At 37.7% G+C, this 1,153,433-nt stretch overlaps 7 protein-coding genes across 8 annotated transcripts; 3 read left to right on the top strand and 4 right to left on the bottom strand.

Moving 5' to 3' along the window:
- The first annotated feature begins 28,238 nt into the window (after window positions 1-28,238).
- On the top strand, window positions 28,239-253,515 carry CACNA1D (calcium voltage-gated channel subunit alpha1 D). Of its 2 annotated transcripts, XM_070936969.1 has the most exons (47): window positions 28,239-28,426; window positions 31,839-31,944; window positions 112,148-112,287; window positions 114,051-114,193; window positions 117,510-117,662; window positions 119,154-119,350; window positions 130,838-130,941; window positions 141,351-141,520; window positions 150,922-151,006; window positions 152,153-152,179; window positions 167,193-167,353; window positions 169,672-169,897; window positions 170,038-170,245; window positions 173,214-173,334; window positions 176,107-176,221; window positions 177,792-177,861; window positions 179,427-179,493; window positions 180,876-181,023; window positions 181,471-181,600; window positions 181,973-182,032; window positions 183,424-183,530; window positions 184,806-184,893; window positions 185,669-185,776; window positions 185,947-185,999; window positions 186,512-186,658; window positions 187,126-187,327; window positions 187,717-187,875; window positions 190,768-190,878; window positions 193,629-193,712; window positions 194,038-194,121; window positions 202,940-203,068; window positions 205,049-205,114; window positions 208,069-208,160; window positions 210,839-210,998; window positions 212,483-212,610; window positions 212,728-212,824; window positions 214,125-214,227; window positions 215,852-215,953; window positions 220,678-220,808; window positions 236,431-236,544; window positions 241,565-241,947; window positions 242,698-242,724; window positions 244,616-244,765; window positions 246,125-246,288; window positions 248,438-248,559; window positions 250,710-251,018; window positions 252,709-253,515. In XM_070936969.1, the coding sequence occupies exons 1-47, from the start codon at window positions 28,254-28,256 to the stop codon at window positions 253,000-253,002; spliced, it is 6,318 nt and encodes a 2,105-aa protein (XP_070793070.1). In that variant the 5' UTR covers window positions 28,239-28,253; the 3' UTR covers window positions 253,003-253,515. The 2 variants fall into 2 exon arrangements, with proteins under 2 accessions (XP_070793070.1, XP_070793069.1); XM_070936968.1 differs by lacking the exons at window positions 194,038-194,121; window positions 242,698-242,724.
- A 3,929-nt stretch (window positions 253,516-257,444) lies between these two features.
- On the bottom strand, window positions 257,445-270,505 carry CHDH (choline dehydrogenase). The gene is made up of 7 exons (XM_070933645.1): window positions 269,761-270,505; window positions 265,192-265,343; window positions 263,168-263,297; window positions 262,715-262,849; window positions 261,191-261,333; window positions 260,308-260,410; window positions 257,445-258,329 (listed from the first exon to the last, which is right to left on the bottom strand). The coding sequence occupies exons 1-7, from the start codon at window positions 270,503-270,505 to the stop codon at window positions 257,911-257,913; spliced, it is 1,827 nt and encodes a 608-aa protein (XP_070789746.1). The 3' UTR covers window positions 257,445-257,910.
- A 5,437-nt stretch (window positions 270,506-275,942) lies between these two features.
- Window positions 275,943-293,045, top strand: IL17RB (interleukin 17 receptor B). The gene is made up of 12 exons (XM_070933644.1): window positions 275,943-276,252; window positions 277,346-277,370; window positions 278,806-278,931; window positions 282,521-282,630; window positions 284,580-284,706; window positions 284,989-285,036; window positions 286,183-286,337; window positions 286,605-286,673; window positions 287,556-287,640; window positions 288,501-288,536; window positions 290,812-290,901; window positions 292,453-293,045. The coding sequence occupies exons 1-12, from the start codon at window positions 276,181-276,183 to the stop codon at window positions 293,028-293,030; spliced, it is 1,521 nt and encodes a 506-aa protein (XP_070789745.1). The 5' UTR covers window positions 275,943-276,180; the 3' UTR covers window positions 293,031-293,045.
- Window positions 293,046-296,524: 3,479 nt separating this feature from the next.
- ACTR8 (actin related protein 8) lies at window positions 296,525-314,645 on the bottom strand. The gene is made up of 13 exons (XM_070933643.1): window positions 314,502-314,645; window positions 312,112-312,282; window positions 310,495-310,605; window positions 309,386-309,490; window positions 307,647-307,820; window positions 305,828-305,921; window positions 304,334-304,466; window positions 303,273-303,426; window positions 301,485-301,580; window positions 300,364-300,504; window positions 297,742-298,006; window positions 297,392-297,555; window positions 296,525-296,784 (listed from the first exon to the last, which is right to left on the bottom strand). The coding sequence occupies exons 1-13, from the start codon at window positions 314,643-314,645 to the stop codon at window positions 296,641-296,643; spliced, it is 1,896 nt and encodes a 631-aa protein (XP_070789744.1). The 3' UTR covers window positions 296,525-296,640.
- A 2,595-nt stretch (window positions 314,646-317,240) lies between these two features.
- Window positions 317,241-323,062, bottom strand: SELENOK (selenoprotein K). The gene is made up of 5 exons (XM_070933642.1): window positions 322,968-323,062; window positions 322,337-322,427; window positions 320,944-321,021; window positions 319,826-319,915; window positions 317,241-318,088 (listed from the first exon to the last, which is right to left on the bottom strand). The coding sequence occupies exons 1-5, from the start codon at window positions 322,984-322,986 to the stop codon at window positions 318,085-318,087; spliced, it is 282 nt and encodes a 93-aa protein (XP_070789743.1). The 5' UTR covers window positions 322,987-323,062; the 3' UTR covers window positions 317,241-318,084.
- A 149,996-nt stretch (window positions 323,063-473,058) lies between these two features.
- CACNA2D3 (calcium voltage-gated channel auxiliary subunit alpha2delta 3) lies at window positions 473,059-1,052,750 on the top strand. The gene is made up of 38 exons (XM_070933639.1): window positions 473,059-473,389; window positions 473,992-474,073; window positions 626,035-626,151; window positions 691,370-691,429; window positions 743,485-743,647; window positions 769,430-769,561; window positions 771,657-771,717; window positions 772,082-772,232; window positions 779,189-779,263; window positions 793,128-793,217; window positions 795,553-795,666; window positions 876,806-876,884; window positions 883,292-883,425; window positions 908,427-908,444; window positions 925,044-925,115; window positions 926,276-926,356; window positions 930,405-930,479; window positions 948,434-948,517; window positions 959,646-959,717; window positions 959,924-959,985; window positions 962,516-962,583; window positions 964,200-964,245; window positions 964,384-964,481; window positions 965,536-965,629; window positions 966,713-966,808; window positions 968,175-968,296; window positions 969,553-969,633; window positions 1,001,825-1,001,886; window positions 1,002,466-1,002,510; window positions 1,003,991-1,004,053; window positions 1,006,689-1,006,759; window positions 1,020,216-1,020,291; window positions 1,022,106-1,022,158; window positions 1,024,083-1,024,138; window positions 1,029,782-1,029,893; window positions 1,049,275-1,049,387; window positions 1,049,896-1,049,978; window positions 1,052,591-1,052,750. Exons 1-38 carry the CDS (start codon window positions 473,271-473,273, stop codon window positions 1,052,681-1,052,683), a joined length of 3,273 nt encoding a protein of 1,090 aa, XP_070789740.1. The 5' UTR covers window positions 473,059-473,270; the 3' UTR covers window positions 1,052,684-1,052,750.
- Window positions 977,545-982,360, bottom strand: LRTM1 (leucine rich repeats and transmembrane domains 1). The gene is made up of 3 exons (XM_070933641.1): window positions 982,109-982,360; window positions 979,661-980,257; window positions 977,545-978,062 (listed from the first exon to the last, which is right to left on the bottom strand). The coding sequence occupies exons 1-3, from the start codon at window positions 982,113-982,115 to the stop codon at window positions 977,629-977,631; spliced, it is 1,038 nt and encodes a 345-aa protein (XP_070789742.1). The 5' UTR covers window positions 982,116-982,360; the 3' UTR covers window positions 977,545-977,628.
- Window positions 1,052,751-1,153,433: the final 100,683 nt, after the last annotated feature.

Genomic DNA, 1,153,433 nt, shown 5'->3' with positions numbered 1-1,153,433 from the left:
TCAGAATAATTGAATCTTTCATGTATCAAAGTGAAGGGAGGGTAAGTTCTAAAATGAGGACTAGTGGTGTTGAAGTTAGGAGATCTTGTTTCTAAAAAGCTTTCTTCTGTAAATAAGTGCTCAGCATGCAAAGAGAAGAGAGAGATGTGTAAGAATGTTATCATCTGATCTGGCTGTTTTCTACTTGAAAGGAATCTTCTTATGGACCTTTATTGAAATAACACTTAGAAGTACTACTTTGAAATGGCACTCTTCATTCTAATTCACTGTATCACCATTTCAACACCACCTCATTCTGGTGCATTAATTATATATTAGTAGTTGGCAATATCCATCCCATATGTCTCTCTCTATAGAAACATGCCACATTATTGCATTAAAAAGAAGCATATACTTCTATCTGCCAAACCCCTTTTTAAAAAATGGTTCTTTCATTTGCCTACACAAAAAAGTCAAATCTGTTGTTAAGAATATTTGTGGTTAATGATACATTTGCAAAAGTGTGTACATATACTAAAAATAAGTATACTATAAAACTATTTTCACAAGTTCTTAAAGACATTTGATAATTTATTCTTCAGTTCTATTTTTAGTTAAGTTTTGTTGCTGCATATGGGTTTTTCCATGTCAATAAATCAGTAAATAACTATCACCTGCTTTCTTCTTCCATATTTCCTTCTCCCATTCAACTATTTCAGTCTTTTCATTTATATTGATTTTCACTTACATTTCTTCCTTGTTTTGTCTCCCCAACCACTATTTTCTGTTTACATTTTCTATTAATATCACAAATATGTTTGGTGGGATGCTAGCATAGTATGTTGGCTTATATTGTAGTCTCTAGATTAGAAATCCTTGCTTGCTAGAATATTGTAAATGGATATGATTAGATGGTATTTGGATGAATGAATGAATGAATCAATCAACCAACCAACCAATCAATCAATCAATCAGTAAAACCTAGCAACAAGTTTTATGTGAAAGCCTCAACTGATCAAAGCAATGATGTGTGGCAGAAGTTTGTATCCAGGAACCCACCTAGGATTACAATAGCATATTGAAAAGAGCCATGGTGGCACAGTGGTTAGAGTGCAGTACTGCAGGCTACTTCTGTTGACTGCCGGCTGCCTGCAATTTGGCAGTTCAAATCTCACCAGGCTCAGGGTTGACTCAGCTTCCATCCTTCCAATGTGGGTAAAATGAGGACCCAAATTGTTGGGGGCAATATGCTGACTCTGTAAACCATTTAGAGAGAGCTGTAAAGCACTGTAAATCAGTATATAAGTCTTAAGTGCTAGTGCTATATGGAAGATTGAGACTTTGAAGAGGAGTCAGTAAAGTCTATAAAATCTGTCTGATAAAATATGAGGAAAAAATTAGACATGTATGTCTGTAATAGGAAGCAAAAGAGGAATGTTATAATAGAGCTGAATGAAGGGTTAGAACTTGGATTCATGCAGGAAAATGTAAGTGTATGGTCAGTTATGGATGATTGGGATAAAATGTATGCCAGAAAATATGAAATGGTTTACTTAGGTTGTGTGTTTAGCAAGACTGATGTCAGGCCCAAGTCCAGAGATAAGACAATGGGATCCAATGAAATTCAATCCTTTATGTGTAATGAAGAGACTAAAGAGAATCTTACCAAAGTAAAGTGATAACATTCTAACCTATTAGATATATCTTGAGAGATTATGGGACATGGCTATCCTAAATCTCTCCCCCATCCAGCTCAGAACTGTGCTGTTTCTTAATCTGGGCTTCTTTCTGGGAAGGCTCTGAGTTGCTAAAAATACTCCCCCTGCTGCTACAGGTGTACATTCCCTTATAGGTATATTACTTTTGTGTGCAGATGATACTTTGTTGTTGACTGAGAAGTTAAATGATTTGCAGTGAATGTTAGATGTATCTTCTGATACAATGAGAAATACAGATCTGAAAATTAATGTGTTGGATGAAGTTTGTGTTTGACAGGGAAAAGAGCAGGAATCATTGCAAAAAATACATAAATACTAAAAAAGAAAGAAAGAAGAAGAAGCGAATCAGATGAATCTGTGTATTTTGGTAGAATGTTTATCAAAAATTATGAAATGAATAGAGAAATTTTAAAATGAACAGTAACGTATTAATAGTAAGCAGTTTATGGTTTATTGTTGGAATGAATGTTTGCCAAAAGAAGGCTTGTATAAGAGTGCTTTTGTTAACTTTATTATATGGAAATAAGAACTGGGTATATCAAAACTAACATAAAAGTGTATGGAATATTTAAAAATGGGATACATAAGAATTATAAACTGTAAGAGAAGAAGGTCCAGAATGAATGGCTGCTGAATGAATGTGGGTTGTAAGTAAAGGAAGGTATCAAGGACAAAACAAGTGGGTTGAATAGTTTAGTTACTTAGACAGAATGAATGAGGCTTACAAATGGATTGTAAGGAAGGGAAAGACTGAAAAAGTCATAGTTAAATGGAACTGATGAGATCATCAGAAAGAAATAAGTGTTTCTTATGCAGTGTTTGAATAAGTGAATGACCCTGATGGGACCTAAGCTGGTTTGCAAAGACTGAATGATGTTGGCGTAAATTCGATTTAGCTGTATTTCCTTTCTTTATCTCATGGATTTTCTGGATTTACTATTCCTTAGTCTTCTTTGACACTCTACATAGTTTTGCTTATCCCAAAAAGGGAACTACGTGATAGGAGTGATTGAAAATATGCACAGTGATAGACTAGATCTTCCAACAGTCAGTGCCCATCTGTTTCCATAAATAATTTTGGATTAATATCCTTATCCAGATTTGTAAAAGAAAATAGTTGAAGAAAGCAATATAAAATGCCTTCCTTAAAAGTAACTCTTCTCTTAAGATTCGTGGAGATCACACCTATGTTATTTTGCTGCTGCTTCAATTTTCCAGGGATTTCGTCAGTGCCTTCTAATCAAGCATGAACCTAGTCAGACCCTGCATGGTTGTGTTTCTGCAGAGCCATAGGGACCAGTTTTACAAACCAGCCTCTTCTCTGTTAACACATTTTTTTCCTGAGCCCAGGTTTTTGCTGCTGTTTGTTGAAGTTAATACAGATACATCCAAGAGCTGTCAGCTTCCCCAGAAAATGACTGATATTAAATAAGGGGGGGGGGAGAGAAGGATTTGTCAGAATCATTGGAAACCAACAACTGTTTCTAAACCAACATTTATAAACAACAACTAAGCACGAGTGGCATTGTTAGGAAAAAGGTATAGCAAGATATTGCTCTTGGTACAGTATGAATGAACTAGCTGTTTTCATCTCTTTCCTTTTTCAATCATTTTCAATCATGAAACTAGACTAATTACAATTCAGCATCCCCTTCAATATCTGGTGTTGAGTTTCAATTTGCAATTGTAATTGGTATTTTATCAAACTGAAGTGGAACATGTTAAGACATGTCAGGTATAGAAATGTACTTCACGTGTACTGTATATCTAAAGCTAGAAAAAACAACAATTCAGGTCCACCCGAATTAAAATAAGAATAGAATGATGTTTTCCGAAAAGAAAGAAGGAAGGCAATCTCTTCATTGCAAAGCTACAAAAGTCCAAGAGAGGAAACTGGGACTCTTGAAATTTTCCAAATCTCTTCTTCATCTTTTGTAGAACAGAGAGACAACCCTGTTGTCTGGGGTTGTTTCAAACCAGGGGTGAAATCCAGCAGGTTCTGACAGGTTCTGGAGAACTGGTAGCAGAAATTTTGAGTAGTTCAGAGAACCAGCAAATACCACCTCTGGCCCCCAGAGTGGAGTAGGAATGGGGATTTTGCAGTATCTTTCCCCTGGAGTGGGGTGGGAATGGAGATTTTGCAGTATCCTTCCCCTGCCACGCCCACCAAGCCACACCAAGCCCACCAAGCCATGCCCACAGAACCGGTACTAAAAAAAATTGGATTTCACCACTGCTTCAAACTACATTGGAGTTCTCAGCTCTAATATATGTGAATTAGAAACAGTCTATCCTCATTTCCCAGCTAAAAATTGATCTGCATGATCAGCTGCTAGGAGAGGAATCAGGTGATTTTCCTTGCTAATCAAGCAGGAAGGTAGTAAATTTTGCCTTATTCCTACTCTGATCTAGGCACAAGAAAAATGGAAAAAATACATGAGCCCAATCATCACAAAAAAAAGATGGAGGCTGTGGGAAACTACAGATTAATGATTTACATCAGGGGTGGGTTCTAAATTTTTTTACTACCGGTTCTGTGGGCATGGCTTATTTTGTGGGTGTGGCTTGGAGGTCATGTGACTAGGTGCGCGTGGCTAGCTGGTCAGTCATTTCTGGAAGGTCCTCGCACTTACGACCAGTCCTCGCACTTACGACCCAACTCATTTGTTTGCTTTTAACACTGATCAGCTGTAGGACAGCCCTTTGAAGCCCCGCAGCAAGAGTTTAAACAGTTTTTTTCCCTCTAGTCATCAGCTGGGACTCAGGAGGCAGCAATAGATTGGGGGTGGGACCAAATAAAAGGTAAGAATAACGTGGGGGGGGAGGGTGGGGGGGGGGGAGAACCGGTTCGGTGACGTCATATCATCACTGCTACCGGCTCGGCCGAACCGGACCAAACCGGGAGGAACCCACCACTGATTTACATGTGAATCAGGCAGATGACTAGATTAGATTGTTAAAAAGCATATCTGGGAGCATTTAAGAATGCTACCCTTATCAAAATTAAGATGGGTTTAGCTATTTACCTTTTTCTTTTTCTATGGCTGAATGATTCAAAATTCAAGGAAATGGTATGGATATAATTAGGAAAGTTTTGGGAACTAGAAGGACAAATGGAAATTAGTCTGGTGGATTAGCAGCTGGCTGAATAACTCTATCCAAAAACTGTTTATAAATGCTTCTGCATTGCCATGAAGTGAAGCATTGAATAAAATTTTCTGGTCTCCAACCTCAGTCTGTACTTTTCAAGCACTTAACAGTTTATCTACACAGTGGAATGAAAGGGTAAGGGAGGAGACTAATGAAGCAGAAACCATCAGATACCAGAGAACCATTATACAAACATTTTCAAGGTGACTTCCAAGGCCATCAAGATGGTGACCAGGAACCCATTGATTCAGAGAGGTGGGAAGAAAAACCTTAGTGTTTAAATATTAGAGCATGGTTTTGAGTAGAATTTAACTTCATTCCACTACATACAGCAGGCAATCAACTGCTACGTTCACCCATCTCAGCAATAAAGTTCATAATATAGATAAGTGGTATCTGAAAGTCTACTGCCAAGACTAATTATGTTCTGAATTAAGGTGTAGTGTCTGAAAAGTTGTGATTTAAGTGACCACTTGAGAAAGTGCCTATCATGATGCCAAATTTAGAGGATTGGCTAACAAGTTGATGTTCAAATGTGACAGGTATAAGGTCCTGCAACTGAATAGCAACTATTCAACATCACCGACAATGCTGCCACCCTACAAAGCAACCTTGACTATGTATCAGAATAAGGCAACAATTGGCAACTCCAAATCTCAACCAAGAAATCAGGGGTGGGTTCTACTTACCTTTACTACCGGTTCGCAATGGGCTCGTGCACACGCCTTGCTTCTGTGCATGCGCAGAAGCTTCTGTGCATGCGCAGATCAGAGATGACAACATCCAGGGCAGTGGGTGGGGCCTCCAGCTAGTTTTACTACCAGTTCTTGCGAACCGGTCCGAACCGGGGGCAACCCACCACTGCAACAAATGCTCTGTCTTACCATTGGCAAAAAAATAAAATAAATAAAAATAAATCAGAACACCAAATACAAGCTGGGCGGATACGACCTCATAGATGACCCTCACTCTGTCAAGGACCTTGGAGTACTCATCTCAAACAATCTAAGTGCCAGAGCTCACTGTAACAGCATTGCTAAAAAGGCATTAAGAGTTGATAACCTAATCTTGCAAAGCTTCTTCTCCGGTAACATTGTACTGCAAATTACAATTATACAAAACCTTTGCTAGACCAATTCTTGAATACAGCTCGTCTGCCTAGAATCCGCACTGTATATCGGACATTAACACAATTGAGCGAGTCCAGAGGTATTTCACAAGAAGAGTACTCCACTTCTCTGCTCACAACAAAATAATTTATGCCACCAGGCTTGAAATTTTGGGCTTGGACAACCTGGAACTTCACCACCTATGGTCTCACCAAAGCGTAGTACACCAATTTATCTGCTACAACGTACTACCTGTCAATGACTACTTCAGCTTCAACTGCAATAACACACGAGCACACAATAGATACAAACTCAATGTAACCGCTCCAAACTCTATTGCAGAAAATACGACTTCAGCAACAGAATGGTCAATGCTTGGAATGCACTACCTGGCTCTGTTGTTACATCCTCAAACCCTCATAACTTTAACCTTAAACTGTCTACTATTGACCTCACCCCACTCCTAAGAGGTCTGTAAGGGGCGTGTATAAGCGCACCAGTATGCCTTCCATTCCTGTCCTACTGTCCTCATTTATTTGTACCCATTTCCTGTATTCATATCCATGTTTATACTTATTCCTGTTATTTTGTATATGTCTGACAAACTAAGTAAGTAAGTAAGTAAGTAAGTAAGTAAGTAAGTAAGTAAGTAAGTAAATAAATAAATAAATAAATAAATAAATAAATAAATAAATAAATAGTAAAACTAAGTGTATAGGTACACGAATGGAGAGACGATATGGTGGAAATGCTAATTAACTAACTCTGAGCAAGGTGTTTGGTGCAGAAGCTATAAAGGCCAAGAGAATCTTGGACTGCATTAACAGAAATACCCGATTACAGAAGATATAGTAATAGTTTTAGTGTAGCCTGTGCTTGTTAGCCTGTACTTAGAATACCATGTTCAGTTTCGGGCACCACATTTTTAAAAGGACATGGAGAAACTGGACTGAATTCAGAAAGAGCTATTAGGATGATAAGTACTGAAAGCGAAGTGTAATTAATAATTATTAAGGAGCTGGGCATATTTAACTTGCAAAAGAAAAAAAAAAGATAAACTAGATCACAGTGCCCAAAAGCCGCTTAAAAGAAGTTCCTGAACGAGAGAAGGCAGATGTGTTCTCTGTTGAGACTAGCAATAGGACAAGGACCAGAATGGACTGAAATTAAAAGAAAAGAAATTCATGTATTATTAGAAAGCATTCCCTGATGATAAGAACTGCTAAGCATTGGAACAGCCTGTTTAGAACAGTGCTGTAAAAATGCCTTTCTGGAGGTTTTCAAACAGATCTGGGTAGCTAGGGATGCTTTATTAGATTTCTGCACTGAGCAGGAATTTGGATTAGATGACCTATAAGCCACCTTCCAACTTATACATTTTTTGAATCTAACTATACAGGCAGTCCTTGACTTAAAGCAATTTGTTTAGTGACTGTTCAAAGCTACAACGGCACTGAAAAAAGAGATTAATGACCCTTTTTTCACACTTATGACTGTTATAGCATCCTCATAGTCAAGTGATCAAAACTTAGACGCTTAGCAACTGACTCATACTTATGACAGTTACATCTTTTGCAACATTCTGACAAGCAAAGTCAATGGGGAACCCAGATTCGCTTAACTACTGTGTTACTAATTTAACAACTTCAGTGTTTCACTTAACGACTGTGGCCAGAAAGGTTGTAAAATGGGGCAAAATTCATTTAACTGTCTCACTTAGCAACCAACATTTTGGACTCAATTGTGGTCATAAGTTGAGAACTGCCTGTAGTGCCATCAGATAATGTAGCTTTCCCTTCAGACTATTCCTTCCAGAACCTATATATTATTTTGCCACACATCTCACTTTCCTGATCATCCCATCCAGATATGTTAGATACAGTTCTTAGTGAACAGGTTCTGTAGACTTTTCACTGGAGTGTGGAAAAATAATCCAAGCATAGCTCATGATGCAAATAATTCATTTGCCATAAGAGCTGGTGGTTTTGCCTGACTGTTTGTTTCAATAAATAAAATTGTAATCATGTGGAGGCTTATTTGGGAATGAGCACAGTCCTGAACCTGCATGGTGTTGTGTCGTAAACATATCAAACTGCTCTTTTTTTATTAACCAGGAATGATTTGCGGGCACAGAAAATGTCTGACTGTTAAACTATTGATAAAAGCTGGCTCCAAAGCAATTCCACGCTGCATCTTAAACTGCTTGTCTCCCATGTTCCTCCATGCTGTTTCTAAGCCAATTTCAGAAATTTCAGCCCAGCTTTGCAGTAAACTGGCAATGAAATTCAGCTCAATCCAAACCATGGACTTCTCAATACTTGATTGTGGTTTCTGTGGTTTTTGGCCTTTCCTTTTGTGCAGGAAGGCAAGGTTCGCTGGCTAGTCCTTGCGTGGATTGTTCCATCAGTATCTGACTTTTCTTTTTAGGGTTGTTTCCTCTCCTTGGTCTCTTCTCAGTCTCTGTGCCTTTCATTTGCTTCTCCAGATCCTTGCACGCATGAATGCCTTCGCATGCCTTTCTCACATTACAGTATCTCCTTTGACATTAAAGCAGACCCTTTCCCTTTCTTTTTTTCCCTTTACAACACCTTCCTTGCGCTGATGCTACAATAATCAAAGCATCAGGAGAACAGGCTGTTCTTTCCTTTTTATCTTCCTCTGAAGACCCACAGCTTATTTGCAAGGAGGGAGTCTTGGCAAAGCAGATCCATAGACAGAAAACAACAATATTCCTATGTCAGTGCTTGAATTTTTAAAAAATTAAATAGGGGAAAGGGGAAAGGGAAGCTTTGCAATACTGTGGGCAGGGATTGGGAAAGCAAAGAGAACATGTTTCACCCAACCTGGGCAGAAATTGCAGGGAGGGGCCACTGGAGGATATAACATTTGAATAGAGAAGGAGCTGCTAGAGTTGAAGATATTTTATTGACATAAGTTATTATTAAAAACAATATTATTTTTTTAAAATGTGGAGAACATAGCAGCCCAGAACAAGATGGCTGCATAGGAAGTGAGTAGCTATTAAGAGTGGAGGGAGTGTGCCAGGCATTGCAGCCAGTCAGAGCTGGGTCTGTTGCTTGAAACCAAGTGATAGGAACCAACTTCTATGAAGGACTTAAGATGGCTTGGGTCAAATAACAGCTACGGTATTTTGAACTGAAGTTGAAAAACACAAGCCTGGGGAAGGGGAGGAGGAGGAGGAGGAGGAGGAGGAAGAGGAGGAGATCAGTTCTTGCACTCAGAAAATATTAGTGAGCTTGTACTGGTGTTTGGCTATATAGTGTTGGAAGAAATATCCTTCTGGGTTCCGTTCCAAGTGGGGAGAAAGACACTGGAAACATGGGAGCTGTTTGGAAAGAAGGTTTTAATGGTGAACAGGATCACATGGCTTCCTGAGCTGCTGAGTTCCTGAGCAGAAAAAAGGGAAGAGATGCTGAGAGTGCCTTGGTTTTATATCCTCTGTTGGGCCCCATCTTAGAGTTTCCTGTTCTTGTACAGGAAATGTATCCCATTGGCTGTCAGACTCCCAGGGGGCGGGCCACTTAGCTAACTTTGTAGGCCCGTGATGGCGAACCCATGTCATGTGTGCCACAGGTGGCACGCGGAACCATATCTGTGGGCGTGCGAGCTCAGCTCCAGCATGCATGTGCATGCCGGCCAGCTGATTTTCGGGATTTCAGGCTGTTTCCTGTTTCTGGAGAGCCTCCAGGGGGGTGGGGAAGGCCTTTTTTGCCCTCCCCAGGCTCCTAGAAAGCCTCCGGAGCCTGGGGAGGGCGAAAAAACAGGCCTACCATGCCCACTGTGTCATCACGTGCCAAAAATGGGGGAGCGCAGGGGGGTCGTGCACACATGCGCAGGGGACAGGGCGCATAGAATTATGGGTGTGAGCATGCATGCGCGCGACCCCCCACACTCCCCTCACTTTTGGCATGCGATGGCAAAAAGTTTAGCCATCACTGTTGTAGGCTGTCTGTGTCCAGGCTTGCTTGAGCCTTGTTAGCTGATGTAATCTTCCCAAGTGCCATGTGGTAAGTTTCTGTTGCTAGATGGGTCCTATTATGTTATTTGTGTTGCAGATGAGCTGGCTCAGGCCTTAATGGCCTATTGAGAAAGGCTGGGGGGTGATGAGTTTCTGCCTCCCTTTTTGGGGAAATATTCTGCCCTTTTAATATTTCCCAAAATACCTCATTTTCCTGGAGAGGGGTGGGTGCTAACTTCCTACAATAGAAAGCACAGATTTATGCTTTGTCAATAGTGTTTATCTTGGTAAATATACTGAAAGGAGAAGAATCATTAAAACTTCTCCGAGAGGTTGTTGTGTGTCTATCTTTTGTGAGACTGCTATGTATTGTGGCTAGCATTGTAAATTGGTGCCATATCAACTACTGTTGCCTGGATTTTTAATTTTATTCTGAAATCTCTTTTGGAGTTGGCAGATTATGAACAGAATTCTTGAACAGCAGATAAATATAGGAAAACCATCAGCAGGGAGTGCCTGGTTGCTGTCAGAAGGACAGTGTTGTAATGTTGCCAGTTCTTCTGGTTTTTGCAATACTTTATCACCATGTGATTATTTTAAGAAAGTTTCCAGATACAGCGTTTTTCTAAAATTTTAGAGTACATATTTAAAAATGTTCATACACGCCAACAGAGGTTCTTTGAAATGCTCAGAAAACTATACATTTTCGGTGCTTTATTTCATGGAATTTGCTTTCCACACCTAAATACTCATATATTCGTTAGTTGCAGTGACTATGAACTAGCCAAATATATTGAAGAAAACTATTGCTATTTTGTGGAGATTTCAGATTACTGGTGATCTCACTTTAATATGGACTTCCTACTAGGCTTTCTTAAGCAGTTTACAGAATAATATTTTCAAGGTAGGGGTCTTCAATTGTTACAAATTTAAAGAGAGAATGGCCTTGAGAAAGACAGAAAGTAAAGTCTAGGAGGGAGAAAGTACTGAGTAAAATTTATGCATTTAATTGCAAATTGCAGTATGTCTAGAACAGGGGTGGGCTTCAAAAATTTTAGCAAGGGGTTCTCTGCCCGGTTGCTGGGTGGGTGTTGCCATGGTGGGTGTGGCCTAGTCAGCCTCCTGCACCACAGGGGGGCATTTTTCTTGCACCTCTCCGGGCTCCAGAGGCTTTCTTCGAGCCTCCAGGAGGGCAAAAACAGCCTCCCCAGGCTCCAGAGGCCCTCTGGAGGCCCATTTCCGGCCTTCCTGAACTTCCAGTAGGCCCATTTTTCACCCTCCCCGAGCCTCTGTGTGTGCCCTGCACTTACCTGCATCCAAAATGGGCTGCATGGAGACTCCTGGGAGGAGCAGTTGGGCAGGGCCAGTCAGGAGTAGGATTCGGGGGTTCTTTGAACTGCACAGAATCTCCCGAACCTCTGTGAACCCCCAGCAGCCCACCCATGGTCTAGAAGAAATGAGGAATAAAGTAAGGTAGCTGAAATGGTTCCTTGCCTCCTGCCTGATTTCTTTTAAGGGCTCTGCCTTTATAAACTGGTTGAGCTGGCCAAAACCTGATGGTATCAAGAAAGTAGATAATCAAATCTAAGTGAAACAGCAAAAGAAGTAAGAACAAAGGAGGGGAAAAAATGACCATGGGAAAGTACTTGAATAGTGTTAAAGGCACGGCAAGCAAGTCAAGGTACTGTTGAGTGTGGCTCCTCCTTGAAGATGTCAGACCTGATGAGTGGCCTAGATTTTGGCAAATTACAAGTGGTGCTATGTGGTAGCATATTTGCAAGCATCTCCATTGCTAGCAAGATAGAGTGGTCTAGACAAGGACACTTACTGAGCAGACAAAGAATGCTGGCACTCAGATGCAAAGTTAAGGCATAAGCTACCACCATGATTCCTTAAAGACCCAAGGTCCTGGCAGCTTCAAGGAGTGGGCTTGAGGACCCAGAGACCAGCCCAGAGTAGCAAGGACCAAAGGGAGACAGCCAGAATCTGTACCACCCAACACAGGTTTTGGTGGATCCAGGTTAGTTGGGAAGACTATGAAAAACTAGATTAGTACCAGAAACTGGTAATAGAGTAAAAGATACAGTATCATACACTATATATGAAGAATAGAATACAGAGTAACATTAATGGTAGTGAATTGCAGGAAATAAATTATAGTGAATTAGGAATACCTAAGCTAGAAATTTGTTGAACAGATGAGACTGAGATCTCTCTCTCTCTTTTTTTAAAAAAAGTAAACACACTGAAAGCTAAATATAGGAATCCTTTGTCCAAGTCATAGTGGTTATAATGCTAAACTCAAAACTCTGTGGAAAAATATTTCCGTGATCCATTTAATTTTTATTTTGATTATGGAATCATTGTTGCATTCTCCTTCTCCTCCTCCAAGTTCATAACTTGCACAGCCACGAAATTCCTCTTGTCATCTACCCTGCATCTCCTTTCATACATTTTTAACCCGGTAGTTCTGATTTTGCCCTCTGGGACAATCAAAACCAAATCCATTTCCTCTTTTGGGTGGCAACCCTTCAGATACTTAAAAAGTGTATGTAGATGTTTTCCCCTTAATCAACTTTTCTGTAAACTGAATGTTTTAGTGCAACAATAATGCAAAACAGCAAGGTGACAAGAGTTAGATCTGTGATGGCGAACCTATGGCAAGCGTGCCAGAGGTGGCACACAGAGCCCTCTCTGCTGGCACGTATGCCGTCGCCCCAGGTCAGATCTCCATGGAGTTTCTTTCATGAGCTTCTGTTTCCCTGCAAACGATGAAACAGAAGCTCACAAAAGAAAAAGATCTTACTTCTTGCCATGCTGCCAATGTTAGGATCCCCTGCCTCCTGCCGGCCAGCTGGTCTTTGGGTCTCTGCTGCGCATGCATGCATGTCCGTGCATGTGCATGTCTGCGGATGTGCGCACGCATGTTGATGCATGCATGTCCACACATGCATGCTCATATGTTGACGCATTCACATACACACACACCTTTTAGTTTGGGCATGCGCGCACACGCAATTTGGGCACTTGGTGTCTAAAAGGTTTGCCCTCACTGTCATAGGTTGTTGGGCTTATTTTCTCAACTGTAATGAAAAGGCAGGGAGAAGAACCATATAGATACAGGCTCCCTCCCCCCATACTACTATACAGTAGCCCCCAGTGAATTATTGCTTCATCATTCAAATAAAATAAATTACTGGCCCAAAAGATAGGTGTAACTATTGTTTATAAAGAATTTCCTTACTTCATATCATCAGATGGATTACAAACTGTTTTTTTTTTTTTTTGTCAAGAGATATTCTTTTATTCCAGGATAACTGATAGAAAAAGGTTATAACATCATGCTTGTTTTGTTGGCATATCCTGCTGAGCTATGGTTAAGTGTTTTAAATAAGCCTTGGTGGCTGACATTATACATAACTTTAGGCCATCAATCATGTTTATTAATAACATGCATTATCGCACACCATGGTAAGTCATAGTAAAATAAACCACCATTTTTTTTTTTTAGCACAGCATATGAATTTTGCTTGTGAGCTTACTTTGAAGTAAACACATGCAGGATTTCTTTCTTAAAGCAGCACATGATCAACACTTATTGCTGGGAGAATAAAGACAGAAGGTAACTGTTAGTAAAAAGTTGAAAGTGTATTAAAAAAAAAGATGTGCTTCCCAAATAAAAATGACAGTTCAAAGCCCAACTTTAAAATCTGTATTTACACAGTCTTTCTTCCTCAAAACTGTCACCGACACATTTTTCACACCCTCCCCCATCTATTGGCATATTTTCACAGCGATTTCATTGGATGTCATTTCTGAAATGAGACCTTTCTCCTTCTGCAATTAATTTAATAAGAATACAGAAAGAATACTTTTTGAAATGTCAGATTGACTAAGAATCATTTTTGAAGCATTATGCCTATGGTTAATGAGAAGAAACGACTTGAGGACAATAAAGCGCAACATGCAAATTAAATGACTGAAAAGATTAATATCCAGAGTAGATATATGCACAGACTTGACTTAAAAAAACATTTCAGAATGGCAAACTGGAAAGACCTCAAGACACAGTCAACCTGAGCCTGTTTTACTTAGCAACCTTATTACACTGTGATGATAGATCTGCCAACGTTTATTCATTTGGACATGCAAACTTTTTAGGAAAGCAGAATCTTGTATTGCAACTTAAATTTTCCATGCTCTGCAAAACAAGACCATACCTTTGGCTCCAAACCATACTCCCACTATAATGATTTGGTACTTTTCAAAGATCAGTGATTGTGCACTATAGAGATGTGGTTGTTCTCAAATAACTTCTATTATGTTCAAGGGCAACTTGTAGGAAGTCAGAAGATACCTCAGTGATTTGTTTGTTATTCCAGAAAGGTTAATTTGATGCTTTGATTTGATATGTTTCAGCCTTTTATAATATCCAACCTGTTATTGCTCTAAGAAATAATATATGCTCTCTGCTAGAGGTCACCAAATCCTCTGTGTTAGCATAGTAAAAGGACTAGAAACCTAACATAGCTCTTTCTCACATTATTATAATTGTCTTAGCATTTCAACTTTCTTATTTATGGGGCTGCAACCGCCTGACTGACAGTCTTATTTTTCTTTCCTCAGACATTGCAAAAATCAGAACAGTTTGTCCAGGGTACAGATTCAATTAATTGTCTAACAAAAGAAGCCCTCAAATCAGTAACTAGCAAGGCATTATTCAGTTAACCTAACTGTATATCATAAGTTAGAATTTCTGAAATGGAGTAAATGGGCTCAATATATTATATTGGGTTTGTAGATGAAGGAACTATTGGCATAATTACATCTACAAAAGGTTTCTCTAACATTTGGGATATACCTTATCAAAACTTATTGATGAGAATTAATGTATCTTGAAAGGCTTCTAACCCAAAATTTTGAGCTGTCTCTTGTACTTAAATTGGCCCAACAATTTTCAAAAAAGGTAAAAAAGAACTACATTAATACTATCCACATTCATTATAGTAAGTTTCTGGCCATTAGCTGGGTCATAATTGGCTCTGGATATTCTCCCTTACTTAATTTTTTAAAAATAATTTTATTAAATATTACAAATAGAAAGAATAAAAGCTAATATGGAAGACAGAAATATAAAAAAAGAAAAATGTATCTAAAAGGGGAAAAAAGTAACTTTCCTCTTCATTATGACATGTATAAACAATTTTAGTAATTTATCACCATCTTTTAAAATATAAATAAGCTCTCTTCATCCCATATCTCATCCCTTAACTAAAAACAACATCCAAAAGCCTAATCATTTAGTTCTTTATCAGAAAAAAATCCAGCAAGGTTACCAGATATAATTAATTATTTTAACCTTGCCCCCAAAAGCTAACCCTGTATTCTTTTTTCATATGTTTAATAATCTTTTGACCCCTTCAAATAAAGTTAAAGATCTCTTATTTATGTCTACTTAAAGAATCTTTCAAAACTTCAATAGACCTCATTTATATACCCAATGAAAGCAGCTGGAACTTCTTTCGGTTGCTTCAAAAATCCTTCATAATTTTAATATACCTCTTTTGTATATCCAGTAAGAAAAAGCTGTCCAAATCACAATAGCTGTATATTTCTTTTAAGCAATGAAGCATCAACTGCTTTCATTGTTATGTCCAGTACATTTTTTCCATATCCTTTGAATTATTTGTCACATTTAAATCCACATTCAAATTAATTTCAGACTTACCCCATATAGGTTCTTCTTCTTCAATAATTTCATTGACACACCATCTGTCTATCATATCAGATAATTCTGAAGACCAATCTTCAAAAATATCCATAAAAATTAGAGTAATTTGCTCCATCCTTTGTTAACAAGTCAAACTTAAATTGACTTCTCCTTTAAATGGGCTCTAAAAGAGCACTTTTGAGGCAACCCATGGCATCCTTTCATTAAATGTTTAGCTTAATGTAATTATCACTTACATGTTTGAGTTATTGTTATTCATGGCACTGGTGTGGAATCTTGAATCTACATGCTTTAATGTAAATATATAAGTGAATGGTTTCATTGGGTATGAAATCACATTAGATGTACAACTTAACAAACAAAAAGAATGTTCCTTTGTTAGCTCTGTGTATCCTGCAAAACTTGTTATTCACCTCACTGGCTATTAAAAATAGTTAAACTATATCTACAGAACACACATTGTTACTGTGTTAGAATAGAACCAGAAAGAGCCAGGTTCAAGTCTAGCTTCAGTCACAGAGTCACTGGATAACTAGGGCCAATCTAATTCAGCCTAGCCTCCCACACAATTTAGGATGGTTGTTGAAAGAAAATAATATTAGAAAAGTAAGTTGATATCACTGTCTGCCAAACTAGTTTTTCAGGATGAACTAGTGTATTAAATAGTTTAATTAATATCTTCTAAATTTGACAACGTAAGTTATAGTACTGAGTTACAAATGAAATAATTGTATTAGTACTATCAACGTGACCATGGTGATGATGATGATTTTTGCAATGCCTCAGTAAACAGTAAACAATACATTCTGTTTGTGGATACAAAGTATATTTGCTTAAATTGTAAGTGTAATACAGTGTAACAATTTTTAAGAACCTTCATTTGAATCTTGACTTCTCTTTGGGGAAAGGCATTTCCCCTATATCTCCTACGAGTCTCCTTCTGAGAACTGGGTTCTGGATGGTGTACGTCAGCTTTGTTCAAACTTGGCAACTCTGAGATGTGTGGACTTCAACTCCCAGAATTTCCTAGTCAGCATGGCTGGCTAGGGAATTCTGGGAGTTAAAGTCCACACATCCTAAAATTGCCAAGTTTGAGAAACATTGGTGTAGATTATGGGGAAAGGGCTGGTAATGCAAGGGAGAACTATTACAAAATGTCCTTGCTTATATGAAGAGAAGAAAAATGAGGATTGGAGCAGTCATAATTACAGCATTGTGGTTGTGTATGCCATATTTACCTAAATGAGGGGTGTCAAACTCAAGACCCGGGGGCCATATCTGGCCCATCGGGTGCTTAGATCTGGCCCACAGGGCTGCCCTGGAAACAGTGAACAACTGGTGCCTCTGCCAGTGAAAACAGAGCTCGGGAGGGTCTCACACGGGTCCTCCTGAGCTCTGTTTTCACTTGCAGAGGGTTGCAGGAGGCCGTCGCAGCTGAAAAAGGAGCTCAGGAGCCCGTTTTCTCTGGCAGAGCACTCAGGCCACCACAGGTGCCCCTGACACGAGTGATGTCAAGCTGGCCACGCCCACCCTGGTTGCACCCACTCCAGCCCCCCTGAGGTCAAACACAACCATGATGCAGCCCTCAATGAAATTGAGTTTGACCTAGATAAAACTAGTGTGTCCTTCAGAAGAAAACAGAAAGGGCTAGTGACCGAAACAGCAGTGATTCAGTAGTATAAAGAGACTGTAGAAGGCATTGTGGATTCAGATGATTATACAGACAGTGAAAGAGGCAATTTTTCAGTGATAAGGCAGAACTACTCAATTTTAGAGAGGAAAAGACCACTTAATATTCTGCATATTTTGCACATAAAAGAGTCCACATCACTGATAATAATGAGCTTCACCCATGTGAAGAAAAGGTTGGGTTTTTTTTCCTCACAACCCCAACTTTCATCTTGTGACTGGATAGGATAGTGGCATAACTAAACTCATTCTAAGCCATTTAAAACTCATGGAGAAGAGAGGGCTACATTGTTGATGAAAGGAATGCTTAAGGCAACACAAAGCACACAGACCAAGTATCCTGAAGCAGCACCATGTGTCATTGGCTGCTCTTCCAACCAAAAATGGGAAACTGTGTTATTGTTACTAAGGAGGGGATAGAAGAGAAGAGAGGTTGTGATAATAGCCAATAAGTGGTAGTTTATACTCAGTGCAGTTGTCTATGGAGATTCTCAGTCAACCAGGTCATAGTTCTCCCAAGGGTGCTTTTTCAAGTGACAACTGAACTTTGTTTTTCTTTGAAGATGTTTGGCTTCTCATTCAAGAAGCTTCTTGGATGAGAAGCAAAACATCTTCAAAGAAAAAGCACCTTTGGTACTCAGTTCAGGAATTCCTTTTCTCCAAAGCATCCCATTCTCTGGAAAACCTTGTGTTTCCAACACTGCTATGGCTTATCTCAGTGAGTATCTTAGATCCCGATCCACATTTTTGCTTCCGTGCTATACTTCCCCATCCCACATCTCTCTTTGCCCTGAGAAGTCCAATGCAGAAGTAGCCTGCAGTACTGCATTCTAACCACTGCACCACCAGTTTAAAAAATAAATAAATAAACAAATGAACAAATAATACATACATACATACATACATACATACATACATACATACATACATACTACTATCATGGCAGCAATAAGCTATGAAGAATACATTCCCATTGTCCAGCTGTCAATTTCCATGTAGTAGGAACATAGCTCAAAATAATAAATGGGTCTGAAAATATTAAATTTGTTTTCAAAGTCAAATTAATATATATAATTACTTCTCAGAATACAATGTCTTCATTAATTTATAAAAAGTTTAATAAAGTGTTAAACTGGTTGCATCTTTAACAACATGATGATTTATTAATTCCTTTTCTGTATAAAAATAATGGATAGCCCACTTTTTTTTTTGTGGTAGCCATAATCTGCGATCTAATAAGGGTTTTGACTTTGAGGTTAAAATGCTTTCCTATTGTTTACACAATATGGAGGTTTCCAGTTCCTTATTCCATTCAGTCTTTAAAATTTGCATATTAAATTGATGTATTGATAACAGATATTTATGAAGAATGATTATAGGCCATTTGGTCTCATAGGATATAATAGTACTTTTTAATACCTTAAGTGTCCCTGAGGCTATAAATGCCACTAGTACATTTATTGAGACATAAATAAATGTTGTAATTGTAAATACTGCCAGTGGGTGGCAATTGACAAATGGTATTTATCTTTTAACATAGGAAATAATAACAATCATTATTATCATCCACTAGTAGTTGATCTAATATAAAAATATAGCATCCAACCAGCACTTCCTAAAGCCAATTATTTAAGTCAGTTTTGAAGTTTAGATCAACCCATAGCATCAATATAGTATGAGAAAAACAATGAAAACATATTTTTTCCAGAAAGAATATTCCACCATTTTCAACCTGCTATAATAGTAACAGGAAATTCAATTAATTAAAGGTGCTATATACAGATTTCCAAGAGGGCTCAGAAAGGAGGATGCCCATTAAGTGAAAACTTCCAGAATTTGGTGCTAGGCAGAAAGTATATGGTGCAATTCAATGTTTGGAAAACCAGAACCCCATCTTTAATTGACATCTGTATCTTTTTCAGAGATGTCTTCAGAATTGAAGAACCCCATAGAGATTTACCAAAAAAAAACAAAAACAAAAAAAACACACCCCACTAAATTATTGAAAATGTTTTCTGGGTATGTGGATGTGGCAGAGAAGTAAAGAATTTGCCCCGCCCACAGCAGCTGTGCTTGCCCTTCTTGGTATGGCAAATGAGGGTCTGTATGATCCTCTCAATCCAGGAATGAAACACAGTCATCCTAGATGTGGGAGACTTTGTTTCAGGCAGACAGGAAAAAGAAACATTTTAGGCAAAGCAGCTGAAAAGACAGGAGTGAAGAAGATCAAGAGTGGCTTATGTTAAGCAGGAAGAGGAGACAAGTAGTCAGTGATCCAGACATGGCTACGAGCAAACACCCAATCATCCACAGAGACTGGGCTGCTCTGGTATCAGGTGATTTGCCTGTAACAATCTCAAAACTGGTTCTCAACATTTGTGATTATGCCTATCTATGTGGAAAGGGTATATCTTTCAACTAATACTCCAAATGTTTTTATTTTCCACTTCCCCCCCCCCCCCAGTCTAGATATAAAAGGCACACTGATATTCTGCGGCACTATCAAATTATGTTACAATCCAACAAAAATGCAACCTTTATGGGTGAGAGTATAACTTTTTTTCACTTTGTGTATGTGTGTGTGTGTGTACACATACACACAAAGGGCTTACAAGCAGTAGTAGTCCAGGGTATCTTTTACTGTAGCCTTACATAGTTGTAACTACATCATTGTTATTTTTAACCATAAATATCTACATAGTTATAAAAATGCACCCAGTTTTAAAATAACTTGAAACAGCAGTAGGTCTGTGTTGTGGCTCATGGCTTCAGTTCATATGACCTTTCAAATTCCACTCGATTCTCCCACAATGAGAAAATTATCTACTTACTTGAATGCATTATTAAAATAGTTGTTAAATTGCCACAGAATAGGAATTGTGGACAGGAAACAACAGTTTCCTAAGAAATCCAAGAAATACCAGTATAGATGTTACATTGCTAACACTTGCGTATTGTGCAACTGGTGTGCAAAAAAGATACATTACAGCAATATATTATGGATCTCCTGTGGCAAAAACCCAAAGGTGCTGCTTTTTCTTTTTCTCAAGAGGCAACTGGATTTTCTGATTTTTCTTTGAAGACATTTCGCTTCTCATCCAAGAAGCTTCTTCAGCTGCTTTTTCCTTTTCCTGTGAGAAAAGTGCTCTTACATCTAAGGGGAAGAATTCCCACACTGTTTCATCCAGAAGTTACAATTCTTGAAATTCACAAGCAGGATGAAGGCAAGTCCTTGGTATTATTTTCCAAGCATTTGGAGATAGTCGGGTCCCTATAGTGGACTGGAGGCTCATTAATTTAGCTTTTTGGCATCAGAGCGCCCAGGGTCGGGTCAATTTGCATGTCGAAGTAATTTGCATCTCCGTGGGCGGGGCTTCGCGGCAGCCTTGAAAGTCTCTTCTTCCGAAGCATTTTAAAGCGGCGTCGGGAAGGAAGGGGTTAAGGCCGCGACGCGCACTTTTCTATTTGCGGGGTCGGGTTGGGAGTTCGCGGCGAGGCTGCCCGTCGCACGCAGTCTTTCCCCTCGGCCGTGCTCGCCTGGCCAGCCTCAGCGCGCTCCTCCTTCTCCTCCTCCTCCTCCCCGAGCAGCAGGTGGCGGCGGCGGCGGCGGCAGCGGCGGCAGCGGCAGGCGCAAGAGAGTTAACCCCGTGGCCGCGACTGTGAGGGGAGCAGCTAGGCAGCGGCTGCGGGAAGAGAAGAGGCAGCAGCCGGGGACGGAGGGTGTAAGCTGTGGCGGCGGCGGCAGCGGCGGGCAGTGGGTTGCTAGGGATGGAGGGCGCCCGTGTCACCCGGATGTGAGTGTCATGTTGGCCCCAACTCGAAGAGGTTCGCAGGCGGCGGCGGCGGCGGCGGCGGTGGCAGAGGGGAAGACCCAGCGGCGGCGGCGGCGGTGGTAGACCCAGCGATCCCCAGCCTTCGCCTCTTGCCAGCCCGCACCACCATCATGAGGAGGACCGCCGGATAGCGGGCGACCCCAGGTCAGGGAAAGGACTGAGGCGAAGATAGGGGGACCGTCCTCGCCCACCCCGCTTCGGAACAGCAGAGGAAGGAGCGCGCCCGCGCCTCGGGGCCCCCCGAGAAAGTGACCATGCTGCCCCAACAGCTGCTGCAGCAGCAGCAATTCCCTGAAGGTAAGAGAAGCTGCCGGACCCGAGCGCTCGCTCGCTCGCTCGCTCCCTCCGCGGGAAAGCAACGAAACGCCGCCGCCGTGCCGGGATTAAGTGGCGGCGGCGGCTTGGGGAAAACCGGGAGTTGCAGTGGATTAAAGAAGGGGGTCGCGGGGAGGATTAAAAGCAGAGGAAGGAAGCCAAGGGATCGAGGGAGGAGGTCAGGGGTTACGGCAAGCTTCCGAGGCGAAAGCTGGGCGCGCCACAAGCGACGCTGCCCTCACAACCCGCCGCCTTCGCCTCCGAGCGCCTTGCACTGATTTGGCACGTCTGCCCCCCCCCTTTTTTTTTTTTTTGCCTCAAGGCTGCGCTGAGGATGGGAGGGCGAGGGAGGACAATCTCCCTGGGCGTTTGGTGGCGGCGGTGGCCCCCGGGTCACACTACAACATGTCTATTGTCGAGAGCGCTCGGGATGACCGGAGAGGTTCGGCGAGGTGATCTTAAGGAAAGCCAGCGCTGCCTTCCCTCCTGCCTTCTCTCCCGCTTGCCAAAGCGTCAAGGGAGAGGAGGCGCACGGGGCTCGTGTGTATTCCTCCCTTTGGCAAACAGACTCCGGGAGACGCTGCTGCTGCTGCCGCCGCCGCCTCGCCTCCCTCCCCGGCTTCCCGGAGCTGCGTGGAAATGATTCATCCTGCTTGAATTGACAGGCGCTTTGAGAAAGTGCGCGCGCGCGTGTGGCCAGAGGGCAAAAAAAAAAAAAAGAAAAAAAGATTGACTCCCTCGGGAGCCCACCTGCTTCACTTTCAGAGGTGCCTTGCAAAGGAGAATGGGCGGAGGGGGGTGGGGTGTCTGCTGCCTTCTTCCCTGGCATCCTGGCCCAGAAGTAGCCAAATAAACAAACAAAATACATAAATGGAAAGTGGGGGTGGGAGGGTGGAAGAAATGATGAAACGATTTCAGGAGAAACCATTGTCGGGTGGATCTGACCGCCTTTGCTCTCCTATGGAGTGATTACAGGCCAGAAGGGCGCTCTGCTCCTTGAATAACCTGGTCTTGTTGCAGCCCTGTCTGCTCTCCACCCCCCTGGGTTGCTCTCAAGAGATCCCTGAGCGAGATTCATGATAGTTTCTTGGTCAGTAAAAGATGCCCTCTACTTCCGAGAGCTACCTTTACTCGGCTGCACATTAAGGGAGCCATCTTAAACATTCCCCCCCTCCACCCTCCGTTCTTCACCTCTCTCTGGATGTGTGCATACTTCCATATAGCTCTGGAGGGGTGGAAAGGGGAGGAACATCACCCAAAAATAATACATGGTTATTATCACTATAATATGGAAAGGAGTGCAGAACTCCCTCTCTTTTGTTTTTATTATTGCACTAATAGAAAGGGAAGTGATATTTGTAAAGGAAAGCCCTTTCTATTTCTGTATGGTGTCTAATTTTCATTGGTCACCATTTGGACATAATTTCTGACAGAGGCTCAAATTTGTTGTATGTCTTTCCATCAGTTTTCTCCACATGAAACCTGAAATTTAGAGCTTGTTTAGACGGTCTTCTTGTCCATTGGTGGTTTCATATATATATGAAACACACACACACACACACACACACACACACACACACACACATATATATATATGTATACATATAGTGTTTTTCTATAAAGACACCTCCCTTTATTCCTTTATTCCTTTATCAGTGAAATATAAATTCTATCTATCTATCTATCTATCTATCTATCTATCTATCTATCTATCTATATCTATATCTATATCTATATCTATATCTATATCTATATCTATATCTATATCTATAAAGTACGAAAGCTCCCTTACATAGTTTGCCGTTTCTCCTTTGTAACTTTGAGAACTCTTCTGAATTTATAATTATGTCAGTTTCATCGCTCATTTCATTATGATTGTTTTTTTTTTAGTATTTTACAAAGGATTTTTCGGAGTTAGGTAGCACTTGCAGAAGTATATAAGTATATAAGTAGAAGTATATAAGTGAAATGCCACAGAAAAGCCAAATTAAGACAGTGACTCAAGACGCTGTGGTTCGGCCATGACAACTTTTGTATGATGTGTTTATTACTCTATTTTAGTCTACATATCTCTATATTCATTTACTATGTTTAAATGTATTTTTAATTTTGTAAATATCTCTGGAAATGCTTTGGGTGAGATGCAGCATATAATTGGTAAAAATTTTTTAAAAGATGATATTAGTAAACTATTAGTAAGCTCAACCATAGAGATGAAATGAACAATCTCACTTTCAACATGGTCCTTAATTGTAGTACAATACAGGTACTACTCATTTACAACTGTTAACAGTGATGGAAAAATAACTTTATGACCAGTCCTCGCATTTATGACCTTTGCATTTCTGTAAAGAAAAGTTGAAGATCATAAGCACAGTCACAGTTCTACTAGAGACCACTTCACTTAATGACTTAATGACTAAGTTACTGGTCCCAAATGTTGTTGCTAAACCAAGACTAGTTGTAAGCTTCTATATGGTTCTATACTCTGCATTAAAGTTTTGAAAGTCTTTCTTCTACATTTTTCTTATCTTAGCTCAGAGTTTTTATCTGGTTTTGTATTACTAACTTCAAAATGTATCTAACAGTTCAAGAATTAGTTTACTGTAACTGTTTCTATAGTGCTTTGACTAGGTAGATCAAGGCACAGTAAAAAGAAGTTCTCCACAATTACTATTGCAGACTCTTAAGTCCAGAAAATATGCACAAGAATTCAAAACACAGAAAAGTGTTTTGTGGATGTACTTCAAACCACAGGCCACAAGTGGAGGCATAACATGGATTACATATTCAAAGAATTAATCACATAGAAAACATTTACAGATTTTATTCACAAGGCTCAGGATGTTTTTTTTTTTAATTTATTTTTTTTTAAATATTTTTTTTTACTTCATCAGCTTTTAACTGCTTTTGTCCTGCTCGTAATTTGGCTAGAAATGAATGTGGAATAAGACAACCCTGTCTTAACCCACACAGTGCTTTGGCCATGGTGATGGCTTATATTTGATCTGGACTGTTTGTTACTACAGCCTCTGATTGATGGGTCCCCTTTTGCCTGTGGCCAGCTCCACCACTACCATGTAAAAAAACCCTCACACATTCCAGTGACAGAGAAGTACTCTGAGGATGGGCTCCAGAACAAGTCCGAAAGCTCAGGAGACTAAAACCTCTTAGATTGGATCCTAAAAGATTGGATCCAGATTGGATCCTAAAAAATAAGTTTTACCATTTTCTTGTCACTAGTTGGATAGAAGGGGGAAGTGGCAGAAATTCACCTATTTTAAAAACAAACAAAAAGTAGTTTAAACTTGCTCTATTCCATTGATAAATGGAAGGGAGGGAGGGAGGGAGGAGCAAGTCCAGCTTTTCAGCCTTTCACCTGTGAACTTGTTAAAGAAAATGACAATCTGAGCAACAAAAACAGTGATTGAGAGTACTTCCTCACCAGGGGCCACAACAGCTGGTTGGAGAAGAAGGGTCTTGCTTTTTAAAGCATGCAAACCAGGTAGCATGGACTGAACCAGGGGTGAACTTCAAAATTTTAGCAAGGGGTTCTCTGGGTTGCTGGGTGGCCGTGGCCATGATGGGCGTGGCCTAGTCAGCCTCCTGCATCACAGGAGGCTGCCCCCCCCCCCCAGGCTCCAGAGGCTTTCTGGCCTTCCTGAACTTCCGGTAGGCCCGTTTTTCACCCTCCCCGAGCTTCCACATGCACCCTGCACATAACTGCATCCAAAACAGGCTGTATGTGGATTCCTGGGAGGGGTGGGGCGGGACCAGCCAGGAGTGGGATTTGGGGGTTCTCCAAACTGCATAGAATCTTAGCTAGAGGTTCTCCTGAAGCCCTAAAAACCCCCAGCAGCCCATCCCTGGACTGAACCAATGCAGATGTAAAGCAGTTTTTGACACAAATCCAGAAAACATGGCTGGAAGTTGCATTGAATAGATTCAGGATGACTCACTCTCTGGAAATGGTGGGTGGGTTGTGCTCACATTGGAGTGAACTGGACATATGATTTGTCCAGAGATTGACTCACTTTCAAATATACAGCAGCAACCTTATTTACACAGCAACACCAAACATCTTCACTACACACACATGGAAGAACAGCTCTTTCCCCATCTGTGAGAAAATTCTGTCTTTCTATCCATCTCTCAGCTGAAAATACTCAATCTGGCATTAGTCATTAAAGTGGGGAGAGGTGCCACCAATGATAATTGGATAATGGTTTGAGTGTTGAACTACAAACAGGGTGACACAGGCTCAGATCTGCACATATTTGGTACCTTTCAATATTTTTATGAATATAAAATAGAGCAGGAAAATAATTTGATTTATTAATTTTATCTTTAGGACCAGCCAATTGTCTAGAGATTCAGTAATACAGGATGTTTTACACTTCTGGAGAAGAATAAGATAACAACGTAATGAATAAAAATCATTTGTTCTTAGATTCAGGGTTGTTCAAAACAAGAATTTTAAAACTTCATATAACCCCCCTGCCCTCCCCAAATTAATGTTCCTAACTTTGGTTTTTCATTCACTCTTAAATCGTGTTTGGATGGAATCTTTTTCCAGACTCCACTACATTCAGAGTATTAATCTTAAAAATCAAGTATCACTAAGGAGGGAGGGAAGAGAAAGAAACAGATTCCCCCTCCCTCCCTCCCTCCCTCCCTCCCTCCCTCCCTTCCTTCCTTCCTTCCTTCCTTCCTTCCTTCCTTCCTTCCTTCCTTTTTACATGTCTTGTTACATGCACAATAGAGTTCAGAAGACTCCTGGAAGATCATACATGAGCACTGCAATTAGGTCCATCACTATCATTGCTGCCAAGATTTTCTGCTAACTCACAATTTGTTAGTGTAAACTCTGATCCAGGAATTTTGATGGCCCCAAACTGGAAGCCATACAGGTAGTCCTCAACTTACAACAGTTCATTTAGTGACTGTTCAAAGTTACAATGGCACTGGAAAAAATTGACTCATGACTGTTTTTCACATTATGACCGTTGCAGCAACCCACGTGGTCATGTGATCAAAATTCAGATGCTTGACAACTGATTTATATTTATGACAGTTGCATTGTCCAGGGGTCATATGATCACCTTTTGCAATCTTCTGACAAGCAAAATCAATGAGATAAACCAGACTCATTTAACAACTCTGTTACTAATTTAACAACTGCAGTCATCCACTTGACAACTGAAGCAAGAAAGGTTGTAAAATGGGGCAAAATTCACTTAACAACTGTCTCACTTAGCAAGAGAAATTTTGGGCTCAGTTGTGGTCGTAAGTTGAGGACTACCTGTGTTTTGTTTTTGGCTTCTAAGTCTGATTTGTTAGAAGAGAAATGAGGCAATTTCTGGATCACATGTAACACACTGTGCTAAACAAAGTGCAGAAATAGCTTCTTTGGTTTCTTTAGTTGCTTAACTAGCAGGAACAGCCAAGTGGGAGCTCCTTTATGATTTCATAATTCTTTGAAGGTGCCTTTGTTTTCTGCCCTGTGGTTGCCATTTTGTTATAAATAGGGCAGGAAAGTGAATTATCGTACACAGGACAGTACTGCAGTGTGGATGAAATCTGTATTCCATCTCATAGTTGTATTTTCAACATCCCCCATCTGTGTTAATAATTGGCATTTTGCAATTTATGGTCACAGATTTACAAACTTAGTCACCTCAATTATTGTTTCCCCTATATTGTTGATTCTTCTTTCACTTCGTTTTGAGTTTACCTTTCCTAAAGCCAAACATCAAAATGCAATTTGAAGGGACAAACTCCTATCCCTTTCCTAAAGTTGAGATGTGATAGCGCGACTATGTCAGATTCTGAATTCACATTGCATTTTGGAGGCCAGAGAAAAGACATTAAAAAAAAAAAAAACAAGCAACTAGAAACAATGCCAACCAAAGCGCATGGATTCAGACTTCTCATATTTGATATATGTAATGGGTAAGCAAGATTAGTGAATTCAGATTTCAGTGGTGGGAGGAATAGCTTAATTGAAATCAGTGGAACAAGTTGTTCACTATTAACCGTCTTAGTTTCTATGGAAGTACCATTTAATAATCAAATATATTAAAGAATATTGCAGACCATGTTTCTAGCAGAATATTTCTTGTTGGCTATTTCATTTGAGTTTCCATAGTAATAGATATATTACACATCGGAGAATATCTAATGCTTGCTCATATATTCAGAGGAAGAGAAGATCCCTTTAATGAGATGTTTTTTTAAAAAAAATCCCTGTTCTGAGCAGAGTGGGTTGGACTGGCTTTTTGATTCTAAAACAATGAATACTTAACACTCCAAAGAAGAAAGAAATTGGAATGTTTGCTTTTTAAAATAGATGACGTTCAGCTTCTTAAAGAGGTATCTAAATGGGAAATTTCTTAGCTTTGCAAAGCATTTGATACAGATGCCTGTGATGCTTTTTCCTCAATCTTTTAATTTCAGCAGAAAGGGTCTGTTGATTTTTGTTCTTTTTTTAAAGAAAAGGCCTCAAATTTTACCAAAACCTAAGTCTTTTCAAGAAGTTTGAAAGAACCGGATTATTTCAGAAAAACACAAATTAATTTTCTTCTTCTCTTTTGTTTTTCCACAGAAGCAAGCTATGCAAATAGCACCAGAATTCCTCTTCCTGGTGACAGCCCAGCACTCCAGCCGAACAATTCAGCACCTACCAAGCAAACGGTGCTATCTTGGCAAGCTGCAATTGATGCTGCTAGACAAGCTAAGGCTGCCCAAGGCATGAGCACCACCCCAGGTCAACCTGTAGGATCTCTGTCCCAAAGAAAGCGTCAGCAATATGCCAAGAGCAAAAAACAGGGTAATACATCTAATAGTCGGCCAGCCCGTGCTCTTTTCTGTCTATCCCTCAATAACCCACTCCGAAGAGCCTGCATTAGTATAGTAGAATGGAAGTATCCTTTCACTGGAATTTAGTTCTATCTCCTGTTCTCTGCGGACATGAAGATCATATCAGAAAGGCATACTTGGGCTCACTCTCTAGAAGAGAAGGAATTCAGTACTTTTTGGCGGTCGTTTAGGGCAACGTCAACCTGAGCAAAGTGCAAGTTATGATGAATAAATTGTGGTTGAAAGAAAGTCTGTTTTTTTCCTTCCTTCTTGAAGATATGGGCAGGATGTTGATGAGTTCATATACTTTAGATATTTCTTTCCCATAGCTGAGACTGGATCTGGGATCTTTTAAGGGAGATAATATGCTTGGTGATTAGGGTCTTCCTCAGTGAGGAGGTAGGGTTATAGCCAGTGGTGGGATTCAAATAATTTAACAACCGGTTCTCTGCCCTAATGATTTCTTCCAACAACCAATTTGCCAAACTGCTCAGAAAGTTAACAACTGGTTCTCCCGAAGTGGTGCGAACTGGCTGAATCCTACCACTGGTTATAGCCATGAAGATGAGTGGGGTGGGAAGGTACATTTCCTATTGAAAGAACCATTGCTTTTTGACAATACAGGACATTTTTGAATTTGCCACTTTTACAGGACAACGGGACTGAGCAAGTGATAGCTGTGTAGCTTCAGCCACATCTGATTGAAACTGATTTATTGGATCCATTTTAGTTGGATTTAGTTGGATTTCAGGCCCAAGTAGATCACAGGGACAGTGTAGTCACCTTTATGGACAATGTGTTGAGAGAATGTGACAAGGGTAATATTTCTTTTCTTCTCATCCTGGATGCTTTGGCAGCTTTTCATACTGTTGACTGTGGTATCCTTGACTGCTTTTGGGAAGTGATGGTATTATTGTACAGTTTTTATTCTGTCCCTCATGATTTTTAACATACTGCTAGGAGTGATTGCAAGAGAGTGTAGGGCTGGGTGTCATGCAGGATACCTGTTTCCATTTTCCCTTTTTTTTTTAATCTTAGCTGCACTAGGTGGTGTTTCCTCTCCTTGAAGAAATAATATGCTATTTGAAGTGCTGATTTTCCTTGGCACAGTATGACAGCATCTTTTGCCAAACTGAAATCATATTGTCCTTAAAGGGTTTATTGCAGGTACTGACTAGTCAGCCTTGACTAGGAAAAGCTTTCTCAGTAATAGAACCATCAGTATGGAGTTCATGACCAAATGAAGTCTAGATTTCTCCATATATGCTTTCTTTTAAGAGTCTAAAAACTTTTTTCCCACTCATTCTTCCTTTTCTAGTAGTTTTTTTAAAAAAATATGGCTGATTTTTTTTTTTTGATATTTTTACATTTTACATTAAACACTGGTTTGTTGGGTGTTGTAATATGTAGCTTTTATATTCTATTGTGAAGCTTTTGAAAATATTTAATTAATTTTGGATTTCTTAAGCGTTGTTTCAATCTTTATTGTTTGCTGCCATAGTAGACTTGCTGGAATGTGTGGGTTATAAATATGATAAATTATCCTTCCCTTCTTAATTAAGTTCAGCTCAATATGAGCCATTCCAAGCTAATATTTCTTATGTCCAATGAACTGGCAGTAACTCCCATTAAATAAGTGGTAATTACTTCTTAGAAGAAGTGTAAATAATACAATTTGTGCTTCTAATTTCATTTAAATTAATGCATACATTCAGTCAGTGTTGAGTTTTCAGTGGAATTTTGTGCATCTTTCGTAAAATATCAGTAACTTTTTGTTATTTAAGTGACATAGCTTTTTCTTAGATTGTTCTCCCCTAAAAACTATCACTTTGTGCATATGTAAAATTGATGTACACAAATTGGATTCGATACAAAAATTCTATAGAAGAAGGAGCATTTCCATCAGTGGAATGGAGCTTTTGGATTTAACCCAATGTACTTTATATTATAGTTGGATATTGTTTCTACTGAGACAGCATTTACTGGGTATATTTTTGGGCAATTAACATTTATTTATTTACGTCATTGTATGCTGCCCAATCCCATAGATTTTAGGAGGCTAATAATTTGGTCATAAAATGAATCATCTTCCCAAAAGAAACCCTCCCCCACACAAAATATACTCCTCAATATTTGGCAATTAGAATGAAAATCAGGAAATCCATATAATTTGCTACCTCTATGCTCTCTAGATTGCAAGGCTACCAGTGAATGGCTACCAGGATTATCTCAGATTGCATGAAGGTTTCTTAAAGTGATAGGAACACCCTCACTCAAAGAAGTATTGATTACTGCTCAAATCCAACTTCTTGCCACTTCATGGGAAATATTAACCAACCATGAAGAGCAGTAATCAAAATAAGAATTGATGGTAGTAATACTATAGAAAGCCCTGTCAGCTTCCTCAAGATTGGCAGGCTCAAATAATTCCAGATGGCTTCCCAGGATGAAGACACAGTCATTTCTATTGTCATTATCTAGATGGAGTCCATGTTCTCTTAAATCTGAGTGGCTTTATTGGACAAATGCCCCCAAATTCACTCAATATTTAATTAGAGATTGCAAATAGGGATGGAAGAGCAAACTATGTCATTGAATTGTGACATCATTATGGAAATGATCCAGTTTGTATAATTCATATTATTGGTTTTATGTCATAATCGCAATCTGTGTCATTTCCATGATGATGTCACAATGCACATGACATCATTTACTTGTCCATTCCTCTTTGCAATTTTTCCAAGTATTTGAAGGTCTAACTTTAAGAATTTGAAGTCAGGTAACAATATTCATAATGGAATGCAGTCAGCCTCTAGTTATTCTTTCTCAGCCAAATCTACCTCATAGATTAGCTGTTGAGAGAGTGAAATGAAAGAATAGAACACAATTTCACTGTTACTGGAAGCAACCTGATGTCTGATGATTCTAAAGCATTGTCCTGTCTTTGGTAGCCTGGAAAAGAGAGGTTCTTGCTTTGTACTACATCTTTCCTGCTTCTTCTTTGATGGGAACTATGGGCACTTAAATTCAATAAATGTGTAGGTAACTAGGCAGGAATATAGACAACTCTGGCATGTTACTTGTATTCGAGTTCCTTTAGTACTAGTGATAACAATGGATGGACATGAAGTAGCAAAATTATTTGAAAGCATTTTATAATGGTTTATAATTATTGATTTTATATACATATACAATTTAGATTATTTTTTAATAACTCTACTATGAAAAAATGTAATGTGAAGTAATAAGACACTGAAAGGCCCTAAGTGCTCAAAGACAATCCGACATGGGAACATAATTGCCTGTGGAAGATAGCTGTCACTTTCATCAATCACAAAACCAAACCAAATGACAGGAGCATGCCGATTTAACTTCAGAAAGACATTTCTTGTATATAATGCAAAATTAACACAAAATAGTACTATGACAAAGATTTATATGTCTTACAACTGAATGTTCCTTAACAAGATCTTTAAGACCGTTTGACATATTTATATTACTGGCTATTTTTGCCAATTGTGTGGCCTTAGCTGTTTACATCCCATTTCCAGAAGATGATTCTAATTCAACAAACCATGATTTGGTAAGTAGCATTTTTACCTTTATCTTTAAACTGTCTTTTAAATATTTAAAATGTTTTTTTGAATTTGCTCAGGTGGCCCTTAAAAGTTAAAAAGGATTGTTTATTTAGTCAGGTGAAAAAAGTGAATCAACATTTAAACATTAAATATATTACTTTGATTGTAAGGTCTGATAGTCATATTCTGGTTTCTGAAACAATAAGATGCATTAGCAGGAAAATGGTAATTGGATTTATAGGTGGCTGCTGTTTAATCTTACATGCTGTTTGCTGTGTCAGTGCTCTCTGTTCTTTTACATCTGGCTGTCACATGAACTTTTGTTTCTCTATTCATTTCATTTTGATTGCTTCCTTGCTATCAATAGAAAATATTGAACATATTTTCAAGGCAGGAATAATATTCCAGAAAATAACTTACATATATAATTGCCTTCCTAACCAGATAATCAGATGTTGGTTACATTTGGAAGAATGCTGTTCCTTTAAAGGAAGTGTGTTAGCAGGAAGATATTCATATAAGTAGATGCATGTTAAAATTATAGACTTGGCTTTTGTTAGCAGAAAGTGTTTTCCAATCATGGAAGAATGGTTTCTCATTTAACAGAGAAGGCTTGAAGGAAAAACATTTTTCCAGAGATTGCATCAGTTTTGTGTACATTCATAATATTTTTGTTGAAATAAAATTAAGATAAACTAAGGAAAATATTAAAAATTTAAAAAAAAATAAGTGCAAAAAGAAAGAAAGAAAAAAAGGCAAGGGAAAAGGAAAAAAGGAAAATAAATAGAAGACAAACAACAGCATGCATATAAATTCACTCTAGAAGAATTTAAGTATATTTGGGAACAATGTACATTGAGCGTATTGTCTGAGGCAATAAAAACGGGCTTAAAAAGAAGAGATAGAAGACAATGTAATGGAAAAACAGGCTGTTATAGACATAGATTTAAAATTGATAGGATACAAGGATGATATTGACAAAAGATTATATAGAACAGGACTTACAAATGAAACAGGATGAAAATTTAATAGTTAAAAGGGATACACAAATAATAAATCAGAAGAGTGACTTGGATACATGGATTTTAAATTAGAAAATTGACTTGGACGATATTCTTACTTTGGATTTACAAGAGAGATATGTTATGCTTATAAAGGAATTCTTGAAAGGAAAAGAGAAGAAATCTGCTTTTGGAATGTTACTAAAAGGAATAATCAAGACCTTGAAAACAAAAGTTAATAAAGTTGATTTATTCTATGAAGGTTAAATTGTCAATGATCCTTTTTTTTCTTCTAAGAGCTGTTAATGACTAGGACTCAATCATAAGACTTTAATGATTTGGTAGTAGATATGAAATGAGAGGAACAGAATTGTGTTGTATTTTTAAAGAAAATAATAATTTATGGTATTAAAATTGAGGGAGATAAAAAGAACATGCTAAATTTGTGGGATCTCATTTGAAGGGATTAAATATTAATATTTAATCTGTTGTTTCTAGTAGCTCTTAATGGATTTTTTTTGGTTAAGATTGAATGATGAATTTTTAAAGTTTTGTTTATAGGTATAAGACATAGGAAGGTTTTTCTTCTTTGTGTTTTTAGATAAAATTACATGGTATTGTGTAAAGAAAGAGAAAAAAAATATTAAATTGTTTTACTGGTTTAAAGTTAATATATGTATATTGTTATTTCTGGCAGCTCTTAATGGAGTTTTGTTGATTCAGATTGAAATATGAGGCTTTATTTGCCAATAGATAAAATATGAGATATGGGATAAAGAAATTTTTGGCTGAAATAATTAGATGAAGTATTGAATTATTGAAATTTTTTGTACTTGTATTGATGAAAGAGAAAGTCATTCTTTTAGTACATTCATATAATATGCTTGCAGCTAACTATGGTTTCATTGAAATTTTGCCTAGAGTCTTCCCGACTCAAGGGTACAGTTGTGAATTATCATGGCTTGCTGGGACTTCCAGGCGGAAAATGATAGTTTCTTTTGGCTGCAGTGTGCCAGAAAAGAAACATATGCCTGGTTTTAAGTTCCTCTTTGTGGCTTGGTCCTTTGTGAAGGAACCATTGGCCCATTTTCACCTGGTAATCATGGCAATTGAAAAACAAACTAATTATGTGTGATAACTACCATGCACAACTAAGAACAAAATGGCCATGCCTTTCAACCAACATTGATAAACTATGCCTACATAGGTGGTAGTAATCTCCACTGTTTTAAATTAGATTTGCATTGTTATTTGACATGTATCTGCAAAAGATACCCAACTTTTGAGATTTATGGTTTTATGACATATGCAGGTTTTTTTTAATATCCTGTACTAATTAAATGAATATATCTATTGGAAATTTTTATCTCTCTATGCTGGGCTTTCAAAGCTGCAGGATTAAAGGTGTTAATTAAAATATTAAAAGCCATGTTGCACTGCTTTTGTATGTGTTTATAATATCGTGACCCTGCTTTCATTATTTGACTCCTCTTGCCCCCTCCCTGTACCTCTGTGGCTTTTCCCACTATAATTCAAACTGCTGATGTATTACAATGATCTTCCTCCTGCTTATACCTATACCATACCACGCCACACCACGCCAAGCCACACCACACCACACCACACCACACCACACCACACCACACCATACCATACCATACCATACCATGTACAGTACTGTGTTAGCATTTTGTTTAGTGTAGTGGTTAAGACATCAGGCTAGAAACCTCGGGCCAGTCATTTTCTCTCAGCCCTAGGAAGGACAAAAGGCAAACCATTTCTGAAAAACCTTGCCAAAAAAAAATTGCAGGTAGTGTCCCAGAACTGGACACAACTGAACAAAAGGGGGAAAAATACAACATTACCATATTATGGTAATACTATGGTAATACTCTGTGAGAAGTATTCCATTTGTGTGTAATTATACAGAGAATTTTAATGCTACAGAGTTATTTCATACTTCTCTTGTTTTCGATCAGTCATGAGCCTAAGACAATGGAAATAACCATGAATATTCAGTGATCAGAAATCTGTGATGTGGCACTAATGCAAAGGCTTGTTCTAGACCAGAGGCATGTGACACAACTGTATCTATTATACCATGAATTGTTTCTGGAAACTTAAGACGAAAAGCCTTAATTTTTGAATGCCTTCTGTGTAGTGTGATAACTTTTATGTAGAAGATTGTTGAAAACTGAAAGGATCTAAAGTAAAGCTGCAGGAGTTCAAATGATCAAACCAGCCATTTAATGGTCTGCTTGATGCCATATAGTGGTCATCCAGATTTGAGAGCTCAGAGTTGGAGAAGGAGGCACATGATTGCTACTTCAAAAATAGACATTTGAATAATCCTTAACAAGTTGATAGTCATGTTTTATTGATTGTATTGCTGTTTTCTGGAGATTCTGTTGTGTCTGTTTATTTACCTAACTACCTAGCTACAGTGTAGCTGTTATACACCTTCCTGCATCATTTAACTGTAACATTTGTGTAATAACTGTTTCATATTTTATTATGGCATAAGTCTTTGAGGACTACCAGATTTTCTTGGGATGCATAAAGTCATATGCAGGTAAATGATAATACTGAATGAGTGTAGTGAAAGCGTTCATTATGTTCACACATCCTTATGCAGTAATACATTCATGGAGCAGGGAGATTCTATTATTTGCAATGTGGACAAGTGCAGATCTCTATGGATGTTAAATACTTGCAAGAAGCATTTAAACAAAGAAGGAATTTCTGGTAGGCAGTGTTTCATTCTCATATCATAGTCTTGAGAGGTGTATATAAGGGATGTTTTAAAGCTGGCCAGTACAAAATTGTTTATGTTTCGTTTATTGAAAATTTGTCTGTGTATATTTCTGTACAAAGAAGTCACTGTTGAAAAGCCATTTAAAACTGTTACCTGTTTTATTAGAATATACTGCATATATACAGTAATTTGGTATGTTTTATATAGGTTTATTTCTTCAGGATAATACAAAAAATCCAAAGATAAAAACTTGTAGAAGAACAGTGTGTTGGATCAATTATTTGACCCAAAGGATTATTTTGTTTTTAAAACTTTAGGGCTCAGATCTCTACTTTGCTCTCAGTCCATTTAGAAGTTTATATAAATAACAAATATTCTTCTTGGTGTGAGAGGATAGGTTATTTTATAGAAAGTTTAGATTTCATATGTATGTCTTCTAAGCAAAGAGTAAGGTTCTTTTTTTTCTTATCTGAGGGTTTATTTCAAACACACTTTCAGTCCTTAGAGTCTTTTGTTAAATAAATTCAGAGTTACACTGTTTTCCTGGAAGCAGCAAATGTGAGTTCTTTTTGATTAGTACATATATATCTTTAACGCAGTTATGAATGCTGCATATGAATGCAGATGCAGATATATGTTTCATATTGTACCTTGGCTGTGCACATAAATCATTATCATGGGTATCAACAAGGTAGCAAGTGTGATGTGGTGAATCAAAACCTTTTTTTGTATTTATGGGACATCAACACATCAACCAAAGAGGCAGAGCTTGAATCACAATGTTGTGTCCATCGTTTTGCCTATTTTGATGCCTCTCATGGCCATGATGTTTTTTCAGTGATTATTTTGAACATTAAGCTAATTTGAACAATATCCATTTTAATTGTCTTTTCAAAACAATTATTAATATAAAAAAGATGTTTTTTAAAACTATATAATTGATTGCGTCTGCAGCATTAATTGTGTATTTTTGTACAGCAAACTTGATTGACTGCAAATGAGGACGTGGAAAGCATTGTTCATGGAAGGTACAGAGAGTAAGGATTTGTACAATGTAATTGAGAAAAAAAATGGTTAGAAATTGTTTTCTGCAATTTCTTTTTAGAAAAAAGGGTACAGCAATTGATCCATCCTCCCCCCCCTCCCTTTCTCTCTCTGTGTGTATAGTGAGTCGGTACTTAATTACTGCATACATTTACATTGTCAAATTTAATACAAAGACTGTGCCTTTAAATCTTTTAATTTAATTTAAACCCCTTTAAATTAAATCCCTTTTAAATCAGGGGTGCAGTCTTTTTCAGAATAAAATTGCATTTGGCTTTTAGGTGGTATAGTCTCTGGACAGCCTTTTACATAAAATATTTTTTAAAGCCAGGATTTCTAGTATTCTAAACTTTAAAAGAACCTGGATAAGTCATTGACATGTGAAAGAACTGGGATTTTAAATGTAAAGATTGAATTTAAAGATAAAAAATGTCTTTCTATAGTTGTGATTTTATTTTATTGTCAATTCCTAGCCTACATTCAAAAACAATGTTACTGTCTTTTAAAATATCTGAAGACTTTTAAAAAGTCTTTTTGCTGAGGCAATGCAGCTCTAGCTATATAATTGATTCTAGTGGTGAATTGCTCACTTTACTAAAGAATATTCATCTTTATTCATGTCGGATTCTTAGGTGGCTTATACAGTAAACTTTAAAATTTAATCTGTCTTCCATAAAGACAATCAATCCAGAAGGTGTTATAAAGGAAGCCAACCAATTGTAGAGTTTCTTTAAAAAAAAACCAACTACTGAATACAGTAGTATGAATGGCATTGAAAATGTTTATAACTGAAATCTATCATCCCTTTAAGGTCATGACATATGTTTCTAAAATGACAATCCTGTTTTTATCTAATAATAGTGAAGGTCAGTTGTTATTTCTAGTGAGTCATGTTAGTTATTTGCTGATAGATTTTTCAGGAGAGGCAGTCTGAGTACCTATGATCTGTTTTCTTCTATAGTTGTTTGTCAGACATTCCATTCCATAAAATTAATAAATAGTACAAGAACTGTTGTAAGAAGGCTGCAGTGATGTTGTAAATAAAACCCAGCTGGTGCTATTGTGACATTGCTGGAAGAAAAAAAACCCTCAGTCTGTAATATTGACAGTTTAAAAAAAAAAAAAAAGGGAACCATTTTTTTAAAAAAAGAAAACTCATACACTCTCTTTAGGAATAGAAAAAGGGAAAGCCATGAAGACCAAAAAACTGCCTTGGAAGGACTCTTCTCTCTTTTCCAATCAAGCCATTTCTACCCACCAGTATGTGGGAAAGATTCTCCAACCCAGCTTGGTGTAGAAGTTCAAGTTCTGGATGAACAGCAGGCTCCAATTCACTTTCAGCTAGAGCAGGGGTATGAAACTCAAGGCCCAGGAGCCAGATCCAGCCTGTGGGGTGCTTAGATGTGGCCCACAGGGCCACCCTGGAAACAGCGAAGGACCTGCCTGCGGTGCCTCTGCCAGCGAAAATGTGCTCCAGAGCTCCATTTTGCAGGAAGCGTCACAGCCAAAAACGGAGCTTAGGAACCCGCTTTCACTGGTAGAGCACCACCACAGGTGCCCCCGACATGAGTGACATCGAGATGGCCACGCCCACCCCAGCCATGCCCCCCACAAGGTCAAACGCAACCCTGATGCAGCCCTCAATGAAATCGAGTTTGACACCGTTGAGCTAGAGAAACTCACAGGATAACTCAGACCCAATTTCTTTCATTCAGCTTCAGAGATATTGTGGGGATAAAAGGAAGGGAGATTTCTATGTCAACCATCTTAAACTACTGGAGAAAACCAATAACAAATCTAATAAATGTAGGAGATTCCAACCCTTCATTGTGTAGTCATCCAAGTAATTAGCCATAGGAATAACCACTTCTTATGGTTTTTCTTCAGTCTTATTATACATAATAGTATATTATTATATATTAGCTACCTTGTTTTAGGTGATATGTATTTTTATTTCATAGATTGTAATATTTTAGATTTATACTTGCACAGTTAATTAACTATTATAGTAGAGTATGTTAAAACTTTTATTATGGAGACTCTCATGTTAGTATTTTCTCTCATTTGATTTTAGTTTCATGCTGCATGTTTTTAAATTTTGTTGGTGATTAAGTTAATAAGCATTACTATTACTTAACAAATATGTTTAATGGGAATAAAAATAGCAATAAAGGAGGATAAAAATTTAATGAATAAATAATTACTCCTAATACATAAATAAGTCACCTTGAAAAATGGGAGAGAAATAATTGTAATAAATAAATAGATAACCAACCAACTAACCAATTAGAAGAAGGATTGCTGTGTGAAAATGCTGAATATTTTGTTAGGAATCGGTACCCCCCTTTTCAAAATAACAGTTTGTGAAATTTTGTGTGTTCCAGAAGTACTTAATAAATTAGATCTGGTCTCTGATATAATTATGACATTAGAAAATATAAAAACTAAAAATCTGACTTGCAATACTGTAAAAGTATTGCAGTTTTAAAATCCCCTTTAGTAAAGACTTTAGTTAATGTGCTTTTTGCTTGTGTCAGTCAGAGAAACAAGATATTTCGGATGGGTTTTTTTCCCCCCTCTTTGACCTGCCTCATGAATAGAACCCACTATTAGTAATCGTTTATTACAACGTAACTTGAAAATCAGTACTCTTTAAATTTGAGTAAACTTTCTACGACTGAATACAAATTATGTCATCATCATCATCATCATCATCATCATCATCATCATCTTGGTTTTTATTAGATTTCAGAAAGTTAGTATTCGATCCCACACCTGCCTGAATTTTGGAACAATGCCATGTCACAGTTCTGTTGAGAATTGTTCCTTTCTCTCTTCCTTTGTACAATCCAGATAAGAATCCAATGAATCTAATGACTGCTGCCTCTTAATTTATGAACATTGTTGATGGTATTTTCCTTTCTGGTTTTATATCCTTTGGCTTTCTTCCCAGATACTGTTTAGCTCTATTATTTTAGTGAATGCCTCTTCTTATCTTTCTTTGTGCTTCTCACTCTGGGTTCTTTCTTGATTTCTGTTAAGACTTATTATTTCTCCCTTCTGTTCTGCTTTGAAGTGATAGCTTTGTTTCTTGGAATCTACAATGATGGGGAGCATGAATTTTGGCTCTTCAGGAGGGATTATAGGTATAATTGCTGCTGCATTATGGTGTTGAGGTATATGCTGATTATAGCAAAAGAAATTTTTGGATCAGTGCCTTGTTTCAATGATATAATATACAGAATAATCCTTTTCATTATATACAGAATGATCTTTTTTCCATTTTTGATGGAGATATTATTTTTCAAAGAAAATCAGTTTAAGAAACCATTCAATTCAGTTCAGGACATTGGGGATTTGATGCTGATACTAGTGAGAACAGGCAATCTTGAATTTCAGCTTCCATCCTTGATATGGCCAATGTTTACAGATGATGAGAGCTGTAGTCCTGCAGTACTAAGCACCATACATTGTCTGTATGTACAGTATTCACTTGAGATCCTGAAACAAGAAACAGAAGTTCAAATCCCTACTCATTAAATCCTAGGTGAGTTTAGGCAAATCTCACCCTAATTAACTTTAGAGTATTGCTGTGATGATCAACCTCTGCTGAGACCATTTGCAAAGAAACTGTGTGCATTATATTAATGTGAAATGTGTTAATGATAATGAACACTTTTTTGTTGTACTTTCTGCCTCCTTGGGCTGTTTTGGTATCTACTATGTTAAGAAAAAGAAGAAGTAATAGTATGCAAACTGGAAAATTATAAATGGAGATACTATAACCAGGACCTGGCCCTTCATAGAAGAGGCAGGGTGATAATAAAAGATGTATCTGGAAATACCCTTGATAATAACATGAGTTAAAATGAAGTTCTGTACATGCCTAAAAAGTAAATTCTGTTTAATAAGGTTTGCTTCCCAGTAATATAGATTAAATGCCAACCTAGGAATCGTGTATGTTACTGTTACAGTATATTGTTTTATGACCGTCAATAAACAAACAAAGTAGGATTTTTACTCTTATTAAGGTAAAACTAAGCTATATCTATATTGCACAATGAACCTCATAACTGCATTTAGCATTACTATATATTTATATTATATTCCAGAGTCATTCTGGAATTGGGCAGCACCAAAGATGATTTAAATAAATACACATGCATATTTTTTTTATATTATCTCAGTGCTTTTCATATAGAGGAGCTTTGATTGTAGGAAAGAAGCACTCCATCAAAGAAATAATAATTTACTAAAGAATAGTCACTGATCTCAGGCTCGGAGATACTAGGACTTAGACAGAATATACATTTCATAAATTATTCATGGTATTATTTCTGAAGATTTGAACAGCAGTTGTCTTGGTTATAACTTCTGTGCTATATCAAAACATTCATTTCTTGCCACTTTTTGACCGGGTTCCAAATATATTACAAATTGTAATTGTTTCAGTGTTTAGATATGCATATATCCCATAAAATTATAAAATAAAACCTGAAGCAGTTCCCTATCTGTGCGTCAAAAGACAACTCTTAAAGTTATCCAAAGTATTTTTTTCAGAAAAAAAACCCTTTTATTTTGCACAGGGTTATCATTTTGAAAACAGCTGATTGCTCCTCCAAAATAATTGAAAATAATTGAAATGCATCTTCATCAAACATATTTTATCTCGAGACGAGTTTAGGTATTGGTTTCACTGTATCAGAAAAAAGTAAATATAAAAGAATTTTTGATTTCCATCAGACATGTTAAATGTGATTCTCCTGTATCAAACTGCATAAAGGTCCATTGTTGGTTTCTTTTGCTATCCATTATTTTCCACTACGTCATGAGTTTTGTGTTATGGGACCTCTTTCATAAATCAAATTGTTGATTTGATAAGGGTTATTGTTTTACTATAAGGAAATATGACACTATGCAATGCATACATTTCACCATGCTTTCTTCAGATTAGTTATATGCCTTCAAGTCAATGGAGTCTTAGTGATGATGTAGATGGGTTTTCTCTAGCAGGATTTATTCCCAACTTGGTCCATCAGATCTTTCAGTGGTGCACCCATTACTGCCATAATTAAGTTCACCCTGAGTCCATCTACCTTGCTGGGATTCATCTTTTTCTCTTTCCTTTCACCTTTTCTGGAATTACAGATTTCTTAGATATTACATTATTACAGGTAGTCCTCACCTTGCAACAGTTCATTTAGTGACCATCCTAAATTACAATGTCACTGAAAACAGTGATTGATGACCATTTTTCAGCATCCCTATGGTCATGTGATCAAAATTCAACCGCTTGGCAACTGACTCATATTTATGATGGTTGAAGTATCACCTTTTGTGACCTTCTGACAAGCAAAGTTAATGGGAAAGCCAGATTCACTTAACAACCATGTTACTAACTTAACTGCAGTGATTTACTTAACAACTGTGGCAAGAAAGGTTGTACAGTGGCGCAAAATTCACTTAACTGTCTTGCTTAGCAACACAAATGTTGGGCTCAATTGTTGTTGTAAATTGAGGACTACCTGTATATATTTTGACTTTGGCTTACTGTCATCAACAGTGGATTCCACTGGTAGTCTCTTACTACAACAAAAGCTATCCAGGGTAAGCTATTGTATATAAACAAATAGCAAACCTGACAGACACTTACATTGATAATGTTACCTAGTTGGATAATGGAACATTGTCAAGCAAACAAACAAGCTCAGAGAGCTCCACAAAAGCTATTCAGTTTGAAAGGTCTGAAATTTAAATAACAGAGATACTGAACTTCATTAAAATGTACACTTCCACAATGGTGCAAACATGATGGATATTCTACCACATACCAGAATGGAAGTCACCAGCCAACAGGAAGCCATCTGCCAGTCATAGTGCTGCTGACTGTAATGTGATTTTGACAGATGGCTAAATCTGTGGTTGAACCGTTTCTCAGAACTCACTCTGGGCTTTCTTCCCATTCCCTCTGCACAACCCTGATCATGATTCTCCCTCTAAAGAGTTTGCAGTCCCTAGAGAGTTACCACATATAGTTTGAAACCCCTTATAACAGGGGGTCTGCAACCTGCGGCTCTGGAGCCACATGTGGCTCTTTCATCCCTCTGCTGTGGCTTCCTGTCGCTCAAAATATGTGTCATAGCCACCAATGTGCAACACCCACCGGCACATGATTTATTGAGCTTTTCGACCCATCTTTTTTTTTTTTTGGAGTTCAAAATGTTTTTGTTGCATGCAGAAATAAAAATATTTTCTCTGTAGCAGTTCATTGATTTTATAAATGCAACACATTATAGTTTTTTTATACATAGCATAAATGTAAAAAATGATATATGCAATGTTATCTTCATTTTAGATGTCAAAAGGGTTTTGTGGCTCCCGGTGTTTTCTTTTCTGTGGGAAACAGGTCCAAATGGCTCTTTGAGTATTTAAGGTTGCTAACCCCTGCCTTATAATAAAGCTATCAAATCTCAGTGGTAAAATCTGGACAATCGATAGATGGCACTAAAGAGATACAGAAAACTGTAACTCTTCCCTGTTATCTAGTGGTCATCTGGAAATGGAAATTATAATCTCTACCGTTTGAACAATAATTTAAATGGTGCCATGTGGTTATCTTTTAAGATGACGTCTAAGGCTGTAGGACTGACTTCTTCAGGAAAGAACACTGCTCTTTCCCTAGTTACCATATTGAAAGGAAGGAAACTTTAGAATATTCTTGGTGATGAGGCCAGATGGCTTGGCTAACAAAGCTTGCGCCATTTTGTTCCTTGATGAAGGAACATTGTGCCTCTCTATATTTGGAGAGAAAGAGAGAGGCTGCTGGTCTCTTTTCTGTGCATTGATAATGGGGAAGTAAATTATGATACTTAGGAGTTAGATAACTCCACATTGCTGGGTCACTTAGCTTAATTCAGATTTTATAATTCAGTCAGTTTTCAGTATCTTCTCAGCACAGAAGTTGAGTGAGAAAAAACAGATTGGTGTAGCATTACCAGCCAAATCACAATCTCTATAGCAATCCTATAGGCTCTTACCAATCACAGTTGTAAGTTGTTTTGATTTGTAAGAGTTTTTGATTGTTGAATTCAGTGTGTAATTTTTAACATCTTGCACTTGGCCAAACTCAATGTCAGGGATAAAATACTGATATTAGGGACAGTAGGACTTGTTATTACTTGCTCTTTTTCTGTTACAAAGTCAGTTCTGCCACATATCTTCTGGCAGACTTGTACTAGTAGTATAGATATATCTGAAAAGGAGTTACAGTGACAGGTTCATAATGTAGATAGGTAGATCTATGTTAGAGAAGCATTCAGCAACAGACAGAACCTAATAACATTTTTGCACTAGTCTAAGCCCTCACCAAAAACCCAATGCTTTTTGAGTTCAAGTTTGCAGTTTAAAAGTAACTGAATTGGTGAAAAATGTTTCTGGCAATATTTTAAACCAAGGTGTCTACAGTTCTCCCAATCTCAATGCTAATGTTTTATGTGACCAGGTAAAAATTCCCTTTCAGATTACAAAAGGCCATAATAAAGAAAGGGCAATGAAATCTGCCTTAGTCTAATTAGAGTAAATTCATGGCTTTGCCTTGGATTTTGATGGTTTTTTTAGTTACAGTATCCTTATTATGGGGCATCTCTAAAGATAATTTTGCTTCATTTCACTCTTTGCTCAAAATGGATATATTTACCCATTGAAGTTTTATAAAGTTTTACAATAACTCATATTCTTTGGAGGATTCTATTCTGTAAGGAAATTACTAACTTTGCATCGAAGTACCAGAAGCTTATTCAGTATTAAGGGGAAAAGATTAAGTTTCTCTTGAATCACAGAAATACAGAAAAACAACCTTCTGTATGGGTACAACAGCACCCACCTTCTCACATTTTCCATAAACCCAGAGGAACCATAATATAACCTGACTAAATGTAGCTATCGGGGAGAGTAAATAAAAGCTCACTTGATATTAGCACCAACCTTGCAGGTTTAACTCCCAATAAGCAGGTGGCTGAACAAACAATATACAGTATAACCCAGCATTTCAGGGGAAAAAAAACTGATTTGCAATTGCTTCCACATTGAGCTGCTCTACTAAGCTCCTTGGAAACCTCAATCTGTGATGCATATTATTTCTTGTTTGATAAAAGGCTCCGTGCTAAAAGCATGCCATATCACACCTGAATGCAGTTATCTGCACTGGTTTTTTTTTTACTTTGTCTCTTAAATGTAACTAAGAGGGTTGGAAGGGTTGCTTACATTGAGGCATAGTTCCTGTAGAGATTGCCTTGTGACATAGTGCTAAAATAGCCGAGGGCAAAACCCAGGTCTTTTGGATTGAGGTGTTAAAATACCAAATTGAGCATGGTCTCTGAATCTGATATACTGTAGGCTCTTAATTTTCCAAATTAAAAGAAATTGAAATACTTGCTTTTAAAGTGGCTAATAAATTAAGTCTCAAATTCCAGGACCTAAAGAAGATAGAACTCATTTCCTTTTAATTGTGGCAATTTACAATGTATAAATCTATTCTAATACTAAGTGTAAAAAGTTCCAGTGTAAATGTTTCAGATAAATCCTTGTCTTCAAAGAGCTGAAATCCCCAATTCAGCATGCCAGTACTGAATGCACACTTACTTGTTTATATATATCAGATCTGCGGAACTCTGCAGAGGATATATTGTATATAGCTCAAATTAGCTTTCAACAGCCTAGGCCAGGTCCAAACTGCTGTTCCCTTTAACCTCAAACTGCAAGTTTCAGTAATATATATAAGGTAACAAATCTCTAGCTTCTGGACTTCATTTTTTTTTTGTTAATTTTGGTAAATATATCTATATAAAATGATTATAGTCTTAAAAAGGGTACTGTCTTGCTACTGATTTAACTGATTAATAAATAAAAGCATATACCGCTAGGCATATATTTGCTGTTTTTCAATATTTGGCTGGCTCTGAGAATAGTTTCCTTTGTACTATAATTGGTGTGTATTTTATTTTATGCATTTTAAATACTTTTTTCCCCTGAGAAGGGGATCTGTAGATTTCATCAAAACCTCAAAGGAGCCCATGGTAGGAAAAGGTTAAGAACCTCTATTGTAGATAGAAAATCTGATGTATCCAGATTAGATTATAGGTAATCCTTACTTAACAACTGGTCATTTAACCAACTATATGACATTATGGTAACCTCCCCCTCCCAAAAGTTACTTACAACTTGTTCTTGAAGTTACATCTGCTGCATTCCCCCCTCCCCATCACATAATCACATTTCAGGCTTGGCAACCAGCTCACCTTTAAAACTTGCATTTGCATCCCTCGATCACATGATGTTTAAGATATTTGAGAACATTCATTTAACAACTGCAGTGACTCACTTAATAACCTGATTTTCCTAAGAATCACGATGACTCACTTCACGACTGTCATAAAAACAGTCGTAAAATCATCAGGTCATGTGGTAATCTGCTTAATGACTGCAATCATTTGTGACTAAAATTCTGGGCTCAGCTGTGATTGTTGAGGACTACCTGTAATACAACTCTCATAATTATTGACCTTGCTGATCAGTGATAGGGATGACTCAGATTATAATCCAAACTATCTTGAAGAAAATAGGTTACCTATATCAGCTTAGTTCTTATAACAGGACTATCAGATCTGAAAAAATACTGTCAATATAGTCACTTGGATTTTTGTATCTGAAATATAATCGTAGGAGATGAGTTACAGGATACTATTGTGTCCAATTGCTTTGAAAGAAACCAACTTTATTTTGCTGTTATCCACCCAGAGTAATTTTGGAATAGCAGGTATGTATACTGAAATAAATAAAGAAATAATGGAAATTGTATTAATATTTCCTTCAAACTGAACAGATATTGAAAACTAAGAGACTTCCTTTTCTTCTTTAGGGTTCTATAATATGGGATGCTTCTTGTATTACACATAAACATTTGGAAAAAACAATGCAGCACATTGCTGCCTCTTTAGATGCCAAAAAAAGTTATTCTACTTCAAAATGTTAATAATACAGTGAAAAAAGTTTTGTGGTGTGTGTGTGTGTGTGTGTGTGCGTGCGTGTGTGTGTATCAGAATGGGTTTTTTTGCACATGTTCTTATTCTTATTTTTGCATTTATGCACTTATTCTTCCAGCTACAAAATTAAAATATTCAAAATATTATTTTCATACATCAAAAGTTCATGTTATTATTTGAATAAGACTTGTTTCTGGTCTAGTTTGGTGGTTATGTCTAAGGCAGGGGATCATGTGCTTATCTTTGTAAAGAGGTGTGTGTGTGTGTAAGAATTTCTCTGTACATTTATGTTTTCTATATGTGTGTATATCTATTTTGATAACTGTGAACTGTGTAGGATGGAGAAGGGTTAATTGTGTAGGATTAGAAAAATACGAGCTTCCTTTTCCCCCCAGTAAAGACAAATAATGAACATAGTGCATCTGAGAATGTATTTGTATATATAACAAATCAAATGTGTTTGCGTTATTATGGTTAGATTTCTTTGACTGTGTAAATCTATGTAGGCATACACAAATACTGAGTATCAGATCAGCACAAGGGCTGGGGTAGCACAAGGGCCCTTCAAATTCTGTTAGCTCAAGGACTTGCTGTCATGTGAGAATCCATGCTGAGCACCTAACATGATCTTCCTCTGGTTCTTCAAACATCCTAAATTGCTGGTAAGTAGATGTTGTTTCTAGGACTGATTGTTGAAGTGTGTGTATGCATATGGGAGAGGTCTGTCTTAATCTCTAATATCAGCTTGTTCTGAAGGAATAGGTAGGTGAAGCCTTTTACAATTTAGAGGACAAATTGGATTCAGTTTAGAATCAAACTCGATTCAGTTTAGAATCAAACTCGATTCAGTCTAGAATCAAACATTTGATTCCTGCCTATTATACTTCAGTTTGCTGTAAGAAGCACAGCAATGTTTCCTACTTGAAAGTTGGCAGTCTAATATTGCTTTATTGGCCAGATGTCTCCCCTCGTCCAGTTTGGCCAGCAGTTAGTTACTTAAGCTGCTTTTCTCCATCCTGGCATCTCCCAGCTATACCAGAACTGCACTTGCTTCTCCAACACCTCTAGAGAGTTCCAAACGAGAAAGGCAGGTTTAGATTAAAAGCCAGTAAATGAAGAGGCTTAAGATATAAAATGTATTGGGAAGGTATGATAGATGAGAATAGAATAGCTGGATGTAATGCTTGAGAACGGAGAATTTACATGGGCTTCAGGTTGTAAGTCACTACTTAGTGATTTACAGGTTGTAAATCACTACTATTTATGTATCTAGGTTTATATATCTAGGTTTCAGGGAAAAATACCATATGAAATCAATTAGTAATTTCTCTTCTGCCATCCAAAACAAATCAGAAAACTAAATAAATACAAATCTGAAAGGTTTTGTTGGCATTTCATAAATTTCCCAGGTTAGCTGAAGAGTACTTAGGACATCTTAAATTTAAATCATTGGTAGTCTTCTAACCAAAGGAAGGCAAGAGGTGGAGATACGTTTGTTGTCCATAAGTAGCCAGTGTTATAGTGCTACAGAATTCCATGAACCAGTCTGGATGTCAAGTCTAAGAGCAACAGAAATGCAGGTTAAGAGGCAGAGAGTTGTGTCCTGCAGTGGAAGAAAAAGCTGAATGAGCAACACACTTGGAAAGTGCAAGCTGTGGAAGAAGGTGAGCCACTGTCATTCTTGAGGGTGTTATTGGGGTGTTATTGAATGCTGAGAGCTTTAGCTTTGAGATCCTTTTCCAAAGCTCTGGATGAGAAAAAAGTCTGTATGCCATTTGTTTAGTGACAAAAAATAAAAAAGATTCTTTTAGTCCCTTATCCCCTCTTTCTCACAGCAAATTATCCTGCTAGGGGAAATTAGGCACACTGGGGCTTCCTCTCCATCCAATCTTCTGTTTTTCATGGTTGCTTTGGAAATAGGAGAAGGATTTTGCATCTTTGTACTGAAGCAAATGCAACTGGCGTATGAGAAAAAAATGTACCAGAAGAGAACCTAGCCCTTCTTTTATTCTGCGGCTTTGGAAACAGTAAAAGAAGGGCTCCAAAAGTGAATGTTTGGGTGGTATAAAGTGGGAGCTTAGTTCAGAGATAAATTGCCACCAGGATTCTTGGAAATGGAAGACTAGAGCCTTTGGAAATGACATTTGGTAATCTGATAGTTTTGTTCTGTGTGGATTTTTCATCTAGGTTTTAAAAACTGACAGCCTTCAGCTTTGGCAACCAAGTGATGGACCAGATTTTTAAAGTTTTAAGCTAAGTTGGATGAGAGTAGAGAAACCTTTATAACATCATAATTATAAGTATTGGATACCATTCCTGCCCAAATGTCAAAAGTCCACATTTCCCTCAAATTCAGTGTATGTTTGTATGTATATGCATATCTAGAAGAGTCATGGTAGCGCAGTGGTTAGCATGCAGTATTGCAGGCTAATTCTGCTGATTGCCGGCTTCTGATTTGGTTCTCACCAGTTCATGGTTGACTCAGCCTTCCATCCTTCTGAGATCGGTAAAATGACAACACAGATTATTGGGGGCAATATGCTGACTGTGTAAACCGCTTAGAGAGTGCTGTAAACCATTATGAAGTGGTATATAAGTCTAAGTGCTATTGCTATCTATGTGTTGGTTGTGGGGAAGTCTGGTCTGGGTTCCTGGTCACTCTTTTGAAGAGATCATGTAACATAGGCTACTTGGGATTTTATCCTTCCTTATTAGAGCTTCCCTTTCTGGTAGACAATTTGTGTCTGGATCCTAATGTACTGGACAATTTTCATTCTGTCTCCAACCTTTTCTTTTTTGGAAAAAGTTTTCAGGAGATGGTCATAATGTAGCTTCAGAGAATTCCAGAGGAAAATGAATTATCTGGATCTTTTCCAGTCAGGTTTTAGGCCTGGGTATGGAGCTAAAGCATGTAGTGTAGTGATCACATTTATGGATGACTTCTGGTTGCAGTGTGATGAAGATGGTACCCTCCCCGACCTCTCCCTGGTTTACAATACTATTGTATGTGGTATCCTTTTGGACTGGTCCGGGAAGTTAGGAGTCAAGAGCATGGCACTGTGGTGGTTCTACTTTTTTGTCCAAGATTGGTTCCAGTCAGTATTGATGGGAACATGATAAATAAATCTAGCTCATGGCTCCTCAAGGCTTCCTCCTTTCCCTGATATTGTTTAACATTTACATAAACCTGCTGGGCAAGATCATTCACTGGCACAAGACTAATTCTAAGTTTATTGGAGATGCTCTGTTATAGATATTTACCCTGGGGCAACCAACTAGGCAACCAACTCTAGGCTACTGGGTGCCTAGAGCCTATAGAGATCTAGATGGGGAAGAATAGTCTTTAGCTCAACAAAAGAAAAACTGAGTGGTTTTGGGTTTTAGGGGATCTTGTTAGGTATCAGTGGGGTAGTATTAACCCAGATAGAACCAGTGCCCAATTTGGAGATCCTCCTTGACTCATAGTTCCTTTTTGAAGAGTAGGTGATAGTTGTGGCCAGGAGATCCTTTGCTTACATGTATCTAATATGCCAATTGCACCCTTTTCTGAATTTGGAGGAACTGCTCACCATCATCTATGCCTTTGTCACCTCCTGGATAGATTATTGCATTGCAATAATAACTCTATATGAGGCTACCCTTGCAAATGGTTCAGAATATAGCAGCTGGGCAGGCAAAGGTATACCTCACTATAGCAGTATTATATCACTAATCTGAGCTGCACTACAAATAATCCTTGCTTAACTATGGGAATTGGACTGGCAACTCTGTCATTAAACAACGTGGTTGTAAATAGCAATAGCAATAGCATTTAGCCATATATACTGCCCCATAGCACTTTACAGCACTCTATGGGTGGTTTAAAATGTAAGCATTGCCCCCAATGATCTGGGCCCTCATTTTACCAACTTAAGGTTAACCTTGAGCCCCTTTCAGGATCCAATACCAGGCTGTGGGCAGAGTTTGCCTGCCATACTGTCCTTTAACCATTGGACCCCCAGGGCTTCTAAAACATGCCACAGATATCTAAATAAACTTCAAGCCTGGTGTCATGTTACTAAGCCTTATTATCATGAGAGAAAATTAAAACAAATTGGAGGGAGGATCCATACCCCTGCCTCCTAATTTTTTTTTTAAATCTTACTATCAGTGGGCAATCATGTGCCTTGGCCACTCCAAAGCAATGCAAGAGACTCCTATCCCAAAGATTCTTTTTCAAGTAACTGGACTTTCTGGAAACGAAGAAAATCAAGTTGCCTCTTGAAAAAAGCAACTTTGGGACAACCATGACCTGGATGACTGGAGAATCCCCATACACAAGAGACTCCTGTGCTCAGTGAACTGACAAAGAACCCTTTTCCACCCAGGAGAACAATCCTTAGATCCATTTGCACCATTTAAAGATACCAGCTGGTCTCATTCATCTCACAAGATATCCTAAGGAAATCGTCCAGATTTAAGGAAAGATTGTGTTGGAGGGAAGAGGGAAAGACACAGTTTGAAAAAGATTTTTTTTTCTAGGCAGCATTGCTTAACTTGATCAGGCAAGCAGTGGTAGTCCAAAAAGATTACCTCATTACTTTTCCATCAGTGGGGAGGGGGGAAGACCTCCCCAAACCCCCTTTTTTGTAACAAACAAAGAAGGCTAAGACTAGCCAGATTGCTCCATTTAGAGAAGATTATGGATTCAGAGAAGAAAGATGTCCGCGATTGTCCCCTCCCACCCTTAATTGGGGATGGAGGAGGCAAGGAGTGGTTGGGAGGGGATTCAGTCATGTTGGAAGTACACCCTAAAAGGACAGTGCCAGGAACCACTAAAGCAGTGTAAAAAGCTTAAAACAACCCTTCCCCTTTAAAAAAGTCAAGCCCTGGAATAAAAGTACCAGCAAAGGAAAAAAAAAAAACCTCCAGAGAAGCCGCTCAGGCTATAGAAAGTCTGGGCGTACTGCCAAGAACCATTAACAGCTTTACAATGTAAGAAGGCTTAACTGAAGAGGCAGCTTCTGAAAACACTTAAGCAGGGCAATAAAGATAAGCAGGATTAGGCTAGAAACAACACACAGAGGCACACTAGAATATCTCCCTCCTGCCTTCCTGACAGGATGAACCCCTTAAGATGGGAAAAACAAAAGGCTGATGGAAGGAGATTTCTTCCAACAGCCAGTTCGCCGAATTGCTCAGAAAGTTAACAACCGGCTCTCCTGAACTGGCGTGAACTGGCTGAATCCCACCACTGGCTGGATGCATCCCTCCGACACTCCGGTTGGGCCTCTGGAGGCCTTGCCTGGCTCATTGCAGGCTAAAATGAGCTTCTGAGGGGCAGATCCAGCCCTTGGAAGCTCCATTTCGGCCCCCAACAGGCCAGGGGACGCCCGCGGATGCCTGAAGGGAAGTGCAGAGGGGTGCACGTGGCTGAGAGGCTGGAGAGGAGACTGCTTCCTAGTTCTTCACAAGGTAAGTGACCCGGGGCAGCAATAATGGGGAGCATGAGGTATTTCAGTGGGTCGGGGAGGCCTGGGGTGGGCTTTGGCAGGTGGCCTGTTCCATCACTAGCCCCCCCCATGGCGTTCCCCACCCTGAAATACCTCATGCGCACTTAATGAGCCTCACATTCGATTATGGGCAAAAGGAGTGAGTGATCCCGTTCAAAGTATGAGATTCACTCCCATGAATCCTCAGGTTACGAATGGAATGGACAGGCTTCATTCGTAATTGGAGGACTACCTGTATTAGCTTGTTTGTCTGTGTTGGTAGTTCCTTGATTAGGGTATTGTTTATTTCTTGCTTGTTGTTCTAGTTAGAAATCTTGAGATAAGCAGCCACGTTACTGGATATAATATAATGTACAATTTTGGAAAGATTTTTCACAGCCTAAACTGGTTAACAATATCTACGTAAAAATGTTCAACTACCCTTACCCTCAAATTTTATGCTGTAAAAGATAAACAGATCTTTTCAAAGAGTGTATACAGCTGTCACTTTGTTTGAAAGAATATGAGTTCATTTGAGAAAAAGCACACGTAACGTGAGTTTCTGAAATGTTCTTAAGACCACTAGACTTCTACTGAGGTTAAGTAAAAAGTACCCAAGGTCTTTAAAATCAGTCAAACTCAAATGGCTGGAATGCATTTCATAAATATTTTCCTCTTCTCTTTAAAAATCTCAGTTTCTAATGAGCTGGGGATGGTGAGGAAAAAAGCAAAATTATTGAAAGGGTGATCATTTATCAGGGCTATCTAAGCAGAATATGGCATGCCCTCAATCTGAATTGACAAGATTCTGTCATATGAAGCCAATTCCAAATGAGGGCATTCATTTGAATTATCCTCATAACAACATATACTTCTTTCTAACCAACGTGTTGCATAACATAATTACAGTGAGGCCGCTGGATTCACTTTAAGAAAAAAAAAGGAATATAAAACTCATCCAAAAGAATATATTAAGTCAGGCAAGGAAAGAAGAAGAACTTTGAAAACTAGAGAACAGTTGAAGAGAGAAAATGCAAATACTTATGCAGGAGGATGGAGGAGGAGGTATAATTTCTACCTCTCTGGAACATTATATTAGTTAGAATATTATTGGTTGGAAAGTGTTCTCTTGCAAAAATTGCTATTGAAATGTATAAAATCTTTTTTTCTGATTTGTATGCAAATATTAGTGAATAGCCTGATTTGCCTATTGATTTGATTTGAATAGGCAGATTTGCCAGTAAGATGTAAGCGGTGTCTGCAGGGGATGGTAAAAAAGTCAAAATTGCTACATCTCATTTTTTTTAAAAAAATCAAATACAGGTAGTCCCCGACTTACAACAGTTCATTTAGTGATTGTTCAAAGTTACAATGGCACTGGAAAAAGTGACTTATGAACATTTCTCACAGTTATGACCTTTGCACCATTGAATTTCAGATGCTTGGCAACTGGGTCATATTTATGACCTTTGCTGTGTCCGGGATCATGTTTCTTTTGTGGCCTTCTGACAAGCAAAGTCAATGGGGAAGCCAGATTCATTTAACAACTGAGTTACTAACTTATCAACCGCAGAGATTCAGTTAACAACTGTAACAAGAAAGGTCATAAAATGGGGCAAAACTCACTTATCAAATGACTCAGTTAACAACAGAAATTTTGGGCTCAATTGTGGTCATAAGTCGAGGACTACCTGTAGTCTTTTTAATATATTGCTGTTTTTCCTTTCCTCCCTTTCTATTTCAACATTCTTTCTCCTTTATTTTCTTTATATTTCAATATTTTCACACACATAGACACACACACGTGTGCGCGTGTGTGTATACAAACCACAAAAATGTTGGTAGCCATGATGTGCTATTGAAGTTATGCTTGTTTTTTATGTGTGATACTCATAAAACAGAGTTTTAACTGCCCCATCGTGGGTGCCATCTTGAATTTCTTACCATCCCTGTGGATGCTGTGGAAAAAGTTAAGGAAATGATTTGGGTTTTTTTATTCAGAAAATGTAGGCGGACCTCACTGCTGAAGTTCCAAAGCTGTTCTTATAAACCTCTTGTGAAAATGTAGTGACTGATTTCATAACATGATGTATCCAAATATATCTGCATGGAATAAGCACAGATTCATATTTTGTCAGTGAGTTCTTATGTTTGGGGGGAAAGATCCCTCTGTGCTTTAACTTTCTAAATTACTGGGGCAATGGAGGGTTGCTGAATAATTTATCAGCACCCAATTTTGTTCCAGGAGGGAATGCAATATTTCTCAGTTCTCATTTTTTATTTGTAAGAATTCTAAGATTCTCATTTTCAAGATCCAGTCAAAATATCCAATTTTGGATGTTTTGATTGAACAAAACACCAACATCTTTTGCAAATAGATAGGTTGTGGCTTTATTAGTACAAATTTAGAAGGCATTAGAACAGCCTTCCACAACTTGGCACCATCCAGGTGTTTGGTCAATGCATCCTCAGAATTCTGAGAATTGCATTTGCCAACACCAGGAAGTTAGGAAGGCTGGTTTAGAACTTCACAAGTTCGCTTTCTTTTTATAATTCTAAGGACAACATTTGTTGTTCAATTGCTAAGTCATGTGTGATTCTTTGGGACCCCATGGACCATAGCATGCCAGGCCTCCCTGATGTCCACTGTCTCCCAGAGTTTGTCCAAATTCATGTTCATATGAACAACATACAAACAGTAATAGGATAACATCTGGAGTATCTCAAAATTTGTGTGCGTCTTATACACCTAATATAGCCCTGCCCACCCACTGGCCCACCGGAAAATGGGGCCTGCAGAGGTGGCAATAGGCTATGGCAATCCCTGCAGCCTGAAACAGCTGATCTTCAGGAGGCCAATCCAACCTACAATCAGCTGCTTGTGCTGAAGCTGAAATTGAAACGGGCTGTTTGCTGCAAGGAGGCAAATTGCTGGGAGGCAGAGACAGATTTTCTTTTCTTGTGCTAATCGGGCTGTGCTGAAAATGAAAATGAAACTGAAACAGGCTATTTGCTGTATGGCCATCAGAAATTCAAATCTGGGAAGGTACTTTTAGTTGTAACTTTGAAAAATCACTAAGAGATTGGTTGTAAGTTGAATACTACCTGCATCAATGTTTGAAGAAAAAAATGCATATGAAGTAAAACAAAATTCTCTTGCTCGGATTAAAACGAAAAAAGGGCTAGTTATATAAATATGTTGGTGAAGCAGGATTGAGAAGATACTGATCTTCATTGGCAGAACGATTACTGCAACATGCTGTACATGGGGCTTGTCTTGAAGAGCATCCAGAAGCTACAGATGGTGAAAAATAGTTTGGTGCTCTTCTCGATCAGCACACATTACACCTTTGCTCAGTGAGCTGCACTGGTTGCCAGTTTGCTTCTGGGTTCAATTCAAAGTACAGATAATGACTTATAAACCCTCATGGGACATGGGAACAAGTTATTAGATGGATCGCTTCTCCCTATTTACATCTCCCTGTCCCATCAGGGCCAAAAGGAGAAATATATTGTGGTTCCATCTACCAAAAAATTCATTTTACGGGACCCAAGAGAAGATCCTTTTATGCTACAGCACCTGCCATTTGGAAAACTATTCCCCTGAAGCTTAGACTGGTCCCAATCCTGCTGGTCTTTCTTGTTATTCCGCCTGTGATCCAGTGATGGTGTGGAGCTTATGCGCTAGTTATATTGTATATGAATAATAATCTCCTGCAGGGCTATTTAAGAGCAGCTGCCAGCAAATCAGGGGTGGGTTCTAAAATTTTTTACTACCGGTTCTGTGGGCGTGGCTTATTTTGTGGGTGTGGCTTGATGGTCATGTGACAATTCTTTAGGATTTAGCAGAGGTACTGGTCTACCAGGCTTTTAAGTGCTTACAGAGTTGTACCGGTCTACTCATTTGTTTTTGGAGGCACTGGCCTACCCATTTATTTTTGCAGGCACCGGTCCACTCATTTATTTTTGCAGGCACTGGTCTACCCATTTATTTTTGCAGGCACCGGTCTACTCATTTGTTTTCTTTTAACACTGATCAGCTGTAGGGCGGCCCTTTGAAGCCCCGCGGCAAGAGTTTAAACGGTATTTTTCCCTCTAGCCAATCAGCTGGGACTCAGGAGGCAGCAATAGATTGGGGGTGGGGCCAAATAAAAGGTAAGAATAATGCAGGTGGGATGGGGGGTAGAACTGGTTCGGTGACGTCATATTGTCACTGCTACCGGCTCGGAGGAACCGGGTGGAACCGGGAGAAACCCACCACTGCAGCAAATGGTCTTAATTGGGAATAATTTGCCAACTTCAGCTCTGCGGTCCTATCTCCTTGCTTCCCAACTCTACTTGCTGCCTTTTGGCTTCCCAACTCAGTCCAGGTCACTAACTTTCTTGGTGTTGATCTCGGATGACCTTTGTGGATGACCTTTGCTTCTCTGAACCTCTGCTTCATCTGACTCTGGGCTGAACTGACTAACCATTCAGCTATTGAGAAGACTTTACTCTTCTTCTGAGCACTTGCACTCCATTCTGTGCCTCCCTTTGCATTGGATTTCTTGCTACTTACCAGTATATAATAAATCATGCTGGCCTATGTGTGCCCTGTCTGAAACAAAACAGTAGACCTCATATGGCATATATAGGCACACTGTAATTTTCCTAGAGGAAAGGCTATAAATGTTATACATAGTTGACACTGTCCATGTATATAAAATGTTCAATCCTTTGTACTCCTTGGAAAATAGGATTTGCTGAGCTCCACAATGTCCATCATCATTCTTTCTTATATAGGGTCATAAACAGGTAAGCTCTGATAGAATCACTACTAATCCCATTGAAATGAAAGCAATTTATGTCTGAGTAGATATCTACAGAAATGTTAATGCTTATCAGAAGGTTAATTTTATAGCACAGTCTGCTCAGATGGAAGAAAAATTGGATAAAGGGAGTGAAAAAAATGTAGTGTTCTGCAAATAGATATTTGAATGGATAAATAATAATAAATGGATTATTTGAATGGATATTTGAATGGATAAATAATAAATAAACAATGAAACAGAGAGGCCAATCTTTTTTTTTTTTTAAGTCTGTTTTGTGCTTCCTGTGCTATCAATGGAGTAAATGTCTCAGGGTACTTTTAGGAATCTATGGCCTTAGAACTTCTTCGGCAGGCTGAAAAATTCATCACTTGGGGACAATTAAAGTAGAACACATGCTGCTAGAATGTGGCCGAAGAATCTTTTTAGATTTTTTTTTCTGATATGGTGGCAAGATCTGAATGTCCTTCCTGCTATGGAAACAATTCACTGTGCCAAATTTGCAAGAACCAAGACAGAAGTCCCTTCCCTAGGAAAAAAGCAGCATTTTGTGACCTTGTATCTGCTTTAATGAGGGCTTTCTTCTTTACTGAACAAGTCGTACTCTGTGGGCTATATACAAGTCCAGATGGGTTTTCTCATGTGGAGGGTGCAGGCAGGGACAGAATTTGCAGATACAGATTATGCCTTGTGAGAAATGTAGACCCCAAAATACTGAAAATGTAATTTTCAGATGCCTCGTGCTTTCTTATTCTAGGGTATTTTGACTTGTTATCTATGGAATTAATTCAGGACAATACTTTAAACGTTGATGATGGATTTTAAATGAATTGTGCTTACTAGCTAGTACCTTCTCTTTTGCATAATGGAGGTGATGGCATGATTCAACATAAAGCTGATGTCTGAAATTTTTTTATTTTTTTTTCCATTTCAGTGTTTGTTATGTGCCTGGTTGTCTGGTTGTTGCTTCTTTCCCAGATCTTTAGTCTTGGATAAAACTAAATGAGCAAAATCTATAGCATAATATTCACAATGTAAATTTATTATAAATTTTATATAAATTTATATTAAAATATAGTTATATTTTAATTTAATTTTAATTTATATTAAAATTTATTATACTTATATTCTAGATTTTTGGTGGCACAATGGTTAGAATGCAGTATTGCAGGCTAATTCACAGCTCACTGTCAGGAGTTCGAACCTGACTGGCTCAAAGTTGACTCAGCCTTCCATCCTTCTGAGGTGGGTAAAATAAGGACCCAGATTGTTGGGGGCAATATGCTGACTCTGTAAACCGCTTAGAGAGGGCTGTAAAGCACTATGAAGCGGTATATAAGTCTAAGTGTTATTGCTATCTTATTTATTTTACATTATGCTATCTTGTTTTACCATCTACATTGTATTGCAATATTTTATTCTTTTTAGTTTACAAATATAAATATAGTTTATATTTGGGGAGAGCCAGTGTCGTGTAGTGGTGAACGTAGTGACCTAGAAACCAGGAGACTATAAGTTCTAGGCCTCCCTTAGGCATGAAAGCCAGCCGGGTGACTTGGGACAATTACTTAGCCCAACTCATCTCACAATATGGTTGTTTGAGGGAAAATAGGAATTAGAAGCATTAGGTATGTTCGCTGCCATGAGTTGACTAAAATTATTTTTTTTAAAAAAAGTGGTTGGGTAAAAAAATTGAATAATCATAGTTTTAACATCAGTATGAGTACAATTCCTTTAGTCAGATCTTAATGTTATAAAGTTTTACAATTTTATGCTAGTAATTTCTCTATTTTATAGGAATTACTAGCAACTCGCAACTCTCACTCTATACCTTAAATTTTATTTTCCTGCAATGATTGTAATTATATATATATCATACTCTATGACTAGAATATAAATTATGATGAGATTATATTAGTTTTAAATGGAAATCAATTCCTATTCTAAGGGAAAAGGTGTGGTATGGATGTCCCTTGATTTAAGTGAGTCATGCAGCATACATAAAAAGCTTAAAAGGTTTTGAAAAGGGTTGAGGCTCCCTGTGTGGGAACATACTATAAATGAAGCTACTTCGCCTAAAGAAGCTTTTGACAATTTAACAATCTGCCAGCTGAGCAGCGAATTTAAAATGGTGAATGCTTGACAGGAAGTTAGTTTTACAGTTCAATCTGCTCAGTCGTGAGAAAAAAAAAATGATAATGTGTTTGTAAAGGAAATTTAGTGTCCCGCAAATACATATTTGAACAGAGAATATTTTCTGGAATGAAACAGAGAAGCTAATCTTTTTCTTTAAATCTGAATGGTGCTTTTTATGCTAGACCTAGTAGTTCCTAAAAACAGAAAGCAACCCCCCCCCCAATCTCTATAGGTTGTATTGGATTAAATGACAAAGTATCCTGAATGAATTGAATGCCTTTCTTAAAAAAAATTACAGTAGATTGGGATACAAATCTGATTGTAAAAGAGAAATTAACCACTTTATACTTGCAGAGGCATTTTCTTAAAGTATTCTTTGTTGTGTGGTGTGCCTATGTACGGATTCACATACAAATAATGTATTTTAAATATACTTCAGAGAAACAAAGTGTCTGGACCAATGTAATCACAGTAACAGTTATGAAACAAATGTAGAACATTTCTATTGTTATGTGCCTAAAGTTGCAGTTTCATTATATAAGAAGCCAGTATGATTGCACTGATAGATCTTGATGCCTGCAACATCCTTGCGAATTCTAACCATTCACTTCCAAATAAGTATTTAATACCCTCAAAGGTTGCCCAGTGTGATGAAGAGCGAATGGGGTAGAACAAGCTGAAGTTAAATTTGGCGTGCCGTTAGAAAATTGGTTTGGGTGGGTTGCATTCATTCTGAAAGAGCAAGTGTCATTTCTGGACTGGTCCATGATCTTCAGCTGTCACTAAATTCACAAGCAGTAGTTATGGCAAGTAGTGCTTTGGTGCAATTATGCTTGGTGTACCAAATGCAACCCTTCCTGAGCCAGCTGGATTTAGTAACTGTTATTCAAGCCTTTGTTGCATCCTGTTTGATTATTGGAATGTACTCTACATGGCTATATTGGTACAAAGTAAGGCAGCTATGTTGCTAACATTTTAGAGGAAGGAAAATTAATGCCAGTTGCTTTCTGGACCCAAGGTATTTGTTCTATTTTTTTTAAAGACCCAAAGACTTACAGCCTGACTCTCTTAAGGGACCATCTTTCCTACTGCAAACCTCTTCATCTGACTCTTTTGAAGACGTCCCATTCTGACATGTGGGAGGAGGGTAGATTATTTAAATAGCTTAAAATGGTGCTTAGGCTCCCTCCACCCTGCCCCCCTCCCCACCTCCCCGCCGCCCTGCTCCCCAAGGATGAAGCAATCAGCAGGGCCATGACTACAAGTGTTCAGATATAAAGTATAAATGCACAACTTTTCTTTTTTGATCAGCTTCCAAGAGGTGTCTAGCTGACCATCACTGGAAACAAGATGTTGGACTTATTCAGCCTTCCTTTCCTTCTCTCACATGTGTTATCTTTCAAATTTTATATGCCTAACCAGGATACCCAAGTTATGAGAGTTAAAGTTCACATTGCCTTGAATTCACTATGTTAAGGAAGGCTGAACAAGATAGACGCTTGGTCTAATTTCATAAGGCTCCTCAATATTCTGCAGGCAAATCTTCCCAAATCTACTTGAAAAGAGAGACTCTCCAAGTCACTTCTTTCTGCCTTGAGTCAAAACATTTTCTGAAATCATCAGAGGTATTGGGGTTGGTTATTTTAATTTAAACAATGAATGTACTAAGTAAATCAAAGTTTGTTTTTTTCCCCTGACAATCTTTTTATAACTCTGCTGCTATATACCCTCCAGAAAATTGAGTCTGCAGACTACAAAGATAGTCTGCTGTATACAACAATGTCTGCTTCATAATATGAGAACGCTTATTATATAACTCTGTTCAAAACTCATTAGGCATCTAATTACCAAGATAAGCTGCACTAGGAAAAAGTACATGTTTGCATTTTGCTAATATATGTGCACGGTATTGAATATGTAATTGGGAATAACCGAAGCAACATTTTCTTTACATACATTTCCAAAATAAGATTAGGAGTGGAGTCAGCTGAACCCCCCTGGCTTAGTCAGATGCAGATCAAGCAGCAGAAGGAGTGAGGGAAAGGCTCTGAGGTTTTTTTTGCTTCCAGTTTTATTCCAGTGATGCCATGCCGGAGATAACATCTACTTCCTTTTGACAGCTTGAAAAGGTCATACTTTTCTTTATTACATGGGGTGGGGTGGGGACTTAAATTTCAATTTTATGCAGAAGAAGATAAAAACACTTGTACGCTGATCTTACCTTTCCTTAACCTTACCCAGTGAAGGATGGCATAATAAGCAATTAAGCAAATGTAGGTACTTTTTAAAAATAAGATGGCAATCAGTTCTCCTGTGTGTCCATAGTGAATAACTGGCTTTTTTTTTAAGGTAAAGTAAATGCCACAAAACAATCCAGATGCAAAAATAAGGCAGTGGTTCGTGATTCAGGGGAGCATCCATATGAGATTTTGGGGTGAAAGTGAATGCAGGTGCTTGGATTTGGAATAAACCTGCCTTTGAGTGAATATATTCTTTCCTAAGGTGTGTGCATATTTGAGATGGAAAACTATGGTCAGAAAGTGGCCAGGTGGGATGGAAGAGACCATGGTAATAACAATCCAGAGCTGAATTCTTTGTCAATTGGTTGGAGGAAATGGAGGCAAAGAACAGTAAAGTAATTGCAGAAATTGCCCTTGTGAAAAGGGGCATAGCCTTTGGATTGTTTCTCCAATCAAAATCTAGTCCATAGTCTTCTCTCTTGAATGGGAAAACCTTAAACTTCTTTTGAGTGAAAAGACAATCAGGCTCATAGTCTGCCCTTTCCTTGGTATTGCTGCCACAATCAAGTCTGTAGTTCTCTCACCTGGACCTCCTTTTTGAAATCACCAACAGCAACAACACATACCAGAATGTGGAATAATAATATTGGACTATATTGCTCCACTTTCAGTTGTGGTGTTTCTCTTGCCTAGAACTATGCTGTTCAATCCTTTCCAACTTCTTTTTCTGAGCCAATAAACATTTTGCTTGCAATCTCATACTTGTGTCATAGTGATAATATATGGCTACCGTAACTCTGGTTGTCCTCTTTTTCAGTTGCCTTTGATTTTTCCAAATATCAGAGTCTTCTTCAATTTCTGCTGACTTTGCATTATCTGTACAAAATTTTTAAGCTTTGGTGTCAATATTCTTTGTTATGGTGAGCAGTCAATTCTCCTTCATATAATTTTGAATTATTTGTTCTTCTTGTGGCCTAAGGTATTCTCAACAAACTTCTCCATCAGAATTCAAAAAGCACTAATTTTAAATGGGGAACATTGCATGTTAAAACACATGCATGAAGTTAATGTTGTTTTAAAAAATATTTGCCTGGTTGAGATCAAGAATTAAGAAATATATACATCTGGAAATATATCTTATAGTTTGCAGCTATGAAAGCTTTGCACAGAGTGAAAGTAGAATACTCTCAGCTAAGTACAGTACAGACTAATATAATATGACAGTAATAAAATCAAGAATGTATATTAGTTACCAGTTACTTTGAGAATGAGCCAGTGGCCATGACGCTTTGTATAACTCTAAGGTATTTTGCAAGGGCTTGCTTTCAGAATCCAAAAACAGTTTTAGCAGATTAAAAACTACAATTATATTATTTACCTTTGCCTGAAGTATAGATGTTTAATAAAATTGTGCTCACATATTAAGGCAGAAAGAAACTTTTTCAATACTATCATTCCTTTGGACTAGACCCTATCACAGGCCCTGTTTGAATGGATTTAGCCTAATAGGTACTCAACAGTGGCATAACATTTCTTTCAAAAATATCCTTTTTTGTTTTTTAAAATGTTGTTAAGTTTTATTAAAATAACATTACAAAAATAGAGTATTAGAATACAGAATATAACCAATAGAAAAGGGACATGCAAAACTAAATACAATAAACAGAAATAAAAGAAAACCAAGCTAAGCCAAGAAATAAAAGGAAAAAAAATCACCCTCAAAAATTTTAGACTCTAATAAAGCTTAGCACATTGCAATACTAAACATCTAAAAATATGATAAACATATAGATGTCGTTGGTTTGCAAAAGATACTTTATATTATTATCATGCAGAAAAAGATGGGATTATTTAAAATGCCACTGCATTATTGTAAAATATCATGAAATTTATACCATATTCCTTCGTTATTTGATAATTTTGATTTTCAATATTGTATTTTCTAGATGGATTTATAACACGTTTTCAGAAGCCAGAATTTAACATCTGGAATAGTAACACTTTTCCAGTTTCTCAATATAATTTTTGCTACCTCCCACCTCCAATGCAATCATAATTCCTCAAAGACAGTCAGCTTCCAGAATTTTGGCAGATAATTCAGCATCGTGTTAACATCTTTAACATCCCCACAAATCTCCTTATGTACATTGACATACTGTTCAAAACACTGCCGGTAGTTCACAAGCTCAAATCATATGGGTCAAGAAACCCTCATTTTTTAATATATATATTTCCAGCAAAGAAAAACTGATGTCCTTGTTAATACAATTCTTTGGAGAGTCCAATAAACTTGAAATAAAATATTTGGATGAATCAATTTTAGTATCAAATTCATCAATACTATTTTAATGTTTTGAAGGTCTTGAAACCTTTGATGGGACTTAATCAAAGATTCAGAGACTATGTTTTGTATAACCCAGTTATGCCCACTTTAATATTAATCTTGAACTTTGGGGTCATTTTTTTTTTATTGTGGGTTTAACATTTGTCATGGATTTCTCAGATACCTTTAAAGCCACATACTGTAAGCGAGGAAATGTAGAAGTGATTTTTTTCCCCTAGGATAAAACTTTGAAACAAAACCTTTTTTCCAATTACTGTCTAGTACTGAACGGCAATATTTGGTAGTTATCAAGAATAGACTCTAAATTAGAAAGGAAAACAAATGTCAAATTCTCTTCTCCCTTCTTAAAAGCCTGACCAATTTTCATTGCCTATCTCCTCATGTTTCTTAGAATCCCAAACAGTAAAATAAAGTAGTCCTTGAGGATTTTACTCTGCTAGTCATTGTCAACTATAGGGCGGCAGCACTCATCTCCAGCGCTGTCCAAAGTTATTTCCATGGTCACATGGTCAGCATGATGTAACGGAGTGCTGTTACTTTTCCACCAAAATAATACCTAGTTATCTACTCACATTTGCATGCTTTCAAACTAGGTTGCTAGGTTGGCAAGAGCTCGGGTGATGATGGGAGCTCACCCCATCACACAATGCTCCTGTCTCGAACTGGAGTTGTCAGCCTTTTCCAACAAGCACAGCATATTAATTGCTGAGCCATTGTGCCGCCACCCAAACAATAAAGGAAAAGTAAAGAAGTCCCTGCAGATTTTATTTCGCTAGTCATTGCCGACTGTAGGAGACAGTGCTCATCTCCATTTCAAGGCCTTTGAGCCAGCGCTGTCCAAAGACATTGCTATGCTCATGAGGCCAGCATGATGTCATAGAGAGCTGCTACCTTCCCACCATAGTGGTAACTATTTATCTACTTGCATTTCTATGCTTTTGAACTTCTAGGAGCTGAGGCATGGACGGGGACTCACTCCATTGTGTGACGCTCGGGTCTCGAATCTGGGCTGCCAGCTTTCCAGTGTCTTAACCACTAAGCCACTGCATCATTTAAACAGTACTTGATTAAAAATGAAAAACTTCACAAAATTTTTTACAACACTGGAAAGCAATCTGCATTATTTTAGCTGTTCTGTTTTTGAGTCCATTAATCCTCCATGCAACAAATCACCAGAGTGTAAGAAAGAGTTATGTATCTAGAAGTTCCCCCAGTGACAATTACCCACCAATTTATAACCTTTGTAATCTCTGTCGTTCAGTGTTTCCGGAAGTCAGGAAGAGAGGCTCATCTCTTTTTGCTCTCCTACTTATGTAAAGTGTAAAAACTGTTTAAAAGGATACTCTAAGACTGCTGTATTGATTTTGAGTCATAAAACTATCTCAGTTTGGGTATCATACATAGTAAAAACAGTTCAAATGAATAAAAATCCTTTAAACAACTCATTTAAATTCTAAAGATAAAAGCAAGATTAAAATATTGTAGAAAAGCATACAAGAGAGTTCATTCAGTAAACTATTAATTATGCCATGCTAACCAAGGTTATAGAGAACCAGTTTGGTAGAGTGGATAAAGCATCTGGTTAGAAACTGGCAGACTGAATTTTAGTCCCTTGAGCTAGAGTGGGCTTGGGCCAGTCACTTTCTTCCAGCCCTAGGAATGAGGCAATGGCAAATCACTTCTGAAAATGTTTGCCAAGAAAACTGTAAGGACTTTTCCAGGCAGTCTCTGAGAATCAGGCACAATTAAACAGAAAGAAAAAAGCCCCTACAAGTTTATGAAGAATGGAGGTCTCTGTTTAACTGGGGAATACCAGGTTAGGGAAAAGTACATTATTGATTGATTGATTGATTGATTGATTGATTGATTGATTGATTTAGATTTTTATACCGCCCTTCTCCTACTGGACTCAGGGCGGTGAACAGCCAAGAATTAAAACATCACATACAAAATTTAAGATTAAATTAATCATGTCATGTCATGTGAAATAAGACAGGGTCTTATTTTTGGGGAAACATGGTAACACTGATAATGTTATCTAGTTGGGTAATGAAATATCTGTAAGAAAACAGCCAATCTTAGAGAACACCATCAGTTTTGGTCCAATATAAAATTTAAAACACCCAATTAAAATCAATTAATAATTAAAAATGTCTAAGGGGGGGGGGTCAAGCCAGCCCAGCTTGATGAAATAAAAATTTTTTAAAGGCACGGCGAAAAGAACGGAGATCTGGGATCCTACATATCTCCGGGGGCAGGTTGTTCCAAAGGACAGGTGCTGCCACAGAGAAGGCCCTCCCCCTGGGGGTCACCAGCCGACATTGCCAGGCCAACGGCACCCTGAGGAGTCCCTCTCTGTGGGAGCGTACTGGCTGGTGGGAGGCTATCGGTGGCAGAAGGCGGTCCTGTAAGTACCCAGGCTCTAAGCCATGGAGCGCTTTAAAGGTGGTAACCAACACCTTGAAGCATACCCAGAAGACCACTGGGAGCCAATGCAACTCGCGCAGGAGAGATGTCACATGGGAGCGCCCCATCGCTCCCATAATCCCCCATGCAGCTGCATTCTGCACCGGTTGGAGCCTCCGGATGCTCCTCAAGGGGAGCCCCATGTAGAGAGCATTACAATAGTACAGTAGCATGGTCACTCAGGCACAAGGAGTCCCGATCCAGAAATGGACGCAAGTGGTGAATCAGGCGAACCTGAATAAAAGCCCCCCTGGCCACGGCCATCATATGCTCTTCTAAAGACAGCCGTGCATCCAGGAGGACGCCCAAGTTGCAAGCCCTCTCCGTGGGGGCCAGTAACTCGCCCCCAATAGCCAGCAATGACACCAGCTGGCTATATCGGGACACCGGAAGCCACAGCCACTCGGTCTTGGAAGGGTTGAGTCGGAGCCTATTTCTCCCCATCCAGACCCGCACGGCCTCCAGGCACCGGGACATCACTTCAAGGGCAACATTGGGATGGCCTAGGGTGGAGTTTTACAGCTGAGTGTCATCAGCGTACAGATGGCATCGCACCCCAAAACCACGGATGATCTCACCCAGCAGCTTCACATAAATGTTGAACAGGAGGGGTGAGAGGACCAACCCCTGCGGCACCCCACAGACAAGGTGCCTCGGGGTCGACCTCTGCCCTCCTGCCAACACCAACTGCGACCGGTCAGAGAGATAGGAGGAGAATCACTGTAAAACGGTGCCCCCCACCCCCAACCCCTCCAACCGGCGCAGCATGATACCATGATCGATGGTATCAAAAGCCGCTGAGAGATCTAACAGGACTAGGATAGAGAAACAACCCCTATCCCGAACCCTCCAGAGATCATCCACCAATATGACCAATGCCATTTCCGTGCTGTGCCCAGGCCTGAAGCTGGACTGGAGCGGATCTAGATAGACAGCTTCATCCAGGTACCGCGGAAGCTGTCGCACCACCACACTCTCAACAACCTTCGCCACAAAGCGAAGGTTGGAGACTGAACGGTAGTTAGCCAAAACAGCCGGATCCAGGGAGGGCTTCTTGAGGAGGGGCCTCACCACCGCCTCTTTCAAGGCGGAAGGCAATCACTGGGACCTGATTATCTGTTCTAAACAACTCTGTGTTACAAAACTGTAATGATTCTAAAGGGAAAAAAGAACAGATCCAGTTTTCATAAGGAAGGCATTTGAAAGGGCGTAATGTATACCGTATGGGTATTATCCTTGCATACAATCTTCAACTTTCTTTGGATTGCCACTTTTCCATTGAGATATTGATTCTAAGGTTTTTATTCATGCGTTTGGAAATATAATGCTGCTGCTAAAATTAAATATACTGCAGAACTACATGCAGAAGGAAAAAACTCTTAACAAGAAAGGGTGAAGAACTAAACCTGTGCTTCAGAGAGATAAAAAGAGAAATGCTGAAGGCACAGGGGCATGGGTGTTGGTGGAAGAGAGAAAGTAAGATGACTCGGAGAACTGAAGGAGAAAGCAGTCGTGCATGGAGGAGGAAAAACTGAACATTAAGAGTTTGGTGGAGTGTGTAACAAGAGTCTGAAGCTAATACAGCTGGCAAAGAAGTAGCAGAGCCTAATAGCTTTCCAAAGTCATAGACCAGTTTGAGCAAGCCAAGAACAAGTAATTTTTTTTCTACCCACCTATAAACTGATAAGGAATGACAGCCTGAGATGTTGGTAATAAGGAATTGTTACCAAGCTGCTTGAACCTTTAGTAGGGGATGAGGAAAATATAAGGCTACAGCTAGTCCTCGACTTACAACAGTTCATTTAGTGACCATTCAAAGTTACAACGGCAATGAAAAAAATGACTTATGACCATTTTTCACAGTTAAGACCTTTTGCAGCATCCCCATGATTATGTGATCAAATTTAAAGTGTTTCATACTTATGACCGTTGCTGTGTCCCAAGGACATCTGATCCTCTTTTGCGACCTTCTGACAAACAATGAGGAAGCCAGATTCACTTAACCACCAGGTTCCTAACTTATCAACTGCAGTGATTCACTTAACAACTGTGGCAAAAAAGGTCGTAAAATGAGGCAAAACTCACTTAACAAATGTCTCACTTACAACCACAATTGAGCCCAAAATTTATGTTGTTAAGTTGAGGACTACCTGTAGTTATTCCATTCCTTAAAGGAAAGGCCTAGAGAAAGAATGGTGCTATATTAGGTGGTCCTCAGGTTACATCCATTCCTTTCAGTGACCACTCAAAGTTATAGTGGTGCTGAATGGAGGGATTTACAACCGATCCTTGAAGTTCTGGCTGTTGCAGTGCTCCCGTGGCCATGAACTCCATTTGCAACCTTCCCTGCCATCTTTCCACAAGCAAAGTCAATGGGGAAGCTGGAAACTAAGATTGCAAATTGTTTGGATAAGTCTCTCTCTCCCCTCCCCCCCACTTAAGTAATTATATGACATCACACTTTTAAACTGTACCATTTAATGATGGAAATTTTGGTCCCAATTGCCATTATAACTTGACCTATACCAGTGGTGGCGAACCTATGGCATGCATGCCAGAGGTGGCATGCAGAGCCCTTTCTGTGGGCATGCACGCTGTTGCCCCAGCTCTGTTTTGGGTCTCTGCCACACATGCGCGCACCAGGGATGGGTTCTACTTACCTTTACTACCGGTTCACAATGGGATCGCGCATACACAGATCGCTGATGATGACATCCGGGGCAGTGGGCGGAGCCTCCAGCCGGTTTTACTACCAATTCTTGTGAACCAGTCCAAACCGGGGGCACTGGCACGCATGCCTCCCACCGTCCAGCTGGTCTTCGGGTCTCTGCAGCACATGCGCCAGGCGTGTACGTGCCTGTGTCTGCGCCTTGCAGTTTGGGCACGCATGCGCACTTTGGGCACTTGGTGCCTAAAAGGTTCGCCATCACTGACCTATACTTATGCCACCTTTATTGCTAAGAAGGATGAGCAATTGAGAACACAGGGTAAAGAGAAATTTATAATTCTTTAACTACTGTCACCTGTCATTTATAACACTAAACACAAAAAAGTAGTCTATAATAGGCTGCATACCTTGGGAATCTATAGAGTTATGATACATATATCTCTTGTAAATGCCAATATTCAACCCTCTGGTCTGTGGTTTATATTTCATCTTACTTGTAACACTTTCACAATCCAGTGTTTTAATTGATATACTCTTTTTCTCAAAAAGTAACTTTAATGAAGATAGCAGTCAGTTCTCTGGAAGAAAACATAACATGACGAACCCATAAAAAAGCAAAGCTTCTGTTCTGTCCCCGTCTCACTCACGCACACAGTCAGCCAGGGGTTAAATAAAACTTGCAGACAATAAATTCCTTCGATAACAGGATTGGCAGCAACCCAGTAGCTGCTTGCCAAGAACTTTACTCACAGAGGGAGGTGCTCCTCCTCTGTCAGATAAACCAAAACAAATACACAAAGCCACAGAATTGTCAAGTCCAGTCCGTATTAAATCCAAGGCAGGCAGATAACGTAGTTTCAGAGATACAATGTGACTCGCTAGTTGTTTAGTTTTGTCCGTCACAGAGCCTGAATGGCCACCACACCCCCTTTTATCCCCTGTGGGGTGTGGTCCAGTGACTCAGCTTAATCTCTGGCAGGCCTCCTTTTCTGCTGTGTGCGCTTGTCTCTCCGATGCTGGTGTGGATCCAGCCAAGACATATCTCTGTCACTGTCTGACTGTGACTGCTCAGCGATACCTGGCTCCTGGCCAATCTCTTCTTCTTCGGGAGACACCTGAGGCATTGCCAGAGAGGAGGGTCCTGGAGACGGAGGCCTGGCCAACTCTTCTCCTTCACTTTCGGAGCCTTCTCCCTCCGATAAGATGGGCTCGGGGGTCGGAATCACAACAGCTTCCTTGACCTCAACTCCTAGTAACTACTGTATGTAGACACCATCATGGAGGGATTTGGACTCTAGTATGGAAGTGTTTTCCCATTGCTACCTTCTTTTGAGTTTCTACCATAACTTAAACTCCTGGGATACCTACAAAGCACCATTGGCTGGGCTAGAGGTTTTTCCACTACTACTTCTGTCATATATAATTGTCTTAAATACTTTTCAGTCCAAAACTAAATGCTTCTTCTTAGATGTGTGTAGTTTCCCAATTTGGTGCTCTCCAGATGTGCAGCTTGGTTTAAGCCCATAATATTGACAGGCAATGCAATCATTGGCTATACTGTCTAGGGATGGTGACAGTTGTAGTACTATACATCTGAAGGGTACCATATTGGGAGAGTTTAGAATAAGTGAAAGACAATTGCCTAGGTATGCATCCCAAAGAGGATGCCTATTTCAAGTTCCTGTGTGATGTGCTTGTAAAACCCAGCTGAGCACAGTGCTTATTTGCATTACAAATGTCTTTTTTCCACATGATTAGAAATTGCTCTAAATAGCATGAGAGATGTTCAAAGGCATTAAATGCCTAATGTTTGAGATACAGCACTTAGGCTATCATCTTGTGTGCTGTTGAGCTAATGGGGCTTAGGATAGAAGTTAAAAAGCATTAGGCTGATCTATTAAAGGAACTGTTTGAGAGCAAATACCTATTTATTTTATCTGCATATTTGATTACTCTGCCATACTTTCAATGATGCTCTCTCATTCTTCAAAACATACAAACAAAAAAAAAAGGAGTAATCAGTACTTCTAATAACTTTGAGTTATAGTGCTTAGTAGATGGGATGCCCTTTAATAGACAAAAGAATAAGGGAACGAGGCAGTGGTGGGATTCAAGTAATTTAACAACCGGTTCTCTTCCCTAATGATTTCTTTCAACAACCAGTTCGCCAAACTGCTCAGAAAGTTAACAACCGGTTCTCCCGAAGTGGTGCAAACCGGCTGAATCCCACCACTGCAACGAGGTATGATAAAGTTAATGATAAATGATAAAGTTGCTTATTTCAGCTCTGGATGCCAGCTGGGCAGAACCCATGCTGATATTTGAAATGGCTACTTGTCATGTAATCTGGGATTCTTTTGAACCACAGAAAGCAGAAAATGTTTTCTTAATTTGTACTCAGTCACTTATAGATTTTCCCCATGTCTCTCCTGCTCCTTCAGATGGCTAGGCAGACTGTAAAAGGCTGCCATTGGGAGATAATCAGCACTTCCTTAAGGGAGAGGGAGTGAATAAAGAAAGGAAGCAGCATAGCACCCTCATTGGAAGAAGCCATCCTTGGAATGACCCCTGATTAGCAACTTTTGCCCAGCCTCTAGGCTTTTCAGATAAGATTGAAAAGCTGTGAAGAATCATCTACCATTGAGAGGATTCTAATGGAATTTCATTATTTGGATATTTTTGTGTTTATGAGGCAGAAACAGCATTGGGCATCCTAGTGGAGTATTTGAGTTAGATGGAGGCAGGGGCTACCTGGTTTGGCTTGTTAGATTTCTCATCAGCTTTTGATACCATTGTCCAGGCTGTATCTCAGAACAGGACAGTACAAATGTTGGGAGTTGGAGGTCACCTTTATATGGTAGTTCTGCTTGAGTAGCCAGGCCTGTTGATGTTAATTGAAAATTGCTCGAATCCATGGCAGTTCTAATGTGGAGTCCCAACAGAGTTTTGTATTTTCCCCTATGTTATTGGACATCTACATGAAGCCACTAGGAGAGGTCGTCAGTTTATAAATTAGGATTATTATTACAAACTCAGAAAGCAAAACTGTCAAAGGTCTCCTTCTCTCTATATTTCCTTCAGTTAGTTTTGCCTATTTGTGCAATCTAAAACACTTGTCATTTTTTTTCTTTCCTGAACCCAGTTTTCTCTTCCAGAAACATTGGTTTTGGATTGATTGCAGATTTAGATTATTGATGCAAATGAATATAAGAAAAATATTCATAACAATTTTCAGAACCAGTTTGTGAATGTAGAAATAAACAATTTGAAAAACTTGCTTTCAGAAGTTGTGGGTGCTTCATCACTGGAGATTTTTAAGAAGAAACTGGACACCACTTTTCTGAAATGGTATAGAACAGGGGTGTCAAACTGGTGGCCCATGGGCTGGATGCGTCACGTGCAGGCCACGCCCATCCCAGGTCCGCGAATGGGGAAAATGTTATGAAACGTCACACGATGGAAACGTGACATGGTGAATATAGAGTCTCCTGCTTGAGCAAGGGTTGGACTAGAAGACTTTGAAGGTTGCTTCCAGCTCTATTCTAATATTGATTTTGATATTTACATGTGCACAAGCTGAAATGTAGTATTTCTTGTTCTAAAAGATTACAAAATAACAGTCCATGTCCTATTTTAAATAACCCCTAAATTTTAGACAGTTTCACATTCATAGAGAACAACCTTGAGGAAAAATTAGTCAAAGGCCCCATGAAAAAAAATAATCCATACATAATATTGGGTATACTCTACCCTTAAGTTAAAATAATATGGATAAAATGACTGAAGGTGTTATAAGCAATTTAAAAGCCTGCTTATAAAGCATATAAATGCTGTAATCATATTAAAGTTTAAGGTCCATATTTTTTGTGTTCAGTTAAGATGGATATTTATTTATTCATTCATTTATTTTAAAAACTTATTTTGCTACCCATCTTAACTCTAAGTGGCTTACCACAGCAATAAAAAAAATTGAGAAAACCAAAGGAAAAATTCATAAACAGTTTAATGCTGAATTAGATGTGGTTTCTAACAGAAGAATCTTACTTACCAGTAAATATACTGTATGTAAAGGATATCACAAGTTTTGCTTGTTCATATATTCATGCTGGTTATATTTTAGGAAACAAATTGGCATTCTAAATCTAGTCCTGTAGGTGAAGTCCTTAAAGATTTAAATATAAGCATCTCTGCCTGAGATGTATGGATAATAATATGGCTGACTGTGTGACAAACAATAATAATAATAATAATAATAATAATAATAATAATAATAATAATAATAATAATAATATGTCACAGTGATACCCATTGTCATCGGAGCACTTGGTACCATGTCCAAGAATTTCACAAAACACCAGCGGAACTGCAAAAAACTGCGCTACTTGGAACATCATATATTTTAAGAAGGTACTTGGTTGATACCTAGGATGCTGGCAGCAACCCGTATCAATCATTAGCACCAGTCAATGGTATTTGTGACACATTTTTAAATGTCCAGTTGACTGCGTTTCATTTTTAATGAATAAAAGAGAATCATCATCATCATCATCATCAAGCACACTAAAGTGAAGAAGAAGGTTTGAAGTGATTACATCATGAGAGTAAAGATCTTAAAGTACAAACTGGTGGAAATACCATAACCCAACAAACACCTGTAAAATTCTGGTCATTACATACACCGCTGAAATAGTGGACTGAAGCAGAACTAAAAGCACTGGATAAAACAATCAGAAAATTGAGAATGAATCATGCCCTTCATCCATGCACAATATTGACAGACTCCACTTACTGTGGAAAATAGGTGGCTGTGGAATGTTGCAAGTATACCGGCGGCTGAAAAAATAAAAACGGCATTGAATATCTGAAAGACACTGAAGAATTTCTGAAGGACAGTGAGAGCTTACTGTACTGGTCTACAAGAAAGAGCAAATGAAGAATAGCAAATAGACATAACAAGTATCACATGGCCAGTACATAAAAGAAACAGCAGGCAAAATAGATAAGAAGGCCTGGCAATGGCTAAGAGCAGGAAATTTGAATAGACAGGGGGGTAGTTATGGTTGCACAAGATCAAATCTTAAGAGCAAATGCATACAGAATCAGAACTAAGAAGACAACAACAGGTACAAATGCCACCTCTGCAAAGAAGCTGAAGAAACAGTGCACCGCCTAGTTAGCTGTTTTTGAAGAAGATTGCACGGGCTTACTATAAAGAATGGCCTGACAAAGTAGCAACAATGATGTATTGGACTATCTGTAAGAAATACCATTTGTCTGCAAGCAAGAATAGTCCACAATATAGACAAAGTAATAGAAAGTGAAGATGCTAAAGAGCTCTGGGACTTTAGAATTCAAGTCTTACCCCCTGCACATGCGCACATGCTCCTACACAGCCCCACCCCCTGCAAAGGCACAGCAGAAACCCAAAGACCAACTGGCCGGTGGGAGGTGCGCACGCATGTACATCGAAGCTGAACTGGGGCGACGGCTCATGTGCCATCAGAGAGGGCGCTGCGTGCCACCTCTGGCACACATGCCATAGATTCGCCATCACGGTTCTAGAGTCTCAACATCTTTTTTTATATTGTGGCAACCAAAACTGGATGCAATATTCCAACTGTGGTCTTATCAAGGCATTATAAAGCGGTATTACCATTTTGTGTAACCTTGATTCTATACTTCTGTTAATGCAGCCTAGGACTGTGTTGGCTTTTTTGGAAGCTGCAGCACTTCTAGCTCATATTTAAGTGATTGTCCACTAAGGGTCCAAGATTCCTCTTACAGTTACTACTATTGAGCCAAGTTTCACCTATTCTATATCTGTGCATTTGGTTTTTCTTCCCTAAATGTAGAACCTTACTTTTCTCATCATTTATTTTCATTGTTTTAGATAGGGCGCAGCGTTCAAGTCTGCCAAGATCCTTCTGTACTTTGAGCCTATTTTCTGGTGTATTGGCTATTTCTGCCAGTTTTGTGCCTGGACTTTGGACTTTGTGCCTTGTCAGATGATTTCATGCCTGGATTTTGTGGGCTCTGATTTATTGGGACTGTGTAGAGAGCCATTTGTTGGCAAGCTTCTTGAAAGTGGAACCTGAGAAATGACAAATGTTAAAACTCATTGGTGTGTGTGTGCCTGGGACAGGACAATTGTGGTCATAAGTTAAGGACTCTCTGTATAGTTTAAAGATTTGTATGGAGGCCACTGCTATCAACAGCCTTGGTAACTCTAAGACCTTGCATAGTTTTGGCAAAGAGATGCAATGATAGTACCAGTCCATGGCCTGTTAGAAACCAGGCCACACCGGGTTGGAGGTGAGCGGTGGGCAAGAGAGCAAAGTTTCATCTGTATTTGCAGCCCTAGTGCTAGCATTACTGCCTCAGCTCCACCTCATATCATCAGGCATCAGATTCTCATAGGAACATGAGCCCTATTGTAAACTGCGCTTATGAGGGATCTAGGTTGTGTGCTCCTCCCCCACCTACCCCCAGTTCATGGAAAAATTGTATCCCACAAAATGAGTCCCTGGAACAAAAATGGTTGGGAACCGCTGTTTTAAATTATATTTAAAATTTTATAGTTTTAAAATTTGGTCTCTAGAGCACCAAGCTACGCATATTTTTATGCATCTTTGTATTTTATGAATAGTGTTTTCAAAGTGCATATTTTATCAGAGGAATATATTATGTTTATGATAACTGTAAAGGCAATATGAAATAGGATTGAAAATATAAAAGTATAAATCACTATACTTCAAACAATGGAACTGAAGAATCTTAAAATCCAGGTAACAAGAACACTGCACGTTCAAAGTAGAGAATTTAAGAGTTCAGTTTGTGCAGCAAGTTAATCTGCTGAATTTCTTTATTTTATATAACTGCTAAAGATGTTTGTTTGTCTTTTTTATTTTTGCTCTGATATAATCCCCCAACCCATATCAAGAATTTAAAAGAAAAATCACATACAAAAATAATTGATTACACTCCATCAGTATACAAAATTTATCCTAGTCATTATATCATTAAACTTTACCACATAAATACAGTCCTTCCATTAAATCAATAATTTATATACAAGTCAATATGTAATATAAATAAATAATAAAAAGTCAATAAATATAAGTCAGCTTATAAACAATTAGTAAATACATATCCTTTGTCCAGGTTCTGACATTGAAGAATTATGTTCTTTACTGTTCCTATGCTTGAGAAATCCACAGTTCTCCATATAGTGATGAGTTATGATTTATTTGGTAATTTCAAAAGTACAATCATATAATTAAATTATAATGACCTTTGGGTCACCATGTTGTGAATCTGATAGATATTAAACAACAATGGAGCATTGATAGAACAAGTTTTTATCACAGAAATATACATCCCGCCATCCATTTTATACTTTTAGAGCAGTAAAAGTATAGATTTTCTGAGGAGTTCAATAAAACTTAAAAAGTATATTTGATTTTATTAATTTTATTATCATAACAGATATATACTTAATTTTTTTGAGATCCATTGCCATTGATTTGCAAATGTAGATTACTCAAATTCCTTATTCCAGAATTCTTGCAGATAATATCTATTATACAGTAGTGACAACCTTCACTACCTGTTTCTTTTAAAAATCCAGTATGTTTAATTATATATATATTCATGTTTTACAACTATAAATAATCCAAATTTCACCTGCAGTGACAAACACAGATTTATTTATTTACTTATTTGATTTATATGGTTGCCTGGCTCACAAATTGTGACTGTTGGTGGATTAAATAGAATTGAATTGCTAGAAGTTGTAAAGATACTAAGAATGCTTCTAGGTAAATATGATTTGTTTTTATACTTATCTTTTCTATAAGATAAATAGAATCTATTAATCTATTGACATAGATTTTTCTCTGTACTAACCCCCCACCCCATATTCAAAATCACAAGGTTTTTTTTTTCTGTATAACTGTTCACAAATACCTAAAATGATTCAAACAACAATGAATGAATGAGATACTTTCTCCATGAGGGCATCTACCCATTCTATTAGATTGGATAAGTCCCTTCCATTAAAAGTTGCCTTCTTGCAGGACTTAGAGAGAGTGTCTTTTGCGTAGCAGCTCTTGCCTTGCAGGACCTTTCCCCTTGAGATTTGGTAGACCCCCTCTTAGCCTCCAAAATTGGTGAAGATATGGCTTTTACTCCAGGCACTGGACTTTAAGATTGGAGCTCTGGATTGAATTGATGAATGGATATCATTATGGGTTAAGTGTCTGATTTTTCTTGATTTTTTTTTCTTTTTGTATTGGTTTTATTGGTTGCGTTTTTAATCTCTCTTGTTAACCACCCAGAGAGGGCTGAATAGATAGCTTGATCGATACTTTATTTTTTAAAACTATATTTCTAATAAAATAGTAGAGTAATACTAATATACTACTTTTTAAAAAATTCAACTCAGTTTGAGATTTCAAAATCGAATCTACTCAAGAATAAATCTGATTTGAAATTGAAAAGAAAGTAAATTCTTATTGTCAAGGTTTTAAATACGTCAACTAGCAAAATTCTAATGTATGATATTTAAATGTAGGTGGGATAATATTTTGATCTAATAAACGGCATACAATTCAATTATAACCCCGAGCCACTATTATCTGATCCTTGCCCTAATTTTAAAAAAAAATTTCAGAAGAAATATATTAAAAGTATCCTTCTGGATTGATTGTTTTTGTTGCATTAAATGTTTTATGTAGTTATTAATAAAAAAATAGTACATTTTTGCAGATATTGAATTTTCTCTGATGTGTACTTGACTAATTTATCTCACAAATAAAAGGACTTTCTTGTGTGGAAGATGAGTTTTTTATTTTAAGAAAAAAAACTCCTATAGATTTTAATTTGCTCAGTTTTCTATATCTGCCACTTGTCAGATGGATATGTATAATGCATTATATTTCAGAAAAAACCTACACTGAGAGAAAACTGAAAAAAATATGTACCTGTATAAGTGTATACCCTCTCTCTCTCTCTGTCTCTGTCTCTGTCTCTCTCTCTCTCTCTCTCTCTCTCTCTCTCACACAAACACACACACACACACACACACACACACACACACACACACACAGAGAGAGACAGAGACAGAGACAGAGACAGAGACAGAGAGAGAAGAAATCTATGGGTTTTTAGGTCAGGAGGAAAATATTAAAATTGAAAGGTGTAGGCCATTGCTTTGTAACTAATAATTGGCGACCATGGGATACTCTTCTCACCAAAGCAAACCCTAATTTCAGTTCCAGTTACACATGTCAGAAAAGATTGTGTAAAGCCAGAAATGATGCTGAAAAGGGCAGCCAATGTGATTGAGGGCCTGGAGCAAGTCTTATGATTAAGCATTACTATGCTTTCCCTCTTTGTATTTAGATCTCCAAGCTGTTCTTCCTTTTGCATTCTTTCAGAGGTAGAGCAAGAAGATTTATATCACACTTTAAAGCAATGTAGACATCTTCAACTTTCATCATACATAGCTTCAGCTGTAATTGCTAAAAGTGTTCTCAAAAATCTTACTAATTCCAGGAGAAATGCTAGAAGCTTGGAAAAACATATTGGACTAGATAGAAACTTCCTGCACATTCCCTTTCTTAATCAACTATACATTTCATTTAGAGGTGATAATCAAATGATAATTCGATTACCCAAATAAGTAGAGATATATCGGACCATCCGTGTTCAGCAACTGGTCATTAAATGAGATTAGAGAAAAACTTAGTTGGTTTTTAGCAACATGCATTAACTATGGATTTTCTTACTTTGCAACATAAACCACAAACCACTTTTGAATTGGAGCAATTAAAAAAAATCATGATCTAGCACAATTGCATCAGTGGTGGGTTGCCTCTGGTTCGCACCGGTTCTATAGAACCGGTAATAAAACCGACGGGAGGCTCTGCCCACCGACCCCGACGTCATCAGAATGCTTCTGCGTATGCGCAGAAGAGCACATGTGCGCACGAGCGAAGCAGCCCCATTGCGAACTGGTAGTAAAGGTAAGTAGAACCCACCCCTGAATTGCATGTGTCCAGTAGCTATGAATAGAGTAGAACTGGAAATTAATTTGCTGTGCAAGTGGGTCTGAGTCCTCATCTCAAAGTGCTTCAGACTTCAATTAACCCTGTTTTCATCTTGGCCCCCATTCATGGTCATTTCTTTGTGAGCAAGTCCGTCCCTCCCTCCCTTCCCTTCCCTTCCTCTCTCCTTCCCTTCCTTCTTCAGTATCTGGAGATGTAAATTATATTAACATAAATTAATAAAGTAAATTATATTATGATAATTTAAGTACACTATTTTAAGTAAAAGTCATACACTTATACAATTTATCACATATCAGTGTTTGCTTATTTATTTGTTTGTTAAATTTATTTGCCACCTATTTCACCATAGGGCTACCCTAGGTGACTTACAACAATAAGAAGGATCAGATGTATGTGTGACTATATTAATTGTGTGCATAATCTCCAGATTAGCAACATTATTTTGTATGTGTGTGTATGCATTTATGTATGAAGCGAGAGAGAGGGAGAGAGAATCCTCCCATCCCTTCTTAGATTGAAAAATTCAAGAGATATGGGAAATTACGAAAAGAAAAATAGGCCTGTAGTGTGAGAATCTAGCATTCTGTATAATATAGAAGTATGCATTGAATGTAAAATAGTAAGAATGAGGCGGTATGTACGATTCCATCTAATTTATTATTTACATTTAATTTTTTGATATTTCTTAATTTCCTCTGTAGCATTCATTCAAATATCAACAGAACTGAAAACCCAACTGAAAGATTTTTTTCCCTGTCTTTTTATTACTGCATTTTCAGCATCTCTTCAAGGTAATTGAGCAGTTTAATACATACAGTAGCAGCTGTTACTGCATTCCAGCACAGTTCAGCAAAGTAAAATCATTTGCTATTTTAAATAGTATATTTTGTGGATGGTGTTTCAAGTAACTTAATTAAAACTAATAATGCCATCATAATTTAAACCTAAGCTACTGTAAACTGAAACCAACAAGTTATTGGGAATATTAGCTTTAACTCGGTGGCATTTTCAGCGGATTCCTTGATCTTTCTCTGTCTTGTTTGCATAGGTAGTCCTCAACTTAGTTTTTTGCACCCAAAATTTCTGTTGCTAAGCAAGGCAGTTATTAAGCAAGTTGCACCTCATTTTATAACTTTCTTGTCCTAGTTGTTAAGTGCATTACCATGGTTGTTATGTGAATCATGCAGTTGTTAAGCGAATCTGGCTTCCCTCATTGTCTTTCCTTATTGTAAATGGCTGGTAGATTACAAATGGTCATCACCTGAACCCAGGACAATGCAACTATCATAAATACTTGCCAGTTGCCAAGTGACCGAATTTTGATCATGTGACCATGGGGGATACCGCAATGGTTTTAAGTGTGAAAAATGATCATACTTTTTCCCATGCCATTGTAACTTCAAACAGTCTAAACGAATGTAGAAAAAGTTCTTGGTAGGCCAGATTTAAAGACAAAACGACATAGAGACAGGGTACCTGAAAAGATATAGAGTAATAATCTGAAGGTTTTTGTAAGATTCTGTGAAAGAGATGAAATTCTTAATGCTTGATCTATCATGGATCATAGGTTAAAGCAGGGGTGTCAAACTCATGTCGTCACGTTGTCATCACGTGTTGTATTGCAACTTTCCCCCCCTTCGCAAAGGGGAAATGCATCCAGCCCACGGGCTGCGAGTTTGACACCCCTGGGTTACAGTATGTCAGTCCTAAGAAAGCTCTTGAATCTTTATATGGGTTTTACAGAAAGAATAGTTCACAATTTGATTCTTCAACATTGGGATAGCATTATGACCTGATGGAACAAGAAAACATTGGAAAGTAGTGTGAAACTGATTCTGAACGATATGTATTCAGTTAATTGTGGCAAAGTGTGGCAAGGATCTAGTTACTGGAAGAAATCAGAAATAAAGACAATAATAAAGGCTGAGCTGCATTCTGGAATATTTTATTTTCCAGCATTGTCCTCAGTATTTACAGATTTATAACTGTTGAGACTGTTGAGTCTAATTACGTTTGCTTATTATCTAAGTTTTTTCAAAGTATTTTCATTGCATTGAACACGATTTATGTCTAGTAGACATTTCAGAATTAGCATCTAAATATAAGCAGTGAAAATATATAAATGCATTATTATTTTCAACTTTCTAATTATTAGTTCCTGATATTTCTTTGAGAAACTTAAAAGTTTTTGCAAGTTCAAAATCAAGGGAAATAAAGTAGCTTTGTATCATTCTGTTTATAAATAATTCTTGACAGTCTGCAAGTTTAGTACAAAAAGCTGAAACAGCCTTTGTAGTTGAGAAACTTCCCTGAATTTTTTTTTTACTTTTTTTTTATTTTTTTATTTTTTTACTTCAGATTTATATACCGCCCTTCTCCCTAGGGACTCAGGACGGTGTACAGCCAAGTAAAAACACATAAATACATAATGCATAGATTAAGAACAGATTAAAAGGAAATATCTCAATTTGGCCAAGTATGTGTTGTTTTTATATTATGTACTGGCACTTTTAAGTTCTTTTATTAAACAAACCAAAATATGCTTTTTAAAGAGGCAACTAGACTTTCTGGTTTTTCTTTGAAGACCTTTTGCTTCTCATCCAAGAAGCTTCTTCAGCTTTTGGGTGAGAAGCGAAATGTCTTCAAAGAAAAGCCAGAAAGTCCAGTTGCCTCTTGAAAAAGCACCTTAGGGACAATTCAATAACCTGGATGACATTTTATTAATCTAGTTTGGGTGTCGGCAACCCGCAGCCCCAGAGCCACATGCGGCTCTTTGACCCCTCTCCTGTGGCTCCCTGCCAATGCGGTCACGCAATTTGCTTTCTGGCCTGAGAAGGCGCAAGCCTCTCCACAGAGCTTCACGGCTGAAGTGCCCCTAGCATTTTCTCCGCATGACCAGCTGCTTTTTGCGATTCTGCATCCTTTTCAGGCAGCTCAGCGCCAGCTGCGGTCCCCTTCGTGTCAGCTCAGGAAGGACAGGAATGGGGAGGAGCAGCCGCCACTGCCAGATGCAGGGAGGGAAGAGCTCCTGCTCTCCTGCACAGAGTGGGTTCTTCTGCGCAGTGCGGGCAGGCTCTCCTGCATAGCATGGGTGGGCTTTCCTGCGCAGTGCAGCCCGCTTCTCACCTCACTGTGCAGTGATGGCAGCGGGAGGAGGAATCACCATCCCTGCCACCGCCATGATCCCGGCCCAGGAGGGTATCCCACTTGGGCGCATGTGCATGCACGAGACAGAGATGAGAGAGAGAAAAGGGGAGAAAAAGAGAGAAATGAGAAAATGATGGAGGGAGAGAATGAGACAGAGGAAAAAGGGAGAAACAATTGAGAGAGAGAGAGAGAGAAGGGGGAGACGGAGAGATAAATGAGAGAGAGCTGGAGGGAGAGAATGAGACAGGGAAAAGAGGGAAACAAATGAGAGAGGGGAAAAGAGAGGGAGGGAAAGAGAGAGGGAGAGAGAGAGAAAGAGGAAGAGAGAAAAAGAAAGAAAGAGACACACACAAATAGAGAGATACCTGTTTCCCATAGAAAACAGCGGGAGCCACAAAACCTGGATAGGCATGGCTGGGAGGGGTCATGTGACCGAGTGGGAGTGAGTTACATTGAGTTGGCAATACCCACCCAGGTTTTGTGGCTCCCAGTGTTTTGTTTTCTATGGGAAATGGGTCCAAATGCTCTTTGAGTGTTGCAGAGTCCTGATCTAGTCATTAAAATAACCTAAAATATAATGGGAAGTGTAGCATTGTCAAAATAAGAATCATCCTCCTCTGGTCAAATTCCTGAAAACACATTTTATTTAGTTTTTTCAATAGCAATTAAAAGAAGTTTACTTAGTTAAAATGGAGGAATGCCCAATCCTTCATATGATTATTGTTGAAAAATGTTCAGGAAAGAAAAGGGACAAACTTTTTGAGTGCTAGAAAAATAAGGTGGTCAGGAAGAGAACTTTGACCCTGGCCATTAGGATACTATATAAGCTTTTGTTAAACCTCCATGAAAGGGTTATTGGTTCTATGAATGAACACCAGTCAATCAATAGGTTTCTTCTGTGTCCACAGGTTATAACATGACATAGCATAAAAGAAGAAATAAAATTAATAATAGCATCATCATCATCATCATCACAATTCAAGGGGGAGGAACTTATAAGAGAACTGTATGGAACCATTGATACAACTGAGATCTTAATTGTTCACTTGTTTGCCATTTGAGCCCTTATGTTTATTTCTCATTGGTGTTTTTCCTCTGATGTCATAGTACAGTGTTGGTGAATCTTTGCGCACGCCGGTAACCTGGTCTTCCAGTTTCTGGCATCCATGTGCGCGTGAAGACCAGCTGGCTGGCACTCGTGTGCACTGGAACCCAGAAGAGCAGCGGACAATGGCTGGTGTGCCTGGAGAGATGGCTCTGTGTGCCACTTCTGGCACGTGTGCCATAGGTTCGCCATAACTTTCATAGTAGATAAGGCAGTACAACAAGGAAAATAATGAGAAATGTCTAGCTCTGTGAATGAGTTCTTCAAGGTTTTGAAGAACACAATAGGCAAATCAAGTTATACATTGACAATAAAACTCATGCTTGCTTAATATTATAATATATAAAAATGATAATGGTGATTACCTAGGATAGTTCGATCCAGTTTTTAAGTTCTTCTCTTGATCCTATTGGATTATGTAATTTAGGAGATTTGAGAATACAGTGCTACTGTGACATGACAGGTTTGCTGGATTTAGTAGAGTTTGTCCCCATGTATTGATTATTTTATATTTATTTATTTTAGATTTATATGCCATTGTTCTTCACAAGGTAGATTGGTTCATTGACCAATGCTAGATTTGAATCATCCTACTCCTAACCCTGTCACTACACAGTCTAGTGTATGTGATACACATTAATCATTGTAGAGCAGAGGTGTCAAACTCTATTTCATTGAGGGCTGCATCAGGGTTGTGTTTGACCTCGGGGGGCCACGATGGGGCATGGCCAACTCAATGTCACTCGTTGAGGGCACCTGTGGTGGCCCAAGTGACCTGCCAGTGAAAATGGGCTCCTGAGCTCCGTTTTTGTCTGCGATGGCCTCCTGCAACTGTCTGCCAGCCTGTGGGCAGCCCTCCTGAGCTCTGTTTTTGCTGGCAGAGGATGGGCCAGTCCTTCACTGTTTCCAGATGGCCCATGGGCCAGATCTAAGCACCCTGCAGGCCAGATCTGGCCCCCGGGCCTTTAGTTTGACACCCCTGTTCTATTCACTTCTATCTGACATATATTATAGCCTCACCACCTCAGCATGATTCTGTTTACATTTTTGAATTACAGATTTATCTGTAATAATCCATACATATCATTATAAATATACTGTACCACATTTACTAAAATGAAGACATTTTTTTCTAAATAGTTTACCCTTAAAACAATTTATCTTAAAATGGGAGGGTCTTCTTAGAGTCACTAAATAAAGGATATATTTATTTTTATTTATTTATTTTAGAAAATTTATATAGCGATCTATTCACTTATGGCGACTCTAGGTGGCTTACAGAAAACAAAAACAAAATATAGAAGAAATAAAAAATAAAATAAAATAATAACCTCCCTACTCCCCTCGGTGACAGCACACACTCATATCAGCCATTTAATGGGCTCCATCCCATTCTGGGTTCCCCAGGCTCACGGGCCTTACGAAAGAGTGTCAGAGTGGGGGCCAGTCTAATTTATGGAGGAATGATGTTCCAGAAGGAGGGAGCCACGACAGAGAAGGTGTGAAAAGTATAAACGAGCTTGATGTCTTCTTTTGGGGATGTGAAAAAGTCGGATAATTTTCCTTTCCTTTGGGATAAATAGGACAGTGTCCATAACAACTGCCTTCTTAAATAGCAGCTGTACTTGCCAAAGGAATGAGTTTCTACATGTAGTTAAAAATTATTGCATTCTTAAGCATTAAGAAGTTCTGTTACAGGTAATTCTTGTTTAGTGACTGTTTGTTTAGCAGCTATTTAGAATTAGAATGCCATTGAACAAACGATAACTATGACTGGGCTTCAAAGTCACAGTTGTAGTGTATGCTTCAATTCCACCTGCCCATATTTCTCTCCCCCACCCCTCCCCAGGCTGGCAGCTGCCTCAGGCAGGCATGCCTTGTCAGCAACAAGAGGAAGAAGATGTCAAAGGGTCAGGTGGGCATCAGGGATAGGTGACAGTGGGAGAGTGCAAGGAGGCCAAAAGGGCAGAGGTTTTTGGGGGGAGATAGGTGGGGTGTTGGAAGTTATAGGTGATAACGACAGGGTAAGCCAGAAGCATGGGAGCCAGTTTAAATATTCTCCTTATTGCTGTCACTGCTAATGTTTATCAGCAACTGCTCACTTAAGGGTTGCTCTCCTGATTTCATTCCTTCCCTATCTGAGGTTTTGCCCATTACCCAGTCACAGCAGATGCATTAAGAGCAACCAATTCTTCTGTGAAATTGGGCAGCCATTCAAAACAATAATACAGTATATCCTTGTCAGGTGTTCAAAACATATCATTTCAGGGAACATGCATTTTCTGAATGCATAAATGACAGCAAATATAAAAACTGAATATCATTATTTTTCCCCTGTAGACCTCCCTGTCAAAATAGAATAATTGAGGATGGAGGAGCATGGATCTTCATTGACTTCAGAAGCCTAATTGTTGAATGGAGCTAATAATAATTTCTAATATAAAGATTCTTTTTTATTTTGGGAACTGTATGGAAATTCTAATGTAGAATTAAATATAATATACAGAATTATAGGGATGTCTATGAAGTTATAAAGGAATGGATCCATTCCATATGTAAAGTTTGTTTGGCATGAATACTACTTTGTATTCTAATTAAATATATAAAAACTTAATTTCTTTTGGTTCAATTACAATATAAGGAGAATCTAAAAGACTAATGAGTAATAACATGTAGATTCACATACCATTTTAAACCATGTTTTGTTTTAGTTCTAATTTGTTGAACATAATTTATTTTTGGTCTTGTTCACACATTATGCTAAGCTATCACATTTTTACAAACCATTGTAGCAAGTTGCACTTAACGTGCTGAGCCAAAAATTGCTTTACCCAGCCACAGGCTTTATTATATAACCTCAAGTGATAATTGGAAAACATTCATTTAATAATGAAATTTCTTATATATTATTAATGATAATAACATCAGTGCTAGATATTCTACTGTTGTGATTTTTCAGTTCCTGGTCTATGGATTGAAATTGGTTTCTTCTGATTCTTGGTGGGAAAGCCTATTTAACTTCTTGATATTTGCACAATCATCTTCCTTTTCTAAAGCGGAAAGCTGAGCCGCTTGGCATTAATAGATTAAGATTGGCTTTAATTGCTGGAAAGGACAGATGTTGATAATGCAAGATCCTCTTCCCTAGGCCTTTTTCTTTCTCTTCAAATCTGTGTTTTCAGCGATTGGCAATATAAAATGTATCCTTTTCATGTTTTCTATTCCCATTTTCCCATTTAGCGTAAACATTTTACCAAGACATACAAATTTGTTTGATTCGGTCCTTTGTGGTTTTTATTGTCAATTATTTATTCTACCTTCCCTGTCCAACACAGCTAATATAGACATAATATTCATGCTCCTTATCACATTACGCAGTCTAACATTTGATAGTTATTGAATTCAATTCCCTATTGCTCCCCCCCCTCCCCAAGGTAGTTTGGATCAGAGTTTTTTCCATATTTAATTTGTTCTTGTGGGTACTAATTTTCACTCAGGCAATTTATATTCAAATTAGATGATTATTTAAAGAATGCAAGCAGAGACATTTATAGGGTGTTAAATTTATTTAAAATTTAAATTGACCTCCCACATCCAGCAGCAGGAAGTCCTCCAGCAAGGGAAGTCCTAATGAAAAGTCTCCTGCCTTGTCATTGCAATTGCTGGAGTGTTCTGCCTTGGTGAATAGAGAAAGAATGTCCCGCCTAAAAAAGTTGCAACTCCTCCCCATTTCTGTTGTTCCCTGTCTAAGGCTTTGAAAACAGAGAAGGGGCCTATGAAGAACAATTGAAATAACTGAGTGTGTTTACTGGAAAAGAGAAGCTTAAAAGGAAAGATGAAATTTATTTATTTAGCATATGGCTAGTCAAGATGAAAAAGACTGTCAGATAGAAGATTTATCCACTTTCATAGAGTAGAACCTCAACTATCAACTGCAAATTGTTGCAGAGCAGATTTACCTAAAATCTGAATGGAGTGGAATGCAGTGGGATGGGGTAGGTCAGAAAAGAGTATAATATAGTTTTTGATAACGAAAGAGATGTGGAAAGTATTATGATTTTACAGCTGAAAAGTAGTAGGTTTTTTTCTTCATTTTCGGTATTTAAATAAAAGTTTGACAGCCTTTTGTTAAGATTTTATAGCTGTTTTGCAGTTATTGTAAAGAGCCTTGGTGGCGCAGCAGACTAAAGTGCTGTTAAGTAGCACTTAGCTGCCAGCTGCCTGCAATTACTGCAAATTCAAATCTCACCAGGCTCAAGGTTGACTCAGCCTTCTATCCTTCCGAGCTAGGTAAAATGAGGACCGGGATTGTGGGGGCAATAAGCTGACTTTGTATAAAAAGAACACTGCTTTGGGGGGGGGCAGGGCGCGAAAGTCCTACTAAGCAGGTATATACAAAAGTATGAAGGCTATTGCTTAACACATTGTAAGCCGCCCTGAGTCTCCGGAGAAGGGCGGCATATAAATCGGACCAATAAATAAATAAATAAATTGTATTGAGCAGGGAATAAAGCTAGGTGACCACATTTCTTCTTGTATCTAAAAATTTGTGGGAAGGATCCTAAAGTAAGTGTACATATAGGATCACAACTGAATATTAACTTGGAAGTATATCTTCCATTCTTTACCAGGAACTTAATCACAGTTAAGTGTGCATACCAGCATATTAAGGAACAAAAAATTAGTAGAACTTATTTCCAAATAACCAGGCATAAGACTGAGTTGTAGGTCTTATAAACAAAACTTTGAACAAATGAAAAGCTACATCTGTTTTTTGGTATGGTGTAAAATTGATTCCATTTAAACTCTTCGTTAATCAGTAGAATCTCAGGGTTCACCTTTCCTCAGTTCCCTATTAAGAGTAAAAAAAAAAGTTTAAAAAACAAGACAAGACAAATTCATTCAGAAAACCAGATGGCTCCAGCTTTTTTTATGCTTGGATTGATACTTTTAGCTAAAGAGTAGCTAAAGATACAAGTAAACAATAGCCCCCTTTAATTATGTCTCCTCTTTTCCTACAGAAGAATGGGCAGAATTAATAAGTACACACAGGAAAAGTATTCAGTCAGTATCTGGTTTCCAGAAGCATCAGCATAGTACAATGATCATGTTCTATGTTCTATTCCAGTGATGGCGAACCTTTTCGGCACCAAGTGCCAAAAAGCGAGCATTTTGCACGCAGGCATGCACTTGTCTGGGCCAAGACCAGGAATAGGAGTTGCCAGGGGCGTGCACATACCGGAGAATGTACTTGCGGTTTCTTCAGGTTACTGCCAGCAAATCTTCAGGTTACTGCTGTGCATGCGCATGTGCATGCGCCAATCAGCTGGCAAACAAGCGCCAGAAAATGTACTTCCGGTTTCTGACATGCGCATGCATGCTGGCTGGCAAGTCTTCAGGTTACTGAAATGGGTGACGTCGCGCATGCCAGGTGACATGGCTCCGCTTGCCACTTTGGGTACGCATGCCATAGGTTCGCCATCATGGTTCTATTCTAGGTATGATCATGTTCTATGTTCTATTTTATGTATAGGCGTATACAGTAGTGGGTTTCACTTAACTTCGCTACTGGTTCGGAATTGTGAGCGTGTGTGCGCTCGCTTCACTCGTGCGTGGCGCTTCTGCGCATGCGCAGAACCTTCTGAGCATGCACAGAGCATCCGTGATGATGTCCAGGTGGGTTGGTGGTGTTGTGGCCCCGCCCTCTGAGCCTGTCCCATCGGAGGAAGAAAGCTCCGAGCATGAGGAAGAGGAATCAGCCAGGCCTCCCTCTCCAGGCCCCTCCCCTCTGGCACTGTCTCAGGTGCCGGTCGAGGGAGAGGAGATTAACAGGTGGCTCGGATGAGAGCGAAGGAGAAACATCATTCCTGGACGCACGCCTCCGAAGGCGTGATAAACGATTGCAGCAGCTCAGGAGGCGTGCTAGGGATTAGAACTGAGTCACTGGACCACACCCCAGAGACTATATAATAGAGGGTGGTGGCCAGTGATCCTTGTGACGAACAAAACTAACCTTGGATAGTCACTAAAGCCTCGTTCAGAACTGCTGGGAGGAATATTTATTGTTATTGGACGTTTGGAAGCTGAGTATTTATCTTTCTGTTTTCTGTGGAAATAAAAGCACTTGGCAAATGGCGTGTATATCGCTGCCAAGTTGGAGATAAAGAGCTGGGTGTGTTCCAAGTGCTTCCTTAACCCTCGGCTGGCTGTGTTTGTGTGTGTGTGTGTGGACGGGGACAGATCAGGTGGAGCCTCCCGCTGCAGCTACCGGTTCGCCCCAGAAACCCACCACTGGGTGTTTACATGCACTGTTTGCATATGCTAAGATTTACTATAGTATATATTATTCACTTTTTAATGCCGAATATTCATTTATTTTTCACATTTTAAAGATAATGTCTAAATATGGACAGATAGTTATTACAAATGTACAATTGATATTCAATATAACAGTAATAAAAGGTACCAAGCAAAGTACACTGAGTTGTTTTCATAATAATAAAAAAAGGTAAAAAGAAATAAGAATTTTGGAGCTTTGTAACAGTCTCTGCTATGTTATAAATATTTTGACTACAACTAGCATAGTATAGCTTTTTCAACTCTGGTTTTTGGTGATATTCACTAGGCTTCTTAGTTTCTCTTCCTTATGTACCCTTGCTTCCTTGTCAGGTCCTGTCCTGATGCCTCCCTGGTTTGTTCTCATAAATCTCCATTCTGTCTTATTAACTAAAGTGTGACCATGTTGTTTCAACCTTCTAATTCTTTTTTCCAAGCATCATATAAGAATGCATTTGCTGCAAATATATTCTAGTTTGTTTTTAGATAGGAATACAAATATGCCACAAGCATTGTAAGCTTTGATTGAAGAGTCCTGTCCATATATTTTCATCATCTTTCCTAAGGCACCAGCAACAGAAAAAACATATATATTAGTAATCTCCCCATTGGGATCACCTACCCTTTTCATCTTTTATAGCTGGGTATACTATTCTTCTCAATACAATACTTTTTCAGTAACTCCCTTCTCCTGCTCCTGTTGAATTGTTGTGTGAAACACTTATTAGCTCTTCCACTTCTCTTATGCTCTAAAAATGGACATATATATATATATATATATATATATATATATATATATATATATATATATATATATATATATATGTTTTCTCAGGTTTTCGCGGGTGTTTGTATGTAGGTCTTTGGTTATTCGGGTCTTGTCCCACGTAAAATTGAAGGTTTCTTGGCGACGTTTCGACGAAGTCTCATTCGTCATCTTCAGGCTGGTGTTCTCGGCTTCGTGCTTCCAGGAGGTCCTGTCCCATCTGACTGAACAGTAAATCTGGTTTTGTAGTTACCTAATATACCTAATAGAACCCACCTAATAGAATTTTACAAACTTTTGTTAGTACCATGTAATAATAATTCATCTAGGTTATGGCCAATTTTGTTCTTTAGGAATAACATATCTTTTCATAACTCAGATCCTGTTTTGTATCTTTATGCAATTTCCCCCCCGGATATTACATTTTATGAGGAATATACATGTGATGTGCCATTAAGCTAACTGGCATCCAGAGAGTAACAACTGACTGATGAGCAACCTAAACTTACAAAGCAGGAGGCACAATATTTTAGTAGTAAGGATAAATTTTAGGCCTGGTTTTGAAATATTTCCATTTTAGAAATTAATGTAATCTTTTCTGCAGCCATTTTAGTAATAGGGAAAGAAGAAGAAGAAAACAGAAGTTTTATTTTGAACAATAAATTGTGGAAGATTGAATGTTCTAGAGAGGCCTATTTGACTTTATTACTTTGCTTTACTTTAAAAACTACATAAATCATTGATTTTAAAAATGTCCCAGCATATATTTCGTTAACAATGTCTCCTTTTACTAATGTAAACTAATGTAACTTTTTAATATACTGTAGTGTGTAATGTCCAGAACATTGTCTATTAAATGTAATCGACATAAGTAAATAAATAAGTTAATTTTGCAAAGTAAACTCAATAATAAGAACTTCACAGTTCCTTCAGCAGCATGATCAAATTGGTAATGCTCTTACCTCGGAACAATTTTTTGTAGTTTTGAGTTTGGACTTTTCCAAATATTTCCAGTTCCTATTATTAACATAACAGGTTTCAGAATTACCCTCCCGCCCCCCAAAAAAATAAATGTACAAAATTCGTCAGAATACCAGATGTCTATCTTCCTTTTTGTTCTGATATTTACTGTAGCATTTTCTCTTAGGATAGGTGACTCAAGATTCAGTAAAAGAAAAGGGAGTTTATTTCTATCCAAATTACTTTGTATGATCTACAATGTTGTCTTTCATTTGTCAATCTCTTTTGCCTTTGGGATTGTGACCTCAGCAGCTGTAGTTCAGTTGTGTTCCTCCTTACTTCCCCCAAAGAAAGCTGAAGAATGTGACAGGACTCCTTCACGAGGCTGTGTATTTTCAGAAGAATACTTTGAGGCAAATGCTTTGAACCACACTTTTTTTTCTTTTATTTAAAAATGCTGCAGCTGAACAAAGGAACTCATTCCCTTTTTGTGTCCACCTACCACTTTCAGCATGATAGATTCCCAATGGGTTTGGGCCAATATCTACTTGTTTCTACTTGTATGTTAATGTTGCTTCCATCTTTCAAAGAACTGGGCAAGGACTATAGATTTTAATCCTTGAACTGCCACTGCAGTTCCAACACTTGTGAAAATGGCGTATCTGTTCTACATGAAGTGGAAATGGCCTCATTCCCAACAACTTTTCAGTTAAAGCTAGTCTTTGTTTGAGACCTTGAATGATAGGAATCACATTTTTGAAACAGTGCTTAGTATTTGTAGATACAGATGTCAGGGAATATCATGTTATGAAAATAACCCGACTTTAGAATTATTTTTAATCAAGGGTGGGCAATCCATGGACTGCATGTTCCTTGCCAGCCAAATGCATTTGAGGTAGGCCAGATCAAGAAACAAGCATGGCAGGGATTTTAAGAATGCTGTTTATTGTAGTAAAGTAGAATAACAAAATATGCCTGCCCAAATTTCTCCTTGTTTCATTTATACTAAACAAAAGCCAGAAAGGATTACTTTGAGTTTCTTCCTTCTGCTTCTAGCTATGCCTGGACTGTGTAATTCCATTCCCAAATCCCTACATCTAGGCTGTCTTGATTCCTTCATAACCATAAAAATTTAGCTGTGAGGCAGCCAATGTTAGAGGAGGAGAAGATGTCTCCAAGAGGCAAGTTACTTTCACTTATTTCCTTAATCATGTCACCAAAATTCCCAAATAATATACTGAACACCCATAATTTTATAACAAGATTTAAGTGAAGAATTATGGCTGAATGGGAAACTTTTAGAGAAATAGGGTAGAAATTTATATTTCTTATTTATATTGATATTGATTGTTTCCTGATTGCTTATTTGTACCCTATGACTATCATTAAGTGTTGTACCTTAGAATTCTTGATCAACGTATCTTTTCTTTTATGTACACTGAGAGCATATGCACCAAGACAAATTCCTTGTGTGTCCAATCACACTTGGCCAATAAAATTCTATGGTTCTATGGTTCTAAATGGAAGTAATGTGTCTCTCAGACGCTCACTGTTCCCATTCCCACTATAATAACCTCCAAAGGAAGGAGAAAAAAAAAAAAAACCCAGCTCCCATCTTGCAGATCTGGGTATCACAATATTATTGTGAAGGGGTAAATTTTGGTTCCTGACTTTTTAAAGGTTGCATGTCCTTCTAATGAAAAGTGGATAACTTTTAAAGTAAATAAGTAAGATAACATTGGTACTGATATTTTAGGCCTTTCTGTACTTTTCTTTGTGTCTATTTTTTCAGGTAGTTATAAAGCATGGGAAAAGAGTGATATGGAAGAGTTGAAACTTGGTGATTATACACATCAGTAAAAAAGGAGAAACTATTTTCCCATTCCCACAATACTACAACCAAAGCCCCCCCCCCCCCAATGAAATCTTGAAAGAATGAGGATAAACAAAATGTTTTTTTTTCTAGACAACACCTAATTAAACTTTGGAATTTGCTACAATGAGATGAGGTGTAGGCTGTCAGCTTGGCTGGCTTCAAAAAGGATTGGACCAATTTATAGAAATCACGGGGATCAATAGCTATTAACCTTGATGATAGTATGACAGAAGGCTGTCTGCTGGGAAGCTAATAGGTTTCCTTGTGCAGCAGTTGGCCAATGCAAGAACAGACTGTTGGATTATATGGGCCAAGGAGGATTCAATTCAGCAGGGCACTGCTTATGTTCTTATGTTCTCAGGGAAGGAATAGGTATCAGACACAATTACTATTAGTAGCCCTGAGAGATATGATATATGACATCCTGTTACAGCATAAATTATTTTCAGTAACAAGACACTTCTTTTTGCTGCTGTACTTACAGCACACCTCACTTGGTTCTATAAAGAAAAAAATGAAATCACAATAATAGTGGTCATGGTGATTTATGATATCAGAAATAGGGTATTCAAAAGCCTACATTGCCAGCACAATAAATTTTCCATCAAAGCATACAATTTTTCATTGCGTGGTTTAGCAACGTGTAGTCTCATTACACTTTTAATAAGAGATTATTAAATCTTTCATGTGTTGCGTATTTAGAAAAACAAGAAGGAATTGAAGTTAGAAGTCTATGCTTCTTCTGTCCACAGTGAAGTATTTCCTTTCATAAATATTGTATTGTGTTGCGCTGCTAAGGAGAGCAAGTGATCTGTAATGCCTAAAATAAGCTATAATATGCTTACTCAGATTGGCCTCAAAAATGTATATGCTGATTCCAGGGAATCTCAGTCGTTCTCTTGGACCCCGGGATCATCTCCTTTCTCGTAGGAGGAAGGCACCATAGTTCCATATGAGAATTTCACTTGTTTTTGAGTACTGTATTTTCCCATTGCAAAAGGATATGGCTTTAGTGGTTTTTCAGCCCCTTTTCAGTCCAAGATGACTTTTTGCAAATAAATGCAACACAAAAGATTACAGATTAGTGATTTGGTACCATTTTTAACTGCAACTCATCAGTTGGCAGGTGCCCCACTTGGTTTGCAGAGTTCCCAACTTTTCATGGTCAGCTAACTGCAGTGCGGACAAATGCATGTCAACTTTAAACTGTTCCTGAAGTCTTGAGGGGTAAAAATAAAGATGATGTGGAAGGGATCTATAAGTATAAGAATTATGTGAAATAAGACTAGCATATTTGAACCAGTTGAATTTCCTATGACGTTCAATAATATAATTTAATGTTGCGTAGTAATGTCATAAAGTGACATCTGGGATGCATGGGAAGGACAATCCTAACTCGAAATCGTAATACAAATTATCCTTCTAAATCTGCTTTTTGATTTAGAAGTTCACCATTGGCAATGAAAATTGCCACCCAGATACAGAAGATTACTGAACAGCTTCAAGCATAAATATGTGAGGAAGGGCAAATAAAGTGCTTGTTTTCAGTCATTCGTAGATGGAGTTTGATCCGCATCTGTCTTTTTAACAAGCAGGTTTTTTTCTGTGGTTTTCTTTTAAGTCTACTAGTACCTCTGCACCAGAAATAATACAGAAGCCTCTATTTTTTTTCCTGTGAGTCTGAGGTTTATTTTGCAAATGCTTTGGAAGATATATCCTTTGCATTCTGGTATTTGATGGGTCAAAAATTTAGCCGTGTTTTAAAATAGAAAATATTTAAATGTTGATGTTCTGAATAATAATACAACAATAACAACAACAACAATAATAATAAAGTAATAGACAAAAATGCCTGGATAGTAGAAAAAGCAGTACCTGGAGTCAGCAAAATAGAAAAAGAACTGAAGGAAAATCATAAAATACAAAGACCTGCAAATAGAAGTAGAATCATTGTGACAAAAGAAAGCAAAAATAGTACCAATAGTAAGAGGAACCTTGAGTACACTTCCAAAATACCTGGAGGAAATACCATCGGCAATGACAAAATCACCACTAATCAATTGCAAAAATCAGCTTTACGTGGAACAGCTTACATCCTGCAATCATACCTTTAATACTATTAAACAACAACATCTGCTTATCCCATGTCCTTGGGAAGAACTCAATAGGTAGACAAAGATGCCAAATCTAGGCTAAACATCTGATTGACTGTGTACCAACCATAATAATTTTTCTGTAATGTATATAGATAATAATTAAAAATTACCTTCCCTCATTTTTTGAGGGGAGGCATACATACATTTTTTGAGGGAAGGCATACACCACGTTAAGGGATGTGGTGGTTCAGTGGTTAAGATGCTGAGCTTGTTGATCGAAAGGTCGGCAGTTAAACGGTTCGAATCCCTAGTGCCGCGTAACAGGATGGGCTCTCATTATTTGTCTCAGCTTCTGCCAACCTACCCTGTTTCCCCCAAAATAAGATATCTCCTGATAATAAGCCCAATCGGGCTTTTGAGCGCATGGCAATAAGGCCAAGCATTTATTTCAGGGTTCAAAAAAATAAAAGACAGGGTTTTATTTTCGGGAAAACATGGTAGCAGTTCGAAAGCACATAAAAAATGGAAGTAGAAAAATAGGGACCACCTTTGGTGGGAAGGTAACAGCGTTCCGTGTGCCTTTGGCGTTTAATTATGCTGGCCACATGTCAACGGAGACGTCTTGGGACAGCGCTGGCTGTTCGGCTTTGAAACGGAGATGAGCACTGCCCCCTAGAGTCGAGAATCACTAGCACATATGTGCGAAGGGAACCTTTACCTTTATACATGCTGCAAACTGTGGTGTCAGGAAAGGCATCCGGCCAGCAAATACTCAGCTCCATCCAGTCGCCCTGACTCTGTCCTGAATTAAGGGATTACAGGGTCATAAAATAAATTTATATATGAAAGTATGTGTCTGAAGCCATGTCCTGTTTTATTTTTGCTTGTTTTATTTGTAACATATAATGTGTTTCACATTACAATCGTGTACATTATCTTTTTGAACTAATACTATTCAGTCCTTTGCCCAGAATACTAGCTCTACAGCAGGGGTATAAAACTCAAGGCCTGGGGGCTGGATCTGGCCCATTGGCTGCTTAGATCTGGCCCACAGGGCCACCCTGGGAACTGTGAAGGACCAGCCTGCAGTGCCTCTGCCAGCAAAAACAGAGTTCGGGAGGGCTGTGTGCGACACTCCCAAGCTTCATTTTTGCTGGCAGAGGGTTGCAGGAGCCATCACAGCCGAAAACAGAGCTCACGAGGGCCAAGGGCAGCACTCCCAAGCTCCGGTTTTGCTGGCAGAGGGTTGCAGGAGCCATCATAGCCAAAATGGAGCTTAGGAGCCCATTTTTGCTGGCAGAGCACTCAGGCCAACACAGGCACCCCCAACACCAGTGATATGAAGCTGGCCACGCCCACTCTGGGCCACGCCCACCCCGGGCCTCCAACGTCAAACACAACCCTGATGCGGCCCTCAATAAAATCAAGTTTGACACCCCCTGTTCTACAGCAAAAATTATGTAACTGAGAGCAGAGAATTTTATAGAAAGTTGGAAAAGCAAATACATGTTTTCACCAACCACTTAAAAACTGGGAGGGCAGAGCTAATTGTAATCTCTTTAAGCAGCGTAGTCCTTTCCTTCAGTCCAAACTGACAGATGCTTTTTTTCAAGAGGGCCTTCCCTGCTGATCTGAGTGAAAGAGCAGGTTTATAATTTGTGTTTCCAAAAGCTATCCCTATCAGTAGCAGTATAAACCAAAGAAGTAGTTCTGAAGCTCTCCTAAAAGTCAGACCATGCCATTTAGTGTGGATTACTTCCTAGTACCCTATTCAAAATCAATTCCTCCCTTAATTTGTCTATTAATTGAATAGCCATTTAATTCTAAATAGCTTTCATCACAACATTTACTACTTGACGGAAACAGTTGTTAGAATGTCACTACTTTTCATTACAGCCCCAATTGTTATGCTTCAGTTTCCAGCTGGAAGCTTTCAGTGAAGAATAAAAGATACTCAAGGCAAAAGTCAACCTTTCATTTCTGTTATGATGCCATCTCTTTCATACTGTGATAAATATTTAAAATACAAGTAAAATTCACCCTTCAACTTATCTTCATATCTTCATTAAAAAAGAAGCAAAGAGAAACAAAGCAGCAATCATTTTTAACATATATTGTTGCTTTTTCAGAAAATGCTGTCCGAAGATACTACTAATTGCAAAAAGAAAGTTGAATTGAGAAAAAGGCGAACACAATCACAACTGACAGTATAGTTTGAATTCACTCTGGATAACATTTAACTCTTTAGGGGAATTCTGACAATCCTAACACATAGCAGATCTATTTATGTGGATTAATAGTAAAAGTACACAATATACAATATAAATCAAAATTCTTTGTTTAAATGTATTTATAACTTTAATTGTTTGTATTGAATATTGATAGTTTATCCTAGACCACGGGTATCAAATTCAGTCACGTCACATGACGTATTATGACCTATCATGACATTTTTTCCTTTGCGGAGCTGGGGTGGACGTGGCCTGTGCGAGACGCATCCGGCCCGCGGGCCACCAGTTTGACCTGCCTTCCTAGACTATCTCAATCTAGGCAACTTTAAAATCTATGAACCAACTCCCAGAATTTCCATGGAAGCATGCTAACTAGAGAACCCTGGGAGTTGAAGTTCACCCTTCTTAAAGGTGCTAAAGTTGAGAAACACTGTTCCAACTCATTAGTTCCAAGAAGAAAAACTTGATATTATTGATTGTTTTGGCTAGTACAACTAAGCAAAAAGTCTAGTCAGACCTGACACAGTACTCCAGGTGCAATCTTGCAGCAGCAGATTAACATAGTTAGAACTATCATTTCTTGTGATCTTTGTACTATATATCTGTCTATAGATTTAATTAACACTTTAGCAGTTGCAGTGCACTAATGGTTTGTGTTTAATCTTTGGTGCACCAGGATGCCCAGATGCATCTTACAAGTACTATTGTTGAGCTGGGTACCACCTATCCTATAGCTGCATTTTGATTTTTCTTATCTATGTACAGAACTTTTACATTTTGTGCAACTAAACAGAACTTTTACATTTCATGCAACTTTCATGGAACTGTATTTAATAGTTCCCAATATTCAAGTCTAAGTTTTAAACTTAAAAAATAACACTTTCCAAAGCTTGTGTTATCTGCAGTTTTGATGGCGGCACCTGCATTGACTTTCACAGGTGAAAAGTTTTTGGAGGGGTTTAAGGGATATAGGCCTCATGGTAGGGAAGGTGTGTTTAATGTGTATGAGCAAGGTAATGGGACTAAGCTAAGATATGACCGACAATCTTTGCATGGCGAGTTTTTAGCTGTTTCGGAACTGTTGGTGAGGCCGTTAAAAGTTGCTCTAAGTCTTATCCATTCTCTCAATCACACATGAAAATGTTGAAGAGCATAGGGCCTTGGACATCCTTGAGTTCTCCACTGGATAAATCATTCCATGGATGACATACAGTAGAGCTATTAAGGATCATGGGCTAGATGAATTGTCTAACCAATTGTCAATCTATCTGGTAGTAGAATAATCCTCTACCCATATTCTATTTTGTCAAGAATTTGTCAAGAATTAGTAAATTATGAATACTATATATTATACCCCAAACTTTTTTAAAATAGGAACTAAGCACATGCTATGTATAAAATACAGGTTAAAATAAAGAAGCGTGCTTTCCATTTTTAAAATGTTAAACTAATTATATGTCATAGTGATTGTGGTTTGGCCATGGCACTAGAAATGAATTTCTTACTGGAAAAAGTGTGGCTTGTATTATAGCACAGTATGGATCACCAATCTAAGAAAAAAAAACTATGTATGGCCTTCATGTCATTCTTTTTCTTTGTGTAATTCAAAACTTTGATTTTTAAAAATCTGTCTCCCTTTTTAGTTAAACAAATGTTATAAACATAACATTGGCTTTGAACCGTGTACAGAAAATATTTATCAATATTAGTATACCATCATTCTTACTTTGAATATTTTGTTACACTGACCTGTCAAGAAAAAAAAATACCTTGGAGGATTTTCTTCTTGAAATGCAATAGGAATGAAACAATTATAATTAATATATTAGATGTGTTTGAATTAACTGACAAATAAAAATGCAAAAAATAAAATAAAAATGAAACTGACTTTCCTTCGTTAGATCCTCTATGAGATATTAAGATAGTCAGGCTAGCAGTTCCATCATTTGGAGATGTAAAACAGGCCTGCTCAACCAAGCCTGCCCAAAATGAGAATGCAGAAGCACCTGCTAGCTGTGAATGTCTTGTTGCATATATCACAACATGAACAACAACAGATTTATTATCTCGTATAGGCAAGGGAAAGATAGACAGCTGTGAATGTCACAAATTAGTGCATAACTATAAATCTTTGGAATTGTTGCCCATACACTAAATGGGCCAGATAAGCAGGTCTCAAATCATCTGGGAAACCTCAACATTGTTTTCATTTTGTTACTTCACATCTTTTACAAGCAATCAAGTAAATCAAATCCTCAGAGAGTAAGCCTGGTGGCATATCTGGTGTTGCATGATCAATTCCCTAAGTGTCATCCCTTAGAGCCTTTAGGCAGAGGTAGATACCAAACTCTGTACTTTGAACCACATTATTTATGACTAAATCTTGGTCCAAAGAGACTCACTTAATTTGATTGTGCCACATTCTCACTGTCCTGTAGCATAAGAGATAAGAGGAGGGATTTGACCGAGTGACATCATAATATTCTATATTTAAAATCTTGTTTAAAAAGTATAATCCAGTGAATTATTTTATCTCTAAATGTATTACTTATAGTATAGCACATTTCTAGAATCATAGAATTGTGAAGCTGGAATGGTTAAAAACCTCCAGAGATGGAGAAACCACAATCTCCAAAGAGAGGCTATTTCCACTGTTGTACAGATCTTGCTATCCGGGGGGGGGGGGAGGGGGGAATCTTTATTTTAAAATGAAATTTGGGTAGCTGCAAGTTTGTCCAAACTTGATCATAGAATCCATGCGTGGTCTCATCAGTGCAGAGTAGAGAGGAATACCCATGCCTTTGATGGACTGCTTCTTCTAATGCAGCCCAAAGGGGGCATCTGACTTACACTGCTCACTTATTTGTTTGTGTCTACAGTGTAGCTGTAGCAGTTACTCTAGTCATTTTCCGATAAAGGACTTTCATGCCATGAATCCCATATCTTGTATATCTGCCTTATATTTTTCCTCCCTAGATGTAATATGTTTATTTATTTATTTATTTGTTTGTTTGTTTGTTTGTTTCAATTTCAATTTCTATACCACCCTTCTCCAATTAGGACTCAGGGCGGTGATGAAATATGTTACATTTCTCCCTGCAGAAGAACATCTTGTTCCATTCAGCCCCATCTTCTAACCTGTCCAGATTAAACTAGTCTCATACTGTCATCCTGGGTGTTGTCCAACACGCCCCCCCCCATTTTATTTAGTCTCCAAATTTAATATGCACCTTCGCTCACATTGTCCAGATCTTGCTAAAAAATTTGAATAATACTGACCCCAAGACAGATTCCTGCAGGATTCCACTGGTTACTGATTAAAGTAGATTATTGATTGATTGATTGATTGATTGATTGATTGATTGGTTCGATTTATATGCCGTCCTTTTCCGGAGACTCAGGGTGGCTTACAATGCGTTAAGCAATAGCCTTCATACTTTTGTATATACCTGCTTAGTAGGGCTTTCGCCCCCCCCCCCAAGCGGTGTTCTTTTTTATACAAAGTCAGCTTATTGCTCCCACAATCCGGGTCCTCATTTTACCTACCTCAGAAGGATGGAAGGCTGAGTCAACCTTGAGCCTGGTGAGATTTGAACTCGCAGTAATTGCAGGCAGCTGGTGTTACTTAACAGTGCTTTAGTCTGCTGCGCCACCAAGGCTCTTACTGCTCACTCTGTGAGTGCAGTTAGTCAGCCAGTTCTGGGCCACTTAAATGTGGTGCCATTCCAACCACATTGTCAGCCGCACTAGGTAGACCAGACCAGGAAATCAATGCCACACCAAGGCTAAGGCTCCTTTTATTGAGACTAATTATAGTAACAGAATCTTGGCAGTTTTATGATGCTGTACATTTCCCTCCTTTTTATAGTTCAGTGAATTAGGGAGGCATCTGCCCGAGCCACTTCCAAATGTTATCTCATAGTGTTTCACTTGAAAAATCCTTCAGCCCCTTTTTGGCTAGACAAGACTTCCTGTATATCTCAAGGTCATCTTCCTTACTCTTCACAGACATTTCAACAGTTTTACAGTGAGAATGTCATGTTAAAAGGTTTTGCTGAAATTGAGGAAAATTGTGTCCGCAGCATTTCCCTTGTCTGCTAAAGTAGTTATTTTGTCAAAGAAGGAGATGAGGTTTGTTTCATATGACCTATTTTTGAAAAAGCTACGCTGAGCAATTGGGGCATTGTCTACAAAAAGCTCACAAAAAGCTTTAAGATGTTTGTTGCCACAACATCTTGCAAGGTGTTGATGTTAAGATCCCTGGGCAATAACTACTGGAATCCTTGTTATTTTCCTTTCTTGACATTTCCCCGTCTCTAGTCCTCTGGTATTTCTTCAGCTCTCCAAGACTCTTCTGATGGAACTAAGTAAGTTCCTGAGGGCTCTTTCACCATTCCTTCAGGATTCTGGAGTGTATTTCATCAGAATCTAGGAGCTTGGAGAAGAGTCAGTTTGGTCTAGTGGTTTAGGCTAGAAACCAGGAGACTGTGAGTTCTAGTCCCTTCTTAGGCATGAAAGCTGGCTGGGTGACTTTGGATCAGTCAGTTTCTCTCAGTCCAACTCACCTCACAGAGTTGTTGTGAAGAAAATAGGAGAAGGAATGAGTACTAGATATGTTGACTGTCTTGAGTTATTAATAAAACAATTAAAATGGGAGATAAATAAAAAAGCTAACATATCCTTTATCACATTCTTCCTGACCTACTCCTTCCCGTTGTTATTTTCTAGTCTTTGATACACAAAGCATATCAAGGTAAATTGAGGTAAAGAGAGAGGAGTTGATTTTCTGTTCCCCCCCCCCCCGGTCATTTGTCATTTCTCCATTTGGAGTTAATAGTGTGATCTCCACCTCCTTTATCTTCTGTTTGTTGTTGTCATCTTTGAAGAAACTGTTCTTTCTAGATTTTCCCTTTCTTAGTAGCTTTACCTCATTTTCCACCTTTGTCACCCTGATCTCATTCTTACATGACTGTGTTGAAGTTTTATAGAATTAGTTGATTGTTAGATCCCTCTTCCAATGAACTTTAGTCTGAACTCCTTTCCAAAATGTTTGTTCAACTACATTGGCTCCTTTAGATATCTCCTAGTTTTCTTTCTCATTGGTATAATAAGGTCCAAACAGAACTATCCTCATTTTTCTTTCAACAATTTCCAGCTAGCTATATTCCTTTTGCTTTAAGTTTTTCTGCCCACGGCATATTTCTCTTCGTTTGTAAAATTGGGCATTCTAAAATGTTGGTCTTTTTAACCAAGCTTTTGTAAACAAGTTACTTCTAATACTTGATTCCCTACTCCAAAGAGTTTTACTGAGCAGCACTGTGAAGACAACAGCAGTGGGGTAGGAGTAAGGTCCTGATTTGAAAATATTTTTTATTTATTTATTTATTTTTTAAAAAAATTTATACCATCCTTCTCCCGAAGGACTCAGGGCGGTGCACAGCCAACACTAAAACACACATATACAAAAAATTTAAAAGCAATTTAACAATATGTTAAATAATTTGGCCCCGATATAATTAAAAAATTAAAACAGCCATTAAAATTCATGTTTAGGCCAGCCCAGCTTGTTGGAACAATAACGTCTTGAGGGCATGGTGAAAGGCGTATAGGTCAGGGATCATCCGTATCTCCGGGGGCAATTCATTCCAGAGGGCAGGTGCCCCCACAGAGAAGGCTCTCCCCCTGGGGATCGCCAGTCGACATTGTTTGACTGACGGCACCCTAAGGAGTCCCTCTCTGTGGGAGCTTATTGGCCGGTGGGAGGCTATCGATAGCAGTAAACACTGTGCTTTGGTGCCTATAAAATTCAGTATACAGAATTACAGAAGTGGGGCTTTTAAAAATCTTTAAATCTAATCTCTCAGTATAAAAATCCAAATTAAAGCATCTTCAGTTGATGACCCACTGATATCTCCTGCTCCCAATGATCTCTCAAAGTTAAGTAAGATCAAGAAGCAACAACTACACAGATTTCAGCTAGGTAAATTTAATGTTAGTTTGGAATCTATTTGAAATCTGGAAAGTATAACAGGAATTTCCTACCATCCTTCATAATTAGCTAACTAAAGAAATTTCTTTGGATGCTTTGAAATGCTTATTCCTAGATTTTTTTTTTACCCATGCTAAATTGCTGTTCATGAGATAAATTATCACTTGACTTGCTCATTATCGTTTGATCATTTATATCTAAGTCCCCTTCTATTCCCAGCCTCCTCATAAACTGTCACATATGTTGAGCCTCTTCTTGAAGTCATCTGGTGAAGGAGAACCATTATGTCTCTGGGTTATTGGTTCCAATCATATTGCTTTTGCTGTATAAAGTGTAAAAGTAGTTTGTAATTTATATAGTAACATACAGCAGTAAAATTATCTAAACAAGAGAAAAAGTATTTAGAATAGAATAGAAGAGTTGGAAGGGACCTTGGAGGCCTTCTAGTCCAACCCCCTGCTTAGTGAGGAAACTCTATAGCACTTCAGACAAATGGTTATCCAATCTCTTCTTAAAAACGTCCAGTGTTGGAGCATTCACAACTTATGGAGGCAAGTTTCACTTGTTTCACTGATTAATTGTTCAAACTGTCAGGAAATTTCTCCTTAGTTCTACGTTGTTTCTCTCCTTGATTATTTTCCACCCATAAGCCTACCCATTTTCTAAAGGAAGAAGTACAATATTCCCGTAGAATCAGTAGTGGGTTTCAATTTTGTCCGCTACTGATTCGCTTGTGGGCACTCGCATGGCGCTTCTGCGCAGAGACGTCTGGGTGGGTGGGCGGAGCCTTCCGCTGCCGCTATTACCGGGGCGATCCGGTAGCAACCCACCACTGCATAGAATGGAATGATAGACAAAATAGCAATAGCACTTAGACTTATATACCGCTTTACAGTATTTTAAAGCCCTCTCTAAGCGGTTTACACAGTCAGCATATTGCTGCCCAACAATTTGGGTCCTCATTTTACCCACCTCGGAAGGATGGAAGGCTGAGTCAACCTTGGTGAGCCTGGTGAGATCTGAACTGCCAAATTGCAGGCAGCCGGCAATCAGCAGAAGTAGCCTATAGTACTGCACTCTAACCACTGCATCACCGTGGCTCATAGATGGATTCTGAAATGCCCAATACACAGTGGTCTGATTTAGAAAGCATATTTTTAAAATAAATCTTAATTATAAAACCTTCCTCTGAGTTATTTCATTTGTAATTTGTTTTGCAGCATGAGAAAGTTTTGTTAGCCACTTCCTTCATTATAATCTTGATTTGTCTCATAAAGATGCTTCATATCTCAGAAGATTTTCCTATCTTCATTTATGGATTTTCAAAATTAGTATTCTGTGCACACAACTGATTTATATTTTTTTTAAAAGACAAATTAGAACTGCTCTAAGATGGCTATACAGCAAATATACGTAGGAGAGGAAAGACTTGCAAGCTATGCATATTTTATTTCAAAACCATTTTTGTAAAGACATCTTAACATACTTTCAGTGCTTATTTCATGTAGTAACAGCTTTGCATATTTTTACTGATGATTTTGGAAATACATAGATAAATGATGATTAATATATACCATCTGCCTGGGAAACAAAGATTTCTGAGAATTTAGTTTCTGCTAAGCTGATTTCCTTGTAAGAGGGAACCAAACCCAGTCCTCTACTATGAAAATGAAGTTCTAATATCTTCTGACAGTTTTTTGACATTGGCATTACAACAGTTTCTCTATGGAATTAGGTTAGTAACGTATGCTGATCTATGACCAAAATAAAGATTTAGTTTGGTTTGGTTTGGTTTGGTTTGGTTTGGCTAGGCTAGGCTAGGCTAGGCTAGGCTAGGCTAGGCTAGGCTAGGCTAGGTTAGGTTAGGTTAGGTTAGGTTAGGTTAGGTTACGTTAATAACATTCTTGGATTGGTATAAGAAATTAACCGTGGTGTGTTAAAAAAAACAACTAGTGCTGGGTTTTGTTTTTTGTTTTTCATGATCTTCTCTGGTAAATTTAGGTATTTGTTCAGGATCTCTTAGGATACTGCTTGCTCCTGTTGTGCACAATATAGATTATTTTTGGTAACCCCAGAAAATACTTTATATTTTTAACTAAATGTTGCTTTTTTCAAGAAATTGGTTGGTGTAGTTGTGTCCGTGCATATTTGTATCATTTATTGTAGCTGAATCTTCAGAGAAGATGCAAAAAGTACTCTTTGAAGATACCATAAACACAAGTATTCAGGACATTTGTAACAATATATATTGTTCACATTGGTGAAAGAATATGGCAGAAAATATAGGCCAACAAAGTATTAATGAACTAGGAAATTTGTTGGACGTATTCCTTTAAGGCAGGGATCTCAAACTGGATTTCTTTGAGGGCTGGATCAGCATTGTAGCTCTCTGCAAGGGGGCAGTGGGGCCCCCCAGAATGTGCAGCCCCCCTGTGTGCAGCCCCCCTGTGCCTCATTTTCACCCTCCATGGCCTCCTGCAGCACTCTGCAGGCCGTTTTTCGGCCTGTTTTCGGCCGGCAGAATGCTGCAGGAAGCCATGGTGGGTGAAAACTAAGTGTACTGCCCCCCCCCCCCACGCAGCCAGTTTTAGCCACCAGAGGCACCGCAGGCTGGTCCTTTGATATTTTCAGCCTGGCCCCACGGGCCGGATTTAAGCACCCCATGGGTCGGATCCAGCCTGCGGGCCTTGAACCCCTGCTTTAAGGCTTTAAACGTTTTCGCCAATATTTTAAATTTTGTCTGAAAAGTAATTGAGAAAAGATGCATGCCTTATAATTAGTTGCTTTCTCAACTATAAGGGTCTACTGAAACATGACCAATAAATAGAATTTTTGTTAGTGTTTGATAGAGCCAAACAACAAACCTCCTTTGTTTAGCTTAACTTATTTTTTTATGCTTCATTTTTTACTTTTAAATGCAATGAGTTTGTTATATCAGACAACTCAGAATTCCAATAACTGCTTCTTTGAAACATCATCATTCTCATAACCCTATTCTCTAAACTCACATTCTGACAATTCACGTACATGTAGTGGTATGCTGGAACTGGCTCACTCATTAAATTTTCTGGAATTTTGTGAGCTGCTTGACAGCAGAGGTGAGCTTCCATGCTTAGTATGCCAATTAGCTGTTCTGCAGCTAGTGGTGCCACATAACAGCCGTTCTTAAAGATTTAGCAGGACTCTGCTTGCATGCCTCAATTTTTGTCCCTGTCTGGTGTTCTTTTGGTGTTCTTACTACTAATCCATGTATCTGGCTATCATTACGTGCTTTGCATTCAACTCCACCAGCATTAGTAAGCAGGATACAAATTGGGAATTCTAGCTGCAATTATATGCTTCAATCTAAGCATGGATTAATTTGCTAGATTTACAGAGGCTGCCTTAATCTCCCAGAACACCCAAAAAATAGTTGTACACATGATTTATTTCATGCTTCTAAGTCTGGATAATATGAAACATAGATACATAGATACATACATACACACATACATACATACATTAATGCAACTTCATCTACAAAATTTCTCGTAGGAATTTCATAGCAGACAAGCAAGTTGACTTCCTCAATTTTCACTGATTTTTCTTCTAATGAATATTTTAGAACAGGAAATAGTTCTGTTAGATTACTGAGTGCCAATGGAATTATGACAGATACACTTTATTTGAGATTATCAAATCCGCTGGTCTAGTCACTATCCGGTAGACATTTTCTCAAATTTCCTCCATCATTCATTCATTCATTCGTTCGTTCGTTCGTTCGTTCGTTCGTTCGTTCGTTCGTTCGTTGGTTGGTTGGTTAGTTTGATTTATATGCCGCCCTTCTCCGGAGACTCAGGGTGGCTTACAATGCGTTAAGCAATAGCCTAACTTTTTTTCTTTGAGTTACTTACTGCTTCATAGTCAGATTAAAGAGTAGTGAGTCCTCTGAGTCATATCAACAATGATGTTCAAAAGTGTATTAAGGGATGAATAAAATTAAGTAAGTTGTGGAACTTGATATTACTTGGGGCAGCTATTAAAGTCTTGCTGGAGCACAGAAAATCTATCTGAGCAGCAAGATAGGTAATATGGCAACATAGCCTTTGTTTTGACCAATAAGAAATAAGCCATCCTTCTGGGCTTTTCTGGAGCCACCTCAGGGTTGGGTCCAGTTAATCTTTTGATGGGGAGAATAAACTGAATTTTTAAAAAATCTCAGAAGTCAGTAATAAATCAGTTCTGTTCTCATCCTAGAAAACGACATGGATATGCGACAATGAAGTCAGCAGGAATCAAGTTTAACTTGAGACCTTATCTCTTTAATCTGCAGTGAAGGATTGCCATCAACAGCTGTAGAACCAGCAGTAGGGAAAGGGAACATTGTCTTCTCCAGTAATACTTTATCTGCCTCCACCATTCTACTTCTACCCATTGGCTTTGTAGAATCTGCCCTCTAAGGATTTATTCTCATTCATATCTCTAGAGAAGGACAAAGTAAACAAGAACAAAATAACAAAGCAAGAGTAACTTCAAATCAAAACAAATAAAATCCTAACCATGGGCCATAATCTGGTCTAATATTCCCAGTACTTTAATACATGGAACAAATAATTTCTTCACTGATTTTTGTATTACTAAAAATATTAGGAAAAAGTTAACTTTTTTTTTTAAGGGAATGAGACACATACCGTTTAATACTAATGAGACTTAATTTTTTAAAATAGGGTTGTGATTAGGTATCTTTTTTCGAACCAATGACTTATGGACTGGAATCATACAACACAACTCTCAGTAAAAATATATAAGTCACATTCACAGTACATGTCAAATATAGTTTGAATCTTGCTTCTTTTTGATCATTTAATGTATTATATCAGTGGTTCCCCAGGGACGAGTTTTTCCGTGGGCTCTGTGTGTGTGTGTGTGTGTGTGTGTGTGTGTGTGTGTGGTTTCATGCACTGCCTGGATCCCACATGGGATGCAGGGATAGGGCTTTGTTGCTTGCATGGCCCGATTCCTGGCGTGCCGTGGACTGGTGTCAATCTACAGCCCAAGGGTTGGGGATCTCTGTATTAATTCAATAACCATGTTTAACATGTTTAAATACAGCCACTATTCTATTCAAACATCAGGTTTGACATTGGGGGACCAGGGTGGGCATGGCCAGGGTGGGTGTGACCCAGTGGTGGGTTGCCCTTGGTTCGGACTGGTTCGTAAAACCGGTAGTAAAATTGGCAGCAGGCTCCACCCACTGACCCGGACATCATCATAGGCCATCTGCGGATGCACAGAAGAGCGCACGCGGGGTCACGATGCGAACCAGTATTAAAGGTAAGTAGAACCCACCCCTGGTGTGACCAGCTCAATGTCACTCATGTTGGGAGCACCTGTGGTGGGCCGAGCACTCTGCAAGCAAAAACGGGCTCCTGAGCTCCATTTTTGGCTGTGACAGCCTCCTGCAACCCTCTACCACCAAAACTGCAGCTCCATTTTTGCTGGCAGAGGGTTGCAGGAGGCTGTTGCAGCCGAAAATGGAGCTCGCTCTTCTGTGGCCCTCCCGAGCTCCATTTTCGCTGGCAAGGGCACCACGGGCCGGGCCTTCACTATTTCCAGAGCAGCTTTGCGGGCCAAATCTAAGCACCCTATGAGCCGGATCTGGCCACGCGCCTTGAGTTTGACACCTCTGTCATAAGGTTTTCACCACTGTCTCAATATTAGCACCTCTTTTCCTATACTTTTGTTTGTGTAACTCACAGCCTTTTGAACAGTATAACTGACTGAGTAACTGAAGTAAATACACTTTCATATTATATTTTCCATTTCTCAAGAACATGAGAAGTAAATACATGGTCAGCTGAAGTTTGAGAATTAAAAAGGATGAGTGGGTGGGAGTAAATTCCTGATACAGGTAAACCTGGTGATTGTAAGAATTTCCATTGCTAAGCAAGGGGGTTGTTAAGAGAGTCTTATCTGATTTTAAGACCTTTTTTTTTTTTTTACCATGGTTAGTATCTTATGATCATTAAGTAAATCGGACATCATCCATTGAGTTTGCTTGTCAGAAGCCAGCTGGGAAGATTGCAAATGCTGATTAGGTGACTCTGGGACACTGCAACTGTCGTAAATACATGCCAATTTCCAAGTGCTTGAATTTTGATCATGTGACCATGGGGAAACCGCAAGTGCCATAAGTGCAAAGGCCAGTTGCAAGTCACTTTTTTCAGTGCTGTTTTTTTTTCCCCAACTGTTGCAAAATGAATGGTTGTAAATAGAGGACTATCTGTAATTGGAAAATACATTAGTCATAAATTCTATCAAGCTTTATTGCTGCAAACAGAAATACTGCTTTTTTCCAGCTTGGGTTACGCTGTAGCGGGTCTGAAATTGCCAAACAGACAACAGTGTAAGAAGTATGATATTGATTCTGAAGCATGGAAAGAGCCAATTTTAATAGTTTAGCTCACTATAAGAGCGCAGAAAGCCATTTTGGTATGAGATAGAGATACGTATGCGATAGAAAATGTGTTTTGCTTCAGACCTTAAAAAGTTAAATAAATAAATTGTGCCTTAGAAGTTTGATTGAACTGTTTTGAGTAGGTTGTGATTTGCCTGAACAAAAACTCAGAACATTATGTTTGTTCCAGATTCAGTTGAGAGAAATTAAGGAGAGATTTAATAGCGCAAGTTGATCAAATCTAGTGGTACCCTATTGGTTTCCAAGTCCTTCCTGCTGATATTCTAAACCTATCCTAGCCTATCCTACCTCTCCTATAATCTCTAATGGCAAAATATAAGGTCCAGGTATCTGAGTAGCCTTCTCACCCCAGTGGAAGGGGCCTGCTGTTCACTCCACTCATTCCAGTGGAAGGGGCCTGCTGCGGACCAAGTCTGCTAAGAAATTCCAGTGGTTGAGGTCAAGCACTGTTATTAACATCAGCTGCCTGCAATTACTGCAAGTTCAAATCTCCCCAGGCTCAAGGTTGACTCAGCCTTCCATCCTTTCTAAGGTAGGTAAAATGAGGACCCAGATTGTGGGGGCAATATGCTGACTTTGTATAAATATACAAAAGTATGAAGACTATTGCTTAATGCATTGTAAGCCGCCCTGAATCTCCAGAGAAGGGCGGCATATAAATCAAATAAAAAAAAAAAGTGAAAGAGCTTTTTCTTCTGTAGCCAAAGCCCTTTGGAACATTGTACCACTGGAGGTGAGAAATGCTTCCACTCTTTTGGCCTTCTTGAAGATGATCAAAACCTGTTTTTTGTGGTTGACTTGGGTCCCTGAGCGGGGTGCTCAATAGTGCAGGTGGTGGATGGGTTAAGAAAATTGTACCCTGTGCCATCTATCTTCCTGGTACTAGTTTTTTTATATAGTTTTTTAAGATTTTAATTGTTACACACACACACAGAGAATCATCTTATCAGTAAGATGGGTACACACACACAGACATGGACACACAGACACTTGCTTTAATGTAGAGGTATTTTCTTATGTGCAACCAAGATTTTTCAAAATCCCTATCTCAGCTCCTCCCAGTGCTTCAGAAGAACAGCCTTTATACTTTCCAGTCAGTTACTTTCCTTACATCACCATTCCTGGGTTTTCTATTAACGCTTCATCTGGGTTTCTTCTCATTTCTTCCTCCTTTCTGAACTCATCACTGGCACCTTCCTATTGCTTTCCAGATTCAGTGACATTTACTGTGTTAACATCCTTTCTCATGTTCCTGGCCAGTTAGAAAAACATTAAAAATGAATGGATTTCTCCCAATTCCTACTCTCACCCCAAAATCTATAAACGAAATAAAAGAAAGCTTACGTAAATTCTAGACTGTAAATACCAGTTTGTGGAGCTTTCGTGAGAGTGGTGCAATGCCGGTGTGATGTCATTTTGCAAGATTATGCTGAATGTATTATTTGCAATCAGCCAATTATGCTTTAATATTAGGTGATGGCTTTTCTGGCTCCAGGTTGATGAGCTGGAGAAAGTTTAACACAACCTAATGTCATTCTGAAGGTCTCTGATTGATGTCTTTTTGATTACCTACCAGTACTTACAGAGAATGTAAATCTCCTACAACTTCACTGAGCATCTGGTCGGGGAAGACTGCAATATACAATTGATCATTCAATATGTTATTAGTTTATAGGGAAAACAATTTGCATTAATACTGTTACAGTAGCAGAGTGCTTATAATTAAATCTTTATTATGCTTTAACTCATTTTAGATTGTTTTAAACTTACAAAGGAACAGTTTACAATCATTAACTGTTGAGGAACACAGAGATGGAATAAAGATGAAATAACATTGTTGCCCAGTGAAAAGTCTGAGATTGGCAACTATACAAATTGAATAAATAAATAAGCTGCACAATATAATGATATTATGATTTAAGGAACCATTAGTCTGAAATCACTGATTGAAGTTTGTGAGCAATTTCAGTAGTTTAAAAGGAATTAAGCATTTACTTGAAGTTTACTCTGAGATTGTGCATGCGTTTCTGGTATTTGAGCCTCACTGGTTCTCTGAATGCTAAGAAAGAACATACTGAATATTCTTTTTATTAATGTTTGATTGATACTCAAACAGAAGAGACAAATCATAAATGTATTATATAATTCAATGCTTAATTTATTAATGATTGGTTTGTTCATTTTTTAATGTGTGTATTGCAGGAAAAAGTAGAATATGCCTTCTTGATTATTTTTACAATTGAAACCTTTTTGAAGATTGTAGCATATGGATTATTATTACATCCCAACGCATATGTTAGAAATGGATGGAATTTACTGGATTTTGTAATAGTTATAGTAGGGTAAGTACAATTTTTAATTTTTCTAAGAAATTAACATATAAAATGTTTCTACTTTATGTATTTGCTATAACATTCAAACAAGGAATCTGTAATTATCCTTCTCTTCAGCTTTATGAGATTGCAGTGTTGTCAAATACTTAATTGCTTTGCAATGATTTCCCAAATAGGAAATCTAATCCTTGAATATATTCCCCCCTTGCTCTTTAAAAAGACACCACTGAATTTTATATAACAACATCCTTTAGTAAGGTTTATATAAACGCATACTTAGAATTGTTCTGTATAAAGTTTTTCTTTTACAGAAATAATATCTGCATAGCAAGCCGTATATGTGTATTCTGAGGTGTGAAATGTAGCACAAGACAGATTCCTTCACTCCAAAGAGATCACATAGTACATGAGAGGGACGTGGGGTTCTTATGTACACTTTTCCATAATTATTAAAACTAAGAATTTAAAGATATAAGGGAAGACTCAGGAAAAGTACTCCTGTTTCCCCGAAAATAAGACACCCCCTGATAATAAGCCCAATCAGGCTTTTGAGCGCATGCGCTAAAATAAGCCTCCCCCAAAAAATAAGCCCTCCCCAAAAATATTTAAACGCAGATCTGGATATCAGGTAAGACGGCAAGAGGAGCCCCATCTTGCTTCATGCGCCCCAAAATAATAAGACCTTCCCAAAAATAAGGCCAAGTGCTTATTTTGGGGTTCAAAAAAAATATAAGCCAGGGACTTATTTTTGGGGAAACATGGGTATAATTAGAGTTCTGTTTGATAGAAATAATTCCAGTAAACTTGTCTTGGAATACTGTATCAGAATAATTAGTAAGTTTTTTTTTTCTTTCAGACAATTAATGTAGATTATTTAAATGAAAGTGGCAAAAAAGAGGAGCCATTAAGAAACAAATCTCTCACCAATAGTTTGCAAACATTTAAAATATTATGCTGCATTCTGAGTGATATTGCTTGAATTATTGTTATGTGTAGAAACTCTAGTCCAAAAGATAAGCATCACTTATCCGAGGTGGTGCAGTGGTTAGAATGCAGTACTGCAGCTACTTCAGCTGACTGCTAGTTCAGCAGATCAGCGGATCAAATCTCACCGGCTCAAGGTTGACTCAGCCTTCCATCCTTCCGAGGTGGGTAAAATGAGGACCCAGATTGTTAGAGGGCAATGTGCTATTTAGTATACTGTCTTTGGTGTAAGCCGCCCAGAATCCTCGGAGAGTGGGCGGCATAGAAATATGACTTATAAATAATAAATAAATAAATCACTTGAACTATCTTCTGACAAAATAAATCTATTCCAATGTAATGACTGAACAGTATCTCTAGCAGTCTGTCTTGGCCACTGGTTATCACAAGAGGTGAGCAATAGTTAAATATAAAAGTGTGCATAAAGCTGACTGCAACATCTGGATATGAACACATTTCTGTCTGAATATGAAGAAATATGTATTGGATAGTGGTAGTGAGTCTGAATTTGAATTTGACATTTTAGGCCTGACTCCTGAAAGATACCTTCTTCCTGAGTTCCAAGGAGGAAGCATTTGAATTACTCCAAGCTATTTTTTAAACCGTGAAGGCTGTTCTTCTAATGTTGTAATGGTGATCTTTTAGGTTTTACATAATACACGTATAGTATGCATGTCATTAAAGGTTCTTCTGAATTACACTAAATTTAAACCTCCTTTATGAAAAAAAGCTTATTATCTTATGTTATAGTAACAACAATATGGAATCTTTTATTTCTTGTTCCCCAGATTGTTTAGTGTAATTTTGGAACAATTAACCAAAGAAACAGAAGGGGGTAGCCATTCCGGTGGCAAACCAGGTGGTTTTGATGTAAAAGCTCTAAGGGCCTTTCGTGTCCTGAGACCCCTCCGGCTTGTATCAGGAGTGCCCAGTAAGTCACCACTTCATTAATTATTGGGAATTCAAACGAAAACATCTCTAGGTTACTTTGATAAACTTTTCTGCAGGCTGAGGTATATCCTCTCCTTCCTCTTTCTCTGTAGAGTACAGTACAGTAAAATGTGATGACATGGTATAAGATTATTTAGATACAGTCCAGACTAAGATTTCAAGTTGAATACGGATCTATTTCAACTCCACAAAGCAAGCAAAAAGAGTTTAGATTATTATGTTTCATGGTTTAGGCCATAATTTACACATTAGGTAGTAAAATAACTGTTATATTATGCATGTATTGGTCTGCCCCTAAAAAAGGCATTATTATTAGTGCTGCTGTGGTGGTGGATACCTTTCTGTAGCACTCAAGGCAATCTAAAATAAAATTGAATACTTTGAAGTAGAAAACAGCTGGAATATTACAGATTTGAGGGTGAAGGTTCATTTTCCGAGCTTGTGGGTTGGTTTCCAAACGTTTTGTTACCAGGCTCGGTAACATCATCAGTGGAGTTTAGGGGATGTCAGTGTTACTGTTCTTCTGTTTATAAGTATTTCAGGTGTGGGTGTGTCAAGTGAGGGTCTTGTGATGAGTCAGGTCACAAGACCCACCATAAGACCCTCACTTGACACACCCATACCTGACCCATCACAAGACCCTGACCTGATGGGACTCTATCCTCCTGATGTGACCTCACTATCACAAGACTTACCACACAAAGCCCTTATAAACAGAAGAACACTGACACTGATATCCCCTAAACTCCACTGAAGAAGTTACCTAGCCTGGTAATGAAATGTTTGGAAACCAACCCACAAGCTCGGGGGTCACCCTCATCCTACACCTGAGCTACAGATATTCACCACTATTACAGATTTGGTTGATTCATGTATGGTTTGCCTCAGAAGAGTCTAGCAGAACTCACCCAGTGACCTAGTGTCAGAATATTATATTATATGACATCATTCACTGACATCGCTGCATGTGAAATTAGAATATAGATCAAGGGTGTCAAACTCGTGTTGTGTGATGACGCGGGGCATGGCACAAAGGCAACACAGCCAGAGAATGGGAATGAGTCTCTTTATTGGCACCAACTTTGCTCCCAATGTCCCATTTACACTCCAGCCTGGAGAAAAGCTCTCGCACAAACCTGCAGCAGCTTCTGGCTGCAGATACTCCAGTCCAAACACTGTAAGCAGAATGACTGCAATCAATAACTCCAGCAGGGCAAGATAATGAGTCCCAGAAGTGAAGCATCATGGTAATAATTCCAGCAAGACAAGATAAGCAAACAGAAGCACAACACTAATTCAAATAGTCAGGAGGAATGCCAGGAATGCAGGCCACAACTTTCAACACTAGATGAATTCAGCATTTGTTCCTGACAAATGCTTCTCCCAACTGCCTCTCCGTTAAACTCCATCCCCAGGTGTGCCTTGTAAAGGGAATCGGGGCCCTCTCCTTCCTCATAAGCCACGCAACCCACGTTGCTCTCTTTTGCATTCTTCCCTGTGTGCCATAGGATGAGGAGGGGGTGGGCCTTGGTCTTCATCTGAACTCCCTCTCCCTTGTTCTATCTCTCCCCTGCTCTGCCCAGCCTGACTTTGCTCTTCCCCAGTTTCCTCCACAGCCAACAGAGCCTCTCTCCCGCTCTCTCTCAGCTGTTCATCTTCTGTCTTAGATTCAGACTCCAACGGGGACATGACATGTCATGTCTTCGTTGTGATGTATCGGGACTTTTTCCCCCTTCGCTAAACTGGGCATGGGCGTGGCCAGCGTGTGATGCATCCGGCCCATGGCCTGGGAGTTTGACACCCATGATATAGATAAATTCAAGTAAATTTTAAAGAGAACCGAATGCACAGCTGCCAGCTTTAGTGGCTCTCACATATGTAACTTACTTCCATTAGGCCCTTAAAGTATTTCTAGAAGGTAATGCCTTCTAGAAGGTAATACTATTTGTATCAAGAAATTAAGTCAATAAGGTAATGTCGGCAGTGTGTGAGTTAGATTGCTTTGTTTTCCACTTTCATATAATGTGACTAACATACAATGTTAGTCTTCTGAGCAACAGTTTTTAAACATTCTGTGTTATAGAAATAATTCATCTGCTCTGTGTAACAAGTCTGACCATGGCACATAATCCTATCTGTGTCAATATGTTCTGATAAGCCATGATTTACTTAAACATAGTTTACTGGGTACGACAATTATGGCTGTGTTAGCATAGAGATAAAGTAATGCAATATATCTTGCAGTCGGCAGTGACTAGGTTCACCTAATGTTTCAGGTGAAAGTCCAAAAATGGCCTGCAGTATGATTGTGAACGCGACCAATATATGCAGATGAGCGAAGTAATTGTTATGCTTCAGCGGAGTTACACTTGAGGCTGTGCCCAACATGTTGGCTATACAAAATCACTTATCTCCTTTCATGGCCTTTTTTTAGAATTTCCAAAAAGTTTCTAAGGTACTAATAGTTTGTTTTTAAAAAAATCAATTTGTACCCTATTAAACTGTGGCCCTAACTAATGAGAGTGGGTCTATTGTGTGCAGGAAGGCTACTGGAATATCTAGTTCAACAAAATAACAGGTGGATTTACTGTACATGTAATCCTTTATATAACATTTCACAAACATTCGTTGTCTTTCTTTTCTTTTCTTTTCTTTTCTTTTTTCTTTTCTTTTCTTTTCTTTTTTTCTTTTCTTTTCTTTCTCTCTCTGAGAATATTTCTGGTTGAATGAAGCATCTGTTCTTTTAATCTCTTTGCTTTTAATATTTCATCCATACGCAAGGTCATAATGCTATGTTTATCACACTATAATCTGTTGCCATGGAAATGATGGCAATTGATGTGGTTCAGGAAAATCACTTCAATGGAGGATCAAGCAATTGTCAGAGATAGTCCATAAATGGAGAAAAAGACTTAGTAAGATGTAAAATTCTCATTGGCAGCAGATTGATATCTCTAATTTTGTACGTATACAAATCTCGGTTCAAATAAGAGTTAGCTCTTTTTCCTTCCCTTAACAAAATGAGAGCTTGTATTATGCTCAAATGCATCTTAAAGTATTGTGTATCTGCACGGTTATTTTATTTTATCTGTGCTGTCTCCCACCCCCGGTACAATCATGCAAGAGAGTCAGAAACGTAGTCCAATATTAATGCAGTGCCCCAGGTTGTAAAGGCTGTGCTAAAAATAGGAGGGGGTGGCAGCAGTTTTAGTCCTGATGCCTACTTGTGTTTTTGCATTTGTTCTTGGTAACTACAAAAAACCAAAACAGTATAACCAGTGCTCTTTATCTTACAGGTTTACAAGTTGTCCTGAATTCAATTATAAAAGCCATGGTCCCCTTGCTCCATATTGCCCTTTTGGTATTATTTGTAATCATAATCTATGCTATTATAGGATTGGAACTTTTTATTGGAAAAATGCACAAATCGTGTTATTTTGAAGATTCAGGTGAGTAAAGCAATTGTTCCTTTTAACTGGAATTGAACAGTGGTATCCGAAACCATTGGTTGAAAGCTGTAATAGTTCTCACCAAATAAATACAGATTACATATTGCTTTTTTCTGAAAAATCAGATTTAATGGGGTCAGAATTATATCCTCCCTGTCTCCCTCTGCATGGGAGACATCTACGGCTTTCTGCATCACTCAATGTGACATTTGCAGTAAAAATTATCGGTTCAAGTTCTCTACATAAGAACAAAATAGTGAGAAAATGTTAAAACCATTGGTAACTGGTTTTCAGATCTAGCTAGGGTACAATAAAATACTACCGTAGGACTGAGGCTGGGTCCTGCTACCTAAAAGTGAAAATTAGCACTAGATGATTAATAATGATGGGGAGTCTGGTGATATTATGAAGGGTTTTCCATTAATGTAACCTGAAAAAGGATATTCTCTCAGAGGCTGATTCTGTATCTTTAGGTTTTCAAAAAGAATATAACTGCTTAAAATTCATTCTTAATGGTTAATTAGTTCTGACAATTTCACAAAGAAGTGATTCAAAGTTCAAAATAGAAATCTGCTGACTTAGATTTAGGTATTATTAATATATAGCAATGTAGTGTTAAATAAGAAAATACCATAGGAAACATGATTCTGGGACCAGGCACAGTTTTACTATTCTTAAATGGATGAAAACATATTTTTCCTTATTTTTTGAAGAAAATCCGTAATTGTTAATCCCTGTATGATTTCTTTTCTATTGGCATGTAATATAAAATATATTTTATATGTATAAAAAATAAATCTAAAAAGGGATGACCTCATTAGAAAGATGGGATATAATATTTCATATTAATTAATATAATACTTTTTTTTGTAAAGTACCATTCTACCTGATTTTTATTAGAAAGTCAAGACTGGTAAGTACACATTAGTATATAGGAATGTGTACATACATTCTTAATAGGATAATAGGAATGTATACACACACACACACACACACACACACACACACACACACACACACACTGTATCTTCAAGGCCATTTTTCATCAAGGTTAAACTCTCATATCATTGTAGCAGTGGTGGGTTCTACTTACCTTTACTACCAGTTCGCAACGGGGCCGTGTGCAGAAGCATTTTCATGACTTCAGGGTCAGTGGGCGGAGCCTCCCACCGGTTTTACTACTGATTCTATAGAACTGGTGCGAACCGGGGGCAACCCACCACTGCATTGTAGCATCAGATGTGAAAACTCTGGAATTGCAGTATGTATCTCTTTGTATAGTTTAGTTCACAAAGAAACCTCCCCAGATAGATGACAGCATATACATGAGTAAGCTTGTTTGAAGAATAATTTAGATAACCAATATTCAAGGTCTCATGAGATGAAACTTTTAATGTTCATTCAGACACATGATCCTTGTGACTGCTGTGATTTTTTTCTGAGCCAGAGGCTGAAGACTGCTCAACCTGAAATATTTTTATTCACTTTTAGAAATATTAGTTGAAGAGGAACCTGCACCTTGTGCATTCTCAGGGAGTGGACGTCAGTGTCCCCAAAATGGCACTGAATGTAAGGGCGGTTGGCCTGGACCAAATGGAGGCATAACAAACTTTGATAATTTTGGTTATGCAATGTTAACGGTATTCCAGTGTATAACCATGGAAGGATGGACAGATGTGCTATACTGGGTAAGTGGTGTTTTTTGTGTATTTGAAAACATTTCATCTAAAATAAGAGTTCTGGGATTATTTTGTAATTCTGAGCCACTCAGGTAAATAGCTGCAGCTCACTTTTCTTGGATTACTTGGGTTAAAACAGTATGGACAATTTTAAAAATCTTGTGTTTCTAGGTTTTCCAACAGTATGTTTTCCAACAGTATGATGTCAAGATGTCCAGTTTTGTGAAAGTCTTTGTATCTGATTATTTTTAAGCACTTTGAGATTTTTGTATTAAAAATATTTACAATTCCATGTCAACATGCTTTCAAAAATAACCTTTTTTTTTTTAGTTTTATTCTATTTGGCAAGTATTGAGCATATAAAATATAATTAAAAGCAGTGACTAAATTATCTCCTTCTTCAACTTCCTTATCCTATGATAATGAAACATATTACACTTCCTGTCATTCTTAATGAGAGTTGTAGCTCTGCAACATCTGGATGGCTACAAATACTTTTTTTATTATGTATTGAAGTAGTAAAAATATCAATAGCACTATTCTATGCCTTTTTACGCAGAAGTATTCCCATTTTCCTATACAGTAAATGTGTTTAAGGATTGCAGCCTAGATCTAAATATTAAAAGTGATTCCAGTCCTTTACAATAGGGATGGCTGACCTGATACTTCTCTAAAATGCTACCAAATTGCAATGTTTGTTGTGATTAAATTGGAAAATACGTGGGAAGTAATATTAATGTCATTTCATTATCTGAAATAGAACTAGATGCAAGCTGTAGCCATTTTTATCAGATAGTAGGCAAAGATTTTGGGTCCAGATTAGTGGTGGGTTTCAAATTTTTTTACTACCGGTTCTGTGGGTGTGGCTTGGTGGGCGTGGCATGGCTTGGTGGGCATGGCAGGGGAAGGATACTGTAAAATCTCCATTCCCACCTTACTGCAGGGGAAGGATACTGTAAAATCTCCATTCCCTCCCCAATCCAGAGGAAGGTTACTGCAAAATCCTCCTGATCAGCTGGGACTCGGGAGGCAGAGAATAGATTGGGGCAGGGCCAGGGGTGAAATGGTAGCTGATCCGGTAACTATGGCAGCGGGTGGTTCGGAGAACCGGTAGCAAAAATCCCTGCAGCCCCCCCCCCCCAACCATGCCCAGCTGAGCCGCAGGATCATCAGGCTTTTTTTTTTTTTTACTTTTAAAAGCATTTTTTCTACAACTTCTTCCACCAAAAAAATGCTTTTAAAAGTAAAAAAAAAAAAATCTCTGATGATTGCGTGGCTCAGCTGGGATCTCAGAGGCTTTTCAAAGCATTTTTTTCTGCAACCTCTTCGGGGAAGAGGTGGTTGCCTGATCGTCAGAGAGACTTTTCAAAGCATTTTTTAAAACAATCAGGCAACTCAGCTGGGATCATCAGAGAGACTTTTAAAGCATTTTTTTCTGCAACCTCTTCAGTGGAAGAGGTGGTTAAAAAAAATGCTTTGAAAAGTCTCTGATGATCAGGCAACTCAGCTGGGATCGTCAGAGAGACTTTCAAAGCATTTTTTTCTGCAACCTCTTCAGCGTAAGAGGTGGTTTAAAAAATGCTTTGAAAAGGCTCTGACAATCCCAGCTGTATTCCTGATCGGCAGAGGCTTTTCAAAGCATTTTTTTGCATTTGCAGAAAAAAATGCTTTGAAAAGTTAAAATTAAAAAAAAAAAGTTGGCCACGCCCACCCAATCACATTACCCCCCCAAGCCACGCCCACAGAACCGGTAGTAACAAATTTTACATTTCACCCCTGGGCGGGGCTAGTCAGAATTTTTACTACCGGTTCTACAAACTACTCAAAATTTCCACTACCGGTTCTCCAGAACTGGTCAGAACCTGTTGAAACCCACCTCTGGTCCAGATATTACAGACAGATACATATTCTACCTAATCTGAAAACTGGTTCAGGTGATTGAAATTATTCTGGACCCTGGAATTTCTTTTTGAATATCAAAATTCAATAGCGCTTGCACAAAATTTGTTAGTTCAATTTTGTTTATTTTAGCACATAAATTTGAGCAGGAAAGTATTTTTTGTTATCCTTATTTTTTTTTAAAAAAAAAAAGGGGGGGGGGAGTTTGTAAAAAAATCCCTACTGACCTTCCTGCGGTTCCAGATCTATTTTTTTATATATAAAACTGTCTTATATCATGTTTGGCCTTGTATGATTTTGAAAATTATTTTGAAAATTATCTGAACATAATGTCATGCCTTAGAAGGCTTACAAATACTTGGAGTATATACCACACTCCTCCCTCAGGCAACTTTTTAAATGTTTGCAATGTCAAACATTGTAATGATTTTAACCACTGTGATGGACAAAGAGTTATTTCCTCAACTAAAGGCTGCTTCCTACTGAAGGTGGCAGAAGAACTCCATTAATATTAAGTGTGTCTACAACCAACAGGGATTTAATTACCATAATATCTCCCACGTGGGACTAATTCCTAAAGTAGCTTCTGCCACCCATGGAAACAGAAAATAACTATTCTGTGTTTACATATTCAGCAACAAAAACAATAGACAAAGATGCTATTCTTGTCTGTCGCTGCCATTTAATTATAAGCTTTTTAAATATTTCACATTACTATATGGGTGATACACTCTATTTGTGTATACTGCACAATTACAATGCCCCCCTGAAGTCACCACAATACAGTCCTATTTGCCGTATCAGCAAAAGGGCCCTTGTATGAGAAGAAATAAATGGATGGCCATCTCTTCATAATACTCTCGCCAATTAACCAGAAACATTGAGATGTTTCCACTACCAAGTTACAGTAATCGTTAGGAGGTTCTGTTCTAACATTCAATCCAAACTGAGCAGCCTTCCTGCAATTTAAATCCATTATTCTGTGTCCTGCACTTGATCAGTAGAGGTCAGGCCTTTAATCTGGCTGCCATCGTTTCAAGCATTTGAAATATACTGTCTTATCCTTCTTCTTTTTTCAAGGCTAAACATTTCAGGTTCCTTCACTTTCCTTATATAGGGCTTAATTCCTACTCCCTGACCATTCTTTCTATCATTCTCTGAGTTCTTTATGAGTTAGTCAGAATCCTTCTTAAAGTGTGATGCAAAGCACAAGATGGCATCTGACCAATGCGAAGTTCTCTTATGGAAACCATTGCAACCCAAGCAAAGGAATAATTGATAATGCATTTCAAAGAGGATTGAGAACTCCTTTGCAAATTATTCCTTTGCTACCTAAGACAAAATGTTTCTAGATGGTTTCCTATCTAAAATTCTATCCAAGAAAAATGTTCAGCTATCTCTTTACAAACTACAGAATCAAAAATAAAACTGTAGTGGTAAGGAAAAGAGGGGAAAATGAGTGAAGTTTGTATTATTAAGGTTCAGATTTGTGGAGAACATTACCAGATGAAACTATTAGAATGCTAAAGCTGGAAGAAGCCATTTAGGCCACTGAGTCCAACCATCTGTTTACGACAGAAATATAAATTTCATGTCCAGTAGATGGCTGTCTGGTTTCCACTTGATCACATCCAGAGAAGGAGAATCCATTAATAAGTGCTTCTCTTAGAAAAGAACTTTGAAGCATGCTGGTTAAATGTCAAGAGTTTTAAATGAACCATGTACCATGAGGATCTCACATGGAGAGTAATTATCTGAATCTGCTTTACATGGAATACCTATCCCAACAGAACAAAATTTAATCGCCACAGTTCTTTGTGGTTTTGGTTTTATGATGTACAGTACCTAACAGAGAGTGTAAGAAAAGTATAAAAGTATTCACTTGTAAGAATTTTCTACATATCTCCAGAAGATGGTTTGAAAGACATTTTTCTCACTATAAAAGAACTACCGTAGTGAGATGTAGTGCTTAAGCAGTTGAATGTGAATCAGAGAGAGCAGATTCTTGTCCACCATCAGCCATAGAAACTCAGAAACTTTTGACCAATCACTGTCTCTCAGCAAGGATGTGGTTGCATAGAAAAAGATGGAGGAAAGAATGTTATGTGTGTCACCTTGCACTTCTGGAAGAAAGGCAGGGTATAAATCTGACAACTAAATAAATGAATATTTTTGAACCATCTTGATTTGTATGGATTTAACACTGTAAACTTTGATTATTTTAAAGACTTCAGGAGTTTTGTAGCTAATCTGGTTTTGATTGTAGAACGTATCACAAATGACTAAGTTTGTTTACACCATGATTATAGCTACCATATCTAGGCTGCAAAAAAATAAAAATAAAAAAAAAATCCAGTCAATTACTGGATGGCAACAAAAATAATATAGAAAACTATAGCCATTTGCTGCCACTTCGTGGTCATCCAGACTGCTTTGGGCTATCCTAGACTCATGTTTTATGGTGTGATCATTTTGTATAGAATTTCCCTTTTTAAAATTTATACTCACTGCTTTTAATCAATAGTTTTTAGCAATAATTGAAGGACACATTACAGCTGAGTCTATGTGAAAAGATGAGTCTTTGTTTATTCTAGCTGCTACAGTTGTTTGCATTGTGCAGAAAGCCCTGGATATGGTTTAATGAGTGGTTTTTTTAATAAAAAAAAAATCTGTTCAGTCATGTCTGATTCTTAGAGACTGGTTTCAGAGTTCAATAGGTAACTAGGTAATTTGATCTGAGTGTTGTTTGTAACAACCTGTCATTGTGACTTTATGTAATATTTATAAACAAATCTGTCTCTTAATTATTTAAAACTTTCTATAAATTATTTATAATTACATATTTAACCCTATGTATGTCACAGAATAAAAATAACACTTATATGCAACCGATGACATGGATTGTCATAACTGATTAGGAGTATAAAAATCAATGTGAATTCTTTGGAAGGTATCTAGATTCAAATCTAGCTCTTTGTTAATGTTTTCCCAATTTGTAATGGTTAGTGTTTTGGTTCTGTAGAAGAGCATCTTTTCTACATCTGGATCCTTCATAATTCAAATACAATGTATATTAGGCAATAATTAATTGAATGTTCAGCAATGTGACATAATTGTAATGGTTTTGGTCAAACAATCCTGCGTTTACAGTTCCCCAATTTCTGGCAACTACCATATATAATTAACCCAACTAATACCACTTATGCTATTGGTTTTGGGAATTATAGATAAGAAGACATAGGGAATATATTAAATAATTGTGGAGGACAAGAAAACAAAAGTCCAAAGAATCTTAGTATAATATAAATGACATAAATACTGGTGTGTTCATCTCATTGACTCCTAGTTCTTTAGTCACTTATTTTATTTATATCCAAATTTTTCCTTAAGGAGCTCAAGATAAGAAACCTGGGAATCCTTCCATTGTGTTCTCATAAAAAATATGAGACGTAGCTTGGATGAAAATGCAAATGTTCTACAGCCTTCTAGTGAGCTCTATGGTCATGTAGAACTTGAACCTAATCCCCACTAATATGGAGATTTATGCATTATTAATATCTGCAAACTGCTGATGGTCCAGTTGAGGCACTAAACAAATTACCATACACATATAAATACCCTTGAAACCATCACTAAGCAGGAAGGTTCTTTTTAGTGTCTAGTTTGAACAGCAGATCCTACCTTAATGTTCACTTCAGTCAGAATGCCTATTTTATGATCCTGACTTCTAAGGAAATCAACAAGGCCAAAGGCCCATTTTATACACTTGACAAATTATTTTATCTTTACGTATTATTTTAGGAGTAAATGGGCATAACACAAAGGCATAACAATTATTCTAAGAACTCTTGGGATTTATTTATTTTTTGTTATATTAAATTCCAAATGAAAAGTATGCAATGCCAGTGTTGTGATTCTTGTAGCAATTATATCTTCCCTCAATGCACTTGACATATAGGATGTAGATAAGAGACAGATTGTGGTGTGTTTGTGTTTTGAAATCCAGAGAACACAGGGAAGAACATAGGACAGTTTTTCTGACAGATAAGCTGTGAGTAAGCTGTTAGCTTTGAAAAGCATTCCCTTTTAAGCCTGTTTGATATATGCGCCTCTAAGACCTTAGAGCAGAGCCTTTGAAATCAGCAAGGTTTTGAAAAACTGTATGTCATTCTGGCCAGGCACTTAGAAGTCTGCGTTCAAGGGTTGGTTGACCTATTATTCAGACATCAAAGCCTATTAGAACAGCTTGCGCTGTTTCAGAAAATCCTGATTCTCAAGGCTATTCTAGATGCTGATAAAATGTCCAGTATATTAAAGGCCAATTAAAATATTATGTGACACACACACGCACTACATCCAAAATTTTAAGACATGTAACAGGTACAGTATTTAAAAGGACTAAAATGGAGAGATACTTAGGGTGTATCTCTATGTATAAGAGAAGGGTCCATTGAAGTAAATGGTATTTACTTCTCAGTGGACATGTACTGTATTAATTGATGAAATTGGTGTATTAATCTGTTGATTATTTATTCATTTAGAATTATTCATTTATTTATACAGCTGCCAATCTCACAGACATGTGACACTGGGGGCATGCAGTATAACAGTAGTTAAACATTCCATAACAATCCACAAACAGTCAAAAATAAGTAAAATAAAAAAGTAAACAGATAAAACCGAAGATTGTGGGAGAACAAACCTCACTTAATCTCATATGGTCATCTTGCAGACTCTCCTTGGGATCTGCAAGGCGGGTGACAAAAAATATGTTTTAAAAGCCTTCCAGAAAGCTAACAAAGATTGAATGTATTTCCCAAGAAGCTTAAAGCAACCAGAAATACTTATTTTATTCCTCTTTATTTCAATTGCTGTGAAATATCAATGTCTTCATAACAATAAAAATTGTTAAAGCCAATTTAACTTAAAACATATAGCAATAGTTGAAATGAATAAAGTTGGCATATAGTTGTGTGAATAGCATACACTGCCTCCTCCTACTGTGGGAAAAGCTAACCAGGATCTCTGACTTGATCCTTTCTTAACAAACCAGGAGCATAAGATTGAATAAGCCTTTCTGGATTTTCATCTGCTCCTGCTGACAGAAAGAATCAGGAAAGAGCAGTTAGTTCCAAGAGAATTGTTGAAGATTAATGTTTAGTCAGAAATATAGTGGGATTTACTCACAGCAGCACATATTAATACTCCTTTTCTGCAAATCAGCTGTAGATTTCATTTTCTAGTGTTGAAAAACAATATTTTCAGCTGGCTCTCTTACCACACAGTCTACAATTCTTAAAAGTCTTGGTAGATCTCAAATACTAGCGCTATACTATAGTAAGAATACTGTAGGCATCTCTTACGCAGCTCTAAATATTGCAATACTGGGATAGAAGTATTGGACAGAAATTGACCTTATTCCAAATAATCAAAGGAATTTAAGATAATTTGTCTGGTAAGAGACAGAAGGGAGACAGAACACAAATGCTTATTGGTTGGTCTTAATCAATCTGATTTAGTCCACTACTGCATATGAAGTAATGAGATATTCTCTAGAATTAAAGGCAAGTGAAACGTATTTTGTCTCTTTTTACAAGCAAAAGGGAAAGGTTCATTTATTTAATCTCCAGTCTATAAAAGTTACTTCTTCCAGGGAGGTGAATATGCATCTTTCTTTCTCTTTTCTTCTCTGATCAGAAGTTAGAGCTGCAAATAGGATCTGAGTCTTCCTGTCTTCTACCCCCATCTAGCATCGTTACTTGTTGTAGCCTAGCTCACATTCACTACTAGATCCAGACTAGGATAAAAGAGATTTGGGTGATGGAATGAGGGCAAATAAAGCATAAGATGACAAGGCTTCACCTTCTTAAATGATAAAATGAACATACTTGTTATATTCATGGCATTAAAGTATGGTTGTCTTAACTCACAACATACAAACCCAAAACCAAGCAATCTATCTGTAGGTTAGCATGATATAATTAACTAAATATTAATTCTGGGTTAAGAAAATATAGTTGAAGTACTTTTATAACATGCTGGGGCCAAAATAAATATATTACATCTTAACATGATAGTGGGATTTTCACAAAATATTCAACTCTGTTTTGTTCTTGTTTAGCATGTTGAGGACCCAGTTCGTGGGGGCAATAAGCTGACTTTGTATAAATATACAAAAGTATGAAGGCTATTGCTTAACGCATTGTAAGCTGCCCTGAGTCTCCGGAGAAGGACAGCATATAAATCAAATTAAAAATAAAAAAAAAAGTTGTGCAAAATAACTATATTTCCAAGGCCTAAAAGAGGGACTACGGTGTAGTAGTTGAGGTGTTGAGTTCAACGCAGTAACACCTGGGGTCTAAGCCATCGTCAGCCTCATGGAAGTTCACGGAATGACTTTGGACTAGTCCATCTCTCTCAGTCTAGTCTACCTCACAGAGTTGGTATTGTGTGGAAAATAGAAGGACATAGTGCTAGGCATGCTGTTTTGAGCTCCTGAATAAAAGGAAGGCTATAAATGTGATGAATGAATTCAGAACTTAGAATGAACTTAGAAATTCAGTTCTCCTTTGAAAGAAATTTGAAAGGAGAATAGAATGTCTAAGTTCATTCTAAGTTCTGAATTTCTTTCAAAGGAAACTCTCTTTCATCAGATTGAATGAGAACTAATACAAAATCACATGGGCTAAATTCTCTTCCTAGCACTAGTATGAAGCCAGTCAAAACCTCCATTCAGTATGCAGTTGTGTGATGAGACAATGATAGATCTCCCCCCCCCAACCAAAGGAGAAATTGCATTTGAATGAAAACAATTTTTATTGATAATTTATTGACATAAATTTCTTACTGACATAAGAAAGGATCTTGAGAATGACACACACAAATCTGCAGATGACAACAAGCTGGGGAGAATCGCCAACACTTTGGACAATACCATATTTTTCCATGTACATTTTCTTAAAAATATTTACTTGAAAATTGAAGTGCATCTTATACACAAGAGGCCGAGGAGAAGGCTGCACATGCCGGATGAGCCTCTATCTTATATGCAGCTCTATCATTCCTTCCTATTGTAGTTGTTTCCTGAATCACATTGCCACTCTAGGTTTCATCTCTATTGTTCCTGTGATGCATTTCCAGTTCTTCTTGTATTACTCACTCTAACAAGATGGCTTCTGAACAGTGATGGCTTAGTGTGCTTACTACAAGAAACTACATGAAACATGGGGGGGGGAGTCTTATACATGGGGGTGTCTTATACACAGAAAAATTCAGTAGATTCAGGATTCAGAAGGATCTTGGCAGACTTGAGCATTGGGCCCTAACCAACAAGATGCAGTTCAATGGTGAGGAAAGCAAGATCCTACATCTAGGCCATGAAAACCCAATGCACAGGTATAGAATAGGTGGTAACTGGTTCAACAGTCATAACTGCGAAAGAGATCTAGGAGTTCTAGTGGACTGTCACTTGAGTATGAGCTAGCAGTGTGCTGCAGCTGCCAAAAAAGCCAATGCAGTCTTAGGCTGCATCAACAGAGGGATATCATCAAGATCATGAGACATGAGAGTACGACTGTATACTATACTAGTAGGCCATGCTTGGAATACTACATCCAGTTCTGATTGCCATATTTAAAAAAGATGCTGAGACCCTAGAAAGAGTGCAGGGAAGAACAATAAAGATGATAAGGGATCTGGAGGCTAAACTGTATGATGAACATTTATAGGAACTAGGTATATCTAGCCTAATGAAGAGAAGAATTAGGGGTGACACGATAGCTGTTTTCCAGTACTTGAGAGGCTGTCAGAGAAAAGGGGATAGATTTTTTTCTCCAAAGCACCTGAGGGCAGGACCAGAAATAACGGATGAAAGAGCATTAAAGAGATATCCAATCTGGAACTAAGGAGAAATTTGTCTGGGAGGCAATAAGGTCTCCTGCCTTGAGCAGGGGTTTAGACTAGTAGATTTCCAAGGACCTTTCCAGCCCTGTGATTCCATGATTCTTTGCTTTTAATGAAATGTCATTAGAAAATCAGTTAAACGAAAAGCAAAACTTTAAAAGTACTTTTTTAACCATGAATATTTTTCCTGCAGATAGCAAGTCTGTAGAAACAATACTATGGTTCCTTGCATCCTTCCTGAGAAAGAGGAAAAGCGAGGCTTTTAAAAATGTTTCCTAACATGTAATTTTTTTTATTACATTAACATATTTTAGGATATTAATAAAAGCTTTCTCTTACCCTTGCCGTGTTTCCATCTATTTTTCTCTTTCTGCTTTTTGAAATCTGAGTTATTGTACTTCTGAACCTTTTTTTTCTTTCCTCAGCATACCCAAAAAACAAAGTGCTCTTTCGTATGGACCACTCCCATCCCCCCAAATGTGTTTTCTTCCTAGCATGTGTATGTTTCAATGGAGGGTTGCTACCGGTTCACCCCAGATCGGGAGAACCGGCAGCGGCGGTGGGAGGCGCCACCCACCCACCCAGACTTCTGTGCGCATGCGCAGAAGCGTTGCGTGCGCGCTTATGCATGCACACATCCACAAACAAACCAGTAGCGACGGGATTTGAAACCACTACTGGTATGTTTGTATGCATTTATACTGTATATGTATGTATGTATGCTTTTTAAAAACAGATGCAAAGTTATGTGGGAATTGGGGAACTGATCAGATTTTGGACTTAGTCCTAAAACTAAATTAAGGTTACTTTCAGTGTCCTATCCTAAATGTATATAATTTTTTTTCTTTCCTTGCTATTGTAATAGCAAGAACTGTCTTAGAACTTTTAAACATCTATGCACATATTCTAACAATGTTACTTTCTGTTATTATCATCTAAACCTCAATTATACGAAATGGTCAGCATAACATCAACAATTCATAATCCTGATGAATTATCTATTTCATACAATTTACTTTTCACAAATGTGTTTCTGACTATTAAATTTAAATACTGTACTCATTTATCTGAATATACAGTCAGGTTTTTGAGGAGTTATTTATAAAACCGCATTTCGTAATCTTTTTAAATTTCTGTGCTTGGTTTTCCACAATACATCTTTGCAAATTAAAAGAGAATTGGTTGTAGAATGATAACATTTTGACACAACAACAAAACTGTCCACATTATCTTCTGATCTCTCCTTTGAACAGTATTTGTTTGTGTGTGTGTGTGTGTGTGTGTGTGTGTGTGTGAGAGAGAGAGAGAGAGAGGGGGGGGAGAGGTTTTGAATTGATGCACAGAAAACAGAAAGGACTGGAATACTGAAACTTCATAAATAAATTGGATTCAGTGGTGTCATTGCACTGATGTGACATATATATCGCTACTCAGTTCTGTCTATTCATTTTTGCATGTAAAAATTTATTATATAAGATGTATGGAGCTTTGGTGCTTTCATATTTCCCCCTGATGTTTCTAAATATACATCTGAAGTAACGAGAAAATGATGGGTGTTTTAATCTTCTTTTCCCCTTCTGTCTGGTACTTATAAAAGTGACTGTATTTATTTCACATGCATGTGTTTTGGTCACCAGCTGATCATCATTGCAAATGGAAGCAAATGTTTCTACAAGGTCATCTTATTTTTTACAGATGAATGATGCTATGGGATTTGAATTGCCATGGGTGTATTTTGTCAGTCTCGTCATCTTTGGGTCATTTTTCGTTCTAAATCTTGTTCTCGGTGTATTGAGCGGGTAAGCACACACCTTTTTCATCCTAGAAGCAGAGTCCATATTTCAGTTGCCATGAACACATAGGTAGACTATGGAAATTGAATCAAAAGAATTGGGAATAAGATTTCCAAATTAAAACATGGTGGACCAGAGCTTCCTGAAGACCAAATCCATTTTCTAAAAACAAAGAAAATCCCAATAAATCAATTTAAATGTAAGTATAGCATTAGGTATGAAAAATACAGTTTAATAGAAATTAATTGGTGACTTAGAGGTCAGTACAAATAAAACAAGCTGCCAACCCTTTTAGAATTGTATATTTCCACAGGTATAAGGAAAAAGTTGTGTAATTTTCATGACTAAATCAGTGAAATTGTACACATCATGAGTAAGTGCTGGTAAATCTGGTAAATGATGAAGTAGTGTGTTGCTAAAAAGAGCAGATGGTGCTAATACACTGAATACCTATGTGATCTGTCAATTGTGAAAGGACTCTGCTATATAGTGAACGGCTGAATCATAATGTATTTCCTTACATTTTACAGGTAAATGATGCAATAGGATGTGAGTGGCCATGGATCTATTTTGTTAGTCTTATCATTCTGGGCTCATTTTTCGTACTTAACCTGGTACTTGGTGTACTTAGTGGGTAAGCCGTTAACTTAAATTTGCATTTCACACCACAGTGTGTAAAATGGTTTGTGCGTTTGTTTAAAATTTCACACTGCTGGCTTTTCTGCATGTACCTTGGATTGGTATGCCATTTTATGAATGTTTGCTTTTCCAGTTGCCTGAATTTTATCATTGTACTTGCCTGTGACACATTTACAATGCTTGTCAGCTCCTTCAATTCAGTGAAGAACTAACATTGCCATTATTACACTACTGCGCTCCTTGTAGATATGAGTACTCTAAACCACCTGTGTAAGTAGTATTTTTAAATATGGATAATGCTGTTGTTTCCTGTTACCTACACCAATGCAACATTCACATTAGCACACAGGCTTTTCATGTAAATCAGGGGTGTCAAACTGGTGGCCTGCAGGCCGGATGCGTCATGCACAGGCCACACCCACCCCAAGTCTGTGAAGGTGAAAAACGTCACAAAACATCATGTAATGGCAACGTGACGCTGCGAGTTTGACACCCGTGATGTACATCATCTATAAGACATAGTTTAGTAGGCACTTCATTTTTATTTCTCTTTGTGCCTATTGTTTGGTTTTTCTATGTGTTTGCTGCTCCCACAACATTGAGAGGAACATCCTGTCTAAAGATATGAAATTTAATCTAGGGAATAGTATAAATAGCTTCCTTTGCTGTCAGTTGTAAAAAACACAACAATTTATCAGTGCAAGCCATTTCATCATTGCCAAAGGGAAAGGTTGTCATCTCACCATCATGTGTTCCAGAAGGTTTCTTTCCTGTACTGAAAAAAGAACCTGGAATACTGGCAGATTGCCTGTCAGGTGCGAAATGGAACATTCTAGAAAACCCCTGAACATTTCATTCTCCTTCCAGTCCATGTTGAATCTCCTCTAGAACATCTTTTCTAAAAGCCATATAACAATTTCCAGAAATAATTCCTCCAAAATAGAATCAGTTTAAGTTAACTGGGAATTTTTCCCCCCTGTATGTTAAACCAAAAATATTCTATTTTAGAGATAGAACCTGCCCAAGAGACATCAAATGCCCTCTAAGTTGAAGATATGCCCTTTGGAAGAGACCATATCATTCCAGAGGGGAACAGACCATTTTGAAGTTCTTTAAAACATTCTGTTTCCGAATCAGTGAGCTTTTCACATCCTCTGGGTCTGTGGTTTAGTGTAGGTGCTTCCATATCAGTTTTGGCTTCTGGCAATTGCCTGTGCAAGTCTTGCATTTTTCTGGGCAGTCATTTCAGAAATGGTCTGCCTTTGCATTCTCTTTCCTAGGGCTGAGAGAGAGTAACTGGCTCAAGGTAGTGCTTGTGTATTAACATATGGAAAATTGCTTGTAGTATAAAATCATAAAAAACATAAACCAAAAATAGTGGTTGCACCATGTACCATAAAGCACATACTCTTTTTTCTCTGCCTTATCCTGCAACTACCGCTGAAGTCACAACTGGGAAACAGACATTCACTGTTAAACAGAATGCGACCCATTATTTTGATTACCATTTGTGAGCAATTAGAGCAGGTACCTGGCTGATTTTGCCTGATTTTTGAAGCTAAGGAGGGTTGGGCTTAAATAATACTTGGATGGAAGACTATCAGGAAATAATCAGGCTATAGACTAGGACAGAGGTCTGCAACCTTAAACACTCAAAGAGCCATTTGGACCCGTTTCCCACAGAAAAGAAAACACTGGGAGCCACAAAACCCTTCCCGTGCCTGACTATTTCTTGAGCGGCCACAAAACTAGCATATGTAGTTGAATTAAACATTCTGTTTTCTTCTGAAACTTTTCTTTTCTTGGGTTTATCCATGGTTAGCCTACCGGGGGTTGGAAAGCTCAATAAATCGTGTGCTGGCGGGTGTCGCACATTGATGGTTGTGACACATATTTTGAGTGACAGGGAGCTGCAGCAGAAGGGTGAAAGAGCCACTTGCGGCTCCAGAGCCACAGGTTGCTGATCCTTGGAGTAGGAAATGGAAAATCATCCTTTAAGAATACAGTAACAAAGATTGAGGAGGGGTGACATCTGGAGAACTACTTACTACTTGAACTAAATACAGAGAGGAATATAATTTTATATTCCTCTAATTATATAGACATAATTAATTTATTGATTGTTTTATAAAATAGCCACCCCACTGTGAGTCAGAACAATAAAAGGTTAAAACTCAATGATATTGGCCAAAAGGCCATTGTTTTAAGGCCAGATGTCCTAAAGCACGGTTGTCAAACTTGCTGCATCACATTGCCATCACGTGACATTTTGTGACGTTTTTCCCATTCACAGAGCTGGGATGGGCATGGCCTATGGGTGATGCATCCGGCCTGCAGGCTGCGAGTTTGACAATTAGTTGAAGATTAGTCTTTTATCACATACTTCATTCCTAATCTCAGAGAATATGGTTAAAGAAGCAGTTCTGTTTCTTTCAGCATATTAGTTAACTTTGATTTACAATTTCTGGCATCATTTTCATAAAATAGTTTCGATGCACTGATTTTAATTTATTATTGTATTTAAACAATTTATTTCCTTTACACCTTTTCCTAATGAGAATAAGGTAAAGTTGAATAACATAAGAATTTCATTAAAATATACTATCCAGTCAATTATATATAACCAACTTACACAGCCAACCTGAATGTAACTCAGTTTGACTCTCAGTGAATGAGTAAGAGAGAGAGCATTATGTGATGAATCAGAGAAGTTTTCTTTAATATTTCAGACTCAAACACCTTGAATTAGAGAATTTAACAGTAAGCTCAGAGGGAAGAATTTGCTCTTTTTCAGAGAGACAAGCCCCAAGTCCTTTAGGGCTTCATGTATTATAAGCATCAGAAAAAGAAAAAATGTTCATAAGCAGAATTGTAGCCAACAGATCAATTTTAATACAAAATATATTTTGTCAAATTGTCCTGAGTGTTGTGGAAGGAAAGAACCACATTCCATTTATTATTATAATTTTCCAACAGTAGCAAGTTTTTCTTGATGGAAATTTCATTAACCTATGTAGGCACTTAGGTGACCATACACTGAAATAGACACTGGGGCACAATGCTAATCTCCTCTAGTCTGCATTGGTCACATTCTCTATGTTCCCAGCGGTTCCTGTTGCGCAAAATAATCTGAAGGGTTATATTTATAAATAGAAGGCATGGCACAAGCTGACTAAGGGAGATGGAGGAAAACTACCCCTTTTCTGATATAAATATCATCTATTTATTAATCAAACAAACATATAATGCCTACCCTTTGATCCAGTGAAACTTTGTGCAGCAAACAAAGCAAAATATATCAATCTTAAACACTAAAGGAACACCCATTACCCTGCTTCCATGCAATAGAAATCTCAATAGGCACCATAGCATACATCCATGCCAGTGTCAGGGTTCCAAGGAATAGATCCATTTCAAGCAAAATGCCAAAACAGGTGGATTCCTCAAAGAATAGCTTTATTGGAAATATCAAATTGGCACATGTCTGGTGAAAACCAACCCTGAAGGGCCCCTTGGTTTTCACCTAATTAAAAGTAAAAGTTTTTCCCCCAATCCCAAACAATCAGTCACATGGCCCAATCACAGCAGCATCTGCTGGTCTGGTGACATCACTCCTCCCTCCTCCGGCCAGGTGTGAGAACGTCCTTGGTTCCCAGGCAAAGGAATGTTATTTTGACTACACAACCCTGGCTATCTCTAATCCCCCCTCCCTATCTCTTGCTCCAGTGTGGCAGCACTGAAGCTCCAAGATGGCTTCAGCCAGGTCAGCTTCAGGGTTGATAGTCAGATTTTCAGAACTAATAGCCTAGCCCCCACTACCTGGGGAACAGCCACCACCTCACAGTATTCTGAAAAGTCTAGGGTCAAGGCCATCCATATCTCTGGAGGGAGGCTATTCAGTAAGGCAGGTGCTGTGACAGAACAAATGTTTCTAGGACCTACCAGATGATGGTGTCTCACTGAGGGAATCTAGAGTATGCCCCCTCTGCCAGATCTGATGGGGCAGTCAGAAACTATTGCAGTGAGGCTGTCCTGCAAGTAAACACAAGCAGATCTTGAATTATACCCAGAACCCATAGGGAGCCAATATGGTTCACTTAGCAGCGACATTAAATGGGCTCTGCATTCCAGATGAACAGAAGCTTTTTGAAGCTTCGGAATGCTCTTCAAGGACAGCTGCATGTAGAATTAATTTTATACTTTGTGTATTAATTATACACAAATACAGCATGAAATCATAAAGTAGGACATTAGCATGCTAGGAAGAAAGAGCAGGTAGTTTATATTATAAACTTTCTAACTTTTAAGCCCACAATAAATAGGCAAAGCAAGCATGCTAATTATGATACAAACCCTGCAGCTTCTGATGGCAGTTACAACCGATCAGCATTTAGCAACTTTTATAGACATTTCAGCAGATGGATCTGTTAGTAAAAAGTGCACAACCTCTACTTAAAGACAACTTGTATATTTAGCAAAGATGGAGAATATTAATCCAAAGCACTAAGTAAAACATGCCAGGCTCTCTTTGTGGCTTTTTCTAAGCATAGGCTCCAAATATGGGATGTTTCTGAACTTGGTGTCCAACCATTTTCAGCATTAAACTTTACTAATGTAAAATTGCCTTCTAGAAGTTATGTTAGGAAATAGGAACAGCGAAAAGTTTATGACAGATACTACTGTTAAAATAATTTAAAACTTTGGATTGGCCACTCTACAGGTCTAAGTGAAGGGCTCGCTGTCTGACCTCTATCATAACTTTATTTGGCCCATGCATTAACAGAGATAACTTGGATGTCCTTGATTTTTTTAATTATGGTGCCAGTTGATAGATCTCTTAGTGAATAAGACTATCTTAATTAATTTCTAGTTATCTCATAAGATTAAGTTAGATGTAGGAAACTGATGCTTACCTATTTTGAATGTTAACTCATACTAAATCTGGCCATTAGTTATGCTGGCTAGTCATGTGAGTGTTACAACCCAAAACATTTGAAGACATCAGGTTGCCCAACTTTGATTTAAGGAACTAGAACAGGGCTTTCAAACTCCCTGCCTGCAGGCCAGATGCGTCACATGCTGGCCATGCCCACACCTGGTTTAGTAAAGGGAGGGAAAGTCCTGAAAAGTCATGTGACGCTGCAACAGCACATGTTTGACACCCCTGAACTAGGAAGACTTTACTTCAATCACTGTTGTCCATCAGGTATCACTCCTCAATCGTATTTCAGATTAAAATTTTCCTGCATCTGTTCTCATTTATATGGATTTTATTTGCCTCAAACTATATATTCTTTGATTTGCTATTTCAGTTTAAGAACATAATCTTGATGCAAACTTATCTAATATATTTGTATTGTTGAAAATATTATATGTGCACATGCTTCAGTTTAAGTCAGAGTTATCAGTACATGCTCCAGACAAAGTCTTTTGAATAACAATCACCACATGACAGAGTATAAGGACATTTTCCCTTATTTAACATTCCAAATAACTGGGGGAATATTTTGGAATTCTATCTCTCTTACTTTCAAAATGCCCTTACCAGGCATAGTTTACAGAAAGAAGTGAATCATTTCCTCAAAACCATCCAGAGTGTTAGCAATTAAGATAAGTTGTGAACGTAGACATGCCAGTTTACAATTTAACACTCAGCCAGCCATAACACGAATGTAGCCAGTAAAGGAAAGCAAAACATTTTTATACAATTGTAAGTGTGAGAAGGGGTCCTTGCTGACCACTAAGTCCATTAAAAAAGGAACCTTGCAGTATACATATTAAACCGGGTAGTTAATTAATGGGTGCAGTTGGTTGAAATTGAATTGATTGATGAAAAATATTTTAACCACTGTAATTTATTATCTCTTCAGAATACGATTCACACTGTTTGCAATTGCAAAATTTTAAAGATCTAATTAACTGAATCTATATTTAAAGCTGTTTTAGGCCTCTAAATCTAATGGGGTGGTTTCTATAATTGAACACACAAGCACCTAATTATAATTATTGTATGAACTTTGGTATCATGCATTGATTGCCACTAGTTCAGACAGCTTTTTAAAAACCAGAGTCCGCATGTTGTGCGAAATTATAGTTTTCTTAATCATGGTTTATTGAACAAGCTGTGAAAACATTTAATCTCCTCACTATCTTACTCACTTTAAGTGCATCTATTTCATCCATCTGTTGGTGGGGAAAAGAGAATTCAAGTGGGGAGCTGTTGAGCAGAGTATCACTTGTATTTTTTGACAGTAATTTGACAAGTAACCTTGTTTGAATGAAGCTCAGAACTCTGGAGAAACAGTATTTTCTTCTCTTGTACAAAGAGGTTTAAAATATTTACATTCAAGAGCAGTATAAAGCAAATGTGATTGAAATTCTCCTTTAACACTAAATTGAAGCACTGCTTCTCTTTTCTTCTTCTTCCTCCATTATAGTTTAATATTGTTTTGTTACAGAAAATTTGGGCTTTTCCCTGTTTTCAGGAACTCCTTGGCTATGCAAATCTGTTTAGACAAAAAGCATCAAAGCGGTCTGGCTGTGAATCGCACAAGGCCACAGACCAAGAGAGCAATTCTTTTATAGCTAGTGCAAAGCTGCTTCAGCAAAGCACATAATTAAAAATTAATTAATTAATTAATTAATTAATTAACGAGAGATCTTTTTGCTCCTGAATACCTACTAAGGGGCCTGGTGGCTCAGCAGATTGATAGCATTGTGATTAACACCAGCTGTCTGCAATTACTGTAAGTTCGAATCTCACCAGGCTCAAGGTTGACTCAGCTTTCCATCCTTTCTAAGGTAGGTAAATTGAGGACCCAGTTTGTGGGGCAATAAGCTGACTTTGTATAAATATACAAAAGTATGAAGGCTATTGCTTAATGCATTGTAAGCCGCCCTGAGTCTCCGGAGAAGGGCGGCATATAAATCAAATTAAAAATAATAATAATAATAAAAAAAAATATTCCACAACAAAGCCATAATTAGTGTGATTCATAAAACGTCCTAAACTATGTTATACAGTTTATAAAGCAGGCCCAATTGACAAAAGAAAGCTCAGGATCATATTGGTTGGAAACATGTGGAAGAGGCCTTCATCCTGCAGTGGATAGACAACAGCTACCATGATTGATGATGCTAGTTTATAAAACACAATGGTTAGGTCCATACAACCTAAAAAACTAAAGTTAAGCAAACCACAAAGCTATATCATTGGAGGTTATTTGTTTTGTTTGCAAAAATATGAAGTACCTAGGGCTCTCAATCAAAAATTCATTCTCAACATTAAACAGGACATTTCTTTCTGGAAACAAGCCACAGGAAACTAATGTTTTTCATCACACTTGATTTGATTTTCAGAATTGTTTTATTTATTGCCTTCCTGTTGAATTTTTGGTTCAGTCAAGACCACAACCTTGATTCTGGGCACATCTGCTCAAAATGTAACTTATCATCCAGTGGATTTGTTACCTTCATATTATAAAATCAGCCCCCTTGTAGAGTGGGAATGAATTATATAGAAATAGCGGTTGTTTTTGTTAAACAGGTTCATTTTTAAAATGGCACATTTAAAATGTCAACCGTTCAGCGGTTATTATATTGTTAACATAAAATATTTGAAGCAGTAAGAGAATCATTTCTTATTTACAAGTGGAAGACCTTTTTTTTAATGAGGCGGGATAATCTGCTCCTCGGGAACTATGCTAACCACCAGAGGATGCTTTCTGTGAAGGCAGATTCTACTGGAAGCACCGCTATTTCTCTGGGTAGTCATGGGAACACACTTTTCAAACATACATTTATATCTATAACCTGAATTTATTGTCCTGCTTGAGGACAGCAAGAGACTAATGTTCTGGCATGTCCCTGAATGACCCTTCTATATGGGAAAGTAATGGGTTTGTAAAGATATATATTCCTGGCAATTCCTACAGCCATGTTGGATTCCTCTATTAAGAAATTGCTCAGTTAATTATGTGGATACATCCCTAAAAACAGCTGCAGCATAGCACACACAGGATTAAGAGAAAAAGGCATTTAAATAATGATGCACTAAATAGAAAATGGCAATGAACTGTCAGTTTCAGTTTCCGGGCAAAAGCAAACGAAGTCACTTTGACAGCATTCCTTTTCTCAACAGAGCTAAGGATAAATAGGAAGAGAACATAAGAGCTTTCCATTCTCCAACACAAAGAGTCTAACAAAAATAAAAATAAAACCAACATTTTATGTATTCATTCATCATTTGTATGTCTCTTTATAGCTACCCGTTAAATGCAGTTGACTCTCTTTAGCTAACAAGCATTAGAAACATAGAAAAGCCCACAACATATAACCCTAGGCGCTCAAAAATAAATAGCACCATTCACATATATACAATAAAATAAAATAAAATAAAATAAAATAAATAAATAAATAAACAACAGAGATGATCTAACTATCTGATCCAAATCCCTGGGAAAACAGCCAAGTCTTCAATATCTTGTGAAAAGACTAACAGGGTTGGAACCATCTGTATCTCAAAGAGGGTGAGGGCAGGGCAGGGCAGGGGCTGCTATTGAGAAGATATGATTCTGAATCCAACAATGTTGATCTTTGGTGTTGCACAATCAATAAAGGTATTAGTGACCAAATATTATCATCACAGTGTGCTATTTGAGGACATTTTTATATATTCATTATATTGTTAATCTGATGTTCTCTGGACAATGAATAAAAACACCTGCCAAATTCAGACAGGTATAGCAGTTTTGTACCTGGAAGGCATTTACTTAGATTTGGAACTAGAAACCTTTGAAATCTGAATCATCAAACAGTTGTGCTATACTCTATGTGGGACTGGCCCTGGAGAGTATCTGGGAAGCTTCATCTGGTGTAAAATGCAAGCGCACAGGCAGTTATGTATACACATTATACATAACTCTGCTTCATGAGCTGCATGGGTTACCAGTTTGCTTCTGGTGCTGGTTTTGACCTTTAGAGCCCTATATGGCATGCGGCCAGGTATCGGAGGAACTGTTTTTTCCCAATTACATTGACTTGTCTCACTAGGACTGGCAGGAGAGGCATGCTGTGGGTCCCGTCTGCAGTGAGCTTCATCTCACGGGACCCAAAGGCAAGTCTTTTCTGCTGTAGCACCCACTACCTGGAACACACTCCCTGTTAAGGTGAGGGTAGCGTCAATCCTCATTACTTTCCAGAAAGCTCTTAAAACAAGCCTGGGGATCCTCTGGTATTAGGGAACCTGCATGTTGGCTGCACTATATGTAATATTCTCCTGCTTGTGGTTTTGTTTTTACCTATGTTTATTGTGTTGTTTTTAATTTGTTTTGCACTATATTTTAATAGTATGTTATAGTGTATGCTGTCCAGGGATACTTCATGTGAGATGGGAGGCTATATAAATTAGACAAAACAAATAAATAAAATAGCTGACAGGTCACTTGAGACCCTAATTATATTTTAGAAGATGAAAGAAAGCATTACGTCCAGTCTACTTCAGAGGAGATCCAGAATGATGCCAGAGCAAGTCTGGCAGATGAAGGTTTGGAATGCATATTGTTATGAGTCCTTAAAAGTATAAGGCATAAGGAATGTAGCATGGCAAGTGATGTGAATTGCTATGTGATATGTGGAAAGTGTTTGTATTTTTGTAAATCTTCTTTATTTATATAATCTTGTCAAGAAAAAATAAAGAAAAAATATGGGGGTTTGAATTTTGTTGTTGTTGAAAGCTTCGTAAATCAGTATATCTCATGTTTTATCTGCATCCATAGAGAGTTTTCCAAGGAAAGAGAAAAAGCCAAGGCCAGGGGAGATTTTCAAAAGCTACGTGAAAAACAACAGCTCGAAGAAGACCTCAAAGGTTATTTGGATTGGATTACCCAAGCAGAAGACATTGACCCAGAGAATGAAGAGGAAGGTGATGGAGAAGGCAAACGAAATAGTATGTCAAAGCTCCTCAGTTAAAGATCACTGATAAAAGAAGATTCTGTGTTGTAAAAATGATTTACAATAACCTTCTCTAATTGAATTCCTCCAAATATGTTGGGACAGCAATTCCAGAATATTTCATCATCATGGCTTTGGGGAATACCAAAGGTGCTTTTTCAAGAGGCAACTGGACTTTCTTGCTTTTCTTTGAAGCCCTTTCACTCTCATCCAAGAATCTTTTTCGGTTTTCTTCAGAGCTGAACAGAAAGTCCAAGTGCCTCTTGAAAAAGCACCTTTAGTATTCAGTGCAGGAATTCCTTTTCTCCAAAGCATCCCATTCTCCGGAAAACCTTGTGTTTTCAACATTGTTGGCTTATCTCGGGGGAGTATCCTAGATCCTGATCCCCATTTTTGCTTCCATGCTATAATTCCCCATCCCACATCTCTCTTTGCCCTGAGAAGTCCAATGCAGAACTTTCCTTTGATGCATGTCCCCTTCTTCAGCTTTCTTCAGAGCTGAACAGAAAGTCCGATTTGCCTCTTGAAAAAGCACCTTTAGGACAGTGGTGAAATGTAAAATTTGTTACTACCGGTTCTGTGGGGGTGGCTTGGTGGGGGTGGGGGTAAGGTGACGGTGGGCGTGGCCAACTTTTTTTTTTTTTTTTACTTTTAAAAGCATTTTTTCTACAACCTCTTCGGCCAAAGAGGTTGTAAAAAAATACTTTTAAAAGGCTCTGACGATCCCAGCTGAGCCGCGCGATCATCAGAGGCTTTTTTTTTTTACTTTTAAAAGCATTTTTTCTGCCGAAGAGGTTGTAGAAAAAATGCTTTTAAAAGTAAAAAAAAAAAAAGCCTCTGATGATCATGTGGCTCAGCTGGGCATGGGAGGGGTAGGGATTTTTGCTACCAGTTCTCTGAACCACCCACCACCATTGCTACTGAATTGAGTGATCCGGTCCGAACCAGCAGCATTTCACCCCTGCTTTAGGACAACCATGACTTGGATGACTGAGAATCTCCATCGACACTTTGGGGAGTACATAGTGAGTAAACTTGTTGAGAATTTTAGAAGTTTGGAGAATATCAGGTTGGAGAAGGCAGAAGGTGATTACATACAATCAATTTTCTCAGATTCATATGTTTTTCCCAAATGAGGTCAGCATGCTGCCGGTCCAGCATTTTTCAAATTTTGCTGATTTCTCAAACCCCATCCACCAGTATGTTGCCAAATTCTTTCCTAGGAGTAACATATTAGTACTCCTGTAGTTTTTGCATTCTCTCTTGCATTATTTCCCTTTATATAACAAAACAATGACAGTATTCTCCTAATTATCAAGTACAAATACCCTCTTTATACATATGTTAACTAAGTAGCATAGCCATTCCATTAGCAAATCCCATTTGTACACTTCTCCAGTTCTATCAAGAACAATGCAGACCATTTTTCAGAATTCTCACATTTATTACTTTCTTTTCACCAGTTTTTTCTCAGATATTAACCTTATTATACAAAACTCTGAATTCTCCCACATTCCCTCACTTTGGTTTTATTTTAAATCATTTTATTACATTTATATTAATTTCATTCTCTGTGGTGAAAACTTCCTGTCTACCCCTTTTCATGCACTTCCACAGCCATTATTTATTTCTACCAAAATTAGCGTGCATTTTCTCTTTCTTTCAGTCATCAATGTATTGATTCTTGCTTTTGTATGCAACAGAAGAGCCTAGATGATGCCAATTCCACCCTATTAAATCTAAACTTTACTTTCTCTGTATGAATTCATCAACTCATCTCCCCAATTACCTTCTTTCTTTTAGATCTGTTGCAACTTTCCCTTTCTCTTATGCTTAAAGACACAAAGTCTATCTTTTTCTTTATTCCACTTCTAAACTCATGCCCCTTCTTATTTATTCCTTTTACATTCAACCTACAATTTTTCATATACTATGACTGTCGCCAGATGGCCCCCAGATTCTGACTTCCACTATTATCCTAGAGTTGGTTTATGAAAGCTTTCACATTTATTTGTAAAATACAAAAGTACAGTCTAGACTAGAATACTGGCCTTAGCTGCATCCATGCCACATGGTTACATTCTATGCTTACAGTAGGACTCTATTGGTTGACTTTGACCAATAGGCCACAAGCACAACCAAAGTCCAGATTTACTCAAGCATGTTAATACTCTTTTGTGCAAACACAAATCTTTAATCTAAATAATATCTTGCAAGCCAAAATAATGTTGTCCATATTCCACTAATTAGGAGAGGCACACAGTATATACAGTATTGACATTCATTCAAGAGATAAAGTTTGTAATTTGTATGTACACACACACACACGCACGCACGCACGCACGTACGTACATACGTATGTATGTATGGTCAGACCGGTTCTATAGAACCGGTCCAGTAGTAAAACCGGTGGGAGGCTCCGCCCACTGACCCCAACGTCATTGAGAATCAGTAGTAAAGGTAAATAGAACCCATCCCTGATATATATACACATACACACACACACACACACACACACACACACCTCATATTGATGTTTAGATGTCAGACAACTGTTAACTTTTTATTTTTTATTTCTAAAAGTCAGGCAAGTGAGAGTAAGCCACAAAACAATGGCTAGGAATTGGGAATTACCCTGTTCATGACAATTATGTCTTATTATTTGATTTATAGCATGTTTACAGTATGGAATATATTATGTAACATAAAGTAGAAGCTTAAGTTTTCCTGGCAGAAGGAATATAACCTTTTGTTATCTACACTTTATCTCCTGCCATACATTTTAGACATTCCAAAAGTATAGAAAAGAGGATTGGTTTGAGCTTTCACAGGCCTGTGTCTTTTGGGATTCATCTAGTGAGTTCCAGGGTCACTTTGCATGACTGAGAACAATTTCTTTATCTTATTTGTAGCAGTAGATCCCATTTAAATTCCTCAATGTTAGGGAAAGATGCACATTTATGTAGATACATGCAAATTGAAACACGTATACTGTATTATTGCATATGCTTACTTCAATTCAAAATGTCAGGCTGCATTTTTGTTGTTAATTAATTCTTAATTAATTATACCTAATGATAAATTTATCTAATGATAAATTTATCATTACCTAATGATAAATGATTTATATACCTATAAATACTGCGTAGAAATGTATGATGTAATAGTGAGCTCTTTAAACATACATCAATTTCTAAACAGGACAGCATTATATCAAATTAAACATCTTTGACATGCCATCTTATTCTTGCACCACTCCAGACTTCTTCTGTTGGGACTTTCTGTGTCTTCACTGACACTTTTGAGCAATTAGATCCATAGACATATTTAAAAAAAGGCAGAATTGGACTGCTGGAAAATCCTTTATATTTTCAATCTTCCTTTAGAAATAAAAGATAGCTATAGAACAATTGAAATAGGATAGTAATATTTTGTGGAAGTGGGAAAAAATTGACTTTCTGGAGATAGAATACATAGAACTTGCAAAAGGGAAGAACCATTTCATCTACTTCCTCAGCTAATTTTAGAGACAAACATGTCAAGCTCTCAGAATGTTCACACTAGAAACTTGGTCTGCAGAGATGTTCTTTTCTCCTGACTAAGTATCTACTGTCCTTATGACTTATTGTTAATGACATCTTAAAGCAGTACTTTGTGCTGCATATCAAATAGCATCCTATAACCAAGAGAGATGTTAATGGGACATGTTGCAGAGTAGCTAGTAGACTAGATGTGATATCTCAGAATACCTTAACATCAATCCAAATTAAAACCTTAATGTTTCATAAGATTATTTATTGGCTTGCTTGATTGGGGGTTTTCCTTTTTCATTTTTGCCTCTGCTAATCCATGTTTCCCGAAACACAATCTAGAGTGCCTATGAAATTGTGCAGATATCTCTTTTAATTCTCACAAACACTGCCACTTAAAATACCATTGTGTGATAACCATTGATAAGTAACAGAAAATTAAGCACTTGCTATCTTCTATGAAAAGAGCACACTGTTTGTCAACTGATGAGTACAACTAGTGACACAGATTGTTCTACATGACAAAATGTTTTTACACATTTGCTGCACCAATATTGTTATTTTTTAGCATTGCCGAATGCTGTGTCCTGAGATGGGGCAGTTTTAATATACAAATTCCATTGAAGTTAATCTTCTATTATTGATAGTACTCTATTGCAGGATTTGTTTGGTCTTTCTTAATCTTACTGTTTTGCATATTAAAGTTGTACAGTCATCATTATTTTCTTTTTTGTTTTGATTTGGAATATTTGGATGAATTAGAACTGGATATGGGCTGGCTTAGACTGTTCTAGCTCTCTGCTGAGAATCTGTGGAGAAACTGATTTATTTATGTCTAAGCCTCCCTATTGCATCTTATTTAGTAGAAAGTCACACTATGTTTAGTCAGGCTTGTTTCCTGATAAATATGCTTAGAATTACAGGCTCAGTCAGAGATCAAAGTCCACCATTCTTTCTTTAGAAAAACTTCACAGAGACATACAAATAAGGGAGATTTCACAGTATGTGCTAAGGGGTTTGTAAGCCTGGTAGGAATGTGTTTTGGCCGACAGTTATCACAAATAGAGCTTTTTGGATTCACTGCCTATCATGAGGTTGAGTGCTAATATACATATGCAATTTATGCTTGCAGGAATTAACACTTTCAGCCAGGTAGGAAAAACAGTTAGCATAAACAGAAAGACAAGCTCAATTTGCGATTCTGTAATTCAACTTTAATCTTTATGTACTCCATGTGATACTCTTATAAAACTATTTGGATGCTCATTATTCAGTAAAAGACATTGAATGAGCTGCATAACTGTTAGAAGAAGTGATTCATCTCTGTTTTCACAGTTATTCCAGTCTGATCTTGGCTAAGAATGATAGATTATAGAATATTTTCCTGACAGCTAGAACAATTTTTCCTGACAGTTAGAACAATTAATTAGTGGAACAACTAGCCTCCAGAAGGTGTGAAGGTTCCAACACTGGAAGTTTTTAAGAAGAGATTGGATAACCATTTGTCTGAAATGGTATAGGGCCATGATGGCGAACCTATGGCACGCATGCCACAGGTGGCACGCGGAACCGTATTAGTGGGCACACAAGGTTGGCTCTGCCAGCTGATTTTCGGGTCTTCTGGGCCAACCGGAAGTTGGCAAATGGGCCATTTCCGGTTTCCGGGGGGGGGGAGGCCATTTTCGCCCTCTCCAGGCTCCTAGAAAGCCTCTAGAGCCTGGGAAGAGTGAAAAACGGGCCTTCTGGTCCCACTGGAACTTGGCAAACAGGCCATTTCCAGCCTCCGGAGGGCCTCCGGGGGGTGGGGAAAGCCATTTTCGCCCTCCCCAGGCTCCAAGCAAGCCTCTGGAGCCTGGGAAGGGCAAAAAACAGGCCTGCCAGGGCCACCATGCCATCACATGCCAAAAGCGGGGGGAGCCCAAGGTGGTCATATACGCATGCGCAGGGCGGATTGAATTATGGGTATGGGCACACGTGTGCATAACCCCCCCATGCTCCCCCCGCTTTTGGCATGCAATGGCAAAAAGGTTAGCCATCACTGGTATAGGGTTTCCTGCCTGAGCAGGGGGTTGGACTAGAAGACCTCCAAGGTCCCTTCCAACTCTGTTATTCTATTTCTAATTTAATTTAAGGAAATCTGTATTAATCCACATCAATATCCACAAGTAAATTATTACTTAAAATATTACACTAATGTAGAATACATTACATTTTTGGGTTGCAAAAAGCTGTCTTATGGGATCATTTAGTTTAAAATACTGGGTTCCAGAAGCTTTTCAGATTTCAGCAAAATTATTTCTTGGAAATGCATATGGCTGAATCTAGGACATTTTGCATGGAAAAGACATATTCCACTATTAAGCTATAGCTTAATTTTATCCCATATCAGTTACAGAGAGGTAGCTAACATAGCTTATTTAAATGAGAGTTAGGAAGGAATGCACTGAAATTTCACCTTAAATCGCTGGGAAGTCTTTTCAGCAACCATCTATCTGTCCTTGTTATATCCCAGCCATCACATATAATTAGGCTTTGGACATTATACAAGTGGTCAAACTATGAAGAGAGATAGAAGTCCATTAATAATTGGACTAACACCACTATACAAACATAGGTATAGGTTTGCAAGTATTATTGATAATTCAACCAAGTTTAACTTTTGTGTTACTTCTCAGTCTGCTTGCACTGACTGAATGAAATGGCTAATTTATTGTCTTCTGCACTTCTGCTGCTGCCATCTACTGTATTATGGATGGGATTGCATGTACTTAATATGAAGGGGTTACGCTGGCTGATTTATTAGAAAACAAGAAGAAAAGCAGATTTAGCTGTTGTCATGGGGCCAACAAACATGGTAAAATGTGTGTGTATGTGTTTTTGCAGTGGAACATTTCATTTGAAATGATGAACTTTGAATGCTACTTTTCAAAATCCATGCACACATTTAGAAAAACACCTATGCATGAACACACATGTTTTGCATGGGCATGATTTGCTGCTTGACTGCATGTTTTTGAGAGATTGTTGTGTAAGTAGTTTAGGACATTGAAATTTTGTTTGTTGTTCTTAGGAAATATATATACCCAATCAAGCTAAAAAAAGCAAATGAGCAAGATATGAGAACATTATTTTAATATCACAGTGATAAAACTATGAACCTTTAGAAGAGTTCTCATTGTATAATGAATTATAGGCTGAGAACTGTTCAGTGCATATTACTGATTTTAATTAATGTTTTAAATGCTGTCTGAAAAACTCTGGGAGTTAAGTCTACACATTTTAAAGTTGCCAAAGTTGAAAAACACTGGTTTAATAATTCAGTTATTGCAGATACACGCAGCCATATATGTTTACTGCTTGAATGTTTTAAACCAGAAAATGCCATGTTCTAATTAGAACTTGGCATCTTTATAATTATAATAACCATATTCTTCCACATAGTTATTGTCCTTTCCATCTGTATCAGACAAACAATAAGTAGTTGTGCAGCAGTTAATTCTTTCTCTCTGTGGGATGCTCAACTTACAGGATTCTTTATCAATACTGCCCATCTCTACATTCATCCTGTGTGTGAATGAAAAGTTTAGCACAACTGCTGAAAGCCGACATGATCTAGTAGTTGCAATCCTGAACTTTATCCAGAAAGACCCAGATTCAAGTTCCAATTCATGAAACTCATTGGGTGCCTTTGAACCAGTCCTTATCTTGCTGCCCACTCTAGGTTTTCTTATTTAGGGAACTTGGAGGAGACTGTATTAAGCGCACTGTGTTGAACACATAAAGTAAAAGGCAGGATATAACTCTAAATACAAATAAGAATCATTTATTTTAAAGGTAGAAGTATACTGGTCCCTCCAAAGATAAATTTATGCTATATTTTGTCTCTAAAATAATTAACACAAGCTCTCCTTGTTCTATGAGCATAAAAGTTATGTACCCATTCCAGAATAAAGGGAAATCACATAAATCAGAGGATATTTGAATGGTATAATTAATTGCTTGGGAAAGTACCAGTCTGGCAGCTGTAGCAAGCAGAAAAATCTACATATGCCAGGTTCAGATTATTTCCCTTGCAATTAAATCCAAGGCCCTTTTGTGGATGATAATTACTTTCTTACCCCTTTTACCAGCATTCTTCATTAACCCTAACCCTGAATATATTGCAAAGCGTATTATATCATTCCACATAACAGATGGGAAGATAACCTTATTGCAAAAGTAAATTGGAAGGTTACAATTTTGTTATAATTTGGGACAAATGTTTGCTTTAATAGAGGAAAAATAATTAGGAATGGTTACTTGTTTGAAGTGTTCACAAGGTTTTCAAAGGGCTACATCACAGTCAGATTATATCTTCCCCAGTTGACTGTGAGATATAGAGGTTTCCTCCAGTGTTTTTGCACAAGCTCCTTCTCATTACGTACGATTGTGATAATGTTTCAGAAGACAATTGTAACATGAAAAGGATCAGAGGAAGAGAAATGAAGGAAATGGGTTTTGGGTAGGTAGAGGTGGTATGGAGCACTGAGTTTTTTCCCTTCAAGTCTCATGAGTCCAAATATAAACCAGAATTATATTCCTGCAGACTTAATCCTAACTTTGTGAGATTTTGGTCCACATATATAATTTTTGAACCATGCCTGGATATATTATGGCCCCTCTGGTTATAAAATATGTCCCAGAAAAACTTCAGTAATCTCTTGACCTTCCTATTCTGTTTGGGATTCAAAAAAGGGGAGGAGTCTTAAACTTGGCAGATCACTGTGTATAGCTGGCTGGCAGCCTTCAATTTTAGTGATTCATAAATTTTGCAGCTTGGACCAAACTGTGAACAATGCATTTTTAATCTAGCTGTTCTTCAAAATATCCACAAGGGCAATTCTTCCAGAAACAATGACATCTGAGGAGATGGTTTATTTTAAACAAGGACCAAGACAATAAAAGCTGTCAGAATTGTCCCTGGCAAAACTTGCTAAGACATAAAGTAGAAATGCAACTGGCACTTTATGCTGTAATTTAAAAGTTAATTTACTGCTTGCTCTGCTTTAGATGACAGCCTATCTTTGTGGACAGGCAAGAAAGTGCATTTATATTCTGGATGCTAAGATAATCCTTTTATCTGAATTGACATGTGCACCTATAATAATTATGAGTTGACTTTCAAGAGTTGTATTAATATATTTGTGCTAGCAATTGAAAATATTTTTGCTTGTGTCAGCCCATACATTCTTAAAGTGGTTACAGGCAATACAATCAGGATAGATCCAGATTATATGCCATGGTCCATCCCTCCATGGATTAGACCTGGTAACTGGAGTTTATACTTGAGGAACATCAGGTCTGTAGGGTAGACCAGTGTCATTGATCCAAGGTTGCTAAAATGAAAAGACAGAATGTTGTGTGAGCTGAAAGCAGAGACAGAACTAACTTCTTATAACCCAGAAGTAAGTCACTGAGAAGGGTTCAGTAAGAAATTGTTCCAAGTGTTGCAACCATATATTGAAGACTCATAGCTCTCATCATATTAATGCAAGCATTGGGGAAAATATCATTTTGTGGAAAACTGTAAACTTCTGTTTCACTATACTTTGCAGAAGAATAATTTTGCACTATTGATAGTGCCTAGGATAATAACATTCTTTTCTTTTGTGCTTTTCTGCTTGTGCGCTAGGATTTTCTTTGCCTACAATCCTGAACTATGATTTATTTGTACCTTTTAGGTGAGATCCATTCGTTCGTTGTGTTGCTTCTACTACAGATTGTTACAGGACAGACCATTTCTAAAATAAAAATAATATTTGAGAGACACGTTCATATGTCGTTTTTCAATAACAAATCTAATTATATTTTCATTATTTTGCAACAGCAAGCATGCAAGCAAGTGAGACCGAATCAGTGAATACAGAAAATGTGGCTGGTGAAGGAGAGATCACATGCTGTGGAAATTTGTGGTGAGTATATGATGGAACTCTTGAAAGCTTTTATCCCAACACTCACTGGAAGAATGGACTGGACCAAGTTTTCTGAAACAAAAGTTCACTTTTATTTGATTGCAAGTCTTAACATAGCCAATTACATTAATCATGACTGCTTTATTCATTGCAAATTGTAAGAAAGAGTTCTCTGAAAGAGATTTAAAAAAAAAACAATATATTTTTAAATAGATCATCATCATATAGCAGACAGGAGCTTTTAAAGGCTAGCATTTGTATCCTACTGTATTTAATTTATATATAACAATTTGTAGGGTGTCCTAGCTCAGGGGTCCCCAACTTCCAGGCTGTGTCCCACAACTGGGCTGCGACCCGCTCAGAATTGGGCCATGGAACCGGCAGCAAGTGTGCATGCATCCTCACTTGCATGAGCACATGCACTCCATTTGCGTGAGTGGAGGGCATATATGCCTGCCCCTCACACAGAACCATCCCCTCCCCCCCCCCACTGGTCCGCAAAACTAGAAAGCTTGGGAAACACTATCCAAGCTGATAGAAATTGCACAGAAATATGAATATTATTATCATGAATTGGTACCTATTGGTTAGACCTACCCTAAATTTAGCCCAGTAATAAGCTCATAATAAATACATTACAACTCTGCAAGTATGATAGGTTGGCAAGTTTGTATGATTTAAATTTTGGAAGTTCATATTAAAATCACTATTCAAAATCCACATTCAGCTCTCTAATCCATTAGACAGTGTGTTAAATATTCTTCCCTGGCCTATAGTGTAAGCTTATTGTGAAGAAGCAATTTTTCAATTTTTTTTTTGAAAGGGTGCCAGATTAGAATTATGATGTTATTTCTCTTCCAGTAGTTTAATTAAAATCTCTTTCTAGATTGTTGAGTAAGAGCTTCAATGAAAATGTGCATTCATTATTTCAAAAAAGGTATAACTGTAAAACATAATTATGATAGTGGTCTATTAAGAGCAGTTAAGAAAGGCCATTATTATACAATTTATGCTTGTTGAATATGTCCATATCTAACAATATTTAAATCCAATATTTAAATAATTCCAATTCAGGTTTAAGGTGAAATGAGATATGTACATTCTTGTTTTATATTTTCTTTAAAATGTGTTTTCCTTTTCTTTTAGTCAAATTATCTCAAAATCCAAGTTCAGGTCAGTATTCTTTCCCTCTCACTTTCCTGCTATATATCATAATTCTGTGCTGATTATCTATAAATATTATGGGTGAATATGACTGATTTTTAAGATTGTGTTAATAAATATAAAAGGACTACATACATCATCACATTTTACTCTTTCCATTGTGCTGTTATAATAGCTATAGCATATGCTTCTTTCTTTTTAAAGAAAGACAGAACTACAAAATAACTATTCAGTGTAATCCTCTTTTCTGAAAAAAAAATGAACAAATGAAGGAGAGTAATTAATTGTTTTCTTGCTCAGTGATTTTTTTACTCCAAATTAATTTCACGGTTTTGCTCATCACATTTATTTATTTATTTATTAAATTTTTATTAAATTTAAACATGATTGACAATATGACTTTCTGAAGACATCTGTGCATTTGAAATTCCTCAGGGGAAAAAAAAGCCACAAAGAGAGGCAGCAGAGCCATTTGCAGAGAAATTGGCATGCAGGAAAAAGATTATACATCTTCAATTTCCCTGCTTGTTCTTGTCAATGTTGTTTTTCATAAAAAGAAGAGCTCCAGCAGTTTATTGTTACATCAAATTACATTTAAGGTGTAGCTTGGATCAAAGCCATCATCCAACAGATAATGAGGATTTCCTTCAGGCAGAAAAATGCCATTGAGAGCAACTATCAAATGATGTTATACATGGGGCAGGGGTGTGTGAGTATCGAGAGGAGACAGGAACCTCAATTCCATGCCCTAATTGCATAAGTGATTAACAATATCCTCTTAAGATGCCAACATAAGCCTTAACTTGAAAGTGCTGTGCTGGTTATTTCATTGACAATGGCAACGGTGGAAGACGATTTATGTGTCTCCCACAAATGCTGCTGTTCTGTGTTTCTGTGTTTAGGATGGCAGATGATTAATATCATGATGTGTATAATGCATCTGAAAGAGCAAGAAATCTTGCTGATTAGCTTACTAAGCTGTATGCTGTTCATAAAAGCACTCTATATAAAAATAGACACTATCAAGAAATAATCACACTGTTTGAAGAAGGGAATTCTGCTTGTCTCTGGAATGCCTGATCCATAAAAATCTTTTTTTGTTGTTGTTTAGATATATTTGCTGAAGAATTTGATATGATGGCTGTAGAGGTTGGGGTTTTTTGTTTGTTTTTAGTTGAGCCTCCTTTTTTTTTAATCTTACTATAACTTCAACCCTTGGCTGCTTAATGGATTATCTTAAGGATTGCTTAATTCTATTACTTTGCAAATAGTTGTTTATATCAAAATGTCCATTGCTTATGCACAAAAGAACAGATAAAACAAGGGATCTGCAATAATGGAAACTAAATGTTAACAAATTTAATAAATAAAATAAATATATCCTCATTAATTTCATGGGCAGGGAATTTTCCCCCAAAATATTTTCTCTCTTAAACTGGCAATGCAAACAATCTGCTGGTTTATCTGCTGACAAAGAGAAAGAAAAAGGACTGAGAGATGGAAAGAAAACTTTGGTTTAACTAGAAGTATAAAAGTTGAGTGGATTCTGACAGCTAAGGTTATGTAATGAGGAAAAAAGCAATGAAAATCCTGCAGAATGTATCTTCATATTGCTATGACAAAAATTTATGTTGGAATATCATCCAATCAATCTTGGTGAAAAGCTGAAGATAAAACAATGGCATATTTTAAATGACATGTCCTTTATTGATTGGAAACTGCTGTTCCTGTCTTAATGCCTTATATCAGTGATGGCGAACCTTTTCAGCATCGAGTGCCAAAACTGGAACGCACGTGCATGTGCATGCACCAGAGTGCCAGAAACCCGAAGACGACCTGGCCGGAGAGCGCATGCTGTTTTTTGGGCCGTTTTGGGCCATTTTTCGGGCTGTTTTCAGGCTGTTTTCCAGGCTGTTTTCAGGGCCATTTTCAGACCGTTTTCAGACCGGTTTTGAGGCCGTTTTTCCACAACGGCCTGAAAAATGACCCGAAAAATGGCTGGAAAACAGCCTGAAAACAACCCGAAAAAGGCCTGAAAAATGGCCAAAAATGGCCTGAAAAGCTGTCTGTTTTTTAGCCCCTTTTTTGGCCATTTTTCAGGCTGTTTTCTGGTGCTCTGGCACCCGCAAAGACCAGCTGGCCGGTGTGTGCTGGAAACCAGAAGAGCAGCTGGAGACGGCGTACATGCCCACAGAGAGGACTCTGTGTGCCACTCTGGCACGTGTGCTATAGGTTCGCCATCACGGCCTTATATGATCTATTTCTTTTCAATCCCTGGCTTGTAGTTTTTCTGCCATTGTTTCCAAATGTAATTTGGTAGTTGGTTTCAAAATCTTGATGAACATTCATTCTTCTTACCAAAAATACAAATCTCGTCTCTGTAGGCACTCACACAGAACCATCCCCTTTCTCCCCCCCTCTCCTCCTGGTCCACAAAGCTAGAAAGCTTGGGAAACACTGTCCAAGCTGATACAAATTGCACAGAAATATGAATATTATTACCATGAATTAGTACCTATTGGTTAGACCTACGCTAAATTCAGCCCGGTAATAAGCTCATAATAAGTACATTACAACTCTGCAAGTATGATAGGTTGGCAAGTTTGTGTGATTTAAACTTTGGAAGTTCATGTTAAAATCACTATTCAAAATCCACGTTCAGCTCTCTAATCCATTAGACAGTGTTGATAAAATACTCTTCCTTGGCCTAATACAGATCTCATCTCTGTATGCACTGATTGATATAAAGTAGAAACCTAACATTCAGAATTCTGAATTGCATCACATTGCATTGCATTCAGAATTCTTGTGTTTTAGTGGGAATGGGTATATTTTTCAATATCCTTCATGAAAAGCTCTTGAAAGAAAACTTTGCTGGACATTTTCATTTGTCTTTTCAACCAGAAGACAATCTGCTGAATGTTTGACATACATGATTTAGCCTTTTCACTCAACTTACATTCAAAACAATTTACATTGCTAAAATAATGTTTTATGAGGACGTTTGTGTGTGGCAGTTGATAAATGGAATTAATTATACTGTATTTTATAAATATAAAATGAACATTGTATACTTCATTTCAAAGAGGCAGCTTGTCAGAAACAAGAGCCAAATATTATGATTTTCTTTAAAAATGCATTCAAGTATTATTTCATGTTTTATTGATGACTTCTTTCATTAGTAATTGTCTCCTTTTCTTTGAGCAAATATTTACAAGCACAATAAAATGTCAGTCATATTTACAATACTGTACATCTTGCTTTATTTCTTAACTTAATCTTTATTCACATTACAACCTGAAGAATGCTAAAAGAAGCACTAGTATTTTTCCAATACATACATACATGCATACATGCATACATGCATACATACATACATACATACATACATACATACAATATGTACTGACATAGATATAATTCATTTCTTAAAGCTTTCCAAAATTCTGCATTTATTACTCTGTCCAACTTAAACTTTAAAACTTGATCTTAAAATTCAAACTGTCATTATTACTTTAACTGGGCTTCAAATTTTCTCTGATAGGAATTTTTATTTCCCTCCCTGGATATATTGATAACAGAAGTAGTTAAACTATGACTAAAGCTACACTGATAACCAAATATATTTCACCTTCAGTTTGAGGCTGGTATTCAAGAGAGCCAACCAAGTGTCCTCATATTTTTGACCATAGCTCCTATAAGCCCCAGCCAGTATGCTCAGTGGCCTGTGATTATGAGACTTGCAATCCTAAATAACTGAAGAACACAAAGTTTTTTATCCCTGGCTTTAGTCACAATATGTGATATTTTCTGGATGTAAGCAGCAGATCTCTTCATACATCCAATGCTCAGTCTGAAATTTGATCAGTTCCCTGCAGACTTTCAGCCTCTACTAATTTCCGAGAACTATGCTTAATTCAAAGTCCTTCATGATTTTGTTCATGGTCAGAGTACTTCATGTGCTTGACTTTTGCAAACGGTTGCTTTTATTCTCTTGATTTCACTCTTGGCCTTACATAATGGGGGTGCTTTTGCTTTGTGACAAGAGATATTCCCACCCAATTTAAAGCAAATCTTCTCTAGAGAGAAAGAAATGCTCTATGTTCGGGTAAAGGGGACAATAAATGGAGACATGTTTCATTTTATACGATGAAACTTGTGCAAAAAAGGTGGCCCAGCAACCTACAATTCCTTCCATGATTCTTCATTTGTTTTTCCTTTCACCCGATTGCTGAAGTTGCAGCTGCCCTTCAAGAGAGGATTAGGCCTCTTGCTTTCCAAATCAATGATCTTGTGTAGGCCAGATCCACTTCAAAGAATCAGCAGGGGATCTATGAATGCTGTTTGTTGCTGAATCTTGAAAGCCTGTTAGAGATTCTCTCTGCTCCATCTTCAAGTTAGAGTTTCTTTCTCATGCTTCCCTCTTTCTCAGAATTGAATAATCTTTTCTGAAAAACCCCAATTCCTTCTCAATTCTTAAGGCCAGGCCTTCTTTCCTTTGCACCTGTCACAGCTGCTTTCTTTTTGAATCTAAGATTCCTAATATTCTATTCCTGCAGTTCCAATTCATCTCTTCTGCTTCCAGGTTCTTAGGGACGAGATCCATTCACAGATGTTTCTGTCACTGATATTCTGGTGTCTTGATTCGTATGAACGATTTAATCTGACTGCTTAGTAAACTACAGCTGAACTAGGTCAACAGTCTTGTTTAGCTATCTTGAATCCTTACTTGTTTAACTTGGAATATGAATGGCTGTAGGAAATCCTTATCATGGAAAAACATGTTAAAAGCCCATATTCACTCTGTTGCCTTTCAGCAAAGTGAATAGAATTTATTTATTTTATTTTTTATTTTTTTATTTAATTTATATACCGCCCTACTCCCGAAGGACTCAGGGTGGTGAACAGCCAAACAGTAAAAATACATAGATACAAAATTTAAAAACAAAGTAAAATCGAATTAAACAAATTTGGCCCAAATGTATTAAAACCCCCAATCATTTAAAAAACCAATTAAAATTTGCGTAATTAAAAAGAGGGAAAAGATTAGGCCAGGCCCGCCTGGTGGAATAAAAGAGCACGGTGGAAGGTGCGCAGATCCGGGCTCCTCCGTATCTCCGGGGGCAGCTCGTTCCAGATATTAGGTGCCCCCACAGAGAAGGCTCTCCCTCTAGGGGCCGCCAGTCGACATTGTTTGGCCGACGGCACCCGGAGGAGCCCCTCGCTATGAGAGCATACCGGCCGGTGGGAGGCTATTGGTGGTAGTAGGCAGTCCCGTAAATAACCAGGTCCTAAGCCATGGAGTGCTCTAAAGGTCGTAACCAAAACCTTGAAGTGCACCTGGAAGACCACCGGGAGCCAGTGCAGCTCGTGCAGGAGAGGTGTTACATGGGAATGCCATGTCGCTCCCATTACCACCTGCGCGGCCGCACCCTGCGCCAGTTGGAGTCTCCGGGTGCTCCTCAAGGGGAGCTCCATGTAGAGAGCGTTACAATAGTCCAGGCGGGAGGTGACGAGGGCATGAGTGACCGTGCGTAGGGAGTCCTGATCCAGAAAGGGATGCAACTGGCGAATCAGGCGAACCTGATGAAAAATCTTCCCAGTCACGGCCGTCAAGTGCTCTTCTAAAGACAGCCATGAATCCAGGAGGACGCCCAAGTTGCGAACCCTCTCTGTGAAGGGCCAATGATTCGCCACCAATAGTCAGTGATGGCACCAACTGACTATATCGGGACGTCGGAAACCACAGCCACTCGGTCTTGGATGGGTTGAGCCTGAGCCTATTCCTCCCCATCCAGATCCGCACGGCCTCCATTGTTCAGTTGCCTGAACATTAAGCCTATCTTTAGCTGTGGTTACAGTATTCTCATCTTACTACTACTGTCATTTCCAGAAGTAACCATAATATTGATATGGGGGTTTTTTTCTGGATGTTTGAGCCATTTTCTGTTCTCCAGATCTACAAATATTCACATTAAAAAATGTGTTTGTACTGGACTTCCGGTGGCACCGCAGGCGCCAAGGATGCTCTTTTCTTGAGCGCCAGCCCCGCGATCTCGTAAAGCCGCTTGAACAGCGCAAATCAGCTGTCTAGCAGCTTGAAAACTTTCTCCCTGGGAAAAGGGGAGGAAGAGAGCAGACGGGCGTAGGTAGAGCTCCCCAAGGAGCCCCAGGAACAATTCTGGGGCTCGAAGGGTGAGAGCTTCCTGGAAGCCCGACAGAGCTCCGGATCCAGGACGTTTCTGCTTCAAGCAGAAGAAGACGCCGCGACCACCCCTGCAAACAACGCTTGGAATAAACATCATTCGGAAGCAGGCTGAGCAAATTCAGGAGAGATTAGATCTGCAAGTACTGAACTTTAACTTCAAATGTGTATTACTTCCTTCTGACTTATTAAGGGGAGAAAGTGAAACCAAGATGGCGATTGAGCTTTAATGGGGCGTGAAAGCGAAAGTTAAAAAGGAAAGTTTCTTTTAGTGTTGGCAGCCCCTGTTCAAAATTAGAGATTTGTTTAAAAAAAAAAAAGGAGAATATCAAAGATTACAGTAGTGATTTTTTAAAAAAGGATTGATATTATTTAAAGACTGATTTCTGGATTTGGTGGATCTATTGTTCTGGCAGCTGATTAAATTTAAATTGGAAACTAAAAATGGCTTCAAAACAAATTAAGGCTATTGTCCCCAAAAGTGCTGGGACTTCGCCAGCTCAAACATCCAGATTGCAATCTCTCTCTGCTCCAACGGAACCAACAATATTAACATTTGAAATGTTGCAGGAAGCCCTCAAAACACAAGCCTCTGTTACAGAAAAAAAATTGCTTCAATGTTTCAGGAGCAAACTCAAGAAGTTGCTGAAGAAATAGCTCAGGTCAAAGAGACTATTCAAAAATGAAACCAAGAAATTAGAGGAGATATTATTATGGCAGTACAAGGATTGGCAGGACACATTGGAGCAATAGATGAAAAAGTGGAAGAAATTAAGCAGTCTAATGAGAACTTGGAAAATAAAATGGGGGAGGTCCAGGACAAGATGGAAAGAGCAGAGGCTGATGTGATAATGATACAATATAGAGACATGGAATTTGCTCTGAGAATAAGAGGCCTCAAGGAAAATAAACAAGAGAGAGATCTTTTCAGAAGCATTTGCACAGATAATGGAAGATCAAAAGGCAAATTTTGAATGGCAAATTGACAAAATTTATTGTGTCAATTCATGGGTGGCCAGACAGAAACATCTACCAAGAGACATTGTAGTTTATTTTACAACAAGGAGATTACGCAATGAAATCCTACAAGTCACTTTTAAAAATAAACTTCAAGTGCAGGGGCAGGAGGTTTTAACACTGAAAGAAATTCCCCCCAAAATGTTGAGAGCCAGAAAGGATTATGCCTTTCTGGTGGAAGAACTGAGATACCATCAGATACAGTATAGATGGGAAGTTCCAGCTGGTCTAGTGGTGAATTATTCAGGAGAAAGATACCGTCTCAATTCAGTGTGGAAGGCAAGAGATTTCTATACCAATGTATTAAAAGCTGGATGCCCTCAGCCCCAGGAAGCTAGAAGGAAGACGGAAATAGAGGGGGCAAGAAAGGGGGAGAAAGAAGAATTGTTGGCACAGGCCCAAAAGGCTGATTTGATTATTCAAGAAGAATTAATACAATTTTTGACTACTGTTCAAGCTTTGGAGATAGAAGAACCTAAGGATCAAAGACAGACTCGAGCAGCAGCCAAGCGTCAAGAAGAATTAAGAGTGCAGAAACTTCAAATGATTCAAGATACTACAAAAACAGAAGCAGTGGGAGGAGCAAGGCCAAAAAGTAAAATGCATGGAGATTTCCAGCAGATGCTCTGAGTGCTTCAGGGGGCCAAGAATGGCAACTAGATTTTGACCTGGAATGTTAATGGCCTAAATTCACCACAAAAGAGGAGAGAAATATTTCATTATTTGAAACAGTTTTAAAATGATGTAATTTGTTTACAAGAGACTCATATCAGAAGTAAAGATCAAAAATACTTAATAAATGCAAGGTTAGGTATACATTTTGTTGCATCTGCTCCTGAGAAGAAGAATGGTATAGTTATATATCTAAAAATGACTTAATTGCCAAATTAATTGAAGCAGATGATCAAGGAAGATTTATAGCAATTGAACTTTTAATAAAAGGAGAAAAAATACTTTTAATTGGAGTCTACGCACCGAACCAACAACAGGAAAAATTTTATAAGCTTTTACATTCCAAGTTATTACAATGGGACTATAAATCATGTATTTTATTGGGTGATTGGAATGGAGTTTGGGACACTAAAAAAGATAAGAAGGGGCTCTTGCAGAACATTTCAATGCATGCCAGATTGTCAAAATCGTTTTTTGAAATGATGGAGGATATGGAACTGAGAGATATCTGGCGAGAGAGAAACCCCGAAGAGAAAGACTTTACCTTTTTTTCTGATAGACATCAATGTTTCTCAAGGATTTATTTTATATTGATTAAAATGATTTCTTTTCCAGAGTAAAGAAGACGAAGATTTGTTCAAGAGTTTTAAAGGATCATAGTCCATCTGGATGGAATTAGAGTATGGAAGGGGATCTAAGAGGTCTTGGAGGTTAAATGAAAATCTGTTTAGATATGAGGAAAATGTAAAAGAATGTAAAAAATTTATGAAATATTTTTTTATTATAAATATGCATAAGGGTACATCTATGGAAATGGTTTGGGATGCAAGCAAAGCATATATGAGAGGCATTTTGATATATTTGAATAATAAATATAGACACAAACAGGAAAAAAAAGGAAGGATTTAGAAGAGGAAATCAGAAAAAAAGAACAAGCTTTGATATTGAATCCAGCAGATAAGAAAATAAAAGAGGCAATTAATTTATTGCGAGGGCAATTTAATATGTTAATGGCAGATCAGGTCGCAACTAATTTGCAATATGCTAAACATAATATTTTTTGTAATGCTAATAAACCAGGGAGGTGGTTAGCATATTTGTTAAGAAAAAAACAAAAGTCACAGACCATAGAGAAAATAGAATATAAAGGTAAAGAGGTTTATCAGCAAAATATGATTAAAAAAGCATTTTTAGAATTTTATACGAGGTTGTATGCTGGTGATAAAATTCAAGGTACAGATATAGATAGATATCTACAGAAAGAGAATATTCCTACAATTACAAAAGGGAGGGTTTAAATCAACCAATAACCACTGAGGAGATTATGTTTGCAATTAAGCAGTTGAAAGTGGGTAAAGCTCCTGGGACGGATGGCTTGACAGCTGCTTATTATAAACATTTGCAGTTAGAAATGGTGGGACCGCTTAAAGAATTATTTACTAATATACAATCTGGAGGAGATGTACCCCCATCTTGGAGGACAGCTTATATTTCTTTGATTCCAAAGGAGGAGCAAGACCACACCCAGCCAAAAAACTATAGGTCCATATCACTCTTAAATACAGATTACAAGATTTTTGCTAAAATATTAGCAAATAGGTTAATGACAGTCATGCAACAAATGATTCATAATGATCAAACTGGTTTTATAAATGGTAGACAAATGAAGAGTAAAGTAAGGCAAGTTGTTAACCTATTGGAGTATTTGGGGAAGAACAACCAAATCCCTGCGGTGCTGATATTTCTTGATGCAGAGAAAGCATTTGATCGATTGAATTGGCAATTTTTATTGAAAATAATAGAAAAGATGCAGTTTGGGGAACATTTCACAAAATCTATTAAGGCAATATATCAGAAACAAACAGCGCAAATAATAATTAATGGTAGTTTAACAGATACTTTTAATATAGAAAAAGGAACAAGACAAGGATGCCCTTTGTCTCCATTATTGTTTATTTTGACTTTGGAATTTTTGTTAAGTAAGATACGTGGGTCGGACAAAATAAGTGGAATTAAGATTAGGCAGTATGACTATAGATTACAAGCATTCGCAGACTATTTGGTTGTTACTTTAACCCAACCATTACAGTCGGTTGTAGGTCTAATGGATATAATTAATCAATATGGACAAGTATCTGGATTTAAAATAAATGCAGGGAAAACGAAGATAATAACTAAAAATATGACTATAAATCAAAAAGAAGAATTAGAAAGACTAACAGAATTTGAAATTGTAAAAAAAGTTAAGTATTTAGGGGTCTATATTATGACATCAAATGCAAAATTATTTAAGTATAATTATGATCTGTTGTGGCAAAAAATACAGAGAGAGATGGAAAATTGGAAAAAATTACAATTATCCTTGTTAGGAAGAATAGCAGCAGTAAAAATGAATGTTTTGCCTAAGTTTTTGTTTCTTTTTCAAATGGTACCAATACTTAAAAAAGATGAGAATTTGAAGATATGGCAGAAGGGTATTAATAATTTTATTTGGGCAGGGAAGAGACCGAGAATAAAACAAAAAATAATGCAGGATACACGTGAAAGAGGAGCTCTCAAAATGCCTAACTTAAGACTTTATTATGAGGCAGCTGTTCTATCAGCAATGAGTGATTGGATGAATTTAACAGAAGAAAGAATATTGAATATTGAGGGATATGATTTGGTTTATGGGTGGCATGCTTATTTATTATATGATAAGAAAGTGGACAAGACTTTTAAAAGTCATATATTAAGGAATGCTCTATTGCGTGTCTGGAAAAAGTACAAGTATAAACTAAACGAGAAGTTACCATTGTGGGTAATACCCAGACACGCGATAGAGAATATAAGTGTAGAGCAAAGGCAAGATGTGATTACATATAAAGAGCTTCTTAACAAGGAAAGAGGTATACTATAATTAAAATCTTTGAATCAACTAAGAGAAGAAAGGACAATTCGAACATGGTTTCAATATGTACTGTTGCAAGCTAGATGGAGAGAAGATCAGAAAATTGGTTTTCTGCAAAATGAGAAGTTGGTAAAACAGATTAGAGATCAAAATCAAATGCATATAGGACTTCCGGGTTGGCTCCGCAGCGCCATTGACGGTCTTTTCAGACCGCCGCCCCCGTGATTCCGTTGAGCCGTTCTGACAGCGTTAATCAGCTGTCAAACGGCTTGAAAATCTCCCCTTCGGGAAAAGAAGGGGAGGAGAGCAGGTGGGTGAGGGTAGAGCTCCCCGAAAACCCCTGGATTAATTCCAGGGGTTAGGAGGGTGAGAGCTCCCCGTTCAGCCCACTGAAGCTCCGGATCCGGGGGGGACTCTGTTTTTTTTTTACAGAGCTAGGCGTTGCGTCCAATTTCTGCTGTCAAACAGAAGATTAAATGATTTCAAAAAAGCAGGCGGAACAGAAGCAGGAGGACAAGCTTTTTGCAAGTATAACACTTAACTCCGGGGATACAATGTTTCTAATTGGATTTTCTGAGCTGGAAGTTAAGATGGCGTTTCTTTGTTGCGATTTTAAAAGGGAAAGTTAGAAAAAGTTTTTGCTAATAGACTCGTGCTCAGAGACTGGCTTTAAGTTGCTGGGATAGATTTTGAAGAGCTGTTTGGGAAAAGATTATTTATAAAGAAATTGCTGAAAGCTGCTCAAAAGGATGGCTCTGACTTTATGATTTTATGGTTGTGGGAAGAAAGAAAATTTCTTTAAAATAAAATGGCTTCTAAGAAAGGAGATCTTGAAAGTGCTGGATGTTATTTGGAGGTGTCAGAAACGAAACAGTTGTCTGATTTACAGAGTTGTAAGGATTTTGATGCAGAACTTACAGAATTTATAAAAGAAGCCATGAATAATCATACTGCAGCTATAAGTAACCAAATAGCAATTCTTAAAGGGATAACAACAGAAATGACTGAGGAAACCAAAACAACTACGGAGCATGATGACAACTCAGGAGATATTGCAGCAGAGAGGGTGGAAGAATTTTCTCAAGAATTTTCGAGCTTATTCTCTGCTCTTTTCGGAAAAATTGATAGAATCTTTCAAAATTATGACTTGGTTTGGAAAAAAGTAGTAAATGACCAGACTTTCGAAGTTTCAGAAGATGGAGACTTGTCAGTGGCATCTATACATTTAATAGAAAAGAAACAATTGAACTTTTTTTCACAAACTCTTGACAAACTTTGGTTTTACAGACGAAGGAATGAACTGATTTATATAAGCATGAAGAGGCGATTTGGGGGCTCTAAATCAGAGGAAACTTTCTTAAAAAGGGGACAATCTTTGCAGTTATATCAACCTCAAATTAAAATGAAAAACCTCCTCAAAATAGAAGTAGGAGGGATGCAGAAAGACTGGAAAAAATATAAAAAGAAAGCAAGAATGGAAGATTAACCTTTTCTTTTGGCTTTGTAGTTGTTCTACTCATGGTTAAAAATGATTATGTTGTAGGTATTATAATTACTGAGGGGGAAAAAGTATAAAGTTAAATATTGATTTTTAAATTTAGGTGTTATAACTACTGAGGGGGAAAAAGTATAAAGTTGAATATTGATTTTTAAATATGATGTATTAATGGTTGATTAATCTTTTTTGGTTTTCTAGTTAATGTACTAATGGTTAATTATAAAAATGTAGAAATTTAATTAGTGAATATGTAAGGTTTATTTTTTGTTATGAGATTTCAAAATATCTGAACTTTGAGAAAAGTAGGAGGGGGAAAAATGTTTTTAGGTTTGAATGTTTAATATTTGTTAATGGTTTTAAAATTCTTAGAGTTATTGGATTACATGTTACTTTGTGTCTATATAAAGGGAGGTTGATGAAATTGTAAAAGGGGAGTTAAGGGGTCTTGGGAGTTATTAAATCTTGCAGTTAGCTAGTTTATTTTACCGAATGTTTGGTGAAATCTATGCCCTGTTTTTGTTCTGGGAAGTCGGGGGTGGGGGGTGGTGAGGAGGGGTTGAAGATTGAGTTTACCAAATTGATTTTTTTTCTTTTTTTCTGATGATAGTTTGAATGATTGTTTATATTGTATACTTGTTTGATCAGAAAATAAAAACTTTTTTATTAAAAAAAAAATCAAATGCATATAAAAAGGTTGTATAATGCGTTGGTAGAAATAGATTCAGAAACGGAGTTAGTTAAGGACTATATGATAAAGTATTGAAGAACCAATAATGATGGAAACATGGGAAAAAATATGGGTTAGAAATGTGAAGTTCACGCAAGCCCAAAACTTAAGAGAGAATTTTTATAAAATGTTTTATAGATGGCATCTGGATCCTAAAAAGCTAGCCTGTATGTATCCAAGTGTGCAGCCTAAGTGTTGGAGATGGTGGGGGGGGGGAAATTGTTGTAATGATTGTTAAAACTTTTTAAATAAAAAAAAATGTGTTTGTACTTTGGAAATAGTTACTCCTAAAATCTAAGGTTCAATCTAATTCTACCTAGGTCTTCGTGATCACAGTACCACATTTGCTGAGGTGGGGTTGGCGTAGGATAGGGTTACCTCTATAGGGATACCTCATAGGGTTGGCATGGGATAAGCATGGGATAGGGTTACCTCTGTTTTATCCAGCATTTGGGTAATAAATACTGGGTAGAATAGAGGTAAGGTGGGCGTCTCGTGGGAGGACTTCTGCCAGAGATTTCAAAACATAGGATTTACCTTGATTTCATCAGCTGCCTGAATGATTATTTTTAAATTCAAGGTTGTATTATTGATTTTCCTGTATTTATTCTATGCCGTACTGCATTTGCTATAATTATCACAAATCAGTTTGATATTTTTAATTAAAAAATGAAATAAAATGCTATAAATAAAGGAAATTTATATGAAGCTTGAAGGTCAACATTGCTGCTGCTATCCAGGTCTCACAATGACTGGACTGGTTGCTTGTAATTCAATATATACGTAGCAGATTAGAAAACAAATACATATATAGATTGAAAAACTCTATAGAGAGTTAACAGAGAAGCAGATAAAATCTGTATAAAACATTTAGAATATGTGACAGTGTCAGTTGGATATATCTTCCTTAGTTCAGCCAAGCATGAATCAGGTCATACATGTAACCAAACTACTTTAAAATTCATTCTCGCTTACATATTTTTTATGAGAAAAAATATCAATACATTTATACACACTCAGATACAGTGTATCTTCTGTCCCAAAAACATCTCTGTGTGATAGTGGAATTCATCCCTACTGTGGCATATGGAGGATCCCAGACATATACATGACAGGATTTCTAGTTGAGGATGTGGGAAAGATGTGGGAAACATTTTTAAAAATGTTCCTTTCTCCAAACATCTTATGGAGCGGGCACAATAAAGGAGGGCAAAATCTGCCCTATGTGGATTGCTCAACGGTTGCTCATGGATTATTTCAATAAGCTTTATGTAAGTTATCTCTAAAAACAGTTTAGAAATTTCCTGAATGAAACTGCCAGTTTGTGTATTAGGTAAAGCATGTCAACATATTAAGGTGCAATAATGTTATAATCTGCATTTGCTGTTCATCCATTTTTGGAGACAGTTCGCAACGTAGTTCTGACTTTAAGCAAATATAAGCTCAGAGAGTTTAATGTTTGTTCCCCTGCCTGCCATTCAAAGGGGGCACTTAAAACATATTGCCAGAAGCAAAGCCTTGCCATCAAGGCATCAAAGCAGTCATGTCCACAAGAAGACTTGTACAGTTCCCTCAAAGTTTGTCCCTGGTCTGCATGTCAATGTTCATGTATGGACTGTACTTTCTCTGGGGTCACCAGTCAAGTGAAGTAGTTGGCATCCATGTCCGTATACAGACCGCCAAGATCAGTCTTTTGGGTAACTCTTTCAATTGCTGCTACTGTTGCTGCTTTAATACTTAAAGTAGAGGATTCTTTGGCCCAGCCAGTGCTTTACAAGGGTGTAGTGCTTATGGGCACAGAAATCCAGCCAAATCCTAGTCCTGACTCCTGACCTGTATTAAGAACCTATAGATCCTTCTCACTTACAAACCTTCCCTTTCCATCATCTACTGGGTGTGAAAGTAGGTGTCATGATAGCATCAAAATAATGGGACTATGTTTAAAAGTCGGAATTCATTGTCTAATTTTATTCTGTATTTTAATATTTCTGCATTATAATGCTGTCATTTTAGCCGACGCTGGCGTCGATGGAACCGTTTCAGTCGAAGACGATGCAGAGCTGCTGTAAAATCTGTTTCTTTTTATTGGTTAGTCATTGTCCTGGTCTTCCTAAACACATTAACTATCTCATCTGAGCATTATAATCAGCCTGACTGGCTAACAGAAATACAAGGTAAAACGAAAATACTTTTCTTGTTTTTTATTATAATAAATGAAAAACACTTTCACTTTCCTTTTTTCTATATCTTAGTCTATGTTGTTCAATGTTATGGTAAATACCAGTGAGGTGACATGAGCCAATGGTGTGTAGTGGGTGAGTTGCTGGGATGGGAACTGGGAGACTGTAAGTTCTAGTCCTCCCTTAGACATGAAAACTATTTGGGTAACCTTGGGCCAGAAACTCTCTCAGCCTAACAGTTGGTTGTTGTGGGAAAATAGGGGATGAGAGAACTATATACTTAATCATGAGTTGTAAAAAAATATATGATATAAATCTAATAATAAAAGAAAAAAAGGCTTTGGAAGACTATCTGAAAGACAGTGAAGAAGATGCACTGAAACTAGTACATCATGAAGGCTTACTGAATTCCAGAGAGACCAAATTTGACTATGAGAAAGACCAAATAAAGAGCAGAAAATAAAGTATTACAGTACATGGCCAATACATATAAAAATTACTAGAAAAAGCAGATAACTACAAGACCTGGCAATGGCTAAGAGCAGCAAAGTAGAAGAAAGAGAAGTGCTAATTGTGGTTGATTAAGACCAAGCTTAAGAACAAATGCATACAAAACCAGAACTGAGAAGATAGCAAATGCTATCTCTGCAAAGAAGCTGAAGAAACAGTGGCCCACCTAGTTAGCTGCTGCAAGAAGATCACAGATCACACAGATTTATTACAAACAACAGCATGACAAGGTAACAACAATAGATTATTGGAACATCTGCAAGAAAGAACTGATGGGATCACAAAATAAACAAAGTAATAGAAAATAGAGAAGCTAAATTCCTCTGGGACTGTAGAATTCAAACAAACAAGCGTGTGTTACATAACATCCAAGATTTAACAACGGCAGCTTTACTTGAAACAGCATAATCCTGTGGCAATACTTTTTAACACCAACAAACAACAGCATGTGCTTATCTCATGTCCATGGGAAGGACTTGATAGGCCAAACCCAGTGTAAACATCTGATTGACTATGCAATGAACCAAGATAATAATTGGACAAAAATGCGAAATCAAGTCTCAACATCTGGTTGACTGAGCAATCAACAACAATATTAAATAAACATGTGTTACTAATGTAGTAATGAAGAGATCTGCATCATTTTGTAGTGGGGAGCCAAAATGCTAGAGATAACAGGAAGTATTCTTTTTATTAATAATTTGTATTAAGCCTGTTTTCTTCTTAAAATCCTAAGAAATTAGACCATAGCAATTCTGGGTTTTTTGTTTGTTTGTTTGTTTGTTTGTTTGTTTGTTCCAACATCATCATTTTGGAAGTCTTTTTGGGTTGGGGACAGGAGGGCTTACAAAAACCTACATATAGGTTGTAGATTGTCCACCTCCATAGCTGAACTTAGTCAAATTCCACTGAACTTTTATTGTAGATTAATATCAATTTAATCATAGTCTAATGCACAAGTAAGCAAACTTTTCTTCCATAAAGGGAAAAAATTGTGCCCTATCTCTGCCTCTATGGCCATGGCAGGCCGACTGCAGGCCAAAGAGTGCAATGGCCATTGGACAATGTTGGTGTGCTAGCAAGGAGACTACTGATAGGCTGTTGCTGCCATCCAGGATGCCCCTGCCACAATGATATCTTTGACTAGGAGCTCTGCTGAGCCTTGGGTCTGGCAGAGAATGGGCAATCTCCTACTCTTCCCATTCTTAATTTGTACAAAAGCAGGCAGTCTGGCAGATTTGGATCAAAAGCTGTTGTTTGGTGACTACTGGTCTAGTGGTCTAGTCTAGTCAAGTAGTCTGGTGGTTGACATTCGTTATGAGTGCCAAAAAGATTTCTTTGGTCTAGTACAGTTTTTTTTTTACTAAGTCAGAGTTGTACCAGGGGAAATACTTTCATGGGCCAGATTCTGGTTTACAAGGAGCAGTTCCAGTTAACTTGTAGAGCTCTTCTTTATGAACCATCCTGATCAGTTCTGTCCTTTGGCTCTATTTAGATGGTTGTTGCCCAAGTAGACTGTAACTATAGGAACTGTACATATTGATGTCAAATCTTTGGTTGTTAAAATCATGTCCATATTGAAAGTTAATATTCAATACATTGTAAGAAGAAAATGTAACTATACAATATAATGGTCTAAATGCCTGTATTATTATTTCATGTATTGGTTATTCATCTTAATTTGGGTTTTTGGGATAAAGAGGGAGAAACAGAAAAAATTAATTGCCCATATTAGATATAAGACATGAAACTGAACCTGAAATTCATTAATCGATTTAATTTCTTGAATATTTTCCCCCCAGATATTGCAAACAAAGTCCTTCTGGCTTTATTCACCTGCGAAATGTTAGTAAAAATGTACAGTCTTGGGCTGCAGTCTTATTTTGTGTCCCTTTTTAATCGTTTTGACTGCTTTGTGGTCTGTGGCGGCATTGTTGAAACCATCCTGGTAGAGCTGCAAATTATGTCCCCTCTTGGAATTTCAGTTTTCCGCTGTGTCCGTCTCCTCCGTATTTTTAAAGTCACCAGGTAAGAGAAACTTATTCTTACTTTTCTTGGTGCTGAGTTTTACTGACCCTTGTATGACCCGCTGCTCTTTTGTAATATTTCATCATGCACTGTTCTTTTACGGTTTTTTTTTCTGTTAACACACACATTTTAATTTGTAGGCACTGGACATCCCTGAGCAACTTGGTAGCATCCTTGTTAAACTCAATGAAGTCCATTGCTTCACTGTTGCTTCTGCTTTTCCTCTTCATCATAATCTTCTCATTGCTTGGAATGCAGCTGTTTGGAGGCAAATTTAATTTTGATGAAACTCAAACAAAACGGAGCACCTTCGATAATTTCCCACAAGCCCTTTTAACTGTATTCCAGGTAACTTTATTCACCCACTATAAAACATTTTTTTTAAATCTGTGAACAACAACACTGTCTAAGTAATCCTGTCTCCTAAAATAAAAATAAAAGTCACTTATCACAACGATAATTCCTTCTGTTTATGTTAAATAGCATTTTGCCCATTAAAAGTCAATCTTTGGTAATTTTTGCATCATTTTGTACCATTTGTTCATATCACGTATTCAATCTCTCTATGCAGCATAGCTTTTATGTTAACATCATTAATATTAAGTTGTCTTTGTTCATCCAAATACAGCTAACAAAACAGTTATTAATTGCAAAATTCTTCTGTAATGGTTAATTGCTTTTTACAATTGTTTATATTGTGTACATTTTAAGTCTGTACCTTGGTAAGTTACTCCTATTTATGATCCAGAGCTTTAGCTTAAACATTCTTTTTTTTTCATACGAAAAAAGGTTGCTTAATTTCTTTGCTAAAATCTAGGCCTGTCCATTTTTGCCTACAATGTTCCACAAGCATAAGTCCACTCACTTCTTGTTTTCTCCCCTAAATTCATATATGTATATTAGTATCTTCACTGACAACCTGTTTAGTATGATAGATAAGGAACTGGACCTGGTTTGAGGAGTTTCAGACCTTATTTGATCCCAAAGTTCATTAGATGACTTCAGGCCAGTAATTCTTAGCCTAACCCTTCAAAAGATTGTCACCACATAGATAAAATCAGTGGAAAACCCCATGCTTATTACTTCAGCTTCCACAGACAAAACAAACCATAACAGGAAAAAATGCTATGAATTATTGGAGAAAACAAGTAAAAGTTATCATACTGAATCTAAACTGAATATTTGAAAACAATATTGTGTTAATTTTCCTAACCAATCTTGAAGGACCAATGCTTTAGAATTCAGGATTGTGAGCTCTTTTTTAAGGCTACTTATTACAATAGAAATATTGTATAAAGGTTCCTAATATGCTCAGTTTAATCAGCACCTTCACAGTTTTATTTAAGGGACTCAGTTATAATGGCAATGGGTGCACTGTTGGGAGACCTGAAAGAACAATTTAGGACTGGAAAATCTACCTAGATGGTTGCTATGAATTGAAAACAATTTGATAGCACATAACCAAATTTAATGTGCCATTATTTTAATCCAATTTAAAAATTAGCTTTCTTGCCAAGGGCAATTGCTTTGGGACGTAATGATAACCGAGATGCTCACATTTCAGCTCTTCACAATGAAAGGATTAGAAACCTCATCATTATATTTAGCCAGATATATAATTGTTAGTCTTGTTAGTCTGTTAGTCACTGGAGCAAGTCACACTTTAATTTAATTAGATGACTTACTTAAAGAAACCATACTGTAGTTAAAATCAGCCACAATTTAGGATTCAACTTGACTTTTGCAACTCGGTGCTGCACTATGAAAAGTTTTAAAAGTAATGACCAACATTTGAATTGGTCACAGACGCCTAAGGGTACTATTCTATACAGGACTGTAGGATAGCCTCCTCAGCAATCCTGCTTCAGCATTTATATTAGTTTGTCTAATTGTCTTCAAAAGCAGATCCATGTAGAGCACATTATACTAATCTAATCAGATGGTGATGAGAGTGTAAATATTGCCAAAGCATTCTGGTCAAGGTTATATCACAATCGGCATACCAGCCAGAGCTATTCAAAGCCCCCCTTTTATAAATCTGCTTTCTTCCATGCAACACACATAGCATTCCCTCCATCATTTTTACCACAGTAACTCTATGGGGAGGGTACACTGAGACTGGGACTGACCCAAAAGGATCTTCTAAACTTCATAGTAGAGAATGTAGTTGCACGTAGGTTTTCCTGGTCCTTGTTTATTTAATCCATCACACTATGTCTCTTAGCCCAGGTTGATTTTGAGTGATCTTGAGTGATCTTACACAAAGACAATGACAAAATATTTCAGGATTTCAAAATCTCACAAATAACTTTTTTTAAAAATGAGGAAAGGTAATTTGGGAATTTTTCTTGAGGTTCTGACTGTAGCCAGATCCTGTGGAATATCCTGGCTTAATAGCTTTAGTATTATGGAACAATTATTAGTAAAATAAACCCAACTTCCAGACTTGCTGTAAAAACTGCTGAGATAATTTATGCAGGGAGTTTTAAAGGCTTAAGATTTGTTACGTTGGTTTTCTATTTTAGGTTGGATTTATTTTGGATCAATTTCTATAATTATCTACTTTGCTATTTCAAAATGTAGATTTAGGAATTATGTGAATTGAAGTTCTCCATGTCTGAAGGGCAGCAGACTTGGAAAAGACTGCATTAAATAAATGTCAGAAATGTTAGGTTGATATGTCCCATTTGTACAAGCAAGTGAATATATATATATATATAGATAGATAGATAGATAGATAGATAGATAGATAGATAGATAGATAGATATAGATATAGATATAGATATAGATATAGATATAGATATAGATATAGATATATATCTGTTGGAATTCATTATGATAGGAAATACAGTGTCATAGAAATAGTCCCAAATGTCCATACTTCTTTAAAAAAAATGTTTTTTTCCATGAAGCTATGCCCAAAAAATTTAATTAAGTATATATGTAAGAATATTTAGCAATCTTGGAGTTACAGTGTCTAACTCCAATTTAACATTTTTTCTTCCCCATAAACTCAGTGGGATGTTCATCTGCTGCTATCAATATTAATCTGAGATAAACCATTTGAAATATTTACCTCCATTAACAAAGTTATTTTTCTTGGAGTATTCCAGGGTATTTAATGGTATTCAAACAAAAGTATGCCTTAGTTTGCAGAAGAATGAAATAATGCATTCAGAAATAAAGAGTGTCATCAATCTTATAAAATAAAATGCAATTATATAAAGGTTTTGCTGATTTGTTTTCCTCTGATGCGAAAGGAGCTATTAATTTTTTTTTTAATGATATGTCCTAATTCACTAATTCATTTTTTAGATTCTAACAGGTGAAGATTGGAATGCTGTTATGTATGATGGCATTATGGCATATGGAGGCCCATCTTCATCAGGAATGGTAGTCTGTATTTACTTCATCATCCTCTTCATATGTGGTAACTGTATCCTTTCGTTTTAAAAACTGCATCCATCCTCCCAAGTCATGGAAGGGACATTGAAAGGGCATGAATGTCATTCTGTCTGTCTGTCTGTCTGTCTGTCTATCTTCCATGTTCTAATTTCAGATAAGTCTCATTATTCTAACTTCTCAAATGAATATGTGAAGAAGACTACATTCTTGTCTTCCTATCAGTCATTTATAATTAAGCACTGGTTAAAGTTCTTAAAGGTTTAGAAGCAGGAGCATGGGAATTTTTTAAAAAGGCTATATTCCAAATGGCTCAATAACACTTTTTCTCTTACGATCAGTGGTGGGTTCTTCCCGGTTCGACCTGGTTCTCCCGAGCCGGTAGCGGTGACGATATGACATCACCGAACCGGTTCTGCCTCCCAACCCCCAACCCCCCACATTATTCTTACCTTTTATTTGGCCCCACCCCCGATCTATAGCTGCCTCCTGAGTCCCAGCTGATGGCTAGAGGGAAAAAAACTGTTTAAACTCTTGCCGCGGAGCTTCAAAGGGCCGCCCTACAGCTGATCAGTGTTAAAAGAAAACAAATGAGTAGACCAGTGCCTGCAAAAATAGATGAGTAGATCAGTGCCTGCAAAAAATAAATGGGTAGACCAGTGCCTGCAAAAATACATGAGTAGATCAGTGCCTGCAAAAAATAAATGGGTAGACCGGTACAGCTCTTGCAAGCAGTTAAAAGCCTGGTAGACCAGTACCTCTGTTAAATCCTAAATAATTGTCACATGACCATCAAGCCACGCCCACAAAATAAGCCATGCCCACAGAACCAGTAGTAAAAAATTTTAGAACCCACCCCTGCTTACAATACATAGTATTGTATTTCCCTTCTTATGAATTGTAGATCCAGGAACAAGAAACATGCTACAGCCTATAGCGCCCAAGCATGCCTAATCCTGATTGTGCTCCTTCTGCTATTCACATTTTATAGTTTTTTCCCCCCTGAAACATGAAAAAAGCAAATGAATATTGCGGTTTTGGCTATATAGTGGCCATAGGTTAGGCTTAAGTAAGTTCAATATGTTATTGAGAGAGAGAGAGGGAGAAACTTAAAACTCTCTCTCATGGGCCAGTGGACAGAAAGGAAAGGAACCCTTATATCCACATTTTTCTTAATAAAGGAAAAGTCACTCACCATCAGCTGAGATCATCACATATGCTTTGGATTTTGAGCTTATCAGAAATGAGAGAAAAATCACGTTTTTTTCCCTTTTGTTCCTAAAGTATAGGCTGTTACCCACAGTGTTGCTTTGCACACAGTAATGGTACTCATTTTAGTGGCATGCAACTGAGAGGAAGTGGAATTCAATAGTTCCACCTGTACTGGACTTGCAACAATAGAGGAATTATTGTTTTCCTGTAAATCACTCAGTTATTACAGTGGTTGTTCTCCTTTATTCTTCTGCCAGCGCAGTTAAAACCATGAGCTTTATATTCTTGTCTAGGTAAAATCATGTTCTAGTATTATTGCAATTAGTCCACTGAGCCATATGTTGGCAAGTAATCAGATAGATAAGCCTCTGTAGTAAATTACTATCATTTGTTCAAGCAACTAATAAATATACAACTTAAAATAATTTTAAAAACAGTAATACGAATTAAGATGAAATACTACTGAAACTGGTAGCGAACTTCAAAGCACAAAGCACATGCCTGTCTCTACTGCTCCCATTTCTTCCCAAAAAAGCTTATGATCCCAAGCTTGCCCTGCCCAGCACTCATCTGTGGGAGTAAGGTCTGATTTTCAATCCAGTGCTCTCAGCAAGATCCTTTTAGATCCTACTGACTACTGTTAAATTAATCTCCATGGGTGTTCTGCTCAGCCTATTCAGAGCTCAAATTTGGAAGGCTACAAATTCAGCCCAAAACAGCATATTTCCAATAGTTTGCAACCAACTAAAAACCATCTACTGATAGACCCATCCAGATGATAAGTAAAAGTCAGCACCATGATAGAAAAAAAATGTAAAACAAATGTAAAAGTTTCAAAACAAATCTATGAAGGTGGAGTAAATAGATTAAGAGTACAGGAAATGCAAGAAACTGCAAGATATTTGGATCAGTGGTGGGTTTCAAAATTTTTTACTACCGGTTCTGTGGGTGTGGCTTGGTGGGCGTGGCATTGCTTGGTGGGCGTGGCTTGGTGGGCGTGGCAGAAGAAGGATACTGTAAAAATCTCCATTCCCACCCGACTCCAGGGAGAGGTTACTGCAAAATCCCCATTTCCTCCCGATCAGCTGGTACTTGGGAGGCAGAGAACAGATGGGGGCGGGGCCAGTCAGAATTTTTACTACCAGTTCTCTGAACTACTCAAAATTTCCGCTACCGGTTCTCCAGAACTGGTCAGTACCTGCTGAAACCCACCTCTGATTTGGATGCAGTTGATGACATCATTCAAAGTAGAAGATGAAAAGGTTGAAGAACAAAAGACACTGTGAGTGGTATTTGTGAATTTGAGGGGATGTTTCCATGTCAGAGAAGAAAAGCTACTGGGGGAAAAAATGAGTTTATGAGAACAACAAATTGGCATGAAAATCAGCAACTGTTTTTTGAATTTTGTAGAGTTTTATATTCATACTTCTATAAATAAAAATAAAACGGAAATGTCCTTTTATTCTGGTTTGTGCAAGGAACCTCCAAGTCAAATTGTAAAATAGCTGTCACATTTGAATAGTTACTGTTGAATAACCAACTAACAGGAGAACTTGCATTGATTGTTTAGTATCCTTAAAATGATTTCAATTAGATATCCTGTTAAATGTCTTCTTGGCTATTGCGGTTGATAACCTGGCAGATGCTGAAAGTCTGAACACAGCTCAGAAAGAAGAAGCTGAAGAAAAGGAGAGAAAAAAGAGTGCCAGGTACAGACAAAATCACCCAAGATATGTACATTTTTGTAGTTTTCTTCATTTTCTCTTTTCATTCTTTTGAAAGAGAAAATTTGGATAGTATAAGTAAGAGTAGAAAACTGGTGCAAAGTACACTGTATATCCAAGGAATTTATTATTATGTTATTTGCAAAACATATAGGCATAGAAAGAATTCTTTCAAAGAATTTCTACCAAAATACATCCATATGTGCAAATCGTCAGGGTATGAATGGTTGTAAAAAATGAGGCACAAACTACAAATAATGTTGCTGCAATTACGTGTTCAGAAATTGCCTCATCTGTCCATGCATCCATTTACCCATCCATCTGGAAGAAGAATAGGATTTTAAAAACAAAAAGGGGAAGCTGCTGAACAATTTAAAATCAGAGTGGCCGTAGTCTGTTATGTAATTTGAATTTAGGGCCACCTCTCCCATCAAGAGTATTAGAGTATGGTCTAATGGTTAAGGCACCAGGCTAGAAAGTGGGAGTTGTAACCCTGCCTTAGCCATGAAAGTTGGTTGGTGACCTTGGGCCAGCCACTCTCTCTCAGCCCAACTCATCTCACAGGGTTGCTCTGGGGAAAATAGGAGGAAGAAGAAATATTAGATATGAGAGGTCCTTGGTGCTCTTTGAGCTTGGTTGCTTTCTTTCAGGCATTTCATTACCCAAACTAGATAACATAACCAGTGCTAGAGGTGCTAGCACCGATGATATTACCTAATACCTAAAACAACCAAGATCAGGGAACACCAAGGAACCCCCCCTCCCATTTCAATCCTGAGCTACAGATATTCTCCTTTGTTAGTATTAGATATGTTTGAGTGGTGCGGTGGCCTAGAGGTGGAGCTCTCACCTCATAATCAGGAGGCTGTGAGTTTGATCCTAGATAGAGGCAGATATTTCTCTCTCTGGACACGATGACAATATACCTGCTGAATATAACTCCGCATTGGTGACAGGAAGGGCATCCGGCCAGCAATCACTCAGCTCCATTCAGTTGCCTACCCCGCAAGGGATTATGGGATCATTAAAAGATAATGATTAATATTAGAGATGTTTGCCACCTTGAGTTGTTTACGAAAATAATAAAGATGTGATATAAATAAAATAAATACAGGGAGAAATGTAATCTTCTATGCATGACAATAAGGTCTGCATTTGCCTTCACTCTCTGTATCTTTTGGTGCACCATATTAATGGTATAAATGAATGAATGAATGAATGAATGAATGAATGAATGAATGAATGTTATCATGAACTGTAAAATACATAGTAAAATAGGAAGAGACATTATTTTATGTATTACAATATTTAAGTTATGAGTACATCTCTGAATGTTTTACTTCACACCCATCTAAGAAATAATAATGGTGAAACTAAATTGTGCAATATTATTTAACATAATGCAAAATAAAGTAAGGCTGATAAAATTTTATTCTGTCTCTATTTTGCTTCTGCTGTAAATATTATTTTTCCAGTTTCATTACAATCATTAATTGACAATGATTCTGGATCTTTTATAATTTTCCCCATGGTTTTGTTTTTATGGTCCTTGTAGAAAAGAGAGTTTGGATGCTAAAAAGGGGGACAAACCAGACGGTGAACCAAAGAAGTCCAAGGATACTAAGGTACTTAAGATCTGCTCTTCCTTGGGTAGAGGAAGGAGAAATACCTAGATCGGACATCCAAGAAATAGATATAGATGGAGGCTTAAGAGAGGAATGGGGGAGGCGAGTCAAAAAAAAAAAAAAGCATAGCAATTGAAGTATCAAAGCAGGCAAGAGACAATTGGTAGGTAATTTCCTTTTTTTCTCTTTCTTTATTGTTGTTTTTGACTTGCTTTTCCTTTTGCCCCTCTTTCTTTTAAAGCACAGCAATTAAAGTATAAGCAGGCAAGAGACGATGGATGGATGATTCCAGGGGTGAAATCTATTTATCTTCCCTACCGGTTTGGAAGTGTATGTGCTGCGTTCAATTTTGGACCCTCTGCATATGCGCAAAGCCTTCTGCGCATGCTCAGAGGGTAAAAAAAAAGGTTACTTCCTGGTTAAAACCAGGAAGTAATGATGTCCAGGGGCAGAGCCTTGTGCTGCCGCCGCTACCAGCTCTCCAAACCACCTGCCGCAGCTACCGGTTTGCCCAAACTGGTGCAAACTGGTAGCATTTCACCCCTGGATGATTCCTTTTCTTGGCTGTTGTTTTGAATTGTCTTTTCTTCCTTCCCCCTCTCTCTCTCTATTCTTTTTTCTTTCTCTCTTTTTGTAGACAGGTGACATGATTAGAAGTTAGACAGGAAAGAAAGAAAAAGCTTTTTAATATAGGGTGATATGATTAAAAGCTAGACTAAGTGATAGAAATAATGAGAATATCAATGTATCATATTTTCATTTGATAAAATGAAAGTAATAATGAGAAATAGGTGGAATTGAATAAATGATAAACTGTAACCTAATATATATGTGTGTTCTTATGGGAATTACATAAGTCGATTGAATGTAAGAATAATGTTTAATTTGATCAGTTTTGTTTGTATTGGAATGTATGGCACCCAGGTGCCACACTGCTCATGCATTGATTTGACATTTTTATAAAAAATAAAAAACTTGGGGGAAAAAAGATCTGTTCCTCCTTTATAAGGAAGCTCTTCAGCTCAGGAATACACAGATACCCATCTAATCCTAACAACCTTGTCCTCTGTATTGACTCATATTTATTGGATCTCCTTGTGATAAATGTAGAGGGTAGAATGGATATATATCGTAGCTGGCCCTGATTTCTTCTTAATGCATATTTAAATGAAGATTTGATTCCCATTTACATCCTGACTTTATAATAACAGGGGTCCTTGGTGGTCTCCGAGCTTTATAGTAATGGGCTGCCAGATGTTTGTAAGACTTCATCTGTCTCAACAATAATTAAGTGAAAGCGTTTGGTTTGGAAAAAAATTACCAACTGTTTGAGTTAATGATAGAGATATTAGATTATCTCTAGTATAGATTCTGCAAGACACTCTGGATTAATATTAATTTCATTCATTTATTTATTCAGCCAGAATTCTTGATTTAAAAAATTGTAACATTGGGCATTTCCAAATGAAAGAAACAAATGAAGAAGTGGCCTGAAATTAGCAAGCTGTACCAGTTTATGCTGCTACTTTCCTCTTTTTGAAATGTTTACTTTTCTGTTACTTGAGGTTACAATCAATGAATATGGAGAAGAAGAAGAAGACAAAGATCCGTATCCAGCTTGTGATATCCCAGGTATCAGCTCACTTTTGCACACTGGCAGAAAGACTTATTGTGTCAAATGTGCCATAACATGAAAAACTCCAATTTCATTAACATGGTTAAAAAAAAAGATTTGCATAAAATATATAATAGTGCCGAATTATAAGATTATATAATTTGAATTTTAAATCTAATGTGTGTATACACACACCGACATACACACATATAAATATTATCCTGAAGCTATGCATTTTCATTCTAAGAAATGCAAACAGTGTCCATTTGAATGGTGCAATTATTTCCCTCCATTATGGTCCCATACTATTCTCAAGAGTCCCCTGACTTTTAAAAAAGCCTTTTTTGGGGCTGGGGAAATGAAAAAAGGTCTGAAGATATTCTAGCACTAGTAATCCTTGGTTTACATAATCTTTATAACCAATCTAATATCTTCTGCATACCTTTAAATTGGATAAAATATATTCAGCCACGAACACCATCAAAGTTATTCCTGAAATAATTTCTTCTTCCCCAAAGCAAGACCCTTCTTCCTGTTGTATTCAGAAACAAAAGGCCAAATGGCTAAAATATATTTCTAGCTTTTTCTAGCCTTAATTAATGAAGAAAAATATAATATAAAGGTTAGAGTTGCAATGGAATCTGCAGAGGATTTACCAATAGTTAGAAGCCATTATATCACCTTTGTACAACTTAATGGTTTTACCAATGAATAGATTTCAAATTGTCATTCAGACCAACAAGATATTTAAATACATTACCATTCCTAAACTCCAAAGAGTGCTGATATTAGCATGTTTCAGTGCCTTCCCAACAGCTATTTTAAGGGCAAATATAAAAGTTCCCAATGAGCTAAGATCGTGCCCTTGTGGGAAAAGACCCACAAGGTGAAGTTCCCAATCAGTTCTGATTGATTTCAGGTTACAACTGCTCCTGTCAGACTAATATGACTCAATTTCCCCAAATGTGGAAAATTTCGCTGAAATTGTTTATACATTGTTTTCACGATTTTGATGATATAGGTGGAATTTTATGTTTGTTTTTCATCTTACTTGAAATAGAAATTGTTTGATTTCTTTCTTAATCTGTTGAATCCTGGTCAGTTACTCTAATAATGAAATAACTAATTTTAAACTCAGAACAAGGAAGGAGCAGGTCGTCGAAAAGCACTGCTGTCAGCCAGAAGCTATAGAGAAGCTATAGAGCTAATGTCACATTTTTTCAGCATGACAATGTAATTGTACTATATACTGTTGAGAAGTTCCAGAAATGTTCTTTCAATTAACATTTACATATATATTTATATTTAATGTTTAGATCTTGCTGACTATTTTGAACATGGAGTTTTCTCAGAATTATGTTTTAATTTACTTTGTAATAAATAAAGTTTCACTATAAAGTAGGTGAAGAGGAAGAAGAGGAGGAAGAAGAAGAGCCAGAAGTTCCTGCAGGTCCCCGACCCCGAAGAATATCTGAACTTAATATGAAGGAGAAGATGACACCAATTCCTGAAGGCAGCTCCTTCTTTATTTTCAGCACTACAAACCCGTAAATAACCTTTTAAAGCATATACCTTGAAACAATTTTTCCTCCAAATAAAATAATAGCACATAACAACTAAAGATTCTGCTGATTTATCTAGCACAAGATTGAACATATAATTAAATATTTTTTAACGTGGAATTTGTTTTTAAATTGAAGTCCTAGCAGGATTGTGAAACATTTGTGTTTTAAACATGCCAAACGAGGATGCTTTAAATGGAAATGTTGCAAATTGTGCTTTAATATTATCCAACATATAATAGCTTTACAATAGAAATCATGCAGTGTTCTATTACATTTATAGTTTTGCTGAATTATCAACACAGTTAATAAAGTAACCGATTTCCACATTAGTGATATTCAGATGAGCATTTTTTGCCTTTGTTTATAATTCAGAAATAATTAACCTGCCAGTCGTAACATAATATTCCATTTTCTTTTCTTGTTCTTCAGGATTCGAGTGGGTTGTCATAGATTAATCAATCACCATATTTTTACCAACCTCATTCTTGTCTTCATCATGCTCAGCAGTGCTTCCCTTGCAGCTGAAGACCCTATTCGCAGTCATTCTTTTCGTAATAATGTAAGAAAAAATAGATTTTACAATCAATCTGTATGTATGATCTTCTTAAATTGTGTCTTTCAAAGTGAACTAGTCCATGAACATCTCAAAAGATGGCACCATGTAGCTCAGGTGTGTGTGTAAATGTGGCTGATCTTTAAAAAAAGCTAAGTAGGCTTGATTTTGAATGGCGTTTGGAAGTTGGATACTAACTTAGACACCATAAGGAAATCCCAGGCATATAGTAGACTTGAAAGTTGAAAAACTTTCCATAAGACTCCCATAAGAAGACAGTATTTTTAGAATGTATATATGAATATATATACAAAATTGTAAATTCTAACATAAGCACTTGTAAATAAATATCTCACTGTGGCATGTTATGCTTTGCAGATACTTGGTTACTTTGACTATGCTTTCACAGCCATCTTTACTGTGGAAATCCTTTTAAAGGTAATTAATTGTTTATTGATCCTTGTTAACTCAAACACAACTTTAGCAATAAAGTCTGTTACTTTTTGTTTACCTTCCATATACTTATGCAGATAGGATACTTTTTATTAACTTTTTAATATACTTTTCAAATCTTTGGGTGCATATAGAAGTTCATTTTTATCATTATCATCCATTTGGCAGTTTATTTTAACCCTTTTGTTTTTAAAATCTGTCAGAAGAAGGAAAACATCTCTCTCTATGATGGATTTCCCTCCTTCCTTTTCTCGTTTTTTTAAAAAAGAAAGATCATAAAAGAACTTAAAATTTTCAGAGGGAGAACATGTTATTTTTCATTACTTTTTTGTGAAATAGATTTACATAGAGCTAAAATAGTATATCACTATGTTCTTGCAAAGCACTGTTATGCTTTTCAAGAACATATATCACTATGTTCTTACAAAGTATAACAGTGTTTTTCCATATTTTAAGTCCAGGAGTATGCAACCTTTTTGCAGCCAAAAGGTACAGTTGGCCTTTGAGGAACATCTCTGCAAAAAAGTGGATAGGACCGAAAGTAAAAAATAGTTATGATGTGATTATATGATGTGAACATATGGTTGTTTTTGAGATGTTGATATTTTAATTTTATTTAGTAATTGAGTGAAGTTTGAAAATGCTGTAATATAGTATTAGATCAAGATTTCTAATATTAACAGAGGGAGCTCCTTTTTCTTTGCATTCTGAATGATATAGAAAGCAACATACCGTATTTTTCGGAGTATAAGACGCACCTACCTTTTTTGGAGAGGAAAAGAAGAAAAAGAAATCTCCCTCTGCCTCTGAGCAATTTTGCCTCGTTGCAGCAAACATCCTGCTTTACTTTCATTTTCGTTTTCAGCATAGTCTGATTAGCACAAAGAAAAAAAAATTGCTCCAGCAATTTAGCTCTTTGCAGCAACCAGCAGAGTCCTGCGCAAAACAGCTGAGAGCAAATCAGCTGAGAGTCAGGAGGCCAATCCAATCAACTTGTGCTAATTAGGCTGTGCTGAAGCTGAAAGGAAATGTTTTTTCTTGCTGTTTGCTTGCAAGGAGGTAACTGCTGGGAGGCAGAGGCCAAAGGGTGGGGGCCAGTGGGTGGGCGGGGCTACATTTGGTGTATAAGATGCACCTAAATTTTCACTCCCTGTTAGGGGGGAAAAGGTGCAGTTTATACTCCGAAAAATACGGTACATCCTCTGCAGATATCTTGTAAAGAACCTATAAATGATTCAAACTGTAACGTATTTTAAATTGTTTATATTGTATGTTTTTTAACTTTGGCTGTGCACCGCCCCGAGTCCTTCGGGAGAGGGGGCGGTATAAAAATCTAATAAATAAATAAATAAATAAATAAACTGTTATGTTTTCAGCTGACTGTGTTTGGAGCCTTCCTTCATAAAGGGTCTTTCTGCAGGAATTATTTTAACTTGCTAGACTTGTTGGTAGTGGGTGTTTCCCTTGTGTCATTTGGCATTCAGTAAGTATGGTTCATTTTGTTTTTTACTTTATTCCTTTATGACTTGAATATAAACAGTACTATTTCTCCGATCATATGGAAATTGTCATATCTTGTGGGCTTAGCATCCTGTATCAATCTTGACGGCTAATAGATTGCATTCCCTTTCTCTGTATTTTGAGAAAAAAAAGTCATAGGTATTTTGCAATATCTAGAATTCTATTTCAATAACTTAGAAATTATTACAATCTAGATGAGTCCAGATTTTTCATTTTGATCACATTTATTCAATTGTACTGGATATTACCTATAATATATTTCACAATGTGTTGTCATTTAGGGATTATATTTATTTTATTAACATTTTAATTATACTGTACTTTTATTGTGGAACTCCTTTGAGGGACAAATAAGAGGGATGATTACGAATGTAAAAGAACAGACCAAAAGGAGGATTAATAGTAGTCTTCAATTTATAACAGTTTGTTTAGTGATCGTCCAAGACACTTATGACTGTTTTTCACGCTTGCGACACTGTGACCAACCTGATCAAAATTCAGATGCTTGGCAACTGGTTAATGTTTATGATGGTTGCCATGTCCTTGGGTCATGTAAGCACCTTTTGTGACCTTCTGACAAGCACAGTCAGTGAGGAAGCCAGATTCACTTAACAACCATGTTATTAACAACTGCAGTGATTCACTTAACAACTATGGCAAGAAAGGTCATAAAATGGGGCAAATTTCACTTAACAACTGTCTCCTTAGCAACAGAAATTTTGGGAACAGTTGTTCTTAAGTCAAGGACTACCTGTATTGTTGTGGTTTTTATTATTACTATAAGTCATCTATCATTTGTAGACTAAGGAATAAAAATGCAAATATTTTTATTATTTTCTATGCATGTATTACCTAAATAAATAAGACAACAACAAAAATTGAGGAAATTTTTTGTTTTGTTTTTTTAAGTTTGGAGGGGGAAAAATTGTGTATCTATTAAAAACCTGGATGGGACCAATTGTGTGCTGCCATATACCTCATTTTATTCATTTTACTTAGGAATTAAGTATTAATGAATGGCTTACTAAGGTGTTATCCATTCCAAGAGATTCTTTTGCATCAAGGAGATGTAGAACAACAGGGGAATAAAAACCTATCAGTATTTTTTCTGGAAACAAATTAAATTTTAGAATTAATGGGCTGCTATATGCATGAGTATTACTTAACTTTATTATATTAATTGAGTAGCATTAAGTCATGTCAAGCTAATGTATTATTTATTTTACTTTTCATCTAGATCAAGTGCTATATCAGTTGTGAAGATTCTGAGAGTTTTAAGAGTCTTAAGACCATTAAGGGCTATTAACAGAGCAAAAGGACTTAAGGTTTCTATTTGAATTTTCTTTGAAAAGTGCATATTCCGTTTATAAATAAAACTATAGTAAGAGTCTAATATATCAATTGCCTCAACAGAGATTACCTTAAGAATGCCTGGGGGACTTTTAGCTCAAATAAATCCATCTGTATCATTTTGAGCCTCATATTTCTCAATTGGTTTTAATGATGCCTTTATTTGTTTCCAAATATTTTTAACCAATAGGCTTTTTGTCATATATTCCTGTATTTTCTCTTTTGTCTTGATTTCTTCATAATTCCCATTTCTGAATTCCAGTAGTGGTTTGGTTGTACACCCATCAACTCATCCTATTTCTTGAACTTTAATCCTTGATGTTAGCTTATCTAAAAGAGATGTTAATTTCTTAGTCTACCTAGGAATGAAATCCTTTTTTTCATATCTTCTAGCAATGAAAGTTTGAGATCCTAATTATATTCCTTGGGAATACACCTTGTTGAGCTCAAGTTCAAGAAATTTTGTTTTAGACATATTTAATATTGCATTATTAGCTTCTTTATATGCTGTTTATGTGTATATGCTGTTTAATAGTGAGAATGCATTTGTGGAATGTAAGGTGTCTTTTTTCTATTGTGTCCCTATTCTGAGTATAGAAATAGTAAGGTATAATTTAAAATATCAAATGAAACCTTTTATTGATACCTTAAAAATGAAGTGCTACTTTATTAAGCATAGTGATTACATACCAAGTGAAAATTGAACTGATTCATGCTCTCCCCCCCACACCCCTCTCTCTTTCTCTACAGCATGTTGTTCAATGTGTCTTTGTTGCCATTCGAACTATCGGTAATATTATGATCGTTACAACTCTACTCCAGTTCATGTTTGCATGTATTGGTGTCCAGCTCTTTAAGGTAAGAACAAGGGGAAAAAATCCAGAGCATAGTAAAACCAAATGATACATAAAAATTGCTCTTGTAAATCATTCCTCATGAGGCTTGTTGAACTTCTGCGGAGATACTTGAACATTTTTAAAATAGTAATGGTGCTCTAGAGTCTATCGCTATGCTTTTTTTATGCACAGGGAAAATTCTATCGATGCACAGATGAAGCAAAGCAAAATCCTGTGGACTGCCGGTAAGAATATTTTCTGCATTTTTAAATTTTTAAAATCTGCATTTTTAGAGAGCAAAAAAACTTTTGGGTCTCCAAATGTTGCTGAGAAGCAATATAGTTCCTAAAGTTCAGACTTGTGATGGAATATAAATCTTCAAGTAGCTAGTAGACCCCAAAAGGAACTGAATGTCATCAATGGACCTACGAGGGAAGCATGCAGTGTGGTATCCCAAGGTTCTGTCTTGGGCCCAGTACCCCTCAATATCTTGGTGCTCTCTAAGCTTTCTTGTTTTCTTGGAGATGTTTCATTACCCAAACTAGGTAATATTATCATTGCTAATCATATAAATACAATAGAAACACCTCCAAAGGTTGAAATATTTTAGTGAGCTATAAGATACCCCATTATTAATTAGAGTTACTAAAACATGCAAAGGATTGTCATATGTGCACTTTAAGAAACATAGAAAGAAATTTTAAAATAATTGTCAGTTACCCTAGTAACTATTTTTTTCCCCAACTCATTTCAATAGGGGAATATTTATTGTTTATAAAGATGGAGATATGGACAGTCCAATGGTGAGAGAGAGACAATGGCAGAACAGCGATTTCAACTTTGATAATGTCCTTACTGCTATGATGGCTCTTTTTACTGTTTCTACTTTTGAGGGCTGGCCTGCGTAAGTGTATCATTTACAAAAGAGTTTATTTTGTTTTGTTTTGGGTAACCTTTTCAGAGGTAATTGATTTCTTTTCAGGAAGACTATGGCTGGGATTCTTAGAAATACTATTGCCTTGTTGTAATGAGCATGTACCATTTTATAGGTACAATATATTACAGAGCTATACTGTTAATGGAGAAGGGAAAATGAACATCTACATTTTAAACAGACTGTAAATATGATGAAAATATTTACTAGTCCATTACATTTCCATTGTTGATGCTACCACCAGGATGACAGCTCACTTTGCAAATAATATTGAATATGCTTTGAATCATACTTTAGTGGCAGGCATCTTGCCCTCTTGTTCAGTGACCAGAAAAGGATCTTCCTTCTAAAATATACCTTTGAATATTGAAACCAGAATTAGAAATTGCTGTTTTCATGATGTTAGAATCCATTGTTCATTTGTCTTTAATATGCAGGCTTCTTTATAAAGCTATAGATTCAAATGGAGAGAATGTAGGACCGGTCTACAATTACAGAGTGGAAATCTCTATTTTTTTCATCATCTACATCATTATTATTGCTTTCTTCATGATGAACATATTTGTTGGCTTTGTCATTGTCACATTCCAAGAACAGGGAGAACAAGAATACAAAAACTGTGAACTTGACAAAAATCAGGTAATAAAGCAGCACCTATTTAAATATTATAATCAAATATATAATGATTTTCAGAATTCTAATGTTTCCTTCCTTGCCGTTACTAAGCAAATTTTGAGCTACAGATCCAAGAGCCAAGATCTTTCCTTTTGGATCTGCCTATGGGATGTAACTATTGATACAAAGAGCCAGTTTTAAGCATTGAATTTAACAATTACATTGTGACTACAGTCTAGTTCCACTATATGTTTGGAATAGATCTTTCCTTTTGGCCCTGCCTATGGGATGTAACTATTGATACAATGGAACGAATGGATTTGTTTCTGAAATAAAAACTTAAATCACAGACAGATAGTTCTGGACAAGATTGCAGTTCCTGTTTATGATGTTGATATTTCTACTATTTTCAGCGTCAGTGTGTAGAATATGCTTTGAAAGCCCGGCCGCTGCGTCGATACATTCCAAAAAATCCTTACCAGTACAAATTCTGGTATATGGTGAACTCTGCTGTCTTTGAATATATCATGTTTGTCCTCATCATGCTCAACACCCTTTGCTTGGCTATGCAGGTAGGAGTGAAACAAGGTGCCACTTTTCCTAAGGAAATTGGGAATGGTCATTTTATTTTACAATTAGTTTGTTTCTCTCACCTTATTTAGAATCATCCTCTATACTTGTTTGTTTAGAATTATCCTGCACATGATTAGCATTCCCTACAGATTTAGGAATACTGCAAGATGGCACAGAGAAAAGTTTCAGAAAGTATTCTTGCATGCAACAGTGGATTTCATCTATAGTTTTGGAATTATTATTTTTTTTTACTAAAATCTTAAGAAAATTACTTTTAATTTTAGTTTTATTATTTACAAGAGCTGTAGTGGCGCAGTGGTTAGAATGCAGTTCAAGTCTTGCCAGGTTCAAGGTTGACTTAGCCTTCCATCCTTCCGAGGTCGGAAAATGAGGACCCAGATTGTTGGGGGCAATAGGCTGACTTTATAAACCACTTAGAGAGGACTGTAAAGCACTGTGAAGCAGTATATAACTCTAAGTCCTATTGCTATTGCTACAAGAATATGTTAAATCATACATCAAAAGCACAATGTCTGCTCTATCGACTGTGGAATGAAGAGTGGTGTATACCATTTACTTGTATCCGCTTCAACTTGTTTCACAGCAAATTGGAAAAAGGGAGAGGCAATGATACTTTTGGCCACATTTATAATTGTCATCAAATTCTCCAGGCCTCCCTATAATTGTTCAGAAACAATTATAAGGGATATGTCCATAAGGGATTTTTAAAACACTAATAGTAATAAAATACTTCCAATAAAACTTTCTTGCTTTCATTCACTAGAATTCAGGATTGGACAATTAATTGAAATGAGAAACTTTTTGCACAGGAACAATGGAAGCAAAATTACAAGCCTGAGTAATGAGGACTTTCTAAATTTCCCTATGTAACAGCAGTTGTGTATATTTAATCCTTCTATTTAAAGCAGGCATTTAGTTGTGTGCTTCTTCCCTTCAACCAGTCCTTGAACAAATGCTTAACCATTACCCTGCCTGGGTTCATAATTCATACTAAGATATCATATTTGCTTTAGGGTTAGAATGTCTGTGAACCTATCCATCAGTGAACAAGGGGAACGACCACTGAAACCACTGAAATATTACAGTGTCATAACCCCAAGCCCAATCTTTTGCATAGGGGTAATCCTCAATTTACAATATTTCATTTAGTGACTGCTCAATGTTACAACAGCACTGAAAAGGTGACTTATGACCATTTTCACACTTATGACCATTGCAGCATCCCAATGGTCACATGATCAAAAATTCAGACTCTTGGCAACTGACTCATATTTATGATGGTTGCAGTGTCCTATTCAGGGGTCACCTTCTGACAAGCAAAGTCAATGGGGAAGCCAGATTCACTTAACAACCGTGTTGCTAACTTAACTGCAGGGATTCACTTAACAACTGTGGCAAGAAAGGTCATAAAATGGGACAAAACTCACCTAGCAACTGTCTCACTTAGCAACATAAATGTTGGGCACAATTGTGATGTAAGTGAAAGACTACCTGTACTTGTCTGCAATTTTACTGCAGTATGAAAAGGTAATGCTTATATTGTGATGTCATAGTGCACACTTTAATAATTTTGTCTCATCTTGGCTTGCTACAGGCATTAATGAACCCAGCCATTGTGGTTTGTAAACCATTGCTTATGGATTGGGGTTATATATGGATCAAGCAACTCTGGCTTATTCAACAAGCCAAAATGAAAAGAAATTGCATTTTAGCACAATATATGAATCCAGCCAATTGCCAGCTTCCAGTTTAACACTGGTCAAAGCTAGTCAGTTCCTTGTTACAGGTTTTACCTGAATTTATATGCTATGCCAGGCATTGTGGTTTCTTTAACAAATAACGTTATTTGATTAAAAGAAATCATGACTTAATGTTAAGATAGCTTTTGAGAATTGCTTAAAAATCTTGCTTAAGAGCAAACTTAATTTCATTACCGTATTTAATATCTTTGATATTGATATTTAATATCAATATTAATGATCTTTTTAATGATCTGGAGGTAAAGAACAATTGGATTTAGGAAAAAGGATATTTTTAAGATAAAAATATTTTTCAGCAAGCTGAAAAATATATTTTCAGCAAGCTGGCCTGGCCTAACTCCTATCTTTTAAATTTTTTAAATTTTTTAATTTGTGATTTTATAAATTGGGTGTTTTAATCTGTGTTTCGGCCGAAATATTTAATAATTTTAAGGGATTTTTTTAATATTTGTATTATCTGTATTTTATCTTGGCTGTTCACCGCCCTGAGTCCTTCGGGAGTAGGGCGGTATAGAAATTTGATTAATAAATAAATTTGATTAATAATAAAGGGAAGGGTGACTTAATAAATGTTGAGAGCAATTATTTCCTAATATTGGGAGAAATAATAACTTGTTATAGGGAACAATAATTTACTTTGATGTCAATATGCTATTTTACAGTAAATTTAGAAAGAGACAACAAATAAATGCTATTTGTAGCTGGGCAATAAGAGACTGCCATATGTTTGTTTGTTTATTTATATTTAATCTCACTTTTATTATTTTTTATAAATAATTCAAGGTGACAAACACAGCTAATACATTTTCCTCCTCCTATTTTCTCCACAACAACCCTGTGAAGTGGATTGGGCTGAGAGAGAATGACTGGTCCAAAGTCACAGAGCTGGCTTTTGTGCCTAAGGAGGGACACACCATCTCCTGGGCTTTAGCCTTTATGCTACACTTTCCAAACTTCTCCTTGTGAAGTATTAACAACATAGGATTTCATATTAATCCTTTTAGTACAAGATTTGCAATAGGGTGTTAGAGATGTATTGTTTTGTTTATTTTGATTGCCTGAAAAAATATTTAGTTATATTAATAAATTTCTCATTTGTTTTATTCATAGCACTATGGACAGTCTAAACTTTTTAATGATGCAATGGATATTCTGAATATGGTGTTTACTGCAGTGTTTACTGTTGAAATGGTTCTGAAACTCATTGCATTTAAACCGAAGGTAAGAGATTATGTAGGATTTAATTAGCATTTCTTTTTTAGTTGCTTCTTTTTAATTTACAAGTATTTTTTGCTTAGATCACACACATAAGTAGGTGAATGTAAGTTTTTCATGGTTAATTATGAGAAATACAGTATCTTCACTGGAAATCTTAAATCTGATAACAGTGTTTATGCAACTGCAGGAAATAAAATGTAGAAACTTTTTTTTAAAATGTATTGCTGGTAATATATAAATAAGGAGTATATTAATGTTATAAATCCACTATTTTTTTCTGATAGTTCTGAACATATATTACATTCCCAAATGTCAATGTCAAGGCATGTTTAACTATTGTAGTACTATAACACAAAACAGGCAGTGTTCTTATGTCACATATTTCAGAGATTTTTAAAATATAATTTGGGCAAATAGATCAGGCATATGTTTGTAGGTAGGCACTGACACATTTTGGAAGCAGTGTAGCTTATGAACAGTTTGCAAATAAGCAAATGGACTCCAGAAATTTAACATGACTTTTTTTTCAAATTCAGTAGTTTAACATTCTCAGTTATTATTCCGAAATAACAATTTAGATTTAAGCCATTATCAGATTTTTATTTTGGTTATGGATCGAATCTGATCCCAGGCTTTGTAGATGCATAATAGTTTCGGACATTCATCATATAGTGAATTATACTTTGAACTAGGAGTGAAACCATGTCATCTCTCATAACTGATGAAAATCTGGTCCTCCAATATCCACCTGCTGAATGGAGATGAACCTCCATTAGAAGACAGGCTCTTCCATATAAGGCCACCTATGGAATCAAAATGTCTTTTGAGCCAAGAGTCTCAACTTTGTCAGTAGCTGGTTGAATTTAGGAATTCTTTTCCAGATGGGCATACTCAGTTCACAGAACTCATTGGGGGTTTAGCCCTGCAACTAACCAATGAGGGAGTGGGGGACAACATCATGCTTTATGCTCCAAGCCATCCCACTACTTGTTTTCCAATTTAAAAAAGCTGAATACCATAAATTATTTGCAAAGTTCATGAGGTCATGAAAACCAAGCATTCTGTAACTAAATATGGAATTATTTTCCCTTGCCATTTTGTATCAGATTTGTGTGCCAAAAAAGAAAAGATACCTAGTAAGTAATTTCATCTTCGATTATTGCAGTGATGAAGGTTATGAGATGTGTGATGCAAGTTTACTTGCTGTGACTTGTCCATATATTGCATTTTTCCCTTTTCCAGAATCATCTCGATTTCTTTCACTTGTGTTCTTATTTGTATTTGCTTGCTTTGCCCCTACACATTGCTGAAAACAATATTGAGCATGGGAAAGGTGTACCTTGATAAATATGTGACATGCAGTTTAAAATTCCAATAATCTTAAAGTGACTTAGTAAGACAGGGGCCCATTCAAGTATTTTCTGGTTAAGGATTGGCAAGCATTTTGGAGTGCCCAGAGAATTTTATTTTTAAAAGAGTCATATAAACTCGTTTAAACTGCCACTGGATCTGTGTGTTGCCCATTAGTTTCACACTTATCCTTACAATTTCTTATATTGTATGTCAAAGTGACTTTGTTCAATTTGTAATACATTTTGGACATTATTAATCATACACAATATCAGAAGGATCGTACTTTAGTGCTAGGATGCTTGCTTTCAGGCAGAAGATCTGTGGTTTAATCCTTAGCCCTTCTGAATAGATTTGGAGAATTTTCCTTTTGGAAACCTTTCAAAACTATTAGACAATATCACATAACTGACCCAAACCATTCCTACCCAAAGTGCAGCCATCTTTGTAGGAAGCTCAGCTACTACCAAACTGTCTTTAAAACTGTTGGCAAACTCCAACTATCCTGGCTCTATTTTAGGTTAAAACTACCCTTTTCTAACCTATGGCTGAGCATAGGTGTTCTAACCATTAACCCTACCAATGATGAGTTAAGCATGCCATGTGAACACAGCCAAAGTTTAGAAAAAAACATACTCAAAAAAAAACAAAAAACACCAAGATGGAAAATGGTCTGGCACTGTGTAAACCATAGCGATCCTATCTACATGGTGAGATTTGGAGTGATTCTGCTTAAAACATAATTCTACACACAGGACACTTATTGAACACTTCTTTATTTATGGTTAGTGTTACAACATATTAGTTTGCAGAAGTAAGCTAATTAGAAGCATGAAATTATAATTAGATTTTAATATTCTCCTCTGAATTGTTCTGCCCACCAGCATTTTACACAGGCAGCCATTCTTTCAGTATATGTTATGAAAGATGCATTTGGGCAGTGAAAGATGACTTGTGAGGGAGGCTTTCAGGTGTCCATGAGTATTCCAACAGCTTAAACTTGAGATGGCAAACTGGTGTCCTTGGGCAACATCAGTTGGATGGGGCTTGTGGTAGTTCTCATCCATAACTATAACTACTGTAGAAGTTGATGTTAATTCGTAGTGAAGCCTCATTGGAACAGTGTGGAGTGCAGATATTCTTTGCTTATACTGTCAGCACCCTATGTCCATATTTACAACATAAACCATCTGCTGCAGAACTCTGTTGGCACATGGCAGTGGTATCATGTCACATATAAGCCTTTCTCTTTAGTAGGCAATATTGTTTATTCTCTTCTTATGAGGCCACAACATTTTTGTTTGATGTAATTTCTGTTTATGAAAAAGTTAAACAGAAGTATACAAATATTCTGACATTTCATATGTAATTACAAACATTTGCACCCTGCCTGCTCTGTTCAGGGCTATTTTAGTGATGCCTGGAACTCGTTTGACTCCCTCGTCGTTCTTGGCAGCATAGTAGACATCGTTCTCAGTGAAGCCGATGTGAGTATTTCCCAGCAAACACCCGCAATCCCACTGTGCTGTTTTTCTCTCTCTCTCTTTCTTTCTTCTTCCCCCAGCTCTTTCTTTACCTCTGTTTTCCCTTCCCCCTTTTATTATGTTATTTGGACAAGTCACAGAACTTTGGATATGTTCTTAACTCCAAATGCAGGACAGACATAATTCATAGTTTGCTTCCCGTTTTCTCAGATTTGAGATGGAAAGATGCAGTACTGGTACATTGTGTTTCTGTGTTATAACACTGTCCTTTTCTTCTCTTTCTTTTCTGTTTCTGTTTTCTCGTGCTACTGAATGCTTGTCCTAACAGCACTATTTCACTGATGCATGGAACACTTTTGATGCCTTAATTGTTGTTGGTAGCGTCGTTGATATTGCTATAACCGAAGTTAATGTAAGTAACCCTATTCTCCCCATACAAAGTAATGGCTGACCATTTAGCATCAGGGTAGAAAAGAGTAGTTGGAAGAATTATATATCCTTTCCCCTTCTATTAAGAGATGGATTTTTATGCCTTGTATGGAAACTGTCATTCTTACAGTAATACCTGAAGACTGTGCCCCAAAATTAAAAGAGGAATCATGAATTCTAGTCACATATTCCTATGACAAAGATTTCTAATGGAAATTGAGATATCACATTCAAAAGACCATATGGTCACAACTGCACAACATAAGTTTCCTCAAGCACAATGAGTGACCTCTTTGATGGGTCACAAGTTGCATAGACCTGATTCAGTTTGCTATCCATGAGACATCTGCATCATTAGCAGAGAGCTATATTTGAGACTGGGGACCAAGGTGGAAGAAAGCGAAGAAAATTAGGTTGTACTGCAAACAGAAAAAAATGATATATTATCCAAATTTTAATAATCATATTTTATAAGTGGCCTCACAAATTCAGTAAAGACATTTTATAACTAGAATTATAAATTTTATTGATACAGGAGAGCTTGCTTACAATTAGAGTGTAAAGCTCAGCTGTAAGCTTTTCAACATAGATGTTTTTATGTTATAAATCTATATCTAATTATTTATAATCTCTCAATACCATTTGTCCAGGGGAAGGGAATACTTAGCAAGCTCCAAATTACTTATATGTGTCTGTTTCACGTACACACACACCTTTCTTAACTATTCTGTTATAATACTTTTTTAAATCTAATCTTAAAATATTGAATTGAGAAATTCACAATATTAAGTTGGGTATACCAAGAATGGTCTTGGTATAGATACAATTTTGGATAAGCTATTTAGTTTCATCTTGCTTCATCCATAATCCAATACTACCTGAAATTTCCTTTAGTGAATTCAGAGCACTCAACTCAACTATATCTGGATTTGGAGACATGCTAATATGGCTTCTGATTTGTACAAATAAACTATCTGATTTGTTGAACAAAAGTAGATCATCTTGGGAAGTTTGAATTCTTTTTTTCTTCTGCTTGCTTCTTGACACAAGAAGATCAGGCATTTGTTTCTGAACTCAGTGTTGTACATGTCTACATTTCATTGTGTGTGGCTACAATTTATGTACTATATTTTTTATCACTATGTTTTTTTTCCAAAGAACTCAGAATTGTGGTAATAAACTTTCTTTCATTATTTTATCGTCATACTGTAAAAAGAGGTGTGACTGAAATATTGTGATTGTTCAAATTAATCCAGGATTAAACTCAAAATCCCTGAAGTTTTGTATCCTGATTTTAAAAGAGATACTCAGACAAGAGATTCAAATTTTGGCTGCAGAACTGATGGAATTTATTGAAGAGTTATTGTGATTATCTATTTGGCATGCGGACAGTTGATGTAAATCCTTTAAATAGTTTCAGTTGTCCTTAGGAAGTATGCTTACATTTAAAAAAAACCCTGTGTCTGTACAAAAGCTGGCAAACAAAGAGGTTTTTATTATAGCTTCACCAGAATATACTGACCTAGTGATGACCTTGAAAGAAATAGGCAAGAACCATTCTATAAACAAAGAGGGCTGAAACTTTCCTTAAGTTCTGGGAAGCAAGGTAGTATTCAAATGAATTCAGGCAGGTTCTTCCCTGATTTCATTGGAACATAAGACAGAGAAGAAGTACAGGTAGTCCTCGTTCACTGACTGCCTTATTTAGCAACTGTTCAAAGTCACATCGATGAAAAAAAAATTGCTTAGTGACCAATCCTCACATTTATAGCATTGCAGCATCTCATAGCTATTGACTGCCACTTGGGCTCTTTGCAATTGGCTTATAACAAAAGAGTTACTAGATAAGGAGGAAGTCTCCATCATGTAATGTTTTGCTTAATGACCATGGTGGTTCACAAATGGGAAATAAGGTCATAAGCCAGTCACAGACACATGATTTTCTGCTTAGTGACTGTGGCAGTTAAGTGACCATAGTTTCTGGTCTAATTGTGATCGCTAAGCAAAGTGGTTTTGTGTCATTGATCTGTTAAGGACCTATGCCTCATGTTTATTTGGGGCAATTGCTTCTTTGATTTAATTGATCAAACAATAATGAGCTTCTGTTAACTGGCTATAAGGAGTAAGCAAATGACTTTGACCGAGATGTGTGAAAAGGGTTACATAGGCAGAAAGAGCTGAAACTTTTTTTAAGTCCAAACAGCTAGAGAAGATTCAGAGGCCTCTCAGATAGAAGCCTCCCTAACTCACTGAACTATAAAAAGAGAAGATATAGCACAATCAGACTTGCAAGATTCTATTGTTGTAGCCAATAGAAGTACTTTTAGCCTTCTTGTGGAGTTGATTTCCTACTCTGGTTTTATCTAGTGGCGCTGACACTAGTCTTCATGTTTGTTTTATTTTTAAGAGCTAGCTCTAGTTATCTAAAACAGTATTTCTCAATCTTGATCACTTTAAAATGTGGACTTCAACTCCCAGAATTCATAGCATAGCTGGCTGGGGTATTCTGGGAGTTGACATCCAGAGGATTTAAAGTGTCATGGTTGAGAAACACTGATCTAAATGATTCATTCTGGATTATATATTACAGGCTTACGGTGGTGAGTTTTTTTGTGAAATTTATGTTCTGAAGTATAAACAATTAGAAAATATATTTTATACTGTCTCTGTTTTATTCTTGGACAGTCAAATATCTGTGGTTGTGCCAGATTTCCAAAACTAGTATTAGCAATTAGTTAGCCTTTTTACTTGGGAAAAAAAAGTCAAGTGTTTTGGAAAAATCACTATGGACATACTTATCTTTATAAGAACTTATGGTAATGTTAACATGTCAGGCTGAGAAATAGTTTGGATGGCTATTTTAAAAACATGTTCATTGTTTGTTTACACTGTCTGATTCAGTAGAACAAAGTTTAAAATCAAGATGATATGGAAGAAAGAGGAGGTTCATATTTATGTATTCAATGGTATTTACTTTGAGTGATGGATTACCAATCCTTCATAAAGCATGGAGGGATGTTTGCTATGAGATACGATTCTTGTCAAGTAAGAACAATAAACAACTCATTGCCAATAAAATCAGATTTTTTTTCCTTACGTGGGGTCGCAAGTAACCACAATCCCAAAATATGCATATCATGTAATCAGGATCAAGAAACATCCTCTTGTTGTACCTTATTTCCTTTTCTTCCTTGGTTACTGTTGGGTGATGGTATTTCAAAGTGCATGACTGTCTGTTGTTCCAAAATACATAGACCTGTTTTCTATATAGCAACCCTTTCATTATATTTCCTCCCAGGTTCCTAACTATCCTTGATTTCTCTCTTTTGGACATGTTCCACTTTACGTGTGTCCTTCCTAAAATATAATGATAAAAACTTTATTCAGCATGCAGTCTGAACAATGTGGAACATCAAGGAATATTGACATGTTTTTAAAACTAAAGCTTTATATTTGTTTCCAATGTTGTCTTCAGCACTGAGCACATGACGAGATTTCATGGGCCACAATTACAGGAAGGTAGATTTCATCTGAAATTTAGGAGTAGTAGGAGTAAGAAGTTAAATTATGGAATCCTGATTCTACTAGGTGTGCTATTTCTCTGCTGAGGCCTTTCAAGTATACCAGCTATATTTTGAGGCAGTTCTGCACAAGATTTATTTAGCTTTAACAATTCTGTGCCACTTTTCAAAATTATTTTGTGATTATGTATTTAATTTATATCCCAACTTTCTTCCCCGAGTGCATTCAGGCAGGGCAAGATGGCAGAAAATCTTGTCCCCTTTAAAACATGCATTGCATTCACAACTGACAGAAAAAAGAAGAGCGTTTTGGTTACATGCTTGGAACTGCCTTCTTGATATTTTTCATATGTGCCTGCACTCCCTATTCCAAAGATGTCTAAAAGCTCAGAGACATAAATGATGTATTCAAAGAAACTACAAAAAGACTTTAAATTCATCCAGATATGAAACTGAAAACAGAAGCTACAAATAGATACATGCAATCAAAAGTAAAATAAGACACAAGATTCGAGAAGAGGATTTTTATATATTTTAATTTTTTTAAATGTGGATCTTTACCTACAGATGTATTATCTATCTATCTATCTATCTATCTATCTATCTATCTATCTATCTATCTACCATCTATCTATCTATCTATCTATCTATCTATCTATCTATCTATCTATCTACCATCTATCTATCCATTCATCTAAATAAATGTGTATACCTTGCAATCCAGTGGTATTACAAAATATATGACATCTATAAATCCAGCAGGTTAAAAAACCTGAAATTATTTTAGTAAATTCATTTCCTTTTGGCAGCTACAGCTATCTTGTGAAAACAGGATGCAACATTAGCAATATCAACAGATACAAGCCATTTTATTAGAACTCAAATTGATATCAGTTATCTGTAAAACCAAATGTGGAGATTAGATAATAGCACTCCTTACCCTTGACAAATAAATAGGATGTTCGTGATATCACACTATTCTCTCCAATAGTAACAGACTAATATTTTATAGCATAAAGGGGGAAAATGAATGATACATAGCAGGCACAAGTAATCATTCCTCCTTATTTTATTTCTAAACATCTCTCCTGCCTTTTGTGTAGACAAGATAAGTATAAGAGATGTGTCATATTTTTTTTGTTTCTAAAAATAGGTTTACAAAGATTCTTAAAATCCACATAAAAGGACATTACAGCATATTGACCTGTAAAACTGTAGGCTGAGATGTTAATATACAAAATATAATGCAAAATGCAAACACAAAAAAGTTGTGGAAGAGTCCTTGGAGACATATTTAGACATTCAAGTAAAATCCAAGTTAGAACTCTTCTTTCATCCTAACACTTTATGCGCATTCAGTCCTTTAAAGCAGTAGTTCTCAACCTGTGGTCCATTGTCCCCTGGGGGAGCATGATGTTGACACAGGGGGTCCGTGAAGGCTTGAAGAAATTTATGATTTAAATCTTGAGTTAAGTCTTGGGGGCCTGTGGCCATGGAACATGGCCACAAAAGATATTTAAAAAGCGTCTGTGGTGAATAAAAGTTTGAGAACCACTATTTTAAAGACATAGTAAAAATAGAGTCATGTTAACTGATGGTAGCAGAAATCAGAAGAGACACTTCACAAAAGCTTAAGACTTTTAATAAAATATGTTAGTCTGAAAAGGTGCTACTAGACCCGTGATGGCGAACCTATGGCACACATGCCGCAGAGGGCACACGGAGCCATATCTGTGGGCACGTGAGCGTTGCCCTAGCTCAGCTCCAGCACGCATGCGCACACCAGCCAGCTGATTTTCAGGCCTTCTGGGCCACCAGAAGTCGGAAAAAGGGCCATTTCCAGCCTCCAAGAAAGCCTCTGGAGCCTGGGGAGGGTGAAAAACGGACCTACTGGGCGCATGTGTGTGGGGGGGGCAGGGGGCAATGAATTATGGGTGTGGGCACGCGCGACACCCTCCCTCACACTCCCCCCACTTTTGGCACACGACAGCAAAAAGGTTAGCCATCACTGTACTAGACTCTTGATCATACCTTTGTCAAGAAAGAATGGTTGTCTAATCTCCACTGTATATAAGAAGATTATCCTGAGAAAACATGCATTAATATTCAGGTTTGTTGTCTAAAAACAACCCCCAAATAATCAAACACTCCCAAATGATCAAACAATAAGCATGTAACAGTAATTCCACGCATGTATTTTGCTTGCCTGTGGGGTATGCCAAATAACAGTAGTTTTCAGTGGACATACATATGTTCAGTGGACATACAAATTTATGTAGTCAGATTACAAAGTGATCTAACTGCTTTTGGTAAAATATTTTAATAAAGTAAGGACCAAATAGTCCATTTTCTTAGCAAGTCTAAATATTAGGAGTCTGTACCTTATGCACATTAGCCAGTAATTAATTAGCATGTTTTCCAATTGTAACTTCATTGCTGTAACAGTTTATATTCAGATAGCTGGCCATATGAAGCAGAGATTTGGGAATTTCTCTCGCTATCTCTTGACTTTTATCTTTATTACCATTGCAATTAACTCACTCTGTGCCCTGTAGTCTGTATAAATTTATGTCTCTCAGTGCAAGAAAATCGTATTTGCTCTCAAGTAATGGTAGAGCAATAGGTCACTCTTTCTCCTAAGAATGTGGGAACATCTTTTTTTTTATCGTCAAAGACATCTATAATCCAGTGCTCTTCTGCTGTCCCCAGGAACCAATTCAATGTTCAAGATGTTAAAGCAACCTTTTATCTCAGTTGTTCCCAATCAGGTGGTAATTTGAATTCCACAGAGAATGGAAAGCCCCCATGGATAGTAAGTGCTATTAGCCTTATCATACCAGAATGTTATTGCCAGCAGTACATCTGCTCTGTACTATGGCAATATGCTGCCTATGCTTCATAATGATTTCTTGACCAATACTCATTTGATAATACATGCAAACATTGTTATAAGAACTGTATTTCTTGCTCCCTTGTTGTTGCATTTGTGGTTTCTCTTCCCTTTAAAAATACAATCACACAACTATTAAAATTTCAAAATTTCTCAGTTTCATATTGTCTCTTAAGAAACAAAGTTATTAACAGATCGTCACTGGAACTTTTTATTCAGTTTTTATTTTCTTCATTTAATTTGCTGTTGAACATAGAACAACTTATACTGCTCTCAAAAAATGTTTTTGTACGATAATATAGATTAACTTTCTCCAACTTCATACCTTACAGAATTACCTGGATTGCAAAATGCACAATTCCCAGATTGAATTTGGGGATTTGCAGTTCCATCCTATCTAGAGGGCACAAAGGCAGGAAAGGCAGGGATAGACTGTATTTATTTATTTTTTATTTTATTTAATTTGTATACCACCCTTCTCCAACAGGACTCAGGGTGGTGAACAGCCACGGTAAAAAATAACATATAAAATTTAAAAGCAGTTTAAAAGACATTAAATAATTTTGGCCATCAATTTAAAACAACCCAGTTAAAACCAATTACAAATTAAAACCGAAAGGATGGGATCAAGCCAGCCCGGCTAGATGAAATAGATGTGTTTTCAGGGCCTGACGAAAAGTCCGGAGGTCTGGTATCGTGCGTACCTTTGGGGGTAGATCGTTCCAGAGGGCAGGTGCCGCCACAGAGAAGGCTGTCGCCAGCTGACATTGTCTGGCCGACGGCACCCTGAGGAGGCCCTCTCTGTGCGAGTGAACTGGCCGGTGGGAGGCTATTGGCGGCAGAAGGCAGTCTCGTAAATACCCCGGCCCTAAGCCATGGAGCACTTTAAAGGTGGTCACCAACACCTTGAAGCGCACCCGGAAGACCAACCCTGTAAAACAGGGACTTATCTGAAGCTGATAAGCATTTAGAACTCTGTACTATGAGAAAATCAGAATAATGATGAAAACTGAAGCATAATTTTTTATAAATCATGAATTATCATCCGCCCTGGGTCTTCGGAGAGGGGCGGCATATAAATTGAATAAATAAATAAATAAATCCATCTAAGTTCAGATGTGCCTTTAAAGTTACCAACACAGTGTTGTTTTGTTCAGACAGAATGTCAAGTATTCATCTTAGACCATATCCCTACTTGTAAGTTCACCATTCTATGAAATATTCACAGTCAGTAAATAACTTAATAGCCCTTTATCAAATCCTATTCTGTTATGAAGCATTATGATAACCAAAACAACAGTATTAGAGTTCAAATATCAAATACAAAATAACAAGTTTCAAATACCCTCGAGTTTTATAGTAAAAAGGACAATAATTTATATAGAGAGGCACCATTCTTTTCTATTTCACTTTCTCTATTCCTCTCTTTAAAACTTCTCACCTTAAAAAAATTGTGATAGTGTTACTTCTATACCATCAGCTCCCAACTTGGTTAGGATAACTACCCACAAATTGGAGACTAGTGGATCAATAGAACTTTTCCCTACCTGATAGTTTCCAGATGCATTGGAACTCTGAAAATTACACAAATGTGGTAAGAAATTGGGGAGCTGTGATCCCAACAGATGTGGAAGACATCATTTGGGAGAAAGATGATTTAGAGGGAGACCTATCATGATAGTCAACCATGATCATATAATTTAATAATAACAAAGTGTATTTTACTACAGTGGAACATCACATTTTGCACAGCTCTGTCAGTAACGTAAATGACTAATGAAGGCATAGGTGAAAAGGATTTTTTTTCTTAATCAGCATCATATTAGGAAACTTTAATTTGAATTCTTTTTTCCCCTCTTCACAGTATCGTCAAGTAGAATTATTTTTCAGCATCTTTACTTTGATTTTAATACATAATGTTCTTAATTTTTTAAAGCCAAAGCCAAGTGAAACTGTCACAACTGATGAATCTGGGGTAAGATAGCAAACTAACCCCAGTAATTGTACCTCTACTTCAAGTTTATTCTTTTTATTATTCTTTCCTCCACTGGTTTTTTTATATTTGTCCTAAAAAAATGTATGCAGTGATTGATTTTGTTGTCAGTGTACCTATCAAACCGTACTACAGGCAAATTCAACTTGACCCTATAAACAATGTGGAAAGCATGTTAATGCATGTGATGAGTGAAGCATTTATACGGATTTTGTGTACCAGCATGTCATTTTTTCCTGTCACCTCATACTCATACTTATAAAATGGAAAAGGACTCAGAGACACATATTCCAACCTTACGTCTTTCACCTTTGCATTTGTTATTGTTTTTCTTTTTTCCTGAATTGTTCTGTATTCTGCTTTTAACATGGTTTGATTTTTGTATAATATCCTACAGAACAGTGAAGACAGTGCTAGAATCTCCATCACATTTTTCCGTCTGTTTCGAGTTATGCGATTAGTGAAGCTCCTCAGCAGGGGAGAAGGAATCCGAACTTTATTGTGGACATTTATTAAGTCATTTCAGGTATGCATAACATTCAAAAGAATTGCTTTTTCGAGTCAAAATGCAATGTATTAGGTATTGCATGGTGTTTCAGAGTGAAATACAGTATAAACTAGGGGTCAGCAACCTGCGGCTCTGGAGCCACATGTGGCTCTTTCATCCCTCTCCTGCAGCTCCCTATTGCCGGTCGGCTCCACAGTTAATAGGGCTTTTGGTTAGGACAGGTAGAGGAAAAGGGACGCTGTGCTAGGAGGAGACTGTATGGTGGGGGAACTGGACTTCCGGCCAGGTCCAGAATTGAATGGGGGGCTTCCAGTTAGGACCTTTGTGGCTCTTTGAGTGTTTAAGGTTGCCAACCCCTGGCATAAACAATGGTGATGTGTATTATCAGGATGTTCAATATCTGTGTCTCTCTTGTGTGTATATATTTGTATGTGTGTGTTTTGTGTGTACGTGTGCATGAGTATGCATACATATACATGTATATCTTACTTGCATCATATTGATTGGAATATATATTTACATTATTTTATTTATTTTTAGTTATTTTTTACATTTACGTGCTGCCCAGCTCCCTCAAAGAGGGACTGGTGATATACAATAAAATATTAAAATATAAAACAATATATATGAAAGTTAAAAACATTTTTTTAAAATTTAAGAGGAGACAAGAGATTAAAATTAATTACAAGGCTAAGGGAGGGCTTCCAGGGGACTGACTGGCCCCATGACTGCATATTTCCCTGGGCTCCCCATGTGAGGTTGCAGAGCCATGTCTTAACTCCTGTTTGGCATGCCAAGAAAGTGGGGGCCAGTCTGACCTCTGCAGAATAATATTCTACAGGGTGGGAGCAAGAGCTCTCTTCCTAGAACCCACTAATAAGAATTCTTTAAATGATGGGATTGGTAACATACCCTCCCTGCCTGATTGGGTGGGCTGGGCTGATGTGATAGGATGAAGACAGTTCCATAGGCCCTATTCCAAAAAAGATCTGATTATGTGTATAGATCTGAATAATACAATAATCCGCATAGCTCTTAAATTGTGCCCAATTCTTCGCAGTTCTAATTAAATATTTTCACAAGAATTGGTGAGGCATATTTCCTGTGTGCCCATGATTACAGACCAAGGATAATAACCTGGTTCGTAACTGTTGCTGTTACTCCAACCATGCTAATTCTTCATTCAGAAATATGCCATCGTATTTCTTAATTGTTCAAAAGGATGGAAATTACTAATTAAAATTATTAGTAATTTTGGAATACTAGTTTAAAAAGAATTTATTAATCATAAGGTCTAATCCTATACAGATAGTCCTTGATTTACAACCACAATTCAGCCTAAAATTTGTGTTGTTAAGTGAGAATTTGTTAAGGGGGTTTTGCCCCATTTTATGATGTTTCTTGCCACAGCTGTTTAGTGAGTCACTGCAGTTAAGTTAGCAACACAGTTGTTAAGCAAATTGACTTTGCTTGTTAGAAATTTGCAAAACTTCTAACAAGCAAAGTTAGGTTACCCTGGGATCCTGGGACACAGCAAAGGTTATAAATATGAACCAGTTGTCAAGTACCTGAATTTTAATCACATGATCATGGGGATGCTGCAAAGGTTGTAACTGTGAAAAACAGTCATAAGTCACTTTTTTCAATGCCATTGTAACTATGAATGGTCACTAAATGGACTATTGTAAGTCAAGGATTACCTGTATACGTTATTTTAAAATAACATTTAAAATAAAATAAAATAAAATAAGACTCAGCTTTATGTTGAGTCACCACCCTGAAACAGCAAGCAACATTGAAGTCAACATATTAGTGCAAGTGATTACAACATACTTCCATGTGTGGATAGCATTTCAAATAACTGTAGAGCTTTCCCTGCCAATCCTTGTCTATTTATTTCTGATGAGTAAAAATTAAAAATAGAAAAATGTATAGTCCATGCATAATAGCTTCAAAAATAGATGCAAGTTATTATTTTCAAACTTCTTTTCATTTTAGGCTCTGCCATATGTTGCCCTTCTGATAGCTATGTTGTTTTTCATCTATGCGGTTATTGGAATGCAGGTAATAAAAACATTTTTTTTCCTGATGAGGAAGTATATGATGTAAGCCAGTTATTAAGGGATGGGATATTGACAGTCTCTTGCCAATCTGTGTTAGAATACCTACTGTATATAGAGAATGTGCTAATTTGCTGCCAACACTTTCATTAAAACTTAGGCCAAACTTACTTAAAGGATATATTTTTTAAATCCCTGGACTGAACTGGGGTCAATGCTATTTAATTCATTCACAAATGGGAAATGAAGTTTGTATATTGCAACCCCTTATTCTATATAGTAAAAGCTTGCAAAGAGGCAATAACATGGCAAATGACATAGTCATAGATAAACCAATGACATAGTGATCATTAACCATAGCATGGTAGCAGTGCAACAGAAAAAATACATGTTAGGAATTAGGATTGAAAACAACACAACTAAATAAATAGGATCTTTCTTTAAATACAATCTATTACAGAGTTAGAAAAGTTGCTGATAAATATAATAAACATTTTGAAGTGCTAAATTAGCTGCTCCTTAACGGAGTGCTGAAATATTTGGCATTTTTTAGTTTGGTGGTTGGGGAAAACAAAGCAATGAGAATGTATAAAAACTCTAAGTATCATATTTTTCAGAGTATAAGATGCTCCAACTATAAGATGCACCTACCTTTTTTGGGGAGGAAAACAAGATATACGCTAGTGTGTGGATATGGGAAATACTATGAAATTTTACCAGTTTGGAACTGTTTTAAGTTTTTTTCTTTGCATAGATTGGTATTGTAATCAGGATCAGTAAGTTATTCAGCACACAATCTGTTAGATATAAAGCTTTTTCCCCCCTCTCTTTGTTTTCCTTTAGGTAACATTTTAATTAAGTTAGTGAACTACTTTTTAAATTCCAGCTAATTGTTGATTCTAGACAGAAATTTTACAACAAAAGGACACAAAGAAGAAAATAAGATTCATAAAACACTCACAATAACTCTGCCTCCCAGCACAGCAAACAGTCTGCTTTAGTTTCGTTTTCAGCACAGCTTGATTAGCGCAATTAAAAAAAAAATCTGCCTCCCAGCAATTTGCCTGCTTGCCCTCGCAGCAATAGGCAATGGCAAATTCCTGCAGCCTGAAACAGCTGAGAGTTGGGAGTCCGATCCAACAGACAATCAACTACTTGTGCTAATCAGGCTGTCCTGAAGCTGAAACGGGCTGTTTGCAGTTTGCTGCTTTCTGCAAGGAGGTAAATTGCTGGGAGGCAGAGGCCAAAGGGTGGAGGCCGGCAAGTTGGTGGGGCTACATTCGGTGTATAAGATGCACCCAAATTTTCAACCTCTTTTAGGGGGAAAAAAGTGTGTCATATACTCCAAGAAATACGGTAAGTCCCCAAAGGCTGCTTGGTGGGTTGAAAATTTCTGCTCATTGTTTTATTTTCCATTACTTTTTCTCCAGTTTCTTTCAGTTTCCTTTCCTACTTCTTGCAATTGTACTACTTTCTTTCACTCAGTCTTGCTCTGGGCCCATTTGTCATAGCACAAAGATGCTCCACCAACCATTTTTAGGGATATTTCTTCACAGTATATGCCGCAACTAAACAGCTGTTTGGCTGCATTACATTCCCATCAGAAAATCATGCCATTCTAAATCTTGCTGCATCTACAGTGCATGCCCACCAATGTAGAAAGTAAGAAATATAACCCTTGATAAAGATGTGCAGGCACCTGGCCAAATATTTAAGTTTAGAATGTCCAAATAATATTTAAAATTGGCTCAGGCAGGTGCCTTCCTAATTCACTAAATTATAAGGAGAAGAAGATACAGCCCAATCAGAGTTTCATAATCCTTTTATTAGTCAATTTCAACAGAAGTAGTTATTGGGTGAAACTGATTTTATGGTCTGTTCTACCTAATGAGCCTGATTCTATGCACCAGAATGGGTCTGTGTTGTGCTGCTATCTATATGTTGTTAACATGAAAAATCCCATATTAAGATTGAAATTCCAGCCCAAAGGAAATACCCTATCCAGTGAAAAGCCTCCACCAGTTGGTGTGCACAGTAGTCTGGTGACTACTCCATGTGCTCATCAATTGAATAATTAATTTTCAAAAACCTGAAATGTATGGGTCAACTATTCATTTACAAGGTAGCAGTAATTAAAGTTAACAATTTTAAATTAAACAATTAAAGTTCAATGTTTTGGTGCTTGCTAATAAGCCAACTGGTTGACAGAAAATGAAAGAAACAAAGCCAGCCCTATAGCGCTCAAATTCAGCATCTGGAGGAGCAATATTAGAGAAGCAGAGTATAACACCTTAAACTATTCCCTGATTGGCTCATCTACAGTTTAAACTGGAATACAGGCAAAGACCCTCCAGCCACCTACAACCAGAAGGAGGAAATGGGTGACACAGAAGGGGAGCAGATAATAGAGATGGAAATGATGCAAGGCCCAAATATGGCAAGGTGGCAAACAGTGTTTTGGATCTTAGAGAATTACATAAATGTGTTTAAACTGCCCAAGCATCAGTTAACTAAGAAAGATGAGAAGAAAAGGTATACAGTTTTGACTGGAACACAGACCTATATAAAGGCATTGACTTCTTTATATCACAGAGGACAATCGTATGTGTATATACCTTCATTTTTCTCTGTAATGGAGTTTCATTCAACTGATTCATATCTAGAAGTCTTTTCTTAGATAAAATACTCTGAAATAAGGGATTAAACACCTGAAGAGCTGAGGTTTACTACCAATCTGTGTTTTAAAACCTGACAATTATGGCTAAGGATCAATGTGCCAGTAAATTATTATTATTATTATTGGTAGTAGTGGTAATATTAGCATTATTAATATTAGGGTTCAAAAATAGGAAACGTTTCATATTACAAGCCTCTGACTCAATACTGCAGAAAATCAACTGTTTAGGCTTATCAAAATTGCAAAAGGTTACCATGGGTAAGCTGTTACTTCTCTTTCAGGTATTTGGCAAAGTTGCTCTGAAAGATGGCAATCAAATTAACAGGAACAACAACTTTCAAACCTTCCCCCAAGCGGTGCTTCTTCTCTTCCGGTAGAATTTGTTTGTTATTACTGGCATAGAGTTCATAAGGATCCGGTTTGGTCTAGTAGTTAAGGCACTAGGTTAGGAACCAGGAGACTGTGTGTTCTAGTCCCACTTTAGGCATGAAAACCGGCTAGGTGATTTTGGGCCAGTCACTTTCTCTCTCAGCCCATAACATCAGACTAGGGCAATAAACCAGTTGGTCAATTCCTGTTGCAACCAAATGGATCAATCCTTGGTTGACCTGGAAAAAGAGTACTCTGAACTTGTAGGAAAACTCTAGGAAGAAAAAAAAGAGTTCAAAAATGTGTGGAATGGTTTTGTGGTAGGTTGTGAAAAAACACTTTATTAACCTAAGAAATTAATCTTCTGTTCCTTTAACAGTACATATAATATAGGTCATAAACAAGTAAAATATTTAACGTACCTTAATCTAAGATGGGACATCAGGTGAATCATTATGGTACTTTTGCTGGAACTTCTGAGTATTCCACAGATATTTAGTCTGCCAATGAATTAAAAATGACAGTGAAGAAGCTAGAATGCAAGAAATGCCAGATTCTTGCTTGTTCTCTATCATTTGGTGATTTTTAATGATTTTTACAATTTTTCAGACCTTCAATGTTTTACTTAAAAAGAAATGAAAATATTCACTTTAACTTCTACCACGTTGTAAACAGCCTGAAACAGTTGTCCCCTTCGATACTTTTCATAACTCAGAAAGAGCCACTTCATGAGTAGATACGTTTTATGTGGTTATCAGTAGCTATTATGTGGTTAACAGAAAAAGAGAAAGGACTGCAGGACTTCCAGCAGTGACTTCCAATTAAAATGTCGATTGCCAAAGATCAATGTGAGAATATGTAATTGAATATGAGTAGAAATTACATATGAGAGCTAAAAGGCGCAATTTAGGTAGCCTAATCATGTACTGTCCACATATCCTCCCTTACTGCCCCAAATAACATGATGATACAGTTAGATAAGTCTGTGTTAAAATTATACATTCAGTAGCTGCTGTATCCCTGTCGTGTCTAATGGGGTTGCAAGGAACATCAACAATAAATTAAAAGCTGGGACATTCATAGGAAAAGCAGAGAGGAAAGCCCCATCCAGGGACCAGAAAGTGCAGAAGTAGCACCATACAATTAGAAAATATATAGTATAAGCTAGTTAAGCAGCAGACTAAACTTCAGACTAAGAAAATTTGGTTAGAGTTTGTCTACACAAATACCAAGGTATGTAGATTGTGTGGAACTGACTTTAGTGGCACAGGAAAGCAAATGATGAAAACTGTATTTTGACAACACAACAAAACCATGTAATTTACATTACCTGCACTCAATGTTGGGATACAAATATTAAAGGCCAGGGTGCACGTTTCATCATTTTTTTTCAACAACACAGTTTGTCCCAGATGCCTATACAAAGGAAGATTGTAGCTAATACTCTCTTAAAATTGGTTTTGTCAAAAAAATTTTTTAATATGGTTATCTGTCTTGTGTATGAATTTTGGGCGACTAACAACAATCAACAAAAGCAATAGAATAAAACATCTACAGATCAGCGATGAAATCCGACCAGTTATATCCGGTTCGCGTCAACCGGTAGGGCCGGCGACGGGAGGCTCTGGTCAACCACTGGGACATCATTATGTCCTGTTTTTGACCCTCTGTGCATGTGCAGAAGGCTCTGCGCATGCGCAGAAGAGGCGTGCATTCACATTTCCAAACCAGTAGCGAAGGTAAGCATTTTATCGCTGCTACAGATCAAGTAAAAAACAATTAAAACATAACACAATAGACGTCAAGTGCTATATATACTAGAGTATCAGACTCAACAAACCACACATACATTAGGCTCATCTAGCTGCCTGGAAAGTTATATTTTTTCCTCAATATCTGGGAGAAAAAAATCAAGACTTCACAGTCTTCTGGAAGGCCAAGAGGGTGGAAACCGAGCAGGATGCATAGGGGAGTCTGCTTCATAGGATAGGTGCCATAACAGGAAGGCTCAGTTGGTCCTAGGTCTAACAAGATGGCATGATTTAATAGAAGGGATGGAACAAATTTAGTGGGAGCAACAGAGATGATCTTGGAGAAACTGTTCAGAGGTGGCTACAACATGTGCAAAAACATGTTTTCAAGCTTGTGAAACAAGGAAAGATTAGGAAGAGACCCAACCTGGCTCCACCCTGACTCTCTGAAGTATAAGAGGGAAGGAGAACTAGGATACCTCCTGCGTTAATTGTGCCATTCTCAATGGTTGCCTAATGATATAGTGCAATTGGAGTTCTGCATATTTTTGTATTTCCTGGCTGCTTATTCATTTAACTCCTAAATCCATGTGGGCTCTAGACATTACATGAACAAGCAGCCTAGGAATACAAAAACATATAGAACTCCAATTAAACTACATCATAAGGCAACCATTGAGAATAATTATTAAAAACCACGAGCATAGTACATTAATACTGATAAAATCAATGTACTTATACTTTCAAGATTTTAATCGGAACAGGACATAAAGATTTAATATATTTTTAAATATACAACATAGCATGACATCTCTTTACTGTGCCCTCATTCATTGTCTGGGACCATTATTAGGAAACAACAATAGCAATGTTATGCTAGAAGAAACAATATTGTTTGCTTTATTTTATCTTCCTTTGTTCCATATTAAAGGTGTGCTACAGGAGAGGCTTGGCAAGACATCATGCTAGCTTGCATGCCAGGAAAGCGTTGTGATCCAGAGTCTGATTATAGCCCTGGAGAAGAATACACATGTGGGAGCAATTTTGCTATTATTTATTTCATCAGTTTCTATATGTTATGTGCTTTTTTGGTGAGTCTAGAAAGTAAAATTTCTGAATGGCTAAAATTTGAACACAAAAATGTACTAAAGATTAATTATATTAACTCACAAAGCATATGTTATGTTATGTTATGTTATGTTTTGTTTAGTTTATTTAGTTTAGTTTAGATTAGTTTATAGTTTCCTTTCCTCATTGCTGTTACTTATGTGGTAGTCCACTTTCAAAGACTGTATGCCTGAAGTATTAATATCAGATTAAAACAAAAACTGAGTTAATTCAATTATTATCCATCAGTACAATGTAAGCATGTTATCTTGAATGAAAATCGCGGTAAATTTTAGTACCACCTTATAAAGCCTTAGTAAGACCACACCTGGAATACTGCATCCAGGTTTGGTCACCAGATTACAAGAAAGATGTTGAGATTTTGGGAAAAGTGCAGAGAAGAGCAACTAAGATGATTAAAGACCTGGAGACTAAAACATATAAAGAACTGTTGCAGGATTTGGGTATGGATAGTCTAGAGAAAAAAATGACTAGGGGTGACATGACAGCAGTATTCCTGTATTTGAGGGACATATTTCTATTGTTTTTCTCTAATATGCTATTTTCTTTTAATAGCATTCTGACTAATGAGAACATATTTCTTGCCTTGACATGAATGTGTTCAGTAATATTATACCTGCTCAACATAGCATTTCCTTTTCTTTTAATAATCTACTTTTTTCTGTCACTGTTGTTGCAGTTTCTATTATAAAATGTTTGTCACATATACACAGTTGGTATAACATTTCCAATTTCACAGAAGCTGGCATGCTAGTATATTTATGAATATCTTACATTAACTCTAATCTTCAAAGCCATCAATGGTATGGGACCAATTTTAAGATTAGCTTCCACTTATAGGAATCTGTCCAACCTTTGCTCTAATAATCCTTCCACTTTCCATCTAAAGAATGGAAGGTGTACATAAAAGAAAAGGCTTTCCCATGGAACATTGTGCCAAAAGGAGCAAAAAACATAATCCTGTATTTATTCTACTCTGAAGCAAGGGTGTTTACAGCCAGATAAATGCAGACAATTAAATTTACAGGCAAATTTATAGACCTCATTTTTAGCAAGCGTTTATATCTGTCTAAGGCATAATATAAATATGGAGAGGCAGTTTGCTGTAGTGGTTAGGGCTTCGGGATAGAAACCATGACTGTAAGTTCTAGTCCTGCCATAGGCATAAACCAGCTGGATGACCTTTAGCCAATTGCTCTCTCTTAGCCCTAGGAAGCAGACAATGGCAAACCACTTCTAAAATCTTGCCAAGAAAGCTACAAGGACTTGTCCAGGCAGTCACCAGGAGTCAAGACTGATTCACAGGCACCAAAATTCTTTTTCAAAAAATATATATTTATTTCAGAGTCCAAATCTAATTTAATAAGTAAACAAAATTTTCAAAGTGTTCTTTCTGATTGCTACCTGAGCTATATGGTAATATTGTCTTCTATGTCTTGTTTTTAAGATTATCAATCTTTTTGTGGCTGTCATCATGGACAACTTCGATTATCTGACACGTGATTGGTCTATCCTTGGTCCACATCATCTGGATGAATTTAAAAGAATATGGTCAGAATATGATCCTGAAGCAAAGTAAGTTACACTCATGACTACAATATATCCCCATCAAAGGAGGTTAAAAAACAAAACAAAACAATGCCTAATTTAAATCAGCTGGAGCTATTTAATTTTTTTAAATCTTTTTTATAGAGGGAGAATAAAACACCTTGATGTTGTTACTTTATTGCGACGCATCCAGCCTCCCCTTGGTTTTGGGAAGTTATGTCCTCACAGAGTAGCCTGCAAGGTAGGCTGAGGTCATTGATTCTTTGAAAACCTTTATAAGTAATGCAATTTTCTAGAGAAGAGATACCTGTATATTCATTGTACCCAATTCTCCAGTGTTAATTATTAGCTTTTTCACTAGGCTCTGTTGGATATTATTACAAAAGTAATGCCACCTCTTTCCTTTGTTCTGGGTCATTGATATGGAGTAGTATTTGGCTGGTAGCAAAAGAAAGTTTTGGAGAATTCATTCAATAGTCAAGATTTTTATAAATTACTTATTCTCAGTTATGAAAGGAGGTAAAGAAGTCCCATATACATCAAAAGCTCGCCCTAATTAAAGCAAGAAGATTGATGGTTCTTAGTTTAAAAAAAATACATGACATGGATTTTGCTCCTGAGATCACTGGCTCATGTGACTCATGTAACTTCCAACTAGAACTAAAAGGCCAGCTGCGGTCCTCTGATCAAAAATGGTTGTCTATCAACATAGAATATAAGCAGGAAAAGCACAGTCGCTTCTGGTTGTGAGGACGTTTCCAAATTTATACTGAAGTTGTATATACAAACACCATCCTATCTTCAGCAGATCAGCAGTGTTGTGGTAATGCCTAGATATAGCTTAACATTTACAAGTAGTAAAGTGTACATTTACAGGTAGTTAAGTGTAAGTAGTACACTTACTACTAAAGAAGTAGTAAGCAGTTGAATCATAGCATGAAACTAGCATTTTATTATTAATTGATATTAGCAAATGCCTTTAAATTACCCATGAGAAGAGCATGATGGAAAGGATCATCTTATTTTCTTTGGTAAATAAAATACTTATAGTTATTTTTTTAAAAAAAAACAAGTTTCATTTCAGAACAATGGAAATTTCAAAGATATCTAGAATCATTATCCACAGAAATTACTTATTCTTCCTGCAGCTATAGATATTTCCCACTGATTTTATGAGAGAACTAAATAAATATGAAGCTATCAAATAAAAAGAAATGAAATTTTATAATAATTATGGTATGCTCATCCCAAATATTTATTTTCTTCCATTAATGTATAAAGTATGTTTGGCATGAATTATTTTATGTGTTAATTATAAAACACTCACTTATAGAACTCTCATGTCAGGCGGAATTTCCTCTATTTTGTAAGATATCCCTGTAGTATTCAGCTCATGACATCTATGAATAATAATAACCACTAGACTATGATATGTCCTCCTATGCATTTTTAGATTAATTTCCTGGGCATACCCTTTATGATAAACTGATAAACGCAGACTGAACCTTCTTTGTGTCTATTTCTTTTTTAAATATCTGCAGAGGTTGGTAGCCATGAACATGCCCCTAAACAGTGATGGAACAGTTATGTTTAATGCTACTCTATTTGCTTTAGTAAGAACAGCCTTGAAAATCAAAACTGAAGGTAGGAGCCTACAATAAACATTTTAATTATTCTTTATTTCTTCTTATCAAATAATTAGTACTGATCTTTGATATATGTGGTGGCCACCCTGGAGACCTTGTAAATGTAAAAGATTGCATGTATGTCTATGGAGATTCTCAGTCATTCAGGCCATGGTTGTCCCAAAGGTGCTTTTTTCAAGAGGCAACTGAACTTTCTGGTTTTTCTTTGAAGAGGTTTCACTTCTCATCCAAGAAGCTTCTTCAGCTGTTACTCTGTTTCCCCCAAAATAAGACATCCCCTGATAATAAGCGCAATTGGGCTTTTGAGTGCATGGCAATAAGGCCAAGCACTTATTTCAGGGTTCAGAAAAATATAAGAGAGGATCTTATTTTCGGGGAAACACAGTATTAATATAAACTTCAAATGACCAGCTGTCTGCAAGAAATATAAATCCTTCCATTCCCCACTATCCAGTCAGAGCTGAAGAAGCTTCCTGGATGAGAAGCGAAACATCTTCAAAAAAAAAAAAACTAGAAAGTCCAGTTGCCTCTGGAAAAAAGCACCTTTGGGTTGCATGTATGGTTCTCTGTAAAAGTATTGTAGTTATGTTTGTACCCAAAAATGTCAGTTTTTTCTGGGGCAGTAGTTTCCTTTACTGAAAAATAGGATAGGTGGTGGGAATCAGTTGCACTTTGAACTTATATACACTGGTCTTGATTTCTCAAAATCTCTGGCCTTCAAAAAATTGTATATAATAAAAAGGAACATGTTATTGTTGACAAAGTAATATGCAATTAGAAAATATGTTTTATCAAATATGAAATTCATCGGTATCAGTAATTTCTTTATTTTGCACATTTGCTTCAATTTGGTATCTGCAGACCAGAGGACCAATTATTCATAACCATTGTTTTCCTTTTGACAGCTGCTTTGACATTTACTATGAGGAGATAACATTTTGCATACGACCAATACATCAGATGACTTTTTGAACTACTCTATATTTTTAAGATATAATCTGTTTAAACAATGATGGCATTTCATGTAAAGTCTTCCTTGTTTATGCTACTTGTTCGTTGAAATGGCTACCAGCAGTACTAATGTTGGTGTCTGTCAATTTCCTTCTGGATCTTAACCAGTATTTCTTCTGTGCTGATTGCTGAAGGATCTGTGAAATCAACCCTCCAGCTGTCACCCTCCAGCTATCACTCTCCAATTCAGGCTTGTGAGCTTCTCAAATGTACCCTGGTGGCCACTGTGTTTGTTTCTCTTGCCATAAAAACAGCAGCAATGTGGAGGTGTTCCTGAAGCAGTCCAAGCCAGATAGGAACCACTTCAAAATCTATTAATCCAATCGGCCAGACTTGCTGTGGGAGCAGAACATCACAAAGCTACTGGAAGTGATAGACCCTCTCTTGAATCTGTGTCATATTTGACTATGTTATGTTGTCCCAAAGCAAAAGCAAAGTAAACTAGTGTCAAAGCTATTGACCTTTTGTGGAAACTTCATTTAACTTTGGCTTAGCTGTAGAGATCCCAACCATGTGTAGAGATACTGACATTTTGCTCTTTAGTTTAGTTTATATTAATATATATAATTCCTTCCTTTCTTCCTTTCTTCCTTCCTTCTCATTCTCCTCAGGAAATTTAGAGCAAGCAAATGAAGAACTCAGGGCAGTCATAAAGAAAATTTGGAAGAAAACTAGTATGAAGCTCCTGGACCAAGTTGTTCCTCCTGCTGGTGGTTAGTAACATGATTTCCTATAGCTTCTGCATTTTAAATACAAAACACAGAAAAATACTATAACAGTATGCTAATGTTAACTAAGTGACAAGATAGTAAAGTTTTAGATACTAATTTACAGTAAAACACATAGCATTCTGAAATAAAGAATTTAAACTTCCTTTATACATAAACCTTTCAATTTATAGGCTTCAGAATAATAATAAGCCTTTATTATCTTCACTAATTCATTTAAATTTGGAATTTAGTCTAAAATTTGTGAGCCATTCTTTCATTTATTCTCCTTCAACACAAAATGATTAGGTAAACTAAATTGCTTCCAAAATTTAAGAAAATAGTTAATCAAGAGTAAATAATTTTATTAAGAAATACAGAGTAAACAAGCCGCTAATGTTAGTATATTAGCTAGAACTATGTAACTAGGAAAGTTATGATTGATTTAAATGAAATTATGCATCTAGGTTAAATGCAAATGTACATATTAACTATATATGGATGGCTATATACTTGTTGATAGATACAGTGATAAAGTGTTGACTGCGGGTGATGTTCTGATTTGCTGTTTTCATTTTAAAAGTGCAGGATCTCTTGCATAGTTAGAAAACATCTACGGCTGCTGTCAGACATTGAAGAGACCCAGCTATTGGAGTTCATCTTCTAAAATGTTTATACTTTGCTGTACTTCTTTAGTATTATTGCACCCTTCAAGATTACTCTGGTTTAGGTTTTTAAAAATTACTTAACTGCTGAAGGTACTGAATTCTGTCCTCCCTCCAAAGATGACCTCCTTAGTATTTCAGGAGAGAGAGAGAGACAGACAAAAAGAAAGAGCATGTTTAGCTGTCCTACTTTTCAGCCAGCCCAGAAGAAGCCCCTGGCAACTGACAACTCAGATTCAGGGTGGGATGGGACAATGCCAAGCAATGCCAACTGTCCAAAGAAGAAATACTGCACATTTAAAATGACATTTCTATGTTCCCTTCTGCTTTTTTCTAGCCGCACAGCTGATTTCTTGCATGGCCTAGATGAGTTTGCTTTTGTTGTAACGATGTGCTTGAGCTTTTTCTGCAGCCTCTATTCCTTTCAACTATCAGTCTTTTCAGAATATTCTGAAGCAATTCTGTTTTAGGGTGGTGGCATGGAATCAGTGTTGCCTCTGGCCAGCTTCATTCCCCTCTTTTTATTGAAATACAGAGACATGCTTCAGAATAGCAAGCCATGGCTGTCTAAACTGAGCATGAAGAACCTTTTACTGAGTATATGATTCAGACCTAACACACAATGCAGGCTTTCTTTAAAGTGGAGTTAGAGAGTTCAGCACAATTGCATCACCGTGTACAAAATGATAACAATGTATTGTGACAAGATGAGTGACCAAACCTGCCTAAAGCAAAGGCACAAAAGTTGTCATTAAAATGTAGGAAACAGAAGACTGTCAAATTTTCGTGCAACACTAAATTCACAAGCACAGTGAAATCAGAGTATAAGGATCATGAAAAAGGAAAGGACGTCATAATAATCTGGGAATATGAAATAAAAACAAACCTATAGAAAAGCAAGCTTGCAGATTCTCATGAACCTGAAGTAAGTTCAAGATTATATAGCTTCAGTTTAAGCAACATCATAATCTGAAAAAAACTTTGTGAATTATACTGGTTTATATTTCAGATCAGACCAATGGCTTAGAATGAAAATAGATGAATATAGGACATATATTGGACAGACCAAAGTTTTTAATCTATGTTAAATTAGGTCACATTATTTCATTAGTTTCAATATGCATTATCTCTCTCAGACAAGACCTAAACAGACTAAATGTTACAGTCATTTCACCATTTCTCAATAATAAGCAGAGTTACGGAATAAGAAATACTAGTACAAGAAGGTATTAGATATTTTTAGATACTATTAGCATTAAATCTACTAATTTTCTTAATTTATTAATACCTCAAAAGAGACTAAAAGTGATTGGAATATCATGTGACAAGTTACATTGCAAAAAATGTAGTTCAAAATGAACGATAATAGGAAGAAAACCCCACTAGAAGCCATTCGTCTGTTTTATTCCAAGGTTTCTTTTAATGCCCCTATTCTTAACTCTTTTCCAAGCACACTGACACCTATCTAATATTCTCTTTTTTCTTCCATACTTGTTTTGTTGAAATTCATTCCCTTCTAATATTTTTTCATGTACATATCAGCTCTGTTTCTTCTACACCCACTTCTTCCTAGCTGTTCCCCTTCACGTACCAAACAATGTATACTGGGCCCAAATTAAGAAACTAAGAAAGGGTCCATGTTTGCATATCTGCTGTTCTACTACAAGCAAGAAATTGCAAACAAAGGCAGGTGAATGTGGAAATACGGATTTGTGAATATCCACTTTCAAACATGCTTATACATCAGAAAAAAAACATATTCTGATAGGTCAGCTTAAGGCATGTTTGTCTATTATAGTGTACAAAGTATTTTGTCCCATTTAGTTTATTTCTTAGTCCTCTGAAATCCATTTTAAATAGCATTCCCTTATTAAAATTAATAGTTTGAGAACTTTTTGAAAAGAAGTTTTTTTCATAAGCTCATAATTATCTTAATATTTTTTTTTATTTGTATTATTTTTACAAAAAATAACTCAAAGCAGCAAAGATAACCAACATGACTTCTTTCTATTTTCCCCACAAGAACAACCCTGTCAGATGGGTTGAGATAGAATGACTGGCCCAAATTCACTTTCATGGCTAAGGTGGGACTTAAATTCATAGTCTTCTGCTTTCTAACCTGGTACCTTAACCACTACCAGTATCAGATCTGTGTGCAGTTTTCTTTTCTTTTATTACTTTTATGACATCCAAGTTTTAGCACCATCTTTTATTCAAAGATAGTCCTTAAGGTACTTTGTCAGTTGCTGTCATCTTCGACATATTAGATTAATATAGGCATCACCAATCAGGACAGAACATACAGGCAGTTGGCCTAATCAAAGAATCAAATTCTTATCATTTCATGAATTCCTTTTTCTGTAGGTTGAAAATGCATGTCACTATTGCATGATTTTCTACTGAACTAAATTCTGAAGGATTCTGTTTATATGGACAGGGGAACATTCAGTGCAACTATTCTGTGGGCATTTTAGTGGTTCAGAGGAGAAGTTAATTCAGGTATAGTCTCAATCAGATTCATTTTAAGAAAATAGTTTCCAAGGTAGATTACACATTAGGTGCTCTCATCCTTTTCAAATATAGTTAAATAACCATGACGATTTAAAGAAAAAAAAAATGACCTGACTTTGAATTGCTAGGACTTCTAAGCTTCCATTGTCACAGGAGGTTGATGAGGACCTTTTCAAATGATATTTTGTCACATGATAAGATCAGGCTCAGCAATGCTATTTAAGAGACAGCATGGAACAGACTGGACTCCCAACCAAGCGACTTTAAATCTTAAATGTTGTTCTTCTAACTCTTCTAATGGAGCATAATATAAAATATGTTATAAAATATGGGTTTGCTCTATAGGTAGTAATGTTAATCTAACCAGAATAATAACATTATTTCTGGCCATCTTGCAATGAAATGCTTTGTAATTGTCCATAATGTAAAAAGTAACATGGATGATTTTTTTAAAAAATCTCTTTTCTGAAATCAGAATCAGATATGGTAGCAAAACACAATATTTGATTATAACACCGGTAATTCAAAGAAACTGTTCACAGTTTTCAGAAAAACTGTCCCTTTTGTACCTTCAAATCATCACCAAAGTGTGGAAGGCCATGCAGAGATCTGGAGCTTGTCAGTGAGGAATAAGAGTAGAGCAATGGGAATCTCACTGTGAGCCAAGCGTAGAAATTAACTTGTTCCTGAAATGATCACTCATGAGTAATATCTTTTAATGGTCATAATGCTATTCAACATATCCAGTTATTGGAAACTAACATCTGCCAAAATTCTTTTGTATTCCATTGTAAAATCTTCCTAAAGACCCCATGAAGCAAAGCTTCCAGTGTAAGGACATTAATTTAAGATAGTAGCATTTGCTCCAAAACCTGATTTTTGATACCTGCCACTTTATTTTATATGACTATAATTGGCTGAGTATTTTCACTCAGAGAAAACCTACATAGCAACTCAATAGTTTAGAAAGTTAGGTGAATAACAATAACTGGACATATTTGATTTTGTTATAAAAATAAGTTCCTTTTATCAATAATGTCAAAGCTACATGCAGCCCCATAAAATTTTGATAGTGAAATTACAATTTTTTTTGACATGGAGGGGAAATTGTCCATTTAGCTGTTTAATTAAATTTAGATTTTACCATCTCCAACATGCAGCTCTTGCCTAAAAACTTGCACATCCCTCCTTTAAAAGGACCAAGTCCAAATAAACCTGAGAATTTTCCAGGATGCTCTTATTGTAGCAATTTGATTTAAATGGATGAAAGTATTTCGGGTCCATCAGCCTCTTAAAAGAACTGCTTCCTCTTTGAATTCTAATAAAATAATTTATTTTCCTTTCATAAGACATAGTTCACTTATCTGCTTCTACTGCTTAGCCGAGTTTGCCTGTTAAACATTGCTTTATGCTAGATTCAGGTTGCCTTGTTATAAGCCAGAACCCTAATGCACAGAGCACCAATCACATTTTTTTCTCACTTGGATAGAGTATATATTGGCTTTTAATGAAATGCGCTGAGGTGGGAGACATCTCTCTGGTCTGTTCATTTAGATGATGAGGTAACCGTGGGGAAGTTCTATGCCACCTTTCTGATACAGGACTACTTTAGGAAATTCAAGAAACGGAAAGAACAAGGACTGGTGGGAAAATACCCTGCAAAGAACACCACCGTTGCATTACAGGTGACTTTGTTTTCCTACACTTTAACTAACCATCTTGCAAGTTTATTAATAACCACAGGTAAATGGCTGTAGGTGCAGTCAGCAATGCTACAAGGACTGTTCTTTGTAATGATGCCTGGGCCCTTCAACATTAAGAGGAGTAATCTTATTTTTCTGTGGGTTGAAAGGTAAGTGAAGAATATTTATAGAAGCCACCGCAGATAGGATGAAGGTAGGTTTTACATTTTTAAGATGCCAATCTCCACAACATCATGTATGAGAGTCGGGTTCTACGTGAATTTAAATGGTATATAAGTAACCTTTCTATATGAACTGTCTTCTGCATACGTGAAGATCTCAGAAGAACCAGAAATCTACATTGACAATAGGAAAAAAGAAGCTTGAAAGTGTCCCTCGAGGGAAAACAGACACCTCCAAATACTGTGAATGTACATGGAATTACCACACTTATTTTCATCTGCACTCCTTCCTAAACAGCAATATAATAGCTCCACTATAAGATGTTGGAAGAAAGCATCCCATTAATTAAATCCACATGGACACAATGCTGTATGTTCTAAGAACAGATGAGTACGGTTGTATAGAAGCTTTAATAAATCTGAGCAAGGGGTTTTCTGTTTACATATATCTCTCCACCAATGTGTGAAGTCTATGGACATGATCATCCAATAGAAAAAACTGGCCTCCACTTATCCCATTCCCATTTGCTGAAAGATAAGGACGTAAAGAGAGCTCCTTGTGAAGCATTGTTTGGCAAAGGAGATAAAGCTTTGGTTCAAGGTGTGCTAGAAGTAGAGATGGCCCTACCCTTGGGCAAAATGAGGAAGCCTTCTCAGGAAGCAAATCCTGGGAGGCAACCAGTGAAATATCAGATTGTGTTAGGAAGCTTGCCCTGCAGTTCATAAGGTAGCCTGCTATCCTTAAAGAAGATGGCAGATTCTAGTTCATTGTCAGGGATGAAGTATGATATTAGCTACCAGCCCAGCCAGCAGCCAAAGATGGAAGGATTTCAAAAAATCAAATGCAGAATTGGTTGGGTGGCAACTTTTTATGGTTGAAGTTTTTAAAGAGAATTGGGCAAGCAAAAAAGCTTGGCTCCCTTCTTCAAATTATACATTCTCAAGATCTCTCTATAACCACGAAAAGTTGCTTCTGGGCTCCTGCTCCTTTAATATCCCACACTGGCAAAATCCAGAACTGGACAGGAATGTGAGGGCAATGAAGGGCAGACCTGCACACATGTTGATATGTTCAGATGTAATTTTTGTTCACGACTATTTTTGTTGCTTCCATCTATTTCTTTTATTAAATGTATCATTCTGGAGATGTGTCTAAATTATATGATCCAATTGGTGTAATACAAATAGCATAACCAGAATATATGCTTCATAACTAGAAATCTGATGATTCAATTATCTCCAGCTTTTTTTTAATATATATATATGACTACTTTTCTAAAGGTTATTTTCATTTCAGTCATTTTGGGGATCACATCAGGGTGAAATGCTCCCGGTTCGGACCGGATCGCCCGATCCGGTAGAGATGGTGGCGAGTGGTTCAGAGAACCGGTAGCAAAAATCCCTGCCCCCCCCCACGCCCAGCTGAGCCACGTGATCATCAGAGGCTTGGTTTTTTTACTTTTAAAAGCATTTTTTCTACAACCTCTTCGGCTGAAAAAATGCTTTTAAAAGTAAAAAAAAGCCTCTGATGATCATGCAGCTCAGCTGGGATCGTCAGAGGCTTTTAAAAGCATTTTTTCTGCAACCTCTTAAGGTTGTAGAAAAAATGCTTTTAAAAGTAAAAAAAAAAGTTGGCCACGCCCACCCAGTCACATTACCTCCCACAAGCCCCGCCCACAGAACTGGTAGTAACAAATTTTACATTTCACCACTGGATTCCATCTTGTTTTTTTTTTTAATTATTAGCTGAACTGGGAACTATTTAAAGAAGTTCAGTATGCTAAAGACCGAGTTTTCTTTTCTGAAGCAGCATTACTAGGAAGTGAAAAGATTTTATTGGACCTGTAGGATCCTTAGCTTATTATATTTTTTACATTTTTACATGAATGCTCTAGAAATGGATATTCATGTAAATAGGGCCTGTATTTCTTCTTTCATAATTGCTCTTGAATTGAAGACCATCTGGATGGGTGAAGTGGTAATTAAATCTTCTTTTCCCATTCTGATTCTTTGGCTGATTGCCAAACTGTGAAAGTTAATATTGGACATTTTCAGTTTTAAATCATCTATTGGCTATAGAAACAGGTGGCAGGAGTTAGAGCTTGAAAATGGCTCCCTGATAGATCAAGCCACGACTCAAGTCATAGCCAACTAATTGCGTCTGAGTGCTAAAAAAAAACCCTGAAAGATGAGACATACCTTTTTCTGCTGTCATTTCCTTGCAACCAGTATTTATAAATGGGATCAAATAGAACACTGGGTCTCAGAACAAATAGTTGTTGATACCCTGTTTCCCCCAAAATAAGACATCTCCTGATAATAAGCCCAATTGGGCTTTTGAGCGCATGGCAATAAGGCCAAGCGCTTATTTCAGGGTTCAAAAAAATATAAAACAGGGTCTTATTTTCAGGGAAACACGGTAGATAGTGAAATTCCTTTATTTTATAACCACAACAATTGCAAGATATTCTGGTGATGGCAGTTTAAAAGACAAAACTCTCAATGCAGTTAAATTAACAATGGAAATGCCCCTATGAGGCCAAAGGGCACTGAGTGTGCATTAGCTGAGTCTAACTGAGGAATGGTTACAATTGAACCCCTAGGGATTAGGACTTAGTCACATAATAGTGAAAACGGCTTCCTACAGCAGATCATATGAAAAATATAGAGTTGAGTCTTGGACAGTAGTACCAGTGGTTAATCAACAATATCAACAATGTCGGCTTTTGGAAAGGACTGGACGGGACCAAGGTTCAACGGCTGGAGGGCACCCGCTGTTTGCTGGGATACCTCAATATGTGGCTGCTCTCAAGCCATCGGTGGAGTCTCTTTTAACTCACTGATATCTTTTTGCTCAATACATTAATTTTATCTTGGGGAGGGTGTGCGGGTGTGTATGTGTGAGGGTGTTGGGATAGATTTGATGGAAGGAATGGGTTTGGAGTGGCTGAATTCAGGGAGAATGAGGGAGTCAGGAGCAGGGTATGGAGCCCCCTCTGCTGAATGTGCAAACAGAAGCAGATGGGGGCTCAGATATGACCCCCGGCTCGGTATGAGTGGGGTGCCTCGCCTGCCGGGGAGGAAGGGGGCCATTGAGGTGGGGGAGGGGATCTCTAGGGTGTTGGGGAGCTGGAGTATTGCAGTTATTGCTGGGAGAGGTAGATATGGCAGGAGCCGAGGGGTAGGCCGCTCTCGGGGAACTAGGACTCACTGTCTCAAAGCGATTACTTGTTCCAGCCCCTCTGGTTCTGGTTCACCGGGCTCGCCTCGTATACCTGGTGACTTGGGATGTCAGGGCCTTGGCCTCAGGCTGCTGCTATTTAATGCCAGGTCTGTTGTTAACAAGGCCCCCCTCGTTCGGGACTTAATCCTGGAGGAGGGAGCTGACCTGGCATGCATAACTGAGACCTGGCTGGGCCAGGAGAGGGGGTGTGCCACTCTCAGAGATGTGCCCAGATGGGTTCCAGATATTGCATCAGCCGCGACTCCAGGGAAGGGGTGGAGGAGTGGCAGCTATTGTCCGGAAGAGTCTTTGCCCTCACAGGATCCCTGCCTCTGAGATTGTTGGGTGTGAGTCTCTCCTCTTGAGGTTGGACTCACGGGCTCAGTTGGGCTTGTTGTTGACGTTCCTGCCTCCCAGCTGTGTTATGACAGCCCTGCCTGTGCTGCTAGAGGCAGTAGACAGGCTGGCGGTGGAGTTCCCCAGGCTTATGGTACTGGGGGACTTCAATTTGCCATCACTTGGTGAATCCTCAGATGCGGCTCAGGAGTTCATGGCTTCCATGACAACCATGGACCTGACCCAAGTAGTTCAGGGTCCGCCTCATAGGGGGGGGACACACACTTGACCTGATGTTTCTCTTGGGGCAGTGGAGATATGATCTGGAATTAAGGGGTACAGATGCTTCTCCCTTGTCGTAGTCAGATCATTTCCTGCTGAGGTTAGACTTCAGGGCGTTACTCCTCCATTGCAGGGAGGTGGAGCCAATTAAGTGGTTCCGCCCCAGGCGCCTAATGGACCCTGAAGGGTTCCAAAGGAACTTGGGGAGATACCTGACTCCCTTGTCCACAGTCCGGCTGAGTCCCTGGTGGCTGCCTGGAATAGGGCAGCATCTGGGGCACTGGACCGGATTGCGCCTTTGTGACCTCTCCATGGTGGTGGATCCAGGAAACCTCCCTGGTTTACCAAAGAGCTCCGGGAGATGAAGCGCCAGAAGAGACGTCTAGAGCAACGCTGGAGGACCAGTAACTCCGAATCTGACCGAACACTCTTAAGAGCCTTTATTAGGACTTATTTAGTGGTGATACGGGTGGCAAAATGCTCACATTTTTCCGCACTTATTGCATCCGCTGATTCACGCCCAGCTGCCCTATTTAGGGTGACTCCCTCCCTCCTTAATGTAGGGGGAGTGGAGGAGCCCTTGCAGGGTAGAGCTGAGGAGTTTGTGCAGTTTCTGTCGGATAAAGTTGCTCAGATTCGGATGAACCTGGACTCTGATTGGGCAATTCCGACTGAGATGACGGGGGCAGGTCTTAGTCCCATTGTGTGGGATGAGTTTGAGCCTGTGACTCCTGAGGAAGTGAACAAGGCTGTAGGAGCGATGGGTTCCTCCACTTGTTTGTTGGACCCGTGCCCCTCCTGGCTGGTTTTGGCCAGCAGGGAGGTGACACGAGGCTGGCTCCAGGCTTTAGTTAACACGTCCTTGAGGGAAGGGGCCTTCCCGCAACCATTAAAGGAAGTGGTTGTAAGGCCCCTCCTCAAGAAGCCTTCCCTGGATCCAGCAGAATTAAAGAACTTTCGTCCAGTCTCCAACCTATCCTTTGTGGGAAAGGTTGTAGAGAAAGTGGTGGCACTTCAGCTCCTGTGGTCATTGGAGGAAACGGATTATCTAGACCCTTTTCAGTCTAGCTTCAGGCCTGGCTACAGCATGGAAACTGCTTTGGTCATGCTGATGGATGATCTCTGGTGAGCCTGAGATGGGGGTCATTCCTCCATCTTGGTGCTACTTGACCTCTCAGCGGCTTTTGATACCATTGACCATGGTATCCTTCTGGGATATCTAAGGGAGCTGGGAGTGGGAGGCACCGTGTTACGGTGGTTCTCCTATTTCTCTGGCCGGTCACAATCTGTGTTGGTAGGAGGACAGAGGTCGACCCCTAGGCCCCTCGTTTGCGGGGTGCCTCAGGGCTCGGTCCTCTCTCCCCTCCTATTTAACATCTACATGAAATCATCTGACAACACGGGGTGAGATATCAGCAATATGCGGATGATACCCAGCTGTATATCTCTACCCCACGTCAATTCAGTGATGCAGTGGATGTGATGTGCCGGTGCCTGGAGGCTGTGAGGGTCTGGACGGGAGTCAACAGGCTCAGACTTAACCCAGACAAGACCGAGTGGCTGTGGGTATTGCCTCCTAAAGACTATGTCGATTGTCCATCCTTGGTTCTGGGGGGGGGAGAAATTGTCCCCCTTAGAACGGGCTCGCAATTTGGGTGATCTCCTAGACTCACAGCTAAGATTAGAGCAACATCTGACTGCTGTGGCTAGGGGGACCTTTGCAGAGGTTCGCCTGGTGCACCAATTGCGACCCTACTTGGATCAGGAGGCTCTCCTCACAGTCACTCATGCCCTTGTCACCTCACGGTTAGATTATTGCAACACGCTTTACATGGGGCTACCCTTGAAAAGTGTTCGGAGACTACAGTTGGTCCAGAACACAGCTGCGCGAGCTGTCGTGGGTGCACCTAGGTACACCCACATTACACCAATTCTTGGTGAGCTGCACTGGCTCCCTATTGGTCTCCGGTCACAATTCAAGGTGTTGGTTATTACCTTTAAAGCCCTACATGGCTCAGGGCCAGGTTATCTTCGAGAGCGCCTTCTGCCGCATAGCTCCCAGCGACCAGTAAGATCCCACAGAGTTGATCTCCTCTGGGTCCTGTCAGCTAAACAATATTGGCTGGTGGGCCGATATTGTGGGAGGGCCTTCTGTGGCTGCCCCAGCTCTCTGTAACCAGTTACCTCCTGAGGTTCGGACCATCCCTGCCCTATTGGCATTCCGAAAAGCGGTGAAGACCTGGCTTTTCCGGCAGGCCTGGGGCCGTTGATCTTGCTCTTGTGATCTGGCGAGATCCGGCCATGAATGGTGTGAATGAGTTTTTAATGTTTTTAATTTTTCAATGTCTTTTTATAATGATTTTTTAAATGTGAGCTGCCCTGAGTCTTCGGAGAGGGGCGGCATATAAATTTAATTAATTAAATTAAATTAATTAAATCTCTAGCAGGTGCTAGAGTAGTGCTTTTTTTTCTAGTAGCCATCTTTACTAGCTAGCTATTTTTTTTTATTTTTTAGCTAAAATGACTAGCTATTTTTTCCTAGTGCAGGGGTGTCAAACTCACGTCGTCTCGGCGGCATCACGTGATGTATTGGGACTTTTGCCCCCTTTGCTAAATGGGGTGTGGGGATGGCCGGCACGTGATGCATCCGGCCCATAGGCCAAGAGTTAACAGCCCTGGACTAGTGGTTCCTTTATTACAATTTTGTTTTTCATTTAAAATGAAGGATGACACTATATTTTAGCTGGAATGTATATTGCTTGGATGTTTAAGTTACAAAGAAAGGCAATATTCAGATTTTTTGGTTGCAGTATGGAGATTCGTTATGTTTCTGAAACATATATTTGTTGCTCTGTACCAGAAGTTGGCACCACCTGTGATTTAAAAAAAAAACAACAATCAGTATTGCAAGACATACTGTACAGTGAACAAATATTTCAATTTTTTTATGTACAACTATTTGTTTCTTCTGAAGGTGAATCATAAATTAGTTGATGATATTTCTTCCAGTTCTGTGTTGTTCATTGTCTTGGCTACTGATCAAATATTTAAGAATAACCTTGAAGGGAAAAAGAAGTAAGGCTGCTCAAACTGTCTGAGTTTTCTCCGTGATACACAGCCGTGGGTGTATTTTGTTCAGGAGCTTGTGGAATATTCTTTGACCACAGCATTCGGTCTGAAATCTTGTTGTAATAGTTTATTGTAAGCATCAGACATCACCTTTAAAATGCAAAACTCAGATTATTTTTAAAAAGATTCTAATCCAAATTAATACTGAAGGAAATGTTATTTTAAAAAATCTTCATTTTTTGCATTCTCCTGTGGCACCAATAACTTCTTCCAGATCACTATCATATATGAAACCATTCAGATGGCTCAGTGAAAACACAAAGAAGCCTAGCTTAGTTAATATAGCTAGTTAATATACTCTAGAGTAAAAATATATTAAAAAGAAAAAAAGGAAAGGAGAAAAGTGCAGAGTAAAAAAGAAATAAAAAGAAGACTCTTCCCTGCAAGTATGACCATCTCCTAAAGCAGGGGTGTCAAACTCGATTTCATTGAGGGCTACATCAGGGTTGTGTTTGATATTGGGGGGCCAGGTGGGTGTGGCTGGGATGGGCATGGCCAGCTGAACCCATGTCAGCTCAACATCATTTGTTTTCGGCCGTGACAGCCTCCTGAACCCCTTGCCAATGAAAACAGAGCTCAGAGGGGCTGCACATGAGCGCCATTTTCAGAGGGCTGCAGGAGGCCATCGCAGCCAAAAATGGAGCTTCCTAAGCTTCATTTTTGCTGGCAGAGGCAATGCAGGCTGGTCTTTTGCTGTTTCCAGGGTGGCCCTGTGGGCCAGCCCACGGGCCTTGAGTTTGACACCCCTGTCCTAAAGGGAAAAAGAACCCCATAACTGACCCCATTCTCTACAGTAAAATCTTTAACGTTTCATCACTCCATCTTAATCAGCAAAAGTCCATTAAGGTTTATCAGAAATAACAACATACTATACAAATGACATCATCATCCACTCCTGATTTTTAAAAAAACCCATTAAAACTTACCAACTAACTTCCATTTCTGAGGTGGAAGGAGAGCTTTAACGCCAGACTGATAAAAACTAGAAACCCTTGAGTGGATTCAGTTCAGCAGAAATCCCTTAAAGCCAAGCTTCTAGGGAGGATTCATGATGAAGCAGATGTCTCGAAAGGAGTGGAGACAGCCTTGTGATGAGATTGACCTGCATCTGGATAGCTGTTTCTCATGAGTAAACTGCAGGAATGGAGGTTTCTGCAGTCAGCTCATGAGCTAAGCAGCTGCTTGTCAAGGGATTTCCATTAAGCTCATATCTGCAATGTAGCCTTATGGAAACAAATTCTGCTAAATCTCATTTCTTAATCACTTTTGGAAATTGCTTTTTAACTGCTTTTCAACTATTAAGAACCTTTTGATCGACAAGCTTTAATATGCACTAGGTGAATTTCTTTTAATCAGTGAAATAAATTTAAAGGTAAGTTTAATATTTTTTAAAAATATCTTTTTGGAATATACAACAAAAGGGTAATTGGAACATGATTTTGGAAATTTATAAATGGACTAAGGGTCCAGGTGGATTTCAAACAAGATTTTGAAATTAATTATAAGAATTGTTCCCAAGGGAAAATGCTATTGTTTTGAATTCTTTAAAAAAACATGATAAGATGGGAATTTTAATGTTGGACATTAGAGGGTGCTAGAAGGAACTAAAAATTACAATTAAAGGAGAAAAAACATTTACATTTAACATATTAACATAGAATGGAGCAAAATACTTTAACATAAGATGTGATGAAAGCTATTTTTAAACAACGGACTCAGAAGTTAATCTTAAAAGTCTCCATTACTAAATTCTGAAGAACAGGAACAAGTTACTAAATAAGACAGATTGGTCTGAAAATGGATTTTAAAATGACAGATTATAAGAATGATGTGGAAAAAGATGCTATATACAAGTGAAACTGGCTGATGTTTTCATAATTAACAGGGATATACAAATAGCAACTGAAAGATCAACTTGGATAATTTATTTATTTTTATATTTGAATTTATATACCGCCCTTCTCCCCCTAGGGACTTAATTGGATTTACAAAGGAAGCCTGTTAAACTTCGGAAGGATTTTGTGAAAAGCATAAAAAAAAAATGAAGGGGAGGGGGGAAATGCTCTAGAACATTATTTGAAGGGATTAAAGTTCAAGATTGCTAAAAGTAAAAGGAAGGAATATAACATGGGTTTATTTGATCAAAATGGTTTTATTTAATTGAAATAGGTGTTATTTCTTGTAACCCTGATTAAAACTGAATGACAAGGTTTTAAGGATATGTTTATAGATAAAAGATGAAACATGGGATGAAGAAATAGTTGTACTTTAATCAGTGGTGAGATTCAGCCAGTTCGCACCACTTCAGGAGAACCAGTTGCTAACTTTCTGAGCAGTTTGGCAAACTGGTTGTTGGAAGAAATCATTAGGGCAGAGAACCAGTTGTTAAATTACTTGAATCCCACCACTGACTTTACGAGAAGTGATAAATTGTTAAAATTGCTTAAACTTGTGATAAAAGGAGAAGTCATCCTTTTTGTTTGCTATATTTTTTCTATTTTTCTCTTTCTTTTTCTTCATTTTCTACTTTTTATTTTTTAATCCTTTTTATTTTTTGTAGTTTATATTAGGTTTTGTCTGTTTAGTATTTTAAAAAAAGCACAGCACCATCAAAAGATACAGCCACTGTGAAAATCTACAGATCTACAGACAGAGAGATCTAATCTAGTAGGAAGTAGATTTTCTCAAGAAAGCATGGTGAGAAATTGGGGAAATTCTCAGAAATACAAGAAGGTGTTCTTGAATGATTATGATTTATGTAATACATTTCCTTCAATATGCTCATTATGTGTAACAGTATGTAGTGTGGAAAAATTGTATTTTTGAAGAAAGTCATCTTATTTACTTACTTACTTACTGCATTTCAATAGAATCCAGGAAAAGAAATACAGAAGAAATTAATATAAGAATAACATTGATAGGATCTTTGAACTTTGATATGTTATTCAAGATTCCCTCCAAACCACTGATTTACATAAACCTGTAATCTAAAGAATACACAGGAAGTGCATTAAATTGAAAACTATTAATCTGTGCCCAAATGAAAGTTGCAGCAACATCTCAAGCCTTACTAAGCAACCCCACTTGACTTTTCAAAGTCAAGGATGTTGCTTGGAAGTATTGTTTAGGAAAGGGCAATGATAAATTGGAGATAAGAAATACCATTTGAGGGACAGACAATAGGTCTCTCACCAGTATGTTTTCCGAACTGGGAGTTCTGTATCTGCAATGAAGCCGTTTTGTGACAACACCTACAACTTCACATCAAAATTAATTTTCCTGTAACTAAGAAGTTTGGCAATCTTCTGCTTTAATTTAATGATAGATTTGTTTGTTTTCCTAACCTGGTAGCCACCAACCATGTTGTTCCTGTCAATCCCAATCAATTAGGCCATTTCCTGGGTAAAAGGAAATTGTGGTCCAATGTTTGAGTTGGGAAGAATATTTTCAATAAACATTCATAATAGCATTATCAAAATTAGCAATCAGCAGTGCATACATGAATGGCAAGTGCTTCTGACAGGTGTCCATTAATAGACCGTGCCATACAGAGTACACACAAATTAATACACCTGGCTGACTGCAGAGTAAAATAAAAGATAAAGGCATTGCAGTTTGTAAAATATCAAGTGCAATTCTATTTAACAAAGCTTTGCTATTTTTGTGCAGTATCTATAACCCTCAATTAGCTACCATAAGAGTAATAACATATAATGATGACATTCCAAAGAGGTTTTCAATGGTTATCAAATGCAAATGGGGGTTGTACGTCATTGTGCTTTTACTTCATTGGCCTGCAATGTTCATACTGGGCTCACATCAAGCTCAGCTGAACAGGTTTTAATAATAGAACACAGATCTCTTTGTATAAGAATGTGAAGGGAACACAGCTTTTAGGCACTGAGATAGGATGGACTCTATGCATTCTAATGCTACAGTGGATTCTGGACTTGACTACTACGTCTCTTACATCCACTGCTATAGTGTAGGTGTCCCACGTTTTAATATTTTGATTGTGTGTGGTCCGGAATTGTGGGTGTCTTAACTGGTTTAATACTGCATTATAATACAGTATTTTATTAGTAGTTATTCTTTGTAAGTTATTCTTTTCAATGATATAAACCAAATCAGGTAAGTGAAATCAAAAAGTATTAAGATAGCTTTCTCTTATTTAAGGTATTTGTATTTGTTTTAAGGTCTTATAGCAGTTGGTTGATTGGCTTCTACTTTGTTTTCAAAAAATTTACAAAGAATAATAATTTTTTAAAGTCAGGCAAGCAACATTTATTTTAATGAAAGGGTAGAAGAATCCTGAATATTCACTGACATTGGGATTAAATATTAGGTGCATTTCCTCCAGTTATTGATTATTAATGTTTTGGTGAGCTTTATTATTTAAATTTTGAAAGTTGCATTTCCTCTGCGATTATTGTTTCATCTGACAGCTCAAATTTCATTGTTATTCATTAAGTACAATTTCCAATATAGATCCTTAATATTGTTTAGAATTTATTGTAGAGATAAGTTCAGTCATCTATATTTGTATATAAGAGATATGTGTGTTTATTATCTTTTATTGTAAGTGCATTAGCAAATATCGCCTATCTAGATCTAACTGTTTATATGAAAAGAGGAGGAAATGAGTTGGCAGTAATTAAACCTGATTTCAGACATCTTAAATTTAGATTTTATGATTCTAAGAACTTTGCATTAGGGTGTAAATATAATTCTTATAAAGCTGTATATGTGAGGATGGTTTCTTATTACCAATATATCACATAAACATGGCACTTGTTAATAATGAAATGCATTTTATCTATGAAAGCTATTTGTGGAAATTTAAAAGAACAAATGTGTTATTTATTTGGTATTTTATTTTCTCAAAAGAAAAACAATATTTGTTTTTTCAGAAATTATGCCGGGGGAATGTGGGTGTATTAATGATTAATGTCATTGTAAATAGTTGGTATTAGCATGTTTCCAAAGCACAGCTGCAGTGAATTATCATGTCACTTTTAAGTTATAACCTTGTGTGTTACAAAAACTACTGGAAAGACATTCTTGATCTGATAGAGTAATTAGGCTATCAAATAAATTAATTAATTATGATGAAGTCTTTGAAAGTTGAAAATGCTTCTGTTTTGGAAGCATAATCTGCAATTCATTTAGCTTGGATTGGTTTTCCCCAGCCATTGAGTCTTACTTATTCCTTTACTTCCAATGTTCCCTGCCCCCTTCATCCTTTCATACTGTAAAGGATTTTGGAGTTGAAGGCCAAATCCCATATATGATACTGGGGAGAGTTTAATCAGAGTTAAACTTGAATTGATGGATATATTTTTGAAGCTATGCATGAAGCTGAAATATAGACTACAGAAATTTAAATATATTTCCTATTATGTACACACAGATATACATCATCCACTCACAGTAACACTCACATATATAGTAAGGCTATGCACTCGGTGAAAATGGTTCAGAACAAGTGTTTTCAAGCTTGTGCAAATGCAGCCCCTCTCTACTATTCATTAAAGCAGTCTAATTTTTTTTAGCTGCCTGATGGTTTTATTTGTTTTAACTTGAGTTGTTGGCTGGACAGTTTGGAGACTAATGGAGATGGGTTTTTTTCCTTATCCTGGCTACCTCTTCCCTAAAAGAATCACAAGGAAAATCTTTTTAAAAATGCAATCAAGTCTCTGAAAGTATCTGACTAAAACCTGGCAGGGTTAATATGAGTCACAGAATGTACTACCTATATTTACTTTCATTCTATTCTGTCGACAAATGATTAGTATTACTAATATTTTGATGCTTTGCTGTAAACCATTAATTTTCCTCTTTATCTACTGGTAGATAAATAGGTGGAACCTGTAGGTATTGAAGTCTTTTCCCAACTCTAGTTAGTGTGCCAGGAGTCACTTTGTGGAGAAAGAGGCCACAGCAGTAATATCACATTCCATGTTACCTCTAGAATAGACAGGTGAAATATCTTATAAAGGTGTAACACATATATTACCTTTGAAGACTACCTGGAAGATGTGGTTGGTATAAAATACAGTACCCTACATTTTGGCAGATGAGAGAATTTGTACTAATAATATTAGTGTTTCAGGTTCTGAACTGGTCACTAATAGGCTAAGAATAATTCAAAGTGTGCTAGTTTTCAACTAGACAGTTGAAAACATACTTAGGTCCTAAAATATCTTGAGGAATGTCTCCTTCGTGCCATCTACCTACCTTACAGATCCCCAGAGTAGGTATGAAATAGCCTTCGTCCAATGATCTGTATGGTGGCCTCTCTCTTGGGAAGCTAGTGAAAACAAGCTATTTCACAGGATTTTTTGGTTTATTGTGGAGAAAGAAACAAAATAGTGCTTATCTTATTACATTATGAAATTTGATTTGTATTTGTGTGTGTGTGTGTGCTGGTTGATTTTGGGTGAGTTATGACTTTCTTGTAGAATCATAGTGCTCTATATTTATAGAAAAAAATAAACAAGGTACTTCATTGCACCGCCAAGGAAACAGGACATGTTTTTATCCATGTTCTTAAGATTTCTTGTCAATTATTTGAAAATGGCTTTTGAAGCTTTCTTTTTTCCTTTGAATCCTTGAAAGCTAGGTTTTGAATGGTTTTTTTTTTTCATATTTGCTCCTAAAAATAGACTGATGTTGGTAGTATATCTATCAAAGAATCAGGAAGAATAATTGATGAAGTAACACAAGACTGTAAATATTTTAATTTTAAAATATGCCCTTGAATATGGGTTTGTGGGAGATATATATGCTCAATCATTTACATACATCTTTGTGAATTTACTGAAGAAAGATTAAAAATAGATATCCATATTTTTATTCTGTTGAGTAGTTGAAAGAACCTCATTTACTTTCCATTATAGGCATTAAAAGTTGTGATATTCATGTTGTGGTGCCTTTGTAACCAACCAACCATTATTTTTTACTATAACTCAAAAGTCCAAAAAGGAAGGTTCTCTCTGTGCCGAGATAAATTTAAAGCTTTCTTTTAATAGATATATATATAAAACAAATGGTAATAAATATATAAGTATGAAACTATAGACTTCTTCTGTAATAAAGAGCATGGTCTGATGCTGTATGATTATTTGATCATATTTTATTATGCAAAAAACATTTATGATCATTGCTTCTTACTGTTATTGATAAACTTGTTATAGAAATATTTTATAATTCCTCTAAAATTCAGCAATTGGGTGAAATCTATCTTTTAAGCAATCACATGAGTTCTAAAGCAATTTATTTTGCAGGATGACTAGGTATGAACATGTATGTACAAGCTGTTATAAGAAAAGAATTCCATGAGGACTGTAAATGTGTTTACTGAGCATATTTTTGATGTTTCAACTAGTTAGAAACCTAGATTCTGATAACCCTATGAAATAGTGCAATCAAGCAGAATCAAACAGGGTTATACTTGTCTTGTAGATAGTACCTGCTAACCCACAACATATGTGGCTAGTGGGAGGAGAATGGAGGAGAACATGCATCCCTGTCATTCTCACATTTTGTTTTGGAATGCCTGATAGAACATATACTGGAATAGGCATAGTATGATACATTTGTGGGTTTAAAAAAAGAGTGAGGATTCCCTTAAGTTGAAATTTACATATGGTGACTGCATCCATTAAATTTTTCTGGTAGCAGTACAGAAATGATTTGCTATTGCCTTCTTCAATATAGTTTTCTCAAATTCTCAGTTTAGGATTCCAAATTAATGTGGGAAATGCTATTTCTTAGCTGAAATTGAGAAGCCTTCCAATTTTTTTTAAAGTTTAACGTAATACTGGTTTGTAAGCTTGCATTGTTAGATTTTACTAGCATGATGCAATGCCCATGACTGATCCCATGCTAGGCTAGTTATACTGTACTAAAAACAGAGAGTCAGGGGTGGGCCATATGCAATCACCCAACATAAGAGTATGCCACTAGAAATTGGAGACAGGACATGTTTTACCAGCATTATCTTTGCAGGCGTACTATCTTTCTTTTTGTAAAAATGGCAATAGTAATAAGCGTGCAGAGCTAATGCAACCATTTTGATTATTAAACTCTCCTGTCCCCAAAGAGGAAGAAATAAAGCCAGAATGTTAAATGACCATATTTTCTAACTTATAGAAGCATTATTTTTTTAAAAAGTAAAAATATGATCTAGATCTAAAAAAAAGGCTCCTCTTTTTATTAGAAAATTTTCTGATTTGCCTCTTTTCTGGTATGCATACAAATCTAGAAGTAGGAGTTTTAATCCAGAAAAATAGAAATATGTATTTGAAAATGTTTGCATATTCCTGCACTGGAATGGAATGGAAACAATTAAGTTCCATGTCAGCCCCATTTGTTTACAAGACACTCTTGGCATAAATCTTTTAAATGAGTAATCTAAAAAAAAAATGTTTTGTCATTTCTAATATACTTTGATTATATTTTACATATTTAGGCTGGGCTTAGAACACTTCATGATATTGGACCTGAAATTCGGCGAGCTATTTCCTGTGATTTGCAAGAGGATGAACCAGAACAAAATCATCATGAGGAGGAAGAAGTATATAAAGTAAATGGCTGTATGATAGATGTCTTCAGTTTATAAAATAGACTTCCCCCCCCCTTTACTAAGCAGATGCAAGAATTTCCCCCCACAAAGTAATCAGTGAATTCCATTCATTTCCAAGCTATTTCATTATAGGCTCAAGTTTGAGTCAGTCTTCTATATTTTGACAAAAGAATTCCTTTAATTACCAAACATGGTCAATAGTAGAAAATAATGTCACAAAGGAAATAGATATGGAAGCAGTAATCCCCACACTACTAAAGCTCATTGAAATTACAGTACTAGTTAGTGAAGGCAAGCTACTAGTGTTCCCTTTGCACATGTGTCAGAAGGTGGGGCATATGCTCTGTTCTGTTTTGTTCAAAGCACTGCCAGCTAAATAGATCCCTTATCATGCTTATGGCATCTTCCACATGGACAACTGAGCATCATGCAGAGATGATGGTGTTTATAAGCCAATGACTGTCACAAGGCTTCCGTGAGTTCTTGGTATTTGAGGAAAGGCACATCAAATTATTTTGGATGTTTTACCATTTATTCAAAAAACACATCAAAGTAAGCAAACTACTTTTAATTTCACCACATTTCTCATCAAGTTATGAGAAAGGCCATTTCTGTTCTTCCTCCTCCTGCCTGCAGCATCTTGAGATTTTTTAAAAATGCTACCTTTTTCTGTATTCAGAATTATAGCCTAAATTTGCTCTATATGTTTTCAAGCTATAATGTTGAACTGACAGATTGAACATTGGCTGTATTAATTCTTCTTCCCTCAGCTCTAGCTGCTGACCACTTCCATCTCTCTTCAACCCCTAAAGGGGGTTCAACCCCTAAACCTCTACCCTGTATTGGGTAGAAAAAGTCTTACAGCACATTATCCTTTTTGAGTCTTCAGAGAATCTTCCTCTGGAGCTCACCCAACAACTCTCTTCAATAATCTTCTCCTTTTCCAAATTTGTCCTTGACCCAACAAGACTTCAGCACTATAACACTACCAGATGCAATATAGGTGCACAAGCCAATATTACAGCAAATATTACAACCCAAATTTTCCACAACAATCACTAAATAGTTACATCTTAGGTGTCAGCCATTACATCTCTCTCCATCAAAATCCTTTTTTTCAATTCTTTCCCTCTTTTTTAAAGACTCTACTTCTGATGTCAGCTCAAAAGCCCCTTCTTCCCCTATGACAACATTTTCCTATGAGAATTTCTACTGTCAACTTCTACTTACCTATTCCTAAAATGAAATGTTTGCTTAGGGTGTCTGAGTATGAGAATAGCAAGAAAGAAGTTGTGGCTAGATGCAGACCATCCAAATAACCCTACTCCATTCCTAGGGAAGAACAACTTCCAGAACCAATAGTGTTTCAACTGTTGTAATCAGTGTCCCAAAGATACTTTTTTCAAGAGGCAACTGGACTTTCGTGTTTTAATTTGAAGATGTTTCACTTCGCATCCAAGAAGCTTCTTCAGCTCTGATTGGATAGTGGGGAATGGAAGGATTTATATTCCTTGCAGACAGCTGGTCATTTGCATCCTTTTAGAGAGTCATTGAGGCCACTTGGAGGTTTATTTGTGTCCTCAGGTCACCTGAGTAGTGCTTGGATCTAAATGGTTCCTGTAGTCTACAATTTTTCTGGAAATCCATTTGTACTCTCACACCATTCAAAGGGTGTTCATCCCAAACTGCATAGCTAAATGTCTATGGAGATTCTCAGTCATCCAGGTCATGGCCTGGATGACTGAGAATCTCCATAGTCATTGTAGCCAGTGGATTTTCTGGCGTTGGAAATTGTCCTCCCTTAGAACTATTAGTCAGCTGCAAATGCTGGACTATGACTGTACCTCTGGTTGACATGACTCTTATAGACTGACTCTGTGGTTTCTATAAACTTTGTTCAACTCTTGTCTTGAGGGTCAGCTGGCAGCAAAATTTCCATCAAACTGCAACTGTGGGAAGCATTTCTGCTGAAAGTTGGCTTATCTTTCTGAATTCTTTCTATTCCAGCTGGTCGCTGAAGGTTCTAATATTTAATGTTAAGAAATGGTGCCCTGTGTTTTGTTTTTCCCTTTTCATACTTTTTAAAAATTTAGCATCTTTAGATTGAGAAAGCAGGGGCTGTTTCACTTTTTGAGGTGAAGGTTAAGGTATTGTGGCCATCTCAAAAAATATTTGTCTATATTTTCTCTTTGTCATGCTATTTTCCTGAGTCTTGGCAAGTTCCCAGGATGTCTTTGCAAAATATATTTTTCATGCATCCCTCTCAATCTTACTTGAATTCTCTGTCTCATCACAAATTTAGACATGAATCATGCATAAAAGTTTGCCCATTTTTTAAGGAAAAGTAATGGTTGCTGTTTGGACTTCTTTTTTTTTTTTTTTTTTTTTTTATTGCAAAAGTTTTACAATTACATTTTCACCCCTTTTTTCACCCCCCCACCTCCCTCCCCAAACTTCCCATCCTCCCTAACCCTCCCTGACCCGCCCCCCCCCCGGACTTCCCTATTACATACTCATAACTAATAACACTAATATATAAGCCTGAACCCATCCCTCCCCCTATATAATTTTTCCTCTTTAATATTTCTAATACATTATTTTCAAATAAAAGCTATTTGATACTTTCTAGTTTGGTATTTGTTCTGAACATATTCTATCCACCTTTTCCATTCCCATTCATAAGTCTCTTGTGAACAATCCTTTAAATACGCTGAAATCTTCGCCATCTCTGCAAAACTAGCCATCTTCAAAGTCCATTCCTCGATAGTAGGCAAAGCTTCATTCTTCCAATATTTACCTATCAACAATCTTGCTGCAGTTATCATATACAATATTAATTTTATTTCACCCCGTGTAAAACCCTTAACTATACCCAATAAAAACAGTTGTGGAGAAAATTGAATTTTTTTCTTCAAAACATTCTGCATGACCCACCAAATTTTTATCCAAAAAGCCTTAACTTTCCTACAGGTCCACCAAACATGATAATACGTAGCATCCAAACATTCGCATCTCCAACATTTTGGCTGAACATTAGGGTACATACATGACAACTTTTTGGGATCTAAATGCCATCTATAAAACATTTTGTAGAAATTTTCCCTCAGGTTCTGGGACTGTGTAAATTTAACATTCTGAACCCAAATATTTTCCCATGTTTCCAACATCACTGGTTCTTCAAAATTTTGTGCCCACTTAATCATACAATCTTTAACTAATTCAGTTTCTGAATCCCTTTCTAGCAAAACATTATAAAGCCTTTTAATATGCATTGGACCTTTCTCTCTTATATGTCTAACCAATTCTTCCTCATGCAACATAATACCAGTTTTTTGGTCCTCTTTCCATCTCAATTGTAATTGATTATATTGTAACCAATTTAAATTAATTCCTTCGTCCAACAGTGTCTGTAATGTCTTCAGCTGCCATCTGCCCGCATCTGTAAAAAGAACCTCTTTGTATAAAAACCCCCCGAGTGACATTATATTTGTATTCCACAAAGTATGACCAAGATCCAGCCATAACGGTATTTTATAATCCCATTTAAGTCGGTGCTTCTTCCAAACTCTCATCAAAGATTCTCTAAGCTGTTTGGACTTCTTACCCAAATGATGGCTAATAGTCTACTGTTTCAGGGTACTGCCTGAATGAAAATGTTATCTATAGTCTGCAAAACTAAGATCCATCAAACTGAGGATTTATTAAATCACAAGCTTTGTATACAGAAAATGTTTGGATGCTAAGTACAGGTAAAGTGAGAATCTGGATACAATGCTGGGGCTAAACCCAGCATAAAACAATTCCCACATTTATCTTTGAATTTTCAGAGGCATCCAGTTGAAGTAATCCAGAAATGCTATTCTGACAACTGAACAAAAAATATTTAACTGAGAATAGAGCAATCACTGTTAGAACCAATCAGGGCTAAGACTTCAAGGCTATTTCCTCCCACCAGTTGTCATTTTATCTGTCTTCTTTAGATTGAGTTCCAAGAAATACCACTCCTATCTCACTTTTAACTTTAGCATCTTCTTGGTTAGTTATAAAAACTCATAAACTTTATTTTAACGAGGAAGTCAGATACTTAACAGAATATAACAGAATAACAGAGTTGGAAGGTACCTTGGAGGTCTTCTAGTCCAACCCCCTGCCCAGGCAGGAAACTCTGTTGAAAAACTTCTGCAGGCAAATCCTTCCACTGATTAATTGTTCTAACTGTCAGAAAATTTCTTCTTAGTTCTAGGTTGATTCTCTCCTTGATTAGTTTCCTTCCGTTGCTTCTTGTCTTGCCTTCAGGTGCTTTAGAGAATAGGTTGACTTCCTCTTCTTTGTGGCAACCCCTGAGTTATTGGAACAGTGCTATCATATCACCCCTAGTCCTTTTCATTAAACTAGACTTACCAGCAACCAGCAACCCTTCTTTATATGTTTTAGCCTCCAGTTCCCTAATCATCTTTGTTGCTCTTCTTTGCACACTTTCCAGATGTCTCAACATCTTTTTTACATTGTGGCGACCAAAACTGGATGCAGTATTGCAAGTGTGGTCTTACCAAGGCATTAAGGATAACTTTCTGTTCGCTGCCTGAGAACAAAATCACAGAATTCCCAAGATTTTTGGTCATGTCACTGTAGTTGTGGAATGACTTTATCATATAATTGTAACAACAAATCATAACAAGCACTATGCTCTTTAAAATATAGCTTATAAAACTTTTGGGGAGAGTTGGGTAATACAGTTTGCTTAGCTGTGAATCTGGGTCTGTATGATGTAGTTTCTCTGTATGAATAGTTTAACAAAATAATCTGTTCTTGGCACATTTCCAATTGCAGTGTGATATAATTGCAGTGATCATAGGTAGCTTCTATATCACATAGAAGACTGTTTAGAAAAGGGTATTGTGGTATTATGGCAATGTGACTGTCTGACCTGAGGATGGCAAGCGAACCACACAGGATATGCACATGAAGACAAACAAACTAATATTATGTTATTAATTGATTATCACTTTTTATATTTCAGAGAAATGGTGCCCTGTTTGGAAACCATATCAATCATGTTAGCACTGATACAAGGGATTCATTTCAACAGATCAATACTACCCATCGCCCCCTGCATGTGCAAAGGCCACTGGTTTCATGTATGGTGGACACGACTGAGAAAAATGTGCATCCACCAACAGGAAACTCTTTATTCCATAATCATCATAGCCATCACAACCACAACTCAGTAGGGAAGCAAGTTCCAAACTCCACAAATGCTAACCTTAATAATGCCAACATGTCCAAGATGGTAAACAGAAAACATGCAAGCACTGGAAGTCATGAACATATGTTGGAAACTGGGAGCCATTCATACTCCAGAAAAGATCACCGTGAACAACGTAGACGATCATCCAAAAAGAGGTAAATCCCAATATATTTTTATAGTGTAAACTAAAACGTTACATTTGGTTGAAAATGCCAATCCTTGTGTTACTTTTTTTAACACCTTGAACTGTTATATTTGATTATCTAATTTATTCATTGTCTAGTTTAATTTTAACATAACTCTGTTGAATTGCTTGATTAAGTTGTAGCTTACAAGCCAGGTATGGCTTACATTTTTCAACTATTATCATTCTTTGGGCCGTGTGATTTACTTATTTATTTTATTTAGTTCCTGCCCTTATTATTTTTATAAACAAGGCAGCAAACATACCTAATAGTTCTCCTTCTTCCTATTTTCCTTTCAACAACAACCCTATGAGGGGAGTTGGCCTGAGATAGAGTGACTGGCCCAAATTCACCCAATGGCTTTCAGTTTAAAGAGGGATTACAACGCATGGTCTTCCAGTTTCTAGCCTGGTGCCTCAACCACTAGACCAAACTAGCTCTTTATTGGTCAGATTAATACAATCAGATAAATTCAACAACATTAATAGTTAGATCGTTGCATCATTGGGGTAGAAAGATGTCTAAAGAGGATAAGCCAAAAATCACTTAAGACAAATTGTTGCTTCTTTCTTTCATCATAGTAATTTATGAATTAAATCCTGTGGGAAAGTTTTGGTAAATACAAATGTATCCATTGATAAGTACAATATAACATTTACTTTCTCATCATTTCATTAAAATTCATTATACTTCTTTCTCCATATTCTTTTTTTCTAGTAGAGGTCGTTATTATGAAACTTACATTAGGTAAGTATATATAAGGTCATATCATGGAAAACAGCACTTCATGCTTCAATAAAACTTATTGAAACAAATCATATAAGCCTTTTTCAGTCATTATCTTTGCAGATGATGCTGAAGCATGAAACTAAGAGCTATTGGCCTTCAACATAGCATATGATATGAACATAGCTTTGGCCCATATGCTGAGCATGAACATTGAGCGGTATGCATGGAAATCTCCGTGCAGTCCTGAACAGTTGAATATACATTTTGGCTTAGCTGTAGTTGTGGATGTATCCTGATGCACAATATTAGGACTAGAATTGCAAGACTACCTACTGACCTTATCAAAATACCAGAGTTGGACTTTAACCTACATTTTTATGAGGTGTTCAGTTAGGAAGGAATGTCACAGTGGTACAGAATAGTATCTCCAAATAAGGCTGGAAAATTCACGTCCGAAATTATATAAACCACTTTTCAGCAGATTAGGCAAGTTGGACAAATGGTTTGACACAATACAAGGAACTTCCTATGAATTCCAAACCATTTTGCATGTTGATGCTATTAGAAATTATGCAGAACATTATGGCCTTTCTTAGAACTAGGTTAAAATAGAACTTCATGTTTCTACCACTGATTTATATTTCCGTTGTATCTATCAGTATCCCTATGACAGCACTGTTTAATTTTCCCAGCTCCCTATAAGAGGCAGCCAATTTACTGAAATTGGAAATAGAATGAAACTGCAGTATATGTTTCTTCTACTTGCCATCACTGGAGAGGTATACGTGGGAAGTTATAAACCAATTAATCTAGAGGGTAATATCCACTTCCAAGTCACAACTGTGTTTTGAAAAAAGAAAAAAATAGAAGTGAGGCCAAATAAATAAACAGGCAAAAGGAGAGTACAATTTCTCAATAGCCTGAGTGTCTCAGTGGTAGAATTCCTCAACCTGAGGAGGCCAGGTATGCAAATTGATTTTACTGAATAACAGAGTTGGAAAGGACCTTGGAAGTTTTCTAGTCAACCTCCTGCTCAGGCAGGAAATCCTAAACCATTTCAAATGGTCATCCAATCTCTTCTTTAAAACTTCCATTGTTGGAGCATTCGCAACTTCTAGAGGCAAGTTGTTAAACTGATTAATTGTTCTAACTGTCAGGAAATTTCTCCTTAGTTCTAGGTTGCTTCTCTCCTTGACTAATTTCCATCCATTGCTTCTTGTCCTGCCAAGCTTTCTTATCGTTTCTTATCAGTGGTTGAATTCTTTCTTTTAGGAAGGCATTCAGTCTATAGAAAGTATAGTAAAGTTTACTTGATTATATTATATGCCATGTTGACTTTTACTACCGGTAGCCTCAATTTACAACCATTCACTTTGTGATCATTTGAAATAACAATGGCCCTGAAAAAAAGTGACTCACAATCATTCCTCGCGCTTACAACTGTCACAGCATTGCCACAGTCACATGACAAAATTTGGCCACTTGGTAACTGGCATGTATTAACAGTTGCAGCATCATAGGGTCATGTGATCACCATTTGCAACCTTCCCAGGCAGCTTCCAACAAGCAAAGTCAATGGAGGAAGCTGGATTCGCTTAATGACACACGACTCAGTTAATAGCTGCAGTGATTTGTTTAATAACTTTGCAAAAATGTCATAAAAATGGCTATGACTCACTTAACAACTGCCTTGCTTACTGTGGCAGTAGAAATCCTGATCCCAATTGTGGTTGTAAGTCAAGGACTTACCTATGTATGTTTTGGGGGTTTTTTTCAGTCTTACTTTTGTTCTTTTAAATCCTTTTATTTTAAAAAGCTCTTGCTAATTTGATTTGGGAAAAGATAGGGAGGGAAGGATTTACCTGTTTTTTATATAAAAAGTAATAAAATATCTCTGTTCTAACTGTAGATCAGAATCGGGTGATAGACATTTACCTACAATTTGCCGAGAAGAGCATGAAATTAGAGATTATTATAATGATGATTGCTACCTAGATGATCAGGAATATTTTAGTGGTGATGAGTATTATGAAGAAGACAGTATGTTGTCAGGAAACTGGTAAGTTTAAGCTCCATTAAAAAGAAATAATGTAGCAGCTCTTGTACATCAGAGATGAGATCCTGAGATATAACATCTCAGATAGCTTATTCAGTTTGTGAATGCCTTGAGTGGATCCCACCTCCCCCACCCCCTGCCCTCAGTTTCCTCCTCACCACTGCTGGAACTCCTGAGAGAACTCCCTCAATAGGGTTGTCTGTTCCATGCTTCACCTTCTTCCTTGAAAAGAAAGGCAGAAGACTGACAAGATTCAGGAGTAGATCCTAACATTTCCTTTCTTCATGATGGGGAAAAGAGGACCCTGAAAGACCTGCTGTTTCTAAGAGGATATAAGGAACAATGGTTTCCATTATCCTCCAGCATGAAGAAACCAATAGCATCTGGTGGCCTGGAGGAACTTCAGTTCTTCTCCTCTCACTTACAAATCTACTCAGAGATAAAAGTAAAGGTTCCCCTCGCACATATGTGCTAGTCGTTCCTGACTCTAGAGCATGGTGCTCATCTCCGTTTCAAAGCCAAAAAGCCAGCGCTGTCCGAAGACATCGTCATGTGGCCGGCATGACTAAATGCCAAAGGCACATGGAACATTGTTACCTTCCCACCAAAGGTGGTCCCTATTTTTCTACTTGCATTTTTTATGTGCTTTCGAACTGCTAGGTTGGCAGAAGTTAGGACAAGTAACGGGAACTCACCCCATTTCACGGCACTAGGGATTCAAACCACTGAGCTGCCGACCTTTCAATTGACAAGCTCAGCGTCTTAGCCACTGAACCACCATGTCCCAGAGATAGGTGTCACTAAATTATGTGTCATTTGTATTTAAAAATAGAAAATTGACTGTGAAATATAAACATAACTCCAAAATAAATTTGCTGGAGAATGAGTTAGTTACTTTAAATCAATGTAATGCTGTCCAGATATATTAGAATACAAGATTTAGATTCAGTTTGTGCATTCCTGACCCAGGTGGGAAATTCTGGATACCTGACTGAGAAGGCATCAGGGGTGGGTTCTACTTACTGTACCTTTACTACCGGTTCACAACGGGGCTGCACGCACTTGCTTGCTTCTCCGCCTGCTTCTTGTTTCCTGATGACATCGGGGTCGGTGGGCAGAGCCTCCCGCTGGTTTTACTACCAGTTCTATAGAACGGGTCCCAACTGGGGGCAACCCACCACTGGAACGCATGCTAGATATCAATCACTATTACTGTTTTCCTTCTTAAAAATTACTTTAGTGTTTTGTTTTTGTTTTTGTTTGCGGGGGAAAGTAGTTCATAATTTTGGCCAAGTTACACATTTTGGGAGCCCTCAGTTTTCTATGGTGATCACTACCAATTATCTGTTTCTTTACCTTTAGGCATTCTCACGACTACCATAGCACATATCACTGTAATGATTTAGATTTTGAACGGCCAAAGGGTTATCATCACCCACATGGTTTTTTTGAGGAAGATGACTCACCCGTGTATTATGATTCCAAAAGATCTCCTAGGAGACGGCTGCTACCTCCAACACCTACGTGTGAGTTCACTACAAAAGCTGGCTTCGTGGATGTGTTTGCTTTACTATTAGACCCATTGTGTATTCTCTGCCTATGCTCTCAACTTTAGTTGATTTAAGTCATACAAAGGGGACATCCCAGTGACCCAAGGGGAAAGGAAGCAAGGAGGGTTTTTTTTTTGTGTGTGTGTGTGTGTGTGTGCTTCCTGTAGCTTCTCATGTCTCCTTTTTATAACTGAGGACCATTATTGGATTTCATACAAAACTATAACAGCAGAATGAGCTCATTCACAGAATAACAACATGATCAAAAATTATGGATTAATTTACCTTTATATTTGGATTGTTTACAATAGTTGCCGTTCCCCCACACTTCTGGAAATGTGTCCTTAATTTTCTCCAACTGCCAAAATTAGAGTTGATGCATATTTTAATTAGTTCAGATGGCTGCAATTTAACATTTAATTTTGTTTAACGAAATAGCACGGCTTCTCCACAGAGAAGCCTTTTGAAAATGAGAGAATTTAATAACTAAAAATGCACAAACCCCATAATAAACATCGAAGTTAATATTAACTTGGGGAAAATACATATTCATAAATAATAAAATAACGTTGTAAGATATAAGACTGTGCCATGGTGTGACACTAACACTTCTCTGCAATATCTATAAGGAGCCAAGCCTTATCTGGAAAAAAAATTGTAGCTGCTAAAAAGGTGCTGCATGCAGGTGCTACATTCACATTTCTGCATGTTCTATAGCAGGTTTTCCCAACCTCAGCAACTTTAAGATGCATGGACTTCAATTCCCAGAATTCTCCAGTCAGCATGCTACCACATTGCTTCACACGCTGATAACCAATACACTATTTATATGTAAATAATGCTTAAGACGCAACAATAACAATGTTGGGATGAGACAAAGACAGAGACAGAGAGATTGGCCTAAAGTCACCCAGATGGCTTTCATGCATAAGCAGGGTCTAGAATTCACAACCTCCTGGTTTCTAGGCCAGAAACTCTAGGGATCACATGAGCACAAAGCTCATTCTTCAAAGTTTGAGGAAAACTTTTAGTTCTCCCTTACAAATTAAGAAAAAGGAGGGGAGAGAGGGAAGCATGTAAGTGATCCTTATGAAACACAGATGTCGCAAGACTGTAATGATTAGAAATTTGATTTTCATAGAAGCTTGACCCATACTTTACTCAGTCTTACATCACTCAGTCCTGCATCGCTTTTGATATTCAGTAAAGGCACAAACATTTCTTAGAAATTAACACTCTTTAGCAAGATGACCTGATTTGTCTTAGATAGAAATCTGAAAGTAGTGACGTTGTCTTCTACAAGGTGAGGTTAAAAGTTGAAACTTCCTGATAACCTAAGCTGTGAGGGCAAATAAAGAGTTGAAACTTCCTGATAAAATAGGTTGTGAAGGCAAATAAGAGGCCCAGGAAAAAAAAGCTACTACTTGTGCTTTCATACTGTATAGCTTCTACTTCTAATAGATGCAGTAATTTAATGCACAATCTCATTGTGCTCCCCAATACTTCAGTACTTTACAGATTGGAAATTGGTGGCTGAATGGCTGATGGCATGATCTTGCTTGCTTGCTCCTGCCTGCCTGCCTGTCTACAAAATTAAGGATGGAAATAAGAATGCTCTAAAAAGTCTCTGAGAGCCAAACCACTCTCTTTCCTTCCCTTAACCTTTCCATGGCCACTCCCCCACCAGAACAAAACTAAGATACTGAAATACAGTAGTAAGGTGACCACATTTCAGTAGCACAAATTAGTGCTAGGAAACTCAGAGTGAGCATCAAAGCAAGAGCCTTCTGGAAGGCGAACAACTCCATTGTCACCAATAATTAATCTCTCACACACCCATACAAGTATTAAAGAAACAAATTTAGCCACTGCTCCTCTTGGAGTATCATCTTGTCACCAGTGCAGCAAAGCAGTGGGTCATGGTGTCTTATCATCGAGGTCATGGTTATCCCAAAGATGCTTTTCAAAAGGCAATTGGACTTTCTTGTTTTTTTCCCTTGAAAAAGTTTCCCTTCTCATCCAAGAAGCTTCTTCAGTTCGAACTCCACCTTAACAGATTAACCCAACTGCTCCTATGACAGTTCTAGAAAGCAGTAACAACCCGTTCCACCTTTTCATATTTCAGCCAATCGCCGCTCTTCCTTTAATTTTGAATGCCTCCGCAGGCAGAGCAGTCATGATGAATTACCACCTTCCCCTACCTTTCATCAACGCACTGCTTTACCTCTGCATTTAATGCAACAGCAGGTAAGTGAAAGCTTAACTTTAGCTGCATAGCTTTGTAACACTGTTTTGAAACTTGCAAATACAGCTACTCCTAAGGTAATAATAACAATTGGGACCAGTGTCACTAAGCAATGTAGTTGAAAAGTCCAGTGTCAAATCACCACATTGTTTTGCGTTGGCAATCCTGGCAGTCCTGATTGCCATTGTGACAGCAAGATGCATGGATTGTTAAATGGGAAGCAGTGGGAGTTCCAGGTAAGGTCTAAGCGGATACTATTGGAGGGAATGGCTTGCGAGACTCAGAGCAAGCTTCACATGAGCACAAGAAGGCCAGGGATGGCACAAACACAAGCCTGCTGTGGCAAGGCATGAGTGCAGAAGGCCACAGGGACTTACCAGAATGACTTACAACCTTCCCTTCTGGATTCTGTATTGACTTTGCTTATGGGAAGTTGATCGGGATGATTGCAAATGATAATCACTGATTGCAAGGTGCTGCAGCTATCATAAATGCAAACTGGTTGCTAAATGCTCAGAATCACAATCACATGTCCATGGTGGCACTGCAGCAGTTGGAATTTTGAGTGCTGGTCATCACTATCACTCATTCAAGGCTGTCACAATTTCAATCACTGAATGAGTAGTCAGTAAGTGAGGGTTGCCTCTATTCCATGGTGGGACTCTCTGAAGAGGCTTAAAACATGGCAAATAACTGCTTCCAGCTCAGTCTCAAGAGCTATAAAAGGGCTGCTGGGCAAGGAATAGAAAAGCATGACCAGTTGCCAGTGAATAGTGGCTATCTGGAACTGACAGCTTAGGTTCCCTGTATCAGAAGTAATAAAAAGAATCAGATGACAGGTTATCCATTTTCCGTATTTTAAAATAAGGGAAAGTTCCAAGGAGAGAGAAGGAGAAAAAGGGAAACTCAACTTTGTCAGGTTCTGAGTATTGACATCTGTGTGTTCCCAGTGAAGCAAGGTGAGAAACTAAAAGGTCTTCACTCAAATTGTAAAACAATTTCATCACCAACAATACTGCAAATGAATCTAGATATTCCAGCTAGATTTTGCCCGGGCAGAATCATTAATAGCAGATACAACCTGACTTCTGTTTATCTTTCCCAAATCAAACATCCATTAAAAAACACACATCTGGAAAGAAGCCATCATTTAAAAATAGCTTATGATGAGTGTAATTGAGTTACAAAAACATATTCTGAAATGTTATAGTTAAAACCCCACCCTGGAGATGTTGACATGTCAGAGAACAAAGATAGAATAATTCTCACATCGAGATAGATATTGCGATGGAAATGTAATATGTACCTATATACCTGGGTCTTTCTATGTGTATCAAGCAGTATTCATAAACATTCATATAACTAAATGGAAGATGCATATAAAACCATAATCAATTTTGAATATAATTTACCGTCATTTCTCATGAAACAGGAAAGCAGAGAGAAGTCAAGTAATGTTCCATGGTAAACAACAAAATTTTAGGATACCTAATTTGAGAGTCTCTGGCACACATTAATGGTGTTACATATGGGCATGGGGGCAGAGAAGCAAAGAATGTATTTTGAGGCCAGCATCCTAATACAGCAAACATCCAATGCTAATAAAAATTACAAAAAAGTTTTCCAAATCTACAAACAACTCCTAATAATACATGCTAATAATATGCTTTATTACCGTGTTTCCCCAAAAATAAGACCCTGCCTTATATTTGTTTGAACCCTGAAATTAGTGCTTGGCCTTATTTTCAGGGAGGTCTTATTATTTTGGGGCACATGGAGCAAGACGGGGCTCCTCTTGCCCTCTTACCTGATTTCTAGCTCTGTCCCCCTAACCGTAGCCAGAGGAAATGGCGGGGTTTAAATATTTCCAGGGGGGGCTTATTTTCGGGGGAGGACTTATTTTCAGGGGAGGACTTATTTTGGGGGAGGGCTTATTTTCAGGAAAACATGGTATATGAACTAGAAAAGAGAAATAAATGAAAGTTTCCTGTATGAATACATTAAGTAGGGGAGATGTTTCATTGTCCCTTTATCCGTTGCCCTCCTTTCATTATTCCTGAGTCTTTAAAACCCTAGCCTCTATAAAACCCTATCCTTTAAAACGTTGCCTCTATAAGCTTGGAATGGTATGAACGTTTCATCTCTTCCTCAGGTCATGGCAGTTGCAGGTCTGGATGCCACTAAAGTGCATAGGCATTCTCCAAGTCGCTCAACACGTTCCTGGGCTACACCACCCAACCGGGACCGCACTCTTTATTATACACCTCTTATACAAGTTGATCAACCAGATTCTACAGAATATATGAATGGTAGTCTGCCGTCTTTGCATAGGAGCTCCTGGTATACCGATGACCCTGATATTGCATATCGGACATTTACACCAGCTAATTTGACTGTACCAAGTGACTTTAGGCATAAGTATAGTGACAAGCAGAGAAGCGCCGACAGTTTGGTAGAAGCGGTAAGTGTTTCAGACCTTTGTTCTGAGCTAGTCATGAAATAACCTCTGAAAATGGAGCGTTATCTGACCCAAAAATACTTTGTTTTATCGTATTATGTTATGAGAAATGGTATATTCAGAATAAAATATACTTTGTATCATGGGTGTCAAACTGGTGGCCCATGGGCTGGACGCGTCACGTGCAGGCCACATCCATCCAGCTCTGCAAATGGGAAAAACATTGTGAAACATCATGTGACAGCAACGTCATCATGTTAAGCACGGGTGTCAAACTCACGACATTTGACACCCGTGCTTTACATGATAAAATTATAACAATAGCAATAGCACTTATATACTGCTTCAAGGTGCTTTACAGCCCTCTCTAAGGGCTTTAAAGAGTTTACAGAGTCAGCATATTGCCCCCAACAATCTGGGTCCTCATTTTACTGACCTTAGGATGGAAGCCAACCTTGAACCAGTCAGGATCGAACTACTAAACTGTTGGCAGTTGGCAGTCAATTAAAATTAGCCTGCAACACTGCATTCTAATTACTGTATCACCATGGCTCAAATTACATTCTTTTCAAAACACAGTAAAGAAGATTTATTCTTCTATTTCATTTTTATCCAGAAGTATCGAGGTTAAGATAGTGTCATTTACCATTACCTTAGATCTGAATTTATGTTTTTTTTAAATTGACACAAAGAGAAAGCTTTAATATTCCACTGAACATAAAATGCTTGTATACTATACAATATATATATATATATAAGCATTAAATAATGATTCCATGACATTTTTGTATTTTGATAATAGTTTTTCCAGTCCTCAAGTTTCAAAATATAAAGACATAATCTGTCTAGTAAGCAAATGGCTGCTATTGGCAATTCTGCATGCCCTAGTTGACAGCAGTCATTTGAATGAAAGGAGCATTCAGGCAATTTATCTGTGAAAATAGCAGATGTACTTTTTTAACATTGTGTTCTAAATGTGTAGCCAAGAAATTGGATGTGGGAGATGCAAAGCAAGCTTTGATACATTCTATACATGCATGAACACCTACTCCCAAGTATCAATAACCTTTGGGTCTATGTCAAGTAGTAGATTGCTTAGCAAATACATGTCAATAGTATCTAATTCCTTGCTAGATTATAAAAAAGCAAAACAGGGAGTTGGAAAATATTGTAGGTTTCTGAGAAGCTTTAATCCAGGGGTGTCAAACACAAGGCCCGTGGGCTGAATACGGCCCACGGGGTGCTTAGATCTGGCCCATAGGGCCACCCTGGAAACAGTGAAGGACTGGCCCACAGTGCCTCTGCCAGTGAAAATGGAGCTCGGGAGAGCCGCATGTGGCCCTCGCGAGCTCTGTTTTCACTTGCAGAGGGTTGCAGGAGGCCGTCACAGCCAAGAATGGACCTCGGGAGCCTGTTTTTGCTGTCAAAGTGCCCAGGCCACCACAGGCGCCCCCGACATGAGTGATGTCGAGCTAGCCATGCCCACCCCCTCGAGGTCAAATGCAACCCCGATATGGCCCTCAGTGAAATTGAGTTTGACACCCCTGCTTTAATCTAATAACCACTTTAGTTGCCTTCTTTTGAGAATCTCTTCAGCAATAGACCCAGGCTTGCCATATAAGCTTCTGCTGTTCTGCACTGTTGCTTTTGATAACATAATGCTAACATAATGTTTATGCTGTTACCTTTTCAGGTGCTTATATCTGAAGGATTAGGACACTATGCAAGGGACCCAAAGTTTGTTTCTGCAACAAAACATGAGATTGCAGATGCTTGTGACATGACTATTGATGAGATGGAAAGTGCTGCAAGCCACCTTCTCAATGGAGACATTAGCAATGGAACTAACGGAGACATGTTCCCTATTTTAAATAGACAAGATTACGAACTTCAAGAATTTGGTCCTGGCTTTAGTGATGAAGAGCCGGATACTGGAAAATATGAAGAAGACTTATCTGATGAAATGATATGCATTACAACCTTATAGTATTTAGTGAGGGGAAAAAATGTTTGATTTTAAACAAACAGAAGTGCCTCCTAGTTCTATGATGCTAGGCACTAGTTGGAATCAATAAGGAATCAAGCTTTGCATGAGTGATGATATTGTCATGTTGTGAGGAAGCCATACTTTTATTTATTAGTACGTGTTTCCAGTATGATGAATCAGGATTCGAATGATTTCTTCAAGGCCTTTGCTACAGAGTCGCGAGCTCATCAGGGAATGAAGGCGGATCTTAAGAACCAAGAAGATTCTAACCCGTTTGTGTTAAAACAAAAACAGAGAAAGTGGAAAGATTGCTGTCTTCCAATTGTGTTCTGCTGCCTTCCAGGGTGTTCACAATGCTCAGTGGAAAAAAGATTGGCACTTTTAACAAGGTCTTCAGAAGACTGTGGTGATGACAATCAAAGATGTCATTACCTCTGATCACAAAGCATACCAGAAATCCACTGCATTCAGCATATCCACTCAGATATATTATTTTAAAATTTGCTTATTATTTTTTTTGAAAAAGTTCCTTAATACATTTTATCAAACTCTTTTTTCCAAGAGATTGTTTCATCCGCTGCTGAAAGCGTTTTTCTCATATGTAACAGCAGTTTACATAGTAAAATATCATTAAAAATAGTCTGTTTTATGACTATCATATCAAGGGCAAAATACACTGGAATATTTGCATTTTTACTAATGCACTTGCAACCAGGTTAACGTAGAGTTAGATAGGACAGTTTGTTAAAAACTATATAGCAGAGATTATTGTAAATAAATTCTAATCTACCATAATTTGTATTTGTAAAGAGATGTTCTATATTTTGTAATTATTGTACCGTAATTGAACCGCAGCAATATTTATGGAGCCTCATTATTGTAATTCTTCACTGAATTCTAAATAGAAGTATTTTTACTTGGACTGTATAGCACTATAGAGTTAAATATTTAAATAGAGCCACCTTCATTATAAAATGTTTTTGAAGTAAAGATTTAAAAAAAAAAACTTGATGCAACAGAGATTTTATAAAATATTTTCAGTCAATTGGATTCTCACTTTACAATGTTAAGATATAGAAAATGAGTAATTACAATCTTGTATTTGGAAAGCTATTATTTGGAATCTGCTGTCTTTTTGACAGAAAACAAACTGTGGATTTATTTATCTCTACGACAACTCTTGCAATAACAGCTAGAAACAAGAATAATCAAAAAAGCTATCCATTTGGCAAGGTTTTACTTTTACTTTGAAATAAACACAGATTGATGTTTCAATCCTACATCATTTTCCTGATACAAAGTCCTATTGTATAAAATGGGATTTCTTAATGAAGATGCATAGGATCGAACCACCATGAGCATTCTTCTTGGTAGAGATTTCCTACATAGATATAATTTACAGGATGGATAGTTAACAAGTTACACAGCTTGAAGTGGAATGTATGATGATGATGATGATTTACATAACCAAAACATTCCTAAACTGGTGAGAATATGGCATGGTTGACAAACTTTTTGATGTTCTACATGTAATGTTTCAGGATTTGTTTTTATGCAATCAAAGGAGGGCTTCAATGTTGTTTGTGATGCAGTAAAATCCCGATACTGAAGATAATATGATTTTGGAGATCAATAAATATCAAAAGTTTATTTTATTAACATTGGATAAATGGACTTGTTCTGCCAAGCAGCTTTATCAGGGTTATCTGTATTAACAAAATAAGTAGCAATTGTCACGTTTCAAAAGTGTGACATACACAGCTAAGATTAATATAAACATTTTTGTACACAGTGGCAATTTGCTATGAATACCTTACAAACCTCTTCTTTCAAATGTCAGGAGAGAATTTAAAGGTTTGTACATTATTTCTTGACCTACATCATTTTGTATGAAAATAAATGCAAAATGTTACTGAGAATAAAATTGTGTAATAAAGTTATTATATTTTGTCTCTTTTTACCAACATATGCAATTCTAAAGATTGGTGATTTCTTTTGGCCCCATAGTTCTGTGTCTGAACTATGGGGTTTTACACGTCACTGACCTCCATAAAACCACAGGGAGCAATTTTCTAAGGAAGTAGGAATCAGTTGTCACTCCTATGTTCACAACCTGAATTTGCAAGTGACATCATGGCAACATCATGTCTCTGATCCAACTGAGGTTTTCAGAATAATGTACAATGAAATGGGTGCTGCTGCTTTGGAACTATTGTTGGCGGTGTTGGATGGGTTGATGGAAGATTAGAACTATAAAACTGCACATCAGATGGGAGACAAGATGCAAGAGAATTCAGCTGGGGGCTGGTTGCAATGGCTGTCATGGCAAGGTAACAAAAGGAGCTGGGGTCAGAGCTTAGCTTGTGGACCGGGGCTGCCAGAATTGACAGGCAAAAAGTGCTGATGCCTCAATGAAAGCTGGTCTGAAAATCTCACTAGTGAATCTGGGCAATGTATAGGGTGAGGGTAGAGGTTCCTTCTCTGAGCTTGTGGATTGGTTTCTGAACTTTTAATTACCAGGCTAGGTAACATCTTCAGCAGAGTTTAGGGGATGTCAGTATCAGTGTTCCGTTTATAAGGGCTTTATATAGTCAGTAGGTCCTGTGATGGTGAGGTCAAGTCAGGTAAGTCATCAGACCAAGGTCTTGTGATGGATTAGAAGTGGGTGTGTTAAGTGAGGGCCTTGTGGTGGGTTTTGTGATGGTCAAATGTGGGTCACCAGTGAGAGTCTTGTGATAGGGAGGTTACATCAGATGAGGGTCATTACAAGGTAAAGTGCTGGTTGGGGGTGGGCTTGCATGGGTTGGTTGAGGTTCGGTACTGTTTCTGGTTGGCTGTGTGGTTGATTTTAATTTTGAGGGGTTTGTAAGCTAGATGTAGATTGACGTGTCTGTTGATGGAATGTACAGGGTCTTAGCAAGCCATAGAAGGACCAGAAAACAGTGAGAGGTTTTGCTCTGTCAAAGCTGTTGAAGCCCCTGGGGACTATGTAACAAGAGTTACCCTGGATGAGAAATGGGGAATGACTGATAATATCCTTCTTCCCCAAACTGAAATTGGGATTGATCCTGTCAGAGCGGGGTAAAAACTGGATCAGGTAAAATTAGAAGGAATGGAGAAGGGAGAATGGGTATTTGACCGAGATCAAAGTTAGGCAGATTACTGCCAATTGAATGTGGCAGAGATAAGCTCTAAGACAATGTCTAGTTGGCTGAAAGGCAGTAAGGATGGCATGTAGGCAACTTGAGGGGAAAGGAAAAAAGGTGCAGTAGTTTCAGGTCAAGTCAAGGAAGCTATTATGATAGTGGTGCTGGGCAAACCATTATGGAAAAGGGAGAGAGGCGTTTTGGTCCTTGGATCTTGCCATTCAAATTCTGATGGTTGATGAACAAACAAGGTGGTGCACATTGCTGAAACCTGAAATCTGTGAAGGCACAGATATTACCCTTTTAGAAATAGGCTGTCCAAGATTCTGAGTTCTTCACTATTCATGATTCTAAGGAAAGGGAAGGAGGATGGCTGTGATACTCATGAAAATCTAGATGGTCAGCAAAGACACTCTATCTAAGGTGATATGGTCCAGGTACTGTATCTGTGTGGAGTTCAGACTGTAAGAACAAGTAGGGAATAATGCTTGTCTATCACTTGCCAGGCTGCATGGCTAATCTCTTCCTGAAATTGCAGAGTTGGATTTTGAACCCTCTCAGCTGTTTATGCTGGGGTATTTCAATCTTCATGCTCCATTGGTTCAGGACAACCATGAGCTTTTCTTAAATAATACTTGCCCTGATGCATGTTGTGGTTGCATGTTAGAATTCTTCAGTCTCAGTCCACCTATCCCATTTTATCATTCCATCTTATCGCTCTTTCTTTTCTGGAGGCCTAGGTATACAAAAATGTAGTTTAGAAGTTCCTGTAAATACAGCTCATTGATTAATTTAACCTTCTGTGTGACTGAGTTAGTTCACTACTAAATCCATCCTTCTATGGATTAGCTGATTAGCCATTTTTAACAGAACACTTCCCAGTTGTTCTGTTGATTAAAGTCAACTCCTAGTTTTCAATTAAGGATGTAAACAATCTTGCTTAATGAGACCAATTTAATGCAAGGCTTTTATTACTCTCTTAATGTATCTAAACAATAAAATAGAATAAATTATAGTAGTGTCTAAAGTAAAAGACAGCAAAACAAAATATAAAAACCTGAGGCTAAACATAAGTATATTAATTAGAATTTGTTTATTCCAGAAGTAAAATATTTTTGCAAAGCACAAGCAGCATAATTTAATCATGATTATTTCTACTAAAACCATTGCATCACTTCAGCATGACTTCCATTCTTTTAAAATTCTTTAGTGACAATTGAAAAAAAAGTGACCCAAATGTACAAGATACAGAATATAGGCCAAAGAAGTCTAACTTGAACATAATTCTGCCTCAACTATTTAGAATGAGAATTCTATTTCATTCTGAGATTAAATACTGCTTTGTGTACTAGAAAAAAATACATTGCTATTTTCTCTTACCTTTAGACTGGATGTGGAAAATAGGCAAAATATGAAATGTACTAGCCCATCAAATCAAGAGATACAAACTACATTCTATTTTTGTTATTTTTCCTTCCACTGTTTTGTATTAATGTACAGAATCTGACTTCCGTTCTGTGGTAAAAATTTACTGCGCATACCATCAAATGTCAGATGCTTCCAGGAATCTATTATTAACAAATATTAACTGAAGTAAAGTATCATTTCTATTGTACATCCTTTTTCTTGACATTGAAAATAGATTTTTGATTTAGTGGTATAGAAAAACATATCAAGTGATGCTACTCCTTATACATGTTCCTACAGAAAAAGTAGGCCAAGATTCTCCTATGGAGGCAAACTTCTAATGCAGAGCAAAAAGTTAACGCTGTGTTTCCAGAGTTTTGGGTTTATATACCGGAACATTTTTCTCTTGAAGCGGTGGTAATCCCAAAATAATATCAGCAGCCTTCTCTGCTATCATGATGGTTGGGGCATTTAAATTCCCACTAACAATACTGGGCATTATTGAGGCATCAACTACTCTTAAATTTTCTGTGCCTATAACTTTGGTCTTGGGATCAACCACAGCAGTAGGATCAGAATTCTGTCCCATTTTGCACGTGCATGAAGGATGGTAGGCACTATCAGATTTTTGTCTTATGAAAGCATCTATTTCTTTGTCTGACTGAATGTGTTCCCCCGGTTGAATCTCAAGTCCGCGGAATTCTTCAAATGCCTTTTGAGCAAAGATCTCCCTAGCTAATTTCACACACTGGCGAAACTCCCAGACATCTATTTCTGTTGAAAGAAAAGAAAAGAAAACAAAAGCACAATGATTCTGTGCACAACCAATATGAATATTAATGCTAACATTCTTTTCTTTTCAGACAAAAATTCAGAATAAAGTGACACAACCTAAGATACAGGAAAGGCAGGGAAGATGGATATTGCTTTTGTATTTTAGTATCTATTCACCATAAAAGAAAGAGTAAAATTTGAATATAAAATAAGGAAAATTGAATAGGTTTCCTATACATACTATTTAGTAGAATAGCAATTTTGAAACAGCTTTTGGGATATTTAATCCTTCATCCAGATAGTTCTTTATTCCCAAAAGGAAGTCATAATGATTTGTTGTAGCAAAAATAACCAAAATTATTTCAAATGTATAATATATAATTCTGATGTAAACTTACACACACACACACACCATATCCCTACAATTGGGAGTATCAACAATGGGATAAGAAGAAATGAAATTCAGCATGTCAACAACTACACAAAGGCCTATAAGGATAGATTTATTGTAATAAAGGTTCTGTACAAAGTTTAGTTCTATTTCCTTGAGCAGACAACAGCTTTTAATCATCCCATCTTTGTTCATTAGCTCACCCATGCAAAGATTTCTGCATTAAATGCTTTGCAAATATTCCCTGTTAAGGAAATAATTATCACTGTCTGCATCATCTGCATTTCATTCATGTTATACTTCAAAATTTAATGCAGTTTATTTTATGCATCTGATGAATTACAATCCATGAATTACAATTTTATGTGCCATAAAAGTGTTTATTTTTAAAAAATCTGCAAGACCTAAAGTCATAATGGCTCGACATAACAATTTAAGATGTCCAGCCTTGTGATGTGCATTTTTTTCTCCCGTAGAAACAAAATGGAGTTTCTCACATGTGTGTACTAGACTTTATGCAAAAAGGAGATGCTGCTCTTAAGTATGAAACTTTTTGCCTAAGGAAATCCAGTTAAACTGGATTGTCTGAAAACTCCAGCATAATGAAGTCTCTGACCTTGTTTGGACATTACAATAAGACAGCATTTTTCCAAATTGCTCAGTAAGATTGAACAAACACATCAATGCACACTGCCTTAGCAATCCTGATTAATCATAACCTAAACAGAGAACATATTTCTTCATCAATGAAAACAGAGCTAAAAATCAGGGAATACTTGTCCTTGATTTATTTCTTTCCAAACCGGAATAACTGGCATTTTCAACCCTGAATAAATAAAAATCTGAATCCAAGAATAAAAACTTGCTTCAGGTTTTGGCTAGTTAAGAGAAGAAACTCTGGCCAGTTGCTCCTGACACTCTTCCCCAACTTATACGGAAAGAGTGAGGCACTTAAAATGGGAGGTTGAGGGCTTTATGAATATCTGGAGAGATGCTACAGGTAGTCCTTGAGAAAGTCCTTTATCGGGATCAACTATGTAGTCATTAAGCGAAGTGGCCGCTAAGTCAAACTGTGACTGTGCTTATGATCTTATTTGAGGCTTCCTTTGCTTTACAATCATATAAACCTTGTAAATGTGAGGATTGGATGTGAAGTCACTTTTTCATCATTGCTGTAACTGCAGACTGTCACTAAACGAGACAGTTGCTGAACAAAGACTATCCATGTGCCACAGGGCAAGAGCAGCAAAAAACAAGCCTCGTTTTCTGGGTCCTACTCGATGAATTACTGTGTCTGACAATCCTGACAACTTCTAGAGAATAGAAGACGTATGCATAATGGGGAAACAGTTACTTGGACTCATTTTACACTTGTGGCATAAACTTTACTAGATAATGCAGTCACTATTCCCTGTTTGACAAAGTCCGAGACTGATGGAAGAGGAAAAGATACAAAGAAATGGGAAATGCCATCAAAATAAGACTACCAGTATGGTATGCCATGGTCTATAGAAGGTGTAATTGTCTATATTGTGAGTGTAACTATAGAAGGCAAGTTTAAAGAATGGAATATAATTATTCATTTACCTGTTGACAAATAATTAGGCTCAAGGATTGGATGCTCGGTAGGGTCTGAACTCTTCAGCTTCAGCTTTCCTACACTGGTACTTCGCATAGGGCCAATATGGACCTGTAACAATCCCAAAAAGATACATGGTATATGGCATCTAGAGGTTCATTATAAAATAACTAATGGGATTCATAGAAACTTGGGGTTGCATGAGTTATTTAGACACTGCATGGTTGATTTAGACAATTATTTCAGGTTTCAATGCTTGGTTTCTTTCGTTACTCACTGGCTTTGAAGTGAAAATCATATCTTGTATTAATTTGGAGCTCTTATATTCAAATGAGGGTAGTTTGTTTAATATTGATTAACAAACACAAGAGTTTCACAAAACCCTTTACAATAGGAAGATGCCTTCTTAGACTTATAGGATGAATTCAGGGGTGAAATCTACTTACCTTCCTAATCGGTTCGGAAGTGTATGTGCTGCGTGCGCGCAGACCCTCTGCGCATGCACAAAACCGTCTGTGCATGCGCAGAGGATAAAAAACAGGTTACTTCCTGGTTAAAACCAGGAAGTAGCGATGACCAGGCGGGTGGGCAGAGCCTTGCACTGCCATTGCTACCAGTTCTCCGAACCACTGCCCGCCATCGATATCGGTTCAGTTGAACCGGTCCGAAAAGGGAGCATTTCACCCCTGGATGAATTACATTGTCTATACTTATTGAAAGAGAACCTATGTCATCTCTGGTTAAGCCTTCTGGCCACCAACAAAGGGATTGGGAACTATTTCCAAAAGTACAATATGCTTCTTTAATTATATGAACAAATGAACAAATATATTCCAGGAAAATATTTCTGTTCAGTGGATATTCTATGTAGTAATTGGTATTACTACTCACCTGATAAGCTTCCAACTGTGAAGCAACTCGCCCATGGTCAATCACCTGAGAAGGGAGGAAGTGGAACTGGATATCTGGGTGAGAAATGCCTGGACGACTTCTTATAAATCCACCAGTTTCTAAATGGGCAGTGGCTCCATCTCCTGAAAGGTGGAACACAAACACCAGATACATAAATAATGAAAATGGAAGAATGAGGATTTCAAAAGATCATTTTACATTCCCTGTATTTTATATTACATTCTGCTTTAAACATTCATCACACACAGTAAAAGTTGTGTCTAAGTCTCATTACCTTTCTGGTTGCAGTTTGGCTCACAGGGCATAATTACATAACACAATAAATAACGTAACACAAAATATGTTTTACAAAGCAAGAGTGTTAGAGTCACATATGTTAATTCAAAACAAACCCAAATCATATTATAGCTTATGAAATAAAGAGCATGTCTCATTTGTTGTAAAAGCATTCACAGTTCAAATAGGTTTTCTTTTCACCTTAGAAATATAGTTCTTTAATAACATGAAAGGTCAGCCTCTATGATGCTTGCTTGTTATCAGCTTCCATAGTAATGGAGGGAGGAAGATTGGCATTTGGGTAGGGAAGTGAGCTGGAGAGAGATGCTGTATGTGAACAAAAAGGGAGGATTGCTCTCATGTTCTACTGCGCAGCTGAATGGACTTGTTTATACTCAGTCAAGATCAACCGTCCTGGAATACCAGATGGGCAAAAACACCTGAAGATGCACCCCACATGACACCATATGGGTTGGGAATTGGACATTCAGCCTGGGTCCTTGGGGGAAGGGATTTGGGGATACTTTCAATATGTAACTTTCGCGCCTTTTGCTTCAGATCTTGCTTTTCTTTCATTGCTATCATTTCAAACTCAGTAAAAGTACCTCTTCTCTACAAACATGGAGTCGGGGGGTTTTCTTTCTTGGGTTTTGAACGGAGGCACGTCTGACATGAAATCGGATTTGTAATTGGATATAATTGCTTTTATATATTATTTGACAATTTAAAAATATTTAAATATATAAATATATATAATATATATTTTAAATTGCCATAGCTATCATAAAATTATTGCACTTGAGAATGTTATTAACATGGAATAGCGTTAGTACTTTATTAGAGTTATTGACCAGCACACAAGAAAACCAGTGTTGTTATACAACAGTAACAATAGTCATTTGTGCTTCTATTCTAAACATTCTTTGTCTTTCTGCAACAAATCTTAGCATTCTCAGGAATTTCTAGAAACATTAACTTCCTGTTTGTTACAAGTGATTTAACAACTATGCATTTTTAAAAAACCCAGTGAAGCAAAGCTACTTGCAAATGTAGCCTGAACTTTTGAAAAACCCTTGATTTCCTTATCTGGAATGAAAGTGTGTCAAATGAATCATCTACAAGAAAAATCTATTATGAATGGACACATTCATTAAAGCTTTACTTTAAAAGCTGATTTTATATCTCTAGCAAAATGAGAACGCAACAAGATATAATTCTAAATCATACCTGTGGATTTCCAGAACCATTCAAGCCCAATTTTGATCATCTGAAGAGGCTTTTGTGATTTATAGAGTGTTACAGGTTGAGTGCACTTTTGCTGTATGTACACTTCCAAATGATCTTGGAGATTTTGGCCAACCCCTAGTAGAAATGACAAGAAATGTCCAATATATGTACACTACAAATATTTACAACTATATTTACAAACAATGGAATTGGGATAAAATTTGGTGTCAAAAGCAGGAAGTCCTTTCAAGTGCCCATGACAGCACCTCTATAAATGATATTGATCTTTACTGGGATTATGTGACTACTAAGAAATGGATTCATGTCATCCTAGGAAAGGACACAACTGATTTAAAGAGTTCTTGACAGAGGCTGTGTGAACATCTCAAACACCTTTTACTTTCAAATCCAACACAACGTTACACGGAGTTATACTGAATCTATCATACACACCTGAAAGATGGCAGACAACAGGGATTCCTAATTTTTTTAGATCATCTGCATTTCCAACCCCAGATAGCATAAGTAACTGTGGAGAATTTATGGCGCCACCACTTAAAATAACTTCCTTACTAGCAAAAACCTGAAATAAAATAATAGCAATGTAATCAGACTAAATTTTGACAGACCAAAGCCAATACAAAATGATGTTATTGATTTATAGCCCTCAGTTTTCATGCTCATGTTATAGCCAGAAATTTTGTAATCTAGACAATTGAATTTATTAAAATATGCTCTATCATATATTTTTAAGTAAACTTTCCTCTTAAGCAATACTAATATTTCTTGTCTATCCAAACTTATTTGCTAAACTTTTCTCTTTGTTAACATAAAATTATTCTTTGAATCAAAGGTTTTTATTAGTGCAAATAATGTATTATTCTCCTTACAGATGCCTCTTTTCCCCCTAAACTGTATCTCATGTTACTCAAATAATCCCATTAAAAAAAATTGCTTTGTATTATCAGCCAAAACAATAATTTCATCACTTATCAATGAAAAAGAATCCACATTCTGAAGATCAAAAAAAATATATTGGGTTCTCACATTCTTCTATTGAATAGTCATCTGGCAGCACAAATCTGCAAATGACTAATGATATCCTTTATTTCTCTGAAAAAGAATTATCCCAGAATGATGATCTCTTTTCCTTCATCTTTTATCATCCTTCCTAATTTAAAGTTTACAACAATTAAGTTTTACTGTATTTTATTACAGTACTAGCTAATCACTGAAAGAATAATAGTGGTCTGCAAGAAACAGTGGTACTGAAAACAATACAGCACTGAAAAATTTAGCTAGATTTATCCATTTATAGTGTGGTTAATTACATAGTACAATTTTAACAATGTAATGCATTCTTCAAAAACTTCCACACTACATTTTTATAGTACTGCAATTATAGCATAGGAAAACAATTTGTCTTATGAACTGCCAACATTTTTTATTTAAAGAAAGAGTAGAAATAAACTATTCACTTCACAATTGACAAGAAGTCATCATTAAAATTTCCTAATTTTAAGCCTGGAACTATTGCATTTGAACTTTTTAATAAATGAGCTGGATCCAGAGGTGAAAGAATTGCATCCAGAGTTGTGGATATCACTAAGTAAAATAACTCAAAACACAAAGTATGTGTGAAAGTTCCAAATTAGTATAGTGAAGGGCCATTCAAAATAGCAGGGCAGTTTCAAGATACCAAAAAGTCAATTATCAAAGAAAAAAAAAACCTGAAGATTCATAAAATCATCAGATCTGTTGATCATGTAATCACATTTACTATGCTATAGTCCTGGTGGTGCAATGGTTAGAATGCAGTACTATGGGCAAACTCTGCCCTCAGTCTGGAGTTTGATGCCAACTGACTCAAACTTGACTCAGCCTTCCATCCTTCCAATGTCAGTAAAATGAGGGCCCAGATTGTTGGGGCTAATATGCTGACTCTGTAAACTGCTTAGAGAGGGCTGTAGAGCACTGTGAAGCAGTATATAAGTGCTATTGCTATTGTTATGCTGATTACCATACAGTTTCACAGTATTTGTCCTTTGTCATCTGACTGGAGTCCATTAAATAGGAGTAAATTTTGATGTGATTTTTACTTTCCTTTAAAGTTCTTTCTTTCTCTCTTTTTAAAATATTAGAATGATAGGACTCTCAATGAAAGAAATACCTATTTTCAAACCAGTATGGATTTCATTTCTAGAAGCTGAGAGGGGTGGGGGACTGTTAACTCAAAATAAATGGAAAACTGAAATTAACCCCATCTGCAGAATGGAGTGGTACCCAATATATTTTGATTAGGTTACTGCAGTGCTTTCTTGATATGGACTTAAAGTCTCAGTTGTATTTTGCTTTTATTTCAACAATAAAAGAACCTTTACTACAATTCTAATGAGCCAGAAATGAAAATTTAGTACAAGTTGATTGCTAGTTGATTTTCTTTTCATAGTTGAAGAAAGAATACTGTACATTCTTACCTTTTTTTTTTCTCCATTTTTAATATACTCAATACCAATGGCTTTGGTCCCCTCAAATAAAACTTTTGTAACAAGTGTGCTGACTTCTGTAGACAGGTTTGGACGTGATAAAGCAGGACGAAGATACGCACTAGCTGTATTCCACCTTTTACCTACAAAATACATGTTTTTATTGTAACAGTAACCATAATAATGTATGTTATCTCAGTATGGTAAACTGCTCCAGGAAAATCTGGTTTTAAATTTTTAATGAATAAAATAAATACCAAAATAATTTTATCTGTTCTATTGTGATTATATATTAACATTCTTTAAAGTTATTACTGTAGTCCACAAGATTCATCAAGCCAGAGCAATAATGCAAATTTTTAAAAAGACAAAAATGCTAAAACAATATAAAAAAAATTAAAAACAACATCCTGAATCCCTTTCTGAGAAACAGAAAAAAAGTGAAGACTAACTGCAAGTCATCTGCAAATGGAGTCCATTTCATAGTTTGGGAAAAATATTTTACTACATGCCTGATAGGCAAGTTTTTGAAAGTGGAGAAAAGGCCACTTCTGATCCAGACAGTCAGATAATCTGTAAAATAACCAAGTCCTAAATCTTAACAATTTCTCAAATGAAATATAGTAGTACCTTGGTATTCATTGTTAATGGGTTCCACGATGTGCGATGAATAGCAAAAATGATGAGTACCAAACAAATTTTTCCCATAAGGAATAATGTAGTGAGCCCCAAGGCAGCTGACATCAACAAGTTGTAGCTTGTGCATTTAGTACCAAACAAATGATGAGTACCAGGACAAAATGCATTGAGTACCAAATTTGATGAGTTTCAAAGCAGTTAAGTACCAAGATACCACTGTATATTAAACTGTGAGCCCTCTGTCCACAAAAAAAGACAACCAGATTTTTCAGTGAGAGGGATCTTATTGTGATATCATACACCAGGGGTCTCCAACCCCTGATCTGTGGACCTCCACCGGTCCACAGCATGCTAGCAACCAAGGCTGTGCAAACAAGTGAAGCCCCATCCGTGGGATGCAGGCAGCATGCAAAACCATGTCCTCTCTGGTCCGCAGAAAAACCTTTCTCCACGGAACCGGTCCTTGATGTCTAAAAGACTGGGGGGGCACTGCCATACACCATTTACAAGCCTGATGTTTCTGCTGCTATATGTGTGGGTAGAAACCAATTCAAAACCCAAATCTCAGTCTACCTCTTCAGTTGATTGATTGTACATTTAACATTGCCTTGATTTAGTTTGTTTACTTCTCTAGCTTGATATTGAGGAAGATAATGTTAGAGCACATTGAGACATTCCATGCACTCAGATTACAATATTGTATCAGATGTGATACTGATGATGCCTCTTTCTAAAATTCTGGATGAATTCTTCCTAGCAATTCCATACAGAATATTAAATAACTGAAAAAGGCCAAGACAGAGCCATGTAGAAAACTGTATCGCTTGTATCAAATAATCTCTCTTTGGATATTACACTGAGAAAGTCTGGAATCACGTTGAAGAATGCTGCTAAAGTTCAACTCTATTGGAGAGTCCATAAGGATAGCATGGGATTAAAGGCCAACAAGAGGTTTCAAGAGAGTAGGGCGGCACTCAGGTCATTCAGCTTCTAGCAAAAAATCTACCAAACTAATTAGAATGGTATTAAATCAACATGCATCCAAATGCATAAGGGGCTGTGTCAGCTGCCACCTCATACTCACTTGTGCTTCGATACCATGTGCTGACAGTCTGCCATAGACTATGGGGATGGGAGTGGGGATGCTTGGGGGAAAGTGAAAGTAAAGGCTGCTTGGGGAAAGCGAGAGTAACTGTTGCATCACCCCCCCCCCCCAAACTCTGCTTGCTTTATCTACCCAGAATGGTGTTTCAGGGTCACCTGGCTGGGAGGAAAATCACAGCTGCATACCAACCTACCCTGGAAGTGACCGTTCTGAAAACATCTTGCTTGAACCTGATTGGTCATGTGGGGGGGGGACAGTGACTGGATGCAGCAAAAGGAGGGAAAAGTAGAATTTAGGGATTTTGGCGTGCTATTCTCACAATTCTGGCTATGAACTACTACATTGTACTTGATTTCTAATAAAACTACACCTGTCTCAACAAATGGAGCCAAGGCAGGGGTGAAATCTAAAATTTGTTACTACCGGTTCTGTGGGCGTGGCTTGGGGGGGTTTAATGTGACTGGATGGGTGTGGCTATTTTTTTTTTTTTACCTTTAAAACCATTTTTTACATGTAAAACCATGTAAAAAAATGCTTTCAAAAGGCTCTGACGATCTCAGCCGAGTTGCCTGATCGGCAAGCAACTCAGCTGGGATTGTCAGAGCTTGGATCATCAGAGCCATTTAAAAGAAAAAAGTTTTTTTCTTTTAAGTGGCTCTGATGATCCAAGATAAGTTGCCTGATTAGCAGGCAACTCAGCTGGGATCGTCAGAGCTTGGATCGTCAGAGCCATTTAAAAGAAAAAAAAGGCTCTGATGATCGCGCGGCTCAGCTGGGCATGGGGAGCGGGGGCAGGGATTGCTACCGGTTCTCCGAACTGCCCGCCGCCATTGCTACCTACTCGCCCGAGCCAGTCCGAACTGGGAGCATTTCACCCCTGAGCCAAGGATTGTTTCTGTTTAGAGGCTTAAGTTTGTGTCAGGTATGACAGACTGTTATGATTTTATTTAACATTTCCCATAAACAATGGGTGACAAATGCCTATAAAATCTATAAAATGCCTATAAAATATAGCAACAATGTAGATTTAAGGCCAGTACTGTCTGGCACACAGTACTGGCCTTAAATCTACATTGTTGCTATATTCTGGGTTTAATTCAGGCATCTTTTTCAATTTTAACAGCTGCCATTGTGGACAATTACAATTATCTAAGGATCGAGCAGAAATAGTTTTAAGTTACAATTCTGGATTTGTATGCCAAATCTTTTGCCTTGGTAAAAGAAGTATCTACCTTTCCACACAACCTTTAAAAATGAAACAGGTTAAACGAAAACCAGATGGTCAATGTGTGATCATTCAGTTGTTGCTCTACTGTGTATTTAATGTGGAAAGAAATTGAGCTGTCAGCCAAAATAAACATTTCCAGCGAACCAGCAAATAATTGAAGTTAATACTGGCTATGAGTTTATAATTTATTTATTTATTTATAAAATTTATAGGTTACCCATCTTACCTCAGGGTAATTCTGGGCGGCTTACAATAATAAAAAATAAAAACTATATAAATGAAAAACATAAATAAATTAGTATAATCCCACCTTCATATTGATTGATCAAGATTAAGCATTTCCTCGTGGGAACTTTGTTAGGTATTATTTATAGGCACTATATTGGCAGGAGAAATACTTCAACTTTGATTTTTGTCCAGAGCATTTTACAAGACAGAGATACTCATCAGAAACATTAATTTTATGATATATCCTAAAATGTCAGTTCTTCCATAATGAATTTTTAAAATCAATTGTTACTTGGTATAAGGTTTATGCTGCAATTTATTTTATTCACAGTTGTACTTTGAAAGGAAGAGTTAACTTGAATACAGCAGCTTCTGCGGAAAGTATCAAAGCAAGCAAAATGGAGGAAACAGCTTTAGGTTGCAAACAGTGCTCCTTTTGAACACGTGTCAATGTCACATATGCATTTACAAGGGGACAGGCTTGCATCACAACATCACTTCTGTCATGTTGCCTGTTTTGACACATTCCTCTGGAAGCTGCTGCTTTTAATTTAATCCCCAAAAGAATCTATGCTGAGGAAGCACTGTGGCTGATGCTATCAACCGTCAGACCAGGAATAAATATATCAGTCACTGTGTTGGAAGTTTAACGCTGAAAAGTTCACACTCTAATAATTACATTTATAAAGTTTCTCAATTTTCTATTTATATAATTTTGAAGAATATTCCAGTTCACACTAATTTATGGCGATAAGATTAAATAAAATTATTTACAATAATCTTAATATTGGTAGTTCTCGATTCACAATACTTGTTTATTGGTCATTGAAAGTTACAACGGCACTGAAAAAATTGACTTGCAAAGGTCTTCACACAACCGTCTCAGCATCCCCTCAGTTACATGATCAAAATTGGGTGCTTGGCAAATGGCATATATTTAATACAATGGTTCCTGTGTCCCAGAACCATGTAATCACACTTTGCAACCTTCCCTGCTGGCTTCCAACAAGCAAAGTCAATGGGGGAAGCTGAATTTGCTTAATGACCATACATTCAATTAGAGTCGCTCTATGATGGAGATGGGCAGTCTCTATAAATGATATATAAATAAATAAATAGGCAACTGCAGTGATTCATTTCACAATAGCAGGAAAAAAAAAAAAAGGTTGTGAAACTGAAACCTCTGGTCTAGTCCAACCTCTTTCTCAATGCATGCTATTAGGCCCTTAAAAGAACCCACCAGCAATTATGGGCTTTTTTCATTATGAAAAAGTTTCCAAACCATTATAAGTGTTTACGAAGACTGGTGTTCATGGCTACTACACAACATGGCTTCCAAACTGAATGTGTCAAAGCTAACCTTTATATATTGTCATATCCATCCAGCCAAAGCCTTCTTGTTGAAAACCATTCATATCGTCTGTAAAAGGGTACCCAGCTTGCTGAGCTGCATCCAGGAATGCGCAGTGAAGAGGGTTTTTTGTTTTTCCCCTTGACACATGAAGTGGGCCATCCCCTCCTCGATAAAGATCAGCCCCCAACTCATGAGTTTGTGCTTTCTTAAAATACGGCAAACAGAATTCATAGTCCCATCCAACAGCCCCTTCTTTACTCCACCTGTTATAATCTTCTGCATGGCCCCGAATGTATACCATGGCATTGAGGGATGAGGAACCACCCCAGACTCGTCCTCTGGGCCAGTACAGGATCCGATTATCCATGTGTTTTTGGGGTGTTGTATGGTAGTACCAATTATATTTCTCATCACAGAGATTGTAAGTTAAAGCAGCAGGCATATGAATCTTCCACAATAATTGTTTGCTACCTAAAACAGTATCTTTTGGACCTGCTTCAAGTAGCTTCACAGTGTTGTGAGGGTCTTCAGTCAATCGGTTGGCTAAAACACATCCTGCAGACCCAGCTCCGACTATTATATAATTGAAAGAGTCCATATTTTTAGAATTAACTGGAGAGGATGCTTGTGAAAATCTCATCCTTTGTCCATTGAAAGCTTTTGAACTCTTCAATATACTTCTTTTGAATAATTCTTTGTGGGCTTGACAGATAAAGCCATGCTTTTGAACACCTTTGATTAAGAAAGACATTGTTTCCTATGTTATTTCAGATGTAGTCAATTTGGGTCCAAATATTCTGACCTAAAAAGGAAAAAAAATGATCTTAAAGTGATATATTAATATATAGTAATGTACAATATGAACTATATTTAAGTCACTGTATCATTTAAAATGGCTTAAATCATACATTTTAAGCAAAATTGAAATATTGGGAGAGGCAGAATAAAAGACATAAAATTTGAATTTCTTTTAATGATTGCTAAGTTAGTGCACGTTACTTTGAAACTTTTATTGCCATTGAAAAACGTCTTCACTTTATGGATTGTTAAACGTAATACTTTGTAGTTCCTCACTCGCATTTCATCCAATTGTGACAAAACTCATCTGTTACTTTGCATTTCTCAAAAGCCAGACCACTTTCAACATTACTTCTTATTCACTAGTTGTATTTCTCTTTTTTATAGACTTTCTGGAGAACTGTGGGGTATCAGGGGAATGGAAATGTCCGAAGTAGGTTGGTATGAGTTCTTTCAAAAAGACAAAACTAAGTTTGACTTATATATTTTGGTTTTTTCCCCCATTCTTTCAAACCATCCCACTTTCTTCTCCTACCCCATTTTTGGGCACTGATCCTCCCCATATGTATTCAGAAGCATGCATTAAATCCAATTAAATCCAATATGGGTTCAAACGTCCAGATGAGGACTGTGGAGAAAGGTCACTCCATGCAATGGTCCTAGTCCTCAGGCTATGCAAAGCAGTAGTTTTTTTGTAGGTTTCCTCCTCGAGCCAGGAGCTATTGTTTGTTTTTATTTACTGCATTGAGCTCTGGAGTTGCAAGGCAGCAGACATGGTGTATCCCCTCATTTTATCTTCTTGCTAACCTCTGAGGTTAGTTAGTAGTGTGTGAATGATTCCCTTGATCAAGGGGGAATTTGAATCTGTCTCTCACCAGTCCTTGTCCAATATCCAGCACAGTAGAGAGATTGCACTCCCCTTTAAATCTCAAGTTTTAATAACTGAAGATGCATGTTTAAAGTCCTGCTTAAAGTCCTATTTAAAGAGGTTTAAACAACCAAAACAGGCAAACTCTGAAATGGAGATTTCAGAACGATACTTCTAATTTTAATTGATTTTTCGGCAAATGAAGGGGAAGGGGCGAGGGCGACGCCAATAATGACAAAAACTCTCACACAAGTGCTTTGGATTCTTTGTTCGGTTAAAGCTTTTGATTAATCAAAATGATGATACCTGCTACGGCAAACCCTTCGTTCACATCGCCCACCCTCCTTCGCCCCCTAGCCCAAAAGGTCCCGGCATCTGTTCCACGGGCTAAGAAAGCCGGCCCTTCCTTTTCCTGAGAACTTTCCCTCAATCAGGGAAGGAGGGAGGGATTTGTACCCGTTGCACAAGAGAAAAGCAGCTTCTTTTTAAGGCCGCCTGAATTCCGCAAAAAGCTCCAACTCGGCTCGCTGGCCCTTGAGCTTTGAAACGGGGGGCGGGGCGGGGCGAGGGCGGGGGCGGGGACAACAGAGATCGCGTTTCTCTGGCAACCCAACCCACTCCGCCATGCCGAGCGTTCTCTCTCCCTCTCCCCCTCCCCCCCCCCAACTCTGCCTTCTTCGAGCAACGTCCTCTGCCAACGCAGCCCCGCCCTGCCGCCACGTGCTACTTCATCCACTCACATGGGCTAAGCTTGGCGCGCGCCGCTCCGTCTCCCGGGGGTCCTGGAACTTCACTTCATTCCTCGCAAAACTCCCACGGACCGGGGCTCCTCGCGCGGCCGTGAGGAGGAGCGGAAACTTTCGAGCGCCGACTTTCTGCTCTGCTGACGGGCATCTGCCCAGTCCAAAGAGCAACCGGGCAGGTACTAGAAGGAGGCGGGCTCCTGCGGGGGGGTTGGACTGCCAGCCCAGGACCCTCCGAATTAGAGAGATAGAGGCGTCCCGTTCCTCTCCTCCCCCTTTTAGTTCCTGGAAGGAGTGCGCGGAGAAAGGTGCGGGATGACATTACTAGGCGGGCCAGCCCTCCCAGGTGTAGGGATCGCTCGCAACGCCTCTTTGTACAGTAATGTAATTCGCTCTAATCTTGATTGTAGGAAATATGACTTCTGCAATAGAGTAGTAAATGTCTGGAACACTTTTACCTGATCCTGTTGTTAGTCTCTCTAAATACCTTTTACCGTAAACTGTCTACCGTGGACCTTTTATGTTTCTTAAGAGGTCCCTAAGGGGGCGTGCATAAGCGCACCAGCGTGCCTACCGTCCCTGTCCTCCTGTTCCCATTTATATGTACTCATTGTATGTGTTTTTGGCTATGTTTTGCTTATGTATTTTATTTGTGCCAATTTTTTTCATGTGTCCATGTCTATGTCTATACTGTTACTTGTTTCCTTGTACTTGTTGACAGACAAACAAATAAATAAATGGCCTCCGAGTCTGACGGCAGGTTCGTTGCAGAGAAGCGGCTTGAATAAATGCCTTTTTTTCTCCACCTCATTCCTCACCTGCATCAAAATGAAAGATTTTCCAGATGAAGGCATAGGTTTCTTTCAAGTTTTTCAACTTCCCCTTTCCATGCTACAGTGCTCCATGCTCTTACAAAGAGTAATAAGCTCAATAAATAAATTAATTTTAGTAATTTCAGACAACTTGATTCTTTGGGTCTTGACTTTAAAAAAAAAAACTTCTGAAACTATTTTTGACAACTTATATCTTTTAATTTATCAATCCTGGTGTGGAAGGATTGACCCCTTCCCTACTTCAAAGTTCCCCTCCCCCATTTAACTACACAAAAGGATACTTTTTTGTAATGTTTAGCGGGTAAAGTTTAGTCTTAATTCATTAGTGCATGTATAAAACTGATAATTGGAAATATAATAAAAGCTAGAGTGAAAATGCTGCTTTATCTTGTCAAAATCCTTTTCTTGTTACTTTATCTTGTCAAAGTTACAATGGCTGCCCCCTGGTTATATGTTGCATTTTGGCCACTAGGCAACTAGCTCACCTTTACAGCTGTTTGTAGCACCTTGCAGTCATGGGACCATGATTTGCAACATATTTTTTGCCAGTTTCCAATATTTACTTTCAGTTTCTTGTAGAAACATGCATTAGGGAAAATCAATTTGCTTAAGAGCAGCCACAAAAATATGGTCTCTCATCAGGTAATGCCTCAACTAATGAGTGCAATGACTTACGACTATAATTCCAGGGTCAATTACAGTCATTAGTTTAGGATTACCTGTACAGCATTCATCAACTTTAAAATACCCTGCTACTTCTACCAGCTAGAAAGACTGCAGTTGCTAGCAGAACTAAAATGAGAAATGAAATGTAGCTTATCTTTGTATTCAAACAGATGTTAAATATTCTCTTATTCTTGACTTAAGTTAGTTATGTAAATCACAGAAAGTCAGATTTTCCACTACTATTGGGTTTATGTCTGCTATAGAGAAACAGGAGATAAGAATAGGAATTTACAGCACTTCTTTAACAGTAAATGCTTTCCTTTCACATCCCCTACACCCATTATGTTAGAGAAAATGTGTTACTACAGTCCTTTTCATTTGCATAATCAAATACAATTCATTTTCCTATGTGAACATTCAGATAGGTAAATTCTGAGTCTCTAAACCATACCCTGAAGTGTGACAAAAACAGGTTTACAATATTGACTTCTGTTCTGGAGAACTATTACAGATATTTTCATATTATGAAAATGGCCATGTTCATCTGAAGGATGCATTCCTACACATCAAAAATATCTGAAATTATAATGTATCCTTAATTTAATTCTGATCTTTACCCTAACTTTTATTATCTGAATCTTTACTCAGAAAAAATAGACCATATTTGATTGTTTAACACTGAGCTAAAATATTCAAATCAAATCAAACCTTTATTGTCAATGCACAACATGTGTACAATGTATACACAACATGTGTACAATTAAGGCTTATTTTTATGCGAAGGTAGAGGGACTTTACCTGATTGAGTTTTGCTGAAGTCTCAAAACTAAGTTTCCATGTATGCAAATCTGAAAGGTTATATAGCTTTCTTTATCGGGAAGATTATAACTGAATAATATTTATTAATTAAACTTGTATGCTGTCAGATTCCCCATCACAGTAGAATATCCATATAGCATAGGCTAATAAGCCAATATTTGATCAATAATACATTGCATTTAAAAATGTAAGGGTCAAAAATGAACCTTGGATTATTGGATACCTGAACAAATAGTCTTGCATATTTGACTAAAATAGGTACACAAGTTCAAAACAGATACTCTACCAATCTTTTAGAAAGGTTCTATTTATTCAATTGTCACTTTTTTCTAAATGTATGGATCTAAGGCCCCAATAATATTTTATGCATTTTTTTTCAACAGTAGCCAAGTAATATATCTGATGGAACAGATAATTTATCGGAACATAAAATTAAAAGGTAGTTCTCATTTGAGTTTTATAACAAGTTATTCATTCATAAATGAGATAAAATACTTAAAATTGATTTGCATTTTACAACATTCAAAGAGGTACATCATTTTATAAAACATTCCTTAAAAATATATTTGGTGACAATGTGAAGATGAAGAGATTTGTTGTATTATAAACTTTGGGATTGGGTGTACTTATGTGGACTCAGGTGCAAATATATCTTTTTGTCATCTTTTTGGAATTCAGGGTAATATTGTGGTCTTTGTGTAATATTAAGAATTTTACAGAATTAGTTTAGTTCTCCACTAAAAGTTGCACAAGTGACTTCAATTTTGAATTTTTTTACAACCTGATAAAGTAGGTTAGGATGAGGAGAAGGAAGTGACCAAGTAATGTTTTGAAGTTGAGCTTTCATGTAGTCTACAGTCAAAACACTAGCAAAGCATATAAGCACATATTAGTGTATTGGCTGTGCACCAGGGATACTATAGTAAAAACTCAATTTCAAGAATATAGGATACAATATAGTATATATTGAATATACCATATCATTAAAAAAAGGTACAGCTAATTAAAAATTATGAACGAATGTTGAAAAAAAATATTGATGATAATAATACCATAATAAAGGGAAAATACAGGAGGCACCATTGGCAGCTACCTTGTTTCCTCTTGAGTCCTGCTCCCTCACCCTAAATTTCTGCATTCCAGCCTGAAACTAAATAATGCAATCAATGCATGTTAATACTTTTGACTGTTTTATTTAAGTTACCCCACCCCAGGACTCCCTTAACACCCTCTGAAAATTAAGAGGGCGAAGTTGAAGACATTAGTAAAGAGGTGCTGCTCTATCAGCGTCCACGACTGGTTCTTTAGCCTGAGAAGCCTGTAAATTCTGGCACAGTGTTTCTCAACCTTGCCAGCTTGACAATATGTGGACTTCGGTTCCTAGAATTCTCCAAACAGCATTCTGGGAGTTGAAATCCACTCACCTCCAAGCTGCCATGGCTGAGAATCGCCTAGGGAGGCTCCTCGGTTGCGAAAGGCAGCGTGCGACCGGATTCTTATCTCTTTCTCTTCTAAACCAAATTGGCAGGGCTCCCTCTGACGGAGCTATAGGTTGCGGTGTGGCGCGGGGCGGAGGAAAGATATAAATGCGGCGGGAAGGGAAGCCAAGAGGATTAGCTGAGTCGTCTTCCTCAAGAGGCGAAGCGACAAGAGCGAAGCGGGTAGGCTAGGAGGCAGCTCCTAGAAGAGCCGGGCCGGCATGAAGCCTGCGGCGTGGGTGCTGCTGGGCTGGGTGCTGAGCGGGAAGAGCTTCCAGGGAGAAGCCCAGCCGGTAAGCGATGCCCCAAAAGTACCTGCGCTTTTTCTTCCCTGCGTTGGCTTCCAGCCTTGCCCCTCCCCTGCTCCCCGCAGAAATTCGGGAGGTTTTGAAGAAGTTCAGGCATTTGAACTTCTGCCTGGAAAGTGGCTTTCAAAAGGTTGAGCCTTCGTCCGCTTAGGAGATGTTTGGTTCCCAGGCAGGGCTTTGGGCGAACCAATTCTGCTGAAGACTTCAGCAGAAATACCTAAGATATGCCTTATCTAATTTGTATTAGTTGAAATATCAGCAACAGTCTGTTATCATAGCATGCTTTAGAGAAATTACTTAAAAAAAAACAAGAACGGAATTAGCCTCAGCTTGGTGCAAATAAACTTGTGAAAGACTGAATTCTGAAATTAGGAACTGTTTTTGAGTAAAAGTGGTCAGAGATTGGGGATGAGATGTTTTCTTGATGGACTTGTAAAAAGGCCAATAATTTCAGGGTTCAAATACATATAATGATACAAACAAAATTTAAAGATCAACATTCGGCAGAAAACAGTATTCTTCTTGTTTAAAGTATTCTTCTCGTTTAAATCGCTGTCCTTAATTAAAGGACAGCTATTTAAAAAGAGCCATGGAAAATTATATGATTCCTGCTGCAAGATATCTTCCATTATCACTGGCATGCTATTATCTGCATCCCAGCAAGTTATGAGTTTAATTAATATTTTTTTTTAAAAAAAAAAATTTAAATGCCATATCCATAGCTAACAGTAGATTGGCTTCTTAACCCATTAGTTTGGGACCATACTTCACTGTCTAATGTTTAACATCCGTTTTGCCAGTGGTTTTTTTTAGGATTGAAAAATGATGAAGATGAAAGAGGAATGAGTCCATTTACCCAACTATGAACACCTTAGAGGAGAGGTGGAATATAAATGTAATCATTAATACATCAGCATTTCCAAATCTTTTTAGTACTCAACTGGCTTGATCAGTCAGTCATTTCTATAGCTGCTCATCTCTATCAGTGACTCTGGGCAGCTTACAATTTTCCTAGAAAGTAACATTCTATTTATTACATTTCCTTTTCTTTTAATCCTGGTTTTCTTTTTCATTATAGCATATCGAATGCTATGAAGAAGATGGTATGTACAAATAAGGTGTGGTTTTAGGTGTTAAAATTGTTAAAGTTCTGTTGCTTGTATTGGACATTCATGCACCCCATTGCCATTGTAGGTGGTTTAAAATATCAATATATGACGTCTTTGTGGTCTTTTTAATCAATGTGCATCAAACAAGCATACTCATCATATGCCTGCTTGACTTTTGCCCTTCCTTGACTAATTAGGCCAGACAAAGACCACAGAGGCCACAGATGGCAATCAGTGCCTCACAGAAGGAAGAAAAGAACGGAAGTCTCCAGCCTTATGTCTGTTGTAAAGCCTCTTGCGAAGAATCCTTTTCTAGAGTCCACAGAGTTGAATAATATCTGATCAGTTTGTCATTCCTGGAGATAATGTTTAACCTTTTCCACTCCAATGCTTTGCATAAAGCAAACTAAATCAATAATGCTTAAAAAATGCAGTGATGTTGATTACTCTGTAAATAAATACTAGTGACTTTCTCAAGGGAGTTGACTTTAGAACATGACATTCTTTTTAATGTTATACTGTGATAGTATTACTATTAATATCTTCAATTGTGAATTAGTAGTGGAAGAATTGAATGAAGAAAAAACAAGAGATTGGCAGGGAAGGATGAAGTCATGACATAGCTTATACTTCCTGAAAGGTATTATTGAAATGCAGCAGGTATATAAAACGGTGCATAGGAAAGATGAGTTTGGATTTTGCATGAACTGTATAATGTTTTCCAGGACCCCAAGTTCACATTTCCAATATTTGATGGAAAAAAATTAAATTTCAGTGTAAATATTTGCACTTTGAAAAAATTAATGTCATTCCTAAGCAAGAAAAATTGTTCATTTTCTGAATCAGAATATATTCTCCTGGAAGTTTTAGCCATCATAAGAACTTAAAACAGACATACAATGAGCAAATGATCTTGGAATCACATTTCAAACTGTTTAGCACATGGAAATTTATTGATAGCAAGCAGGATGTTTCTGCAGGCTAAATTAGTACACATACATTTTTGAGTGATTTTTATTCTTCTTAAACCTCCTTCAGGAAAGGTATGCGGTAAAATGGCTGCCAAAGTCTATCAAGAGATCTTTAATTCTAAATCTTCTCACTTGGAGGAAGGTGTAGGATAGCCAAAAAAGAGCCATACTGCAGCTGGACTTTTACTGGCAAACTCTCCAGTCCAGCTCCTATAGATGTCGATTCTGTGGCTGTTCGCTTTTCTGTACCCCTTCCAAAAGGGTAGCCAGGGTAGCCGAGGCAGCAGGCAACTCTAAATGATGTGTCCACCATTGGTGTGGATTTTTCTGGGGACGAGTGGCGGTGTTCAGAGAAGGAAGAGTAACTCATCCAAGGCTTCAAGGCTAGTTGGGCCAGCCTAATAAACTGGAGGTTTTCCCTGCAAATATACTCACTCCTCACTTTCATTCTTTGCAAGGGCCTCATCCTGAGTTGGAACAAGAACATAAATTCACACCAGCAGATCTTTTTAATATCAGCATCAAGATTGTTGAAATACAAGGAATGTGTAACTTCAACATAACTTGGATCCTTAATGCAGATGGTAAATTTCATTATTTAAGTAATAGGCCGATAAATGTTTTGTATTAAATATAACAAATACTTTCCTATATAATGAATACTGTAATGCTCACTTGAAATATGTCCTCTCTATCTTAATTGGGAAGTAAGCAATGTTGTAATTGTCTTGTTTTAGTTCCTGAAGGCTGTGGGTTTTGGATGGAGAACAACAGGTTTTAGCTAATCCCTGATAAAACTAAGTAGCTCTGGCATTTTGGGCCTTCTGGATCTAGGACTTTACCATCTTTGATAGTGGATAAGGTGGCACTACCTATTCAGACCTGGTGGACAATCTGGAGGGCCTAAATTCACGATTCCTGCTCGTGGATCAAGTGGCAGTTGTGGTTGGGAGAGCCTTTGTACAAGTTCATTTTATGTGATAGTTGCACCCTTTCCTTGATCATGAGACTGTGCTCAGAGTTACACCCTGGTCATCTGCAGAGTGAATTGCTGTAACATGCTCTGCATGTGGCTATCCTTTCAAGAACATTTGGAAGCTTCAATTGATGAACAGTGTGGCTGTACTAACAGTTATGTGTGTCCCTAGGATGGCACACATTACACATTTTCTCCATGAGCTGCAATGGTTTCCAGTCTGCTTCTGGATGCAATTCAAGGTGTTGATTTTGGCCTATAAAACCCTAAATTGCATGAAATCAGCTTTCTTGAGGAACTGCCTTTTCCCAGTTATGTCTATTTGTCTCATTAGTCCAGCAAGAGGGGTATGCTGCAGGTCTTGCCTGCTAAGGAATTCCATCTGGTGGGACCCAGAAGACGTGCCTTCTGCGCTGCAGTTTTTACTGTCTAAAACAAGGATGTCAAATTCAAGGCCCATGGGCTGGCCCCAGCCTGCAGGGTGCTTAGATTTGGCCTGCAGGACCAGCCTGGAAACAGCAAAGGACCAGCCCGCAGTGCCTCTGCCAGCAAAAACGGAGCTCGGGGGGAGGGGGATGCAGACCACCTGTGCCCTGTTTTCGCTGGCAGAGGGCTAGCAAAACAAACTAAAAACAAAACAAAAGGTGTAATGTTTATTTCCCCTTTTGCATTTGAGCATGCAAGAAGGGACAAAAAAGGAAAAAGGGAAAGAGGAGAAGGAAAGAAGGAAAGATGGGAAGAGAGCAAGGAAGGAAAAATAAGGAAAGAGGGGAAGGAAGAAGAAAGAATGAAGAGGGAAGGAAAAAGAAGAAAAGGGAAGGAAGGAAGGAAGGAAGGAAGGAAGGAAGGAAGGAAGGAAGGAAGGAGATTATAATGAGAGTGAGGAGGGTCTGGGGGAAGTCCTACCTTAGCACTTGGCCACCACAGGTGCCCCTGACATGAGTGACATTGAGCTGGCCACACCCATTATTGCCACGCCATGCCCTGCCACGCTCCCCTGGCCCTCCGAGGTAAAACACAACCCTGATATGTCCCTCAATGAAATTCAGTTTGACACCCCTAGTCTAGAACATTACTCCTCTGTGGCAAGGTTGGCGCAAGCTCTTAAAGTGTGTTTTTCCAGAAACCTTGGGATATCCATGAGAAGGCTGCAAGGTGGTTGTATGTTAGGTGATTGTTCTCCCACAGTCTTGGCTTTTTCATGTTTTTATTCTGATTTAAGCTCAGTCTTTTAAGATTAGTTGTGTTGTTTTAATTGTTTCTGTGTTTGTACACTGCCAGAGTCATGTCCCAAAGGTGTTTTTCAGGAGGCAAGTGGATTTTTTGGCTTTTTCCTTTGAAGACGTTTGGCTTATCATCCAAGAAGCTTCTTCAGCTCTGCCTGGATGGTGGGGAATGGAAGGATTGATATTCCTTGCAGACAGCTAGTCATTTGCATTCTTTTTAGAGAGCCACTGAGGCCACTTGGAAGTTTATCTGTGTCCTCATGGTCACCTGAGTAGTGCATGTGTGTGTCTTGTTTTGGCTACAGGCAGTTTTCTGAGCTGTGTCCCTTCACTGTTGAAGACAGGCGCAGGTTGTTGGCATGGATGAATCTGTGTTGTCTGCATCTCAAACTGAAATGCAAATAGTTCCTGTAGTCTGCAATTTTTCTGGAAATCCGTTCATACTCCCACATCCAATTGGGACAACCATGACCTGGATGACTGAGAATCTCCACAGACTTTAACCAAAGTCATGTTTTGTGAGATGAGCAGCCATATAAATTTATTAAATAAATAAATCAACTCAGTACTAAAAAAGTAAGGAAATATATTTATGCTTTTGACCTGTGCAGTTAAGTTAAGCTAATTAAAATTCAGAATGTGGAAAGCAGTAAAGTTGACCAAAAATTAAAGTTCTTGAGAATAATCCCAAATATGAACTGTGCTGATTTATGTAACTTTTCTCCTGGATTTTAAAAAATATTTTTAAATGTATAACTGTAAAAAGATATGTAAATGGCAAGAATCATTTTGAGATTGGAGCAACATATACGGTAAACCCAACTCAGTAAATAGATAAATGTAATATTGTTAAATTCTCAAGTGATGAGAAATTCCAGGGGAAGCATTATATATCCAGCTTCTTTTTGATAATTCATTTTAATGTCTTTTTTTTATGATGACCGAAGATATTAAAATGAACTTATAATATTTGTTGTATTCTAATATACAAGTGACAACAAACCTACAAGCTCACTATAGACACTATAAATGCAAATCTATTTGGATCTTTGCATTACCAACTCCAAATTGCTGTTATGCTTGTGATAGATCTTTGTCAGACCCCCAGCTCCAATAATGCCACAAGAGGAAAATTGCTTTTGGGGGGAAAATTAATATTAGAAAACAGTAATCTGTTTTGTAGAATTTTCTGTGTCATTAATTAATTTATTAGTAAAAAATTATTTTTTGATGAACAAGTTACTAGTAAACCTAGTCATGATCTGAATCAAGTATCTTGAAGAAATACTGGCTTTAAGATTTTCTGTTGATAGTCTAATCAAATGCACAGTAATTAAATGGCGAACTGACAGAGTAGGAAATGGAATTCTTTGAGCAAATGTGAAAAGTTATTAGAAGAATGTAAATCTCTTTATTGCTGTTCCATATGGCAAAAATATCAAATCGGAAAAAATGACACAGCCTTCTTCTTTCCTTAATATTTTGCAGGCTTCTTGGATAACTGAAAGCACTTTTAACTTTTTTTGGTTTTGCTATGTGTATGTGAACAAAAAGCTTTTAAAACTGAAATATATATTTAATGCAAAATTTATATTCAAATTATAAAAAAATAGGAAGCGTATATGCAAACAGATATTTCCTATTATTTTTTTAATTGGGGGTAGGAGGATTAAAAATATTATACAGTTTTCCCTTGCTGTTTCTGTTTTCTGATTCCAGTCTGATTTGGATCTGCAAAATACTTTGATGACATCTAAAATCCAGCAGGAAGAGAACAAATATATATTTCAGTATTGGATAGCATGTAGATAGATGCATGGAATAGGATGCAGAATTGGCTCAAGATAGTAAAAGTAACCGGAAATCTGTCATTGTATGTCTTTGGGAGATCTGTGGTAGTTGGAATGGCACTGTTACTGATAACATCTTGAAAACAAACTAGAATTCTTTTACAAAATAATTTTCTTGCAGCCAGTATAAAATACTTGAAGGCAACCAAGATATGTGAATTCAATCAAGGCTGTATTCGATGTGACTACTCAGAAGCATTTCAACGTCAAACCATGTCTGAACATCAAAAAGTGAGGTTTTTTTTTTTAAGTTGTGGTTTGCTGCTGTTATGTTGTGCTGCTAAAAGAGGATTTTAGTCAGTTTACTGACCTAATGCAACAGTAAATTATTTCTTTTAAGACAACATGGTGAGTTGGACTAGAAAATGTTTCTGTACAATAGAACAAAAATAGTGTAGCTTATCTTCTGAGCCGAATTGACAAAATCTGGTTTTTATGTAAAATTGTTGTGTGATAAAAATAAATTTCAGTGTTCCAAATGTGCTGAAAGCTTCTGTTCTTTAATACATTTTTTGAAACTGGCTCTGGTTGGTGGATATTAAAGTATCATAAAAATGGAAAATTGACTGAACTATTACATTTCCATTTTGTTTGAATAAAAACCAAGGTGGATAAAAATCAATGATTTTTATTAAAAAAAATAAAATCAATTTTTTAAAAAAATTAAATTGGATTTTTTAAATTTAAATTGGATTTTTAAATTTTTATTAAATTTATTTTAATAAAATGCTTTTGGAGTAAAAATTTATTTAAAAATAGTTTTCTATTGAAGATACATTAATAATTTAGTTTATTCAGCATGAAATGGAGCTTAGTTATATAGCATGAGGCTGTATATTCTGCAGTATTGGGACTGTTGGTGAGTCAACAGCAGGTCAGAGGAGGAGCGGCTTTGGGACAGAGATTACAGTTGCACTTTAAAAATTACGGTTTAAATCAAGTTGATTTAAATCAAGCCTTTTTACTAGTGATTTAAATCATGATTTAAATCAACTTGATTTAAATCAAATCCACCCTCGTAAAAACACAATTTTTCTGAATTTTTTGGTACACTTAAAATCCTACCAAATCCTATGTTGGACAGTAAACAATAATGACCAGTAAATAAATAGTAACCCAATATAAATTTTGAGGCAATTCAGATTAGAAATCAAAATATTATATTATATATATATGTGCATATTTAACACTTACTTAAGTTCAAAGGTTGAATGTTTACATACTTACTGTAGTTTATAGCATGTCAGATTACAAAAGCAATAAAAGAAATAAATCAAAATTATAAAAAACAATAGTACTAATAAATTAACTCTCCCCCAAGATATATGGCAATTAAAGTTAGGGTTGAAGGTCCAGTGATATGAAACTGTCTTTAAAAATTCATAAGGTAAGAAGGAAAAAAAAGCGAAAAAAAAGAAAAACAACCCAGAAAATAGAGAATTTACAAGCATGATAGGACATTTGTTAGTTAAGAATTTTCAATATTTTATAAGTTTTCCATAAATGAAATAACATAATATCTTATACTGATTTTTAAAACTGCAGGTCATTGTTAAAATCAAATTAAATATCAACGATAATAGTAAGTGCACAATAAATCACGAAGAATTATACTACAGTAATTTATATTCAAACATTGAAGAATAAATTCTTATTTAAGAGATCGTTAAAAATTAGAATACTATGGTTTTATTTTAAGATAAATCCAAATTTTGGATGTGGTTCAAGCTGATACATAGAATTATAATTTTAAAAATGATTTTCCATTTGAATTAACTTCTGTGTCAGATTTATGAAGGGGATACTCTTAACAAGCCTTCCCAAAATGGTTTGATCAAATAGCAGATTTAATTCTGGCAAGATAGTGCCTGATATAAACCAGATTTAGACCAACAAACTGCGTTGTGTATGATTTTTGGAAGCAACTGATTTCTAATTTTTCTATTCTGGGCCAATAACCCTGTACTTAGAAAATCCCATTATATATTTTTTTTTATATTGTCATCTTAGTATTTCATTAATGTACCAGATGAAATCAGTAGTGGAAAATGGAGTAAGTGAGGAGTATACAGTATATGCTTCTGGTTTACTTGCATTTCTGGAAGAATATGGTTCAGAAAAAGGAAGCGGATTAGTTCATATCCAAAATTATATAATGTTCAAATACATTTTAATTACAGTGGCAATTCAACTTTGTTGGATTCTCTGTAGAAGAAAATACTAATTACTTCATTGATGCTTACAACCTTCCACCAGCAAATATAGATGAAGATCATTCAAAAATACAGAAACAGCTAACTTCTCCAGGTAACTGGATTAAATAGTATTGATTTACAAATCTTCACCTTTAAATGGCTTCTGTAATTTTAAGGTGATATATATATATAAATTTATAAAACTGTTATACATATAATTAAAAGTAATGAGTCCAGCTGAGCTTTGCTTGATAAATAGAACAAGCATGATATTTAATCTGTTGATTTAGAATGTGTTCATTTGCTCTTCAATGGCTTATACTTTCATACAGTTTTCCTAATCTTTATTTTAATGTTCATAATTTCTAATGCAAAAACTCTTATTTAAATTCAGACTGTGAAGATAATAGCTTGAAATATTGCCAAAACTGTATAGAAAAAGGTAAGCAGTTATTTTCATTAATTCGTTACATTAAGGCTCATTAAAATTTATTATAAAGCATATTTCAAGATATTAAGTGCAATGGGGACCATAAACTATAACTCATAAATCAAATGCAAGGGAATCCAGGGGCACCAAGAGGTCAAAGATACTTGCTATTTTTGGTTAACCACAGAAGAACTTTTGACTACGTTGCTTTCCCTGCCCGTTTTAATTAACAGCCCTTAATGCATTTTTTTGCATTTATGTAGTTTTGTAACCTTTTAGAACTGGAATCTATCTGAGAAAATTGTGTGTTCCACTAGTATACAGATGGCTTTTCAATTCAGTTCTTTTCTGACTGATGTAGCGTTAGCGTGTAAAATTCTCTCGTTATAAGATTTCAACTAGAAGTTACTTTTTAAAAAACACCTCATTTTTTCTCCTATTTGCTGCTGTGCAGGACCAATTCACAGTCTCTAGTTAATGCCGGTTGAGGAATTTGTTTGTTTGTGTACCTATTTAACATTTTTATAGCATGCCCAGCTGAAAAGACTCTGGGAAGCTTACAAAAGGAAACCTGGGGTTGTCATCCTAACACATATAACAGGCACCAGGTTAGGTTTTTCTTTTATTTACATTTGCCTTCTCTTAATCAGAGATCCTGCTTGTTTTATGTAATTTAGTTAGTAATTTCACTCTTGTCGTTTGGCACTAGGAAACAGATTATTTCCCAGTTGCCCTGTCTGAAAATATCAAATTTATCATTTCCGGTAACAATTATCACCTAAAGTTACCTAAAAATTACTTGCAAAGGAATGTCCTCAAAAAAAGAAATTACTGGTACTTGTTTAGTAGTCACGGGATAATTTTGAAATATACAGTAAATACAATAAACAAATTAATTAAATTAAATACTTCTAAAAACTATTACGAGAGCAGGAAACCTCTATATTAATCTCTTTAGAAAAAAATGTTGAAAAAGAGTTAAGTAATTTTTTTAAATGCCAGTTTTAAAGGACCAGTTGTTTATGGCATTGATTAATCATTTATATAATTATTTCCATTTTTTTTTTGTCCAGGATCTGAAAGCCATGTGTGCTTTAAAGTAAAACAATGAAAACATCACTCATGTTTGTAATCTAGATTTTTTTTTTAATTTCACAGGGAGTTTATGGGATCCAAATATAACAATATGTAACAGGAAATTTGAACTAGAAGTGAATTTTACACCTAGTAACTTTTGTTCTAAATATAAAATCCATCTTTGTGACTCTCATAAATGCGATAATTCGATTCTTCATGTTGTGCCTACTACCAAGGTATATTTTTTTCTTCTTTAGCTATAAAACTAGGAATGAGTATGATGATTAATAGTCAGATTACATGACTAGGGCTGATAAGAGTTGAACACAGATGACACCAGATTGAATAAAGTCAAAATTAATGTAAACATTAGCTTTTGAAAAACACCATGCAGTTACAAACTGAACTGATAAGAAATAAAAAGTGTCACATTTCGTTTTTTAAAAAATTAAACATTTTGAAAAGTTCTGTAATACATTTATCTGGAATTTTTCTTGGAATAGGGAAACAGTATTAGAGTTTCAGAAAAAATAAGAATGAATGATCAAGAAAGAAACATAATTTTTAAAGAGGTAAGATTTTATTTTCGTTTGTAAGGAAAATGTCAAATTAGAAGTGGTGTATTACTGTTTCTGATCTGTGGCCTAAACATTGAAATATGTTACACCTGATGCTATTTGCCTCATCAATGTGTATGAGGGGTTAGTTATTCAAATAAGCCTTGCCAGTACTGTCTTGCTGCAAGAGGTTATAGTTTGATGGACATTTTCTGGTAGGATTAATCATATTTTACAAAAGGAGCTTAATAGTAATAGCAATAGCACTTAGACTTATATACCACTTCATAGTGCTTTACAGACTTCTCTAAGCAGTTTACAGAGTCAGCATATTGCCCCCAACAATCTGGGTCCTCATTTTACCGACCTCAGAAGGATGGAAGGCTGAGTCAACCTTGAGCCTGGTGAGAATTGAACTGCCAAACTGCTGGCAGCCAGCAGTCAGCAGAAATAGCCTGCAGTACTGCATTCTAACCACTGTGCCATCACGGCTCTTTATATGCTTAATAAATATAAATATAAATATAAATATATTTATTAAATATATAAAAATAAATATAAATGCTTTATATGCTTAATAAAAACTTTTAAGTCATAAAAAGGTTGGAAATAAATTTAGGAATTCTATCTTATAGAAGTTTCTCCAACAACTGTTTATGCTAATGGAATATATGCATATCTAACCGAAATGGATTTAATTGTGTTGGGACATGCCTTTTTTTATTTTTAAACTGAAAAAGTGCAGAATGGACATCTTTTCTACAATTGTATTCTCACAGCACTACCTTCTTCACTGTTGTTAATAAATTCTCAATGCAAAATTAAATATAAAAGCAATACTTAAGCACTGTATTTAATAATAATACCAGTGTTATTATTTTGTTTCTCTTCTTCCAGCTAATTCCTTATTTTCCAGGATGTCAAAATGACTGCAAAAGATATTCATATTATCGAACAGTTTGCATTGAAGAACCTATCCCAGGTTAGTTGAGGCTTCTAAATGTTTATCTATGGATGGAAACATTAAGCTTTATATACTAAGGTAATTTTCTTAGTATAAGCCTAAGATTGGCCAGTGAGATCATTAAACTCATTCAGGCAGCTCTATTTTCTTACAGGATTGTGAAAATAAAAGTGCTTGTAGGTAAGGAAAAGTACTATATTAGTTGCTTTGAACAATTTTATAGGAAGAGCAAGAGATAAAATAATAATCTTGATGGATAAGTAATGCAGAATACAGAATAACAGTTAGAAGGGACCTTGTAGGTCTTCTACCCCCTGCTCAGGCAAGAAACCGTATGCCAATTCAGACAAATGGTTGTTCGATCTCCTTTTAAAAACTTCCAGTGTTGGAGCATTCACAACTTTTGGATGCAAGTTGTTCCACTGATTAATTGTTCTAACTGTCAGGAAATTTCTCCTCAGTTCTAAGTTGCTTCTCTCCTTGATTAGTTTCCATCTGTTGCTGCTTGTCCTGCCCTCAGGTGCTTTGGAGAATAGTTTGACTCTTTCTTCTTTGTGGCAGCTCCTGAGATATCGGAACACTGCTATCAGTCCTTCTTTTCATTAAACTAGAAATATCCAATTCCAGCAGCCATTGTTTATATGTTTTAGCCTCCAGTCGAGAGGTGGGCTTCACATAATTTAACAACCGGTTCTGAAAATGTGAGCCCTTGCGCGCATGCTCGCTTTGCTCACACACACACACACGCTCACATTTTTGGTTCTGCACTAAGTGAACTGGTTGTTAAATTATGTGAAGCCCACCTCTGTTGTACATAGTTAATTCAAGCAGTCTATTCAATTCTCTCACCCCCTCTTTTTTTTTTTTTTTTTTTGCAGAACCAAAAACTACAGCTTCGATAGTAAACAAACCAGGTATTGGATAATACTCTGTTCAATTTCAATATTATTATGGGATGCCAATCATTGTATGATGTTGTAGAATAGTGATAATGAGTAACTCTACCCCATGTATTTGAATGAGTGGCCTTCAAAAGGAGCCATAGAAACGGGAAGAATTTTCCAGGCAGATTTCAACATATATAGCATGTGGAAAAGTAACAGAACGAACACATTGAGAAAGACACATCAGGAAGATGAAAGATGATTTCCATGGGACAGTAGCATTCTCATTGAAAAATTCCAGGGTTTATTAGAAAAGTGTTAAAGTGGGAATAGTCAAAGTTCAATGGAATATTCAAGTCTTTCACGTCTTGACTTACAACCATTCATTTAATGATTTTTCAAAGTTTTGATGGCACTGAAAAAAGTGATTTATGACCACTCCTCGCACTTACAACCATAACAGCATCCCTGTGGTCACATAATCAAAATTTGGGTATTTGGAACCAGTACCCAAGTATTTATAATAGTTTCAGGGTTCCAGAGTCACATGATTGCCATTTGCAACTTTCCAGAGGGCTTCCAACAAGCAAAGTCTATAAGGAAAGTCGAATTTGTTTATTGACCATGACAAGAGAGATCATAAAATTAGTTGCAACTCATGACCGCATCGCTTAGTAACAGAGGTTCTGGTCCCAGTTGTGGTTATTACTTGAGGAATACCTCTATTGGAGGTTATAAAAGTTTATGGGAACCATGTGCTAAACTACAAGAAGATGACAGCAGGAAAAAATCACATTTCTATATGCTCCCCAGAATAGTCTCTAAATTGCTTATTTATTTTGTTCTGTATCTTTTAATTTAAATTAGACCATGATAGCCTTTATCTTTAGCTACTTGGTATTTCATCAGTTCCATGTCAGAAAAAAAGGGGGGAAAAGATAAGACAGTTTTGTAAGGTTTATATAAAGAAAAAATTATTTCTAGGACATTGTAAATGAAGAAGATAAATTCAAATAATAATAGTGTAAAAAAGGATAATAATATGAAAATCACAGAATCACAGGGCTGCAAGGAGCCTTGCAGGTCTTCTAGTCCAACCACTTGCCCAAGGCTGGTGACCTTATACTATCCGAAATAAATGCTGTCCAAACTTTTCTTGAAAACCTCCAGCGATGGAGCGCTCATAACTCTGGGAAACAAACTGTTCCATTGATTAATTGTTCTTACTGTCAGGAAATTTGTCCTTAGTTCTAGTTTGGATCTCTCTTTAATGAGCTTCCACTCATTATTTCTTGTCCTGCTCTCATGTGCTTTGGAGAATTGCTGTTCTGGATGTTACAGACCCCAATCAACATAGAGAGGATTCCCAGGATAAGCCTTACTTATTGGCAAAGGAGTATGGATATATGAGTGCATGGAGTTTTTGTTTAGAAAGTGAATAATGGAAGCTTAAACCCATATTTGGCTCTATGCATTCTAAAAGCAATAAGAAATGTCATAAAGGAAATGGAAATTTTCATTTGGAAATGTCATAAAGATCTTCTTTACAGTCCGCAGTCTGACATAGGCAGTCTTTGATTGCCAAATAAAGACTTCCTTTCTGTGTCTCTGAGCTTATGATAACCAGATACATTGACACTGAATATGGAGATTCCATTTAGCCATTAGTTCTACATTGTGGCTGGCTACCATTTTAGATATTTCTGGGGCTTTTTCCCTTTTGTACCTTTTGAGTGGGTGATCATGATGATGGTAGGATAAGCAACATATCTGTGGCCAGAGTCAATATTTACATTTTGGGGAGGTTGAGAACTACAACTTAGAGGTAGACGTAGCAAACAAGGTGGTCTCAGTTCTAAGCAGAAGGTTTTGAGTTGTGTTTCTTAATGGTGATACTCCTGTTTTAAGCTTTCATTATGGTATTTACCTAGCCTCTCAAAATGCCTGCCAATTGGCAGATTTCAGCAATCATGGTTAGAAGAATGTCCAAAGGCTACAAAATGGACTGGGAAGCTTCAAGTTGCCAATTCCTAATTTAGATCATGATCAGAAGATTGCTTTGCTAGTCTTTGTGAATTTAGAGACAACCACCCGTTATTCTGACATATTCTAGATTTCCCACATCTTCTCATTTAAGCTCTAACGTCTCACCTCCATCTGTGCTGTATCACCATTTGCATACATGAGAATGCATTTTACAATCTTTTGAGAATTAGAAATGGCAATTGCTCATTTTTTATTAAGTTAATGTTAAGCTTTTAAAAGAATCTTGCAATCTTACAAATCTGTTTTCTTTCTCATTTAGATATGAAAAAAACATATGCTGGCATATCCATCACTTTACTTCTGATAGTGTGCATATTTGCTGCTGTGCTTTATTTCAAGAGTAAGCATGGTAAGAGCTTATCTTATTCAGTTTTGTTTATAGTCTCTCCTCTACCTTCTGTCCACAAATGAAGACTCAGAAGATTGAAATGCTAGGTGCTACTTTGACTTTTCCTGTCAATTCTATGACATGAGGGGGAGTGGGAAAAAGTGCTCCCTCTGAATCCAGATCCTTGTCTAAATTCCAAGAAACTGCAGGATTTCAAAATGCGCATGTATTTTATAACATTTACTGGGAAAATAACAAGTCCTGTGGCAACTCAAACACTAGCACATGCAAATAGTTCTGAGTATGGGACATATGATTGGGAGGTAGGCAGATGAGAAAGAATGGAGATAATCTTTAAAAAGAGATTAGAGAAAATATTGAAAGGAAAAGATGGAGGCAGTCACAATTACTCAGAAAGTAGTTGTTGCAGAAAGTGTTAAGATGTAGCATATGATAACAAACTATTTTTAATTGGTAAGAAATACTGTAGTATTAAGTCAGTAACTCCACAATATTTCTAGTTTAGCTGCTTTTCACAATGAAATGTTTTAAGTGAAATTGAATAGTTACAAGCATGAGATCGATAATTGAGTAACCAGGAGTATTCTACCGATTTACCTATTTCCAATGTCAGTTTGGTGTTGTGACAATAGAATAATTGGTTTTGGGCATGAAAATTGAAACATGAAAGATAATTTGGTGGTTGGTTGGTTAGTCCAACCAACTGATTAGAACTGGTACTGATTAGTCTATTCTGTGATTCATAATAGTATCTGAAAAATTATCTTTATTGAAACAACTTACAAAATACTGATATTGATACAATTTTGCTAAGACTTCCTTCCCATGAGACAAGATAACTTACTGTATAAGCAAGAAAATTGTAAGGACAAAATATAAATATTATTCTTCACAAGAATATTGTGAATATTATTATTCACAATGTGCTTTTGAATATTGTTCATTTTAAAATATCTGTTCTAAAAATTAAGGTAAATATGTACAAAATGGAAGAGCTTGGGGATCACATGCTATTTCAAATTTGGGGATGATGTTCCTGATGTCCTGGAGGTTGCCTTTGTTGAGAATATATAACAAAGGTATAATGGGCTTAGGCTTCCATGATGATTGTTTTCTTTGATATTATTAGTATTTGATTATAATTTTCCTCAGAATATTTATTGACATACATTCCTAACTACAATGATGCCCAAATGACAGAATTTATGCCATGATGTCACACTGCATACTTCATCCTTTATGTATCATGATGTTAGTTCTATTAACACATTTTCTCACCTGTTCCCCTATCAATACTCCTGAGTGATTTTTGCCTTTTATTATTTTTTGAAAGAGGAATTTATCTGTATCATATTAATTATAATTCAGCATTCTGTTGTCCCATAGGAATGTTAAACTATATTTGTCAGCTAATTTGTATTGTAAAACTACATGCCACAGTATATTCCCAGGATAACAAGTACTGTTTATTTCTCAGCTTACCGTACTTAAAATGTGAATTTGCTTGCTCCTAGTTTTATTTTAACAGTGGTGCTTTTTTTTTTAAAACAGGTCTGGCACGTAATCTGGCTCATTTCCATCCTATAACAGCACAAAAACCCATAACTATTCTTGTTGTATATTCTCAAGAAGCCTGTTTACAGCATACCGTCCTAAGTTTTGCTGACTTTCTACAAGAATATTGTCACTGTAATGTTATAATAGACCTGTGGCAAAAACGGAGAATTGCTGAAATAGGACCTGTGCAATGGCTTGCTACTCAGAAAGGAATTGCTGATAAAGTCATTTTTCTTTGCCCAACCCACTCAAGTGCTTTGTGTGATTCAACCTGTAAGAGCATTATAGAAAACCAGAAGAATTCTGAATGTATGTTCACTCTTGCATTACACTTCTTCTGCAGTGATTGGAAAATGGATTCTTCTCTTTGCAAGTACATGGTTGTTTCTTTCAATGAAACACATCCAGACCCAGTTCTCCCAAGTCCATTGAGCATCTGCCCAAACTATTTTTTAATGAAAGATATTGACTCCTTTTGTAGAGACCTTTCCTTTTCACAAAGTCAGAGGTATAAAGCTGCAAAGGAGAAGTGGACCTGGAAATTTAAAATTAGACCTGGATTGCAGCTATAGTATTAAAATAGAGATTGTTACTCTTTTTTCTCTTCTAACTATAAGTGAAATACTATTGTAAGCTGGAAATTTTCATACTTTTACATCCCTAATTCTTTTGCACTATTTTTATACTTTTACTGCTTTAATATACAAAAAATAACAAAAACAATACAAAAATCAAATACTGGTACAAAAGTTAATAAAAAAGGAAGAAACAGGGCATAGTAAAACACATAATTACTTTTAACCAATAGATTACACTATGACCACATGGTCTATCCAGCAATTATCTTCAATCCAGAATTTTAAATCTAGTACAGAAGCTTTATCCCATAGGAGCGGCAAGGTGGTCTAGAAGTGGACCTCACAATCAGGAGGCTGTGAGTTCAATCTTAGGTCACGACAAATATTTCTCTTTCTGGGCATAAAGAAAAAATAACTACTGTGAGCTCCGCATAGGTGTCAGGAAGAGCATCCAGCAAGTAAATGCTCAGATCCATTCAGTTGTCTCGATTCCACCATGATGCAAGGGATTACAGGGTTGTTAAAGACGGGAAAAAACATGCTTCATCCCATAGAAGTAAAACAATCTTTTTGGTTACACTCCATGCACAATAAATTGGTAAATGCCAGATGTTTGATGTACATGTTCATGTTGTATATGACATTCACATCCTGAAACTTTCATATAAACAAATGAGCCAAAACAGGATCACCAGAAACTAGCTGAAAATATGTTCAGGGTACTCCTCTCATATTACACTTCCAGATTACAGAATTGAAACTGATAAACAGCGAACTTACTGAGAATCCAATAAATAAGTATTTTCTTGAATTAATTTCAATTTTAGATTATAAAATCAGCATTTTTTAAAATGCTGTTGATTTGCTCAAATGGGGTATTCGTTACTTGTTGCATATTTCTCATCAATAGCTAATGTCTAATTTAGTGATACTCAGTTGTCTTTACAAATGAGCTATACTTACAAATAATAATAATAATAATAATAATAATAATAATAATAATAATAATAATAATAATAATAATAATAATAATTTTATTTATATACCGCCCTTCTCCCAAAGGACTCGGGGCGGTGTACAGCCAGAATTAAAACATAAATATACAATATCATAATTAAAATTAAGTAATTAATTAAAAATTAATTAAGATCATTAAATAGTTTTGGCCGAATTTTAAAAGCCAAAATTAAAACCCAATTTAAAATCATTCAGTTAGACAGCCCCGTCTGTCGGAACAGTAGGGTCTTGAGGGCACAGCGAAAGACCCGGAGGTCAGAGATGTTACGACTATCCGGGGGCAATTCATTCCAAAGGGCAGGAGCTCCGACAGAGAAGGCTCTCCTGGGTGTTGCCAGCCTACATAACTTGGCCGATGGTACCCTGAGGAGTCCCTCTCTGTGGGAGCGAACTGGTCGGTGGGAGGCTGTTGGTGGCAGAAGGCGGTCCCGTAGATATCCTGGTCCTATGCCATGGAGCGCTTTAATGAAATGAACTCGAGTGTCATTCAGAACTATCCAATAAAAATAATTATTTCCAAATTTCTGAAACTACAGTTTTTTGATATCATCTCCTGTACTTAGGAAAGTGAATGTTAACAATTTCAGAATAGATATGGTTGCTAATTCATTTCCAGGGATTAAAAGGACTGTGTAGCAGATGACCGGGCTGAGCCCAAGGAAGGAGTCAAACACACCATGAGTCCTGTGTGCCTGCAAGAGATCGAAGTCCAGCCCACCTTGAATGCCTTCTTAATTCCTGCTCAGTTCCCTTGACTGTTAATAGCTCAGATTTTTGTAGAGTGCTTAAGCTTGCAATATATACTCATTTGAACTGCCTGAATTACCTGATTTCCCTAGAGCTTGACAATCGCGATTGTATTTAAATCATTGTAGTTTGGGCCCATGATAGAAATTATGTTCCCGCTTCCTATGTTAGATGTGGATTTCTCAAGCATTTCATTTGCACAATATAAAACTTGATTACAGCAAACACCTATTGGTTCCTCCTCACAAGCTCTTCTACTGACTCATATCCTCATGATTTGCTGGCAGCTAAATGTGTTGGCCAAGCCCCAGATATGCATTACTTCAGTCAGAACTTACAAATCATAGCTGTGTTTTGTTTTGTTCTACTTTGTTACAGAAAGTGACAGAAAAGAAGCTTCCCCCGCATTTGCTTTAAAAACTTAAAACAGCCTTGAATTTAATGGAATGTGAATAACATATTTACACAAATACATTGTTTTCCATTGGGGAGAGAGATTGCTCCCTCAGTCCCCCCTCCCCCCAGTGTCATGTGCCAACAGGATTCAATGCTCTTGCTCCTCCTGTTTAAGGTCTACATAAAATTGCAGGCTGGGGTAATTCATCAGTTCAGCAATCAGTAACTTCGGCATGCTGATAATAGATACATCTCAATCCTGAACCAGTCAAATATGTCATTGATGTCCTGTCTCAGTGTCTGGAGACTGCCTGGATCTGGATGTGGAAAAACATCTCTGACTTAATCCTGCAGAACCTGAGTGGCTGTGGATTTTAGCATCCTCCAGATCTTGGATGGGGCAGTATTCAAATCTAGTGCCCAGTCTGGATGGTCTTCAACATGCAACTTCTGCTTGAAGACCATGAGGCCTTTGCACAGCAGCACTTGTGCCTTTCAGACAGCCATTCGTGCGATAGTCCCTTTGTGGTTTGACTTGCAATATAGTCTACACTGTCATTGAATATCACTGCCACAACATTGATAATGATGGGCATTCCTTAATATGTCCTTCACAACCTACATTGCTCTCTGGAATAAGATCCTACTTTCTCCAAAGATTTGTATAACTCCTATTCTGATGGCATTCTTCCAAGATTTGGGGTAAGGAAAATATAGTCTTGTTATATAGGTTTTTGGAATTAAGAGTGGTGTCTAAATGTATTTTTAAAATATATTTCATATTATAATATATTTCATATTATAATATTGGGTCTGTTTTTGTGTGAGAAAGAGAAGATACATATATGATTGTGAATTACTCAGAGTTGTCTTGGAGTCAATAAATCTAATGAAATAAATAAAGTGGCTTGTAGGTGCTTGGACAATGCGTATTTGGTAGCCAGGAAGTTTTGAAAGGTGTAATCGATGTACCAGTTCTGTCAACTGGCATTATTCCAATAGGTGCCCCGATTTGGTGCCCTGAATGAGTGCACATCTTGGTTGTGTTTTTGATTTGGTTTTTTTTTTAAATGCTTTGTATTTTCTGTCACAGACTTCACTAAGATCATAATAAAATATTCAACCATAATAGTGTTTTTCAAACTTGGCAACTTTAAGATGTGTAAACATCAACTCCCAGAATTCCAGAGCCAGCATAGCTGGCTGGCTAGAAAATTCTGGAAACATGGCATGGCTGGTTCAGGAATTCTGAGAGTTGAAGTCCACACATTTTAATGTTGCGAGTTTGAGAAACACTGAACTAGAGGAGAGGGTTTAGAGAAATCTTTAATACCTTGATGCCTTATTTTTAAATGATTCCAGAGGAAATAATTTAATCTGTTTAATTTATTTAAAACACAAAACTAGGGATCAAGGAAACCTTCTATTTCTAAATAATACTGGATCACCACACAAATGCAGCTCTTTCACGTAACATACGGACACCAAAGCGCTGCCATTCTCGTTGATAAATCCAGAGCTCCTGTGTTGTATCTAGGCAGGCTAAAACAGCACCACCTTTCCAAGCAATCAAACGTGGATCCATGTCCTGATATTAAACAGATATAAAAATATTATACCATTAAAACTTAAACATGATCTGGTTCCTTGAACTCTTACAAATATGGATAAATTCTAAAGGCTCTAAAAGAATAGATAGAACCAACTTTTGGAAAACATATTTTTACTTTGCCAACTATTCTTAAGTTTGTCATTTCTTCAATTGTCAAATAGATTCCAGTGCATACTTTTTATCATAGACTAATTCAATTCAATACATATTAGTATAATAAAACTGGTGCTACAAGTAGTAATTATCTGCAAGATGGTTTTGTTATCTACAGAAGATTTTGCCAATTATTATTATCTACGGAAAATTTTGCCAATCCCCACATAAGTGTACTTCTGTACAAACAGTCATGGATAGGTAATTCTAGAAAACCCTTGAATGCTGCAACTGAGCCTTTGGGAGATGTGGTCATCTCAACCTATGCTCACAGCAGTACTGTGGGTGAAGCATCCCTCTGAATGGAACAGAGAGCCTATTGCTCATCTCAAAATGTGTGACTACTGCATAATTAATTCCTTCCCATTTCCTAATGCTACCCCCAGCTGCTTTCCTATTTGAAAACCTGCATAAATCCATTCAAAGATACCTTTGGTCTTGTAATGACTTCTACGTTTTCAACAACTCTCCTGAAAGAGGGAGGCATTTTGTTGAGAATTCTGTGTTGAAGAAATTCTTGAGCTTTGTGGAACATCAAGCCACCTCCAACTACAAGGATTGAACTGTACATTTTCTTTTTGGTATCATCTGATGCTAGAAAAGTGCACATGAAAACTGTAAATAAACTGTAGCTAACAAATTAGAAAAATAATGATTAATACAATAATAGGAAAAGTATTAAAAGTATTTCATACACACTAATGAAATCTTTTGTGACTAGCATTAATCTTGCCTACGATAATTAGTATTACATATCATACAAAATAATAGTTTTCTTACCACAGCAGTCAATGCTATGCAAAATTGCTTTGTCAAGGCCTAAAGCTTTCCCTTCAAACTGAGATACAGCAGTTTTTCGGGACATGTGAGTTGTTAGCATTTCTTCAGATTCATTTCCACCAATAATGCAGTCACTATGAGAACTGCCTAAATCCATTTCAGAAGGATAAACATTTTCAGCAGCACTTGAAGATTGGCCTCGGAGATCTCCATCAAATCCACCCAGCTTGGTCATGGATTTTCGATCAGCTGTTGCTTTTGCAGACTGGAAAAAGGAAAATAAGATTATCTCTCAATAAAAGCAAGCACAACTCAGGCTGAAGAGCACTAAAGGCTCAATTCTATTTCTGTCCCTTCAAGTTTATTTCCTAATTAATCAGACTCAATTCTTAATGTAAAAAGTCCAAGAAACTGTATTTACTGCTGCAATTGACTCTCCCATCCCAAACCACAGGCATCTATACCACTGGATGAGAACTGGGAACACACAATTGAAGTATTGTTTTGTGAAGTACTTAATACTTTGTCAATTTTTTTAATATATCAAGGTAGTTGACCACAAAAATCCAGAATAACATTAAAAAAAACTCAACAATTTCTCAACAATTTAACCAGCTTTTTTATTCACCAATAAGAAGTTGCTGTTGAAAATAAGGAAATGCATGAACTTATTTATTTTTTATTTATTAATTCAATTTGTATGCCGCCCCTCTCCGAAGACTCAGGGCGGCTGCAAATGATTACAGATGTGGCTGTTAAAAAGTGAAACAATACAGAGAAGAACAACAAAGATGATTAGGGACCTGAAGGCTAAAACAAAGCAAGAACGGTTGCAGGAATTGAGTATGTCTAGTTTAATGAAAGGAAGGACTAGGTGTAACATGAAAGCAGTGTTCCGATATCTAACGGGCAGTCACAGAGAAGAGGGAGTCAACCTATTCTCCAAAGCACCTGAAGGCAGGACAAGAAACAATGGATGGAAACTAATCAAAGAGAGAATCAGCCTAGAACTAAGGAGAAATTTCCTGACAGAACAATTAATCAGTGGAATGACTTGCCTCCAGAAGTTGTGGGTGCTCAAACACTGGACGTTTTTAAGAAGAGATTGGACAACCATTTGTCTGAAATGAGACAGGGTTTCCTGCTTGAGCAGGGGATTGGACTAGAAGACCTTCCAACTTTGTTACTCTATTCTGTTACTCTGTTATACCTTTGGAAATGAGTTAATAATTGCCATTTGCCTGGGTGAGAAGATTTCTACAGAGCATGGCTGACTCGGAAATTCTGGGAGTTGAAGTCCATAGGTCGTAAAATTGCCATAGTTGCCAATCCCCAGTGTAGTGAATGGTAACCCTTTTTCTAATACCTAAACAAGACTTTCCTTCCTTTTCATTCTTTCCCTGTTCAGTTACATTTTTCCCATCCTTTTTCATCTAGTTGTGGTATTAACAGGAGAGGGAGGATGTGGTGATGTTTCAAGAGGGGGGAGGGAATCAAAACAGACATGGTAGAAGATGAGGCATACCCTCTTGTACATATATGTAAAATCAATTCACCTAAAAAAGTGATGGATCTTGCATATTGCCAGGCTTATCATTTTGACTACTTCGACTCCCCCACACTGGGTGAATGTGTGCAGTTGTACTTCTGTTTTTATGTTATTAGGTAGTTGTGACAGAAAAAGTTTGGTAGAAGTGGGGTATCAATAATTTTATACATAGGGGTACTTTGTTGTATAATTAGATAATTCAATTAATATGAATGTGTATTTTTTTTTTTTTATCCATATCCTTCCTTTTCTATGCGGCTTCTGGCAGGGGTATATATTAGTGTCTCACTTATATTTGCCGGGGGAGACTCAAAAATTGGTTTCAGCTAGAATTGGCAAGGTTAGGGTATTCTTCTTGCCTATACTGGATATCCCTAATATAGTCAATAATTACATCCGTTCAACTCAATTCTATAACTTCCAAATAGGAATCCTATACATCGATTTTAGTTTTTTTAAAAAAAACCTGAAAAAGAAGATATCTGGGTAACAAAAACAAATTAAAGCATCATAGTGATTATAATTGAGTATAGTTAAATACTGGAAATGTACATATAAGCACACAAGCACAATTACACATAGAGAGACTGTGCCAACTGTAATAGCTGTCTCTTATCCTCTTTGGCATGATTGCAAGAACTTCTAAAATGTCTTTTTATTTTAAATTATGTGCAGTTTCTTATGACATCTATGTATTAAACACTAGATAATCTTACAGATAGCTGAAACAAGCCAACTTTATAAACTACAAGTTATTAGCTGAAAAAGCATGCTCATGTTATAACCACCATATGTATTTGAGAAGTCCTGATCTGTCTATATTCTCATCCTCATAACCTGATACTTTTCAGATCTGCTGGTCTACATTATCCTTAGTTAACATAGTTACGGGCACATAGAAATTCTAGCCCAACTTAGCGGGGAATGCCAGAACATGGCAGGTCACATGAAAAGAATTCATCTACCAATACTCTGGAAAGGAAGTGTTAGGTAAATAAGATGAGACACTGAGTTCATTGTACAGCATACGGGGGGGGGGGGGGGGATATCAAGAGAAAGCCACGCACACACACCTGCTCTTGCTTACTTTGTGTAGCTAAGAGATAATGTTCGTCATGGGGGTCCTCAGGATCACCTTGAGACCTGTGCTGCAAAACTATCATTTTCTGACCCACAATTCCAAAAGTTGCTGGATAAAATAGTGCCATTGGAGCCTAATTGTGAAGGATAAGAAGGATTTCAAATTATTGTCAATATTTATCTATACATTCATCCATCCAGCCTTCTTGCAATTGGGTTACAGTTAAATAACCTATGATTAAATAATTTATCTCAGCAGAATATGTAGATCAAAATATTTAATATTTATTTTTTTAGTAAAAGGGGAAAGATTTATACTCTCTGAAGAGTGTTTTCCCTTCTCTTCTCCTTCTCCTATTTTCTTTTGTGTTTTTTTGTATTTTATATTATAAACTAATAAAAACACCCTCAAAATGAAATGGTTATTTTTTAGATTCACAGTCCACTTTTTGTAGAAGAGCTCAAGATGGCATAAACTTTTATGTACCTCTACAGATGCCGTACAGGAATTCTGTGGTAAACTGAAGGAAGTGATAGATTCAAGACTAAGAATGTATGAATTACTGGCAATAGTTAACTGACTCTAAAAAGCTGAAGATATGGAGGAACTGGAACCACAGGATTATTTCGTCTAGATAAACACAGTAATGAAAGATATTATAAATCCTTCTTTTTTTCAGCCAGCAACCTTCCCTACGTGCAAGCTATTCCCCCAAACGGAGATTACTGGACAAGAAGATCATTTTTTTCTAGTTAGTCAGAAGAGAGCTATGTTCCCATTACTTCCCATGAAAATTTATTTTAATGTTTTTCTAAAAATCCAAATATAGTCCTTGGCCAAATTACCCACAATTTACGGTAGGTGATAGGTAGCACGCAGTTCATCATGGACTACCATCCAATATGATCTTGCTACCCTGGAGTAATAAACGAGTACAGTAGCAGTTTCCAAGTTCCCACTGTTTCCCATCGTCATAATATACAATGCTTGAACCAATGTAAAACAGATAGATGGGAAATTTCTAATGGAACTTTTTTTAAAATTTAAAGCTCAAAAGAAAAATGTTCTGTTTCTTTCGAAGCACTATAAGGGACGCATCTCACAGTCTTTTACCTGTAACTTTTCATCTCCTAAGCGCAACTGATACAACAAAGCTGGAGAATCTGGATGACGGACTTGAAACTCATGATCTTTCAGTCCAGATAAATCCTAATAATAAAAAAAGGTATAAATATTTTATAGATTTAACTGTGAGTGTATACTCAGAAGTAACACACTGAAGTGTTACTAGGTTTTTGTTCATTTGGTGCCTTCAAGTCACTAAACTGACCTGGACAATTCCCTGTAGTTTTCTAGGCAAGATTTCAAAAGTGGTTTAACACTGCCTCTTTTCTAGGGCTGAGCAAAGTGATTGGCCCAAAATCATTCAGCTGGCTTTGTTATCTAAGGCAGCAATGCCTAGCCTTTGCAGCTTGGCAGCCTGACTTAAAGTGGGGTGGGGAAAAGGGGAACTGGGCTGCATGACTGGCAGACTAGCACACAGTTTGACTTGTGTGAGTGGCAGGTGGTGTGCACATGTGTACGCATGCCGCTTGCATGGCCTGGTTCCAAATAGGCCGGTAGTGGACTGTGGCCCGGGGCTGGAGACCCCTGATGTAAGGGCAATCTAGAACTCATGGTCTCCCAGTTTCTAGTCTGATGCCTTAACCAGTAAACCAAATTGATTCTCTGAAGTGTAGCTTAAATTAATTCAACTCTCTCAAAAGTAACTCAGGCATCATAGCCAAGTAAGTCTTTTATCAAGTGTTTTTGTTAAGTGTTTTTGTTAATGTTCAGTGACGTAAGCAAGGATTGATGATTTATTAATCCGTGGGGAAACCAGCTGTAATAGATTTCTTAGGAAGCTAAGCTAATAGCTTTCTGAGAAATCTATTACTCATGGTTTTCCCAGAGATTAATACCCTGTTTTCCTGAAAATAAGACATCCCCTGATAATAAGCCCAATCGGGCTTTTGAGTGCATGCGCTAAAATAAGCCTCACCCCCAAAATAAGCCATCCCTGAAAGTATTTAAACACAGAGTTGGAAATCAGGTAAGACGGCAAGAGAAGCCCCATCTTACTCCACGTGCCCCAAAATAATAAGACCTCCCCGAAAATAAGGCAAAGCACTTATTTCGGAGTTCAAAAAAATATAAGACAGGGTCTTATTTGCAGGGAAACACGGTAGCTTAGCTAGTAACAACTAAAGAAGACATTTTTAAAAACTTTATTAAGGAGTCCATCAAACTGTGAAAAGTATTTTCTATGATTTAACTTTTGAGAACATTAAAAAAATACATTAACAACGATTTTGCAGCTGGGGGCCATATTCCCCCTCTTTCTTGACAGCAAACATATTTAAAACTCCTTCCTCCTATTTTCCCTACAAAACAACCCTCTGAGGTGTGCTGGGCTGGGCTGATAGAGAGTGACTAGCCCAAAGTCATCCAGCTGCCCAGTCTCCTGGTTTCTTTTTTCCCCTTTTTCAACCCTGTAGTCAACCCTAAATGCAAACTATACAGGGTATACTCAGGGTAACTGGATGGAACTGAGAGTTTACTAGCTGGATGCCCTTCCTGACACCTAGGTGGAGTTCACAGCAAATATTTTTACTTTGTGCCCTAGGAGTAAAACATCTGCCTGCTACCTAGGATTGAACTCTCAACCTTCCAAGTGGGAGGTGAGAGTCTTCACCACTAAGCCATCATAATTCTTTCTTACTTCTCCCTTTTCAGTGTCATAAATTCTATATGCATTAGCTTTATAAACTTTCAAATGCGTTCTCCATATATTTTAAAATGCCTTAGTCATAACAGTCTCTGACCTAAAAAAATACAGAGCTTGACAATTTTAGATCTTACCTGGTCTAAATGGCAAAATGTTTCCTTTAAGTGCTGGAGAAGAAGACAGTCTGTCTTCTTAACTAGCTGGCAATCTCTATAAGGAAACCCAGCTCGTTGCATAAGCCAATAAAAACATCTTGATATGTCACAGCCACCATATGCAAGACGTAACCTAAAAAAGAGGAAAGCCCACACATAGTTGTGAGAAAATCAGCTTTTTCAGAAGAAGCTATTTAACTTGAAAGAAATTTAAAAACATTTAGAAGAAATTTTATAGCCATGGTTATTAATCCAGTTATTTATTTGATCCAATATGAACTTTGCTGTAGCAATATGGGGGTACCAATCTTTGATTTTCCAACACAAAAGTTGCAGTGATTTTTAAGAATATTTCAGAAAGGTTTTTTTAAAAGATACTTAAAAGGGCCTTATAAAATGCAGTTAGTCCTCAATTTATAACTGGAGTTTAGTCCTGCAATTAAGAATGTAAATCATAAGGGTCATAAACCGGGTCTTCACATTATGGGACCTAATTTTATGACCATTTTTGCAGCAGCCATTAAGCAAATCACTTGTTCACTCAGGGCTGGCTTTTGCCGGAAGCCAAAAGTAAACACTGGATTCTGGCAAAAATATAAATCACAGTCATGTGACAGCAGGGCCTTGCAAATTCCCATAAATGCAGGTCCACTGAAACTTCAAACAGACACCAAGCAACTGGTTATAAATTAGGACTTCTTTGGCCTGGACAAAATGTTAAATAGAATAAAATAGAATTCTTTATTGGCCAAGTGTGATTGGACACATAAGGAATTTGTCTTGGTGCATACGCTCTGAGTGTACATAAAAGAAAAGATACATTCATCAAGAATCATAAAGTACAACACTTAATGATAGTCATAGGGAACAAATAAGCAATCAAATCATATTAGGAAACAGTCAATATAAATCGTATGGATACCAGCAACAAGGTTACAGTCATAGAGTCATAAGCGGGAGGAGACGGGTTAGAGGAACAATGAGAAGAATAATAGTAGTGCAAATTTGTAAAATGTTTGCTCCCAACTTTTGATGGTTACCTGGTGTTATGATGTGAAACCCCATCTTCAACACAGCAGATGCTTGTCTTCTGATCCCCCACATCAACAACACATGCACTGCCTAAACCACTTCCAAAAGTAGCACATACAGATTCTTGATGCACTATTATTCCTAAAAACAAAAGGATGCTGTAACTGCTATATACTCTTTCTATTGTACAAAGACATCTTTGCACTTGTCATATACTGCAGAACAATTTACAAATCGCATTTTATAAAACTCTCTTGTGTCACTGTCAAAGAAATAAGAAAAGTGCTTGATTCCACCTGTGTCTTTTGCCAATTGCTCAATTTAACCAGGAAAACTATTTGTGTTTCACCATTCTTTATTTCCCAACTAATCACTGACATTTATATAAACTTTGTCTCTCAAAGTATAACTTGTTAAAAAAGGAGGTGTCTTTTAGGTCTAAGGCTGCATTTCTCCTCTATTCTTGGAAATAGATTTGAGAATCACATTCAAGATTTGGGGTGTGTGTGTGCACAATACAACACAACTAGTTTAAGGCTGAGAAATAAAACTGAGATAACCTAACCCATGAAACAAGGTGTATATTGATATGCCTCTTCCAGCTGCCAGAACATTTGGGCTAACTTTGCTTCTAAGTCTGTGGTTGCTCAAGACTTCTGCATGTGGGACACCAGCTTAGGGTGCCCAAAGGATGGAATTGGCTCAATCCTTTCCCCATTTATTAAGGACAAAAAAGGACTCTGAGTCTCCTGATACTCACGGCCACTCTCACCCACAGACAGAGCTGGTTGGTTAGTACATGGTACAAATTGCTTTTATGGCACAGCCCTGCTGTCCTGAAACCAGGGGATGGATTGAGAGGGAAACTGAATCATAGTGTCTGACAAATAAAAAATTATAACTAGGGAGGCAACTGGTGATTGTGCAACCATTCCCCTTATAAATCTTATAAAGTGTAGGAGAGAGAGGGCCAAGGCATGGGAAGGAGCCAAAGGGGGACTTAGTCTAGAATCCCTATATGGGCACAAGAGGACAAAGTTCAATACACACACACACACACACACACACACACACGAATGCCTTGAATCTTATCTAGTCTCATCCAGGTGCAAACTTTTATGTCTAAGAAGATTGTTGTATGAGCAATAAAACAGCTAAATGAACTCTTCAACTCTTCAGTGGTTTCTTAAGAAACTGCTATTGGAATGTAGACAATACTTCAGGGATTTTTTGGCAATATAAGCACATAATGAGAAGACTGTTAAGTCAGTGAAAAAAAGGTTTACACCGCCAAGACATACTCTAGATAGGTTTAAATCAATATAATTACATCTTTATAGCCAGACTTGCATCTCAGTTTGGCAGCTAAAAATGATGGATTTATCACTAGATGGATGCATGGCAAAAATCCCAAAGATAATTCAAATTCACAAAACAGTTGTGACTGAAATGCATAAATTAATTTAAAACATCATGGTAGCAGATTATAGTGATTTATTTACCTGAAAAGCCCATTTTCAGGAGAGTCATATTTACTATTTCTTTCACATGCTGCTTATGATAGATGTCGGGAATTAGTAAAATACATCTGTAATACTGAACAAGAGAAGGAAACAGAAGAGGACGGTGTCATGTGACAGAATGACCAATGCCATTTGACAATTAAGTAATAACAGGCCCCTGAAATAGGTTTATTTTTGGGGTAAATGTTAATGTCAGCATTTAAATAAATAAAATAATTTAGATAGCCAGGAAATGGTCAGTCTAGTTGATGATGAGTGTGGTGGGAGAGAGAGATATCCAGCTGGCAGCTTCTCCTTTGTGGGATACCGCAGGGCTCAGTATTATCTCTTCTGTTTAACATCTACATGAAGTCACTGGGTGAGATCATCCAACTGTTTGGGAGCAGATATCATCAATATGCTAATGATACTAAGATATATATGCCCCCCATCCCACCAACTGCCTGAATTACAGCATGGCAGCTCTATCTCATTGCCCTGAGGCTGTCAAGGCCAGATGGGGCACAACAGGCTTTAGTTCAACTCAAACAAGATAGTGCTTGGCTGCTATGTGTTTTTTATTTTTATGCTATGTATTCTGTATATTCTGTATATTATTTATTTTATTGTAGGCCACTTAAGAGTCATACATGTGAAATGGGAGGCTACAGAAATCAAATAAATAAATTATTATTATAATCTATAGCAGGAGTGTCAAACTCAAGGATCTGGCCCATGGGGTGCTTAGATCTGGCCTGCAAGGCCACTCTGGAAACAGCAAGGAACCTCTGTCAGTGAAAATGGAGTTTGGGAGGGCTGCACTCAGGCCTCCCAGGCTCTGTTTTTGGCCGTGATGGCCTCCTGCAGCTCTCTGCCAGCGAAAATGGAGCTTGGGAGCTGCGTTTTCACTGGCAGATGGCTATTAAAACAAACTAAAAATTAAACAAAAGGAGAAATGTTTCCCTTTTTGTATTTGAGCATGCAAGACGGGACAGGAAAAGAGAAAGGGAAAGAAAAAGAAAAAGAAGGGAAGATGGGAAAAAAAAGGAAAGATAGGAAAGAAAAATGAGAGGGGAAGGAAGAAGAAAGGAGAATGAAGAGGGAGGGAAGGAGGAATATTATAATGAGAGTGAGGGAGGATCTAAGGGAAGTCCTGCCTTAGCATTTGGCCATCACAGGTGCCCCCAACATGAGTGATGTTGAGCTGGCCATGCCCACCCTGGCCGCACCCACCCCGGCCCCCTGAGGTCAAACACAACCCTGATGCAGCCCTCAATGTAATCGAATTTGACATTCCTGATCTAGAGGATGGACAATATGTAAGTGAGCATGGTATATGGCCTCAGGGTATATTAATGGTAGTAATACAGGTAGCCTTCGACTTACGATCACAATTGAGCCCAAAATTTCTGTTGTTAGTGAAATATCTGTTAAGTGAGTTTTGCCCCATTTTATGACCTTTCTTGCCTCAGTTGTTAAGTGAATCACTGCAGTTGATAATTTAGTGACCCTGTTGTTAAGTGAATCTGGCTTCCTCATTGACTTTGCTTGTCAGAAGTTCGCAAAATGGGACCACGCGACCTTGGGACACAGCAACGGTCGTAAGTATGAACCAGTTGCCAAGCATCTGAATTTTGACCACATGATCATGGGGATCCTACCAAGGTTGTAACTGTGAAAAATGGCCATAAGTCGCTTTTTTCAGTTTTGTTGTAACTCTAAACAGTCACTAAAGGAACTGTTGTAAGTTGAGGACTACCTGTAATGGTAGAAACTTGACTGTCATTGTTACATTCATTTGACATTAATTACTGTTCACCTTCAAATCCTTCAGAGATATTTCTAGATATTTTTGAATTGCATACGACCATATGTCCTCAAGATCAGCAAGAACTGCAGTAAGGGAACCTCCAGGTCCTAAGTGGAGGTTCAGCTGTCCCCGCCGAATAGGCCAATGAACATTGTAACAGTCCAGAGGATTAACATATAATGCCTGAAAAGGATGAAAAGAAACAAGCAAAACACAATTTATATTAACTAGGAACAGTTTTAATTCCGCTGATGGTGTTATCATATGTAATATTAACTTTATATTCATATTTTAATATTTTACTGTATAAGAATTTATTTATTATTAAATTTATTCACCACCTATCTCTCTCCCGCAACTCTAAATATAAATAAAAAAACATTTCATGCAAAATTTAATCACAAGTATTTGGAATTTCCACATATCATAACAGCCTAAAATATGGTATACTGTCAAAATGAGGTACAGCTGATGTGGGAAGGAGCCAGAATCAATATGGATTGAAACCACAATATTATGTACCTATCTGTACATGTTCCATTCCTCTGATCAACTTTCTCTCCTTTGTGGCAAATGATCTTTTTTCCCCTTTCTTTGTGCTACTCAAAATGAAATTAAGTCTAAAAATCACATCCGTCAAACTATAATGCGGCTACCTGCTCAATTTTTTGCTTTTAAAAAAGGACTGTATTTTGCTTTTTTAATTGGAAAGAACAGAAAAGAATACATTATATACAAATGACTACTGCTCAATTACACATTATTTAAAAATATATAATATTTTGCCTATTTGGGTTTCCTGGTGAATACATTTGCCTTTGACTTCCAAATTTAGGAACATTTATTTGCCACTAGCGTTATAAGCCACAATGGCCAGGGAAGCAGAAAGAAAAAATGAGAGGGGCATTTGTTTCATAAAATAGAATCAGAAATGAAAGAAGAAAGAAGTAAAAAAACCATGCAGAGAGACTCCACAAAGGTTTCCACCAAAAGGCAGAAGAGAGTAGGAAATAAATGAGATAGGCAGTGCTGAAATTGGGGGAAAGCATAATTTTTGATTGCATGATCTCTGCCTGTCCTTAGTGGAGGAGAGAATTAACTGACTCTTGGATGACAATAGTCACAAAACCAATCAGAATTAATGAACACTGAGCTTGAAATTCTTTGACAAATATCACTGTTGTGCCATATTACATTTGCCTCCCAAAAGTTGTTTCAGGAAGTACAAAAGCATGAATGCTGCATGCGTCTGCCGTTCTTTAAGCAGCAGTTTCTTTTCTTTAGACAGACATGGAATAGGCTGGAATAAAGATATTTATTTCCAACTATGGTTTTGGAGAACATTACTAGGTCAAGCAACTTGTTCAGGATATAATGAAGACCACCTGCCCCCTTGAGGCAACAACTGGTAAACAGAAATGTACAAGCTTTGTGAATGTGATGTTTGTAGATGATCAATTAGAAGAAATGAATTATGCTTGGAAAGATTGACATAAATAGAAGAAACCAAAGAATGGACAGGATGGATGGAAATGATCAAAGGGATGTTCCTGGAAGAACTATGGAATCTCACTGAAGACAGATTGGAATCATTTATCCTTACTGGAGCAAGCATTGGCCTTCAAGCACAATTAGTTTATGATTGCATCAAGTCAAAATAGAGCTATTAAAGTTGCATACAGTTTAACAACTTTCAAAATAAAATTACACATGTAACTTTAGTGCAGTGAGGAAAATAGAAGCCCTACCTCTTCACCAACAACATATTCTGGGTGATGAGTAGTATTTGTCCATTTTGCTCCAGAGCTGTGATCTAAAATAGCAGGTCGCATTTGTCTGTTGTAAGATCGGATCTAGAATAAACGTTTAAAGAAATCACTTAGAAATAAAAAGTCATGCTATAGACAAAAAATAATCTTTACTTTAATAATGCAAGGTTGTTCACTTGAATTCCAAGGTCATGTATATTCCTAAATATTGTCCACTGTCCTTGAAGACAATCCTGAAAGTTCAATTAGCCAAACTATGGTGAGTTGATATTGACTGTGAAATATGATAAAATATAGGTGGTCCTCACTTATGACCATCCTTCAGAAATTGTTAAAGCTTATGACAGTACTGAGCGAAAGGTACTTATGACAGATCCTCATACTTACAATGCAGTGCAGTGCAGTGTCCTGTGGTCCCATGATCTCCATTTGAACCTTCTACACTGGTTTTTTACAAGCAAAACTAATGGGGAAGCTGGTAGAAGGTTGGAAATGGTGACCATGTGTTGTCATGTTTCATGAAAGCATTGGATTTGCTTAAGAATGGCAACTAGAAATTGTACAATTTCCAGTGTGGTGATGTGATGTTGCATTTTATAATCATGTTTCTTAGTGTAGGAAATTCTTAGTCTCAATTATCGTTTATACATTGTTATTGCTGCCTCACAATTAATTTTGGAGCCAAAATTGAAGTGCTGAAGTTAGCCTATAAAATCCTGCTTGAGGCAGTAATATCTGAAACAGTATCAAATTAAACTATATATTCCAAAAGTCTATGTAATCTACTAGGCACTACTTGAGAGCGGTCTTTTTGTCAATAATGCCAGCTATTGAAGTTCAACATACAGAATTCCACTTGGAACATGCCGTTTTAAGTCTTTGATCTCAAAATTCTTTTCATTCAAAGATCTTTTTATTTATCTGTGATGCTTAATATTTAATAGACTCTGTCTAAAGTGCTGAATTACTGCAAAGTTGATTCTGTGACCATTTCTCTTCCTCTCTTTGAGCTTTCAAACTTCATCAGACTTTACTGGTTCTCCTTAAAACATGCTATTAGTATTAACCAGAGTTTATAAATGAGATACCTGATCAGGTGATATAGGTGTACGTCTGGCACCATTTGACATCTTCTTAGACCATATTGCTTGGTCAACCATTTTAAGCCCATTTTGTCTTTGTTCAGTACTTTCTGGTTTCTAAATAAAATCAGTCAGTAATTTAGATTGCTTCCAAGCCTAGAACTAATTATTTTATATCAGTATTTCAAAAATTAACAATCTACAATAACAATCTATTAATTTTTTAAAAAATCTATACCATTATATAAAAACTCAAACTTCCAAATTTTGTATTTCATTTTATCCTCCATAAAATGACTGGTAAATTTATATTTAGGCTAAAAAAAAAAGCAGGCAACAATTGAATGTCATTTTTCAATTGTTAAATTGAAATTTAAAAATATGTTGGTTTATAGATTTGCCAACTAAAAGCAGAAATGGTGATCTCTCCCAGATAAAGGAGGCCTTAGCAGATGAAGAGGGACTAATGATCATGTGGCCAGAACCAACCCCACCAGCTAAAGATGGTGAAGATGGACTGGGCAACACTAGGGTTGGACTAACCCTTGTTTGTCATTCTGGGATTGCCTGAACCACTATAATAGTTGCTGAAATGACCTGAGCCAAATGTTTGTCCAGATGTGCCTGCTTCTGCTCTATAGCACAGCTGAGCCTTTGGGGTTGTGTGATGATTAAAGAATTGGAAGTTAACTCTTTAAATGTAACATCTGCAGTCAGTAATCAAACTAATTGCAGGTTATATTCCCATTTCATTATCCACATAGGCTATCCTAGCATACTTATTGCTACCAATGCCACCTCAACCACCTGGAGAAATAGGAAAGTCCCTATGATATGACTGAAGAATGGTAATAAAAGAGTATCCTTTCATTTTGCTCACTTCCCCTATCTTAGTGAACCATCCCTACCCTGAGTATCTGGGAACTCAGGAAGGCTTTCTCAGTGGTATTCTATAGGAACCCCTGATGATTGTGATAATATTATAGACATTACACCTGCTGGAACTGATGTAGCAAACAGCCCTAATTTAATATGAAGGAAATTTCTTCCGAATGAAATCCTTGTTTCAGCAGTCAGGTGGAGGATTTAGATACATATATTGGTTATTGGATTTTAGACTGTTTATTAATACTTCAGACCCCTGCAGCCCTGAGCATTACACTCATTTAGTAACAAGAAGATGCTATCAACGTTTTATGTGGGCAGTAGTCTGTGACAAGATGACTGTTATGATCTAAGTTCAGAGCTTTCCCTACAGCAGAAATAACATTATTGACAAAGTATGTTCTGCCTTCAAAGGATAAAAAGCACAGTTCCCATATCTAGAAACCGGATGATGTAACAAAACTTTAGTTTCCACGCATTTAGAAAACATACAAATAATCTATTGATGATGTTAATTTAATAAAAGCCATTTGTATTCCCCAAAAGAGCCTACAGGGTGTGGAGTAAGTCTTAACCCACTCTTGCATTATTTATTAGGCACAGTGCACAAGCAGAAATCACAGGCATAAATATGAGAAGATTGGAAAACAGCACAAATTTAGCATACAAGAACAAGCCATGAAAATATAAGCAACAACTGATTCAGTTTCATGTAAGACTGAAATATTGAAGACTTACATTGAGTCCTTCTCTTAGAAGCCAACTGTCTTTGTATGAGATTTGTCCTTGTTGTTTATGTCTTCTTGCGATGATGTGAGGGATGCTAACAGGAAGTGTATCTGTGGCTCTTCCAATCCTTAAAGTTGTTGAGCCAGGATGTATCACAATAATGAAGTTGCTCTGGATTTGCTAAAAATAATAAAACAAGCCCATATTTTATTCTGAAAACAAATTTCTGTGACAATATTATAAATTAAACTTATTCCATTGTAAGCTATCCTACGTTTTTGAGTTATGCAGTTTTATTGCAGACTCTCTTTATATCAATAAAAAGTTTTTGATTTAAAAGCAATGAAAAAGTATAGTATACTTGCACACTTCCTTATACAAATCTAAGTAAAAATCATATATGTATACCTAAATATGGGAGAGTGAAAGAGCAGATTGATACTTATGTACAGTTATCTAGAAATGGTTCTACTGAATAGGTTTTACTTTTGAATAGACTTACATTATAACATTGCAAACAATTAAGTACACAGATTTAACATGATGTCCCCAATTTGAAAAATTCCAGAGAGAATCTTAAATCTTGGAGAAAATAAATATTTTTAAAATCCCATAGATTTTCTTGTGCGAGGGTCCCCATATAATATTCAAACACAAGAGAGATTATGTATATAGCATTTTAATGCTTGGTCTCAGTGGAGTTTATTCTTACTAAACATCAAGTTACCTAAGAGACACATTTGAGCAACTGCTATAGGTTAGAGAGTACAGGTAGTCCTTGATTCACAACTGAGCCCAGCATTTCCATTGCTAAGCAAGACAGTTGTTAAGTGAGTTTTGTCCCATTTTACCTTAAGTTAGTAACATGATTAAGTGAATCTGACTTCTTCACTGACCTTGCTTGTCAGAATGTCACAATCGTATGACACTACAACTGTCATAAAAGTCATAAGTCACTTTTTTCAGTTCCTTTGTAACTTTGGTTACTAAATGAATGGTTGTAAATCAAGGACTACCTGTATCACTTCAAGCTACAAGTATGGCCACAAAATAAGTCAAATGTGCAATTCACCTATAAATACAGTGACCATATATTCTCTATTATATTAAGAGGCAGCCCTTTATTTTAGAAAGCTGTCTTTTAGATTTATTTATTTTCTTGGTTTTGGTCTTGAATTTTTCTTTGTGAAACTGAGTTATAAACAGTTATCCTTATGGACGTCTTTCAGATTTTACACCCTTCTTCATGTTTCTCTTTGACTTTTTCCAAAAAAATATGATCATTGTACTTATAAATAGGGGAAAAAAACCACCCTGCATTTGTGGGGAGGAGGATGCAGGGGTACAATAACATTACAGTAAGTTAAGTCTTCTCCTCCTGACTCACTTAAGGCTCTACAATCAATATATATTTTTAAAGACACGCTCAAAACGGGGTCACCAACAGAAACGACAACAGTCCAAGAAACCACTCATTTCCGCAACGAAGTAAACTAAAGCAAGGGGAATACTTGATCAAATTGAGCTCAACCGAGCAACAAAGATGATTAGGGACTGGAAGCTAAAACATATGAAGAACGGTTGCAGGAACTGGGTATTAATGAAAAGAAGGACTAGGGAGACATGATAGCAGTGTTCCAATATCTCAGGGGCTGCCACAAAAAAGAGGGAGTCAAACTATTTTCCAGAGCACCTGAGGGCAGGACAAGAAGCAATGGGTGGAAACTAATCAAGAGAGAAGCAACTTAGAACTAAGGAGAAATTTCCTGACAATTAATCAGTGGAACAACTTGCCTCCAGAAGTTGTGAATGCTCCAATGCTGGAGGTTTTTAAGAAGATGTTGGATAACCATTTGTCTGAAGTCGTTAAGGTTTCCTGCCTAGGCAGGGGGTTGGACTAGAAGACCTCCAAGGTCCCTTCCAACTCTTCTGTTCTGTTCTGTTCTGTTGTTCTGTCCTGTCCCTGTCTCCTCTCCTCTCCCTCTCCTCTCCTCTCCTCTCCTCTCCTCATTACTCTACTCTACTCTCTATTCTTTATTCTATTTTATTCCTGATGGCTACCTGGGCGCATCCACCCTTAAGAGGTAGCCCATGCTGCTTCCGGGTTGATGCTTGGCTTCCCAGGCTAGTTGAGCGCCCGAGGCCTTCCGGGTGATTTCCTAGGGAAATACAACCGTGTGGGGGGTGAGGGGGTGGGGGCGAAATGCCAAGGCAACAACAAAAGAAGCAGGCCTGAATGACCACAAGCGCTGCCGAGAAAGCTTTCCACATCGCCGGAGGCTTCCTGCAATTCTGGCTCGGTGGATGCGAGGCCGGCTGCGAAGCCTCGGCGTTGGAAAGGACCCGGCCGGGGACTGCACGGCTGAACCCGATCCTTGCGCACCGGCCGCGGAGCTCACCTCCTGCAACGAGTCGGGCACGGCGGCGGGGACGATGGGCCTCTTGGCGCCGCGCTGCTCCTTCTCCTTGTCGCGCTCTTTGTCTTTCCCGTTCTCTGCAGCCGCCGCAGCAGCGGCTGTTTCCCCCTTCTCCGCCTGGGTCATCTTCTCCCTCGCCCGCCCGCCCTCCCGCCCGTCCGTCGGTCGGTCGGTCGAGCGAGCGAAGGGCCGGCTGGGATTCCTCCTCCGAAGGGAAGCGGCGGCGAGAGCAGACGCCCGTCCCTGCCTCAGCGGCGAGGTGGGCTGGAGGAAGCGGGGCTGCGGTTCCTCCGGGCGATCAAAACGATCCCGGGGTGGTTTTACTTCCCGGTGACGGGGAAACAAGCTGCCGATAACAGCCGCCTTTCCCCCCCTCCCCCACCTTAAGGGCCTTAGCGCGCCGCCTTCTCAAAAGGCCCTTTTTCCTGGTTCCTATTAACTCCCCGTAGTAGGTAAACCAAAACAGCGAAGGCTGCTCAGAAGGGCGGCCCTTCTGTTGCCGGGTGCACCATGGATGCCGCCTCCAGGGAGTGTGTTATTTTAAAAGTGGCTGAAGCCAGAACTGAGCTTGACAAAAGGTGAAATTGGCGACTTCAAGGCTTAAGTAATTGGGCCCTTGAAAAGAAACACACTAGAATAGAATAGAATAGAATAGAATAGAATAGAATAGAATAGAATAGAATAGAATAGAATAGAATAGAATAACAGAGTTGGAAGGGACCTTGGAGGTCTCCTAGTCCAACCCCCTGCTTAGGCAGGAAACCCTACTCCACTTCAGACAAATGGTTATCCAATCTCTTCTTAAAAACTTCCAGTGTTGGAGCATTCAAATGCTTTGTCTTTGTTTATTTTAGGGGAGGCCCCAAAACGGGTTCAGGAGTGGTCCACAGAGATAATAATAAAAGTATAATCAGATTTCAATCCGCTTTGTTGCTTAACTTTGGGCACTTGAAGCTATGTGGACTTCAACTCCCAGAATTCCCTAGCCAATATTGAGGAATTCTGGGAGTTGAAGTCCACATAGCTTCAAATGGCCAAGGTTGAGAAACACAATTTTAGCAGATAGTGTGAACTCGGCTGCTCAAGTTAAGCGAAATGGATCATTGAGTTGGAGCTTGCACTGTAATGCCAAATTGTTTTCTTTCAAACAAAACCACAGCATCCTGGAGATTCTGGTGAACTGTTACTAGTACCTAGCATAGTCCACTTTATGACTGCTCTCTACATTTCCAGCACTTCCATTTCATCGCTTTCAGTGTCCCAATGCAGCAAATCTGCATTGTCTTTTCTTTCCCACCCATCAATTTTTTCAGTTCCTCCCCTCAGTTTTTTTTTAACTTTCCCCATTTCCCCTCCCACCCAAAACAAAACTTTCTGTTCCACGAATACAAAATGTTGTTATACTGTATGTATAACCAAAACTTGCATCCAATTCTGTGCATGAAATGGCTCATGGACATAAAAGGTTGAGACATTCCTATTAACAAATTACCTGAATTTTGGTTTTTTGTTTTGTATTTCAGCCAAGATAGTTTATTTTTTTCTTACTTTTCTTACTAAACTGAGCTCAGGTTCAGGAATCACCCTAGAACATTTGACACGACAGTTTTATTATGGCTAACATGGTATGATTTTTTGTGGTAATAATAGGAATCCAGCAGTGAGCAAATGATGTAGTTTCTGCCTTTAGAAAAATATGCAAGTTTTCTTGCAAGTTTTAAGGGGGGAAAAAACCCTGATGTTCTTCTGTTGAATCATTATTTCAACCCAGTCATCTCTTATTGCTAAAATGCTCATAGCACCTACCAGGTTTCCTGCTCCACTTTTAATACCACAGGAGAAAAAAAACCACACCAAACGATTGCTGAAAGAATGGCATCCTTACCTCTATCATCATATTTTAAAAAGAGAAGAGAAAAATTATAAGATCTTTGCTGAAGTTTATTAAAGTTTCCTAAGGCTGTACAGCACATATGAAAGAAGTGTTTTACAAATGCACTAACACCAGCAAAGCTCATTTCCTTAAAGCAGAAAAACAGCTGTCTCCTTTGGAAAGCTTGGAAGGCTGGTTTCCTGGTTGGCCAGCTGTGTATTCGTATGCAGACATTTCCACTGGGACTGCTGGCACAGTTGTACCTGCACCCACATACGCAAACAGCCAGAGGCAGTCTTTGGAACAGTTATCTCAAGGATGTAAGACTTTAGCACTTCAGAAGCGTGCGGGGTGGGGGGTGGGGTCCCTTTGCTATTATATTTTTCAAAGCACTGTTTAAATGTTTTATCCAGCCCCTGTAATGGTCCCTTTTAAAATCAGGTTTATATCCACTTTTAAATAGAGGTAATCCTAATTCAATATGCCATCACTTTCCAGCAGCATCCTTTTCTATATATCTAGTCAACTTCCAAACACTCAGTCATATACAATATTCAGCATAAAAAAGAGCAATATACAGAAGTTGGCAGAAAAATACAGGAACAAATCTCAGAATATACTACTCCATTAAAGAAACTTACTTAAAAATATTTTTTTAAAAGGGAGATTCCAGCATGAAATTGAATTAAATTGTCCCAGAAAACTCTTTCAGATCTTACTCTGTAATGGTACTTATAAATTGGACTCTGACTCCCATACATAAACAAAATGAAACTTAAGGAAAACTGAGTTGGAATCTAAAACTCTTGGTTAGCATTAGGGTTTGCAAATAAGTAGCATTACCAGGATTTAGTGTGAGGATTTAGCAATCATGATAAATGTATTTTATTTATAAATTTATTTATCGACATAAATTGCAGTAAGATCAGCTTTTATATTTGGGATTTAACATGGCAATGAAGACAAAATGAAACAGGTCATAAATTATAAGTAACACAAATAATGGGTGTAGATAATGGGGAAAAACAATGGGATTATAGTTTTGAAACAGCTGGATGTCCACAGATTGTCTGCTGACTTTAAGCCATAATCAATTAGTTTTCAAAACACAAGACACCGTTTTCCTTCAAAAAATAACTGAGATACCCAAGATTTGGGTGGGGTGGGGTGGTTTAAAATTAAATAAAAAAAGAATTTGAAACTAATAATTTCACCAGAAGCATTTTAAGGTATATAGATCTAGTGGGATGTTAGAAGCAGTTTAAACTTGTAGCAGTTTCTTCCCTAACTTAATATACATATTCTGAGATTATCCTTTTTTTTTAAGTCTTCATGTGCACAATTTGTCCATTCTAAAATATATTGATTACAATTAAATGATTCCAAATCAGTATTTTGCAAGGTCATATATTTCCATAACTTTACATCTACCACAAAATACCCATCAGCTATATAAAAGGCTTAAAACAGACAGTAAACAGGTTCATTTAATTTAATAGAACTGCACTTCAGTTATACTGGATCCTAGAAAATGGAATTCCCAGTACAACTTCATTGTTCTGTTGATTCACAGAGCAGTTAAATCACTTAGACAACATATTTGCAACCCTCAATTCCCTTTGCAGCATTCTTGATCAGGTTCTTTTAGTCGTGCAAATATGTAGTCTGATGCCTACTTTTTAAAGCAGGCATTTACCTATGGAGAAAGAAAAGAGAAATTGATTAAAGTATTTGTTTATTTTTTCACGGTTACTGGTAGCTGTTACCTAATAAAGTATTTCCTGAACCTGAAAAAGCCATTTTAAGCTTGCTTTACTTTATATAGTAATACACTTTCTACAGCCCTTCTGATAAATCTGTTTGTGATGCAGATGTAAGTAAACTTTCAAAGGAGGAGACCAACAATCACACTGATCTTACATACTTCTAAGTAGAATATTAGCACTAACTAAAATATGCTTAGATTGTATTCCAAAGTTATTAGGCATATAACTGAATTTTAGGTTATTCAACATGAATCAGCTATGCTAATGTAATACACTAGAATACTAAAAATTTCCATAATGGAAGAAGTCTAATAAGTGGTTCTGATAGAAGATTCTCTTTGTTTTCTCTCCCATAAAACAGTTGCTCAAATGTAAATTGATTTTTTTAAAAAAAGTAAAGTCGCTTGTTGTCTAAATAAATTGACTGGATTAGGATTAAATGTTAATAACAATTAAACACTGTTACATCTGGTAACTCTTAATGGGCTTTTACTGATATTTCTGGTAACTTTTAATGGACTTTTTGCTGACCAGAATTGAACGACAAAAGTTCTAAGGATCTGTTTATAGATAAAAAATGAGATATGGAATGAAGATATATTGTTTGTTGTATTTTTAGAGAAAGTGTAGGTTAAAATTATTTATACTTGTGACAAAGGCAGATGTTACTTTCTTTTCTATTTCTTTTTCTTTGCTATATTCTTGCTCTTTTCTATTTTTCCTTTTATTCTTTTTTCTCTATTTTTTTCTTTTTATTATTTTCCTTTTTGTAATTTGTATTAGTTTTTATCTGTATAACTGTAATCTTTAAAATTCTAAAAAAAGTTTGCAACATACATTACATTCTTTGCTCTCTCCCCCATAAAACAGTTGCTTAAAATGTAAATTTGTTTAAAACTAAATTGATGTTTCTTTGATATTCATAGATAAATTCTGCATGATAGCAATTTAAAACTTTTCTAACAAGGGTAATATATAATTCAGTGAACGTCACAGTACTGAGTGCTTGCCAGTGTATCAGCAGTGTATTTCTACATATTCTCAGAAGTATATAATGTAGAGTGCCCCAAATTGGGAAACTACAGCAGGGGATGGTTGGAGAACGAAAAGGAGTATTATGCAATTCTTTGTCAATTTATTTTACTGACTATATTACAGGTAGTCCTTTTTAGTGAGCACCATTGGGACCACCATTAAGCAAAGCAGTTGATAAGTATAACTGAACTCTGCTCATGATCTTACTTCAGCTTTTCTTTGCAGACCTGTGAAGTTGACAAATGCAAGGACTGGTTGCAAAGTTACTTTTTATCACCATGATAACTTCGAATGGCCACTGTGTGGGACTATCACTAAACAAGTACTACCTACAGTGGGAAACATAAGATGTTATATATGTAGGATATATCCATTCCCATTTTTCCTAATCTCAAATCTTATTTTATGTAATATACATTTACCTTTTTGAATTTAGCGTATGCTAAAATCAATAAAATAAATAAACCTTTTTGAATAAGGATAAAAATGAAACAGAAAAGCTCATCCACTTGGTCTACAAGTATTTAAAATTCTGCAAGATTATTCTTGTAATTTTAAGCATTATGATTTTTTTTAGCTGAATTCAATGTGACTTTTGGGCAGAGCATTTTAAGAAGAAAAGGATGGAGTACCTTCCTCATCCACCACCAGCCATTGGTGGGGGATTTGGACCTCCAAAGTGGGTTATTCGACCCATTCTACGGCGAGGAAATCCTGGAGGTCTAAGAAAAACAAAGATCAAATTAAAAAGCAGCAATTTCCACCTCTGTGGTCACATTTGGGCATCACAATAATGTAGATTAAAAACTGATTTAATGTGAACAAAGTGTATAGCCATGTGTGCTGTTCACCTGTTAAAAGATATGATTGTATTTAGGTAACCCCTTCTGTGACATATTTTGAATTAGACAAGTACAGAAATTTCTTTTCCAAAGTAGAATAAACCTAATGAACTCATGGTTTACAACTGGTTCATTAGAAAATAAATTCCCAAAATAAGAATTAAGTACAGGTAGTCCTGGATTTACAACCTTAATTGAGCCTGAAAAAAATAAGCTCAGAGACCACCAAGTAACCCTGAGCTACAAATATTCTCTTCTGTTGCTTTGGTCTTAAATTGTGGCATTAAGCAAGTCATCACTTGACCAGCCTAATTTTACAATCTTTTTTGTCATGGTCATTAAGCTAATGAAACAGTTTTTTTCATTGGGCATTTTTTTAAAAAAAAAATAGAAGTAAATATCAGAAAATGGCAATAAAACAACACAAATCATAATTATTTGACCGAAAAGATCATAAATGCAGCCAGTTTCCAAGCATCCAAAATTGAACATGTGACCATGGGAATATGTCCATCTGTCAAAATTACAGAACTTGACTGTAAGTAGCTCTGAAGAGGTCCGTAGTTATGTGAAAACTTCTTATATGCCTGTGACGATAAACAAACCATAACAGAGTTGAAATTCCCCTGGCAGGAGGAAGCAAGCAAGGAAAATTACGTAGCCTGGTCTTTCATGAATTTAGCTTTGAATCTTAGAAGACATAATCTGATGAATGTAGCTTTTATTGTTTTTGCACTCAAAATCAATTATAATTAAGTGTGGAAACATAACTTATAATGGAGATACTACAGAAGAGCTTAAGCTTTATAAATATGTAGACACTCCGGAAAAACACAACGACTTTTAACCATTGCACCCCAATTTTTCACACTGTATTTCATCTAAATTAAAGTGAAAAAAAGCAATACCCTCTTCCATCATCGTATCTTGAAGAAGAGGAAGATGTGTAGCCTCTCCTCAAATCTGGATGAATAATGCTCTGAAAACTAAAATGAAAATCTCTGTTAACTGAAATAAGAAAGATCTGAAATATTCAGTATTTTTAAAACTATTTTTAAAATAACCAATGCTAAAGATCAAGCAATTGGTTGTTCTAAATTTATTTTCCAAACACAGAGATAGTTTGAAATAGAACTGAAAATGTTGTTAGCATACCCCTCAAAACCAAATACAAAATTTATAAGCTGAGAATTAAATGTGACACAATCAGTTAAGTGAATTTTATAATGCAGGGCTTAAATGATTGAAGTTAACTATCCTATATAAAATCATAATTTTCCAATACTGTGTAACAATGGACAATAGTCAATATATAATAAAACTTGCGGAACCCAGCATTAGCTAACTTATAGCTCTTTCTGGATGGAACTATTTAATGTCTCACTACATCATCCCTTTTTTCATTTGCTGAATTGAAAAAGAATAGCTAAAATGTCCAAAGACATAGAATATATAACATCTAAATGGTATTGCAGACTGATAGGTCAAATAGGCCAGCACTAGCCATTTCACTGCCTGTGGAAGACAAGATAATACTACCATTACATTCCATATATAAATGGATTATAACAGTAGCTGAATTCCATTTTGTTATTCATGAGAAAATATGATCCTGGATCAGAAAACATTGTCAGGAAATGCGGACCAAGCTACAGTAGCCAATTCTTTGTCTCCACTATTTCTCATCACTCATCAAGGCTGGGAAGCACTTTCACGTTGCCTAATGGCAGAAGCCTGACCTTTTAAGGAACAGCCAACATTTTTTAATGTTGAAATTTTTCTTCAAATTTGAAATTTTATTTTAAATTTATTTAATCCATCTGATCTTTTAATTAAATATGGATTCAGAGGTGTTACAAGCACAATAGTTGAGAAACAACTATTAGTTCAGTGGCCTTCTCCAGATATTCAAGTATACTCCAAAAATTGTTAGTTTTTCCAAAAACTCCATTATACAAGGAATTCTATACATAGAGAAGCTATGTATTTATTTGTACATATCTAAATTACTTTATAAATCTTAGAAAATTACCTCTGAAAATTCAGCCTTGTTTATAATTTCCTTTCCAGTCTTTTGTTAAGACATTGACTATATGTTTTGATTAATTTTAATCAAAAACTCCACAAGAAGAGCAATAAGAATGAGATTCTTCTATTCCATTGGAGTTTTGCTAAATAAATTTAACTGTAAAATGCATCCATTATATATACTAATCTACTCAGGCCTGAAGTGTCTCAAGGGGAATAATAATTGCATAAATCACATGTTTGTTTTTTATTTGAGGGAGAAACTTCACTTACAACAAAACTATGAAATCTGCTATTCCCCAGAAGAAGTCAGTTATAGATGACAAACTCCATGGAGCCCGACTCCGGTTATCCAAAACTTGTCCTACAACCCAGAACAAACAATGATGATTACTGTTTTGAAATAATAATGGCAATAATCCTATACGGTAATAAAAAAACTGATCATACAATATTATTAATCCAAAGTTTGTTTATAAACCCAGGCATGGCCATTCCTTTCATTGTTCAGGTTAATAATTATAGTTCCAGAAGCGACAAATCAAATCAAATCAAATCAAATCAAATCAAATCAAAAGACGACATGTAATAAAAAGGCCATGAGAATAATGCAAGACAGAGTGATTCCCCCACCGCGCCTCTTTAAAGAGTGATCTTTTCACCGGCGGATCCGCGGGAATTCCTTTCCGTGCGCTTTGCCGGGACGACTCCAGCCCAACTTGGTACCCAAGAGGAAGGTAGCAAGCGGCCAGGTAAACCACCAGGCTGTGTTACGCCTTTGCTGCGCTGCTCCCGCCCTCCCTCGGGATCAAAGCCAGGCAAAACAGAACGCTGAGACACCTGAACGTTCCCCCTCCCCGGGATAGGGGCTCCCCACCCGTCAAAAAAAATATCCGGTTCTCACCATTCGAAATGTAAACCATCGCTCCCGCCGCCTCGCCACCGCCCCGAGAGTGCCCGGCAATCCCCTAGTTAGCCGACCCCTCGGTGTTCTTTCGCTTGCTCCGCCCCTTCAACTAAGGAAGTCAGCGCTGGGAAGACTCCATTGGCTGAGAGCTTAGGGCTGGCCCGAGGCGTCATCGTCGTTTCGACGCTTCCTTTCCCACCCCCTCATCTTTTTTGTGTCAGGAATATAGAGCTAGAAATGTAGAAGGGATATGGCGTGGCAAGGAAAAGGAGATTCGAATGCCCATCACTGTAAAATGCTCATTCTGCTTATTGTATCTCTGCCTGACATAAGTAAATATTGGTCGACTCGAGGCAGGATCGAAGGAATACAATGCACGACAAAAAGTTTGCTTCCAGAAACACTTTTGGATGTTCCTTATAAATTTTCGGCTGCTAATGTGAAGATAATCTATTACATTATTTATTTATTTATTTATTTATTTATTTATTTATTTATTTAGTTATTTAGTTAGTTAGTTAGTTAGTTAGTTAGTTAGTTAGTTAGTTAGTTAGTTAGTTAGTCAAGCATGTATTAGATAACAGATATAAGTATAAGCATGATTATGAATACATGAAATGGATACGAATAAAAGGAAACATTAGGACAGGGATGGTAGGCACGCTGGTGCGCTTATGCACATCCCTTACAGACCTCTTAGGAATGGGGTGAGGTCGATAGTAGACAGTATTTTTTAATTAATTTTTAATTAATTTTTTAAATTATGTTTTATTCACATCTATTTTTACACAATAGCAATGTATAGGTAGTCCTCAACTTACAACAGTTCATTTAGTGACTGTTCGAAGTTACATCGTCACTGAATAAAGTGACTTATGACCGTTTTTCACATTTGGCAACCATTGCACCATCCCCACGGTCACATGATCAAAATTCAGATGCTTAACAACTGACTTATTTATGACGGTCACAGTCTCCAGTGGTCATGTGATCCCCTTTTGCAAACTTCTGACAAGCAAAGTCAATGGGGAAGCCAGATTCACTTAATAACCGTTGGTAAATTAACAACTGCGGCGATTCACTTAACAACTGTATCAAGAAAGATCGTAAAATGAGGTAAAACTCACTTATCAAATGTTGCACTTAGCAACAGAGATTTTCGGCTCACTTGTGCTCGTAAATCAAGGACTACCTGTACACCCTTCAGTCCCTTTTGGCTATGCTGCACACATGAAAGAAGCATACACAAACATGGGACTGTTGTTGTTGAAGCACAAGTACACCAAGTACAACTGGAATATCGGTGAGATCTAAAAGTCATGGCTCTGATGCTTGGAACACAGCACGCATATACCCGATACAGTTGTTACATATGCAAATGGTGCAAAAGAATTTCATTATATTTAAAACAAATAGCCAAAGAATTTGGTTCCAGGGCAGAAAAATGTGGCACAGGAACCATTTGTTGACCTAACAAAGATATTTTTTTGCCTCTGCTTTACATAAAACTCAGACAGATGAAAAATGTGAAAACAATGAACAAGGAAGCTGAAGGTTTTTGTTATTTCAAGACCGATGTTCCTAAGAATAACTGATGCCAAGATTCAGGAGGACTTTTTTTTCGGTCTACAGATCAGATATGTCATCGGTGACAAGAGGTGTGACGATCTAAGTGGGATCAGAAAAAAGTATTTGAAAATACTTTCAAGGATATAGTTGAGAATTTTTTTGGCAACTACAGAGCATCAAACTACATTCAGCTGGTTGACAAACTTCTTACAACATACAAAACCATGAAGTACAACGTGTCACTGAAGATTCATTTTCTGCTTTCACACTAGGAGTTCTTTCCCAAAAAATCTAGGTGCAATCAATGACAAACATGGTAAAGGTTTTCACTAAGACATTGCCACAATAGAAAAATGATATCTGAGCAACTGGAAAGGTGCTACAGTACTATAGTGGCAACACACTCCATCATCCTTATTTTGTCTGTAAAGGAGGCATCTTATGCATACATTAAGAATATGCCTCGAAAATTATGAGTTGTAGAAGGTTTTTTTTTTTAAATTGAAATGGAAACTTTCTGAAGCTACTAAGTATGTTTCCAATTAGCATAGTCGTCTCTAAATCTGCCTAGATATGTGGCTACATTGCTGGAAAGGGTTGGGAACAGAGATGAAATCCTTGCTACTCCATTTTTAAAACAATCACCCAAAAAGCAAACTTTATACAAGTTTGAAACTTTAAACAAGTTTAGAAAATCTTCTAGACTGCATCTCTGTGTCAGTAATTTATTACTACTAAAAATGTTATGTAAATGTTTTAATTACTCAAGGGGCATATCTGTCATCATACCTGGTGACAACCATGGCCTTAACAAGGTTTAGCTTTAACATGTTTTATTTCTTTCTTGTCTACATTTGTTTACTCCCAAAGGGGAAATCATGATGGGTATGTTTGCATATATCCATGTATGTTTATACATATGAATGCATGTATGTATATATGTTCCTCCCATGAGTTTAAGTCTAAAAGAGCACTTAATAGAGCATGGGTGTCAAACTCGCTGCGTTGTATTGATATCACATGACGTATCGTGATGTTTTTTGCTTTCATGGAGCTGGGGTGGGTGCCAGTTTGACACCCCTGTAATAGAGGAATTCCTCATAGACTTTCTATTTTATATCAACTTTGCTATCAGCCGTTCAGATATATTAGAGGACAATTCCTGCCATTCCCCACTAATAGGCCGGGGAAAGCCTTCTTACACTTGGCGTAACAATTGCTTACCATTTGAGATGTAAGACATTGATGTCTTTTCCTTCCAAATCTTTTGTTTATTTGTTTGTTTCTCTTTCTCACTCCACTTGACCTCAAGGGTTTCTGATCTTCTTGCATGAAAGGTACATATGCATATAAGCTATTGCCTGGGAACTGCTAACAGAATATATCATAATTGTTGCCATGCCAACAGTTATAATGGTACAGTTTCAGATTATACCTACTGCCTGGTCCTATGGGACTTCCAAATATAACATAAAGATACTATAAAAATGTCATAAAAATACTTAAGGTATTCCTTAAGTATTCTTGCATTCCTTATATTCCTTCAAAATATCATAAAGATACGTAAGGTATTTATAGCTGATGTAGTTTTGGATGATGCCTAAACACACTGATATTTTGGGTTTTATGGGGCTTGGGTTTTATACCACACTAAGATAAAACTAACAACACATTACAAAACCAGCCATTGAGTTTCTTTCTTTCTTTCTTTATATTGTTTATATCTGACTTTCATTTTGTACAGCTCAGGTTGTTATATACATAATGCTCCATCCTCTTATTTTCCCACAACAACCCCTTGTGTGGTAGGTTGAGCCAAGAAAGTGGGACTAGCCCAAGGTCATCCAGTCAGCTTTTCTGCTAAAAGAACTAGAATTCACAATCTCCTAGCTCCTAGTCCAGTATTTTAATCACTATGCCCAGCTGGCTGTATGTAGAAGTGATCATAAATATTCATTCTTCATAAAATTAAAAAAGAAGCCAATTGATTTAGTGCTTGTTTTTTATTGCTAAATGTGTATACTCACAGGTTAAAGTAGGAGGCCATTCATGTTTATTGAGCAAACAACCTAAATAAGCATTCACAAGTTTCTAAAAGTTTAGGGATATTAATTTTCTTCGAAAGGGCCATTTTTTTTGGTGAGCATGAGCTTCATTTAATAAAGATGGGAGGATAATTGTTTTGGACTGAAAAAAATACAAAGTGGAGACTGCTATGTTATTTATATTAGCAGGAATTAGATTTTCCTTGTTTTACCTCTCATTTCAATGGGGAGAGAAGTTAGGGTGTTTCATTCAAAGTTTTTTGAGTGCAGCTCAGAATCTGATAAATCCAATGAAACTCTGAACACGAGGCCACTGATATTCAGCTTTATTATTGATCAAGATGAAGCTGGGCGACCTTTTATCTCCCACCTTAAACAGAGCAGGCAGAGAGAGAAAAAGCAAAAGCCGAAGCTGCTGCACGCAAAAACTTTTTCTCGAACTTCTTATAGTTTACGCAGCTTGCACAGCTTGTTATAGTGTTAGAAACATGATTTCATATCCATTAGTTCATGCAAACTGCACGATTTTCTCAGCACTCTGAAAACAAAGGACCTCAGAAAGGAGGAAAAGAATACATTTTCTGGCATATAGCCCAGAGCTTTGTTAGGAGGTACTATCTCACATAAGTTTGCTGAGAATACACATTTTATGTTACAAGCAGAATTCACATTTTGCATTTCACAAGTTACTTTGCTAGGCTACTTGGCAATTAGCCTGGAGGCTTTATCTATGCAGATAGAGCATTAGGTCACAATGCTTTTCTCAGCAGCAGTAATAAAAACTGAGTTAGGTTACATTCTGTGTATGCTCTAATCCTTTCATGCCTTTAAAGTATACAGGTGGTTCTCAATTTACAACAGTTCCTTTAGTGACAGTTCAAAGTTACAATGGCACTGAAAAATGGGACTTATGACTGTTTTTCAGTTATGACCTTTGCAGCATCCCCATGATCAGGTGATCAAAATTCAGATGCTTGGAAACTGGTTCATATTTATGACTGTTGCTGGGTCCCAAGGTCATGTGATTCCCTTTTGCAACTTTCTGACAAGTAAAGTCAACGGGGAAGCCAGATTCATTTAACAATCAGGTTGTTAACTTATCAACTGCAGTGATTCACTTAACAACTGAGGCAAGAAAATGGGACAAAACTCACTTAACAAATGTCTCACTTAACAACAGAAATTTTGGGGAAACAGAAAAGAGAATAACAGAAGGGAAGGGACCTTGGAGGTCTTCTAGTCCAACCTTCTGCCCAGGCAGGAAACCCTACACGACTTCAGGCAAATGGTTATCCAACATTTTCTTTAAAACTTCCAGTGTTGGAGCATTCACAACTTCTGGAGGCAAGTTGTTCCACTGATTAAATGTTCTGTCAGGAAATTTCTCCTTAGTTGTAGGTTGCTTCTCTCCTTGATTAGTTTCCATCCATTACTTCTTGTCCTACCCTCAGGTTCTTTGGAGAATAGTTTAACTCCCTCTTCTTTGTGGCAGCCCCTGAGATATCGGAACCCTGCTATCATGTCACCCCGAGTCCTTCTTTTCATTAAACTAGACATACCCAGTTCCTGCAGCTGTTCTTCATATGTTTTAGCCTCCAGTCCCCTAATCATCTTTGTTGCTCTTCTCTGCACTCTTTCTAGAGTCTCCACATCTTTTTTACATTGTGGCGACCAAAGTGAATGCAATATTCCAAGTGTGGCCTTACCAAGACATTATAAAGTGGTAACACTTCACCTGATCTTGATTCTATCCCTCTGTTTATGCAGCCTAGAACTGTGTTGGCTTTTTTGGCAGCTGCTGCACACTGCTGGCTCATATTTAAATGGTTATCCACTAGGACTCCACGATCCCTCTCACAGTTACTACTATTGAGCGAGGTACCACATATACTGTACCTGTGCATTTTGTTTTTCTTGCCTAAATGTAGAACCTTACTTTTTTCACCGTTGAATTTCATTTTGTTAGATAGCGCCCAATGTTCAAGTCTGTCAACATCCTTCTGTATCTTAAGCCTTTCTTCCAGAGTGTTGGCTATTCCTTCTAGCTTGGTGTCGTCTGCAAATTTGATGAGTTCCCCATCTATCCCCTTGTCCAAATCATTGATGAAGATGTTGAAGAGTACTGAGCCTAAAACAGAGCCCTGCATTATCTCACTGCATACTTCCCTCCATGTAGATGCAGTTCCATTGAGGGGTACACATTGCGGTTGGTCAGTCAGTTACGAATCCATCTGGTGGTGATGCTGTCTAACCCACATTTTTCTATTTTATCTAGTAGTAGGTTATGGTCTACTTTATTAAATGCCTTACTGAAGTCCAAGTAAATTATATTGACAGCACCTCTGGTCCACTAATTTTGTCACTTTGTCAAAGAATGCAATAAGATTAGTCTGGCATGATCTAGATCATAAGTCGAGGACTACTTGTATTATATCTTACTTTTACCAATTTATTCTCAATGTATGACAGCACCTGGTCAATGTTTGGTTGACCTGGAAAGCTAAGTGAAGTTGTTTGGATAGGGGATTACCAAAATACAGGTAGTCCTCAATTTACAAAGTTCATTGAGTGATAGTTCAAAGTTACAATAGCTCTGAAAAAAAGTGACTTATGCCATGAGACACACTTATAACCGTTACAGCATCCCCACAGTCATGTGATAAAAATTTGGATGCTTGGCAACTGGTTCATATTTATGACACTTGAAATATCCTGGGGTCAGCTTTTGGAAACTTCTGAAAAGCAAAATCAATGGGGAAGTCAGATTCTCCTAACAACCATGTTACTAACTTGACAACTGCAGTGATTTACTTTACACCTTATCAAGAAAAGTCGTAAAATGGGGCAAAACTCACTTAGAAAATTTCTCACTTAACAACATAATTTTTTAAGTAAATTGTGGTTGTAAGTCGAAGACTACCTGTATCTGAGAATCATAAATTAGATTAGAGGTAGGGGGGAAAAGTTATATTACAAAGCACTTCTATAATGCTGCCAAGAACATTGCCTGAATGCAAGCAGAAATCCAACCCAACTCTAGTATGTCTTTAACTTTTGTATATCAGTTTGCTTATTGCTGCCTTGGAATATGGGGAACCCATGCCACTGATTTTCAACAATAGTGATGGGATTCCAAAAAGGTGGCTAGGTTAAAAGTGACCGTGGGACCTAAGATTCCCTGTTGTTGTTCTGGAAGATTTGACAGCAATTGATGAATGCAACTATAAGCCAGATGCACGTGGTTTGGCACGGAATCATCTGTTAGAAAGACTCTACTAGAGGTTACTGCACATTTCAATTAATGCTTATTGCTGGGCATTTAACTCCAGTCTCATCCTATCATAAGGCAAATAAAGTCAAGTACCAAAGCCGCTAATTTGAGAGTTAGGAAGGAAGAATGAGTTGTAATTCATTCATTAAAATGTTTATTTAATACTCAGGAGGTACATTAAAATGAAGTGATTGAATAACGTATTTAAAATTGAAGTTTCTTTAACGTTGTGCATATGTGTGTATTCCCAGGATTTTTTTATTTATTCCCCCTCTTTTTTTTTTTTAGCATTTTATGTATCTTTAATATTCTATTTATTTCATTTTTAAAAAATCTCATGCCATGGATCTTATAATTTTCATTTGATCCATTTATTGGGTTCATCTATCACCTTTGTCAATATCTGATTACTTATTAGCTTTATAGTTTTTATATTTTTAATTCTTCTTTAATTGTCTTCTCCTTTGGATGAATTTGCAATTTTTACTATGACATTTATGCAAGACAAATGAAATCTGAAGTTAGAACATCTTGAAAAAATCTAATGACAATTATTGAGCGGAACTGAAAAAATATAATTTCATGCTTGCTGCTCCATATTTCATTATGTTTTAATATATGTTGTTTTTTTAAAAAAAAATTGATTTATATGCCGCCCTTCTCTGGAGACTCAGGGCGGCTTACAATGCACTAAGCAATAGCCTTCATCCTTTTGTATATTTATACAGTCAGCTTATTGCCCCCACAACTGGGTCCTCAATTTACCTACCTTAGAAAGGATGGAAGGCTGAGTCAACCTTGAGCCTGGCGAGATTCGAACCTGCAGTAATTGCAGGCAGCTGGTCTTAATAACAGGGTGCTTTAGACCACTGTACTACCAAGGCTCTTAATATATGTTTTTGAGTTTTGAATTATTAGTGTTTCATTTCTGTATAGCAACAGCATTTTACTACTGATCTGGGATATCTTAAGGCTACTGTATATCTTTATAGGAACAGTTTACATTTGAGTAACTACCTTAGCCAACTGAAAAAGAGGAAGGAAAGAAATTAGCTCTGCTTTTGTCTTCTAAAATGAAAACTTCATACAGACACACACATTTGTTTTGTAATAAAACTTTTCCCATAACTTTATCAGTCCTGCACTAATACATGACAAATCCCTATTGAAGTGGTACAATAGAATTTCTAAACCATATGCTGATCGCTTGCTGAGAAACCGGAGTTGATAAAAATTTCTTCTTGAATCCCCAAAAACTCTCTCATAATCCCTTTTATGCAGAAGCAGTTAAAAACCTATCAGTGCATTGCCATTCAACCAGAGGGACCTTTAAGAAGTTGGATTGAAATCCGTATAATTTCCTGTTTTGATAGCTAGACCGAGAACTTCAGAAATAGAGCATCTTGCCTGATTGAGCAAAATTGTGAGAAACTGGGAAGAAAATGTGAAGAAAGTATGGTTGGAATGAGAAGTCCACATGTCTTCTCACAGAGATATAGTAAGGAAATGTTTTAAAGAGACTCTGGCTTAATCTCTGGCTGACTGACTGACTGTCTCTGCTAACTATCTATCTCTGTGAATCTATATCTATCATCTATCATTATCTATCATCTTATCTATCATTATCTATCATTGTGACAAGAGCAACAGTTACTCCTCAGACCAGCATTAAAGATGATTTAGAGACAATAACTGTTCCTTTTGTCAAACCCGACATAGCTAGCAAACTAAAGAAAGAAGAATCAGACATTCCAGAAGGGCATAAATCATTGATTGACTTGGAGGTACACAAGGCTTGACAATAGCAAGTTATTCTCTCTGAACATTTTTTAAAAAAATTCCTCCCTATTCTACAAAACTGAGAGATTAGAGATCAGGTAGAAAGAAGGTCTGCCTACCAATATCCAAACGGAAGGCCCAGGTGCAATGAATTCTATGGTAAATTCTAAACAAACAGAGTTCCCATTCAAACTTAAGAAACATAGGAAGATGGGGCTGGGAGCAAATGATATTGTGCAGGAACATCAAGCAAATGCTGCAATTTTTTTGCCTGCATCAGATGTTGCATAAGTACCTCTTGCCTGATGACTGAGTTGCACATCAATCACCAGTTTGCCATCACTGAAGTTTTTAACATGCCGCTGGTGCTGTTTGCATGTTAGTTGCAGTAATTAATTTTTTTATTGCATGATGGAGTAAAGCTTCTGACATTTGATGTCTTGAGTTGATGTAATGGCCTTTGAATAGTCAATTGCCCAGAAAAGTAACATTTGCCACACTTCTCCACTTTGCATAGGGAAAGGGAAAATTGTCAGTTTAGCTGGCATTTACAGAGGGACAGATATCTTGAACCACTGAGAAACTTTGGAGGCAATAAGATGAAGCAATTATTCCAAATATTTAATGATTTATAAAATGAAAACCTGAACGAATAATAAGTGAAGCATGAGAACTGGGAAACAGCTAAAGTTCTGGAGAACATGAAAGCCTGCTCACTTATTTGCGCTTTTTTTTTGGTGACAGGCTGATCCCTAGTCATAGAAAAGTCCAAGAATGCCGTTTTTAAAATCAGAATTGGGCCTAGGGAATTCTCAAAGCTTGAGGACAGGAAGGTTAACTTATGTTTATTGAGCAGAGTTCTAGAGAAATCATAATACATCACAGTGGTGAAATCCAATTTTTTTTTACTACTGGTTCTGTGGGCATGGCTTGGTGGGTGTGCTGTGGTTTGGTGGGCGTGGCAGGGGAAGGATACTGCAAAATCTCCATTTCCACCCCACTCCAGGGGAAGGATATTGCAAAATCTCCATTTCCACCCCACTCTGGGACCATCCAGAGGTGGTATTTGCTGATTCTCCAAACTATTCAAAATTTCCGCTACCGGTTCTCCAGAACCTGTTAGAACCTGCTGGATTTCACCCCGATACATCACTTCTTCAGTGATGAAAAGGCCCTGCTAATCTTGACTTTAATAGGGGAAATTATTCATTGGTGGGTCTGGCTGTTACTGCAGTATTGAGACATCGCTAGACCATGAATCCCTGTGAACAGAGCTGTGTTGAATTCCATATCTTAATATGAGCAACCAATGTGTTGGCTGCAGTGTCTTCATTTATTTTAAGTGTTTTATACACCTAATGAATCTAGCATCTACTGTATAATTTCCATGTATCCTTTGGCCACATAGCCACAGGGTGGCAGCATAACAGAATATTTTGCACATAACATCTGCCTTGGGTAAATCAAAAAGAGCATCATACTCTATTCTTTGCGTACAAGAGTATTTTGTATTGCTAGATTTACTGCCCGACTAGTGAACACACTTACAATACGGTAGTGAAACCTTGACATGTTGAGCAATCCAAAAAGGAGGTCAGGCAGATACAACATCGTTAGAGAACATTTTCTATTTTTGCAATGAAAGCAATTCCTGTACAGTATAAGTCCATGATCAAAGCCTGTCTGTGTGGTTAGATATAAAAATGACATAAGTGCTTCATATACTAGGGATTGGATTGGCCTGAATATAAATTATGTGTATTCTGTACTTAGCACGGGGGATGCCTATACTTAAATCTGTGGTTCTTATGTTCTGTGATTATACTAATTTAAACACAGTTGGTTGTTGATAAAAATGAAAATGATTGACTTATAGAACATGCTGGCTTTTGCTATGTACATGGGAATAAAAACTATCTCAGGATTAAAGCAGATTTGAATATTTCTCTCAAATCTACATAAGAAAGTGTTAAAGGAAATATTGTTTTCCTTGTTTCCTTCTTTGAACAGTAGGAAATTAGGTCAGTCCCCACAGAGTAAATTATCAACTATCTCTATTGGCGTTATAGTCAAACTATTGATTTACAAATAACATTTTGGTCAAGGGTTAAGGGGTATGATTTCTAAGATTCTGTAGCAGAGAGACCATAGGATTCCAGATCCATCTGTTAGGAATGCTTCAGCTTTGAAGAAGACAAGGTTGATCTCAAAACCATAAATGGCCATGTTGCAGGGATGAAATCCAGCAGGTTCTGACAGGTTCTGGAGAACTGGTAGTGGAAATTTTGAGTAGTTCAGACTACCGGCAAATACCACCTCTGGCTGGCCCCACAGAGGGGTGGGAATGGAGATTTTGCAATATCCTTCCCCCAGGAGTGGGGAGGGAATGGAGATTTTGCAGTACCCTTCCCCTGCCATGCCCACGAAGCCATGCCCACCAAGCCACGCCATACCCACCAAGCCATGCCCACAGAACTGGTAGTAAAAAAATTTGGATTTCACCACTTCCATGTTGAATTCCGTGATATAGCAGAAAACACCACAGGATACATTCACAATCTTTTTCCCGTTGTGGCAAGGAGTATGGTGGACATCATCATGATCATCATCTTGCCTTTTTTTCTAGTAAGATATAAAGCTAATAACTTTCTGGCATGAAAATGATCTATCACATCCTATTTAAACCTGAAGTTTCTTTATAGCTATCATGATTGAACAAAATTGAGCAGCAAATCATGAAATGCCACTGGCACAATTTCCCACTCCTTTGAGGGGGAAGGAAATTTTAAAAAGTGTGCTGAGCTTCTTATAATCTTAACAAACCTATAAAATGCATTCGTTCCTCCCATTTCATCTTTTATGCAAACAAGCCACAATGCAGTAGCGAATCATTTCCATACCTTTGTCAAGAATCATTATATGTGCCAAGCTCAACTCAAAGGAGATTTAACAAGGAGCAGTCAGCCAGGTACGATTCAGGTTTTTTTGAATTAAACGTTTGTAATGTCTGCAAGATGATTGGAAACAAAATACCACAATTTGTCAAATTCTGATTAAGGATGATTCAGGAAGGAATTGAAAAGAATAAATGAGTATCCTCTACCCATTCATAAATTTACAGGAACACTACATTTGGAATGCTGGGTATTTTCTGGCACTTTATCTGAAGAAGAACACCTTCACGGTAGAAGTATCAAACTTGTTTTGTATTGTTAGAAGAAATGTCCTTCTGGGTTCAGTTCCAAGTGGGGGAAAAGATACTGAATTCATGGAAGTTGCTTGGAAAGAAGGTTTATTGATGAACAGGATCACATGGCTTGAGTTCCTGAGCAGAATCACATGGCTTGAGTTCCTGAGCAGAAAAAGGGTTGAAATGCTGAGAGTGCCTTGATTTTATGCCCTCTGTTGGGCTTTGAATTTGAGCTTGTGTTCTGATTGATTGTCAGACTCCCAGGGACCATGCAGGGGCAACTCTGTAGGCCAGAGTCTTCAAACTTGGCAGCTTTAAGACTTGTGGACTTCAACTCCCATAATTCTCCAACCAGCATAGCTGGCTGGAGAATTCTAGGAGTTGAAGTCCACAAGTCTTAAAGCTGCCAAGTTTGAAGACCTCTCCTGTAGGCTGTCCTGAGTCCCAGGCTTGGTTGAGCCTTGCTGGGGGAATGATGTAATCTTTCCAGGTGCCATGTAATGAGTTCTGTTGCTAGATGGGTAGAGGGCTAATCCTACCTTTGTTGGATCTTGGGTGAGGGCATTTGCCTATAAATAGACCTAGTTATCTCTTTACCTCTTAAGTGTGGACATCTGCTATTGAGGATGGTGGGGGCTATTAAGAGTGAGGCTGTTTCCTGCCTAAAAACACGTTTCTCCATTTCTCATCCAGGGAAATATAATATTCTGCCTTTTTAATATTTTCTAGAATATTTCATTTTCCTAGGAGAGGGTGGGTGCTAACTTCCTACAGTATCAAACCATGATTGGTCAGTCCATGACACACAATCTATATTTTAACAAAAGCAGCTAGAAACTGTGGAACTCTGCTCATGACTGCCTAGGTGGATGAAGGATGGGAGTATTTATCAATTTATTCTGAGATGTTCTCTGTTTTAGACATATGGTGGTTTTTTTCCTATTAACTGAACAACAGTTGATTGGAGAAGCAAGAATTACTGGCAAAAATCTGTCATTTCATGCCTCATTGTTTCCTTCCCAGAAAAAAAAAAAGTCTGGTTAGTGATAAAATAGAACAAATATTTTTATTTCCCTTCTTCACTACATTTATAGATATTGACTTCATACCCTTACTTAGTTATCAAGTCTGGCATTCGGTGCAAACAGTTACAGCTTGTAAAGTGCAGTTTCTTGTTGATACTTCTCAGTTCAACTGTCATTTGCTAATGCATCAGGGAACACAGTATTATAAAAGTGCTAAAAATAGTCCAATTTTCACTTACTAGTAAATGTTACTAGAACTAGAAGTCTCTAAGGAGGAATCTTATGCAATTGAGCTCCAGAAGTGAAGAAAGGAATGGAAGAAAAATACATGATCAGTATGTTGCTTGTTAAGCCACCTCCCAAAAACTGGTTCATTTTCTAATGACTGCATCATAAAATGGAAAAATGGAAAAAGTTGAAAAAAGACTGTATTTTAAGGCAATAATGAATGTAAAAAAAAAACATATACGCTACAATGAAAAATATTCAATTGAAATATTCATTAAATGTTATAATTTCTAGTCATAATAATCTACTGCTGTAAAATCAACTAGCAAAGCTCTGGCTTTTATGGAACAGAGACTATGTTGTCAGATAAAACAGAGGCTGGATTCATGTACTTCAGTAAGATACTTTTCTCTAAGCATTTTTCATGGTACAGCTGTTACGGTTTGTAAACCAGAGTTTGATTTGATGCACTATCTTCATCCAGTCAGGGTGGATTATCATACAAACTAAATCATGGTTTGAGGTGATATGGGAAGCCAGTTATATGGGCTAGAAAAAAACGATTCATCTTTGTAAAGCCCATTTATGGAAAGCTTTCTCACACTGAAGCAGACCAGTGAGCCACTAAGCCAGGCAATTTTACAGGCAATGACACTCTGCCTGTCAAGATCTTGAGAAGAACTTTTGTTCAATATGCTATTCCTACTTACTCAAGAGCCAGTCCACAGTTCACTCTCTTCTGCAGAGGTTACCATGTGACTTTGATGGGTCACTATCTCTCTCAACTCAACTTACTTCACAGGATTGTTGTGTGAGGTTACGCTGGTTACTCTTTGCCACCTTGAGCTCTTTGAATGTCAATGCAAGGAATGAAGAAACATAAATAAATATCTTGTACTAAATCATTTGTTACATTTATACCCTTGTGTCTATTTAAGAGCTCTAGATAGTTTAGGTGGGGCCCTCCCTCCCTCGTCCCTTTTCTCCTTCTGTGACTGCCCAACTCCTAACAACTTTGGGCAGTATATAAATACTTAAAAAAAACATACCCATGGTATCCTTTTGGGCCTGCTACAGGGACTGGGTGGCATAGTATTGTGCTGGTTCATCTCCTTTCTCCAAGGCCAATCCCAACTGGTATTAATAGGAAATGAGAATTCCAGCCCTCAGCTGCTATTCTGTGCTCTGTTCAGGGTTCAGTACGCTTTCCACTCTACATGAAGCCACTGAGTGAAATAATCTATCACTATGGGTTGAGATATTGCCAGTATGCTGTTGATACTCAGCTCTATATCTCCACTCTTGTGACGAAATGTTGCTGCAGCTACCCTCTCATAGTGTCTGGAAGCTACTGGGCCTAGATGGTGAACAACAGACTTTGGCTGAACCCTGGCAAGACCAAGTGGCTTTGGGTGCATGGAGCTTCAATATCCAGGACTTTAACATCTTTATTGCTGGATGGGGTGGCATTACCTCACATAGACCCAGTCTGCAACTAGGAGGTGCTCGGGGACCCCTACTTGAAGAGCATGTGGTTGCTGGTCTGCTTCTGGGAGCAATTCAAGGTGTTGGTCATCACCTTTAAACCCCTGTATGGTATGGGTCTAGTCTACCTGAGGAAGTGTCTCACCCTGATAGACCAGCCTGCCTCTCCCATGCTGGCAAAGGAGGCATAGTGTGAATCCCATCAGCCAAGGAATTTAGGCTGGCGAGCTCTAATAGAAAAGGCTTCTCTGCTATGGTTCCTGCCCTCTGGAATATCTTACCCCATGAGGTGAGATTTGACTCCCACCCTTTTGACATTTCAAAAGAGCTTTAAGACCTGGCTCTGGTAGATGGCTTGGGTACTCAATGGGGGAGCTTCATATTGATAGTGATTGACTAATTGGGCTCCTCTGGCCCAATGGCCCAATATCAAGGTCTTCATAGAATAGCAGGAATGAGCTCCACCTGAATCTCAGACAACAAACTATTCCACAGTGCAGGCACTTCAACACGAAGCATGGTTCCTGAATCCCATCAGATGACACTGCTTGATAGAAGGGAGAGGGACCCATAGAATGCCAATTCTGCCAGATCTGGTGGGATTGGCAAAAGTAACAGAAGAAATATGGTTTTGCAAATAGTTTATAGGTATCAACTAGTATCTTGAATTACTTCTGGAATCATATTAGAAGACAATTCAGGACCAAAATTAGTAGCATAACTTAAGCATACCCCTGCATTTTGAACAAACTGGACCTTCTTAGAGATCTTCAAGGGTAGAATCAGTCATCCAAGCAGGAGATGCCAAAAGAATGCATTACCATGACCAAAGTGTCCTGCTCCAGTAATGGGCACTGAGCAAGCATGATGATGACATAATGTAAAGCATCTCCTGGCCACATCACTACCTGCTCTTCCAGTAAGAGATGAGAGGTGAAAGTCTCAGGATTGTGCACAAATCTCAGATAAGGAAGTACAACCCACTTGAGGCTAACAATGGAATATCCCCAGGACAGGGCCCCCAAATAAACCCTGTCAGTTGATTTTGTCAGGGTTGGATCTGTATTTGTTCCTCTCCATACAGGCCTGTACAATCTCTAGACACTGGGCGAGGATTTCAACAGTATCACTTGGTTGGTCTGGGATTGACACATACAACTAGGTATAATCATCATGTTGATAATAGCTAGCTCCAGATCAATGGATGACCTCATCTTGGAGGTCATTCTACTCACATCCAAGAGCATTTCATCTGTCAAGAATTTTTCATTTTTGACTATCAGTTTAAAAAGTCATTTGTGAAACACAGTGATGTTATTTTTTATTTGCTTGCTTGAAGCTGACTTTCTAACACAACTGTTCTCAAAAAATATTCTGTATTGTAAAAGAAATCTTTTGTTCATTGGCAACCTCCTAATTTTTTTTTCAAGCAATACCTCTTGATACTGCAGCAGTGAATTGAATTTGTGCTTTCCAGGCTGGCAATTATTTTAATCAAGTCCTTTCTGACAAGAAACATAGGTTTTTTTGACAACATAGCAGATGACATTTCATTTCAAAACTCCCAGAAATGGCTTAGAAAAAAAATACCGTTTAAAATAAAATGTGGGAACATAAAAACATGATCACTTCAACACAGTATATTGCTTGAACAGATTGGATTGATTCCAAACAGAGTCATGCTTTGAACAGATCTACTTCAGAGAAGAAGACATAGCTAAATCTAATTTGTTAGTTACACAGAGGCCTCTCTGCAGGGTGGTCTGCAGTAGGGTGGGATACCAAAATCAAAATGGTGGCCACAGACATGTGAGTGACACCTTTTTCTTTTCCATCTGTGTTATGCATTGGACACATAAGAAAGGGGTGGGACTTCAATCACATGGGTACAGACACTATCTTGATACCTGTCCTTCCTTTGCTAACTTTTGTGTCTCTGAATTTTTTGATTGATAGTTTGGTATTTACTTTCCATCTTCTTTCCTTTTCAGTGAATGTTTATAGATTACTACATAGGGACATAAAACATTAAATTATCAATAAACTTAAGGCTCACTGATTTTAAATGGTCTTTTTTAAGGGCAGTGAAAAGTGATTCCAGATTGATGGCTTCTAGCACTACTGATCAGAAGACATTGTAGAGGTATTGCTGGGTTCCGTATGAATGAAGACTGTGATAAAGGAGTTGGGTATTATCTCCCTCCCTCCCCCTCTCTCTTTCTGTCTCTCTGTCTCTCTCACACACACAAACACACACCTATCTACTATCTACTATCTACTATCTGCTATCTGCTATCTGCTATCCGCTATCCGCTATCCACTATCTACTATCTACTATCTACCACACTGGACAGGACCCAAGGTACAGACTGGAGAGAAACCTCAGAGACAGTCCAACACATAGTGGCAGGGTGTAACATGCAATCAGTAACAGCATATGTGTACTAAATGGTAGAAGTAGCTGGCATTGTGTATGGGTACATCTATATGGTGTATGGCCTACACCCATCTGAGTCCAGATGGAAAGTTCCACAGAAAGTTATAGAGAATAAGATCCTGTGGGACTTCCAGATCCAGCAGGTCAATCAACCAGACATTATAGTAGTAGACAAGGACCAGAAAACAGCAGTGGTGATAGATGTAGCAGTGCCAGGTGACAACATCATCAGGAAAATTGAGTATGAGAAGCTGATTCTGTAAGCTTAGACCGGGCTGTAAAGCATTGTAAAGTTGTATGTAAGTCTAAGTGCTATTACTATTGCTATTCTACATTCAAATTTCTTCCCAAAGTCCATTGCTATGTTGATCAGAGATTTGTTAATGAGCTGACAAAATGGTCAGATAGTTACTGGAACAACAATTATACTCCCAATTACTGGTAATGCACAAGAAGTAGCCATAATTGCTAGTATAGAATAATAGATGATTTGTTCAATGCTAAGATTCATTGAGGAAGAGTTTGTGTCCAAAGAAACTATTTGTTTTTTAAAATACTAAACTGAAATAAGTAAGTGCTTTACATCTGTACTGCTTGGGCATTTTGCTTTAGGTTGCTAGTCTTAAGTCACATATCTATGAAACATCCTTTCTCACTCACTGGTTCCTGGGACACAAGATGATATTCCTTAAATTGGGCAACATCTATAACCTTACATCTGGATCTCTTTGTTATAATTCTCTCCACTTCATTTTTTAATTAATCCAACACGATGCTCATTATAATTACTGCAGTAGGGAAGTATGCCTTTCTTATTTTTTTTCTAGGGCTATGAAGTGAATAATTCATTTTAAGAATGAGCCTAAGCAGACTAAATGCATTTGGCAAAAGCTATTTCCTTAGTAAGAATAATCAATTATGTGAGGGGAAGATTTTTTCCTCTCTGACATGCTGAGTGAATCTTTCCACCTGGGTCTCTCATGTCAACTGGAAAAGTAGAATGAAAGGGGACAGCATGGAGATTACAGACTTTCCAGTTTCATTCCTCGAACTGGCTTTTCACTCTCTTTGCAGATGATACCTTTGACAGTTTAAAAAACTTTAGTGTAATAGTAAACTCTTATTTTTATTTTGGTTAAAATGGGAAAATATGAAAGAAATGTATTTATATAATAAAAAGGAAGATAAATAGTCAAAATGGAAAAATATAGTAAATGAAATTTAACCAATTCCTCCAACTAATAGAAAAAAGAATCCATATAAGTATACAGTAAATACTTTAAAAGGATCCATATAAGTATAAATAAAATTAATTCAAGCTTTAAGTTAATCATTAAATTTAAATCATAGAACATATTGTGTCATCTTCTCCTTTTTACAACATAGAGACTTAAAAATTGGAACTTACTCATATCCAAATCCGTTCCTTAAAATATGATAATTGTTTCTATGATAAATTATTGACTCTTAAACTAGATAATACTACTTATCATAGACTCCCTGTCTATTATGCTGTCTCAATAGGGTGAGGGTGGGTATTACAGGGAGGGATGAGAGATGAACTCTGGGAATGTTCACTAGTAATATAGTGATGACCCAAAGCATGAAGGTCATCCTAGCTGCCCAGCTAAAACAAACAGGCACTTTATCTATATCCTTCTAAAACTCTCATTGTCATGACCTTTAACTGGGAATAACAGTGAATCATAGGGCAGCCATTTTTAAACCAAGCTGCCTCAAATGGGCTAATGTTTAGAATGTGTCCAAAATACGGAACCCATGACTCATGAGGGAATGAAATTTAGGTTCAATGCTGTTGGCCTGCTGCTGTTATGTATTGTGACAGCTTCCCAGCCACTCTTGCAATACCTCACTCCCTTCCCCCACCCAACAGCAATCACTTACCTGCCTGCTGAGAAGAGAAGGAAAGGGGAAAGAAGAGGGATAGAGAGAGGGAAGAAGATTTCTGACAAACAAGGAAACTCGGTTGGAAAACTGGCAAGTGTTAAGTCCTCACTATTACGACCTCCGCTGAAACCTCCCTTGTTGCTGCCCTTCTCTGATTGGGTTAGATGCGAGCAGGCAGCCAGCGGGAAAAAGCTACACTCTTATTGGTTACCGCCGATCTGACAGCCCATATTTAAGCAGCTGTCAGACGGCAACAACTTCACACATTTGACGCACTTATGTTGTGGGTTTACTCAGTTACTGTTGTTTCAATAAAGTGTTGAGTTCATTAGCCGAGCCTCCTCGTTATTGCCGAGTTCTCCAATTAGAACAGCAAGAAATTAGAAGACACTTCCAATCCCACTGCCTTTTTTGCCCAGATATTTTCATTCTCTTTCACTGTCTAGATAAAGGACCATCTCTGAAATGACCCAATGGGGCTCAGGATGTCTAATTCTATTCATTCATTCATTCATTCATTCATTCATTCATTCATTCATTCATTCATTCATTCATTCATTCATACATGAACAGTGATATACAAACATTCTAGAGGCTGATGATTATATTAGTGACAACAGCAAAGACATTATTTCATACTGTGCTACAGAGGGAAATGGTAAACCACTTCTGTTTACTAGAAAACAACATGGATATACAATATAAATTAATTGGATGATGGTTCCGTCAGGTCAGATGGCACTCAATATATTATTGAGGGAGCTCTGAGGAGCTTTCAAAGTACTAATTATGTTTATGCTATAACTACATTAAAGCCTTCCAGATGTCTACTTGCTGATTTTGCCCTTGGGAAAAAGAAAATCTGTAGTTTCAAAGATATAATTCAGTAGGAAAATGGAATATAAAAAGCATGAACATGGGAAAGTCAACACAGTGAAAATATGAAATGAATCAATCAGACATTGACATTTTAGGCATCAGTGAAGTGAAATGACTGGAATTGGATATTTTCAGTAAGCAGATTATACTTTTTACTACTCAAGAAACACAAAAAAAATAAAGTAGGATTAGTGTTGCTGTCACAGTCAGGAAGAATGTTCCAAATCAAGTTAAAGTCGAAGAACAAAGCCAAACAGATACAGTCTTGACAATATCGGGATTATTTTCAAGAGAAATATCAGGAATTACTTTGAAATCTTGATTTAAAAAAAACCCAATAAAACTGCGGAATGAAAACAAAGAAGTTTTTAATTATAACTGTGAAAAGAAGCTTCCAAAGACCAAGGAACTGAAGAAAGCAAACTGGATGACAGTGTTGGAGGGTGGATCAGGATAGGAGCTGATAGAGACACACAGAGACAGCATTTGAACAAATGATGGATTGTATTGTGAACACTAAGATACTTATGCCAATAAAAAAGTGTGAGCTAAGATATACAAGTGACAATATAATTTTCAGAAATCTTGTATGTGTAGAATAGAATGTATAGATTATAAGAAATAAGCTTCTTAATTTTCTCCCACTCAACTGTTTCCCTTGCTTTTTGTGCTATATTTTGGCTTCTGCATTGCCTTTTTATCTAAGTGACTGATACTGGAATGTGGGAGATTTTTCATGGCTGTCTTGCTGCCAAAATCTTTAACTCGTGGAATGCCACTGTACAGTATCTGAATTTTCTTAGACGCAATGCAGCCCATCCTCTTGTCTTCCCACATTTTCAAAAATGTCTGCTGGATTTTTTTTTCTGGTCTCCCTCCTAGTATTAGGAATTGAATCAGTTGATTTGACAGGATCTACTCCAGCCCACATATACCAGGTGACATCCTGTCCTGTACAGTAGTGTGTTCTGCAGGATCTGTAACAGCCCCTTCCTCTCCTCTTCTTGGCTCATTTTATAATCTATACCGAAGAAGCATGCATACTACTGTACAGGTGCTTTCTAGCATTTTTCTCTTTCAGCCTGTGTGCTCATGGTTTTCACCTGAGTTGTCTGTCTTCCAGAAAACCCCTCCATGACCTTGGCACAACCCCAACTGCTTTCCTTCAGTCAGGCACTTTGATGTGCCACAGTCAGAACAAATGGTGGAACTTAATAATAGAAGAGAATCCAAAGCCAAGAAAGTCAAAGATCTCAGGATGGGACTTCACACATAATTTTGGAGATTTATTAAAAGAGAAATTATTATTATTTGTAAATATATTGATGATGGAAGGAGATATGAAAAAATAGAGAAAACCTTCCAAAAATCTTTTTACTGATTTTTTTTCTCCATTTAATCAGAGGCTGAAGAGCTCCCTCCCCACTTTTTAATCATGGCACTCAGCTGATCATACGGTTTTTTCCTACTGTATGATCCAAGGCAGGCCACTATTTCTGATGAATACATCTTGACTGAAACTCAGATGTCTCTGGCTGTCATTCCAGGTGATCTTGCCTGTCCATCCACTACAGGGCTGTTGAGCGTCATCTCTTTAGGTTTGTAAACAATCCTTTGAAGCTGAGTTATGGTTCAACTCTTCTGTTGGTGAGAGTGTGTAAAGTATATTGTAGCAAAGTAAGTGCAATAGCACACAATACACTTTTATTCAATAAGGCTAACTTGCATTGCTGTTAAATGTGAATGCTTGCATGATGTTGGAATTTGCCAGAGGCCACCAAAAGCCCTCACACTTGTTTCCTGAAGCTGGGATCTTAAACTTGAGACCATGGTCCAAAGGCAATTAGTAAAATCTCTGTTTAAAACAATCTCTGCCAATCGAGTCATGGTCTTGCTCTATCACAGAATCTACAATGTATTTCAATCATACTTGAAAATTGATTGCTTTTGGTTGTCCCTCTTAAATGCTAAATGTAACTTCTTTCTCCTCCATCTTAGTTTTCTTACAGGAGTCATTCATTGTCTGTGAAATAGTTCAGAAGAAACTATGGCTCATGAGTGACATGCATGAACATCTGGTCATTATCATTTTAGAAATGATTGTGTTCAATATTTCATTTTGCGAGGCATACTTAAGAACAATACGCTCTGAGTAGCTAAGCACAGAATTCTGCTTCCTGTTGCTTTTCTCTTATCTTACCCGTTGCTAGTTTCCTGGATTTTTTGCTGCTGGATCTGTGTCAACATTTTGAATCTTCTATTAATATACTGGATATACAGTCAGGTCCAGAAATATTGGGACATCGACACAATTCTAATATCTTTGGCTCTATACACCACCACAATGGAGTTGGAATGAAACAAACACTATGTGCTTTAACTGCAGACTGTCAGCTTTAATTTAAGGGTATGTACATCCAACTCGGGTGAACGGTGTAGGACTTACAGCAGTTTGCATATGTGCCTCCCACTTGTTAAGGGACCAAAAGTAATGGGACAGAATAATAATCATAAATCAAACTTTCCCTTCTTAATATTTGGTTGCAAATCCTTTGCAGTCAATCACAGCCTGAAGTCTGGAACGCATAGAGATCACCAGACTCTGGGTTTCATCCCTGGGGATGCTCTGCCAGGCCTCTACTGCAACTGTCTTCAGTTCCTGCTTGTTCTTGGGGCATTTTCCCTTCAGTTTTGTCTTCAGCAAGTGAAATGCATGCTCAATGGGATTCAAGTCAGGTGATTGACTTGGCCATTGCATAACATTCCACTTCTGTCCGTTCAAAAACTCTTTGGTTGCTTTTGCAGTATGCTTTGGGTCATTGTCCATCTGCACTGTGAAGCGCTATCCAATGAGTTCTGCAGCATTTGGCTGAATGTGAGCAGATAATATTGCCCGAAACACTTCAGAATTCATCCTGCTGCTTTTGTCAGCAGTCACATCATCAATAAATACAAGAGAACCAGTTCCATTGGCAGCCATACATGCCCACGCCATGACACTACCACCACCATGCTTCACTGATAAGGTGGTATGCTTAGGATCATGAGCAGTTCCTTTCCTTCTCCATACTCTTCTCTTCCCATCACTCTGGTACAAGTTGATCTTGGTCTCATCTGTCCATAGGATCTTGTTCCAGAACTGTGAAAGCTTTGTTAGATGTTGTTTGGCAAACTCTAATCTGGCCTTCCTGTTTTTGAGGCTCACCAATGGTTTACATCTTGTGGTGAACCTTCTGTATTCACTCTGGTGAAGTCTTCTCTTGATTGTTGACTTTGACACACATACACCTACCTCCTGGAGAGTGTTCTTGATCTGGCCAACTGTTGTGAAGGGTGTTTTCTTCACCAGGGAAAGAATTCTTCGGTCATCCACCACACTTGTTTTCCGTGGTCTCTCGGGTCTTTTGGTATTGCTGAGCTCACCGGTGCAGTCCTTCTTTTTGAGAATGTTTCAAACATTTGTTTTGGCCACGCCTAATGTTCTTGCTATCTCTCTGATGGGTTTGTTTTGTTTCTTCAGCCTAATGATGGCTTGCTTCACTGATAGTGACAGCTCTTTGGATCTCATCTTGAGAGTTGACAGCAACAGATTCCAAATGCAAATAGCACACTTGAAATGAACTCTGGGCCTTTTATCTGCACATTGTAATTGGGGTAATGAGGGAATATCACACACCTGGCCATGGAACAGCTGAGAAGCCAATTGTCCCATTACTTTTGGTCCCTTAAAAAGTGGGAGGCACATATACAAATTGCTGTAAGTCCTACACCGTTCACCCGAGTTGGATGTACATACCCTCAAATTAAAGCTGACAGTTTGCAGTTAAAGCACATTGTGTTTGTTTCATTCCAACTCCATTGTGGTGGTGTATAGAGCCAAAGATGTTAGAATTGTGTCGATGTCCCAATATTTATGGACCTGATTGTATAAAAATACATTTATCTAAATGGCATCACATGGAAGGAACATGATGATAGTTTCAAGGGCCCGCTTCCATTTTGCTAAGTTACTATTAACTTTCTTGCTTTACAAAGACCAAAAGCTAAACCAGATACAACACAAAAAGAAAAATAATTGAGCTGGAGCAAAAAGTAAACAAAGCTGAGTTACAAGGTTCAAAGGGTGCTAGTAGTTCATCAGATAACAAAGCTCGATCAAAACTCAGAGGAAAGTGCTTTATTTGCCTCTGTGGATCTCAGCACTGGCAAATGATAGTTGAAGAAAAGGGCTTTCACTTGGAGATGAATCAGCGTACAAAGCAAAGCATCTACATCTGTTGACAATGGAAAGATGGCAGCACTAAGCGAAATAGGAAATAAATGTCAGAAATCATGAATGAATTACTATGTAGATCAAAGCAACAAAGCAGGGACTTACTGGCTTCCTATCTTTAAGGGCCATGGTGGTGCTGTGGTTAGAATGCAGTATTGCAGGGTAACTCACTATTCACTGCCAGGAGTTCGATCCTGACCAGCTTAAGGTTGACTCAGCCTTCCATCCTTCCGAGATCAGTAAAATAAGGACTCAGATTGTTGGGAGCAATATGCTGACTCTGTAAACTGTTTAGAAAGGGATGTAAACAGTAGTGGGTTTTCACTTACCTTCGCTACCTGTTTGGAACTGTGAGTGTGCACATGTGCACATGCTTCGCTCACATGTGGCACTTCTGCACATGCACAGAACTTTCTGCGCATGCACAGAGTGTCCGTGATGACGTCTGGGTGAGTGGCTGGAGCCTCCTGCCACTGGCACTCCAGTGGTAGAAACCCACCACAGGATATAAAGCACTGTGAAGCAGTATATAAATCTACGGTTAAGTGCTATTGCTAAGCGCTAAGTGCTATAGCCAACTTTCTTGCCTCTGAAAATACCAATCACAGTTACTGGCAAAACATCAAAAAAATTGTTATGTAGACTACGGTTACTAAAACCTGAAGCCAAACAGATCTCCAACAGATACTGGCCATTGAAAGCCTACACCAGTGTATTAAAGTTGCATAAGGCAGAGATTATTCAGAGGAGCTGCCAAAGAGTTCCAGTATCATGAGACCTTGAGACATGGCACAGATCCCAGATTAATGCAAACTGGGTATGCAGAACGGCTCTCTTGAGAAGTACTGTGGAAACAAGAAGGAAGTCCTACCCATTATTGCAAGAATAGGCAACATGGCTCCTATAAACATTGCCCTTGCTGCCTGCTAAAGTCCCTTAACCAACCAGAAGCAATTTTTTTTGTCAGAGATCCAATTGGCCCTTTTTTTAAAAAAAATCAAATGAAAGACAACTGCAGCTATGTTCTTCGAGAGCTTGCCGACCTGTCTCTTCAAAAGACAAAGGAGCATTAAAGAGAAATCTATGGATTGGCAAAGAGCAGAAAAGACCGTTCCATAAGTTTGCCTTCTTAAAAATGGTTAATGGCTGGCATTCCCCTTGTGCTGCCACATGGAAAGTATAACTAAAGATTATCTCCCCTTGTATTATGCTACCTAAACATTTTGTTAGACGTTCATATCATATTGTGAGATGTAAAATACAGGTAATCCTGGGACTGGGATTGGCAACTCTGCTGTTAAGCAAATTAGTTGCTAGGTGAAACTGTGATTGTACTTATCCTATAAGTTTCCTTTCCTTTACATACCGGTGAAGGTTGTAAAGTTACTTTTTCATCTCTATTGTTAACAACAAACAGTTGCTGTACAAGGCAATCACTAAACAAAAGGACTAACTTTTATTGGATTTAAGAAATTATGTCTGGTTTTTGTTGCAGTTGCTGTTGTTCCAACTTCTGCATTATTGTACAGAACAATCTTTATTTTAAAACCAAATTAGATGTGAAAGTTCTGCATCTGAAGCTTCCTGTGTCTTTGTCACTGGAAAAAAAAAACGAAGCAAAGATGACCTTTAGGAAGTTGATTTAGCTTGGAGCCCAAGGAAATAGAATCACCCTTTGGGCCCCAATACACTCCAGCCTGAATTTCATAGAATTTCAATGCTATCCGTAGAGAGACAGTATTTGGGGGACCGAATAATTTGGAAACAAGACACAAGACTCCTTCTAAATATTTTGCTATCCTTTCCAACACTTATTTTCAGGTTCCCTCTGCTGAACTCAATTCACAGAGCTATTAATTTCATAGGTCTTAAAAGTGTGTGTTTTCTCTGTTTGGCCTCCTATAAATTCAGAATATCCAATCTTCGCAGTCTTGTAATTGCCACATTGCCTACAGTCTTTTGATTCACTTCTGAGTAATTGAAGAAGGAGGCAGCTGAACTGTTTGGCTTTACTATTTGAGTGTTTCAGTTGTATTCTGATGTTTTCAAGTTCTAAGATAATGATGAACACAAAATATTCCCACTGTGAATTTCCAAGAAAAGAAATGATTTAAAAACTGACTGCATGTGCTAGTAACGCTCCAGTTTTGATTACTGCAATTCTCTCTACATGAGGCTGCTTTTGTATGGAAACTTGTTAGTTTATTGTTAGGCTTACATCTCGCCATTCTCCATAAACTCATTAAGATACATATTGCCCTCCTTCTTCCAATGCATCCCATTACTGCACACTTATGACCAAGGGCATCTAATGCCTGGCCTAAAGTCACCCATTGAACTTCCACAGCTAAAAGTGGACTTGAAACTGAGAAATTATAATGACTCAAGGTACTGATAATTTGTTTCAGGTTGAAGTATAAGTGCTGGTAATAAAGTCCTAAGTGGTTTCGGTCCAGGTTATATGAAGGTATGCCTTCTTCTACGTGATTCCCTGCCTTCTTCTTTGGTTATTGAGAGCATTTAAAGCAGAGTACCCCAACCTTTTCAGCTGTGCAGACCGGCGGGGTGGGGGTGGGGAGGGAGAGAGGGGATGGTTCTGCATGAGTGGCTGACAAGCCTGCGTGCAGCTCCATTTATCTACTTCCACAAGTGGGGATTGTGCTTGCTCACTCGCCCACCACTTCTACGCCCTGGCTTCGAATGACTGTGACCCCTGTTCTAAAGAGTCTGACTGGTTTCTTGGAGGATGTAGGGAGGAAGGAAGGTGACTTTGACTTTGACCAAGATGTACAGCTACTATTGCCTAGGCCAGTGATGGCTAACCTTTTTGTTGTCACATGCCAAAAGCATGCGTGGATGCCTGCACTCATAATGCAATGTGTGCTCCCCCCCGTGCCCCGTTTTGGGTCTAGCAGGCCTCCCCGCAGCCTCCTAGGACCAAAAACGGGCCGATGTGTGGTGTGGTGTGCTCCCCCATGACCCCCGCGCTCCCCCACCCCCCTTAAATGCGCACGCAACCCCCCCACACCCATGCATGCATGCGCGACCCTACCCCACCCCCCGGGCATGCGTGCATGTCTCCCCCATGTGCCCCACCTCCTGCACATACGCAGCAGAGACCCGAAAATCAGCTGACTGGTGGGAGGCGCATGCGCATGTGGGGTGGAGTTGAGCTGGGCGAAGGCTCACATGCCTGCAGAGATGGCTCTGCATGCCACCTGTGGCATGCGTGCCATAAGTTCGTCATCAGAGACCTAGGCAAATGGGGCCAAAGCATTTTTTAAAATCTAGAACATGCTGGTATTTTTTGAAAGTATCTCAGAAGGACACTTCCCTAATTCAACAAACTATTAGAAGGAGAGAAAGTACAGCACAATCAGATTTGCAAGCAGAGGTGAAATCCAAAATTTTTCCCTACCGGTTCTGTGGATGTAGCAGGGGAAGGTTATTGCAAAATCCCCATTCCCTCCCTTCCTGGGGGAAGGGTATTGCAAAATCTTCATTCCCTCCCCACTCTGGGGCCAGCCAGAGGTGGTATTTGCCGGTTCTCCGAACTACTCAAAATTTCCGCTACCAGTTCTCCAGAACCTGTTAGAACCTGCTGGATTTCACCCCGCTTGCAAGATTCCGTTATTATAGTCAATGTCAAGGTAGTTTTATCTATCTCGTACAGTTGATTTTATGATCTAGTCCACCAAGAATGGCTAGCAGAATGGCTAGAAACTTTTGGGTGTGCATGTTTCTGCAAATGGGAATTTGACATGAGCAAGGAATTGAGAAGTAGGTTTTATAATTAGAACAGAAAGGAGATACCTGTATAGGCAATATATCATAAGGACAAGCCTATCACCTAGTTAGCCACATCCTATCAACAATATACAGTGGTATCTTGATACTCGACTGCTTTGAAACTCATCGAATTTGGTACTCAATGCATTTTGATGTGAATATTGTGTCCCGGTACTTATCATTTGTTTGGTACTCAATGCATAAGTTAGAACTTGTCGGTGTCAGCTGCCTTGTAACTCACTACATTATTCCTTATGGGAAAAATTTGTTTGGTACTTATCATTTTTGGTACCCATTGCGCCTCTCAGAACCAATTAATGATGGGTACCAAGGTACCACTGTAGTCAAAGATGATGTGCTTTGTATGATTGTGCCTAGGAAGAAAGAAAGTGACTTCATATTAGCAACCTCATAAAAACAGAACAGGACAAAGGGGAAACGCTGAGCAAATTCTTAATTATCAGGAGACATTATCAGGAAAAGCAGGAGACATTATTACAAGATGCAAAGGATTTACCAGGATTGAAATTGTATTTTGTTGCTTGTTTAGTCTGGATGAAAGAATGATGTTGCTGAGAAACAAGAGACCTTTTACAGTTAGAATTTCATGAACTGAAATTTGGATGGCATGGTATTTATGGTATAATCAAGTTAAAGTTAATGTGAAGTTTAAAAATCATTTCATTAGATATGCCTAATTAAGAATATGGAACAGATATAAATTCAGGTTGTGCCTGAAAACAACTTCATGGATCTCAGCTCAGGAAGTGTATTATAGAAAGGAAATCGCAAATAAAGAAAAATAGTTGATGTATAGCAGTGGTGAAATCCATTTTTTTTTACTTCTGGTTCTGTGGGCGTGGCTTGGTGGGCGTGGTATGGCTTGGTGGGTGTGGCAGGGGAAGGATACTGAAAAATCTCCATTCCCACCCCACTCCAAGGGAAGGATGCTGCATAATCCCCATTCCCATCCCACTCTGGAGCCAGCCAGAGGTGGTATTTGCCGGTTCTCTGAACTATTCAAAATCTCCACTACCGGTTCTCCAAACTACTCAATATTTCCGCTACTGGTTCTCCAGAACCTGTCAGAACCTGCTGGATTTCACCCCTGATGTATAGGACTTATTGGAAAATTATCAAAGGGAATTTAAAATTAGATCAAGATAACAATAAAAGAAGGCTACAGTTGTCAATGATTTGTTATTATTTATTATTTAATATTATTAGAAGAGTAATGTGATGTAACTTTAGAAAGAGGTTAAAGTATGTTTGTGTACCTTTAACTGCTGTGAAGAATATTGGAAGCACGTCTTCATTTTTTTGGTCTTTTTTCTACTTTTCTTTACCTTTTCTTGCTTTTTTGCTTTGGGTTTGATCTCTTTCTATTCCTTTTTCCTTTCTCTACTTTACTTTATATTAATTTGTGTTAGTTTTTATTTTCTTGTTTAAAAGTTTTAATAAAAATTATATGCAAAGAAAGGAAATCAGGAAGCACTGAAGAATCAGCACCATAAAAATAAATATAAAAAATAATATATTTTTTAACATTTTGAAAAATTCCAATAACTATAAAAGCTATATAAAAACAATAAAATTTCACATATACAGGTATTCCTGAACCACAACTGAGCCCAAAATTTATGTTGCTAAGTGAGAAATTTGTTAACTGAGTTTTGGTCCATTTTATGACTTTTCTTGCCACAGTTGATAAGTGAATCACTACAGTTGTTAAATTAGTAACACATTTGTTAAGTGAGTCTGGCTTCCTCATTGACTTTGCTTGTCAGAAGTTCACAAAAGGTGATCACATGACCTTGGGACACTGCAACTGTCATAAATATGAGCTAGTTGTCAAGGATCAAAATTTAAATCACATGACCATGGGAATGCTGCAAGGGTCATAAGAGAAAAAAACGGTCATAAGTCACTTTTTTCAGTGCCTTTGTAACTTTGAATGGTCACTAAACAAACTGATGTAAGTCAAGGACTATCTGTACATATAAGAGTTGAAAAGGAAGAAAATTAAATAAATGCACATATTAATAATTTCTTAATATTTCCTCCTGCTTTAATATATTCATCTGGTATAAAACAATTATGGTTGCTCTGGTTAGCATAAGACATAAAATCAGACCATGTATTTGAGAAGGCTTTAATTTGATCAGAGAGTACGGTCAATTTCTCAGCTATGATAATGTGCCAAACATTTTGGAGTTCCAACATTTCAGTTTTATCTTTCCAGTGTTTAGCCATGGGCATTCTAGCAGCCCTCAACAAAATTTCCACTAATTCTTTAAAGTAATTATTTGTGTTATCCCAAGCTTGTTTTCAGAATGTAGTATGTAGCCATGGATACATACTAATTCTTTAATATATAATTTGACCAATTTCCAAAAACACCCCTAAACCAGAAAGAAAATACATGGGGAAGTAGAAATAAGTTTCATTTCCCTCAGAACTATTACAACAAAAAAGAAGTTTTGTTGTTGTTCACGCATGCTAATGTATAAAGAGTCATATACCACCTATGACGCCATGTGTCATCACAGCAAGTCAGGGATCAATTTTCAAGCAGCTTAGGATTCAGTCTCTGCAAAGTTGAAGCACTTCACCTTTTGCTGAAGTTTTCAAAGAAATAACATCCATCCATCCATCCATCCATCCATCCATCCATCCATCCATCCAATTTCTATAGCTGCCTATTTCAACCAAGTGAATCTAGCAGTTTACAATATATATAATATGATACAATGCTGCAACGGTTAAGCCTATTTTAAATGAATTTTTATACTGTACATAGAGTTAAGTATCACATTTTAGATATTAAAGTAGTGCCTTGTTGATAGAATAGAGTAGAATAGAATTTTTATGGGCCAAGTGCACACACAAGGAATTTGTCTTAGTGCATATGCTCTCAGTGTACATAAAAGAAAAGTGTACATTCATCAAGAATCATAAGGTACAACACTTAATGATAGTCATAGGGAACAGATAAGCAATCAGGAAACAATATTAATATAAATCATAAGGATACAAGCAACAAAGTTACAGTCATACAGTCATAAGTGGAAGAAGATGGGTGGTGAGAATGATGAAAAGATTAATAGTAGTGCAGACTTAGTAAATAGTTTGACAGTGTTGAGGGAATTATTTGTTTAACAGAGTGATGGCGTTTGGGAAAAAACTGTTCTTGTGTCTAGTTGTTCTGGTGTGCAGTGCTCTATAGCGTCGTTTTGAGGGTAGGAGTTGAAACAGTTTATGTCTAGGATATGAGGGGTCTGTAAATATTTTCACAGCCCTTGTTTTGATTCGTGCAGTATACAGGTCCTCAATGGAAGACAGGTTGGTAGCAATTGTTTTTTCTGCAGTTCTAATTATCCTCTGAAATCTGTGTCTGTCTTGTTGGATTGCAGAACCAAACCAGACAGTTATAGAGGTGCAGATGACAGACTCAATAATTCCTCTGTAAAACTGTATCAGCAGCTCCTTGGGCAGTTTGAGCTTCCTGAATTGGCGCAGAAAGAACATTCTTTGTTGTGCTTTTTGATGACGTTTTTGATGTTAGGTGTCCATTTTAGATCTTGCGATCTGGTAGAACCTAGAAATTTGAAGGTCTCTACTGTTGATACTGTGTTGTCTAGTATTGTGAGAGGTGGAAGTATGGAAGGGTTTCTCCTAAAGTCTTGACTCATCATTTCAGAAGTATTTCTATATCCAAACAGGAAAACAAAATTACCATCAAAAGGCAGGAAAGCAGTGGGAGCAGGAGTGACTTCTGACTTCCAGCCAGCTTCCACACATTGTTTCCTTGTGGGAAATTGACAGGGATAATTGGAAATACTTCCTCCCTCCCTCCCTTCCTTCCTTCCAATACATAACCATTAGGATTTAAACTAGAGTCAAGGAGACAATACTTTAAAAAAAAAAAACTGCGAATATGATCAAATTATGTTTCAAACCAATCCATATCTTTATTAATATATTGTCTCTGTTCCTCTGCAATGTACATTTCTATCTGTAAAGCAGTCAGCTTGCCTCCCCTTGGCTTGTGCCTGCTAATGAAAACGAATTCTGGGCTGTGACATTGTCCGCCAGTTCTGTGCTTTCATGTGTTTGCTCAAAAGAAAGCATGCTTTTTGATGTTGTTCTACTTAGGCTCATCAAAGGTTTTACAGCAGCTGTCTTTCATGGTTCTGTCCAAAAACCACCTGCAAGACATCAGTCATCTGAAAGTGATATTCTTAAGAGTGCCTTGCAGACTCCAATCTGCAGGTTGCTGAATGCCGCTAAATTGAAAGCAGCTCTCTTTGAAAGGAAATAGATGCTGTCAGTTCTTTAAGAATATCAAAAGCTACAGTACCACACAGTGCACGAAATATAATGGAGTTCTACAAAACCAGCTGGAATCTACAGTGCTCATATAATTTGTTGACTTCTAGTTGTGCACAATTGGGACCTTACAAATTTCCTAGAGCATTGCTTTGATTCTGAGTGTTTGCTTCAATGTTATTTCGGTGTACAATCACAAGGACCAAACTAAAGAGTTGTGAAGCAGTCACGTGGATCTTTTTCTGCTAACAGTTACTCTGGTAAATAAGGACTACGCATTGAAATCGAAGTTGGCACAAGGCACCAGACAGAAACCTGGGCATTCAGACAAGGCTGAAGACTATGAATGGCATTCTCCCCACCTCCTCACCTCCTTCACAGTGATTAAATGCCTTAATGTTAAGAAAGAGACTAATGCAAACCAGGCTTGATTAAAATCATTACAACAATGTGGGAAATTGCATTCTATGCTGAATGATGATCATGCATATTCATTTTTAGACTGCATAAAGGCTACAGAATGTAGCATTTGAGTGGATTCCAAATCTCTAAACAATACACATCAACAAGCCAGAGTCCCTCAAAAGGCAAGTACTAGGTCTAACAAGGTTACATGTCTTTTGTGAAACTCTAATTTTTGAGAAGTGGCTTTAATCTACTGCTCCAAAATTGGTTCATTAAGTATGAACTCTCACATCTAAATAAGTCAATTAAGTTTGAGCATGGAGAGTGAGTCAGAATTCTAGCTATCTATTGGAGGAAAAAGAGATGGCCAGAGAAGACCTGAACAGAAGCGCATCCACAAACATTTGTTCATAGGACACTTTTCCAGCGTGATATATAAAATCTAAAGGGGTTACCAGTTCTAGGCTGGAAAATTTCAGATAACCACTAGAGGGCAGCTAAGGAATAAAGAAGAGGAACACATTGCTGCCCTCTAGTGGAGGTCAACATTTTACTGCCTAAAACTGATTTGGGTAAGGCAAGGCAACCTTGTAAGCGCTTTGACCCTCTGTTTTGCATTGTGCTTTGACTAACTAGCCCACTGCATCTCCTATTCATAAACAAAGCATAAACAAAAATCAAATTTAAAGTTCCATTTTAGTATTAGTGACTTACAGCTAATAAAATTGCTGCACTTTCCATGTGTTTAATAGTCTCACTATTTTTTTTAAATGAAATACTTCCATTTGGCAATTTGTAGAGGGTTCACATGGGTGGCATAGGCTGCATCCTGGTTCATAGCAAAGAACAAGAACAAAAAGTTAACAGAGAGGGATTAACCATAGAGCAGATGCTTGAAAAGTTTGATGCTGGTATCCATGGGGCAAATTCAAGATGCAGTGTTCCAACTCTTAAGCACAGAAGTAGGAGTTGTCTACCTGCTCCTTGTTCTCTGCTTGCCAGCATATGCATAACACATGGTGGTTGAGATGCTTAACTCCTCTCTTCTCAGAATTATCTCACCCCTCATCTGCTAATTTCTTCCCACCAGCTTGCCTGTCAGCTCCACATGCTCCCAGCAACTGCCTACAACTGCTTCCTGTCACTTCATATCTGACTTATTTATTTATTGTTTATTTATTGGTTAGATTTATATGCTGCCCTTCTCCGGAGACTCAGGGCGGCTTACAATGCATTAAGCAATAGCCTTCATACTTTTGTATATACCTGCTTAATAGGGCTTTGCCCCCCCCCCAAGTGGTGTTCTTTTTTATACAATGTCAACTTATTGCCCCCACAATCCGGGTCCTCATTTTACCTACCTCGGAAGGATGGAAGGCTGAGACAACCTTGAGCCTGGTGAGAATTGAACTCGCAGTAATTGCAGGCAGCTGGCAGCTAAATGCTACTTACAGCACTTTAGTCTGCTGCACCACCAAGGTTCAACTATACATTTTACAACAATTGTAAAAATGACGCACTTTACTCAGTACAATAGAGCTCAGGAAGACAAGTGATGCTCATGAAATGGACGGAACTAATCAGACAACAACCTTGTACCAGGTGCTCCACCTCCATTTGACTTTAATTTGGGGAGCTGGTATACTGCAAAGGAAACTGCCAGCTAATTAGGCCAAAATGGTAGTAGAGGTAGTAGTAGTAGAGGTTAGGAATAGACAGGTTTTTGGCTTAAGGTGGCAGGTGCTACTTCCCCTTCTTCTCTACCTTTTTCTGGCTGCAGAAGGAATCCTAGTAATGTAGTAACTTCATTAGGTGTGAGGAAGCTGAGATTGTTGGTCTTTTTTACTGGCGATGGGGGAGATGAGAGGAGGGTTATTCATTCGACATGACACAAAAGTGTGTTAAAAGCCTGGGGTGAAGGGGAGGAAGACATTTTAGAACTCTCATTAATAACCCCCTCTACACACACTAAAAATATGTTGCAGACAATTGCTATTTTGTGGCCAAAATTTGATAGGGCAGTCTTGAGGACATGAAATGGGTCTGTCCATCTTTCACAGATCATAAGTATTTGTACTCAATACACATCTATACATCAGAAAACAAGAGAAGTATTCAGATTTTGCTCTAATATTAAAATCCATAGTTTCAGAACCTATATTTTCCCCCTTTCTAGTGTTCAATGTAAAATCAATCATCCCCTTTGATTGGCAGAATTCTGAACCTCCCCTGAAATGAAAACAGGCTCCTGCCAACTTTATTTTTTATTGAATATAATATTTTATCTTTGCTTCTTTATGCCTGTAAGGTAGAAATAAAATAAATAATAAAATAAAAGGGCAGAGTAATCATTTAATCAAATGTGTTACTTGGTAAAGGTGCCAACAGGTTTCTTCTGAGTTGTGGGAACCAGGAAAAATTAAATTGCAGGTCTTTATCAAGAAAGACTATTTTTATTGCTAGCTTTAAAATGCTCTTTGTGAGCCTAGTACAGGGGCTTCTCTCCCTTTGACTAGATCCCAAATTGAGCCAATTATTCCTATTGGCATGTCCCACTCTGAGTTTGTACTCTTTGAATGGATCCAGTAGGTGTCACCCTCTTACACGGTACATAAAATAAATATCTTATGCTGCTAGAGAAAAACTGCAGCCTCAGAACAGAGAAATATGTGACTATTAATGTACATTTTGCTTAAGATGTTTCTGCTGTAAATTACATGCATAATGGCATCACTTAATAAACCTTGGCTTAAAGAGCTGTAGCTTGGATCTACCTCTCTCTCTCTCATACGCACGCATAGAGACACACACAGCCCTGGAAGAGAAAGTTGTTGCTACTTTAAGTACACTTGCAAGCTGTTTGTTTTTCTTCTCTTCAGCTTTCAGTGGAAAAAAAAAATCTTACACACTGTGACAATAATCATACCTAAATCTCAGTTTCAAACCTGGTCCCGCTCAGCTCCATTTGGTAAATATTTCCCTAGGTAATTGTAATTTACACTTTTATTCTGCCCTGCCATTACACTGTAGTAGCCAATCATTTCCTCTCCCCAAGTGTTAATCCTATTTCTAATTCTAAGTATTATTCCTTAAAGCGGTTAACCCTTCATTAAGTCGGTCCCTCGGGCATGTGCATGTATAGATTGGGTGGGGAGAGCGGCGGAAGGAAGAAATTACCTTCTATTTGAATGTGTGCATGTTTTTTTTAAAAAAAACCAGTGCTACAATGAATACTTATCTTAGTAATTTTGGTGCTCGAGACAAATTATGATGCTCAGCTCTTGTGATGACAAGGAAGATGAAAAATTTCAAAGCGCTTTATGCCTCTTCAGTGCTCTATAGCAATCACTGATAGGCTCAGTGAAATTCCTTTTTTTTCAGCTTGTTTGCTGTTGCTCTGGCACAGAGGAAGAAAGAGAGAGAGAATCTATTATGGTGTGTTTACTGAGTACTCAGGAGAGGCAAAAAGAAGTCCAGAATTCATACGCAATCGGGGGTCCCATTAAAGACTCCAAGGGTGGGAAGCCGCAATGAATGGTTCACAAACAACCCCTTTTCTCTGTGCAACAAATTAGCACATGCACTTGTGATTGTTCATCCTTAGACGAGCTGCACCTGTGCCCTTTATGATTGGGATAGGTAATTGCAATATCACGTAAATGAGTATTAACCAAGGGAGTGCAGTAGATCAGTATTTTTCAAAGTTGGTAGCTTTAAGATGTTGGCTGGGGAATTCTGGGGGTTGAAGTCCCCACATCTGAAAATTGCCAAGTTTCAAAAAAGAGATCTATGAATTCTATCACTCAGTGCCACAGCAAAAGGATCCAGTCCACTATGTTGTCTTTGAAAGGAAACTTTATATTTCATGAAGGTCTGCAAAATTCTAGAGATCTTTGGTCCCAGATATGCCCAGTGGTGCGATTATGGAATTGGAGCAGGGCTGAAATCCAGCAGGTTCTGACAGGCTCTGGAAAACCGGTAGTGGAAGTTTTGAGCAGTTCGGAGAATTGGTAGGAGAAATTTTGAGTAGTTTGGAGAACTGGCAAATACCACCTCTGGCTGGCCCCAGAGTGGGGTGGGAATGGAGATTTTGCAATAACTTTCCCCCAGGAGTGGGGTGGGAATGGAGATTTTGCAGTATCCTTCCCCTGCCATGCCCACCAAACCACACCACGCCCACCAAGCCATGCCCACAGAACAGGTTGTAAAAAAATTTGGATTTCACCACTGAATTGGAGACCTTGGACTCCACACACTTATGGCTGTCTTGTTTTAGGTAGCTGTTTGGGGATCAATATTGTTTGTGGAAAAGCATAATAGGTTTTGAAAAGTAAAAATATAGCATTTCCCGTTCTTCCTATATTATTGAGTACTTCTATATTCTTTATTTCTAAGACATGGTTAAGGGATACATTGGAGGGACAAGAGATTTTTTTCCAAAATGTTTTTGCCATATAAAAGTGGTCAGTCAGTTTAAGTAAATTTAGCATTCATTTGAAAGAAATGTTATTTTCCTCTGAAGTAATATATTGAAAATATGGTAACAGCAGGCAAATTATCTTTGAGGGTTGGAGGTCACCCATCCTCTTTATTTACACACATGCCCACAATTTTAACGCTGCAGTTGTGGTCATCATCATAAACTATTTTGATATCCCTCATTCCATGTCCTCACCAATGACCAAATATGCAATTTTTGAATCAGCTTGTGTCTTCCCTGAGTAGAAGTTGTCACTTGCGTTTCTTTGGCTGCTCTAGATCTGAACAGAGACAGCTCAAAGTGCTAAATGCCTGTTGATTAATTTCGTTGGCTTGGAAAATATGAGTACAAATTTCCAAAATATGAATATGGGTGCTTATGAAGCCAAAAAGATACCATCCATATACAAACCTGATGATTCAACAGCTTCAGGGTTACCATAATGATAATATTGTAAAATGGCAAATTCCCAAGTCAGCTCAATGAGAACTGGCCATGATAATTGGCCAAGAGATTTAATTGAATAAGAAAAACTAGAACTATAAATGGAAGTTGGAACAGAATGGAGTATTGTGGAAGAGAGCAAGGCTGATGGACTGGAGTAATCATGCTAATGCCATATTTCTTGAAGTCTTCCTGTGATGATTGAATGGGCCCCATTGAAAGGATAAACAATTCATCTATCATTTTAGAAAGAAAGGTTAAATATAAGATGTTTTCCAGTCGTCTTTCTGTGAAGACTTCATGTAAAAAGTTCCCTCAAAAGAAAATTTCCTTTTCACTTTGTGTTTACTTATCAACCCCAGTGTCTTTCTTTTCCACACACCTAATATTTCTTTCACAGATAATTTTATCCAATTTATTTAACTTTATGATGAGATAATGTTTGCCTTCCCAGTGCATTTTGCCTACAAAACATGGATTTGCATTCTCTTGGTTTCCATGGAACTTAGCTGTATGTAATAAATTAATGGTTGGAATATAATTCTCCAGTGGCATTCCATAACAAATACTTCAGCATAACTGCATTATTAATTCTTGTATAAATTAATATTATGGCATTCAGCTTCGTAGTTGCAACATAGATATATGCAATGACTTTATTACAGCTGGGAAACACACCTGCAATTTTGCCCAGCAATTTTATTAGAAAAGAATATTTTTATTAAGGTCACTGACCAGAACTGCAAACAAAGACACAGTAAAAATGAAGTTAATGTGTAAACAAAAGAAGATAAAATATTACAATTCGTAGTGAGTTCATTAATGGATAATAAAAGTCTGCCAAATTTTACGAGCACTATAACAAAATTTAGCTATATTCAAGGAGACTAAATGATACTAATATGACAACAATTGTACATTAAAAGGATTTTGCTCTTGCTGGGAATTTCATCTTAAGTTTTAATACCTTGGGTTCATGTGAACAAGAAAAGCTTATTAATAGAATAACAGATTTGGAAGGGACCTTGGAGGTCTTGTCTGAAATAGTATAGGGCTGTGATGCTGAACCTATGGCACCTGTTGCCCCAGTTTAGCTGGGCCGCACATGCATGTATGCTTCCTGCCGGCCAACTGGTCATCGGGTCTCTGCTGTGCATGTGCGGGGGTGAGGTGCGTGCGGGGGGGCACGTACGCATGCACAGGGAGTGGTCTGAATGCAGGGGGTGCACACATTGCATTTTGGGGGGTTCGCTTCTGGCATTCAGTCCGGAAAAACTTTGTCATCACGGGTATAGGGTTTCCTGCCTGAGTAGGGGGTTGGACAAGAAGATCTTCAAGGTCCCTTCCAAATCTGTTATGCTGTTATTCTGTTATTCTAGTCCAATCACCTGCTCAGGTAGAATGGTCGTCCAATTCTTTAAAACTTCCAGTGTTAGAGTATTCACAACTTCTGGAGGCAAGTTGTTCCACTGATTAATTATTCTACCTATCAGGAAATTTCTCCTTAGTTCTAGGTTGGCTATTTCTTTGATTAGTTTCCATCCATTGCTCCTTGTTCTGCCTTCAGGTGCTTTGGAGACCAGGTTGACCCCCCCTCCTCTTCTTTGTGGCAGCCCCCTAGGTATTGGAACACTGCTATCATGTCACCCTTGGTCCTTCTTTTCATTAAATTACTGTAGACATACCCAATTTCAGCAACCTTCTATATGTTGTAGCCTCCAGTCCCCTAATAATCTTTGTTGCTCTTCTCTGCACTCTTTCTAGAGGCTCAACATCTTTTTTAATATTGTGGTGACTGAAACTTGATGCAGTATTCCAAGTGTGGTCTTACCAAGGCATTATAAAGTGGTATTAACACTTCATGTGATCATGATTCCATCCCAAACACAACTGCAAAATATGCTAGGACAAAATATGGAACAGTATTTAGCTTGGAAACATCTTGTTCATATTGATGTAATTAGTACAGTTTAAGCATTGCCATTGTAAGGTTACACAAAAAGATTTTCCAGAAGCGTTAGTGGTTTTTGGTCTCTTTAAGCAACAGTGAGACTGGTCACTACAGTCTAGACATCTTCAAGGATAGCTGAGCCAACAGATTGGATACTATACCAATTACTTTTTATAGCTTGAGGAAAGAAATAAGACATTTTATACACTACTGGCTGAAAAATAGACAGTATTTTTTTCAAAGTATTCTTTCCAAACATTTGACTCAGAAGCATATTTAAAAAATCATCTAAATAAAGTTGTCAGAGATTTGCAGATGGTAAAGACAAAGTAGAGAAAATGAAGGCTGGTTTTAAGGTACATTTGGAATGATGGTAGTAGGATAAATATCAGTAACTTTGTTTTTGTGTATGTAAAATAGTTGTTTTACTTACAGTTAATTTGACTCATTGTTGCTCTATTTAGAATCTCCTCCCCTTCACATAATTGTCTTTAGACATTTTGTATGGCAAAAGCCAAATATAGAAAACATAGTATAGTAGATTTATATAAATTCAAAGAGTATGAAAATATGTGTGGGTTCATTTATAACCCCCAACAGAGATCAAGTATTCAGAAGAAAGAAGGCTATGAGAAAATGACTCTGGTTTGATAGAGGATTCCATGTAAAGATAATCCATAAAAAGAGATTTAACTGTTATCTCTCCACTATGAACGTATGGATCAAAGTCAGAAAGAGCTACATTTGTACTTGACAAGTACTTGACATGGAGGTTTACCTCTTGTTTAGATGTGAGAGTATATTTCATTCATCATTTTTTTGATGTACTCAATAATGATTCTCACATGTTCTGAGAATTCCAGGGGAAAGACACTGGAATGCACACATGCACAAAATATGGGAAGTAAACAGGAAAAAAAAACTTAATAAAGGAAGAAAAAAAGATGATGAAATGGACATTTATGATACCTGGTGGGATGAATTTCCTGAGTGCAGTGCAACGTATTGAAAAGGAATAAAGCAGAGAAAAGGGGAGAAGAAATAACATTATATATGAGAGAAGTGTACACATGTATTGCAATTCAGATATTAGAATACGAGGGTCTGTTAAGTGCTATCAGACCTATGAGGTGGGCCAGATGAGGAAACACGCACTATAAGAAGTACAGATAATACTCGAGTTACGACTGTAATTGAAGTTGGAATTATGGTCATAAATTGTGGTCATTAAGTAAGTCACCATGTGACTCTACCTGGCTTTACAACCTTTTTAGCAATGGTTGTTAAGCAAATGCATGGTTGTTAAATAAAGACCACAGTCATTAAGCAAACGTAGCAGTCATTAAATAGATCCATTTTATCCAATGAATGCTTTTGCTGAAATGGACTCAAATCCAGAAAAATGGGGGAAAGTGCTAAAAATCTTGGTCCTGTGGCCAAGAGTGACTGGAAACAGTCATAAATGTGAGCCAGCTGCCCAGCACCCAAAATGTGATTATGGGAGGGGGGCAGCCATCAGAACTCCAGAACCAAGTCATAAGTATTGTTGCCAGTGGGGGGGGGGGAGCTCTGTTGTATCTTTGAATGGCTGCTAAGCAATCAGTCATTAAGTGAGCACTAACCTGTATGAGGCTTTACTATATTGTTATAAGGAGTAATAACAAATTTTGAGAGTTTCTGTCAGGGTATGTAGATTTAATAGCTGTAAGCTGATGAGAGGTTGTAAGCGGAGGAAACAAGAAGCTGATGCAATGGGAATGAGGTAGCAGGGTTACTGCCACTTTAAGAAGCTGGGTAAGAAGCTGCCTATATAAGGGAAGCCATTAGAGGACGTTCCTTCTCCTCATGTTCTCTCTCGTTGTGTATCTCATTGCTTTCCTTGTGTCAGTAGCTGTATGATAAGGTATTAAACCACATATAAGTCTGTATATATTTAGCTGTAGATAAAACCACTGTTATTTATCTAAAGGCTCTGTGTGCTGTGTTTTGCTCCTGGGTTTATCTCATAATACTAGTTACGCTGCCTAAACTCTGACAGTTTCTCTTTCCATCCTTCTTATATCAAAGAGAGTCAAGGTGAGGCAATTGTCTTCCTCACTGCCTCCTGTCTTTCCAGGTTAACCTGATGTTTGGTAATAGCATAGACACTTAGACTTATATACCGCTTCACAGTGCTTTACAGACTTCTATAAGCGGTTTACAGAGCCAGCATATTTCCTTCAACAATCTGGGTCTTCATTTTACCAACCTTGGAAGGATGGAAGGTTGAGTCAACCTTGAGCTGGTCAGGATCGAACTGGTGGCAGTGAGTTGCCTGCAATGCTGCATTCTACCCACTGCATCACCATGGCTCGTTTTAGCAGCGGTCATTAAGCAAAATCACGGTTGTTAAATGAACACCACAGTCATGAGGCAAATGTGGCAGTCATTAAATCAATCCATTTTTATCCAATAAATATTTTTGATGAAAAGTGGAAGCAAGCCAGGAAAACAGGAAAACGTGCCAATGCTGTCATAAACTTTTTTAAAAGCTACCTCTGTGCTCCTTTGAGAGTCCATTGCAGTGGTGAAATCCTCCGAGGTATGACACTGGTTTGCTGCACGCACATGCACGGTGTGCACCAAACGCACACTGCATGCGCATGCGCGCCACAAGCACTACCGTGCAGCGCAGAAAAAGGAGGCGTAAGAAGGTAAGTAGAACAGCGAGGGGGGGAAAACAGTTGTGCCACGTGATTTAGATTTGCTAGAAAGCAGATAATCCTGCTTTCTAGCAAATATAAATTGCACAGCACAGCTGATCTTTGGAAATACTGGTTCAGACGAACCGGTAGCATTTTTTTACTACCAGTTCATCCAAACTGGTAGCTTTTATTACTACCAGTTCACACGACTCGGTGCGAACCAGTAGAATCCCACCACCAATGGTCCATTGGTAAGATTTGACCAATAGGTGAACTGTTCTTAACTTCAGGAATTACGCAGTTCCGGAAAACCATTGTGTGATTTAGTCCCGTGGGATGCTGTTTGGAAAGCGATGTTTGAAACCATCGGGGAAAACATTATTATTCATGTACACTTGCATGTGGTACATGCACAGTGTTACGAATCGCTTCCAGGGCAGTGCTTTTTCCCCAAGGGGTATCCGAAAGATATTCCAACTGCCAGGTTTTGTATCTGGTTCTTTGATTTAGATGAAAGGTTCATGGGGTGTGAAATGGCCTCTATGCTCAAAAGGGAAGTTCAGTGGCATAATTAATATTTTGTCTCCAAGGGCAGTTTAATCTATGCTCACTAAACATGGCCTCAAATGCTGCAGTCTTGGGCTGTTGACAGATGACTGGCCATTTAAAAAAAAAAAAAAACCAATTTGCTGCTTTGCTACTCCTCTTTTGAGAAGCCCTTATCAAAAATGCAGTGGGCTTAGAGTAGCACAGCTGGCCGAGAGCCTCTGTTTTGTTATGTAAGAGAGCAGACACAGGCCCTGTCTCATCAGTGCTTAACATTCTTTGTGATCTGGAGATATCCAGAGAAGATTAAAGGGGTTACTTTGGCAGTAAGAGAAATGGGGGGGGGGAGTGCATTTAATTGGGCTATGTCACTGCACGTGAGTGTTATCCTTGTCTCTTTTTAAAAAAGTCTATCAAGAGTTTTTGCCAAGAGTAAAGAGCAGGAGAGGAAGAAAGGTAGCTAAGCCTTGGGCACAGAGTGAGAGAAATTGTGAGCGTTTGTTGCAAAAGTTGAGATTTCTGCAGCTAGGATATCCTCTTTGAATAGGATCCTCTTTGAATCCTCTTTGTCTGCTGCATATAGGGAGTCCTTGACTTACGACCACAACTGAGCCCAACATTTCGGTTGCTAAGTGAAACATTTGTTAAGTGAATTTTGCCCCATTTTACCACCTTAGTTGCCACAGTTGTTGAGTTAGTAACACAGTTGTTAAGTGAATCTGGCTTCCCCATTGACTTTGCTTGTCACAAGTTCCTAAAAGGGGATTACATGGGACACTGCAACCGTCATAAATGTGAGTCCGTTGCCAAGTGTCTGAATTTGGATCATGTGACCATGGGGATGCTGCAATTGTCATAAATGTGAAAAAATGATCATAAGCCACTTTTTCCAGTCCCATTGTAACTTCGAATGGTCACTAAATGTACTGTTGTATGTTGCGGACTACCTGTGCTGCTATTTAAAGTGCCTGTACAGGTAATCATTGACTTACAACTGTTCGTTTAGCAACTGTTTCAAGTTACAACAGCACTGAAAAAAGTGATTTATGACTGTTTTTCACACTTACAACTGTTGCAGCATTCCCATGGTCACATACTTTAACAGATTAATAGAATTGGAAGGGATCTTGTAGGTCCCCAACCTTTTGGATCTCAGGGACCACAAAGCTCATAATTTTAAATCCCGGAGACCACTAATACAAAGCCAGCGCGCCGTTTGAAACGCCTGGACTACCAGTGATGGGATGGGGTTCTTCAGGCACTCTCCCTCCTCTCTCTTTCTCTTCCTCTTTCTCTCTCCCCCCCCTCTCTCTCCCCTGTCTCTTTTTTCTTTCTCCCCCTCTTTCTCTCTCATTCTCTTTCTCTCTCTCTTCCTCTTTCTCTCTCTCCCCCTCTTTCTCTCTCCCCCCCTCTTTCTCTCTCTCCCACTCATTCTCTCTCTGATTCCCTCTCTGTCTCTTTTTTTCTCTCTCTCTCATTCTCTCTCTTTCTTTCTCTCTCTTTCTTTCTCTCTTTCTCTCTCTCTCATTCTCTCTTTCATCCTCTTTCTCTTTCATTCTCTCTCATTCTCTTTCTCTCTCTCACACACACATTCTCTCTCTTTCATTCTGTCTCTTTCTCTCGCTCTCTCTCATTCTGTCTCTCTCTCATTCTCTTTCTCTCTCTCTCATTCTCTTTCTCTTTCATTCTCTCTTTCTCTCTCTGTCTCATTCTGATTCTCTCTTATTCTCTCTCTCACTCTCATTCTCGCTCTGATTCTCTCTGTCTCTTTCTTTCTCTCTCTCCCTCTCATTCTCTCTTTCTTTCATTCTGTCTCATTCTCTCCCTCTCTCTTTCTCTCTCCCCCTCTCTCTGTCTCATCTCTTTCCCACTCCTTCTCTCTCTCATCTCTATCTCCCTTTCTCTCTCTCTCTCTCTCTCTCTCTCTCTCTCTCTCTCTCTTCTCTCTCTTTCATTCTCTGATTCTCTCTCTCTCTCTCATTCTCTTTCTCTCTCTCATCTCATAGGCCAGCCAGTGACTTGGGGCTGAGAGGAAGTCAAGCATTTCCCCGAGAGACCAAGGTGTGTGGAGCACCAACAAGGTCTGGAAGAAACGCTGCGAGATCCAGCAAGAGACGAAGCTCGCTCCCGCTCTGGAATATCGAGCAAATCTCCCCCACCCTTCCCTTGCCAGGTGAGGAGTGACTGGAAAGGGAGGGCGAGGGACAGCCACTGGTGGGTTCATCTGGCAGGAAGCTACAGTAGGGGGAAGAAACAGCCCAGGGTTCCCGCCACCCATTGCTTCGTCCTGCCTGCATTGCCACCCTGCCTTGCATCATTACCTCATTCCGGCCGGCGAGGGCTGCACTGCAAAGTTACAAATTACACGAATCTTCCTCTACAGCAGAGATTTACAGTCCCACCATTAGCTGCTTGGCCGGTCCCATATTCCAGAGCTCTAGTCACAGAACTGGCCATTGCTCATCCCGGAGCAGCTCTTCCACCCAGGTGCGCCATGGACCACCAACTAACCACTGGTTAGTGACCACTGATCTAGTCCAACCCCCCCCAAGCAAGAGACTCTATACCATTTCTGACAAATGGTTGTCCAGTCTCTTCTTGAAAGCCTCCAGTGATGAAGTTCCCACAACTTCCAAGAGCCTTGATAGTACAGGGGTTTAGTGCACCCTGTTATTAACACAGCTGCCTGCAATTTCTGCTGGTTCGAATCTCTCCAAGGCTCAAGGTTGACTCAGCCTTCCATCCTTTCTAAGGTAGGTGAAATGAGGACCCAGTTTGTGGGGGCAATAAGCTGACTTTGTATAAAATATACAAAAGTATGAAGGCTATTGCTTAACGCATTGTAAGCCGCCCTGAGTCTCCGGAGAAGGGCGGCATATAAATCAAATTAAAAAAAAAAAAAAAAAGCTGTTCCATTGGTTGATTGTTCTCACTGTCAGAAAATTTCTCCTTATTTCCAGGTTGAATCTCTCCTTGTTCAGTTTCCATCCATTATTCCTTGTCTGGCCTTCAGGTGCTTTAGAAAATAGAAAACATGATCAAGATATGGGCACTTGGCAAATGGCATGTATTTATGACAATCGCACTGGGGCTCATGTGATCACCGTTTGTAACCATCTCACCAACTTTCAACAAGCAAAATCAATAGGGGAAGTCAGATTTGCTTAATGCCTGCATGATTCATTTAAGACCTGCAGTGACCTGCTTCACTGTGCCAACAAAAGATCATCAATGGGGCAAAACTCACTTAACAACTGCCTTGCTTAGCGACAAAAAAATTGGGCTCAATTATAGTCATAAGTCAAGGATTACCTGTATTTGTTTTGACACTTATGCATTTATTTGACTTAGTCCTTGGGTTTTCTTGTAACTTGACTGAAACTGAAAATTCATGTAGAAATAAAATCATTATCAAAAAGCAGGAAGCTTTTTAAAACACTCCAATTCAAATTATCAGTCGTGTCGGCTAGGGAGCCAGCATAGAAATATAGTGCCAATGTAGCTGAAAATGCTTATCTGCAAAGCATTAAGACCGAGGCTCACAACTTTAATTATTCATGTCATTTGACTTTGGGTCAAAGAATGTGGCAGCTAGTAGAACTGTGTCTTCCCTGGACAAACTTAACTTCTGTCCTACCCATGACTTTTTTCTTCTCAGCTCTCTTCTGGACGCCAGAACAGCTTGTTCTGATGAAAAAGAAACACCATAAATAAGTAAAGCAGTAAGAACATGGAGGGTGAAGCACTCTGCACTCAGATGTTATTCTTGCAATAAAGCTTAGAAAACTTTTCAGATGCTGGGCACCACTGTGTGATTTCTGCAGATGATCCCCCCCTCTGCTAAAAAATGCCCCAAAGGCTATATATAATCATAAGAATCTCATAAGATTTCAGTGACTGCATTTCTGACATCTTTTATAATATGATCTTACATTAAAGGGAAAATGATAATATATCCTTTTTATGTACTAATCGTATTTCAATATGTGATCCTGATTCTTTGTGTCTGAGACAGGATCTCTTAGAGACTCTATCACTGTAGTTGAACTTAACTAAAATTGGTAAACAATGCACTGAAAAATAAGCTAAATTTGTGGAATTCTGAAAAAAAACATTTAAAACAGAATCTTCCCAGATAAATCCCTCAATTTAAGGAAGCATGTCAATTTCTGTTTCAGAATAACAGATTTGGAAGGGACCTTGGAGGTCTTCTAATCCAACTTTCTGCTCAAGCAGAAAACCATATACCATTTCAGATAAATGGCTGACCAATCTCTTCTTAAAAATCTCCAGTGTTGGAGCACCCACAAGTTCTGGAGGCAAGTTGTTCCACTGATTAATTGTTCTAACTGTCGGGAAATTTCTCCTTAGGCCTAGATTGGCTCTCTCCTTGATTAGTTTCAATCCATTGCTTCTTATCGTGCCTTCAGGTGCTTTGGAGAATAGGTTAACCCCCTCTTCTTTGTGGCAAACCCTCAGATATTGGAACACTGCTATCAAAACTGCTGTATATAGCTGCATCAGAAAGCTAAAACTGATGTGAATAAGTTTTCAATAGCTTACAAACAGAAAATAGTAGATCAAAATCAATTATACTGTTGTAGCAGAAGTTCACACATACGACCTCAATGTAGATTTAAAGGAGAAATCTGCAAAAATAATAATAATAATGAAATAAAGTGGGATTAATTCAGAGACCTTGTTATTTTGGTAAAAGCAAATTATATACTAAAAATAGGCAACAGTTATTAGTTTAAAAAGAGTACATCCTACAGATGCAGTATTTAGTAATAAAAATGAAACAGAGAGCACTATCTTGGAAATCTAGAACATAAAAATGAAATGAGACCAGCACAGCCGGTGAAAACCAACTCTAAAAGTTCCCACAGTTTTCACCTAATTAAAAGAGCAAATGTTCTCCCTCCCAGATGTCACCGATCACATTGTCCAATGAAAGTAGCTGGCAGGGTGCTTGGTCACTCCTCTCTTTCAACTGCCACCTGTTGAGATTACCTTGGTTCCCACAAGAAAACTTTTTGTTTTGACTGTTAGCCAGTGTATCTACTTCCTCCTCCCTTCCCTTCTCTCAGGGATCATGGCAACTATGAGGCAGTGAAAGATGACTTCAGCCAGGTTCGCTTCAGAGTTGATACTAGCACTTTCAATAGTTTACAACATTGAGATAACCTGAGTGACTGCTTTTTTAAAGAATTATTTGGGATAATTGAAATACATACAATATCTATCTAGATAATTTTGTTGGAGGAAGATAGAAAGTAGCTGTTTATTCTTTGATAGACACTAAGATAACCCAAATATTTTTTTAGGTGAGACCTGGGCATACGTGCTGACTAAAGAAAGCAAGAACATATTTTTTTTCTGTTATCTCTTTTGCAGAAGGAAAGAAATAAATGAGAAGATGAATGTTTAAAGCAAGCTTTAATTTGGCACTTGGTTAAAGGACAGCATATACATATATAAATTTAAAATTCAAAAGAAGGAGATAGTAAAGGGAATGGGGAACTAAGAAATACATTATTCATTTAAAAACATGAGCAAGTGGCGAAGACTATTAGCTAGTTTGGTCCTGATCAGCTGATTGACTAAATTGCCTTGTGTGTGAAAAGCTACATATCAGAGAAGTGAAAGGTGACACAATTTTCCTGTTAATTGAATTTAAAAACAGAGAAAAAAGAAATCCATCTTGAGCGGATGCAGCCTGGGTATTGATTAAGAGTTTTTTCATCCTTTATATCTCCTTTCAACAGTTTAATTTTAGTTTAGTTTTAGTTTTATTAAATTTGTATACCACCCTACTCCCGAAGGACTCAGGGCGGTGAACAGGCACAAGATAAAATACAGAAATACAAAAGTTAAAACAATTTAAAACCAAATTAAATAATATTGGCCCACGACAATTAAAATCCCAATAAATTTAAAACCAATTAAAATTTCAATTTAAAATTTTAAAAAGGGGAGAAAAATTAGGCCAGGCCGGCTTGCTGGAATAAGAGGGTCTTAAGAGCACGGCGGAAGGTGCGCAGATCCGGGATCCTCCGTATCTCCGGGAGGAGCTCGTTCCAGATAGTGGGTGCACCCACAGAGAAGGTCCTCCCCCTGGGGGCCGCCAGTCGACACTGCTTGGCTGACGGCACCTGGAGGAGACCCTCTCTATGAGAGCGTACCGGCCGGTGGGAGGCTATTTGTGATAGTAGGCGGTCCCGTAAATAACCAGGTCCTAAGCCATGGAGCGCTTTAAAGGTGGTAACCAAAACCTTGAAGCACACACGGAAGACCACCGGGAGCCAGTGCAGCTCACGCAGGAGAGGTGTTACATGGGAGCGCCATGTTGCTCCCATAACCGCCTGTGCGGCCGCACTCTGCGCCAGTTGGAGCCTCCGCGTGCTCCTCAAGGGGAGCCCCATGTAGAGAGCATTACAATAGTCCAGGCGGGAGGTGACGAGGGCATGAGTGACTGTGCGTAGGGAGTCCCAATCCAGAAAGGGACGCAACTGGCGGATCAGGTGAACCTGATGAAAAATCCTCCCGGTCACGGCTGTCAGGTGCTCTTCTAAAGACAACCGTGAATCCAGGAGGACACCCAAGTTGCGAGCCCTCTCCGTGGGGGCCAGCGATTCGCCCCCAATAGTCAGCGATAGCGTCAACTGACTATATCGGGACATCGGAAACCACAGCCACTCGGTCTTGGATGGGTTGAGCCTGAGCCTGTTCCTCCCCATCCAGATCCACACGGCCTCCAGACACCGGGACATCACTTCAAGGGCATCGTTGGGGTGGTCTGGGGTGGAGATGTACAACTGAGTATCATCAGCGTACTGATGGAACTTCACCCCGAAACCAAGGATGATCTCGCCCAGCGGCTTTACATAAATGTTGAACAGAAGGGGCGAGAGGACCGACCCTTGTGGCACCCCACATACGAGGGGCCTCGGGGACGACCTCTGCCCCCCTGCCAACACAGACTGCAACCGGTCAGAGAGAAAGGAGGAGAACCACCGTAGAACAGTGCCCCCCACCCCTAAATCTTCCAGCCGGTGCAGCATTATACCATGGTCGATGGTATCAAAAGCCGCTGAGAGATCTAATAGGACCAGGACAGAGGAGCAGCCCCTGTCCCGAGCCCTCCAGAGATCATCAACCAACGCGACCAATGCCGTTTCCGTGCTGTACCCAGGCCTGAAGCCTGACTGGAACGGATCCAGATACGTCGTTTCATCCAGGTACTGGGGGAGCTGTCGCGCAACCACACTCTCAACAACCTTCGCCACAAAACGAAGGTTGGAGACCGGACGATAATTAGCCAACACTGCTGGGTCCAGGGAAGGCTTCTTAAGGAGAGGCCTCACCACCGCCTCTTTCAAGGCGGCGGGGAAGTCACCCTCACCCAACGAAGCATTTATAATCCCTTGGAGCCAGCCTCGCGTCACCTCCCGGGAAGCCAGCACTAACCAGGAGGGGCACGGGTCCAATAAACAAGTGGTCACGTTCAGTCTACCCAGAATCCTGTCCATGTCCTCAGGGGTCACAGGATCAAACTCATCCCAGATAACATTCTCAAGACCTGCCCCAGTCCCTCCCCCTGAGACTACCCAGGGGGAAAAAATGTTTTTGTTTGATTATCACAATCCCAACTTCTGATTATGCATTGCTGTTTAAAGTTACTGGTAACAAGCATGTTATAAATGAGGGAATCCCAGAACAAATTATGTGTGGGGGTGGGCTGTCTCTCCAATCTTCCTTCCATTGGTCCATATTCTCCTGAGTCTCTATTCCAAGCAGTTTTTAGTTTGTTACTTCTCTTTAGAGATTTTCCCACATCATTGTTTGCAACATGGACTTCCTGATTATAATCTGTAGTTCTGCAAGTCTCCAAAATGTAAAAGGAGCAAAAGAGGGGCTACCAGTTCTGGACAGTCCCAAAAGTGCTTTTTCAGGAAGCAACAGGACTTTCTTGTTTTTTCTTTGAAGATGTTTCACTTCTCATCCAAAAAGCTTCTTCAGAAGCGAAACGTCTTCAAAGAAAAAACAAGAAAGTCCAGTTGTCTCCTGAAAAACCACCTTTCGGACAACCATGACCCGAATGACTGAGAATCTCTACAGACTTTCAGTTCTAGAGAGCAAAAATATGGGGGCCTACTAGTGGTAATCTGGTACTGCAGTCCAGTCCAGCCCAGCCCAACAGATAACTTCAGGCAATATTTGAAGTATTGCTCCTCCAATGTTTTTTTTTTTACAAGACAGCCCAGACTTTCATTTTAAAGATATGTATCTTTTTTCAAAATTAAAACTCTAAACTATAATACAGACTAAGAAAGAAAAGAAAAAAAAACCTACCTCATATTTTATACTTACAATAATCACTGGTTTACTAATGAATTCAAGATTATTCTCTCTCTCTCTCTCTCTCTCTCTCTCTCTCTCTCTCTCTCTCTCTCTCTCTCTCTCTCTCTCTCATCTATCTATCTATCTATCTATCTATCTATCTATCTATCTATCTATCTATCTATCTATTCTCTATCATCTCTACCTCCATCTCTCTGTCCCATTTGTACACCTGTCCATTTCACATAGTACTCTGGGTGACATGCATAATAAATGAAATATATCAAGATCATTGAAAACCACAATTTAAATTTAAAAAACAACCTTAAAAATAATAAAGAATGATGGCAAAGCAGACAAAGAGTATTCAGTTAAGTATCATACAGCATCTAGCAGGCCCCACTTTATCATGGGATACCAAGCCTGTTGGCAAAACTATGTTTTGAGAAGGCTGACAGGGCCTGGGGTCAGCCCCACTTTAGGAGGGAAAGATGTTCCACAGGACCAGGACAAAACCTTTTCTCCTAGGTCCTGTCTGATGAAACTTTATAGCTGACAGGACTCACAACAAAACTCTTGCTGGATATGATGGGATGGATACATCCAGCATAATAGGAACAATTAACAAAAGTTAAGAGCCAGTTTACTGTAGTGCAGTGGTGGGTTGCTCCCGGTTTGGTCCGGTTCTATAGAACTGGTAGTAAAACCAGAGGGATGCTCTGCCCACCTGCCATGACGTCATCATGGGTGATCTGCGCATGCGCAGAAGCTTCTGTGCATGCACAGAAGAGCACGCGCGCAGTCCCATTGCGAACTGGTAGTAAAGGTAAGTAGAACCCACCCATGCTGTAGAGGTGAAGGTGCTGGTCTAGAAACCAGGAAATTGTGAGTTTCCTAGCTTCTAATCTGATGCCTTAACCACTAGAGGACCTAACTGGCTTATTGAAAATTCTAGCTCTCTAGGCTGTGTTTGAAATAACCCAGAAATATCCACTTTAAAAATATTCTTGAGCTTTTGACAAAGATATATTATAGGATGCAATTCTGTTATGGAATCCATAAGGTAAGAAAGCAAATAAATTGCCTTTGCAGCAGCCAAAGTGTCTGGTCCATATTGATCCATATTTCTCAATATCAATAATGATTAGTGTTTGTCTCCAGCACTGGGAGAACAATAGACATTAAGATTTTCCATAGCAATGAAGCAAATAGGAAAAATTATGTGGGGCTCTTTATCTGTACTGGAGTTCTCTTTGAGTACACATTTGATGAATTGAAAGTTCAATTTCATATGTGGCTATTCTGAAATAAGCCTCATTCCATACAATGGACCTTCTATCCATCTGTCCTTTGTAAACAGTGGATAATTAATCTTTACAAATAACCTCAAATTTCAGTGGCACAGTCACATAAGTTTTGGTGTTGTTTGACACAAAGTTCAAGAATTGAAGGAGCTTTCTCCTAGGGATTTCCATCTTTTGGTAAATGTAATGTCAATGTTCTATATGTTTTATTTGAATAAAATAACTTAAAAAGCAATATATTAGGTACCAATTAAAAAACACCTGGTCAAGAGGAACATGTATGTAACAATTCCACATCTCAACTTTCCTTACATCCTTCCAACCTTGTCAAATTATACAAGAGTGGGTTTTACATGTCTAATGAAGTACAGCTCAAGAGATTAGGAACAAAGCAGTTGTGTTGAATGAACATGCACTTCAGATATGAGAGTGCAGGCCTGTTGCTTATCCACAAATAGGTTCTGTCAGTTTCAGCTTTTTATCTTGGATGTTCCTAAAGGAATCTGGATTAGCATAATGAGGATGGAAATGAATCCATCTCATTATGATTTTAAAGTTTTTTCAGCACTGAAGTAATATATTCTGTTGTTGAACTCAGGGTCTCAAACCTCTTTAACCCTGGAAATATTTTGTTTAAGTTATAATGTGGCATAATTCGATTCTGCATCTTGTTTTATATATAATAAACGGGGAGAAGAAAAAGGTACAACAATTATGGAATACTGAGCATAATAGACTCTATGTTATCCCAAACCCAGTAGAACTTGTCTTGATAAATTGTAATAAAGTTTTTGTTTTCTACCTCTTCAAGTTAGAGAGTTGCACTAATTACAACATATTTCACATTAATTCAGGACAGCTGATATAGTTTTCTCTTTCTTATACTGTTGCTATCCCGATACTACTGTAGAGTATGACAAGATTTTAAAAAAAGAGGAAAAGAAAAATGCAGCATATTACAAAGGTGCTCAGCCACGGCTTTTCTTCATGTGGGTTGGATGTTCACAAAGCTAAGAAAGCAGAAATTAGATCTATACATTGCACTAAATCATAGATGCAACTTCTTTGGTTCTATGCACTTAGTTATTTTAATTTATAATCAAGGGGTATGGTATAGTATATGTATTCAAACATTTTAATGGTTTAAAGAAACCAACTTAGCTTGTTCAAGAAACAAAATTTAAACAATTATGGTCAAGTGCAATGTGTACACATAACATTGTCAGTGTCTCAGATCATCACCTAGTCTGCTAAGTACCATTACCAGATGTGGGCTACAAAACTCTGGATGACTTTCAGATGGTTGAAAAACCATAGAGTTTTCTTTATTTCTGTGCTACCGTCTACTGGTTGTCTGGATGTTTGAATTCCAGATGTACTGGTTCCACTAAACATTCCTATGTGCATACTATAAACAGGTCTCCATGCCGGCAAGAAGAAAAGGATAGTGATGTTAAAAAGAGAATCTACCTGCTTTTATTTAGTTTGCCTTTATAAATTAACTACATGGCAATTTAAGTAAGTGCTCAGGGCCACCTTCCTAAATAAACTAGTTTGTTTTAATGATCTTAAAAACTCATTAAGTTGTCATAGAAATTAATTGTCATAGGAATTAATTATTATGATGCAAATTATTATGCTGATTTGCTACTGGAGACCTAAAAAATTGAACCTATTTCACATAAAACCTATGTATGTTGTAGCCCTACCTATCTATTGTAACGATACGTGAGCTCTGGTGGCACAGATGTTAAAGTGCAGTATTGCTGTTCCGATTCAGTCTTAGCAAGTAATGATAAGCCATAAGTTTGTTCGTGAGTACAAACAAACCCCTTTTCAAACAGAATAGGAACAGTCTTTTATTCATGTGGATAAACAAAAATCAAACGTCATTAGCTCCAACAGACCTGGCCAAGAAATCTGAATTGCTTGCTGTATCCTAAAAGTGAATGGCTATCTGTGACAACCGGCCACTCCCAAAACCCTCCTATTTATTTCTCAGCCAGAGAGGGCTGGCTATCATCTGCATCTGCCTCTCCTTGAGAGCTGGTTTATTGCTTTCCTTTGCTCTCCTCTCCTTTCCTCTCTATGCATATGCACATCTGAGATGGGCCCAATCTGTTTCTCCCACTCACTCAGCTCAGCCCCCGAAGACAGCTGCCTCTCCACCTGGGGGATGATGGAAGGTCCCGGTTCTGCTGCTGTCTCTGATGCTGTTTCCTTTTCAGAGCTTTCCAAAGGCTCCGAAACTGGCCCAGGCTCTCCCTCCATCTCCTCCTTGTCTTACTCTGCTGCTAGGTCTGCTGGCAGCCAACAGGCCACAACAACTGCAAGCAAACTCTGCCTACAACCTGGAGTTTGATCCTGATGGGGTTGATCCAAGGTTGATTCAGACTTCATTCTTCCAAAGTCAGTAAAACGAGTACCCAGATTGTTGGGGACAATACGCTGACTCTGTAAACTGCTTAGAGAGGGCTGTAGAGCACTATGGGCTGGTATATATAAGCCAAAATTCTATTACTATTGCTATATAAGTGCAATAGAATTTTGAATGAATTTCTGCAAATGGATTCACAATGAATATTTACTATTTCTTGCTGAAATCAATAGATCTAAATATGTGTAAATTTGGAGGGCTCATATTCCTTCTTCTGCTATTAATAGCAGTGGTGAAATCTAAAATTTGTTACTACTGGTTCTGTGGGCGTGGCTTAGCGGGGGGGGGTAATGTGACTGGGTGGGCATGGCCAATTTCTTTTTTTACTTTTAAAACCATTTTTTACATGTAAAACCATGTAAAAAATGCTTTCAAAAGGCTCTGACGATCCCAGCTGAGTTGCCTGATCGGCAGGCAACTCAGCTGGGATCGTCAGAGCTTGGATTGTCAGAGCCATTTAAAAGAAAAAAAGCCTCTAATGATCGCCCGGCTCAGCTGGGCATAGGGGGCAAGGGCAGGGATTTTTGCTACCGATTCTCTGAACTGCCCACCGCCATCGCTACCTACTCGCCTGAGCCGGTCCGAACCGGGAGCATTTCATCCCTGATTAATAGCTGCTGCATTAATTTTTATTCATCTTACCTTGCAGCTATACATCTGCTTATTGTAATTCAAAATAGAGCATATACAGTGAAATCCAAGCAAACAACACAAAAGTTCATTTAAAAATTGAGATATTATGTAAGTAATATATTTTGATGAATGTATAATTCATTTTAATTATATAAAAGACATTTTCCTCTTCAGTGGCATTCATTTTCTTCTATGACCCTATAATACAGGAAGGCAATTTTCTTCTTCTTCTTCTTTTTTTTTTTGCAAAGCTTTTCTATTATTTGTAATAGCCACTTTTCTTTGTGCTTTTTTTTGTAAGAGATAATTGATTTTAAAATTGCTGAATTAAAATATTCAGGTTGGTTACATTAGACATCTGTGATACAGCCTAATGTGACTTAATGCAAATTTGAAAGAAGTGAGATTTTACAGCTTTAAAGGAAGATTGATTCACCAAACCATAATGAAAAAAGCATTAAATTTTGAGTGGTGAAGTACTAGTTGGTGATCTTCAACTAGAGACTTTCTGATTGATCTAAACTATGGAGGATTATACAAAAATGTCTGGCCCCTACAAATATGGTAGTTCTTTTCAGTTAATTCATTTTTATAACTTGTCTGGTTTCAAAATCAAAGCAAGGCCAGACTTTTGGATATCAAGATGAAATATCAGGGCTATAGGGTAGACCTGGAGTGGGGAGGGGGAGAAGTAGAGGGAAAGTCTATGAGAAGGCTTTGGAAAATTCTTCCATATTGCTGGAATGGATGTTCAAGAGGTCTCCATAAATTGAGTTCAACTTAGAAGGGATTTTATGTCTTTTTCACTCCTTTTTACCTCTTTTATACTTTTACACCTACCAACTTTAACAATCTTCTTACGGAAAAACATCCAAAATGGAGCTATGTTGAATGATAGCAGGTTCTAGCAAAAACAGATGCTATGTTGTTCAAGGAAAAAAACTAGCAAGGTGGATGGCTATTAAGATTTTAAGAGCAAAGTAGAAATAATATTTAAAAATCTATGCCTGATATATATATCAGTGACAATGCCTTTTTACCTGAAAAGGATCAGGAAGAGATATCTCCTTCCAACTTGATCAGCCTTAGGAAAGACACTGAAATAGGATCTGGAGGCGGATCATCAAGCAAAATCCAGAAGTTTCTTGACAGACTTGAACACTGGGCCCAATCAAAAAATATGCAATTCAGTGCTGAGAAAAGTAAGGTTTTACACTTAGGCAGACCCCCCCCCACCCTAAATGCACAGGTATAGAATAGAAATACCAATATCACTTAGACTTATATACTGCTTTATAGCCCTCTCTAAATGGTTTACAGAGTCAGCCTATTGCCCCCAACAATCTGGGCCCTGATTTTACTGACCTTGGAAGGATGGAAGGCTGAGTCAACCTTGAGCCTGGTGAGATTTGAACTGCCAAATTGCAGACAGCCGGCAGTCAGCAGAAGTAGCTTTCAGTACTGCATTCTAACCATTGCACCACCATGGCTCATACAGTGGTGTGTGGTATGTGATTCAATAACAGTTTAAATTAAATTAAATTAAATTAAAATTAATTCAATTTAATTTAAAATTTAATAATTTAGTTAAAAAAGAATTTTGTAAAGCAAGACACCAACTTCAAGCACAACTGTTATGTAGACCACATAAATTTACAGGGTATTTTGGAGAAATAAAATGGGTCAATGGCCATTGTGTGATTGGCCATGCCCTACTGTGAGACTATGCATAACATCCTGTCAAAATTTCAGATGTGATCCAGAAGCTTGGGGATCTCTGGTTTAGAGCTTTAAAACAAAAACAACAAACCACACAGAAATGAAGAAGTAACTTATAGCTGTGCTGAACATTTGATTTGATCCTCACTTTTAATTTTTAATTCATACTTTTAGACTACGTTGGTCTTTAGATCATTCTTACTTCCCCAAGGAACATACTTCCCTGAATTTTATGAAACAGATCTTGGTTTAAAATTTGTATTTTAAAATGTCTATTTTATAGAGAAATGCATTCAATTGAAATGCAAATGTACATAGATTAAAAAGAAGAAATATTTCACAGTCTTATTTAGAAATGAGGCTGAATGTACTGTATTTATGACTGAGCATACAATATGCACACTGAAATGTACCAGAAGGGAGACTAAGCTATCAATTTCTGATGGAAAATAGTGCCATATGATCAAACTGGCTATTTTGACAGGCATCTTGGTAACAAGATTTTGCACCACTGGAGGTCTATAGATTGTTTTTAATGATGCTACCTTACAGATCCTTACTAGCCTGGTTGGACTATAACTGAGGCCATATTAACATTCACTAATAAGACTGCCAAAGCAGTCTTTAGTTCTACTATTTATCCGTGTTAGAGATTTTTCCATATTGCATGTGGACTTTCCATTATTAGCAAATGGAAATAAGATAGACAAATTGCATGTCACCTGTATAAAGGTGACATCTCAATTTATACCATTTAAGTTTCTAAACCAAAAGTCAGACTGAATGCAGCCTTTATACTTTCATATAAATGAACTATTTTTATTTTTCTGTTATTAAAAAAATAAACAATTGGTGGAATATGTTCTGCAAACTCTATCTTCCACTACTGATCAGATTTCCAAACCATAGCAGAAATACTAGTCAGTCCTGGTGGATCCCTAAAATACACAAAAGTCCATATCCTCACACATCCAGGCACATGCATTATAATAAAGGGCATGTTGCCAAAAGTTATAGTGTAAATCATTTTCCTTAGAAAAATAAAACCGTGTAATAAAGTTTTATTTCACCAGATCTAATTTTCCCTAGTGAATGATTAGAATATTAAAGGAGGTTTAAGATATGCTAAATTATCATTCCAGCACATTTAGCAAACCCTGTTTTGATGAGTTTTGAATACTGGAAAACTTTTATAAATGCTATTTGCATTAACCTTATGGCAAGCATATTTTAAGCAGGACTTGTGTTACATGTTTAATTACAAAATAATGTCAATTCACAGGATTGTTAAAATACAGAAGAGTACCTTAACCTGGCACACAGTTACATTGCTTACATCTTTGTGCATCTTTCAAGGCTGACTTAAACTGTTGGACTATTTAGAAAGTTATTCATAATTTATTATTTGGGGCAGGCTGGTCAACTTTTATGGGACCTGCATTCAGATGTCGAAGTCATTCCAGGAGCACAGAAATAGGCAGGAAGAATGGGCAGAGCTAAAAATGGAGATGCTAATCATTATTATGATAATCAATTTTCAGTGCTATGGTTATCATTATTCCCCATTTCCTTCACATTTTTATTATTGTTGTTTGTTGCACAGTCAGCAGATGCTCAGATTGGATAAGGCATTTTTACCCGCCCATCTAGTTCTTCTCAAGGATCTGAGATGGACCGATGTAGATGTATCATCTCAGGATATAAACTATTCTGAATAAAGCTGCCTTTTGCAATTGACTGAATTTGTCAATGTCAATAGTATTCAAGTGATCCTCCAGTTGTTTTGGGATTGCACTTGAGGCTCCTTTTACTATTGGAACTATCTTTGCTTTCTTTTGCCACAGTTGTTCTATTTCCATTTGCAGTTCTTTGTATTTTGGTATCTTCTCCAGTTCTTTTTCTTCTGTTCTGCTGTCTCCAGGTACTGCAACACTCACTAGCCAGACTTTTTTGTCTTTCTTATTGACAATTGTTGAGTCTGATGTGTTATGTGGCAGTTGCCTGTCTGCTTGAATTCTAAAGCCCCAAATACTTTAGCCTTTTTTTTTTTTATATTACTTGTCTATTTTATGGTCCCACCAGTTCTTTTACAAATTATTATTATCAGTGCCATCACCAGGATAATAATTATAACCATTTCTGCTTATAATTTATTAGTAGTATGGTCATCATTATTAGAATTAGTATTAATTCTACCCATCTCCTTCCACTTATGACTATATGACTGTAACTTTGTTGCTTGTATCCTTACAATTTATATTGATATTGTTTCCCAATTGCTTATTTGTACCCTATGACTACCATTAAATGTTATACCTTATGATTCTTGATGAACGTATCTTTTCTTTTATGTACACTGAGAGCATGTGCACCAAGACAAATTCCTTATATGTCCAATCACACTTGGCCAATAAAAAATTCTATTCTATTCTATTCTATTCTATTCTATTCTATTCTATTCTATTCTATTCTATTCGTATGACTAATGCTGCCTTTAAAATAACTGACAATGTAGCTTGATGCCTGTCTACCTATAGAAGTTCCTGTCTGCAATGTAGGTCTACATAGCTTGTTAAAGGAAAAGAAGAAATGGAAACAACTTCCAAACAAGACATTTTTGTTTTAGAGTTTGTTTGTTTGTTTATTTAGTTTATTTATTGATAGGGGGAAGAGGGGCTTTTATATACATTTATCATTTGCTGATAAGATTCCTCAATCTGTATTACCAGATCACTAAGTCCCATTAAATTCATAAGGAGTTATGTACTGCTAATTATGTATAACACCTTTTCCAGCCTGAGAGCTTACAAATGTACTGGATTTCAACTCCTAGATGTTCATAGATGTTCTAATTGTAAACGTACAGCGATCAGAACATGTTCCAGGAACATTTAGAAGGACATCAAGCATTAGAGGCTCACAAAACACGAACTGCAAGAATGAAACTGTGCCTGGCATTATTGAAACAATTATTGACTAAAATTAAATCATGCCAGTGCTAAATTAATTCGCTCTCATAAATTGCCCTAAATGGCCAAGATAAAAGAAAGACCTATGACAAACAAGTGATAAGTAAGTGATGTGGAATATATATATATAATAAAAGGTATCTGTTCAATGTCATTAACCTGTAGAATGAGCATTCTTGGAGACAACACAGTAGCCTTTTACAATGAAGTGATACCCAGCCTGGTTCAAAATACAATTCCATGGAAGTCCCTCTCATTTACTGAAAACATAAAAAGTAAATGTATTTGAATATTTGTTTTAAAAGTAAATATTTACTTGTCCACAGAGGAGTGTCTCAAGCATAACAGAAACACAAAGGAGAGTTACTGAAAGGAAAACAATTTAGTGCCTGTCTCCTTTTGGTATGTTTTCTAAGGACATAAATATAAAAAGTGTGTATATGGGAGGGATGGAGGAACCAAAAGAGTAAAGCTCAGCATTTATCTTAGTAGGACTGAAAGGCACTTCAACACCAGAAGGGTTTTTTTGCTCCCCAGCCACTTAAGGCAAAAATCGATCTGCAATTGCCTTTACTGCTGCTGGCCTCGAAAATCAGGGAACCTCCTGAAAACAACACCAACCAATCATCCAGTTCCTTCAACTAACTAATAGGAGAAAGAAGAAAAAAAAAGTGAGAGAGTAATTTCTCCACATTGCCCAGCTATGCCAGGTCCTGAGAAATGAAAATAATGGCAAGAGAAAAAGAAATCGTTACTGGTTCTTTCCACTCCCTGTTGCTATGATGGAGACCCATGTTTGAGATAATGGTTTGTAAAAACAAGGAAGCATTCAAGCAATCTACTCACTATTTGGGATACCACACACAAAATTCTGAATATAACTTTCAGAGAAGCACTGAATTATCAATCTAGCTAAGCATGGTTGCATGCTAAAGTAAGACAAAGAGGAGAGATGTCTCAAACAATGGAGACAATCTCTAATAAAATTCCCTTTAAATCATTGTCAGGATGGAGCCAAGGGACTCTGGCTATTCACAGATTGTACAAAGAAGTTCACACAGAAAAAAAGAATAGAACTGTAGGAAGTTAGCACCCACTCCCTCCTAGAAAAATGTAATATTCTAGGAAATATTAAAAAGGCAGAATATTATACCTCCCTGGATGAGAAATGGAGAAACATGTTTTTAGGCAGGAAGCAGACTCACTCTTAATAGCCCACACACTCTCAATAGCCCACAGCAGATGTCAGCACTTAAGAGATAAAGAAATAGCTAGGTGTATTCATAAGCAAATGCCCTCACCCAAGATCCAACAAAGATAGGATTAGCCCGCTACCCATCTAGCAACAGAACTCACCACATGGCACCTGGGGAGATTGCATCACCCAGCAAGGCTCAACCAAGCCTCGGACTCAAAAGACAACCTACAAAGTTACCCCTGCATGGCCCCATCAGAGTCTGACAACCAATCAGAATACAAGCTCAAATTCAAAGCCCAACAGAGGGTATAAATCTCTCTCTTTCTCTCATCCATGTGCCTTTTTGCCCAGGACCTCAAAATCATGTGGCCCTCTCCACCATTAAACCATCTTTTCAAGCAGTCTCCATGTTTCCAGTGTCTTTCTCCCCACTTGGAACTGAACCCCAGATGGACATTTCTTCCAACAGAATTAAAGAAGGCCCTGCTTATTTCCCCCTTCCTTTTGGCAAGGGACTAGCTGATGCACAAAGTGACCCTACTTAGATACATGTCCAGCACCTGCTTCAAATAAAACGACTCACTTAAGCCCCGAAGCAGAGCAAGGTAAGAAGGAGCTTCCCACAAGCCCCAGTGTAGCAACAGAAAAGAGCTAGAAGAAAAGCTCTTCAAATAAACTCATGACATCTGATCAAGAAATTCTAAACTAAATAAATCTGCTGAACAGGAGGTGTTCCATTCAGGATCTTTAATCTGTATTTCTATAAGCAATCGTAACTTTAAACTGGAAATACTGGCATCACACCATTTTCTCTCCTCAGGGAAAATCTGTTTTCTACATCCTAGAAAAGGTAGATAACAACCATCAGCAAACACTCCCCTCTTTGCCCCTCCACAAATAGTGAACCCTCACTTTTACCCTCCTTTTAAGAAAAAAAAAACATCAAATGAAACTGCAGTTGTGAATAACAACATTTGAATGATAGAAAGATGATTGCTATTACGAACAATATACTTCCTTCTTGCACTTTGCATAGTATAACATTTCCACATAGCCATGAAGATCAATTAAATAAAAACCTGCATTTGTTTAAATAAAAGAATATCAGAGCCAAAGCTGACAAAAATAGGATTAAAAGTATTTATAATCAGAAATTTGGATTAAAATCTATTTTATTATTTTATTATTACATTCTGAAAAAAAAATGCTGATTGATCATTAGATATGTCCAATGTGCATTCATGGAATAAATGAATGTGCCTAAATGCACTATATCTTACAGTTAGAGGACATCAGAAAGCTACACTTTTTTTGTAATTTTTTACTGCCATCTAACAGTCATGGAGACTTTTACATTCCAGATTTGCTAGCTCTGATGTGTCCTGAATATGTGGAGGCACTAGCAACAGGGAACAACACCAGAAAGCTATTAATTTTAACAGTTTGATGGCCCATTGTATGACTAAAGCTTGAACTAGATGGATCTTTGGTCTAAAACAGTAGGGTTGCACCTATGTAAAAAGACCCTCTTTGCATGCTTATATATGGAAGGCATATTGTGCTTTGTCCTTGTCTAATCTGAGCAATCATGTTGCCTTCTCCTCCAATGTGGCCAATGCCCCCAGCCAGCCTACTATGTGGGATGAAAATCTTTGCTACACACACTGCCTTGGAAGAAAATTGCATTAAATTGATTGGAACTTGCTGAATAGATAGGTGCATCCTAGGTGATCAAGCAGTATTCACAACCACACACATTCAGTCCACCTTACATTATCCACAACTGGCCCAGGTCCCACCAGAGAGCAGTCATCAATGCGCGATTTAGTCACTGTTTATATATTTCTTGGGGGTGCTCAAATTGCTTTACTGCCCTAATCAGAATTGCACATTTCCACATGCAGGATGTATTAAAGGTTAAGTCACATCATTTGCTTCATTAACTATTTTAATATTTGATTAAGAAATAATATATGAATAAATGAATATTATCCCACTGATGTAGCGACATTTGCTACAAGTGGTTTGTATCTGCATAGTCAGTAATAGTTGCTATAGTTACAAGGCAATTTTTCCCTCTGTAAATTATCTGAGGAAGGAATGAATGAATGTGTCCAATATAAACTAAGTAAAAATGAAGTAGCCTTTTTAAAATCCTGATGATATTCAGTTTGGCATGACTGGCAGGTTATTATTTATGATTATACAAAACTGTCACTGCTCCAACTGGCAGCAGATCTTTTTGGGTGTCAGATGTGTGTTGTTGGCCTTCCTCAGTTTGCTTCTTGACACATGGAAATCAACAATGCCAGGAACTGAAGACAGGAGTTTTGAGTATATGTGAGCCAACGTTGACTTTACCTGCTCCAGGAAAAAATAATAAAAGATGTCTGTATCTCTATAATTGTAGGGCTAGTGATTTCTGAAAAAGCTGTATGTCTGTGTTAAAATAAAAGTATGTTTCGACTCCCAGTGAGTATAAAACACAGACAGGCAGTTGTTGACATCTGGCTGTGTCATAGTTCAGGTATTTCCTCCTTTTGTTGGTAAAATATATACTTTCATTTTGTAACAAAATTTTAACCCACCTCATCAATTCTAAAGAAACGCAAAAGTATTATAAGGATAGTGTTTTGCAATGTATGCAGTATTATATGCTAGTACAGGAAAAACCACTGAGGCAGAGAGAGAGAGTTTGCTGTAAACTGGTTATAGCGAATCTCTAACTTCTTTTAAATAGTGCTTGTGTTGAATGACTAAGTGGCATTCAATAGGACTTGTGACATAGTATGGGCAAATGCTTGCCATCTTGAGGTGTTTTTAGTAATATAGCTCTTGCAAAGGCATTCCAGTAATTTCTTGATTCAATCCTTTCACTTTGTTGATTGTTTTCCTTTTTTTAAAATTCCCCTTAACCTTGAGAAATGTAGTTATTTTTTCTTGTTCGTCATCTGCTTACATCAATTTGTGGTTGTTGATTATCACTGCAAGAAAACAGCTAGCCTTTATTCCGTGAGACATTGTTGGCATCTCAAGGACACACCAAGCAGATGTCCTAGCATGGCTGGCTGTTTCCCATAACAAAATGAAGAGAAGTGATAGGTGGACATATTGGATTGTGGGTGGCCCATAGAGAAAAGGGGGAATTAACTATGCTTGCTTTTGCACAGGAAACCTAGAGCTGGTTTCGCTCCTTCTGTGCCAATGTGGTTTATTCAGTAAAGTTTTATACTTGGTAAAATAATGTCAACTGTCTAGTTAGTGAATCCAGAAAAAGAAACTCCTGGGACATTATTTTACCAAGACTATAAAACTTTACTGAATAAACCACATTGGCACAGAAGGAGGGAAACCAGCTCTGGGTTTCCCATGCAAAAGCAAACATAGTTAATTTCTCCCTTTCCCTACCAGCCACCCACAGTCCAATACATCCATCTATCACTTCTGTTCATTTTATTATGGGAAACAGCCAGCCACTCTGGGACATCTGCTTGGTGCATCCTTGAGATGCCAGCAATGTCTCACGGAAGACAACAGTTACTTGGATACCATTCTCCCACCCTTGCATTCCATCTCCCTCCCCTGTTATTTCAAGCTGTGAGCAAAACATAAGTGTAGGTAAAAGTGCGAGTCAGTCTTGACAATTTGGCCCTTGACTGATTGGTTCTTTTTGCAATGCATTGACAGTCTTATCCAACTCCAAAACCATAACATGAAAGTTTATCTTCTTTGATTCACTTTCTTACTGGTGAGCCATATGTATATCACTGCCAAAACTATTACCTTACATATTCTATTTTAAGTTTATCATTGTCATCTTCTCTAGGATTAAGTCCTCTTTTCTGTTTTATCCTGCTTTATTTTTAAATCCCCCCCAATAAAATTATCTGCCGTATTCACTATGTTCACTAAACATAGAGGTTTACATTACCTTTGTACCTTAATATTTAGCTTTGGCCCAGATTTTTCACTTTCTATTTTTATGTTCATAATGATCTCTTCTAAACCTTATTTATATTCAGCTAGCAAAGTAGTTTTGTCTGCATATCTAAATGTTGACCTTTGCTTTTGATTTTAGTGTCAGCTTTACCAATCTGTTTATAATCAAGCCAAATAGAGGATAATGTATGTAACTTCCAAACTAAAATCAATAGGGAGAGTTCATCCCTAGCTGAGGGATCATAAAACGAGGCACGAATCTACAAGAGCTATGGGAAGGAAATATTTGCTGAATAATGTTATCCAGGGTTTCAATGGATTAATGAGATAAGAGTTCCAGGAAAAGTTTCCAGTAGCCAAGACCAATAACCGAAAATCCTTAACCCAAAGAAACAGCTGACACTGGTCACTTGAAATGTTTTGCTGACTTCCATTTTGGGTAGAAGGAGAACACTGTGCATGAAACTGCAATATGGAATATTAATAATTGTTTGAATTGTGACTCCCTGCATTCCAAGCAGTGAAGAATCAATGATATTAGTAGTTTGTATTGTTTGTATCAATGTATTGTAGTTTGTGATCAACATACAAAAGGAATTGGTTTTGCGGTCAAATAACTGTTTTTTTTTCCAAACTATTTTGAATCAACTTGCTATGCTAGATATCATTCAAATGCATTTGGTCACTTTTACCCACGCATGTCTCGCAAGCAAACTGGTAGCAAAGGTAAATGAAATCCACCACTGGTCAAGGCAATTATGTAATTTTTAGTTTGCTTTTAATCTACATATTGGAGTAATTTTATGCCTCCCAAATTCTTCTTGAAGTTGGACAACCTTAAGAAATTCAATAAATCAATAAAAAATATGTGAAATTGGATTAATTCTGTTCTCCAAGCCATATTGGACTCCAATAAAGGAGAATATTTGTAGCTCAGAGAGCACCAAGGACTCCTCATATTGGATTCCTTACTACACGGTGATGTCATCATTGCATAGTTGTTGCAGAAGACTTGAATGCTAATGGGGCAAACTGGCAAGGGTGATAGAATATACTGAGAAATGTTACACAGGGAGCACCGAATGATAATGGCTTGTGTCTGTCATCGTTTGCAGCAGAAAATTGGCTAACCGTTGGAAACAGCATATTCTAACACCAAATTGTGTACTGTGCCCTGAATAGAAAAGGTGACCCAGTTCTGTAATACTTCATACTACCCAACCAATTTAACAATATCCTTTAACAATAGTATTGATATATTGCAGTTTGTACTGTGTGACTGTGCAGCTCTGATGAAAAAGACTCACCTAGAGGAATGGCCTTAACTTGCTGATTCTGTCTTCAAGCAATAATTAAAATTTGCTTTCATTCAATAATTAAAATCCTTGCAGAATCAGAAAGTACTGAGGAAGCTGTACATCTCCACCCCAGGCCACCCCAATGATGCCCTTGAAGTGATGTCCCAGTGCCTGGAGGCCGTGCGGGCCTGGATGGGGAGAAACAGGCTCCGACTCAACCCCTCCAAGACCGAGTGGCTGTGGCTTCCGGCGTCCCGATATAGCCAGCTGATGCCATCGCTGGCTATTGGGGGTGAATCACTCGCCCCCACGGAGAGGGCTCGTAACTTGGGCGTCCTCCTGGACGCACGGCTGTCTTTAGAAGATCATTTGGCGGCCGTGGCCAGGGGGGCTTTCTATCAGGTTCGCCTGATACGCCAGTTGCGCCCCTTTCTAGATCGGGACTCCTTACGCACAGTCACTCAGGCACTCGTCACTTCCCGCCTGGACTACTGCAACACTCTCTACATGGGGCTCCCCCTGGGGTGCATCCGGAGGCTTCAGCTGGTCCAGAACGCGGCCGCGTGGGGGATTATGGGGGCGACGAGGTGCTCCCATGTGACACCTCTCCTGCGCGAGCTGCACTGGGTCCTGGTGGTCTTCTGGGTGCGCTTCAAGGTGTTGGAGACCACCTTTAAAGCGCTCCATGGCTTAGGGCCGGGGTACTTACGAGACCGCCTTCTGCCACCAATAGCCTCCCACCGGCCAGTACGCTCCCACAGAGTGGGCCTCCTCAGGGTGCCATCCGCCAGACAATGTCGGCTGGCGACCCCCAGGGGGAGAGCCTTCTCTGTGGTGGCGCCCACCCTCTGGAACAACCTCCCCCCAGAGTTACGTACAATAACAGACCTCCGGATTTTTCGTCGGGCCCTGAAAACCCATTTATTTCAACTAGCTGGGCTGGCTTGAGTCAAATTTTAAATTGATTTTAAATTGGAACAGTTTTAATTATGGCCAAGATATTTAATTATTTTAATCAGTTTTTTAGATTTTGTATGTTTTGTATGTATGTCTTGTTTTTACTTTGGCTGTTCACCGCCCTGAGTCCTATATTGGAGAAGGGCGGTATAGAAATTTAAACAAATAAATAAATAAACAAATAAATAAATAAATAAATAAATAAATAAATAAATAAATAAATAAATAAATAAATAGAACAACTGTAAAGCAAATCTCAAGTCTCTTTGCCCTGTTCCCCATAAATGCATTCAGGTCTGGAATCCAATGAATGTTTGCACGTGTCTCATCACTGGAAAAGTGGCCTATTAGTTGATGCATCTCAATTCTGTAGTAGCACTAGTAGTAGTAATGACTGACATACAGTAGTCAAATTTTGGTGTGCATACTAATGTTAGGCTTGCACAATGAGCACCAGATGAGTGAACCAAAAGTGGTGGCTGTCAGCGTCTCAGAACTGACATAGAAAAGGGAGGAGAAGCCTGAACTTTTGCCTGCTAAATTGTTACAATTGAAAATACCTAACCTGTTTTCTGTATATATGTATATTTGTATATGAGTTAAATGTATGATGTCACTATGCTCCTTCCCATTGGTCCCTACTTACCTTTTGCCCCGCCTCCTCTGTATATAAGTTGATGCTCCTGTCAGAACAGTTGCTGACCAAATGTAATTCTGTGGAAGATAAGAAACAAATAAATACATTTGTTATAAAGAAGCCACAAGTCTGTTAACTGGGCCTAACCAGAATAAACAAATAAGTAACATAAATCCCTTTGAAGATTCAGTCTCCTCGGAGATGGGGAAGGGGGGAGACATTCCTGTGACCTGACGAAGAAAGGAATCAGGAAAGTGACTTGGAAGATAGCCAATGAGAAGCAGAGAATTGGGGATCAGAAAGGGAGGTATTGGGCGGCAAAGGTCAGTACTGACCACGATGAGTCAGGATCAGATTGCTGTGCTCGAATAAAGAGAAAATTTCCTTAAAGATCGGCAGTTTGGAAGTTCATTTATTTTGAGATAGCATCGAAACCTGACAGTGGCACCAGTTTACTTTTTCACTTCAGCTGTGAGGCAGAACATTTGTTGCTTATTCAACAATTTGATTTAAAGAAAAATGTCTCCTTACCAAAAATGGCCCTCTATTACTATTGCAGCTTTTCAGTGCATTTTGGGAAGGAATAAAGCCAATTTCTTTAATCTGGTTTTTAATATAGGTTACTATATCTTAGAAAATATTGTTACATTTTTGTTGCTAATTTTGTACCTGCAGAAATGCCCTGCCCTATGCAAATGAAGACTTTCTGCATATTCTCAACATATTGAGTTGGATGAAATGATTGCAGATCGCCTTCAAGTTGCTTTGAAGGTGACAAGAATGTGTGGAAACAATTATGGTGTGCAAATCAGTGGTGGGTTGCCCCTGGTTCGCACCGGTACTATAGAACTGGTAATAAAACTGGCAGGAGGTTCCGCCCACTGACCCCGATGTCATCAGAATGCTTCTGTGCATGCAGAAGAGCGCGCGTCCCCGTTGTGAACCAGTAGTAAAGATAAATAGAACTCACCCCTCGTGCAAATGCCTTAAAATGTCTTCCACCTATTTTACCGAAAATGAAAACTACTTCCTTGTGATGTAATCCACGCTAGTCACTGTGACGAAATGCATGAATATCAAACTGTGGTAGGGAAAATCACCAGACTATTTTCAAGAGGTAGGACATTACATTAGCATTTGTAATATGGCTTTCCTTTGGTTAATAGGTAGTGTTTGCTACTCGTGATGCTTTATGGAGAGAAAAAAAAATCTGTCGATCCATAAATAATAAAAGTAAATGGAAGCAGTTAATGTATATAATGTTTGCACCATGGCAGAATGTTTGCATCAAAGCAGAGTTCTCCTTAGTGTATTAAGATTAATTTATGATTAGTCTGAAGTTTTTTCTTCTGTATCATAATTCAGCTAATACACAGGTCATAGAGTAATGGCAGTATACTCTAGAATGTTATACTGAGAATGTTATATAATCAAATAGTCTGAAGAGCATTTTGTCCCAATTAAATGTTCGCATAATCAACTTATTATCTATTCATTCATTTTCACCCAATAGTCGAAACCCTTTGTGCAAATTATGATGTTAATTGATACTGAATAAGAATTCTAGGATGTCACTTGTAATGTAGTTCCAAATTGCATTATACATTTCTCTTCTCAGGAAATAATTGAAATTTTTATGCTCATTTCCTATGGACAGTGACAATTATATTTCTGAGACATCATGACAGTTTATGTAATAGAATGCTATCTTATACTATCTGGCATGATCCACCCTGTCACATGTTAAATCAACTTACTATGACCATCTCACTCCATGGATTTTCATTTCCATATTTAATTTCAGGCAACCACTAAACCAAGGACATGCTCAAATCCGGATATTAGTGCTCAAGTTGACAGAGACACTTGCTAACCTCAGAACCTTGAAATGGTTGGCCCAGAACAAAAAGACCTTTTGACTAGACAAATAATTAACTCTGGGCCTGACATGGTGACACAAAGGACAGCCCTAATCAGATCAACATTTATGCTCCTGGATTGTAGGGTAACACATAGGTAATTTCATCCAATACTTTATCCAGATAGGATATTTACAGTATATGTGGCATGTCACAAATAGAGGATAACACTCACATCCTCTTTGATTGCCAACTGTATACTTCAGCCAGAAAACAGCATTTAAAGCTGCTAATTGACAGAATAGCTCCTTGGGACCCCATCAACGAGATAATCTTACTTCATCCAAAATACAAACACTTGGACAGTAAGAATCCTTTCCAAATTAACAGCTGAAGCCATTCAACTGAGAGCTACTGTATCTATCTAGATCAGACTTGATCTTACCTGATTATTTCATTGAATATTTTTACATCCCAACACACGGTAGTATTTTATCATTTTAATATAACGTAGTCATTAGACTAATCAATATACTGTTGAGTATTGAATGACAATTCAAACGGACCAATTAGAAGCGAGTAAATAGGGCGGGAGATTTAGAAGCACGTCAATGGCTGAAGCCACGGACAGCTCCCTTTAAAAGTACTGGAGCTAATAAAGAGCTGCAACTGAAGTCCGTGTCCTGTGTCCTTCCTGTGCCCACTATTTAACACTGGCGACGAAGGTGGGATCTCAGGAGGACAATCAGACACCAAATCACTGAAACTCCACGTGGCAATCAGCGGCCATCGGAATCAATGGCCAGAAAATGTCTTCGATCATTCCACCCACACCATTCAACCCGGCTGGAGAAGACTGGGAATCGTACATGGAGAGATTCCACATGTTCCTGGAAGCAAATGACTTGCTAAGCCTATCAGAACAAAGAAAGAGGGCATTCTTACTCACACACTGTGGAGCCGCCGTTTTCAAAATGGCAAAAGCCTTAGCCTCACTGGCAGAGCTGAAGACGATGACCTGGCCAACCCTGCAAGACATCCTGAAAGCACACTACGCACCCCAAGCTTCATCCCTGGTAAGAAGGCACAAATTCTACCGGAGGGACCAGAGGGAAGGAGAATCAATAAGCGAGTTCGTGGCAACACTATGTGAAATAGCCACCGCTTGTGAATTCTCAGATCTGGATGAGGCTATGAGGGACCATTTAGTGCTGGGACTGAGGGACCTCACGTTGCAAAGCCATTTATTTGCAAAGCCCAAAATAACGTTTCATGAGGCTATGGAGGAAGCAACAGTGACTGAGGCATCCCAGAAATCCGCAGCCGCACTGAAGAAAATGAATAAGGGGCCGCAAGGGAAGGAAGACTCCTCAATCCACTACGAGGAGGTAGAAACCAAATCAGAAGAAGATGAGGGGGACGAAGTTCATCACCTCCGCTCAGAACATAAGGGGAGACCCTAGGAGATAGGAAAGAAGGAGTTCTGGTGTGCAGGATGTGAAGGGAATCACCCAAGGACGGAGTGCAGGTTCCAAGATTTATTTATTTATTTATTAAAATATATATGTTGCCCTTCTCCCGGAGGACTCGGGGCAGCTCACAACCATCACGTAGAGTAAAAACAATAACAATAACAATAAATAAAGTTTAAAAAAATACAATTAAAATCCCACAATTAATTAAAAACTCCCAACAGATCAGACAATTTGTTTAAAAAGCCATGTCTTCAGGTCTTTGCAGAAAGAATGGAGATTGGGGCTGTCCGGAGCCCAGTAGGTAACTCGTTCCAGAGGGTCAGTGTAGCCACAGAGAATGCCCTCATCCTGGGCGCCGTCAGCCGACATTGTCTGACAGACGGCACCCAGAGGAGGGCAGTCCTATGTGAGTGCACTGGGCGGTGGGAGGCCGGTAGGTGGTGCTCCTGCAAGTACCCCAGGCCCATGCCATGAAGGGCTTTATAGGTAAGTACCAGCACCTTGAAGCGGACCCGAAGGACCACCGGCAACCAGTGCAGCTCGCGCAGGAGAGGTGTCACCCGGGAGTAACAGGAAGCTCCTGTAACAACCTGCGCGGCCGCATTCTGGACCAGTTGGAGCCTCCGGGTGCACCCCAAGGGCAGCCCCATGTAGAGAGCATTGCAGTAGTCCAAACGAGAGATAACAAGAGCGTGAGTGCCTGTATGGAGGGCATCCCTATCTAGGAAGGGTCACAACTGGTGCATCAGGCGAACCTGTGCAAAAGCCCCCCTGGACACGGCTGTCAGATGATCCACTAAGGACAGCTGCGAATCCAGGAGGACACCAAGGTTGCGAACCCTATCATAGGGAGTGAACAACTCCCCTCCCATCAAAAGTGATGGGGTCACTAGATCCTGGGATGCCAACATCCACAGCCACTCCATCTTGGAGGGGTTGAGTCTGAGCCTGTTCCTGCCCATCCAATTCCCCACCGCCTCCAGGCATTTAGACATCATGGAAAGGGCATCCCTGGATTGGTCCGGGGTGGAGATGTAAAGCTGAGTATCATCAGCATATTGATGGTAATTCACCCCGAAACTCCGAATGATCTCACCCAGCGGCTTCATGTAGATGTTAAAGAGCAAGGGGGAGAGAACCGACCCCTGAGGAACCCCACAAGTAAGGGGCCTTGAGGAGGATTTCTGCCCCCCTGCCCAGACAAACTGCGTACGGCCCGAGAGGTAGGAGGAGAACCACTGTAAGACAGTGCCCCCCACTCCCAACCCCTCGAGTCGTCGCAGTAAGATACCAGGGTCGATGGTATCAAAAGTCGCTGAGAGGTCAAGTAGGACCAGAGCAGAGGAATAACCCCTGTCCTGGGCCCACCAGAGATCATTCACCAGGGCGACCAATGCCGTTTCCGTGCTGTGTCCGCGCCTGAAGCCCGATTGGTAGGGGTCTAGATGCAATCTGCCAGCAGTGCAATCGGAAAGGGCACATAGCAAGAGCCTGCAGGGCATCACAGCCAGTATCCCGCAGGAGCAGACAAACCAGTCCACCACCAAGAACCAGACAATTCAAGCAGGAAACCGAAAGCAGACGTTTGGAAGAAACTGCAGGAGCGAGGACTATGCTATATAAAGCTATATAAATTAAGCTCGCTAATCTGGTCTTCAAAATGCTTGTTGTTCTCTTTTCTGGTTCTTATTTGCTGCTTATGTTTGGAATTCTGCTAAGCTCATTTTCATAAAACAACTTCTCTCCTTTAAATAATACTCATTCTCTCTCAATCTTCCTTTCCTTCCCACCGTTCCTCCATCCCTCTCTTTCTTCTTCTTGCTAACTTAGTCACTCTTTTCTCCTCAAATGTTGGATACTACCAAGCAATAAATATCATTGGATAAGCACCAATTTCTAGTGAAATACAATAAGGTCAGTTTTAAAAAAGCAACATCAGTATTATGCTAAATAAAGGAATTTAGGAAAGAAGAGATGAAGAGACAGAAATTGGCTCCAGGTCCTGGCAAAGCTTCAAATACCTTCCCTTTCCCCCCCGCCCCAAATGAGTTCAGTTATTCCAAAGTCTGAATTTAGATAGATCTGTTAAACACAGGAAATAGTGGTAAGCAAAAAAGAACATTTTTTTCCCTGTGGAATCAAAAGCATTGGATCACATGAACTTCAAGCAGCTGCTCTTGAAACATTTCTAAAATTCCATTTGTCAAGCCAATAGTATTGCAGCCACCTGAAAGGGAAGCTGCTTTTACTCAGAAAGTTTATATTTAAAACTTTAGATCCTGGGTGTCAAACTTGCCGTGTCACGTTGCCGTCATGTGATGTATCGTGATGTTTTTCCCTTTGTAGAACTGGGGTGGGCGTGAACTGCACGTGACTCATCCAGCCCGTGGGCCGCTAGTTTCAGTGGTGGGTTGCCCCTGGTTTGCACCAGTTCTATAGAACTGGTAGTAAAACTGGCGGGAAGCCCTGCCCACTGACCCTGATGTCATGAAAATGCTTCTGCGTATGTATGGAAGCTTCTGCGAACCGGTAGTAAAGGTAAGTAGAACCCATCCCAGGCTAGTTTGACACCCGTGCTTTAGATTCTTTAGATATACCGTGTTTCCCCAAAAATAAGTCCCTGTCTTATATTTTTTTTAATCCCGAAATAAGCGCTTGGCCTTATTTTCGGGGAGGTCTTATTATTTTGGGGCATGTGGCGGAAACCAGAGGAAATGGTGGGAACCGGTTGCGCATGCGTTTAAATATTTTCGGGGAGGGATTATTTTCAGGGGAGGGATTATTTTAGTGCATGCGCTCAAAAGCCCGATTGGGCTTATTATCAGGGGATGTCTTATTTTAGGGGAAACAGGTTAGTAATATGGACAGGTAAGAGCCTTTTTTTCCAGCTTTCCTTATAGGGTGCATTCAGAATTGTTTTCTTTTTTTAGCGAGGAGCAGATACATATTCAACACCTACTGGAAAACCAGTTTGGTATAATGGCTAAGATGCTGAGCTAGAAACTGGAAGACTGTGATTTGAGCTTGTCAGCTGGAAAGCTAACAGTCCAAGTTTGAGACTTAAACACTTTACAACAGGATGAGCTTCTGTTATTTGCCCCAGCTCCTGTCAACCTAGCAGTTTGAAGGCAAGCAAATGCAGGTAGACAAATAGGTACCACTTCGGTGGGAAAGTAACAATGTCATGTGCAGCTCACTATATAGTCATGCTGGTCATTTGACCACGGAAGTGTCTTTGGACCACACTCGTTCCCTTGACTAAAAACGGAGATGAGCATTACTCCCTAAAGTCAGACACAACTGGACAAAGGAAACCTTTATTTTTACCTTTTTACTTAGACATGAAACCTGGCTGACTAACTATGAGCTAGTTACTTTCTCTCAGCCCACTTCACCTCACATGGTTGTCGTTTTGGGGAAACAAGAGTCAGGGACATTAAGTATATGTGCAGTATTATGTGACAAAAGGAGCCCTCTTATTTAATATTATGACTTCATCCACATGTCACGTAAGTGACGACTGCTTTCATTAGTTATTATTAACAGTATTTATCATTGTCTGTCTAGCTGTCTAGTTACAGTACCTGGTTCTTCCAAAATGGCCTACAAGCAATATATATATAACCATAAATAAAGGTTAGATGCTATCAAATTGAGCTGGAATCCTGTTAGTCACAGAGAGAAATGTTTTCCATCTTGACCTTTCTTCATGCATAGAGTGGAGCTTTCAAGGTCAATCTTGTAATCTTCTTGATCCATTCACCTTATTTGTTGTTCTCCCTTTCTATTTTTTCCAACAAAGCTCACACCTTTTTTTTTTCTAATCCATCATCTGCTCTTATCTGCTCGTTGATCATCACTCCAATGGAATAGTCAATTTTTATGTGGTCCAGGAATGATTGATTAGTTCTTCTTGCAGTCCATGGCACTCTTAGTAGTCTTCTCCAAATCCATAATTCAAACATGTTTATCTTCTTTGTCTTTTTCAGTGTCCTCCTTTCAAGTCATACATTATTACCAGAAAATCAATTTCTTTAATTTTTCTGAACTTTGTTGTCTTTAGGATATCCTTATTCTTCATGATCTGGTCTTATACTGTCATTGCCTTTTTCCCTATGATTAATCTCTTCTTTATTTCTCTAGAACACTGTCCTTTTTAATTTATTATTGAATTCAAGGGAACAAAACTATCTGCCACCTTTGCTGTTCCAGCCACAACCATAATTTTACTAACATGCTGGTTGACATTATATTTCTCTCCTCTGTATTTTCACTGGCCATTTTTACTTGCATACAAATGTAAAAATACAAAAACTAAATATTAAAACTATTACTTTCTGAGATTCACTACATATGTCAACTAGTAGTAATGATTGAGAAGGGGAAATGATGCCAGGTAGGGCAAGCTTCTGAGACTGACTTTCTCTGACATTTTTTAAAACCATTATTTCTGTTTCCTAGGTATATAACAGCATAGTGAGTCATAAGCTGGTTTACTTGTCAACCACAGCAAGAGAGATGAGTGAACTTCAAGTTCCAGAATGCTGACTGGGGAATTCTGGGAATTGAAGTCCATTCATATTAATGTTGTTGAGGTTAGTATAGTTTACAAAGACAATCTTTTGTAATGTAGAATAGATGATAATACTCTTCTACACCACAAAGACCAGAAGTTCTAAAAACATAGGTACTGTAGTACAATCAGACTGTTGCAATATTTTCAGGATCAGACTCAATAAAATTAGTGAGAGTTAAAGGTTTAAATATACTTCCTTTTATTTACAATAGGCATTCTATATTCACTGAATATTCACAGATAGAAGCGAGGAAAAGGGTGTAGGTGGCTCCTTATATATACAATGGGTGGAGCTATAAGTGGGAGTGGTGAATTATGAATACATTAAGAAGTGAAGAATAAGTTAACCCCTGATACCCCATTCATATACTATTTACATATTAGAGAATAAGGCATTTACATCTGACAAATCCCCCTCTAAATGCCGATTCGTTATACAACACCAATTACATTCAGATTCAGGACAATACAAGACATACAATTTAGATGTTAAATATTTGTGTTGCTTAGAAGGTAAAGGCTTTGTCAATATGTCAGCTAATTGTTCTGAAGTATCACAATGCACTGCTTTAATAAATCCATCCTGAGATAATTGCCTCACATGTTTAAATTTTATATCTATATGCCTGGACCTTTGTCCAATGGCATCAGATCTAGATATTTCAATGGCTGCTTTATTGTCTTCATGCATAACAAAAGGCAAAGCAGGTTTTTTCCAAACATCTGAAATTAAATCATTAAACCATACAAGGTTATTTGCAGCTTTGGATAAACAAACATATTCCGCTTCTGTCGTTGAAGTGGCTACTAGTTCTTGTTTACCAGTATACCAGTAAACTGGACAGTCATTTAAGAGAAAAATATAACCAGATGTACTTTTTCTGCATGATGTGTCTCCAGCCCAGTCCGCATCTGCATAACATGCAAGCTTTGGTTCTTTATTATCACTAGGTTCTAATACTAAGCAAAAATCTAGTGTACTTTTCAGATATCTTAAAATTCTTTTAACAGCTTCCCAGTGATACATTGTTGGTTTGCTGACGTGTCTGGATAATAAATTGAGTGGTAAGGCGATATCTGGTCTAGTCCAATTAGATATATAAAGAAGTGAACCTATGATTGATCTATAAAACGTGTTATCCTTGAATTCAGGGGAAGATTCATCAGTATTTCTAAGAAAATCAGTTTGCATAGGAGTATCACAGGGTTTGGCATTGTTTAAATTGCATTTATTTAAAAGTTCTATAATCTTATCTCTCTGAGTAAGTTTGAATCCCCTTCTAGTCTTATTAATTTGAACACCAAGATATTTGTTCACTTTACCTAGAGATTTCAACGAGAAATGTTCATTTAATTTATTTACAAAAGTTTCTCTTCTCTCTTTGTGTTTTCCTATATATAAAATGTCATCTACATAAATCAACACAAATTCAATGTAATCATCACCCTTTTTGACAAAGAAACAGTTATCAGCAGTGGTAGCGTTGAAATCCATGGTCTTAAGTACTTTTACTAAACAATCATACCATCTTTTACCAGATTGTTTTAATCCGTATAAACTCTTGTTCAACAGCCAAATTTCATTTTTGTTGGTGTATTGACTGTGAGGTGCTCTTACGTATATTTCCTTATCTAGTTTTGCGTGTAGATACGCAGTCTGTATGTCATATTGAAATACATCAAGATTGAGTGCTGATGCTACCACTAGAGCTGTTTTGACACTCTCTGTTCTTACAGTGGGGGAATACGTGTCAGTATAGTCCTCCGGATATTTCTGTGCATAACCTTGTGCAACTAATCTAGCTTTATATAGAGTATTGCCTCCTTCTAAGTTCTTAATTTTATATATCCACCTGGTACCAATAATTGTTTTATCTTTAGGTGCAATTGCAGGTGTAAATACATTTAATCCTTGTAAACTTTCCATCTCTTTTTTCATAGCTAATTCCCATTTTTCTTTTTCTTCACGAGGGAGTTTTAACACTTCCTCATAAGTATTAGGTGTTATTGGCTCACCATCCATATGCATTATGTAATCTCTGTATTTATTTGGCATTTGATTTCTGTTGTTTCTAATGACTCTTTCAGGTTTGCTATTGTTATCATGCAAATATCTTGCTTCTTTTTTTGTTAGAGTGTCTGTCTTTATTTTGTGTTGGCTATTTGTCCAAGTTTTGGTTTTGCTTTTATATTTGTTGATATTCTGTTTTTCTATGGTTCCTTTCTCATGAGATTTTGTATCTTTACATTTATTTGGAAATATTTCATTAAGATGTAATTTAGACCAGTTGGCCTGTTCATGGAACACAGCTGTTCTGGAAACTATAAATTTGTTATTATTATCAATGAATCTGTACCCTTTGGTGCCAGTTTCATATCCCATAAATCTGAGTCTTCTGGATACGTTTTCTCCCTTTCTTCTCAACTGCTTAGGTATGTGTACGTCTGCAGTGACTCCAAATATGTGCATGTGTGCTAATTTTGGTTTCCTATTATACATTACTTCATATGGTGTCTTATTTACAATACTGGACCAGGTTCTATTTTGTGTGTAATTTGAATAATGTAAGGCTTCTGACCAAAATTGTTTGCTTAAGCCAGCATCCTCCAATGTGCATCTAATCATGGTTTGTAATGTGGAATTCTTTCTCTCTGCAATCCCATTCTGAAACGCAGAAAATGGACTAGACGTGTAATGTAGCATTCCTCTATCCTTTAACCATTGGGAGAATTCTTTAGACATGAATTCACATCCCCTATCTGTCATAATTTGTTTTATTCTGATATTGTGTTGTGTTTCTATGCGTTTGTAAAATTCCTTAAATTTTTGAAAGGTTTCATCTTTGTGTTTTAATGTATAAACAAACCCATAACGGCTATAATCGTCTACTATTGTCAGGAAGTAACGTTTTCTATAGGTGATTGATGGAGTTAATGGGCCAACTAAGTCCATGTGTACTAAGTCAAAAATTTTGTTAGTTGATCTAGTAGATTTTCTTGGCCTGGGACTAGTTTTTAGTTTTGTAGATTTACATACTGAGCATTCCAAATAGTTTTCACATTTTTTTATTTTGACACCTTCTGCGTGTTCAGTCATTTTTTGTACTACAGGAAAACTGGCATGTCCTAACTTCCTATGTAAGATGTGAGCACACTCATCATGAATTGGTTTACCTATTTTTGGTTTTTTTTTATTGTGTGCATCTGCGTGATCATGAGATATTTTACATTCATCATTGTCACTGTTGCTAATATTTTCATCATCTGCTTCAATACAATCTTCCATATTTGAATCAATGTTATGCAACCATTTTTCCTTTGTTATCAGATAAGGTAGGCCTCCTTTAATCATCACAGTGCCTATATTTATTTTATTCTTCTCCAAAGTCGCTTTTCCCTTTGAGAAAACTATATTAATGTCAGAATCTCTACTTAGTTTTATGGCACTTAGTATGTTATGAGGTATTTCAGGTATTAACAATACCCCCTCTATTTTTCCTAGACCAGGCAAGGTTACATTTCCTCTGCCTAATACTTGAACCTTTTCTTGGTTAGCTACCTTTATTACAAATTTATCTTCTGTAAATGAAGACAATATATTTTTGTTATTAGTGGTGTGATTAGTTGCTCCAGAATCAATAAGCCAATTATTGTTCTCATTTTGCTGTATTTTAGTGTTGTCTTGTTTATTTAATCCATTCAGTGAACCAGATTTTCTATCCTTTGAATTATCTCTGCCCCCTCTATTCTCTTTGTAATTTGGTGGGCTTCTATATCTATGTCTATCTATGGAAGACTGTCTATAATTGTATTTGTTCCTATATTCTGACCTATGTCTTTCCTTTGAAATTTTGGGACAATCTCTTCTATTGTGTTCCCTGGATCCACAATTGTGACATTTAAATGTTTCATTATATTTTTCTTGGAAAGCTACTTTCCTATAAGGTTTGTGTTCTGTGTGATTGCTAGAACGATTTCTTCTTGAATTGTCTTCTGCTATCAATTTATTGGATAGACTTTCTATGGATAAATATCCTAGATTGATAGTGTCTAAATGTGACATAAAACTGTCCCATGATGAATCAAGTGAGTTGATAATAACACTTTTCATTGTTTGGTCTGAAATCACCTCCCCCCTCAAATGCAGCTCAGCTCTTATTTTGTTTAAAGATATTAAATGCTCACTTATGGAAACCCCTGGTTTCACTCTAGATGAAAAGAAATCCTTAGACATTCTTGTGGTGGTATCCACACTATCGCTGTGAAACAAATTAAACATGCATTGAATAATTTCTGAAACAGTCAGATTAGGTTTGATGCTATGATACATTGCAGGAGACACACTAGATATTATTAAGAAAAATGCTCTATGGTGTAAACAATCTATTTTTAAAGTCCAAGGTCTTTTTGGGGGACTAGTGATAAAAAATAGTAAATTTTCCTTCATAAAGACAACCTGGAGCTGTTGATACCATTCTTGCAAATTAATGCCATCAACCCTTAGTTTTGGGAAGTCACTGGGTAAATTTCCGACATTATTTTGTCCATTACTTACGACCTGAGGTAGTCCGTGGTCTCGCAAGTGTAGAAAATTGCAAAACGGCATGGGGATGCTCGCAACGAGTCTGCGTGGTTCTCTCGCCAGTTCATGTCTTCCCGGACCGTCTGCGTAGTTTCGCGCATGCGCGTTGTCCATTTCTTCTTTGGAGTCGTCGTGGAAGGTTCTCTCCATTGCGGCTTGCTCGCTCTGCTCTGCTTCAGACGAGTCGGTCTCTGGTTCGACCTTGGGAGTTCTGACGACGGCGGCTGCTCTTCTTTTTCTTTTGGGGGCGTTGGCACTTGCTTCGGTCTGTGGTGTAGGGCGGAATCGACAAGGCTCTCTGGGTTCGGGCGTCGTCGCTTTTGAAGTCAGGATGGGAGCGGGCAGGTCTTGAGGTATCGGCTTGCTCGCTCGCTTCTTCGGTGGCTCTTTGGTAATTTTTAGTTTTGGCCCAAATGCAGCAAAAAGTGTTTTCATTGCTGATTTTATTTGGGATTTTGTTGAGTCATCTTCACTTTCTGATTCTGATTCTTCTGAGGAGTTTGAATCTTCTTTTTCATTTTCGTTGTCTGATAACGTTTTTCGCGCCAGAAATTTTGAATTGAGCATTTTGATTGGCTCTGCTTCGCTCACCTTGGAGGCCTGTTGAAACCAAGATGGCTGCCATTCAAAATTTCGCGCGGGATCACTGTTTTTCTTCTTCGTAATGACTTTCTCTGCAGTCATATCACTCACTGTTTTTGGGTCTTTAGACTTCTCATTAGTGATGTTTTTCTCTCTCGCTGCTCCGCTGTTCTTCAGCATTTCTTGGAGGTTCGCGATGAGGCTTTCATCATTCTTCTGGCTTTTTAATAGTTTTAATATCTCTGACCTGAGTTCGTTATTCTCTATTTCGATTTCCTCCTGGTCATCATTTTCGTCTATTATTTCTTCGTCTTCAGTGGTGTATTCTTCGGATTCTCTCGAAATTGCGTTTGTGGATTCGTTGATTATTTCTTGTTCTGTTTCCATTTCTTTGCTGTAGGTCCTGGTGTTGGGCCTATCTTTCTTAGACATTTTTTAAGTTTTTTATTGAGTCAATTAACCATCCTCTGCTACCAGCTTGTTGCAATATTTTCAGGATCAGACTCAATAAAATTAGTGAGAGTTAAAGGTTTAAATATACTTCCTTTTATTTACAATAGGCATTCTATATTCACTGAATATTCACAGATAGAAGCGAGGAAAAGGGTGTAGGTGGCTCCTTATATATACAATGGGTGGAGCTATAAGTGGGAGTGGTGAATTATGAATACATTAAGAAGTGAAGAATAAGTTAACCCCTGATACCCCATTCATATACTATTTACATATTAGAGAATAAGGCATTTACATCTGACACAGACATTGTTTAAGACCATGATGAAAACAAAAGATAAAATTTTGGAAGGCTTGTTCCAGAAAAATCTATGAGTTAATGTCAAGTTAAAGTGCTTCAGGGATATAATACCCATCTGTGAGAATGTTGTTTTTGTTTGGCTTGATCAAAAGTGTAAACAAAATCTACATGTACATAGTGCCCATTACTAATAAATATTTTCCTAATAATAATATTTATCATAAAAATGTTTAACTGATTTTTAAATATATAAATCTTATATTTAAAGTAAGACATGCAGCTGAATGTCTTACGATATATAATTAAATTAACATCGATAATGTGCCGTTTTCTTTTTAAAAAAGAAACACATTTTTATTAAATGCAAACATATGAGTAAACATTTCTCAGTTCATAACATTAAATAATAATGAGACTTAATATTTTGATAACACCTTCTTTTAAAGCTGCCCAAGAAAACATCAGTTAAATTACTTTCCTAGCCCCCTGTAATGCAGATTCATAAAGAAGTTACGTTTGAAAATGCAAACATAAAATCCTTCCACTGAGAAAAGTACAGCCAAATCGCAGTGTGGGAAAAGCTATAAAACAGCATGATCTTGAGAAGTGACTTCAGTCTAAATTCTAAATATGTCCACACCTTTTTTTATAATTACTTGCAGTTGTCTGTTACTGACACATTCACCCTCATATAGTTGAAAAAATGGTATTTTCAGGATCCAGTAAGACACATGAATATGGAACTGAAAGAAGGAAGGAAGGAAGGAAGGAAGGGGGGAAGGAAGGAAGGAAGGAAGGAAGGAAGGAAGGAAGGAAGGAAGGAAGGAAGGAAGGAAGGAAGGAGAAATCAATCAATCAATGGTGCTTTTTAAATCTGTTGACATTTCTTTCAGTACATAGTCCTTGTGGTTTTTACTTGAGGAATCTTCCTTGAGGACAACAGATTGAATGCTAGAATAACAGAGTTGGAAGAACCTTAGAAGTCTTCTAGTCCAATCCCCTGCAGGAGACCCTATGCTATTCCAGACAAATTGCTGTCCAGTCTCTTCTTAAAAAGCCTCCAGTGATAGAGCACCCACAACTTCTGAAGGGAAGCCTTTCCACTGGTTAATTGTTCTCACTGTCAGGAAACTTCTATAATGCTTTTCTCCTTGATTAAGTTTCCATCTTCTTGCTTCTCGTTTTACATTCTGGTGCTTTGGAGGTTTTACAGCATTCAAGGACCAAGAAACTGAAGCCTACCAGCTTTGAAAACCCTACATATTTGACACACTCAAATAAGTAGTGTATGTTTGTGTGTGTGTGTGTGTGTGTGTGTGTGTGTGTGTGTGTGTGTGTGTGTGATCAGTAACATAGGAAGAGTGAGGTGAAAGGTAATGTTTTGGCCACAAACCATTGTTTGTGAACGAAGCAGCAAAATGTACCCCAGAATAACACTTGGTAGAGTAGTAGGTAGAGACATCCTTGCAAAAGGTACTCAAATGCCATGATGTGTCTATACCCACAAACATCAGAATTGTTCAGACACTCTATGGAAGTGAAAGTTGGACTTTGAAGAAGCACAATAGAAATAATATTGCTGCTTTTGAATTTTATTTGAGATCATCCAAGGAAAAATGAGGGCAACAATATTAAAATTTCCGGTCCAAAGTATTGTCTAATTTCAGTATTTAAATTTCTTAGGTACTTAATAGCTTTACAGCAAGAAATGAAGCCTCTTGTGTTCTCTCTCTCCCATAATCGTCTATCTAATCAATATAAACAGTTGTTGTTGTTGTTGTATACATTTTAAATAAAAATATAAATCCACCAATGCAGGAATTTCTGGCAGGAACATGTTTTCTATGTTAATAAACAATGGGCTTTGAGGACCCTGATTTGGTTCTGAGAAGAAAACAGCATCCTGGTGTGACTACTTCCTCAGTATTATTATACTGTAGGCAGCAGAAATGTGTAAACATCCAAGTGGTTTTAATAGGTAGAAGGCTTATCAACTGTCATCTTCATGGTGGTTAATGACTGGACGCGGGCAAGGAGTATTTAAGGATGTGACATCGGTTGCCAAGTTCTGTTTCAGATCTACTCTGAACAGCCAACAACATGGCTAGTGAGAAGTGTCAGCACATATTTATTGTCTCATGCAGAATTACTTAGAAGTTATTTTGCCAATAAAGAGATGTGAACTACTGCTCTTCCTGTCTCTCTCTACTTTAATTGCCACATGGAGTGATAAATAGTTTCAGATGGTACGTTGATTGGTCCAAAAGGAGAGGGGAAAACACGATCTTTTCCCTTCATCTTGAATACAGTTTGAAGGCTTTATTGCACTGACCAGCCATTATTAGGGATGGTAGCTTGCATGATAAAGATGAAATCGCTGCATTTTCTTGCTCTCAGCTCAATTTCCCCGCCCCCATCAAAATCTGTTTCCCACTTATCCACAGAGACATTCCATGAAGCTTGTGTTGTTTTGCTTGATGAACTATTGTCCAAACTCTTGGGAGATCAAAGAAAACAAGTGGGAAGTTGGGTAGCAGATGCCTTTCAGAGCTTACTCAAAGCATTTCTTTTCACCCAGTGATCATAATTGAATTGTATTATACTAATAAGAGAAACTACATTTCAGTCTTTTTGAGCCAGGTGTTGGCTGTGTTAAGCATAAAGAAACCCACCCCCCCACCCCCGCTAATGTTTCTTTTGAAGTCTCTCCTTTAATCTCTTTGTGTTTCAGAATGTTGATCTATTTTCTTTTACTCCCAATAATGCAAGTTGTGAGATTTTTTTTTAAAAAAAATGGATATCAACAATAAACTGATTTAGGCTACGTATTATGAGACAATGACTTCAGACTTTGTGTCTATATTGTATGTGGATCACACTATCATTTCAGTTTTAATTAAAGGATTATGGTAATAAGTCTTATTCAGAATGGCAGCATAGATCAGCAGCTTTCCCTTCTTCCAAATTATTTTCTCTAGGGGCATTTCATTTGTCTTGGTTATATATATATGTTCTATTTAGCATTTCTAATAGTAAAAAAAAAAACTTTCTCAGACCCCCACCCCACCTCAGATAATATAGCTATGTTTTTCCAGATGCCATGAGCAAAATGCAACACAGTTTGAACTCTCCTTATCACACATAACAGAAAATCCCAAGATCCCCTTGGCCTATTCATTAGATTTGCTAGGGAATGTGTCAGGCAACCGTTTGTAATAAGCATAAATAATGAAGTTATATCTTAGTCTTAGCAAGGAACCATGTCTATTGCTCTCCTCTTTGAAAATAACTAAACAGTTCAATCCATGTCCACTTTTTTTTTTTAATGCAAACGCTCCAGTACATTCAGGGTTTATAGTTTCAAATACACACTGTCTTAGGAATAAATGGTAGCAGTGCATTTTATTTATTTTGTTTTTTCAGAGAGCAAGCACAAATATATACAAAGAACAAGATTCATCAGTCACCTGGGGTGTGGGCCAACCTAGCATACATATCACAATCTTGTAGGGCCATTTGTTTGAACATTTATTATCCATAAAGTCACACATACATACATATGTGTGTTTGTGTGTGTGTGTGTGTGTGTGTGTGTGTGTGTGTGTATGTAGGACTTTGGTTATTCGGGTTTTCTTCCACGTAAAATTGGAGGTGTCTTGGCAACGTTTCGATGAAGTCTCATTCATCATCTTCAGGCTGGTGCTCTCGGCTTCGTGCTTCTAGGAGCAATGTGTGTGATCGCAACTGTTTCTTCCTTTTAACTGCCAGTGGGGGTGTGAACTGATTGGGTGGGAGCTTGGCTGTGTTCTGATTGGGTGGAGGTGTGTTTTGGTTGGTTGGGGGTTTGGCTGTGCTCTGATTGGATGGGGGGGTTGGCTGTGCTCTGATTGGCTGGGTGTGTGTTCTGTTTAGGTGGGGGCTTGGTTGTGCTCGGGTTAGTCTGAGTAGCAGGGGGATTTGAGCTGATGAGCTGTGTTGCTGTTGTTTGGCTTCGTGTTCGTGGCCGTGCCATCTCTTCATGTTGGGTGTCAGTCTGCTTCATGTATGGATTGGAGGGGTTTAAAGTGGCTAATGATGCAGCTGTGGTCTGGCTTCTGGTCCGTGGTCGTGCCTGATCATCAGTGTGGGTTTGGGTCTGCTTTCTGTGTGGATGTGTGGTGGTTACATCCTGTGTGGCTCTCGTGAGTGTGGGTCTGGTGTCATTCTTTGTGTTAGGGACTCGTTTGTCAATAAGGGCGGGTTTCCAAATGGCTGGCAGGCGGGAGGTGTCATCTCGTTTATTCATGCTGTGTGGATGTTTTTCTATCTCGATGGCTTCTCTGATTATTCTGTTGTTAAAGTGTTCCGTTTTGGTGATAGTTCTGGTCTTTTTAAAGTCAATATCATGTCCTGTGGCTTTGAGGTGTTGGACCAGGGAAGAAGTTGGTTCCTCTTTTCTGACTGAGTTCTTGTGTTCTTCAATGTGTGCACTTATTCTTCTGTTGGTTTGTCCGATGTATGTGGTGGGGCAGGCGGTGCAAGGGATTTATATACTCCTTGATTTTCTAACTCAATTTTGTCTTTGGGGTTTCTTAGGATGGTGGATATTTTTCGGTTTGTGCAGAATGCTGTCTCGATGTTCTGTTTGTGGAGGATCTTGCTGATTCTGTCTGTGGTGCCTTTTATATATGGGAGGAGGGCTTTGCCGTTTTCTTGTTCTCTGTCTTGGATTTTAGGGGGGGTTTCTTTTTGGATTAGGTTGGTAATCTTATTTCTTTGGAATCCATTGGATGTTAGTACGTTAGTGAGAGTGTGTAGTTCGGTTTTTAGGTGTTGTTCATCAGCTAAATGTTTTGTTCTGGAGATGAGTGTCTTGGCTACGGAGTTGATCTGTGCTGGGTGGTGGTGCGAGAGTGCGTGCAGATAGCGGTTTGTGTGTGTTTTCTTCTGGTAGATGGTGTGTCCTAGGGAGCCATTGGATTTTTTGTAGACTAAGACATCCAGGAAGGGAAGTTGGTTGTTCGCTTCTGTTTCCATGGTGAACTGTATTTTGGGGTGTAGGCCCAACATGACACCCAACATGAAGAGATGGCACGGCCACGAACATGAAGCCAAACAACAGCAACACAGCTCACCAGCTCAAATCCCCCTGCTACTCAGACTAACCCGAGCACAACCAAGCCCCCACCTAAACAGAACACACACCCATCCAATCAGAGCACAGCCAACCCCCCATCCAATCAGAGCACAGCCAAAGCCCCAACCAATCAAAACACACCTCCACCCAATCAGAACACAGCCAAGCTCCCACCCAATCAGTTCACACCCCCACTGGCAGTTAAAAGGAAGAAACAGCTGCGATCACACACATTGCTCCTAGAAGCACGAAGCCGAGAGCACCAGCCTGAAGATGACGAATGAGACTTCTTCGAAACGTTGCCAAGACACCTCCAATTTTATGCGGGAGAAAACCCGAATAACCAAAGACCTACATACAAACACCCGCGAAAACCTCAGAATATATATATATGTTTTTCTTCTAGCCAGGTTTTCCCTACGTAACCAAGGTTTTTTGTAGCTCCAGCTCAGTAGAATCACATCTACTCGGTTCTGGGCTTTTTTCCTTTCTAACAGCTAGCAAGCTCTAACTGCTAGGTGGGAGACCTAAATAGATCCATTTCTAGCTCGTTTGCTTTCATCAGTAGGCCACACCCATATCTTATGTATCCTCCCTGTAAAGGTACAGTATCAATTTTCTTACTTCTTCGTAGGGTTTATGTGTGTTTTTCTTCTAGCCAGGTTTTCCCTATGTAACCAAGGTTTTTTGTAGCTCCAGCTCAGTAGAATCACATCTACTCGGTTCTGGGCTTTTTTCTTTTCTAGCAGCTAATATATATATATATATATTCTTTTTAATTCATAGGTTCAAATGTATGATATTTTTGTAGTCAGGGTTTTTTCCTATGTAGATCAAGTTGTTAAATCATCCCACTATGGCCATTTAACAACTTGATCTACATAGAAAAAACCCTGACTACAAAAATATCATATATATATATGTTTTTCCTCTAGCCAGGTTTTCCCTACGTAACCAAGGTTTTTCTGCAGCGCCAGCTCAGTAGAATCACATCCACTCGATTCTGGGCTTTTTTCTTTTCTAGCAGCTAACAAGCTCTTCCTGCTAGGTGGGAGACCTATATAGATCTATTTCCAGAGAGGAAGAGCTTGCTAGCTGCTAGAAAAATAAAGAAGCCCAAAATCGAGTGGATGTGTTTCTACTGAGCTGGGGCTGCAGAAAAACCTTGGTTACGTAGGGAAAACCTGGCTAGAGGAAAAACACACATAAACCCTACAAAGAAGTAAGAATATATATATATATATGTCTTCTTAAGTTTTTGCTGGTGTGCATATGCAAAAAATTAAAATCTCAGGTGTTTTCCCGAGATTTTAATTTTTTATATCTATAAAAAAATAATTCTATATAATCTATATTTGCTGCTGCTGACACAGCAGCAAATATAGATAAGCGACAGCTCCAGCCCCACAACAGAGAACCCATAGCTTCTAAATGAAACAGAGCCTGAAGATGGCAGGGTTGTGAGCCTGTCGAAACGTTGCTTTAAGAAAAACTTTTAAAGTCACTGGTAGGATTTTAGCTGAGGTTTTAAAGGACCTTGCAGAGTGCTCTGTAAGGATTTTTAGAAGATTTTAAGCTGGTATTTTAACCAGGATTTTAAATATTTTAACCAACTTATTTATAATGATGCGGGAAAACACCAGAGATTTTAATTTTTTGCATTTATATATATATGTTTTCTCAGGTTTTCGCGGGTGTTTGTATGTAGGTCTTTGGTTATTCGGGTCTTCTCCCACGTAAAATTGGAAGTGTCTTGGCGACGTTTCGACGAAGTCTCATTCGTCATCTTCAGGCTGGTGTTCTCGGCTTCGTGCTTCCAGGAGCAATGGAAGCACGAAGCCTGAGAGAAGCCTGAAATGAGACTTCGTCGAAACGTTGCCAAGACACTTCCAATTTTACGTGGGAGAAGACCCGATGAAATCTTGTTTGCAATAATTATTCTGAGATATTTGAAAGAATTCAAATAATATCTAAGATTCATTTATACTATTTCTGTAGCTCCCAATGGTTATAATGCAGTATTGTAGGCTACTTCTGCTGACTGCTGGCTGCCTGCAATTTGGCAGTTTGAATCTCACCAGGCTCAAGGTTGACTCAGCCTTCCATCCTTCTGAGGTCGGTAAAATGAGGACCCAAATTGTTGGGGGCAATATGCTGACTCTGTAAACCTCTTAGAGAGGGCTGTAAAGTACTGTGAAGCAGTATATAAGTCTAAGTGCTAAGTCCCTTAGATCCAAAAGGGTGTATTTTATTCAAATTAAATGGAATTTTTGAAAATGTACTATATCAATACATTTTCATGAAGAACATTGATATTTATCAATGAAGTAAAAGTAACATTAGCATAAAGCATATAGCATATAGCATATAGCATATAACATATAGTATAGCATGACATAACACAACACAACACAACACAACACAACACAACATAACATAACATAACAACATAAACAGAATATAGTACAATATAATAGCAATTTGTGTTCTGTTCCAGTCACCTTACTTCAAATGCCTTTACATTGTGAACAATGACCTTCTTTTAATAGACTAATAAAATGGAGAAAGCAGTTCTACATAATCTGATGAGTGAAAAAGAAAAACAATTTTGATAATCTTAACTAATGGGTTAAGGTTACATTTCAATTCAACAAAGGAAAATTCAATTCATCTAAGGCATACTGTAATAATTTAATTATCATATTAAAGGCCTTTCCTGAATCCAATGAACATCACCAAATGTACTTGATTATATCGCAAGTATATCACTAGTAGCAGGGGTGGGTTCTACTTACCTTTACTACCGGTTCACAACGGGGCCGTGTGCAAGCAGAGAAGCATTTTGATGATGTCAGAGGGTGGAGCCTCCCGGCGGTTTTACTACCAGTTCTATAGAACTGGTGCGAACCGGGGACAACCCACCACTGACTAATAGTCTTACATTAACTATGGCTTGTCACCCTTTTATAAAACCAGATTGTGCTGGATGAAATATTGAGGGAAATATAGTTTGAAGTCTTCAAATCAAAATTGCTGTTAACATTTTAGTGTCTGCACTTAACAAACCAAGAGGGCCATCCCTTGCAGAACTCTGCAGGAAATTTCCCCCTAGTTAAGAATTACGGTTATGAAAAAATAAATAATAGAAAAAGGGAAACCTTTGTCATAGGATAGCATTATAAATCACCACAAATGCAGCAGCAAGATTCAAAAAATAAAAATTGGAACACATAAACAAATTTTTGAACTAGAAATCTATAACAGAAAAGTTAAGAAATGGCCTTGGGTGGCCACCATCCATCTCTGCTTGATGCTGATTTGGGCTGTACCCACAACTAACAATTTTCTTCTACCTTTTATTGTAAACCAGCTTGGGAATAAACTTCTTAACTTCTTAAGTTTTACTGCTTAATTTCTTCATAACAATGTTGGACAGTAGTAAAAAATTCACTCAGGGTTGAATGGATGCAAAAATGTACACTATGTAAATTCTATCTCCAAACTATATCTAGGCGAACCTATGGCATGTATGCCGGACGTTGCACACAGAGCCATCTTTCTGGGTGCGGCAGCCATTGCCCATTGGGTTCCAGCACGCTGGAACTGGCCAGCTGGTCTTTGCGCATGCGGGAGCAGAGGAACCTGGAAGAGCAGCTCCCTGGCGCACATGCACACATTGGGAAGCTGAGCTTCCAGTTTCTGGCGCGCACATGTGCACCAGCCAGCTGGTCTTCATGTATGCATGCACGCCAGAAACTGGAAGACCAGATGACCAGTGAAGCATGCACACGCTGGAAACCAGAAACTCAGCTTCCCGGTGCGCACATGCACACTGGGGAAATGCTTTTCCAGTTTCCGGTGCTCCCCTGAATGTGTGTGCACTCCCATTTCGGCACTCAGTGCCAAAATGGTTCACCCACACTGATCTAGACTAAAGTGAGAAAATCTTATGGAAGAGTTTTTGCATAAACAACACCAAAATCTGATCTAGGCCAGTATTAACAACCTAGGTATATTTAAAAATGATTTTTATGTAAAAAAGCCTGTGAATGAGAAATTTCATTTTATTTTATTCTTGTCCCTACTCACAAAATTCTTCTAGGCTTCAACCAGCCTCTTTTGTAAATCCAATATAGAAAAACTATCCACTCTCTTAGAGTTTTTTCTTTTTCCATAGATCTTTTTTTCTTTTATTGCAATATCAGACAGTTTCTTTTGTATGTGAAGTATATCTTTCTCTATGCCATTTTTGTACTCTTATTATTTTAAAATCCATTTTTACATCAATCTTGTCAGATAAAATTTGTTCCTCTTCCATAACATCTTTTAAATACAGTCTTTCTATAGATGTAGACACTTTTAGAATTAACTTCTGGATACATTGTTCAAACATATCCTTCAATATGTCCAATGTTAAAATATTTTGCTTCATTCTGTATTTGTAAGTTGAATTTCAGTGTTCTCCTTTAATTGTAATGCTTCATTGCGTCTAGTTATCTCTAGTGTCCAACCTTCAAAATCCCATCCTATCATTTTTTAAAAAAGCATTCAAAACAAAAATATTTCCCATGGGAATGTTTCTTATAATTAATTCCAAAATATTATTTTAAATCCATCTGTATCCTTAGTCCATTTGTAACTTTCCAAAATCAAAGTTTATCACCCTTTTGCTATTTATTATTATTTTTAAAGTCCTTAAACTTGTATTTAAAACTTCTTTCATTAAGGTTTGAAGGAAAGTTGCCCAATGTTGTAAAACATGTTGAACCAAAGGTTCCTAACAGCTGAAAAGCAGTTAAGCAATTTCTTTTTTTTAAATTTAAATTTATTGTTTTATCATAGAAAATGAAAAACTAAACAGTAAAACAAACAAACAAACAAAATGAAACAAAACAGAAACATACCTTCAACTCTAACAACAACAAAGAAAAAAATAGGAAACAGTGGTCAATTAAATTTAACATTTAACATGTAGGATCCACTTTGGCTGCTTGCTGAAAAAAAAGCAATAAACTCTTCTTCCCTTTTACACACACACAAAGAAATAGCAGTCAACAGGTTGAGCTAAACATTACACTAATCTTCAAATCTATGTTAACCCTCTGTTATTATATTCAGCACGTAGAAAGTCCACAAATGGTTTCCAATCTCTTATAAAGCTGTCTAGTCCATGATCTCTAATCAAAGCAATTAATTTTGCCATCTTTGCTAATTCAATCAATTTCAAAATCCATTCTTCAACAGTCGGCATCTCTTTTTCTTTCCAATGTTTGGCAAGTACAATCCTCACAGCCGTCACCATGTGAAGGAATAGCACCCCAAATTGTTTCTCAATTGACTTGTCCTAAAAGAAAAGCATCAGGTTTCATTAACATTTGTATCTTAAATATTTTTGCATTGTCATAGTTACGTTTATCCAGTATATTTTCACATTTTTGCAAGAATATTTTGATTTTGATTACATTTCCAGAACTTATTAAGAATCCCTTTATACATTTTCGCTATTCTATCTGGGGTCAAGTACTAACAATACATCATTTTATAAAAGTTTTCTTTCAAACTATAATTTAATGTAAATTTGATTTTTAAAAAAGTTTTGTTTTCACAGGAACTAAATCTGAATTGGATGTTAATTTATGTTCTAGAGATGACCACTTGATTTCTAAAGTATATAAAATGCTAGTCAAGAGGATGAGGATGAATACGTTAAAGAGTGAGGAAAATGGGTATAAAATAATGCTAGATAAATGGGGGAATGTATGGACAAAGGGACAGCAGTTAAGCAATTACTTAAAATCATTAGAAAAGGAAGTTTGCAAACCCTTTGGAAGGTATCAACTATGGTTTGAGCAAGATGGCTTTTCTTCATCTGCCAAAGCTCTAAACTCACTGGAAATCATTGTCTTGTGGTCTCCTCATAATGAGCAGCTATCTGGAGCACTTAAAAGCAACCTCAAGTCCTCTTCTTATCCAAAGAGGAATTATTTATTTTATTTTATTTTTCAAATTTATATACCGCCCTTCTCCCGAAGGACTCAGGGCGGTGTACAGCCAAAGTAAAAACATAAATACAAACATTAAAACCAATTTAAAAAGATATATATATATGTTTGGCCCAAAAATTAAAACAACAATAACAAAGCTATTAAAAACATTTTAAAAAAATGTTAAGCCAGCCTGGCTTGCTGAAAAAGAAAGGTCTTCAGGGCACGGCGGAAGGCACCGAGGTCTTGAATTCTTTGTATCTCTGGGGGCAGTTGATTCCAGAGGGCAGGTGCCCCCACAAAGAAGGCCCTCCCCTGGGGGTCACCAGTCTACATTGTTTGGCCGATGGCACCCTGAGGAAGCCTTCTCTGTGGGAGCACACAGGTCAGTGGGAGGCCATTGATGGCAGCAGGCGGTCTCGAAGATATCCAGGTCCTATGTCATGGAGCACTTTAAAGGTGATAACCAACACCTTGAAGTGCACGCGGAAAACCACTGGGAGCCAGTGCAGCTCACACAGGAGAGGTGTTATGTGGGAGCGCCATGCAGTTCCCGTAACTACCTGCACAGCCGCATTCTGGACCAGCTGGAGTCTCTGGGTGCTCTTCAAGGGGAGCCCCATATAGAGAGCATTGCCGTAGTCCAGGCGAGAGGTGACGAGGGCATGAGTGACTGTGCACAAGGAATCCTGATCTAGGAAGGGCCGCAACTGGCAGATCAGGCGAACCTGATAAAAGGTCCCCCTGGCTACAGCTGTCAGATGTTCCTCCAAGGACAGCTGTGTATCCAGGAGGACACCCAAGTTGCGAGCCCTCTCCATGGGGGTCAAGGACTCACCCCCAATAGTCAGTGATGGAGTTAACTCACTATATCTGGATGCCAGAAACCACAGCCACTCAGTCTTGGATGGGTTGAGCCTGAGCCTGTTCCTCCCCATCCAGATCCGCATGGCCTCCAGGCACCGGGACATCACTTCAAGGGCATCATTGGGGTGGCCCGGGGTGGAGATGTACAGCTGGGTGTCGTCAGCGTACTGATGGTACTTCACCCCGAAGCCACGGATGATCTCACCCAGCGGCTTCACACAGATGTTGAACAAAAGGGGCAAGAGAACTGATCCCTGAGGCACCCCACATATGAGGCGTCTTGAGGTCGACCTCTGCCCCCCTGCCAACACAAACTGCGACCAGTCCGAGAGAAAGGAGGAGAACCACCGTAATATGGTACCTCCCATCCCCAACTCTTCCAACCGGCGCAGCATGATACCATGGTCGATGGTATCAAAAGCCACTGAGAAGTCTAACAGGACCAGAACAGAAAGAGCAACACCTGTCCCGAGCCCTCCAGAGATCATCTACCAATGCGACCAATGCCATTTCTGTGCTGTACCCAGGCCTGAAGCCCGACTGGAATGGATCTAGATAAGACGTTTCCTCCAGGTATTGTGGAAACTGTCGTGTGACCACAGTCTCAACAACCTTCGCCACAAGGCGAAGGTTGGAGACGGGACGGTAGTTGGCTAATACTGCCGGGTCCAGGGAAGGCTTCTTGAGGAGAGGCCTCACCACTGCCTCTTTCAAGGCCGTGGGGAGGTAACCCTCACTCAATGAAGCATTGATAATTCCCTGGAGCCAGCCTCGTGTAACCTCCCGGGAAGCCAGTACTAACCAGGAGGGACACGGGTCCAGCAAACATGTGGCCGCACTAAGTCTCCCCAAAGTCCTGTCCACGTCATCAGGGGTCACAGAGTCAAACTCTTCCCAGATAACATTCTCAAGACTATTCCTCACCACCCTGCCCAAATCTACCCAGTCAGAGTCCAAATCCCCCCGCATCTGCGCGATTTTGTCATACAGATATTGTCCAAATTCCTCGGCCCTGCCTTCCAGGGGGTCCTCCCGCACTCCCGGATGTAACAAGGAGTGGGTCACCCTGAACAGGGTGACTGGATGATTATCTGATGACGCAATAAGGGCGGAGAAGTAATTAAACTTTGCCGCCTTTATCACCACTAGGTAGGTCTTAATATGTGACCTTACCAGTGTTTGGTCAGATTCAGCGAGAGTGGCCCTCCAACCGCTCTCTAGGTATCTTTTCTGGCACTTCATCTCCCTCAGCTCCTCAGTAAACTATGGAGCCCCACGGGATCGGCACCAGGTCAGAGGCCGCAAAGGCACGACTCGATCTAAAGCCCCCCCAGCTGCCCGATCCCAGGCAGCTACCAGGTCATCGACCGAGTCGTGTGCCAGGTCCTCAGGAAATGGCTCAAGCTCTGTCTGGAACCTATCCGGGTCCATCAGGCACCTGGGGCGGACCCACCTTATTGGTTCCACCTCCCTGCGGTGGGGTGTAGCGGTTCAAAGGTCCAGGCGATGGAGCAAGTGATCTGTCCATGACAAGGGTTCCAGCTCCATATCCCCTATAAGAAGACCACCCAACCACTGGCCAGAGACAAAAATCAAGTCCAGAGTGTGTCCCCCCCGTGAGCGGGGCCATGAACTAACTGGGTCAGGTCCATGGCTGTCATGGAAGCCATGAACTCCCGGGCCATCTCGGACATTTCACCAATGGAAGTTGAAATCACCCATGACCATAAACCTGGCTGTATCAACTGCCACCATGGCTATCACGTCGAGTAGCTCAGGTAGGGCCATTGCTACGCGGCAGGGAGCTAGGTACGTTAGCAACAAGCCCATCTGAACCCCCTGACCCTGAATTATGAAGAGCTGGTGTACTTACCTGCTGTTCATTCCTCTACAGTTACTTCTTCCCTAGAGGAAAAGTACAGAAAGGCTTTGAGATTCACACGCAATTCAACACTGATCAATATTTCTGGAATTCTGTAATTCTTCAGAGCTGCAAGAATCAGTTTCACACCTTTTAATTATGGCCAATTCTTGTCAAGGTAGAAGTTTTTTCTTTTTCTGATGCTATAATTTGGAATCCATAATTCATTCTCAAAAAATGAATTACTTAGGAGGTAACAAGTAAAATTGTTTGCTGCAAGATTCTAATCTGGGTCAGTCACCGGGACCAGAGGTTTAATCTTCTAAGCTTTCAGACTTGTGCCTCAGCCCATCCTCAGGGAACTTCTCTCTACTGGAATATGTGCTTTGGGCTATTTTATGCATCGAATTTATTTAGTGCCTTTCTATTGGTTGATTGGTATGTTGATTGGTGATTATTGGCTATGGAAGGAAAGTCTAGGAAATCAGACCCTTGTCAGACAATAGGAGTGTTACCAGGGAAATGACTGAAGCCTGAGAAATGGACCCCTTGTCAGTCAACAGGAGGGTTGATTTATCACCAGCTTATCACGTACTTAGGAGCCAAGGACTTGGCAGAACAAGGAAACAATAGCCAATCACTGGTCATCAACACACTAATCAACTAATAGGAAAGCACCACATAAATATGATGCATAGAGTAGCTCACAGCACACATTCTGGTAGAGAGAAGTTCCCTGAGGATGGGCTCTAGTGCAAGTCTGAAAGTTCGGAAGACTAAACCTCTGTTCCCAGTGAGCGACCCAGACTGGATTTTCGAAAATTGCCCTGGGACAAATATATTTGCCTTCATTTGTGAAGTTGTTGGCTTTTCAATTAGTTTTAACTAATTAATCTATAGAACAGTGATGACTAACCTTTTTGCCATCGCGTGCCAAAAGCAAGGGGAGCTTGGGGGGGGGAATCGGCATGTGCATGCACCCACACCCATAATTCTATGTGCACCGCCCCCTGTGTATGCGTGCATGACCCCCCCCCGTGCTCCCCCCGCTTTTGGCACAGTGGGCCCACTAGGCCCGTTTTTCACTCTCCCCAGGCTCCAGAGCCTCTCTAGGAGCCTGGGGAGGGCAAAAAACGGCCTTCTCCACCCCTCCAGAAACTGGAAACGGCCCATTTGCCAACTTCCGATGGGACCAAAAGATGGCAAACAGGCCATTTCTGGCCTCTGGAGGGCCTCTGGGGGGTGGGGAAGGCTGTTTTTGCCCTCTCCAGGGTCCTAGAAAGGCTCTGGAGCCTGGGGAGAGTGAAAAACAGGCCTTCCCAAACCCCCCAGGCAGGAAACAGGGCCCCAGAAGGGACGAAGATCAGCTGGTCAGCATGCACATGTGTGCCATAGGTTCATCATTATGGCTATAGAACAATCCAATACTAGGCAATTCTCTACAAAATTTATGGAGAAGGTAAGATTGTTGATTAAGAAACTAGAATGTCTTTTTCTACATAATAATAAGAATATAAAAATAGTTCTGCTGAATCAAGCCAAGGCATTTCGTTTCTTAGAGTAGCCAACTAGATGCCTCTGTGGAGATGCATAGTTACCACTCTTTTGCAGATGCTTCCTGCAACTGGCCTAAATTTTTAAGACTGATAGACCTAGACCAGTGATTGCTAACCTTTTTCTCATTGTGTGCTGAAAGTGCGCATGCGCGTGTGACTCCCTGTGCATGCACGTGACCCCCCCCGGTGCATGCACACACATCTCACACATGTGCCCCCCCTGCATCCCAAAAATCAGCTGGCTGAAGGGAGGTGCACGCGCATGCACAGTGAAGCTGAGCTGGGCGACGGCTCGTGTGCCCGCAGAAAGGTCTCTGCATGCCAGCTGTGGCACGCGTACCTTAGGTTCGCCATCACGGACCTAGACTGTATCTAATGTCCTTTTAGACACACAGATTCATGACCATCATCACATTTTGTAGTAATATCTACAGGTTAATTATGCTCTTCTCAGAATAGGAAGATAGGTCAGAATAGGAGAAATTCAGGAAGAGGTTTTTTTTGTTAATGTTTAAGTTGATTTCTGAGTTATGTTTAGTCCCCTTCTTTAAACAACTTTTCTCAGTTCCCACTAGATAACCAGATTTTGACTGTTGCTCAAAACATCGTTAATGTTTTTCATTCCAATTAGGTAGGCTTGAATTTATAAAACAAGTCCTATCAAGACAAACTATGTGATTTAAGTGTCCTTAACCTTTGTTCTGAACCAGAAACTTTGTTTAATGTAATTTATCATTGCAGGCTGCTAACTGGAACCAGATGTTGGAATTATATCTCATCAGGACTTCCATTAGTTCTGACTGATTTCTAATTTAAGATGTTGGTGACAACTTCAAAGTCATAGATGGTATGGAACAAGGCTAACTGAGCCATTACTTGCTTTCAACTCGGCCTGCCAATAAACATATAAATAGTCCCCTCCTGTTGGAAGCAAGTGATGACAAAGGTCATCTCAAATAGAGGCACTGGATTTTCAGAGTGGTCCTTTCAAAGAGGCTTGCCTGGTGCATTCATTAAATACATGTATTTTCACAGCTTTAATAGAGGTGTACTCCCTGTGAAAGCATTTTAGTATTCCAACCATAACTTGGGATAAGCAACTGGATATTGGGTTGAGCCAGTCAGTGGCAGGGCTTAAGTCTTGATGCATGGCAATTCAGACTTTCTGGCTTCAGGAATGTTTCCATTCAGATAGTCATGTATTTTGATCTTATTTAGATTTCTGTTGATATACAGGTGTGTATTTTAAAGAAGGCAATCTGGTTATTGGAGCAACTTGATTTTGAAAAGTGGCTTGTAAATAATAATAATAATAATAATAATAATAATAATAATAATAATAATAATAATAATGAATTCAGCCAAGACATTGGTATGCAGTTTGGAATTGACAAATGTGCAACAATAGCAACCAAAGCAGGCAAGATCATAGAAGAGGATGGAATAGAACTAGAGAATGAAGAAATGATAAAGGCAGTAGAATCAGAAGAAGGTTACAAGTACTTGGGGATTTTAGAAGCCTCTGACTTAATGCATAATAAAGTCAAGGAATCAACTTCAGCCAAGTACATTCGGTGAATTCGTAAGATATTAATGTCCAAATTGAGTGGAGGAAACATCATAAAAGCCATAAATACCTGGGCTATACCTGTGATTAGATACTCTGCAGGAATAATTGACTGGACCCAGATGGAGTTAGACAATTTGGACAGAAAAACAAGGAAGCTTATGACAATGAATCATGCCTTGCACCCTAAAAGTGATGTTGACCGATTATATTTACCAAGAGCAGAGGGTGGTCGAGGACTCCTACAAGTAAAGCAGACTGTGGAAGAAGAAAAATGCAGCTTGAATGATTACATACAGAAAAGTGAAGAACCAATGATTAAGGTAGTAAATAAAGGAGGCCTTTTAAAGACAACTAAAACAAAAGCAGAATATAAGAAAGAAGTAATTGAGCAGCAAGCTGAAAATTGGAAACACAAAGTTCTGCATGGCCAATACTTGAAAAGTATTGAAGGCAAAACTGACCAGAAACTAACTTGGAACTGGTTAAGATCAGGAGTACTGAAAAAAGAAACAGAAAGTTTATTTTGGCAGCTCAAGAACAAGCCCTAGCCACAAACTGCATGAAGGCAAAGATTCAACATGTTGCCACCAACAGCAAATGCCGCCTCTGCAATGAGAAAGATGAGACAGTCGACCACCTGATCAGTGGGTGCAGCAAAATTTCACAAACTGACTACCTACAACGCCATGACTGTGTTGCTAAGATCATTCACTGGAAATTGTGCCAGAAGTTTGGATTTGAGTACAGCAAAAACCACTGGGAATATCAGGTTGAGAAAGTTTTAGAGAATGAGAAACTCAAGATCTTGTGGGACTTTAGGATTCAGACTGACAGGAACTTGGTCCACAACACACCTGACATATCAATAGTTGAAAAGAAAAAAGTATGGTTCATTGACATTGCAATATCTGGTGACGCACGGATTGAAAATAAGCAGCAAGAAAAAATCACAAAGTACCGGGACTTGCAAATTGAAGTTGAGCGACTGTGGAAAAAGAAATCGTGTGTTGTCCCAATTGTAATTGGAGCCCTTGGAGCAATACCCAAAGGGCTACCCTGCTATTTAGAAATTCTAAATTTACCGGATTTGAACATTTTGACTCTACAAAAAACCACCTTACTCGGAGCAGCTTACATCCTCCGACGATACCTTAACAGTTCCTAGGTCCTTGGTTAGGACTCGAGCTGCTGAGCTATTAACCAGCCTCAAAGGCTGTGAATCTCACTAAAGATTAACCAATAAATAATAATAATAATAATAATAATAATAATAATAATAATAATAATAATAATAATAATAATACATGAGGAGGGTCCACAAAATATTAAAATCAAAACTGAATGCTGGAAACATAATTAGAGGCATTAATACATAGGCAGTTCCAGTGATACGCTACTCAGCTGGAATCATCAACTGGACTTGGCTGAACTGGAAAACTTGGACCGGAAAACGCTCAAACCTTTCAATATGTACCACGCTTTACATCCACGAAATGACATTGACAGGTTGTACCTGCCAAGAAAAATAGGGGGAAGAGGACTATTGCAAATCCATCAAACTGTAGAAGAAGAAAACGAAGTTTGAACGATTATGTGAACCAAAGTTCAGAAAAATTGCTGCAGGCTGTGAAAATGGAGAACATTATAAAAACAACAGAAACAAAGGCAGAATATAAGGAAAAACAGCTGTATGACAGATTAAATAGATGGAAAACCAAAGCTTTGCATGGACAGCACTTGAAAAACATTGAAGGAAAATGTGATGACAACTTTACATGGACATGGCTTAAAATGGGAACCATCAAGAAAGAAACGGAAGGTTTAATACTGGCTGCTCAAGAACTACAAACTAATGCCATGAAAGCAAAGATACAAAAATCCACCTACAATCCAAACTACCGACTTTGCAACACCAAAGTTGAAACTGTTTCACATTTAATATGTGAATGCAGCAAAATCGCACAAACTGATTACAAAGCTAGACACGACCGAGTTGCTAAATTAATCCACTGGTCATTATGTAAAAAATACAACTTTCCTGTATCCAAAATGTCATGGGAACATAAAGTGGAAAAAGTTATAGAAAATGAGAAGGTGAAGATCTTGTGGGACTTTCGAATACAGACGGATCGTCACTTGGAACACAACACGCCAGATATCACAGTTGTCGAAAACTGAAATGTACAATTTATTGACCTCGCGGTACCAGGAGATGCCAGAGTCGAAGAAAAAGAACTGGAAAAAATCATGAAATATCGCGACCTGGCCATAGAAACTACACGGCTATGGATGAAACATGTCACAGTGATACCCATTGTCATCAGGGCACTTGGTACCATATCCAAGAATTTCACAAAACACTTCAAGAAATTACATCTTCCTGCAATAACATCAGCGGAACTTCAAAAAACTGTGCTACTCGGAACATCATATATTTTAAGAAAATACTTGGTTGATACCTAGGATGCTGGCAGCAATCTGTATCTACCATTAGCACCAGTCAATGGTATTTGTGATACATTTTTAAATGTCCAGTTGACTGAGTTTCATTTTTAATGAATAAAAGAGAATAATATTATTTAGAAATTTAGAAATTTATTTAGAAATTATTTAGAAATTCTAAATTTACCAGACTTGAACATTTTGACTCTACAAAAACCCACCTTACTCGGAACAGCTTACATCCTCCGACAATACCTTAACAGTTCCTAGGTCCATGGTTAGGACTCGAGCTGCTGAGCTATTAACCAGCCTCAAAGGCTGTGAATCTCACTAAAGATTAAATAATAATAATAATAATAATAATAATAATAATAATAATAATAATAATAATAATAATAATATAAAATAAAATAGTACTAAGGATATAAAATAGCAACCAAATAGTTGAGTACCAATGGAGCGGTCGAGCGAGCCAATGCAATGGTGGAGAGATATCTACGCTCCTACGTATCCTACCAACAGGATGATTGGTATGACCTATTACCACAGGCTTGGAAATCACAAAAGTCAGTATCTACATTCTGGGTGAATTTGTTCCCACGTGTGTGTTTGTGTGTTGTATGTGTGTGTGTATGTGTGTATGTATATATGTATGTAGGTAGGTAGGTAGGTAGATAGATAGAGATAGATAGAGATATATGTGTTTGTGCGTGTGTATACGCACGTGTGTGTAGGCATTATTACTCCACTATTTTGCCTAATTTCTTGTATAAATGCACAATACCGCTAATGCTGATATTTTCAAAAAGTGAAATTGCATTTGAAAATCTTGTAGGTTTGTTTCAGCAACATCCAATCATGCACTTATTTACTTTTTTAAAAAAATTAACAATTTTAGTCATCGACCAACTAATACAAATGCCAACTTATTCCCTTGACAGTAGTAGAAACTTACACAATGAGAAATAAAGCCTACCTAGTGTACACTCTTACGTTTACGTGTAATTAGCAGATGCAAAGCAAATGTAGTTTAACAGGAGAACAAATTGTTGTGGCAAGAATGCAGTCATCCACAGGGCATTCAAGAGCAGGTGAGTAATCTTTCAAAAAATATTTGCAATCTGTTTTATAAGCACAAATGCTGGTAAAGGGGCTGCCCAGGAGGGTGGGGGTGGGGCACATGTTTTTTTTTTTAAATCATAACATTTTATTATTTGTACTTGACAACAGGGGGCCAGAGATAATTATGTGTATAGTTTTGGTTTAAATGGGGCACCAGAGAATGAAAATACCCCTTAATTTGTCACTCAGAATGTAGATCTTAATTGCAGGGCTATAATGTGCCATTAGCAACACCCCGTGCCACGATAATGAAATGCTGGGCTCACCGAAGAAAACTGGTGGTCTCAAGAAGAGGCAGATGAAAAACCCAACCAGAGTTTGCACCATAGAAAGTATAACTGCTTCAGGTGTTGTGCTTTTAGAAAGTAAATTGGCCTTAATCAAGGTAGAAATGGAGGAGCAATGTGTTGGGCAGGCTATGGTATTTCTAAAAGCCAAACAGTTCCATTGTATTGTCAGTTGTGGACTTACTGAATTTATGAAATTTCGCAAATGCCAAACTTCAGTCTTTTCTTTAAAAGCAGTATATGCACTGGAACTACGTAGAAGGACAAGGTGACAAAGAAAAAGCTTCTTTATCCTAATCTCATTTCAGCAATTTTCAGGTTTCCTGGATAATTGGAAACCTGAAATACTAGAATAAATTAACCTAGGGTGTTCTATTATCTATGGGTGTTTAAAGTAAGATATTCTGTTTCAATTGTATTTATTCAGATGATCCGTGTTTCTAAAACATTCTAAAAAGACATCCACACATATTTCTAAGCCATAGAACATGGCTTGTAAACCCCAATAGCTGAGTTCACATATCACATTAAACTAAAAATATGTTATGTCTCAGTCTAAACTTTGAACCCAATCAATAGTGTCATATTTACACATGTCTCTTGTTGCACTCCTTTGTCCTTGCCCTTCTTTTCAATGCCCAAGTATTGATTCTGGTGCTTCAGTTCTGAATTTCATTCAAGCCAAACCGTCATGTCTCATTCAAGATCCTTCTGTGATGTGTCCTTCAAGGAATTTTGATGTAAAGTGCCTTAGCTAACCAGGATAACAATACATGCTTCAATTAGGATTTAATCCAGAGTTACTTCACCAGGAGGATGCTATGATTATTAGTACTAGAAGTTGCTAAAAACTCTAAAAGTATGAACAAGGTCACAGTTCTGTTACTTTCCTAGCAAAATCACTCTTCAGATAGTCCAGGAGTTTTGATGTCAAACTAAAAACTGATTGGGAAAAAAAAATGGAGAAAGCAAATTTAACCAAAGCGCACACTTAGTGTTCCCTAATATGGTTCTAATAAGCAATGCTATGACAATAAGGAAAAATCCTTCATTGGGCATGCTGATGTGACCATACATTGCTGATTTTCAAAGATATAAAACTGATAATGGAAATTACAGGACAGAAAAGGTCTTCAATGGTGCCAATTAGTATTTTTGTTGGAGATAATATTTGTGAAGCATTGTCTGTGTCATTGGTAATTGCTTCATGTTAGGAGTAAAGAGAAAGGGCTAACTAGTCAAATGTGAGAAACAGATAATGGCTGGAATGGGGCTTGAGAGCATGAATAAGCCTGTGAAACACATTCCTTTGAAGTGCAGAAGTGAACAAAGTGTCAGAAGAATAATTTCGGGTTCCAATTTGAGCCCGGGCTGTGCAAGAATAAATAAAAATGAGATCCAGACAGCTCTGAGGGAGGAAGAAATATTTATTCCTAAAAGCCAAACAGTTTGCCTTTAGGGGCAGGCTGCAGAGAAATGGGGTACAGCTGATATTTATAGGGGGAGCTTGTCTGGGGTGAAGTGCTGATTCTAGGGTGACTCTTGAGGAGTGTGTGTGTGTGTGTGTGTGTGTGTGTATAGGTATATTTATTCTTGCAAACATGCAGTTTCTTTGGGAGACCTAATTTAATTAACTCTTGTGTTTGCAGATCTTATCCTTTGATATGTCTGGGTAACTTATTTGGGGGTTTGAGGAAGTTTGCTAATTTTAGTTGATTAACTTTGTTTCAGCTTGACGGTCAATTATGCAGTGGAGACATTGATTCCCAGACCATTGTGGATTCTGTTAATATTTTAAGGGAAGATGGAAACAGTATAAACAGTGTAAGAGCCTTGGTGGCGCACCAGACTAAAGCACTGTTATGTAACACCAGCTGCCTGCAATTACTGCAAGTTCAAATCTCACCAGGCTCAAGGTTGACTCAGCCTTCCATCCTTTCGAGGTAGGTAAAATGAGGACCTGGATTGTGGGGGCAATAAGCTGACTTTGTACAAAAAAGAACACCGCTTTGGGGGGGGGGGGGCGAAAGCCCTACTAAGCAGGTATATACAAAAGTATGAAGGCTGTTGCTTAACACATTGTAAGCTGCCCTGAGTCTCCGGAAAAGGGCGGCATATAAATCGAACCAATAAATAAATAAATAAATATGTTTGGATATAAAACTTCTCACAATTGGATAAGGAGAAACAAGCCGATGAGCCGGAACTAAGCTGTCCTGAATAAAGGCCTTTCCTGGAATCAGGAAGGTAATATAGGAACCATGGGCACAAGAGATGGGTGGGAATGTTTAACCATTGCAACCCAGGACTTGTGCTTTATACCACTATCATACAAGAAAGCCTGGAGCTCCTATGCCACAGGTGGCATGCGGAACCATATTGGTGGGCACGCGAGTGTTGCCCTAGCTCAGCTCCAGCGTGCATGCGCGCACCAGCCAACTGATTTTCACGCCTTCTGGTCCCACCGGAAGTCGGGCAACTGGCTGTTTCTGGCCTCCAGGAAGGCCTCCGGGGGGATGGGGAAGGCTGTTTTTGCCCTCCCCAGGCTCCTAGAAAGCCTCTGGAGCCTGGGGAGGGGGAAAAAATGGGCCTACTGGGCCCACCGTGCCATCGTGTGCCAAAAGCAGGGAGAAGTGTGGGGGGGTCACGTGTGCATGCGCAGGAAGGCGGGACACATTGAATTATGGATGTGGGCACACGCACCCGCGACCTCCCACGCTCCCCCCGCTTTTGGAACGCGACGGCAAAAAGGTTAGCCATCACTGTCCTATGCCTTTAGACATGGGTTATTGAAAGCTAAATTGTAATAATTTTCGCTATGCAGTAAAAATCAACTTAGAAGATGTCTACAGTGACTCCATCTCCAAGGGAAGGCATTAACTGAGGAAGCCCTGATTCTCTCATAACGCTTCAGTTAGCTATTTTTATTTGGAAGAAAGAGATGTTACTTGAGCTCTAGTTGAGAACATGTTTTCATCTCAATTAGGCCTCAGTGCTGATTTTCCAACAAAGATCAGTAGTGTATTGATCGCTGGGAACAAGTATTATTTCTGGATTAACAACAAAGGTCAATATTTAGCAAGGCTGCCCTTCCTTCAGTAAAATGATCAAGTCTCAAAAATCTAGAAAAGACATCTAAAAGATAATTCAAAACAGAGCAGCACAACAAAGAAAGGCTACTGTTTTCAATTTACAGCAAAATGCTAATGATTCTTAGGCCTCAAGTTCCAAGTTATATTTTGCTATTACAAGTTTGGAAATCTTGGATTATTTGAATGTAATTGTTCTGTTATGACTGTGAAAGAGAACAAAGTGAGCCCAGGCATTTGATGGCAGAGGTGCTTTAGGAGGCACAAAATGAAGGTTCATGTCAGCTTCTCACCTTATAATATGAAACTTCACACTTGATCAGTTACAAAGCCAAAAGGGGACAAGCAGAAATAAAACATGTCCTTTCCACCCAGGGCAAAGCTATCATTTGCAATGTGCATTGTAATTATTTATAGTTAATTATCCCAGTGGAGAATTTCAGGCATCAAAGACAGGGCATTTTGTCTCCTTGGCTGAAAAGAAAAGGGAGAAAAAAGAGGAGGGAGGGGAGGAAGGAGAGATTAGGTCTTAGATGAACTGAATTTCCAAAATTTAGATGGCTAACAAAATTGAATGTTTTGCTGGAAAAAGCAGCAATAACTAGATGGCATCGTTATTTTGTTTAGTGAACCACTGCAGGCTGCACAAAATTTGCGTTAAAAAAGGAACCCTTACCCACTTTGGATAAATAGCTGTGATTTTCAGCTTCTTGCATGTTAATTTTTCCTATGAGTTTCTACACCCTCTTGAAATATTTGGACCTAATTAAGGCTACAACCAAAATACTTTGGTACAATATTAAAATGGATCAATGTTCATGTATGCAACTAAACTTTAAAAAATGCAATAGCTAGAACTAATAAAAGGAAGTACAGGAAGAATCCTGGGGTCTTAAATCTTGAGAACACTCAGTATGGTATGATATATCTACAAACTGACATGTCATAAAAACAATATAGTCACATTCACATGTAACATTAAATAATTCTTCAGCATTTCAAGGACAAGGCCAGAATGACTGTCAAGAGAAATCTGCAAGCTTTTTCTTCCAGTTTGGATTAAATGAAAAGTTAAATGAACTTTTTTTGAGTTGTCCAGAATCAACAAATTGCACTTGATGCTCCTGGTAACTGAAATACCTACTGTTTATCAAATGGACTAAGCATAATGGCGTTTAACCCCAATGCAGAGTTTGGACATTCAACCGAATTGCAGTTCATTTGGACCAAGGGTGAAATCCAGCAGGTTCTGACCGGTTCTGGAAAACCGGTAGTGGAAATTTTGAGTAGTTCGGAGAACCGGCAAATACCACCTCTGGCTGGTCCCAGAGTGGGGTGGGAATGGAGATTTTGCAATATCCTTTCCGTAGGAGTGGGGAGGGAATGGGGATTTTACAGTATCCTTCCCCTTGAGTAGGGTGGGAATGGAGAGTCTGCAGTATCCTTCTCCTCCCACGCCCACCAAGCCATGCCCACCAAGCCATGCTCACAGAACCAGTAGTAAAAAAATTTGGATTTCACCACTGATTTGGACATAAAGCTAAACTACTGTTAGGTAATGGAAACTTTCTAGTGTCAGGTTTCGAGGTCGTCTCAAATAAATTGCATTTCAAACAAAGTCTTTGAAGGAAAACTCCTATTTATTAAGCACGACATTTTAAACCCGACTCCATAGAAGCCAACACTGACTTCCAGACCCAAAACCCTCCCTTTCCGTTCCCCACTCCCCTGCACTCATTGGCCATCTTCCAAGTCATTCTACCCCAATCTACTGCTCCAGCTCAAAGGAATTTCCCCCTCCCATCCCATCTCCTAGGGGATATTATCTCCAGGGAAAATAAGTAGGTGAAAAGTCAAACGTCCCTTTCCAGACGCCTCCCTTCTCCTTCTTATGTCAGCACTAGAGTAAATGCAGCTTGAAGTGCTGACATCCGGCCCCTCCCCCTTCATTTTTCCAGGGTGGCCTGTGTAAGACAAACAACAAGTTAAGTACCGTTACCCCATCCGGGTGTGTGTGTCCCGCCCCCTCCCGCCTTGCCTGGGTGATCTGCATGGAACTTGGCTATAAGGCGGTCAGCTTGGATGTTTCTGCTTTTCACCCAGGAAGCGTCTGACAAGGGGTAACCCTTCCACTTGATTAAGTATTGGGGGTGACCCCTGTGCCACCTCGAATCGAGAATTCGCTGTACCTCATAGTGAGTGTGGCCCCCAATGACCAGGGGCTGACATTTACATCCTTATTTCAGATAAGGGCAAAGGCTCTGAACGGTTTTTTTTGGTCCAGCATTAGACATAAAGGCATTTAATACTGATTACACTTTGGCTCTTTTCAAACAATCTTTGTGGCAATGGAAGCCAGGTTTATTTATGGCTTATTTATCCATCTTCAAAAATATGTCCAGATACATTTTGGGTGTAGTTTGTACCATACTCAGCTAAACAGGGGAAAACAATAACAGACTCAATCCCAAACTACATACACTTTCCTCTGAAACAATATATTTGCAAGGGACCACCAGTGTGTTTGGAAGCATTTTAGGGAAGGTTTGGGATTTTGAACTCTTTCCAAAATTAAAAGAACTCCAGGTAGTTGTTTAATTTTCTCAGTCGGAGCATACATAGACACAATGAGGGCACACACGGAACTGGTGCAAATTCTGTAATTTGCATTAGTACCTTCACTGTTTCAAATTACACGATTTGCATCATTTGAACCATAATACAATAAAGTGGGGGAAGACTCCTCCCTCCTACCCTCCGTACATGTGAAAGTAAGTTGAATACACATACTCCTCACTTAATGAAACGTCGCTTAGGAAGCATTTGAAATTACAAAGGACCATCCCTGATTTCAGAGTTCCAATGATGACACTTTATGGTCCCATGACTGCATTTTGGGCATTAGGGAGCCAACTCACCTTTACAGCTGATTGCATCATTCTGTGGTCATTTGACCAATGTTTTTTCCAATGAAAAACACCCTTTGAAATAAATGGTTCTGCTTAACAACTGTGGTATTCATTTAACAACTGCTGCAAAGAAACTTGTAAAATCAGGTTGGTCATGTGGGTCCCTTGATTTATGACTGTCATCATTTATGATGGAAAGTCCAGTTTATGTCCATAAGGTAAAAACCACCCATATAGACCGATTGTCCTTCACTCCATAGATTTTCTCAGCCCTCCCTTTTGCTTTTCGGGAATAGGCTCCAGATTAGCATTCACCAAGGTCCATGAAACAGGGATGGTTCTCCCTACCATATCGTTCAGTTTTGTGCAAAATGCTTCCCTTCCAAAATAGCAATAGCACTTAGATTTATATACCACTTTACAGTGCTTTACGGCCCTCCCTAAGTGGTTTACAGAGTCAGCATATTGCCCCCAACAATTTGGGTCCTCATTTTACTCACCTTGAAAGGATGGAAGGCTGAGTCAATCTTGAGCCTGGTGAGATTTTAACTGCCAAATTGCAGTCAGCTGGCAGTCAGCAGAAGTAGCCTGCAGTACTGCACTCTAACCACTGTGCCACCGCAGCTCAAAAGAGCAGTTGCAGGCAGCTAGCCTTCCCCATCTTGGCAACTTCCAGATATGTTGACTACAATCCCCAGAAGTCCGTCTTTAGCTATTATGTTGGGAGTTTTGGGAATTCTAGACCCGCACATTTAAAGGACACCAATTAGTGAAGGTTGTGTTAAATCTTTATATGTTAGTACAGTAAAAGTATATTTTTCAAAATAATTAAAGTGGATAACATGTGCTTTCTTAATACTCTGAATTGACCTTCAGAGAATAATATAATGTGACTTAAATTCTAGGAATGTCCAAAGCTTCAAAGAAGATATTTGATTCAAAGGAAACTCAATCAAATTGAATCTTTAAATCAAATCCTGGAGGCATTTCAAGGTGTGGAATCAAATCAAGTGGCAATAATCACTTCAGAGATATTCAAAGACAGTCTTAGAGTTAGATCAGTGTTTTTCAAGCTTGGCAACCTCAGGCTGGCTGGAGAGTTGAACTCCATACAGCTTAAAAGTTGCCAAGTTTGAAAAAGACTGGATTAAATGGACTTTAAGATGCTCTTGGTTTTCTAGTTTAAAATACTGTTGTGTTTTCCCCTCCATATAGGGAACAAGTGGGAGGGGGCAGTTAAATGGTGTGATCTAGTTTGTTTAACATAAGTGGTTTGACAATAAAATTGTCAGATTAGCAATAGCACTTAGATTTATATACCACTTCATAGTGCTTTACAGCCCTCTCTAAGGGGTTTACAGAGTCAGCCTATTGCCCCCAACAATCTGGGTCCTCATTTTACCGACCTTGGAAGGATGGAAGGCTGAGTCAACCTTGACTCTGCTGAGATTCAATCTGCCAAACTGCTGGCAGCCGGTGATCAGCAGAAGTAGCCTGCAGTACTGCACTCTAACCACTGCGCCACCGCGGCTCTTTAGATTGCTTGTAGAACTGCTCTCCTGCAGTTTGTGTCTGACTCTTCTGATAGAACTTGTGATTTTTGTAATTAGTGTTGTAATCAGTGATGGTTGGTTAGTGTTGTAATCAGCCCCCAGTTCAGACTGGTTTGCAAGAACCGGTAGTAAAACCGGTGGGAGACCCTGCCCACCGCCCCGGGTGTCGTTACTGGTGATCTGCGCATGTGGAGAAGCAAGGCGCGCACACAAGTGAAGTGAGCGTGCACGCGATCCCATTGCAAACCAGTGGTAAAGGTAAATAGAACCCAGCCTGGTTGTAATGATTTCATTCCATATATAGAACTAAAATAGACTATTGCATATAATGCAGACTATTGCTTTATATCATAATCAAGAGTGGAGTTTTGATCACACAATTTTGACATTTTTTTACCACCCCTCATGGATACCCCTTATTATTATGTGAGTAATAATAATAACTTGTGCAACTATCATATTAAAAAAAAAAAAGATTATGCAAGCCATACTATGCAAATAATTTATTTACCATCCCAGAAAAGTGAATGGTCAGAAGGTGGTGTACTTGATTTTTATTCAGAATTTACTTTTTAAACATTTAAACGCTTGAAGTAGAACTTGCTTCTGCATTGCTTTAGCAGAACTTCTCTGTAGACGCTGCTGGGAAGTTTGGAGGCTGCTCTGTTCCTATTTCCATATCCCTGCAATTTCTGCCATGAGATGCAGGAGAAATATTTCAAAACATTGGTGGAAGTTTTCAAAGTTAATATATTTGAGATGGTCTGTAATTCTTCCATTTTCATTCCTTTCTGCCTGGATGAAACAACTCCAGCTATTTTGGTCCTTCCTCGTCATAGCCTAGAGTCAAGTCTTGCAGTGCATTGGATATTGAACTGATACATATAAAATCTTACTGCCTTTGATTTGATTCAATTATTTCCATCTCTGAATCTTAAATATGAATGAATCTTGGCTGATTTGCATATCCTTATTAGCAGGGGTGGTATTCACTTACCTTCCCTACTGGTTCACAAATGTGCACGCACACGCCATCTTCCTTGCACGAGCCTTGAAAACATCAAAAAATGGGACGTCATGACATCCGTGCAGGTGGACAGGGCATCCCGCAGGCGCCCCTACCGATTCCCCCAAATCGGATAGAACTGCCTGAATACCACCACTGCTTATTAGAGACGCACATGGTTAGCCTTAATGATAGCAAAATCTTGAAGTCTGTTGGAATATGCAAGCTCTGTCTTTCAAGTTGTGGACTGATATCACATACAAGTATGTAAGGGTCAGCATTTAGATCATGATGTTGTAAGCAATTGCACCATTCGCCACCTTCCCACGGACACCCAAACTCTCAGAGGCATCTACAGAACAGGAGCCCCATTTAAAAACAAAAAAAAACAAAAACAAACCATGGCTGTTATGTGCAAGTTGTTACAGGGAAGGACTTGGATCATTTAACTGTAGTTGCCATCTTGACTGTTCTGACCATTCATGAGAGATGGCCCTGCATACCCTAACTGATTCTTTCCTTGTCTTTTTCCTTGTTTTTTTTTAATATATGTTGAAAGAAACTTTTAAAATTATTTTTGACATTTGTTGCAATCTTATTTCATTCTGAGCTTTAGCTTTTCTGACTTCATCTCTTCAAGTTCAGGATATTTGTTGATATTCTGACTGAGTTATGTGCCCCTCTTTCCATTTTTTATACTTATCCTTTTTGTCTTTCAGTTTATCAGAGAGTTCTTTGTGCAACCATGCTGGTTTCTTCTTGGATTTCTTGTTTTTCTTTTTCAGTGGTATTGAGCTAGAATGGGCTTTTAAAATCACATTTTTCCAGAGTTTCCCAAGCTTCTTAAATTGTTTTTCCCTTTAAAATTTTCATTCATGGAATGCTTCCCAAGCTCTCTCTAAGTTTGTTAAAATCAGCTCTTTTAAAGTCTAAGACACTGGTTTTATTATGTTCTATTGTTTGTGTTTGCATTATATTGAATTCCAATATAACATGGTCACTCTCCCTCAAAATTCTGGCTACTACAACTCCCTTCATCACTTCTTCTCTGTCAGTAAAAATTAGGTCCAGTACAGCTGTCCTTTTAGTATCTTCCTCTACCTTTTGGATGACAAAGTTGTTGGCTAGGTTAGTGAGGAACCTGTTTGATCTCCCACTTGATGCAGAGTTTAACTCTCAGTTGATATCAAGGTAGTCAAAGTCCCCTATGACTACTGTGGTGTGTTTCCTACATACATTTGTTATCTAGTTAGCAAAAAGCCAATCTATTTCTTGTTCTTGTTGAGTGGCCTGTAGGATACACCTATGGCAATGTCATTCTTTTCCCCCTTGTTTTCCTTTATATTGACTCATATGCATTCTTGGAGGCTTTCATTCCTGGGTTTTGTGCATTTCAGTGGAGATGTAGTGATTTCTTATTTATAATGCAACTCCACTTCCTCTTTTGTTAGGTCTGTTTCTTTTGAACAGTTTGTTTCCTTCCATTAGTACATCCTAATCATGACTTTCATCCCACCAAGTTTCGGTAATAGCAACCATATATCATATTTGCCCTCATGTACTAGTACTTCAACTTTGCCTTGCTTGTTCCAAACTTTGAGTGTGTGTGTTTATGTGTTTGAATCCTTTATGGCTGAACCTGAGTATGCTACCTATATCTCCTACTTTATATCTGAGTTTTTCTTCCTTCTCATCTCTCCCTACCTCATTGTTTGATTGGTTGCCTTGAGGTTTATGCTTGGGATTAGGTCCTAAAGATCCTAAGGGATGGTCACCCTCCCTCCTCAGTTTTAGTTTAAAGCTCTTCTGATAAGTTGAGCCAGTCGTTTTCCGAATTCACTCTTCCCGGTTCTTGTAAAGTGTAGCCCATCCCTTGCTAGAAACCCTTCACATAGGTAATAATCAATATCTACTGTGTTTTACCTTCTTTGGAACAGTCTGTTCCCAGAAGAAGGTGTTATAGGAAAAAAAAGTCCATCCAAGAACAGCATGAGTAAGATGTCAAGTTTCCGAAAGATGCCCTAATTAATTCAATTTGAACAAGAATTTAGATCTTAAAAAATTGGATGAGGCTTAAAAAGGAAATAAAAATGATGATCCCAGAGAGCAATTGGGATTATTTTTTTCTGGACATACAAAATAAGCTGTTCAAAGTATTGAAGAAATTTGAAACAGGGATCAACAATCATCTCAACATATGAAAGAGCAAGATTGTTTGACATAAAAAAAAAAGAATACAAAGTCAGTTTATTTGATCAGGGTTAAAAATGGGGATATTATTTTGGGTATTCTTTTGGGGATTTGCTGAAAAAAAGTTGGAGATTTGGGTATTCTTTTGGGGATTGGAAAAATATTGTATATTGGATTTGCTTACATTAACATGGTGTTTCAGCCTTTTCCCTACAGTTATTTTATGTATCCTAATCTGAAAGCATTTAAATTGGCTTTGTATCTAACTGTCCTTTTACTTGAAAAAAGATTTTTTTGTAAGCTTGTTCTTTTTAAAGAAGAAATCGTCCCTCTTTCTCATGCTAAACTTTAGCCTTTTGTTCACATTAGGATCCTGGAACCAGTTTGCGCCTTTTAAATGTAGATTTGCTTACAGCTAAGAGTTGAGTTATGAAATGTTGTTTTATATATGTTAATATTATTATTTTAGGGCTCTGTTTGGAGTTTTTGCTGACACCTGGATTGGAGAAGGTGTTATTGGATGTGCCTACAATTAAAAAATGGGATGAAGAGCTTTATATATGCTAATTAAGAGGTAGAGATATAGTGAAATTTTTATATTTGTTGTGATGAGGCTGGGAAGTTGCTTTCTTTTTCCTTTCACTATTTTTTCTTTCTTCTTTGCTGTCTTATACCTTTTTTCTTTTAGTTCATATTATTTTTACTGTATTATCTTTTAACATTGTAATTAAAACTTTTCATAAAATAAAAAAGCTCAATGACAGCCAGTATGATAGGGTGGTTAAAGTACTGGGCTAGGAATAGGAAGATACAAGTTCTGGTCCTCCCTTAGGCATTGAAGACAGATGAAAGTGTTCTGGCCCATCGGCTGCCAGCAGAGCTAGCAGTAAAGTCAGACCAGGAGGAGGATGGAGGGAGAGCCTGGGCCAGCTTCGGAGCCTTTGGAAGGCTCTGATAAGGAAACAGCATCAGAGACAGAGGCAGAGCTGGGGCCTGCTGTCCTCTTCCAGGTGGAGAGGCAGCTGTCTTCGGGGCTTAAGCTGAGTGAGGGGGAGGAACAGATGAGTGTCCCATCCTAGCGGCGCTTATGCACACAGAGGAAAAGAGAGGAGAGCAAAGGAAAACAATAAGCCAGCTCTCAGGGAGAGGCAGACGCAGATGAGAGTCAGGAAATAAATAGAAGGGGTTTGGGAGCGGGCAGTTGTCGTAGATAACCGTTTGCTTCTAGTATACAGCAAGCAATTCGGATTTCTTGGATAAATCCAGGTTTTTTGGGACTAATTACATTTGATGTTTTGTTTATCCCTCTGAATAAAAGACTGTTACTGCCCTGTTATAAAAAGGGGTTGTTTTACTCATGAGTAAATGTCTTATCACTACTTGTGAAGGCTGGGTCACAAAAGAAAGGCTTCGTGCTAGTCACTGTCTCTTAGACTTTAGCTGTATCAAGCTCTGCAGCAAGCTGGCTTTATTGCATCATGCATTTTGCCGTAAATTCTAGGCAAAAGCATTGACAAAACAATTGGATTGAGATAGGTGGCTATGGAAATAGAAAACATTAAATAAATCCAATCCTGCAACCATGTGGGAAAACAACCAGCCTCAAAAAGCTAAGGTCAGAGCTAATTAGTATTTAGCTGGGCAACCACCAGGGAAGCCTGGAGCTACAGTACAGGCTAGACTTGACAATGGTGAAAACATCCTTGAAGAAATTAGCGGCCATCTCCTTCCATATTGTTGTCAAAGAATTTATACAGCTGGATCCATGAAATCTCCAGTTGTTGAATTTGACATTAGAAAAATGCTTCTGAGAACAAACAGGAATGGAAACATAGCACCTGCCTGCATCCCTTTAAAACAGCTGTATTATATATTGAGATTGCAAGGCTGCACTTTACATCTTCTATGGGACTTCAGGAAATGAGGGGGGAGGTGTTCCTTGGTGCTCTCCGAGGTTGGTTGTTTTCTTGCAGACATTTTATTACCCAAATTAGAACCAAGTTCAGAGAGCACCAAGGAATTCTCACTTCAAACTCGACTTACAAATATTGTCCTTTATTGATCTCAGGAAAAGAGTGCCAGATGCTGAAGCACATTTTGAGAACTGAGTTGCAAGCAGCTAAGCTCACACCCACACTCCGATAGAAGTTCTTTAATTGTTGTTCGCCCCTTTTCTTGTATGGGAGGTACTGTATTTTTCAGACCATAAGACGCACCGGTGTATAAGACGCACCAAGATTAGGTAAGCAAGAAAAAAAAAGGTTTTTGCCCCCCCCCAGCTCCCGGGAGCACTCTTGCAGGCCTCCCAAAGCCTCTGCGCACCCTGTTTTTGCGAAAAAATATGTATATGTATATGGTTGGATTCAGGATTACATTTGTATTTTGTATGTTGTGTTCAAATGTGGCCAGAAATAAGAGGGAGAATCATTCTTTAATAAATTCTTTGTAAATAAATGCCTTAGACAGCTCATATAAGGTTGCTGTACAATAATATTTTCACACTGCAGATAAATCAGCAGTAGAAGACAGATATATGTAGGTAGGTTTCATAAATTGTAGCTCTATACAAATCATTAAGTCTCCCTGATCTACTCTTTGAAGCTGGTTCAAGGCCCACCTGTTTTTGTCTAGCTTTGCTTCACCTGCAACTCCAGCAGAAGCACCTTCAGATCTTGCACACACAAGACCTTGGGAGGGTCCCAGAGAAGCCCCACCAAACTCCAAGCCATTGCTTTGCAGTTTCAAGGAGCACATCCAGCTTTCCACCTCGAGGCCCACAATTCAATTACTGTAAACATTTGATTTCTTTCTCTCTTTTATTTTTCCTGGAAGGGCCCTAAAGGGGAAGGTTTTTTTCAATTTGGATCTAAGGAGGATACTGATTGAATAGCACCCCACGTTTTTTTATCGAGTGTGTAAAAAGATATCTGAAGAGAAAGGAACCGAAAAACATTTATCAGTGTAAAAAAGAAAAAAGAACAATTAAGATACTGAATGGAAGGTGCCCCCAACATGTGTGGGGTTTGAAAAATGAGCACTGCACTCCTGTGTTTACCTGCTGTCCTCATTAGGCAATTAATTTTTCTTCTGGCTTAGCTGCGGCACAGCTCAAATAGCATCGCATTTGCTCTGCATTTTACGATGCTCAAATTGGAGACACAGCTTTTTCCCAGTTTGCTGGAATGCTTCCCTTATCCTGCCTCCTGCTGCCTGAACTTGGGAACTCTTTAATAGAGTTTACAGGAAACTTCAACTGAACATAAAATTTCTAATTAGTTTCTAGTCAACTTCACCATTTCTGAAGAAAATGCTATGCTTGAGTTTAACTGCTTATATAAGATGCTTGAACTGACCTCTTGCCTTATCTTGACTAGCAGACTCTGAGCCGTTTTTCTCAAGGCCCCCACGGCATGCACATAGGAGCTCTAAACTGGAATTGTATTTGTAGTTGTTGAATTTTCCCCTTTTGGTAAAGAAAGGGGATATAGAGATTTCTCTTAGGCCAGTGTATACCATAGATGAGGGAAAGGAACCAGACTGGACATGAATTCTTCTGGGGGAAACATGGAAGACTTGAGATTTTTCTGCTTGTTTTATGGCTATTCTCTGCATCCTGAAGTTTGTGATTTAATGAATGGATCATAACATTGAAAGAGACCTCTCAGAGGTTATCTAGTCTAATTCCCTGATAGATGCAGTATCTGCTAAAGCATTTTGGACAGATGGCTATCCAGCTGCTGCTTGAAGAACTCCACTGAAGAGGAACATACTACTTCATGAGACAGCTAATTTTACTGGTGGACAGCTTTTACTATCAGGAAATTCCTCTTAACCTAACAAGATTCTATTCTCTTTGTTTCAAGTCATCAGTTCTTCAGAATGACCAAGAAGAACTCCACTCCGTTTCTCCCCCGCCCCCCGGCTAACATATAGGCAGTTCTCAATTTACAATTATAATTGGGGCCAGAACTTCCATTCCTAAGTGAGGTGGTCGTTAAGTGAGTCACACCCATTTTGTGACCCCCCCAGTCGTTAAGCAAATCACCCTCACTAACTTTAAGCAAATCACCCTCACTAACTTTGCTTCATAGAAGCTGGTCAGGAAGGTTGCAAATGGTGATTATGTGACCCTAGGATGCTGTCACTGTCATAATTACATGACGGTTACCAAGCTCCCACATTTTGATCACGTGACTGCGGGGACGCTGTGATAGTCATAAATGTGAGGACCAGTTGTAAATCACTTTTTCAGCACCACTGTAACTTCAAACTCTCAGGTGAATGATTATAATTGGAGGATTACCAGTTCTTAGTTCCTTTTGTATTTAATACTTCTGAACTAACCCCTAGTGCCCTATTTAGTGACCTAATTAAAATAGTTGATCCTTGACACCTTTACCTAAAAAAATATAAACAATACTCACTGCTTCAGAAAGATGTCTTGCTCTGTATCAAAAATAGCTAAAAATTCTCCCCTTCCAAAAATAGTTCTTTTACTGGCAGCAAAAATTTTTGGAGATGGATTTATAGATAGATTTTTAAAAATTAAAAAATGGGTTCTATATGAAGTCTGTATTGGATCAGGAGCTCTACTCTGTATGATGAGCTTTAATCTTGCATCTAAAGCAGGGGTCCTCAAACATTTTAAACAGAGCCAATTCACAGTCCCTCAGACTGTTGAGGGGGCCAGACTGGCTGAGTGGGTGTGGCTAGGAGATCATGTGACTGGATGGGCATGGCTAGGTCATGTGACCAGGTGGGTGTGGCCAATTTAACAGTGCATTAAACAATGCATACAAATTAAACTAACATGGCATGCACACCCCGTTTTTCACCTACCCAACCTCCAGAACCTCTCTGCAGGCCAAAATTGTTGGCCTTACCTTCCAGTTCCAGCCCGCAGGGCTTGCAAAGGTAAGTCCTGTGCTTGGCCGAAGGGTGGGGGCCAGTGGGTGGGTGGGGCAATGTAGGCGGGGCAGCCTCGTGGTCCTGCACGGGCCAGGCTTTATGCGGCCCGCGGGCCATATTTGAGGACCCTTGATCTAAAGGAAACAATTGAGCTTTTTGCATTAAAAATGACTTCTGTCATCCTTTAACTTTAGGACTGATGGTTTATGAGTCATCTTTATACCAAACATTTATTAGACTATTCTTAGAAAGGCACCTTTGATTTACCATCCATAGACATAATCGTTACAGTTTCCCAGTTTTCCATTTAATTAGAACTACACATGTGCCCTATGGGATCATCATTTAAGATATTTTCTTAGCTAAACAGAGAAGTGGAAGTACTACAGGTGGGCAAAAAAGCAGGAGGAGTGGGAGTGACTTCTGCTTTCTTGTCAGCTTTCTCACTGAGTTTCCTTGTGAGAAGCTGGCAGATGCATCAGAAACCAACTTTAGTAGTTATATCTTAGTTTGTTTATTTGAATCTCAGTGAATGGATTGTCAGTCATATTAAGTTGAATATCAAGCCAATTATCAATGGTAATAAAGAAGGCTCAGCTTATCTTTTCATACCCAAGTGTCCAATTGTCATTGGCAAATGTGAGATGAATCACAAAGCATCTATTTGACTGATTTCCTCCCTCCCTCCCTTCCTTTTTTCCAACTATTTTTTCTATCAGTCCAAAAAGAAAAATCTCTTACCAGATTCTATATTAATCTTTAAAATCCTCTGAATCGGTGTGTGTATGTGAAGCCTGGTTTTCCTAACATTTTTTATACAACTGTTGAATAAAATGTCTCTTCTTGTTGTTCACATTTCCAACATAAATGCCAAGTGCCTTTATACACTCTAGACCAGGGGTGTCAAACTCGATTTCATTGAGGACTGCATCAGGGTTGTGTTTGACCTTGGGAGACCAGGAGGGTGTGGCTCAGATGGGTATGGACAGCTCAATATCACTCATGTCGGGGGCACATGTGGTGGGTCTTGGAGATCCATTGTCTCCAGTGGAGGAAGGTGAGACCAGGAAGAGCACCAAAACCCTTGTCCTCCAGAGGAGCCTTGCCATCCCTCTCAGGCCACATGGAGGACCCCTGGACTATGGCACAAGCTGTCCAGAGCCCTAGGCAGTGGAGGGCAAATGCCCAGCCCAGCCCTCAAGCTTCCAGGGCACCAGGACCTCACAGCCAGCCCAGCCCAGCCCAATCCCACTTCCCCGAGGGGGTCTCCGGCTGTGCTTATCTCCTCGAGGCTGTTGTGCTCACTCTCCTTGGCCAGGTTTCTCATGGTATGTGTGGGAGAGCAAAGTGCATGGGTCAGAGGGAGGCCCACTCCCTCTCCATGGAAGAGACCTGGCTTTGTAACCAAAGCATCCTCAGAGATAGGATGGGAGATCACCAGGAGAGGTCTGAAGGAGACAAGGAGATGGCAAAAGGGCAGCAGGGCTGCTGGTGGCCAAGTGCTAAGGCAGGACTGTCCTTCCTTCCTTTTTCCTCCCCTCTTCATTCTCCTTTCTCCTTCCTTCCCCTGTTTCTTCTTCCTTCCTTGCTTTCTTCCCATCTTTCCTTTTTTTTTTTTTTTGTCTTTCCTCTTTCCCTTTCTCCTTTCCTGTCCCTTCTTGGATGCTCAAATGCAAAAAGGGAAACATTTATTCTTTTGTTTTGATTGCTAGCCCTCTGCCAGTGAAAACAGAGCCCAGGGGGCTGGTCCTTCATTGTTTCTAGGGCGACCCCTTGGGCCAGATCTAAGCACCCTGTGGGCCAGATCTGGGTTTTGAGTTTGATACCCCTGCTCTAGACAGTTTCTCTAGTGGCATATACCAATGCTGCGTCATTTTATAAAAATTCTCTGTAAGATTCACTCAATGGTTAGATGGGCAGCATACAGATTTTATTTAAAAAACATTATAACATACTATTATTAGTTCTGAGGTTGATTTCTGCATATTATAGTTTGTCATTATTTTATTCTTCTTCATATTTAATTGTAGCCCCATTTCCCCTACTCTGCCCTTTAAATTACTAGAGAAGTGTCATCAGTGAAGTAGAGATTGATGTTTCTTCCTCAAAATTTAAATCCACATCCATTTTCTTACAGCTCCTCTCTCTATATATATTCTGCACATAACTTAAGCAGGGAGAGTGTCTGTAGCTTTGGCTGATTCCTTTGCCAGTCTGTTTCACCATGTTCCAGTCAAACTGTGGCTTCCTGCCATATACTATTATAGGCTGATTTTAGGGGCTTTCTTAAGCATGGAAGCTTTCATCCAAATACATTTTCCAAAACACTTTGTGAGGGTGGTGGAAATACGAACCTCGATACAAACTGTGCTAAGCCATGGTGGCTTAATTATGGCTTATTAAATAATTCCCAATTGGCTGAGTTTGCACAATTCCTAAAGCCATAGGTATTAGCGTAGAATAGATAGGTTTACTCCACATGTTAAGATAAAACTAAGCGAACCAGAGAATGCCAAACTTGCTTATTATACCTCTCCTCTCCTTCTCTAGTGGGTGGATGGAGGTTCATGAAGTCTTTATTGCCCACAGTGCACATCAGTGATGGGCTGTTACCACAGGCACAATGTTTTATGACAGATTTCAAACGGTTTGTATCAAGATGTTCTCAGAACCTCTACTTATGGCAAACTTTCAATCTGAATAAGATGAGCTGTTGTTGTTTTACTCCCCTTTCATTAAAATTTAGAATGTCTGGTTTGGTTTATGCTTTCACTAGCAAAAATCATTTTCTTGAATAAGGTTTATATTTGGAATCTAAGATTTCAAAACCCTAAACTTGGTTTGCAACTAGTACTGAGACCTGTTTTTTTGCACGCTGTACAATCCTAGTAGCTAATAAATGGAGGAAACTGCTGAAATATTCTCCAGAAGAAGGGACATTTGGAGCACTGCTGGGTTGCCCCGGTTTGCACCGGTTCTATAGAACCAGTAGTAAAACTGGCGGGAGGCTCTGCCCACCGACCCCGACATCATCAAAATGCTTCTGTGCATGTGCAGAAGAGCGCACGGCCCCACTGCGAACTGGTAGTAAAGGTAAATAGAGCCCACCCTTGGTTTGGAGGGATTTGACCACATGGTTGTGGCTGCTGTCTTGACATTTATGAACTACCCCACCTGCTTGTGGACAACCTTGTCTAGATGTATTGAAGTTCATAATGTCCAGGCAGCATGATTAAAACTAGTTGGGGTGAGAACATTAATAGTCCAGCATATTTGGAGAATGACAAGTTAGAGAAGGATCTGCATTGCCAGCCCCTATTTAGTTGCTGTTCTCTGTGCACTGTGGTCTATTTTAGGTACATTTTATTAAGCAAATAGTATATAAATAAGTACAAATCATATCTCAGTATCAAATGACTGAATAAGTATAAACCAGTGCCTCATGAAAATATGACAAGTTCTGTATTTAGAAGGCATCTGTATTGGCTAAAAGTATTATTTCACAACACTAGAAAAAGTAATTTGCATCTGATTTGCAGCATTGAATTGTTGATACATGTTGTCAACATTTAAATTAGACTTTTTTTTGACAAAGGAGTACGTAATAAGACTTTTGGCCAATATGTTGTTTTATCCTCCCCCTCTTTTTATTGTTATGATTATCACTTTGAAAATAGTGTTTATACTTCAATTTTGTTGTATATATTTAGTTTTTTTCTTTTGTTTTAGTATTAGAAATAAAAACTAACTTAACATAAAAATATCTAACCACCACACAAAAAGACTACACTAAACACTAATATTTCTCTGTTCTGCATTTACTTGGTTTATAAAGTACATAAAATGAACCTTTTAGATATAGGCATAAATAATTCCACTGAATGACAATCTAAACTTTGTTAAAACTTGCTTTGCATTTTGATTAGCTATTATTTTTTCAGTGATTAAAAGTGGGATTGGGTTTGAAAAGACTGTAGTGTTTCTTGCAGGAAGTCCATTTCAGCTTTGTCTACTGACCCTCAATATTACGTTTCTTCCTAGTCACTGGAAATAGCATTGGACTAAAACTGCCTAACCAGTGCTTTTCTCTTAGATTTTACAAATACGTGATGCCATGTTATGTGAGGCCAGAAATGAAGCAAGATGCAAATGGAATAGGGGCCATAATATTTTGTTTTTGGTGGTCAAGATCGGTAGTGGGATTCAAATCCCATCTCTACCGGTTTGCTTGTGGGTGCGCACACGCTAGTGCATGACACTTCTGCGCAGAGACATCCAGGCAAGTGGGCAGAGCCTCCTGCCCCTGCCGCTACGAGTTCATCTGATCCGGGGTGAACCGGTAGCAACCCACCAATGGTCAAGATGTATTGTTGAAAGGATAGAGTTTCTTTCAAGCTGGTGTTATGCTTTGGAGCATACTAGATCCAAACACTTTTTTAAATTAAAAGGTTCTTTAAAATAATTTTTTTTTTATTAGCAAACACATTGTGGACTCAAGAAGCCTTGTGCTGGGGATGGGGGTTTAGGGTAACTGGAGTGTGTGTTCCTCAAGATGCCTATTGGCTTTGAGATGACTAGAATCTTTTGTTTTGTGTGTTGTACATGCAAGGCATCCAAGAAGTTAAAAACAATTACACATCTGCATCCAGTTTTGGTCACCACTTTATACAAAATATGTTGAGACTTTGGAAAAAGTGCAAAGAAGTGCAACTAAGTTGATTAAAGGCCTGGAAACAAAAATATATGAAGAACGGTTGCAGAAATTGAGTATGGCTAGTCTAGAGAAAAGGAGAATAGGGGTGATGTAATAGCAGCATTCCAGTATTTGAGGGGCTGCCACAAAGAAGAGGGGGTCAAATTATTTTCCAAAGCACAAGAAGGCAAGACAAGAAACAATGGACAGAAACTAATCAAGGAGAGAAGCAAATTAAATCTCTGAAATTAAAGAAAAACTTCCTAACAGTGAGAACAATTAACCAGTGGAACAGGTTGCCTTCAGAAGTTGTAGGTGCTTCATCACTGGAGGTTTTTAAGAAAAGACTGGACAGTCTTTTTGTCTAAAATGGTATAGGGTCTCCTGCTTCAGCAGAGGGTTGGACTAGAAGACCTTCAAGGTCCCTCTCAGCTCAATTCTGATTGATTGAATTGTGTGAAAAAGAAAAAAAAATTGAAAGAAAAAGGAGAAAAGATTGCTAACTGTGAGAATATACACCTGTTTTTAAAATACTGCTAATAATAGCCTCTTTACTACATGATTATTTCTGTAAGATAAAGTAATACAAATATCTTTGTAGAATATAGTAAATGAAAGTGCTCAGGAATACTTCTGAGAGCTATTATATCTAATTCTCATGTGGAAAAGTGATTTTAAAACCCCAGTTGTCATGGGATTACAAAGACATTACAGTTCAAACACTGTAAATAGGTATATGATTTATCTGAGTCTCTGATTTTAAAGTGGTTCTCTTTTTCCTTTTTAATTTTTTGGGGGGTTATTTGAAAGAAATGCTTCAGAATTGTGCGAAAAGTATATCAAGTCTTTTAGCATAGATAATGATGGTGTCTGGTGTTCTCGCCATTTCTAAAACAAACAAACAAATAAATAGGAATGTGAAAATGGGCTTTCATTACTCCTAGCTTTTTATGGCATAGAAATACAGACAAATGTCTTTGTTCCTTCTGCTTGTAGATAATGCCAGGCTGCACACAAAATTGCTGAAGTAATGCTTGCAAGCCATGTGCATAGAGAAAGGGAGAAAAGGTTACATGAGGATAGCCAAGTCGCCTCCCCCAGCCATGTCATCCTACTTTTTTGCTTAGAAGCAGCAATGCAGCTAAAGTAACTTACTGCACAGCCCTAAGCATGTCTGTTTGATGAGTTCAGCGGGGCTTCTTTCCTTAGAAATATGAATTATAGCCTCTCAAGAGGCCTTTCAGGGGGAGTTAAGATAGAAGGAGCAAGGGGTAAAAGGGTAACTACATTGGAAGGAAGGAATGCTATAAACGAGAAAATATTAAGGAGCTGATACTATAAGGAAATCAGAGCGGGAACCAGCTGCTACTGCTGTCTTCTATAATGGCCAGTCTGCTGTTTTCAAACAACTCGGCTGTGAAATGATACAAGCCTCAAGATTATTACTAGTCCCTAATGATGCTGCTTTGCCAGCTTCTTCCTTTGTCTCAGGGGCTGACAGTATTGTAGGTGATTATGTCCTATGGCACTATAGGTGAAATATTCCTCTGAATGATCTAAAAGACATTGATTATGGTATGTTTCCGCTTGAGCTTCCCACATCCATTTGAAGTTTGTGCTTCTCTCCCTCTCTCTCTCTCTCTCTCTTTAATGAACATACCCATCTCCTTGGCAAAACCTGCAGTACTGAGATGTCATCCTGAACTACTGCAGTTTTCTGGCTTAACACAATTCTTAAAGTAATATCTGGTGTTTGAAAAATCAGTAGCGTTTTCCAATGTGAGAAGTAGCTCCCTCAGAATGCAGCTGATAGCAGCAGGGTAGGGATGTTCTCAAGGGGTTGAGTGGCACAAGAGTATAAAAGATGGCATCACCAGGCCATCAAAACTCTACACTTCCTTGATGTGCATTGCACACATCATACACACATAGAAAGGGATGAGGCTTCACTTGACTGATGATGCCTGTCATGTGGATGTTGTTGACCCCTTCCATGGATGACGTACAGGAGCAGCGCTATCAGTAAGCAGAATGAAGCAGCTACTGAGAGTGGGTAGGAAGCAGGGGCAAAGCATCAGAAATAGATTTTTATGTGCTAGTCATTAGGCCAGCTATCCTCGTAATCAATTGTATATAAAAAAGGGTTGTTTTTAATTTTCCCTGTTTTCTATTTTCCTTGTTTCTATAATAACATTTGCATGCCAAAATCAGCAGCTCCTGATTCTCAAGTAATATTCACCAAGTTTCAAAACAAAATCTGTTTAAATGTAGGCTTGAACCAAATGTAGATGGCCACACTGTGTAAACAGAAGACTTATCTGATGTACAGGAACATTACTTCTATATATGTGGAGTGGCACCTATATATATGTATGTATGTAGAGGGGGGGGAGAGGGAGGGAGGGAGGGATAGCCTCTGTAATGAGCAATAGGAATAACCTTGAAGAACAGGAGAAACATCCAACGCAAGTCAGATAAAAGAAATTTGAGTTTGAGGCAGAAATGTAATTCGAGAAACTATATTATACATGACCCTACCTAGTTGTCATAAAAATGAAGGGAGGGAGGAACAAATGCATTCAGAGTTGCTAGATTCTGGTACTGTAAACTTGTATTAATAGTAGTAGTAGCATTCATAATTCTCACTCTCTAGTCTGGTCTACCTTGAAGGGCTGACAGCATCTCAGGATCCTCCTTGTTTAAATTCCTTGCCATTATATTGGAGGGAATGACTTTATAATTCATCAGGCTTGCAGATGTATAAGAATGTATAAATATTCATTTTCCAGCCATGCATTCCTTTATGTAATAGTTAGGAGCTGTCCAAGGTCCTCTAAATAATACAACCTTCTTTTCCTCCCATAAAGTCATGAAGCCTGATGGAGGGATAGATGAATTAGGACGCAAGATGCATTAGACAGGCAACTTTATTACCCATATTGTGCACCTATCAAGACAAGCAAAAGAATTTCTTCCACACAGAGAAGATACAAGATTGACTAGAAGTGGTAGGGAATGACTACTGTAAGGGAAAAGTAGTTCCAATAATAATTGAAGAAAGGAGAGTTTTATTTTCTGATGTTTTGTAACACATCTCTGCTGAAAAAAAAATGAAATGAAGGAAGAAGTATGACAATCCTGCAAACAAGAAAAATACTGTATAAGATCTGTGTCCATGATAGATGGAGTGGAAGCTTTTGATCTACCTCAATGTCAGGATGTACACATGACAGAAAAACGGGCCCGTTTTTAGCAAAAATGGGATATGCAGAAGGTTTGGGAGGCCTGCAGAGTGTCCCTGGGGACTGTGGAGGGCAAAAATGTCCCTGTTTTTGTGGAAAACAGGCCCATTTTTGCAAAAAACAGGCCCATTTTCATCCTCCCAACCCCCCCATCACATTTTTGCCCTCCCCAGCCCCCAGGAGCACTCTGCAGGTCTCCCAAACCTTCTGTGCCCCATTTTTGCAAAGAAATGGGCCCATTTTTGGCCTCCCAACCCCCCCACCTATGTCACATTTTTACCCTTCCCGGCCGATTTTTGCGAAAAATGGGACACGTAGAGGGTTTGAGAGGCATGCAGGGTGATCCTGGGGATCAGGGAGGGCAAAAACTTTTTTTCCCTTGCTTACCTCTTCAAAATCTTGATGCATCTTATAGTCCGAAAAATACGGGTAATATTATCAGCATTCATTTAAGATCACCTGGTGGTCTTCCGGGTGCGCTTCAAAGTGTTGGTTACCACCTTTAAAGCACTCCATGGCTTAGGGCCTGGGTACTTACGGGACCGCCTTCTGCCACTGGTAACCTCCCACCGGCCAGTATGCTCCCACAGAGAGGAACTCCTCAGGGTGCTGTCGGCCAGACAATGTCGGCTGGCGACCCCCAGGGGGAGGGCCTTCTCTGTGGCAGCACCTGTCCTTTGGAACGACCTGCCCCCGGAGATACGTAGGATCCCAGATTTCCGTGCTTTTCACTGTGTCCTTAAAACTTTTTTATTTCATCAAGCTGGGCTGGCTTGACCCCCTCTTAGATATTTTTAATTGTTAATTGGTTTTAGTTGGGGTGTTTTAAATTTTATAGGGCTAATACTTGTTTAATTCTTTTAAAAATTTTAAATTTTGTATGTGATATTTTATTTTTGGCTGTTCACCGTCCTGAGTCCAGTAGGAGAAGGGCAGTATAAAAATCTAATTATATATATATATATATTAATATAATTATATCCCATCTTATCTGGCAGGATCTCAAGACAACATGTGTACCACTCCTGCCCTCATGGCTTCCAAGAACATACTTTCACATATAGTACAGAGATATAACACAGTAAGAGCAGAAACATTCACCCACAAAGAGAGGAAACACATATATACTCACCTGATTAGTCTCTCTCTCTCTCTTGCCTACTCACACACAACCACACATGCACATGTACTGATTAGTTCCTGGCAAGGATATGTGCACATGTGCATTCTCACAGATATTATAATTTACTTCATTACAAAAGCAGAAACATGCAGATACCTCCTGTGTCACCAATGCGTAGAGAAATAATTCCAGAAGCCACTTATTTCTTGCTATAACTCTAATTCTCCTTTCTCCAAGTAATTTGTGAGCTTATGATTTGCCCCAGATCATCTAATGAACTGGATGAGAATGAACGTAAAGGTAAACTTCACAGTCTTAATTCAACACCCAAACCACAATACCAAACTAATTTCAATCTTAAATATTGTACTCTTATAACACAATATTGCAAATTTGTTTATATTAAACATTAAATTTTAATCTAGGTTGCTGAAGTTTTACACTGCTGCCAATAAAGCACGCTAGTCATACTACTATTCCATGCTACTCATATGAGGGAGCTTTGCAGCATTAAGTATCATAGGTATCACCTTGAGAGTTTACCTTTTTGTTTTTGCTGAAACAGACCACATGAACCACTTATCTAAAAGTGAGGCCCAATCTTCCTCCTCTGAACTAGGATTAATTGTATATTTCAGCAATCAACAAATAAACAGGGAGGGAGACGGGAGGTTAGGAAATAGGAAATATAAATAAAAGAATATTTTAAAAGTTAAAACTTTCTCATTTGTCATTGATAATGCTTATACAATGGGTTCAAGGAAAACATATTGAATAAGAACACTGAATAAGAATAGCTGAATCCTTCATATCATTTAAAATCCCTCATATATTTAATTATGCAACAATTAGTTAGGTTAATTTAATAGTAAATTTAAGCCAAATTAGTTTATAAAAAGCACTCTGTTTACTTATATGATACAGGGAAAAATGGAATGGAAAAAATATTTTTTTCATCATATATGTTTAAGGGAAATGCTGATTTATTCAAATATCTAGGATCTTTTTGGAAGTATAATATCTATTTCCTGTAAAGTAATTTTAAAAATACCAATTACAGTATAAATTGGTCCATCTAAGATACATATATGTTGACCATTACTCTTTATAACCCTAGACATATATATATTATGTTTTGAATATCCCAGTTGGACTGCTTAAAATGAAACATGCCATTAAATAGTAGCATGCAAAGCAGTCAGACTGAAATTTCTTACATTAGTGTCATCGTGGCAGATTAATAGTCTAAACCACCCAGAAATATATCTATGCTTCAACAACCCTTTGACATAAACACAAATACATCCATGCTGCAGAAATTATTAATGTTTTTATTTGTTATACATGTTTAAAACCAAAAGTGTTGTCCTTATTCCTGTTGAGGATCATTATTTGAATAAATGAATTCTAGCTTCCTTGGAGTTTTATATTATGAAAACTGTCATTATTGATTGGAAGCTAAACACTAAAATCACACCAGCATACCTGAAACTATCCAAACTTTTAAAAACGTATGTTGGCTTGGTCCTTTAGTTGCAAGGTCATTTTTTTAAAGATGAATTTTCCCCATCAGGCTTTAAATGTTTTATGATCCATGCAAGATTACTGCAGAAGAAATAGTCCTATAATCTATGGAGCTTCCACTGCTGCAATTAGCTTTCAAGAAGACTTCCTGTAACAATATTACCAATACTGGAAAATTTGAATCAGAGAGTGGAACAAAAGAAAGAAATAAGTGTATAAGGAAGGAGGCTGTGGAATGGGAAACTTATGATTTAGACTCTGCCAACCTGCTATCCTCCAGATGGGATGAACTGTTACTTTGGATATCCTCAACCATCAGATAACTGGCCATACTGGATAGTAGTTGGTAAAAATTAGCTTGTTTCTTCTTTTACTATGGTAGTAGTCTAATACATCCAAAGGGTTGAATATTCTATTGCAGTAGATGCCATTTGAATTTGGGGCATTCCCCCCCCCCCAAGTCTGGTTAAGGATGGAAAGCTATTCTCAATATTTTGGGGAAAACTGACAAGTAGTGAGCTAGGTGGATAAAAGAAAAGAGTAGGAATTGCTACTCTCTATAAATTTGCTGTTCTTATGAATTCCTTTTAATGCAAGCAGTGGAAAGGGAATTCTGTTGATGGATTCCCTCCAGGTCTAGCCTAAAGCAACAGAAAACAGAGCTGCAAAACCTTCAGCAGTGCGGGGGAGGTGGGGTGTACAACTGATATCTGGGGGCCTTTTCTGTTTAGATTCTTACTTTGACCCTGGAGAGGAATTGACATACTATTTGATGGCCCCAGGATATTTGCCGTATAAATACAAGCATTCTATAAATAAAATAATAATAATAATATTCTTCAGCAATTATATTCAAACTTGGTGGTTTTCCTTGCTGCACATTTATAATTGGACTTGCAGATTTTGTATTTTTTTTAAATGGGACAAAATATCGTTCTTGATGTTGTTTTTTTTATTGTTCTTGCCATCTGATTCTGCTATTTAAGCAGGCTGGCATCTTTTTTGGATTTATTTCCTAATCTGTGTCCTTTATGTGCATGCCTTTTTTTTGTCTTTCTAAAGCTGCTTCTTTCTTTACCTTAGCTTCCTTTCGATGGGTTGATCTTTTTATGGCGTGGGATACTTATTGGCTGAAATGAAATAGGCCTCTTTATTTTTGCAATCAAAGGATAAGGAAAACGAATGTGAGAAAATATCAATGGAGGAAAAGAGATAAGAGAGAAAAAACAGTACAGAAAGAGGAGTGTGGTAGTTTAGGAATCAGCATTAAAAATGACATGGTAGAGATGGTCAGAACTCAGCAATGTGTGTGGTAACAGCTGTCTTCCCAAATGTGGGATACAAATTAGTTCAAGAATAGATACATGCATTTATTTATTCATTCATATGCATATACAATTTACAGAACATTCAACTCCTATTGTTCTGCCCCGGCTACGGACCCCAAAGAACACAGCATACACAAAGTCTGTACAAACCTTAGTTTACTAATTAAAGACTACTAATGAGCTTTCTTAGTAGTTTTTCGAACACAAATACAGTTTAAATCAGTCTTTTCTGAACAAGGGCTGCTAATTTAACTTCATTAACAGCTGACAAGAATCCAAAGAATAATAACTCAATTCTGAGGTACAGTATTTCAGATAACCATAATCTTACTGTGGTTGGCAGAATGCCCAGAAGCAATTTGCAGGAAAAATGACAAGAGAGAAACAAGAGCCGAATCAAACGTTTCTGGAATCAAGACGAGAAGGAATATGAACAAAGTTGTTTCCTGCAAATTGCATCAGTCATCATCCTTCCTTAAATAGGCTAGGAGAGTGGCCAATTAGCCCCAAGGCTTACTCTCGAGGAGACCTCCTCCTGAGGAGCCACTCCTGCCTTTTAACAGCTCTGCGCGCTCGTGCATCGAGAAGAGGCTCCTCCTCTTCTTCCTCTTCACTTATGGGACTTCTGGACATTATGAAAACCCTGGCTGAATCTCCACCTCTGACACCACATCTTCTCCAGCCTCCTCATTGTCTGACTTGAGCGCCAGCTGCACAGACTGCTGGCGCAGCACCACACCAGCCTCCTCGCTGTCGGAATCAGCTACTAACCGCACAGGCCACTGATGGGCCACAACACCTAGTGACTGTGATTGGCTTACGGTGGAAAAAAACAGCAGCAATATAATAAATAGAAAAAAATAAATATAGTGGTGTCTTGGTACTGATGAATGCCAAACAACCATATGACTTATCATGTGACCCTTTGTTTGAGCCAGGAAGGATTTCCAGTCTGTCATTTTTCCTATGTCAGTGACCTTCCCAGCATGTCCGACTTCCTATCCACTCTCTGTGGCCATTCTCTCTTCCTTTTGTAGCCAACTTCCTGGCATGGCCAACTTCCTGTCTGTTCTCCATGGCCATCCCCCTTTTCCTATAGCAGAGCATCAAACACCAAACAAACAAAGCGTAGCAGGACAACATGTTCACATGTTGGAAACTGGAAGAGCAGCCACTCAGCATGCATGTGCACGCTGGGAAGATGATCTTCTGGTTTCTGGTGCGCAAACGTCATTGGCCAGCTGGTCTTTGTGCGTGCATGCGCACCAGAAACCGGAAGTCCAGGTGCACGCGCCAGAAACCAGAAGATCATCTTCCCGGCATGCACATTCACACCGGGTGGCTGCTCTTCCAGTTTCCGGTGCTCCTGTGCATGTGAAGACCAGCTGGCCAGCGCGCTGGAACCCAGAAGAGCAATGGGCGATGGCTCATGTACCCAGAGAGATGACTCTGTGTGCCACTTCCAGCACGTGTGCCATAGGTTCGCCATCCCAGGCTAGAAGTATAGTAGCCTGGTAAATTGAATATGAGTAGCTGAAAACATCATTAACTTACAGCATTCTAGCACACCAGTGCAATGCAGTCCCTCCTAGGCAGGAATGTGGTAATATTTTCACTTTTCCTCATTTTCACTTTTACCCTTTGTGCAATTGCTTAAACCAGCTGACTGCCACCATTTCAAAGTTAAATTAATATCATTATGATTTTAAGTTAGAAAATGAATGCATCCTGCAAATGTATAATATGAATACAATATTTACTCCATTGTTTTAAACTGGAACTAGAGCTGTTGTTGGACTACAACTCCCATCATGCCCAGCTAGCATGGCCAATGGCCAACTTATACATTCAGTTCAAAATTTATGTTCTAACTCAATTTTTATGTCTTGCAGAGAAATGAAACACACACACACAGAGAGAAAAATATACCTACAGAGAATAAAACTTGTACAAATTGGAATTTGGCATCTTACTAGGTATTGTCGTCTATCAATGTTACTTCATTTCAGTATTAAAGCTTAGTTGAACCACTTATCATTGCAGTAACTGGGTTGCATGCACAAGTGAGAGAAAGAGAGGGATGGGGGGAGGGAAAAAGAGATTGCCTTCCCAAATCAAACTGCCCATCTGGTCCAATTATTAAGAGAGCTGGTTGTAGCTGTACATTCTTTGTGAAATTCCTGGGGTCATGACATGGGGACATCCTTTCTCAGTGGCAGTCCTCATTTTAAGCACCATGTTCCCTCTGGAGATACAGATGGCCTCTACTCTACTTGAATTTCAAAAACTAGAAAGCAGTACGATGTCAGTGGGCATTTTGTCCTGAGGTTAGCTTAACTGAAGAGTACCTATGTTGTGCTGATCTGTTACTGACAATTTTTTATTATTTAATCCTCTTGTTAAATATGTTGCTCGTTTTGACTATGGTATACCTTTGTCTAAAGTCTGTTTGGATTGGGACAGTGTGCAAACATTATAAATGAAAAAATATAAAACATACACTATATACCACCATATCTTTCATAAAGCCTTTTACCTATATTTTGCCCCCAATTGATGATGTTGTTCCCTTAGATCTTGGGGCAGGGTGGGGATTGAACCCCTATGGAAAGATTGTGTTTTTTATATATACAGTGTTTGCCTTCTGTTTGTGCACGATCTGTTTATTTTTATTGTTCTCACTTTTTTTAATGTGCAAGAATTGCTTGGAGTCCGTTGATCTTTAGAGTTCATTAATTAATTAATTAATTAATTAATATAACTGGTATAAATGATACCTGGAAGTTTAACCTTAAATTTATTCCACCGATCTTAATATCTTGGTTTGTGGATGAATCTCTACCTGCATATTAAAAGGAAGATTGGGCAACAGCAGATTTCCAGATAAACAATATATGTGACAGTTTCCAAAGAAGTCACCAAGCTGGAGCAAGCAGTAAAAAATAGTAGCAGTACAAAATGAAGGATTAAGAACTATGCCTTTGGTTTTTCATAAAAAGCCACTATTTTGCATATTTAGAGAGATATTTTGGAGTATATTTTGGCATACAGACATAGCTACGGATAATACTATGTGAGTGCATTGCCTCTCCCCCTCCCATATTATTCATATACATGATTAACTACAGTGATTTGATTAAAATATCTTTTTTTTTCCTGCAGAAATTACTAGTTTGGCTGATATGTTAATATATATTAACGTATCAGTGTATTCGAAAAGAATTTGCACAACTGTCAGAAAATTAAACACAATAATCATTTGTGCCAATTATTTTATTTCTTCCTGCTCTTTTCCCCTGTGCCATATGTTCCCCCAAGTGTCCTTCTTAATTGCCTTTTTCTTCATACTCAGCAAATGCAAAGTATTTTGTAGAATTCTCCTTTCAAGCCATTCCACCTGGATATGTACTTGAAAAGAGAGAAATAACATAATTTCTCTGGAGTAAGCAAAGACAAGAAACAGAAGTACTGCTAGGATTTGGATGGAAAGCAGTTCCATTCTTCTAGAAGGCACCTGGAAAGCAAAATCATGGGTGGCAGTGAAGTGCTCCAGGAAGGTGCAAAAAAACCTCTAATTGAAGCTTTCTAGTCCTGTGAAAGAGTCCTGCTGTCTTCTAAAATGGACTAAAGAGCCAATGATTCGTAGGTAACTCTTCAACCCATCCTAGCGCCTGTTTATACCTTACCATTCCTATTCCAAGTTGATTGCACTCTTTCAAGAAGACCAAATTATAGCAACAGCTTCCAAGTTTCTCGTTGTTATCTGCCAGACAGCTATTTGTGAAGCATGTAATTTCAGGTAAGCTCCTGGCTTGTCAGTCAGACTTTAAAGCAGGGATCTGACAAATTATGGACCAAATGCCAGGGATGTAGCCTACTGTTTTATCTGCCAAATTCTGAAATCCAGCTTTTCCTTGGTTGCCAAGTTCAAGAAATATACACTCGGTTACTCTGTCATCCCTTTTGGGATAAACATGGATGGAATTTAAAATGACACAAATTGAAAATATAATACAAAAATACTGAAGCATAAACGATGAGGCTTTATTTCATTTGCAGTCCAATTTCTTGTACCCACAGTGCTATGTAAACTGTAAAAAGATATATAAAACAATACAATCAGTGAACGTTGAACACTGAGCTCTGTGATAGAAGATAGAACTGTGATAGAAGTTGCATTTGTTGCCCGTTTGTTTCACTACAGAATGTGGAATTACCAGAACTTGCTTATGAACTAGTAATACTCCAGGCACAGCAGATGACAGAAATACTGGGGTTTTGGGTTTTTTTTTTTTTGGTTTTTTTTTGCATAGTTTTATTCTATCTATTATGTCCATTGAGAACTAATCTTAACACTAGGAACTTAATAAGTAGATGCCTCCTGGTGGGCCTCTTGGGTGATAAAACTTGTTTCTGGCTGTTCAGAATTTCCCAGGAAGATGTATTTCAGGAAAGCACAATTGAAACAACCAGACCTCAAATTGGTTCAGGAAAAAAGCGTGATTTCTTTTCCGGGCAAATGAAAAGAGTTGGTTCCTCATAGTGCAAAAATACTTTTGCAGCACAATTCTAGAAGAGTACAAATTCTTAACTGAAGAGTGACTTCCTGTCCCTTGATCCATAACAAGTCATGCTGACATCAAAATAGCCATGACATTTACATGAAGATATCAACAGGCAAATGCTGCCATTATGTGCAATGGTGATGCCATTATCATTAGTGTGGCATTAGTCTGATGCTGTTGTCCCTGTCTGCTGTGGGGACATCTATGTTTGCTCTGATTTGTCAAGCAGTCCCTGGTCAGAGAGAAATCGTTGAGTGAAAGGAATAAAAGTACTAGCCTTGTTCCCAAGATTTTAGGAAATTGGGATCTGTTTGCAGCTTGTTCCCCAACAAGTGAATTGTACTGTTAATTTCCTCTCGTGTTACTTAGCTGTTCATTTTATTTTCATTGAAACACCTTTCACATATGCTCTGAGCCAAGCTATTCTAATTTAGGTGTTTTGTTGTTTTTTTGGAGATATGTTGTGCTACTTCTTTTGACAGCCAGCAGGAGGTGTTAGCTCATTTACATGGGGAGGTCACACAAGCTGCTTCCTTACCAGATAGATTTTCTATGATTTGGATTTTTCATATACTAATCTAGTAAATCCAGCTCTTCCAAGCAAATCGATTTCACTTCAAAAGCTAGAAAATTATTTTATGTATATCACCTATTTCTCCTAAAAATGAAAAGGCTAATAAAGCAATATATATAAGATATGGAAAACATAAAATTCCAGGCACAATTTCCAGGTGCAGAAAATTCTAGGCTAGGAGAACTAGCCTGAAAAAATGCAAATAATTCTGGGTCTTAGAAAGAAAAACAAACAAACAATCTCTTCCCCCGAAAAAAAGATTACATGATAGGAAGTTTAGCAAGATGTTCAGCTTGTAAATAGTGTTTTTTGGAAGAGATTGATGAGACTTATTGTACCGAGATGTCTGTGTATCTTCTCTGAAAAATAAATCCTACTGTGCTTAATTGAGTTTTGCCACAGATGTGCTAACTAGAACTTTCATCAAGAACAGTAGTTAAGAATCTGAAGGGCAGATGGGATGAATAACTCCTTTTCGTTTTCTTTTACTTATTCTTTGGAAGGAAAGGCCTCCATTTCTTCCCCAAATATCAGCTTCACTGGTCTTGCCCAGCTCCAGTGAGTCCCCCCCCCTTATTTAGGATGCCTCAGAACACAATTATGATAAGCTGTCATCGATCTTTAAGCTTCCCATGCTGGCTGGGGAAATTTGGAAGTTGATCCATGCATCTTAAAGTTGCCAAAGTTGAGAAACGTTGCCCCAGCCTATCCTACAGCTATATGGATTCTAAGCTACTCCACCAAAAATCCTTTCCTTCACATTAGTTTGAACGTAAATAAAATGGAAAGTTCCTTGAGTTTATTTTCTCAAGAAACAGACAACAGTTTAACACCAATGCAGTCTTGCATGTGAGAAAAGTGCAAGATTATCTTTTGGGACAATGCAACCTCACAAACATGCTTGGCCTTGTGGGTTGTAAAATGTCCATTGACTGCAACAAAATGTTCTGGTCGGTTCACCAGAACAAAAACTCTGCAGCGCTGGCTCTAATCTCTACCATTCCAGCAATTTTTGTTTTCCTTTTCTCGGAGGTTTAAAGCACTTAGTTGCACACAATGACCACCATCATTTTCTAAGAATTCTATGGGTCATATATGGAGGAATTTTGTAAAGCGGTGTAGGAAATTAGCACCCACCTCTCTCCTACAAAAATGAAATATTTTAAGAAATATTAAAAGGGCAGAATATTTTCCCTAAAAGGGAGGCAGAAATTCAATCCTCCACCTTTGTCAATGGGCCATTAAGGCCTGAGCCAGTCTATTCTACATAACAGAGATCTATCCCGTTCAGCTCCAGGGTGATGGGATTAAGACATGGCCCTCAGGACATGATAGTATTAGCTCTCTACCCATCATATGGCACCTGGGAAGATTACATCAGCCACAAGCTCAACCAAGCCTGGGAGACAGACAGCCTACAAAGTTAGCTAAGAGCCCTGCCCCCTGGGAGTCTGACCACCAATCAGAGTGCATTTCTTACACATGAACAGGAAGCTCTAGGGTTGGGCCCAACAGAGGGCATAAAACCAAGGCACTCTCAGCATCTCTGCCCTTTTTCTGCTCAGGAACTCAAGCCATGTGATCCTGTTCATCAATAAACCTTCTTTCCAAGCAACTTCCATGATTCCAGTGTACTTTTCCCCACTTGGAACTGAACCCAGAAGGATATTTCTTCCAACAGTGGAAAAAAAGACAACCATATTAGAAGGCAGCATTTTGCTTTGCAACATGCCAGCGTCGAATTGAGTTTATTTTAATTAAAAGAATAAAGAGAAGTGAGGAAAGGGTTACCTGTCCCTGAACTAACCAATCAAAAAACTATTTAGAGATTAAATAGACTAGCCCAAGGAAGTGGAACATATATGTCAAAATCATTTATCAGTACTGGCCAGTTGGTTATTGTGAAACACTAACTTCAAGAAATAGATCCGAATATAAAATGACAAGATTTTGCCAACTGATGAAGTCCACAGAAGAGAAAGAAATGTACAATGAATACCCTAGGATTGTGATATGTGCACACTTATATGATATACATTTTTTCAGTCTTTAAAATGCCAGAAAAATGTGTTTTTCTTTTGTTCAGAAGTTAGGATTTGTTATAACCTGAAACAACGAATAGTCTCATATAAAGAGGAATGAAATAATAGACATGTTTCCTACAGGGTTGCAAAATCATAGATACAAAAATTATGTGTAAATAAAAAAAATCATAATTTTATGAAAATCTACCTATACTGTTCAAAATAGTATCTCTATATTATTTGTGAAAATGAATGAGCAGCAAATAGAAAACAGTATATTGTGTATATACAATATGACATCTAATATGATTTTTGTAGCTTTTCTAGGTTGATTAATTATTTAATAATGTGCATTGTCAATTAATTTATTTAAACTATTTATAATATAAATAGTTTATTGGGTATTTACAAAAGACAACTCTTCAATTCATATGTATGTATATGTATGTATGTATATTTAAAAAACAACCCCATAAAGACATAGCAACAACAATCCCACCTAAGTTTTAATAGGCTAAATTTGTGCAATCCAATTTCATTAGTTACTTAAAACGCCTGGCATCTTCAAATTGGGTTCTTCTAGTAGACATTTATGTATTTGCATTATAACTTCAAGGAACTCAGTGGTAGGAAAGAATGAAAGGAGCCTTGGTAGTACAAGGGCTTAAGGCACCCTGTTATTAAGCTGCTTAAGACCAGCTGCCTGCAATTACTGCAGGGTTCGAATCTCGCCAAGGCTCAAGGTTGACTCAGCCTTCCATCCTTTCTAAGGTAGGTGAAATGAGGACCCAGTTTGTGGGGGCAATAAGCTGACTTTGTATAAATATACAAAAGGATGAAGGCTATTGCTGAGCACATTGTAAGCCGCCCTGAGTCTTCGGAGAAGGGCGGCATATAAATCAAATTAAAAAAAAAAAATGGGCAGCCACTGTTGATGGTGACTGGAGAACATCTTTCGGGGTTTTTTTGTTAGTCTCATTCTAGAGTTTAGCTACAGTGGTTTTTCAAATATCTTGGAAAAAAATAGGAGCAGAGAGGAAGTGTGTGACTTGGAATATAAACAAATAAATAGCAAAGTCCGTGAATTAACAAATGAAAAAAGGGAAAGAAAAATAGATCTGTTCTCTGTGAAATTAAGAGAAAAAGAATAGATGTAATAGAGTTATAAGAAAGGAGTCTGATCTTGGGAAGTTAATGAGTTCAGGCAGAGAAATGAAGGTATAAGCTTAATGAGGAGTGTTGTATGTGCATATTAAAACAGGAAGCCACACGTTGGTGAGAGTTATGCATTATGTTTTGGTGAATGTTAATAATGAAAGAATAGAGGATAAGCTATGGAAAAAAATGTGCAACATTCTCAATTATAGTAGAACATGCAACAACTGCAAAAACTGCTAAGTGATATGATATGAATAGATGGATGGGGATGGGATGAGAGAATACATTAAAAAATGACTGACTTCAAATTGGAAAACCAAACAACAAATGAGAACAGTGACTGTAAACATTTGCTTAGGAAAAGCTCTATAGGTAGTTCTCGATTTGCAACCATTCACTTATGCCTCTTCGAAATTACAATGATGCTGGGGGAAAAAAATGACTTATGACCATTTTTTCCCACTTATGACCATTGCAGCATCTCTGTGGTTATGCGATCAACATTCAAACACTTGGAAACTGGCATGTATTTATGAGGGTTGCAGTGTTCCTAAGGTCATGTGATCACCTTTTGTGACTTTCTGAAAAGCAAAGTTAATTTGGAAGCCAGATTCACTTAATAACCATTACTAATTTAACAACTGCAGTGATTCACTTAACAACTGTGGCAGGAAAGATCGTAAAATGAGGCAGAACTCACTTGACAACTATCCTGTTTACTAACAGAAATTGTGGTCTCAATAAAGGTTAGGATTACCTGAAGTTGTTTCAAAATCATGGTTTATATATAAACACATTATGTGCTGGACTTGGTGCCAGATTCAATATAGAGTTGCAGCTGATAAATTTATATTTTTGCATAGTGGGGCTGTATTTGTGGAGAGTCCTGCACAAATTGTGACAAGAGGGTAGAAGAATGTAGTGGCTGCCATTAGCATCTGAGGGATGATAAGCAAGTCAGCAAACAAATCAGGAGACTGGAGCCCAGCCCTTTGCATTTGAATATTTTGGCTTTGGTCAGGTCAGGAGATGGAAAAACCAGAGGTCTGGCATCAGCTGAATAGCTTGTAGAGACAGCAGCATCAGGGAAGAACAGAAAGCAAGAGTGCTATTAGGGTGAACAGGAATCCCTACAAACTGGATTGAGATTGTCCAGAAGCAGTATTGGAGCCAGAGTCAGTGAGTGAATTCCCAGAAGAAAGAAGACTGGATTTCTGAAGAGCGAGAACCATGGGGCATTGAAGAAATCTTCTACTTCCTATAGTGAGATAAAGGGAGATAAGTGGGATCTTTGCCAGCTGATGGAGGATGCCAAGGCCAGGGATGCCAAGGTCAGTGAGGAGGGATAAGTTGTAAACCCACAATGATTGGGAACACTGCCCAGGAGTGGGCTGGTTAGGAGTGTCTGTGTCAAACTGGGCTGCAATGACAAACTATCAAGAGGGAGTTTGTTTACTGTGCCTGGTAAGATCTTTGGCAAAAATGAGCCTGGAAGGACACAAGAGGTGACAATAAGCGAAATTCGGAAAGTGCAGTGTGGCTTTATGCCAAGCAGGGAGTGTACAGACTGGAATCGAATGCCTGTATGCGTGTGAGAAAGAAACATTACTGCATATTTGTAAGGCAGTGTAGCATCAAGTGAATTGGTCTGAATTATGGAATATTTTTCCTGCGAATAAGGAGTTGAAGGTTGGTTGCTGAGTGTTTTAAGGGTGATATATGATGGAAATCAATCATGAGTAAGAACAAATGGAATGCTTAAGAAATGGTTCAACACTGGGCAGGAAATAAGAGGTTTTATTCATTATTGAATTCTTGGTTATTTAAAGTATTTATATCAATAGGAAATATTTGAGGTGTGTTGGCTGGAGACATGGACATGCCTTTACTTTTGTTATGGAGATGATGTCATATTGCTGGCTGCAAGCCTAATTTGCAGCATGTTAGACAGTTTGTACAACAGAATGAGGAGAATGGATCTGAAAATTAATGTATCAAGCAGCAAGGTAATTGCATTTGACAGGGAATGGGATGAATGTCTCAAAGTTATGTATACATGGTGAAAAACTGGGGCACGTTGATAAATTGGTGTCTTGATAAAATGTTTACCCAATATGAGAAAATAGTTGGAGAAATTTTAAGACACCAAGATGCTCTAGAACAGAGGATCCCAACCAGGGGTGCCTGCAACCCCCCAAGGGGAGAAGATGGAATTTCAGGGGATGTGACAAAAGTGAGTTGTGTCCATTAGTGACCAGTCACAAACCACAATTACTTTTGTATGGGTGCCAATATTAAACATTTCTCAGGAGTGTGGGATATAGAGAAGGTTGGGAACGATTCTTCTACAAACTGGTGAGGATGTATGTCATTTGTTGTAAGAATTTATTTTATTTTTCACAGTTTTGAAATATCCCTCTCTCTCAAAGACAGAGTCTTTGGAATGAATGTTTGCCAAAACAAAAACAAAAAACCCAAGAATAAGACCATGCTTCTAATCACTTTCTTATATGGAAATAAAGCTGAGTATATCAATAGGCGCATAAAAATAAATTGAATGGCTGTTTTGGAAGTCCATGCAATAAAACAAGGGAGAAGGTCATGAACGAATGGGTGCTGAAAGAACAAGAATTGGGTACAAATGAAGTACACCACATCAATCTCCTCCTACTTATGACTGTATGACTGTAACCTTGTTGCTGATATCCTTATGGTTTATATTGACTGTTTCCTAATATGATTTAATTGCTTATCTGTTCCCTATGACTATCATTAAATGTTGTACCTTATGATTCTTGATGAATATATCTTTTCTTTTATGTACAATGAGAGCATATGCACCAAGAAAATTCTTTGCATGTCCAATCACACTTGGCCAAAAGAATTCTCTTCTATTTTATTCAATGCACTTCATTGGTGAATGGTACCAATGAAGAACATTGATATGTTGAGGTCCTATAGAGAAAATGAATGAAGATTAAAAGGTCCTTGGTGCTCTCTGAGTTTGCTTGTTTTCTTGCAGATGTTTCATTACCCAAACTAGGTAACATCATCAGTGCTAGTGTGAAGACTAAATTATAGAACAAATTATGTAAAGCAAGATTGAAGGAGGCAAGAGGAAGGGGAAGATCAAGAAAAGTTGGCTAGAAGGAAATGAAGGAAATCCATAGAGGTGACAAGTTTAAGGAGCAAAAGGCAATGTGGATGGAAGCAAGGATGAGACAGGGTGACAAAATGAAGAGAGTAGGTATAGACTAGATTTAACTGTATTTTCTTTTCTTTTTCTTACTTCATGTATTTTTTTCTGGCTTACTATTTCTTACATCTTGCCTGTGCTTTGCATAATTTTGTTTATCCTTATGTAATCATATCCAATATTTTACATCATTATGTAATTCAGTATTAGAGCTGTGCAAAACCATATGGAAGAGTGAGCAGCTCTACTCAGCATTGCTGATCTTAATGTTAGTATTGCCTCCCAGGTTTCAGATAATGATGTTTATTCTAATGATAAGAAAAACAATATTTTCCTAGTTACCACAGTATCACGTTGCTGGCTTGCATTCAGTCTGTGTTCCACTATAAATCACAGCTCCTTTGCAACAGTGCTTTTCGCTAGCCAATTATCTCCCACTCTGATTTTTTAATTCTTTACTAGGTTTTTGACTGTTGAAAGTTGGTAAGACTGACTTTTGTTCACCAAAGAATTTAAGTTCCTCCTTATACCATATCATCTATAGATGCTCAATTCTCAATTCAGAGTCTGAGAACAGGATACTGTACACGACATCATCCCAGAATCAGAATTGCAGGTCACCGCTTAACTCCTCAATGAAATCTGTAAAGGGTCCTAGCTCAGTGATAAAATGCTTTCATTGCCTACATCAACTCCTTGGTTCAAGACCCCTTGCATTTCTAAGAACAGCTGAAAAAGTATATTTTAAAAACCTGGAGATCTATCATTGTCAATTTTTATCAAGGATGAACTACCATTTTAATGCAACACCCTGTATTTTTGTTTTGTGGAATAGGTCAGTACAAAATCTACATTTGATTAAAGTGAAATGTAGAATCACATTTTTATAGGGATAAAAGAGGCAATTAGGCTATTAATTAAAGCATTCCATACAATAGCTATTTAGCTTCTCCCACCTCTTTGAACAATTGATCCCACTGTTAGACTGCTGTTAATGTTGGGAAGTCTTTTCTGGCATTCAGCTGGAATCTCCCTTTCTGTAACTTAAATCTGTTTTGTTGTAGTTTAGAATGAAAAACAGGTTTTCATCATTTTCTTTCTTTTCTTATTCTGAGAGTTTTTAAAAAATGAACTACATTCACAAGCAAACAAAAAGAATATGTACAATTGTAATATTTTCAATTATATAGTATAGTATAGTATAGTATAATATAGTATAGTATAGTATAGTATAGTATAGTATAGTATAGTATAGTATAGTATAGTATAGTATAGTATAGTACAGAACAGAACAGAACAGAACAGAACAGAACAGAACAGAACAACAGAGTTGGAAGGGATCTTGGAGGTCTTCTAGTCAACCCCCTGCTTAGGCAGGAAACCCTACATCACTTCAGACAAATGGTTATCCAACATCTTCTTAAAAACTTCCAGTGTTGGAGCATTCACAACTTTTGGAGGCAACTTTTTTGCTGATTAATTGTTCTAACTGTCAGGAAATTTCTCCTTATTTCTAAGTTGCTTCTCTCTTTGATTAGTTTCTACCCATCGCTTCTTGTCCTGCCCTCAGGTGCTTTGGAGAATAGCTTGACTCCCTCTTCTTTGGGGCAGCCCCTGAGATATTGGAACACTGCTATCATGTCTCCCCAATCCTTCTTTTTATTAAACTAGACATACCCAGTTCCTGCAACTGTTCTTCATATGTTTTAGCCTCCAGTCCCCTAATCATCTTTGTTGCTCTTCTCTGCACTCTTTCTAGAGTCTCCACATCTTTTTTACATCGTGGCAACCAATACTGAATGCAGTATTCCAAGTGTGGCCTTACCTCTTTGAAGAGTGCTATGCTATCCTCCCATAACATTTTCTCAATGCTAAATATATTCGGCTTTTTTACTCTCATTGTAGACTTTGGCTTCTGGCTACTGATCATCTTCATTACCCTTCTTTGAACCTACTCCAATTTCTTTGAATTCTTCTAAAATGTGGTGCCCTGTATTAGACATAGTACTTGAGATGAAGTCTAGCTAGAATAGTATACAATGTTGGTTGATTCCTGTGATTTGAAAAATATAGTTCTGTTGATCCTACCTAAAACTGCTTTTGCCTTCTTCAAAATCACATCACTGTGTTGGATCACATTCAGTTTACAATCAGCTACTATTTAAAGTTCTTTTTTGCAAGTATTTTTTTATCAATTCATCTCCATCCTACCCTTACTCATTTAATTTCTATTTCTTACATGAAAACTTTGCCTTTGTCATACAGTTATTTTCTTCCCATTTCTCCAACATAATAAAACTGTTTTACATTTCATTTCTATCTGCTCTGGTTCAATCTATCCCACCCACAGAGTGTGATCTGAATAAAGGCAGATTGATATTGTGGAGTGGGGTAGATGAAAACATTTCAGGAAATGAAAGGGTAGGTTTAATTATGAATGAAATAATTAAAATGGATGTTAAGAAATATGAATTGGTGTCAGCTAGGTTGTTGTGGGTGTATATGAAAATAGGAATCCATATGTTAATGATAGCTACATGTAATAGTCCAGTGAATGGTGCTAATGAAAGCACCAGAGATGAGTTTTGGGGAAAAGTATGCAATATTTTGAATAAATGTAATTCAGGGGAAAATGTTTATGTTAGATGACATGAATATATGGGTGAAAATGAGACAAGAGAGTACAAAAATGTGACTGGTTACTTGAATTGAATGGCAACTGATGAGTATGTGCTTAGAAAATGATCTATTGGTTTTGAATGTGTTAATGAAGAACAGTCTGTCTATGGAGACACATTTATTTATTTTTCTCTAAAGTCTCATAACCCAAGTCATTCCCAAGACTTCAGATAAATATAAAGCAGTAAAGATCATCATACAAATACGATATAGCATAAATACCTTTAAGAGCTAATAGCAACTTCTGTTTAGTGTTATAATCCAGATGGCATATTTAAAAGGCAGGTCTTGATAACCTTACACACAACAGTCCAACATATTTCAGGAAGAAGCAAATTTCATATGAGTGGTGTCATTAAATGGGTTAGTAGATTCTCTCTGAAGATGGTCCTTAAGGTATTCTGGACCAAAGCAATGGAGGGCTTCAGAGGTCATAACCAGCACCATTAACTATACCCAGAAATATTCAGGTAGCTAATGTAGTGCTGCAACATTGGTACTATATTAGTCACTGCATTTTGTACCAGCTGAAATTTCTAAGTTACCCTCAAGGGCATATTTTAAAAAGTATTAAAAGCAACACTGTGTACAAATCTTTTAAAATTTATGTCCTGGGAGGACCCTTTTTAGTCTTAGATTGTGACACTTATGCAGACTATATTGAATTAAACTAAAAACTAAAGTCCATTATATTAAAGTAAAAAGCTAAATGTTTTCCTTGCTAGTCGTGTCTGACTCTAGGGGGCAGTGCTCATCTCTGATTCACAGCTGAAAAGTCAGCACTGTCCAAAGACTTCCATGATCATGTGGCCAGCATGACTATATGTCAAAGGCACATAGAACACTGTTACCTTCCCACTGAAGTGGTACCTATTTATTTACTTGCATTTACATGCTTTCAAATTGCTAGGTTGGCAAAAGCTGGAGCAAGTAACTGGAGCTCACTCTGTCACATGGCAATTAGGTCTCGAACTGCTGAATTGCTGACCTTCCTGTTGACAAGCCCAATATCTTAACTGCTTGGCCACTGTGCCCCTTATTAGAAGAGGCCAACTAACTGGAAGAAGCCAACTAGACTACCAAGATAGTCTTTTGTGGTTATTGTGGGTCAGATAATAGTCCTTGCTATCTGCCTCTTCATTCATTGTTACCTCTTGGGCATCAAGGAGAATTTTGTTCTATATTTCCTGTAGTGCACTGCCCATATCTTTCCTCACCTCAATTAGCCTCCTGTCTTTCATTCCAGATTTAAGTAGAGTACAGTTTAACGTCCAGCTTATCATCCCCCAAATTAATGCCATTCAACCATGTATCCAAGCTGGCCAAGAATTCTGGTAGTTGTGGTCCAAATATGTGTGGAAGGCACCAGTCTGGGAAAGCTAGTCTAAGGCATTGTTAAGTACCACTTAGCTAACGATGTTAAGAAGTGGGAATCACCTGCATTTCAGACAAGGATCTTTAATGGGAAAATATCTTGAAAACTTTTAACACCACATATATTTAAAGCAAGCCAGGTAAAGTGGAGTCTTTCTGAAATATTTCCTTCTCACAGTCCCCACCTCTGGAGTGGGCTACCTATTCTTGCCCTTGCTGAATTCCTTTTCTTCCCTGACTGTTCCCAGAGTCTCTCACACGTATTGACATAGCGAAATTCATAATGTATCAACAATATCAGCAACAAGTACCCATCTAACCTAATATTACAATTTTCAAAAAGGGCATCTTCTCTGAACAGTGTCAGGGAGTTCTGTTGATGTTTTAACTAAAGTTCACCTTTCTATAATTTCAAGAAATTGTATGCCTCCAATGTCCAATGGAATAAACATGTATCGAAGGCCTGTTTTAGCAATATATACTAGGGGTATGTATGTCTTTAAAATGGTATACAGTTTAATCCCAAACATGCATTTTTTTTCCTAAAAAAAAAGAGGTTGTCTGTGGGATTCAGAATTGCATAGTAATTAGCCTCTAACATATTACTCTAACATATTACTTCTCATGTGTATGAAATATTATTTCAAGCAAATATAGCTATTACTAGGATAACAAGCTATAAAATAGTAGTGTCACTAAGCTAGCTGTTCCATTAAATTTGCCACATCTAACTTTTTAGTTTAAGACTAAAATGTGGCTAATTTAAGCTGAATCCATTTATACTTTTGCAACTATTTGCTACCATGCTTGTAGCAATTTAACATTTCACTAGCTCCGGCAGCTCCTGTTCTTCAGCAATATAACAACCCCTCATTTGAAAAAAAAAAAAAAAAACTTCTCAAAGTTACAATGTTTCATATCTCCTTTGAGAGCCAGTTTGAGGTAATGGTGAAGGCTGGAAACCTGGAGACTATTTTTTTTTAAAAATTGATTTATATGCTGCCCTTCTCCGGAGACTCAGGGCGGCTTACAATGTGTTAAGCAATAGCCTTCATACTTTTGTATATTTATACAAAGTCATCTTATTGCCCCCACAAACTGGGTCCTCATTTTACCTACCTTAGAAAGGATGGAAGGCTGAGTCAACCTTGAGCCTGGTGAGATTCGAACTTACAGTAATTGCAGACAGCTGGTGTTCATCACAATGCTTTTAGTCTGCTGAGCCACCAGGCCCTATGGTGGCTATGGACTATGAGTTCTAACCAGTTTTATCTTAAGTGCAAAGCCAGCTGGGTAACTTTGGACCAGATACTTATTCTCAGCCCTAGGAAGGAGCAATGGCAAACCACTTCCAAAAAACCTTGCCAAGAGGTTGCAGAGACCTTGCAGGGACTTGTCCAGATAGTAGTCTCTGATTGAAATGAAAGGAGGGGGAGCAGCTCTTGACTGTTGACAAATATTGTTGCCTGTGCAATTGTTGCATTGATTTGTTAAGGCTAAGTATATAGTTTGATCATATAAGTGTGGTTATTTTAATACTTTGCATGCTCTTTTAATTATTTTTAGCTGCCCAGAGTCATGAACTTGAGATGGATTGCAATTTAAATTGAGATATATATACCCTAGATTATCCATTGTTCCTCACTTAAAAACTGTTTAACACAATCTTTCATTCTGCCCTTATTCCTTAAAAACAGGTTGTCTCAAGGGTGCTTTTTTCAAGAGTCAACTGGACTTTCTGGTTTTTCTTTGAAGACTTCAAAGGAAACTAAATGCATTCTTTTAGCAAGAATGAACAGCTGTCTGCAAGGAGCATAAATCCTTCCATTCCCCACCATCCAGTCAGAGCTGAAGAATCTTCTTGGATGAGAAGCGAAATGTCTTCGAAGAAAAACCAGTAAGTCCAGTTGCCTCTTGAAAAAAAAAGCACCTTTGGACAACCATGACCTTGATGACTGAGAATCTCCATAGACAGTTAACACAGGTTGATAACAAAGGGCTTGGATATTGGGACCATCTTACCTTGAAACCACATAGCATCCTATGCTGTATAGGCTTGGGAGCATCCTCAGACATACCATCTGATGCTTATTTTATTTGAACTCACACCCTGTGAGTGTAAGGGATCCTAGTAACAGAACCCTGTTAAAGGTCTAGATAGCAAAAGTGGAACCTGGGAACATGTATAGAGAACAAAATGAAACACAATTTAGTATGAAATTTTGTGGGAGTGCTTTAACTTCAGATAAATACCAACAAGACTGTCATGCACAGAGATGCCAAAAGATAATAATTGGGGCATCTCAAACTTATTCTGAGCTTTTCTGGCTTCGGACATTGAGAAATCTGAGAACACGGCACATTCCTCTCTACCTGTCTGCATGACTCAAGGAAAAAAAGGAGCTTGGATTCACTGCTGGGCTGCAGTAGAAAGATATTGACGGTGCTGCTGTGCAAAACAGCCTTGCAACTCTTTGTGCTCTCAACTTCTCACTCAAGATGAAAGATGGGGGAAAAAAGTTATTTTCATCAGATAAAAAGCATCGGCAAGGACTGTTGAATTGTGCAAGCTCAATGCGTTCCATAAATGTGCAGTGCCAGAAGCTTTTATTTTTCTCTTGAGGTGGCATCCCTTTTAAAAAAAAAGGCAAGAATGGCTGTCTGCACTGTAGACAGAGGAGATTTTTAATAAGGAGGGACGGAGGAGACATTGACTTGCAGATTATACTTCCAAAGAATCCTTCTAATCTAAAGCAATACTAGCACCCAAGGCATTCTCTCTCTCTCCCCCCCCCCCACTTCTCCAGGATGACTCAGCCCTGTTCCACTTCAGCTTCAATTTACCATTTTGGTAGCTTATTTACAATTTGGCAGGAAACTTTGTTTGTATTTAAGGTAAGAGTTACCAAAGAGACAGGAGAGGGCAATGTAGTAAGGTCTATCTCAAGTCTCAATAAAAAAAAAGAACCTTTTCTTTCAGTGCCTGTCCCAGGCCCGTTCCCCCCCCCCCAGCCACAAAGTAGCAAAGCAATAGCTTGAGATCTTGCCCATCCTTTAATAAGGGGATTCCTCCACAAGGCCAAATTAATAATTTATTCTTCGGCTCCAGCAGCCACTTAAAACTTGCATTGATTTCCTTGTGCGGCGTTTCCTTTCTTCCAACCCCCCTGCACCCCCCCAACCTCTCCATCTCAGCCAGATCTCTCCGATGTGGCTTCATTGCATCTAAGACTCAAGCGAGAGGCCCATCCGGACTACTCAAGGACAAGGCGATGAGTTGACCAGACGGCCGAGTCCGCCCGGACAAGCGTCCCCTCAGGTTAACCCCCTAGAAAGACGCAGGAAGGCAGGGCCCGAGACCTTGCGTTGCGCGTCTTCCTCGCCTCTTCTTCCTCCTACCCCTCCCATGCTGCGACTTGGCCGCTCTCCGGGCGGGAGAGGTGAAGCGATCCCCTCAGCCCTCCCTCTCTTTCTCTCTCTCTCCACGGCTGCGTTAACAGCTGTCGGCCACGCAGCCGCGCGCTGCCTGAAACTAACCCGCAGCGGCGACAAGGGGCTGCCTTTGCGGCGCTCGGGCTTTTGAAACGGAGACCCGGCGCGGACCCAGCCGGCCACCTGTCTGGCCTCGGAACTTACTCGGCTCCCGCTTAGCTTCGGCGGGCTGATTTTCCCCCCTCCCTTCCTCCTCCCCCCCCCAGTGGGGGCTGCATGACGGCGCACGCCGCCGCTCCCTGGACAGTTTAGCTTCGTTCCGCTCTCGCCGCCGGCGAGAACAAGGCTGCGCGGGAGCTTCGCGGCGCTGTGAATAAAAGGCGCGCTGGCTGGCTGGCCCGCGCTCTCCCCCTCGCTCCCACGCACACGGGCGCGCGATACAAAAAGCGGGGGACCCCCCCCCCCCGAGCGGCGTTGCCTTCGGACCAAAGTGAGCGGGGAAGAGAGGCAGACGAGACCCTCTCGCCTCAGCGCTCGCCCCGTCGACGGCGGCAAAGACACCCGCCCCCCCCCCTCAGCCCCGTCTATTCCCCGTCGAAGTCCCGCCTGCCTCACCACGCCGGGACGCTGCCAAGCAGCACGAGGTCCGAGAAGTAACTCCGGCAGCGCCTGGCGTTCGCCGACTGCAGGAGTTCAGAGCGGCGGTCGAAGGGAGCGAAGCCGCAGTGCTGCCGCCGGACCCCCACCAAGGGCGCCGAAGTTTTCGAGTCCGCCGACTCTCCTTTCCTTCCGAAGCGGCGGGGTGGGAAAAAAAAAAGATGGTGCCGTGACTGCTCCCCGGCCGGCCTTTTGCTCCGCTTTTCGCCCCCTTCTCTTGCCGCAACCAGCCCCTTCGAGCGGCCGAGTCCACCAGAGAAGCAGAAGCTCGCGAGTGAGGAAGGAGAGAACCATGCCGGAGAGCGGGCGCTCGCTGCGGACTCTGCCTGCCTTCCTGGCTCTGGTCTGGACAGCGGCTAGCATCAGGCACGCCGGAGGGGCCGGTTCGGAGCAGCAGATCCCCTTGTCTGTGTGAGTGTCGCAGGCTGTGTGGAAAAGTCCGCCGGCGGTTAGGATGGGTGGGGAGCGACTTTTCGTGGTTTTGGACGGGGGGCATCGCGCTAGCTTCCCACCAGCTTTTCTGCCAAGGGGGCCCTTGGTATTGGGGCGGACGAGAGAGGTAAACCCCTCATCGCAAGCTTTCCGCCGTAGGGAACTTTCGGCTGCGGCGCCGACTAGCTCCAGACGCTCTTCCATTGCGATCCCGTTTCATATCAGATGATCGGGGAATAAGTGATCTTGCAAAAGCGGATCTAGAGTCCCTGTCATATATATGTATATATCCTGTAATTTCTCCCTCTCGTGCGTTACGGATAAGTTTCTCTTGAAGTTTGGCCAAAAGAGGTCTTGCTCACGCATTGCCTGGCAGAATAGATCGACTGGGGGTGGGGGGGAGTTGTCTTCACTTCGGAATCACCCCGATGTTATTTTAAAAAGGGGAAAATCTGGGAATTGACAGTTCAGGCTCTAAAGTGTAATTTATCTGGGTCTGCCTGTATGAGCTGTTGTTTACCCGAAGTGCGTAAATTACGTTTCCCTTTTCAATATATGTCTCTGCCTGTTTTCCTCCGTAGTGTAAAACTCTGGGCCTCTGCTTTCGGTGGGGAGATCAGATCCATTGCAGCGAAATACTCAGGTTCCCAACTTCTGCAAAAGGTAAGGATCCCTCTAGCTGCAGCTCACCAAAAGATTAATTCAAATGAACTCTGGAAATGAAAGAGGATTTGGGTACTAAACAAACCAGAGGAAGAGCAGCTTTCATCTGGAGATTTTCCTCTGTTCCTTCCGATAACACCTTTTAACTGCCTGCTGTCTCTTTTCTGCTGGCGGAAACCACAATTTTCATCAGGAGGGGGGTTATTTTTAGATTTTTAGATTTAGATTACAGCCCACCCAATGACTTTCACTATCTTAGGTGAAGCTATTTAGAAATTTTGCTGGTATTCGTTTTGATTACAGATGATGAAGTTCACCTCAGTTTGTCTCTTGTTCTCATCACACACATGCAGAGTTTTTTTTGAGGAAGGAGAAAAACTGGAAATATTATGCTGCTTTGTTTAGCTGTACTTTTCTGCAACATCAACAACAAAAAAGATTGACTATTCCGTGTCATCTCTGTAATTCCCCCTCCCCCCCCAAACTATTATTCTTGCAGACATCTCAGGTCAGTGTTGGGATGTATCACATCATTACAGATAAGGAAAATGAATGTGGCTATCTCCCTGCTCAGCTGCACAGCTGGATAATAAGGTTGTAAAATAGTGCAGAACCTTCAGAAATTGGGCTAAGTCTCCAGAAGTCTGATGAGTAAGGGGGATAGAACATTATTAGACCTTTTATAAGAACCTGCATCTGAGCTCAGTTAAACAAACCTCATACTGAAACTTCATTGTTCAGTTAACATGTGTTTAAATATAACTGTGGTGAATACAAAATAAATAAGAAATCCAGGGGGTGGGTTGTGGGAGATTGTAAAAATGTTTCAGAATTGCAGTTTCGTGTGATTTGAAAAAAATAGGCTTTAGAGGCAAAGTTCAGATTCAAGACTGAAATGATTTGATCAAATTTAAAATATTTTTAAGAAAGATATTGAGCTTTAAACTAACAATAGGCCATGTGTTTTTGTTGGAAGGGTCTAACACAATTCCTATCAGCTGAGCTGAAACACTTTCTTATTCATGAGGAATTGTATGACAAGCTTTCCCCTATTGCACTGGTGAGGCAAACAACAAACTTTTATGGTTCAGTAAGTGTAGCTGATGCAGTAAACCTAATGATGATTGTGGAAACATAATAATCAAATACAGAAGCTCCTTGTTTTTGTTCTTTAGCACAAAGGTGATTTGATTAGGATAATTGGCAATACCAATTGCTGGGATTTATAAGTATCATTGAAATAATTTAAGGTACTTTTCTCAATCCCCATGAGATATTCTAGATGTTTGGGCATTTGAAATAATATCTGCTTCATAATCAGAATGTCTTCTTTGCATGCTGTGAAAGAAAACCTCTTCTAAATCAGGATAGACATGTATACTATACAATGACTAATTTCTATATCACAGCCAAGTCTGAGATTATTGAAAGATGCACCGGGTTTAAGAAAATATTGTCCCTGGGTATATCCTCAGTTAAAATTTTAATTTGGGAATTCTGCCTTGATATAAAATCTGTGTTTTATAAGGAGAATCTCTGACTGTTTAACCATTGAATGTTCATTTTCTACACATTTCATAGCAAATCAAGAATGCAAAAAAGTTATCTTTATAATAATTCTTTTCTCATTTACTTTAGAGCCTCCTGAAATGTGGAATATTTGTAGCAGTCAGATGCCTTTCTTTTGGTTGACGTATTGCAGTGTTGTAATTAGAAACTATTACCATGATTATTTTACATTTTCTTTATCATTTAGTTTCACTGGCTAGACAGTCTTTCAGCAGCTCAACAGTACTGTATTTAATTCCCATCTGGAGATTTTTGTTTTTGATCTTGATACACTACAACTAAATGAAACAGGAAATATAAATGCTGAGGTTATTTGTATTCAAGGTTGTATAGCTGATGGTATATTTATGGTGTCCTTGTCTTTGGTTCTGTACTTTTAGATATTTAATTTTATTTTATTTTAATGTCAGCTTTTCTGCATTCAATCTATACATTTTTGTAACTGCAGAACTAAGGTAACTGATCTCTGTTACACATAGTTTTTATCATCATCACGCTTTAAACATTGCTATATAAAATATGTGCATTGTCTTTTTGTATGTATCAGAATTGGAGCTTTTAAACCATAAATATTCACTGGAACAGCAGTGATCAAAACTATTATTGCAATGTCACAATTGCACAATCTGAAATGTGAAACCCCCCCCAATGCTATTCTGGTGGCTAGGAATACATCTGGTTTTATACTGTTGTGCATTAACACAAGTGTTACTTTATCTCTCTCCCTTTATAAAATAAGAATAATGAAAATACTGAAATTCCAGATATCACATTCAAGGGGTCTTAAAATCAAGTAAGGAATTAAAGTGATACCTTGGGCCATGCAAGTTGATTTTCAAGGTAACTAAGTGGTTCATAAGCATATATTGTAATTTGTATTTGTGCTTTTTTTCATAAAAGGCAGAAAGTGGCCTTTGGAAATAAAAATTTAAATTTGGTCTGATGTCACTCTGAGGTATATTATTTTATACTTTGGTTTTAGTGGATAGCTTGCATTTCCTATAGAGCCACGGTGTAATATTATATTTTAGAAGCTAAAATTATTGGAAGATAATATGGATAGCGATATGTGAGACACAGCACTACACTGCAGCACTGTAGCCATCCAATCTAGAAGCAAGGCAGAGAATACTTGAGAGGACACTTTTTCTATTTCTCATTAATTGTTCTGGAGTAACAAGCAAAATATTTTTGGACATCATCATCATCATCATCATCATCATCATCATCATCATCTCTATTTTGAATCTACTTATTTGAAAATAAGATTTCCTTATTTTAGCAGATTTTATTTTGTTGTTAGCATACTGAAGTTCAAAACCTGAATGATACAAAGAAAAGATTAAGTCCTCAAAGCACTCTTATCAATGCTTCACGCCCCATTTACATCGTCTTCTATTAATGGGCTACTTTATGATCAGGATTGTCTCAATCTGTATAGGCTGCATTCTCAGCTACCCTAAATATTTTCTTATTTCAATCCTTCTGTTTCCTCTACACTCATGCAAAGGACCATTATCCTTTGACAGTAGTGTCTTTTGATTAAATCCAAAAGTATTCCTAATAGTTCCTCAGTTCAATAAGGAGAGTTCAAGACAGATTCCTTTTCAGCCAATGCATTTTCATGCTTTAAAAAAGAAATTTCTTCAAGTAAGTTTGGTGAAATGGCTAGTTTTCCAGTTTCAATTTCAATTGTCATCTAGATTTGGCACCATAAAATAAATTGTCTACCTGCTTAGTTGAGTGAGGCATCATCTTGAACTTGCCAAAAACTGCAGTTAGGTTCAAATTAAGTATGGAGCTGTTTTATTTACAGTCAGGTTTAGATGAGCAGATTTTAAGCATTCATGATTTTATGTATTTTTTGAAAATGTATTTCTTTCAGACTAACATACCTTAAAATGCTGTATTTCCCAAGTATGAAGCATAATTCACCATGCATAATAACCTTTCAGTTATACAGGTGCATTCTCATTCTTTTCGGTTATATGGGTGAACTTCTCAGAGAATTAGCTCTTTGTGGATATTGAAGATTTGAATGACAATAAGGTTGCATTACAATACTTCATTCTAATAGATAGTGCTTTCTGCATTAAAGGAAGGATTTAAAGATATGGGAGGTTGCTATTTTGCCTGCTGTCAGATGGGTCTGAATATTAACTATTATCTGTGATCTAGAGGTTTATGAGCATTTCAGTTACAGTTTATCATGAATTGCTTTTCTGGCAAACAGTTGTCTGTTTGAGCAATAGCAATAAAATGCAAGAAGAGATTGTTTACATTTTCTTAAGTTTAAAAATTATATATAAAGAATGGTAGTTCAGGTGTATTTCACATATTTCTTTAGCCATGCCCTGTTTTCTCACATCTCATTTGTACACTTTCTAACATATATACATAATGATACTCTTGATAGCGTAGAATCCTCCACCTTTATTTATTTATTTTCCTAGGTATGGAATGGGCTCATTGCATTCATACCTTAAATGAAATCAATTATTTCTGAAAAGCTATTCAAGAATTCTGCCATCGTCCTACCATGGGCCAATGCAGCACACATTAATCACCTACATCAGGCAGTTGTCTTTGCGCATGAAGAGGGGCTTTTTGGGAGGGGGGGGGTCTTTTCCTGCCTGCTATGGAGGGTGTTGCCTAAGCTTAGGTCTGCACTGCAGGTGTCTGCCTGGTGCAGGCACTGCTGTACGCTGCTGATAAGGCTGCTTTCAAGACAGCATCAACAAAATTAAACCCAGTAGTATAGGCTTTCTGGAGTTAACGGGACTGCCCCTGGGGAAGCATATGACAAAATACATCATGTTTTCAAGTTAGATGTCTTTAAAAAAACATTTTTAGTGTCCTTAAAAGGAAAGACTTTTGCAGGTATAGGAAGTGATTCAATTGGCTTTCTCTTGTTATTTCGCATCATGGGAGAACTATTAGAAGAATTGGGCAAAAGTTTCATCAAGTTTAAGTATTAAAAACAAAAAGAACATCTTCCTTGTTGAATTCACCAACTGAAATAGCAAAGATAAAAGTTACTAAAGTTCTGTTGACATACTGATTGCGTTCATACAATGTGCCTCACCATGTCCTGTAAAGATGTTGGTGATATATTTGAATAACATGCAACTCTAGCTAGTTTTAAGCTCATCTGAATATATTTGCATCTTAGTATGTTATGTGAACTTAACTTGGTTAATTAATCATTCAGTTCATTGCGTTAACTTAGAAGATGTGTTAAATGTATTGAAAGATCATAGTCATATTTGATAAGTTGATGAGATGGGTTTCTTCTTCCCTTCTTCAAAGATACATATTGGATATGTAAATGCATATAATTGCTGAGATTATATAGATTTAGTGTTATGTATATTAGATAAAGTAAGTGCCTACATGAGTATGGTCCAATGTTAAGCAGCTCTTATAGATTGGAATGCAGGTAAAATATTGATTATAAGTTAAAACAGAAATAGTGTAGGAGAGCTGGTAGTAAAAACAAAGAAGATTTGCCGTAAAACGTAACTGCTTCTTCCCATTTCATTGATCATAGATTATGAAAGTTGTGCAAAACTTCAGAAGAAGTCTGCTGAGAAAAGTAACAATGTGAATTAAGGAAGCAGCAAAATTTATGCTTAATGAATTAACATGCAATCTTCACTGGCATGCATAGATTTATGTCAAAGTCATTACAGACAGCTTCCAAGATTTTTTTGTAACAGAGGAAGCATTAACAATAGAGAAATAAAATAAGGGTAAGTGAAATAATAGTCTTTTGTTGAGTGGGGGGAAGTTCAATAGCTGATTAGAAGGAAGATTAGCAGCTTTATGGCAAAGCTGGACAGAAAACAAGAAATAGCTAAAGAGAAGCTTATCCAAGAATAATTTAGTTCTGTGTTGCATTCTCCACTCCCTGTAAAGTTTTTTGAAAGGATTTATTGAAGAGCTGCTATTAATTTTTATTTAGTTACTCTTTTCCTTCAATAGTTTAGGCTTATGACTTCATTGTATTTCCGATGAAGCTCCTGATGTTGCTAATGGAGTTGTCCAAATGTATATTTTATGTCTGAAAATGTGTGGTTTCACTAGATCCAGTGTTTGGAATGTTGCCATTGATGGGGAGGCTTCATCAGATTCTACATGCTTAATAGGAAGTTTTATTTATTTATATGATTTATTTATTGACACATTTTATGGATGCAAAGTAAACTAACAAATTGTGAAATTGCATAGTAAATATGACATAATGCATTTGACAACTTAGTTCTATTCTAAACTTGGTACCCCTAACATAAAACATACAATAGATATGGCTTTAAACACACGATTCTGGGTAGGATTCCATCTGTGTCTAGCTCTTAGATAATTTGATTTATTTTTCCTTCATTCTCCATGCAGATGTTTAGTTAGGACAGTGAAGACACTGTATGTAGCAAAGAAAGGGATACATTTTAGGATGTCATTTTTATGTGAAGGTGAGGATGCAGTTGCTTATTCAGTGAGTTACTTTTAATTGAATGACCAACATTCTTGAGCCATGGTGGTGCAGTGGTTAGAATGGAGTATTGCAGGCTAATTCTGCTGACTGCCAGTAGTTCGATTCTGACCGGCTCAAGGTTGACTCAGACTTCCATCCTTTCGAGATCGGTAAAATGAGGACCCATATTGTTGGGGGCAATATGCTTACTCTGTAAACTGAGAGAGGGCTGTGAAGCACAGTGAAATGGTATGTAAGTCTAAGTACTATTGCTATTCTTCAGTATTTGTTACCTTCTATTCTTCAATATTTTGTGTTCTTCTCTGTAAACCAAGAAGAGTTGATAAATGGGAGTATGATTTCTGCTATTCACCATTCCATCCATTCTGCTATGGAATTGAATGCCAAATAGTGACCTGGAAAGAGGGACTGGAATACATGTCTCAATGCATTCCAGCTAAAGAAAACTGACTATTTGCTTCAAATGCCTAAAGTAATAGATCCATATCTCCTTTTTAACTATCCGTGTTTCAGGTCAATTAATATTCAGTTACTGCTGTATCTGGTTAGTGCTGTACATCTTATCTTCAGTTTTAAAACACATAATGGGTAAGTTAAATTCTGAAAAGAAATCATTTTATATTGATCCAGAAAAATGTACTCCAATCATCTTGACATTAATTGCTTGTCTTTCCCCTTTTCTTTGCTTACTTGGTTTAAAAAAGGAGAAAAAACTCCGCAGAACATCATTATTGTAAGAAGGGTCAGAAAATTATGAGAGTTCTTTCAAATTAAAGGAAGTCATGAATGACATTCCCATCTTGTGTAAGTTTCATTTTGTAATGATAATTGTTTCACAGTTTTAGGCCTCCAATGTAACAGCTTTCAAGACAAAATGAACAGTTACAGAAAAAACATTTTTATTTTAAAAATATTAATTATAATTAATGTACATAATATGAATATTATTATTAGTGTTTAAACTTCAGTCTATACACAGTTTTCATTCACATATGAAGCTGTTACAGGATAAAATATGTAAGGATATCAAATTGCTTTCTAATAGCAGATTTGAAAATGTTTACTTTTTTCTAAATGTACAAGGACACTGACGAAGTTATCCAGTTGGGCAATGAAATATCTGCAAGCAAACAACCAACCTCAGAGAGAACCAAGGACTCCACAGTTCAATCCTGAGCTACAAATATTGTATTGGAACAGTTTTAGAAGTTCGTCCCTTTAAATCTTTGCACATATTTAGGCAATTTGAGCTAGAGTCTAGAGAACTATTTTAGGCTCACCCAACGGCTCAGAGGGTGAGTTTGACTTTCCTTCTCCTTGGAACAACAGGTCCCCTGTGTCATGGCATTAACTAGTTTTGAAACCTATCCCAGTTTCTTGAAATATTTGTTGTGTGAAATAAAGAGCTGTGCTACCTGAAATTTATTTTTGAGCACTGTGACCTGAAATACCAAATTGTAATGTATCCTCCTTTTCTGGTCCTTTGCATTTATTATTGCAGGAAAAAAATATGCTTGGGATGTAAGGTAGGTAAAATATCTTGGTACCTTTTCATTGGTAGCTCTAGCAACTCTCCCATCTGAAATTCTGCATATTAAATACTACAATGTAGCACTGATTCACCATTTACTAATCAAAGCAAATCTACCATCCTTAAGGTCATAATACAGGTGTTCCAGGAGTGCTTCTGTCCACAATTAATAATTTGTGTGCTTCAGTCTATGCTGAGTGGAATCTTTTTGCTTTGTGTCTTGATGAATAAATTCCAAAAATCAAAAGCTTTTTTAAAGGGTGTGTTTGTGTGTGTATATATATATGTAGAGAGAGAATAACTATTAATATTAGCACCTTGATGTGTAGTAGTTAAGGTGGTGGCCTAGAATTTTAGTCCTACCTTTAGGCATGAAAGCCAGCTGAGTGACCTTGAGCCAGTCACTTTCTGACAGCCTGACCCACCTCACAGGGTTGTTCTGAGGAAAACAGGAGGATAAAGGAGTATTAGGTATGTTGGCTGCCTTGAGTTATTTCTAAAAGTAATACAGGTGGGATAAAAATATAATACATAAGTAAAATAAATATTAAGCATGTTTTTTTTCAAACTTAAAGAGTGACTTTCTTACTCCCTATTCTTATTTTTATGGAATACACATCATTAATGAGGGATGTGTAGGCCTTTTTTAACCAAATATATTTAAATCTTACCTTTCTTCCATCATGGAGGAACATGGTATAAAATGAATAGCTAACTGACCTTATGCCTTGGAATTTAAAACATCTGAAGAATTTGGCTAGCTTTATAATCAAACCAAACCAAATCATAGTTTGATTGCTGTTAGTTTAATTTGTGTGACTTGTAAATCATAGTTGATATGAACCCAGGAAGTTGTGAACTATTCAATAATTTATGGTTAAACAAAATATAGCTTTGTGTGATGTGTGTACATATCTTTAATTTCCACAGTGCTATGGTTATAGATATTCATGTCCAAGATTAAGTTAGATAGTATTATAAATCAATAGATTTGAGCTCATGATCAATTTAAACTGCAATGATATCAGTGAGTGGCCTAGTCATACAGCTAAGTTAAATCTACATAAAATGAAAGAGAGAACTCCACCATGAAACTCAGGAATAGTATATAAGAAAAGCTGGTAATTTATTTGCTATAAACAAAAGATGACACAAATTCATGACCATACTATACCTTGCTGTGCCTGTATGGTCAAAACTAATCAGTGAGGTTCCTGGATAGGTAGGAATTTAAATCAGTGGTGGGTTGCTCCCAGTTCGGTCTGGTTCTTGCGAACCAGTAGTAATGGAGGCAGGAGGCTCCGCCCACCTGCCCAGATGTCATCATGAATGATCTGCGTGCACTCCCGTTGCAAACCGGTAGCGGAGGTAAGTGGAACCCACCCCTGATTTCAATGTGTGTTCCAAATCCAATACAGGTAGTCCTCGCTTACCAATTGGCGTTAATCATTTAATTTTATGATGTTAAAAATAGCTTTGCAACCAATCTTTGAATTTATGACCATTGCAGTTTCCCAAAGTCATGTGATCACCATTCAAGCGCCTTGCAACTATCTTGTGAGAAGCAGAGATAATGGAGAACACAGAAGTAAAACTGCAAATTGTAGTCACATGATGTCTTGCTTAATGACCAAATAGGAAATGACATACGTTTGTGATCATGTGACTGTGGCACTAAGTAACAGAGTTGCTGATCCCAGTTGTGGGCACTAAGAAAGAAATACCTGCATTTGTAAAATAAGCCGTATCGCTGATTGGGGGAAGGGTAGTGTCCATGTATGGCCCTAGAACAATGAAAAGAGCATCCCACATTCCCAACAGAAGCACTACCCTTTTTGTCCATGTGTCATTTTGATGAAAGCAAGACCGTTATGCAGATGCCCATGGTTAGCTGCATGCACCTTTACTGTCTTCCTACAAAGCGTTTGGAAAAAGAATGGAAGGATTTAACAATTACCATACAGTCTGTATCAGCAATCATTTGCTGTGTGTACCACACATTTACATATATTTTCTTCATCAACTAGAAACTTATTTCAGCACAGGTGAATGAGTGAAAAAAATAAATAGATCTCACTTATTTCATTTATCTGCGAGTATCTTTTTTCATAGTGTTTCTTAATAAGTCTGATAATCAACCATGTATTCTGTTTGTCTCAGTGGAAAACAATATATTTAGATTTTGCTTTTTTTAAACTGGAAGAAAAAAGGTAATTTCAATCCATTTAGTACTTGTTCACCTAATCACAGTCTCAATTACTATTTCACAGCATTTTGCATGTATGGGATGATACCATTATTTTCATGATTAACAATGGAAGTGCTCTGCAGTGGAAATATACTTTCAGATTTATTTATAGTACATTTGCAGGACCTTATGCTTCCAATAATGCCTTTTAACATGTAGCTTTTAAATGGAAGGAAAAAGGAAAATGAAAAACATTTATGGGTGGCAGTTGTTTATCTTATTTTCTTTTAGGATTCATCTACAACTGCTTTGGTCAATTTGCATTATTTAGGGAAGAAGATAAACTTTCAAATCCCAAAGGTGCTTTTTCGAAAGACAACTAGACTTTGTTTTTTTCCTTGAAGATATTTTGCTTTCCATCCAAGAAGGTTCTTCAGTTCTGACTGAATGGTGGAGGATGGAAGGATTTATATTTGTTGCAGTCACCTGATCGTTAGCATTCATTCTGAGAGTTGTTGAGGCCAGGAGGTTTATCTGTGCCCTCAGGGTCACCTTAATAGTGCATTTGAGTGTAGAACCTTCTTTGGAGCTACTGAAAGGGCTGTGTTCTAAATAGGAGACAGGTGTTGTCATATCCCTCCTACTCTGTTAAGAGAAGGCTGTTCAATCTTAATGTAGGTGGCCCCTTTGACCCCTCTTTCAAACAAGTGGTCCTTTCTGTCCAGAATGTGGAATCTGCTGTCTTCAAAAGAGATCCTGCTGTCTTCAAAAAAGTGACCTTTGTCTTTCAAATGCAGATTGATTGCTGAATCTTGTCCTGATGGGTTTGTTCTCCTATGTTGTGCCATGTGTTTGTGTAGTGGTTATTTTGTTTCTCCAATGTACAGATTTGTACATGCCTCACTGCATTGTACTGCATATATCACAGTACAATGCTCAGTTTGTGTCTAGCTGTTTTATCTTCAGATACTCAATACCAGATATCAGATACTTTAAACCCCAAAATATTGTACACTAAGGCAGAAGCTTGTTCATCCCAAGGATAAAATACCTATGATAGGCTAGAACTTTGATTTTCTCACTTCTGCAGCTTTCTCTTTGTTATTTAGGCACCTTAAAAAGAAGAAAAAGTTGCTATAATCTGGTTTGGACATATGTTTTCCCCTCTTATTCCAACTATTGTTTTATATATATCTATTTACTATCAGTTTCCATTTTTATTTTAAAAATATAATTTTAAAATTATAGATTTTAGATTACCATAATTTTCTGATTTCCAGAGTTGCCTTGATAATATTGTAGGAAGAGAGAGAGAGAGAGAGATAGGAGAAGATTGTATCTTACTAAAATGTTTTGCATATTCATCTCTTCCTCATACATGTATATACCTCTTTTTCATACAAATGAGAAATTTTGGGATCAACATGGCCATTATTATACATTCAGCACCTTTAAGGTACATGGACACAGAGAAAAAGAGAAAGACACACAAGCAAAGCTTGCAATCTTAAGAGGAAACATGTATGTATGGGAAAGGCATTGTTTATTACTGGATATGTTGTAGGATTGAAACGAACAGAAGGGATTGGCTGCAGGCATATGTCTAACCTTCAAACAACATTGTTATGGCATGTGATGAAATTATTGTGATTGATTATGGTCAATCACACACAGCTGAACGGGACTTCATAGGTAATTTATACAAGTGTTTTGCCAATGCAGGAAATAATAATTAATAATTATTAATAATAAACAAAAGAAGAAAAATGGCATTGGAAGACTATCTGAAGGACAAGTAGAAAAGATGCATCCGAGCTAGCATATCATGAAAACTTAGTGAATACCACAAAGACAAATCTGGTCTATAGAAAAGACCAAATGAAGAATAGAAAATAGACATGGTAAAAGCAAAATATTACATGGCCAGTACATAAGGAAATTAGCAGGCAATGTAAATAACAAAACCTGCCAATGGCAAAGAGCAGGAAAGTTGAAGAAAGCGGCAGAGGGGCTGATTCTTTCTGTACAAGACCAAGCCTTAAGAAGAAATGCATATAAAGCCAGAATTGAGAAGACAGCAACAGAGAGCAAATGCCACCTCTGCAAAGAAGCTGAAGAAACTGGATCTCCTAATTAGTTGCTGCAAGAAGATTGCACAGACTTAACTACAAACAATGGCATGACAAAGTAGTAGCAAGAATATCTGCAAAAAATACCATTTGACTACAAGCAAGAACTGGTGGGACCACAAAGTAGACAAAATAGTAGACAAAAGAAACAAGTGCTTTGGGACTTTAGATAAGACCTAATAATAGTAGATAAGGAAGTGAAAGTCTGAATGGTAAAGTACTTGGAGACAGCAGAATAGAAGAGAAAGAACTGCAGAAAATCACAAAATACAGAGACCTGCAGGTAGAAGTAGAATGACTGTGGCAAGTGAAAGCAAAGATAGTACCAATAGTAATAGGTGCCTTGGGTGGAATCCCAAAGCGTCTGGAACACCATTTAAGCACCATCTGCATTGACAAAATCAGTCAAGTGTAAAAAGACAGCTTACTTTGGAACATCTTACAACCTGCAACAATTCCTTTAATGTTATTAAAAAACAACATCTGCCTAATCTAGATCCTTGGGAAGGATTTGATAGGTGGACAGAGCACCTAAATCCAGCCTAAATATTTGGCTGACTATAATAATACATTACATTTAGCTGTTGCCCAGCTCTTAACAACTCAGTCAGCTACTGCAATATCCCTAGTAGATGTACATTCAGCCTGTTTTCACAAATACCTAATGGAAGGAATGTCAATTTTTTTATTAGACTGAGTTGAATTGTTCATAGTACTAACTGTGTGAAAATGAATCCTCTAAAATTTCTTCTCAATGTCAGCCCCTTAACCATCTTCAGGAGCAATATTTGTCACTTTCTTTTCTTTGTTAATATTCTTCATGAAACCCGGTATCCAAAGCTGGACATACTACTTCAGTAAAAAAAATAAAAGACATAGACCATTATTATTTTTTTATTCATGTTCTTGTCTTAAATTGTCTGGAAATGACCACTTATTAGTCAAGGTGTCACCCATTCTACATGTGTGCATTTTTTAAAATGTAGAACTTTATGGAAAATTAATAGTTTTAACTTGTTAGGTTCACCTTGAGATTTGTTAATTTTTTGTAAGTTATCCACCTTTTGGTGTCCACTACAAATTTAATGAACATCTGATGTTCTGTTATATATTGGCCATTAATATAGATGTTGAGCAACTCAAATGGAGGTTATGCCAAATATGTCTATTTTCTATAGGCATTTAATGCTCTGTATGCATGTGCCTTCAAGTCATTGTTGACTCTTGATGACTGCTTGGACGAGTCCCTGCACTTTTCTTGGGAAGAGTTTCAGAAGTATTTTGCCATTGTCTTCTTCCTAGCGCATAGCGAGAATGACTCATCCAAAGATAGTTGGTTTTGTGCCTAAGGCAGGGCTAGAACTCACAGTGTCTTGATTTCTAGCCGTGTTTTAACCACCACACCAAACTGGATCTAATACTCTGGATCCAGTTAATCAAGTATGTCTGGTATGTCTAGTCTGATGAAAAGAAGGACTAGGGTAGACATGATAGCAGTGTTCCAATATCTCAGGGTCTGCCACAAAGAAGAGGGAGTTAAGCTATTCTCCAAAGCACCTGAGGGCAGGACAAGAAGCAATGGGTGGAAACTAATCAAAGAGAGAAGCAACTTAGAGCTAAGGATAAATTTCCTGACAGTTAGAACAATTAATAAGTGGAACAACTTGCCTCCAGAAGTTGTGAATGCTCCAACACTGGAAGTTTTTAAGAAGATGTTGGAAAACCATTTGTCTGAAGTGTTGTAAGGTTTCCTGCCTAAGCAGGAGGTTGGACTAGAAGACCTTCAAGGTCCCTTCCAACTCTGTTATTCTAAAGTTCTAAAGTTCAAAGCTTAACAGCACCATCATATCCAGTTCATATTCTATCATGTTGTCTAGATGATTTTGCTGGAGGATCTTCCTAGCATTGTTTTCATTAGTTAAGATAATAAATCTGTTTAGATTATCAAAAAGTTGATAGAGATAGAAATGTTGATCTCTTCTGCCTTTTCTACCTGCTTTATTCACCACTGGTTGGGCTTTACTGAAGATGGTCTCCAGGGCAGCTGCTGCATATCTAGGTTCAATAAAGCATTTCATCTGTTCAGCCATAGGTATCATTTGCAGCCAGAGAAGAAAAGGGAATAGGATTAAGACATAGTTTCTGGGGACCAGAAAAAATTAAAAAGCTGCTTGTCAGCAGCCCAAGTTAGGGAAGGAGGGAGAGAAACAGAGAAGTGAAGAGTGAGGATGAATGCCTGAGTTGCCATAGTTACTTAATTATTGTTGGGTAGCATCTTTTGGACGTTCTCCATGAAAAAATTCTCCTTCAGCTAAGAGGTCTTCCATTATCTGCCTACTTATGCAAAGACAACTTACCATTAGATAGAAACAATAAAATAGTAAAAAAAAAAAGAAGAAGTGTCAATAGAGTACAAATTCGCCTCAACCCTGTTAACTTTTCATAAGGCTCTAAAAACCTGTATGTTCCTGTGCCTGGGGTGCTAAATATGTTAAAGGCCCATTTCCTACCTGGCTCGCTGGCCAAGTATCTTCTTCCCAGTATATTTAATCTAAATGTTTCTATTGTTTAATTTTTTTAAAAGTATTTTTAATTGTAAATTGGTTTTAATTTTAAGCAGCTGGAATCATTGACTGAGATGGGTGGCTATAGAAAATGAATAAATGAAGTAAGTAAATAAGTAAGTAAGTAAGTAAGTAAGTAGGTAAGTAAGTAAGCAAGCAAGCAAGCAACTGCCACTGTGACCCAGTTACTTGGCTAAGTAGTAGGTTTTGCTGCTGGAATTAAGCCAATGTTGATGCCAGCTTGCCTTCCAGAGAGGATACTTCAGGAACAACATGCTAGAGCTGTTTATTTTTCTTAATTATTCTGAGAAAACTGAATTATGATAGGGATATAATTTTACAAACTAGTACTATGCCATAGCTTTTTAAATTTTGATCTACTGCTTTTTAAGTAGTGCATTCAGGGTAACTGAATGAGTAAATTTACTGCTAAAATGATTTCATCATTGAATATTTATTGGGAATTCTGGAAACCATAGTCGTAACAGATCTGGAAGGCATCCAACTGTTTGAAGTTGCCATAGAAGAGAAAACATAAGAATCTTACTGGGTCAAGCTGAGAATTCAACATTCTGCATCTCATAGTGGCAAATGTTGGATCTGAAGCCTGTACAGCAGAATAATAGATAGCTTCTTTTGCAGTCCCTTCCCAGCAACCTGTACAGAAGAAATGCTGATGATTATTCAGGAAGCAGAAAACATCCCTCAATATTACTAGCTGTAAAGAAGGTGATCTTTCACGCTATGTCCAGTCCTCTTTTAAACCATCCAAACTGGCTACTGTACTTGTGTACAAAATTTAATTATGTACTGTAAGAAGTATTTCATTCTCTTAGTCCTAAATCTCAGTGTATTTAGTTTAAGTTGGCGGTCTCAAGATTAATATTGTGAACATGGGGGAGGGGGGAGCTTTTCCCCACATTGCCTATATAATCCTCTGCTATGTCTATCTTTACCCTCCTTATTTCCAAACTAAAGTGACCCAGTTGCATGTCTTTCTCTTAAAAAGGGAGCTGTTCCACTTCACCAATCATTTTGGTTGCCTATTTTTGCACTTTCGTGCCTGTGTAATATTTGTTTTCAGTGCAGTTGCCAGAACTGTACACAATATTCCCAGTTGTGGTATCATAGTAGATTATGTAAGGCAACTTTTGTATCAATAGTTCTTTTTTGAGTTCTCTTCCTAATGAATTTCATATGTGGAATATGCCATTTGATTTGAAAGTCTGAGAGGTTTGCATAAAGTTTGCGAATTTGATGAGTTCCCCATCTATCCCCTCATCCAAATCATTGATGAAGATGTTGAAGAGTACTGGGCCTAAAACAGAGCCTTGGACTACCTCACTGCATACTTCCCTCCATGTAGATGCAGTTCCATTGAGGCCTACATGTTGAGTGCAGTTGGTTCTTTTTTGAGTTCTCTTCCTAATGATTTCATATGTGGAATATGCCATTTGATTTGAAAGTCTGAGAGGTTTGCATAAAATTATTTGAATGGTTAAACTTTTAACGAGTCACAGATAATAAAGAGGGCTGTTAAGAAAGGACTGCTTTTGCCTATGTAAGATGAACATAGTTATAATTTGTAGTCAGGATCTTGCCTTTGGGAAGTGAAGATGATTATGTAGCAAATAAACCCCAGTGTACTGGTCAAATTGATTCCATTCTTACTTGGAACACCTTTTTGGTAACAGACAAACAGGAATCATAAATCCTTTTGATTCCCATAACCTCTTGATGGAACTATAAAAATAAAAGCTTCAGAGATTTACTTAAAAATAATGGCTAGAAATAATGGCTGGTACATTCTCTTCTCTCTTTTCTGTTAAAATCTATATACTTTATTATTAATGGTGCTACAAACTCCCTGATGCTGATGTAGATATGCTGATTAGAATCAGTGATTGAAAACCACAATCACTAACTCTGGTAGATGTATCTTGTTTTGCCTGAATATTTTTCCAACTTCTTGAAGCATTTTTAATAATTTGTTTTGGTTAGATATATGATAACACATGCACATACGCTACATGAAAATATTCTGGTTTGTATCTGGAATAAATGGGCTTATTGGATTAAACTGAAATTTTATTATTAATAAATTCCTACTCATAAAACATACATTTTTATTTTCAAGAAATTCTATACAAAATTATCTGAGGAACAACACCAAATTTCATTGAAAATTTTGCTTTCAGATAAGTTTGATACCATGTTTCCCCGAAAATAAGACCCTGTCTTATATTTTTTTGAACCCCGAAATAAGTGCTTGGCCTTATTTTTGGGGATGTCTTATTATTTTGGGGTGCGTGGAGCAAGACCGGGCTCCTGTTGCTGTTTTACCTGATTTCCAGCTCTGTCTTCCCTAACCAGAGGAAATGGCAGGGACCGGCTGCGCATGTGTTTTAATTTTTTTGGGAAGGGCTTATTTTTTGAGGGGGCTTATTTTAGCACTCAAAAGCCTGATTGGGCTTATTATCAGGAGATGTCTTATTTTAGGGGAAACAGGATATCTATTCTAGCCCTATGTCTTAACAATTTTCCCATTTTCTTTACTGATTGTAAATTTCAACATAGAGATGAACTAATAGCTTGAAATTATTTCTTCATACCGGTATATAGGGTGCTGATAATTTATCTTTAAACAAATAGATTAGCTAGAGATAGCCAGCCAGTTAAGTTTTGCAAAATAACAGCAACAACAACAGGAGCAGCTTCCATCCTAGGATGGTATGTGTAACACTGTCAAACATCCAGATCTGCCTATCCCAGGTCCTTGGTAAGGATTCGATAGGTAGACAAAAATGCCAAAGCAATCTGAACATCTGGCTGACTTGGTGATGATCAATCATCATCATCATGATCATCATCATCATCATAGTTTGAGCCTATGATTATTTCTAGACTAAATCCAGCACTCTAATATGCTACCATTTATTTTTGTCTCCTTGGAAATTTTGAGTTTCAAAGTGAATTTTTTTATTTAAATAAAAGAGAAAGCAATTTCAGCATGCTGGCAAATGTGAAAAAGCATGCACATAGAAACTTATATAGTGGTACTTTTTTTGCAGTTTTGTTCCTCCTCCATTTTGATTTGTCAACTTTTGCCATACGCTAAATAAATAAATAAATAAATACATTGTTGCTTTTTACTTTTTTTCTGGCCAAACTTTGGTACAAGATTCTAAAATTACATTGTGTCCTTGAGTTTTGCTATTTCTTACAATAAAGGAAAACATTTACTCATGTTTTCATTTTTTCCTAACATTTTTGAATATTTCTTTTGGAGATGTGTTGGTATTATTGCCAATTTTAAATATCAGTCTCATTTAAATTAATTATAGCCAGTAACTTATGGTAATACTCTACATACAGTAGATTTATTGTTGTATTTGTACCAGCAAATTAATCATTAGGATTAGCTGATACATAAACCACATGAGCAAATAAACAGAAGTGAGTTATTTCTTATAGTGCTCTATATTTCCCATGAGATGCACTGCATTTGTTTTACCTTCGATTGCATACCCCAATTTTTTTTTAACTAAAACATTAATTTGCTAATTCTGGAGTCAGGCACAGTTCTTGCTATCAAAGTGCTGTAATCCAGTGTCTTGAAATCAGAGGTGTAAATCATTTTGAAGGATGCAAAGAATGTGCCACTGAGGCCACAGTAATCCTCATTAGAATGAAATCACTGTAAACATTAATAGATTGATAATTAAGCATGTGCCTTTGCATTTTGAGCGATGTGCAGTGATTCTTCTTTTTCATTAGGACAGATTGTAAAGACACATATTTTTAATAAGAATTTCAGCACATATGCCAGGAATACCTATGAAAGCATGTGAGAGTGACTTAATTTGAGTATAGAAAGAATGCATAATTAATATGATACTGTGTTTTTCAGGAAATTTTCATTCATGTGGAAGTCACTTAATCTTTCATGTATGAAACAGTTTTGGAGAAAGATAGATTGGTTTGGTAGGATGGAGGGAAAGAGGAATACGAAGAGTGCCTGATAGAAGGGTAGAAGACCTGAAGAGTGGGATCTGAGCTGCGGTGACACACTGGCTAGAGTGCAGTACTGCAGGCTACTTCTGCTGCCTGCTGGCTGCCTGCAATTTGGCGGTTCAAATGTCACCAGGCTCAAGATTGACTCAGCCTTCCATCCTTCCGAGGTCAGTAAAATGAGGACCCAAATTGTTGGGGGCAATATGCTGACTCTGTAAACCGCTTAGAGAGGGCTGTAAAGTACTGTAAAGCATCTAAGTGCTATTGCTATTGCTATCTTATTTGGCTACAGTTAAGAAGTGGGCATTTCTTCTTCTTCCGCCAACCAAGTTTCCTAGCTAAGAGGAGAGACCTGTTGAAAGATTTGAAAAGGGAAAAGGTTGTCAGCATCAATCAACAATGCAAATGAAAGGAGAGAGGGAAATACAAGGATAGGAATCAGATGAATATAGGACTCCTATAATATGAAATTAAAGTGAAGTCTTTTGAGTGAGAGAGTGCCATAGTATAAACTAAGGTAAATGGCAGAGAGTTTCAAGGTTGGGAAAATAATCCTGCAAAGTCTGCTGAATCCCACAGGATGGAGGAAAAAGACCAAGATTTGATCTTTGGAACGTTCATATATATTGGGGCAGATATTCTATGTGTAGCAGCTACACAGAGAACTTATTTGTATATTTATTTATTTATTTATTTATTTATTTATTTATTTATTTATTTATTTATTTATTTATTTATTTATTTATTTATTTATTTATTTATTTATTTTTATTTTATTTTATTTTATTTCTATACCGCCTTTCTCCAGTAGGACTCAAGGCGGTGTACAGTCAAGAAAAATATAGATACACAAACATCATAAAATTGCTAATTAAAATTATTATTATAACGTAGTTTGGCCCAATTAAATAGAACCTAAAATTAGATAATATTTTAAAAACATTCACATGTTCATATGTTTAGCCCCGCCTGTTGGAACATCAGGGTTTTGAGGGCATGGCGGAAAGCACGGAGATCAGGGATATTTTGTATCTCAGGGGGCAATTCATTCCAAAGGGTTGGAGCCCTCACAGAGAAGGCCCTCCCCTGGGAGTCGCCAGTCGCATAATTTGACTGACGGTACCCTGAGTAGTCCCTCCCTGTGAGAACGAACTGGTCGGTGGGAGGCTATTGGTGGCAAAAGACGGTCTCGTAGGTACCCAGGTCCTAAGCCATGGAGTGCTTTAAAGGTGATAACTAACACCTTGAATCACACGTAGAAGACCACCAGGAGCCAGTGCAGCTTGAGTAGGAGAGGTGTTACATGGGCACAACGAGCTGCACCCATAATCACCCGCGTGACTACATTCTGGACCAGTTGGAGCCTCCGGGTGCTTTTCAAGGGGAGCCCCATGTAGAGAGCATTACAGTAGTCCATACGGGAGGTGACTAGGGCATGAGTGACCGTGCGCAAGGCGTCCCTTATATGTGGCTTCCTAACTCTCTGACATAAAACTACTGTACTAGATGTTTTGCCTGCTCAGGAATACAGAGCTGAGAAAACAACTGAGAGAAAGGGAAAAAAATGAGGAAGGGTAGATCAATAGATCAGTAATTATCTCTGGCATGAAGCCTTGTTAACATAGCTGAGTTGTGAGCCTTCTGCTAGGTAAGGCAATTTCCTTCTGGAGAGCTGAGATTTTCTACTATACTTGAGAAAAGCCTAACCAAGGCAATAGAGGTAGCTGTCACATGGTTACCAAGAGTTAAACTCGAGTTGTACTCCCCTTTTTAAAAGCAAGTGGTTGCCTGTTAAAGTAAAATAACAGGTGAGGTAAGAACAATATTTAAGCCATTGTGATATTTTAAACTCTAAAAATTGCAGAAAACTATTATGCCGAGTATATTTTTGGTTAAAGTGTATTTTTTCCAGCATTATACAGATAGTCCTTGACTTATAATAGGTTGTTTAGGGATCATTCAAAGTTACAATGGCACTGAAAAAAAGTGACTTATGACCATTTTCCACAGTTACAGCCTTTGCAGCATCCCCATGGTCATGTGATCAAAATTCAGATACTTGGCAACTGACTCATATTTATGACTGTTGCAGTGTCCCAAGGTCATGTGATCCCCTTTTGTGACCTTCTGACAAGCAAAGTCAATGGGGAAGCCAGATTCATTTAACAACTGGGTTACTAACTTATCAACTGCAGTGATTCACTTAACAACTGAGGCAAAAAAGATTGTAAAATGGGGCAAAAGTCACTTAACAAATGCCTCACTTAACAACAGAAATGTTGGGCTCAATTGTGATTGTAAGTTGTGGAAACATAGAAAACTAAAGACAGTCTTTTGAAACTAGGTTGTGAAAATCATTTGAATGAAGATTAGTTTACTACTGAATCCACATAAATGGCATCTTGCATATGCTGATATTATGATCAGTGCAGCTTGCTATGTAGATTTTCCCATTTGTTCTGATGATTTAATGTAGATGTGCATTCTTCTGCTCAGTTTGTATCATTCTTTAACATCATGTAAAATGGGACATGATGGTTGTAGTGGGAAAACATTTAGCACAACCTTCTCTTTCTAAGTCAGAAGTCATTTCTAAGTTATTTAAGTTAATTTAGTTTTGTGAGTTGCTTTCTTTAAATCCATTTTTTGTGTTTTCGTTGAATAATTTGGGGTAATTGTGCATAAAATTCCTTTTCTTTCAAACTTAGCTTTCTCTTATGGCAACCATTTGAAATTATTAAGTTGTAATTTGATCCTCTTCTATTTAAAATTGTTTTGGAAATTCAGTCTCAGTGGGCATTTTGAGGGAGCTTGTATCACATGATTGTATGTTTGTACGAAATTATTAAAATGCTGTAGCTTGGTAAGCTTGTGAGATACAGTAGATAGCTTTAAGCCAAAATGCACATTTGTGAAGCAATGCCAGAATAAGTGCACCACACTGTCTTTTGTTGAATTGTACATTCAGTGTACATTCTTGTTTTAGTCCCCACATAAAAATAGATTTATGCTGAAAAATTCTGAATGTTGGTTTTATGGTACTGTTTAAATATGACTATTCCCCTCCATATGAAATGTGATTTGGAGCAACTTATATGAATTGCATGTGAAGACACTAAGGATGGAACATAAGATAAATAATATGAAGTTTGGAACTGAAGTAAAGATAGAGAACTAGCTCAGAACTATCTAGTTTGACTGCTATGAGGTCCCCAATATCTCATAGAAATATTGTTACATAATAGATACTCATGGGATGATAAAGTGGAGAATGGAGACAGATGCTGAGAAATAAGATGAATATTGGTGTCAGCCAGTGGTAGGATTCAAATAATTTAACAACTGGTTCTCTGCCCTAATGACTGGCTGGATAGGCGTTGCTGCGTGGTCATGTGACTGGGTGACATGGCCAACTGGACATCACTTATCACACACAGCCCCGCCTCTCGGTCACTTGCGTCAAAGGCCTCAACAAGATACAATTTCTCTCTCTATTTACTACTACTGAACATCCAAAATACACTAATCCTATGTATATGTGCCATATGTGTACATACATATTACATAGTATACACTGTGTATAGGCACACAAAAAGATACATTAGGTACTATATATACTGTATGTACACACACACACACAGAGCTCTTCTAAAACTATACACATTCAACCTCACTTACTTAGTTTGGAAAAACACACCCAGAGTCCACTTTCTGCCATACATTTAACTATAACTTTTGTACATTAGAAAATTATACACACTTTCAGATTTACTTCCCTAGCCTGCATATAATCATTAGAGCCAGGAGATGTCATGGGCATTGCCAGGGAACTCTGGGCAATGAAGTGGGTGTCAGCAGGTGGTGGCAATGATAACCAAAAGCGCATGACTGGGGCCTACACAACCGCCCTCCCCTCACCTTAATGAAGCTGATGTCGTCGGTGTACTGGCAGAAGCACTGGCAATACATGTTGAGGCCATAGTTGCTGTCCATGCCAGTTGGAGGATACATGGCTGTGAGAAGAAGAGAGCCTGGGTGAACTGGACCCAGATGCTTCCCAGCCCCCCTCATCCCAGAAGCACCAACCTTGCATTCTCCCCTCTGCTAGCACCCACCCCCTTCTCCCTCTCCCACCCCGCTGCCAGGTGATCCCACGTTCCCTGCTGTTGCCATTCCAGAGGGCAGGGGGTGGCTGGGAGATCAGGCATTCCGATACCCTGACTGGGCAGGCAGGTGGGAGAGGGGCGATTTGGGCGGCACAACCTCACAGCTCCTGGCAGTCCTCATCTGCTGGCAGGTGAATCTGGGTGGGGTGCAGATGGCTTTAAGTTCCCAGCCCTTTCTTTTTAAAACTGCCCAAAAGAGGGAGGGGAGGAAGGTCCCTACCTGGCCCTGTGTTCCCTGTACATGTGAGACAGCAACTTACCAGGCAAGCGGCAAAGGCAGGCAAGTGGGGAAGGAGCCGGAAAGCAGCTGGGGCATGGGTGCCGCGTGGTAGGCCAGGGGCAAAAGCAGGCAAGCGGGGAAGGAGCCGGAGAGTAGCTGGGGCATGGGCACTGTGGCAAGTGGCCCATGCCCCAACCACAGGGGCAAAGGCAAGTGGGGAAGGAACCAGAGAGCAGCTGGGATGCTGCGGAGGAGAGAAGCAGGCAGGTTGAATCTCCAGTGTCTCATCTGTTCTCATCTCCAGCTTGATCTTGCGGCTGCTTCTTCCGGCCTTTGTTGGTGCTGGGCGTGCCTCAGTTGCTCGGGGAGATGCTCCACATGCTCTCTGCCCTGAGACACTGGCCTGACCGACCCATCTGCTTCTCTCTGCTGCTGCTGTTGCTGCCTCATTGGCCTGTTGGCAGCTCTCGCAACATCTTGGGTGAAATTTAGCAGCCCTCACCTCCCATTGTTTTGGGTTCAGACCTGTAAGTCCCATCCAGAAAGCGCTGCGGTGGAGAGAAGCAGCATTCAACCCAATCCTGATGGGACTTACAGGTCTGAACTCAAAGCAGCATGAGGAGAGAGCTGCTAAATTTCACACAAGATGTGCAAGATGCTGCGAGAGCAGCCAGCAGGACATGGAAGCGGCAGCAGCAGCAACGGAGAGAAGCAGCTGGGTTGGGCCAGTGTCTCAGGTGGAGAACACATGGAGCATTTTCCCGAGTGACTGAGGCTTGCCCAGCACCAACAAGGGCCTGAGGAGTGGCCGCGAGATCAAGCAACAGATTAGACACTTGAGATTCAACCTGGCTGCTTCTCTCCGCCACAGCGCTTTCTGGATGGGATTTAGAGGTCAGAACTCAATCTGCTTTGGCCCACCTGTGCCCGTGCCGCCCCACCTTGCTGCAACAGCACCATTACCTTGCTCCAGCCAGTGGGGGATGCACTAATCCTTGTACCACCCTCTATGGTGGAGATTTCCAGTCTCTCCATAAGCTGCCCGGCTGCTCCCCAAAAGAGGTTCCTGGAGCACTGGACCAGGACCTTTGTCTTGGGCTTCCCAGCTGGAGGCTGTGCGGAACCCAAGACCTGGGCTGGACCCAAAAGGTGATCAAGCCTCATCGTATTCTCCCCCTCAAATCCCTTTGGCCAAGCACGGCAGGCGGGTTTAGTTGCTTTGGCTGGGGTGTGTGTGTGTAGTTTGAGGCCAGGAGTTCTAGGCAAGTGTGTGCAGCGAGCCTAGATTTCCCAGGGGGAATGCATGCAATGACCGTGACTCACACTATGTAAAACAGCAACTTACTTATCTAAAACTAGAGAGTGGCGAAAGCTTAGGAGTGAGGAAGCCAGACAGAAGCTGGGCCATGGATGTCACATGGTCTACGGCCTAGGCGAGCTATGACAGCTGGGGAGCCAGGAAAGCGGGCAAGGGAACTGGAGAACAGCTGGACTGGGGAGCCACCTGGTCTAGGGCCTAGGCAATCTGCAAAGGCTGGGGAGCCAGGAAAGTGGGTGAGGGAACTGGAGAACAGCTGGGCTGCGGCAAGGCAAGCGAGCAGCCATAGCAGATGAGGCAAGAAAAGGAGTGGCTGTAAGAGGCAGGGCGGGCAGGGTGGATGGGTGCACAGGGCGGGGCAGGGTGGGGATAGCCAGTGCTGGGATTAGCTGGTTCACCGAACTGTGCAGAATTTTAACAACCGGTTTGCCCAAACTGGTCCAAACCGGCTGAATATCACCTCTGGTGTCAGCTGTACTATTCACTGAATAACTACTGGATAGCAAATGGATAAATTGATGAGAAGATTATTGTCTTGCTTTTGGGAGAGAGCCCACGGGTAGGTGGTGCTTCTTGGCAGCCCAGATTCCACACAGGTATTGCATTGCTAGAGAATAGATGACAGGAAACAGTAGAGTTGAATGACAAGACTTTAGCCAAGTCTAGGGCAATACATTTCTCACAGGTTCCCAAACTGCAGCTCTCTAAAATTATAAATGAATTAATGCAAATCTGATCATCTTGAAAAAATTGTAACAATCCCCCACTTCATGATTCCTGTTGGGAGGGTCACAACCTATAGTTGCTTGCCACATTGTCACAGTCCACAAATTAAAAACCATTGACTTACAATTGCACTTTTATAACTTTCTTGTCTTGCTTATTTATTTTGGATTCTGTTCATTGGATTCTAGAATCCTATTACTACTTCTTATTGAGGATATTATATTGACTGCTGACCCTAGAATATGCAAACTCTTGTTAATGAGAATGGTGACTTGTCAGAGGAATCTAGATTTTGATTTATTTCTCATGGAGTTTGGCAGACTTAGAGGGAATCAGATAGATTGTACCTGAGACACAGGTAAAGTCATGGTATAGGTTTATCCCACAATTCCACATTGCCCCAAATTAAGCATCTTCCAGATAGTGGCCATTAGTTCCCAGAATTCTCAGCAATGATATTTAGAGATTTCCCATGTGGGATGAGGTTTTTTTTACTAGTTACATTCTGTAGAACCATCTGACAATCTATACATCATTGTGAAAAAGCTATACAACCATCTAAGTTTTGTATTGTCTTTGGATGTTTCTCAAGATGTAATCTCTATCAACTACCAGACCCTTAATTGCTAGTTTTTCTGTCAAAGTGCCCTGATACAGGAAAAAATACAAAATACGTAAGTCAATGTTATGAGAAAGTGTCAGCAATATACCTTGTTGATAAAACAATCGATGATATTTCCATTTTAAAATAAAAGAATAAGAAGAGGAGGCCTTAACCATAGAGACTACTGCTTCCCTACAGATTTTTTTTTGGGGGGGGGGAAGGGTGGAAAGAAGTGGTCTATCCTTAATCCAAATAATTTCAGGTTTGCTGCATAAGTCACACAGTAGCACAGAATTCATTTAGTCGTTAGTTCTATAATTTAGATAGCCTATCAAGTTATGAAACAGATGACTCTCTGAATTTTATCCTGTGGATCATGTCTCCCATTTTAGACCTAAGGTTGATGAAGGCAGCTGTGGATCTGTGGGTTGCATTTATCTCACAGAAAAACCTTCTCTCTGTTATGCCCACTCTTTAGAACATTATCTCCCATGAAGGTAGCATTCCTGAATACTAATAAAGTTGGGGTTTATGTGTATAATTTGCACCGATAATAGAAACTGATGCTATAACTTATCTTGCTTCTAGTTTAGAATGATCCTATACCCTGCATATTGAAATGAAAGTACAAAATATGAAATGGGTACTCAAAACTCATTGTGCAGTGTCACCTAAAATACTTCATGTATTGTGCTTCGTTAAAATGTAGGCCCATATACCATAAAGGCAAAAATAAGTATAAATCTGCCAGTTGCAGATAGTACGTATCTACAAGGCATAACATTTCATTTCACTTTTAGCTCCTACCAATTTCCATTATCAGTAGAAAAAAGTTGCATTAATGTAATATGATAGCATCATGTACAAACAGTGTGATGGACAGAAATTTGGTGCAGCTGTCATAAAATGGAAAAAAAAACATTTCCTTTCAAGCCCATAAAAGCTGATGTTTGAATATTATTTTTTCTTAATCTTTTTATTCCATCTTCTCTATCCTATTACCTGATTGTATCAACCTGGTACAAATGCAAGTGCAGTGCTCCCTTTTTGGCACTCGGTGCCGAAAAGTTTCGCCATCACTGCTCTAGATAATTGTTCTTAATGTAAAAGTGGTCTTGTCATTAAAAAGTCTCTCCTAATATTCAGTTATAATTCACCCTCTTCTAACTCCTTCATTAGTTTTCTTCCTATTTTGTAGAATAACAACCTGTATTTTTTAGGTGGCAGCTACTCAAGAATTTAAAGAATGTTATCATGTTTTACCCCAGTCTTTGCTTCATGCTAAACTTCACAAGATACTTCAACATCCAGTTTCAAAATAATGCGTGGTCCTTTCTACAAACTCAAAGGGAATTTCTTAACTAGGAGGAAAACCTGTGTTGTTATCAAGATTTGGCCAGTATCTTATTCTGTCAGCTGGAAATCTCATTGCAAAATCTAATGCCCGGTAATTTGATTCTATAAAGAAAAAAGAGAAAGAGAAACGATTCTAATCTGGATTCCTATTCTCTGGTGTGACTGTAAAATGTATGTTTGTGTTGTTTTGTATTTCATGTTATAATTAGCATATATTCTCTAGAAAAAAAGAAAAGAAAAAAAAGTGATTTATTTTTCACATAATTATTGCTATACTTTGCTGTTTATTTTGCATTATAATATTAACCTGATTCCATTTTGTTTTCACAATGTTATGATTATGTCCATTATAATAGTTTTTCACACACTTCACTCTATAAAGTTTTTTGTTTTTTAAACTTTGTTTTCATGTTCCTGGAAATTTCTGTTGTTTTAGTAGCTCTTTTGTTTACTTTCCCTAAATACAGAGAAAATACCAACATATACAGTAAATCCTAATTATATTTCTGGGAAACATAAGCCAAAACTTATTTAAAGGGCCATCTGTCCTACTTTGAGAGCTGGGGGAATTTTTTACTGTTTAGTAGAGCCCTTGAGTGGGTTTTAAGTAATTAGTTCACATGGTGAGGAATTCAGTAGTGTGTTTATAGTTCAGCAGGACATCTCTCCTGTGTAACATTACCTGGTTAAAGTAAATTTTGCATTGTCTCCATTGTTGTTATGAAAGATGTTCATTCTGGAAAACTCTTAAACTTAATATTTCTTTGTTTACAGAATTTATTGATTCTTTACAGAATACCCAAAGTATTAGAGCTTTCTTAAAAAAAAAAAAAAGCATAACTGCATAATTGTGTTTTGGCTTGCTTGGAAGGTGTTCAGAATTTTTCAGAACGATTCACAATACTCCCTTTTTCTTCAGCCTTTCCAAGAAATGAACAAACAAGTTTTGAGAAGAGGAAAGATAAGTGGTGCTTCTACAGATCCAGCAAGAAGCCATTTCTAGCCAAGGACTGACCCTGCAGGTCTTAGAATTCTTAAGGGAAAACATTTTTTTCTGCTGAGTTATCTTTCCTAAGAATTTGTGTATGAGAATCCTCATGATTTCCACGTTATTTTAAGACTTTGCATGAAATAAGCGAGAATCATCCTGCTTCATTTAGAAGAGAAGGAGATCTCAGCTGCCCAGTTCAAAAGTTGATTGAACTGTTAGTATGGACATCCATAGGGAGTAAGCAACAATATGTATCATGATGCGAATGTTGCCCCTTATGTTCTGGTGTACAATGCTGTGAAACAACTCTAAAAGAGAGAAACTTGTATTACAGGATCTTAACACACATTTTGTAACTTTGACATCATGTCTATGGCTACTTACTGAACTTTAATACATTGAGATAAAGCCTTAGAATAGAATAGAATAGAATAACAGAGTATTCTAGTCCAACCCCCTGCTTAGGCAGGAAACCCTACACCACTTCAGACAAATGGTTATCCAACATCTTCTTAAAAACTTCCAGTGTTGGAGCATTCACAAGTTGTTGGCAAGTTGTTCCACTGATTAATTGTTCTAATTGTCAGGAAATTTCTCCTAAGTTCTAAGTTGCTTCTCTCCTTGATTAGTTTCCACCCATTGTTTCTTGTCCTACCCTCAGGTGCTCTGGAGAATAGCTTGACTCCCTCTTGTTTGTGGCAGCCCCTGAGATATTGGAACACTGCTATCATGTCTCCCCTAGTCCTTCTCTTCATTAAACTAAACTAAAGTTAGGGCTCAGGTGAAGTATGGGCCAACAATGTGTCCCCAAAGGTAGGTAAGGTAAGGATGACCCTGCATGCAAGTTTCTTTCTATATTGGGGCTGCTCATGATTACATGAGGATCTTTGGTTGGACTAGCAGGGCACTTTTTCTTAAAATTTGATTTAAAGTGTAGTGTCCCAAAATGTTTCATGGAGCATCATTCAGAAATTAAGACAATATATTGTAAAACTTGAGTAAATAAATAGAAACTGTACAAGTATATTAGTCTGTGCAATTCTCTTTGAGTAGCATCTCCAAAAGCAGAGACGTGTTAGTGTTCTGTATGGACTAGTGCAAACTATAAACTGGATACCATATCCTTCAAATACAACAGGAGAAATGGCTACATTTTGCATGTCTTCTTGTAGCACAAGGGATAATAGGCAATGCAGTTGTTTTAAGGATTTGCCTTCTCATCCTGTTCAGGTGTGATGAGTCAGCATTTAGATCAGGGGTGTCAAACTCGCGACGACACATCATGTGATGTATCGCAACTTTTCCTCCCTTCGCTAAACCGGAGGTAGCCGTGGCCAGCGCATGATGCATCTGGCCCGTGGGTCTTGAGTTTTAAACCCCTGATTTAGATGATACCGTTTTCTTTTAACTTTGAATGTTTGGTTGCTTTAATCAGCAACTGTAGACATTACTAAGAAATCATTGCGGAGAATCATTAGTCTTGAAATGAAAATCTGGATGTGTAATCCAGACAATGAAGAGAAATGAAGACAATGGATGTGTAAATATCCTTTGGCAAGAAAAAATTGGGAATGATAGATACTGGGACATGGCTGTGACATTATTATACAACAGCAGCTGTAGATGTAATGTAGTTCTTGTGGTGTTCAGCCAAGCAACACATTTTAGCACACCATGGGACTGAAATTAATTAATTAATTCTATCTGCTAGAATGGATCTTTGATATGCACTAATGATCACTTATTCACGCCATTAATTTTACAGAGGTCAATAATGTAATTTATATGAGCAACTTTTTGAAATAGGGGTTTCATCAGCTGGCTCTGTGGAACACAAGATTTACAATTCAATTGTTTTTTCCAATTATATTTTCAAAAAGAACTGCCATCCATATGTATTGTAAAATACTGATATTTTTAAAATCCAGTAATACTATTTTTATTTAATAAAAATGTATAAATTTGTTTTACATTGTCCACACATGATATATTTGAAATCATAAATCCTTGTCTCATTCATATTGACAAGCTAGCTTGAATCACAAGTCCTACTCAACAAAAACTTTAAATTTTTGTTTGTATTTGCTGCTGGCTAATAATGCCATATAATGCAAAAAATAAATAAATCAAGAATGAATAATATACTGAAATAATGCGAAGCTAAGTCAGAAAGGGAATCGTAAAAGATTAATAACACATGTTAGAGCTAATTATAGGGTACATTTCAGATAAGAAAAAGCTGTCCTTATAGGCAGAGAAGGCAAGCTTAAATTAGTTACTCAAAAAAAGATTGGGCCCAGTATTCTATTTAGAATATATGTGTGAATACATCAATTTGTAAAATTTCCCAACTCCACAGTGACTTTAAGAGACATATAACATTAAAAAATAAATTGATAGCAACAATGCAAAGGAAAATAATTGGCATTGAGAAAAAGTGAAAGCAGCCCCTCTCAAACATATGATCTTTCTACAAGGGAATCACCCTCTAACCTAAACCAAGACTTGGGTCAAAGTTTTTAGGGGTTCCTTTTGATCAGGACCAGGATAGAACTAACATGAACTTGGACATGGGCAAATGCAGTTCCTAAATGAGGCTAGTGACTAGTAGAGTAGTGGATGTCTGTCTGTAAATCAATAATCCAAAATTGGTCATCTTTTGTAGCCCATTTTCCAGAATAGAGTGCTTTGATCCAGCTGATGAAGCCTGACTAACGTCTGCCCCATAAATAAAGGCTTGGAGGTAAACAGTCCATTCCTGGTTGCCTGCTTATAGTGGAAATTTCTCTCAAGCTGCCCTTTACCTGCACCCCAAAGCCTGAGGCCAGCAAAATCGAGCAACCCACAAGTCTAATTTTCGCTAACTTCCCTCTAGCTTTTGGATTAGCAAAGCAGACACACACCCCACCCCCACCCAAAAAAAAAACCCCTTGTATAAAAGCCTCTCGAAATGTCAGAAACCAGGCAGAGGTTATACAGTAAGATTTATGGTGGATTTCATAACTTCTTGCTTTTTTTTTTTCTAACTTCAAAAACCAGAATACATTATGCAAAAGAATAATTTATAAAAACCCTGCAAAATCTTTAGCTACTGTATTTAGATGCTACCTGTAAGAATTGTCAATTGTAGAAGTCAAAATTAATCCCGCGGTACTGTTGTGAGTGAAAGGCTATGACGGCTGTTGTCAACCATAACTAGGAATATTTAGCCCAGAATAAAAGAGGTGGATGCGGCTGAGTTTGCAGGTATTTATTTTACATTTGAATGAGGATGAACAATAATACATTAAAGGCTATTGAAGGAATGCATTTGGGGAAAAGGATGGAAATAGTGCTAGGCTTAAGAGAATCTGTGCAGCCACCACTCGAATAATTGTTTTGAATGAAATGAACCTGCAGTTGATCAGGTTCTGCATTATACAGATAAGATGCATGAAATGATCAGGCCATTTCCTTCAATAGGGGAAGAACAATTTCAGAAAGAAGAATGATATGAAATGATCCCTATGAAGTATATTAAAAACCTCTTTGCTGCTCATTGGCTTGGAACCTGAGTTGCCCCTTCATTTAGTCAAGGTGGTGGTAATTGATTTCTATCATCAACCAGCTTTTATTTACACATTTATTGTATTCCATACCACATCCTGTACAATTTCTAAGGACTACAGATTCATAAAAATTTAGTTCTGGGTTATGTTGCAAAATGCTTTGACAAGAGTGAGGCAAAACACCCATTCTGTAGAATGGCTTTGATTTCATCTATTGAAGCAAAGTTAAATCAAAAATATAACTGCTGCTGCTGTTACCACCCCCAACTACTTACTTTGTCTATCTGCCTCTACTATCTAACAACTATAAGTTTATCATAAGAATGGAATAAAATTTAAATGTCTGGAATTTAAACCTTAGAGTCAGATTTAATACCTTCTACCAGTGGTGGGATTCAATTTTTTTAACAAATGGTTCTGTGGGTGTGGCTTAGTTGGGGGTGTGGCTTGGTGATCAGGTGACCGGGTGGGCCTGGCTAACTGGTCATGTGACTGGGTGCGCATGGCTAGCTGGTCATGTGACTGGGTGGACGTGGCTATGTGCATAGGGACTACTCAGAGGGCTGAAAAAAGTCATTTCTGACAGGTCCTCACACTTTTGACTGGTCCTCACACTTATGACCATCCTCACATTTCTGCCCATTGCAGCATTCTTAACAACCATGTCAGTCATTTCACAACTAGTTCTCTTCACGGTGAGAAGATAGGGCGCAAAACGTAAAATGTGAGGACAGTCGTAAGTGCAAGGATTGGTCAAAAGTGTGAGGACCTGTCAAAAATAACTTTTTCAGCCCTCTGAGTGGTCCATACGCACATAGGGACTACTCAGAGGGCTGAAAAAAGTGATTTCTGACAGGTCCTTGCACTTTTGACCAGTCCTCGCACTTATGACAGTCCTCACATTTGTGCCCATTGCAGCATTCTTAACAACTGTGTCACTCATTTCACAACTACTTCTCTTCACGGTGAAAAGATAGGGTGCAAAATGTAAAATGTGAGGACAGTGGTAAGTGCGAGGACTGGTCAAAAGTGCGAGGACCGGTCAAAAATAACTTTTTCAGCCAGCCCTGTAGGCGCAGGCCTATAGGGCTGGCTGCAAGGTGAAGCAATGGGATTGGGTAGGTCAGGGGTCTGCAACCTTAAACACTCAACCTAAGCACCCAGTCATTTCTTAATTACCTGGGAATATGCACCTTCCCATATAGTCAACGGGACTTGCTTTGAATAAATAACTGTTGTGAATCGTTCTGTTGTTGTAGAACTGACACATGTGAGATTGCTATATCACACTGGACTGATAGTAGAATCTTTCTTTAGACTAGTGCCTATATAACATTTTAAATTCAGGAGATTGATTTAAGAACTACAGAGTCAGCTGTGCATTGTCCATGTAGCCTGTTGGGTACTTCCCTAATACCCAACATAAATAATCTAAAATGGCTACTCCACCTAATGATTGTTAGTACTGTTACTATATACGTTTACTTGGTTGTGGTCCTGTGCTCATTTTAAGCCCATATTGAGCCCAGAAAGGGGAAAAAACTGGAATGTACATGATTTCAGAAAATAAACATTCCTTGTTTGTGGTATAATTAGTGTAAAGGAAATAAAAGTTTATTCGATTCAGAGGTACAAATGCATTGTGAAAGTACAAGAAATTTTTTTGTACAGTATTATGACCAGTTCTAGTCCAAGGGATGGGGGACCATTGGCTTTAAAAAAATGTTGCTAAAAGACCATTTCAAGTATTTCAGCCAGGTTAGTCAGTGGTGAAAATGCTGGGTACTGCAGTTCATCAAGATCCAGAGCAGGGGACCTCAAACTTTTGAGAACTGGTGGAGACAGACAGGAATATCTTAAAAATGCAGGTCAAAGATCCTGGCAAGTGTCAATGGCCAAACTGATGCCTGTTACCACCATGCAGGATATTCCAGATGCGGACCTTAACACATTCCCATCTGCTATAACTTTTTCAGATATTTGGGGGAAGAGCAGCTGCAAGCGTAATAAGAACTACAGAAAGAATAATCGTCGTTCAAAGAGTGCCTAGCAGCTGATATAACAAACAAAACCTGGCATTGGGCTTAAGGCTTAAAACAAGCCACTCTTAGAATGCTATTCCGACAGCTTTCCCACAAGCAAAACCTCGCCGTCCCATTCATTGCATCCCCGGCCTTCCCTTGGAGAAGAGCATGCACGGTTTAAGAACGTGCAACAAGTTGCCACTGCCCCTTCCACCTTGCCGTGTCTCTGCTTCTGCTCCCATGACAACAGCCAGACACATACCTGTACAACTTCACTCTTTGACCCGCACCCGGAGCTTGGCCTCGACGTCACGTGCTCCCAGCCATCCAATCCGGACCGGCCAGTAAGTTTTTTCGGGAGCTGCTTGATTGGCTGTAGCAGTGGCGGCAGTGTCGACCATCGGGTCGCCCCTTGGCCTGGAGGCTGCACCTTAGGCCTGTGCCCCCCTGCACGTGCGCCCGCCCGGCTGCACCTGCAGCTGGCTCTGTTGCTCTTCGCAATGGGGCAGACGGTGCCCCTCCTCCTCCTGGAGCCCATTACGATGAGGAGAAAAGTCACGCGCGGATGGTCGCTGTGCAAGTGGAAGGCGGCCGCAGGACAGTCCTGCCGGGTTGAGGCACTTGGATGGGGATAGCTGGCGGCCGCGTGGCCAGCGAGGCGCTTGGATGGAGTAGCCAGGGGCTCATGGCTGCTCGCCACCCCATCCAAGCACCTTGCTAGCCACCTGGCCTCCAGCCACTAGCAAGGTGCTTGGATGTCAACCATTTATTTATTTATTTATTTATTTATTTATTTATTTATTTATTTATTTATTTAATTTTTATACCGCCCCCTCTCCCGAAGGACTCGGGGCGGTGAACAGCCAGAATTAAAAACACACAATACAAATATTAAAATACATTAAAACGAAATTAAATTATCTTTGGCTTCTCCAATTTAAAACCCCTTACCCATAAAATTCCCCAATTAAAAGATTTTTAACCCAGCCCGGCTTTCTGAAATAAAAAAGTCTTCAGGGCCCGGCGGAAGGTCCGGAGGTCCGGGATTAGTCGTATCCCTGGGGGTAACCATGATTAGCAATTACCACAATGACAATGTATTATGTTCACATGGGGATCACGAATAAAAAAAAAAGCCCAATATATAATTTTATTATCCTGTCCAGTTCACCACATTAAAATTCTGCTCCTACATTTTTAAAAAGGGTAGGCTGCAGCCAGCAGCCGTGCGGGCGCAGGTCAACCACCTTTCCCAGCCCCGCTTCCCTGAGGGCAGCACTCGGCTGTACTTGCCTTTTCTGCTGCTGAGTGGTCGGGGGCAGTCTGAGGTGGGCGTTCGGGAACAGAGTGGGAATCCGCCGCAGGCAAAGGTAGGAAAGCAGACTGGGCCACGTGGTTGAGAAGCCAAAGAAGAAATGCAGCTATGCCTCATTGTGTCATAAGGCAAGCTTTGCAACACAGTGAGCGAGGCCAATAAATAGTGATGGGGTGGGGTGAGGGGCGGGCGAGCCAGCAATTTAACAAACGGTTCAGTGTGGTGCGTGGCCAATAAATAGTGGTGGGGCGGGGCGAGGGCCAATAAATTTCAAAACAACAACAACACCGAACCGTTTGTTAAATTGCTGGCTCACCCACCCCTCGCCCCGCCCCACCACTATTTATTGGCAATAAATAGTGGTGCGGAGGGCCGAGGCCATTAAATAGTGGTGTGGAGGGGCAGGGCAAGGGGCGGGGTGAGCCAGCAATTTAACAAACGGTTCGACCGAACCACCTAGAACCGGCAGAATCCCACCACTGCCTTCTACTCTGTTCCTGCAAAATTTACTTTCTTTTGTGTTTTGGTGTGTGTGTGTGTGTGTCTTCAAAATAGTGCCATAAAAGAGCACAATAAAGAAAACTCTTGATTGCTATAATTTCACCATTTATATTTCTTAGAACATATAACAGAATAACAGAGGTGGAAGGGACCTTGGAGGTCTTCTAATCCAACCTCCTGCTCGAGCAGAAGATCTTATATCCTATATCATTTCAGACAAATGGCTGTCCAGTCTCTTTTTGAAAGCCTTCAGTGATGGAGCACCCATGTTGTTTTGCAGATAGAACACAATAGAGGACGAGAATTCCAAAGCAAAACATATGTGAGACCAGCTCTGGGCATCACAGTATAATTAATATTTTAGCCCTGATAGTCTATGGTAGCCAGAAACCAAAAATCTGGTAAGAGTTTTTCTAGCTAACATGTTTTATTAAGAGACATGCTTTTTAATAATATTTGTTAATCTGAAAAAGTATTGATAGATTGCTTCTGTTTTTTTTTACATGAGTATGTAAGCTTTAAATTGTTAATATTGATATCTGTGTGTACGTATATGTACACACTCACACATACACATACTTATGTAAGTTTATTAGTTGAAATATTTGATTTTCAATCTTTTTATGTTAAATATGGTGCTCTACTAACTATTCCACCCTGTTTTCACCAATTTTTGAATTTTGGTTGAAGAAGGAGTGAAGGAAGATTATGATCTGTAAGTCATCTAATAGAAAAGAAAGTTTAGCATTAGCAGGCACTCATTACAGAGACTTTCAGAAAGATGTTGTCATTTTTTGTTATCATTCATCGTATCTGCAATTTATTGGAATTTTCAATCAAGTTTGGGTTATTTATTACATTAAAATAATACTACTAGAGAATGCCAATTGGTTAAAGGGTAACATTTGAAAGGTTTGAAAACAATTGCTTTTCTGGTTGGTTATTTTTCACGTAGGGTTGCCAGGTCTGCTTCCAAACAATAGCGGACAAGCGGGGGGTGGGGGGTGGGGGGGGGGTTAGTAGTAAAAAAATAAAAAAATTTTTTACAATTAAATTATATATTTTCTTACAAACATTTTAACACGCCATTTTAGGTCAGTCGACACAAGCTACAATACATTTTAAAAATGTGAACTGTACATAATTTTATAATATATTTTTATTTTAATCTCATCATTAATTTTTTCGGAGAATCGAGTTCAATGGATATTCGATCTTTGTCTCATTCTAACTTATGAAAAAAAAGACAAAACGCGATTCTCCTATCCTTATTCTCTTAGACTGTACAGCTTTAGATTACGTACCATTTCATCATAAAGCTTTTGAATAAAAAAATGTCCACTATTTTGTGAAAAAAAAATAGTGAACATAATGTGAAAAAGGCGGACAGTCCGCTCAAATAGTGGACACCTGGCAACCCTGTTTTCACATGATATTTAATTAATTAAATGTACATGTGGTACATCTCACTATTTTGCAACTTACAACATAACAAAAGTACATTATAAAAAATTAAAACAGTAAATATAACATAATTAATATAATTAGCTAAGATATCTGGATCGTGAGGGTCTGCGCATTGTCACTCATGCCCTACTCATCTGTCAATTGGATTACTGCAATGCATTCTACATGGGGCTACCCTTGAAGAGTATTAGAAAGCTACAGCTGATGCAGAAACTTTTAATTGCTTTTCTAATTATCTTTTTGTGTTCTGTAAGCCACCCAGTGTAGCCCTATCAGGGAGATGGGTGGCACATAAGCAAACAAACAAAAATAAGGGACAACATATAATGGGGTGGAGGTAGGATCTTCTGTTTAATCTACTAACCACCTCCAATATGGCACACTCCCATTTGGGCCCCAAGCTACTATTTATATGATAACTGTTAAGCACAGGAAATAGCATTTGCACTTATGTATTGCTTTACAGCCCTCTCTAAGTGGTTTACAGAGTCAGCATATTTTCCCCAACAATCTGGGTCCTCATTTTACCAACTTCAGAAGGATGGAAGGCTAGTCAACCTTGAGCCAGTCAGGATTGAATTCCTGGCAGTAAGCAGAGTCAATCTGCAATACTGCATTCTAACCACTGTGCCACCACAGCTCATCAGTAGTTAAATGAATGTATGTTTAGTGTATGCTAATGTTCTTTATGAGAATCAAAGCTACTAATGGTTGAAGTGAATTGGTGGTAGATAAGAATGGGATTCAAGGCAATGACGTGTTTAAACCCCCCCCACACACACTTTGGGGTCAGCTGGTCATTTCCTACAATAATTGTGCCTGAAGTTTAAGAATTAAAGATCTTATTATTTTTTTTAAAAAAAATAGTTAATAAATACATACTATTGTCTTGAGAAATACTCTGAGGCAGTTTTAGTATTGTTTTATACTTAGCACATTAACTATTGACTTAAATATTTGAGCTAAATTTTATTTGCTTTTGAAGTTTTAACACTACCCATCATACGTGCAAACATAAAATTAAATTATTTGCCTCTACTCTTTGTTATTGTCTTCATTTTTTAATCAGTGAGTTTGCCATCTTTTCATGACTACATAATGATTATTTTCTGAACATGTTACTTGAATTTCTTTTGTAGAAGCTGTTTTTGAACAGAAAACAAGGATGATGAGTGTATGAATATATGATATGATCAGGCCATATTTAAGGAATTTTGAAGTCTCATAGAAGGTATTTAGTCTTTCACTGGAGTCAGTTTAATCATGCATCACAATCTTGTATTACGTTTTTGACCTAAGTTATATTTAGAAAACAATCCTAAATATACCTATTTGGAATTAACTTCCACTCAGAATAACTGGATTTGTTTCCAAATAAACTTGAACAAAGCTCAATAACCAAAATTTCATTTAAGGTAGTATCTATTGATTGGAATTTGTTTTTGGATACTGAAGGCCTGTGCTTTTGTTTTAACTACTGCTAGAGGCATTATGACAGTATATTCAAGGAAGGCTGAAAAATATGATACCCCATATATTTTGAAGATAAAACAGAGAAAAATGGCTATAAAAATCAAGGCCAAAGAGGAAAACATTTTTAGTGATTTCCTTCAAACTTAACCATGAGTTAGAGCAGTTCCTGAGAATTACTGGAATATGGACACCATGATTTCCAATCTGACATCAGGCTCAAAATTAATATGTGTCAATTCTTCCAAAGTGAATTCTTTATTGTTTCCTACTTATAGATAAAATCTTGCCCGGCTAAAGACTCTTATTATCTGTACCTACTATATACTCTATGGACTATACAGAAGGAACTATCTTCACCTTCCTTCTCTCTCACATGATGTCTGGGTTGAATTGCCTCTTATTCCTCTAGAATGCACCTTCTTGGGAATCCATCTCTTCACTGTATTCTATTACACTCAATTTGGCCAGAACTAGCTGGTAAAACCCCAGTGAAGTCTTCAGCAACATGCACAGTATCTCTATCCTTTCAAGTATTAGTAATTCTATGGACATTTTCAAACAGTTCACTATTGAGGTCACTATACAGGCAGTCCTCGACTTACAACAGTTCATTTAGTGATTGTTCAAAGTTACAAGATCACTGAAAAAGTGACTTATGGCTGTTTTTCACACTTACGGCCATTGCAGCATCCCCATGGCCACATGATCAAAATTTGGGCAACTGGTTCATATTTATGATGGTTGCAGTGTCCCAGGATCATGTGATCATCTTTTGCGATCTTCTGGCAAGCAAAGTCAATAAGGAAACCAGATTCATTTAACAACTACGTTACTAACATCATTTAACAATTGTGGCAAGAAAGATCATAAAATGGGGCAAAATTCACTTAACAACTGTGTCACTTAGCCACAGAAATTTTGGGCTCAATTGTGGTCATAAGGCAAGGACTACATGTATTTTATTCTCAGTGTGCTCATCTAGTTTAGGTCATAAGCCTCATATTCCTGACTCTTCCCATTCAGTTCTTAATGTTGTCTGTGATCAGTGTTCTACATAGTACAGACTTGACGCCTTTCAAATGATTCTCTCATGAGCAACAGACTCATAATATATATATAATTTAGTTATTAACTCCATTTTCACTACATTGCAACATAGCTTCCTTCTTTGTCTCCGTAGCCTAACAAAAAATATCCTGTAAACTTTCTCAGAAGTAATCCTATCATATTTAAGCCTGGCTAGGTGGCTGAGTGGCTAAGATACTGAGCTTGTCGATCAGAAAGGTCGGCAGTTCGGCGGTTCAAATCTCTAGTATAGGTCTCCTGCGTGAGCAGGGGGTTGGATTAGATGACCTCCAAGGTCCCTTCCAACTCTGTTACTGTTACTAGATATATACTCTGCATCCAAAATACATTTAAAGTAATATTTAGAAATGCAAATATAGTACTGTTATTTTAAACCACTGAGTAAACTTGTAATAATTTTATTTAGCCCAATAGCCTGGTGTTAAACATACTTACTTAGAAATGACACAGTGAACAAAAGACTGATTCTGTTCATTTTGTGTTCCAAAATTCTAATTTAGGATAAAATATCTTTTACCTAAAAAGCGTCACTTAAAAGGTGGCATTGGATGTTTCATTGTTGGATGTTTCATTGTTCAAGTTCATGTATTGTTAAGAATTTTGCCATTAACACTTGGATTCAGTTCTCTTTTCTTGTGGATTATTTTAGCACTTCTTGTCCTTTCATTGGTGAATAGAGTAAAATAATTGCTCTTGATTTTTTTCCCCACTCTTCAACCATTTTAACACTAAAAATATTCCCATGATACATTTCATTCTTTAAGTTAAACCATTCTTCAAAAACATATCCCAATAAAAATGCTTGGATTGGATAGGTCTAATATATTATAGTCTTATTTTAGTCAGCTACTTATTTTAGTCAGAAAATGTGCAGATAATTTACTAAAACTTTGAAGATCACATTTAACAGAGTCTTGAATGCAGAATGATCTTACCTTGTTGCATTATATTTTAAAAACAAATGAGCTTTGTTATTGTATTACAGTTATTCTGTATTTCATTTATAATAGCTAAGAAACTGGTGTAGCTAAGCATGAAGTATTCAGAGGTTCATGCAAGTTATAACTTTTATAGTGTAGTTTTCATAAGAAAGCTAAATCTGTATGTTTAGTAAGGAGATTTGTCGCAAATGGAAGTATGAGGGCTATACATTAAAAAGAAGGAATGTAGAAAATAGGAGAAGAGGAGTGAAATTTACAGTGAAAGGCAGAAAAGGAATGAACTAGGTCAAGAAATAATTGTCTAGAAACAAGGTTCCAGAAGGTCACAGGTTATGTAGTAGAATGTTAAGAAAGTTAAAGAAATAGATGAAGCTATTAGTAAAATGTAAATGCTTTCGAATTGACCTCAGTTTCTGGTTGCTTCAAGAATACAATCCTGCAGTTTTCTTTTATATTTTATGTTGCCTTTCCTGAGATGGTTTTCAATTTCTTTGTCTAGCCTCCAGCCCAGATATTCTCTAGAAGCCATTTACTGAAGTACTTACTAGCCTGACCATGCTTATCTTTACAAGGTCAGCAAATTTTTGTCACCTAGAACGAAGTGGAAAAAGGCTTGAAGAACTTGCATTTAGAGAAAAAACTTGTATTTGAGATTGGATTTCAAAAAAGGAGCATGGCAAACATACAACAGTGTAAAAAAAAAAAAAGGAGATACTCTAGGGACAAAAGGGATAGTGCACTGTATTAACAAACCAAAGGAGATTTGGAAGATGAATGAATAATGAGATGAATATGAAATAATGCTTCAATATTATGGAACAGAGAGTGGGCTCAGATGCCTGGTGTACTGTATTGGTATGTGGGTGTCCAGCCTACAGAAGGGAGGATGGGAAATGTTTCAGAAGGGACCTTCCTTAATTTTCCAAAGAGTAAAAGGAAAAAGGTAAAGGTTCCCCTTGCACATATGTACTAGTCATTCCCAACTCTAGGGGGCGGTGCTCATCTCCGTTTCAAAGCTGAAGAGCCAGCGCTGTCCAAAGAAGTCATGTGGCCAGCATGACTAAATGCCAAAGGCGCACGGAACGCTGTTACCTTTCCACCAAAGGTGGCTCCTATTTTTCTACTTGCATTTTTTACATGCTTTCAAACTGCTAGGTTAGCAGAAGCTGGGACTCATCCCATTACGCAGCACTAGAGATTCAAACTGCTGAACTGCCAACCTTTCGATGGAGAAACTCAGTGTCTTAGCCACTGAGCCACTGCGACCCTTCATAGTAAAAGGAAAGGAGGGGATAAATACTTTTTGGCTTGCAAGATTCAGTTAATGTAACCTTACAATAAAGATCAAGCTAATTCTTCTTGTTGTGCTTCTTGTCTGAACTACATTGCAGGGCTAATGTGCACTTGCATACGTACAGCCTGCATTGGAACAGAAATGTCTCAAAATTCTTAGGCACCCAGGGCTATAATTCCCAACTGTGCATCATAGCTCCATTGGGCACTGCAGCAATCTTAATTTTTGATAAACTTTTTAAAAATTTTTTAACAAACATACACAAACAAACACACAATGCATTTTTTCTGAACAGAGTATTGGCTGAGTCACAAATTTGTACAGTTTTTAGTTATCTCCCAACACAATTTATGTATTTCACTTTTTGCCATAATATTCTTACTGTCTAATTTTTATTTTATTTTCCTTGTTTCTTCTGATATATAGCCAATATTACCATTCACCCTAATCTCTAATCTTACTCAATTTTTCTTTTTTTCTCCTCTAATTGCTCTCCATGTTAAAACCTTTTGATTTAAAAACCTTTTTCTAATACTTAACCCTAACTCTAAATCATCCTATTCAAATATTTTCCCATTACTCCTTTTTCACAATATAATATAATTTCAAGTGTTTTCCCTAAATTCCATTGTTCCAATCACAGATATTAATGTTCATAATCCATTTCCTTCTCTCTTTTCCATTTCTTCCTTTATCAATTTATTAAAATACTACAATTAAATATCTTATTATAATTCACTTAAGTCTATAACATTAAAGTCATTCATTTCTATTTCTCAATTCCCATTTTTTTAAATAAACCCACTTTTCCATTGCTTTTTCAAATATATATATTGTCTACACCTCTTCATAATAAACCATAATCATAATTTTAAAAGTTAATTTCAATTATTGCCAATAGTATCTTAATCTTTTCTTGTTAAACAATAAAAAAAAATAATCTTCACAATACAATATAATTTCAAATGCTTTAGCTGAATTCCATAATTACAGTTAAAAACATTCCAAGTATTACAGTTTCATGTACTTTCAATTCATTTATAATTCTAAATAATTTTCCCTTACTTTATATACAATTTAAACAGTTAATTTTCAACTTTTCCTTCTTCTCTTATTTAGTAATCCATTTTCACAATACACTATAATTTCAGATGCTTTAACTAAATTCCATTATTACAATTAAAAACATTCCAAGTATTACCATCTCAAATGTTGAACTTACTAAAATTCATTTATACTTATAGATCTTACTTCAATTCATTTATAGTTCTAAATATATAAAACATATTTTCCTTTTCCCTTCACTCAGCTACTCCTATCTTCCTTTATCCCATTTTCTTTTCTCTCTTCCCTCCCCAAATTTTAAAGTCGTTTACTCTCCTAGCTTGCCCTGTATTTCCATCTGCTCTCCTGCTTCCCCTTTTCATCTTTCTTATTTCCCCACAGCAATCTTAAATTTTTGCGGGAGCACAGAAATGCTTGACATCATTTTGGAACATTGTGAAAACTATTAGTTGGAGTTAGTTCACACTGTGAAAACATTACTAAAAGGGTGTCATGAACTAAGCAAGTTTAGGAACTTCTGAACTAGGGACTGTATAGATTATAGTGGAATTTGACAAAACGCAGTCTGGATTGTGATAGCATTAGATTGATATTGTGTAGATTGAGCATTTGTACCCAAGGACTATGTGTTAAAATGGCTGTATATCCACTTGCAGGGAATTTTCAAGTGCTATATTGTTGGGCTTCATTCTAAGCTTGTGCTGTTCCAGCATATTTCTGTGAGAAGCTGGAATATAACCTTACCAAATTTGTAGCTGTAGAGAGTAAGGAAGATGACCTGGAACCAAGATATGCAAATGCTGTTGTCTTGGCAAAAAGGGCTGGAATATTTTTAAATCAACCAAATTGCATTCAGGAGCAGTTCAAATAGAAGCTCCCTGATTTACTGAATTATAATATGAAGAGGTAGAATAGAATAGAATAGAATAGAATAGAATAGAATAGAATAGAATAGAATAGAATAGAATAGAATAGAATAACAGAGTTGGAAGGGACCTTTGAGGTCTTCTAGTCCAACCCCCTGCTTAGGCAGGAAACCCTACACCACTTCAGACAAATGGTTATCCAACATCTTAAAAACTTCCAGTGCTGGAGCATTCACAACTACAGGAGGCAAGTTGTTCCACTGATTAATTGTTTTAACTGACAGGAAATTTCTCCTAAGTTCTAAGTTGCTTCTCTCCTTGATTAGTTTCCACCCATTGTTTCTTGCCCTACCCTCAAGTGCTTTGGAGAATAGCTTGACTCTCATTTCTTTGTGGCAGACCCTGAGATATTGGAACACTGCTATCATGTCACCCGTGGTCCTTCTTTTCATCAGACTAGACATACCCAGTTCCTGCAACTGTTCTTCATATGTTTTAGCCTTCAGTCTCCTAATCATCTTTGTTGCTATTCTCTACATTCTTTCTAGAATCTCCACATCTTTTTTATATCATGGCAACCAAAACTGAATGCAGTATTCCAAGTGTGGCCTTACCAAGGCATTATGAAGTGGTATTAACACTTCACGTGATCTTGATTCTATCCCTCTGTTTATGCAGCCTAGAACTGTGTTGACTTTTTTGGCCAAATTTATTTAAATTCATATTTAAATGGTTGTCCACGAAGACACCAAGATCCCTCTCACAGCTACTGCTATTGAGCAAGGTACCACATATAATAGAATCAGAAGTTTCTGTTATTATACCCAATCTCAACAAAAATAGTTTTAGGCTTCCTGTGGAGTTGACCTCTGGTCTGATCTGCCTAATGGGGACTGACAGTAGCTGTCACAAAAATAGGGGGGATAATTGGGAGACTCTTGACCCAATATTGTGTTTCAACAGGGACTAATGTAAAATTATAAATATGGATAAAAATATTAAATATTTAAGTAGAATGCCCCTGCTTTGTCATGGTGAAGGGGCTTGCGTAGCTTAATGAAGCTATGAGCTATGCTGTGCAGGACCACCCAAGATGGACAGGTCATAGCAGAGAGTTCTGACAAAACGTGATCCACTGGAGAAGAAAATGGCAACCCACTCCAGTATCTTTGCCATGAAAACCCAATGGACAGTACCAAAAGGAAAAAAGATACGATGCCAGAAGATGAGCCCGTCAGGTGGGAAGGTGTCCAATATGCTACTGGGAAAGAACAAAGGGCTAGTACTGGTAGCGCCAGAAAGAGTGAAGCGACTGGACCAAAGCTGAAAGGACGCTCAGCTGTGGATGCATCTGGTGGTGAAAGGAAAGTCCGATATTGTAAAGATTTTTTCTCCATAGGAATCTGGAATGTAAGATCCATGAATCAAGGCAAGCTGGACGTGGTCAAACAAGAGATGACAAGACTGAACATCGACTTCTTAGGAATCAGCAAACTAAAATGGACAGGAATGGGTGAATTTAATTCAGATGACCATCAGGTATACTACTGTGGGCAAGAATCCCTCAGAAGAAATGGACTAGCCTTCATAATCAATAAAAGAGTAGGAAAAGCAATACTGGGATACAATCCCCAAAATGACAGAATGATCTCAGTTCAAATCCAAGGCAAACCATTCAATATCACAGTAATCCAAGTCTATGCCCCAACCACTGGTGCTGAAGAGGATGAAATTGACCGGTTCTATGAAGCCCTACAGCACCTTATATAATTAACACCAAAAAACGATGTCCTTATCATCATGGGGGATTGGAATGCTAAAGTAGGAAGCCAAAAGATAACCAGAATAACAGGCAAGTTTGGCCTTGGAGTACAAAATGAAGCAGGGCACAGGCTGGTAGAATTCTGTCAAGAGAATATGATGGTCATAGCAAACATTCTTTTCCAACAAGCCAAGAGATGACTCTACACATGGGCATCACCAGACGGTCAACACAGAAATCAGATTGACTATGTGCTCTGCAGCCAAAGTTGGAGAAGCTCTATACAGTCAGTAAAAACAAGACTAGGAACTGACTGTGGCTCAGATCATGAGCTTCTCATGGCAAAATTTAGTCTTAAATTGAAGAAAGTAGGGAAAAGCACTAGGACACTCAGGTATGAACTAAATCATATCCCTGATGAATATACAGTAGAGGATCTGTATAGACAGAGTGCCTGGAGAACTATGGACAGAGGTTCACAACATTGTACAAGAGGTAGCAACTAAAACCATCCCAAAGAAAAAGAAATGCAAGAAAGCAAAATGGCTGTCTGAGGAAGCTTTGGAAATAACTGAGGAAAGAAGGGAAGCGAAAGGCAAGGGAGAAAGAAAAAGATACACCCAATTGAATGCAGAATTCCAGAGAAAAGCTAGAAGAGATAAGAATGCCTTCTTAAATAAACAGTGCAAAGAAATAGAAGAAAACAATAGAATAGGGAGGACCAGAGATCTCATCAAGAAAATTGGAGATATGAAGGGAACGTTTCATGCAAAGATGGTCATGATAAAGATGGTCATGATAAAGGACCAAAATGGCAGGCTCCAAGATCACTGCAGATGGGGACTGCAGCCAAGCATTTAAGACGCTTGATCCTGGGGAGGAAAGTTATGTCAAATCTAGACAGCATTCTAAAAAGCAGAGACATCACCCTGCCAACAAAAGTGTGTATAATCAAGGCTATGGTTTTCCCAGTTGCAATGTATGGCTCTGAAAGTTGGACCATAAGAAAGGCTGAGCGCCAAAGAATTGAGGCCTTTGAACTATGGTGCTGGAGAAGACTCCTGCGATTCCCTTGGACTGCAAGACAATCAAATTGGTCAGTCCTACAGGAGATCAACCCTGACTGCTCTTTAGAAAGCCAGATCCTGAAGATGAAACTCGAATACTTTGGCCACCTAATGTGAAGGAAGGACTCACTGGAGAAGAACCTAATGCTGGGAAAGATTGAGGGCAAAAGAAGAAGAGGACGACAGAGAATGAGATGGCTGGATCGAGTCACTGAAGAAGTAGGTGTATGCTTAAATGGACTCCAGAGGATGGTAGAGGACAGGAAAGCCTGGAGAAACATTGTCCATTGGGTCGCGATGGGTCGGACATGACTTCACAACTAATAACAAAAGTATAGAATGATGCAGCTATACTGTATATGCAAATGAGATTTGGGTATCTTGGTGGATCACAAACTGAACATGAGCCAACAATGTAATATAGCTTCAAAAAAAGCAAATGCAGTCCTAGGTGGTATCAAAGGTACAATGTCAGAATCAACAGAATCATTGTTTCTGTCTAGTTTGTGTTGGTCAGACTGCACCTTGCAATCCTGTTCTGTATTTAAAATGGACATTGATAAACTGCAGCATATCCAGAGGAGAACAACCAAGATGATAAGCCCCTGGAAAGAAAAATGTATGAAGAACAGTTTGACTCATTACATATATTTTCATCACTTGACTTAGTGTATCAGTCCTAATAGCATTACTCCACCACTCATAATGTTCATTATTATCACAGCATTGTGATCTGAAACTTAGGTGGACAGAAGGAAGACTGAATTTTGCTATCCAAACATTCTTTATGTATTAATTAAATTTGTACCTAGTGGGTAATTCTTGACACGTACGGTATGTACAATTAAAACATCCACAGTACAATCCAAAATCAATACATCATAAAACCTCAGGAGAATGGAGGACAGAAAGCCAAGGGAAGAATAAAGATCAGATAACACAGTGCACTAAATCAAGAAAATGCCCTTCAAAATACTTCAGTTTACAAATGTGCATCTGATCTCCACAGGGAAGCATTTCAGAGTGCTGGAATCATTATGGAAAAGCAGCACCTTCTAGTTTTGTTTTATCTCATTTGCTGGAAATGTGTGTGTGTGTGGGGTCACAGTTCCCTACAAGTTCTAGTGGATCAAGCTGATTCTGGTCAGAGCAGATTATCCTGCAGGTACCCAAGTACCAAACCTCGAAGGGCTTTTTATGTGACCACCTTTGCTTTAAATATATATGCAGAAACCAAACAATCTCTACAGGGCTCAAAAAATTATTGTTCTATGCACCCAACACCAGGAGCTGATAATATCTTGAATCATTGATTTTTGGACCAATTCAGTTTCTGAAGAGTCTTTAAGGACAGCTCCATGTAGAAAGAATTTCAGTAGTCCAGATGGTGGTAATGAGAGTATAAGTTGTTATATCTAGGTTATTCTGTACCAGGTAAGGTTGCAATTAGTACAGTAGACAGATCTGACTAAAGGCCCCTAGCCATGGCCTCCATATGCATTGTTGCTGTAGGTTTCTAATTCCAATTCAAATTGTATTAAATAACATAGTTTTAAATGCTTCTTTAAGAGTAGATTATATAAACTGTTATGTTAAAAAAGAATGAATCTCTGTACTGCTCCAAGAGTTGCAAGTTAAGTGAACTGCACTACAGAAAATGCCATTTTACATTAGTGCTAATAATCTGTGAACATCCTCTGTTGTGGTATTTACCGAGTACAGCAATGAACGTAGTTAGAACATCTGTTCTTTTTTCAAACGGATTTGCTTTGTTTTCAACTCATTTGATTTATTAAAATATGTTCATTTATAGTTGATTGCTTCATGCTCTGATTATTCAGTTCATGAAAAATCCTGCATGTTTGCTGTTTTTAGTAGAAATCCTTCTTTGACAGGTACGGATTTAATAAAAAGATTTTTGCATTCTGTACTTCACCACAAAAAAATCAGTTTCTGCTACAGTTATCCAGACATGTTATGGGCTCTTTCCTTGTTGTCCCTTTTTTAATCTCTTTCCCTACATTAGACAACACTAAAATGTGTAAGAAGACAGATATCGTAAGAAAATTCATAAGGAAATTCTTTCCTAGTGTAAGTAGATTTGGATTTTCCCAAATCATTTTTCAGATAGATCCTGATAGGAAAAAAGCATGCTTTTGCCTCAGACGGTTTACATCTACAATCATGTTTGTGTTTTCCTTACGTTATTATGATTAATTGTAATTATTATTAATATATTCAGTTAAAATCTGTATTAAAATATACTGTATGCTAATCTTTCCTACCAGGTCTATCTATGGTATAGTCTTGCCTTAGTTGTCCAAAGTCATAAAAGGCTTGTGTTTTGGTGTTTAGTGATGGGACAGCCAGTGTGGTGTAATGGTTAAGGCATCATTTTAGAAAGCCAGATGCTGTAGTTCTAGTTTTGTCTTGAAAGCCAGCTGGGTGGCCTAGGGCCAGTCCTTCTCCTTCAGACCAACTCACCTCACAGGGTTGTTGAGGGAAAAATAGGAGGAGGAAGTATGTTCGCCCCCTTGAGTAATTTATAAAAAAACAATAAAGGCGGGATACAAATAAATAAATAATAGCATTCTACTACACCATTTGGTTTAATGGGAAAATAGTAGCTGCTACTGGAAAGAAAATTTTCTACAAAATTTTGGGATTTTAAAGAGGCACCATTTTGATCTCTGCTCTTTGCCAATAAATTCTTTGTGATCTGTACTCACTACGTCAACAAACTATTTCATTTTATGGCATGGGCACTAAATTATTTATGCAAGATCACAAAAATTATTGAAAGTGTTTAGGGATCTCTCACAGGGATTTGCTCAATATAAACATTTATATCATTATACGGTCTATGTTCAGAAGCAGGTCTTGCCATTCTGGTGGGTGCATGGTTATCTTTGGGCACTATTTTGTCAAGTTTTATTTTTAGGAATATAGAAGATTTCTGGAGAGATTTGATGTTACAGAAGTCTTTTTGTTGAATTTAAACACAAAAAGTTTTTGTTGTTGTGCTGGATAAGGGTGTTTTCAATTTGTTTATGAAAGCAAGTGACTGAGATGAATGCAATACAGAAGAAAAGAGATGAGAAAAATTGGATAGTTGAATTATCCCTGTAGAGATAAATATTCTAGCAGCCTTGTTTTTTTCCTACCTTCTTCTAAGTATGATTTGATGATTGGAAAGCTGATTCACTCTCTGAGCTTTTGGTTTTGGCATGAGAAGTCAGGATGAAGCATCTAGGGATCTTACTACCATCAAAAGGCACTTGGGGAGCCCAGCCAATACTACATAGGCTTTATCTGTGTTTGTTTATTTAATCATTTACACGTCTTATAAACTGCCTTGAATCCTTCGTGGAAGAGGGTGATGGTTAAATAAAAAGTCGTATACAGGAGATTTTCAGTAACTTGGGGAATGGTTTTCCTTAACTTGGCAGCCATCTAGCATTAAAGAATGGCTAGGGTTTCTGTAAAGTCTACTAATGGACTTCTTGATAGATAAAGTCTTCCACCATCATCAGTTGTCTTGGGGAAAGGGTCACTGTGCCATAAAAAGAGGGAGAAAAAAAAACCTACAGCTTTTCTGTGCAACCATTGTGTCTCTCTCTTGAAGGGCTATAAATAGTTTTTCTTTAGTTCTGCCAACTGATAATATGGGAGCGCTTCTACACTGCAGTCTAATGCAAATTCCATTAGATGTTGGCATAGCTTGGTCTGTATCCTGGCTGAGATTTTCGGAAGAGTGATTGTTCATTTTTTCTTAGTCGTGGATCTGTAGTTTTTGGATGCCTCTATAAATATCTCACACCCTCACACCCTTATTCAATGGGGAATAGCATATTTTATCAATGCAGCCGTGTCCTGTGGGAAGTGACACAGAACTCATGCACACCTACAAAGAATAATAAAATGAAGCTAGGCTAATTTCAGAATTCATGTCAGGGTAAGTGGCTCCCTTCCCTTTTTTTTTCTGATAATAATACAATGACTATGATGTTCTGAAGAATTAGCTATGTTGTATTTATTTTAAGCAAATTTTAATTTATTCACTGTTATGCCATTGAATTTTGAGACTTGCAGTGGCTTACAGAAATACAAAAACCTATAATAAAAGCTATTAAAATGTCCATGGTACTATATATACCTGGAACAATCAGATTATAACAGCAATACAAAAAGGGGAATTTAATGCCATTAGGGAAATCTGGTCAAATCTCAATGCCTCCCCCTGCCTGAAAGCTTCATCCTAAATATTTTCTAGCTAAGAGGCCCAGTCTTATCTCTAATGAGGAGATAGTTCCAGGTGTTGGTGTTATTTCTGAAAAGCAGTGGTTTCTGATCTTATTCCTTCTTTTATACATATGGAAGTGTTGTACCACCAACAATTTCTTTGATGTGGATTTCCTTGAGTGGGTTAATTCTGGTTGAATTAGGAATCTCAGTGCCAAACCATAATGTGCTTTATAGGTTAAAACACACACACACACACACACACACACACACACACACACACACACACACACACAGGACTTTGAGTTGCCCTTAGAAACTTATTAGTAGGCAATATAAGATTTGTGATGTGGATATAATATGTTCATGGTAAAAAAAAGCCCAACCAATGAGTGGGTGGCTACATATTCTGTAGTTTGAATTTCAAACCCTATATAGAGCATATTGTTAAAATCCACCCATTGGTGATAATGACTTGAATGATCATAGCTAAAATCCTGCTCTAGGTAGAGCCACAACTGAGATGCCTGCTGGGCAAAGCTGTCTTGGCCACAGCCTTAAGAGAGTTGGAAGAACATTGCAAATAATAACTTTGTGTTGCTTGGTATTCATTTCTAGCTGGTTTTGTCCCGTCCAACAACCTCCACTGCAATAGCCTCCAAGCATCAGGACAAGACAAGACTTTAGCAGTATTTCTAGGCAGGCCTTGGATGATAATATAAGTATGACTTCTTATAGTACCTTCATGTGGATGTTGAAAAGGAGGGGAAATGGACTGCAATACCCAACAAGGGAATTGTCTTTCCTGCCCCATTGCCTGAAATTACCTACTGAGGAAGAACAGGACCATTGCAATACAGTACCTGCAATCCCTACAATAGCATTCTGTGTGGAATGTAATGATTGATGGTATTGAAGGCTATAAAGAGGACTTATAAACCAAAAGTGGCACATTCATCTCATATGGCTTCTGATGAAAACCATCCACCAGAGCTACCAGTGTAGTCTCTGCCCCATGCCCAGACCTGAACCTTGGCCATAAGGAATCTAAATAACCATGCTTTGTTGTTGTTAGTTGCGAAGTCATGTCCAACCCATCGTGACCCCATGGACAATGTTCCTCCAGGCCTTCCTGTCCTCTACCATCCTCTGGAGTTCATTTAAGCTCATGCCTGCTGCTTCAGTGACTCCATCCAGCCACCTCATTCTCTGTCATCCCTTTCTTTTGCCCTCAATCTTTCCCAGCATTAGGTTCTTCTCCAGTGAGTCCTTTCTTCTCATTAGGTGGCCAAAGTATTGGAGTTAAATAACCATGCTAGGCTAGCTCAGACAAAAGATTTGCATTCTGTACATCAATAATGTAAAAATAAAATATTTTAGCTGCTTGAATTTTATCTTCTAGGAGCAGTCAAATAAGAACTGTATATTCAGCTATAGTCTTATCTCAGGTGCTTACAGCTATCATCAGCTGAGTAATATGTTTTTGTTTAATTTGACCCAATTCCTATGCACATTTAAAATGGTGGTCCTTTGAAAAATGTTTCTGCACATGCAAAACACTTGACCAATTAATTTTTCTGTCATTTGTTTCTCCATATGTCCATCTGGCTGGATCCTTTTAGGTTTCATTTCTTCCATGGGCAAATCTGTTTGCATCGATAAGATTTTTATCCCATTCACTTTGACAGATTATTGGAAGGAATATTCTTTGCTTTGCCGTTTCCTTCAGTCAGGGAATAGAAAACATTCACTCTGGAACCATATGGTTAACAGCTCATTGGTTTGTGCAGCTGGACTACATGAATCAGGACTAGATCCTCATATATTACATAAAGATGCAAATGTATATCATTATACATTGTTTGAAAAGTGAAATCTGATATTATGCTATTAGGATTAATGTTGATTCTGGCTTTCGTGGTCAAGATGGGCTCAGTGAGGCCAGCTTGACTGGGCCTCCCTGAGCCCACCTGATCATGCAATAAATGGAAGATTGATTAAAATGTCATCATGTCTGTATCCTTTGGAGCTCAGAGGGAGAACTTTTCCCTGGAACCAGGTACTGAGGAAGAAACAACACTACTTACTGATTTATCATTTGTTCCAATTGTTAAGAAGCTGAAAGGCAGAGGATGAAGATTCTATTGAGAGACCAAATTTCCTGGATTCTTTTATTTATTTATTTTATTTATTTATTTTATTCGATTTCTATACCGCCCTACTTCCGAAGGACTCAGGGCGGTGCACAGCCAAACAATAAAACACATCCATACAAAATTTAAAAGTAGAATAAAATCAAATTAAATAATTTTGGCTCACTACCAGGGCACAAGGGTTTCCATTCAATCCTACCTTTTATATTTTGAAACCTATTTAAAGTAGCTTGGCCTAGTGCAAACTGTACCACAGAGTAATTTGTCTAATGTTATTTTTATAAATATTTTTCCTGTTTTTATTTGTAAGCCATCCGAAGTTATTGAGTGGGGTGGCCTCAGAATTTCAATAAATACATACTTTCCTTTTAAAGATATAGTTATTTATTTTATTTATTATTTATTAGTTCGATTTATATAAGCCGCCCTTCTCCGGAGACTCAGGGCAGTTTACAATGCATTAAGCAATAACCTTCATACTTTTGTATATATATGCTTAGTAGGGCTTTTTGGCCCCCTCTGAGCGGTGTTCTATTTTATACAAAGTCAGCTTATTGCCCCCACAAACTGGGTCCTCATTTTACCTACCTCGAAAGGATGGAAGGCTGAGTCAACCTTGAGCCTGGTGAGATTTGAACTCACAGTAATTGCAGGCAGCTGGCAGCTAAGTACTACTTTAACAGCAGCAGTTTAGTTCACTGCGCCACCAAGGCTCTATACTTAGAGATTCTGAGATACACTGAGATTCAGTGTATTTCTACATGGAGAATAAATTAGAGATTCCAGTTTGCATGGTATATAAATTGTACTTGGTTGCTGCCTCTTTGTAAGCTATTCTCTCAGTTTGGACACATTTTCTCATCAGACGGCTAATTTAGTTTTATTTCTGGTATCATATTGGCTTATGGTAGCGCCTGATTGAGGATGAGGAATAGCAAAAATTGGGAGCATTGACCACTGTCAATAGGAGTGTAGATCCAACTGAGATGGTGATTGAAGCAGATTATATGGCTTAAAAAGGATTATAATATGGGTTTTTTTCCCATGTGTCAGAAACCATAAGAGGACAAGTTTATTTGCCCCCATGGTGTTTCTTTCTATGGCGCTATTATGAGGGTAGATTTTCATTGAGAAAGGAGCTCCTCAATGCTTTATTAGCATTTAATTATAATTATAAAATTATTTATGACTATATTTTAGTTATAATCTTTATAATTATTATAATAGCTGCTTTTGAACATAGTTATACTGACACTTTTCTGGAGATACACTTTCCAGAAAAACTGTTGAAAATTCTACATTCTACATACAGGGAATGTTCTTGTTTTTGTCTCCTGATACTGGATCAAAAATATAGACTATTTTGGCTTCAGAATTGTTTGAGTGTCTCTCTGCTTGTGTATTTCCCATGAATAGTTCAATTGGAAAGGAAGAAATAGATGCCAATAATGCAGTTGCAAGGGCTTATAGAGCAAGCCTAAGCCATTCACAGGACTAATTTTGATGGGAATGGGGTGATATCTCCCCATTTAGACTGGAACCAAAAAGCCTCTACTAGATTCGCAACCACTTGTTAAGCCCCAGTTGCTATGCTAGTGGAAAGTTCAAAAGATTTGTAACTACTGCCATCTACATGTCTGTCATTGGTAGCTTGTGATAGTTCTGAAAATAACATTTTCTGTGGCAGAATTGAGATGAAAATGGAATTTATTGAATCCTGAGATCCTCTTTTCTTGCGGAGTTTCAGGATCAGATCTATGCTTAGAATAACAGAAGCTTCTGGGAAACGTTTTCCCTTCTCTTGGTTCCCTTGATTCCATGGGGGATGGAGTGGGGGTGGGCAATCACCAAGGATGGCTGGGCTTGAAACCAGTCTATGCCAAGCCACACCTCTTTCAGCCTGGAAGTCAGCTTTTCTTATGGCTGCTTTGCTGGCTGTGTTTCAGTTCAGTTCAGTTCAACATAGGAAGTGAAGAATTAGACCTAAAGGTATAATGCATAATTTAGTAAACAAGCCGAAATTTTATTACTGCAGTGCAGTAGCCTCCACAGGAGTTAAGGAGGAGCCTGAATGTTTTCAGCCTTGGAACTCTCCTTCAGGCTATATATCTTTGCAAATATTTGGGAGATAGAACAGCCCCCCCCACCCCCCGGGTATGTTAAATATGCACATCTACTATACAGGATTGTTCGTAGTCAGCATTGCAAGCCATACTCCATAAATGATAAGACCCTAGGACAGTAATGAGTTGAGAAGCAAGAGTATAGTAATAATTGTTGAGGCTTGGGGTATGTCAACTAGGGTATTAGCTGTGCATTTTCTAATTCTGGTCACAGGATGGCAGCATAAGTAAAACACTCAAAAAGAGCAGGCTTGCATCTTTGTTGACCTGTGTGAATATTTTGGAATAATGTTTCATGTTAGAGCTGCAATTTCACAAGAGAGCTGCAATTGCTAGAAACATCAGACCATTATAAATGTTGCTTCATTACCAAATTCTCAAAAATTTGCATAGGAATTTAATTAGGCATGTAGGTTAAATAGGAAAATGAAAATAGGACTGGTGGCATATTCAGGTAAAAAGATTTGTGGTATCTGGTTCTACTGGCTCCTCAGTCAAATATTTGTTGTTAACTGGGTATCTCTTATCTTTGATTTAGTAGCCTAATGGGAACTTCTGGCCAGGTTCCATTGTAAAAGCATATAGTGCTCTTTCATTTGTTTCATTAATGCTTGCTGAGGAGAAGTTCCTAATAGAATATTTTCTAAAATTCAGAGATATCCATTTTGATTATACAGCATATGAATCCAACACATTTAAGCATAGGACACTCTGGAGAAGTAATATAGGAAATAAATTAAAATTTGAATAGACGTCCACATTTTGTTCCATAAAGGGGGAAGGGAGAGAGAGAAACAAAAGGCAAAATACAAAGACAGTATTTATAAAGTGATAAGATTATAAGAGGTACTATGAATCTATCTGTCTGTCGATCCCACAGGTGTCAAACTCAAGGGCTGCGGGCCAGATATGGCCTGCAGGGTGGTTAGAACTGGCCCGCAGAGGTGGCCTGGAAATAGCAAAGGACTGGCCCACGGTGGCTCTGCTAGTGAAAATGTGGCATGGGGGGCAGTGCATGGTCCCCAGTGCCCCATTTTGGCTGACAGGGTGCTGCAGGAGGCCTCCAGGCCAAAAATTGGGTGCAGGGTGCTGCAGGAGGCATCCATCCCGTCTGCTGTCCGTCCCATATCCCCCCCCCCAGCCAGCCTGCGGAGGACAACTGCAGTGCTGATCTGGCCCTTGAAGAAATCCAGTTTGACACCCCTGGTCTCCTATCCTAAATTAAAATGTCATTTGTTAATAGACTTATGCATTCCATATTTTTATAGCTGACATATAGTTGCAATCAGGAAAACCTCACCAGTAAAAATTAATATGATAAGCTCATTTAAAAGAAAAAAACAGATCAGCATTTTTTTAAAAAAGCCATAAGAAAGCCATCTGAAATAAAAGTGTTTTCAAAGTACAGTTCAAAATACATATAGAAGGGCTAGATAGGTTTATCAGGTATTAAATCAATGACAAACCAAGCTTTGACATTGTTGGAACTTTAGCTAAGATGATACTCTAACACAGGGCAGTCAAACTTGTGGTGTCACGTTGTCATCAGGTGACGTATTGTGACTTTTCCCCTGTGCTAAACAGTACCAGATCCACTTGCATAGGATCAGGAAAGGCTAAAAGGAATTTTTGAAGTTATCTAATCAAATGCCTATACACTGCTGGAAATTACTGCAAGATCCCTGACAGCTTGCTATATAGCTTCTATTTAGTGAAGGAGAATCCACCACCATTCAAGACAGTCTGTCTTATTATTGATGTTGTTATTTATGTCTAATTGAAATCTGCTTCCTTGTAATTCAAACCCTCATATTTCTCATATAGTCTTCTGGAACCACACTAAAATATTTTGTGTAATCTTCTATTTGACAGTCCTTTAGATTCTGAAAGATTGAGAATATATTTTCACATGGACTTCTCTCTTTCATATTAAATATACCCAATGACTCCCATCATTCCTCCTGTTTTTTGGTCCAGGCCTCTTATGACTTTGATTGTTCTCCTTTGGACATACTCCAGTTGGTCAGTTTCTTTCCTGAAATGTGATGCTTAGAACTTGATACAAACACAGAATAGGCCAGTCCTAGATGGAGTTCCACATTTTAAGTGCCACCTCAGTAAAAATCCTGTCCTTCTGTAATGGATGAACCAGGTTAAATTCCTCTGCCTCTGTAAGAAACTGTATTATTGCTAAAAGACAACCACGGTATTGATTTACTACTTCAAAAGATATTGCAGGCACATGGATAATAAATATGGTACATGGCCAGAGTTGTTTCAATGCTTTCATGCAATCTTTCATGCAATCTTTCCTCACAGATGCTTTTATGTCTGTCTGCTGTGCCTCATGCTATCTGCTTGTTTCGGGACATATAATTTAAAATGTTATTTCTACTGGAGAGAGGGGCCAGCAGTCATGAATGGGTTAATGGTGACTTCCATTCTTGACTGAGTCTGCAATTTGTGAAGCTCCTCCTCTTCCTCTGGCTTCCCAGATTTCAGACTCGGTCGTTCTGTAAGGACTGTTTTTGGCTGAGCTGCCCAATTTTTGCTTTTTTCACAGCAAATTGGCTTGACTTATTAACAGCTTGTGTCTTAATCCTCCTTAGAGGGTTGCAGGGCTCCCAGGGACCTGGTTGAGCCCTGCCCGTTCCAGTGAGAAGGGCTCATGCCTGAGACTGCTGAAGACCACTTTAGCGGTTTGGTTGTGGATCTCCTGACTTGTCTGGTTGAGATCCACCCCTTCCAGCAAGAACGGCCTAGGTTGGAGCCCGCTGAAGGCTGCTTTTTATAGCAGCAGATCTGCCGGATGGCAGCTCATGGATCGGCGTCCCTGGGGGTGCCCCCTCATACGCCTAGTAGTGGCGGCAGTTCTAGTGCCTCCATTGACCACAGAGCCGCCGGAGCGCCGTACAAGTGGCTCGCGAACAGCAGCACCAGGGTCTGGTAAGCCTGTTCCGTTTTACCTCGGAGTTGCTGGGATTGTGCAGCTGGTAGTGCGTTTTGCCTTTTGGCTTCCCTACAGAGGTTTTGGTGGCCACCATTTTGTATTTCTCTCACGGCCACCATTTTGATTGTTACCTCGTGCCGGCCACCATTTTGTTTTGCCTCATTGTGCCGGCGGCCATTTTGGGCTTGATTTGGATAAATTTTTTAAGCCCATCCAGCGACCCAAATGTCTTCCAGGCCTTCGAATTGCCCTTCTAAAAGGGCTGCGGCTAGTCAGGCATTAACTGAGCCTCCGGGTCCTTCTGACTCTGGTCCCTCAAAGCAGGGCAGGCCTGCTTCATCCAAGCCTCCCACTACCCAGAGAACTTCTAGAGCAACTGAAAAGGCGGCGTCCCAGAGACATAAGTCCCTTGAGCGGGCCATCAAAAAGGCTGTTAGGGAGGCCACGAGGAAGGAGTATCTCCAGTCCTCCCCTGTTAATGTTCGTGCTGAGGAACCTATGTCTGCACCTAATCAGTCTGTGCCTGCAGCCTGGTCTCCTGATGGGGACACAGCTATCCATCTGCCTCCTCAGATTGAGGCCAGCTCTCATTTATTTGGGACTCTTCAGTCTTCACCTCCTCCTCCCCATATTTTTCCAGTGGTCCAGATGGTCTCTTCTCATCAGGTGGCTTCTCCACCTCCTAATTTACCACAGGAACAAGGGGATCCCCAGTTTTTCCCTGGGGCTCTGGTCTCTCAAAAAGGGGCACCAACGTCTGCTGGGGGTGTTCTTCCCAATCAACCTCCTGATCTAGCAATCCTTATTCAAGAAGCAGTGCAGCGTGGCATTGCTGCAGAGATGCAACATAGAACAGGTTCCTGCATTTCAGACTAGGCCAGATCACAGGAGACCCTTCAATCTCAAGGCTCTGCAGACCTAGATCAGGCACAAGACCAGATTTATACCAGAGCTTCAGCTAGTCAGGGTTCTGCAGCAGGAGAAGAGCTAGGGGAACCTGGCTTATCTGATGATGAGGATCTTTCTCCTGATCTACATTCATTCATTGGCTTGTTCAAGCCCCAGGTTTTCAGGTCACTACTTCACAAGGCCAAGCTCACAAAGGGCTAGGTCTTCCTCTGCCAAAGCCCAGCTCTACAGGTACAGGGTTGGGACCTTCTTCCTCCTTGTTTGAGGAACCTACCATTGAGACTGAGGAAATCCCAGGCCCCAAAATGTTCAGGGATGTTGTTACTCGCCAATGGTCAGCTCCAGCATCTGGCCCCAATCCAAATACAGTAGACAAATGTCTCTATAACCTTGATTCTGATATCTCTTCCATTTTGTAGGTGCCTACAGTGGACCCCCGATTGTTGCTTTACCGTCTTCTTTGGTCCTCATGGGCCCTCCTGAGGAAGGTCTTCGTCCCGAGGACAAACGCCTGGAGCACTCCCTTACAAAAGCTCACCAGGCAGCGGCTTGGGCCATTAAGGCTTCTTCAGCTGCTTCCTTCTTTAACAGGGCCACCCTTATGTGGGTGAAGCAATTACAGGATCGATTACCAATCTCTGATACCAGGGCTCACCAGGATGTGAACAAAATTCTAGCTGCCCTGGATTACTCGGCGGATGCCACCCTTAACGCCTCCAGGTTTGCCGCCAAATCCATTGGCTCTAATGTCACCTCTCGACCCCTTCTCTGGCTCCATCAATGGCAAGCTGACGCCAAAAATAAGTGGCGTCTGGTGTCTTCCCCATTCTTGGGGGAATTGTTCTTTGGACTTCCTCTTGAGCCCTTGCTTATCGAGTCAAAAGACAAATGGAAGATCCTTCCCAATTTATCCCGTCCTTCTTCCTCCTTTTGTTCCTTTTGAGGATTGTCCTCTGGGTTTTTCTTTTCCAGGGTCCAGAGATTCCCCTCCCCCAGACAGGATAGATTCCAGGACAGGCATCCCAACCCGGGTTTCAGGGGCCAGAGCCACAAACCCTTTGGGGGGGGTAGGGGGCGCTCCTCCCACAGATATCGCTGATGGCTCGTTTGACCCTCCTATCGGGGGCTGCCTGGCACTGTTCGCCAGCCAATGGGAGGCATCGACCTCAGATGCCTGGGTCAGGGAGACTGTCTTCCAGGGCCTCTCACTGGAGTTCCTCTCCAACCCTCCGAACAGATTTCTCCAAAGCCCTCTTTCAAGGGATCGGTCCCAGAGACTCCTGGTGAAATCTGCAATAGATTACCTACTGCAAATTCAGGCAATAGAGCCGGTTCCACAGGATCAACTCGGACAAGGCTTTTATTCACGCCTGTTCATTATCCAGAAGTCCTCGGGGGATTGGAGAGCAATTCTCGACCTAAAATCTCTGAACTGTTGGGTAGTTTATTGACGGTTCAAAATGCACTCTCTGCAGACAATCCTAGATTCCATCAAGGAGGGGGACGTTCTCACATCTATCGACCTGACGGAGGCATACTTACATGTTCCCATTCGATTGGCGTTCCGCAAATTCCTCCGCTTCTGCCATGCAACTCGTCACTACCAGTACAGAGCCCTTCCATTCGGCCTTTCCTCGGCTCCCCGAGTGTTCACCAAATTGATGGCGGCGCTGGCGGGCCTCCTCCACTCTCTTTCTATAAGGATCCAGTTCTACCTGGATAATCTTCTGATCCAGTCCAGTTCGGAGAGGCTAGCGCGACAGGACCTGAACACCATCATTCGGGTCCTGCAGAGCCATGAGTTTTCCAACAACAAGGCCAAGAGCCATCTGGTAGTGACGACTTGCATCTAGCATTTTGGAACAGTGATAGACACCATTCAGGGTATGGTTTATCTTTCCCAGGAGCACCTGACCAGCCTGCCGTCTCTGGTCAGGACGGTCTCAGCGGGTTACCCCGTCTCGATATGGCTGCTGTCTCAGCTCCTCGGAAAGATGGTGTCGTGCATATGCGTTGTTCCATGGGCTCGCCTCCACTGCAGGGCCCTGCAGTGGCTTCTCCTCCCATATCAACGAGCTCACAGGAGCTTTTCAACCCGCCTCATTTGGCTCCCTCCCAAGGTCTCCCTCTCGCTTCGATGGTGGTCTTCCCCAGCCTTGGCCAAGGGTCGGTGCTTCAGGGACCCTCCTTGCCTGATCCTCACGATGGATGCCAGCCTCTTCGGCTGGGGGACCCACCTGAACTCCGACTTTGCACAGTGCCGGAAGCCAGCCGACTTGGATAAAAACATCAACTGGCTGGAACTGTGAGCCATTCACCTGGCCCTCCAAGCCTTCCAGGACAAGATGGAGGACCGTCACATGCTGGTCAGAACGGACAATGTGGCCGCAAAAGCTCACATGAACCACCTGGGGGGGGACCCATTCCCATCGCCTGATGCGGGAAGCCGAGAGCCTGGGTCTTTGGTCGGAAAGGCATCTGAAGCCCATCAGAGCTACACACGTGGGTGGGTCCACCAATGTTTGGGCGGATCTTCTCAGCAGGACCATGGTGAACAAGGGTGAGTGGCAGCTTCTCCCTGCCACCTTTCAGGAGATCACCATGAGGTTCGGTTCTCCAGAGGTCAATCTCTTCGCCTCAGTAGCAACAACCAGACGAGATTCTTCTCATCGGTTCCCATCCCCGGGGGCGGAGGCCATGGACACCCTGAGGAGTCCTTGGCCACAAGGCCTACTATATGCTTTCCCACCTCTGCGATAATATCCAAGGTCATCTGGAAGATGCTGGACAAAGAGGCAGAGCTGGTTCTGATTGCTCCTCATTGGCCTCATCGTCCCTGGTTTGTGCACTGCCGATGGCAGCTCCTTGGCGTCTTCCAACAAACGAGCAGACCCTCAGCCAAGGTCCGTTATTCATCCAGAGGTCGGTTGGGTCCAGTTGACCGCATGGAGGTTGAGAGGCAGGTCCTTCGGGGCTGCAACCTCTCCGCTGGAGTAATAGCCACACTTCAAGCATCACGGCGAGCATCCACCAACTGCATCTACAACTCTATCTGGACCTCCTTCTGTCGCTTGTGTGTCTTCGAAGGCAGCTTGTGGCCACTGAGGTGTCAACTGAACAGGTCTTGGAGTTCCTACAGACCGGTCTGGTGTCAGGTTTGTCACCCAACACTCTAGACAGGTAGCTGCCCTTTCATCTGTTCTATCATGTGGTTCCTCAGTGCCCCTCACCAGACGACCATTGATCAGGCAATTCCTCCGGGGGGCTACTAACCTTCGCCCTCCCACTTTGCATAGGTACCCCACCTGGGATCTTTCCAAGGTACTCACCGCCCTGTCTCGGGGTCCCTTCAAACCCCTGCGGGAGGTAGGCTTGCATTTCCTGTCTTATAAGGTGTCCTTCTTAGTGGCCATCACTTTGGCCTGCCGGATCTCAGAGCTGGCTGCTCTCTTCACGAAAACCGGACCTTTGCATTTTCCATACGGACCAGGTGGTGCTTCGTTTAGACCCCACATTCATTCCAAAGGTTAATTCTACTTTCCACAGGGCGAGGAATTGGTCCTCCCTGACTTCTGTCCCTCTCCATTGCATCACTTAGAATGGACATGGCACTCGTTAGACGTCCACAGGGCTCTCTGGATTTACCTTAAAAGGACTGCCTCTATCAGGCGGTCGGAGTGTCTCTTTGTGTCTTTCCAACCAGCCACCTTGGGCCTAAAGGTTTGTTCTGCTATGGTTGGCCGTTGGCTTCGGGCTACCATTGCCACGGCTTATGATGCTCAATCCTTGCCGGCCCACATCGTATCATGGCACATTCCACCCATAGCGCGGCCACATCTGTGGCATGGTCTACTCAGGCCGCACTAGAGGACATCTGTCGGTCTTCTCCTTCCCCGTTCATCCGCCACTATAAATTGGATGTTTATGGATCCAATTATGCATCGGCGGAGGCAGCATTTGGTCGTTGGGTTTTACAATGGGTCATTACGGCGGTGGCTGCTTCAGACCAGTCGGCATGCTTTGGCATGTCCCATTCATGACTGCTGGCCCGTCTCTCCAGTAGAATAGACGTTGTCTTACCTGAACCTCCTTTCTGCTGAGCAGAGGGGCCAGCAGTCATACCCGCCCTTGTTCTCCCGGTCCTTGCTGCTGGGTGGGGGTGTTTCTAATGTTGTTTTTTCTCAGCTCAGGTATCCAGTATGCAGTATCTCCTTTGTCAAAAATCTGGGAAATCAGAGGGAGAGGAGGAGCTTCACAAATTGCAGACTCAGTCAAGAACGGAAGTCACCATTAACCCATTCATGACTGCTGGCCCCTCTGCTCAGCAGAAAAGACGTTCAGGTAAGACAACATCTAATCTAATATACTAAGAAACTAACTTTATGAACCCATAATAATAAAGCTGCATCAGATTTGAAATAGCTCATGTGAGATTGGTGAGAAAGAAAAAGTAAATGTCAGTGAAAGGTAAGAAGAAAGTGACTGGCACAGTTTTGGTAAAGATTTTGACCAGGAAAAAAAAATCTATCCTTTAACAATTTTTTTTTGCACTTATTGAGGTGCAAAAAAAAAATTGTTAAAGGATAGATTTTTTTTTCCTGGTCAAAATTTTTACCAAAACTGTGCCAGTCACTTTCTTCTTACCTTTCACTGACATTTACTTTTTCTTTCTCACCAATCTCACATGAGCTATTTCAAATCTGAAATCTGACCACTTATTGAGGTGGTCAGTTATGAAATACATCATAGAGAAGCCTCACTGGCTAAATACAGTATGCTGGAAGGTGTAAGATAGCTACTTTAATATCACTGGGCAAAAGAGAACTAAGCTCTTACAACATATGTTGGTTATTGTGTGGACTAGATTTGAACTGAAAGTTGGGAACAGGGATAGTTGGAAGGCAGAAAGCTATAACTCATTTAGTCTTGCATTTAATCTGAATGAGAATGTTAGCAAGTGAAGTTTTTACTTAAATCCAACTCTAGTTTCTCTGGCTTGAAAATCTCATATCCATAATAAAAGATTTGAATTAGAAACCTGAAGTCAATCAAAGAGCTTTCACTTGGGTGCTCTCTCCACAGCTGGCTGCTCTGTATAATGTTTCTGACTATCCAAAGAAGAGCTGACTCAGATATGTTCATACCGCTTCAGAATAAAGTATTATTCTTATTGTATGATTTTTGAATAAGTTTGAATTTGTGTAGAATAAGAAATTGAAATGTGGGTCTTACAAACTCAATTTGTAGGCAATTAAGCTTGGAGATATCTCACATCCTGTTGCCTCAAGAAACAAAGGTGGGTATATGCTTCTTTGTCATACTCAGATACTGTCTTTCCTAGTCTGATTTAATAAAGCCCAGATTCTAGAATGGTAATTTAAAATGAAAATACATTTTTATGGCCCAGATGTATTTTAGCAAAAAGATGGCGTATCAGATATACAATTTATGATTTTGTAAAAACATTTGTTCCTCCAAAGTGTATCAGTCAAAGTTGTTAATACTCTCTGTTTGACAATCGCATAGCAGAGGTGAAATGCTCCCGGTTCGGACCGGCTCGGCCGAGTAGGTAGCGATGGTGGAGGGCAGTTCGGAGAACCGGTAGCAAAAATCCCTTTCCCCCTCCCAGCCTCCAGCTTGCTTACCTTCGCACGCCTGCCTTGCTTCGCTTGCTGTAATCCCTGCAATCCATTGCATCAGCAAGCAACTGAATCTCCCTGCCTGCAATCAAGCTCATCAGTGAGCAGCTCTTTCTGCTTGCCTGCCTGCCTGCCTGTTTGCCTTGTCCTGGTAAGATTTTTTCCCCTTTGAGAGCTTTAAAAAAAATAGTTAATTGGGTTTTTTTTTTTAGTTGTTCTTTTTTTAGACCTTTTTTTTTTTATTTGATTTATATGCCACCCTTCTCCGGAGACTCAGGGCGGCTTACAATGCGCTAAGCAACAGCCTTCATTATTTTGTATATTTATAGAAAGTCCGCTTATTGCCCCCACAACTGGGTCCTCAATTTACCTACCTTAGAAAGGATGGAAGGCTGAGTCAACCTTGAGCCTTGGCAAGATTCGAGCCTGCAGTAATTGCAGGCAGCTGGTCTTAATAACCAGCTTAATAACAGGGTGCCTTAGACCACTGTACTACCAAGGCTCTTATAGCCATTTAAAGACCTAGCCATTTAAAGTTTAGGAAGTTTTAAATTTAGCTGCTTTTATATAAAAATAAAATAAAATAATATTTGTGCAGGTTTCTGAGATTTTGTGTGTTTCTGTAGGGTTTCACTCTAACTACACAAACATACAAAATCTCACAAAACTATATGTGGAATTTTGTGTGTGTAAAGTGTGAAAGTTGGGTTTTTGGACTTTTTGTGGCTGTGTAAGGTTCCTGCTTGTTGCAGGGGCTATTTTGGGTCTAGCACAGCTGCTTTTACATTGTGGGTGAGCCAGTTGTGTTGTGTTGTGTTTTGTAGGTTAAAAAAGGGCAAAGAAGTGATATCGACCTGGCCACGCCCACCTTACCACCAAGCCACGCCCACCCAGTCACCTTACCACCAAGCCACGCCCACTAATTAAGCCACACCCACAGAACCGGTAGCGAAAATTTTTAGATTTCACCCCTGTCGCATAGTCATGTGTAACTGTATCTCCAAGTGAACCTTTGGAAATGACATTGCATTGTTGTCATGAGGCATTCTGTCTTAATTTAGAAGAAAGCCTAGTGCTGTTTACTGTATTATATTCATTTAATTTATATTTTGCCTTTTGACTTTATTTAGCATTTAAGCAGGTTAACAAAGTTTTAGAAGCAAAAGTTAACTAGATGTCATTGTGCTGAACCCGATTCCTGATGATTACATGGACAATTCTCAGCATCTTGACTTGTTTCTAATAATAAATTGTAGCTTTCCAAGAACATCAGTGATTTTTTTTAAAAATTCAACTACCTACCTTGCCGTTGTCTTTGCCTTGTTTTTCTTCCCTCAGTCTTGCTAATTATAATAATCTTTTCTAGGCCATTATTTGCTTGCCTTTCATGTCCTAAAAGTATGTTAGCATCTGCTTGCTGATCATTGCCTTGAGGGAGCAGCCTGTCTTTATTTCATCCAAGACCAATGGATTGGTTTTTCTTGCAGTCCATGGTGTTCTTAGGAACCATCTCCATAATTCATGGGTATCTATCTTCTTTCTTTCAATCTTAATCAATGTTCAGCTTTCAGCTTGTACATTAAAGCATTTCACTATTCTGATCTTTGTTGTCATAGCAATATTCTTCACAGTTTGTTATTCCCTTCCTCCTAAAGATTAATTTCTTCTTAACTACTCCAGCACATTGCTCATTTTTATCTACTTTCGGTTCTTTGCCATCTACTGTAAATTCAGTAAACATGTTTATTAATGTTATCTTTGTCTTCTTGATATGTAACATTAATCTGGATTTTTCACTTTTCACTTTTATTTTAATCATGAACTAAGTTGCCTGTACTTTTGGCTTACAAAAGTGGTATTATCTGCATATTTGAAATTATAAACATTCAATCCTCTCATTTTGATTCCAGCTGTCATCTCTTCAGTTCTTGACACGTGTGTGTGTGTGTGTGTGTGTGTGTGTGTGTGTGTATACCCTGTTTTCCCCAAAATAAGACATCCCCTGATAATAAGCCCAATCAGGCTTTTGAGCAGATGTGGTGACAGTATGTTTCCTTGTTGGACTCTGATCTCCTATTCTGAACTACCGTTTTTCTACACCCAATTATTACTCTTCCTTCTTGTTCATTGTTCCTTTGAAAAATATAGGTAGTCTTCAATTACAATAATTTATTTAGCGCCATTCAAAATTACAATGGCACCAAAGAAAATGATTTACAATCAGTCCTTGAACTTATGATCCACAGTCACATGACCAGAATTTGAGCATGGGGATCAGCAAGGGGCACAACTCACTTTAAAACTGCCTTGCTTAGCAATGGAAATCCTGATCCCAATTGTGATCATAAGTCAAGGACTACTTGTAATCAAGACTTCTGGAATATTTATTAGCCTAAAAACATTCCACTCTATCATGTTCTAAACTGATTGTTGTTTGTAAACTACCCAGAGTTATTTAGGTGAGATGGGTGGTGTGGAAATTTAACGAATGAACAAGCAAGTAAACAAGCAATCAAAGGCCTTACTGCATTTAGAAACAAAAGTAACAAAAATCTTTCCCCCCCTTTTCCTTATTTGTCTTGAATTTTCCTTTAGTATCCAATTTCTTAAATCAGAATATATTGAATTTTGAAATTAAAAAAAATAATAATTTGCCTACAAGAGACATATATTAGAAAAGAAAGGGACATGATTTATAAAAAATTGAGCAGAGAATTTATTTCAACAGGAACAAAAAAAAGAAAGAAAAGAGATGGAGTTGTTTTGTATACTAATCCCCCTTTAAAACCAGAATTTGTACTTCTGTGATAGTTTTGTACCACAATGGTAGTTTTCATGGGGTGGGAAGTTAATTTTCATGGCATTAAGACTTTGGTACTGAGAATTTACATCTCAAATGAACATAAAGCATTGTTCTATAAATGAGTTGTAGACTTTTCTTATGAAAAGTGTTGTTTAATTGGGGGGGGGGGGGTTGAAATGGAGTAATCTCTCCACAACTGAATAGAACTTCTGAGAAAAAAAAAACATTAAAGTCATTTAAGGTAAATTACTAAATGTTTAAGGTAAATTACTAAATGTTGTTTTTGATTGATGGACAATTTAGGTTGGTTGATATATGGAGGCAATTCAGGAGAGTATATTTATTTTTGAGAAAGACACAGATCCTTTCCAAGAATAGATATGATTTGGATTTTAAAGAACTTGGCTACTAAGGTTTCTAAAATAGAGATACTAGCAAATACTTTTTGGGATTATAATCCTATGATTTTGGTTTAAAAAGAAAAGCTAGTTGTTTTAGATGGAGACAGAACGAAATGTTGTTCCAAAAGAAACAATAGTGGAGGATTGTAAAAAGAAATTTAAAAAGTATTAAATATAATTTAGGTGAAGGCACTGATTTACGAATGGTTTGGGACAGAAGTAAAGTTTCCGTTAGAGTTTATTTTCTATAGCATGATGGTGAATGAAAATAGAATTAAAGAAATCCCTGGAAAAGATCATTATTTCTCAATAGATTAAGTTATTACAATAAAAGTTATCTATTTGCATACTGATCAAATAGATTGATAGATGATGCTGTTAATATGGCTCTACACTACATCCTACAACATCTTGAATCTCCAAAGACCTATGCAAGGGTCCTCTTTGTAGTCGTTAGTTCAGCATTCAATACCATAATTCCAGACACATTTCTAACTAAGCTAAACCAGCTACAGGTACCTGAACACACTTGCAAGTGGATCATAAGCTTCCTAACAAACAGGAAGCAGGAGGTGAAGCTAAGCAGAATCACATCAGATACCTGTACAATTAGCACAGGCCTCCCCCCAAGGCTTTGTTCTCTCTCCACTTCTCTCTCTATACCAATGACTGAATCTCTAACGATCCATCTGTTAAACTACTGAAGTTCACAGATGACACAACAGTGATCAGTGTCATTCGAGACAATGATGAATCCGCATACAGACAGGAGGTTGAACAACTAACCTCGTGGTGCAACCGGAACAATCTGGAACTGAACACACTCAAAACTGTAGAAATGGTGGTAGACTTTAGGAGAAACCCTTCCATACTTCCACCTCTCACAATAATAGACAACACAGTATCAACAATAGAGACCTTCAAATTTCTAGGCTCTACCATATCGCAAGTTCTAAAATGGACAGCTAACATCAAAAACATCATCAAAAAAGCACAACAAAGAATGTTCTTCCTGCGCCAACTCAGAAAGCTCAAACTGCCCAAGGAGCTGTTGATACAGTTCTACAGAAGAATTATTGAGTCTGTCATTTGTACCTCTATAACTGTCTGGTTTGGCTCTGCAACCCAACAAGACAGACACAGACTTCAGAGGATAATTAGAACTGCAGAAAAAACAATTGCTGCCTTCCCTTGAGGACCTGTATACTGCACGAGTCAAAAAGAGGGCTGTGAAAATATTTACAGACCCTTCACATCCTGGACATAAACTGTTTCAACTCCTACCTTCAAAATGACACTATAGAGCACTGCACACCAGAACAACTAGACACAAGAACAGTTTTTTCCCGAATGCCATTACTCTGCTAAACAAATAATTCCCTCAATATTGTCAAACTTTTTACTAAGTCTGCACTACTATTAATCTTCTCATCGTTCCCACCACCCAATTCCTTCCACTTATGACTGTATGACTAATTTTGTTGCTTGTATCCTTACGATTTATATTGATATTTTTTCCTGATTGCTTATTTGTACCCTATGATTATCATTAAGTGTTGTACCTTATGATTCTTGATGAATCATATTGTATCTTTTATTTTATGTACACTGAAAGCATATGCACCAAGACAAATTCCTTGTGTGTCCAATCACACTTGGCCAATAAAAAATTCTATTATATTCTATTTTATGTTAACAGTAAGAGAAATAAAAGAAAAATGAATTATCTAAAACAAAAAAAGCTGAATTCGCAAACAAACCAAGAAAGTGGCTGCCATATAAATTATGAAAAGAAAAAAATGATACTGAAATAATAAGAAGGAGATATTAACTATTAACTGGTAATGTGCTCCAACAAATTTTCCAAGGTTTTAAGAGGAACAGAGAAAAAATTATGAATGAACCTATAACAATAAGGAAACTTTTCGAAATTATAAAAAAGATTAAACCAGGAAAGGTACCTGGACCAGAGGGATTATCTGGTTTTTATTTTTATTTTAATTATAATGTTTTGATGAACTTTTACAACCTCTGCAAATAATGATGAATTCTATCCTACAGGGATGAAAGAGGCCAGAAAATAGGAAAGAGGCCAATAGTGTATAGTATTAATATTTAGCATTATCATTAGAACCAGCAAAACACTATGCATTCAAATCTTAATCTACAAACATGGATTATAAAGATATGATCAATTGTTTTTAAAACTGCTAAGAGATTAAGAAGAAGTACTGTTTCAGCCTCTGAAGCTGCAGCACAACCATCTTTGCAGCAACCTTCAAAAGGAAGATTTTTAGACAGAACAAAAGTTGTCCAAAATAATGGGTTCTAACAATGGTGTTTTGAGGAGGGGGAAAACTACTATTTAAGCATTGGCAGGACTACCTGCTCTGGCAGGAAACATTCACAATTGCCAGAATTCAGCCACAAGACTCAAAGATGGGAAGCCTTTATTAATGGAGAGGGACCTGGATTGGACCCACAAATGGCCAGGCTGATAGTTCTAAGAATACTATCTATTTTTTCAGGAGTAACAAGGTCAAACCCAGCTCAAATAATAACTAATAGACTGGACTTCATGTCTTTCATATGGTTGCTTCTCTGAGAGTCATTTGGTACACACACCTAAACCCATACCCATGATAACATCAACATCTGCACAAAGGAAGTTAGGCTGAGAGAGTCTGATTGACCCAAAATCAACTAATCTATATGGCTAAGGAGAGAATAGAACCTGGATTTCTCTGGTGCCAGTATAACACTACAACCACTATACACGACATTAATTGTGTCACTTAGTAACTTATATCTTTTTTCCTCTCAAATGGAAAGTACACAGATCACTCTCTTTAGATATTGGGATCATAAATCCTAGTATTCCTACTCAGCGTATTAAAGACCAAATGTCACTTATTTAAAAGTCAGAGCCATTGGGGTGAAGGCATATATTGTTCTCTGCCAATTCCAAAATCTGCTTTTTTATTTTGGTGTTTTAAAATAATTTATTTTGTTGGCACATCATCCATCTGTTGCTTTCGTCTTTGTAAAAGTGGCAAATACCTCAAGGTCATTCAGTCTACTAAAAATGTAGAGAAGAATTTTTCTGGCTGCGACTTCTTAGTTAAATCTGCATTATGTTATCATTTAATGCAGCACTGTACCATCTAGCCTTAGTGGATTTTAAAAGTAAATGTTAAAATTACACTGGAAGCTTTTCTATGGAACAAGATGCAATTATGGATTTCTTTTTATGTTTCATTGCCTGCCTTCTTACAAATCATAACTTTCCAAAATATTTATGTGAGGTCTGAATGCATGCGGTGCATCACAAATCAGAGGCCAGGCTTTGCCCAACAGCAGGAGTGAGCATTCTGTTCCACTTGAGCAGAAATCTCTGGCTGGCTGCAAGAGCTATCACTGTGGCAGATGTAAGAGTCATCCCCAGGGCCTCCTCTGAGCCTCCATCTATTCTCTCTTGTCTTTCTCATTCTTTGGTACTTGGCTATATGAGTATTTGAGAACCATTGACTGCTTGTATCTCCATTTGTGGTGGCTGATGTCCTATCAAGTCAATATTTATTCTCAGCAATCACAATTTTCTCCATGATGATCTGCCCCTAACCTGGCCTTTTAGGTCTTCCAGCAGCATACCTGTCACCACTGTAACTGAATGGTGTATCCAGTTTGCTGGTGTTGAAGATCCGTTTGTCTTCTCTTTCTTTCCATCTTTCTCAGTGTTAAGAGCTTTTTCCAAGTTGTTCCATAATGTGTCTGAAGTAGGATAATTTAATCCTGCCTTTTTCTGGGCAAAGTGCTTAAACGAGGATGATACTGAACCAACTGCTGTAACCAGAATAATTCAGTCTGGGTTTCAGGTTGGTTGTGAGAGGGAATCAACTACAATTTCCTCGATGATTAACATCTAGCAGAAAAGAAATAGAAAGTGTACTAATGTGTTTTGCTTTTGTATGGCTTTTGATATTTATAATCTTGGATTTGCTCTGTGTAGTGGAGATTAGGGAAACAGATTCTATCATTGGAATTATAGGGTGAGATCTATATGATATGTTAACTGTAAAGGACTGTAAGTTGATTTCCTAGCAGCCTTATTATAAAAGACAACGTACAAAAGTACTGTTCTGTTTTCGGTGCTATTTAGCAGTCATTAGGTGATCTGTGGTGTTTCCAGAATGCTGATGACATTCAGCTCTGTTTTTCTGTGACATGACATTTGAATCAGCAGAGGCTATGCATGACCCACTGTGTGCATCAGTGAACTGGATGACCAGCAAGTTAAAGCTGTAAAAAAACAAGACTTTCTGTGAGTGAATGATTCCCAAGTTTGGTAATGTGAAGAATAAAAATTGTGTGGGTTTTCATTCCTGAAGAGACAGGTTCACAGTTTGAGGATGCTCCTAGTGACTTTGTGTTATTAAATATCAAATATGTGCTATGAGAAATTTGAGAATTGTCTTTTTTTTTTAGAAAACTTTTTTATAATTATGAAGATGCAGTGATGATGAAAAATTTCCTATGCAAATAGTTGTTTTTGAATATTTTTGTGAAGATTATCTTAGGATCATTTCCAGTTCAAGTTTAGAAATGTAAATTATTTATATGGATATGAGTTTCTATTACTAGTTTAAGTGAGTATGCTAATTAAGATAATTTTAGATGTTGCAGTTTATGGCCAGTAACTTCAATAATGATTATTGTAATAATCGCTGCTTTAAAACTAATCAGAATACAGTATGTAAATAATAGAGAATGTTGCAGCTTGATTACTGACAGATTACTCTACAAAGCATATGTGAAATGAAAAAAAATCTGTGCTGGCTGGGAATCCATTACGGTACTTCATGCAAATATTCAAAGTCCTAAATAACTCAGGGCATGTTACTTTAATGAACCTTTGGAACTAAAAAGTTAGTTGGCTTTTTATAGTCACATTTATAAAACATGGTTAAATATTGTTATTTTATTATTTTTCAGCCTTGTTTTTCAGCCTACACTTAAATGATCTATAAATATAAAGAACGTTCCATAATAGTTAGGTTCTAATGCACTGGAAGGCAAATTATATTTAAATATTAACCCAGTGTTTCTCACCGTAGCAACAGTAAGGTGTGTGGACTTCAATTCCCAGAATTCCTCAGCCAGCATTGTATTATTTTCTTGTGAATGGCAGAAGATCTTAAGATCTCCTTAAGACCTTTGAGGGAGGTCTTTATTATGGTCTCAGGCAAACTTAGTGTAGAGTTGAGAGATGGCTGTTTTCTTTTCCATGCCTTTACACACACACACACACACACACACACACAGAGAGAGAGAGAGAGAGAGAGAGAGAGAGAGAGAGAGAGAGAGAGAGAGAGAGAGGCAGGCAGGCAGGCAGGCAGGCAGGCAGGCAGACAGACAGACAGACAGAGAAATTAAAAACAAACACACTTTTTGTGATCTTTCTACAAGCATTTCTATTTATACATTTTCTTTGAAGTATAATCAGTGGTGGGATTCAAATAATTTAACAACCGGTTCTCTGCCCTAATGATTTTTTCCAACAACCGGTTCGCCAAACTGCTCAGAAAGTTAACAACCGGTTCCCCTGAAGTGGTGCGAACCGGCTGAATCCCACCACTGAGTATAATCTAGGTTAACTGTCAATTTGGATGCTCTATAGTGCATTATATGTTTTAATTGTATTTTGAAGCATGTATCTTAGCTGTCTTAACTTTCTCAATCACTGTAAAGATATATATATATATATATATATATATATATATATATATATATATATATATATATATATATATATATATACATATATAAGGATTAAAGCAGTGTGAAAATGACTGATAAAATGTATCATAAAGATACATGTTAGCATAAATGGCACATTAAAACTATTAATGGTTCAATAAGTGATAAAGAAAAATCATGTTCAAAATAAAATGTAAAGCTATTATTAAATCAGAAAGCATATTGAATAAGAAAACATTTTATGTATGTTGATTGTCAGAAAAATTGTTGAAATTGAGGGTCTTAGAGCTTACAAAATAGCAATATTAACACAAATGGTATTCTTTCTCATGAAAACTATTCATGCAAATTCCGCTTTTTTCTTTGTTTTTATATCCCGTTGGTTTGCACTACTTGTTTTTGTTTTTGTTGTTGAAAAAGAACTTTTTCCCCATATAAAAGCATTTTTTTGTATTTTAAACTTAGACAATAAAAAGGATTTGCATGCAGTTTCTGTACAAAAGGAGAAAACTCTCTACTTTAATACTTCAAAACTGCATTGTAGAAAAAAAGACCTAGTGCAGCTGTGTTTTATAGAATCATATATACCAGGAAAATAGCCCCAGTCTATATGGGTTTCTAAACAGTAGCACCTGTGCAGTAATAATAGAAGACAATCTGGTAGCTAAGTTCTCTTTCCATCATTCTTGTCTGCAAGATTAAACTCAAGGAGCTAGAGTTAATGGAATAATCTCAAACTTGTTAGTTAACAGTGTTAAGTAACAGTACAATCCTATGCCTAGCTACTCAATGAAAGATGGTAGAGAAATTAATTTGATTCTCATTTTAATGCAAATCTAACTCCATTCACATTTTTCATAGCTGCCTGTAAATTGGAATATTTCAAAGTAAGAAAATCCATACCTTCTTGATTTGGTAGTATTGTTTATAGCCAAGAAAACTATATAGGTATTGGAGAAATATACATAGAAAAAAGTTAAATGAACTTTACTTTGGAACAATGAAAAACTGTGGAGGATGAATTTGATTCACCTGTCCCTATCTTCAGCCACATGGTTAGAACAAGAGCAATAATGGTAAGAATTCTGGTCTGCTGGCTAGAAAGGTTAACTAGAAAATCCTGCTTAATTCACAATTTTTCCATAGCATCTCAAAAGTGTCATTTTTGTCATTTGTTACATACTTTATGTTTTCCTGCTGCATGTTTCTTCCTCTTTTAATAAAAAACAAATCTATTAAGGGAAAGGAAGAATCACAGACCTGAGAATCAAACTGAGAAGAAAATGCTCATCAAACAGACAAAGACGAGGGTCAGCAGTCTAAGGCCTACAAGCTACACCGTTGCCCATTTTTACTGCATTGTCTGTGGGGTGGCTTTCTTTTCACAGGAATAAGTAGAACAGCAATTCTATAAATGGGATGTGTGTGTATGTATCCATGCTATCTAACAATTCTGTAGGGTTCTGTTAGCTAGGGAGCTACATTTGGTGGGCCCCAGGCTACAGGCCTTTTCTCCTATGTGCCTGCACTATGGAACCCCAGAGAATGAGTGAACTACAGGTATCCTCAACTGTTTTTTTAAAAAAATAATTTTTATTAAACAGTTTGTCTTTAAAAACAACACAAAAGACAATCATACATATATAAAAACAAAACATGTCAAAACATAACGTATTGAACATTACATAAGAATGGTAATTTTACAGCATTTCGTATCAACTTATGTACTTTGCTTTTGTAGTTCTCTATTCTATCATTTCTATTTACTACTCAATAGTAGAATAATCACATTACTCCAATACACACACACACACACACACACACATTATAATATTCATTTCTTCTTATCTACACATTTATATCCGTTTATATTTACCTCTATTTAATGTTGTTCAGTTACTTTAAGTTTCATCAATATTAAGTTAAACATTTCTTGTTCTGATTTCTATTTTCGAGCCAACTGTACATTTTATTCCATATTTCATAATAGTCCGAATCCTCTCTCTCTTTCAAAACCATAGTCATTTTATCCATCTCTGTGCATTCTAGAATTTTCCTAATTACAGTTTCATCTGATGGTATATTTTTTTGCTTCTAATTTTTTGCGAATGTGATTCTTGCTGTGGTAAGTATGTGCAATATAATGTATTGAAGGTTTTTATTCATTTTCAGGTCCAGTATTCCTAATAAAAACATTTCAGGTTTCAAATCTATTTTTTGCTTTGTAATTTCTTCCAACCATTTTTGAATTTGACACCAATACTTCCTTGTGATGGGGCACGTCCACCACATATGGTAGAATGTTCCGGATTTATAGTTACATCTATAACAATTAGGTGATAAGTTGGGATACATCTTGCCATCTCGCTGGTGGCAAATGCCACCTATAAAACATTTTATAGAGGTTTTCTTTGTAGGTAACTGTTATTGTGAGTTCGTAGTTCCTTTCCCATAATTTGTTCCACTGTTCTAATTCTATGCTGAGGCCGAAATTCCTTCCCCAACTAATCATCATTTCTTTTACAACTTCTTCCTCCATTTTATGTCTTAGTAGAAACTTATATAATTTTATAATAATTTTTCCTTCTGTTCCCAATATAATTTTATCCAACTCCAATTGGTTTTCATATATGCCGAATTGTTCTTGATCTTTTTTTGGTCTTGTTTTGATTTGTAGGTAGGGCCATCATTCTGTATTTATTCCTTGTGTTTTCAATGTTTGCACTGATTTTAGTTCTCCTTTCTCATCTAAAATTTCTGAATATCTTACCATTTTACTGAAGTCTATTGTATTTGGGTGTGTCATTGCCTCCATTGTCGATAGCAAATTTGGGATTTTCATATAGTGGTGTTTTTTTAATCTTTTACCCAGACATTGTATAGAGAATTCTATACAATGTCTAGGTATCCTCAATTTATAACCATAACTGATGGTTATAAATCATGATGTCGTTAAGCAGGTCACTATGTGACCATATCCAATTTTACAACATTTTTTGCAGTGGTTGTTAAGCAAATGTCTTAGTCATTAAAATAATGCTCCAGTTGTTAAATGAATGCAGTCATCGTTAAGTGAACCATTAAATTAATGGACATTTTTTTTTTGGCTGGAAACTGGAAGTAAACTTTCTGGTTTCTGCAAAAACCGCTTAAAATCATGGTCAAATGACTACGGCATGGTGCAAACATAAATGTGGGCCGCAAAACGCCCAAAATGTGACTGCAGGAGGAGGGGAGGCAACAACTTTGAAACTGGGTCATAAATAGTCCGGGGGGGGGAGTTGGTCGTAACTTCGTAAGTGACTGATCATAAGTCGAGGACTACCTATAGTGAGGTGGCTCCACTGTCTATTATTCTTTGTTTTAGCTTGGTTTTTATCTTTTAAATATATTTATTGGCTGTTTTTTCTGCTGTAGTGTGTGACCCAGAATCACTTGTTTGTGAGCTAGGTGTCTATATAACTTGGTTTCATAAATCTAAATTTTGGTACCATATTTCTCAAATTGATTCAGCTGAAATCATATGACGTTGAGAGTCTTCAAAAGCAGAGGAATAGTCAAATCAAGTAAGATGTATCTTGTTTAAATAAAATAATGCCCACACTTCCAAGCACAGTGGCTCTTTGAATTCTGACCTTGCTGTGAAATCATGTTCCATTTTGTAAACTTCATCCTATCGCAACTCAAGCATTGGGGTAAGGTGTGGTTGAATTTCGAAGAGAACGTTATGGTGCCAGGTTTTTCCATTTCTATTCTTCTTGTTCGTATTTTTGTATGATATTGTTTAATTCTATGGTGTGCACTGCCTAGAAGTCTTTTTTAAATTTAATAGTTATGTTAATTTTATTTTCAATGGCTAGTGCCAGCAAAACCCAAAGTCAAAGTTTTATGTTCATCCTTCAAGCACAAAATCCAGAAGTGATTTCCAAGTAGAAACAAAGTTGGATGTGATCTTTTCTTTAATTAAAGCAGTCAATTTTGCCATCTCTGCTAGTTCCATCAATTTTTCCAGACATTCCATTGTGGGAATTGAAGTATATTTCCATTTTTGTGCATAAAGCATTCTTGCTGCTGGTTTTTTGCCCATTAAACTTAAAAGAAAAGTCTCTGGTTTTAATTTTTTAAGAATCTTCTATATTAAAATACTCTAGTTTTCTTTGCTTTATCACCAAAAATGGTAAAAAGTTCCTTTTTTACATCTACCTTTCCAACATACCTTTAAAATACCTTTATACATCTTTGATAGTTTATCGGGTACATCATTTTATAAAAAAATTCTTTTAAATTATTAATATGCACTTTAAACTTTTCATCCACACATTTTACTCTTGTTTAAGAACTAGAATTGGAAGAATAATTCAGAATTACATACATATGTAATTCTACGTATGCCTCAAACTGAGAGATGGATAGTAGTTAAATTTAAAAAACAAACAAATAAATAAATATCATTTACCATCTAGAACGGGGATCCCCAACCTGCAGTCCACGACCAGGCCTTGAGCCCTTTGGAACTGGGCTGTGGAATGTGTGCATCCCCACTTATGTGAGCAGCGGGCAAGCACATGTGCGCTTGCTCCATTTGTGTGAACGGCATGTGCGTGTGCCAGCCACTTGTGCAAATGGAGCTCAATACGTGTGTGCGCTTGCCAGCTGCACACATCAAATCATCCCCTCTCCCCCCACCGGTCTGCAAAGGTGGAAAGTTTGGGGAAGTCTGATCTAAAACAGGGGTGTCAAACTGATGGCCCATGAGCCGAATGCGTCACATGCAGGCCACGCCCATCCCGGCCCCACAAAGGCAAAAAAATGTCATAATATGTTATGTGATGCAATTGAGTTTGACACCCGTGATCTAGAAGACTGATGCTTTTTAAAGCAGAAGGAAATGTTACAGCTTTAAAAAGCACTTAGTACTAATTTTTAAGATAATTTTGCATTGTCAGTTTATTTCCAATGGCAAACCCAAGGTTGAGAAAGACACTGATTTGTTTGGAGAATGTCCAGTGGCCCTGAAAACCATTGACAGTCTTCTTTCATCAGGCTCATTCATCCATACATCTTACGAAGGATGACAGGGCAAATTACAATGCTCCATGCAGGATACCATTAATCTTAAGAAGGTAACTTATTGCCAGCCATTAGCTGTTCACCTTGAAAAGCCATGAATACAAAGAAAATTATTCTAATATTCTTTTCTCAAGATTAAGTGAAAAACACAATATGTAACTTCACAGGGTCATTAACCTGAAGAAAAGAATACAGCGTTTTCTAAAAGTTTGGGTTAGATGTTACTTACACAGTTTTACACTCTTTTAAAAATAAAATGATGCTAAATGATAGCATAGTCTCCTTGTGTTTTGTTCTTTGCTTCAGTTCATCAGATTTACAGCTAAATTTGACCTCACAATATGACTTAATTATTTCCTAATCTCCCAGCTTCTCTCAAATACTACAATTATGTCCTCAGATTCTCCCTAAAATTCCTTTTGGCCCTTCAGTGTTAAGCATGATGACTGGGGAATTCTGGGAAATGAAGTCCACATATCCTAAAGTGCCCAAGGTTGAGAAACACTGTTAATCTGCCTCATTGTTCTGAAGTTCAGACAAGATTTGTCTTTTTGTTAACTTAGCAGAATGCTAATGTTGTTTAAGATGTTGTTTGTTGCTCTACTATTCTGTCACTTTACCTACCTTCCAAGGCAGTGGTGGGTTCCTCCTGGTTCAGCCCGGTTCGGCCAAGCCGATAGCGGTGACAATATGACGTTACCGAACCAGTTCTCTTTGTCCGGGAGCTGCGCCCTCCCGCCCGCCCCCACGTTATTCCTACCTTTTATTTCTTCTTTTTTAGCCCAGCTGATAGGTGCCGCAGAGTGGATTGCCGCACCTCAGCTGGGCAGATTCCCAACGCGCTTGCACGGCGATTGGCGGCCATTGCACGCAAAGCACGTGCACAAAGAGAACCGGTAGTGAAGCTGGTTAGAACCCACCACTGTTCCAAGGTCAGGGTATTCTTTTGTTGAACAGTTATTGCTTTACTAGTCCACAGCTATGGGTTTGCCTTAACCATGGAAAGAAAATTTTGAGTTGTCAAAATATCCAGAATATTTGTCAGGTGACAGTCTGGATGATGGTCTTCTCCCTTAATATAGTCCAGTGAAGTTATGCAACCACTGAAGGTCTTTTTATGTAGTAATTTTATTATTATAATTATAATGCCGTAGTAAAATCTAATACAAACTGAAAAAGATAGAAGAATAAAAAGGGAGTAGAAGAGACAGAAAAGAAAGAAAAATAATAGAAAAAGAAATAGAAAGGGAAAAAAATAAGGATATTTTAAACAAAAACAAATATACCTTCATCACAACAATATAAACAATTTTAGTAATTTATCATATCCTCTTAAAATACAACAAATTATCTGTTCCCATATTTCATTTCATAAATATGAACAAATACATAAAATATCATAATTTCAGTCCTTGTGTCAGCCAAATCCACTAAAGTGATAACAGCATCGCTCTTTCTACCTTGATCAAATAAACCAACTTTACATTGCTTCCTTTTGCTTCTAACAACCCTAATCTTTCCTACATTCAAATAATGTCCTAGAACTTGATTTCTTTTCATTTTTTTGTCCTTTCTCACACAATTATTCAAGTAACAAGCCTCTTGTAAATTCAATAAAGAAAAATTATCCAGCTTTTGTTTGTACATCCCTTTTAATTATTAAGACATAATCTGGTTTCTTTTGTATGTTCAATGCAACATATTTTTCCATGTCATTTTTGTGTCCTGTCATTTTTAAATTCACCTTCAATTTAGTCTTGATCTTGTTAGGTAGAATTTGTTCCTTTTCCATTACATATTTTAGACCATCTATCTACAGAGGCAGACACTCTTAAAATTAACTTCTGGGTCCATAGTTCAAAAGTATCCTTCAGTATGTGAAATGTTAGATTTTTTTTGCTTCATTCTGAAATAGTAAGTTGAGTTCAAGTGTTCTTTTCCTTTAATTGTAGTCTTTAATTCCCACTAGTTCCCTCTAGTGTCCAATTTTTAAAATCTTATCGTATTTTACTTTTCAATTCAAAATAAAAACATTTTTCCCAAAGGAAGGATTCTTTATAATTAATTACAAAATCTTAGTTTGAATTTATCTGGATCTTTAGTTCATTTGTAACTTTCTAAAATCAATGTTCTAATCACTGTTTTGCTGTTTATTGTACTAACAACAACACAAAAATGTTCTTAAACTTATAAATAAAATTTCTTTCATTAAGGATTGAAGGAAACTCACCCAGTGCTTTCAGGCTTGTTGATCCAAAGGTTCCTACTAGCTGAACAGCAGTGAAGAAGCAATTTCTGAAAGTGATTCAAAAAGGTAGTATGCCAACTACTGTCCTTTCCAAACTGTCAACCATGGTTTGAGTAAGAAGACTATTCCTTCATCTCCCACTGTCTTGCAGATTAATTTTATGGAACACTTATAGTCAATCTCAAGTACTCTTCTTTTCAAAAGAATTTTTTTTCAGACTCTCAAAATCTCAGATTGAAGATAGTTTTGAGGGTTTGAAAAAAAGAAGCAGTACTGTACTTAAATAATTTATTTCCTTGTGGGTACTAAAGTGCAGGTTGAAAGAGTCCATAAAGGGTTAAGAAACTCAAAAATATTTTTCATGGACACAAATTAACAAAGAAACTACTTGTTAATTTAATGAGGGGAGATACATACATTTTTTTTTCATTTAGCTTGTTAATTTTTTTTTGTACTAAATTTTTATTTTATTTTATAACATAACACTGCCCCTACCTGGACCGTGATGCCCTACGCACAGTCACATATGCGCTCGTCACCTCCTGGATCGACTACTGCAACGCTCTCTACATGGGGCTGCTCCTGAAGACCACTTGGAGGCTTCAGCTGGTGCAGAATGCGGCCGCGCGGGTAGTGATGAGAGTGTCCCGTCACTCTCATGTTACACCCCTCCTGCAGAACCTGCATTGGCTACCAGTTGCCCTCCGGGTGGGATTCAAGGTGCTGGTAATCACCTATAAAGCCCTACATGGCTTAGGTCCGGGGTATTTGGCGGACCATCTGCGGCCAGCAACAGCTCCCCGTCGCCCGGTGTGTTCCCACAGGGAAGGCTTCCTTGGGGTGCAGTCGGCCAGGCAATGTCAGCTGGTGACCCCTAGGGAGCGGGCCTTCTCTGTGGGCGCACCTACCTGTGGAATCAGCTCTCCCTGGGGCTCTGGGTGGCCCCTGACCTTAGCTCTTTCCGCCATGGCCTTAAAACATGGCTATTTCGCCTGGCCAGCTTGGACTGAAGGAGTTTTAGAGGGGATTTTAATGGTTTTTATAGTTTTATTGGGTATTTTTAAAGGAAAAATTGAACTTTGTATTTTTTACTGTTGTGAGCCGCCCTGAGTCGTTTTGGAGATAGGGCGACATATAAGTCCAATAAATAAATAAATAAATGAATGAATGAATGAATGAATGAATGAATGAATGAATGAATGAATAAATAATAAATAAATAATAATAAATTACAATTTCTGCCTGGGTACAAATCATTTTAGGAAATAATAATGAAAGTGTTATACTTTATGTAGCTCCTAGTGGTACACATCCTGGGATTGGTTCAGATTTTCTGTGGTACATCTCTATTTATTTCACATTTTCAGGGGAGCAGAACCTGAGGGAGTTCTTTTGAAGGTGAGTATTGACTTTAGTGCAAAGAATACATAACACTGATAAGGAACTGGTAGTCAGTTGAAAATACCTCTCTGGCTTATAAGTGAACCAAGAAGTATAAACCAACCTGTGCTTAGTTTTTGACTTGTGACTCTGTGACTAGCCCCATTAAGCCAACATTGCTGCCATTTTTATATAGTAATGACAGTTGTTGAATTTCTATTATGTTGGAAGAAATGTCCATCTGTGTTCAGTTCCAGGTGGAAAGAAAGACACTGAAAACATGGAGGCTGATTGGAAAGATGGTTTAATGGTGGACAGGACCATATGGTTTGAGATCCTGGGCAATCAAGCACATGGATGAGAGAGAGAGAGAGAGAGAGATTTACACCCTCTCTTGGGCCCCGCCTTGGAGCTTTCTGTTCCTGTATAAGAAATGTATTCTGATTGGTTGTCAGACTCCCATGGGGCCATGCAGTGATAACTTTGTAGGTTGTCTTGAGTCCCAGGCTTGGTTGAAACTTGCTGGGTGATGTAATGAAGGGGCTTTGGGCAATTCCTATTATGGCTTAATGGCTTTGTCTTGGTTTGGATCTTGAGTGAGGGCTAATCCTATCAGCCTGGAGCTGAAGGTCTTTTGTAGATAAGATGGTCCAGTCTTTTGTCTTGTAGATAGGTTGGCACCAGTCTTTCTGGGGCTATTAATGGGGGGGGGGAGCTGCTTTCCAAGAACATGTTTCTCCCTTTCTCATCCATGGAGGTATAATATTCTGCTTTTTTAATATTTAATATTTCCTAGAATATTTCATTCTTCTAGGAGAAGGGTGGGTGCTAACTTCCTACAATTGCATGGGGAAAGGTATTTGTTCCTAATGCAGTGAAAAATGACTGTGTTGATTGATTAGTATGTACCTGTTATAGGACTAAATTGGTAGTAAAATCTGAAAGTGCCCTTGTGCATGGACACAATGCCCTGAAGGTCACATACATACATTTCCAATTAATAAATTAAAATGCACGTTAGAGGCTTTGAGTGGATAAGAGGAGAGGATTTTTTTAAAAGCAATTGTGATATTTTCCAAAATGGTCCAGACTGCCAGAGTCCTTAGCCTTCAGAGTTATGCATTCATGCTGTCTTTTAACTATAGCTCTTCTTTCTAGCAGTTCTCTCTTCATTCAGCTTGGCTGATTCTGTAGAAATAAAAAAAAAAGGAAAGCTTGAGTCAATGTGTTTGGATATTGTCCAAGGAAATAAAACACCCAATCTATAGATGAACAGAGCATAGCCAAGCTTGTCTGTAATAATGGGTTGCCTGGTATTTTTCTTCTCTAATGTTATCATGCCTGATCTCTTCAGTGCTGTTTGGAGCTGTCTGAACTTGAAGTCTGTGGTGAGTCAATGAGCAGAAGATTTCAAGATCTCCTCCTTCTGAAACTGTCCGTAGCCAATTCCCTTATGGATGCACACCACAGAGCCTGCTGCTGGCTAGTGCAATTCTACAGAGAGACGCAAAGATAAACACTTCTCTTGTCATGCTATTTGTAATATTGGTGCACCTGCAGGGTGATGTCCAAGGTGCTTATTATGGAAGTTAAAAATAAAAAGGGCAGTTGCTTTTTATCTAAAGAGACAGATACAAATGTAAATGCTGAGAAAGAATTCTCTGAAATTAAAATCCTTGAGTGTTTAGGAATGTCATCATTTTAGTGTCCTTTTACCTTTTATTACAGAAGAATTAGTTTCTTCCATAACTCACAGAATAGCTTTAAATAGATTCATCTTCTTTGGCCTGTGAAATGTGTGTCTCCAGCTTTTGTCTTTTTTCTTGCAAAGTCATTCCCCAATAAAATAGAACAGGTTTTGTTTCATAAGGATGATTAATAAGAACCTAGTTGTTGGATAAAACTTTCATAAAAATAGAGTTTGCAGCCTGCTCACGGATTCAAATTGAGATTTGTAAAATTAGGCTGGCGGAAAGCTCAAAGGATTATCTATTTTAATGTCTTCAGTAGACTCCTATGGTCAGATTTGCTCCTATATTTTTAGTATCATATATGGATATGTTAAAAAAAAAAAAAGCACATGGTGTGGGACTTGTTTAGGTTTTTTTAAAAAAATCATTTGATGTCAATAGAAATCATGATAAAGCAGTAATCAAACCATTCTTTTTATAGAACGTAATGGAGCATGTACTACAAAAGTTTCAGTAATTCACAGGGGGGCGGGGGAGGAGGTCTGCCTTTGAGGATAGCCTGGAAAGTCTAGCAAGAACATGAGAGGGCAGCAAGCCTGGTCAACCAGGACCAAGCCTTTATGTCTTTGTATCCTTAGGCCATTAAAGAAGGGTCTTCTTTTAAGACCCCTCAATCTGAAATTCCAAAGGAGGTGGACACAGAAAGTCTTTTCAGCAATATGACTCTTCCATGTTGTCAAAAGAAAACTCCTTAATCATTTCTGTCATGGCTTTGAACATTTAAAAAAATTATTTTGACCTTATTCTATCATAATTGATTATTATTTATTTACAGAGATACTTAAACTTTTGTGAACCCATTGGATTTTTAAAAACATTTCTACATAAATATAACCTATAACCAAAAATATCCTTTGTTGAAGCATGGACACACTTCCACATACCTGTGACGTGAAGATCAGACTTTGATAGTGAATACTCAGAATTTTGTTCTTTAAATAAGGCAGGATTTGATTATCATCCCATTGATTGAAGCACCTAATAATTTCCTCTTCAACTGATAATTCTGGAAATTCACTGTCTGTCTTACTTACTTACTTATTTCCTGCCTTTTATTTATATTAATTATTTAATCATTATTTTTATAAATTTCTCAAGGCAGTGAACATAGCTTATACTTCCTCCTTCTCCTATTTTGCCCACAACAATCACCCTGTGAGATGGATTGGGCTGAGAGAATGTCTGACTCAAAGTCACCCAGCTGACTTTCATAGTTAAGACAGGACTAAAAATTGTGGCCTCCCACTTTCTAGTGTGGTGCCTTAACTAATTAGACTGAACATTTACTGTACACAAATATATAGTTTTGGATATGTAGCTTTTGAAACAAAATAATTTTGAATTCTTTGCTTAAATGGGTTTTCTCTATTTAGTTTTAGGACTTATTTGGAAAACATATCAAGTTTAGGTCATGTAATGTAATTATGACCTTTTAGTGTTTGTAGGACAGATCTTTCAATATTCTAAAGTGCTCCTTAAATAGCGCACATTATTATGTGAAACATTTTTGGCATGCAGTCATAAGCCAAGGGAATTATATAAGAAACTATATCTTGTCTTTTGAGCACGAAAAACAAACATTAGGAAACAGAGCTGTGTATAGTTGTGATATGTGCATATTGTTTTTAACTGATGGAAAGGAGCGTTCCATCCTTGCTAGCTGCAATGTATGCCTCAGCAAAGCTCACCCTCAGTGCAAGCTGGTAAAAACACAACCCATTTTTCTCTACTTTTTCCCATCATCAGTTTATTCATATTCTCTCACATTACATAACTGCTGGATCCAAAGCACCTAATTTACTCTGAGCTGATTATAAATATGAATGTACTGGGGGTTTTTTGGAGGGGGGAGGGGGAAGTCTGTCGGATATTTTTGGCATTTTATTTTTCTTTGTATATTAAAGAATGAGAGAAGATTTTGTCCAGGACTCCTCCATGCAGACTTATAGAGCCTAAGAAATTATTATTTACTGCATCTGCAATAAACTTAGCCTTCAATAACATCCTAGTAGATAATTGGGTCTTCAGATTTAGCAGGCAGTAGAACTTCATATGACTTACAGCCTTCTGTCAGTGTTGTTCCTGTTTCAGTAAATTATATCAGGAAATGGTTTTGGTTGCTGGTCCTGAAATCACATGTTTTCCAAATGCCTGTGTCTCAGATGAAGTGTGCAGCTGGAAATAAATCTATATTTTGGTGTAATGCTTTTGAACATTTATCTAGGCAACTATTTCTAGAAAACTAGAGATAAATAAATAGAAAGTTTTTGAGCTCAAGAATGCATTTGCAGATTGGAATCAGGAAATATATTACTAGGAAAAGCAAATATGAGGTAGTCTATTACCCACTAAACTAAACAGCTACTATGTTTAATTTTATGATGTGGGACAACATTTCTTTCTAGGTTTGTCATTGGGATTCAAAAAAACTAGTGTATTATTCCAGGAAAATGTCATTGAATATGGCAGCGATCACACAAAACCTCATCCACCCTCAGACTGGTAGATTCTCGTTCCTTCCACAGCATTCTTAGTTAAGTTAGAGTTCTATAGGAATTACAAATAACAAGCTGTTCTCCTTATTTTTTTAAACTTTATAATATAGCTCTTGCCATTGATTAAGTATTGTGAAATGTTATCTAATTTAGGTCTACAAAATCTGCATCCAATTTGTACTTTGTTCAACAATGATTTAGGGATTTGATCTTTCTCTTATTTGTCCCTAGTAGAACTATAGATGATTAAATATGAACAGTGTTAAATGTAACACTAAATTGTACACCACCCAGAGTCACTCTGTGATTAAGATGGATGTCTCTAAATTTGACAAATAAACCAATCTCCATTAGCTTAATTTTCTTTAGATATTTAAAAGCATATGATAGAATAAACTTCTTAAAAAGTTGCCGATGTATATAACTTTATTTCAGGAATTAAGTATTTATGTTGGTAGTACTTGTGATAAAATGCATTAATAGAATAAACAAATATTATTTTCCAATTACATGTTGGAATCATTATCCCTGTCCATCAGATTGTTCCATCGATGGTGTAGAATACAGGAGGAAATACTTGCTATCCTATCTTCCATCTTTATTCTAGTGTTTATATAAGAGTAGATATAACGGTTGAAGTTAGAATACCAAAGGCCACTGGGCTTTGGGACTGCCTATGCCACATACTCACTGTGTAATTTTCAGTGGCACTGGGTCCCTTGTACAAAAATATCCTTCAGTAAGTCTAAGGTTAAAATATCAAATTAAAGTTTCTTCTCCTTTAATTGTAATCTTCAACTCCTTCTAGTTCCTTCTAGTGTCTAGCCTTTAAAGTTTAATCCTATTATTAAAAAAAAAAGAAAGAATTCAAAATAAAAATATTTTCCCATGAGAAATCTTCTTTAAAATTAATTCCAAAATCTTATTTCAAATCTATCTGGACCCTTAGTCAATTTGTAAATTTCTAAAACCAAAGTTCTAATCAACCTTTTGCTGTTTATTCCTCCCCAAACATTCTTTTTTAACTCCTTAAACTTGTATTTAAAAACTTCTGTCCCTAAGGATTGAATGAAACTCAACTAGTGTTTCTAATGGTAAATTAGAATAATAGATTTTTAATAGCTGAAGAGTAATTATCAAGCAGTTTCTGGAAGTGTTAAAAAAGGAAATTTGAAGGCACCGACCGTGATTTGAGCAAAATGGCTTTCCCCCCCCCCCAGAAGTACCTTCTCCCAGGTTTTTTTATTATATATCATGTCATGTGGATAGAACCTTATTAGAAGAGCTTCCAGAAAATATGCGTATATGGGGCTGCATATTAGCATGGTGATTTTAAATATTTAGGAGTAATTATTTTGAGGACTGGCTACAGTGAAAGAAGCCCATATTTTCATCTTTACTGAAACTGCCCAATTATTCAAAGTTTTAGGCCTAGTATTTTTATTGAAAACATTATGCAACAACTGTTTAAAATAAATCCTACAATGGACTTACCGCCTGCATACTGTATAATAGGTAAAAGTGTTGCATAAAAATAACTGAATTTCTATTGTTAGCAAATGGATTTGTTACTGTGAAAATTGTAATATGAAGCAGGATTGTCAATGGATGAATAGTATTCCAAAAAGTATGCTAAATGGCATTGACAGAAAAAATAGCAGCACAAATGTTTTAAAAAATCCATGATTGACAATTGCTTTAGTCAAATTTGGATACCATTTGTTAATTAAAAAATTCTTGATAGATTGTCTCCATTGACAAAAATCTGATGTTGGAATAATGAGATTAAATGTTGATGTCTAATCATCTATATTCTCTTTAATTGTATATTATTAACAATTTTACACTCTAAACCTGAAAACATTAATTAACAATTCCTTTTCTTTTGTCTGACAATTTTTGGTTTTATTTCTTGTTTAATTTCAGAATATTTAGTTTCAGAATATTTTACTTTATAAATATGTCTGAATATTCTGCACAGTAAAAGAATTAAAGAGTAAAACATATTTCTAGTTATGTTTTATTATAATTTATTTATTTAAATAATTGACATGGCTACCTATTTCACATCCATGAGATTACGTGACATTAACAATTAATTGTAATATGGAGATTAGAGATGATATGACCTCTGTCTCTACAAATGCTAAGGCCAGGATGGATTTCCGTGATGTAATAGATCTGGTTAGATATAAATGCAGAGAAGGGGAAAAGAGAAGAAAACAAAACAGTATTCTATGTAAGCAGAGTATATTCTTGCAGCTCTGAGGATTTGAGGAATATGTTTTTGTACCTCCTATTGACAAAAATCTAATTAGGGCAGTGGGTCATAAAAAGAGACCCCATTGGGGAGTATTTTAATGAAGTTCTTGTCCTTATGGGTTAGACTGGTTTGCATAATGAAAATAGTTCAGAAACGAAATGGAAAGCCTGATTGCTCAAATGAAACATCATTATGGGAATTGCTGCTACTCGGAGCATGCTGAGAAGTGCATATTTGAACATACAGAACCTTTAGGTTAGTTAATATGTTTTATACTTGGATTTTTTCACCTTAAAGATCATCTATAGATTTCGCAAGTGACTATAGGAATTCATTTGTTTGAACAAAAATGTTTTTACCACACCGCAAAACTTTTTTGAACTGATCCATTTTTATCACAGCATGCACTCATGAATGCCACATTGACCTCTCTTATTTAAATGGATCTATCATCAGAATACAAGATTATGGTATTTGTTTTTCTATGTCACTTTCAGAGTTATTATTTCACTCTTATCATTTCAGAATTAGTTGGGGGATTTTTTGTGTTAGTATGCATTAAAACAAAAAGGAATCAGACCACATTGAATAATGAGAATACAGTGAGAGAGAGAGAGAGAGAGAGTGAGAGAGCACAAGACTTTTCAAAAATAGATTATAGACACATATCCTGGATCCATTCCTTAAAAGCAGGATATTGACTTTCTTTCCAGTTGTATAAAATTATCTCTTTGCTATGTTTCAAGCTCTATATAGCCAGAAGTCTTCATAAAATGACAAAATCCATGTTTTAGAAATATAATTCAGCATCACTTTGAGATCCATAAATATATTCCTTCCATAAATTATGTTAGCATGCCTATTAACTTGAAACCAATGAAATAAAGTTATGAAAGAACAAGGCTAATTCATTGAAGTTAATTTTGATAAATAATCAGCATTAAAGCCTAACGTCCATCCTTTTTTAGAGAATCCAGTAGATCTGAAGTAATATTTTCTGATAAATTAGTTTTTCTTTTTAAAAAAAGAGAAGTATGTCCCACATTTTTAATACCAGGACTCCTTACTCCCCCCCCGCTTCCAAAAATTGATATTCTAATTTTTCTTTTCATAGACCAAATATGTAGCTACTACTAACTTTCATTTCAACTTTAATACCTTATAAACTGAATTGTTGGTTTCTATTCAAGAAGGTCAAATTGCAAGTATCTCCGGACTATGAAAGCAGCCAGGCCATACTGTTTACTTAATAGATGTTTCAATTGTATTCTGTATTCAGTTGTTAGTGGAAAGTTTATAGGGTTATATCAGAAACTGTCCTGATCACAATTTGTGAATAATATAATGAAACAATAGTCGGGAAGTACAATGTAAGCCTGTTTTCCTTCTGCTTATTTGTGTGACGTGAAACCACAGACTTTTAATAAGAATCAGGGTGGGTGGATGGGTGGGTGGTCTTAGAAACTTATATACAGTGTATCTCTAGATACAAAGATTTCTCTTTGAGAATACTCAGTAACTAGCTTCCTGCCTGAACATTAGCAGTGCTGTAAAAACATTAATTTGACATGATAAATATAGAATAAATAGCTACTGTTGTACCGCGGCAGATGAATGTTGCGCAAACAAATAGATTACTTTAATGTGTTCGTTGTGGCCTACTTTTTATGCCAGATCATCTTTCCATAAAGCTGACAACATATAAGCTGAGTCACTGTGCACTTAAAAGAACTGCAAAGAGCTCATGACCTGATTTGCTATTATTTAGACTACTGATGTTCCAGATATTTTTTTTAAAAAAAATACAGATTTATGTTGTATTGTTTTATATCGAATTACAGGAAATGGGAAAAGTTAAAAGCATTCCTTTTCTTTCCCAATTCTCCTCTCCTCAGCTGTCATACTTATTAATGAGTCGGTTGCAGAGAAATAAAGGAGATTCTTGAATCTTAAGGGAGCATCCATATTGCAGATGAATACAGAAGACCACTAGATAAAGAGTGTCTTTCCCATGATGCCCTTTGGATGTTAAGAAGAATCTTGGGAGGGATGGGATAGAATTTCCTTGGCAACATTTCATCAGATCAAGACAACCTTGACCTTAGGTAGCAGGGTTTAAACAGAAAAGATGTGAAGCATTCTGATCAGCCACAAACAAGACACTTCCCTTTTCTTGATCAATACTTGTATTGCTGAATCCCCTAGAAATTACCACATTGACATGGTGTGGAAATTTCAGTGACCCTGAAAATGATGCTGGCAGAAAGTCTGTAGAGATTCTCCGTCATCCAGGTCATGGTTGTCGCAAAGGTGCTTTTTCAGGAGGCAGCTGGATTTTCTTGTTTTTTTCTTTGAAGGCATTTTGCTCCCATCTAAGAAGCTTCTTCAGCTCCTTCCATTCCCCACTGTCCTGTCAGAGCTGAAGAAGCTTCTTGAATGAGAAGCAAAATGCCTTCAAAGAAAAAATAAGAAAGTCCAGTTGCCTCCTGAAAAAGCACCTTTGGGATGCTGGCAGGAGTGGGAGCTGTGCCTGTTGATGGCCAATTTGTCTCAGGCCAGAGTTCCAGGAATTCTTTAGTGTTTTGGGACTTGGCTTGTTCTAGGATGCTCACAGTTTCCCAGTTGAAACTATGGTTAAGTCTGCCCATGTGTTGTGAAATTAAGGAGTCTTCATCATATCTGCTCACTGCTAGTTGGTATTCATGGATACAGTCTGCTAGTCTTTTGCCTCTTTGTCCTACATGGTGGCTATTGTAGTCCTTACACTGTATGCTGTAGATGACATTTGTCTTCTTCTTCTTCTGGGACTGCTGGGTTTTTTGATTTACTTAGGCTGTTTTGGAGGGCTTTAGTTGGTTTACATGCTACAGTGATGCCATGTGGCTGTAATAGCCTGTTGGTGAAATATTTGAGATGTTGTTGATGTATGATAGTGTTATCCTTTTTATAGCTTGTGTTGGTTGTGCTGTATTGGTTGAGTGCTAAGGCACTTTTTAATTTATTTAATTTATTTTTTATTTTATATTGAATTTATATACCGCCCTTCTCCCTGAGGACTCAGGGCGGTGTACAGCCAAAGTATAAACATAAACTACAAACATTAAAATACAATTAAAAAGATATATTTGGCCCCATAATTAAAAGCAATGACAAAACCATTAAAAACATTTTAAAAAAAGTGTTAGGCCAGCCCGGCTTGCTGAAAAAAGAAAGTTTTAAGGGCACGGCGGAAGGCACTGAGGTCTTGGATTCTCCTTATCTCTGGAGGCAGCTGGTTCCAGAGGGTAGGTGCCCCCACAGAGAAGGCCCTCCCCCTGGGAGTCACCAGCCTACATTGTTTGGCTGATGACACCCCGAGGAGGCCCTCTCTATGGGAGCACACAGGTCGATGGGAGGTTGTCTGTAGCAGCGGGCGGTCTCAAAGATATCTAGATCCTATGGCATGGAGCGCTTTAAAGGTGATAACCAACACCTTGAATCGCACCCGGAAGACCACTGGGAGCCAGTGCAGCTCACGCAGGAGAGGTGTTGTATGGAAGTGCCATGCAGCTCCCGTATCTACCCGCGCAGCCGCATTCTGGACCAGTTGGAGCCTCCGGGTGCCCTTCAAGGGGAGCCCCATGTAGAGAGCGTTGCAGTAGTCCCTGCGAGAGGTGACGAGGGCGTGAGTGACTGTGCACAGGGAATCCCGATCAAGAAAGGGCTGCAACTGGCGGATCAGGCTAACCTGACAAAAAGTCCCCCTGGCTACAGCCGTCAGGTGTTCCTCCAAGGACAGCTGCGTATCCAGGAGGACTCCCAGATTGCAAGCCCTCTCCGAGGGGCCAAAGACTCACCCCCAATAGTCAGGGATGGAGTCAACTGACTATATCAGGATGCCGGGATTTAATGGTGTTGCATGGATATTCATTTTGCTGGAAGATGTTGTACAGATGATCTGTTTCCTTTTTCTGATGTTCAGGGTTATTGCAGTGTGTTAGTGCTCATCTAAATAGTGTTTTTACACAACTTCTCTTTTGGGGAGTTTGATTGTTACTTTGGTAGTGGAGCTCTTGGTTGGTGTGGATAGTTTTACAATAGATTTGTGTTTCTAATTTGCCAGTACTATCTCTACTGATGAAGATATCAAGGAAGGGTAGCATGTTCTTCTTCCCTACTGAATTATATTCCTTTGAAGATGTCCTTAATAGGTTTGTATGTGATCTCTAGCTGGTCTTTTTTTTATTACAGGGTGTTATCTATGTACCAAATCCATGCTTTGGTTTGCACATATGAGAGTATTTCAGGCATTTTATTATGATCTCTGCTGTTAGTGGTGATCCTATGGCATTACTTTGATTTGTTGTCTGTTGAATTGAAAGTATGTGGTTAGGCAAAGGTTGATCTTGATTCTGGATTTTTGGTGTATTTGGTTAAGTTGGTTATACTGTGTATTTTTTGGATTTGTATTTTTGTAGCCCAGATCTGATAGGTTTATAAAAAAGATGTGATGCATATGTATGTTCATGTCCATTGTATGACTGGAGGGGAGAATGGAGAGAAAAATGTATATGTGTTTCTCAGAACAAAGAAAAAAAAACCAAGATAATTCTTTTAATATGTCAGAGAGAAATTGCATATTGAATACAAAAGACCCCTGCAAGGTGTGTGAAGGGGGAAGGAGAATTGGGGGAAAACACCAATTCATAAAGGTCCTGTATGAGTTTTGAGCTGGTCCCTCCTCTTGCAATTATTCATTACTTATCTCTTGTAGCACCTTGTAGTCTTAGGTACTTTGTGTTTCATACAATATATCCAGGACTTTGGTCCCACTGATAGTTTTCTTTTCTAGTTATACAATCCCTGCAGCTCATTTTGACAGCAATCCCATCAACTCCTACCGTATATTTGCAGCACAGTTAGTAAATGGATTCTATGTGAATACCTTCCTTGCCACTTATCAATTCTTTGCCAGTCCTAGTCAATTATTTAAACAGTCTTTTATTTAGAAAAAAATAACTAGGAAATTGGCATGATGAAAAATTGATGCTACTAATTGATGCTACATCTTTATTTGCAGGGATTTTTCTGTGCCCATGATCTCAGCAAATAAAAATGGTGACTACCTTCAACCCAGTTCCGTTTGGTTTTTGGAAGGAGTGGTGGTGGTGTATCCAGCTGCCTAGAAGAAAAGACAAAAATCAATAGAGAAAAACTTGAAGGCTATATATATTGTGAGGATAGAGTAAATTGCTCTATTACTACTGCACTAGTACACAAGGAAAAAGTCCATTTGGAGTAGACTTCTCAGATATAGTTTTGTGATTTTAACATAAGTATCAGAACAAATCAGCTGGAAGGATCGCGGCATAGAATTGGTTGATAATTTTTTGTGAAGTTAGTGAAGACATGGCTTGTTAAAACATTTATTTAGTTATCACATTTATATACAGAAGTTAACAGTTACATAAGTATATCTATCAGACATATTTATAAACATATGCATTTATATTCTATTGCATACTATCCTGCTGCTTTGGACCTGCAGAACTAACCAAATTCTTCTTGACATAGTAGGATGGTTTTGTAGTGTGTAACCTATACTTTCAAGTCAAAACATTACACAGTCCACAGCTGATTACTGTTGACCTTTGGTTTATGGCTGTAATTTTTGGTTTGACGACAGTGTGACACTAATCTGGAAATACAAGATTAGTATCATACTGTCAATTGTTTTGTATGAATCCTTTGGAATGTTTAGTTAGTATTTTATCAGTTGGTTGATGTCATTTTATAATGTTCCAGTTGTGCATTTTGTGTCTCTCTCTCTCTCTCTCTCTCTCTCTGTGTGTGTGTGTGTGTGTGTGTGTGTGTGTGTGTGTAATCCTTAGTCCAACATGGTCAATGGAAGGTGAAGAGAAGGTGAAGAGAGAATATGACCCCTAAATGGAAGCCTCCTTCTCCTCTTGTTGATCCCCTCCCATCCAAATGCAGTGTCCCACCCATGTCCGTAAAGCAGGAGAGAGGAAACATTCACAACTCTCTCTCCCTTGGCCCTATCAATGCTCAAGTCATTCCAGTCATTTTCTGCTCTCCTTTTCTTGTTTGCTAACCATAGCTACTCTTCTCCCCTTGCCCCTCTGGAAAGAACAAGAAGGGCCATACCAAGCAATTTGTGCAATCTCTCCTCTGTTTTCTCTTATTTCACCCCCATGCAGAGCATTGGAAATTAAGAGATTATAAGAAAGTAACCACAGTGGTAGGTTGCTATTGGTTCGCCCCGGATCAGGCGAACCGGTAGCAGCAGCGGCAGCAGCAGCAGCAGCAGCAGCAGCGGGAGGCTCCGCCCACCTGCTTGGACATGAGTGTGCCCATGAGCAAACCGGTAGCGATGAGTTTTGAAACCTGCCCCTGAGTAACCAGGCATACAATGGGGAATACACTGACTCTTTACTGAGCACATGTGTGGCTGAAGATACCAGCTCATTGTTTTTGATGTGTATTCCCCATTTGGTGCCTGCTTATTTTCTTCTAACCCCTTTTTCTCCATTCTCTCTACTCTGCAAGGGGAAAAAATAAGTCAGACATAGGATAACCATTTGCCTGAAATGGTATAGAGTTTCCTGCTTGAACAGTGGGTTTGACTATAAGACCTCCAAGGTCTCGTCCAACTCTGTTATTCTTTTATATTAAGTGATTGTGCCCTAATTATAGAATAAAGTCTTGATTTATGTTTTTTGATACAATCAATTTAGATACTGCTTCCAGTATTCTACCTGCCTCAATAAAAAAAATCCTGGAAGCTCTAAAGCATACTTTTGGTATGAGTTGGCATTTGGGCAAGGGTAATAATTATTTGCAATACTCTAGAGTCACACAAAACTTTGCTATGGTGCCCTTTCATAACATGCCTTTTGATACTTGATTACCATATTTAAGAACATTTCTAAGCATAAGCATTTCTTTTTGTCAGCATTTCAGATCTTAACATTATTGAATTCATTGCCTTAGGTTAGATTCTTCAAGGCCTGATTTTATCCAACTGACAACCACCAAGAATGGAATTTATAATCTAAAGAGTTATAGGCTACTTATCTCTGAGTACAATTAATTTTGGTTTCCTTAAATGCCATCCTATGCATCTGAATCCTATTGAAATCATAGGATTTATTCGGATTAGATATAAGAATTATCTTGTTTTACCTTGTATTATCAAAGGCTTGAAAGTAGGTACTCATTCAGTTGCTTAATATGATCTTAGGCAGGAGAGCTTTTATGAATTAAGAATGATGTAATTCATGGACTGTCATGTCAGGGGTGAGGCAGAATTGTTCTCCGGTCTAGAAGACAGGATAGAAAACAATAGGAAAATGCAAGGAAGAAGATTTCATTTGGGTGCCAGAAAAGTATTCTTAATGGTAAGAGATGCTCAATGATACAGCCTGGGACCCTTTTTTGCAAGAGCCCATCTGGTGGGAATGATGTGGTTATAGACTTATGCAGAAGAAGATCCCTTCCAATCCTTAAATTCTGTCATTCTAATTCTTTTTGGTCATGACTTATGACCACAATTGAACCCAAAATTTCCATTGCTGAGCAAGCCAGTTGTGCAGTGCGTTTTGCCTCATTTTATGACCTTTCTTGCCACAGTTGTTAAGTGAATCATTTTAATTGTAAAGCTAGTATGATCACATGACCATGGGGATGCTGCAACAGTTGTAAGGGTGAAAAACAATCATAATTCACTTTTTTCGGTGCTGTTATAACTTCAAATGGTCACCAAATGAATGGTTGTCAGTTGAGGACTTAAGGCAGTTGATGAGCCACAAAAAGTTAGTATCAAAGTGTGTGTGGATGTATATACACGTACTTGTAGCCTGTTAAAACTGTAATAGTGATAAAATATATCTGAAAGGCTGTACAATACTGATACACTTAATTTGTAAAATGATGGTAAAACAATAATCTTTAGGCAGTATCATTTAAAACCTAATGGCTATATTTTAAAATGCAACAGAACAGGAAAAAAGTAATATGCAGTACAAAAGCCGTTGACATGCTGATTCAGAATAAAGCAGGAAACGGCATCAGATAAATAATAACAAAAATAATATCCAAATCAAGGAACTACCAAGAAGGAAGCCACACCTCGAACAAGATTTAAAGCAAACTACTGTGTATAATCAGCAGCAAATCCCATTCTATCATGCATTGATAATATCATCTAGCCTGGAAATGAAATGTCTGTGATAAAACTACCAAAATTAGAGACTACCAAAAACCTGTCAGAATGAATTAATATAAATATAACACTTTAAAAAATCATTCAAGTGCCAAGATTGGAAGCTTCAGTTTTGGGATTAAAATAATAAATAATCTCAAACGTAAACTCAAATAGAGCAGTTTTATCCTGGTGCCAAAAACAGCAACTTTAGTACCACAACACTTTTTTTCCCCAAGAAAATTTGATGTTCCTCAACATAAAAGTACTTAGTCTTTTTAATTCAAAGCAAGAATCCCAACATATAATAAAAGGTTACAATTTATGGGAAAAATCTGTAGTTCTGAGTACCATATTAGTCAGTTTGATCATACATGACAGGTCTTTGTGTAAGACCCAACATCTTCTCTATTCACCAAGCTGCCTTTAAGTTAATGGAGTTGAAATTATGTTTGCAGTGACATTCCTGTTAGGAGACACATTATCTTCAAATCTTAGTTAGTCTCTCAGTGCTTTCATCTTCAAACTTTAGGATTTGAACAGTCAAGAACAATGCTATATGATAGCAATAGCAATAGCACTTAGACTTATATACTGCTTCATAGTGCTTTTACAGCTCTCTCTAAGCGGTTTACAGAGTCAGCATATTGCCCCCAACAATCTGGGTCCTCATTTTACCCATCTCGGAAGGATGGAAGGCTGAGTCAACCTTGAGCCAGTGAGATTCGATCTGCTGAACTGCAGCTAGCAGTCAGCTGAAGTAGCCTGCAGTACTGCACTCTAACCACTGCACCACCTCGACTCTAATGATGATTATATCGGTTGGCAAACTAGTATATAAAATTAACACGCACATACAAAAGATCTAAAGAATAAAATATGTCTAAATACACTACAATATAATATTAATATATCTTTTGTGTTTAGAAAGTAATAAACTCCTGCCTTCCTTATCAAATATTTACTTTTGTTGTTTTTGTTATTATTAGATTTATATTCAGTCCTTATTTGTAGCAGTCTTTAAATGTTTGAAGAATACCTGCTGAAGAATAAGGATATAACTATATTTTTCACTTTACTGGTATAATGTTAAAAACTGCACTCATTTAAGACTTTTGTTATCATAGTTGGACGGATTTCATATTATGATAGATTATTTCTTAAATAACACTAGGGAGAAATGTGCTTTTATTTATGTAAAATTAGTCTGACTGAAGCATATTGAAAGCAGAAGATGCAACTGTCATTTTTTGTTTGAGGTATGCTAGAAGTTATGAATATTTATACCTGACAAAGACCTAATGTAAATTGTATTTTTTAAAAATCAAATTGAATATTAAATAGATGTTTTCCCACCAATTGTTTAGGTGGACTCCTTCACTGATATGAACACATGGACTGTGATATATGAAATCTGGCAAAGAGAGAATAGAATAATTCTGAGTAGCTTTTCATTTGATGAAATTAAGAGGAGAGAGAGAGGAAGGAGGGAGAGGGAGAGAGGCGAGAGAGAGAGAGAAAGAGAGAGAGATTGAGATTTGCTGTAGTTAAATGCCACATACAATTTACATTAAATTCATCTTCTAAATTATTTATGAGCTAGTGCTAATTCTCCCATTCCATTGATGTTGAAAACTTGCTATAAATCATAATACATCTGAAAAACTGTTATTTGTCAAATTTATATAGCTTATCAAATTTAGAAAGCTTGCTTAGTTGGGGCATTTATTATTCTTTGGAGTCAGTACGTTTAAGCATTTAGCATAGCACTCTTTCTTCAAGTCATAGGTTAAATACTTTCAGCTTCTTCAGGTATAATGAAGGGAAAATACAAATGGCATGGCAAGATCAAGTCAGGCTTATAATGGCAAAGGAGAGAGAAAGATTACAGAATTTGCTGGGGAAATTGCTCTAGAAGTGATTGGATTGTTAACGTAAGTAAAGAGGGGCTGTTAAACTGAATGAGAGAAACTATGTTCTTAGGTTCCTGCAAAAAAGAATTTGTTTTGTTCATTTCAGAAATTACTTAGGTTTTCATAGAAAAATAATTTCCATCCTTTAAAGATTTCACCCCAGACACTGTTCAAATTGCTTTGTATTGATGCTCATGATTCACAACACATATAGGGGCTTCACAATTTTATGTAGCCTTCTTGCCCCTCTCCCCCAAAGTCTTGGATGTATCCTTCAGAGGCCTATAAAGTCTCACTGCCGCATTGTAATTTTTAATATGAAAATGGGGTCTGCCTTTAACACATTTCAGCATTATCAATAACATATAGCCCAGTTATCACATATCTATATACTACTAAAATTCTCAGGACCTTTTAATTGGGTGAAATGGTGTATCATAGGACAAGAGTTTTTGACCCAAATTACCTCAAATGGGCTAACTTTATTGGTACTATATATGGGCATCAAATGCTTCAGAAATCACACAAATGGGAAAAATTTGCCTATAGTCATGCTTTCATCCTGAGGTGGGATTCACTTACCTGCCCTACCGATCCGCAAATGTGAGCGTATGCTTGGTTCACTCGCACATGCCACCTCTGCGCATGTGCATGGCCTTCTGTGCATGTGCAGTAGTCGCGCATTATGTCCGGGCGGGTGGGCGGACCCTCCTGCAGTTGCTGCTACCAGTTTGTGTGATCCAGACAGAACCGGCTGAATCCCACCACTGCTTTCACCAAGGAACAACTTTTCTTCCAGCACGGACGATGTTACCTACTTTCGGTAATGAAAGCCTGACCTCAATATCAGGGAAGATTCTGGAAAAAATAATCCAGCAATGAATCAGCGAACAATTAGAAGCAAACAAAGTAATAACCAAAAGCCAACATGGATTTGTCAAAAATGAGCTTCTCCAAAGCACCTGAGGGCAGGACAAGAAGCAATGGGTGGAAACTAATTAAGGAGAAATTTCCTGACAGTTAGAACAATTAATCAGTGGAACAACTTGCCTCCAGAAGTTGTGAATGCTCCAACACTGGAAGTTTTTAAGAAGATATTGGATAACCATTTGTCTGAAATGGTTTAGGGTTTCCTGCCTAAACAGGGGGGGTTGGACTACAAGACCTCCAAGTTCCCTTCCAACTCTGTTATTCTGTTTTCTGTATGTCTCTTTTGGTTTTCAAATCTTTCCCAAGTCTTTTTTATAGTCACATGAGTTGCTTCTTCCTTTTTACTTCATTGGAATATAAAATCAAAAACAATAAAACTCACGAATCATGACTGACGTAGTATTCATGTGTATCTCTGCATGTCTCAGGCCTTTCTCTTGGAAAGAACAGATAATGTTCCTAATCAGGCTAAAAATCTAGAGGTTTTTTTTGCTTTAATTCCAAGCCAATGTGATGTGGAGTAAATTAAACCTTAAAATAATGTACCATGTACAGTAGTCTATACTTCACATAACATTAGCAGTGAAATACAGTTACATCATTTACTCCTTAGTACATCAATTATGCATTTGGAATTCCTTTCCAGACTTTAATTCTTGATAGCAATTCTGAGTCTTAATGGATCTGTTGATAAGAGTCTGTCTGGGGAAGATAACAGCCTGTTTCCCCTTCTTTTCCTATGGCCATAATTACAGATGGATTTATTTACTTGCCTGGCATGAGTCTGTAATCCTAAACACACTTTCTAGGGAATAAACCCTGTTCAACGCAGTGGGACTCAAGTCTGAATCAGTATGCACAGAATTGCTCCGCCAGGAATCATGATTGAATTAAAGCAGTAGTGTGACATGCTTCTGTGGTTTACACGCAGATTTTACCTCTCAATCTGCTGAATTAGGGATTACCTCATTTTGTAGCTTTAAACATAAAGCTGTCAGTTGATGTTTCTGTAAATAAAATGATAATTCCATCATTGAAGATCATCTGGGAGGAGATATTTACCTGTTAAATAGATCTGCATTTTTCTGATGTTTGTATTTTCTTTTGATCCTGTAGCATTAAGTCTAGGAGTCCCTTTGTATTAGTATTTTTATTTCCAGGAACATATTAATGTGTATAGAGAGCCATACTTTACAGATGTAGCATCTTTTAATGGAAATTTATGTATTTATGTATGAGATTATTTATGAGACCAAACAGATTACAGAGTCCAATAATAAAATATACCATAATAAGTAATTTATTTTATAATAAATATTAAATTTTGAAGCAATTCAATGGTTTTTGCAGGAGTTATTATTAGCTGCTGGATAGGAAGCAACACTGTAATTTACAGCACATCTAAGGTTGCTTGATCTGTGTCTTTAAGTTAGACATTTGGGAGCTAATTTGGATGTATTCCTCCCATTGGGATTTGCAGTGACCTTAGTACTAGCTTCACAGAAAATCTGCTGTTTGTAGTAATAACTATAAATACTACCATCTGAAAAAGGTGTGCTATTTGAAGTTGCATAGTATATAAACAGTTATAGATACACTGAAAAATAGTTTTACAGGAGGAGAACTTGCATTTTGAAAGTCTGTATCAGGGAAATTTATTTTTCAAGGAATGAAAGCAGAGTGATTCAATTCAAAAGGGTTTGGGGTAATCTATGTAACATTGTGTAAATTAGAATATGCATATAATTTTCCCATATGCTATGAAATGTTGCTTAGATAAATGATTACATGCTTAAAAAATCAGTAGAAAAAGAAGAGCATCAGAAAAAAATACAGACAGGATCAATATAATTTCTACATAACCATTTCAGAGGCACTAGTTTTTAGACATTACTTTTACTCCGGTTTAAATTATATTCAAAGATAATAAATCATTAATATAATCCAGGCTTGATAGTGAATTATAGTATTAGTAACTTTCTCTGAGAGTTCTTGTAATTGTTAAATGGGGAAAATAAAATATTCAGTCTTAAAACTCTGGAGAAGAAATAGGATAACAAGGGGAGTACTTGAACACATTCTAGATGTATACAAAAACTGCCAATGTGTGCTTGTATCATTTTTAGTTTAGGGAGAAAGATGGATTAAATTATGTGTATGGAAAATCTCAAATTATTGAACTATTCAATGGGGAAACAAGGGAATGTGAGAATGAATAGGTGTGGATATAATAGTAACAAAAACCTTTACTGGGTTTTCCCTCAGTGGTATGAAAATTACATCTTTGGTGGGCAATACAGATATAGTGTTGCTTATCTATATGGAGCAACAGAGAAAGTATTGGGTGATGACATAATGTAATAACCTGTGTATGTTGATTATCCTTTATACACAAATTCCTTGGCCTGATTCTATCATTTACTGAGAATTTGTATACAAAGAATAAGTCCCAATGCAAAATTACTGATATTTATCTCACAAGTCAAATCTTCCAAAAACTGATGTAATCATATTAACTGCTTCATAAATGAGATTCATTAATAATTTCAGTAAGTATTTATAATTAGTATGATTATTAATATTAATTTTATACAATGATACCAAAAGATAATAGCTACCGGAAACTCCTTGTTACTTTATATATTATTAATATCTTAGGAATTTGGCTATCTTAAAACTTGAACATAATCCAGACACTTGTGTTCCAGGTTTAATATGTGCTTAACTTTCCAATGTTTAAAGTGATTAATATTAGCTAGCTCTCATCCTTTGTTTAAAAACTAGGGATCTTTTGCTTGGCCAGGGATGATTGCAAGTGTATTATATTGATAACACATTGCTATTCTAAGCATTACAATTCCATCATCACTAACATATTAACTCCTGAATGTCAGAACAAGTCCTGCTATGAAGAGGCATGCAGAAGTCATGATTAAAATAAATAAAAGGTGTAAGGTTATCACCCAAAAATCACTGCAATGTAACAATGTTTGATTTTGCTCCTTTCTAAATAGTGTATCCATTAAATAAAGAAAATGTATCTTGACAAAATTCCTAATAGAATATTTTAATTATTGAGTTTATGTGGGTCAATTTCAAAGAACTGCAAAAGCAGTTTCATAATAAAATTTAGAATAGGAAAAGATTCTGCTGTTGTTCTATTGATTTCTAACCCTGAAAGCTTTGTAGTCCTAATCCTTTATTAGTTTGATTAACTATAAATTCTCTGCTGAGAGATAACCTTTTATCAGCTGTGGTCAGACACGTAGGGTATTTGGGATGGAAAAATAGCATAAAATAAATGCAAACAGAGCAAGTGAATTCCAAACCCAATTGTTTTTCTAATATTACATCTCAGCAGTTGTCTAATTAAAATAATTTATAACTGGTTCCTATCCCATATGCTGCATTTTTGTTAACCAATTTTAATAGGATTTTTTTCTGTTAATAACTTCTCTTGAGATACCTACAAGTTATATATTTAAGCTCCAAATAGATTGTGAAGCTGTACTGTAATTTGGTCCCCTCTAGTAAGTAATTAATTTCATATCTTTCATATTTCCTTCTCCTCCAAATTTAAGTACCCAATATTTATTAGCCATTCAGTTATTCATATATAAACTGTAATTAACTAACACAGTTCTTTGAGCATGTAACCAATGCTCGGCTGATTCTGTTTTTTAAAGGTAGTTAAAATGAGCAGAAATCACAAAGGGTTTTGTCTAAAAAGATAAATCTCTAAAATTAAACTTTTTTGAAAAGATTCTTTTGTTATATTTCAGAAGTTATTAGCATTTTACTCTATATTAGCCAAAGCACATTGCATTTAGGAATAGATTGTTTCTTAATTGTACTCTGTTTAGAGGTGATCAACCCAATTCCTGGAAAAATATTTATAAAAATCATTGTAAAGTAAATATTACATAGGCAGTAATAGTCACTTATTTAGGACAGAATTGCTGATTAATCCTCCCATGTTTCTCTCAAACATCTAGAAATCAAATCACTTTTCTTGAAATGCTTCTCCTTCTCCTCAAATGAATCCTCATTCTTGTGTAATTTTGGGGGTTCTTGTTTCTGGATTACTGGATATATTTAGATTGCTCAATGTCCTCATTCCACCTGGGCTGCAGATCACAAATGAATGTGCTCCCAGAGTCGATTTATTTTGAAATCAATTTAGATAAAGGTGTGTATGTGTGTTTGTTTGTGTGTGTGTGTGTGTGTGAGAGAGAGAGAGAGAGAGAGAGGGAGAGAGAGAGAGAGTGAACCTTGAGCAATCTTGAGCCAGTGAGAATTGAACTTCCAAACTGCTGGCACTGGCAGCAGCAGAAGTAGCCTGCAGTACCGCTGGCAGCCTTGAAGCTGTTTACTTTGGCGACTTCAGGGCTGCCAAAGGGATGGCTGGGCAAGTTGAGGGAACGGGAGGGAGAGGTAGAGAGAGGGTTTTCTAATCAAAACAAAATTCTTTCCTCTGAGAACCAAGGACACCCAACCCCTGCACTCCTGGGTGGGCAAGGTCTTAATTAGGGCTAATTTTGTAGGGGCTTAATTTGATTGCATGCTCTCAAAAATGTGATAGGACTTCTTTCAAAGTAGGTCGTCTTTTTGGAGAAACACGGTATTTCCAATTCAGCCTCCGAAGAAGAAAGAGCTATTTATTTTGCTATGTTCCATCCAGAGTGTGAGTTCCATTCCCATATAGAGGTTTTGCATGAAAACAATGAGATATTCTGGGATTCTCATTTTCCTATAGACATTCCACAGCTTAATGTGATTTATACAATTAATGGCTTTTCCATATTAAGTGTATCCCATTTTGAATTTGTTTTGGCATTATTTAGCTTTCTGAACTATCCAGTGAGCAATAATGTGTCTTATTCCTTTACATTGTCTAAAGTCTGCTTGAACATCATTCATATCAAATGATGCTAAGGATTATATAATACAACAGTTTGCACATGTATGGCCTGTTAACGCTCCTTTTTTTGCTATTGGTATATAGATTGATCTCTCTCAGCCACTTTGCTGTACAGAATTGCTGACACAGTTTGTTAAGAACCTTGAATGTTTCTTCTTCTATTGCTTGTTACATTCCTGTAGATATTCCATCAATTCCTGCAGTCTTTAGATTCAGTAATAAATCAGTTCTCATCTAAATCATCTTTTAGTACTAGAGGCTCTTGTAAGTAAGGAATATGTTCTAGGGTATTTGTGATATTGATATTTCTACTGTCAGCTTCTCAGTATACTTCTTCAGTTTTTGAGTCAGTTACAAATTTTATATCGATGTAGTTTTCTTGATAAAATATAGGAGTGCCTTCTCCTGAACTGTATGAAATTATGCATTCTCTATATCCACCTCTAGCATCTTATATTTTTGCTGCCTGATAGAAATTCTTGCTTGCTTTGTCTGGGAGGTTGGGATTATCTTTATACCTTGAGTGACACTGCTGGGAATATATATTCCTGGCATACTGCATATTCCTGGGATTCATTGTTCATCCATCTCAAAAATGCCCCTTGCCATGATAAAGCAGGATAGCAGGACTAGAGAGAGATTGGATCATTACTCTCTTTATAAATTAAGTATGTGATATTGATTTATCTCATTCATTACTTGTGCTAATGTTGTTAATGATTTAACCAATATTTCTTTAAAGTGTTTATACTTTATTTTATGTTTATTTATTTATAAGATTTATAAGGCTGCTCAATTCAACCAGCAGGTAGCATACAGCATAAAAACAAACAATAAATCAAAGAAAAAAATATAATATACAGCAAGGAAGCTGTCTGGGCCAGAAACTTTGTTTAATTTTAGTTTTCCAATCTCTTTTCCTTTTTCCTTTGGTAATTGATTTATTCAATGCTTCCAATTGAATATATTTCACCTTTGTGCATTGTCTATTATTTTATTTATTTATGGCTTTTATTTTATTTATATACGGATTGTAAATCTGATAAAATGATGTGTAATATTCTATGAGTTGAGTTGCTCATGCTTATAGTTTATTCTCATGACGGTGGGCACGGCAGTCATGCCTGGGAGTGACACTGCCTTGCTCCAATGAGACCGAGTCTGCTGTAAAGTTCTTAAGTCCCACCTCTTCCTGTGTAGTCCAGTTTTTCGACTCGGTTTTCTCTGGGACAGTCATATCTGTAGTTTCTCTATTATATTTAGAGTATTTACTCTGCTTTTTTATTTTATTTTATTTTTGTTATTTCGAATTGACTCTAACTGGAGCGAGAAAGGCTTTTGCCAGACCCTGCTCTGAGCCGCTTGAGTGGCTTTGGTCTGCCAGCTGGCAGATCCATTGGAATTTTTCTTCCGCCCACGAGCTTGCTCCGTGGCATTTCTGAGCCCATAATAATCATTTGGAGCCTTGTGGAGCTGTTTTTTGGCAATTCTGGAGGATTTCTGAAGGGCTGTGAGCTTTTTAAGGGCTTCGGCTCTACAGCTGATTGGCGCGAAGTTCTTATGGCGCCTCTCTTTGTCGTGTCAAGCCGGACGGCTAGCGATCTCAGCATTCTCAAAACGAATACAACAGCAAGTATTTGGGAATTTTTCTATCAACTTGGCTCCTGTAATCTATTATTTGGTGGCTGTTTTCTCTAATTTGTGCTGTGGGAGGCTTGTGTGTCTTTAAAAATCTCTGGAAACTTAAATTGGAAATCCAAAATGGCCAACTCTATTCCTTCTAAGGCTTCTCGCAAGTCATCCAAAAGAAAACAACAGCATGGGCCTGACCCAGGGGAGGGCTGCTCTTCCCACACACACCCTTCTGCTAAAATAGCTTGATCATCTGCCTCTAAAGGATCTAAATCCTCTAAAGATGAGGAAAGATGCCACAGAGCCATGGAAAGGGCTTTTAAAAAGGCTCAAGCTGATAAGAACAAAGCCCCTGGCCCATCCCAGTCTTCCTTCCTCTCTGTAATGGCTCCTCCCACAAATGTTCAAGCTACTAGATCACAGTCATCTCATACACCTTCTCTATTTCCAGATAGATCATTGCAAGGTGATACAAATTTGGTAGATGCTTCCACTGTTTTTCCAGTGTCCACAGCAGAGTCCAGCATTAATCAAGCTAAAACTCAAGATGTTGCTCTGACTGCACCTGCTCAGTCAGGTTCTGAAATTGGGGGGAGGGGGTGATCATTCTTCTCTTGCCCAAGATGTTCCAGAAATTTCTCCTGCTCTAGCCTCCCTCATTTCTATGGCCATCCGCCAGGGTATTGCTGAAGGTCTTCATCAGTGGGCTCCTTCTGAGGCTTCAGAGATGCAGAGCCATCAGGGCCATTCTCATAGGCATCAAGAGTCCAGAGGTACTGTAATTCATCATGAGGCTCATGACTGTCCTCAGTCTGATAGTCAGGATTCACTATCTGACGGTGAGATCATTCCAGATCAAGAACTTTCTGAGGATGAAGGCCTAGAACCAGACCAACCGGCATTTGTGGGCCTATTTAAACTTCAGATGTTTAGATCCTTGTTATTCAAAGCTCAAACTACTACACGTATGGGTGTTCCCAGTTCCAGTTCTGGTTACTCTTCTTTGTCCTCTGATCCAACACCATCTTTTTTTCTGGAACCCACTGTCCAAGCTGAAGTTGTTCCTGCTCCCAAGCTGTTTTCAGACGTAGTTCAGAGACAATGGAACTTCCCAAGTACAGGTCCTCTTCCTAATTCACTGGACAAATGTTTCTATAACTTGGCAACTGACTTTTCAAATATATTACAGGTTCCTTTTGTGGATTCTCCTGTAGTAACTTTATCTTCATCGTCTCCAGTTTCAGGCCCAGCTGAAGAGGTTTTGCGCCCGGAGGACAAAAGAGCAGAGCAAAGTCTCATTAAAGGACATCAGGCTTCTTCCTGGTCGGTACAAGCTTCTTCTGCGGCCTCTTTCTTCAACCGCACTACCATCCTGTGGCTGAAACAACTCCAGGAGAGAATTCTAGCCACTGATCATAGGTCTCACCAGGACTTAAACAAAATTTTGACAGCGGTGGAATTCTCTGCAGATGCCACCCTCAATGCAGCTCGATTTTCTGCTAAAGCTATCGGTTCTTCAATTACATCCAGGCGTCTCCTCTGGCTCAAAAATTGGCAGGCAGATCAAAGAGCCAAATGGCACTTAGCTTCTTCTCCTTTCCAGGGTGACAAGTTGTTTGGGGCTCCTCTAGAACCCCTCCTGGTTGAGACTAAAGACCATCATAAAATCTTACCATCTATTTCTAGGAGGTCGGAGATCTGCCCACAGACTTCCTTTCGTTTGGGATTCTTTCGGGCCCACGATTCCAGTTTCTACCAACAACGTTCCACTCAGTCATTTCATTCACGAGGATCTCAACAACAGGACTCTCAGGTCAGACAGGGGTACAGGTTCTCCTCCAGGAGACCATTCAGAGGCTCCAGCCTTTTCACCGAGCCTGTTAATTCTCCTCCTGATTCTAGGATTGGGGGCAGGTTATCCTTTTTCGCTGACATATGGGATAACACAGTTTCAGATTCTTGGATTAAAGATACTATTAGATTCGGCTTAGCTCTTGAGTTCCGCTCCAACCCCCCCAATTATTTCTGCGCTGACCTTTGTCCTTGGATAGAGCCAAACATGCTCGTGTTATGGCCGCCATTGAACACCTTTTGCTGATAAAAGCCATCCAGCCCGTCCCTTCCCTCCAATGGGGTCAGGGATTCTATTCCCATTTATTCCTAGTGCAGAAACCTTCAGGGGATTGGAGAGCTATTCTAGATTTAAAAGCCATCTTTGAACCGGTATATAATTTACTGCTGGTTCAAGATGCAATCTCTCCACACTATTCTTTTAGCGATTAGAGAGGGAGATTTTATGTCCTCTATTGATTTAACGGAAGCTTACTTACACATTCTTATTCTCCCTGCCCATCGCAGATTCCTCAGGTTCTGTTACAATGGTAAACATTACCAGTACAAAGCCCTTCCATTTGGTTTATCTTCAGTGCCTAGGGCGTTTACAAAAATTATGGCGGCCCTTATTTCTCACATTTCCTCCATTCCGATCAGGATTCTTTTTTACTTGGATGATATACTCATCCTTTCCCGATCTGAGCTTCAGGCTCGTCGGGATGAGGCCACATCTCTCGATATCCTAAGGACTCATGGGTTTTCCATTAACTGGAAGAAGAGTCATTTGACTCCTTCTACCCGTCTTCAGCACCTAGGGTCTGTAATCAATACGGTGTCAGCTAAGGTTTTCCTATCCCAGGATCGACAAGATAGTCTCTGTGATATGGCCCGTAGGTTTGTTCAGTCCAGGTCAGCTTCCCTACTGAGCTTGTCTAGCCTGCTAGGCAAGATGGTGTCCTGTTATGGTATTGTACCCTGGTCTCGTCTTCACAGCAGGGAGTTGCAGTGGCTTCTTCTACCCTACCAGCGGAACCTCAACAGTCCCTCAACCTACCTCCTACATCTGACCACCAATGCCGTCGAGTCTCTCAAATGGTGGACACCAGAGAATGTTTCCAAGGGCTGCTTATTCCTGGAACCGCAACGGTTAGTCATAATGATGGACGCCAGCCTAGTAGGTTGGGGAGCTCATCTGGAGACACACATGATTCAAGGCAGGTGGTCCCCTCCGGAATGCGACCTCAACATAAATCTCCTAGAACTCAGGGCTATCTTCCTCGCCCTTTAGGGATTCCTGGCTCAGATCCAGGGCAGAGATGTCCTAGTCCTCACGTAAAATCTCACTGCCAAAGCACACATAAACAGGCAGGGAGGGACCCATTTTCAAGCTCTCCTCCAGGAGTTTCTTCAGCTGGGGCTCTGGATCGAGTCCCACCTAATTTCTCTCAGGGCAGAACACATTTCGGGGGTGTCCAATGTTCAAGCGGACTCCCTCAGCCACAATCCAATCGACCCGGCAGAGTGGAGCCTACACCCTCGTCTATTCCAGGAGCTTTCCAGAAGTTTCGGCCATCTTCAGGTGGATCTGTTCGCCTCAGCAGTCAACCATCAACTGTCCCGTTTCTTTTCACGTTTCCCAGCTCAGGGGGTGGAAACAGTCGACGCCTTATGCAAACCATGGCCAAAGGGAATCCTTCTCTACGCCTTTCCTCCATTCCCTCTGGTAGCCAAGGTGGTCTGGAAACTCATTAGAGAGGGGGCAGAACTGGTACTGATGGCCCCCCATTGGCCTCGCCATCCTTGGTTCGCGGACCTAGTGTCCCTGTCAGTGGCCCCTGCCTGGAGGATTCCCGACAGTCAGGTGTCGCTGCTACAAGGACGGCTAGTTCATCCAGATCCACAGTCCTTCCAGCTAGCCATCTGGAGATTGAGCAGTTCCTCTTGATGGAGGCTCAAGTTCCGCCGGATGTCATCACAACCATTCAGGCCTCTCGACGTGGATCTATGACTCATATTTACGACACCACATGGACTGCTTTCTCCAAATGGTGTAGGCAGCGCAATATCATTCCCACATCAGCATCAGTAGTTCAGATCCTTGGTTTCTTACAAGACGGTTTCTCTTCAGGTCTCTCTCCGAATACTCTACGACGCCAGGTATCAGCGATTTCATCTATTCTGTCTTACTCATCAGCTGTATTGCTGTCTAAAGATCCTTTGATTCACAGTTTTTTACATGGAGCTACAAACCTCAGGCCTCCAGTCATATACAGGTTCCCTACTTGGGACCTTACCAAGGTATTGTCAGCATTCACTAGGCACCCTTTTGAATCTTTCGGGAGGTGGACCTCAAATTTCTGTCTTTCAAAGTCTCTTTCCTGGTGGCCATAACCTCAGCCCGCCGGATTTCAGAATTAGCGGCCCTGTTGGTCTGACAAGATCTTTGTATTTTTCATGCGGACAAGGTGGTCCTGCGTCTGGATCCGGCGTTTATTCCCAAGATCAACTCTGTCTTTCACAGATCGCAGGAACTTGTTCTTCCCAATTTCTACCCTTCTCCTCAGCACCAACTAGAACGGACATGGCACACTCTAACGTTCGCAGAGCCCTTAAGATCTACATTGCCTGCACAAACAGAAGCCCTGTTTATCGCCTTCCAGCCCTCATCCATGGGCGCCAAGCTGTCTTCTTTGGCCATTGGCCGGTGGATCAGGGCTACCATAGCTACGGTGTATTCAGTCCAGGCCTTGCCGGTTCCCCGGAATATTACGGCACACTCCACAAGGAGCGCGGCCACATCAGTGGCCTGGTCCACCAGGGCCCCCCTGGAGGAAGTTTGCGGGGTGGCCACCTGGTCCTCTCCTACTCCGTTCATCCAGCATTACCGGTTGGATACCTATGCCTCGGCTGATGCGGCATTTGGAAGGAGAGTGTTGCAAGGAGAACATCTGGAGACTGCTTCCTGGGTCTGGCCTGATCCCACCCTATAGGACATTGGCTTTGGTATGTCCCAGGCATGACTGCCGTGCCTACTGTCATGAGAATGGGTGTTGGTCTTACCTGATACGCTCTTTCTGTGATAGGTGAGCATGGCAGTCAGCCCCTCCCTGTTGGGCCATTCCCGGGCATGGGGGTGGGTGGCTATCTCATGTATGTTCTAATTTTCCAGACACAACAGTCTGCTACTCTACCTCATCTCAAAACTGGACTACACAGGAAGAGGCGGGACTTAAAAACTTTACAGCAGACTTGATCTCATTGGAGCAAGGCAGTGTCACTCCCAGGCATGACTGCCATGCCCACCTATCACAGGAAGGGTGTATCAGGTAAGACCAACGCCCAATTCCATACTTTTCAAACTAGTTAATAAAGAAAGCATCTTTCTGTTTTTATCTTTTTTATTAAGCTAAAGAAATAAATATTTATCACATAAATGCTTTACTAGACATTCCTAACACATATTAGTCCAAACTGAAATACTTATTCCAGACTAATTTCAACTTTATGTCATGCAAAGTATTGAGTCATTCAACCTCAATATTTTACTCAAGAATAGATCTGTTTTGTTTTTGGATTGCAAGCTGCAGTTTCTACATCTTGATGTGTTACTCCATAATAAAGTATAAATCCAACACACATCTATCTTTCTAGAATGAGTTTTGTAACATGGACAATAATAGCTGACTTTCTTTGGGATGCCAATAGCTCTAAGAATCAAAGAAAATAGAAACATGCCATTTACAGCATTCATTGACAATATAGGATATTTCCTATAATTGTCAGATTTATCCATTTGTGGTTTATACTCTGTCCATACCTTTAAATATCATTTAATTTATTCTATCTCCTGAAAAGATTGGAGGAAATGTTAATAAAATTGGCTTTTTCTCTTCTGATTTTGTCACAAATTGTAATATCAATATTATCCCTGATTTGTCAACAACTTATTTTTCCAATGTCCATGGTAGCTTTTTATGTAAATTTGCTGCATCATTTTCTCCCAGATACAACATGCTGCATGTACATGGTCTAATCCATTATATTTCAGCAGAATCAGAGTATGTTTTTTGATACATGTTTCTTGAGGGAATAATATATTAGATTTCCCTTTTTTAACTGAAAAATCTTCCTTTTGAATGGGTTGTTCTAACCATTAATATTTATCAAGATTATCTTAATATTATCCATTTTATTCTTAGCATATATTGGAACTGTCATTTATGGTGGCCCTGGTGTTGTCTGTTTTACATTATTGTGCCTGTTGTTTATTGTATTTCGTGGATTCTACCGGTATTACCAATAGGGTTTTTACTTTTTTATTATCATCCACTGAATATACTAATATTTTCCTTCTATTCATATGTAATTTCAAATAGAATGGGACAGCCCTTCTATATTTTACATTTCCTTTCTGTAAATGTATGGCAAAAAAATTTATATCTCTGCATTTCTGAAGGTCATCTTATGGTACATCTGGTAAAATCTCAATAACTTTTTATCCACTTTCAACTTTTTATTCCAATCTCTTGTCACCTTACTTCTACTATAGATTCTTAAGTTCTTAAATACTGGATGTCATTTTAACAAATAAGTCCCACAAAAAGTTTTTCCCTCAGGCTGCTACTGAATTTATTCTATATGCTTCTTGAATATCAGTAATTCTTTTTTTAACAAAACCTGGATAATCTCAAACCAGCTTTTCTATATTTCCATGCATATTTTCCCCTCTGAAATCCTCTGCTCATGGTCGCTTGTACTTTGGCCATGACAGATATGTGTAATTACAATGTGCTTTATATGAAGCTAGTCTTAATGGCCACTTGGAATCTGCAATTGGTCCAGAATGTGGTGTACATGTTGTAATGGGCATGCCTTAGTATGTAGAGGGTTTAATTGAGTGATTTTTGACAGGTCACTCTCTCAGCCCAATTCACCTCACAGGATTGTTGTGGGGAAAAAGAGGAGACAGAAGTTAACTGCATTGAATTATACATAAAAGGCGGGGGGAAGGGGAATAAAAATCTTAAGAATAATAATGATGCCTCTGCTTCCAAACTGCATTGGTTGTCAGTAAACTGCTAGGTGCAATTCAAGTAACTTATTTTTGTCTTTAAAGCTGTAAAAAGGTAAAGGTTCTCCTCGCACATATGTGTTAGTCATTCCCGACTCTAGGGAGCGGTGCTCATCTCTGTTTCAAAACTGAAAAGTAAGCGCTGTCCAAAGACATCTCCATGGTCATGTGGCCGGCATGACTAAACGCCAAAGGCGCACGGAACGCTGTTACCTTCCCACCAAAGGTGGTCCCTATTTTTCTACTTGTATTTTTTACGTACTTTCGAACTGCTAGGTTGGCAGAAGCTGGGACAAGTAACAGGAACTCATCCCGTTACGTGGCACTAGGGATGCGAACCACTGAACTGCCCAGCTTTTGATCGACAAGCTCAGCTCAGTCTTAGCCACTAAGCCACTAAGCCACCACGTCCCTTTAAAGCTGTAAATGGACTAATTATTTGGAGAACCATATGTCTCCCATGGTTTCTCCCCATCCTGTCAATTCAGACACAGAATGAAGACCTGGCTTGCTTCAGGTCTCATCCATTAAACAATGCTTTTTCATGGGATCCTAGGAGCAAGTCCTTCCTGTTGCAGTGCTTGGTTTCTGGGATAGCACCAGGGATGGGCTGCTGCCAGTTTTAACAACCGGTTTGCAAATGTGAGCGCGCAAATCTTGTGCAGCAGTGTGGTCTTTGTGGGCTTCAGGAAGCTTTGACTCAAGACCTATGAAGTATTTCCATATTGTGATGGTGTGTGGAGGGGGAGGGCGGAAGGAGAGCGAGAAATACAGATACATATAATATTTCATTACATCCTGCGGTAAAGTTACTCCCATGATGAATTGCAAAATAGGAGGAAAAAGCGATTTAAATTATAATGAAGTGGTAGATCATTCACAGTACATTAGTTTTAACCATGAGATTGTATAATGAGTATTATCCTGAAAGGCTAAGAGCTAATGTGGTGAGCAGCTCCCCATAAGTGCTTTGTGATTTCCTGGATCTTTTACTTTTTTTTTTTTTTTTAAAAGGAAAGGGTTTATGTTGAAAACTCAGGTCTTTAGGACTTGGGGTCTACTTTGATATTCCTTGTATTTCTTCACCTACCCTTTCCCCTTCTCCTTTTCCCTAAATGAATGAACTTCCATACTCATTAACTATCCCCTGTGTAGTCATGATATCTACCTGCTCTATTTTACTCTGAGCCTGTCCCCACTTCTACAGTCAGATCTCTCTTTTCATGACTGATATAACCACTTGGAAGTTTCCCCCTTCTTAAGATGGCAATGAAGATGAAAAAGCAGAATGAAGCCATGTTAAATGCAGAAACACAAAAATAGATAAAGAGCTGCACAAATTGTCTTTGATACAGATCCTCTTTTCAGATTTTTGTATTCATAGATAGAAGAACAGTAATTCAAAGTGTGTGTGTGTGTGTGTGTGTGTGTGTGTGTGTGTGTGTGTAATTAGGAATCCTTTTCCCTCATGTCCATGTGCTCTGCTAGGACTGAGTTCTGTCTACTGATTCCTACCTTGAATAGTGGGAGCAGTATCTTTCTTCATCGGACAATTTGCTGAAGGTTAGGTATTTTATCTGCAAGTAACCACTCTTGAATCTATTGCAAAGTATAGCAACATTATCTGTTATATGTAGATGTGTTTTGAGTTTTAGATAACACGTATAACCGGTTAATTAGTGATTTTGAAACTGCAGCTTTTCTGCTGTTCAGGAGAGAAATCACAAGACATGAGTGGGATATTATCAGTCATATGAGCTGTATGATGGTGAAGCAGATTATGAAAATATACAGAAAAGAATCTACAAAATTATTGATAAAACATAAATGTTATCAATCAAGCGAATGAAAGTTGGCATTTATTTCAGTTGGACTTATACAAAGAAGTGTTTCTTAGATGGGATGAATACACTGTAGGATTGTCACAATTGGTACATTATGCAGTGACTATAATATTATGGCTGCCTAACTAATATTTGCAATTTGCTTAGTCATTCAGTCATGACTTAGTTTCATGGTTGTGGCTCTTGAAGTGTCAAAATGAAGGCATTACTTTTTAAAAAATGACAAATTTTGAATCAGATGCTAGGTAAGGGAGTAATAAATCAGTTTATGTTGTAATTTGCAACCTGTAGAAAAAAATAACTAGATATATTTTTCCATATCCTTGTAGTCCAACCCTATGCATGCTTACTTGACTAAACAGTTTATTTTATTATGTATATTAGGATTGGAATACTTAGCTGCATAATCTATGTCTGTATAAATTGATAGAACCAGTCATCTGAATCATGTCCCTAAGAGATAATTTTATGGGATATCTCTTGAATACGGTTGCAATTGTACTACATTTTAAGTTTTCTGTAGCAACTTGGGATAGCAAGGAGACATAAAAAGGCTGAAGAAGGGAGATAATTTGCATGCTCAATGTTTTTCATTGTTTTGCTTATTTATGTATGGATCAGGGTGGATTTGATTTAAATCGAGTTGATTTAAATCACAATTTAAATCATGATTTAAATCACTAGTAAAAAGGCTTGATTTAAATCAACTCGATTTAAATCATAATTTTTAAAGAGCAACTGTCATCTCTGCTACTCCTTTGACCCACTGTTGACTCACCGATAGTCCCAGTGTTGCAGAATATAGAGCCTCATGCTACATAACTAAGCTCCATTTCATGCTGAATAAATTAAATTATTTATGTATCTTAAATAGAAAACTATCTTATGATAGATTTTTACCCCAAAAGTTTTTTATTAAAATAAATTCAATAAAAATCAAAAAAATCTGATTTAAATAAAAAAAATCTGCTTTTTTTGATTTTTTAAAAAAAATCATTGATTTTTATCCACCCTGGTATGGATTAATATTTTTTGTCTTATAGGGCCTGTTCTTACACCAGTACTTACAAGACTAATATTAAATGCAGTGCAACAAATGTGATGTAATGAGTAAATTTCAGATAAAACTATACATAATTTATTTATTTTATTTTAGTTATCACGTTTAGACACTGTCTAACTGACACTGGGTGTTTTACAGATAAAAAGTCAGAAAATCATCATAAAGATACAGTTAAAACAGAGTAAAAACGGTCCTCCTAACTATGACAGCCACCTGGTCCTTGAGTAGGAGTTATTAGTCCAAAAAGACCCCCAGATTACACTCTGGGTCCACCTGGAGCAACACAACCCCATTCAAGACTAAGGATCATAAATCCTCAGATACAAATGAGCTTCCTATGGACAGTCACTCTTCTTGCCTGTGTTCAGCTGAAGCCTGTGGTTTCCCATCCAGACCTCCACAGCTTCCAGATACTGCAAAAGAACATCTATAGCTTTGCTTAATTCACTCAAGGTGGAAATATCATGATATAACTTTCCAACAATAAAATTTTAATAGAATTATAAGGGGGGGGGATCATTTACAATTTGCTAAAGATTAGCCAAAAAAAAGAAGAAGAAAGAAAGAAAGAAAGAAAGAAAGAAAGAAAGAAGAACATTCAGGCCAATCAAGGTTAGCACTTAAAATGAACCTGGATATAAACCAAGTAGCATAAAACTGATATATATTTTGAATATTATTATACAACCTGCAGCATGCTCCAATTAATATTCATATGAATGTATATAAAAAGAAATGTTATGAGTAAGCCTTGAGTTCACCAAGGTGGGTTGGATAAGGGAAATTTAACTTTTTCTAACCCCAGATTGATAGTTGTAATCAGTGGTGGGATTCAAGTAATTTAACAACCGGTTATCTTCCCTAATGATTTCTTCCAACAACCAGTTTGCCAAACTGCTCAGAAAGTTAACAGCCGGTTCTCCCGAAGTGGTGCGAACTGGCTGAATCCCACCACTGATTGTAACGCAGTGGAGCTATGGGAGGTGTCCTAAAAAGCTGGTAGTGGCTTTGATAAGGCACATTTTATTAAAATAATAATGTAGGGGAGAAACATCATCCAATCTCCTCTTTCCACAGCATCCCAAAACTTCCCAGGTTGCTTTTCATCTAACAATAACTTGCACATTTTTACTGTTCATAGCAAATAATATTGCATCTCATTTGGCCATTGTTCTACACCCCTCTCTTAATTCAGGCTTTTTTGGTTTCAGTATATGGGCCTCACATATCCTTCAAGCAACTAGCCATTTTATTCTTCTTACAGCTTTGAGGGGAGTGGAATATCAGTTCTGCGATAGGCTTTTGGTCTGTGTATTTTAAGCCTCTCAAAAAGGTTAATCTTTTTTCTAACCCAACTGTCTGAAAGGATGCTTTTGTCTGATTTGTCCTAATAGGATGACATGAGTAGAAAGAACAGAGAAGATACTGTTAAAAAGGTGTGACAGTATGATATCACACTGTGCTAAATCTTTAACCTTTTGTCATTGATTGTACATCCTCTAAGATTGAAGGTTGATGCCTGGGTTACACTCTCATAATTTTCCCTGCAGAAGAGTACAACCAGGCCTCCCAAAGGACTAGCAGTTTAAAAAGCTTTGTGTTATTCCTTCTTTATCTCAGTAGGACTAAGTCAACTCTAAAACATTTCAGCCTATAATACAATAGGTAATGATGCATTTATATTATTTAATATTATATTGCTGCCTGCCTCACTTTTAGGGGTACTGTCTATATCAGTATGGACATGCATTTCTTCCTTCCTTCCTGAGCGTAGGAATAGAAGAGGGGTCTCAGTGTGTTGTGAAGATCTGTCCTTTAGATTTGGGCTGGAAGATAGTGAAGCAGCCTGTGGTCTTCTGGGGAGGAAATGATAAACATGCTTTGTGATGACACAAAACAAACATGTCCTTTTCATATTCGAAGTGTGATCATCAGATGCGAGATGTAAGGATTGTCTCATGACCTCACAACACATTTTTCATTATTTTGATGAAATTTTGGCTTGCTGAGGATGCCCCTCAGGCAGCCATCCCTTCTTTTTCTTTCAATGCCAAAGTGCATAGGAATTTGTTATGTAGGATTTTACAGCTCTTTTACAAGAAAATGAGCTTTATAAATCAACAGGAGTGGCTATCTCTGTGTTTTATTATCCTCCTTTTACTTCAAAGTTGAATTTGCAGTTGATAATCTTTGAAAAAATTGGAAGAATCTGATTTGAATTCAGAACCACTGCTTTGAACTTGAAACAAATATCCTGAGTTGGTCTCAGGAGTTGGTCTTCTAGCAGCAGGCTAGAAAACAGGGAACTGTGAGTCCATTTTAGGCATGAAAGCTGGGGTAACTTTGGGCCAGTAACTCTCTTTCAACTCAACTCACTTCACAAGGCTGTTGTTGTGGGGAAAATAGGAGGAGGAAAGAGTATTTGGTATGTTTATCTCCTTGAATTAATTATAAAAAATAATTATGGTGGAGTAAAACAAATAAAAAAGTGTTTAATATTCAGAACAGTGACATGTCCCCATTTAATTTTATCTTGATATGATTGTGTAGTATTTATTTGCATGTATGTCTAATAAGAGTTTCTTTAATTTAATGATGACTTTAGGAAATTGGTCAGAAAGTCAGTCAGTCCAATACAATAATCTTGGATATAGCTGAACTGGATATCATTGGATAGCAAGTAAAGTTGCCAATTGACTTTTCTATATTCATTCAGAAATATGTGATTTAAACAATTCCAAGATTTTATCAGGCTTTAAACCACACAAAGTAGGCAGATTTTATTATTTAGAAATTTTGTAGATGGTTGATGAAACTGGAATAGAAGAAATATTCTAGGTATGGAGAGGGGGAAGGTATATATTTCTGATTTTTATGATGTCACTAGAATGACTGAGGATAGAGAATTAAATCCAGACCAAGCTTTCTATGTTTAATTCCGTTAATACATGGATTTTGATTGAAACATCTTTTCTAAAGTTCAACAGCAAAATTATAAAATGTTGCTTTGACCGACTAGCTAAATCAGAGACGCTTAAAGGATTCCATGTTCTTTAATGTGAATGCAAAGTTTATAGTTTTTCTAGCAACAATAAATGAGTAGTTTACTACTGCTTTGTGTTTCGTGTGTCTATGTGTGTGTATGTGTGTGTATGTGTTTTACTTCACACACACATATAGATACACTATTTTCTGGGGATGGATGGTCTAACTATACCCAATTTTGTTTATTTTTTTAAGAAAATCAAATGACATTCGTTTGGGGCTGCTACCTAAATAGGGCAATGAGTTGCTTTAAGTTCACAAAATAAATCTGTATATTGTATATTAACATTTATGAATAGTTTCTTTTAAGACTTGAACTCCACAACAAATATTTCAAAAATTTCAATTACAATTTTAATGTATTGCAGTACATAAAATTATATGCTCAAGGAAAATGAATCTAAAGACTCTGTGAAAACAAATTTGCAGCTGAATGGCAGTATTGCCCTATTGCTTGTGCCAAGTACCATTATTTCTATGTTTTAAAATGAATTTTCTCACTTGGAATAAAGTCAGTTGAACTGTAATTAGTTATCTGATTAACAGACATCTAAAATAAAATTTTAAAAAAGGCTATTTTGCTTTGATTCCCCCAAGGTGCGTTCAGACTTTTCCTTCAGCCACTGACTTTCAAGCAACAGTAAACTGGGTATACAGTTAACTGTTGGAGCAGAACTCCAAAGTCATAAGTAATTATGAAGAGTTTTCCAGATTATTAGCTGTTTCAAGAGCGGCAGTCATTAGAGATGGAATAGTCCATTAGACATTTCTGTTCCTAGCTACTCTTCTGAATTGATTCTGATAGAAAACAGCCCACAGTTTTAATCAATACTGTAATTATTCTCATTGATGGATTGTTTTACAATCATTCCTATCGTTGATGCTCAGGAGGCATCAAGCCTGCCCACTGCATGGAATAATGCGCTACAAATATCTGATTCGAATCCACACATTATTGAGGCTGGGATGACAAGCGTGAAATTAATAGTTCCACTTCATGTAAGACCTGCATTCTTCTTTTGAGAGAGTAATTTGTTGCTGTTATGCATTCTAGAAACAATAAAGCTTCTTGCTGTTAGGCTTTCTTGCCCCTGTTTTGATTATCTTAACAGCTTTCCTTTGGATTTCAGGCAGCATGTTTTAAAAATATAGATCACTGTGGTTATTTAGTAATTAGGAAAACCCTATCGGTGGGGCAAAGTTAAACACAATACAAAGGATATATAAATAGAAAAAGGGCAGGAGACCTCATGTGCGGGCATTTTCATTCTCCAATTGGCAGAACAATTACACATCATTTTATTTTAATTAAGTATTTGGTTCTTGTTCATTTATGTCCAATTCTTGGATAATACCACGATAAGTCCTTGAAATTTTCTAGGTAAGCTTTCTCAGAAATGGTTTGCCATTGCCGCCTTCCTAGGGCTGTAAGATATGATTTATAGATATTTGTATAAGAGCAAAGTGTCTGTAGGAAGTTAGCACCCGCCCCCCAGAAGAATGAAATATTCTAGGAAATATTAAAGAGGCAGAATATTATATTTCCCTGGATGAGAAAAAGAGAAACATATTTTTAAAGACAAAGCAGCTTCCTGCAGTTCCCTGCCCCCTCTTCAGCTCCAGGGTGATGGGATTAAGACATGGCCCTCAGGACATGATAGGATTAGCCTTCTACCCATCTCACCACATGGCATCAGGGATTACATCACCCAGCAAGGCTCAACCAAGCCTGGGACACAGACAGCCTACAAAGTTAGCTAAGACCACCACCCCCTGGGAGTCTGACAGCTAATGGGATACATTTCTTGTACAGGAACAGGAAATTCCAAGGCAGGGCCCAAGAGAATGTATAAATATATCCCTCTCTTCATTCCATGTTCCTTTTTGCCCAGGATCTCAAACCATGTGGTCCTGTCCATCATTAAAAACCATCTTTCCAAACAGCCACCATGTTTCCAGTGTCTTTCTGCCCACTTGGAACTGAACCCAGATGGGCGTTTCTTCCAACAAGTCTATGATGAAAGAATCTTTGGGTGTTATTGTTCTCCATCAGCATACATTTTCAGGGCTATGAAAGTGGGAATTGGTGTACAAATTTCAAGCAGCAATCTACATTATTTTACTTTAACTAATTGTCATGAACAAGATTGCCTATGAAAATATGAAGTGGAGTGAAACTGCAGTGAAGAAATACATGTCCTTGTGTAAAAAATGTTGGAGGGATTTTCTGACTCATTGCCAAGCTGGATTGGTCAATTCAGTTCTAGTCAGCCCACTTTTCAATAATTGGCTTGAATTGATCAAATAGAGGAGAATAGCTTTATCTCTTATTAGGAAAAAAAAATGGGTATGGGGTTTAATCTTTGCCAGTTTGTGAATTCAGTGAGATTTTGGACCACTATTTCTTAGGGGCAAGAAAAAAAATACTAAATATCAAGCCAAGGTGTTACATCTTGCAATGTTTATTTGGCAGTGACAACATTCTATAGTATAGATGGAGAGATCACTAAAATTGGATTTAATTCAATTTCCTATTTTTCCAGTCTTAAATTTATTCTGTTCCGTTTCTGCACAAGCGTGTGCACATGCCTATAACAGTGCAATGTATATTTGTGTAAATTTCTTGTATGATATATACAAGTCTGACATATATATGGATGTACTTCTCCTATACATATATCTTTATTATCACATAATTTTTTCCATTTCTTTTTTTTGCTCACAATATGTTTTTGTGTACATTTTAGGATACATTTTGGTGTGTAGAACTTTTTTTTTTAATATTTACTTTTTTGAAGTTGCAGACTCCCAATTCAGAAGTCAGAAAAGGGCACATATTTTTCATGTATTTATATTTTACATAATTATGTTTATAGAAAAACAGTCATTAGTTATAAGTTTCGGAATGATATATTTGAAGATAGGATCCAGCCATCCATATATGTTAATTTGTTATTTTATGTATATACTATATTTTTCTTTGTATACTTACACTGTCTTTTAAAAAATAAAGAAAATGTGCCTATTTCAGTGTATAATTATGTTCCTGTGGAATGAAGGCTTAAGAAATGCAAATTAACTAAGTTCATATGAAAAAAGTGAATAAATTATTCCATGGCAGCTCTGCAACTATCAATACTTACATTTTCTTTAAATATGATTTGATAAGGGCACAATGCAAGCATGTATCATAAGTATGGCTTGTAAGTCCTAATTAAAAATTCAGTGTAGTTTAAATGCATTCCCTCTGTGGGGTTTCTACATATAATGAAAATTGTTTTAAAGACAAATCCGAGTGATTGGAATTATTTAAATAAAATGCTGTCATTAAATAAAATGTTTTTTTAGTATTACATCTGAGGCTCAGGTGCGTTGGTGATAAATGAAAGGAAAATAAATGAAATTCAGAAGATCTGAGATGAAAGGCTCATTTAAATATACTCTATCAAAACAAATGAACAAATGCTACAGTACATATCATTTAAATAAAATGTAGAAATCATTAGTCCATCTGTAATGTAAATTTAAATGCATTTGTAAATTGCCCGTTTTAGAAGCAGCTAAACTTTGAGGAGTTAGGTTTTTTTTATTGTTTTGCAACCATAGAATTTGACAATAAATAAATAAAAGCATCATTGTGCCATTCATGGTACCTTACATATTTCTGAAGCAATGCAAAAATTACAGTAATTTCAATGACAGAAACAATCATTGTTCCTTCATATTACCTTCAAGTGCTGGTCTGAACATTCTTGAGCAGAGAAGTGTTAGCTTCCATTGGCTATTACATATCTGAAGTACAGTGTGCAGTACTATTTTTATAACTATTTTATACCACTTTTTATTTTATTATTTTATTTTATTTATACATCAATTTTAGAAACTGCTCTTTTCCGTCATAGAGGGACTCTGGGCAATGTACAAATAAAATATAAACATTTAAAAACTGTATATAAATATTATATAGAGGCAAAGATAGATTAAAAATAATTGTTAAAACTTCTATATTTTTGTGGGGCGAAGGAGAAATAATAATGGAATTTCACATTATGGATCCTTTGGCTGACCTATTGGAGACCTTGCAGAATTACAGAATGTATGAATGTTGATTACATTCTTGGCATTATAAATGCTTTTTTTTTAATCCATAGATAATGTTGGTAAAAGACTATATCAGGGGTGTTAAACTCAAGACCCGGGGGCCGGATCCAGCCTGTGGGGTGCTTAGATCTGGCTCATGGAGCCACCCTGGGAACAGTGAACGACTGGCCCGCAGTGCCTTTGCCAGCAAAAATGGAACTCAGGAGGGTTGTGTGCGGTACTCTCAAGCTCTGTTTTTGCTGGCAGAGGATTGCAGAGGCCATTGCAGCTGAAAACAGAGCTGACGAGAGCCAAGGGTAGCACTCCCAAGCTCCTTTTTTGCTGGCAGAGGGTTGCAGGAGGCCATTGCAGCTGAAAACAGAGCTCATGAGGACCACAGGCTGTATTCCCGAGCTCTGTTTTTGCTGGCAGAAGGTTGCAGGAGACCGTCACAGCTGAAATGGAGCATGGGAGCCCATTTTCTCTGGCAGAGCGCTCGGGTCACCACAGGCGCCCCTGACACGAGTTATGTGAAGCTGGTCACGCCCACCCTGGCCACACCCTCCCCAGACCCGCAAGGTCAAACACAACCCTGATGCAGCCCTCAATGAAATTGAATTTGACACCCCTGATCTGTATGAAAGAACATGAGTTCTGTACATGAAAACCTACCAATAAAATTTATATATTTTGTTTTCTATTTTAAAATCATTCTAATATAAATTGCTGATCTACCTCTTTAATAAATGATGACCTAATATTTACAGAAACTGCTTTGGATAAGAAAAGTATAATATCCAAAGGCAATTCTAATTTTGAAATGAACTGAACTTTTATACTTTTTTTCTTTAACATGGCATTCCAAAACTTTTCTTATTCACAGTGTTTTGAGCTATTTCAAGATATGAAAGTATCTTCATAAAAACTGTCATACTTCACTAAATGCAATTCAGATTATTTCCAATTGAACCTTAATTGAGCTTTCCTTTTAATGATCAGTTGTAAGTGAATGGTTTTAATTGTATTCATTTCTAAAAATAGAAAACATCTAATTATATTTTTAGGTGAGTAAAGAATTGTATCTTAAGCTTTATTCTTTATCATTCCTAATTAAATTAAAGTATCTCACTTTTCTGGGCAATTCACAGCAGTTTACAGATATATTAAATTTAAGGAATATTATGTATATCTTTGTTTTAATGAAAGGCCAGGCTATCTGCAGGAGGACAATGGAATTCTTTCCGCTATGCATATTCAATATTTTAAACAACTCAGTTGCACTTTTATCAAACAAACATACAAATAACACAAAAACGCTTTGTACATATATGCCCCAATCTCCATTTTGTAATCTTTGGAGCTTTTTGACCACAATATCTGACAGTGTAAATCCTAAAGATGCTTATGATAATTTACATAACTATCCTGTACCTGGTTTTCCTTTAAAATGGGGGGAGGGAGGGAGGGAGGGAGAGGAGTAGAGTAGAGTAGAGTAGAGTAGAATAGAGTAGAGTAGAGTAGAGTAGAGTAGAATAGAATAGAATAGAATAGAATAGAATAGAATAGAATAGAATAGAATAGAATAGAATAGAATAGAATATATTTGGTTATGATGCAACTATTTTGCATCTTTGTTCTCCTTTATTCCTTATGTTAAGTGCTACTAGAGTCTTCTGGAAGGTGGTGAACTATGCATAAACCAAGGAGCCTTGGTGGCGCAGCGGACTAAACTGCTGTTAAAGTAGCATTTAGCTGCCAGCTGCCTGCAATTACTGTGAGTTCAATTCTCACGAGGCTCAAGGTTGACTCAGCCTTCCATCCTTCCGAGGTAGGTAAAATGAGGACCCGGTTTGTGGGGGCAATAAGCTGATTTTGTATAAAATAGAACACCGCTTAGGGGGAGCCAAAAAGCCCTACTAAGCAGGTATATACAAAAGTATGAAGGCTATTGCTTAATGCATTGTAAGCTGCCCTGAGTCTCTGGAGAAGGGCGGCATATAAATCAAACAAACAAACAAACAAACAAACAAACAAACAAACAAACAAACAGATAGACTACAGTGGCGAATACACATGATATATTAAACCAAAACTAAATAAAGCCCAGTGTCTTCTCTTGATTTGATATATTCCTAGTTTCATTAAACAAGTCATTTCTTCGTTTCCTTAGCTAATAGCAAGCTTTAATCTGCAAAGAAGCAAGGAAGGAATTTTTTTGAGTTAGACTAGGCTACAATTTACTGCAGTAGATCAGATTGTCTTTATGGATTGTGCTGTACAGTTTATTTGCTGACTCCTCCAGAAATACAGAAGATGGTCTGTTGATCTATCTCAATTTTAACATAACCTACTCTGCTTTATTGCCAATATAGTATATGCTTTGTAATCATAGTGGTTTCATCTTATGGAGCAAACCTTTTTTTCTCCTTATCATTGTAAGATAATTTCCAAACTGTCTACGCTCCAGATCTTCATCATGTCATAGAAAGTACAATTTCCTGGTATTAATAGATTGCAATATTTCGTTTCATAAGGAGGAAGCTTTACCTGAAGGAAGTGCATGAGCTGTCTTAGGTAACCATCTTAAGACATGTATATTTAGAATAATTAAGAAACTAGAAGGTATTGGAATATTAAGATTGCTGGTCACTGCTAGATATTCTAGTAGTGTTTTTTTCTTGCAACCAAAACTTTCTGTAGTGCAATCCATCCTGCAGTACAATTCCCATCACTCTTTTGCAGAGAACAATCAATATCTTTAATTTGAAATAATTATTTCCATGGCCCTGAAGCCTTCTCCATCAATGCTGTGGTGCATTGAAAGTTTCTTTGGATCAGTAGAAGACCTGATGGGAGAGGGATAGCTTAAACAAGGTTTCTGTACCCATGGTCTCCCCACTTCTTCCTCTGGCAGGGATGCTGCTTATGGACAGGAATAGCTCTTCAGTGAAAAAATTAGCTCATTATATTGAAAGTTGTCAAATAAGCAACTGCTATACTGTATTCTTATAAGGCATGTGGTGGCTTAGTGGCTAAGACGCTGAGCTTGTCGATCAAAAGGTCGGCAGTACAGCGGTTCGAATTCTTAGTGCTGTGTAACGGGGTGAGCTCCCGTTACTTGTCCCAGCTACTGCCAACCTAGAAGTTCGAAAGTATGTAAAAAATACAAGTAGAAAAATAGGGACCACCTTTGGTGGGAAGGTAACGGCGTTCCGTGTGCCTTTGGCATTTAGTTATGCCGGCCACATGACCACGGAAATGTCTTTAGACAGCGCTGGCTCTTTGGCTTTGAAACGGAGATGAGCACCGCCCCCTAGAGTCAGGAACGACTAGCACATATGTGCGAGGGGAATCTTTACCTTTATACTGTATTCTTTAGATCTTATAATAGAAATAATACCATAAAGCTTTATTTAAGGAAATGTAACTTGGAATGGGACTGCTATAAGTCTGCTATAGGGTGTAGCTTCACTCCTTGTGTAGGTCTAGTGTTTGAGCCCAGAAGCAGTTGTATATGCAACTAAGAATAAATCTAATAGTCACCCAGTTTTTGTGAGAACAAAATAATAATAATAGCTCCCTGCATATTGGTAATATTTTTTCACAAATTTAAAGCTAATGTGTTTGTAAGTCACAATGTATTTGCAGAAATATACTACATAAAAGGCAAATTATGAATTAATCAGATAGCATTGTTTTTCCTAGAAACTGGATGAGGAATTGTTATGTTGGACAATACTTTTATAAGTTAAATGGAGAGAGGTCAAGCAAGGCATAGTTATAGCAAATGGGATGAAGCAAAATAGTTGGGTTCTATTGATACTACTTCCTTGGAAACCTGGAACCAGCCCTGAATTCAGCATAATTTCTTCTGCCTAAAGATATTCTTTCTTAAGGCTGTATTTCTAAATGCAACTAAGTTTAATTAATTTAGCACTTTCCATAATTTGTTGTGGTACCAAAAATGTTCTGTGTCAAATACTTAAGGAGTTTTGTTCCCAATAGAAGGGAAATTGTTGTCAAGTCTGTTAAAATTATATTTTGTATTTCCCCAAAGCAGATTACCTGGTTAGAACGTTTAGCTCTTTCAAATGATCTCTTGTTCAAGAATATTTGAAGCATAAAAACTTCTATAGAAGCCATAGCTCAGTACTATCAACACTGATTGGCAATCATTCTCAAGAGTTTTATATCCAGGACTTGTTTAGCACTACCTGTTGACATCAGAAATTGAATCTGGGCTTTATATATATATATTCAAATTCTGTGTTTTGCTTGAGTTGAATCTGTTTCCCAGGCTATGCACCTCACAATTGAATGCTAGAATTTTTCAGTTTATAAACTTCTTTGATTTGAAAAATTGCAAAGATGAAATAAATTTGCAAAAGAAAAATTTGGAGAGGTTACTCAGATATTTGTTTCCTGGTTCTGTATTGGATCTATTTGACACAATAGAAAGAACTATTTACATAATTATTATTATTGTAATAATGTTTCCTTACCAATCAACTTTGCTCACATAATGATCCATGATTAATATGCAAGCAGGTACATAGTACATGCTATGGAAGACAGCTACAATTTATAGCTTAAATAAAAGACAACAATTAATGGAAAATCTACTAATCCTCAAAAGTTTGAGTGGTTTTTGATGCTCGGTCCCTGGGATCATTTATTGAAATAAGAGTCACGTAATTTGCATTTTTCTCCATTATTAAATGTGTTCTGGAGAAACCAAAAATCCATGAAAACAATTCCTTTTTGTTTGTGCACTTGTTTTTATACTGTGAGCACCTTTTGAGGCATTGGTTTGGTAAACTAATGAGTTCTGTTTCACTGGTCACCTACTTGGAAGGAGGCCATCTCTCTTTAAAAGGCCACTGCTCTTTTGCATAGATTAATTCATTTAAATGCAAATTAGATCCTTCCTATTGTCTACCATTAAGGCTAGAAATCAGTTGGGTCTATTAAAAATTGACTAACTAGCGGACTTATTTAATGGATGCAAGTATTTTGTTTTTGTAATTTGCAAACCAAATGTAGGTGAATTTGCCCATCTTTCAAGCCTGTTGAGATTATGGTTACCCAAAACACTAAAAAAAGTGATAGACTTCAGTGAAATCTAGATATCATCTAGAAAGATGAATTATACTCCTGTTTGTAATTTTCTATAAGAAATATAATAGTTATGTAAAACAGTAGACATTAAGACCAGATGTTCAGATTAATATACTTCTTTTAAAGCATCGTTTAGAATTTCCCTGCCAATTTTGGTTGGCCATTTAATATCAGAACAATAGTGTTTATCCATCCTATTCACTGGAGGTTCTAATTTTGTGGAAGATACCCTGAATTTTATTGATTCCTCTTTTGCTTTGTATCCCTGAATCTCTGGCTTTCTGGAAGACATCCCACAATTTCATGAATGTAGTCAGAATAAAGAGGAATTCACAAAAACTATCCCTTTTTGCTGGGCATAAGATCCCTGTGGGTTAAAGTTTCTTTTCTAAATAGGAGGACAATGTGGAATATAAAATACAAATCTTGGAAAGTCTTGGATTTTATGACTAGGCATGTTATGAATGAATAGTTATGAATAATACTTGCAGCCATTGGACATTTTGTTTGCAGTATATGAAAAAACTGCAGAGCTGGTGCAGAGTAGACAAGAACTGCCAGAGGCACACATCTGTTTGTGCAGTTCGAGTTCAGTAGTTTAAGGAATGAAGTATCACCTCATTATAGAACTGCCATGTATGAGTGAATTTGTGGAGCTTGCCCTCCTCACAGTAAGACAGTTTTAATCTTCTCGCAACCCACAGTGGCAGCAGGGAGTTGAAATGTTAAACTTATCAGGCCTCATCTGTACCATCACTTACTGAGTTAAGCCCTAGCCATCTATTACTCTGTCATTTCTTTGTTCCTGAGGTGCCTGTATGTAGAGAGTGAATACTGAAATGTACAAGATATCCTTAAGACTTCAAAGTAATAGACTTAAAAGTGCGATAGCAAAGCAGCCTATAAGCATGATGTTTAAGCAGCATCCCTGTCCATAACAAAAAAAATGCTGTGTTTAACATCAAGCATATGTGACTGCTTCTCTTCAGACATCAAAGAGACAAGCGTGAGAAAAACGGGCTAGCAAAATGTCATGATGAAAAGGCATCTTTAATAAAATATTTTGGTGAACCCATCCATTTGCATGCTAAGAGAAGTTCATGAACGGAAGGCACCCAACGGAAAATCCGTTTGAGGGATGAGCAGGAGGTCGTTAATTCTTCATTCTGGGAATTTAGAATAAGGGCCTCAAAAGGTAACTTGTTAGTCTCTAGGATTGTGCCACTTACCTTGCTTGCTTGCTTCACTCGCTTGCGGTGCATGCATTCTGTGCATGCGCAGAATCTTCTGCACATGTGCAGAGCATCTGTGATGACGTCCGGGCGGGTGGACCTTCTCTGATATCTCATTTAGCATGAACCTCAGGACTTTTGATATAGCCATCCACTCTGATATTTTATGCTGAGACTTTATTATGCTGAGACTTTATGTAGTTATGGCTACTATAGTGATTCATGTCCCCACCCAAATTTCTGGTTTGTGTCCTGAGAGTTATACAGGATTCTTATCTCATTTATCTAACATTTTATATTCATGTATATTCTTACCAATTGAGCACAAATAATTGACAGCTTAATTTATTACTTTAGATAACATCTTTAAAAGCAAATACTTAAATATTTTTATTACTCCTGTATGACAACGGTCACTTGACTTTTAAAAATCTGGAATAAGTTCGCTTTTTTTCAGCCAATTTCCCAGTAGTTGGGTTGGGAATGGGGGGTGGGTGGGAGAAGATATATTATTTTTCTACTTAATTTGATTAATTGTAAAATTGATATAATATGGTGCTTATATGTTTGTTAGCAGCATTGTAATATGCAGATTATTCATCATTCACTCAGAAACTGAAAAGAACTATACCTTGAATAATGAGCTCTGGCTGTTTTCTTTGTATGCCACCTATTTCCTATTAATTTCCAACCATCTCCTTCTTGGTTTAACTAAAATGTATTTTAAAAACATGGTGGTATATATGGATGTATGTCTGCCTGTGCAGGCTGAAGGTGTAAGATCTGGAGCTGTAGTTATGGAAAGAAATGTAAACGTGAGACTTGTTAAATTTCACAACATATAAATGTGTCACACAAAAGCATGACAATTGGCTCTGATCCTTTTAGTATTTAATATTAAAATTTTAAGTATTACATATTAAATATTCCATTACAGCAGAATAACATTTTTAAAAAATATTTATTTTTTAACAATTTGGTTTAATTTAATAGCATGGACACCCTCTCATTAGCAATAGTGGTAAGCAAGTCCAGTCTGCACTGACAGCACTTTATTATGGTTGGTCACACAGTCAGCCAGATGTTTAGATGGATCTGCCATTTTTATCCACCTATTGCAGTGTTTCCCAAACTTGACCCTTTGAAGATGTATGGACTTCAACTCCCAGAATTCCTCAACCAGGCATACTGGTTGGGGAATTCTGGGAATTGAAGTCCATGCATCTTAAAATAGCCAAGTTTGGGAAACACTGACCTATTGAATTCTTCTCAAGGATCTGGGAAAGACAGAGGTTATTGTTGGATGGTGTCAAAAAGTATGGCTGCAGAATGTAAGCTATTCCAAGTAAAGCTGCCGTTTAAAATTGACTGATGGTGATTTTGTTAATGCCAATGGTGTTCAAGAGGTGCTCCAGATGTTTGGGGATTTGGTAAATATGTAGCTCATAGTGTGTTGAATTACAAATGACCTAATGAAAAGGCAGCTTCTTTCACAAAAAGCAAATGTCCAAGATAGCAAAGGCTCTGAATTACTTCCTATCACTCTGAAATATAGGCAGACCTCACTTAGCAACTGTCCTGTTTAACAACCTTTCAGAGTTGTGACAATGCTGAAAAACTTTACAACCACTCCTCACATTTATGACCATCCTAGAATCCCATTATCCCATGATCATCATTTGTGCATTTTTATAAACGGCATCTGAGAAGCAGAGTCGATGGAAAAGCCAGCAGCAAAATCACAAGTTGCAGTCATGTGATATCTTACTTAATGACCTCTGGTAACTCACTCAATGAGTGAATAGGAAGTAATGTCATAAGTCTGTCTGGTCATTTGATATTATGCTTAGTGACTACTTTGCTGGTCCCAATTACAGTTGTTAAGCGAGGACTATCAATATTGCTAAGTTGATAGCTGGTCTTATTTTGAAATATGTCATATTCTTATAATTAAAATAAGTAAATTCTAATTAAAATATTGTAAGACAAATCTTACTAGTGAAGTCATGTTGTATAAAAATGTTCTTTTAAAGTTACTGATTAATAATTTTTTAAAATTGTAATTTGTAACAGTAGCTTTACTACTAGGACTCATTATCATTTAACTTACCCTAAAACAAAGGAAGTCCTTTTATTAGTTAGAAATCTCTTCTGGTTAATACTTTGATCTCAGCATATACTGTACTTGCAAATGGTAAAAAGCAGGCTTTGTAAATTCCCAGGTTCTAAACATTTTTTCTAGCCTCTGGAATTGGCTTTCTATTCTTAAGAACAAACACTTATAGAGAGAGAAGTGAAAGAATAACAGAGATTAATTATTACCCTTTGCTAGTTAGTGCAGAGCAACTGAATTTTTTTTTCTGCATTTCCTATAAGAAATGATAGCTTGGATTACAAAAGTAGAAAGCTTAAAATATTCCTCCTTATCTGGGGATCTATTACTAATTTCAGTTTAATAACTTTTCATGTGTATAGTAGCATACACATCCTTTCAAATAGACGAGAGAATATCAGTGGCTGAAACGTGCACCAATTGTGACACAGTGCATCAAAAGGTAAATGTTCCCCACGCACATGCGTGCTATTCGTTCCTGAATCTAGGGGTGGTGCTCATCTCCGTTTCAAAGCCAAAGAGCCAGCGCTGTCCAAAGATGTCTCCATGGTCATATGGCTGACATGACTAAATGCCAAAGGCGCATAGAACGCTGTTACCTCCCTATTTTTCTACTTGCATTTTTTACGTGCTTTCGAATTGCTAGGTTGGCAGAAGCTGGGACAAGTAACAGGAGCTCACCCCGTTACGTGGCACTAGGGATTCGAACAGCTGAACTGCTGACCTTTTGATCGACAAGCTCAGTGTCTTAGCCACTAAGCCACTGCGTCAACCCAACACAGTGCATAGGAGAAGTCAATTCTTTCTGTCCTCAGAGGATGAGTGGTGCCATTAGTGAAATAAAACCAATCTAGAAGCGGAAATAAATGGCCTGCAGTACCCAGACAGGGAAGTTTTAGGAGAACATTATTCAAAGAGATAAGCAAGTGTAGAGCCTAGTAAACATTTCTGTCATGCAGAGTTTTGAGTTGAGAGAATAGAATGTGGGTCAATGCCCTGTTTCTGCTGAAGCTAAACATTCTCTTTCATTTATTGCTAAGCTATCTTCTGTCTCTGAAATATTTTTGAGTAGCTGCATTTCACTTGCAGGCAGACTAAAACAGTGACATACGGATATGTGTGATAGGCACATCTTTCCTTTGAGGATGGGTTTTTTTTTTTTTGATATAGCTTTCATTTCCTTCCCCACCGTTTTTGAGTTCTTATGCTCTGCAGATTAATGGACATAGTTAGGACAAAATATATGTGTGCAAAACAACTCTTAACAGCTTCCTTGCTTGCTTTTTTAATCACATTTATAAACCACCCAATTTGTAGTGACTCTATGTGGCATACAATGTAAAAATATTCCATAAAGAAAAGACAAAAAAGGGACTAAACACTAATGTATTCATAAAATTGTACTTGAAAATATATAATGCATAATCACTTGGAGAAAGAGCTATGTCTTCAACGCCAATGTAAGGATGATAGAGTAAGGCAGCTGGAAGGATATTTTGCAACCCCTTCTCTCTTTTTGCCCTTTCCATTTGGAATGCCCTTATTGTTTATTTTAACCCTTTCTTCTTTCTTAAAGATCTCTTCTTAATATTCAGCTATTATAAAGTCATTGGCATTACCACCAAATTTTCACCCTTAGAAAAATTCCATCTGCAGCTATTCATCCTGTGATACTATTGGGGCTGATTCAGAAGAAAAAGTTTCAGAAAAATTGTCTTATGTTGGTGGATCAAACCATATAAGTTGCCAGGTGGCTGCATAAGTATCATTTAACATAGAGGTGGGAAAGTCTGTCCCCTTTACGATCTGTGGACTTCAATTCCTAGATTTCCTGACTCAGCATGGCTAGCTCAGGAATTCTGGGAATTGAAATCCAGAGGTAATACATGGGCCAGAGTTGCCCATCCCTATTTAATATGTTCCATAATATTCTAGAAATTGAGGGAAATACAAATGCTGATCCTCAGAGTAGGGAAATCATGTTTAAAATGCCAGAGATGAAGATGTAGAACCCATTTTCATTCTACTAGGGATCATCATATCATAAAAAATATTTTATTGTTTTTTGCGCATATAATGCCAAGAGCAGACCTTCCTTCCTTCCTTTCTTCCTTCCTTCCTTCCTTGCCTGCCTTTTCCTCCTCCTCCTCCTCTACTTTCTCTTTCTCCTTCTCCTTCTTCCTCTTCCTTCTCCTCCTCTTCTTCTCCACATCTTCCTCCTCCTCCTTTTCCTTCCTTCCCTTCTTCTCCACATCTTCCTCCTCCTCCTTTTCCTTCCTTCCTTCTCCCCCTCCCTCCCCCTCCCTCCCTTCCTCTTTCTCCTTTCTCCTTTCTTTCCTCTTTTTCTATCCAGCACACTGTGAGATAAGGAATAGACTACCTTGTGATTTTATACCAAGAGTAAAATTTGGTGGAGAAATACTCCATTTAGCAGAGCATGGAGAAGATATGGTTTATCTTTGGCAGGAATGAGAGAGGATATATAATAATCCTACTGTCAAACTTTTTGGCTGGTAATATTTAAGATTTAGTAAAATGTATATTTTAAATGGAATTTAATGGAAATAGTAGAATAAAGTAAATAAATGGAATAGTAGAATAAAGTAAAATGATGCTTAAAATCATCCAAAGTATACTGGAGTCCTAAATGAAAAGCAGGGAATAAGGAAAAGCAGAAAAGGGGTGGACTATATTTCAGACATTCCAGTTGCACTGCTGGAGAGAACATCAGCTAGTTAGCGTGGATTGGAGATCACCTAGTTAGCGTGGATTGGAGATCACCTAGTTAGCATGGATTGGAGACTCTGGTCTGGGAGGAGGAGGAAGACCAGGTGGAAAAACCTGGAGCAGCTTGTGAAAACATGGAAATACCAGGAGGATGAACCTTGTACACGCAGAAATTCTGATGCTGGACAGTGGAACTTTGTAAGTTAATGGCTTAGTTGGTCAGCAAGACAGCGGGGAGAAAACACAGAAAGATTCCGCTATCTGTATTTGTGATAAAGAGGGGAAGAAGAAGTCATAATAAAATACAAACAGAAAATGAAGGAAAGAGTCATTAGATAGGGAAAAACAAGTAGGTTAAAAGTTGATTCCGTATATTAAATTTCTTGTACTATTCTCTACAGGTATACAAACAAATATTGGTTTTGTAAATAATATTTTTAATTGTGTATTTATTATATCGCGGTACTTTATTAGCATAAGTATTAAAAGTCCCAAATAAAATCCCTAGTGTGTATGTGTGTCAGTCTGTATCAGCAACTCTCCTGACACACACTCTGATAATCTAAATTAGAACAAAAAATTAGCAACATGGATTGAATTTATTGTAGCAAATAATCTTACTTGGTGATTTATATGTCTTTACCCTGGTTTATAATATTTGTGTTTAGTTTAGAGCTTAATAACAATGTTTAATCTTTTAAAACAATATAATAAATTTAGTTATTCAAAATTAATGACATACTGGAAAACTATTATCTCTATGAGATAATAAATTCAAATGTTTCTGAGTAGAACAACTGCCACAAGATAAATAAAGAAGACGACTAGTAATAATAATAATAATAATAATTTTATTTCTATACCGCCCTTCTCCCGAAGGACTCAGGGCGGTGTACAGCCTATTTAAAAACACAAACAAAACAATGATATAAAATTTAAAATAATTAAATAAATGGCTCAAATTTAAAACCCCAATAAATTTAAATACCCCAATTTAAAACTATTGTATTGATAGTCCGGCCTGGCGGAACAACAGGGTCTTCAATGCGCAGCGAAACACCCGGAGGTCAGATATCTTACGAATTTCCGGGGGCAGTTCATTCCACAGGGCTGGGGCTCCCACAGAGAAGGCCCTCCCCCTGGGCGTCGCCAGCCGACATAACTTGGCTGACGGCACCCTGAGGAGACCCTCTCTGTGGGAACGAACTGGTCGGTGGGAGGCTATTGGTGGCAGAAGACGGTCTCGGAGGTACCCGGGTCCTATGCCATGGAGCGCTTTAAAGGTGGTAACCAACACCTTGAATCGCACCCGGAAGACCACCGGGAGCCAGTGCAGCTCGCGCAGGAGGGGTGTCACATGGGCATAACGGGTTGCGCCCATAACCACCCGCGCGGCCGCATTCTGGACCAGCTGGAGCTTCCGAGTGCTCTTCAAGGGGAGCCCCATGTAGAGAGCATTACAATAGTCCAACCGGGAAGTAACAAGGGCATGAGTGACCGTGCGCAGGGCGTCCCGATCCAGAAAGGGCTGCAACTGGCGAATCAGGCGAACCTGATAAAAGGCCCCCCTGGCCACGGCCGTCATATGCTCTTCTAAAGACAGCCGTGCATCCAGGAGGACACCCAGATTGCGAGCCCTCTCCGTGGGGGGCAAAGATTCACCCCCAATAGTCAGCGATGGCACCTGCTGACTATATCGGGGCGCCGGGAGCCACAGCCACTCGGTCTTGGAGGGGTTGAGTCTGAGCCTGTTCCTCCCCATCCAGGCCCGCACGGCCTCCAGGCAGCGGGACATCACATCAAGGGCATCGTTGGGGTGGTCTGGGGTGGAGATGTACAGCTGGGTATCGTCAGCGTGCAGATGACACTTCACTCCAAAACCACGGATGATCTCACCCAGCGGCTTCACATAAATGTTGAACAGGAGGGGCGAGAGGACCGACCCTTGCGGCACTCCCCATGCGAGACGCCTCGAGGTCGACCTCTGCCCCCCTGCCAACACGAACTGCGAGCGGTCGGAGAGGAAGGAGGAGAACCACCGCAAAACGGTGCCCCCTATTCCTAACCCCCTCAACCGCTGCAGCATGATACCATGGTCGATGGTATCAAAAGCCGCTGAGAGATCTAATAGGACTAGGACAGAGGAACAACCCCTGTCCCGAGCCCTCCAGAGATCATCCACCAACGCGACCAATGCCGTTTCTGTGCTGTACCCCTGCCTGAAGCCCGACTGGTACGGGTCTAGATAGATAGCTTCATCCAGGTGCCGGGGAAGTTGTCGTGCCACCACGCTCTCAACAACCTTCGCCACAAAACGAAGGTTGGAGACTGGACGATAGTTGGCTAATTCAGCCGGGTCCAGGGAAGGCTTCTTGAGGAGGGGCCTCACTACCGCCTCTTTCAAGGCAGCAGGAAAGGCACCCTCACCCAAAGAAGCACCTATAATCCCCTGGAGCCAGCCTCGTGTAACCTCCCGGGAGGCCAGTACCAACCAGGAGGGACACGGGTCCAATAAACACGTGGCGGCACTAATCTTACCCAGAACCCTGTCCACATCCTCGGGAGTCACAGGATCAAATTCCTCCCAGATAACATTCTCAAGGCCTGCCCCGGTCTCCTCCCGTGGACTCATCCAATCGGAGTCCAAGCCATCCCGAATCCGAGCGACTTTATCGTGCAGGAATTGCACAAAATCCTCAGCACGACCCTGCAAGGGATCTTCCCGCACTCCCCCCCGAAGAAGGGAGTGGGTCACCCTAAACAGGGCGGCTGGGCGGTTCTCTGCAGATGCGATAAGAGCGGAAAAATGGTTAGATTTTGCCGCTTTTATCGCCACTAGGTAGGTCTTGATATAGGACCTCACCTGTGTCCGGTCGGAATCGGATTGACTAGTCCTCCAAATGCTCTCTAGGCGTCTTTTCCGACGCTTCATCTCTCTCAGCTCCTCAGAGAACCAAGGAGCTAATTGAGATCGGCATCGGGTCAGAGGCCGCAAAGGCACGACGCGATCCAAAGCTCCGGCGGCCGCCCTTTCCCAGGCGGCCACCAGCTCTTCAGTCGAGTCGTGTGTTAGAGTCTCAGGAAACGGCCCAAGCTCCGTCAGGAACCTTTCGGGATCCATCAGGCGCCTGGGACGGAACCATCTGGTCGGTTCCGTCTCCCTGCGGTGGGGGCAGGCGGTAGGAAAGTCTAGTTGAAGGAGTGAATGATCTGTCCATGACAAGGGTTTAATATCTAGTTCCCCTCTACCAAGATCATTCAACCACTGACCAGAGATAAAAATCAGGTCCAGAGTGTGTCCCCCTATGTGAGTGGGGCCTTGAACTAACTGGGTCAGGTCCAAGGCCGTCATGGAAGCCATGAACTCCCGAGCCACCTCTGACGCCTCACCTGCGGATGGGAGGTTGAAATCCCCCATGACAATAAGTCTGGGGGTATCGACCGCCACCCCGGCAATGACATCGAGTAGCTCGGGCAGGGTCACTGCCACGTGGCAGGGAGCCAGGTACGTAGTCAGCAAACCCATCTGCACCGCACGGCCCCACTTCACACAAAGGGACTCACATCCGGCTATCTGAGGAACAGTGGTCTCCCTCGGACAAAGACTCTCCCTAATGATCACCGCCACTCCCCCACCCCTCCCCTGGGCCCTTGGCTGATGAAATGCACGGAAACCTGGCGGGCACATCTCTACGAGGGGGACCCCCCCCTCTTGGCCCAACCAGGTCTCCGTAATACCTGCCAGGTCTGCACCCCCCTCCGAAATAAGATCACAGATGAGGGGGGCCTTATTAACCACCGACCTGGCATTACATAACATCAGCCGCGGACCCTGGGCCTGAGGCTCTACACAACCCAGGACACGAGTCACGCATTGGGGGCCGGAGTGCGCAATCGCTCGGAGACAGCGCGTGCGCACCCCCGACACTTGATAAGACCCCCTGCGCCCGTCGTACCTGCCCCTCCCACTCATGATTTCAATTACACAGCCCTTTCTATCGTCCCCCTGCCCCCCAGTTAAATTTCCTGTCACGACCCCTCTGCTGCAGCTAATCAACCCCTCATCCCGCACAGTCGCTATCTGGACCCCCCCAGGTCCACTTTTACAACTCCCACCCATCCTCCCGGGTCCCCTTAAAATTTTCCTTAAAAATTTAGCTAAAAAACCCCTCAGCCCCCTCTTTGCTGCATGCCATCTCTCGGGGTCCCAAAGCCCGTCATCAAGATAGGCCCTCGATAACGTGGAGGGCCAGGCCTGTGAGAGGGGGGAGTCTCGCAGCGCAAGAAGGTCGGTTTTTTGGAGCATCAACCGAGCCAAAGATGGGAGAAGAAAAGCCAGTCCGGGAATCTATCATAGTCCAAGGGATAACTGAGCATAAAGGTCACAAAATATCCATTTATAGGGCTGGACTCCACTGTCCTCTCACGACAGGGAGAGGGTCCAATGTTCTTTTTCTCCAACAGAGGTTAATGGCCAACCATCCTCTCACGATGGCCGGTCCCGTTACAAAGTTGACGGGAGCAGTGTTCTATCCTCTCCGTTGGGATGTGGAAAATCCCTCAGCTCTCTCAAATGGTGCACAGTCTCTCCAACCAGCGAGGGTATGAGTGGAGCATAATAAAGGTCCAAAGTGTCCAAAGTGTAGATGTTAATAACGATGGTAATAATAAAGATATTAATAAGATGATAATAGACCCACGGGCACAAGATCTTCCTTAAGGTGAGAGTAGGAGTAGCGAGACAGGAAAGCCCAATCCAGGGGTGGTTGGCCATTAAGGTCAACACCCACCCTTACCTGGGGGGAAAGGGGGGGGGAGGAGAGGCCACCCGAGGCGACCAAGCAACCAAACCATGGTCAGCCTCCTGTCTCTCCAGCCCAATTTCCACAACCCCCCAGTCACAGCTTAGTTCTAAAAACACCCCATCACAGTAATCACAGTCATCACAGTAATCACAGATGGTAGTCTTAGGGGTGAGGCTGTTAGCTTCTCCTCCATCAACCTGCTGCCAGGCTGTTTCTCTGGCCGGCCGGTCCATGTCAGCCACTGCCACCGCCGCCGTCGCCGCCGTCGTCGCCAGCTCGCAACCAAGCACCCCAAGCTCCCAAGGCGCACCGGGGCCCCCGAAAACGCCGGAAAAGGGCACCCCAGGGATCCAGAGGGCTATAGGGAGCGAGGGGGGGGCACTTCCAAGCCGCCGCCGCACGAACGCCGCCCGCCGCCGGATGCCTTGGCCTCCGCTTCCCTCCGACACCGGAAACAGCTGCCGCGGCCAGGCCCATCGCCCCATCTCTCGCGGTGTCGTCCAGCCCTGCCCAGACGTTCCGGAGGGCGAAAAAGCCCTCAACAGGCAGGGCGGATGCTCCCCTCACTGGGACTGGAGCCGGAGATGGACAGGAAGGCTCCTGAAGACCCTGGCGACCGGCAACTCTCCCATCCCCGAAACGGAGCTCACTTGGTCGCCGCCATCTTGGAGCATGCGCCGCCATCTTGGAGCATGCGCAGAAGAAAAAGTGTGTGACTAGTGTGCACCTGGCTACCATAAATAATTTTAAGTCTCCAAGACCAGACTGGCCACATATGAGAAGAATTATGTCACCTTGAAGCTCCTTTCTATCATCTTTGAGAAATCGTGGAGGATAGTTATACTTCCAGAGGATGAGAAAGACAAATACTGTTCAGAAAGAGGGGGGAGGGGGGGAAGAAAACCTAGGTATATTTAGACCAGTCAGTTTGATGGAGGAAAAGTCCTAGTTTTGCTTGGTATTAATATTGCTAATGTTATTAAGTAATTGGTTTCTGAGCATTTAGAAAAGAAGGACAACTTCGCAAAACCCATCATAGATTTATCAAGAACAAGTAATGCAAACCAACCTGTTCTCTTGTTTCTGTCCTATGTTCCTGTGATCTTCTCCTGAAAACAGACCTTTTGCTTGACTTCTGGCTATATTTCTGGTGTTTATCCTACTAATCTGCCTCAACTCTTCCAATTAGCAGATTATGGGAATGATATAATTTATGAGGCAAGGAAACTCTGGACTTTCAAAGTTTTACCCCCCTAAATTATCATCTGTTACCTTTGTCTCTGCTACTGGTGAAAGATTTATAACATGCTAATAAAATCTCTTACTTTCCATTTGCATCAATTTTCAGATTAAGTGTTCTTGCATTGATTCATATTCTGGAATAATTTATTCCCCTTAATTATATATAAATTGAGCTAAATTGAAGTATAGAGATATGTTTTCTTATCAAACAGAGATACTCTTTCCTCCCCTCTTTCCTTTTTTCTTATATTTGCTGATAAAGTTGGACTTCTATGTTGTCTCACAGTAATTTTGAAAAACAAAATACGAATCTCTCCTCCTGGAAGTACATTTTGGAAAGAGATACAATTGTATATAACATGAGGTATAAAATTGTTGATACAGCAGGAATAATTTATTTCAGGTATGCATAATTTTGTGCCCTCTGCATATTTTGGAGGTTGACTCCTTTGACATTGTCCATTCTCCTTCTCACTGGCCCTACTAGTTGAGTTTGAAAGAATTTAGAAAATAGTAATTTGCTTACCGCAAACTATCTTTTTCTATTTTACACTTTTAAGTTCAGAATTCACACTAGTTGAAAACTGAATTTTATTTCTTCTTTATTGCAAGACCAACCTAGATCTTCTTGTATTAGTACATTATGAATCATTGTGTCCCATGGAGTCTGGAGATGACACTATTTCTTACATTGCAGTCAGAGTCCAACTGTTTCTAAAAGTCCTGGGTAAATGAAAAGATGACATTGAACAGCTGAGGATGAGTGCCTTGCTTGTGTTGTAAATGATTTCCTATATACAATCATGCATTGAACATCTTTTGAAACAGTGCTGAGTTGACTGTCTATTATGGAAAGACTGTGCTTTGTTGCTGTGGTTTATGTCTCTATCTGAATATTGGATGATCTGAATTATGTAGTAACTGCTGATTCACTCCTTATCTTTTCCATACTTCTTCCTTAATTGATTTTAATGAAGGGAGATGCTGACAAACTCAAGATTACAGCTCTTTAGCTTCTTTATGAGACCATCACAGAGAGCAACATTGTTATCTCCAGTCTTTAATTAGAAAACATATCCACAAAACTACCTGTTCAAAGAAGATCACGATTCTAGCATTTGCCCTTTATGCTGACAAAGTAGAATCAGTGATCTAAACAACATTATTTTAATAATGTGTGACTCAGTCTACTCTAAAACAAAGTTTTGGAATAAATAGTTATAGAAACATTTCCTTTAAAGTATAAGAAGACTTTATACAAGGAAACACTACTAGATCTATGGTTTGAGGGACTTCCTGGGTTGATGATTTCTGATTTTATGGTTTCAAGTGGAAACCATGGCCAGAAAAGCCTTAGCTTCAGCTTTAGTTTTTGCCCTAAATGGAGAGAAAAATCTCACGAGGATGATCCCTTCCCTCATCATTATTATTTGAATCATTGCAATGTATGTAAATAAGGTTGCTTTTGAAGACCATTTAAAAGCTCAGCTAATCCAGAATTCAGTGACCTCTTGTTGGTTGGTGCTTGTCATGCAGATGTATTTCATCTGTATTGCAGGTCCCACTCTGGCTTCCAGTGGATTTCTATACATAGATCACAATGCTAGTTTAATTTATAGCTTTTTATGGCTTAATAGAATACAGATATAAATATGGAATCAATTCAGTGTATCTATTTAGGGAAAGCTACCTATATTGTTTGATTCTTATTGTATTAATCTTTGGAAGACTTGGAGCCTATAGCAATATATAAATTTGATTGGGGAACATACAATAAATATTTATCATGGAGCTGTGCCTACTTATGAGTCCTGGAATGCATTTCATTTATCAAAAATATGCATTTGGTCTTTATATTTTGCATATTTATTGTAAGGAATCTTGGAAGCAGAACTGTCATATGCTTTATAAAACTGTCCTGATTTGTTAAATTGTCTTATTTGTGGGGAAAATTATGCTATTTGATGAAATATATCAATATGGCTTATTTAATAAATTATAAAAATTGCAGTGAAAACTATGTAGAAATAAATAAGGGAAATATCTTTTATTTAGTTTGATAAAATAACTTTGGGACCGAATACCATCACACACAGAGAGATGCATCAGTTTGAGAAGCATAATAAAACCAATTATCTTTGGAGGTCTTGGATGTTACTGAAAATTATCATATAAAATGCCTCCAGTATAAATACAGAATTTGTGCATTTTATTAAAATGAACACTGTTTCATTCTGGCTATTATCTTTAACTGCCTTTCTCTGAAACTGGATACTAAGACATTTTAAAAAAAATGAAATAGGATCCTTGTTTGGCATTTCAGATTTGCACTTTTCAAGAGAGCCATAGGATACATTGTCCAGTGGAAGAATTGATAATCTGAGATAGGACCCATTCATTATATTGGATAATCATAGCATAATATATTAGGTCTGTGCAAGGCTTCAGATCTGAAAGCGAAGTAGATGTCTTGAAGTGTGAACTCTGCAGACACTCATTTGACACCTGGAAGCTGTGCGTCTTCCAGGATTCTTACCATGTAATCTATAGATAAAATATGTTTGGTTTAAGAACTTGCAGATAAATGTTACATGCACTCTTCCAAGAGTCTTTTTAACTGTGACTTATTTATTTACTTAATCAAATTATATAACTGCCTGTCTCAACAATGACTCCAGTTGGTAGACAGTGATAAAGATAAAACAAATACATATACAAAAATCAAAATACACATCAGCCAAAAAACCCCAACAACCATCCATATTCTCATGAATAGTCTTGTTTGGATCGCTTTGTTAACTAGTAAGAGCTGGATTTATTGGGAAAGTGTAATATGCAAGTATATCAAATAAATACATAATATTAGTATTAAACTGGCTTATTAATTCACTACATTTGATTGCCTGAACACCCCAAAACACTTCAAAAAGGTCAGTTAATTTTTTTTATTGCCTGCTGCCTATTTTTTTTATGCCAGATAGATCACTGATGATACATGAGCAGGAAACCTGTGTACATCAAGACAAATGGACTTATTCACATGTAACACTGAGCCATATACCAAACTACTTGAATTAGTTTAATAATTTTAGGTTGTTGTTTTTTTAATTTGATTGTTTATTGAGGCACCTTGAAATTATGTTTGTTCTTAGTCTAGAGATGATGAAGAATATAAATTGAAACTCACACTTGCATCAGTTTACAACAGAAATAGGATTCAAGAGAAATATCTCTGAGAGAAATGTAAGCAAGTGTGATCTATGAATATACAGTAGAGTTTGATTACAATGTAGAGGTAGGTAAAAGGTCATAGTGCCAGGCTGAGAGTAGCACACTGCCTTGGCTCATGCACTGTGGAACTTGCCTGCTTGTATGATCTCATTCTGGCTCTGATCTGCATTATCTCACCTTGCCTTCAGAGGATGGCATCTTGAGAGGGGGGTGAATAGTTTCTACCAATTAGAACGCTGTTGCTGTCCTGCCTTTTGTCTGCCTGTGTAAAACTGTATAAAAAATAAAGCTCTCTGCGAGAGAGGGAGAGACATCTTTGATCAGAGCCTCTGATTTTCTACATTACATACAATATTTTATATATTAAATTAATAACTAGAACTGTTTAAAAGATTTGTGACTTACTATGGTCAAATGTTATGGGGACATTGCCAGAATTACTGCTTATATCAGTATGGAAAATTTGATAGTTAGATAGTCTAACTTCATTAGTTGCCTAACAGCAGAAACCTATACATGATTAAGAAATGTAGCCTTGTAAGTTCATTGTTAGTACAGTATACTTCCAAATAAGTATGAACCTTTCTTGAAACTTTTTCTTGGGCTCACCAACAAGAATTCTACAATGATTCCCAAATGTTTGACTTGGCATAGTTTGACTAAGCTTGAACTGGGCTGAAGATCACACTATGACATGGCTTGGTAACAATCCTTATTTCAAACTGTATGCAATAAAACAGTAGATTTGTTCTCTTGTCAACATGAATGTATAGTTCTTCCTTAAAGCCTTTATAATTTAATTCTAGCATTGCTTTATTACTTGTCCCATCATTTAGTAGACTTTTGCCCTTTGCTTCTCAATCTAAAGTGGAGGGACTGTCAGTTGTTCAACTAGCTGATTTCTTTGCCCTGAGAAACTCTGGCTCTTAATTCCCATACTTGATGAAGAAGGATCTATCTGGACAAGAAGATCCGGATGAGGGGTGATGAACTCTTTTCATTTCTCTAGCTTTCATTCATACAAATATATATCTCTAATGCTCTGCGTCCTGATTTCAGGGAATGGAATATTATTCAGCGATTGTTTGAATGGCTTCTATATTATATATTTTATGTGAAATCACTACATCTATTCGCTGTCTAATTTGTTTCTTATTTTGGACATTCTTTAATTTGCTCCCAAAGAACAACTGAAATGGAATGTAGGAGTGGCCTTGGGATACAGGGCAAAGAGATGCAACTAAGAGAACTGTCAAAAAAAAAAAAAAAAAAAAGGAAGCTGAGTCTGCAGCAGGAATGTGGTCAGGGCAAGAGGCTCAGAGGAAAAAGCCTGCCTATTTTATTGACTGTAAAGGAGATGGGAAAGAGGATGAATTTTCATATTTTGTTAATGCAGCTTTACAATAAAGTAAAATTAGCTCATGTGGTCATGTTTCTGGTCATAAGGCTGTCAACACTCTATCCATAGAATTTGATGCCCTTCCTGCTTGCTCCTCTCCTCTTTTTGTTCAAAAATACTTTTTACATGGACAAGGATACATTGAGAAGATGAAGTTGTAGTGAAACATGTTTATGTACAGTTTTCCAATGGACATTATTTTCTGTCTCATAATTTTTAAAACAAAAGTTTGATGGCTTATACACTATTTCATTTTTTTAAAAAAAATGTGCAAATCTTCTCCCACAAGTTTATAATCACACACAATTAAAAATATGATCCAAGCACAAGAATAACATGAACATTTTTGACAGTGAAGTAGTGTTTCTCTTTTCTATTATGCTTATATGAAATGATCTGGCACAAGGATTCTGTAGAATGAATGTGTGAGCACTTGAGTATGCAGAGTTTTTTTCTGACATGATAAATGTTCTTGGATAGTAAAGAATGCCTTGCCAATGCTGATTCTACTAACAAAAGGATGTGATATTTGAATATTTTTGTGGTGCAGCAGTAGTTGGTTCGCACTTGTTTTTCTAGGCAGCTGAGTTTTGATATGGCTTTAAATTGCAGACATTTTTTTTTTAATTTGATTTATATGCCGCCCTTCTCCGAAGACTCAGGGCGGCTTACAATGTGCTCAGCAATAGCCTTCATCCTTTTGTATATTTATACAAAGTCAGCTTATTGCCCCCACAAACTGGGTCCTCATTTCACCTACCTTAGAAAGGATGGAAGGCTGAGTCAACCTTGAGCCTTGGCGAGATTCGAACCCTGCAGTAATTGCAAGCAGCTGGTCTTAATAACCAGCTTAATAACAGGGTGCCTTAAACCCCTGTACTACCAAGGCTCTTTAATTTCTTGTGCCATTTCTAAGTAATCATTTTGTGGTGACTTTGAGTGTCTATTAATAATTGTAACAGTAACAATATATAATGCAAATATTATTTATTTTTTTAAAAATGTGCTCCCTACACACCAATCTCTAGAATCACATATATAATTGAAATGACAGAACTGATTCAGTTCTGTCAGGGAAATGAATTCCCCCCCCCTCCTGTGCCTCCCTCAACCTTTAAGTCTGCACTAGAAGGTTGGGGAACCATTCTGGTGGTGGATTGACCTGTGGTGGAGGTGATTTATCAAAATACAGGGTTAAGAGTTATATCATAGAGAACAGTCCAGGCGACCTTGGCCCCACCCCAATCTGCAAAGCAGCACTTGTTGGCAGATGTGCTAGGCCTGGCCCGAAATAGAGACCCAGACCTTCAGTCTTCTGAGCAGCTTCTGAGGTTCTACATCTGTTGTCCTTTTTATTTATTACTTACCATTTCACTATCCCATGATCTGCCATGCATGTAGTTCAAGGTCTTCTGTTTGTGCAGAGAGCCTCACAGATGACTTTGGAGGAAATATGCACAAAATTAAATCATCTTCTTGTATGATAATTATTTAGCAGTTTTGATGCCAAATTTCAAATTTATTAATATTGAGTTACCATAAAGCACTCTAAATACAAGGTCCAGTTGATGGCTCATGACTAAATGACCACCATGTGGAAGTACAGATTTTTGAAAACAAACAAACAAACAACCAACCCAAAAATCGCAATTGAATAATGTTGAGTCTGAAATGTTGAGTTAGCTGAAAAATAAGTAAACAAAAAGTGAGAAGAATAGGTTAAGGCTGTTTTCCTCTTCCTAATCATCTCAAAATGTGTCACATATGGAGGGTGCTGGGTGTAGGAGAGTTAAGATAAAATGTCCTAGTGGAAGTCATGGCTGATGAGTTCATTGGACGAAACTCTATTAAAAGAAGTACTCTAGCTGGAAATTGAATTGTTATCATAGTATTCACTTTTCTTGTATACATATACCCAGTGATTGGTACAAATTGAGTGAGTTCATTTCTAGCTTCTTCTCTCTGTTATAGTCCTTTCTTTCCATGTTACCAAGTTTTAAGGGAGGCTAATTGCTAACAAAATTATTTATAAGAATGGAATGTGTTCACTGCAAGAAATAAGTAGCCTTCTAATTTCTTGACCTATCAATTTAATAAGCACAGTAGTTCTTTAAGACAGTTGATTTAGATCTTGATTTTTAAAAGAGTCCTTGATCTCTGAAATCCACACAAAACTTGTAATGGAATCAATTCACCTTTCATCTCGCCACCTTTCACCAAATTCAATGTATTCAGCAGAGCCATCTCTCATCCTCTTTTTTCTTTAAATATAGAACTTGGACTGTATAAAACCCACGGTCTCCATTTTCAGAATCGCCGATTGGATATAATCAAAACTACAGAAGCAATAGAGCGATGCTTATCATTTATTATTTAACATTTTTTCTTTGATTTTAGTAATTGAATATTGATGTCTTGACTTCAAATTATGTTGACAATAACCTGCCCATTTTTACCTACTGTCATATCAAGGAGGAAGAAAACAGCTATTGATCTTAGATAATACTATCAAAGCATGACATTTACTTCTTGATGATGAAAAAAAAACCATAATGTGCAAATTGAGGGAGAAATGGCTCAGCCCCTGATGTGTTCCATTGGCATAGAAAATGGGCAGGTGGAAGGAGAAATACTCTCATTAAAGTAATCTAGCATAGTGCCATTTTTCTCTCATATCAGAGCTTGTTAAATTTTGCTGTTGGATGCCTGCAGAGAGGCTAAAAAAGTCCATCTTTTAAAGTACTGATTAAATATTCTCTTCTTACTGCTTAGCGTTTTGATTTGTTTTAGAAAATGAAATGTAAAGGAAAACTTTAAACAACAGAAGTGAGTTAAGCATCTTTACTTTTAAAATATGAATTTGAAAAAAAACCCAATGAGGGCGTTTCTTCCAATAAAGGAAGATCATACTTCTCCCATGGGATCAGCCTGGCCAGTTGATTTCAGGTTGGCATGTTCTGGATCCCTCCAACTAAATAATATAATCTCTAGGGACCTGGGAAACACCCCTTCTCAATCACAATGTTTGCCCTCTGAAATGAGCTTCATGCCAATGAGACCCTCCCCCCCTCCCCCATGGCATCCTAGAAAGCCTTAAAGACATGGCTACTTTCCTAGGCTCTGGGCTAGGGTGGCTGGGGCTCCTATTAGATCTTCGGGAGTGCTTTTATTTGCTTTTTATTTCTTTTATAATTATTGTATTCTAGGCCATATTCTGCTGGCTTTATTATACACTGCCAGTTTGGAGTCAGGTGGTGCCTAAATTGAATGAATTAAGTAGAATTAAATTATGTACTGGACTATAAAAATAAGCAATTTAACCATAGGTGTGTAATAATAATCATACCAAAATGATAATCCACAGAAGCTCAAAATGATCTTTTATCACTTACTAGTCTTGCCTTTCTTTGAGTCTGAGACCATGACTGGGTTCACACACCACACTAAGCCACAATGTTATTTTTATTGTATCTTAGCATGTTCTGCAAACCCAACCTTTGTAATTTAGTGAACGAACTATGGTTAAGCATGGTCTGAACTAGACGAATGCATGAGCCCACTGATTTATATGGCTCTATATCTTTTTGAACTAAGTGGGTACACTTAGCATTTTGAAAGTATATGGCTGTGAATGGTCTCAGAAAATGGCTAGTGGGGATGTATTCAAGTCTATCCTGATGTGGATTAAATTCTAGACATTTTCTACTTTTCCAAGTTAATAACTACTTGGAAACTCCTTCAAGATCAAGGAGTACAGCTGGAATTTGTTGATGTAACAGTTCTCACTAGCTTCATTAGGGAATTGCTGGTATTTAAATGCCGATTTTGTTCCTAACAAAGAGGAGGCTAAATTGTATAATGAACAGTTGAGGGAGCTAGGTATGTCTGATCTAGCAAAGAGAAGTATTAGGAAGGACATTATAATGTCTTCCAGTACTCAAGGAGCTATCATAGAGAAGAGGGGATTAAGTTATTTTCCAAGGCATCAGAGGGCAGGACAAGATGTAATGGGTGGAAACTTGTTAAACAGAGATTAACCTAGAAGTAAGGATAATTTTTCTGACAGTGAGAACAATTAATCAATGGAATAGCTTGCCTCCAGGAGTTGGGTATGCTCTGTTGCTGGAGATTTTCAAAAATAGACTGGACAACCAATTGACTGGGATGATATAAGGCAGGGGTCTCCAACCCCAGGGCTGCAGCCCGCTACTGGACCTTGCCCGTTCGGAACTAGGCCGCAGAAGTGATGGGTGAGTGCGCGTGTGCCTACAGCTCCATTTGCGTGAAAGGCAGGTGCATGCATGACCATTCTCTCTCTCCCTCCCCATGCTGGTCTGCAAAACCAGAAAGATTGGGGGTATAAGGTCTCCTGCCTTGAGTAGGGGTTGGACCCTTCCAGCTCTATGATTCTATGTCGTATGTTCTAAAGATGATTTCCTCATTTTTCATTTGTCTTTTAAAAAATCTGAGCAGGATACCACACCTCCAACACAAAGCGTTACTTTTCAGACACCCAGTATTCCAAATGGTAAGATTATGTGATCTGGGAACTTTCTAGTAAATAAAGTTAATACTGTAGATTGCATTTGGATTTTGAATGTCCCTTTTTTAATTAACCAGTTTTAAAAATCAGATGGAGGACTGCCAAGGGGGCTTGTCTGTAGGACATTGTTGCCCACTGGTACCATATTATCTACCTAAAGCTTGGTAGTAATTATCTAGAAAATGCCAGAGATGGTACACCTGGCATCATTAGCATATAAAACACGTGACTTTAATACACAATATCAACCTTTCTTTCCAAAGTAAAACCCTTGCTTTTCTGTTTGCATAGGGCCAGTGAATTCCTCTGAGCTATATTCGTCTGTTGATAAGCCTCTAAATATAATTTACAATTATGAAAATGATAATTGCTTAGTAATAAAAATAAGCCATATTCCTCTTCTCTTCTGCTATTTAAACAATGGCATAATCCTTTTAGTAAAGCTGGACAAAATGACTCATTAAATATGACAGTCAACTGAAATGTGAATAAAACAATGGATGATCCTGAACAGCAGCTGAGCATTGTGTGCCCAGATAGCCGAGTCCATCTGCATGCGAACCACACACTATTTTTGGCAATAGCATTGATTCTCTGCATCAGAGAATTTCCACTTAAAGAGAAAAGCTAAATTCCTTTTTGCAACAGGAGCCTTGGGCCACATTTTTTTGTTTGTATTTTTTTTTTTTACTGAGATATTTGCTGGGAGAGTTACTGGTAATTTTTCTCTTCACCATCTGATGCCAGTAGCTTACCATCCAACACATTGACTATTGAAATCTTTTCAGCGGAATGGCTTCTGCCCCACATAATCTGCTAACCCAACCATTTGTTATATAATCTCCTTTTTGCTATTCAGAATATTCTCACATGCCATCCTAATTTGTTTGTGAGATTTATCTTCTTTACTAGCCATAAACCATAACTGACAACAAAATTGGAAATTCTACACTCTTTATTGCATGGACAATTATAATGAACAATAGGAATAGTCACTGAGGCATGCAGCTAGAGTTTCTTTATAAAGGAGCATTGGTAATGAAATCACTGTTCATCCTTTAACAATTTATCATATTTGTTAGGATGGCCAGTTGCAGACCTCACTGAAGATTATTATAAGGCCCTAATCCTTTTATTTGATTATCTTTGCTATAGTTAAACCTTTTCTTTGGAATTTTTGTATATAAAAATATTTTAAAGCATTCTGCAGATGCTTTTTTAAGCAGTTTTTCCAACTGCCTATCAGCTGTGCTCTTAAGTCCAAAGCCCCAGCATAGGAAGTAGGTTTGATGCTATATGCATTAGATGTATGTTGATATCCATAACAACATGTGTCAGAGTTGAATTTCAGCATAACTAGGATATTTATTTATTTTATTACTTATAGCCTCCTTTATTATTTTTACAAATAACTCAAGGTGGTGAGCACATCCAGCATTCTTTCCTTCTCCTATTTTTCCACAACAATAACCCTGTGAGGTTAGTTGAGTTGAGAGAGAATGACTGACCCAAGGTCACTCAGCTGGTATTTATGTCTAAGCAGGACTTGATCTTATAGTTTCTTGCTTTCTAGCCTGGTGCCTTAATCACTAGACCAAACTGGCTTGGTCTATGCCTTGGATATTGGCTTGGATATGCCTTGGATATTAGCCTGCATTACAGGAACTTGTGGGTATCAGTAACAAGGCCTATGTAGCTTAACTCTTGTATCTTTTGGTGAGTAAGGGCAGTCAAAAGCAAAACCCTTACAAATGCTTAAATCTAAAAGAAAATAGCGCAAAAGAAAATGGAGATAAGTCAAACACAAAGAACAAGAAGTCGCAATAGTCTCTAGAAAAAGATAGAGATAGGATTAAACAAAAGAGGAACAAATCCATTTACGAAAGTTGGAAGCCCTTATTCTATTTTATGCTAGAAATAAACATAATTAAAGTCATAGAGCTGTACTAGCAAACCAGGAACAGGATCATAAGTGAAGGTCAAAACATAGTCTCATTAATCAAAAAGTGGATTGTACTTTTCATCTTCAAGACCAGGGATTTCAAACAACTCCATTTTGAAGGAAGGAGTTATACACAAAATGTTTTGAATTCAGAGGCTTTTGAGTTTGAAAAGCCGTGTTTGGGTTCCAAACAGCTGTCTGAAGTGTGAAATTGGCTATTTTGAGCTTGAGAATCTTCCAAATTGATCAAGACAGTCTGCTTCACATGTGAAATGAGGCATTTCCATTTTGAGACAGGTCATTCTAAACACGAAATGTTTTTTGCAAATCTCTAAAAGCATGAAAATGGCAAATGGGTCCATAGATAGGACTAATCACAGTTTATAGTAAAGTAAATATGTAAATTCACACTAACAATGAAATTACTTTTGCTTTCATTCAGCCACATATACAGTAAGTAGCTCAAACATTTCAGGAATGAAGAAAATTTCTTAAATATCGGGTTATACAGAAACAAATCTTTCATGAAAATTGCTATTGCAGAAATATCTGTAACATATACATGAAAACTATGTTTTGATATTTCTCTTAATGCATTCCTTTTATCTTGTAGAAATACAAGGAGTATGAAAAGGAGGTTACCGTTGAAGAAATTGATGGCCTTCAACTTGTGAAGAAACTAGCCAAGAATATGGAAGAGATGTTTCATAAAAAGTCTGAAGCTGTCCGAGTAGGTATCAAGTAGTGCTAAGCCAAAACCTTTCCTCATACTTCTCAGAAATCTTCACATCCCAAAAAAGATTCCGTTTTGGAAGTAGCATAAAATTTTCTTGCATTTGCAGAGGTAATGGGATGAATTTTATTGTCCAAACAGGTAGCTGTATATATTGGAAAAATAAAAATGTGTTCAGTTCTTTCAGCAGTTTTCTGCTAGTTAGATGTTCCACAAAGCAGCAGTCAACATGATCTGGTATCACATCACATTGTTTCTAAGCTACTCCAGGGAATGTCTAGTAGAAAATTATGAAAAAGATCTCACAATTCACTAAGAATAACATAAGATTTTGTTTTTCATGTTTTAAAAAAGCAAGACTTGTGTTAAACTCTGAGCTATTTCGTAGACTATCATAATGAAACAGAAAATTCAATGAAAATTTCTCAGAAATTTTTCTCCAATTTATTTTAAGGATAATTTCTCATGTTCACTACTAAATGATCATAAATGGCTCACTGCACTTTAGTTTAGGGTAGCGCTGTGTGAATGTAGAAAAGGTTAGTTGATTTATATATACCTTGATGTATGTTTTGCTAAATGGAAATGTTGCTTTTTCTTGCTTTATACATCAATATTGAGGATCATTTGCATATATTTAGAAGATTTTGAACAGACTGTCTTCAGTAATAAAGGTTTTTGCAACTGTTGTCTCTTATAAATGGTACATACTTATAATGTCCATAGCCTTCAGCTCATTCTCCTGTTACCAGCAGTTTTTGCAAAACAAAAAAACTCAGAGACTAGGACTTGAAATTAGGTGTCAGAATTTACCTGCTCATAGAAGTGTATGAATTATTTTGAAGGCTATGTCAACAATAATAGGTACGTGGTTTTTGAGTATTGCTATTTCTTTTCTCCCTATCTTGATCATAGCATTTCCTTATGAATTAGTTACTGTGAGTTTTTAATGACTATTGTAAGATTTATCTTACTTGAAGAAAACAATTGAAATATGAAAGAAAAGGCAAAAGATTAAGTGGTGTAATAAATAGGTCTCTCTCTGTGTTATAATTATGTGAGAGAACAGAAAAAAACCTGCAAAAATATGTTTGATATAGAATTTAACTTTGCCTTTTATTTTAAGAAGAACAAGCTTTTAGACTTGGCAGTTGTAAAATTATGTTTAAAGTACATGGAAAATCCCTACTGAAATCTCTGAAACAAGAGCAAATGTAGATAGACCTGTAATAGTTTACATTTTACAGAATTCAGTTTCTTTCTTCATAAGAAGCAAAATCAGAATAGGTGGCATAAAAATAAAAAAATAGAACAAAGACAAAATGTAAGCATTCTTATTTATTTTTTATTAAAATATGTGCTGTCTTTAGAAATAAAGTTTCTCTGCTCATTTCTATAACTAATACTCAAATCATTCTGTATGAAATTTGACAGCAATCAATTTGGAATTCCTGTTCTCTTTTAGTTTTCTGGGTTTTTTTTTTTGAATCGGAGGATACATTCACAAACATGTTTACTTTGGCATACATCTATTTTCTTGTGAAATGGTACAGGTATTTTGCTACTTTCATTTTGGACTAAGTAGCATGGAGATACTGAGCAAATAAATTTTGTTTCCACCACTCCTTCTACCCTCCATTTAAAAATAAACTTCCAAATCTTTCCTTCCTTCCTTCCTTCCTTCCTTCCTTCCTTCCTTCCTTCCTTCCTTCCTTCCTTCCTTCCTTCCTTCCTTCCTTCCTTCCTTGAAATTGAATTAACTCCCTGATGAATTGAAAGACAAAAAGGACAAGTATAAAAAGTGGAAGAGGGTCACATAACTAAGGCAGAATATTAGCAAATAAACCATGTCTGCAAAGATGAAGTCAGGAAAGCTAAAACTCAAAATTGTGACAATAGTTAAAAAAGAACTAAGAATTGTGACAATAATCAAAAATAATAACAACAAAAATGTTCTTTCAACATGTAAAAAACAAGAAAAAAGTCAAGGAAATTTTTGGTCCATTAATGGGAGAAAATGGCAAAAAGGTGATAATCATCAGGGAAAAAGAACTGCTTAAGTCGGTTTTTGCATCTATCTTTACACAAAAGGAAAAAGCAGTCCAACATATCAAAAGCAGTACCATAAAAAATAGATGAGAAATACAAGTTAAAAGGCAAAAAAATTGTAAGAGAGCACCTATCTACTCTAGACGAGTTCAAATCACTAGGACCAGATGCATCCACAAGGTTCTGAAGGAACTGGCAGACATGATCTCAGAACCACTGAACTGTATCTTTCAAAGATCCTGAAACAACGGGGAACTATCAGAGGATTGGAAAAGAGCTGATAAGAAGTTCTCATCTTCAAAAAAGGGGGGAAAAATGGATCCCGGAAACTACAGACCTATCAGCCTAACATCAATACCTGGGAAGATTCTGGAAAGATAATCGTGCAACATCTGTGAACACCTAGAGGCAAACAAAGTCATAATCAAAAGCTAACATGGGTTTGTCAAAAATAAAATCTTACTGTATTCTTTGATAAAGTGACAAAATTAGTAGACCAGATAAATGCTGTGGATATAATTTGCTTGGACTTCAGTTAGGTATTTGATAAAGTAAACCACAACCCACTACTTAATAAGATAGAAATATGTTTGTTCATCATCACAGTATCACCACCAGATGGATTTGTAACTGGCTGACCAACCACACTCAACGTGTAGGCCTCCATGGAACTACATGGAGAGAAGTATGAAGTGGACTACCCAAGGCTCTGTCTTAGGCCATGTACTCTTCAATATCTTCATCAATTATTTGGATGAAGGGATAGATGGGGAACTCATCAAATTTGCAGATGACAGCCAGCTGACAGGAATACCAACACTCCAGAAGATAGACTTAAGATACAGAATGATCTTGTCAGACTTGAACATTGGGCACTATCTAACAAAATTAAATTCAATGGGGAGGAAAGTAAGGTTCTACATTTAGGCAAGAAAAACCAAGTGCACAGGTATAATATAGGTATGATGGAGAACCTATGGCACATGTTTTTCTGGTTTCCGGTAGCTAGCTGGTCTTTGCGGGCGCCAGAGTGCCCAAAAATGGCCTGAAAAATGGCCAAAAACAGGCATGCACACATGTTCCAGTTTAGGCACTCAGTGCCAAAGGGGTTTGCCATCATTGGTATAGGTGGTACCTGGCTCAGTACTAGTAACTGTGAGAGGGATCTTGGAATCCTAGTGGACAGTGACTTAAATATGAGCCGTCAGTGTGCTGCAGCTGCCAAAAAAGCTAACACAGTCCTAGGCTGCATTAGGAGAGGGATAGAATCAAGATCACAAGAAGTGTTAGTACCATTTATAATGTCTTGGTAAGACCACACTTGGAATATTGCATCCAGTTTTGGTCTCCACAATGTAAAAAAAGAAGTTGAGACTCTATAAAGAGTGCAGAGAAGAACTATAAATATGATTAGGTGACTGGAGGCTAAAACATAAAGAATGCTTTCTGGAATTGAAAGCACCTGAAGGCAGGAGAAGAAACAATGGATGGAAATTAATCAAGGAGAGAAGCAACCTAGAACTAAGAGAAAATTCCCGACAGAACAATTAATCAGTGGAACATCTTGCCTCAAGAAGTGTGTACTGCAACACTGGAAGTTTTTAAGAAGAGTTTGGACAATGATTTGCCTGAAATGGTATAGGGTTTCCTGCCTAAGCAGGGGGTTGGTCTAGAAGACCTCCAAGGTCCCTTCCAATTCGGTTATTCCTTCCTAGATCAGGAATGGAAAAACAGGAAATTCCTGAGTAAATAAAAGACTGTGATTGCAGCATTGGATGGATTTATTTAATCACTGTGTCTCACAATTTCATAGTACATATTTTTAAAATTGCAAATATTGTCAGAGTTTATAGTGTTAGGTCTTTTCAAAAAGAATGGGTTTATTTTGAATCTTGTTTATAGTGTAACTGCAGAATTATAATACATTAAAAGCAATTGGCTATGTTTGTTCCATGCTGTTTATTTGATGATCAGCATTAATGGTCATATGGTTCTATGGAAGTCTGGTGAGATTCCGGAATTGCAGCAGAAGGCTTTCTGCTGAATTTCTAGGTCATTGCGCTGCATCATAATGTAGTGAAAAGATAGTAGCCAGAGTTAGTCAACAGCCATGAATTAACAGCAATCTGTTTTATAGCATTGGAGGAGAAACAAGGCTGGATTCACTTCCTGGATTAAAGAAAGATTGTGCCTTATTAATTGCAAATTCTTAATGATAAATTGAGAGTTTACAATTTTTTTTTATTTTGAAATGTTTTATATGTAGTCACCAACCTGAAGGTCTAAAAATTTATCTTCAAGTGATCTGCTGTGCTAGAGTTTTCAAAATTATCTGGTGTATTGTAAAAATCTTACTTTTGGCTGAGAAATTAAGGGCAATATAAATATTTTTTCTATGATAATCTAATCTAAACCCTTGCATTTACATAATTCAGCTTTGACATAATTTTGCCAGTCATTCTGTAAGCAAACAATTTAATTATTGTTTATATATCCAAAGGCTATATTGGAATAACATCAAATTCAGCAATGTTTTGTTGTCCCACCATGTTTAGATCCTTGTTATCTGGTCAGTGAAAGGGCTTGTATTTTGCAAACGGAGAATGTTCAGTCTACCATAATGATTTATCAGGCAGGAAGAGAAATAGTATTGTTGCTTCATTACATTATTTGTAAAACACTACTTAAGAGAAATAAATGAACTAAATTCAAGAGAATTTGTAAAGATCATTTGTTTAGTGAAATACAATTAATTTCATGGTTAAAAATTACTGGCTTCACTTATATTGAAACATAACATCTTTTTACTCTTACTTACCCAACAGAATGTTAGAAAGAAATTATGGGAAGGGCCCAGGCCTCTGTCAGCAGAGTAACTCCTGGAAAATAAAACAGATGGGGACTGGATTTGGCATGTGGGTACAGCTGACAAAAGAAAGATCAAATGGTATAGATCAGGCCAGAGAAGAAGGAAACCTGGAAAAGAAAGATCTAATACATTCATATGGAAGAGAAGATTAGAATAGAATAGAATTCTTTATTGGTCAAGTGTGATTGGACACACAAGGAATTGTCTTTGATGCATATGCTGTCAGTATACATAAAAAGAAAAGATACATTCGTCAAGAATCATAAGATACAACACTTAATGATAGTCATAGGGTACAAATAAGCAATCAAATCTTACTAAGAAACAATATAAATCATAAGGATACAAGCAACAAAGTTACAGTCATACAGTCATAAGTGGGAGGAGATGGGCGATAGGAATGATGAGAAGATTAATAATAATGCAGACTTAGTGAATAGTTTGACAGTGTTGAGGGAATTATTTGTTTAGCAGAGTGATGGCATTCGGGAAAAAACTGTTCTTGTGTCTAGTTGTTCTGATGTGCAATGCTCTATAGCGTCGTTTTGAGGGTAGGAGTTGAAACTATTTATGTCTAGGATGTGAGGGGTCTGTAGATATTTTCACAGCCCTCGTTTTGACTTGTGCAGTATACAAGTCCCAAATGGAAGGCAGGTTGGTAGCAATTGTTTTTTCTGCAGTTCTAATTATCCTCTGAAGTCTGTGTCTGTCTTGTTGGGTTGCAGAACCAAACCAGACAGTTATAGAGGTGCAGTTGGCAAGTATTACAATAAATATAAATTTAATAAATCAATAAAATAAAGTATTGCTGCCTGATTCATTCTAAGCTTCCTTGATCCTTTTTTATTTCCGATTCAGCTGGTGCAGCTCACTTTCCCAATACAAACACACAAACAAGGAATTGTTACATGAGTGGAAAGTGAAGCACTACAGAGAAATAGGACATTGCAAATTCAGCTGCCCCTGCCCCTTTCTGCCTTTCAGAAGGCATTATGGACCTGATTTTTGCTCAGGCATTGAGTCTGACAAGGGTATGAACTGTTGAAACAGTTTTTTCCCCTCAGTACTTTATATGTCTTTGTTTTGTTTTTTTAATGTTTTATTAAAAGTGGTTTTATTGTATGTCTCTAATCGTTAATGATACCGTATATGCCACACTGAATCCTGTGCTGAGTGGGCAGTGATATTAATGACTTTATTGATTAATTAGATAAAAAACATTGTTATACAGATGAAGACAGAAACATTTGCTTATTGAAAGGAATAATGAAAACCATGTTTTGCTTGCTATGCCTACCTTGTTTGAATAACTGCTTACTGATGCTAATGTATGCTCTTTGCTTAAATTAAACTGATAAAAAAAGAAAAAAATATTTTCTGGAGAATAAAAGGAAAATCCATCTTTCCTTCCTTCCTTCCTTCCTTCCTTCCTTCCTTCCTTCCTTCCTTCCTTCCTTCCTTCCTTCCACTACCTACCTACTTACCTCAGATATATGGAAAATGTAGAAAGATATTCCCTCTTTATTAGTCCCTCCTTCTGCTTTTTGCCCCTTCTCCTGGCTACCTGGTGTTCACAGCAAAATTGATTCCCATTATAGGTGTACTGTGAAAAGTAATTGCTGTTATACAGTAATTCAATTTCAGCACATTTACGCATCAGTAAGCTAGCAGGGTTTATCAAGAGAAAACAGGGACATTAGAGCTTTTTATCATGAAATTCCACATGTAGAGGCTCATTTTTTGAAAGAGGAGAATATCATCATTTGCATTTCACGAATATGGCCAATTGTGAATAAATATTTCTCTCTCTAAGGGTGGGTTTTTTCTTCTTTTTCTGCCACAGCATTGACAGCTACAAGGTATTATTAGAAATATATTGTTTAGGCTTGTCAAACTTCAGCTGTGCTGTTATGCATGCATGTGAAAAGTGTATTGGTATGTCATATACGTTTTACCTTGCTCCTCACACAGTCTCAAATGAATATAAATTCATTCCCAAGGGGAGCCACTGTTTAAAAATCTGAATGTCATACTTATGCATGCTGGTTTTGGTCACTTAGCAATGAGAACTGTGGCTGAATCTCTAGTGTCTCACCCTACTGGAAATGACCTGTTCCACCCATACTGGCAGAGGAGCAGGCTGCGGGCCCCAGCAGCCTGAATATTTCTCCTGCTGGGTTCCATCTCTGTCATTGCACCTGCCCTCTGGAATATCTTTCCCCCTCACCTGGAGTGAGGTTAGCTCCAATCCCTTCCAACTATAAAAGCCTAAAGACCTATACATTGGTTTGGGGCTCAACTGAGAAAATATCACAGTGGAGGTGGTTGATCGATTAACGACAGATCCCACCTTCCCCTCCATCTTGCTCCCACCCTCTCCATCTTTTGACTAAGCTGTGGTATTTGGCCCTGTGTAGTATTTTATTTAGGTTTTTTATTCTTTGTACAGTTTTTTATTTTTTTTTATGATTCTAAGCTGCCTGGAGTTACCCTGAGGTAAGATGGACATTCAATAAATTTTATAAATAGATTATAGATAGATAATAGATAAATAGATAGATAAATACACATACATACAAGGTAGACAGACAGATAATTTTGAATTGGTAGAAGCAATTTTGCTTATAAAGGCTGAACACTGTTATTAATGTATTGGCTAAGGGCACCCCCATATAAAGCCCCATATAAAGCCTCTGGTACCAAGAAGGGTACCAGGAAGACCTGTGTAAATATCCCCTTGGCTACAGCTGCCACTTGCTTCTTAAGCAGGAGCCGGGGATCCAATTGAATCTCCAAATTGTGAACCAGCCATGCTCAAGAGAGTGCAATCCTGTTCAGAACTAAAGTTGGTATCTCACTGGACTAGACAGGCCTTTGTTCCTACAGCTAATCCATCTTGCTGTGATTCAGTTTCAGTCTGTTCTTCCCTTCCAGACTTGAGCCATTATCCAGGCACAGCTGGACACCGGTTTTGTTTATTTTTATTTTATTTGCCCATTTCACCTTAAAATAACTGTCCCTGTGCTTTTGCTGAGCAACAGCTCTTCTTGGACCTCTGGACTTCCTTACTGGGATGATAATGAAGTCCTCCATGCTGAGAGTCCAGATAAATTTCAGCCTCCGTGTTTTAAGGAGGGCACTGAATGCAGCGCAGGAATTCAAAGCTTTCATGGGTTAGGGCTGTCACTGGTTATTTAATGTAATCTATGGGATAATGTTTTACAGCAAAATGTAGGGGAAGAATAGTTAGATTTGGGAGGTGGTTAATGCTTCTCTGTGAGAGGACATGATTCTACTAGCTTTGAAAGAACACAAAGCTTTCCTGGATTCTTGGGTTCTGCTGGAACATCAAGGAAGGGCTGCATTTCACAATAATTTAAAAACTATAAACTTTAACTAAAAATAATATAGTAACTGAAGGAAAAAAAATAGGAGTTGCCTATAACATACACTGTAAGGACTGTATATCCATTATGTAGGACAGATGGACAGAACACTACCAGAGTGCATCCATGAACATCAACTAGCCCTCAGAAGACATGATGAAAACTCACAACACATGGAAGATTCAACAATATTTCATCTGGGAAACTATGAACATCCTAAACTAAATTAAGTACAAAATGCTAGGAAAATCCTGGAGACCAGGCATACAGAAATATAAGCCATCAATAGACACAAAAAGATAAACTATGTTTACACTTCATTCAAAAGAGGCAATACTAAGAAGGAAACAACAATAACAACAACCACAAAACAGAACACATTTCTCCTGCAACCAACATCTAGATTAACACCAAACAACCAACAATTTTAAAGTAATTATGTTACTATAGTAATTATGTTAGATGTAATTAAGGTGGATTTATTCTGAGTCACTTTCTCATGCTTCCCCACTTCCCAGGACCCAATAATTTTTTCTTTTGTTATTGTTTTCTGTTATTGCCCTATTTTCTTTCTCTACTTGTCTTAATTCTCTGGTTTCTCAAAATCCATTAGTTATTCCATCAGAAAAATGAATATTTTTTGTCAGGATCAAGTAAGCTTTGTTTCATCCATCAGCCATCCAAGGAGTCATGTTCTGGGGTGGTGTTTTGCTAAATCACAGTGATGAAGTACTGAAGCTTTGGATAATTTTTGACAAGCCAGTCATAGTGGCTCATTTGTGCTTGAATCTTGGTTGTTTGGCTTGCAGTCAGCTGCTTTGAAAGGCTGGTAATGGTTGCAGGTTATGAGAAAGCAGAGATAAGGTCAGATCACGTGCTGTCTATCAGTGAGAGGTGTTATGGGGGAGAAAGCTCAGCCACTGACAGCACTGAAGAATGTCACTGGCAGCTCATCAGCCATGCTGCTAGTTGCAGAGAATTGCTTTTGTTTTCAAATGTCTATTAGGAGCCATGCCTTTTATTTTAAAATGTAAACACAAGAGATGACTGCCAAGAAAATTGGGTGCCCTGAAGTTGAACAGACAGATTGTTGGCCAACCCCAAGCTTTGCCTTATCTAAAGATTTTAGGGTGAGAGGAAGAGGCTCAGGCCTTTAATACTGGGATGAATGGATGGATGGATGGATGGATGGAGGGATGTGGCAGATTTTTAATGTGCTATATATGGATGTGTAGAACTTTGCGCGTATGGTTTCCTTGCAGGGAAACCACTTATCTAACCTTCTTGTCTCTATTTCAGAATGCAGAGCTGAGATAGATTTTTATGCCATGCTGGGACAGGGGTACTCATGGGTAGCCATCAGCATTTATGGGTACCTCATGTCCTCTCCTTGTCTTATAGTGAGGGTAAACTCTTGCTCCCTTCATTGCAATAATGTTGTCACATGGTACTCATGAGGAATGCTTTCTCACTCATCCACTCATCTTTTTTATACCATATGCTCCCTCCCTCAACCACCCTAAATCAAAACCTCTTTAAAAAAATTATTGCTGCAAGCAAGTTCATTTTTGGCTACTGGCACTTGTCTGAAGATTCTCTCTATATGCTGTTTGATTTGTATTGCTTGCTAGATAAGTAGACTATCATGGGGAAAACACACTTGGCAGAAATATCAAGGATAATATTACATAAAGCCAAAGGTCTAATTTCCTGATTCCACTATCCAGATGTGTCATAATGTGGGGCATAATTTCACCACACTTTCTTACTCATCTTATTCCATAACATCGGCTAATGACAGGACTATTACTTGAGATAATGGAAATAATATTTAATTACAATAATCTGTATGCACTGATAGCATTCATGAATCTGTCATATTCCTATATAAAGCCAGACAACAGTGCCCATCATAATTATGTTTTGTAGCGAATTCCACAGGTTAATTCTGTGTTGGGTGAAGTTGCATTTCATATTATTCCTAAACTCACATCATTTGGCATTGTGGGATGACCACAGTTTCTGAATTTTTAAAAAGGTGTTTATTTTTAATAGCATGTGTAATTTTCATGCTTCTATATAAAATAAAACACCCCCAAATATTTCATTCTTTCTTGATAAATAATATAATCTTGCTTTTTTTTTTTTTTGTTCATCTGTTTTTGCACAGCTCTTCATTAGCCTTGATTACCCATTTTGAGGGTGCAATGATATGCAAGTAAAGTTTCATCATAGAGCCAGTTTGGGCAAGAAACTAGGAGGCACTGAGTTCTAGTTCCGTTTTAGTCATGAAAACTAGCTGTGTGACTTTGGGCCAATCACTCACTCTCAGCCCAACTCACCTCATAGGGTTGTTGTGGGGAAAATAGGAGGACGAAGATATGTTGCCATACTTCAAAAAATATTTTGGAAGCAGTAGAAGTCAGCTTCCGAGATCTGCAAGTGGGCATCACACACTGCACAAAGGCTACCAAACAAGGACAAATTATGCAATGCATTATATGCATTGAAAAGATTGTTTGGAGATGGGGGATAGTTCCAATGTAATCTACTGAATCCCCTACATGGGTTGCCCTTGTAACTATGTAGGATAAACGGGGAGGAAGCTAACCACCAGATTGCAAGAACACAAATGAGTGGTCAGGTGATGAGACCCGAACTCATTGGTAGCCTCATATTTTAATGAACAAGGACACTCATTTAACTTTGTAGCTACTAAGAATATTGGCCATGCAGGTACAAAGATAGCCAGGGAAATGATTGAAGCCTGGGAAATGGGCCACTTTTCAGTTAATAAGAGTGCTAATTTACCACCAGCTTATCAAATGCTTAGGAGCTGAGTGCTTGGCAGTACAAGGAAATCACAGCCAATCACCAGCCATCAACACACCAATCAGTCAATAGGAAGGCACCCCGTAAACACGACTCACAGAATAGCCCAAAGTAGTATTCCTGTAGAGAGAAGTTCCCTGAAGATGGACTCCAGCATGAATCTGAAAGCTTGGAAGAGTACCATAAATCTCTGAACCCGGTGATTGATCCAAATTCTATTTTGCAGTTTTGTGGGTCTTCACCACCTTGACTTATTTATAAAAATAATAAAGGGGGGGGGGATATAAATAAATAAAATAAATAATAATTTCATTATTATTCTAGTAATTTTAGTCTTGATTCTTTGTTTAGTAATCACAGATAAGGCATATTAACTTTCAATGGCTAGACCAGAAAATGCATTTTTTGAGAAGTTAGGATAGATTTGCCCAGTGGTGGGATTCAAATAATTTAACAACCGGTTCTCTGCCCTAATGATTTCTTCCAACAACCAGTTCACTAAACTGCTCAAAAAGTTAACAACCACTTCTCCTGAAGTGGTGCGAACTGGCTGAATCCCACCACTGGATTTGCCCCAATATGGATTTATTTTAGACTGGGTTGGCATTTTTCAATTTCCTAGACTTTTTGGAATTTTTTATACAATTATAGGAAATGTGATGGCTCAGTGGTTCCGACACTGGGCTTGTCAGCTGGAAAGCAACAGCCTAGATTCGAGACCTGAGCGTTGCGTCTTCGCCTAGCTCCTGCCCACCTAGCAGTTTGAAAGCATGCAAATGCAAGTAGATAAATAAGCACCACTTTGATGGGGAGGAAACAGTGTGCTGCGACATCATGCTGGCCACGTGACTACAGAAATGACTTTAGACAGTGCTAAACTGAGGTAAGTGCCACCTCCTATAATCAGCAACAACCAGCGGAATAAAACCTTCAGGAGCTCCTTTTCTTTTCCTTTCAATCACACTGAGTAATTTGATATAATTAAACTTGGACTTATTGAATTTATTTTTTGGATCTCTTCATAGGTGAATTTTAAGCTCCATCATTCTGAATAATTTGCTTCAGAAGTACCTTCTATAAACTTTTACAAAGCATGGCTCTAGGACAGTCAAGTTGTCTGCTGACCAACTATTTTTTCTTACCTTTTACAGTCCATTCCAGTTTTCCCATGGCTGCTAAACCAACATTAAATAAAATTATATATGACTTAATACACAATAAATCATTTAAAATGACTTCTGTTTCTTTTGTCTCCATTCACAGCCAGTATATAGTCTAAATTCACCAGCCTATGGGGAATTTTGACATATGTTTGGCACATGTTACCAGAGCACAAAATAAACGTGTGAACTTATATGTCTGTTGTTAGCAAGCTGGCATACTAAAAAGCTTCATGTAGTTTAGATAATTTTTAGGCTTTTACAACCACAGCAGTGGTTAATCTGCACATGCCAGTTTTGTAAGATTTGTATCTCAGATCCCATTTTTGTCCTTCAAGAGACAGTGATATTAGCATGCAAAAGAATTTATTTGATTTTTTTTTTTTTAGTAAAGGCTTGTAAATGGGTTGTGGGAGGAATGAAATTATGGTGAATCAAGTAAGATTCACTATAAATAGATTCAACTGACAGAATAAAGACATAAAAAGATGGCTATAATTGTATTAATTATCAGTAACAAATGAAAAGGTTTCAGCCATATTTTTATTCAGCATTTCAGCTGCAAGTTGTGTAGATTCCTTGTTTTATGATTTTTGTCGAACAAACGTGTGAAAATACATTTGTCTGATCCTGTGGAAGCTAAGAGTACCTTCATGTTTATTTAGACAATTTCATCAAATTGGCATTGTCAATTTTCTACTTCCAAATATTTGCTTTTAATTAGATATAGATGAATAATTTATTATGGCTGAGCAGCAATGTCCGTGGTATTGCCACATGCTCTGCATGGGACTGTATTTAAAAACTATTTGAAAGCTTCATTTGGCATAAAATACAGGAGCTTGGATGCTTGTCAGCAGTTACCTTTGGGAGCAAGTGACACCCATTTTACAAGCCTTGCATTGGTGGTCTAATAATCTGGGAGCAATTGACTGTCTAGTGTGGACCTACAAAGTTCTTTAAAGCTCTGTGCCAGGTACAGTAGCATATCTACTACTCAAGTCAGCCCAGCTGTTATGAATGTATTGGGAAGAAGCAGCTGTTTCTTCCCCACCTTGGACTGATGCTCACAAGTGTTTTTGGTGACAACAGATTCCCACTTGAGGTTAGAACTGCTCCTACCTTGGCCGCATTCTGGAAGATGTTGAAGAACAAGCTTTTCCAGAGCATTTGAATCGTGACAGTTCTTGGATGGTTATTACATTCTTTATGGTTTTAGGTTTTTCTTTGTTTTTGTTTATTGGCTTTTAGGATTGCTATCACATTTGCAAGCCTTTGAGAGTCTATTAGATTGTAATGGGGTAAAAGTCTAATAATAAATAAGTAGATAATAGATGGATAAATCTTGTTTTATGCTTTTTATAAAATGGAATCCATTCTATGACTGTCTTGATCCAGCTGCTATCAGTCCTTCTTGTTATGTGAACAGCCCATTTCCATTTCAATTCTTTTACTCTCTTGATGCCTAAAACAAGATGGATTGACAACATCAGCAAGTATTACAGGCCCAATTGGCAAAAGAAAGCTCAGGACTGTAGTGGTTGGAAACATGCAGAACAAGCTTTCATCCTGCAGTGGATAGACAATGGCTAAGACGATGAGACAGATAAGTAAGTAATGAAAGCACCTCTGTAATGACAATACTTCTCTTGTTATCTTGCCAAAAACTTCTAATCCCACTTGCAGATTCGTATGGCTCAACTCCAGGATGCACCTCTTCAGTGTGCACATACAAAAGAACCACCGGTCTGTAACAGGTCTATTCTCTCTGTGTAAGCAGAAATTCCAGAAATGCTGGAATCTCTACAATTGCTAGGTGGAAGACCAAGTGCCTCAATCTTATATTTGTAGAGTTCTTTGCTGAAAGCTTAGAGATCTAGACTTGAGAGGCATGAGCATGACCAGAAAGTATATTGAAAGTGAATTCAACAATGTGGAGGTCCTTCTCGCATATTATTTATTGGAGTACATTCTACTTGGCTACGTTCTATATGCATAGAGGGCTTAGAGACTGCTCCAAAATGAGTGTATTTATTTAATTATTTTTATTTAACCTTTCTAAAACTCAAAGACCGTGTATGTGTGTACAGGTAGTCCTTGACTTACGACCACAATTGAACCCAGAATTTATGTTGCTAAGTAAGAAATTTGTTAAGTGACTTTTGCCCCATTTTAGGGCCTTAATTGCCACATTTCTTAAGTGAGTCACTATAATTGTTAAATTAGTAACCCGGTTGTCAAGTGAATCTGGCTTCCCTATTGACTTTGCTTGTCAGAAGATCACCAAAAATGATCACATCATCCCCGGCACACTGCAACCACCATAAATATGAACCAGTTATCAAGCATCCAAATGTAAATCATGTGACCATGGGGATACTACAAGGCTCATACGTGTGAAAAACGGTCATAAATAACTTTTTTCAGTGCTGTTGTAACCTCAAATGGTTACTAAATGAACTGTTGTAAGTTGAGGACTACCTGTATGTGTCTGGAATGGTAAGGAGACAGACTTGCTGAAAGGCTATCCAAAGGTGAAGCTAGTATTGGAGCACAGGATGCAGATTTTGGCATGGTAGAATGAATAAACATCAATGGGGACCCAGTCCCAGCACTCCTCAAATCCAAACAGTCCCCAAAGCAGCTTCTCACAGAAAGTCACATCTGGGATTGTGTTTCATGTTTCCATATAGTGGATTTCAGCACTAATAAAACTCTGTTTGGCATGAAATAACTTTTCAACCTGTCTCTTTTAAGAACAAATATTAGAAATGTGTACATGTGTACATATCTCAAGCGATTCTAGGAATGAGTTTTGGGCATATTGTTTGCTAGAAAGAATCACAAGTACTGTTATATATCATGACACATGACAAAGTTATTAATAATACATCACTGTGTTAGAAGAACTGTGTAACGATGAAGCATGCCATTTGCCATACGAAGAGGGCTTGTCTGAAATAGAAGAGGTAGATCAAAAGAAAATCTGAACTGTTCTCCCATATGGTAGAAAACAAGTGAGTTCAATAAGTCCGATAAAATTAAAGACAAAGACTTCCTTGAATCATGTTTCACTTCTGATAACTATATATACATATCAGAGAAGTTTTCTATTGTGTAAAAATTAATCAGCATAACTTATCTTAGAAAGCAAACAGCATTTCCCCATATCATTAATCATCATTGCTTTTATTGTTGATATGGTCTTAAAATTTGCTGCATGTATTCTAGGCTTTTTTTTTTTTTCCTGAGAGCTGAATGAATCATGTATTCATTCCACTATTTTTTTAAAAAACATATCCTTGTGTTTCCTTTTGTAATACTATGGTAAACTTATTGCTATTTCTTACATTGCTTGATCTGCTTTCTGTAGTTAAGAATACTGGATGTTTTAAATAACAGATTGGACAACAATTTGGATGAAATGGTATAGGGCCATGATGGCGAACCTATGGCATGTTTGCCGGAAGTGGCACACAGAGCCATCTCTCCGGGTCGCCAGCTGTTGCTCATTGCTCTTCTGGGTTCCAGTGCAAGCTTGCGCGCCAGCCAGCTGGTCTTCGCGTGCACGAGAACACTGGAAACTGGAAGAGCACCTCCTTGGTGCACATGTCCATGCTGGGAAGCTGAGCTTCCGGTTTCCAGTGCATATATGCCCACTGGGCAGCTGGTCTTCACACTTGCACGCACGCCAGAAACCGGAATACCAGGTGGTTGGTGCGCATGCGCATGCCCGAAACAGGAAGCTCAGCTTCCCAACACCCTCATGCACACCAGGGAGCTGCTCTTCTGGTTTCCAGCACTCCCATGCACCGAGGAGCTGCTCTTCCGGTTTCCAGTGCTCCTCCATGCATGCGTGTGTGCTCCCGTTTCGGCACTTGATGCCGAAAAAGTTCACCAACATTGGTATAGGGTTTCCTACTTGAGCAGGGGTTGGACTAGAAGACCTCCAAGGTCTCTTCCAACTTCGTTATTCTGTTATTCTATCTGAATATGTGTCCACTTAGGATGTGGCTATAAGCCCATAGAAATGTATGACATTAAGTATTTGTTGATATTTGGATACCACAGCTGCAAGTCCTTCCTGGTTATTGTTTCCCTGTGTTGTATTGTTAAATGGGAAAAAGCACTGATTTATCTTCTCCAGAGTAGATATAAACATATTGGTAATATAGTGTTCTTGTCCAACTTTTACAGGACAATAAATGTGTTCTACAACAGCCTATTCAATAGTGCTGTATTGAAGCTGGATATCTCAGCTGCACATTTTATTATATCAATGGAGCTTATTAGAATATCTCTGCAATATGGAGATAAGATAGATTTTTCTTTTTGTTATCAGAGATTTGCATCTGTCACCCCCTCCATAGGGAATTTGCTTTTTGTATGGTAATGATGTGTTATTGGCTGATATTGAGTAGGCTTGCATATGGATTGTTCTTGGTGCAAGTTAATTAAGGTCTATTAAGGGATATTAAGCACAAGAAAAGAATAATGAGTAAAGTTTAACAGCTTTCTTTGCATGGTATCTGCTATAACAGAAATAAAACTTTAGTGTGAAGAACATTTTCCTTATGTCCTAGGCTAAGAAATATTGTAGTGTTATGAGCCCAGCCCTAAAAAACCCTGCTAGGAATAAGTTTTCTGTCAATTTTAAGAAACCAAAATGAACTTTTTTTCCTGTTAGATTATGCTGTGATGCTTCTGCTTATCTTCCTTTGGCTCAGAGAATTCCTGGCAAGAGATAATCAGTGTTTGGATGAAAACACTTCAAAAGACCAACATTCCAGCTTCCTATGTGTGATAATAGGAAGGCTGTACGCAACCAAATTCTTTAAAAACTCCATAGAAGAGCAGCCCTTAAATTCCATCTGGATTTGATGTGCCTACTACTTAAAAGATGAAGGAATGGGGAGAACTGCTGTTCAATACATGATGCACTGAGAGGAAGAGGGTATGGGAACACATTTCTTAGTGTTTATATTATATCTGCAGTCATATAATAGGAATGTATATTATTGCTTTGATTGTTGTAGTGGACTCCAATGACAAGCAGAAATCTTAGAATAAGTATTTAAAACAAGAGACGGTACCATGTTTCTCTGAAAATAAGACATCCCCTGATAATAAGTCCAATTGGGCTTTTGAGCGCATGCGCTAAAATAAGCCCCCCCTGAAAATAAGCCATCCCCAAAAATATTTAAACGTATGCACAGCCAGTCCCTGCCATTTCCTCTGGTTAGGGTTAGAGAGACACAGCTGGAAATCAGGTAAGATGGCAAGAGGAGTCCCGTCTTGCTCCACACGCCCCAAAATAATAAGACCTCCCCAAAAATAAGGCCAAGCACTTTTTTCACGGTTCAAAAAAAAATTAGATAGGGTCTTATTTTTGGGGAAATACGGTATTAAAGGCAGAGTTTTGGGTTGTGATGGCACCTTAGCTAGACATTGATCTTTACATTGACTTAAGTGTTGAAGACTCTAGAAAAGGGCAATTAATTAATTATATACTATAACACTTCCTGCCTGGCTCCAGGAATGGGAGAAAAAGAACAGCAGCACATTTGGTGCATCTGCTTTTCATTTAACACATTGCTGTAAATAATCAAACAATAAACTGTATGAATTGCTTCAGTATAGCAATTTTGTCTACTAGATTCTTTGCGACAGTGAACTTTGCTAAACTATTAATAGAAATAAACTTTTCAATTTTTTTTTCTAATCCTACTTTCGGTAATTTGACTAGGGAAGGGAAATATATTTTGAAAACACATTATAAATATTTTCTTTCGCCTGTGAACTAGTTAAATGAATTGGCTTATTTAAAGTAACAGCCTACTGAGAGCAATAAGGCAACAAATGATTTTAAATGAGTTTGTGTGTGCATCTTTTAAAAATTAATTGCTCCAAAGAGAGCAAACTGCTAAATAGCATTAGGTTTACAGAATGCTTCACTCACTTCAAAATATGAATTATATTTATTTGAAGCATTTGTCAGTTAAAAAAAAGAACCAAAATTTAGGAGTATCCAGTACAGGTACTATACCATAAACATGCAGAGATAAATCAAGGGACAATATGCTAGATTTTTTTTTCGGCACTGGGATGATCGAGTTGGAAATCAAGTTAGTCTTGAATGATGGCTTTTGGGAATAGAGGGGGGTCATTCTCTCTGATGTGTTTTAAATTCTGTAGAACGTAAACTGTAGAATTAAAATTTAAAATTTCTCAGCACAGCCCCTCCATAACCTGTATCTATTTCTTTAGCCTAATCCAGGGGTGTCAAACTCAAGGCTAAGGGACGGATTTGCCTGTAGGGTGCTTAGATCTGGCCTGCAGAGCCGCCCTGGAAACAGAGAAGAACTGGCCCGCAGTGCTTCTGCCAGCAAAAACAGAGCTCGGGAGGGCTGCGGGGTCCCTAGCTCTGTTTTCGCTGACAGAGGAAATAGAGCTCAGGAGCCTATTTTTGCTGGCAGACCGCTCAGGCCACCACAGGCACCACTGACATGCATGACGTTGAGCTGGCCATGCCCATCCTGGTCACATCCACCCCGGTCCCCCAAGGTCAAACACAGCCCTGATGTGGCCCTCAATGAAATCAAGTTTGATACTCCTGACCTAATCCAATTCCTCTCACAGTCCACTCTCTATTTTGCTGATGTGTCAGTCAGATTAAATTGGACGGTGCTTAATCATGTGACTAGTCATTTCACTGGATTCCCTGTAAAAAGTCTTGCTTCTTTATTTTAACATGTTCTTGTTAATTTAAGAACTAATCTGCAGCTACATTTTCAGCAGAAGTAGATAACAAATAGGAACAAAGCAAGAACATCAATTCCTAAAATCAGCATTGTTACTCCTTGCAAACAGAAATATTTTTTTGATGGACTTTCCACATTTTATAGAAATTTGCCACAGGCAGTGCACCTTCCAGGACCTATAACTGCTGGACATTTTAGCCCATTCTATTTTAAAATAACCACTTTTCAGGTGTGTGTGTGCGCGCGCGCACGCACGCAGAAAGACATATGTACACACAGAACTAATTTCTGTTTAGCATGCTTTATCCTTGCATATGGCTCTAGCTTTCTTTTCTGCTGTTCATTAGCATTTCTTCCATGGTATACAGTGGAACAAACAGCTTTGTTTTAATGAATCACTTCCAGATAAGGGCAATAAACTGTTGCTCAAAAACTGTGATTTAGTTTACAGGGAACCAAGGTAATCTTGGATTTGGCCGACAGATGACACATTGACCAGCATGCAGGTCAACCCAAAATATAGAACTAGAAAATCTAGCCTCTTTAAAGCTGATACTAAAATATATTTATTCTGCTTTAAATTCAGGGCTCCTCGGTGCACAGTATGTGATATATGGCAGATTTGCATGAAAATACTCATGGAGTTGTAATGAAAAAGTGTATTGTCTGAATGCAATCTTTAGCTCCAAGCCAGTTTCATAGACAGCTATGTAGAAATCTATTCATTCATTCCATTAGTATGCTGCCAAATCAGCTACAGACCCAAAACCAATTTTATATTCGTCCAAGTATTTTAAAAGTTTCAGTTTTGATTCAGTGTAGTGAGGTGGTTGAAAGATTTAATTAAAAAGAACAAAGGGAATTCTGCTGCCACCACACACCTCACTTTCCTTGCTTTCTAAATCGGTCCTAAACTCTTGCCTGTTTATTTGGGGAATTAATTCTTCCAGTTATTTTTGTTTGTGTGTATTGGCATGATAGTACTGCTGCTTGCTGAATTTGCAGATGGATAAAGTTCTTTTATTTGGTATCTGAAAAAGAGGTTTGTTTTTAAGGCTTCTCATCCTTACTGCTCAGTGTAGGATTAGCTAGGTATATTATTCAAATTATATTCTTCCCTCACTGTTAACTCTCTCCCCAGAACAAGACATAATTGGCTAGTGTCAAGATTTCCCAGTTAAGGAAAGCTGGTTCAAGTGATTGCTCTATGAGGCTCTTAGAGCTCTTTCTGAAAACAGCAGTGGTCCCATCAACTGGCATCACAGTGGGTGAGACTGAGAAAGGGCCTGGCAATTGGGGGAGTTCTTTCCCCTGCATGAGCAGAGGTGATGCTGCTGAAGCATGGATGCGTCAGGCAATCAACCCACCCTTCCCCATTAGCAATTCAGGGGCTGAGAAAGACAAGCTGCCCCTTCCCATCTTTTTCAAACACACTTTCTAGAAATTGTAGTCCAGGTTCTGGAGGGCAACAGAGGGAATGCAGCAGCAGGTACTTCATTGCACACATAGTTTATTAGAATTCTCTCCCCCACCTTTCATTTGGACATGCTATGCAACAAAATGGGGTGCCCAGGTTTTGCTTTTGCTTGTGAACAAAAAAATATGGGATTCTAAATTTCTAATTCAGCATCAATGATATACGACAGCAAACTTCACTGGAGCTTTCATTGCACTTAATTAGTCTTGTGACATTACTGCATCATGTTTGAATTCTTATTTTAGAGAATCTCAGGATACTAATCAAGGAAGTAAGCAAATATGCCCATTATTAAAGAAAAGTCCGAATATTTTTTTTTATCTATGGGTAGGAAAAAATATATTTAAGGTTTAATTTCTTGGAGTTATTTTATTTTGTTTCAGTATCTTCAGACCTTTTCTTTTTTAATTTCCTTCTTCCTTTTTTATTTCTAAAGATTTTGATATTATACTCTCATACACTCTCATACATGTGCATTTGGGAGAGTGTCTCCTAACACTCTCATACATGTGCATTTTTATCTTAATTAGTATAAGAGTGAAATATGATAAGAAATCATGTTACAATATCTAATTATTTGCATTGCCTGTACATTTGGTGTATTTGGTAGTTTCAGAGAAAATTTGAATGTTTCTGCAGTAGATGTAAGTATAATTATTACACCATATACAACATTTTATTTATTAACCTAATTTTTTTTACTTGTCTACCATCAACTCAGTAAAATAGTAATTTAAAAACACATAATTAAAATAAGAAATCAACTACAAAAATAAGAATTAACAACAATAATTGGTAGATTAAGAACAACAACAAAAGCAGCAATTTTGAATCCATTGGAAAAAAAGGTTAAGATGACACGTTCTACTAATTTCTAAACATTGTACAGAATAATTTGGTTTTTAAAAGGAGTGGGTTGGTCTTAATATCAAGGAGAGATATCATTTTCTGAAGTCTATTCTCATTTTCTCATGGAAATACGTATTGGGAATACACTAGACAGGTCAAATCAGGTAGGTATGTTTGATTTATTTACTTATTTTACATTTATTGGCCTTTGAAAGATAAAGATCTTAAAAAAAAACTTGTTTTCATTAATCCAATATTGAAATCAATATAAGTCTGCCATGTAACATGAATAACATTAATTAATCTTATTAACATAACATAATAAATAAAGCCCATTCATCATCATCATCATCATCATCATCATCATCATCATCATCATCATCATCATCATCTCCTTTTAATGGCCCCATAATCTCTTGCGGGGTGGAGTCTGGGCAACTGAATGGAGATGAGTCTTTACTGGCCAGAGGCCATTCCTGTCACCAATGCGGAGTTTTGTTCAACAGATATATTCTCATTGTGCCCAGAGAGAGAAATATCTTCCTCTACCTTGGATTGAACTCACAGCCTCCTGATTGTGAGGTGAAAGCTCCACCTCTAGGCCAGCATACCACTCAAATAAAGCCCATAAATATAGCCTGAAAATTATTGCTGACAAAGTAAAGTTTTCGACAACTTCTGTCTACCTCAACAGAGTCTAAATCAGTGGTTCCCAATGTGAGGCCCACACTCCACGGGGGGGAAGGGGAAATTTGATTTTTAATGGGGACAATTCAAAAATGAGCTATTAACTGAATTTTTGAAAGCCTGCTAATTGTTCTTATATATTTGTGATGAAACAGCTGTCTTTCATTTACCTATTGTTGTCTTTGTTAAAGTGCATTTTCTAGGGCCTGGTCTGAAAAGGATACCTCAGCTGTTAGGAGGAGGGAGCAACTGCCAGCCAATCAGATGTGTTCCCACTAAGGAGCATGGGACTGGCAGAGTCTCTCGCTCTCTCTCTTTCCTGTGGGTTTTGCTGCTGGGTGGTTGCAGGGAGAGCTTCTCTGTGGGGAGACAGAGTGGATGGCTGCTGGGGGAAACCCAGCAGTGAAGATACAGAACCAGAACCCAAGTTTAATAAGAAATTGTTAGATTTACAATTATTTTTAGTCTGTATTTCCCAGGCTGTGTTTTACAAGACTTTTCCTCTCAGTGCAATCTGGGGCTGAGCCATGCATGCGTAGGTCTTGCCAGGCCTGTGTGATTCACCTAAATACCCAAATTCAACCTACTTTGCAAGAAAACTGCTGTTATCATTCCCATCTTCATATTTAGCTGAATGTGGCTTTAGTTCTGTAAGTGATTTGCTACTGAAAAAAAGAAATTGACTGGATATCACTGAATGAGGAGACTTGAGAAGGAAGCTGATTAAATTGGAGCCTAATATAAAATTTCTCTGCAGCAGGAATCAAGCACAAGCATCTCACTAACTTAAATAGACTAAAGCTGTAATCCTACAACATTTTCCTGGGAGTAAGCCCCATTGAAAACAATGGTACTTACTTCTGAGTAGACATGCATAAGATTGTGTTGTAAATATGAACTTGAGGTGAGCTCAAATTGTATTTTGAATTTGTTAGGTATCTTTATTTTAATATGTATAGTAATTAATATGATCAAAGTATTACAGAAAAAGCTTTCATTAAAATTATATTTATGCATTTCAGTTCTCTATTATATGTTTTGAAATTTTATTTGCTGTTTTTTCATATCCCTTTATACTATTTTTTAAGTTCCTCAGTACTTCTACTATCTTTTGTTCTTTTATTTTTTTCTTTCATGGATGCCATGTTCTTTGGAACCTTATTTAAACCAAGTTAATGGCCTTTTAGGCTTCTTCCACATGAGTAGGAGTTCACTTTTTGAATAGTAAGAATTATATGTCGCGGGGGCGAGGCATCAGGATTTCAGAGATGTTTAGGTGGGACATGGTGAACCACTGGTCTAAATGGAGCAGCATAAACATTTCAAATACCTTGAGTTGCTGATAGAAGAATAAAAACAAGTGAAAAGCAGGCTTGATCAGACAATCCTGTCTATGAATGGTTAAAATGATACTTGTGGAGAAAACATAATGCTTATGTGAAAACAAAGACATGACTCTTTGAAACATTAGTCCTGCCCGTCTTCTTATATGTCTCTGAGACATGCACACTTAATAAACACAATGTTTTCCTAATGTGATACCTACAGTACATATCTATGGTTCCTATGGTATATCCTGGGAATCTCTTTATGTAACCATCTCAAGAATGAGACCCTCAGACAGAGGGGCAATGAACAACCTACAGCTGAAGATGAAATGCAAAAGCACAGATTAAGATTATTGGTACGGAGAGTGACAGAACATTTCCTTTGATACAGATTACTGTAGCCTATATTGTTGAGGACCCAACAAACTGTACCTAAAAAAATATCGGCAAAGCAAATCGTAAAGACGATTGCAAAACCCGAGGTTCAATTTAAAAGATAAAAAAGCATGTTTGCTGTTGAAAAACATGGGAAACCATTGTAAAGGATTTTGATTGTCCAGCAGCTAACCACAGCAGCATACTGTGAGGTCAACCTCACTCAGATGCTCACTAAAGGAAGAAAGGGAGAGAAGAAGAAAAAGTCTATGTTTAATGCATGAAAGTATCTTAATTTTATTATACTGTTTTATTTTCTGTGTTATGTTACAGTCGAGGAGTGAATGACACACTGTGACATACAGTACCTTGTTTGATAGTGCTGAACCTGGAGCTTTTATTTGTTCTCACAATCCTTTGTGCAGCAGTAATAATAACAGGAACCTTTTACTTTAAAAGGAAATTAATTTCCTTTTAAATCTAAAGTGATCTATTATCACTTCAATTTATATGCTCCTGAATGTTGCCAGTAAAAGCTTATTTCCTCTGAAAAACATACCCCACATTTAAATGTGAAACACACCATATGGAATTTTGAGTGCGTCTATATTGCCTTGTTAAATCTTTTGAGTTGTAAAAAATATTACAACTGTTTCAGAAAAACTGTTCCTGTTTCAGAAAAAAGCTGTTCACACAAGCAATTAGTATTTTGTTTAATTGCTGTGTTGCAGCCTACAGATTTTTTTCTTTCTTGTGGTGACCAAGAGAGATTAGAATTGTTCTCTTCATCTCTTTGACATATTTATGCAACCTGCATTGAAAATCCTTCAAAACAAAGAAAATAACATCTCCATTTTGTTGAATGTCCCTGGAATTTATAGCCACTATTTTTTTAAAAAAAAAAAACATTCAGATTTAAAGCCATATTACTTTTAATTAGATTTTGTCCACTGAAAAACATTGGACTGAAGCCAGATTATAGAAACTGCAATAAATACACTTGCACTTGTGTCTTTATATGCAGAAAAAAATGATATATGTTTAAATTTCACTAAATGTTCAGGTAAAATCAACTTCTATATTGATATACATATTATTGTTCATAAAAAATCCATGTCTGTATTCAATCATTACTGGATATATTATTTTTTATGGGATTCTGCCATGAATAAGTGTTTTGATTTTAGACAATACTACTGTACCATCTTCTTATGTTACTTCTTTACTCCACTATAGGTTTGGCAGTGTAATATTAAAACCTACTTCAGAGTTACTGCTAAGTAACTACAGGTTATTCTGCAGGTATGAAAGAAAATGTGGAGGCCCATCTGCAGACCAATATTGAGTTTAGCGATCTGAAGTGGCTCAGTAGACCTTTTCTGGTTGCTGTTTCAAAGAGTGCCATCAATCAACGTAATTGCAGTATAATGCCCTAGTGAAATGTTAACTGAAACTCTTGGCATTCCAAGAGTAAGCAATTTCCTGAAATGAAAGCTTTGAAAATCACATTGAAATGCATTTGTTCAACTTATTAGCTAATAGGGAGGTACATCTGTGAACAATAAAAAATAAATTTTGTTCCTAACTGAGACTTTGCTATCCAGATGTATACCCAACCTTGCACCATAAACCAGAAATAGGCATATATTTAAAGAGTTTCCTCACAAATCCGGTCAGATATTTAACAACTTTTATAAATGCCGAGTAGATTTTGTTTTACCTTGAGCCACATTGAACTTTACAGTGAACCACCTAAAGACATTTTGATGTCTGGCACTAGCTCACATTTATCACGTAACTTGTTGCAGAGCTAACTAATCAGAACATATATGTTAAGGAAACCCACCAGAGGAATTAAATTCCTCCAACAAAGTGATGTTCACCAAAGTAAACTCCAGTCTAGTAAGAGAAAAATAAACAAGAGTCTGTGAATGTTCATCATTATGTGCTCAAAAAATTGATCTTTGGGATCTATCAGGCCAGGACAAATATTTATTTTGATAATAAATATTTCACATCAGAATTAGGACTGAGCTGGATGGATCAGCATTCTACTGAATTTCCCTAGTTTTCTTACAGTGTACCTGATAAGCATCAAGTAGATAAATGGTAATATTTCATTTATGGGTTTGTCCATTGCTTTTGTATATAGTTTATAATCTGCATTTTCTTCTGGAGTTTACACAAGGATCTTTGTTCATTTCCTTCCCACAAAACTAAAATATAATAGGTTGTGTTGAGAAAGAGCTAATGACCAAAATCTCCAGCAAGTTTCCATAAGTAAGGGAGAATTTAATGTGGGCTTTGCTAATTTCAACAATTTCACCATTTATGAATCCAAGACATCAGATTTGTAGATCCTGAGAGCTGAAAAGCAATAATTTATAGCTTTTCCAAAAATCTTTGTATTTATCGTCTCTAAACTGGAAATAAGTGTAAAAGGTTATAACTATCCAGATGTAAATGTATAGAAAATTAATTGTTCATAATAAAGCATATCTATCAACTATATGGCTACTTTGAAATTATCTGGCATGTGAAATCACTTAGTTATTTAGAAAATAAAGTTGTACTCAGAAAGTTGAAAACTTTAGTCCCATCCATGTGTTCACTGTGTATATAGGTAGACCTCGATTTATAATCACAATTGAGCCCAAAATTTCTGTTGCTAAGTGAGACAGTTGTTAAGTGAATTTTGCCCCATTTTACGACCTTTCTTGTAACAGTTAAATGAATCACTTTGTTAAATTAATAACACGATTGTTAAACTAATCTGACTTCCCCATTGACTTTGTCAGAAAATTGCAAAAGGTGATCACCTGATCCCGTGACACCGCGACACAATATGATCATGTGACCATGGCGATGCTACAATGGTTGTAAGTGTGAAAAACGGTGTAAGTTATTTTTTCAATGCTGTTACTTTGAACGGTCACTAAACGAACTGTTGTAAGTCGAGGACTACTTAACTATATTTTCACACACTGATTTGCAGAGTCAGTTCTTGTGATTAGAAATCAGATTAGAAAGACAGAGCTCTAAAATCTACCCAGAACTTTGTTCTTGCCTAAACATTACATAGTGCTCTGATGGCAATATATTCCTTTCAGATATTTCTTTCCTTATAAAATATACTGAATTCAATAATTAAGTATAAGATATAGTCGAAAAAATATTTTCCAAACAATACAAAATTTATTATAGCAATAAAACAAATTAAGAACAAAAACAAACAAAAGCAGCAGATTTATTCTCAGAGTGTGTTATTGAATGAAGACCTGCCAACAAGAATCTATTTCATATAGCCTAAATAATAATGAGTGTTTTATAGGAGAAAGGTTCTTTACAATCTTAAAGCTGATTTCATATATTTTGTGGATGGGAATTGTAAAAAGGGGCTCTCTTTTCATTAGGATGAGTCAAAAATTGATTTCTTTATTCTTTATTTGCTAATGATTTGGCATAACACACGAGCAGTTTACTAACCATTCTCTCTATAGCCATTTAGGAGAAAGGACTTGCCTTTCTATGTAATATTTATTCTTCTGTGCAAATGGTTCATTCCTATTTTCTTTTTAACTTGGCTTGGGCTCTTTGACAGCTGTGTATGTCATAACATGGTTATCCCATGACAATATGAATGGGTCTCTTAGTATCCTCACCCATCTATAGGAGATTCCCCGTGAGATTAACTCTAGAAGTGGAAACTGCCTACTCAGCCAAATGACTCACTCTAAACTCATTATCCAAATGATGTTAATGTTGTTGATTCTATAAGGAGCACTTTCAATTGCTCACTCGAAATCTGTTAATGTGTGTGAGGCAAATTGTTTAGATCTGTCAAGAAAAATGGCCCAGATCTTAAGAGACCCTGCAGGGAATTTAAGAAGAATGAGATGCTGGATAGATACCCTGAGGAAAAATAATGACAAGTATTTTCACAAATAAGGACACTTTTAAAGTGTCCTCTGTACTTCCAGTGCTCATGTGTATAAGATTCTACAGGCCGGACAAATGAATGATCTTGAAATAAATTGCCCTTTTCCTCTTGCTAGAAAACGTTTTAAAATGGCAACTTACCACATGGGTTGGTATGATTTTCTCTCAGTTGCAAAGTTCTGATTCTCTTTCCAAGGGGAAAGAAACCTTATTCATGTGCAGCATTTCCTTGCTGATGGTCTTCATGGATCATTAAGTGCCAGCTTTGCCCCATAACCTGCTACTGGCAATTGTAAAATGTGTAGTTGCAAATTTGCCTTGGGCAGAGATTTTGATCGCTTTTCATTTCAGGACTGTGGCTACACATTTCCAAGGGGAAATACCTTGAATTCATTCTGCTTCTGGACAATGCTTACATTTCAGACATACTTCAGTGCCTTCACAGCTGTGTAGAGAATGTACTCCAAGGGAATCCTTGTCCTCAAATATTGCCTTTGTCTTTCTGAATGCTGCAGAATGATTCAGCTTTAATTTGTCACTCTGTGCCGTTCCAGTAGGCAATAACACTATTCCCTTATTTATATTTAGATTGCTATATGTTTACATTGGATCTGATCCAGTCAAAGTGGAATACTTTAAAGTTCCACTAATTTTAGTAAAAAAATAAAATAAAAATAGAGCGTCTCTTGTATTTCAACCAAGAAGTCCTCAAAGATTCCTGAGCTTGGATTTCAGTATTTATTGCTTTGTTACTATTTATGTATTGTAAATGCAGTGACAGCTTTAGTAAAGGTGAAATTGTTGACTAGCTCATGAGAACATTTCACAATACAGTATTGTTTTTTCAGCTGCCCAGATGTTTGGGTCTAATTGAATGGTTCCCATTCAACTGAGTGGTTGAGTAATTGAGTGGAGTTTGGATCTAATTGGTGGTTTTGCCCTTGTGTATGTGTGTGTGTGTGTGTGTGTGTGTGTGTGTGTGTGTGTGTATAGTTAATATTTCGGGTTTCTTCCCGTGTAATTGTGGATATATCCCTAAAAGGGTAGAAGCGACGTTTCGACAGAATCTCATCTGCCATCATCAGGTTTATGTGAGGAGTCTTTTGCAGTAACTGCTGTTACTATTTCAAATCTGGTGCTGGTAGTCTGGGATGGCTCCACCTTTTCATTCTGATTGGTTGGGAGTCCCCGTATGTGTTTATTGGCTTGGCTTCGGGTGTATGGTCGGTTTTTCTCCACTAGGTGGCTGGTTTGAATATGATTTGGTTGGGATTTGTTTTTTGATTAATGTTTGATCCATGTTTTATATTTGGTGTTAAGATTCATCTATCTATGAGAGCAGGTTTCCAAATAGTAGGCAGACGTGAAGTGTCATCCCGTTTATTCATGCAATATGGTCTTTTTTCTATTTCAATTGCTTCTCTGATTATTCTGCCATTGAGATGTTCTATTTTTGCAACTGTTTTTGTGTTATTAAAATTAATATTGTGTCCTGTTGTATTTATGTGTTGAACTAATGATGATGTGTGTTCTTGCTTTTGTATTGAGTTTTTGTGTTCCTCGATGCGCACACTCATTCTTCTGTTGGTCTGTCCAATGTATGTTGATGGGCAGGAAGCACACGGGATTTCGTATATGCCTTGATCTTCTAATTCTATTTTGTCTTTAGGGTTTCTCAGAATGGACGATATCTTTCTATCTGTGCAAAATATGGTTTTGATGTTGTGTCTATGTAGTACTTTGCTAATTTTATCTGTTGTTCCCCTTATATAGGGCCAATAAACACATACTGGGACTCCCAACCAATCAGAATGAAAAGGTGGAGCCATCCCAGACTACCAGCACCAGATTTGAAATAGTAACGGCAGTTACTGCAAAAGACTCCTCACATAAGCCTGATGATGGCAGATGAGATTCTGTCAAAACGTCGCTTCTACCCTTTTAGGGATATATCCACAATTACACGGGAAGAAACCCGAAATATTAACTATACACACATATATACCCGTGAAAACTTACATACATACACACACACACACACACACACACACACACACACACACACACACACACATATATATATATATATATATATATATATATATATATATATATATATATATATATATATATATATATATGATGTATGGTTATTTCTTTTTCTCTGTGAAAGTTTATTTTTGTTGCATGCCACCCAGAGTCGTATTGTCTGAGGTTAATCGTCTTATTTGAAATAAACTTGAAATAAACAGTTTTGACACATAGTAAAACAATATAACTATAATAAAATGCAGAGAATTATATGAATCAAACTTAAAAAATGAGATCAACTAAAAGCAGGAAGCAGAGGAATAAACCCTCATATATTAAGATTATGTTAAGGACAAAAATATGTTTTTAAAGATATTGCAAATTATATTGGATTTAATTTGAAGTTTATTGTTATGTTGGGTGTCAAACACATCCTGTGTTAATTTAAAGAGAACTTGGGAAATATTCTTAAAAATTGAAGTAATCATTTTCAGAACAAAAATTCCATGATGTTAAAACACTTATTTGATGAATTTTTCTTTATGTTCTTCATTGTGATTTCCTGTCTCTCAGAGCATAACTTTAAATCGTAAGTGATTCAAGAGTTCTGAGTCCTGATTGAAAAACATTAATAGATCTTTTTAAGTGTTCAAAGCCTTTAGCTATGAGGATTAAAAAAAGTGTTGGGAAAGATGGAGCTTTTGCAGGTCTCACCTTTTGTGTCCCAGCGTGCTTTGTATGTTAAGGCCTAAAGTTCAGAAGATGCAGTAACTGTAATTACATTTGGCTGAATGTTCTTAGAAAGTGACCCAAAGGTGCTTTTTCAAAAGGCAACTCGGCTTTGTTTTTCCTTGAAGACGTTTCACTTCTCATTCAGGAAGCTTCTTTTAGACAACAATGACCTGGATGACTGAGAATCACCATAGACCCTTTAAAAGATTTTTTAAAAATCATCGATTTTTATCCACCTTGGTTTGAGATTTCAAAAATATCCTTGTAGTTATTTCAGTTAATTTTTCTTTACAATTGCCCTGATACACATTTAGATGAAAATTAGTTTTTAATATATTAGTGGCATAGTGCAAGCCTTTTTCTGCCTTCACAATGTGTCTAGACAAGAATTCTCAAACTATTTATAAGCAGATGTGTGACAGGGAAAGCATTTAAAATAACTGAACATTCCTCCAAGTTTTGAAGAATGATATAATTATGGAAAACTTTGTTACCTACATTATCGTTTAAAGGCAAATTTAGGTGGAACTGTTACCAATAGTGGTTTTCTCTTCACCAGAAGTGACTTTCACAGTTTAGAAGGTAGATGAAATTAACTGTTGAGAAAAGAAAATCTCTGGACAGTTGGTTAAATGAGCTGAAGAGTAGAATTGCTAATGATTTGAAACAGGGTCAGGTTGTACATAAGGTTGAAGGAAGCAACCAGAAGAATAAGCTAGAATTTTATAAAGGTTGGTTTTAATTTTGTGGTTTCAGTGAACCACAGTACAGTACAGTGAACCACAGGTTCAGTATTTAAAAATAAATGATAAACTTTTTTTTTTGGCTTTTAATGCATTTGTTCAGAATATTTCTTTTTAAACACTTGAATACAAATCTTCTTGTAGTTCAGTTCCAGGCTTTCGTTTATAACAATGGAATGGCTTATCTTTTGTTCACCAGAATGTTTGGTTAGGGTAAGGTGACCAGATTTTAAGATTGGTAAAGAGGGACACAATTGTGGGCGTGGCTTATTTTGTGGGCGTGGCTAGCTGGTCATGTGACTGGGTGGCCGTGGCTAGCTGGTCATGTGACCGGGTGGCCATGGCTATGTGTATAGGGACTACTCAGAGGGCTGAAAAAAGTCATTTCTGACAGGTCCTCACACTTTTGACTGGTCCTCACACTTATGACCATCCTCACATTTATGCCCATGCAGCATCCTTAACAACCATATCACTCATTTCACAATTGCTTCTCTTCACCATGGTGATAAGATAGGGCAAAAAATGTAAAATGTGAAGACAGTCGTAAGTTCGAGGACTGGTCAAAAGTGCGAGGACCAGTCAAAAATAACTTTTTCAGCCCTCTGAGTAGTCCATATGCATAAAAGGATACAGCAATAGAGAGGGATGAAGGAAGGGAAGGGAAATTAGAGTAGGAGTGAGGGTAAGAGGGGGAGGAAGAGAGGAGGAGAAGGAGAAAGGAAGAGGAAGTAGGGAGGAGAAGAAGAGGGGGGGAAGAGAAAGTAAGAAGGAAAGAAAAGAGAGAGGTGGTAGGTTTGAGGAGAAAGATTGCTGTACAATAAAAAAGATGAAAGGGAAGAAAGCCAACCCCAAACAAATATAAAGATATTAAGATAAAGAATTAATGGTTAAACTTTAAAGAATAAAAGAGAACAAATATGAATAAATAGCAGTAATTAGAAACACACATACAAACATACAATTTATTTTCTTTGAACAGAGTATTTGGCTGGTTCACAAATTTAAACAGTGTTTAGTCACTTCAATTAAATTTACAATTTCTATATTTCCTTTTTCCCATATTTATGCCTCATCTATTTTTTTAAAAAAACCAATATTACCCTTCATCCTCATCTCTAATCTTAATCAAATTCAATTTTTCCCTTCTATTCTATATTATACCCCTTCCCATTGTCATCTATTTTTATATCCATCCTCACATTTTTTTATTTTTTTATTTTATTTTGAATTTGTATACCGCCCTTCTCCCTGAGGACTCAGGGCGGTGAACAGCCAAGTAAAAACATCAAGTACAAATATTAAAATACAATTAAAATATACATATATAAATTTGGCCCCATTAATTAAAAACAATAAACAAAACACTTAAAAACACTTAAAAAATTAAGTGTTTAATTATGTAATTATGTAATACAGTTGTTTAATACAAATTCAACATTTTAATATAAATCAATTAGTTATAAAACTCTTTTTTGTATATTAATCAATATGAACATGAATATTCCAATTATTTCCATGCAATCCAATTTCTTACAAATCAATTAATTATATTTACCAATAATAATAAACCAAATAATTTCCCCCATATTTCCTCTGAACCACAACTTAACCATTTCTGCTTTCAACACAATATACAATTAATAGTATCTCAATTATTACAATTCCCTTACAGCTTTTTTTTTCTTTTGTGTTTTAAAATCTTGAACTCTCCTCCTAAATTTCCCATTGTTTGCAGTTTTTCACCTACCTTTTTTGGGGAGGAAAAATAAAAATAAATCTCTCTCTGCCTCATTTTGTCACGTTGCACCAAAGATCCTGGTTTCGGTTTCGTTTCTGCAGCTTAGCTAGGGGGAAAAAAAACTGCTTCAGGAACTCTTTACACTGATTGCCTGTAGGGCGGCCTTTTGAAGCCCCGGGCAAGAGTTTAAACAGTTTTTTTTTCTTCTAGCCATCAACTGGGGCTCAAGAGGCAGCGGGACTCAGGAGGCAGAATGAAAAATCGGGACTTTTTTGAAACGCCGCGGGACGCAGGACAAATTGCTAAAAATCGGGACTGTCCCGCCAAAAGCGGGACGTCTAGTCACCTTAGGTTAGGGTCTCTGTATCTCAGGCATGTAACATAGACCAGACTAAGAAACAGATAACATTCAGACCTAAAGCTACATTCATTGTTACAAATATAGTATCAGAATCTTGCTTCCCTTCCTCCCTCTATTATCTTGGGTGTGTGGGGTGTGGGTGAAACTTTTCAGATATAATGAAATTTAAAATCTGGAATAATTGGGAATCGAGATGTATAAATTAATTAAACAAACAAACCAATGCTGTATATGAGCTTCTTGCTCCTTCTTCCCATTCTGTATATATTTTGAACCAGGTTTTCATTCCTATTTCTCAAACAAACTGTGCAGAATATTAAAAAAAAACATTTCCTTTCTTGCATGGTCTGGAAATCTTTGAAATTCCAGAATGCATCTTCGTTCCTGAACCAAAGGAAGGAGATTCACAGGATGCTGATTCTAACTCTAGATGAGAAAAGGAAGCCATTTTAATCAGGTTCACTTAGAGTGAGATCATGTTTTTGTTATGTTTCCTATTGTAAGCTCTGACTGAGCCTCTTGTACACCATTTCCCGACACGGGTCTTTTTTAATGGGACGTGTTTTCAAATGAACTAGTTTGACATGTCTCTCTTTATTTCTGTTTTCATTCTGGTCCAAAATTTGAAAGAGCTCCAAATAGATGATTTATGAACTGTAAATATATTCATCATAAATCTGATTTGGACCATTCAATTTTGGTAGCTGTAGCCAAGGTGTTATGTAAGAAAAGTGGCTACAGTTTTTTTCTCTGATTAGCTATAAGCTTTGGACAGGGCTGTCGTAAGAGAGGTAAAAGGACACATCAGCCTTCATTTGCAAAGTTATATCAGCTCTCATTGTGAAATGATGGGTGATTATATTATTTTATATTTTCAAAGTTTGCCTCCTTATATTATTGATCTATGAATTGATGCAAAAATGATTGGTGTTTAATGTCCTATTTTTCTATTAAGAACATAGGAACTCCTGTCAACCCTTTGAGATAGGCCAGTGTTGTGGTCCGCCAGCAGCCTGCGGAGTTGGCAGCGGAGTCAGACAGTGAGGAGGCTGGGGAGGACAATGGGCTAGTCCTGGATTCAGGAGAAGGCCCAGACGAGGGCTCTGCATCAGAGGCAGAGATGGGGCCAGGGCCATCTGGGAGCGATGTGTGGACTCCGGAGCCTCCAGAGGTGGATAGCAGAGAGGCAGAGGAACAGAAGGAGCCTGTTCCTAGTGCACGCATGCAAAGAGCTGCCAGAAGGCAAGAGTAGCTAAAGCAAAAAGGATGACTCGGGAGTAAGGCCAGGAAATGATTGGCCCCTTCAGAAGGTTTAAAAGAGCAGCAATGGCTCTTGGGATCTTGTAGGAAAGCAACGTTGTTACATTTGTTTCTTGTGAGTGTCTCTTGCTTGTGAACTTCCTGGGGTTTTGCCAAGAAAAGCCTTTGGCAGGGTACCAAAGAAGACAAAGGTTGGTGATAAGGCCAAAAGACTGTTTATGAAGAATTTGTTTTGGAATTAATTTGGACTAAGATGAGAATGAAGTAATTCTCAACTGTTCTAATAAAGTTTGTTTAGGACTTATTGTGTCTGGTAATAACTACTTGGGCCTAGATCACAACAGCCAGATCAAGAAATAGAAATCACAGGTCCAAGAATATTACATTTGTTGTGTGGTTTAATCACAGAATTGTGAATGCCCTTTCTTATATAAGCAAAATCAAGGTGGATTATTTTGAATTTCTTTCTTAAGCTTTCTTTTGTCTCTATACTGGGTGTTTTATTGGTCAATTTCTTCTTTAACAGGTCTTACCTTCCATCACCCCTTAATGGCTGTTCTCTAAGGTCAGTTTCTTTACAAAGCTCAGAGAGGTTTTCACAGGATCACATTTTATCCACAAAGAAGTAAAAAAAATTGAGCTGAGAGAAATGAATGGTCTGAAATTCCCCAGCAATCTCTTCTCTATGGAGATTTGAATCTGGTTCTCTGGCACTGCAACCACTAACTTTCAGTGTTTGATTTTGCAAGAAAAGCATGTTACCCCCTTTCCCCTTTTCAGAAGAATGTTTTGAATTAACGTTGCTTTCATATGTTGAATGTAAGTAATAATTTTCATGAATTATAATTATAACTTTACAAATTATAATAATAATAAACTGCAGTCAATAATATTGTTTACATCCAGGAAGCTGTACTTTCCCTCAAAATATGGATTAGCAGCAATATTGGGACTAATCATTTTTAAGCCCAGAAAATTTAAATGGAAAAAATTAAGCAAACAATTAATTCTTCCAATAAAATTAAACGATTATAATTTGGTTGAATTACGTGTTTATTGTTGAATTTACTATCCCTAATTTAATCATCTGAATTAAAGAATTGAGTGGAATCTTTATGATTTACATTTCTCTTTTTCTTTCAAATGGAATAAAGTATTATTTGTGAAGTCTCGTTTGTAACTAAGCAGCAGGTATAATAGTTTTCCTCTTGTTTGACTTTTCTTGAACCATCAGGATGAAGAAAAATGCATTTCTTTACAATTCCTTAAGGGCATTTGATCTTAATGTGTGTGCTTGTATATGAGAGGGACAGGGACTGATTAAGAAAGATCATTGCATTTCTTAATACAGGTAGTCTTTGACTTAAAACATAGAGTTAACACTCAAATGTTTCTGTTGCAATATTTTCAGGATCAGACTCAATAATAATAATAAGAGTTAAAGGTTTAAATATATTTCTCTTTAATTATAACAGGCATTCTATATTCACTGAATATTCACAGATAGAAGCGAAGAAAATGGTGAAGGTGGCTCCTTATATATACAAAGGGTGGAGCCAAGAGTGGGAGTGGTGAATTATGAATACATTAAGAATCAAAGAATAAGTTAACCCCTGACATCCCATTTATACACTATTTACACATTAGGGAATAAGGCATTTACATCTGACAAATCCCCCTCTAAATGCCGATTCGCTATACAACACCAATTACATTCAGATTCAGGACAATATAAGACATACAATTTAGAAGTTAAATATTTGTGCTGTTTAGAAGGTAAAGGCTTCGTCAATATGTCAGCTAATTGTTCAGAAGTATCACAATGTACTGCTTTGATAAATCCATCTTGAGACAATTGTCTCACATGCTTAAATTTTATATCTATATGCCTGGACCTTTGTCCAATGGCATCGGATCTAGATATTTCAATGGCTGCTTTATTGTCTTCATGCATAACAAAAGGCAAAGCAGGTTTTTTCCAAACATCTGAAATTAAATCATTAAACCATACAAGGTTATTTGCAGCTTTGGATAAACAAACATATTCCGCTTCTGTGGTTGAAGTGGCTACTAGCTCTTGTTTACCAGTGTACCAGTAAACTGGACAGTCATTTAAAAGAAAAATATAACCAGAAGTACTTTTTCTGCATGATATGTCTCCAGCCCAATCCGCATCTGCGTAACATGTAAGCTTTGGTTCTTTATTGTCATTAGGTTCTAATACTAAGCAAAAATCTAATGTACTTTTCAGATATCTTAAAATTCTTTTGACAGCTTCCCAGTGATACATTGTTGGTTTGCTGACGTGTCTTGATAATAAATTGAGTGGTAATGCGATATCTGGCCTAGTCCAATTAGATATATAAAGAAGTGAACCTATTATTGATCTATAAAATGTGTTATCCTTGAATTCAGGAGAAGATTCATCAGTATTTCTAAGGAAATCAGTTTGCATAGGAGTGTCACAGGGTTTGGCATTGTTTAAATTGCATTTGTTTAGAAGTTCAATAATCTTATCCCTCTGAGTAAGTTTGAATCCCCTTCTAGTTTTATTAATTTGTACACCAAGGTATTTGTTTACTTTACCTAGAGATTTCAATGAGAAATGTTCATTTAGCTTATTTACAAAGGTTTCTCTTCTCTCTTTGTGTTTTCCTATATATAAAATATCATCTACATAAATCAATACAAATTCAATGTAATCATCACCCTTTTTGACAAAGAAACAGTTATCAGTGGTGGTAGCGTTGAAATCCATGGTCTTAAGTACTTTTACCAAGCAATCGTACCATCTTTTACCAGATTGCTTTAATCCGTATAAACTCTTGTTCAATAGCCAAATTTCATTTTTATTAGTGTATTGACTGTGAGGTGCTCTTACATATATTTCCTTATCTAGTTTTGCGTGTAGATACGCAGTCTGTATGTCATATTGAAATACATCAAGATTGAGTGCAGATGCTACTACTAGAGCTGTTTTGACACTCTCTGTTCTTACTGTGGGGGAGTACGTGTCAGTATAGTCCTCCGGATATTTTTGTGCATAACCTTGTGCAACTAATCTAGCTTTGTATAGAGTATTGCCTCCTTCTAGGTTCTTAATTTTATAAATCCACCTGGTACCAATAATTGTTTTATCTTTAGGTGCAATTGCAGGTGTAAATACATTTAATCCTTGCAAACTTTCCATCTCCTTTTTCATAGCTAGTTCCCATTTTTCTTTTTCTTCACGAGGGAGTTTTAATACTTCTTCATATGTATTAGGTGTTATTTGTTCACCATCCATATGCATTATGTAATCTCTGTATTTATTTGGTATTTGATTTCTGTTGTTTCTAATGACTCTTTCAGGTTTGCTATGGTTGTCATGCAAATATCTTGCTTCTTTTTTTGTTAGTGTGTCTGTCTTTATTTTGTGTTGACTATTTGTCCAAGTTTTGGTTTTGTTTTTATATTTGTTGATATTTTGATTTTCTATGGTCCCTTCCTCACGAGATTTTGTATCTTTGCATTTATTTGGAAATATTTCATTAAGATGTAATTTAGACCAGTTGGCCTGTTCATGGAACACGGCTGTTCTGGAAACTATAAATTTGTTATTATTATCAATGAATCTGTACCCTTTGGTGCCAGTTTCATATCCCATAAATCTTAGTCTTCTGGATACGTTTTCTCCCTTTCTTCTCAACTGTTTAGGTATGTGTACGTCTGCAGTGACTCCAAATATGTGCATGTGTGCTAATTTTGGTTTCCTATTATACATCACTTCATATGGTGTCTTATTCACAATACTGGACCAGGTTCTATTTTGAGTGTAATTTGAATAATGTAAGGCTTCTGACCAAAATTGTTTGCTTAAGCCAGCATCCTCTAATGTGCACCTAATCATGGTTTGTAATGTGGAATTTTTTCTCTCTACAATCCCGTTCTGGAACGCAGAAAATGGACTAGACGTGTAATGTAGCATTCCTCTATCCTTTAACCATTGGGAGAATTCTTTAGACATGAATTCACATCCCCTATCTGTCATAATTTGTTTTATTCTGATATTATGTTGTGTTTCTATGCGTTTGTAAAATTCCTTAAATTTTTGAAAGGTTTCATCCTTGTGTTTTAATGTGTAAACAAAACCATAGCGACTGTAATCGTCTACTATTGTTAGGAAGTAACGTTTTCTATAAGTGATTGATGGAGTTAAAGGGCCAACTAGGTCCATGTGTACTAAGTCAAAAATTTTGTTAGTTGATCTGGTGGATTTTCTTGGCCTGGGACTAGTTTTTAGTTTTGTAGATTTACATACTGAGCATTCCAAATAGTTTTCACAATTTTTTATTTTGACACCTTCTGCGTGTTCAGTCATTTTTTGAACTACAGGGAAACTTGCATGTCCTAACTTCCTATGTAAGATGTGAGCACACTCATCATGAATTGGTTTACCTATTTTTGGTTTCTTTTCATTATGTGTATCTGCGTGATCATGAGATATTTTACATTCATCATTGTCACTGTTACTAATATTTTCATCATTTGCCTCAATACAATCTTCCATATTTGAATCAATGTTATGTAACCATCTTTCTTTTGTTACCAGATAGGGTAGGCCTCCTTTAATCATCACAGTGCCTATATTTGTTTTATTCTTCTCTAAAGTTGCTTTTCCCTTTGAGAAAACTATATTAATGTCAGAATCTCTACTTAGTTTTATGGCACTTAGTATGTTATGAGGTATTTCTGGTATTAACAATACCCCCTCTATTTTTCCTAGACCAGGCAAGGTCACATTCCCTCTGCCTAATACTTGAACCTTTTCTTGATTAGCTACCTTTATTACAAATTTATCTTCTGTAAATGAAGACAATATATTTTTGTTATTAGTGGTGTGATTAGTTGCCCCAGAATCAATAAGCCAATTATTGTTCTCATTTTGTTGTGTTTTTGTGCTGTCTTGTTTATTTAGTCCATTCAGTGAACCAGATTTTCTCTCTTTTGAATTTTCTCTGCCCCCTCTATTTTCTCTGTAATGTGGTGGGCTTCTATATCTATGTCTATCTATGGAAGACTGTCTATAATTGTATTTATTCCTATATTCTGACCTGTGTCTTTCCTTTGAAATTTTGGGACAATCTCTTCTATTGTGTTCCCTAGACCCACAATTGTGGCATTTAAAAGTTTCATTATATTTTTCTTGGAAAGCTACTTTCCTAAAAGATTTGTGCTCTGTGTGATTGCTATAACGATTTTTTCTTGAATTGTCTTCTGCTATCAATTTGTTTGATAGACTTTCTATGGATAAATATCCTAGATTGATGGTGTCTAAATGTGACATAAAACTATCCCATGATGAATCAAGTGAATTGATAATAACACTTTTCATTGTTTGATCTGAAATCACTTCCCCCCTCAAATGCAGCTCAGCTCTTATTTTGTTTAGAGATATTAAATGCTCACTTATGGAAACCCCTGGTTTTACTCTAGAAGAAAAGAAATCTTTAGACATTCTTGTGGTGGTAGCTACACTATCGCTGTGAAACAAATTAAACATGCATTGAATTATTTCTGAAACAGTTAGATTTGGTTTGATGCTATGATACATTGCAGGAGACACACTAGATATTATTAGGAAAAATGCTCTATGGTGTAAACAATCTATTTTTAAAGTCCAAGGTCTTCTTGGGGGACTAGTGATAAAAAATAGTAAATTTTCTTTCATAAAGACAACCTGGAGCTGTTGATACCATTCTTGCAAATTAATGCCATCAACCCTTAGTTTTGGGAAGTCACTGGGTAAGTTTCCCACATTATTTTGTCCATTACTTACATCCTGAGGTAGTCCGTGGTCTCGCAAGTGTAGGAAATTGCAAAACGGCATGGGGATGCTCGCAACGAGTCTGCGCGGTTCTCTGGCTAGTTCAAGTCTTTCCGGACCATCTGCGTAGTTTCGCACATGCGCGTCGTTCATTTCTTCTTTGGCGTCGTCGTGGAAGGTTCTCTCCATTGCGGCTCGCTCGCTCTGCTCTTCTTCAGACGAGTCGGTCTCTGGTTCGGTCTTAGGAGTTTTGATGGCGGCGATTGCTCTTCTTTTTCTTTTGGGTGCGTTGGCACTTGCTTCGGTCTGTGGTGTAGGACGGAATCGACATGGCTCTCTGGGTTCGGGCGTCGTCGCTCTCGAAGTCAGGATGGGAGCGTGCAGGTCTTGAGGTATCGGCTTGTTCGCTTGCTTCTTCGTTGGCGCTTTGGAAATTTTTAATTTTGGCCCAAATGCAGCAAAAAGCGTCTTCATTGCTGACTTTACTTGAGATTTCGTTGAGTCGTCTTCACTTTCTGATTCTGGCTCTTCCGAAGAGTTTGAATCTTCCTTTTCACTTTCGTTGTCTGATAACGTTTTTCGCGCCAGAAATTCTGAACTGAGCATTTTGATTGGCTCTGCTTCGCTCACTTTGGAGGCTTGTTGAAACCAAGATGGCTGCCATTCAAAATTTCGCGCGGGATTACATTTTTTCTTTTTCATAATGACTTTCTCTGTAGTCATATCACTCACAATTTTTTGGTCTTTGGGTTTCTCTTTAGCGATGTTTTTCTCTCTCGCTGCTCCGCTGTTCTTCAGCATTTCTTGGAGGTTCGCGATGAGGCTTTCATCATTCTTCTGGCTTTTTAATAGTTTTAATATCTCTGACCTGAGTTCGTTATTTTCTATTTCGATTTCCTCCTGGTCATCATTTTCATTTATTAATTCTTCTTCTTCAGTGGTGTATTCTTCGGATTCTCTCGAAATCGCGTTTGTGGATTCGTTGATTATTTCTTGTTCAGTTTCTATTTCTTTGCTGTAGGCCCTGGTGTTGGGCCTATCTTTCTTAGACATGTTTAAGTATTTATTGAGTCAATTAACCATCCTCTGCTACCAGCTTGTTGCAATATTTTCAGGATCAGACTCAATAATAATAATAAGAGTTAAAGGTTTAAATATATTTCTCTTTAATTATAACAGGCATTCTATATTCACTGAATATTCACAGATAGAAGCGAAGAAAATGGTGAAGGTGGCTCCTTATATATACAAAGGGTGGAGCCAAGAGTGGGAGTGGTGAATTATGAATACATTAAGAATCAAAGAATAAGTTAACCCCTGACATCCCATTTATACACTATTTACACATTAGGGAATAAGGCATTTACATCTGACAGTTTCATATCGTAGTAGTGCAGACAGGATGAAGAAATGATAATACAAACACAATTGAGACCTCAGTCATTGAGCTAAATAGTTGTTAAGTGGAAAGTCATGTGATTGCTTTGTCAACAACTATGATTCCGGCACTACCAGTAGCAGTCATGAAGTATCTCACTTTTTGTTTAAGTGAATGCATGGCGCTCCTTCTCTCCATGTCTTCTTTCCCTACCTCTCTGTGCCTTTTCTCCCTCCAAGGGAGTCCTCTTGCAGCAGCTTGCAATTTTTCCTGCCTGCTTCCCCATTGTCTTTCTGGGGAAGCCATCAGAAAAAATTGCAAATGGCAATCACATAATTGGGTGCTTGGCATCTGGTCATAAATACCACACATTGCAATCATGTGACAGTGCATGATGGTGGTGTGATGTTTTGCAATGGTTGTAGGTGCTTTACAGACTGTAAAGTACCCTTTCTGGGGCTGTGATTAATTTGAACTGTCCTAAACAATCAGTTATTAAGCAAGGACTGCCTGTATTTGAATCATACTTTGGGAGTGTAACAGAAATATAAAAACAACCACTGTCTAATTGCTATTTTCATTTTCCTATGACCACAGTATGCAAGTAATATTGTTTTACCTTTAAAAGGAAACCATGGAGACAGCTGGGCAAATAAGGTGGTAGATGCAGTTGTAGATGTTTCACCCTGAAGAACACCAAGTGGGAAACTTGCTTTAATATCCTTGGGATTTTAATAGGACTATTGAAAACTCCTATTAATGATTGCACAGAACAGACATCCTTTAGTACTCTACTTTATATTTTGAGTTTCAACATAATACAGAAATGGATTTATTAGATGTTTTCAGAATGCAGCCAAAATCAAATATTGCAAACCATTTTGTTATTATCTGCCCTAACATTAAGGCCGAGTTACAGAACAATTCCATTGAGAAAATTTAAAAAATAACAACATTTAAATAATAAAAATAACACATTTAAAAAATAACAACTATCATGCATTTTTGTACTTATTTATTATAATAATTTCTCTCCCAGTACGATAATTTTAAAAGAAACATAGTACATTAAAAAAAATCCACCCATTCCTTTACTGCAAGAGTTTGAAGATGCAGAGGAGTTAGTAAGTGGTAATTTCCCATAGAGAATGACAACCTGGGAGATAATTCTTCTGTTCAAACTATGTTTTGCTAAATAAACTGATTGACTGCAATGGGTGACTTTTTCTATTACATTATACCCAAACAAAATGATATTTTGTATGGGTTAGTGAGAGTTAGAAAATAGATTATAGCATGTTTGCTAGATAAAAAATTGCAAAGTGCAGGTAGAAATATATATAAACTGATCATCTCCAGAACCTTTAGTCCCAAAGCTGAAACCCCAAAGAGCCTCTTCAGTTCCACTCTACTCTAAATTGAAACTGCTACAATAATCCTTGGCATAGTCGTTACCTGATAAACTAGGAGACAAATATATGATTGTTTATGACACACTGTGTCTCTCTGGATCTATGAATTGCTAACAATGGCTCGACAAGGTTCAAGTTCAGATTCAGTCTGCCACACAGGAATCTGCTTTTTTTCCAAATATTTCCTGACCTTTTTTTTTCATATCAGATCAGCTCAGTGTTGGATTTGGAATTCAGCTGAATAAGAGCTTCAACATTAATGAACATCATTCTCCACAAAAACTCAACTATAGTGTAATAATGAAAATTTAGAAAAAAGATTAATCTAGCATGATTTGGAGCTTTTTGAAAAAGATTGATACATTGGGTACAATTTTTAATTTATGTTCTTCTTCAAAATTACTAAATCAATAAAAAAGCAGTTTATGATCTAGTTTGCTGGAGAAGCATAATTATGCTCAAGTTATTGTTCAATATTCCTATAGATTGTCTTTCTTACAGTCTGACTTCGACTTAATTAAAGGTAGACTTCAAGGTTGAGCAAGCTTTTAAACCTTTATATATCTCAACTAACTGGGAATTATTAGTGAAGTTGTTGTACGAACATCAGGATTAAGATGTCTAGATCTTATGAGGTGGTCTGTGTAGATGAGTTGGACTTGATTTAAAAACCTACTTTGAATTGAATTGAATGTTTTCCTGCTGTCCTGACAGGATTACCTAATGAGGTAATGCCATTTTTGATTTAAAATATTTTGGCTGAAAATCATGTAATATTTTTGGAGCACAGCTGTCTTCATCTGGAACAAATGAAATATAATAATACCACAATACAGTAGCTCCAGATGCATGCAAGATGTTGCTGATAGCATGTTACCAGCCTTTGGGTGCCAGTGTATTCCTCTGGAAGCAGAACAGCTTGACTTACTGATAACTTAGTGTTGAAGTGGTTTGGGAACAGATTGAGCTGAAACAGGGCCTGCAGGATCTTATCTTCCTGAGGATGTCTTCCTTTTCAAAAGGGCTGCAAATAGAAAACTAGAAAAATAAATATGTTTAATATGATTTCACTGGGCTTGCAGAATTACATAGGCAAGGAAGAAACAGAGAGACTAATTTATAAAGTATGGTGCTCTTTTGTTATGTCAAAAGGTAAAGGCTCCCCTCGCACATATGTGCTAGTCGTTCCTGACTCTAGGGGGCGATGTTTCAAAGCTGAAGAGCCAGCGCTGTCTGAAGACATCTCTGTGGTCATGTGGCCAGCATGACTAAATGCCGAAGGCGCACAGAACGCTGTTACCTTCCCACCAAAGGTGGTCCCTATTTTTCTACTTACATTTTTTTACTTGCTTTCGAATTGCTAGGTTGGCAGAAGCTGGACAAGTAACGGGAGCTCACCCGTTATGTTATGTTATGTTATGTTAGGAATGCATTTTTCAATTTTTTTTTGAGATTGACCAAAGGAATATGCATGGAAAATTATGGGTATTGTATATTATATAATACATTTTGAAATGAAGATCAAGGAGCAGATTTCAAAATAGCAAAGCAAACTACAGATCTGAAATACTAAGAAAATCATTATGATGGAAGGTGCAATGGTAGACCACTCTTGTTGGTCTTTTATAGTAAATTGAGAATTAACAAGGTCTTCCAGGAATGAGGTATTGTGCTGCTATTTGGAAAAGCTCTCCAAAATACTTAAGCTGCTTTAAATAGATGAGTTATAGCTGCAGCATTTTTCAATGCTGTTGGTTATTGGCCAGGCTGCCTTGTTTTAGAACTTTATTTTTCACGAATGAAGGCAAATTTACATGCCCCAGGATAATGGTGCAGGATTCAATTTGGGTTGGTCACTAGCACTAGAGGTTTAGTTTTCTGAGCTTTTGGACTCGTGCTGGACCCCATCCTCAGGGAACTTCTCTCTCCCCAGAATCTGTTTTTCACTTAAGTTATAATTGGAATGTGATTCCTCCCAGCTTCCGTTCATTAACCAAGCTTAAATTTTGTTCCTTATTCTCTTTCTCATTATCATTTTTATTGAGTGGCTGGAATTGAAGTTAATTGTTCTGATTTATGGAGATTATGAATTCAGTTCTAAGACCCACAATTTTTATTTTGGATATAAAACAAAGCAATGCAATCAGTGCCTCTTCTCTTCCCAAGAACTCTTTATTGAGTTACTTATGAAACCATATATACCAAAACTACCTGCAATTCTTCTAATACATGAAAGTTTAGAGAAAAGATCATTGACATTAGGCCAGTTCATTGGAGGTGGAGGGGAGGTGGGAAATCTTTAACAAATTGTCAATATCTCGTATCATAGAAGGGCTAAGCATTGGTTCTTATAGTCTATGACTAAAAAATACATAAATACCAACTGATTTTCAAAAGAAAATGAGCTTTAAAAAGTATTAAATTACATTAAAGTGAATTATTATTACATTATTACATTAAACTGAAACTTCCTTTTGAAGGAGAATTTTTATGTACAAATTTTGATTTATGAGATGCTACTTCATACGTACACACACTCATACGCACATAAGATTTGCCATCAAATCAATGCCAACTTTTATCTTTATCTTTATTTTGGCCTCATTTTTGTCTGTGCTTCTCGATTTTTATTATTAGAGCTTGCAGATTATTTGCCTGTACAATTCAAATAGAAGAAAATATGTGTAGCTCAGGGTTGAAATGGGGAATCCTTGGTGCTCTCTGAGATTGATTGTTTGCTTGTAGATGTTTCATTACCTGACTAGGTAACATGTAGAGGTAAAATGTAGAGTTGGCTTCCTTTTTATATAACATTGGTAGCTTCTCTTGCTAGTGTTGATAGTGAGGATATGGTTTTCTTCTTGGAAATTCCTTTATTCTGGTACTATTTTATGCTTGATTGTTTTCTGGTGTTAATAGGTTTGTTGGCAGCTGGAGAGGATGTGTTCTGGTCTTTTTGTTTCCTTCTTAGCATTTTTTCAAGGTTAGGGTTAAATAACTCCTAAATAACTAATTAAGCCCTTGTGGTCAATTTATGATCACAAGGAGGAGTTAAGGAGTTTTCATCATGTCTTCTAACCGCTAGGTAATGTCCATGGATGCGTTCTACTAGTATTTTGCTTGTCTGTTTATACATAATGACTGTTACAGTCCTTCTACTGTATGTTGTAGATGATTCCTGTTTTTTATTCTTCGGTTATTATGTCTTTTTAAGTTTGGAGGGCTTTTATTTGTTTGCGTGCTACAGTGTTGCCATGTGGTTATAATAGTCTGTTAGTTGATGTATTTCATCTTTCACTGTGTGAAACTTTTCCATGTTTATTCTTCTTATATTCCATATTTCCACTATAATTCTTTTTTGCAGCCTCAAATTTTTTCCCCCTGCACAGCAGCAACAGCAACTAGACATCTTGAAGGCTTTAATCTAGCAACATCATAAACACCATTAGTATTGTAAAGGATCTTTAGCTTTTGCTCAAATAGCATGTTGAATACCATCTGACCTGAGGGGCCATCAACCAGCAATGTATAATCAATCACTTTAGCTTGTCTATTCATGTGGTTTTCCTAGTAAAAGAGAGGAGTGTCTTCCCCGGTGCAATATGAAATGATGTTTTAGTATTGTCATTGAAATGATCATCTGCCTCCAGCAAATTCCTATATTGCTGCTATATAGTTGCTGACTCGCTTTAGCTGAACAGATGGAATTATGTTCACACCTTGTTTTACCCTCCTGGGTATATATTCTCTTGGCATGCATACTTGGCATTCTTCCACATCCTTTCCAGGAATCACACCACCAGTCCATCATGATGAAGTTGTATAGCAGGAACTAAGGAAAGATACAGTATATCTCTGTAGACTGTCTATACATATCTACACACACACATTATTTATTTATTTATTCGTTTACTGAATTTACATAACTGTCCATCTCACAGAAAGTTACTTTGGGCAGCATAGTAAAGTAAAACAATAAAAATATAAAACAGTCATTATCTAAAACAATTATATAATAATTATTAAAAATCATTAACATTGTAAAAGCAAAACTAAAACAAAAATAATAGATGGAGGAATATTTATTTTCAATTTCCAATTTATTTCCAATTTATATACTGCCCTTCTCCCTGTGGACAATAAGGAAGCACATCATATTAGTTCACCTGTCCCTTGAGGTCCCCATGCGTACTGGCATAACCAGATCTTGGGAGACCTTGAAAAGCTCAGGAGAAATGAGGCTGATCTCATCTCTACAGGAAGAAGATTCCATAATGCAGACAACACAGCAGAAAAAGCCCACTGCCCACTCCCTAGGACTGGCCAAATAAAGTTTCCTAGACTATGGAACCATAACATGCCCATTCTATTGGATCTGGTAGAATTCAATAGAATGATGAAATCAGGAAGAGGTAGTCCCTCAATATTATCCTTGTGTGTACATTCTTCGTTCTTTTTAATCTTTCCCTGTGGCATTTTAGAACTTGTATGAAGGCCATGTTGGGAGAGAATACTTCTGTCAGAATAGGAACATCAAATTTCATATAAGAACTGACAAGAAAGTTGACGGGCCCTAAAACGTATCTTTTAAACCTTAGTTTGCTAGGGCTTGAGATATTAACACAATGAGGTTTTGCTTGAGGTAAATTAAAAATGTTTCAGATTTTGTATTATTGAATTTGCTTTTTAAAAAAGTTAAATCATTATATGTGGTAGAGACCTAAAGCATGACTGATCTTTCACTTTTACATACATAGGAAAAATGAAGAGGGACTTGGAGAATTGCAAATTTGTGCTTTCCATTTGCCTTTTTGAGATCATTTGGGTGTGACAATTTCTCTTAATCATATTCTGTTTATCTCTGAAATATGTCTTTTATATTTGGAGAAACTGCTAAATAACTTATTTATTGGTAACCAGAATGGTAGTTATGTTATGTACCCAAAGATTTCATATATATTGCCCCTATAAAGTCCTTATTAAGAATATGACACTGGATAAATTTGGTCATCACCATCCATATACTAATTATATTGTCAATTTCACTTAACTTCTTTGTAAGCAACTTTCCATGTTGCTATTATGGTTCATTGCACAGTCAGCCAGATATTTAGACTGTATTTGGCATTTTTATCCATCTGTCAAATCCTTCTGGATGGCCTGGGATAGGTAGATATTGATGTTTGTGGTGTTAAAGGTAAACATCTTTTCTTCTAATAGTTCTACAGCTGCTGGCCCTGGTTGCTCAGCCAAGAGTCCTGAGCCTTGTAGCTCATTTTTCTACAGATGTCCAGGAACTTCAACACCAAGCATGGTCCTTGTTGACACGGGTGATGACTGATTCGGTATGGGTTTTTGTAATATGAAATAGCATATGTTTCTACGCTAATGACATTCTTTGTCTGGCTCCTCTGGTAAGATCTGTTTAGTATGGTTCAACCTGTGATATAGCTCTTATCTTCCACAGAGCACACATGCCCAACAACCACATAAAGGTAGGGTCTCACTAGAGGTCAATTTTTGTTATGGTTCATCTCACAATCAGTCAGATGTTCAGACTGGATTTGACATTTTTATCCATCTATCACAGGGTTGGTGAACCTTTTTGGCTAAGAATGCTGAAACAGGAGTGCGCGCACCAGAAACTGGAAGAGCAGCCGCCCAGTGTGCATCGCATGCTGGGCAGCTGCTCTTCCCATTTCTGCCTCTCCCACCCGTGTGAAGACCAGGTCTTCCGGTTTCCAACATGCACATGCATCCCGGCCAGCCGGTCTTCGCACGTACATGTGCGCCAGAAACTGGAAGACCAGATGGCCAGTGCACATAGGTTGCTCGTGGCTGCTCTTCCAGTTTCTGGCACACATGAAGACCAGCTGGCTGTCACGCCGGAACCCAGAAGAGCAACGGGTGACAGCTTGCGTGCCTGGAGAGATGGCTCTGCATGCCACTTCTGGCACACATGCCATAGGTTCGCCATCACTGATCTATTGAGTCCTACCCAAGGACCTGGGATAGGCAGTTGTAGATGTTTGATGGTGTTGTTATTATTATTATTATTAATTTGGTAAACATTTATGGAGAAAACAAATGGAGAAAGCTTTTGGGAAAGGGAAAAGAGATGATAATGCTTATTCAAGGTTTGGATTTTAAGTATAACCTGGACTACTCCCTTTATTTTTCATTGTTATTAAGTAGTCTTTGTTCATACTGTATATTATTTGTATGACTTCTTTCAAATCTGCATAATTATCCCCTCCCCCTGCTCACAACTATATATTTTCTATTAGAGGGCACTAATATGCATACTCTCCTTAAGTAATATTCCCAGCATGAAAATGACCTAAGGGAAAATAATATTTCTATTAGCCGTTGAAGGCTAATAAGTGCCCCTTTTTTTCTTTTCATTGGAAACAAGGCAGCAGCTGTTGACAGGATATCAGTAAATCAGTAAACACTTGATAGACCAGTTTTCCAGGAATTATCCTTAAAAATAATATGTGGAGAATTCTGATGCCAGATGGGTAAATGTCATAGCTGCTACGCTTCACTACCTTTATCTTCTTTAATGGATCCCACAGGTAAAAACATGATCATGCCTTTGAAATTCATTAAAAGCAGTGGGATTTTGTTTGGGTTGAATTTAATCCCTTGATTTTAAAATTGGGAATTATCTTAATGAAACAGCAGCTAATTATTTATCCCAGGGTTAACTGGCTCCTTTTGATCGTTGATGGAAACCCAATTATGTCTCAGTTAGTTGTTCTCAAGTCCTTTTAAGTAGTAATTTTAACAGCCTATAACACATTGGCAAATATTTCTATGAGCACCAGAGTAAAATACATTTGAATTTCAAAGAATTTACTTTTACGAAAAGCTTATCAGCTGTGCTCCTTTAATTTCATTTTTGTTTCATTAGGTAGAAAATGAATTGTTAATATCATTAGCCTGAATATAAATGAGTTAGCCAGAATTAAGATACTCAAATGGATGGCTTTATTTTATACTTTATTCATATTTTGGGAGATCAAAATTATTTCTTAAATTCTCAACTCAGAGTTTCTACTAGTGTCCTGAATTTTTTTTTTTTTTTCTATAGAGACATTGCTGTGCTTCCACTTCTGGGAAAAAAATATTTGCATGAAGGAAAGTGAATATAGGTGTCCCAGGATAATGTCTTGGTCACCAGGTTTTATCTTCTTGAGCTTCCAGATTCAAGCTGGAGTCCACCATTATGGAACTTCTCTCTAGCAGAGTATGACAGAAGTTCCCTCAAGATGGGCTCCAGCATCAGTCCAAAAGCTCAGAAGACAAACCCTCTGGTCCTGAAGACCCACATGAAATCATGTAAAATTATTTGCCTCAATTAGACAGTACACAACCCTGATATTTAATTTACAGTTCTGTCAAAAAGTTCTGTACTGTTATTATTCCAAATCCTTATTCAACTACAATTTTCTAGTCATGAAATGAGAAATCTATGCATCTGTGTTAAAAGATGATCTGGGGTTGTTTGCTACTTTGATGTGAAGATTGAGAATGTAAGCAGCACTCTGCTGGCCTATGTAATCTAAGACAGAAACCATATTCAAATTAACTTTAATGGTTCAGAAAAAAGATGTAAAAATAATTACATTTTCCTTTCTAGTATATCTTCAACCAGGAATTATCTCCTCCATATCTGGTGACACTGCCTTGCAATCAGACAGTTGATTGTATTAAATGAACCACTGACTTTTCAAGATGCTGTTTTAACTCACTTTAGTATTTTTTAATATATTGTATCAAACATTGGGTTTTTCCCCCCTCCATTAATTATCATACAGTTAAACCAGAATGAAGCCTTCGCTAATCTTACTAGTTTCTGAGTTAAGTTGGTATGAATGAATCTGATAACTTTTTCTATTTAAATCAATCATGGAAAGTTACAAAACATATAACATATTTATAAAATTAATTGGAAAACCTTTGTGCAATGCAATTAAAACAGTGAGATTGGAGTGATAAAACTCATTGTGTATATTTGAATTTTACCTTGCAAATATAATGTAGAAAATCTTGCATATAAGCTTGAACTCTCTGGTATAAAAGCAGAATGAAATATATTCAAATCCATTTCATTATGCTATTATAAATTAATATTTTTCTTTTGGCTTAGACCATTTGTAAACAGCTATAATGATTAACAATTGCTGTTTTCATTTCTTACCATTATCTATATCCTACTACAGGTTTCTTCAATATTGCTTCCATATGTGCAGCATTATTTGCATGGGGTAGATTATGTATGTAATATAATATTATAAGGATTAGGTGGAGTTCTAAATTTGCTGTTTATGGTCTGTAATGGAACCAAAATAAATGCTGAAGCTATCAGAAACACAAGCAGAATAAATATATCATATATTCTGTTTATTTGACTGTTACATCATGTATTTGTGACTATGCTTGTTTATAAATACCTAATCTGAAATAGGTAGTAGAGCAGCAGGGGAAAAAAATCCAGTTAAACACTAAGGCAGATAAATAAGTTATCAGACTGCATTAAATTGGCTATAGGATTTGCTCATTCTAATAGCCAGGCTGAATGTATGCAAATTTTGTAATTTAAAAGCATGCTGCAAGTGCTGCTGGTCAACCTTCTGTGCAAAATCTGAATGGCATCAGTGAAACCACAGACATGTAGGCTGGTGAATAATGATTTCTTCCCTGCTTGGTTGAATATAATAATCTGTGCCATTATAAAACCAAATCAAACATGAGCAATTTAGGATTTTCATTTACCCTGAGAAATAGAACTTGGAAAAGGCATTAGAATTTCTTTTGGAAGGATAGCTTTGGAAAAGCAGGAATTTTGGAGTTTTCATCTCTCCTGCATTTGTCAAATCTAACATTAAAATCTGTCCTCATCGCCAGTTGAACCAGAACAATAAATGCCCACCCATCCTTACCTGCATATTTCTATTGTGCTGGCCCATTGCTTTCTGTGTCCACTGGCCCAATTTTATGGAAGATGAAGCTAACTTGCCAATGGTTATAATAGTTTTCAATACCTTACTTGGTGGTATTCCTGAGCTGAATTATTTATTTATTCATTCATTAAATTTATATGCCGCCTGTCTCACCATAAAACAACTCTAGATTTAAACTTAATGAATTAACTGTTTTTAATATGGCAAAAATAATTTCCTCAAGTTGACTTTGTAATAGTTGCTTAGAATATTTACATTTATTTTTTTTTTAAAAAAAACCCACAAACTAATAATTGAAACTCCTTCCGTGCAATTAGCTATATCTGATATCAAGGAATGAGCATGAATATTAGTACATTAGCCAGCAGTCCCTGGGGGAAAAAAATGCTAATGCATCATAAAGTTACCCCATTTGTAAGAGCCCCACTTTTTAGTTTGGAGGAAGGAGAGTGATAGCTGCTGTAACCTAATAAAACAGCTTTCAATCTGCGCTGGATCATGGGATCGGTAGATGCTGAGGATGCATCCATAAATCTACTTCTTCCACTGAGGTGGCCAGTGATCATGATGTAGTTTAGGATAAGCTATTTGACAGAAAAATGTTTCAGTGCAAGTTGAACATTCAGCTTGCTATTCAGGGGTTCAAATTGGGTCAGAAATATATTAAATTGTTGGTACTCATGTTGAATGTATTATGATTACAAAAGTAATTAAAACCTGGAAATGTAAAAATTTAACAGACATGCAGAAACTAGGATGAAGCTAGATCCCCCTTCATGAAGTCATTATTTTGGAATAAAAAATTAATCCGATGTGATGAATTTCCTCTTTATACAATCCTGGAAATATGCAGATGTTAAAATTTAGCCACAGGAGGGCTCACAGAATCCAATAATATTATATGTGGAGAGATATGAATTTTTATGAAAACGGGAGAAAATTGTTGTGTTTAATAGTGCTTGCAGTTAAGAATCTTGAGAAAAATACCATCCAAAGAACAAGGTCTGTAAATAATAACAAATATCACATATAGAAACATTTATTTATATACATGCAGCATAATATGCAGCAAAGAAGAGAAGAATGTGTAGTCTTTTTACTTGTAGCTTCTTGGTGGCTTCCTGAAATACAGGACCTCCTGTTGAATTTGATTTAAACTAAAAAAAAAGAAGAAGCAAAACCCAGGTATTGGGATTGTGGATATTTTTTAAGGGTTCCCATATTTTCCTTTCATAATTCAAATACTGCAGGAAAGAGCAAGCTGAGATATGTGTCCAACACACAAGAGGTGGAACTTATGCCATAAAGCACCCTATCCGTTTCATCATTCTCTACAAACTAAATTAAGCCCAGTTTATCTTGAAGACATTGCCCATCATCTTGCTCAAGTAGTATCTAACTCTGAATGAATGTAATTTCACCTGCAAAGAATCCACAACCACCAAAAAGATTACTGTTTGCTCTTAGTCTGGTTTTACATTAACCACCAGCAGGCAATACATGACTGGTTTTGTCCTGTTTGGGAATCTTCAGATATATTTATTATTCTGTGGGGCTAAAACTTTGCATTGGGAATTGAATTTATAGACCATTACATTCTAGATAATTACATACAAAGCTTTAGGAGCTATCCTTGGAAGTCATGTGAAAACTTGTAGGTAGGACATGACAAATGTGACATCTGTATCTGTATCTTTATTTCCCCCCCCCTTTATCTCTCTCTCAAGGAAAGGTGGACTGTATAGACCATACCATTTCAATATAAGTTCATATTGGAAAGGATCAGTCTATAAACTGCCTTCTTTGTATCTGAGACTCTCTTAACTTCAAGTGATAATGATTATACTGTGAGTTAGAAAAGATACCTCATAATATAATTTGCTATTTCTTGAACAAGTAGCCACTTATTCAACATTGACATGTTATTTTCAAAGCTCCTCAATATTCCTTGTTTTTCCATGATCTTTTTGATTCGTCTCCTGTCAGTGTCCACTCTTCCATGCAAAAGACTCTGTTTGGAGCAACAGTTGGTGATCTCATTGGAAAGATGACTCTGAATTGAGACCAGGTTTGAATTAATATTCCCTTTTCCACCAATTTTTTTTTTTTTAACCATGCAAATAGAAAAAAAGGGTCTTGGATTTTAAAGTAAATTTGGAATGAATCTTGGACATCTGGATAATACTAAATGGATGTGATGGTTAACACATCTTTCATAATTGCAGTGTCCTGGAATATAGCCTAGCTGCAAAATTCATCTAGGACTTTGTGTAAAAGTATAACAGCATAACCAAACTGGGAGTTTGAAAAGCAATTACTTGGTATAGAGATCACTATAAGGTACACAAGTGATATTATTATCACTTAGTGCATTACAGTGATTGTAATTGGTTAGATCTCTCAGCGGCTTTTGATACCAGCGACCATGGTATCATGCTGCACCGGCTGGAAGAGTTAGGGGTGGCAGGCACTGTGTTGCGGTGGTTCTCCTCCTTTCTCTCTGACCGGTTGCAGTCTGTGTTGACAGGGGGGCAGAGGTCAACCCCGAGGCCCCTCATATGTGGGGTGCCGCAAGGGTCGGTCCTTTCGCCCCTCCTGTTCAACATTTATGTGAAGCGGCTGGGCGAGATCATCTGTGGTTTCGGGGTGAAGTACCACCAGTACGCGGACGACACCCAGCTGTACATCTCCACCCCCTTGAAATGATGTCCCGGTGCCTGGAGGCCGTGCGGATCTGGATGGGGAGGAATAGGCTCAGGCTCAACCCATCCAAAACCGAGTGGCTGTGGTTTCCGATGTCCCGATATAGTCAGTTGGTGCCATCACTGACTATTGGGGGTGAGTCATTGGCCCCCACGGAGAGGGCGCGCAACTTGGGCGTCCTCCTGGATTCACGGCTGTCTTTAGAAGAGCACTTGACGGCCGTGACCGGGAGGATTTTTCATCAGGTTCGCCTGATTCGCCAGTTGCGTCCCTTTCTGGATCGGGACTCGTTACACACGGTCACTCATGCCCTTGTCACCTCCCTCCTGGACTATTGCAACACTCTCTACATGGGGCTCCCCTTGAGGAGCACCCGGAGGCTCCAACTGGCGCAGAGTGCGGCCGCGCGGGTGGTAATGGGAGCGACATGGCGTTCCCATGTAACACCCCTCCTGCGTGAGCTGCACTGGCTCCCAGTGGTCTTCCGGGTGCGCTTCAAGGTTTTGGTTACCACCTTTAAAGCACTCCATGGCTTAGGACCTGGGTACTAGCGGGACCGCCTACTACCACCAATAGCCTCCCACCGGCCGGTACTCTCCCATAGAGAGGGGCTCCTCCGGGTGCCGTCAGCCAAACAATGTCGACTGGCGGCCCCCAGGGGGAGAGCCTTCTCTGTGGGGGCACCTATTATCTGAAATGAGCTCCCCCCAGAGATACGGAGGATCCTGGATCTGCGCACCTTCCGCCGCGCCTTAAAGACCTTATTATTTCACCAGGTGGGCCTGGCCTAATTTTCTCTCTCTTTCATAAAATATTTTCAATTTTTAAATATCTTTTAGCATCTTATATATTCAATTTTAAAATTGGTTTTAAACAGTTCGGGGTTTTAAACTTGTCGGAGCCAAAACTATTTAATTCAATTTTATTCTACTTTTAAATTTTGTATGGATGTGTTTTTATTGTCTGGCTGTGCACCACCCTGAGTCCTTCGGGAGTAGGGCGGTATAGAAATCGAAATAATAAATAAATAATAAATAATAAATATTAATGGAACCTGGTTTAATAGTCCAATACCTCTTTGTTTTCAGGGATAGAATAGCAGTAATCTGGTAAGGATCTGTTAGATTGCCTAGCAAGTGTTTAAACTGCCTAGTACTGAAGACTAGTTTGTCTTCTAGGATTTTATTCCTAGATAAAGAAAAATGTTGTCAGCACAAGCATAATTCTTTGAATTAAATTGGTGGGGTACTATTTTTTTAAACCCTTCTCTGTACATTATAGGGATATGGACAATATTAGTGTTAGTATTACTGGGGGGAGAATCATTCTTTGTAAAGCATAAGGTGAGGCCTTATATGCAAGATAGGAGGGCAGATAGAGGTTTAATCTTCAGGAAGGAAATCGATAAAAAGGTGACAAGCCTCAAAACATCTACAGAGGATTGCTATCAAGCTTTTATCAGCTAGTCGAAAGTCTTATTCTAAAATTTACTAAATGACTGCTGTGGTTGGAGTTCAACAGCATCTAGACAATTGTAATATTTAAAAATCAGTTCAATATAATGCTATGCTTATATTAAATATTCTTTATTCTGTATTGGTCTTACCTCAATAGCTCTGCTGTAGTGTCTGATTCTGATGTATTCTTAATAATTGCAAAGATAGGTGTAGGGTAGTTTTGGTTATAATATTTTGGAAATCTTGAACTGGAGTCTTGCTGCTAAAATGTGGTTAAATTTTAGACAATATGAGGAAAAAAATATAAAGTTGTTTGTGTACTGCAGGAGGCATATGGAATGTTTTTTTCAGTGCTTCCCTGTCTGAGACAACATAGTATAATCTGTTTAATTAAGTGGATTTTTCCACTCTTGGAATCTAAACAGTGTTTAATTGCAAGGGTGCTCATTTTAGTTAGATTAATTTTCATGCCCTAATTTTAGGCTGTAGTTGACTGACAAGGATTTTAATATCTGATGCACAAAGAATATCTGTAAGGCTTTAAACAATGTAAGATTTTCTTTTGTAAGCAGATCTCACTTAATTTAAGCTATTTCTGGGTAACTGTGCTTTGAAGTGTTATCTTAAAACACAGTCCCAAGTTTTAAAAAAGTGATGGTTAAGAAGAAGCAAAAGTCACTTGTGATTGTTGATCGATTTATCAGCAGAACATAGTGATTTGGTTATAGAACAAATAAGAAAAGGAAACAGAAATGGGGCTCATAAGGCCCGCTTCCCTTATTTACTTAATTAACCCAGTTTTCCTAAATTCAGGTAACAGAGTGAACTATAAATTAAATCTTGAACTGGATTCATCCCAAGATGGTAGGCTAAAATATGATTGTCTAGTTTATGATCTGTTGTGTTGTATGAAATGCTGATATAAAGCTGCTCAGAGTTTATACGACTGGTGTACTTAAATGCCAGGTCCATGGTGAACAAGACACTTCTCGTCCGAGATCTTATAGACGAGGAGGACGCGGATCTGGCTTGTATCACTGAGACCTGGCTGGGGCCGGAGGGCGGTGTCCCTCTCGTGGATTTGTGTCCCCCAGGTTTCCGGATACTACACCAGCCACGACTCCAGGGGAGGGGCGGAGGAGTGGCGGTAGTTATTAAGGAAAGTCTTAGGCCTAGGGAGGTCACTGTTCCTCAGGTTGGCGGGTGTGAATCCCTCCTTTTGAAATGGGACCCTGGAGTTCAGTCTGGGCTGTTGATCATGTACCTCTCCCCCAGCTGCGTGGCCTCAGCCCTGCCCGCACTACTAGATGTCTTAGCCGAATTGACGGTGGAACTCCCCAACCTTTTGGTTGTGGGAGATTTCAATCTGCCATCGGCTGGTGAGTCATCTGAGTTGGTGCAGGAGTTCATGACCTCCATGACAGCCATGGACCTGACTCAGATTGTACAGGGCCCAACTCATATTGGAGGACACACACTCGACCTTATTTTTCTCTCTGGACAGTGGATAAATGATCGTGGGGAGGGGACTCTATCTATTGACCCTCTGTCATGGACCGATCATTCCCTCTTTAGACTCGACTTTTCCTCCGCCACCCCCCGTCGCAGGGGTGTGGAACCAGTAAGATGGTTCCGCCCCAGGCGCCTGATGGAACCCGAAAGTTTCCTGATGGAGCTTGGGTCATTTCCTGCCTCCTTAGCCCACGATTCATCTGAGTCACTTGTCGCGGCCTGGGAACAGGCTGCGGTGGGGGCCTTGGATCGAATCGCGCCTTTGCGGCCTCTGATCCGACGCAGATCCCGGGCGGCTCCTTGGTTTACCGTGGAGCTCAGGGAAATGAAGCGTCGGAAAAGACACCTGGAGGGTGATTGGAGATCCTCCCGATCCGAGTCCGACCGAACACAACTAAGAACCCATATTAGGTCTTATCTTGTGGCGATGGAAGTGGCGAAACGTAACTATTTCGCCACTCTCATTGCATCTGCAGAAAATCGCCCAGCAGCCCTGTTTAGAGTGACCCGCTCCCTCCTTAATCAGGGAGCGAGGGAGGACCCCTTACAGGGCCGTGCTGAGGATTTTGCACAGTTTCTGCAAGATAAAATCACTCAGATTCGGACCGGGTTGGACTCCGACTGGACAGAGTCCGTTGAGGTGACAGGGCCTAGTCTCGGTGGAGACATCTGGGTTGAGTTTGAGCCTGTTTCATTGGATGACGTGGACAGGATTATGGGTAGGTTGGGGTCTTCCACATGTTTACTGGACCCTTGTCCCTCCTGGCTTGTTTCGGCAGCCAGGGAGGTGACTGGAGACTGGATCCAGGCTATTGTCAACGCTTCACTAAAGGAAGGGGTCTTTCCCGCTGCGCTTAAAGAGGCGGTGGTTCGACCCCTCCTTAAGAAGCCTAACCTGGATCCTGACGTACTTAACAACTACCGTCCAGTCTCCAACCTTCGCTTTTTAGCGAAGGTTGTTGAGTCCGTGGTGGCACAGCAATTCCCTCAATTCCTGGAGGAAACTGACTACCTGGATCCTTACCAATCTGGTTTCAGACGTGGCCACAGCACGGAAACGGCATTGGTCGCCCTAGTAAATGATCTCTGGCGGGCCAGAGATGGGGGTTGCTCCTCCATCCTGGTCCTTCTTGACCTCTCAGCGGCATTCGATACCATCGACCATGGTATCCTGCTGCAGCGGCTCAGGGGGATGGGGTTAGGAGGCACTGTTTTACAGTGGTTCTCCTCCTATCTCTCGGGCCGTCTGCAGTCTGTTTGGGCGGGGGGTCAGGGATCCTCCCAGAGGCCTCTCACTTGTGGGGTGCCTCAGGGATCGGTTCTCTCCCCTCTGCTCTTTAATATCTATATGAAACCGCTGGGTGAGATCATCCGTGGTTTTGGGGTGAGGTATCATCAATATGCTGATGATACCCAGCTTTACATCTCCACCCCTGACCACCCTAGGGATGCCCTTTCCGTGATGTCCCACTGCCTGGAAGCGGTGCGGGTTTGGATGGGGAGGAACAGGCTTAGACTCAACCCTTCCAAGACTGAGTGGCTGTGGATGCCGGCATCCCGGGATCTGGAGGTTCCATCCTTAATGATCGGAGGTGAAATCCTTGCTCCCTCTGACAGGGTCCGCAACTTGGGTGTCCTCCTGGATTCTCGGCTGTCTTTAGATGACCATCTGACGGCCGTAACCAGGGGGGCCTTCGCACAGGTCCGTCTTGTGCGCCAGTTGCGTCCGTTCCTAGACCGGGATGCCCTCGCCACGGTCACTCACGCCCTTGTTACCTCTAGGTTGGACTACTGTAACACCCTCTACATGGGGCTGCCCTTGGGATGTGTCCGGAGGCTTCAGCTAGTCCAAAATGCAGCCGCGCGGGTAGTTACGGGGGCGTCTAGATACTCCCGTGTAACACCTCTCCTGCGTGAGCTGCACTGGCTACCGGTGGCACTCCGGATACGTTTCAAGGTGCTGGTGCTCACCTATAAAGCCCTTCATGGCTTAGGCCCGGGGTACTTGCAGGACCATCTCCAGCCGTTCTCCCATCGTCCTGTGCGCTCTCACAGAGTCGGCCTCCTCAGGGTGCCGTCGGCCAAACAATGTCGGCTGACGACCCCCAGGGGGAGGGCGTTCTCTGTGGGAGCCCCGACCCTCTGGAATGGATTGCCCACTGAGCTCAGGACAGCCCCCGACCTTCTTTCCTTCCGTTGCGAGCTGAAGACGTGGCTCTTCTGCCAATTAAACTGATCCGTTTGGGGGTACACTGGTATAATTTTAAATTGTTTTTAATTGGGTTACTGATTTTAATTTGATATTGTATTGTGATTTGTATTGAAGTTGTCATTTTGTAAGCCGCCTTGAGTCCCTAGGGAGAAAGGCGGCATATAAATCGCAATAAATAAAATAAATAAATAAATAAATACAAGTAGGTTGGTGGAGGCTTTTTAAAGGAAAAACATAACTATTATGATTCCTCAGTTTACTTCATTCATGCTCTCCCCTGAGTAAAACTTGCTTAGTTTGAATGTTAAGTTTAAAAATATTGTTATATGCAGAATGCTAGTATTTAAACATCCCTTTGGATATGTATGCTCAGAATGGAGTAGGAGAAAATCACCCTCAATTGTTTGTTGCTTTGCCTTCAGAACTTTAACCTGGTACCCTCTAGGTCAGTGATGGCTAACCTTTTTGCCGTTGTGTGCCAAAAGTGGAGGTAGGGCGGGGGGTACGTGCGTGCGTGCCCACACCATAATTCAATGTGGCCTGCCTCCCGTGCATATGTGTGCAATCCCCCCGTTCTCCCACCACTTTTGGCACATGATGGCACAGTGAGCCCGGTAGGGCTGGTTTTTTGCCCTCCCCAGGCTCCAAAGGCTTTCTAGAAGCCTGGAGAGGGCAAAAATGGCCTTCTTCATCCCCCGGAGGCCCTCCGGATGCCAGAAACAGCCCGTTTCCTGACTTCCAGTGGGCCTGGAAGGCCCGAAAATCAGTTGGCTGGAGTGTGCATGCGTGCTGAAGCTGAGCTAGGGCAACGCTCGCGTGCCCACAGATATGGCTCCTCATGCCACCTGTGGTACGCGTGCCATAGCTTCACCATCACGGCTCTAGGTACTTTGATTGACTACTTTTTTGCAATTCACTGTTCTAAAAGACCTGGTTTATACAGATGTATGTACTACACTGGAACAAATGGAAATATTTGATTAAGAGAACTAAGAGTCACGTAATCTTGTTGATAAGTATACTGGCATCAAGTGGAAACCATATATACTACAAAATAGAGAGATGGTCTTGCAAACGTCTTTATGTGTAGAATGCCCATCTCATTTTTAATATTCTTAACACAAATAAAGAAAAAAAATAAGATTTGGTGGTGAAGGTAACATTTGTCAAAATTGTCAAGTACTTCAACAAAAATCCAGAACATCTGAATGCTTCTGTAATAAGATTTGCATGTTAATATAAAATAAGTCATTCTGAACAATGAGAAACAATGATTTTTCCTTGACTTTATTCTATGTTACACTCTGGTGACTGGATTTTATGGAGGAGCTGCTGAAAAGTGACAAAATAAATGCTTTTCTATGAAATGAGTTTAAAATGGTATATAAATCCATGTTTTCCTTGGCATGTAATAAGCTTTTCAGTGTGAAATACTAGAATGCTAAGCTTTGCAGGGCAGATCAAGGCCAGGATGATGCTGAGTTAGCAGGCAATAGAAAGCCCATGATATTTGTTTGTTCTTATACAGGCAAATTTTATCTACAACAACCATGGAGGTGGTGTGGTGGTAGTGGTGGAATACTACATAGCTTCATAGAAATCCTTTGTGTTTTTTAGAAGTTGTAAACATACAAATATATTTCTATTTCTATGTAAGGTGTCTCCCCACATACATAAACACATGCCTAGATACACATACATTCATACATACATAGACAAGCACATAGAGAGAAATGTATTGTGAGAAAGAGAATATTGTGCTTCTAGAAAAGCATGAAGAATTTCTATGAAATTATGTAGTAAAAACATGACATGGGCTAATACGTGCATAACGACTTAGAGCTGAAGACAGTCACCAAATTGTTATCTCATTTACGATAGCTAAGGAGAACAAATAAAATACAGCAAGGAATGTAAGATATCTAGGGTCCAGTAAATAGTCCCATTCCATTTTTCATTGCATGACTTTAGCCAATAACTACCTTTCAATATAATTCAGTCTCATTAGATTTCTGTGCAATTAAAAATAACAGACTGGAGGGGAAAGGTATATACACTACATAAATGCAGTAAAGAGTTAGATACACCTGATTATACAATTTTTGATGTAAAATAAGCTTCCTTAGCACTGCCACCTGCATGGGGCTTTATTCTGTGCACATATTAATATGGATACATAGTAGAGAAACTTGGAAATTTATTCTTTAGAAAAGGGGGTACACCTGGCCCAGAGCTGTTCAAAATCGGGCCATAAAAGGGCCGATTGTGTGCACACACATCCCCACCTGCAGAAGCAGCGGATGAGCGTGTACTCATGCATGCTCCATTTGTGCAAGTAGCAGGCATGTGTCCCTGCCTTTGCCACAAATGGAGCTGCACATGCATGCATGCTTGCTGGCAGCTCACACTGAACCATCACTCCTCCCCCCCACAGTCTGCAAAGCTGGAAAGGTTGGGGAACTCTGCTTTAGAAGACTTGAACTAGGAGATAATTCCTGTAGACTGATATCTAATTATAATTCCAAATTTTGGGGAAAAAAAGGTATTTCCTTTCTCATCACTAGCCGTATCTTCATGATCTCTCTTCTTTTTTCTTTTCAATTTATATACTGCCCTTCTCCCTGAGGACTCAGGGCGGTGCACAGCCAGAATTAAAAACATGAAATACAAATATTAAAAACAATTAAAATATATATAAATTTGGCCCAAAAAATTTTAAGAGGTATGTCTCATTACCACTCCTCTAACATCTTTCTTACAAGTATGGTCACCAAGTCAGATATCCCTAATCTATAAAATAGTCCAAAATTATAGTGTTTAAAGGAATTTCTCCCATAATACACCATGATTGTGAGAATGTCTGTGAGGATTCTCATGATTATGTTTTTTTTTACTTTTAATCTAATAAAACTGAGTCCTATTCGATCTAATAACCGAGTCCTATTTATAGAATAGAATTCTTTATTGGCCAAGTGTGATTGGACACACAAGGAATTTGTCTTTGGTACATATGCTCTCTGTGTACATAAAGAAAAAATAAAATATATTTGTCAAGAATCATAAGATACAACACATAGTGATACTCATAGGATACTAATAAGCAATCAAATCATACTAGGAAACAATAAAGACAATATAAGTTATAAAGATACAAGCAACATGGATATAGCCATAAGTGGAAAGAGATAGGTACTAGTAAGAATGAGAAGAATAATAATACAGTCTTAGTATTTAATTTGACAGTGTTGTGGGAATTACAGTAGTTGTATATCTTTACGACACATGCTTTCTTGCTTGCGTAAGATACATAAAAAAACATATTTGCATTAAAATGTCAAGGAAAGCATAATTAATCACTTGTACATATTTTGTAGTAATACAATTCCCCCCCTTTTTTTAATTAACAACATCAGAAAAGCAGTTTTGCTTTTTTAAAAATACAAATTCTCATTTGGTTTCACTCCACTCATATGGAGTTCATTCCCTCAAAGACTTGAATCTTTAAATCAAGAGTAGAAAAAATTCAGGACCAGTCTTTCAGCATAAGGGTTAAAAGGGTTATTTCTCTTAAAAGAAAAATAATGTTAATCTATCACCAGTTAGGTTAAATGTACTCCAGTTGCTCTTTTCCAACTTGGTCTGCAGATAAAATGAGTAGGGGAAGAATTTTAAAATTTATTTTCATGAAATCAATATCAAATGTAACCAGGTTGAAGGCACCTGAGCTTCACTTATCTCTGTAGCCTTGGATACAGCCACCCCCCCATCTCGGCAACTCTCTCCCCAAGATGACATCTGATGGGGCAGATGACACCACTGGGGCTCAGCCATAAAATCTGAACAATGTGACTCCAATGTACTTGATAATATAATGGTTTTGAAGTAATTGTTTTTCATTTAATTTTTAGCTTACATGGTTCTGGTTGTTTCACTGATAATAGTATAGTTATATTTATTTTCTGCCTTAAAATTGCTCTTTTGGGAATCAAAATTCAAATTTGTTTATAGTTACTACTAAAAGGAATGGATGTGTACAAATGAAATTGCTTAACAATATGAAGATGTTTGGGTACTCTATGCACAAAGCTTTCACATGAATGTGATTCCTATTACTTTGGCAGTCTTACTCCTAAGGAAATATTTACTATACCGTTGTATACATTGTACACAAGAAGCTGTTTCTCCTGCCAATGTTCATACTGTGTGTGTTGTCATTGAGGGAGGGGCTGCTTGTCTGGTGGAGCATAGCAAATAGGTCTCCTTGATGCAGCTTCATTCCTGCTCATTTTGGGATAAAGAGTAACTGAGGCCAGATAGCAACAAGAAAAGTTAAATACTCTTGTAGCCTGTGCATCAACTGAATAGAGCTTCTTTGAACAGGAACCAAAAGGAACTTGAGGAGAACATGAAAATCTGTTTGGCTGCATTGTTGGGAAAGAAAGAAAAGAGAACATTATTTGATAAATAGTTGCTCTTCATTTAATGTTCATGTTGAAGTCTTTCTTTCTTGTTTAAAGCATAAGTGTTCAATATTATCATTATTGTATTGTTAATTCTGATGTGCCTGGAAATTCTGGATCAATAACAAACTAAATTGAGACCTTTGAATTATAGCTTCCATCAGAGAGATTCAAGGGACTGACTGCTCGTGATGTAGGGGACTCATTTTTATGCAGCATGTTCATAAACGCTGCTGTCTGGGGGGGGGGAATCACTGAAACATTTTACACAAAGTTCAATTATATATCAAGTCCTTTGACCTCTTTCACTTCAGTGCTTCTTTCACATAGAAGAGGGGAGATGTTATTTAAAATGCCTGCAACAGCCATTCTAGACTTTTTCAAAAATTTATAATGAACTTAGTTGAATATTCATGACTGTACCCAAGAAAATCACTACTCTGGAAAAAAAAAGTCTTTGCATTGCAGAAAGTACTAGTATTTAACATTTACATGTATAGGAACATTTGACATGACTGAGATTACCACCAAGGATTGATGTCCTTATTTCTACATGCCTTCCCTCACCCCAGGCCAGGTCACTTACTTTCAGAAAACAAATATTTATAGCAATTAATATAGTGCAACTAAGTAAATTGAACATAAAAACTAAATTTTGATTATCAACATGGGACGAAAATCAAATTTCTAGGAAGTAATTTTACTTTTTTACATTTCTTTGTTTAGCGCCTTGTTGAAGCTGCAGAAGAAGCTCACCTGAAACATACATTTGATGCTGATTTACAGGTAAGAAAAAACTTGACTTCAGCAGTTACAATCAAAAGGTTCTGTTTCATGAATCACTATTCATAGAAATAGAGCAGAATCTATAAAAGGACTGTTGGTAAAGAATGGGAATGCCTTCTCATTATAGAATCAGATCATAGTCAATCTAAAAATTGCTGTAAAGAAGTGATCAAACAATAGCAATATAATGCCTATTCGTTTATTAAAGTGACTGAACTATTCTTTTAGAGGTTTGCTTTTCAAAAGATTTGATGGTAAATAAACTCAAAAGCAATATAAATCCTACTAGAGGTTCAATAGGTTGAAAGGTCTATGTAATCCAGCTTCATAAATTACAAAAGCCTACGGGAAGACACAGGCAGGAAATGAACTAAAAGCATCCTGATGCTTTTTCTATTGTAAATCATACAACCGTTGTAACAAATATCCATTGGGATTTACTTAATTTCCATGAATTTATCCACTGATGTATAGACAATTCCAAGTTGTTGTAGCAAATTCCATCATTTAAATATTGGCTATAGTAAAAAAAAAAAAGAAGTATTGGTTTGTTTTGAATGGAGGACAAATATCCAGCATGGCTATCCTCAGTTTCTACTATTATAGAGAAAAGGAAAAAAATAAAGTAAAATTCATTTTCTATACATCACTACATATTTCTATTTACCACATATTTTTGTAGCTGGCCATCATTGGCTCCGTAGGGATATCCATGACATTTCTGGAGAGAAAAGAAAAATAGGGCTGACAATTTGTCCAAATTTCAACAGGTGAAGGAGAAATTCTTTCATAAAGAGCAGGACTCTCACTTATAGTGAAAATGTGAAATGAGACAATTTGAGGTGGCCAACTCGCCACAGCCATTTCACCATGGCCAACTCAACATGACCATTTTGCTGCAGCCAACCCACCATGGCTATCTTGCTGTAGCATGGCTAACTTTCTGCAGGACAATGTGTTGAGGCCAACTCACATTGGAACAACTCATCACAGATAATTTCATGCAGAATAACTCAAGGTGGTAAATGTTATCTGCCACTGTTTCTTCCATTTTTCCATTTTTGTCAATAAAATAATGTCAAAGAAACAGTAGCAGATAACATTTATCACACTGAGTAATCCTACACAAATTGTCCATGGCGAGTTGTCCCACAGTGAGTTGGCCACGGTGAGATGGCTGCGGAGAGATGGCCACGGTGAGTAGTCCTAGCACCTCTGATAAAAAAAAAAAGGGAAATTTCCAATGGGAAAAGGTTCTTCATAGGACTGCATGAAGCCTAGGAAAGCAGGGAAACTTGAAACTGCTGATGAGATGATTTTACAACAAAGATCACTTTTAAAGTCAACCCTTAGCCAACTCATAAAACAGCTAAAAAAAAGGACTACTTAACACCTGTCATGAGAATTCCTTCAAAATTATCTTCCCTTTGAAATAATTTCTGTTTCATTAAAATGAGTTAAGTACTGATAGCAAAATTATGCAGGATAATTTACCTGCCTTATTTCTTGTCGCATTAAAAAGCCTGATGTGTTTATGTAATTTGCTTCAGTGTTTTGTAGATTTTTTTCCTCCTTTTTCCCAGCTCCATAATATTTTTCTTCTGATGCATATTGACTAGATCTTTATGCATTGTGTCAGGTCTTTTGCATCATAGGTTTACACAAAAATAGTGTTAGCTTTATTTCCAGATTATAACACAGTGTATTCATATGAATGTGTTGCAATGCTTACTATGACTAATATAGTGCAAAAGTTTAAAATTAAACACATAGAAATAATGTTTCAAATACATTTAAAAGAACTACAGTGAAGACAGAATTAAAATATAGCTGAAATATCCATTTCCCTTTTAGTATAATTTAAAGTATTATTAAAGTTTACAATCAAAAGGATACTATTGATTGTACCTTTTGTATTTATATTTTTAATATTCTACTCTATTTTGTTTTTTTTTCTAACAGCCAGTAGAATTGATTGCCCAAATCAAACAAAATCTATTATATAATTTATGATTTAAGGTAAATGTTTCCAGAATTTGTGCAAATCTTAAATTTTTATGTTTGTAAAAGTGTTGAGCGCTTTTAGTTTAAAAGCCATTTGAGTTGGCAGCATTAGCAGCACAATCTAATTTCTGACAGGGGCCTTATTGTTTATTGTTGTCATGGGCCATTAAAACTAATCAATTGTTAATCTTGATTTCAGCAACCCCACTGCCACCCTTCACGGGAGATTGAGGTGGTTCTTTATTAAAAGGCAACAACAGCAAGCCCTTATAATACCTTCTGCTCAATGAAAAGTAATGATTGGGCTCCTTTACTTTGGAAGGGAAATTATAAAATTGGTAGTGCATTCAAGGAAAGATGAAACTCCATTCGTCCTTTTACAAATAGCATTGTAAAATCTGATTCGAAATGTCTTAGATGTTTTTGTTCTCTGTAAAAGGGGCTTGTTTATCAACCTTCAGCCCTTTTAGATTTCATTTGTAGTATTTTTGAATTTCCCTTATCTTTGTAAACAGGCTTAGAAGACTGTTTTCTTTGTTATGTCTTACACATGTCTCCTTCCCTGTTCAGCATGCTGATTGGAAAAGGCCTGTGGGTGTATTTTCCTTCTCTTGAAATTAATTTGAGCATGGAAATAGGATGGGTGTAGACCAGTACTGAGATGTTAATACCAAGAAAGATAGGGCTATACACATCTTGATTATGTAGCAATAAGCCACAAGTATATCAGTCTATCAATAAACTTGTCTAGAATCTATTTCAGAACAACTATTTTTGCTATTTTCCTTGACAAAATAATACTTATAGGAATTATTCTACTATAAGTAGTATTATTTTGAAGGAGATTGTTTGTTCCCTAGTACTACACTGTTGATCCCGTTCTGGACATACTAAACCAAGGTGCTACATGTATGTAATGAAAATATAAATACAGAAATATTTATGTGGAATGTTCCTTTTACAGACATGGTAACATCCATATGACCTGCTATAATTTGTTCTCTAGTCAACGTTATGTACATATGGATGCCACCCCCCCCCCCCCATTTTCTTTCTATAAAAATGTTCTTTTGATACTTTAAAGTGTCATTCTTAAATTTAGCTACTTCCAGTGGTGCGATTCAAATAATTTAACAACCGGTTCTCTGCCCTAATGATTTCTTCCAACAACCAGTTTGCCAAACTACTCAGAAAGTTAACAACCAGTTCTCCTGAAGTGGTATGAACTGGCTGAATCCCACCACTGGCTCCTTCCAAATAAACTGGAAATTTGACTCTCAGATTTTGTCTCAGTTGCATCCTGTTGTCTTTTACAAGGTTGGAAGAAGGCTGTAGGGAGAGCTCCCTCTGCTGATGTTGTATGTCATCATGTACCCGATGAGCACTGTAGTGTAAAAGGTTAGGCTTGACTCAGAAACTTTATTTGGTGGTACATTCCATGCTCTTCAGAATGAATTAATACAAATAGAATTGGCCTTCAGATGTGTTTGGAAGGAATTCACCTATTTGTTGTTGGAAAATTCCAGAGAAAATTATTTATTTACTGTATACCTTTATCTTTCTTTTCCGGTGTTTGCATCTTTTCAGTCAGTCAGTTTCAATCTAGGAGTATATGGGTGTATAAAAAAATTGAGAATGTTCATACTGAGTTTTCTAGAAAAAATATATTTAAACAAGTATTCTAGCAGTGCAAGTATGGACCATGATATAGACAATATTTGAGGTACCTATAGAAATCTTAAATCAGGTATGTTCAACCAGAGGTCCATGGCCACATATGGCCCTGGACGGCTAATAATGTAGTCCCACAATAAAAATAAAAATAAAAATAAAAATAAAGAAGTTTGTTATTTATAAGCATTAACTATATTATATATTTTATATTCTGCACAAGATAATTCTTCTTCACTCAATGTGGCCCAGGCAAGCCAAAAGATTGGACAATCATGTCTTAAATGATATTGTCTCTTCATCAAAAAACAAATCAAAGCAATTATGCCACTCACTAGAATCCAAAATTTATTTATTTATTTTAAAAAATTTTATACCGCCGCCTCTCCCGAAGTACTCGGGGTGGTGAACAGCCAAAATTAAAAAAACATACAATATAAACATTAAAATACTATAAAAACAGAATTAAAATTATATTGGCTCCCCCAATTTAAAACCCCTTACCCATAAAATTCAACAATTAAAAGATTCTTAGCCCAGCCCGGCTTGCTGAAATAAAAAAGTCTTCAGAGCCCGGCGGAAGGTCCGGAGGTCCGGGATCAGTCGTATCCCTGTCGGGAGCTGATTCCAGAGGGCGGGTGCCCCCACAGAGAAGGCTTTTCCCCGGGGGGCCGCCAGCTGACATTGCCTGACCGACGGCACCCTGAGGAGGCCCTCTCTGTGGGAGTGTATTGGCCGATGGGAGGTTATCGGTGGCAGAAGGTGGTCTCGTAGATAACCGGGCCCTAAACCATGGAGCGCTTTGAAGATGAGAACCAATACCTTGAAGCACACCCGGAAGACCACTGGAAGCCAATGCAACTCGCGCAGGAGAGGTGTCATGTGGGAGCGCCATGTCGCCCCCATAAGTGCCTCCCACTCCCAACCCTTCCAACCGGCGCAGCATGATACCATGGTCGATGGTATCAAAAACCGTTGAGAGGTCTAATAGGACCAGAACAGAGGAGCAACCCCTGTCCCGAGCCCTCCAGAGATCATCGACCAACGCGACCAATGCCGTTTCCATGCTGTACCCGGGCCTGAAGCTGGACTGGAATGGATCTAGATAGACGGTTTTATCCAGGTACTGCGGGAGCTGTCGCGCCACCACACTCTAAACAACCTTTGCCAGAAAACGAAGGTCGGAAGCTGGACAATAGTTTGCCAAAACAGCTGGATCCAGAGAGGGCTTCTTGAGGAGCGGCCTCACCACTGCCTCTTTCAAGGTGGGAGGCAAGAAACCCTCACTCAAGGAAGCGTTTATAATCCTCTGGAGCCAGCCTCATGTAACCTCCCGGGTAGTCAGCACCAACCAGGATTGACACGGGTCCAATAAACATGTGGTTGCATTCAACCTCCCCAGCATCCTGTCCACGTCCTCGGGGGGGTCACAGGGTCAAATTCATCCCATATAACATTCTCAAGACACACCTCGGACAACCCACCTGTACCCACCCAGTCAGAGTCCAAGCCTTCCCGAATTTGAGCGACTTTATCATGCAGATAATGCGCAAAATCCTCAGCACGTCCTTGCAAGGGGTCTTCCCTGTTTGTTGGATGTGGAAACATAACTTTAAGAAAATTTGCAATTAAAACTTTATCTATTCCATTTGATCTTGAGAAACTTGCTATGATATCAGGGACTCACAGATCCTAAGCTATGGCTGAACGTTAGAAATGTTTTGAGCCATATAGTTGCATAATCGATCAGTATAACTAGAATAACGAATACTGTGTTTCCCTGAAAATAAGACCCTGTCTTATATTTATTTGAACCCTGAAATAAGCGCTTGGCCTTATTGCCATACACTCAAAAGCCTGATTGGGCTTATTATCAGGGGATGTCTTATTTTGGGGAAAACAGGGTATTAAAACAACAGCTTTAAAACAATACAACATTGAACATTACTGAATCGTGAATTCCCCTCTCCCCCCAAAAAAAACTCCTTGATTGATTAGGTGACATCCAGGTAGCGTCAGCCTTTAGCAGCCAGATAAATATGGTTTTTTCCCCCCCACAATGATCCACTTGTTTTTCAGGTTTTCTGAAGATGCATCCATTACCAATGAACCTGTCCACTTTGTTACTGTTCATCTTTTTTCCTTCCACCTTTCCCAGCATTAGACCCTTTCCAGAGACCTTGGTCTTTGCATAAAGTATCTGAAGTAAGATAATTTTATGCTTATAACAGAATTACAGAATAACAGAGTTGGAAGGGGACTTGGAGGTCATCTAGTCCAAGCCCCTGCTCAAGCAGGAGACCCTATACCTTTTCAGACAAATGACTGTCTAGTCTCTTCTTGAAAACCTCCATTTTGGGGCACCCACAACTTCTGAAGGCAAGCCATTCCACTGGTTGATTGTTCTCACCATTAGCCTGGTTATTTGTTCTTTGAGTGACCACTCTAGGTTGATTTGTTCAGTCTTTTTCTTGGCTGTCCAAGATAATATTAGGGAATCTTCTTCAATACTAAAGTTCAAAAGTGTCAATACCCTTCCTATCCTGCGTCTTTAAAGTCTAACTTCACCTTTCAGTGGGAATTCCATAGCTTACACAATTCTGATCTTCGTAGATGTAGACGTGACATGGCATTTTTCTTTTCAGGGCATTCATGGCTACTCTGTCAGGTACTAGTCTGCAGCATGTTTCTTGACTGTTGGTTCCTTTATTGTTGATGCATTCATTCTTTTTGTATTTCTATCCATGTGGTTTTCTTGTAAAAATACAGAAGTGGTTTAACATTTCCTTTTCCTGTGCAGTATGAATTGATGCCTTTGCTATTGTCACTAAAATGATCAACTGCTTGCAGCATCTTCCTATATCCCTGTTGCCCATTGTAAGTGCCTGCTTGGTTTTGCTGGACAGCTGGGTTGATCTTCTTGCCTTGGATGACCCCAGGAATATGGCATTCATTTCCAATGTTCTTTTCTCATCCCTTGGGGAATACCCCACAACAATGGGAGAGCAAAGCAGGATCTGAGGGAGAAAATTCCTATTATTTGTAAGATCCTCAACAGTATGCCTTCCATACATTTTAATAATTGGCAGTTTATTGATAAGACCAACGTCTTAAGGAAATCAAGGTTTTAAAAATTTAAACTTTGAAGATGAGCAAAAAAACATTTCATTCCAGTCTTCACATATTAGTATAGCATTATTTTGTTCTTGTGCTCAGGTTTACTACTCTTACTGGCACATTTTGAATATTTTAGACAATATGCATACTAACTATGTGCCAAATCAGTTTAAACCCAGAAATATATTTAGGAAAGAACTTTAGTAAAAAAAACCATGGTAAGGCATGTGCAATTATTGCCATTACAAATATTTGATTATTAAAGATAATATTGAGCCAAGCAGTATTTTAGTTCTATGTCTGATCTTTTAGAAGTAAGGTTATTTGCTGTTTATCTTAATGAAGTGATATAATAATAATAATATTATAAAACAGTAATCTCAACTAACTTTTGAAAACATTTCCTTTCACAATAATCAAGGATAATTTTGAAGAGAATGCACTGATTGATACATAATGCTGATATCATTTTTTTATTGCTACGTGACAGATAGATAATGTCTTTAATGTTAATCAGATAAAGCTTGTCTTTTGGTAAGAATAGTAGCAACTATAGTCATAGTGTACAGTTAACAATGAAATTTTAACAAGAATATTGTAGATTTTATATCTCTTCTTAGCATTGGGTCACATACTGTTCACATAGTTAATTAATCACTGGAATTTTGCAATTATTTCTGATAAAAACATATCCCAGATAAAATGTTTGATTATTGTAGCTCTTCTCAAATAAATTGAAGTTACATTGTATTAGTACATTGTGCATTGTGCCCTGCTTTTTTACATCTGCAGAAATGTGAAGATTTTAAAAAAAATACATTGCATTTCTTTTAATTAAACATGATAATTAACAATGCTGCTTTTGTTAGAAAAATGGAAGTTACTGTTCATTTTCTATATTCCATTCCAGAGCAATTCAAGCATTCCCTTCTTAATTCAATTAATATATTTGAAAGTAAATAAGTTAATTAAATAAGCAGTTTTTTATTCTGAAATTTACATAAAGCACACATTAATTATTTATCCATGTATGTTCTTTTTAAGGATAGTGTCCCATCTGAGGAATAGAGAGAAAAAAAATATACATTCTGAAATAAGGCAAAACAAATGAGAGAAAATGCTGAATCACTGAAAAAGGGCATAGTATTCTTCAGGGAATATATATATGTATACCAGAGGTGGGTTTCAGCAGGTTCTGACCAGTTCTGGAGAACCGGTAGTGGAAATTTTGAGTAGTTCAGAGAACCGGTATTAAAAATTCTGACTGGCCCCGCCCCCATCTATTCTCTGCCTCCCAAGTCCCAGCTGATCAGGAGGAAATGGGGATTTTGCAGTAACCTTCCCTTGGATTGGGGAGGGAATGGAGATTTTACAGTATCCTTCCCCTGCCATGCCCACCAATCCATGGCACACCCACCAATCCATGGCACACCCACCAAGCCACACCCACAGAACCGGTAGTAAAAAAATTTGAAACCACCACTGATGTATACATACAGTCAGGTCCAGAAATATTGGGACATCGACACAATTCTAACATCTTTGGCTCTATACACCACAATGGAGTTGGAATGAAACAAACACAATGTGCGTTAACTGCAGACTGTCAGCTTTAAATTGAGGGTATGTACATCCAACTCAGGTGAACGGTGTAGGACTTACAGCAGTTGCATATGTGCCTCCCACTTGTTAAGGGACCAAAAGTAATGGGACAATTGGCTTCTCAGCTGTTCCATGGCCAGGTGTGTGATATTCCCTCATTACCCCAGTTACAATGTGCAGATAAAAGGCCCAGAGTTCATTTCAATTGCACAGTCTTTTAGTCACTCCAAGTCTTTAGCCATTCAAATCAGTCCAGAGTTACAGAAATCTTTTTACCATACAAAACAGTAGTAGGTAATAAACAGCAATTCAACGCTGGTAACAAATCATGATGGTAGCAGATCCATCCACGATGAGAGCTCCTTCACACACAACAGTAACAGTTCCAACCAACAAGTCAACCAACAATGACTATAGCTCGGCTCTCTCCTTATATACAGTTTACACTAGTAATTATCCACTTAAGATAAGTGAAGTCAGCAGTGCAATGACTCAACAGTACAATTAGGATAATTGCAGTCAGCAGTCAATCAGCAGTCAATTACAATGACTCATCAGTACAATTACTCAGCATTACATCTTAAAGTTATAGAACTCATTTAAAGTTATAGCACACATATATTGCCTGGACAACCTGTTAGGCTTACACCATATCCTAACATTCTCCCCTTTGGACAGGATAATATATACCTGTTCAAATTCTCAGGCCATAGCTTTTGCAACACATTTTATGTTTAATTGCACCCTGCGCTTTGGTGAAATTATCAGCAACATTGTTTTCAGACATACAATATTCCAATTTAACCATATTACTTTGAATACTCTGATGAACATTCAAATAACGAATATCAGTATATTTTGACCTTGTCTTAACTGCTAAATTTGTAGCCATTTTTATAGCAGCTTGGTTATCCTCATAAATTACGATAGAATAATCTACATTTAATCCGACATCTAGCATTAATTGTTTATAATAAATTAAATCAGTACATACTAGTGACAAGCATGAAAATTCTGCTTCCATAGTGGATAAACTAATATATTTCTGCCTTATTGATTTCCATCCTATTAAACAATTACTTAACATTATCGCAATACCTGATGTAGACTTTCTGGTAGTCAAACAGTAGTGAAACTAGCATCAGCATGTGCACTCAGTGTAAGATCGCGGTTAGGTTCTAAATATAATGCATAATGCATTGTCATCTTTAAATATCTCAATATCCGCTTTGCGGCTTGCCAATGCCTATCAGTTGGCTCTGCATTATACCTTGCTAATTGGTTTACGCTATACAAAATATCAGGTCTCGACCAATTGCTAATATACAATAGACTCCCTATCAGCGATTGATAGATCTCCTTACTAAATCCAGGACTTTGGATTTCTTCATGTTGAAAATCCTGTGCCATAGGCATTTTAGCTGGCTTACATAGCTCCATGCTATAGCGTTTCAACATCTGGCTTATCTTGCTAGACTGTGACAGTTTATACCCTCTAGCTGTTTGAACAATATCAAGACCTAAATAGTGTCTAATATGTCCTAAATCCCTAACCTTGAATTTATCTTGTAACTGTCTAACAATATCCATTGTTTCCTTATCAGTTTTAGTTACAATTGCTATATCGTCCGTGAACAATAGCAAAAATGATACTAAACCATTATTCTCTCTTTTAAAGAGACATTTGTCTGCTACACCTTCCTGAAAACTAATATTATTCAGCCCTTTAACTATACACTGGTTCCATTCAAACCCTGATTGTTTTAAACCATAAAGGCTTTTATTTAATTTCCAACAATCAATTTGATCGTTTGTTTTCACTCCTAATGGCTTCCTCATATAAATGATATGTCTTAATGGAGCATGATTAATAATATACTTATTCTTTGCCGCCCACACTAGTATAGTTCTTAATGTGCTAGCTCTTAAACTCGGAACAAACACCTCATCGAAATCTTTCTCCATTTGAGCGAAACCTTAAGCTACAAGGTGAGCTTTATGGGTTATTGTCCCATCTATACTTTTCTTTACTTTATCTACTTATCTGTCTGTCTGTCTGTCTGTCTGTCTGTCTGTCTGTCTCTCTCTCTCTCTCTCTCTCTCTCTCTCTCTCTCTCTCTCTCTCTCTCTCTCTCTCTCTCTCTCTGAATGTATCTATCTGGTCACCAGAAATTAAACTGGACTCGAGAGAAAGCTTACTTTGACTACCAGCTGCTATTCTGCTGCACTAGATATATGCCAACTTTCTCTTCTGTAGGATCAAAATGTTTCATTGGTAAATCTGCCAAATGAAATGATTAAGCTGTTCTAAAATGTAATAATTAGATATAGCACAAAAAATTAGACTTAGAAAATAGCAAATATGTTAACATAGTGCATTACAAGAATACCTGTCTTTTTCTCAGCTTATTCCAACTTTATTAATGTATACATTTCAAGGAATCTTAATTTAACACTGAATATTTAACGTATATGTGGTTTTTTTGTTTGTTTGTTGTAGAGAAAGAATTGTTCCTATAGCTTCTTTCTTGAAGCTCCTAGTCTTTGAAACAGCAAATGTAAATCAGTGTGTTGACTTTCTACTTTATTTTTCTCCTAAAATATTAAACAGTGCCTTAGTGCAAATTAATATTGCAATCACAGTTTTCTGTATTTCAATAGAAATCAGAAACCTTAACAGTACTTAAAATTACAAACTGTAATTCACATTTTTTTCATGCATATCTTAACTGCTAATATTAATAAAGTCCTTTCACTGTTCGTTGACAATTGATGTAATTATATAGTCATAAATACTAATGCCAATTAACATGTTGCCTGTGATGATAGATCTTTAATGGAATGAATGTAGTTGAAATATCATTACCATCATTATGGAAGAGCATCATCATAATAAAAATGTGAATTGTAAACAAAAAAATTTCCAACCATGTTATTTAATAGCCTTGAGTTACTTATCATCCCTGCTGTTATTTAATATTGATTAAGTGGCATCTTTATATTATGTGTTGTATGACACCATTTCCCCCCAAAGTGATTCTCATTACGAATGACTTTTTGAAGGTCATTTCATACAGAATGCAGTTGTATGACACCTTCCTCTCTATGGCTGTTAGAGTTAGGGTTAGAATTAATGTCTACAGATACTAGTGGTGATGGTGGTATCCTTAGTGTTTGTCTTGCTTGGTTGTGTTACTTGCTGTCCCAAGTTTGGTATATGGTTATTCATTCTTACACACACAGCCTGTTAAGGCCGATGGATATTTTAGCTCCTTTTTGCTTTTTATCTGAGTTTCTCCAGATAGGTGCAAGTAGAGCATGTAAGACACTGGTCAACAGTGAAGAAATAATTAGGAATAAAGACCCAATAATGCAGCAAAACTTTACTGGTTACAATGTACATTTGCTGCCACCCCCCCCCCCTCTGCACACACATCCCCATTTACCCTAGCCTCCCAGGTATTAGCTAGAACTGTTTTTCAGTCTTTTGAACTTTAAGGTATGTGGAGTTCAGTTTCTGGAATTCCCTAGCCAGCTTCCTCCGTGCATCTTAAAGTTGGTAAACGTCAGAAAAATTGAGCTACAAGATGGGAGCTACCAAGTCTGGATCTAGGATCACTCAAAGATTGGGTGGATTTAAAGAATCTTTTTATTCCCCAAAAGTTCTTCCCTTGTGGATTCACAAGTCTGGTAGCTATCAATGGCATTGAGGGGATTTGTGTGCTTTCCTTGCAAGGCGTCCTTTGTCTGTCTTTTACTAACATTTGTCCTTTGATCTTTAACAAGTTGTTTCCTTCACCTCCCACAAGGATCTTTTGGACAAGATTCTTGGTTTTTGTCTTCTCTACAGATGTCTTTGCTGTATTTTCAGATTATGGCGTCGTCAGAGTCTCACAGTTGCAGACTTCCTTGTCTTTGCATTGCACTTCTCAGAAAGCTTCAAGATTTGGTATTATGTAGGGGATTGTTTTTCAGCCAGCTTGTCACAGCTGCTGAAACTGTTAAGGCTGAGAGGGAGTCACTGGCCCAAGGTTGCATAGCTAGTTTCCATGTCTAAAAGCAGACAGGCTCTAGGTCTTCCTGTTGTAGTCCAGGTCCTAAAATCACATCATCATCTTCATTTATTTTACCAACTCAGTTAAGGAGATATTTAATTTACAGGATTGCCCAATTCAGAAATTACAAAACAAATCCAAAATTCAAGTAGACATAATGATATACAGTAAGCAAGAATAATTAATTTATAATGGCATCATCATCATTAGAAAAAGTAATATTTCCAGTATTGAACTACAATAACGTTGTTTACATATATAACAATCATGTTTCTATAAGGCAGTGCATAGAAACTCAGATAAAAATGGTACTTCTTGTGACGTAGGAACTATAAAACAATGCTAAAATAATACTGAAATGTTTATATAAATACTGAAATATTTTTTTGTTATAATATTCATCACAATAATATTGATAATATAATATAATAACAATAACATTATCTTCTTTAACAACTCTCCACTTTAACATTTCCTCTTTTTATATCTCTTCCTTTCTAACTTCTGTATCTATTGTCTACCCATTGATAGAATACGTCCCATATCAAAAAATATTCAGTTTCTTCTTTATCTTTAATAGTAAGCATTAATCTATCCATTTCTGCACATTCCAGTATTTTCTTAATTACATTCTCATCTGACATAATCTCATCATTTTCCATTGCTGTGCAAATACAATTCTGGCTGTGGTTAGTATATGTAAAACCAGATATATAACCCTAACCCTAAACCTAACCCTAAACCTAACCCTAACCCTAACCCCTTTGTCATATTTTTCCAATAGAGTACCCAACACAAAAGTCTCTGGTTTCAAGTCTATATGCTGCTTTATCATTTTTTCCAACCAAGTATGTATTTTCGTCCAATATTTTTAGCCTTTGGACATGTCCACCATACATGGTAATATGAACCAGATGATTGATTACACTTCCAGCATTTAGTGGATCTATCTTTATACATTTTTGCCAGTCTTGCCAGTACAAAATGATATCTATAAAACATTTTATACAGATTTTCTTTATATGCAATTGACATAGTCAATTTAATGGTTCTATCCCAGAATTTCTGCCATTTATCTAATTCTATTGCATATCCAAAGTTTTTAGCCCAAGCAATCATTGCCTCCTTTACCTGCTCACTTTCAAGTTTAATACTTAATAAATAACAATATAATTTCTTTATCAGTTTTTCATCTGTTCCAGTTAATATCTGGTCTAAGTTTGTTAACTCTTTGTTAAAACCATGCATTTTAGCATGTTCCTCGTAACGAGATTGTATCTGCATATGTGGCCACCATACAATGTCTATCCCTTAGTTACTAAGTTCCTGCTTAGTTTTTAATTCCCCTTTTTCATTCAAAATATCTTACAATCTTACAATTTTTTCCAAGTTAATAACATTAGGATGCACCAATGCTTCCATACTGAAAAGCCAGACTGGTATTTTCAAATAGTATTGTTTTTTTATTTTAAACAAAACTAATAACAATGCACTCCTAACACAGTTCCTTTGAAAATAACTGTATCTTATTCTTCCCATACCATAAAAAAGCATGTCGATCTAGTTGGAGGTCATGACCTTCTAAAGTTAATAATCTTGTATGTCTCAAGATGATCCATTCTTTCACCCATGTGAGTACCGAGGCCTGTTAGTACAAATTCCTAGTCTGGTAGTCCAAAGCCTCCTCGTTTTTTGGCTTCCTGCAACATTTTCAAGCCTATTCTTGCTTTTTTCCCCTAACCAAATATATCTTGATGTTATTTTATTTAATTCTTCAAAATATTTTTTCTCCAGTTTTATTGGTATTGTTTGGAATAGATATAATAATCTTGGTAAAATATTCATTTTTATAGTAGCTATTCTTCCTGTTAATGACAGTTGCAGATCCTTCCACTTCTTCAGGTTTAGTTTAATTTGCCCCATCAGTTTCATAGAGTTATCCTCTTTAATGGTTGCACATTTTGCTGTTAGTTGTATTTCTAAGTACTTCACTTTTTTAACTATCTGTATATTAATTCTTTCCATCAACACTCTTTTTTGTGTATCTGTAAGATTCTTAACTAAAATCTTTGTCTTATCCCTATTTATTTTCAGTCCTGCTACTTCACCATATTCTTCTATTTTTCTAATTAGCTTCAGTCCAGTTTCTAAAGGGTCTTCTAGTATAAAGAACAAATGCAAATGCAAAATCATCTGCAAATGCCTGTAGCTTGTATTTCTCTTTTTTTTCTTTCCATTCCTTTTATTTCTTCATCTTGCCAAATGTTCCTTATTAACACTTCCAAAGTCAATATAAATAGCAGTGGGGACAGTGGACATCCCTGTCTAGTGCCTTTCTTGATGTCAAAGTTCTCTGTCATGTCTCCATTTACTATCACCTTGGATGATTGTTTATAGTATATTGCTTTAATAATATTAATAAATCTCTTCCCAAAGTCCATATATTTTAGTTGTAATAACATGAATTGCCAATTAACATTATCAAATGCTTTCTGTGCATCTAAAAACATCAATGGCATTTTTTTTCCAGGGTGTGTTTCTTAATACTCCAATGTATTTAGAATCATTCTCATATTGTTTTTAATCTGTCTCTTTGGCAGAAATTTGTTCTGATCTAGATGTATAAATTCATTCAAGTACTTTTTTAATCTCTCTGCTATAATCAAAACATATATTTTATAGTCCACATTCAGCAGAAATATTGGCCTGTAGTCCTTTATCTCTGTTAAATCTGAATTGTCTTTCAATATAAGAATAATATTTGCTTCCATCCATGAATTTGCTATTTTTGCTTCTAGTAGTACTTCATTATAAACTTCCAACATCATTGGACTTAATACCTCTTCTAGTTGTTCATAAAATTCTGCCAGTAGCCCATTGGGCCCTGGTGTTTTATTATTTTTAATCGCTTCTGTCAATTCTGTCATGGTTATCCATTATCCATGGTAGCATATCTTTAACTGTATCAGGTACCTTAGGGCAGTGGTCACCAAATGGTGGTCCATGGAACACTGGTGGTCCTCAAGAAAATTTTGGTGGTCCGTGGCACACCAGGGTGGAGGAGCTACTCCAGGATGAGCAATGGCCGGTCCTGTGACTAGAGCTTTGGAATATGGGACTGGCCAGGCAGCTCATGTTGGGGCTGTAAATCTCCGCTGTAGAGGGAGGTTTGTATAATTTGCAACTTTGCAGCGCAGCCCTCGCTGGCCTGAATGAGGCGATGGTGCAAGGGGCGGTGGCGGTGCAGGCGGGCCGAAGCAACAGGTGGCAGCAACCCCGGGCTGTTTCTTCCCCCTGCTGAAGCTCCCTGTTGGCTAAACCACCCCTTCCCAGTGGCTGTCCCCGCCCTTCGCCCTCTCTTCCCAGTCACTCCTCGCCTGGCAAGGGAAAGGGAGGGGGGATGGAGATTCACTCCATATTCCAGAGCGGGAGCGAAGCTTCGTTTCTTGCTGGATCTCGCAGCCGTTTCTTCCAGTCCTTGTTGGTGCTCTGTGCACATGAGACACACGAGATGGCCCATGAGATGGGAGTGGGAAAGAGAATGAGAGAATCAGAGAGAGAATCAGAACAAGAGAGAGAGAATGAAAGAGAGAGAGAATGAGAGAGGGGGGAGAGAGAAAGTGACAGAATGAAAGAATGAGAGAGAGAGAGAGAGAGAGAATCAGAGAGAATGAGAGAGACAGAATGAGTGAGACAGAATGAAAGAGAGAGAAAAAGAAAGAGAGGGAATCAGAGAAAATGAGTGGGAAAGAGAGAAAGAGAGAGGGGGAGAGAGAGAAAGAGAAAATGAGAGAAAGAGAGAAAGAAAGAGACACAGAGAGAATGAGAGAGAATGAAAGAGAGAGAGAATGAGAAAGGGGGAGAGAGGGGGGACAGAGAAAGAGAGAGAATGAGAGAGGGGGAGAGAAAGAGAGAATGAGAGAGGGGGGAGAGAAAGAATGAGAAAGAATGAAAGAGAGAGAGAAAGGGGGGAGAGAGAATGAGAGAGAAGGGAGAGAAAAAGAGAGAAAGAGACAGAATGAAAGAAAGACAGAATGAGAGAGAGAGAGAAAGAAAGAGCAGAGACAGAATCAGAGAATGAGAGAATCAGAGAGAGAATGAAAGAGAATCAGAATGAGACACACACACACAGAGACAGAGAATGAAAGAGAGAGACAGTGAAAAAGAGAATGAGAGAGAGAAAGAAAGAGACAGAATGAGAGAATGAAAGAGAGAAAGAGAGAGAAAGAGAAAGAATGAAAGAGAGAGAGAATGAGAGACAGAGAAAGAAAGAGAAAGAGAGAATGAAAGAAAGAGAGAGAGAATCAGAGAATGAGAGAGACAGAATGAAAGAGAGAGAGAAGAAAGAGACAGAGAATGAGAGAGAGAATGAGAGAGACAGAATGAAAGAGAAAGAAAGAGACAGAGAATGAGAGAGAGAAAGAGACAGAATGAAAGAGAAAAAAAGAAAGAGACAGAGAGGGAAACAGAGAGAATGAGTGGGAGAGAGAGAAAGAGACATGGGGGAGAGAGAGAAAGAGAAAATGAAAGAAGGAGAGAAGGAGAGAGAGAGAAAGAAAGAGGAGGCAGAGTGCTTGAAGGACCCCATCCTGTCACTGGGAGTCCAGGCGCTTCAGCAAGCGGTGCACTGGATTCGTATTAGTGGTCCGCGGGATTTAAAATTATGAACTTGGTGGTCCCTGAGGTCCAAAAGGTTGTGGACCCCTGCCTTAGGGAGTTCAGATTGTTCCAAATATTGTTGTATTTTATTTTCTAAAATTTCCTCCTTATCATACAGTTTCTCATAGTACTCTTTTATAATAGTTTTTTCTCCTCATTCTAATAGTGAAGAGTCCCTTTCTCATCGGTTAGTCAATGTATCAATTTTCCCCCTCTCTTTTTTCAGTTTGTATGTCAACTATCTTCCAGTCTTATTCACATTTTCAAAGAAATTTTGTTTTGCACTTTTAATTTTTGTGCCAATTCTTTTTCCAATAGGTTCATTTTATGTTTTATTAAGACTATTTGATTTTTCAATTCCTTTTTTTTGTGCTTCTCTCTGTAGTTCTGATTCTAATCTTTTGTATTCTACTAATCTTTTCTTATTTTGTTTCTTCTTCATATTTTTCTTTCCCATATATGTTATAGTTAATCCTTGGGTATATGCTTTAACAGTATCCCATACAATTTGCAGGGAGGTCTCTTCCTTCCTATTCTCCTTGAAAAAAAATCCAATTCTTTTTCCATCTTTTGTATGAATTCTTTATCTTGCAGTATTGCTTGATTCAACATCCATCTCCATTTTCTTTTTTGTCCTTTCCATACAACTTTCATCGTATTGTGTGATCTGCCCAAACATTGAGTTCTATGTCTGTCTCTTGACATGCTTTCAGTTCTGATGTCATCCATACCATATCTATTCTGTACCAGGATTTATGTCTGTTTGAATAGAACGAATATTGATTTTTCTTAGGGGGTGTTTCTCTCCATACATCTTGAGTTTCTATTTCTTCCATCATTTTAAAGAAGGTTTTTGGGATTGTTTTTCTAGCTTTTTTATATAGTTTCCAATTTTGAGGTACTTTAGTAGTTTACTGTATTGCTTTTTAATGTGACCTTCTTGAAGACAGATTAAATTTAATTTTCTAGTTTGTTAAAAAGTTCTTTTTCTTTTCATTGGTGAGTTCAATCCATTTATGTTAATTGATAGTAATTTTATTTCTTCTTCCATTGTTTAGTTATAGATAGGTTTTATTGTTCTAGTTGATCTTAATTCTCTCTATCCTTTCTGTCTTGTTCCTTCTCTTTCCATTCTCTCTTTTTTCTCTGTTTTGGTTTCTTCTTGTTGTGTTGCTTCTGCTGTTGCTTCCAACATCTCTGCTTGCTCCCTTTTTTCTTCTTCCTCATGTGCTGTAAAGTACTAATAATAGAATTGTTCTGCTCTATCTACCGTGTCTAATCTATGTCTTTTCCCCATCCAAGTCACCAATATTCCCTCAGGTATTAGCCATCTAAACTTTACCTCGTATTTTATCAATTGTCTTGTCAGAAATTGGTACTGTTTTCTTGTGTCTCTTAGCCTTCTGGGTATTTGTTTCAGAACTACTATTTCTCTTCCTTTGTATTTCAATGGTGCATCTCTTGCTCTTTGGAGTATTTCCTCTCTCATTGCCTTCTTTGAAAATCTCATGTGTACCTCTCTGGGAAACTTGTTTCTTCTTGCATAACTTGTATGTACTCCAAATATTTCTTCCATCCCAGAGAGGACTTCCTGTTTGTTCTTTTCCAATGCCTCTGCCAGTAATTCTGCCATTTTCTCTGCAAGATCTTCTCCTTTTTTCTCCTCAATATTCTGAACTCTTAAGAAGTATTCTGCCTTATCTGTCTCCAACATAATTATGGATCGTTCAAGATCATTATCTACCTTAGTTAGTCTATTCTCCACTTTGGGACAGTAAATCACCTTACCATAGGGATGCTGCAAGAATCATAATTGTGAAAAATGGGCATAAGTCACTTTTTTCAGGGCTGTTATAACCTTGAATGGTCACTAAATGAACTGTTGTAAGTTGAGGACTAGCTGTAAAGCTGAAGGTCATTGGCATACAGATAGCATTTTGTTTAAAATCTCCAGATGACCTCTTCAGATTTAATTGTTTCATCTGTACATAATTATCATTGATTCAAAAAACTGAATCACATTAGTTATTCAGATTGATTTGAATCAGATCAAATCGACCACTCACGTTGATTGTTCAGACTGTTAAAAACCTGTTGTCCTGATGTGAATGATCACATCTATCATTTTCTAGGTGGCGCCCAAAAAATTCTGTGTCTAGAGAAAAGATAGTGGTAAGTTAATGAATGAGAAGTGATGGAGCTCTCTTTTTATGAAATTTGGGATTTTGCAGAAAGGTTTGAAAAAATGTATGGTTTCCTTTAATTAAAAAAAGTTAGGCAAACCAGTTTGTTATTGCATTACTGTAACACATAATAACAGTAGATACAGATTAACAGAGTTGGAAGGGACCTTGTAGGTCATCTAGTCCAACCCCTCCAGCCAAGCAGACCCTACACCATTTTTGACAGATGACAATCCAGTCTCTTTTTTAAAGTTTCCAGTGATGAAACTCCCACAACTTCTAAAGGCAAGCTGTTCCATTGGTTGATTGTTCTCACAGTCAGAAAATTTCTCCTTATTTCCAGATTGAATCTCTCCTTGATCAGGGTCCACCATTATTCCTTGTCTGGCCTTCAGGTCCTTTGGAAAACAGGTTGACCCCCCTTCTCTCTGAGACAGTCCTTCAAATATTGGAGCACTGTATCATGTCTCCCCTGGTCCTTCTCTTCACTAGACTAGCCATGCCCAGTTCCTGCAACCGTTCATCATATGTTTTAATCTCCAGTGTTCTATATTTGTCTATTTTTTCATAGTGGCCACTTTGAAATTTATTTTATTGAGCTGCTTATCTCACAAGCATGATCCTGGGTGCATAAAAAAAATTAAAATTAGCATAGTAATGTATAAGGACATCTTAATTAAAACAATAACACCCCAAACAAAAAGGAGCATCACCTAATTTTCCAGCCAGAGTGCTGGGGAGAACAGCCAGGGAAATAGCTCTCAAATACATTTTAAAGTTATTTTATATTGATTGATTGATTGATTGATTGATTGATTGATTGATTTTACCCAGTCTTTATAGTCACTCAAGGCAGTAAAACATACTTAAATAATATTCCTCCTATTTTCCTTATAGCAATAGCATTAGCACTTAGACTTATATACCGCTCCATAGCGCTTTACAGCACTCTCTAAACAGTTTATAGAGTCAGCATATTGCCCCCAACAATCTGGATCCTCATTTTACTGACCTTGGAAGCATGGAAGGCTGAGTCAATCTTGAGCTGGTGAGAACAACATTACCATATTACTTGTACTGAGATATTAAACAGAATCGCCAGAAAAAGGTTAATATCCACATGCCGCCCCCTCCCCCTTGAATAAACCTTTCAGAGGGCTTGAATCCCAAAAATTAATCAAGAATTGACATGAAAGCGAGCTTGATGACTTTGGGTCAGTCCCTCTCTCTTAGTCCAACCTACCTTACAGGATTGTTGTTATAAGGAACCCTGGTGGCACAGCGATTAGAATGCAGTATTGCAGGGTAACTCTGCCCACTGCCAGAAGTTTAATTCTCACAACATTAAATCTGTGCATATAACAGAGACAACATTTTTATACTGTGCTGAAACAATTCTGGGTTGTATTCAGTTCACATTAAAGCAAAACATAACATTTGTTTTCTTCCACGTTTTGTGAGCATAGCAATGACCAAATGCTAAAATATAATTTACAAAATTCACGTACGTTTTTCTAGAAGATAGTTAAAAAGTAATATTACTAGCCACTAGATGCCACTGTTGTTTTATACCAATACAGCAGGATGAATTTTTCTGGTACTTTTAAAGAAATCATTTAAGAAAATATGAGCATCTGGAACATTTTGTTTTTATATTGTGTTATTGTTGCTTTACCTTTCTATTTTTTTAAACCCATTCCCCTTGACATTTTGTACATTTTATATATATTATTTATGTTGTACTATACCTATTTTGAATTTTGTTTTGTATTTTTTCTTGTTTAGAAATTACAAATATGTCTTCATAAGTATATTGTCATGATTTCTAAGTAATGTATTGTTGTACTTGTCTTTTTTTTATCCTTTTATTTGGATCTTTAGCTCTGTTTGTTAGTAAACAAATATTTCCTCAGATTGTCATAACAGCCTGCAATAAAAGAAAAACATTACTCTTAGAACAGAACTACTGTTAAAGTTCCTATACGTTTAAAGGTATATATATTGAATACTTTACCAAAAGTTGGGATTTTTTAAGGATCATAGATACATCTGCTTTTTGACTTTTTGATTTTTTTTAAGTTTGCATACCAGTTTATTTATGTTTATAATGCAGGCTGAAGGTTAATTTTAATACTAAAGAAGAATTCACAAATTCAGTGAGGTATATTTACTTTCTCCTGTCTTATTTCCATACAAAAGGCATTTTTTTTTTTACTTTTGATCTGTTTCTGGAATCAGAGCTGTACTAGGGAATCCTACAGAAAAGCAACAGAGTATGGAAGTATTGGTAAGACTTTATCACATCCTCTTCAAGGGAAAGAAGTTTATCTGGGCCAAGATTTGTTAGTTAAACCAATAGGCATGTCTTTCCTTAAATATTCACATATGAAAAATTCCATGTAAATATATAGTACAGCAAATACTTGGAAAGTGCTTTTTGTAAACCTTTGTTTATACCTATTTTTCAGGAATTTACCATTTACTAACACAATTTTTCCTAATCTTAACTCCTAGATTTTAGAGTTAAAGGAATATAATAAAGACATGTTGTCAGATCCTGTAGACCAGGGGTGTCAAACTCACATCGTCATGTGATGTATTGGGACTTTTCCCCCCTTCGCTAAACTGGGCATGGGTGCTAGCATGTGACACATCTGGCCTGTTGGCCGGGAGTTTGACAGCCCTGCTATAGACGAAAAGAAAATGCATCATTAAATTAGATTTCCCCAACTGGTGCCCTCCAGATATCAACCATATTTCTAGGAGTTCTAGCAATTAGAGGCTTTAGTAGGAGGTTGTAATAAAGACTGAAATTCTTTGGGGCTAAATTACAGGCTTTTAAGTATTATTTTTTCAATTTTTGTTTTCCATCTGTGTCATACAATAAAAACTCCTAACAATTACTCTGAATGCTTGTCTTAGGATGGTTTTCTGCTCAGCCAATTAAGAGTATATATGATGTCTTCAAACAAATAATACAATTTAGTGTTAGGCATTCCACTACTGTTAGGACACAGTGAAAATAGCACCTTCCTATAGATTACTTGGACTTATTTATCAGAAATAATACTGAAGCATTTGTTTTTTTAAGAAATACTGTCTTTTGATAAAATTAATTAGCTGGAAAAGATGGTACTTAATATTTCAATTTATTAAATGTATCAGCTACCCATTTTACCACAGGGTAACTTTTCTACCAGGTTCCTTCTGATTTTTGGCTATCATAGACTAATATAGCTGTCCACCTATAATTCATTATTGACCAGTGAATATTTTGATTTTCTTTTCAAAAAATGTAGTCACAGTTGGCAATCCTTACATAATTAAGATAATCAGCTTTGGATTGCTACAATAATCAATTCTAGTCAATAAAAAGGAAATTCTTTCAAACTCTTTTCCCCAGCTTTCCAAGGAAGGATGTGTAACAGAAGAATTTAAGGCTCATACACACTGGCATAGTTTGTTTATTTATTGAAAAGTACTATTATTTTGCTTTTCATCTGAAAAGGCTCCAGATCTATATACAAAGATTAATAATAAGATAATCTCTCCACAGAGGATTTACAATTTTTTTAAATGACATAATTTAGTCTCATGTCTATTTCCTGGAGATGGGTGGTCGTGTTTGCAATGGGGCAGAAAGAGACGTAATTGAAACATCATCATTCTTGCTTGTTTTGGTGATATATTTATTGCTGGTTTCTCTCTTTATGCTTTTAAAGAGTTGCCAATCTCCTTTTGAAGACATTATTTCAAATATGATTTGTTTCCCTCATTACTGTATATGTAATATTGAACATTTGTAGTCTGGTCTTTAGTACTTTAAAGCTGCTTTTGCTTTAGTGTTGTTTTAATTGTGGGTTGATTTTATTTAATACTTGATAGTATCTTTATCTGTAAGGCATTTTGGTTATTTTATACAGACCATAAACTCAATACATTTATAATATAAACAAGAGCATACAGGAAATAGTTCAACAGCAAATTTTGGTTTGATTTTTATTTTCTGGAAAGCTTCCCTATCATGCAGAGAGGTTCATTTGTAAATCCTGTTACTATAGTAACATGCTTCTACATACAATATCAATGTATTATAAAGTACACAGGATAGATGCTTCTGTGTTCAGCAGTGAAGAGAGAGAAATAGCTGGAATATATTAAAATAATAGTAAAGCATGAGTAATTTATATAAAATTGGATTGGCCTGATATCAGCCTTACCCAGAGATTCTTTGACGAGGGGGGGGAGTGAAGGGGGAGAAAGAGAGAGAGAGAGAGACAGAGGGAGGGAGGGAGAGGGAGAGAGACCATCCTCAGCATCTAAAATATATTAGGGGTCCACTCAAGTTGATGACTTGCTACCCCTTTATCCTCATGCCTGGTGTCCTTTGTGCTATAAACCCTCCACTCTGGTGCTTCAGCTTTTCTCAGTGTTGTACTTTCCGTGTGACCATGCTTAGAGCTGTCTAGTGATATTTTGACTCCTGAATTCTTTCAAATTCTTCCACCAGGCAAATGTGCCAGGACCGAGTGGAAAAGGAGACAGCAGTTCCAAGGCTGGAGACCAAGAGTTTAGAATGAGGTATTGGAAGGCTCATGGAGGAGAACTGTCTGAGAAATGGTTGCAATTGTGCATAGAATTGCAGTTTTGATAACCAGCTATATGGAGGGTCAGGCCTGGAAGCCATCTTTTTCATTGGATCTTCAGGCCTACCATATTTACTACTGTGGGAAACTGGGAGGGGGGATTGTATGGAGCCAGGGTGATATATAGTCATAATGACATTCCTTTCTCAGAGAGTCAAGGACATTTTGCCATGCACTTGGACGGCTGGAACTGGGAGACATCTCCAGTTGGGACTGTGCTTCCATTGGACCATGTGATGGACATGTGGGTGTTGGGCAGTTGAACTTTCCTTTGGGTGGGGAAAACCTGGAAACTTTCAGATTTGGGTTTTCCCAGATGTGCCAATATGACATCTCTAATAAAATGGAACTTTGAGGGAACTCAAGCCTCAGAGTTTTCTTTTGTTGGGTATGTTACCTGGAACCCTGACATGGAGATCAGAACATAAAAAAAAACATAAGAAGAAAATGCTATTCAGAGAAGTGGTTCAGGAAGTAAGGTGAAGTAATGATGACAGAGAAGCCAATGAAATGCATTTTCAAGATGAACAGTATCTGGGCAATCGGAAACTATATAGGTCATTTCTCCCAACCTAAGTGTTTGTTTACATTTTCCCACATGTGTAATACAGTAAATCCTCATTACAACCACTAAAAGTATGTGAGTTAGTAATCTGTTTGTTAATGGTCTTCCACTCAGTCAGTGAGAGGTTTCTGTGGTCATCAGCAAATGAGACCTCTTAATTTTGTATATATCTTCTCTGCTGCACCATGGCAGTGAAACAAATATCTGCAATGTATTATGTATTTCCACTCTTAATTGACTAGACCCTGTTTCTCAACATGTTATTAATTCACAATGTGTTTCTCAAGTTTAAATGGAAAATGATGTTTTGAAGGAATGCCATGTAATCAACTAAAATGAATTTGTTGAAAAAGTTGCCAGACAATATTTTGAAAAAGAAATCTCCTGTTCCATGTTGAATGCAACAGCCACAAAAACAACTTCTCTATCATCACCAGTAAAGATATAAAATGGGTTTCCCCAACTTATGTGCTGAAATAAGGTTCCTGTTATTGCCAGCCAGCCGAGGTATCTGAAGGACAATACCTTGGGGAAACATACAGGCTGAAATTTAGATGCTAGTAAGATAATTATGCATAATTCCATTCCTTTACTGCATGCTTAAATATATCTGTATGTATCTCATTTTTCCTTATGCAGTTTAATGTAACAAATAAAATAAACAAATAAAATAAATAAATGATATAGGGCAGTGATGGTGAACCTATGGCACGGATGCCAGAAGTGGCACACAGAGCCCTCTCTCTGGGCACGCCAGCCATCGCCCATTGCTCTTCTGGGTTCTGGCCAGCTGCTCTATGCATGTACGGGAGCACCGGAAACAGGAAGAGCAACTCCCTGGTGCGCATGTGTGTGCTGGGAAGCTGAGCTTGCATGCCAGCAGAAACCGGAAGACCAGGTGACCAGCATGCATGCACACACAGGAAATTGGAAGCTGAGCTTCCCAGTGTGTGCATTGCTCTTCCACTTTCTGGTGCTCCACCTCCCATGAGCGCTCCCATTTCGGCATTCAGTGCCAAAAAGGTTCGCCAACACTGGTATAGGGTCTCCTGCTTGAGCAGGGAGTTGGACTAGAAGACTTCCAAGATCCCTTCCAGCTCTATTCTGAATTGGAATGAATGAATGAATGAATGAATACATACATACATACATACATACATACATACATACATTCAGACAAATCTCCCAAATAACAAAACATTTTCCCAAACTGACAAACTAATAAATAAAAGCATTTAAAAATCACAGGAATTCTTGTTCTAACCAGGTGCAGGAAGAAGCAATTTGTCATTGATCTTAATACTATAAAGGTTCAATATTTCTCATCACAGTAACAAAGAAGGAGCCCAGTTTAGTTATTCTAGCAGGGACTGTTGCACTCTAGTCAAGAACTTAAACATATTCTAATGAGTTGAAGATTCCTTCCTTCAAAAGTAAAAGTATGGCTATAGATGTGGTATATATGGTCCAGCATTCTTTTCAGAAATGTTCTTTGAGATGAGATAACATAACCTTTATTGTCAATTTTTCTGTGAACACACTGGCACCCATTAAAAAATGAAATCCTGGTGCCTCGTCTCTCTCTCTCTACACCCATCCACATACATATACATATTCTCTCTCCCTCCCTCCCTCTCTCTGTCTCTGTCTCTCTCTCTCTCTCTCTCTCTCTCCCTCCCTCCCTCCCTCCCTCCCTCTCTCTGTGTATACACACACACACACACACACACACAAATCACAGCCCATTTTGAATACATAGCAGACAAAAAAGTCTTCAGAATTAACAAGGTTGATATTATATGGTATAAAGCTATTACAGAATCTAGTTTTTCTGCTGTGGATACTGTGAAGCCTCCAGCCAGAAGGTAATAAAAAAAAACAACTGGTCATGGAGAGGATGTGTAATCATTAATCATAAAATACAATAAGAAGTGATCATCAGAGATACCAATAGGAGAAGGAAGTAAAAAAGATGAGAAGACGAGGAAGATGAGAAAGATAATAACAATACAGCCTACTACATGGGTAGATATATTTAGGCCTAAGGCAGTGCTGTGGGAATTAGTGTTCAGCAGAGTGATGACACAGGGGGAGAAAACTATCTTTGTATATACTGTAACTGTTTTGGCATGCAATGTCCTATAGCGGCATCCAGAGGGGAGAAGCTGAAATAGTTTATAAAGCTCCTTGGGCAGTTTGAGCTTTCTGAGTTGGCGCAGAAAGAACATTCTTTGTTGTGCTTTTTTGATGATATTTTTTATGTTAGGTGTCCATTTTAGGTCTTGAGATATGATAGAACCTAGAAACTTGATCAACCTACAGTTGATACTGTGTTGTCTAGTATTGTAAGAGGTGGTAGTACAGGAGGGTTTCTCCTAAAATCTACCACCATTTTTCTGAATATTATACATATTTCAGGCTAAACAGGATAGGCTCAACTAAAAACTATGGAGGGCACCTCAGGATTTTGTAACAGTTCTGAGCTGCCAAGATTATATCAAAGCACAGATAGATCCATCAAGTATTTCAAATCAGTGAAACCCAGCTTCCCACTTTCTTCAAATTACCACCTCTCAACGGTGCCATTATCTGCAACCCAGAATTTTTTTTTTCATCAAATGATGAAAACATCCAAAAGATAGCTCAATGTTCATGGTTTTATGGAAAATTTCAGATTGCAATTTCCCACAGCTTTTATTTGCTTTTATTTTATTTGCTTTTATTTCCTGCTAAAAGATTTTGTGGGAGGGAAGTAAGAAAGGAAGGGAGGAAGGGAGGGAGGGAGGGGAAGAGAAAGGAAAGGAAGAAATATGACTGCACTGAACTGGCATGAGCAGATGACTAAAAACCTGAGAATGGAATGGGAAGAATGAGATGCAGGAGCACCAGGAATGATATCAGGGTAAGTCAGCTGACCCCAATAACTGTGTTGTGAAATGATACGATTCAAATAAAGGACCCTTAGAACTGATTCTGACAGTGAAAAATGGGACTTACATTACTTGAGCTAGGGGAGAAAAAAGCCAGATTCCATGATTGTGATCTGGCTTTGTTTGGATTTTCAGGGAGACAAATATGTACACGCTTGATTGCATTTTCAATGGGGAGAAGGGGAGGGAATCCACCAAGTTATCTTTCAGTTTTTTCTACGTTTTCTCACAGTATGAATTAATCACATTTAATAATACTAATTATATACTTTGTGCATACCAAATTCCACTATAAACTGTGGAAAAATATGAAGACATTTCCAGGCCTGGAGCTAGTTTAACAATGAGTCTGTGTATGTGAGTCTGTAATTGCTTGTCATATGTCATAGTTGGATCTAATTATTCTTTGTAGATTTGTTCATTTGCTTTGCTGGTAATTTACACTTCCAGGAAAACTGTTGTGCAATACTGTGACATGAACAGGGTGTGTTTGACTCTGCAAAATTTAACTCAAACCAGTGGTACAAACAAATCTAAAGTCTGTGATTTGCAACAAGGTTTTGATGCTGATCAACTGACCTTTGATTCATGAGATGGCCTAAGGTTCCAACTTGGTAGAAAGCATAAGAAGACCACCAGGCAAATGAGATTCAGTATCTTTTCATTATCCAGACAATTGTTTTATCATTGTAAGATCCAATCTGAGTAGGTCATTGAAATCACCAAGTTTATACTTCCAAGCTTTTTGACTCTTTCTGGAGCTTATCCTCAGGGAACCTCTGTCTCTCCAGAATGTGGAGAGAAGTTCCCTGAGGATGGGCTCCAGCACGAGTCCAAAAGCCTGGAAAAATAGACCCCTGATCTCTGTGACTGACTCAGATTGGATCCGGCAACATTATCCTGAGACATGTATATTTGCTTTCATTTATGTTTTATCATTCTTTGATTCTCCGCTGATAGGTTTGGGTGTGATTGCAATTCTGTGTCTACCCCGGAGCAGTTTTGCTGATGTCGTCTTCTGTAATCATCCATGAATTTATCCCATCTTTATTACTTTTATAAATAACTCAAGGTGGTGAACATACCTAATATTTCTTCCTCATATATTCCATACAATAAGCCTATGAGGTGAATTGGCCTGAGAGAAAGGAACAATATCATCCTGCAAACTGGGGAAGGCTCAGCAAAAACTGTGGGAAGTCCAGCCGGCAGTTATGTGCTATGCAGCAGTCAGGATAGAGTTCAGTGGGCTTTGTACAAATTTTATTAGGAATTTAAGGCAGACCCTAAAAATCCAGTATTCTCCATTCAAGTCAACATGCAGTTCCAGCCTCACTAGTGATGGCAGCATTAAGGCCTTGCACCCACTATCTGCCATTTTAATTTTCACACAATATATCTGCAGCCCTGACCACATATTTCACTGTCTTAAAATGGTGGAGGATCTGATGTGGAACATGTGGGTGCATTACTCATTTGTAGGAAGGTTTCTCTTTGTTCATGCGGTTTTGCTGTTATTAGTACTTGCTTTCACCAAAGGAAGAGGAAATGGCACAAAAGGCTTGGATTTCTGAAAAAATTAATAGTACCAACCTAATGCCACAAGAAGCATCCCTTAGTAGACAGAGTGATGTATGTTCTTGCTGCTGCTGAGTTCATTAAGCCCATTTTTGCTATTGCCAAGCAGTTTAGATAGAATAGTTTTCAGAAGCACAGGCATTAAGATGCTTCTTTCTAATGGTTAAAACAAACCCAGAAACATACTTTCCAGCTCAGAGAACAGAAAAGCATTTAGTTTCTACAAGACCTAGAGACCTATTGATGGAGAATAAAATAAAGGTGTGAAGATAAATTTAATGTGGTAAGCATTTCTGCCTCTAAGAGATTTACTAATCTCCGTGTAACAAACTGATGTGAAAGATTCCTCAATGGCAAACACACTAGTCATTCTGGCATTTATTGGCCAGCAGCATATACTGAAAGAGCAAGATAAAATGAGAATTAATTTTACTTTCATGTCCCTGTAGACGTGATGCTCAAGGCATTGCTATTAAACTACAAGTTTTGGAGGCTTCATATAAGCTATTGCCTCTCTGAAAATCCTGAAGCAAGTTTTCTTTGTGTCTTTAAAGGCAGGAAAAATAGAAACAAATCCTTGTGGCTTCCATTATGAGGGATAAATATCAAAATTCAGAATGTTTCCATGATAAGAAATGGTTAAAAGTGTCTTTTTTATCAAGGCATACAAGATAATGAAGACATAATCAACAGGAAACTGAATTGAAAGCAGAAGGAATGGCATTGCTGATTAGGAGAGGAGTGGTAGTGTCAAAGAACAGCACATTTTATTGGAACGATTGCATCAAGGCAATGAAGAAAGACAGGAAGATTCATTTTATAGATCAGTGCCAGGACTCATTTAAATGTGTGTGTGTGTGTGTGTGTGTGTGTGAGTGTGTGTATGTGTATCTATGTATGCATGTATATGTATGTACCTATTTTTTGGACTATAAGACGCACTGGAGTATAAGATGCAGCTTAGTTTTTGGACAGGAAAATAAGAAAAAAACTGATTGGGGGTGGATCGGCCTCCCGGAATACCCCAATTAGCTGTTTCCAGAGGTGAACTTTAGGAACAGGTTCGTTGGTTGTGAGCTCTGCGCCTTGCCTTTTTTTCAGCCTCTCAAACGGAGGTTTCAGAGCCTTTTTTCATTTCAGAGGGTGGGCGGGGCTACGCACCCAGATTTTCACCCTCTTTTTGGGAGTAAAAAGATGTGTCTTATACTCCAAAAAATATGGTATCTGTGTATATATATGTATATATATGTACATATCTATGTGTGTGTGTGTGTATGCAAGTTTTGGTGTATTCGGGTCTTTTCCTGTGTAAGATTAAGAGTATCTTGGCGATGTTTTGACAAGGTCTCACTCGTCATCTTCAGGCTGATGTCCTCAGCTTCATGCCTGTGCAAGGAAAGTGTGATCGGAGCTGCCGTCTCTCCATAAACACTGGTGGGGAGGTGTGGGGTGCTGGCCCTGTTGCTGTGAGTGGGTTGGTTGCCTGTGTTGCTACATCCTGATTAGTTGATGGCGTTGATGTTTGCAGACTAATCAGGATGCATCAACTAATCAGTTTGCATCAACTAATCAGGAACCATAATTCATGCTTTGTATGCAAAATACAAAATAGCAGCCAGACAGAACTCAGAAACAGTCTGTCTGACACACTGGAGAGGCTTTGCTAACTATAGACAGGAATATGCAGTATTGGTATGCCTGGGTCTCTGGATTTTGTGGAAGAGGCCCATTGACACCATGTTATGCTCCCTTGCTATATATAATACTGGGTTAGATCAGTAATTTTTGAGGTTGGCAACTTTAAGAATTGTGAACTTCCAGAATTCCAAGTTTGAATAACACTAGGTTAGATAGACAGAATTTCTTTGTCTATATACATCACATCTTGGCAATTCTATTCTATGTACAAAAAAGTAGGGAAAAACAACCAAAAGAAGTAGAGAGTTTTATATATGGGGTGGAAAATGAGTTCTTCCAGGTGGATTTTGTTATAAAGAGCTTTAAATAACCTAAACTCTTAAAGCTAATGATGGAAAACAAAGTAGTTGTGCTTTCTGAAGTAAAGCAAGGAAGAATGATACAAAAAATATTTCACATAGTCTGGAAAACAAGAGAAGAGATAGTAAAGTCATCTTATTACTGTTTATGAAAATGGTATTAAGTTGGCAATAATGACCAAGAGGATATTATGTTTTTCACATATTGATTCATCTTAGAGTGATGAAAGCTAAACTTTTTCTAATAATTGATAGGGTTCATTTAAAAAAAGTGATTTGCTTATATTAGATATTTCTTTAAAGGGCTCAATAGCTCTCAGTAAAGACTGGTGAAAGTGCACATGTTTCTACTTCTTATTAAAATATATAGGATATTTTCTTCTTTCTTTTTATAATGTCCTGGGAGCAATTAGAAAGCGCAAGAGCAAGGTATAAGTTGGAAGCTATTTGCCAAGATATAACACACAGGTACGCACACATGCACAACCAAAACATAGCTTTTGGATTTCACATTTGGATGTAGAAGTCTTTCCCCACTTTTTGTATGATTTTCCTCTCTTTGCTTTTTTGCCTCCAGTTTGGCTCAGAGAGTTTGTGCATTAGATATAAAGCAGTTTCTTTTTAGACACTCTTTGTCATCACCAATCTAACTCCCCAATACGTGGATAAATGTGGACTCCATTTTTCTTTATCTTATACACTTAGGAACAGTTCCAAATCTTTTGCATTTCATATTATTGCCAATTCTAAAGCCATATTTTCCCCAAATCCAGTTTGAAGATTTTAACATAATTGCTCCTCATTTCCTGAGGTTATGCTAGTGCCAAATTCTTCCCATGTCAGTATCTATATAGTGTAGATGCATCCATATACATACACATTCCTTCAGACTCATCCACTCAGATAAAGTCCCATGGAAATTGGAAATAAGGAGTATACAGATGTGGAATATAGAGTTCTCTCAAGTGTTCTGGAAAGAGAATTAGAGCAGCTTTGTTTGACACATGAGCCTAGTTTGTTCAATTAGTCTGAACAGAATCAAGAAAGGTCACTCTCTTCTCGGCAGTAAGAGCAGAAAAATTAACACAATGTCAAAAATTTTGCTGAATCATTCAATTAACATTTGGTGTATTCAGTCTGACCACCATTTCTTGGCTGTACAAATAGAAGTAATCCTTAGGATTACTTTTTTTCTACACAGATTTCCAGTTTGCAAATGTGAATATTCGTATTTATACATCGGTATTTCCAAATTTACTTTTTGTTCTTTCTCTGGTTTTTCCTCCTCCCTTATTATCTTTTCTTTTTTAACTGTTAATAAGTTTCCAGGAGGGGTCAATGGAGAATGGCAAAAAAAAAAATGGTCAAAATGGGGGCTGTGATGGTTTAACTGAAACTTTGATTGTGTTTTATATGAACTGCATGTAAAAATTGGTAGAGCTTCGATTGCACCATGATGGCCACTGACTTGTGTCGACCCTGAAGATGCATAAGTGTAGCCATATTTTATTGTAGTCTTTGTATGTTTTTTTTTTTTTAAATAGCTTTTAGGTTTGTAAGTAAATATATTTAACAATATTTCAGGCTCGCCACTTTCTAACTATTGAAAGAGGTGTTGTAAAGATAAAGGGGGATAGTTGTGTCTAGGTGGCATTCCTTTCCGGTGGGAACAGAGAAGATTTATTTTATTTATTTATTTATTATATTTCTATACCGCCTTTCTCCCGTAGGACTCAAGGCGGTGTACAGTCAAGAAAAATATAGACATACAAACATCATAAAATTGCTAATTAAAATTATTACTTAGTTTGGTCAATTAAATAAAACCCAGAATTAGATAACATTTAAAAAATCATTCACATGTTCGTATGTTTAGCCCCGCCTGTTGGAACATCAGGGTCTTGAGGGCACGGCGGAAAGCATGGAGATCAGGGATATTCCGTATCTCCGGGGGCAGTTCATTCCAAAGGGTTGGAGCGCCCACAGAGAAGGCCCTCCCCCTGGGAGTCGCCAGTCAACATAATTTGACTGACGGTACCCTGAGTAGTCCCTCCCTGTGAGAACGAACTGGTCGGTGGGAGGCTATTGGTGGCAAAAGACGGTCTTGTAGGTACCCAGGTCCTAAGCCATGGAGCGCTTTAAAGGTGATAACTAACACCTTGAATCGCACCCGGAAGACCACCGGGAGCCAGTGCAGCTCGCGTAGGAGAGGTGTTACATGGGCGTAACGAGCTGCGCCCATAATCACCCGCGCGGCTACGTTCTGGACCAGTTGGAGCCTCCGGGTGCTTTTATTTATTTATTTATTTTATTTATTAGATTTTTATACCGCCCCCTCTCCCGAAGGACTCGGGGCGGTGAACAGCCAAAATTCAAAAACATACAATATAAGCATTAAAAATACGTTTAAAACAGAATTAAATCCAAAATGGCTCCCCAATTTAAAACGCCTTACCCATGCCTCTATAAATAAGATGAATTTAAAATTTAAAAATTTAAAATTTCCACATTTAAAAAGGGGAAGATTTAGGCCAGGCCAGCTTGATAAAATAGAAAAGTCTTAAGCGCGCGGCGGAAGGTGCGCAGATCTGGGATCCTACGTATCTCCGGGGGGAGCTCGTTCCAAATCGTAGGTGCCCCCACAGAAAAGGCTCTCCCCCTAGGGGCCGACAGCCAACATTGTTTGGCCAACGGCACCCGGAGGAGCCCCTCTCTATGGGAGCATACTGGCTGGTGGGAGGCTATTGGTGGTAGCAGGTGGTCCCGTAAATAACCAGGTCCTAAGCCATGGAGCGCTTTAAAGGTGATAACCAAAACCTTGAAGCGTACTCGGAAGACCACCGGGAGCCAGTGCAGCTCGCGCAGGAGAGGTGTTACATGGGAACTCCATGTCGCTCCCATCACCACCCGCGTGGCCGCACTCTGCGCCAGTTGGAGCCTCCGAGTGCACCTCAAGGGGAGCCCCATGTAGAGAGCGTTGCAGTAGTCCAGACGAGAAGTAACGAGGGCATGAGTGACTGTGTGTAGGGAGTCCCGATCTAGATAGGGACGCAACTGGCGGATCAGGCGAACCTGATAAAAAATCCTCCCGGACACGGCCGTCACATGCTCTTCTAACGACAGCCGTGAATCCAGGAGGACACCCAAGTTGCGAGCCCTATCCGTGGGGACCAATTATTTGCCCCCAATAGTCAGCAATGGCACTAGCTGACTATATCGGGATGTCGGAAACCACAGCCACTCGGTCTTGGATGGGTTGAGCCTGAGCCTGTTCCTCCCCATCCAGATCCGTACGGCCTCCAGGCACTGGGACATCACTTCAAGGGCATCGTTGGGGTGGTCCGGGGAGCCCCATGTAGAGAGCATTACAGTACTCCATACGGGAGGTAACTAGGGCATGAGTGACCGTGCGCAAGGCGTCCCGATCCAGAAAGGGACGCAACTGGCGGATCAGGCGAACCTGATAAAAGGCACCCCTGGCCACGGCCGTCAAATGATCTTCTAAAGATAACCGTGAATCCAGGAGGACACCCAAGTTGCGGGCCCTCTCTGTGGGGAGTAAGATCTCATCCCCTATTGTCAGTGATGGTACCAGCTGACTATACCGGGACGCTGGAAGCCACAGCCACTCGGTCTTGGAGGGGTTGAGTCTGTCCCAGGCGACCACCAGGTCCTCAGTCGAGTTGTGAGCCAGAGTCTCAGGAAATGGCCCAAGCTCTATCAGGAACCTTTTGGGGTCCATCAGGCGCCTGGGACGGAACCATTTGGTTGGTTCCGTCTCCCTGCGGTGGGTGGAAGTGACTTGAAAGTCCATGTGAAGGAGAGAATGATCAGACCATGACAAGGGCTTGATGTCTATATCCCCTATTCTTAGATCATTCAGCCACTGATCAGAGACAAAAATCAAGTCCAGAGTGTGATTCCCCAAGTGGGTGGGGCCTTGAACTACCTGGGTCAGGTCCATGGCCGTCATGGAAGCCATGAACTCCCGAGCCGTCTCCGACATCTCACCAGCGGATGGCAGGTTAAAATCCCCCATAACAATAAGTCTGGGGGTTTCCACCGCCACCCCGGCTATAATGTCGAGCAGCTCAGGCAGGACCGCTGTTACGTGGCAGGGAGCCAGGTACGCAATCAGTAGGCCCATCTGAATCCCCTGACCCCATTTCACTCACATCTGGCTATCTGAGGAACAGTGGCCTCCCTCGGGCAAAGACTTTCTCTAATGATTGCTGCCACTCCCCCACCCCTTCCCTGAGTCATTGGCTGATGGAATGCACGGAAACCTGGTGGGCACATTTCCACAAGGGGAACTCCTCCCTCCTGGCCTAACCAGGTCTCCGTAATCCCTGCCAGGTCAGCACCCTGCTCTGAAATAAGATCATGAATGAGGGGGGCTTTATTTACCACTGACCTGGCATTACATAACATCAGCCGTAAACCCAGGGTCTGAGACTCTGAACAACCCGGGAAACGAGCAGTGCTTTGGGGGTCGGAGTGGGCAATCGTTCGTAAACAACGAGTGCGCACTCCCGAAACATAATATGGCCCCCTGCAGCCATCATATCTGCCCCTCCCACTTACTATATTAATGCCCATCGCTTCATCCCCCTTCATCCTTGTCAGATTTCTGTCCCCATCCTCCCCACCATGATTATCAGACCCATTACCCCTTTCAGTGGATTTATGGATCCCCCCAGATCCATTCCCACAATCCCTCCCAGAACCCCTTAAAATAGAACTTAAAGATTTATCTAAAAACCCCCAAAGCCGTCAGTTTTTTGCAAACCACCCATCCTCAAGGGCGGCCCTTGATAACTGAGAGGGCCAGGCATGCGAGAGGGGGGAATCTCGCAGTGCAAGGAGCTCCGCAGTTGAATACATCAAAGATAGGAGCGAGTTGAAGGAGATGAAGGATCATTTTCTTCTAAGAGTGTTAGAGATGGTTAAGACAGGTAATTTAAAATAAGGGAGGAAATAGATGTAAAAGGGAGACCAGTATGTTACAAATGTCAATACATCGGAACATCATCACCCTCTCATGACGATGGGAAGTCTTGTGGTTGTTGTAAGTCCATCCAAAGGAGGTGGGGATAGAGGTCTCAAAGGGACGTCCTCTCACAGCGACCAAACCATTTGAAACAAACAAAGAGAAGGTGGTCTATCTCCCCATAATCCAAGACTCTCGATGTCTGTATCTCCTCCAGTCTTGATACCAGCGATGGCCGAGGATTAGATCAAAAAAAGTAAGGCAGAGCCACTGGACAAAGTATTTAGGGTAATCAGGGTAATCTTGAGGAATAGGTGGTAAATAAAGCTGCAGATCGATCTAAGATTGCAAGTTAACGCTGAGTGGTCGTAATAGATCTAGATCTGATAAAGGAGAGAGGGACAGTTGAGGGGGGAGAGTAAATCATCATCTCCTGTTTGTAATCCTCAGTCCCTATCTATCATCTTGCTCAGGCTACTTAGTTCAATTAGTTTAATAAGTCCTCAGAGTTTCAAGAAAGAGGAGTGCAACAGATCCCTAGAGGTTGAAGGGATCCTAACATTTATAGCCTTTGCAGCATTGCCCTCTCCTCTATTAACAACGAGGGCTTCCTTGCAGCCCCCTGGTGTTGCCGTCGCCGTCGCTGCCATTAGCGCCATTCCCCTCGCCATTGTGGTAACCCCCCTTGCCATAGACATTATCGCCGCCGTGTTGCTACATGCAGCGCCTATTAGCCCAGGCATCATTATCAACACCCTATCCGGAGTCGCTGTTGCCACCGTCTCGCCAACCATTTCATCAGCTGTATTAGACTCAGTGGTTGACCCGGTCATGACAGCCAGGCTTTGATGTTGACATTCTCCCCACTGCCCTCAGTCTTTTTACTGACAAACAGCTGATCTTCGGGCTCGGCTCGGGTTTTATCCTTGGGCTCCATCCACAGCTCTATTGAGCTGAAAATACCTCAGCTTGCTGGGAGGGGGGTCTGTGGATGGTTAATTGACCCCCACACTCTTGAAAATGTCGAAACATCTCCCTCCTAGCCTTGGAGTTTCAGCTCTGAGCTGCCATTTTGTTTTGCAACTGTCAACGGAGTTTTCAAGATGCCTACAGCTGGACAAAGGTGGAGTTTGGAGTCACTGGACTGTTGGACTGAGGATTGATTGGAGATTGTGACTCGGGGCGGGAAGTTTCTTACTATTGCTTTTATTGAATGTAATTCCAGATCCTGCCCAGAGTTGGAATTACACCAAGCCCTTGCCAATTTAATGTGTACCTAATAAATAGACTTTGGAAAGAAGATGGATTCCTTGGGCCTTATTTTTAGGGACATGTTACTTGGAACTTGATTTTTTTGACACTCTATGGTCACTCCTTTTACATAACTCTTCATTTAAAAAATTGAGGAGAGGGAGGAAGAAAAGCAGCTCAAGCAGAAGTATTCCTCTTCCCTTGCCTCAATTCCATGTCTTCTACTCTAGTGCCAATGTGTATGGATGTTCTCAAGATGTTGCCATCACATCTTCCTGGAAAGAGGGACTGAAAGCCAGCTAGTTCCTCTGTTTCTATAAACAGGATTTCTCAATCTAATTTTGCCCTCACTTGCTTTACAGAACAGATTCTGACTTCTTTAGTATTTTTTAAAAAAATATTTCTGGTCATTCTTTGCCTTGTTAGGTTCTGTTGTAAGCAAACTTTTGTTTATATTGCTGTTGTATCACCAACTTGATTAATCTAATACTAGGTTTTTGTAACCTCTTTGCCAAGTTTAGTTGTGTGAGTTGTTAATCTATATTGTTGCTGCCCCCTGCTTCTGTTTTCATAATTACTAGCATCTAGCAGAAGTTGTTTAGAAAGATGAAAGACTGTCATTTCTAGAGTTGCTACTAAAATGCATCTAAAATAAGGACTGAGATGAATTTTGATCTTGTTCTCAAGTGACATTTCACAAAAAGTCCAAGATAGCACCCTAATTTGAACAGCATGCTTTGGTTGTTCATTGTCAATTAGCATGTTGGCACAGTAAAGGCTGCTAAGAGTTGTAGCAGAAGTTTACTTTGAGGACTGGAGCACAAAATGACCTGAATGTTCAATTTAATTGATGCCTTGACTTGACTCCAATTTTTATAATAAGATCTTCTTGAGCATTTGCTTGGCTCTTGTATTATTTCCACATTGCTAGAACACATTTGAGAGTGACCTGCCAAGCTGAACAAAACAAAATTTTGCATTCTTTGTTAATAAAATATAAAACCTGCTTTAAATACCTATATAGATTTAAATTTCTGAAAAGTGTATTTGGCCACTAGGTGTGAATCTTCATTGCAACTATTATATCTGTGGAGCCCTTGGAGATGATAGCATCCCATCTGCATCCAGTATCATAAAGAAGGAAATTAGAAAAAGGGTTTGACTGTGGGTAAGGGTTAACCAAAGTGTCATAAAACCAGAGGAGAATGGGGAATGAGGGCAATCTGGCTATAACATCTGTCACTCCAATAAATGCCATCGTTGATGTAACTGATCTGCCTGGCTATCCCTTTCTTCCCTTGGTGCTGTGTGTAATTCCTCTGAAGTGCCAAACTCAGTGGAAGAGGGTGACTATCTCAGACAGAAGGTGTGTACTTCCACATTTACTAGAACCATCAAACAATCTCAAAGGGCAAAAATATGAAAACCTGGCTATTGCAGGTTGGAAAGAAAGATTCTTCAGTTCAGTATCATGGTTTTATCGCTAGATCAGTTGCAAATTAAATTTATCCAGGTTTTAATCTCAAATGAAAGAAATGACATCCATATCGCAATAGCAATAGCACTTAGACTTATATACTGCTTCACGGTGCTTTACAGCCCACTCTGAGCAGTTTACAGAGTCAGCATATTGCCCCCAACAATCTGGGTCCTCATTTTAGTTCCTCTAACCCCCACAGCTCCAACCTTAAACTGTCTACTGTGGACCTCACCGTATTCCTAAGAGGTCCGTAAAGGGGGCGTGCATAAGTGCACCATTGTGCCTACCGTCCCTGTTCTACTGTCCCCATTTAGTATTCTCTCTAAGTGGCCAATAGATGATGTGCAAAAATGGTGGTTAGCTAGACTTTGTCTTAATTAACTCACTATAAATGAAGGTTGGAAATTCCTGTATCCAGACTGTACCAAAGTTAAAGATACTTTTTCTAAATTTGGTGTAATTGTTGCTTGTTCATGTCCATGTTTATACCTGTTTTCTAGTACATGTTCGACAAATTAAATAAATAAATAGACAGACAGACAGACAGACAGACAGACAGACAGACAGACAGTGGTGAGATTCTGCCGGTTCTAGGCGGTTCGGCTGAACGTTTGTTAAATTGCTGGCTCGCCCTGCCCCTTGCCCCGCCCCTCCGCACCACTATTTATTGCCAATAAATAGTGTTGGGGTGGGCGAGCCAGCAATTTAACAAACGATTCGGTGGTTTTTTTTATAATTTTATTGGCCTCGCAGCTGCTGCAGGGCTTCAAAGGGCTGATCAGTGTTAAAAGAAAACAAATGAGTAGACCAGTGCCTGCAAAAATAAATGGGTAGACCCAGTGGTGGGATTCTACTTCGGTAGAACCGGTTGTTAAGTAGTTAAGTAGTTAAGCCAGTGGTTGCCAAAGTGGGTGGTACTGCCCCCAGGGGTGGTGGATGCCTTAGGAGGGCGGTAAGAGGCAAGGGGGGTGGCAGGGGGGTGGTAAGAGGCAAGGGGGTGGCAGGGGGGTGCTAGAGGCAAAAGGGGGTGATGGGGGGCTAAATGGCAAGGAGGGTGGCCCCCACCCTTTGGCCTGTGCCTCGCAGCAGTTACCTCCTTGCAAGCAAACAGCAAGAAAAAACAGCCCCTTTCAGCTTCAGCATAGGTTAATTAGCACAAGTTGATTAGATCGGCCTCCCGACACTCAGCTGATTTGCTCTCAGCTGATTTGCGCAGGGCTCTGTTACTAGCTGCAAAGAGTGCTGGAGCAGATTTTTTTTCCCCTAGCTATGCTGAAAAAACAAAACTGAAAGTAAAGCAGTTCAATATGCTGCAACGTGACAAAATGAGGCAGAGATAGATTTCTTTTTCTTTTTCCTCACCAAAAAAGGTAGGTGCAAACAATGGGAAATTTAGGGCAAAAGGGGAGAGTTCAAGATTTTAAAACACAAAAGAAAAAAAAGCTCTATTTAACTAGGGAATTGTAATAATTGAGATACTATTAATTGTATATTGTGTTGAAAGCAGAAATGGTTAAGTTGTGGTTTGGAGGAATATATGGAGGAAATTATTTGGTTTATTATTATTGGTAAATATAATTAATTGATTTGTAAGAAATTGGATTGCATGGAAATAATTGGAATATTCATGATTATATTGATTAATATATAAAAAAGATAGTTATATAACTAATTGATTTATATTAAAATGTTGAATTTGTATTAAACAACTGTAATATTACATAATTAACCAATGTGAGGATGGATATAAAAATAGATGACAATGGGAAGGGGTATAATATAGAATAGAAGGGAAAAATTGAATTTGATTAAGATTAGAGATGAGGATGAAGGGTAATATTGGTTTTTTTAAAAAAATAGATGAGGAATAAATATGGCAAAAAGGAAATACAGAAATTGTAAATATAATTGAAATGACTAAACTCTGTTTAAATTTGTGAACAGGCAAAATATTCTGTTCAAAGAAAATACATTGTATGTTTGTATGTGTGTTTCTAATTATTGCTATTTATTCATATTTGTTCTCTTTTATTCTTTAAAGTTTAACAATTCATTCTTTATCTTAATATCTTTATATTTGTTTGGGGTTGGCTTTCTTCCCTTTCATCTTTTTTATTGTACAGCAATCTGTCTCCTCAAACCTACCACCTCTCTCTTTTCTTTCCTTCTTACTTTCTCTTCCCCTCCTCTTCCCCTCCTCCCTACTTCCTCTTCCTTTCTCCTTCTCCTCCTCTCTTCCTCCCTCTCTTACCCTCACTCCTACTCTAATTTCCCTTCCCTTCCTTCCCTCTCTCTCCTTCCTTCTTCCATCTCTCCTGTCCTTCCTTCATCCCTCTCTACTGCTGTATCCTTTTGTGCATATGGACTACTCAGAGGGCTGAAAAAGTTATTTTTGACTGGTCCTCACACTTTTGACAAGTCAAAATTGAATCCCACCACTGCATACAGACAGACAGACAGACAGATATAAATTTTACTCACTTCGGAAGGATGGAAGGCTGAGTCAACCTTGAGCCTGGTGAGATTCGATCTGCCAAACTGCTGGCAGCCGGTGATCAGCAGAAGTAGCCTGCAATACTGCACTCTAACCACTGCGCCACCACGGCTCTTATCACTTTTCATATCATGGAAACCTGACTCAGAGAAGGGAAAGTTCATCCTCTCCAGCTCTGTCCTTTGGTGGAAAGACAGAATGTAATTTCCAGAAATATCTAGGTGTATTGTTCTGTCCCCGGTCCAGCAAGATTGAAGATTCTTTTGGATTTCAGAGCAATATCTATACTAGTATGAAAAGGTAGGCCTTTCTTCCAAGAGTTCATAAGAAAATAGCAAAATAATTCAATACAATTTACCCCAAGCTATAATGTAAGAGAAAATTGGTACAGAATGCTTTAAGGATAGTACATAATTGCAAAAATAGATAACATGTGTAATAAAAATGCTGTAAATGTTGTGATGTATAAAAAATACCATACATGAGAAGCATTTCATGGGGGTTTCTGAACAGCATATATAGGTTCCGAACTATCATTACTCATACCTGTCTTCAATGATCTTATATCACTGGATTTTATCAATGATAATAATGATGAGTTATATACATACATATATATTTATTTAGTTGACAGTATGTAGCTATCCATCTCACATTTGTGACTCTGGGTGGCTTACAATTAAAACAAACAGTACCAAAAAAATCCAAACACAAAGCAGCCATACAAACAATAGAAACATTAAAAACACATAAACACTTAGAAGCCATATAATACAATCACTGGATAGCATAGGCACTCAAGAACAGTACAGCTATTTTATGGGCTCAGCATCACTCTGATCCCCAGGTCAGATGGTGGAGCCAAGTCTTCAGGCCCTTCCAAAAAGCCAGCAAGATCTTGGAATGTGTTGCCTGCTCCTGCCAGAAATGAAACCTTTGAGGTTCAAGGTTATGGTTTCCTGCCAAGGATAAGATCATCACACTTAAGGAGCATTGTTTGCAACAGGTGGTGAGATTATTTCACAATTAAGGAACATCTGCTTCTCTTGGTTTTGGAATGAAGATGAGAGAGATCATCTTATTCTATGCAGAGATCCCACAAAGGATAGGGCAAAACAATGTATGACCCAACTATAACTTTTCAGTGATTAAAAAATGCTTTCCTAATTCCATATTACATACTCAACCATTACATGGAAATGTAAAATCCTGTATGATATGTGCTTAAGAAAAGGAGGTATGTACCACTGTCCAATTCTGTCTCACAAATCTAGTAAAATCTTCAGAATTACACATTGTAAGTAAGTGGTCAGATGAAGGGATGGATGAATATAGATAAATAAATAAGCAGACATAATATATCAAATAGATATAATGAATAGATAATCTCTATGTTTATCAATGTTGCAAAATCCCCCAAATCTAATCTTGCACAGTTACCATCATAGTCTATATTATTGGCTAGGATCACTGAAATCTGGTCTACTCTTCAGTATCTTCCTTGTGCTTGTTAATGAACATGGTAGTGTCATTCAACATTATTTATATCATAACTGTCTGATGCTAGCAGAGTATGAAGATACTCCAGCCAAGACTTCTTAAATTATAGGGCTTAGCCTGTTATACTCTTGGTTACTATATAGAAGCTTTGTCTCGTGGGAAGCTGGATAAGGTATTGAAACCTATTTCTTGGTGATGGGATAAGAATTAAATCTAATGAGTTGTTGAATAAAGATACATATAACGACTCATATGCTTTATAGTGAGGACATTTGGAGTAGTAATTGTACAGTATAAGAATGCCAAATCCAGTCTAAACATCTGGCTGACTGTACAATGAACCATAATCATCATCATCATCATCATCATCATCATCATCATCATCATCATCATCATTATCTAAAATAAAAATCTCTCCCACAACCTTCCAAAACATAGATCCCTAGTGATTTGTTCCCCTTACACTTGTTTTCTGGAAACTGCTATATGGAAGCTTGCCAAATAATTGAATATAAGTTTGAGTGCATGAATTGTAAACAAATGACATGATTTGTGAGCTCTACTTGCATGTATATTGAAGAAGATTGATTGATATGGTTGATCGATCGATCATATAAGAGAAGGACCTCTGTGGGGAAGAAATTAACAGGATTTGCTTAAATATAGAAGGGTAGGGTAATCACCAAAAACGTCTTTTCTCTATGCAGAAATATAAAATCTGGGTTTTTGAATGGTATCATGAATGTGGCTAAGTGCAAAGAAATTGGAATAACTGCAGGCATTTTATGGTATTATCAAGGGAGGACATTATGGCAGTACGGTAAGACATCCATCTGGAAGACTTCATTGAGAGAAGTGTTGTAGGATAGGAGAAACTACACCAGGCAGGATTGGATTTTTCCCCCCTGTCATATTGAAGATGGATTGGACTTAAATCACCTCAATAGATAAAATAATGCATTGCTTTCCAAAATAATACCGGTATAAACAAATGATTATGTGAATCGTTTGGAGTTCTTTTCTATAATTCCAACAACTCAGTTTATAAAACTTCTTAACAAAAGACAGAAAAAAGATTGCTTTCAATGTAAGGCAATCACTATTTATGGAACTTTGCTAATTACAGGTAGTCCTCGATTTACAACAGTTCGCTTAGTGACCATTTGAAGTCACAACGACACTGAAAAAACAACTTATGACCATTTTTCACACTTACGACCATTGCAGCATTGCCATGATTTACATTGGGATGCTTGACAACTGATTCACATTTATGATGGTTGCAGTGTCCTGTGATCATCTTTTGTGAACTGCAGTGATTCACTTAACAAATGTGGTGAGAAAAGTCACAAAATGGAGCAAAACTCACTTAACAAATTTCTCACTTAGCAATATAAATGTTGGGTTCAATTGTGGTCGTTAGTTGAGAACTACCTGCACTTTGCTGTAACTACCTTGAGATACTTTATTACAAAGCAAGCTCCAGAAATTCTTTTAATCTGTACATTTTACAAACCTCCGTTTCCATTTATCTTTCACAGTTCTTCCCCTCCTCAAATTGAAAAAAATTCTAGATAGCCTTTTCCACAACTCCAGCAGCAACTCAGATTATAACTCAGGTTCAATTTATATAGTGCTAAATACCAATGATGACATATTTTGAGTAGGTCCCTCCCTCCAAATTTGAAACTAGTAGATTGCTAAAAGCATATTTTCCCCCAAATCCACTGCCAAATCCATAAGAAAAATAAGATCCTTACGTATTTCTCATGTTTCTTGAAAATGTCTATAATTTTAATGTTTTCAGAGACTGAGTGTTGGGGTGGGATGTACTAAATATTCAGACTGAAACTGTCTCTGATCATCTATATCCCAAGCCTATGGATGGTGTGCCTTGTTTTGCTAGTGACTGGAACTATGCCATTTATTAGCATGGCATTTATCAGAGATTTTAATCTTCATAATTAAGTACTAGGCTTTTTTATTAGAAATATTTAATGGTTTTGTGTTGTTCTTGTATAATGCTTTTAGTCCGTAAGCCATGCTGTTGTGAGCAATAACTATCTAATAATCAGCAAACTTGAATTAAAAAAAAGTCTGAAATCATTCTTTCATTTGTAGATGTTCTGGGTTGCTTTGTTTTATTTTGCCAGTGATAAGAACATTCTTGTGTTTGAGTTGGCTGAGGGTGCTATTTCATTTGATGACATTCTATACCGAAAGGCCATCTAGTTCAGTATAAAGATAAAAGACTGTGAAAAGAGGGATCAGAAATCTTGAAATTGCCTATAACAGAAGCTGAGTAGCAACACTGGTCTCCTGCCCAAAAGGATTCCAAATCTGAAATAGAGGAACAGAATGGACAGAATTTAAAGGATAGGGAATTTTTCTCCAAGCATTTTCATGTATACATTTAGTTTATAAGATGCAAAATGTATGTATGCAGATCTGCATTGGTTTTTCCTGAGATGATACATATGTATCATCATCATAAGGGCCTTGGTAGTACAAGGGTTTAAGGCACCCTGTTATTAAGCTGCTTAAGACCAGCTGCCTGCAATTACTGCAGGGTTCGAATCTCGCCAAGGCTCAAGGTTGACTCAGCCTTCCATCCTTTCTAAGGTAGGTGAAATGAGGACCCAGTTTGTGGGGGCAATAAGCTGACTTTGTATAAATATACAAAAGAATGAAGGCTATTGCTGAGCACATTGTAAGCCGCCCTGAGTCTTCGGAGAAGGGCGGCATATAAATCAAAATTTAAATTTTTTTTTAAAAAAATATGTTGTTCGTTGATGGTAAAATACAAATGTGCTGATGGATATGCAGCCAAAGCAGCACTAAGAAATGGCTTTCAAACCTTTTTTCTTGGCATGATTGTGTATTGCTTGTCATGTGAGTTGCTTATTTGTAGACAGTAAATAAAACAGCTGTATTTCATCACTTATGTTGTTTTTAGAGTAAATCTTCCTGCCTTGAGCTAGACTACAGCTTTGATTTCAAATAAATGAAAATGTCACACAAATCTGTATTGGATAATAAATGCTATTAATCTGTCCGGGGAAAAAATTCTTCATTTAAGAAGTTATATGATCTGATATATTCTTAAATGTTGGCTGTCTAATCGTTCTAAATATATTTAGATATATTTAGAATGGCTCTTTGCTATTACAATACTAGCATATTGTTTCATAAATATTTCAGATTATTTTATCAAGTGGGGAACATGCACATTCTTTGCAACAAAAATATTACTCTGTCAACTTTTCTTGTAAAAAATATTGTAAAAGTTAATTGATTTCTGGCTGTGAATTGATGCTAGTGCTGTTACATCTCTTGCATCTTTATTTTTATTTTGACAAACGAAATTTAATTCCCACCTTTCAAAATAAACTAATAACCAAACTAAATTAATAATTTTTTTAAGGAAGGTAGGATTCTGTTCCATGGGGATTTCTCATGTTTCTGAGAACAGTGTTTTTCAAAGTTGCCAACTTAAGTTGTGTACACTTCAACTCCCAGAATTCCTCAGCCAATGTGAAGTCCACAAAACATAAAGTTGTCAACTTTGAAAAACACTGTTCTAGAAGAAGTCATTTTTGCTAGTTAAAATATATTCCTTGAAGACATGGTTTCAAATGATACTAGATGTTCTTGAGCTGGTGACACAGAGCACTGTGGTATTCATGATGTCATAGAAATCCCAGTATGTTTAAGGAATCTTTCATTGTAGTTGATAGTTGTAGATTTTCCTTTAATATTTAGACTGAATTCTAAACAAATGCAGGCCCAATTATAACCTTTGCACCCTCCCAAGTTTGAAACATGGGTGGTGGAATTTGCTGATTTGCACTATCATCATTATTGCATTCCTTTTCCAAATGCATTATGTTTCATACACTTAAATCTGAACATCTAAAGCAAGAGGTCTGCTAGATTCCAATAGTCTTCCCAAATAATGTAGTTTATTTATTTAATCAGAACATTTATGAGCAATCCAACTCAAAAAAGTAACTCTGAGCAGTGTATAAATCATTAAACAAAAATATAAAAGAAAAATATCACATACCACTATGCAAACTAAAGCCATTAAATGAAGATAGGGATTGAAATCACTTTATTTCACCAACTGGAAACTCTGCGCTTCTTGGTACCACCTGATCTGACACAACTGCTTTAAAAAATTGCAGATACTTTATTTGGATTCTCACATACTTTGAAACATCTTTTCCAAATTATTTCTGTAATGCTGCATAGCCTCTGCTGTATGACATTGCAATGTTTTTACCCAGGTTAATATCATAACATACTGCATTATGAAAAAAAGATTTATATGATATACTGCTTTATGGATTTCTTTGAATGAATTCTATATGAATACACTACATAAAAGCTAATTGTTATTTTTTCAGTTACTACAACTTATTCCAGATTTTCTTATTGTTATTCTTTTAGATGTGTAAATTGATCTCGTCTTATGGCCATGTCATAGTGAGCCCCCAAAGTTATCCTAGTAGGATTGCCTTAATATAAATATTAGGTTTATATGTTTATTAACCTAATACATTTTGGATGTGACATATCGTGCTGTCTTTAGAATCACCTTATTAAGGTTGTATTAAAGGTTGACCTCTATTGACAAGATTAAATTGAAGTCATTTTCTCTTAGAGCTTAGTGGTTTGAGTGTTCGTTGTCAGCAAATAAACCTTTAGCACTTTCTTCCAGAGCATTATCTCAAATGTAGTTTTGGTGTGCTGGATGGATTTGTTTTTCATGATTTTCAACCATTTTTATTTTTTAATTTTCCTTCTACCACCTTTCAACTGTCACACATAATCTGTTTCCTAGAAATCAATTGCAGATGTTCACAACATGCTGTAGAGCCAAGCTTCTTCTGCTTAAATGGAAAGCTTTCCATAACCTCTCCCCTCAGACATCCTTTTCAGCGTTATTCTAGAAGTTTTAGTGAACCCAGGTTGTGGTCTGCCTGATTAAGCTCTTTCCAAAATGGAACAGACAGATTTTCACCTGAAACTCCCTCTAAAAACATATAACACAGGGTCTGGTATATTAGCTTCCCTTAGTATAGCTTTTCCTTTCCTACTTACATACTGTCCTCCTTTCTCACAATAAGTAATGAAGTGTGTGTGTGAAAGAGAAAGAAGGAATTAAACTGTATGAACCCTCCATGTGAGATCTTTATGTTATCCTTGCTTTAGCTCAGAACCTATGTTCCCATTGCATGGTTTGCTTAAAACACTAAGGGCAGATGTGTATGTGTATGTCTCTTTGGCCTGTCACTGGAATGGACCGTTAAAGGCTTTTTGTGTTCAGGAACAGGTCCCCTTGTGATCATCAGAAGTCACAAATGGTGATCACATGACCATGAGATGCTGCAACATCATAATTAATAATAAAATCATAATAAAAATAAAAATCATAATAAAAAAAGGGAAGGCACTGTTTGAATTCAATTTTGCACAAGTCTTCTACTGGTCAGTTGGAAGATAAATGTTTGACTGATGATTTTCCCTGCTTTTCCCTTAGCATTTTAAAGCCATAAAAATGAAGTTGATTGAAGATTGGTTTTAACCTGATTTGTGAAGGATTGGAAGATGGAAAACAAATTTTAAGAAATGTTGCATCTGAATGTTCTATGAGTGAAAGATCAAAAGGCAACTATGTCAGACTGCATAGGAATAGATAACAAAAAACATGAATGGGGCTTTGCAATATGCAAATATATGGATTGAAGAGGGAAGAAGATCAAGAAAGTGATAATGTAGTTCTGTGTTATCTTCCTTATATAGGAAGATAACTTCTTTATATAGAGTTCTGCTTATACTAAATTGCCTGCGTTAAAAGTTATACTCAGTGCATCAGCATCTACCATCCGACAAAGAAGGCTTGTCTAGAAAGCTAGACAGATTTATCATCCAGCATCTGAATATTTACAGCACAACTGCTTTAATAAAGATAAGGTGATAATGAATGAATACAGGAAGGCTTTATCTAGGAAAGATAATGGATCAATACCAACTTGAGTGCAAGAAATGTTATGCAGACCACTCCTGGAATTTGTTCTCTTTACAGCAAAATGTACTTTAGATTTCAAAGGACTGCTATATAATAAGGACAAATCAATCAGCAGTCATCTGTGAATGAAATAAATGAAAGAATTGGGATATGTATATATAAACTGATTATACCAATGTATTACATCTAAAATATCGTACTAAGATTTATTAACAGAATAAGGTCTTTCGGCTCAGTAGGATGTAACAAAGTTGTAGTATTGGGAATGGCATTCCATTGCCATTGGATTTCACAGCTGCTCAAATTTGAACAAAACTATTTGAGGAATGTACCCTGTATTTAAAATATCTGAAATAAGATATGCAAATAGTAATTTCTAGATTTATTTAAAGTGCTAATGTTAAATATTTTAAAGAAACTTGTGTTGGGTAAACTAGAGTGATTTTGGTTAGAATTAGTTCTTGAACAATTTATCTCCAGTCACACATACTAGGGGAAATAGAGAAGGAGCTGAGTATCTCCTAACTGTTTGTGAATTTTCTCTAGAAGGGAACAAAAGAGTTCACAGAAGTTCAAGTTTACAGTATAATCCTACATGAATCAATGGCATGGACTGCTGAAGTAGATGAACTCCTGCTGTTGAGAATATGCTAACATTTCTCAGGGCTGAAATATCTGTTAAGTCAACCAGTATTCACTTAGCTCCAAGGATAAGGAGCATAAGGCAATGTTCATTAAGTTGTGGGAGAGATGGGATGAAGAAGTGTTATAATTAAACCCTGTGGATATTAAGTGTATCCACTTAATATCCACTTAAAATTCACAGAGGACAATCAGTTATTTCAAGTGAGTTCATCCCAGCAAAGATTGATATCTTTATTAGTCATACCATACATTGACTGACCAGCGCTTTTTGCATTCAGTCTTAGAGCTGATGTTTGGTCCAGTTCAGGTGGTCTCTCTGATAATTTGTTCTTAAAGAAAGTCAAGGTGGGTGCTTGAGGAATCACTGTAGATAACAATTTTAGGCACAGAAAGCCACAGTTATGAATGTGTTTCTCTTTTTCCCCGGTTGCCAGTTGATTTAACTCAGATTCTCCTGGCATTTGAAGAATTCAATGAAATTGTATAGCAAAACTGCACCATAATCTCTGTAGAAGATTTTTAAGACGATCTTGCCTGAACGTTGTTGGAGCATTACCAATCACTATTGGATTTGATGACCCAAAAATCTGATTTGGTATAGGACACCATTCAATATTCTTAAATGGTTTTAAATATTTTTTTTTTAAAAAGAGTGCAGTGCCTGAAACGATATTCTGGCTAAAGCTCTGAGGATTTATGCCATTGGAGACAAAAGTATTGAGTTAGATTGACAGTATAAGTAGTTTCCTAAATTTAAAGACAGGGTAATTATCACCAAACAGTTGAATTATCAGTATTTAACTGCTGCCTGTATTGTGTGAAGTCTTGCAAATATGATTAAGATCAATTGTTAGGAAAAATATTCAACTGGTTGGGTGAAGAATTTATATAGATCTTTGTTATGCAATTAAATCAGGGAACTGTAGAAAATTGTATGAAGATCTTGGTTGAGTTTTGTATCTATGATTACAAAGCACTTAATATTTGAGGTAAAGGTAAAACAATGCTTTAACAACAAAACACATGACATATTTAACACCGTATTCTCTCTTCTGTTTTATTTCACTGTTTAAAATCCTTGGTTACCAGAGACTTCACTTGTTCAAGAGCTTGATGTAGTCTCTGTTTGACCTAGGTCATGCTAAAAATAATCAATATTATTATCTAAATTGCTTTTTGCTTATCTGTTATTTAATGTTGGAAGAAAAATTAAATCTATCCTGTAATCTGTAAATCTTTCTCCTTTAAATGTCATAGGAACATAAAAAGAACCCTGCTAAGTCATTCTGAGAGCAGCTTAATACCATGGGGAATTCAAAAGGAATATATGTGTGCAAAACTTTCTCCCACAAGTGGTCTCCAACAGCTGGTTTCAAATACATGTTTCCTTTAAATCTACATAATTGGTAGCTATTGATATTCTTGGCTATTCTCTAAGAATTAATTCAAGCCTTCTGAAGGCCTCACACAAGCAGGGCATGCTGGACTTGTCAGGAATGGGAAGATGAAGACCATGAAGATCAGTTGGGGGCAGTAGTGGTGGTAGAGTACAGGGAAACAGAAGTCATGGGCAGCAGAGCAGTAGGAGCAGCAGGCAGCAAAACATAGGACTACAGTGTTGGCAGGATGGCAAGAAGAGCAGAGACGAGGAGGTAGGGTGAGCGGAGCTGAAGCATAGGTCTTCATAGGAGGCAGAAGAAGCATTCAGTAAGAGAAGTACCTACATAGAATATCTACCTCTTGAATCCTGTCACATTTACCAATAAATGGAAACTGACCTAATCACTACAATCATGGCTACCAAAACTGCCCTCGCTAAGGAGAACAGGATGAAAAGCTGAGTCAACCTTGAGCAAGTCAGGATCAAACTCATGACTGTGGCAAGAGTTAGCCTGCCAAACTGCATTCTAACCACTATACCATCAGGGTTCCAGAATGCAGCTGCTTGTGTGCTGCTCTCATGTAACACCATGTTCCAAGAGCTGTCTGGTTGTTAGTTTATTTCTATGTGTCATTTAAATTGGCTATAAAGTCATTTTTTATTTTGGATCTAGTATCCTTAGGGTTGTCTGTTTGATGTAGAATCTGCTTCCTCAGTGCCTACAAGCAAGTAGTGACTCCTTAGAGTCCCCATTTATTGGTAAATATGAGAAGATTCAAGAGATGGACATTCTCTGTGGGTACTCCTCCTCTTATTTAATAGTCTCTCCCAGGATCAAGAGTAGCCACTTCCTTTCCAGTTGTGCAGAACGTTCTCATTTCAGACTATATTGGTTAAATGTGGTGCTTTGAATATATGCAGATAGGTTATTATGTTGTAATTGCAGTTATATTATGATTACTACCATATTGTTTTAGACTGCTAATAATAATGATATCTATTTCAAACTGTGAGTTTCTTGGGATTATCTGTAACTGACATGGTAAAAAATGTCAACCAACCAACCAATCAATCAAATGTATACATAGCTTTCAGGTTCAGTGATGGTTTACTTCTATTTACTTCTAATAATTTATGAAATTGTTCTTCCAGCCTTGTTGTACATCAGATTGGACATCGTGGGACCCATGCCATATTAGACAGACTTTTGGTTTTATTTAAGTGTATTAACAAAGCAGTTTATAGATTTATCATCACTGATTTTCTGTTTCAGTATGAATATTTCAATGCTGTTCTCATTAATGAACGAGATGAAGATGGAAACTTCTTAGAACTGGGAAAGGAATTCATCCTTGAACCAAATGACCATTTCAATAATTTGCCTGTGAATGTCACTTTGAGTGATGTCCAAGTGCCAACAAATATGTACAATAAAGGTAAGGAAAACATTTTCTATTATATCATTTAGCAATGTCAACATACTTTTGATGATACTAACTTTTGTTGATGTCATGTTCACTGAGAATGGAGATGAATGCATTTTCCCCAAAACTAAAGCTTCTATATCTTTAAAATAAAGCTTAATCAAGTATTTATTTAATAGTTTCAATCATAAGAAAAATAATTGTATAATTTCCCATTTTAGTATTGCATCTTTATTTGGGTTCTATAGGATGTTCAGGGACAAGCATAATCATCTATAATCTTCCATTTAAATTTCTTATTATTGGGTGACCAATCCTGTGATTAAGTTGGAACATCAATGGTGAGGCCAAGTATGTTGCAAAATAAGCATCTTCTGAATCGACTACATTCTAGACAATCAAGGTTTTGCTGTATATATGCAGTAGCTTTATGGAAGTATTGCATCTCCCTTCTCACTGATTTAATATTTGCCATTCAGTGTTTTCAGACAAACATCCTACTCACCTAGTGAAATGACAGTTGTATATTACTATTTAATAAACAGTACTAGCACTCATGTGTACAACTAAAAGAAGGTGGAGAAGACCCCAAATATTTCTTACACCAATCTGGTATCTTGGGCAGTCCAACTTCTTTGCATAACAGAGGACAGTCCTTTATTATATCAGCACAGCTGTAGCCAGCCTACTTTAAAAACCTATTTTCCCCATAACAACAACCCTGTGAGGTGAAGTTAGCTGAGAAAAAGTGATTGGTCCAAAGTCACCCGGCTGAAAAGAAGTAACATAAGTAGGTAGATCTCATCCAAGATGGGGTTAATGGAATTCACTTGGATCACTTTTGGCAACATAATGACTCCAAACTGATTTACCTTTTTAACTCTTTCCCCAGACTCTGCTTCTTCTACAATTAATTGCTGATAGGAGCTGCTCCTAGGACTCTTGAAATTAGGCCGAGGGCCAAAGATTGCCCACCCTTGGTGGAAGCATTTCTACTCATCTTTTCACACAATTGTTTCAGGGGACTATTTGTTTATTTTTTTAAGTTAGGATCAACTTATTAAAATATAAGGAACAGAGAGCTAGCACAGGAGACAACCAAAGCCTTTTGTATTAAATTTGCCTCTCCCAGTGGTCAGGCTTTGTTTATTCTGCCATTGCACTGAAGCAGTCCTGTTTCTCAATTGTAACAGATCGTCGAAATTCAGTTGTATGTGTTTGTGTGTATGTGTGTGAATAATCTCTTCTCTGCTCTGCAACCTCTCTCATCTAAATCACTTGCCTTGTCATGGTTCCATTTGGGCTGCATTTGGGCCAATTTGTATACATTTGCAATATTATAACTGCTTCTTATCCAAGAAAGTAGTCATTGTGGGAGTTTAACCAAAGACCCCAAAAAAAAGCATCTGGGGAAGCAATGCATTAAAATGAAACATCTCTGTAAAACATGCAAAACAAAGTAATACATTTTATAGCAATCCATATAAAAACATACTTCTTCCAATCCTGTTATAAATGAAAACAAAATCCATGTAATGTTTTAAGTGGATAGTTTGGGGGAATTGCCCCATCAGCTCACAGAAAATAACTCCCAGTGGAATACTACACTTTCTGCATTTAAAAAAAATAATCACCATCCTTCAATCTCTTTACACTCTATTGAGTTTTTAGAGTGTTCAGAAAATTATTTTACCTGTGTTGCCAGAATTTCAGCATTTTTCTTTGATAAGTGGTAAATATTTTAGGAATATGTTTAGGCATTATTTTCAGTGAGATACACAGTATGTTTTACTTCAACTCAACTGATAAATATAAAACAGACAATATATTGCTGCAAGATTGTACTTTCATCTTTGATATCAAAATAGGTTGAAGAAAGATATGGAGCGATCTGGACTAGTTTCTAATAATTATATTGGGTTATACTCATTGACACAGTATAACATGGCAAGTTGTGTATCAATGACACCTGAAAAGGACCTTTTTTTACTGCTCTTTTTTAGAAGCACAACATGGTCCTTTTTGTCAGCAATGTACATCTGCAAATGTGGCCACTTTTTCACTGTCCTTTTCCTTCATGTCATGAATTCTTTAACCTGAAAATAAAACACCTTGGAACTGAAGTTTGTAAGAAATAATATATGTTTCTATAATCCAATTACACATCTTACTTAATTTATTTTCAACATACTTCTGAAATTAGTTTAAAGGGTCTATTCCATCATTAAATTCTGGGGAGAACTTTTCACTCAGTTGCACCTGAACCTCAGTTGCACCTATTTACTCTATTGGATAAAAGTAATTAAAGAGCAGCAGCAACAAAAACCACCCCATTTGCATTGCATGAATGCAATGAATACCATGACTTGAACCTCTCTTCTTTCACAGGTAACTTTTGGATATGGTAAATTGAAAGTTGATTTATAAGTACATAGAATCCTGAATCTTAAAAACCTGTTACCATGTTTCCTTGGGTTATGTGTTACTCAATAGGTCTGCAAAATACTTCTCAGTGTTGGTACAGTAAACATTTCTAGAGTACAGATGACGGATGGGAAAGGGAATTGTGTATTCTTTATTTCAAGCCACAATCCTGACGTTGCTGTGTTGAAAGACTAGTTGCTGGCTTTGTTTAGCTTTATATTATAGGTGGGATTGGAATTTTAGCCTTCTTCTGTTGGTGTATGAGAGTGGAAATGTACTAAAGTTTTTTTTTAAATGTAGAATTAATTTTCTTGGTTTCCTGGCTTCCTCTTCTTTTTGTTGTTATTTCTGTTTTACTCTCATAAAAGATGCAATTTTATATAGTGAAAATATCACGTATATGTCTCCTTAAGTTTTATATTGGAATTCTTTTTTAAATCTGAAATTAAATAATCAGTTGTTATTCTTGCATGAGAGAGCTATCAAAAATCAGAAAATAACATTCTTAACCTAAGAGACAGTTGATGTCTGGCTGTTTGAAAATTGCTAATGTTAGTATACAGAGGTCAGAGTAGAGGCATTATCCCCATGTACTAATCAGAGAGAATAATCAACTCATCCATGCTGTGATTTGGATGAGTAGAAAATAGGAATGATAGCTAGGATGTGAAATATTTAAATTGTTGGATTTAGAAAGCTCATCAGATGATTTTGGACAGATGCTATCTTCTAAGACAAAAAGTTATAAAGCAAAATTGAAGGAAGAAATTATATATCTCTCTCTCACACACACACAGAAACACACAGAAACACACACACACACACACACACACACACACACAAACATAAACTCCTCTCTGAATGTCTGAAGAACTTTTGAATGAATGAAGAATTGTCTTCACATACTTGCATTCAAACCCCCTCGCTCCCATTTGTCTTCTCATCAGTTTGCATTATTTTAATTTTCATCCATAATCTGTTTCAGTCATATACTGATTCATACATTAATTAATAGGAACTGATTCAAAGTTAGATAATGTTAACTTTATAAATTGATACTTAAGCAGAAAGAAAAATGCAAATATATGATCGATAGAAAGTATTTCTTAAAAGGTAAAACATAAGCAAATTAAGTTTTAAAATTATAGTATAATTTTACTAATAACATATTAAAATCAGGGTGGATAAAAATCAATGATTTTTTTAAAAAAATCAAAAAAATCAGATTTTTTTTATTTAAATCCATTTTTTTTATTTTTATCGAATTTATTTTAATAAAAAACTTTTGGGGTAAAAATCTATTGTAAGATAGTTTTCTATTTAAGATACATAAATAATTTAGTTTATTCAGCATGAAATGGAGCTTAGTTATGTAGCATGAGGCTGTATATTCTGCAACACTGGGATTATCAGTGAGTCAACAGTGGGTCAAAGGAGTAGCAGAGATGACAGTTGCTCTTTAAAAATTATGATTTAAATTGAGTTGATTTAAATCAAGCCTTTTTACTAGTGATTTAAATCATTTAAATTGAGATTTAAATTGATTAAAACCAACTCGATTTAAATCAAATCCACCCTGATTAAAATTATAATTATAAATTTATTTAATTAATTATTAATTAACATAATAAAGGTACACATAGAATCCTATAGTTCTGTAAATCATTTTAATAGTGACAGATATGTCAAATAATCCAAAGAATATCCTCCAGTTTTTTCTTTCAATCTCACCAAGTAACACCATTCTTATTGCTAAAAATTCAAGGAATAGAACTAGATAAGTAATGCAGAATTTTCTATGGATATATATATTCAGCCCTGCAGAATTTTCTATGGATAGATATATATTCAGCTATGTCAGTAGACTGTTGTATTCGCAAATAATTATTTACTGATCTAATTTTTCATTTCCATTTAGAATTATTGGAATGATTTATTTACTTGCCCCTGATCGATACAAGCAAAGAAAAAAAATAGTATTTGTTGACATCACCCAATATTTTCTGTGATGTTCTATCACAGAAAATATGTTTGGTACATATCTCACTCATATCTCTAGGTTTCATTTGCTAGTACTCATGGACAAGTTTGATGAACTACAATTATCAGTTGCAGACATAAATACAGAAAGCATAACCTCAGTACAGAGATGAGTATGGAAATAAATCACTTCTCACAATGAATAATTAAAATATCCATTGTAAATAATGTTACTATGTCATTATGTGCTATATAAATAACATCATAAATATCAGTAACCAATATAAAATAATAAAATATTCATGGTAATAATATACAGTAAATAACAAAACATTCACGGTAAACAAACATATATAATGCGATTACAATAAAATCAGTCACTAGTTACTAGTCCTATAATCATATGTGACCTCAACTAATAATCCAGTTCATAATAAGCAATTTATATATTAAATGACCCTCAATGATTAAAGGTACTTTGGAATTACTAAGTCTTGTGCTTTCCAGAAAAATCCTAGTTACCAACCTGTATAGGTCAAAGATTGCATTGAAGTCTACTGGAAAGTACACTGAAGTACACTAAGAGCATATGCACCAAAGACAAATTCCTTGTGTGTCCAATCACATTTGGCCAATAAAGAATTCTACTGTGAAAGCAGAGCAGATGTTAATACCTGCCAGCTTTCATATAGTTTAATCATTTCATGATCACAGCCAAATAATATAGTGATAAAATTTTTTTTTGCAGGTATAACATAAAATTAAAGCTTGGCAGAAAGTGGAAAAGAAATATATGTTAAGTGCAGTAAATCGGGAGTCTAGATAGTTCTCCCTACAAGAATCTGAACTACTAACGGTCAAAGCAAATTAGCGATAGATAAGTCAGCAGAATTCAAGTTGGAAAAACAGACAAGTGAGCTGATTACACATTATTATCGAATCTTATTTATTTATTTATTTATTTAATTAATAATGATTTTATCTTAATAGACTAGATAGAATAACAGAGTTGGAAAGGACCTTGCACGTCTTCTAGTCCAACTCCCTGCTCAAGCTAGAAACCCTAAACCATTTCAGATCAACTGTTGTCCAATCTCATCTTAAAAATCTCCAGTGTTGGAGCACCCACAATTTCTGGAGTTAAGTTATTTCACTGATTAATTATAAATAAATCACTATTAGGAAATTTCTCCTTAGTTCTAAGTTGTTCTTTCCTTGATTAGTTTCCATCCATTCCTTTTTGTCCTGCCTTCAGGTGCTTTGGAGAATAGATTGATCCCTCTTCTTTGTGGCAGCTCCCTAGATATTGGAACATTGTTATTATGTCACCCCTAGTCTTTCTTTTCATTAAACTGTTATTTGTATGTTTTAGCCTCCAGACCCCTAATCATCTTTGTTGCTTTTCCCTGCACTCTTTCTAGTCTTAACATCTTTTTTATATCATGATGATTAAAACTGGTTGCATATTCCAAGAGTGGTCTTACCAAGGCTTGATAAAGTGTCCAGCTGCAATAATCAATATTTTTGTATATGTAGTAGTTAGTTGATGAGTTAGAGATTAAACACTGGAATGATTGGCAGTGAGGAAAATAACTGAAATCTTGCAAATAAAATTTGCAGGACTACAGTTTATAAATTTGTAGGAGTTCAAAGGAATATAGAGCAATATGTATAGGAAGGAAGGTCTTTTAGATACTTTTAGAGATTATGGGAGCATAACCTTTTTACCTATTAATCATTCCATGTTCAAGAAATCTAATTATTTATTTATTTGATCAATCCAAATTGACAACAGAGTCATTGTACAAAACAAGAACATTCCTCACACTCCCCCTTTAGAATTTTGGCTTAAGGTTTTATTCAACATAATAGAAACTATCTCAGAGTAAATAAAGAATATTTCTAAATCTGAAATAGAAAGATGGAATTCCATCCAGTCATATTATTTTTATATTTACTTATTTATTTATTTTGTGCAATTTATATGCCGCCCTATCTCCGAGGACTCAGGGCGAGTCACAACAGTAAAATGCATAATTCCTTATTAAAACAATATAAAGTTAAAACCTAGTTTAAAACAATTTAAAATTCATTAAAAAAAAAACCCCTTCAGTCCAGGCTACGGAACAATCAGGTCTTCAACTCGCGGCAGAATGAGCGAAGGTCAGGGGCCATCCGGAGCTCCAACGGAAGTTGGTTCAGAGGGTGGGTGCGCCCACAGAGAAAGCTCTCCCCCTGGGGGTCACCAGCCGACACTGTCTGGCCGATGACACCCTGAGGAGGCCCTGTCTGTGGGAATGTACCGGGTGATTGGGGATTGTCACTGGCTGCAGGGGTTCTGACAGGTATCCCGGGCCTAGGCCTAGGCCATGAAGGTATCCCGGGCCTAGGCCATGAATCTGAAATAGAAAGATGGAATTCCATCCAGTCATATTATTTTTATATATTATGTACACTTAAGTAATTGGCTTTTGAAAAAGGATACTTTGTAAAAACCAGGGGTTTTTTTTTTCCCAGTTCAGATCTCTGTGGAATTTGTATCTCTAGTTTGAACAATTTGTTTGCTTCTCCCAATGCAAGGGTCATGCTGGAAGAAATTGGAATTAAAATGTCTCCTGATCTCTTCAGCTCGGTGAAAGTAAGAGAAGACTGAGGGTGGAGGAGGTCATTCCATTATGAAGTTTCTACTGGCTTGCTTTGTCTTAAGAGCTGAGTTGCTAAAAATTGATAAATGTATGCTGTATTCAAAGCTCTGATTGCTTTGGAGAAGAAATGATTCAGAGTGTATGAGCCTTGTCGGAAATATATTGAAATGTGATGAACCACAGCTACTTCAGATAAAGCAGGTTGGGTTATTTTTTTTAACCATTTAAAAAGAGCAATGAATATCATTCAGTCATCATTCCAGCAGCTTCTTCCAAGTGACTGTCAAGCTAAGATTATCCATTTTTCTTGAATATTATAACCAGAGCCTTTTTCATCTTTCAAATGCTATACTCTGATTATAAAATACAATTGGCAGTTAGACAGAAATTACTTCCTCCAAGGCACTAAAAATATGAAAATAAAATCTTAGCAGTCAATTACAGAGTATAATTTGTTGGCTTTCATGCTTGATAATCCTTCAGGATACTGAAAATTCATATATGCTGGATAGACAATTGGGGAAGGGGAGGGGAAAAACAGTCCACCACTGTAAACTTGTCTTAATCTGTGAAACACTAAAATGTCATTGAGTGGTACATTGATTATTTGCTACTTGGAATTGCTTGCTGTTTACAATTATTTAGTCCTTGCAGTTTCTATAAAAATATTACCTGTACTGAAGTATTTCATTCCTGTGGTAAGTATCACGGTTGTTTATTATGAAGGAACAACCTCTTTGAAAATCAAGGGGATAAAATCTACTATCATGTGGCATGCAAAATAATAAAGATATGGGATGCAATCAATATTGTTTCAATAGTAGTAGTAGTAGTAGTAGTAGTAGTAGTAGTAGTAGTAGTACTGAGTAACGGGGTGGGCTCCCATTACTTGTCCCAGCTTCTGCCAACCTAGCAGTTTGAAAGCATGTAAAAAGTGCAAGTAGAAAAATAGGGACCGCCTTTGGTGGGAAGATAACAGCGTTCCGTGCACCTTTGACGTTTAGTCATGCCGGCCACATGACCACAGAGACGTCTTCGGAAAGCGCTGGCTCTTTGGCTTTGAAACAGAGATGAGCACCGCCCCTTAGAGTCGGGAACAATTAACACATATGTGCGAGGGGAACCTTTACCTTTTAGTAGGGTGAGGAGCTTTGAAGCCACCTTTTCAGCAACCATAATGGGCTGGAATATGGAAAGAGGCAAGGGTGAGTGAAGATAGAATGGAATGGATGGGAAATCTTCCAGTTTTACAGTTGCCTGTTTTTGGCTAACTTGTATTAGAGGCAATTTGTAACAGTTTATTCAACTAGAAGCGGTAAAAATAACTCACTTGACACAGAGGTAATTATGATAACATGGGTAATATTACTCAAAAGTCATTTGGGGATCATTCTGGATATTGGCACATCCTTCATCTGGAAGTAGAAGAAAATTCCATCCCCAACATCAGCCCTTTTACAAATAAAGTGCTTTGTACCTTAAAGAGCACAATTGCAATGTGTGGCTATAAAAGCATGAGAGCTTTGAAATGAGAATATCTACTGGATCAGATAAAGCTGTTTGGTTGTACTTGCCAACGTCTAATATACTGCAAATTTATTCACCTTCAGGGAAGGAATAAATCCCTAACAATATAACAAGAAGCTAGAATAAAGCAGTAAAGAAGTGTAGGCAACTTCATGTACCATCACCATCATACATATTGGGGATGTCACGTTTTGGAGGTTTTTGAAGGATTGGAGACTTAAGAAGCAGGATTTAATTAGGGCACATGAAGTCGCCTGCACCTTATTTCTATGACCATCATCACTTTCTCCCAATATCACAATTTATTACTTCATAAAGTATTAAAAAATAAGCTCAAATATGAGCTAAACTCAGCTGGAAAAAAGTGGTCCAGCATAGGGTTGGGATGAAATTAAAGATAAGTCATAGAACCCAAGGAAATATCTTTTCTTGCTTCATCTCTCCCTCCCTCCCTCCCTCCCTCCCTCCCTCTCTCTCTCTCTCTCTCTCTCTCTCTCTCAAAATTAAAACCCTTATGATTACAAGAAATAGCATGATGTATTGATTTAGGTGTAGTGATTCAGAACCAGAGAGACCTGAATTCAATTCCACTCTCAGACATGGAAGCTTCCTTTGGTCCAGTCATTCTCTCTTATCTGATCCTACCTCAGAGAGTTGTGTTATAGGGATAAAATGAAGGGATATCCTCACAGAAGCTCCTAGCTCCTAAAAGAAAAAAGAGATATCACACACACACACACACACACACACACACACACACACATACACATATACACACACTCCATGGACCCAGTACCTGGATGAATCGTCGTATCTGGATCCGTTCCAGTCGGGCTTCAGGCCTGGGTACAGCACGGAAACGGCATTGGTCGCATTGGTTGATGATCTCTGGAGGGCTCGGGACAGGGGTTGTTCCTCTGTCCTGGTCCTATTAGACCTCTCAGCGGCTTTTGATACCATCGACCATGGTATCATGCTGCACCGGCTAGGGGAGTTAGGGGTGGGGGGCACCGTCCTACAGTGGTTCTCCTCCTTACTCTCTGACCGGTCGCAGTCTGTGTTGACAGGGGGGCAGAGGTCAACCCCGAGGCCCCTTGTATGTGGGGTGCCACAAGGGTCGGTCCTCTCGCCCCTTCTGTTCAACATTTATGTGAAGCCGCTGGGTGAGATCATCCGTGGTTTCGGGGTGAAGTACCACCAGTATGCTGATGATACTCAGCTGTACATCTCCACCCCGGACCACCCCAATGATGCCCTTGAAGTGATGTCCCGGTGCCTGGAGGCCGTGCGGATCTGGATGGGGAGAAACAGACTCAGGCTCAACCCATCCAAGACCGAGTGGCTGTGGTTTCCGACATCCCGATATAGTCAGTTGGTGCCATCACTGACTATTGGGGGCGAGTCACTGGCCCCCACGGAGAGGGTTCGCAACTTGGGTGTCCTCCTGGACTCACGGCTGTCTTTAGAAGAGCACATGACGGCCGTGGCCAGGGGGACTTTTTATCAGGTCCGCCTGATTCGCCAGTTGCGTCCCTTTCTGGATCGGGACTCGTTAAATACGGTCACTCATGCTCTCGTTACTTCCCGCTTGGACTACTGCAATGCTCTCTACATGGGGCTCCCCTTGAGGAGCACCCGGAGGCTCCAGCTGGTCCAGAATGCGGCTGCACGGGTGGTTATGGGAGCGACGTAGCGCTCCCATGTGACCCCCCTCCTGCGCGAGCTGCACTGGCTCCCGGTGGTCTTCCGGGTGCGCTTCAAGGTTTTGGTTACCACCTTTAGAGCGCTCCATGGCATCGGACCGGGGTATCTACGGGACCGCCTTCTGCTACCAATAGCCTCTCACCGACCAGTACGCTCCCATAGAGAGGGGCTCCTCAGGGTGCCGTCGGCCAAACAGTGTCGACTGGCGGCCCCCAGGAGGAGAGCCTTCTCTGTGGGGGCACCTACCATCTGGAACGAGCTCCCCCCAGAGATACGGAAGATCCCGGACCTGCGCACGTTTCGCCGTGCTCTCAAAACTTTTCTATTTCAGCAAGCTGGCCTGGCCTAACTCCCATCTTTTAAATTTTTAAATTTTTTAATTCGTGATTTTACAAATTGGGTGTTTTAATCTGTGTTTCGGCTGAAATATTTAATAATTTTAAGGGATTTTTTAATATTTGTATTATTTGTATTTTATCTTGGCTGTTCACCGCCCTGAGTCCTTCGGGAGTAGGGCGGTATAAAAATTTGATTAATAAATAAATAAATAATAAATATATATATATATTTACACACACACACACACACACACACACACACACACACACACACATGATTTTCTCCATTCCCATAAACATTTTGTTCAGTAAGTTTCTTAAATAGTTTGCTTTTCCTACACAGTTTATGTTATGTAAGATTGACACATCATGCGTGCAGTGTATATGAGCAAATATCAGCTATTTTATTCTGCATTCTCAGAACAATCAACTGTGCAGGTATATGAGATTAAATCCCAAATCTGCATCTGTGCCTACATCTGAGACAATGTAGAACTTATTCCAGGTATTACATTACTTCATTCCCAGAGTTCCATGGAGGTTGCACGTCAAAGTATAACACTAAAAATACAGACATTGCAAACTTCAACACACATCACACACTCATGTTGATGTATACACTCACCTCTAAATACACTTTCAACAAGTCTTTTAGCCAAGCATAGCAACCTCCTTCATTCCTATCCAGCCTCTTTCTGGTTGTGTGTCTATTTATGTAAATCTGTCTATGATTGGCTATATCTGTTGGGAAATTGAAGAATAATAGAAATTTATTCTCTTTAATAGACATGGGGACTTTCCATAACAGGAGTATGAAGAACTGTAAAAATATAAAGAAGAAATCCAAACCAGAACACTATTCTAAAAATATGGTCACGTACAGAATAGTATCATCATTTTTTAAAAATCAAAAGATAGGCAGGGAAGTCGATTAGTTAAACCTCTCAGAGCAGATCTAAAGTGCCAAAGAGCACTCCATGGAGGACTTGCATGCCTATTGGAGATAAGAACAGAAGATACAAAGCTTTTCCCAGAAACTTATACATGTGGGTATTATTTCTTTGTTTATTTAGGAGATATATACCATATTTTTCGAAGTATAAGATGCACCAGAGTATAAGACGCAGCTTAGTTTTTGGGAAGGAAAATAGGGGGAAAAAATCTGCTACTAGGTATTCAGGCTAGCGTCCTTAGTCTGGTCAGCTTTAGCACATCAGTTTGCTGGTTTTTATCCCCCTCTGGGGGATAAAAAGCAGCTTCTAAAGCACAACTGATCTTTTGAGAGAGAAGCAATGAGAAAAGCAGGCAAACCATGGAGATCGCTTCACTCGCTAGGGCCTCGTTCGGGCTGAAAAAAAACTTCACAGCTGAGAGTCGGAGGGAGCAGGCAAAGCAGGGAAGATCGCTTCACTGAAAAAGCTTCTAAAGCACAGCTGAGAGTCGGAGGTAGATCGCTTCACTTGCTAGCGCCTTGTTAGGGCTGAAAAAGAAGCTTTGAAAAAGATACATTCGGAGTATAAGGTGCACCCAATTTTTCAGCCTCTTTTGGGGGGGGGAAGTGCATCTTATACTCTGAAAAATACGGTAGACCATTTGTGAAAAATGGGCATCCTTTTGTACGAGTAATCTTGATGAACAGGAGGAACAGTCACAGCCAAGGCAATGGTTAGACAAAAGAAATTGGAGTCCAAGATAGAAATGTAGGGAGGGAAGGGAAGGGAATGTAGAGAGGGAGGGAAGGGAGGTACAGTCAGACATGCAGGACTCTGTTACCTTAAACTAAAAGGAGCATTACCACTGGTTTCCTAGTCTAGTCTATTTCAAAGGCCTGACATCAATCCTGTGCATCTCTTTATTTAGAGTTGCCTTAAAATGGGAATGGGGAGGCTGAAAAAAGAGTTTAAAAAATGCACTAATGCAATAAAATAAGTCTATAGCTCTCGTCCTCACTATCATATCCTAGCTTACTTTTCCTGGTGTACTGAAATGGGTGGCATATGTAATAGCTTTAATCCTAGGCATCAGTTTCAATGACCAGCAGCAGTTTGCAGATATGACCTATAATGTAAATTATATTGATGTTTCCTGCAGCAGCTTTCTTTCAACGAGTGATCTAATCTTATCACAAGTAGAAATAGATTTTTATTTGTATTCTGCAGAGTTATTTTCTTTGGGGCACCATTACTTATAATAGCTTCCTACCAAATCTACTTTCCTACAAAACTGCTCCATTGTTTAAATTAATAGCCTGCTTGTTCACAGTTCACTGCTGTGAATTTTTCAGCTGCACTCCCTTTTCCAGTGATAAAGTGGCTGAGCTTTGGAGATTCGTTTAGCCAAGTCAGGATTGCTTGCATTATATATTTTCAGGTTTCAAGTATAGAGAATTCCTGATATGAAAAAAAATAACCTTAAAAAAAATGCATTACCCTGAAAAAAAAATTACAATAAAAGATGCTTTGAGAAATGAGAACCCTACTGCTGGTTTGTGTTTCTCATTTCTCATTCAGGTTGCCTGTTTCTAGATTTGTACTGTTATTGTATTATTTCTATATACATAATTTTGCCTAACATGTGTAAAGTGCCATATACAGAAATTCAGCAGAGTTCGTAAATATATTTATTTTGACACAAGAACAGTTTTTTCCCGAATGCCATCACTCTGCTAAAAAAATAATTCCCTCAACACTGTCAAACTATTTACTAAGTCTGCACTATTATTAATCTTCTCATCGTTCCCACCACCCATCTCCTTCCACTTATGACTGTATGACTGTAACTTTGTTGCTTGTATCTTTACGATATATATTGATATTGTTTCCTGATTGCTTATTTATTCCCTATGACCATCATTAAGTGTTGTACCTTATGATTCTTGATGAATGTATCTTTTCTTTTATGTAGACTGAGAGCATATGCACCAAAGACAAATTCCTTGTGTCCAATCACACTTGGCCAATAAAAAATTCTATTCTATTCTATTCTATTCTATTCTATTCTATTCTATTCTATTCTATTCTATTCTATTCTATTCTATTCTACTCTACTCTACTCTACTCTACTCTACTCTACTCTACTCTACTCTACTCTACTCTACTCTACTCTACTCTATGAATATGAATATGAATATATAAATTTATTTAGTTGCTTCTGATTCCCTGTAACTGAATACGCAGCATTTCATCAAGATAGTCTGTCAATAACAGTTTCTTGGAGCTCTTGCTTGTGTCATTGTTCATATTATTTTGCCATCTTATGTTCTTTTCATCTCTTCAGTTAATTTAATTTTCCAAAGTATAGGATTTTTTTTCCTCAGTGATGTTTTTCTTTCATCTGATATGTCCAGAATGTTAATCTCTAGGTTGCTTATTAGTACTGACTATGTGTAGTCTGGTTTTACTTCATGTAACAGTGGATAAATTATTCTTTTTACAGTCCATGTTATTCTCAACCATTTTCTACAGTGCCACACTTCAAAGACATTCTGTTGCTGCTGCTGTTCTTGTTTAGCCCTTTCCAGTGATCCAGTGTGGTCTGTACAGTGAAACACATTTGAATAATCAACAAAGCAAAACTAGACATTTTTTTTGGAATTACCTTCCTTTTTTTTAAATTACTCATTGGATATTAACTATGTGCTAGTTCTAAATCCAACACATACATCTTGCAGTTGTATATATTGTTGGATTCTGAATTGCAAAATCTTTGAGTACTATCTTATTAGTGCATGAAACAAGTTCATTTTTGGGGGGGTAGCGTGAATCATGCCCTTTGTTGAGTAAAAGTTTCCTTTAATTTCAGTAAATTTTCTTAAATATTTTTGTAATTCTCATGAGTTTGCATTGCTTATTTAGATATAATATTACCTGTCCTTGCTTGTCTAGGCGTTTAATTGGCCAAAAATTCCTTCTGCCTACATTGCCTTTTGCACTCCACTTTTCTTTAATTCTTTTCAACATGTGAATGGAAAGCCATCTTGTTTGTGTTGCTTTTCTGTTTGCCTTTTGCATTTCAGGATATTTTATTTGCTTCATCATTCTTGACAACTAGAATTTCAATCTAGAGTTCTTCAGGCTCTCCATTTATCAGATCTAATTCTTTAAAACTATTATTTACTATAATTGCATCATTATGTGATTTTTGTTGAGATTGTATGTTGTTGTTTTAATTATTTTTTCTTTAATTTATTTTGTATTTTTTAAAAAGAAAGAAATTCATGACCTGAGCTTTAGACAGCACCAGACCTTGTTTTTCCTGACTGAATAGAGCTTCTTCATCTCTAGCCAATTAAATTTCACTCCAGTTTCTCTTTGTTTTTCCCTTTAAGTATTGGCATTGAACTGTCCTGTCAGAGCTGTTACTTTGTTTCCTTCACTAAGATCAACTTTTCTCATTATTCCAGATGCTATTTTATTTCTAACTTTAGCATTCCAAGCACCTATAAGTAGTATAATATCCTTTTGTTGTTGTTATTTGGATAAGCTGTTGTGAATTACTGTTTGGAGCATAGACTTGTTAGAATATACAGAGCTCTATAATATTTTTTGGATTGACTAGGATTGAAATTAAGACCATTCCAATGTTTATGCTATTCAAGCATTGTTTTGTTAATAAAAATTCCAGTTGAAGGATTATATCCAAGACCTTTTGTTAATAATGTCTATGCTATTTCTTTTGTGCAAAAGAAGATCTGATGCTCCTCTAGTGTGAACTGACCCATTCCAGTCTGTTTCAGTTGGCTGACTCTCAGAATGTCAGCAAAAGTCAGTTTTGACTTTTGTTCTTTGATAACATGAAGTTAATAGTTATTTTTCACAAGTTACCAAAACAATGAGCGGGTGGAAACTGCCCCTTCTTTTCTATAGAAAGAATGTGAAAAAACAGAAAAGAGTTTTGCCAACCTAATTCTCTCTGTAGAGGTGTCTTATTTTAGAAGTAACCATTGTTAATCTTGTTTTATAACTTTATAGTCCATATAATAAAGACTAATTAGAAAGTTCAAATTCTTATTCATTGGACTAATTCTTTCCAGTCTTGGCTGTCTGGGAAAGATCTGATGTTCACCTTGGTACTTGATTCTGACATTCATTCATCAATAACCAGATGTCCTTTGTCTTTATTCAAATACGTAATGAACATCAGTTTTACTTAAATTTAATCACTGCTTTTTGCCAATCACTGGATACCTTCCATCTTGGAAGTTCATATTCAGGTATCAAGTTGACATTGTCCTGGTTGTGAATGCCCACTTGGTTTTTTTGACAGAATAGCAATAGCACCTAAACTTATATATCATATCACAGTGCTTTATAGCCCTAACTAAGCAGTTTACAGAGTCAGCATATTGCCCCCAACAATCTGGGTCCTCATTTTACTGACCTCGGAAGTTTGGAAGGCTAAGTCAACCTTGAACCACTCAGAATCAAACTCCTGGAGTGAGGAGTGAGTTAGCCTGCAGTACTGCATTCTAACCACAGGGCTACCATGGCTCTTTCATACTTTCATTTTTTCAGGGACAATATTTAGTTACTTGTCTCATAGTTGATTTGTTTGGCATGGTGACCCATGTGGGTGAGTACTCTCATAGTGTTATTAGGATGCACAAGCCTCTTCACAATGGCAGTGATCCATGACAGAGAAATCTAATATATTTGTATTTATGCATATTCATACAGACAGACATTTCCAAGACAGTTTAAAAGAATAACATAAGCTGAGAATTCAATAACATAAAAAATCCATACACAAAAATCACCCACATAAATTAGAATTTTTAAAATTTATTTACAGTGGTACCTTGTTACTCAACTGCTTTAAAACTCATTGAATTTGGTACTCAAATTTATTCTGATGTGAAATTTTTGTCCCAGTACTCATTGTTTGTTTGGTACCCCATGTACAAACTAAAACTTGTAGTGTGGGCTGCCTTGTAACTCACTCTATTATTCCTTATGGAAAAAAATTGTTTGGTAGTCATCATTTTTGGTACTCATCGTGCCTCCTGGAACCAATTAATGATGATTACCAAGGTACCACTGTATATTATTTGCCATCTATCTCACCATCATCCATCTCTAGGTGGCTTATAACATGGTAAAAAAAAACCTGTGAAAGACCAGGATCTCATCTCATCAACAAAATTCCAGAGGCTGGGAATCATGGCAGAAAGGCCTCTTCTCCTGGACCCACCAGGCAGAATTCCTTAACGCAGCATATTTCCACTAAATGCATCCAACTCATATAAAAGTTTTGTATAGTGTTCAGAAAACTAGACTAGACTAGACTAGACTAGACTAGACTAGACTAGAATAGACTAGAATAGAATAGAATAGAATAGAATAGAATAGAATAGAATAGAATAGAATAGAATTCTTTATTGGCCAAGTATGATTGGATACACAAGAAATTTGTCTCTCAGTCTACATACAACAAAGTAGTATAATCATAAGATTCCAAAAGGAAAAGGTAATGAAGATGAGAAGGATGATGGTCATACAGCCATACTACATGGGTAAATATTCTTATGTCTAAGACAATATTTTGGTAATTAAGTGTTCAGCCAAGTGATGCCACAAGGGGAAAACATAAGGCCTTGCTTTGTAAAATCCAGTTGTATTGTATGTTCAACTTTTTCACTTTTGCATGAAGTTTGAGATAAATAAATAATTTCCCCTATGTTTTGTTTCGGTATTTAATATATGTACAGAAACATATATGTACACACACACACACACACACACACACACACAGAGAGAGAGAGAGAGAGAGAGAGAGAGAGAGAGAGAGAGAGAGGGAGAGCATTACAAATATGTAGAAGTCCAGAATGTATAATGAATCCTTCACATTTTTATAACACACTTCAGTGAAAGAGTGCACTGTATTCCTCCTATAGAAAAAAAGTGCACATTTATGAATGCCATTTCTATCATACTGACTGAGGATGTGCACCATGAGCACAGCTTTCATGGTAAATAAAGAAATGTCAAGTTGCCCTTTAAACCTAGAATAGGATGACTTGGTATATTAAGATTTATAACAATAATTTTATAGCTTTCTGAAATTTATAGGATGGCATTTGAAAGACTCAACAATTGGAGCAAAAGTCACAAAATACAAAAACATCTATTGGGCTACTAATCTACCCTGTTTCCCCCAAAATAAGACATCCCCTGATAATAAGCCCAATCAGGCTTTTGAGCGCATGGCAATAAGGCCAAGCACTTATTTCAGGGTTCAAAAAATAAACGGTATATATCTTATGGCAAATGACATCCTCATTAAATGCTTTGGGAATGTCTTTTTGGACTAGTGTTGCCAGGCCCACATTCAGTTGTTGTTGTAAAAAGTGTAAATTTTGTTTATATTGTGGTAGAAAGTTTTGTAGGTCTATAAAGATACATACCTTCCTCTTGCATTGTTCATTTAGAGCATGTCTTCTTTACTTTTATTTTGTTATTTTTTGTTATTTTGGAATATGGGTGTCATTTGATTTTCACAGAGATTACTTTAATTTCTCTTGGAAAGTTTGTTGGCAATAGAAGGTGCTCTAACAATTTAGCATTAATACTTAAGTTTATTTATGTTTGTTTCAGAACATATCAGATTTTATGTTTATTCCAGGTTTTCTTTTGTGTTGAATTTTTTTACATTTAGCATAATTCAGAAAGAGTTACATTCTAGTGGGAAAAAACCCACATTTTGGAAAGTGCATTAATCTGAGTTTATTGAAATGTTTTTCTGCAGTATGTTGTAATTATTATTATTTGTTTTTGTTAGTCGCGAAGTTGTGTCGGACCCATCGCAACCCCATGGACAACATTCCTCCAGGCCTTCCTGTCCTCTACCATCCCCCGGTTGTAATTATAGGTGCTTCTAAAGGGAGATTCTATATAGCTTATATAACACTAATAAAATAATAATAATTTCTGCCTATCCCAGGTCCTTGGAAAACACCTGAAAGGTGATAAAAATGTCTAATGTCAGTCTAAACATATAGCTGACTGTGCAAGCAACCATAACAATAATAGTAAGTTTGAATAGTGGATGTGGCAGTCGTTGGAGGCAGCAAAATAGAAGAAAAAAAACTGGAGAAAATCAAAAATTAGAAAGGCCTGCAAATAGAAGTAGAACAACTATGGCAAAAGATAGGTAATACCAATAGTGATAGATTTGCTTTGGATGCAATCCCGAAACAACTGATTTCAGTGATTGAAGTGTTGTGTGTAAATAACATCTATCTCTGGAGTTAATGGAAAAAAGGGTCATGTTCTATTTTGTGGTCACTGCAGCCCATTTGGTCATTCCATCCCAACTGATAGCAAATTCTGAGCTAGACATATTTTTCCTCTTCATTTTATTTTTATATTTGAAACTATTTTTGGGAGACTTGGAGGTTTTTTTTTTTTTTTTTGCTTTTTTCTTCCTATTTTAATTTTTCCCTAGTCCAACTACTTTACCTGATAAACTCACCCACTAACTATTAACTTTGATGGCAATAGCAGTTTTACAAAGTACAACTTTCTACCCACCAGGAATTGTCAGTCTGGCTGTCAAATAGATGAATCCATGGTTGGATTCTATGATAGCCAAGAGGTCAAGAGACCAAGTAAATTGTCCACTTCAGCACTGAACAATTGGTCTGAAATCAGCCTCAAAATTTATGGTATGGTTTTGTGAAAGACTCTATCACCTAGTTATTGCAATTGGTCATTCTATAGTCTTATGGTTTAAGTCTAGCATGTACCTAGCCAAAAATTCATAGAAAACCATAATACACATTTTTTTCAGATATAGAAGAAGGGAGGGTGATCCATTTTTAAATTATCAGCCTATCTGCATTATGAGGGCATGTGTAGTTTAAAAAAAAACATGTTATTAAAACTTTAAAAGTAAATAAAAACTAATTTGATTTTAATTTCCGTTTGATAATTTTACAATAGGTACCACTACATCAACTATTTATCTGACATTTATTTGTTATAATATGATTTTTGAGCTGAGATCCATAAATATGTTTTTGGATTGATATCTATTCCATATTTTCAATAAAGTACATCTATAGAAAATGGAATCTTAATACGATTACAAATATTGGTATTATCATAGGCTTCTTTAATTATAAAGGAATTTTTATTTTCTAAAGAGCTACTGAGACTAAGCAAATATGAAATATAGCAGTCATTTTGGTATCTTAATTTGTTTCCTGTGAAAATGACCCTACATAGATTTGCTCTTGAATATTGATTTCCAAGTGCCATTTGCCATGTTGTGTTAGTAAAAGTTCATCGGGGAAATGCTTTACGCATTTACTCTTGAGAGAAACAAGGTTATGCCAAGAATCTCTTAACATGTGCTCCTATCTATCTTCTTTGCCAATGCACTAATGTAAATCCTTCCTGCATTGTAGATTTTGAAAACAGAATTGTTTGTGGGAGGGTTCCATTTGCTGTACATGTTTACAGGAGAAACAGTAGCCTTGAGTGGTAATTGTAACAAAAGAGTTATTTCCTGTTCAGTTTTATCTTCTTTCTTAAAACCTCTTTTTTAAATTCATAATACTCTGAATTCAGCCTTGCAGTGTATATTTTTAATATTTTGTTTTTGTTTTCAAATGTTTACAAGTTCCATAAGATACGTTAATACTGGCCTGATAAAGCCAAGTCTCACGGCAGATTTTCAGAAGTCAAAAAAGGTTTGGAATTTAGTCTGCAGAAGAAGTTTGGAAAAATAAATGCAAAAAGGGAGACATGCCTGGGTGGAATTCTATGACAATTTCAGGCAAAATGAAAAGTATGTCAATCTAATAAAATAATCTGGAACACAAAATGCCGAGCACATTATGAATCTATATATACATACAAACATACTCATCACACTGTTTCCTTTCATAATAATCCTTCAGGGTACTGAAAATTCACATAAGCTGGATAGACAATTTTGGAAGGGGATGGGAGAGCAGTCCCCCCACTGTACATTATACATCTGTAAAATACTAAAATTTCATTAAGTGGCACATCAGTAATTTGCTATTTAGGATTGCATGCTTCCTACAATGCACTTGCACTTTCTGTAAAAGTATTTACCTGTACTGAAGTGTTTCATTCCTGCTAGTACATATTACAGTTGTTTATTATGAAGGAACAAGTGGATCAATTTTCAAGTAGAGACATATCAACCAAGAACCATGTACAGCCCATTAATAAATGGGGAGCCCTATATCACATCATGTACATTTTAAGATACTATTTTCCTTAGACTCAGTATTGTTTCACTATGGCCTAGATTTGTCCTTCTCAAAAGAATAGACTTATTTAGGTAAGTTTAACCTATATCTAAGTTATCATCTTTTCTAATGATGGGAATAGAACTGTCATGTACAGTGCTGCCAACCATATCTAAGGTGATGGTAAGGCTTTTTGAGTGCTTTGAAGTCAGGCAGGCTGCTGGAGACTGTCTGAACGAGTCCCTGAGGTTTACTTGGTAAACATTTTTAGAGGTAGTTTGCCACAACTTTTTTCCTAGGGCTGAGAGAAAGTGACTGCCCTAAAGTTACCCAGCTGTCTTCGTGTTTAAGGCAGGACTAAAATTACAGTCTCCTGATTTGTAGCCTGGTGCCTTCAACTATCACAGCAGATTCTCAAGGTGTTATTACTACATGTCATAATGAGTTCTGTAATAATTTTACAAACTATTAACATTACAAATTACTTTCAGATTAAAAAAAAAAACTAATTGTAATTGTTTTTTGGCAGCCAAGGACCACAGGGAATAATGATTCTATCACAATGCCACCTAAATAAAAATGGGGGAGGGGAGGGGACACCATTCCTTGTGAGTTTTGAGAGAACGTTGCTACATTCTTGCTACTTCATTTTTTTCTTCCATGACCGTTTTGACATGAATGTGAAAATCACCAGATGAAAACAACAGAACCAAATAAATCACATAATGATGAACAGAAGTTAGAAAAGTGCAGTCCAGATGCAGATTGTAGAAAAGGCCATACCTTATCGGTGGGAAATATTAAGCTTGAATTTAGAAAAATAAAGGAAAAAAAGTTTGCTAGCAAGATTTGACCTGGAGAAGATTCAGTCAAAACATAACAGTTGTGTAAGGAATAGATTCCATATGCTCACATATATGAAACAGATACTGAGGAGCTATGAGAAGAGATAAGAGGATGAAAAATGTTATGCCATAAACTGCAACTCCCTGCTCCATGCAAGCATTCAAATTAAAATATCCCTGACAGCATCTATTTGAATATATCCATTAGAAAGGGAAGCCATAAAATCTCTGAGCAGTTAGTGCCATTATCATACTTCTCCTACTGTTAAAAAATTATTCCTAATATTCAATCAGAATCTCTTTACTCATAATTAAAACCTATTGTAATACAGCCTGTACTTTGGAACAATGAGTATCCAAAAGGAAAAAAAAAAACATGTTGCACTTTCACATAATTGGGAAATTATATCTTAAACACCTCGATCTTTTCATTACTAGGAAACATTTCAGTTTCTTAAGATAGGACTTAGTTTCTAGTTCCCTCATCAACTTCACTGCTTTTTTCTGAAGAATTTTGGTAAAACTGCCATTGATCAAAATTTTTCTTAAGCATAGATTCCAGTATGCTCTGGGTAAAGCTTGAAAAATGTAAAAAAAAAAAATGAAACTATTTCACTTAATTAGAAAGGACTGTACTTAGAAAGCAAAATAATGTTTCTGCGCATCAAACTAACCTGAACTGAGATGCCATTATTTAAATTATTTTGTTTTCACACATTGCCTTTTGTAATTTTGTAAAGTTGCAAATATCTGATTGAAGTACTTTCATTCTGAACATTCTTCAGTTGTTTTATTTCAGACTAAGTTCAACTCTTCGCATCATTTCTTTCACCTTCGCTTCTGAGAGCCAAGACTATGATGACAGATCTTTAATTGCTACATGCCTTTGGACTATTCTTTGGGAATTATATTTCAGATTCCTGACAGTGTACCTGTTTGTCCACAACTCCTGTTTCATTAAATATCAACAATACAGCAACAGACATAGCAGGGAAACAAATTGTAGATTGCAACATGTGCCTTACGAAAACGATAGAAGAAAGATTCTAATTTTATTTGAAACGTTGTGGGGAAACCTCTCTGGGAAAAGCAATTCACGATCACTTTTAAGAAAAACCAGAGAAGCTAAAATTAATAAGTCTGGAATATAACAAAAGGAAGGGTGAGAATAGTTTTTCTTTTTCACTGCTTGCCCCTTTTCTAATAAGTTACATTTTCATTTTACAAAATAAAGATACTTTTTCAAATGTAGTTTATAGAAGAAGATTATAGCAAGGACAATCAACTCCTTAAACATAGTCTTCAATATTTCTTTGAGGGATTTTATAGCTAGGAGATTTTGCTATCTAAGCACAACACAGTACAGCTAAAGATGATTTGTTAATCAGTCATAATTAAATTCACAACATGGTAAAATGCATATTCTAAACCAGAAAATATTAACATTAAGCATTATTAAATATTTTGAGGCATTCAGGATCCATTAAAAGGGAAGGCATATCACAAGGCTTAATGTTCTCAAGGGACATAGATATTGGCATTGCCCATTTCCAGTGAAGATGGAGTCTCATGTGTATGAGTTGAATTTGGCATGGTTAGATTAAGTCAAGTTGGGCGTGTTAAGCTGACGTCATAAAGATCAAGATTATCTCTGGCTGAAACTTTCTTTATTGTTATGGCTGTAGAAGAATTGAGGCAGCTAAAACTGTAGATAGAGTATCTCTTCCATGTGTCAGTGATAATATTTTTAAAAAGCCCTTGCCTATTTATATTCAATAACTTATGAGCAGTTGGGGAGGTAAAACTCTGTGTTGGGGATTCATTTTGTGAGTTTGCACATATTTTCTAACAGAAGGATAAAGGAAAATATACAACAATTCTCAGCATGTAGAGGTTTGGAACTCGTCTTTCTCCATGTTTTATTTGGCAGTAGACCAGTGGTCACAGTAGCTCTTCCTGGCCTCTGCATCAAACCAGAACAGTGCCATACTGTTCAGTTCTTGGCACAGAATTTTATCTACTCTGAAATGAAGAGCAGAAAGATTAGCTCCTAACTGTAGAACATCTGGAATTGTTGTTCATATATCAAATATCTGCTTCCAGTGCTGGTAGAACATATGTGGGAAGATAGATACATGAACTGTGTATATGAAAATGTCATTTGTGCATAAGATTAGAAATTTGGCAGTTATGCCTCAAACAGTAAACATCAATAGTTTTTTTTTTCTTTTCCTTCCAAATTAATGATACATATCTTGTTAACCATATTGGAAATGTATGGGGACATCAGTTTGTTTTAAGTCATCCCTTTGGAATGAACTGCCCCCGGAGATACGGAATATCCCTGATCTCCGTACTTTCCGCCGTGCCCTCAAGACCCTGATGTTCCAACAGGCGGGGCTAAACATACGAACATGTGAATGATTTTTTAAATGTTATCTAATTCTGGGTTTTATTTAATTGACCAAACTAAGTAATAATTTTAATTAGCAATTTTATGATGTTTGTGTGTCTTTATTTTTCTTGACTGTACATCGCCTTGAATCCTACGGGAGAAAGTCGGTATAGAAATATAATAAATAAATAAATAAATAAATAAATAAATAAATAAATAAATAAATAAATAAATAAATAAATAAATAAATAAGTCAAAACTATGGTTGGGACATATGTAGGATTCTGCCTTGATGTCTCAAGTATTGGCAGCTTCAATTTTTCATGTCCTCTCTTATTTATAAAGGCATTTCTCTCCAAGAAGAATGTTTCATTATAGTCTTTATGTGCTTGTAAATATAAATATTTAGATGAAAGTTTAGTTCAAAGGCACGCAGCTGAGACATTTCATTGTGCCTTCATCCCCAGTGTTTCCGTGATGAATGTTCTCATACAAAACAATTCACCTCTTTCCACTTCATTAAAATGATGTCACTAAACTTAGGTAATATGAAACCAGCCATTAGTTTACAAGTAAATAAAGCTACTGCATCAAATGATGGGGCAAGCCACATTTCTCTGCTCCACATGTTAATATTAAGGATTACCTCTGGTACAGAAGAGAATCAGGTTTCTTCTGTGCTTATAACACGGATAGATAAAATTGCCAGTTGATCCATTGTGGCAATGTAGGGTTGTAAGCATTTTGTAACTCCATGAGCAACCAGAATTCTATGCATCTGAGGCCTCTTTCATGTATTTCTTTGAGAAGATAAGGCTAGAATTAATGAGCTGGTAATGAAAATCATGAAGTCTTGAAATGTCAATGACATGGGATTTAAGTCAAGATGGTATTGCCACAAGGGCATTCTAGGCATTGTGTGGTCATTATTTTGCTCTTATCTCAATAAGTGTGCAGGATGTTTTTCAGAAAAGAAAAAACAAATGCTCCAGCCAGCTCATTCTTTTAGTGAAGTAACTCCCATTCAATTGGAATCCTCAGCCCTTAAAAATTAAAGAAAAAACATTTCTGTTAGTATTCATCCCTTCATGAATTTCAGTGGAGAGTAATACTGAAATTTGCTTCCAGCTGAACTTTTTCCAGGGTAAAATTCCTTTTCCTGATGGAGTTAACAACTAATAAAATAGAAGTAATAAGTTAACTCTCATTCCAGTAAAGTTATATTTCTTCTTCATATTATTATATGAATAATATATTTATTCATTCCAGTAAAATCTCTGAATGGTTTACAAGAAAATCAAAATATTGTATGCATACATTCACAATGGTAATTTCAGAGCATTTCCATACAAGCAATTTAATGACATCATTCAGTCATTGCTGAATGAAGAGTCTTCATATCACCACAACAATGCCAAGGTAATAAATCACTAGTAAAGAAATGCTCTCAATAAATGCCTGAATAGAATGACAAAAATTGGAAGGCAATATTCAATTAAATGAAATGAAATTAAAAATAGATGGATTCAGAGAAGTCCCTCAAAAGAAATACTCATTGCATTCATGCTGAAGAAGACTTTTCTTTTGATTTTTGGTATCATTTGAAGTCTATGACGTGCCGTACAAAGTGCTTTCAGATCCTAGTTTAAAACATCTAATGTCCAGAACTAATTTACACTAGAACTTCTGTTTCTGTTTCTTTTCTTTTTTCCAGATCCTGCAATTGTGAATGGAGTTTACTGGTCTGAATCATTAAACAAAGTGTTTGTTGACAATTTTGGCCATGACCCTTCCCTTATATGGCAGTACTTTGGAAGTGCAAAGGGATTTTTCAGGCAGTATCCAGGTAAAACAAAAAATGCATGTGCTTCTTTTCTGTCCTCCTTTTATTACATACATTTATTTACTGTTCCTAAAAGAGTAGCAGCAGTCAGTTACTTATGGCATGGGGCAATATAGGCAGAATTGGTGGAAGTATTTCACCATTAAAATAAATCAATTCTGTTTGGAAAAGAGAAAAAAACCTCAACAAGTCAAGGAGTTTTAATATCAGTCTTTCAGTGGCCCTTTTTTGACTTTTTGTTTCTTTTACTACCAAATCTGTCTGAAGCAGCAAACTTCCTTATTTTTCTTGGTGGAAACAGCTGAAACCCTTAGGACAGATCCCCTGCTGTAACAGTATTTGAATGTTTAATAGAAAGGAAGTTTTAATTTTGCTTAGGAGTTTAGAAAACATGACTTAAGGCTGCAGTAGTGCTGATTCCACAGCTGTGACAATAAAAGCTCATAACTAAAAATAATATTTTAAAGGGAGCGTTTAGAGGGGCTTAACTGTTTCCTAGTTTTTATACATAACCTTAAATGTTACCATGCCATTTCTTTTCTGCTGCCAAATAATGATTTTGCTAACTAGTTAAATCTGATTCCCCCGTCTGCTGATTTCTGCTGGAAGCTTTGGCAGCCTGAGAATACTGTAATATGGGTGGAAGAACTCTGTCCATAAGTAGCTTGAATGTAACTTTTACCTCCTTCTGCTTCTAGTAGTAATTTCAGAGGAGGGAATGTCATAAATGAAGGACATATTAATAAAATATTGTTTTGCTTTTATTCAGATTATATACTGTATGTCCTGTGAATATCTAGGTTTCTTGGAACGGGAACACAATCTTTTAAGTTGAAAACGTGGGCAATCACAGTATTTTAGCACAATTACTAATATATTACTGAAGTATAATTAGGGTTGTTCATAATTTAAGGAGAACAAATGAAATAAATAGATACAATACCATGCATATTGAAATACCATCTAAATATGGTATAAATAATAATTATTAGCAATGGAAATGATCGAGTCAAAGATAAAAATATTTCATATGATTGGTGCTCCCAAGCTAGCTTTCTTAGGTAAAGCATTGAATTCTACTTGCATCCTACTAGAAAAAAATATTTTGATTCTTATCCTATTTTAAATGTTGGTTAAAAGTACGTTGATCAACTATACAATGAGAATAAAGAGAAATTTAAGAATAAAAAAATTCAGAAAGGATATAGCACACAAAACAACAATTCTCACATATTTGTGAATAGAATTTTATGGAGTGATACAACATTTTAAATGTATGTCATTATTGTTGTCCCAAAGAAAGACCTTTGTATATGTGGCGATAATCTATTAGGTGTTGTGTACTTATTAATTGAAGCTTAAATATGAATAAAATAGTCTTTAAATATACTTTAGACCTTTTTTTAAAAACTAATAATTTTTCAACAAATAACGTTTCGTACACTTTTAAACAATATTGATCTAGCGCAAGACATACTTTTCACAATGGTAGAATAACTGTAATAGCTGATAAATGAATTGATTTCTTGTATTGTGTTATTTTCTAGCTCCTTTACAGTAAAGCTGTAACAGCATTAATTATTAAAGACTGTTGTGTATTTGTTCTTGTTTTAAAACAATTCAACCAAAATCAAAATTGGTTATTGCCAGCAGACATGATAATATAGGTACCGATTTGATTTGATTGTACTGGCTTTTCCATCATGCTCTAGAAAATATTTTATTAGTATAACACAGTTTTAAGATAGCATAATGCTTTTGATTTACTCCCAATTAATCTGTATATAGTGTTAGTTCTGAAACTGATACATATATATTTGTCAACAAATGAATGGGTTGATGAAAGGAGAGAAATTCCTTTTCTCTTTGATTCTTGCCCTGGCAGGATTTAAGCAATCTTAGAAACATCAGTATCGGAGCTGTTGGAGAAGGATGCAAAGACAGCCATGGTGATTAAGATTAAATATCTTTGAAAACAACAGGGTTTACTTTCGATTGGGCTTGCCAATCTGGTCAATAAATTAAAAAAAAAAAGCAATTTCAAGGATGAAAACATACATTGGGAGTTCTAATGGTATAATATTGTTTTCCACTCCAGGAATTAAATGGGAGCCAGATGAAAATGGAGTCATTGCATTTGATTGCAGAAATCGAAAATGGTAGGTCATGATTATGAATTTCAGAAAAGTTAAGCTGATAGAAAGGGCCACTGTTGCATAGTTGTTCAAACTGTGCCCTGCACTGGGATAGCACAACTAGCAAAAGGCAGCGAGTCAGTGCCACTTGTGTTTCTGGGCAAAAGAACAAAAAGTGAGTAATCTGCTGGTAGGTGAGATCTTGACAAACAGGAATAGCTGACTTGTAACTGGAGAAAGGTTGCTCACATAGACTCCCCCCTTCTTCTATTGCAGGGATGCCTTTTCCTAATTTCCTAATGTCCTGTATTGGTTAGCAGTGGCCCTGAATGTGGATTCCAATAAATTCAATTTACATTCTTCCCTATTGCTCTTCTCCTTCATCCAGGTATATTCAGGCAGCCACTTCTCCTAAAGATGTTGTCATTTTAGTTGATGTTAGCGGCAGTATGAAAGGACTTCGCTTGACTATTGCAAAACAAACAGTATCTTCCATTTTGGATACCCTTGGAGATGATGACTTTTTTAATATAATTGCTGTGAGTATCTCTATGTTCTTTTTCTTATTAAGTTGTTCTTTTTTCATTGGTGTTGTTCTGGGGTTCTTTATATACACATAAGGACATCCTTGAACTCAGGGTAACTTGTAACAGTGCACAATTATAGTGTCCACCAAAACAATAATTAAAAGATTTAATGTACAACATGCAATTTATATATAACAAAATATTTCAGAGTTGGAAGAAAAAAAATGTCACTGCCTGGAGTTTAACAGATAAATAAAGAAATATCTTAGCAAATTTAATTCACCAAGGAAACTGTAGATACAAAATATTATTTTATTAGTCCAAAACTGGCAGATTATTCTGAGTCTCTTGTGTCCAGGTGAGCCAAAAGCAAAAACCAGATCTTCTGTATGATAGCGATCAAAGGCAGTTTGAGCATATATACCCACTAGTGGAAGAACAGTGAACTAGAGAACAGTGAATTGCTTTACATCTGATAATTATGAAAAGGGAGACATGGGATCTTTTTATAATTGTTGTGGTCCACCAGCAGCCTGCGGAGCTGACAGCAGAGTAAGACAGTGAGAGGCTGGGGAGGAACATGGGCCAGTTCTGGAGTCTGGGGAAGGCTCAGACGAGGGCTCTGCATTGGAGGCAGAGATGGGGCCAGGGCCATCTGGGAGTTATGTGCTGACTCTGGAGCCTCCAGAGTCTGACATCAGTGAGACAGGAACAGGGGGAGCCTGTTCCCAGTGCGTGCATGCATAGAGCTGCCAGAAGGCAAGAACAGTTAAGACAAAAGTGGCAACTCGGGAGTAAGGCTTGGAGATGATTGGCCCCTCCCATGAGACATAAAGGAGGAGCAAAGGGACATGAACCTTTGCAGGAAGCAACTTTGTTCGTTCTGGTCGGTTTAAACTCTAAAGCTCCATTTTGACTTTGTGCTCTGTTTGACCTTGCAAAGCTAATTGGCAATTAGGTATTTGGCAGTGTTTCAAGGGAGATAAAGGTGGGTGCTTATCAGCCTTATCCCGAAAGACTGTGGCAGACTTCTGTTGGACTATTCACAAACTGCTTGGGACTCATTATGGGCTGTGAATGAACATAATTCACAGCCGTTGAAATAAAAAGAGGGTTTTTGGAACTAAGCATGTGATTGTTACTGTCTCAGGAAGCCTTGGTCAGAACAATAATATGAAATCACTAAAAAGCAACATATAGATAGATTTCTAGGAAGAAACACAACACTGTAGCTTTGTATATGAGTTGAGTAAAGGTCCTAACTGTTACTCTAAGAGACTGACTCTGCACTTAAATCAGGAAGAGATAAGGAGTAACATAAATCTTTGCAAATGTGACAATACTGCATATGCACGGTCACACTGTGTTTGATATACTTATATGTAAATAATAATAAATATATATATATATAAAAGGAGTAACATAAATCCTTGTGTGAATTCTACTGTCAATTAGTCATTAACAGGTACTGATTGGCCCGATAATAAACATTCCAGTTTTAAGCATAGTACATGAGAGATACAAGGAACATCTCTGCTCGTAAACAAACATGTCCAGAACACTACATTCATAAATTGCTGAACTGTTAATCTTATAATAATGCCTTGGAAACTTGTTTTGTGTATAGTCAAGTGCTCCAAGGAGCTAATGCCATCTCTAAGGTCAAAGACAAGGTTCAGTGCCTTTTTGAGTGATGGGGCTTTCAAAATTGTTGCGGGCTCAAAGTAGGCAAGGTCAGAAGGAATCATTTATGAGAATCCTCACCTGAGGTTGTACAGTTCCACTTCCATCAGTACTTGGTCACCAAGACTGAGAAGGTCGAAGGGAGAATTGAACATCAAATATTCTCCAAGGCTAGAATCTTTAGTTCACTTTATGAGGGATAATCTTATGGCCACAGTATTTAGGATTGCTATGTAACAAATTAATTAAAAATTAAAAAGCAACGTATATTTTCATAATATTTTTGAACTATTTGTTTAGATTGGAAGGTCTTATTAAAATAAGTTTTAATTCTTGGTCCACAATGAAACATTTTCTTAATAATATGTTTCTACAATCTTAAATCAATTATGCATGTTATGGAGTAGCTTAAGAATCCAAATATTTAGAGATAGTAAGCAGTTAAATATATATTACTAATGTACTATAGTACATTACTAGAAATGTACTTTCAGAAACCTTTAGAGCACATCTACTTTCTCAGATAGGAAACATTAAAATTTATGTCACATATATCATTATAGTGCCCTTATTCATCTATAGTTAATAATTATACTTTTATTAGTGGAAGTTCACAATTTAGGAAATCACAATATCTCTGAAATAAATTTCTCAATCCATAGCATCCAATTTCAGTTTTAGAGTGGTTATAAGCATAGCCAAATTAATATTAGAAGTAAAACTGTAGTGAAAGATTGATTATTTAATAGTGCAAAGAAGACATTTTTGCACATCTCTATAGGAACTGCTAGACAAAGGTGTGGTGTGGGTTTGGCCACAAATATTGGTTTTATGGAATTGATTCTGTCATTTCTGTATGAAATTGGGACCAGCAACTTTGTCACCATCTGACACTGTAGTAAAGTGTGACATCACATGTTTGTATTTATGCAGTGGTTTAGAGGTTTACATAATGGAGGTAACTGGGACTACTGAACAGTAGTCCCAGTTACCTCCATTAGGCAAACCCTGCACAGTTGAAGCAGCATGTAGTCAAATGATTGCCATTTGAGGCTTCCTGCTTTCTTCTCCATTGCTTCTCCATTGCCTGGCAAAGAAGGGTATGAATGGCAATCATGGGACTGGAGGATGATGAAATTGCAAGCCAACTGCCAAGTGCCCAAATTGCGATTACATGACTATGGGCACACTGAAGTGGCTGCATTGTACCCATTGTAAACACCCATTGTTCAGCACCATTGTAACTCTGAATGGTTGCTGGATGAGTAGTCTTTCAACAAGGATTTCCTCTATATATGCATAATACATGTGTTTATCACTCTCCTGGTGGACGATTTTATGTCACATTTTTGAGAGCTGAAAGAGATACAGATTTCTATAATCTATATACTGTACTGCTAAAATTCTCATTGTCATGTCTTTTAATTGGATGACACAGTGCATCATATGGCGACACTTTTTGAACCAAATGGTTTAATTCAGGGGTGTCAAACTGGCAGCCTGAAGGCCAGATGTGTCAAGGGCAGGCCACACCTACCCCAGTTCCACAAATTGGAAAACATCGCAAAATGTCACTTGACAGCAATGTGACACTGCAAGTTTGAAACCCTTGGACTAACTGGAATCTGTCCAAAATCTGGGGCCCATGATTCCTGAGGAAATAAAATTTGGGAAAGTTGTTCTTGTTTCAGTGTTACTGGCTGCTACTGTGCTTTTGCTGTGGTCACATGATCTTCATTTTACAACATTCTGTGATAATTTCCCCGCCTATCTTGCAATCCCTTATTCCCTCCCCTACTTAGAAGCAGCCATTCACTTGTCTGATGAAAAGGGAAGGGAAGGGAAGAAGGGAGGGAGGAAGAAATCCCTGCATGCTTTTCCTGGCCCACGGCACTCCCCACATTCTCCCTCAACCTGTGTCACTTCACTGCATGTCTTCTCCAACCCACACCCACATGCCTTCCCTGACCCATGCAATATCTCTTGTGCATCCCTACACATCTTGCTTGACCTGTGCTACTCCTGCAGGCCTTCCCTGTGGCACCTCTTTCATTTTCCACATGCACCTTTCCTGACTCACACCACCAGCCATGCACGATCCCTAACCTTTTGTGACCAAGCCTCTCTCCTAACCCACTCCACTCCCCCCGCCATGTACTCTTCTTGACTCACACTGCATCTCTGCACACACCTCTCATGCAACCCCAGGCCTCCTTCCCAACCAGTGCATAATTGAATATGGAGGTGGTATTGAATACTATTCCAGTCCTATAGTTAAACAGTTCTGTTGTCTTATGTGTCCTGGATTTCATTTCATCTGCCAATAATTTTTCTTCTTAGAAGATCCATTAATAAAGTTACCAAAAAGTCCAGTGTATAAAATAACCATAAAAAGATAATACAACAAAAAAGAGGTGTGTCTTTCAGGGATTACTTATTGCAAAAGCTATATAAAATTGATGGACTGTTGTAGATGATTGCATTGCCAAAGGAACTGTTAAAGTATGCATTTGCTTTTCTGTAGTTTAAGTTAAGTATAAGATCAGATCGGCAGTGCATGAACTGAAATGTCTGCAGTGATGAAAAAGAAATGTTTGCTTTGAAGTGAAATTCTAAGTGAAGCATTAAATTAACAATGTTATCATAAAACAGAGTGCTAATTCTGCCTGGGGAAAATGTTTTTATAGAAAAGTAGGCTATCTCTTAAATGAACAATGATCTCAGAATTTTTCTAAATTTAATTTAAGTTTTTCATAGAAAACATTTCAGAAGAAAAATAAATGGAGCAGAAGAAAGCCTATTGATTATTATTGAATTTGTGCAGTAAATGATTGTTTGCTGCCCAGAGTCACTTGCTCAAGGTAGACAGCTATAAGATATTGAATAAACAAGCGAACAAATAAAATGAAATAAAATAAAATAATATGGAAGAACTCTTGAGAGACGTAGTCTTAGCTCAGTTGAGAATGATTTGTAGGATTCATTCAAGTTTCTAGGTAAGGGTTGCCAAGCTAAAAGAAGGGAGTATGAATTCATCTTATTTCAGGAATGATTGACTAGAAAATGGTTATAATTCATTAATAGTACAACTTGCCAGAGAGAAGGTTTCTAATTCAATTCTTGGTACCTCTAAAAAGTATTGAGAAAGAAAGGTCCTTCCTGAAACATGTAAACTAGCCACTAGACAGGGTAAAACAATACTGTAGTGAAACTGATAGCTTGATGGACATGCAACATAGTTGTGACAAAGAGAAGACTTTATGGCAACGAGAAAACTGACACTGGAACTCTCTCCTTTCAGCTTTGAAATTGCTTCTGACATTAAATACCACAGGGAAGGGGACGTGTTATGAGTTGAACATGGAGCAGCTACAAGGTGCATTAGAAAAAAAAAAACATCCTTGAAATGAAGATAAGGAAGGGAAAGTAGGTAGGTAGGTAGGTAAAAGGAAGGAAGGAAGGATAATGCCACCTCACAAGAAGAAAATTTAGCTCTTAAGTAATTATAGCTTTAAAAAAATAAAGAATGAATGGTAAACAGTGCAATGAAAAATGTCAGAGTGTTCAAAGTGAAATTTACATTTTCATTATGCTAAGATATTAAAGTGGCTTAAACTGTATTCAGACTTGGATTTCTCATTTTGAATGACATACAACTGGATCATCTGAGTTCACAGACTGCTCTTTAAACAATCTTAAAAAAAAATCAAATTGAATTGGTGCAAGAAGAACAAATGTATCATTTCCTTTCAAATGCCATCAGACTTGACTGGAAAAAGTATTTTGAGAATTTTGTGCCTCTCAACATTCACTTGAGTGTGCTCTGCTGGGAATCATGGCTATGATCTCTTAATTGCAGCTATAAAATATTTTAAACGGTATAAATATAGAACATTGTTTTCTAGAGTTATTTCTGGAATGAGGAGCATTTGTCAGTCTTCTGAGAACAAATGTCATCTTCATAGAGAATGCACAGAGAAGAATTATATTATATTATATTATATTATATTATATTATATTTATTATATTATATTATATTATATTATATTATATTATATTATATTATATTATATTATATTATATTATATTATATTATATTATATTTATTCTATTCTATTCTATTCTATTCTATTCTATTCTATTCTATTCTATTCTATTCTATTCTATTCTATTCTATTATATTATATTATGGGAGCTGAATGAGCACAGGGTCTATCAGAACTAAAATGTGTTCATACACTGACCGTCCATAAGAGATCATTATGAAACTAAGTCTTCTTTCAAAATAAATTTTATTGAAGTAAGTGGACTTATATAAAAATAATGATTAGTATTCAGTAATGTTTGACATAGAGAGTTAGTTTGATTTAATGGTTAAAAGACCTTACCTAGAAAGAAGGAGATTGTGCAAAGAAGGAGATCCTGCCCTTGAGCCAGTCACTCTCTTTCAGCCCTAGGAAGAAGGCATTGGCAAAATTCCTTAAAAAAAAATATGTTGCCAAAAAAACTCTATGGACTCATGTAGTCACCAAGAGTTAAGGCAGCCCAAAAATACTTTTAGGAAAATTTAGCTGGCCATACATATTGTAAGAGATCCAGGTGACCTGTTATTCTATTCTTTATTAAGAAATCCCTAGTAGACTCATCAAGTCTATTACTATATCCTGAAGAGCAGATTTTTAGGGAGCACAAAGAGGAAAGGAGACTCAAAAAGCCCCATAATTTTGTTCCATTTAGGATGGAACTGTTATGTAATCTAATGCACATTAAGAAAAATACTTGCTAAGAAAACTCAAATTAAAAAAAGAAATTAAATTGGGTTGTAGATCCTTTCAGCCTGTAAAGTTGTTGTCAGTCAATATCCAAAGTATCTAGTTAAATTCAGTCATGTTTTTCCACTAGATCTGCTTTTGGTACAAAAGGAAATGTCATCTCCAGGGTCCTATTTTGTATATGGTTTGTGATGTCACAGTGATTGGGATACCACTAAGTGGAGGGCTATCTGTAGTACATTTAAAGCAAGGGTGTCAAACTTGCATCATCACAGCGGTGTCATGTGATGTATCGTAACGTTTTCCCCCTTCACTAAAGCTGATGTGGGCATGGCCAACACGTGACGCATTTGGCCTGTAGGCCACACGTTTGACACCCCTGATTTAAAGTATGTGAATAAAAGCAATGAATTCAATAATAGATTCTTAGGTTTTTTTTTTCATGTTTCCTCTCATTATCTTAAATTATATTTTTCAGATGTTTATGTTAAATGTCTCTTCTGTTATCTGCAGTATAATGAAGAACTCCACTATGTAGAACCGTGCTTGAATGGAACTTTAGTGCAAGCAGATAGAGCTAACAAAGAGGTAAGAGAAAATGATAATTATTTAAAGCAGAAAATATTTTGCATATGAGGCATATCGCTGGATTTCATTTGAAGTAATTAAAGCATATAAATTTAACTGAATTGTTCCATCTGCACATTCAAAAAATGGTTGTCTGGCGAGTTGTCACTGGTTTGTTTGACTCAGGTCTGGAAACAAGATTTAAAAGCTTTCTAATGCTCATTCTGGTAATTATTGTCTTAAAGGAAAGGCAAATTTGAGAAGCCATAAAATTCTTCTCCAGGTCCTGATTAAAATCCAAACTGTACAAATGTTCCCAGCCTCCCTATGAAAACCACCACAGTAAGCATCAAAATGGTAAAAAATAAAATAAAATAACCAGCCACCATTCATTTCCCAGTGATTCTCTTTGATCCTGAATTTCTGATGTTTTTCCATTTTATTTTGGGAAATATGTCATTTTCTTCAACTCCTAACAAAGCAGTATAAATGTTCTCAAATGGTTTTGCTAGTGATTTGCCTTTATTCTAAAATAAGCTGTGGGACAATGCTTCCAAACTGATTTTTCATGGGAGACTTTTGGAAATTTATCTCTTCTTGGTAATGAATTGCCTTAATTAGTCAGTTTGAGAAAACTCAGTCTGTAGGCTAGAAATTTGCTATAATGTGAATCTTTGGGTAAAGCAATCATTTTTCTCCTCACATAATCTATCCAACAAATCTTAAGTTTGCCGTTATTACCTTTATTTTGGGAATTAATGATACTATTTACCAGTTTGGGCATAAATAGCTCATCTTATTTATGAACTAGCTTGATGGTAAGTAAGACAAATACAATTATCTTTTCAACAAGTTTTGAATTCTTACAATGATGGGTAGTGGATTTTTTTGGCTAAACATAAAATAACAGCATTGGTGTCAGGTTTCCAAGTAATATGCCCATAGCAAACACAACTCCGAGGCAGGTAGGTTCTTCAAAGAATAGTCCCTGATCATCCCCGATTCTCCCCATTCCTCCCCCAGGGATGAAAAATTTCAGACTATCCTTACCTTGAATTGCTTTTTCTGTACCTGCTGGAATTGCTACAGCTTTTAAAAATCTAGCATTTTGTGGATTTAGGGAGAATGCTGATTCATGGATATAAACCAGTGTTTTCAGCTATCCTTGAAATGTTGCAAAATAGCTGAATAATTGAGTATCAAAATTTTGCTCTGAGTTTTTAATGGGTTGGTTGCTTGCCTATTTCAATAAGCCTGAACATTCTGATGAAGGTGTCATGGAATTCATAGGTCAGTTGAATAGACAATAAAATGTCTGTCTCTTGGAAGCATAGAAGCACATAAAAATGATATGTGATAGAAGAATGCTGCTTAAAATGTAATTTCAAGAAGGAAGCTATAATATAGTCTGTGGATGTCAGTTGATTCGCACCATTCTTAGCTTTGAATTATTTTATTCTAATATTTTTTTTTGTAAAATTTGCAAATGTTCTTGTTAATCAATTTGCTGTATATTTCCAGAAATAGCTTTGCCCTATGCTCATTGCTGTCTGCCAGAAGATAATTGCTTTCAGTATCAGAATGTAAGCAAAGTAAAGGGTGGTGCAAGCAATCAGATACACATGAACTGGTCTGGAATATTTGGCAGAAACAGAACATTTCAGCCAATGCCTTTACAGCTGCAGCTAATAAGAGTAAGGAATGGGTTTAAGGCCTTTACTGAGCTAAGTAACTGTGTACTAAAGTGGGGTGGAATGAACATGTTGAGATTTATACAAATGTTCAAACAAATAAATTCCTTTCTTTATACATGGAGTATAAAAAGGCCTAAAGATTTAGGATATCTAAATATAGGATGTCTTACAAATGAGCAAAATCTTGATAGTATAAGTAGGTATTCATGCTTGAAAACTTTTTTTTTGGTCAAGAGTGTTGTACTGCAAAAGAGTTAGAGAGAAGCGGGGTGCCAATTTTTTCCTTGGTGATTGAAATAATGAACTCTATTTAATCCATTACTCTTCTATAATTCACAAGAGTCATTAACTTCTCTTTAGGTGATCTTTTTGGAGCCATTGTGGAGATTTAGATGCAGTGGTTGAAATCTTCCAATTTATGTTATGCAAAGAGCTTTCTACTATATATTTATTTTTGAAATGACCACCCCTGTGGCACGTCTGGGCTATAAACTGATCCCCAATTGAAATAACTCTTTTTACAGAAAGTTGTCATCTTAAACCTATTTCTAGTGTGTAAGAATGTCAACCAGCCATTTTAGGTGAATTAACTGTTAAATAGGCGGGGGAACCCATACTGATTCTCTATGAAGCAGGTAAATAGTTTTATCCAAAGACAGATGGCCTCTCTGGCCCATTGTTGTCTATTCTAACTGTGATTTACCAAATTCTTAAATAGAGACTTTTCTTATTTATCTCTCCATGATTTTCTAACTACAGAAGCAGCTGAACCTATAGCCTTCTGCATGTAAACATTGAGCTATGTTTCCCTCCTCTTTCACATTATGGGCAAACAAGTCATTGTTAGTTTGTTACATCTTTGGCCTGTGATGTAGCTAGAGCTAATTGTGGCAAGTTCTCATTGAAAGATTTAAATGATGTAATTAATTTTCCAATTGTATATATGGGAGGGACAAGCCATTATTAATATTAATCATATTGAATGTTAAATTATATACTAGTTTTCTTTTTGTCCTGAATAGATTAAAAATAAATACCACATACTAATAAATGTTAAATAAAACAAATTTAAAATTTATAAAATAATGCAATCAGTAGATTTGAAGAATATGGTGCAAATAGATAATTGATGTATATCTTTTCTGATACCACAAGAAAATAAAGGAGAATATTTGTAGCTCAGGGTTGAAATGAAGGGTTCTTGATACTCTCTGAGCTTGGCTGTTTTCTTGCAGACATTTCATTACTCAAATCAAATAATATCAATACACTGATATTACCTAGTTTGGGTAATGAAACATCTGCAAGAAAACAGCCAAGCTCAGAGAGCACCAAGGACTTCTCACCTTAAGAAAAAAAAGAGAGCCAGTTTGGTTTAGTAGTTAAGAAGGTGTTAAAATGGGGAAACACCCCCCCTTCCTCTGACAAGCTTTGTAGATGAGCATCTACAAAACTTGCATGTGTTTCACTGCAATTGTAAGGCATTTTCTGTTTTAATTTGATATCAACTTTCTGGGATTGTGATTATTGAATTGATACAACCTGCTTAGAGTGTTTATAATTTGTGAATTTGCAAATTCTGTCCAATTCTGTATATTAGCAAATTCTGTATATGTAAATAAGTAGATTTGTCATGAAAATATATCAGCTCAGGGAAAACTGGTTCTCTCATTCTGGAGTTGAGTAGAAATGTAGTGAAGAAACATTCATGAAGGGGTTTTTTTGAAAAAAGTTTTTTATTTTATTTCTTATAAATATATTGTAAATGGATAAGAGAATATATTTACCGGTATAAGAAATAAAATAAAAAACTTTTTTCAAAAAATGAAGTTTTTTTCTTTGCTATAGCAGACACTGCAATCTCAACGTAAACAGAGACCTGTATTGCAGACTTCAGAATATATTCCATAGGAAAAGCATCGAATTGGGCTGTTAAAGTCACTGAAATAGGTGCTTCAAAACATGCAGGAAAGTAAGACAACCACACATGCATTCACATGTTGAGACAATTGGGAACAGCTTCGTGAAAAAAAAAATGCAACTGCTTTTATTGTTTAAAAAGAGGTCTCTGGGTTGAATGCATTGCAAAGCTGTTCATTGGGAATTGTTTGAGAGATCTAGTATCAAATTAAGTCTCCAAGACAGTTTTATTTGAATTGGCTTTTAATAGCCAACGTTAAAATGAGGCTTCTGTTTTTATTGTCTCATTGCATGTCCACTTGTTCCTGCTGTTCACATCTTTGACATTATCTGCCAAAATAAAATGTATTTTTGAAAATTACATTCAGTGGGGTCAAAAATGCATCCATTGCTTCTAGTAGAGAGTGGCTAGCTTTTCAAAGTTATAATTAGACTTAGGAGCACCATCATTACACCTTTTAAGGCTACTTCACTTGGGGCAGTAAAAATCCAGATAATTATTAGATGGCAGCAAGCAGCTGAACTGTCCTGCTTCTCTTTCCTGCCATCTAGTAAGCACTCATATATTTGCAGCCCAGATATATTAGTCTTAAAATATTCCTTCTCCTGCCCCCATTTTTTAAATGAATGTCAACCATTATTTGAATTGGGGCTACGGCCCAGGTAACCAAAGTTTACTATTTTATTCTGCCCAGTTTCCTTATCCTAACTTGTTCTTTGCTATTGGTCACATATCATTGAAATTGAAGCTGGGAGAGAAAAGTTAGATATCTCATTCTCTTAATTTGTTAGTAATGATCCAACGGTATAGAAATATATCAAGAATATGTAGGATATCAGATAATAGGTTATCATATCAAATTGCTTTGCTCACGGGTGCTGGGTTTTTATCACCTTTGTGTGCTTTTCTTGTGTTCCATATAATATAAGTTTAAATTGTATTCATTTTAGCAGTGAGTACTGTCAGTTTATTGGCAGTAGGCAGTTTTGCAAAGAAAGCTTTTAAGTAACATCTGAATCAAATGAACTGTTGTAATGAAATGAGCTCAGTGGCAAGTTTAGTGTCAGATATGACAGGGAAAAGTTAAAGTATTTGATATGTTTACATGAATAGCTTGGATGTGTACAAATTTAGAAAATAAGCAGGGCACCTAGCCTCATAATGTTTTATTAATATATTTTGTTTCTTTTGTAGTTTGAAAATGCTAATTTTTTTTTTTTAAAAAAATGCAACTTATGTTGTATCAGAGGAATTTCCAACTGAGGTTAAATACTATAATTTCGTATACATTTCTTTTTGCTCATTATGCCGGTATCTCAGTCCCATTCAAGGTGTAGTGCACAAATGAAAAAAAGTATTGATCAATTTTCTTCGGTAGGGTGGGATGCTCATGTCCTTCTGCCTGTGCAATTGTAATTTGTTTCTATAGAAACAAATGTCTTCTTCTCATTATTCTTATAGACCAATACTAGTCTTGTTTATGGTTTTGTTATTAAGCTGGTCTTGCCTTTCAGTATGCCAATTTGTAAAACATTCCTTTTTTCCCCTTTTCAAAGTGGGAAATAGAGCAGACAGTGTTTTATCATTGTCTGTGCTTTTTCAGCAAAATTACAAACATGTGCAACAGCCTAGGTTAATATAAGTTTACTCAGGCCAAGAAGTTTTCATGTTTGAGAAACTCCATATTACATGTTTCTTACCTCTTAGGAATTATATGACTATATGATTTAATGCAACTCTACATTTAAGGCAACAGTACCACAATTTGCATTTTATACATTAAACCACATGCAGATACACACTTAAATATTTCCAGATGAAATTAAGAAGACAGTGTACCTAAATAATGGGTACCATAATGGAATCAGAAGCTTACCTGTGTCTACATGTTTAATCCTTGGAACAATGAAACCTCAGATTGTGTTTGGTTGAATGTGGTTACAATTCTCCGTGAAGCCTACCATATAGCTCAAATATCTGGATTGTGTCTTCTTTTTGAGATGGATGAGTTGCTCATTTTTGACAAGATCATGATGCTAGGCCTATGCCAGAAATTACTTCTACTTTTCTAAAGCAGTCTCACTCCATTTGCTTTCTTCCAAATTGCTTTCATATTTAAATGATATTCTCATGGATGAGATGCAGGATCCTTATACATACCATAGTTAAAAAGTAGCCCACCTTTCTTTGTATTGCTCTTTCTCCAATATTCTGCAGACTCCCTGACTTCCCATTGTTCAGTGATATAACTAGGGAGGTATTTCTAGCAACCTTTTTTGATGGAACTTTTAAAAAATAACAGCATTAGTGATCACTTCTTTTTTAATATGTTCTGTTTTGTACAATGTTCTGGCTTGATTATTCCTCTATCCAAAGTAGTTAGGAGATCACGCTTAGACAGAACCTATCCTGAGTTTCCAAGATTATTCCTTCCTTTCTTCTAGTGTTCATTGCTTAATTAAGTATTTGGTGAAATAGATAGTTTGAATTATGAAAGTTGAGATTTGGAGATCAGCTTTGGAGATCAGTGCCACCAAATCTGAGCAAAGATTTTCTAGTGTTGTCTTAATCTTTGGGTCCAACAAAAATAATTGTTACTTGCATCTTATTCTTTTTTATATATATAAGTTTTTTTTTTTTTTTTACAAACATACCAAATCAATGCGTGAACACTGTGGCACCTGGGTTCTAATTCTAATACAAATAAAACTAGTAAAATTAATCATAATTATTAAATTCAATCAATTTATATATTTCTAATAAGGATACACAATTATAATAATTTGCAATCTGTCATTATTCAATTATTCCATATTTTCTCTTATTGTTACTTTTGTTTTATTATATAAAAGTGTATACCCTTCTCTCATCACTTATTCTAACTTTTAATCATATTACCTTTCACTAAAAAACATTTTCTTTCTATCCTACCTAATTTCTAGTCATGTCACCTACTTAAAAAAAAGAAAAAGAGAGAGAAAAGGAAAAGCAAATCAAAACAACAACAGAAGAAAAATTATCTATCTATCATCTCTTACCCACTTCAATACTTTAATTTCTATGCTTTTTGAAAAAAACTCACCTCCCAAATTCCTCTCTTGGATCTCTATCTCTTAGATAATTCCAAAAGTTGTCGAAAGCCTCTTTACATCCCCTTTACAGGTTCAATCTTCTAGGATAACATTCAGGGGTCTCTTTAGTTAAGAAAACTTCCTTATTTTCATACTTGGGTCTCCAGTAGTCATAGGGTAGTTAAAAGTAATCCAATAGATATTTTAACAGTCCTTCATGTAGATATTCCCAGGCTTTTAATTTTCCCTTTCATCAGCAGGTGGCACTCTCAGCTTAAATTTCAGTATTGCCACAAATCAAGCATTCATTTAGTCGTAGAACAATTTTAAAAGCAGAATAAGTTTTGTAAGTAAATGATTCCTGGCTTTTCCGGCAGGCCTGAGGCCGTTGATCTCGCTGTTGCAATCTGGTGAATGGGTGAATGGGTTTTAATTGTTTTTAATGTTTTAATTGTTAATGTTTTTATATATGGTTTTTAAATGCATTGTAAGCCGCCTTGAGTCTTCAGAGAAAGGTGGCATACAAGTTGAACAAATAAATATATAAATAAATAAATTCCAGCATTTTAAAATGCCTTCCCAGTACCACATCTTCCCAGTTTAAGAGTCTGAATATATTTTCCATATATTTCAAAATTTATTATGTTTGTTTCCTACGTCCCTCACTTCTGGTCTGGTAGTTTCTCAGAATGCTTAGACATTGCTTTTACAAATAATTCTGAGCAAATAATTCTAAATTATTCGAGAGAAGGGCAGTATAGAAATTTAATAAAATAAAGAAATAAATTGTTCCTTGGGGTTGAATTTAAAGCAAAAGGAAATCCTCTCCCCCATTTCCAGTCACTATTCACCTACTTCGCTCCAGCAGCAGTCTTAGTTGTTCATTGGTTGCCCCAGCTTTGTGGCAGCCATCTTTAGCTGCCTCTTCTTCTTGCCGTGGCTGAAAGGGTAAAGAAACTCTGGGTCAGGCAGGAGAGCTACGACTCTCCTCGACCTCACAGGATGCCTCTCTTTGCTTCACCGCCCCTACAGGATGGCTTTGGCTCCTCTTGGAGCCACAAACAGGAAGGAGTCAGCACAGTGAACACGGAGACCCATTCACTGTGTCTGAGAGCACCGTGCCGTCAATCGGAAGTCACTTGTATCTTATTCTTATGAACCTGTAATTTTACTAATCACATATCAGGATATAATTGCCCTAGTAGCCCATTTCATTTGCATAACGTTACCATTATGCTAGATCCTATACATTTGAAGATTTTGTGATTATAAATGAAGATGAAGCATGAAGATGAAGATGAAGCATGCATAAAAATTAGTTTCAGAAAGTTGTATTGTTTTCCCAGGATTCAGATTCATGAAATCTAACCCAGTTCTGTTTCCTTTTATTCTTTGTTATAATTGAGTACAAAACTTTTTGTTGTTGTGGCTGAAATAGCGATCATATTTTCAGAGAGCCTTCTTTTCGCAATCTGGCAAACCATACTTCTTGACTGTACTGTAATTTCAGAAAGGTAACTCTTATTATCTGTATCTGCAAGCTGCTCTTGTGACCATAACAATAAACAGAGATAAAATTATTCTGTATTATCTTGATTTACTGTGAAGAACACAATAATAAAAGCAGTTAAACTAATCAGAAACTGAAAGAATATTGAGCCACCCAATGTATGTATACTGGTTAATATTGTCCTGGTTTATGTTTCTTCTCATGTTTACAGGCAACAAGTTCTAATATGAATAATGCTGTATTTTTTTTTTTTAAATCCTGGTTATGTGAGTTCCACTCAAGGTTAAGGACTAAGGGAGACAACATTAGATTTGAAGGGTGTATGTATTTTTTTTTAATCAAATCTAAGATTCTCTCAAAGCAAGGAACACTTTGTGGGAATTCTTTATAACCCCAAATGGGGGAAGGAGGGACTTTGCATTGAGTTATGTCCAAGGCGGGGATGAAAGAGAAAGTTTCAAGCTTCACATGATTATCTTTCACAAAATCACACATGCAGTAGGCTATTATCCAAGTGAGAGACAATGAAGAACAGAGTTTGTTTTAGAAAAGGTATTTCCATTTATAGAACAAGGAAGTTAAATTTTCATAACTTTACTGCTTTATTTTATTAAAGGCATAGGAAAGGCATATAAGTACTTTTTCCTAAGATGATAACGCTTTGAAGCTGAAACCTAGAGTGACCCAAATGATTGACAACAATAGTCATCTCATAATTATGTTTTTGAATGTCTAATAAGTCATATTTGATTATGGGCCATCAAGTTGGTAGAGAAACCACATAGACAGATTTTCTCAGAATCATCTGGTTCTTCAGATCTTCCAATAGTGTAAATATAGTGGTGCCACTATATTTATTCACCTTGCTCCTGGCCATCCTTTTTTCCTCTCTTTCCTTCCACCTTTCCTTTATAAAATTTTCAAGAGACTTAAAAAAAAAAGTCTGGATGCAATTAAAAATAGTAAATACTGTAAATTAGAAGAGTTGCTTTCATCAACATACTTTTTACCCAGAATCTCCTAGCAGTCTGCTTAATAGGAGACTTGAAGACAGTAAACCTGATTTCTTTGCATATGAACTTTTTCTAGTATATTAATATTTGGCATGATGTCAGTGTTGCATCTATACACATTACGGAAACATTATTTTCCCCAAACATGGTTGCATAAGTCCCAAATGTTGTTAATGTAGGAAAAGCAGCTTTATTCTTTGCTTTCTTCCTGGCCAAGTGAAATGGCTATGCCTGTAGCTGTAAGCAGAGACAGCTGAGAACAGCTCTGCAAGCAGCTGCTTGGATTTTGCCAGTAACACATGTTTGAACTGTTTGAAGAGGTCCTTTGAGTTGCTATGAAGTTCCTCTTTTTCATGCTTTGTGCAAATCTCCTACTAACATAAGTTTTTTGTGTGATCTTATGCTCCATTTAGAAACACTTTTTCAATCCTTTAAATTTCTCCCCAAAGCCTTATGGACTTGCACTCCTAATGTGGGGGCTTTCATTTTTCTTTTTTACAAAAAATTATCATGAAAAACTTAAGACAACATATGAATTAAAGAGGATATTTAGAGACTTGTCCACAACAAGAACAGGGTACTTGTTTCCACAGCTACACAGCTTCATTCAGAGCAATCTATTTAATTTATTGGTTTCTTAGATTTGTATCCCATTTCTTTCTGAAGTTCAAGATAGCCTTCTCCAAATTTTCCTCAAAGCAAGATGTCCGTGAAGTAGCCTTATATGTAGAGTCAAATAGTAAGCTTCTAGGTTAAATGTGGACTTGAATTTGAGTCTCCTTTGGTTTTAGTTATAACCACTTAGTTTACTTAGTTTTCTACTCACATATCTGGTGTCAGGGTTCCAAGTAACACCCCCAATGAAAGAAAACTCTGAAGCTTGGATTTCCTCAAAGTTACATTTTATTAGAGATGTCACATTGGCACATCTGAGAAAACCTAAATCTGAAAGTTCCCAGGTTTTACCTCCCAAGTGAAAGTTCACATCCCTGCACAGCACCCTCATGTCCATCACGTGGTCCAATCATCCACCATCCAAATTGGAGACACCTCCCAGTCATCCGACTCCACGTGCCAGGGCAGTGCGTCCTTGACTCTCTGAGAAAGGAATGCAATCCTTTCTCTATGCAATCCCCCCTCCCATTTTCCCACAGAAGAATATGTGGCAGGCCTGAAGACCCAAGTGTAAAAGATGGCTTCCAGGTCTGACATTTGTTTTACTTTGGCCATGTTATACGTGCAAATTCATTGGAGAAGGCAACGTTGCTAAAATGTTTAGTGGAGCAAGAAGAAGGGGCAACCAAAGAAAATGTTGGCTTGATAGTATCAAATCTGATACAAAATTAAACTTCCAAACGATTTAAGCTGTACTCGACACAGTAGCATGGAGAGAACTTGTCTATATTAAGTCCCAAGAGTCAGACCCAGTGGTGGATTTCTACCAGTTCGCCCTGGTTCGGACGAACTGGTGGTGGTGGCAGGGGGAGGCTCCGCCCACTCACCTGTATGTCAACATGGACGCTCTGCACATGCCTAGAAGGTTCTGCGCATGCCCAGAAGCACCGTGCGCGAGCGAAACAAGTGCACACACACGCTCACAGTTCCGAAACAGTAGCGAAGGTGGAACCCACTACTGAGTCAGACATAACTAAATGGTTAAAACAACTTCTACTCCAGCAGACTTGACCATATAAATTATACAAAAAACAAACCTTTGGGATCAATAAGTTAAGATGAGTTAATTGGATTCCCTTGGTTTTATTTCAATTCTGTTAGGGCTAGCTCACAAATACATGCTATATCAGGATGAATACCAGAAGTCTATTGGTAAGGACATTCCTTTAAAACTGTGCATATGTTGCTTCTCAAATTTCATATTCTACATGCTTCAGACTGAAAGAGAAAATATCATTAACATTTTGCAAATGATGAAATATATTTTCATTGATTAATTTGAGCAAAATATAAAATCCATTCCATAGCATCTGACTCTATTGTAGCTTAAATGCTTATTGAGTTGAACAAAATTTTGAATGTTTTGAAATACTGAGATGAACAAACCAAATTTACTGGGTCAACATGAACATTAAGTTACACTAATTGCTTTGGAAAATCAGCCCCAGTTTGTGGGAGTAACATATGCTTCAAAATGGCCTTAAGCTGATTCCCCTCCCCTCTAAACGTATGAAAATTTTATCATTCACTGAACTGTATGAATCCATTATTTCAGTACAAAAAATGTTCTTTATAGGAAATTTACAAAAACAATTAATATTAGGCATAGCAGCATATAATTTCTTCATTTATTTCATAATCAATTTTCCCTTGCTAAATCTAAACAATGCATGGATTTGGGAAAGATAGGCATATAAATCAAATTAAAAAAAAAAAAGAAAGAAAGAACAATTTGTATTATTTATTTAAAAGATGATGTGGTAGACAACATTGGTGTGCGATGGATTTCATCCTGAGATGTTTCTTTGTTGATAGCAAATTCAAGAATAAGGTTATATTAATCTGTGATGACATAAATAATGAAACTATGATCAATAAAAAATATCATGTACTTATGGCTGATAGTGGACAGATACACAATATTGGGGTGGAACTGAACATTCAAAATACTTTCTGGGCTGGATGAAATTGTAGAATTGCTTTCTTTGATTTGCATTTAAAGGCAAGATAAAGGAATGGAAAGAATTTCTGAAACCGAGCAAACTGATCACTGTTTGAATGATCAGTATAGAATGGATAAGAAATTATCATAACATGAATAAACCTTTCTAAATACTTATTTTCTTCCAAACATTTGTGGGATTTTTGTTCAGTGTAAGGAACAGTTATGCCTAGTAAAATCAAATAACTCAGCTTGACAGCTCAACTTAGCATGTTTTGCTAAGCGTGTTTTGGATTCTTTTTCACCTGGTGATCAAGTCATCACCTTCTTCTTTTCTTGGATTTGTTCATTTGAGTTCTTCTTACCCTATGCAGGGGTTTGAAACTAAGATCAGAGCATATATATATATATATATATAAGGGAGCTTGCTGACTGCTGGAAAAAAAAGCCTAGAAACTAGTGGATTGGGATTTCACTGAACTAGGGCTGCAGAAAAATCTTGGTTTACATAGGAAGAACCTGGCTAAAGAGAAATACACATAAAGACCTACGAAAAGAAAAGAAAAGAAAACATATATATATATGTATATGTATATGTATATGTATATGTATATGTGTGTGTGTGTGTGTGTGTGTGTGTGTGTGTGTGTGTGTGTCTTTGGTTGTTCGGGTTTTCTTCCGTGTAAAATTGGAGGTGTCTTGGCAACGTTTCGATGAAGTCTCATTCGTCATCTTCAGGCTGGTGTTCTCGGCTTCGTGCTTCTAGGAGCAAAGGATTCTGGTAGGCATCACAACACCCTTGATCTCAACTAACAATCAAGGGTGCTGTGATGCCTACCAGAATCCTTTCCCCTCTACAGCAGACAGATAATAATAGAGAATCTGAGAAAGCTGGGCCTGTAACACAAAGCCAAGTAGCTAGGAGGAGGAAGCAGGAAGAAAAACTGTTGTCCTCCAATCAGAACACAGAGTTGCAGGCTAGCCAGCATATGTCAGCAGCAGCAAATATAGATAAGCAACAGCTCCGGCCCCGCAACAGAGAACCCATAGCTTCTACATGAAACAGAGCCTGAAGATGACAGGGTGTGAGCCTGTCGAAACGTTGCTTTAAGAAAAACTTTTAAAGTCACTGGTAGGATTTTAGCTGAGGTTTTAAAGGACCTTGCAGAGTGCTCTGTAGGGAATTTTAGAAGATTTTAAGCTGGGATTTTAACTAGGATTTTAAATATTTTAACCAACTTATTTATAATGACGCGGGAAAACACCCGAGATTTTAATTTTTTGCATATATATATATATATATATATATATATATATATATATATATGTGTGTGTGTGTGTGTGTGTGTGTGTGTGTGTGTGTGTGTATAAGTGTAACAATAAGTGTAAAAGTGTTACCACCTTTAAAGCGCTCCATGGCATAGGACCCGGGTACCTTCGAGACCGTCTTCTGCCACCAATAGCCTCCCACCGACCAGTCCGTTCCCACAGAGAGGGTCTCCTCAGGGTGCCATCAGCCAAGTTATGTCGGCTGGCGACACCCAGGGGGAGGGCCTTCTCTGTGGGAGCCCCAGCCCTGTGGAATGAACTGCCCCCGGAAATACGTAAGATCTCCGACCTCCGGGTGTTCCGTTGCGCACTGAAGACCCTGTTGTTCCGCCAGGCAGGGCTGTCAATATAATAATTTTAAATTGGGGTATTTTAATTTTTAGGGTTTTAAATCGGCTAAATCTATTTAATTATTTTAATTTTTAATTATTGTTGTGTCTTGTGTTTTTAAATTGGCTGTACACCGCCCCGAGTCCTTCGGGAGAAGGGCGGTATAGAAATAAAATTATTATTATTATTATTATTATTATTATTATTATTATTATTATTATTATTATTATTATTATTTTCTTCTAAAAACTGGAGAAGAAAGACTCTTTAAAATAAATTTTAAAAATGAGTTTGTTTCTTTACAAATGAGAAAATCTCCTTGACTTTAATAAATAGATTGTTTTAAAATGAACTCTTCCCAAACAATTTGCTTGAAATTCTCTTTCTGTTTCTTCTGCAGCACTTCAGGGAACACCTTGACAAACTTTTTGCAAAAGGGATCGGAATGCTGGACATTGCCTTAGTTGAAGCTTTCAATATGCTCAGTGATGTAAGTTCATCAATTTTGCCTCCTCTTTTGTTTTTGATTTCATTACCTAGAACACAATTTACTGATATTTCTTTTCCATTTTAGAATTTGTATTAGTTATGCAATGTGTTTATATGGACAATTTAGCATTTTTTAAAAATTGAATGTAGCAGTATTGCAACCTGCAAATTCTGAAATGATAGGTCAGAACTCATATGATCATCTGTTGGGTCTCACTTTTAGACTGTTTTGTAGGTTAGAATAACTAAGCCTCACATTCCCTAGTGTTTGCCAAAGAGCTAACTGTCCTCATGATTCTCCAAATTGTATTCATAGCTAAGTTTAAATTCTTCCCAACCATTATTTATGTTATTACCACAAGTTTCTCCTGCAGGATTATTGTGTGAATTATATCATGTGACAGATGCAATTACCTCCTTTGCCAATAATGTTAATTTTTATTATGATTATATATATATATATTATAAGTCTTAACCAATAATTAAAATTCTGTGACATTTTGAAGAGAATCATAAACAAATGCTCCAAATGTCAGGATGAGTTAAAATTTTCCCTGCTAAATAATGAATCACTGAGTCAATTATAGTTCATCATAAGGTTCCTTATTATTGTTATTAGTCTGGAAAAGATGTTAATCATTTCTGTTATTCAATAAAAATGTTTAAATACACACGAGAGAACTTTACCCATCCAAGCTAATATGATTTACAGTAAAATAAATAGATGAAAAGACCCAGTTCCAAACTATTTTAATATGCTGTGTATTTTTTAATCTATAGTTCTTACTTTAGTTTTAAAATAGAGTCACTGATGCAAATAGATTTTCTAGTTTTATTCATCATATAATAATCTCAGTGTTGGCTGGTTTTATCTTGGCACAGCGAAAATAAAATTTATACGTGCCCAGTGTGTACACATATACTATTACTTGTATCTGCTACAGTCTACATATCCCTCCTTCCTTAAACTACCAAGCACCAATTATCAACAGCAAGTATTAATATCTTAAACTACCGAGCACCAATTATCAACAGCAGAGCAGCAGCAGAGTAACAGAAGTTGCAACTCTGTATTTTGTCTGGGCAGAAAATACTCACCTGCTCACCTGCCCAAATATATATGCATGTATGTTTGTGCCAAGAATAGAGGTGATGGGAGCAATTTTAAAAATGGCCTTCTACTAAATGGAAATTTTTAGATTGCATATGACTATATGGCAGCTTTTTTATGAGAATGAGATGACAAGCTATTAAAATCCTAAATGTGCCACCAATTCCAAAAGTTTGCACCCCAATGCTGAAAGAGAATGCAGTGTCTTTTAAACCATTTCTCCCATCATTCTGTTTGTCCCCTTTATTTTCCATTATTTTCTCACCTTAACCTTTAGCAGGTAGAATCTGTTCACTATTACCTGGTTATCTTTCTAACAAAAAGTCCATTCATGCACTGTTGAATGGAGACCACAGAAAACCTTATCCCATAAAAGAAAAAAAATAGCAAAGAAAAGTCTTCCCCTCCGAGCCAAGGAGCACTGAAAATATTAGGAAGCACTATGTGTGTACTGTATGCATACATGCACATATGTGCCATATTTTCCGCACTATAAGACACACCTGACCATAAGGTTTAGGTTTAGGTTTAAAGGAGGAAAACAAGAAAAAAAAATGAGGCAGAGCTTGAGAGGACCACAGATAGGTGTCCTCTCATGTGCCAGCTCTGCCTATTGACTCCTGCACTGCGGAAAAGAGACAGAAGAGGTGGACAGTGGCAAAGACAGAAGAGGCGGGGTTGTAAAAGAACCCTGGTGCTGCGGCCCGGCTATTCACCAAAGGACTGTCACTGACACACAGACATTTCCACCCACTTTTGGGTGGAAAAAGTGTGTCTTATGGAGCGAAAAATACGGTATTTATGTATACACATACTGTAAATAAAAATGGGAGTAAGCCCATAAAGTAAGCAAACTACCTTGATGATGAGGTGATATATAAAATTGGTTTTATATTCCCTCTCACTTGATCATTAAAAATGATTGCTAATATTTTGACATATTTCAAGCAGAAATATTAAATATTTCATGCCCTGGGGCTTGCAATTTCCAGACTGACTTTTTGATGGAATGGATGCTCCTCTATAAAAAATATTCCATTCGACATTGTATTGATTAAAGTATATCACTCTAAATGTGGAATATGTTTGACTACTGTACTCCATCAAAATAAGAAATGAAATATACTTTTTCTAGATGGAAATACTCAGTGAAGCACAAGTATCTTGTAGCAAAAGCCTAACTAGGTTTGTCAAAAGCCAAATAATATTTTATTTTGTTTCCTAGTTCAATCACACAGGACAAGGAAGTATCTGCAGTCAAGCCATAATGCTGATTACTGATGGTGCGGTGGATACATATGATGCAATATTTGAAAAATATAATTGGCCAGATAGGAAGGTAAATTTTACTATGCATATCCATGAAATAACTGGATCAAATGTTGATCAAGATTTGCATTCTCACGGGTATTTTGTTATGGATGGATCTATATTGTCAGGCATCGATTTGTAAATGAAGTTTCTTAAAAAAGTCTTCTAAGAATGCTTTTATTATTTCATGACTTTTTGCCAACTGTTTAAAAGTGGAATGTTCATTTCCGTAGCGGATGAATTTGGTAAAAGGATATCTGAAGCATGCGGACAGTGGGATATTGAATGGTTGGACACAATACCTTCTGATTTTCAATAGATCAGTTGAAAAATAGAACAATTTTTCCCAAAAGGTAGAAAAATGAGCATCACAAAATAGTGTAATAGCTAAGATCAATTTGTTTAAATATGGCAATGAACGTTTATTTGAGTCCATTTAAAAATAATTGCATTTATATCCTGCTGCAGTCTCAAAACTGTCTACACTGAGATATAATATGTATCAATTTACATATAGAAATACTTGTAAATATCAGGATAATATAGAAAAATATGCTACAATAATCTCTATGCATGATCAATTTGGGGCCTACAGAAGTAATTTCTAGGAACTTTATGGCTGTGCTCTCCTGTTTCTTAATCTCTGAATTGAAATAGGCAGCTCTTCAAGTGGAGGTTATATGTGAAATTAAGCACAAGGGTATCTTAAAATTGAAGCATTTCTCTAGTCAACGTCTGGGGACTTATCAATTACGGAATAGAATTTATTTTTCTTCATGTACGATCTGTGTTTGCTGAAAAAGACAGCTAGGTCTGGTTAAACTGAAATGAGTGTGCATATGCTATTTTCCGTGATTGATTAGTATATCGACTCCCTTGTATGGTTAACTACTGAAACAATTTTGCAATGCATGAATTAAAATACATTATAGGGTAGTATGAAAGAAGTATCACTTTTCATTGCATGTGTGCTGTGTGGTTAGGCATGATAGATTTTGCCAGTTAATGCCTATCTGGTTAATTTATTTTTGTATCAGTCATATTTTCAGATTTTGAGAAAAGAAGTCTACTTATAGTAAACACTTTGATAGAATTAGCATTGTTCATATTTGTTTATGGATGAGTCAATAAAACAAACTCTTAAATATCTTAAATATTCCCTTTACTATAGCCAATGGAAACAAATATTTAAAATTTTATGGAACTTTCATTTAGAGAAATTATGTAGTTGGAAGATAATTTCTTACATAATAATTGGATCTGAGAATTGCAATAGGAGGTTTGACAAAGGTTTGAATTATTAATTGTTAATAACTAGAAACTAAAATAGTAGAGTCTGGCTATTATGTGTACATAGCATTTCTGAATCATAATTATATTGCCATTAAATAATAGAAATATTATTAATATTTAAAACAACCAGAGCAAAAAAAAAAAAAAAAGATCACACATACAAGTAAATGATTTTATTTGGATTACTAATCACTTTCTCTAAAAAGAGTCAGAAGGATGACCATGTGATATTTAATGCATCATCTAGTTTGCCCCTCTGTTATATTTGTTTGAGTGCAAAGTTAGATCTATACATATTTTCTAGGCTTCATTGTGCTATGCCAGGGGTGTCAAACTCATGGTGTCACATTGTCATCATGTGATGTATTGTGACTCCCCCCCCTTCAATAAACTAAGGATGGGTGTGGCCAATGCATGAAGCATTTTGGCCCGGAGGTCACAAGTTTGACAACTCTGTGCTATACAATGATTTATGTTTGATTCAAAGAGGTATTTTTGAGTGCATGGAAGTGCAACTGCAACACTGGTTTGAATCTCACTAAACCAGTTTCATCTGTTTTACCTTGATTTTCACAAACGGAAGGCTGTGCATTCTTGGGAAAATTACATTTCTGACCGCTTGTATTCCAAATTGGATCTGCAGCATTACTCAAACCAAGTAGAGAGAACTCTTCAGGATCACTCCTTTAACTGTCTTGAACTTGCCAGAAGCTACCTGCATGTTTGAATATAACATGATTAGCTAAATATATTTAATACATAGACATAAAGACATATAAATTAGTTGATTGCTCTCTGTAAACACGAAGGAAATAAACCCTCTACAGTTTAAATTTTCACTTCTTTCCAAGTTTAACAAATAACTTTGATTTGTTTCTTTTACTTTTGTACAAAATGCAACATCATTAATTATTGATATTGATTGGCATTCCTGCTCTGAAATACCCAATATTTCTCCCTCAGTATAATGTATATTTATGGAAACATACTTATGCACATAAAAAGAGGCAACTCTCCCCCACTATTTTGATCTCAGCTGTGCACTGATAATATAATTATCAATAGCGATAATTTGGAATTGTGATTAGGAAAATAAGACATGACACATTTTTATTTTCTTTAAATGTTAGGGATTTCTCCACATTGCCAGTGGCATAAACATAGTATGGTAGCTGTAGGACAATCTGGATAATTAAAACTGGCACATTTCTTCACCTGGCACTGAAGCTCTTGTCACTTAGTGGTTTTATTATTAGCAACTCAATGAAAGCTGTGAAAAGAAAATTCCTGGCTATTTTCTGGTAGGGTATACAGTGAATACATCACAATCCTTTTATGATTAAAACTGTATTATTTATATTTACACTTTCCTTTGTTTTTGGTAATACAGCACTATTTCAAAGTAAGGGTTTGGTTAACAGAATTATATTTAAAATTCTATTAAAAAAACTAAAAAAATGTTTATGCGTCCCCTCACCAAAATTAGAATGGTGCTTCACACATGTCATGAATGAGTTGTTCATGACTGTTCAAGCAGTCCATACATATGTAAGTGTCATGTAAAAACAAGATATATTGTACTAATATTTACTCAGCTTATGTTTTGCTATTCCATCTGAAATTGACCGGTATGATTAATAATTTATTTAAAAAGCAATTTAAAATGAGTACTGAGACCAGAGAGACCCAGGTTCAAGCCTACATTCAACCATGAAAACTCATGGCTCAGTTATTATCTTCTATATTGCCTCCTCTGCCTGCAAAAGTTACATTTCTTAACTTTTCTTAACTTCTTATTAAATTAATCAAGGGCACTTGGTCAGATGCATTTGGCAATCTTTTATGATTAGCAGAACTATCTTTTTGTCTTTGGGTCTTCTTCCTTAGAACTGCTAATTCACTGAAGTATTGTTTTCTTCTCTGTGTATAGCAATCCCTGTTCTGAGATTCCATCGTTCAGGAACTTACGTACATTCAGATCTCTCCATCTTGTTCTTTCCTTTTTTTAGGCCAACCAAAACTCCACCTGCATAATGAATGGGACAGCTTGCCACAGCCAACTTGCTGTGGCAAACTCACTGCGGCCAACTCGCCACAGCCAACTCACCACTTGCAGTGTAGTGCTAACTTGCAACTTGCAGCAGGTGAACTCACCACAGCCAAGTCACTGCAAGACAACTCATTGCAGGACAATTTAACAATTCTTTTTAATTATTTAAAATAAATAAAATTATTTTAATTTTTGCCATTCAAATTTCATTCTACCCCTCCTTTTGTACCCTTTCTTTAATGATTCTGTTCCACCATTTCTTAGTGTAACATAGTGTAATTCTTAGTGTAGAATATTAGTGTAACTCTTTTCCCACAGTGAGTTTCCTGTGGCAAGATGGCCATGGCAAGTTGTCCTGCAGCTAGTTGCCCATGGCAAGTTGGCTATGGTGATTTGTCTGTGGCAGGTTATCATCTCTAAATGCATTCTGTATGTTTGGAAGATCACACAATTGAATGGCATGCACACTGTGTTTATCTTCTCCCTTCTATCACAGAATTATTCCTTCAATTGTTCAGGTTGTAATGATTGGTTTTTCTTCTAGCTAAACCCAATATATTGTGGCATTAGTTAACTGCATGGTCTAGTTTTAAGAAAAGATGTGAAAGAAGCTATACTTGGAGAGACACTTTCAAAAAGATATATCCTCTCTTTCTCAGCCTTCTGTACCTAGATCTTCACCGAAGCAGTGAAGAAGAAGTGGTGTTCTTTTGTTCTGAGGTAACTGGGCAGGGTGTCAATTATAATTGAAGAGGGAGAAATTCCTTTACTGAAACATGCATTGTTTTTCTGCATACAGTCCTTTCAAAAAGACATCCTCATTCTACCTGAACTATTGGGCAGGTAGGCAAAGTATAAGGCAATCAGACAAACGACAAATAGGGTGTTTTGGTTCCATACCATTGCTATGGATAAGCTAGATTTGTATTTCTTAAGATGGGGAGCCATATATATTTTTTAAATGAATAAATGCCAAGACTAAAATATATAAATAAACAAACAAATAAATAAATGTCCACATTCTAAGTCATACTGAGTTCCAAGTCATCACTTACACTTTGAATAAGGTGTGATAGTATAAATACAAGTGGTTTGGGATTAGAACAATGTGTGAACCTTCCCTAAATGTTCATCATTTCAACAATGATCATTTATTTCTGTTAAATAATCAAAGACTGATAATACAGTCCATGCAATTAGTAAGTTTTGCCTAGACAAAGGTTCTGTAGTCCCATTTTTGGAAATGTCTTCCTGGCAGCTTTTTGTTGCTAAATGCTGCAGTCAAGTATGCAGGTACCTCAGAAGACAGAACTATTAAGGTGCTTTTTCAAGAGGCAACTGGGCTTTCTGGTTTTTCTTTGAAGATGTTTTGCTTCTTCAGCTTCTTGGGACAACTATGACCCAAGACTGAGAATCTCCATAGATATTTAGGGAATTTGGTTCCCCAATGGGGTGGTCCTCTGCACTTTAATCTTGTAAATCCCAATTCAACACATCATATATACTGTATTCGAAGTGTTCCCAGAGCTTGGTTTATTGATAATGCTAATACTGGTGTGGTCATTACTTACATTTTCATTTTCAGAAGCCTTCTTTTTAAATTCCACCGGGTCATCTTGGTTTGAGCAATCCCTGCATGCCATCTTTGTCATGTCATCCTCTTTCCAATGTTATAATCTTCTCTGTTGTAATCTTCTCTTGGCATTAGAATATAAACAGTTCTTGTCCAATTGTTTGAAGATTATTCGTTATACAGTTATGCACAGGGACTGGTAATTAAATGGGGATTAATCTGATAATATAAAACAAAAATAGAAATTTGCCAGTGCTCTTTGATAATAAGATGTTTTCATTTTGCTGTCTTGGATCTTCCCCCTCTGCAATCCATCTTGCATGTCTGATTATTTTTATTTGCACTAACTGTAAACAATTAAGCTAAACTTATTTCTCTAAACATAGCAAAATTTTGCTACATTATGTATAAGCTCACCCACACATGGCTCCAATAGTTCTTGTTGTTAGGGGTTAGTTTTATGTTCATTTTATTGAATGTACTTTTATCGATTAGTGACCATACTAAAGTTTATGTTTGTCTTATCAAATGCTTATATTTGATGTTGTGTCTTCTACAGTTTGATGACATTTCATGAGGTATAGACTGGCTTTTTTACCTTATCAGAAAACATGTTTGAATACCTCATTCTCCCCTTTATAACGTACTATAATTTGATTTTCCATAACTGGCCCTAAAATCTGTTATGAAACAATTTATACTTCAAAGTAAACACATTTTGTTTGTATGGAATAACTGTAAAGTACCATTTTTTAAAAACTGAAATCTTATTTCAGTATGTTTCCTGGTTTTAACATAGAATATTAATTGAATCCATTGCTAGGACTCTACAGTATAGTTTTTGTTTTATCACATTGTTGTCTAGGATTTAGTTCTTGAAAATAGACCTAAAAGAATAAAGACTTACTAGGGTCTATGTGTTGAAATGCAGATTACAATGCATTGTGGTGGTGGTGGTGTTTTTTGAAGTACTACCATCTGCTGTTCAACATGTTCCTTAGAAAAACAGACTTGTGAGAGCCTAGATAATAAAAATGTAAAGATGAGATTATATAAAAAAGGTCAACTCTATATCAGAACTAACAAAAACAATTATTTATTTATTTATTTATTTATTTATTTATTTATTTATTTATTTATTATTTTATTAGTCATATTTCTATGCCACCCACTCTCCAAGGACTCTGGGCGGCTGTTAAATATAGACTCTTGTTATATTGTTAAATATACAGGTGAAACTCGAAAAATTAGAATATCGTGCAAAAGTTCATTTATTTCAGTAATGCAACTTAAAAGGTGAAACTAATATATGAGATAGACTCATTACATGCAAAGCGAGATAGTTCAAGCCTTGATTTGTCATACTTTTGATGATTATGGCTTACAGCTCATGAAAACCCCAAATTCACAATCTCAGAAAATTAGAATATTGTCAAAAGGTTCAATATTCTAGGCTCAAAGTGTCCCACTCTAATCAGCTAATTAAGCCATAACACCTGCAAAGGGTTCCTGAGCCTTTAAATGGTCTCTCAGTCTGGTTCAGTAGGAATCACAATCATGGGAAAGACTGCTGACCTGACAGTTGTGCAGAAAACCATCATTGACACCCACCATAAGGAGGGAAAGCCTCAAAAGGTAATTGCAAAAGAAGTTGGATGTTCCCAAAGTGCTGTATCAAAGCACATTAATAGAAAGTTATGTGGAAGGGAAAAGTGTGGAAGAAAAAGGTGCACAAGCAGCAGGGATGACCACAGCCTGGAGAGGATTGTCAGGAAAAGGCCATTCAAAAATGTTGGGGACTTTCACAAGGAGTGGACAGAGGCTGGAGTCAGTGCATCAAGAGCCACCACACACAGACGGATCCTGGACATGGGCTTCAAATGTCGTATTCTTCGTCAAGCCACTCCTGAACAACAAACAACGTCAGAAGCGTCTTACCTGGGCTAAAGAAAAAAAGAACTGGTCTGTTGCTCAGTGGTCCAAAGTCCTCTTTTCTGATGAGAGCAACTTTTGCATCTCATTTGGAAACCAAGGACCCAGAGTCTGGAGGAAGAATGGAGAGGCACACACTGCAAGAAGCTTGAAGTCCAGTGTGAAGTTTCCACAGTCTGTGTTGATTTGGGGAGCCATGTCATCTGCTGGTGTTGGTCCATTGTGCTTCATTAAGTCCAGGGTCAACGCAGCCGTCTACCAGGAGATTTTGGGGCACTCCATGCTTCCTTCTGCAGACGAGCTTAATGGGGATGCTGACTTCATTTTCCAGCAGGACTTGGCACCTGCCCACACTGCCAAAAGTACCAAAACCTAGTTCAATGACCATGGGATTACTGTGCTTGATTGGCCAGCAAACTCGCCTGACCTGAACCCCATAGAGAATCTATGGGGCATTGCCAAGAGAAAGATGAGAGACATGAGACCGAACAATGCAGAAGAGCTGAAGGCTGCTATTGAAGCATCCTGGTCTTCCATAACACCTCAGCAGTGCCACAGGCTGATAGCATCCATGCCACGCCGCATTGAGGCAGTAATTGATGCAAAAGGGGCCCAAACCAAGTACTGAGTACATATTCATGCTTATACTTTTCAGAGGTCCGATATTGTTCTATGTACAATCCTTGTTTTATTGATTTCATGTAATACTCTAATTTTCTGAGATTGTGAATTTGGGGTTTTCATGAGCTGTAAGCCATAATCATCAAAAGTATGACAAATCAAGGCTTGAACTATCTCGCTTTGCATGTAATGAGTCTATCTCATATATTAGTTTCACCTTTTAAGTTGCATTACTGAAATAAATGAACTTTTGCACGATATTCTAATTTTTCGAGTTTCACCTGTAGACTCTTTGTAGAGAAAAAAATATGTTAATTTGTTTTATCCTAGTTATATTAGTTAGGTGTTTTGTTAGATAGTTAGTTATCAAGTTCAACTCCTAATGATCACATGGACAAATGCTTCCAATATATATCTATTCCAAGGAGATTACAGTAATCCCTTTCATGCTTCATTTTTAACACTTGTTTAAAAAATATTTACATTTAATTTATAGATTGTCCAACTCCCAAACAACTCTGGGTAGCCTACAGCTGGAAAACCAATTAAAACCAACATTATCTAACTTAAAACCAGCCATTTTATCTGCAACATAATATGCTGAACTTTATGGTTTTATTTATCCTACATATTGTCTTTTGTTTTGTTTTTATCCTGACTTGTGAGGGAGAATTGTATGCTACTCCGAGATGGTTTTGATTGGAATGACCTATAAGTACCTTAAAATAAACAAAAAAAAATCTATCCATCTTAACTTATCTGTTTTCAGCTCCCTGATCCCTGTCAAACATAAACATTTTTCCAGATGTAGCCTCTGCTGGCACCACATGTCCCAAATATACAAATTTCTGTTGCTGATCACAACTGTGAGGGCACAGTCAACCTTTATTTGATGCTTGATTCTTCCAAGGTACTCTTAGCAACTGTATCCACGTCTATAAACCCTGTCTGTTTTCTTTTTCTTGTTTATCAGTTTCACCATCTTTTTCTTGAAAAATCTTGAAATCTTTTTCTTGTTTATTCACCATCTTTTTTTTCCTTGAGTCCGGAAAAATAAAATTGTCTATCACTTTCATTTTTAAAGTCCACTTTTGCTATAAATTCACCATGCATGCTGGTTGATATTAGGTTCTTAATATTAAATGATTTTTGTCCTATTTTCCTATTTACTTTTATAATTGATTTTTTCAAATAACGTGTCATTCTCCAGATGTTGCTGTTCATATTTTGTCTTCCAATTTTCATTCTAATTGCCATCCCTTTTAGTCTTGCCATTCCTTTAATGGGCTAGCATTTATAAATAAATATTAGGACAATAGGCCTCCTTGATTCACTTCCTTTCCTATTCGGAGCTACTCAGCTAATCCAAATTCAGTTATTATTTATTGTAAAGTTTCCTCAGAAGAGTAATCAGATGTTTGGGCTCATCTATTATCTCTTAATATATTCATTATTCTGGCATGATTTAAATACTTACGAGCCTTGGTGTAATCAATGAAGCAATCGTAAGTCTTTTTCTTAAGTCTCTTAGCAGACAGTGTTTTGCTGTTTTGAGTATCCATCTTATTTTGGCACTGTGATTTTTTTGACTTTTTACTTTTTCTAAAATCTGATTGACCATTTGACCTTTCTCTTATGTGAGGAATTAATTGCCATGCTTCAATAAATGCACATTCTGTACAAGTCCCTTCCTTGGATAATCTCTATTATCTTGTTCCATATTTATTGACAGAGTTGATAGCACTTGATTGCCTCTTTTGCAGTTTTAAACAGTTCAGTGAATATTTCAGTCTGTTCAGTCGTCTCAGTCTACTTCTCCTTTGTTTACTTATTATTTGTACTGTCACACTTTCTGGTGCAATTGTATATTTCTGTTATTTTATTATCTCTTTTATAAAAGATGTTAGCACAGTCCACCACAGTTCTTCCATCTTCCTTTAATGTGATTGGCATCTATTACGCAACTTCCATGCTTCTTTATTGTATTTCTGCCGTAACTATAATTTTTCCTGGGATTTTTCTCAATCTACCCTTCATTTTTCATTTGTTTTATTCCTCTACTTGTTGATATTTTCACTTGTCATTTCCTTATCATTTCTTGCTTAACTCTGGAAGATTGCCTTTAATAGTCATATTGCTTCTTGTTCCCAGTCTTTATCTATTCTTGTCTTTCATGGTGATGCAGTCCAAAAGTCGATGTGATCCTTTGCTTTTTCAAATATTGTGAATATCTTTTTCTCTGCTTTGGTTTTCATAATGTCTTTTACCTTTCCCCATAGATTTTCAGATTCTCTTACACATATGTTAAGGGTACTGAATCTGTCCATTATATTCATCTGCCTGGTACCTATTTTCTTTAATCATCTAAGTTTAACCTATATATTTGACACCAATAATGCATGATCTATTTTGCAACCTGCATCTGAAAAATCCAGGTTGACTTGATTGTATTTCTCTATCTATTCTTTCCTTTCTTATAATCTATGTGATTCTGAAGTTGTACTAGTAATGTTCATTACTAGTCTCTGCATTTATGCTTCTTAAATCAATATTTGTGAAGGAGAAAATGAAGCATACCTATGGGTCTCTTGCCCATCTTAAACTATACTGTCTTTACGCTTTGGTGCTAATTCTATTCTATAAATGGCAAAAAGTGAAATATTTTATCCTTCCTGTGCAATTCCCAAAAGCATCTGTTTGGTTATTATTAAAATAAAATGTGGGACTTTAAATTGGCCTTTGGTTTGATCTTTGAAGAGACGTGTTATATTCTCATGAATTTACTTTTATATTTCCTCTCTACATTTCAGGAATGTTACACTTCTTGTTTCTCTTATATTGAACAATGGAAGCCTCATATTCTATCAGAATAATTTCAGTCTTCTTTTACATTTTTGAAAAGTAACTTGGCAAAATGAGAAAGCAAATTCATTCTTCTGAATCCTGGGGAGATATTTCATAGTGCCAGTCAGTTGGAAAGACTATTAAAGAAAGGGTAGGTTTAGGTAGAACTTCATCCAGGAGACTGTCAGAGCACATAAAATCATGTTTTAACTAGAAACAACTAAATTGTTTTATGTCATGTTGGGCTGAGTCAATTCAAGTTCATAATAATAAAACAACCAGGCATGCAACAGACCATATGCTAATTTACATGCCTGGACTTCACATTGCATACTATCTTTTATGTCTACCTTAACTTTTTTTTCCCCCAAAAAGAAAGAAAAGGTATTGCTAATTAAACTGACTATTCTGCAGAATCTAATTGACATCATTTGTGACATAATGGCATGACACCAATGTTGTAAATCACAGCAGAAATTGGGTCTTTTATATGTGAAATCCATTGCCTCAAGATCTGATAAATAGAGGTTTCACTGTATTTTATAAATGTGCTTGTTAATTTTACTTCAGAACAGAAGAATCCCAAGGAACAAGAAGAATAAATTAAAGTCTATTTACTTTTATTCTGCTGTGAGAATATCTGTAAAAACAGTTAATCATTACTTTTAGTAAATGATCATGCTAGCTAAATTATACCAGCTGAAACGTCTGTGACAAAAATAAATGGAATACTATAAACATTGCCCAAAGATTTAAATATATTTGCTTTCATCAAATTCACATCCCAATAAAAAAAATTGTATCTATATGCATGGAAGGAAAAAGGATGTGATTATGGGCCTGGAATTTAGTTGCATACCAAAATTACACATATACAGCGTGGTGCAAAACAGACTTAATTTTGTTTTTTGCAGTGGTCCACATATTAGAAAAGCGGGAAGACTGCTACAGCTATTGCTAAATAATAAAGGTTTAATCTCAGCAGTGAATACTACAAAGGGATACTATGCTGCAAACCAACAGGGCACATGAGTAGCTTCCACATTTCTTATCAAGCTAATTTAGTGTTGCAGAAGAACCGCCAAGGTTTGTACTCTTATCATCCAAGAAAGTAAAGGCATATAATAGACTTAGGTTACAGAAAGAGCAGTTCAAGAGTAGAGCCTAATACCAAAAGAAGCAGTGACTCCCTTTATTGGATTTGCTCAAGTGAAGGCTGGATAGTCATTTTTGGAGGTTTTGAATTTGCATTTCAGCATTAGTTTAATGAAAAGAAGTTCTAGTTTAATGAAAAGAAGTTCTAGTTTAATGAAAAGAAGGACTAGGGGTGATATGATAGCCGTGTTCCAATATTTCAGAGGTTGCCACAAAGAAGAGGGAGTCAAGCTATTTTCCAAAGCACCTGAGGATAGGACAAGAAGCAATGAATGGAAACTAATCAAGGAGAGAAGCAACTTAGAACTAAGGAAAAATTTCCTGACAGTTAGAACAATTAATCAGTGGAACAACTTGCCTCCTGAATACTCGAACACTGGAAGTTTTTAAGAAGAGATTGGAAGACCATTTGTTTGAAATGGTATACGGTTTTTTGCCAGACTAGAAGACTTCAAGGTCCTTTCCCAACTTTGTTATTCTGTTATTAAGCAGAGGGTTGGACTTAGAAATGTGTAGTTGTATTATATCCGAATAGCATTGACCATTTGGGGGGAATCCAAGGGCCATAGTGAGCATGATACAGAATGAATAGGACTGTTTTTTGTTTGTTTTTAAAAAAATCTGTTTTAAACCTCAATTTGTTTCTTCTTTAGCAAGCTGAGCAATTGTAAGAATGACCAAAAGATGATTCAGGACAGAAAGAGGAGATTTGGGGCCAAAAGGTTGCTCACCCCTGGTTTGGTAGGCTCATTACTTTTTAAAAAAGAATCTTAACCCATTGTATACATTTCAGTTAATAAAATATTGCAAGTAAAATGTTTAAACAAACAAACTTGCCATGTGGTATCACACAATTCACCCAACCTATTTCAAAGCAACTTTGTGACAATTGTTATTTACATTGAGATTTGGTATGGATGAGAATGGTAAGAGTAAGATATTTGGTATATCCAGTCTACTGATACTTGGAGATTTCTTTTATACAAATCCAAGCAGATGCTTTGTTTGATTTGCCAGTGCTGTTTCCAGTTCTTCTTAGATATCAAACTTAGAAACTGTAAACTGTAATCCATGCAGTGGGTAGACCAGATGTAGACCAGAGATATAACAATAGATCTTCAGTTGATCTACAGCAGGGGTGTCAAACTCAATTTCATTGAGGGGTGCATCAGGGTTGTCTCTGACCTCGGGGCTGGAGTGGGTGTGGCCAGCTTGATGTACTCGTGCTGGGGGTGCCTCCTGCAGCCCTCTGCCAGTGAAAACAGAGCTCGGGGCTGTGCGCACCCTGGGCCCCATTTTCAGCCACGATGGCCTCCTACAGCCCCTTGCCAGCAAAAATGGAACTGGTGGCTATGCACGGCCTTCCTGAGCTCCGTTTTTGCTGGCAGAGGCATCATGGCCAGTCCTTCACTGTTTCCAGGGCGGCCACATGGACCAGACCTAAGTACCCTGCAGGCCTTGAGTTTGACACCCCTGATCTATAGTGTGTATTTATTTGCATATTTACTGTGCTTGTATGGCACCTATTTCTGAAGGCTCTAAATGGCTAACAATGCCAACATATAAAATAATGCCCCTTGCAAACCCAAGCCAAGGTGAAAATAAAACCAGTTTCCATAGAGGAAAATGAAAATGGATGGAGTAGGGTGCTAGCTGGTTCTGCCTCCTTTTTATTTTCTTCCCATATTAGGTGGAATAACTTGAAGTAACCATAAATGCTTTTTTCTTGTTTAAAAGGAGCTATGAGCACAGAAGTTTTGGTTCTAGAAATAAATTCCTACATTATGAATATGTTCAGAGAAACGTTTGTTTTAAAACCTGAAATTTATGCTATTTGTAAGGCTGGCAGAACTTGGAGTTTTAATCAGGTGTGTAAAATAATTTAAAAATGTAAAGGCTGTCCTAACCTAACCTCACATAAAAAATGCCCTTTGTCTGGTCTTTTAAAAAACTCTAAGAAAATTGATTCTTCAAATATCCGAATAACATATTGCCTTGTTCTCCTTATCTATTGCCTGCATTGTTTTAGCCCTCTTTATTATTGTTTTTTAACATTCTCCAAAAGCTTGAGTGCTTTTTCTTTTAGACACGCTTTAACTTTTTGAATATTGTAAATATAAGCCTTCTTTCTTTAATCCTTTAGTTCAGCCTTCCACAGTGAATGGAAGAGTTTTCTTTGTAGGCCAAGCCTCATGCCCCTGCTTCCTCTTATCTGTGTTTGTTTCCATCCTGTCAGCTTCAAAAAATGTTGTGCCACATCTTCATCCTTTGTAGTTATGTTTAATGTAGTGTCTCCTTTTGCTCCATTCTAGAAACAGGATCACAAAGGGGGATCATTATGACTGATTCATCATGAACAAAACACTGAGAACAAATGCAACATAAATTATTGCATTTTTCATGGACAGCTATGTGTTAGTTTTGTTTCCATTTTTTAAAATTATTATTATTATTTACTTTATTCATTAAACATGAAACTCAAGTCAACTGAACATTCAAAAATGCATCACAAATATCATTGACTGGTGCTAATGATACAGGTTGCTGCCTGCGTCCTAGGTATCAACCAAGTACCTTCTTAAGATGTACGATGTTCCAAGTAACACAGTTTTTTGCAGTTCCGCTGGTGTTATTGCAGGAAGCTGCAATTTGTTGATGTATCTTATAAAATTCTTGGACATGGTACCAAGTGCCCCGATGACAATAGATATCACTGTTACATGTTTCATCCATAATTGGTAGTTTCAATGGCCAGATCACGATATTTTGTGATTTTTTTCCAGTTCTTTTTCTTCGACTCTGGCATCTCCTGGTACCGCAATGTCAATAAATTGTATGTTTCGGTTTTCAACATTTGTGATATCTGGTGTGTTGTGTTCCAAATGACGATCTGTCTGTATTTGAAAGTCCCACAAGATCTTCATTTTATCATTTTCTCTAATTTCTTCTTCTTCTTCTTCTTCTTCTTCTTCTTCTTCTTCTTCTTCTTCTTCTTCTTCTTCTTCTTCTTCTTCTTCTTCTTCTTCTTCTTTCTTATTATTATTATTATTATTATTATTATTATTATTATTATTATTATTTTATTATTACTATTAGATTTATATTGCTGCCTATTCACCCATAGTGACTTCTGAGAAAGAGCCATAAGAAAGTCTGAAATCAAAGGAAGGGGTAGAAACAGAGAAGTAAATTGGCAGTTTAAATTGTCCAGCTATTAGCCTTTTGCAATTAAAGAGTCCAGGGTTCTGATAACTTTTCTTTTTAAACAAAATTCTCCAGTAGCCACGGCATATTCACATATAGTTATACAGATTGTTTTTCCTATTTTCAGCGATCAAACACTTGTTTTCTGTTGTTCCTAAAAATAGTTTCAACTTCCTAATCATTTTTTCATTTCTGTGCAATTTTGAAATTCTTTTTTTTCCATATCTGTTAATTATCTTTTATATTTAGTTTAGTTTACATTGTTTAAAACAATTCTTTAATTGCCTGTAACATGGAGATACTTTCTCTTTTCTCTGAAATTGGACATTTATGAATTCTTCAATAAGTTAGCAAAAATGCCTGAAGTTTTCATGGTAGGTAATAAAATATACTGATACTTCAGGCAACAGAATTTCCAATTGAAAGCAGTGTGTCAAATATGTCTTATTAAATTCCATAGGATAAGAAAAAATCTTTTTTTTAATCTGTGTGAAATGTGACAGGTCTCATTTCTTTGTAGGTGGGTGCTAGTAGAATGCCTGAAAATTTGTGCCAATTTGAGTGGGAAAATAGAAAAATTAAAGGCAGAAAATTGCAACTAAGGCTGTCATTAAAATGGGGTGGTAAAGTAAGCTCCAGGACAAAAGGAAAGCTAATGGAAGAAACTAAATTAATACAGTTTTAACAAATGAAGCAAATCAAATAAAGCTGTCAGTAGCCAAGATGGTTGGTGAGATGAGATGAAATTAACTGTCTTGCATTTTTCCAGGTTGCTGTAGGATGTGCCTTTGAAAGACATTCAGTGGTTGATTTGCTGGCTTGTCAAACATAATTTATTATCTATAGAACCCATATTTGACCAGCGTGTTAAAATCTTCTGTTGTAAAGTACTCATCTAAAATTCAATATAGGAATTTGCAAATTATATCTTGAATAGGTAACCTTTTCCTGGATCATGCATATGCATACAAGAATTGCATATATAAACCATTGTATCACCCTACCATGTTTCTCAGAAAATAAGACCAAGTTTTATTATTCTTTTAGACTTGAAAATAAGCACTTGGGATTATTTTCGAGGCAGTCTTACTTTTTTTGAGGTACAGCAGGCCAGAGTCGGTCAGCTGGACGTGCCGTGGACGCACCGTCGCCTTCATTCTGAACCTTCAGCATTCAGAATGGAGGCATTTTGGCGAACGGGAGGAAAATGGGGAGGGGGATTTTCCTGCCTGTCATCCATTCCTCAAGCTTAGCACAGACTGAGGAAAGGATGGCAGGCAGGAAAATCCCCCTCCTCATTTCCTCCTATTCGCCAAAAAGCCCCCCGCGAGCCTCCCAAAAAGAGAGAAAAAGCAAAGCAGCTGGCTGCAGAGCTGCCAGCTTCGGGAAAGTGGCCCAACAAGCAGAAGCGCTGCGCCCAGAAAGAGAAGGGCAAAAGCAGCATTTGCGCTGCCCCAAGGGACCAGCAGGCTGCAGCTGCAGCTGGACAGTTGCCCCCCGCACCACCACTCATGCTGGCCACACCCATCCCTCCAGGCTTATTTTTGGGGTAGAGGTAATATTAGGCCCATCCCCCAAAAAATTAGGGTTGGGCTTTTTGGGGTGGGTCATGTTTTCGGAGAAACATGGTACTATCTCAATTTTTTAAAGTAACATTCTTTGCTCTCCAAGTGAATAGAAGGTTCACAAGAAATAATGAATAAAGATATGCAATGAGTAAAAATATGCAATCCAGAATTTGCAAAGAGCCCACTGATGACTGCACAGAAAGCACAAAGTCAGAATTTCCTTTGTCACTGCCTACCAAACAATGATGGAATTTTCCATAAAGTGGCAAGTATTCCATATGGCATTTTTAAAAATTCTAAACCATAGTAGAAGGAAATGTTGCCACCAAGACGAGCCAAACGTCATGATTCTCTACACTGTATGCATGTCCTGTCCATCACATCTCTAGAGCTCTGGGTTAGTCTGTGAGTCTAAAACTTGAAATTTGTACCAGTTTAAATAAGTGTATTTTGCTCTTTTCATTTAATGTTCCATACATAACTTTTTGTTGTGCATGTCCTTTCAACAGTAAAGTAAAATCACAGTAAAACATAAAATGGAATTTTTAATATACATAAGTTAATGAGAAAGCACCTGGTTTTTCTAGAGTTCATTTCAGAGCATTGTAAAAGAGAAACTATTTATGAGCCATGAGGGACTCTTAAGTTAAAGTGAGTACTGTATAAAATGGAGCTAACAAACTAACTTTTTCCACCAAGTTATCAGGCTACATTTACCCAAGTAAAATGATATAACAAACATCTGTTTTTGAATTAGATTGTTTTGTGTTCCAGAAAGATTTATTAATGAATTGTTGAGTGGCAAAAGAAACTGTAACTTATTCCCATCTTACTAGTTAATCAAGTGCTAAGAGAACGTTGGTCTCGACAAGACCCCAAAGTTCTAATAGATGTTATGCTGGTATAAATTATTACGGATCTCTGAGGAATACTGCATAATTAAAATTATAGCTGGGGTTCCTGAACTATAAGAGCATATGGCCTCACTGTACTTTCCTTCATTATTTCTACCTATTTTTTCAGAAGATTGGACTTCAGCCACAGCAACATGAATTTGCTTGAAGCCAAATGTCATAATGATCAGGTCTTTGCATATTTATTCAGGTATAAGTTCCACATTATGCTCAATAGGCCTTGTGCATATGGACACAGACACAGAGCTTCAGTATTTTCCTTTTTGTATTTGTGTATAAGGCCTTGAAGAAGAACACATTTTTTGAATGTTTTAGATAGCAATGCTAAACGATATTTCAAGATTTTTTAAAAGACAAAAAAGGAAGCTACCTTGTGTCAGGAAGACTTAAGGAAAGACTAAAGAAAAGTCTGTATCTGAGATTTAGATATTTTCTAATATGCCTGAAAATTATAGTTAATGCATCTGAAAAACACGAGGCTGGGGAAAGACTTTATATTTATTTTAGTAATAAGTCATAGGCATTTTTATTCATTGTCTGTTTCTGCCTTGATCTCAAAAAATGTGAATATTTGACACAGCTTAGGGCTCATCTTATGGTGCTTTTGGCACGCGATGGCAAAAAGGTTAGTCATCACTGGGATAGGTGGAAGCAACTGGGGAAAGATTTTCTTGTAAATAACTGGTCATAAGCCATGGTGGGCTTTAAAGTTGACAGCCAGCAGATGCACACTGGATGTCAATACCAGTTCATGGAGTAAAGGTGTTCCATACAATATTCACTACCCATACTGCTGCATTCAGCACCAGCTGAAGTTTTGAAATACTCTTCATTCTTTATAGAGTAGGAGAATTCAAGTATGAAATTGACAACTTGCTTTGAAGGATTTTTTTTTTCTTGGAATGCATATACTGTGCAGTTTTTTTTTTTCCAACTGCATGGATCATTTATTAGCTCCTTCATCTTAAAATTTTGGATAAAACTACAAGGCATTTAAGTCTGGTGCCAACACTATTATCATTTATGCACCAAAATAGGAGTATAAAATCAGGGCTGTCAAAATTGGAAGAAACAGTAGAAAAATAGTTTCATGCTTTCTTTATCTCTTCGTTGCTAATTATTATGAATCATATTAATGGCTGCCACTGGATTTTCTTTAAGAATAAGAAAGATAATATTTCTAGTATGTTAGTAAAGTGGGAATAGGGTTAGTATAATTTGAATGCATGTCATAGAAATAGCCAAAGATAAAATGATATCATGCATATAATCAAAACACATTTAGTTCTTTGATGTGGGCCTTGTTTCTCTCCCCACCTCAAAATATAGCCTAGAAATCTAATATGCTAACAAATAATATTAATAGACACAGATTTATTTATTTTTATTTATTTGTATTTGTATTCTGCCTTTAATGTTTTTACAAATAACTCAAGGCAATGAACATATCCAACATTCCCCTCTTATTTTCCCCACAACAATAACAAAGTCACCCAGCTGCTTTCATGGCTAAGGCAGAACTTGAACTCAGAGTCTCTTGCTTTCTAACCTGAGACCAGATTGGGTCTCCTCCATATCTCCAGGAGCTATACTCCATATTCAGTTCAATTTTATCCTGAAAAAATAGCAAGAAATTATGCTTCCTTATATTTTATGACACAGTTCCTGCTGCTCTGGTTCCCTATTGGTCTCCGGTTACAATTCAAGGTGTTGGTTATTACCTTTAAAGCCCTACATGGTTCAGGGCCAGGTTATCTTTGAGACTGCCTTCTACCGCATAGCTCCCAGCGACCAATAAGATCCCACAGAGTTGGTCTCATCTGGGTCCCATCAGCTAAACAATGCCAGCTGGCGAGCCTGTGGGGGAGGGCCTTCTCTGTGGCTGCCCCAGCTCTCTGGAACCAGTTACCTCCTGAGGTCTGGACCATCCCCACCCTTTTGGCCTTCCAGAAAGCAGTGAAGACCTGGCTTTTCCAGCAGGCCTGGGGCCGTTGATCTCGCTTTGTGATCTGATGAGTGTGAATGGGTTTTAATGCTTTTAATGTTTTTAATTTTTTAATTTAATTTTTAAGTGTTTTTATAGTGATTTTTTGAATGTATTGCGAGCTGCCCTGGGTCTTCGGAGAGTGGCGGCATATAAATTGAATGAATGAATAAATAAATAAATAAATAAATAAATAAATAAATAAATAAATAAATAAATAAATATAAAAACTCCAGTAAACAAGATAAATTTTACATACATACATACATACATACATACATACATACATATTAGAGTTTAAATCTATAGGTATTAAATTATAGGATGAAAGGAAGAGGGAGTTTTTTTAAAAAATGAGACCCAGTTAACTAGCTCAAATATAACTTGGTATTGTTCTTCATATAGAGAAGTCAAAAGCTGTTAGTTTTCAGCCCTGTTTTCTGTTTCTCTGACAGATTATTTTATCAGTACCATTATACATATATAATTACAACTCTGTAAAAATGAATTTTTCATGATGTCAATAGATTGGCCTTGAATGCCATCACACGTATACTCTGTCATGTATAAAAAGGTTAAGGTAAAGGTTCCCTTCGCACATATGTGCTAGTTGTTCCTGACTCTAGGGGGTGGTGCTCATCTCTGTTTCAAAGCCGAAGAGCCAGCTCTGTCTGAAGATGTCTCTGTGGTCATGTGGCTGGCATGACTAAACGCCAAAGGCGCACAGAACACTGTTACTTTCTCACCAAAGGTGGTTCCTATTTTTTCTACTTGCATTTTTTATGTGCTTTTGAACTGCTAGGTTGGCAGAAGCTGGGGCACGTAACTGGAGCTCACCCTGTTATGCAGCACTAGGGATTCAAACCTCTGAACTGCTACCTTTAGATCGACAAGCTCAGTGTCTTAGCCACTGAGCCACCACATCCCATTTCTTTAACCTGTCGTGTATAAGGTTGGACTAAGCTGTCATGTGGCATAAACAACAAGTGTTTAAAGTGATTAAATCTGATAAATAGCAATTCAGGTTGCCCCAAAGGTGCTTTTTCAAGAGGCAACTGGACTTTCTGGTTTTTCTTTGAAGATGTTTCACTTCTCACCCAAGAAGCTTTTTCAGCTCTGACTGGATAATAGGGAATGGAAGGATTTATACTCCTTGCAGACAGTTGGTCATTTGCATTCTTTTAGTGAGTCATTAAGGCCACCTGGATATTTATCTGTGTCATCAGGTTCACCTGAGTGGTGCAAATGGGTGTGGAGCCTTCTTGGAACTGTTGAAAGAACTGTTGTAGACTGGAGATAGATGTCATATCCCTCCCCCTCTGTTGAGAGAGGGCTGTTCAATTTCGACACAATTTTGACCCCTCTTTCAAATAAGCAGTCTTCTCTGTCCAAAATGTGAACTTCGTTGTCTTCAAAAGAGTGGCCTTTGTCATTTAAATGCAGGTGGACTGCTGAATCTAGGCCTGATGGGTTTATTCTCCTATGTTGTGTCATGCATTTATGAAGTGGTTGTTTTGTTTCCCCAATGTACAGATTTGCGCATGACTCACTGTATTGCACTGCATATATCACATTGCTCAGTTTGTGTCTGGGTGTTTTATTCTTGGGGTGGACAAGCTTCTGCCTTTAGTATATTCTTGGGTTTGACGTATGCACATATGTTGTGTTGGCTGAAGATCCTCTGAGCTTTTCAGATATTCCTGCAATGTATGGAATGATAGCTGTCTGCAAGGAGTATAAATCCTTCTATTCCTCACCATCCAGTCAGAGCTGAAGAAGCTTCTTGGATGAGAAGTGAAACATCTACAAAGAAAAAACAGAAAGTCCAGTTCCCTCTTGAAAAAGTATCTTTGAGACAACCACGACCTGGATGACTGAGAATCTCCATAGACATTTACAATTCAGGATCAAGTTAGTTATTAGTTATTATCACTATTCGATTATTTTTGCAGTGGTACATTTAACATAAGATGAAGTGAAAGCTGTCCATTGAGCCTATCCTGTAGGAAACAGCTCTATGATTTAACATTTGCTGTATTCTGCATACATCCATCCCACATTCATATTCAAACACAGACTGTTTTTCTGAATTCATACTGAATTGCAAAAATCCAAATCAAAGCCTTCTTACTTCGCAGGGATTTTGTTTTAAATGTTACAATACACAGTTCTTCCTTTAAGATCCTGATCTTGGATAAAGTTTACTCTTAAAAATCAAAGTATTGAAGAAGCTAGCTATTTCTGCCTTCTGTTACTATATAATGTATTTTTTAAACTAAATTAGGCAAACTCTAGCCTCTTGATGGCAGTGCATTTCCTTCTTGAGTTCATAGGCCTTGTAGAACATTTATGTCTCATTACATCCAGTACTGCGGTTGTGCCCTAATAAATCAGTGGAGTTTTGTGGAGATAGTCTTGACAGTAATGAATCTTTCTGTTGGCGTTTCCACTTCACAGACACAAATAATGAAGCAAAACTGCCCCATCTGGTCACTCAGTAAGAGTCAAATAGCAGCGGGGAGCTATTTTCTCAAGCAAGACAAAGGTCATTTTGCAAAGCAGAAGCAGTGAGCAATCGGAGGCTGGGTTGTGAGTGACAGTGCAAAGTGAAGCCATTTGGGGGGCTTTTATCATAATTACATTTATTAGCCATGCTGCCTGCTTTCCTGCCTCCCACTCACATTGGCTTTGTGCTATAGTGTCAAGGGCTTGCATAGTTGGATGCTGTTCTTGAGCTTCCTAGTTTAAGCACCTAGAAACAAATAAAACCAGCTTCAATGCTGAAATGCATAACAAAAATCTGCCTTGTAACATATTGCTGGGAAGGGATGGCAATGCCTAAATGGCTCGGGCAGCAAATAAATACACAAATTAATGCAAAAATGACATTAAAGTGAAGGGATTGTTATCAGACGTCTCTTGGGATTGCTCTCTCTTTTTTTCCCCCTTGAAGTTACATAAGATGCACATTAGGGTGGAGATTAAATGCATTTTACGCAGATATTTCATCTGTAAATGGTAATTGTAAATGATCATACAACCTGAGAATAAATAGTATATTAACAGGGATCTTATTTTGAATCTGCTTTTTGCATTTGAGTTTCATGCCATGGCCCTCCAGTTCAAAAAGTGGATGAAGAGCAGAATAAGGGAGAAAATTGATTGCTTTAAAACCAATATAGTTGGTTTTAAAGTGAAGTTTTAAAGTTTTAAAGTTGAAGTGATGTCCGGGTGCCTGGAGGCCGTACGGATTTGGATGGGGAGGTACAGGCTCAGGCTCAAGCCATCCAAGACCGAGTGGCTGTGGTTTCCGACGTCCCAATATAGTCAGTTGGCGCCATCACTGACTATTGGGGGCAAATCATTGGCCCCCACGGAGAGGGCTCGCAACTTGGGCATCCTCCTGGATTCACGGCTGTCTTTAGAAGAGCATTTGACAGCCGTGACCGGGAGGATTTTTTATCAGGTTCGCCTGATTCGCCAGCTGCGTCCCTTTCTGGATCGGGACTCCTTACGCACGGTCACTCATGCCCTCGTCACCTCCCGCCTGGACTATTGCAATGCTCTCTACATGGGGCTCCTCTTGAGGAGCACCCGGAGGCTCCAACTGGCGCAGAGTGCGGCCGCGGGGTGGTAATGGGAGCGACATGGCGCTCCCATGTAACACCTCTTCTGCGCGAGCTGCACTAGTACCCGGTGGTCTTCCGGGTGCGCTTCAAGGTTTTGGTTACCACCTTTAAAGCGCTCCATGGCTTAGGACCTGGTTATCTATGGGACCGCCTACTACCACCAATAGCCTCCCACCAGCCAGTACGCTCTTATAGAGAGGGACTCCTCCGGGTGCTGTCAGCCAAACAGTGTCGACTGGCGGCCCCTAGGGGGAGAGCCTTCTCTGTGGGGGCACCTACCGTCTGGAATGAGCTCCCCCCGGAGATACGGAGGATCCCAGATCTGCGCACCTTCTGCCGCGCTGTGAAGACCTTTTTATTCCACCAGGCGGGCTTGGCCTAATCTTTTCCCTCTTTTTAATATGTAAATTTTAATCTGTTTTTAAATTATTGGGGTGTTTTAATCTGTCTAGGTCAAAATGATTTAATTTGATTTTATCTGGTTTTTAAATTTTTTGTATCTATGTATTTTATTGTTTGGCTGTTCACCGCCCTGAGTCCTTCGGGAGTAGGGCGGTATACAAATCAAATAAACTAAACTAAACTAAACTAATATATTAATTACAATGAGTTGCAGTTACAACTGTAGGCCTCTTACATTTTTATTTCCTCTTCTTCACAATAAATATACTTTAGAAGCAACTTGTGCAGAGTCTTTTGGCTCCATTCAAAATTTAGGCAGGCTTGTGGTTTTCATTCTGCTGGTTATTCACCTTTGCTTTGTTCCAAATGTCTGATGTATTCAGAATCCACAGCAAAATTATGATTTTTTTTTCCCAGAGGCTTTCTGACACCTGATTGATTCTGGGTGGCTTACATTTAAAGATAGAAAACAGTAAGAAAAACAATCACTCATATCTATACAAACTAGACCCCATATGCCACAAACATAACCAACCATGGTCCTGGGAGTTTAGCCAAGTTTTTAAAGACTTCCAGAGCATCATCAGGGTGGGTGGATGTGGCTGTCACTGTTACCCTTGACAAGCTATTTGGTATTTCTATATATGAAAATACTACTTGTGAATTCTGAAATCAAAGGGAATTGTTGCTTTTGATTTAAAAGTGATGGTCAAAGATATTAGGTCTAAGAAAAAAGAAAAGGGAATCATGGAGAAAAGTTATGGTGGCAAAACTAGAAAAGATAATGTCAACATTAACACTTCCTTCCTTCCTTTCTTAATGTGCTGCAGCTCTCACACTTAACCAAATATTGTTGACTTTTGACAAATATAGGAGAAGGAATAAAATTAATTAAAGCCATGCTGTCATGTACTGCTGTTACTTGCTAGCTTTATCTAAAGAATAGGATTAAAGATATTTTTATTATCAGCAAGTTCTTGTTTTAAATTATTTTGAATATCATTCATGGTACTGCATCTTTGTTCATTGAATGTCACCTTATCAAATGATAGATGTAATTTAATAATTCACAATCAAATAAACCAAACAAGCCCTGAACTGGAAAGTAGAGGAAAGTATGAAAGGAAAGTACAAAAAGACATAAAGGAAAAAGTAAATGTAGAGGAAAAAGGAAAAGAAAAAAGAAGAAGAAAGTACAAAACATAACAGACGTATGTTAAACTTAGTAGGATTTAAGTTAATTATGTGTAACTTACTCAAAATTTCTTCCTTGAATATTAAAACAATGAAAGTACAGATGATACGAACTTTCAGTTCAATACAGTATCTTATATTTTAAGACAAAACCTAAATTTGTCTATTGATTTTAATGAAGTACAGGTAATATTTAGATCTACATTAATGCTTTCTTTTGAGGTCTAAGAGCAGCTCATCATTGTAATCATACTGAAAGGAGTTTAAAATACTCATTTTGGAGAAGGTTCAGGAAGATGACAAACATTGCCTTAGATATCAGGAGAGAAGAGACATTTCCACCTCATTCCACTAACTCAGTCTCATGCTATAAAACCTACACGAAAAAATGTGCTGTGAATAATTCTTTCATCACAGTTTTCTAATGGCATTCAAAAAAACTCAGGTTCTTATTTCTACGCTCTGAAACATTTTCTTCTTGGGAGAAAGAAATAATTTCCTTCATGTCTGTGTTCATGAGATAGAACAAAACCATACACAATACACAACAGTACAAACATTTCAGAGACACTAAGAAGAACAAATAATATAATCAGTGCAGGTTTTAGAAACAAGAGAGAACAAATTCTCCCAAAGGTTCAGTGGCAAAACAGCCTTAAACTACCATCTGAAAAAGGATAACATTATTCTCATTCATTTTGTTATCCTCCACTCCGCTGAAATCATTGCTATGCTTTTGATGTTTTATTGTGGCTACTTCCAGGAGATTGTTGTTATGGGTTAGGAAAACACATACGTTTCATAAATGTTTGTAATACGTAGTCTATATGCATAATGTTTTCTTGTGTCAAAATGAGGATACAGTTGAGCTGCTTTGTATGTTCCTGAATGTTCTACACCATCATTCTAGTGCAGAGGTCTTCAAACTTGGCAGCTTTAAGATTTATGGACTTCAACTCCCAGAATTCTCCAGCCAGCTATGCTAAGTCCACAAGTCTTAAAGCTGCCAAGTTTGGGGACCCCTGTTCTAGCGTGTGGGAAGGATATTTTCTTTGATCCATGGACTCAGTAGTTCAGTAGTAATAGTCTGTTTCCTGGATTGGGCCTGCGTCCTCAGCTGCTCCCAACAAAAAGCCCTGAGCTGGGAGCAATTCACTCAAAGCAGGCAAGATCAAGTGTTTTCTCAGCTTCTGATGGCTTCTCCGCAATGTTTGGGACAGTTTCCAGTTCAAGTGGTGCAATTTGTCTCGTTCTGTTCCACCGCTGCCTAACAAACAGCGTCTTGTGTTATTTATACTGGCTTTCTGTCCCGGTCCTAAAATAGGACTAAATCCTCTACTTTTGGCCTGCCGCAGAATCTGAAAATTGAGCAGTGATTTTGAGCACTCATACAAGACCTTAAAAATGAATGAATTAAACCATCTTGTTCCTTGTACTTATCCAGTCTAGCTTCTCCTGCTCTTCTTTCTACCTCTCTTATCTGGAAACTTTTCTTTCTAGTCCCCATTTCTCTACCCAATGATGCAGAATGGGGAAAATGAGCCTCTAGAGGGAGGAAAGACAGAGAGAAAAAAGAGAAAAGCATTTCTGTTGCAACCACTCAGCTCTCAAATCAATTTGGGAAAAGGAGTAAAAAAATAAAATAAGGATTTTGGTAGAAGCCATAGGGATGTCAAATATAGCACCACTTTGTCACACCAGTAATGTCATGACCTTCATAATATTATTTGCCTATCTTGCTGTCGTGTTAAGAGTGCCCACACTAAGGAAAGACAGGTATTATGTAATGGTGATGGGCAAATTTAGAATGGCCCAGACTTGTGACGTAGGAATAAATTAATCTGAACTGAGGAAATCTGAACTCTTCCATCAGGAATATGATTCTTCCTCTGCATTAAGAATATGTCTATAGCTTAAGTAATGGATGTTCTTGTTAACATGAGAAGTTTGCATCCAATCATATTTTGTCTGTATTTTGGGCATGTATATGATAGAATACAGGTTGCATAAAAAGTAATCAACTTATCAACTAATACACAGTTTCTTGGTAGCTTATTAATAAAGCTTCTACCCAATACATTCCCTTTTGAAAAGGGGCCAGACAGAGAAGGATGGATTGGACACCTCAAGAAAAAAAATTATAATTAATTATATCTGAAAAAAATAGTTATATCATAGCTTGGCTATTGACAAGGGAGACCTCCCCTCTCCACATTTGCACTGCTTATAGCATCTCATTGCAAACATTTGCCCTCATTGACATGCACTCAGAACAAATGGAAACATAATATTAAGAAAGCAAGGTTTATAAGTGAAAATGAGTGAAGATGTAATTTGTGATAGATGTCCTCCTACCCCAGCATTCCAAGTGATTAGTCTCACATTTTATTTATTATCATTCACTAAAGGCAAATAGTTAAATATATGTATTTAAATATATGCATTTAATCTTGTGTTATTATTTACTGCTATTTTATTCCTACCACCCACCAAAAATAATTGAGGGAAGGATTTCATTAAAAAATTAAATTTGTTTCAAAAGCTGTACTACCGAGGCTTTTCTGACAGAGAAAAAAAAGAGAGAGAGAATGGGCTGTAACAAATGCCATTCACCTGACTGGTCCCATAACAGAATGAGGCAAAAGCTTCAATTAATTATGAAAAGCTGCTCACCTGAGACCAAACCACCCACTTTCAGTCCTTCCCAACTCACTAATCATTCACAATGAATACTGCATGATGGAGAAGAGTGAATCTAGCCACACAAAATTAAAGCAGTTCAAATTAGGAACAGGCAAAATATCCCACAATGAACATTATGCAAATCCTGGTCCATGCTGTGATTGAATTTCTTGAGAGGCAAACAAATTCAAAAGAAGTCTGCCTTTTCTTTCTTTTTTTTTTTAGAATGCTCTATTGAAAAATGAAAGGATGAGCTTGGTAGCCCTCCTACCATCATCAATAAAAAGTCTAATATGAAATATCAGCTATTGTTCCAATGAGGATTTTGAATAACCATAGGTAATTTACATTCCACTCCAGAAAATTTGGGGCGTCCAAAAAGAAGAAAAGGTGGTTTTACTTTTTCTTTCATCACTAACTTCTTCTAAATTGGACAGAAACCCAATTTTAGTTCAGATGAAGGTAGCTGAATTTGAATATTGCAATTGCATGCTGATTTAACTTTTTAATAAAAGTTACCCTTGTACATTTGATTGTATTACTAAAAGTTCTCCACAGTCAAGTAAGATTTCAATGCAAGCTTCTTTCTTAAACAGAAATATTTTAAGTGGATTTGTGAAATTAATGCATGCTGCTTTTTATTTTATGAAAAGTGGTTAAGCAGGATTCCACTCCTGCAGGTGCCTGGTTTGTGGCAAGACAGCTTATGTCTGGGACAGAAATCAACAGCAATTAAAGTTTAAATAGTTTGTGCTGAAACACAAACCACATTTTCTCATTGTCTGGTGCTAATACTAACATGCATCCATTTAGAAATATGACTTCACATAAAGCAGTTAACTGCTTTCACTCAGTACTTTTAGCAACCCTCCTAACATTTAGATTTAAAAGGGGGGAAAAAAAGGATCTGCCATCCCAAAAACCCACATCCTGACTTCGCCTAAACTGCATCCAATATACAGATGATAGTCAAAAGTTAGGTGTTTGTCAACCTCTTTTCACATTTTCAAAGTGCCATTAATTGTCTGGGACTACAATATTTGACTTGCAAAGAGAAATCCACAATTGTCTTTTTGAGAAGATTGAGAGAATTATGGTGAATATATTTCCCTAAGAAGGTATACTGAAGTAATTTTAGGTCTACTATTCAATATGTACATTTAAGTTCTAAAATGGAAATTGAAATGTGTCATTTGCCCCTTAAAGGCTTTCAGTGATCAGCAGCAACTTCTCAAAATAACCACAAATGAGGAAAATGCAATGAGGCACTTTTAAAAAAAAATCATTCTGAAATAAATAGCAAAGGGCACTCTTTTTCTTTTAGATGCAGGCGCTATTGTTATCTTACGCATACATTACTTTTGTACAGTATTTATCTTTTCCAAACATACACTTGTATGTAGAAAAAGATTTATTTCAATCTTCAATGCTAAATCTGACAATGTATTAAGGAGATTAAGTTGACAAACATAAGCACTTCATGGAGTTACTTCTATTGTTCTCATGATTAAAAAAAGTATTTCAATAGAAGCATAGTTAAATTACTTTTCTCATTTGTATAGTTAAATTATTCTTTTTATTTTTATGTTTTTAGCTTTATTCCAGGATTATATATTTGGAGAAAACCAACTGAAAGTCTGCCAAACAAAACTCAATCACATTTGGCAGCCCAACTGGAAGTTGATAAACTTCCTGTTTGTGCTGCATGCCTAAAGCATCAAAATACTCAAAGTCCTGAAAATGACTATTTCTGCTTTTGGCTTGGTAGGTCCCAAATTATGCAGCCCTTTTCTTATTTAATCAGATAATCAATACATTAAGGAAAGGAAATAGGAAGTCTGTTTTAGTATACTTTTTATTAAATTATCTAGACCCTTTTCAGTCTGGCTTCAGGCCTGGCTACAGCACGGAAACTGATTTGGTCACGCTGATGGATGATCTCTGGCGAGCCCGAGATGGGGGTCATTCCTCCATCTTGGTGCTACTTGACCTCTCAGCGGCTTTCAATACCATTGACCATGGTATCGCTCTGGGACGACTAAGGGAGCTGGGAGTGGGAGGCACCGTGTTACGGTGGTTCTCCTCCTATCTCTCTGGTCGGTCACAGTCAGTGTTGGTAGGAGGACAGAGGTCGACCCCTAGGCCCCTTGTTTGCGGGGTGCCTCAGGGCTCAGTCCTCTCTCCCCTCCTATTTAACATCTACATGAAGCCGCTGGGTGAGATCATCCGACGATACGGGGTGAGGTATCAGCAATATGCTGATGATACCCAGCTGTATATCTCTACCCCGCGTCAATTCAGTGATGCGGTGGATGTGATGTGCTGGTGCCTGGAGGCTGTGAGGGTCTGGATGGGAGTCAACAGGTTCAGACTTAACCCAGACAAGACCGAGTGGCTCCTAGTCCTAAAGACTATGTTGACTGTCCATCCTTGGTTCTGGGGGGGGGGAGAAATTGTCCCCCTCAGAATAGGCTTGCAATTTGGGTGTCTTCCTAGACTCACAGATAAGATTAGAGCAACATCTGACAGCTGTGGCTAGGGAGGCCTTTGCACAGGTTCTCCTGGTGCACCAATTGCGACCCTACTTGGATCAGGAGGCTCTCTTCACAGTCACTCATGCCCTTGTCACCTCACGGTTAGATTATTGCAACACGCTCTACATGGGGCTACCCTTGAAAAGTTTTCAGAGACTACAGTTTGTCCAGAACGCAGCTGCGCGAGCTATCAGTGCACCTAGGTATACCCACATTACACCAATTCTCCGCGAGCTGCACTGGCTCCCTATTGGTCTCCGGTCACAATTCAAGGTGTTGGTTATTACCTTTAAAGCCCTACATGGCTCAGGGCCAGGTTATCTTCGAGACCGCCTTCTACCGCATAGCTCCCAGCAACCGGTAAGATCCCACAGAGTTGGTCTCCTCCGGGTCCCGTCGCTAAACAATGCTGGCTGGTGGGCCCGTGAGGGAGGGCCTTCTCTGTGGCTGCCCCAGCTCTCTGGAACCAGTTACCTCCTGAGGTCCGGACCATCCCCACCCTATTGGCCTTCCAGAAAGCGGTGAAGACCTGGCTTTTCCGGCAGGCCTGGGGGTGTTGATCTCATTTTGCGATCTGACAAGATCCGGCCATGAATGGTGTGAATGGGTTTTAATGTTTTTAATGTTTTTAATTTTTAAGTGTTTTTATAGTGATTTTTTGAGAGTATTGTGAGCCACCCTGGGTCTTCAGAGAGGGGCGGCATATAAATTGAATAAATAAATAAATAATAAATAAATAAATAAATAAATAAATAAATAAATAAATAAATAAATAAATAAATTACTCAGACAGCTTCCAAGGTAGTATGCACATCATGAGTTTCTTCAATTTAGTAAGAATATCAATAAAGGGCAAATGGAATATATTACCATGCTGCAAATTCTATCTACTTCACTTCATTCCACCTCTACCTCCAGCATCCAAATCCTATTTGACCTTACATTATTGAAACTTGTTGATTTGATTTATATTGCTTCCCATCTCTCATATGTGACTCTTAAATGGATTACAATTAAGTAAATGCACAGTAAAATACACGATATAAAAATAAAAATACATAACAACTGAGTACCATAACCAATAAAGGGGAATATTTGTAACTCAGGGTTACATGAGGGGTCCTTGGTGCTGTCTGAGCATGCTTGTTTTGTTGCATTACCCAAACTAGATAACATCATCAGTGCTAGTAAGGAGTTGTAAGGAGTGCTGTTTGCTGTCAGTTTATATTCTGGTGACTTGCCTCTCAGTGTTGGTAGGGGTGGTCTTAGGGATTCTTTGGTTGGTCTGTTTACTATTGGCTCTTTGGCAGTTTCTTCATTGGGGTATTGTTTACTTGATTGTTGGTCTTATATTAACCTTGGAGTTAATCTATGCTGATTTGAGTGCTGATTGCTGGTGGGGAGGTGCTTCTGGTCTTTTAGTTCCCTTGGGCTGATTGATTGTCTCTTTTGCATAGTCTATAGATGTTGTTAATGTCTATGTGTCTATGGATGGCTGATTTGTCAGAGTGCCAGTCTTCTAGAAATTCCCTGGCATTTTTGGACTTGGCCTGGTTTAGGATTGTCACATTTTCCCAATTAAAACTATGGTTAAATCAGTCTATGTGTTGTGAAATCAAAGAATTTTCATCATGGCTTCTGACTGATACAGTAGTTGGTGTTCATAGATGCGTTTTGCCACTCTTCTTCCTGTTTGTCCTACACAGTGGTTGTTGCAGTTCTTACATTGTATGTTCCATTGTATGGCACAATTCAAGGTGTTGGTTATTACCTTTAAAGCCCTACATAGCTCACGGCCAGGCTATCTTCGAGACCGCCTTCTACCGCATAGCTCCCAGCGACCGGTAAAATCCCACAGACTTGGTCTCCTCCGGGTCCCGTCAGCTAAACAATGTCAGCTGGTGGGCCCACGGGGGAGGGCCTTTTCTGTGGCTGCCCCAGCTCTCTGGAACCAGTTACCTCCTGAGGTCTGGACTACCCCCATCTTATTGGCCTTCCGAAAAGCGGTGAAGATCTGGCTTTTCCGGCAGGCCTGGAGCCGTTGATCTCCCTGTTCAATCTTGTGAGTCTGGCATGGATGGTGTGCATGTGTTTTTAATGTTTTTAAAATGCTTTTATAATGCTTTTAAAAAGATTTTTATGTTACTGTTTGTATTATTTCTGTTGTAAGCCGCCCAGAGTCCCTTGGGAGTTGGGTGGCATAGAAAAATGATAATTAAATTAAATTAAATTAAATTAAATTAAATTAAATTAAATTAAATTAAATTAAATTATTAAATATGTTGTAGATGATTCCTACTTTTTCTTCTGGTGTTGCTCAGTCTTTTGCTTGCTCAGGATGTTTTGAAGGGCTTTAGCTGGCTTGTGTGCTATGTTGATTCCATATGGTTGTAGGCGGTTTCTGAGATTTACAGAATAACAGAGTTAGAAGGGACTCGTAGGTCATCTAATCCAACTCTCTGCTCAAGCAGGAGACCCTATACTATTTCTGACAGATGGCTATCCAGTCTCTTCTTGAAAGTTTCCAGTGGTGAAGCATGCACAACTTCTGAAGGCAAACTGTTCCATTGATTGATTGTTCTTGCTGTCAGAAAATTTCTCCTGATTTCTAGGTTGAATGTCTCCTTGATCAGTTGTTCTGACCTAGGCTTCCTGATACAGTAAAAGCACACAATGAGTCCAAAAAACCCTCTTTTTATTTCAACAGCTGTGAATTCTGCTCATTCAGAGCCTGTTCATTCTCAATCTGTTCATTCACAGATGAGTCCAAAATAGTTGTAAAGAGTCCGACAGAAGTCTGCCACAGTTCTGATAAGGCTGATAAACACCCACCTTTATCTCCCTTGACACACTGCCAAGACCTAATTGGCAATTAACTTTGTAAAGCCACACGGAACACAGAGTCAACACGGAGCTGCAGTCTTGAAACCGGCCAGCACAAACAACAGTTCCTTCCTGCAAAGGGCCACGTGCCTTTGCTCCTCCTTTATGTCTTATGCAAGGGGCCAATCATCTCCAAGCCCTAGCCCCTCTTTTGTTTTAACTGTTCTTGCCTTCCGACAGCTCTGTGCATGCACACAGTTCCTCTGCCTTGCTGATGTCCAACTCTGGAGGCTCCGGAGTCCGCACATAACTCCCAGATGGCCCTGGCCCCATCTCTGCCTCTGATGCAGAGCCCTCGTCCGAGCCTTCCCCAGACTCCAGGACTGGCCCATGTTCCTCCCTATCCTCCTCACTGTCCGACCCTGCTGCCAGCTCCACAGGCCACCAGCAGACCACAACATCAATTTACATCCATTGTTCCTTGTCTGGCCTTCATGTGCTTTGGAAAATAGATTGAGCTGTTCCTCTTTGTGACAGCCCCTCAAATATTGGAACACTGTTATCATATCAGCCCCGGTTCTTTTCTTCACTAGACTAGCCATGCCTAGTTCTTGCAACCATTCTTTGTATGTTTTAGCCTCCAGGCCCCTTTGTCTTTGTTGCTTTTCTCTGCATTCTTTCTAGAGTTTCAACATCTTTTTTATAGTGTGGTGACCAAAACTGGATGCAGTATTCTAGATGTGGCATTATTAAGGTTTTATAGAATGGTATTAGTACCTCACCTGATCTTGATTCAATCCCTCTGTTAATGCAACCTTGGATTCCATTGGCTTTTTTGACTGCCACCACACATTGCTGACTCATATTTAAGTGATTGTCCACTAAGACTCCAAAATCCCTCTCACAGTTACTGCTATTAAGCCAAGTTTCACCCAATCTGTATGTGTACTTTTGGTTTTTCTTGCCTAAGTGTAAGACTACTTTTCTCTACATGGAATTTCATTTTGTTAGTTAGGATCCAGTGTTCAAGTCTGTCGAGATCATCTGAATCTTGAGCCTATCATCTCGGGTGTTGGCTATTCCTGCCAGTTTAGTATCATCTGCAAATTTTATAATTACCCTCTATTCCCTCATCTAAGTCATTTATGAAGATATTGAAGAGTACTGGGCCTAAGACGGAACCTTGTGGTACCCTACTGCTTGCTTCCCTTGATGTATACGTAGACACCATTAAGGACTACTCATTGAGGGTAGTTTGTCATCCAGTTACAAATCCATCTGGTGGTGATGCTATCTATCCCACTTTTTTCTAGCTTACTAAGAAATAATTTGTGGTCTCCTTTGTCGACTGTCTTGCTGAAGTCTAGGTATATTATGTCCACAGCATTTCACTTGTCTACTAAATTAGTTACTTTGTCAAAGAATGAAATAAGATTGGTTTGACATGATCTGTTTTTAACAACCTGCACTGACTTCTAGTTATTACATTATTTGTTTCTAGATGTTTGCAGATCTGTTTTTGATCATCTTTTTCAGTATGTTCCTGGGTATTGATGTTAGGCTGATTGCTACTATAATTTCCTGGATCTGTCCCCCCCCCCGCCCTTTTTATTTTTTTTATTATTATTTTTTTTTATGGGAAACACATCAGCTCTTTTCCAGTCCTCAGGTAGTTCCCAGGTGCTCTAATTTTTTTTGAAATATATGGTACAATGATTATGAGATAACATCTACCAGCTCCTTTAGAACTCTGGGATGTAATCCATCAGGTCTTGGTGATTTATATTAATCAAGATCAGACAGGTGTTCTCTTATCATTTTCTTCCTTATTTTAACTTTTATTTCTAGTCTGTCTTTTACAATTATGTTTTTTGGTAGTTGGGCTGTAGTTCCTTTTTGTGTGAAGACCGATGCAAAGAATGAGTTAAGCAGTTCTGCTTTCTCTCTACTGTCTGTTACTTCTTTGCCATTTTCTCCCTTTAGTGGACTAACTGTTTCCTTGATTATTTTTCTTGTTATTTTTATGTTGAAAAAAACTTCACTATATTTGACTTTTGTGGCAAGTCTTTGTTCATTCTGAGCTTTCTTTTCCTGATTTCATCAGGAAATAGCAGATCCTGCCTACAGATCCTGCCTTCTGTAGTTATGTGTCCTTTCCATTTTTTGTCCATGTTGTCTTTCAGTTTATAAGACAGATCTTTGTTCAGCTACACTGGTTTCTTCTTAGATTTCTTGTTTTTCTTTTTCAGTGGTATTGTGTTGGACAGGGCTTTTATGATCATATTTTTCAATTTCCTAAGCTTCTTGAATTGTTTTCCCCTTTAAAATTTTCATCCAAGGATCTTTCCCAAGCTCTCTCTGAGTTTGTTAAAATCAGCTCTTTTAAAATCTAAGGCTCTGGTATCATTAAATTGTATTGCTTGTGTTTGCATTTTATTGAATTTCAACTCCCCTTTTCTCTCTTCATAAGAATTATGTCCAGTATGGCTGCCATTACATGGCAGGTTAATTCTTTTTAGGGCTTGTGTTAGTTGTGCTGTATTGGGTTGAGTGGTCAGGGACTTTTTTAATAAATTTGCATGGATATTCACTTTGTTGGAATTGATTATATAGATCCGTGATGGCGAACCTATGGCATGCATGCCAGAAATGACACTCAGAGCCATCTCTCCCGGCACGCGAGCTGTTGCCTGTTGCTCTTCCCGGTTCCGGCTTGCCGGCCAGCTGGTCTTCACACACGCGGGAGCACTGGAAACCGGAAGAGCAGCTGCCCAATGCACATATGCATGCCGGGAAGATGATCTTTTGGCTTCTGGCACTCGCATGTGCACCGGCCAATTGGTTTTTGCACGCGCACGACAGAAACTGGAAGATCAGGTGGCTGGTGCGCATGCACGTGCCGGAAATTGGAAGATCATCTTCCCAGCATGCACACTGCTGGCTGCTCTTCTGGTTTCTGACACGCACATGCGCACCAGCCACCTAGTCTTCACATGTGCATACATGCCAGAAACTGAAACACTAGGTGGCTGGCATGCATGTGCATGCTGAAAACTGGAAGAACATCTTCCTGGCACACGCATGCTCACGCGCACCTGGCGGCTGCTCTTCAGGTTTCCGGCACACACACGTGTGCCCCCGTTTCGGCACTTGATGCCAAAAAGGTTCACCAACACTGGTATAGAAGTTCCATTTTCTTTTTCTGCTGTTCTGGGTTGCTGCAACAACTTTATAGAAATAGAAATAGAAATTGAATGAATGAATGAATGAATGAATGAATGAATGAATGAATGAATGATGCAAACGATGATACCCTTTCATGCATGTCTAAACTTCTATATCTGATCTATCTTGCAACTGGGAAATTTTGACTCCAGTTGCCACCAACTTCAGTCTCAATTAGTGAGATTTTAGATGCTGGAAAGCACATTCCTAACTTCACTGAGGAAATTGATGACGATGATGATGTGAGTATTGACAGAAGGTCATTAGTCCTCTCCCCTTTCCTGAGAATATTCTGGTCAGTTGACATTTTAATGGGTTTGACACTGCCTGTCTTTTTCATAAGGACTTTGTAGTCTCATTTCTGAACAGATGTCAAGGCCTATAGGCCTTCTGGTCAGCCTTTCTACCAAGCCTTTAAAAACAGATAGTTGGATGTCCTTTCCTTTCCATAACGGCCTTAGGACATGGTTTTCTTGGATTTTATTTCTGATCTATTACCCATAAAGCTTCTGCATGCCATACTAGTTGTCATTAACATTTTGTCAAAGACGTCTCATTTTGTTCCTTGTGGAATAATTTTCTCCACACAAGAGACTGGACATTTATTTATTTGTGGATCCACCTTACTGCTGGCCATCCTCTTCTCTTTTTTTCCACTTTTCCCAGCATTAGAACCTTTTTCAGAGTGCTGGATCTTCACCTAGTGTGTGTAAATAAATTGTATCTTTATGATTTATATTGTTTTATTTAGTTTCCAAATATGGTTTATGTTGATTGCTTATTTAGTAACCTATGAGTATCACTAAGTGCTGTATCATGATTCATGATGAATGTATTTATGATGACTATGATCATGATTTATCACTTGTATCTTTTATTTACACTGAGACCTTTTGCACTGAAGACAAATTCCTTGTGTGTCCAATCACACTTGGCCAATAAAGAATTCTGTCCTGTCCTGTCCTGTCCTGTCCTGTCCTGTCCTGTCCTGTCCTGTCCTGTCCTATCCTATCCTATCCTATCCTATCCTATCCTATCCTATCCAGATAATTTGATCTTATTTGATACTTACACATACCCAAACTATTTTTAACCTCAAATAGAGATGTTCAGTTATGCCCTATTTTTGAAGACTCTTTTTTTCAATTATGAAAATCTCAACATTTATGCATTTATTATTTATTTATTTATTGGTACATCATCTGCTGTTTGATAGTGAGGGATAGACAACAAATGCTACTCTGGAGGAATATCTTATGTGAACTACCAGCCAGACATTCCACTGAAGTACAAACAGACCACACAAACATGGAACATCTACTTTTCAGAAATGCGTGCAATTCAAAATCAGGTGAACTATCAGAAAGCCGGTTAGCCTGACCTACTGACTATGTAAGAGTTAGCAAATATGCTGTTGACGATCATACTATCTTAGGTAGTCTGTCTGATTGCTGTGTAGGATTGTATTGCATATCACTCTCTACCAATTTTTACTCCTTCACATGTTCCTTAAAGACAGTGGATAACAACTTATTGAGTTCTTCAATTTAACATGGATCTCTCCCACCTGTCACTCATCCCACAATAATTTTGGGAATGAATTCTGATCTGCAGAAAGTGTCTGATCAGGAGATGACACCGTTGACTTGCCTTCCATACAATTTATGCTAGCATATTTTTCTGCCCACCCAAGGTCTAGATGCAGGCATGCTAATATGTCTCTGGAAAAAAAGCCTTTAGTCTAGTTAATTTTAGCATTATTTTGCTTTTATGGCTTAGTGCATTATGAAAATATAAACTCTTTGTTATTTATTTATTCATTGCATGGTACAAACCCAGGGAATGACTTAATTCATAACCTGATTAAATGATGCACAAGGGGTTATTTTCACACAATGCATTTGATGAAGTCAAAGGGTAGATCATTTTTCTTTTAACCATACTGTGTGTACAGATACATAAGGATGATATTGCTGTGATCACTTCATAGGAACAGAAGGACAAACTTTCTACTTTGGGAATTACTGATGAATAAATATACCATATGAATTGCACTTAAATTGCATACTACTGAAGTAATTTAGAAGATTTTTCTCTTTTAATGTGTTTCTAAAACTAATGCAAGTAACTGTGTGATTTTCATATATGACAAATGTAGTTTAAATTGAGATATTTTTGGTATTGTATTTTTTAAAAATCTATTTATTACCTGCTGTAGGTCTGGAAATGCAATGATGGTCTTTTATGCCCTTTGGTTTTATATTTATTTCTGTATATTTTCAGTATTATATAGTTAGTTCGTATTTATTTTCATTGAGTGAGAAATGAGGTAGTGTATGTCTGTGTGTATTTATTACATCTGGTTCTTAACAGCTGAATTTTGCATGGTGTAAGAATAAAAAGCACTCTATATAACCCAAGTGACATATACAGCAAATTAATATGTTGAATTATACATTAACCTTGCCTCTTTCCTTTGGCCTTTAGAGACTTAATGCGTCCCCAAAGATTGAACCCTTAGTAGAGTTGGAGCCAAAGATGTTCCTTCAGGAATACAAACATTATCTGTTAAAGAAAATGCATTCATTATATTTGCTTTCTTCTCATTATTGAAATTTGAAGATTGCTTTCCTGGGAAATGTAATTATAAAAACTAATCTTAAGTCAAGGGAAAAAGTTTTAAATTCTTTTCCCATGATCACATGCTGCTATGAAGCATTTAAATACTAATAAATCTACAGATTGTGTGTACATGTTCCTTGAGCATCTAGTATCTCTTTTGGAGATTGGCTTAAGTTTCAGAAAGTTTAATCATCCTCTACTTGAGTCTTCTTTTTTATTATTGCAGATTTTTAAATATTTTTTTTCACTTTACAAAACAAGCTACTGCAAATAAAGTATAAAGACATAGCACAACTAATACTACTTACAGTAATATTAAGGTGAAACATATATTCAAATAAAATAGAATATTATTTTGACAAAATAATAGAACAAATATCAGAATTCCTGCCATTTTAAAGGGAAGCAACATTATCATGATTAATACCTGCCTTCAACAGAGTGAGTCTTAATTTTTATGGTCTGAATGTTGACATTTGGAATTTGGAGCCAAATCAGAGGAAGATATTTATCTATGATCCCATCATGGCTTGTGAATAAAGTGCAGTAAAATCCATAAATAAGATGCATAAAAGTCATTCTGGGATTATTTTATTCTTTTAAATTATTGTTATTCTTATAATTGGTCACAACGCTGACTATGAAAAATTTATATGGCTGCCTTTCACCACCTTTAAAATTTGCTACAGATTTTTCATACAGAATGAAAAGTGCTCAGTGGACTTTTCCTCCCAATTCTGGCTGTTTACAGAATCTTTTATGACATAATTATTTGGTAGACAGACAAATATTTTATTCATGCATATAACATTTAAGGCTTGTTCTCACAAAATATATATAGCACAACGAACTTAACATTCACATATGTTACATTTGTCTGAAGGGAAGTAGTAACAGGAAAAGGACTAGACAATTGCTAATTAGCTTTCATTATTTTATGAGCATTTGGACCTATTGAGGAATGAGTAGCTGACATAGCTTGTACTCAGAGGTGTTTTGATGGATTTGCTTTGCTTCATTGTAGATAAGTGGACAAGGGACAGATTGTGAACACTGAAGTTGAGAATTTTTTTTTTCACTAGAGGTATTTCTATATTTTTTGTATTGCAAATCATGTCACAAAACATTTACAAATTGTCCAGTTCCATTTTGTGTATTAGGCAGTGTTTCTCTAATATAAATATATTAAAGAATTAGAGTATATATATATATATATATATGTAGGTCTTTGGTTATTCGGGTCTTCTCCCACGTAAAATTGGAAGTGTCTTGGCGACGTTTCGACGAAGTCTCATTCGTCATCTTCAGGCTGGTGTTCTCGGCTTCGTGCTTCTGGAAGCACGAAGCCGAGAACACCAGCCTGAAGATGACGAATGAGACTTCGTCGAAACGTCGCCAAGACACTTCCAATTTTACGTGGGAGAAGACCCGAATAACCAAAGACCTACATACAAACACCCGCGAAAACCTGAGAAAACATATATATATATATATATATATATTCTCCCTCTCTCTCTCTCTCCCTCTCTCTCTTTATGTGTGTGTGTGTGTGTGTGTGTGTGTGTGTGTGTGTGTGTGTGTGTGTATACACCCCCCCCCCCAAAGGCTGTAGATAGAATCTTTGGTCCATATGGAATGGTGAGTTGGGTATGGACAATTGCAGACATCCATGCAATGAAAGGTAAAGAAATCAGTGGGCCGTCACCATTTGCTATTTTATTTTTATGTATTTAATTTATTTTTATTCATTTATCTGTATCGTGCTTTTATTATTTTTACAAATAACTCAAGGCAGTGAATATATCCAACATACCTTCTTCCTCTTATTTTCCCTCCAACAATAACCCAGTGAGGTGAGTTGGGCTGAGAGAGAGAGAGAGAGACTGGCCCAAGGTCACCCATTTTCTTTCTGGGATTTATAGAAGTCATGCTGATTATGTTTGAAAATAATGCTTTGCTCTGCAGCATATTGGCATCCCCTTCATCTTTGTAATTTAAATCTGTATTGATTGATTTAGCGATTCATTGATCAGATTTCACTGCATTCACAGGACAAATGAAGTTAGGAGCTTGGCAGGTGCCAAGGAATGTGGCAGTGAACATATTGTATTCCACAGAGAGAGTGAAAGAAAATAAAAGCAGAGAGGGAAAGAGAATGGTTAATGCAAAAATAAAGGATGCAAATATGTACTTTAAATTGTTTCTAAAAGTGGCAGATTAAATGGATTAAGGAAAAGCAAAACAGAAAAGAGAATAACAAGTACTGTAACTGTGAAGTTCTGCCAAGACTATTTTATTAGATTTATAGCAATCATACAACATACAACTTGAAGATTAATTTTGTCAGCGCAGGAATTGCGTGTGGGTTAGTACCCTGAATATTACTGCTAATATAAATGGTTCGTTTTTCAGGAGGACTCTTTATGCTTTCCTTTTCAGAGGTAACCTTTTTCCCTTTGCCTCGCTCAACACATCCTTCCTGCACCAGCATGAGCAGCACAGATTTTACTTATTTTCTATGCATTCCAAAGAAGGGAGGGTGGTGTGTAGCCAGTTATTTCTCTCAAACTGCCTTCCATGGATGCAGACCTCCCAAGTGAGTGGCACAAAACAACAGAGGGCAAAAGAGAAATGAAGATGTTTGGTTGAATGCATAGGTGGTTTAATCTCTACTTCCCCTTCACTTCACCCCTGCCATACACATCTCCTTCCAACTCATAGGCCACTTCAGGTTGGAGCTTAAATTATATTGTTGTCTCTCCCTAAGCCCTTCAGTGATAGCTTGCTTAGAAAAATTATGTTATATTCAAATGGGCAAAGGTATTGCATTTTAAGGAGGGTCTATGACAATTCACCATGGCCAACTCACCATGGTCATCTCACCAAGGCCAACACACCATTGCCACAGCCATCCTTCCATGGCCAACTTGCCATGGCCAACTTGCCACAGGGCACCTCGCTGTGGGACAATAATTATACTAATATCAAATAAATGGTGGAATAGAATCATTAAAGAAAGAATGCAAATGGAGGACAGAATGAAATTTGAGTAACAAAAATTAAAATATTTTTTATTTATTTTAAATAATTAAATTGAATTGTTAAATTGTCCTGCAGTGAGTTGTCCTGTGGTGAGTTGGCCATGATGGGTTGGTTGTGGTGAGGTGGCTGCAGCAAGTTGTCTGTGACAAGTTGTCCCATTACGTTTTAAGGATGTCTCAAAGGAGCTTTCTGAAAATACTTTACCCAGAATTCCAAAGAAATGAAGCAGCAAACGTTTGCAATAAAGTACTCTAATTTTAATATATGGAATAGGACCTGGGTTCCAAATCATGCGCACACCAAATCTCAGAGCTTCAAAAGAAGGGGAAGACAAAGTTGAGAACTTCTCAAGTCTTTTACTTCCTACCTTTTAAGCACAGATATTGCATGTGGCTATTGTTATATATAAATAAACAATTCTTAGTTGAAGGAATCATAAAGAGATTCTTTTGACTGAGAAAACCTGTGAATGAAGGTTGCAGTTATTAAAACTTAAGTGACTAGTTTAACGACCTGACTTAGCATGATAAAGCTTTGTATAGAATGATATGGTTAGGTTACAATGTGACCTGGACCTTGAAAAGACCTCTTGGGATTTTTGTGAGTACATTCATTCCCGTAAATGATCTGAAATAAAATGCAATAAATTACAGAGGGCCTGGAGTTCCCAAGTCACCTTGGACTAACCAAATCCTAATGTGTTTCTTAATTCTTCTTATTTGGTGGCCTTCACTTTCCATGTGAAAAGTAGCAATGAACTGTACAAGAATGTTAGCATTGCTAATGGGACCTCCTTCAAGTTTACCTGAAGTTATCGGGACTCTATTTAAGAGGATATAAAGCATCTAGCTGTGAACAAAAATAGAGAGGAGGACTGGCAGTGACAGGGTTCATACACCTTTTGTTTGTGTACATTCTTTTTTGTGCATATCAGTCAGCTTTGATTTCTGATGACTGTTTCATCTTAATCCCTGTAATTTTCTTGGCAAGGTTTTCAGAAATGGCTTGCCCTTGCTACTCTTCTAGGGCTGACAGATGCTGACTGGCCCAAGGTTGTCCAAGTAGCTTTGTGCCTAAGGTGGGACTAGAACACACAGTTTCTCAATTTCTAGCCTGCTGCCTTAGCCAGTACAGCAAATTGGTTCTCTGAAACCTGATAGCGTAATGAGGTTGTTTACTTTGGATTAAGTCAATGAATTTTGTTAACTTTGCTCTGTGGTTTATCACAGTGTGTGAATGCAATCTGTGGTGGGTTAGGAAACAAACCAACGTTAAGCAACCCATGTAGCATAATATGTAAACCCAATGACTATGATTTGCAAATCAAGATTTATAATTTAGTACATCCAATTGTGTTTTATTAAGCAAGGCAGGGCATAGCAAAATGTGTGATTCTAGCCAATGTCTTTATATAAATTCCTGAGTCTCTTTTAATGTTTTAATAGCTGTCTGACATGTTTGTTCCATCTGGATATGGAAACGAATTCCAGTTTTTCGTACTTTTGTACATCTGTGGTAGGTACCAATATTAATTTGTCTATCATATGAATTAGTGTTGATCCCTATGAAGAAACAGGCTGGGTATATGATGAGAATAATTTGAAGTTGTGATACAGTTTGTTTAAGCTGGGTAGGTTACAAAGATAATGTGAACCAGAAGTGTGGTGATTGGTTTGAAAGAAATGCCTTCCTGTTTTCATAAGATAGCTGGGACTCAGTTCTTTATGAAAGAATCCCACAATACATTTTTTTTTCTTCTTTGTTAGTGCATAATGTTGCTATTATTTTCAGGGCCAACATATGCTTCACTTGGCGATCCTCACTGTTTACTCGGTTGCTGCTAAGCACATGTTTTGATATTTTCTCATTCTATTATATAAAGAGAGACAGATTGTGAGATGTGCTCTGATATCAAAGCCTAGTAGAAAATGTATTTAAAAATATAAAGGAAAAATAGACGATAGCAGTAATAACAAATTATGCTTAAATTCAAGACAACAGCTAAAAAAAGATACCAGGTCTTCAAAAGTCTGTCCAATAAAAACATATTGCTTCACCTCTGAAAGATGATGTTCGTATCCTATCTTAATCTTCCTCCTCAGGGATTAAAGGGCTAGATTTAATGAATAGCTGTAGAAAACGTACTGCAACTTGTTCCCTCCCATTTGAATTCATTATTGTTCTTTTGCTTTCCCAAAAAACACAACTATCGAAATCAGAGATAGACATCCCTCAGCCCATGAGAATATCTAAAATGCATCATAAAAATTGGTGGCAAATTGATTATATCTTCGTGATACGTTGTAGAAAGAATACATTACAATATAAACAAAACAGGGGATTTAAAGGATATACAGTATTTATCCTTTAAATCCTCCAAATACCCCACCCACCAAAAAACTGAAAATGTTTAATCTCATCCCCCAGTGATGTCTGTCTGTCTGTCTGTCTGTCTGTCTGTCTGTCTGTCTGTCTATCTATCTATCTATCTATCTATCTATCTATCTATCTATCTATCATCTATCTAAAAGGCTGGAAAATAATTGTGTGTGTGTGTGTGTGTGTGTGTGTGTGTGTGTGTGTGCATGTATTTGCTTCCTTCATCCACAAGTTATCTGTCTCTTCTCCAAATACTATCCCACTACGTTCCATGCTTAGGGAATAATCTACTTGGGAACTAGTGAATTTTATCTTCCTTTTGCAGCCTGCTACGGGAATATTATATGAGAGTTTATTTATATTATTTTTACCAGCACATAATCACTTTGTTTTTGTAATGGTTTATGTTATATTTGAACTAAATATATACACAGGGGAAAAAAGAGACCATTACATGGTAATTATCCTTTGGGATAAATTATATCTGAGATGGAGGGTGAGTGAGAAATTAAAAATCTATATACTCAACTATTTATCCCTTGATGATATTTACATTGATTCCTAAGATACGGTTGGAAGAATTTCTCTTTTTTAGCTTGTGTAGGCGGACAAGAAATAAGTATTATGAGATTAAACATTACCACAATGAATATTAATTTCTAGGGAATACAGTTTTGCACATTTTCTGGTAATGGAATTTGAGCAATAAATGCTGTTTCTTCAGAGGTGATAATTTATTAGGCACCAGGAAAGAGACTGCAATTCAGCCTAAAAGCCACCCTACTGCAAGTGTTCCACTGACCCATTTATCCTTCAATTTTCTCAAATTCTTGGCATATAAATTGCTGCATACACTTCAGTGTATTGTTCAGAAGATCCCTGTCCTCCCAGTTGAAATATAATGTCCTGGATATGCATGCTGAAAGCCACTAGTACTCTGCTCTTTAGCAAAAGAAACCTAAGGATCTTCTCCCTTCATTTTAGAGCATCATCCATCCCTTCCTACAATTGATGTAGCTGATACACCAATTCATTAATAAGTTCTGAAGACATAAATGTTTAACACCTATAGCAACATCTAATCCTGTCAATATGCTTAAAGATCCATACAATCCAAAAAAAGGTACAATACCTCCTTAAGATGCTTTCCCAACCCAGAAATCCCTGTGTTGTGGCTCCATTGCCTGAGCCTGGGCTATCGACAGATGCAGACTCTGAGAGTGAGGGAGAGGAGTTGGCAAAGCCTCCCTCTCCAGGACCCTCCTCTCTGGCAATGCCTCTGGAAGACACCGAAGGCCAAGAGATAGGCCCAGAGCCAAGCACGTCCCCGCAGCCACAGGTGGACAGCGACGAAGGAGATAAGTGCTGGCTGGATCCTCGACAGTGGCGCAGGGAGAAGCGTGCACAGCAGAGGGGAAGGCATGCCAGAGATTAGCTGAGTCACTGGACCACACCCCACAGGGTATAAATGTGGGTGTGGTGGTCGGTTCAGTTTGTGACGAGCAAAAACTAGAAATAATCCATGATCTCTGCGTTACTGGACTTCTGCCTGCCTTGTCGGACTGCATTTGGACTAATCCTTGTATTGCTGAAACTTTGCCTGCTTTATCGGAATGCTTGCAATCTAATCTTTGTTTTGTGTGAGTAAAGTCTGAATTGGCAGCTAGCCACCGGGTTGCTGCCAGCTTTATCTTCAAAGACTTTGTCGTGTGGCTTATTAACTCCGGGCTGTCTGTGGGGATGCGTGTGTGGGACGGGGACAGAACACCCTGTATCAATTTCTTGTGCAGAGATTTCCTGTCTCAAACATGATACAGTAGACCAGTGGTTAGACTACAGTATTTCAGACTGACTCTACTCAATGCCAGTAGTTAGATCCTGTTGGGCTAAAGGTTGACTCAAACTTCCACTCTTCATTGGTAAAATGAGGATCCAGATTGTTGAGGCAATATGCTGACTCTGTAAATCACTTAGAGAGTGTTGTAAAGCACTATGAAGCAGTATAGAAGTTTAAACGCTATTGCTAAGTGTTATTGCATCCTTGTGAGGTCTACATCCACATTTTCTAAGTCTGTAGACACAATTCTAAGCTGTTTGGCATATTAACTGTCCTGTGATGTCTCTGTGTGATGATGGCCAAGTCTAATATTCTTTGTCTTAACCAAAATGATTGATTCTGTTTGCTTTTTTTCTCTCCTGTTAATTCATTGGGAGAAAATTAATCCACTGGATCTGAATCCAGTGACATCTTGATGGAATGTGATTGGCAGGATGCTTGTCACCAGTACATCACCAACCTGTTCACAATTCAAATTGGAACATTGGCATATTTTCCATTATTCTGGAATTTTCACCATACTTGCATAATTTAATTACAGAATTTGTGATTAATAATTGTACATAAAGAATTCTGGTAGTAAATTCTGTTAATCACAAAGGAGTTTATCTTTCAGTAAATATAATCTGGAACATACTGTAACATGAAGTTATGTTTTTGATTTTTTTTTTTAAATAGAACCTTCAGGTTTCTAGAAACTCTTGTCTTGCCTCAACTTTTTTAATATGTTGATAGATCTGCTGCCAGTAAGATTTCCTGGAATAATATAGAAAATTTTCACCAAGCTTGAATGTTATATGAAAAGAGGCATGCCTATACCACAATATATACACATGTCTGTCAGTGGGAACCTCCATCAACAGCTCTGACCTACTAAATTATATGTTGAATTACCCTGAAGACTTTGAAAGACCAGCCTTGGGGATTTGGTGCTAGAACTGCTGATCAGAAAAGTATTTCTTTGTGTGTTTGTGCACGTGTATTTATTGGGTGGTATTTTTTTTTTCTCAGTAAGCTCTTTAAAATAGTGTTCTCTAGGCTGGTGCCCTCCAGAAGTGCTGGATTTAACTTCAACATCCGCAGTTGGCAGGAAACATTACTTTTTGGTTTATACCCCTAAGGGAAACCCCTTGGAATGACAGTTGTGGGTGTGTAATTTTTGATAGCAAAACTTGTTCCTTTGTAAATGATACCTCGCTTTATCTTAGGCGAAAGGCTGAGAAGTTGATAACAGGTTTAATTAAGACTCCAAAAAGGATCCCTAAAATGACTTTCCCTTCAGTTGAATTTAGTAGTTGTTATTTGGTAGCAGGAGGAAAATTTGTGACTTACTCAAGTAACAGTTGAAATCATGATTATATTTCTGATCGACAGCAAATTATCCCTAAGAGAGAGGGAAATGGTAAAATATCAAGAAAAATAGCTGGAAGGTGGTGATGTGAGACTCTGCAGAAAAATCCTTCTATTTTTTCCCCTTCTTTAGAACACACTTTATTTTCACTAGTCTTTATTGTCCTATCTTTATATGTGTGATTTTTATTTCCATGTTTGAAATTCATTGCTAGACTAAGCTAATTTTATAGTTAATTAATTTATTATTATTATTATTATTATTATTATTATTATTATTATTATTATTATTATTATTATTATTATATATTGGTTAATCTTTAGTGAGATTCACAGCCTTTGAGGCTGGTTAATAGCTCAGCAGCTCGAGTCCTAACCAAGGACCTAGGAACTGTTAAGGTATCGTCGGAGGATGTAAGCTGTTCCGAGTAAGGTGGTTTTTTGTAGAGTCAAAATGTTCAAGTCCGGCAAATTTAGAATTTCTAAATAGCGGGGTAGCCCTTTGGGTATTGCTCCGAGGGCTCCAATTACAATCGGGACAACACACAATTTCTTTTTCCACAGTCGCTCAACTTCAATTTGCAAGTCCCGGTACTTTGTGATTTTTTCTTGCTGCTTATCTTCAATCCGTGCATCACCAGGTATTGCAATGTCAATGAACCATACTTTTTTCTTTTCAACTATTGTTATGTAGACCAAGTGCCTGTCAGTCTGGATCCTAAAGTCCCACAAGATCTTGAGTTTCTCATTCTCTAAAACTTTCTCAACCTGATGTTCCCAGTGGTTTTTGCTGTACTCAAATCCAAACTTCTGGCACAATTTCCAGTGAATGATCTTAGCAACACGGTCATGGCGTTGTAGGTAATCAGTTTGTGAAATTTTGCTGCATCCACTGATCAGGTGGTCGACTGTCTCATCTTTCTCATTGCAGAAGTGGCATTTGCTGTTGGTGGTAACATGTTGAATTTTTGCCTTCATGCAGTTTGTGGCTAAGGCTTGTTCTTGAGCTGCCAAAATAAAGCTTTCTGTTTCTTTTTTCAGTACTCCTGATCTTAACCAGTTCCAAGTTAGTTTCTGGTCAGTTTTGCCTTCAATACTTTTCAAGTATTGGCCATGCAGAGCTTTGCTTTTCCAATTTTCAGCTCGCTGCTCAATTACTTCTTTCTTATATTCTGCTTTTGTTTTAGTTGTCTTTAAAAAGCCTCCTTTATTTACTTCCTTAATCATTGGTTCTTCACTTTTCTGGATGTAATCATTCAAGCTGCATTTTTCTTCTTCCACAGTCTGCTTTATTTGTAGGAGTCCTCGACCATCCTCTGCTCTTGGTAAATATAATCGGTCAACATCACTTTTAGGGTGCAAGGCATGATTCATTGTCATAAGCTTCCTTGTTTTTCTGTCCAAATTGTCTAACTCCATCTGGGTCCAGTCAATTATTCCTGCAGAGTATCTAATCACAGGTATAGCCCAGGTATTTATGGCTTTTATGATGTTTCCTCCACTCAATTTGGACATTAATATCTTACGAATTCGCCGAATGTACTTGGCTGAAGTTGATTCCTTGACTTTATTATGCATTAAGTCAGAGGCTTCTAAAATCCCCAAGTATTTGTAGCCTTCTTCTGATTTTACTGCCTTTATCATTTCTTCATTCTCTACTTCTATTCCATCCTCTTCTATGATCTTGCCTGCTTTGGTTGCTATTGTTGCACATTTGTCAATTCCAAACTGCATACCGATGTCTTGGCTGAATTCTTTTGTGTTTTCAATTAATACATTCAGTTCAGCTTTTGTTTTACCAAACAGCTTCAAATCATCCATGTACATCAAGTGCGAGATTTTCAGTCCTTTCTTTGCAAGTTCGTATCCACAGTTCATCTTTTTCAAAATGATTGTCAGTGGTAGCATTGAGAGTATAAAAAGTAGGGGTGAAAGGGAATCGCCCTGGAAAATGCCTCATTTATTTCAACTTCACCCAGTTCTTTTTCATTAGCCATAAGTTTCGTTTTCCAAAGGTTCATTGAAGATTCCATGAATTTTTGTATGTTGCTGCTGATGCCTAAGATTTCCAGGCATTTCTTGATCCAGCTATGGGGAACTGAATCAAATGCTTTTTTATAGTCTATCCAAGCCATGAACAGGTTGCTTCGTCTTTTCTTTGAGTTCTTTAGGATTAGCTTGTCAATCAGCAATTGATCCTTTGTTCCTCTTGAGTTTTTGCATCATCCTTTCTGTTCTACAGGAAGCAAGTTATTTCTTTCCAGGTATCCATAGATTTGGTTTGCAATGATACCAGTAAGAAGCTTGTATGTTGTTGGCAAACAGGTGATTGGCCTATAGTTTCCAGGGTCCTTTCCTTTTTCTTTATCTTTTTGGATGAAAAATGTCCTTCCAGTTGTCATCCATTCATCATTTTCAGGTGTTTTTAGGATCTGGTTCATCTGGGTTGCCAATCTTTTGTGCACACTTGTAAGTACCTTTAACCAGAAGCCATGCAGCTCATCCGGTCCAGGTGCACTCCAGTTCTTCACTTTTCTTGACTGTCTTTGCACCATTGCTTTTGTTATTTTCACATCCTCCATTTTATGCACTTTAATAGAGTCCTAAACCTGTTTGATCCATTTTGCATTTCTGTTGTGCTTCTTATTGTTTTCCCACAAATTCTTCCAGAATTTCAGAGTTTTCTCTTTATCAGGCTTTTCATTTGTTGTTACTCCATCTCCATTTTCTAAGCTCTTATAAAACTGGTGCTGATTTGCTCTGAACTGTGAGTTTTCCTTGAACTGAGTTACCCGATTTTCATACCTTTTAATCTTTTCAGCGATGGCAACAACCCTCTGCTTCAGCTCTTCAATTACTACCGCAATCTCCTTATTCCTCAGATTGTATCTTGCTTCCAGGCTGCTTTTGACCTGCTTGATCTTTAGCTGACCTTGCCTTAGGTTCTTCAAGTTGCTCAAATCTCCACGTACTTTTTTGATCTTCAATTCTAACCGAATTTTCCACTTAGGCTTCCCCTTCTTGCCTCTTTGGTTCTTTTGTATTTTCAACCCCAGTTCTTTGGTGGTTATGACGGCTGCTGCATACATCAGTTGGTTTGTTTCGGCTAGTGTAGTGGTTCGAATAGTTTGCACAGCCTCATTGACCTTTTTTAGTACATTTCTCAATTCTTTCCGGTTCACTTGGTTCAGCTTTGGCAAATGTGTTCTTTCATCATCTTCCATTTGATGCTTTATTTTTCCAGCTAATTGAGCACTATCTGTTGGTGTTTGTTCTTTAGTCCTTCCTTGTTCTTTATCTTCATCCATTTCAGTATCCTCTTCCTCCCTTTCTTCCTCAATTTGCTTTTGAGTCTGTAAATAATTCTTGATGTTACTCTTTTTTGTTGATGTATTCAGACCATTAATTGCTTTCTCTTCTATTGCTATTAATTCTTCTGTAGTGAAAAATTTGAGGTTTAGGAGTACACGTCGTTGGTCCATTAACCTTTGTTCACTGGTGTCACAGTCTGTATGGTTCATCTTCCAAATCTGATACATTTGTTTTTGAAATCCACGTTTTGCTGGCTCAGACTGATAGTAAGCTTCCATAATAGAGGTAGGTTTTTTTTTAATTATTATTATTATTATTATTATTATTATTATTATTATTATTTATTGGTTAATCTTTAGTGAGATTCACAGCCTTTGAGGCTGGTTAATAGCTCAGCAGCTCGAGTCCTATTATTATTATTATTATTATTACATGAAGCTCAGTCAACTGAACATTTAAAAATGTGTCACCAATATTATTGACTGGTGCTAATGGTTGATACGGGTTGCTGCCAGCATCCTAGGTATCAACTAAGTATCTTTTTAAAATATATGATGGTCCGAGTAGCACAGTTTTTTGCAGTTCCGCTGGTGATATTGCAAGAAGCTGCAATTTCTTGATGTGTTTTGTAAAATTCTTGGACATGGTACCAAGTGCCCCAATGACAATGGGTATCACGGTTACATGTTTCATCCGTAGCCATGTAGTTTCAATGGTCAGGTTGCAATGTTTCGTGATTTTTTCCAGTTCTTTTTCTTTGACTCTGCCATCTGTTGGTACAGCGATATCAATAAACTGTACTTTCGGCCCTCAATAACCATGATATCTGGCGTGTTATGTTCCAGATGACGATCCATCTGTATTCGAAAGTCCCACAAGATCTTCACTGTTTTCATTTTCGATAATTTTTTCCACTTTATGCTCCCATGACTTTTTGGGTACAGGTATATTGTATTTTTTACATAATGACCAGTGGAATCATCATCATCATCATCATCATCATCATCATCATCATCATCATCATCATCAGTGTGTTACAGCTCAGGACAGTCTGGCATGTTCCTTTACAGTGGAATTTGAAGGACTATCTATTATCCATAGTTTCTGCCTGTCCAGTAATACTGGGCAGAGAGGTGTGCTTTAGAACTTCAAGTAAACAGTGTCATCTACCAGAACTGATTACATTATAACTATCATGTTATCCTGGAATAAATAAAGTATTGTTCTTTGGGGAAAACAATGTACACTCCAGATGTGTTTTACTTCAATTCCCATAACTCTTAGAAAAGTTGCCGAGAATAATGAGAGATGGTCCAACACATCTGGAGGGCACCAGGCTTTGAAAGGCTGATTTAGGACAAATAATATTTAGGGAATTAGCTTGTTTACATTCACAAGCAAGGACTCATTTTGTGGTTGCTAACTGGAACTGAGATTATTTTTCAGCATGTCTTTATGTATATGTCTGTAGACTTTATAACATACAGTATGTCTACGGTTTATTCCAATAGATTAACTCAGAATTAGTCATAAGCCTCTGAATGCTTTTTTCCAATTATTTGTAAGGCCAAGATTTTGTTTTAAACTTCTTTCTTTGCTTCATATTTATCTTGTCAAAGACAAGATTGTTGCTTAATCCCTTGGATGCATTTTCTCACTCCCTCTAACATCTTCTAACATCCTCCAGACTTTGAAATATGTAACATTTTCTTCATCCTTCCACATGCAAGAACTGTGTTGACCTAAGATTGGTGGAGCATCTCTGTGTCCCCAGGATGATCTTGCAGAAATATCCTGCCTTGCTAGCCTCCTCCATCCCTCCTTGCTAGCTCCTCCATCCATTGCTTCCCCACAGTGGTCGGTTAATCTTGTCCATCATTTTGAAAAAAAGTATGGTAAGGAAAGGACAAAGATGTTGAAGTGGAATACTGGATGGATCCCTTCCTTCCCTTCCCTTCCCCTTCCCCTTCCCCTTCCCCTTCCCCTTCCCCTTCCCCTTTCCCTTTCCCTTTCCCTTTCCCTTTCCCTTTCCCTTTCCCTTTCCCTTTCCCTTTCCCTTTCCCTTCCCTTCCCTTCCCTTCCCACTAGAACACAGGAATATCACTTCACAGAAAACTGAGAACAGTTTAATGTAGTACAAGTGCATGTGGCATAAAGAGGGTTGAAGATGCTTTCCCTAAATAGCTCCCTCCATAAATATTCTGTATAAATACAATCTGGAATGAGTCCAAACAAAGCCTTCTTACTTATCTTTTAGCATGATAAAGACAAGGCTTATTGCAGCTTGTAGATTCAAGATCTAGGAATCCTGGCCTGCCATTAGAACTTAATCATATTTGGGTGTTACTATACATTTGTTTATACTTATTCTATACAAGATTTCAAAATCAAGCTTTTCTAGGGCTATATTCTAAATAATTTGAGGAATTGTTTCATTGTAGGATGCAAATCTCTGGAACAAAGGCAGAATAAGCTGTAAAAGTTAAAATTATCTAACCTCTATTACCTAAATGTACTGTATGGACCTGAAATATGAATGAAAGTACAAAAAATGTTTAAAATAAGAATTAAAAATTAATATTATAATTAAATTATAAAGCAACTACAATATGTTTTTTAAGCTCATCTAGGCATTTACCTTCTCTTGTCCTCATTTTTTTTGCCTTTAACTATTTCAATTACTGGGATCTTCTGCCTTTGCATTATGTGTCCAAGATATTTAAGCTTTTAGCTTCAGGGAACAGACTGCTTGAACTTCATCTGGGGCTGAAGATTTGTTGTTGTTGTTTTTCTCATTCAAGGGATTCAAAAAATCTATCAGTTCAAACACATACATTTTAACTCTAACCCTAGTTCAAAGCATTAACCTTTCATAATTCAGGATCACGAAACTATATTAAATTATAATATCTTCATTCTGCTATCACAGAAAAGGTGTGATTAAATAAACCAGGGAAAGTTGTTCTGCAGTCAGCCATGAAAGAGGAGGTGAAACGGGAAGAAGGGATTGTTGAAGCTGATTGGTGTTTCAGTCTTTAAACCGCATCTTTCTTTAAGAAAAAAAAACTTAATGACACAATAATTGAATTACAATATTTAGTCTTAGAAGTAAGTTCTAAAACAATATCAAAACCATTTTTGTAATTTTTTGATTGTTCAGTCATGATTCAAATTTAACTATTAGCCTTAATATATTTCTGGGTATGGAATTAGAATTTTTCTTTTAAACCACTTAATCTATCTAAAATGATAAAAGAACCTGAGGTTTTGATGGTTTTTTAAAATCATATGTTTCCATCTACCCTGGCAGATGCTTTCAAGACCTCCGTATTTGGCACTGTTTTTTATTTTAATGTAAATGGGATGAAGATGTTCAGTTTTTTTCTGGCCAGTCTGGGAAAACATTTCTTTGAAGGAAGCAATCTAGAATTTGGCTCTGCCTCTTGTCCCAGAGGGAAGAATTCCCTGAAGAATGTCCATTATGGAGAAGAAGAATTTACAGTTGGAAGTTTTCTGCCTTAAAAAATATTTATCTGTAGCATGCCTGAATACAAAAAGCACAGATTGGGATTTTATGCTCTGTTTCCCTGATTGCAAATGTCAGGTATTCTCAAAGAACATTTGTAAATAGCTGCAAAATATGTGCTGATATGCTTTCCAATTGGTTTTGCATGGTTGAGGCGTCTATAAAAAAAGAACTAGACAGTGTGTCTTCTTGTCTGTCAGTAAAAACACTTGCTCAACCACTGCTATTAGGACGGGGACTGTGTGCAAATTTCAAGATTATGAATTACAAATCAAATCATCCTTCAAATCACATAACAATGTCATTTCAGAAGAAACCAGATAAAAGACCAACCAAAATAAATTAAAAAGACATTGCCACAGATACATTCAGCCTATCCTTATTTATGCTTTATGCCAAATAGTCAATGCTTGTTTGGTTTTAGCAGACAAAGCATTTATACATTTCAGTATAATAATATATGCACATTTTAGCTCTATCATGAAACTGTCATTCCTTCAGAGTAGAAGGAATAGAATAGCAGAGTTAGAAGGGATCTTGTAGGTCATCTAGTCCAACCTCCTGCTCAAACAGGAGACCCTATACCCATTTCTGACAGATGGCTGTCCAGTCTCTTCTTGAAAGCTTCCAGTGATGAAGCACACACAACTTCTGAGGACATTAATTCTGAAGTACATTAATTTCAGTCCTTCTTGGAAAGAATTTACTTTCATGTTAATAATTGACACAAATATATTAACTGTAATCATCATTACTTGTTACTGCATATCTCAGAACTAAGATGTAAATGGCTTAGAGGTACGATTGGCCAAAACTACATTAAATAGTTCTATATAAAATCAGTAGATACATGATATGCACAATTCAGTTAAGGAAATGTCATGATCATGTCCAAATTACGTGTTTTACATTTGCATTGATTTTGGTTGGTGAATTAAATACTCTCACCAATAAAATAGGTAAGACTTTGCAGCACACAAACTCCATGAGAATGGATCACATACGATTTTTCCCTGAATTGGGAAGAAGTTAGAGGAAGCGTTTCTTGTTTTTTTTAAGTAAGTCAAAATGGCACTGCATTCTTTTTAGTGTCCCCCAATTACATGAATGATTGGGAATCTACTGGTAGTCCTCGACTTATGATCACAAATGAACCTAACATTTCGGTTGCTAAATGAAACATTCGTTAAGTGAGTTTTGCCTCATTTTAAGACTTTTTTTGCCACAATTGTTAAGTGAATCACTGCAGTTGTTAAATTACTAACCCTGTTGTTAAGTGAATCTGGCTTCTCCTATTGACTTGGCTTGTCAGAAAGTCTCAGAAGGTGATCACATGACTTCAGGATGCTGCTACAGTCATAAGTATGAACCAGTTGACAAGCATCCAAATTTGGATCTTGTTACCATGGGGATGTTGCAAAGGTCGTACGTGTGAAACACGGTCATAAGTCACGTTTTCCAGTGCCGTTGTAACTTTGAATGGCCACTAAATGAACTATTGTAAATGAAGGATTACTTATACAACTGATTTTAAACAGCTGTGTTTGAAGGAGCTGCAAATGCCCCAAAGAAAATGAGTGCCAGTGCAGCACACAGACCTCAAATTGCCCACCCTTGCTGTAAGCTCAACCCTGGAAAGCAGCTTAACTCTAGCTGTCTGCTCCTAATCATTACAGTATGTTTTTAAAAGATACCTTGCAGTGTGTGGTTGCTCTATATTTTAAGGATGTCAGCAATTTAAACAATGTTTTCTTTATGCATTCCATCTTTTTGTGTGTATTAATTTGCATTGTTATAACGTTACTTAAACGATCTGATGGCTATCTGGCCACAACATGGGGTTGTATTTTTCTAGTTTGATCCCAATAATTCTAAAGACTGCATATTAAAATGGAGGTCATGGGTGGAAGAGGGAATTATTATTCTCTTTCTTCCTTGCTAAAAAGCCAAACATTATGGAACTGTTTAATTCCCCCGGAGGTTTGCAATTCTTGGCTCTAATAAATGAGGGATAAATAAACCCACCATTTTCAAGAGTCCTGTCTGTGTACTCCATTCCATTCCACTGACTTGTAACTGACTCAAATAAGAATTACCTGGAGGGGCTAACCTGTTATAGATTTAATGGTACTTCCAACAAGAGACAGAGGGAGGGTTTGATGGTAGACAGGAGGAAGAGAAGGAGAAGAAGGAAAGAACCTGCATGGTAATAAAACAGAAATATCTCAATTCTAAGGTGGATAAGTTGAAGCTTTCCATTGCTATATTGAAAGTTTGCTGAGGATGTTATGGTTACAAAGGGGCTGGAGGTGGGGGAGAGGCCATATGACATCTGATGGATGAAACTGAACAAAATCTCTTTGACTGGAACAAATTGGAGAACTGCCAAAATGGAATTTTGGATATTTATAATAGGGATGTGTTGAAAGAGGAGAGAGGCACGAAAGGTAGAACTTTAGCAGCGTTATGCCCCAAACATGACCAAAATGCTTTATAAAAGTAGGAAACATTATTTGTACAGGCATCTGATTAATTAAACCTTGTAGGCCAAGATCCTTTTACAAAATTTAAACACACAACTCTTGCAATTCCGTATCTAACCACCTGCATTCTTGAGAGAAAAAAGCTCTCCAAAGATTTTCTTACATCTTCAATGATTATTTTTAGCCATCAAGAATAGAATTTTGCTTTTTTTTATCTAAGCCTGGATTCCTTTTCCAACGGATGAAAAATACTGTCATTTGCATCGACTATAGATCCCCATATATTCAGATTTTATTGAAAGTTAAGGGTTTTATTTCACATATGTACACAACTAATGATAAGATTTTGGTTGCCATGATGTAAAAAAGATATTTAGATGCTAGAAAGAATGCAGAGAAGAGCAACAAAGATGATTAGGGGACTCGAGGATAAAACATATGAAGAATGGTTGCTGGAACTGGGTATGTCTCGCCTTATGAAAAGAAGGACTAGGGGAGACATGATAGCAGTGTTCCAATATCTCAGGGGCTGCCACAAAGAAGAAGGAGTCAAGCTATTCTCCAAAGCACCTGAGGGTAGGACAAGAAGCAATGGGTGGAAATCCATTTCAAGGAGAGAAGCAACTTAGAACTAAGGAGAAATTTCCTGACAGTTAGAACAATTAATCAGTGGAACAACTTGGCTCCAGAAGTTGTGAATGCTCCAACACTGGAAATTTTTAAGAAGATGTTGGATAACCATTTGTCTGAAGTCATGTAGGGTTTCCTGCCTAAGCAGGAGGTTGGACTAGAAGACCTCCAAGGTCCCTTCCAACTCTTGTTATTCTATTCTGTTCTAAGAGTGCATACCATTCAACTTTAGAACAGAACAGAATTGGAAGGCACCTTGGAAGTCTTCTAGTCCAATCCCCTGCTCAAGTAGAAAACCATATACTATTTCAGAAAAAAAAAATGTTGTCCAATCTCTTCTTAAAAACCTCCAATGTCTGGAAGCAAGTTGTTCCACTGATTCTATCAGGAAATTTCTCCTTCTGATAAGATTACATATAATTTAATTTACGATAATATTACATATCATTCAAAAGAGACAATCAAAAAGCCAAAAAGGAAACAAAAAGGGGCTTTTACATTGTAATAATTTTAATTAATTTTAACTGGATTTTAATTTACATTTAAATTTAAATTGTTGAATTTTATTCTTTGTAAGCTGCCCTGAGTCCTTCGGGAGAAGGGCGGCATATAAATTGCATAAATAAATAAATAAATAAATAAATAAATAAATAAATAAGTAAGTAAGTAAGTAAGTAAGTAAGTAAGTAAGTAAGTAAGTAAGTAATAAAAAAGATCAAAATACCTCCCCACCAGCAACCAACACCCAGATGAGCAGTGATTAGCATCAAGATTAATATTAAAACAACAACCAATCAAGGAACTACTAATTCAGACAAACAAGCTAACAGTAAGCAACAGCTTGAAACCATCAAGATTACTGCCATCAACACTTACAGAGCAAGCCACTAATATATAAAATGAGAGCAAACACAGATTACCTTCTGATGTTACCTAGCTTGGTAATGAAATATCTGCAAGAAAACAATCAAGCTCAAAGAATATCAATGATAAGATTGTAAAGCTGTGATTTTTATCCAAATCTCCACAAGCATAGAACCTTCTATAAGAGAAACCTTAATACGAGTATCGATCTTTTGAGTGTTGGTCAGGATATGCATCTGCCAGTTTGTTTCATGTACACAAGAGCCACAGAGTTATGGAAATAGTAACCATATGGACACCAAAATCTTGAAGGCAATCAGAATTTACAGAGTAACAATAAATTACTTATGCTGTACACCATAAAAACCCAGCTTGCCTGATTCAAGGAGAACAGAAGGTTTGGGGCCGCTATTCATTTTAAATAGTTCCTCTGTTAATTATGTGTCATGAAGTTGACCTTGGCTCTTAGTAACCACATGGGTAGACTTTCTCCAGGATGAAGCTGTTCAAGCTAGGCAGAGATGGGTTTCAGCAGGTTCTGACCAATTCTGGAGAACCGGTAGCAGAAATTGTGAGTAGTTCAGAGAACCGGTAGTAAAAATTCTGACCCCCCCTCCCCCATCTATTCTCTGCCTCCCAAGTCCCAACTGATCAGGAGGAAATAGGGATTTTGCAGTAACCTTCCCCTGGAGTGGGGAGGGAATGGAGATTTTACAGTATCCTTCACCTGGAGTGGGGTGGAAATGGAGATTTTATAGTATATTTCCCCTGCCATGCCCACCAAGCCATGCCATGCCACACCCGCCAAGCCACGCCCACAGAAACAGTTGTAAAATTTTTTGAAACCCACCACTGAACCTAGGGCAAACAAATTGCTTTCCAATATGTAATATTTTTCAAGGATGCCATTGTTTATAGCCTAACTTCAAAAGGTTCATGTTTCAAATATATAGCCTTGAAGTAGTATAGGTGTGGTGTCCTTATATGGGCATCCGCCGGTAGTTGGCTAATCCACCGGCGGGAAGTTTAAATAAATGTCATTGGCCGGCTAGCCTGCCGAAGCTGTATATAAGGAGGGCTCGGCAGCTCAGCCGGCAGTTCCGTATGAGCTGATTAAAGTGCTGAACGGACCTCTGCTGAGTCGCATCTTCTTTTCCCTGTGCCGATCTAACACTAACCATCCAGTTTTTGGACTGTTAAATAGCCAGTCAAAAATGGATTTTAAACACTTTCATCATCATAAACTGCTTTGTTAAGCAAGGAAGGCCCTCAGGAACATCCTTCTGCAGGTGCAAATCTCAGGAGGGAGGAGGGGAGGCAGGATGTTGAGTTTGTATATACTCAACAGTTAGTACACCAGAACTAACTTCGTGACTTTAAATCTGTTTCCCTCAATCCAATCTACAGGGTTGCAGGGTTATTGCTGCAGTGATACAGTGAGGGGGGATCCTTGGCATATAATTGTGAAGATGCAAGCCAATTCTAACAAACAACGGCCATGAATCAAGAATACAACCTTATAGCAAAATCTATTCAGAAGTAAATAGAATCCTTTTTTCCCCTAACTCTAATACACTGACTGACTGTAAACTGATCATCCAAATTTTGCTTTTGAGGATATAAGATTATTGCCTTACTTCATTAGCCTTGCATTAAACAGGTAGAGTATTAAAAGCAGAGAAAGTAATGGTTGCTATCATAATACACATTTTAGGCTGAGAGATTTTGGCATAATTTATTATCCAGTAATTCAGACCCTGGAGTGCCTTTTCCTCTCTATTGTCATACATAAAATTGCTTCATAATATAATAGTGTTCTCCTGTTGTTGCCTTTAAAAATCAGAGCACCTGCATTTTAAAGTCAGAGTTGTTTTTCTCCGAGCAAAGAATCATTTATTATTTTAAATGATTTGGCCTTCATACACATGGAGAATTGAGGAACAGAATACCTATGAGTCAGGCATAAACATGATCAGGTGTTGTACTAACTTTCTTATTTAGGATTTGGTTAGTGTTCTTTGTTGCTTTTCTATATATCAGTACTCAAGGTTGGACTAAGGCAAGGGAAGCAAGCATAGGGCATATTCCAGGTTATTCTGGCAGCAGGGACTATTTCTGTTCATGGTTGTCTCAAAACACTGGGATGCATCACCAGTGAATGAAGGCTGCATTGGATCCATGTTCATTGATCTCCATGTGACAGAATTAAGTCAGAAATAGACTTATTTTCATGAACTTTGCGCCAGTCCACCTCTCATGCAAGGGCTGTGTGGATGCACATGCACTGGCCTGCTGCTCACATAGCCCAGTTCCCTCCCCCCCACAGCTGTGCCACCAAGCCCCAAAGGTTGGGGACCGCTGCTCTAATTCATCCTTTTCTATTGTAGTGAAGATGTCATCTGCATATCTGATTCATATTTTGTCAAGTCAAAGTCAAAGCCTCTATTGTCATTGTACATCATGTATAAAACAAAATTGGTTTAGCCTCTACTGGTGCTGTCCAAAAAAGAATACAAGACAACATGAATAATATAAAGAATAATCCTTACACAACTAGTTAGGGGAAAAAAAACTAGTCATACATTGCCATATGTATGGGGTGGGGGGGTGGGATTGGAATTAGGGTTGTGGGTTTGGGGGATAACCCACTAGGGGGAGAGTCGGGCTTGGCCAGGACGTTTGGCGGGGGTGGTGGGGGATCCGGAGGGGGTCGAGCTGGTCCAGACTGTGTTTTTACCATCGGTACTGTGTGTGGGAGAGGTAGATATGGCGGGAGCAGGGGGCCATATCATGTTAAGGGAGCACGCACTCGCTGTCTTCAAGCGGTAGAGTGCTCCGGCCCCCAAGGCTCCACCCGTTCTCCAGGTAGTACAGACCTTCAGGGCCCGGGCCTTCGCCTGATGTTGTGCAATGCCAGGTCTGTAGTAAATAAAGCCCCCCTCATCTGTGATCTTGTTTACGAGGGGGGAGCGGACCTGGCGGGTATTACGGAGAACTGGTTGGGCCCAGAGGGAGGGGTCCCTCTGGTAGAAATGTGCCCACCAGGTTTCCACGCATTCCATCAGCCAAGGTCACAGGGGAGGGGCGGGGGAGTAGCGGTTATTATTAGAGAAGGCCTTAGGCCGAGGGAGACCACTGTACCTCAGACAGCTGGTTGTGAGTCCCTCCTTGTGAAGTGGGGCCACGGGGTTCAGATGGGCTTGCTGATCACGTACCTGGCTCCCTGCCACGTGGTGGCAGCCCTGCCCGAGCTACTCAATGTTATTGCCGCGGTGGCGGTTGATACCCCCAGACTTATGGTCATGGGGGATTTCAACCTGCCATCCATGGGTGAGGCGTCTGAGGTGGCTCGGGAGTTCATGGCTTCCATGACGGCCATGGACCTGACCCAACTAATTCATGGCCCTACGCACACTGGGGGAAACACACTGGACTTGGTTTTTGTCTCTGGACAGTGGTTGAGTGATCTCGAGATAGGGGATATAGTCATCGAGCCCTTGTCATGGTCAGATCACTCGCTCCTTCGCCTTGACCTTCGAACCACGGCACCCTGCTGCAGGGAGGCGGAACCGGTAAGATGGTACCGCCCCAGGCGCCTGATGGAACCTGATAGGTTCCAGATGGAGCTTGGGCCAATCCCGGAGGTTCTGGCTCACGCCTCATCTGGGGACCTAGTGGCCGCCTGGGATAGGGCGGCTGCTGGAGCCCTGGATCGAGTCGTGCCTTTGCAGCCTCTGACCCGGCGCCGATCTCGCCTGGCTCCTTGGTTCACCAAGGAGCTGAGGGAGATGAAGCGCCGGAAAAGATGCCTAGAGAGCTGTTGGAGGGCTAGTCTTTCTGAATCTGACCGAACACTGGTAAGATCTCATATTAGGAGTTACCTAGTGGCGATAAAAGCAGCAAAATGTTTTCATTTTACTGCTCTTATTGCGTCATCAGATAATCGCCCGGCCACCCTGTTTAGGGTGACCCGCTCCCTGCTCCACCAGGAAGCGCGGGAGGACCCCTTGGAGGGAAGAGCCGAGGATTTTGTTCAGTATCTGTATGACAAAATCACTCAGGACTCTGACGGGATAGATCCAGCGAGGGTGACGGAGACAGGTCTTGAGACTGTAATCTGGGATGAGTTTGATCCTGTGACCCCAGATGACGTAGACAGGATTCTGGGTAGATTGAACGCGACCACATGTTTGTTGGACCCGTGTCCCTCCTGGTTAGTGCTGGCTTCCCGGGAGGTGACGCGAGGCTGGCTCCAGGGGATTATAAATTCTTCGTTGGGTGAGGGTGTCTTTCCCGCCGCCCTGAAAGAGGCGGTGGTAAGGCCTCTCCTCAAGAAGCCTTCCCTGGACCCGGCAGTATTGGCTAATTATCGTCCAGTCTCCAACCTTTGCTTCGTTGCGAAGGTTTTTGAGAGTGTGGTTGCGCGACAGCTACCCCAGTACCTGGATGAAGTGTCGTATCTAGATCCGTTCCAGTCGGGCTTCAGACCTGGGTACAGGACGGAAACGGCATTGGTCGCGTTGGTTGATGATCTCTGGAGGGCTCGGGACAGGGGTTGTTCCTCTATCCTGGTCCTGTTAGACCTCTCAGTGGCTTTTGATACCATCGACCATGGTATCATGCTGCACCGGCTGGAAGGGTTGGGGGTGGGAGGCACCGTTTTACGGTGGTTCTCCTCCTTTCTCTCTGACCGGTCGCAGTCTGTGTTGACAGGGGGGCAGAGATCGACCCCGAGGCCCCTTATATGTGGGGTGCCGCAGGGATCGGTTCTCTCGCCCCTTCTGTTCAACATTTATGTAAAGCCGCTGGGCGAGATCATCCGTGGTTTCAGGGTGAAGTACCATCTGTACGCTGACGACACCCAGCTGTACATTTCCACCCCAGACCACCCCAACGATGCCCTTGAAGTGATGTCCCAGTGCCTGGAGGCCGTACGGATCTGGATGGGGAGAAACGGGCTCAGGCTCAACCCATCCAAGACCGAGTGGCTGTGGTTTTCGACGTCCCGATATAGTCAGCTGGCGCCATCGCTGGCTATTGGGGGTGAATCATTGGCCCCCACGGAAAGGGCTCGTAACTTGGGCATCCTCCTGGACTCACGGCTGTCTTTAGAAGAGCACTTGACGGCCATGACCAGGAGGATTTTTCATCAGGTTCGCCTGATTTGCCAGTTACGTCCCTTTCTAGATCGGGACTCGTTACGCACAGTCACTCATGCCCTCGTCACCTCTTGTCTGGACTTTTGTAATGCTCTCTACATGGGGCTCCCCTTGAGGTGCACCCGGAGGCTCCAACTGGCGCAGAGTGCGGCCGCGCGGGTGGTTATGGGAGCAACATGGAGCTCCCATGTAACACCTCTCCTGCGCGAGCTGCACTGGCTCCCGGTGGTCTTCCAGGTGCGCTTCAAGGTTCTGGTTACCATCTTTAAAGCGCTCCATGGCTTAGGACCTGGTTATTTACGGGACTGCCTACTACCACCAACAGCCTTCCACCGACCAGTACGGTCCCACAGAGAGGGGCTCCTCCAGGTGCCGTCGGCCAAACAATGTCGGCTGTCGGCCCCTAGGGGGAGAGCCTTCTCTGTGGGGGCACCGACGATCTGGAATGAGCTCCCCCCAGAGATACGGAGGATTCCGGATCTGCGCACCTTCCGCCACGAGTTGAAGACGCTTTTATTTCATCAAGCTGGCCTCGCCTAAATCTTCTCCCTTTTAAGTGTAAATTTTAAATTTTTAATGTATTTTAAAATTATGGGTATTTTAAATTATGAGTATTAATTCAGCCAAATTTATTTAATTCATTTTATTTGATTTTAAATTTTGTATATCTATGTGTTTTATTTCATGGCTGTACACCGCCCTGAGTCCTTCGGGAGTAGGATGGTATAGAAATTCAATAAAATAAATAAATAAATATGTACGTCATATTCTGTGCAACATGTATATTACTCCGGTGTATGATCTTATGTCATGGTATATACATATTACACACTACACTGGCACCAGTGAAGTTTGTCATATTAATCTGTTTGTGGTGCTATATTGTGTTTAGGAGTCTGACAGCCCATAGTTAAAAGCTGTTTTTAAACCTGTTTGTCCGGCTGACTATACTTCTGTGTCTTCTGCCCGATGGTAAAAGTGAAAAGAGACACTGGCCAGGGTGTGAATCATCCCTAAATACCTTCCTTACTCTGCTGAAAATGCGAGACCTGTCGATGTCATCCAGTGGTGTTAGGGGGCAACCAATGGTTTCTTGTGCCGAATTGATCAGTCTCTGTAGTGCCTTCTTCTCCATGGCTGTTCAATTGGATTGTATTTGTGAAAGTGCTATAACTTTGCATAATGTCATCCATGATAAATCCTTAGAGAGGTAAACCCATAAGTGTACCTTGAATTTCTTGGTAAGTTTGTCCATCAAATTGAAAGCATGTGGTTAGACAAAGGTTTATGAGATCCATAATCCTGGGTGTTCCAATCATCATGTATTTAGTTAAATCGGGTTTGCTATGGAGCAATGTGGTCATAGATTCTTTGGCTAATTCTGGATCTAGTTTGGGTAATGAACCATCTGCAAGAAAACAACTAAGCTCAGACATCACTATAAGCCCACATATCCTATATCTATCCTGTATTCCCACATGAAAATAGTGTGTTTGTTTAGAAGCATTTTAGTCATCATTAGTCTTCTTTATCCAGTCATGAATCCGTCTATTGCTTAGGTTTTCTTTTTTGTCTGGGCCCTCAGGATACAAAAGAGCACCAGTCATTTGCGATAAAGCTCCTGATAGGTGTGCTAAGAACATTGCTACCTATTAAAATGCCCTCAAGCTCTTATTCATTGCTGTTATTTTAAACTGTGTAACTAGAGTAGCCATGCAAGCGATAAAAAAAAAAAAAATCAGGAAAGAAGCTCTTTGAGTAGATTCAATTATTTTTTCTAAAACTTTGCCATAAGGAGAATGTCTATAGTAATAGAGTGGGTCAAAAATGTTTTTAAATAATCAGGTCCTTCTGAAGAATAGCTCCTTAGGCAAAAAAATGTTTTACTCCTCTATCTATCTATCTATCTATCTATCTATCTATCTATCTATCTATCTATCTATCTTTCTTTCTTTCTTTCTATCCATCCATCCATCCATCCATCCATCCATCCATTTATCATTTATCCATCCATCCATCCAGGGGTGGGTTCTACTTACCTTTACTACCGGTTCGCATTGTGCCTGCATGCACAGATCAACTTTGAGGACGTCCAGGTCAGTGGGTGGAGCCTCCCGCGGGTTTTAGTACTGGTTCTTGCGAACTGTTCTGAATGGGGGGCAACCCACTACTCCATCCATCCATCCATCCATCCATCCATCCATCCATCCATCCATCATCTTGATTTACAGGCAAACGTGTATTCTGACATTGCTTATCTTGATATTTAAGACTCTATAAGCACTCCTGTGATACAAATACAGTGAAAGCAAGTCAGTCTTCTACATCATTGAAACAAAGAGTGTTCCTGACCTTCTCAGACATATGAGAGCTTTTCATGTTCTCTGTGTTATGGCAAAAACATCTGCTCCCCATTGGTGTGTTTACTAATATCTCTGTAGCTGCCTGCCACACTAGGTATATGGTATTTCTACAGGGTTATTTCCAATTCTAAGAGGCCAGGTTAAGGTGTTTCTAAGAATATTGTTGGGATCTACATAGCCACTCTTTAGTAATGAAAATGGCTTCTGGAGTCCAGGACTTTGCTTGAAAATATGTCTACCTTCCCAGAAAAAAGGCAACCAGCTGATAGAAACTATCTTGGGAAGCTAAAAATGGTACTTCAGAGCAGCCTTACTTCTTTTCTGCCTAAGAAATGGATATTTTTGGAGTGGCCATACCCTTGATTTCTTTGAGTAAAAGAAATTTCTTTCTTGGAGAGCATCCATCCACAAAATTTCAGATGTAACTACCACCCCAAAATGGCTGCCTGTTTTCAGAAGCATCATGAAGAAAAAAATCAGTTGTTCCATTTAATTATCCAAATGTGTGGCTTTCTATTGCATTGATGTGGCCACCCTCTTATTCTTTTTTTTAGCACCCACCCCAATAACAGTGCCTATTCTCCTTGAACTGGTAGAACAAGTTGCTTATTATGAAAACAAAAAACTTTTTTTTTTACTAATAATGGCTGCAAAAGTAGCCTCTAGTGCTTAATGCAGTAGATACATGTCCTTTTCTTCTTGGGCTAACACAGGGGTGTGGATGGTGGGTGGAGGGGAGAGGGAGTTCCTTTTTCTGCTTCAAGATTAGACAACTCAGTTATATGACTGCCCGTGCATACTGTATTTGGCAGTAGTCTCAGGTATAGATTTTCCAAAATCCATCATTTTGAGATTCTTTAAGTCAAAATGTCAGGAACAAACTTTGGACCTCCTACATGCTTCAACTGAATATGAACATCACTTTAATTGCTATCAACTGTTGAAATCCCTGTGTCCTCATCTTGTTTTTCTGTTTCTCATTTTTCTTATTACAAATAGAGATGGAATTCTTTTGTTTAGGCTGCATTTCAATGCCCCATGTCCCCAGTCAGAATATTCATCTGCTTTCTCCTGTGGCTAATGTTATTAATTGAAATTTAGGCTTTAGGTCTATGTTTTAATTAGGAAAAATATTTATACAGTTAAACATAATGAGAAGTATACATAATGATGCCCATTGAAAAGTATTTTAGCAATTCTGCACACAATATGTACCAAAAAATAATTACCGTATATTTCCAGTGTATATTACCACCCAGGCTAATCTTAAAATATACACTGTGTATTTCTTGGCTGCAGTTCTACATTTAATAACTAAATGTAATAAAACATTTAAACTACATTTAATTTTCAGTAGACCCATTTTCAGAAACTTTTTTTTCCTTTCCAAGAAAACTTTCCTGGTATTTGGATGGATGGATGGATGGATGGATGGATGGTTACTTCATCAAATCACTGTTGTCTTTTAGTAACCACACAGATTTTATTTGTCACTATTTGCACCTAACCTGATCTTTAAAGAACTTCTAATGGTTCACTCATTGCCAATGTATCTGAATCTGTCCATCCACCTCCCTCCCTTCCCTTCCCTTCCCCATCTCAATACAATTACCACTGGTTGTTCTCTTCTCTTTCCTTCCACCTTTCCCAGTATGAAAGTCTTCCCTAAAGTCTTCCCCATGTCTCAGACATTTCAAAATGTAGATTCTTATGATATCAGGGTTCAATATGTTCACCTTTCCAAGGTGAACACACCTGGGAAAGAGAGATGAAACTCAATGGTATGGTGTATATATAATGCAGATACACCCATAACAATACTACTAAAATTATTATTATCTACTTCAGTAGATGGTTCAGCATCTCCTTCATTCATCTGCTGATAGAATATGTATATACTGTAGATAGCAATAGCAATAGCACTTAGACTTATATATTACTCCATAGTGCCTTATGCCATTCCCTATGCAATTTACAGAGTTAGCATATTGCCCCTACAATGTGGCTCCTCATTTTCTAACATCGAAGGATGGAAGCTAGTCAATCTTGAGCAGGTCAGGATCAAACTCCTGACAGTGGTCAGAATTAGTCTGTAATACTACATTCTAACCACTGTGCCACCATGGCTCTACAGTCATGGCCAATCTATTTGGATACATAGGAAAGAGCATCTCTGAGAACATCTGCTCCATGAAAAAACATCTCATTGCGGGTCTTAAACATCTAAGCAGAGGGGGTAAGAAATGTTATGTATCCTGATGCTGGAAGAATCAGGGAGTGTAATTTGACCACTGGGACATCTACCATTTGTGACTGCTACCATTTTCATTACCATATGAACTTTTGATTGATTCTTTCCCATTTTTTTAATCTGTAACATGGATTTGACTTAAGACAGTGGGTATGGCTTTGTCTTTTTCTAGTACATTCTTTTTCTTGCTTCCATTTTAAGTGCATGCAGGTTTAAACTGCATAACCTGTCCATCTCTCATATGTAGTTAGAGGTCATAACCCATCGACTTACATAGCAGAAATTGCCAATCTGTCAAATATTTTCCTCTTACATTGCATAGTAGGTTTCCACTAGAGAAAAAAATCATTTATCTATTTACAATTTAGGTTGCCTCATTCAGCATAGACTCTGTGAAGCATGCAATGAAATGGTTGAAGTATATGTATTTTTGAAATTGACTGTCCAACCTAAGTTTCTAGGGATCTTTCTTTTGACATAAATATTGAAATATTCCCTATTATTTAATAATAACATCATTATCATGATTTACATACTTTTATTGTTAATACAAACAGTCCAAGACTTTCCAGGAAGTGCTAGGCAAGTGACAAATAATGGCTGCTTTCTCTACCAAATTCTTCAGAACTTTCTATCTCTCCATGGACAAGACAAAAAAAAAGAAGAAGAAGAAGAAGAAGAAGAAGAAGAAGAAGAAGAAGAAGAAGAAGAAGAAGAAGAAGAAGAAGAAGAAGAAGAAGAAGAAGAAGAAGAAGAAGAAGAAGAAGAAGAAGAAGAAGCCAAAGCCTTAACTGAAAGTTGACCTAATGAAACACTTAACCACAGTGGTGTTATTTGTTTTGGGCAGGGTTTTTTTTTTTAATGTCTTCAGGCATTTATTCTGTATTCATGGACTTGATTAGTTTAATGTCAACAGGCACCTCAACAGCTGTGTCCCCTTAAGCTATTTTTTTAATTTAGCAGCTGGCTTGGACACTTAGTAGCCATGGTTTTTCTTTTTCTTTTTTTTCCACAGCACCAAGGGGCAGCTGGACCAACATGGCTGTTGATTAATTTGAGAGAAATATGAGCTGTGTAAATCAGACAACATGAATTTTCTGCATGGTGTTGTACAAGAATAAGCTGCCGATCGTAGTGGAAGCAATTTGGCCTGTCCCAAGGGTGCCTTAGACTTTTAATAAGCTGGTTATGAAAATTCTATTTCTTTGCAATTTAAAGAGTCTAATTAGCACCTATAATACAAGTGGATGAAGGTTAACATTAAGCCTCCAGACACTTTTCAAATTGGGTTACAGATAAAAATCAGGTAACAGTTTGTACCTAATTAGAATAATGTGTTAAATATTTATAGATGCTGTGAAGCTACTGAAACATAAAGCTAAAGGGGAGTTAAATTTTAATCAAGTATAAAGACAAAATACTGATTTTATTCTTGAATACAGTACTCTGGTCGGCCACAGGACAATTGCCTGGAGACTGCTCAGCTTTATAGATAAAGTGAGGAAACTTGCTTGAGTTCATCACAGTTGCTGACATTCTTACCACTGTCTAATTAGCACATAGATTCTCAATATTTAGTACTGAACTTATTGAAGTATAGCCATTTGCAATAATTGCCTGAGTGATATAAATAGTCCAATCTGTGAACATTCAAGATACTTGGGAAACAAACTTTGATTCCTAAGGATCATATAATCATTTGGGTTGAAGGCTTCTGTATAGATTCTGTATTGAATTTAGTAACAGTTATGTCAGACCAGTTCTGAAGAGATCCAGATTCAAATATTTCTACGATTATGAAGGACTCACCACTGTTTTCTAATAGATTTCCCTGAGTTTTTTGAGACTAAGTAGACAATGTATGAAATTCCGTGTGTGTGTGTGCGTGTGTGTGTGTGTGAATTTTGAATTAATAGAAAGAATAGAATAGAATAGAATAGAATAGAATAGAATAGAATAGAATAGAATAGAATAGAATAGAATAGAATAGAATAGAATAGAATAGAATAGAACAGAATATTCTGGCCTAACTTTCTCCCTCTTTTTAAACAATTTTAATATTTTAATATCTTTAATACTCAAAATTTAAATTTGTTTTAAATTGATTGGGGTTTTAATCTGTCTGGGCCAAACTATTTAATTCGATTTTATTTCTGCTTTTTAAATTTTATATGTATGTATTTTATTGTTGGCTGTTCACCACCCTGAGTCCTTCAGGAGTAGGGCGGTATACAAATCAAATCAAGTCAAGTCAAGTCAAGTCAAGTCAAGAATAGAATAGAATAGAATAGAATAGAATAGAATAGAATAGAATAGAATAGAATAGAATAGAATAGAATAGAATAGAATTCTTTATTGGCCAAGTGTGATTGGACATACAAGGAATTTGTCTTAGGAGTATATGCTCTTAGTGTATATAAGGAGAATAAAAATAAATTACAGGATTTTCTTCCAGGATTTGGGATACTTTCATGCAAATTGAGGGTGAAAAACCAATTCATGTTGCATATTGCTGGTTTTGGTTGTCAGTTTTTGCAGAAATGTTTATAACTGTTGTAATCTGAAAATCACTTTTGACTTCATTGTGAATGAATATTTAGGAAAAAAAACTCAATTAAGCTAAACCTGTCAGGTATATTAAATTATATGTTGAATACAGAGATTTCTGTGATGGGCATGAGCATCCACAGAAAATCACAGCAATTGCCAAGCTCATTACGGGGTAAGGTTGCAGCCTGGACAAAATCCCATGGGCAAAAGGTCAGGATTTCATCCATTGTGTCACCTGTCTAATCTCTGTCTGCTCTGTGAAGAGTGCAATATATTGTGAATGTCTGCCTGCAATTCACACAATACCCTACAGCCATTAAATGTCTACTAGAAATAAAGGAGCCGATAATGTAGGCTTAGTGAGGATGCAGCATGATTTAATCATTTGGTTAAATCAAAAATAAAATTTAAAAGGGCAATTTAATTCACACGTGTTATAGTTGCTGGAGCTGTTCCTGTTTTCCCACACTGGATCAATATGAAACATGGTGTGTCTAAATTCTCCCCCCCCCCCCCATAAAATTCACAGGAGCTTGCTATGATTTACAAAGAGAGAGTAGCAATATCTCACCAAGAAATTGAAAGAAAAGAAAAAAAATGCCATACGGCAAATAGCAATTTAGATTAATAGATATAATTTAAGCAGGAATAGAACCTGTCCGATTATAATGGAAAATAGTATTTAAGTATTTAAGTGACTTAACCAGCTTCCTATCAAAATGTTAATTTCAAAGTTTGTTTTTTCTTTGTTATAGTTCTTTATAGTTAAAATGGACTTGGGTTAGATAATCTTTCAACTAATCTGCCAAAAGTGGTAGATGATTTTGATAACAAAACAGTTCAGTTTAATACAGATCAAACTAAATTTTCTGGATTGCTTCTCTCCACAATTAATAGTACTGAAATTCATTTGTAGCATGTTTTGATTTTGTAACTTGAATTCCTCATTTAAAACCATTGGCTGAGTAGATAACACTGATTAAGAGTTTTTCAAGAAATTATTAATGCTTGTAATGTGCTTTAATACGTATACTTGAGTTTTCTGCTGGGGAATCTTCTGAACTAAAGAAATGTTCCCAGGAGCTTCTTTATCCAATAGAAACTTTCATGCAGTACATATAATTTTGCATGTAACCTCCCCCCACCAAAGTGATTTATGGCACAGCTCTCTGTTTTTAGGGTGAATGTCAAAATTTAGCTTAGTCTTCTGAATTGTTTTTAGCATTTTTATATTATTGTTTTTTAAACATTTTTCAACTTAATATTCTCATACTTTTTCTCATTTAGTTTTATGTTCGACTAATTGTCAACCTGACTGCCTTTGACAGTAGAAATATGGAGTACACCTCTAATAAAAACAGTTTCATGAACCAGATGCTTTCATGGGCAACATTTCCAATATTTACCATATTAAAAGGCCCAGTTTTATATTACACAGAGAGAGAAGGGGGGGGAGGGAGATAAAATCAGAATTATATGGGACGCGATGGCTTAGTGGCTAATATGCTGAGCTTGTCGATCAAAAGGTCGGCAGTTCGGTTCACAACCCTAGTGCCACATAACAGGGTGAGCTCCCGTTACTTGTCCCAGCTTCTGCTAACCTAGCAGTTCGAAAGCACATAAAAATGCAAGTAGAAAAATAGGGACCACCTTTGGTGGGAAGGTAACAGCGTTCTGTGTGCCTTTGGCATTTAGTTATGCCAGTCACATGACCTCGGAGATGTCTTCGGACAGCGCTGGTTCTTCGGCTTTGAAACAGAGATGAGCACCACCCCCTAGAGTCATGAACAACTAGCACATATGTGAGGATAACCTTTAGCTTTAGCTTTATGAACAGAAAACATTTATTCAATGAACAGTCCTATCTTTGCCATTTTATTTCAGAAAATAGTATTCAATTAAAAATCAAAATGCCTTTATTGCTTCAATATAATCTAAGCAAATGAAGCATTATTTCTAATATTGATAACCTGCCATCTTTGATTTTTATAATTCCATACTTTATTTGCCTGACACATCACTGGATGGCTGAGCATGAAAACTACATTTTTCCATTTATCTCTTTTTCAACTCAATATGAACATGGACAATTCTTCTCATGTAGGTTCAACCAAGTCACCCCTTATCTAATACCACTGGGTTTCATTTAGCTGAATACAGAGTGAAGCAAATATTTGAAAAAGACAGGGATATCCAAAGTTAGCAATATTTTTTTAATTGAAGTTTTTCCGTAATACTTGCCTCTCCTCTGCATTCCAGCTATATTTTCACCATTTGGAGGAAACATGGAAAGGACTTAGATTGTTATTTTAGTGACTGGGGAAAACAATCCAGCCAGCCTCCACTCCTCTCCTCCTTTCCTATAAAGGTAACAGCAATTTCTGAGGAGCACAAAGAAACAGGAAAAATCTCTAGCCTGGGTTGTCCACAAAAATGGCTTTCAGCTGTGAGCAACCCCACCCTCTCTCTTTCCTGGCAGCTGAGAGCCAAAAGCCCTCCTTCCCCTCATGTAAACCGAGGTAGTTAAGGTTATTACTTGGACAGCTGTTGAACATCAAGCAAAGACTTGGAGGCCCCAAAATCATGCAATAGGGAATAATGAACCTTCCACTGTCAGCAGTTAGACGAAGCATCCCGTAATATTGCCTCTAATTAAAGCTGCAGTCCTAAACCCACTTTCAAGAAGGACTTTTAGACTTTAGCAGGACATGCTTAGGATCATCTGAGCTAATGTTCTGTGCTAAAACAAAATGACAAAAGAAAGAGAAAGAGGAGGAGGAGAAGTTCTCAAAGAGGGAGAATGGGAGAAGAAAAATGATCTACTCTCAAGAAACCTCCTGAACAACTTATGGTCAAGTACTGAAGAGGCTGATTAGCTGTAAACAACATGCATAATCATGATTAGTGAATTCCTGGAGTAAGAGCCCAGACATTCAGTGAAACCCTGCCTTATCTTAATGAGCTGTGACCAGTCCCTGGAGAATTGCTGCAGAGAAACTGGAGTGGCAGAAAATTGCTTTAATTGTAATTTGCTCCATGCTGGGTGTATAAATTATATTTCACATAAATCTTGTTTGGCAAATGCATTTCAAATGATAGCTTCACATCTTAATTTTTCAGTAGTCAAAATTTAACCAACAGCTAGAGGGTTCTGTCGGTAGAAGGCCGTTGCTTTCACTAACACAGGACGATGATAGTCCTATTCAAATATTACTTAAAGTAGCTTAAAGTCTGGAAAAACTATGCTTTGAATCGTGCAACACAAATTTTCAAAATAAACTATTATTGCTGATGTCCTACAGTTCTTATTCCCCAAACAGCCCACATATGGATTATTTATTGAATATTTAAATATGTACTAATATTTAATATCAGGTCATAAATATTTGATATTTAAACAAGGAGTGGCAGTCCATGAGTACCTCATAGAATATAAGTGTTGGAAGGAATCTTAAGAGATCTTCAAGCCCAATGCCTACCCCGTGTGCGACTGCATTACTGCAAAATTTCTAACGGATGGCCATTCAGCCCCTATTTAAGCAGCTCCAATGAAGGCAAGTCCACCACTTCCCAAGGCAGTTCTTTCTGATGTCCAGTCAAAATTTTGTAATTTAAACTTATTTATTGTTATTCTATATTCTGGAAAAACTTCAAACAATTCTGCCCCATAGTCTAACAGCCTTTCATATGCTGAAATAATTACTACATCTTCTTTAGGCTAAATATGCCCATGGCTTCCAACCATTCCTCATGAGCATTTCCTTCCGGGCTCTGCAATATACATGACACACAGAGCTTCTGAAGTACCTATACACAGTGTGAATATCTGCAGAGAAGGATCTTATTCTGGGTTGCATATCATAGGAAACCTCCATACAATAGGTACCAAAGCTGCTCCTTTCTAGTACTCATTTCTGTGTGCAAAGCTATTAAGAGGGGAATTAAATAGAGGCCAAATGAGGTATAAAAGACAGTATCCATTCATACAACCCTACACTTGGGTTATAAATTTGAGCACATTCTTCTTAATGACCTCTGAAAAGGGCTGCACTCAGAATACTAAATCAAAAAATATCCAACGAAGTGGAGAATTAATGTGATAAAACTAATTGAGAAGATTTGGATTTAAACACTCCCAACCTAGACGTGAAGCTACTATGGAAGAATAAACTCATCACTGTCTTTCATCTTAAGTTATTTCACAGACATGTTATGAGACTCACACTATGTGGGGTGGGGGATTGGAGGAAGGGTGATATGCAGGCCTAAGCCCCCTGGAGGAGGGCCGCAATTAAAACTATATAGTAATAAATAATTTCTGTCTTTTCAGCTGCTGTTCTTTTTTTTCAGAATTTATTCCCAAATGTAGCAATCAGACTTCTAATTTATAATGGTAATTTATAATCTTCAAATCTTTCAAACCTGTATGGGTAGCAAATTAGCTGAAAAGACGTGGCTAGGATTTGGATAGGAGCCTATGCAATTAAATCTGTCATTTAATTTCAGGCAAGGTGCAACAATAAAAATGTCTTGTGGAGAGAATATTCAGTGAAAAAAATAAAACAATTACTAATTAATTGAACTTCCTTTTAATGCCAAATTGTAGCAAGTCAGTAAAAGTTACAGAGCACAGATATGGATGTAAAATATGATATATGAAACTGAAATAAAGCCAACCTTTATTTTAATGCTTGCTTTTGTTACATGATTTGCTTGTGGTCCAGTATATCAAAGTTACATAAAACAGCATTCATGATGGAAAACTAATGTTTCTTCCTGTAAATACGTTGTATTTTCCACAAGAGAATAAATTGTACAAGCCATAGTAGTCTTTAAGTGTTCTTAGGTTTAAGGTTGAAAATTAAGGTATTTCATTTTTGGCATCTCTCCCAAGCACCTGAGATCCATATAATTCTCATTCTGGGTCATGCATTAAATGTGGAAAATTGGTTGGCTGTGGCAATTTTATATGGCTCATTAAAGTGGACAACTAAGCCCCCTTTGCTGGACCAAGAAGAGTGGGAAACAGGTGTGATTAATGGCTTGTTAATGTTGAAGATTGATAGACCTTATATCTTACCTTTCTGCCAGAATGGTGCTCAAGAGGATAAAGAAGAAGGACAATGATAACTATACGGTCTGTTTAACTATGCTAATTAATTATTAGCTAATAAGAATGCTAACTAATTATAATATATACTAGTTAACTAAAAGAGAGTTAAAACTCATCATGTCCTTTCAAAATATCAAATGAGATAGGGTTAATCTAATTTTGGAGGGAATGATGTTCCATCAGGCAAGCATGTCTCTTAGGACCCAGCCAGTTGTAGACCCCTGCCCAATGCACCTACAGCCCTTTTCTGCAAGATCTAAAGGGCTAGGCTGATTATTATTATTATTATTATTTATTCATGTCACAAGCTCCATTATTAAAATTTTATGCATAGGTATAAATACAAACGTAAGAACATAGACTTTGAAATATGTAAAATGTAGGTGGTATCTGCACAGAAGCGTGCAACATTAATTGCAATCTGTTGTGAGGTCATAAGGTTCTCGAGAGTACATTGGGCAGGGCACAGAGAGCACATGTACATGTGTGTGGTAGTCTGCAGTTCTCCATATTCACATAAGCAGAAGTCACCAAGTATCCCATTTATTCAAAGTATCTCTTGATCTTCCTGTCCCCGTGCACAGTCTATTTAACAATTTCTAAACTTTCCAGTTATATTTGTGGGCAGGTGCCAGCTTCTCTGCAGGTTCCATCCAATGTTTCCATAAGTCCACTCTACTTTTAAATTTATCAAAGTCTTACGTTGAGCTATGGAAACTTTCTTAGATTTTAATCTCTGGGGAACTAATACATGCTGCTTCTGTATGAATGGGGTAGGGGTAGGGGAGAGAGGCAATACTGTTTAAATGGTGGACTTGCCTAGGGAAGTATATTTCAGACACCCAATGATTATTCTACTGGTTTCATTTAAGGTGGGAGTGGGGAACTATGGCTCTTTTATGACCTGTGGACTTGAGCTCAGGAATTCTGGGAGTTGAAGTCCACAAGTCATAAAGGGGCCATAATTATTTAAGGCAACATCTACTAGCCCAGAGTGTACCAATTTGTAAGTGGGTAGAGACTGTACCTCAGATAGCCCAGTCCCATACCATGAAAGTTTTGCTTAGAAAAGATTAGCCCATCTATCCCAAAGGTGCTTTTTCAAGAGGCAATTGGACTTTCTGGTTTTTCTTTGAAGATGTTTCGCTTCTCATCGCTTCAGAGCTGAAGAAGCTTCTTGGATAAGAAGTGAAACGTCTTCAAAGAAAAATTCCAGTTGCCTCCTGAAAAAGCACCTTTGGGACAACCAGGACATGGATGACTGAGAATCTCCATAGATACGTGAACTATACCTTGAACCGAGTGTGGTCTAGCGTGGTGCAGAAGACCCCATACGAGGTGCTATACGGCCATAAGCCTAGCTTGGCACACCTCCATGTTTTCGGAGCGATGGCCGATGTTCATGTCCCGAAGGAGCTCAGGAGAAAGGGAGACCGAATCTCTGTTAAACTGAGATTCGTTGGTTATGAGCAGGGCTCCAAGGCATTTAGGTTTGCCTACCCTAACGGGAAACTAATGATATCAAGGTCTGCCACCTTTCACGAAGGGGCCAATTGGAGTAAGATCCATGCCAATGAGATTCTTACTCAGAACCCTTCCCGTAGTTGTTGTAGACAAGCGGAGGATGTATCGGAGAACCTACCCGAGGATAGGGATACATCTGGTTCTGGGAAGCATGCATCCCAGGCACCCTTGAAAGGGGTATTGAAGCGTAAGATGGGGGTAGCCAGGAAGGATAGGTAACTTAGAATCATTCAGGATAGTAGAATCATTCAGAAGTGACATTAATTGACATTAATTGTGGCAAGTGTGTCCTTTAAAATGTGCTGATTGCCCTGTGCCAGTGATAGAGTGATAGATTTTACTTCTGAATTGTCCAAGAATTAATTATATTGATTAGCTTATCAGTCTGGCCTATAATTAAAGGTGACCAATGAGCTGATTTATATCTTGGTTTATTCTAAAATGAAAGGCAAGGGTAAAATGATCCACAACTGTGCTTAATTAATGCTATCATTTGTGGATAAGGTCAAAGGATATAGAATAGAATAGAATATTCTTTATTGACCAAGTGTGCTTGGACACACAAGAAATTTATGAAATATGAAATATAAGAATACATGTTTTACTGAAAAAATGGTACCGGTAAATAACTAAGTTACTTGCTTAATATATTAATACTTAGTAGATTACATTCCTTAGGGTTTTTTTTTCTCTTTTCTTTTTACATGTTCCTTTCTGTTTGAAATAATGAAAGTTCCAGCAGTGAAATCCAACCAGATTTATCTGGCTCATGCGAGCCGGTGGGGCCAGCGACAGGAGGCTCCCCCCCCCGCCGGAATGTCATTACATCCCATTATTGACTCTCTGCACATGCACAGAAGACTCTGTGCATGCGCAGAAGAGGCACATGCGAGTGTAGTGAGCACGCTCACATTTCCAATCCAGTAGCGAAGGTAAGTGCATTTTATCCTGGAAAGTTCCCATCCTAATAGTAGATGTATCTATAACAGGGGTGGGCAACTGTGGCCCTTTTACAACCTGTGGACTTCAACTCCCAGAATTCCTGAGACACCTTGAGGAATTCTGGAAGTTGAAGTCCACAGGTTGTAAAAGGGTCACAGTTGCCCACCCCTGATCTATAAGGTTTCCTTGTAAATCAGAGTAGGTAAAGAGCCCTGTTAGCCTAAATTATTTTCAAGGAATCTAGTTAAATTCAAATAGAAGACCAGTAAGCAAAACAGGGACCTATCCAGAAAAAACATTTATATCGAGATGGGAGTAATAATGGCAATTCATGTTGTAGTTTCTACTTTGAAAAGTGGCTTAGCGAATTCTGGGAAGTTGTCATGTTGCCTCCAAAGGCTTAATTCTGAAAAATGGTTAAGAAATCATTGTACAATGTGCTGCCTATAGTAAGACTGGGAATTCTGATGTGTGTTGTTTTCTAAATCACAAATAATATGCAAGAAGTGCAATATACTTGTGATAAATAAGAAGAAATGTCACATCTTTTCTGGAATTCAATATTTGCACGTGTGTGTGGGTATAGACACAGGTACACATACATGCATATTTGACAGAAGGAGAAAACGGTTTTCTTTGCCCTTTTTTTCATAGTGATCTTCAGTAGACTGTTGTTCAAAGTTAATGACTTGAATTCCATTTCTCTAGTACTTCTGCCTGATGCCACATTAGGCCATCTTTCTCTGTGTTACAGCTCAGCGTATTCTACTTCTATTATGGTCATGGTTGTTTGATTATGTGTAAGTTAAAGAAGACCATTAGACATAAATCTCTCCAATTGATTTGTTTTCTATTTAGAATGTATTTCGGCACATTCTTTTCTGAGATAAGCACTGGTGACAATTTATGTACTGGGGTTGGATATAAATCTGATGGTACTATTTCCTTCTCTTGTTGAGATTAAACAGTTTGCTTACAATAGTGCAGTTGTGCTTAGGTGAGCAGTTAAGCTGAATCAAACTCAACATAGAGCAAATATATGTGGATTACTCTGATAGGATATACAGTAAAAAGGAAGCAGATCTCTTGGAGTACGTCAGAGTTCTCCAACCTTTCCAGCTTTGTGGACCGGCGACGGGTGGTGGGGGGGAGGGAATGGTTCTGCTCAAGTGGCAGGTAAGTGCATTCATACGTGCAGCTCCATTCGCACAAGCGGCGGGCACACACACCTGTCCTCATGCAAATACAGTGCAAGCTCATGTGCTTGCTCACTGCTTGTTCCAGTGGATATGCATTCATGTGCACTCACCCGCCACTTCTACGGCCCAGTTCTGAATGGCATAAGATCCTTTAGTGATCCACAGCCTGGTGGTTGGGGAACCCTGTGGTATACAATTCTATAAAGAGGTTTGCATTATTATTGATTTTTTCCTGCTATGGTGTTGGTCACTTCTGAGGTAAAAAGGTATGTTTCTTCTCTTCCTAGAGGCCCTATGTAACTATTATGTCCATCCATGTTGCCCATCAACATGAGATATGATTTCGAGAAATAAGAAATGGGACTATATATTGTATATATGCCACCATTTATGTATGGACTAGGCAGACTCAGTTCTTTAGCTCAATATGATGGATGTTTCTGGTGAGCTTCATTGCTTTTTAAAACCAGAAATAAAGGAAGAAGTTTTCATGCCCATCTGGCTGCTGTTGGGCAAGATTTTCAGCTCTCTTAAAGCACCTCTTGATTTGACATTGGTTGATTAGCTTGCTGATTCTTTGTAACAGCTGCAGTAAGTAATGAAAAACTGACTCATAGGCCAGGAAAAGCACTTCATATTTTAATTGGCTGCAGGAAATAATATACTAGTCTGTAACCTGGGACAGGATGCTACCTCAGTGGCAGCACCCAAATTGATAATGTTCTGCGCATGGAATATCTATGTTAGTCAAGTGAATAAGCCTGACGATCAGAAGGACTAAGAACTAATTCTTGGTGGGTATACCAATGGGGTGGAGAGCTTTCTAAGTTTAGGATTTTCTGGGCTGAAAAACAGCTAGAAAGAGTTAGGATTGAAGTCAGTGTTGGATTCCTATCTTTAAGGGCAGAACCCAATTTCAGAAGACATAGGGTGTTGCTTGGGTAATGCAGGTCAATTGGGATCTGTGAGGGTCTTAAGGGTATGCAAGAGGTGACACATGGGCCAAGGAAGGGAGAGAGGGTGTGGTGCAACTGGATAAGGGTACCTGACCATCACAGATAAGTGCAAGAGGTGCCACACAAGTTAGAAATGGTGTATAGGGGGCAATGAGGGTTGGGAAGGGGGCCTGGGAATGCTTGGCCCTGTGTGAAAGCTGCCATACAGGTTTTGGATGGTCCACAAGAGGTGGTGTGATCAAGAATGGCATGTGGGGGTGCACAAGAATTGCCATGTAAGGCAGGAAAGGCATGTGGGGGGACAGGAAGAGTCAGGGAGATTATCTCCTTCAAGATGAAAGTCCAGAGCAGAATTGGTTATTGCTGTTGGAAATCTTTTGCCCAATTTAGCTATTGCTGCTGAATTTATGCATAGTTGCAGTTCTTAGATTGAAGTGACTAGGATGTCTTTGCCTTCTTTATTGGGGTGGGGGGAAATCCATTGTTGACTCATACCCATTTTGTAAAATCAAGATGATTTGGCTCACCAGTTCTTTTCATTTTTTCAAATGGGTTTTAGGACACTTGCTTTTTTTAAATTTTAATTAAAACTGCATGGAAAAAATAAAACAAAATAATAATCAACTCAGGTAAGAAAATTGTCTCTGGTGATGATTTTTCTGGTTTCCTTGGGAAGTTAGAGTTAGAAGGCTCTGGTTGAATACTCTTGAGTATTTTCCCAAATAAATGATTGTCAGGGATAAGTAGCAACACAAAAATATGTCATTTTTAATGGACTGAAATACTTATAACCTGAATTTTCCTTGGACTGCAAATTGAACTTTATGTTTCCAACTATTTTCTCATGTAATTGAGAGTGGAGGAACTAAGCTTTGACTTTATGAACCTCGAAGAAACAGTCAATGTTGGATAGCTCTTTTGGTTGAAAAAAAATTATCATTATTATGGGAATAATATTACTGTATTACTGCATTTGAGAGATAGAAGCTTTGCCAATAGTTTACCTCATGTTTCCGCATAGGGATCAGAGCAAAGTACTACATTTTCAATCATGTGATTTCACGTTAAACTTCCAAAATGACACCTTTTCATTTTAAATTTGCTTATAATTCTAGAAAATGCCAAAAGTGTGTGTGTGTGTGTGTGTGTGTGTGTGTGAGAGAGAGAGAGAGAGAGAGAGAGAGAGAGAGAGACAAAGAGAGAGAGAGAGAGAGAGAGAGAGAGAGAGAGAGAGAGAGAGAGAGAGAGAGAGAGAGAGACCAAAATCTGTAGATGTATGAAATTATTGCTCATTCAGCTCAGAAGAAAATTCCAATAGAATGTGTTTGCAATTCTTCAGTATTTTTATCTGGTGCTATAATCTGCTTAATACAAAGTTTATATAAAGTGTATCCTGTAAATGAAGCTCTGTTATAATAATACACAATTATATTTTCAGGTTCGCATTTTCACCTACCTGATAGGAAGAGAAGCTGCCTTTGCAGATAATCTCAAATGGATGGCTTGTGCCAACAAAGGTGGGTATATCAAGTCTGTGCAAAATATGCTTATCCCCTCTCCTCTGATTGGTTCTTCTTGGACCTTTAATGACCTGGCAAAATGCATCTGAGTCCTTGTTACGGTTTAATAGATTGACACATGGCTCTGGCAATTGGAAATGGAATTGCTTTGTAAAATACAATGTCACATGATTGCAGCACTTAGCGGTAGTAGTCCCAGTTGCCATGGTTATGCAAGAAATGTGGTGGGTTTTTAAGCGAGAGTCTTGTGTAACTATGATTTCCTGTTGGCTTTCCCATTGACTTTGCTTATGGAATAGTGTCAGAAATTGCTATTATATAACTGTGACGTCTGCAATGTCATAATCAGGAGTCAGGCACAAGTGCCTGGGCTGCAATTATATGGCTGCAGGAATTGTACAGTGGCCAGATTTTCAAGTAAGTAACTTTGGAACCAGGTTTTTTATCCCAGTCCAATTAACTCTGTACTCACAATATTATGCAGAATCTATATATCACTGTTTCTTTCTGGATAGGAAAAATGAAATCATTGCAAGCATTTCAGTAAAATGCAACTGTTTGAATCAAAATAATGCACTTGGTATCCAAGGGAAATGGAGTTATTCTATCAACATCATTCAATTGTCATTACTCACACTAACTTTCTAGATTTAATGAAAAATACTGGGTTTTAGCTTGCAATGTATTACGCCACTTTGATTTTGCTGCCTAAAAACATAGCCTAGTATGAACTCTTTGCAAGATTGCCATTCTATGAATGTTTACTTGGCAGTAAATCACTCTGCCAGTAAAATTAACCAATATTTCTCACTTTCAGAAACTTTAAGATGTCTGGATTTCAAATCCCTAGAATTCTGCAAGCAGCATTGTGCCTTGAGAATTCTGAGAGTTGAAGTCCATACATTTTAAAATTGCTGAGGTTGAGAAACACTGAAATAAAAATCCATATGATTATATGCTGGAGAGGTTCTGGTGATCCCAGATATCTGGAAGCAGAATTGGTCTATAGGAGAAAAAAAGCAGAAATATACAATATTTTGTTTGGTGCCAGTTCTATAGAACATCTTGCCAAATAAAATCTTCCCTAAGCAACTAAAGAGTTGACAAAACCTTTTCTCCTAGGTGGTTGAGTGGATAAAATTTCTAAGTGTTTAGAACATAATTTATATCCTGATGTTAGTTGATAATTTTGTTTGTCTTTTGCCTATATTGAATAATGTAAATATTCAATTTTGGCAGCTTTCTTGTTTAAAATTGAATAATGTAGCTTTGCCAAATGCAAACTTCCCCTGTAATAATTGTGACCACAAGAAAATAACAGACTGAGTATCAATTCACTCCTAAATATAAATGAAACTCATGGTCTGTGTCCCAGTAAGGCATTGTTTGTGCCTCTGAACTGCAGGGAAGGAGAGATAATTAATATAAAATAATTAAATGAAATGTTGGAAGGAAAGGAAGGAAGGAAGGAAGGAAGGAAGGAAGGAAGGAAGGAAGGAAGGAAGTTTTTGATTTACATAGAGAAACCAAAGAATCCTACCAAGGAAAATAAAGATTTTGCATATTAAAGGGAGAAAGCAAGGGCCAAATTCAGTGTGACATGAGAGATTATTATTTTTTTCTTGGTCTCTCTCTTAGATATAGACACACATGCATTATATGATGTACTTAACTCCACAAATTGGAATGACTGGATATTTACTGCAAAGAGATAGTAGGTGAAAATTGTCTTGCTTAATATTATTTCATCAGGTTTTACTGCAGCTTTGGGGGTTTCTAGTTGATTTTAAAATAATAGGAAATTCTTTACCATGAAGCATCTGTGTTTAGTGTAGTTCTTCCTTTTGTTTCTAAAGATTGTGGAGCCATAACAAATCCCACTGTTGCATAGAACTTATCAGGCAACACTAAAGCAGATGTATCTCTTGATAAATAATGACAGAACTGTGATTCCAAAACACATAATATGGTGCCATGAAGTAAAAACAATAAAAATGCTTTGCTTATTCTGCAGCTCCATTTCATGGTTACATGGTTACAAACTAATGTTTTCTCACTTATGTATGTGTGCACGCCACATGACATTTAAATGACTCATATTCATTTAGTTATGCATTACTGCATTAACCACTCTTGGTGCCCATCTGATGGAAATTATCCTTTTAAAGATTTGTCTTAATCAACTAATATTGCACACTAGGATTTAAACTTAGTCACTGTACAAGAATCCTTTGAAACAAGTTTTTCAAAGGCAGTTTAGTTAATTCCAAAGTATGTTCACTTTTCAGACAGTGCATTACCCATGCCTGATAAAGATCTAAGGACATCTGTTCATGAAAAGGCACTTCCTTTCATAATGGTTGTTTTCAAGAGTCTTGCCCAATTACTAGTCATATATTATTGGTCATCAAGCCAAAAGATCATATATTGTTCTATAATTTTGCAGGGTTGGAAGGCAGTTTATCTTTGTGTTCTTATTTTTAATTGTCTCACTGTAAAAGTCCCATATGAGGCTTTAAAAATTACAATTTAATAATAATGGGAAGAAATTGGAAAGATATCAGAAGGTTACTTACCTACTTTCTTAGTATTCACACTTTGTGATGATCCAGCAAAAGCCTTTAGTTTGGGATTTTGAACACAGTGCTTTCTGGCACTTCCCCTCCTTCAGCCACATCTTTTGACTACCCCCCAGATATTTTTTTCTACCCGGGAGTCAGTGGCATCTATAATAAGCTCTACTATCATCACGACCTCACATACTCATTGCATACTCCATCCCAAAATTTGATACCAGTATGTGAATTGAAGCATTTGCTTGATGAAGTCATGCACATTTTGTCACTTACATGCCTGCTCCCAGTGACTATCTGGTGCTTATCTTGTATCAAGCAGGGTAAGTAGCAATTGTGATTTAGAGGCTATCCATTGTAGTGTGGTAATAACTAAGCAGAGGAGCCATGTGAATTGGACCAGAGTGAAATGAAACTTCTCCTTGTCCAATTTGGCTACCCAAAATCTTTTGGTGTGGCCTCCCAAAAGGTGCTTGAAAATTGATTTTTTTTGTTAAGATGACAAAACTAAATTGGAATAAGACAAAATTACCAAAAACATTGAATTAGGAATTATATTAACTGTATTTAAATACTATAATTTAAATTAAATTGAAATAAATTACACCTCTAAGACATAGCATCTGATTAAGTTTTTCTCTTCTACTTTTTTCTTTATTCTATTTTTTTGCCAAATTTAATTTTTTTCTTGATTATCTAAGGAGAGCTGCATTTTGTTCCTGGTTCTATATCCGTGTAAATATGAATTGTTTCTTTTGACACTTTTAAAACAAAAGTATATGCTTCTAATACTCTGTGTGTGTGTGTGTGTGTGTGTGTGAATAAATCAGCATCTTCTAAAATTGTTTTATTAACACATAGGCAACATTTGCCTGAAGAAGAACCTGGCATCCTTCATGGGACAGCAGTCGAACTGATATCTTTGGATTCTACACAATGTCTTTCTAGCATTTTTTTTTTCACTCATGGAATTATATTTTTAAGAGTTTACCCTAATCAATTATAGCTTTGCTAAATCCTGGGGTGTTTGGGGATAATAATTGCAAAAAAACCCCAACAGGGCCTGGCAGCATTGGACTGCAGAATCGGAGAAGGAGTGGAAAACACTTTTAATTCCTGCACAGATGGATAAGTCAAACTGTGTAGCTGTCACAGAGGTCATTGACCCCAAAATCAATTTTCCTTGTGGTGATTTTCCCCTTGGAAGCACCTAGCAGAGATGAAAGATTTGTACAAGATTTCCAAATGAATGGATTGTAGGGTACAAAGTTATTTCCCCAGAACTGGATCACTAGAAATTTACACCATGCTGTATGAGACCTCCACCTCCTATCTTGACTCCAACTTTCCAAAGCTGTAAAAAGTAGGGCATATCTTGAGGGAGTGTGAGCTTAATGAGGCAGAGCGACAACCCATTTGAAATACATTAAAACAGTCAAGATCCCAACACTGCTGTAGAATAGCTAATGAACTTACAGTGATCTCCCCAATAGCCTGGAGGAGAATGAGCCTGAAGGGAGAAGAAATTGCAGATATTACCAGGACCATCCAATGTTCAATAAAGTTTTGCAGAGGTTCAGCATACCAGGTTTGAAGGGAATAGATTAGCAGTCATACAACTGAAAATTTACCAGCTGTAAAAACAAAGGCAGACTATAATTTTTTAGCTTGGCACAAACAAAAGAACCACTATTAAGTGTATCTTAATAAAAAAAAAGTGTACCACACTACAGTCATTTGGCAGACCTGTTTTATTTGACATTAGTTTGTCTAATTATGGATTGTATATCAAACATTTTTGAAGAGCCTTGGTGGCGCAGCGGACTAAAGTGCTGTTAAGTAGCACTTAGCTGCCAGCTGCCTGCAATTACTGCGAGTTCAAATCTCACCAGGCTCCATCCTTCCGAGGTAGGTAAAATGAGGACCCGGATTGTGGGGGCAATAAGCTGACTTTGTACAAAAAAGAACACCGCTTGGGGGGGGGGGGGGCGAAAGCCCTACTAAGCAGGTATATACAAAAGTATGAAGGCTATTGCTTAATGCATTGTAAGCCGCCCTGAGTCTCCGGAGAAGGGCAGCATATAAATCAAACCAATTAAATAAATAAATAAATAAACAAATAAATAAATAAATAAATAAATAAATAAATAAATCCAAATAAATAAATAAATAAATAGATAGATAAATAATAAAATAAACAAACAAACAATTCAGGAGAAACGGGCTCAGAAAAATGCATCAGGTCACCAGTATGGTGTCTGGAAATGAACTAATTTTGACAAGTGGTCTTTTGAGATATTATTGAACATCACTATCAACACACATACTAGCAGCACCCCATAGACAGCATTCCTCCAGGCCTTCCTGTCCTCAACTATCCTCTGGAGTCCATTTAAGTTCACACCTACTGTTTCAATGACTCCATCCAGTCACCACGTTCTCTGTCGTCCCCTTCTTCTTTTGCCCTCAGTCTTTCCCAGTTAAACCCTATATAGCTCTGGTTTAAGTTATTTAAGAAAGCATCTCTCTCTATATGGTTCTCTGACTTCCCTTCCTGACATTAAAGAAGTTCACCTATACTTGCCATGGATTTGTCTTAAAATGACTCTGAGCTAAGAAGATTCCCCCATTCTTTGCTGTGTGCTTCCTGATGAGTTGAGGGTCTATTGTTGGCTTTTTAAGAGACCTTAAAAATACATTCTGAAAACAGACTGCTAATATTGCTGGCTTTGATTGTTTCTGATTTTATTATTGGTGTTTATGTATTATTCAAAATTGCTGAGAGTCCTTGTAGTCCATGATAGTTTAAGTTAATGCATTAACATCTTCAGATTAGAAGGAGTTGAATGCCACCTGAGAAAAAGCAGCTGTTTGAATTTTTGACTGTTTGAAAAATGCAGATAACTTTTAAGCTGCATTGTATCTACCCTATGATTCCCAAGTTTGAGCATCAGTTTTTCAGGAAAGTCCAAATGTAGACAATCCATTCTATGGCAGAAAATTAAACTTGGGAAATGAATAAAATGCTTGAATCTGCAAAAAAAAAAAAAAAAAAAAAAAAAAACCAAATTACCTGATGATTTTAAATTGGACGTTTTGCCTCTTTCATTTCATACTCAAGCACTTTCAGTAATGTGAAACATTATTTGTTGAAGCAAATTTCCTTTATTCTTGATATATCAAGTCCTCATAGTCATGGATTGTTTTCCAATAGTTTATGATGCCCTGAGGAATGAAGTGTGTGGTTATGTGGATGTGTACATAGGACTTCATGCTACCATAGATGAGGTTCTTGCATGGATAACTGGACTATGTAAGAAATACATTAGAACACTCTGCCGGGAAGCACTAAAACTCTGATTCAGGTATAGAATGTTAGGGATAGATTTTGATAAAGCTAAAAATATTGCCCTCATATTTGTGATACTTGGCAGTTGCAAAGGTTGTGGAGTAAAAGTTAATAGAACTCTGCCATAAGCATTTATCTTTAAGAACAAACTCCCTCCTTTTTTACTTTCTCCTGAGGCTGAAAAAATTGACTTGGAACTGAAGGAAAAAAAGTCAGGACAGCTGTGCAATGGGGTAGAACACTCAGAGGAATGGAGCTGTTCTGGACTGACATATCATTTCACAGACTAGTGCTTTCACAAATTAAAACTTGACAGGGCTTCTTCCTTGGTCAATTTTTTTCCCTCTTTAGGTTCCCCCCCCCACCTACACCCCGTTCCTTTTAACACTGAGAGAAAAGATATTTATAACCTTTATGTGTATTTCTCATTTGATTATGTCTGAATGACCACATTTTTTCTCTCTCTGCTCAAATATATCCAGGGTTTTTCACTCAGATCTCTACTCTAGCTGATGTGCAAGAAAATGTTATGGAATATCTCCATGTGCTCAGTCGACCTAAAGTGATTGATCAAGAACATGATGTAGTGTGGACTGAAGCCTATGTCGACAGTACTGTAAGTCTGCAAGAGGCAATGTTTGATAAATCCTGTTTATATGTAAAGTATCAAATAATTTTGCTCCAGTGTTGTAATACATTTTCTGCTCCTTTTTTTTAAATGAGGGTTATGCAAATGCTGCTAATATTTACATATGTTAAATGAGCTTAATTCTGCAGCTGAAGCACTTGATGGAAAGGCTTTCATTTTAAATAAATGTTAAATCCCCTGTATCAGAGGCTATTAAAGCTGCCATGTTGCCCAACAAACATGCAGAGGAAGTATGTGTTGTATCAACTGGTTTTTCAATTATCAACAATTCTATAGGGCAAATAGCAGGATCATGCTTGTTATGATGTAAAGCAAAAATTGGTGACTGTTTAATTGCTGACAAGGATACAAGAATCCTTTGACCGTCTTCTAGCCTACATATTTTATGCAAGAACGAATAATGTAATGTGTTCAGAGTCAAGGCAGACTTGATGAATGTTTGACAGCACCAGAATTGTGTATAGTAAAAATGAAATTGTTCAAAATGAACTGGACCTTAACTTTCATCATTTCCTAACATAATTAGCTTTGGCCAAGAAGAAGAGTTGAAATGAATCCGTCGTTTATAAGAGAAAGAGAGAGAACATAAGACTGTCATTCTGAGGCCTAGTCTCAAAAAGTTGTCTGTAAAAGAAAATGGGAGGAAGTACCCTGAGCTCTTGAAGGAACATAGCATATATATATATAAAACAAATACATAAACAAACTAATTCTAACTGAAAATGTTGCATGAATAACAGAAAAATTAATAACTGAAAGGAAAAGCTAAAAATGCAAGAAATGGGGCAGAGAGTAAAAGCAAAATAGGAAAGAATGAAAAATAGATACAAATAAGTAGCTTCTAATCTTCTTTTTTCAGCAGTTATAAGTAAGTAAAATTTTACCTTTTACTCTATGGTTACACCACAACTCTTTTCCTTCTTTAATCTATCCTATCTAATCACCAAAACCATAAGATTATTTTTTTCTGTTTCATGCAAAGAAAAAAAAAATCCACAAGGGGTTTCCAATCAGCAATAAACACAGATAGCAACTTTTCTCTGATCAAAAAGTCTATTTAGCCACCTTAGTATGTTCCGTCAATTTAACCAACCATTCTTCCATCGTGGATAGTGCTGAATCTTTTTTTTTTTTTTTATGTTTGTGGAATCTAACTATAATCCTGCTGCAGATATTATGTAGAAAAATGAAGTCTCATGATTTTTTCCCACTATTTGTCTATCAAACCTCAGGTTTCAATTGTATAATTAATCATTAAAATCCTCTGAATTGGTGTTATGTATTTAAATCCAGAAATTTATAAGGGCTTTTTTTAGATACATCTATCAAACATGATATGTTCCTTTATGTTTCTTCTTGTTTACATTTTCAACATAAATTTAAATTTGAAGTGCTTTTATAAATTCTAGACAATTTCTCTGGTGACAAATTCTCTTTATGATTATACTATAGTATTCATTCAATATACAGTATTAATCTTTAAATATACTGTATGTACATGCATACTCCTGTTTTTCCATTTCAGGGATGCAACATTATATATAATGTGAAAAAGAATTTTTAAAAATGAACAAATTAAATTAAGGGCATATGACAAAAAGTGTATAGCTAATACTAATATCACTACAGCTCTCCATACCTTTTTAGCTATTTTTTATCTATTTTTTTGTGGGGAGGGGAGGGTAATCCTTAAATCAGTATTTACTCCTGGTGGCTGCTTGGAGTAGCCCCTGTAATTCTGGCAATATTTTGGAAGTGGTTTGCCATGGCCTGCTTCCCAGGACTGATATGCCCAAGATCACCCAGCTGACTCTCATATCTAAGGGAGGATTAAAATTCACAATCCCCAATCTGACTCTCTTTTTTCTCATTTTTTTTGTTTCCACTATGTCTATGCCTCATCTCATAATTGTCTTTTGCTCTCTGTTTTCTCTTTGTGAAGATCTCATCAATTCTGTTGAACCACAGTCTGTTTTGGACTTGCCCCTTTTTTCATTTAATTCACTCTTCTTTCAAATATTATTTTGCAGTTTGATCCTCTATCATTATTTATATACAAATAGATCTCAATATATTTCCAATTTGTCATCCACATTTATTTAGCACATTTTCATTCCTGATTTTATATTTTCTTTTTTTTAACCACAAACACTTTTTAGTGCTTCATTCCAACAACATTCCTGATATATAAAACTCTCATTTCCGTTTAGCAAAATGGAGAAAAAAACCCACTCATTTTCACAACCTTTTGTGCTCCTTCTTACATTTGTTCCTCACAACAAATCACATAGTACCCATTTTATTATTATGAACATTTGTAAGTCTTACCAATTTTCTATGTTTTGTCTTACCTTTAGCAAATATTTTACTAAGGAGTTTAATTTATTTAACATCTTTACTTCTTTACTTTCACTTTCTCTTTTTACAAGTGTATCATGAATACACACAAAATCAGGTTAGATGCCTGAACTTCACACGCCTGAACTTTATGCTATAGCACTATATCAGTTGAGAGCATGTTATTCTGATCTACCTGTACAGTGGCGACAAAATGAGTTCTCAGAATTTAAATCCACTAAAATGTGAACAGTTTATCAAATGGATTTTCATTTGCTTCTTGAGATGTTGAGATTTGGAATTCAAGTCACCCTTCCTTATTTCTTGTCTGTCTCATGGAGAATGAAAGATAAATGATTTCTCTGACTCTCTACTGTTTATTGAACTTTATTGACAGAAAATCTAATCTTTTTCTTGCTGGAGAATTCATCCCAAATTGGTTATTGACTCTGTAGTGGATAATTATTGAGCGTTTGGTGAAGACGAAAAGAAAATAATTGTTATCTCTTCAGCAATACATGAACATGCTCCATTATGTTTGCTAGGGAGTTTGTAAGAGTGAGTCAGAAACAGGCCCTTGTAATATATTCTAGAGCATGTAAGTTTGATATAGAGGCAAAATCATTCATTTTCTGTGTGTTGCCCCCCAAAAAATATTGGTATCTAATTAGATGAGGGAAAGCAACAGGTTCATTTCTAGATCATTGAGAAGAGCCTGCGTGGCCTTTTTGACTTCTTATGATCCTCTGCAATACGTTTCACTGCTTAGGAGGGAAAAACGTTATTTTATTTACCACTTGTTATTTTGATTTTCTAAAGAAGTTGGTATTCTGCTGTGTTCATACTTTCCCACCCTCTGGTACATCCCTCAAGTGATAAGGACTCCCTGTCTTCCGAGGTTCTGAAAAGCCCTTTAGGTCTTTATCCCATGACTATGGTTAATGTATTGGGAGGGAGGTGCTGACAGGCTTAAATGCTTGTTTTTAATAAGGGCTGTCTTGATTCATTGTTTGCTTTTAATTGTTTAATGTTTATAATTGTTTCAATTTCTATTACATTTTGTAAATATTAAATCTAAATATTAACTACTTAGTAAATATTAAATCTGAATAGTGTCGAAATGAGCAGCATCATAATGTATAGTCCTAACTTTCCTACAGGTCTCTTTCTTTACAATGTAATTGCTCTAACAATTTTGGTACTTTATTTGCCCACCTGAAAAACATTTTTTTTTTCCCAAGTAGCGTTGGAATTTTGAGCTCACTTATCATCTGTTCCGCTGAAATGTTTGCTGCCACCATCAATAACTGCTTACTACCTCAAATTTTGGGCAAAGCTGGAAGAGAGCTGATAATTTTTTTAAATTCTGTTTTATTGCGCTATTTTCTGGTCTGGGAGCTGAGTACTTAGTTGTGTGAAATGATTACTGCATATCAGCCTTCCTGGTTTCTGGCTGTTTATCATGTGAATAAAGCAGCTGGCAGTAGAAGTCTAGCTGGAAGAAGATCCATTTAGCATTTTGAACTCAAATGCTTAAAGAAACTATTTTTAACCCCTTGTTTCTTTCCCTTTTCTACTCCATATGAGAAACACTTTGTTACCGGTATGATTTTGATCAACATGTGAGCTAGCGTCTACAAAAATGGTAAACAAAATTAAGCACTTTGAAGTCCTACTGATTCTAATGAATTTAAATTAAATATTTTGCATTAATATCAGCAAGATAAAAGTTAGTTTTGTCTAAAATATACCTGTGGTATTAACAGGCAATTAACAGACAATTCTCTTTATGGTAGAATAAGTATGATAAAGAAGTATAAAACTACAACAATTGAAAATCCAGAAATGCAATATTTTGAACAACTCTCAAGATGCTGCTATTGTTTTTGCAAACAAATTGATGTCAGATACAGTTTCACACTCCACAGTCAAAGGACAAGTGTTCTCCACATTATTGTACTTTCTTAGAAGCAGCCACCATTCACAAAGCCAAGGCTCAACAGTGAGTATTCTGGAATTGGACTATCCCGCAAGTGGATTCTGCAAGTGGACTTCACTAATTTAAATTATTGCCATTCAGATTTGCAAATGAAATTATATAAGACAAACCAAGTTTCATCCATATATAAATTACTTATGCATGAGAATATTTGTTGGGTAGTACTAGTGTCTCTAGCACTGGCACAGACTTATCAGAATCTAATCCTTAGCTCTTGCAATACAATATGACTAATGTATGTAGGTGCACTTGTATTCTGCTAAAGAAATCCCCCTGTATTATTTGTCCATATTCCACTCATTGTATTTATCATACAATAATGTTTTTTTTCCCCTTACAAAACAAAAGCAAAGTTGATTATTTCAAATCAAGACATCACATTGTTTTCTGCCTTTTCTGTCCTATAGTTCACTGGCCATCTTGGCCCACAGTTTCTATCAATTCTAACAATCAGTTTCTCTGTATCATGTTTCATCCCCATCTTTGGTTGTCACTGCGCTTCGAAAAGACAGGCTCCCCTTGGCTGGCTCAAACTTGGCTGAAGTTACCAGCTTGTGACCCAACTACTGTAGCCAAGGATCTTCAGTGCATAGGAGGATTCAGACTACTTCAGAGGACTGATTGTCTTCTGATAGCGTTGGCTGCTGTTCCCATCTTCTATCCTGTTGGTGCCCTTTTCTCCTGAGACTTCCATAATGTAGTACAAACCTTCCTTAATACTTCTCACACACTGTGCTAATCATGTGTAGCATTTTTACCTCAGCAATCCTTAGCTCCCGATGTATTTAACTTTTTCTAGTCTTTCCTTTATTCAGATTTATCAACACTCCCCTTTTCATTCAGCCCTCCTACCCTATATTGGACCCATAACTCAACCCTCACCTCTTGTGTTGTTTGGCTGATAGATTCCTAAATAGAATTTGCAGATTATAACTTCATATGAACTGGCCAGAAAATTTTCTAAACATCTGCATTCCTTCTAGGTCTTTGTAACTGGCCATAGGAATAACTTTGGGAAGTAGTAGAGGTATTCATGGTTTTAGTTTCCTGGTCTGGACTACCTCAAAGGACTGTCATCAGTCTTGCAAGTCTGAATGTGCTTCTTCCCTCACCTGCCTTCATGTTCCAGAGAATTAAAAAGGGTCAATTCTGAGATGCATTCTCCATCCTCATGCCTTTTTTGGACAAGGTTTCTTTACTGCAATTCTTACTCCTCTCTCTCAAGATTATTCTCATAGCCCATTCCACCTCCTCTTAAGAAGCACCCTATTATTCAGAAGGACATTCCTATTATTCAAGCATCTCTTTGGGAATTTTTGTTTCAAATGCTGTCATTTCCACCTTCCTTACAAGTTGTCATTCTCCCTCCAAGTTCTCTTCTTGGAGAACTTGCATTCTAGAGAGAAAACCAATGGTTTCTTTTCTCAGTAAACCTGGAGGGATGGAAGGAGGGCTTTTTCTTTTTCTTTTTCTTTTTACTTTTCTTGGGTCTGTTCTCTTTCCATTTCCCTTATTTTTCCTCTTGCAGTTCTCTACTCTGAACTGCTACAACTTGGTTTTATCATCTTTATCCTGATGTTCTTTTGTATATGCCTTGTAAATTAGTCCTTGTTAAACGCATTTAATAATATTTTTTTTCAATTGTATTTTCAAATATCAGCGTTTGACCTCAAATTCAGCATATATTTATTGAATATTACCAAGTCTTCTTTCCATAATGTATATAAAAATATATTATTCTCAATTAAATGAATTTATTAATTTGTGATACAGTGAGATGATACAGTATGGTAATACAAACAGATCCAGTCTAATAAAATATTGGCTTAGCATGTACTGTTTGCTCTTTTTATAATATTTATTTATTTATTTATTTATTTATTTATTTATTTATTTATTTATTTATTTATTAGTCCAATTTATATGCCGCCCTTCTCCGTAGACTCAGGGCAGCTTACAATGCATTATAGCAATAGCCTGCATACTTTTTTTGTATATACCTGCTTATTAGGGCTTTCGGGCCCCCCTAAGCAGTGTTGTTCTATACAAAGTTGGCTTATTGCCCCCACAATCCGGGTCCTCAATTTACCTGCCTCGAAAGGATGGAAGGCTGAGTCAACCTTGCACTAATTGCAGGCAGCTGGCAGCTAAGTGCTAGCACTTAACAGCACTTTAGTCCACTGCACCACTGAGGCTCTTAATATCAAATGCAGTACAATTCAAAATAACTATTTACTTACTCTTCCATTTATGCTGAATATTTACAGTGGAAAATAAAGTAGCACTGGGAGAGTATAATATTTCCAGGACAAAAGCACCAGCTCTTCTATGTAAATCAGAAATGATCTAGATACAGTATTGAGCAGTTTTGTTCACAGATTTGCAGCTGACAGAAATTATTCTGGATTTTTAAAGCATCTCACTAAATTAACTGACAAGATCCCAGTAAGTAATTTCACTAAGACAGAAAGTAATTCTCATAGACAGACAGTCCTAAGAGTACTTGAATATTAATGAGGATTAAATTAAATGTAATTTACAGAAAAAAGTTTTCAGTTTGGTTAAAAAAAAATAATAAAAAGTGTGTAAATAAAAAGTTAGAATGAATTCTGATATAAGTATTAGTGATCTTAAAATTATTGTAAGATCACAAGCCAAATCCCCATTGGTAGAGATTTCTTCTGGTAAATTAGCCTGGTAGCCATCATCCTAGTAGCCATCACAATGTATTCCTGAATTATTTGTCTATTTTCAGCCAGAAGATGCAATACAGATTTTCACATAATTCTGGCTTATGCTCATTAATTTCTGTTGCAAGTTTATTTAATTTTTTTTAATAAAATGGACTTATATAGTCTTAAAATATGTAAGATCTGTGCATTTTTATACTATCTCTCAAATCAAATCTGCTTTAAACTATCATATTTGATCATACTTTGCTTTTGCTTTGCACTTTCCTTTTCTGAAATACATTTTTATTTAAATTTCATTAGTATTTTCTCCTCCTTTTTATTCCTTTTTTTTCAACTTCAGACTGGAACGTTTCCTTTGTAGAGAAGCTTTGTAAATATACTGTTTTCTGACAAGGAAATCATAACTAACCTGACATAACTATGTTTGTAGGTATTATTTTCTAACATAAATTGGTTGTATGAACTCAATGCTATGCTTTAAATTTTATATCTGTTCTATATAAAAATCTAAAAATAGCTAATCTGTTACATTAACATTGGCTAATATCATCCTCAGGTGATTTTTGAAATAAACTGGCTAACATATTTTTTCACAGAGCATACTATTTTGAATATTGATTTTGGAAGTCATGATAGTTTTCAAATCACTTTTTCTCACCTCTAGCATGAGAGAGTTCTTTCAGTTCAAATTTATTTCCTGCCATTATTTCTTGGGCCTGCTGATTCTTTGATGTTATTTTTTTTAGACTGTGATTAGCTGTGGTGGTATGCTATATGGCTATTTCTAAAAAGATTAGAGGACAAATAAAACAGCTTGAATAATCATTTAAACATTTTCAAATATTCTCCAAAGTTTGTTACATTGGGGAAAATAAAATTTGGGAAAATAAAATTATGTACTTTTTCCAGCTCTACTGTGTTTGCCTAGCTGGTCTTGCTGATAGTCACATTCTGTGCTCAAGAAATAGCTGGCAATATTTAAGCTCCATGCTGCTGGATGATATATTAACCTCTACAAAGTTCTCACCCAGAGCATGTCAGCATGGAGGCAAAGACCATTATTGCACTTACTGGTCTGTGTATGCATGTATTTATTTATTCATTTAGTCATTCAATTTGCAAGACTGTCTATCTCACCAAGTGTCTCTGGACAGTGAGCTAAACTAAAACTAAAACTAAAACTAAAACTAAAACTAAAACTAAAACTAAAACTAAAACTAAAACTAAAACTAAAACTAAAACTAAAACTAAAACTAATTGTAATTTGGGTGCCCAATGGCATTACTAAATTAGGGACACACACACACACACACACACACACACACACACACACACACTTATATTATACAGAAATTACAGTAATTTTTAATTTCATTTTATAAAAATTTGAATTATTCTGGTTATAGTTATGAATTATTACACAATGATTATACTGACTAAAAATGAAAATCTTTAAGGTAAAATAAGATATTGTAATATGCTTATTTATATGAATGTGATTTTTATTTTTTCCTAATTTTATAATGTCTTTACATCTCTTTTTAATAGTTTTTTTTCTTTTTCTTTGTTTTATTTTTATCGTGAAGAGCCGAGGTGGCACAGTGGTTAGAGTGCAGTACTGCAGGCTACTTCAGCTGACTGCTAGCTGCAGTTCAGCAGTTCAAATCTCACCGGCTCAAGGTTGACTCAGCCTTCCATCCTTCTGAGGTGGGTAAAATGAGGACCCAGATTGTTGGGGGCAATATGCTGACTCTGTAAACCGCTTAGAGAGGGCTGTAAAAGCACTATGAAGCGGTATATAAGTCTAAGTGCTATTGTTATTGCTATTGTATCAAAATAAATCCATTTTAAAAATGGTTGAACAGCACTTACCTTGTTTCCCGTGCAAATTAGAGAAATAATATTTGAATAGAAGTAAACAATGGAGCCCTCAAACATTATAAATTGATTTGAACTCACTATTTGCTTTTGCATTGCAGGAATCTGTTTCTTAAATATATAATAGAAAAACCATGAACTTGGTTAACTTCTGGAGGAAAGAGATAAATATGGTTCTGGAGAGAATAACTTCCTATTCCTGAGCAGTAATACTTCTATATGCAGATCATGACACATTCTATTTGCAAATACCCCGGGCTTAGGTCCGGGGTATTTGGAGGACCATCTGCGGCAAGTGACAGCTCCCCATCGCCTGGTGCATTCTCACAGGGAGGGCCTCCTTGGGGTGCCGTCAGCCAGACAATGTCAGCTGGCAATCCCTAGGGAGCGGGCCTTCTCTGTGGGCGCACCTACCCTGTGAAATCAGCTCCCCCTGGAGCTCCGGGTGGCCCCTAACCTTCGCTTTTTCTGCCGTGACCTTAAAACATGGTTATTTTGCCTGGCTGGTTTGGACTGGAGGGGTTTTAAAGGGGATTTTAATGGTCTTTTTATAATCTTATTGGGTATTTTTAACATTGATTTTGCTTGTTTTTATTGTTGTGAGCTGCCCTGAGTCCTTTCGGAGATAGGGCGGCATAAAAGTTTAAATAATAAATAAATAAATAAATAAATAAATAAATAAAAATAAACAGTGTGGATTATAAAGATGTCTCGACCATCAAACAAAATGGGAGGGAGGAACACACCTAAAGGGGACCATTACAAAAATCTATCTAAGCTTTTAGATTGTGGAATGCCATCTGCATTATATGGCACTGAGAAAACTTATTATGTTGGACCTCTATTTCATAGCAGATGGGTTCATTAAATTTAATAGCCTCTAGAGCTTTTAGAAACAGTGTTAAAAACATGTGGAACATGCTGTGATACTTCACATCTAGCCCTAGAGTCATTATAATTCTGGCACAGACTATAAATATTACAGTACTTTTGTTCTATTGAAACAAATGACTATTCTAATTATCAATTGTTGTTGCTGTTCATGTACTGTGATTTTAAAAAATATTGGAGCCTTTCCTCATTTTCATTTTTTTCCCCTAGAATGCATTACAGTTTTTTTAATCCATTGCTACTGAACTTCAGATACATTCATCTCCGTGTTAAATTGAGTTCTAATTGTTATTTAACTTGCAAGCTCGTATTAGAAATTTAAAATGCAGCCAAGGAGATTAAGAAAATTAGCCACTTTACCTCCTATGGCGGCAAGGAAACTAGAAGATACGCTGTTTTATCTCAAAACTCACAGCTGAAATACGAAGGATGTTAGTTACGATTATATACCTTTATTTTCCTCTGTAGAACAATGTAACATGCTGGGATGCTGTTACACATTCTGTTATGCATAAAGACCAGTCGGTTTTTGATTTTAAGATTTTACAAAGTTATCACAGAGGAACAGGAATTAGGTTTGAAGAGCACTCCTTTTGTTCATAGGGCAGATTTTTTTTCTCTTATGTTACTCTTTGAACAGGTTATAAAAAGAAATAAATGGCAGTAGTGGTTTATTTTATCTAAATAAATGGATTGGAAGTTACTGGTACATCTCTTCTAACTCCACAGCATGTCTTCCACATATAAATCAAAATAGTTGAATGTTAAAAGAACTGGTAGATTTCAGATAAATATCTTTTGAAATAAAAAAAAATGGCCTTAATTAAAACATGGTGAGTGTTACATTTGATTGTGCAATTTGATTCTTTCAAATAATCTTTATCTTTTTTGACATTCACACTTTAAAGTCTGTTTGTCTCTTATTGCGTGTTCTCTACTATTTATAGTTTATTATATGGGGCACTAGATCTAATTGTGTCATCAAAATCAGCGAAATGAAGCAACCCGAACATACAGGTAGACTTAAAAGATACATACATCCCCATTTGTCAATAAATGTAGTCAGTATGTGTATTTCTCCTTACCATATCTATATTTCTGGAATGAGCTCTCAAATTCTTCCCACATTATTCAGCCATATGCAGAAATGAATGAAGTTATTATTATACATATGTTATTAGCACAGTTTTGTTTTGTTTTGTTTTGTTTTGTTTTTTAAAAAAATCTCGAAAGCCCCATAATGGCTTCATTTTTTTTTATACGAAGCCTTGCCACAAGCTAATATTTCAAATAATCTCTGGTTTTAAAAGATTATTTTTATGTAAGTGAATATCTTGTAATACTAAAAACTTTGAAGGGTGCAATGATCTCAGTCCTTTAAAATATTGCCAACACCAGATAAAGTAATCAATGAAATTATGGAATGTGCGGAATTAGATAGACTCACAAAGGAATTACAAAATAGGGAAGAACATGACTTTTACTTAGTATGGGAAAAGTGGTATAGTTGGTTGAAAGATAGGAAAGAGATGAAGCAATAGGAAGTAAATAAAATGACCAAATATAATATGATGGAAACAAAGAACAGACATAGGTTAACAAAGATCAATATTAGATAGATAAAAGGGAATGACCAAATAAGGAAGAGTCAAAATACAAAGAGAAATGTATATTATAATTGCGACAAACTGGACATGTATTGAAATGGATGTTTATATGTTTTTATGTTTTATACGTTTCATTGTTCTGTTTAGTTTATACTTATAAATAATATATATATATATATATATATATATATATATATATATATATATATATATATATATATATATATATATATTAAAAAAAAATTGCCAGAAATTTTCTGGGATTGTTCCACCTTTGCTATACTTTAGTTGCTTTTTAATGAAGTCACTTTATTAAACCAGGGTAAGGAAAATATGCAGAACATGGATTCTGAGTACTTTTTAGCCCCATTAATAGAATCTCCATTCTAGGTCATGTGATCAGGAGAGAAATAAAGTGGGGCTTAGCATGGAGGACTTAACCTGCATTCTGAGCTATTGTCCCACAGCGATGTAATGAATTATTTTTCTGGATGGGGGTTTGTTTGTTTGGGTTTTTTTGGTTCTCTGTAACCCCAAGATAGATCCAATCTACTTTAAAACTTTTTTCCCCAGACTTCCTCTTCCATACAAAATTTGATCCTATTCAGTTCATTTTTATGAGAATTATCCTGCTGACGTACAGATTCCTGAGCCATGGTATATAATTTCTTTCCCATATTCCATAGGATTGGAAAGAATAAAACAGCATTGGACTGAATCTTTTAGAGACATGATGGTGAACCTATGGCACACGTGCCTGAAGTGGCACGCATAGCAATGTTGCCTGGCATGCGCAGCATCACCAGTTCCTCTTCCAGGTTTCTGGCACGTATGTGCGCATGCCGATCAGCTGTGCTTTGTGCATGCAGCAGTGCTGGAATCCAGAAGAGCTGGTCTGTGAGCCAAGAATGGGGCTTCCTTGAACTTCGGAATTGGGAGTGTCCAGAAAGAAGGCGGACCAATGGGAATTCTCCCTTCTGTAGCATCATTGGTCTCTGGGTAGTGTCAACCTTGACTTTACCCACTGGAGGAGAGAGTTCCACGCAGAGAAGAAGCCCAAGTTGATTATTCAGGCCAAGATCCCCCCTCCCACTTTCTCCATTTCTCTCTCTCCGCAGAATTGTCTCTCCTCCTTCCAGAGACTCTGCCCGGAGACCGATGATGCTCAAGCAGGGAGGATTCTCATTTGTGCTGCTTATTCTGGCCCCTCCCATCTCAAAAGTCCAAGATAAACACTTCCTCCCCCAACCCACATGTGAATTGCCAGCTGATTGGGTGTGCAGATGCGCAGAAATAATTGGAAGACTTGCTGGCCAGTGTGCATGCATGCGCCGGAAACTGGAATTACCTTATCCCGCACACGCATGCACCCTGGGTAGCTCTTCTTCCTGGTCGTGGTCCTGACAAGCGTGTGAAAAAAGTGCTCCCTTTTCGGCACTTGGTGCCACGCGCACATGCCAAGGTTCGCCCTCACTGTTAGAGTAATGTTTATTGGCTCTCAAATGTTTTGACTCTATAAAACCATCTTCTCCATTATATATTTTCTACATAAATTCAAGGAAGCAAGCTTGGTGTTGAGTTCTGACTTTTCCAGATTATTCCGTTTGGACTATGCATGCCTTTTGTACTTATTTTCAGAGATATGGCAGGTTAGAAAATATTTCAATGTATATTGTTATATAACACCTTTCTCTGAGAAGATGACAAATGCTTTAGATTTCTCTGTCTTGTTTATTATGGAAGCCATCTATGTTTATCATGACACAGTTTCAAAAATCAAAAGGCAAAAGTTTAATTAAAGGAAGATGTTCCTGAATGTTTAATATACATTTAATTTAATTTAATTTAATTTAATTTAATTTAATTTAATTTAATTTAATTTAATTTAATTTAATTTAACATTTAAATTTATATACCGCCCTTCTCCCGAAGGACTCAGGGCAGTGGACAGCTATAGATAAAAAACATAGAATACAAAATTTAAAAACAATTTAAAAATATATTAAACAATTTGGCTCGACAGTTAAAATCCCCCATTAAGTTAGATCAAACAAGATCTCATATTTTTTTAAAAGAAATATTTACATACTGCTTGTTTAAAAATGAAATAAAATTAAAATGTAAACATTTCTTAGGAGTTCCTCTCCCTGTCTTGTTCTCCAGTATTCAATAAATATACATTTCTAATAGTTTTTCTGCACCTTAACTTGGTCCATTAGTTCTTCCAATGGTTCCTTCATTGCCACTGTAATGGAGTCCATCCATCTTGCCATTGGTCATCCTCTTCTTTTTCTCTTTCTTTCCATTCCTAATATTGTATTTCACAATTTGCTGAAAATTGATACATTTGATTTGTATAGTAGAAATTAATTGTACTTTTAAATATATAGGGCATCTGTGCTTATTTGTTTGTTTCTGTACAAGGATGGAATTAAGAGACTTTGTTTATCATGCCAGCCAATTTCTGTCACTATAATGTGGCTCTGTCATTGTTGCATTTCACCTCCCTATCAATCTTCATAAAAGGCTCATTAAAAATTATTAAAGCTGGCAGTAAGTAGAAGTATACTATTTTTTAGCTAACATAATACCTGCTAAGAGTAAGGGCATTAACCAGGAAAAAAGCCACATAAACTACCTGTAAGTTGGGTAGCTCATTGTAGAGCCAGCTATGCTGGCTGGAGAATTCTGGGAGTTGAAGTCCACAAGTCTTAAAGCTGCCAAGTTTGGGGACCTCTGTTGTAGAAGAACAAGAATGTATAAATTGGAGTTGGATGTAATTAGGCATTAAGCCCAAATGATTGCTAAATTATTTCACTTTCAAGTTGTTGCAACATGTGAAAGGGTCATAAGGGATAATGAAATTTGGGTTAATACAATCAACCCCATGCCACTTGCATGGAGAACTAAATTAGGCTGGCTGAGAGGCCAGTTGAATTCCAAATATCTCCGAGGGAACTTTTCTAAAATCTGATTGGCCATTCTTCAGTATCTAGTGAAGAATTGAAATAAGGTGATATATGTTATGTTTTATGAGCTATTCCGTGGAGCTAAAAGTATGGTAAAGAGTAGAAATTATTGGATCATTTTGCGATTAGTACATTTAACTGGTCTCAGCTCTATTTTTTAATCTCTGTTTCTTCCTTCTTAAGCAAGCCAATTGTCCCTCTTCCAAAAAAAAAAAAAAAAACTGTTTGTATAATCATATATATTTACAGTTCAGACAATACCAATGTTCACAAAAAAGTAAGAGAAAATACAATTTTTTACAGGAAAGAACAGTAAACTGAATAACAAACAGGGCAAAGTTTAAGTTTCAAAAAAGTATTCTCTTCAGTGTGTCAAAGTTACATTCCATGATACAGAAAATAGTTCTGATATTGTGATACAAGCCTAGGTACGAATTTTATTCGACATAGAATCATTTTAAATCCTATGTAAAAATGATTGATTGTGGAAACATTTGGCACTATGTAGAAAGATTAAAATCTTGGGTTGAAGGAATTATTGTTTTTTCATTTGCAGATATTTTATTAGCTTCCTAGATAACATCTTAAGTCCTGTGATCTTGAAGAAGTTGGTCATTTAGTTGTGGAATATATTTGTCTTTGTGGAATCTTATACATGGTTAGGTGGGCTATGCTGTTGGATCTTATTTCTTTTATGATTGGAATGTAATTATTTTTGTTGTTGTTATGTTGATGTTCCATCTTCTTTTCATCTGGATGTTGGTTAATAACTGTGTGATAAAAATGGATATTATTGATATTCCCCTCTCCCCACTTGACCTTTGGCTAGTTATTTTTAGTGAACCATTCAAAAGTATCTGTGTCTACTAAGTGCTAATTTTGCCAGAATGCTAGGTTTCTAAGTATTAAAAGAAAGAAATACCTGTGGATTTTATTCCACTACTCGTTCTGACTATAGGGGGCAGTGTTTAGTCATTTCAAGGCCATTAAGCCAATGCTGGCCAGCACGATGTCCCAGTGAGCTGTTCCCTCCCCATCATCTACTCATATTTGCTTGCTTTTGAACTGCTCGGTGGGCAAGAACAAGGCAAAGGCGAAAGCTCACCCCATTGCACAACGCTCAGGTTTTGAACCCAGGTTGTTGGCTTTCCAGCTGACAAGTCCAGTGTCTTAACCACCGAGCTATAACGCTGCCGTTCTAGGTATTAGCATATATTTGATTTTGGCCCAACTTAGAATTTCAACATCTTCCCAGCTGAAACCATGATTGATCTTATCTGACCATGAAATAAAAGTTTAAATATGTCTTCTAACAGTCAGTTGGTACTCATAGATATGCTGTGCTGTTTTGTATGTACGTTCTATGCCGCATGTCCTATGTAGTGTGTTTACAGTCCAGGTACTTTATTTTGTAAAAGACTCCTTCTCTTATTTTCCTCGGGTACAAAATCCTCTGACTTATTTAATATCCTTCGTAGGGCTTTTGCTGGTTTGGTGCTATAATTATTCCAAATGAGTGTAAATAGCCTACTTTTAGTATCTGAAACATGCAGATTGATTCACTTTATTAGCCATTGTTGTGATTTGTTTGGGGGATGGTTGATGGGTTCAATGTCTATGGTTGCCCATTCAACAATCAACTTTGACAGCTAACATTATTAGATATAGAACAAATGATAAACTACTAAAATATAATGTATTGTGGTAAAGGCCTGATTTAGACACACAATTTATATAACTACAATATGCTGATGTACAAGCTGGCCCCGGAGCTGGGGGAAGAATCAAGTCTTCATTCTTAAAGACAGTAAAATCAGGGCCAAGCAAAATGCAGGGATTTCAGGTTGTTCTGTTTTATTAAATCATTAAATGTTTCCATGTTGGGTTAATGTTCTGATGTCATTCAGTAATTCTCTGGTTTTGGGGATATATTTTGACCTGTCTAGACTGAAAATAGTTAACCCAAGAAGCAAACTTCTAATAGGTCTGATTAATAATATTTATTAAAAGAAATATATGGTTGCAGTATGAGAATTCCAGTGAGACTTCTGTTTCCAAATGAGATTCTTTTATAGGCAGTTTACAAACCTATAAATCCAGTCAATTTCCTCCCAGTTTTCTGATGTAGAGGACTGGAAACTTAATTTATTTGTGAAGATGGGCTAAGCTAAATCTGCTCCATGTTCTCATAACTGAAAATTCTGTTGATATGAGAAGTAACTCTCAAATTATGATCTAGACAAACATTGGTGATAAGGGAGGCTTTTTATTTTATAAATGAGGTATATCAATTTCTAAGGAAAGAGATGTGACAGTGGGATCATTCTGTCACTTTAAACTATAGTTAGCTCAAATCTTGAGATGCAAAGCCCAGAACTAACCCAAGGCCTTGTAGCAACATCACCCCAGGTATGAATTATTTTTAAATTGAGTTTAAATTTTGAAATCTCTATCCAGAAAAGTAGCAAGGTATTGGTTAGATAGTTGACCACTTTTGCATTCAAGCTTCATGCGAATATTGTGAAAATATGCAGCTATACAGGAGATTATTGTTATGGCGCATTTAATTTCAGACTGATATCCCGGTTGCTTTCTGTGGAGTGATATGATGCAAGTTAGTCAAATAAATTTGAAACCTAACTTCTGAATATGAACAGAGAAATAAATTTTCATTATGCTAAATTAAATACTGCAGCTAAATATTCCAGCAGGACAGCGGTGGGAAGAAGATAGAAAGGGAACACCAGCAAGCTGGATAAAATTTATAAAGGTTGAAGTGTTTCATTAAAAGGTGAAGCCTCATTAAACATAATGATACAAAGGCTCTCAGATTCTGAAGTCTCATTTTAATTCACTGAAATAAAGCTGCTCAGCTAACCAGCTAATTATTTGAGTTTGATGACATCTTTTTGTTGCTTAAGTAGTACAAAATTATTGAACTATTGCATTCATGATGTTTTATTTTAGCACAAACTCAAAAGCTTATGGGCTAATTTGTTTTAAAATACAGTTCCTAGCACTGTTATAATCCTCCCCCTCCTCCTCCTTCTCAAAGATTTTTTCCCATCTGTACCAAATAGGATGCAGGTAAAGCCAGAGCTGTGTCTCCTGCTAGAAGGAGGTAGGAGGGGGATGAGATGAGAGAAGGGCAATTAGACCTTGGGTACATTTCTGCCTGTGTAAATTTGCCATCAGGATGGAAATCTTCCTAGGGAGGAGGAGGAGGAGGAGGAGGAGGGAGAGAGGGGGGATCTAATTGCAGCAAAGAAGGAAGAAGTGGCTTGAGTTCTGCTGGTTCCCTTGTAAGAGGGGCCCAGATTGAAACTTTCATTTGTAAAGGCAACTACATTGAAAAACAAAAAAATCTTTTACTTTAATTTTTGTTCACCACCCAGAGTTACCTATAAAAGTTTAATAAACTATATAAGTTTAGTGATGAACAGTCAATCATTCAATCAACAGAAAATTTTGAAATTTTCAGTGGTGTTGTTTCCCTTGGTAAATATGCTTAGGAAATGCACACAGAATTTTTTTATATGAAAGAAATACACTTCAGATTAACAATTAAGAGTAGAAGTAATATTGCGGTTTGAAAATAATTCTATTGTTTACTCAACTAGTAACTCTGTGATATTTATGTTGTTGGGAATAACAGCTGAGTTTTCAATACTTCTAGAATGTTAAATGTTACAGCAACCTGTTTAAATATTTAGTTCTGATGCTTCTAATAATTGATAATTAAAGTAGGTAGAATACAGTGATGTTAGAAATAGTGACAAAATCTGACCAAGACTTGTTTAATTTGCATGGTATACAATACAGTTCCTACTGGTTCTGTGGGCGTGGCTTGGTGGTCATGTGACTGAGTGGGTGTGGCTTAGTGGTCATGTGGCTGGGTGGGTGTGGCTTAGTGGTCATGTGACTGGGTGGGCGTGGCTTAGTGGTCATGTGACCAGGAAAACCAACTATCACACATTACACAAAAATAATACAAAAGCTACACAACTGATTCACACACAATGCAAAAGCAGCTGGACTTCACACAAAATGGTGCCTGCAACAAGCAGGAACCTCAGAGAGCTCAAAAACAAACTATTACACTTTACACAAAAATACTGGTTCGGGCAATAGGTAGTAAAAAATGCTTTAAAAGGTAAAAAAAAAAAGTTCCACAGCTGATTGTCAGAACCTTTTTTTCTACCTTTTTTAAAGCATTTTTTTACTACCTATTGCCCAAACCAGTAGTAAAAAAAATGCTTTAAAAAAGTAAAAAAAAAAAAAAAAGTTCAGATGATCAGCTGTGCCACGCAATCATTGGAACTTTTTTTTTTACTTGTTAAAGCATTTTTCACTACCGGTTTGGGCAAACTGCCCCGAACTGGTTGCATTTCACCCCGATACAATAGTCTTAAGGGGTCTTGGTGCTCTCTGAGCTTGGTTATTTTCTTGCAGATGTTTCATTACCTAAACCAGGTAACATCATCAGTGCTAGCATGAATGAAATGTCTGCAAGAAAACAACCAAACTCAGAGAGCACCAAGGACTCCTTATTTCAACCCTGAGCTACAAATATTCTCCTTTATTGCTAAGTATAGCCTTGCTAAGCAGTGTATGTGTCCATAATAATAAATTTTCCTGCATGACTATAACATACTTAGATCATAAGCTCAAACATCTTGACAGTTGAGAACTATTTTTCTGGAAAACATTGGTTGTCATGGTACACTACAAGTTAAATATGTGGGTTGTCTTAGAAAATAAAGTGGAAAAATGTGAATGGCAAACATTTGGGTGTGTGTTTCACTCCTCATGTGCTGCTTCTGGATAATGGCAAGATATGAATCCCAGGAGACTGCAGAGTTCTTCTGAAAATAATTATTATCTTTGCCATAAAGTTGGCCATGGAAGAATGCCCTGAAGTCTTTCCCAAGATTTATAAAGCTATGCTGGTTTTTGATATAATTTTGTGCCAAACAAGTTCTTTGGGACAAACAACCCACTGCCACATTAAATTTAATGATAGTGATTTTCACTGGTTATGCAATAGCCTGGGTTCCTAATTGAATCACTATCTTGATTCTCAGACAGTGTTGTAAATTATGACCTTCTATTAATATAACAGTCTTTAGGAACTTAAGGCCTCCCCTTTAAATGCTCCTTTCATTTATAGATAAATGAGCATCATATTTAAGGAACCAGCATTGTAGCCTGTAACTGAAAATTAGGTATACCATATCTGCAAAACTCTGGATAATCACGAAATGACAACAAAGGGTTAAAGTTTTTTTGTATTGTCTTACTGCTATCACTGATGATATTACCTGCCAAGTAACAAAGCATCTGCAAGCTAACAGCCAAGCTTAGAGCATCAAGGATTCCACAATTCAACCCTGAGCTAAATTATTCTCTTCTTTTGAAATGTATTTTACCATTCTCTTTACTATTCCGAAATCCTTTGTTACAAGAAGCAATATATACAAAAATAAACATCAGTAAATAAAAAAGCTGAATTCCAATTTATTTAGAAAGTTGTAAGTTGAAGAAAAGCCAACTTAGTGTTGAAAATAAATGGACAACTTTCTGGTTTTTGGCTGAAAACCAAGGCATACTTATTAGATTTGATTAATGATTTCTTAATAGAGAATGATTGATAGGTCCTGCTTTAGAGAATTCATGAATATGACTGTGCTTTATGAGAATGGTGTATAAGCAAACATATTATACATATCTGTAATACGATTATTTCCTTTTTATCTTCTAAGGACTTCTAATAGTTCAGAATAATAAATATATTTTAAAAATAGAAATAACGTTTGAAGTAAGGTATTTATTACACTAAAAATGCTTCTGTCATTTTACAATGTTGTATAACTCCAGAAATGATTAATCTATAAATGGAAAAATATAACAAAGAATTAGAATACTCTTTTTTATTTTAAGACTAGACCAAAAAAAGCCAAATTTATAAGCCTGCTTTTCCTATCATTTATGTTGTATTTAAGTGTAATTTCCATTAGAATTTTTGTTAAAGCCTAATTGGACTCTCATACATTTCCTCAGCATAAGGTCTTCAGAGCTGTTTTGGCAGCCATTGGAAGCATATACATAAAAGCCTAAGATACTTATCCAAATCCAATTCAAAAATTAAAAAAGAGGAGACAAAACTTTGAAGTTGGTCTTCAGTGTTCTCCATTTTGATAAAATATAATTATTTCTAAATATTAGCAAAAGTAAATTTGATGAAATGTTTTTCTTTAATGGCCAGCCTTTAAATTTTATTTCAGAAATAAATGAACTACTGATTAAGGTAGCTAAAGTATAGAACCAGAACCTTGTATAGTTACAGCCATATGAAATATCCAGTCAAGAAAAAGAACTTTCTATGATAATGTCTCTGAGTTCATTTTAATTCTCCAGTACAGTATTCACAACTATTCACAGTTTTCTTGCAGTTATTTGGGAAAGAGAGGGGTATAATCCCAAATACAGTTCTCTACATATCTCATTGAAAACTATGTAACTTCCAAGATATTCTTTAGCTTCAGCCCTATAAATTACTTTTGGTGAATATTTATGTAGCTTAATAATGGTAATTATCAAAGAAATTATTTAAAACAATGATTGTAACATATGGAGATATGACCTGAGTGACATTATGTTAATGTGAACTGCAGACTATCTGAGTTAAAAATCTGAGTTAAAAATGATGCAGACAAGAGAAACAGATGACTTTAAATACTTTGGCCTCTGTAAAAATATGAAAAGTAATTTTCATTACATAGAAAGAAAAGAGGAAATGGGTCATTTACAGCTTTGATTATTTAATTTGCAGCTACTTATATCCTGCCAAGCTGAGCCATGGGGACAGCTGATGAATTAATCAGCACTGTAACAGGATGTAAAAACATTTGGGTGATATCACCAATTGTACATATAGTCATTATGATGACATTTGATATGACAGTTTCAAGACTAAATAATGAATTATATGAGCCCTGATGGTACAGTGGTTGGAATGCAGTATTGCAGGCTAACTCTGCCCACAGCCTGGAGTTTGATCCTGATGAGACTCAAGGTGGACTCAACCCTCCATCTTCCCAAGGTTGATAAAATGAGCCAGATTGCTGGGGGCAATATGCTGGCACTGTAAGCCACTCAGAAGATGCTATAAAGTATTATGGAGCAGTAAATAAGTGCTTAACTGCTATTCCTATTCCTATTGTTTTATGTGTTTATTTACTGTAATTACTACTGTTGTAAATAACCCTTAATTTTAAAGCAAAATTTATAAAAGCCCACTTAATTCTATAAAATATATTTCATTTCTAAGAAAGGCATGTAGGGAGATGTGCATATCTATTTTTTTCATCTGGTTTGGATAGAAACAAAGTGTTAGTAATACTAGTAGGTAGTGGTAATAAAGAGGAAGACAATAAATCCTATATCTGGTGATATCGAAAGCTATAGAGAGTCATAGAGATGAACTTGAAAAGAAGGGCAGTTAAGAAATATGAAATTAGACAGACAGACAGACAGACAGACAGACAGACAAAGATAGATAGATAGATAGATAGATAGATAGATAGATAGATAGATAGATAGATAGATAGGCTTTAAGATCCACGGACCTCACCTTCCAGTGTTCATGGAACTGAAGTCCATGCATCTTCAAGTGGCCAAGGATGAGAAATGCTAACTGTCATCAGCATAGCTCCAAAATCAACCTTATGACTCTGTTTCCTGACCTAGATTATCTCCGAGGGCTGACAAAAACTTTACAGTTACAAAACCTTTACAAAAACGTTTTTTGCATCCAAGTATTTAAAGACTAAATTCTTGTTACATTTTATAGAGCCTCCAGAATGTCTGTGTTGCTTGTGAATTCTAGGAGCTGAAGTGCAAAATAATGGCAGAGAAATTCATGTTCTCAAATGAAAAACTGAGTCAAATTCAATTAATTTCTATTCCGATATGTGCTGAAATAGGCACCCTTAATGAATGTTTAGCAAACAGGAGCAAATTGTACTAACATATATATTTCTTCCCTTTTCCTTCAAGCATTGGATATGAATCACAGCTAAAATGTATACAAAAGCTGAAATTGCTTTTTTCAAACCCCAAGGGGAGACTTTGTGGCCAGATTTGGAAGTTGAATATTCCAGAATATCTTTTCAATGAAAATCTTGAGTCTTTCCTGCTGCACATCTAAATGGGAACTAAATTGCCCTCTGTCTTTGTCAGGACTCATCTAACGTTACTAAAATATTTTTTAAAAAAATTGATGGCTTAAATCTTGTTTAGTTTTGTTTCTAGTATCATTGGGAAGGAAATCAGGATGGAAATATGCTGCCCCATATTGTGCAGAGGGACTTAAATCCTGTGAAATAGAAAAGATATTTGATTGAGTCTTACAGCAGGCGGCTAGCTGAGGTTTAAAGTTGGTCAGCACACAAAAGTTTTTCCCCTTGATATCTTCCACTGAGAAAACTGATTCTTTTCTATTATGGCTTTTTAGTCCAGGATTAAGGAAGGTATCCACCAGTTTAGATTCCAAACTGTACTATTGTCATATTTCCACTAAGTATCCAAGGAGAAGCATTTTTGTACATGTAGACCAACATAGGCAGATATCAAACAAATGCAGTCCTGCCCTTTTATGATGTGACCATCCACATTATTGACTACCTTGGGGACTCTAAAGCTGAATGTGTAGACTCTTTCAAGGGAAGGGCAAATATATTCCTTTATACAAGTTTTCAAATGGCTGTTCTTATTTTGTTGTCTTTTAAAATTATAAAGAAATTTTAGACTGTCAGACTATCTAGGTCTCAGGCCAAGGTGAAGTTGTAGACTTAGCCTTGTATGGCTTTTGGTTCAGATTTTATTTATTTATTTATTTATTTATTAAATTTTTATACCGCCCCCTCTCCCGAAGGACTCGGGGCGGTGAACAGCCAAAATTAAAAACACACAATAGAAATATTAAAATACATTAAAACAAAATTAAATTATCTTAGGCTTCTCCAATTAATGTTTGATACAACATTAAGATTAATGTTGTAACTTTAGAAAGACCTCCAAATTTCATTTTATTTTATTTACTTTGCTTTATATATTACTCCGGAGTCTGCTATATTGAGTAGCCTACAACAAATTTAGCAATTAAAACTAGTTATGATGGCTAATAATGCCCAAGCTGATGTACCATATTTCAGGAATAGGACGGTCTTTACTTATCCTTGAATAATTTTCACAGCTCTTCGAAAGCTTAGAAAAAAGCTATCTGAGGATAGGCTGTTTTAAAAGAGAGAGTGGTTCCTTTATGCTTTGTACAATATATCACGTATTATACTACTGTTCTAAAATGAAGTTATAATAAATTCACTACTATTATTACTACTACTACTATTACTGCTATTACTGTCCCAAAGGTGTTTTTCAAGAGGCAACTGGACTTTCTGTTTTTCATTGAAGTCGTTTTGCTTCTCATCCAATCAATGAGAAGCAAAACATCTTCAAAGAAAAAACAGAAAGTCCAGTTGCCTCTTGAAAAAGCTTCTTTGGGACAAGCATGACCTGGATGACTGAGAATCTCCAGAGACATACTGCTATTACTCTATAACAGATTGTAATGAAAAGAATTTTTCAAAAAATCATAACTACAATGCAGTGTAGAAGTCTAATAGTTTCTTTTTTCTTTCTTTTGGGTAAATGTATATTTCTAGTGACTGGTAATTGATCACAATAAAATTGTGCTGTACAATATTGTAAATTTCTTCTTATTCTATCCATGATTCATGGTTGGGAACTGAGTTCTAAGGAAAACAGAAGCTGGGAGCAGGGAATAGTATATTATTGCTTTATGTAGTCAATTCTGTTGAAGATAGAGAAATGCCATTTTTCATAGGTATTATCAAATGTAATATGACTTTTTTAGGTAATAGTATGCACTTTTAATTACATTACGTACTTCTAATAGATTTTTTAAGAGTTCCTGATACAATGAAAATGCCTAGTGGAATCCATTTTTCAGTTATGTATATATATTCTAACAAAATGATCTAGCCAAAGTCAAACGTTTCAAAGGGATTCAGTAGTTTCAACAGAACAGTCAGATATAATAGGATGCTAAGCTTCCACAGCTTCCACTGACAAAACCATTCTTGTGTCACACCTATGCAGCACATACTTGTGTTTAAACATCACAGGCCATTATACCTAAGCAAATTAAAGGATACATTGATCAGAATGAATTTTCCTAAGGATTTTATAAAAGGCTGGCTTCAGGGGATCTGTGCCAGATTGTTTGTGTGAATGTACATTTCTCCATTCTTTGGGGAAAGTTCTTCCTTATAGCATGAAAGCATTTTCACAAACAGCATGACTGGTATGCCACAGAGAAAAGTCATCTTGACTTCCTGTAATCCCACTGTCATGCATTGAACTAACGTAGAAATATTTCTCATGCTAGCTCCTTTTCTCATTATTACTTTGGTGTTTTCTTTTAATTAAGCAGCTAAAGTGGCTTAAATATATTATATTCATTATATAATGATGGCCTCTTCTATTCTGTTCTTGTTCCCTCCTTTCCCAGCTTCCTCAGGCTCAAAAGGTAAACTATTTTCAGTCAATACTTGAAGAAATCACCAACTCTTCACGCTTCTACATCATGAAATTACTTTACAATGATGATCAGTGAAATGCTTAACAATGTCACACTAGTGAACTGGAGAGCATGACATTGTTTAAATTAGAGCAGGACTCTATGTATAGACATATCGCCCACTGAGATACAATTGAGACACAACATGAGAGTAATTTAAACCAAATGGAGACAGGGTGGACTACCGCTTTGTGCAAATAAAGGATGCATTTTGTTTTGACTTAGAAAAAAAATGGGTAGCCTTAATCTTTGAGACAATCATGACCTGGATGACTGAGAATCTCTACAGAATCTCTACGGACTGGTAGCCTTAATCATTACAGAGAAGTCATTCAAAGGTATTTATTCTAGAGAAACAAATGAACTATATACACAGCTATATTCTTTCACTGGTCCCCATTGTATTGTCTTCTCAAAAGCCTCTGAGTGCATCTAACATACATGTTGTGCAGAAAAGTTTCCATGCAATGTGCTGGTATTATTAGTGTACAGCTTCTGCTTTGATATGGTCTGTTTCAGAGCTATTTCATAGCATTTCATGATCTCACAAATAATAATGGCGGCTGCTACAACATATCACTTGGTGCCCATTGCAATTTCATGTATAATTTACAAATGTAATTGAGATAAAAGTATAACAACAAATGCCTCAAAGTGGAATGCCATCATATAATTAGGGACACCATTTTTAGCTTCCAAGGATCTCCACTAATATGGTAATATAGTAATCTCTATTTTTTAAAGATTCTTGAAGGATCTGATTTCAGTTATAGGAGTCTGAAGGCCTTTCGGTCTATGTGATTTCTTTTTTCTCCATTTTTGAACTACAGCCTCTCACCCCACCCATTCTTCTCTCCTGATCTTGCTATCTCCTTTCCATGAATGTGGACAATAAAACACACACACTGTCTGGACAAATAGATTTAGCAATAACATCTTCTATGTTTAACCTAGACAGAAGCAAGAATGGTTTTATCTGGGTATTATTATTCCTTAAAGCATCTATAGTTAGGGAAGAGCCTTAATTTGATGGGAATTGTATTTAATAATGTTTAATATTTTCTTTACTGGCTGTTTTTCTTACAAATAGTTTCTGACTATTCTTCTCATTGTACAAAAAAGAAAACTACTTTTTTACAGAGGAAATAGCTATGGCTGGGCAAATTTTAATGAAAAAACCCTATGTTATTGAGAATTATTCAGCATCTTATCCTTTTCTTTAAAAAATTGTAGACACTTGAAAATTATAATCGCCTTTTAAACTAGCCTCACTCACAGTCATTTGCTATGAAACTGAATAGTGACAAAGCAAATGTTTGCTAAATATTCTCTTTCATGTTGCAAGTAAGATATCTTTCATGATCACAATTTTGAAATAGCTATGGTGGTAGACTCGAGGGATAATGTTCCTAAAGTTCTTCTGGTATTAAATCTTACTACATATGATAGATGCAACATTGTCCGTTGAAATATTTGCACAAGAGTTTTATAGTTTTTAAGCATACTATCACAAGTTCAGGAATTCTGGCTTAGAATTCTAAAAGCAAAGAGATACAGCTATTTCCTACTTGAATCCTTTATGTTCAGTTCTTTAATGATCCAGCTAAATGCCAGGATTACCACTAGAAAATCTAAAATAAGTTTTAAGCATACACATGATCTCTTTTGCAAAATATTAGGAAAATATAACTATGCCTTCATTTTGCGAAATGATCTCCAAATCACTGAGTATAATTTGTAGGCAGGGATATTCCTCACTTTTGGTAAGAAGAAAATAAAGAGCAGAATGAAAAATGAAATAAATTACAGCAGCATGGGCTTTCTTCCAATATCACAAAATGTTAAGGGACTGCAAGGTTTAATACATTTGCCTCATCAGTCAGGTTTCTTTTCTTGGACTTGCTACAGTCTTTATACTTCTAAAGAATTTTCATCAATTATTTTCCATATTAATTTTTTAGATTTTGCAGCAGTCGTTTTTAATTTTCAGCACATTCTTTGGGCTTAAAATATAATGTTGATTCTAATCTTTCTTAAACTAGCTGCCACTCTTCCTTATGCTACATTCAAGAGCAGGTAATTTGTGATCCTCCAGATACTAATGAATTTCAGCTCCCCACAGGTCTCATCAGGGTTGCTGGAATATTTAATGGAATCATATTTGAAGGGTCAGAGGCTTCTTTATCTGCATTAACTAAACAAACAAAATGATTTGTTAGTATTAAAATATGCACATTTTTCAAAGCACTAATATTTCCTCTGTGCATTAGCAGAAATATATTTCTTAATTAAGAATATATTTCTTTGCATACTATTTAGAACTGCATCGAACTTCCATGGCTTTTACCGTCTCAAAAATGTCCATACCAATAAATCTCTGACAATAGAGCCATTTAATGCAAGATTCCTACAAATATTCTTTGAACACTAAAAAAAACTTGCTGGAACTAACCCAATACTATTGAATTGCATACTTAGTGTGGGCAAGGTGAACAGCTTCTTTGGATCAAGAGTTACAGTTCTCAGAAAGAAAGATTTGATTGCGCTACATTTTCACCATCAGATCTATTATCAAGGAAAAGTAACTGTTGGGTAGCTGAGATGAACATGATATAAAACCCTGAGTGGAAATGGTTGGTTGGATAAGAAGACATTTTCTTCATTTTTAATCCTTACAAATATAACATTCAGATTTTTGCCCAACCAAGTGGAGCTTGATGAGAAGCTTTCAAATCCATCTGGCATTTTGAAGAAGTTCACTGCACAGGTTGATGCATTCTTTATGAATGAGTGAGTCAACACAAGTGCACTTTTTCCCATATGGTGGCTGAATATGTGCTGCATTTTGTTTGAATCTATATAGTAGTGTTTCTCAATCTTGGCAACTTTAAGCTATGTGGACTTCAGCTCCCAGAATTCCCTAGCCAACTATGCTGTGATTCATTTTGCATATAAGTAGTCATTATTGCAAGAAGTAGTATTTTTTTTCTATTACTATTAGCCATAGTCACCAAAATTATCAGGTGTACAATGGTAAAGAAAATGGTGGTTTAAATCACTTATATTTTCTGACCTTTAATTGCTGTATATTCATTCTGAAGAATATATTTAAATTTGCCATATTAAACTTTTTGTAGTTGCATATGTACCACAAACATACATTGCAATGATGAAATATTAGAGCTTCTCAGTCGAAAGCAAGGCAAAATAGAAAGACTTGTATGATAAAATAAACTATAAAACCTGCAGCAAAAATAACTATAAAGCTATGAAAATACTGAAAACTAACAATGTGCAAATCACCCAGGATCTGATTTTGATTAGTGAATTGATTCAAAGGGTTGATTCAATTTGAAGAGCCAAGTCTACAGTATTTGATTTGAATTAATGGTAAGAAAAATACATGTGTACATGTGCAAAAGTCCATTAAATCATGAAATTGGTTCCAAGCCACCTGATTTGATTTAATGCATTCAACTGATTCAGCTCTTTGATCTAAAGGTTTGATTCAAAGCAGCAATTCAGTCCCTTTGCCTTTGAACAGTTTTCACAATCCTACTAAAATGGTTTCTACTTTTTTTTTTTTTTGGTGGCACTCAGTTTTTAGACTGTCCTCCTCAAATATTTTTATTAGTACCTATTCTAGGATTTTTTTATGCCTCAGATTAACTCAACTGGGGACAATCTACTGAAGACTGAATCATAATTAAAATGGTCAGTATATCTGTGGCCATCCCCTTACTTTGTTTACTTGTTTGTTGCAAGGGCACTTGGAGATTACATCTTTGAGTTTAAAATACAGGCTGATAAATATGGAAGAAGACATTGCTTCAACTAACCTGCCTCCAAGTAATTTATGGTTCTGTAGGCTAAAACCTGCATTTCAAATAAAATCCTTTGGAAACGGAAAAACTGGTAGTGCAGATGACAAAAAATATACAATGTGATTAAAACAGACATCTAGCAACCATATTGTGGACTCAATGGGATTTTTAAAGGCAGAACCACATTGTTGTGGCTTGTCAGCCGCCAGACCCTCCAGCAGCCGAATCAGAGGAGGAGGAGGAGGAGGAGGAGGAGGAGGAGGCGTGGGAGTCAGGGTCAGCATCAGGTCAACCTGGGAGCTCCGAGGGGGAAGAGGGAATGGAGCTGGCAGAGAGAGGCAGAGTCAGCCCTCAGATGGAGAGTCAATAGGTCTGGAGGTGGTTGATGAAGAAGAGGAGGAGCAGCTGGGTCCAGTGCCTGATGCACGGCTGCACAGAAGGCAGAGAAGAGGAGAACAGTGGAAAGCCATGGGCCAATCCTGGGGAAGGAAGAGCCACCGCTGCTAGTGAGGCCCCATCCTAGCTCTGGGGATAAAAGGCAGGGGGCGGAGATGAATAGATGTGGCAGACAACTATTCATCTTCTGGGCGGATGGACTTGTTAGCCTGTGAGAGAAACTTTTTGCCAGGGCTGCCGGCATTCCTAATAAAGGAATCTTTTGAGTTCACGTCAGAGGGTTTGTCGTGTTTGGGGAACTGGGTCAGAACACACATATACCTTGACATGGCATGGCAGTCATCCAGAGAGGAAATTTTCAGAACATAAATTGTTAAATAGTTGCCTTTGTTCGGGAACAGTCATTATACAACTAAAACTATCTTTGACTGCTCATCTTGTAACCGAACTAGATCCAAAAAGCATCCTCAGCTACATATTTGAAAGTTTATTAGAAGTCCACTACTTCAGAACAATAATCACTACTTAGGAGGACAGCTGAACCACTTACATTCAATTATTTTCATCTGGTTTGGATTAAGTTGTTTTCAGAAATCTAGAACTCTCTTCCTTTTATACATCTGTTGGTTTCCTCCTGATTCAGAGATAGTTCCCTATTAGTGATCAACGAAGAAAGGAAGAATTAAGTCAAACTTCTTTTGTTATAAATGATCAAAGAAACTTTATGATTCAATTTTGTATACTGGTCAATAGAACATCTAAAAAACCTCCCGTAATAAGTCAGCTTTGTTAGTCCGTATCAAATTTATTTTCACTTTAGCTATCTTTATGATTATGTCAGGCACTCTGTTTGGATTGCCAATCTCTCGGTGGCTTTTATATATATATATATACATATACATTGAACATGCAAATGATTTTTTAAATGTTATCTAATTCTGGGTTTTATTTAATTGACCAAACTAAGTAACAATTTTAATTAGCAATTTTATGATGTTTGTGTGTCTATATTTTTCTTGACTGTACACCGCCTTGAGTCCTACGGGAGAAAGGCGGTATAGAAATATAATAAATAAAATAAATAATAAATATGACATGTAAATATTCTGGTATTATTTAAACATAATTAAAGAAATAGCAGTGCAATTGTTACTTTTTAAAATTATGACTATCAATTACCATTCAGAACATTTTCATGAATTTGGGGCAGATTTCAAATCTTAGAATTACCAGTTATTTCATGGATGGATGGATGGATGGTTGAATAGATAGATAGATAGATAGATAGATAGATAGATAGATAGATAGATAGATAGATTTTAGAAATAGTTTATAAAATACATAAGCAATCTTTTTTGTAGTACAAAAGATACCAAAAAAAAAAAAAGCAGACACCAATTTTCTTTCTTTAAATGGGTGTTAGAATATAGAATGAAACAATGCATGCAGGATTTGTAAATATAGGGAACATGTTAATACAGTTTTGCATGTGAAATGATACATTTCAAAATGGTTATTATATTAATCATGAACCATCCAAATTAGGAATTATGCCCAGGTCAATTTAAAATATAATAAGGAATTATCAAGGTATGAAATATATATTTATTTATTTAGAGTAAATAAATAATTTTATTTGTTTGTGGAGTTTGTGGGTATGAATTAGCACATTTGATTCCTCTTCTGCCGTGTCTCTCAGTCATAAGTATTCCTCTATAACAGCCCACTGAGGTATTGTTTTACATGATTTGTGGAAACAGCAGGCTTCAAGATGTGTTAACTTATTCCTATTGTGAGGTATTTTGTGCTGATCCTCTAAAATCAGAGAGACTACTGTATCTATTACACATCTTAATGAAAGAGAGCTCACCTTAAGAAAATTATTTTGCTCTGTTTGAAAATATTGGGTTTTTTTTCCTTTCTCAAATGTTTTAAGAACATGACTTGGGCAATAACTGTTCATTTAAAGTTTCCAGAAGTTCCCGTTCTTTTTTCTTTGAGCACAGAATGCTGTCCTTTTATCCTAACACAATTTTGAAAAATCTAGGCACACCATTCATCATTCTTTGCTTCATTTTGTTTTGTTTGTTTTTTTTCCCATTCTTCAAGGTGTTGAATTACATAAAGAATGGAAAATTTGCAGTCTTGATCTTGTCATGAAACTGCACTGGGAGAAACATTAGTGAATTTATTAAAGTTAACTAAGAAGCTAAATGGAATCAAATGAAGTTCAGAAGAAAAAAATGCTACAATACAGTGATTGGTGTATGCTTTTTTTTTCCTTTTTGAAGTAGCACTTATTTATATCTCTTGGTTGTACATGAAAACCTTCTTTGAGCATTCAAGGTAAAATACGTTGTGGAGCACTGCATCTTCATTATGCCTTCTAGTTTCACTCTTGACTGCAATCTGTATAGATGCAGACCTGCAACACTGAATGAACAGTTTATGATTTAAGAACACTGACTTCCCCTCTGAACATTCCTTGGATCAACACAACGATGTTGGATTCATTCAGAGGCCAGCCCATTTTATGCAGGTGGCACTCAACATATGACCACAATTGTGATTCGGATTGCCATTGTAGATCATAAAGCAAAACATCACGTGACTGCATTGATTTACAACAGCAATCCTGGCACTCACTTTTATGGTTCCTAACCAAGATTCAAAGCTTCTTAATAAGTACCCATTCCAATCCAAGCCATTCCGGGTTTAGTCTTACCCATCCCTGAGCCTCAGTAAAAGAAGAAACTGTCTCCAACTCTCCCCCCAGGGGTGGGCTTCAAAAATTTTAGCAAGTCGTTCTCTGCCCAGTTGCTGGGTGGGCAGGCCATGGCCTCCTGCATGACAGCGGGGGTTGTTTTTGCCCTCCCCGGGCTCCGGAGGCCCATTTCCAGCCTTCCTGAACTTCCGATAGGCCCGTTTTCGCCCTCTCTGAGCCTCCATGCATGCTCTGTACTTACCTGCATCCATAATGGGCCATGTGGGGACTCCTGGGAGGGATGGGTGGGGCCAGCCAGGAGTGGGTCTTCACAGAATCTTAGCTAGAGGTTCTCCCGAATCCCTGCGAACCACTCCTGCCTCCACCCACCTATAATCCTAACTCTACCCTGTGCCCTGCACCCTGCCCTATGGGGCAGCAAGCAGCCCCAGAATCCTGCTTTATGCTTGCACTGATTTATGATGGCAATCCCAGTCGCAATTATGATTGTAAGTCAAATGGGGGGAGTTGAAGTGCCCCTCCAGTTGTAAGTGCAGGAAGGTTGCCAAGGACCTGAATATTGATCATGTGACCACAGGGGTACTGGCATTCCCATATCTTTGGGTGTAGGTTGTAAGTTTATTTTTTCAGCACTGTCATAACTTTGAATGGCTGTCAAATGAATGATCATAAACTGAGGACTACCTGTATGATCAGAATTGCCCATTCATAGGAACAATGGGTATTTACTCTGAAGCCATTCTGATAGCTCTAAACTACCCAATGCTAAGATGTCAGTTTCTAAGAATGATGAGAAAGGTTTGGATTAATTACATTTTTCTGGATGCTTCCACAGAATTTTTCATAGCTATAAAAACTGTATTTTTTTACTACTTGTACTATTTTAAAACAATTTTTTCATGTTCCTATTTCTAATGTATTTCCATTCTGGCTTTTTTGTCTGATTCTTACATATTCCAGAAATTAGTTGGAGAATAACAAGTGACCAATGACACGTTGCTGTAAAAGAACATAGCCCTGGCAAATTGACACAACTTGTTTACAGATGGAATAGCTCTTCTCTAGTGCAAATTCTGGAGTACTTCAAGGGTATACTTGAAGTCTTGCTCATGGGTTCTTAGGTTACTGATTACAAAACGTTTTCATCACAAGGTCAGATCTGAAGTTTGATTAAGCAATACAGAATGTAGGCTAATTTAGTTTGGACAGATTTATAAGCTGCCTAATCAAACTTGGGGCTGAATCCAAAATGAGTTTCAAGAATCCAGTGTTTTGCCTTTCATATTCAGTTTCCTTTGTATTATTATTTTGAATAGATTTGGCTAAATGTTTGCTAGCACTGAAGAATTTTTAAGATTTAAAACCTGCCAAATATCAGAAACATAGGTGCAGATTTTCTGGTGTTTGCTTTTTAATCTTTTAATCTTATAAAAAAAAAGAGGGGAATGTCTACTGGTTTGTTTCTTTGTTAAAACAGAAATGTAAAATATTTCTTGATACAGATTTTTTTTTTTCCTTTCAAGAGGGTACATTTCAGACAGATAGGAGCAGAGGAATTTTACAAGGAGAGCTCCTACAAATTATTCTGCAATACCACTATTGATTGCTTGGGAAATTCTGTAGACATTCTAGAGACGCCCCTAAGTCTCAGGTTCTAATGATGCTGCTTTGGGTATTGGAATGGAACATTTTCCCACCATTGCCTCCTGTGATTATGTAACACTTGAATGATTGTCCTATATACAATCATTATGTACACCCAGAATGCTAAATAGATTACTATGGAAATGGTAAAAACTAGAAACTGACCAGGAGGCTGAAATATAAGCCAAGGATTCTTGCTGAGTGACAACTTTGGAGGAATCTTAAATGTACTTGAGCCCAGACATGTACAACAAAAGTTTTCAGACTATGAACAATTTTTAAGGTCTAATAGATTTTTGATGAGTAACAAAGACAAGGAGAAAGTACCTAAAATCTATTTCAGACTTTAAAAAATAATTTTAAAGTCATGGATGAAATTTAGACCTTGATTTGGGAGGGGGAAAAAAAGAAGGAAACAGAGAAGGATCTCCATAAACAGTGAAAGTGACTCTTCTCAGGATAAATGATTACAAATAGATCCTAAACTAGTGGGGGAAGTAAGGCTTTCTGTGTACAATTAGGTTCTAAGAAGACCCAAATCAGACAAGAAATAGCTTCCTTAAAGAAAACCTAAATTCTGTTTTTTTAAAAAAGTATAAAGACGTAAAGAAATGGTTTAAGAATGGAACATGTTATGGAAACATTGAAAATAGGCAGGAATTAGTTTCAAAAGTAAAGATTAATTAGAAGAATTAAGAAACCAGGAAGGTTCATAAGTTACAGAAAATTCCTGTCACTTAGTCAATTCATAAGTTTTAGCTCACCGCCCTGAGTCCTTCGGGAGTAGGGCGGTATATAAATCAAATAAACTAAAAAAATAAACTAAACTAACTAGCTGTAGCACAAAGCTCACGCTTTATATTAAAATAGCCAACAACACAATAGACAAAATCCATATAATAAACCCCAGCACTGGATCCCATAGTCTGCTACTAGAGAATAGACACATCTGTTATCCCCCCACCCCCCAATACTTCCTTTCCTCCAATATCCCTGTCTCTGCATTGTTGCTTTCCTGCTGTGGACAAGGCCAAACAGTTTTTTGTAGGTGTAGATATGTCAAACTTTTTTTTTATGGACATAGACACATCTGAAGACCAATCATATTTTGCCCATTAAAAGAGGACAATATCCCTTAAAGGGTAAGGCTCCTTTCATATTTGGGACTGTGTGTGAATGCCAAGACATGCTCCCCTTTGATCCATCCCAGCTTTCAATTTCTCAAGAGATGGAGGGCAAGTCCTGACATTCCACCACTGTCAGTGGGGAGAGAGAAGTGAGCAATTAGGGAAGATGTCCCCAGGAGAAGGACAGGTACCAAAGGCAATGGCATCTCTAAGGATGAGTACGTGGGACAATAATTGATAAGTTCGGAGAAGGTACTACCAGGGTTTTAGTACCTTAGTACTAAATCTTTACTCTATTTTGGGGAAAATTCTCCAAATTCAAGGTTTCTCTTCCTCCCCACTGAATCCTGGCTTCACAACAGAGGGAGGAAGTTCTTCAAGAATGCAGCAAGAAAGGGAACAAAGAACTTGCCCTGGAGTCTTGTGAATCTGAAAAGTTTTATTATTATTTAAATCTGATTTTCATCTTTTAAAGTGTGTGTGTGTGTGTTATGTGACTGTTTAGGTGATTCTACAATAATACACCCACACATGTACACCCACACATAGAGAAAAGGAATCTAATAGTACAACATATAAAATGCTTCCCCCCCTAAAAAATCATTATCTCTTTCTGTCTGCTTAAATGTTTTACGTGCACCATTTACACATGGAAATGGAAGCGCCTCATGAAATGTAAGAAAATACCCTTTCATGAAAGCACTTAAGATGAAGCAGCAATATGTTTGCCTTTAAGAATCAAAGCAATAGGGTGGAAGAATCTGGACTTTGTTAGTACGTTTAATCTAATTATTCTTCCATTTCAAAGGACGAACACACATCCTTCCATTTGAGGTTGGAATGCAGAAGACCTCAAAATAAAAATAAAATTGTATTGACAATGACAAAAACAAATTGCATTAAATATTATGTTAATATTTGAAATCCAGTGATTCACAATTACTAGAAATATTGATGTTTATGGCCCGTTGCAGACAGAGACCATGTGAAAGATCATTTTGCTTCAATTTATGTAGGAATGGATCATAAATTGCTCAGACAGTAGATTTTGCAATATCTTTTGCAAATCTTGAACTTTTAAGAAGGTGAGCAAGCAAAAGTGAAACCATCCTTCTCCCAGCCTATGGAAAAATTGTTTTTCCACAGATCCTTCTCCCGGTCCATGGAAAAATTGCCAAAAAGGTTGGGGACTTCTGTGCTATATGACTAATGTAATAAAACTAATTCTGCCAAATCTAACCTGGGGGGGAAATCCCTATGTTTGAGTGGTATAAATCATTTTTTCATATTACTAAATCAGGTGTCCATATTTTCCATAGTTATCATACATTTTCTAAGTGCATAACAATGTTCATGGCTCTGGATGGCCGGGGTGGGGGTGGGGAGAGGCATTGTGTTCTCCTGGTTAATTTCTTTCCTCAGGCTATTTTCAGTTAGTGATGATCTGGGGAGGGCGGGGAGAGGTCTGACATATGACTCCTATTTTGCAGGATTGCTCAAGGGTCAGTACTTTTTCTGCTCCTATTTGTCATTTATTTCAAACTGCTGTATAAGATCATCCAGCATCATGGGGTGAGATATCATCAGTGTGCAGATGATACTCAGTTGGGTACCACTGCCTGTTTTGAATTAAGTGATGCTGCAACCACCTTTTCTTGGTTCTTGGAAAATTGCCATCTTTGATCATGAATGAGATTGCCCTGCCCCAGACAGACCCAGTGTGTAATTTGAGGATTCTCCTGCATTTACAACTTCTACTCAAGGTGTGACCATGAGAGCTTTCACACAACTGTGAGAGGTGGGCCAGTTACACCCCTATCTGGACCAACACCTTGTCACAGTCATCTATGTCTTGGTTCACCTCTCATTTGGACTGTTGTAATGTGCTCTACATGGGGATGTACTTAAATAGTATCCAGAAGCTTCAGTTGGTTCAAAATACATCAGCCTGCATAGTTTTGTGGAAGCCAAGATTTGTTCAGGCATCAACTCATTTGCAAAAATTGTGCTGGTTATCATGTTTAAATTTGCGGGACCGCCTTCTGCCGCTGATAGCCTCCCACCGACCAGTACGCTCCCACAGAGAGGACTCCTCAGGGTGCCGTCAGCCAGGCAATGTCGGCTGGCGACCCCCAGGGGGAGGGCCTTCTCTGTGGCAGCTCCTGCCCTCTGGAATTTGCCCCCCGAGATATGAAGGATATTGGATCTCCGGGTCTTTCGCTGTGCCCTGAAAACTTTTCTTTTCCATCAAGCAGGGCTGGCGTGAACCCCCCCCCCTTCTTTAGTCTTTTTTAGTTTTTTAGCTTTTTAACTTGTTTTAATTGTTTTAATTTGAATTGTTTTAAATTTGGGCCAAAGTTATGTAATTCTTTTAATAATTTTAAATTTTGTATTGGTATGTGTTTTAGTTCTGGCTGTGCACCGCCCTGAGTCCACTAGCAGAAGGGCGGTATACAAATTGAATAAAATAAATAAAATAAATAAATAAATCCCTACATACTTGGAGCCAGGGTATTTGAAGGACTCCAGTTAGATCTAGTGATGCACCAGGGGAGTGGGGGAGGCAGGGTATGTTGCAGGTCCCATATACTAGGGAAATACATCTGGTGGGACCAAGAAAAAGGGCCTTTCCAGTGGTAGCTCTCTCCCTATGAAATATTCCTCCAGAAAGAAGATTGGTTCCCACTTATTTTTATTTTTCCAGAAGGCCTTGAAAACATGGTTCTGTGTGCAGGCCTGCCCCTCCCCTCCCCCAGGGCTATATGGAGCCAATCAGGTGTTTGGTATGATTTATTTATCACTGTGAGTGGGTGGGATTTTATGGGTTTTATGATTTGGATTTTTTTTAATGTCATAAACCACCTAGTCCTAGTGTCAACATATGTGAGTTGGGCGGCCATATAAATTTCTTTGATTGCTTAGTTAACTATAGCAATAGAAGATGATCTACTTCTATTGGGTGCAGAACGTTGGAATGTTCTGTTAAGTTTCATTATTTTATTTTCAACTCATTCCTCAACTGTGTACTTCATTTTTATTCTAATTTCTATTTTTTAGGGTATTAACTGTCCCACTCAGTTTTGTATCGCCTGCAGGTTGGATGGGGCATGCCTTCACTTTTTTCTTCTAGGTACTTAATAAAAATAGTGAAGAGTAAAAAAATCCAAGACTGCACCTTTATTTGAAATCAAATTTCTAATTTGATGAGATCACTTTAATACAATTTTCTGCCTCTTCTTTATTCACTTAATTGTGGTGCCATCCATCCCAAACTGGATTAGTTTGGTATGTACGGTTTCAGAAGGTACTTTCTTGAATGTTTTGCTGCAATCAAGATATATTGCAGTTACAACATTCCTAAAGTCTATTAAGAAAATTCCCTGATCAAAAAATGAGATAAAGCTATTCAAGCAAAATGTGTTCCTGACAAACCAATTCTAATTACTTGCAATTATGCATTGTTTTCAAATGCTTAAAGGTCTTGACGATTAACCCTAGAATCCTTTCTGTTACTGGTATTATGTGAGACTGACTGGTGCATAGCTTACTGGATCTTCTTTTTTTAAAAAACATTGCTCTGAATTGGGCCAAACCACCAGCCAGTTTTTATTGCTATTTGAATAAATAGGAATAATAAACACCAGCAACAGAATTGTTTTTGTTTGAACCTCTGCAACATTGTCAAGTTCTTTCATTTTGATTTCTGAACATTTTCTAGGCATTTTCAAGATTTATCACAACTCTTCTTTTTCTGTTTCTTCTCATTTTGTTTTTTTTAACAAATTGTATCCTTCAAGTCCTATATTAAATCAAGGGAATCATCTTAGTGAATCTCTTAAAATAATTAAGTTACATTTAATTTTCCATACTCAAAGCTTAGGCCTTCTCTTGTTACTCCCAGATGCTGAACTTCGCTGTTTAGATACTGAAAACTACAAGGTTTAAGTATTCCTTCTGATATTTCACTGAGTGATCCATTTGTGTAATGACCCTACTTTCTACTATGTGCAAATGTTCATCAGAGATCCTATTTTCTGTTTCTTTATTTCTGGAACTCACAGGATTTGATGTCCCCTTAAATCAAACTAGCACGACTGTGACTAAATATTTGTTTTAATCATTCTTTGTGAAATTCTCATGCCCACAGACCATCATGTGGATAACTCAAGCTGTGGTCCCAGGAGTCATTTTTTTTTTCCTGTCAATATCATTTGTGTAGATAGTCCTTGATTTGCAGTATTCCTCTTTCTTTTTTTCAGGTCTCTTCCATAAACTGAGAATCACCTGAGCCCCCAGGGCTTAACCTTTCTTTCAATGTTTTGGTAAAATCTTTGGTGATATACCAGTAGTTGTGGCTGCTCTCTGAATTATTACTGGTTCCCACATTTATTAATAGGAAGGGGATAATTATACTTGAGAATTCCTGGAAGTCATTCTATTACATCCTGATTTTAGCTCCTTGCAGATAGCACATTTGACAGTGAATCTAGTATCCAGCAGCATACTGTATATTGTATTTTATACATTCTTTATAGAAGTGACTCACCAACCACTGTGACTCTTCTTTCTTATAAGGCATCTTCTCTGGCATTTAGAGAGCCACCAACTCTCCTTCTCTTCTGTAGTGTCTCTTTATTAAATGTTTATTAAAACTCTTTCTGGGTTGCTACAGTGAAGAATATTTTCTGCACCAGATTTATTCTCTTCTTGTTTTATGGAGAATTGCATCAACTATTATTTTGTGTAATATCTCTCTTCTTTAAGCTAAGAAATCTTTTATCCCTTCTCATCAGCTAAACTATAGCCACTTGCTGCTGCAGTCCTTTAACTTTTTCTTTGAAGATTGCTACCAGTTTGCATTTACTACAAGTATGTCAGGTGGTTTTTTTTCTAGTTGAAAAAGGAACATATCACAAGTATTGAAACTTCCAGTTGAGAACTCATGTCTATTCATCCTCATGTTTACTTTTTAGAGGATCACAGTTGGAACTGAATTTATTCTTCCCTGAAGTTGGCCAAGTAGAAAGTAGTTATTCAAGACACAACCTCTGCAGTTAAGCAGTTATTCAGATGTCTTCAGATGAAGCTCAAAATAAAAATTAAAAAATGTCTCAGAACATCAACTTTGCTCCTTCCTTCTTCCTGCGAAACTCCAATGTTCAACTTGTTCTTTAAAAAGGATTTGAAGGGCAGCCCAGGGAGTTTTAAATTATCATGAGCCAAAGGTAGGGAGAGCAGGATAACTTTGGAATTGCTCTTGATGTCAGCCCTATAAAATAGACCTGATTAAGAAACCATTGCCATATAGATCTAAAACTAATTTTATTAGTATAGCTATAGTAACAGAATCTTGAACATGAGAATATGCTTCTCCTTCTCTTACTTTATCTTCATGTGAATTACAATGGTTACTCATATTGGTTTCTTGGAATGAGCTCAAGCCCTCATGTTTCTCTGGATTAGGTCACCTAATCCAAGCCATTCCCAACATGGTTAAACTTACTTACATTCACATTGCAGCAATTATTTTAAGAGCATCATTTGTACTTATAAACAACTGTATGGAAATATTTTGTGAATTGGCATTTTTTGTTTTGGGATGCCCAAGTACAACTTTATGCTTCTAGTTGGAATAATACAAGCGACAAAACCTGCTGATTTTACCAGCTGTGGATGTAATAAAAATAGATGGAATGGGTGGAAGAAGCTGTGGAAGACCTATATAAGAATTGTGTGTGAAAGAAATTCTTGAGGCAATAAAAAATCCCAGAGAAATGTTTTCCTACCGCAATCCATTTTTGTTCATACTGTATGTGAAGGCTTTAATTTTACTCTTCTACTACCAGCAATAGAATAGTATTGCTGGTAGTAGAAGATTAATGAGTAAAACTTTTTTCTTACATATGTATTTTATAGTGAAGTATCTAATATCTAGTCATGGGTTTTTAGTTTTGTGCTTGTCTCACACAATATACCATAGTTTACATTTTCAATACTTAAATCATACTAAGGCCAGACAAACCTCCTGGGACTTGGAAAATCATATAAGAAAAACTCTATCTTATATTTTAGGAACAGCTTCAGAAAAGTTCATCAACCATTAATTTTGTAAAGAAAAAATTCCCCCCTTTTTTTATATCAACTACTTGCAATCTTAATATGGAATTACTACATGTTTAATTACAATGTATATCTTAAATGGGTCCAAGCTTTAGACTGACTGACAGTGGAAACCAAATTGGAGTTGGGTTCAGTCACTATGCAGAAATGCTTTTCTATTTATCTGGAATTTGCCTGACATTTGTGTTCGCCTGAATAATTCAATCTGTGAGCCGGGAGTTTGCCGAGGTTAGCAAGATTATCATCTACTCGTTTTAACATTGCTCATTTTGAGAATTCAAGGTTACCAAAATTACAGGGATTTCTCTGTGGTCGCGCTGTTCATCAATAACAGAATGCAGAAACCAGCTGAAGACTGATGTCATTAATGCCCCATGGTTTTTTATTGCAGTGGTGTGATTATTGGGGGGGGGGGGATGTGGTTTCCTATGAGAAACCAAATGTCCAGAAAATGAATACAAAATTTTCATCTTATATCCAACAGATGAATGAACTATCACCAAGTGTTTTCTTTCTTTAAAGAGAAGACTTTTTATTAGAGCCTTAGCCCGTGCTTTTGAAATGCCCCAGAACAATGCAACCTAGGTTTATACTTAAATGCTATTATTTTAATAAATCAGAAGTCTCTTCCTTTGAATGTCTTCATTGCTGTGGCTTGATCGTGACCTTAGTTTGTGTTCTCTTGATCTTTTTTTTTTTTTTTAAAACATAGCTTGCTGACGATCAGGGATTGGTTTTGATGACCACTGTTGCCATGCCAGTATTTAGTAAGCAAAATGAGACTGTAAGTATTCCCACAGTCATCGGCTGGAAAATGAAAGCTTTTAAACTATAGCACATACAGTATTTGAATGGCTTGATGAAATCATGGGTATTTCGGTTTGATTCTGCTGTTTCCCCATATATTTGCTGTTGAAATAAAAGCACACATTGTTAATACGAATGAGCATTAAATACTTTTTGAAATATAGTGTCATGAATTCATGAAGCACAAAATTGAGAATGCCAAGCTCTTTATTTGCATGTTTATTGAAGCTTGTAAAAGGGAAAGGGAATATATCAAACAGGATATAAAACCTAAAAATTGTTATAAAAGTTTGAAAATTATTTGTTTCAATTACACGTAAGCATGTTAACTGCTCCTAGATTATTTGCATTATGTCTCAAACATCTGAACTCATTATACAGTATCTGGCTGTATAAAACTCTTGCCTGTAGTAGCACCCTGCACATATACACAATCAACTATATATATATATACATAAACACAAATGCATGCACGTTTATTTTTGTTCCTATAGAATTCTTGATTAGAACAAATGTCTGCATTTATGGTATAAAGTTGCCTAAGGAAAAAATAAGTTCAACAAAGTTTTAATATGTTTTTAACATTCTGCTTCGTTTCTAACTTTTTAAACTGCTTTTTACTTAATACTTCCCTTTGAGGTATCAGTTAGCAGGATCAGGAGGCTGGGGAAGTAAGTTGCACATTTCCATAAAAGGTGAAAGAGTTATACGATCTGAAGAGAAACCAAAGTAAATTGCATAGTTCCATGCAACGTTTTTCCATGATACACTTCCAGACTCAAAGAGTTTAACAGAAAGCGTCCTTATCAGCTGAAATGTTGCATATCATCTACGGTTCTCCAGTGTAGCTGCGGAATAGTCCAGGAATGGGTTGCTACAGTCGGATCTGCCCAGAGACTGAGTCGTAAATTCTTAGACACGCCCCCTTGCCTCTTTCTCTCTCTCTCTCTCTCTCTCTCTCTCTCTCTCTCTCTCTCTCTCTCTCCAGTTTTTCGGCTCAGTCAGCCTGATAAAGACATTCTTTTTATGTATTCCTTGGTGCAGTTTTAATCCAGGTTGGATTAAACTGATTGGTTGAAACCTCTGACTTTAATTGTTTATTGACCCAATATTAAATATATATTTATTTTAAAATAGAGATCAAAAGGCATTCTCCTGGGAGTTGTGGGCACAGATGTTCCAGTGAAAGAACTTCTGAAGGCAATTCCAAAATACAAGGTAACTTATCCATTTGTAAATTGCTACTTAGTCAAAGTTAATTGTATTTGTAGAATTGTAAATATAAAAATGTATAGAGCTATGTCCAAAGAAACACTTCTATGAAAAAAATTGCTTTTATCACAAAAGAAAACTGGTAGAAGCAAACAAGTCCATTCTACTTGTAGAAGCCACTGTACAATGTCTTGCGCAAGACTGACATGATTACTGCTGGGCTGTGATCTTATATACTCTCTGAAGACATGTGCTCACTCTATAATGGTGCATCAAATTCTATTAAATTTCAGCAGCATCAACTTCATTTTTCCAACTGATCCAGTTCTTTGCCGGTCACTGTAATAGATGCTTCCTTCTTATGAAAAATAAAGCACAAATGTTGTCTGAGAAAGTTACATTTAGAGATCACATCCGAAAATACTGTTATGGAATCAGAAAATTCTTTTCATACCTTAGATATGAAATCACATTGTAGTTTACTGCATGGAAATGATTACTGATATCCTTTAAAGGAGTTTTGTTTTTAAACATAAACTCTTTCACATTTGGGCAATTTTTTCAGTTTTTCCAAAGATCAGTTTTATTAAGACTTCTATACTCTGGCAGCTTACCAGAATTCCAGCTGTTTGGTGTAAATGGCAATAAAATAAGAATGCCTTTACGTAGCTTTGGACCTCACTCTGTGGACACTCCTGACATCACTATTTTAAAATGTGCCTGATCAGGACAGGTGGGTTAGCTTAAAATCATTGAGCTAAACATTGTTTTGAAACATTTTATCACTTTTATGCTTAATCAGAGAATTTTAGAACAGAGCTGTATTCTCATTGTATAAAAATCCACAACAAAATAACTTACCGGGGGGTGGGGACTCCTCTCAGCAGGTTTTAGATCATTTTTGCATCCTGGGGGTAAAGCTGGGTTATGCAGAACATCTGTGAAAGCTATTAACAGTGAGTTTTCCACCAAGGGATGTTTTAACGACTGCACATCATTGATCTGGAGGTACATTTATTGCAATCAATGAGTGCATTCAGCTGTGTAAGAGAAGCATTGTCAAATAGAATGGGATTTTTAGTGAAATAAGTATAGTGCTAAATTTGATTATGCGTAAACTTCTAGGGCTAATATAACACCATATTATTTTAGATTATTTCCCATACCTCTCTTAGGTCTGAAATTGGAAATTTATTTTTATTCATATCAGATTATTTCCTTATAACATGAAGTGGAAGAACTCAGAAGGGGGGGAAAAGTAAAAATTCCCACATAAATCTTACAGTATTCCAATGCGAATGTGGGGAAAAAGTGATTGCCTTGCCACCCAGAACAAGCTCCATTGTTCATTTGTGATGTTGCATTCTGGAGATCTATGGGATCTGTGTTTATTATCCAATGTCAATAAATTGTGTAGCAGCCCAGCTAGGCCACAGCTAGAATAAAACATTGGAGATTCCAGAGCTTCTATTCCAGAAGCCTACTAGGTCTAAATAACCAGGCTCTACCATCCTTCCTCTGCTTAATATTTATTATTGCCACTGCCTGTCTTCCAAGAAGTGCAAGAGATAAATAAATCCAAATAGCAATAGCACTTAGACTTATATACCACTTCGTGGTGCTTTTACAGCCCTCTCTTAAGCAGTTTACAAAGTCAAAATATTGCCACCAACAATCTGGGTCCTTATTTTACCAATTTCGGAAGGATGGAAGGCTGAGTCAACCTTGAGCATGGTGAGATTTGAACTGCCAAATTTCAGGAAGCCAGCAGTCAGCAGAAGTAGTCTGCAGTACTGCAGACCACTGTGCCACTGCAGCTCAATTGTTGTTTGGAAAATAAGAGAGAAAGGAAGAGTTAAAATATACCAAACCTGGTTTACAAAATGCATGCAACTTTTTCAGCTCATAAAATTAAATGAAAATAAATCTTCTGGGAAACAGCCTCAAGTTATATAGAGTGACCTACCTGTACCACAAAAGATCAAGAGGCAATAAGGCTTAATTAAAACACAGGTAAAAGATGTTAAAACTTATTACTTCTTTTGACAAAAAGCATTTCTTTGAGATAAGCTTATTTCCCAGTATACTGGAAATCATACTAGACCTGTTTTTAAATTAATCTTCTCTTAATAGAGCACTAACCTTTGGATGTATCTGTGTACACAAGTTGGGTGCAATCAGCTGTTTCCTACACTCCATCTTCAGGCTGACTGAGAAAGGCTGCAGATAACAGTGCACCCTCTTTTTTAATTAGGCTGCTGTAAATGTTAAGAGTACTTTTTAAAGAAACAATAGAACTAATTTTGTCTTTGATGTTTGGAGAGATAACGAGCTTGAGAAGAAGCCATGAACTTGGGCTTCTGCTTCTCTGCAGCTCTAGGAGCCAAATGGCTTGGGTCCCTCCTGGCTGCTTGTCAGAAGCTACATTTTCTTTCCTGTAGGGCTTTAAGGGAAAAACTAGGAAGCCTGGTTGCCTCTGTTCTTACCGCACCTCACAACTATTCTTCTGGATCCCCCACTCACTCTAGGCTAATGATTCTTAGTGAGGTGGAAATCGCTTGGTAAAGCAGGAAATTCTCAACCCATTTTTCCCTTCTTCTGCTCTTTCTCAGGCTTTTAAGATCAAAGGTGTAGTTCTAATTGGGTTAAGTTTTGGCCCCTTGTTTTTGTCATTCTCTCAATTTACTGAAGCAAATTATTCATAAAAGCATCTGTTACCCCACCAAATGTCAGTTCATTCTTTAAATATTTCCCACCACTTCTGATTAGCCCACCCACACTGTTTTGTGGGACATAAAGCAAAAATTACTAAGTCTTCCCTCTTCCTGAAAAGTTGAGACGTCTTTTAAAGAGTTGCCTCTGGCGAGATGGGTGGAATACAAATTTAATAAATAAAATAAAATAAAATGAAGATGGGTGTAGAGTATTTTGTAGATGGTCCCCCACCCAGACTGCTGATATTTGGGGGGAAAATAAATCAGAGGGCTCCACTAGTTGCTTCCTTTGTTGTTCATTCAGTTTTTAAGGGCAGAGACATTTACCTGCCATGTTACTGAGCAAGAATGAAGTTCAGCCTTTGGGAAGTAAATGTTAAGCTAGCATACTTTTATGCCAGTTTAAGAACTGGTAGATGGCATTTTAATGCAGCCATGAGGAGTCTAATCTACTTTAATCCAGGGCCACTCAGTATATTTATTATTTCAGCCTTTCTAGCTTTGCAAACCATCCTTTGCCTCCACCCTATTCCTCCATGATTCATACATTGCTCTTTTAAAAAAAAAGAATAAAACCTTCATATGCCACCCAATAATAACTTTTTTTTATTTTCTCCTTCCTCTCAATTAATTATTTTTAAATTATTATTATTTAATTATTCACTCTTTTTCTGCAATTCTCTAATTTAGGCTACCACAGGCAGCTCTCTTTTTCTGTGAAGTGGACAAAATGGTTTCTAGGACTTTTCTGAGCTTCAGTATCAATGGACACTAATAAATTCACTCAGAATGTAGAGTGTTGTATGGTGACGTGTAGTGGGTGTCACCTGTTAGGGTCTAGTTAAATCTTTCTCCTTTTTTTTTAATAGGATTCATTTTCAAAGGTAGCTGGCCACACTGGATATCTCTACATTGATCCTTGTGAGTGGGAATGATAAAACAAAAAAAGTAATTTGTATAATCAAAATACTTCTAGGTCACCATCAGGGACAAAAATCTCAGAATTTATCAACTTGGTTTTCAGGAAAGGAATAAACCTTAGATGGAAGAAGGAAACAAGCTTAAAAATAGAATATTAAAAAAAATATTCAGACCACTTTCTTTGGAAAAGGCTGAAAGTTAGAAAACACAAGCAACTAACCAGTGCAATAAAGAAATCAACCGTATGTTTGAAGTTAAAACAATAAAAGATTGAATTTTCAGGGAACTTTTCTTAGAAAATCCCAGTGGGAAGACAGGCAAAATAATCTCCTGCTGGGATTGTGTTGCAGCTACTTCACCTGTTGCTTTTCAAAGGACATACTTATTCTATGTGTTCTTGTTTTTGTTCTTCCTTGTAGCTAGGCATTCACGGATATGCATTTGCAATTACGAATAATGGATATATTCTGACTCATCCTGAACTGAGGCCTCTGGTAAGATCATGAAATACTCAATAAAGGTGTTTTTTTTTTAATATTATTTTTACTCTTTCTCAACATACAGCCAATGTAGCATTTTTTTTTTTTTAAAAAAGGACATATTATTGCTTCTACAGGAAACTGTTTCAAAAAATAGTTGATTAACGTAAATGCTACAGGGATTTCAGTATGAGATCCAGCATAAATGACAATGGGAATTGTTTGATGATTCAGACAAGTGCAAGTTGCAGAGTTAAGGACTCAGACGCCTAAAAATGCAGAAAGGCAAAGCCATAAATTGCAGCAATTATGTACACTTACATAGAAATGGAATGCTGTACTTCTAGCTAAAAGCCTCTATTTGTCATGTTTAAGTAGACTCTAATTTATAAATTGTAGAACTGTTATACAAGCCCTCTCACTCCCCTCCTTTAAAAAGACAGAATAAGGATCTTTCCTGGATTTAAAATAAAAATAGCAATATAGGTAGTCCTCAACTTACAACCACAATTGAGCCCAACATTTCTGTTGCTAAGCAAAATACTTGTTAAGTGAATTTTGTCTCATTTTACAACCTTTCTTGTTGTAAGTTGTTAAGTTGGTAGCCTGGTTGTTAAGCAAATCAGGCTTCCCCATTGACTTTGCTTGTCAGGGGGACCCAAAAGGGGATCACATGACCCCAGGACACTGCAACTGTCAGAAATATGAGTCAGTGGCCATGCTTCCAAATTTTAATCACATGACCATGGGGATGCTGCAACAGTTATAAGTGTGAAAAACAGTCATGAGGCACTTTTTTCAATGCCGTTGTAACTTTGAATGGTCACTAAATGAACTATTGTAAATCAAGGATTACCTGTATTCACTTCTATTACTATTAGTTCTATGTCTTAGTTAACTGTTATAAGAACAGTTTTTGTGATGTGTCTGTTCTTTTGATATTTATTTAAGAGTAGCATACGCGTTAGTTTGGTTTGTGTACACACACACAAACACAGAGAGACATTTCTTAAGGGTTTCAACACCACCAAATGTTACTAAAAGAATGGCATTAAAGGATTTAATAAAATATTAGTTTCTTAGGATGGACACATAATGTAACATCAGAATTTAATAATAAATTAACAGAAGCAATAAGAATATTTATCAGAAGGATGCTTGCATATTATACATTTGGAATCATTTGATTCTGTTGTATAATAAGCTATGATTGCAGCCTTATCCCTCTAAACATTTGGATTTGGCTTAGTTAATATTAAACATTTTAGCAGATTCAGTCAGGAGATTAAAAGATGTTATTGGGACACCTCAAAAAAGTCTGCCAAGATTTCCCTCCTGTATTCCTATGGTTCTATTTTAAAATGCAGCAACACTGGAGAAAAATATTATTTATTTATTTATTTATTTATTTTTCATATTTGTATACCGCCCTACTCCTGAAGGACTCAGGGCGGTGAACAGCCATAATAAATACAAATACATATAGAAGTTAAAAACTATTAAGAAACAGATTAAGTAATTTAGGCTCAAAGATTAAAAAAAAACATCCAAATTTATCTAAAGAGGTTTAAAACCCAATTTAAAAGACAGTTTAAAAGCCAATTAAAAAGGGAGAGTTAGGCCAGACCAGCTTGTTGGAATAGAAATGTTTTCAGGGCTCGGCGGAATATGCGTAAGTCTTGGATGTTTCGTAACTCTGGGGGAAGCCCGTTCCAGATGGTAGGTGCCCCCACAGAAAAGGCTCTCCCCCTGGGGGCCGTCAGTCGACATTGTTTGGCCGACGGCATTATATGCTTTTGTACCAGCTTATTGTAAAAAAAAAAAAAGTTTTGAAAACTTTCTCTTGTACCATTTCTTGGACATGAAGGGCTTCAGTTGTTGCATCCATATCATGGAGGTTAAAGGTGAAGATTCCCAGCTGAGACTAAGGGTCTCATGCAATCTCTTTATCAGCACAATTCTTCTCTCTACCTGTGTCCAATACAATCTGGGTGAAAAATTGCTGAATTCATGAACCCAGCTGACAAGTAAAGGAACATATGTTAAAGAGGGAGGAAGCAGCCAATCACACATGAACTCCATCTTCAGTTAGGCCTTTAAGAGAATGGTACTGATGGCCTCAAGGGGCCGTGTCATCTTGTTCTGACTTTGAGGCTGAGTAGCTACTGGATAGCCATGGAAAACAAACACACCATAGCAGGGCTGCCAAACTCCCAACCCCCGGGCTGGATGTGTGATGCACATGCCTACGTCCAGTTTAGTTAAGGGGGGAAAGTCCCGATACATCACATGACGATGCTGTAATGCCATGAGTTTGACACCACTGCACTAGAGCAATCGTCTGGATATACATGATTGTAATGGCAACAGTCATTACTATGACATGATTCTTGTCAACAAAGCAGCATGAAAGATACAAAACAGAAAATATTGGTGAGCATTATGCAGACAGATGTCTCTGCAGAAACAAAATGTGATTCCTCCAGGTGAAACCAGAGGTAGTGACCGCAAGTGGCTACTTCCAATATGGCGTGGCTGGATCATGGATGAGTGAAAAGAAATATGAAGAAATAGCAGAAAAAAATTGGTTACCAAATTGGAGCCATGGTTAGAGCTGGGTGCAGAATTAACAGAAAAGCAGAGTTGGAAGGGACCTTGGAGATCAATTTAGTCCAACCCCTGCTCAGGCAGGAAATCCTATGCCAGTGATGGCTAACATTTTCGGCATCGAGTGCCAAAACTGGAGCTCATGCATGCATCCATCCGCACGCACCAAAACCCGGAAAAGAGCATCTACTCTTCTGGGTTCTGTTGCGTGCATGCGTGCTGGACAGCTGGTCCGGCATGCATGCACACCAGCCAGCTGCTCTCTTCCGGGTTCTAACATGTGCGATCCAGTTTCAGCACTTCGGCATGCGTGCTCTGGAACCTGGAAGAGCAGCTGCCGATGGCACATATGCCCACAGAGAGAGCTCTGTGTGCCACTTCTGGCACGTGTCCCATAGGTTCACCATCACGGCCCTATGCCATTTCAGACAAATGGTTGTCCAATCTCTTCTTAAAAACCTCCAGTGTTGGAGCACCCACAACTTCTAGAGGCAAGTCATTCCACTGATTAATTACTCTAATTGTCAGGAAATTTCTCCTTAGTTCTAGGTTGTTTCTTTCTCTCCTTGATACAAGCTGCTATAGTAGAAGAGAGAATGGTTCTGAAACATTTTAGGACAGGAGACTTTCAGTATATTTCTGCAGCTTGGCATACCATTATGAATAATAGTTCAAGAGCCTGTTGGAACATTGTTATGGTCCTTGTATATCAAGTAAGTTCTATTTTTTTATTTGACAATTTGGCCAGGCTACAGAGTTTCTTGTTAAACAAGCTTTTGACCAGTGTTCTTTTTTTAAAAAAAAAAGTCATAAAAGAGTAGGAAATGAAAAATGGAATTTGAAGTAGGAAGGTTATGTTGTTTCTTAGAATAATATCCACTATGGAGATCAATTCTTTGATGCTTTTGAGATGCTCACAAAACCCTCGATCCAATACTAGGTTGTATGTCCTTAAGCCTATTGAAATATGCAAATATAAATTTGAATTGGATCATTGCCATGATAAATTGGAGTTACAACAGAGACAGGGGTTCCTATTCTGTCATCTTCTCTTTATTTATGGTTTTGCCATTATACAAATTAAATCGCATAAATTCCCTGTTTCAGAGGGATCTATGTAATGTATTCTAACAATAATAAATGATCCAGGACTAGCTGGCAAATGATGTAATTCATGACAGCAGGTTTTTAAAAAATGGGAAAAAGTGGTTATGTTTTCTATCCTCACATCACTGACATTTCTGGCTCGTTACCATACACAATCATTCCACTAGAAAGATCACAGATAAAGTTATGAACTTAGAATCGGGAACTTTGAATTCACTATCTAATTCTAATTAATTCTAATTCTAATTAAATCTAATTCTAAATCTAATTGTAATGCTATTTCTACTTGCCTAGATAAATTGACCCATAAGTTGAAAATGCACCCTATAAACATCATCTCAGGTGCAGTCTCTGCACCTAAGGTGCATCATCTACACTGGTGCCTTCCTAATAGGTTGAGAGTAACTCTCCCCTTCCCAACTCATAGTTGCTGGGAATTCTGGGAATTGTAATTCCAGACCATCTGGAGACTCTCACACTAAAGAAGGTTCCAGTAAGTTATGTTGCCCAGAGATGCTTCTGGCATGAAGAGCAGTTGGCGAAATGAACTCCAATGATCAAACTGTTTCTAGTGATAACTAATGATGGGAAATTCCCATTTGATGACCAACAATTTGTTTGTTTGTTTAAAGTGGTGCTGTGATTACTAGAATTGTTTATTTCATGGGAAATTGAATTTCTTTTGGCTCAGAAGACATTATATGTACGAAGTAATTGCGTCACAAAAATTGCCTTCACATCAGTTCGGTTTCTAGGATTTAGAGGACTGGATTTGTTTATGTTCCTTGCTTAATAAAATATTAGCAAGACAGAAATGAAGAAAAAAAAAGTAACATGCTAAGGGTAGCCAAATACCTGATTCATTTTTTTCCTCTGAAAACACAATGCCAGTTCAGTGATTGACCTACAATTCCATTCTAATTTGGGGGGGGGGGGACACCAATAGGTGCTAGTTGTGGAGCTCATGAAAGCAATTTAACAATGCTCCTGTTTAATTATTTGGACACTAATGTGATATGATATGCTCAGGTCTAAAACAAACATCCTGCCTTGTGACTTCCACATATATCAACTTCCATCATTGCTTGCTGGTGGCCATACTGGCTGGCTTCTAGTCAAACACAAGAAGTGAATTTGAGAAAAATCCTTGATTTTCCAATATAAACGTTTATGGTCCATTGAGAGATGATATAATCTTTGGTACAAATGGCTGGAATAAAATTATTTTAGTAAAAGTATCTTTCTTTTTCAAACTGATGTTTTCCAAAACCCATGTTGGCTATGGATTACTATAAGTGTTAGAATACAAGACAGCTGGAGGACACCAGATGGAGAAAGACTGCAGTTCTATATGCAGAAATCAAGTGACATTTTGAACAAACTTTCTGTTTATTTTATACCTGAGTAACCCTGTTGAAGATTTGGTCCCTGCTACGATTATAAACTGTATCTTTATATAATTATTCAATGGAATCAATGTTCTGTAGATTACGTCTGTATTGAGAAAGCATCCCAGATTAGTGAAATTTAGTTAATGCACCTGTATTAATCATTACGCATCTGTATCTTCTAATATTGAAAAGAGGTAGACATTAACTGAATGAATCCCTGTTCTCCATAGAGGATTATTAGTGCCAGGGATGAACTGTATAGAATGTGACATTAGAGGGCAGCATAACACTGCCATCTATAACCATCTAGTGAGTCTGGCAGAGCCTTCACAGGAATCCAAACAGACGGAGCCATTATTCAAAACACACACACACACACACACACACACACAAAACTTTAAATCATACATGTTTTGAATATATTGTGTTTATGTAAAAAGTGAAAGTTAAGACTTGAATTGAATGTGTTTCTCTTTACTGCAAAATACAGTATTATTAAAATGCAGAAACAAAACCCCACTGGCATTTTTTTTTTTTACAAAAAAAAATACCAATAAGGAAACAGAAACTCTATATGTTTCACTTTCTGCTACATTTAAAAGCTCTGCTTGGATGTAGTATGGAAATATTAACAGGAAATGTTTCCACGGTCCAAAGAAGTAGCCTTGAAAAAAAAGATATATATTTAACACACACACAAAGCCATTTCCCCCCATCCCACCCCACACACATACATATATAAGAGGAAAGCAGAATCAGAAGCTCAGTGATACAACAGGCAGCCAACAATTTTATCGCAGTTATAGGTCTGTTCTTGTATTACAAATCTGAATATAATAATGTAATATAATATGTAGCACAGCTGGAAAAAAGAGACGTTAAACCCTGCATCTTTCCTCTTTCTTTCCTGCAACCTTTTTTGGCCTTGAAAGCTGATCTGGAGGTTTGAGGTCCTCACTGGAAAAAGTTTTGGGTAGGAGGGCTGCAGGAGTCAGTAGGATGCTAATCTCTCTGTCTCATAAATGGAATCTATTCCATCAATGAAACTATGTGGTGGACTTTTACCTTACTAGCAGCTCGGTATTTAAGTTGGTATCTGAATACATTCTGTCACTTTTTTCTCATGTCTTAAAAAGCATAATAGGCATGCCTCAATAAATGATTATTTTTGTGAAAAGCAATATCATTCAATCTCCATTTCCAAACAAATTACAGGAAAATATATTTCACTGAAGCATGTAATTTAAAGGGTAGGTTCACTATTGGGGTATCTGTATGTTGTGGGTCTTAGGTCAACTCTGTTTGAAAAGAGTGCCTTGGATAAAACCCACATCAAGTTCAACTATAACTGCTGAGCAGCATTTCTCAACCTTGAAGATGTGTGGACTTTAAGTCACCTGGAGCTGGAGAGTTCTGGGAGTTGAAGGCTAGAATTGCATAGTAATTGAGCTAAATAATTGAGCATAATATTGTTAATCTAGCATTCAGAGCATTTATTGAAGATAGGGTTGGAGGATGTATTTTTAATTCTTCTTTTGCTGAAGTATGTATATAATAACAAGTAACATGATTTCCTAATTGTCTAAGAATTATAGCATCTTCAGAGAGAAAAGTTATTTTGCCCCTACCTTGTGGTATGCTGATAAATGTTGAAGAATTGGCCCTGCTGTTATAGAGTTTCCTAATTGAGCAGGGGGTTGGACTAGAAGACCTCCGAGGTACCTTCCAACTCTGTTATTCTGTTGTCGCTACCCTGCCACTAGCTGCAGAACAGCTGATCAATGTGTATGACATAGTGGCTGTCAAATGCCAGGGAAATCAGGAGATCCAGGCAGTTCAGATATAAAGATTTATTGCAGGTTTAAGTTCTTTACAAGAATCTGAACTACTAATGGTCAAAGCAGTTTGGTGGTAGATAAGGTGTTCACAGACTTACATCTTTTGTGGAAATGAAAGGACTCGTGACTTATGATGCATTTGACCCCTCCCTCAGACTCAGCCTGAACATCTCCTATAGTGGTTCAGCTCTGCTCTCAATCAATTTGCAAAATTTCAGAAACCTTTTAAAATTGGTTCTTGTGAACTACTGCCCCCAGCCCTATTCTGCTTTATCTACTTGGGGAAAATATTGGAGTGAAAATTAATCTAAGAACTAGAAAGAATATTTGTTTCAAATAACCGTTCTGTTTTTTTTTTTTTTAAAGCCTTATAGCATTTAGGGTGTTATATATCAATATCAGCAATTTGAGGTAATCAGTATATTCTTAAGCTTATTGAACCAGCTGACATTTTCTGACTCATGTTGAAATTTTGGAACATTCCTCAGTAACATTGGCTGTGCTTTTTAAAATATTCCCCTTAGCTCCCTGACTTTACTTTGTTTCAGAAGTGGGATCAGGCAGAAAGATGAAAAACCCAGCAAGAGGATTCAGAATTGTTTTCCTCTATTAATAACAAGCACAGGCCAGTGACAGTAGTGGGACACATTTTTCCCTGGCAGCTGAGGACCAGTTTGGGCAGTTGTCAAAGAGAGGATCAATGATAGTCTTCCACATTTCCACTGGAAAAATTTCACTCCTATTTGAAATGAACATAAAACTTTTGTTCGCACAGGGAACACTTTAGAGCCAATCCATTGACTTTTAATACAAAAATTATTAGGACTGAAGAGAGGCATCTGTACAACCGAGGTCAGAAAAACACATAAAATGATGCTTCAGGTTCAGAACTTGCCATTTCACAACAGGTTCTGTAAGTGAGGCACATGCGTCAGAGGGTCAGAAAATAATTAAAATCACGTACAGTTTCAGAAGAGAGCTTCATCTGTTGTCCTGTTTTTGTTTACTTTTTTGGCATCAGTGCTGGAATGAATAACCTCATAGATTAGGCAAAATGTAGTTTAGCAACATAATGTTGGCACACTATCCCAGGCCAAAAAAAAAAAAAAAAAAGATAGCACATTAGATTCCACCCACCTTCTCCTCTCTCCAGTGAATGTGAGTCATTCTATAGAACCAAAATCCCACCTGGTTTTCAGTGCATGGTTATGTTCCATACTGCTGGCCATATCAAAAGGACGGTATGCAAGAAATTCACTACTTCAAAACTCTTGATTGGTTCCATCCTTGCTGTACTTAAACAGAGTTCTTTCTACTATTCTTCATTCTATTATTAACCATTTCTTCAATACTAAAAATCATTTCTTTACATGACATTCCTCCCACCCCACTACCATGAACTAAATTTATCTACTGGTGGATAATGAAGTTGCCTCTTTTTGCAATATTAGGCTCTTTTGCTGTTTCCCTGATTTTCTCTCTTAGGCTAGGAAAGGAAAGGCAGAAGTGGGAGCAACATTGCATCCTGCGTATCATATTTCCTGGGCGGCAGTGGTGGGTTGTGGATTGGGTGAACCGGTAGCAGCGCCAGCGGGAGGCTCCGACCACCTGCCTGGACACTTCTGCGTGCTCATGAGCAAACCGGTAGCAATGGGATTTGCAACCCACTACTGCTGGGCAGGGATTTATACCCTAGTTATTCTGTGAATCAGTGTGCTTCTTTTGATATATCCAGTTGATAACTTTTTGGAAATACAGAATGGAATGGAATGGAATGGAATGGAATGGAATGGAATGGAATAGAATAGAATAGAATAGAATAGAATAGAATAGAATAGAATAGAATAGAATAGAATAGAATAGAATAGAATAGAATAGAATAGAATAGAATAGAATAGAATTATTTATTGTCCAAGTGTGATTGGACAAACAAGGAATTTGTCTTGGTGCATACGCTCTCGGTGTACATAAAAGAAAAGATACATTTGTCAAGAATCATAAGGTACAACACTTAGGAAAACAGTCAATATAAATCTTAAGGATACTAGCAACAAGATTACAGTCATACAATCATAAGTGGGAGGAGGTAGGTGATAGGAAATAGGAAATACACTATAACCACTGTTACTGTAAATTACAGTGTACAGTGTACCTTCTGTATTTTTAAAATCTATGGTTATCTGTGGGCATTTAATTCATGCTGTTTTCCCCAAGACTCTATTTCTTCTATCTCAGAAGCTCTCATTTACCTATTTTAACTTTAGGATTTGCTTATTATTGTTTTGATATGCAAACAGTTCTGATTAGTCTTTTTCCTATGATCACTGGGAACTTTTGTCATATCATTTCCAAATACATCTAAGAACATCCGGATATGGTACCCAAGGAATAAAAATTCTTTTCTTTGATCATCTTCAGCATTCAGCATTAAAGCTATATCCAATGTGTATTTACCTGGATGTAAGCCTATCAAAATATGGTTTTATTTTGAGAATATAAATTTAGGATCATGCTGCATAAATTAGACCTAGCCATATTTCATGCCTTCTCAGAAGCAAGTCGTATTTAGTCTCAGATAGTTGAATCAAGGATAGTTTGAAGATTGTTAGATTATTATTGCTATTGCTGTTATTATCGCCGCCACCACGATGATGCATTTTCTTTAAGAAAAAAATTTGTTTCATTTTTAAAAAGCTTCATCCAAGTTGAGCTCAGTGCCTGATAATTTCCATGGATACATTTATGTGTAGGGGAAATGGAGGTGGAAAAGCATGGACTAAGTGCTTCCAAATCCTAAATCTTTGGCAGGGATTTCATAAATCCTTCCCCAAAATCAAAATATATCAAGCTTAGAAGCCATCCAGTCCAAATCCCATCAGCTACAACACCTTTATTCAACTCCCAACATGTACATTTCACTAAAACTAGGCTGTGCTACCTTTGGTCTCATCTGAGACTTTGTCACCTTACACCTTACCAAATCATTTGGGGAATTTCCTTTATCCAACATACATTGTAAAATAGGTTCATTTCTATCCTAAGAAGGCAAATTATCGTATTTTTCAGACTCTAAGACGCTATGGACTATAAGATGCACCTAGCTTTTGGGAAGGAAAGCAAGAAAAAAAAATCTGCCTCTGCCTCCTTGCAACAAGCAGCCATTTTTGGTTGCTTTTCAGAATACATATTATTCTTATTTTTATTTTTTTCTAATATTTTACAGGAAAGTTGCAATAGATAATTTTTAAAGAGTGTGTTTTAAATAGCATGAAAAGTCATCACTTGTTATTATTTAATAAATAATGGTGCTCTTTAGATTGAGATCTTGAAACTGTAAAAATGTAAACTGTTAACATTTGGTACAAAGTAGTTCAATTTTCCTATGTATTGTTTCTTGTAAAAGGTAGTTCAAACAAATAATTTTTCAAGAGTTATATTGGTTTATATTGTTTTACATCTGTCTTTTCAAAACGACAGAAAATGTCCCTGGATATGCAAAAACGGAATGTATGTGTGCGCTAAAATGACAGCTATTTTGCTTTCATAATAAACTCCTGAGTTTAAATTAAATATATGAACTGTCACAATACATTGTACATAGCAAAAAAGCCCAACATATTTAAAGATTGTTGAATCAGTATTAACATAGCAGTAAATTCTGAGAAAAATTGTTTCTCCTAATATAGAAAAACAGGAATCCAAGTCTCAGAGGAAACATTAATGCCCACTTAAGTAGTGTTAGCCTTTCATAAGCAGCAAATCTCATTTTTCTCTGGGGAAGCCTGCTGGAAACTAAGATAACCTACACTTACCCTTGCTAATTCAGAGGCTCTATAAAACTCTACAGCTGTAGCTGTCAAACAAATATTTAAATAAACTGAGTAGTGAAAATGCCTTGTGTTCATTTAAATAACTGAAGAGTCCAATCATTTGGATATCAACAATTATTTTTGTTGGTATTTCCATCTTAAAAAGAGCATCTGAATCCCTGTGAGAGCAAAAATTGCCATTCATTAGCAATCCAAAATTATATATGTTAAAAAAAGACAATTAGCTGTTTGATGGCTTTGCTGATAAAACCAGTTGTAAATACAAATGAAATGCAAGAAATTTGGTAGCAATACTTACAGTTTGTTGTTTCTTTCAACTTTGACTTTAGGTAAAAAGACATTCACTGAGTTGAAGTCTGCAAATGTTGAAATAAGGGCAGATGTTTTAAATTATTTCCACACTAAAAAGATATAATTATAAGCAGCTGTCAGTTTTACATAATCCTGAATGATAACTTCTTAAGAATGCAAATGAAATATTAAATATAGAAGATCTGATATAGAAAGAATCATATGCAATATAAGTCACACAACTAATTTACTTCTTTGTAACAGATTTGAATGAAGATATTTTTTTACCCCATGTTTATAGGTGCATAGAAAGGTGCTCCTCGTTTTTCTCATCTATTTAGATGAAGACTTATTAAACTGCCTTGTAGACAAACATTAATTGAGTTTCAATAGTTGCCTCTAAAGTATAAAAGGTCAGATTCTATGTTTCATGTGTCAAGGTCACTATGAGCCATTTTGTCACAAGGTCCAGATGGTGAATTATGAAATCAATCTGTTTTCCCTCCAGTTTTGAATGGTGATGTTGACCATGAAAGAGAAATCAAATAACTGCTAGAGACCTTCTTAATATTTATTTATTTATTTATTTATTTATTTATTCAATTTATATACCGCCTTCTCCCTGAGATATGGTATATCTCAACTATTTCAGAAACTGCTTTTGTTCGTATAATGTAACATTAAAAAATACAAAGTAAAGAACTACATCAAAGCCAGATATTTCCCCAAAAGTAATGGGAATGCGGCCATGAGAACCATTTAATGTATGAAATTGGAAACCACTACACCAAATACAATTTTCCTAACTGTCCACCTTCAATATACAGGTGAAACTCGAAAAATTAGAATATCGTGCAAAAGTTCATTTATTTCAGTAATGCAACTTAAAAGGTGAAACTAATATATGAGATAGACTCATTACATGCAAAGCGAGATAGTTCAAGCCTTGATTTGTCATACTTTTGATGATTATGGCTTACAGCTCATGAAAACCCCAAATTCACAATCTCAGAAAATTAGAGTATTACATGAAATCAATAAAACAAGGATTGTACATAGAACAATATCGGACCTCTGAAAAGTATAAGCATGAATATGTACTCAGTACTTGGTTTGGGCCCCTTTTGCATCAATTACTGCCTCAATGCGGCGTGGCATGGATGCTATCAGCCTGTGGCACTGCTGAGGTGTTATGGAAGACCAGGATGCTTCAATAGCAGCCTTCAGCTCTTCTGCATTGTTCGGTCTCATGTCTCTCATCTTTCTCTTGGCAATGCCCCATAGATTCTCTATGGGGTTCAGGTCAGGCGAGTTTGCTGGCCAATCAAGCACAGTAATCCCATGGTCATTGAACTAGGTTTTGGTACTTTTGGCAGTGTGGGCAGGTGCCAAGTCCTGCTGGAAAATGAAGTCAGCATCCCCATTAAGCTCGTCTGCAGAAGGAAGCATGGAGTGCCCCAAAATCTCCTGGTAGACGGCTGCGTTGACCCTGGACTTAATGAAGCACAATGGACCAACACCAGCAGATGACATGGCTCCCCAAATCAACACAGACTGTGGAAACTTCACACTGGACTTCAAGCATCTTGCAGTGTGTGCCTCTCCATTCTTCCTCCAGACTCTGGGTCTTTGGTTTCCAAATGAGATGCAAAAGTTGCTCTCATCAGAAAAGAGGACTTTGGACCACTGAGCAACAGACCAGTTCTTTTTTTCTTTAGCCCAGGTAAGACGCTTCTGACGTTGTTTGTTGTTCAGGAGTGGCTTGACGAAGAATACGACATTTGAAGCCCATGTCCAGGATCCGTCTGTGTGTGGTGGCTCTTGATGCACTGACTCCAGCCTCTGTCCACTCCTTGTGAAAGTCCCCAACATTTTTGAATGGCCTTTTCCTGACAATCCTCTCCAGGCTGTGGTCATCCCTGCTGCTTGTGCACCTTTTTCTTCCACACTTTTCCCTTCCACATAACTTTCTATTAATGTGCTTTGATACAGCACTTTGGGAACATCCAACTTCTTTTGCAATTACCTTTTGAGGCTTTCCCTCCTTATGGTGGGTGTCAATGATGGTTTTCTGCACAACTGTCAGGTCAGCAGTCTTTCCCATGATTGTGATTCCTACTGAACCAGACTGAGAGACCATTTAAAGGCTCAGGAACTCTTTGCAGGTGTTATGGCTTAATTAGCTGATTAGAGTGGGACACTTTGAGCCTAGAATATTGAACCTTTTGACAATATTCTAATTTTCTGAGATTGTGAATTTGGGGTTTTCATGAGCTGTAAGCCATAATCATCAAAAGTATGACAAATCAAGGCTTGAACTATCTCGCTTTGCATGTAATGAGTCTATCTCATATATTAGTTTCACCTTTTAAGTTGCATTACTGAAATAAATGAACTTTTGCACGATATTCTAATTTTTCGAGTTTCACCTGTATATTGAACTGCCATCATTCCAAACAATATGTTGTTTGGCAATCCCAGGATGAGCAGAGAGCATCAAGCTGGGAATGTGACGTGATTTATCTGTAATTTACAAGAGTCCTCGGTATTATCATCCCTAGAAGTGATATAATTATTTGCAAAATTATATGTGTGCACTCACACACTTGCCTGGTAAAGAACAGCTCACTTCTGTAGAAATAGTTTAATGGTTTAAGATATTTTAAGAAACTAGCTTTTCAATACCAAAGATTTAGACTTTTCCTATTATCATATGCAATTTATATGCTAATGCTCATGTATGTGCACATAGATCTGTCATCTATCATCCCTCTTTATATGACACAATTAACTGTTGGTTTTCATTGTAATAAAAGTTGGAAATTTTACTGCATGCCAGTTTATCATTGCCAGCTGGCAAGAAACACTAATCAAAAATAACTGATCTCTATTGCCAACTATAATCTAAAAACTTCTGGATTAAAAATCTTAAATTATACCCTTCTTCTAAATGTCTTTATTGGGGGGTAATCTCATTTTTTTATTCAACTCAATCTTGGAAATTTGCCTTTAAGATCCCTTTCTAGGAGATAATATGCTTCATGTCCATCACAAATTCAATATCTCTGAGTAAAGGACTTTATAAAGTTAAAAATGACTCTATTTTATAAAACCCCAAGATTTTAGAAAATCAATTAGAATTGTGCCAATGATAACACAATCAATCAATTGATTAATCCCTTAAAAATCAGGAAATTAAATTAAGAATCTCTACTGGTGCCAAATAGATCCCAGGGTGAAAATCATAAGCATGCCAATTTAATGGGGACTTCAGCTCAAATAAATGTAGCAGAAAACTATATTTTTAGGTCCAAACGTTGATCTCTCTTTCCCATTCCAATAGTGAATAAAGTTATTTTAGAAAAATTGTCAGAGTTTGTCAGATGTTACATCTGGCTTGCTTTGTAAGTGACCACAACTAGGTAAACATTTTATCTATTAAAAAATGGCCAAGAATACTACCATTCTGGTTTTATGTATTTAAGGATTATTTCCACTGCCTTACTGCTACATTCTGGAATTTTTTAAATAGACCTCTCTTACATATAATTCTTTTTACTGACTTCTCTAGCATTTTGCACATAATCTGCATTATTTTAATATACTTGATTTACAATGTATGTTGCATTACATACAGTGTTTTACACTATACACTGCATGAACAAATAACTGAGATAGTAAACCAGGTGTAAATTTAAAGCAGAAATAATTAAAATAAATTAGAAGAAAAGTATCCATAGCAAACAATTTAAAGTATTGGAAGTATCATGTTATTATATATTACATTTTATTTCATCTTTCTTCCATACACATGGCATAATATACAATTCTCTCTATCTCTTTTACCTTCATTTTGGCTAAAGCAGGCTACTATAAAACAAGAGGTTTCTGACTGAATGGGGCTATGAACCTGGGTTTAGTCTGACACTCTATTATAAAAACAGATTTCAGGTGATTCAGTAAGGATTGTCATGGTTGTCACTGAGGAATGCAAAAGATGCATTTCAAAGTTGACTGTGATAAAAATGATCAGACAAGCTTTCCCTCACAAATCTGTGTAATGCTATTTCCAGAATTTATGGTGCGATATTGTAAGCTATGGGCATAGATGTGAATAATGAGAACAGAGCTTGGCAGGCTTTGTATTCTAACAGGAATCATAAATAATGTTCCTCTAACCTCGATGAAAGGAAGGAGTTGGGAAAAGATATTTCTTTTGGCTCTAGAAGTTGAGGGAACATCAGTAGAGCTACCTCAAGCTAAATGGCATTGACTGCCAGTACTTAGCTGCTCATTGGATTCTGATCATGGCAGCTTCCCTCTAGTAAGCGGAGCAACTTGGACCATTTATGTAGGTGAGAAGCTGACAGCATCTAGTACTCCTTATTTTGAAAGGTTTTCAGCTTCTGTAGGTCAGGACTAGAACTGGTAAGGGAGAAATCAAAGTATCTGCTATGTTTCAGTTGATTTGGACTGTATCAAAGGCTTGTTGGGTTGAATCCTATGGTTTTGATACATTCTTATGCTCATGAAAGATACAGATTTTATTTTTTCTCTTTCACATGGGAGAAAGAAGAACTTAAACATTTGCAAGGTTCAGATAGGACAAGGAGCAAAGTAGGAAAATGGCCAAGGGAGGAGTATCTATTTGACTTGACCATTCATCTTCTTTCTTTAATTTTGTTAAAACTATGCACAAGCTTGCACCGTTTTCTGGAAATGGTCAGGTAACCATGCAATATTTCAAAGTCACATGACCAATATTATATCCTGAACAAGCTGTAAGGAGATCCCCAATGATGCTGAAAATAAGCGCACCACATCTTTTTGGAAAGCTAAAGATAGAAAAAGACCAAAGAGAAGGAATGAGGACACATTCCTAGCAATTACTATGAAGTTGGCAATTTCCTCTCTCGCCAGGTTCCCTACTGAGAATGACCACACCTTAACCATTTCAGTTTTTTCCATATTTCAGTTGCCACTAGCCTTCCTGAAGGGATTGAATTAAAAAGGGGGAAAATTTGACTGAGTACTAGCTAGGCTTTTCATTGTTGGGAACAATGTTATGTCATTTTTGACAGGGTAAGAATGCATGTCTTATGTTTTTGCAACCTCTGAATCTCACATCTTCCAGTAGCATCACTTTGATCCTTACCAATCCACATTGCAGGCAAACAGATTGCAAATCCAGAACAAATCACAATGTTAGGTCAGGAAGTGTAAGGCTGAAAATTAAAGAGATTTTGGGATGGAGGATAGTTTCTTTGCCTTTTTTTAGGTTCATTTTTTTTATCAGAATACGACATCAAATAAAAGGGATAGCTCTGTTCTGATTTCATCCAGCAAAAGTGAAACATGCATAGACTAATGTGTGAAAAGGAAGCAGACTGTGATTTTGACTTTAACCATTGCTGATTATGTTGTGCCCACAGCACTCCTTCATTGCCCCCAGTCCCTTCTGTCTTCCTGCAACATTCCATTTAGCTATACCTGTCTCCTATGCTGGTGAGAAACCATGTTCATTGAGCACAGAACTCAATGTGTTGCTCCTAAATTCCCTCTTTCTCTTCCTCCAGCCCTACATCATTAACCCTTCTGGCTCATCATTTTCTTGTTCAGCTAGCTGCATGAGTCAATTATGGCACTAGGTATATAATTAGTTCTTAAATGTCCATGATGACACTATTCCCTGGCACCAGTTGAATGCAAGCTCACCGTGCTTTGTTGTTAAACAAGGGATAGAGGATGGTGCTATGATGAAACACAACTGCTCTTGACTGATGCAGGAACATCTTTGCATGAAGAATTTAGGTCCCTCAGAAATAACAAGTGTGAATATTTTGTGTGTTGCAACTTTAAGATTATAAACTTGATTTTGAAGCCTAATTGCAATTAATGGATTCAAAATGGCTTTTGAACAGAGTTAAGTTTAATAATGAATAACAATCTTTAAAATATAGCCTTTGATTTATTTTTTTGGAAAGCTAGCAAATTCCATTTTAGACATCAGACTTAACCTACACATTGGAAAATTACTGAAGTTATTTTTAGTAAGATCTCTTTGCTGTTGGATGCAGCAGGGGGCAGGATTTTTCTACATTATGAAAACACCACCAATGTCAACTCATTTGTAACTGTGATGTTTATTTTTTTTTAAGTGAGATTTACAGTATAACAATACCAGTGTTTATTGTTACATTTCCTTATTGCTGTGTTTCTTGCATTTTTCTCCATGAAAGAACAGATAAAATGTAATATCAAGCAGATACTAACACCAAGTTTCCCAGGAGTAGTCTCTTATCTTGTTTAAATAGAAATATATAAACAATTTGTTGATAACACTCTAGGAAATATAACTTCCTGCTGGTCTGGAAGAGAAGGTTCAAGATGTCTTTTGTAAATTTTGCAAGTATGACCAAGGTCTTGCATATTTTCCATCTGCTGTAGTCTGAAGTGGTTTGCAGCAGAATGTAGCTTGAATTTTATGCATAAATTGTGTGGCACATAGTTCTGTAAGAAAATGAATCACTATTTTTTTATTCTATGTTGAAACTGTTGCAAGGATGCATTGCCAATAAAATACAATACATAGGAACAATAATGGAAAAGGCATAGTCTGATTAACAGGATACCTTTTAAATGTGCTGTCTCTAACTACTACAGTCATGCTGGCTGGATGAGATGGGTTTGTAGTCCAGCATGGAAAGTTGTTGAAAAAAGCATACTCCAAAAGAACAGTTTTTAATGCATTTATGGAAAATTGAACATAATAAGGGGAGAAAGTTGATTACGCCTGTATCGATTTACTAGAAAAATAGAAGTGCCAGGGTTTTTTTCACCCAGCATCTCATTTCTCTCTCTCTCTTTCTCTCTCTCTCTCTCTCTCTTTTTTTTAATGACCCTAGTATGAAGAAGGGAAAAAGCGAAGAAAGCCTAATTACAGCAGCGTTGACCTCTCTGAGGTTGAATGGGAAGACAGAGATGATGTGGTAAGTAATAGTTCAGTCACTGCTTGACAGAAAAGTCAGTTGCACTCACTACCAGCTTGACTGAGCAGCAGGAAGAGAAGAAAGGAAAATGATAAGCCACTTTTTTAAAAATGGGTACATTTTATTTTTATCTCATTTTGTGTTAACCCGTTCCCAACAAATACAGTTCGGTTATACTTGATTAATATAATGGGAGTTTCCAGGATGCTTCAGTTGTGTTTTAAATTTGTGTTTGTGTGTCTATATAAGTGTGAGTGTGTAGTTATTACTTTACTTGTTGCATTTACCAGCCCGTCTTCCTCTGGTAATTCAAAGCAGCTGAAGGGGGAAGGGTCTCCCTTCATTTCATTCCTACATAACTTTACTAATTTGAGCTGGAACATTAAGAGAAAAAAAGGATCTTCAGTGCAACTGATGGAAGAGAGTGTAACAGGATCAGGGTCTTTCTGTATCAATACAATTCCTGAGTTTTCAGGTCTATTGTGCAGAGCCTCCCTTGTTTTTAACTACCTACTCTGCTAGCAAAATCAGTAAATCACTAAGAGTGTAGATAAATAAATAAAATCTCTTTTTCCCTCACTTACTTTCTTTTCTCAATATATGCTATAAGACTCCTCTTACATCATTCATTATCCTCAAGTCAACCTTTTGTGAGCAGAACATATACAAAACAGTGCTTTCCTAGAGGTATTGATCAAAGGGGCAGTGTCTTTGATCATGGAGGCATATGGAATCCTTCACAGCTGTTCACGTCTTAAATTCATCTGATGTCTTCTCAAGTTCCTCAAGTTCGTCATGGCAGCACATTTGCATAATGTAACTTTATCCTGTGACATGGAACCAATGGCTAGAAGCATTTTCTTTTACTAGTTCCTAATGTCCACCATATAAAGCCCAGTATCTACTATCATGGAAGAGAAATGGCTTCTTTCTCCCTATTTTCAGTCCTGGCTTTCAGTCCTAGGATGGAAGTGGCCTAACCTAGGAAGCAGATTCTTACTAGATCGGTGTAGTCCCAGTCAACTCAAGGACTGCACTAGGCTTGACTGGCCTGTGGAGAGCTACTCTTCAGGGCCCATTGGGGAAGGAGACCTCAGGAGTTCCAAAGGGATGAAAGAGTGGCTATGAATATCTGCAAACTGGAAGAAAAAAGTACCAAGAGAAAGGTCAAACATTGATCTCACAGATATAATGGTAGATCTCATATACAGCATGCCTGGAACTACTGATACTAATACATTGTAGATGTAGGTAGGGTTGTTTTTCAACATGGAAGAAAAAGGGGGAATGAATCTTCTAAAGTAAATATGGGAGAGATGTATTGTTTTATGATATACACTGCCCAGAGTCACTTATTGAGATGGGCAGCTGTAGAAAATATAGAATGAATGAATGAATGAATGAATGAATGAATGAATGAGTGAGTGAGTGAATGAATGAATGAATGAATGAATGAATGAATGAATGAATGAATGAATGAATGAATGAATATAAAAAGTTAACTGCAAGGCTGACTACATCATTTCCTGTTGCAATCCCATAGGATTCTTGGAGGCTTTAACTAACTATTAAAACAGCTAAGAGTACAATAAAAAGGATAAAAACCTAACAACCTAAAAACAACAGAAAGCAATCCAAATCCTATTTATTTATTACATTTATACCACACTGCAATTCCTACACGATTCTTGATGGTTTTACAGAATATGAAAACCATTAAAACATCCACTGTACCATGCAAATAATAATAAAAAACCCTACCAATTTTAAAATAAATCAAAAATTTAAACCCAAGTGACAATCCTCAGATGTTCCCTGGAAGATTTCCATCTTCCAGCTGCTTTCAGAAGATCACCAGGGTCAGAATTGACCTTAGCCCTAATGGGAGGCATCCCAGAGGGTCAGCACTCCTAATAAGAAATAGCAGCCTCTTGAAGCCCGCACCTTCTTTAAATGGAAAATCTTCTCTCATCTAAACTGAATTGGCTGGTGAATTCTAAAGGAGGAACATGGTCCTTCCAAAATGAGGGTGGTGCTGCCATGGTTAGACAAATATAGGTGAGATGAATAGGAAGCAAAAGTTTAACAAGCCATATGGATTCCAAAACTCCTTTGCTTTGGTCTCTTTAGTAACATTCAGACATTAGATCAAATAACAGTAGCACAGCAACAAAAATCTGAACCAAATTTTGCCAAGACAGTTCTATCTTTCTTATGCTATAGTCTGAAATAGCAGAAACTTGCTACTATTTATAAGATGAAATGCATTTAGTTCTATTCTAGACAGATATAGTGACAGATTCACTATGTTCATGTTGTCCATCAAATGTCTTATCTGTTAACCTTTGCAGTTTTATTCTTTTTGTTCTAATCAAACTCCATATTGCTTCTTTCTGCTCAGTCTGCAGTTTCCTCAAATGCCATTCTGTCTTTACAAGTCAATTTTCTGCTGTACTGTATCAAAAGTTTTCCTTATGTCCATGACTTAACCTTTGTCTGTTTTTCTGTTACTTCCTCCATAAATCTGATATTTTGGGCATGTTTCATTTTGTGCGAATCCATGCTGACTGTCCTTAATTAAATCGTAACTTTCCAGGTGTTCTCCTTTTGGTTTCTGTTATTTAGCTTTTCCCATAACGTCTGTACCAACTAAAGTCATGCCTTCATGTCTGCCTTTTCACAAATCTTTCCTTGCACCCTTCTCATATATCAGCAGTACATTAACAGCTCCTATATCCTTCCAAACTCCAATCATTTCTGAGAGGTTTTGAATATATCAACAGAAGTTTCCCATATTTACAGTGTCACGTCTTTCTGAAATCTGGGATTCATCACGTATCTCTGCCTCTGGAGTATTGTCAGTATTCAAATGTAGACATTTCTTGATCACTTTTCTCTGACTTAAGTTTCTGTCTGCCGCCTTCTCATGTGTGTGTCTGTGTCTGTGTGTATACACACATTTCTGCCTTGTCCACCTACCTTACTTGGGGTTTAAATCATAATATTATTTATGAATCATAATAACCTAAGCAATGTCTGCCTTTACTGTTAACTAATTTCTCCCATCTCCTGTGCCTCCTCAGGTCATACTGCCTGTAATATTTTGACACTTGTGGTCTCAATTCATAGAGATACATTTTAAATGCTTTCCATGTTTGTTCCTGCAGTTTCAACTTGAATAGTCTTCGTTAAGAGTATATCATTTTCTATTTTTAAAAAAATATTTTGGTTTATTTTTATTTTAATATTATAATTGAAAATTAAATTGCCCAGGTCAAAATGTCTAATTTTCACAACCATTGGTGTTTCCTGATATTTCAACAAAGCAATCGGTGTACTTCTCCTCTGTACATACTGGAACTATCTGAGGAGTTAGTTAGCAGAGTGAGATGTTGAGTAGATGCTCTAGGGCAGGGGTGTCAAACTAATGTCGTCTTGGTGGCATCATGTGATGTATCGGGACTTTTTTCCCCTTTGCGTGGCTAGCACGTGATGTATTCGGCCCGCGGGCCGGGAGTTTGACAGCCCTGCTTTAGGGTGACTGAAACAACATTAAAACATCTGTAAATAAATATATACAAATAGAATTCATGACAGACTGGGACTCAGACTTTTCTGTGTTGAAGTGTCCTTCAGAATGCTGAATCAGTCAAATGAACTCCAGAGGAACCTACCCAATGCCTCATTCTAAAGAATGATCACCAATAGTAGCCTAATTGCACTAGAGATCTCTCCCGAACTCTTTAGTTGTTGTTGTTGTTATGGTGGTAAATGCCACAACACAGAAGTGACTGAAGTACCTGTCCAAGACAACCAGATATCATAGCAGCCTTCTGAATGCCTCTCCTGCCAAGTAAAAATAACTTCTTATTGTCCTAATCTATTTCCATTATTGAAATTCTTCTTTCTTTGTTCTGGATACATTACATTTATCTTATTGGTTAGTATGAAACAAGCAGAAAAGCAGTTCAGTAATCTACTGAAGGAAAACTATTCTGTATTTTGAATCCTATTTCTGGAAGATATTTGGATGAGAATAGCTATATTCAGTATGCTTTAGCAGTTCTTTCTTCCAAAGAAATAACATTAGAAAACATTTTTTTTCTGGGAAAATTCAAGGCAAATCTTGAACATTGTTATTAAAGGAACCAGGAGAAATAGGCAGATACAAATAATATTCCCAACCTGGAGAAATTAGATATGTTGGCTGGGATCAATACAGTTGTAATCCAACCCCTAAATTATGGAAGACCAGATACTAAAATAAATTGGATATTGTCAAATAGAATCACCCTAGTCAAATAGACTCATCATAGTTCTCATTAAATTGATAACTCCATTTTCTTAACTACACTGCTTCTGATTTGTAGATGAGGCATATATATAAAAAAGTCAAACCATATATAAAAGAGATACTTTTTAGAGTATAAAATGGAGACACATTTTATATTTTTATTTCATTATGTGAGGATTGTTTTATGCCAAAGCATGAAATAACCTGTGTCCCAAATACCCACTAATAAGTTTAAACTGATTTAATCCAGCTATACCTTTACCACCTCAGCGAGAACTAGGCTGCAGATACATTTGAATCTATGTTGTTATTATTGTTATTGTTGTTGTTAGTTGAGAAGTTGTGTCTGACCCATCGTGACCCCGTGGACAACGTTCCTCCAGGACTTCCTGTCCTCCACCATCCCCTGGAGTCCATTCAAGCTCACGCTCACTGCCTCAGTAACTCCATCCAGCCACCTCGTTCTCTGTTGTCCCCTTCTTCTTTTGCCCTCAATGTTTCCCAGCATTAGGCACTTCTCCAGTGAGTCCTTCCTTCTCATTAGGTGGCCAAAGTACTCTATTGAATCTATACTGGCATCAAATGTCATCTAGTGAATTGCTAAATGTCTGTGGAGATTCTCAGTCATCCAGGTCATGGTTGTCTGAAGGTGCTTTTTCAAGAGGCAATTGGAGTGTCTTGTTTTTCCTTTGAAGAAAAAAAGGGGGGGGAAGTGCAAATGTGTGTTCTCAGCAGCCTGTGCCTGTCTTCAACAGTGAAGGGACACAGGACAGAGAACTTTTGGCAGCCAAGAAGGCTCTATGCACATTTGCAATACTCAGGTGATGCTGAGGACACAGAAAAATCTCTAAATGGCCTCAACAACTCTCTAAAAGAATGCAAATGACCAGCTGTCTGCAAGGAGTATAAATCCTTCCATTCCTCACCATCCAGTCAGAGCTGAAGAAGCTTCTTGGATGAGGATTGAAACGTCTTCAAAGAAAAAAACAAGGAAGTCCAGTTGCCTCCTGAAAAAACACCCTTGGGATAGTGAATTGTTACAATATAACTGTGGAAACTTCTTCATCTGCATATCAAATGAAGACGGTCTATTCTAATTTCATTCTATTGCTTGTCTACAATTAAATTTTGTTGTCATATCTCAAAATAGATGCTAATGTATCTTTTATGTAATATTATAATATGGTAAAACTGAGCCTTACTGCTTTCTTCAAGCTACTTTTGTACAGGCTGATTCATTCACTGGCAGTTCTTGTTCTATAAACTTGCTTACCAGTAGCACATAAAGTGTTATCTTTGGAGGGAAGGCCTCTACTCATTAAGTAAGGTAGAGGCACTTTTCTGCCTCTACCTTCTGCCTCCCCATGGGCCATACAGAAGGACATGGGAAGGGATGTAACCTGTCCTGAGATGTTGGACTGTTATGATGTAAATTGCTCTAAGAATTAGCCAGCGAACTTCCCATCAGTTATATTATTTTCTAGTCATATTCTCATAACGGGGGAGGAAATTAGCAATGATGATTTTAATTACTGTAGGAAGCCATAACTGCAGTAGATGGGTATCCATCCCTGAAACCTATGCCATCCAGAATGGCATAACTGTTCTGCAAAACCTAACATACGTTGTTTACAACAGGGACCATGGGTATAACTTGCAAGAACCTGAAATCCTAAAATAGTGCCAGGGACATGTTATTGGAATGTCCCAACAGAGAAGGATTAGAGGAGGGCCAAATGACAATTCTATTAAATCAGTGCTTAGGAAATGTCTATATTCCCTTGGCATCATTTTGTTAATGTGGAACTCTGTAGTAGCCATTTTGTGAGAGTTCTCACAATACATGATCCCAAATTTATCCACCCTAAAAGACTGGGGACTTGAAGCACAGTATGCTAGCTCACATTCTCATATATTAATCCAGAAGCAGGCAATGGGATGTCCATATACTCAGGTGTGCCCAGAGATTATTCTTTCCATGTCCCCTAAACCCTCCTGGTTTTAAAAAAAATACCAAAATAAGCTGATCTGATGCAAAGCAGAATAGCAGCGTCTAATTTCATTTTTTACAATTGATCCTAGACCAGGGGTGTCCAACCTTGGAACTTTAAGACCTGTGGACTTCAAATCCCAGAAATCTCTAGCCAATTCTGGCAGTTGAAGTCCACAAGTCTGAAAGTTGCCAAGGTTGGTCACCCCTGCCTAGACCCTACACTGACCCAAGCAAATTCCAAACAATACTTTCTTTGGAACTGTGCCCACCAGCCACCATAAAGAGTAAAATAGGTTGAGGTGGCAGAAAACATCACAATCAGGAGTGTTCCTTTGTAAGAGGACCCATAACATCCTTTCAAAATTACTAATGGCTGCATAAGATTTCCTGCCCCAAATGAAGCTGTCTATCTGCGTTCTTATTCTCTAAATGGCTCTCTAACACTTTATCATTTATTAAAATAATTGCTTTTAATTAAATTAATGGAAAGTCATTTACTGACATTCACTATTTCTTTTATAACGATCTTTTTAAAGAGCTTTATGGAAGTTGATGTTTTATTATTTTACAACAATGCTAATGTGGGAAGAAAGATGTCCCTCATTTATATGACTGGACACCAATTTAATCCCCGTAGAAGTAGCAAAAGAAAAGTCTACAGAATAGATGAAAAACTGTTATCCCAAGCCAAAAACTATATTCAGGGGGTAAAAAAAGAGATCTTATTCCCATATGCATACTTGATCTTAAAAGCTATGAGAGTTTTAGAGGCCCTTTTTGTAAATTTGCGACTTGCCTGAGGGTTGTGTGGGAGTGGAATACTGCAGGCTCTGAGATGGAGAAAAATGAGAAACATGTTAAAGATAAATGGAACAGTTCTTTAAACATTAGAAAGTAGATTGGTAATTAAGACCAGCTCTCCAAGTCCAAAACCACAAAAGTTAAAAAGGGAAAATACTTCCAGAATTGCATATTACACATTACATTTTATATTTAAAAAATCTTCAGTAAAATATGTTTTATTCGATAAAGCCTATAGCCAAAAACTTTAAAAATTTTGTTACACTTGTTGTCTGTAGAAGATAGTGGGCTCAAATCAGGATGCCCCAAAATGGGGGGAAAATGCTAACAATGCAGCTTTAATTTGGTCAGCCATACTCAGATTTTTCACAAGAATAAAACAGTTATTTTACTGACAAGCAAGCTTTGCTCCCCTGCGCTTTTCAGCCTTGAAAGACAGCCTTTGACTTCATGAAAATGACCACTGTAAATTGTCCAGAGCAAAGAAATGTCACATGGCCCTATCAAGTATCTGTAGAATTAGAGTACCAGAGAATTAGAAGGCCACTAAAGTCCAGTTGCCCCATTCAATAGAGGAAACTGAACTTAAGCATCTCCCCAAAGATGGTTGTCTAGCTACCTCTGCAATAGATAGGTCCACTTTTTAAACAGAAATAAAAGCTACAAAGAGCAGGGCGTGATGAATATGATTCAATTTTTCTCATATGATTGGATATGATCCTCTGGTTTTGATTTAATGTGGGAGCTCTGGACTGGACCTATCTCTCTGAAAACACATTAACACTTACTTTAGCTGATATTTAAACTTGAATTTTTATACTGCTTTGTAAATTAATACAAACACAAGTTGTAGAGGCAGTGTGATCTAGTTTTAGCTTCATGACAGCTCATCTTTGAGTCAACAATGAGCTGAAGTACAACATGCTTGGGAGAAGCTCTTTACAACAGCAACATATACTTGGTCTGAATTAGATATTATACCATGCAGGAATCTACGGTACCTATATACTACTAAAATTCTTGTTGTCATGATCTTTAATTGGGCAAAATGCTGCATCATAGAGCAACAATTTTTGAACTGAAGCACTTTAGATGGGCTAACTTACAGAATGTGACCTAAATCTGGGACCCATGACTCTTGAGGGAATCGAATTTGGGAAAAAATTTGGCTGCTTCAGTGCTACTGCTGAACTTACTGGACTGCTGCTGTGGTCATGTGGTCTTCGTTTTCATTGTTGCATGACAGCCAGTCTCACAATGTTCCCAGCCAGTCTCACAATCCCTTGCTCCCTCCCCACCCTGCAGCTGCCACTTACCCTTCCTGGGAAGGGACGGGAAGGGAAGAGAAGGGAAGGGAAGGGAAGGGAAGGGAAGGGAAGGGAAGGGAAGGGAAGGGAAGGGAAGGGAAGGGAAGGGAAGGGAAGGGATGGGAAGGGAAGGGAAGGGAAGGGAAGGGACGGGACGGGAAGAGAAGGGACGGGACGGGAAGGGAAGGGAAGGGAAGGGAAGAGAAGGGAAGGGAAGGGAAGGGAAGGGAAGGGAAGGGAAGGGAAGGGAAGGGACGGGAAGGGAAGAGAAGGGACGGGACGGGAAGGGAAGGGAAGGGAAGAGAAGGGAAGGGAAGGGAAGGGAAGGGAAGGGAAGGGAAGGGAAGGGATGGGAAGGGAAGGGACGGGAAGGGAAGGGAAGGGAAGGGAAGGGAACGGAAGGGAAGAGAAGGGAAGGGAAGGGAAGAGAAGGGAAGGGAAGGGACGGGAAGGGAAGAGAAGGGAAGGGAAGGGAAGGGAAGGGATGGGAAGGGAAGGGAAGGGAAGGGAAGAGAAGGGAAGGGAAGGGAACGGAAGGGAAGGGAAGGGAACGGAAGGGAAGGGAAGGGAAGGGAAGGGATGGGAAGGGAAGGGAAGGGAAGGGACGGGACGGGAAGAGAAGGGACGGGACGGGAAGGGAAGGGAAGGGAAGGGAAGGGAAGGGAAGGGACGGGACGGGAAGGGAAGGGAAGGGACGGGACGGGAAGGGAAGGGATGGGAAGGGAAGGGAAGGGAAGGGAAGGGAAGGGAAGGGAAGGGACGGGAAGGGATGGGAAGGGAAGGGAAGGGAAGGGAAGGGACGGGACGGGACGGGACGGGACGGGAAGGGAAGGGACGGGACGGGACAGGAAGGGATGGGAAGGGAAGGGAAGGGAAGGGACGGGACGGGAAGGGAAGGGAAGGGAAGGGACGGGAAGGGAAGGGAAGGGAAGGGAAGGGAAGGGAAGGGAAGGGACGGGACGGGACGGGACGGGAAGGGAAGGGAAGGGAAGGGACGGGACGGGACGGGACGGGACGGGACGGGAAGGGAAGGGAAGGGACGGGAAGGGAAGGGAAGGGAAGGGAAGGGAAGGGAAGGGAAAAGAGAGTATTTCTGATACTCCCTGCCAGTTTCTCACAAGGAAACTCAAGGAGAAAGCTGGCAGGAAGTAAGAAGTTGTTTCCACTCCCACTGCCTTTTTTTTTTTTTTTTTTGCCACACATGTTCATTCTGTTTAGGTAAGGCAATATCTCTAAAATGATGACCTAACAAAAGGCACAGATGGTCTGATTCAGATTAAAGTGGGGCTGGGATGGGAATGGTTTAGAGCTCACAAGAGGATTAATGTAGCAGTGTAGACAGCTCTTTAAAGCAGTTACATCTTCTCTTTGGGATCACCTGCCAGTTCTCTGTATCTGTGGTATGATCCAGGAGAAAGATAGCCTTGATCTAAGTTATTGGTAGCAAGTACTACTTGTGTGTACCTACACATTCTTTTAAGTACTTTCATATTCAAAGCACTGAAAGGCACTAATATGTGCTTTACATCAATCCTATCCAACCTAATGACCTCCAGATGTGTTGGGCTCAGGGCCAAATGATTTTGGGTATGTCACACCATCATGAAGCAAAATATGTACTTTATATAATTAGCATTTATGTAATTTAAATAATTAACATTACTTGCATGGTGATATTATGGCAAACTTGATATCACTGTGGCTTCTACTAGACACCTAGTATGATTGGGCTTTAGTTCATGTAATCTGTAAATCAAGACAACATAAAAATAGATTTTAAATTAATTTATCTAATTTGTCCATAAAAAAATCTTGGAAGTGTCTGAGGATGGGACATCATTGGACTTCTTTATTTGGCTGCTTAATTTCAAAGTTTAAAGGGGCAGGATAACCATATTTAGAGAGAAATACAGGAATGTTTTGTATGAGAGAGAAAGAGAAAGAAAGCACAACCATATCATGTACCATATTTAAGGAATCGCTTGGGTTATGAATTCATTTATTGACTCCAAACTTATACATGGCTCACAATGATTTTTCTCTTATAGCCTGCAACTAACTTTCATTTTAACCTTTACTTGCCTGCTGGTAAAGGTTACCAGTGTTAACTTCCTTTCAAAACTAGCAGTGCTATGGTGGCATAGTGGTTAGAATGCAGTACTGTGGACTACTTTTGCTGACTGCTGACTGCCAGCATTTCAGCAGTTCGATTCTCACTAGCTCAAGGTTGACTCAGCCTTCCATCCTTCTGAGGTCTGTAAAATGAGGACCCAGATTGTTGGCAGCAAGATGCTGACTCTGTAAGCCACTTAGAAGTTGTTTCTGTAAACTGTGAAGCGGTATATAAATCTAAGTGCTAAGTTTATAATATAACTGAAGTGGTGCCTTCAGTCTTGGGACCCAGGCTCAAATCCCATTTCAGCCATGTTTTATTTTATAATCTATTTTTCAACACGATGAACCTCTTAGACTAAATTCCCAGCATTTTCAGCCAAATAATTTTTGGCTCTGGAAGTTGTGATGCAGGAATATATAATGACCATGTCTGGTAGCTAAACAAATTAGAGTGGAAAGAATGCACATGTACCTATTCTTCCTTTGGTCCAAATATCTTTTAAAATGATTACATATATAAAAAGAAAAACAATATGTTGTCTTAATTCTTTTTTTAAATTTCTTTTTATACTCTCCCCCCCCCCTTTTTTTTTTCTTTTTTCTTTTTTCCTATTTAAGCTTCGAAATGCAATGGTGAATCGGAAAACAGGAAAATTCTCCATGGAAGTGAAGAAAACAGTGGACAAAGGGGTATTTTGTATAGGCAATTCTTTTCCAACGAAATGTAAAAATAAAATTATATACTTGTATTTATTACATGTAGATGAATTTTGAATGTTTGCATGTCTCTCTGTTATGCTATTATTAATCTTACCCTAGATTAAATGTTTGCTTTTTTTTAATTCAAACCTGCCAAACTTTTCATATTAAACTTTTTTTTCCTCTCTTAAATCTAGAAGCGAGTGTTGGTGATGACAAATGACTACTATTATACGGATATCAAGGGGACCCCTTTCAGGTAAAGCAGCTCACAATAAATGGAATATTTCATCGGGCTTATTGCAATCGCATTTCTACAGGACTCTGAGCTCATTAAAAGCTCATCAGAAGAGGCTGACAATAAAACGTCCCTGAATGACGCTGAAAAGAGCAAGGGAAATAGCTTTCCAGTGGTGTTTTATTCAGAGACGGAAAATTTTTGAAAGATAAATTGTCTGGCCATATCCCAGACCTGTCATTCAGAAGGCACTCCATTCTGTGGTCTGTAAGAAACTTGCTTCCTATCTCCAGCTGAATTTTCCCTGCCATTGATGAAAACCTGCATGGATTTTTGTACAGGGCTAAAAGAAATGCATTTGTATGCACGCTGTAGATTAGGTGTGGCTAAAAGAATATTACAAATACACACTTCTAGGACACTGGCACCTTCGTTATAAATCTGTAGTCCCCATCACTATCTACAAGCAGTTCCTTTTGCCTCAGTCACACATACTCAAAGGTTCAGAGAGTCACGCACACACTCAGAAATGTTATTCATTTGTTATAAGCAATTACATGAAGCATAAACACATCTTGTACTCAAAAGAAGGAAGAATGACTGCAGTGTTTCACTAAAACGTTTCCCATCCACAAAATAATTAAACAATATCCAGACTAGTAACACTGATCCAATGATGCAACACTTAGTGATCGTAGATGCACTAGCAAATAAAATGATTAGAATTTATTTATACAGAGCTTAGTTTTACATATTCATGGAATGCCTGTTCCGGTAACTGAACCACAAATCAAATCCAAAGCACGACACAATCCATATGCAGTTCTTTTCATAGTGTAATTCTGCCTTTAGTGAGCAGGCTGGAGTTCATTTCTGGCTGCGACACTGACAGGCACCCAAGACTGTCTACTTCTGCAATAAACCAGGACCGCTCAACCAGACATTAGAGCTCAAACATATGCACCAATCAGGGATTAGTCAGGTGGTAGGATTGATGCCAAGAGGACCATACTAACTTACACTGGAGACAAGACTACATTGTTTAGGCAAGGTCCATAGGAGGCCTCAGTAGCCCATCAGGTGAACATAGCCCAACATCTAAAACTCCTTTACTATCTAGGGAGATTCCATAAGCTACCATTTTGGAAACTTTCTGTATGAAGTAGTTGCACAGAAAACTCAAAGCTCTTCTTTCAGTTCAAGCATGAATTCTCCTGATGCTTTGGGGCTATCATCCCACAAGGCAGATATTCATGAAATAGATGTGAATCCAGATGCAGAAAACTGTTGAACCGTCAGTGCAATTTCTTCTCTTTTCTCTTCTTCTTTGTCAATTTTCCTGTCAAGTGTCTAACTTTCTCATGTTGCCTTCGTTTGAGAGCAGTAGATGTGATTTAAAATTCCACACATAACTTTTGCAACATATCTCCAGATTGAAGAATTTGCTGAACCTTACATAAAATTGGTATCCAATTCACAAATTAGATCAGATTCCAAAATGAGAACAATGTGCTTTTACTCTATTGGTAGTCCTCAATTTACAATGGTTCATATAGTGACCATTCAAGGTTACGACAACACTGAAAAAGTGACTTATGATGATTTTTCGCACTTACAACCATTGCAGCATTCCCTTGGTCACGTGATCAAAATTCAGACGCTTGGCAGATGACTCATATTTATGACAGTTGGAATGTCCTGGGATCACATGATTCCATTTTGCGACAAGCAAAGTCATTGGAGAAGCCAGATTCGCTTAACAACTGGATTACTAACAACTGGGTTACTAACTTAACAGCAGCAGTCATTCACATAACAACTGTGGCAAGAAAGTTCATAAAATGGGGCAAAACTCACTTAGCAAATGTATCATTTAACAACAGAAATGCTGGGCTCAATTGTGGTCATAAGTCGAGGACAACCTATACAGTTAAATCAGTACTTTCAAAAATGTAAGAAACATTTTAAAAATGCAACAATTATTGCAACCCTCCATAGTGCTGCCTTTAGTATTTTATGGGAAAGAGCCCATGGCAATACTGTTTCCATCATAACAATATTAAGCAAGGTTAACATATGTAACCAAGAAATTATGCCAAGTGTGTCATTAAGCTCCGATTTTCACATTCTTGGATTTCCTTGCTCTCAGCAGCTCTGCTAGCTCTTAATACTATCAGTAAGGATTATTTTCCATACAGATGATTTTCATTTGTATGAAAACGGCCTCCTCCTCTACAAGCCTATGGGCAGATTCTACTCTTGGCTGAATAACACTGACCTTGGTGAGTGTTCATTTTCGTTTGCCAGAGAGAGCAGGGGTTATTGCACCCCTAATAAATGTACACAGTCCGTTGCTGCTGGCACAACAAACATAAAATGGCATCAAAGTGGATGGTTCGCCAAGACGTGCAACCACCAAGGTCTTAGAAACAAAACAAAATTGTTTCTAGAGCAGGAATTAAAACCTTAGGGAGTAATTATCTTTTCCTGTATTTTTCTAGCTTTGTTTATGCCACAGTTTTTATGGTCTGCTTTTTGTTTATCTGCACAGTTTAGGTGTGGCTCTGTCTAGAGGACACGGCAAATATTTTTTCAGAGGGAACGTGACAATAGAAGAAGGTAATACTTGAATGACTCAATCAGATTCCCATAAACCATATTATTATGCTGATAATAATGAACTCTGGGTACACAAATCAACAAATTTGACATCTGTGCTCACGAATGTATATTTGTGTGCAAATGGTAAAAAGGCTTTCAGTGTAAGTATAATAACCTTTGCATTTTCTTGGCAATTATAAGGGTTTTCCAGCTGCCTTTTTCAAAAATACCTGTTTGACTTCTGAGTCTGGCATGCAGCCCAAAAATTTCCCATTAGAATACTGATGGAATCCATTTCAGGTTCCTTATTTTTCTTTTAGAATTGCACATAAATACTGACAAAAACCTATGGTGTCAATCATACTAGGGCTGAAGCATTGATTTCATCCTTTAGATCAGGGGTGTCAAACACACGTTGTCACGGCGGCATCACATGACATATTGGAACTTTTTTCCCCTTCACTAAACCGGGTGTGGGCGTGGCCAGCGCGTGACGCATCCGGCCTGCAGGCCACGAGTTTGACTGCCCTGCTTTAGACAGCATTGCAAATTGAGAGGGAGAGCTTTCATTCTCTTGTGGTCCTGGAGTTTTGAAATCTGCAGCTCGTGAACTTAGCTGGTGCGTGCAAAAATCATTCATTTACCCCAGTATCTCCAATTAAAGACAACCCAATAGCAAGTGATGGGAAAGACAGCTTCTTGGTACACAGGAAAACGTTTTCCACTTCTTGTGAAGAGGACTAGATTAGACCGTGGGGAGAGCAATCTTCCATGCCACTCTTGGTACATTTACCGCCCTGAGTCCTTCGGGACTCAGAAGGGCGGTATACAAATTTAAACAATAAATAAATAAATAAATAAATAAATAAATAAATAAATAAATAAATAAATAAATAAATAAATTTCCAGGAACCCCACTCGCAATTAATGCTCTGCCTAAAATGATTCTGCTGCCATTACTATTAGGGTTCTGATTTGTCTTCAGATTGTACAAATTTTCCAATTTTTTTTCAACGAACCAGCCCTCAATAGCCATTTTCCAGCTGTTGGAACATCCAGATCACTGATGCTCCCTTATTATTAACAGTATGAAAACAGTAATATAAATCAGGGTTGCCGATCTTTTAGCTTGCATTCTGAGATGGAATAAAATGATTTGAACTTAAAGCTGGAAAAATAGCAAATGGGGGGGGGAATCAAACTTGGGAGATCGTTTATCCCTAACTATATAGTTAAATTTAAGCAAGAAAAGATCATTAAGTGCACAAAATGACAGAAGCTAGGCAGCTGCAAGACACCTGCATAATCTGCTGTTCCCTTGATTTTATGTGGCAATAGATGCTTCAATCTGTAAATAAAAGATAGGAGGACATTAGGAGGGAAAGCCATAAAAAGGCAAGGAGAAGAAGATTGGAGTAGAAAGCTGAAATAGATTAATTAGAATTTCCTACATATTTGTGAGTCACTGATTGAAGTATAACTTACCATCATTCATTAAAGTATATTGAGGGGTTTTTGTTGCATTTTTTTTTTAAAGGAGGAAGGCTTTTTGACTTCTATGAATGTTATACAAAGATTGAACTAGTACTGGTGTGTGCCCCAGAGTAACTCTTTATTATTCATTCTTCTTTCAGGATTACATGATTTAGAACAGCCTGATGTCTCTTTGGCAGATGAATGGTAAATCTGCATGCAATTGGCTTGTGATGTTCTTTCTGTCTGTACTTGGTGTGCCCGCTCCCCACTTATGGAAAGACAAAGGGAGGTCAGGCTTACTAACATTTGTTACTGTTATTTTTAACCACACTTTGTCCTCAGGTCATATTGCAACACAGACTTGCATCCGGAACACCGCCAAATGACTCAACTGAAGGCAATTAAAAACTATCTCACAGGGAAAGAGCCATTGCTTCCTTGTGAGTATATTTCTGATCACAATTGAATTTAGATGAATCTGGAAAGTTCCTCAAATAAATATATTGTATTAAGAAGGATGTAGCATTTTTATTTTTAATGGAATAAGGCATCCAGGAGAAACAATATAGCTCCTGTATCTTTAAACTGTACCTGCCTTTGTCTATGGAGATTATCAGTCAACCAGGTAATGGTTGTCCCAAAGGTGGTTTCTCAAAAGGCAACTGGACTTCCTTTGTTTTTCCTTGAAGGTGTTTCGCTTCTCATCCAAGAAGCTTCACTAAATGGTGGTGTGTGTGTGTGTGTGTGTGTGTGTGTGTGTGTGTTTGGATGGATTAGTTCCATCCACCCACCATCCAATCAGCACTGAGGAAGCTTCTTGGATAAGAAGCCAAGCATCTTCAAAGAAAAACAAAGTCAGACCAATTGCCTTTTGAAAAACCACCTTTGAGATTGTACCTGTCTTCTTCAAGTCAACTATTAAGGGTAATAGAAGTCCAATCCTGGCACACTTTGCTATAAAATCTAGTGTAGCAGCATCCATGAAAGTAAATCATTAACTTCACTGTGGAGTTGTACAGGGTCACAATCACAAAGATTGACTATGTGGGTTCAAGTAGTTTAAGTTCAAATCTTCCATATGCACAACACAAATAATAATAATGGCTAGCCTTACTCTGCAATCAGAAGGTAAACAATAAGTAACTGATTTGCTTATGCAAACATTGGCTTTTAAAGTAGGCAGTGGGGTAGGGTGCAGTAGTATAGAACTTCCTAACGAGCATAATACCAGCAAGATGAATTTTATACTAGTTTTGAAATTGAAAAGGGGATATTTGAAATGTAAGTTTTGATATGCAAAAGAGAGATAAAAATATTGCTACCCTTCCCTATCTCAAAAATAAATAGGGGAATTGTTCTTCATTTCCATTTTTTTCTGAAATTAAGTTTTAAATAATAAACCTGGAAAATTCCTATCAATATCTGGTTAGGTCAGATGTAGTGTCATAAGGAGATTCCGTACATGCTTTTCATGAATGTTTTAAAACATTACAGGTGACAAAGAATTGATACAGGAAGTCTTATTTGATGCAGTAGTGAGCGCCCCAATTGAAGCTTATTGGACCAGCCTAGCACTAAATAAATCAGAGTGAGTGAACAGACTTTTCTTCCTTCTTCTTGTATTAATTAATTTAGATATGAATATAACCTAAGACTGTATAATTTTTTTGTTAAGATGCTTCACTCATGATCAAAGAAGATTGAGGCACATAGGTGTAAAAGTGCCACAGGTAATCCAGGGCTTGACATGACAGTTTTGTTCACCATGTATCCTGATGGGATTTCACAATGAATATCCATGTGCATATCCCAAAGATCTTGGAAGGACCACAGGGCAACTTTGTTGAGCTCCAGGCTTTCATGAGATGAATCCAAGCATCTCATGAAAGATTGTGTAAGCTTCTTATTCAAACGTATACATTTATGTGTATCAAAAAGCACTCCAGTCAAAGTAATTGAATATTTATTCAGGAAATTTGTATAACTTCTTAGCTTAAGCAAATAACTCTGGGCAGTTCGCAAAACAAAACAATACACCAGAGATATGGAATACAGACAAACATGATAAATGTAAAGTATCATATATATAAAAGATCTTGCAAATATGCCATTAATCAGTGAAGCCATATACAAATCTCTGAAACAAACATGGATTGATTTTTGGCTTATTCAGTACCTGTTCTATCATCTCAGTATAGGTGTGTGTGTGAGAGAGAGACAGAGAGAGAGAAGGAGAGAGAGAGATGTGGTGCACACACACACAAAATCTACCACTCTCAAAGTCTGCTTCATTTATTGGAGAGGGAGATCCATATCCCATCATTTAATTATCCAGATAAAGGCTTGAGGGTTTGTAATCCACATGTGGACCTATTTTTCTCCCTATGTTATTCTGAGATTTGTGCTGCCCCAACATTGGAAACTTCACTCCTTCATTCAGGAAATATTACATCCATGTCATTTGCAGAATGTAATATCCTTTCAGTCACGCCCTCATTTGGACATTGGGGGCACGTTTTAATCTTCATTAAAAGCTTAAGTCGACTATTGAATTTGGTAAACTGATTACAGTTGCAGTCCTGGTTTCTACACATGTTTTGTGACCTTGAAATAGGCATGAACTGTTTACTTTGTAGAAATAGGCTGCTTTAATGCTGCTGCTGCTTTTCAGAAATTCAGACAAGGGCGTAGAAGTTGCTTTCCTTGGAACTCGGACGGGCCTTTCTCGGATCAATCTTTTTGTTGGGCCAGAACAACTAACTAATCAGTAAGTACTAAAACTAGGTATAGCAACTTACACTGTATTGAGAAGAGGAAGGATGCTTACTGTGGGAAGACGCTCAACCTTTTCTCTCCATCTAGTGGTGGTATCAGGGAAAAAAAATCAGGGGGTTAAATAAATTGCAAGTTAGGTGGGCTTAGCTGTCTTCTGCAATTTTTTGGAAACTAAATAATAGTTCACATGTATTTCAAGAGATTCATAATGGGAAGGGGAGGGAGCCACCTGGAGCTATGCCCCTATAGACTAGTTCAGATTTCATCTTTCAGAACATAGCAAACAAAATTGCTTTGTTTCTAGAATAACTAGAAGCACCATGAAAGTTACCACATTGTAAATCTTGCATGTGCATGTTTGATTCTGATATCAGACATATTCTTCAGCTCATTTTCTTTTTTTCTGCTCAAAATCTTTGCCAAATAAGGAAGCAAAATGCATGGACAGGATATATATCACATTTGTGTACTTAAAAAACAACCGTGGGATTTTTGTTTCAAAATACTTTATATCCAAATCGTGGATCCTCAGGATTGGAACATTAAGTCCACCTGGCATTTTCCCTATTGAAATAACACACATGCAAACTTATCTACAGAGGATAAATTAAATCCAATTTCATTGGCTTCTGCTGGAGCAAATCAGGTTTTGCAATACTTCTCCACGTAGGAGCAACATGATGCCACCCAAAACTGCTCCAGAGAATCCACAGGCAGAAGAAGTGGGATTTGATCCCTGGTGACACTGGATATACTGGAAGAAACACACACCGATATTACCATACATTTTCTCTCGTGGACTCTCCCTCCCTCCCTCCTTTCCCTCTCATTAAAGTGAAATTCTTGAGTTTAGTTTCTGGCAACTGCCTAGTGGCTACTTCAAATTGCAAAAAGTCCAACCAACCAACAAAACAGCCCCTTTTTCCCTCCTGCTCTGTTGGTCTGTAGTTTAATTGGTTATTGATTCAGAATAGGATTCCCCTTCAATGTCTATGCCTTTATTTTCTTTCTAGTTGTATTTCTTGTAACAGAACAAAGGGAAGTAGCAGATGAGAAAGACACTCCCCGGCTCCTACCCCAAATGTCTTTTTTTCTGGGATTACAAATCCTACAATGTGCAAAATGGTGTTCACCACCTTATTTACACTGAGGAGAAAATAAGCCAAACTTTACAATATCTGATTTATTTATTTAAGCAGTCAATTTATATGGCCACCCATCAATCAAAAATAGCTCTGAGCAACAAACAAAAGAATAAAACACAATGTAGTTATTTTTTTTAAAGTAGGTAAATTAGAGGCTAAGTGAAAAATGAAATGAAAAAGAGCAATTTTTTTTTTATTTCCTTCTGTTTCAAGAGACTTTTTGACAGCTGAAGACAAGGAGAATATTTTTAATGCGGATCATTTCCCACTTTGGTATAGAAGAGCTGCTGAGCAGATTCCAGGAAATTTTGTCTACTCCATTCCATTCAGTACAGGTTTGTTATGGAATTACATTTTATCCTGCTGCTAATTCTTAACCAAAATAATCTGGTTCAGTTTGGGATTTAATATCACTTTGCATGTCAAAACATGACAGGGAATGACAATTTGCAAGGGTAACGCAACAGAGATGATTTGCCACAGTCTTTTTTTCGGGAGTGCCTTTCCAATGTATCACTCTAGCCCATATCCTTTGAATTTCCTTGGCTTTCCATCCATCTAAACCCGAACCTGCTTATTTGTTCAAGATCAGCCAAGGTTGATTAGGGATAACAAGTTGTATACAGAATTACTTTAAGGCTGTTTTTATTTGTCATGGCAGTCCTTAGAAATGATCAGATCTAAAGCAGAAAAAGAAACTTTACCCGATGTACATTCTACATTGATTCCTCTGTATCCTTGTTTGGTTTTGGTGGGTTTTATTCAGATCCAAATGCTGGCATCTGGAGAGAGGTGACATCTGGAGTACTGGCATCTGGAGAGTCAAGGTCTATTTTTTCTCTCCCTTATGCAACCCTCTTTTTTCATGGAATAGGAAGGTTGGACCCCCACCTTTCTCCCCTGCCCAATTTTTTTTCAAGAATAAACAAAAATTCTTGATAACTACAAAGGAAAGCTGATTTCAAAAAGTTCATGGCCAGGAGACAAAGGAAAAGTTCCATATTAGCAGCTACATTTTCTTTCATGTAGGCATGTCCAACCTGTAGCTCACGGGCCTTGTGTGACTCTGGACAGCTAGTAATGTAGCCCCACAAGTTCATAAAGTTTTAACATTATTATGCGATTTATGTACATTAACTATATTATATATCTTATATGTGGCCCAAGATAATTCCTTTTCACTCAGTGTGATCCAGGCAAACCAAAAGGTTTGATATCCATGCTTTAATGTAAAACAAGAAAAGAAAGGGAGCCACATATTACATATCCAGTTTAATGTATCCAATCATAATACAAGATACCAGAATTGGGTAGCCCATAAATAATATGCATCTCCCACCTAATCCCCTATTCCTAGCCCCCAGGTCACTGGCTGGTTGTGCTGTTTGAAACAGGGGCAAAAAACTATTTCCCCAGCTATGTGAGCCTTATTTGAAGGTCTTAGAATTAATGGTAAAGCATGCCTGAACTTCAAAGGAATGGTATGCCCCTGATTTATCATGTCAGCCCCTGTTGTTAGGGACAATGCTATGGCTCTTGCCACACAGAGGGAGAATTTGGACCTGAATATCCATTCCTTTTCAATCTATAGAAACAGCAAACAAGAGCAATGTGGTGACAGCAAGTACCGCTATACAGCTGCTGGATGACCGAAAGTCACCTGTGGTAGCAGGTAAAAGCACAACTTCATTTATATAACAATGCTTTAAATGGGATTTCTTGATTCATAGGAATTCTCACTTAAAGACTATTTTGGAAGAAAGTTCAGTAATTCACAGTTTTGGAACCTAACATTTGGAAGGCCTTTTTAAAACATTTGCTCCACAGTGAGAGAAGATACGTTGGAGAACCAACCAGATTATAATCATTATTATCAATAAACATTGGCCTGGGAAACTCTACAGTATCTCAGGTATTTTGTCCTCGATAAAAAGTTAAATAAATGGATTCACCTTCATTTGGTCTAGTGGTTAGGACTAGAAAGCAGGAGACTGTGAGTTCTAGTTCCACCTTCGCTATGAAAGCCAGCTGGGTGACCTTGGGCCACTCACTCTCTCTCAGCCGAACTCACCTCATAGGGGTGTTGTTGTGGGACAAATAGAAGGAGGAACGTTTAATTAAATAAATAAATTTGGCATCTATTTGTTGAATTTTTAAAATTTATAGATTGTTTATTTAAATTGGGAGGGGGCCACGATGGTTCAGTTGTTAAAGATGCTGAACTTGTCAGCTGAAAAGCTGAGAGTCCGGGTTCAAGACCCGAATGCCATGTGACAGGGTGAGCTGCTGGTACTTTCCCCAGCTCCTGCCAACCCAGTTCAAAGCATGCAAATATCAGTAGATAAATAGGTACCATTTTGATGGGAAGGTAGCGTTCCAGGTGCCTTGGTGTATAGTAATGCTGGCCACATGAACCACGGAAATGTACTGGACAACCTTGGCTCCCTCGGCTAAGAAATGGAGATGAGTGCTGCCCCCTAGAGTCAGACACAACTGGACTGGAGAAACCTTTACTTTTATTTAAATCTATTTTTAGACTATTTCTAGACTGTATATAAGGATAATAGTAATATAATATTAATACAATAAAAGCAAAAATAATAACTTTATCACACTCATCTATTTTGGTGACTCCACAAACCGTTCATTTTCCAACGGTCTTCTAGAAATGCCAAGTTTTAACATATTTTGGGCAGTCATGAGAAAAAGAGTCACTTTTATCACAGCAACAAGCTATTCCAAAAGAGAAGGCCTTCAGTTGTGCTACCTCCTCACATCCCTCTTTATAAATGGAAGAGGCATTCTCTGCTCACCTGGATTGGTGGCCAAAAGGCAGTCTTGCAGATAACCAGGCCCAAACTATCTAGATCTTTATAGGTGATAACCAGCACCTTGAACTGCAATTGGAGACAAAGCAGTAGCCAATGCAACTACTTTGCAGTGGTGTATATTGAAATTTATAGTAATCTGTATGAGATTACAGTAATATAGTAATTTATATGAGAGAAATAAATGAATATGTGATCATCCTAAAGGCATCACATTCCTATCCACAACTGGCACATTAACTGGATAATGGATTTTCTGGCCACACCTCCTGTACTTCCAAGAGAAGATGTATGTCCAGGAGGCCCCCTACCTTGCCTTTTCAGGAGACAACTATTATCAAAAGACGGATTTGATACTGTCCCAGAGTTAGCGGTCTTCTAAATTAATGGCCCTCCTCTCCTATGGCTTGGATTGTTTCTCCCCACGTAGACCTGACGGTCCCCATGAACCAGGCCAAGATTTCCACCATATCTCCTCCAAGGTAGAACTACATTGAAAATATTTCACCCCAAACTGTTGGATGACTTCCCATATTAGCTGATGTAATATAAACATTGCAGTGTATGCAGTTGGCATGCGAGAGGATGACCAATGCTATAAATAAGGAATGTTATTTTTTTTAGTGTATTATTTGTTCATTAAAATGAGATACTTAAATCAATGTAATTAATTTAGCTATGCAACACAGAGAGAGATTAAGAGGGAAAAACTTTCATCCGCACACTTTCCTCTTTCTTTCCATTATTCCCAATCACTAACATCTGTTCAAAGTTTGTACTTTTCTTTCAAGATCTTTTGCTTGAAGATTACTAATTATTGCTTACATCTATTTAAATAATTGCATCTTTATCTTTGCTCAGCCTTGTGTAGCTCCTTTTTCAGAAGTTGTCTTCTAAATTTGCCTTGCTTTGTAATATGGCAAATGCAAGGGAGCCATTACTGCTTAGCTAAACTTCTGTTATACTGCTGCATATTCTCCAATTTTAGATTCCCATTCTGGTGTTGTCAACAAGGTTTCACTTTTCCAATGTTGTGCCAAATTGGTTCTTGCCGCTATCAGCATGTATCTCAGTAAATTATGGTACTTTTTGTTTATACTCTCTGGAATTATTCCTAATAAAAATCTCTGTGGTTTCAATTCAAATTTATTTTAATTTTTTTTTTAAATATGCATTTCCTTCCAATGGTTTTGGATTTCTTTACAAGAACACCACATATGATAAAACAGCATTTCCAGCATTTGTTATTTTATGACTTGTCCAGCCTGGTAATCACTGAAAGAATTATATACTGTCTATAAAACATCTTGTACCAATTTTCTCTCACATTGTAGCTTAGGGTGAATTTTCTGATTTTTTTTCCCCCATAGCTATTCTTATTGTTCCATTAGAATTCTTTCTTTGAAATGTTGCAACCATTTTATCAAGTAGTTTTTAATTTGTTCTGCTTCCATATCATATTTCAATAACAAGTTATAGATGCACCCCAATAAATAATCTTGGTTTTGTTTAAGTGTTTCAAATTCTTTCTCAAGGACAGCCTTTTTTAAGATCATGTCTTGTTTTTCTGGTAATTTGCATGTCCTTAACTATGTTAAGTTCCTTTCTTCATTGAGCAGATCTTATTTATATATCCTGTTTTCTGGATCTAAATGTACCATACTGACATATGTGATTAAATACTTCTTGCAATACAATACTTTATCCTTAAAGCAAAAAGCATTTGACAGGGATGTGAATGATGACATTGTTGATCTTAATCTAATTTCACTGGATTCAATTTTTTAACAGACCTTGTCTTATACTATTTTTTTTCTTTCCATTCAATCGGGTCCAATTTACTGCTTGGTAAAGTCCCTGCAGTTTTCTTGGTAAGGTTTTTTTATAAGTGGTTGCCCATATCTCTTTCCAAGGGTTAAGAGAAAGTGACTACTTCAAGGTGACCAGCCAGCTTGGTGCCTAAGGTGGGACTAGAAATTTACAATCATCTAGTCCAACCCCCTCCCCCCGCCCAAGCAGGAGATCCTACACCATTTCTGACAAATGGCAGTCCAATCTCTTATTGAAAGCCTCCAGTGATGAAGCTCCCACAAGCTGTTCCATTGGTTGATTGTTCTCACTGTCAGAAAATTTCTCCTTATTTCTAGGTTGAATCTCTCCTTGATCAGTTTCCATTCATTATTCCTTGTTTGGCCTTGGAAAATAGTTCAACCCCTTCCTCTCTGTGGCTGCCCCTCAAATATTGGAACACTGCTATCATGTCTCCCCTGGTCCTTCTCTTCTCTTCACCATGCCCAGTTCCTGTAACCTGTAACATATGTCCCTTCAAAATATTTTGTTCTTTTCTTTCGTGACACCATAAATACTTATGAGTCCATTACCTAAATCAGTTTCTCCTATGATTTATGTTTTGTTATTAGAAGTTTAATCCATTCCATTATCCATAACACACAATTTGTTTAATAATATTGTTTAAGATTAGGTAGAGTATATACACCACTTTCTTTGGAGTCTTATAAATCGTATTCTCATTTTTCCCCATTCTTGCTACTAATTGTCTTGTGCCAATCTGCAAAGTTTGATCTGAGATGGATAGTGGTGCCATTTAAAATAAAATGCTCATCATGATTAGTATATTCATTTTTATTATTGCAGTAAGTCCCAGTTAAGAGAGTTTTAAATTCTTCCACTTTTGAGATATTGTTTTACTTCTTTCCATAATTTGCTATAATTGTTTTAAAATATATCTTTATTTCATAATATCAAATAACTTCAAGTATTTCATAGGTCTTAGGGGATCTTACAGCTAGGTTTTTTTTTTTTTTTAAATCAAGCCCATTTCTCCAGAAATTAAATACCTTGTTATTATCTTCATTTTCTTTTCATTAACTTTATATCCAGAACCAAAGCCAAAATCATTAAGTATTTTATTAACTGCCTTATAGACCTTTGTGGATGCATAATTGTTAGTATTACATTATCTACTGTAATGGTTTGTAAGAAATACTTTGAGAGACATGCTGCCCAAGGAGCCATCAGATAAGAGAAGGGGTAGGTACAGCTCAATAATGGGCAGAGAAAAAACTCAGAAAGGACTTTCTGTAGTTTCTCAAACCGTTAAGGAAAGTAGCAGGAGATTTATTTTTTTAGACATGCAAGATTCTTTTAATATAGTTTTACCATAAAGTGGAATTGGCTGATCTGATTGTATTTCCTGTCTGATTAACTAGAAAGACTGACATGTATATAGCATTTCAATTTGTATTTATTTATGTTTTTGTATCTCATCCACCACGACCTCCAAAGCAATTATAGCAGTAAGTGAGAAAGTAGACAACTTTGTCTTGTTGTTTTTACATATTAAGAAGTTTGCAGAGAGTGTTCTACTCTCTGAACTCTCAGAGAGTGTGATATTAGTGGTTGTCATTGATACATTCTCCCCATTCAAGTATAGAATTCTCTCCCTGGGTTCATTTTATTTAAGCCCTTTAATAGAAAAGTCTATTCTAAATTGACAAATTATTTTTCCGTATCTAAAAATATTACTACCACCTTCTTTTTAAAAATTATTGAATGTTTCCTAATGTCTTTATTGTAAATCCCATTCTTAGCTTTTAGCCTCTTCTTTAGAATGCAAACTGTTGCACCTTTATGTATGATTTTAGAAATGTACTTCCTCATGCATTCAGCTAATATTGTAGTGAATGCCTTATAATCAACATCAATAAAGAAATTGGTCTGCATGACTGAGGTTTCTTCAGATAATTCACTTCTTTGTGTTATTAGAGTTACAGTATACATACATCTTCCCCCTGTCTTTGGTATTGTTTTTGTTACTTGGATTTCATTCAACCTTCCCAGGAGTAATTCCACCAGTTCTTACTCTACTTTTTTTTTTTTTTTTTTGGGGGGGGGAGGGAATTGTGTTGGACCTGGCACTTTTTCAGTTTTGATATTCTTTCTTGTTTCTTTGGCCTCCTGAATTGTAATGGGTTTGCTTAATGTTTCCTTGTGTTCTTGAGTTATTTTTTTCCTTCTATCTCTTCAATCTTCATTTTCAAGCCTTCTTTGTCTATTTTATATTTAGAATATACACTTGGTTGTTCCAAAAACAAGTAGAACCTGCACTTATGGGAAAACATTGAAAAGAATCTGTCTGTCTGTCTGTCTGTCTGTCTGTCTGTCTGTCTGTCTGTCTGTCTGTACATTTGTTTGTTTTATTGAATTTATTTGCTGCCTATCTCATAATTAACAACTCTGGGCAGCTAAACATACTATATACACACACTCTCACACATTACCTCCCCCCCCCTTTTGATTTGATATATCAAGAATTTTCCAAGTTTATTTGAGCGCTCAAAATAGTTTTGTTTGACCTATTCTATCTTTTAGAGTTCTTCTGTTTCATTGATGCAACATTGTTAACTTGATTAAAGAGGGAAATCAGGCTTAGTGTTCTAAGTGTCTAACTTTCACAGGTTATTTTTTGACATTCAAAGCAAATAGCCATAGTTTGTACAAGACAAAAACAACTGGTTCTGGGTGTTCATGAAAAACAAAACCTCATCCTGAAAAGTTGTATGCAATTTTTTTCTCTCCTTTACTGGGCAGTAATTACTATGTAATTTACAAGCTAGCATAGCTGCACAGACTTTTAAGGGTATGTATGTAGATTTTAACTAACAGTGATACACTTAGTATACCTTTCAGAGAGAACAAAAGTAACAGTATATTTTGTGACAGTGAGATCTTTTAAAGAACAGGAGAGCCAGTTGAGTATATTAATAGATGTTCCAGGTATCTATTTCCCTGTGAGACCATACTGATCATCTGGTATGAGTGTCATCAAACACTTTCCTTTCACAATGGAAAATAGCATATAATTAGATAAACTGGCTTATGAGAACAACAGGTGTTTTCATTACAATCTTAATGACTTACAACTATCTGCCTTGTTCTTTGAAACCAGTATAGTCTGCTAGAGTACAGTGTATCTAAAATTAGATTTAAAATCCCAGTGGGTGCTACATTTATTGATTAATCATTGATAAGAGACTTTGTAAAATGTCTTTTAAAAAAAATAGAATTGTGCAAAATTACTTAACAATTATCTCCCTCCCCATCTCCATTCTCTTTGTAATAGAAGTAAATACTGATCCTGAATTTTCATCACAGTCTTGGTGTGATTCTTGATTTTTCATCCCAAGAGGCTGAATTTTTTTTGGGTGGGAAATCCAATTTCTGCTTCCTTATGAAGCTTTGTTGAATAGCATGAGGAGATATTTATTTTCTTGGCTTATTAGTGATTAAATGAATCAACAAATGCATTTTCCAGAATGCACTGGTACAACTAATTATGAATGCCCATAGTGTCCCCAACATTGTTGAAGCTGTCTTTTGTATACAGGGGCATGCAAGTGATCTCTCATAATGATTTGTCCTATTAGAAACTGGGAAGGAACCATTTTGTAATTGGTCCTGGAAAAGGATTGTAGTGGTAATAGCACAGCTGCTTTCTTCTGCCCTAAGGTTTGTCTAGGTGACTCCCCTGCCCCCAATATTGCAATTGGAAGTAAAAACATTTGTGCTGGCAAATTGGCCAGAATGTTTAGCAGCAGGAAATAATTGGTGATGCTCACAGAATTCACAACTAGTTGCAACTTTCAAAGTCACTGTCTCTATTGAAGCATTAAGTATCTCATGGTACAGCATAGTAGCGTTTCATCTGTTAATGTTAATTGACATTAAAAGATTGAAATGTTAGTAAATATTTTTGCAAAATAATTTATTTATTATAAAATGTACAGGCTGAATGTTCCATTTGGTAATATCCAGTTAACAGTAGTATGAACAAAATCTATACTGTAATAATTATCAACAATAAAATAAGTTATTAATTCAAATCCCCATATAATATTTTTTCAATTATACATAAACTAGTAAAGACTAGCAAGATATTAAAATTAAAGTAAATTTAGGATTGAAGAATTCAAAGTTTCTTGGAGAGAATAAATAAAAATGCAAATAAATAAACCTATTTAATCCATCACATATTCCTTAGGCAAATTCCTTAGGATATTTCTATTCTTAGTATCCCATCAGAGTTATATTTGTGGTACAGGGTATTTACAATAATCTACATTGAATTTTCATTTTAGGATTCATTTATGCTTATTATCATGTCTCTCTTCTAGGCTGTGATTTGGCGATTAAACTAGAAGTTTGGTGGAAGATCTCAAGCAGAACCTCAAACTCTTTTCAAACTTCTTTATGAAAGGCTTTAGAAAAGCAGTTGAAAGGAACCGAGAGGATTTCAATAGGGTTTTTTTTAGAGGTCAAGAACAAAGGTTTTAAAGACCATTTATGGGGAGGGAGAGAACATCTAATATTTCTGTCTCTATTGCTACCTATCTGTTAACCCCATTTTTATATAATATATAGTTGATCAGCATACTCCCTTTTCTTCCCATTTCAAAAGATATTTTATGAAAATAGATTTATGTGAAAACACTCTGGAATACGGTGGGGAGGGGAGGGGAGGGGAATCAAGCAGGGGAAATTTCCTTATTTATTTTGCTAAGCATATACGTTGCTCCAATTGGTTAATCAACTTTTACAATCCCACCATATGTAAACAGGATTAAATTATACAAATGAACCAGGTAAATATAAAACATCACATATTACAATATTTCTACATTGAAAAAATGTTCCTGTACCAAGGAAATCAATCCTCAGGATACATTAGACCTATTTCAATACTCTTCTTGTTTCTAGAGAAAAGAGGAACCACAACTAACCAAAGAATTTCCTTCAGGCAGTTCAGAGCCATCAGAAACTCAAGCCAATGAATTCTCAAATGGCTCTTTTTCCTCATGGCTCCCCTCCTCCTTGCCAGGATATAAATTTTCCTGGTGATACTTTGCTGTAATTACTGCATAGGCACAGCCATATATTGCAGCAGCCAACATCATGAGGCATATGATCCCACAGACAACACCAGTTATAGCCACAGTGACAACTGAATGACGCAAGTTAACCGACCGTGGCTTTGATTTACGTTCACAGTTTATGTGGGTGCTGTTTCCTCCATATTCACTGGGATGGGTGTGCTTTGCAGAACCTTTATGCCTAGAATTGTGATGCCAATAGACTTGGTGACCCTGAGAAGCTGTAGGAAAACAGGTCCCATACAACTCATAGGGAATTTTCAGCAGGTCTTTTCCCTTCCGATTTTCAGGGATTGAACAGATGATTTCATCGCTAATTCCTCCTGATGGGGGTAAACAAAAAAAAAGATGTATCTTAACTCTTGGTATTTCAGAAAATTTTGAAACTGCTGATTGGCTAAACTAAGGTAGAAACTGATTTTTCTCCCTCCATTGGATATTATAAGCATGTGTTGTGAAAAAGGGAAACACTTTTAAAAACAATTAGTCAACTATTCAATGTAAGCTTATTTTATCAACTACTTTGAAAAAGAGCCAACCATAGAAAAATTATACAATGAAACATTAAATAGTTTAAAATGGTAATACATTATGATTATGATCAGTCATACCATTATAATTTGTAATAAAAAAAACTTAAACTAAAGCAACCAAAGTCCAACTCATCACATATTATAATTGGATTCACACTATCACACATTTACAGTAATCCATGGTCAGCAATGTGGCACTCCTGAGAACATCTATGCCATAAATGGCAACAACAGTCTCCCTAAATTATTTTTATAAACAATATTCAAAATCTTGTAAAATTTCATATGAATGATTACATAATTCCATAAGCAAAATCACAAAATCCCTTTGATATAGCTGGCCTGTATCCCTGTGTTTCTACAGGGGAGATCAAAAAGTCAGTAGATAGAAAATGTTAACAAAATTCTGCCCTATGCATGCAAACATGCACACATGGAAACATGCATAACACATGTAAACAAATAATGAGGCTTTAATAGTACATATCACAGCTGCCATTTTCTCTTTTCTTGACCCCTTCACTGTGTCAACTCTGCAGGCAGCTAATGTAAAATGTCTACCGAGTAGAAATGGTGACTCTCAAGCAGACCATGATTCTCTGGGAGCTTTTCCTTGAAATCTTATTATCTGTGCATTTTCAACTTACTGTACTATCACAATTGTAGGCCTCCTGTCTCCCTGAGAAATTCTGGCCACAACTATCAAGTTACAGGTGATCAATTCTTTCCTAAGTGCTGAACTCTAACTCAATATATTCTGTTGGTTTTCATGTTTTCTATTCTCCAAAACTGATACCTTGAGATCTATGTCCAAAATATTTAATATGCATTCACATTTGCAGAAAGGTGTTAAACTGAATGTCTCATCAAAACTTTTACTCTTAAGATTGCTACATACCCTGGCCGGCTATATATCCTTCCTCTCCCATGGTTGTCCTCTATACAACAATAGAATAGAATAGAATAGAATAGAATAGAATAGAATAGAATAGAATAGAATAGAATAGAATAGAATAGAATAGAATAGAATAGAATAGAATAGAATAGAATAGATTTATTAGCTAAATGTGACTGAACACACAAGGAATTTGTCTCTGAGCTCTCAGTGTACATACAAACCACAAAGTAATATAATCATAATAATGATACCAATAAGAGAAAGTGGTAGAAAAAGATGAGAAGGATAACTTTACAACTGTAATCTTCAGATTCTATAAGGTTTGCACCGAGGGCAGAATGTGCAGATGCTATGTAAATCAGGAAGTCAAAAATACCCACAACCATTAGAAAAAGCAACTTTGCATGTTTAGATCTTTCCTTGAAATACCATTAAGTGAAGCTAATGTTGCTGGACATACAATATATGTGTTATGAGAAGAAAGACTCACCGTTGTACAGAAAGGTTTCCAGCCATAATTTAAGACCAAAGGCTTGACAATTACATTGCCAGAAATTACCCTTGAAAAAAATCGTTTTCAGATTTGGAAGTGATTCTAACAGAAGTCTGTCGACTTCCTGAAGATGATTATATTTCAGAGACAATAAAGTAATGTTCTCTGTCTTGTTTCCTAAAGTTCTAGGAAGCCTCGATATATTGTTTGATGATAAATCCAGTGCTCTTAGGTGGGGTAGAGAGCTAAAAGTCTTATTATCTACATATTCAATGAAATTGTTTGTTAGATTTAGAATCTGCAAATATTCTAGTTCTCTGAATGTTTCAGGTAGTAAACCTGAAATAGAATTGTTCGATAAGTCCAGAATTTTGAGAGTCTGGGTGCCCCTAAAAGTCCTTCGACTGAGTTTCTGAATGCCATTGTTTGACAAAAGTAATATTTGAGTTTCAGCAGGTAAATAAGAAGGAACTTTGGCAAGGCCTTGATTTCTGCAGTCCACTATCCTTGAATTTGGATGACACAGACATTTGAAGGGACAGTTGGTCACCACATCTACCAGTATGATAATGCTTAAAACAAAAAGCAACGAACCTAAAAATAAGAAAATAATTGTTAATGGTACATTTAGCTTATTGTTGCAATACTTAATTGGAGTTTTCTAGGAATCTGGGGTTGTATGCCTAGGTAGAAAGCTGAATAATCACAATATTGTTTAGTTCGCAATGCCCTATTCCTGGGATATGAAATTTCTTTTAAATAAGATTAAGAATTTAAACATAATTACTTTTCATTCTTTATCAGAGGTATAATTAACTTTTAGGATGTTTATGTCTGGATAAAAATACATGTGAAGGAGCTCACATGAGCAATATAAATAATTATATTGATAACATATACAAAACTAGAAAATATTCAGTGGGGAATTCAGGAGTATGCTTTTTTTCATAATAAAACTTTTGGTCAAAATGATTGAAGAGTTTTAAATTCTACTTTGCTTAGCATTGTGTAGACCCTGAAAGTCACCTTGAAGTGCTCAATATGATTATGAAAAGCATTTAAACAAATTTAGCTTAATCATAAGAGTGCTTTCATTTTCTACACAACACCTTATTCCATTTAGTCTTATGATCTGTAGGATTATTTTGTCATCTCCATCTCTGTGTGCGTGTGCTAGGTATGTGTGCCTTCAAACTGATATTTGAGTTCTGGTGATGCCTGGACTAGTCTCTGCAATTTTCTTGGAAAGGTTTTTCAAAAAGGGTGTATCCTTGCCTTCTTCCTAGGGATGAGTATGTGTCATTGCTCAAGGGCACTCACTGGCTTTGGGTGGGTCTAGAACTCACAGTCTCCTGGGCAGTTAACCACTACACCAAACTGGCTCAGTTCATCCCCATCTAGGGAACACAAAATAGCTTTGGTATTTACCTGTTTCCAGAATGTCCATGTTTATTTCAATGAATTTATTCAAATTATTAAGTTCTATTGAAACACTGGTGGGGGAGAGGAAATAAGTAAGTGTAATCTTTCCAATTTTTTGAATTCCAATTCCAATTTCTGAATTCTTATTATTCTAACTGGGACATATGAGAGGGTCTACTTGTATCTAAAGGAAATCAGATGTGCTAAGAAATCATGTGCTAAGGATACATATATTTGAATAAATTGACCCCTGTGGATTAAATAAATTGACTCCTGTGTAAAAACAGTTTCAGTTATTGTATTTTTTTCTTTTTTTAACAAAAGATAAAGAAACACAATATCTTACTTGACCAAATTAAGGGATCCTGCTTTTTCATAACTAGTGTTTTTCTTATAACATTGCTTATATAGATATATACAGTACAACAGTAGTGAACCAGGCAGTTGTGGCTAAAACTGGTATAACCATATTTTCCCTATGACCAATTTATTACGGGTTCCTGACTCTTTTTATGCTTATAATAATTAAGGGCTTAAATTGTCAATAAGGTAAATTCTGCTGAATTTGGGGAAATATTTCACTTAGTAAGCATGCAAAAGACTGAATTTGAAATCAAATATTTAATATGTCTAATATGGACAAGCCACTGAGTCTAAATTAATACTATCAGGACCTAGCTACTTGGAAATCTCTATATTGACAGCTAAATATGTCAACCTTCAAATGAAGTCCTTCACTTTCTGCTCCTTCATTAAATATAATTCAGAAAGTTTGAATGGCTCATCCAAATTAAGAAATATTTGAAAGGTTCACCCAAAGATTTTCTTAGTGTTTCTGAACCCTGAAGTTATATAAGAAAAGGGATTCATTCTGTATCAGTAAGCCTAGGATACAACTATTTGCTAATGTACAAATGAAGCAAGCTGCTTCAAAATATATTATGGATTGCTAAAAAGTTAAGACAATGTTTTTTTGCTAGACAGAATCTTTTCATAATAGTTCCAAATAAAAACATGTCTTACCATTCATGGTTCTTCACTTGTCAAGTTTACGGAAGGTTCAGTTCACTTTTTATGAGAAGCAGTAATTCTGCCTGAGCTGCCGTTGCCGTTTGGACTGGTTTTGTGTATCCATTGATGCCTTAATTCATAAATTACTATTCTTACTACCACAGGACCAGTTAAGTAAATCCATATAAAATGCTGTCTCTATTTTCCATTCGATTATGCTCGTTTCTCCATTTCAAGTGTACTTTGCTGTGCACAGAGATTTTCTCTGCCTCTTATTCAATCAACGGGATTTACAGAGTGTCTGTCAATTTGTGCTGGACAGCTGCAGTACAGAAATCATGACCTAATAGCCTAGCCTTTTCAATTATTTAATCTATCTCAAATCCAAGATACAGACACAAAGTGGATTTTTAAAATCCGGAGCAGTTTATGATTTTTGTTGAGTAGTTAGACCCACATTGTCAGTCCTTGCAAAATAAGATGATTCTAAATTTGTGTTTCTGTCATCTTTGGTTGTGATTGGAGGCAATGGAGTGTGTAATCCCAGTATGAAGAGGCCTTCATCTTGATTACATGGTTTTGACCATGCACTTGTTGCTGTTCTGGAGCTTATACTTTTGATTTCTCTAGGGATTAGCTGTGCTGACAGGATTTCATTGCATAGAAAAAAAACACATTGTGTTTATGTGCATGTGCGTGCATAGCTTTCTTTCTTTTTTCTTATTCATTTTTTTTAAAAGAACGCCAAGCATTCCAAATATGAGTTCTGTTTTTGCCAAACAGGAAGGAACTTCAACTGATATGTGGGTTTTCTTATGCTGCAGATGTGGATCAGTTTATTGGTGCCCCAAAAATAAATCTATTTTATAATCACTTTTACACAAAAACCATGGGTCACCAATTTGAAGATAGAGAGAAGTGATCTCTTTCATTCTATGACCTCCTAATTAAATTCTTTTAAATCTGATAATGTATAAAAATAGAAAATCCTGACAAATGAGCCAGATAGAAATATACTCAAGAGTCTTCTCCTATGGATGACAGATTGGATTAGGGTTTCTTGGTACACTTTCATGCTGGATCAAAAAATGCCAAGGGTTCATTGGACTCAACAGTTCTTAGTATGTGTCACCTACCACGCACTACAGTATTCCACTTAACTGATGAGAGAAATCCATTAAGCAGGCTCATGTATCACAATAGCAGATGCTGGAAGCAGATCTGATGGCTTCCTGCTAAACGTCTCTTCTTCGCCTAGTTTCATTGAATACTTCTAATAAAAGGTCTTACTAAAGATCAAGGGGTGATAACATTTTTGTGCCTAGGAGCTATATGTTTTGTATTATTTATTTCTCTACTGAAGACTTCAATGGTTTATATCTTATTTTCAGGACTAGGAGTTGTCTCATTTTCCAATTTTGTAGAAAGGAGTGGTTGGCTATATTTTATAACCCCTCTTTTATTACATCTCCAAGCAAAGCAATCTGAAGAATTTATGTTCCTTGTGTAATCCTGGAGGTGATTATTGGTTACTTTTGCCAGCTTTGACAAAAGATCTGTGTATCAACAATTTATTGTCTGAGAATAAGAAAAATACTTCTGGACCTAAGGAGAACTATAAATTGAACAAGAGATGTGTAATCCATTAAAAACTAGTCCATTTGTGTGTAACATGTTCTTACAGATTATTCCATCTCATTCCAATTTTGAGCAAAATACAGAAAAGCACCATTTACCCGTTTTTCAATACATCTTGTCAGATCTTTTAAAAAATGATACTTTTTTCCTATTCAACTACCCAATATATATTTTTCTACACAACCTTTAGTAATACAGTCAATTTTTAATAAATACAATTCCTTTTATTCGATGCAAGTTAGTCTTTTTTACACAGCTCTTTTTAAATTTATACTGATATTTATTTCTACTGACAGTGTTTGAAAACATGGAGATTAATATCTGAGAATGATTATTGGCCATAGATATCACTAATGTGGTTATCAAGAGTAAAATAAATCAGGAAACTTGATTTAAATGTGTTTTAATTCTCTAAGATTACGGGTTATATTCCCTTTAAAATTGAAATACAGAACTTATCAAAAAGGAGAACTTAATATATAATAATTATTATAGCGAACTATACTGAACAAAAGCCAAATAAGAAAGAGAGATCAGTATAATATGAACTACCCCAAGCCTTTACATGTTATTACATGTATACTATATAGAAACATTGAGGGCCAGTTTGGTGAAATGGTTAAGGCACCATGCAGGGCCGGATTTAGATGAAAAGAGGCCCTAGGCTATTCCACTTATGAGGCCCTTTCACCTATAGTGAAAATGTAATTTTAATTTTGCTAACAATTTGAATGTAGGCCCCTCTTGATCTTGAGGCCCTAGGCTGAAGCCTAGTTAGCCTATAGGAAAATCCGGCCCTGGCACCATGTTAAAAACTGGGAAAATCTAGTCCTGATTTAGACACAAAGCCAGCTGAATGACTGTGGGCCAGTCATTCTCCGTCAGCTGTACTCTCAGCTGTAGGAAGGAGTCAGAGGCAAATCAGTTCTGAAAATATTGCCAACAAAACTTGCCAGGATTCAACAGGGACACACACAGAGAGACAGACAGACAGAAACATTCCTTCAGCTTCTCATTTTTTACAATATTATGACATACAGAAAAAAAAAATCAATATTTTTAAACATTAAATTTCTTTTGTTCCCTATAAATATATAGGTTTATTTTCTTTAAAAATGCATTTTTCTACATTTCATTGTATTGCATGTGTGTTCATTATAGATCTTCATATATGTTTTCTAGTGGGCCAACCATTTTCAGAAAACAAAATAAATAGGAAAACACAACAGCTAGCCATAATACCATGCACTGTATTTGGCAAAGTTGCTAATGTTAGTTGTGGTGAATTCACTTTCTTCAGAAAAAGACTTTTCTCATGGTTTTCTGCTGCAGATCTTCCTTTTCAAAAAGCTACTGAGACCTACATCCCAAGGACATAATTTTTTTTTGTTGTGTTGTAGCTAATTTTGGCTGAGGAAAACTAATTTGAACAAGGATGTGACATTGCACTGAGTGGCTACCCTTTTCTCTTCCCTTGTTTGTGCTGCTATTTCAGCATTGCTTAGTTTCAGCTCATAATGGTCTTGATGACTGATATATTGTGAAGACAGAAGACTGGCTAAAACTCTTGTACAAAGGCATCCTGTGAATTTAGATTGGTTATGTGGGTTCTTCAGGACTGCTTGAAAACCCCAAATGGGTATACACTTCAAGGTCATGAACAGAATTGCTGATGTTGGCATTCTCTGATTTCTAGTCCTGTTGGTTGGAGCTTTCTCAAATAAGTACACATAATAAGTGGTTATCAGCTCATGAAACTCAAGCATGAAAATTTCAGCAGAATTTTCTGCGAATGCTTTGGCAGTGATAACAATGATGAGGTCTCTTTACCATTTAAGGTGATGTTTTATGACAAATAATAGAAATAAATCAACAAATATTAATGGGAATAAAGCAGTTATTAATAATTTATCAATAGCAGATAGTAGAACAATTAAAATACAGAGAATATTAATATAAAGAGAGGCATTTCAGATCCAAAAAGAGAAGTAGGAATCTTAACTTAATCATGTTTTGGAATAATTGCTCACTTCTGTTCAGGACACAGCCATCATTTTGTACAGAACTTAGAAGGTGATGAAAGAAGACACAAGGAAAGCCACTCAATAGGAAGGAAGAACTTGAATTTTCCACATCATTGGACACATGAAGAAGAGTTGAATACTTATTGCCATGTGCCCAACCGACTACAGAACATGTCTTTGCAAATCATTGCTCTATCAATTTTTTGGCAGCATTGTGGTTAATGAAACTTGAAGTACAAGCCTAAGTCTACTTTGGACAAAAGTGTGGGCTCAAATACTTCCATATTTTTGAAAAGCCATGAAGGAGATCTGAGACTTTGCTACATTGCATGAATTCTTACAAGTAAAATTCTTCACATTCATGACTTAGGCAGTGCCTTTGTTTCACGATGACTGACACCAGGCTGTACCCGTGATTCCTGACCTTGTGGAATGGTAATATAGAAATTATTGCTTCCTGCTGTGGCATTTATGGTTTTTCTCAGCTCATAATTCTCCATGGACTTCAGTAAATATTTCCTTTGGCTCACATATTGGATTAGTTGACACATTATTTTTATAACCATTGTCTTTAAAAGGAGGCTTGCTAGCCAGGTGCTGTTCTCAAGATGGTGCAGTTCTTATGCGCGTCAGAGGACAGAATTTGTAAAGCGTGCCTCCCAACTGCCTCTTATAGTTAGGTAATCCTCAACAGCTACAATTGTGTTATTTTTAGCATTAACAAATTGAGAAGATGTTCACAGGGAAAGGTCACCGAAAAGTTAAGCACTGTGTGAGGTTCATTTCCAACAACAACACGGGCCTTGTTTAATATGCTTCATGATGTGGTAGAAGAAATTTTTATCCTTCAGAGCTTTTCATTTCTTTCTTAGTCAAACATTCATGCTTGGTCTATCTTTTGGCAACATATGATTTGAATTGTCAAGTTAGTGTTCTGGCATGTGTGACTATTTTCACATTCCTCTTGAGGGATTTGGCAAGAAGATTCTCCTCTACTTTGTACTTTCCCTTTTTTTTCCTCCCACCCTGTCTATTAATAATAAACAAAGAGTAAGAAGACAGGCATCAACAGGAACAAATGGATAAATCCCTTTGAAAGTAGCCTGACACATGCGAAGGACCTGCTCTGGTTGATTATGCAATAAAGATTACTTTGAGAGCCATCTGTATATTCGTACCTTATTTCTAATAAAAGACAGCCAGTTTGGTGCAGTGTTTAGGCTGCAAATTGGAATTCTGTGGATTCTAGTTTCCCCCTCCGCCCTTAGGCACAAAGCCAGGTGGGTGACCTTGGGTCTGTCACTCTTTCTCTCAGCCCTAGGAAGAAGGTAACGGCAAGCCATTTCCAAAAACCTTCAGAGTCAACACTGATTCAAAGGCACAAAACAAAACATAATAATATATGATTATACAATAAAATATTATGAAATATCTCAAGATTAATGTCAGCACTTTTTTTAATTTTTATGATCTAGCTGTCAATCCTAACATGTTCAAAGATAAGACTATTACTCAGTTTTTCTCAGATGCTAGAAAGATAAGAGTTAAAACTGAGAAGCCATATTATATAACTGTAATTGAGAGTTCAGATTTAAAACTTTGGTGATCAGTCTTCTTAATTTCTCTTTGGTATCTTGCAGATTCCATGAGGAAATATAGATAGTTTGCCAAAAAATATATTTTTTTAAAAAAAGAATACTGCTGAGTGAAGTAAGGGAATTGATGTTTTGTGACAAAACACTGACTAAATTCAGATATGAAGAAGATCCAAGATATTTAACAATAATATTTGCAACAGAAATCAAAATTGGCTAATTTGTATCCTCTTTCCAAGAAAAGCTGATTGGAGTAAGAAAGTAATGTGGTACTGTTGGCAGATAGCTTTTAATATATCTTTCAATTCTCATTTCAAATTGCTTCTCCAAATTACATTTTTCTTTGCTGGTTTCCATACACAGCTTGAGGTTTGGAAACTAATAGCAGAAAGGAAATTTTGTGAATGACTTGAAATTGAGTAACAGTAGGCAGGAAAAGTGTTAAGCCCAGTTCATTAAAAGCATCTCTAAATGGCTTTTCTAGAAACAATAGTTAGATCTATAGATCTGTAAAACATCTATTTCTCATAGATTTTGATCTGAATTTTGTATTGCTGTTCTAGTATAGGTAATTTTCAGTAAATGCTCAGTTATATATAAGTGTGTAGCATGCCAGTTTCTTTTGCCTGCTGACTGAAATTGAAGATGGTGATTTGTAAGGGGGAAAAAAACCATTGCTGCCAGAGGGTTCACAGGATATCTCATTATATTATATTGAAACTGGTTCAGAACTTTGATTCTTGTCTCTGACATTGTCTCAGATTTCCTCAATGGCTACTGATACATAAAAGAATATGTTCGTCCCTTCAAAAGCTACTAGGAGGAAAATTAGGTCCGGGGTCATTTAATCTTTCCAATGTTAGGCAAAGGTATTCTATGCTGGACGTACCATGGTTTAATGCACCTTATCTTTTGCTTACATTCTGAATTCCATCAGAGAATCAGCTTGACTTTATTTACTTTTTAACGTAAGCACCAGTCTTGCAAAAAGTAATTTATTGGCATGGCAGTTATGATGTGTGGGCTTCACTGTAGGACAAGAAGAGACAGAAGTCTTTTAAGGTGGAGAATAAAATGTTTTGGCAACCTGGCCCAGGTCTAGGAATTGCTTTCTGCACTCCATCTATCCTGTGAAACAGTATTTTGATTTGCGGAAAGGGGGCCTTATAAGTCTAGTGCTATTCTAGGGATCTAAGAAGGCTGGTTAAGCTTACATTTAATTGCAAGTTAAATAAAGAAGTAGCCAAGAGTCTTTAAATCAAATTTCATGTGTCTGCCTGTTTCGTGATGGCAGCCACAAAGGCTTCAATCAATCAATTCCCAGCTTGCATAGAGCACTGTGCGCAATGTACATCTTTGTAGATACGGAAAAAAGCTAGGGAGATAAGCATGATTAAAGTTAATTAGTAAGTTCATATAGTTGTTACCATAAATGGAAACAGATGAAACTTGACATAAAAGTAATAGCAACAAAAGGGATAAAAAAAAAGGAGAATTAGAAAAACATGTCTGAGATTAAATATAGGATTTACATGTTGTTTATTTAGATCATTTCTGGTCTCTTCTTAAAAGCTATGCATTTAACTTAATTTCATTTTTAGACATGATAGATCACCCAATTTACATCAAAGGAGACTCCAGCTTTGACTTTTCATTATTCATATTTGTTTGTTTGTTTGTTTGTTTGTTTTTTCAGCTTAGTGGCTACCAGGGTACTCTAATTTATAGCACTTCCTACATGTATTTATCTATTTTTTGATAAATATTAGGATATGATTATGAAATTATTTATCCTATATATTATGTTTTATTACTATGAAAATAATGACTTGTTTTGAAGCATTTCACCTTAAAAACTATCATTTTATTAGAGACTTCAACAATCATATTGGTTTTTAGTAAGAAATAGACAGAATAGAGCACTCATAGGATGCAGGAAAGTGAAATGTAGGGTTGAGAAATTGACAAGAAGTAAAAGAATTTATGTAGGGTATTTAGAGTACTTTAATATAAAAGAGAGGGGAAGTGTAGCAAATTTTCAGAAGATGTCCCTCATTGTGTAAATGAATATCACTAAGCTGACTTTTCAGGTTTTCTTGAAAGTTCTTTTTCTTCTTAACTCATTCTTTAATTTTCCAAAACATGCACTTGAAGTCTACCATTGCAATATTTATTCCTTTTTTTCTAGCAAACATGTTCTAAATGGCTGTTTCACAAATGTATTCCCTTTTTTGTAAATGGGCAGTGGGCAGTTTCTATAGTAGAGCTTTATAACATGTGGTCAGTGAGAACAATTAATAAGTGGAATGGCTTACCTTGAGAAGTTATGGGTGCTCCATCACTGTAGGTTTTCAATAAGAGATTAGACAACTATTTGTCCAAAATGGTATAGGGTCTCCTGCTTGAGCAGGGGGTTCTACTAGAAGACCTCCAAAGTTCTTTTCTGTGTCTTTTCTATTGTTCTCTGTTCTACGATACATCAGATATGATGAAACCACGGTTCCCATTAACCTGGTTAGTACAATCATTGGCAAAACATAATCAGAGCTGCTATCCAGAATCCTCTGCAAAAAAATCTAATCCATACTTATTTAACATATGTAACTGAGTCCACTACGTAGTAGTTGGCTTTAGCAATCTATAATGGTTTAATCAACAGTATATATAAATTTGATAACCAGATAGAAAATTCAATATCTGTGTTACTACTCTATGTGGCATTTCTCAGGACATTAACGTATGAATCTGTTGAACAATTTCTGTGTGATACTGTTCAACATGAATGATATGTTGGATATTTCTGCTAACTGATGACTGGTTGTTTCTAGTGATATTTCTATATCTGTATCATTTATATTTATCTATATCTATCATATATCATGCTTTTCTTTTTAAATACTTGCCAAAGGGAAAACCCTCCCTTTTTATCAACTGGTGTACTAAGCAATTGTGTATTTTTTAGATCTACTATAATATCATATAAAACGTTTGGAATTTTTTTCTTAACTGCAAGCAGATTTCTTTAGACTGTATAAACCATTTTTCTACCCACATATGAAGATGGAGAAGGAAACAAGGTATGTGTAAGTGAACCCTTGTTATTCACTGCACATACCACAGTTGTGCTGTTGTCAGAAGTATTAAATCTTTGGAACACTCAGTTGAGTAGGAATTATACTGATTTTACTGCTGGATATTTCCAAAATTGGCCACGTTTATTTATAAAATCTACTACAAACCTACATGCCGTTTATGAAAATGGCAAAGTGCTGTTAAATAGGCTGCTCTTTAAGCATAGGCATGTCCATAGTGTTACACCAGTGAAAATGTCAGATATGGCTAGTCCCATTCTAGTATGCTTGGATTACCGTAATATTTTTTAAAAAATATTTCTCATTGTTTGACTTTTGATGAAAAGTCTTCTATGGTATTTGCAGCTATCTGATCATTGAAATTGTATTTTATTTTAACTGTATTGCTTTCATTTTTCAAGAGCTGTTGTATGATTTTATACCACCTGTTGATTGTTTTAGATTACATACTTTGAGAAAGCTGAAGTCTTAAAAGAGGTCTGAGAATTATGTCAAAGAAAACGAACACATAATAAAAATACCTTAGAGTTTGTGCCAGGTGGAAGAAAATATCCAGACTAGAGTGTGAGTTGCAAAGAATCTGATTTTGTCTGGGTATGTTTATAGTTTTTTGCTTGCTCATTTTGTTAATTTTGAAAGACAAGCGCTGATGTTACTTGCCCTTGGGGTGAGGATGATGCATAGGGTTCTGCTCAAATTGTTTTAATTTTAACTGAAACTTGTAATATTATCATTTCCCCATATCAACCTATGGAGTTTCCCCGCCCCCCCAAAAAAAGTTCTCACATTTTTAAAATTCTTATTAAATGGTTTCTTTATTTTGCTTGAACATAAATGGGAATAAATAAATTTTTAGTGGAAAAAGGAAGTTTTGTTCATTTGGGGGAAAAAAAACCTGCTATAGATTAAAATAGTCACAACATGATTTATGGATGCCTAACAATTGCAAGAATTTTCTGCTGTCTAATCTTGTTCATGATCTCAAGGATAACGAATTATATTGGATTCTATTATAAACATCATGGTCAGGACTCCTCTGTAATAGAACATTAAACCCTAAAGGACAGTTGTTTGCATTTCAGAAGTGCCTTGAGTTGCTGTATACTTTAGGTCACTGCCTCATTTTATTATGCATGCTGCAGGGTTTTTTTTTTGTTGTTGTTGTTTTTTTTGGTATTGTTTGTTGTTTATGATATATTAACTGGTTAACATTCTGGGATCTATTGGAAGAACAGAGATATATGAATATTTTAAGAAAATAAAAACAATAAATAGTATTGAACTATATCTACATTAAATATAGACAGTACGGAAACAGTCTACATTTGGCTGCATAGACACAGAAGAGAGATTCATGCATCACATTAAGCCAAAATCAAGCAAACCAAATTATGGTTTAGCAGTTTATATAAGCCAGCCCTAAAAGTTGCCCAAGATTTTTGGGGAAAAAAAATCCTTCACAAAGTTTGCACAGCATTTGATATAACCATTAAAATAAGTGTTGCAGCCTGTGGGAATAACATGTATTTCTAAGTATTCCATTTATTTATAAAAGTAACTTTTATCTATATAATTGTTGAAGATAATTAGGACTGATCATTTAGCATTTAGTTTCCATAATTTCAGTGGCAGTGAATCCCAGAATAGCTGTTCTTAAAGAACATTTTATAGATGTCAGTGAAGCAGGGGTGAAATTCAGCAGGAGAATTTGTGGAATTTCTGGAGAACCGGTAGTGGAAATTTTGAGTAGTTCAGAGAACCAGCAAATACCACCTCCTGCTGGCCCCAGAGTGGGGTGGGAATGGAGATTTTGCAATATCCTTCCCCAGGAGTGGGGAGGAAATGGGGATTTTGCAGTATCCTTCCCCTGCCACACCCACCAAGCCATGCCCACAGAACCGGTAATAAAAAAAAGTTAACTCCACCACTGCAGTGAAGCCTTTAAAGCAGGGGTGCCAAACTCACATCGTCACGGCATCGTCACATGATGTATCACAACTTTTTTCCCCTTCACTAAATTGGGCGTGGGCGTGGCTAGCACATGACACATCCAGTCCACGGGCTGCAAGTTTGACAGCCCTGCTTTAAAGGTTTCAATTACATAAAGTTTCAATTACTTAAAGATTTATAGTATAACTATACTAGGAGCCTGGTGGTGCAGTGGACTAAACTACTTTTAAAGTAGTATTTAGCTGCCAGCTGCCTGCAATTACTGCGAATTCAATTCTCACCAGGCTCAAGGTTGACTCAGCCTTCCATCCTTCCGAGGTAGGTAAAATGAGGACCCAGTTTGTGGGGGCAATAAGCTGACTTTGTATAATATACCGCTTGGGGGGACAAAAGCCCTACTAAGCAGATATATACAAAAGTAGGAAGGCTATTGCTTAAAAGCATTGTAAGCTGCCCTGAGCGTCCGGAGAAAGGCGGCATATAAATCAAACTAATAAATAATAAATAAATAAATAAAATAACTTAATTACTTAACATGTAATTAACATCTATGTATGTATGTATTTGAATTTATTAGTTACCCAGCTCCAATGGTCTATCTTGAAAAGTTCTGCTCTATATACTATATGCTTACATGATACGTTATGGTTTTCAGAGGTAATGGTGGTGGCATAACTCTAATAATTTACTCATTCTAGCCTTCAAAAAATATGTAGAAGCGGAGTTCCTTGATTGTTCTATTCTGAATGCTTCAGTCAATCAACTCCTTTCCTTTTTTTTTGGTGCAAAATCCATGGGTAAGAGAAGTGAGACTCAGAAGTTTGTGTTTGGGTGTGTGTTTGGGGGTATTTGGGTTATAAGTGATTATGTATTTCAGATTCCTGATTTTTTGAAGTGAATGCATCTTCTAAGCCACACATCTATATTTCAGCAGATTTTCTATGCCTCTGTCTGTGGACCACCCTGGTTCCATCCTGGCTTTTCCTATGGGTAGGCATTTTTAAGAACTCCAGATGCAGCATGCCTGCAAAAATTGTACAAAAGAAAGATGGGTTTTGTCAATTAGTAAAGGAGATTACAGTATTGTTGTAAGAGTAGTAAGTGCAGGCTTTGTTAGATAAGAAATGGCAGCGTTGATGGTTCCTGTTCTTTGGTGATTAAAAGGGATGAAAGTGAGGATTATTTTTTGAAGGTCTGTTGGAATAAAAGCATTGCTGCAGATGTGTTTTTTTTTTCCTGGTAAGGCTGTTAGGAAATAGTGGCCTCAGTTAATATCCCTTAAACAAAACAGTCTATCATCAAATGTATTGCGTTTATTAAACAGACAGGCCATTGTCCATATACTTTAAGAAGGGAGGAATAGAGAAACACTGTTGAAATGTTGATTTGATGATTTTATTGCCACAACCAGTAACCACAGTCTGAAATAGGTCCATTTCAAAAGCCAACAATTAGAACTCAAGAATATGATTTTACTATATTATTATGTACTTTCTCTGCTATACTGTGTCTTTAAATAAAGCAACTCTGCAGTCAGAAAATAAAATTCTGTATATATCAATTTTGTACTTTTATGATACGCAAGCAATGAAGCACTGGAAAGTTATTTACATGAGGATCAGCAAGCAAGGTCAAATCTTTGACTCAATTAAAGATAGGAAAAGATAGGAATTACTAGATTCCCTCCTAATCTCATTTTATTTGTAATTGGTTTCTGGTCTTTTTGAATCTTAAGAGACATTACAGATTGCTTCTTACTGAGTCAGTGCAAGCAGTTTCAAAAAAGCTTTAGGAATCACGCTCCACAGAACAAGCTCACCAAGCAAGTGAACAGGGAGACCAAATAGAGGTTTTGCAGAGGAAAGTAGCATTGCTTTCTTTACGGAACATAGGGATGAAAAGAACTTCTCTTGTAAAGAATATATGCCACTTTTGTTTTCTTCCTAGAAGATGTTATGAGTTACATATGCTTTACATATGCGTTACAAGTGCAGATTGATTGCCCTCCTAGTGAACAAAGTGAAAGATCCTGGCCACCCTCCATTGTATTAAAGATGATGATGAACAGTTGGTTCAAATACAGGAAATATTTGTGGAGCTTGGGGAGAAGGACCATACCTATAAAATAAAACCCCTCTTCTTTGGAGCTTCAGAATAGATTCTAGAATTTTCCCATTGATTTTTTTTTTTTTAAATGAAGCTGCATTAAAAAAAAATTGCTGTTATAACCCCCAGGGACTGGGAAGAAAACTATACAAAGGGAAGGATTTCAACCTCTACACTGAATTTAAACCAAGTGATGGTGATCAGTCCTACAAAGAGAGAATAAAGCAGTCTAGAAAACAGTGCAATGCCGATCTCTGGGCTGTGAAGGTATCCAATAATGTAGGAAAAACAATCTCTTGGTAAGATTTCTAAAATCTTAACTGTTCTCTTTCAGTGAAACTTGGGAAGTTTCACTGAAACTTCTGGGAAGAATCTTGCTTTTTGTGGAGGTGGATTAATTAATCATATTTGAAGAACTGATTTGTAGAAGATGTAGCTGATTTGTGCTTCTAAAATAATGATGACAAAACTATGCCACACATGTCAAAGGTGACATGTCACAATATTTTAGATGACATGTCAGTGATCACCAACACCCGACAACAACTATTCTTCCTGTTTGCATTACCAAAGAAAATAAATGAACAGAAATACAAGAAAGCAGTGGATGGAAACTGATCAAGGAAAGAAGCAACCTAGAACTAAGAAGAAATTTCCTGACAGGTAGAACAATTAATCAGTGGAACAACTTGCCTCCAGATGTTGTGAATGCTCCAACACTGGAAATTTTAAAGAAAATATTCTAAACATGTGACCCTATACACCACTTGAAGCTTAAAATGGATTTTCACCATTTTTCACTGATCATCTTTAGTATTGTGATTGGCGGTGACATGAAAGAGAAAGCAACTTGCAAAATGTGATAGGAACATGGCAACCACACAGTTCAATGGCCTTCCAATCATTACACAGTGTGATTGTTTGTGCAGTGGAGCTCATTTTCAAGGAGTAAGGGCAATGGATATCTGTGACTGCAGTCTCCAAAATGAGCATACTTTCAGCAATCATATGAAATAGGCTTTTGTTTTTGTGTACATTGAATTATAAATGAATATGTAAATATTCATTTATAATATATAATGATTCTGCTGGTGGGACAGTACCCACCAGCAGAATCATGTTAAGGGCTTTCCAAATTTTTGAAACACTAAGGCCAAAAGATTCACAGAATTCTAGAAAGCTAATAATGGGATTAATTGACAAATATATAAATTTCAGTAGAACATCAGGTAAAATATTCAACTGTGGAACCAACTGCTTATGAAAAATTAGTCCAAAATGTTTAAACAAAGATTAAATGACCATTTTGCAGACATGTCATAGTAGTGGGTACCTGCACCAGGTAGAGAGCTGGATTAATGATCTCCATATTCTCTTCCAACCCTTACATTCTACAGTATGATTCTATAAAGAAGATTGCAATATCAAAAAAGGGAATAAGCATGAATTAATAAATGAAATGAAAGAAAAATAGTTATGATGTGACTAAATCACATCAAGAATCAAAGAAAAACTGAAAGATAAAATAGAATCTATTTATGGAAATAAAGGTATATGTTTAATTATAAACGAAGAGGCTAAAATGTATGCTAGAATGTACAAATATTGTGGAAAGCTTATGAAAGTATGAATTCATAAATTGGTACTATTATAATTACATGATACACTCCAGTGAATGGTGAAAGTGCAAAAAACCAAGGTGGGTTTTAGGGAAGCTCTCTTTAAACCCCTGCAACAGAGAAGCAAGGGACATGTTTTCTTGGCATCAGAGTTCCCAGTGTTCATTATCTGAATTTAAAACTCTCTTTTTTTTTACATCTTTCTACTTAATCCAGAAAGAGATTGGATCTCCATTTATGGAAACATGGTCCTTTTTTCTTTGTACAAATATACCAAATTAATAGCATTTGAAAAAGAAGGCAAAAACATTCACTGTAGTAACACACAACATACTGCATTTTTGTTGATGACTTCAAATGATTGAAGCTTAGCAGGTGCCACCCCCTCTAACAGCTCTCAGGACGAGGCCTTATGCTTCTCTGTTCTTAATGCTTCAGTGAAATACTGTAAAAAGCAATTTCAAAATCAGGAGCTTTTCTGGGATCTGGTGATTATCATTTAACTTCTGAAGTTAATGTCAAAGGAACCTTACCTGGCACACCTGCAATTAATTACAAATACAACTGCCCTAATCTTTAAAAAATGTTGAAGGGCCATAAGTGAATGCAGATTATAAAAAGGAAAATCCTAACATTTCCATTTACATCAACATCTTTCTGGGATTTAATTAATGACTTTGTATTTTAACATGGCTTAAAATGAAAGAGCAGAGTACTTCAGGCTAGCAGGCTCTCAGCCAACATAGTAAGTACTTTATGTTTATATTGAGCACTAAAGATCATTGTACAAAATAGAGTTCTACTATCCTTTGCAGAGATTAGAAAATGCCACATATTTTATTTATTTATTTATTTATTTAATTAAATTTTTATACCGCCCTTCTCCAAAATAGGACTCAGGGCGGTGCAATATTTTGTACAAATATTAAATAAAGAAATGCCTAACAGTGGATAATGATAACAAATGGATAAGCTGCTTTTAAGGAATTTAGCCTGTATATCTCTTAACAGGTAATCTCCTCCATAAATGTCAGCATGTCAACATCCTTATTAAAAATACAGGACAAATGTTTCCTCATTTTTGTACACAGAAGATGTGGGGCCCATATCTGTGACTGATTTGTGTTTGTCTGTATGACTGTAATAAATGTGTCCCTCTCGCAGTACCTAAAGGTTTTTAGGGGCTGGATGGGAAGCAACGGGATGAAACTAAGCCCTTGCAAGACCGAGTGGCTCTGGGTTTGGGGTTCATTGGCTCAGGGAGAATTGCCAACTTTGGCCTTGGATGGGATGACACTACTCCAAACAGACCCTGTGTGTAATCTAGGGGTTTTCCTGGACTAACGACTCCTGCTCAAAGAGCGGGTGGTGGTCATGCCCAGGAGGACCTTTGCGCAACTGTGGGTTGTGCGCCTGTTACACCCTTTCCTGGACCAACAGTCCCTACTCACAGTCACACATGCCCTAGTCACTTCCAGTCTTGACTATTGCAACGTGCTCTACATGGGGCTGCTGCCCTTGAAGAGCATTTGGAAGCTCCAGTTGGTGCAAAATGCAGTGGCCTGCATGATTTTGTGCAGACCCCAGTGTGCACATGTGTCACCTCTCCTGTGGGAGCTGCATTGATTGCCGATTTGCTTCCATGTGCAATTCAAGGTGCTGGTTGTCACCTTTAAGCCCTTCATGGCTTGGGACCAGGTTATCTGAGGGACCTTCTCTTGCCAGTCACATCTTCCCGACCTATAAGAGCGGGGAGGCAGGTAATGTTGCAGGTCCCATCCCCAAGGGAGATACACAACCCAGAAGAAGGACCTTCTCCATGATGGCTCCCTCTCTCTGGAACATCATTTCCCCAGAGATTAGAATGGCCTCTACTCTAATACTCTTCCGGAAGGCACTGAAGATCTGATTCTGCCAACAGGCCTAGGGAACCCAGAGTGGGATGGAATCCATTAAATGGCTCATGTGATCTGCTATCGCCAGGGCGGGGGGTGGAAGGTAAGGGGTGAGGGGTGATTTTGTTCTATTGTACTATATTAATTTATCTGATTCTTTTTGTTAGTTTTTATTGTTTTAAATGTGGTTTTATATTCTGTAAGCCACCTTGAGTCGCCATGGGTGAATAGGCGGCAATATAAATAAATAAATTAAATAAATAAATAAATGTGTGTTTATCTTCTTAATTACTCTCTGATTCCCTTATGAGGAAATACATTGGAGACAGTATTCGGGATTTTTTTTTTTTTAACCTTCTGTATTGCAGACCAACTGTATAATGACATTTGATGCAAAACTATGCAAATGGCTTTTTTATCATTTGAATAAAGCTGTAGTTATAGATGCCCTACTCCCTTGTTTAGTGGATCACTAGAATAATAGGTACCTCTGTGTAAGAGAAGAGCAACCAGAGCTGGGAAGGGGCAGAATTAATTGCACCCTCAGCTTAGAGTTGTTGTGTTCCCACAAACGGTCAAAGTCCAATCCCTCTTGAATTACCTGGTGGGTCAACAATTTAATGTTGAATTTTAATTGACCAGATTCTTGTGTATTGGCTTGACTAAATCCTCTATGATGCAATTTAACAGATGGCCCTGAATCTTTGAACCTGACACCGTGTCCCACAACTGATCCAGTAACTTGACTGGTCACTGTACCAGGTTTCTAAACTGCAGAAGGCAGCTTAATTATTGTAAAATATCCTTTGTAGCTCTCTATTTTGATAGGTTATTTTAACCTTTGTTCTAAGAACTCAGTATGATGAGGTGATTGTAATATTGGTTAGGAATGGAAGGAATCAGTTCACCCTCAGCCTTGGAAACTGACAAGGTGACTTTGGGCCAGCCACTTGCAGCTTAACCTACCTCACAGGATTATTATTATAGGGAATAAAATACATGGAGAATCCCCTGTAAGTGTTTCAAGTTCCTGGAGGAAAGGCAGGAACATAAACTCTTAATTCATTATTTTTTAGATTTCAGAGTGTTGTGGAGTGTTTACTTCAGATGCTGATTTCAAAAAGATTGAAATATATACATTCCTTGTCTGGAATGGTATAGTGCCTGCTGCTTGAGCAGGCAGTTGGATTGCTCCAAGGACATCTTCTAGTCCAACTGCCTGCTCAATCAAGAAACGCTATACCATTCCAGACAAGTGGCTGTCCAGTCTCTTCTTAAAAGCCTCCAATGATGGGGCACCTACAACTTCTGAAGGAAACCTAATTTTAGATAGATAGAATTCTTTATTGGCCAAGTGTATTTGGACACACACAAGGAATTTGTCTTCAGTGCATTACATCTTTTTTATAATATGGCGTCCAAAACTGGATGCAGTATTCTAAGTGTGGTCTTACTAAGGCTTTATAAAGTGGTACTAATACTTCACATAATTTTGATTCTAATCCTCTGTTAATGCAGCCTAGGATTGTGTTGGCTTTTTTGTATGCTGCTGCTGCTGCACACTGCTGGTTCATAATTTAAGTGATTGTCCACTACGACTTCAAGATCCTTCTCATAGTTACTGCTATTGAGCAAGGTTTCAGCTAATCTGTACCTGCACATTTGATTTTTCTTACGTATAAGTAAAATTGTATTTTTCTCTCCATTGATTTTCATTTTGGTCCAGTGTTCATGTTTGTTGAGAATATATTTGATTAGTCCTTAGAATATGATATCATCTAAACATTTATTGTAGAGAACAAAAAGATACACTAATTCAAGTAGTTCAACTCTTTATATAAATTTCTTATGTGACATTTTTACCTCTGAGATTTGAAAAAAAAATTAGTACTACATCCCAGGATGGCTACTTGAATTAAAAATATATTCTCTTTCTTTAAAGCAAAGTTCTTCACTGACCCCATGAAATTAATGTGGGAGAACTCCCCCCCCCCCTATTTTCCCCCATCAAAGTATCATGTAAGACGTTTATTTGAACATGCTATTGTTTTGACTCCATAGTCTCAGTTTTACTAGAGTTAAGTTGATGGTATCTGTGTCCAATGTGCCAAAAGTGTAAGATATCATAGTGGATTGCACACCTGGGGAAAACAGAATAAATCTAGTCATGCTATTTTAAACAAGAAAAATTCCCACTGAAAATGACAGGTGTTCTGCCTGAATAATAGTAAACTGGAACAGATCAAAAGGCTCTACCTGATATTTGATTTCCTACATAATCCATTTAAAACAGCACCAGCCAATCATTAAAGTAAAACTGACACCAATAAAAGTAAATCAATAGTTCTCACTTTCCCCCATTCTGATGAAGTAACAGTTTTGCACAGTCCAATCCAGGATTTTAACTTTTTTTCAGTAGTAAATATTATATAAATTCATTAGTTAGTCTCAGCAAGTGACAATTCCTACTGAATCTTAGCTTGGCAGCTAAGTAGGATCAGGCCTAGTTAATACTTAGATGGGAGACTGCATTACTAGAACTCAGAAGGACCTGCAATCAAGGTGACCAAGGGGCAGGATGGCTGATACGAATGTGTAACGGATGATCTGCCCCTTTATATGTTTCTGCAATATTCTTGCTAGCAAGGCAAGGCAAGCATAGCATAGGCAAGATAAAGAGTTTTTAAAATTCCAAGAGAACAAACTGCTTCTGCAGAGAATATTTCTGCAGAGAAAAAAACATGGATGTATCCATAAAATAACTAAGAGTCCAGCACACATAAAGGAATGTTTCTTCTACAGTAGTTAAACATAATTAGAAATGTAATTAAAATGCTTTTCTATTTTTATTCCTTAGAACACTTATACTTCAGTCATTGTTCTTAATCTATATACTTGCATGAAGAAGCTGACCCTCAAATTTTTAACCAAAACACCATGAAAATTGGCTTATCTGCAGGTGGCATATTTTTCATGGTATTTTGGTTTGGCTCGTCAAGTATATATACATACATACTTTAAAGACAAGTATTACAGCTGATGCTATACATGGATAAACCAATCTAGTTTTGGAGCTGCATTTTGGAGCCTAAAATTCTCAGTTTATCCATGAGTATATACAGTATATATGTACGCTAAGTCAAGGTTCCCCAATCCCCGGACCGCAAGCCACTACTGGGCCATGGCCTATTTGGAACCGGGTCACACAAGAGGTGGGCCAGTGCGCATGCTCACCTGTTGAGTTGCATGTGTGCCAACCCGCTGCTCACATGGTACAGTTCCCCTCTCCCTCCACCGGGCCGCCAAGCCACAAAGAATTGGGTACCGCTGAACTAAGTTGTAGTAGAAAATAATGAAGACCTTTTCTTAGATAATGAAATATAAACCACTTTAGGATCAAACCTTGATTCCAAGATATTGCCACACTTGCTCAGAGCTGTGCAGGAATCTAGATTCATACTTGGACACATTAGGATTAATATAAAGTTATTTAGGGGCTCTTTAATATTAGATTTGCTAAAGAAGCCGAGCCAAGTTCCGAAATGAGGTTAGAGTGATTCAGAGATGTTTAACATCAAATAAAGAACTTTGTGTCTATCCGAATCCCTGCTTACATATCTAAGCCCCTCAGTTTGAAAATCTATTTGTTAGATTTTACTTGCTGCCCACTTTGTTTTTCTATTTTATTTGATGTAGAACTGTATAGTTATATGCTCTTGTTTTACACTTTTCAGATTATAAAAAATGGACTTGTAAATCTCTGTATGAAAACAGCTTTTAAAATACCTGTTGTTCATCATTTCAATCAGCTGTAGGTATCCAGATGAAACTGGAGTTTTTCCAAAGGAAATTTTGGACCGCCAGTAGACAGGTATGTTATTATTGTGTATTTAAAAAACTTGAGTCACTGGCTAACATTAAAGCTGGAGAGAATCAGGAAAACATCTGACAAAATCTGTTATTTCTGCAAGTTAAATATAACTGGCAGAAAATGTTTTGGTAAATAAATTCCATCATGTGGTCACCATCATCAGTTAAAGATGAAGCAAGGTTTAAATAGCCAATGAGCCAGAATTTATTTTTTTGAGTTGAGTTTAACACAAATGCCAAGAGAAATCACTCAAAATGTGGGGCACAAGTCACCAAATGTGGATGACTCAAATTTATTTCTCATTTCCAACAGTTCTTCCAAATGTCTGAAGACATTTTTGGATCAGAGAGATATTTATTGCATTCAAATATAGTGCACTTTTGTGTTGACTCAGTTTTTTATTTTGCAACAGTCAATTAATTGTTGCTTGTTATGTAGTTTTATGAACCCAACACAAAAAATAAATATTTATTTCTTTTATTGCACACCATATCTTATCTAAAAGTTACATATTTCTCTGCACCCAGAAGATGCAAATTCTAAACTTGTTTTAATACTATCAATCTTCTCCTTTTACAGTGCACATCTCTTGATGGTCGGTGTTCTATAAGCTGTGATGACGAGGTAAGCAAGATATTTCATACATGCACTGCCAATTTTTCTTAGCACTGAAACTGTAGACAATTATGCAAAGCATATATTCATACTAAAATGAAACAAACAAGTGTGTGTTTAGAAAAGATATTCTATCTCCTGGGTAATACTGATGCCTGACTGTGAAATAGAGATGTAATTTTAGAAGACGACATGGAGAATTAGCCTTGAGTATTTGCTTGTTCAAAACTAAGGTCTCATTTACCACGGATGTAGTAGTAAATATGGGCTGTGCTGTATCACATCTGAATGTTTCCAAAAGGAAAATATTTCATGTAAAAAAAATCATTGACATTTGAAAAATAATCCATTCCAGTCTTGTCCCTGACGTGATATTTTTATTGAATCTGTGTATATGTGTTTGATGGCAAAATATTTAAGTATGCCACCACAATTTAACTATAACCTGAAGTAGCATAGTTCAGGAAATGATTTACTGTTTAGTCTTGCTGAATGACTAACCTGCCCTTTAATGTGGCAGCCAATATCTTTTCAATGAGTAGCATTTTTAACATAAAGTTCTTTTTATTCAAACTTCCAAGTCTGAGTGTTGGTCTGAAAAATGTTTGAGAGGATGCTTTTATTCTGATTTTTCAGACAACATATATACAAGTTTTTCTTGTGAATATTCTGTTAACTACACTTATGCCTATCTTTTGAGAAACGCTTTGATATGTCAGTATAAATTTAAAATGTACCGATTAAAAATAAATGTGAAAAATTATGAAACTGAATTTCAAGATCAGTTTTCATTTCTTGGTTTAGAAAAATGTAAAAGTACTGGGTATTTATTGTTTAAGTTACATTTTGGGCTCTTTTCAGAAACCTCTTATATATCTATTCTAGTATATACTGGTATCTAAAGTTTTTAATCCTATAAATGTGCTTCTCTGTATACAGTTCTCCTTTCTCGAATGATCACTTCATGAAACAAGTAGACAAACAGGGGTGTCAAACTCAGTTTCATTGAGGGCCCCATCATGGTTGTGTTTGATCTTGGTGGACCAAGTGGGCGTGGCCGGGGTGCGTGTGGCCAACTCAACATCCTGCAGCCCTCTGCCAGTGAAAACGGAGCCCAGGAGAGCCATGCGCCTCCCTCCCCGGCTCTGTTTTCTCTGGCAGAGGCACCACAGGCCAATCCTTCGCTGTTTCCAGGGCAGCCCTGCAGGCCAAATCTAACCACCCTGCAGGCTGGATCTGGCCCGTGGACCTTGAGTTTGACACCCCTTCCCTATAATATCTGTGTTTGGCTCTTGCAGTTTGCCAAACATTTCTCCAGTTCCCTTTTTCCAAGATGATTACATTGATAGTCACTTGAGTCTCAGTGAAGTTAATCTGCACTACAGATTAATTTTTAAAACCAAAACAGGAATATTATTTCCTGCCTGAGTGAAAAATACAATATTGAAATGAAAGAACACATTAACACATTTTTTTTGTTACTTTACAGAATATTAACTGTTACCTCATCGATAATAATGGGTTTATATTAGTTTCAGAAGACTACACACAAGTACGTAGAAATCTGTTTCTTTCCTTCTCAAAAATCCAGTGCTATGCAATGCCTTTTGCTGGTGGTATACAGAAATAATGAATAGCATGAGATGAAAAGAATTTTAAAAAGACGCCTTGCCCCAAAGCACAGTTTTTTTTTCAGGTTCTGAAATAATTTTCTTTCTGATGGTCTGTAATAATGAATTTTCATTGGGTGGGTCTGCTTTTAACCTCATAAAACTTTAAGTTATAGAACCGCTTCTTCAGACATGTCTACCATGCCTGAAGACACTTATGTTAAATATGGATTTCAGCTCAAGCCTTTTGCCCAATTTAGAAATGTTTGTGTTTAGATTTTGAACATTTTGGCAATTTTATATGAGCAAGTTACAGCAATTGATAATTGCATAGGATTTTACAGGAATAATTAAGTTATTAGAAAAGGAAATAAAAGTAGAAGACAGTACATGATCTGGGTTTTTGCCAAACCTGATGCAGCAGCTGAAGCCTTTGATTCAGCAATGAAAATTATATAGAACTTGTGAAATATAAGAAGTCTGATAGCACCTTTTCTGACTAACAACTTTTATTAAAAGTCATAAGCATTTGTAAATGTTTACAGTAAACCATTTAACAAAATGTCACAGCCAGAACAGATGTTACCAGATGACTCCTTAGTGTCAGACTTCCAGCTAACTAAATAGCAATGTTTATACTGTAATGGCTTCTATCTCCTTCATGATAACTTTAAAGATGATAAATGTAACATTTAATCTTTTTGAAGTAAACAGAGCCATAAGACAATGGTCCTTGCAATAGTAACTAAAAAAAATATTAGGTAATCAGATATTTTCAGATGCAGGGCACAATCAAATGCTAATGAGCAGATATCTTGTTTCTTCTTCTCTGCTGAATTTATCCTGTTTACCCCAGATTTATTTTAAAAAGTTATGTAACTCAACTGAGTTTGAGAGTTGATGAAGGGGATTCTGTAATTGAAAAGTTCTGTCAGTGGAAAAAACTACATTGGATTCCACTAATGAATATAATTTATGGAAACAGGACTATAACTTGAAAAATAATGGAATATGCTTCCATTTCCCTTTTATGGGAATTCTATAAACATCCTCTTTCATGGGTTACTGAAAAAGCAGTACAATTGTATATTCTACAAAATTAGTCGTATTGTGTATACAGTAATTGAGCAGATCAAATTAACTTCTGTAGAAGAGAAAATTCTAGGACATAATCTAGCTAAAGTTAAGCAGAAAGTTATGTTCCACAATTTCATTATAAACAAACCACAGATTTTAATATTTCCGAACAATGGGAATTAAAACAGATCGTACCCTTTGTTTCAAATTATTTAACCCATATTATGTTGAAAGTTAACTTTTAAAGTTGATTAAAAACTCTTGTATATTTTAAGCATAAATTTCATTCTTTTTTCAGTAACTTGGGTATGTTCTTCTGAAAGTGAGGCATGTTTAGATTTATTTGCTGACTGACATCCTCAGACAGGCTTTCAGAACTGAATGTGTTCAAGCTATAAAAGGCAAATGCTCGTATGAATTTTACCCACTCAAATAATTTGGATATAAAAAGGGAGCTCTTACTATATTAACAAAAAAAAAAAAAAAGAATCTTCTATTTTGGGCCTCACTTGTAATTTCTTTGTCAGCAAACTCCCAGGGGCATATTTGAAGCCAAGAATACATTCATCAAGAATCATAAGATACTTAGTGATAGTCATAGGTTACTAATAAGCAATCAAATCATACTAGGAAACAGAGCAATATAAGTCGTAAAAATACAAGCAACATTGTTATAGTCATGAGTGGGAGGAGATATGTATTATTATGAGTGGGAGCAGATAGGAGATAGAGAGGATATACGTATATCAGTATTTTGTTAAAGCAAACTTCATAGAACTCATGCAAATCCTTTTTCCCCTGTAGAAATGCTGGGATTACTTTTTTAAGGAATAAACAAAAGTTGTTCCTGTATTGCAAAATGACATATGCTGCATATATGGGGGATTTGAATGTCAAGGGGAAAAGCCTAGCCAAATCTCTTTGGGATTGGCCAGAAAATCCACAACCTAAGACTTTGAATTCTTATCTCAAACTTATCTTTGTTAATTCCTTTTTAGTGTAGTAAATAGAGTCTAAAGAGCTCATTTCGTAATATAAAACTAAATATTTATGTGTGTGATTAAAATGCAGAGCATTAAATAAGTCGTGTAGGAATTATTAAAGAAAACACTTTTTATTATTTGTTTAGAATTTTCTTTCTAACCCTATTTATACTTTTGTGAAATAGAACTTTGATCAAATGGGTTTATGTTCAGATTAGAGCATTTTCTTTATAAGCTTGAGTTCAGCACATTTTTAAAATATATATATATATATTTACAGCATTAGATGTTACACAATAAACTGCAATCTATTATGTAAACTCTCACAACTTTCAAGGAATTAGTTTGTAAGCTTTATAATTCATCATGATATTTAAACTCTTTTCAACTTTTACAACAGTAAAGGACTTTATTTCATGCTTTTTAAAATTTTTCTGATCGTTTTATAGGAATAAAATTGTAACCAGTGTTGATTTGCATTTATCTGAAATTTCTGGACATTTTCTTTTGGCTTCAGACAGGAAACTTCTTTGGTGAGATTGAAGGTGCAGTGATGAACAAATTGCTAATAATGGACTCATTTAAAAGGTAAGGATATGAGCATATGTATATACGTCCAACATGTGCAAAGATTGGTTTGTATATCTCTTTTATGTATCTTCTTGATCTTAGTGTCTTGTACTTCAGTACAGGTGACATCCCAAAATGACATTCATCTTTGTACCAAAATGCAGTCATAAACTGTTATTCGTAATTCCTTTAACATGCTTATTTTCCAGGATGATAGCCAACCCGATATCCCTACCACACACAAATTAATAATCAAATTGCAATTTCAATAAATCTCTGTGATTGTTCCCATGAATGGTGTGGTGGCCTAATGGTAGAGCTCTTGCCTAACAATCAGGAGGCTGTGAGTTCGATCTTAGGTATTAGCAGGTATTTCTCTCTCAAAAAATATCTGCTGTGAGCTTCGCATAGGCATCAGGAAGGACATCTGGCCGGTAAATGCTCAGCTTCATTCAATTGCCCTGAATCCATCCCAATGCAAGGGATTACAGCAGGGGTGTCAAATTCACATCATCACGGCGGTGTCACATGACGTCTCGGGACTTTTTTCCCCTTTGCTAAACCGGATGTGAGCGTGGCCAGCACATGACGCATCTGGCCCATGGACCAGGAATTTGACAGCCCTGGATTACAGGGTCGTTAAAAGAAAAAAAATGTGGTTATTCCCATATTTATCATCCTTGTTTCAGTGCTGGGAAAGGATAGTCACATTTTGAGACAGCTTTTTATAGGAATTCAAGTGTGCATTAAAGTCAGCTGAAAGGCTAGGCCAATTCAAAAGAAACAAACTATTTGGCATTATACAGTAGTAAAGTAACTCTGTCTGATTTCATTCCTCATCTTTTCTCTACTATAAAATTATTTCCCCTCCCCTCTCAAGTTTATTCCCAAAACATCTTCCAAGATGGATTAGGCTAGGAAATAATTTGTGTGCAAGACTATCCAGTGATAGTTTAAGTGCTTCCAGAGCTCAAGCATCATTTTTAAATAGTTCATTTTTAAACAAGTAACCAAAATTTCAACCATATTGAAGAAGAGCAACACTTACAGATGAGGTCTTGGGTTGGTAATTCAACACAAGAAAATGACTTGTTCTAATTTAATACTGCTTCTAATAGATTGCAACAAATCTCACAAGATTGGAACACTGCCTAGTGAAGGAAGGAATACATATAGTGAAGGAAAGAAACTAAAGTAAAAGTGGAATGATGGCTGTAACAAAAAGTAACTATCCTGTATTAAAAGATATTAAAAGTATAAATTAAGCTTCCAAAAAAATGGATGGAATATAAGGGGGATGTAAAAAAAAAAAGAGGATAAGCTTCCTATTATGACACTGGACAATACACAGTTTAAGTCATGATCTTACAAACAATATAAAAACAGAATCAAAGCATTAAAAAATATGAAGTCTGGAAAAATAACACTATTTCTAATAAACTGCTCATCTAGTTTTGGGCTGGGCCATTTAATCTAGCCCAAGGCTTGGAAGAACTGTGCTTTAAAAGCTTGTTTAAATAAGGACAGGGTAGGGACAATGCAGATTTCAGAGGTTGCGGGGGAGAGAAGTGTGCTTCTGATGATATTAGAGATACGTTGGCTGGCGACATAAATGTGCATGAACAATTGCAAGATATATTTATGTATAAAACAGTATTGCTGACATGTCTTCCATAATGATAAGATACACAATTCATGCTATTTATGCTGATGCAAAGGGACTTTGTGGGAATGGATGTGCTTAAAAGGCAGATCCACCATCACTTAAGAAAACCACACCTGGTAGGGACCCAAAAATTTGATCTATACTTGGAAAGGCTTCCATGGGCAAAGAATGAGATTTCCATAACAATATACTCTTCTCCCACTGGATATTCTCTCTGCCAGTGGAGGAAATATACAAAGCCAATCCAAATATCCTCCAATCAACAAACTGAGGGCAGAAGGAGGAGGGTGAGGATTAAGAGCAGTGATTCGTATTTACAAAATATTTCATGCTTTTTGTTAAATGTTCTATCTGACAGGAATAAAGCAAAGAGACTATGGATAAAGTGCCGATACCCATTTTTATAATTCTGATAGCTAATTTGGAATGGCTCATGGATTAAGCATTAATGCTTATAAAATTCCCAATATCAAAGTCAGCTGAGAACAGACAAGCTCCATGTTGAAAGCACCTTATAAAAATGAGCTGGTGGTTTAAATACAAGGAGCTGGTTATTGCCAAAAAATTTGAATTGTCAAATTATATAATTAGCCGTAAAGCTTCCCAGAGACACTTGGGACAGTGAAATGGGTATAAATTTAATAAATAAAATAATTCATCTTTCTTTTCCTCTGTAAAACTGATAGTGGCTGTTATGATGAAGGGAAGGGAAGATCAAAGTTGGGCAGTTTGATAGAATAGGCCATATTGGGTGATGCTGAGGTAAGGAAGGAAGTTATAAAATCCCATTAAATTAGTTCAGAATCCATCCAGGTTTGTTTTTAATTCTCAGCCAATCCAAACTGGTTTGGTAGAACTATTGGTTCTGCCAAACTATAGATACCAAATAGATTGTATCAAGTAAGTGTGGTAATTTTTCCAGATGAACTGTGGACCCCAGAAAATTATACTGAGAAGTAATTACATCATTCCATTTGGCATTCATGGTGCATGATTGTTGATGTATGTCACTGTTCCCATATGGAATTCAGTATGTAAGCGACCATAATGGTACAACAGATTATTAAGAATTGGCCATAATTTGCTTTTTTTCCCCATATAGAATCATTGCTTTAAAAGAAGCCTTTTTGACCGTTACATAGAACATTTAGCTCCATGCAGGAATTCAAGCTAAAGATTCTGTGATAGATTTTTGCCCATTATCTGCCTGGATAAGTGCCTGATTCCATTCCATGCAGCTCTTACTGTTGTTTTCTGATTTTTTTTTTTTTTAATCCTTTCAATGGAATTTTAAAATAATTTACTTGAAACTCGTCCTGGGTCTGCAGCAAAAGAAGTCCTATAAGCCGCATAGCAATATACAAAATTTATAAATTTTAGGGACTCAGAATCTTCCCATAACTACCACTGAGTAATCTTAGTCAGTATCTATATAGTTAGGAATAGTGTTTCCAGGAGATTCCATCAGCTTTGACTGCAGAGAATTTAATATATACTTTGTATAATAAGTAGATATTGAACTTTACATAAAAACATGAATTACCATGCTTCATCAGATCAAGATGTATCTTTCTGAACTAAAGTTTTCCTGAATTTTACTGAATTACAGTACTCAGCAGTGGTAACCATTGTCCATGCTGGCTAGGCTGTTTGTGGTTGAAATTTAAACTGTTTGGAGAGCCAGATGTCTACTCACTATTTACAGTGATAAACTCATTGTCCCTATAATAATTGTAGGATTGACGTTAAACTACAAAGGCAAACACAAATTTGATTCCTTCTAAAATATTTCCAATCTCTTTAACATTTTTTATTTTTATTTTATTTTGACACCTTATATCTGTCTATATGGTTTATATAAAAGCATCATGTTCTCAGTGTGTGTGTGTGTGTGTGTGTGTGTGTGTGTGAGAGAGGGGGGGGAAGAGGGAGAGAGAGGGAGATTTGCCCCTGTAATAGTGTATTGGAGTCAAAGAATAGGTGGTAGATGCAGCCAAGAGGGCCTTTGCACAGCTTCATCTAGTGCTCCAGTTGAGCCCCTTCCTGGATTGGAAGTCCCTTCAAATTGTCACTCATGTTCTACCTAGACACAGACTTGTGCACTGCAACAGCAATATGCTGTTCATGGGTTCCTCTAAAAAGCCACTCAAAGCTGAGTGACATTGCTTCATGAGTGACATTGGTTGCCAGTTTGCTTTGGGGTATAATTCAAGCTGTTGGTCATCACCTTCAGAGCACGGAATGGCCTGTCTGTCATGTTTTCTGCATAGCCAAAAATGCCAGAAGAATTAATGCACTCTGGGTTCCTTTGATTAAACAAGGGTCTATCAGGACCAGCAATGATGCCTTTTCTATCCCTAGACCTGCCCTCTAGAATGAAATCACCATTGAAATCCATGTGCCCATCCTGTTAGTTTTTGGTGAAGTCCTGAAGACCTGGTTATCCTCGCAGGCATTGGGTTAGCAGGGATGGAGCCACTTTTCAGATGTGTTTTCTTTTTGTTTTTATATAGAGTGACTGGATTCCATTTTGTTTTGTTTTGCATTTTTATTGTTTATCATATTGTGAGCTGCCCAAGGCTAGTCTGGAATTGAGTGGTACTAACATTGAGTGAAGTAAATGCATAAAACAATTACAACAGAATACATATTTCCACTTGAACTCATGCGCAAACAAAGCACCTTCTGCATTTTTAACTTGAGTTGCCACTAGGTGACATGGGCGGCATGCAAGTCTAATAAATAAATAGGCAAATAAACAAAATCAAGAATCAGACTTGACTCTTACAAACCTAATCCCAAACAAATTTCAGAATCAAAAATATGTACATCCCTGAATCACATCTTAGGTTTCCTTTCAGGAAGTTAAATCCAACTCAATCCTAACAAGACCAAGTGCTGTGGGTTTTGGGGCTTCCTAGATTTCATATCTGACTTTGGATTGGGGGGGGGCAGTTCTTCATTCAAGAGTGTGATGCAACATGGAGATCCTACAGGAGTCACAGCTCCTGCAAAATGATGGCTGGCAGCTATGACCCTTAAGACCTTTACACAACTTCATCTGGGACTAATTCTGACTGCACAAGACCAAGCCTTAAGAACAAATGCTTACAAAGCCAGAGTTGAGATGACAGCGACAGACAGCAAATGTTGTCTGTGCAAAAAAGATGAAGAAACAGCGGACTCGCTAGTTAGTTGCTGCAAGAAGATCACACATAATAGCTACAGAAAATGGCATTCAAATAACAACAATGGTGCACCGCAAGAAATACCAGGTGCCTGAAAGCAAGAAAAGGTGGGACCACAAAATGGTCAAAGTAATAGAAAATGAAGACATTAAAGCAGTGGGGAAATCCAATTTTTTTTTTACTACCGGTTCTGTGGGCGTGGCTTGGTGGGCGTTGCAGGGGAAGGATATTGCAAAATCTCCATTCCCACTCCTCTGGGGCCAGCCAGAGGTGGTATTTTCCGGTTCTCAAAACTTCCACTACCGGTTCTCCAGAACCTGTCAGAACCTGCTGGATTTCACCCCTGTGTTAAAGTGCTCTGGGACTTTAGAATTCAAACAAACAAACATCTGCCATACAACACTGCAGACTTAACAATTGTTGACAACAAAAATAAAAAAAAGTCTGAATAGTGGATGTGGCAGTATTTATGGAAACAGCAGAATAAAAAAAGAAGGAATTGAAGAAAATTATAAAATGAAAGCCCTGCAAATACAAATAGAACCACTGCACCAAAAGAAAGCGAAGATAGTCTTAATAGTAATAAGCATCTTGGATGCAATCCCAAAACATCTGGAACACCATTTGAACACCATCAGCAATGACAGAATCACCATCAGTCAATTGCAAATGGCAGCTTTACTCAGAACAGCTTACATCTTGCAACTACACTTTTAATACACCATATTTGCCTATCCCAGGTCCTTGGGAAAGACTCAATAAGTGGATAAAAATGCCAATCCAGTAAAAACATCTGGCTGACTGTGCAACCAGCCATAATATGCTCAAATATGCTCAAAGCAGTGGGCTATTCTTAAAATATAAGGCACGTAGAAATTTTAAATGAAAAATAAATATATTTGTTTGATTGCAGGGCATTTTCTAAATTTAGTTACAACTAGTTCTGACAATAATTGTTCAATAGCCCTTCAAAAGGAAATGAGGTAATGAAGTTTATTTTTTTTAAAAAAAACTACACTGTTTCATGAAAGATTTTTTAAAAGTGGCACATAGACTACCTGGCCCAGAGCAAAATCCCTTTTTTCCCTTTTTCATCTAAGGACAGACTTGGGCTTTTCTTGGCGGCACAGATCTAGGAACAGGTGCATTCAGGCATTTGAGGATACAGATGACAGGAGAATTTATGACAGGCAGACAGGAAGAGAAAAAAGCTAATGACAGAAAAAAACACTCCACCTTTTCATGATCAGACTCAAGCTTTATTTATAATGATATCCAGTTTTAAATTCTCAGTTTTGCCCCTCACCCGGGCAGTGCTTGAAACCACTTTATTTGTGGTAGGCAGATTTTTCCCTCTATTCTTTTTGTAATGGAGTAATCTAATTTCAGGCTGTTTTCTTCTGATCCTTTGAGACCAGACTTCTTCTTGGGGCTGAGGCTGGGTCTCCACTCCTGATCCTACTGGCCTGATCCTAGTGGTGGAATTCAATTTTTTTTACTACCGGTTCTGTGGGCATGGCTTGATATGGGCGTGGTGTGGCTTGGTGGCGTGGCAGGAGAAGGATACTGCAAAATCCCCATTCCCTCCCCACTCTGGGGCCAACCAGAGGTGATATTTGCCGGTTCTCCGAACTACTCAGAATTTCCGCTACCGGTTCTCCAGAACCTGTCAGAACCTGCTGGATTTCACTCCTGCTACTGGCCTCCTCTCATGCGATGTCCTTCTTTAAGAAATCAAAGAGGAGCACGTATTTAATTTATTGGAGCAGAGATGTCATCTCACTGCCAAGTGCCAGCAGGATATGTCACAGGAAGAAACCCAGGAGAAAAATACAACAATCCTTTTCAATGACCCAGATTGATTGCTATAATAATAGATGGATTCCTTTCAAACTTAACCATTTTAATTTAATTCATTGATGAAAACTTTAGTCAAAATATTAATAATAGTTGTTGACATTAAGAGAACAACTAGCGTTAATACTATCTCATGTAAAATGAGCATTATTAATATAGTCTAATAGTTAAGAATACAGTGTGCAAATTAAAGGAATTTGTGCTTAAAAAAACACAAGCTATGTAGATTTATTCTCTTTCTCTCTCTCTCTCTCTCTCTCTCTCCCTCCCTCCCTCCCTCTCTCATTGAATCATTTCTTAAAAGTGTTTTTGGAGGCCAAATCTCTGCCTATTTGTTTAAACACTTTCATGTAATAGTTTTCCCAGGAAAAGAATATTTTTAGAAACTTGTATGAAGTCCCATTATGTGCTTCCAGACATTATCTAAACTAAGGATGGATAACAATCAGATTGTATTCTCCTGCATATGTTCTACCAGTCTCACCCTCAGATATTGACAGCAAAATTATAGCATTTCAGTGACACCTTTTTAATTGGTGCTCTATGTATTCAAAATTAAGACTGGAAATGGAGACAAACAGCTCCCATTCTTATTCTTAAATCCATATCCCAAATCCCCGAATGAAGAGGATTTTTTTTGAGCCAATTTCAGATCATTTTCCATGGTTTGGAAAGGTTTAAGAGTCAGGATGGCAGCAGAAAGCCTGTGGGAGGCAAACAGCTCCCTTTTCTGTCTTTAACCCTTTATTCAACCAAAAGCACAAAAAGGTGTCTAAAATCACCCCAGAAAATGGGGGGGGGGGTTGGTTAAGGGTAGGAATTGGAACAGTTTGTATTGCAGAGATCTCCTGTTCTTATTCTACCCTTCAACCATTTAAAACATATTAACATATTAACTGGGGAAAAAATTGACCCACTCCTTTTGGAAAGTTAGGAAGCTGGTGAGCAAAACTGAGAGACTACACATGGAGTTGTCCAATATTGGACAAAGCTTATGTTTATAAACTCCATGTTAGCACTGCTGGATTAGGTTATGAAAAATACTAAACATATATACTATCCAACAATAAAGTTGATGCTTTACTGAATGTCTTTTATTCAAATAAGTCTTGTGAATTTTATAGACTTTAGCAACATAATTAGGCATTCAATGGGATATAAACTAGCAGTAGCTATTTAGACTTATATACTGCTTCCCAGTGCTTTACAGCCCTCTCTAGGCAGTTTACAGAGTCAGCATATGGCCCCCAACAATCTGACTCTCATTTTACTGACTTGGAAAGATGGAAGGCTGAGTCAATGTTGAGCCAGTGAGAATTGAACTGCTGACAATTGGCAGTCAGCAGAATTAGCCTGCAATACTGCATTCAAAACCTCTGCACCACCACAGCTCTAACAAATTATCTAAATGCCTAACAAATGCCAAGTAACTATCTAAATATCTAACAAACATTGCTTTACAAATATTGTTGTAACTTGTTGAGTTGCTAACAGAAGAACTCATCAGATTTGCTGATGACACCAAGTTGGAAGGAATAGTCAATACTCCAGAAGATAGGTTTAAGATACAGAAGAATTTCAACAGATTGGAATACTAGGCCCTATCTAACAAAATGAAATTCAATTGGGAGAAAAGTAAGGCTCTACATTTAGGAAAGAAAACCCAAATGCACAGGTATAGAATAAGTGGTACCTAACTCAATAGTAATTGTGAGAGGGATCTTGGAGTCCTAGTCGACAATCACTTAAATATGAGCCAGCAGTGTTCTGCAGCTGCTGAAACAGCCAACACAGTCCCAGACTGCATTAACAGAAGGATAAAATCAAGATCACGTGAAGTATTAGTAACACTTGGAATCACTGCATCCAGTTTTGATCACCACAACATTAAAAAAATGTTGAGACTCTGGAAGTGCAGAGAAGAACAACAAAGATTATTAGGGATATTATGGAGGATAAAATATATGATGAACAGTTGCAGGAATTGGGTATGTCTAGTCTAGTGAAAAGAAATACCAAAAAGGGGGGGGGTGATATATGATAAATATGTTCCAATATTTGAGGGGCTGCCCCAAATAGGTCAACCTATTTTCCAAGGCACCAGAAGAGAAGACAAGAAGCAATGGTTGGAAATTAATCAAGGAGAGAAGCAACCTAGAACTAAGGAGAAATTTCCTGACAGTGAGAACAATTAATCACTGGAACAACTTTCCGCCAGGCATTATGGGTATCAGTAATTCAAAACAATGAACATACTCTACATAATACTTCTTTCTCCTCCTGCACAATCACCTTGTGAGGTGGGTTGGGCTGAGAGAGAGTAACTGGGCCAAAGTCACCAAGCCAGCTTTATTTCTTTTTCTACTGATTGTTGTGAGCTACCTGGGGTCATTATCCGAGATGTGGCCATATAAGTCTTGCAAATAAAATAAATGTTTCTGATTTTAACTACCATATTTTTTGGAGTATAAGATTGTTGTGGCCCGTCAGCGGCCTGTGCAGATTGTAGCTGATTCTGATAGCGAGGAGGCTGGTGTGGTGTTGCACCAGCATCCTGTGCAACTGGCATCCAAGTCAGACAATGAGGAGGCTGGAGAAGATGTGGTGCCAGAGGCAGGGATTCAGTCAGGGCCTTCAGAATCTCCAGAAGCTCCTTTAAGTGATGCACGGGCGCGCAGAGCTGCCAAAAGGCAGGAGTGGCTCCTCAGGAGGAGGTCTCCTCGAGAGTAAGGCTTGGGGCTAATTGGCCACTCCCTTAGCCTATTTAAGGAGGAACGCCGACTGAAGCAAGTTGTAGGGAACAACTTTAGTTCACTCTACTTCGCATCTGGATTCTCTGCACATGGCTTCTGGGCTTTCTGCCAACCTTCGTAAGATTTTGATTACTTTATCTTTGGTTTCTTGTAGGCTGTTAAGAAAGCTTATTAACAGCCTTTGTTTTGAAAAAGACTGAGTTAGTTTAGTAAATTAAGTTTTGTACAAACTTTGTGTGCGCTGTGTTCTTTGGGATCCGTAGCTGGGGCAGAACAAAGACACACTTTTTTCCCTCCTAAAAGAGGATGGAAATGTTGGTGCATCTTATACACCGAATACAGCCATTTTTGGCCTCCCGAAGCCCCACCCTGCTCATTCCATTTTTGTGAAAAATGGGCCCATTTTTCACAAAAACAGGGTGTGCAGAGGGTTTGGGAGGCCTGTAGAGTGCTCCTGGTGGCTGGGGAGGGCAGAAATGGGGGGATTTTTGCCCTCCCCCAGCCCTTAGGAGCACTCTGCAGAGCTCCCAAACCCTCTGCATGCCCCATTTTTTGCAAAAACGTTTTTGCAAAAAACGGGGCACACAGAGAGTTTGGGAGGCCTGTAGTGCCCCTGGGGGCCAGGATGGGCAAAACCCTTTTTTTTCTTACTTACCTCTTCGAAATCTTGGTGCGTTTTATACACTGGTGCATTTTATAATCTGAAAAACATGGTAATTTTTCAATTATCCAGGAAACTGGAATATAAAATGTGCATTTTATAAACTGTAGCACTTCAGCTATTCAGTTTCAATGATTTGCTTTAAAAGTTGGGTACCTAATCATGACACAAATATGAATTGCAATATCTTTTTTTCTGCCATAATTCTATGACATTGCCTTCACCTTCTGCCCAGCCCATATGTGAGACAGTTCTTAGGTCTTCTAATATTAAAACAGAATCTTGCTCCTTATGTCGACACTGTTCAAAGACAATCTCAAGATGGGTAAAATTGAACCTGAATAATGCATACCTGTACATGAGGTACATCATGTATTTTAATTCTCATGAAAGCATGTGAGCCAATGAAATAATAAGCTGTTTTTGTGAACAGTTTTGCTTATTCAGGGCAGTTGAACTAAATATAGTTCTGTTTAAAAGATTATGTCTTACAGCAACAAGATGCTGTCATTTTTGTTACCACGTGCCAAGCCAATTTATTTCTGCATTAAGTTCCCTTCATCTGATGTAGGCAAACAAAGCCCAATGCTACTCAATGCATTTAAATTACACATTCAGTTTGTTAGTGTTCAGATACTTTGGCTAAAACATTATAGTTAATTTGCATAGAATAAATATAATGTCACGACTGAATTGTTTTTGGTAACTGACCAAAGAGCAACTATGAGATTTGGAAAGCCAGATCTTTTTCATGGACTGCAAAGATACAAAACAGGTATGTTGGGGATGGGGATGATCAGATGATGCTGGATTCTCGCTAGCTTCAGTTAAACATAAAATAGCTAGGAAAAGATGGCACCAAAAGGCAGTCCAACTCAGTTCTGCTCTGCATTAGCCAGTTTGAATTTCTAAGTCTAAATCTACTGAACGTTTTTAGTATTCAACAGCTAATAGTGCCTGAGTCATCACATACATTTATCTGCAGTGCACCTCTTTTGATTGATATAACACCATCTTGCAGAGAAAATGTTAGTAAGGTGGAGAAACCCACCATCTATGTGAAGATGTTCACTCTTCAATCACCCTGGCAAAAAGATTTTTGAATAAGAAATAAAAAGGAAGCAACCTGTAGAGAAGCAGCATTTCTCCTTGCTAAATGCTTTGGGACCAAATTCATAAATTGCTAAAAGAAGTTTGTCAGCAGTTGGGTTTTCTTTAGGGATAAAGATATAAAGATTATATATATTATATAATCAGTAATCATATTGAGACTGAAACAGGCATTGCAACATTTTTTCCTCACACTGCAGCCATAACATCATTGTTGCACTGTTTGGGAGAAGCCTGACAGAAATTACAATGATTTCAAGGAGAGCTAGTTTGGTATAATGGTTAAGGCATCAGGTTAAAAACCAGAAGACTGTGAGTTCCAATTCCACCTTAGGCACAAGGTCAACTTGGTGGCCTTGAAGTAGTCATGTTCTCTCAGCCGTAGGAAAGAGGCAATGGCAAACCACTTCTGAAAAACCTTGTCAAAAAACTGACTTGTCCAGACAGTCTTTGAGAAACATATATGGTTTAACAGGGGGAAAAAGGGTTACAAGAGCCTTCGCCAGGACTGACTTTTTCCAAAGAATTTAGAATCGCAGCCTTCTAGGTTATGATATATTGATGGATCAAAAAAAATAAATAAATCCTATTTTCGTAATTATTCTTCAGTCCATAGTATTTTAGGATCTCATTACAATCCTCAGGATACCGGTAGAGTTCTTTGTTCTTTGAGATTACCCAGAGGTTTTTAGGCAATCAATATGACAAACCAATTCAAAGAAGAGAAAATTGTTTGAGATGATTTAGTGTCTTAACGTTTAGCAGCATAAAATTAAGAATAAACCACAGGCAAGATTGTTGCTGTTTTCATATTATGTATTTTCTGGTTAGCCATTCTTGCTTGCTTATTCATTCATTCATTCAATTTGTGTTACCACACATCTCAAATTCGTGACTCTGGGCAGTTCATGTAATTAAAACAAACACAAAGAACAATAAACAAAATGCAGATAACAGTAAAAACAAAAATAACCCAATTAAACCAAATTGAAACCACTATCCCCATTAAAACCCCATAAAAATCAAATGGGCTACACTCTACAATAATGCAAAACATATGAAATGTGCTTTCTGATTCAGTTTTAATCTGGAATCAGCTATCAGAGAGCATCAAAGAGAGCAGTGTTTCACAAGCACAGCTACATGACTCTGGGGAAACGGGGAAGAAAAGAGGGAGAAAGAATAAGTCTTCGCCATTCCATTCTTTCTTTCCCATTCTTTCTTCAAACTATCTGAGAATAGATTAAAATCATCATACCACAGTGGAAGAGGACTTGTCAAAATTGGGGAAGGTCTATCCTAAGTAATCTAAGCCAAGTAATCTATCCGCACACACAGGTATCCAGGTAGCAGACAAAATCATGACCCCCAATCTGTGGAAAAAAATGTCCTCCTCCACAGAACTGGTCCCTGGCACCCAAAAGGTTGGGGGCTGCTGAGTAACCTTTTCACCAGCCTCCTCTGTTTTTGGACATCAAATAGGCCTTTGGTTCTGGAAATACCTTAATAAATAAATATATAGTTGACAGCAAGCAACTTGCTAAATATAATCATTCAATTCACTGAAAAAAACCACTGTCTTTCATACTTACAAAGAGTATCCTGGATATCCATGGATCTAAACATACATAACCTAAGCTGTTTTTTTTTTTTTTCATATTTGCAATCAAGAGTTGGGTTTTATAATCATTTTTTAAAATTCACATTTAAATTAGATTATTTTCTTTTACTATCCTGTATTTTATTTGTTTCTTCCCTTTTACATAAACATATAGAGAGACTCTGCATGTGGATGTGTGACAGACTATTTTGAGGTATCAGATAGTACAAAATATTTTTTTTTAATCCCAGAAAAAAATCAAATAACACCATTAGACATTCTAATGTTCTTTAAATTATTTATAAGCACAATTTAGTACTTTGGTACTTCAGTGTTACTATTTTTAGAATTGCTAAAGGAGCAGAAACCAATACTTTAATTTTTAAATGCATATTTCTATTTTGTGAATCAGTTTATTAGTCACATGTTTCTGACAGTTTTATTCAATCCTTAGACTTACACATTTTTCTTTACATTTTATTTTTTAAATTTGAGTATGTATTAATTCTATAATCTAAACACTTCCTTTAAAAATGCTATTGCTATTTTTGCCTTGTGAGTAAGTCTTGTTGCATTTCACATTATTTTTCGGTTTATTTTTTTCCTTCTAGTCAAGCAGTTTTCTATTCTTCTCTATAGAATTACACTGTATGACTATCAAGCCATGTGTAGAACAACCAAAGAGAGTAGCGATAGTGCCCACACCTTATTGGATGTAAGTATTCTTCTACCGCTTATTATTACATTGTCATTTATTTCTAATCCTATATATCCTTATCAAAGTATCAATAATCTTTATTCCTAGTGTGTTTATGGTGTGTTTTTGGTGTCAACAAAACGTTATGGTAATTTTTTGAACTATTAGCTCACATGAATGTTGAAGACTTTTCAACATGTTTGTCCCAGTGGTGGGTTGCCCCCGGTTCGGACCGGTTCGCAAGAACCGGTAGTAAAATTGGCGGGAGGCCCTGTCCACTGCCCTGGATGTCATTGGCGATCTGTGCATGCGCTTGCTTTGCGTGCGTGATCCCACTGCAAACCGGTAGTAAATGTAAGTAGAACCCACCCCTGGTTTGTCCCTAATGTATACTTGCCTCCTGGATTTGTAAATTGCCTGTAAATACATAATTTTGTATAAGCACGGTAAGCATTTCATATATTGTATGAATACATTTCCTACCTTTGATCACAATGCGATGTATTTTGGAATACATGCATAAAATTGTACCATAATCATCATTTTTTTTTTAATTTGATTTATATGCCGCCCTTCTCCAGAGACTCAGAGCGGTTTACAATGTGCTCAGCAATAGCATTCATCCTTTTGTTTATTTATACAAAGTCAGTTTTGTATTTAGCTGAAAAATCAGGAATTTTAAAGACAATATTATATTTGTTTCTGGACAACTTATAAAACATGAATATTTTCTTATAAGAGTAAATCATCAGTATAATCATTGTTGGATCAAAATTAGAATTTTTTTTTAAAAAAACCAAAAAGTGTTATAAAGTAGGAACAATTATTACTAATTCATTTGATTTATATCCTACTTCTCCTTTAGGATCTCAAGAAGGCATATATACCACTATTGTCTTTATTTCCTCACAAAAGTGTTATGTTGGGCTGAGAGTTAGGTTGTGCTGACAAATAATGACAAGAGCTTTCATGATCTTGAACCAGTGTCTCCCCAGTTGTAATCCACATATCACACTATTGATCTATAGGTTTTACGTTTATGAATTAAATAAAGTAGTGTCCTAACTCTAACTTTCAAGCATTCTAATCAGGAGTTTGTGATAAGAAACATGATTGATATAAAATGAAAAATCACTACCATGAATAGTAAATTCATCGAGGGAGGGAAGGGAAGGGAAGGGAAGGGAAGGGAAGGGAAGGGAAGGGAAGGGAAGGGAAGGGAAGGGAAGGGAGGGAGGGAGGGAGGGAGGGAGGAAGTTTGTATTTATGTAATTTTAGCCCCATGTCATTCTTGCAATCTCCTGAGAAACATTTAATTGGGTACTGTTAGATATACTGTTAGTGCAATTCAGCAAATTTGTTCAAGCATTCACTAAATGCTTCTTAAATTTTCTAGTAGTGAACAGGTGAATTTACAATATGAGTTATATCTCATATAAAACAATATGGTTAATAACTCTCTCATCTATAGAAGTTTTTGAAACTTTCTAACTATTTGTGAGGTGATATCATGTCTGTCCTCATTTATTGTTATTTTGAGCATTATGATTTTGGGATGATACTAGAAGATACTGTAAATGAATGGTGGGGAAATAGTTATAGAATAAATTAGTCTGGGAAGTAATAGAAGTGATAACAATTCAAGCAACATGTTATTATTTTTCCAATAATTATAACATACATAAACATCACAATAATAACTGTGCTAAAATCATAGTATTTTATTCATTTGTAGAAATGTTAATGTATTTAAAACATGATATACATCTGTCACTTAATATATAAATATTATACATTCTGACTTTTTGATTAAGTAATTCGTTTGTCTTCAGCCTTACAAAGCTTTCTTTGCTGCAGTCAAATGGATTGTGACTGAACTTGTCTTGTAAGTAAAACTTGTTCTGATTTGAAGATCATACTTTTCCATCTTTCATTCTTCTTGTTGTACCAGTTGAGTAATTTATGTACACTTTCAAATCCTTAGTGTATACTTTTAGCAGTTTAAAAAGTACTTAAAGCCTTATGGATTTCACAGTAATCATTTCCAAAATATAAACTAATAATGCAATTCAATGCATGCCTACTCAAAAGTAGAATCCTATTATTTTCAGTGGAGCTAACTCCTGGGTAATTCAAATATAGGATTGCAGCCTAAATTTATTACTGTGGTTGCACTTAGATGTAATATAAATATTTGGCTGATTCCAGTTCTGCTTGGGTGGGCTACTAATGTGTGTATTTTCTCAGAGGATCTTCTGTTGTTCTCTAATTTCTTAAGTGATTGCAGCCCTATGATTGGCATATTTGAAGTTCATGCAAGATCTAGTGGTGTTTTCCCCATGATATAGAGCTCCTGTCAATTCATAACAGTTTTAAAGTAAAAATGGATTATACACTTGAGTGGTAATTACTTTTGAATAACTGGACCGCACCAGTAAAGGACAAAGGAGCTTTAACACTTTCGTTAAGATCTGTTTGGTGGAGAGTAGGATGGTGGGAGACATCGAACAATCTGTAATTGGCCAGGCTTATTATTTTACAGATATTCAGGACGTAGATTTAAATGAGATTTCTCATAGTGGGTAGAAGCAAGGGTGAAATGCTCCCGGTTCAGACCGGATCGCCCGATCCAATAGCGATGGCGGCGGGTGGTTCGGAGAACCGATAGCAAAAATCCCTGCACCCCCTCAGCTGCCCAGCTGAGCCGCGCGATCATCAGAGGATGTTTTTTTTTACTTTTAAAAACATTTTTTCTACAACCTCTTCGGCTGAAAAAATGCTTTTAAAAGTGTTAAAAAAAAAGCCTCTGATGATCGCGAGGCTCAGCTGGGATCATCAGAGACTTTTCAAATCATTTTTTTCTGCAACCCCTTCGGCCAAAAAGGTTGTAGGAAAAAAAATGCCTATAAAAGCCTCTGGCGATCCCAGCTGACTTGCCTGATCGTCAGAGGCTTCTAAAAGCATTTTTTTCTGCAACCTCTTAAGGTTGTAGAAAAAATGCTTTTAAAAGTTTTTTTTTAAAAAAGTTGGCCACACCCACCCAGTCACATTACACCCCCCCCCCAAGCCACGCCAACAGAACCGGTAGTAACAAATTTTAGATTTCACCCCTGGGTGGAAGGGAATGTGTGCGTATGATTTATTGCAAACTAAATCTGCAAAATTCAAAATAAAATTGAACCTTGATGATGACTGTAGAAAACAATATGGGTATTACAGGGTAAAGTTCAGAAAAATTATCGATTATTGATTGATTGTTTATGAAAACTGTTTTTCCTTTCAGTCTGAACATTTAAAAGCTACTGCCATTGACTTTAGCCTTCACATAAGCATGACTTGAAGCTGACAAATTTTCATAGGGAAGATGTATTTTTGTATCAGAAGGTTTTATCATTTCTGATAAAATCAGAAATAATATTTTACTGTTTATGAGCCTTTTGTGGGAATTTGAGATTTTGAGTATCCAAGATTGAATGTATGCATCACGGGTAAATTTTAATCCCACAATCAAAGTGTTCTCTTTACTGGAAAAATAGCTACTGCAGCTTGTCATACACTAGAAAGTGCAATAAGGCATTTTTAAAATAAAATTCTTGGCTACAGGACAGTCCAGCAGCGATACCAATTTCAACAGAATTTGAAATTGTAAAATGAATTCAGCTGGGAGAAAATGTACAACTATAGGAGACTATATCTTATCATAAACTTAGCTGGATATCTGTTTTTGAACAGGCTGGAAAAAATTTTTACTGACAGTTAATGGTATGAACATGCCAGATGTAATCAAATGATATATTTTTGTGGCTTAGGTTTCTGGTGGAATTTAACCTATGCAATTGGTGGCATTCAGATCTTATAGCAAAGGGTAAGAATAATTTATATTAACAGATATATATTAACACCTGTGTTATTTGCTTTTATAAGAAGTTAAAGCTTCCACAAAGCTTGATGTACGACAAGAACCTCCAGTTTTCCTAAGGGTATGCACAGAACAGAAAATTTTATTTAACAATAGTTTTTGGACTTAGAGGGCTTTTCTAACACTATCTTAGTGATATGATCATTACTGCATTGTGTTTATTTTTTTTCCAAACACTGGGATTGCAGTAAACCAATTAAAGTTTCTTAGAGATGACATTGCTGGAAAAGCATGGGAGAGACAGTCACTACAGTAGTCTTGCAAGAATCAGTTCCAGTGCAAAAGTCTGTATTGCCCCCCAGAGTTTTGCAGCTCCTGTATAAATCCTATGTACCCAATAAATACATAATCTGGGCAGAAGTTGTGAAAGAGGAAAAAATGAATACCTACTCCCTACTGGTGGGCTTGTCCAATACAAGAAGCAAATTAAATACATCCATTGGGTTTTGTGGTTTAGGTTTCTGGTGGAATTTAATGTATGCAATTGGTGACATTCATAAGTATATGGCTAATATGGCTTTTGGATAGAGCAATTTTTGTACTGTACTGAAAAAGAAATAATCTTGGTGGCTTGTCAAACAGCTACTCCAAAGCAACGCAAGGCACACTCAGTGGTGTTATTCAGCCGGTTCTATCTGGTTTGAGCAAACCAGTAGCGGCGACTGTGGGAGGCTCCGCCCACCTAGCGGACGTCATCACATCCCGTTTTTGATGCTCTGCACATGTGCAGACGGTCCTGCGCATGTGCAGAGGTGGCACATGTGAGCAAAGCTAACTGGCACGCATGCACACTCCCATTTGCGAACCCGTAGCGAAGGTAAGTGAATACTACCCACGGGCACACTGTATCATCCGGCTCACTCCCCAGAGCCACTTGGTTGAGAGAGAAAGTTATAGGAATTAAATAAATATTTTTAAAAAAAATTCTATGTAACCACTGTAATATTTTTGCATGATTTACCAGTCTTAAGGAAGAAGGAAAGGAAGCATTCCTCAGGCCCAGCTGAAATTTTGCTTCCCTAGTGCCTAGATTTAAATCATTTGCAGTATAAACATATATGGGGAGCCAATTTGGTGTAATGATTAAGGCACCAGACTAAAAACTGGGAAACTATGAGTTCTAGTTCCATGCTAGGTACAATGCCAGCTGGGTAACCTTGGGCCAGTGTCAGTCAATCTCTCTCTCTCTCCCTCCCTTCCCCCCTCTCTCTCCCTCCCTCCCTCCCTCCAGAAGCAGGCAATGGCCAACCTCTGCCAAGAAAATAGCATCTTTATTTGACTATTGCAAATTATAGGGGCGGGGTGGTGGTGGCAGTGGATGTTAGAGAAAGTCTGAGTCCTAAGGAGGTCACTGTCCCTCAAATAGGCAGGTGTGAGTCTCTTCTATTGAAGTGGGACCCTGGAGTTCAGTATGTTGGTCACATACCTATCTCCCAGCTATGTTGCCACAGCCCTGCCCGCACTGCTCGATGTCTTGACTGAAGTGGCACTCGAACTCCCCAACCTTTTGGTTGTGGGAGATTTTAATCTGCCTTCGATCGGCGAGTCATCTGAGACAGTCCGGGAGTTCATGGCCTCCATTGCAGCCATGGACCTGACTCAGGTTATTCAGGGCCCAACTCATAGGGGAGGACACACACTCGACCTGGTTTTTCTCTCTGGGCAGTGGATAAATGGTCATGGTAAGGGGGAACTTTCCATCACTCCCCTGTCATGGACTGACCATTCCCTCCTTAGACTGGACTTTCAATCTGCCAACCCTTGCTGCTGGGAGACGGGACCCATAAAATGGTTCCACCCCAGGCGCCTGATGGACCCAGAAAGGTTCTTGAAGGAGCTTGGGACATTCCCCACCTCTCAATCCTGCGATTCAGCCGAGGCTCTAGTGGCATCCTGGGAACGGGTGGCTACCGACGCCTTGGACAGAATTGCACCTTTGCGGCTTCTAACCTGACACAGATCCCGGATCGCTCCCTGGTTTTCCATGGAGCTCCGGGAAATGAAATGTCAGAAAAGACCCCTAGAGGAGAGTTGGAGGTCCTCCCGATCTGAATCTGACCAAACACAGTTAAGAACCCATATTAGGTCTTATCTAGTGATGATGGAAGCGACGAAACGAGATTACTTCGCCGCCCTCATTGCATCTGCAGAAAACCATCCAGCAGCCCTGTTTCGTGTGACCCGCTCCATCCTCAATCAGGGAGCGAGGGAAGACCCTTTACAGGGCAGAGCTGATGATTTTGTACAGTTTCTGCATGATAAAATCGCTCAGATCAGATCGGATTGGACTCTGACTGGGCAGAATCTAATCGGGAGACTAGGGTGGGTCTTGAGAATAATATCTGGATTGAATTTGACCCTGTTTCTGTCAAGGAACTAGACAGGATTATGGGCAAATTTAGTTCCTCCACTTGCTTATTGGACCCTGTCCCTCCTGGTTGGTTTCGGCTGCCAGGGAGGTGACTAGAGACTGGACCCAGGCAATTGTCAACACTTTGTTGAGAGAGGGGAACTTCCCTGCCTCTCTTAAGGAGGCGGTGGTTCGACCTCTCCTCAAGAAGCCTTCCCTGGATCCAGACTCACTTAATAACTATCGTCCCATCTCCAACCTTCGCTTCATCGCGAAGGTTGTTAAGACTGTAGTGGCACAACAGCTCCCACAATTCCTGGAGGAAACAGAATACCTTGACCCATACCAATCGGGCTTCCGACACGGACACAGCACGGAAACTGCATTGGTCGCTCTGGTGAATGATCTCTGGCGGGCTCGGGATGGTGGTTGTTCCTCCATCCTGGTCCTACTTGACCTCTCAGAGGCTTCTGATACCATCGACCATGGTATCCTACTGCAGCGACTTGTGGGGTTGGGAGTGGGAGGCACTGTCTTACAGTGGTTCTCCTCCTACCTCTCGGGTTGCTTTCAGTTTGTATGGGCAGGAGGGCAGAGATTCACCCCGAGGCCCCTAAATTGTGGGGTGCCTCAGGGGTCAGTTCTCTCCCCCCTACTCTTTAATATCTATATGAAGCCACTGGGTGAGATCATTCGTGGCTTTGGGGTGAGATATCATCAATATGCTGATGATACCCAATTATACATCTCCACCCCAGACCACCCAGAGATGCCCTTTCCGTGATGTCCTGTTGCCTGGAGGCGGTAAGGGCCTGGATGGGCAGAAACAGACTCAAACTCAATCCCTCCAAGACTGAGTGGCTGTGGATGCCGGCATCTCGGGTTTCAGAGGCCCCATCACTTTTGATGGATGGGGAAAAACTTGCCCCCGTTGATAGGACTCACAACTTGGGTGTCCTCCTGGATGCTCGGCTGACCCTAGAAGACCATCTAATGGCCGTGACCAGGGGGCCTTTGCACAGGTTCGCCTGGTGCGCCAGTTGCGCCCTTTCCTGTACCGAGATTATTATTATTATTATTATTATTATTATTATTATTATTATTATTATTATTATTATTATTATTTTATTTCTATACCGCCCTTCTCCCGAAGGACTCAGGGCAGTGTACAGCCTATTTAAAAACACAAGACAAAACAATGATTAAAAATTTAAAATGATTAAATAGATTTGGCTCAATTTAAAACCCCAGAAATTTAAAATACCCCAATTTAAAATTATTATGTTGATAGCCCTGTGCGAAGATGACCTTTGCACAGTCACTCATGCCCTGGTTACTTCCCGCTTACTTACTTCCCGATTACTGCAATTCCCTCTACATGGGCCTGCCCCTGAGATGCACCTGGAGACTCCAGCTGATCCAGAATGCAGCCGCACGGGTTGTTACGGGAGCCCCTCGTTACTCCCATATAACACCCCTCCTGTGTGAGCTGCACTGGTTACCAGTGGTTCTCCGGGTCCGCTTCAAGGTGCTGGTTCTCACCTATAAGGCCATACATGACTTAGGTCCAGGATATTTGCAGGACCTTCTCCTGCCTGCCTCTCACAATCCTGTTCGCTCACATAGGGCCGCTCTCCTCAGGGTTCTGACGGCAAGCCAATGTCGTCTAGCGGTGCCCAGGGGTAGGGCATTCTCTGTGGGTGCTCCCACCCTCTGGAATGAGTTACCTACCAAGCTTCGGACGGCTCCTGATCGCCGCTCCTTCCGTTGGGACCTGAAGAATTGGCTGTTCAAGCAAATAGGCTGACTCTGATTCCGGTTTTATTATTTATTATTAATTAGTTATTTGGTTTAAAATGGGATTTTATTGTACATGTTTCTTAACTTGTGTTCGCCGCCCTGAGTCCTTCAAGAGAAGGGCGGCAAATAAATACATGTAAGTAATAAATAAATAATAAATAAATAAATAAATAAATAAATAAATAAATAAATAAATAAATCATACTCTCTCACACTGTCCAATAAAATGGTTTCTTATCCACAACTCTTTATTTTGGAAGAATTAGGAATAAATATGTGTTGCGGCTATATAATTAACTTGCATCCTTCTTTCCTTAAGGACACAGGTTTTCCATTATCTCAGTAGATAATGATATTGCCCTTTAGAATTTACTTTACACTGGAAACTGAGCATATAATTATACACGTCACCTGCTCCCTTTCGTTAATTACTAGGAGCCTGCAAAGTACCCCCTCATCTTGATCACAAAAAAGGCATCATTTTAATGCAGTTGATGTTTATAGTCGATTGCATGAGCTGGCAGTCATAGGAGAGACGATTACCAGCACAGATCCAAAAAACTAGACAGCAAGATGTTTTATCCCATCCTAATGAGATTTATGAAATCAGCAGCTAATACACCTTGCATCTTTCCTTTTCCTTTTTCTTTTTTGGCTGGGTTGGAGGAGGATGGTGGTTCCTGACTATCTTGCAAAACAGAAAGAAAATATTCACAATTATTTGCATCCTATTTTTACTTTGAAAAATTCAGTAAAGAATATAAGGCATCTGTTAACCCTGCTGATCATAGGAATCCCAAATGTTAAGTTCAATAATTCTATGGCATCAGGTACCCCTTATCACTATACAAATAGACACAATTTGCGGGCATGGATGTATGTTGGTTTTAAAGAAAACCTAAAATAAAACTTGAGGATGTGGGATTTTCTTTTAATTTTTCACCTTGACTTCAACTGAAAGAAATTTGGACTGGATCCAAACTTAAGTCATATTTAATATAGACCCACTGCAGTTAGTGAATGTTAAGCTGGTTGGCACCAACCTGTACCATTGATTTTCATGTGTCTCCTCTGACAGAATTGTCATAATTGGTCATCAATATTTTAAATAATAGCTAACTAGGTAAGGAATGTGGAGCAGATGGAATGTACATTTGTATGCAGTTACCATTGAATCAGTATCCCATGTCTTTCTTATGGCCAAACTATTGTTAGAGTAAAGACATGTATTATAAGAATATACTTTAGTACATTGTGTCGTCTTATAAATGTCTTCTTTAATTATAAAATAAATCTTATGCATTACCAGCATAAATCACAGGGTGGCAGGAGCACTGTAATCATTTCACAAGGTCCAACATATTGATACAGCATCTCACACCGAAGAACTGTAAATGAAGTCATTATCAAAACCCTTCAGTCTCTCTTATTTTCTTTAGCTCAGCGATTGAAGCAAACCCTAGAGCCTTGTGACACTGAATATCCAGCTTTTGTTTCTGAACGCACAATCAAGGAGACCACAGGAAATATTTATTGCGACAACTGCTTCAAGTAAGTACTTAATTCTTTTTCCATGGAGTTGGTTGAAAAATTCCGAACTTCATGCTCCTCTCATGGAAAACTGGCTTACTCTAATCCCATCAGAATGGATAATATTTAGACTGTGATACTCATAAATTTAATAAGTAAATCAGGTAAAGCCGTGTGACCTTAGTACTTCATAGGAGCCCTTCTTGGGATTCTGTCTGCTGCAGTTCCATAATCCCAAGAGTAAACAATGGCAAGACATACAAACTGAGTCACTGTTTTATCTGTTACATTAGCTGATCTTTTATTCAAACTATACAACCACAAATTTAGACCCAAGGGAAAACACAGTCCAAGTCAAGGGGGAAGGTATATGAGGCCTGGTTGATTATACTATGTAGGAGGCATATCATCCAAATTTTATGCATTCCTATTTCCTGATACAGTAGAATTATAATACCTGTGGTCAAGGAAATGTCATTTTGAGGCACTAAAACTGGTTCCAAAATTAGCAACATGTTACTAATTTATGTTGGAATGACCTGGAAACTTGGCTCACCCTTTGTTCCAGGTTTGTAACCCAGCATAGACACATGTGTCATGATTAGAAAAAGGAACTGAAATGCAGAATTGTTGGTATGTCACATTAGAAGTCAAAGCAACAGATGTTCAACACCATAATAAGTGGGAAAGTTTTTGTACAGAAAGTTCTTTTGCACAGTTTCCTCTCAAAACTGAGAATATTGATACAACAAGAGACAGATATTCACAAATCTATGCACAGAACTACATGGAGCTTAGGAAAAGAAAAACACTAGCTATTTATTTCCTTTCTGGTTCTGAAGAGAAGAAAGGAATATTTTAGATATGGACACAGTGAAAACCGAGCCAGGAGGCAGGTTTAAGCTAGACTTAACTGGTTGCTAATTCTCTGCATTTAGGTATTAGCCAAAAAGACCAAGGGAATGATCTCTCTCTGTAAACTCTAAACTCTCAACACTATGAACATAACCATGTTTATAGTATCTTGATACTTAAATAGACTGCAATTCAATCTCAAAGGCATTTTAAATGAGGTAGGAAGAGACTGGTCACCTGAACACCCTGTAGTAACTCCTCCTAGTTTACTCAGAAGCAGATGACATTTATTAGCTAGTTCCTCCAGCAGTCAATTTTCCAGTCCCTTGGTAGATAAATTAGCTGCTGATGTAGTTACCAGATGTAGATACTTCTATCAGATTTTTGTTCTTCTGTGTTTCAGAGCTGCACAGTGAATACATGAATCTTTGTGAAACACTTAGAGAATTTCCTCACTAGATGATGTTTTATATATCCTAGTATCTTCTTTATTATTGGTTTCTGTCTTCCCCAGAAGACAGAAACCTGCTTGAAAATAAGAATAGGGTAATTTGACTGGCCATCTCCTCAAATAAATAAATAAATAAATAAATAAATAAATAAATAAATAAATAAATAAATAAATAAAGTTGGTGAAAATTTGAAATAGCAATAATCAACCCACAGATTTTTATACTGTAGGATCTAGTACAAATTTTTTTAATTTACAAAGTTAAGAACAGGGAAAACATTTCAAATGTGATATCCACATCATTTAATGCTTTGTGTATGATTATATAAAAAGGAATTATAATTCAACATGGCCAGCTTTTTCTTATGTGAAATAAAAATATACCATTGATATTTTCAATAGTATTTTCAGGTCAGGGAGTATACTTGGATTGAATCAGTAGGAAAAATGACTTTACTTAAAATTATGCCGTTTAAGAATAATAAATTGTGATAAATTTTCTCAGAAAATCATTTCATATTCCGTGGTAGAAATAAATCTTCTATGCTAATAATATGTTGATCTCAAGGCACCCATGATTTTTTTCACAGCAAGAAGTAGTAAACCAAAGAAATGAGTGCTAAAGACTCATGGGAACATTCTTCATGGTATAATTTATACAATTACTGTCATTTGCAATCAGCAAATGGTGACATAGGGCAGATGCTCAATGTTCTGCTTCTGACATCACAGTGTTTTTGCATAGCTTTGCTGGTTTTTTGTGGAATGGGAAGTTACTTCCATTGAAAGAGAGAGAGAGAGAGAAAGAAGGAAGGAAGGAGAGAGAGAGAGAGAGAGAGAGAGAGAGAAAGAAGAAAGAAAGAAAGAAAGAAAGAAAGAAAGAAAGAAAGAAAGAAAGAAAGAAAGAAAGAAAGAAAGAAGGAAAGAGCTCAAAGCACTGTACCCAACAGTTAGGCTTCTCTGTAAACATAAAATGTGGGAAATAGTGTTGATGGAGGAGTTTATTCATAAAAGAGATTCCATAAATGGATCCTGAGGAGATACAGTTACTGTTTGAGACTATACCACATCAGAGAGAATATGTTTAAATTGGCTCTGTGATTCAGATGTCACTTTTTTCTAAGTGTGTCTCACGCCATGTTTTAATAATATAATCTGAAAGCCTTTGCAGATTTCTTTCTGCCTGTTCCAGCCTGAAAACTAACTTAAATCTACATGTGGTAGATAAAGGAGGGGTGTGCAATAGCAAGCCCCTACCCAATTTCCTGTAGGGACCTATTGCCCTATTAAATCTATGTAACTGTGGTGTTCCCTTTTTGCCATGATCTTGAACTTGAATCACTGCAAGTCACTGCACGCAGAGCTGCCCTCGAAAGTGATGCAAAAAGCTGAAGCTGGCAGAAATGTCATGCTTACCAGGAAAAAGCAAGCTACCATTTTGGGAATAGCTATATTGGCTCCTGGAAAGCTTATGTCTCCAGCTGGGAGTGCTAGTTATAAAGCTTTTTAAAATTTACATTTTTATTACTTTCTAACTCTCTGCTACAGATAGATTTACCTATCTAATATTGTCAGCTCTACGATGTAGATCAGGTCAGGAAACTGACTCCACAAGAAGGTTAGACATATACTTTTGTGAGATAGTCTGTAGTAGCAGAATTTCACAAGTTTTCTTCAGCAGTTAAAGACACTAAGCTTGTTAGCTGCAAAGCTAACAAGCAAAGCTAACAAGCCCAGGTTTGAGAGCCAAGAGCTGCACAATAGGGTGAGCTCCTGTTCCTGCCTCAGCTCCTGCCCACCTAGCAGTTTGGAAGTATGCAAATGCAAGTAGATAAATAGGTACCACATTGGTGGGAAGGTAACAGTGTTCCAATGTGCCTTTGGTGTTTAGCCATGCTGGTCACATGATCACGGAAAATATCTTCAGGGGACTCTGGATCCCTTGGCCAAAAAAAAAAAAAAAAAAGACCTTAGAGTCGGACAAAACATGGAAAACTTTACCTTTACTCTTTACTTTTTTTTATCCATTCAGTCGGGGAGGAACCAGCCTCAATCTCTTCCTAGCATATGTCCTTTTCCAGGGTTTAAGGAATACTTCTGCCCTTCATGAACCCATCTCCATCCCTCTCTACAAATGTGTCCTGACTGGGACAGCATTCAATGAGTTTCCAACTTTGAAATGAGAAATAGATGAGGGTCCAAAAGCAGGTCCTCTTGGGCACATAGCCTTAGATATGGAATAAGCTTCCCACCCCAGTGGTCAGTTTGGTCCCTTCCTAGTTGCCATCCCAACACAGTATTCAGGCAGTGTTCTATCAAAGAGGCTTCAATGAAGGGGGAGTTGCTAGGTGATTGGAACCAGCTGCAAGCAGAACCTGGTTGTCCAGGGGTGAGATGATATTTAAGTTAGTCAACTGTTTTCATTTGTGTTTTATTTTGTTGATTGTAAGCCACCTTAAAATCTATAGGAACTAGATAAGTCAGAGGTTTATCCAAACATCCAAACTGTAAATAAGTCCTTTGAGGAGGCATTGAAATTAATTTACATAGAAGCCATTGTTAACCTTCTACAAGTTCTCTTGCCATGTTTACATTATATGAATATTACTATTTTCTGTTCTTGGCTACAAACATATGTCAAAAAGCCATTTGTACAAGATATAAAATGACCTCATCTCAATAAGCATGATGAGTTGTAAGATTCTTCAGTGTGGAAGTAGACAACACACAATCAAATCCTGGAAATAATTAATCCATTTTTGAATGTGTAACACATGCGAGTTGGTTTCTTTCTTCTCTTTCTCTTGACAAAAATGCATTATTTGTACTTCATGAATTGCAGTGTTTACATTATTTTCCAAAATATAGGGGCCTTGGAGAATGTAGGAGCCTAAAAGAAAATAAGAATTATGTAGGAATGCCGTTTTGGTTATGATTTGGCAGGCATAATCAATAATTTTTGACATCCTATATCCCACTGATTATGAAATTAATCTTCTAGTTAAAAAGCAATTCAGAAGAAGTCAGGCTATATTTTTTGAACCTCTGTGCCTGTCAACAAGAATTAGAAAATTGGGTATTGCTACAGTGCTTTTCACATTTTCCAGGAAGTGATTATTGACTCATTCATTTCAATTTTTAAAGATAGAAGCGTCTACAATAAACTGAAGAAGATAATGATCCAAATCTTATTAATGAATTATGAAATTCTAAACAGATTTACTTAGCAGTAAATTCAAATGAGCTCCATGAAATGTATTGCTTGGTTACAGTTTCAAGATTGCAGCATCAGTCCACCTGAAACTCCCAATAAGTTTCTTTTCATTTTTATTCAGGTTCATTGGATTTAACTTTAGGTAAATAGCATTTTGCTGTTCAAAGAATTTCCAGTTCCTTTTGTAACCTAATTGATGAAGGTTTGTTTTGTTTTTTTATGTGCTTTTTTTTTAGAAGAAAAGAAAACATGCATATGCTGCTTCTTATCTAGCAGAACCTTGTAGTTTAAATAAATACATAACTGATTTAAAAATGGAGGAAGAAAAGAAAAGGAAGGGGCAATTTGGCAGTTTTCCTATCATGTTGAATATAGGTATAAAAAAGAAAACATCAAAGAAAAAAAAGGGAGTGAATATAACTACTTCAACTATGTGAGAGGTTAAAAGTTAATTGTGAAATATTTTATATATACAGTCCAGTGAGAATGGTTTGATTTACAAGCCTTTAAATCCCAGGGCCAAATTTTGCATTGCTTTAGCTCACTTTTCTGGAGGGAAATGTTTTTGGCTGTTGCCTTTAGAGATAAGATTTGTGAGGTTCCATCTCAGGCCTCTGATTATCTATGCTTTTTTATAAGCTCAGGGTCCTTCAAAGGATTTGTGTTTAATTATTTCAAAATAATTCAGCTTTAGCGTTATACAGTATTCCAGTATTCTGACAATATGCTTATATGGTGAAACTGTAAATGTAAAGGCAATACCTTCACAAAATTCACCTTATTTTAAACCATCGATCAGAGCAATTTAATTCTTTCAAAACATCAATATCTGTTTAAGCCTTACATGCAGTGATGGGTTGCTACCGGTTCTCCACAGTTCTTGCGAACCAGTAGTGGAAATTTTGAGTAGTTCGGAGAACCGGTAAATATCACCTCTGCCTGGCCCTGCCCCCAATCTATTCGCTGCCTCCCGAGTCCCAGCTGATCGGCTAGAAGGAAAAAATCAGGGCTCACTTGACAAAGAAGAGGAAAAAAACAAAACAAGACACCTTAGCTTTAAATTGAGAAGCCAAGAAGCCTCCCAACTGATCGGCTAGAACCAATCCGCTCCTTGTAAATCGCTCAGTAGTGGTAGATTGGCAACTGAGGCCAAGCTGCCTGAAAGCGGTTTCCGATGCTCTCGGGGGTGGCAGAGCGGCAAAAAACTGTTTAAACTCTTGCTACTGTGCTTCAAAGGGCCTCCCTACAGCTGATCAGCGGTAAAAGGCACTCCAGGGCACTCCAAAAACAAATGGGTAAACCGGTGCGCTCCAAAAACAAATACATAGACCGGAACACTCCAAAAACAAATGGGAAGACCGGTACGGCTCTGCAAGCAGTTAAAAGCCTGGTAGACCAGTACCTCTGCTAAATCCTAAAGAATTGCTTGTCACATGACCATCAAACCACACCCACAAAATAAGCCACGCCCACAGAACTGGTAGTAAAAAAATTTAGAACCCACCCCTGCCTATCTGGAATGGAATCAGGTCAGCCTGCAGGATAACCTCCCCCTAAGGGTACCTGCCCAGCCCACCAGAGCAGGTAGCAGGTACTGGCTCCAGATCCCTTTCCTTAAACATTGCAACTTTTCAGGTCTTTGGAAGTGTAACTTTTCCATTGCAGCTCCTGACCTATGGAGCACTATCCTCCTTCAGCTCCAACAAACCTCCCATCCTTTTAACCTTCCAGAGAGTATTTAAGACCTGGCTCCACTCCCAAGCATTGGGATAGGGTGAGGTCAGAGCAGAATGAGAATATTTTGGTCTGCATCAAGAAGTGTGGTTGTGGCACCAGATTTTTCTGTTCTTGGATGTATTCTTTCTTTTGCTTTTATTGTTGCATACATTGTTTCATTCGTGGGTTGTAAGCCACCCAGAGTTTGCTTTTAAGATGGGCAGCTATATAAATGTTTTTTTTAAAAAAATAAATTCAACATTTCCCTCACTAATCCTCCAACCCTTGGGCTAGCAGCTGCCACAATACTTACTCAATCTCCTACTCCCAAAGTAGGGCAAACCCAGAGCGCTAGCAGTCCAGCAGGCAGATCTCCAGAAAGTCAAATCTGATAGCCAGCCAGTGGATCATCTTCCAAAATAAACTGGGCAGACTCGAAGCACTGTCAAAATAGTACTAGAAAATATTCCTATAATTTCTATTTTCTTAGCGTCTACTTATAATCTCTAGTATTAAGTTTATAGTAACATGGCATCTTGGTGTCAACAAGATATTTTCTTTGTCATTCTTCATCTGAAATTCCCTCATGAGTTGTCAAACCTGTACAGATCTATCTGTATATACTTGGATTTTTCTTTGATCAGTTGAGTCTGGATGGTTTCTTAAAACCTAGGACTTAAATAAGCTTTGCAGTTCAAAGAAAACAGAAAAAAGTTCTTAAATGTATTTGTCCTTAACATACAAATAAGAATCTGAAATTTGATAGATTCTTTAAAGGAGCACTGTATGAAATTCAAGAAACATCCACTCTGATTTGCAGGAAGAGGAAGGGAAGGTTTTTTTTCCCCTTTACTAATCGTAACTGTTTCTATCCCATAATAATTGTTGTCAAAACCACGCCAATCCGCAAAGCGCTATCATATTCGCCCCTACAATTTGAACAAGATCATTTGTATTAACATTTGTCCAGCTCACCTATTGGAACCCAATGGGAATTTTTAAAAAAATGTAGAAACATTAATTTTTTATTATTATGCAAAGTATTTTGATATGCACTTAAACTTCACATCAATATAATGGACGGTTGTAGCTAATCAAGTCATATGCTGTCAGCTTTTGATTAAAATGGGTAATCTGGTAAGCAATCAATGTTGAAAGGAAAATTTGAAGGGATTTGAAGATATTCACAAGGACTTGACTGATTAGTGCAGCTGATTGATTTTTGACTAGTTGTTCCTGAGGGCTGTTGATACCCCATTGTTTGTAAATGAAGCATTACTTCCTGTCTAGCTAGTTGAGGCAGCTTCAGGGTCAAACATAAAGGAGCCACTTTTCAGAGAGTAAACTGGATGTTTGGTAAAGGAGGTCAGTGATGCTCCTCCTCTTAGGAGATGGAGAGAACTATTATAGTATTATGGCTGTAGATTGTGCAATGTTTGCTTTTAAAGACAGCAAGAACTACACCTGTTGCAAGTGCAGGTAGGTTATCCTTCTTGAAAAGAAAAAGAAATGGCTAGAAGTAAACCTATCTACATTCCAACTTATCAATGGAGATAAGAAATTCTTGGATTGAACATAGAACATAGTTCTTACAAGGAAACAACAATACCAAGACATCTTTCTGGATGAATAGATGAAGTGTCCCAAAAGTCAAAAGAGCTCTTTTCCTTTGAAGCCCCAAACAGATGCAGAAACGTATTGTACATAATGTTTTTTGACTCCTAAACAAAGAAAGGAAGATTGAGGAGAAGACTGTTTGGGTTTTGTGGAAAGAACAACTCCTAACTCTGCCCAGAAGAAAGGAAAGCCATATATTGATTGGTAGTGATTCCCTACTAAAACAGATTGATGCAGTCATCTTTTGAACTCACATTCAGAATACTATGAAAAGTCTTCCAACCACAAGGAAATAAATAACCTGGATGAGAGGTTAGAAAATATGAAGGTAAATTTTGTGAACATCACAAAGTTAAGGGATTATCAATTATAGAGATGCTATTGAGTACTGTACACTCAGATGTGAGCTGGATTCAAGTCCATCTGATTTGTGTCCACCATTCTAAACTTTTCCTTGCACCCCCCATCATCCCACAAATATAAAGTTTAGCCTTACAGACATCAGTCAGTGGACCCAGGAAATAGCTGGATATTAAACAGGAACCATAAAAAGTTATAAACTATTAATTTTAGCAGAGACTGGGTGTGTTGGTGGGCACATGCCCAAGGAAGTATTTGGCCCAGTAAAGAAGATACCTAAGTTGCTTCTTTATTTTTGGTGAGCTCCCTTCAAAATCAGGGATCTCTTGTGACCTATCTTGTCACAAGGAGCTTCCTGCTTAGTAAGTAAAAATAATTGCCAAATAATTTTGCAGAAATTTCCTTGTAATTTTATTTCCTGAGCTTTACTGGAATCAGATTAGAAAAATCTGTCTTTTTTTCCCCCCCCCAAGACTCACTTGGAAAAAATAGATAATTTCTGAACCAAGTACAAGGGAGCTCACCCATGACTAGTCCTGTTTCTCTTCCATCCAAAATCCATGACTAACTATATTCCTTCTTGAAAAATACTACTAAAATGGAATTGCTGGAAAGTCTAATGTTTTCATTTGTAATACACCACAGAAAGGGTTTAAGTTAAAGATTATAGTTTACATAGGGAGGGGATCATTTTTAAACACAAGGTGACTATTATTGTCATAATATTTTCAGCTAAGTTGTTAGAAATACATGGGAGGAATTATTTGGATTAAGAAAACCGATTAAAATTGGAGTACATTTCAGCCAAATTTAGGAAGTCAAATGTTATTGTAAATTGGCTCTTATTTGGGCAAGGATTTAAACCAGATAATAAATCTTTTCATCTATTAGCAGTGTTGAATTGATGAAATGCAAGAACACATAATTTTATAGCTTTTGCAATAATAATAGTGTTGCATGGCAAAGAGTGTGAGGTTTCAATAAGCACGTCACAGGCTTTCAACTATAAAACTACAAAATCTTAATTTTGGGGGGGAAAATCTAGCCTGGTTAATTTGGATTTGAAAACCTATTTGTTTCCACATTTACTAAAGTTCTATTTTTTAACATCTGTAATTATAGTTTTGTAAGAATTTTATGGAGAAATCCTAACAGTAGACAAAATAAAATTTGTGCTACTGTCAGTGCATGGGGAAGTCTTAGCTGCATGGAGAAGTCTTAGCTGTTTGGATTGATCTCTAGATCCATTTTTTTTCCCCAAGGAAATGATAGGATACTATATTTTCCCTGTGACCGACATCTAATTTGTTCCCAGTGAATGCAGTGGAAAGGATAAAAATAGCAAACTCTCATTGTATTGCATAGCAGTAGAGAACTAGAGTAATTTTGCCAGCAGACAATATTGACTTTGTGTTCTAAAATATTTTTTAATTAGACATTACTCTGAAATCCTATCTCAAATCTACCTTTTCTTTTGTAAAAGGCAATTTAGCCAGGATACATTGATAGAAAAGTATAGGAAAAAAAGCAGAAATTAATTTTGATCATGTATTATATAATTCTGCTGCTCTATGAATTGAGAAAAGATTCATATATTTTAAAACCAGTTATATAATTTACTAAAAGGAATCCCAAATATCACTATTATTCCCATAGAAACTCCACAATATTCTTTTCTGCATTGCCTCCCAGCAGTTTCATCTTTCATCAAATGTTTTATTACTTTTATTTTTAAATTTATTCACCCTCCTGAAGGCCCCTTGTTTAGCCAAGTTTACCTACTTCCAAAATACTTTAAAATGTCCATAAAAATTACTTTGCATTATCTTTGCTTTAACCATTCCTTATTTTCCTTAACTACATTGTTTGTAACTATATTTTTACGGTATACATAACATACAGTATCATTCTCTCATTCTCACTTTTTGCTCCAATCTTTTCCTTATATACATTTCTTTTTTATCCACAATCACAATCAAATATATAAAGAAGTGACTTAAAACTTGCATCACAAGTATAAACAAATTTAGTAACTCTTCACCCTCTCTAAAGTTATTCTTATCTATAAACAAATCAATTAAGCATCATCTTTTCAGTCCTGGTGTCATCAGAAAATTCATTAAAAAGATACTAGAAGTAATGACATATCTTATTTTAACTTTGATCAAACTAGCTTTCCATTCTTTCCTTTTACTTCTAACAGGATTTATATTTAATTCATTCAAATCTTGTCATAGGATTTGACTTCATTTCTCTTTTTTTCCTATTGCACAGAGTTCTTCAAGGCTTTATCAACCCTCTTTTTGTAAACCCAATAAGAAAAAAAAATCCAGGTCATTCTCTTGGTTTGTCATTTGTATTTTCATTTTAAATTTATATTCTCTAGGACTGTCAGTTATAAATCCATTTTCAATGCCAACTGTATCTTGTCATATTTTTTTTTTCTTTTACATCTGACATTTCTTTAAAAACAACTTTTGGACATAGTCCATCCATAGAGGCAGACCTCATTAATGACATTGTTAATATTATGGCTACTATTTTCTGATTTCATTCTTTGAAAGTCTCTTTCAATATTTTAATTGTTAGAACATTTACACTACATCTTGTAGACTTGTATATCTTTCTTCTACCTAAAATCTGTAGTCCTCTCTACTGTCCATTTTTGAAACCATGAAATTATTTGTGTAATTTTTTGTAAAAACCAAAACAGGATCTATTTCCCATTAGAAGCTGTTTTTAACTTTATAATTAATGTGAAAGTCTTATTTTAAAAGTTTAAATAATTCCAATTTTATCTGGATGCTTAGTCCATTTATAACTTTCTAGAATCAAAATCTTATGTTGTTTATTTCAGATTTCAATTATTTTAAGGCAGACTCACCTAGCATTTATAAAGTTATCGTTCCAAAGCACTCTGTTAACTTAAAAATGAGGATTTCCAAAAGTGCTTTGCTAGAAAGGTTTGCAAGCTTAGTACCCTTTAAAAGACTCTGCCATGATTGCAAGCAAGATGACTAACCTCATTGTCTCTCTGCATTTAAACACCATGGAAAGCTGCTGTCTGTTTGCAAAGAGCAGCTGTCTGGAGCGCAGGTAGATGATCTGCCCTCTCTTAATCCAGAGAGGTTCCAAGGAACCACTTTATTCACTAGTTCCTTGGTTTTTGCTGTGGTTGTCAACTCCACTTTGGTAGAGCCATCTTTGGTTCCGCTGAAGTCCATAACATCAGCCTCATTCAGACCTATTATCTTTCTTTAACCCTCACAGATACACAAGTATATCTTTTTTTAAAGATTTCTTCTCTCTCATTGCAAACTGCAGGACATGGAATAGCGAATTTAAATTACAGGAAGGCAGATTCCAATTAAACATTAGAAGGGGAAAAAAACCTGTCTGACTGTGGAACCAATTACCTAGAGAGGTAGGGGTTTCTTACTTCACGAGAGGGTGTTCAAATAAAGGCTAAAAAGCCATTTAAGGAAGATATTTTCACTTGGATTCCTGACCGAGGCCCCTTCCAATATATGACTGGGTAATTATTATCGATCTATTCAATTCCAGTTCCAGCCCCTGGTTGGCAGATAATGATCAGGCTAGAAATTGCTTCTTCTTTCCCAGTTAAAACAAGCAAATTCAGTGCTCAGCAAAGCTGGGCCAGCTGGCTAAAAATGTGCTTTCACTGCCTATTTCAAACACGAATTGTCCATAAGATATACCGTTTCCCCCAAAATAAGACATCCCCTGATAATCAGCCCAATCAGGCTTTTGAGTGCATGGCAATAAGACCAAACACTTATTTCAGGGTTCAAAAAAATATAAGACAGGGTCTTATTTTCAGGGAAACACGGTATCTATTCACTGAATTATGCTGAACTTCAGCTACTGTCTTAATAATTTCTTTTGTTTTTAATTGCTTAAAACTGATCCATTCCTTCTTTTATTTGTTTGTTTGTTTTAATAGCCTAGCAATGTAACGTTCAATCAGGGTTTTTTTTAAATGTGAATTAGAAATCTAGCCAGAAGTCTGGAAAATACATTAGGAGGATTGGAAACCAAAACAACAGATATCTGCATGTTGAACGGTTGAAGTTTGTTCCACTCCATTACGGTTTGGGTTTTGCAACTGATAATTATGTGAGTAACAGATATTTGAATAGAGACTGTACATCATTTTCCACATTATGAATTGTGAATATATGTGTGCACATTTTGTTTTGTGACTTAAACCAATAGAAGAAAATTCAGAATGAGACAGCTGTGAGATGAAATCCCAGCAAAACTAAACCACTAAAACTAACTAACCACTAAACCTGCCAGAGAAAATAGAATACTTGACGTTAGCTACCTATCTAGATTATACTAGGGAAAGATTATTTCAACAGGTGCGAAAGAAATCTAACTAAACAAAAGATATCTATGACCTCAGCAGTTGTTCAGACATTATAGCCATGATTCCAAAAAGTACTTTGAGTTATTTGATGGTTTAGGTCCGTGATGGCGAACCTATGGCACGTGTGCCACAGGTGGCACACGGAACCATATCTGTGGGCACATGAGCGTTGCCGTAGCTCAGCTCCAGCGCACATTCATATGCAGGCCAGCTGATTTTCGGGCCTTCCGGGCCCACTGGAAGTTGGGAAATGGGTTGTTTTCAGCCTCCAGAGGGCCTCTGGTGGGGTTGGGGAAGGCTGTTTTTGCCCTCCCCAGGCTCCTAGAAAGGCTCTGGAGTCTGGGGAGGGCGAAAAAACGGGCCTTCCGGTCCCACTGTGCCATCGCGTGCCAATAGCAGGGAGAGTGCGGGGGGTCGCACGCACATGCACGGTGGGGCAGGGTGCACTGAATTATGGGTGTGGGCACATGAATGCACGGCACCCCTGCGCTCCCCCCGCTTTTGGCACGCAATGGCAAAAAGGTTAGCCATCACTGGTTTAGGTTCATGTCTGGGAGTTGCTTTACAAACTTGTTTTGCAATAGCATACTTCTTCCTCCCTTACATCAATATCTAGTACCAAAACTCATGTTGTTATGACCTTTAACTCATTGAAATGGTGCATCATGGAGCAACAATTTTTGAACCAAGGTACCTCAGAATGGAGTAATTTATAGAATGTGTCTAAAATCTGGACGTAGCTCCTATTCCACCGCTTTTGGCCACTCATGGTCATTCTGTTTCTCTGTTTAGGTAAGGAAATATTTCTGAAATGATCCAAATAAGCATGGGTTGTCTAATGATGCAATGAACTGCTTTTGTAATACATATCCTTGAAGGTACTCATCATGCGTAAAAACCCAGAAGATTGAGGAAATGTACAGATTATCCGCCATACACTTCTTTATTATTGCTCAAAAGAGAATAGATCCATTTATATCATTTGTTGTCAAATATTATGGAAATCTCTGTCCTTTTCTTTTCCTGCTGATATCTTTCCTCTTATTTTGAATTCCTTGAACTAGTATTAGAATGACCTTGGTTAACCCACCTTTTACTTGGTACTATATTCAGACAGTGGTTTCCAGTGAAGATAATTATCAGTTTTTACGACTTCCAACGTGTTAATCTGAATCCTGAAGGATCTAAATCATTGCTATTTTCCAAGGACTATTTGTTCTTGTTTAGAATTGCTCCATGATGGTTTCAATGATTAAAAAAAAAAAAACCTGTGACAGTCTCCCTTTTTAATAAGGTGATGTAGATGGATACAAGAGATTCTTCACCACATCATACTTGAGTGGATCATTTTTCTAGTGCAGCAAGAAGTTTCTAATAAGATTTTTCATCCATTGAATTTTTCCAGAATTGATTTTCTGTGATGACATTATGTGAAAACCTAGCTGTCTAGAGGAGACTGTAATGCTGGGAAAGGTGAAAGGAAAGAGCAGGACAACTATCAGCAAGGTGGATGCATTCAATTAAAGTCATGATGGAAGCACTGTTGGAAGACCTGAAAGACTAAGTTAGGGACAGATCATCATGAAGAAAATCTATTTGGTCACTTAGAGCCAGCAGTGCCTTAATGGCATATAATCAATCTATAAATCAATTTGGTGTAGTGATGAAGGTGGCAGCCTAGAAACTGGAAGACTAGGCCTTCTTTTGACTGGTAACTTCTCAGTCCAACTCATTTCACTGGAAAGTTGTTGTGGAGAAAATGGGAAGGAAGAGGTATATTCTCCACCTTGAGTTGACCAACACCCACAATATTGACCATGCAGAAAACGTTGAAGTTCAGAAACATATTGTAGACTGCATGTTTCCCATCCATCCTCTCTTAATTTAAATCCTTTGCATATTATTGAAAATATCTGGGATAATAACCTGGAGAAAAGGAGAACTTTCCTTTTTGATGAATTACACCAGGGTTGTCAAACTCAAGGCCTGGGGACCGGATCCAGCCCACAGGGTGCTTAGATCTGGCCTGTGGGGCTCTCCTGGAAACAGCAAGGACTGGCCCGCGGTGCCTCTGCTAGCGAAAACAGAGCTCAGGAACCCATTTTCTCTGGCAGAATGCTCAGGCCACCACAGGTATGTGATACAAGTGACGTTGAGTTGGCCGGGCCCCTGAGGTCAAACACAACTCTAATGCGGCCCTCAATGAAATTGAGTTTGATGACCCTGAATTACACAAAGGAGACTGTAGACATCACTACACTAGCTATATCTTTCTTATACAACTGATAGTGATAATTACTATGAACGAAGATGGAATTGACTTTGTACATAACTTAGACTTTGACATGACATTTTTGTGCCTAATTAGGCTACAGGAATGGAGAAGCAGCCAGCACTTCATTAAATTATGCACAGATGGAATCTAAGATAAGAATGTCTGAAATTGCACTACCGGTACTATATTCATTCACAGAAGGCCTGAATGATCTGTGTGTGGTCTTTTTACATTGTAATGCCAAAAAAGTTCTCTCATCCTCAGATTTATTAGTGTTGGGCAAATAAACATATTATTATTGTAATAGGGGTGTTCAGAGTATGCTATATTTGATTTATTTTATAGTTGCCAGCATATACTGGTAATTTCACCTATTTCTCCCCATTGATCGTTGTAATTGTTGTCTTTATTTCCCTTTTTATTATTTTATGTTGCTAATCATTGACCAAATAAATAAATAAGTAAAGCTATCCTAGGAAGGAATAAGTGAATAAACCTAAGCTAAGATGCTGATGACTTGTCAGAATAATGGTGGGAATCAGTGGTGGATTGCCCCCAGTTCGAACTGGTTCACAAGAACCAGTAGTAAAACTGGCAGGAGGCCCCGCCCACCACCCTGGATGTCATCATCAGCGATCTGCGCATGTGCAGAAGCTTCTGCACATGCGCAGAAGCAAGGCGTGTGCGTGAGCGAAGCGAGCATGCATGCGCAATCCCATTGTGAACCAGTAGTAAAGGTAAGTAGAACCCACCCCTGGTGGGAATCCAATTCATTGGGGTTTGTGACCCTAAATTGTTACCTGGGATCGATTGTATCCAGATGCATAATGACTAATGGGTCAGGGAAGATATATGCACCTTACTGGAGCAAACCATATTAGACAGAGGTGTGAGTTGTTCCTGTCTATGTGCTGATGTTTGTTGTTTGTCTTTGTATATATGAAACTTTGGAGAAAAAACTCAGTTGAACAACTCTGGGGTTAAGGATCAAAAATCCATATATTTCTCTTTTGAGTCCTTATACAAAACATAGATTTTAAAGCAACCTGTGCAAAAAAACCTCTCTCTTTTTTTTTTGAAAGATTCCTAAACCTTGAAAAGAAATGTTAAACAGTAAGATAAATTGTCATGTATTTTTTGTTTCTTTAAAACAATAACAGATATTTAAGGAAATGGAATGCAATTAATTCTTGAATGAACCCAGGTGAAACTGATGTGGAGCAGAAACAACATGAGCCATCCCTCCCTGTCTTTAAAACCTTACAAGTCAGGAATCTGGCTGGAGTAATAAGTGATTTTGTAGGCGATTTAGAAGAAGATTTTTAAAATGGGTTTCTTATAAGCCGAATAGCTTACTGAGATGCTAAGATTGCCAGAATCAGATTCTTTCTAGAGCACTATGCACATATAATTGAAAATAAGATTCCAAGAAAGCAAGATTCCCCCATGTACCTTATATATTTTGACAAAGCAGGATGTTGCTTAAAACTATATCCCACAAGCTGGAAGAGCTTGTACCCCTTCTGGTTCCTTCAAATGGGTAAAGTCAGCTTTGCCTTATCTGGTGCCTTCCAGGAGTTGGCTTGTGCTGATAGAGAGTGGATCAGTTATCCCATATATAATTTTAACATAATATATTATTAAGTTATTATAGTTCATCCACAGCACAGGCAGTTTGGGACAAAATGTCTCCTGATCAGTGTCATTTATGTTAGATTTCCTCCTATGCTTAAATGTCCCTGGGAACACTTCCAAATATGGGGCAGTCCACATCATTTAAGAGTCCAGCCAAAACTCTGGTGTTTAATCCCTTTTTATTCCCCCTCCCAAATTAACCTTCTTCAAACACCATGTGTAGTTCCAGCAAATGGTAACTCTGTCAATTGCTGGATATTGTCCCTTTCCAGGCATCATACGAGCTAATTTTACATGCAAAGTTGCTGTTGAAAATGCTGCAACCTATGTGATTGGCTGATGGCCCTTCCTGAAAGGACTACCCTGGAACTGTATTTTATTCCCCTGCAGATCAGATAAATATTTATAACTTTCTGAGATATCTTCATATTTAAAACAAAACTCTAATACTGTGAAGGAATGTTCCTCTTTTCCTTTTATTGGCCCCTTTCTCTTCCCTCCCCACAAATCCACAAAGCCACAGATGCTTCATTACACTGATGTCAGTTGTGCTACGAGGTCCAGCTGTTTGTAGACGTTGCTAGAAAGTTCAAACCTAGTGTGTTAGACTGTAAATGCACATTGTGTTTATCATCATCGTATTACAGATCCCAGTAAGTGTAATTTTAATGGGGGTTCAGTAAGTTTAAAAACCCCAAGAGCATTTAATCTTCCTCTTAGTGCTCTTTTAATTGCAGTTTCCCCTGTTGTTTCTTTCCCAGAGCCAGTTCAAAGGATTCTGCCTCCCTTACAAATCTTCCCCCTCCTTCAGTTTTCTGTGATTTTTGGAAAAAGCAGAGCATTTTCTTAGTAAGACAATATGTATTTTAAGTAAAGACGTCTGAGTGGAAATATGCCTTTGTCCACATCTACACATCGTCAAGTCCTCATTTAACTTCACGCTTTCCTGCCAGACCACTGAAATCGTCTGTTCTGGATTCAGTGGTGTTATATGTCATGACATGTTACATGGAACTGATTTAAAGATTAACACAAAAATAGAGTCCTTTACTACATTCATAGGGAAGTGTCAGGACAGTAGCGTAAAAGAATATTGAACTACACTTCTGAAACATGTCATTGCCCACAAGGACTTCTCCTTTTCAACCTGGAAAAGAATGACCTCAGTGGAGCTTTAGATATCAGATGAAGTGACTCAACTAATGATATAGGCAATTTATCAGTGGGGGGGGGGATCTGTTTCAGCCTATTTATTTTATGTAATGAAACCACAGATATTAAGATCTTGTTGGGAAACAAAGTCATTTAAGGAAGAAGCACATCTGCTATCTTGCCCATTTATAAAGCACTCAAAAAGTATTAAAGATGTGCTCCTTCAAATGGAACCCCTCACACAAGCTTGTGGATGCATGGAACGCTTTCAGTAATGATGTTTAGTTTGTAATTTACTCACTGCAAATGTGGAAAACATGGGTTTGGAACTTGAATAATAAGGGCCACCTATTGTGCCAAAAAAAAAAAAAAACTTATTCCAGAAATATGAAAATAAATTACCGTATTTCAAAAAGATGTTTGTGATTAAACATCCTTATGGGTCAATACAGAGACTAACAGTGCAGTTGTCTGCTTCAGATACATTCTAAAGGATCCCATTCCCCATCTTCTTGCCCTACACCATCCTTACTAAGAGAAGAGGAGGAATATCTTTGAAGATACTTAGCCATCCAGGCAGTGGTGGGATTCAGCCTGTTTGCACCACTTTGGGAGAACCGGTTAACTTTCTGAGCAGTTTGGCAAACTGGTTGATGGAAGAAATCATTAGGGCAGAGAACCGGTTGTTAAATTACTTGAATCCCACCACTGCATCCAGGTCATGGTTGTTCCAAGGTGCTTTCAAAAAGGTTTTTACCACTTCCAAAGTGCTAATCTGAATCTTGAAAGATCTAAATCAGGGCTGTCAAACTCACATCATCATGGTGGCATCATGTGATGTATTGGGACTTTTCTCCCTTTTGCTAAACCGGGCGTGGGCATGGCCAGAGCGTGATGCGTCCAGCCTCTGGGCCAGGAGTTTGTCAGCCCTGATCTAAATCATTACTCTAAATCATCTAAATCATTTTCCAAGGACTATTTGTTCTTGTTTAGAATTGCTCGCCTGCTGGTTGCAAGAGGATTAAAAAAACAACCCTGTGGACAGACTCCCCTTTTTTCTACAGTGATGCAGATGGATACAAGAGATTCTCCACCACATCATTCAAAATATTCAAGTGGACCATTTTTCTACTACAACCAGAAGTTTCTAATAACTTTTCTATCCACTGATTTTTATTTTTATTTTTTTTCTGGGATTTTTTAAAATTGATGACATCCTATGAAGACCTAGCTTTTTGAAAGCATCTATAGGAGAAGAGGAGGAACAAATCCTGTTCTGCAAAGCAAAGTTAATTCAAATAACATTGAAATGAACCCATGCTTGTATATCTGCATATCTGCATCAGGGGCTGGTAGGAGTCAATCTTGGCTGGATTGTGCTCAAATTTTAATATGTAGGATGTTATATGAAATTTTGCACAATAAAATTTACTTCATATTTAATTAGTAAAGAGGAAAAAAAGAGATAGGTAAGTAACTGCCTAAATTGGGTTAAATCAGTCCATGTGCAGTATCGAGTTGCCACAAATAATTTTATTGTAGTATTCTACAAATAATTATCTCAGAGGATGATGGAAATCAAAATATAGTAATAAGAACAGGTGAAGAATGAATCTTCCTATGTTTATTTTTCCTTTCAAGTTCTATAGGAGCATGACATTTTGGCCCATGCCTGATTCTTTGTTAGTTTTCTCTTAGTGATTATTATATTAATTATTTATTCTTTGCCAACAGGTCCTTTGTTATCCAACAAATTCAAAATAGCAATCTCTTCATGGTAGTAGTAAGTAATGAATGTGACTGTGAGTCAGTTTCACCAATTACCATGGAACCAATAGAAATAAGGTATATCCTTTTTTTCTACAATTATGTTAATGTCATACGTTTGGATACAAACATTTAGCAAATGGTTAACTAGCACTTAGTGAAACAATTTGAAATTAGTTAAATCAAGTGATGCTTTAACCCAACCTATTGTTTGTTCAATTATTGCAAATAAAATGAAAATACAAATTTTGGATGTGAGTTAATTATGTAAACAAAGAGAATATCTTCAGGAAAAGTGAAGACATTAGAACATAGAGATGGAAAATTAGATAATCTTTCACAATAGCAGCACACCAAGAATATATATTTTTAGGAAATAACTTGCTTTCTTGGTTTAACAATACTAGTTTTATTAATGTCCAGATGACTATGCTAGCATGCCAGAGGCAGAGAACAGGAGTGGATTGGTGGGGTAATACAACTATTCTCAGATAATACAAGTGTCAAATATTGGCCTAAATGACTTTTTAAATCACTTTGAATGTGGCAAAATTCAGGATTTAAGCTATATCTTTAACTTCTGTGAACATAACGAATCCCTAAAATGTGAACGCCTAAAGTCTCACAAGATTAGGAGACGTCCAGAATCTTGTCACGGATTTCATCCTGAGGTAAGTGCTTTATCCTAACAACTGCTTTCTTTCACTGGTCACACTTCTCTAATTACATCCATTTGCATCAGTTTTTCATATCTTATTTTTTCTATTTTTCCATTATCTCATCTTAGTCTGAATACTATATATTCAGAATTAGATGACCAAAATTATTTCTTTTGCCTTTGCTGTGAACATATGATGTCTTTTTCAAATTCTTGCTATATTTACATCTCTGCTTGTACGGCCTGATATTTCTCAGCCCATAGTCTTCATTTGCCAGCTACCTCAATTCTGGTATCCTAAAGTAATCTACTACTATAATACATTCTACCATTTTTACCTATTACTATTCTACATGCCTCCCAAAACATGTCTGGTGCCACATCTCTTCCTCACTTCCATCCTGCCTAAAAACCACTATTTTTTTTCCTGTGAAACATTTCACACAACTCCCTAGTTCTCATGAGCTATCACAATAAAATTATCAACTAAATCTAAGCATGTGTATGTTAATAATCTAAATTCAGGTTTTCCTATAAACTTTACTACTGTTTTCTTCAGCTTCTGATTCTACACCTTTCACTTAGATTCCAATTGTAATAATGATAATTAGCAGACTGCCCATTTTATACACGAATTTGTTCTCTATATCTAATGCACTTAACACAGTTAGAACACTTGAATATTTCAGAGTAAATCAGAAATACAGGGCAAGTAAGAATAAACAAGTGTAATGATAATACTGTAATTTAACAAGGCTGCGGGCATGATAAACCATGTACTCTTATAAATTGAATTCAAATTTTCCCAAAGTCTTAGCTAGGTTTAGATCAGGGGTGTCAAACTCCTGGTAGTACAACGGTCTAAAACACCCTGTTATTAAGACCAGCTGCCTGCAATTACTGCAGGTTTGAATCTCGCCAGGCTCAAGGTTGACTCAGCCTTCCATCCTTTCTAAGGTAGGTAAACTGAGGACCCAGTTGTGGGGGCAATAAGCTGACTTTGTATAAATGTACAAAAGAATGAAGGCTATTGCTTAGCACATTGTAAGCCGCCCTGAGTCTCCAGAGAAGGGCGGCATATAAATCAAATTAAAAAAAAAACCTCACACCGTCGTGGTGTTGTCATGTGATGTATCATGACTTTTTCCCCTTCGCTAAAAAGGGCATGGGCATGGCCAGTACGTGATGCATCTGGCCCATGGTTCAACACCCCTGGTTTAGATTGACTGCCTTTGCTCTCGTCTTTCCTTGGAAACTAGGTGGTGGGGGATCAGGAAAAAAGGAAAACTGGATGGAAAGCATCAACAATAGGACAATTCTCTTTAGTTACGATTGGACAATTATTGATTGGGCAGCAAGATTCCAAATGAATGGAAAGCCTGACCAGTGAGGCATAACCTCTAGCTAAAAGATGAGATCAGGGCTTCTGCTGCAGTTCTTCCATCTGTACAGATTGCTATAGTTCCATTTTGCAAACATACAAAAGAGGTACTGATGTGGCAAATCCTTAAGGAATGAGAAGATTTTCCCTTCAGAGGTTTGAGAGGAACATGAAGCACATTGGAGAAATGGTTTTCTACTCCCAGCTTCTCACCAGCCTCTGCAGCTGACTTTTATTAAAAAAATGAAAAGCTGGGAAATTCCAAACTTAGAAAGTTCCATATGATATAATTAGGCATCAGAGGAATATCATTGGATTCAGTGTTATTTTGGGCTATAGGTAATCCATGAAGCTGAATTAAATCTTTCCCACAGTGCTGTAATTCAAAGTTTGTGGCCTTCCTTTGTCTTGAGTAGGCACATACTGGTATTGTACAAGTCTTGATAATATTGTTTCCTATCTAAGCAACTAATGATTTCTAAAATGTGTATTTGAATTTTGTATCCACATCTGTTATATTTCCTCTGACTCTGTCTATTGGTGAATGTCTATGGTGATTGTCAGTCATCCATGTCATGGTTGTCCCAACTGGACTTTGTTTTTCTTGAGAATGTTTTGCTTCTCATTCAACAAGCTTCTTCGGTTCTGACCGAACGGTGGAGGATGGAACATTTATATTGTTATTGCTAATGACCAGATGACTGCAAGGGATATAAATCCTTCCATCCTCCACCATTCAGTCAGAACCGAAGAAGCTACTTATTTGGATATCACTTCTGGATTTTGTGCTTGTGAAGAAAAAAAATGAAACTTTGATCTTGGTTTTGTTGATTCGAAAGATTTGATGTTATAGAAATGGCTAGCTATATATTAATACATAAAAGCAAAAAGTTGAAGTTGGAGTGTATTTATCTTGTACTGTGCTAGGAAGAGTTGGAAGTCAATGCGCCCTTTTCTTTTCTTTTCTTTTTCTCTTCTCCCTTGTATTTCACACTCCTTTTTCCCATTCCCTTTCCTTCCATTAATTTCCTATTTTCTTTTTTTTGTATTTTATACAATAAAAATAAAAAATGATTGGAGGGAAAAAAGAACTGAAGAAGCTTCTTGGATGAGAAGCAAAATATTTTCAAGGAAAAACAAAGTCCAGTTGCCTTTTGAAAAAGCACCTTTGGTACTGTTGGTTGATTTATTTATTGAAATACAATTATTTTTTTCCCCTTCATCTGTATTTATTTTATCTCTAGGAGAATGCTAGAGAATGTGGTGGCGTTTCAGGCCTGAATGCTAAGCCTACCCTTCTTGTGCTATCTCTGCTGTGGGTCATTTTCTCAAGGTGACACTGGCTGATCCATGATGGCCTGTTAAAAATCTATGGATAAACTGTGAACTGAGAAATGGTGCAACTAGAAGACATGAAATAAGTCAAAACATCAGCATTTCATGATTTTAAACAATGGGATGATACAAACTCTAAATTATGTAAATAAAAGACATTTATCTTTTTCTTTCTTTCTTTTTTTTCTTTTCTTTTCTTTCTTTTTTTTTTTGCACATCATGCAAATATGGATTTGCCATACAATAATCACCATTCATCAAGAACAGAGCCTCTTCAGTAGATAGATACAAATGGTCATTACTTTTCGCTTTACCCCATGGAAACAATTTAAAACTCTGTACTTTTTAAATAAAGTATATTAAAATTGAAATGTTTTAGTGGATGATTTATCTGACATGGCCATTAATTGTATTTAACTATAAATAAATATTTTATTTATACTTATTTAAATATGTATGTGTTTATTTATGGGATCAGAGAAAGATATTAAGAGAAGATAACACCGAGCATAATCAAACGGGTTTCAACTAGGTTTTAATAAAGATAAGTGGGATTCCGTAGCAGAAGAAGTAGACGGGAAAAGAAGTTCATGATGGGAGAGAGTTCCTAAAGAAAGAGAGGCTAAAAACATAATTGCAAACTATTCCAGTGAGGAGGGCAAAAAATGGAGAATATGTCATCCGGTGATGATACAGGGAAAAATGGAAAGGAAGTGGTGAGAGTGTTAGGCTGTAAAGGAGAATTATAGGCAGACAGTCCAGAGTTTTAGAAGTGCTGTTTAGAAAGTAAAAGTTCAGAATAAGGCCAGGTGAGTGAATAATGATTTTAAAAAGGGTTCTTTTTTTTTTTTAAAGGTAATAAAAAGAAAAGAAAAGGTAGAAAAACATCAATCTATTAGCTCTTCACTGAGGACAGCAAAATGCGAAAAGATAAATGTAGTGAGTATCAGAAGTCAGAATAGACTTTTCAAGAAAAAATCTTGCCACCCCAAAGGTATCCCAATTTTTGATGGAGCGACTCTTTTTATTATATTGTGAGAACACTGGGCATGTACTTTTAGCAAAGCTGTAATATCCCCATGACATTCTGATTAGCAAGCTAATGACATGTGGCTGGATGACATATGTAAATGAATACCAACCTGGTTTTAAAGTTATACTCAAAGGATACTCATCAATAGTTCCTCATTAGATTGGACAGAGGTATCAAATGAGGTGCCATAAGAATCATTCTGCTCTTCAATATTTTCATTAATAGTTTGAATGAAAAGGTGAAAGGACTGCGCAGAGTTCCAAAAATCACAAAAATGGTTGGGATAATAGCTGAAAAGACAATAATTAAACTTCAAAACAATCATGAGAGGAACAGAGGAACAAAATAAAATATAATAGGAAAAAGTGCAAAATTATTACTTATGAACCAAAAATCAAATGAACAGATATATAGGGTGCATGACTTAGCAACAATGGTTGCCACCAAACAAAAAAAAAAAAAGAGAGAGAGAGAGAGAGAGAGAGAGTGGTGTGGTATGGCTGCATAGAAAGCAAATGTAAATTTAGGAAGCATTAACAATTGTACAGTTTCTAAATCTTGGAAAATAATTATTCAGAGAAACAAGTTGAGGTAAGGTCAATAAAGACAATCAAGAGACCAGAAATTAAGTCTAATGAAGAGTGACTGAATCAGCTACATTGATTATATGATAACACTTTTGCAATACTTACTAGAAAATGTTCTTTCTTGTTTCAGAGGGCAAGATCCAAAATAATGGAAGTTACAAATTAACAACGGGCAGATAGAAAAAGTTAAGATTCTGCTTTTTTTTTTTTTTTTTTTTTTTTGAAGCTTGGGATAGCAACATATCTAGGTGTACATATATTGTTCCTCTCCAGATTAGTAATTTGGAGTGATTTTTTAAAATATTTCTAATATGCAGTTTTAGTTCAACAAGTTACACATTTGTATTCCAAGCTTTTTGTAGTTTTTTTGTGGCTTAAATCTTTCCTCTCTTACCTTACAGTTTATGGATGCTATCCTCAATCACTGTTTTATTATGTTAACTCTTCCTTTAAGCACATTAGCAGTACTTTCATCTTCTCCTCTTACCTTACTTTACAGAAACGGAAGGAGAATTTTTTCCTTTTTCTGAACCTTGTGGGAAGACATCACTTTGGTCATGTTTTCCTGGTCTGTCTTCTCCAATTTAGGCCCAGTCCTTTCAGCATGGAGTCTGCTCTGGAGATCTTCCTTTCTGATTCTGCTTGTTCCTTCTGACTTCCTCAGTCATTTTTCCTCCTTTTCCAGTGACCCTCTCCCCCTATGTCTTGTCTGCTTTCCACCAATGATTTAAGTCCTCACTCCTTGATATATACAGCACTCCAGGTCACACAGAAATATGCAGCAAAAACACAACTTTGCTTGACAAATCTGTTCCATATAAATGTGCAGTAGGAGACAGATGTTCATGCTCAAAGATGTCTTAATTAATTAAGAACCTTCTAGCTGAGTACATCAGTCTCTTCATGCAAAATGCAAACAGGCAAAAACCTTGAAATCAATTACAATCCAGTCCAAGTAAAAGCAATTCAAACCCTTTGTCGACCCAACATTATGATTCTGCAACGCCTGCTAAATTCTTCAGTACTTCACATAGGTAAGACAATAGCTACTATAGATGTAAGCTCTCTAAATATGTCACATTGCTTATGGCCTCTGTCTTCTATTTTCTCATATCCTGAACTAAGATAACCTTCAGCCATGCCTCTTTTCAGTTGCCAGGAGTTATGTTCTTTCTTATTTTCAGACTTTTACTGAGTAGCCCAAATGCCTTTTGCAGCTGTCTCCCCCCACACACTCACATACATGCATGCACACACATTCAAACATCTTTCAATGATCAACTCTGATTTATGATCATCAAAACAAGTATGATAATAATGGTAGCACACACAAAAGAACTTTCCCAAACTCATATATTCCAATGAAACGTTGTGTACTTTACTTTACTCTCAGTGTTCCTCAAAACATTGTAAATCAAAGCATCTTGTTCTCAGAAGACGGTTGTGCTATTTTGATGGCAATGGAAAGGAGGGGGAAACACTAAAACTCCAAACAATAAAGCTGATCTGCTTTATTGTCACTCTTAATATTCAGCATTTTGGCATTTTCTTGTAATTTAGGGGGAAGGAGGTGATGATAAAGAAGGAAATGGTGAAGAAAATGCCACCCCGCTCTAGCATTCTGCTCCAAAAGCAACAATGAGTATTCACAACATTGACGTGATAAAGAGGACCCCTTAAACTACTGGAAAGAACAGAGAGCCAGTATGAGAGCAGTGGCATTTTTGACTGCTGATGTGGCCAGAAGCAAAAGGAAAATTTGATACTGTAACATTACCCATACCACTGGTACATGGGAAGCCAGAAGCAGGAACCAAGGCAAGATTAAAACAGAGGCTAACGGAAGTTGAGGTGACTAGAGAGTACTACTGATGACAAAAGCAGGAGAATATAAGGGAAAGGAGCTATACTTACCATTTTGGGAATACATCTTAATAAAGCAGAGTCCTGAATGTTATCTTAAGAACTTTGCTGAATGCGTAAGATTAACAAGAGAAAATAAGTAGCACTGGTATGCATGCTCTATTGTTTGCTGGTCTCAAAATGTTCATTTGAAATCCGGAAAAGAGGTTACATTTCAGGGGATAAAAGCATTTTTGCCCCATACTTCCTTAAAAAAAATTCCCCTCATGACAGAAAGCTTTTATCTAGTTGGAGTTATAAAATTTTAGAATTGGAAGGGATATTAAAGGTCATCTATTCAAATAATCCTGTCAGTGCAGAACCAACTAGAAGATTTCTGACAGATGATCATTCTCTGCCTGATGACCACTAAGAAAGGAGAAAGGATATCTCAGGGGCTGCCACAAAGAAGAGGGAGTCCAACTATTCTCCAAGGCACCTGAGGGCAGGAGAAGTAATGGATGGAAACTAATGAAGGAGAGACGCAACCTAGAACTAAGGAGAAATTTCCTAACCGAACAATCAGTGGAACAACTTGCCTCCAGAAGTTGTGAATGCTCCAACACTGGAAGTTTTTAAGAAGAGTTTGGACAACAATTTGTCTGAAATGATATAAGGTTTTCTGCCTAAGCAGGGGGTTGGACTAGAAGACCTCCAAGGTCCCTTCCAACTCTGTTATTCTATTCTACTTTAACTCACCACTACCTTTGGCAGCTGGCTGGCAGTTCATACAGTAAGATGTCACTCCTCAGCTCTAGACAAATCTAATAGAGTTTAGTAATAACATAATAAGCGTATTCCTTCTTCTGTATGATGACCCTTCAGTTTTTTTGGAGATATGCTATGATATTTCCTCTCAGTCTTCTCTAGGCTAACCATATCCAGATCCTTAAATCATTCTCTCCAGGGAGTTGCTTCTGGATCCTTTACCACTTTGATAGCCCTCTCCTGAAGGTGCCCCAATTTGTTACTATCTTTTCTGAATTCTGGTGCCCAGATCTGATCAGGAGCAGAGTAGAGTGGAATAGTTGCTACCAGAGATCTGGCTTCTACGTTTCTGTTAGCCTTTGCTTTCAGCAGCTACATCACCCTATTGGCTCCTGATTATTTTGCGGCTGACAAGAGCATCCAGATTCCTTTCATGTGTATTATTGCCAAGTTGGATGTCCCCCATCCTATACTTCTGCCTTACATTTTTCTTACCCATATACAGAACTTAAAATTTCTCCCTGTTAAAATTTTATCCTCTTCATTTTAGCCAGCTCCTAAAAAACAAAATGTTGAGTAACTGTCTAGAATTGTCCTGGCTGATAATCACATTATGAGAGATTTAAAGGTCAAGATTATGATTCCAGTTGATCCATTTGCATTGGAAGGAATACTGAAATATAGTGCCCAGTTTTCAATCATTGTAAACCTTTAAAAAAGCCCATATTGGTTTGCATGTGCATGTGCTTTTAAAAAGATATTGGTGTCTGTGGAATTCTACAGAAGTCTCTTGCTAAATTATTATGATGAAGTGCTATTAACAATCTAAAATGAAATGTGGCATGCATACGTGAATTGAAAATGAAAGACATTTAAATTCTTAATCAGATGGAGATGGAGATAAGTGGAGATGGAAACAAGAAGTATTTTTCAGCAAAATGACAGCCAGTATTTTAGTACATTAAAATCATTGATAGAATACAGATCATCACCAAAAAAAAAAAGAACCATATAAAGTAAAAAGCTAAAGACAACATTTAAATTCATATAAGAGTGCCATAAAAGCTTTTAGTAATGCTTCACTTTAGATTCTTAAAGATGGGTTTTAGAGAATTATTGGAGGGATAGAAATGAGTATATCGTGATAAATGCAGAAGGATAGAAATGAGACTATTCAAATTTCTCCCCAATGAAAGAGTGAACTTTTATCAAGCAATGCAAAAGGATAGTTCTAAGGTATTTTCCGAAAAGGGTGAAGAACTAAACTCTCTGTAGAGGACCACCTGAGTTAGATTAAATGTTTGTCATACTCCCTTCCAATTCATCGCCCATATGCTTCAGTGCCACTTTCTTGAGAATGACCTCACTAGGCACCAGTGGTGGGTTGCTACCAGTTCGCACCGGTTCGCACCAGTAAAAAATTTTAGTTGCTTGGAGAACCGGTAGCAATGGCTGGCTGGCCACGCCCACGAAACAGTCACCCAGTCGCCACTTCCTCGCCCCGGCTGCCATGTTCGCCATCGCCATGTTCTTCACGCATGTGCATCCCTTTCAAGTCAAATGGGATGTGTGCATACGTGAAGAACATTACGGCAATGGCAGCAGCTTGCCTTCAGAGAAAGCGGCTAGCAAAGAAGCCTTTTCAGAGGCTTCTTTCCCAGCTGCTTTCCAGCAGCAGCAGCTGGCTGGGGGCCACCGAAAACTCTGATTAGCTTGCCTTCCTGACTCCAGACCAGCCGCAGCAGAAGGTAAGCAGCTGAACAAAGAAGCGGTGGTGGGGGAGGAAGGCAGGCAAGTGGGCCTGGCCATCAGACCACAGGGAAGGGTGCATGGAAGGCAGGCAAGCATGTCAGGGCCACCTGGCCATAGGGAAGGGAGCTAGCAGCCTTGCCTGCCTTCCAAGCGGCCTGCCCACGCCTTTGCCTTCTGAAGTCGGGTCACACATGCAGCCCGTGATGGGAGACGTGCCACTTTCGGCCCTACCTGGCCCGGCCTAGCCAGTGGGTGGGTGGGTGGCCCTTCGGGGAGACGGAACCCTTGTGCTGGGGCTGAGAGGGGTGGCGGCAGCAGCGGTTTTATGGGAGGGTGAGCAGATTTCCCAGTGCTGCTGCACATGTGCACCGCATGTGAAGGGAGGCAGACACCAGAAAAGCCGTGCAGGAAAACTTCCCAGGTGTTCCGGGATGCCCCGCCACCGATGCCAGCTGCGGCAAAGCTATGTAGGAAAACTTCCTGGGTGTTCCAGGACGCTCTGCAGCCATCACTGCCGCTGCTGCCTGCCATGGCAAAAGCAGCACAGGAAAACTTCCCGGGCGTTCCAGGATGCCCCGCAGCCACCGCTTATGCCTGCCATGGCAAAAGCCACACAGGAAAAGTTCCCGGGTGGTCTGGGATGCCCCGCTGCTGCCACCTGAAGCTCCCGTTTCAGCCCCCACCCCGCCTGCCACAGCCTGAAGCTCCTGTTTTGTGTGCTGCTGGCTGCTGTTGTTGCTGCCACCACCACCACCAGGTGCTTTCTCTTGGGCCTCCCAGTTTCACTCTCCTAGACTTTGAAGGAGAGAGGGAGAGAGAGAAAGAAAGAGAGAGAAAAAGACACAAAGAAAATGAGAGAAAGAGAAAAAAAGAAAGTGGAAGGGAGAGACAAGAAAGAAAAAGAATGAATGAAAGTAAAAGAGAAAGGAAGGAAGGAAGGGAGAGACAAGAAAGAGAGGAAGAGAAAGAAAGAAAGAGAAGGAGAGAAAGAAGGAAAGGAAGGGAGAGAGAGCAAAAAGAAAGAAAGAAAAAGAGACAAAGAAAAAGAAAGGAAGGAAGGAAGAGACAAGAAAGAGAAAGAAAGAAGGAAGAGGAAGGGAGAGAGAGAGAGAGAGAGAGAGAGAGAGAGAGAGAAAGAAAGAAAGAAAGAAAGAAAGAAAGAAAGAAAGGAAGAAAGAAGAAAGAAAGAAAGAAAGAAAGGAAGGAAGGAGAAGAAAGAAAGAAAGAAAGAAAGAAAGAAAGAAAGAAAGAAAGAAAGAAAGAAAGAAAGAAAGAAAGAAAGAAAAGGAAGGAAGGACCACAAACCCTGGCACTAGACATGGCTTCAGAAGACGCTTTGAAACAGGACAGCAATCTAGGGCTGGAAGGGACCTTAGAGGCCATCTAGTCCAACCCCGTGCTCCAGCAGGAAACCTTACATCGCCTGGATTATTTTGGTGCCTCTAACAGAGAGGAAAATTGCCAGAAAGGAGAAGGAGTTTACTAGGACAAGGCTGCCATGCAGAGGAAGGCAGAGATAGTCCTTGACTTATGACCAGAATTGAGCCCAAATTTTTGATTGCTAAGCAAGAGCGTTGTTAAGTGAATTTCACTACATTTTACTCAATCCATGATCTCTCCTGGCTCTAACAGTCATGTGCAGGCTAGGGAAGTAAATCTGAAGGCGTGTGTGTAATGTTCTAAATGTACAGAAGTTATAGTTAAATGTGTGGCAGAAAGTGGACTCTCGGTGTGTTTTTCCAAATGTAGTAAGTGAGGTTGAATGTGTATAATTTTAGAAGAGATGTGTGTACATACACATACAGTATATATAGTAAATAATGTATCTTTTTGTGTGCATATACACACTCTATATTATGTAATATGTATGTACACATATGGCATATGTACATAGGATTAAATAGTATATTTTGGATGTTCAGTAGTAGTAAATAAATAGATAGGGAAATTGTATCTCATTGAGGCCTTTGAGGCGAGAAGAGGCCAGGCACCCTAACCATAATCCTTGACATGAGTGACGTCAAGTTGGCCATGCCCATCAAGTCACATGACCACCAAGCCACACCCACACAGTCATGTGGCCACTAAGCCATGCCCACCAAACAAGCTACGCCCACAGAACCGGTAGTAAAAAATTTTGGAACCCACAAATGCTAGGCACATTGTCTGAGGAAAGGCACATTGGTGCATGTAAAAATGGGATAGCATTGTAAGTCTGGTAGGAATGGGCAGAAAGAAAAGAAAAACAATGAAGACTGTTCCTTCCTGACTTAGCAGATCACTGAGAACATCAGGGCACTCCAAGATAAAGAGCACTATAGCAGATAGTCTATACTCTTTCTACTTGGAAAAGAGAACCTTGTAAGAAATAAAGGTAAGTTATTTAACTGACTTCAAAATGTGCTATGCGTGCTTGACTGCCTTGGTTGGCTCAAAGGACCATCAAATCCACACAGAAAGTCCAGGGTGTCCACGGACAAAGTCAGGAGGGCAGTTATGACAATATAGCCAAACACCCTTTTGCAGCCCAGATAAAAAGGGGATTTTGATTGCACAATCGCAGATTCCACCTTTACTTTCTTTAGAACCCCATTTCCCCCTCTGAAAGCCTCTGAACATAAAGAGTACTGTACTCGTACAGTACAGAAGAAGTGAATATTCTAAGTTGAGTTGATCAAGTGAATTGTTCTCATCAGGAGAACTGATGCAAGCACTGAGCTGTTTTTAGAAATCAGTTTAGGAAAATCCCCTGAACTCTCATACTGTAGACATATCTCAGACATGCTCTGCTCATTTTATTATTTATTACTCATTCCTTTGCAAAACATAACAACTACCAGCACCTTTCAACACCACACAATGAAAAAAGAATTGGGATCGGAAGACCCCAGAGCAAGTAGGAGAGCAAAAAGAGTGACTTCAATACTACAAATACATGGAAAACTTAAGAAGCACTTCATAAAGTCTTTCCTGATAGGTGTGTCAATATCTGGGTCAAACAGAGTGGAAGGAACAAACTGCCAGGGTGGTGCAAGACAGAACTGAATTAAACAATGAAACGCTATGAACACACCTTGCTCACCGATCCACAGAGAATGTTTTCTCACCTGTTTCCTTCCAATCACTCTCTCTTTGGAGCGTGACATTTTGCCTGTTCTTTGCACTGGGTGTGCCGGGATCATTCAATCACACTCCAGCTAGAACCATCTGTCTTCAGAGAACACAGGACACACCACAAAAGGGTGAAGATTCTCCCACAGCTCAGGAGCCACATCTGGGTCAGAGAAATTTGAAGAAACCCAAAAGGCAGCTAAACAAAGGCTAGTGATTTTGATGCATGATTTACCAGCAGCAATTCTACTTCCTTAAGGAGGCTCCATAAATACCAAAAAAAGGAAAGGTATTAGCCAGCTGGGGAAAACTCCAGAATTTATAGAAACAGAAAAATGGTGACCAAAAACAATTAAAAGTTGGGTCACCGGACAGTGCTTGCTTGTTGAATGCAAAATGTTGATAAACTGCTGACAAAGATAATCATCTCTTGGGCATGGAGGGAGGAGGGAAGACATATGGGCTAGGGAAATGGAGTGAAGCACCCTAGAAAAGCATATGGATTCCTGGCAGATGATACACTGAAACATATTCCATAAATATCAATCTTCCTCACAACCCCCTTCACATCCTGGACATAAACTGTTTCAACTCCTACCCTCAAAACGACGCTATAGAGCACTGCACACCAGAATAACTAGACACAAGAACATTTTTTTCCTGAACACCATCACTCTGCTAAACAAATAATTCCCTCAACACTGTCAAACTAGTTACTAAGTCTGCACTACTATTAATCTTCTCATCGTTCCTATCACCCATCTCCTCCCACTTATGACTGTATGAATGGCTTGAGTTAAATTTTAAATTGATTTTAAATTGGGTTGTTTTAATTTACGGCCAAAATATTTAATTATTTTAAACTGTTTTTAAATTTTGTATGTCCTGTTTTGTTTTGTTTTTTTACTTTGGCTGTTCACCGCCCTGAGTCCTATTTGGAGAAGGGCGGTATAGAAATTGAAACAAACAAACAAACAAACAAACAAACAAACAAACAAATAAATAAATAAATAAAATGAATGTAACCTTGTTGCTTGTATCCTTACGATTTATACTGACTGTTTCCTAATATGATTTGATTGCTTATTTGTACCCTATGACTATCATTAAGTGTTGTACCTTATGATTCTTGTATCTTTTATTTTATGTACTCTTGAGAGCGTATGCACCAAGACAAATTCCTTGTGTGTCCAATCACACTTGGCCAATAAAGAATTCTATTCTATTCTATTCTATTCTATTCTATTCTATTCTATTCTATTCTATTCTATTCTATTCTATTCTTGCATATTTAAATTTTATATATTTAAAGGATGGGGAATAGGGGAGAGAAATGAAATGGAGACCAAAAAAATGTGCATTTTCTATCCAATTTATTACTGACTCATATGCTGTCAATATGCTGGGGATTTTAGGGACCAACTACAAAGACCCCAGGCCAGATCCCCTGCTTCCTCCCCACCTCAACCCCCAACCCCTATTATGAATGGTAGGAAGAAATTTTGTTTCTTGTGCTGCAGAGTTTTCCTACTTTTGCAAAAAGGATTTAGGGGAGTCCAACACTGCTATGACACTGTATTCTTTCAGGCTGTATCCCTGAGCTTTTTACTACCAATTTCAGTTTTTTTTTTTTCTGAATTGCTCCAGAATAGAGATCACCTGGGACAAACTGAGCCAAGGAAAGCAATAATGGTTTCATTGTTAAGAAACTAGAAAAGTTTGTTTTCGGAATAGAAATCCAACAAGGTCTTAGCATTTTTAATCTCCCACTTTTCTGATTTGGAGATTAAAGTAGAAGGCAGAATAAGAAAATACTTAGAGGGTTATATTTCATTGGTTTTGCTTACATCTCTACAAAAGACAGTTTTAAATATCTTCATTCAGAATTATTTGCTGTACAGCTTGATCCCTGTACAGTATAAGTGTATATATGCATAAACAATGCACACATTTCATTTATTTTATTACCTTTATAAGATATCATAATCACCAGAAAGGTATATCATGAAAGAAGAGAACAGAAACCAAAACTATTTTTTTCTTGGGGAATTTCAAAAAATAAATTAACAAACATGAATGTTTGTTCATAAATTACCATGACCCATGGTGCACAGTTCTTAAAGTTTTACTAAAGACCAGCAGGTTGAAGACCACATGGCCCATGATAGGTTGTGGGTAATGGTAATGGGATACTCTTCCAGATAATAGGGGCAGAGAAAACAGGTTCCTGGAGTTCCTAAGATGACACAAATTTGTTGAGAGGATCTGGAGCATGTTAGTCCTTCTCAATCAGGGTCCTGCATATTTTTTTCCATGATGTCCCTTTAGAATATGTGATGTTTTACTAACAACATAATACACAGGTTTACATACAGTATAAGTGTTCATTAAAGAAAAAAAAATAAGAATAATATGAATGTTACTTTTCGGCTGTTTTATCACCAAATATGCCCAGCTTGCTTATAAAAGAAAATGTGACATGGAGGACTTAAAAATAAGATAATGGACAAGCTCCAGTTTTGGAACTGATAAAAAAAAAAGGCCATTTTGTTTTCTTCAGGAAAGTCAATAAAATGACTTTATAGAAGGCAGTCAAAATTAGAGCCACTCACATTTATATGCAACATTATTCTGCATGGCTTGCAAATTCAATTTGCAAATTTAATTTGTATTCTATTCTTGGGTTTCCCAAAAGATCCTTTAGATCTTAGAATCAATTAATTAAAGAATTGTGTGGAGATTTTAAAAGACCTAAAGTGACAAAGAGATTCTTGTTCTGGAAAATAGCTAAAATTTGCAAATAAGTAACTTTAAGTATCCATAATTTATTTTTTTAAAGAAAATATTTTCTATTTTTGCTCTTCTGTGCAATCCATGTTGTTGCAATTTGGTAGAATAGGCACCAAGATAAAATATTTTGTGGGTAGTAATAATTCTCCCACTCCTCAAATACATGCACATATCTCCCTGTTCTAGCAGGAAAATTGTAATAGCCTAGGAAAGTGTTGAATTTGTAGGAAATGAAAAAAATAACATTTTCCAAGTCTTACCCTTGAGAATCCTCATCACAGACTCTTTTTTCCTAAAAAAAAAAAATTAAAATAATAATTTAATTTTTTTTACATATGGCAGTTATTACATCTCTGAGTCTGTCTGTCTTTGAAAGGAAAGACATATACTGAACATATTTAGCACTAATCACTTATGGTCTCCTTAAAGAGTAAACAAGGATCTTAAATAGCCTTATGAAGGATGTAAATGATCTGCAGTTCAGGCACCTTACTTCCAGCTCCGTCTTTGAGGCCTCCAGGCAATTCTGTTTCAGATTAGAACTGAGCAGGAACCTCCAAGATGCATTTCACTTGACTGGGGAAAGTCTGAAACTCATAGCCGTGAAGTCAGAAATGTGCCTGTTCAGTCTTTTCCCTTCTCGTTGGAAAGATCTGGCAGATTTAAGGTTAATATAGACAGGATACCCTAAGGAGATGCTAATGGCCTCAAAGGAAAAATGAAGGGACCACCCCCATCCCAGCCCAATGGCTACCAATTACATTATATAGGTACAGCGGAAGCTTAGGTTACAATTCAGCACAACAGAGAAGCAGTGCAGTCTGGTGGCTTTTCTTTTTAATTATTTATTTTCTTCCCTTCGGTCTTAAATGGCTAATGTAGTGGCTTGTATCTCCGGAAGAAAACAAGCTGGTCCTTTCAGACAGGATTAGATGTAAGAAATACAAAACAAAACAAAACAACAAAAAAAGCTTTTATGGAAACAGGGAGTGAGGGTGGGGGGGTAGGGGAAGCAATGTCTTGAAATAAGATTCCGGTTCCTCTAGGGAGCAGCTGGAATGGATACAGCTTGAAGTACAGAAACAGCCTTTTCAGCAGAGCTTTCTTGAGTCCACAACATCCCTTTTGTAGGGCCAAGAAAGAGACACGGCACTTTGATTGACTTTATTAACCAAAGTGAGGACATCTGCAAACCTCTGGGACTACGGGAGCACGTTATCGAGCAAGTCAAGTATTATATCGACACCAAATGTGGCGCAACAGGATGTTGTTGTTTTGAAATTGTTTAATATTACAGTCTACTTTTTTTTTTTTTAATTTGATTTATATGCCGCCCTTCTCCGAAGACTCAGGGCGGCTTACAATGTGCTCAGCAATAGCCTTCATCCTTTTGTATATTTATACAAAGTCAGCTTATTGCCCCCACAACTGGGTCCTCATTTCACCTACCTTAGAAAGGATGGAAGGCTGAGTCAACCTTGAACCTTGGCGAGATTTGAACCCTGCAGTAATTGCAGGCAGCTGGTCTTAATAAGCTTAATAACAGGGTGCTTTAAACCCCTGTACCACCAAGGCTCTTGAAAATGAATTATTAATATGCCTTGTCCATATTTTACTATGCAAGATGGAACACTACCTGAAGTAGTAACTAAGGTTCTCAATTGATACTCATGCCCACCCAAGATGGCTTTTGCGGGAAGGAGACGGTGGGGTGTGGTCTTATTGTCAAACAGCTTTCACTCTTGCACAAACCCTTATTCTCTCCTTATAATTTATATGTCTAGAAGAATAGCATATCCTCTCCTTTCTGTCTGTTTAAATGGTCTGAGACATGGTTATGCTATAATTTATTAAACTTGTATGCCTTCTGACTCCTAACAACTCTGGGTGGCTCACAATGAAAGTATAATAAAATTAATATAAGATTTAAAAAAGGCAAGTATGAAAGACCAGAATGAAGCAGAGGGTCTCTCTCTCACTGGAGGCTGGGGGAAAGATCCAGGTTTTCACGATTCTTCTGAATAACAGCAGAGTGGAGACCATTTGAATCTTGGGGATACATCATTCCAAAGGGTAAGTGCTGCTAAGTGCTGTTTCCTGGATCCCAATAGGTGACAAGGTTTAAATGAAGAAGCCTGAAGAGTGCTAAACCTGCAAGTTCAAATTGTCCAGGCAGATATTATGGGAGTCAGTGGTCCCTCAAGTGACCAGGCTTTGTGCCATGAAGGGATTTATATGATCAGCACCATGACTTGCATCCAGAAGCAAACTGGCAATCACTGAAGCCCATGAAGAAGAGTGTTACTTGGGCATACTGAACCATACCCATCACTGCATGTATTGCTGCATTTTGGACCAGTTGAAGCTTCTGGGTGTTCTTCAAGGGCAGATCCATGTAAAGCATGTTTCAATAGTCAAACCATATTTGTGTTGTGTTGTGTTGTGTGTCATCTTTAAAGTCCTGCAATGTTTATCTATCTGGTCATAGTAACCTACCCATTCCATATCTGCTATCTGCCACAAGAATATCATATTGTATCCATGCAAGCTTCCTTTCCTCTGATTGGTTCTCTTTGTCAGTGAGCTATCAGCACTTTTTCAGAAACATTGTGTTTGGCTCTCACAATTATGAGTAACCCATGGGTTATGTGGGTTATTTTAGACCATGTCATCATCATCACCATCATGTTATCGAAAATGAGAAGGTGAAAAATCTTGTGGGACTTTCGAATACGGATCGACGGATCATCATTTGGAACACAACACGCCAGATATCACAGTTGTCGAAAACAGAAACGTACAATTTATTGATATTGCGGTACCAGGAGATGCCAGAGTCAAAGAAAAAGTACTGGAAAAAAAATCACGAAATATCGTGACCTGGCCATCAAAAGTATGCGATTATGGATGAAACACGTAACAGTAATACCGATTGTCATCGAGGCACTTGGTACCATATCCAAGAATTTTATAAAATACATCAAGAAATTGCAGCTTCCTGTAATAACACCAGCGGAACTGCAAAAAACTGCACTATTTGGAACATCGTACATCTTAAGAAGGTACTTGGTTGATACCTAGGACGCTGGCAGCAACCCCGGTGGTGGGTTGCCCCCGGTTCACACCAGTTCTATAGAACTGATAATAAAACTGGCAGGAGGCTCCGCTCACCGACCCCGACGTCATCAAAATGCTTCTGCGCATGCGCAGAAGAGCACACATGGCCCCGTTGTGAACCGGTAGTAAAGGTAAGTGGTGCAATCCGTATAACCATTAGCACCAGTCAATGGTATTTGTGATGCATTTTTGAATGTTCAGTTGACTGAGTTTCATGTTTAATGAATAAAGTAAATAATAAAAATATAATAATAATAATAATAATAATAATAATAATAATAATAATAATAATAATAATAATAGTCTTTATTTTGACTCTACAAAAAACCACCTTACTCGGAACAGCTTACATCCTCCGACGATACCTTAACAGTTCCTAGGTCCTTGGTTAGGACTCGAGCTCCTGAGCTATTAACCAGCCTCAAAGGCTGTGAATCTCACTAAAGATTAACCAATAATAATAGTCTTTATTGTCATTGTACATCATATATACAACGAAATTGGTTTAGCCTCTACTGGTGCAATCTATAACAGAAAATACAAGACAACATGAATAGTATAGAGAATAATCCTTATACAAATAATTGTGGGGGGGGGGAACTAGTCATACATTTCCATATGTACATGAAGTGATTGTGATTGTGTTTAGGAGTCTGACAGTCTATGGGTAGAAGCTGTTTTTAAACCTGTTTGTCCAGCTGGCTATACTTCAATGTTTTCTGCCCAATGGTAAAAGTGAAAAGAGACACTGGCCAGGGTGTGAATCACTCCTAAGTATCTTTCTTAGTCTGCTGAAGCAGCGAGACCTGGCAATGTCATCTAGTGGTGTTAAGAGGGCAATGAATTGATCAGTCTCTGAAGTACCTTCCTGTCCACAGCTGTTGAACCAGGGTACCATACTGTTATTCTTATCCCCAGTTCTTATCCATTCTCCTTGTCTATCAATATCTATGTTCTTGCTTCAATTTATTTCAAAAATTTCATGCGTTCTTCCATGCATCAAATAAAATAGCTACCCATAACCTATACTTAGTATAACATATGCTAAATTATAAGTTTCCCTCTAATTAATTTTGATAATATTTGCTACTGGCGTCCATGAGACATAAATGACTCAGCCTTCCATCCTTTCTAAGGTAGGTAAAATGAGGACCCGGTTTGTGGGGGCAATAAGCTGACTTTGTATAAAAATATACAAAAGTATGAAGGCTATTGTTTAACGCCTTGTAAGCCGCCCTGAGTGTCCGGAGAAGGGCGGCATATAAATCAAAATAAAAATAAATAAATAAAATAAACTCTGATTACATAGGAGAATTTTTGTAGTAACCCAGTCAGGGTTTTTTTTTTTTTTTACACATGTTAATAAAATATAAGTAGCATATAAGTTAATTTCATCTCAGTTCTCACTGCCATTGGAAAATAAGAAGAATTTGATATTAACTACATTTTCCACTAGTGGAAAAAAAAATAAGAGTGTTTATCTTATGGCTTAGTCTCCATTAAGAAATAAAATACTAAGCTCTCTTTTCTGCAAAATTGCTATGTAATTTGCTGCTGCTGCTGTTGATGTTGTTTAGTTTTTAGTTGTTTCTGACTCTTCATGACCTAAGAGACACCAATTCACCAGGATTGTCTGTCAATTATAAAAAGCTCAGTGATGATATCTAGCCACTTTATCTTCTACTGGCCTCTTTTCCAATTGCCTTGGAATTTTTCAAGCATCACAATCTCCTCCAATGACTTTTGCTGATGTCAATTTTGCCATAATATTCAGGTGATGGAAATGTTACCTAAAAATACCCAGAAACTGTAGGGAAGGATGCCACTCTTATCTAAACAGTAGGCTTATTGTTTGTTCAGCTAATCCATATTGAATTCCCTACTCATATCTTCTCAAAACAACAAGAAAGAGACCTTAGTACCCAGAAAGAGGAATTACATATCACTAAGAAGAAGGCATTTGTACAAGGTAAAAGTAGAATTACAGTAGTTGCGCAAAGTCATTTGAGTTCTGAGACAGTAGATATTTTATGCTCTAAAACAGATTTGTTACTGAAATTTTTAACTGGAAAACTGGTTTCCAATTCCATTGAAGACAGGATTTCTTTTGTGGAGGTTGGCAAGGGATGGACGTTCTTTTGATACAGGTTTCAGTGCAATCCCTGTAAGAATTTGAAAGCTGCCTTTGGAAATCAGTATAATAACCAGCCTTCTCCCAAAATGACTTTTTAAAATAATCCAAAAAGCTCAACATGATGCACAGAAGTATCCCCAAACAATTACTAACAGCATTAGGCAGAATATATAAAATATGGAGACATTATGGAAAATGTGATACTTCCTTCTGCTACTGCATCCTTTCCTGTCCCTGGCATGGGAGCTTGGTTCTTTTCTAGTTTCCCTGATGCTCTGTAGACTGAAGGTCTTTAGCTTTCCTGGAGTGCTCCAAATTCAAAGAGTTTGGCATTGTTTGGCCAAGTGACGATCCACTACTGGTGTCCAAGCTGTATTTGAAACTTTTCTTTCCCATAATTTCTGCCATCTTCCTTACATCTTTCCCGCTTGCTCTCAGCTAATCAAAGGTTGCTAAAAGGCAGATAAGGTCATCTTTGGATAGCAGAAAGCAAATGTTGCTTAGACATTGCCTTTTTTTCAGCAGTTGTTGAAATGAAACAAGGTAAGAAAGGAGAAAAAATACATTTCCGTTTTGTCTAGATCAGTGTTTTTCAGCCTTAACCTCTAAAATAGATGTCTGGACCTCAGCTAGCATGTTGGCTGGGGAATTCCAAGATTGCCAAGGTTGACTAACATGGTCTAGACAATTAACTGTCTTAATACAACGGTTCCATGGTTTACTGTGATGAAAGAAAATAATGTATGTTTGTATGGATTACACAAATTAAAATATTTTTTTCATTTAACATTTTCATTTTTAGCTAGGGATGGGGAAGAAAGTCATTTGCTTTGCATCTGAATATCTAAAAACACAAATTTCTTGTCAAAGAAACAGTTATAAAATTTTCAACATTTTTCAATCCACTTTTCTAAATATATATATATATATACTAATTCATATAATTCATATATTATATAATTATAATATATAATCTATTCATGAAAATATTATACAATATTATACAATATTATTCATATTGATGAAAATTGTTTGCAAAATCTATATACATTTAGGAAAAATGTTAATAAACATGCTAATATGGGAGAAATATTTATTCAAAATATAAATGCAGGTTTACCCTGGTTGAATTAAAAAAAAACAAACCTCAGAAACAATTTTTATTTTATTTGCAAAGAAATAGCTACAAGTATATCACCTAACTGAGCAAAATGCATTGATATATTGTTTTATTATATAAGTGTACATTCAGAATACATTTGTCTCTCCTTGTTTAATTTTCTTCCCATTGAAAAAATATTTTCTTTTGAAATAACTGGAATCGGAGCTAACCATTAGTGAATTCAATATTTGTTAGTTTTTCCAGCATTTTAATGCAGTATTTTCAGCCCTCAGCATGAAAGAGCAGATTTGCTATTCCAAAAAGCACATTTTTAGTCTTAGATAACGGATGTTGCAAAGAGGGATTCTGTGTTAAATTGTTTTTGTTAATGATAAGCAAAACATAAACATATTTTCTGTTTCTAATTACTCCTCATTATTTCAGACAGCAGCACTTTGGTACAATAATTTACAGCATAAAGAGTTTCCTGATGGCAAAATCTCTTTCAATCTTCTGCAACCATTTTCAACAGAAAATATTGTGCTCTTCTTTTTTGCATTTTGGTGCTATATTTTAGAAAGCATTCAATCATGTTACTTTAGGAGTTATCAAAGTTTTTCATCACTGAAACAGTGAGGTTGAATACTAGGAAGTATGATTTTGCTAGGAAAGTGGTGGAAAAAATGGAAGAGAATTGTCACGGGGGCGTGAAACGTTTCCTACCATTTGTAGAAATTTCTTTGCAGTTAGCATTCTTGTCCATTGTTTTTGGATATTCCACCTCTGTTCTTATTTTATTTATTGCATTTATGTAAATTCTTTAGGCCATAAAACAGGTTAAAGTGATAATCCCCACAACCTAGAAACAAGCAAATAAAGCAACAAAGAAAATTAAGCAATCATACAGAAGCAGAGACTTAGCAAACAAAAATATCACAGGACAAAACCTGTGTAACTACGGAAGAAAACTTTCCTCAAAATCTATCCAAGATCCTCATTGATATGTGTTCGACGGCATCTTCAGTGATAATCCTGTACTTTATATTTTTTAAAAAAATTAGGTATATTTAATTATAAATTAGCTATATTGAACTGTATATTTACAGAGGACTGTATGATATTGAAAAACTGATTGATACTTACTAATCTTCAATGCTTTTGCAAATTCTTGCTGCTCCAGTAGCTGTTTTAATTACTTTATGTTCTCATTTGAAAGGATACAAAAATCAAATGTTCCTTAAAAGCCGGGCAAATCTTGATTTGCTTTTTTAAATCCCCTTCTTCCTGATTCCAACTTGGTCTGATGTTTTATCTTCCGCAGCATCCACCTAATTTGGAACAGATTCTGATTTACTCAAGGCAATGCTGTAAAAGCTGTACCAGAAAGAAAAGGTTTTCATTGTTTATGTCAAACATCATGGGAGCAAGGAAGAGAAAATATTAGACTCTATGATTTACAAGAACTGACCCCAAAATATGATGCTTTTTTCAATCAGGTCACCACTGATAACCAACTTCTTTAGAGGTAAATTTTCAAAAGTCAAATGGATCCTTAGTGATTTCTATTATTCCACCTTTCTAAGTATAAGGGATCCACAGTTTTAATTGTTCAATCCTTCTTGTGGGTGAGAAATCGAATAACCTGACTATTTACTTAAAATCCTATTTTAAAAATGAAAGGCAATGTATGAAACCACGTCTCGTTTAGAATTTAGAAGAAGACATCCAAGGATTGGAATTCTTCTTAAAAGGCTGTTAACCAATTTATATAGAATAGGGGTGCGTAGTTTACTTTGACCCAGATCAAGAATCTTTTGAGAGATTGGATGCAAAGAGAGGCCAACTGAGACTGCATGTGCTAAGCGCATGCAAACTAAGTACAACCATGAGCATTACTAGACATGTGTCCAAAGGTTCTCTTAATGGTGGGGTGATGTGCACAGTTCAGATTGTTAACTTAAGTCAATGGCTTGGTTTTGTACTTAACCATAAACTAACCATGCTGGCTGAATTCACAAAACACCCTGAGCCGCAAAACCTCCATAGTGCATTTAAGCCTAACATTTTGTATAAGCCCAGCCTCTCTTAAGTTTTGTTATTTGAGAAATAGTTATTCCTGCTTCACTAATTTGGAAAAAAATAGCTCAAAGTTATACTCAGAATCGCTAAAAGGGGGAGTAGAAAGAGCTGAACAAGCATACCACAATCATTTATTTTTAGAAAGGAACAAGATTTATATGATCTGAAGAAAAACCACAATGATTGTTGCCGAGTTTCCTGTAATAGGTTTTTAGCACCCCTTATTAAAACTTTTCTTGGGTTACCAAATGAATCCTGTGTTTGTTATCTTTTATCTGAGCAGCACTCAGATAGTTTTAATGTAGCCAATATTTCTGTGATAGCTTGAAGATTCTGCCTGCAGACAGTTAACAGCTGATTAATTTAACTTTGGTTATTCTAGCTTAATATTTGACACTTTGGAGGTATGCTAAATAATGCACGTCCTTTGGCTTGATATCAATTTTTCGTGTTTTTATTCTTGTCTCCTCCCCCTCTTTTTTGACTGTGCAAACACGGTCAAACACACAGTTTATTCTTCTTTAGTATGGTTGATCTGCATATTGAATAGTATAATTGCAGTAACCATAATGAAAAGTTGAAGTGAATTTTAAAAAGAAAGAAAATGGTATGACTAGCATGCCAGACTGTAATTCTTCAGCCACACTGCTTCATCACATACTTTGAAACCCAGGACTCCAAGTCATGTCAGAAAAATACATACAAACGAAAATAAAAAATGAAGAAAGTAATTGTTTCATCCTAGAAATGTGACGCATGATTTTCACCATGGACATTTCATTTTGATTGGTTTATGCACCAATGGGTTCTGGGAATGAAAATGTTAGTATGATAAAGGCACAACCACCTTAGTACCCCCAAAATCTCTGCATCATCTAATTGTTTTAAAAACAATTTAATTTCTTTAAAACAAAAAGAAAAAAGCATGTTGCAAAGCAGTTTGAGAAATAGTTTTATGGCTAACTAAGCCAATGGTACCCACTTTATGGGCACATCCACTGTGTCCTCATTCAGATATGTCTCTCATCTTCACAAGACCTATTCCTATAAGTTCCAAACCAAAACCTTTCAAAATTAAATTTCAGGGTATGTCACAGGAAATATTTTTCTTCTAATAAAGATGCATATGCTTATTTTTTCATCCACAACTGGAATAAAACCCTATCTCAAAAGATCAAGATTAATTTTTCCCATATCAATTATCTTTGATTATACTAATAATTTAAAGATGTAAAATCTATTTGCCTATAAAAATTTCTAAAATATTAGAAAATAATCGGGGGGGCACTTAAATGTGTACAATTTACTTACTTACTTACTTACTTACTTACTTACTTACTTACTTACTTACTTACTAAATTTCTATGCCACCCATCTCAAATATATGTGGGCTTCCTGGAGTAACAGGAAACTGCAACCCTGAAAAAAAATGTTTCACAACTCCCCTAAATTGTTTACAACCACCAACATTACAGCTATACTCAATGGACATTCATCACTTTATTTTGGACACGTGGAGGAGAGGCATGCTATAATAATAATAATAATAATAATAATAATAATAATAATAATAATAATAATAATAATAATAATAATAATAATAATAATAATAATAATTTTATTTCTATACCGCCCTTCTCCCGAAGGACTCAGGGCGGTGTACAGCCTAATTAAAAACAGAATAAACATCAATTTAAAATAATTTAAAAATATTAAATAAATTTGGCTTAATTTAAAACCCCAAAAATTTAAAACATCCAATTTAAAATTATATTGCTAACCCAGCCTGGCGGAACAATAAGGTCTATGCCTCCAAGAGCCGTGGTGTCACAGTGGTTAGAATGCAGTATTGCAGGCTCCTTCTGCTGACTGCCGGCTGCCAGCAGTTCAGCAGTTTGATCATCACCAATTCAAGGTTGACTCAGCCTCCCATCCTTCCGAGGTTGATAAAATGAGGGCCCAGATTGTTGGGGAAAATATGCTGACTCTAAACTGCTTAGAGAGGATTGCAAAGCACTATGAAGTGGTATATAAGACTAAGTGCTATAGTTATTGTTATATGGGAGCCTAAAGGCAGTAGTCTGGTGATACCTTTTTAGACTAGTAAATGTTATCAAAGACACAAGTTTTATGAGTTTTTTATTGTATCCTTTTCATATATGGAAAGATTTTAATGGTTTTAAGAATATTACTTTTTATCAGTATTGAAATATGCACTTTCTTTATGAATACAGTTGTGGTAGCATTTAAATGACTTTTTTAAAAGCCTATCTTTTTTATAAGCAATAAAAAGGTTTAGGTTAAACTCTAAAAACCTTTTCAGTGCTTATACCTGTTCATTTTGCAAACAAACAGAAGCCATTTAAGGTCCCAAATTCTATGGGTGGTCTATCAAAATAAATAAGGGTAGAGTTAAATTGTCATTACATGTTTGCCAGTGTTCTATAAGCACATGGTGTCTTCTACTACAACACCACAGAATTAATGCAAGAGAATACATGGTTGGTTGTATTAAATACTACAGAGAGACCACAGAGAAACAATAGGGTGTTTCCTCCTTTTCATCTCATTATAAAATTATCCCCAGACTGGAATTAAATGACATATTCCTCTAATAGCATTTCTCTTGGTCTTAAGTACCTTCACCAAGAATAAAGTATTTCTAAATGAAGGGTGACTGATGCCAAGGCTTCTTTCCTTAGGAAGAACTGCTGTGATGTACAAACCAACTTTTGTTTCCTAGATAGTAGTAAATCTTAAGGATCTGAAACCATAGAACTAGTATTTCCAAAGAGATTGATTCCATTCCATATTAGTGGAATCCCTCTGACTATATTTGAAGATTTGGGACTTCTGTCTTGGTTTTTGTTTTGTTTTTTAGTATATTCAACCCCATCTATCCCCTTGAATGAGGGGATAGATGGGGAACTCATCAAATTTGCAGATGACACCAAGCTGGCAGGAATAGCCAACACTCCAGAAGATAGGCTCAAGATACAGAAGGATCTTGACACACTTGAACATTGGGCGCTATCTAACAAAATGAAATTCAACAGTGAAAAAAGCAAGGTTCTACATTTAGGGAAGAAAAACAAAATGCACAGGTACAGTATATGTGGTACCTTGCTCAATAGTAGTAACTGTGAGAGGGTTCTTGGAGTCCTAGTGGACAACCATTTAGATATGAGCCAGCAGTGTGCAGCAGCTGCCAAAATAGCCAACACAGTTCTGGGCTGCATAAACAGAGGGTTAGAATCAAGATCACGTGAAGTGTTAACACCACTTTATAATGCCTTGGTAAGGCCATACTTGGAATATTGCATTCAGTTTTGGTCGCCACAATGTAGAAAAGATGTTGAGACTCTAGAAAGAGTGCAGAGAAGAGCAACAAAGATGATTAGGGGACTGGAGGCTAAAACATATGAAGAACGGTTGCAGGAACTGGGTATGTCTAGTTTAATGAAAAGAAGGACTAGGGGAGACATGATAGCAGTGTTCCAATATCTCAGGGGTTGCCACAAAGAAGAGGGAGTCAAGCTATTCTTCAAAGCACCTGAGGGCAGGACAAGAAGCAATGGGTGGAAACTAATCAAGGAGAAAAGCATTTTAGAACTAGAACTAGGAGAAATTTCCTGACAGTTAGAACAATTAATAAATAGAACAACTTGCCTGCAGAAGTTGTGAATGTCCCAACACTGGAAGTTTTTAAGAAGGTGTTGGATAACTATTTGTCTGAAGTGGTGTAGGGTTTCCTGCCTGGGCAGGGGGTTGGACTAGAAGACCTCCAAGAACCCTTCCAACTCTGTTATTGTATTCTATTTTAACTTCCTCCATTTTGCCACTGCTATCAATCACCTAACACTGAAGTTCAACTGGGATTAGTATCACAAAAACCAATAGTAGAATGGCATTGTCTACTTTTATCTATTGGTAACATTGAAGACCAAACAATTTCTTCCATTGGATTTATTACAAATGTCCTAATTTTCTGTAGTCTTGATATTCCCAGTGTACTCTAGTTAAACAAGTAAGCAGGCCCATCCCTGCTTATCTTTTGAACCCAGGTAAGGTTGACCAGCTGCTGCCATCTGTTGGTTCCCAAATCCAATTATCTGAACATAAATCTCTCTCTCTCTTTCTCTCTCACTCTCTCACACACATGGGTTTTATAGGTTTTATACCCAGAGAAGTGTGCATAGTACTGTAGCCTAAGTGCTTTCCTGGATTGCAGCCTAATTGCTGATGAGAACAGATAAGTTCCTAGTTTTATAAATGTTTTCATGTATTTTCTTCTAAGATTAAATCATGGCAGATTGTTTCTGTTTTGATTTGGTTTGACTGGGTACTTTTTTTTTAAAGGAATTTTATGAATGGAGCAAAAGGCTTTTACAATAAACTAATTTTGTTATCAAGTTGTTTTCTAAAAAGGATACTAAAATATTTTGAGCCTACGTTGGAAGGCATTTATCAATACCATCAGTTTATCATGTTGAACGTAGGGCATTTCAGATGTTAAGTGCAATTTAGCCAAGGGGGGAAAAAGTAGAGGAGAGCCTTAACTGTAAAATTTAGCAGCAGGGCTCATAGAGTACTCTTTCCCAAATAAAAGCAATAGCAGCATCAAAGTCTGCATCGCCTACAATTCCATTTCAGTGGGAAAGCAAATGTATTTGTTGAGGGAGAGATGGAAACTCCATGACAGACGATCCCTTCCACAGTCAAAAGCTCCATCTGCTCACAACAGCTAGGAAAAGAAGGTTAGTGGGACTTCAGTATTTTGCAAACAGGAATAACAAAGAAGACCTTGTTGAGAATCATGTCTGGGAATAACAGTAAGGTTTTGGATCCTGATCATTTAAAACTTCCCTGCTCTGCCTTCAACAGTTCTAATACCCATCTTCCTGGCTATCAAATCTATCAAGATCAGAGGATTATTTGCAATGGGGAGTTTCCAATTCTGCAGCAAGGCAGATTTCTGGATATACAGACATCTGTGGTGTCTCAACAGTCCCGGTCACCCTTCAAGTGACCCAGAGGCATTCCCACAGAGCCATCAGAATCACCTTTCAAATGATCAGAAACAACCTCTCACAACCCCTCTGAGCCTCTGCCTCATTGCCATACTTATCCGGTACAGACCTCTCTACCAGGTGGACAGGAGCCTCTCCAGGTGGCCAAGGCTGAGGCAAAAAAACTTAGAAGTGGCCGAAGCCCTAAATTCTGCCCCCATTCTTATCATGCTCCATCAAATTATGGGCCAGTGTAGAAGAGGACCTGCTCTGCTTGATAGAGATTCAAGGAAAACAAGAATATTCTGATTCTCAAGGAGACAATTTGAAGGGGCCTGGGGCAGGGAGAGGGAGGGAGGGAGGGAGGGAGGGAGAGAGAGAGAGAGAGAGAGAGAGAGAGAGAGAGAGAGAGAGAGAGAGAACAACTTTCCACCACTAGATAATTATTTTTCTCACAACTCTAGAAGGAAAGCTGCAATGTGGCTTTTGCTTTGTTTCTTCTGGAGCAGTAGATGTGGTGCATAATGTGCCATCTGGGAACAGTTTGCCACAGCTCCAGTTCATTTGCTTCTTTTTGCTCCTTGTGTGTTACCAAAGGTATTGGTAGGACTTTACAAAAACAACAACCCCCCCCCCCCCAAAAAAAAAACAGTTTTCCCCACCCTAGCCTCGAAAATTACTATTATTTGTGTTATTTACTGATATGTAAATCCTGAGCAAGTGATCTCAAAGTTATAATATTTTTGTTCCTTCTTATCTATAAAAGGTTGGGAAAGTTAGAAAAGTTGCAATAAATCTTTAGGTGACCTATTAAAATATTTATATTTGTAACAGGGAATCTTACTTTTATAAATGGAAAGTTTTTCATCTTTTTCCCCCCTCTTTCCCTCCCACTTCATGGGAGGCAAATCCCTCCCACTTCATGGGAGACTCTTACAATTGTCAATTTCCTCTTTACCTGGTGATGTCTCTCAGCATAGCTCTATTGACAGCCATGATTTAAAATGGAGAGGGGCAAAGAAAAGAGAATTCCCTCCCTTTTAACTCTCCCCAGGAGTTTCAAAATTTTCACCACTCTGTTTGCCCATAATAGCTAAAATGTCTTACCCGTTTCAAAGCCAGAAATAAAATAGCTACAAAATGGATTAAGAATGCATGGAAAAAATGATGGAGCAGGGAGAGAAGGCAAAATTAGCTGCTCTAATTAAAGAAAAGAACATACCCAGTTTTGTTTCTACTTGGAAACTGCTTCTGGACTTTATCTTCAAGGCAGAATAAAAAAAAATGAAACTTTGATCTTAGGTTTTGATAATTAGATTAATTTGTTGTTATAGAAAGAGCTAGAATTTACTAAATATGGAACGCAAAAAGTTCATGTTGTAACTGTATTATATATTCCACTACACCCCAAAAGTTGGAAGTCACTGCTTTTTTTCTTTTCCTTTTATCTTGAACTCCCTTTCCCTTAGTTTCCATCCCCTAGTCCATTAATATCTTTGTTTCTATCTTTATTTTATATTATAGTAAACTTTAATAAAAATTTTAAACGAAATGGATTTTGGTACAACTATAGAGAAAAGGCACTGAGAAGATTGATTTGCAGTACTTAATCAAGGCAAGTCACTCATTTGGGGAAGTAGTAAAGGCATGTGCATATACTATGTGCAACTAAGCAGAGTTGTGGAATGCGGTACACACAAGACAATTTTAAAAAATCAGATCAGGAGAGGACTTCCAATGCTTTAATTCTATTGTACTTTGGAACAATAGTCCTGTCCAGGAGTGGGTTCTACTTACCTTTACTACCAGTTCGCAATGGGATCGAGCATGTGTGCTTGCATCACTCACTTGTGCACCTTGCTTCTGCGCATGCCCAGATTGCCGATGATGACATCCAGGGCAGTGGGGGGGCCTCCCGCTGGTTTTACTACCGGTTCTTGTAAACCGGTCTGAACCAGGGGCAACCCACCACTGGTCCTGTCTCAGCAGGCTGAAGTTCACTCAGCAGGTATCCAAAATGACCAACAAACAGAGCAGGGCTGGCCTACTGTTTGTGTCTGAAATTAAACAGAGAAAAGTGAAGTTCAGAGAAAAAAATTATACACATCCTCAATCAAGACACAGTCTTCCAGTTACAAAGGTTGAATGAAATGAAATGAAATGAAGGCTATTGCTTAACGTATTGTAAGCCGCCCTGAGTCTCCGGAGAAGGGCGGCATATAAATCAAATTAAAAAAAAAAATGCATTTTGTCAGGGGTTTCAATTAAAGATCATGCAAAGACAGAATATTTTGGATAGGAGAACTGCACAGTCAGTGTTCAGTAGATTGTAATGGCAGATTTTTCAGTTTATTTAGAAACATTTACCTAAGGAAGTGAGTTACACTCAACAGATCATGTCTCTCACAGTCCTAGGCTACCTCCCCTCCCTGGAGCTATGTTCATGCTACCTAAGTGGCCAACGTTTGGTCAAGGGGATATTATTGTCCCCCAAGGATATCTCAGTTGGCATTTTGTAATATCAAGCTTTCCTTGCTAACGTATACCATCAAGCAGCAAAATATTTTGAGCTACTTCTATTCATGGTACTCAAAAATAAGATGGATTGGAGTCTTTCTTTCTTGGAATGTCTATAAATAGCCATTTAAAAATTATTGGGAAAATATTTTAGAATTACAGTTGCCTGAGCATGTGGGATTAATTACTTCTCCAAATCATGTGAACTACTGTATTACTAGCTGCTTTAGCTTCCCTGTAGCTAATGAACCATATCATTAATTACAGGCTTTCCAAACAGGGGAAAAATGCTGCAGGGCATGTCCAATACTGTCAATAAATGGAGGGGTCAAGAAACTACAAAGTAGCCCCTTCATTCTAACCCAATTGTGGTTAATATTTACCTTCATCTTTCTTTATACTTAATTGGAAACAGATGGGATGATTTGATACATCAGGTGTGACAGCTTCACACAATTTCCTGATTTTATTGGCACTTGGTAGTTTTCTGCAAATGGATACTTTTTCTCTGGATTTAAACCAGTTAACTCACAAGACCCTGGTACTCCCCGGGTTTTGATCAGGTTCAGGTCAATGTTATATGATTATTACTCAAGATGTTTTGACTTTTTAAAATCATTGTTATTAATATCCCACCAGTTTGGAACCCTGCCCCTGTAAAGTCAGTATCTGAAAGGATCAGATAAATGATTATATTTAGTTCTAGCTGACTATGTGATTGGGCTTGATAAATTAACACTTAACAGCTTGAAAATTAATGAGTAGTTACGATCGGCCTCTCCTCTCCCCTTCTCTCCTCAGGCTTGCCCCACAGAAGCCTCTCCTTATTCTGTCCCCAACCACACGCACACACACCAACAGACGTTCAAGAGTTAAAGACCAAACCAGCCGGCAAAATCCTTTTCCTTATGATAACGGAACTTGGCAACAACCTAGTGGCTGCCTGCCAAGAGTTTATTATTTACGAAGAGGAGAGATAACTTCTCCCAACTTCTGGTACATCAAAAGAAACAGCTTAATAATTACGGAGTCAATCAAGTCCAGAGATAATCCAGCAAAGTCTATAGCAAAAGTCCGGCAATGCAGAATGGCGTGGAAGCTTTCACCTTTGTTCGTCACAAGGTTTGACTGGCTATCACACTCCCTTTTATATCCTGTGGGGTGTGGTCCAGTGACTCAGCCTAATCTCGGGCATGCCTTTTCTTCTGTTGCGTGCACTTATCTCTGAAACGCTGGCATGGATCCAGCCAAGACTCATTACCCTCATCACTGTCCATCTGTGACTGCGTGGACGTGCTTGGCCCCGGCCCTATCTCTTGCCCTTCGGCAGACACCGAAGGCATTGCCAGAGAGGAGGGTCCTGGAGAAGGAGGCCTTGCCAACCTCTCTCCTTCACTCTCGGAGTCCTCTCCTGCTGATGACACAGGCTCAGGTAACGGAGCCACAACACTCCTCTCCTCTCCCCTTCTCTCCCTCAGGCTTGCTGCACAGAGGCCTCTCCTATCCTATCCCCTTCTCTCTCTCAGGCTTGCCCCACAGAAGCCTCCCCTATCCTATCCCATTCTCTCCAGAGTTATTTTCAGGTTGGGAGGGGGAGTAGCACATCTAACTAATTAGCATCAGAGCATGTTAATAATAATATAAGAAATGCTAATGATCTGATGGTCATTTTGAAAAATCCTTTCTTAGCGAGCACCTAGAAGCCAAGAGGAACATACGTGCCAAATTTCAAGTATGCAGGCTTTACAGTTCTGGAGATTTCATGATCGCGGCGTGAGTGATTTTCACTTATATATATATAGATTTAAGAAAGCTTATATCAACTAAGTTGTAGTGCATGATAAACTTTAGCTCTGCAGTAGAATGCTCTAATCAGTGGTGGGAAACATCTCGATCCTAGCATGCTCTAATTCTTAGCACCTCTTTTCTTCTTCCACTTGACCCACAAAGTCCTTTTCAACTTTGTGCATAGAGAGGACACCAGTGCTATTACTTGGTTTAACGAGCCTCATGTTGGATAAACTTAAAAAAACAAATGGAAGATTTTTCCTTAAGGAAGGGAAAAAAATCAAGAAAATGTGAGGACCATACAGAGGTGTAAAATAGACCTCCAAGGTCCCTTCCAACTCTGTTATTCTATTTGATTCTAAATCCAAAATACAAGTGCAAATTATTCTATTTTATCCACTGATTAATTGCATTTATTTAACATATATAATATCCAACCACCTTTTAAAGAGTCTATTCCCATAAGACTAGCCAACATCCTTAATTAAGGATCTCCTTTCCTTCCACCAATAGTTCAAATGTTGATTTATTTTTTTAGATTACCTAAACCTGATCAAAGTAGGATGCTTTGTGATTGAAGTTAGTGTGAAATGACAGAATAACAATTAAGCATAAGAAGCCAAGTATGCAAGTACTACGGAAACAGTTCTTTACAATTAAAATAAATTCTACAAATTGTTCATTTTTCTTTGTTCCCATATTGAAAACAAATATTTTAATTTTTTTGCAAAATTGGTAAAGCATTTTTGTCATGATATGAGTCAGAAAGCAGAGTAAGCAGAGAATGCTCAGGTAACATCATGGCGGAGAGGATCAGCACTGTTTTTTTTTACTGATGTTCTTTTGGTCCACGCACTACAGTTTGGTAATGGCATTCAACTGAGACCTGGCATTTCTCCTCTCTTCGCAGCTGTGTGCATAGCAGGAATTTACATAATTATAGTTCTGTCCATTGTATGCACAAGCTTTCCTTTTTTATGAAAAAAAAAAACCCTACTAAAATGTGTGTGCATGTTTAATGGAGTTCAAAGGACCTGTTCTTGTACAATAATCCAAATATAGACCAGACATTCAAATACATTCTAAGGCAGGGTTCTCCAACCGTGGCAGCTTTAAGCCTTGTAGACTTCAACTCCCAGAGTTCCTCAGCCAGGAAACTGGCTGAGGAACTCTGGGAGTTGAAGTCCACAAGTCTTAAAGTTGCCAAGGTTGGAGACCCCTGTTCTAAGGGTTAACATGTCTTTTGCTGTCTGTTTGGCTGTGCCTGAATACACACATAGATACCTTTGGACTTTTTCTTACTGATGGTCATACCTAAGTGAAATTTGCTGCCCCACTCCTTCCTCTTTTCTGACTCATTGCTGAACAGTGCTATCTTGATTTTGCATATTCAGTATGTTTTAACCCAAACAATTGAGTATTCTAGATTTACTTTCCTACTTTCCTCCGTTGGTGGGAGAAGCATCTACCAATCACAGCACTGCAACAGAAAGTGGATAGGTCTTTATTGGGTTCAGTCCTCTCATCCCTGGGTTATATCTGGTGTCCCACTTCCTATTCCCTATGTTATCTGAATTGAATAAAGTTTTCTCCACCCATCGGCTAACAGATTGGTATCCTAAAGAAATCTGAGTTACAAGCAGGACTCTTTGTTACAATTTATTTTTCTTTCCTTTATTCAGGGAAAAAAATACCAACTTCCAGATTCGTCTATGTTCTGTTTGGAAGGCAAGGAGCATGGAGTGGGTTTTGTCATTCCATTATTTGTTTTTTCAGTCTTGCACTAAACGTTGATGTCCATGGAGTTAAAGCCTTTATAGTTCTTTGGCTGATAGCTCACTGGAATTGTCTGCTGTATCCAACTCTTTCAGAGAATGGTGAAAGATGAGCCTAACCACAGACTTGATGGGGAGAGAGCATACCACTAATGAGCATGGCTTTGATCACATCCTTAACCAACTGGTTTTGCTTCTGATATAATGGGTGGAGAAGTGTAACAAATTGTACACATTTTGTGGCTATCATTGGCCTAAGGGGGAACACACTACCTTAATACTGGACAGATAAGGATAGCTGTTTGGAGAAACAACATTGTTCAGAATACAAAAAGAGAGTATGACAAGGATGTATGATGTCCCTGTATCTGTTTCACTTATGGCACCATTTACTATATATATATATATATATATATATATATATATATATATATATATATATATATATATATATATATATATATATATATATATAAAAGAATGTCACAAGAAGAAGAGATAGGAGACTCAAAATAGGAAGTCAAAACATTAGCCTTTTTTTTTTAATTTGATTTATATGCTGCCCTTTTCCGGAGACTCAGGGCGGCTTACAATGCGCTAAACAATAGCCTTCATTCTTTTTGTATATTTATACAAAGTCAGCTTATTGCCCCCACAACTGGGTCCTCAATTTACCTACCTTAGAAAGGGTGGAAGGCTGAGTCAACCTTGAGCCTTGGCGAGATTCGAACCTGCAGTAATTGCAGGCAGCTGTTCTTAATAACAGGGTGCTTTAGACCACTGTACTACCAAGGCTCCTTGGTATTTGAGATATGCAGGCAAGACCACTTTGTTAGCTAAAGCAATAGAACCCTTAAAAGAACTTGTTACAAAAGTAAAAATACAAAGTGGGGGAAAAAATATCTGGGTTTGTGTCAGGGGTGAAATCCAGCAGGTTCTGACAGGTTCTGGAGAACCGGTAGTGGAAATTTTGAGCAGTTTGGCGAACCAGTAGCAGAAATTTTGAGTAATTTGGAAAACCGGCAAATACCACCTCTGGCTGGCCCCAGAGTGGGCTGGGAATGGACATTTTGCAATATCCTTCCCCTGGAGTGGGGTGGGAATGGAGATTTTGTAGTATCTTTCCTCTGCCGCACCCACCAACCCACACAATGCCCACCAAGCCACGCCCACAGAACCGGTAGTAAAAAAAAAAATGGATTTCACCACTGGTTTGTGTTAAATATTAAGTCAGAAATAATATCAACAAAAATGCTTAGTGAATTTGCAGTTGATGGTGAAGAAATGGAAGTGGAAGACAGTTTGGTTTTCTTGTCTGAAGAGTAGATAAAAGCTAACATAACAGAGTAATAAAGAAGAGATTAATCCTAGAAAGGAAGACAATGACAAACTTAAAGTCATGAAGATAAGTCTACCTCTATGACAACAAAGATCAAAATAGTTAGTCTTTCCCCTAGTAATGGATGGCTGTGAAAGCTTCACATTGAGAAAGAGCAAGAGAAAAAATATATATATTATGGATTTTGAGACAGTTACTTGTGAACTGCAAGAAGAATGAATTAGCCAGCCCTAGATGAAATAAAGACTGACTGTACCCTTGAGGCAATGATCAAACAGCAGAATTTCATGTACTTTGGACATGTAATGTAAGCAGACAATGGACTAAAAAAAAAAGCCAACAATGCTTGAAAGAACTGAAGTTATTGCTTGGAGACAAGTCAAGATGGCAAGCATTGGTCCATGCAGAACAGACCATAAAATCAGCTCCACAGGAAGGCTAAAACTACTTTTATTGAGATTGGCTATAATAACAGAATCTTGCAAGTGTGATTGTGCTGTACCTCTTTCTCCTCGTAGTTCAGCAAATTAGGAAGCCACTTAACTTGAGCTGCTTTCACATATTATCTGGATTTTCCTGTCTTTATCCCAAATGTGCTTTTTCCAAAAGGCAACTAGATTTTCTTGGTGTTTTTTCTTTGAAAACATTTTTCTTCTTGTTCAAAGAAGCTTCTTCAGTTCTGAAACACCTTTGGGACAGCCATGACCTGGATGACTGAGAATCTCTGTAGACCTTCTGGTCTTAAAAAATTGCTTCAGGGCCTTTTGTCTAGGCAACCGTTTCGCCTATCTCCGACAAGGTCCCCTTTCTTACTCTCTACAGTTTTTTTCCTATTTTGATACTTCTGAATCACTTATGGTTGCCAAAACATTGTCAAAACAGTATGGCCCTAAATAGTTCAATGTCCATAGAAAATATAGATTAAAACAACTAATACCTACAATACAAGTATAAATTATAGTACGAGCAATAATGAACATAATACAAGGTCAAATGAAATAATATCAATACTTCAATAAAAACAAAACATTCAAGGAGACGAAATTGAAAGATGGTGATAAGAAGTTCTGTCTTCAGTGGCTACCATAACTATCCAGTGCAAGTTTATAAAAGCTATCCTAGCAGGTCTGTGATGCAACAAGAATGCATTTTGGGATTAGAGGCAGATTTGGTCTGCATGGCTGTTCCTGTTACTATCTCATTAATTTTTGGTTAAAATTATTTTTTTTTACCCTTGTGAGGCTGACCCCACTGGTTTTCATGGACCATTATAACTCAGTTTATGCTGTTACCTTCCCACTAAAGGTGTTCCCTATTTTTCTACTTGCATTTTTTATGTGCTTTTGAACTGCTTAGGTTGGTAGAAGCGGGGACAAGTAACAGGAGCTCACCCCATTACGTGGCACTAGGGATTCAAACTGCTGAACTGCTGACCTTTCGATCGACAAGCTCAGCATCTTAGCCACTGAGCCACCGTGCCACCGCATCCCTTGGATGGACTACTCAGGTCATTAAAAAATATCTCCCTCTACATAAGCATAAATGCCCTTGTGGAGAAATCTCTGGGGAGTGCATGAGCCACATGCTGCCCTGCTTGCTTTTTAGGGAATCTCAGATGAGAGTAATCCATTCCATTTGGAAGAAATACCCTGACAAAGAATAAGAAGCATATTTGTCACTTCTTCTGTCTGACCAGGAGCCTGATTTACTTTCCCAGGTTGATTGATTCTTGTCTATATTGTTTTACTTGTCCTATTTATGACCGAATAATAATACTAACCTTGGTAATCACCAGGGTTATATGCATTATTTGTTTTATTACTTTATATAATTTTATCTTTGGGGTATAACAATATATTATAGAGGCACATGATTCTTTATGTATCTAATATACATATTGGATATATATTGTGTTTTCTGCCTTTAAAGCTATAATAAAGATTAAGAGCTTCCAGAATGATAGAAGAGATGGAGCAAGTATTAATTATAAAGGGAGGGTATTCCATGAGGTTGAGACAGCAGCAGCAGTTCTGGCTTCTATTCCCCTTACTTCATAAAATATGATATGACCAAAAGTTTCTTCTGGGAAGAATGCGCTAAATGAGCTGATTCAGATAGGAGAAAGCGGTTCTGTAGCTGCCTAGGCACCAAGCCATACAGGCTTTTAAAGGTCTAAATCAATCTATTGTTGACTAATATAAGGCCAAAAGCATACAGTACCTACAATGTGTTTTTGGTAGGCAATACCTCCTATTACCTGGGTTCAATGGTGGGTTTCTACTGGTTCGCCCCGGATCAGGAGAACCGGTAGCGGTGGCAGCAGGAGGCTCCGTCCACCTGGCCGGACAAATTCCTTAATTTGCATGTGCGCGCCCACAAGCGAACCGGTAGCGACAGGATTTGCAACCCACTACTGCCTGGGTTGCTGTGTTTTCCATCAATTACAGTTTCTAGGAGGTCTTCAAAGACAGCCCCATGCAGAATGCATTGCAGTAGTCTAGTCAATAATGTGATAGGTTCTGTTGCTTTTGGAAAACTATTTTACTACTACTTCCTACTCCTCCCTTTTAACACTTCCCAAATTTCAGATACTATCTGAAAGAGAAATAAAAATAATTATAAGTAATTTCTTACACTGGTTTTAATGTTCTTATTTAAGCCAAAAGGGGAGGTTATTATAAGCCAATTTTACAATGAGTAAGCATTTGTGTTTGTATACATATATTTGTATGTTGCTTTCACCTGGAGTTCTTGTTTTAATTTCTCTGTTCTATTTGTTTGATTGGACTTTTATGGTCTTATTTTTCAGAGTTTGAATTGGAAAGAGGAAAACCCCAGCACGTGAAGCCTAGGAATAATTTTGTCATTCCAAAAGTTACCTCAATACATCCTGTTAATGTCACCAGAACTGGTGACTAAAAGTTTCTGTTTCATTGATTGAAACAGAATGCTTTGTCACATTTGAACGGTAAATAATTTATTTCCTAAATCCAATGAGTTTTCCCAAACTGAGAATTTGGTTTTCTTTTAATTTAATTTCCTAAATTCACCAGAGAATAAATGAAAAGAATAGAAAATACTTTTTTTTTCTTTTTCCAGGATTTTAGAAAGAAGACTCTTGCCATCCAGGAAGGTCTGTCATAAGTCTGTTGCTGTTCAACATCTCACCCCCTTTCTCAATCTCTGCTTCTTTCCTTCTTTAGGATAAATTAAGGCAGCTTCCCATGACATCCTAGCCAGCAGGGCAGTTACATTTTTGCCCTAACTTAGTCCATAAATCAATTAACCTCTTTTCCATATATCTTTTCTTATTTTTTCAAATGGGCACAACATTTGCAAAGCCTCCCACATTTTATTCAACTAACTATACTTAGTTAAATTGGATCCCAGTTCTGTTTTAAGTTGTTAGCTTCCTTTTTTTCCATCGTATGTCTCAAAAGCTAGACAATCCTTAGTTTTACTCCTAATTTCTCTCTTTTCTATAACTTTTCAAAAAGCACTGCTTTGAAATCATTGCCACCAATGCAAATTTTGTAGATTTAATTTTTAAATCAGTTTTAAATCAACAAATATAAACATTGTCACCAAGGATTTCCTCTTTCAACTTATTATTTTTTCTTTTTGATTCTAATTCCTTAGATCAATTACTATCCTTAGTTTAATATGTAAATTTACTTTCCCTTGTCGATTGAAAGGTCGGCAGTTCAGCAGTTCGAATCCCTAGTGCCGTGTAATGGGGTGAGCTCCTGTTATTTGTCCCAGCTTCTGCCAACCTAGCAGTTCAAAAGCACATAAAAAATGCAAGTAGAGAAATAAAGACCACCTTTGGTGGGAAAGTAACAGAGTTCCGTGCACTTTTAGCGTTTAGTCATGCCGGCCACATGACCACAGAGACGTCTTCGGACAGTGCTGTCTCTTTGGCTTTGAAACGGAGATGAGCACTGCCCCTAGAGTCAGGAACGACTAGCACATATGTGCGAGGGGAACCTTTACCTTTACCTTACTTTCCCCAATGGGTATTTTGAATTTGCTTCAGGTTTTCTTCAGTGAATAATCACTATTTCACATAACTTTGTTTAAGATCTTTGTGGGGAGGGCAGAAGACTTTTTAAGTGACCATGGTTTAAGAGTCTGCATGTTATTCTGTTATGTGTGCATCAGGGGTGAAATGTAAAATCTGTTACTACTGGTTCTGTGGGCGTGGCTTGGTGGTGGTGGGTAATGTGACTGGGTGGGCGTGGCCAACTTTTTTTAAAAAAAAAACTTTTCAAAGCATTTTTTCTAATGCTTTGAAAAGCCTCTGCCGATCAGGAACTCAGATGGGATCGTCAGAGAGGCTCTTTAAAAAAATGCCTCTCTGCCGATCAGGGAACTCAGCTGGGATTGTCAGAGAAATGCCTCTCTGCCAATCAGGGAATTCAGCTGGGATCGTCAGAGACTTTTCAAAGCATTATTTTTACCACCTCTTCAGCCAAGAGGTTGCAGAAAAAAATGCTTTGAAAAGCATCTGATGATCCCAGCTGAGCCGCGCGATCATCAGAGGCTTTTATTTTTAACTTTTAAAAGCATTTTTTCATCGGAAGAGGTTGTAGAAAAAATGCTTTTAAAAGTTAAAAAAAAAAAGCCTCTGATGATTGTGCGGCTCACGCAGGGATTTTTGTTCCCGGTTCTCCGAACCACCCGTTGCCATCGCTACCAGATCGGGTGATCCGGTCCGAACCGGGAGCCTTCACCCCTGGTGTGCATTCAATTTACAAACACATAGATATGATGTAACATATACTGCCACACCTTCCAAAAATCTGACTGAACCCCATAATCCTGTACCATCAACTATTAATTGGACTTGTTTTAAAGAATTTAGTAAGATCTTGAGGAAATGATAATCTAGCATTTCTACAGCCCTTTTGAACCTTCAGTCATCCTGACTGCTATTCTGCTGTAATGAATAAATCTTTGCTTATATATGCTTGCCACTTTTTCTTTCGTTATACTGATGGGATTCATTCATTGCATCAAGGAATTTCATTTATAATGATTGCATGACTTTCTAACAGTATTGTTCTCATTCCTGTATACTGTTTCACGTAATGTCTCTCTTCACCATAGCCACCTCTCTGAAAGGCAGATCGGTTGAGATATTGAACATATGGATACCAAGCTAGTGCCTTTTCTCAATGGAAATAAAAACATAAAAGCACTACATGCTTCCTTCGTTGCATTTGTAACTTTTTAGTGGTTGAAATGATGGAGATAGTAGGACAGATAAGAGTACACTCTACATTTATTTCGGGAGATAAAAGCAGCCAAAGAGATAAAATATTATGGCTATCAGAAAACAAAGCAAAATGCCCCCTTTTACTATGAGTTCAAAACGTTTTCATTTCATTCCTTATTATGTTCAGGGCTATTTACCCAAAGTTCGAAATTATTCATATATATGGAGAGAAGGAGGGAGGGAGGGAGGGAGGGAGGGAGAGCGCTGATATTTCAAATAGGCTTCTAAGTAAATGGCCAGCATCCAGAAGAGGGTTAGGCATGCTTAATATCATTGAAATAAAAGCATTTAAGCATGCCTAACTCTCTACTGGATCCTGGCCAATGTATTAAAGATGCTAAGTGCTGAATTAAATCCAAACGTTTCTTTCCTGCAATTCTTACAATAGGAGGCGGCATAGTTTTAAATAAAGCTGTGATTCTGCTTAATTTTATACTCTGAGCTGCAATGCTCCCTTCATGAGTGAGATCTGTTTTAATGCAGACACATCAGGCGGTGGTGTATCCAAGGTGAGGGTATCCATTTCAATTGCAGGCAAAGAGGGGGTGCTGCCAGTGACAACTAGTATGGAGTTGGTTGTTATTGCTGGTATCTCAATCTGCTTTATGGTCAGCATAAAACATTTATGTCTTCAAATCAGTTTTGATTCATGCTAACTATCTTTGCAATCTTCTTGGCAACATATTTCAAAAGTGACTTGCCACTGCTTTCTTCATAGGGCTGGGAGAGAGTATCTGGCCCCAAGATCCTCCCTCCCAAGCTGGCTTTGCACCTATGGCAGGACTAGAATTTACAATCCTATTTTTTCTAGCCTGGTGCCTTAACCACTACACCAAACAGGATCTTGATTGTGGAGAAGGGATTGTTAACAAATGAATTGATTGGGTATCAGATATGCTAGCACCCCACTTAGTTCACCACTGAGTTTTGAATGGGGCAGAGCAGCTCCTTCTGATATAGGTTCTTCTAAGACCCTACCTTGGCAGTACTGGAATGGCAAAGAACTCTAACCCTAGACCAAGATTTGATGGACACATTGCTATAGCAACTCAACCTCTTAGTCTAAATTGAATTGACCTAATTGAATTGACAAGATAGCAGTGTTCCAATATCTCAGTGGTTGCCACAAAGAAGACGGTGTCAAACTATTCTCCAAAGCACCTGAGGGTAGAATGAGAAGCGATGGTTAGAAACTAATGAAGGAGAGAAGCAACTTAGAACTAAGGAGAAATTTCCTGACCGTTAGAACAATTAATAAGTGGAACAACTTGCCTGCAGAAGTTGTGAATGCTCCAACACTGGAAATTTTTAAGAAGATGTTGGATAACCATTTGTCTGAAGTGGTGTAGGGTTTTCTGCCTGGGCAGGGGGTTTGACTAGAAGACCCCCAAGGTCCCTTCCAACTCTGTTGTTCTATTCTAATTTCTGAAATTGGTCCCAGATTACCTCCCGTGATCTGTACTCGACTCTAATATTACCACAGCTGCAAAATTCAACCATTAGGCAAGATTATCTGAATAAACTGGCCAAATCCAGTTGTTTAATGAGAATCCAAGAACAATGCACATTGTTCTTGTCCATGCATAGTGCTTATATTGTTTGTAAAAAATATGCAAAACAAACAAGCAAGCAAACCCCTGTGATTCCTCCCCCCCCCGGTTCTCTTTATTCTGATGATAGATTGGTCATCTTGGAAATTTCATTTCCCAAAAGGAGAAATGAGTTAATTTTTTACAAAAGAACCTAAACAGGTTGCAGCTTCCTTGTCTTCTCTCATTTCTATTAAATCCCAGGAGCAGATATTGCAAGAAAACTTTTCTCATGGAGGTTTGTTTGCTTGTTTTGTTTGTTTGATACCAAAAATATGGGCAGCTAGGGAAATTTCAGAGAGCTGGCAATACTTATGTAGGGCTACCTGATGTAGGCTGTAATAATCTAACGTGTTGTGGTCATGTATTGATAGTCCAGATTTTTATAGGCTGGATCTGTTGTTCTGATGTGGAGAATATTATAGGAAAACAGAAGCCTCTTTCAGTTTTTCATTTTTGAAAAACTGAATGGCAGATTTCAGCACAATTATTTGCTTTTTTCTTGGCGTTTGGTTTAATCCCAATGATCACTATTTAGCATGATGTTTGAACTAATATATGATGGCTTAGGGTTGCATCTAATGCAAAGTAATGTATAGCCCCTATTATAATTTGCTCAAGGCAAATTTCCTTATTTCTAGTCAGTTGTTATGCAATGTGGTAATATACTGTAGGCCCCGAACAAGTCTGCACTCTGAGTGAACTCTCTTATTATATTTGAAAGGCAACGTGAAAAATTATCTTTAAGTTTGCTCCTTCTTGCAGCCATGCTATGTTATAATAGCAACTTCCTAGCAAGAGATCCTCTTTAGGGGTCACTAAATATGTCTTGCAATCCAGAAAGAAAGGAGATCCAACAAAGTGTGGAGGCTGATATTCTCTCCCGCCCCACACAAAAAAAAATTCTGGCTTCTGCTTTGTTAGGAGATCATTCATTTCATTTTGGTATGTTTTTCAAATCGCTGTGTGGTCTTGCCAGTAATAATGATAAGTGATAAAACAAGATACCACACCGATTTTCACTGTTACTATCACATATTAACATCTGTTACTGGTACTTTTTTTAAAAAAAGCATTCCACATCAGTTTAAAATGTCTTCCTAATTGTATTAGGAAAAAGAAATAAGAAAAATGTCCATGGCATGCATTAGATTTATTTATTAAATTTATGTGCCACTGTTATCACTGGTAAGGCAACTCATGTTGAAAATTATTACTATAATGCTTATTTCAATTAAAGAAATATGATTTTTAGGGTTTTTTTTTTCTTCAGTTAAAGAAATAATTTCTACAGATTCTACTGGAAAGACTGTGTATTACTAGCTTTTGACATTTTTCTCTCTGTCTATACGTAAAACCTACTTCATAGAAGGGGCTAAATGAATGGGTCAAATGACAAAATTGGGGATTTTCCCCACTGAGAATTTTAAATAGCTGAGGGAAGGGTTTTTCTCACCAGGAAGGGGAATTACTGGAGACCTAATTGATGTTTTGCAGTATTTGAAAAGGACTGATAGCATTGATCTAGACAAATTTTCCCCACTGGCAAAAAGTCAGAAATGAGATGACATTATGCACGACATAGGAAATTAGGAGCAGATAGAAATCTAACACAAAACTACTGTCTCCTATCCAAGGAGAAGTTCACATATTGAATGGATTACAAAAAGTCACCACTAAAGCTGGCAAAATCAATTCATTAAAGAGATAGCTAAAGAGTTGTAGACAGAGGGCACAGTCCACAGCACACTCCTGCTGAACATCTGCAACAAATTTAAAACTTGCTGGCGCTGGTCTCATACACCACATCTGTTCAAATGAAAGGGGGCAGGATTGGTGGCTGTGAGTCTATTCTTTATTAGTGTTACCATGGAGGAAATAGTAATAACCTTTTGAACGTTTCCTTCAGGAGTAAAAACCTTCTATTTTATTTTTCAGTCTTTCGCAATACCATAGAGGGACGAATCTGGAATATCTGTATGTTTTCTAGTGACGCTAATCTACTTATGACACTAATCTCCAAACCAATTACAGCTACAGAAGTTATGGCACTTTAAAGAAAACAGTCATCAGAGTTATTCATGACTATTACAAGTGTTTATCTCCACGGATTTTAAATATGAAGCCAAGGTACCTGGAAGTTGAAGAGCTAACCCCATCCAAAGCCTGATTTCAATCATTGCCAATGGGAATAAATGCTTGGCTGACCATAATTATGTGCTGTCCAGGCAAAGGAGGATTGGAACAAACAAATTGCATTGCTTCTCATCAGATCATCTGCACTATCACACACACAAAAATTGGAAGCATCTAGCTGGACTGGTAACAAGTTTGACATAAAATAATTCATGCTTTCTGGAGACACCAGCAAGAAACAGAGCAATTTGGTGTTACAAGTTTTTGCAAACCACATCTGCAAAGTGCTTTTAAATGGACAACTGCCATATCCTGTTTTGTTCTAGAGAAATAAATACTCCTTCCTCTGTGAGAGCAAAATCTTGGATTCATCTCATCACTAATAGAAGTTCAAGGTGGGCATATTAGGGAATTCTTTGACTTTGATCCAACATCTAACCAGTAAAGAAGCTTTGCCTATGGACAAAATTCATGTTGCATGTTTCCCTTTGCCAAAACTCTAAAATTCAACATAGTACCTATCATTTTTATGGATAATAATAATTTCTTTAATGGAGTCATTGTGTTATTTTTGCTCCATATTTAGTACCCCTTTTAAAGACTTGACATTAATAGAAAATGCAAAAATCTTACTTTCCCTGGCACTTTAACCCTTTTATGTCAATATAAAAACATACCAGATTAATATTTCAAGTCTTCCTGATATATGATTTGATAGAGTGAGCTATAGCCTTCTGGTAGTAATCTGTGATTAAACATTTGAAATTGTAATTTTACATTGTATCTGTTTCCTTTTCCTTTTTGCAGTTGGGGGGTGGGTGGGCAAAGTAGCCTGTACAATAAATGGTTATGAAACTAAATAGCAAATCTTAAAAATGCTGAGGGTCTTTCTTTTCTTATTATTTTCACATGTTGGCTGGGGAATTCTGGGAATTGAAGTCCATACATCTTAAAGTTGTTAAATTTGAAAAACACTACTTTAGAAAATGTGTTTCTTCAGAGTGGTCCCCTTTGGAAATGCACAATTGACTATGTTTTGCCACCCTGTTTTTTGCTATTAAAGAACAAATTAAAGAGACCAAAAACAAAGAGTCCAGGTCTCTTACCACCAGTTCCTGCCCCACCCAGCCAGAACTGCCCAAGTTTATCATGGTTTCTTTTTTATTCCCCCAAAGAGAATTGCAGGAGAAATGCCACAAGAAAAAACGGAAAGCATTCCTGGATTAACCATTAAGAAAAATAAGCATGTACTTGGGGCACTAAGTGAAAGGGGGGCATCCCAGAACTATTATGACCTTAACCATTTCACCTCTTCTTTTCAGCATTGGAGTTTTACAGTCATGTCAGTTAAACAATGTAAGGGCTGAGGGATATTGGCAGGCCTTAATCTATCTATCCTACCCTTTTTCTTTCTACTACATGAGAAATCCTAAACTAGTATCCCATAAGCAATATAATCTGCCTGGAGAAGTCTTGGTTATGAGAGGCGGATTACCAGGTTCCAACCCTTTCTGGAGTCAAATTGGAGCCAAAAATGACTGCTTGAAAGTTTAATAGAAACCCCAATAGATAATTGGCTCAGGGCAAATCTTCTGACCTTAGCATGACTCGAGTACATTTTTCAAGGACAAGTAGCTACTCTATCTTCCTCTATGCATCCTCAGACAAACAGGAAGGAAGTCTTTGGTTGTCTTTTTCTGTTGTATATAAAAAGTCTTATTTTCTGTCTTTTGCTGGCTCAAATGGGCTTCATTTTGTTATAAGTGAATAGCTGTTATAAGTGAATAGTTATTGTCATGCCAAATGACCCTCCCTTCCAGTCATGGTCAACCCTATGCTCTCCAGCCCTTAATTTACAAGTTCACCAATTGAAGGTGTAAACCTGGGCTTTTATTTATTTTTATTTTTTTTAAAAAAAACCATTTACTGTTGAGACGGTGAAATAAGAGCCTTGCATTTTGGTTTTTACTACTGGTGGAATAGTGGATTGATGAAAAATTAATATGCCCTTTTTCTTCCCCGGCCAACTATGAAAAATTGACAAGAATTCTGCCATTTCCCCTTTCTAGCCCAAGTGACAGGAAAAATAGTGAAACTATGCACTTTTCTTTTCCTGATCCATGAGGGGTGGATAATAAAAAGAATTCAGCAACCAAGGACCATGTAAAAATAAGGTCTGGACCAAGAAAAACATCAGGCCATCAACATGGCCAAAGTGGAGAAGAGACTGAAATCCAGAAAGAAAGTTCTTAAGGCAGATTTGCTTCCAGACAGTTTGCAATGTGGAAAAATCCTTAGAGAAAAAGGATCAGGATTTTTAAAAAACAATAGGATTAAAATAAAGGCAAAAAAAAAAAAAGAGGTTGAGATAATTCAGATAAGATTTTTGAGCATGTCCAAAAAATTTAAAAACAAAACAAAAAAAACAAAACAACCTTCTGCCACTTGATAGCTGATTATTCCTGCATCTAGAAGTCTGAAAGCATTGGATTTCTTTTGCTGTCCTTGAAGATTTAACTCCACAATGAAAGAAGTAAAATGAATGACTCTAAATTCCTTCCATCCCTTGCAGTCAACTGCTGCTCTCCCAGGAAGATTTAAAGAATAAAAGCATCCAGGAAATTCTTCCCGTAATTTAAGGGAGGTATTTATCTAACTAGAAATAGAGGGTATCAATCCCTCTAGGTCAAATGTAGCTGTGCTGCTGCTTTAACAGAAATATCTGTAGCTTCCACTATTAGTAGAGTGAAATTTTTCACTGAACAGGATCTATAGGTAAATAAAAATTAAAAAAAAAAAAACCTTCCAATATCATCTGAAGTGAATTAATGTGCTCAATATGTTTTTGAATTTGTGTTCATATGGTACAATTTTTTTTTTGTCCACATAATCTAGCAGTATTGGTTTACACATATAAAATAGGATAGATCAGGGGTGTCAAACTGACAGCCCATGGACCAGATGCATCATGTGCAGGCCACACTCATCCCAGCTCTGCAAAGGGAAAAAACATTGCGAAACATCACATGATGGCAACATGACGCTGCAAGTTTGATTACCCGTGGGATAGATGGATAGATAGATGGATAGATAGTGTGCGTGTGTGTGTGTGTGTGTGTGTGTGTGTGTGTGTGTGTGTGTGTATGTATGTTTATACCTGTTTGTCATGGATCTGCCCCCGGATCCTCTCCAGATGCAAGTTCAGAGTCCAGATTGGGAGTAGCTGCTGTCTGTTAGTGTTTGGCTTTGGCTTAGCATGATCCATCAATCCAGTCATGTATATTATTGTTCAGAGATTTCTGTGTTTTATGTAATTCCAGCCCAGGGGTCTGCAACCTTAAATACTCAAAGAGCCATTTGGACCTGTTTCCCACAGAAAAGAAAACACTGGAAGCCACAAAACCTGGGTGGGCATGGCCAACTCGATGTCATTCACTTCTTAGGACCTGGTTATCTACGGGACCGCCTACTACCACCAATAGCCTCCCACCGGCCAGTATGCTCTCATAGAGAGGGACTCCTCCGGGTGCCATCAGCCAAACAGTGTCGGCTGGTGGCCCCTAGGGGGAGAGCCTTCTCTGTGGGGGCACCTACCATCTGGAATGAGCTCCCCCCAGAGATACGGAGAATCCCGGATCTGCGAACCTTTCGCCGTGCTGTGAAGACCTTTTTATTCCATCAAGCGGGCTTGGCCTAATCTCCTCCCTCTTTTAATATGTAAATTTTAATCTGTTTTTAAATTATTGGGGTGTTTTAATCTGTCCGGGCCAAAATGATTTAATTTGATTTTATCTGGTTTTTAAATTTTGTGTATTTATGTATTTTATTGCTTGGCTGTTCACCGCCCTGAGTCCTTCGGGAGTAGGGCGGTATACAAATCAAATAAACTAACTAACTAACTAACTTCTACCAGTCACATGGCCCCCTAGCCATGCCTACCCAGCCAGTCATTAGGGCAGAGAACCAGTTGTTAAAAAACACCGGGAACCACAAAATCCTCTTCCCTCCCTCCCTCACTCACTCACTCACTCTCCTTCTCCCCCCCTCTCTGTATCTCTCTCTGTCTCTCTGTTTCCCCCTCTCTCTGTATCTTACTGTCTCTGCCCTGGCCACTTCTCCATCCCCCGCCGTCACCCTTACCTTCTCAGGCCGGGCGAGGAGTGACTGGGAGGGAAGCGCAAGGGGTGGGGCCATCCAGTGGTGAGATCACCTGACAGGGAGCCACAACAGAGGTCCAAAAGAGCCACATGCATCTCCAGGGCCACAGGTTGCTGACTCCTGTTCCAGCCAATGGTGACTTATTAAAAAAAAAAAAACCAAGGTTGAGGAAACCATGTTATTATATTGTATGAACACAGCCTCAGGAACTACCCTTTCTTTAAGGTGCCCACAGTCTAAGAGCTCATTACGTTCTGTATCTCTGGATGGTTGCCTTTAGAACCCCTGAAGATGCAGAGTGGATATACTGAAACATACAATGGAATAACTGCAGGAATTTGCTAAATTTAAATTTGTGCTCTATTCGCAACAGAGAGAAAGCGTGTATTGGAAAAATCTTCATATCTTACCCACTTTATTACTACCGTTTATGAACTCTTTTTCAGAACAAGGCAACAGAAATCTGGCTTTCGAATAGCTTTGCAAACATCAGACCACAAAAGTGAAACCATTCAGGTTTAAGGTTAACAATCCACATAGTTTGCACACCACGGTGGTTTCTTTTTTTCCATCATGGTATGAGTTAGGGATGATTTGTCAGGCATTCTGTGGCTTTGGGAGGGGGTAGGAGATTGTATAGCTATGTGGGATATGAATGAAATCTTTTTTTTAATGTTTTATTAGGAACATTATTTGCCATCTTTCCATTCAACCTTGAAAGTATTGGCTAAAATTCAAAACCCTCCAGTTAAAACAAGATCTATAGTATGCAGGGAGAAGGGAAATTATGATATCATTTTAGCTTATACATATATATTGAAGTCTTTAGTCATGTTTCTATATTTGATATTTGGCCAATTCAAATGAAACCAAAAGTTTATGTGTTGGAATCCAGATTTGGAGATGGTAGTAGTTCTGGGGAATGATAAAAATTGAAGGAGATGAGCAATGCCAAACAGTGTGAATAGGCAAAAGCCTTGAATTGAAAGTGAGAGGTATTGGCGTATGGATATTTTGGTAGATGCCAGAAGATGGAAGTAAAGAGTAAAGCGGATGGAAGCGGATGGCTTTAAGGGAGAGAGAAGAAAATCATTAAAAAGACAGAAGGGAGAAAATAGATTAAGCCTGGGACATATAGAAAAGTATGCAGAGACACATCCCTAAATTCACACAGTTCTAAAAGAGAAAGAAAAAGAAGTACAGTCAGTCTTGCAAGATTCAGCCAATCTAAATAAAAATAGTTTTTAATCTAAATAGTCTAAACTAGAAATAATCTTTCATTTATTTAGCCTAAATAAAAACAATATTTAGACCAAGTTTATTTCATGGTCTGGTCTGCCTCATAGGGATGCCAGTGGCTGCCTGTAATCTGCCAACTTTATTATTAGTTTTAATTTTTAATAAGTCTGCCTCTTCCTTGAATCAACAAAGAATTCTGCACACATTGGAATTTGGATCTGATTTTAACACTGGAGGCAACCAAATAACTTCTGAGCAAAAAGTCTGTTTATGCAATGGTACTTCCTCTCCCCTCCACTAATACATGACCCTAAGTTATCTTCAGTCACTCCAGAATCTTTGACAAGGTTTCAGAGGAACAAGAAATCACTCATTCTATTCCATTAATGAAATTTGATTATTCCTAGACTCTATTCATTGTTACTAAAACTGATGATATAGATTTGTAAAGAATTACAAATTTTGTAAATAATAAATTTCTAAATTTATATTGATTCTGTGACAATACTCATTTCTGCAGTACACTGAAATCCATTTTATCTCCAATAAGGCCCATGGAACTCTGAGGAAAAAAAAGAATCCGAGAAGAAAATGAAATGTTCTCAGCCAGCAATGGTAATTCTTTCATCTCAAAACAACATGCCAACAAGATGTACTTTTCAGCAGTTTGTAATAGTCTGTAGAAATTCTCAGTCATCCAGGTCATGGTTGTCCCAAATATGCTTTTTCAGGAGGCAATTGGACTTGTTTTTTTCTTTGAAGACATTTTGCTTCTCATCCAAGAAGCTTCTTCAGCTCTGACAGGATAGTGGGGAATGGAAGGATTTATATTCCTTGCAGACAGCTGGTAATTTGCATCCTTTTAGAAGGTCATTGAAACACTTGGAGGTTTATCTGTGTCCTCAAGGTCACCTGAGTAGTGCTCCTGGTTTCTGTAGTCTGCAATTTTTCCTCTAGCTATACAATTTGGGATGAACACGCTTTGAATGGTGTATGAGTAGGGATGGATTTCCAGAGGAAAAATTGTAGACTACAGGAACCAGGAGCACTACTCAGGTGACCCTGAAAATACAGATAAATCTCCAAGTGCTTCAACAACCCTCTAAAACATGGGAGACAAATTAACAGCATCATGTTGCCATCATGTGATGTATTGCGATGTTCTTCCCCTTCGCAGAGCAAGGGTGGAAGTGGTCTGTGCATGACGCATCTGGCCCGTGGGCCTCCAGTTTGACACCTCTGCTCTAAAAAGATGCAAATTACCAGCTGTCTGCAAGGAATATAAATCCTTCCATTCCTCACTATCCTATCAGAGCTGCAGAAGCTTCTTGGATGAGAAGCAAAATGTCTTCAAAGGAAAAGCAAGGAAGTCTAGTTGCCTCCTGAAAAAGCACCTTTGGGACAACCAGTTTGTAATATATACAAAATTAGATGGATTGGTAAAATGTTTCAATTGTCCAGAAAATTTATTCTCTTGCTGACTTTAAAGAAAGTGAAAAAATAGATTTTAGGACAAAACAGCCAAGTTACAAATGATCAAAAAGACTCTTATTTGTGGCTTGAACAAGATAAAGTCTTTTAAAAAGCATGAAAGCAAACTTTTCCAATATAAGTATAATCAATCTGGAAGCTACAGCAGTGTAATAAAAATTCTGCCTGTTTGTACCTAGTGCACAATAATAATGATAATAAAAAAACCAGAGTTTCAGTTGCACTATTATGGTCAACATCTTGAATTTATTGACCATACCCTGTGGACACTTTTTAGTAAAAAACAGGAAGTGATAATTGCATTGTGTGGTTTTCTACCCATCCTGCCTAAATCCCTTTCTCTACTTATTAGTCAGTGGTAAAATCCGGCCGGATCTATCTGGCTTGCACGAACTGGTAGCTTGGGTGGCAGAAGGCTCCGCCCACCCACCAGGACATAATTATGTCCCATTTCTGACACTTCAGAAGAGGTGCGCGCACTCACACTCCCGAACTGGTAGTGAAGCTAAGTGCATTTCACCGCTGTTATTAGCTGTACTCCAAAGAAGAGTTTATACCATGTTAACTGGATCATTATTTAGGTGCCATCAATGACCACCTACTTTTTTTTAAAAATTTGATTTATATGCCGCCCTTCTCTGGAGACTCAGGGTGGCTTACAGTGCGTTAAGCAATAGCCTTCATTCTTTTATATATTTTATACAAAGTCAGCTTATTGCCCCCACAAACTGGGTCCTCAATTTACCTACCTTAGAAAGGATGGAAAGCTGAGTCAACCTTGAGCCTGGCAAGATTCGAACTTACTTTAATTGCAGACAGCTTAAATTACAGTGCTTAGTCTGCAGAGCTATCCAGGCTCCTCCTCCTTCTACTTAAAAGTTTACCTTCAGATAATGGGGATAATTCTTTATTTATTCTATGGTAAAAGGAAAAAAATAACTTCCTCCCTCCCTATAAAAAACAAATCTTTATAAAGGTAATAACTTTTTGATGCCATCTGCAAACTGAGGTTTACAAAAACAGTTACAATTTTTGCAAATTCTTCATCATGTAAGATAATAATACATAAATACATAGAGAGAAAAAAAGGAGGAAGGGCAGCTGGAAAAGGAATATAAAGCTGGGGAAAGTACTGTCAATGACAATGAATTATGTAAAATCTATGAACCTTTTGGAGGCTTATTGCACCTTAAAGGGTAAGATAATAAGCCGGTAAACAATCTGGAAATATTTATGGAAACAGCACATAGAGGGAATGGTAGTGGAAGCCTCACTTCTTCCTGTATGACTGCTTTTCTGTTTGTTTTTGGACTTGTTTGCTTTGGCTAGTTTGAGGTGAAATCTTGCTGATAGAATTACTTTGACATGGAGATAATTCCATTTCCTGTGTCTCCTTCTGTTCTCCTTTTCACTAAAGCCTGCTGGGCTTCTTTAGATTGCAAATGTATATTTGCACATGGACATCTGCCAAAGTAAGTTACAACCTTGAGATTTGCTGGTAAGCAGCAATGCTAATAGACTGATCTTCTGCTTCAAAAATAAGCTCCTTGTCCCCACCCATTGTTGTTACATGTTGTCGGTCTGGAGTTGAAAGGCTGTGCAATGGAAAATTTGCTTCAGCACTCCTTTTGATAATCCAGTAGACTGACATAAACCACCTGGTCTACTACCAGGGAATAGTTAAGTTTCAATTTTTTCTGCATTGGAGTTTCTTCTGCCTAGACAATATTTCGGTGCAATATGTAGTACTACTTTCTTGCATTTATGTTAAATTCATAAAATTGATTGATTAATCTTTGCTATAGCTTTACGCCCAGAACACCATATTTGCACACAAAATTGTCAACTGTCCCTAGATTATTTGTCTCTGTAGGATTTGGAGGATATGCTTTAGTTTTAAGTAAATAACTAGCAATTCCTGGGAATGTTAATTTATACCCCAAAACGTGTATCCAAATCTTTGGAATATAAGATGAAGAAGAAAAAATATGTAAACCTCACAATTTAAAATATTATCTATATGTATCTGTTGCCTCTTTTTTCTCCCCACAGATAGAGTGGTGTAAATATCTCTTCTCTTTAGCTAGCCATCTAAAGATCCTTCTGTGTATGGTCAGAGAGAGCAGTTGAATAGACGTAATATGTAAGATCTAAAGACATGTAAAATTTGCAAAATATAGTCAAGTTTAGCAGTGGTGGGATTCAAGTAATTTAACAACTGGTTCTCTGCCCTAATGATTTCTTCCAACAATCAGTTCACCAAACTGCTCAGAAAGTTAACAACCGGTTCTCCCGAAGTGGTGTGAACTGGCTGAATCCCACCACTGAAGTTTAGGAATTCAACCTTGGAACTGTGTAATTTCAAGCCATCGACTTCTGACCTTTCTTGACTTTTAAAATCTTTCATGACTAGAGTAAGATTTGTTTTCAACACCAACCTGTTGTTCATTAAGAGCTTCATCAGATATTCTTCTCCAGGTTCTCCTTCTATCTGGAATATGGTGGATGGCTCTTAAGTAAAAGGCCTTATTATTACATCAAAAGACCCATTGAATCTCTTGCCCATTTTAACTATTTTTGCTGTTTATTTTTTATTATTTTATTTTTTGTCTTCAAGTTGCCATCAACTTCTGATCTAGTTCCTGCATTTTTCTTGGCAAGATTTTCATTAGTGTTTTCCATTGCTTCCTTCCTGCTTTGCACCTAAGAGAGGACTAGAATTCATGGCTTTCCAGTACACCAAACTCTTGAAACATTTTTGTTAAAGAGATATAGTCTTCCATTCTCTCTATTTTGAAGATGAATATGTGCATTCAATATATATATCAATATTATGCAAAGAACAAAACAAAATAATAATAAAAAGAAATATTATATTATCAAAGCTTTTTAGCTTGCTTTAGGATTAAATTAATGATACATATGTGAGTCACAGTGAGCCACTGTCTTAGCAACATGATTATGAAGGAATCAACATTGGTTCATAAATTCTTGATATCAGGGGAAACAATAAAGAAAAGATTGCTATCCTTACCAGTTCATTCTCTTGGAGGAAGACACACAAAGATAGGCAGAAAAAGCCAGAAGTGGGAATAGGGTAGTCTTTGCTCTTAAATAACAGGAAATCTCTTCCAATTGAAATTATGGACAACTCTCAAGCCAGAAAATGAATTCTCAAGCAGAATAGTATCCCAATGATAATAAGAGATTCTGGGTAAGGTGAAAGAAATCAAGAAAGATCTTTGTCCGATGCTCAACATTTTTCTCTCAAGGATGCATAGTTAAGGACACAAACATGAAATCTGTCTCCTTTATGACGAAAGAAGGGAACACATTCCTGGCTATCTCTGAAGAAAGACCAGCTGTATCATTGCATTAAGGAGAGAACACTTACCGGAATGGGGAAAAAAATTACCTTTCAACTTTGCTAATATTATTTAAATTGCTTCCTTCTTTTAAAATGAATGGTGTATAGTCAGGAATGTGAGAGCTAGACGGGGAAGAAAGCCATAAACATGGGATAGTAGCAGCTGAAAAGTGTCACTAATATTTTTGAGACTAAATCAGACACAAAACATTTGGATAAGGGATAGAGCGCTAACGAAAAACAACCTTAACTAAAACTAAATTAGTTTCCTCAGCAGGAAGTTATGCCATTTATGTTTCAAGATATACTTACTAATAAAGGTCTTATCTGGTTTATCTACTATGATTTAGAATACATTTTATAAAACATACATGAGACTTTCCGATGTGTTCTTCTTTAAGCTATTAGGGAAGGGGTGTCAAACTGGCGGCCTACGGGCCGTGTGCATCATGCACAGACCATGCCTTCCCCTGCTCCGCAAAGGGAAAAATGTCATGTGATGGCAACTTGTTGTGGTGAGTTTGACACCCATGTATTGGGGTATATAAAGTACAGGTAGTCCTCAATTTACAACAGTTCATTCAGTGACTATTCAAAGTTACAACACTGAAAAAAGTGACTTATGACCATTTTTCACACTTATGACCATTGCAGCATGCTTGGCAACTGATTCGTATTTATGACAGTTGCAGTGTCCCAATGTCATGTGATCCTCTTTTGCAATCCCTTCTGACAAGCAAAGTCAATGGGGAAGCCAGATTCACTTAACAACCATGTTATTAACTGAACAACTGCAGTGATTGCCTTAACAACTGTGGCAGGAAAGTTTGTAAAGTAGGACAAAACTCAAGAAACAAATATCTCACTTAGAAACAGAAATATTGGGTTCAATTGTGGTCGTAAGCCAAGGACTACTTGTATACCACTTTATGTTGAGGACACATCTGGAGAAGCCGGAAACCATTTAGAAAATGTAACACTTGAGTTTTTTCAGTAGGCAACACTTATCCTTAACTGCCACATCCTTTGGTAGTTCCACCAGCTAACTCACCTTTCTCCAAGCTGCCTTGATCTTAGCCTCCAACCTTATTTCATAGGGGATGGTAATGGTATGTACTGCTGTTCTTGATTGTGTAGCCAGGCATCTCCAGGATGACCTGGTGGCGCAGTGGTTAGAGTGCAGTACTGCAGGCTACTACTGCTGATTGCCAGTTGTTTGGCAGTTCAAGTCCCACTAGCTCAAGATTGACTCATCCTTCCATCCTTCTGAGGTCGGTAAAATGAGGACTCAAATTATTGGGGGCAATACGATGATTCTGTAAACTGCTTAGAGAGGGCTGTAAAAGCACTGTGAAGCGGTATATAAATCTATGTGCTATTGCTATTACAGCACACAGCAGCTGTAGAGTATACCAGTTCATTGGCTTGAGTTATGGTGGTAATAGGGATTGTTGTGAGGGCTCTATTGGTATCTTCTAGGATACTATCTGATGGTAATCTCCATTGAGCCTTGGTGATCAATTTTGATGGTTGAATGTAGCTAGTTTAGGCATGATCTCATGTCTCATATCAGCTGCTGTGCTCTGTAATGGAAGGGATGACAGTGATGTTCCAGTGTCAGTTGTGGGCTCACATCCAGTTCTGCTTCCAGGTCTTTTTGAGTCCACAATATAATGTGTAATTGATCTAGATCAAATTGGAGAGCAGCTTCCTCTTCACAATGTTGAAAAGTGGGGTAACTAGCTGTTCTTCAGTTAGTGTAGATGAAGGTCTTCTGTCCATGCATAGTTCGGTCATATGTTTTGTATATCCCCTCTCACTGGTCTATTTTGTAATAGCAATCCTAAATTCTTGTATCTCTTCCATGTATAATTTGTTCCAGAAGCTGATGTCCCACCAGATTGTCCTGGTTGTCCAACATCAGATGCGGACCTTGTTAATCTGGGTGACATCTGAATTGGCATGACTATCTTAGTTTGTATCCCTCTCATATCTGAGGTAAGTAAGCAAGTGAAGAATTAGGGGGGTCTTTGCCCAAGGAGAAAATTGGTAAGGCAGATATCAGTTCAGGATTTGAACACTGGATTCCTGAATCAAAGGGCAATGCTCCAACTACTATGCTATCCAGCCCCCCACCTTTCTCTTAAATAGACATACATATATATGCACACTCACATAATTGCAAATTAAGTTTTCTCTACCTTCTATTCTCAAATTCAGGAGTAACACAAATTGCTCTAAAAAGCACATTTAGTGAAATGAAATGTATCTTGGTCTACATGAAAATATTCTTTCTAACACTCTGTCTGGTACTTATAAATCTGGATCACCAGAAACAACTTATAATGACTTAAACAGTATACCAAACAAGAAATTCTGTGGAGTGAGGATTGGGATATAATGTCAACAGGTTTATTATTACTCTTCATATGGCTTAACCATCTGCTTTAGCTACTTCAATAATCTGATAAGACATCTGTAATGATAATGAGTAAAACTGTATTACACTACAGTCAAACAAAAACTGAGGCAGAATAAATATGACTTGATTGCTAGGAGAAACATTGACTTTCTTGACAGTCAAAAATTTTTTTAAAAAAACTTTTAAAAAGAGTGTTGGCTATCTACCTGTAGATCTGGCAACCAGCTGTTCTCCTATTACCAGAGAGGGTCTATATACCGTATTTTTCTTTAAGACGCTCCGGACTCTAAGACTCACAGTAGCTTTAGAGGAGGAAAACAAGAAAAAAAAATCTGCCTCTGCCTCCACCGCCCGTTCGCCACTGCCACCCATTCTCCGCCACCGCCTGTTCGCTGCCTCCCATTTGTCGCTGCTGCAGCCCGTTCGCCATGGCCTATTCACCACCGCTGCTGTGGCTCGTTTGCCGTGGCCTGTTCTCCATTGATCACCGCAAATGGGTGGTAGTCGCAATCCCTGCCATCTAGAACAGCTAATCGGCACCACACCAATCCCCTTCTTAGCTGGAGAAACATGTCCTTATATAAATGTGCATAGAGTTGTGTTTAGTGATGATGATGATAAAATGTGTTTGTTGTAGTTCATTCATATGTTTAACATATGAAAAACTTTAACAAAATAGATTTTGTTAATAGAACAAAATAGAGCTTTTCTGGTAGCACATACAAGACTTTTTGCCTATATAAAATGAATAAGCCACCATACAGCTACCAGCTTTCTACTCACCGTGCCAGAAGCAGTTTTGTGTTGCTATGAATATCCTCAACGTTGTTGTCCTTACGTTGCGCCTGAATCCCACAAGCTGACTAGAGCTCCGTCCAAGTGGCCAATGGGAGAGTGCCAAAGACAGCTTCCGGCCAGCATCCCTCTCTCTCTCTTCATCATTGCTCCACTGTCATTTTTGCATCCAGTAAAAACAAAAGTCACTATACTGGGGAAAAAAAGAAACACTGAAATAGTGGGTCAGCTTTATGGAGTCTTAGTGATGAGGAGGAAAGAAGGCCAAGAAGCCAAGAAGTTGGAGAGTGTTACTCACCAAAAGAAAACAGTTTGCCTAACAACTTCAGAACAGTTGTCACAGCACAGTTGTGCTCTTGTGCAGCTACAGAGGTCAGTTGCAGAAAGCCAATAACACTGCGGGAAAGAGGCAGCATGGCACAGGGGTTAGACTGGGCAAGTATGACTGTGGAGGATGCCCTAAGACATCTGCCTTGTGCTTCATGCTACTTTGTGCTAGGCAAGGCCTGATACAGGCCTTGCCTAGCACAAAGTAGCATGAAGCACAATAATTATATATAAATAATATATAATTATTTATTGCACTCAGATCACCCTGCTAACAACTTGCACACATACCATCCTTCTTGCTCTTTGTTTTATCAACCCTCAATAATCTGCCATTTTTTTTTTATGTCTGTCGGCTGCTATGTAAGTAGGGAAGAAGGAAGGAAGGAAGGAAGGAAGGAAGGAAGGAAGGAAGGAAGGAAGGAAGGAAGGAAGGAAGGAAAGTAGGTAGGTCCAGGTACTAAAACAATACATTAGTATTACATGGCCACCAACGTATTGTACATTTCAATGACATGAAGAATAAGTGTATCTAATCTGCTTCTGTCTGTTTCTTTTGTTCTCATTAATGTATTTGCTCTCTGTTGCTGAAGTACCAGTATAAGTGGGACAGCAAAAAGATTGGTTCTGTATCTGGTGGTACCACAGTGGTAATGGTAGTAAAAGAGAGGCAGACAGAAGAAATAATTGACAAAAAGAACTGCCTCTTAATCTTCTAAATATCTCCTCTATGATCGTTGGAGAAGAAAGAATGGAATTAAATAGGGTAAAGAAAATAATTGGGAAACGAGGCGAAGCCACATGAAACCTTCTATTTTGGCCCTAGATTCAATCATCAGTCTGCAGAAGCTTTTTCTTGCAGGAGGGGGGGCGGGATGTTAGGATGCTATTCTGAAAATAAATGTTTCCTGAATTATTTCAAAGGCAGGAGGTGAGCTGAGCAAAGAGAAGTACGGCATGACAAAAATGAGGGGAAGGGGGGTGGGGTGCAGACTAGAGGAGCTTCAGCTGACAAAGGAAGATCCGGGTTTTGTTAGAAATCTATGTCTCATGGTCATTGCACCTACTATCTGGAACGAGCTCCCCCCAGAGATACGGAGGATCCCGGATCTGCGCACCTTCCGCCGCGCTTTAAAGACCTTATTATTTCACCAGGTGGGCCTGGCCTAATTTTCTCCCTCTTTTATAAAAGATTTTTAATTTTTAAATATCTTTTAGTATTTTATACATTCAATTTTAAAATTGGTTTTAAATAGTTTGGGGTTTTAATTTGTCGGGGCCAAAATTATTTAATTTGATTTTAATTCTACTTTTAATTTTTGTATGTATGTGTTTTATTGTCTGGCTGTGCACCGCCCTGAGTCCTTCGGGAGTAGGGAGGTATAGAAATCAAATCAAATCAAATAAATAAATAAAATAAATTGTCAGCCATTCAGTCATGTCTGACCCATGGTCACTCTACAGATCAGCACTCTCCATGCCCCTCTGTCTCACCACCTCCTTCGGATCTGCCATGGTCATCCTGGTATCATGCTTTATAGCAGTGGTCCCCAACCTTTCTGACTTGGTGGCCCAATGGTGGTGGGGGGGGAGAGGGGATGGTTCTGTGTAAGCAGTAGTCCAGTGGTGAAATCCAATTTTTTTTACTACTGGTTCTGTGGGCGTGGCTTGGTGGGCGTGGTGTGGCTTGATGGGTGTGGCTTGGTGGGCATGGCAGGGGAAGGATACTGCAAAATCTCCATTCCCACCCCACTCCTAGGGGAAGGATGTTGCAAAATCTCCATTCCCACCCCACTCTGGGGCCAGCCAGAGGTGGTATTTGCCAGTTCTCCAAACTACTCAAAATTTCCGCTACTGGTTCTCCAGAACCTGCTGGATTTCACCCCTGCAGTAGACGCATACGCACATGCACATTTCCATTTGCATGAGTGGGGGGTATGGACGCCTGCCGCTTGCACAATTGGAGCTTCACACATGAGCGCAAGCTCCTGCCACTCATGCAAGTGGAGCTGGGCATGTGCACATGTGTTTATCCACCACTGGTGCAGCCTGGTTCCAAATGGGCCATGGCCCACTAGTGGGCTGCACCCCAGAGATTGGAAACTCCTGCTTTATACTATCCAATCAGCAAATATTAAGGTGGTCCCTTCCACTGATCACTCCCAGCATAATTGACTTTTTGAATGAGTCAGCTCTCATGACATGACCAAAGTATGATAGCCTCTTTCTGGTGATCTTGGCTTCAAGTGGTATTTTTGATGAAGTTTGGTCTAGAACTTTGATATTTGTGCTTTGTTTGTTCTTATCTCCGCCTAGCAGGATGCATTTTAAATCCCCTGCCTACCAACCATTCCAGCATTCCCAGTTGACCCTCCTCTGGCTTTAATTGGCCTTGGTTTAATATCTTCCACATCATCAGATATCTTGTAAGGAATTCAAAACCTTCTTGCTTCTCCACTGAGGTATTCAAGTCAAGAGCAACCTCTGCTCCAACTCTTCTTTTTTCGGCTTGCACAAAGATAATCCTCTACAATTGCTCCAAGAAATATTTTAAGCGCCTCCCATCTTCCATTTCTCTTCTGTCATTTCTGATTCTGCCTGATGTTAGGGGTCCCTCCCCCCCCCCGTTTTCTTTTTTTGTACTTTAAATCTGTTCCTGTTTCTGCATTACGATTCCCCTTCATCCCCCCATCAAAGTGTTTTCTTTAACAAGCCCATCAACTGCAACAGTCTGCATTCTTCAATTCTAAGTCACACATAAACTTTAAAGATGCTGTTTGTTCGGTGTTGACAGAAGCAGTCATCTATCCTAATTTACCTTCTTTCTCTGTTTTTATTAGAGCTGTGAGAGCGTGCATAAACCAAGTGGGAGGACAGTCTCACCAATCTCTTCCTCCCCCCCCCTTCACAGAATTTAAGCTTTCCCGGTTGCTGGAGTAGGATGATCTGTTATATTGGGGGTGGGGGTGGGGTGGGCAAATGGGAAGATATAGTAAATTTCATGGGACATTTTTGGTAATATCATTGGGAAACTTCTGCCTATCTATTATTCTAGTTTGTGTTAGATTTTATCCTCTTGCTTGAAAGTTTTAATAAAATTATATATGGAAGAAAAAAGATAGAAAGAAATATTGCTATTTGGAATGGGAAACACCATTGAGACAAACTCAGAGTTGCTAACCAGAACCTTTACACTAACAATCTCTTCAGAATAGAATAGAATAGAATAGAATAGAATAGAATAGAATAGAATAGAATAGAATAGAATAGAATAGAATAGAATAGAATAGAATAGAATAGAATTCTTTATTGGCCAAGTGTGATTGGACACAAAAGGAATTTGTCTTGGTGTATACACTCTCAGTGTACATAAAAGAAAAGATACATTCGTCAAGAATCATAAGGTACAACACTTAATGATAGGCATAGGGTACAAATAAGCAATCAAATCATATTAAGAAACAGTCAGTATAAATCGTAAGGATACCAGCAACAAGGTTACAGTCATACACTCATAAGTGGAAGGAGGTGGGTGATAGGAACATTGACAAGATTAATAGTAGTGCAGATTTAGTAAATAGTTTGACAGTGTTGAGGACATTATTTGTTTAGCAGAGTGATGGCGTTCGGGGAAAAAACTGTTCTTGTGTCTAGTTGTTCTGATGTGCAGTGCCCTATAGCGTCACTTTGAGGGTAGGAGTTGAAACAGTTTATGTCCAGGATGTGAGGGGACTGTAGATATTTTCACAGCCCTCTTTTTGACTCGTGCAGTATACAAGTCCCAATGCAAGGCAAGAACAGCAAGGCTTGGCAAAGACCTGAACAGAATCGGACAACAGGGTCCTTGTATCCTGCTGTTCAGTCATCCAGAGAAAGGTTTGCATTTATGGGACTGCTGGGAAGAGGACTGTGGATTTTCCCAAATCCATCTAATTCATTGTTACAAAACAGAATGCTGGATTGTATGAACCTTTATCCTGGTTCAACAGGTCTCGTCTTTGGTTCTTCGGTTATTTTGCTAAGATGATAGGTGCATGGGTCAAATGGGCTACATATGTGATGAATGCCCAGCTTTCCCAATCTAGCAATCGAGAGCAAAGTATTCAAATAAATAAAATAAGGCACTGTAGTTTTGATGTAGTGGCTAAGGCACCAGGTCAAGTTCAGTGATTGGGACCAGTCCTTCTCTCCTTCAGTCCTAGCAAGCAGGCAAGGGCAAACCACTTCCGAAAATTTTGCCAAGAAAAACTGCAGGGATTAGTCCAAGCAGTTGTCAGGAGTCAACACTGACTCAAAAGCACCAAAATAAATAAATAAATAAAATAACATTTTAACAAGTTTATTCGTTGCATAGATTAAAAAAAAAAACCCAAAAAACTAAAAGGGCAAATGAAACTTCCAATGCTGGATGAGGGAGTGAGGCAAGAAGACATTAAAATAATAACTGCAAAAGTTATTATGATGAGTAATGCCTCCCATCCCAGGTCATACCACATTGGTGTCTCTCTCTGGAATCTCCTTTCACCATGTCAGCTGCAATAACAACGACTGTGCTTTCTTGGAGGGGAATCAAACAATTCCCTTTTTCCCCCTTTAGTATATAATAAGAAAGCTTTGCTATCCTAGACTAGTTTTTCTGGAATCAAAGTCTGGATTCCGAGCTTTGGTTTTCAATTTGCTGCCATTATATGACATTTTATGAAAAATGTTCCAACCCATAATTATTTGTAAATAGCATCATTTATGACTATTTTATTCATTATGCTTCTTACCTTTTAAAAAGGGTAACAAAGAAGTAATTATACCTCAGTCCCAACACAACCCCACAAATGCCAAAGAGTAATAAGTCCATTTTCACACATAATTTGCTTGTGGAGCAGTCAGACAAACTGATTAATACCTTGGTGGGCTTCATTGGGATGGGGAGAGGGAAGTCCCCTCTTGGATCTGTGCCTGCCTGAGTTATGGTTTGGCATCAGCCACAAAACCCCAGATGAAAGAGAAGAGTGGTAATTGTCATCTGGACAGCTTTGATGACTTTCAGAGGCTGTATACCACAGGTAACCAGATATGAGATCTTCTGGTCAACGTTGAGCTCTGGAGACCTATCTTCTTGCTATGCAGTGGTTTCCTGCTTCATTTGCTTGATTCCATCACTGGGTCAGCAGATGACTACCTGATTAGCTTTCCCCTGGGTGTGTTGAGTCTGGGGAACCTCAGATGTTCATGGCCACCATGACAACCATGGATCTGTCTCAAATAACTGACGGTCTGACACATATTAGAAGGTTGCATATCAATTCTAGCTTTTTTCTCAGAGCAGTTGAGAATATGATCTGAAGATGGAGAATATTACTATTACTCTGTTGCAATGGTGGGTTGCCCCCGGTTCACACCGGTTCTATAGAACTGGTAGTAGGAGGCTCCGCCCACCAACCCCAATGTCATCAAAACGCTTCTGCACTTGCGCAGAAGAGTGCGCACATGGTCCTGCTGCGAACTGGTAGTAAAGGTAAGTAGAACCCACCCCTGCTCTGTTGTCATTGTTAGATACCTTTTTGATAGCTTTTCACTTGCTAATGTTGCCTTTGTTCCTATCAGACTCAGCCTAATATAGAATAATCCAGCAAAATTAAGTTCTTTATTTGCATACATCCAATGGACAGAATCTTGCCAGACTAAACCCTTACTACTTTCATCTTAATGGATATAACCTAAAGAGTGGCCATCCTAACTCTCTTTCTCTATCTCCTGTCCAGATCCAGGCTGTGCTGTCTCTAAACTGCTGCTTCCTTGTAGTCCACCACACCACATCCTCCTCCAGGGGCACCTTCCCTCACAGTTTCCCAATGCCCTTCCCAGCAGTGAGATAGGCTCTTTGGATTTCTCTGCATCAGGAGCTTGAACTCAAGAGTTCAAGGTTTTCCTGAACTCTTTTCCTGGAGGTTTTCCTGAGGATCTGACAGGCTTCACCCTTGAGGCCATAGTTTCTCCCTTGAATGGGTAGTGACAAGGATCTTGGACTAGACTACTCTTAAGTATATCGGTCCTGTAGGGGCTGCCTGGTTTTTCAAAGAACTCCAAGAGATGAAATGTCAGAATAGATGTTTAGAACATTATTGGAGGAAGATAAAGCGTCAATCTGACCTATCACATGTAAGAACCCAAAGTAGAGGTTATAACACGAGCAGTGGTTATTTCCTATTTCATCTGTTGACAGCCAACTAATGACCATTTCTTCTTGGGGATGCATAGGCCTCAAAATTATCTTCTGGGCTGCTGTGAAGGCACTCTAGTAGATGATGTCACTCAGATTCACTCAGATTGGATTTAATTGGGCTAGGCTGGTTGAGGTAAGAGAGACAGACTATTGTTTGGTTAATTTGCTTAACGCATTGTAAGCCGTCCTGAGTCTCCGGAGAAGGGCGGCATATAAATCAAATTAAAAAAAAAAATTGGGAAGACTTCAATCAGATTAACAGATTAACAGAGTTGGAAGGGACCTTATAGGCCCCTAGTCCAACCCCCCACTCAAGCAGGAGACCCTATACCATTTCTGACAAATGGCAGTCCCATCTTTTCCTCAAAGTCTCAAGTGATGAAGCTCCCACAACTTCCGAAGGCAAGCTGTTCCATTGGTTGATTGTTCTCACTGTCAGAAAGTTTCTCCTCATTTCTAGGTTGAAACTCTCCTTGGTCAGGAATCCTGTAACTGCTGAGGAAGTGAGCATGATCCTGAGCAGTATTAACTCAGCCCTCAGCCCTCAGTTTATCAGGCCCTCCTGATAGGTGAAATGCAGCAGGAAGTATCAAGGGACAGAGTGCTTCCATCAGCTTTGAAGGAGGTGGTATGACCTGCCTCAAAATAATGATACCTGGATCCAATTGTCCTGCACAATTTTCCTCCCATGTTGAATCTCCTCTTCCAGAGGAAGGTTGTTAAGAAGGAATTTGGGCTGCATCGGCATAATGTCCTGGAAGAAGTGGAAACTTTTCAGTTGAGTTTCATACCAGAACATAATATGGAGATGATTATACTTGTTAATGGCTTTGGTGGAACCAACATGAACCAGCATCAATCCTGGTCTTTTTTGACCTCTCAGTGGCTTTTGAGCAAATACTGAGCAAACATTGTATGGTTCTGACCAGATATGGGAAACATAGCATGTTCCAGTTAGTGTGGTAGTAGGGTACATCAAGTGCATAGGCTCTGATGGATGAGATGTCACAGGACGTAACACTTTTGCTTCTCTTTACATAGACTCCACATATCTATTGGTTTGGTATCATAAATATAGGGATGATAGTCAGTGGTGGGATTCAAGTAATTTAACAACTGGTTCTCTGCCCTAATGATTTCTTCCAACAACCAGTTTGCCAAACTGCTCAGAAAGTTAACAACCGGTTCTCCCGAAGTGGTGTGAACTGGCTGAATCCCACAACTGATGATAGTCACAAATTAAGATAAATATATGTGCCCCATGATAATATTGTAGATAAATTGATCATCAAGACCAAAGGTTTATTCTTCTAAGCTTTCTGGCTCATGCTCATCAGACCTCTGGTTGACTGACTAAGCAATGCTCTCAAGGTCTTGTTTCAGGGCTGGAGGCTGTGAATGTCTGTCTGGGAAGGACTCGGCTCAGGTCCCAGCCTAACAAGTGCTTGGGAAGCCTTTGCTCTTCTAATTCTAGCCCCACTCGAGTTGCCTTTAAGCAAGCTTCGAACACTCAGCTGCTTTCCCAGGCCTTGATTTAGAGTGTTTGGAGGACTTCTTCAAGCTGGGGAAATTGTAGGGGACTGGGTTTTTTTTCCCCCTCAAGGTGACTGTTGCTCTTTTAATTTTTTTCCTTTTAATCTCTGAAGCCACCCGAAGTCATTTTAGACTTGGATGGCCTACACATTTGATAGTTAGACAGGCAAATAAGCAAACATTGCCCCACCCCATGGAAAAAGTGGGTTTCATTTGCTCTTGTCTTTTCCCCCCCAATGAGATGCAAATATCATACAGCCCTACAACAGGCATTTCTAGAACATAATTGTAGAGAGTCCCAATGGATCAGTAACGTTATAGCAGTTTCTCTAAGCCTACCTGTGTTCTTCTGTGACACTGTGGATTTTCTAATCCAGTGAATGCTATTTTATAGACATCTTTGCTTGTGTATTATGTCTTGGAGGCAGTAATCTCAGAAACGAAGCCTTTGCAAATTACCTATCCATTACTGTGCTTAAACTGACCATTTATTAATGAAGTAAAAGGAAAAGGTGTTCATCCTTTTAGCCTTGATTGTTCTTTATCTCTGGTTCAAGGAGCGGAAAAGAAGTGGTCCCACTGAAAGCAATCACTGACTGCATCCACTGGAGCTGGCCCAGTTGAATGGGTGAGGTCTGCTACTCAGGGAATGAGAGCCTTTACAAGCCCTAATTCACAGATTCTGAAATAATAAGCTGTTGTTTGAGATTTGCCCATTCCTCTTCCTTCTACTGCATTTTAGTAAATTGGATTAAAGCAGAGCTGAATATCTGGCACATGCCACTGCAGATATCACTATGAAATGATAAGTGTTTTCATTATGACTGAAGCATGCTTTGCAAAAATGGAGAATTCATACAGTCTCACGTATTGGCTCTTTAATTTTTATGCCTATGAAGTCTAGACTTAGGGAGAAATGCATAGCGGATTAGCATGTATTTCATTGATGCCATTATTTGGAACAATACAAAAAAAAGTCCTGTTTGGTTGTGTGGGCTTGTCGGTTATTTGCTAATTGTGGTTCCCCCTCCCCTCCACAGGTCAGGAATGTAACACTACCAGAATTGTTTTATGAATAATCTAATGATCAGCTTGCTTCTTTGTGCAGTTTATAACAACTCTAAAGACTAGAAGAGGAATGAAAATTTCCTTTAAAAAAGGTAGTTAGAACTCAATATAATACTTACAGTTCTCCTTGGGCTGCCAGCCACTCTTAATGGCACCTGTCAGTTGGGACAAAGGCTGTCAGCAATAAGCTTTGATGGAAAATATACATGGGGACTTAATGAGCTGAAACAGCACTCCTATTTCATAGAGTGGGTGGGAGTTCGGTGTTTAACCACTCCAAATCCTTCTTGATGCAAGAGATTACCTGTTCAAATTCTGCTTAAGGGCTTCTAATGAAGGACAAACCACTGCCCTCCAAACAGTTTTCTTGAGTAGTTTATACTATTATGTTTGTTGATTTGTTTGTTCAATTTCAACATTGTCCACCTCACCTAAGTGACTCTGGGCAGTTTGCAATACTAGGACATCCTTCTATAAGGATATTCAATATACAATGTAAGGTATGAAGCTAGCCTTTGCATTATTCATATGGAATTCTCTTTGAATGTGAATTAATTGCTTCAGATCTTGCTCTAAGGAGTAGCTGAAAACCAGTTTTCTCCTTTACTTTGTGACAACCTTTGAGATATATGATGTATCTTTTCCATCAATGCGTATCAAGTACTTCAATTTTTCGGGATGGTATGAGGATTCTGGGTTGGTAGGTAGGGGGTTAAAATAGAAAAGTTCCAATTTTTATAAGGTTTGGTTATTAGATCATCTTTATCATTTTTTTGCTGCATGCGTTCTAATTTGTCAATATTTTTCTTATTTCAGCCAAACCAGAGTAACATGGTACCATCAGTCCCTGTAATCTTAATACTGTATTTCTCTGATGCAAACTACATAGAATTACATTTAGGTTTTTTTTATTATTATGTTATTATGTCATGTCTGAGTGCTTAGATTAGGAACTGACTGAACACTTTGTGAGCTCTATGCAGTCTCCAGCCCATTTTTGTGGCTCATGAACCCGCAGAGCCTCAGTTCTGAAATTGCAGTTCTGAAATTGCAGTTTCCCACTGCAACAGTGGCAAACTGCAATTTTTCTGCAGCAATTTTTGCCTTTTGTTTTTAAAGTGTTGCAATGCAGATTGGTGTATTACATCTCCTCTTGGATTAATGAACTGATTCAGGGTATCGTTGATATCCTAAAAGTCTCCAAATTTCAACTCTAGTGATCTCCACAGCATCAGCCAAGGCCATCAACCAAATGCCAATAGCTAGAACTAATCGGATGTATGCTATTGAGTTATATAAGTATTGGGCTTGGTTGAAGAGACCTGGGTTTATATAGTCCTTATATATGCTGACATTCAGTAGGATAACCTTGGATCGGTTGCTACTTTCACTCTGTCCTACATCAGGGGCGGATTTCAAAACCTGTCACCCCCGGTTCACTCATGGGCGCTCATGCACACACGTGACACTTCTGCGCATGCGCAGAAGCATCCGGGGTGAACCGGTAGCAACCCACCACTGTCCTACATCATACTGTTGTTATAAAGATACTAAGGGCAATGGCAACTGCTGAGTGCATTGGATATTTCTTCATAATTATGATTTAAATGATTTCAAATTCCATACTTTTAAGAATTTCTAGAGGAAAATAATATTTGGGAGGTTTCTGAATGAAGCAACTGGATGATATGGTGGAGAGAAAGAGTCCCTGTAGGTCAGGGCTGTCAAACTCGGGGCCCATGGGCCGGATAGGTCACGTGCTGTCCATGCCCATGCCCCGTTTAGCAAAGGGGAAAAACGTCCTGATACATCATGTGACCATCCTGCTGTAGGTGCTTCAAAACCTTTATTATTTATATCTCATGTTTCTAGACCATCCATTTCTCTTAAGGAAGGGCTCTAAATGGGATGTTTTGGAAAAATACATGAGATAACAGCAAATCAAGCAAAGGGAATCTACTGCAAAGATAGTGCTTAAGCAAGATAACTGGATATCTCAGCTCAGATCAGGGGTGAACTGCTACCGCTTCGCTCCAATTCAGGCAAACCGGTAGCGATAAAAACTATCGCATGCGCAGTACGTGCCAAAAAGAGGCTTGAAAAGATAAGTAGAACAGCGAGGGTGGGGGATCAGCTGTGGCGCGCAGTTTAGCTTTGCTAGAAAGCAGCAAATCCTGTTTTCTAGCAAAGCTAAACCGCGTGGCACAGGTGATCGTCAGATCATAGCTTTTTTAAACTACTGGTTTGCCCGAACTGGTAGCTTTTTAAATGCGCAGTGCATGTTTGGCATGCACTGTGCATGTGCATGCAGCACGTATTTGATGTGCATGCGTGCACACAGCACGCACTTGGCACAGCATGCAAATGCAGCCAGCGAAGTGGTAGCAAACCGGTTCAGATTTCAGCCCTGAAGAAATCCATCTTCAGTTATAGAATCAATTACATTTTTTCAGTCCAACTTGCGTCAAGGGCTGTTGGGGAGAAACTGGAAAAAGAAATGATAAATACACTGCCTGGAGCCTCAGAGAAAATTCAGAACATCAATTTATAAACCATTCTGCTCAAAATTTGTGTTAAGAAAAGAACTGAATGGAGCTCATTGTCTTTGCATGGAAACATACACTACGTGAATGTACATATGTTATGCAAGCAACATATAAAGCAAGCATGGAGTTACTTCTATTGTTCAAAGTGACTTACTGGAAGAGACATCTTGTATAAACATTTCATTTAGTGCCTGAGAGAGGGAAGGAAAGCTAAATAATGAATTAAAAATGAATATCAATGTTTATTTGATTGAGTTGCATTGCTTCCTAGAGGGAATAGGTCTATTAATTTTTTTCATTGCCCATAGATGCTGTTGCATGTGCCTCACATGTCAAGTGGTTACACTAAATGACTAATTCCCAAAAACTCCCTTTCAACATTTCTTGGCATTTGAATAAATTCTTGTAGATAAGATCCATAAACTATACACATTACATCAGCAGGCAGGAGAAACAGTAGCATATAAGTCAGTCAAACTCTTCTCCCTTTTTCCTACTTCTGCATAACATAAAGGCTGGATTTGTAACAAGACAAATGCCTGGGTTTCTATATATTTGAAATGCCCATGGAGATTCTGTGAGATCCAAGCATGATTCAACACAGGAATCCTTGAAATTCAGACCAATTGATGGTAACTGGAGATAGCACCTGGCTTTTCTCTATATTAGTCAACAGTCAAGAATAATATTGTGTTGGGAGGAACAGTGGTCAGATATGATTTGCAGATCCAGTGTCTGAATTTTGGCAGGGAATTTATAGTTGAAATAATCTTGAAAACTGAGCTTTTAATAAGTGTATGTGAAAGAGATCAACTGTCAGATTTGGGTTTGTCTCTGCTGAAACCAGCTGTGCTAATATCATTGAAAATATTAGGCAACTGTTGTGAGTTGTCCAAACCTCAGCTAAAAGTGGTTTTCTCCCAATAGACATAGTGTGAGAGTAATCACTGCCACCTTTGCAGCATTAGGATTAAATATCTTGACTTTTCTGTCATCCACTTTCCAACAAGTAACAAGAAAATAGGTTAATTCTTCTAAGTGAAAACATAAGCAGAATCTGTGACATTTCATTGAGTCACATAAATAAGAAATCAAATATTTCATGAGGAAACCTGTTCAAAATGAGCAGATGGATACAAAGTAAATGGAACCAAGATGGATCACTTCTGCATTTGTGTATTCTTGAAATGTTTTGTTTTGTTTTCCATTTTAGATGGAGTAATACAGCCTTCCTTGACTGGTCTTATGCTTTCATATGATGCCGTACAACCTTCCAGATGTTGATCTACAACTGGCAGAGTTCCCAATGGTCATGCTAGCTAAACATTGTGGAAGTTATAACGTAACACATTAGAAGGACGCATATTTGAATTTAGGCATGGATATCAGATAGCCAATGCTTGCAAGGCAGATCGAAGACCGATAGTAGGCAAAATGTTGCTAGTAGTGCAACATTGGTAGTAGTGGTTCAGCAACATCCAGATAAGTGAAGGATTAGATGAGAAGAGAGACAAATTCTTCTTTTGCTCAACTACAATTCAAGCAGTAGAAGCATCATAGTAGAACCACTCTATAATTCAGTCATCACTGTATTTTCAGCAACATATCTGGCTGAAATATATACTTACAGAGTTGCCAGGGAAAATATATATATATATTTTCTGGCAGTTTGATGGGAAGACTGTGCTATTGATGCTGCAATCATTTTCTCAGCACACCTCAACATTTCTGCACCTGGGAGGTACAGAAATACGATAGCTGACAAGCTAATTGGTGCTGGTGTCCAAGCTAAAATCATATTTTAATTACCCGGTAAGTGGTAACTGATTAGGACTGAAAAAGTGATACCTAGAAGTAAGGGCAATGCCAGAAGTCTCAGCAACGTCTGACTATGGAAAACAACAGATAAAATATTGTTCATTTAAACTCTGAATTTCAGAGAAAAATAAAAATGGCAAGAAGTTGATTGACTATGTGTCCTTGTGGATGGGGAGAAACGGGCTCAGGCTCAACCCATCCAAGACTGAGTGGCTGTGGTTTCCGACGTCCCGATATAGTCAGCTGATGCCATCGCTGGCTATTGGGGGCGAATTATTGTCCCCCACGGAAAGGACTCGTAACTTGGGCGTCCTCCTGGATTCACGGCTGTCTTTAGAAGAGCACTTGACAGCCATGACCGGGAGGATTTTTCATCAGGTTCGCCTGATTCGGCAGTTGCGTCCCTTTCTAGATCGGGACTCCCTACACACAGTCACTCATGCCCTCGTCACCTCTCATCTGGACTATTGTAATGCTCTCTACATGGGGCTCCCCTTGAGGTGCACTCGGAGGCTCCAACTGGCGCAGAGTGCGGCTGCGCAGATGGTTATGGGAGCGGTGTGGAGTTCCCATGTAACACCTCTCCTGCACGAGCTGCACTGGCTCCCGGTGGTCTTCCGGGTGCACTTCAAGGTTCTGGTCACCAACTTTAAAGCGCTCCATGGCTTAGGATATGGTTATTTATGGGACCGCCTGCTACCACCAATAGCCTCCCACCGACCAGTACGCTCCCACAGAGAGGGGGTCCTCCAGGTGCCATCAGCCAAACAATGTCGAACGAGCTCCCCCCAGAGATACGGAGGATCCCGGATCTGAACACCTTCCGCTGCGAGCTTAAGACTCTTTTATTTCATCAAGCTGGCCTGGCCTAAATCTTCTCCCTTTTAAGTGCAAATTTTAAATTTTAGTGTGTTTTAAAATATGGGTATTCTAAATTAAGGGTATTTTAAACTCAGCCAAATTTATTTAATTCATTTTATTCGATTTTAAATTTTTGTATGTATGTGTTTTATTTCCTGGCTGTTCACCGCCCTGAGTCCTTCGGGAGTAGGGCGGTATAGAAATTTAATAAATAATAAAATAATAATAATAATTAATAATAATTAATTAATGTTGACTCTTAGCAACCACATGAACTTACTCCACAATGATCTGTTCCCAATCTGGAACTTCAGATCTTCCAATTGTGCATATACTACCACTGTAATCAAGTCCATCACCCTTGTTGGTCATCCTCTCTCTTCTACATTTCCCAGAATTATAGACTTCTCTAGAGAACTAGGTCTTTGCATAATGTGTGTAGAATATGATACTTTGAGCTTGGCCATTTGTACTCCAAGTGAGAACTCAGGATTAATTTGTTCTACCAGTATGATCTATCAGTTTGTTTTCTTGGCTATACATGGTATTCTCAGGAGTTGTCTCAGACATAAATTGGATCAATTCTATTTCTATCCTTCAAAGTCCAACTTTAATTTCCATAGATGGTCACAGAGATAAACAGTGTCTGAATGACTCTGATCTTTGTAGATATGGAGATACATCAGCAGATGTGTGCGTGTGTAGCTTTCCCAAAGTCTCCACTGCTGTCCTATCAATTGCTAGTCTATGGAATGTGTCTTAATTGCTAGTCTTTTTATTGTTCAAAGCCAATCCTAAAAAGACAAATATATCTGCCATGAAGGGAAAATGCCAGCCTACTTTTGAATAAGTTGGAGTAGCAAAGTATAAGTATCTGAAGACTTTTTACGTTTTGAGCATAAAGGCCACTCTGAAGAAGAAGTTGAAGAAGAGGGAGATGCCAGAGGATAACAAAAAGAAGTCTATAGAGAAAACACTTGCTAGATTATTCTTGTTGGGCTTGTACAAACAAAGACTCCTACTCTTCTCTGCAGGTGGTCTTGATACATTTTATTGTCCAGGAAGAGAAAAGAGTTGGTTCCTTAAACTGGAGACCTTCCTCATAGAGAAGGAAGGGGGTCAGAGACTACACAAGTAAGGAGTTGCTTCTATGCTCAGAATTGAAGTCGGAAGGCTGGTTGAGATTGTTGGTATACATTGTAAAAGAAGGAGAATAAGTCTCAAACTGCTACCGCTGGATCAGTTTAACTCCTTCTTGGTTAGGCATTTTAGTTTGAATGTTACCTGGAGATGTTCTGAGATTTTCATTTTTCTAAGCACAGTTTGACTCGATTGATAGAATTTAAAGACCTTTCTAATAAACCCTGTATTGATTTCTTGTTGGCATTATTTATTGTGCATCAAAAATAATTTTTCTTCTTTCTTTTCTAAAACCAGTTTGAACATCTGGCAACTCCCTTTCTGTGTAAGACCCTAATATGCATTTGATGATTTCAAGCATTTTTTTTTTTTGCTAGTCTATGTAATTAAGGATATTGTATAATAGTTTGTACACTTGTCAAGTTTTCTTTTTAACTTGATATTTAAATTGATTTCTTTCAATCTTTGGGCCACTATATCATTCTTCAGATTTGCTGGCATAGTTTTATTACAACCTTTTCTGATTTGGCTTCTGTGACTTGCCTTAATTATGTAACTATACCATCAAGACCTATAGCTTTCTGATTTGGTGTTGATTTTACTTCATTTTCTAATACTAGACATTTTTATAAATAGAAACTATCTTCAAGGTATCTTGGATGTTGTACAGACTTACTCCTTCCATCATTATTCGTCTTTGAAATCAGTTACTAGTACACTAGCTTAAGTTGTAAAAATAAAGATGGGATATAATCAAAATAATAGTAATCATCACTACCTGTCCCCTGGTATACTTCAATATACCAATTTAAGGTTCTTACTTTAGAGATTTTGGAAGACTTCCCTTGTTTTCTGTCAGTTTTCATCTTTTATATCTTTACAATATCACAGTAATATTGCTTCTTGCTCTTCTGTACGTTATCTGAAATTCTTTGTTAAGTTTCTTCCTGAGATCTTTTTCTTTCTTGGCTTTGGCTTCTCTTCTTGGCAATTTCCACTATCTGTTTTGACATCCAGTTTGTTTTCTTCTGTTTCTTGGTCTTTGACAATCTCTTTTCACATTCTTCCTTAACAACTTCTTTGATTTCATTCCATGATTCCTCTGGTTCCCTATCAATAAGGTTCAGGACTTATTAAAGTGATTGTTAGTGTTAACCTTGAAGAGATAAGTATATGTTCATGAACTATCATGGAAACTGATTGGCTGATTTGGCTTTTTAGTTTGACTTGGAACTTACAAATGAGTGGTGCGTGGTCTGTTCCATAGTTGATCACTGGCCATGTCTTTGTTATTACAATTGAACTGTTCCATGCCCTCTACCCAGCATATAGTCAGTTTAATTTCCATGTACTCTTTCTGGTAATGTTCATGTATATAGACATTGTTTTGATTGAAGGCTGTTTTAGCACTAGATTGGCAGAAACTAATAAATCATCATTCTCCTTCATTTCTGTTTGCTAGGCCAGCCAAATGCATTTCTCTCCTTAACATTTCCAACTTGTGATCCACAAGCAGCACATCTTGCTTGCCTATTATGCTGATTTCAGATTGAGTTTGATTGCAAAACTTGTCAATGTCTTCTCCTTCTGCAACAGTGGTTGGACCATAAACCTGAATTGGATAATAAAGTTTTGTCCATGACACTTAACTTATTTTATTTATTTATTTACTTATTTACTTACTTACTTACTTACTTACTTACTTACTTACTTACTTACTTACTTATTTATTTATTTATTTATTTATTTATTTATTTATTTATTTATTTATTTATTTGATTTATATGCTGCCCTTCTCCGGAGACTCAGGGCGGCTTACAATGCGTTAAGCAATAGCCTTCATACTTTTGTATATACCTGCTTAGTAGGGCTTTCTCCCCCTCCAAGCAGTGTTCTTTTTTATACAAAGTCAGCTTACACCCTGGGCCACCCCAATGATGCCCTTGAAGTGATGTCCCGGTGCCTGGAAGCCGTACGGATCTGGATGGGGAGGAACAAGCTCAGACTTAACCCTTCCAAGACCGAGTGGCTGTGGTTTCCGGCATCCCGTCATAGTCAGTTGACTCCATGACTGACTATTGGGGGTGAGATCTTGACCCCCTCAGAGAGGGCTCACAACTTGGGCATCCTCCTGGACTCGCAGCTGTCCTTAGAAGACCATCTGACGGCTGTGGCCAGGGGGGCTTTTTATCAGGTTCGCCTGATTTACCAGTTGCATCCCTTTCTGGATCGGGACTCCTTACGCACAGTCACTCACGCCCTCGTTACTTCCCGTCTGGACTATTGTAATGCTCTCTACATGGGGCTCCCCTTGAAGAGCACCCAGAGGCTCCAACTGGTCCAGAATGCGGCCGCGCGAGTAATTATGGGAGCGACTTGGCGCTCCCATGTAACACCGCTCCTGCACGAGCTGCACTGGCTCTTGGTGGTCTTCCGGGTGCGATTCAAGGTGTTGGTTGCCACCTTTAAAGCGCTCCATGGCATGGGCCTTGGGTATCTACGAGACTGCCTTCTGCCACCGATAGCCTCCCATCGACCAGTATGCTCCCACAGAGAGGGGCTCCTCTGGGTGCCATCAGCTAGACAATGTCAGCTGACGACCCCCAGGGGGAGAGCATTCTCTGAGGGGGCCCCCACCCTCTGGAATGAGCTGCCCCCGGAGATTCGTAGGATTCCCAACCTGCATACCTTTCGTTGCGCCCTAAAAACATTACTATTCCAACAAGCAGGGCTGGCCTAAATAATAATAATATTTTTACTATTTTAATGGGTTGTTTTATTAGAATTTTTGGCCGATTGATTTAATTGTTTTAAATTGTTTTTAAACTGTCATGGTTTTATTTCTGGCTGTACACTGCCATGAGTCCTTCGGGAGAAGGGCGGTATAGAAATTTAATTAAATAAATAAATAAATAAATAAATAAATAAATAAATAAATAAATATTGTCCCCACAAACTGGGTCCTCATTTTACCTACCTCGAAAGGATGGAAGGCTGAGTCAACCTTGAGCCTGGTGAGATTTGGACTTGCAGTAATTGCAGGCAGCTGGTGTTATTTAACAGCACTTTAGTCTGCTGCGCCACCAAGGCTATTATTTGATCATTGGCTGCAAACACTTTCTTTACAATATCTTTCATGACTATGAAAGTAACATTACTACTTTTTCATGTTCTAAGAAGTAAACAAGAAGATTGTCTGACTGGCTATCCAATTCTGGTCCATTTCAATCCCCTAATGTCAACGTGCAGTCAATTCATTTCATCTTTCGCTATGTTAAAGTTTCCTATGTTGGCAAGGAGAAAATAAATAAACAATGCAAAGAAGACAAGAATAATAATCAAGTGACTGGAACAAGAGATGTATTAAAGAAAATTACAGAAATCAAAGAAAACGTTTATGCAAACGTGAGCATGAAAAATTCAAGGAAAGGCATACTGGGGAAAGAAAATATAAATAAGAGGTAGTAAGCATGTACAGAAAAACTGTACATAATTACTTCCAAATCAAGGCTATGTACAAAGGTTTGATCACTGAACTAGAACCAGGCATTCTGGAAAGTGACACTCTTGAAAATATTGCTAACAACAAAGCCACAGGAATTGATGAAATATCTGTTTGAGACCTGTTTCAAATTTTAAAAAGGATGCAGTCAAAATGCTGTGTATATTTTGTAAGCAAGAATGGAAAACACATCAGTGACCTAGAGACTAGAAAAATCTATCTATATTTCAAAAAGAAAAAAGAAAAGAAATTTGGGCAATTGTAAAGAATACTACTGAAGAGTTACACTTATCTCGTATGCCCGTAAGATAATTTTGCAGTTTAGGACTTTAATGATATATGGAATGAGGACTACCAGATGTATAAATTGGACTCAGGGTATTCCAAGATGCCTGCAGTCACATCATTCATATGTGATGAATTATGGTAAAAGTCAGGATATTCCAAAAGGAACTGTATTTTAACTTTATGGGTTATATAAAGACTTGATTGTGCAGATACAACAAATGATCAATAGCCCTTATCAGGTCACCTTGTCTGCCCACTTGCATAATGATCAAGAAGGTACAAAACAGACTACAGAGCAATTAAGGTTACTTTGGAAAGGAGTGTACCAAGATTGTAATTAGTACAAATTAAATGTATCTCTTTATGATGCGTTGTGAATAATATACGTTAAAATACTACATCTTTGTACATTTTATTCATTTATGATTTATAGAGGTTTGGTTGTACATGAGCCAGAAATCTCTGGATGTATGCGTTTGTTTATTATATATTTTATAATATATATAAAATTTCACAGACAAACCAAATCCATGGTAGAATAAATCTCTGAAACAATAAATGAAAAGTATGAGAAAAATTCTTTGTCCATAGCTGTGGGACTTATAGGTCAACAGTGCATTGTCATCAATCACGGCATTGTTCCTCAACTCTATCCTTTCAGATTTGCAGGGATTCAATCCCAATTAATACTGCCACACTGGCTGACAATGATGAAGCAATCGTCCATTACATTTAGAGAAGATCAGGTTAGAGAAGTCTTACATAGAAGAGTAAATATTGTTCATAATATTAATTTATTTCCTGGAAAGATTGCTAGATCCACTAAGCAATTTGGGGGGAACCTATGGAAACCTCCCTTGAAATTAAAATTTGTGTAGCAGCATTATTTATTTATTTATTTATTTATTAGTTTGATTTATATGTCGCCCTTCTCCGGAGACTCAGGGCGGCTTACAATGCTTTTAAGCAATAACCTTCATACTTTTTTGTATATACTTGCTTAGTAGGGCTTTTGGCCCCCAAGCGGTGTTCTGTTTTATACAAAGTCAGCTTATTGCCCCCACAAACCGGGTCCTCATTTTACCTACCTCGGAAGGATGGAAGGCTGAGTCAACCTTGAGCCTGGTGAGAATTGAACTCGCAGTAATTGCAGGCAGCTGGCAGCTAAATACTACTTTAACAGTAGTTTAGTCCACTGCACCACCAGGCTCCTTACTAGGCAATTCTCAGCTTTTCCTATTTCTAATACTAATTAGTTCTCAAAGAAATTGCATTGAACATAAGAGCATCCCATAGTGTGCCTTAAAAGAAAAGTAGCTGTTTCTGTGCAGAAGCTAAACTCATAATGGCCCTTATGATATAGGATTCTGAAATATTTAATACAGCTTTAATCCATGCCATAAAAAAATAAGAGTGACCTCTTGTGGCCAGTTAAAAAAGATGTCAGTTCTACTTTATCTCATGAATCAGGTTGCTTACATGGTAAAATGTTCTTTTATGGTTTCTGCTTTATAGGTTTTATAAATATGTTATATATTATTACACTCTCCTTACATGTTTGTTATCTTACTTAGATGACTTTTCCATCAAAACTCAAGTCTACAGAGCTAAAAAGAATAGTATTAAATGTGAGGCGGTTTAAACTGTTTTCATATAGGACAAAGTAATAGAGGAAATACATTCAGGGACGACTCAGAGACGACTCACACCCTGGGCAGCCCCTCTTTATTCTCCTACCATCTGGAAGGAGATATAGAAGCATAGGCAGCCGCACAAACAGGCCAAAGAACAGTTTTTATCTGTGGGCTGTCAGACTCCTGAATGAAAAATAACTCTACATGATTGACTTGAGGGGTTCAACATGGCGCAATAGGACTGAGTGTTTGTAGGTTTCACTGGGCTAGGGATTTTCTTTTTGTCTTTCACTGTGAGTTGTATTGTGTTGGGGGGGGTGCACGAAGGGAGGCTCAGCCAATCTCATTGTACACATGTTGTGCATTGACAATAAAGGTTTGAATTGAATTGAAGGTAAACAAATGCAATACAGGTAGTTCAGTTTCCCCATCCCCTTAAATCACATAATGAGAAATGTAGGATTGTTTTTCCCCTTAAAACATCTTCATTGAAGTTATATTTATGAGAATAAAAAAGGTAAGGAGGTGGCCAATTTGTTTGTCCCCCTTATTATTGTCCATTCTGACTGGTAGACAGTTTTCCAAAGACTCAGAGAAAAGATTCTCCCAGCACCTGCTATCTGTTCTTCTATTTGGAAAGGTCAGGAAGTTTGACTTGGGATTTTCTGATTACCAGCATTCTCCAAAGAATAGATGATTTTAGACCAAATCCCACATTTCTGGGATTTTAAAATGAAGATATGTTCAAGAGACTTTATTTTTTTCATTGTATACTATGAACAGATGCTGATATTTCTTGACCTTGATAAGAAATTGTGTAGATCAATAGTTTCAGCCAGCTTTGCATTTTCTTTGCCTTGTTTAACAGTTGGGGCAAGAAAAATATTACTTAAGCATTATTGGAGCATAATTAAGTATTAACCATAATTAATTAACCAAGAATACACATCTGTGGATTTAGGCTGCTGTCCATCAAAATAATAGCAATAGCAATTAGACTTATATACAGCTTTACAATGCTTTACAGCCCTCTCTAAGCGGTTTACAGAGTCAGCATATTGTCCCCAACAATCTGGGTCCTCATTTTACCGAAATGGAAGGATGAAATCGGAAGGATGGAAGGCTGAGTCAACTTTGAGCTGGTGAGATTTGAACTGCCAAACTGCTGGCAGCCACCAGAAGTAGCCTGCAGTACTGCATTCTAACCACTATGCCACTACGGCTCATAATGCTTATAGTTTGATTTATTATTATACTACAGTTTTTTTTTGTTTTTTTTTTTACAATCCTGTAATCCCTTAATTTGGGGTAGAGCCGAGATGACTGAATGGAGCTGAACATTTACTGGCCAGATGCCCTTCCAATACCTACATGGAGTTTGTAGCAGATATTTTCTGTTTATACCCCACTGCCGCTACCTAGGATTGAACTCTTAACCTCTGAGTGGGAGGCGAGTGTTTTCACCACTAGGCCACCACACTGCTCATTATACTATAGTTCATTTGTGCTACTCTCAATGTAAGATACTCTCAATCTTACACGGGAAAAGACCCAAATACACCAAAACTTGCATACCTCTACCCGTGAAAATCTACAAAAACAAATATGTGTGTATGTTTATACACACACACACACAATAAACTTTCCTGTCTTTCCATTTCTGTCCTTTCCAGGTGAGACAGAACAAACAGAATAAATAACCAAACAAATAGCAAAATCATAGATCCAGCAATACAATCTAATCCTCAGAAGTAGTTACCTGCTATAACTACTTCATTTCTTCCTATTTAACTTTTGTATCCCTCAACTGCATCAAAACTTAGTTTCAGTTAATATTTCATATCTGAGATTTCAATGCATTCTTTAAGTCAAATGTTCAGGATCAGAAGGGTTCATTTAGTTCACTAACATCTAGCATGAAGTTACTACAGTGCTGAAAAATAGCCACATGTCCATTGAACCCCAGTCTTCCCAAAGGGGAAAAGCACAAGTGGACCATATTTTGATGGATTTTCTGTTAGAATGCAAAAGAGAATAAATGAAAAAAAGAAAGCAGGTATTTTGGAACATATGATCATAAATGGCTAATTTGAGAGACAGAGGAGTGGACTGAATAAATATAGAAGGGATTTATTATAAAATTCTTTAGTGTTGTTGGCAACAGAATCAAATTGCTGGGCAACCTTATATCACCAAAATCCAGGAAATAGCACAAACACCAAACCACGATATTTTCAATGACAATAATGAGAGACGCTTTAGCATTTGGTTGGCATAGCCACAAACAGCACATGTTGGCATGTTCAGGAGCCCGAATGATAGATTTGCTGTTCGACACTTATAATTATTTAATCAACTCCAGATTGTGGAACCTGGAGGAATATCAGGCATCTTTGTAAAAGAAGCAAAAAAGGAAAACGAAACCAGAATATCTTCATAAGGATGGAGTATATTGTTCCCCTGGGTGTTTTCTGTCCCGCATGTGAAATTCTGCATTTTATTTTCTTTCTTTGGGTGATCTTTAGGGTTTGATACAGTAATGTACGTTAAGTGTTAATGAAAAAAGGGGTGAAAAAAGAAAGAAAGCTTGGCAACTGTTGCTGTATCTAAATGTTTTTTTTTTTTTTTGCAGAGTAAATGAAATACTCCAAAAGAACATTACTCTTTTTAAACAAGGAGCTTGTAAGTCTCACAAGAAAACACAAAACAAAACACAAGCAAGTTGTTTCAGATTTCCCAGGCTTATATTTCATTACCGCAGTGGTGTATTATAGCACTTTTCATCCTCTCTCTTTAAATATAACAGATATGTCCTTTCGGAAATAAATAACGACAGTACTGTATATTTTCCATTTTATAACAAACAGGAGAATTTGCACATCTGTTCTGCTCTGAAGCCAGGCTTCTCATCGCCATGATATTCCATTTAAGAACACTTCGATGGAGAACAGTAGGGTTTGTTTTTTTCTTAAGAAAAGGCAAATATATATTTTAAATGTCAAAAATATTGTGTGAAAAACAAAAACAAATTGGCAAATTACATTAATGTTGGATATATTCCCAGAATTTTAGAGAAACAGATATTGATTTCTTTGTCTATATTCTCAGTTAATATTAATATTAGTACATAATACCAAACATTAAACATTTTTATTATGAATCTCCATCACCTATTAAAATTACTGAGATTTCAAAATACATAAAAATCTGTGAACGTAATGACCTTTCAGGTAAAATCCTAAAAATAATGAACTGTATAGTATAGTTCACAAAATATATTTGCAAGATATTTTCTGCCAAATTCTCAAAATTTAGTTTTCATGAATTAAATATAACTTATGTGTCCATATTTAACTTCATACTTGCAATTTAGTTAAGCAACAGTTAATGATAACTGATCATGATCAGTTTTGGATACTTATTTTTTTATGGATTGAATTAGGAATAAGACTTTCGGCAAATGCTGAAAATAAGCATACTGCTAATGCATTTAACTTTTATTTATTGTATTGCTTTAAATAGTGACAAAAATAAATGTAAAATAAAAATAAAAATTCATATATTGGCAAAGAAAAGAAATTTTAAAGAGGGCTTTTAAAAGAAAGCAAAAAAACAAAGGAAAAAGAAAAAATAATATATAATTTTAACAATAGGTACAGTTATTTTACATTAAATTATTTGTAAAAATTTAAGTATTTAACTTTTTAACAGTTTAATATTTTATGCAATTAAAAAAAATATCCCAAGTAGGGTTTTTTTTGGTTTAATAAATAATTTGCTTGCATTATCTTTTTAATAGATCTCATTCTACATTCATTTATAGCTGTTTCACAAGACTGCATATTTCTCTAATAGTTATTTCCATTTGCAGTTTTTAATTATAATATCATATAAGTCACAGACTAATTCCAGATATTAAACGAAAGCAGTGAAACAGTGGTCATTGTAATTCATGTTAAAAACTGATCTGAAAATTTAGGGATTTCATACTTAAATGCTCTAATTGGAGTTTCCCACAAGAACATAATATTAATTTTGTACGGTAGTTATAATATTTTGTATGGTAGTTTAAATATTTGGATAATAAAAATGTTCTGGCAAAATGTACAAAATCAAGTATAATTTTGCAGTTACATAAATCAGTGAGCAGTTCACTAGCATACAATTGACATGTAGTCACACAATAAGATCAAATTTTGCCCATTCACGCAGAAAATAATTGACAATATACACTTATAGCACATGTTTTAAACAAGCCTATACAAGAATACATTCCATATCTGAGTTAAACTAATTACCAAATACATTTTTAGGTAGAATGCTTTTTCAGCTAAATCTGTTTTTTAATGATATCCTTGCATCTGAATATAATTATGTATAGACAGATATAATTATATATAGATAGTTCACTTAATTGTGGAAAAAAAACACTATTTAAATAAATAATGATCTTCAGTGAATAGTTCTGATCTTGTTATTTGGAAGTTCTTATTAACTCTTTGTTATCCTTGAACCTAATTTCTTATGTTTTCCCTATTCATTTCCAAGTTTTAATAACTCCCATTCAAATGTACAGGTTCAGGCTGGTTTGCTTATGCTCAGTGCTAGGAATATTCTCAATATTTATATTCGGGATATTTCCCCTAGATTTTAATGCAAATATTGTTTCTGCTTCTGAAAAGGATTTCATCTCAAATAATTTAGAACTCCTTTCTACAGCACTAAATCTGATCGGTATTCTGTATCTGAGCATGTTCAGAAAATAATAGTGTTTTTTTTTTTTACAACATACTATTTGAAATAAATGAATGACGTAAGAAGAAATCCTCAAAGAATAAGGTTAATTCATAAAGTTATCTAATAACCAGCCTATGTCTACCTAATTATCAAGACCAATCAACTTTAGTCAGGATGACTAGCAGAGATGACTAGCAGTGATAGCGAATTATAAAGCATCAACATCTGGAGAGTTTCAGGTTGCTCATCCTGTTCTTTAAAAATGCAAATAGGAAGGGAAAAAAGAAAAGCAGACCGAAAACCCCAAACACCAAGTCTACTAATGTGGACTCAGGATCTTTTTTTAAAGTAATGATTCTTCACATTGTCTCTGAAATAATATCTCCAACCTATGCCAGAAGGACATTTACCTCACTCTTTTTTGGAACATCTCTTTCTGGGACTAAAAAAGTATGCTGCCCAATAGTGCCAGCATTAATTACGCTACTTTCTGTGAAGACTTAGTCAATGCCGAACAAAGCTACCTTTGCTATCTGAGCATGCATTCGTTTATGGATCTTTGTAAAGATGATGACCTTCCTTTAACCCCAAGTTCTCATATACAAAATGATAATCCTTGATTATATTTGTGGGATATCTCTGAATGTCTTTGTCAGCCAACAGTTGATTCCCCCTCCCCCCCCGAAATTAGGCAAGGTAGGCAATGATTGAAGCACATTAATCCTCCTTTAGTTATGGCTTGTTCTGGATATCAAAGCAGGAATCCTGACCGGTTCAGTTACAACCATCCAGATTGGCAAAATGAACTTATTAAATCTGGAAGGTCTTCCAACTTGGAAAGGACTTTTAGAAATCAGCCTCATCCATTGTTTTGCTCAGGTAGCATTTAAGGAAGGGAACTGAGAGCACAGCAACTGGAGGCAGAGGCACAAAGCTAAATAATGCTCCCCTTTCAACAACATCATTAGCAAAACAGCAGCAATTTCAAGATGGATGAATCATCTCAGTTGTCTCCAATCTGACAAAAGCTAGCAAACAAAAGACATGTTCAGCCTAAAAGCTCTGCCCGAACTTGTTGATGGGTAAATAAATAATTGTTAGATACCTCTCAATAAAATGAAAACTCGTTTTGGGAAGTGCTGCTAAAAATGAAAGATATTTCCACTGGGAAAATTTAAATAATAAGAATTAATTTTACTGAGGATTCTGTTGATCAATTTTTCCACAGCTTCTTTAAAAGGAGGAGAGTTTGAGTCATTCAAAGATGCTTAAGCCACACTCAAGAAACCACTAATGATCAATTTCTTTTGTTATGGCCATTTGATTTGATCCATTTTTCTTTCGTATAGATAATTTAAAATTGTGTGTGTGTGTGTGTGTGTGTGTGTGTGTGTGAGAGAGAGAGAGAGAGAGAGAGAGAGAGAGAGAGAGAGAGAGAGAGAGAGAGAGAGAGAGAGAGAGAGAGAGAGAGAGAGAGAGAGAGTTTTCAGATTTTAAAATTGAACAATACAATGGAAATCTGGTTTTGAGCATTATTCTAAAAAATAAGACATTGGCATAAATCAGGATTAATGTTCTGGAAACAAATGGATTCATTTTAAGAACATATTTGGTCAAAGACCCTGTTAATATCTGCGCTTCAAAGTAATATAGACGAGGAAGCCAAAGTTACGAATGCTAATACTATTTTTATTATAATGTTATAGTAACAGAATCTTGCATGCTTGAATAGGCTTCTTCCCTCCCTGCTTTTATATTCCAGAGAACTAGGAAGGATCAAATCTGAATCCCCCCCCCAAATTACATTATTACTTTGGACTCAGATTTCTCTTATCTGGCCATTCATTTTGGCTGTGGCTTTTCTTTCTGTTCCTCAAGTTTGTACTTAATCTGGCCTGCCTCCAGCCCTGTTTTATTAGAGCCCCAATATTATAGAGAATAATGCTAGAATTTAAACAAATCTTAGTATATTTGTATTTTATCCTTAAGAAGGCTATTCTTCAGCTCAAAAAGAATAAGGCGTAAGATAGGTAGGACACAGAATTCTATATATACAGGTACCATAATTAAACTCATATCTTCTTCCCAGAAAAGACCAAGAAAAGCTGAACAACAAAAGTAACTGTTGATAAGGAGTACAGGCAACTAACCTATTGATAAAAGCAAAAAGTCAAGCTCCCAGAGAGATTCGTGTGATAGGGACATTTGTGGGTTAAGACCCACTAGACAATGTAAATTAATTTTTGTACATGCCAATTACAAAGTAGTTTTGTGTTTTCTTTTACTTAATAAAATAAAACAATAATAATTAGAATAATTTAGTGGTATGCTTTTTCAAAGAACAATAACATTGGAAGATAGACCCAGTAATAGAACAGGGAGTATGTTCTGAGTAGAACTACTGTAGCCAGTTATTCTTGAAGCTCTCCTTCTTTAGAACCATAGAAAATACAGAATTGGCAGACTCCCAAGAATCTTGGGAATAAATGTCCATATTAAAAGTCTAATATTATATTAGTTGCAGAAAAATATTCATGCTCTTCAAATCAATGTAGTTTTAAGAAGCCCTGATTTTTAAAAATCTTCTATAGAACTGTATGGAGAAAAGATATAAGGGACACTGTTCATTTTATATTAAAAAACATGTCTCTACTCATCTTTTGCCATTTTTGCTCATCAGAGCTTTAGAAGCAAGAAATGTGAATAGGCCAATAAAAATGATTGATTTTTCCAATTCAGAAATGGGCTAATCATGATTTAATCATGTAATACTACTCTTCAAAATTCAAACTGTAACACATACAAATAAATGCTATTAAAATATTACTTAATTATGAGTCTGTATTACAAGAGCATTATATTATTTTCAATGTCTTCAGTCCTCAACTTGATACTTCAAATAAAAATAGGAACTACTTATCCCAGTTCCTGGTATCTCTCACCCTTGCTATTCTTTAGTTGTAGATCATCAAGATCAGAAGAGCATTAAGTGCTCACTTCTCTTACAGCAAATTCTTTGCGAGCTCTGATTAATGTCACTGTTATTAGCAAAATATCTAAGTTATCTATTTTGTATTACAGATCAGTTTGGAATATTTATGAATAAAGTAACCCAGAGTGACATAAACGGAGGCCAAATCAATTGGATCATTCATAAACAACTGCAAAAGATGATAAATATTTTAGAAGTGTAACAGTTGGTTGATTAGAATTGATTTTCATTATCAACTGCCGTCTTCTGGAAACTATTTTGCAATCATTAGAAAAGCCATTGGGAAAGTTTAATTACTAATTTTTGAGACCACCATGTGAATAACATTTAATCAACATCTTCAATAAAGTTTTATCATGCAAAATTATCTCTTGCCTCCAGATAAATTCCTACCTGCCCTGATCTTTGGGCTTGTGAAGAAAGGCTTGTAAAGCTTGTGTTGCTGAAATATAGATTTTCTGTAACTTGTCGATTGCCTTGAAAGTGCTAACCTCCTATTATGTTGGGGGTCAGTTGTGAAAGCTGAGAAAGATAACAATGAACCATGCAAGGTTGCTTGCTTGCTTGTTTTCTTTTCTTTTAGAGAAATCAGAGAGCGAGATTAATTCCAGACTGGAAGGAAGGGACCAAGGAAAGGCCCAGTGAATGCAAGGGAACGAAGCCAGGATCTTAGTAGAAGGATAATGATTTAAAAGTTTTAAAACTCCTGACACCTTTGTAGCTCATAAAGAGTGCATCCTGTAGATGCGTGAAAGAATGTCCACACATAAAATATTTCCCTTATCGCTCCTGCTTTATGAAAGCTATATTCAAGATCTTCTCGTTTGTCTATTGATGTTCACTCCCAAGGTGTGTAAGAGTGACAGACCCAGTTCATAGGAGAAAGAATTCCATCCAAGGAGTTACAAGAAAGGCTTGGTGGAGCAAGGAAGCTTGGTGGAACAGTTAAGTCTCAGAGCTTGGTAAAGGGCCTTTGTGTGTCACCATTATGATCTCATATAGTAGTAGCCAGCTTTATGCACTGCTATTCTGCTATTCATGTTCTCCAGGAAAATGATGCCATATTTTTGTATCCATACTTGTTTCCATAGATTTTCATCTGTTTTGGGCAAGGAGGAAACTAAAATCTGTATTTTTTTTTTTTTTCAGCGTAACAAATATTATTTTTGCTCTTGGTTTATAGCATTTTGACTCAGACTGATTAAGCAAGGCACTCACATGATCATGTTAGAATTTATCAGCTTGAATCTCAACCATAATTCTACCAAGTCACAAATTGCTCTAAGGAACACTTTGGTTAACCACAGATTATTCAAAAAGGCACAGTTGGCTGGGTTCACACATAGCACTAAGCCATAAACTATGGTTTACAAAACATAATTATGCTCAAAGCAAGCAAACTATATTCTGGTTTACTACAAGATATAAAACTAGTCATAGTATCTGGTTCTTAAATTGATGATGTTTAGGGGATCTTACAAATGTTAGGTATTCTTATCATACTTGTTCTTTTATTATCAATAGTCTGCACTAATTGGCAAATGAGACAAATATCCTACATTGGATATAATTAGATTTCTAGAACTGATTCTCTATATCAGTGGTGGGAATTTTAAGAGACATCTCTATAGTGTTTGTTTGTTTGTTTATTATTTTTCCCCTCCCTTTATTATTTTGCTAAATAACTCAAGGGAACGAATATACCTAAATACTCCTTCCTCCTTCTAACCAGTATTTAATCTATTGTGTTAAATACATATAATGAGTCAATTTAATTATTGGATGAATTTCATTTTTTGTCTGGTTTTCTAAGACAATTACAATAATTTTATTAAAGATTATAATTGCAACAGTTAAAAAACTAATATACAATGAAAAAATAGAATGAGTAGAAGGTGTAGAAAAAAGAACAGAAAAAAAATAGAAAAAGAAAGAAAAAATAAGAGAAATAAAGAAATATAAGAAATAAAGAAAGTGACTTCGCACTTTCATCACAAATACAAACCACTTCAATAACTTATCATTTTCTCTTAAAATATAAGAAATGATCTCCTCAGATCTCATCATTTATCTATTTACAAAAACCACAAAGTGTCATCATTTCACTCCTGATATTAGCAAAAGTCCATTAAGGGTTTCCAATTTTAAAAGCTTCTTTTGTAAATCCAATTTAGGAAAATTATCTTGGTTTTCTGTGTTCATATCCCTTTTAATTATTAAGGCATTATTAGGAAGTTGGGGTTTTTTGTATGTCATGTCAGTTCCGGCGTGCTGGCTGGCCCGGAGCTGCCATTCGGGGGGGAGGGACCACCCAGCTGTACGAGGAGCTAAAGGGGATGCACACTATGGCACTGCGCTGTCTGGTACATGTGGGAGCAAGATATACATCTTTTTCCATGTCATTCTCATAAAACACACAAACTCAGACTCATTCGTCAGGAAAAACTTGCTCCTCTTCTATATAATCTTTTAGACACTGTCTATCTGTAGAAGTGGACAATATTAAAATTAACATCTGAATCCACCTTTCAAAAATATCATTCAGTATATCCAAGGTTAATTTTTTATGCTTCAATCCAAACTCTTAGTTCAAATTTAGCTGAACCTGTTTGTAACTTTTTAAAATCAAAGGTTTTTTTGCTGTTCACTAAAAAAAATAAATTTCTTAAACTTGTAGTTAAAACTTCTTGTACTAAAGATTGAAGGAAATTCATCCGCTGTTTTCAAACTTGTCAAGCCAAAGATTTTGCATAACAATTTTGGAAATTTATTAGAAAAGGATGTATGTAAATTTAGTGTCTTTTCAAAGGCATAGACCACAGTTTAAACAAGATGGATATTCCCCCATCTCCCAGAGCATTAAACTCACCAGAGACCACTATTTTGCAGTCTCCTCATCTCCAGAAGCAACTGTCTGGAGTACTTTTGGGCAAACTCAAATAATTTCCTTATTCAGAGAAGAATTATGAAAAGCTGGCCTACTTGCCAGTTTTTATTTGCTGGTTCTGCTTTTCATGAAGTTGTCTTCAGTCTTCCCCAGAAGTCCCAACTAGCAGGACAATTGTAAATGCATTATTAGTCTACAACAAAATGCCATAGATTCAAATCTATCTGACTCTTTTTTATCAAGGGAGAAAAAAGATGGAGTCTAGGACAACTCACCACAACCAACACACCTTGGCCAGCTTGTCACAGCCAACTCACCACGGCCAATTCACCATGGCCAACTCACCACAAGACAATTCGCCAGGGCCAACTTGCCACAGGACAACTTGCTGCAGGATAAAAGTTAAATAATATTGAAAAAAATGGTAAAATAGAATCATTAAAGAAAGGATGAAAAAGGAGGGGCAAAATGAAATGTGAACAACAAAAATTAAAGTAGTTTTTAAAAATTATTTTAAATAATTAAATAAAATTGTTGAATTGTCCCACAGCAAAGTTTTCCTGTAGCAAATTGGCCACAGCAAATTGTCCCATGGTGAGTTGGCCATGGCGAATTATCAGTGTTGAGTTGTTTGCAGCAAATCGGCTGTGGTGAGTTGTCCCATTCTGAGGAAGATGAATAAAAAGTAGGGGGAAGAAGGATTAGGATGCCCATTAGTTTTATTAAATGTGATTTGCCATTATTTAAATAGAACCCTGTAGCCTATATTATAAAATAATTATGGACTTGGGCCTACTTGTTCTGATTTCTGATTTCCTTTGATGTAATAGGAGTATGTATTTATTATTATCATTATTAGTCATTCCCTTTTCTTTAGAGAACTTTCATTTGATTAAGTCCTACTGCATTATAATTACATTTTTTTAATTACAAATTTAAATCAAGTTTTTTCAGCTCCTCATTTGTGTTTTGTTTATCATTGATTTTAATAGAAAACCCCACTCGTCTTCAAATGCCTGCTGGGTTAACATGGCATCATTTCAGAATTCCTAATCTTCATTGATGCATCAGATTTGCCAGACGACCTAAGAACAGCACAACCATTGCCCATTTTATAAGCTGTCTTGGAAAATTATTCTCTTTGTAAACCATACCTGCTGTTCCAGGAGGTTTGTAATAGAATTAAATGACGAATGAATAGGATTTCATTTAGCACTGATGTGATTGAATTCAATCAGTTCCACAGGAATGAAATGAATGAGTTTATGTTTAATTTTGCATTCATTAACAAAAATAGAAGAGACATATACTGTACCAGTTGCAGCTGGGCATTTTAGAATACCTTTTCCATTCTTGAAAACAGCCTAGGGATTTTTCATGAATTTAAGTCTTCTTGTGGAAACCTTGATTGCAGTATTTTTATTTTATTTATTTATTTATTTATTTACAAATATTTATATGCTGCCCTTCTCCCAAAGGACTCAGGGCAGCGAACACAAGTTAAAAAACATTACAATAATAAAGGAAAATCCTAATTAAACCAATCAAAACAGGGACAAATAATTAATAAAATCCAAGAATCAGAATCAGCCCATTTGTTGAAACAGCCAAGTCTTTAGGCCTCGACGGAAGGAGCGGACATCAGATGCCATCCGAAGCTCGGTAAGTAAGCAGTTGTTTCTCCAGAATTAGCTGTAGTATCAACATTTCACAAGAATAGAAGCTAGACTGAGCTTTTTTGTAGCTACTTCAATCCTTTGAAAAACATCAATACATTTTTATTGATTTAAGAGATACATTTAAGAGATGTAACATGGTTGGATCAAAGCTTATAGAGTCTCCAAATGATTACCTGGCCCATCAACATCTAGGTTGGCATGAACATGCTAGGGCTGATAAGTATCCATTACACATTACACAATGTAAGTTGGGACGTAATCAACCAGGTTCATTACTAATGCTCATTGTTTACACATAGACACATATGGTTTGCCCCAAGTAAATGTGTTTATCACAGACCCAGGAGAAATCAGTTCCATTTCAAATGCAGATCATGACAGAGCCAGCTCCATTTCATAAATATGATCATGACAATGACATAAGTTGGGTTGAAACACAAGCCTCATGTCTGGCCAGAAAGAAGACTTATTATTTGCCTCTATCCCTACAATTCAAGTACAGGTGGCATCTTCTGTCAGGAGAGTTCCCTTGTGGGAGTTCATGTACTAGAAACATGATGGTGAACTTATGGCATGTGTGCCAGAGGTGCCACACAGCGCCCTCTCTGTGGCACGTTAACCGACAACCCAGTTCAGCTCTGCCGTGCATGTGCATGCGCCTCCTGCCAGCCAACTGGTCTTCGGGTCTCTGTTGGGCATGCACGGGGTGCGGGGTTTGTGCGGGTGGTGCGGGGTGCATGTAGGGGGCCTGCGCAAGCATGTACGAGGGTGGGGATGCCTGCACAGGGGCCGCATGCACATTGCATTTTGGGGGTTCAAGCATGCGTGAACATTCGCATGTGCGTGCTTTGGGCACTCGGTCCAGAAAAAATTAGCCATCACTGTACTAGAATGTGCAGAATCTGGGGAGAAGAATGTCTTTGGAATTCAGCTGTAATCAATATACACCATAATAATGCTAAGTAATCATTCAATTATTTTAGTTGTGATAAAGATTTGAAGTCATTACTTTATCTATTTTTCTTTCTTTATCATAATCTTACTTTTTCTCTTTTTTCGTTGCTCCCCCACCCTCCTTCCTGCATTTATGCATAGCTTGTATCATTCCTCTCAGGAGCCTCTGTTGCTCCCCCCATGGTACCTTCATGCTCTTTATCTGGGACTCCCAGTGCTTCCCAAGTAATAACTTGCTCATTTTGGCATTACGACAGCCAATGGGATTGCCAGGATTGTTGTGGCTAAGCAATGCAGTCACATAATATCTCACTTTATAACTGCATTCCTTATTGATGGCAATCCTGGTCCCCATTGTAACTCAACGACAACCTGTATAGCATTTTTCTAGTCAAGAAGCTTGATTTCTGAAATTTCTATCTGAACAAGTCAGATGGTTGCATAAACAGCAGAAATGTACTGTATTACACAAATGTAAATTCCAAAGCATCTCTTCTGCATCCTTTTGAAAGCATATTCATCAATAATAGTTCCTTTCTTTGGCATATGGGAGTTTAGTAGACTACTTGTGGGGCAAAGAACAATATAACAATGGCCTTTAGGCTAATTTACAGTTCCATTGTGCTTTACAGCACTCTCTGGGTGGTTTTCAATATTGAAGCATTACTTGCATTACTTGCCCCCAACAATCTGGGTCCTCATTTTATTGACCTCAGAAAAATGGAAAGCTAGTCAAGTCTTGAGCCCCATCAGAATCAAACTCTAGGTTGTGGGCAGAGTTTGCCTGCAATACTGCACTTTAACCACTGTGCTACCAAAATTTCTCTAAGGGTTATCTGCTAATGTAAACATACTAATCTTGATGCTAATATGCTCTTTTTACAGTTGAATAATAATTAGTAAGGTACTGCTGGGAGGTTGTTTTTTTAAAAAAACCAAAACAAAACCTTGAATAGAAAACAAATTGAATTGCAGATAAAGTAGATAGCTTCATGTACCGTAATATATGTGATGTTAGTTCAATACTGTATTATGAGCAGTGTCTTCTTTTTCATGGGATAAGTTTCAGATATCCAGTCCTGCTCTTGAAGGACTGCTATGAAAAATAATAAGCTGTTTTCTTCTTGATTGAAGAAATAGTTGCTAATTCTGGATCTGTTTCCCAGTGTAGAGATCACATTATCTAAAAAGTTCCAAAGTTTCATATAAACAGCTCTGTATAAGATCCATCCAAGTTGGATAAAGATTGGGAAAATAGTTATAAAGCTATTTGTGTAATTGCCACAATTGCTCACAAAGAGTGACGGAATGAAATCTCCAGCAAAGCAGGAATTGGTATTTTTGTCTTTTTTTTGGTGCAATTGCTGGGGAGAAGGTGGGGGGGGGGGCAGGAGTTGTAAGATTTGGGATATTTGTATCATGAGCCTTGTTTGCTAACGCAAGTGAAAAGGAAAAAAGAATTGGAAACTAAGTGTAGCAGCTGAGAAATGCAGGCAAATGGTTTATGGCATTCAGAGTAAAATGTACTCAGTATCTCAGAGAATAAATTACATTTCAGAAGAAAGAACAAATCTTATGCACACACAAGCTAGCTAATTCTGCCAGCATTTATATCATAGTTAATTTCCTTCTTAGCATGGCAAAGTTCTAAATGTGTAAGCTCTTAGAAATGTTTTTTTTTATAGTTCTATTTTAGTATTTCTTTCTCCACAATATATGAGAATGGAAATCTCTCTCTCTCTCTCTCCCTCTCTCCCTCCCTCCCTTTCTCTCTCTCTCCACTCTCACTCTCCGTCTTTCAACTCGACAGATCTCTGTTCTTTGTTTATTGGTTTCAACCTAGCCTCCTTTTTACATTTACCATTTAAAAATCAGAATAGGAAACCCCTTCTTATGGAAAAGCCCCCGCTAACATGAAAGTGTTTTATACTGAACATTTGATTAAGAGAAAGATGGGGTTTGATGTTTTACAAGTTGACTGGAAGTCAGGGAAAAATTAAAATACAGGAGGAATATTGAATGAATGAAAAACAGACTTATTTTGGAAGATGCCTGAAAGCACTGTTTCATCTGTAGCAATCACTCAGCACCATGTAGGGAAGTTACATATCTAGTATACATGTGCTCCTGTAGAACAGACTTATCTTTTTTTTTTTCAGCTTAAGTGACAAAAATTCTTCTGATTTCTATAGCTCATTCATTTTCTTCTAAGGGAATAGCTGCATTTTAACAGTCATTTATCTTTCTAATGTTGGTACTCATGGGACATAGGGTAAAATTTTCTTAGCTAATAGGAGCATGTGGAGCAAGGGATATATACTCATCAATTTTTAAAAAAATGTCTGGAACATCTGAACTGGATCTGTATAGAAGGAGGAGAGTTATCACAGGCTAACTCTTTACTTTCTAAGGAAATATATAATGTGGAGCTCAAAAAAACCCCTTGTCCACAATCCAAGTCCTGGTGATTTCACAAAGTTATCCACGTAGTTTTCTTGGCAAGTATATGGAAATGGGTGTCAGTGCTGCCTCATGAGCTGGTTTTAGACTAACCTACAGCAGTGGTGATCTCCCATTCAAGTAGTAACCAGGTCTGATCCTGCTTAGCTTTTTGAGATTAGCCATTGCGCTTATATTCTGCAAGTGCTTATAAATATTATATACAGGAGTCCTTGAGTTACAACTGTAATTGAGCTCCACAATTATGGTCATGAGTCGTGACAGTCATAAAGCAAGTCATCTCATCACAGACTCAATTTTACAAAAAAATTTTTTTGCAGAGGTTGTTAAGCAAACATGGCAATCATTAAGCAAATGTTTGCTATGGGTGGATTTTGCCAGAAGTCAAAACTAAATGCCAAAACATGACAAAAACATCATAAATCGTGATTATATGACCACGATTTGCTGCAATTGGCTGTAAATTGAGGTCATAAATTGAGGTCATAAATTGAGGATATGTACTGTACTCCAGAATGCTGAACATACATGCATACATACATTTGTTTGCACTGGAGCAATTAAGTATGAAAAGCTCTCATTCAGGTAGGAAAAATATTTCTATTTTCTCCAGCTGATGCTGTTTAGGTATGCTGCTGTTACAAGTCCCATTATTCTCAGGAACATAGCCATCCCAGCTATGTTGGTTTGAAATTCTGGAGTCAACAAATTTGCAAGGCAACAGGTTGGGAAAAGTTGGCTTAACTTTGACAGCATGGCTGAAAGTAGCTCCTGTAAGAGGAATTCTTCTGCATTTTCCCGCTGCCAGTTCTCATACAATTTGATGAATTGCTTTAGAAAGGAGAAGAGTATTTTAGACAAATTCCTGTGGGCAGAATGCGGTCTACTTGCACCTATTTAGTTAAGAAGTGGTCAAAGGGTGTGTCTTGGATGATATAATTATCTCTCCAGCAGTCTACAGCCTTTCTGACTTCCTAGGCTTCAATTATATCCCAAGGAAAGACCTCATGAGGAAACTCCTCTCATGGGCCTTTTTCTCAGTAGTGGTGCTGCTCTCGTGGCTATGGAAGAGGCTGCCCATGAGAAATTGTTGAAGAATATATTCAGCCAATGGAAACTTTCAGAGCAATCACCCATCCGATTCACAATTCTGGCATGGCAGAAGAACTGAAAAGAATCAACCAAACCTCAGCCAGCACTAGATAATTTGAGATCCTAGAATGGAACTTGTTTCTTCCTTTTCACTCTAGATAGCCACTTCTGTCATTTCTTCTGCCAGAATGATCCAGCTCTTCCTCTTTTCCCTCTTCTCTTCCCAGTAGATAAAATATTTTCTCTATCATTTTCTCCATCTTTCTTCTCCCAACCCAGTTGGGATGAAGGAGCACATGGTTTCTGATATCCACTACCATCATAACTTTGTCCACTTTTGATTTCTCACAGGTGTCAAACTTGCATCGTCACATTGCCGTCACATGATGTTTTATGACATTTTTCCTCTTCACGGAGCTGCGGTGGATGTTTCCTGTGTGTGACACATCTGGGCCACTGGCTGCCAGTTTAACACTCCTGCGGACTGAACAATGAAATGATGACCAGATGTCACACAGCCGTGCTTCCATACACAGTATTCATTGGTGTTGAAACTGTTGGGAAGAGTGGAGAGAGCACTCCATTCCAATATTTCTTGTAAGCTCAGGACTTGTCACTAAGAAGTGACAATAATAAAAGGAAGAAACCAGCAAAAGCAATAATAACAAATGTTAGAAGATAGTGAAGAGGCAAAGCTTTGGTTTCTTAAAAATGCTGACTCCTACTGCTTAACACAGGTTGGCCAGCCTAACACCATCTTGCACACATCTTTAGGTTAAATCAGCATTGGTGCAGTGAAAGAGTCCACTTGGATGGCAACTTATCCTAATGTTTTAAGTAAGACTAATGTATTTTGCTCAGACATTGATTAACAAGTACCATATTGCTAAATAATCACCAAGTCCATGAATGGACTCTAGGGATATTATCTGTGCAATGGGAGCTGGTGGAATGTTTGGCCATTGATGAGCTATGATGATGGTTGCTGACCTTTTCATCCAGGCACAACAAAAACCTTCCACCTAACCGAGCAATGGATAAGCAAGCTGGACAAATTGTGGAATCTATCTCCCTTGAAATATGCCAGGCAGGTTAGGGAAATAGTTTTCTGACATAATGGAGTAGGCATCTCTTCTCAACTTCTCGGATCTGTTCTAACTTACTTTACTCTGATTCTGCGAGAACAGTGTTATACTACAGTCTGGATGCCCTGGGACTACAGAATTTTGAATTCTTCTATTTATCTGAATGACATATGATTGATGGCGGATTCTGTTAAGTGAGTCCAATTAGCCTCTGGCATTCTGTTTTGAATTCTGATGTATTAGTGTTACAATACAGCCTCCATATTGTCATCATCATAGATGTGTTAAGACTCAATGTCCTTCCAGATTTTCAGCCTTCAACCTGAGCACGTAACAAAGCTTTATTCCCAAGTATTTTAGCTGCTCCAGACAAGAATATCAGCATTCTGCTCAGCCAATTGGAACAAAAGATCATGTGTGGCTAACTCTGTAGCCAATGCTCAGTCCAGATGTTCTTCCTAAATAATATATTGATGTGAGCAGACAACTAGGGGAAAAAAAGGTTTCTAGTCTGTGGTCAAACTCAAAATGACTTTTTGGTGTCTGGAGCTGGAAGCCTGCCTTGGACAATAAAAAGGAGCAGAAGAATCTTGAGGAACAAGTAGGCACTAATTGCACAAAGATGTTTGCTTTTATACTTTAGTCTCTCACCGAAGAACATGGCATTTCCTTTCAGAACTCTCCAAACTGTTTTCAGGGCATAATTATAGACCTATCATTCTACATGCAAAAGGACATGTTTATATAGATGTGCATGTCTGCAGCCAAATAAACCTATAAGGAAAGTTTATGAATGAAGCGGTTCACACACTTTTAACAGAACGCTGGCCCATTGCTACAGCAAGGGATACACTTCTTTGTAGTACAGAATCTCCATTTATGGAAACAGGCAAGTGCTGTGATATAGTTTTATAGCGCATTAAGGTCAGTATAGATATCAATTAAGTTCCAAGCAGGCAGGCTCTTGTCTCAAGGATTAAGTTTACTTTTCCACATCCTGTTAAGCCATAGCTTAGTTAACAGGGAAATGGTTGGATTGCTAAGATTCATTCATGGTTTTCAAACTGCAGTAGCCTGGGTTAGTACAACATACAAAGCCAAGCCAAACCAATCATATTATAGCTTGGTGTGATGTGAAGTTTGGAGTGGTTAGAAAATCCCTGATGTAGCATTATGAGCGTTATTTAAGTGGACCAGAGCACTGCTCGAGTTGAAGGTTGAAAAGAAACTTGCTGAACTTGTTTTGAAGAAAGAACAGGATACTAAGTCGGCAATAACAGAGATTGATATCAAGGGAATTTTCAGGACAATTTGGTCTGCTAGCTGCCATATGTGTTTGGTCTTTTTTTTTTTTTTTTTTGACAAAAGTGCCTTTGAGGCAGATAATAATTTAAGGGGATGATCATTGCATCTTTACAACAGTAGCTCTGGTTTCTCTGAACCTTTCTGAGCAGACTCTTCTCCAGCACTTATTCCAACTTACATACCTTGGGAACAATAGGACAAGAAGAATGAGCAGTTCAAGTTCAAAAACCCCAAAAGTGTAGAAAGATAAGAAAGTGTGGTAAACACAATCACCCTGAACAGAGGAAATGAGCAAATGAACTTACATTGTCTTTAGTTTGGTTCAATGACCCTAATAATATTAGATTAATTTTTTTAAAAAAGTTAACATTAAGAGTTGACAGTTTTTCTTTCTTTTATGACATAACTTCCCTCCCTGATATATACACATGGAAAAGGACTACACACATTCTCAGATTTACCTGACATTGTTTTGACAGAAAATGATGAATGGCATCATTAGTAAATCATGTTACAGAAGCAAAATGAACCTAGCACCTTTTTTTCTTTAAAGGTGCAGTTACAGCAATTACTGCCAAATTACTTCTAAATTATAGCTTCCACAGCCACAATTGCCGGTGAACAATTGAGAGCAATGATTTTCTGGAGCCATTTTCATTTGACTCCATGCCGAGGGCCTTCCCTCTACCCATGAATGCCTTGATTTCTAAAACTCCTTCAGAAGTCAGTGATCAGATCCCAACACTGGGGAACAGGACACAAATGTTCCTTGCAGCTCAGCATTGCTGCTCTCTGGTGTATGGAAGCTGATCAGCTAGATAATAAAATGGATCTTAGCCATGCCGAGATTGAAACTGATCAGCTTTTGGTAGATGATCACTACTTTTATGGTCATACTGTTTTATCTTGGCCTTATTTGAAAATAAAGGCCACAGGGGCAAATAGAGGCCACTTGAGGGATATATTAATGCCCACCAGCATCAAAATCTTATTTCTCCTTGCAGCTGGCCTTTTAATTAATAGTTTCCTCCTAGATGTTTTTTTCCCTTCTTTTTAAAGTAAGTGGTCTCCTCTTCTTAGGTACTGTTCCTTTAATGATGGTTTTCTTCCCATTCATTTGCAGAGCCATCACATGCCTGGATCGCAAGGGTCAGGGTTAATTACTATTTCCCTTTTTGTCTCCAAAACAATTGCCTGTTAATTAATTTTGTTTTATTTATTTATTTTTTAAAAAATGCATTGCCACATTGCCTTTCAGCTCTCTTTTCCATTTAAAAAAATGAACAAAAATATGAATGATCCATTGCTTTGGCTGCAAAGAGAAAACAATCTGTGTATGACCAAGGAGCTGCCACTCCCTTGGTCAACCTTGGGTGAAGAAAATACTGTGCAGCAGAAACTGTCCTTTGACTTCACAGAGAATGCCAAATGAGAAAAAGTCTTGATCATTTCCTCCTTTTCCACCTCTGCTTTGTATATAGTGAGATACCAGAGAGCTTGATGTTTGCCTTCATCTTGATATCTGATCATCAAAGAGAAGGACAAGGATAAATAAAGCAAAGCCAGTCTTTGGACAACACTTCTATCCCAGGAAGCAAAGAAAAAGCTAAACAGACTTCTTCTGTCACAGTGAAAAAAGTTATTGGTTTCCTTCTTTTCTGTCGTTCAGTGGGTGGAAACATCAAAAACGTCATCAAAAAAGCAGAACAAAGAATGTTCTTTCTGCGCCAACTCAGAAAGCTCAAACTGCCCAAGGAGCTGCTGATACAGTTCTACAGAGGAATTATTGAGTCTGTCATCTGCACCTCTATAACTGTCTGGTTTGGTTCTGCAACCCAACAAGACAGACACAGACTTCAGAGGATAATTAGAACTGCAGAAAAAACAATTGCTACCAACCTGCCTTCCATTGAGGAACTGTATACTGCACGAATCAAAAAGAGGGCTGTGAAAATATTTACAGACCCCTCGCATCCTGGACATAAACTGTTTCAACTCCTACTCTCAAAATGACACTATAGAGCACTGCACATCAGAACAACTAGACAAAAGAACAGTTTTTTCCCCGAACTCCATCACTTGATGAATGTATTTTTTCTTTTATATACACCGAGAACGTATGCACCAAGACAAATTCCTTGTGTGTCCAATCATACTTGGCCAATAAAGAATTCTATTCTATTCTAATGAAACACTTGCAAGCCAACACCCAGAAAGCAGTTGGTACTCTTGGATTGTCTGAATGGAAACTCAGACAAAAATATTCAGCTCAATTTCTCATTGTTAGTTTTCTTTGAATAATTTTTCATCCATTAGGAAAAGAGGCAATGAAGAAGGTTGGAGAGGGATGAGGGGACGGGTATCAAACAACCCATGTGTAAGGAAGCTTTTGCATGTACATGAAGGGTCCCCAGAACTGATTTTGGACTGTGTAGATGGATGTTCGATTCTTTGCTGATGTCACAGTACCACAGTACCACTTGCTCAGACTGATCATTGTTCTTGAGAGGTTGGGCTCTACATATACAACTGTGACTTGGGCAGGGCAGATTTATGCATAGCAAATGGCTCATTTTTGCATCTAGACATATATGCATGTGAACTCTAAAATATATTAATCTGCTTTGAATTGCACATAATTCTATCCTAGTTTAAAGGGTTAAAAAAAATCAGCCTCAATAGAATTTCTCTTATGCAGTCTTAAAAATACATCCTATTATTTAGCCAATATGTTCTGTTCTCTTTACTGTAGAGCTACTATGTTTGCAGACCATCTTCCTGGTGGAGAAATGTTCTATTCTACCCCAGCAGCCTTTTTATCTCTTGTCCTCTCTAGTTTCACAAGGGTATGATATTTCATAAGCACCTGGTGATTCAGTTAAAATAAGGAACCGGTGCTTTTTACAGGCTAACATTCTTAAAAGCTTGGCATTCAGATACAAAACAGATGTTTAGTGTACATCTCGGGGAGGGCAGGTTGTCTTTCCAGGAAATCTTACTGGTGCAGTCCCGCACATTCAATATTTTAGGTAAAATGGCAGAGAATTTTTTAAAAAATAAAGTAGCAGTTTGCCTCTTAAATACATTTCTTCTTGAAGAACAGATCTGGATAGGGACGCTAAGGTTCGAGTGTTTAGAAGTGTTTGAATCAGACTTCTGCTGGAGGCTTATTGCTTATTAACAAATTTAATAAAGGAATTGCTGATTGATGCAAAACATCTGTCATGCAGAGATCATTTTAGATTTATCTGTGCCTTCTGGAGCCTAGATTTACCAATGCCCACTGTGTATCAGACATGCAGCCCTCCAGAGCTCCGTTTTCGCTGGCAGAGGCATCGCGGGCTGGTTCTTCGCTGTTTCCAGGGCAGCCCCAAGGGCCAGATCTAAGTACCCTGTGGACTGGATACGCCCTCCGGGCCTTGAGTTTGACACCCCTGGGTTAGATGAAAAGGAATGAACATCCATGCATTTATTTGAAATGTGTCTGGACCAGGGGTGGGTTCTACTTATCTTTAATACTGGTTCGCATCGTGCCCACATACGGTCTTCTGCTCATGCACAGATCATTTCTGATGATGTCCGGGTCAGTGGGCGGAGCCTCCTGCCAGTCTTACTACTGGTTCTATAGAACTGATCCGAACTGGGGGCAACCCATCACTGGTCTGGACCTGATTAATTCCACTTTAATATTTAGGAGTATTTTTAGCTAGACCATTCAAGTTATTGAATGGTCCAATAACTTATTAAGCCATTTTACATAGGAAGCTATCAGTCTTTTAAGGTAGGTCAGGTCAAGAGCAGGCACTGTATGGCATCCAGGAATACTACTTTATTTTTATAGGGTACATTAGTAAAATCTTCAGAGCTTACCCAAAACCTTCACCCTTCCTTATTAAGGGTAATAAGTGCCATTGAACTTAGACAGTCACTAAATGAATAGTTGTAAGTTGAGGAGTAACTGTAGATAAATACAAAGTATATTAAACTTTTGTCTTTAAGGACAAATTAAACTAATAATTATGGTTGCATTTCTATATATACTTGCCCAGCTGCATTTTAAAAAATCTTTTAAAACTAAATTTATACCAGAAAAAGCAATTGTAAATTAAAAAAATATCTGATACTTGAATTATTTAATGTCCCATGTACAACAAAAGCAACATTTTTGTGCCAGCTAGCTTGTCAGTAATGTCAGTAATGTTCTTTAATAGACATCTCTACTAAAGCAGAGGGCTTAAGTGGTAAAGAGAGTTCCATATTAATTAAATCCAATTTTAGATATTCTTCATCCTATTTTCTATCCATACTTTTTTCTATCCATACTTGTGTGTGATCACAGTTCCATTAAACCCAGGATATGTATCTTACATCCACAAATGCACTTCAGACCTGTTTCTCTAGGTTTAGAATATTCATTTTGCTGCTTATATTATCACTTGCATCTGTCAGTGAACTACCCTGTTTCCCCTAAAATAAGACTCAACTGGAAAATAACCCTAGTATGATTTTTTTCAGGATGGTCATAATATAAACCCTACCCCAAAAATAAGCCCAAGTTGAGATTGTCAGCCAGACGGATGCATTTAGTACCGTATTTTCCTAAAAGTAAGACTTAACTGGAAAATAAGCCCTAATGTGTCTTTTGGAGCAAAAATTAATATAAGACCCAGTCTTATTTTGTGGGAAACATGGTAGTATCCAGCCACTGACTTATTCACATCTTCCTGTTGATTAATTGAACATGGGGACAGCCAAAACCAAGTGATGAATGGGTTCCCTCTGATAGTGCAGATGGGGAATGATGACTATGGTGGCAAGCAGGCTCTTAGCACATTCTGGGAAGTGGCAGGTGGGCTCAAACACACACAAAGAAATGGACTGAGAGTTAAGCAGGCTCTCACCAACTGAATGCTGGCACATAGGAAGAGGCTATTTTAAGGGGCAAGCAGGCTCTGATCCATGAATGTGACGAGGCTGTAGTTCATCAGTCATCCATGACTGCACTTGAGGATCACTAAAATAGCTAGTTTTAGTAGCTAACTCCAACTGCATTTAGTTGGAGTTCAGAGATCAGCAAAGGAGAACCACATAGACTCCAGGAATGTTTGAGGATGATTTTTTTTTATTTTGTTTGTTTCTTTTTTACACTGTTAAAACTATTTGGAAATTCACTGTGAGTTTGTGTATTTAATCTCTCAAACTAACAGGAAGTTGTGATGCAATATTCTTGAATTTGATGTGGAACGACCATAAAAAGTAGTTTGGATCCACATATAAATTAAGCATCCGTCTCTTAACTAAATGTAGCATGCGGCTAATGTTGCTTCTTTTGGCAAAGTGAACACTTGGACAGCATGGACAATCAGTTATTCACCTTGTTGACTGACAATGATTTTCAGGAGTTAG

Source organism: Pituophis catenifer, unplaced genomic scaffold, assembly GCF_029215685.1.
Source record: "Pituophis catenifer annectens isolate HBS135680 unplaced genomic scaffold, rPitCat1.0.hap2 SCAF_2, whole genome shotgun sequence".
NCBI classification, from domain to species: Eukaryota; Metazoa; Chordata; class Lepidosauria; order Squamata; family Colubridae; genus Pituophis; species Pituophis catenifer.
The sequence above is the reverse complement of the archived record's forward strand: the minus strand, read 5'-3'. Positions and strand labels throughout refer to the sequence as shown.

What these genes read in the sequence shown, in the direction of transcription:
- CACNA1D (XM_070936969.1), top strand. Translation starts at nt 28,254, where the DNA reads ATGAGCACCACCCCAGGTCAACCTGTAGGATCTCTGTCCCAAAGAAAG. An exon ending in CGTATTTTTAAAGTCACCAG is followed by an intron (nt 169,898 to 170,037) that starts GTAAGAGAAACT and finishes TTTAATTTGTAG; the next exon opens with GCACTGGACATCCCTGAGCA. An exon ending in GAATATGATCCTGAAGCAAA is followed by an intron (nt 212,611 to 212,727) that starts GTAAGTTACACT and finishes TCTTTTTTATAG; the next exon opens with AGGGAGAATAAAACACCTTG.
- CHDH (XM_070933645.1), bottom strand. Translation starts at nt 270,505, where the DNA reads ATGTCTTTCTTAATCAAAGGTGTTCAAAAGCATGGCTTTATCTGTCAA. An exon ending in TGTTGTCTGCCATCTTTCAG is followed by an intron (nt 262,850 to 263,167) that starts GTGTGTATGATA and finishes CATTTCTACTAG; the next exon opens with GGGTTGGCCAAAATCTCCAA. An exon ending in ATGGTTCTGGAAATCCACAG is followed by an intron (nt 261,334 to 262,714) that starts GTATGATTTAGA and finishes TCCACCTTTCAG; the next exon opens with GAGATGGAGCCACTGCCCAT.
- IL17RB (XM_070933644.1), top strand. Translation starts at nt 276,181, where the DNA reads ATGAAGCCTGCGGCGTGGGTGCTGCTGGGCTGGGTGCTGAGCGGGAAG. An exon ending in GAAACAGCTAACTTCTCCAG is followed by an intron (nt 284,707 to 284,988) that starts GTAACTGGATTA and finishes ATTTAAATTCAG; the next exon opens with ACTGTGAAGATAATAGCTTG. An exon ending in TTATTTCAAGAGTAAGCATG is followed by an intron (nt 290,902 to 292,452) that starts GTAAGAGCTTAT and finishes TTTTTAAAACAG; the next exon opens with GTCTGGCACGTAATCTGGCT.
- ACTR8 (XM_070933643.1), bottom strand. Translation starts at nt 314,645, where the DNA reads ATGACCCAGGCGGAGAAGGGGGAAACAGCCGCTGCTGCGGCGGCTGCA. An exon ending in CCTGAAAATGGGCTTTTCAG is followed by an intron (nt 304,467 to 305,827) that starts GTAAATAAATCA and finishes TTTTGTTTTTAG; the next exon opens with GAATAATAGTGCATCAAGAA. An exon ending in CACAAAGTAAGCAAGAGCAG is followed by an intron (nt 298,007 to 300,363) that starts GTGTGTGTGCGT and finishes TCCTTTTTCCAG; the next exon opens with TCTGCAAAAGCAACAGCTGA.
- CACNA2D3 (XM_070933639.1), top strand. Translation starts at nt 473,271, where the DNA reads ATGCCGGAGAGCGGGCGCTCGCTGCGGACTCTGCCTGCCTTCCTGGCT. An exon ending in ATTTTTCAGGCAGTATCCAG is followed by an intron (nt 769,562 to 771,656) that starts GTAAAACAAAAA and finishes TTTCCACTCCAG; the next exon opens with GAATTAAATGGGAGCCAGAT. An exon ending in CAGATAGAGCTAACAAAGAG is followed by an intron (nt 779,264 to 793,127) that starts GTAAGAGAAAAT and finishes TTTCTTCTGCAG; the next exon opens with CACTTCAGGGAACACCTTGA.
- LRTM1 (XM_070933641.1), bottom strand. An exon ending in GGAAACCTTTCTGTACAACG is followed by an intron (nt 978,063 to 979,660) that starts GTGAGTCTTTCT and finishes TACCCCCATCAG; the next exon opens with GAGGAATTAGCGATGAAATC.